Source organism: Schistocerca serialis, chromosome 5 (assembly GCF_023864345.2).
Source record: "Schistocerca serialis cubense isolate TAMUIC-IGC-003099 chromosome 5, iqSchSeri2.2, whole genome shotgun sequence".
Taxonomy (NCBI): Eukaryota; Metazoa; Arthropoda; class Insecta; order Orthoptera; family Acrididae; genus Schistocerca; species Schistocerca serialis.
In genome coordinates this window covers 494766366-495817835 of record NC_064642.1, presented here as the reverse complement: position 1 = coordinate 495817835, position 1051470 = coordinate 494766366, and the positions used below count along the sequence as shown (strand labels likewise).

General features: G+C 42.7%; 3 protein-coding genes and 3 non-coding genes across 8 annotated transcripts; 2 read left to right on the top strand and 4 right to left on the bottom strand.

The window, feature by feature from the left end:
• Window positions 1–194228: 194228 nt before the first annotated feature.
• LOC126482282 (patj homolog) lies at window positions 194229–714299 on the bottom strand. Of its 3 annotated transcripts, none has more exons than XM_050106268.1 (17): window positions 714217–714299; window positions 704283–704522; window positions 690948–691175; window positions 680699–680824; window positions 679531–679646; window positions 322730–322967; window positions 280531–280665; window positions 268961–269119; window positions 259488–259661; window positions 257505–257724; window positions 253427–253518; window positions 252821–253030; window positions 250258–250473; window positions 236816–236989; window positions 214474–214635; window positions 202982–203224; window positions 194229–197200 (listed from the first exon to the last, which is right to left on the bottom strand). In XM_050106268.1, exons 2-17 carry the CDS (start codon window positions 704448–704450, stop codon window positions 196769–196771), a joined length of 3093 nt encoding a protein of 1030 aa, XP_049962225.1. In that variant the 5' UTR covers window positions 704451–704522; window positions 714217–714299; the 3' UTR covers window positions 194229–196768. The 3 variants fall into 3 exon arrangements, with proteins under 3 accessions (XP_049962225.1, XP_049962224.1, XP_049962226.1); XM_050106267.1 differs by lacking the exon at window positions 714217–714299 and adding an exon at window positions 713940–714186; XM_050106269.1 differs by lacking the exons at window positions 680699–680824; window positions 714217–714299 and adding an exon at window positions 713940–714185.
• Window positions 534170–534244, top strand: Trnat-ugu (transfer RNA threonine (anticodon UGU)). Its single transcript has one exon. It is a non-coding gene; the product is annotated as a tRNA-Thr (tRNA).
• Window positions 714300–714336: 37 nt separating the features above from the next.
• Window positions 714337–724633, top strand: LOC126482283 (TM2 domain-containing protein CG10795). The gene is made up of 3 exons (XM_050106271.1): window positions 714337–714807; window positions 714904–714985; window positions 723832–724633. Exons 1-3 carry the CDS (start codon window positions 714624–714626, stop codon window positions 724106–724108), a joined length of 543 nt encoding a protein of 180 aa, XP_049962228.1. The 5' UTR covers window positions 714337–714623; the 3' UTR covers window positions 724109–724633.
• Window positions 724634–760006: 35373 nt separating this feature from the next.
• On the bottom strand, window positions 760007–881349 carry LOC126482029 (uncharacterized). Its single transcript, XM_050106000.1, has 6 exons — window positions 881212–881349; window positions 822931–823298; window positions 801897–802207; window positions 789676–789907; window positions 768999–769238; window positions 760007–760318 (listed from the first exon to the last, which is right to left on the bottom strand). The coding sequence occupies exons 1-6, from the start codon at window positions 881231–881233 to the stop codon at window positions 760007–760009; spliced, it is 1485 nt and encodes a 494-aa protein (XP_049961957.1). The 5' UTR covers window positions 881234–881349.
• Window positions 881350–1020051: 138702 nt separating this feature from the next.
• Trnas-cga (transfer RNA serine (anticodon CGA)) lies at window positions 1020052–1020127 on the bottom strand. The gene has a single exon. It is a non-coding gene; the product is annotated as a tRNA-Ser (tRNA).
• Window positions 1020128–1021255: 1128 nt separating this feature from the next.
• On the bottom strand, window positions 1021256–1021330 carry Trnas-cga (transfer RNA serine (anticodon CGA)). Its single transcript has one exon. It is a non-coding gene; the product is annotated as a tRNA-Ser (tRNA).
• Window positions 1021331–1051470: the final 30140 nt, after the last annotated feature.

The following is a 1051470-nucleotide window of genomic DNA, read 5'->3' as shown; positions in this document are numbered from 1 at the left end:
CATACACAAACAGCAGTTGACCGGCGTTGCCTGGTGAAACGTTGTTGTGATGCCTCGTGTAAGCAGGAGAAATGCGTACCATCACGTTTCCGACTTTGAAAAAGGTCGGATTGTAGCCTATCGCGATTGCGGTTTATCGTATCGCGACATTGCTGCTCGCGTTGGTCGAGATCCAATGACTGTTAGCAGAATATGGAATCTCTGGGTTCAGGAGGTAATACGGAACGCCGTGCTGGATCCCAACGGCCTCATATCACTAGCAGTCGAGATGACAGACATCTTATTCGCATGGCTGTAACGGATCGTGCAGCCACCTCTCGATCCCTGAGTCAACAGATGGGGACGTTTGCAAGATAACAACCATCTGCACGAACAGTTCGACGACGTTTGCAGCAGTATGGACTATCAGCTCGGAGACCATCGCTGCCGTTACCCTTGACGCTGCATCACTGACAGGAGCGCCTGCGATGGTGTACTCGACGACGAACCTGGGTGCACGAGTGGCAAAACGTCATTTTTTCGGATGAGTCCAGGTTCTGTTTACAGCATCATGAAGGTCTCATCCGTGTTTGGCGTTATCGTGGTGAACGTACATTGGAAGCGTGTATTCGTCATCGCCATACTGGCGTATCACCCGGCGTGATGGTACGGGGTGCCATTGGTCACACGCCTCGGTCACCTCTTGTTCGCATTGACGGCACTTACAACAGTAGACGTTACATTTCAGATGTGTTACGACCCGTGGCTCTACCCTTCATTCGATCCCTGCGAAACCCTACATTTCAGCAGGATAATGCACGACCGCATGTTGCAGGTACTGTACGGGCCTTTCTGGATACAGAAAATGTTCGACTACTGCCCTGGCCAGAACATTCTCCAGATCTCTCACCAACTGAATACGTCTGGTCAATGGTGGCCGAGCAACTGGCTCGTCACAATATGCCAGTCACTACTCTTGATGAACTGTGGTATCGTGTTGAAGCTGCATGGGCAGTTGTACCTGTACATGCCATCCAAGCTCTCTTTGACTCAATGCCCATGCGTATCAAGGCCGTTATTACGGCCAGAGGTGGTTGTTCTGGGTACTGATTTCTCAGGATCTATGCACCCAAAGTGCGTGAAAATGTAATCGCATGTCAGTTCTAGTATAATATATTTGTCCAATTAATACCCGTTTATCATCTGCATTTCTTCTTGGTGTAGCAATTTTAATGGCCAGTAGTGTAAAACATTGTCTTCGTTCAAGTGAATCACTGGCAACCATAACGGCCCGAAGTACAGACACAAAGTTTTCAGAAAAATAGATGTTTGTGGAAATTGAAATTGTAGGCAAACCACATGTCTCATAGGTCAGACTTATTTTTTAACCACATCTCAAACATCCTATTTTCCGTATAAAAATAATGAACCCACTTTATGTTACGAAATTTTAATTAAAACTTTGGATTGTTATTATTAATGTTAATTCGCAAAATTTTCTTATATATGTAGTGTGTGTGTGTGTGTGTGTGTGTGTGTGTTAGCGGTAAAAGTGTTTCTTTGGCTACTGTGTGGTTTGTAATTAATGTAAAACTACAATCGGAATATAAAGAACAGACACTAAAGACGCCACACACACAACTATGACCTATCCCAACACTTCAAGGTCTTCGTTATCATCATTTTCAGTAAGGACACTATCCGGCTTGGGATTCAGATAATACTATGCCAGGCAAGAAATCTAGAAGTTTTGCTAACTCTGTGTGTTCAAGTTTTTTCTACTAGTTTTGTTCAGTCTTTGTATTTCCTTCCACATACAGTTTTGGGCACTTGATTTTGCAGGGCATCTAAACAGAGTGGGGAAATAAACTGTACTTTCCCTCAATGTGACTTGAAAAAATTTTTTTAAAGTAACATATTCTTCAGTGGAGTAGTCAACAGTTCATGGCAAGTTTTGAAAATTCCATGTAAAATTTCTGTAACGCGCATTGTTATCACATATATCAACTTTCGGATGTTAGTGAGGTCGGCAACACTCTTAAAGCTTCTCAGGCCTTCAGCGTACATTTTACAGATTGGAATGCTGAAATCGTGGGACGTGAGGTTGTCATGGAGCCTTCCTTGAAGAGTTTCCAGCTTTTATGAAGAAACGGGAGTCAGTATAGCCATGGAGCGTTCCTACAGCAGTCCAAATTTGTGCTTTTGGTCTATATGGAAGTGAATATCGGAGAAATCGCTGAGACAGCTTTTCGCAAAAGTTCATACATACAGTGTAGGGGTTCAGCACTGATAAAGCCTAACATCGAAAGGTGTCAGACGCTTGCACACACACTACAGTCTCAATACCGATGGCAGTGTTCTTTAGGCACTTATGGTTCTCAGCGCATCAATTAGTTAGTACCCCCGCCAAGGTTTAGCGTCTAACTAAATTTTGCCTGAAAAAAGTAACAAAATTGTATTCCGTTTGTAAAATGGCGTATGATAATTAATATTCAATCAAGGATCAAACAAATAAATTACAAGTTTTTGTAGATTCTCTATTACACTAAAAAATAATCAGTCACTGACATGCTTGGTGCTATTTATTTCTAACAATCTTTTTTTATATCCAGATTGGTGCAGGCCAAGGTACATTCTAAGTTGTGCTCAGATTCTGCCTTTCATTTCATAGATACCATCTTCGAAGATCTACTTTCACACATGCAAATTGTGTGCTAATGGATATGTATTTTTGTTGTAATAACGATCACTTCCCATCAACATTACACTAAAAATGTCACTTCTATTTTAGAACATTCTACTTCACTGTATTATCTCTGTGGAGTCCAAGAAATTTTAAATTGGATCTAATTTCACGACTGAAAATTATTACTTTATTTACTGAAAATGGTAACGGAACCCATATATTTACTCGTCGGTTTTAGAAATCAGGAATATACTGGGTAACTGTACTGTTACGGAATATCTTCGTGCTCGGAAACGACTCCAAACATACCAGATTACGTCAAACTTGCTACAGAATCGGAGATTTTTCGTTGACTTACAAGGTCAACAAAGTAAATGGCGAGTACAGAAAACTGGATTGCCCAAGGAAGCGTGCCGGTTTAATTACTGTTCAATAGTCACGCTAACGACCCACCGCTCCACAACACAAGACGACAATTTTGCACTAGCTTGTCAAAACCTCAACTTTTTACTTTCCACCTCGAGTATATAGAGGCTTCCAGAAAATTACAAGGCTCCTGGAATGAAACCCTCTTGGAACATTCTCTCATCCTAAAGTACTTCGGGGTAACGCCAGATCGCTCCCTCACTTTTACAAAACATTACTCTAAAAGTCAGTCCCAGAAACAACATCCTCAGGAAGCTCAGATGTACGAACTGGGGTGCCAAACCACAAGTTTTTAGAACAAAAGCTTTGTTTCTGTGCTACTCTGCTGGAGAATATACATCCCCTGCACGGTATACGTCAACCCACGTCAAGCCTGCAGACCTTGCCTTGAACGAAGCTTGCAAGCTTATCACCGGATGCCTAAAACACATCCCTACTAATAAAATACTGTCCTGCTAGTATTACACCTGTAAGTATTCGTGAAGACGTCGCTGCTGATGAAGAACGACTGGAGGTTGAGAACTTTGCCCATTGTTTGCCCCAGGCTGAAATTAAGGAAGTTTCCTCCAGACATCAATGTGTTTCGAAGCACCTCCAGCTAATGCAAGACTTTCATTGTGGAAATCTAGGCACCAAAATTGCTTGGACTCGCGTGAAGATCTTACAGCTGGTTACAATGGCGAACGGGGTGTCTGGAGGTCCCTTAAACGAATAAGAACTGTTGTTGACAGGGCAAAGTCATTGCTTAAGTCATGGGGCTTCACATCAGAGGACAGAAAGTACGACAGTCTGACATATGTGACGAAGCCCTCTGTGTCCATTTTCACGCTTAGAAAAAGATGTATTGCTTGCCGATGGCAATATTGTAGGCGCTGTTCCGTTTTGGATAAATGTTAAAGCAATGTAAATTTGTTTAATTCCTTTGTCTTGTGAATTATGACTGTTGTATAATCATGTATTTTCTTAATTTATATATTTAGCATTTTTAGTAAGAGACTTATACTGCTGATGACTACGACTGAATGGACGGCGAAAGAGATAAACAGAAGAATAAAACTGGAGAGTACTTTTGGTAAACCCAATAGAATTATTACGAGGAAGCTCCCGAGGTGCCACACGCAGAAAGTATACAATAGTTGCGTACCACCAAATATTGATTCGCGGCAGTAACACACATTTTATATGTGGAAAGCGTTCGCAAACTGCTGAAGGTTACTCAGGGAAATCAGACGCGTGTTGGAAATAATCAGTGGACACGGAGGGAGGGAGCGAGGGGGAAGGGGATAGAGAGAGAGAGAGAGAGAGAGAGAGAGAGAGAGAGAGAGAGAGAGAGAGAGAGAAGAGAGAGAATACATAACAGGGAAAGGGCTGGGAAGGAAGGCGTCACTATGATCATAATAGAAATTAAATGCAGATGGGCAGCACATGTAGACAGACAACCGGATTATTGATGCAACTAGAAAACCTCATTACTGGGTTCCAACAGATGAGAAAAGACCGAGGCGACAACCTGAGTTGGTGAGACGACATTAGCAAAATTGCAGGAGCAGCATGGATGCATATCGGTAAAATCTTAAAGCATGGAAAAATTTAAACGTTACCTCTGTCGCGCAGTCAATGTAAAATGACTCATAATGAAGAGAATGGTGATTAACAAATATTACAACCTAATAAATTAATAAAAAGAGATATTCTTTAAACATAAGTGACTCTCTTGGCTGAACCATAAACCTATCGATTTTGTTTTAACCTGCAGGGGGATAATATCCCCAGGTTGGGAAATCATTTCCCTAACTCATCACGCCACCGCCAACATACACGTACGTATCCCACCAGATGTGGAGCAGCAGATTTCTGAGGCAGACAAACTGGATAACTATAGCTCTCCAGTACAATAGAAAAAGAGATCCAGTTGCCTAGTACTGGGCAATCCGCGAACCGAGAAATTCTCGATTTCAGCGTGTTTCCGCTGTTTTCGAGAGCTGACGTTGAGTGTTCCGATACCACATCCTAGAACAAGTCCTTGAAGCACTTCGTTTACAAAATGGGTGCGAGAGCTGCAACTGCCTCCTCTCTATAAAAATATAATTGGTTAACTGAACATAATAATTATAAACTGGTTCAAATGGCTCTGAGCACTATGGGACTTACCATCTGAGGTCATCAGCCCCTACACTTAGAACTACTTAAACCTATCTAACCTAAGGACATCACACACATCCATGTACGAGGCAGGATTCGAACCTGCGACCGTTGCAGCAGCGCGGTTCCAGACTGAAGCGCTTACAACCGCTCGGCCACAGTGGCCGGCAATTATAAACTGCCCGAACAACCAGTCACCTCAGTAAACTGTCCCCCGTTTGTACTTTCTTCATACTAAGAGGATAGCGACAGAACATTGATTTCAGTCAAAAGTAATGTTGCAAGTAAGTGTGGAAAAGCTCCTACAGACCTCTTGGTCGGGAAAAAGGACGCCAATTCTGGACGTTAGCGTAGAGACACCAAGACTTTCGGACCCGCCTCGAGCTCACTGACGCATTCCTGTGCGGTGGCGCTTGACTCAGAGATACGCTAGTTCTAATCCTGGTGTGACAGTATCTCGTAGACCTCGCACCAATGTCTCATAAATTGAGGGCATGTAACACTGCTGACGGTGATCCGTCCGTCGGATGGGAATGCTTAGCTCGGCGACTCCCTTGGTGCTATTCGAGAAGAGTATGGAATGAAGATAAATGCAGGAAAGACAAAAGCGATGAGAAGAAGTACGATGGAAATGCCAGTTAACACAGTAACAACAAAAGTTTTGCATTACCCCGGTTCCCAGAACTCCTGAAGATAGACGTTGACTGTGGATACTATGTCACAGACACAGTCCCTTTGACTGTGTAGAGACGTCACTAAACCCGCCCAAAGATGTAAACAACCATGCATGAGCAGTACCTATTAGACGGAGGGGTTCCGACAGCCGATCAGTTCGTCATTCCACCGGGAAGGAGGTACACGGCTTGTGTTGTCTGTAGTACAACCATGCCTAGACGTTCAAAACCGCGGTTCTATCGCGTCCGCATTGTTACTTTGTGCCAGGGAGAGCTCTCAACAAGGGAAGTGTCCAGGCGACTAGGACATAGATGTTGTTCGGACATGGAGGAGATACAGAGTGACAGGAACTGTCGACGACATCCTTCGCTCAGGCCGCCCAAGGGCTAATACTGCAGTGGATGACCGCTACCTAATGATTATGGCTCGGGTGTACTCTTGACAACAACGCCACCATGTTGAATAATACTTTTCGTACAGCCACAGGAAGTCGTGTTAAGAATCAAGCCGTGGGCAATAGGCTGCATGATGAGCAACATCACTCCCGACGTCGATGGCGAGGTCCATCTTTGCAACCACGGCACCGTGCAGTGCGTACAGATCGGCCCAACAACATGCCAAATGGACCGCTCAGGATTTGCATCACGTTCTCTTTACCGATGAGTCTCGCATATGCCTTCAACCATACAATCGTCCGAAACGTGTCTGGAGGCAACCCGGGCAGGTTGAACGCCTTACACACACTGTCCAGCGAGTGCGGCAAGGTGGAAGTTCCCTGATGTTTCGGGGTGGCATTATGAGGAGCCGAAATACGCCACTGGTGATCATGGAAGACGCCGTAACGACTTTACGATACGTGAATCTCATCCTCCGACCGATAGTGCAACCACATCGGCAGCATATTGGCGAGGCATTCGTCTTCATGGTCGACAATTCGCGCCCCCATAGTGGACATCTTGTGAATGACTTCCTTCAGGATAACGACATCGCTCGACTAGAGCGGCCACAATGTTCTCCAGACATGAACCCTATTGAACACGCCTGGGATGGATTGAAAAGGGCTGTTTATGGACGACGTGACCCACTAACCACTCTGAGGGATCTACGCCGAATCGCCGTTGAGCAGTGTGACAATCTGGATCTACAGTGCCTTGATGAACTTGTGGATAGTATGCCACGACGAATACAGGCATGCAAGAGGACGTGCTACTGGGTATTAGAGAGAGCACATTCCGGGAAGAGATGGGCAACATATTACTACCGCCCACATATATCTCGCGTAATGATCACAACGAAAAGATCCGAGAAATTAGAGCAAATACGGAGACTTACAAGCAGTCGTTCTTTCCACGCACAATTCGTGAATGGAACAGGGAAGGGGGGATCAGATAGTGGTACAATAAGTACCCTCCGCCACACACCGTAAGGTGGCTCGCGGAGTATAGATGTAGATGTAGATGTACCGGCGTGTACAGCAGTCTGGACCACTACCTCTGAAGGCCTCGCTGTATGGTGGTACAACATGCAATGTGAGGTTTTCATCCGCAGTAAAAAGGGCGGAAATGATTTTTATTTTAATCTCTATTCCAATTTTCTGTACAGGTTCCGGAACTCTCGGAACCGAGGTGATGCAAAACTTTTTTTGATGTGTGTATATTCTTAGACGGAAAGAAGGTAGAACAACTAAAATCTTTTGGTACATGGGAAGTTAAAATGCGTGGAAGGGAAGCTGTACATAAGAAATAAGGAGGAAGATATCTATTAGAAAGAGAGCATTTTAAAAAGTGAAGCAATCATTAACAGCTACAAGAATTCTAGTGGAGACGAGGAAAAGATTTCCTAAACGTAATGTATGGAAGCAGCGCGTGGTCTGCAGGGCCTGTGATCGCTGGATATCTATCTATCTATCTATCTATCTATGGGTTGTAGTGTTATACAGCACACAATCATAGACAGTTAAACAGAAAGAAGAAAGATATTTTGAAAGTATTGAAATATGGCTACGGAGTAACTTACTTAAGATAAAGTGGACTGAAAGACCTAAGAATGAGGAAGGAAATAAGCGAAGAAAAAAGACTGTTAGAAGTGACGATAAAGAGGAAAAAATCTTGGCAGGAACATAAACTGCGTAAGAATTGTTTGCAACAAGAAATTACAGAGGGAAAAGTGAGAGGAATGGGAGGATGAGCTAGGAAGATAGAAGACATTAGTAATGGACGAACATACAAAGAAATGAAGGAAGATGCTCAGAACAGGAAAAGATGGAGAGCCTACCGTTGAAAACAGTCGCAAGAAAGATATACTGAAGAAGAAGAAGGCCTTGTGCTCACACCGGGTTTCACAGTCTTTTTTCTTTCATCATCATACAACATGAACATAACACTACATTGTATATGCATCCATCATCATGGGCCACACTCCATAAATACACCATCAACACAATTCTCACATATCCGCCAGGAAAGGAGACAATGTGCGCTGAGGATGAACATCCTTTAAGACAGGCTGCTGAAACCACCTCGTAAGATTTCCCAGCCAACAAAGCCATATGACATTTTCATTTCTACCCGTTTTTCCAACAGCTATAAACGTTTCAGACCCACTGGCTATAATGGTGTACATTAATATTTACTGTCTCTTAGCTGCAAAAGAAACATTTTCCCACAATGAAAACGTCATGTACACATTTGTGACTTCCGTCTCTACTTCATGCAGAAGGGACGCCACCTGTCCAGTATCACTACAAAAATATCAAGTGAGTGTAGCAGTGTGTTGCTGCTTGTGACCGTCAGAATATACGGAAGTTGTTGGTTAATTATATTCCATTGTATAACTGAAGGATATTATTGTTCTTTTGAATGTTAATTATTGAATGATCAGGTGATTTATTACAATAGAGAATATTTCAAAATCAATCGTTTTTGTCCCTAAGATGAAGGTGAGTGTACAACGTATATTTTGAAAATGATGCATATATTTCTATAAATCTTGCTTCTAAAACCGTTAAAAAATCACTTGAGAGCATTACAACATCAATAAAATTTTTCCTGCGTCCAGAAAAAATTCGGTTGTGAAGGAGGCAACAAACGCAAAAATTGTGTTTTTACGGAATAGTTTCCTTAAAACTTCTCGAGAGAGACTGCAAAGTAAGGAAAACACGCTAATCCAAAAACATTCTCTTTAATTTTTATGCACAAATAAAGTGTTATCCGAAAAACTAACTTTAGAGTTGGATGTAGCATTACTTCAGTAAAGAAATATTTGCCTTTAGTAGCGTAGCGGTGACACGAAAGCTCACTCTATGGTCGCAGGCACGCTAGATATATTCACATCCGAGAACTGAGAACTTTGCGAGTATATTCGGCTGGTGGCTGTAGCGTGCAATGCCCAAGGAACCTAAGTGCTACTCGTTACAGTTATGAATCGCAGATCACTCTTTCTTGCTCTCTAAAACAAAATTCTCATTCCGCGAAGTTCTCGATTCTATCCATAACTACTGCGATCTAAAAAAAAAATGAAAGGTTTTACACGCGTCACACATTTTGTTGAAGCAGTTCCTGCGGACAGTAGAGGCCCTCCTCTTCTTGGTGAGGACAATAACTCGCTGGAACCAACTATGTGAACCTAGTGGCCAAAATAAATGTATAATGTTATACGCATAACTTCTTGCGTTTCACTACATCTAACTCTGCATATGGGAAAAGTAAATAATGACGAGGTCATAATATGATAGCATTCAAACCTACCTCTTTTTGTCTTAGTGATTCGTCTGGAGCCAAACACGAATTTTGGACAAGGGACATTACGACGACACAGCTACAAAATTTAATTTGAAAAGGTAGCCTGCCTACCCAGCATGCCACTATAATCACAAATAACACACACGGCTCAGATAAATGGCTGTCCGCATTTCATCCCTGTCACAGTCTCGCGACACCATACCGGGTTAAGTTACAAAGTTAAGGAAATCAGAATTTCAGTTGGCCGTTTCCGACATCGTCCAGGAGTGTAACCAGCAACCTGCACGGCGTCCTTCTGCAGAGGCTCTCCACCGAATGACAATCTTCAGTAAATGTACATTCTGTTCTATAAAGGGCTTTAGTAAACAGTAATTCAATCACCTCACATTCCGTTCCGTTTCTGGCGTTGATAACTGTAACAGCTGTCATGAGTACATCACTTTCGCTTTGCACTTGTTTTACTCTCCCTGTCTCCGACGAAAATAAAAAATTCTCTTCTGTTTCTGCTATACTTTTTCATTACCAGTCTTCGCGCCTTCTTTTTTTTTTTCTACGCAGATCTCTACTATGACACTGTCGCTACCCTGTGGTTCAAGACGGACACGACAGTGTGCTTGGGGGGTACATAAAACTACGCGGTAATATCTGGTTATTGCCTTAGCAAATGAACTGCACGGTGAACGAATTGGAACGTACCACATTAACCAGAGCTAATGTCTTTAGATACCCCATGCATCACAAGACACGCATTCTTGAAGAGTGCTACAGATTAACCGCACTACGTATGACAAGCAGGCAATCTAATTACTATTTAAAAGACATCCAATTACAGCACTCCCATCAAATGCAATGGAAGGCTGTGCGACCTCCGTGACAGTTGTGTCGTAAGATGGTAGGAGACGCAATGCTATAGTCTATATTAAGGCGCTGTAGAACCAATAGCACATAACACAATCCTTTGTTATTATTCATTATGCGTTTCAAGGGCGCTGGCCTTTACCTTCATACATTTTTTATGAACGAAAGTCCGTTGAATTTCTGTATTTCGGATTTTTATTTTCGGTACGTATTCCGGAGCGAAAGCTTTATTTTCAGGGATTCAAAGATTCACTTGAGACTTGTCATCGTGATCTGATGCATCAGTAAGCGGAAAAACGTAAGCCTGTTACTAAAAATACAACAGCGCTATAAAATATCCGCATAATTGAAGAACTTGCTTCACTTGCACTGAAAATTAAAACCCGATAACCTGAAATAAAGACAGTCAAGAAACTTTTATTTACAAATAATCCATCTCTCACCATCTGTGTGTGTCACGCGAAACCATTATGGATTCCTTAAAACCTCATCTCCATGTTGTTATTTTACAGCCGGCCGTTGTGGCCGAGAGGTTCTAGGCACTTCAGTCTGGAACAGCGTGACCGCTATGGTCGCAGGTTCGAATCCTGCCTCGGGCATGGATGTGTGTGATGTCCTTAGGTTAGTTAGGTTTAAGTAGTTCTAAGTTCTAGGGGTCTGATGACCTTAGCAGTTAAGTCCCATAGTGCTCAGAGCCATTTGAACCATTTTGAAAAGTGCGTCAGTGAACTGGAGACTAGTGGCTGTCATTTAATATGAACAGTCGCGGGTTTCAAAGACCAAATACACATTGGGTGTCATTTATCTTTCTAAAAACAGTAAGAAAACGAAAAGTCAAGTGCGTCCACTGTCTTAGTATCAGACATTTCAAAGAACGCAGTTTGGAGTGTAGCCTTGTAATAACCAGTACCGGCAAGAAGAGAAAAGAAGATTTTCAAATGTGGTGCTACAGAAGACAGCTAGATGGACAGATGCGAGTAATTAATGACTTCCTACGGAATTGAATTAGAAATAAAAAAGCATCATGGCTCAACTTCGCTAAAAGAAGAGGTAAGTTGATAGTACACATCCAGAGGCGTCAAAGAATAGGAATTTGGTGATGGTGCGAAGCGTGGAGCGTAAAAGTTTTAAAGGGAGACCAAGACCCAAATAAAGTAAGAAGGTGCAAACAGATAAAGGTTGCAGTTGCAATGCAGATACGGATAGACATGCACAGGATAGACTAGCGTGGAGAGCTGCGTCAGACGAGTCTTTGGACAATTAACAACGAACAAAAATCCTTTCTGGAAGTGCCTCCATCATGATTGAGACAATACTCGACCAACAGCCGTCTTGAACAGGGCTACTCAAACACCTTCAGAAACGTAATCGCCGCGTGTGCAATCTTCGTTGTATGATCAAATGAGTGCTTCTTTTAGTCATTTAGCTTGGACGTGAATTGTATGGGAACACGTAGGCCAACGTAACATGCAAGTTCCACGGGTTGCCGAAGCAACGGCCTGCAGCCGATGCGCCTTCCGGAGTCAATTACCAACAGCCTTAGACAACGATACCAGGTTGTTTTCATGGGCCATTCCGATAGCCTACAGGCGACACCCCGATCACCGCTAGTGGGGGGGCGGGGGGGGGGGGGGTGTCCATCGGTAGCTGCGAGGTCAGCGCGGCGGATTGCCTAGCGATGGGCCCTGGTTCTATTCCCGGCCGAGTCGGAGATTTTCTCCTCTTGGGGGCTTGATGTTTTGTTATCTTTACGTTCGAATCGTGATAACAGACTTTCAGCTGTTGAGCTGGCAGAATGGGCACCTTCCGAAAGCCAATAAAAGGCGCGGCGTACATTGCACTACTTGATTCCGTTGTTCCCGTGCCAGCAAGTATGATGTCCCATATCCGTCTGCCCGCGCAGCACTTTGGCTGCCGCACGGCATCGGCAAGCCACGTCCAACCGGCACCTGAACCACCACTACTTCCATCAGTCAGCAAACAGCCCCTCCCCCACCGCCCCCCCCCCCCCCTCACACACACTGTTACTTGGCCTCAGTGGACCCAGGCGCAATGACTTTGTATCCGACGGTATAGAGAGCTTAGCGCATGGGATTCAGGAAGAACCGTTCCCTTGTTGCCCTTCTGCACTTTCAGTATGTTCCGATTTCACTCAACAGTGTTATAGGTCCGTACTGGACGCATAACTTGTCATAAATTCAGGAGACAATTAATATAATTTCTAGAAAATATTAACGTTCTGTCATCAGAAAACTAGCAACATCAGCCAATTTCAAGTAAAGCAAGACTTTTATGTTCGTTACAATACAGTTGTTCTTGTTTGTCTTGTATCTGATAACGTTGTTTTGCTTGTGTGGCCCACGTAAGGCCACAACATAAACAGATGGGCGACACGCTCTGTTTACTTCCTCGGTCACTGATACCCTCAGCATCACTCTTCACATAACAAACACGTATCATTCCGTACCGCAATACCAGATTGGATACGTCCAGCATCTTGTCTGTACCTTTGCGTAGCATTAAATCTTTCTCCATTACCTTCTCCATTTCAGCCATACGACTGTGGAACAAGTTACTGTGTAACCTGTGCCTTATTCGAAAGCAATCTGCACTCAAGAGGAGATCAAAGCCTTATCTGTTATCATCGACGTAGTTAATGTCTAGGCATATTCCACCTGTTTTCTTTCTGTCCAACAGGGAACAATGATCTCTGTCACAATGTAATCTAATTGTACTTTTTTTTATCTTCTTCTGTTTCAGTTCTCTTCGTTCTCTCACATCTACTAATTCTACCGTATTATTTCTCGCTTTCTCTGACCTTTCAATTCCTTGACCCTTTTTGATTCCTTTTATACTGTAGCGACACTTTCTTTTAGACCTGGTTATTCATATTAAAAAAAAAATTGTTCAAATGGCTCTGAGCACTATGGGACTTAACTTCTGAGGTCATCAGTCCCCTAGAACTTAGAACTACTTAAACCTAACTAACCTAAGGACATCACACACATCCATGCCCGAGGCAGGATTCGAACCTGCGACCGTAGCGGTCGCGCGGTTCCAGACTGTAGCTCCTAGAACCGCTCGGCCACCCCGGCCGGCATTCATATTCGACAAGAATAAAATGTGGAAGTTACTTAAATCGATGTTACTTAAAACGATAAGACTGACATTTCTTAAATTCCGTATCTTCATAACTATATACATTGACATTATTATTATTATTAATGTATATTGCTCATGTGCTGTAGAAACTGTAATGCTGATTTACTAAGGGTATGTGGTTAGACGTAAGAAAGGGCCTGAAGAGTCCGCAGCTCGTGGTCGTGCGGTAGCGTTCTCGCTTCCCGCGCCCGGGTTCGATTCCCGGCGGGGTCAGGGATTTTCTCTGCCTCGTGATGACTGGGTGTTGTGTGATGTCCTTAGGTTAGTTAGGTTTAAGTAGTTCTAAGTTCTAGGGGACTGATGACCATAGATGTTAAGTCCCATAATACTCAGAGCCATTGGAACCATTGGGCCTGAAGACCTTAATCTTACCAGGTGGATTAAGTACATAAATACAATGGACTGTGGCCATATTCAGATACAAGCAAGGGCAGACACTGCCAAGTGAGTCCCTCCACTCCGGCAGTCAGCCAAACTCCATTCCCCAGGACTTCGTCGTGTACAGCTGTCCCGGTCCGCGACGCTGTCTCTTGCGTTAGAGCTACTCGCAACGGGCGGACGCATATGGGTTGTGCGCCATTCGTCAGTCATCTAGTAACGAGATAAGGGCCGGCGCTAACGCCGTTACTGGGATTAGCCCCGTTCGCGGCGGGTCGATACCCAGCCGTCGGCTTGGCTTCTGGCGGACCAGGTACCCAGCTAAGTACTGCGTGTTGCGCGCCGACACGTGCTTCGATTGCTGCGCTAGCTCAGGCCTCAGTGTTCCCTGAATACTCTCTAGCTACCTCTGGCTTAATTTAATCCCATTCATTTCCCTCGTGTCGGCTACGGGAAAACAAGGAGATACGCCCAAATACACTGATGATCCGAAATATTATGACCACTGCTCCACCACTGTTACTGTGAATTTTTGTTTATCCTAATGTCATGGCATATTTTGTCCTGAGTGCACGCAACATATTTTTTGTTTTTCTCGTCATGAATGTCTTAGAACATTACAAATAATATACTATAATGGGAATTAAATAAAGTTAGTTTAAATAAGAGTAAGGTACTGGATGGGATGTCAATTAAAATTGTCCTTTTCTGTCTATTTGTATGTAAATGCGTTAGCCGCGGAGAGCGGAGAGAAGCTTTTGCGAGTCGATAGAAGCTTACTCTCCGAATAATATCGCGAAACAAACGAAGGCAAAATGATTATGGACAGACAGCGCCAACAGGGAGCAGCGCTTGACACAGGGTAAATTATAATTTGTAAGGGGAAATTTCGAACTGTTCACAAAACAACCAACTGCTCACGGAAGACATACCGAAAGGGCTGTTTATGAAAAAACTGAATGTATGGTAATCGTAATTAGTTCTTTAGTCTGGCTTTGTCATCGTCTTCCAATGGACATTTAGAAATATGTATATGGACAAGAAAATATGAACCATTAATGCTGAAACATTAAGAAATTCTTTGTCGGTATGACTGAAGTGTAATCAGAAACAGGAACTTTATGGATCATAGTTGAAAACAATGTAGTCTTCTGTTTTTAGAATTATTAATGAATGTGTGAAGACGAATAATACTGAAATTATATGACTGGTCTTTCTTAAGAAAAAGACTGAAAATCAGTGGCTATTAGGTATCAAGGCAGGTGATGTCCAATGCAGTCCCGTAAGTATTAATTACCAACATTACAAAGAATCTGACATACATTTCCTTCAGGTCAATCTGACGCAGAACTGTTTTGGCTGTGAGAAATTTTTAACGAGTTCGATCATATTACACCTTCGTGGTTGGTGGATTCGCAGTCTTTTCCTGTAATATTCAGCTTACGTATTACAGTGTTGACAAATGAGTCACAACCAACAGTCATTTTATGAAATGTCTCTTAGGAGAACTTTATTGGCATCTTGATCACTAGTGCACCCGCTAATATGTACAACATACGCGCTGTTGATTTTGTTTATCTGTGTATTGACGATAATCGCCAAACTTTGTTACTATTTTCCTTGGCGGTTATGGTCGGGATTACGAGATAACAGCAAGGACTGCTACGAACTTATTACGTTTCAGTTGAGACGCGATGTTGGAGCATCATCTCCCCTGTAATCCAACGTCCCAGAGTAAACCAAAATCATTGGTACTGTGCGCAATAAGCATTCTTCATCACATAAGAACTATAGTTCTCCGACAGTGTCATTATTTGACGAGATAGTGCTAAAATTATGTTTCTTCACCACAATATGCATTTCGTTCGTCTAGCAGAAACCTCATCAGTGGTTGCGGTTTCTTCGTTTATCGCTTACGTCTAAGTGATTTTGTTTATACGGAAAACATTGAATGTTCATGGCGACGAAGTTCAAATGGTTCAAATGGCTCTGAGCACTATAGGACTTAACTTCTGAAGTCATCAGTCCCCTAGAACTTAGAACTACTTAAACCTAACTCACCTAAGGACATCACACACATCCATGCCCGAGGCAGGATTCGAACCTGCAACCCTAGCGGTCGCGCGGTTCAAGACTGAAGCGCCTAGAACCGCTCGGCCAATCCGGCCGGCAAAATGTAACAACATTTCCATATAAAATGCAGTCGTCAATTTGACTAAAGTGTATTTCCCAGAGTTTTCCATTCGTCGGCAGTCGGTCATTGACAATGATGTAGCATCTAGATTTCATGGCCGACGTGAGGTAAACATTTCGTACATTTCTCCAAATAATGATCCATTTCGATAGAGGCTATTTTATTTCTATTCGGTTACAGCATGCTGTTCATGTCAGGATGCAACAAATACCTCTGTTGGTAAGTAATTTCGGTTTGTCCGTTTTGCTGTTTATATAACTGGACTCATAGTAATATTGCCTGAACTGCTGATATTAAATGTTAATTTCAGGTAGATTTATCGGTAGCGTAATACTATGTTTGAGTACTACCTTTTGGATCAGACTTGCAGTTTGCGTTATCAATTTCTTCTCTACGGGATTAATTAACAGTGCTCGACGCTTATGTCTCACACTCGCACCACTAAGACCTCCTTCTGCAAATGGTTTAGTGAGTGTGTCGAATTGTGTTTTAAACACAGGCTCGCTGGACATTGTTTCACAGTGGGTCTGGGATAGGCAATATCTGCGAAATGTACCATAATTTACTTGCTGTTGATATGTCTATCGTCTTCACATTTTGAAGTACGTCCATGTTACTGTCATAGTGAATTTTCAAAACGGTATTTCTCTCCAGCTGTAGGTTATCATCTAAGCTGGAATTGCATTGAGGTAAAGGCCAAGCCAGTTATGCGATGTGCCAGTTTTGCACCACTGCATGCTGCCAGTAATACTGATTCCATTTTCATTGTATTGTGTTTGGCACCTGTCGTTGTTACGAAGTCTCTGAGAATATGTGCCAACTTCGTGAGATTTTCAGGCGATGAAGCAGTTGTACAGATCTCAACTGCGTACGTTATGCGAGTAATTTTGATGTTACGGAGCGTTAGATCTTGTATCTGTGATGTTACGTTACACAATAATAGTACGACGACGATAGCGTGTATCGCTATTGACAGCGGGCACCCTGTCACAGATTGACCAATAGAAGGACATCACACACATCCATGCCCGAGGCAGGATTCGAACCTGCGACTGTAGCGGTCTCGCGGTTCCAGACTGCAGCGCCTAGAACCGCACGCCCACTACGGGCCGGTTAAAGTGTTCATTGAATAATATCTGGTAGCTAGCGTCCCTGATAAGTTTGCTTACGAAGTTGTACGACGGACTATTAATGCGACAATGAATGCAAAATACCTGCGCGAGAGATAAATATTCTGTTGAATTTAAGCATCTCCGTGCGAACTCGATAACAAAGATATACAGACTGTATTCCGCTACGGCAAAGAGATAATTATTCCATGTTGGACATTGGAAGGGAGATGCTCTATGTCGGATTGAGAGGAGATTGTTGAAAGTCGCCATTACGGCAGTAATCTATGTTTTACCGTATTGAAGAAAATAAATACTTATAAAAGCACAAAAGGAGTATCGGGTGTGTAGAGTTCATAACCCTTAATCATTTCAAAAGAAATATTCAGTGATTGTAAAAACGAAAGTCGTTCGGAAGTGTTGTGTGGTTTGATGGTGCGAACCTGCAGTTTTAAACGGTTTTGAGATTCGTCGGGAATGACACAGCATAGCACTTGGTTGTACCGATCGATTTCATCTACATCTACATCTACATTTATACTCCGCAAGCCACCCAACGGTGTGTGGCGGAGGGCACTTTACGTGCCACTGTCATTAGCTCCATTTCCTGTTCCAGTCGCGTATGGTTCGCGGGAAGAACGACTGTCTGAAAGCCTCCGTGCGCGCTCTAATCTCTCTAATTTTACTTTCGTGATCTCCTCGGGAGGTATAAGTAGGGGAAAGCAATATATTCGATACCTCATCCAGAAACGCACCCTCTCGAAACCTGGCGAGCAAGCTACACCGCGATGCAGAGCGCCTCTCTTGCAGAGTCTGCCACTTGAGTTTGTTAAACATCTCCGTAACGCTATCGCGCTTACCAAATAACCCTGTGACGAAACGCGCCGCTCTTCTTTGGATCTTCTCTGTCTCCTCCGTCAACCCGATCTAGTACGGATCCCACATTGATGAGCAATACTCAAGTATAGGTCGAACGAGTGTTTTGTAAGCCACCTACTTTGTTGATGGACTACATTTTCTAAGGACTCTCCCAATGAATCTCAACCTGGTACCCGCCTTACCAACAATTAATTTTATATGATCATTCCACTTCAAATCGTTCCGCACGCATACTCCCAGATTTTTACAGAAGTAACTGCTACCAGTGTTTGTTCCGCTATCATATAATCATACAATAAAGGATCCTTCTTTCTATGTATTCGCAAGTTCCTATCCGCTGCAGATCTTCCTGCATTTCGCTACAATTTTCTAATGCTGCAACTTCTCTGTATACTACAGCATCATCCGCGAAAAGCCGCATGGAACTTCCGACGCTATCTACTAGGTCATTTATATATATTGTGAAAAGCAATGGTCCCATAACACACCCCTGTGGCACGCCAAAGGTTACTTTAACGTCTGTAGACGTCTCTCCATTGATAACAACATGCTGTGTTCTGTTTGCTAAAAACTCTTCAATCCAGCCACACAGCTGGTCTGATATTCCGTAGGCTCTTACTTTGTTTATCAGGCGACAGTGCGGAACTGTATCGAACGCCTTCCGGAAGTCCAGAAAAATAGCATCTACCTGGGAGCCTGTATCTAATATTTTCTGGGTCTCATGAACAAATAAAGCGAGTTGGGTCTCACACGATCGCTGTTTCCGGAATCCATGTTGATTCCTACATAGTAGATTCTGGGTTTCCAAAAACGACATGATATTCGAGCAAAAAACGTTCTAAAATTCTACAACAGATCGACGTCAGAGATATAGGTCTATAGTTTTGCGCATCTGCTCGACGACCCTTCTTGAAGACTGGGACTACCTGTGCTCTTTTCCAATCATTTGGAACCTTCCGTTCCTCTAGAGACTTGCGGTACACGGCTGTAGAGCGAAAAATTATCTTTAGCGATTTCAGGTGGAGATGTCCCAGCAAGGAGATTCAACGAGATCTGCTGCTGCGAAAGGCATATGGTATTACCGTATACGGAAAACAGTACGCAATATAGACTTCAAAACCACCGCAAACAGCTGGCCGATGTGGCCGTGCGGTTCTAGGCGCTTCAGTCTGGAACCGCGTGACCGCTACGGTCGCAGTTTCGAATCCTGCCTCGGGCATGGATGTGTGTGATGTCCTTAGGTTAGTTAGGTTTAAGTAGTTCTGAGTTCTAGGGGACTGATGACCACAGATGTTAAGTCCCATAGCGCTCAGAGCCATTTGAACCATTTTGAACCACCGCAAACATAATTAAAAAGACTCAAATAAAAGGAGCAAACAGTAAAAAGAAATCGCTAAACCAAACCATAAGTAAAATCACATCAATAAAACGCTCATTAAATAATAATAGAGAGAATAAAAATAAGAACTTTAAACTAGCCGAAGGTAAATGAACATGCAGGCAGTTATTCTCCGGTGGTTATTCCGTCTACAGAATAAGGTTCAGGTAATTACTCTCCGACGAAAACGTGGAGCGCGGATTGTAACGTGAGTGGAGAGGAACAGATAATGGGTCACGCTGAATAGTCCGAATGTATAGCGTAGCGTATGTGCGACCGTGTTGTGGCATCGTTCCGAGAGTATTTTGACAGCTTTATTGCGATCGATTTGTGGCTCTGCCCACCGCGCCGACAGCTGTTCATCGCCGTCATTCATTGCGTTAGTGCTTTATTCGGCCGTTTCTTTCGCTGGAGCGACACTTGATCGAACCGTGGCGAGTTGGGAGCCCAGCAAATACAATTCATAGTACAAGAGTATCTCAATTAAAGTTGGAATGAGGACACGCTGTAACAATGGCTGAGCAAATTAAAAACGGCGTGCATGTCAAAACAAAAATGTCCTCTGGTTACCTTATCTCTTTGTCTGATCTTTAATTTAGAGATATATGTTGCATCTCGTTGAAGCCATTCCAGAAAGTCTGAAAGCCCTGATTAAATGAAGGAATAGAACACCGGGATTCGTTAGAAATTTTTGAATGTTTGTACAAGTGAGCTATGGAGAATCTGCCCACCCTTGAATATAATCTGACAAACAAAGCGACTTCTCTGACTAAGCAAATATTTATCCCGACTGTTTTTGTCTCTGAACTGTTTCCATACGCTGGGACAGGGTCCCTCAAAATGGATCAACTCAGAGGTAGTCGACCAACAGATTAATATAGACGTGTTTGTCAGTCCTCAAATGAGAAAAACTGTTTTAAAATATAACCACGTAATCACATTCAAATTAGCTGCGGTGTGAAAAAAAGTTACAATCTGACGGCTTTAATTTTTTAATTTTTTGACTAATTACTCCAGTATCGCGGGCTTTTGCAATTTGTTCTTCAGTTTCTCTCACTGAGTCCCAACAAGTGTTTTGCGGTACTCTAAGCTTTGCTGAACTCCTGTTTTGGAACCGTTGCTGCGCACGACCATCTTATTTGCGTGTAAATTACAAGCAGCACAGTTTACACGTATGCTCTCATACTTCATCAGTGGTCAATTTAGCATACATAGAAATCTCAAGGATTCACTATTTACGAACAAACGGAACAAACTCCACGCTGATTTGATTTTGTTCACGAGAGACCAAGGACACTGTCATCTGCGTTACATACATTTTTGTGTGTGGGTGAAATCTTATGGGACTTAACTGCTAAGGTCATCAGTCCCTAAGCTTACACACTACTTAACCTAAATTATCCTAAGGACAAACACACACACCCATGCCCGAGGAAGGACTCGAACCTCAGCTGGGACCTACATTTTTCAACAAAAGAGCATACAAAGGAGTGCCTGTAATTTAGAGTCACAGCCATTTATTCTTTATTACAGGTCAGCAATTAAATTTCGCAAACGTCAATACTAGCAATGGTCTACGAGTTAGGTTGTGAAATTATGAGCGACACAAACTCGTTTAAAATTAAATATCGAAAAGTCCTACATCGATCCAGCGCTAGCTGTAATACATTACTTGTTCTCATCGAGACTGTGTTTCGTTTCTCGAAAGCGGCTTGAAAACACAATTGTTCATCGAGTACAGCTTTACGTACTTAGATAATATAACAACGAAACGTTTTCGCTTTTTTGTCACGCTGACATCGCGCGATTGTGAAACTACATATTAAGCATAAAAACGCGAAATTTGAGTGTCTAAATTACAATAAGATTATACGCGAGTTTACAATTAACACTCTCTCAACTAAAATAAATCATTAAAAAACTTAGGAATCATACAGTTGTTTTACTTACAATGTAATTTGTTACGAAGTTCATTATCCATACGGACCCACAACTCCTATCTACATCCTCGTGTAAAGATTTTCAGAAACAAATACGACAAGTTGACTTCGATTAATTTTTTATAGGTGAGTGGTTGCAATTATTTATGAAAATCTTTATTCATCGCCGTCGCAGTGTTCCAAATCCATAATGGATAAAAGTTTTATTCTTGTATAACTTTCTCTGAGCTATCAAATCTCTTCTTACCTAAGAAATTACCCTCATTTTCAGCAGGGATCACTGGCTCTAAAACTGCCGCGTAATGAACAGCCTGTCACATCAGACGTGGTCGGACGTCAGTGTAACTTCGTAATGTACACACCATCGGTAAGTATGTGATTAGATGTGCAATACCGCGTATATAAGGCGCGTTAACAGCGTCAGATGTTGAGTGATCACTGTAAAGGATACGGAAATGCTGTGCACTCGTGTAAGACAATGTTATCAGCACCTGGCAGACGCTGAAAGCGCCGTCACGGATGGCCGTTCAAATGGCTCTGAGCACTACGGGACTTAACTTCTGAGGTCATCAGTCTCCTACACTTAGAACTACTTAAACCTAACTAACCTAAGGACATCACACACATCCATGCCCAAGACAGGATTCGAACCTGTGACCGCAGCGGTCGCGCGGTTCACGGATGGTCGAATCGTACAATATCCATATTTGTGGTGCAATGGGATGTACCAGTATAGTCCTATGCTGGACTGCATAGGAACGTGAGTGCAGGCATACTCGCCGTCGTCAAGGTTTCGGTAGACCAGTTTTGGGAAGCGCAAGGAACGTTCGTCTTACTGTTCACCATAGGGGTTTTGCGAGACTAATATTCCTAATTCTTTTCTTGGAAACTACAACTGGTACGGAATACATAACAACACAGCTAAATAGAGCAAGATTTCAGCTACATACTGGCATATTTTGCAAAAGTTTTTGCCTAAATGAACAAGAGTCTTTGTGCCACGCTTGTAAAAACCTGAACTAGCTGAGGCAAGCCACTGTCTTATATATTTGACGAAAACATATGAGAGTGAGAAATGTTGGCCACGTAATCCATCTAACATGGAACCAAACAGATGGAAGTCTGACGGTCTTAAATGAGGATTATACGATTGATGTGGTAGAACAGTCCAGCTAATTTTAGCAACAGGTTCCATGGTCACAGAGCTGTTGTGGGGCCTTACATTATCGTGTTTTACACAGAAGTTCGTCTTTTTCTCTGAGAGTTTTCTGGAAATTCAGACTTACAGCGTAGTCAGCGTCGTCTTGCAGTGTTATGATTTGACAGTTGCTTTAGCCTCCAAGACGTCCAAAAGAACCAAACCCTGCCTATGTTAGAATACTCTACACATTACTTTGTTTGCAGAGTGCTGCGTCTGGAACTTTCTAAATGTTGGGGAATTCGCATGTCACCGCTCTATCGACTGTCTTTTGGATTTTGGCTCGTAGTGGTGCTATCACGTCTAATCTCCTGTAATGATGCTGTTCAGAAAATGTTCATCTTACGCCATGTATATGTCACGACAAACTTCCACGCAACGTTAAGTCTCTCTCTTTCTTTCATTTTCTTTTAGGGGCCCGTCTCGCACACGTTTTATGATAACCAAGGCTGTGTAATAACCTTGTCTAGGGCATTACAGACGACATTCAACTGTGCACATAATTCATTGATCGTAATTTCCCCATCACCACGAATGAACTGATTGAGACTCTGTTCATCATGAAGGATGGCAGCTCAGCAGCATCGACTGAGACGTGGCTACTCGTGGACACCTTTGCACTACTGAAACGGAGTCGCCACCACCTCACATTAATCATGTCTATTTTATCGTCTCCATGCACCTTTAGCAAGCGTAGAAGGATTTGAACCGACCCAATTTCTCCAAGCAGATGACTATTTTAGTGACACATCTCCCTGTTATACGCTCCTCGATGTCACATGCAATATAGGAACGCTCGCCTACTGCCGCTATCTGTTTCAGTGAAACGAAACCAACGGGACATTGGAAGGAAGGCTCAAAAATGTCTACTGCACCTGCATAATCTGGCCCTTACATTCGAAGTCAACACAAAAAACGGAAGCATTAGTTTCGGAATGACCCACATACCATAGCCTGATGTCCAGGCTTCCCATCAATGGCTATCTAAGCCACATGAAGCTCCTCTCTAGCCTTGTGGTTCTAAACTGGGCGCCGCGAAAATATTCCAGTATTAGTCATGTCCTGCAATAGTAATGGATACATAATGGACGAATAAAACTTCCTTGTCTTACCTAAGGTTCACCCTCCGCCAGAAGCAATAGACGGTAAACCTTTCACAATGCCAGCCACTCGTGCTGGCGAAAAGTCAGGGAAACCCTTAAACGAACGTAGGCGATCCGGCGCTAAGGTACGTCTCACGCAATTCTTATCGGTGTAACAACGAATACGTGTATAATGGAAGCGCCAGTCGCATTCTTGCGTTTAGCTTCCCTGCAGTGTGGTATATCGGCTGAGGGAACTGACGAAGAATGTGCAGGATGTGATCTCCAAAGTGAGGCAAAGACTCAACGGATTATTTCGTAAGTTCAAATTACGGCAAGAAATGTACACACTTCCTTAAAAGTTAACAACACTGGAGCTTTCGCTGCAGAGACGCAACATCCATAACTTGAAATTCACTGAGAAGTTTGCAGCTACTACAAAAAAATGACGACTACGGAAAGGGTAAATTAATGAAGGCGATATCGATATTTGTTTTCACGTCGCACTAACTATTAATCTTGATGAAGTTGATTTGTATTGCAGTATTAAACCTTTTTTTAAGTCATCAATCACAGCTTATCAACTTGTTCGAAACAATATTTTCAATAATATAAAATCAACAAACTAGAACAAAGTCCATTTGGAGTCAAACCTCCACCTGCACTCTCGACTGAAAAAGGAGAGGAAAATCTTAATTGAGATTCTTTCTGCAGTACATTAAAGGAAAAATTTAGCAACATGGAAGCAGCGTTTTGGATATCAGTAAAAGACGAAATTCGATTACAGTGAAGCCCAACGAACTTTAATTCGATTTAGAACAACCTATCTGTGTCAAGCTGGCTTTTCTGTGAGCGAAAAGTAACGTGAAACATGGAACGGTGATAGCAGTATTCCCATTTTGATTCCCAGATTTGACAAAAATGTGTAGTCAACAAAGAGTACATTAACTATATCAACGAAAAAATCTGTTTAATATTTTGTTCAAGAACTGAAATTACGTCTTTTATTTCTTTATTACATCTTCAGTCTAAACTAATCGCATCAGTTGCGTTAAATACTTCAATGTTGTGAGATAGGACCCACGGAAATATTCTGAGATGTTAATGGCATTGGCAACCAGAAAAGAGATCTACTGGCAGTTCACTCCGACGCAAACGGATGATACAGCTGAAATCCGCTTTATTACGTAAGTGACCCGACGGGAGCAAGGAAGGCGAGGGTGGAAGTCCGTGTTGTGGGTCTATTCAGCAGAGGGCAATATCAGTCTCCGCTCGCAACAGAATCACCGGGTCACGAGCGGCTCAATCCGAAACGTGAGCTGAGTTGAGCTTTGTCTGCACGCTCCTCACGGCCCGCGCTCCGCCGTCGCCTCCAGATTATTAACTGCGCGAAACACTCTCAGCGACCGGTTTGCCGTTGCTCACAGACAATGGAAGCTGGATACAGAGAAGTAGGTTAGACGCTAAGGCGTCCAGGTTAATGCCGTGTCGCTTAATTTTCGGAGGGCGTTCGGTACAGTTCTGCACTATCGCCTAACGATCAGCGCATGGAATATTAGACCAGCTGTGTGACTGGATTGAAGAGTTTTTGACGTACAGAACACAGCATGTCCCTCTCAACGGACGGAAATCTTCAGACGTAAAAGTAATTTCGGGCATGCCCCGAGGGCGTGTTACAGGACCCATTACTCTTCGCCATACATGGTGATCAGAAACAGTCTGAAACCTTTGTCGGGGTGCTGCAGGGTAAGATGCGCCGAGAAATAATTGTTAAGAAAAAAAAATTGTACGATGCCGTGTCAGAGTTAATTAGCACTGAATGTAGCCAGTCGGGCCATCATGCGCGCAAATTCAAGCGGCCCGCCTGAGACGGTGTCGCCAAATGTTTTCTTCGGTTCGTTTCCTGAAACCGAACAAAGAGCTATAAAAAAAAATTGGACGTAGGACGGTATTAAGGATCGAATCCGAGACAGAGGCTGAACAGTCTCGGGCGGTATCAATTACGCTACGAGAACAAGTAATTGTATCTGGCGGGCCGCTTGAATTGGAGTTTAGCCCTGCAGGGAAATGAAGCGTTGACAATAAACAGTACGGACGAGAAGAGGATAGATCTGAAAAGTGGCTCTACAGAAAGCGCTGAAGACCGGCTGGGTAGATTGAATAACAGATGACGTGCGGAATTTAACTGACGAGAGAAGAACTACAGGGCATAACTTGACATAAAGGCGGAACAGGTTGACAGGATACATCTTGAGGTACATGGAATCAGTAACTTGGTAACGGATGGAGCTGCGAGGATGTAGACATTAGAAGGACGCCACGGCTTGAATACATAGCCGATTCAAATAGCTGCAGCTTACTGCAGTTATGAAGAGAGTAAAGGAGCTCGCAAAAGGTCGACTACATCGCAGAGAGCTGCATCAAACCGCATTTTCCGACTAGAGGCATGTACTAGCATCGGATCCAGTTTCCCGTTTACTTTAATGGTTTTTGGAAGATATGTCTTGGCTAAATGGCTAAGTGCGTTATTCCTAGATTTCTTAGAAAAATAGTCGAATGTCCTTAAGTAGTCCTCTTCATTGTGGATTTCCTTAAAGATAAGTTTGAAAATAGGACTCAATTTGTGCTACAGCACCTATTAAAATTTTAAAACTTTCAATACTAGAGGCCGTTTCAGAGTAATTAAAAGCAGCTGCTGTTAATAAGAAAAATGTTTATGTCACGTACAACAGAGGGAGTAGTATAATTTTTGTTTCTGTCCTGTTCCTCGTATTTCTCTTTTAAATGTTTTCAGTTTACATAAAATACGCTTCGTCGATACGATAAAGAAACTCTGAAACGGATACACTGCAAATGGAGCGACAACGGAGCAGATTATAGCGTAAAAAAGTGTGACGTACGATTCAAATGATACCAGAAAATAATAACAATAGTAACAGTAATAATAACAATAACAATAATAATAATATAACAAGAGAGGATATTATACAAATAAGCATTTTAATTGAAAACACGATGAACTGCGCCAACTGAGCTGGATGTCTGATATGCCGTGAAAGCTGATATGTATATTTTCTCAGATCTTGTTGCTGCAACAAGCAGTATTTCTATGTACCTTACGCAAAGAGTGGATAATTTTACAGTTCACTGAGAATTGTCTGAGCTAGTTTAGCCATCACAGGCAAGAATACCAGTAATACTGCACTAGTTTCGTTTCAAACCACACCACCAGCTTGTGGCGATTCGGCGTCATCCGGGAACCGTAACATGCTCACCTATGATTGTACTGGAGGTGGGTTGACGTTATTAAGCAATTTTCTTCGACCTCCAGACAATGAAAACTGTATTCCTTTCGGTTGTCGGAGAGACTATTTCTGAACAGCTATTTTACAAATTTTTTAAATAAAAGAAATCACAACTGTCTGGACAATAATTTTGCAAACCTAGAGGAAACCTTGACGAAATGCGGTATTCCGCAGATCCAGAATCAATGGAAATATTCGTATTTCTTTAGTGGACCATAGCAAGCACTTTGAGATCTGTAAGTTTTCTTCCACGTTTATAAAAATTCGTCTATGAAATCAAGCTGCCTTGGAATACTCGTTTTATGACTTCAGCCAAATTTCAGAAATTTTTTATTATACTGTTCGAGTACACTTCTGTAAGTAGAAGCAGTTAAAAAAAAGTGAGGGAGTGAAACACGATATATAGAATTATATGGACACTGATTATGATAAAGACTTGGTTTAAGAGCCGCGTTGGTGTTGTAAATGCTTGCAAGTATATTCCTTGAGACGTTCGCACGGTGTAAAAGCGCTGGTAAGCAAAAATATGAAAGCCTGGATAGTAACAGCAGCACAAAGTAAGAAGATAAGTCACAGTGTCATCAAGGATTGCAGCTGTGTGTAATTAATATTGATACTAATACGCTCTAACATGAAACAAAGTGGAAATAAGGAGTTGTTGTAGAGACTGATGTTGAGAGACGTAGTTAGAGAATTGTTGCAGGGGACTTGCGACACAAACTGCTTATGACCGAAAGTGGTGCGTGCCGTTTCCAGTCAGTGAATAGTACTTCGAGCTCAGTAAACAGTAACATGTTAAGGCTTGGTGAAAGCCTTTGTGATGTTTCCGGCCAGAATTTCATATAAAACCACGTGGCAGCAATTTAATTACTTAGTATGAACTATAACTGTTTCACTGTATTAGTTTTCGGACAGTCATCTGCCTATCTTTATTCGATAAATCTTAGTTTAAGGCCACGTTTGTTAATGAATTACTTCATTATTTACGAAAACCTTTACTTAGAACACTCACTGCTCTTACAGAAATTTAAAATTTTGCTGTTCTGAAACGGAGAAACGCAATTTCATTTGACTACAAAAGCAATGAGTCACAAATTAATCAATTCATGTAGATACCTGGTTGTAGCCATTTCCAGGGGTGGGAAATAGAATGATCACTTAGGCTCAGTCGCAGGTAAAGCAGGTGGCGCTTTTCTGTTCACTGGTAGTCTACAAATGTTATTACACGCAAAACACTCTTGCCACCATACTAGAATATTGCTCAGGTCGGTGTGACATTTACCAAATAGGACCAGCAGGGGATATTGAACGTTTACAAATAAAGGCAGCGCGTTTGATAAAAGATTTGTTTCAATGAAGGGAAAAACATCTCGGAGATGGTGAAAAATCCTCAATTTGCAGAAAAAAAGACATACAGCAGGTGAAGAATGACTTTATTGATCACACAGTATTCATAACGCGTTTCGGAATTATTTCCATCTTCAGAAATCCTCATGCAAAGGTAACTCAAAGACAAGAGCGTCATCAGTTGTGCACGTAACGTGAAATGGCAGACTACCCACGTAATACAGGTAGTCAGATATCTCGTGTTACATGCACAACTGGTAACGCTATTGTCTATGAGATACTTTTGCACCTTGATTTCTGAACATGGAAATAATTTCGAATTTTGTGATCAATAAAGTCATTCTTCATCTGCTGCAGCACTTTTTATGGGATCTATTCAGCTGAACTACAGATCTACGCTTATTAACTAGAATAGTCGCCAGCCTACTAGGTGACTTTACGTCACACCTACATTATCATTTGACTTTCGCGCACGAAGACATTTCAGCACTCATTCTTCCCGCGCTCCATACGGGATTTGAAGAGGGAGAAACCCTAAGACGTAATACAGAGGTAAGTACCCACTGCCACAGCAAGGAACACACTGATTTAGAATGCAAGCATCCTGAGTCGTCAGCAGTACCGCTGAGGTGACACGATAATCTCGCGATTACTGGAAACCGTTGCCAGTCGAGAGCGTGAAACACGACGACATGGCGTTTGAAGCGAAATTACCTTAAAGATAGCACGCTGGCTCAGTGACGCGAAGGCTAAATAAAGCTCAGCTTTAGCAGCGACAAGCGGGAAGACGAAAGGCGGCGCAGCGACCCCTGCGCGTTGCAGGGAGTAAAGCCCTGAATAAGTCATCCAATTCCATCAGTGAGAAATAAAGGGGCCGCGCCGAAGCATCAGACAAAGGGACGCCGCTGGCTGGGGCACTTTTTTCATTTTTTTTCTACCGCTGGCGCGGTGGTCGCGGCGAGGGAACTGTCGGCTCTTTAATTATGGATGCAAGCACATCGATCCGAAACGCGCCGGACGCTGGAAAGCCTCTTAAAGACGAGGAAGCTCGTTAAACACCAATGGCGATCTTTCATAAAGTAAAGGAACCGAAGGCTGCTGCGTCCGCAGTGCACAGTCGCTTGCACCTCCCTCGGGTGGCGCCGCTCGTGCGTTAATAACCCATCCAACGGGCCGTGTAGCACGCTCCCCTTGCTAATCACGTATTCCTGAGGCATGTGCGTAGGAACACGCGAGCTATGCTGGCGCCAGTAAAACTGCAGACACAGGGGTCTGTTTACTGTCCATCACGATGAATCTTTTATTTTCTACGAGTAATCGGACGTCCCGTGGGAGACGTCTGTCCACGTGCGGATCAAAAGAGGCGGAAATCGTCATGATCGTTCAAAAAAAATTTCCGAAGGCCATGGAAAATCAAGGATAGAATGTAGCAAAATTAAGAAAAGAAAGTTGCTATTCACCACACTGCAGAGGTTGTAACACTTACAACGCTTCTCGGTGTTAATAAACCAAAGTAGATCACAATTTAGCTCCCATGCCCTCGAAATATAAATTCAGAAAATGTCCCAAGCCCCTCCACAAGCAGTAATTTCCGAAATAGAAATAAGAGACAAATAGAGGGAAATCTATAGTAGAAAAATAAGAGAAAAAGAAAAGAATTTTAATCATAAATTTTGGAAGCATGGGAGGGGGAAAAACGATAGAAATGGTTAAACTATTAGTTATTCTTATGTATGAGAAAATCAGTACTATAGTCACAGAACGTAGGTCTTGAACACCAAAGATAGCGTTTACTAAAGTATAAATAGACCTACAATGCAATTATGATACTCCAGTCTCTATCCTCTAGTCTGTTCGAAGTCAATTAGGACGTACTGCTTTAGGAAGCAACAATAGGAGGTTTATTAAACCAGGGAGCAAGAATAAATCGCGACGAGATTGTTTTTTGGGAAGCATTAATTTCAGATCAGAAATAGAACTTTTGCCATATTAGAGGAACGGGGAGGTGATCAATAACCTCTCTGACTTTAACGTCACTTCGTGTGAAGATTTAAATATTTTACGGAATTAACGATTTTTGGACAGATTCGGACTTTGTATTGTGATAGTGGAAAAGCTTTACTTCACGCGACTAGTAATCATAGTTCGTGACAATTTATGGATATTAAACGGGAACAATCTTTTTATCGAAAGTGACAGAACATTGTTTAGTATCTCTGGTATTGACGGGATTCCAGATTAGATATTTATTCAAAGAACCCTTTTGAATGCGATCGTGTGAATGAACTGATTTATTAATAATTATTGTTAAATAAAATAATGTGTTAATTTGAAACTGACTATTCGTCTTGCACTTTACTTCGATTTAGGTTAATAAATAATTAGGATACGTGATTTTCACCAAGAATAAACTGCAGACTAGTAACTGAAACAAGAGAACGTGAATCTATTGAAGACACTAGTATTAATTTACTTATGATTTTTTCCTTCAGAACTGGGAAGACAATACGTGTAGTGACTCACTGGGGTTAATTTAAGAACTAGCCGGGATAAAACAAAACCCCTCAATACCAGTCAATGTATAGGTAAATTAACATTCCTACTTTCATGCAAGTTACGGAAGTCGTGATAGAAAAAAGGGTCGCTACAAGGTGCAGAGTAGCAGACAGGCACAAGAAAAAGACTGTCAGAAAGTGAGCTTTCGGCCAACAAGGCATTCGTTGGAAATAGGCAACAAGCGGGCGCGCGCGTGTGTGTGTGTGTGTGTGTGTGGTTCAAATGGCTCTGAGCACTATGGGACTTAACTGCTGTGGTCATCAGTCCCCTAGAACTTAGAACTACTTAAACCTAACTAACCTAAGGACATCACACACATGCATGCCCGAGGCTGGATTCGAACCTGCGACCATAGCGGTCGCGCGGTTCCAGACTGTAACGCCTAGAACCGCTCGGCCACTCCGGCTGGCACGTGTGTGTGTGTGTGTGTGTGTGTGTGTGTGTGTGTGTTATTTCCGACGAAGGCATTGTTGGCCGAAAGCTCACTTTCTGACACTCATTTTGTTGTCTATCTGCGACTCAGAATCTCCGCTATATGGTGAGAGCAACTATCCTTTTCATGATATTGTTACTAAAAGCTTTTTTTTTTACATGTATCAATTTTCATATTTCACAGCTAACTTTCAGAGTAGAATGAAAGCATAGTCTCAAATCTGGCAAGTTAACTTTAACACAGGATACTTTTCAGTTGCTTGCGATGTGCCATATTCACACGAGGGCTTGGGTTGTTTGGGGGAAGAGACCAGACAGCGAGGTCATCGGTCTCATTGGATTAAGGAAGGACGGGGAAGGATGTCGGCCGTGCCCTTTCAAAGGAACCATCCCGGCATTGGCCTAGAGCGATTTAGGGAAATCACGGAAAACCTAAATCAGGATGGCCGGACGCGGGATTGAACCGTCGTCCTCCCGAATGCGAGTCCAGTGTGCTAGCCACTGCGCCATCTCGCTCGGTTATTCACACGAATCGGCCTGAATTTGGCCGGAAACATTTCAGCCAATCGACAGAAAATTTTATACATTTCGTGAGTCAATTGGCACAACTGGATAACCACAGTAAGTTAAGTAAAAGAAGACAGAAAGGGAAAGCTCCCCCAAAAAAGACAGACATCCCAAAAGTAGGCGCAAACGACAGAGAGAAACATTTCCTTCACTTACGTATTTGTGTAAGCACAGTTTGCAGACCAGTGTTTACAACCGTAGTGCTTCGCAGCTTCTGTGACATAATGGTCACCTTATTTACAGGAAATAGTACAGAGTTATCGTTAAAATTCAGATAATAATGTTAAGTAACTTATGATTTTCGTATGTTTTCCGCCATCGTAAATACTTCACTTTTTACTGTACTGGGACAAAGATGCACGAGCACCCTGCATGAATAGTGGATAAGATCCTTGACTCTGTGTTTCATGTAATCGGCTGTGGGCTTGGTCGCTAGCTAGTAGTGCAGCGCTGAGGAATTCTTCTGAGAGGCATAGTAGCGAGCAGTTGAGTTTTAGACAAGGAGAGCTGATATTTGTCAATCAGGGAGAAATTATCTGTACTACTTTATTATGCAAGTGAAAAATTTTTGTAAAGTTATTTTCTTGAGTGTGTGGACGAAGAAGATTTTTGTAGAAATATTTCAAGGTATCCAATGCAAGCGCAACAATGAAATAATCGTTTGTCAGAACCATGGAAATCTTTGTCCCTTAATTAATGATCAGTCTCTCTGTTTTCATTATGTCACAAATGACGCAACTGGTTTAAGTGTGGTTAATTTTTCTAATTAGTGTATTTTGTAACTGTTAGAGCCTTCTTAGGTTGTACAGTCTTTTTTGACCATAATCGGAGTTTAATTTTTCAAGAACGACTTTCTTTGAAGTGTAACTCTCCGCCATCATTCTTACGAAAGTTGTAAATGTTTTGTAGTGTATGCACTGCACCTTACGGCACATGCAGCTACAGACTGCTAGCCGCTGCATTTGCTGATTTCAACCCCTTGCTGAGCAGGAGGTAAGTTACTTTCTTGAGAGCAAACAGTACGTCATCAGAATTTTCAGGTGTTGTACTAAGTAAGATTTATTCACAGGATACAGTATAGGTTGTCTTAAACAGTTATTTTCTTCCGAGCTGGGCAGCATTTTATTTTGTGAATAATTTCAAGTCAGATATAGCACTTTATAACTTTCATAGCGCACTTCAGAACTGAGTTTCCGTTAAATGGTTTTCACTGAGTACACAGTTTCTTTTGGGATTTAATTAGGTTCATTTTCATTACTTCAAATTTAGCATTTCATTAAGATTAAAGTTTTATTTCACGAAACCGTTCACAAGCGCAATAGAGGGCCAACCAACATTCATTATTGCTCAACATTTGAATACGGTATCTTAAGAAAAGCTTTTTTTAGGGAAAGCTTTTTTTCAAAATAATCAGTATTTCATACATACATAAATTACGTAGAAAGCTTACAAACTGAATATCGTAGCTTTCATATAACTTAAACGCTTTAAGCGGCGCACGCCAGGAAAGTTGTCATGATACACGAATGTTATCTGTTCCACATTTAATTGGCGTTTGGAGTGACAACTCGTGGCGATGATGCGAATTGTGGGCTACTGCGTTACACAGTCCACCTGACCGCAGTGTCAGTATGGTGGGGTCAGCCCAGCCGCAACTCAATAATAAAAAAACTCTAGCTTAATATCTGATACACTGTGCATCGGGGGTCGTTTAGGAAATCGGCGGTAGCTCGGGCCAGCCTGCCGCTGAAACCAGGCCGCTTTAAACTTATTTCCTGTCCGCACAAACCTCCATCGCGAATGAAAACTGTTTCAAAATACCTGCAGTAGTTCCTGTGATTAGCCTTCAGACAGAAAACTCGATGTGAGATTTGAATTTGCAATCTGTATGAATGATTCCAAGGAGTTCCGATATTAGCCTCTACGTGGCAATACATCGTTTTCACAACAGTGGGGGACTTCAATTCATCATAGTTCAGCCATTTTGGAAGACATATTTACAATTTATATACACGAACCCTCCTTGTGAATCGGTCTATCTATTAGTGAAAAGTATCAAAATTCCTATAGTTGTTCCTGAACCCTAATACACTGTGGCAGGGAGTCCTAATTTATATCAGTGTACAGACAGATAGATACATATTGTGTAAATTATGACGTTCCCAAAGTTGTGAGAGTTTGTTGCCATTATTGTTGTTAAGTTAACCGTGTGCGCATGTACTCGTGAAATATTTGGACATGTGGCTTTTCAAAGGCTATAAATTTCCTTATTAACTTCTTCTTGGCTTTCATGCTAAAGCAATGTATTATTGACCAATGTAAACCAATTATTATTATCATTACATTAAATATTTTATATACTTTATGGAATTAAATATTTTATTATCATTATTATATTAAACCATTTTCAATAGGTTCGACTGTTATTGTATTAATCTCACAATCTTACACAGCCGGCGACTGTCGCCGAGCGGTTCTAGGCGCTTCAGTCCGGAACCGCGCTGCTGCTACGGCTGCATGCTCGAATCCTGCCTCGGGCATGGATGTGTGTGGTGTCCTTGGGTTAGTTAAGTTTAAGTAGTTCTAAGTCTAGGGGACTGATGACCTCAGATGTTAAGTCCCGTAGTGCTCAGAGCCAATCTTACACATCTGTGGCACGTGAAAGTGGGAGTGACGGCAATTTATATTTGGTGTGGGGAGGCGGGGTAATGGCAGACAGAAAGTAACTAACTGTGATTCCGCCATCTCCAAGTTCAGAACTCAGAACCCTCACTGTGTCACATTAACAACGCTTTATGCAATGTTCGTGGTGTCTCGAGCAATGTTCCCGATTCGGCTCTCAGGCACTGCACAGCACCAGGGAGGTCACCTCGGCAGCCGCGGGGTCAGTGTGTCTCAATGCTAACTGAAGATGCCTGGGTTCGATTCCGAGCCGGACTGGCGATTTTCTCTACTCGGGGATTAGGTGGTGGTGTCCTCATCCTCTTTTTAACATCACAGACGTGAAAGTCACCCGAATGGCCTCCCATAAAACGACTTGCAGCTGGCGGCGAGTCGCCTCACGAAAGAGAGAGAGAGAGAGATAGATAGAGAGAGAGAGAGTACCAGAGTACTCCGTAAGTTTGTAGGCAGGGCCAGGCCACGCACACGACACGGCTGCGAGCTCACTGCCGGATGGACGAATCTACATGCCAGATGAGCCACCTTGTACACTTGGTGCTAAGTATGGGCAGAAAATCTTAAACGAACACTCGCATCCACTTACGCAATGAGGTGTGGAGGACACTAAATAGTCACTGTAAAATGTTCAAATGTGTGTGAAGTCTTATGGGACTTAACTGCTAAGGTCATCAGTACCTAAGCTTACACACTACGGAACCTAAATTATCCTAAGGACAAACACACACACACATGCCCGAGGGAGGACTCGAACCTCCGCCGGGATCAGCCGCTTAGAAATAGTCACTGTAGCCCTAAAAACAAGAGTGAAGTCTTAATAGCGAAGCTGTCAACAAACAGAAGGCTGGTTTGAACACAGTGCTTCACTAGTCATGGTCATATTGGAGATGGTATGCCGTTGCCTTCATCCAGCCTCGGAATTGACTTACCCAGCCACCTATAGGGAAACATACAGCTTAATGTCGATTCCGAACCACGGTACAACTAGGCATTTTCCATCTTAACATTGTCAGAGATGAACGAAATGGTTATGGACACTCAAAAATCCTGGAACTGATCGGTTTGTAGTCTAGCACTTTCTCACTTCATTTCCGAACCCCACGTGAAATCCTACCAGATTAGGATCGCGTAACGGCTTTTTTCATTTCTTTCTATTTCTTAAAAAAATCATTTTCTACTCGGTGCCACATGGGTAGTCAAATATCAAAATACTAGCTGATAGAGTCATCGACAGATTTAAAAGTAACATCAGCAGCGTTCCAGAGAAACGTGTTTGGGACCTTCGCTGATAAAGTTGTCTGTTAGTGATTTGCCATAAATATTAATAGTAACATCAGACTTTTCGCAAATGACGTAGTTACGTATAACTGAGTACTGTCTCAACAAGAGCTTCACAGATATTCAATCGAATCTTGATAAGATTTCGGAAATGTAAAATTGCGCATTCACAAAACGAAAAAAATGTAGTATCCAACGACTACAACATCAATGAGTCACAAATGAAATCGGTCAATTCATACAAATACCTGGATCTGACACTTTGTAGAAATATGGAACGCAACGATCACACAGGCTCATTCGCAGCTAAAGCAAGTGGGAGACATCTGTTCATGGTTACAAAAATGGGGAAATACAATCGGCGTACTAAGGAGATTCACTCGGTCCTAGAATATTGCTCAGGTGTGTGGGATCCGTACCAATTAAGACTAACGGATATTGTCATGGAGACGCTGAATAAACTGAGATGGCGGACGCTTGAAGACAGATGCAAACTATACCGAGAAAGCCTACCTACAAAGTTTCAAGAACCAGCCTTAAACGATGACTGTAGGAATACACTGCAACCTACTACGTATCGTTCCCGTAGAGACCGTAAGGACAAGATTAGACTGGTTACAACGCGCTCAGAGATGTTTAACACTCACTGTTTCCGCTCTCCCTACTAGAATAGAATGGGAAGAAGCCGTTATAACTGGTGTACTGGGAAGACCCTCTGCCACGCATTTCACAGCGGTCTGCAGAGTATGGATGTAGATGTATTTCATCCACCGTTTCGCGAGATACATTTGTCTCACTGGAAATTTCTAATCTATATCGTTTCCTCATTGTTTAGTACTATATCTGCGTATGTGTACAAGAAGATTGATATCTCAGGACATAACGGAACGGAAAAATAATATCTTTCGTTTTGAATCCTTGTACAGGAATCTAAAGGCATTTGCTCACTTCTAAAAATTTTCAGAACGGTCTACAGAATTCTGTTCGACTAAATTTTGAGAAAAATGTCACAGGCGTGTGGCCGAGGGAGCAAGAAAACTGTGGAATTCACACTAACTTCCTTCCATATAGAGCTCACCACGTCACTCTTAGCTGAACAGAATCGACAGATGTAAAGGTAATTTCAGGAGTACGCCCAAGAAGTGATAGGACCATTAGTGTTTACAATACGCATTAATGATGTAGTGAACAACGTCGGAATTTCCATGAGGCTGTTCGCAGATAATGTGGGTGTCTACAAGAAGACAGCGAAGTCAGAAGACTGTAGTGAACAGTGGGAATGCTTGCAGAGAATTGATGATTGGTGCAAGGAATTCCAATTGACACTGTGTAACGTACTGCGTGTAAAATACAGTACTACAGTTCTACAGTAAAATACCTTGGAGTATCTGTATGGGCCGACCTTAAATGGAATGACCACGCCGGCCGGGGTGGCCGAGCGGTTCTAGGCGCTACAGTCTGGAACCGCGCGGCCGCTAAGGTGGCAGGTTCGAATCTTGCCTCGGGCATGGATGTGTGTGATGTCCTTAGGTTGGTTAGGTTTAAGTAGTTCTAAGTTCTAGGGGACTGATGACCTCAGATGTTAAGTCCCATAGTGCTCAGAGCCAATTGAACAGCCAAAACGCAGACATCTATAACCATGGTCTCAATCAAGTCGTACATCGTCAGCAAATACGTGTCGCATTAAAAAGTGAATATGTAGACAAAGACTAATACCATTACCAGATTTCATGATCATGATAATTAAAATCTCATGACAACACCTCGGATAGGAAACATATACCACAATGTATTCAGTGTGATATAATACGTGTTAGCGTCACTCGGTAGTACGTTGCCTATAACAGGTTTGGTGAACATTTGTGGTCTGCAATGACTTGGAGAAAGGACAGCACCGCAACACGCCATACTGTGGACAGGTTTGGCGCCTTCTGATATTACTCTTAAAATTATTTTGTTAGGGAATTAGGTTATAAATTAACATAAAACGCCTTGCCTCCCATTATGTCCCAGAGACGAGAGTGAGAGGGGAATTACTTATCATTCCCATTGTACAGGTCTTCTTTTGGGCCAGGTTAGTTTTAGTGTAACGCCTTTCAAACTGTAATTTTTGGTGGCCAGTAATATGACGGTAACCGTTAGAAAGGATCTATGGTAATGAAGAAGGGCGCAAAGACTGGTGGGTTACCTTTTTTGGAACGTAGTTGACAACCTAACAGACTTGCAGAGTCCTCCAGAAATCGCTTGTGAGACGGACATGGCTTTTTATAGGAACGGCGTTCTAGGTTTGCAATAGAAAATAATGCACACACTGCAGTTTATTTTCTTGCTGGAACCGATTTTTTAAACAGGACTCAACAGGCTCACTTAGGCTCTCTTTTGTCGGTGTGCTGAAGCAGTCAGCACCTAGTGTTTGCATCGCCAGTGCCCATCACAGAAGAGCTTGTGGTAGGCATGTTCACGAAAGTCTGGCTCTGACGCCTCACACACTTGTAGGAGCTGTGAGACTTTTCTAAGTCGATTACGATGTTGCTATTCGCGAGACGTAAATCATCTACATGATTCAGGTTAGCGGAAGACGCCAAACCCTACACGCCGAAGAATACGCCATAATGCTCACTGCATGAAATGTATTGGCAATTGCGAATATGGACAACCATCATCTGAATAATGGAATGACGACAGTCAAAATTTTTGCCGTACCTGGACTCGAACCCAGCTTTCCCGCTTATCGCAAGCGGTCGCCTTTATCATTAGGCTATCCATCCGCGACTCACGGCCACATCCGAATTTCCATGGGGGAGACATTTTAATTGAAAGGCACTTACCGGGTCTAAATACGATATTTCAGTGCATGTTTTGTTCAGAAGTACAATGTAATATTCCTTAGGACACGAATGCATGCATGTCCAAAGGAACAGGCACTGCGGCCACTACAGCCGTTATGAAACGCATGAAATTATTCGAACTTGCGTATGTGGACAACCATCAGCTGTACAATGGAATGACGACAGTGACAGTTTGTATCGGACCGGTTCTGGAACCCACATTTACAGCTTATCGCGAGCATTAGACACTTGACTGACGACATGTGGAAGTTTGGATGTGGCCATGTGTCGTGCTCGGGTAGACTACTGGTAAAGGCTCGCGATAAGCGGGAAATCAGCGTTCGAGTCCCGCTCCGGCACAAGTTTTGATTGTAGTCGTTCCATTATGCAGCCAATAGTTGTCCATTACTCGCAACTGCGAATACATGCTTGCATGTTGTAAGGTGCCTTTTACGTGAGGAAGACATTTTTACCAGTTAATAAATTATTGTCTCTTATTGATGTATTCACGATAGTTAGGAAGTGCTGTAGTCCGTAGCCGGCCATGAGTCGGAGAGTATTTCCCACGCTGGCTGGCTAGGCGACGAAGCGACCATATGTCGCTCGTAGTGGGGTGGGGCGCGACGCTGGACCGTAGCAACAAGCGTCAGCCTGGGAAATATACATGACGGGAAGTACCGCCGTCTTGGCGCCAAAGTCACCGATTTTGTTTATTTATATTTAATAATTAAATTCATTTATGACAACATGAATACTAAGAGGAGCCTCTGGATGTTTAAAATTATTTGTCATAATTTTGCCTCGTTAAAATTCACACCTGTTCATTAACAAATGCATATCTTAGTAAGTACGAACTTGATCGGAAATCCACGAACTGTGACGAAACTACTAAGAGATACGGACTGCGCGCGAAAGTCGGCAGTCGGCGTTAAGAGCTCTTCCTGTCTTGTTCGGTGGTAGCCATGCTCTCGGTTACTAGCAGTTTGTGATACGAGTGTTTCATTATTGATCTAATAGGAATAAAAAAGATATTACGGCATTCTGAATGTTAATTTCGAGTAAATAAATACCCCAAAGTTGACCGACAGCAATTTCAGATAATTAGCTTCCACCGACAGAGACATCCAATGCGCCAATGAAGAATCTGCACGGGACGACATTTACGAGAGCTGCACCGCGCACAGGTAGGAGGAAATCCGACGACACGACCCACCAAGGCGGATCAAGGAAGGTCCGACTTACACTCGCAAATTCCGGGTGGAAATGATGACCAGTCATACTGTACGTCACATATACCACCTCTACGGACTCGCGGCTAAGCTGAGTAATAACAGTGTCAGTTTAGAAGCGAGGGGATCTTACAACGTCCGAAGGAATATTGCATCGTACTTCTCAACAATATAAGTGCTGCAATATCCAATCACGTTCACTGTTGCTCTTCATTGTTAGTATTTCTCTCTATCAATCGCCTGAACATTATTGTAGTTTCCTTGATATAACGTAACTTTTAATTGACGCCTGATCACATGTGAAACCTGATATTGCACATCAGTGCACTCTATCCACACGTTTTCAGAGCTTTATATGTGTTTTTTCTGTTCGTAAATCTTAAATGCAGGATACATTTCGATTTGTGCTCCACCCATCGTTATGATTGTGATACGGCGTTTCTAACTTACCTAGTTCCCGACGAAAAACTGATAATTCGATGTTCGAACAGGCTGCCAAATTCACACATGTAAGCAGGACTGAGACAGGTGCTTCAAGGCGACACGGTGCGGCATCATCGTATTGCGGTTCCACTTCGGTCAGGTAGTTATCATTTGCGTTCTTGTGTACAGGCCGCCACTTGCTCCGGATGTTAGGTTTCGCCGCCTTTCTTACCGACAGTGACTTTTAGGGGGTTTAATTATTCCGTGCCCCGGCGACTGGGCGGATGTTAACATGACGCGCCGCAACAGTGCGGCTTAGGGCGATGTGAAAATAGAAGCAGGCGCGGGGTAACGAGGTGGGAGTGGCGGCAAGCGGGCGCTGGCGACGCGGGCGCGGGCGGCAGATGCGCCGCGCTAATGCCGCGCGCACAGTGACAGGGGGCAGCCGGGCGGAAAGCGCGCTCAGCCGGCGGCGCGCGCCTAAAAATTGCGGAGGCCGGTCAGTGCGGAATTCTCATCTCGGACAGCGTCCGGCGAACAATAACTCGGCGCCGTGATTAATGGCCTTCCCGGAAAACCTATTCAGCCCAAGTTAAATATACATTTCGCGATTCCCTCTCACACCGCCGGCGTAATTGCATCCAGAGCCCTAGTCCTCTAACCCTCGCCAGTCCGTACGCGAAAAATATTTAGCTGTTTCTCTTTCAGTGTTCGTCGACGAAAACGGCACTAATTTGACTCAAATAAATGACGTCTCTTTGAAGAGTAGCGGACTTAAAACGCGAGAGAAAATTAAGTTCTTATTTGCTTTTTATAGCTATACGACAGAGTCCTATAGAACCTGGAGCGCCGGAATTCCCTTTCTTTCGTAAGCAGTACCTCATTTTCAATTTTATAGAGTAAAAAGCGAACCCGCTAATGCTTCGCAATTGCCAAATATGGTTCAAATGGCTCTGAGCACTATGGGACTTAACAGCTGTGGTCATCAGTCCCCTAGAACTCAGAACTACTTAAACCTAACGAACCTAAGGACATCACACACATCCATGCCCGAGGCAGGATTCGAACCTGCGACCGTAGCAGTCGCACGGTTCCGGACTGCGCGCCTAGAACCGCGAGACCACCGCGGCCGGCTGCCAAATATGTATGCGAATTGAATACACATCCTAAACTCCTTCCCACCACTCTCTCTGTACACCTTCTCTTCTCTTCCCCCCTCCTCCCATCCCCTCCCCCGCATTCCCATCTCCTCTTCCTGCCCCCTCTCTGACCTACTCACCTCCTCTTCGCCCTCTCTCTGACCTTGAGCCTGTTTATTGTTATTGCTAACGAAACTTCGATTGGCAACTGAAGCTGCATTTGAGACTACAGATTTAATGCACAAAAATTTGAAGTAAATTGCTCAAGAACTTTTCAAGATCTTTCCTATCAACTAAAAACTTTTCCTCATTACGCATTATGGATATATTTGTATATTATAAACATGTAGCCTATGTCCGTCGATATGTTTAATAATCAGAGCATCGTATAAGACCCGAAGTAAACCTGTCACGCACTTTTTGCGAGTTTTAGTAACAACGTTAAACAACAACTTGGCTTTATACACATCACCCCGGTTCCCATAACTCCTGAAGATAGATGTTGCCTGTGCATATCGCATCACAGACGCAGTCCCTTTGTTCAGAGATGGCCCGCCACTTTGGCCGAGCGGTTCTAGGCGCTTCAGTCCGGAACCGCGCTGCTGCTACGATCGCAGGTTCGAATCCTGCCTCGGCCATGACTGTGTGTCATGTCTTTAGGTTAGTGAGGTTTAAGTAGTTCTAAGTCTAGGGGACTGATGACCTCAGATGTTATGTCCCATAGTGCTTAGAGCCATTTGAACCATTTGTTCAGAGATGTCACTAAACCCGCCCAAAGATGTAAACAACCATGCATGAGCAGCGCCTATTAGACGGAGGGGGTCCGACAGCCCATCAGTTCAAAGTCATCCCACAAGCAAGGAGGTACACGTCTCGTGTTGTCTGTAGTTCAACTATGCTTAGACGGTCAATACTGGTGGTTCGATCGCGTCCGCGTTGTTACTTTGTGCCAGGAAGGGCTCTCAACAAGGGAAGTGTCCAGGCGTTGAGGGGTGAACCAAAGCGATGTTGTTCTGACATGGAGGCGATACAGAGCCCAAGTGCTACTGCTGCAGTGGATGACCGATACCTACGGATTATGGCTCGGAGGAACCCTGACAGCAACGCCACCATGTTGAATAATGCTTTTCGTACAGCCAAAGGACGTCGTGTTACGACTCAAACTGAGCGCAACAGGCTGTAGGCTGCATGATGCGCAACTTCACTCCCGACGTCCATGGCGAGGTACATCTTTGCAATCACGACACCTTGCAGCGCGGTATAGGTGGGCCCAACAACATGCCGAATGGACTGCTCAGGATTGGCATCACGTTCTCTTCACCGATGAGTGTCGCATATGGCTTCAACCAGACAATCGTCGGAGACGTGATTAGGGGCAACCCGGTCAGGCTGAACGCCTTAGACACACTGTCCAGCGAATGCAGCAAGGTGGAGGTACCCTGCAGTTTCGCAGTGGCATTATGAGGGCCGAAGTACGCCGCCGGTGGTCATGTAAGGCGCTGTAACGGCTGTACGATACGTGAATGAAATCTTCCGACCGATACTGCAACCATATCGGCAGCATATTGTCGAGGCATTCGTCTTCCTGGACGACAATTCATGCCCCATTGTGCACATCTTGTGAATGGCTTCCTTCAGGATAACGACATCGCTCGACTAGAGTGGCCAGTATGTTTCCCAGACATGAACCCTTTCTCACATGCCTGGGATAGATTGAAAAGGGCTGCATATGGACGACGTGACCCACCAACCACTCTGAGAAATCTACGCCGAATAGCCGTTGAGGAGTGGGACAATCTGGACCAACAGTGCGTTGATGAACTTGTGGATAATATGCCACAACGAATACAGGCATGCAAGAGGACGGGCTACTGGGTATTAGAGATACTGGTGTGTACAGCAATCTGGACCACCACCTCTGAAGGTCTCGCTGTATGGTGGTACAACATGCAATGTGTATTTTTCATGAGCAATAAAAAGGGCGGAAATGGTGTTTATGTGGACCTCTATTACAATTTTCTGTACAGTTCCGGAACTCTCGGAACTGAGGCGATGTAAAACGTTTTTTGATGTGTGTCGTAGCACAGAAACACTCTGATTTTCATAAGAAATAAGTTTAATTTATGATGACAACGTACAATGGCAACAAAGCATTTAAACAGCAACTTAAGTATCACGTAATAATATTGCATAACTTCATAGTTTTAACGAGTTCCACTGAAGAATGGACTGTCAACTGTCTTCTGTACGAAGAGGTAATTCTAGGCGGACGAGTCATCAGTCACTCTGTGACATACTGACTTGGGACCAACCAGACTCCTTTACACTTGCCTAGCTTTTTCTGAAACACTCAAGGCAAATTTTACGTCGGATAATTGACCAAAGATGACTCCGTTTGAAATGTGTATCACCGCTCTAACTCGAATACAAGTTCTTGCACAACTAATCATATAGGGGTCAGCACATTGTTCACAGTTGTCATTGCATGATCTCAAGGAAACGCAGAACCACCTGGACGTAACTTACCTTTGGTATAATAAGTACCACCTCTATTTAAATGGGGATACTCATAACATGGTTCCTTTGTGACCAGTGAAAGTCAGCTGATTTTGGGCTGCTACGGAATATTTACGCTCATTTCATGTACAAGTTTATATGCCAACTAGCTCTGCAGATGATGAAGAAATTGATGAAATGTATGATGAGATAAAAGAAATTATTTAGGTAGTGAAGGGAGACGAAAATTTAATAGTCATGGGTGACTGGAATTCGAAAGGGAGAGAAGGAAACATAGTGGGTGAATATGGATTGGGGGAGAGAAATAAAAGAGGAAACTATCTGGTAGAATTTTGCACAGAGCATAATTTAATCATAGCTAACACTTGGTTCAAGAATCATAAAAGAAGGTTGTATACATGGAAGAATCCTGGAGATACTAGAAGGTATCAGATAGATTATATAATGGTAAGACAGAGATTTGGGAACCAGGTATTAAATTGTCAGACATTTCCAGGGCCAGATGTGGAATCTGACCACAATATATTGGTTATGAACTGTAGATTAAAACTGAAGAAACTGCAAAAAGGTGGGAATATAAGGAGATGGGACCTGGATAAACTGAAAGAACCAGAGGTTGTACAGAGTTTCAGGGAGAGCATAAGGGAACAATTAACAGGAATGGGTGAAAGAAATACAGTAGAAGAAGAATGGGTAGCTCTGAGGGATGAAGTAGTGAAGGCAGCAGAGGATCAAGTAGGTAAAAAGGCGAGGGCTAGTAGAAATCCTTGGGTAACAGAAGAAATATTGAATTTAATTCATGAAAGGAGAAAATATAAAAACGCAGTATATGAAGCAGGCAAAAAGGAATACAAACGTCTCAAAAATGAGACCGACAGGAAGTGAAAAATGGCTAAGCAGGGATGGCTAGAGGACAAATGTAAGGATGTAGAGGCTTATCACACTGGGGGTAAGATACATACTGCCTACAGGAAAATTAAAGAGACCTTTGGAAAAAAGAGAGCCATTTGTATGAATATCAAGAGCTCAAATGGAAAACCAGTTCTGAGCAAAGAAGGGAAAGCAAAAAGGTGGAAGGAGTATATAGAGGGTTTATACAAGGGCGATGTACTTGAGGACAATATTATGGAAATGGAAGAGGATGTAGATGAAGATGAAATGGGAGACACGATACTGTCTGAAGAGTTTGACAGAGCACTGAAAGACCCGAGTCGAAACAAGGCCCCGGGAGTAGACAACATTCCATTGGAACTACTGACAGCCTTGGGAGAGCCAGTCCTGGCAAAACTCTACCATCTGGTGAGCAAGATGTATGAGACAGGTGAAATACCCTTAGACTTTAAGAAGAATATAATAATTTCAATCCCAAAGAAAGCAGGTGCTGACAGATGTGAAAATTACCGTACTATCAGTTTAATAAGTCACAGCTGCAAAATACTAACGCGAATTCTTTACAGACGAATGGAGAAACTGGTAGAAGCCGACCTCGGCGAGGATCAGTTTGGATTCCGCAGAAATGTTGGAACACGTAGGGCAATACTGACCCTACGACTTATCTTAGAAAATATATTAAGGAAAGGCAAAGCTACATTTCTAGCATTTGGAGACTTAGAGAAAGCTTTTGACAATGTTGACTGGAATACTCTCTTTCAAATTCTAAAGGTGGCAGGGGTAAAATACAGGGAGCGAAAGGCTATTTACAATTTGTACAGAAACCAGATTGCAGTTATAAGGGTTGAGGGGCACAAAAGGGAAGCAGTGGTTGGGAAGGGAGTGAGACAGGGTTGTAGCCTATCCCGGATGTTATTCAATCTGTATATTGAGCAAGCAGTAAAGGAAACAAATGAAAAATTCGGAGTAGGCATTAAAGTCCATGGAAAAGAAATAAAACGTTGAGGTTCGCCGATGACATTGTAATTCTGTCAGAGACAGCAAAGGACTTGGAAGAGCAGTTGAACGGAATGGACAGTGTCTTGAAAGGAGGACATAAGATGAACATCAACAAAAGCAAAACGAGGATGATGGAATGTAGTCGAATTAAGTCGGGTGATGCTGAGGGAATTAGATTAGGAAATGAGACACTTAAAGTAGTAAAGGAGTTTTGCTATTTGGGGAGCAAAATAACTGATGATGGTCGAAGTAGAGAGGATATAAAATGTAGACTGGCAATGGCAAGGAAAGCGTTTCTGAAGCAGAGAAATTTGTTAACATCGAGTATAGATTTAAGTGTCAGGAAGTCGTTTCTGAAAGAATTTGTATGGAGTGTAGCCATGTATGGAAGTGAAACATGGACGATAAATAGTTTAGACAAGAAGAGAATAGAAGCTTTCGAAATGTGGTGCTACAGACGAAAGCTGAAGATTAGATGGGTAGATCACATAACTAATGAGGAGGTATTGAATAGAACAGGAGAGAAGAGAAATTTGTGGCACAACTTGACAAGAAAGAGAGACCGGTTGGTAGGAAATCTGAGGCATCACGGGATCACAAATTTAGCGTTGGAGGGCAGCGTGGAGGGTAAAAATCGTAGAGGGAGACCAAGAGATGAATACACTAAGCAGATTCAGAAGGATGTAGGTTGCAGTGAGTACTGGGAGATTAAGAAGCTTGCACAGTATAGAGTAGCATGGATAGCTGCATCAAACCAGTCTCAGGACTGAAGACAACAACAACAACAACAACAAGATTTAGCAGCAGCCATTATGTTGAGGGTCGATCGCAAGCAATCTCTCCCAGCACCCTCTGCTGAAGGGACATTTTAAACTGTGTTCGGATTGCAATGTTAGTGGAAGACTTGTGGAACGTGTCACATCGTCTTTTAGACGTACTACTCAGAAGCGATATGAAAAACGATGATCACGTGAGCTAAACGGTAGTGAAGGCAAATGTAAAACTTAGCTCGATAGATGAGATCTGGGAAAGCGCAGAGCATCTACAAAGGAAACACCAAGCAAAGTGGAACTGCGACCAGAGAGCGCTTGAAACCCTTATCGAGTAGGCATGAAAGCAGACATCAAACGAATTCGCCGGCCGTTGTGACCGAGCGGTTCTGGCGCTACAGTCTGGAACCGCGCGACCGCTACGGTCGCAGGTTCGAATCCTGCCTCGGGCATGGATGTGTGTGCTGTCCTTAGTTTAGTTAGGTTTAAGTTGTTCTAAGTTCTAGGGGACTGATGACCTCGGATGTTAAGTTCCATAATGCTCAGAGCCATTAAATCCATCAAACGAATTCACAGACATGTTGCTAACAAGGGAACCTCCCCATCGCATCCCCCCCAGATTCAGTTATAATTTGGCACAGTGGATAGGCCTTGAAAAACTGGACATAGATCAATCGAGAAAACAGGAAGACGTTGTGTGGAACTATGAAAAAAATAAGCAAAATATACAAACTGAGTAGTCCATGCGCAACATAGGCAACATCAAGGATAGTGTGAGCTCAATAGCGCAGTGGTCCTGTGGTTAGCGTGAGCAAGTGCGGAGCGAGAGGTCCTTGGTTCAAATTTTCCCTCGAGTGAAAAATTTATTGTCTCTATTTTCGCAAAGTTATGATCTGTCCGTTCGTTCATTGACGTCTCTGTTCACTGTAATAAGTTTAGTGTCTGTGTTTTGCAACCGCACCGCAAAACCGTGCGATTAGTAGACGAAAGGACGTGCCTCTCCAATGGGAACCGAAAACATTTGGTCGCACGGTCGTAGGTCAACCGATTCGTCCACAGGAAAGCACGTCTGATATATTCTATACGACACTGGTGACGGCATGTGCGTCACATGACAGCAATATGTTGTCGACCCACCTAACGTGTACACTTGGCGAATGGGTAAAAAGATTCTTCTACCTTGCCCGATTTAGGTTTTCTTGTGGATGTGATAATCACTCCCAAAAAAGTGATGAAAGCATAAGAGTTTGTCACATAAACTGCAACAAATGAAGGCAATAGTTTCACAGTTGCAGTTTTCCCAGTGCTCTGTCAAAACATATGTTTTTAACGTTTTCAAATTTTTCCGTGTGTAGACCGTCATATCCTGCATATGTCCAAGCAAATCTGAACATGTCCTGGAATTTTGGTGAGCGAAGTTGATTACGTGTGAGTGCCTGAACTTTGATAATTGTCTGAAAATAAAGAAATTTAACTTTTCGCTCGAGGGGAGACTTGACCCAAGGACCTCTCGTTCCGCAGCTGCTTACGCTAACCACGGGACCACGGCGCTCCTGAGCTCACACTATCTTTGATGTTGCCTATGTTGGGCATGAACTACTCAGTTTGTATATTTTGCTTATTTTTTTCATACTTCTACACCACTTCTTCCTGTTTTCTCGATTGATCTGTGTTCAGTTTTTCAAGGCCTATCCACTGTGCCAACTTATAACTAAATCTGAGGGGGGGTGCGATGGGGAGGTTCCCTTGTAAGATACTCGTAGGTCGGGTCGACCACACAAGAGTCTAACAATGTTTGCAAAAGGCGACGTTGTTCGCACAAAAAGCTATTGGGTCAATTTTGAGAACCGGCATTCACAGAAAACTGTTACAATACTGTTGCCTCCGCCGTGTATGTCGCATAGGGATCATGGGGACAAGTTAAGAGGGGTTAGGCTCCATATCGACGCGCGTCTTGAGTCATTTGTCCCTCGTTCCATACGGGAAAGGAATAGGGCAGAAAATCAATAATATTGGTACAGATACATTCTCCCACGTACTTTACAGTAATGGGCGAAGTATACACGTATAACATTAAGTGACTAACCCAAGACACAATAGCAGTTACAGGTTGACTATTGAAGAGCTTTCAGGCGGAACAAAACTGTGACTCAATATCCCATGCAGCTACTGACCGAATATAAAATTTAAAATGCTGACATAATTTACTCGTTAAGACATCTCGTCTTAATAGTTTAAAACAGTAACATAAGTATGAGAGTTAGGAACTGCGTTTATAGCTTGAAGCAGCGTAACTCAATGCGTGCAAATTACCCATATGATATTCATACAGTATTTGAGAATCAGAGCATTTAACGACTCCCAACAAACTTTACACATAATATCAAACGTTTACGAAACTTTTTCTCACATCAAGCTTCACATCGAATACTTAACATATTAACTCACTTGTAATCAGATTTCTGGAGCTGTTTTAGACATGGGGGTTCGATTCTTAAAACGTTCGCTAAGAGGAGTTTACTGGTGTATATCGAGATGAGTTTTCCAGAGGAACTTCACCGTGGAATAAGGGCCTTATGCGAATATAAGTGCAACTGACCAGCACTCTTCTTTATTTTGTTTAAGTATAGTTTCTGTGCTGCGTAATATTTACTACTCTGTCCACCGGAGCCAACAACAAGCTGCTGGACTCAGAAGGCAAAGTCCGATTAGTGATGGGGCAGGTGCGTGTGATAATGTGCAAAACGGAGAAAGGGAAGGAGTGGGTGGGAACGCCTGCTACTCCGTCTGGAAACGGAGGTGCAATATCGCAAGACTCAACAACTCACACAGAGAACCCGTTTTCTACAACATACTTCTTGATACTATGAAGCAACGCTTGTTGGAGTGGACAATGATTCTGCTGTTTACACGCGGACCGAAGTATACTACTCACAAGTTCCTTTACAAATCCAAGGTATTCGATCCAGGTAGTATCTAATTTTATAACTTAAAAAAGGACTCTTTGTATTTTATTAGAAAACGGGAGGACGAAGAGAGTTACAATCCTAGCTCAGTTAATCAGGAAAATCTAAAAAGCAAGGGGCAGATGGCCCCGAAAGTGACGCGCCACCGCCCTCAAAACCCCTTGTTCCTCGATTGTGACTTGGTGATCGCTACAGAAAGAATTCAAATTCAAAGACAGGAAGATAGGGTTGGACGCAAAGAACGGTAGTAATTTCAGTTTGCAATTAGTTACTGCAACTTGTAAATGAAGGAAATCAAAGAGTGACATCGTTTCCATGGACGTGTGGCGCAAGTACACTCCTGGAAATTGAAATAAGAACACCGTGAATTCATTGTCCCAGGAAGGGAAACTTTATTGACACATTCCTGGGGTCAGATACATCACATGATCACACTGACAGAACCACAGGCACATAGACACAGGCAACAGAGCATGCACAATGTCGGCACTAGTACAGTGTATATCCACCTTTCGCAGCAATGCAGGCTGCTATTCTCCCATGGAGACGATCGTAGAGATGCTGGATGTAGTCCTGTAGAACGGCTTGCCATGCCATTTCCACCTGGCGCCTCAGTTGGACCAGCGTTCGTGCTGGACGTGCAGACCGCGTGAGACGACGCTTCATCCAGTCCCAAACATGCTCAATGGGGGACAGATCCGGAGATCTTGCTGGCCAGGGTAGTTGACTTACACCTTCTAGAGCACGTTGGGTGGCACGGGATACATGCGGACGTGCATTGTCCTGTTGGAACAGCAAGTTCCCTTGCCGGTCTAGGAATGGTAGAACGATGGGTTCGATGACGGTTTGGATGTACCGTGCACTATTCAGTGTCCCCTCGACGATCACCAGTGGTGTACGGCCAGTGTAGGAGATCGCTCCCCACACCATGATGCCGGGTGTTGGCCCTGTGTGCCTCGGTCGTATGCAGTCCTGATTGTGGCGCTCACCTGCACGGCGCCAAACACGCATACGACCATCTTTGGCACCAAGGCAGAAGCGACTCTCATCGCTGAAGACGACACGTCTCCATTCGTCCCTCCATTCACGCCTGTCGCGACACCACTGGAGGCGGGCTGCACGATGTTGGGGCGTGAGCGGAAGACGGCCTAACGGTGTGCGGGACCGTAGCCCAGCTTCATGGAGACGGTTGCGAATGGTCCTCGCCGATACCCCAGGAGCAACAGTGTCCCTAATTTGCTGGGAAGTGGCGGTGCGGTCCCCTACGGCACTGCGTAGGATCCTACGGTCTTGGCGTGCACCCGTGCGTCGCTGTGGTCCGGTCCCAGGTCGACGGGCACGTGCACCTTCCGCCGACCACTGGCGACAACATCGATGTACTGTGGATACCTCACGCCCCACGTGTTGAGCAATTCGGCGGTACGTCCACCCGGCCTCCCGCATGCCCACTATACGCCCTCGCTCAAAGTCCGTCAACTGCACATACGGTTCACGTCCACGCTGTCGCGGCATGCTACCAGTGTTAAAGACTGCGATGGAGCTCCGTATGCCACGGCAAACTGGCTGACACTGACGGTGGCGGTGCACAAATGCTGCGCAGCTGGCGCCATTCGACGGCCAACACCGCGGTTCCTGGTGTGTCCGCTGTGCCGTGCGTGTGATCATTGCTTGTACAGCCCTCTCACAGCGTCCGGAGCAAGTATGGTGGGTCTGACACACCGGTGTCAATGTGTTCTTTTTTCCATTTCCAGGAGTGTATAACAGGAGGTTAATTCATCCTAGAAAATGATAACACTCGATCATATATAACTTGCCTCGTGGACGAAAATATCGAGCTAGTGGAGTGTTCGGCCTGATCTCGCAAGCTCAATCCCGTAAGTACGTTTAGATGTATGTTATTGTTCGCAGTATTTCTCCCAAACTCTTGTTGCCCTGGAAAAGGAAAAGCAGACTGTTCTTCCATTGGAACCATATTCGTGTGACCAATTTGTCAGCCAATGACGGTCGCGTCTGGCCGACTAACCCCAAGACAAGTAAATGCGTATACTGCAAACAACTAACAGATTGAGCCCACAGAATGATATTGTCTGACGTAGTCGGTCCAATAAGGCTTCTGTTCTTGATTTGTTCCATGTCTAATTACCTATTATGTATCTTGAGAAGCTCATAAGAGAAGCAATAATACCACAAAGACGTGCAAAGAAAACTTGATCTTAAGTTCCATAAGAGATGAGTGTGATAGGCAAATGATGACGATAACCTCAACTTCGCAAATAACATAAAAATTTATTTTCGAATGCTAGACTCAGTTTAATAAGTGACTAGTTCACTCAAATTGACTTATTCCGTATTTCCAGCTTTGACCATGTGGTATGATTATTTTCGGTTATGACAATTCCGTAATCGTGTATAGAACAGCTGTAAGGATGTATTGAAGTATTTATGTTTCCCATGTTGCCTTGTTCATTCTGTATTTTGATAAAGTTTCTTTCGATTCAATATGAATTCTTCAGCTATGATCTGCATCTCCATGATCTCTCTGAATTTAAGTGTTTGATGAAGGGTACTCAGAACCACTGCCTGACTATTTCTCTAACATTCCACACACGAACAGCACTTGGAAAAATGAAGCTCTGATTTCTCTTACAAGGCAACATTATCAACTCGTCCCCGTATTTTACGGAGAAGAAAGCACACTTGCAAGATATCTACCCCAGCAACGAAGCACGCGAGAAAATTTGAGCCGTTTTCTCATCGTACGCAGTCATGCCCTTCTGAAAGTACAACTTTTAAACACGCGAGCGCATCGCTTGCTTGTCACTCGCTCCACCCCAATATTCCCGCTTCATGCCCGGGCGCTAAGTACTGAAGTACTGTACAGCAGAGTGGGCAAGACGTCTCTGTTTATAATGTCGGTGAACCCGCAAGCGATAGTGCGGAACCTCCGGGAGCGCTACGGAATATCGGCCAAATTGCAACGTTCAAACGTCAAAGAGCGATTGTTCCTGAAAGTCATAAAGTGTAAGCATCATTATACGGCCCGCCCGGCTAGCCTCGCGGTCTTACGCACTGCTTCCCAAGCGAGAAGGCGTGCCGGTCCCCGGCACGAATACGCCCGGCGGATTAGTGTGGAGATCCGGTGTGCCAGCCAGCCTGTGGATGGTCTTTAAGGCGGTTTTCCATCTGCCTCGGCGAATGCGGGCTTGTTCCCCTTATTCCGCCTCAGTTCCACTACGTCGGCGATTGCTGCGCAAACATTGTCTCCACATACGCGTACACCACAATTACTCTACCAGCGTTACACTCGGTCTGGTATGAGACGTTCCCGGGGGGGGGGGGGGGGGGGGGGTCCACTGAGGGGGCCCAACCGCACAATAACCCTGGGTTCAGTGTGGGGTGGTTGGACTGCTGGGCCTGTTGTGGGGTTGTGAACCACTGAGGGCTACGGCGGGACGAAGCCTCTCCGGCGTTTCTAGGTCGATACAAAATCATTATGTGACTACTCGAGTAACTTTTACACGAGGCAAACGAAAGCTTATCGATCTTGTTTTGTGTTATTATTTATACTTTTCTATTTCATTTGCAGAAACATAGACAACTTCATGAAGGAATACATGTTAGATACAGAAGAAAATAATGGACTGACGTCCGCTGCTTATTTACATAAGTCACATTCGTTGAACATCGTCACTGGTACAACGCGACAGGGATGTGAACACGAGGAAGTAAGTGATGAGGAACCCTGTCTGTAACAAAGGAGTGTATGAAACGAGCTAAGAGATTTTGGAAAAATGGAAACAAGGGGGATCTTTCAGGGTTGTCAGAAGGAACTTTCTATTATTGAAACAAAAAATTGATCTGTACATCTGCAATAGATACCTTGGAAATCACGGTACCCATTAACAATAGCTTTCCCAGGTCAACACAATCTGTGTATATAAATTTAATAATGCATTCAGGAAAAAGATGACGATTCACGCTGTTAATATACAGCAGTGGAGCGTTCAAGCTGCAATGGAAGTCCGACTAAATACGTTTAATTCATCTGTGGGTGGGTATGCGCTTTCAAGAAGTAACTTGGTACTGCGTCGCGAAAATTAACCCATGTTACTACAAGTATGAATTTGGGTTATAGGACAGCCATACTTACTGCATATGAAGAATTTGCGGCTGACGCCAAAGCTGTTATCGAAACGATGGGTAGAACAGAATGTGTACAATATTGAACAGAGCGGTTTTGATTTAGAAATCACGTCCGGTCGATCTCCTGCCAAAAAAGGGACGAAAGACGTCAACACAGTCGTGCAATCTATTAGTAACACGACGCACAGCCAAACAATAATGCCAAAGGTGCCTGTAGATGGACACTTGCTGTCACGTCTGTTGAGAAAGTCCACCGGGACGTTTGGTCCGCGAGTCAAAGTTTCATGCGGACAGTACTATACCAGTCGCCTAATCTTCTGGAAAAGTCAACTAGGAACATTTACGGCTGTGGTGACAGAAGTTGTTCTCTATAATCGTTGAAGATGACAGCAGAACACTTGGATTCATTTTCCGGTCATAAAACCTTGTCAATGTATGAAGAGAAAGAAGAAGAAGACACCGCAGTTTCTATATTGACGATCCGGGTGGAACAAGATACTTCCGGCCGCTGTGGCCGAGCGGTTCTAGGCGCTTCAGTCCGGAACCGCGCTGCTGCTATGGTAGCAGGTTCGAATCCTGCCTCGGACATGGATGTATGTGATGTCCTTAGGTTAGTTAGGTTTAAGTAGTTCTAAGTCTACGGGACTAATGACCTCAGATGTTAAGTCCCTTAGTGCTCAGAGCTAATTGAAACAGTTTTTGAACAAGATACTGTCAATCGCTTGATGTATTTGGATTTCCCACACTGAAGTGTTTTATCCGCAGGTTTACCAAGTCGACACCACTTCTGGGCGTCGGTGTGAATTTCGGCCAGCGTAATAATGTCCTTCAAACGCAGTCTCTTTTTACAGGCAGTTATGTCTACCAGTATTTCGGCCAGTCTTCCAGCAAGCTTGGTATCGCAGCGGCTACACCTGTGACCGGTCAGATGACTTTGAACATCCAGTGAAATACTGTTTTGACGTTGGCAACGTGCTTTGTTCATTTTGTCAAAGGGCGCGGTTTGTAACATGCGGATGGTGCCAGAGATCTCTTTGTTTTAAACAGTTTTATTTTGCGATTCACAAATGCAGTGTAAACGAATAAAACAAATGAATGTTTAATTAAAGTAGTCGCGTAGCGCTTTTAATTGTTAACATCTCTGTTGTGCCTTATTTTCTCTGGACTGTCAAGATGACACTGTTAAAAATACAGTTGCAGAAGTTACGCTATTCTCCAATAGAAGCGCGTCGGTTGTCACTCTACTGTATAATACTGCGCGCACAGGCATTAAGCGAGTGCATTGGGATGGACCGAGCCACCAAACAACCGAAGCGCGTGTTTAAAAGCTGTATTTTCAGAAGGTCGTAACTACGTACTTAAAAAAAATTGGCCCAAATTTTCACGCTGAATCGAATGCTGGGGTTGATATCTTGCACTTGTACTTTTTTTATTCTTAAAATACGAGGTCGACTTGATGATGTTCCCTTGTTAGACTACTTGATCACGATGGTCACTTCCCCTTACGAAGGTGAGAGCCAACAAAATATATTCGCATTCTTAGGGGAAAGGTGCTGACTGAAATTTCGTGTAAAGATCTTGCCGCAACGAAAACGCGTTTGTTTTAGTAATTGCCACCCCAACCCGCATATCATATTCGTAACACACTATATAGTGAAAATACCAAACGTTACAGCCTTCTTTGTACTCACTGTCTTTCATCAACCCTACTGCAGTGTAGCAGTACTCCACAAGAGGACCGAAAAGCGTAGTGTAGGCAGTCTCCTTAGCAGATGTTGCACCTTCTAAGTCATTTGTAAATAAATGCAGTTTTTGGCTCGCCTTCCTCATAACATTTTCTATGTGACTGTACCAATTTGAACTGTTTGTAGTTCTAAACCCTAGCTAACCAGTTGAATTAACATAATTAATTGTGATCTGCGGATGAGTTTACTAGATAATAAATGACGGCATCATGTGCAAAACAATCTAAGTTTGTCTCCTAACTCGTTTATATATATAAAGTACAACACAGAAACCTGTAACTCTTCCTTGGGGAACCACTGATATAACATCGGTTTCACTGGATTACTTCCGTCAGCTAACTGCGACCTTTTTGATGGGAAATGACGAATCCAATCGCACAGTTGCGACAATATTCCATAGACTCGCAATTTGATTAGATACCGCTTGTGAGAAACGGTGTCAAAAACCTGGAAATCTACAAATATGGAATCAAATTTAGGTCCCCTGTCGACGATAATTAATTATGTTGACCCATGGACTGCTGTGTAAAGAGAACGCTAAAATTCTTATATTGGTTAGTTTCTCAGCCATTGTGTTTTTCCCTGTGTTCAGTTCTTACTATCAGATTCTCGACCACACGCCAGATGTTTGATATGATTTTTCTTAAGGCAATGATGAACCAAGTATATCAAACTCTTATAGATCCCAGAGAAAATACAAGACAGCCATACGAGACAAGAATTGTTTGCTGTCAGAGTGATACATCCAGTTATATAATATCCTCCACATAGTTCTTCACAGAAAAAATTTTGACAAGTATGTAAAAGCGGAAGAATGTAACTACAATGCAGCAGGCTCATACACCGTTCAATATTTCTCACGTGGAAGATGCGTTACAGAAAAAGAAACAGTTACGGACATAAAAAAAGAGAAGACGTAGTCATATTACCCGGAGTAACAAGAGATAGTTGGATCGTAGGGCACGCGGGGACAGGGATTTTTCACCTGCCTCGAGATGACTGGGTGTTTGTGTTGTCCTCATCATTTCATCATCATTCATGGAAGTGTCTGAAAGTATTTGTATGGAGCGTAGCCATGTATGGAAGTGAAACATGGACGATACCTAGTTTGGACAAGAAGAGAATAGAAGCTTTTGAAATGTGGTGCTACAGAAGAATGCTGAAGATTAGATGGGTAGATCATATAACTAATGAGGAGGTGTTGAATAGGATTGGAGAGAAGAGAAGTTTGTGCCACAACTTAACTAGAAGAAGGGATCGGTTGGTAGGACATGTTCTGAGGCATCAAGGGATCACCAATTTAGTATTGGAGGGCAGCGTGGAGGGTAAAAATCGTAGAGGGAGACCAAGAGATGAATACACTCAGCAGATTCAGAAGGATGTAGGTTGCAGTACGTTCTGGGAGATGAAGAGGCTTGCACAGGATAGAGTAGCATGGAGAGCTGCGTCAAACCAGTCTCAGGACTGAAGACCACAACAACAACATCATGGAAGTGGCGAAATTGGGCTGAGCAAAGATTGGGAATTTGTACGGGCGCTGATAACCGCGAAGTTGAGCGCTCCTCAAACCAAACATCATAATCATCATCGTAGGGCACGTTTAAATGGTTTTACATCAGAGCTGCTGCTGGCGTCTTAAATGTCTTCGGGGCTGAGCTGGCGATAATACGGCGAGCACTACTCCTACCTGGGTGACGCGGTGTGACACTGCAGACTGTTAAAGTACGTCTGAGCACACGGAATAGGCTCTGTGATACGTGGACGGCTCCAAGACTTTTTAAATAACAGTACCCAGTATGCTGCCCTGGACGGCACGTGTTCATCGCAGACGAAAGTCTCGTCAGGAGTGCCCCTCGGAAGTGTAATAGGACCGTTTTTGTTCTCTACATAGAAAACTCATACGACGGATAGGACGAGCAGCAATCCGTGACTGCTGAAGACGTTGAAGCGTAGTTTACCTATGAAAGAAATCACATACGTGACACTAGTTGGCTCCATTCCTGAGTACTGCTCCAATGGTTGACATTCCCAACAGGTCCAATTAAAGGAAGACACTGAGGCAATTCAGAGGCATGCTGTCAGATTTGTTACTGACAGATTCGATCAACTCACTAGTATGACAGATTGACTCTGTGACTCAGATGGCAATCTCTGGATGGAAAGTGACGTTCTTTTCGCGAAACAGTATTGATAAATTTTAAGAGGATCAGCTTTTGAAACCAATTGCAGAACGAGTAAGACCCACCACCACACATTTCGCGTAAGAATCGCGAAGATAAGATAAAACAAATCAGAGCGTGTACGGAAGCATACAGATATTTGTTTTACCCTCGCTATGTGTTCGAGTGGAATAGGAAAGGGAATGACTAGCAATGGTATGCACAGTAGGGTAACTTTGGAGTATGTATGGAGATGAGGTTTTGAACTTGTAGGAAAACAACGGTACTCTCGCGAACAGCTTTTAGAGCCAGTTTGTGGCAATCAAAGAAGAGAAATAGGGCTCACCTGTCCTCAGGACAGATCCACGAGCATTTTTTAGTCTGATGACGAGTGCCCTGTCTTATTACTGAGAAATCTAGTTACCGTATTATACGAAAGCATCACTTTTCATTCATACTTCTAATATCTACAGCCGAGCAGTTAGCCAGGTAACTGTTTCCTCGGTCTCTTCCTTGACTAATACCACCGTAGAATTTGTCAATGCTCTAACATTTTACTTCACTGATTTGACATTATCATGAACATCTATCGATTACTGAAGAGGCAGAATTGTGACGAAGGAGTGCAGTCTTCTGCAAAGCCTCCCCCCCCCCCACATTCTTGCAAAAGGTTCCACAGAAAAAATTCAAAGTCAATTTTTCTTGACCATTTTTTTTCAATGGAAAAATTTAAAGACAATCAACCTAGGCTTTTGTGCTAATTCAAAAAAAAAAAAAAAAAAAAAAAAAAAAAAAAAAAAAAAAAAAAAACGTTATATGCCTGTAATGATACGACAGTCGCAATTTGTAAGTGCAACAACCACCCAGGGAGAGAGACAAAAAGTATTCCCTTAAACAGTGCATCAAACAAGATGACAACAAATGTTAAGGTATAAAAGCCTTCTCTGAGCTTTTCCAGTACAGTAGAATACTTGTAATGAATCGCAAGGACAGTTACGTTTTACAATTAATGCTTGCTGTGAAAATGTCGGAATTTTCAAGCAGTATTAAGAAGTAAGGGAGCAATGAAACCGAGTTTACATATATGCGTGCGTACTTTCTCAGACAAGTCAAGACTTGTTGACATCTGCACAAGCACATTCATGAAGTTACAGTTCAATAGGGACTATATTTCGGTAAATAATACAGATAATTTTAGGTTTCTTTAAATCAGATTATGACAAACAAACAATCAGCTCTTGGTTTTATAGTAAAGTTTTAAGATCCATAGATGACATACATTGTCAGGTTATGGCGTGTAGACTGTCATCTTCTGAAGTTACAATACTATTTGAGATCCAGTAGCTCACAGCCACCGGTGCATACGGTGCATATACTATCGCCATGCATTTAGGATAATGCTAATCACCATAATCAGGGTGATGGGAGTCACAATGTCAAATGATCACCATTGCCTAAATAGTATCCACACTGCAATTATAATGTTACTGTTACTATTTTGTGAAACAATTTGTGATGATGGGATAATCTGTTACAATTCTGTTTAACAAGGCAATGGTTGCAGTATTTTGTTGCAATTTTGTTGTAACTTGATGAGATATGGCGGAATTTGTTACAATGTTGCTGTAACACAGTTATATATGAAACATTTCCTTACAATTGTTATAACGTAGTGATTATGGGGCATTTTGTTACAATATGGCTGTAATATAGCAATTTATGGAGCATTGTGTTGCAGTTTCACTGAAATAAACTGATGTATAGGGCAACTTGTTACAATTTTGCTGTATGGTGGTGCATGCGGAGCAAAGTGTCATTTAGTCTCCACTGTGTAATAGCATAAAATGACAGACACGTTGTACCGCAAGATGAAGTTAATGCCATAGCATGAAATTGCTATAATGTTTGTCTGACTTTGGAAAGTAGTTGAAAGCTTAGCGACCCTAATTTATTATTTAAACAAATGTGCATTACTACTGTTTAGTATGCTATTTCATCGAAGTATGATGTACTTTCCACTGTGTGAAACCAAGAGACGACAAACACTTTGTACGAAAGATGAAGTTAATACCTTAGCAAATGGGACACTATAATTTTTGGCTGAAAGTGATATTGGCTGTAACCAAATCAAGATGCCTTTTCGATAAAAAATACAATTTAGAAGTGTTGCAATGATCCAACTATTCTCGTTGACAAGTGTACTTTAACCTATAAGTTAGACCAGTAGTAGTGTCAATGTATGTTTTTCACTGTTACAGAACAAATCTTTATGTATGTTGATAAATAATACACACAATTTTGATTCCTTTAGAGTTTGGTACAGGGATCAACTAAGGCAGTCGACTAAGATGTAAGCTACGTGAGTAGTGCCAATAAGCGACTTGTGTGTATTTTAATAAGTAATACAGACAATTTAGATTTGAAAATATTTAATTTGATGGTCCATTATGCCTTGTAAAGTGTGGTACAGATACAGAACTTAAGTTGTTGACAAACGTAGCTTAAGCTGTAAGTTTTATCAGTAGGTCTGTTATGCGAGCCATATGTATTATTTTTAAGTCGACAGTCATGTTTTAGGCGTCAAGAGGAGGTCACACATTAATTTCACTCTTCCAGTAGTTGACACATTATTCTAACTGAACACAGGGTTTTACAGAACAATTTAGACAAAAAAATGGTTCAAATGGCTCTGAGCACTATGGGACTTAACTTCTGAGGTCATCAGTCCCCTAGAATTTAGAACTACTTAAACCTAACTAACCTAAGGACATCACACACATCCATGCTCGAGGCAGGATTCGAACCCGCGACCGTAGCGGTCGCGCGGTTCCAGACTGTAGCGTCTAGAACCGCTCGGCCACCCCGATCGGCAACAATTTAGACAGAGCCATCACATTGACATAACCAGTTTGTTTGTGCTTGTGTACTTCTGATACGTAATACACCTTTTTGTACTATTAAAGACATAGTCTTATTTAGGCCAAGGCAGTACTATTAACTGCTTGCTAAACATGTTATATTAGCCACTTGTATTTTGTACTGTTACATATAAACAATACACGTAACTCAGACATGGAAATAGCACTGTGGCAATTTGATGGTCCACAGTCATGGTTTAAGCATCATATTAATTGCTCTCTTCCAGTAGCTGACAATTGTAGAACAGCAATTCATACTACCTATTCGTTGGCTCTTGCCATTTTAGCATAGATGTTTTGTACAGTTCTGTGCTTGGTAAGTTTTGTTTCGGTACATAGCCTCATTTGGGACTAAAATGAATTGTTAAGTGGCTGCTTAGCACATTATTTTTTGCCAGATGTGTTTTATAACAATTTAGGCATGATAATAGCATCGTGCCAATCACTTTGAGAACCCACAGTCATGCTCTAAGCGTTGTATAATAACTGCACCATTTCAGTAGTTAAAAGTTATAGAACAGTAATTCAGACTGCCTTTTTGTTTATTTGTTTGGCTGTTGATCTGGGGGAAGGGACCAAACAGTGAGGTCATCAGTCATATCTGATTAGGGGAGGACAGGGAAGGAAGTCGGCCGTGCCCTTTGGAAGGAACCATCCACGCATTTTCCTTAAGCGATTTAGGGAAATCAGCGAAAATCTAAACCAGGATGGCCGGATATGAGTTTGAACTGTCGTCCTACCGAATAAGAGTCCAGTGTGCTAACCACTGCGCCACCTCGCTCGGTGCCTTTATGTTTACGTGTTTGTCTGCTTAGCACAGTATTTCAGCCAATATGTGTTTTGCACAGTTACAAGCTTGGTTAGTTCGTTTTTGGGCATAGCCTCATTTAGTCCTAAAACGGAATGTCAAATATTACTGCATTGCCCGCTTCATATGTTTTGTAAAGTTATAGTACAATTTATACATGGAAACAGCATTAGGGTTCTTAATTCGAGGGTTCAGTTTTTTAGACGTCAATTTTGAGGGAAAGTTATTTTGTGATACGGAGCTATTTAATTGTGCCTTGCACCAAGAGTGCAGCCTTTTTCTTATGAACATAGCAGCCATTTACACAAAATTCACCGTTGAAGAGAAGTGAGCTAGTGCCACCACCTTGGATTTCTGAATTTCTCACCACCGTTACCTTGGATTTTTCAGTTTCCAACAGTGCCATCTAGGTTTGTATGACCGCAGTGCCGGAACTGCAGTACCACTTGAACTTATTGCCAGAAGCCTTGCAGCCACTGTAATTCAGAGGAAAGTAAGAGTAAACCACCTCCAATAATGGTACTGTGGTGCTCACACCAACTTTCTGATTGAGGGCAGCTTTATTTTTCAGTTACTAGGACCCTTACGAAGCTTGATAGCGCAGTCGTTAGTACACTGGAATCGCAGTTGGGAGGACATCAGTTCAAATTCCCATTCGGTCATCGAGATTTAGGCTTTCCGTTATTTCCGTACATCTATTAAAGAAAAAAGTCTGGAAGATTCCTTTCACGAGGACACAGCCTGAAATAATCTGAGCTTGTGCACCGTCTCTCTTGACCTCGATGTCAACAGGACGTTAAACCCTCATCTTCCTTCCTTCCTTCCTTGCTTCCTTCCTTCCTTGAACCCTTATTAGTTGGTTTCGTTATTACCAAAGTAAAATAAAGCATTAACTTCAGGTGCTTCCGCCATTTGCAGTAGCGTTGGCATTCTACGAGATATCAAGAAAAGCTACATCCAAAGGTTGCTTCAGCACAATCCAGACTAAAATCTCCTTGCCACATACCAGCTGAAACTTTCGGCTGATAGGGTGTTTCACTCAGTACAGATTACAACAGTACAGCGTATAACAACATGGTACAAAAAAAAAACAAAAAAAACCCTTACGCTTTTCTCATAGCCCCTTTCACTTCCTAGAGCCGAACGATGTGTGTGTTTCATTGTAGCGTACAAACATAATTTACTTTGTAGATCTAATGTAAAATTTTAAAACAAGCGGTTTTTTATAGTGTCTCTTTTTGTCGGTGATGTCTTATATGTGACTATGAGCTAAAAAAAAATTATATCACAGAAAAATATTTACAATTACAAAATGGTGGTTCTACAAACTCGGGATGCATATATTACAATAAAAACTAAATGCTGATGTCTTAAGTTTCTTGTTGACACTCTCCCGTCAAGCCACAGCGCGGCGAACTTTCGGATTAGTTTGTCCCTCGAAGGACGATGAGAAATGCGCGTAGTGTCCGCCAAGCAAATTAATTACCAACTGCGTGCGAACACAAAATTTCATAACGTCCAGGGAAAGGGGTTATGAAAGGACGCGTTCTGTTATGAAACTTGGAGCTACCTGTGGCGTCCATCCAGCGGTTAATTAAATTTACTTTACGGCAAAGCTTCGCGGCATCTGTACCTAAGAGCCGAGTACAACGTGCGATAGCCGTATCATCATTTTTTATATTTTTTAGTTATTTAAGCAGCTAGCCTGTTCAGCGCTACGTTCCCATAAAGAGAATAACGACGAGAGTGCTGTACATTAATCTAAATCCTTAATGCTCGGCAAAAGATCCAGTCTGCCGTTGACTGGAATTACCGACGCAGTTACAAAACATTTTGAGAAAAACTGACCAAACAGACTTCATATAGGAGAAAACAATTCAGCTTTAGGCTATGTGATGCGGACCGCCGTAATGTGTCCCACAAAACAGGACGGATTACATCATACAGCTGTCATACCAAAAAAGTTGTACAAGGCGTTCCCGCAACTGTACAGCAGAAGGTTCCTAAATTACAATCCTTCCACTGTAATACCAAAAATATACGGTGCTTCAATAGAAATACTGAATATTTTGGTAGGTGATAGTATACACTAATTCGAATAAAACATTTGTGCCTGTGTTTTCTTTGTAGACTTTCCTTTTCAACTATGTATACAAGTACGAAACACAGCCGAAATCTAAGTTAATTGGGTTGAAGCTGGAATTAAAATAAAAAGGAACAATCCTTTTAAAGTACTTGCTGTGTGGAATGTTTTACTCGAATTAGTCTATATTATCAACACCTGAAATATTTACTACTACTCCGGAAACACATTGTGTACCCATAAGTGTTATTTTGGAAGTAAAAACGCAATTAAGATGTTTTATGACAGTTGAAGGCAGTGTGATTTTTTTTTTTTTTTGTGTGTGCAACATGCCACGATTCTCCTAATTTCTGCTGTGGCACTGTAGTGTCTACCCATAGTGTCTATCCGTTTCTGTCTTAGTGATCATCACTCTCAGCCTACAGGAAAGATTCTGACGTGTTGCCGATTCTGTAGTTTCTTTTAGGAATAAATTCACCCATTTCATCAGAGCTAACAACAACATAGACAATAGACAGTACTCGGAATACATTTTATGTTTTATTTCTTATTTACTGAAAACATGTTTTTATAGGTCTAAAGTATGTCATAATAAACATAATTATGATGGTGCCCTACATAACCGCTTATTCAATTTCTCAAGTATAACAACGTTATACTAAAGTCACCGATTTTCTACCCTACATCCCTAACAACTAGTACGAAACATAGCAGAAATCGAAATTTATTAAGTTCAAATTCTAATGAAAATAAAAGAAAACTACGTTACTGAGGTAAGAAAATGAAAAGAAAATCCTTCTTCAACTAACGTTAACTTCTATGAACACCTGTTGTTGCCTTCCGTATGCATGTCTACAGTATTGCCGTGTGGGAATATTGTGTGCAGATCTACAGGTACAAGTGCAACTCCTACAGCTATCATCCTACACAAAGATAGATATATTATTACAAGACCAATGGCTTTCAGTTAGTATGAGTCTCGCCAAATCTCGAGCCACTGTGCGTTACATGCTTAATCGTATACACTTATACCATACAATTGTTACATATTTGCTATCGGACTCTACTGCGACACATCAGCCTTGGTATCTTCGTAACACCACAGTGTAAATTTTGTAACTAACATTTCTGGGTTCGTCAACTCGAATCCTTGAATCTTCCATCGACACCGTGACGTCACAGATAAAAGCTTCAGACCAACGATCAAAACAGGAAGATTACGTTATCAATCCATTTCATAACTCCACTACATGTTTGCGTGTCATGACTGGTATGAGCTGAAATTCTCTAACGTGCAGTCACATTCTACATCGGACAGCTTAACATATCATTAGTATCATAACGTTTTCCATTACTTACCACGGACTTCAATCAGAAGATAACAAGCGTTATTATCAGAATAGAAAGTTTTTTAGCTAGTGTTGCTGTAATTCATCAACCACTTGGTCTCCACTGCTTGTAAATTTCGAGACTTCTCCATGCTTTGCAGTCTTAATCTGTTAGTATCTACGGCTACAAAGTCTTTCGAGACAGAGTCTTTGGATAGGAAGTTCTCGTTTTCTTATCTTCTGCAGTCTAAGGGGCTATCTGGCTGTATTTCCCACCCTTCTCCATATAGTTTTCTTTATAGTCTTAACTACTGTATTTTCCCGTATAGTTTTATCTGTGTTCCTGTTCTTTGTAGGAATTCCCATCAGCCCGCATCTCGTGGTCGTGCGGTAGCGTTCTTGCTTCCCACGCCCGGGTTCCCGGGTTCGATTCCCGGCGGGGTCAGGGATTTTCTCTGCCTCGTGATGGCTGGGTGTTGTGTGCTGTCCTTAGGTTAGTTAGGTTTAGGTAGTTCTAAGTTCTAGGGGACTTATGACCACAGCAGTTGAGTCCCATAGTGCTCAGAGCCATTTGAGCCAATTCCCATCATTCGTCTCGCGTCAGTTTTTGGATGGTTTTCGAATTAAAACCCATGCTTCACTGGTATTACACGCTGAATGTACACTTTTTGTTTGAGAGGCAATGAAAGCTTAGTTTTGAAAATCTTATTTCGTTTACCAAAAGCGTACCAGGCCCGTTTTAATCTTCCGTTTATTTAAAAAAAATTCTAGATAGTAGTGTTGCTGGGATCAGAAGGAATGAAAGAGGGTTAGGGTTCACCGTTCTGTCGACGTTAAGTCATTAAGAGACACAGCACAACTTTGGATTTGAGAGGAATGAGGATAGAAATCTGCCGCGCTCTTTCCAAATTAACGAGCCCAGATTTTATGAAACAATATCACATGACGTTTGCTGGAGACTGGTGATCTTAATATGTAAATAAATTGAAGAATTCAGTCTAAATCACATTACGATTTTCTGAAACAGACCGCCAGTTCAGACTTTCAAGCCAGCATCAAACGACGACTACTCTGAAAGTAAGTTCCTATACGGAGCGAAATGGAAACCACAGTGAAAATTCTATGAATCATTGCACAAATGTTTTGGGAGGCGTCTCCAGTATGCTTCTTCATGACGATTCTCGGCGGCACTCTTTAGGGGAAATGAAGACGTTCCTACAGCGTTTTCGATGGGATTGATCACCCACAATACAGCGTATAATTGAGTACTCTTGAGTTTTATTTTTGCTCACACGAACCGTGGGCTACGAATGCAACAGTTTGGCAAATCCAACGGGCTGCAGACCAGCGTAGAGAATCGGCCGAAACCACAACCGGATGGCTGACTTTTATGACGAGGGTATTAGAAAGTTGGTACAACGCTACGACAGATGTCTAAGTCGGAGGGCCGGCTACGTAGAGAAGTAGCTGAAAAGTGTAGCTAACTACTGCAAATAAAAAAAAAATTTGATTTTCACAGTGGTTTCCATTCCGCGACCGATTGGACCTTACTTTCTGAATAGCCTTCGCGTATTGAAAACATCAACAACGCACATGTAGTGTTGTACTAGATTACGACTACGTGTCTTGTGCATGGATGATATTTTAAAGATAAAATCCTGGCTGCAGTGCCGAAAGTGGTGATCTGTTTACACAAATCAAAATATGAACAGGACTGTGAATTCTTTAATTCGTCGGGCCATTAGCCATAAGCGGTTCAGGGAAACCACAGAAAGCATAAATCTGCATTGCTTACCACATATAGGTAAACTGATGTCTTATATAGACAAATTACCGTATGTTAATGTGTGCCACGCAGGACATGGATGCATTTGAATTTCTTTTCATGAAGTCGCTTAACTCAGTAAGTACTGGGCAGGTGCCAGCAGCTGATCAGTAGCAGGTTGTTGGGTCAGAGATAAAATGCAAGGGGCAGTGCAGAGAAGTAACTGTCATTAGCCACAGGTCACAGATAATTTCTTACAAAACTACAAAACGGAGAAAAAAGGAATTTTCAACACCTTAGCAAGTCATTAGAATGTTCATGTCACACTTCAAGGAGGGAAGTCCTACGACATCCGAGGGGTACAAAAGGGCATACTACGAATTAAAAGGGAAAGAGTGGTCTCAGTAAGCTGCGCAGATAGCTGAGTGAGTTAGCACGCAGCTTCCAGGATTCAAGAAGGCATGCCGGCCCCGGATCGAACCCGCCCGGTGGATTAACAACGAGAGCCGGTGTGGCGGCCAGTGTGAATGCTGTTTTAGGCGGTTTACCACGCCCCAGTAGGCGAATACTGGGTTAGCACCCATGGCTGGCAACAGTTCCACGATTCGCAAATATTTCGAAAACGTTCTCACGCTTTCAGATGGATACCACTAGACGCAAACAAAACAAAGGGGGTACATAATTTCCGTTGGGGGGAGGGGGGAGGGCGATAGGAAAGGCATCCGTCTACTGTCTACCACTAACACTGCCAACATTAGATTAACACGCCGATCACGTGAAGGTTCGGGACAAGGCCAGGAAAAAAGAAAAAAAGAATGGTGTCAGTATTGAATAAAATTACTTTGATTATTAATCGTACGTAGTATGACCTCAGACAGTCGAGCTCAATTTCAGACGAAGAAAACAGTAGTCTATGGACTTAGGTGCATTATGGAGCGTGCACAGACATCGGTCTACCCACCACACAGCCGCGACAGTCACGGGTCACTGACGGGCATCAGTAGAGGTCACGAGACATTAAGGTACGCTGGCTGGGTACTGGACGAGCTTCTATAGTAGGTGCTGGAGGGTTTTATGCTCCAAATAGTGACTCCTGTATTATTTCGTATGGTAACCAAAACAAAGTGCAATTCAGCGTATTTGTTTCTGATGATTAGAACAGATGGTAAAAGCTGAGTGCCTCTCCAGCTCTTTGTGATTTTCGTTTCAGTAAATATTGTGTGCCGCATACAGGTGCATAATTAATATCTGCCAAACAAGCGCTCTTGTCTTTACCGTCGCACTTTGTAAAAATACTGCTGTCGTAATCAGAAGTAATTACTCCCTGTCATCTTCTTCTGATATCCTACAGCGTGATATAAACCCCCTCCTTCCAAGCCATTAATGTCAACAGTGAGGCCTATCAACGTCTGTCCTCTACACGGAGGACCAAGGCAGGTAAAAAAAATACCTTCTCCATACTCAGGTGAGTACAACCATAACATCTTTGCGACACAACGAGCCTGACGGGGATTCGAAACGCCGTCCTCCAGAACGCAAGTCCAGTGTTCCACTTCGCCCGGAATTCGAGACCGCTGAGAGCATCTATACAAAAAAGATATCTACTTTACAGTGGCGCCTCTCTGAAAAACTCTGCGCGCTAAAAACTGCTTCCAGTGAGTCCGACGCAAATTGCGCCACACACTGTGCAGAGGCTAGCAGCGTTGCGCCGCCGCCCACGCCGGTAGCTGGACGTGGGTGTGTAATTAGCGGGCAATTAGCCATCAGCAGCGGCACTCCCGGCTTGCTCGTCCACCGCTGGCTTCAAAGCGCCCTGTCGCCGCTTCCCGTATCTGTTACGTCTGTCTGACACAGCTACTGTCGCGTGCGCTGTCCCGCGACGCAGTAGCAGTTCCGCGGAGTGGACTTGAGTAGAATAACACGAATGCAGTGGTGTCCCAGTGCCGGCTGAACGACATAAGGTATACGAAAGAGGCATCAATTTATACGATTCAATACTTAGGACACTGGAAGAGGGATAACACGTAGTATCGTGATGCAAGACGGTCATATCGGAACAGTAACGTATATATACAGACTGAAGCGATGAATGAAAATTTGAACCAAGGTTGGGATCCGAACTCGGGTCTTCGGCTCACTAGGCAGATGCAGTAATCACTACGTCACCCTGGCACATTAGCTTTGCATAACTGCATGGACTATCCTAGCACGTATCCATCCTCAGTTCAATCCAAATTCCATTCGTCCCTCAGGCATTGTAGAGGCTTTCTAGCTGTGTTGGAATATTACCTCAGTATCGAATGAAACAGTGGTATCCTGCCTGAAACACAGCCATAAGTGCTTTAATCACTTCAATTAGGGGGAACACGAAGTGGGTCGAAGAGTGAGTGGGAAATTGGATTCAGGAGGTAGGCATGCGAGGGTAGCCCGTGCAGTCATTGTGCCAAGACGGCATAGTGGTTAGTGCATCTGTCTAGTGAGCAGGAAACCCAGGTTCGAAACCCGCCCTTGGCACAAATTTTTATTCATCACTTCAGTCTGCATATATACAGCACAGATGTTTGAGACTTTTAGAGGTCTCTGGAATCATATAGTTACATTTGGTACAATAACAGAGTCAATATGAGATCGTTGTTTCTCGTAACGACATCCTTGTATAAAAAAATTAAACCTAATTATCAGCAGGCTGGGATGGCCGAGCGGTTCTAGGCGCTACAGTCTGGAAGCGCGCGACCGCTACGGTCGCAGGTTCGAATCCTGCCTCGGGCATGGATGTGTGTGATGTCCTTAAGTTAGTTAGTTTTAAGTAGTTCTAAGTTCTAGGGGACTGATGACCTCCGATGTTAAGTCCCATAATGCTCAGAGCCATTTGAACCAACCTAATTATCACGTCAAAGTTGTGTAAAATCTCGAACTTCGGACGAAATTTTCCATAGTCTTAGTCAGGAAGAGTTGGCTGTTGTTGCGGAGGTCGTATGTAGTCCATAAACGGCTTTTCTTTGGTCGGCATACGTCAGGGGCGGGTAGGAATCCTGCACATTTGCGGTGCACTTGCACGCGTGCAGTTAACAGGTGTTCCGCGTGCACACAGGGGCAAGCTGGCCACCCGCTTATCTCCCATCCCCACCATACCTCCTGTCCGCTCCTTCCTCTGTAATGCGTTTTGTTTCCTAGCTTGCTTTATTGAGTGTATGAATAAGGTTAGTAGGAGTGCTTGAAAGAAATCATGCTTTGAAAGAGTACCTATTACCTACGATACGTTTTATTTAATTATCACAGGTGGAGTTTACAAAACGTTTAATATCTGGAACAAAATTTCTACATACAGACAAACACAAACAGTTACTTAAATTTTCATCACTGATGTTTGCTCTTAACCGAGACTTATTAATTCAGCAAATGGTTTTCCAGCTCTCGCTATATTAAACGCAGTCTTATAACTTGCACATACCGTTGGGCTATTATTGTTGTCGTCCTGAAAACTTGAAAACAGTGCTCCATAAAATGTTAAATCAGTTAGATGAGAGACATGACGAGAGAAAGTCGCAGATCTCTCGTGACAACAGCAACTACGACAAATTCAAATGGCTCTGAGCACTATGGGACTCAACTGCTGTGGTCATCAGTCCCCTAGAACTTAGAACTACTTAAACCTAACTAACCTAAGGACATCACACACATCCATGCCCGAGGCAGGATTCGGACCTGCGACCATAGAGGTCGCGCGGTTCCAGACTGTAGTGCCTAGAACCGCTCGGCCACTCCGGCCGGCCAACTACGACAGATTCATCTGGTATCGTCAGATCGCTCTTCTTAAGCTCAGTCAATTCCCCATCCGCACAGAATCCGACAATAAATTGTACTCGTCCTTGTGAAATTTATTATTGTAGTGTTGGCAGAAGAGCCAACACTGTGTTTCCAGAGGAGGCCGAAATGCACGCGTTTAATTACACGCTGACTGGCGTGAGGTCTGGAACAGGACAATATCTTGAGAATTGCAAATAAAGTAAGTAGTTGATATAATACTTAACTTTAATCCACAATTGTAGAACATCTCTCTTGATGATACATGCTTCATATAATAAATATCAATTGAATACGGCGCCTTGCTAGTTCGTAGCAAATGTAGCTGAAGGCTATGCTAACTATCGTCTCGGCAAATGAGAGCCTATTTGTCAGTGAACCTTTCCTTGCAAAGTCGGCTGTACAACTGGGGCGAGTGCCAGTACGTCTCTCTAGACCTGCCGTGTGGTGGCGCTCGGTCTGCTATCACTGACAGTGGCGACACGCGGGTCCGACGTATACCAACGGACCGCGGCCGATTTAAAGGCTACCACCTAGCAAGTGTGGTGTCTGGCGGTGACACCATAATTATAATGGCCTTCAATACTAAACTTCCGTTGACCAGCGAGAATACTGCCACATATTAAACATTTCGAATTTTCACGTTTTTGCACAAAGAAAAAATGATTCTCCCATTACTTTTTAAAAGATAGCAAATCTCCACTTCTCCGTTCCTTGAAATACAACGTTCACTACATAGTGCTCGCTTCGCATCAACGTCCGCAGCTTAGCCTGGCACTACACTGCGGCAACCTGCCGGCTGTCGCCACGGCCCCGGTCGACGCCTGCACGCGAGCAGCACACGTGCAGCGCTGTGTGCTCATGAGCCGTGTGCAACGTTTGCCCGCCCCTGGCATACGTTATCATAATGTCATGCCACCGAGGCTCTGGAGCAGTTAGTCGATAATCAGATGAATAGCATGCATCCGACCTTCCGGTTCATCCCCGAGACAGAGAGAGAAGGAAAGGTGCCAATTTTGTGTGTTTAGGTTGAACGAAAATCAGATGGGAGGGTGGGCTGCTCTCTATATCGCAAGCCGATGCACACTGATTTATATGTCAGCGCACAGAGTTTTCACCACCCCTTAAACACGAGACCTATTTTAAATTCATTATTGAGTCAGACGGAACAGTTTGTGGCAAGGAACATATGGATTCCGAGATTAATCATTTAAAGTACGTGTTTCGAAAGAATGGCTATGGGGTTCAGGGAATAAATATTATTTCTCGATATCTTGAGCCCGGTTACAGACAGTCTTGGTCTAAGGGAACTTAGAATTTATGATTCCTCGCAGGTTGGGAAGCAGCTACATTGGTCAGTCTATCCTGTCGTCACTAGCCACTGTTCATAACACCCAAGAGCATGAAAAACCGAGAACTTGTGAAATCAGTAGTTGCTGAAAACGGTCTCACAAATAAACACGAAACAAAAATCTTGGTCACGCGTGTTCATACTGGGATTCTGTTATTAAAGAAGCAGTAGAAGTAAGAACGTGCGAGAACAGTTTCTATGGGGACAGCAGCTATAATCTTAGTAGTGTGTGGATGTGAAGTAAACACAAATAGATGTGCAGGCTTGGACACTGTGGCTACAGATTTCACCACAGCAACAGCCACAACAGTCAGTTGTTCGTGAAGAACACGACTGAGTATTTATAGAAATCACGAGATTTTACCAAAATTTTACGCGACAAGTAAACATAGAATGTTTTATCGCACAACGGACTCGCTCTCCTCAGCAAAGTTACAATAATGTGCTTCACTTTTACGCAGTGATATCTCCGAGGGAAGATCATAAAGCTTTAATGGTCACCTCTAAATAATACAGTAACATGATAAATTTTTTGTTTGTTTCCACGTGTATCTCCACAGTCCACGTACATACTGAAACTGCCGCACTACAGTTCCCTAGTAGGCCTCTAGAGTAACCAAAACAAAACGGAGCAGCTCACTAATAACGTCGAGTACCATGCGGTAATTCGTTTTTCGCGTTTAAATGGGAATAACGCTTGCACAATCCACATCGAATTGATGGAAATGTGCAGCAGCAATTCATCATCAAATGGTACAGTGCTCAGGTGGCATAGACACTTCCAGTGTCGCCAAACATGGCGTAATGACGAAAAACAAAGTGGCAGACTATCCCTCTATGAAGAACGAAGTGACAGACTATCTCCCTGTGAAGAACGGGGAATCGCAAGAAAAGTTGAGACCCTGGTGCTCGGAGATCGTTGTATCAAAATCAAGGTAATAGTCGGAAAATTGAATATCAGTCATGGATAAGTTTTCAACACCTTGTAAGGCACTACGAAAGGTCGTGTCCCACTGAGCCTGCGACAGATCGCTCACATTCAAGAAGCCCATGGAACCGAGGCAGTAGTTGAGATGTTCCAGTTGTGATAGGCAGATCCACATGACTTCTTTAGCCGCGTAATCACCATAGACGAGAGCTAGGTGTATCAATATGACCCTGAGACAAATATGTGAAGTAATCACTGGAAACATGTGGAGTCACCACCGCCAAAGAAAGGTGAAGAATCAACCATCATCGGTCGAGGTGATGATGGGCCTGCCGTGGTGTCGAGTTACGCTCTCAAGGAGCGAACTGTCACAGATACGTGCTACTGAAGTCTCCCGACGAGGGTACGGGAGAATGTCAAGAAGATCCGTCGTAGGTAGATGCCAACACGAAGGGTTTTTGTCACAGAACAACGCACCAGCTCCTTCTGTATGTCCAGTTCCCACTTGAATATGATAGTCGCTCCATGTAGGACTGCATGGGAACGTGGGGGAAGGCATACTCGTCGTCAAGGATCCAATACAAAGGAGGAACGGAGTACTGTGTAGGAAGCATATCGTAGGCCTTTCACACCTGCAGTGTCATCCAAGAACTACAGGACTCCCTGAAACACACTGTTCATTCCGCACTATTGGTCGGATCCCAGTAACAGCCCGAATACGGAACTACCGTCCCATGTGTACCCTGCCGTTAACACCCTAACACAAACTTCTGCGTTTGGCGTGGTATCAGAATCTGTAAGAATCGCTGTTGAATGACGTCACACTGAGTTCAGCAAAGAATCGCTGTTCTACCCTACCCCTGATTACGATCGTCAGCGGGTCTGGCGGCTACCTGGGGTGAGGTCCCAGTCTTCCAATGTTCTGGAGAGGCACATCTGCGTCACTCCGGGATTCATTATGAGAGGAGCCATCATGTATAGTTCAGGCCGCAACTGGTAGTGACTGAGGGAACTCAAAGGCACAACGGCACATCGGAGACATCCTGCGTCCTCATGTGTTACCTCTCATGCGACAGTCTCACGGTGCCATGTTTCAACAGGACAATGATTGTCTACAAGTGTCATCTATCTGTATGGACTGTTTGCGTGATATTGAGATACTTTGTAGCCAGTGAGATCCCAAGATCTGCCCCGACAGAATACGTTTGGGGCTGGATCGGATGTCCACTCCATTCCTGTTTCAGTACACATGATATCAAGGACCACTTACAACAATTGTTGGCCAGTTTGGCTCAGAATAGAATACCTTCCCAAATGAATTAGTGCACGCACTCAGGTCCGAGGGGATGCAACGTCATGTTGATAAGTGGCCTCAAACTACTGGTTTCTTTGTAAATTTGACATGATTTTGTAACCGCTGAAGTAACACCACGTACTCTCTCAACTCTCAGTTTCACTTCGTTTCTTCTTTCCCTCCTGGGTCCTTAACTGTTTTGCCGGGCGGTGTTTTTGGTGTTCTTTCTACTTTTACTGTGTGTATCCTGCAGGAAATTGCAATAAATGTCTTGTTGGCAGAAATACCAAGTACCCTGTCTCATTTTCAGTGCGTCTTTCTTTGACACTGAGTGGCAGCGTAAATGATGGTAAGCAATGCACCACTTCAGATACCAAATATTTCGCTTTAGATTGAGAAGTGGTCTCGCACATTTAAATTAGTTTATACTACATAATAAGTATCTGTTAGATTCATTCGTGATTAGATGGGTAGATCACATAACTAATGAGGAAGTATTGAATAGGATTGGGGAGAAGAGAACTTTGTGGCACAACTTGACCAGAAGAAGGGATCGGTTGGTAGGACATGTTCTGAGGCATCAAGGGATCACCAATTTAGTATTGGAGGGCAGCGTGGAGGGTAAAAATCGTAGAGGGAGACCAAGAGATGAATACACTACGCAGATTCAGAAGGATGTAGGTTGCAGTAGGTACTGGGAGATGAAAAAGCTTGCACAGGATAGAGTAGCATGGAGAGCTGCATCAAACCAGTCTCAGGACTGAAGATCACAACAACATCAACAGAGGTATGTCTGAGAAAACTAAGTCAAATTTATTCAGAAGTCATCTGCATGTTTACAACATATCATTCTATGAATGACAGGTACTTAAAGATTTGGATAACATTTCTGCTGAATTGAAAGGCGTTGTTTTGCAGAACAGAGCATGTATTTGTCAAGCATAAATGGCCACGCGGGATTAGCCGAGCGGTCTTAGGCGCTACAGTCATGGACTGTGCGGCTGGTCCCGGAGGAGCTTCGAGTCCTCCCTCGGGCATCGGTGCGTGTGGTTTGTCCTTAGGATAATTTAGGTTAAGTAGTGTGCAAGCTCAGGGACTGATGACCTTAGCAGTTAAGTCCCATAAGATTTCACACACATTTGAACATTTTTTGAAGCATAAATGAAATAAAGCAGAACCAACATTCTGATCAACCTGTCAGTCTCCGGATCCCACTAGATTTTTGAAATAATCTGCAGGGCTGTGGGTGTTTAGCTGTATTAGATTCGAAACAGTTCAATTTTCTGTTCCAGGAATCTGCAACATCTTATTTATAGACTCAGGTGGCCACAGAGCTGAAAATAATTTTCTTTTGCGTCCACTGATAGCCGCCATTTTGTAGTTAGACAAGAAACAAAATACGAGGACGTTTAACCAACACGCTATGACAGCAGCGTTCGACATCCGATTTAGGTAGCGAGCAATGGTCTATAATTCGGCACACTAGGGACTCAGAAGTCAACTCACGGATATTGCTTCCTGTAAGTCAGCTGACTCCACCAGAATTTCGCGCCCTCAATGTACAGCGAATGAAAGTGTAATGTTATGCCACTTTCGCCCTTCAGTCGTCGTAAAAACGCTAAAATGACAAACATAGATAAGCGTAGAAGGAGACTTTCACTCTGCAGCGGAGTGTGTGCTGATATGAAAGTTCCTGGCAGATTAAAACTGTGTGCCGGACCGAGACCCGAACTCGGGACCTTTGCCTTTCGCGGGCAAGTGCTCTACCAACTGAGCTACCCAAGCACGACTCACCATCCGTCCTCACAGCTTTGATTCCGCCAGTACCTCGTCTCCTATCTTCCAAACTTTACAGAAGCTCTCCTGCGAACCTTGCAGAACTAACACTCCTGAAAGAAAGGATATTGCGGAGACTTGGCTTAGCCACAACCTGGGGGATGTTTCCAGAATGAGATTTTCATTCTGCAGCGGAGTGTGTGCTGATATGAAACTACCTGGCAGATTAAAACTGTGTGCCGGACCGAGACTCGAACTCGGGACCTTTGCCTTTCGCTTGGGTAGCTCAGTTGGTAGAGCACTTGCCCGCGAAAGGCAAAGGTCCCGAGTTAGAGTCTCGGTCCGGCACACAGTTTTAATCTGCCAGGAAGTTTCATAGATAAGTGTGGCCAAGCTGAAAACCAACTAAAATCGATCAACAGCTGGGTGGGCAATGTGCTAAATGGGACACATGATGGATTTTATACGGACTGTGCTACACAGTTTCTTCTCCATCTGGCAGAACTGTGTCGTAGATCGCCGGAGGGACTGGATTAAGGCGAAGGTCATTCCCTTTTCCGATATGAGTTGTGTAACAATAATGCATGACAACAGGCGTATATCGCTGAAGTCAATCTGTGACGGAATGATGGTACACAATTTACACTCGCGTGTTATAATATTTTGGAGATCAAAGATCATAACTGTCAGAATAATCATGGATTCCGGAAGCAGCCATTGCGTGACAAACAGCTTGTTTCGTTCGCACACGAGACCCAGAAGGTAATGCACAATGACACCTTTAATGATACCGTGCTGCTTGATTTCTGGGAGGCATTCGAAACAATTAGACACCGTCTGCTATTGGACAAAGCAAGAGCTTACGTGTTAAGAGGCAAGCTTTATGAATGCATTGGTAGTTTCCCAGAAAATGAGACACAGTGTGCCGCTTTTAATAGGAACAACGGTCGGACGTGAAAGTAGATTCAGGCGTATCCTCAGGGATTGATGTTCACGATATATACGGTATAAATGGTTGCTGGTCAGTGTAGGATCCTTACCAAAATGTTCAAACGTGTGTGAATTGCTGATGTCATCGGTCCCTGGACTTCCACACTACTTCAACTATCTTAAACTAACTTATGCTAAGAACAACGCACATACCCATGCCCGAGGGAGGACACGAACCTCCGGCGGGAGAGATCGCGCTGTAGTCGACATTGCGGCCTAGTCCGCGCGGCAGTATCCTTTTCAAATAGGACTAACAGAGGAAATAAAAAAAAAATATTCGAAGAGGAATAGCACGTTTCATAACAGAGTCGCTTAGTAATTGTGATATCGTCGCGGAAAATGCTCTGGCAACTCCAGAGGCAGACAGTATAGGAGAGACAGTAAGATCAGAAATATTGTACTACATACAGAGTATTACCGGCAGTCGTTCTTTCCGTGAACCGTTCGCAAATGATTACTATACGCACACTTTAAGGGTACTCCCGGCGAAGTGGCTGATGACGGAAGTCGAAATATGTTGACCAGTAGTGAATGATCTAACGGTCACCACCAACTTCAGCTAGCAGATAAACGTTGGCGGCGACAAGAAACCAAACATTACCGATCGATGTCACTCGATTTGTATTGACTCAGCTACTCCCATCAACCACTTCACCGTGTCGTCTTCTAGTGCACGTAAAGCATTAACGCCCTACTGGCGGGAGAATCAATTGGTAAATATGTCAGTCTTTGCCGTGCAGTGCAAGGTGGCTAGCGGAGTACAAATATAAATATAGAATTATCTGCAAGAGACCAAATGGCAGTGAGCTTGAACTGTAGTGACAACGCTCTCCATTCTGTCTAGGAAGTTTTCATGAAGTTAAGAGACAAATTATTTATCGGGCAATTCAGGTACCGAGAACGCGGTACAAAAGTTTACAAAAGGAACAAATAATATTAATAGTAATTATTATTATTATTATTATTATTATTAAGATTATGACGAACTAGCAGGCTATTAGTTCCAACTCGTGGAACAATAACCACGTGTAAGCGGGCAGCAGCAGAACTCTGCCTGGAGGGCTTTTGGGCGCGGGGTGGGGCCCGCAGGTTGCGATGGGAGCAGTGGCGTTATTACTGGTGGGCGCGAAGCGGCGATAACTGCCGCGTGCGGCCGCTACGTGCTCAAGCCGCTCTGCCGGGAATGAAAACGGCCGTTCACCGCCGAGCTCTCTAACGAGTTATAAAGGCACGGGGGCTCTCTAAAACACTTGCCTGCAACCGCAGCGGTCGAGGAAAAGTTGCTCAACACAAAAAACTCTTTCTGCGGGTGTGAAAGAAATAGAGTGCCAAATGCGTCAGAGTGTCAAATGAACACACGCACGTTCAAATGACAAAATGTGTTAAACATTAATAAATGTCCCTAAGTATGGAAAACGTGTCGTAAAGATGAGCGATAATATTATATCAAACTAGAAGCCACTGGATGGAGCACAATATCCCTTTATTTTATTTTCATTACTCTGCTCATGTTAATGTTTTTTTAGTGTAACCCATCAAAATGGATATAGCTGCGTTAAGAGTCAAAGCACTCAACAAATCATGCTAAGGTAAAGTGCGCACAAAGTAACTTCGCCTTACTTGTGCAGACGGTGTGGTAGTATAGGTGACAACAGTAGTGGTGGGGGCCCCGTTGTGAACGGACACCTTAAGATACAAGAGGTGCAGTTCGATAACTGAAGTCTATGCATAACGGCATGTCTCACATAACTTGTAAATTACAGCTAGCGAGTCTGCAAACGATCCCTTTAACAGGTTACGTTAGTGTGAACAATAGGCAAATATAGACGTTCAAAGTCAACACTTTATCACTTTCTCCCAGAACTTTGAAGACTCACTGTGAGACTACTACGAACACGGCTTGGCATTAATATTCAACGACCATAGTGAGAACCACAGTGTTCCAAAGTTATTTATACATTTTATTATTCAGTATTCGTAACTGCCGTCTGCTTCACGTCTGCTGTGCAGCGAGCTACGTTAATTTAAGTATTAACTGTATTTTTCTTACTTATCACTTCTTCTTCCGTGTGTTTTTGCTTTTAGGAAGCTTTAATTGTCGAGTGCTAGTAATAATGTTCCATAGATTTCGTGTTTGTTTTGAATACAGTCAGAGAGAGTCCCTTTGTCAACCATAGTGCCAGTAGTGCTAGTGTTTGTTTTCAATGCAGTCCAGAGACAGGTAGTGCTATTTTCATTGTTTTCTACAAGAAGTGTCTAGCAACCACAGTTTAGTCAACAACCAGCCGCCTTTAGTGAATTAGCAGTCTAGTTAAAAGTCGATTAACTCTCTACAGTAAATTGATTTCTTAGGATGGATAGGATGTGTGACTGCTGTGTACAGACGCAGGAGGAGCTGTTCGCAAACAGCTGAAGGTGTTCATGGCCGCGGTCAGCCGTCTTCAGGCTGCTGCCTCGGAGTGTAGCGGCAGTGGGGAGTCTGGCGCGTCGCATGGTACACCCCAGGTGTTACATGCTTCACCCACTGTCCCTGCTGTCGAGACATCTTCGCGGGTACCGGGCGCGGTTGGGCCACCCTCTCCCCAAGGGGAGTGGCGGGTTCAGCGGCGTTCGCGGTGCACGAGGCGGAGGGTCAATGTGGAGGCTGGCCGTGTGGCATCGCCCGCTCTGCCTGTGAGTGGACATGTGGCCGCTCCTTCAGCAAGGTCCGAGCAGGCACACGGGGGGAGGGGTTTATTAGTTATTGGGAGCTCCAACGTTAGGCGGGTGATGGAGCCCCTTAGGGAAATAGCGGAAAGGTCGGGGAAGAAGGCCAGTGTTCACTCTGTCTGCTTGCCGGCGGGTCTCATCCGAGATGTGGAGGAGGCCCTGCCGGCGGCGACAGAGAGCACTGGGTGCACCCGACTGCAAATTGTTGCTCATGGCGGCACCAATGACTCCTACCGTCTGGGTTCAGAGGTTATCCTCAGTTCGTACAGGCGGTTGGCGGAATTGGTGAAGGCGAAAAGCCTCGCTCGCGGGTGGAATCTGAGCTAACTATTTGTAGTATCGTTCCCAGAACCGATCGCAGTCCTCTGGTTTGGAGCCGAGTAGAAGGCTTAAACCAGAGGCTCAGACGATTCTGTGGAGATCTGGGGTGCAAATTTCTCGACCTCCGCTATCGGGTGGAGAAATGTAGGGTCCCCCTGAATAGGTCAGGCGTGCACTACACGCCGGAAGCGGTTACAAGGGTAGCGAGGTACGTGTGGAGTGCACATGTGGGTTTTTTAGGTTAGAGAATTCCCTCCCTAGGCCCGACAAGACGCCTCCTGAGACGCGGCAAGGTAGGAGTAGGCAAAATGCAACAGGGAATAACAATATTAATATGCTAATAGTAAACTGCAGGAGCTTCTACAGAAAAGTCCCAGAACTGCTCTCATTAATAAACGGTCACAATGCCCATATAGTACTAGGGATAGAAAGTTGGCTGAAACCAGACGTAAACAATAATGAAATCCTAAACTCAGATTGGAATGTATACCGCAGAGACAGGCTGGACAGTGAAGGGGGAGGCGTGTTTATAGCGATAAGAAGTGCAATAGTATCGAAGGAAATTGACGGAGATCCGAAACGTGAAATAATTTGGGTGAAGGTCACGGTTAAAGCAGGCTCAGACATGGTAATTGGATGTCTCTATAGGCCCCCAGGCTCAGCAGCTGCTGTGACTGAGCACCTGAAGGATAATTTGGAAAATATTTCGAGTAGATTTCCCCGCCATGTTATAGTTCTGGGTGGAGATTTTAATTTGCCGGATGTAGACTGGGAGACTCAAACGTTCATAACGGGTGGCAGGGACAACGAATCCAGTGAAATTTTTTTAAGTGCTTTATCTGAAAGCTACCTTGAGCAGTTAAACAGAGAACCGACTCGTGGCGATAACATATTAGACCTTCTGGTGACAAACAGACCCGAACTATTTGAAACAGTTAACGCAGAACAGGGAATCAGCGATCATAAAGCGGTTACTGCATCGATGATTTCAGCCGTAAATAGAAATATTAAAAAAGGTAGGAAGATTTTTCTGTTTAGCAAAAGTGACAAAAAGCAGATTACAGAGTACCTGACGGCTCAACACAAAAGTTTTGTCTCAAGTACAGATAGTGTTGAGGATCAGTGGACAAAGTACAAAACCATCGTACAATATGCGTTAGATGAGTATGTGCCAAGCAAGATCGTAAGAGATGGAAAAGAGCCACCGTGGTACAACACCCGAGTTAGAAAACTGCTGCGGAAGCAAAGGGAGCTTCACAGCAAACATAAACATAGCCAAAGCCTTGCAGACAAACAAAAATTACGCGAAGCGAAATGTAGTGTGAGGAGGGCTATGCGAGAGGCGTTCAATGAATTCGATAGTAAAGTTCTGTGTACTGACTTGGCAGAAAATCCTAAGAAATTTTGGTCTTATGTCAAAGCGGTAGGTGGATCAAAACAAAATGTCCAGACACTCTGTGACCAAAATGGTACTGAAATAGAGGATGACAAACTAAAGGCCGAAATACTAAATGTCTTTTTCCAAAGCTGTTTCACAGAGGAAGACTGCACTGTAGTTCCTTCTCTAGATTGTCGTACAGATGACAAAATGGTAGATATCGAAATAGAAGACAGAGGGATAGAGAAACAATTAAAATCGTTCAAAAGAGGAAAGGCCGCTGGACCTGATGGGATACCAGTTCGATTTTACACAGAGTACGCGAAGGAACTTGCCCCCCTTCTTGCAGCGGTGTACCGTAGGTCTCTAGAAGAGCGTAGCGTTCCAAAGGATTGGAAAAGGGCACAGGTCATCCCCGTTTTCAAGAAGGGACGTCGAACAGATGTGCAGAACTATAGAGCTATATCTCTAACGTCGATCAGTTGTAGAATTTTGGAACACGTATTATGTTCGAGGATAATGACTTTTTTGGAGACTAGAAATCTACTCTGTAGGAATCAGCATGGGTTTCGAAAAAGACGGTCGTGTGAAACCCAGCTCGCGCTATTCGTCCACGAGACTTAGAGGGCCATAGACACGGGTTCCCAGGTAGATGCCGTGTTTCTTGACTTCCGCAAGGCGTTCGATACAGTTCCCCACAGTCGTTTAATGAACAAAGTAAGAGCATATGGACTATCAGACCAATTGTGTGAATAAGAGTTCCTACATAACAGAACGCAGCATGTCATTCTCAATGGAGAGAAGTCTTCCGAAGTAAGCGTGATTTCAGGTGTGCCGCAGGGGAGTGTCATAGGACCGTTGCTATTCACAATATACATAAATGACCTTGTGGATGACATTGGAAGTTCACTGAGGCTTTTTGCAGATGATGCTGTGGTGTATCGAGAGGTTGTATCAATGGAAAATTGTACTGAAATGCATGAGGATCTGCAGCGAATTGACGCATGGTGCAGGGAATGGCAATTGAATCTCAATGTAGACAAGTGTAATGTGCTGCGAATACATAGAAAGATAGATCCATTATCATTTAGCTACAAAATAGCAGGTCAGCAACTGGAAGCAGTTAATTCCATAAATTATCTGGGAGTACGCATTAGGAGTGATTTAAAATGGAATGAGCATATAAAGTTGATCGTTGGTAAAGCAGATGCCAGACTGAGATTCATTGGAAGAATCCTAAGGAAATGCAATCCGAAAACAAAGGAAGTAGGTTACAGTACGCTTGTTCGACCACTGCTTGAATACTGCTCAGCAGTGTGGGATCCGTACCTGATAGGGTTGATAGAAGAGATAGAGAAGATCCAACGGAGAGCAGCGCGCTTCGTTACAGGATGATTTAGTAATCACGAATGCGTTACGGAGATGATAAACTCCAGTGGAAGACTCTGCAGGAGAGACGCTCAGTAGCTCGGTACGGGCTTTTGTTAAAGTTTCGAGAACATACCTTCACCGAAGAGTCAAGCAGTATATTGCTCCCTCCTACGTATATCTCGCGAAGAGACTATGGGGATAAAATCAGAGAGATTAGAGTCCACACAGAAGCATACCGACAATCCTCCTTTCCACGAACAATACGACACTGGAATAGAAGGGAGAACCGATAGAGGTACTCAAGGTACTCTCCGCTACACGCCGTCAGGTGGCTTGCGGAGTATGGATGTAGATGTAGATTGTGAATAAAAGTGTTGATGTTTTATTCATTTATTAAAACTTTGAAGTGTTTACAGTTTGCCCAGCTACCTCGTACTAACCACAGATACAACGCTACCAACTGGATCGAGAGCAGGGTAGGACCAACTCCGATCCATGTGTGTGACAATCAATATTACATTCAACAGACTGCAAATGGAGCTTTCGCAAACAGTTCCCAGAAGCTTTATAAAATCAGTAAGAACTGTACTGCAGCTAACGACTGTTACTTTGAAGGCGAATAGAAATATTTTGTTTGTATGTTCTTGGAGCAGGGTTCAAAACCTTGCACAGCCAGTCATATTGAAGTTTTTCGTGGTTTCCGTAAATCGCATTAAAAGAATAGAGCGATGGTTCTTATAAAATGGAAACGTTCGATTTTATTTCTCTTTCCTACCCCAATCTGAACTTTTGCGCCATCTCTTACTCTAATCTCTGCTCCGTAAGTGGTTTATGATCTTTGTTATGATTATAGTTCACAGATATTAACTCAGTATTTAGCGACAATACACGTGTAATGGAAGGCTTAGAAACCCAGTCCCAAAATATTATATTCAGCAGTCCGAGCAAACAGTGAATGTACCTACAGAGATATAATTGCACTGTCGAAGTTTTCCAGATGCAGTGTGCTGGCGACGTCTTTGTTACTTATCTTTTGCGGATTGTAGCAAGGCTACTACTAACGAATCCATTTTTTTTATCAACTGCCCTGAGTGGTTCATATGTTCCAACAGCAAACGGCAAAAAGCCAGACTGCTATCCCTACTGCCAAGTAACCAATTCACCTGGACGGCGTAACACGTCCACGCCAAAATGCAGTTTCATAAAACCTCGGTAATTACGCGATCACGGGAGTTTTTACAATTCGCGTATCTGCAGTTAAGCGAGTTCTTTGTCTGACAAATTTGCTCTCTATGATTAACTATTTTTTGTCATCGAAATAAACGTGAAATGCAAGTTACCGCGTCGCGCGTTATTTAACCACTCTCTACCGACGGTAAGAGTCGATTATCACACTAATAACTATGGAATTTTCAATATCGACTTTCGCCACGGAATTGGCCACTTTCCGCAACTAGGAGTTTAAATTATACGCGATTCCGCTTTCCAATTTCAGTTTACATCTCCCAATTAATTCAGTAATTCCTGCTCGCATTTAACGCAACGCATCCCATGCCCGCGCCGTTCTCCAGCTTACAGCGCCCTGTTCTACTCGAAAATAGATGGTTCATCTGTGTCAACATAAAGCAAACTTCACAATAGGCACTCACTCGTCAACATTAATGAAGAATAAATACACAATTCCATGAATAGGTAAAGTTACGTACGGGAAGTGAAGAGGAAAAATTATGGAAAGATGAGCAAAAATGTAAACTTAAAACTCCAAGGGTAGTCAGAAATCAATGAAATGTGAATACAAATGGATATAGATCCTTGCTGCTTACATTATTTGATTTCACAGCTGAAAATAAGACATGTGAGAGTAAAAATATTGATGCTAGTCCTTGTTATCCACATACCGTGTCTGAGAAACGTTAATTATTCGCGTCTAGATTTTCTCTCTTTGTGTCTCTATGATAAGATAACCACTAACATTAAAGTGATATATGGGTAAGGAGGCAGGACATTGATGTAGTCAGCGCAGAGTGAGATACAGAACACCTGGAGGTGTCAAATGGTTCAAATGACTGAGCACTATGGGACTTAACATCTGAGGTCATCAGTCCCCTAGAACTTAGAACTACTGAAACCTAACTAACGTAAGGACATCACACACATCCATGCCCGACGCATGATTCGAACCTGCGACCGTAGCGGTCGCGCGGTTCCAGACTGAAGCGCCTAGAACCGCTCGGACACCCTGGCCGGCCCTGGACGTGTCGCCAGTGTGCTGCCTGTCTCTGTCACATCCGCTGCCTGCCCCAGTAACTGGCAACGCTGAAATAAGCGTCAAATTCTGCTCCTAACCCTCTCTCTAAAAATATAAACGCTCGGAAAACGACTCCTGTCGGTTTCTAAGAAAATACTTGTCTTGTTTCGTTTTCACCATCCATAATGGACACCCACATCGACGAAACTTCCTTATTGCACTTAAACCTACATGAATGTCAAAGCAAAACGTGAACAGCGCATGGCGTGGTACATTCATGGTTAATGCTGCACCTCGTCCCTATTACTCGCCGTTTTACCTGTGCATCACTCCACCTTATATCGGTGATGATTTTGCGACGGACTCAGTCATGATGGAGTATTCAGTCCGAAATTCGCCCCGTTAGCCAACTTTAGTGTGTGTCTATAATATTATCACTGCCTCATTTAACTGCAGATATTGTGCGGAAACTCTTTCAGCTTCATACATACAAAAAAGTAACTTTCACGATTCAAATTTTACACGACGGTATTACTCTTGGTCTTGCGGTAGCGTTCTCGCTTCCCGCGCACGGGGTCCCGGGTTCGATTCCCGGCAGAGTCAGGGATTTTCCCTGCCTCGAGATGACTGGGAGTTGTTGTGTCGTCTTCATCATCATCATTCATCCCCAATTACGGTCGTAGGAAGGCAAAGGCAAACCACCTCCACTAGGACCTTGCCTAGTATAGCGTTGCGGGTCTGCCGTATCGTCCCCTACGCTCCTCGGAGTATGGGACCTCATCATCATCATTATTACAAAAATATTTCTCATTTCCAGCAGATAACTCTATCATCGGCAGGCCGTCCTACGTACGAAAAGTGCTGAAAGCATCGTACCAAGAATTTCCATTCACCTGAGGACGACTAAGATCCGCAGGAAACTGATAGCAAACAAGAACGGATAACAAAGTGACCGGTTGCTGTCTGAATACCATTAAACCACCCAAATAACGGTTTGCAACGGATCACAGACATTAATGGGGGACAGCCATGTTCCCATTTCAAAGTAAAGCTGTGTAATACGACTACTCAACAATGAACGATAACCTAGGCTACGTTCCTTATGTAAGGCGTCATCAACCTAGGATAGCTGTCTTCAGTATAGCACACCTGCGGGAATACGTTTCTTGTTCGCTATGAGGACCACTCTCCGCTATACTGACTGCATCTTGTTCTGTCGAGCTCCGAGCGTGTTATGACTTTTCCGTTCTACGACGGGCGTTCAGTAAGTAATGCAAAACTTTTTTTCTCAAAGCAGGTCGATTTTGTTCAGGGTTCCAGTACACCATATTATTCCTCACTCTTTTGGCACGAAACCTCTCCGTTCAAATACCACGGCCTTAAGCCCCTTACTTGGAGTCTGTATGCCAGCTTGGTACCACTATACTGGTCGACGCCGGAGCCAACGTCTTGCTACATCAATAACCTCCCCACCATCCACGTACTTCTTCCCGTGGAATACATCCGCCACTGGGCCAAACAGATGGAACACGGGAGGTGCGAGATCCGGCCTGTAGGGTGGATGAGGAAGACCAAACCATCCGATGAAGTTTTGTGAGCTCCTCTTGGGTGCGCAGACTTCTATGAGGCCCTGCAGTGTCATGGAGAAAGAGAAGTTAGTTTTTGAATTTTCGTGACGATGAACACTCAAGTGGTTTCTTCCTGACGGTAGCACAATACACTTTGGAGTTGATCGTTCCACCATGAGGAAGCACATCACACAGAGTAACCCCTTCTGAGTCCCAGAAGACCGTCGCCATAACTTTAGCGACTGACGTTGCGGCTTTCAACTTTTTCTTCGGAGGAGAAATGGTAAGGCGCCATTCCATGGATTGCCGTTTTGTTTCCTGTTCGAAGTAATGGACCCATGTTTCTCACCAGTGAGGCGGCCAGGAATCCATCGGGCACACAGCTTTGACTACTCCAAGTGGTGGGCGAGTATGCTAGCACTACCAACAGAGAGGTACAACCGTACAGCGCGGTGTTTGATTACGATCCGTCCATCACCTCAGGCCAGTGTGTCCTCAAGTTCCAACGTTGCTGGGGTCACAGCTGTGTGCGGCCGGCCACTCGACCTCGTTCCGATGACAGATGCCTCGCTCAACATCTCACCGCGCTTTTGTTCTCTGCCAGGTCTTCACAGACATTCCGCAAACGCCTGTGAATACCTCCGATGTTCTGGCTTTTAGAAAAAAAAAACCGTCAGTGACAGCTCTCTGCTTGGAACGCACTTCAGTTACCAGACGCCGCGCGGGATTAGTCGAGCGGTCTTGGGCGCTGCAGTCATGGACTGTGTGGCTGGTCCCGGCGGAAGTTCGAGTCCTCCCTCGGGCATGGGTGTGTGTGTTTGTCCTTAGGATGATTTAGGTGAAGTAGTGTGTAAGCTTAGGGACTGATGACCTTAGCAGTTAAGTCCCATAAGATTTCACACACATTTGAACATCTTTTTGTTACCAGACGCCATTTTGAAGGCGATGTACAGCGCCGCCACCTAAAGCCGTCGGCACACGGACCGTGCTGTCGAATGTCAACGTTGAGCGTGCTAAGTTCAACGTGCTGCTGAACGCTCAGAAACGATGTGACTTGTGCATACGGTCCGTGGGCTCCAACGTAGTACACGCGATCGCAACGCACTCCGGCGGCAGTTGCGGGATGTTTCTGGTTCGTAAATCACACTGTTTACTAAACGGGCGCACGTAAAATTCCCACGTCAGCTCTATTAAAACGCACATTTCCTCCATTGTCCACGAAAAGGAAAGTACCATGTCCAATCTATAAGAATACAAGCCTATAAAAGCTCCATTACAAACAGTGTGATACTTCTCCACGTAAGATAAACATTATTTCATCATCCCCACATTTTAGTAAAACCCCAAGGTCAGTCTTACTTGATCACTGTTCCTGCCCAGTAGCAGAATCTTTGAAACACGTGAACTACGAAGCGTAAAAGAAAAAGGAGCAAAATAGCTTTACACAAGTAGCGCAAGGTGTCCTGTAGATCAAGCCAATCGAACACTCAAAGAAAGGTGAACTTATATTTATATAACATCAAAAATTATAGTATATACTTATATTAAACTAATAATAAAGTAACAGAACCTAATAAAAACGCAAATGTTAGGAAAAAAGAATTATGTACTGGCGAGTCGCGAACCACCGCCCAAACATTAAAATTCCACTAGATCAGTAACGCTACTCACCACGCTACACCAACATCATAAAGTTGGTTGCCATTCCTAGGATCTTTGTTTTAATCATAGCTAGTTACTAATTGAAATTTAATTATAACAAATTGTACCAAGAACAATGCGTTTTGGGTGCCTTCTAAGTGTGTCGCTGCCTTCAAATGGCATACTTTCATAATACGCAAGTTACAATAATTCATTTGCCACGAATATGCTGTTTCTCATTATTTTATTGCAACTGATCACACAGTTAACAACGGGTTTTCCAGTGATTCTCAATTTGCTGGTGCTCAGAAACGGCATATAGGCTTGAAATGAATGCCAATATGGCGCCTCACAATTTTGTGCTGAAGGGAGATGGCGTGCAAGTGACGTAGGTGGCGTTGTGCCATCTCATTGGTGAACACTCAGACGCACGCTCAGAATATCTGACATGCTAGATATTGCTCTGCACATTCGGAAAGACTCCCTAACGAGCTACTCCACCCTATGACGTCAGAAAATCGGCACGCTCAGCGCTCAACGTTCGGATGCACGATCTGTGTGCCGACGGCTTAACAGAACTTCATGAAACTATAGGGACTGAAGCGGGAATATTCCACGATGTCCCACTACAGATTCCATATCTTTTTATCCGAAATATCGGAAGAAAAAATGAGGTGCAGTACTTTTTGAATGCCCCTCGCATTTTCTTCACAAAGGAAACGTTCGACTGCTTTTTGTTATTCATACGAGTAGTCGTTGTTGGACTCAGACTACGTTAACGACGCAGAACGACAGAGCTTTTTGATTAGAGAACGCACTTAGTGAAAACATATTCTGGTTTAATTTCAGTTTACTCAATGGCTAACTGTTTAATGCAATGTTATTGCAACTGGCTTAACGGATGCTGTGTTTGTTTATCCCCTCCGATCACTTTGTTTGAACAGTGCGAAGTAGAGGAACCGCTGCTCGTTTGTGTGTTGGGAGATGCGCTGTGATAAACTTCGTCTCTACTGACGTCAATGCGAAATTTGCTTGTTTTTACCAACACTCGTCTTTCTTGTGGTTACAAGGCCTGGAACGTTGTTGAAATCTTTGATCTGCCCGCACTGGCTTGTTATCCTACCACAGCTAGTTTTGTCTAGCAGTAGCGTAGCGGTCGCCATTCACACTTATTCTAACTACGTAGAGTACTTCCGTCCATCTATCTCACATATTAACGGCAAATTTTCTAGATACATAAATTTAAAGATAATCACAGACACATAAATGTAAAGCAATTCAACCACATCTATTGGGAATTCACGTAATATTTTCAGCCCCATTTCTCGTTATACGCCCAACATAATAACTCCTATTCTGTAACATGGTAAGCCGGAGCGGCCGAGCAGTTCTAGGCGCTATAGTCTGGAACCGCGCGACCGCTGCGGTTGCAGGTTCGAATCCTGCTTCGGGCATGGATGTGTGTGATGTCCTTAAGTTACTTAGGTTTAAGTAGTTCTAAGTTCTAGGGGACTGATGACCTCAGAAGTTAAGTCCCATAGTGCTCAGAGCCGTTTGTAAAATGTTAGATGACCTGTTTGCCTCAGAGTAGGCTAAAACCCGTTATTTACCTTTCCTACACTGCTAAATCCTGTTTAAACATACGAGGTGTATTAATCCAGTCATAATCTGAATTACTGAACACAATCCTAAGAAGTATCCAAAATTTCGTGGAAATGGAATATTTCTAGGTGTCGATAAGTCCATTAAGGAGTTATCTTCCTCTTCTTTATTATTAAAGTTTTCTTCAGACTTGCTTTTAAGTGACCACCCAATAGTTTTAATCGTATATTCAGACATGTACGACAGTTTATCTTGAGAATGATAAGCCACCAAACGCGTAGATCGACAGGGGTGTAAATCCGCATTCGTTTGATTAGGAGGGGTCATGTGTGATATAGAGGATAGTAACTTCGATTCCGCAAAAAACCTTTAGTCACAGCTAAAATGTCTCCATGATGGGAGTTAGTACTACTCTGCTATATGGGAAACCTGCTGGAAATTTCCCACTTCCTGACTTCTTTTCTTTTCTTTCCTTCTTCATTTTTAAACGGGTCGTCGAGTCATCCGACTTGTTTGATGCGCTCCGCCACAACTTCCTCGCCTGTACTAACCTTTCCATGTCAAAGCAGCACTTGAACCTACGGTTCACAATTATTTGTTTGCTGTATTCCTACAATTTTTGCCCTCTAGGACTCCTTCAATACAGGGACTTGATCTTCCATCATACCTCGTCTTCTAGTTAGTATTTTCCTCATATTATTTTCCTCGCTGATTCTGTGTGGAACCTCGTAATTTCTTATAATTCCGCTAAATTTTCATCATTCATCTATAACAATACAACGCAAATAGGAGTCGCTTATTTTTCGGTTTTCCCATATATTGAAACTCAATGACCGTTTAATGCATTATTGTGGACTTTTTGACATGAAAAGCCCAATATAGTGCTTTAAACTACTGTATTATTGCAGCTTCAATCGTAGCACGATGCTTCCCACCTACAGAGTACATTTTGTTTGCCAGAGGTAAGATTTTTGTTTTGTTTTGTATTAATTCCTTGTTCTTCAGCGTATTGGTTTGGCGTACAATCCGGTTATGTCTCTGTTTCCAAGAAACTCCTGGTAACGGTGTTACCCACAAGAAGGAAGGACCATTAGAGACTGATGTTCTGTCAGATTATATGTTATCAGAAACGGAATCCTATTTAAGCTAAAAAGGATGAAGCAGGTAGGCGGGCGTGATCTTCCTGAAGCTATCAGGTCGGAACAAGCCTGAAGGTATTTATGATAGTATTATATAATTAACTGAAATGACGATCGTACACAGTATTCCAGGCACTGTAAGAAGGAAAACATTCAAGACATGTTGCATCTACGAGGGTTGTTTTTTAAGTAAGGGCCGTTCGCGCGTATAGTCCTGTAGTTCGCGCGGACGCCGCAACAAGCCACCGCGCCACTTGCCGGCATCCTTCCCGTTCACACTGATGCAAGTTGCAGCTCTGTAGCTGACGTGTACGCATCGCTGTGCTACTTTATAATGTTTACGATTATTGAATCGCCCGCCGCGTGTGAGATACGGTCAGTGATACGTTTTTTGACCGCGAGAAGCCTATCAGCTGCAGAAATTCATCGTCAGTTAACAGAAGTTTATGGCTTGAATGCAATGAGTGAAGGTACAGTGCGTCAATGGGTTAGAGAGTTTAAAAATGGCCGTCAAAACGTCCATGACGAAGAACGCTCAGGCCGGCCCTCTGTGATCACTGATGATTTGGTGGCTGCAGTCGAAACAAAGATTCGTGAGGACAGAAGATTCACAATTTCCACTCTTTCTTTGGAATTTCCACAAGTTTCAAGATCGGTTTTGTACAAAATTGTGTCTGAAAACCGAAACTTTAAGAAACTGTGTTCTCGGTGGGTACCCAGACTCCTCACAGAGGACCACAAAGGGAAGAGATTTGCCACTTCATTGGACTTTTCGATTCGTTACGAGGAAGAAGGGGATGACATGTTGAGTCAAATTGTCACTGGAGATGAAACATGGGTATCCCATATCACTCCCGAAAGCAAGCGACAATCGATGGAATGGCGACACACAACCTCACCCGTCAAGGTCAAAGCCAAACAGACGCTGTCAAAGCGCAAGATTATGGCAACTGTGTTCTGGGACCGGCGCGGTGTTTTGCTAGTGGACTTTATGCCACGAGGACGACAATTAACTCAGATGCCTACTGTACAACTCTAAAGAAGCTCCGCAGAGCGATTCAAAACAAAAGGCGCGGCATGCTGACAAAAGGAGTTTTGCTCCTGCACGATAACGCTAGGCCTCACACCTCTCAAAAGACTCGGGATTTGATTGATTCTTTTGGCTGGGAAGTTTTGGACCATGCACCATACAGCCCCGACCTTGCTCCTAGCGATTTTCACCTTTTCCGGTACCTGAAACACCATCTTGGCGGGCAGCGCTTCAATGACGACGATGAAGTGAAAGCGGCCGTGAACTCTTGGCTGTCGGAGCAGGCGGCCGAATTCTTTGAAGAGGGAATTAAAAACTTAGTTGTACGGTATGACAAGTGCTTAAATAAACAAGGCAACTATGTAGAAAAATAGGTAAAAGTGTGTAGAATCAGAACATAAAAGTTTTTTTACAAAAGTATTTGTATCTTTTTTAAAAAATAAAAACGGCCCTTACTTAAAAAACAACCCTCGTACGTCCACACTACACAAGATGCCTGATATGGCTCATCATGGAAATTCTGTTCCCATAATTTTACGAGTCTACGTCTTCTTCGTATCATCCGCTACTGCAACATTTTGAGCATTTCCTTGACTTTCTTGTCAAGACCATACAGGGTGTTTGGTGCAGCTACGACCGTGCGAAAAACATCGGATAGTATATTATGTGACGTGTTTGCGAAAAGACCATTAGAAGCAGAGAAAAAACAACTAACACTGACGTGGGTACACAATAAGTTGTCTGCACTTAAATCCCTAACACCTTGTATACGATTGTCACCAACTCTTCTTTTATTCTCTCTCTCTCTCTCTCTGAGGGGGGGTTGGGTTGTTTGGGGAAGACTAGACAGCGAGCTCATCGGTCTCATCAAATTAGAGAAGGACGGGAAAGGAAGTCGGCTGTGCCCTTTCAAAGGAACCATCCCGGCATTTGCCTGGAGCGATTTAGGGAAATCACGGAAAACCTAAATCAGGATGGCCGGACGCGGGATTGAACCGTCGTCCTCACGAATTCTCTCTCTCTCTCTCTCTCTCGCTTTCATTACTGGCTAAGTAAAGATTCCAAACTGATGACCAAATCTTTAAGGGCCCCAGAGCGAACAACAATATTCAAGAAAAGGCTCCGAGGACAGTATTGTTTGCGTTTTCCTCCGTTAATGATTTGCACTTTTTTAGGATTCTTCCTTTGACACTGAGTTCCTGGTTGGGTTTCCCCACGGTTAGTGCGAGGCCGTGTCAACTTCAATAGTCCTAGAACGAAGGCTCCACATTGTTAACGGTTACGATTTAATTCCAGTCATTGTGCTATGAAACACGACTAATTCGGTTCTTTTCATCTATTTACGTCCATGATATTAGGTTTCTGTTCGTTGAGAGTTCGTAACAGTTTTCAAATACAGCGACCTTTCATTATACAAATTCCGTTACCGATAGGCCTCAGAGAATTATTATTTTTTTTTTTTTTTTAATTTGTGGGGTCTATGGTACCAAACTGCTGAGGACATCGGTCCCTAGGCTTACACAGTAATGAATGTAACTTAAACTAACTTATGCTAAGGACAGCACATACGCCCATGCCCGAGGGAGGACTCGAACTTCCGACGGGGGAAGCCGTGAGAACCATGACAAGACGCCCTAGATCGCGCGGCTACCCCGCGCGGCAGCCTCAGAGACCTACCGATGCTCTCGACTAGGTGGTTTACAGACGAACCTGGATAAGCCAGAGTTAAAGGGACCACTACTTTTTTCTCGTTTACTGAGACTCCTGACGTCCAGATTTGTCACTTACTGAGGTTCAAAACAATCTTCTAAACCAATAACGAGGAATATCGATTAAACATTCCGGTTGTTGGCAACGGGAGACAATTACAATGGTCCTAACTACTTTTTTTAGCATCGCACCCTTTATCGAGCTTGTGGCTTATTTACTTCATTTCCACATGAAGGAAGCAAATAATGTATTTATCTTTTTCTCGTTCCCCTGTTGCAATGGCGAGTGTTCCAGAAAATTTCTTCCAAACATCTGTTTATTTCGTGCTGTGGATCTCTTGGAACTTACAAGACCTGTGATATCTATACTCTTCTATTAGTGTAACATGACATTCTCTTCTGTCCACTTCATTGCTCACACAACTTACGTTTAACGTTAAATTTAACTCACGCCGTTCACGTCGAGGCAAGCGCTGAAGCGGAGAGTCTCAGGAATTTCTTTGATGATCTGGTTCAAGACTGACAACCTGCGGAAAACGAGAGAGCAACTGATAAAGCGAACCGAACACGACCGAATCCCGCACGCTCACGCTCGCCTAACGTTTACACCCGAGAGAATGAGAGCTCACTGAAGCTTCTCCGCTTTTGTTCTCAGTTCTAAACCAGGCTTTACAGGGAGTAGGCATCTTAACCGGTAACGGCCACGCAAAATGTTGCCTCCAAGCGGCCTAACATGGAATTATTGTGAAACTTTGTTGAGATCCAGTCTCCGTGAGATAAGAGCCTCGCATTCTGCACATTCACAAGAGGCAGATGAGTGTTGGCAGTGACTTTTCAACGTAATTTTCCAGTGACTTTGGTCCTCTTAATATAGTGGCGTTGTAGCTTATGCGCAGAGGGCCGAAAGATACGCTGGGCGTGAGGACAAAGGACGGCTGTTAGAGGCACAGTGAATACAGAGACGTGGCGGCGACAGAGATGCCGGCAAATGTGGAGGGGATGGGAGTGCGTGGGGTGGGAGCAGACATAGTCGAGGCGCCCCCAGGATGCCGGCTGCTGTCCGCCGTGCCCTCACGTGCCTCTACCGACCACCGACCAATCATCTCATTTGCTACGCTTGGCAGTGTGTTCTGCTGAATAACGACCAGGCGGCAAGAGGCACACCGCACCCAAGACACCCATCAACAATGGGCGCAATCGTCCAGCTGGCTGCCTTCTACAGTTACTCGCCTGACTTCCGCAAGGAACTACAGTGAACCGCCGTCCAGCAGGCAGCGTACGACAATAATAAGCCAAGACATTTGCTCAGTAGAATGCTGGTCCACGTTTGGAATGCAATACAGCAGTGCATGGCATGGATTCGGCTAGTCCATGTTAGGTATCCGGAAATATATAGCACAAGATGTCTTATCGTGACCGTAGAAAATTTTAATTTTTATTCTATCTTTTGTGACCATAATAAGAGTCCAGGCTCCATAGGCAAACAGCCAGCCGATATTAAGAAATTTTTTTTTCACCAGCTGCTTATTTTTTTATGACCCACCGTCTAATTTCTTATGGTGGGTCGTATGTTGCCACTTAGCCGCTGTGACTGGGTTCGGGGTCCGGTGTGACTGAAAGTAACACCACCCCGGCTCCCGTCCCCACTAACACCTTTGCCCGTGTCCCGCCACGTCGAGGCGGGCTCTATTTGTTTACATCCATTTGATATCTTTTTTGGTGCAGCATTAGAAAAACTTATAACTAATACAAAATCAAGTGAGGTATTAATAAACAAAACGGAATTAAATATTTAGAAAGAAGGAAGGAAGAGAATTGAATAGAGAAGAGATAGGTATAATATTGCCCGTCACCTGGTTGTGGGCGGCGGCCCGGGTCTTGGAATGACCCTCAAGACGCTGGCCATCGCTCACCATGCCTTCAACATCTATCATCCTAAAAACTAACATAACTATAAGAGATTAGTGTACGTTAAAGCTAGAAACTAAGACCTCCATGTCCAGCCCGCTAAACTATTTACGATATACAATAGAGAGGTAACTGATATTGTGCTTGGCTCAAAGTTGCTAATGAAAGGGTTCTTGTGGTAATAATAATAAAGGTAATGACGCTATCGGTTTGTGTTGAGCCTACAAGGCTCCTTGTAGAGTACATCAGGTGCAAGCACCTCCCGGCCTCGACGACAACACGACCTGAATGGTGGTTTTCCCCGATCTACCATAGGTATCCGTCGGGTTGGGCTCAAAAGAGAGGAACCACAATTAAGATCCTTCCATCCAGGCCGTGTACCGCCTCCTACCAGGAGGCGTAGGTCTCTTGAAGAGGTACCTAGCTTTAAGCTCTTATTAGAAATGGAGGTACTGTTATCTATTTACATATAAGGTGCAATCTGTTTTTAGGATTGTGTGTGACTTGTGCACCTCTTGTCGGTTGTTCCAGACTGTTCTTTGAAGTGGACTTGGTTGACACTATGGATCATCCGCGCTGGACGCAATATCTGTGTTGGTGCCCTGGGCTGTATCTGTTTCTTCTTCATCACTCGTGGTGCTAACCATATCTGTGTCCCCCTGGGCATCATGATGTCTGTTTGGACCGACTTGCCTTCGGTAGGGTCTGTTGCGCAAGTATTCTAGTTGTTGGATCTTCGAGATTTCATCAGTTAGTTTGTTGAGTTCAGTCCACCTTTTCGGGTCGTGTATTATGGCATGTAGTTCGTTCTGTGTGTTCAGGCGATTTATGTGTACTATGTGTCTTATGTTCGTGCGTTGTGCGCAGAAGAAGACAGTATGTTCAGGGGAACCTTCTTCCCCGCATGTGCATCTATTAGTCTGCTGCAGACTCACGCGGTACAGGTGCGTGGGATAAGGGCCATGTCCTGTGATGAAATGTACCATACCACGGCTGGGATCGATATGTTTTAGTTTTAGTTTTTCCCGGATGTCAGGGAAGAAGTTGTATACACGGCGGCCCTTATCGCTGTTGGCCCACTCCCTCTGCCAGGTATCCACTCGCCATGCTCTGAGTTGGCGTGTTGTCTCAATCGGTACAATTAAGAAATAGTCCACCAGGACGTAGGGACAAGATAAGCGGCGGAGGCTGCCAAGTATGGCTTGTTGATCAAATAACTTAGTGTTTGACTTCGTGCCAGAGGAAGCAGCATGAATCAAACTTGCGCAATGGAAGACGCAAACACCAGGGCGATAATACAGCAAGAGAGAGTGTCAGTCACGTCAGACTCGTGTGGAACCAAATTAAGTTGTGTGCAGCTAGAAATGAAAGTGTCGTGTGGAACCGAAGGCATTCTTGGGCAAGCCGACCAATTAGAAACGACAGTGTCGTGTGGAAACATAGGCATTCTTGTGCAATCAGATCACTTAGAAATGAAAGGGTCGTGTGAAACAAATTAACTCGTGTGCACCCAAGTACATGAGAAACGAAATAAAAGGCCAGGCAGCGGAACAGATAGAAGCAGAGATTCAGATGCAGATTCAGAGCCAGTACCGGCAGTTTGGAGATTCCGCAGCGAGACGCCAGTCGGGCCGAGTAGGCCCATAGCAGCCGATACAGCTGATAAAGACTTCAACTACGAGAAGACTGTGATAGACTCTGGTGGACACTCAGGAACTGCAGGTGAAGTCCTCCCACAAGGAGGAAAGTAAGATAAGTTTGGAAAGTGCAAGTCACTCAGAGCCCAACTTAGAAGCGATCCACATGTAGTGAGGACGAAAGGAGGCCAAGATGTAGTGGGAGGCGTCAGAGTTTTTAGTAGAATGTAAAGGTGTCTTATAAATAATTTTTTTAATGTTTAACCCATCTGACGTTACTTAGATGTTTAAAGAATAAAACAACTGACTCACAAGGAGTGAACCTGGAAATTTTCTGATATATATTTTTTGTATTTACTGGCAAATATGAAATAAGTCGGACAGCAATGTAAAGAATTTTACTTACGTTTTATTTTATGAAATTCCCATGTAAATTTGAAGTGTTTTACTTCCCTTAAGTATTATATACGTAGTTCATATAGAGGGCGCCATACAGCAAACCGATGTGTTCTCCAAACAGCCTACCTTATGTATGCAGTAGTATTCAAAGAACTGTGACTGACGCCCGAAACAACAGGGACATACATGCATTGAGAATAAAAAATAGCGGTATGTAATATGCAAATCATATAAATTATGCCATTAGTTGCAATTTTTTATTATAGTATCTGACCATGTACTCCTTGTATTTTTAGCATTGAGAATGGCTAGCTACTAGCCGAAATCTGGATTTGCATAATAAAATCTAAAAAGGACGACTGGTTGCTGCACTCCATTATTTATAATTTAAAAGTTGACTCCGTTTACACAGGAGGGATGGTTACGAGGTAGTCACTTGCAGCACAGTCAGCTGTCCCCTTTAGTAATATTAACTTTTCACCCAGGACCCTTTGTTTTGTATGATCTGTCATTTTCGAGATATTTAGTTGTTTCAAGTTAAACACTCTATATATCAGTGAGATAGGCCTCAGAAGATTGCTACACAGAGCGCACTAATCAAAGCCCGAAAATACTGTGCTACAGCACAAAATTTCGCCTATCGCAGAATGTGAGGTCTCGCGAGCACTCTGCTGCTGACGGCATTCAGTAGTACGGGCAGTGACAAAACTCAAACGATTGAATTAACGATCAGCCGACAGTGACGAATGAAATCATTTCTATTGACCAGTGGTGTCTGTACTGAATAGCAGCTAGTACTGTTGGCTTGGGCTTTCATTGCGTGCACTAGATACGCTACAGCAATTCCAGTCCTACCTGCGATTGTACCACCCAAAATATGTTGAACAAATATCACATTGCCTTGCGCCATGTTCTTACCTGCAAATGTTTGTTTCGGGAGTTATCACTGTGTTTTTACTAAGTCTCAGGAACCCGCAGAATCATTACGGCAAACAATTCAAATACGTAACAAATGACACAAGCTAAAATCGTGCGTCGCACGGGGTCTTGAATACGAGGATCAGCTTTCCGTGATAGAGTTCTTCCAACAGATATCTCTACTACACTCCTGGAAATTGAAATAAGAACACCGTGAATTCATTGTCCCAGGAAGGGGAAACTTTATTGACACATTCCTGGGGTCAGATACATCACATGATCACATGACAGAACCACAGGCACATAGACACAGGCAACAGAGCATGCACAATGTCGGCACTAGTACAGTGTATATCCACCTTTCGCAGCAATGCAGGCTGCTATTCTCCCATGGAGACGATCGTAGAGATGCTGGATGTAGTCCTGTAGAACGGCTTGCCATGCCATTTCCACCTGGCGCCTCAGTTGGACCAGCGTTCGTGCTGGACGTGCAGACCGCGTGAGACGACGCTTCATCCAGTCCCAAACATGCTCAATGGGGGACAGATCCGGAGATCTTGCTGGCCAGGGTAGTTGACTTACACCTTCTAGAGCACGTTGGGTGGCACGGGATACATGCGGACGTGCATTGTCCTGTTGGAACAGCAAGTTCCCTTGCCGGTCTAGGAATGGTAGAACGATGGGTTCGATGATGGTTTGGATGTACCGTGCACTATTCAGTGTCCCCTCGACGATCACCAGTGGTGTACGGCCAGTGTAGGAGATCGCTCCCCACACCATGATGCCGGGTGTTGGCCCTGTGTGCCTCGGTCGTATGCAGTCCTGATTGTGGCGCTCACCTCCACGGCGCCAAACACGCATACGACCATCATTGGCACCAAGGCAGAAGCGACTCTCATCGCTGAAGACGACACGTCTCCATTCGTCCCTCCATTCACGCCTGTCGCGACACCACTGGAGGCGGGCTGCACGATGTTGGGGCGTGAGCGGAAGACGGCCTAACGGTGTGCGGGACCGTAGCCCAGCTTCATGGAGACGGTTGCGAATGGTCCTCGCCGATACCCCAGGAGCAACAGTGTCACTACTTTGCTGGGAAGTGGCGGTGCGGTCCCCTAAGGCACTGCGTAGGATCCTACGGTCTTGGCGTGCATCCGTGCGTCGCTGCGGTCCGGTCCCAGGTCGACGGGCACGTGCACCTTCCGCCGACCACTGGCGACAACATCGATGTACTGTGGAGACCTCACGTCCCACGTGTTGAGCAATTCGGCGGTACGTCCACCCGGCCTCCCGCATGCCCACTATACGCCCTCGCTCAAAGTCCGTCAACTGCACATACGGTTCACGTCCACGCTGTCGCGGCATGCTACCAGTGTTAAAGACTGCGATGGAGCTCCGTATGCCACGGCAAACTGGCTGACACTGACGGCGGCGGTGCACAAATGCTGCGCAGCTAGCGCCATTCGACGGCCAACACCGCGGTTCCTGGTGTGTCCGCTGTGCCGTGCGTGTGATCATTGCTTGTACAGCCCTCTCGCAGTGTCCGGAGCTAGTATGGTGGGTCTGACACACCGGTGTCAATGCGTTCTTTTTTCCATTTCCAGGAGTGTATTTTCTACAGATCGGCCTACAAGAAACTGATTTGAGCAATAATACGGCACGAAATCAAGAATTTAAGCCTTACACAATTACGTACTTAAGTTGCTGCCGTTTAACAATGATGAAATTGAAGCGCAATTCACGTTACACTCTCTATGTTCCATTACCATAATAGATTACAACAGTGTGTAGGCAGCGAATGAAACTGACTCGTTACATTATTCAGTTTCACTTGATGTTAAGTGTAGCATTAGCTATTTTATCATCATCTATTCACCTTCGTCACCAGAGTGCCACGGCAGCACAGATCAGCTTCCTTTTTTTTCTGGTACACAGAGCGTCAAAAAAATCACGGTATGTCGAGCATAAGTGCATCCTAGGAATCACGAAGATTCACCTACGACTAGTGTCCGCTCCCCCCCCCCCCCCTCCCCCCGGTAGCTTAGTGGTCAGCGCAACAGAATATCAATCCTAAGGGCCCGGGTTCGATTCCCGGGTGGGTCAGAGATTTTCTCCGCTCATTGGATTGGATTGGATTGTTTGGGGGAAGAGACCAAACAGCGAGGTCATCGGTCTCATCGGATTAGGGAAGGAAGTCGGCCGTGCCCTTTCAAAGGAACCATCCCAGCATTTGCCTGGAGCGATTTAGGGAAATCACGGAAAACCTAAATCAGGATGGCCGGACGCGGGATTGAACCGTCGTCCTCCCGAATGCGAGTCTAGTGTGCTACCACTGCGCCACCTCGCTCGGTCTTTCTCCGCTCAGAGACTGGGTGTTGTGTTGTTCTAATCATCATCATTTCATCTCCATCGACGCGCAAGTTGCCGAAGTGGCGTCAAATCGAAAGAATTGCACCCGGCTGACGGTCTACCCGACGGGAGGCCCTAGTCACATGACAACAACCTACGGCTAGTGCGATTTGAGTTAAAAATTTAGCGAATTAATACAAAATGTGTTAAAATAACACCAGATAACGAATTAGAGCGATTTCCCGTTTTTAGACTTAACAGTTTCGTGTGTATATATAAACAATGACCTAACAGTGACCCACTTTACAGCCGACAACTTCACAGATCTCTTCCCAGTCCATGAATCCTTGCATGCCATTCTATCCTCAGCCGTAGTCGGATACATTTCTCGACTTCGTGCGAAATAAGCATATTCTACATAACCAACTGTCGACGTTTCCAGGATGGGGAATTATCCACACCACAAGAAGAGGCTCTGCCGATGTGATTTGAGGAGAATGATAGTTGTTTCAGCCTATTTCTCGATCCTCTTTTCTCTATAAACTCGTAGAAAATATTTCAGAAGACGTCTTCAGACATCAATCAAAATTGATAAGCTGACTCCTCGAAATCATAAAGATATATGTGAGCTGACTCTCGGCTTCTGGTGTCATTTATTTCTCGTCTGCTGAGGGCTTGCAAAACCCATCTGTTAGCGAAACGCAACTGTTCTGCGGACCGAGCGAGTGCCAAATACACTGACGGAGAAAAAATCACAAACCTAGAAAGGAGTTGTGCTACATAAATGGAAGTTGGTAGACGTGTTTCTCCGCCTCAAAGATGATGTATATTCAGATTTCGCGCCAGTCGCTTAAGACTGGTGCTAGGAGCGACACTATGAGGATGGAAATCAGGTTTGCTTTAAAAACATTCTGTAATGGTCCAGAGCGTTAATTACCTTTGACAATTGACATGATCTGAAGTTAGTCAAGAATGCCTTTAAGGCAGCAAAGACGCTATTGTCAACGTCTCACTGAGTTTGAACGAGGTCGTGTAACAGGGCTACGAAAAGCTGGATGTTTCTTTTGCGCTGTTGCATAAAGAAGGCAGGAATGTAGCCACTGTACATGATTGCTGGCAGCGGTGATCACGAGTATATACGGCCGCAAGAAGACCGGGCTCCTAACGGCCACGTGGCACTATCGTACTGCATCTGCAGCAGCGACCTGTGGAGCAGTTAACACCATTGTGAGACAACAAACCGTTACATAACGATTACATCAAGGACTGCCCCGAGCCAGAGGCCTGCAGGATGCATGCCACTGACCCCAAACCACCGTCGTTTGCGTCTTCAGTGGCGTCAAGAGAGAGTTCATTAGAGGGCAGAGTGACGGACTGTTGTGTTTTCTGATGAAAGCTGAACCTGTCACGGTGCCAGTAATGGCCATCTGTTGATTAGAAGGGGGTCAGTTGAGGGCCTCCATCAACTGTCTGCTGCTAGACACAATGGACCTACATCTGGAGTGTGCCATTTCGTATGACAGCCGGAGAACTCTCGCGATTATCCCAACCACGCTGACTGCAGAGCTGTACGTCAGTCTGCTGATCCGGCCTGTTGTGCTGCCACTCATGAACAGTGTTCCAGGCGGTGTTTTCCAACAGGATGACGCTCGCCCACATAGCGCTGTTGTAACTCAACTGCTCTACAGGGTGTCGACATATTGCCTTTCCCTGCTCGATCACAAGATATGTCTCCAGTCGAGCATATAGGGGACATCATCGGACGAAAACTCCAGAATTATCTACAAACAGCGTTAACTGTCCCTGTACTAACCGACCAAGTGCAACAGGCATGGAACTTCGCCCCACAAACTGACATGCAGCACCTGTACAACACAATGCAAGCACGTTTGCATACTTGCATTCAACATTCTGGTGCTTACTCCAGTTATTAAAGCACCAATATTTCAAATTTGGGAACGGAGTGAGACAGGGTTATAGACTATCCCCGATGTTATTCAATCTGTATATTGAGCAAGCAGTAAAGGAAACAAAAGAAAAGTTCACATTAGGTATTAAAATCGATGGAGAAGAAATAAAAACTTGGAAGTTCGCCGATGACATTGTAATTCTGTCAGAGACAACAAAGGACTTGGAAGAGCAGTTGAACGGAATAGACAGTGTCTTGAAAGGAGGGTATAAGATGAACATCAACAAAAGCAAAACGAGGATAATGGAATGTAGTCGAATTAAGTCGGGTGATGCTGAGCGAATTAGATTAGGAAATGAGACACTTAAAGAAGTAAAGGAGTTTTGCTATTTGGGGAGTAAAATAACTGATGACAGTCGAAGTAGAGAGGATATAAAATGTAGACTGACAATGGCAAGGAAAGCGTTTCTGAAGAAGAGAAATTTGTTAACATCGAGTATAGATTTAAATGTCAGGAAGTCGTTTCTGAAAGTATTTGTATGGAGTGTAGCCATGTATGGAAGTGAAACGTGGACGATAAATAGTTTAGACAAGAAGAGAATAGAAACTTTCGAAATGTGGTACTACAGAAGAATGCTGAAGATTAGATGGGTAGATCATATAACTAATGAGGAGGTACTGAATGGGATTGGGGAGAAGAGGAGTTTGTGGCACAACTTGACTAAAAGAAGGGATCGGTTGGTAGGACACATTCTGAGGCATCAAGGGATCACCAATATACACTCCTGGAAATGGAAAAAAGAACACATTGACACCGGTGTGTCAGACCCATCATACTTGCTCCGGACACTGCGAGAGGGCTGTACAAGCAATGATCACACGCACGGCACAGCGGACACACCAGGAACCGCGGTGTTGGCCGTCGAATGGCGCTAGCTGCGCAGCATTTGTGCACCGCCGCCGTCAGTGTTAGCCAGTTTGCCGTGGCATACGGAGCTCCATCGCAGTCTTTAACACTGGTAGCATGCCGCGACAGCGTGGACGTGAACCGTATGTGCAGTTGACGGACTTTGAGCGAGGGCGTATAGTGGGCATGCGGGAGGCCGGGTGGACGTACCACCGAATTGCTCAACACGTGGGGCGTGAGGTCTCCACAGTACATCGATGTTGTCGCCAGTGGTCGGCGGAAGGTGCACGTGCCCGTCGACCTGGGACCGGACCGCAGCGACGCAAAGATGCACGCCAAGACCGTAGGATCCTACGCAGTGCCGTAGGGGACCGCACCGCCACTTCCCAGCAAATTAGGGACACTGTAGCTCCTGGGGTATCGGCGAGGACCATTCGCAACCGTCTCCATGAAGCTGGGCTACGGTCCCGCACACCGTTAGGCCGTCTTCCGCTCACGCCCCAACATCGTGCAGCCCGCCTCCAGTGGTGTCGCGATAGGCGTGAATGGAGGGACGAATGGAGACGTGTCGTCTTCAGCGATGAGAGTCGCTTCTGCCTTGGTGCCAATGATGGTCGTATGCGTGTTTGGCGCCGTGCAGGTGAGCGCCACAATCAGGACTGCATACGACTGAGGCACACAGGGCCAACACCCGGCATCATGGTGTGGGGATCGATCTCCTACACTGGCCGTACACCACTGGTGATCGTCGAGGGGACACTGAATAGTGCACGGTACATCCAAACCGTCATCGAACCCATCGTTCTACCATTCCTAGACCGGCAAGGGAACTTGCTGTTCCAACAGGACAATGCACGTCCGCATGTATCCCGTGCCACCCAACGTGCTCTAGAAGGTGTAAGTCAACTACCCTGGCCAGCAAGACCTCCGGATCTGTCCCCCATTGAGCATGTTTGGGACTGGATGAAGCGTCGTCTCACGCGGTCTGCACGTCCAGCACGAACGCTGGTCCAACTGAGGCGCCAGGCGGAAATGGCATGGCAAGCCGTCCCACAGGACTACATCCAGCATCTCTACGATCGTCTCCATGGGAGAATAGCAGCCTGCATTGCTGCGAAAGGTGGATATACACTGTACTAGTGCCGACATTGTGCATGCTCTGTTGCCTGTGTCTATGTGCCTGTGGTTCTGTCAGTGTGATCATGTGATGTATCTGACCCCAGGAATGTGTCAATAAAGTTTCCCCTTCCTGGGACAATGAATTCACGGTGTTCTTATTTCAATTTCCAGGAGTGTAGTATTGGAGGGAAGTGCGGAGGGTAAAAATCACAGAGGTAGGCCAAGAGATAATACACTGAGCAAATACAGAAGGATGTAGGTTGCAGTAAGTACTGGGAGATGAAGAAGCTTGCACAGGATAGATTAGCATGGAGAGCTGCATCAAACCAGTCTCAGGACTGAAGACCACAACAACAGCAACGAGTTTTTCGTCAGTGTATCATTAATCTTCTTCTCCATGTCTTATTCACAGGTAAAAATAAGCTGTCGTCAATCGAAAGATTGGTTTGAACACCGTAGCGCTTTACTAGGTGTCGTAGTGTTGCAGGTGGTGCGCCCTTGCCTTCCTCCGTCCTATGAGCTGACTAACACAGTCAGTTATGGGGGGGAATCTACAGTTTAACGTGGATTCCGAATCACAGTGCAACTCTGCATTCTTCACGGCAAGGAAATTGCCAGTGGTGATGGAAGTGACAAGTGACAGATAGAAATCCTAGGACTGATTGTCAAACGAATCCGTGACCTTTGGAGCCGGAGTATGGCCCTTTACCACTTTCCGGCTACCGACAGTTCATAGGTAAATAAAGTAAAGTTTGAGGCGCAAGCCTGTGAACGGACTATCGGGCTCACTGCGGTTAGAGTGCAGACTTTCCATTCGCCGCGGCCTAGGAAGTGGTGTGGCGGGCCCCTCGACCCGGCCGCCTTTTAACTCCGGGGAAGATTGACGGTACCCGTTTTGACAGCAGACTGAGTGCACCGGGGGCCCTCTTGGACGGACTGGAACGAGGAAAAATCCGCGAATGTAAGTCCTCCAGGGCCCGAGTTTAGTACTCTGATCACTACACCACCACAGTCACGAGGCTTCATATGTACTGTGCTTAAATGATACACTAGCTACGTGTGCAAAGTAATCTGCCTAGTCTAGTGTTTTGTCTGAGGTAATGAAAACTCTGAAGCAAAACGGAAAGCTCTGCCTTCAACGACGTCGACAGTGTTCTGCAAGGACCGTCCACGGCGCAGTGTTCCACGGTTCTATGGTTTTATCAACATTTATTATAAGGCTAAATCTGTCATATTCATTCTTTCACGGTTTATTGTCTCTTGCAGCTCTTCTGTCGTACCCGCCAGAGTTACACAATCACCCTGCCAGAGTTACACAATCACCTGCGTCTTCCACGCCTAGACGGTATTGACCACTAGATGTCTCTTATGAGACGGACCCTCCAATATAAAAGGAGGCGGACAATATTGTGCTGTGTGTATAGAAACATTAACAGGAGAATGGGTCGATCAGTAGAGCTCGGTGCCTTCGAACGTGAACGACTCACTGGATTTCACCTGAGTAAAAGAATCTGTCAGGGACATTTCAACCCTTCTAGAGCTGCCCAGGTGGACTGCTGATGCTGTGATCGTGAAGTGGAAACGCGAAGGAACAACCGCCGCTAAACCAAGACCAGCATACTTTGTGTACGGACGGACAGGGACCGTCCAGCATTGCAGAGGTTGTTTATAAAAAAAATGGCATGAAATCGGTGTAAACAGTCTCTCGTAAGTTCCAAGGTGCTTCCAGCAGTTCAGTTATCACAATGAACATGCGCTGTGAGTTAAAAAGGAATGGGGTGCAGAGGTCGAGTAGCTCTTCATAAGCAAGCATTTCTGTAGTCAGTGCTAAGTGGCACCTGAAGAGGTGTAAAAAGCGACGCCATTGGACAGTAGATGGCTGGAAACCAGTGATCAATCGCGCTAAGCTCTGGGACATTTAGATGAATGAGTATGGCTCTGGTGAATACCTGGAGAACGATACCTGCCATCATATGTAGGACCACCAGTGTAGTACAGAGGAGGTGGTGTTATGGTATGGAAGTGTATTTCGTGGTTAGGGTGTGATCCCCTTCTGGGCTTAAGAAAACGCCAAATGGATACGTATGTCAACACATTTTAAAGCATTGTGTTCTGCGTACAGTAAAAGAGTTTGGAGAATTGGCTGATTGTATAACCACGAAAATGCACCCTGTCATAAGGCAGCACCTGTGGGGAAATGTTTGTGGACAATGACATTCCTGAAATGGACTGGTCTGCCCAGAGTGCCGATCTGATCCATGGAACACCTTTGGGATGAGTTAGGACGTTAACGTCGCACCAGACCTCAACGTTTAACATCACTGCCTTCTCTTGATTCGTCTCCTAAGAAAGGATGGGCATTCCTCTACAGACATTCAGACGCTTCACTGAAAATGTCCCCGGCGTTGTTCAAGTCGTCATAAACGCGAAGATTGGACACACCCTGTATTAATGTCCACTAACATGTGTCCGGATAGTTTTAATCAGGCAGTTTATATCGAACAAGAATGCGTCATAGTTTAACTTCTAGTAGCTTTTGATAGATCATCATCAGACTTCGCATCGGCCTACCACGAAATTAAGCAAAATCGCTACAAATAACAAATGACGGTAGGAGTTTTAAGGTTTAACGCTCGTTGGGTGCAAGATCGTTAAAGATGAAGTGTGACTTCATGGTTGGGACAGGAATTGGCCCTTGTCTTATCGATGGAAATATACCAGTATTTTACAGAAATCCAGAATATTCAAATACCAGATTTCGCCCCTCGGATGCGAATCCAGGCATTCCATAGAACTGATGTTCGGCAGGTGGCTGTAGGCAGATTCTCGCAAGCAACATTGCTTTAAGCTTCATCCTTCATTATTAACATTCAGGGGCCACGAGTTGGAAGACAGGTATACATGTCGAACAAATCAAGAACTCCTCAACTTATGCGCACAAACACCATGGACATGCATTATAAAAGGCCAGATATTTTTACAGGGACAGTGTTGTCACAGCAACAAGTGGACAAAAATTCCAATTTTTCGCTTTCAATCAAGGTTTTTGGATAGTTTTATTTAGTTGTAAGGTAAATGACGGAACTGTAAATTGCCCCCCAAATATTACCAGTTGCGAACTAGTTGAATTCTACTCAATTAACCACCGAATATTCAATCATCATGATACAGCGCTTTATATTTTAGCTTCGTATTCGTTGGGGCACGAACAATATGATCGAGTGTACGGTATCACAGGTGCTGTATTTCAAATAAAAGACGCCTACGAGCCTGGAGATCAGACGAATGGCAGTCTGATTGTGAAACGGCAGCTACAGAGCGTCCCTCGATCATTAGAAACAAGCTCAGTATGTGCGACATTGAGCCTATCCGACGTATGGTGGATATACTGACAGGTTACGCCCCCACATCTCAAACATTAAATAAACTGCGATGCAGTAACACATATATCTGTGAATGTGGGGAAGAAGGCTTTCAGTTGACCCCCTACCTGGCAGAGAGGGAATGAAAGCATATTGTGATCTGCAAGAAAACTGTATGTAAAATTTTAGTTGCACATCGCAGATAAAAAATCAGTTCCTCAACTTTCAGTCTTTAAGGCCAAGTGGATGTTCTGAAACTCAAACAGAAGTCATGTGATCCGAAGATCGAAGTAGAAGAATAACAAGACTTGTGGCGGTAATGTAGAAAATTGTAATACAAGAAGTCCAGATGTAGGTATAAGTGTAGTTAACTGGCAAATGTAGAGCTCTGATGAGGCAGCTATTCACAGCTATAGCCATATAAGATGAAAGTTTTCCACATTGGACTTCAATTACACTCATTTTGCTTAGTATTGTTTCATTTGGTTATATTTGCAACAATAATTGCTATTAGCATACCAATCGGGAACCCAGTGCCACACCTGGCTGAAACCATTACAATGGACCACTGGACCACAAGCAGTTCACTTCGCCGTCTAGGGCAAGAAATTAGAAGTGGAAAAAAAAAGTCCAAGTGCGCCCTGTTAGGAATCTACTCAAAGATAACAGTACACAAAGTGCACTCTAGTACATAGGTACAACAGAATGTACAATGGTTTTTCTCTTTTCCTTATGATATCCAATTATTATTGCATACATTAACGTTATTTTCACAAACAGCATTCACGTTTGTGTTATTCGATTTTCTCAGTAAGAGCTCGAATGGTGACGGGAAGTGGAAATGAATAGGTAGCCGCTGTGGGCCTAGTGGTTGACGCGACTTGTATTCCGGTGCAGTCTGGAGCACCAGGGAGAGCCGCCGCACGACGGTGTCCGCGGGTGGGATATTTCCCGAGGGTCGCATGAATCCCCGTTAGGCCCCACTCGGGGACGAAACGTCTGCAGGCACCTCGCCGAAAGGACCAAAGAGACGGCCCGTTCCGTCTCCCATCTGCGGCTTATTTACGCCATGTTACATGCAGAGGAAAAATGTTCAGCGCGAGCACAAATAGGAAAGGTCAAAAAGCACACCAGTAGGAAAGGGAAATCAACTCGACATTCACCAATGGTGATGCACAACTATGCTGCTATTGTCCTCCACTTACTATATATATATATATATATATATATATATATATATATATATATATATATATATATATATATATGACTGTCGTCACAATACATTTCTCTGATCACCGATTAGATGTTTTGGGTTTAACAGCTGATTTTTAAAAAAATGGTTCAAATGGCTCTGAGCACTATGGGACTTAACATCTGTGGTCATCAGTCCCCCTAGAACTTAGAACTACTTAAACCTAACTAACCTAAGGACATCACACACATCCATGCCCGAGGCAGGATTCGAACCTGCGACCGTAGCAGTCGTGCGGTTCCGGACTGAGCGCCTAGCACCGCTAGACCACCGCGGCCGGCGCTGATTTTTAATCTGAATACGTACACCAAATGTCATTTAACGATATTATGGCGAATTCGTTAAACGCCATTTGGTGTACGTATTCAGATTAAAAATGAGGTGTTCATTTAACGATATTATGCCGAATTCTGGAGATGATGAAGCTAGCACAGGATAGAGTAGCATTGAGAGCTGCATCAAACCAGTCTCTGGACAGAAGACAACTACTACAAATGTTAAACAACTCACTTTTCTCGTTAACTTCTTTAAGCACTTCTTCAGTCGATTAGGTTTTCTACATCTAGGACGTTTTTGCCATTTACTTTACGTCAAGATGTGTGTTACTTTTGTGGTGTCACCGCCAGACACCACACTTGCTAGGTGGTAGCTTTAAATCGGCCGCGGTCCATTAGTACATGTCGGACCCGCGTGTCGCCACTGTCAGTGATCGCAGACCGAGCGCCACCACACGGCAGGTCTCGAGAGACGTACTAGCACTCGCCCCAGTTGTACGGACGACTTAGCTAGCGATGCAACACTGACGAAGCCTCGTTTATTTGCAGAGAAGATAGTTAGAATAGCCTTCAGCTAAGTCAATGGCTACGACCTAGCAAGGCGCCATAGCAATTGATAGTTATCGTATGAAGCATGTCTCATCAAGAACGATGTATACAAATGATGGATTAAAGTTAAGTATTGCAGCAGCTACGTACTTTTCTTTATAGCATTCATTACGTATCCTGTTTCAGACCTCAAGCCAGCCTGCTTGAGTTTAAGTGCGTGCCTTTCGGTTACCCGTCACTGTGGACTGGCTGTCTTGTCAGACCACAACAACTTTCACTTCTTATTTTCTGTTTCTTACGCGGGGAGACTAAGACACGCCACATAAATATGTTAGCACTTTTAATTATTTTTAAACCGAGGCAGTTGTGTTAATAAGTAAATTATTTTGAAAGCTTTGCGTGTTCAATGAGACTGTTCTGTTTATATCCTTTCTACAGCAATCATCACTAATCATCACATTATTATGAGATCACTATGGTAACTAAGCATCCTTCACGTCACGACAAATGAAACTCTGTTACAATCTCGTGTTCATTAAAAGAAAAGGTACAGGTGTATCCGGAGGAGACTCTAACCTGACGCGAAGAAACACACACGAACACAGCACTGTACTCTCAGTTCATCGCTGAACTGTTTATACGTATTTCCATATCTAGTCTCGTAGCTTGTAACATTTTTCAAAGGAAGCCGCCGCGTGGCGCGATGAGGTATAATCAAAGCATAACGAGAATTTTTGTTTATTTTGGAAATTATTCGGCTACGTCAAAATTGTGCTTTTGAAAATAATCCGCTTTAGATATTATACACTTACGCCAGCGCTTTTCCCAATCCCTGAAATACTTCTGGAACTCCATTTTCGGAATGGCTTGTAACTCTCTCAGAGATGTGTTTTTAATGTCATCCAAGGCTCTTTAAGTTTTTGTTTATTTTTCGTAACAGAAAAAAGGCACGGGAGCCAATGAATAACAAATATGGGGGCTGGAAAGTCGTTACAGTATCGTATTTGCCCAAAAATTCACGAACAAGCAGCTACGTGTTTCGCCAGTAATCCAGCGTTTTTAGGGATTATGGCAAGAATTCACGTTGCACTACGCTGTTAAAATCGAAGAACAAATGAGCATAATCTTCTCATTTGATGGCACCGAGTTTTTTTCGGTTTCTGGCGGCCCGGAGTAGTTACACTGGGACGAAGCCTTAGTTCCGAGATCATACCCGTTAACGCATTCTTCACCCCGTGTTCTGAAACGTATCAGTAATTATTTATCTTTGTTTCTTCATCTAGTGACTCCTGAGCAAATTGTATTTGTCGGTTTTTGGTTTAAACTGAAATAGTTTGGAACAAATTTTGCGCTCACACGTTTCATACGCAAAACACCCGAGAAATTCATGTTATCAGTGATCTGGTATGCTAACGTTATAAGAGAGATCTCTGTGATTCGGCGATCGTTCATTATCATTTCTTTCACGATCAGGACGCTCGTCACCAGCATTTACACGACCTCCTCCGAAACATCTACGACCTTCGTAAAACTTTGTTTTGCACATAGTAGCCTCATCAAAAGCAATATCTATAGTTTCTGTAACATTGTTACTATTTATTCCGTTCTTATAACAAAACGTAAAGCAAATTCTCAGATCCGTTTTTAATACAAAATAACTGATCTCATATACTAGTAAAACACATGTAAACTTTTCTACAGCTGACAGTCTCAAATTCAGATAGGGCGAACAATGTTCAGATACTTTTCAGACATGTTTACTAGCACAACAACGAAAAAACCGCGCGAATTGGACTAACCCAACAAGCGAAATTACAAAATTTCCGGTACTTTTTGATCATAACTCATTCTACCGTAGCTCCACCATCGTCATGTAATCAAACACGGCACGAGTCATAAGAACGCAAGACGGTTATAACTAACCGTGAATGCTTGTGCACGTTACAGTTGCAACATCTGTCCATTTAACATTCAGTGCTTCACACGTCCAGGTAGGTTGGTTGTGGTTGAAGGTTTTACGCAACTACCACATATTATGTTTACTTGTAGATTTATTTGAATATAATATGCAACCAGTCACTTTTTTGATTTTATGACACGATTTATTTTCCGTACCATGAACTAGTTTTCAAGCCACGGTAGGTTCATAATCAGATAGAGGTGTTACAGGAACGTAATCTGGCTCGTATGCAGCTAGTCGCTGTGGTAGTTGTGCTTGCGGAAATAACGAAAATTTAGCTACGAGTAATAAAATGCTTTTATGTTTTGGGTTACTTACCTTGCATTGCCTTGTCGTATCAATGCAAATCAGTTTTAAAAATGTACGTTTTGCAAGTTATTCACAAACATACTCATTATTTAGCTGCACTTGAATTCACATTCATTCACATTACGTAAACAATGAATGTAAGTACAAAGATTGTGAATACGATACATATCACACTCCTCACATCGCGCCTTTAACTTCAGATGCGTTGTATTACAGGATAAATATTTACGAGCATAGATGGTGGATATAAGCGAACTTTGAATACTGCGTGCATTCGCATTATACATGTAATAAGGATAAAAAGCTACACAAAAGGTAAAAAAGAGAGAAATGTTTACCACAAACAGCTACTGAGTTACTACCATATGTGACAATGCTTTTATTAGCGGGGCCTACTGCAATATAAATCATAAAGAGAAAACGTTTATGAGTCAACAAAACGAGTGCCTTAGTCGTCAGAACACGCAGATTAATCGCACTGAAAATATTTTGAGAGGTCACAATAATGTAAGAGATGAATATATATTATCTATTTTTAGTGTTCTGGTGTCAGGATGTATGGGGAACCTGCAAAATGTACATTATTAGCAAGGATTTGCCACGGATAACACGAGACATGGCAAATTTAAAAGATCACAAAATCTCCAAGTTTTGCGATCCTTTACTGACGCTCGAAACTTGGCGTGGAATTCAACGAGAGATACTTTTAATAGCTTCCACAATGAAACTTTGTCTCGAAATTCGACAGAAAATCCAAACAGATTCTGGTCGTATGTAAAGTACACCAGCGACAAGACACAATCAATACCTTCACTGCACGATACCAATCGTAAAATAACCGATCACAGCGCCACCAAAGTCGAGTTATTAAACGTAGTTTTCCGAAATTCCTTCACCAAGGAATACGAAGTACATGTTCCAAAATCCGAATCGAGAACACTGCCAACACTAGTAGCTTAGAAGCAGAAATCCTTGTGTGGCGAAGCAGCTTAAAGCACTTAATAAAGGCGAGTCTTCCCGTCCAGATAGCATAGCAATAAGGTTCCTTTCAGAGTATGATGATACAACAGCCCCATGCTTAGCAGTCATACATAACCGCTCGCTTCACGAAACATCCGTACCAAAAGACGGCACAGGCCACACCAATACCCAAGAAAGGAAATAGGAGTATCCGCTGAATTACAAACATATATCACTAACGTCGATGTGCAACAGGATTCTGGAACATGTACTATGTTCGAACATTATGAATTATCTCGAAGGAAACGATTTATTGACAAACAAAGAACTAGGATTCAGAAAATATCGTTCTTGTGAAACCCAACTAGCTCTGAATTCGCACGACGTTATGAGTGCTATCGACAGGAGACCTCAAATTGATTCCATATTTTTAGATTTGTAGATCTTAGGCGTCATTGTTCACGCAAAGTCGATAACTGAGTGGCGCCGGCACAGTAGCTCAGCGTGTTTAGTCAGAGGGCTATCTGAGTGAAAACAATAACGATGAACTTGAACGGGTGTCATGGGACGTCCGCCCTTACTAAACGCAACGAACCATAACGAACAAAATGGAAAAAAAAGTGGTTAGGGCGGCAGAATGCCATGGAAGGGGCCTGGGATCTATTCCCCGCTGGATCGGAGATTTTCTCCATGCGGGTTTTCATTATCGTAGCATACCCGTCGACGTGCAAGTCGAAGAAATGGCGCCAACTATAAAGACTTGAGCCAGGCGACCGGTCTACCCGACGCGAGGTGATAGCCTTGGAAATGTGTGGTAAGGTCTTATTGGGGCCAAACTACAAAGGTCATCTCTCCCTAAGCCTAATGGGCGACTTGCGCGCCGGTGATGAGAATTAAATGACGAGGACAACACAACACCCAGTCCATGAGCGGAGAAAATCTCCAACCTGGCCGGGAATCGAACCCGGGTCCGCTGCATGGGATGCAAGCACGTTACCACTCTGCGTTTTTTTAATCTCATTTAGTACGTAATATTTCGTTGCATTTGTTCGGGGCGGACGTCCCATGACACGTGTTCAGGTTCATCGTTGATCCGTTCACTCAGTTTTTTTTTATTACAGAGGGCAGCTAACACACTGACCGAACACGCTGTGCTACCGTGCCGGCACTCTGCTAAGCAGGCGCACACAGTAGATAGTAATCGATGGAAAATCATCGAGTAAAACAGGTGTGATAGCCGGCGTTCCCAAAGAAGTATTATAGCCCCTCTACTGTTCCTATTCTACATAAACAAAGTATTATAGCCCCTCTGCTGTTCCTATTCTAAATAAACAAGTTAGGAAATAATCTGAGCAGCCCTCTTAGATTGTTTGCAGATGACGCTGTCATTTACCGTCCAGTAACTTCACAGAATATCAAAACCAATTGCAAAATGACCTAGTCGCGATGTCTGAATCGTGCGAAAAGTGACAATTGTTTCTCAATAAAGAAAAATGTGAGGTCATCCATATGAGTACATAAAGAAATCCGTTAAGTTTCGATTACACGATAAATCACACAAATTCGACTAAATTTCTAGGAATTACAATTTCAAGTAACTTAAGTTGGAACAGTCACACAGGTAATGATGTGGGGAAGGCTGCGTTTAATTGGTAGAACATTACAAGATGCAAAAGGGTCTAACATAGAGACTGCCTGCACTACGCTTCTTCGTCCTCCGCTAGAGTACTGCTGTGCGGCATGGTTTCCTTACCAAATCGGACTGACGGAAGGCATCGAAAAAGTTCAAAGAAGGGCAGCACGTTTTGTATTGTCGCGAAATAGGGGAGAGAGTGTCACGGATATGATAAGCTATTTGGGATGGCAGTTACTAAAACAAAGATGTTTTTCGTTGCGGCGAGATCTTTTCACGAAATTTTATCATCAACTTTCTCCTCTGACTTTGAAATTATTTTACTGTCGCCAACTACTTACGGAGAAATGATCATCATAATAAAATGTAAGAAATAAGAGCTCTTTCAGAAAGACTTACGTGTTTATTTTTCCAACGCGTTGTTAGAGAGTGGAACTGTAGGGAAATACTCTGAAGGCGATTCGACGAACCCTCTGCCAGGCACTTAAGTGTGAATTGCACAGTAGTCATTTAGGTGTGTATGTACATGTACAATGTAAATAACCCGAACTTTAAAAACATTTTTGTTTCAAAAACATCTCATCATGGGTAGCAAGTTTTCGTTATTTCCGCCAGCACGACGACCACAGCGTCTCGCGGCACGTGGTCCAGACATTGTTCCTGAACACCTTCAACTGATGATGAGCCTGCGATGGCTTGAAAACTAGTTCGTGTTACAGAAAAATAAATCGTGTCAAAAATTCAAAAAAGCGACTGGTTGCGTATTATGCCCAAATAAATCCAATTTAAATCACAAGTGTAGTTCGCCATCCAAAATGGATAAAATGAATCTGTTTCCTCATTGACTCCTTAGTGCACATATACCTTACTACCTTGCATCAGAGATTAACTACCTGTCATCACAACATAATCGAAGCATAAGGTCCCACTTGCTTAACACCACAGCTGTGACCATCACTAAGGCAAGAACATACGCAAACTCCTCCTCTGTCGCTGCAGCTCGCCGCTGGCACAAGCTACCCTCCATTCTGGGCACAGTTAAATGCCTTGTTGCTTTTAAGAAGCTGAAACACTTTCTTCTGTCGCCCAAAAATTAACGTATATGGCCAGTTTTCACTATGTCAGCACGACTGCTCAGATGGGTGGTAACGTGCTTGCCTCCCGTGCAAGCGCGCCCGGGTTCGATTCCCGGCCGGGATGGAGAGTTTCTTCGCTCGTGGACTGGGTGTTGTGTTGTCCTAATCACCATTTCATCCTCAACACCGGCACGCAAGTCACCCCATGTTGCGTTAACTGCAATACACACATCATAAAAAGTTTTGCATCACCCCGGTTCCCTGAACTCCTGAAGATAGACGTTCATTGTGGATATTGTATCACAGATACAGTCCCTTTGACTGTTCAAAGATGTTACTAAACCCGCCCAAAGATGTAAACAACCACGCATGAGCAGCGCCTATTAGACGCAGGGGGTCCGACAGCCGATCAGTTCCAGTTCTGAAATTGAAATTTGTGGTAAGGTCTCATAGGACCAAACTGCCGAGGTCATCGGCCCATTACTTAATCTAACCGACGTTATGGATATGGTTAACACACACACCCCCATGCCCGAGGGAGAATTCGAAACCTCCGACGGGGGGAGCCGCACGGACCGTGAGAAGTCGCCCTAGACCGAGCGGCTACCCCGCGCGCCTCAGTTCCAGTCATTTCACCAGGAAGGAGGTACACGGCTCGTGTTGTCCGTAGTTCAATCACGCCGAGACGGTCAATACCGCGGTTCGATCGCGTCCACATTTACTTTGGGCCAGAAAGGGCTCTCAGCAAGGGAAGTGTCCAGGCGTCTCGGAGTGAACCAAAGCGATATTGTTCGGACATGGAGGGGAGGCAGTGAGACAGGAACTGTCGATGACATGCTTCGCTCAGGCCGCCCAAGGGCTACTACTGCATTGGATGATCGCTACCTACGGATTATGGCTCGGAGGAACCCCGACAGCAACGCCACCATGTTGAATAATGCTTTTCGTGCAGCCACAGGACGTCGTGTTACGCAATAGGCTGCATGATGCGCAACTTCACTCCCGACGTCCACGGCGAGGTCCATCTTTGCAACCACTGCACCATGCAGCGCGGTACAGATGGGGCCAACAACATGCCGAATGCACCAATCAGGATTGGCATCACGTTCTCTTCACCAATGAGTGTGGCATATGCCTTCAACCAGACAATCGTCGGAGACGTCTTTGCAGGCAACCCCGACAGGATGAACGCCTTAGACACACTGTCCAGCGAGTGCAGCAAGGTGGAGGTTCCCTGCAGTTTCGGAGTGCCATTATGAGGGCCGACGCACGCCGCCGGTGGTCATGGAAGGCGTTGTAACGGCTGTACGATACGTGAATGGCATCCTCCGACCGATAGTGCAACCGTGTCGGCAGCATATTGGCGAGCCATTCGTCTTCATGGACGACAATTCGCGCCCCTATCGTGCACATTTTGTGAATGACTTCCTTCAGGATAAGGACGTCGCTGGACTAGAGCGGCCAGCATGTTCTCCAGACATGAGCCCTATCGAACATGCCTGGGATAGATTGAAAAAGGCTGTTTATGGACGACGTGACCCACCAACCACTCTGAGGGGTCTACGCCGAATCGCCGTTGAGGAGTGGAACAATCTGGACAAACAGTGCGTTGATGAACTTGTGGATTGTATGCCACGACGAATACAGGCATGCATCAGTGCAGAAGGACGTGCTACTGGGTATTACAGGTACCGGTGTGTACATCAATCTGGACCACCACCTCTGAAGGTCTCGATGGTGTACAACATGCAATGTGTGGTTTTCATGAGCAATAAAAAGGGTGGAAATGACGTTTATGTTGATCTCTATTCCAATTTTCTGTATAGGTTACGGAACTCTCGGAACGGAGGTGATAAAAAACTTTTTTTGAAATGTGTAAGACTTGCACTTGGTGGCCGAAAGTCCCCGGGTGGGGCCTCTGGACAACGATGCCATACACTCATTACCAATTTTTTCCCCCTATGTCAAATATTAAATCATACGGGCTCACCTTCTCCCATTTATGCTTCTTCCTCGTTTCATTTCTCATTGAATAACGTCACTTTCTTTTCCTCTATTTTCATCTACTATGCTTCATCATGTTACTCTTTCTCTTCCTCGCCCACCCCTACTACTGCTACAAGCTCTCATAGTTTAAATCTAAGTTCCTTATCGCTGTACTCATGAACGAATGCAAAATGTATGCATTTTTTCTCTTCCTGCACTACAGTAATAGCAAATTGTTTTACATGTAATATATTTGATGTAACTTTTAACATGCTTATCGTAGTGAATAATCTTCCTAGGTTAAATGGATGTATAGGTAAGTGAACTGTCTATCGGTTGCGGTCAACTTTTGCTGCTCACGGACGTAGCCTTCGAATATACTCTCATCAGCCAGAACATATAACCACCGATCTACTACTGAAATAGACCCGTACAAGCAGTAGCAGCGTCACCTGGCGGGGAATGACCGCTAGTCAGACAGAGGTTCAGTGCATGTCGCATCAGTGAGCGTGCTGTCCGTTGTGTAGATTGGGAAAGGCGCGCGATCTATCTGAGATTGACCGAGGTCGTATTGTAACGGCCCGGAGGCTCGGCCCGAGCATATCGGAAACTGCACGAGTTGTCGGGTTTCTGAAGAGCGCTGTGGTGAGTGTCTTCACACGTGGTGAAACCAAGGTGAAACCACATCCTGGCGTCGTGGAGTAGGGCGGGCACCCCTCATTACAGATGCCGGATGAAGTAGGCTGGACAGGCTGGTAATACAGGACAGGCGACGAATTGTGGCGGAACTAAAATTAAACTTTAATGCAACTGTATCTGAACACACAGTGCACCGAACACTTCTGACGATGGGCCTCCACAGTCGACTGCCCATATATGTACCAATGTTAACAACACGTCATCGGGAACTACGACTGAAATGGGCACGTGACTATCGGCGCTGGACGTTGGCGTAGTGACAGAGCTTGTGAATCCCTACCTTCTTCATCATGCCGATGAGAGGGCGCGAATCCTTCGTCTTTCAGTGGAGCAGCTCCTTGACACCTTTCCTGCGGGACGGAGGATGCTCTGGGGAAGATTCACGTGGACATCCGTGGGTCCAGAGGAGCTCGTGCAAGGCACCATGACGGCCAAGAAGTATCGTACACTGGTTGCAGACCACGTACACCCCTTCATAACCATCCCGTTTCCCGACGGCAGAAGCACTTTTTAACAAGATAAAGCGCCATGTCGCAAGATCAGGAGTGTGATGTAATGGTGTGAGGGGAGTTCCAATTAATGTGCTCGTTCCCCAACTCGCCAGATTTGAACCCGATCGAACATATCTGGGATGTGTGTGAGCGTGGCTTCAGAGCTCGTCGCCCCCTACCCGGAATTTCCGGGAATTAGGTGACTTGTGTGTGCAGATGTGGTGCCAACTCCCTCTAGCGACCTACCACGGCCTCACTGCTTCCATCCATTCCACGACGCGTCGCCCCTTTTATCCGTGCCAGAGATGACCATACCGGCTGTTAGGTAAGTGGTCATAATGCTCTGGCTGATCGGTGTACTCTATTCAGAATTATTGGGGAACTGGGGAATGACAGCTGCGAAAGAAGTAATGGTGTGAGGCTCAAGCAGGAAGCACGACATACATTCGGCTAATCTGACTTGACCTGTGGCTGCAGCAACCACTCATAACTGCCAAGTCTTCATCCCCTACGTTACAACGCTAGTACATACTTGCGCTATGCTTCAGGTTTTGCAGTTTGTTCACGTGTGATTTTATATATTCATTGCTTAATATTGTATTAGTTACTATTTTATTTATTGTTACTGTGGTTTGTTGTGTGATACTGAACAATATTAGAAGCAAGTTTATCAGATGTTACGAGTGGACATGTTCGACGTCAATCTCTTGGTCAGGGAGATTGCTGTATAAGGTCAGTCGAGAGAAAGGCTCAGCATGTTACGTGCCTGTGTCGAGGAAAAAAAAGTAGTGGTGGCTTACCTCCGGTAACAAAATGATCAACATAACTACTGTAGCTTTGAATATAAACGAAAACGCCGTTGCCAAGATACGCAAGGAAATGTTCGAGAAAGAAGCGAGTGCTGCAAAATCAAAATCATCAGAGCTGGAAACTTTATGGAAATACGTCGCGTCATAACTGGATTATCAGAATAGTTTCATTTATCGAGGACGCAATACGTTACCATATTACCGATCATATCGCACAAACTAACATTCGACAGACAGTAAACTTATCACCGTAAGGCCAGGCGCAAATTGAGACGCGTATAGCGAGTGTGGCGCGACGCAGCGCAGCGCGCGTTTTTGTGACACCACAGGTTCAAATGGGACCGCGCAAATTGCGACGCGACACGACTGGGACGCGACACGCGCCTGCGCCAGGTCGCGCGACGTTATGGTTAAGGCTAGGCGCAAATTGAGACGCGTATAGCGCGTGTGGCGAGACGCAGTGCAGCGCGCGTTTTTGTAACATCACAGGTTCAAATGGGAGCGCGCAAATTGCGACGCGACGCGACTGGGACGCGACACGCGCCTGCGCCAGGTCGCGCGGCGTTGTGGTTCAGGCACAGTTTCTCGCGCCGCGCGTCGCGCTTGCCTCGCTAGCATCGTGGGAAATTTGAGGCGGGGAGCGGAAAAGTAGCCCGGCCATATGCTCACATCGGAACGGCGTATATCAGCAGTGGTAGTATTGCCAATACGATAAATTTTGCCTTACTGTGTACTCAATTTTATTGCCTTTGGGTAGTGTTTCGTTTCTAGCCATTTAAACGCTCCAGCTTTCTTCGTTAGCACGTTATACTTTTCTGTTATTTATATCTGCATAGTTTCGTTTTGTTTTTCTTCTGTCAATAAAAATGTATACTTCAGTAACTGATGAGCCATTGGCCGCTGGAATTGCACCATATGCCTCCGTGATGTTTTCAGATCGCAAGAAGGGACAGAGGGTAGTGAATAAGGAAGCAAGGAATATTATAAAATCATGTGATTAAGAATCAAGGCAGGAAAGCAAGGTTATATTCTCGCTGCGTAGTAAGCTAGCGTATCTGTACGATCTGTTATAAAAATTTAGAAAGGGATAATCTCCACAGGTGTGATCCCTTTGTTCTTGTGGTAAAAAGCGTCCAAGATCTGAAGTGAAGTGTAGAAGTTTCACTGTGATTACTCTTATATGTATGTGATAATGTAATACGACACACTGTACTACATGCATGTGAACAACATATTTCCACTGCAAGCTAGAAACACTCGAAAAGCAGTCACAAATAACAATGTTTTAATTGGTTCGCCGTGATGAGAAAAAACATCTCAATTGTTGCATGGACATTATCAGCATTAATAAACTAAGTATATAACAACAGGCTACACAAATGAAGAAAATGGTCGGTATTATTACGAAAGTAGGAATATCCTAAAAGAGTGTTATGATTAGATATATTTAATTTGTTGAAATGTGCTGCTGACAAAGGCAGATCTACTTTCATGACAATGTTTTTCGAACTCCATCTCACAAGGCACACATGGCTAACTTGTGCATTCCTGTCGCGCGCATTATCCTTGCTGCTGACGATACACTGACCATTGTGTTGTGCGACAGATTAATTGTTTATTTTTCTCAATAACAACTATTTTATTCGCGATCACGCATTGTCAGTTTGGCAAGCCCTAGGTGAGTAAACAGTATCTGGCATGTGCCTATCATTCTGCCTGAAGGAACGCTCGTCATTATTTTAATACTGCTCAGATCAGGAGAAAGAATAAAATCCTTTGGTAAGTTTCCAATCCAGTCGCTTAGTGTTACAAATACGATGGGTTACGGGGACCCACCCAAATTCCAACCAAAATTGGCAATCAATTTTTGTGTTAGTGGTTAACCTTTTCTTACTCGAAGAAGCATCACCATTTATGAGTAACGGCCACATTTCTCTTCGTGACAGGTTTAATTGTACTTACTTTGTCACAGTGTAATGTGCCAAACTCTTCTCACAGCAGCTATTGCGACAGAATTCTGAAACGGAGTGCATCATTAAAGAAGTAATTGGCAATCACAGAGCTCAATAGCTTACGAGAATCGTCATAGTGTCGGTTTGCAGTAACATAAGAGAAAAAATTTCATGCTTATTTTCATACTACGAAACTCTTGCTTCGTTAGCTGTCGATAATTCTTAAAAAAGTACAATCAATGGAGTGAAAAAAATAAAACGTGAAGTACTGTTATATCGCCATAAATAAGAAAGTTCCGTGTGTTTAGGAATTGGCAAAATACTCTCCTCATTGTGTGCTATCATTCGCCAAACTTTCATTTCGATGTCTCGACCGGTTTAGGAGATATGAAAGATGTTGCGAGTGTTTCATTCCCGTGGGCGTGAGATCGGAAGTAAGCGCGCTACATGGGATCCATTTTCTCGAGATCGGAGGCAGACAGAGACCTCCTCCCAAGTCTAAACAAAAATTCAACATGTTAGCTAAATTTCATACGCAGCAACATATGGTGTAATACGCACCAAACGCAAAATCATAGCGACTAGTAATTTTCGTTGCAAAGTTTTTGAGTTTTGCGTAGTGTATTACTAGAATGTGTACACCACAATAAGAATTGTCATTAGCGAGATGATGGGCACTTCACCACGAAGCTGACATATAACGCTACAAGTAAGGCAAAAATAAAATATTTTCAGTGAATAGTTTCTGTAAAATCGTTTGAGGAAGGTAACAGGTTGCGCGCGCTTCGGTTCTGTCAGCGCAGATCGTCGCCAGTCGGCGCGTGCGCAGTATGGTGTACGCGTCGCAATATGCGCTGCACCTGCGCGACTGGTGCGGCACGTGCGGCGTGTCGCCTTGCAGTGTGGTGTCACGTCACACGTTCTATACGCGTCTCAATTTGCGCCTAGCCTAAAGGATGCATGCCGTTTTCAATGTACTCACACATCGTTATTTACAGTTCTGCATAACGTGGGCCATAAACTACTGATGGGGAGAGGAGATACAGCTGCATGGCTGATCGTAAAACGTAATAACATGTTAATTACAAACCTAACGATCTGTTTCTCGAACAGAAATCCAATGGGTGAGCGTTAAACTCTTGGCGCGCAAGCGAGTTCCGCGTTATGCGCCACATTCTACTAAAATACCTCGCATTAGAGATCTCTCAGAGGGTTCCGGTTTCGAGCAAATAAAATTATGATTTATTCCTAAGATTTTGTTCGCACTATACATCCAATTTTAACAACAAAAAGGTTACCGTTCACACAAAGTTCGTTAATATTATCAGGAAATGAATTTTCGTTAACTTTCTGTAAATCACCCTAAAAAACACCTGTTACAAATAAAACGAAAACACAAAGCAGCACTTTCAGAACCACTGTGCTAGTTATGCCTAACACGGAACAGTTGAATGAAATGTAAGCTTGCGCGTGTGTTTCGTGCTAGATGTGGTAACTTCACTCCGCGTCTCCACATGCGACCAACGAAAACCCAGTCCTAAAGTAATTTTAAACAGAGCCTCTGGCGATTTCTACGCTATACCGTTCGATATCTGTATTCTCTGGTCTAACATTATCCATATAACAGAATTCATTTACTTTATTTAGATGTGCGTTTCCACTGCTGATGTCTGCTCTGACTTACCTACTCAACATACGTATGACTATTGCTTTACTTTTTCTCGTGTTTATGCATTCTAAGTGGGGTCATTTCTATGTAAATATATGTTACATATGATTTCTCATTCGTTACGAGCTCCTTTCCGAAATCGTACATAATGCCGGTACATTATCTATCGCTTTTTTTCTACAAACGATCTTGATTTATCTAATGTGAGATCAATCTTCGCTTTCAGTACTTCTTTGTGTATGTTTGGCGGAATTTATGAAGCTTGCAACAGCGCTTTGGCGTTTGAATAGTCGTTGGAATTTATAAAACACAAAGGTGTAGGTAACATTTGTTGAGACAGATAGTTGCATTTCCTCACAAGACAGTCGAAATACTTTTCTACAAATCCATCGTGAACAGAAGGTACAGCTAGATAGTATTCGTGAACACAGAACAAAGCGCAAAAAAATTACCAATTGTAAATAACGCCCTTGCAGAGCTTGCTATTTATTATTTACAGTAAGGGAGGAAGAACTGTTCCTGTAAAGCAGCGCGCACTGAACTACTTTATGAGACGGATAGAGGGCCAGATCCGCATCCACTCCGCATGGCTGATGCATCGGCCAGTCTGAATGTGATTATTAGGCGGTTTCCAACGCTCGAGCCGGCCGCTGGTGGCCGAGCGGTTCTAGGCGCTTCAGTCTGGAACCGCGCCACCGCTACGGTCACAGGTTCGAATCCTGCCTCGGGCATGGATGTGTGTGGTGTCTTAGGTTAGTTAGGTTTAAGTAGTTCTAAGTTCTAGGGGACTGATGACCTGAGATGTTAAGTCCCATAGTGCTCAGAGCCATTTGAACCATTTTCCAACGCTCGTTTACGCGAATGGTGGGGTGATTCCCCATCAGAAAATATGATACACAAACAGTTAAATACGATCATACACAGAACAAAGTTAACAAAGTCACAGACAAGACCGGTAGCTCAGGGAACTGATGACCGCTGTGACAGGACGAGCTTCGGGCTGCAAAGCTAAATAAAAACAAATTTGTGAAATGCTGAGTACAGCGGAGCCCGTTAACTAAAAGATGAGGTAAGGGAAGGAAGGTATACGTATTAGGGTTTTAACTTCGCGTCGAAGAGGTCATTAGCGACAGACCACGAGGTCGGAGAGGGAAAGGAAATCAGCTGCGTCCTTTCAGAAGAATCATCTCAGCTTTCCCTTACAAAAAATCTAAATCTAGATGACTGGATGGTGATTTGAACAATAGACCTTCAGAATACGAGTCCACTGTGCACATCGATCTTACCATTAACAGTGTTGCGCACGAATTTCAGTTTAAACCAAACTTAAGTGATACGTTAACTGACTAGTGGGCTGACATTTGGATCATTTTACGATGGGAAAATGTAAAGCTAACTATCCAGTATAGGGAGTATGGCTGTATCACACGTCCATATCTGTAATCTAAGAATCACGGTGAAATGTGTGACAGAGGGTACTATTTATTGTGCCGTACATTAACGCTTTTCCCGTTCCATTCATGGATGGAAAAAGGGATGACTGCTCCGCTCGTACGCCTGCGCATTTTCTATGGGACAGATTTGTAGGTGCCTGAAGAACACTCGAAAATTTCTGCTATGAAAGACTATTTCTGAAATTTTGTAAGTAGGTTCTTGTGAAGTGTATAGTTCCCTTCATCGAGTGTCTGGCATTTAGAATAATTTTCAACATTTCTGTTACGTTCTTTCGCCAATGAAACAAGCCTGTGGCTATCCACACCGCCCTTCTTTGTATATGGTCGAGTCCCCTCTTAGACTTGATATGGGCTTCAGTACTGAGCGATATCTAAGTATGGGCCGTACTAGCGTTCTGTTTGAAACGTCTTTGGTATACGAACTGCAATTTCCGAGTATCCTATCAATGAACTTTAGCCTTCCCTCCATTTTGACGTAAAAAGGGCTATATGGTCGTTCCAGTTCCTATTTCTGCACACTGTTATTCCCAAATATTTATATGACATGACTGATTCTAGATGTCACTCACCAATGTGGTAGTAACAGGGTAGGACGCTTTTAAGACACGTATAGTGCAAGATTCTGCATTTCTCTGCATTAAGAGAAAGTTGCCAGTATTCGGCTCAGGCCGATATTGTGTGGAGATTTAACAGGAGTCTGACTGTCCCCGTAACCGAGTGGTGATCGCGTCTAACTGCCCTGCATAGTATCCGACATCAGTTCACCGTACTGCGAAGGATTTTTCCTTGCTGGGAGGACTAGGAGGGAATCCATTCAACCTGGTGATGCTAACTGAGGAACTACTTGACTGATAAGTAGCGGCTCCAAACATCTGGAAAGCCAACAGCGACCTAAATACTGCAGCCGAAATAAGGCATATCGCTCAGGATGACACGGTGACGGTCAGCATCGCGCAGTATTCTGGGCCTCACGGTGCTTTTGAAAAGGGTATTAGTACAATTTTTATCAGATTTAATTTCCTCATATATAACTGCGTCATCTGCGAAAAGCTTGACATATTAGCTACTGCCACCTGCAAACTTGTTAAAGTATGAAATGAAGACCAGCAGTCACATTACACTGGCCTGAAGCCAACCAGACAGACTTCGCTAGAATGTGCATCAGTTAAGTCATCAATGTAGAACATAAATATGCACACTAAGACATTCGTTGGGTGTCTATGTGACTCTCCATCAAGCTGTGTCCTGTCACGAAATTTTCTATCAGTCGCATGCCTGATCAGCAATACCACAGCAACGTATTTTCTTCAGAAGATGTCGATGTGGTACTGAACCAAAAAGTCCAGAAACACCGAATCAATCTGGTTTCGTCTCTTCATAAGACTAAGGAAACTGTGTGAGCTGAGAGCTTGTTGGTTTCGACATGATGGATGTTTTTGGACCCCATGCTATTTTCCGTGGAGAAGGATACTTAGTTTCAGATAGATTATTATGTGAGAACGCAGAATAAATTGATGGCCAGAACATTGTGACCACAGCCCATCACGAGATCGAGTACCGCCTGGTGGCGTTGCGGGCATGTGCGCACACGAATGGGGGAAATCAGTCTTATCGATTTTGTCGAAGGGCAGACTGTTATGGCCTGGAAACTGGGAACGAGCAACTCGTAATCAGCGGCCTGGTGTACATGCGTCAGTGTGACAAAAAAAAATTAAACGTATCATATTCGTTGCTTAATATACGAAGTGGGTATTGTGACGAGTCGCATCATGTTATTTTTCAAATTTTTCCGGGCGAAACAAAAAATAATCTAGTAAATAACCTGGCGTGACTCATTACGGAACACCTATATTATCAAGTTTCAACGTTGGTAATATTATTAGATCTATAAACGCAACCCACTTCGCGAGAAGTTTCAGAATGTATACGAAAATTGTAGTTTAACATCGAGCGTGATTCCTAAATGCGTAAGTTGACTATAAGGAAAATGCTGAGCTGCATCGTGAAACCTATGAGTTTAAAGACGAACGTTTTTAAAGGCGCTTCACGGTGTTATTGATAACGGACGAAACAACAACTTTACTTTTACCAGTCACTGATAATTTAATTCCACGACGATTTTCGGAAATTTAAAACTCTGTCATCAGATGGGCTTAATGTGGACTAATACGACTTGGACGTGATTTTGGAGTAACATGTGTTACTGTCTAGTGGAGAAAGAAGCCGGCCGGAGTGGCCGAGCGGTTCTAGGCGCTTCAGTCTGGAACCGCGCCACCGCTACGGTAGCAGGTTCGAATCCTGCCTCGGGCATGGATGTGTTTGATGTCCTTAGGTTAGTTAGGTTTAAGTAGTTCTAAGTTCTAGGGGACTGATGACCTCAGTAGTTAAGTCCCATAGTGCTCAGAGCCATTTGAACCATTTGGAGAAAGAACTCAACGTTGTATTTTCTATACTAAATATATGATCGACATAAACCCAGATGATGATTGAGGTGTAGACTTCCGAAAAGCATTGTGGAAATAAATGAACAGTGGTTGGTAACAGTAAACTCAATATTTCATTCAAATGTAAAAGTGTTTGTGTCTTGCACATAAAAGCGGAAAAAGGAGCGGCAAGTTACGAACTAACACCTGACAATTAATAAAAAAGTAATGTTCAACTCAGGACACGTGGTTGCTAAACGAATTATTATTTTGGCCAGGGGACACGCAGCGTTCAAAATGCAATGATAAGAATGTGGTATTTACGAAGGCATAAGTGTATTACGCCAATTGAAGATGGTTGAAAATTTGAAACTGATACTAGTATAAATAATGCTATATATACACACATGACAAAAGTCATGGGATAGGGATATGCACATACATAGACGGAGGTAATATCGCGTACACAAGTTATAAAAGCGCAATGCATTGGCGGAGCTCTCATTTGTGCTCAGGTGATTCACGTGAAACGGTTTCCGACGTGATTACGGCCGCGCGACCAAAGTTAACAGACTTCGAACGCGCAGTGGCAGTTTGAGCTAGGAGCTAGACAAGTGGGTCACTCCATTCGGAAATCGTTGGTGAATTCAATATTCCGAGATCCACAGAGTCAAGACTGTGCCAAGAAGACCACATTTCAGGCATTAACTCTCATCATGGACAACGCTGTGGCCGATGGTCTTCACTCATCGACCGAGAGAGCAGCGGCGTTTGAGTAGAGTTGTCAGTGCTAACAGATAAACAACAACGCGTGAAATAACCACAAAATGTCGGACCTACGACGAAAGTATCTGTTAGAACAGTGCGGCAAAATTTGGCATTAATGGGCTTTGGCAGCACACGACCGACGCGAGTGCCTTTAATTACAGCACGACATCGCCTGCAACACGTCTCCTGGGCTCGTAGCCATATCGGTTGGATCATAGACGACTGGAAAACCGTGACCTCGTCGGATGAGCCCCGATTTCAGTTGGCAGGCGCTGATGGTAGGATTCGAGTGTAGCACAGACCTCACGAAGCCATGAACCCGAGTTGTCAACAGGGCACTGTGCAAGCTGATGGTGGCTCCATAATGCTCTGGGCTGTGGTTACATGGAATGGACTGTGTCCTTTGATCCAGCGGAATAGATCGTTATTGGGCTACTTGGAGGTCATTTGCAGCTTTTCATGTTCCCAAACAACGATGTAATTTTTATGGATTACTATGCGCCAAGTCACCGGTTTAGAGAATATTCTGGACCATTCGAGCGAATGATTTGGTCACCCTGATCGCCCGACATGAATTCCGTCGAACACTTATGGGACATAATCAAGAGATCAATTCGTACACAAAATCCTGTATCGGCAACACTTTCGCATTTATGGACAGTTATAAAGGCAACATGGTTCAATATTTCTAAATGGAGCTTCCAACGACTTGTTGAGTCCATGCCAAGTCGAGTTGCTGCACTACGCCGGGAGAAAGGATGTCCGACATGATATTAGAGGTATCCCATGACTATTTTCACCTCAGTGTAAAGTGGCTAGTTGCTTTGTCTCTTCAAGTAATCAAACTGAGAACCACGGATCTCAACCACCGATATATTAATGAGTCCAATTCGCTTCTGGCGACGTCTCGTGGCAGATAACAAGCTATATCATTGCACTAATGTAATCAGCATCTTAAGGGGACACGCTCGTGAAAATGACCAAAAATTTGAAAAAAAGTCTTGTTCTATAGAAAAGAGCATTTCACTCTGATTTCAGAAATGTATAGTTTATGGGCATTATGATTTTCCGTTCGTTCTAAAACTGAGATTGAACGTTATGTTGCACAGGGGACAAGCCCATCTGTCAGTTTGAAGTGCGTCAGAATACGTGATGTATTGTTCTGTTCTTTCGTTTTTTCCGTCGTTAGTTACGGGTCGTTAACACAGGTGTATTCTAGAAGGCACTGACTCCCAGAACCAAAGCACACGCATGTCTAGAAAGCTATGGTTCGAATGTATACAAAGATCTGAGAATATATGATTTCGGAATTTCATACGCGTGTGGTTTTGTAGCTATTGTGTGTTGTTTTATTTCTGTGTGTGTTTTTCCTGTGCTACAAATGCCGAAAGTAAATGAATTTAGCCCCAAACGAAAGTTTCGCGGCAACCGGTTCCAAACACAACCGAATAATACACATCAGTTGCTTCAAAAGTCGTCCGCAGAAACCGAGTCTACAGGCAGTGCTTCTAGACGTAAACTTTCGCTTTCTGAATGTAATAAGAACAAGCCTAGCAGTAATGTGAGCAGCAATAACGACGGAAATGTTATTGTGAACCTAAATATGCTGTCAAGACTTTTGAAGATTGCTGTGAAATGTAAGTACTGCAATTGTGAAGTTAGTATTGACGTTTCTGAGGACATTTCAGCATTCCTTCAAGTCGGTTAGTGACTGCCTGTAACTCGTGTAAGATGCACAATGATACTATGACATCGACAGTAACTGATAGTCGACATTACAGTGTGAATGCAATGCGATGTATTGGAAGGGGAAGGAAAGCTGCCCAGACTTTTTGTGCAGTGATGGATTTTCCTCCACCTCCACTGAGGTTTGACAGATACAATAAATTAATACATAATGCTTTATGTGGCGTAAGTGAACATTCAATGAAAAGAGCAGCAGAAGAAGCAGTAGCCTTGTCTGAGAATACAGACACTGTAGCAGCATTTGATGGATCTTGGCAAAGAGAGGTCATACTTTTCTGAATGGGGCTGTAACCGCCACATTTATTGAAACAGGTAAGATACTAGATTATGAATCTCTAACAAAGCGCCCGACGTTGTGGCCGAGCGGTTCTAGGCGCTTCCGTCTGGAACCGCGCGACCGCCACGATCGCAGGTTCGAATCCTGCCCCGGGCATGGATGTGTGTGTTGTCCTTAGGTTAGTTAGGTTTAAGTAGTTCTAAGTTCTAGGGGACTGAAGACCTCAGAAGTTAAGTCCCATAGTGCTCAGAGCCATTTGAACATACAGACGGGACGGAATACGGCTTCAGCTCTAACTACTATTGATAAGCGGCAGGTAACCGAAGCAGAGACAGCTGCAGAAGTTGCTACCAATGAGTCAGGGATAAAGAAAAGAATGAAGAGAAAGAGTATGGAGGATAAGGAAACAGGAGGACAACTGGAGCATGCAGCTGGAATGTTCTAAATGAGCATGGTGGTAAGTTATAAATCTGTAAATCTTCTTTTGCGATTTACCGAAAACTTGAATTAGCCGAGTGCACCCTCCCGGCAGTATCACAGTGCTCTACACGAAGAGCGCCAGCAACGTCTCCAAGCAAGAGTGAAAATTGCGTAGGACGCGCTCGTGTCGTGTTCGATTATTGCTCGCAGGCACACGATCCCGGCGAAAGTGTCTTATATTCTGAATTTCAGATGACGACTGCATAAAAACTACAAAATACATATCAGTAGATAGAGCATAGCTCTACGTTTTTAACTAACATTATTGCTGCTCAATATGGGCACCGTTCGTGACGCGGCAAACGTCAATACACGCGTGCAACTCAATTGTCACGAGTTGTTCGGGAAGGCGCGACAGCAGCTAGCTTTGCAAATGTATTCTAGGTTTGCCTACCTGCAGGCGTGAACTAATTCGATGCGACAATACAGAGGAGCAGATGACTAAGAGTGAAATTTGAAGACAGCCCAACCTACAGGCGTATGCTGAAATTCCTTCCCTTCCTCCGCCCTTTGAAGTGACTCACCCAGCTAGTTTAACGTGGACTTTGAACTACGGAGCAACTCGGCAGTTTTCACATCAACGAACGTCGACAGAGACAAAAGAAGTGACAAGTGACAAATAAAAATCTTAGACTGACTGGGGATGAAGCCTAGGACCCCTCGATCCGTAGTTTGTTACTTAATCACTTTTTTTTTCTCATACAACCGAGCCACTGACCCACATATTCCAAAACTAAAGCTTCATTTTTATGTGGTGACTGGGTATTGAAGCAAGGTGATGCTGATGCAGCACAAATTTTTTATACTTTCCACTAATATCCTGTTAGTTGTGTCGTCCTCAGACAGATAGCACCAGGGCCCGTGCCTCGGTCAAATGCTCGGCTGCCGTTCCTCATAATGAGCAGCATCTTGATCTGCTCGCCAGTCGCGATCGGCGGACCGACAAAGGAATCGTGTGCACAGGAGCCCTCGGTTGTCCTGCCTTAGACAAAATGTTATATAACCTTGGTTATTGCAAAGTGTGTGCGAATGGAGTCCCACGGATGAATACATAAGACCAAAATAAATCACCGTATAGAAATGTATTGGGACCTGCTGGACCACTACGTGGATAAAGATTAAAATCTTTCTGAACAATACCAACGCCGTAGATGAGATGTCGTGACTCCACTATAAGCCAGAATCCAAAAGGCAGTCCTTGAAGCGGCAATACAGGCGAATGTTCCAAGAAAGAAGTGATTTGCAGTATCCTGGTATAGTGAGGATGGGTTTATTTCGCTCTCTTCCAACGTAAAGCAATTGTCAATTCGGATCGCTGCCCACAATGGTGGCAACTCAAATTTCCAGAATGAGGCCAGAGAAGAAGACAAACGTCCGATTGCGACACCATAATGCAAGGCGCTTCAATAGATTTGCGACCTGGATCTCATTGCTAAATCTGGCTAGACTGTCTACATCTACATAGCCACACCGCAAGCCTCCATACGGTACGTAGTGGAGCGCACCCAGTACGGCAGTTAATCATTCCCTTTCGTGTTGCACTCGCAAACGTAGCGAGGGGAAATCGATTATCCATATGCTTCCGTATGAGCCCTGATTTCTCTTAGCTTGTCTTCGTGGTCGTTACGCGAGATGTATGTTGGCGTACTGCAGTCGGGCACAAATGATGGTTATTGTTCCGAAAGAACTTCACATTCCGTCCAGGGATTCTCATTTGATTTCACGGAGCTCTGCCGTAACAACCGAAGCTATCGGTAACAAATCTAGCAGCACGCCTCTGAATTGCTTCGATGTGTTCTTTTACTCCGACCTGGTTGAGATACCAAACACTCGAGCACTACTCAGCAATAGCTCACACAGTGTTCTGTAGGCGGTCTCTTCTATGATGAATTACACTTTCCTAGAATTCTCCTAATAAACTAAAGCCGACCACTCGCCTTCCCTAAAACCGACCTTACATGATGGTTCCATTCCGCGTCGTTTTGCAAAGTTGCGCGTAGATATTTAACCGGTGTAACTCTGTCAAGGAGCACAGCAAAATGGTTCAAATGGCTCTGAGCACTATGGGACTTAACTACTGTGGTCATCAGTCCCATAGAACTTAGAACGACTGAAACCTAACTAACCTAAGGACATCACACACATCCATGCCCGAGGCAGGATTCGAACCTGCGACCGTAGCAGTCGCGCGGTTCCGGACTGCGCGCCTAGAACCGCTAGACCACCGCGGCCGGCGGAGCACAGCACTAGAAATGTATTCGAACATTGCGGGATTGTTTCTCTTATTTATCTGAATTAACTCACATTTTCACACGTTTAGAGGAAGCTATCATTCGTCGCAGTAAACAGAAATTCTTTACAAGTCGCCTGTAATCTCCTTTAGCCACTCAAGTATGACAGTTCCCCGTACACTAAAGCGTCATCAGTAAACAGTCGGAGATTACTGCTCGCCCTATTCGTCAGATCGCTTATGTATCTAGACAACAGGAGGAGTCCTATTACACTTTGCATGGCAATCCTGACCATAATTTTGTCATCTGAGAACACAGTCCATATGCTAGGAGCTTCGTTAAGTCCGCAGTGTCGCACTGTGTCAAAAGCTTTTCGGAAACCTAGGAATGTGGAATCTGTCTGTCGAGCCCTTCATCCATAGTTCGCAGGATACAGTGCAACAAAAGTGCAGTCTGTTTTGCACGAGCGTTGCTTTCTCTAAATCCGTGTTGACTTGTGGATAGAAGCTTTTCTCTCCCAATCCATTGTACAGTCCTGATTTAGCACCTTCAGAGCTACTTCAGTTGGGCCTATGAAAGATGGATTATGTGTCCAACATTTTCCAGACTTACTTGTCACATGATGTCGACGAAACTGTAAGACAGCGACTTGTCGAGCGCGATCATCAGCCCTTGTTCACCGTTGGTAAAAGTACACGAGGAATAGTGGTTATTACACGGGAAAACAGCAGCATGTAGCTGAAATCTTACTCAATTTAAGTGCGTCATTTTGCTTTTTGTATCTGTTGTAGTTTCCACGAAAATAAATAGAAGGCAAAATACGAGGCATTTGTTTTGGAACGACCCAGGTATCTCTTCTTGACGTATGTCCATTACTCCCTGAAATCCACTGTAGGTCGTAAAAAGTTAATCATTATTTCTGGGTACTGGCAATTTAAATTCACTTGCCTTTGTGATCTGAGCCTGAGCTGTTTGTCTGACTTATTTGATAACACGAAAAACTGGCTGCTAGAAAGCGAGTGCCCTGAACCCGTGTAAAGCGACAGAAACGGGGCCGCCCGAGGGCGCAGCTGCTAGGTACACAGTGGAACATTTATACTCGAGGAAGCTGGCCAACACCCGTCGGCTTACAGAAGTGCTAAAAATACGCGAAAGAAAATTGTAAACACAGAGGAAAAGGATGGAGAACAAGGTCCGAGATTTTTCGATAATTGCGCGGCGGGTGTTAAAGCACCGCTGGAACAAGCCTTCGCGGTCTCTCGCTCACAGTCGCACGGGACTAATTAAACACCCGCCGGGACGGGCGCTGAAGGGAGCTACCGGGGGGGGGGGGGGGGAGGAGAGGAGAGTGGAGGGGAGGTAACGCACGCCCTAGGATGCGCCCGGGTCTGCTGCAGCGTTTTCACCTCGCGGAGTTAAAAACGTTCTGATCACGCAACTCGGGCAAGCGCTCTGCCGCAAAATCCGCTCTGCCGCAAAATCCGACCAATGAGCGTTTTGAGCGTATCTGAGCGCTGTAATGGACTATTCACCGAGAGTTAGTAAATTGAAGGCTTATTCTTTTCATCACATTTCCAGATTGGAAGTAGCTAAATACGAATAACAGTAAATGGAAATTTCACTAAATAAGTCTAAATTCCTGTTTCTCCTGCTTAATCACTGAACCAACTGCCGAATTCGTAAAAACCATAGACTAAAATAGTTCACTACACGACTTTAAATTTACAAAAGTCGTTATCAATAGAATGCCTACTCTCCTCTCTTGGCGAGATCACCAGTGCACACTTGTGCAGTGTACTAGGGTTGAAGATAGCCAGTTCGAATCTTGACGATGGAAGAAATTTTCATTTGCCCGGGAAGGATGGAACATGAATTACCACTCTATTCAAGACCGCCAGATTGTACAACACCGCTCTGGGACAAAACACAAATCTCTTCGCAGTACCTCACGGAGTAATGGTGTGCGACACTATTGATGATGATCCGCACGTCGGATAAAAACATTGAACTCATATCTCACGAAGGAAGAGTGCCAATGTTCACGAAAAAAAAGTTTCCGATTAAGTGGCTCGACTACCTCACAGGACCTCCGAGCCAACGACTGTTACAATATGCCTAGACAATGCCATTCTGTGATATTACTAACTGTTAGGGATGGTGGAGGACGATAAATGTACTAGTCTGAGGCAAGGGACCCTGGTAAGAAAACGATCGAGTCGAAAGCAATAAGCGAAAATCGCTCTGATATCTCTGACAGCAGAGTACATGTACCGATGTTATTGTTGCTATGATTGTAGGATAGACAAACCCGATGAGCACTTCTTGCACTTAGATGCAGAGACTGGGGTAATAACTAATCCAATACAGATGGCGTACCAGGTACTGACATGAGCAATCCTGACGTACAGTGTCTGTACTGTGGTAGACAGCAGTCTGTGATTACAAGTTGAAGCACTAACATCGAACAGTCCTAACCAAAAATAGTTGCATCCGGAGATGGAACTTGCAGACACGATTTTCGTGTATGGACAAGCAAAGGGAAGCAGCAGAGAAGAGAGAGGTTAGTACAGGAGCAAATGTCCACGTACAAGAAACCTGGCTCACGCCATTTTTTCAAGACTGTTCCAACAATCAAGTGGAACAGGGCAATTGGTACCACAGTACCACGACTGAAGAGGACGACGAACTACAAACACTCCCGACTTGAGAAGATGCAGTGTTTATTCGATCAGTTCCACGTGAAATGAATGTTTCGCAGAGTAGGGGAGACTGGGGAACATTTATGCGGATTTGTTTTCGGAATTTTTAAAATCTTTTTTGGTTACATTTTTTGTTTCAAATTTTGTAGGCCAGGTGTGAGCAAGAATTCGGCCGCGAGCTGTGCCACAACGCCCATCCTCGCTGCGTACAACCCCCACTGCCACACAACGCTGCCTGCACGCTTCCCCAACTGCCACATCACACTGTCTGAACAGTAGGAGGGGGAAGGAGGCGACTCACACTGACTACTGTTTCGTTTCATATTCAACAACACAGACCGCAAACAAAACAAATTTTCAGTATTATTTATTTTGGGGGAGCAGAGGACATGATTTTTATCTGATACAAACTGTTGGCACACGGACAGACGCTGGCAATTTCACAGAGTTTCGCACTCAAGTTACCACGTAATCGTGACTTATTTAGTTTCATAATCGAAAAAAGGTCTTTCTCACAAATATGTTGATCGAAATGTTGTAGCACTTTTGCAGCCTCATTATGCAGATGTGAAAACTCTACCTGAGAAAAATAATGGAGATGTCGTGGACAGTTTTAACGTAAAAGGATTTGTCTTCGCCGGCCGCGGTGGTCTAGTGGTTCTGGCGCTGCAGTCCGGAACCGCGGGACTGCTACGGTCGCAGGTTCGAATCCTGCCTCGGGCATGGGTGTGTGTGATGTCCTTAGGTTAGTTAGGTTTAAGTAGTTCTAAGTTCTAGGGGACTTATGACCTAAGATGTTGAGTCCCATAGTGCTCAGAGCCATTTGATTTGTCTTCGGAACAGGAATTACGTTGCAGAGCAATTAGACACGTCTACACATACACAGGGGCGGTTTCAACTGAAACAGCAAATAGTCACAAAAATAGCTTGAAAAATAGATGTAAGACTGGCAGAGAATTCATCAAACCTCTTTTTTATTTTTATTTTTTTTTACACCATTAATTTTAAGGAACTGGACTGTGTGTGTCAGAATGTGTCCCTTCTACAACGTGATATTCTTTTTAAATTAATCCCCATCAAATCACAAATAAGTTGTTTCTCACCTCGCAATGTCTTTCTGTGGGCAGTGGGCAGTCAAGTCCACTTAAAATGCAAGGTCTGCAATTCATTTCGGCCGTTCTAAGTTTCGTTCTTGCACTCCTTTTCCCTTCGTAAATTCAACAACAGTGAGTTTTAAATCGAAAAACCGTTCCACGCAAGCCTCTTGACTTAGCCAACATACTTCGCAGTATTAAGAAAAGGCTTCGTACTCTCCGTCCAATTCCACAGAAAATTGTTGCCACTGAGAGCAGAATAATGCGTATGGCTTCAGAAATTTTACTACTTGTACCACCAGTTTACTGATGTGTTGCATGCCTGCAAATTTAGCACAAAGTGCTTCTTGACGTACAACATAATGAAACCCATCTGACGATCGTTCTAATTTTTTGCTCTTCTATCATCAAATAAATCTTTAAATTCCTTCTGCACAGAATTGTAATGCCGTTTCACAGCAAACGTGCACTACCCGTCGCTTATGTGGCTGCATAGTGTCCAGTGAAAATCCTCATCGCTCTCTTCTGTCATTCCCATTCATTTTTAAAGCTTGTGACGTTAGATTGCTGGACCGCCTCTTTTGTGTAGACAGGCACTGGACTTGTGAATGTCCTTCATAACAAGAACAAATATCGAAGGGCAAACAGCGCTGATACCACGACACTGCCGAACTGAAGAGAGTTGTGCCGACCGAAAAATGGCGCACCGCAATACCAAAAATAATGTCACGCTGCGCCGGGTACTTGCGAGAAGGATCCACCAAAGCCGAGGCGAGCTGGACCTTGGCCCGCACACCCGTGTGCGGCCCTGGTTTAGTTTTATAACGTGGTTATGAAAGTGTAATTCCGTATATATATACATCTAACTCAACATTATACATTACTGGCCATTAAAATTGTTACACCACGAAGATGACGTGCTACAGACGCGAAATTTAACCGACAGGAAGAAGATGCTGTGATATGCAAATGATTAGCTTTTCAGAGCATTCACACAAGGTTGGCGCCTGTGGCGACACCTGCAACGTGCTGACATGAGGAAAGTTTCCAACCGATTTCTCATACACAAACAGCAGTTGACAGGCGTTGCCTGGTGAAACGTTGTTGTGATGCCTCGTGTAAGGAGGAGAAATGCGTATCATCATGTTTCCGACTTTGATAAAGGTCGGATTGTAGCCTATCGCGATTGCGGTTTATCGTATCGCGACATTGCTGCTCGCGTTGGTCGAGATCCAATGACTGTTAGCAGAATATGGAATCGGTGGATTCAGGAAGGTAATACGGAACGCCGTGCTGGATCCCAACGGCCTCGTATCACTAGCAGTTGAGATGACAGGTATCTTATCCGCATGGCTGTAACGGATCGTGCAGCCACGTCTCGATCCCTGAGTCAACAGATGGGGACGTTTGCAAGACAACAACCATCTGCACGAACAGTTCGGCGACGTTTACAGCAGCACAGACTATCAGCTTGGAGACCATGGCTGCGGTTACCCTTGACGCATCTGCGATGGTGTACTCAACGACGAACCTGGGTGCACGAATGGCAAAACGTCATTTTTTCGGATGAATCAAGCTTCTGTTTACAGCATCATGATGGTCGCATCCGTGTTTGGCGACATCGCGGGGAACGAACAATGGAAGTGTGTATTCGTCATCGGCATACTGTCGTATCACCCGGCGTGATGGTATGGGGTGCCATTGGTTACACGTCTCGGTCACCTCTTGTTTGCATTGACCGCACTTTGAACAGTGGACGTTACATTTCAGATGTGTTACGACCCGTGGCTCTACCCATGATTCGATCCGTACGAAAGCCTACATTTCAGCAGGATAATGCACGACCGCATGTTGCAGGTCGTGTACGGGCCTTTCTGGCTACAGAAAATATTCGACCGCTGCCCTGGCCAGCACATTCTCCAGATCTCTCACCAATTGAAAACGTCTGGTAAATGGTGGTCGAGCAACTGGCTCGTCACAATACGCCAGTCACTACTCTTGATGAATTGTGGTATCGTGTTGGAGCTGCATCGGCAGCTGTACCTGTACACGCCATCCAAGCTCTGTTTGACTCAATGCCCAGGCGTATCAAGGCCGTTATTACGGCCAGAGTTGGTTGTTCTGGGTACTGATTTCTCAGGATCTATGCACCCAAATTGCGTGAAAATGTAATCACATGTCAGTTCTAGTATAATATATTTATCCAATGAATACCTGTTTATCATCTGCATTTCTTCTTGGTGTAGCAATTTTAATGGCCAGTAGTGTATTTAAGAGGGCAAAATAATTTTATACAGGCTGATGTTGAGTGCCTAAATGTGTCACGGGTGCGGGACAGATTTACGCACCTATGGGGACACGTTTACGAAGATCAGTGAACACAATAATGAATAAACAAAACACAAACTTTCAAAATACATTTTACTGCCAGTAAACAAAATTACAGGCTTACTTACACCAATTAAGACGATAAAATACAAAAATTTTACTGGCACTGAATAATTTTGCTGGCGAACTGCCATCTGTTAGTATCATATGGAGTACATAGAAGTTTGATTGTTAATATAAGGCCTATTCATCATAATTGTCCGAGTTGCAATTCACGCACACAAAAAATATGTTCCCTGTGGCAAGGCATTTGACCTATACTTGACTTTTTTCACTAGTTGTATCGTTTTAAGCAGTAAATACAAAGACAGTTTTCATCAATCTCCCTCAGGCTGCTGCAGGTCATAAGAGAAAGGAACAAGAACTGAATGGGATATTCGCTGAGACGGGAGTAGTTGCTTTGGAAGGTCTAGTTTGTAAGAGAATATTGAGAGGAAGGAGGGGAAACAAGACGACAGACGATACAAAGGGAATCGAAAATTACACGGACCTGAAGAGGATGGCAGAAGATTGCGGATCATGGAGAGCTGTCATGTGGAAACCTGCCTTTCGGCAGAACACTTTTGGTGACATCAGAAGTAGTCCTATCCACATTTTACTTGTTCTTGCCTTTAGCGATTTGTTGCCCTAATCAATCCTTGCTAGATCAGCTGTTTCTGCTTGAGATTCATAAGGTTCAAATAGGTTTTTTAGCAATTTCTATCTTTTATTCCCCTGTGCCTTCATTTTTGTTGGATTTAGTTTCCTACTGCTGTTGTCTTTAAAGTTCCCTTGTCTGGGCTTTCAGTTAGGAAGGCAACGCGAAATAGTGCGTAAATTTGCCCAACAGAATTGCGTAAAAGTGCCCCCTCGCCATGTTTGAATTACTTTAGAAACTGCAGTAGTAACATTCAGGCTTTAAAATTATACAATTATATTTTGTAAAGCAGCGTAATATGCTTTAAACGAACATATATTTCTCTATTCTCAATTCTAAAAGGTATACTCCCTAGGAGCTTCGATATTCGAATAACAAAATTTACTCACCTTGCACAAAAACACAAACTACCTGAGTAGCTGTTTCCATCCACATAACAACACAATACCTTACCTCAATACAAATGTTTTCTTACAATGACTTGAAAATGTCTAGATCACATTGAACAACTGTACAATATTACAAGGAGTTAAAAAGAAGTATTACATATTTAAAGAGGTGGTGGTGTGGACCAAACAAGAAAAACAAAGTCCAGCAAAATGGACTCTTAAACGCATACCTTAACAGACATAAGAACTCCAGCAGAAGAGGCATGTTTCACAGTAGAACCCATGTTTACTGGATACTTTTCTCTTTATTTGATCCATATACTACCTCTCAAAGTATGGAATGAAATACTTTTTTTAACACCTTACGACCGAGAAAGAACCTTACTCAGTAATCGGTTCATGTTATATATGGGCGCCTGAAGTGAGGTTCGGTCCGTTCCTTATGCGCCTTTATCTTTTGGCTGTTCGTAAACTTTGTAGCATACGTACGCCTTGTCCGCTGCCTTAACAAGGAGGGAAGTACACCAGCTGGAACGGCTAGAATCGAATAAAAATTACTGTAGAAGTCGGAGATATGTCTGTTCTACCACCCATTGAAGAATCTATCGTACACGTATTTTATAACCCACTTCTTCCGTGGGTTATAAACACGCTACGAGTCTCGGTCTGGCATTTCCTTTTGCTACCATTGGTTTTATGGGGTCATTCCGCTTTAAATCGCCCCGGATGGGCTACTTTTACGCTACTTACCATTTCGAGTAGTTTATCGCCAATAGTGTAGTCGAACAGTTGTGTATCTCTTAGACTATATATGCGCAATACGCTACATTTATTAACTTCTGGGTCAACTGCCAGTGCCTGTGGGTCTTTCTGCTGCTCCCTAAAGTTTTTCTGGCGTTGTTACCTTGTTATAGACTAGTGCATCATTTGCGAACGGCCTCATGGGGCTTCTGCTTTTAACCACTAGATCATTTATATAAGTTATAAATAGTAATTGTCGCTGTCACGCTTCCTTGGAGTACTCTTGAAGTCGCCTTATATCTGGAGATTTTGTTCTGTTAAGAACGACATATCGAGTTCTATCTGCAAGAAAGCCCGGAACCGAGTTAAAAATCTGCTCTGATATTCGGAAAGCTCGTTTCTTGTTGAGTAAACGACAGTACGGAAGTATATCAAATGACTTCCAAAAGTCAAGGAAGAAGACATCAACCTGGGCGCCGTGGTCTACGACACTCTGGACTTCACTACGAACAGAGAGACCTGAGATTCGCAAGAGGTCTGTTTGAAGAATCCATGTCGAGTTTCACAGAGGGGATTTTCGTTCCCGGGAAATTAGTAGTACGTGAGCACGTCATGTCAGTTTTGAGCGAGACTTTTTGTGACGGTTGTATATGTGTCTGCTAGTTAACGTGGCTGTGTCATGAGTAATTCAGTTTTAAAATGAAAGCTGCCGTGAAGTCAGTTCGGATTACAGGTAATGACCAGCGTTTCTACATCAAAACAGAATCGTGAGAAGAAACCAACGGAAATTTACACCGCTTTGAGAGGTGTGTGTGGGGATGGTGTGATTGATCGCAGTACAGTGTCACGGTGGTCTGCTCGTTCCCTTGAAGGTCGGATAAGCACTGAGGACAACCCAAGAAGTTCAAAATGGCTCTGAGCACTATGGGACTTAACATCTGAGGTCATCAGTCCCCTAGAACTTAGAACTACTTAAATCTAACTAACCTAAGGACATCACACACATCCATGCCCAAGGCAGGATTCGAACCTGCGACCGTAGCGGTCGCGCGGTTCCGGACTGAAGAGCCTAGAACCGCTCGGTCACCCCGGCCGGCAAAAACCCAAGAAGTGTAAGGCCATCAAATGCAACAAACTACACCTCTTAGGTTATCAACAAACACTTTCAAAGATAATCGGCGAAAAACATCTGAGAAAACTGCACATGGGACCAGAATGTGTTTTACTTCGGTTTGCAGAATCATAAGTGGAATGTGAAAAGATGAGAAAAATTGCTGCCATATAACTTCCGCATGATCTGAGCGAAAATAAGAAAGCAGGTCGCAAAAGAATCGCAGAAGAATTGTTTCAACGTTATCAAACATAAGGAGAACAGTTTCTGAAAAGGATCGTTGCACTTGTTGAAGCCTGGACACGGAATTTTGAACTGGAACTGAAGTCTCAGCCGCCACTGTGGGGAAGTTCCATCTCTCCACGCCCGAAAAGTTCCGCCGCTAACAATCAAAGGGAAAACTGATGATGATCTCTGCGTACGACGTGAATGGAGTCAAAGCTGCAAACAGAGTGCCGCAGGCGCGTACTAAAAACTGTTTCTGCAAAATGTTTTGCGCCCAAAAATTTGTCAAAAGCCTGAATTGCTTGCAGCTGGTGTCCTCACTTTGCGTGACAATGCAGGACCGCATATTGTCCTACCAGTTAGACAAATGTTCGACAAATATGGATGGGAAATACTTCCCCGCCCACCATACCGTTCTGATATGAGGCCACCAGACTTCGATTTTTTTCCCAAAATGAAAGAACAACTCCGTGGAAAACGTTTTGTTACAACTGATGATGCATCCATTGAGGTGACTCGAGTAATCAGACAGATCAATAATGAAGGTGTCCAATCCGGGATACAGACGTTGCCATAACGGTGGGAAGGTGTCATAAACAAGCATGGAGATTACCTGTATATTGATGGTCTATCAAGGTATTTTGTAAAATAAACTATTTTCTTCATTTCCATCTTACTGTGTGCAGAACTTTTGAAATGACCCTCGTATACTTCCGGGAATGCGTTCCTGTTCAGAATGTTGCGACTCAGTTCCCTCCACAAATTCTAGAAATCTGTAACCGGAATCTCCATTCACCTTGCATTCCTAAAGGGTACTATACTGAAAAATACACACTTTTCAAAACGTCATCTTGGTTGGTATCACGGGTACCTAGTGAAGCGCCCTCGTATGAGACCGCCGCTGCAGGCAACAGAGAGCCGAGAGCAGCTTCCAGAGTATAGGGCGGCGCGTGGCTGGAACTGGAAGCGCTGGAGAGGCCGCGCCCTAAGCCGGCTGAGCCCCGCCAATTGAGAGTAGAGGGTGGCCGGCCGCCCCCACTGCCTTCTGCCCCCACACGGCCCCCACACCTATCGTGCACCGTTCTAGTCTGTTACCTCGCGTCTCACAAAGAAGTCACGATAAAGCAAACGTCGCCTACCAAGATATAGCCACAACCACTAATGGAACAAAACATTCTACCCTAGTGAGACGTCACACCTTCAACAGATGGCAATAAAACTATGGATTGATTCGACTAAAGAACATGAAGCCATTGATACTAAAGCTCAATTCTGAAACTGCTGTAATTAATGAGTGGCTACATTTACATATCAGTTTCACGTGTCATGCGAGAACGGCCGAGAAATGACGAATAAATTGCGGTGATACAAAACTAGTGAAGTATTTTCCCCCGATTTTTACAATATTCAGTACCATGTACTGTTAAGAAGTCACCTTCAAGATGATGAATTATGTTAAAATCAAGACGTTGTAGGAACTTGAACGCTTTTATGTGCACAGATAGCACTGTGAGGTGAATCTGGAGTCAGAATACGCCACTGACTGGTAACGTTCCAGAGTGGTCCGTCTACATTGCTGCAAAAGACACAGTTAGGTTGCCCATAGAAAGTAGTGGTACTTTTGTATGTCTAAATTATTCCTTGGCAGCCTAAGCGAACAGTGGCGCACATTAAAACTGTGTGCCAGACCGAGACTCGAACTCGGGACCTTTGCCATTCGCGTGCAAGTACTGTACCGGTTGAGCTACCGCAGCACAACTCATGATCCGTCCACACAGCTCTACTCCTGTCATTACCTCGTTTCCTACCGTCCAAACGTCCCCAAGGCTGTGGCTTAACCACATCTCCGCAAAATCCTGTTTTCCAGGGGTGTTCATCGTGTAAGTTTCGCAGAACTTCTGCATAGTTTGGAAGGTAGGAGTGAAGTACTGCCGGAAGTTGAGCTGTGAGGACGGATCATGAGTCGTGCTTGGGTAACTCAGCAGGTAGAGCACTTGCCTGCGAAAGGCAAAGTTCCGGAATTCGAGTCTCGGTCTGGCACAGAGATTTGATCTGCCACGACTTTTCATATCAGCGTGCACTCCGCTGCAGAGTGAGAATTTCATTCCAGTGGCTCTCAATTTTTGGAAACACGCGTTTCTGCAATATGTACAGTATCTGATCAAAAGTATCCGAACACCCCCTTTGCGATGCGGAACTGACCGCTAGATGTCACGAGAGGTGGACCGTCCAGTGTAAAAGGTGGCAGGGAGTATCTTGTTGTCAGCAGAGAAGCAGTAACAGTAGAATCGATTGGTCACGATATCTCAGTGGCTTCGACCGTGGGCTAGTCACTGGCTGTCACCTCAGCAACAAATCGATCAGAGACATTTCAACCCTTATAAAGCTGACGAAATCGACTGTTGGCGATGTGATTGTGAAGTGAAAACGCGAAGGAAGAACCACAGATGAACCGAGACCAGGCAGCCCTCATGTACGCACTGTCTGGGACTGTCGAGCATTGCAGATGGTGGTCGTTAAAACCTCGTGAGTTCCAAAGTGCTACCAGCAGTTCAAGTGGCACAATCTGTGTACAGGTAGTTAAAAGCAGCGGGGTACAAAGGTCGAGTAACTTCTCAAAACCACATATTTCAGTAGTCAACGCAGACGTTTGAGGTGCTGTAAAGAGCGCGCCACAGGGCAGTGAATGGCTGGAAACGAACTGTTTGGAGTGATGAATGACGCTATACCATGTAGCAAACCCCTGAAATGGTATGAGTTTGGCAAATGCCTGGAGAAAGTTACTTGCCCTCATGTTCAGTGTTTAAGTATGGAGGAGGTGGTGGTATTAAAGGATGGAAGCGTATCGTGGTTAGAGCGTAGTACCCTTACTGTGCTTAAGAAAAGTCAAATACAGAAGGAAATTAATACATTTTACAGCACTGTGGACAACGAACAGCAGAGGAACAGCTCGGACACGATTACTGTATAAGCATGACCATGTACGCTGTCATAAAGCAGCATCAATGAGGCAATAGTACACTACTGACCATTAAAATTGCTACACTACGAAGATGACGGGCTACAGACGCGAAATTTTACCGACAGGAAGAATATGCTGTGATATGCAAATGATCAACTTTTCAGAGCATTCACACAAGGTTGGCGCCGGTGGCGTCACCTACAACGTGCTGACATGAGGAAAGTTTCCAACGGATTTCTCACACACAAACAGCAGTTGACCGGCGTCGCCTGGTGAAACGTTTTTGTGATGTCTCGTGCAAGGAGGAGAAATGCGTACCATCATGTTTCCGACTTTGATAAAGGTCGGATTGTAGCCTATCGCGATTGCGGTTTATCGTATCGCGACATCGCTGCTCGCGTTGGTCGAGATCCAATGACTGTTAGAAGAATATGGAATCGGTGGGTTCAGTAGGGTAATACGGAACGTCGTGCTGGATCCCAACGGCCTCGTATCACTAGCAGTCGAGATGACAGGCATCTTATCAGCATGGTTGTAACGGATCGTACAGCCACGTCTCGATCCCTGAGTCAACAGATGTGGACGTTTGCAAGACAACAACTATCTGCACGAACAGTTCGACGACGTTTGCAGCAGCATCGACTATCAGCTCGGAGACCATGGCTGCGGTTACCCTTGACGCTGCGTCACAGACAGGAGGGCCTGCGATGGTGTACTCAACGATGAACCTGGGTGCACGAATGGCAAAACGTCATTTTTTCGGATGAATCCAGGTTCTGTTTACAGCATGATGATGGTCGCATTCGTGTTTGGCGACATCGCGGTGAACGCACATTGGAAGCGTATATTCGTCATCGCCATACTGGCGTATCATCCGGCGTGATGGTATGGGGTGCCATTGGTTATATGTCTCAGTCACCTCTTGTTCGCAATGACGGCACTTTGAACAGTGGGCGTTACATTTCAGATGTGTTAACACCCGTGGCTCTACCCTTCATCCGATCCCTGCGAAACCCTACATTTCAGCAGGATAATGCACGACCGCATGTTGCAGGTCGTGTACGGGCCTTTCTGGCTACAGAAAATGTTCGACTGCTGCCATAGCCAGCACATTCTCTAGATCTCTCACCAATTGAAAACGTCTGGTCAATGGTGGCCGAGCAACTGGCTCATCACAATACGCCAGTCACTACTCTTGATGAACTGTGGTGTCGTGTTGCAGCTGCATGGGCAGTTAGCTGTACCTGTACACGCCATCCAAGCTCTGTCTGACTCAATGCCCAGGCGTGTCAAGGCCGTTATTAGGCCAGAGGTGGTTGTTCTGGGTACTGATTTCTCAGGATCTATGCACCCAAATTGCGTGAAAATGTAATCACATGTCAGTTCTAGTATAATATATTTGTCCAATAAATTCCCGTTTATCATCTGCATTTCTTCTTGGTGTAGCAATTTTAATGGCCATTAGTGTATTTCGGCATGGGGGTGGGTAGGGTGAGGGGAGACAGTAACAAACTGTGATTCCCTCCCCCCTTTCCTTTGTCACCAGAACCGAGTCATGGGTCCGCGTTTAATAGAACTTGTGCGAACGTTTGAAAACGGCTCCACAGCCCACGCTGTGCAGCAATAAAACAAAATAAAGAAACGTTTTAATCCATCCAGTAGTAGCCAGTATGGCGAAGAGTTATCAGACACACCCTACGGTCCTCCGTGTCATTAATGCCAAACAAACATCTACTTCATTAGGGACGAATCAAGTTTCGTTACAGTCGCTAGTAAGTACTGGACGTCTATCGTTAGGAGTCGAGAATGGCCAGGAGTATCTGTGACCTCGAGCCACAAACACGACAGCACCGCACTGCCCGAGAGGAGAAGGACGCCCGCGGCAGCCCAGGGAACAGCGTAACGATACTGATTGGCTTGCTTCAGCCGCAGACAGCAGGCGGCTTTGAGCGGCCAGGCGACGCGGGACGAGGGGAGACTCGAGTGGCCCGCGGCTGCTGGCTGCTGTGATTGGCGCGAGGTCTAATGAACTCTGCACAAAGGGGCGGCGACGGCACTGCGAGCCTCTCCCGGGATTATCAAACGCAGCTCTTTTCGAGCATTTAGGAGCAAACGCTGGTTGGTCAATAGCGGGAAAGAATGGCCATCGATTTACGGAGAAATGTAGGTTTCTGGGATCCGAATAAAGACAGTTGGTAGTAAGCTGCTGTGGTTAGCTCCCAAGTATATGGCTGCCTGTACGCTGAAGAGCGAGTAGAGCAGGTGGTGGGGGAAGCAGCTTCTCCAGGAAGGAAACCACGACCGCCGATACATTTGGAAAAATTGTTGAACGGAGGGCAAAACTCCCAGCGACATCCATTGTATGTTGACCATGTTTAAAATAACCAGCACACTGATCTGATGTAATTAAATTTTCCTGGAGACATACAAATCTCAGCTCGTTCGATCAGGATATAAGCTAAAGTAATGCATTAAAATTTGTGCCACAGCCGAATCTGAATGCCGGGTCTCTTGGTTACTAGGCAGATGTGCTAACCACTACATCACCGTCGCACTCTGGCTACCACAACTGTGCGGACTACAGTAGTTTAGTGCTCTCCATAACAAAAACTTCACGCCTTGAGCCCATTTTCCCCTTCTTCAGACATCAGTACTGCCGAGGCTCTTCAATATTGGTATAGCACCCCGGCTTTGTACATACTGGAGAAATCCTGCTCACACCTCAGGCGTACGTGATCTATTGATCTGATGGAATTACATTTTCCTGGAGATATATGTGTCTCAAGGGGAAAAGCAATAGACCTGGTTTCACGTTCTGGCTGTGGCACAAATTTTAATCCATTACTTTAGCTTCTATACATTTTTTCACGTTTCGTAAAATTGTTCAGTATCAGAATGAAATTTCTGGATATCCCTAGCTTATGCTACCTCTATTTTCTGCAAGATGGATGTCACTTTGAGTGGTGTAAGTTTTTCCTCTTGACAATACCTTCTAAACTAGCAGCTATTTCTAAAATACTGCTATCTGCCTTCTCAAGTTTAAGTATTTGTCTCTGAAATACACTCATCTGACAGTGCAAAAACCATAAATATGGCACAGGCTGTGGATTCTGAAATGGAGTTGTCAGAAATATGGGTGCTTTCTTTTCTGAGAGGAAGAAAGGCCTAAGAGCATCGTATACTCGCACTTTCAGAGAAAGATAAGCACCTTGTTTTTGTATGTCACATCGGTGCCTATGTGTCAACAAACTCATAAAATTCTTTTAGACACTCCATTCGAACTGTATATATGGCAAAGTAATTGAGAAGTTTAGTTACAAATGTTTCCACGTCAACACACTATCAAGTTAGTGGCTGCCTTTGGAGCGTTACATAATATGTATGCAGGGCATTCAGCTCCTACAAGATTTTCGTTTACTTCACTTTCCAATTTCACGAAAACTTTGTTTGTAGCAGTTCACTGTACTCCTCCAAAATTGGTGTTCGCAGTGACGCCGCAAAAGTCTATGCACTTTCTTTTTATCAGTTTTGTTTACCTTCAAGGTGGTGATGCAAAAAGTACTTATTAAAGAGCCAATTTCCATTGGCAGAGGAATTAGTTTAAGTAATATTATTGGAAGCCATTTTTCGGTGTAAAATACTGAACAATTAATGGAAATAATTGTGATTACCTACGCCCGCAGCTACACCAAAATAACGGGCCTTTGAAGGTTCATCTCATATTTCGTTGAGAGTGTCGGGTGATGACACTGATTTCATAGTTGCTGTTGATTTTGCTGATTTCAAAGACATATGATATTTAACAGTATGATAGCTCATTGCTAATTCCGCTGCTGTTATTAATTTGCCCTGTTTGAATGAATTTGAAACAAAATAACTGTCCATTTTTAAGTGATTGCAAAGAACACGTTTGATTTATGCTTTACGCTACCTGAATGATGCTTAATATCTGCTCTTTCCCCAAGTGCGATGGAAAAAATAACACAAATCACACATTCTACTGTTTTGGTGCATACGTTCACTGGATTCTTTCTTAAGTTTAATAAACATAAGAGATACACAAAACTAAGACTTTAGTCATCAGTAACATATTCTCTTTCACTATTTACAACTGTCTGCCAACGCTGGGGCAACTTTTCGATTCCACGACTGTAGAAATCACGTGGTTTTGGGACGAAGCATCGTCGAGCCATGTTCGGAGCGTATTTTCAACCAGAAAGGAAGTTCCCTGAAGGTTGTTCTATAGAGAGAGGAAAAGGTGAAAATCTGAGAGCGCAAGATCGGGTGAATAATGGGGTGTGTGTGTGTGTGTGTGTGTGTGTGTGTGTGTGTGTGTGTGTGTCTGAGGTTTACGGGCGCTAAACAGCGTGGTCATCAGCGCCCAAACGCATAAAAACAGGAACACATGCAGTGAAGGGACTAAGAAGAACAGCGAACAAGGAGAACGGCTAAAAGACACCGACCTGACGCAGTTCCAAATCCTCACAGACGGAGGCAAAACAAGAGGAGAAGGAACGCACTAAAAAAGGAAAGGAAACACAAGGAAAAGAACACAAACCGAAGGGAAACAAGGAGGTAATCGTGACTGGCCGGGTGAATAAGATGGGTGCAGAATGATTTCCCAACACAACTCCCGTACAATGGTTTCTGCCATAGAATGCGGGCGGGGTATAATCGTGGGATAGTATCACTTCTGGTCGTTCGTCCTTGGACTGCGTTTGCAAGACGTCTCAGTCGATAATAAAGGTCTGCAGTGATGGTTACACCTCGGTGAAGCAATTTGTAGTGGACCGCATCGTCGCTGATCCATCAGATGCATAACATTATCTTTTGTGGATGCGCACAGGTCTTTGTAAGGTGAGTTGCTGCTTTGTTTGGGTTCAGCCATTTATTTTTTTCCTGACGTTAGCATAAAAATACCATTTCTTGTCAGTAGTAACGATATAGGATAGGAACAGTTGGCGCAGAGATGCACAGATGACCACCAGCTGCTTTTTGTGATTCTGGCTTAGAGCATGCGATACCCATACATCTGATTTTTGAACCTTCCGCAAAGCCTGTGAATAACGCACGATGGTGGAATGATGACAGTCCATCACATTTACCAGTTTTCGAGTACAATGATGTGGATAATTAGGGCGTTTGAACGATCTTCATCACACACTGAAGGTCTTCCTGAAAGTGGAGAGCCACTAATGTCAAAATGATCCTCCTTAAAACGAGAAAACGATTCTCTTGCCTTACTCTGTGCAATGGCGTTACCCCCACACCTGACGCAAATGTTTCTGGCTGTCTCCACTACTGTAACTTCTCTACTGACCTCAAACAGAAGAATATATCGGAAATATTCCGATTTCTCCACTTGGCACTCCACTTTCTAGCGTCCACTGATCCTGTCACGATCTCCAAACTACAAAATGACAATATGTAAACTCAATAACAACAGTGAACTACAAATAAAAAATGTCAATCCATAAATAAACCCATAGCAACCGGAATACCAACACGCAAAACAAAAACGCTGCGAACTTATGCACCAACCTAACACTTCATAGCCACTTCTCCCTTGTTTTACGCAGAATCGTTCTTCTGAATATGTTTCTAGGAATGAACACTTCCTCTTTGGCATTCTACATTGGCTTGAGACAATCGAAAACTTTAAAAACAAATTATCCGCGGAACGAATAACCAAGTTGCTGCAACACTTTAACTGAACTAAGGTATGGGACAATAATGGAAACACAACAACGCCACCGAGAAATAATACTGCTTAAGGGGCTCAGTCAGCTGCGACAATAAAAATTTTCATTGTTTAGCACAGCTGAAGTAAAATACAGATCCACGCAATAATTTGGGGAAAAACAGATAATATGAGACAATTTCTCTGTAACAAACAACTGTTCGGAAGTATTTTTCGGGATTCATCATCTGAAACCGGGACATCTGGCAACCCTTGTACTCCCACGTTATCCTAGGAGCTCACGCTACCTGGTTTGAAAAGGTCTTGTGCAGCGTGAGAACGGAACACGTCACCTGCAGCTTCTCTGGTCTTCTACGACAACACCGCACGTGTCATCGGACTATATGGGGTCGTGGCGTTATCGCTTTGCGGAGCGCGCGCAGGCCAGCTGTGCGTGGTTCGTCACAGAGGGATATTGACAGGCCGGGACGACAGAAATTTGGAGCCCCCGCTGTGACAGTCGGCGGGATGCGGCGTCTCGTAATCCTGTTTGAGCACCGCTCGACAGTTTTATTGGGTTATCTCCGACGCGGTGCCAGGCTCGGGGGGCTGAGGTAACGGACGGCTGCGTGCCCGGAAATTAAATGCAGCGCAGCCGCCGCGCACGCCGGCTGTGGCTGCTCGGGATCGCCTATGATCCGCGGAGCCTATGCATGCCACCGGCCCGCTTTAATAGCCTCCCCGAAAGTGGGAAAGGGCGCTCCTTGGGGCCTTAGTTCTCCTGTGCCAGTATCTCCTAGTCTCCTGCCTTCAAGTCAGAGATCAGTCCTTCGTGATGGCATCTGACCACAACTCATTTTTTATTTAGCCTATCAACCCTCAGCCAAACATCATCGTCTCAAAGTTACTACAGTCCACAACGTATTTTTCCTGTTTCGAATGTTATCTTCGGTAAATAACAGCGCCCAGGCTGATACCGTCAACTGAGGTGTAGTTGATCGATTTTGGACTTTTATAAACTTCAGAGCATAGGTACTGAGCTGTAGTAATAATTTTTGGTCTTTATTACCTTCCACTCTAACAAATAGTAATAAAAAAAAAACTGCGTCAGTCAATTTCACTTCACTTGGAAGTGCAGTCGACCGTTTATCTGTTATGTAATAAATGTGGATTGCTTGGAGCTCTCGGCTGACTTCAATCATTCTGAAACTTTATCAGTAATTGAGGAATGTATCTGGCATAATAATTAAACTTTAATAGTAATTTCAGAGCTGCAAAGCACGTTTGAGGACAAAAAAAAGTGATCACAAATTTGTTTTACGAAGTCCAAAGAAACACACATTCTTCTTCTTTAGCACTAAAAACTGGCTGACGACTTTGTGTTTTACCATGACGACCAAGAAGCCTTTTTATCAGTGTTTCTTCTGGAATCTTACATACTCAGTTAGCGTTGTTAATGCTCGTTTTTCATTTCACATTTCTGAGAGACACAATGCTACAACGTCCAGACTGTATTTGTTCATTCACCCGATTAATATTTACATCGTCAACTCTTACATCTCAAGTGAATGATGCAACGAACAGAACAACGTGATATGTGACCAGTTCAAAAGTTGAACGTACAGGCCGGCCGCGGTGGTCTCGCGGTTCTAGGCGCTCAGTCCGGAACCGCGCGACTGCTACGGTCGCAGGTTCCAATCCTGCCTCGGGCATGGATGTGTGTGATGTCCTTAGGTAAGTTAGGTTTAAGTAGTTCTAAGTTCTAGGGGACTGATGACCACAGCTGTTAAGTCCCATAGTGCTCAGAGCCATTTGAACCATTTTGAACGTACAGACACTTGCAATCATGACTACCTCACTCCACCACTAGACTGTTATAGACAGTTGCTGCTGCATCCACTGTGTCACATTGTTACCTTTTTCATTAGGTCGTTCACGAATTTTTGTTAGTAAAAGAGAACCGTTCAATACAATATGGTCAGCTTCAACCAATTCCACCAAGAATATAAAAAGTTTTATTTATGTGTGCCTATCAATAGCGAAGAGTAATAAATTAACTCACGTGGTTGATCTAGAAGGGTACATGCACGACATAGAGAAGACCTGGATACTTAGTTGTTTTATGCTATCACACGAATAAAAGATTTAGGTCTTTAGAAAAATCAGTCCTGAAAACTTTTAGTACTCAAGGCAGATACTCGCAATATGAACAGTCCGCCGTTTCCACGAATTAATAACTTTCGAATAATAACTACAATAAACGAAGTAAAAGAATTTACTCATCAATGTGCAGTAACTTAAGTTAAATGTTTTTTGAACTTTTTGGTCAACTTCACCCTACCGGTCAAATTCACCCCATTTGATGGTACCGTTTGGCTTGAGTTCTGGAAGGCGTTCAATACAGTTCGGCTCCTCCACATCAGGTGAGAACGGAAATCGAGGTTACGGATTTAGCGGGCCAGCTTTGCGGTTGCATTGACGAATTTCTAGCTAATAGCACTCAACTTGTTTTTCTCAACGGGTCAGCATCATCAGAGGCCGGCAGTATCTCAAGGCAGTGTTAAAAGGACGCCACTGTTCACGATACAAATAAAAGTTCTGGTAGGTAATTCAGGGTTTCGATGACGTTATCTTTAGGAATGCTGCCTCGCCAGAAAGTTGTAGCTAAATTTATGACAACTCGCAGAGGATCACCGTGTTATGCAAGCACTGGCAACTGATCCACAACATAAATAAATATCTTTCATACTGAATATATACAGGCGGAAACATTTGTTATTGTTACAATAGGCTACTGTTAGTCGATAACTGGAAACGGCAAGAACTGTAAAACATAAATAAAACTGGTCATGGGAAAAGCGATTGTCAGGCTGAGATTCATTGGAAGCATCCAGACGAAATGTCATCCAACTCGAAAAAAAGCAGCTTACAAAACACTCGTTCGACAAATTCATTCTTGAGTACTGCTCGTTAGACTGGGATGTTTAACATGTTGCATTAATATGCAAGATTGTGGAGATTCGCAGAAGAGCGGCGTGTTTCGTAACGAGATTGTTAAGATAGCGTTAGAGCTTTACAGTTATACTTATCAAACTCCAATGGCAGACATTACAAGAAAAGTGTAGTAGTAAAATTTCACTCAGCATGTGCGACTGTATATTATATATTGCCTCCAAACAAGCTGGGTCTACTACACTTTAAACAGTAATTTACTACAAGAACACGATTTCACATCAGGAGTAACGGAACGAGAGCGGTTCTCTACAGAAACACGGGTGTCTCAATAGGAAAGTACTAAGAAACAAATCCCATAAAGCGGTGTTCCATCGACAACTGATAACACTGATTTCCGTTTCCTGGCACTTGACGGAACAAAAAATGGTTCAAATGGCTCTGAGCTCTATGGGACTTAGCTTCTGAGGTCATCAGTCCCCTAGAACTTAGAACTACTGAAACCTAAGGACATCACACACATCAATGCCCGAGGCAGGATTCGAACCTGCGACCGTAGCGGTCGCGCGGTTCCAGACTGTAGCGCCACAGCTGAGTAAGGTCGCTACTGCCGCATGCCCTTCAAAATGACTTTCATGGCAAATATTTATGTACTATTTGTCTGTGAAAGTATGAAAACGATAGAATTAATTTTTAGAGAACATTATCATCTCCAACAGTCCGTTATTTTAAATTAGTATGGTAACCTACTTTATTTACCACTGCCAGCTGCTTTCACGTCTGTGCTCATTCTCAAGAGCACAACTAATACGGATACGTTATATCACTATAAAACACAACGGTCCTCTAAATTTATTGAGGCTTTGGTGCTGGCCCAGAAAAAGTCAGCTAAGTTCACTGTGTTCGCCGCGCGGGATTAGCCGAGCGGTCCAAGGCGCTGCAGTCATGGACTGTGTGGCTGATCCCGGCGGAGGTTCGAGTCCTCCCTCGAGCATGGGTGTGCGTGTTTGTCCTTTCGATAATTTAGGTTAAGTAGTGTGTAAGCTTAGGGACTGATGACCTTAGTAGTTAAGTACCATAAGATTTCACACACCTTTTTTTTTTTTTTTTTTTTTTTTTTTTTTTTTTTTTTTTTTTTTACTGTGTTCGGCTCATTGCTGGTGCGCATAAAGTGTACCGTGGCTATGAGTGACATTTTTGTATTATATAAGCCTACAAAAGAAATCTTTGGAATGACTACGACATTTCGTCATGGAAATAGTTAGGTGACGACGACATCATTCCCGAATGTTTCATTTAGTACGAGAAAGCCTGTGTTTCGAGTTCGTTTGGATTACACTCTCCTAGAAACGCAGTCTGGAAAAGTACTTAAGTGAGAAAAGCACAGAAGCAATAGGAAGAGGCAGATTTAATTTCAGAGGAACGCTCTGTGATGCAGCTCTGAACGGGAGGACAACGCAATTTAACCGTTGATGGAAGAGGCGTATTTTCTGTGAGAGCGCCGGGGTGAAGGCAAGAAACAAAAGACTACCAGGAGCGGCAACTGAATTCTGTCGTCCGTGGTTCCACCAGTCGTTCCTTAGCATAAACTTTCCTTCAATGCGCTGCGACCTTTATGTGGAATTCACCAAAAACACTTGCCAAAAAGGGTTAAAAGTTCCATCGATGCTCAGATGAGCAGCGGCGAGGCGTTCTAACGCGAGCGTACCCAAAAAATTCCAAAATAATTCGTCCAACCTGAATTTAATCTGCTCTGATCATGTACCCTCGAATTTCAAATATTTTACGTTCGATCTTCGTATATTGACCCGCCAGTATCATTTATTACTACTCTAGCTTTGCAGCCAATAGCAGCTCGGTATTCCGCGCTTCTTACGAGCATGCACAGTAAGCCCGTTTCTTTCGCGTGGAGGGCTGGGGTTTCTACAGCGTGGATACGGTTTTTAAAAGCTGACGTTTGATTTGTTTCTACTTCTCGCCAGCAGGCGGACACTCGCCTAAGTGATACAAAGAACAAGAAGACATTCATAATTCATAGAAAATAAATGTGAATGCATCATTGAATGTTGTTACAAGATGATAAGACCAAACTGCTGAGGTCATCGGTTCCTAGACTTACACACTACTTAACCTAACTTACACTATCTTACGCTAAGAACAACACACACACCCATGCCCGAAAACAGCCTGTGTATTTTCATTGTTTCTCAGATTAAAATTTAGTAGCTTTACTTATTTCAAATGTTGGTAGTTCCGTGGCGTGTCTGTTGGTTTTCATGTCAACAGAAGAACTTTTGGTGAAACCTGGAACGTGAATTCTGTAGTTGAAAAGTAATAAATAGTGGCAGTGATTAACTGATTGGTGAACTATATTTCGATTCGCCCTGTCACGTGTGAGGGTGGATTTTTTGGCAGAAGAAGAACCATGCACGAAAGATCATTTAGCATCTGATGGAGAATTTAAAGGTACTTCCTCTGACGCACAGAGTGAATATAGCTTATAGAACGGATGCTGTTAAAGAACAAATCCTAAGTGTAGTTAAAAAGACGACGAAACAACAGATGTCTCGTCTAGAAGTCAAATGAGTGTAAATTTTCGTTTTCCGAATAACGAATCAGGAGAAATACTAGAGATTCGTAGGGTTTAATGGCGTGTCCAAAGACCGGAGTTCACAAGACATTGCCATTGTTTTGTAGCAAGTGCTAAGGAGTTGGAGTATAGATAAAAACAGATTAGTATTGCAAAATACGACGGCCGTTGTGCAATGGCAGAGAAAAATTATGGTGTCCATTCTACCGTGAAGGAAGCATATCCTCATCCTCTCTTCACCCACTGTTGCACACATCAGTTGAACCTGGTCCTCCTCTATGCTTGTAAAAAAATTATGAAAATGAAAATTTTTGTGGCAGATCTGTCAGGATTTTACGCATTTTTAGCCGTTCCAGTAAACGAAGTGAACTTCTGAGGAAAGGGGATTTAAACTATCAGGTTCTTTTAAAACAAGATGGAATTTTCATTCATGCACTGGACAAACCATTATTCTTCTTCACTACACATACCTGAGAGAAGCAGTTAATGATGTGATAAACAATGAAGGGTGGTATGATAATTCCTTACGTCAAGCAATTGGGCTACATAGTATACTGGATAATCACACTTCTCTTTTTCTACTGCAGCTATACAATTTGATTTTCCAGCAAACACGTATCTTGTTTGACATCTTGCAAAGCAAACTGTGGATATAAGAAGTTGTAAGCTCTAAATTGAAAACTGCATTAAGGCTGCTGAAAGAATAAAAGGGGGAAATTGCTCTGAAATGCGTAGTGGAAGCTAAGAGCCTTATAAATTCAGCAGGGGTAAAATTGCCAGCAACCATTAGGAACTTGGTTCAGACAAAGCACAGTTTAAACAGAGTTTGAAAGGCTTTTTGATACGCAACTCCTCTTGCTCTACAGATGATATCTTAACAGGGATTGTTAGACAAGCTTGAATAAAAATGTATGTTGGATTACAGTTCCGATAGCAGCACTTGGTCACAACAGTCAAGATTAGGTATTTTGTGTATGCTAAATTTATTAAAAGTGCATAACAATGTTTCATTCTGACAGTGTGTTACGTCTGTAAATACTAGCAGTTCCAATTTATTGTAATTCGTCTATTTTGACGATCTCCTCACAAATGATCAGGGTAGTAAGTATTATATTCAAATATTTTAGGTTTTACATGTTATGCTTTCTGACATATTCCGCGCCCACGAGAATCATCTCATTTTTGGGTCTATGGAACGAAATAGAATCTAATCTAATCTAAACTAAAATTAATTTTATCGAATCAAAAGCAAGTATTCAGATATTGAGAAGGCTAACACTCGAAATAATTGACACAGTAGTAGTGAAGAAGGAAACTACATTCCAGTACTTTCACGAAACAGATTTTACACCACATGTAAATGAGAATATGTTCTCAGGTTACAGCAGGCCGAACAATATCCGAATACGTGAAGTTGAAAAACTACTTAAAATATATCCGTTCTTTGACAGTGAAAAACTGAAACGGGAGCTTACATACAGGAGTAAGGACAAACGTCTACACCCACAGGACTTCCTTAAATCCATAAACATTTGATTACAAAACGTGTTCTCTGAATGTATGTAATTACTGTCGTTAAATCTAGCAAATCCAGCAACCACCATGTCTTAAGAAAGAAGCACTAGTAGATTAAAACGCGCTAAAACCTACCTTCGCAACACAATGACAAATGACAGACTGTCAGACTTCGCGATTTTGGCTATGGAGAAGGAAACTGTGAAATCTTCACCCAAAAGGCAGAAGTTCATATCTCGTGTCATCGATACGCCCCGAAAAAGGTCAGGAGGATAGAACTTATTTATAAAAAGACGTAACGGTGAGTTACTGTGTGTTATATTTTAATTAATGTGTAGCTGTTTATGCATTAATTTATAACAATTTCTGTAGTAGTTTCAGCCCTAATAGAAATATTTAATTAATTTACTTTCACAGTGTTTCTATTTTACAAGCCTTAGTTTTAATTTTTTTCTTTCCTCGAAATTCGTAATTCTCAGCCTACCCTATAAGAAATGCCACGCTTCGTCACTGGTGATTACATACCGTTTTACAATGAAAACAGACGAAGCGGCGAACCTTACATTAGTACAGCGCCCCTTACTTTTAATAGCCTTGGCCGCCCCTGTTTCGTTTGGAAACATATAGGATAACCTCAACGGTCACAGACGTGTCTTTCATTTGCAACACACAACTCCATATGGTTTACACCGATTGCTCGGAGCGGTTCGCATTTCACATCGCGAAGCTCAATATGTGCCTTGTTGGCAGATCAACGCAATAAAGGACGAGGGGAGCTTTGGGGTCGACAACGACTCAAGCTCGGAACGGACAAGTGTGGGGAAGGAAATCGATCGAATCCTTGCAAAATGGATCAACTCGGCTTGCCCCGTAAACTGTTTTTTAAAAAAATTACAGGAAACCTAAATCAAAACGATGGGACGTGAATTTTTGTTACGAAAAGAGGCCCAGGAAAGTTAAAGGCAACGGAGTCATTTTTTCGTTTTTCCCGGTACTGCATGATTAGAAAATCTGAGGCGTAGTTTACGACATTTTAAGAACCTAACACGATTAGCGATTTTACGTTCGGTGTTTATTTGTGTTATCAACGTTTCTAGCGGGATGTCAACAAATGGTTCGCCAACTGGAGGGAATGTACAATAAGGAAATTCAGCTACGTGCTCGGTCATGTTCCTGTTATGCTGCCGAGACTTCTACAGTCCACACATTTATATAGATGAGCAGCCTAAGTTCTCAAACTCCCCAACTCAGTTATATAAGAGATACTAATTTTAGGTTGTTCATAGTTGACTGCTCCTTACGAAAGCCCAGTGGCGGAGCGTTGCTCCTTAAAAATGCCCAGTTGCGAAGCGTGGCATTTTTTGTGGGGTAGGCTGAGAATTACGAATTTCGAAAAAAGAAAACCGATCTTACATCAAATGCTTGTAAAATAGAAACACTGCGAAAGTAACTTAATTACGTATTTCCACTAGGAATGAAACTACTACATAAAATGTTATGAAGAAATGCGTAAAAATATTAAACTGCTACACAGTAATAAAAATTTAACACATAGTAACTCATCATTACATGTTTTTATAAATTAATTCTATCCCCCTGTCCTTTTTCTGGGCGTAAACCTCGACAACACGAGATATGAACTCCTGCTGTTTGATTAAATATTTCACAGTTCGCTTCTCTGTAGCCAAAATCGCCAAGTTTAACAGGCTATCTTTTGTCATTGTGTAGCGAAGATAGGTTTTAATGCGTTTTAATGCTGCAGATACAACGACAGTAATTCCATACATTCAGAGAGCACGTTTTTTAATGCATGTTTGTGAGGGATCTAAGGAGATCCTAGGGTTGTATAATCCGTTCATCAAAAGAATAAACCGAATGTAAACATTGCACTATGTATTCTTCCGCGTTTGCTGGAATTTTATTGGATTTCCAAAACGTGGGACTGCAGCCACGCTGTCTCCAGTACTGTCAAGTATGATAATAAGGGTAAGTTTTGTGCTGTGCGTTACGCGCACATCGACTTGGCGATAATACGGGACAACAGTTTTACTCGCGCATTACAGCACTGGCAGATCAGCTGGTACAGCTAGCATGTAGTGACGTGGCCAGCTGCAGTTCACACGTGAAAAGAGACGAGCAGAAGAATGTTATTTAATTTTTAAGCAGAATTAAATAATACACTTTAAATCTCCCACAATACGCTCCTGAGACGACTTGAAAATCGCAACACGTTATCGTTTTTATCTTACGTACTATTGTAATTAAAAACAAGAATGATGAAAATGCTTGACATAACCACAGAGTAATTTTTCTGCATAAGCTGTGTGTAGCGTAAGAGAATATTGAAGGATTTCACCGTGTAGTTAAATACTGAAGCCACTGAACGCATTACTTAACAAGTCAGTCGTCTGATAATCTCTTAGCTCCTTCCTTATCCGAATCCGAGAAATACATTTCAGTTCTGGAAATGTTCCCGCTACGTTGATAACGAGCCTGTCAACAACAGAATCCATGAGGTCAATTATCTCTTATTTTATGACGAGCCGTTCTATATCCCGCCAGCGTTCGGCATGACGTGTTTTTGCTGCGTGCGTTAGTTCCAGTACGTATGGCATCTTGACAGTCTTGTTACTTCTTGGGCCAAATCCCGCAGTTTGGCTCCAAATCAGTTCTGTTGGGTTCATATTGTAATGGTACAACAGCAAATGTAAAAATGTAGCATTTGTATGACGTGCTCGATGCTGTCGTGTTTCTACGACACTTATCTATCTCCGCGGTATAAAACGATGGACATAGTCCAAATAAAGAGGATTTGGTTTCTCATTTATGCCTTAAAGAATTAAATTATGTTTTCTTAATGCAAACAATTTTTATGAACAGTCTTTCATAAAACATCCATAATTAAGAATTTGTATTTGAAATGGAAACAGGAATTTCGCGTCCAAAATGTAATTAGAAACAAGAAGACGTGCATTATTGAGAAAAAATTGTGATGAGTTTTATAATTACGATATGTAGGTATCTGAAATTGAACGAGAAATAAAAAGTGACACCAGGAAGATTTGAACCCACACACGAAAAAAAAGCTGTAGGTTTACTTTCCATTACGCTACTGACTACACTGTTGTTGTTGTTGTTGTGGCCTTCAGTCCTGAGACTGGTTTGATGCAGCTCTCCATGCTAATCTATCCTGTGCAAGCTCCTTCATCTCCCAGTACCTACTGCAACCTACATCATTCTGAATATGCTTAGTGTATTCATCTCTTGGTCTCCCTCTACGGGTTTTACCCTCCACGCTGCCCTCCAATGCTAAATTTGTGATCTCTTGATGCCTCAGGACATGTCCTACCAACCGGTCCCTTCTTCTCGTCAAGTTAGGTCACAAGCTCCTCTTCTCCCCAATTCTGTTCAATACCTCCTCATTAGTTATGTGATCTACCCATCTAATCTTCAGCATTCTTCTGTAGCACCACATTTCGAAAGCTTCTGTTCTCTTCTTGTCCAAACTATTTATTGTCCATGTTTCACTTCCATACATGGCTACAGTCCATACAAATACTTTCAGAAACGACTTCCTGACACTTAAATCTATACTCGATGTTAACAAATTTCTCTTCCTCAGAAACACTTTCCTTGCCATTGCCAGTCTACATTTTATATCCTCTCTACTTCGACCATCATCAGTTATTTTGCTCCCCAAATAGCAAAACTCCTTTACTACTTTAAGTGACTCATTTCCTAATCTAATTCCCTCAGCATCATCCGACTTAATTCGACTACATTCCATTATCCTCGTTTTGCTTTTGTTGATGTTCATCTTATATCCTCCCTTCAAGAAACTGTCCATTCCGTTCAACTGCTCTTCCAAGTCCTTTGCCGTCTCTGACAGAATTTCAATGTCATCGGCGAACCTCAAAGTTTTTATTTATTCTCCCTGGATTTTAATACCTACTCCAAATTTTTCTTTTGTTTCCTTTACTGCTTGCTCAATATACAGATTGAATAACTTCGGGGAGAGGCTACAAACCTGTCTCACTCCCTTCCCAACCACTGCTCACCTTTCATGCCCCTCGACTCTTATAACTGCCATCTGGTTTCTGAACAAATTGTAAATAGCCTTTCGCTCCCCGTATTTTACCCCTGCCACCTTTGGAATTTGAAAGAGAGTATTCCAGTCAACATTGTCAAAAGCTTTCTCTACAAATGCTAGAAACGTAGGTTTGCCTTTCCTTAATCTTTCTTCTAAGATAAGTCGTAAGGTCAGTATTGCCTCACGTGTTCCAACATTTCTACGGAATCCAAACTGATCTTCCCCGAGGTCGGCTTCTACCAGTTTTTCCATTCGTCTGTAAATAATTCGCGTTAGTATTTTGCAGCTGTGGCTTATTAAACTGACAGTTCGGTAATTTTCACATCTGTCAACACCTGCTTTCTTTGGGATAGGAATTATTATATTCTTCTTGAAGTCTGAGGGTATTACGCCTGTCTCGTGCATTTTGCTCACCAGATGGTAGAGTTTTGTCAGGACTGGCTCTTTCAAGGCCGTCAGTAGTTCTAATGGAATGTTGTCTACTCCCGGGGCCTTGTTTCGACTCAGGTCTTTCAGTGCTCTGTCAAACTCTTCACGCAGTATCGTATCTCCCATTTCATCTTCATCTACATCCTCTTCCATTTCCATAATATTGTCCTCAAGTACATCGCCCTTGTATAGACCCTCTATATACTCCTTCCACCTTCCTGCTTTCCCCTCTTTGCTTAGAACTGGGTTTCCATCTGAGCTCTTGATATTCATTCAAGTGGCTCTCTTTTCTCCAAAGGTCTCTTTAATTTTCCTGTAGGCAGTATCTATCTTACCCCTAGTGAGATAAGCCTCTACATCCTTACATTTGTTCTCTAGCCATGCCTGCTTAGCCATTTTGCACTTCCTGTCGATCTCATTTTTGAGACGTTTGTATTCCTTTTTGCCTGCTTCATTTACTGCATTTTTATATTTTCTCCTTTCATCAATTAAATTCAATATTTGTTCTGTTTCCCAAGGATTTCCACTAGCCCTCGTCTTTTTACCTACTTGATCCTCTGCTGCCTTCACTACTTCATCCCTCAGAGCTACCCATTCGTCTTCTACTGTATTTCTTTCCCCCATTCCTGTCAATTGTTCCCTTATGCTCTCCCTGAAACTCTGTACAACCTCTGGTTTACTGACTACACTACACATTAAATAATATAATTCCGAGAACTGCACTGTATACAAGGCTCGGAAAACTTCATAGCCGAATATCTCCGGAAACTTATGAAATACATTAAGAACAGCTTATTTCTGGGCACTTTTTAACCGTGTTCCACGCGCGTCTCTCACTACGGAACAGCCTCAGCCATTTTCATACTGCGCATTAACAGCGCGACAATGAGATTACAACCATTCAAAGGCCGTGACTGTACACGATTTTTGAAATAAAAACTACGTAGCTAAAGCGTGGTTAAGAAAAACGTTGATGGCTGTTAATACATTTGAATATCTTAAAGTTAGATTTAACGTAACTTAGAATTAAGATACCTCTTATATAAGTAGGACCTACTTCCAAGAGCGTAACACCACCAGTGTACCTGTGCTACGGCTTCTGAGCAATCATCGCGTTCGTGTTTGTTTACATCAGCTTTATTCTTATGATGAACGGATTATAGACGTTTATCCTCACTGCTGTAAATAAACACAAGTTCTCCTTTCAGTTTTTCACTGTGAAAGAAAGGATATACTGAAGTAGTTGTTCAACTTCATGTATCTTGAAATTCTTTGGCCTACTAATACATGAGAACATTTTCTAATTTATAAGTTCTGTGAAATCTGTTTCACGAAAGTCTTGGAAACTAGTTTCTATGTTTGCTACTGCTGCGTCAATTATTTTGAATGTTGGCATTCTCAATTTCTGAATACTTGCTTCTGTTACGCTAAAAGTAATTTCAGATACACGTGCTGCATTTTTAAAGATCTTTTTCAGTAGCCTTAATACAGTTTTCAATTTAGAGCTTACAGCGTCTTATGTCCACAGTTTTACTTTGCAAGATGTCAAACAAGATACCTGTATGCTGGGGAATCGAATTGTACAGCTGCAGTAGGAAAAAAAAAAAATAGTTTGATTATCCAGTATACTATGTGCCCAATTGCTTGATGTAAGGAATTATCATCCCACCCTTCCTTGTTTATCACATCATTAACTGCTTCTCTCAGGTATGTGTAGTGAAGAAGAATAATGGTTTGTCCAGTGCAGTGGACGGGGGTGGGAGAGGATGGGAGAGACAAGCGGGTGAAGGGGATCAAGTTTACGGGAGGTGTAGAAGTTCCGTATCCATTCGAGGAAAAGTAGGTGGTGTGGGAATGGAATAAGGTCATACAGGATCCGCGTGGGGGAGGGGAGACGGATGCGATAGGTGAGGCGGAGAGTATGGCGTTCTAGGATTTGAAGAGATTTGTAAAAGGTAGGAGGGGCGGAGATCCAGGAAGGGTGGGCGTGGCAGAGGATAGGTCGGATAAGGGAATTGTAGGTATGGAGGATGGTGGGGGGGTCCAGACCCCATGTGCGACCAGAAAGGAGCTTGAGGAGACGGAGTCGGGAGCGTGCCTTGGCTTGGATTGTCCGAAGATGGGGGTCCTTACAACCACTGGTTGCACCAAGTGGTGAACCGGTTAAGATGGGATTGGAGAAGGTGTTGGTAGCGTTGCAGGGTGGGGGCGAGGGCAAGGAAGGCGGTGTTATCGGCGTGCCGCGGCGGCATGTCCGCCGTATACAGAAGGTAGAGAAGAGGGGAGAGGACAGAACCTTGGGCACACCGGCGGAAGGGTAGAAGGTGTAGGAATCCGTGTTATGGATGGTGACAGAGGAAGGACGTTGGGAAAGAAAGGACCCCACCAGACGGACGTAGTTGATAGGAAGGGCGAAGACTTGGAGCTTGAAGAGGAGACCGGAATGCCTCACACAGTCGTAGGAGCGTTCAAGGTCGCCAACATTTGAAATAAGTAAAACTACTAAATTTTAATCTGAGAATCAATGAAAACATATAGGCTGTTTCCTATTATCTTGTAACAACATCCAATGATGCATTCACATTTATTTTCTATGAATTATGAAAGTCTTCTTGTTCTCTGTACTTTAAGTAAACGTTTAAATTAAGAGTTAATGGTTTCTCATTCCGCCCAGCTTGCTGCTAGCGTGCTGGAGTATGCGAAGCAGTGCTATCTGTTAGGGAACTGCGGAAAGACTTGTCATTACACTTAGGCATGTATCTGCCTGCTGGCGAGAAGTAGAAACAAATCAAACGACTGCTACGGTCGCAGGTTCGAATCCTGCCTCGGGCATGGGTGTGTGTGATGTCCTTAGGTTAGTTAGGTTTAAGTAGTTCTAAGTTCTAGGGGACTGATGACCACAGCTGTTAAGTCCCATAGTGCTCAGAGCCATTTGAACCATTTTTGAACCTAATTCTCTTCTTTAGCTCTTGCCCGCATCTCGTGGTCGTGCGGTAGCGTTCTCGCTTCCCACGCCCGGGTTCCCGGGTTCGATTCCCGGCGGGGTCAGGGATTTTCTCTGCCTCGTGATGGCTGGGTGTTGTGTGCTGTCCTTAGGTTAGTTAGGTTTAAGTAGTTCTAAGTTCTAGGGGACTTATGACCACAGCAGTTGAGTCCCATAGTGCTCAGAGCCATTTGAACCATCCTTTAGCTCTTCTGTAGCGATTGCCATTTTCTTCGTCTCCTTCCAAAACCTTGCAATGTTCTCCTAGTTTTAAGAGATATTAGTTGTTTAGGAGAGTGTTTAAGTTCTATGTCCATCCTTCATCGTTTTATGTTCACTGGACACTATGCTGCCATTGATATCCACCAATATGTAACTGGATCCTTTCGGTTTTGTTTTTCTTCCAACAGTTGTTTTTGCTGTTTTCAGTACCGGTATCACATACCTTCTTGGTGCTATTTGCCCTTCATTTCATCCAGTTCTTCTACATTCTCCAATTGGTTTCCCATTTGTTGTTCACACTAAAGCCTTATTTCATTGTGTTTAAATTTTCCACTTTTGTACCAGATATATTTTCGTAACTGCTACACCCATATCTAATCCACCCTCTGAAACCCACTGTCATGTGCATGGCACAGAGTATTTCCCATACTCTGAGTTACATATACAATGAATTTGGATGCCTAATGGTAAGGCACCGTTTCACTAAACTGGAAATCAAGGTTCAAGCCATGGTCGTAGTAATAATTTCCTGCTGCTACCTCTGATGTTGATGTATACCAACACAGTTATTGCTAGTGTAAAGGATGTTTAAAAAATACTTTTATGAACTTTGCGAAGAGATTCTTTACACCAAAATGAAAAAAGTTCATATAAACATATGTCCAAAAATCCTTCATTTTTGAGTTAGTAATGTAAGTTTACAATTCAGGTGATTGGAGTTCATCAACACATAGACTTATAATAAATGCTTGAAATGCTCTCCTCTTGCTTCTGAATGTGCATACACTCGTTGACTCATGGACTATGGCGCCCTTTGAAATACTCCCTGATGGTTTTGAATGGTTACGCAGGCTTCCAAGACATGTTGATAAAGAGTTTCTGCTTCCAAGTTGTCTGCTGCATAGGCAAATTGTTTAAGGTGCCCCAAGATATGATAATCCATAGGACTGAGGTCGGAGGAACATGCACATCGCGGAACTGGTCCTCCCCCACCTTTCCATCCGTCACAGTAGATACCAGCTAGTGCATCTCAAACACTGAGACTGAAATGTGCTGGAGCTCTATCATGCATAAGTCAAATGTTTCTTCTTATTTGCAGGGTCACATCTTGTAGCTGATCTTGGCGGATGTTCTGAATCAAGTCCCTGTAACTGGACTTGTAAGACATGATGGGAGAAAGTATGGCCCTACCAGACAGTCACCTAAAATTCCCCCCCCTCCCCCCCCCCCACATTAATCTTCAACTGATGCTGATGTCTAGCCTGTACCACAGCATGACAGCTGTGATTGGCCCATATGTGTTGGTTGTGGAAATTTGTTTGTCCATCTTTTCCAAATGTTGTCTCATATGTAAACAAAACTGCAGAGACAAATAATGGATTGACAGCTGGTGCAACAAACCATTGGCAAAAATTATTCCATGGTTGGTGATCGCCAAGTGTAAGGTCCTGCACATGCGGAAGATGATACAAAAAATGGTTGAAATGGCTCTGAGCACTATGGGACTTAACATCTATGGTCATCAGTCCCCTAGAACTACTTAAACCTAACTAACCTAAGGACATCACACAACACCCAGTCATCACGAGGCAAAGAAAGTCTCTGACCCCGCCGGGAATCGAACCCGGGAACCCGGGCGCGGGAAGCGAGAACGCTACCGCGCCACCAAAATTGATACAGATACACGAGTTGCTTGTGAAGTATCCTCCATGCTGAACTTGGAGATGTGCAACAGGGCCACTTGTCTTGTGCCGACACCAGGCTTTTCTTTGACAACCTATAGAATGCGCTCTTTCTGATTGGACATCCAAGCAATATGTGGCATTACTTGGTCAATACTCTGTGGTGCTGCACATCATCTCGGTAACACAATAATACACAGCACCAAATGTTGGATGGTTCAGCTGTCTTCAGCCTGGTAATGCTGTCTGATACAGCCGTGCAGCCTCACGTCAGTTACCATTTGCGTGGTCATACTTAACAATCACGTTTGACTACTCTCAAAATGAATATCCTGTCACGTTTGAACAGAGCGCTTTCAGCTAACACACTATCTGTAGTACATGTACATTATGGACACACTGAAGACAGATGAATGACGAATGTAACCAAGCCTCTCTGCCAATATAATGCCATTTAGATACAACCATAGAGTAAATATCTCTGGAGTGAGCATTGCGTTCTGCGCATGTTGTCAACATTAAACCAGGATTGTCACGTGATCTCGGGACTTCGCTGTGCGTGTGTGCTTTCTGCAGCGTTTGAAGTTTATAATACCAAGAGTTTTTGTTGTGTTTCACCGTTTGTTGATAGTGTAATAGCGATGGTGAATTACTGTTGTTGCTACGGATGCAAAGAAAAATATGTGAAAGGAGGGATAGTAACTTTTCATGGGTACATTCCATATAGCTCTAATTATAGTTTTCATTTTAGTAAGAGACACTGTATACGTTTAAAAATTTCGAGACGCATTATAATTAAGACTTGATTCTGTAGACCTATTTTTCTGCGATTTAATGACTATATAATAGATATTACGGCTCGTACAAAAGCTTATAAACAGTCGCTTCCTCTCGTAAATTTGCTAATGGAACAGGAAAGGGAAAGGTTAGTTGTTTCAGTAAATACTATCCTCCATGCATTTATCAGTGACTTGTCAATTATGTATATAGATTACTCAGTCTACTATTTATTTAATGAACTGGGAGCAAGTACTTAAAATGCGTTAAATAAATACCTCAAAGTGCCACCAGTAAGAAAAATTGTGCTTTAGGTCGCAAAAACGAGAAAATAAATACGCAGAAATACAAGAAAAAAAGGACGAATTAGTAGGGATATAATCGCTAATGTGTGGTAAGTTCGTACGGTAGTACTAACGTACTGTCAAGTTGTTTTGCAGGACTATCACTGCAAAAATGTACTTCAGGCTCTGTAATACTATAAAGTGCGGTATCATACCAAAAACTACAAAAAATCGAGTGCATCTGAACTATGACACCTATCGCAAAGAAGCTGAATGTAATATCACTTGCCCTTAAAAGTTACGTAGCTGGTTTATTCCCGGTATCAAATGGATACTGTTAAAATGTCTGCGCAACATATATAAATAATCCACGACACGTACGAAAAGAATCCGTCTGTACTAGGTATGTAGTGACATTCTAAATATACAGGGCGCTATACGAACAAACACACGACGGCCTCGAGATCACGTGACCAGGCCGGCAATGTATGTTGAGAACACAAAATCTGTTCTGCGCATGTGAGTGCTCACTCCAGAGATTTTTACTCTATGGATACAACTAGCTACCCCGGCGAACTCTGTTCCGCCTTAAAGCCAATAAATAATCAGATTTTGGATGTTAAGTTCAATTTTTTATTAGCACATACAAATAAAAAATTAAGTATTTTAATGATTCTTTATTCTTTATGTTTTTTGGTGCATAGCTTCCACTCTTCAATTAAGTACCTTGTGATACACGACATTTTTTGTTTTATTATCAGGCGCAAGAACAAACAACGCAGATAGTCTTCCGACCCCTGAACATGACATATATAATTGACCATGTGAAAAACATGGACATCCCAGATTTAAACCACAAACTTTCAAGGATTGGCCTTGTGATTTGTTAATGGTCATGGCGAATGCAAGACGGATCCGAAGCTGAAGTCTTTTAAACTCAAACGGCATATCGGTTGGGATCATCGGGATCCTCGGAACGAGAACTTCCTCTCCTTCGAATTTTCCCTAGAGTATCGTCGCATAAATAACACTGTTCATCGATTTACTTACCACCAAATGCGTACCGTTGCACAGTTTTGGTTGGTTTATGTTTCGAAGCATGATTACTATGGGGCCAACTTTTAGGCGTAAATTGTGCAGTGGTAAGCCAGGCACATCCAAGGAGTTCAAAAATTCAATTGGTTAGTTGGTGGCTTAATCTTCACTTGTTACACAGTCAATAGATTTGAATGAATGCATTTTACAAATGATCTCATTCTGAATTATGTAGTTTAGGTCATCTACATCTATTATTCGTAGCCGCTAAAATTGCTCGCCCACTCAACCATTCATTACTTTTGTAGTTATTAATGATGTTTGGGAATACTTTGTTGATAAGTTCGTCTTTCGATGAGACAAATTTACAGAAATTATGACGAAATGATTAAGGCAGCACAATCCGTGCGTTTCTCCGGAAAACTTCAATGCGCCACAATACTCGCAAACAACGTCCATCGGCCCAATGCAAACTCAAGGATGCAAGCAGTAATCAGTGCTGCAGTCGTATCTAAACGCTGCTCGATTCAAATCATCACGTGATAAATCTCTTCTTGTGCATCGAAAATTATTTACATGTTGAGATTTTCACTCTGCAGCGGAGTGTGCGCTGATATGAAACTTCCTGGCAGATTAAAACTGTGTGCCGGACCGAGACTCGAACTCGGGACCTTTGCCTTTCGCGGGCAAGTGCTCTGCCAACTGAGCTACCCAAGCACGACTCACACCTAGTCCCCACAGCTTTACTTCTGCCAGTACCTCGTCTCCTACCTTCCAAACTTTACAGAAGCTCTACTGCAGAGCACTTGCCCGCGAAAGGCAAAGGTCCCGAGTTCGAGTCTCGGTCCGGCACACAGTTTTAATCTGCCAGGAAGTTTCATATCAGCGCACACTCCGCTGCAGAGTGAAAATCTCATTCTGGAAACATCCCCCAGGCCGTGGCTAAGCCATGTTTCTGCAATATCCTTTCTTTCAGGAGTGCGAGTTCTGCTAGGTTCGCAGGAGAGCTTCTTTAAAGTTTGGAAGGTAGGAGACGAGGTACTGGCAGAAGTAAAGCTATGGGGACGGGGAGTGAGTCGTGCTCGGGTAGCTCAGTTGGCAGAGCACTTGCCCGCGAAAGGCAAAGGTTCCGAGTTCGAGTCTCGGTCCGGCACACAGTTTTAATCTGCCAGGAAGTTTCATTATCCACATGTTGATCTCTGTTGTTCGCTCGACGATTTCGCATTGCCAACCGAGCCGTTTCACGGGCTGCCTCACTTTGCTCTTGTGATTGAGAAGCACGAAGTCGAGCCATACTACTCGGGCAATTTGTTGTTGTTCTTCAGTCCTTTCATTCGCAATGTTTTGTATCCTTTTTGCATTACGGCTTTGTCGAGAAATATTGGATCGTCTTGATCGCGATATTGTTAATGATGATTCAAAGAAAATACAAATTATTTCTCTAAATTTTTAATTAATGATATATACTGATACTTAACCAGAGACGTTTAGCTGTCATTTGCGTTTTGTTATTCCATGTCAGATGCGTTTTTGTTAGACCACGTTTTATAGTGACGTTTAGCTGACATTTGCGTTTTGTTATTCCATGCCAGATGCGTTTTTGTTATACCACGTTTTATAGCGGTCGAACGGGATAAAAAGTATCCTATCTCCGTCTCCTGGTTGTAAGCTACCTCTCCACCAATTTTCAGCCAAATAGGTCCAGCCGTTCTACAGTTATAAATAGTGTAACTAACACGACTTTCTTTTATATATATATAGATAAGTCAAATGGGTGCTTGGATAGGAAAAGTTGTTGGTTTGTACCCGGAAAGATATTGAATATCCACTTTTATTCAACAACCCAAAAACGAATCATTTTCAGACATATCTCTAAATGAACTCTTTTTCTTGTTTTGGTATAAGGAATCTTCCCCCAAAGCTTGTAAAAGTATTTTTTAAACACTCTGTGTGTATTTATATCTTCCTAAGGGTTTTCATGTACAATTTCTCTGGTACTCTGGCAGATATTTGCAACTTTAACAAATATTAGTCATCACATCTTTTACATGACACTCAGTGTTGATGGAAAGTATCAGTTTGTTTCCCTTCAAAAACATAATAATTTTAAAGCAGAATGTTACATGCCCAAATTAGTCTAGTGTGGTATTAGTTTTAATCTATAAATATTAATAGGCACAGTAAAACAGTACTCTAGCAACAACGGCACTGTCCTGGTCCTCGGCCACACTGATTGCTTCCGCCCTGCAGCACACCACTCAGTCACTGCTGAAGTACAGTTTTACTGTCTCTGTTAATAAAAATTGATTAAAACAAATATCACACTAGACTAACATGGGACAGCTGTATCAAATGTGGACATAAAATTCTGCTTTAAAAATTATTTTGTTTATAATGGGAAACAAACCAATGCTTTCTATCAACAATGAGTGTCACATGAAAGATGTGATGAACAGTATTTGTTTGGGCTGACTCCAGTTGCACATCACAAAGACTAAATTCCAGACATCTTACAAAAAAACAGATAAAATGTGCCTGAAGACTCTTAGGAGGGACATCTACACACATACAATATTTTTTGCAATTTTGCCTTGGTTTACAGAAACATTTGGAATAAAAATGAATCTCTGCGATGCCTCAAGATGCTGCTATGTGATACAGATACATCATTATCATTAAATTGTGAAAATCAGTCCAACAGCCAAGTAACCTGCAGTTGCCATTGAAAGAATGTCAAACAAGTTGCATGTGTAAGGGGAAAAACACTTCATTAGGTCAAAATTTAAGAAAATCCTAAGGGGATGTTGTTTATCATTCCAGCTGAAAGCTTAGAAACTAGTATGAAGCATTTTTTAGTCAGTTTTACTTCACTGGAATCATTAACAAGTCCCAGAACGCCCATAGAGTAGTTGGGATTTCACAATGTAAATGTGAAATGGGTACAAATGGGCTGCTGAAACAGGCAGTGGACTCCAACACTAGACATTACGAAAGACAAATTGCGCATTACGAGTAAGACTACTTCTAGAATTCTGTAAACCATTAAAAATATATTACATTCACCAGTACCAACGTATATATAAAGGCCTGGTGCTGCCTGTCAGAAGATTCAAGTGGCATCCTGGAGACATTTTTGCAGGTGGCTCAGAAGTCCGATGCGAGAGCTGACTTCGCGTCCGCAAGCAAGACAAATATGAGTCACTCCAGCAGGAGGGTTAGTCATAAGCTCATGTCTGTGCGATTGTTTTGCAGCTAAGTTGTTAAGCTATACTTGGTCATGCATCTTGCTTCCATCTGCAGTCAGTTTCATCTACTTGCTGCGATAATCAGCAAGTTGCTCCCACTTGTCACTGTCAATACTAAATGTGCACATATCACGCTTGACACAATCCCTAAAGTGTAGTGAAGGTCTTCGACAAGGTCTCTTTGCTCCTGCTATCACACTGAGTAATATGCACTGGGGCAGACAGGAGTGCTCCATACGATGCAGATGTCCTAACAACCGCAGGCAACGTTGCTTGAATGTGGCAGTGATACTCTGTTGTTTTCCAGTTTGCAGAACCATTACGTTGTCACATGATCCTTCCATGATATTCCCAAGATGCTCCGTAAGCACCGCAGGTGAAAGGCATTGAGCTTTCATTCCTGTTTGGCATACAATGTCCAAGTCTCAGCTCTATACAGGAGAGTACTCAGCACTCATGATTGATACACAAGAATTTTTGGCAATAATGTAAGATGTTTGTTGTCCCAGGCTCATGTGCGGAAATTTCCGAAAGTACTTGCAGCCTCTCCTGTTTGTGCATTTATCTCATCATCCAGGGAGAGATATTCTGTCATTATTGAACCAAGATAGCAGAATTTATCGACTACCTTCAACAAGGAGCCGTCCAGTTTGATGAGAGGCAGATCTGTGTATCCTTGGGCCATGAAAACCATCTTCTTTATGTTTATAGACATGGAGAAGAGCTTGCATGCAGTACAGAATTTATCCACAAGCTCTTGCAGATCATCTTAGTATGCACTACAAATGCAGCATCCTCAGCAAATAAAAGGCTATTTACAAGCAAATCTTCTCGGAAGCGCTTGAATCTGAGTAGAGAAATGTTGTAGAGTTTCCCATCAGCTCAGGTATACAGATGAATGCCCAGGTTAGTTTCACCAAAAGCAAATTTGAGGAATGCTGGAAAAAAAAATGTTGAACAGATTGGGAGCCAATATGTAGCCTTGACGAACCCCTCTTTTCACAGCAGACGGGTCAGATGTGATTCCGTCGAAGACCACAGCATCTTCCATACATTCATGAAAAGCCATGATGATCTTTAAGAGCTTTGGAGGACACCCTATCTTCAAAAGTATTGCATACAGTCCTTCTCTGCTGATTGTGTCAAAAGCCTTGTTTAGGTCGATAAGGGCAATGAACAGAGGCGGTTTTCTGCTTGCGGCACTTTTCCTGAATTTGCTGGAGTGTAAGATCATATCAGCTATAGATCATTGGGGACAAAACCCAGATTGTTCCTCAGGATATATGTGCTTGGCAAGCTTCTGAAGACTGCCCAACACCATAAGGGCAAATGTTTTACCAGGTATACTCAGAAGTGAGAGTCCATGGTGACAGTTGCAATCACCTTTACCTTTGTATAAAGTAACAATATTGGCATCATGCATGTCTTGCTGTGCAGTACCCTCAGCCCAACATTTCAGTAAGACGTTAAAAAGCGGCGGAAAGACTGGCTTAATTAAGTTTTACAATTTTTGTGGAGATGTTGTCTTTGCCAGGGCACTTCCCACAATTAAGCTGTGCAATTGCTCTTTGAAGCTCCTCCACAGTAGGTGTGACATCCAAGTCATGGTAAGGTGTCATCTGAGGAATTCCATCCATTGCCTTTGGACTAATATTGATGGGATGTGAGTAGAGGCTGGAGTAATGTTCTACCCAACGATGCATTTGACGATTTCGATCTGTGATGACTTTTCCATCTGTACCAATGTATTGCCATAGCAAAATAATGAGAGCTTGTAAATTTCTCTATCCTTCCTGAAGAAGGAAGACACAGTTCAGGAAACAAGGAGGGTTAATGCTATCTGTCAAAAGTTGGCATACTGAGAACCGTGGTTGTAGTATAATCATAAGGTTTTCAATTTTTTGTGTAATCTTAGCCATTGAGTAGAAAACCATATCTGAAATTATTGCGAATAATTTTACATCTCTTTTCAACTTTTGAATTAATTTTGCCATTCTAGCAAAGAGATATTTTATTGTGCCCACACATTCTCTACAGTGGAACTTATCTTTACTACTTTAACATTGTCAAAACTACCGTTTCTGTTACTCATGTGAAGTTGTGCCATGTTTTGTAAATGCTGAGCATTGCACTGCTATAAAAAATAGAATGGTTTGTGTTTAAGCAATTTCCAGGAAATTAAACATAACTAAAACAATGCACGAGCAAAAAAATTTATTAACATTAAAATGCACAACACAAAAAAGGACAAATTCACCACACACAAATATACACCACGTAAGTTTTTGCCACTTTTCATGTTTTATTATATTTAAAATAACGCCATGAATATTTCTGTGAAAGTCAACAAGAAAATAAAATCTCTTGTAAGTTTACTGAATTGTGAATGAAAAATTTTGTTTATTTTAGTGCGCTAGACCAGCAAGCGCACAAAATGCGACCCTAGAAGGAAACCAAGGAACTACATGACTGCAGTCTGAAACCACACTGTTTCAGATGGCGGAGACTGCAGTTGTGCGTGTGACTTACTATAATTGTGAGAGTCTTTTTGTTGTGCCTATCTGAGATTCAGCGTCTCCGCTATATGGTGAGTAGCAACTTTCCTTTTCACAATATTGTTACATTCCATCCTGGATGTTCCATTGTTTGAGAATGGTAAGGGTTTGATTTAAACACTTATTTAGGCCATACTGGTGGCTAGTTTCTGCTTAATTTATAAACCTTATAAGGAGTATTACTTCCTGTTTCTATCAGAAGTACTAGGAATCACAGCTTATTAAAGTAAATTGCCTATTTGTCTTTTTGTAATTTTAATAAATTCTTCGATTGAATTTCCCATTTTATTGACCATAACATTAACTTTGCATGTTACATAATAATGCAGAGTTGTTCATTAGAAGCAAATTGCATAGTGAGCTAAAAAACTTAAGCAGAAAGAGGAACTCCTCTAAAACCTTTGCCACGAATATTAGTGGAATGTCAAATGTCTAGGGCCTCCCATCGGGCAGTCCTGTCACCTGGTGCAACTTTGGCAACTTACGTGTCAATGAGATGTTATGATGATGAAGACAATACATCATCAAATCCCAGAACAGAGAAAACCTCCGACCCACGCGAGACTTGACCCAGGCCCCTCATATGGCATTCTGCTGTGCTGATCATTCAGCTATGGAGGCAGACATGAATATCAGTGTGATGTATTGTGTGTTTAGGAGAATCATAGAGTTAACCATGAAAGATGACCAAGGGTTACCGGAACGAACTTGTAATCGAAAAATCTCAACAGTATGACAACACAATATTTCTCAAACCTGGCTTGTCACAGGACTCACAGAGGTGAAACATGTTAAGATACTATCAGCTGAGTTGACTGTCTGTGCAGTGTCATCAATATATAAACCACCTGGCACATATTTCTCTTTTCATCAATCAAGTAATGTGCACAACCAAAGCATTCAATTAGTCATAAGGGACTTCAGTAGTCATAATAGTGCTTGAGGTTATCATGGGGCTGATGAGAATGGTTAAGCAGTGATGAAATGGGCTAACTCTACTAATTTGTGATTAATACATGACAGCAAATCACCTCCACCATTTGACAAAAAAAAGACGCAGTGTCAAGAAGGAGTTGTGTGACATAAACGAAACTTGATAGGTGTGTTTCTACATCTGAAAAATGATCGAAACAATGGAAAATCCAAGACAGAATAATGACAATATTATGAAAAGGATATGCTGAGTGGTGGATAGGCAAATAGTGTCAAACAAAGCTTTTGACTGAATGGGCCTTCACCAGAACTAGACCACACACACACACGACCACAGTCTCTGGCTGCTAAGGCCAAACTGCGAGCAGCAGTGCATGATGGGAGAAACAGACTGGGTGGTGGAGGCAAGAAGGAGGCTGCAGCAGGGAGTGGAAAGGATATCAGGACAGGAGTGGGGGTGGTAAAATGCTGCTTGTGGGAGCATACGGGGATGAGGTGGGGAGAAGGTAGGGCAGCTAGATGCAGTCAGGAGGGGGTGGGGCTGGGGGAGGGGGCACAGCAGAAGAGGAGAGAAGCAAAAAGACTGTGGGTGCGTTGGTGGAATAGAGTGCTGTATATTGCTGTAATGGGAACAGGGAAAGGGATAGTTGGATAAAGGAGATAATGACTAATGAAGGCTGGGGCCAGGAAGTTTACAGGAATGTAGGATATACTGTAAAGAGAGTGTCCACCTGCACAGTTCAGAAAAGCTGCTGGTGGTGGGAAGAATCCAGATGGCACAGGCTGTGAAGCAGTCACTGAAATGAAGAACATCGTCTTGTGCAGTATGCTCAGCTACTGGGTGGTCCAGCTGTTTCTTGACCACAGTTTGCATTGGCCATTCATGTGGACAGAAGGCTTGTTGGTAGTCATGCTGACGTAGAATGCAGCACAATGGTTGCAGTTTAGCTTGCAGATCACATAACTGGTTTCACAGATAGCCTTGAACTTGATGGGATAGGTGATGCTTATGACTGGAATAGAGTAGGTGGAGGTGGGAGGATGTACGGAACAAGTCTCGCATCTAGGTCTATTACAGGGATAAGAGCCATGAGGCAATGGTTTGGGAACAGTGGTTGTGTAATGATGGACAAGGATGTCATGTAGGTTTGGTGGACAGTGAAATACCACTGTGGGAGTGGTGGGAAGGATAGTAGGTAGGACATTCCACATTTTAGGGCATGATGAGAGGTACCTGTCAGAGAATGTGATTCAGTTGCTCCAGTTCTGTGCGGTACTGAGTCATGAGGGGAATGCTTCTCTGTGGCTGGATGCAATGCTCAAGTGTTTGGGATATGTACCAGGTCGGACTGAAGGAAGACATGAAAGAAATTCAGAGGTGGGTGGCTATACTTGTTATCGGTAGGTTCGAACAACACTTAAGTGTTACAAAAATTCTTTGCGAACTCAAATGGGAATCACTGGAGGGAAGATGAGTTTCTTTTCAAGAAACACTACTGAGAAAATTTAGAGAACTGGCATTTGAAGCTGACTGCTGAACGATTCCACTGCTGCCAACATACATCACTCGTAAGGACTACAAAGATAAGATACAAGAAATTACGGCTCTTATGGAGGCATATAGACAGTCATTTTTCCCTCGTTCTATTTGCGAGTTGAACCAGAGGGGATATGACAAGTAGTGGTACAGGGTACTCTCCGCCACACACCGTACAGTGGCTTGTAGAGTAGCTATGTAAATGTAGATGTAGAGTAGATGTTCTGGAATGTTGTCATTTTTGAGGTGGAGGTCAACATTGAGGGAGGTGGCTCGTTGGGTTGATAAGGACCAGGTGATATGAAAGGGGGAGAAGGTGTTGAGGTTCTGGTGGAATGTGGATACAATGACCTCATTCTATCCAAATCAAAAAGATGTCATCAGTGAACACGAACAAGGTGAGGGGTTTGGGATTCTGAGTGGTTAAAAATGTTTCCTCTAGATGGCCCATGAATAGGTTGGCACAGGATGGTGCCATGCAGGGGCATTTTAATGACAGCTTCACAGCCTGTGCATCTGGATTCTTCCCACAAACAACTTTTTTTAACTGTGCAAGCATGAACTCTCCATACAATATATCCTATGTTCCTGTAACCCTCCTGGTCTCAACCTCTTTTAGTCATTGCCTTTGCCCAATTATCCCCTTTCCTGTCCCCATTCCAGTCCTCTATTCCACCACTGCACCCACAGTCTTTTTATTCATCTCCTTTTTCACTGCCCCCCCCTTCCCCACCAACTACCTAACCTCCTTACTATACCTCACTGCCATACCCTCTACCCACTTCACCCCTGTATGCTCCCACAAGCAGTACTTTACCACTGCCCATCCCTACCCTGCCATCCGTACCCCTCTCTGCCCCAGCATCCTCATTACCCCCATCACTCAGTTCGCTTCTTCCATCATATGCTGCTCCTCACAGTCTGGCCTTAGCAGCCAGAGACTATGGTCATGTGTGTGTGAGTTGTGTTTGTATGAGTGTGTATGTGTATGTTGCCTAATTCTGATGAATGCCTGTTTGGTCAAAAGCTTTGTTTGACAGTCTTTTTGTTGAGCCTACCTGTGACTCAGCATCTCCTTATATATAACGCAACTATGAGGGTGCAAATCAAGTTTGCTTTAAATATATGCTGTAACAATCATGGGTGTTAGTTACCTTTGAGGTTGGATGTGGTGAGCTGATATTAGTCAAGAAAGTGACTAACCGTTATCAACATCCCACTGAATTTGAGTGAGGTTGTGTAATAGGGCTATGAGAAGCTGGATGTTCCTTCTGCAATACTGCATAAAGACTTGGCAGTACATAATGGCTGGCCACCATGGTCGTGGGAATGTATAGTCGCAAGAAGACCGGGCTTAAGACAGCCACATGGCACTACTGAGTGGAAAGACCACTGTGTTCGGCATATGGCTCTAAGGCATCATACAGCATCTGCAGCAGCAATTTGAACAGCAGTTGGCACCACAGTGATACAACAAACTGTTAAAAATCAGTTGCTTGAAGAACAGCTCTGAGCCAGATGCCCTACAGCGTGCATTCTGTTGACCTCGAACTACCGCCATCTCTGACTTCAGTGATGTCAAGCAGGAACTCCTTGGAGGGCAGGGCGGAGATCTGTTGTGTTTTGTGATGATGGCTCGTTCTGCCTAGGTGCCAGTGATGACCATGTGTTTGCTAGGAGGAGTCTAGTTGAGAGCCTGGACCCAAACTGTCTACATGTTAGACACACTGGACTTACAACTGTAGTTATAGTCAGAGTGTGATTTCTTATGTCAGCGAGAGCACTCTTGTGGTGTTCCTTGCACCCTGAATGCCAATTTGTACATCAGTCTAGTGATTTGACCTGTTGTGCTGTCATTCATTAAAAGTATTCAATTGGTGTTTTCCGACAGGACAACACTCACCCACATACCAATGTTGTAACCCAACACGCTCTACAGCATAGGTGGGTAATGAGAGAGCCATGCTCCCAGAGCCCCCTGCATGAATGCTGGCAGAGTCAAGAGCAGCTGACGTCTATCTAATAGTTAGTGCTGTAAAGGCTAGATGACAATATGCACAGTAAGCGTAGCCACAGTAATGTACCTGGCTCGGTATATTATGTTATGGTACAGTGCATTGTGTAATTGAAATGACTTGTTAAAGCAATGCAGTAAAGTGGCATTCTGTTTTACAGTTCAACTCTAGTTGGGAGTGTGTTTACTTGTTCACCTAAAGCAGAGGAGGTGCATCATGTTTGGTGCATGGTAAAATATTAGGCATAAAAAAGTACAGAACACATCACTCAACCAGTATGGAAGTGGAGAGGGCGAAATATGACTTAATCTTCTTAATAATCTATGCGAGGAAGGAACTAAGGTACAAATATGTATTATAATGTCGTGCCTACATACAATAAAATATAATTAAGGTGCATAATAAATCAAATTTTCCTTTGAAATGACAAATCCATTAATTTCTTACACAGGAAGGTGATGCCTCTTCCAATGCAGCTGTTTGTTCTTGTTACAGAAAAGTTTTGCTGATTGCCCATTCTTCCCAACCATTTTGTGATAGCGAATTTGTGAAGCAGGGTTTGGAAGTCATAGTAGATGAACTGTGTCGACAATTATCATGTTCTTTCACAAGTTTGAGTCTGTTGTGGTGCACTATAACTCATCGTATTGAATGTTTGTCAGGTGATGCTGTGGAACAATTAATGGATGTCTTTTTGAACATCTTGGACAGTATTACTGCTTTCAAAAAAATATTGGAGCTTGGAAGCATCGGGTGTTGAATGGTGAGTTAGCCTGTTTTCCCAAATTGCCAACGTGGAAATCTAGTTTAATTCAAGATCAACTGCAGACATTTTCAGGTAATTTTTCAAATCTCATGAAGGAATTTTCTATCCAATTTAGAGATCAGGACAATTTATCGATGGAGCTGAAAATGTTTGCTGTGCCCTTTTCGATTACTATAACAACTGATGACAGTCCATGTGAGTGCCAGTCGCTCACAGTTCGATGTGATAGTGAATTGAAGGCTAAATATGAACCACAAACAAGCCTATCACATTTTTGTGAACATTTTTTGCAAATAGATTTCCCAGATATGCACAAAATGGCTGCCAAACTGCTATCAATATTTGGCTCAACATATCTATGTGAAAAACTGTTCTCACTGATGAATATAAAAAAGTCTCCATGAAGAGCCACTCTGACTGATGCACATCTCACTGCAGTTCTGTGAATTGCAAGTGCGAGATCGATCGGACCAAATGTAACTCGTCTTCTTCCGTGAAAAGAGATGCACACTTCCACATCATTTGATGAACGACATTTCAGATATATAAGAACACACAAGCCTATGTTTTGTTTATTGTGAATTATATTTATTTATTTCCGAGCTTAACATATAGTTAGTTTGTCGTTCATTCATTATGCTGTATTCTAAATAAGCTTTTATGTTGGCCTGCTCTATTTTCATGACTACAGGCAGTAGTCAAAGGAGTATTTAGTTGTCAGATGTCAAAGTAATTGCTTTGTTTCCTATGCATAATATAATGAAAGGAATATAACTACACATATTTATTTAGCACCATGAACTAATGCAATGAATAGATCGAGATGTTAGACACTACAACAGTGTCACAAGTTTATATTTGGTTTGATACGCATCCCTTCTGAAGTTGTTATAGCAAGCTGTGCAAGCAGATAGAAGGTTAAATTCCGCCAGAGTGCAAACTCTGCTCTTTTTCCTGCCTGAGCTGGAATACTGTCCACCAAGCCAATTTGTGCCAAACTCTGCTCTACAGAGTGTTGACATGATGCCTAAGCCTGCTTGATCATCAGGCCTGTGTCTAATCGAGCACATGTAGCACATCATTGTTGACTACTCCAGGAGACCCACACCGCCGACTAAGCAATTTCCTAGCGGAGGTGGTTTGCCATTGCCTTCCTCTGACCATAATGGGGATTTAATCACTTATATATGACAAATGGCAATATACTTGAGGACAATATTATGGAAATGGAAGAGGATGTAGATGAAGATGAAATAGGAGATATGATACTACGTGAAGAGTTTGACAGAGCACTGAAAGACCTGAGTCAAAACAAGGCCCCGGGAGTAGACAACATTCCATTAGAACTACTGACGGCCTTGGGAGAACCAGTCCTGACAAAACTCTACCATCTGGTGAGCAAGTAGTATGAGACAGGCGAAATACCCTCAGACTTCAAGAAGAATATAATAATTCCAATCCCAAAGAAAGCAGGTGTTGACAGATGTGAAAATTACCGAACTATCAGTTTAATAAGTCACGGTTGCAAAATACTAATGCGAATTCTTTATAGACAAATGGAAAAACTAGTAGAAGCCGACCTTGGAGAAGATCAGTTTGGATTCCGTAGAAATACTGGAACACGTGAGGCAATAATGACCCTACGGCTTATCTTAGAAGCTAGATTAAGGAAAGGCAAACCTACGTTTCTAGCATTTGTAGACTTAGAGAAAGCTCTTGACAATGTTGACTGGAATACACTCTTTCAAATTCTGAAGGTGGAAGGGGTAAAATATAGGGAGCGAAAGGCTATTTACAAATTATATAGAAACCAAATGGCAGTTATAAGAGTTGAGGGGCATGAAAGGGAAGCAGTGGTTGGGAAGGGAGTGAGACAGTGTTGTAGCCTCTCCCCGATGTTATTCAATCTGTATATTGAGCAAGCAGTGAAGGAAACAAAAGAAAAATTCGGAGTAGGTATTAAAATCCAGGGAGAAGAAATAAAAACTTTGAGGTTCACCGATGACATTGTAATTCTGTCAGACAGCAAAGGACTTGGAAGAGCAGTTGAATAGAATGGATAGTGTCTTGAAGAGAGGATATAAAATGAACATCAACAAAAGCAAAACGAGGATAATGGAATGTAGTCAAATTAAGTTGGGTGATGCTGAGGGAGTTAGATTAGGATATGAGACACTTAAAGTAGTAAAGGAGTTTTGCTATTTGGGGAGCAAAATAACTGATGATGGTCGAAGTAGAGAGGATATAAAATGTAGACTGGCAATGGGAAGGAAAGCGTTTCTGAAGAAGAGAAATTTGTTAACATCGAGTATTGATTTAAATGTCAGGAAGTCATTTCTGAAAGTATTTGTATGGAGTGTAGCCATGTATGGAAGTGAAACATGGACGATAAATAGTTTAGACAAGAAGAGAATAGAAGCTTTCGAAATGTGGCGCTACAGAAGAATGCTGAAGATTAGATGGGTAGATCACATAACTAATGAGGAGGTGTTGAATAGGATTGGGAGAAGAGAAGTTTGTGGCACAACTTGACAAGAAGAAGGAACCGGTTGGTAGGACATGTTCTGAGGCATCAAGGGATCACCAATTTAGTATTGGAGGGCAGCGTGGAGGGTAAAAATCATAGAGGGAGACCAAGAGATGAATACACCAAGCAGATTCAGAAGGATGTAGGTTGCAGTAGGTACTGGGAGATGAAGAAGCTTGCACAGGATAGATTAGCATGGAGAGCTGCATCAAACCAGTCTCAGGACTGAAGACCACAACAACAACAATATGACAAATGTATTCCTGAAATGTTACATTAATTATTTTTTGGTGTTGTGATTTTTTTCCATCAGTATATATGAAATACACTGGTGAAAATCCATTCATTTAACAAACTTCTGTTGCTGGCTTGAAACTCACCAACACACTGGCAGAAATTAAGAAAGCATGCTGAACAGAAATGTTAGAAATTCTGGACATGACAAAAAGTAGTCAGATGGTGTGCAGACTACTTGGTGAATGAGTAACGATTCTACTCAGGAGATAGCTCATGCTAATGTATCTCCAAATCAGATTGCTCATCAACTTCTATTAAATTGCGAAACTGCCAAATATTTGACCCCTGTGGTTGACATTCTATTAACACCTGAAAAGATAGGTTTCAGACCTCAAAGGAATTGCCCAGTACAAGTAGCCAACTTAGCCCAATAGATAGAGAACAGATTTGAAAGAGGTGACATCAGTGAGTTATTTTTATTGACCTATATTCAGTCCATAATATTGTTCACCGTCGTATAATGCTCCAGAAGACCTACAGCATGGCACATGATTATGGCTTCATGGAAATAATTGGCACTTTATTGCATAACTGAAGGTCCTTTGTAATTTCAAGGCAGTCAAAGTCTTGGAGAAACCAAAAGAACGATTTGTTTGTTTTGTTTTAGGGCACAAAAACAACTGGGGTCATATGTGCCCAAATCACAACTATAGAACACAAAGACAGAGAGGAGTTACAAAATGACTATGCATAAGTCCCAATTGACAGAAGAAAAGAGAGCCAAAAACAGGGACATAGAGAAAGGGCTAGAAATGTACGTCCAAAATTAAAAACTAAACAGCCTTTGCCATATTGCTCTGATGGATAAAAAGCCTGCATTTCATTTGCTAAAACGGCCAATAAGTCAGATGGCAAACCCAAGCAGGAACATAAATGATCCAAAAATGTGGCATTCCGTCACGAAGTGGCAGACAGTTAAAATTTGGGTGCAATATGTACAAAGTGGTGGGGAAGTGCCACTTAACAAATGACGATGGCTAAAAAGGCAGTGCCCAATACACAATTTAGTTAAAATGACCTCCTCCTGGCAGGACGGCCGAGAGGAGATCAAGCCATTGGGCGAGGCTTAATAATCCGGAGCTTATTGCTAACAAGAGAGGATCAGTGGTGATGCCAAAGGGATGCCACTTCCTGACAGATGGCAACACGGAAATCATTAGAGGGAGTATACGAACCAGTGGGCTGTGGTACAAGGACTGCAACCTTGGCAACACAAGCAAAGAAGTCTGAGGAAGCTGAACAAGTTCTTATTATGGCCTGAGAATTTCACTGAGTATTATAGTAAGAAATGCCTGAAATCTAATCATCAAAAAATGCAGCTTTGTGTTTTTAACCTTCAGAACAGACAGGCAAACAGAACCAGAATGAAATTTTCTCTCTGAAGCAGAGCTGTGAGCTTATATTAAACTTCCTGGCAGATTACAACTGCGTGCTGGATCAAAACTCTAATTCAGACATTTGTCTTTTGTGGCCAAGCGTTCTACCAACTGAGCTACCCAAGCATGACTCATGGACAGTCCTCACAGCGTTACAGGAGTTTTAGTCTTGCAAGTTTTGGGGAAGCGTTTCTGTGAAGTTTGAAAAGTAGGAGGTGAGGTAAAGTGGTGAGAACAGGTCGTGAGTCATGCTTCAGTAGGTCAGTCAGTATGGCATTGCCCAAATAAGGCAAAGGTCCCAAATTTGAGTCTTGGGTCTAGTGTACAGTTTTATACCATACGGAAGTTGCAGACAAATAGAAAACTAAAAGTTAATTTGGAGGTTGCCAGGTTGGAACAGTTAGTGTTTAACGTCCCGTCGACAACGAGGTCATTAGCTCGGGTTAGGGAAGGATTGGGAAGGAAAGCGGCCGTGCCCTTTCAAAGGAACCATCCCGGCATTTGCCTGAAACGATTTAGGGAAATCACGGAAAACCTAAATCAGGATGGCTGGAGACGGGATTGAACCGTCCTCCTCCCGAATGCGAGTCCAGTGTGCTAACCACTGCGCCACCTCGCTCGGTAGGTTGGAACACTGCTTTATGCCTGACTACCTTGGCATTACCTTAGATAGGCCTTTACATTATCGCAAATACTGTCTCAACACCAAGTTAAAAGTGTCAGCCCAAAAGAACATCATTTGGAAACTCACTGGCAGTAACTGAGGACCCAACACAAGTCACCAGAACCTGTGTCATAGCACATTATTTCTCTGCAAGGGAGTATGTGTACCCAGTATGGTACAGCAAGTGTATGTCACACTGAATGAAACTGCATGGCTGACTACTGTATGTTTGAAACAGACACCTACAGACAAGGTTTATTGCTTGGTAGGTATTGCACCACCTGATATATGTCATAAAAGTAGTTAGAGACATTAAAAGGAAAAAGGTTGAACTAAATCATTTACATGCTCCCCATAGCCAACTACAACCGAGATCTAAATTGAAATCCAGAAGTAGTAGTCACCCTGACTTCAATATCAGCACTGACTATGTCTCCATATGCTCTCAGAGAATGACTGTGGGCAGCTGTGTGTGACCAACCTCAAATGTGGATGAAACCTGTTGAGTGCCTACTGCCTGGAGGTACTAAAGAATGGTCCACCTGGAGATCATTGAGCAGATTATAACAGGTTTCGCAAATCAAGGGACAACCGGGTCAAATGAGGAGACCCCAAAGTACTGGGACAATGTGACTGTTGGGAAGAACAGACAATGGATCACCTGTGCCACTGTAGATACTACCCTGAGTCACCAATGGTGAAGACCTGATGAGGCCTGAAAGCAGTGAAGCTGCTGTTGCCCAATTTTGCACAAAAATAACTTAGTTTCCTCTTCTTTTTTTCAGTTATATGAGCTATGTAATTGTAAATTATGTAAATTGTCTTAGCAGTAGCCCATAATATTGCACACTTATGTTATGTAGAGTTTCATATGGTTTCTGACTTAAGTAAAAAAAAAATTGGAACATAAATTTCATTGTGGCTGCAAACATAAGACGTCAAACAGAAGATAAACATCATCTCAACTGAAGTTAAACTAAGAATGATGTTGCTTGGTTGTGTGTGTCTGAAACTGGTAATTCAGAGTTAATGTTAACAAATAAAGTATTGTTGCATTATGACTGCAGTACGTTCCTCACTTGACCAGTGTTAACCTTTGTGAAAGAAGCTAATCCTGATTGTTTAAAGTATACACAAAACATTTAAAAATCATTAACTATTTTTAAAAGACAGTTGAAGCATATTAGTAGCATAATCATATAATATACTACATATAGGTATTATTTCTTTTACACTCAGAGTCTCCAAAGATTCAGCAGATGGCCACTGTGGAATCCATATTACTAAGCGACTATCCCAGAACACAGTACAAGTTGCAGGTTGTCTATCCAACAGCTTCCAGGAGCAAAAAATTTCATTTTCAATATTTCACATAGTTACTGACAGAATTGAAACACTTAAAAAACTGTCATAATCTGCTCGTGAAGAGGTATAATCTTATGTTGAAAGTTTAACACAATAAGACAAGTATTACTGTTAGTGTGTGTCTTCAGGCAGCATAACGAAAGGCACACAAATATCCGGACTTTGTTCATCAATTATTTGAGAATGAGAACACTTCGTGATTTCCAACAAACTTTACATGTTATTTCAAACGTTTACGGAACTTTTTCTCACTAACCCCTCCCCTCTCCCGTTTAACACACAAAATGAGGAAGGGAAAAATGTGAATCAGTTACTTCATTTTCACTGTTCATGTAGTAAAAGTGCAGACATTATGTTTTAATTTATTACTTTTTTACTAACAAGTCTATTCGCAACACAGGTTGCAAACTGTATCCACATATGCAACTGAATGTACCAGCAAAATTAAGTCACTATATGACACACAGTTCAGAAATGTGATGTCACAAACACTGAGATGTGCAAAAATTTTGCTTTTCCTTAGAATGGAACACATTTTACCCAGATTATGTTCATCCAGTGTTTCATAATGAGCTTATTGACTTCTCAAAAACTTAAACATAATTTGAAACCTTTTTGAAACTTTTTTCTCATTTAGATGCTCAGTGTCAAATATTTAAAACACTAACTCAGCTGTATAGTAATCAGATGTCTGAAGCTGTTTTATACATGAGAGCCCAGTTTTTTTAAATAATCGGGGGTTTATTGAGAGAAAATCAATTTGAGAAACTATTTAATTTCCAAAATATGTTTGTTGAATGTTAATCACTGTTATATAAATAGAAACACTTCAAATTTTGCTGCAAATTAAAGTACTAGGGTATGATTTGATCAATATCTTCCAAAAACGTTAAGCAAAATGTAATAAATCGCAATGATAATCAATGCTTAATTTCTCTTACTGTTGTATGAAATGGAGAGACTGTAAAGTAGAAATCAATAACGTTATTTAAGAAAATATATGAGAGTGCAACAGACAACATATGTATACTAACATTTTTATCTGTCACAACAGTAAGGCATAATTTGCAATGGAAATTTTAACCAATCTAATAACAAACAAATTTTTCAACATTTGCTCCTTGCATTTTATTGAGATAAACAGAGTTTGTGCACAGAAAACAAGTAAACTGTGAATGTTTTAAGTGTTCTAATATGTAAAGTAGCTATACAATGAAGTTATTCATGTGTCAGACACTTTCAGAGACAATAGTTTTTGCACAATAGTTAACATGAAGACTGAAATGTAGAAAAGTGCACAATGGTGGTAAAGTAGAGGAAAAAAATTGAACTGTGTTGGAAGAGATGCACAAGAGCTAAAGATTCTGGATGAAGAAACTATATGAAGTTTTTTCATTGCATATCATTGTTTTCATTCTGTTCACTGCACATATCTCTTGCTTTTACTCACTGTCCAAAATTAAAGAGCGAAAAATTCAAACGGGCAATGTTTTTTTCATATAACAGTTATGCACTCAATAAATAAGCACCATTTTGTGTGTTTCAAGTAATGTATAACGATACTACGGCAAGTAATCAGTTTTTGAAAATATAATGTAACTGGATAGATAAAAAATCTACTCACCAAGCAACTTTTGTATGTTTTCTCCTGTCGTCACTTGGTGAGAAGATTTGTTCTCTCTCCAATACTATGGAAAGGATAGACAGCTACTCATCCTGGGGGCACAGCACCCAGAGACAGCTGCCATGTTTCTATGAGTTGCACTTGTGTGAATATGTGTACATTCTACTACAGAAGAACAACTTTGTCTGAAAGCTTATGAGTATATATTTTTGCAGCCTTTTTCATTGTGGCTGTCTGTGACTCAATGCCTCCACTACTTGGTAATTAGCAACCTATCCTTTCTACAATTTTGTTGTTATTTCATCCTGGACTTTCCATTGTTTAAAATAATGTATAGTTTCTTTCTGCAACAGAGAACTGACTGTCACTGACATCAAAATGAGGTAATGAAAAATGAAGAAAGGAAACTATTTTATAACTATCCAAATTTTCATTGATTTTTTTGGTAAACATATACTTATTTTGTGTTCTGCAGTTCAATACTTCATATGCTTTGTCATCTTTGCATAATCAGGAATAAGCAGTTCTTAGTATATGAAGTTTTAATATAAATTGTGTTAATTATTATTTACTGCTGTTATGAATTTTGTTTGCCACTAGTAAAAAATGTCCTATCTAAGTTGAACTTTACTTCAGTTGCTAAAATATTCTCAATTAGGATTACAGTTTTGAAAATACATACCTTTTCCTTTATATTTTGATGAAGTGTGGTCTGGTATAGAGATGGTGCATTGTCTTCTTTTGCTCCAGTACACAACAAATTTGTAATGAGGAATTTTTTTCTTTTAAAAACCAATTTTTAGAACAATGATGATGTTGGAACATGTACAATATCAACCCATACTTTTTGTGCTGTTTTGTTGTTTTGTGTGTGCCCTTTTTTTCTATATGCATTATCTGAGACATAAATGAAATCACCCATATTTGCAACGGTCTTAAAATTGGTGAGACATGGAATGTGGGCTATCCATTGTAAGAAACTGCATGAGTTTTATGCTATCAGTAGCTTCTTGTTTATCATGTTTTATTTTAGGCTATCATTATTTTTAAATCAGATTGCAGGACTGATTGCAACAGGAGTCCACTTTTAATAAGGCAGTGGCAAACAAACACTAAATTTCCTAATAATGTCAAAAGTTTGCTGCTCTTACATACTTTCTTGTGTCATTTCTCAAATAGTCATAAGCTCCCACAACTGTAAAAGTATTTCAGCTGTGCATGTGGGCAAAACTGGAAATCTAAGCTTCAGCAAAATGAAATGAATTTGCTGACTGGATATACTGTTGTACAAGAAAAAGTAACAAGTGTTTATTAGGTGGATGACTATCATGATGAAGTTAATTTAGAAAGTGCACTGATCGAGGCATTCTATTTAAAGAGTAGTTACTATTCATATGACCTCTATACACCTCTCTCTGTTTTACTTCTTGTCATTAGCTCTTAAAGAAACTACTAGTTTTAAATTCTAGAAACTGTGCCACATATTGTGAAATGTTGATTGCTTTACTCCAAACCACTGGTTCGCATAAAATATTCACCAGAAAGAATTAAAAAGAACAATTCTAATGAACTGTGAATGGAAAAAATTATCGAGAAATGAGTGTGTAAGGAATTTCCCCATTTGAATAACCAAAAATTTTCTTTCTGTAAAGAGACTGATCTGTCTTGTTATAAGGTACAGCAATGTGAAAATTAAAAAAAGAAAATACAAATACCACCAGTACATCAAATTAACAAGGGTTTCTTAAACAAAAACATAAATTTGGCACTGTTCAAAGTATATCTAGATGGTGACAGTTTGTTCTAGATAGAAGCCTGAATAGATTAGTGGGGAACACAATGACAGCACAGGAATGGAGTGGTAGGGGGGGAGGGGGAGGGGGAGGGGGAGGGAGAGAGAGAGAGAGAGAGAGAGAGAGAGAGAAATTACATGTGGAAATGGCCCACATTTAACTGAAAACACAGAAAGCAAAGCATTAACTTACCATTTAACATGACTATACAAACAATATGAAAGTATCAAGGACAGTGAACCTACAGACTTATAAATAAGATTATTTGATCCCAAGCCAGAGGCAAGGCTGGTAGAAAAGGAAGGTGTACCAAACTAGAATTTATGACATATTGATAGAAGAGATGTTTCAAAGATTAGGGAGAAACTGAATGCACAATGTACATGAAGGACATGAAAGGACCTACCCAGATGTAAATTTCACAATTTTAGTAAAGAGCTGGAAAAAAATGGTCATAAATGTAACCAGCGCGACTTGAACTTGCATAAAGAAATGACCTAGATGCTGTTGGAAATGAATATTAATAATAAAATCAAGGCAACAAATTAATAAAAGGATGACACAAAGGGAAAGGAAAAACAGAAATAAAACACAAGAGAGGACACTGAAAGAGGAAAGGAATCACAGGAAATGTATGTGACAGGCTTCCCCTTTCCTTGTAATGTGGATCATTCTAGATGTGTACCAGTTTGAATGAGTTCTATTTTATGATCATATTCACTTTCCTTTTATGTAAGCTTTTTTAAGACAATTTTACATAGTTATCCAACACCAATGCTTCATTCAGATACCACTTCTCTTTCAGCACAACCACAGACTTCGAAAAGATAAAGTACCTAACATTTTGTGTCATGGCTATGGTCCATTTTATGCCTTGTCCATTAAGAAGGTTTATGCTGCCCAAATGATCCCTCAAATTTCACAATGGGCTTTCACCATTCAGCCAACCTCAATGACACATTTGTCAAATGCATGAGTTTCCATATTCCCTATATTCCTAACCAGTCATACTCTTGCAGACCCCCATAGCACATTATTCTGCTACTGATTCTTAAGCATGAGACACAATCCTGTGAACTTGCTCCATCATTCATGTCATTTGAGCTCCACTCCTCAACACCTTCGAAATTCCTTGATTTGCGTCTTTATTTTTCCGAACTTATCTTGATTACTGTTAAGATTAATTGTACATTTATGTGAACATAGGGTTACCTTAAGCCTTATTTTTTGTTTCTTGGCACTTTCTTAGTATTTATATGGCAACCATGCTTTTAAGTAGCATTACATGAACTCCTCTCTCTAACCAGACTAATGAATAATTTTGTCATTAACATTCAATTTATGAAAATTTTCTGCACCTCTTCTATGTTTCATGTTGCTGCTGTGTTTTGAAGACATAAGTTTCAGTTAGGGAATATCTATATTTTATGCTCCACACAAAGTAGTTAGGCTATAATAATTGACCTACACATGCATTAAAAACAACTCAAAAAAATTAAGAACGTTAAACAAGTTAATGAGCTTTGTCACGAGGATATAAAATCAGTGTGTGTTATATGCATTTTTGCAGCTCTGTTGATCATACAACATTTATAATCCCTACAGTAAGATTAAATTAGTCTTGCCTCAACACTGTTCATAAGGGGAGGAATATTGACTATTCTGTTCCAAATTTGGGTTCTGTACGTCATCTTTGTTGAAAAGATGCTTCCTCCAGTTCTCAGCTTTCTTCATCAGCTATGAAACTATTTGGTTGATTTGGAAAAATGGGCAGAGACCCAAAGAAGCACTATAATTTTCTTTTCTTTTGTCCTTGGACTACCGTACATTTGAGGAAGTGAAACCAACTATCAAACAATGACACAAAAGCAGCTGTCAGAAGTGTGTACTGTAAGATGTTTCAGTAACTGTTAATGATACTTTCACTGAAAAGTGGTACTAATGTGTAATAATGTTGCACACATCTAGGCACAAAGAAAATTCAGGTTTGCTTGCAACTTAATTTCCCCCAACGTGTGATAATGTGCATTTATAACAAGCGCAAAAATGAGAATAATGTTCACGATTTCAAACTGCTAGTCTAAGAACTGAGAATGAGTAGAGAAATATAAAAAAAGGTAACAATAGTGGTTAATGTAATGCAGGCTGAGATAGAGATAGCATTAAGCAAAGGCAAAGAACTGACTATAAGCATAAATAAGCATCACTGTCCAGTAGCAAGAAGTCTCATGCTTAATAAAATTATCAGCTTAACACACACTTTTAACACAGATATTACACACTGGCATGCAGATTGTACATTGCAGAGACTGGTGCTTCCATTAAGCTTAATCTACAGCACAGTGCAAAAATTCAAGAACAGATTGTTTTAAAATACCACTTTTCACTGAAGTACCATAAACTAAAATTTCTGAACTGTTCTCTGGTTTGCGATCTTTAATACATTTCTGCTCAATGTTGTACACAAGCAGTAGTTAGTGGGTTTTGCAAAAAGTCATATATTAATATCAGGTAATTTCTTACTGAACGATAAGAACTCTATTTGTGGTATTGTTTAAGTACCTGTCTGATGAATGAATTGCGTGTTATTGCAATAGTGTGTTAGTCAGTCTGTGGGCCGTATTTTAATGCCAATATCTGAACTCAAAAACTTTGGACTTTTTGGATATAATACCTGTCACATATTTAATGTATATTTTAGTTTACTGAGTGTGTAATAAGCCATATGTTTTCTATGGTAATATGTACTGAGTGATCATAATGACAAGTTTAAGGGATTATTCATCACCTTGTGGGACTGACATCAGAGCACTATGAACAACACAACGACCTATATTTACTACAACAGTTTGCCCACTGTTTCTTGAACCACAATACAATCAGAATCTATGAACATTGTCTTTTCCTCCCTCATTGAAGTATGGTGTTTGTGTAAATATTATACAGATTCTCCCACACACTAAATACGAAAGTCACACAAAAAAGAATTAGTGTAAAAATGTCAGTGCAAGATTAATAGCCGAAACTTTGCTAAAACAAATTAATTCTGTGCATACCAATTAACTTCAAACTGTACTTATCAAGTATTATGACTGGAAGTATTCATACAACAATGTGGAACAACACTACACAGGAGAGCAGAAACAGAGCAGTTCAGATTCTATTGTGCATTGTTATACAAAAACATTTGGATATCTCAAACGGCTATGATACAAGTTTAATTCTTCCAATGCATAAGGAGCAAATGTTGAAAAACAACACATCACATCAAGGATAACACACGAAAATACTATACAATAATTTAACAAAAATAGTGCATTATTAACACCCACCATGTACAATACAACAGACCTGTCAAATTTTGAAATTAAAAAAAAAAATGTTTTAATAAGAAAAGAACACTTGAGTTCCAAAGAACTTATCATCACAAACAGATTTAAAACTACATTTCAAAAATCTGGCAGGTCTGTTTCACTGAATTTAAATCACTTTTGAAAGCTTACTTAAAATGTCAAGTTCAATTTATAAGGGAGTAAGTTTAAGATTGGCTTTATTTAAAAAAGGTATTAGATTGTGGCAGGAAAATTCAAGCAAAGAGAGGAGAATGCAAAGATAAACAGCAGGCAAACAACAGAACTACGAAGAGTAAATAAGCAACACCAGAGTTAAATACAAAATGAGATAAAAAGCTGAACAGTTACAGCAATGCAGCAGTCAGTATCTAAGTTCTTGCATTACACTAAGTTGGGGCAATTAAGCAGCAAACAGATATGCAGTGAAGTAAATGCCTAGTGTATACAACCATTCTGTTTCCCTGTGTAAATGTGCCTGTGCATGTCTTCCGTGATCAAACCAGCTAGTTTGAAGTCAATGAAAACTTTAAGGAAGTGTAGGTTTTCCAGTTCAGTGTTTCACACGCAGGAAGTAATAAACATGGATTTATATTGTATTTACTGGATATTAAATGAAAGGAAATTCATTTCAAAAAACTTCAAACTATGGTAATGGAAATTTTTATTTAGCCTCATTTTTTACAAATTGTACTTACAAGTAAACAGAATCTTTCCCATCAAAATTTTTCTTATTTGATCATAAGCACACTGTCACAGAAAAATCAGCTGAGAGTATGCTTGTGTTACAAGTATTCTATGCCTGCTCAAAAACCAGCACTAAATGAATGATAATTATACCAAAATGATGACAATCCTTTGAGACCAAAGTATAAGAATTAAAAAACTCTATAAGTCAGAAAGATCTACAAATAATACAAAACATTAGTTTTTTTTAAGTTGCAGGAGTGAGCAATGCAAGCTTAACTTAATCTTTAATGCCTACATAAAATGTAACTACTGCTGCATGCTTCCATGTGTTTCACCTCAAATACAACTACCAAGAATAAAACAGTGCCAAAAAAGAGCCTGAGGGAAGTCTTGACTAGGGATGCCACTTCACAATAATATTCAGATTAACTTGAAAATATATAGAGATACTTCTTGTACAGTGATATTACTGTTGTCATGAAAACACTTGTTATTTCATGTGTAACTGTTCTAATGAAAGGAAGGTCTGATTTCCATTCTTCCCTCTTGAACAGTACACAGGTTGCCAGTATCAAAACTGTTTGTACATTCCATGCACAGCACACTAGGAAAAATTAAATAGCACGAACATGGCATGCACAAGTAGTTTTGGAGAATGAGACAATAAAGAGACTATTTAACACTGCAGAAGGAGTAAACAGAACATAGGTTTAATAGAAAACAAACATTAGTTCAGAGTTTTAGTTAAAAAGTTGATTAGTTAATAAACCTTACAACATTTTATTGTTAATAAATGCTGAATTTGATGTGTGATTGTTTTATATCATAGGATTTAATGAACACACAATTCAAAAATCCAAATAATAATTTTAGAGCCTAGATTGCTGTTATGTAAATCTTGTACTATAAATGTCACATGAGCATGACTGAAACATGAATTCAGTTTTTTTAATATCCATTTAAGCCATGAAGCTGATACCAAATTAGATAATAGTTTCATATATTTAAGATGCTATTAAGTATATGGCTGATCAGTCATGCCTCTGCATTTTCTTGTTTTGTAGATCTTGTTCCATAACCATAATCATTTACAATAAAAAATTATTATGCCATACAGAGATATATTCCAATTTAGTTTCAGAATGGGAACACATCAAAAGAACATTAATAATCAATGTTAGCCACACTACTTTTAACAGAGATCCTGTAATTTTGGGTGACTAATGAGACCAAAACCAATACTGAAAATTCTGTCCACAGACTTATTAAATGTTGTTCATCTTCCAGGCAGTTGCTACTGGTACAACAGTGCTCAATATAATATAATGCTTAAAACTTGTTTTATTTTCATTTTCTATTACTTTAAGAAATGATAAAATTCACTTAAGTCTCTGTGTATTCAAAGGTAAGAAGACCATTCAAAAATTTAAGACACAATCTTTATAAATGACTTTATCAAATTAATTTTTTTGGCATCCCTAATCTTAAATGATAACTGGAGGCTCACAACAATGACAGCACTGTCAGCAGAGCTGCTTCCTGCACCATGTCACATGATCCAGTGAAAAGAAAGCTTACAGAATAGTTTTACAACATACAGACATTATATTGGTCCATTCTTAATAAATATTGATAAGACATAAAATAAAATTAATTTTTTTTACACACAACACTGTGAGTGAAAAACTGAGTCAATAAAATAACATTTGCTCCATGTAATAAATAAAATATTTCTCATATTAACTAGTTTATTATTATTTCCAATACAGGAAAGGGAGAAAACATGATCATTTGAGATCCCTTTGATTGCCTCGAGCATAAAAAGTGCACCCAAGAGTGAAGATACCAGGAGTAGCATTGTGAAGTGAGTTAATTAGCCAGAAATGTCTTGTTTCTGGTTTTCCTGATAGCAAGATAATCAGTGCCACAATTCATGCAGTTAAAATCTTTGAATAAACATTTCACTAAGATTTCAGAAGCTATCAATCAAGTTTTACTGTAAGCAAAAGCCAGAATCAGCTGAATGAAGCTTAACAGTTGCATGTGGATGTGGAGTTTTGTATTAAAATTTTGAATTTCACTGGTACACATTGAAACTGGTTTTATATAATAAGTTTTCAGATCCACTATTTCACCATCCATCATTCACACAGCTGTAGCTGGTTTTTGCTAACTACAGCATTATGCACATAAATAACTTTGAAAAAAATTCATGCAGTTACAAATTATTGAGAAATTGTCATCCAAAATTCATATCTACAGAAGCAAGCGAAGTTATGTTTTTCCAACTAAAATTTGCTTTGCCAGTATTAATAAATCTTTACTACAGCACCAACAGCTCACAATGTATAGTGAAATAAACAGAAGCAAAGAAAAAAAAAATGTGTAAAGACTGTTCAAATTTTAAAATGGCAAGAAAAGACAGCTTACGAAGCAAATTGGAACAATTATATTAAACTGAAGCAGAAGCTCACAGCTGTCAGAAGCTCTCAGATTTGACAAGGGCCCCCGTCCCTCCTTCTGGTGACACATCCCCTCCCACAGGAGCAAGAAAATCGCGCTTTCTATATCTGTCAGAATAATATTCCACATGGTGGGTGGTGGTGCTGGTGGTGGCAGCAGCAGCCGATGCTGCATTAGCCCCACTTCTGCTCCGATCACGGTCCTCGCTTACCTGGCTGTGCGAAGCACTGTCAGGGATCGGCAGCGGTTTTGCAACACCGATGCGCACCACGCCTTTTGGTGCTCCCTTCAGTGCCTGCACTGCACGATCCAACGATGCGTTCTCCAGACCAGTATCATTCACAAAAAGCAGACGGTCACCTGGGATCAGCCTCCCATCCAGTTGTGCAACGCCACCAGGCACCAGGCTCCGAATCACAATCACTGTCTCGTTGGGGTTCATTGGATCCTGCAACCATGCCAGACTAGTCAACGCCGTCGTGCTTTGCATGTCTGGGAACTCTACTAGCTCCCAATAGCAATGTAATGACTTATATGCAAACAGTAACTGTCAAAGTGAAAGGGGAGCACACTTACCAAGGGCATCCATATTTCTCTCAATTACTGAAATAGGGAAAACTATTCATCTTTTTTTAAACTTTTTTCCTAAATTCTGGATCCAATTATAAATGCTCCCTTAAACCTCCCAAGACATTAAAAAACTACTGTATAGGCTAGTGCCTAATACAAGACTATACAGTCACAATGCCAGTCTGTTAGAAGATGTAATGTACAAGAATCAATTCAGTGAAACATAGTGTTAATGTAGTGCATGATACTTAAGACAATACTGATGGAATAGGAAACATGTAACATAATAAAGAACACCACTTGCATCAACATTTGAACAGGGATGCAATTAGGCCACAAGCTCAATACACGATAGTTACATTGATAACAGGAAAGCATGTCCAAAACACAAGAATTCAGAAGGATCAGTTTTCTCTGAAAAAACTGGTAAATGTGGCTAGAGAAAGGAGGTGTGCTGAAGGAAGGAAAACTCTTCAGTGTAAAGACAAAAGAGAGAGTGTAGAAATCTATAAAGTATCGGCTAAGTAACAGGTAAGGTAAAATAATGCTTTTTGCATATAATTATTTTTGAGTGTCCTGGTGCGTCTTTCAGTAAATAATAAGGACTTTAAATCCATTTATTTAAGTCATGCATCCCTGAAAGATTACACTAGCTTAATTTACTCTATAATTTTCTACACTCTGAGTATACAAGAGAAATATTGCTTTGTGCTTTATTTTGAAAGCTCTGTATATTCTTCCAAGAGTATGCTATACAAATTTCATAGCAGGAATGAGACAGAACATGCAAAATGGTAAATTAATACTGGACAGTCAGTAATGAGTACATTAATTAAAGCTTTCCATAGTGCAAAAACATGAGCGACAAGTATTTGTTTGTAAATCAGGAATGATAGTTTACTGAAAATGAAATTTCAATGATGAAAATGCACATTTTCAATAAATGAATGTGATTAATGTTTATGTCACAAAGTCACTGTCTCTCTAGCACAAATTTCACAAAAAAAAAAACCAAGAGTATTGATAATATTCACACAAATACATAAAACATTGATTATAACTGATATTTATACACCTTTATTGGAAAAGGCGGCAAGAGGATTGTTTTACTTTCAGTCCAAAAATTAGTTTCAATTTCAAACTCATTACATCTACTAAAGAAACTTGTATTACAGTACCTGTGCAAATAGTATCTACTTTAAAATAGGATAACAAGTAAAACTGAAAATAAGGGCTGTGCATGGTCTGGTCTTCACTAAACAGTACCTCAGTTTTCTACAGTGTTGTTATACACACAATTCATACAAAATGGGTCACATTTTGTGGCAGACCACTTATTCTGGTGTCTTGTGATTAGGAAGGTTCACATATTTTGATTCAACTATCTTTCTTTAACATCACCAAACCCATTCAATGTAATTCTATCATCTGTAGTATCTATGTTAACTTTTGATACATTTTTTTCCATCCTGAGTTTTAACTTATAGCTGTACTGAGTTAGAATATTCTGGTAAAAGCCAAAGCCTAAATTAACATATCAGTTTCCTCATACAAAATGCAATATGCTTACTTCAAGAGAAAAAAATTTTCTCTTAACAGTCAAGATGATGAACTAGCTTTTTTGTTCTTGCATTTAAATACACTTTTCCTTGCACACAATTACTTTAGTTCCTTGCTGCTGATCTGTATCAGATGCTGCTAAGAAACTAAATCTCTTTAATCTGATATCAAGACTCTGAAGTTCACATCACTGCTGTTACAGAAATGAGCACATACAACAAGAACACACAATGTCTATTAGTCATACTGACAATAAAAAGCAAACATAATGTGGAAATATCTGCATTCAACATGACATCCCTAAGCTTACTTGTGTTTGGAACATAGCAAAACCTACATTTTACATAGTTACTCATTACGTTCAGTAGTAATCTACATTTAACTAATATTACAACATTTCATTTCCACACTTATTTTTCTTATTTGAAATTTTCCTGCACTGAATTATTTTCATTCCCTATTTAATCCAAATCTTCATACAAGGCAAGTGAAGGTGTTATCGCAATTTGTTATACATCCCTTTCAGTTCTAGTTCTGCTGTCTTATTATAAGATAAAAAATCTGTAATGTATTGCAAAACAGCTTTACACAAAAACAAGTTTTCAGGTGGTAGTTCCTTAAAAGTAATTAAATATCTGGATTAGCTGTACATTTTCAAGAAAGAGAAATGTCTGCTGGATGACATGACAAAGCTGTGACAAGTTGAGTCATATAAGATCAAACCACATGCAACAAGACTGTATAACAAAAGCCTGAAAGAGAGATTAATAAAGACAAAAGATGATGCCCATAACATTCCTCTTATTGATTGCCATGTTCATTAAGAAATTTATTCATTAAAGCAATGTCTTTTTTTACATTCGCACTAACAGGAGACCACTATGTCCATGAACTGAGGGTAGTATTTCACAGCCTACACAATCTCCACACAATTTTGGCACAATTAATGTTCTCACTTCACATATCAGTTGCTACTCTCAACGAAAGACACACTTTATCTGACTCTGATCAGCCATTCGTTTCAATTTACTAGGCTATAACGGAAGACACTTATAGGGCTTACAAGAATACAGGATCCTTTAGTGAACTTCACTGATATCATCATTGGTCTTTGTGTCTGTTGAGTAATGTCAAAATCTTAGAAGACACTTTTTGATAAAGTTCCTACTTGTCATTTTTAGATGATATGAAGAACTTTACTGGAAGAGGATGAGTAGGAAACTTGTTGAAATATTTTTTCAAGAAAACACTGTTAGTCAGCTGATAAACTGAGGGCATTTGACAAGTTGTGGGGTTGGTTTGTTTTCTGATATACAACACACCTGATTAAAATATGAAATGACTACGCACAAAACATGCTACCTATCTCAGGAAATTGTCTAATATAAAGCTGTAGGTATAGTTTGGGTACTTGTGTCAGTCAGTTATTTGTGGACCCCTTTCCATGTACAAACACACACACACACACACACACACACACACACACACACACACACACATTCATTTTACAACAAAGAATTGAGAGATCTATCCAAATTGAGTACATGTTAATCTCTCCTACTGGCTCTTGATCACACTGTTTTGGATTTCTTCTAGTCCAAACACTCTTTTCCTCTCCTTTGTTCACTCCCTCTTCCTAATCACATTTTGAGAGTAGCTACTGTTTATTACTTCCTTTTCCTCTACTCTGCCTTCTTTTTGGCTCTCTTTCTGGTTTTTATGGTCTCTTTTGATCCTTCTTCTTCTGTGTTTCTCTTTGCTCACATCTCTTTGCTTCCTAACATCTCTCTGTGAATAAATATTTGCTGCCTTTTAATTGGATAGCTTTTTTCTTTACTACAGTGTATTAGCACAACCATTCACAAATTAACTATATTTCTTGATGAGTATCTCATCACTTCTGCATTAGGACTCTAACTTTCATTACATTGTCTGAGTTAATAGTCCAGAGTCTGAATTAACACATACATCTGTCATATCTAAAAATATTACTCTTTCTTTTTTAAATAGTTTTCATGTAGCTGATCTACGTTTGTGGAAGCTTAAAGTGGAATAGTTATGAACAAGTGATTTCCTCATACCAAATGATTACAATTTCTTTGTAGCTATTTTTATTTCTGTTAAACCCTTGCACTGTTAAACACTAGCATGAAACTTTTTTGTCATTTATTCATTTTACTGAAGTTCATCACAGACAGTTCCTGAATTTTTTGCTACATAAAAAGAGGCAAGTTGATCTGATGGAAGCAAGGCATAGTGCTACAATTAATTAAATTTCCTTCATAACTGTATCTTTATTACAAAAAAATTAGTATATGCAAATTGCCTAATATACACTTATAAATCTTACCACAACATTGTCATGTCAGTTAAAACATAAAACACTTCTCTCAGATTACAATATTACTATTCACATACTGTTATTTATTTTTTATACATATTAGCAAAAATGAGATTGATAAATAGTATTTTGTCCATGAGAAATGAAACAAATGCTTTTGATTTTGAGTCTGCTACTTACACTACAAGGAAATTACTTTTGAGACTCACTCCAATGGCTGCCTACATATTCTTCACTTTTCTGGCCTCTCATGCTGTTTTTTCTTTCCTTACAGCACTGAGATAAAATCTATAATATTCTTTGTTCATCTTCCTTTTACAAAAAACATCAGTTACAGACACACCATGAAGACTACTAATTCAACAACATTATTAAATATATAACTTACAGCTTTTTCCAAACTAAATGAGAAAAATAAATATGAGATCATAATTTTCAATCCTCGTAGATCATAATCTTATAATATAGCATAAAAGAAGGTGTATTTTTCATATTGTTTACTTTTAATACTTCATATTGATATTCATAATGATGATGATGATGATGATGATGATGATAATGAAAATGATGATTATAACTGACAGTGATTACAAACAGTAATTCAAGGGCTGCTAATCAACTACCAAACAAAAAGAAGAATTTGGTATAGTGCAATGTTTTAAAGTATTTATATTTCCCAAGAAGAACGTACTACATGCAAATAGTTTACTGAGAAGTTTTCCTAGAAGTGTGGGTCACTTAAGCTTTCAAAGTGTGTAGATGGCACTACATGATGAATACTATATACAGAGACCACATGTAAGACTTAATAATAAAGGCCATAAATCTAAACATCTAGCATTATTAACGCATATCTATCTGTGCAAGATAAAATGTTACAAAACAAAGAATTACACACCTAGGGACAAAATGGGAAGCTCAATTATCATCCACCATATAACACAACAGACGTACACCAAATCACAAAGTGTAAGCTTATTTGAGGAAAAATACAGTTTTACAAGTTTGAATTTGAGTGCTTGACAGTTAACACCTACCTGTGAACTCACAATATCAAGAAATACTTTACATAAAAGAAATATGTATTTTGATTCTCTACAAGAATCTTCGTATTCAGTCTAAGTACCCCTTTCCATAACTGACTGCATTACATCATAAAATGAGTCTAATAAGTACAGTCAAAAACTAAATATCACAACTGCGTGCCAAAAACATCAGTATAAAACCACAACTTAAATAATAGTCACACATTTAGTTCAAAGTTATACAGCAATGTCAGTTAAAACAACAAATAATAGGCATGCATCCCCTCTACCTCCCTCCCCTCTCTCTCTCTCTCTCTCTCTCTCTCTCTCTCACACACACACACACACACACACACACACACACACACACATATAGAATCCTGTGAATCTTTCTCAGCTGCTGATTACTTCTTTTGTAATGTTGAAAGTGGCTAAATACTATGTGGATTTTCTAACACATTTTAAATTTCCCCCATGCTAATGGCAGTATGATAGACTGGAAACAATACAAACCAAATTCATATAGAGTTATATTAAAAAATGAAATTTGTACATTCTTCATAGCAAAACTGCATGTTACAAGTACAGAGCTTTATTCATGAAGTAGAAATGATTCCTTTCTGGTACTCAAAAACTCTAATTGCATGGGAAATTAATGTTATATATAAATGTGATAGGAAAATGGCTGCTTTGTCAAGGGTGAAGACTGTATTGCTTCATCCCCACCGCTCACCTGGTAGTCAAGGATGGAGAATCCCAGACCACGATCGCCTTTCACTAGTTCTATAATCTGTGGCTCTGAACTCCACATTGCAAGGCCTGTTAATGGCTCCAGGGACCGTGATTTCATTTTGGAGAAACTTGCATCAGTAGCAGTCGCTGTAGTAGTTGTTGATGCTAGAGAACCATCTGATTTAGCCTTCACAAGCCTATCGGTAGCTGGAATAAGGTTCTGGAGGCTGCCTCCCAGAATGTTCTGTGAAATACAACAGAGAACAATTATGATACATTTTCTATAGTTGCAAATAATCTGTACTTCTAGCCTGAGTAGATCAAATATAACCACATGGAATGCAATATATATTAAAAAATTCTACTTGCAAAGTGACAGGCAGGCACAAACAATTATAAATATGCTTTCCTTTGTCTAGCAAAAGATTAGTTAGTCAGTTAGTTACTTTCATGTCTTGGGGATAATTGGATGATAAATTGTAATGATATGTAATGAGTCATTTTACATTCACATTGTCATTAATTTGAAAATATGGCTACAAGTCATTTTTTTTTAGTTTTGTTTAATCAACAGATGTGAGTTAGTAATTCATATCAACTCTCTTTTACACATTACAATAACGGAAATTCTCCTACAGAACAGAAGGAGCTGCCAAACCTTCTTCAGTTTGTTTTCAAATTTTACGATGCTATCTGTCAGATATTTTATATCACTGGGTAAGTGATCAAAAATTTTAGTTGCAGCATTGTGCTAAAGACAACCTTAATGTGGAGTAATGAATATCATTTCTTCTTCTGATAATGTGACTATGTACATCACTGTTCTTTTTGAACTGCAGTGGATTATTTACAACAAATTTCACAAGGAAATAAATATAATGTGAAGGAATAGTCAAAATGCTTGACTCCTTAAACAGATGTTTACCAGATGATCGTGGATGAGCACCACATATTATTCTTGCAGCCGGTTTTTGGGCAATGAAGTGTTTCTTTCTTACCCCACAACATTAATCTGTATGTCATAACTGAAAGAAAATATGCAAAATATTGCATTCTACTGATTGGTCTCTCCCCAAGACTTTCAATTATTCTAAGTGCAAATGTGGCTGAACTAAGTTGTTTTAGGAGTTACAAAATGTGCTTTTCCAGTTTAAATTCTCATCAACATGTACACTTAAAATTTTTGAAGTTCACATCCTATTTCTTATTTCCTCACTGTGTACTACACTTATCACTGGCTTAGTACCTCTAGATGTGCAGAACTGAATGTACTGTGTCTTTTTAAAATTGAGAACGAGACCATTCACAGAAAACCAGTCAATTACACTGTTAAGAAGATTTGTACCATCTGACTACTGGTGTTATCACCAAAAAGAACTAATTCTACTTCTACTTCTTGTATATTAGATGGGAGATCATTTACATATATGAGGAACAATGGTAGACCTAAGATTGAGCCTTTGGTAACCCCATAAGTGATTTCTCCCCAGTCAGAAGAATCTCCCTCAATAACATTGGTTAAATTATTAAGTACAACTTACTGCGTTCTTTAGGTTAGATACGACATTATACATTTGTTGGCTATACCATCAACTTCATAAAACTTTAGTTTATCTAGGAGGATATTGCAATACAGACAGTCAATTGCATTTGATAGGTTACAGAAAATACCAAGTGGTTCTATTTTGTTGTTTAATGCTTGCACAATTTGGTGAGTGAATGTGTAAATGGCGGCTCGGCAGAGCAACTCCCCTGAAATCCAAACTGTGGTTTACTTTGGATAATATTGTTGCTCAGGTGGGATACTAACCAGAATACTTCACCTGCTCAAAAATTTACGAAAATGATGTCTGCAGAGAAACAGGTTGGTCGTTATTGGCATCATCTTTCTTATAGTGGGGTTTAATAATGGCATATTTCAATCTCTCTGCAAAAATGCTTTGAGTAAGTGATGCATTACACATTTCAGGTAAGACAGGGCTTAGTATATGGGAAAAAATCCTTAGTACTCTGTTGGAAATACCATCAAATCCATTTGCGCTTCTATTTTTGAGAGAATATATACTTTTCTTAATTTCAGAAAAGAGGTGTGGGTAGGGAAATCATCTAGATAACTTGCCTAACTGTTTCCTAATTACTCTAGTAATTCCTAATTGATGTAATTTGTCAACCTACTTCTCTCTTTTGTGTTTGATCTCGTCAATAATCTGATTATCTTAGTTTATTTTCTCTACAGTTCATCACTCTCTCTCACCAGATCAAGAAAGTTCTTGTTTTAAAATCTACCTGCTGTGGCTTTCACTCCTGAATGTGTGTGCCTGTCTTATGCTCGTTTATTCATTGCTGTTGTGGTACACAAAAAAACTCTCTCTCTCTCTCTCTCTCTCTCTCTCTCTCTCTCTCTCTCTCTCTCTCTCAAGGAAACATCACTGACTTGACCACATATTTTATGGAGAAAAACGCTCGTTAGCAAGATATGATCCCCAGCAATTGACTGTGTGCAAAAATTTGAGCCATAATTCTAATAGCACATATTTATGGTCTTGTGAATGTACTGGCGAGGGCGAGCAGGTTGGGGGCTTTTGAGTGATGACCAATGTATGTGAATGTTTAAAAGGTGTACATTTTGGAGATTATGGCCAAACTTTTCATGTGCGGTTGACTGTTGGAGCTGACATTTTGCAAAAAATGCTTTTTTTCTCCTTAAAATATGAGGTCCCGTTCATGATGTTTCCTTGGAAGAGGCAGTACTGGTCGTTGTGAACAAGACATTGCTGAGATCATGTGATTGTAGCGGTTGGCAAACTACTATTTTTTCTTCTAATAATTTCCGGGTATGCAGCCGGATCCTGTCGACATTCTGCCACGATATTTCGGCCCAGAGACGTCCGGCCATCATCAGGTGAGTACACAACTGCTGAAGAGCCCAGGTGCAGTCGCGGTATTTATGCCGAATCTCGCGCATGCGAAATGTACTGGCATTATACAATCACAGCGGAATCGACAGTGTCATTCGATACTCAATGACTTGATGAACCTTTATTTTCACCACTGAGGGCAGCACGTACAACTCGGCTATGCTGCGCATGTCAACACCTGACGCATGCGCTGTAGGATGCCAGTACATTTCGCATGCGCGAGATTCGGCATAAATACCGCGACTGCACCTGGGCTCTTCAGTAGTTGTGTACTCACCTGATGATGGCCGGACGTCTCTGGGCCGAAATATCGTGGCAGAATGTCGACGGGATCCGGCTGCATAGCCGGAAATTATTAGAAGAAGAAATACGCCGGGAAAATTTCAGAAGTCACAAACTACTATTTCTTTATTGTTTGTGTTCAAATCACAAATATCTTACAATGCCTATTTCAACACTTTTTTTTAAATTTTGGCTAATGTTAATGTACTATGTCTGGTAGTAGACTTTCGCCTAAGAAATAGATTTACAAAGATGCGTAGACATTAAATTCTAATTAGATTGCTGCACTAATTGTGTTGATGAAGAATGAAAACAAGTACTGACAAGATCTGTCACCTACAAGTTCACGTTCAGTTGCTATGTATCGCAGAGTTGCACAAACATGTTTATTCCAAACAACGAATGGTGAATGACAGCACCCATTTCACCTCACATTTGAAAAATTTGCATAAAAGGAATTATGACTAGTTCTTACGATTCTGACACCATGTTCAAAATTGATTGTCAAATGATTGTAGTGAAAATATTCAGTGATTAAAGAATGGTCACCCACAATGGAATCTATAACATTCACAGAAGTCACTTGTGGCATTCCATAACCCAGAATCCACTTGGTGCTGTGAATGATGATGTTATGTACAATAGAATGAAACCAGTTTTCACAGTGAAGTTTTTTGTAAGATATACCGCAAGTATTATTGTGATATATTTCATAACTGTAAGAGTAATCCAGTACTTTAAGTAAGGTAGAGTTCCTTCTCATTATTCAAACCACTTGTGGATTCATCCTTCCAATATACTATCTGTTAATAGGCGAATTTGTGATGATGGTCACTATTTCTTAACGCATAGATCTGTTGAGCTCAACCTTGAATATGATTGTTTATAAGGTTGAATTGAGAGAGAGATAGACAGAAGATGTTTTAACAAACATCACACAATATTTTTATCTTCTGCAAAATGTTTTAGAACAACTCATGCACAAAAATTGAATTTATTATAACTTGTCACTTGAATGAAAATGTATTATAAACAGTAGCTTGACTATAGATATTACCAAACAGGTTTACCTTGACAACAGTTTGTCATAGAGTAAATGTTGGTAATATATTTTAGGTCACAATGACTAAAGTAAGGTTAAGCTTTAATGTCCCATTGATGATTAGGTCATTAAAAATGAACAAAATCTCTGATACGAAAAGGACAGGAGGAAGAAATCTGCTGCATATTGTTTCAAGAAAACCATTCAAGCAATCACCTTAACTGATTCAGAGACATTGTGGAAAATCTAAACCTAGATGGCGAAACAAGGACTTTAACTCCACTATGGCAAAAGAACAAGTGTAATAATCATGAAAAGATGAGGGTTTGGAATTGGCACTTTCACTATGTAAACCAAAAAAACTAGATACAATCACAAGAAGCTCAAGGAGATACCAAGAGAAATAAAAGTTCAAATAAACAAAAAATTAGAAAAATAACTTTCTTTCATCAGTGAGCACACATACATAATATTATAATTGAGTAGTTATTCTCTCATATGCAATTCCCAGTTAAATCATAACCCCTGAAACTTGGAAAGTATGGCCTTTTATCAGTTAGTGATAATACCCCTTATTGTGTACTGTAAGCTGATTGAGAATTGTGCCAATATTTTGCTTTCTCAGGCATTACTTTCTTTTGCGGTGAAGCAGCTCAGACAGGCCATTCCAGATATATTAAGAATGAATAAATATATCAAGGTGTAGTTTTTGTGAAACTACAGCAGACAATAAGGCGAGTTCCTGATGTTCACAAGCAATTTTCGTTGTTTATAGTCGCTGTTTATAGTCGCCAAATTACGAAATTGACTTTTTACCCCCTAATGGAATTATATACTTTTTTCTGTAGCATTTGAAAGAAGCTACTAAGAGAACTTCAATGACATAACTCATAATTAGTAAACTGCAGGATCGTCTATAGAAAGGTCCCAGAACTGCTCTCATCAATAAACGGTCACAATGCCCACATAGTACTAGGGACAGAAAGTTGGCTGAAACCAGATGTAAACAGAAATGAAATTCTAAACTTAGATTGGGATGTTTACTGCAGAGACAGGCTGGACAGTGAAGGGGGAGGCGTGTTTATAGCGATAAAAAGTGCAATTGTATCGAAGGAAATTGATGGAGATCCGAAATGTGAAATACTTTGGGTGAAGATCACGGTTAAAGCAGGCTCAAACATGGTAATTGGATGTCTCTATAGGTCCCCTGGCTTGGCAGCTGTTGTGGCAGAGCACCTGAAGGAAAATTTGGAAAATATTTCGAGTAGATTTCCTGACCATATTATAGTTCTGGGTGGAGATTTTAATTTGCCAGATATAGACTGGGAGACTCAAACGTTTACAACAGGTGGCAGGGACAAAGCATCCAGTGAAATTTTTTAAGTGCATTATCTGAAAACTACCTTGAGCAGTTAAACAGAGAACCGACTCAAGGCGATAACATATTAGACCCTCTGGTGACAAACGGACCCAAACCATTTGAAACAGTTAATGCAAAACAGGGAATCAGCGATCATAAAGCGATTACTGCACCGATGATTTCAACCATAAATAGAAATATTAAAACAGGTAGGAAGATTTTTCTGTTTAGCGAAAGTGACAAAAAGCAGATTTCAGAGTACTTGACGGCTCAACACAAAAGTTTTGCCTCAAGCACTGTAGTTCCTTCTCTAGATTGTCGCACAGATGACAAAACGGTAGATGTTGAAATAGATGACAGAGAGACAGAAAAACAATTAAAATCACTCAAAAGAGGAAAGGCCGCTGGACTTGATGGGATACCAGTTCGATTTTACACAGAGTACGTGAAGGAACTTGGCCCCCCTTCTTGCAGCGGTGTAGTGTAGCATTCCAAAGAATTGGAAAAGGGCACAGGTCATCCCCATTTTCATGAAGAGACGTCAAACAGATGTGTAGAACTACATCTCTAATGTCGATCAGTTGTAGAATTTTGGAACACGTATTATGTTTGAGAATAATGACTTTTCTGGAGACTAGAAATCTACTCTGTAGGAATCAGCATGGGTTTCGAAACAGATGAGTGTGTGAAGCCCAGCTCGCACTATTCGTACACGAGACTCAAGAGGGCCAGAGACACAGGTTCCCAGGTAGATGCTGTGTTTCTCGACTTCCACAAGGCATTTGATACAGTTCCCCACAGTCGTTTAATGAACAAAGTAAGAGCATATGGACTATCAGACCAACTGTGTGATTGGATTGAAGAGTTCCTAGATGACAGAACGCAGCATGTCATTCTCAATGGAGAGAAGTCTTCCGAAGTAAGAGTGATTTCAGGAGTGCCGCAGGGGAGTGTTGTAGGACTGTTGCTATTCACAATACACACTACTGGCCATTAAAATTGCTACACCAAGAAGAAATGCAAATGATAAACGGGTATTGATTGGACAAATATATTATACTAGAACTGACATTGATTACATTTTCACGCATTTTGAGTGCATAGATCCTGAGAAATCAGTACCCACAACAACCACCTCTGGCCGTAATAACAGCCTTGATATGCCTGGGCATTGAGTCAAACAGAGCTTGGATGCGTGTACAGGTACAGTTGCCATGCAGCGTCAACACAATACCACAAGTTCATCAAGAGTAGTGACTGGTGTATTGTGACGAGCGAGTTGCTCAGCCACCATTGACTAGACGTTTTCAACTGATAAGAGATCTGGAGAATGTGCTGGCCAGGGAAGCAGTCGAACATTTTCTGTATCCAGAAAGGCCTGTACATGACCTGCAACATGTGGTCGTTTATTATCCTGCTGAAATGTAGGGTTTCGCAGGGATCGAATGAAGGGTAGAGCCACGGGTCGTAACACACCTGGAATGTAACGCCCACTGTTCAAATTGCCGTCAATGCGAACAAGAGGTGACCGAGACGTGTAACCAATGGCACCCCATACCGTCACGCCTGGTGATATGACAGTATGGCGATGACGAATACATGCTTCCAATGTACGTTCACCGCGATGTTGCCAAACACAGATGTGACCATCATGATGCTGTAAAGAGAACCTGGATCCATCCGAAAAAATGATGTTTTGCCATTTGTGCACCCAGGTTTGTCATTGAGTACACCATCGCAGGTGCTCCTGTCTGTGATGCAGCGTCAAGGGAAACTGCAGCCACGGTCTCCGAGATGATAGTCCATGCTGCTGCAAACGTCGTCAAACTGTTTGTGCAGATGGTTGTTGTCTTGCAAACGTCCCCATCTGTTGACTCAGGGATCGAGACGTGGCTGCACGATCCATTACAGCTATGCAGATAAGATGCCTGTCATCTCCACTGCTAGTGATACGAGGCCGTTGGGATCCAGCACAACGTTCCGTATTACCCCCCTGAACCCACCGATTCCATATTCTGCTAACAGTCATTGGATCTCGACCAACGCGAGCAGCAATGTCGCGATACAATAAACCGCAATCACGATAGGCTACAATCCGACCTTTATCAAAGTCGGAAACCTGATGGTATGCATTTCTCCTCCTTACATGAGGCATCACAACCACCTTTCAACAGGCAACGCCGGTCAACTGCTTTTGTGTATGAGAAATCGGTTGGAAACTTTCCTCATGTCAGCTAGTTGTAGTTGTCGCCACCGGTGCCAACCTTGTGTGAATGCTCTGAAAAGCTAATCATTTGCATATCACAGCATCTTCTTCCTGTCAGTTAAATTTCATGTCTGTAGCATGTCATCTTCATGGTGTAGCAATTTTAATGGCCAGTAGTGTACATAAATGACCTTGTGGATAACATCGGAAGTTCACTGAGGCTTTTTGCGAATGATGCTGTAGTATATCGAGAGGTTGTAACATTGGAAAATTGTACTGAAATGCAGGAGGATCTGCAACGAATTGACACATGTTGCAGGGAATGGCAATTGAATCTCAATGTAGACAAGTGTAATGTGCTGCGAATACATAGAAAGAGAGATCCTTTATCATTTAGCTACAATATAGCAGGTCAGCAACTGGAAGCAGTTAATTCCATAAATTATCTGGGAGTAGACATTAGGAGTGATTTAAATTGGAATGACCATATAAAATTAATCACCAGTAAAGCAGATGCCAGACTGAGATTCATTGGAAGAATCCTAAGGAAATGCAATCTGAAAACAAAGGACGTAGGTTACAGTACACTTGTTCGCCCACTGCTTGAATACTGCTCACTGGTGTGGGATCCGTACCAGATAGGGTTGATAGAAGAGAGAGAGAAGATCCAACAGAGAGCAACATGCTTTGTTACAGGATCATTTAGTAATTGCGAAAGCGTTACGGAGATGATAGATAAACACCAGTGGAAGACTCTGCAAGAGAGACGCTCAGTAGCTCGGTACGGGCTTTTGTTGAAGTTTTGAGAACACTGAGGAGTCAAGCAGTACATTGCTCTCTCCTATGTATATCTCGCGAAGACACCATGAGGATAATCCAGAGAGATTAGAGCCCACAAAGAGGCATAACGACAATCTTTCTTTCCATAAACAATACGGAACTGGAATAGAAGGGAGAACCGATGAAAGTACTGAAAGTACCCTCCGCCACACACCGTCAGGTGGCTTGCAGAGTATCGATGTAGATGTAGATGTAGATAAAAAGGCTGATCATATAGTATCAGAACAACAATGCTGCAAGCCACTGTCTCCACTATTATAAATTGTTTATGGTGAATGTTGCCAAACTACTACAGCAATGTTGTAGCTGTAAGCTGAAGAATATCCAGATCATGCCAAGCACTCATAATCTGTCTTTTAAAACATAATAAAAAAGTTCCATAAACTTGAAGTGTGAAAGACAAAATACATCAAGGAAAAAGAAGAGCAACTGCTGAAAGAAATTCCATTGCAAAAACCCTCTTCACATTTCGCTGCATCTGCAGCTTCATGGCAATGTCTTCCAAACCAAATGTTATTTACAAAAAGTGTCAAGTGATGTGGCTGTCTATGCACAATTTTGTTTGAGGAAGAAGCATCATTTACAAACATGGACAAGTCAATCTTTGCAGCAAGTACTAATCGCCAGTTGAAACTGCACACTCACTCAAACAACGCTCTTGGTTCCTCAAGGTTTTGTATGTGTTTTTAAGACCCACATCATTGGTCTCTGGTTTATTGATGGGAAACCAAATACACTCAAGTATCATGAGTTCTTGAGATATGCTGCTACTGTATTTATTGAAGGGCGTAAGGCAGTCAGTGTGGTACCAACATGATTGATGTACCTCCCATTCAGCACATGTATTGGCAGACCCTCTTAAGATGACATTTGGAGAGCACTAGTATGGTAATTCAAGAAACATAAAGTGTCTGCACATTCACCGAACTTAACACTTCTATACTGTTATCTTGTGCAAAAATTTTAATAAAGGGGTCTCTTAGGAAACATCGATTCCTGAAGGCCAGGCCTGAAATGCCTGATAACAACAGACCTGTGCTGCTATTGACTCCAGATGAAATTCAACATGCAGTTTTGTTTCTCCAGAATCACTTTATAGTATGTAGCAATGTTCAGGGTCAACAGTTTGAGCACTTGGTGTGAATCATGTGAGTGCTTACATTGGATATCATAGGACAGACATTTAGGGAACCTCTTATACTTATGGAAGGGCAGGGATATTATTTGATCAAGTCCCATACATGTTAAGTCACTGAAGTTCTCTTAGAAATTTCTTTCAAATGCCACAGAAAAAATAGCATAGTCACATTAGAAAAATACAAAGTCACTGTTGTAATTTGACATCAGGAAATTCACCATATTGTCCATTACGACATGGCAAGGACTGGTTACTAAAACTTTGAGGTAAATTTTTGTGCGCCAATTGGCTTCTATCTTTAACTATCCATTAGTTCAGAATTTGCAGTATTTCTGTGATGTTCTTCCATGAGTTAATGAAAGCAGTTGCTTTTCTTTCTGTTCATTCTTACATACATTCAATACCCCCTGTAAGTCCTAATTAGTATGGGTCACAAATATTTAAGTACTATATCAGGATGGGGCACATTAGTGTCATCTAAGCAGTCCCTTTTGTAGAGTGACTGTCTTTTCCCAGAATCCTACAACTGGGTTAGTGGCTATTCCATCAAATACCCTAGAAATGGTTACACCTGATGGCTCTCAATCTTCCACCATAATCGAGTCCACCAACATGAGGTGGCAAATATGATTTAGCCAAGGAGGTGGAAACATGAGTTCTATTATGCCAAGACTGCTTGGTAGCTACAACAGGAAAACACAATTAATTAGCAGGAGTACAAAATAAGAAAGAATTTATTTCTTAACTTTGCTGTAGTCCATGATCAGTTGGTTGACAATTATAGAAGACTTGACTAAACAAAGCATCTGTAGAATGACATAATTTACAAGCCACAAATCTTGCAGTGACGACTAATCTCTCATAATCTTGAATGTCGAATCCGGTGAATTTGAAGACTAACTTGGAATGGAGCTACAAAGACTTGATGACAGCAGTGACTGAGCTGCAGACGATGACTAACATTGGCGCTGGCTGACCACTGTGAGCGGCTACGATCTGTAGACTGACACAACTGCACTACTCTCCTGCTGCAGATGAAGTGGCCTCGCGGCGAGCGTAAGTATTGCGACTGGCAGTGTACTCTTTGGCTAACACAGCCGTTCTTCTGTTCCGTTTATCGAGAGAATCACATCCGGCGGATCGATCTCTCAAGTGGCGGTGCGGTCACATGACTGACGAGATCACAACATCTAGATATTTGTATGCATTTTGATTCACTGCTGTTGCAGTCATGGTATATTATTTTTCTGCATTTTGTGAAGAGCACAATTTTGCATTTGTAAACATTTGAAGCAAATTGCCAGTCTTCAAACTGATTTGATATGACTGCATGTTTATGCTGCTTTTTTCTGACAGTACTTCATTACGGTTAATTGCACTGTCTCCAAGAAGAGTGTTTGCGTTGTCATTAATATAGAACCTGAACACCAAGGGTCTCGACACACTTCCCAGGGGTGCGACTGAAGTTACTTTTATATCTGTGGTGATAGTTCATAATATTTGGTGATCGGTAGAGAGAGAGAATGAGAATGTGCATGTATGAAGAAACTGATTACATATTTTTTGAATAATTTTGAATAATACAGAACAGTTGTACTCTCAAAAGTAGCTGATGTGCATTTTTCCACAATTTAAGTTTTTTGAAACTCAATGCCTTTAATCATATTCATTCTTACTAGAATACTTCTATTTCTGTACAGTACATACCCTGGCTGCAAATGCCGCTCTGTCCTGAGAAGTATCTATCAGACGGTAAGGTGTTGTTTCGCCTGGTCTTCGAGCACAAACCATACGCACGTTCATGGGAAGATCTTTCAATATGGTAACAACTTCAATATGATTCATCCCAAGCAGACGGTGACCATTAACCTTCAGAAATCAAAACATAATAAATTTTGTAGTAATACTATATAGCTTAAATATCAATGTAAACTTTAAATTTATTACTCTTTATTTATGGATCATTACAGAAGCAAAGCTGCTGAAAAGCTATTCCAGTATTGGAGTGTAAAAATAAAATAAAATAATTAAAAAAAAAACCTGTATCACATGTGTAAAATATACATAAAAACGGAGGTGGTGCCACAATGAGTAAGTAGTGATAACAATATAACTGAAAATATGATAGTGAATTTAACAAAGGTCATGCACCAGTAGAATTCCCACGTAAAATCAAATAAAAAGTGGACTTGGGAAGGTCTAAATGGAATTAAATATTAAGTTAACTCTATTTTAAAAGAAACTGAAATTACACAAGACAAAATTGATATAAACAGTTTTAAACATATAACACGTCAGCCTCAGTTGCAAACAGAAACCAGTCTTTACTTAGGTTTCAGCCAAAATAATTTGGCCTTCTGCAGAAGCTATTGACACTAAACTATTGCATGCCAAAGTTTGGTCATGTCAAGCATAAAAATATAGCACCATAGTACCCAGTCATAAATCTACATTACTTAGCTGAAGAAAAACAGCAGGTCCCACTGATGTGTTATATGTTTAATTACCACAGTTGCTGACAGGGCTGCATGATGTTAAAAAATCATAAACAGTTTTGGTATAAATACTTTATTTGAAACAACATTAACAGAACATTCGTGAAAACACAAACAATGCTGAACCAATCGAGGAACACAGCTAATAATTAACTTAATGACACTAAAAATAAATTGCATTCAGAGATATACATTGAGCTAGCATGCCCTCCACCCTCTTTGTCATGGTATCATCTGCTGTGTGTCTGAAGTCCACTGTGTCATGTCTTGTATCCACTGTGCCTTGTCTTGTTTTTCAGTTACCAGCATCAGAGATGCAAAGATTCAGTTAAGGTCACTGATGGGGTGCCACTATCACTGACCGTAAGTGACTTGTCGATTTTGCTAATAACTGTATGCGGTTCATCATATGGTGGCTGCAGAGGCTTGTGCAGAGCATCACATCTCACAAAGATTTGTTTACATGTCCAAAGGTCAGTGAAAATAAAACGGGGCAGAGAGTGATGCTCTCTCGGCAGACTGACTAAAGTTGGAAAATGTTTAGACATAATTGTTGAACAAAGCCTGATACCTCACCAAGGTCATTAGGCATATTGCTGAACAATTCACTGTGTAACCTGATTAGTTGACTATAGACCAGTTCTGTTGCAGTACTTTTAATATTTTCCTTGATGGTACTGCAGAGACCCAGCAGGACAACAGGTAGTGTTTCTGTCCAACATAGCAATTCATAGCACCTTAGATACATTTGTAACTGGTGGTGTAAACATGCAACAAAGCCATTTGTTACTGGCTGACACACTGCAGTTAGAATATGCTTCATGCTTAACAAAACAAAGTAATTTGAATAGACGTGTCTCCTACCTACCTTGGTCAGTGGCAATACTGATAGGCACTCTAAAATGGGTGACCTGGCAGCAAAGAAAGGTGATGGCAACAGTTTCCATTGTGGTGTCAACCATAGGAAGAACTTGAGCTCAGTAGTTGAAGCATTAAATGGCCATTAGACAGTACGTGTGTTCTTCAGATAGAGCTAAAAGTCCAACATTGTAGATGTGGACATGTTCAAATCATTGCCGGAGGAGGAGGGGTCAAGCATACCAAGAGTTGCAGTAAAAAGATGAGTGATCTTATGGTGACAGGCCACAATTGATGCACACAAGTTCTACAGTCTTTGTCAATTTCTAACTACACAAAAGCTCAATTAACCAGCCTAATCACATTCCATACTCTCAGGTCAGACAAATCATGTAGCGACGGGATTGCTTTCTGCTGCTCATTGTTGATTTGCTGACTCGAGTCTAGTGCTTTATAGTCGAGTTCACCTGTAATAGTGTCTTTGTGGGAAAGAGTGTCTGCCAGCACATTCAGTTATTCACTGACATGGATGATATGAGTCATGAACAGTGCTATATAATCTAAGTGTCACGGTTGATGCTGCGACATCTTTGCTGACTTTTGACATTAATCGTGGCTTCTGGTCACACGAGGTCTGTTCAAAAAATTCCAGAACTTTGGTCACTAAATGTTTTTATGCTTACCTTTTACTTATTGTCCATAGTCTTTGAAATACTCTCCTCCACAATTGATACACTGCTCCCAATGCCGTTTCCACTTCCCAAAGCAGTATTGCAAAAAGTGCTGTCTGTGAATTGTTTTTTTATATTTTTTATTTTTTTTATCTTGTCTATCATTGCAAATCCTCGTCCTTTCAATGGGGCTTTCAACTATGGAAATAAAAAATAAAAAAGTCCACAGGAGGGAGCTCCAGAGAGTATGGAGGATGAGGCAGCACAATGATTTCATTTTTTGTGTAATTGTCATGTGCCAACAGGGATGAATGTGAGGATGCATTATTGTAATGCAAGAGTCATGAATTGTCTCACCATATTCTAGGCCACTCTCTCATTTTTTTTTTGCAGGTGTCGCAACATATCCCAATAGTACCATTGATAAACAGTTTGTGTCTGCACCATGAATTATGATGAACTAATACTTCAAAGTCGAAGAAAATTATCAGCATGGCTTTCACATTTGACCTTACCTGATGAGCTCTTTTTGGTCTTGGAGAACCTTTCCCAACCCACTGTGAAAACTGAATCTTGGTCTCAACATCTTAACCATAGACCCATGTCTCATCACCAGTTATGATTCTCTTAAGGAACATTTTGTTCTCATTTGCACAATCCAAAAGCTCTTCACAGATTGCAAGGCGAAGGTCATTCTGGTCTTGACTCATGAGCTGTGGGACAAACTTGGTGGCAACATGATGCATTCCAAGATGGTGTGTCAGGATTTCATGACATGATCCAGCTGAAATGTTACGTTCTTCTGTAATGTCTCCGACAGTTCGATTGGCACACAGAATTTCATACACATTCCTGACACGAGCGTCGTCGATAGACATCAAAGGACATCCTGAATGAGGATCATCTTTAATATTCATCCAGTCATTTTTAAACTGTGTGAACCATTTATAACACTGAGTATGGTTTAAGCACTCATCATCGTATGCTTCCTGCATCCTTTAGTGTATCTCCATAGAGGTTTTCTTGAGTTTCACACAAAATTTAATGCAGATGCCTTGCCCCTCAAACAATTTGCAAACTTTGCGACACAATGTTCTACTCAATACAGCACTGAACAATAACAGACACACAACAATGAAACATCTGGCCGTTACACATTAAACACAGGCATACGCAGGGATGCCAACAGCATTTCGCTCCACACCCACTGCGCTGAATTACAATGTTCAAGAATTTTTTGGACAGACCTCATATGTTGTGAGAAAGGCAGTTTTTAAATGAAAAATGCCAAGGGTCACCACTGTTGGTTTCTCTGTTGCCGAAGTGCTGCAACTTGTGCAGTTGAATCGACCATCAAAGTGAGAGGTGCTTACAGTACAGGGTGCACTATAAGTGTGGCCTCTGCGATAGCAGCATTCCCATTGTTAAAACCAGTTTCTGTTTTGATGTACACTAAAATTCTTCCATGTCTTAAGTGAAACTATTAAGAAGTTTGTAATGAACCTTGCGTCCTTGGGACTATTGTATGTTAACCAAAATGTTCAGTTCTGTGTAAATTTTGGACAGACTTTGGTTAATTTTCTAATTTACATTACATATTTCTCATCTGAAGATATCTCTGAACATATCTTCCATGTCTTAAGTAAGGTGGGACTGACAAATGACATCGAAAAAGTACAAAGAAGGGCAGCTCGTTTTGTTTTATCGCGAAATAGGGGAGATAGTGTCACAGACATGATATGTGAATTGGAGTGGCAATCATTAAAACAAAGGCGTTTTTCATTGCAACGGGATCTTCTCATGAAATTTCAATCACCTGTTTTCTCCTCCGATTGCGTAAACATTCTGCTGGCACCCACCTACACAGGGAGAAATGATCTTCACGATAAAATAAGAGAAATCAGGGCTCGCGCAGAAAAATTTAAGTGCTCATTTTTCCTGTATGCCGTTTGAGAGTGGAACGGTATAGAGACAGCTTGAAGGTGGTTCATTGAACCCTCTGCCAGGCACTTTATTGTGAATAGCAGAGTAATCATGTAGATGTAGCTGTAGAAATTATTAAGAAGTTCGTAACGAACCTTGCCTCCTTGGGACTACTGTATACTAACCAAAATGTTCAGTTCTGTGTACATTTTGGCCAGACTTAGGTTAATTTTCTAATTTACATTATATATTTCTCATCTGAAGATATCTCTGAACATATATGATTGCTAAAAATCTGTATTTCTGTTAACATATTTTTATTATTCATACTGATCCATTTCACAGTATCTTAGTAATCACAATTGTCAACTTAAATGATCTACAAACAAATTTACAGTAAACATAATATTATTATGCTCCAGTTTTCATGCAAACAAAATTTGTCTTCATTAATATTTTTTCTAATTTTATTATTGGTAATAAATTTGATTTTATAAAATAACAGGGAGCAACTATTTTTTATATTTGCAACCATTTTTTATTAACCACTGGGCTTATAAATCTTCATGTATATAATTGTTTTCATACAACTACATATTAATTAACTCTGAAAAACAATTTCAATTAAGACATTCATATTAATTCTAATTCTGACTACATACTGTTCTAGAGGGTAATGGAATCTGGGCCCATACCATATAATGCAATTTTGGTGCCAAATGCATCAGGGTAGTGTCAGACAGGGTCAGAGTTGGAGCAGATAAGAATGGGTTTAGTAGCTGTTGAGTTTGGTAGATGATGCTCTCTGTTTGCTCTCTGCTCTTTGTCTAATTAAAGGAAGTTGTACAATGTATATTTGAGAAGTGTTGTCGTATACATTTGTCAAGAACAGCTAAATAAAAGAAGAAAAAGTTAAAAAACAACATAATGTTCCAGAGATTTCTCCTTTACGCAAATGTGGACAAAATCTTTTAACAGGTTATATAGTAACAAAGCAGCCAGCCTGGATACTGAGACTGATTTTGCCAGGTTAATTCTATTTATAAGCAAATAAAATGCTTCTGCTCTTACTAAATAATATAAATGTTGTTTATACTATGAAACAGTACATACAATTAATAATTTTGCTTTGTTATATATGGGCATTAAGTGAGGGATGACATTATAAATTATTCAGTGGAACAGCCAGAATTGTGTGGTAGTACATGATGCAGTACTGAAAACCTGAGAACTGTCAGTAACTCATACAACTGTGAGAGGCCATTGGAAGTTATTAATGGCTTCCACTCTGTCCTGAAGCAGTGTTTTGAACACACACTTCACTGGGTTCATGGCTGAGCCAGTCCATATGTTCTGATTCAAACCTGGACATCACCAGATCATCATCAATATAGAAATAGCAGAAGTTGTGATCATGTGTGATTTCATCCATAAAGTTCTGGAAGCTCTGTGCAGCATAGTATACTGCAAAAGGCATCCTCGTGAATCAAACAAGCCGAAGGAGTACAGGTAGCTGTCTTAGGTATATTGTCTGGAGCTGTGTATCTGGTACAAAGCACGTACCAAGCCCATTGTTAAGAAGATGTTTTTAACATGGATGCTGAGAGCATAATCTTCAACCTGAGGGACTGGGTATAGGTTAGGAATTATTCTTGCATTAAGTTGGCAGCAATCACCTTAGGGGCTGAATCAATTGGTCTTCTCTGGGACGATGTGGAGGAGTGAGGTCCACCTGCTGTTAGATTGATATTGTACAGTGCCTAATTAACATTATAGGGACACCTATTCATGGACATTAATTTGGTGTGTGTCCACCCTTCACCTTTAGGACAGCTTGAATTCTGCTGGGGACACTTTCAATGGTGTATCTGAATGTCTTCCTCAAGAGCTGAAACCAGGAAAGGTAGTGATGTTGGATGCTACAGTCTGGTGTGAATTCGACAATTTAACTCATCTTGAAGGTCTTTCATTGGGTTCAGTTTTGGACTCTAGGCAGATCAGTCCATTTTACGAATGTTGTAGTCAACAAACCATTGTCTCACAGATGCTGCTTTATGACAAGACACATTGTCACTCTGATACAAATAATCATCTTGGAACTGTTTGTCTTCTGTACACAGTATTCGTATACTTCTGCAATTAACTTTTCTTAAGTGCAATAAGAGGACCACACCCTAACCATGAAAAACACACCCATACCAATAACATCGCTGCCTTCAATGATGGCACTGCACATGATGGCAGGTAACATTCTCCAGGTATCCACCAAACCCAAACTCTTCCATCGGCTTGCCAAAGGGTATAGTGAGATTCATTACTCCAAATCATGCTTCCAGTCACCCACTGTCCAGTGGCACTGCACCTTATACCACCTCAAGTGTCACTTACCAAGAACTACAGGAATATGTGGCTTATGAGGAGCTGCTCGAACACTGTATCCCATTCTTTTTAACTACCTTTCCAGAGTCATGGTGCTAGCTGGTCTGCTGGTAGCACTCTGGAACTCATGAGTGATTCCTTTTGCTGATTTTTACAACCACCCTTCACATTTTTTGTTTATCTATTATTGTTCCTTCACATTTTCACTTGACAATCACATAACTAAAAGCTGACATGGGCAGATTTAGAAGGGTTAAAGTGTCCCTCATGGATTTGTTACTCAGGTGATGTCAAATGACTAGTCCATATTCAAAGTCACCAAGCTCTTCTTAGCGAGCTGTTCTGCTGTTAGTGTTTCATTACTGACAATAAAATGCTCCCACCTCCTTTAATACTAATGAGTCTGCCTCTTGTGACATCTAGCGGCCAATTCTGCATTACCTAGGAGTGTCCCGATACTTTTGATTGGATAGTGCAGACTCTGTCTATTAAATGAACGCTGGAACCCCTTTTACACTTTCAGTGGTAACATTAACCTTTTCCAATTCAATAACGGATTTCTTCAATGTAATAATTTTTTGTTTCAATTTCATTCAGATGGCATATGCCATTGGTGAGCAGCCGGCCGCGTTGGTCACGCGGTTCTAGGCGCTCAGTCCCAAACCGTGCGACTGCTACGGTCGCAGGTTCGAATCCTGCATCAGGCATGGACGTGTGTGATGTCTTTAGGTTAGTTAGGTTTAAGTAGTTCTAAGTTCTAGGGGACTGATGACCTAAGATGTTAAGTCCCATAGTGCTCAGAACCATAGTGCTCAGAACCATTTTTGGTGAGCATAAAAGAAAATTCCTGTTTCACTACCTCCTATTTTTTGAGTGCTTATTGATGAGGTTGGGCAGTAATCGGAAGCCCTGGCATTGTTAGAATATCGTGCATTATTAAGTGATATAGAAGGAATAGTACATGATGCCACTAAGTGACTTTTAGGAACTGTGGAAGGAGTGCTGGATACTGAGAATCATCAATGATCATGAATATGGCAGCATTGTCTACAAGACTAGTTAGTCAAGTTAATGGTTTAATCAAGACGATGGTGGTGGGAAAGGTCCAGTATTTGCCTGTATAACGATGAATCACCAGACAACTTGTGGCAAAGGTAGAAATTCGGTGAGAGCATGACATGGCTACATGTCGTAATTGTGAAATCACTGACAGCAATTAGTGCTGCGACGAGGCAGCTGACACTGTGGGCACACCAATACATTGGCACCTGTGTTCTGGGCAAATTTCCCAGCTCAGATGTGGGACAGTATTGTCAAGCTTCTGAGCCAAATCATCTTTGGTATCAGCATACCTTTCCAGATGAATGTGTATCCCAGTGCCCTCTTGGTTATTGTCAGTGTTGTGCCAGCCAACTGGAATGCCCTGTTTGAAATGCAGTGAACTGTACGGTAAGTAATTAGAATCAATAACGTGGGTTGAGATATGTGTATTCATTTAAGGTGGTGTGCAGAATGTGAGCTGTATGACTGAAATGTTTGCATCTCAATAATCAAAAAGTCAGTGTCAAGTCACCTGACGTCATCGTATCACATACAGTATGTAATATGATGTGCCTGAAGCACAGGTGTCACCAAAATGTTGTGTTTTAGAAGAAATAATTTATTTTTCTATAAAAAAGCAAGTTATTGTAGATTCTTACAACATGGTGTAAAATAGACATTAAAATAGAAAGAAACAGACTGATTAGGTTGGAAGCCAGAAACATAGATTATGAAACTTTATTAAGTATAGGATGAAAAATAAGTTTATACAGACATTGACTAAAGGTGTAGTCATTTAACAAATTTAATTGTGACAGAGCAAAAGTTTCTGCAGATAAAAAAGAAAAAATAAAGAGGAATGAAAGAAATGGCAAGTGAGTATGAAACTGTCTAGTGAAAGGAAGCAGCTCTTACAGGAAAAATAAATCTTTCACAGAAGTAATGAAGGGAACATAGTACAATACAGTGATTAAATGTAGCTACTCATAAACAGCTTCATGAACATATAGGAAGATACGATGAAAATTTGGTAAACAAAAAAACAAAAAACAGATAAAAACCATGGGAATATGAAGAAATCAAAACAGAACTTATGCTGAATAGACATCACATTTTATTAAATAGGATACCAAATGGCAAAAGAACCAATAGCGGACATAAAATCGCGCAAGCATTCCAAGATTTCTTTAAATGCTTTTACAGTTCACAAGATGAACTGAAAACACACATTGTTGATACTGGTAATGAAAATATTGACATTCCAGATGTGATTCTGGACAGTGTTTCATTAAAAATGGTTAAAGCTAAGAGAGGGGGGCAAATTGATACAAAAGGAACTTGTAAGTTGGTTTGGAGTACACCTGCAGGGTAAAGCAAATTATCAAAATTGGAACAAGGAAAGTCACATTTCAGACATAAAAGACTACAGTTTTAGCAGATATTTACAGAAGTTATCATCAACCAAATAGAAAAATATTGCACTTTAAGGAGTAAGTTTCTTCTTGATAGGTTCTCGGGACTTACGCCGGATAATATTGTAGAAGCCGCACAATATTTCAGCGAGACAACTGCCCGCCATCTTCAGGTGCTACTGTCGCGTCGCTGAGAAACGCGCCAATTTATATGCTGGCTTTCTAGAACAGCGCAGGCGCCAGCGGGGCAAAACGTCATCGAAGACCAATCGTAGACAGCGTCGAATACCAGAGTCCTCTGCTGGAGAAACGGGTCGCGGTCTGCGGAAGCGCGCCGCGGCGTGGGAAATGCGGCCGGGAGCGACGGACCCCGTTCGCGCGCGCGAGGTGTTGGCGCCCGATTTAAGCATCTGCGCTAAGGCTTCCCATCTGCGTTGACTCGGTGCGGTTGCTAATCTGTGGCTGGCGGTTCCTTAGTGCCGTCAAGCCTGGTTCCCAGGCTTTGCTCAGGTGAAACCCCGTGTCTCTATTTATTAGCTCACTGCTTATACGTATTTCGACCGCCTCTTTGATGATGGAGTCCCAGTATGTGGAAGCATGCGAGAGGATCTTGGTTTCTTCGTAATTCATGCCGTGTCCCGTGTCAAGGCAATGTTCAGCAACCGCAGATTTCTCTGGCTGACCCAACCTCGTGTGACGTTTATGTTCGTCGCATCTGTCTTTGACCGTACGACACGTCTGGCCAATATAAGATTTCCCACACTGGCACGGGATTTTGTATATTCCTGGTCTCCTCAGGCCGAGGTTGTCTTTAACAGAGCCCAGCATCGATTTCACTTTTGCTGGAGGCGGGAAAACACATTTAATACGGTGTTTCTTGAAAATTCTGCCCACCTTAAAAGACACGCCACCGACATACGGTAGAAAAACCAACCCTGTGGTGTTATCTGCTTCTTCAGGTTGTTCTTGAGGTTTGGAGCGTGCGGGTCGAAAGGCGTTCCGGATCTGCTTGTCGGAGTACCCGTTCTGGGCAAATACAGAGCGGAGATGGTTGAGCTCTGCCGATAAGCTGTCCCGATCTGAGATGGCTCTAGCCCTATGCACTAGCATCCGTAATACACCACTGCGCTGTGAGGGGTGATGACAGCTCGTAGCTTGTAAATACAAGTCTGTGTGCGTAGGCTTCCGGAACACACTGTGACCCAAGGAGCCGTCACCTTTTCTACGCACCAAAACATCCAGAAACGGGAGCTCACCATCTTTTTCTACCTCCATGGTAAAACAGATACTTGGATGGATGGAGTTCAAATGTTCCAGGAAAGAAGGAAGCGTTGCTGTCCCATGCGGCCATACCACAAACGTATCATCTACATATCTCCAAAAACATTTGGGTTTCAGAACCGCCGTCTGAAGTGCTTTGTCCTCGAAATCTTCCATAAAAAGATTTGCTACTATGGGAGACAAAGGGCTACCCATAGCAACACCGTCAGTCTGCTCGAAATACTGGTTGTTAAATAAAAAATAAGTCGAGGTAAGCACATGTTTGAAAACATCTGGCTTCTCTTCTGAGTCCCATGGTGGGGAAATGTGAACGCCATATTCGAAACTCAGAAGATTTTATACGGCGAATGAAGAACTTGCGTCTTGAATCTACAGACTTACTAGTGAGTTTCGATGTGGTTTCCTTGTTCACACGGGTGCCTCTGATGGACTCATTACAACTTATAGGAGCCAAGCTGGAAGGGGACGTCTTACACCTTTTCAAACATGTGCTTACCTCGACTTATTTTTTATTTAACAACCAGCATGAATTACGAAGAAACCAAGATCCTCTCGCATGCTTCCACATACTGGGACTCCATCATCAAAGAGGCGGTCGAAATACGTATAAGCAGTGAGCTAATAAATAGAGATACGGGGTTTCACCTGAGCAAAGCCTGGGAACCAGCCTTGTCGGCACTAAGGAACCGCCAGCCACAGATTAGCAACCGCACCGAGTCAACGCAGATGGGAAGCCTTAGCGCAGATGCTTAAATCGGGCGCCAACACCTCGCGCGCGTGAACGGGGTCCGTCGCTCCCGGCCGCATTTCCCGCGCCGCGGTGCGCTTCCGCAGACCGCGACCCGTTTCTCCAGCAGAGGACTCTGGTATTCGACGCTGTCTACGATTGGTCTTCGATGACGTTTTGCCCCGCTGGCGCCTGCGCTGTTCTAGAAAGCCAGCATATAAATTGGCGCATTTCTCAGCGACGCGACAGTAGCACCTGAAGATGGCGGGCAGTTGTCTAGCTGAAATATTGTGCGGCTTCTACAATATTATCCGGCGTAAGTCCCGAGAACCTATCAAGCAGATGCAGCGCCGGGAAAGCCTCAAACAGCACAGTAAGTTTCTTCTTTTCTTTGCATCAACTGTTTGATTTTGCCTAAAGGAACAAACTGACATTAAAAGTAGGTTAAAACAATGGAGTTAAATGGAGATTTTGTTAAGTCATGAATGAAAGTTTAAAATGAAGTAATGAGTATGAATTATCACTTTGAATGAAATTCACAGATTTTAAAAAAGTTCTTCATCTAATGTCAACACAATCTGTACTAACAGTCTTGAGAGGCAAAGCACTGATTCAACTGTGTCAGTGACTGAATGATACATATATCACTCAGCAGTTTCTATTTGTCTTCATGAGGATAGTGAAAAATTCAGAATTCACAAGGGACAAGCTAGGAAACACTGTATCAAGAATACCATTCTCAACAGCCCAAGAAATATTTTTCAGATACCTACACTGAGAAAATGAAGGAGGATTATATATTATTGTCATATATATAAGCAACTTCATTTTGCAGATTAGGTTATACAGTTTGTCTCCAGCACAGATAAATTTCAACAACAGATTGAAGAACTTAACAGAGCAAGCTTGAAAACAGGTTTGAAAACCAATTAACTACTGCATAATGACTACATTGCAAAGAAAACGAAAACAGTGCAAACTAATAATGTCCTCAAAGAAGTTTTTAATGAGGTTTTTTTATTAACGGCAGTCAAAAACAATAATTACACGGTCAGCAAAAGGAATAAACAAAAGAGTAAATATGGTCTATAATGCTTTTTGGTTTACTAACAGAGCTTTCATAACTGAGCTTTCATTGTGTCCGAATTGAACACAGCAAGCAGTTTTCTAACAAGCATCATACAATCATTAATTGGACTATCTTTTCTTTTTTTGTCTGTAGGTATGCAGTTTCTTGTTTCTACTTTTACATGTGAGAAGCCTACAGCAGTTTCACAAACCATATCCTACAATTCTGAAAATATATAAAAAAAAATCTCTGATTCAATAGTTCATCCCTCGTCATCAGTTGCAAATCTTAGGCTACTACTCACATGAGCTGTCACATATCACCACTGTTATTTTGATTTCTTCCACTAGTTTACTCCCACAGCACAGAAGACAATATTACAAGTCAATGTGATACTCCAAATTATCTAGACATAAGTGTAGGACAAAGTACCATTCTTCAAGCAGTCTACATTCCACAAATAAATAATACAAGCTTATTGAAAAGCAAGGGAAAGTGCATGTAGTTTTTTCCAGACTTGGACACTAAGGTTCGGTGTTTAACAGAAACTCAAGATACCATGCTAATTGCATTGCATATGCTAAATGTGGAAAGCAGAAACTGAAGTGCCCAGCAGTGTATCACACAACAGGAAAACAGCTTATGCTCTACTACAGCCAGTTCATTCAGAAATTGACAGTGGTGAGAATAAACATTTACACTGATACCAGTGTGTCTTAATTACTTTTCTACAAAAGAAATGAGTACACCTCCAGAGTAAGTACTGCATGCTGTTTTGTCCTTTAAGTGACAGCTTCAGCAGAGTGGCAATCTGGTGTAGTTCACTGTACGCATCTAATGTAACGAAAGTAACATGAGAAGTATTTCTTGGGTATGCTGTTCTGAAAGTTTAATAAACTGTATGAAAAGCATTCTGCTGTAACAATAATCCATCAGAGCTGCTTTCTTTACATTTTTTATATTTTATTCGCCGCTACCGATTTCAAGCGATGGCTGAATCTCAAAGGGTGCCACGATACGATCTCTCTCTCTCTCTCTCTCTCTCTCTTTCTCTCTCACACACACACACACACACACACACACACACACACGGTAAATAAAATGTAAAAAATATAGAATAAAGCAATTCTGGTGGATTATTGTGACAACAGTATGAATTTCATATGACATGAGAAGCCTTCACAAAACATTTTGAGATCATCTGTTGAGTTACTGTGGAAGTATAAAATCAGCAATATGTAGATATTATTTCAATCACAAGAGAATAGCTAACTCACACAGCAAATCTCACTCTTCTATATTCTGAACTGACAGATAAATGTCAATGAACTTGATAGAAAAATGGAGTTTGCAAGACGAGGTCTTTCTAATATAATTTATCCACATTTTTTCTGTACAAATGTTGTGAATGTAACTTTTCACAATGAAACCATGAAACAGTAGCTAGATTAAAACTAGAATGAAATAAATATTTATGAAATCCATATTCAAATGTGTATTCTTCATATAGTAATAGGTTTAAGATACAGAAGTTTGTTTCAATGAGCAATGGTCGCAGCATGGTACCAGTGAGTTTAATTTATCATCTGCATATGAAAAATTCAGACAAAATCATTATTGATTTACTTTGGGAGTAGGAATTACATAGATAACAAATATGCATGAGATTACCATTCAACAAGAACTCTGAAAGGAAGCTATCAGTAATTTTGTAAATACCTTTTCTAATTCCTAGGGGCCTGAAAATCAGCAGCTACTTTTGGAAAAATTCACATCTATTACTTTCAAAATTCACATCTAATTTTGGCAAAATTCTGTTTAGTTGTAAAAGATTAGGCACACAAATTTAAATGGTTGTCATGGTAGGTGCTTGAAGATGAAGCCTTAATGCTTTGAAACTAAAAGTGTTAGAGCGCTTTTTCACTGGGATGTTTGCTTTTGCAAAAACTTCACCAGCCTTCCACCTCCCCCTCCCCCCCCCAAATGGTTTTTTGTTGCTTGACTCTATAAAAGCTTTCCAAAAAAAGAAAAAAAATGTTTATATTGAGAAGGAGCAGCAGTGCTGAGAAGCAGAATGTTAGACATAGCAAGAGGATACTCCCCATCTGTTATGTCATTGGCCCTCAATAATTGTAGATTCTTATTCTTCCCCCCCCCCCCCCCCTCCCCCCATGAGTTTATTGTAACTCCAACACATGTGATAGGTATTTACTTGCTTGTGTAGGTGGATAGACACTTTGACAACCGACAATTTTGTGAAATTACTTCAAAATTACTACTGAATGTGAATATCTTGGCTTCAGCTTTGTTAGGTATAGATGTAGTACCTATTGATAAAGTATAGCATATGAAAATTTGTGCCATACCTGGGCTTGAACCCAGATTTCCCACTTACACGAATGTTCACTTTAACCATTAGGCTATCCGTGCATACCTCCCAGACCAACCCAGTGTCACACTCTACAACCCTACAACATAGTCTCCTACAGTCCTCACTAAATGCTCGCAGAGCTACTCTGCATTCCCGCACCAGTGTGAATGAGACTATGAGGTTGAAGTAATTGCCTTTTGCCCATCTCAGAATGTAATATTTACTTGCAGGTCTGGATGGACAGACATTGTTGATGACATACATTCTCATGAAATAATGTTGAAATAAAGTTGTGGAATGTAAATAACTTGGCTTCAGCCAGCACCAATTTTCATGTCACCAGTAGGTAGTACTATACTAACACAGATGAAGCCAAGTTAATGGCATTCAGCAAATTTATTTCTATGTGATAGGTATGTGAAAATCTACTATCAATTACCAGGCAAAATTCCATTTAAATTCATTTTTCAGTTTATTCTTCTCACCGCATACTCCATTCATACCATTATTATGCTAATTAAAAGTTATAGTTAAATTAAGATAATACTTAAGTTCAGTAAGTGGAAAAAATAACTTATGAGCTCACATGCAGAATCAAATGTAATGACCTACACCATCCAAAGGCTAAGCATTCCAATTTGACCATCCACCGCTTATTTTTGTTACCTTACCTTTTCTGTACAATATGATGTACAGTACAAATTAACTAACTTGCAAAGTAATAATTTCAAATAATTTGCTACAATTTCCAACATGGCACTTATACTTGTAAACAAGATGAATTATACCACAAAACATAATACCATCCACATCTTTTTCTAAATTTCTAACTGGTAATAACATCACGAAAAGGACAGTTGCTACTTATCATATAGCAGAGATGCTGAGTCACAGATAGGCACATAAAAAGACTGCCAGAAAGTAAGCTCTCGGCCAACAAGGCCTTTCACACAAAGATCACAGTCTCTGGCAGCTGAAGACAGACTACGAGCAACAGCCCATGGTGGGAGAGGCAACTGGGTGATGGGGACAAGGAAGAGGCTGGGGCAGGGAAAGCGAAGGGATAACAGGGGAGGAGTGGGAGATGGTGAACTGCTGCTTGTGGGAGCAAGCAGGGATGAAGTGGAGAGAGGGTAGGTCAGCTATGTGCAGTCGGGAGGTTAGATGGAGAGCTGGGGACAGGGGGGTTGTGGAAAATGAGAGAAGTAAAAAGGCTGGGTGTGTTGGTGGAACAGAGGGCCATATAGAGCCAGATGGGAACAGGAAAGGGGCTACATGGGTAAGGACTATGACTACTGAAGGTTGAGGCCAGGAGGGTTACAGGAATGTAGGATACATTGCAGAGAGAGTTTACAGTTTTCCACCTGTGCAATTCAGAAAATCTGGTGTTAAGGGGAAGGATCCAGATGGCACAGACTGTGAAGCAGTCATTGAAATGAAGAACATTATGTTGGGCAGCGTGCTCAGCAACAATGTGTGGTCCAGCTGTTTCTTGGTCACTTAACTTGTAGATCACATGACTGGTTTAATAGGTAGCCCTGCCTTTGATGGGATAGGTGATGTTTGTGACCGGACTGGAACAGGTGGTGGTGGGAGGATGTATGGGACAGGCCTTGCATTTAGGTCTATTGCAGGGATATGAGCCAGCACCAGCAACCCTCTACTCCACTAACACACCCAGCCTTTTTACTTCTCGCCTTCTCCACTACCCCGCCTCCTCTCCCCATCCCTCTGTCTAACCTCCCGACTGCACATAGGTGCTCTATCCTCTCTCCACCTCATCCCTGCTCACTCCCACAAGCAGCACTTTACTGTCCTCCAAACCTACCCAGCTATCTCTCCCCCTCCACACCCCAGCCTCCTCCTTACCGTCCACCACCCTGTTGCCTCTCCCATTATGAGCTGCTGCTCGCAGTCTGGCTTCAGCTGCCAGAAATTGTGGTCGTGTGTGTTAGTTGCATCTGTGTGAGTATGAGTGTGTGTGTGTGTGTGTGTGTGTGTGTGTTTTTTGTCTATTTCTGACAAAAGCATTGTTGGCTGAAAGCTTACTTTCTGACTATCTTTGTACTGTGCCTATCTGCGCCTCAGCATCTCCGCTATTTGCTGAGGAGCAATTGTCCTTTTCATAATACTGTTACAATCCATCCTGCATTTTCCATTGTTTTCTACCAGTAACATTTTTATAAGACAAATTTTAATAAAAGCTCATACATCATTCAGAACAGGCAAATTCACCCTAGCCAATTTTCAAAGTCTTACAAAGTTTACAAAATAACAGTTTTTTCTCATGCCAGTCTTTATAAGACCATTTGAACGCTAGAAACTGCAGTCTGCAGCCAGAAATTATAGAAGTAACAACTAGATAGGTGGGTGCAATAGGTCTGGTGGAGTTAACAGTTCATAAAATGCACCGCGCCCAATTCAGAGTTCTTGTGCTGTCAATTGTCTTTTAATAACTCACTGATATCCTGTTCTACTCTATTTCTTATTGTGAATCTGCATTTGAGGCAGATGATGGTGTTAGGCCACAACGATGACCTATTGGAACAGTGCTAATCAACTGCCACAGCAGGCAATGATAATGAGAACATATGGTAGCTCTGGAAACATGTTTAATTTTAGTGTCTCTGTTCAACCTGAAAAAGGATGTATTATTCTGCAGATCAGTGCAGGCACCCACAGTGTTTAACTCTGTGATTATAATGTGAACTGTCCTTTTGCAACAATAAACAATCAATTATTATCTTGGTAGGGTTAGTTCTACTGCACTAGGGCCGAATAACAAGAACTATGAATATGTGCAGAATGTAGCTATTCATTTACCTGCATTAGCAAAACCTTGTGAGACTGGTCTTGGTCATAAATAGTAACTTTTAATTGTAGCAAAACTTGTATTAAAAGTGAGTGATATTCAGCTCTATATCCTGTGTGGGATACATCGTTGGAATTACCCTTTCATTACCCTTCACCAACAGTTTTCCACCAGCTTCGATGATTGAGAAAAGAGATTCCAGCTACCGAGGGCAATGTAACAAAGCAGGCAACGTGAATTAGTTGTAAGTGATTCTCTGATTTAAAGTGTTTCTCAACATGATTTTTCTTTTGCCACCAATTCAATAATTGTAAAACAGGCTGAATATTGATTTTGACCTTTGGTGGCCAAAGGTCAATGCTACAGAACAACCAACAAGTTGCACATTGGAAGACTTTCAGTATGGTCAAAATATATTGACAGATTTTATTTTCCATTCGTTATAGTGCAAAAAGCAGACACTATAAAGGAACAATGATTGCAGGAGACCACTCACTGAAAAGCTTAAGTATGGAAGGAAAACTTGCGCACATACCTATGCCCCTACATGGTGCTGACTAGACTGACAGTGCCACTGCTATTTTGTGGCAGGTGGACTGGTTGTGGTAGGGTTAGTGTCAGGTGGGATGGGTAGGAAACAGGGAGAGGGCCTGGGGGTGGGCGGCTAGCGAATAGTAATGGGGGAGGGAGGGATGGTAGATATATGGGCTGGCAAGATTGTAGTAGCCAGTGAGAAGCAGCATTATGCTGAAGGTGATGTAGGGACGTGAATTGGGAGGGGTTGACAGGACAGAGGAAAGGGAAACTGTTGGATGGAGATTGCAGTAACAGTGGGTTGCCTAAGATTGAGGCCAGGATGATTATGGTAGCAGAGGATGCATTGTAAGGATAACATGCATCTGTATAGTTCAGAGAAGCTGGTAGTGGAGGGAAGGGTCCAGATGGCTTGGGTTGTGAAGAAGCCATTGACACTGAGTGTCATATGAAGGACTTCACAGAAAGGCAATATCCCCAAACCTCGCCCACAAACAAATATCCCGTGTCATATCCTAACACACCTTTAACCTTCTCACTCCCCACCCCCAAGAATGAGCTACAAAGATGGACAACCCCCCCCCCCCCTTGCCAACTAATATCACCCTGGACAAGAACAACTGAATTATAACCTTCACCAGAGCTTTGATTCTCTTTCATCCAGCCCTGAAATGAGGAACATCCTACCCATGATCCTTCTCATCCCTCCTGAGGTGGTGTTCTGTCGTCCACCCAACCTACACAATGTCCTAGCCCATTCCTATATCACTCCCATTCCAAATCCCTTGCCGTAAGGATATGATACCCAATCCATCCACCCAGCACCTTCTGCTCCAGTCCTGCCACAGGCTTATCTTACACCATCAGAGTCCAGGCCACCTGTGAAAGCAGCCATGTCATAAACCAACTCTGCTGCAAACACTGCACAGCCTTTTATGTTGTATGACTACTACCACCCAGTATGACTACTACGACCCAGATGCCCACCAGGATGAATGTCCACCACCAATCTGTTGTCAAGAACAAAGTTGACCACCCGGTGGCACAACATGCAGCTGTGCACAACATGCTCAATTTGAACGGTTGCTTCATAATCAGTCTCTCTGAAATACACAGATGGGAATGATCCTTACAACATATTCTCTGCTCTCATAATTGTGCTGGACTCAATTTCAGGTAACACACTGTCCCAAATTCATGTCCTCATACTGTCTCCAGATTGTGCTGCTTCCCACAGACTGCTACAATTGTGCCGGCCCGTACATGTGGTACTCCCCCTCCCCCCCCCCCCTTCTCTCCAGCATTCCTACCTGGCAAACATGCTTACCTCTGACCCGCTAGCCACTCACCTCCCCCCCCCCCCTTCCCCGGCACTTTTCCCTGTTTCCCCATCCCTCTCCCTCCACCCACCACACTTGACACTAACCCCATCACAACTAGTCCACCTGCCACAAAACAACGCTGGCACTGTCAGTCTATCTGGCACCATATAGGGGCATAGGTGTGAATCATGCGTATTTGTGGTTGATGTGTGTGTGTGTGTGTGTGTGTGTGTGTGTGTGTGTGTGTGTGTGTGTGTGAGAGATTGTTGTATTCTAACTTGTCGAAGGATAATTCTTAAAACTACCAAGTTTCCCTACTTTTTGTGTGTGCCTAACAACAACTCAAGACTTCTGCTTTTCAGTGAGCGGACTCCTTTAATCCTAAAGTATGTACATCATACAAGAACTTTCCTACAACATATGGTAACAATGAGCAATATACAACACTAAGCATTTGGTAAGGGCTACCACACTATTTCTTGCTTTACTGGTATCTTATGTAACTGTTGTTCAAAACACTGCCCCCCCTCCCTCCCCCCCCCCCCCCAATGTAAATCTGCAGCATTTAAGTATCCACAATATATGAAATTTTGAGCTATCAGACAAACATACATGCTACGTCCCATGGCTGAGTCCTATGAAGCATTACACATTGTAGAGACCATGCAGCCTCCCACACCTGGCATGGTACCAGGGAAATGAGCTCACCAATATATCACTGTCTTCATGCACTTTTTATGTTGGAAAGATGTTCTTATGCACATTATCTTCCCAAATTGAGTTTCACCAGATGATGTGCAGTACCAGTAACAAAAAAAATGTTTATATTTTTAATATTTACAAGCAGAAAATAAAGCCATTTCAAATTCTCTCTGATAAAACAGTTCATCTGGTTAAATTCACTATGTAATAGTATTTATCACATAATTTAGCATTTTTCCATTTTGGTGCAGAATTGATATCTGTAATCACATTTATCACAAATGCAAAATTTTCTGGTTCCTGCAATCACAATGTAAATAAGAAAATATTTCTTAATAATAATTTCATTGTACAAAATTAATTTTCATAATCTTAAATTACTATAGTGTTCATACCCAAAGAAACTGGAAACTGAAGTGGTTGCTATTTGTTAAGTTATATAATCTTTTTATTGTATTTTCTTTCTATGTAAAATATATCTAACTTTTCACTTTGTGTTCGAAGTTTTGGAAGGAGAGGCTATACAGTTGTTTACTGGGTAGCATGGTGGACAGTAGAGTGGTGGCTGAGCAAATAGAGTGGAAATATGTGTTTTGAATGTTGTATGTTCAACAAATCATGAATATCTGTAAGAATTACTAAAACTGTATATTACACACATCAAAAAAAGTTTTTTATCACCTCGGTTCTGAGAGTTCCGGAACCTGTACAGAATATTGGAATAGACATCATCATAAACATCATTTCCACCCCTTTTATTGTTCATGAAAACCACACAATGCATGTTGTACCACCATACAGCAAGACCTCCAGCGGCGGTGGTCCACATTACTGTACACACCAGTACCTCTAATACCCAGTAGCACGTCGTCTTGCACTGATGCAGACCTGTATTCATCATGGCACACTATCCACAAGTTCATCAAGGCACTGTTGGTCCTGACTGTTCCACTCCTCAATGGCAATTTGGCGTAGATCCCTCAGAGTGGTTGGCAAGTCATGTCGTTCATAAACAGCCCTTTTCAATCTATCCCAGGCATGTTCTTTAGGCTACATGTCTGGAGAACATGCTGGCCGCTCCAGTCGAGCGATGTTGTTATCCTGAAGGAAGTCATTCACAAGATGTGCATGATGAGGGCACAAATTGTCGTCCATGAAGACGAATCCTTCGCCAATATGCTGCTGATACGGTTGCACTATAGGTTGGAGGATGGCATTCACCTATTGTACAGCCATTATGGTGCCTTCCATGACCACCAGTGGTGTACATCAGCCCCACATAATGCCACCCCAAAACATGAGGGAACCTCCACCTTACTGCACTCGCTGGACAGAGTGTCTAAGGCTTCAGCCTGACCGGGTTGCCTCCAAACACATCTCCTATGACTGTCTGGCTGAAAGCATATGCAACACTCATCGTGAAGAGAACATGATGCCAATCGTGGGCAGTCCATTTGGCATGTTGTTGGGCCCATCTGTACCGTGCTGCATGGTGTCATGGTTGCAAAGATGGACCTCACCATGGACGTCGGGAGTGAAAGCTGTGCATCATGCAGCCTACTGTGCACTGTTTGAGTCATAACACAACATCCTGTTGCTGCACAAAAAGCATTATTCAACATGGTGCTATTGCTGTCAGGGTTCCTCCGAGCCATAATCCGTAGGTAGCGGTCATCCATTGCTGTAGTAGCTCTTGGGTGGCCTGAGCGAGAAATGTCATCTGCAGTTCCCGTCTCTCTGTATCTCCTCCATGTCTGAACAACATCACTTTGGTTCACTCCGAGATGCCTGGACACTTCCCTTGTTGTGAGCCAGAGCCCTTCCTGGCACAAAGTAACAATGTGGACGTGATCAAACTGTGGTATTGACCATCTACGTATGGCTGAACTACAGACAACATGAGCCATATATCTCCTTCCTGGCGGAATGACTGGGACTGATTGGCTGTCACACCCCCTCCATCTAAAATGTGCTGTTCACATGTGGTTGTTTACATCTTTGGGTGGGTTTCGTGACATCTCTGAACAGTCAAAGGGGCTGTGTCTGTGATACAATATCCACAGTCAATGTCTGTCGTCAGGAGTTCTGTGAACTGGGGTGATGCAAAACTTTTTTTTGATGCGTGTATATTTGATTCAAAAATCACATTTTCCATGTGATGTGTGCAAAATAGTAAAATTCATTACATTTTGCAAATAACAGAATGACTGTGATCAACAACTGCTGACAGTTTTCAATCAATAAAGTTAAGTTCAACTAACATTTCACTTAATGGAATTTTATAATTTTAAATACATTACAAAACACTTGTCATTTTTGAGTAAACTGCAATTACAGCTCAATTCTGTAAAATGTGAGCCTCATTATTTAATGAGTGAAGGAAAATTATAGCATGCAACAACAAATTTACTTAATACAGCTGTTAAATAACCAAACTGAAAATGTTTCTAACCTCCAAAAGCTCGTCTCCTGAACGAAGTCGACCATTTGCTCCAACAGGGCCTTCAGGCAGGATGGAACGTATATAGTGGTGTGGCCTGACCTCCTGTCCATCTTCAACATCCACTGTACCTTCCAAGCTGATCCCAAGGCCACCACCTTCATTAAACTTGCAGAGCTGTGCGACCTGAAATCAAGCAAACAAAATATATTCAATTCTGTCTACGAAACTGATTAAAGGCAGTTCTGGTGAACACATCAATGGAAGTAATTTTTTTATCCCTTGTCCACTCAACTTGAGAAAGAATCCTTGAAACACATAACTATAAAGATTCAGATGATGAATTAAAATTTCAGGGAATGGTTGACATAAAAGCATGCATGAAGCCCTCAACTACTTGGAGTGCAGGACAAAAAAGGAAATCATTTCAATGTTTTGAATGTAGTAACCAGGATTGGGGGAGAGGGGGGAACCAGAGAGAGAAATTGGGAGTACAGAATATATATTACAAGAAAAGAAAATAAGTAAAATCAGTATAAAAATGAGGTGCACATAAGCAAAAAATATGCTTGAGGTGAGTTGAAGGGAATGCTGGATATAAAGCAAAAGATTTCAAACAGCTTCTGTAAACAGAAACTACATAAATGTCAACAGAGTCTGTTCCATTACAGCTTCTTTCTTTTAAAGAGTTTATTGGCACTCACATCCAAATAAGACACAAGCCAACCAAAGGCTGCTTACAGCAATATCAATATTGCGTGCATTTAAAAAGTAGTTACATTCCCATACGCAGCAAAAACAGTGAAGTGAGTTGTGAATTATAAGTTGCATAGACAGATTGCTACAAGTTGTCATGATTTTTATGAGATTCTCTTGGTGCAAGTGACAAGTCCTTCATTACTGATGTGAATGTGGAATCTTCAGCACTGTGAGCAATTCAAGCTGATGAAACATCAGGAAAAATTCAAACAATTGTATCAGCTAGAACACTTGAGAGGGATGTCATTGGCTGCATATAAAAAAAAATTTCAATAAATGCTCTACAGTTTCATATTCATAATTGCAGAACATACTCATTTCAGATTATGATCATTTTATAATTGACACATCAAAACAGTTTCTATTACCCAATACATGTGATAGCAAGCACATGTGTTGCATATGTAGCTAAACATGCTTCATTGTTTAACCTTGTATGTTTGCATCAGCAGTGGATTGCTATGGTAGACTTCTGAATGTCCTTCGTTTTAATTAATTTTCCCGATATGGGCTTTTTGTATGTAAATTAGCAATAATCAAGCAAATATCTGTTACTACATGCATCAGGTACCTTTGCAAAGAAAGGGCAGTACACATCATAGGAGAGAGGTACTCCATCTAGGAAATTAGAGAGAAAGTTATTCTGGTTCTAAATACGCACAAGCATTACTCAGGGAGAGTCTAAACCTGGTATCACAGACATAACACCAAGCGTATGGTAGAGTTAAGTGGTGGGTTTAACTTGCCCAGTAACAACTGGATAAACTATGCATACATTATTCATAGTGAAGATAAATAGTCTTGCAAAGTAATACGGATAACTTTGTCCAGCAACTGCCTCAAACAACTAGTCTGACAGCCCACACATGAAAGAAAAGTTGTAGGCTTCCTAGCTACAAACAGACCCTATCTTTCTGAGTGTCACCAATGAGACGGGGATTAGTGAAAATGATGCTATTATGTGACCAATGGTAACCACAGGCAAAAAGTTATCAAGAGAGGTACGAGAGTACTTGTATTTCGTCAAATGAATACAGAATCACAACCAACTTATTGAAATGACAAATTGAGATCATTTAGTTCTGAACTGCAGGTCTGAGCTGCCAGAGCTGGCAGTCAAGTGTGCATGAGGTATGTGTGCTTATGTGTATGAATTTGTCTTTTGCTTATGATGGTTGTGGCAGAATAATTTTGACTAAAGTTAAAACACACTAAAAACCATGGTCCAGATGAGAAACTATTAGAAAGAAACACTTAAATAGCAAAATTCTAGAACATTAGGAAGTGTTTCCTATTTAAGAGTGAAATATAAAATTTAATAGTAACTTGCACATCTGCATGAAACACCATGCATGAAGCCTACAATAATTTTCACAGTCAGAACCTGGTGAAAGATTTATCAGAAAATCCTACGAAGTTTTAGTCCTATATTAAGTCAATGAACAGACTCAAATCTTTCATTAAATCTCTCATTAATACATCTGATATAGAAACTGGAGACAGCAGACAGAAGGCATCAATTTTAAATTCTACATTTAACAATATAAAACAATGGAAACTCAAGGTAGGAATATCAACAATGTAGGAAAAGATAGATTGCTACTTACCATAAGAAAGATACATTAAGTTGCAGACAGGCACTATTAAAAGACAAATACATAAAGCTTAAGGCTATCAGCAAAAAAACACCACACCCCATTCATACACACAAGCAAGTACATCTCATGCACGCAACTACCAATTCCCAGGTCTGAGCTGCCAGAGTTGGCAGTCAAGTGTGCATGAGGTCTGTGTGCTTATGTGTATGAATGGTATGTGTTTCTCTTTTGCTGATGATGGCTGTGGCTGTAAGCTTTATGTAAGTGCCTGTCTGCAACTTAATGTATCTTCTTTACAGTGAGCAGCAATCTTTTTCCTACACTGTTGGAATTTATATATTCATGCAAGGGGGTACTACCTTATCTGTTTGACACACACACACACACACACACACACACAGAGAGAGAGAGAGAGAGAGAGAGAGAGAGAGAGAGAGAGAGAGACAAGTGATACCAGGTGCCAACAAGATTCCAGTTAGATTTTGTCTTAAATACTCTAAATACGCTATGGAATTTGCTACTTTCCTAAGTCACAGTTACCACGAATTGCTTTATATTCTCATGTGACTGAAACACAGCATATGTCACTGCTGTTTACAAAAAGGGTAATAAATGGCATGCACAGCATTGTAGACCTATACATCTGACGTCTACCTGTTGCAGGATACTAAAGCATATTCTCAGCTCAAAACTTATGATGTTCCTGTGAGAAAAATAGCGTCTCTCAGAGAATCAACATGAATTCAGAAAAAAAGCACACATATGTGAAACACAGCTTTCTTTGCTCAGACATGACATCTTACAAACAATAAATGTAGATGAGTGAGCAGATAGTGTCTGCTTCCTATACTTCAATTAATGTATCTGACACTAACAAATTAGTGGTTGCTAACTAAGATACAACCATACAGAGTATTTTTGTAAATATGTGATTGACTTGAGGAATATTTGACTTACAGAACCCAATAAGCTACACAGGACTGCAAATGTTTCTCAGAAATAAAAGTAACATCAAGAGAGCCCCAAAGAAGTGTAATAGAACTTCTAATGTTTTCAATATACATAAAGGATTTATCAGATAGGATCAGCAGCACTATAAAACTGTTCATTGATGATGCAATTTTATACAGGACAATACTGTCATTCAACAACTGTATGGTACAGGCTACATCCCTATGTTAAAAATATGGTTTGGCTCATCATTATTCTGAACGATTATAATATGCAAACAGTATTTTCAGGCAATTTTCTCACTCAATATTTGTTAGTTTTATGTAACTTATGCTTAAAAATTACTAAATTTTAGGATTTGGTCATCTGATCAGAAACACTCTATTATCTGCTGAAGCTCTGGTGACATCACAAGCTAGGAGTACTATGAAGATATATGCATGTTACATGAGTATTACCCCAAGTTAGTTCCTAGTGTTTTTCCACACTTTTTCTGGAAACAGTTTAGTTATTTAGTAATGGAAAATGCATTTGCAACTTTTAAGTAACAATGGCAAGGAATTTTGTGAAGGCTGATAGCAGAAACTGTGATGCATTTATGGCTATCTTCTATTTTCTTTGAAAACAACCCACATTTTCATATTCCAAAAATAAGAAACACAAAAACTTCATTGCATGACAACTGGGACAGAACTACTATGACACAGTGCTAAGGGAATCTGGAGCTAGGCTATTTGCTCATGCTGAAAAGGTTTTCCCAGGCAGTATAACAGAATTCTCATTGTTAATTGCTGTGGTCATTGCCAGAACTACTACCTTTTTCCAGTTACCTCGTTTCTCAATCTTCAAATTTTCAGGCAGAGTAATAACACTCATGGAGAACTGCAGAACATCACTGCCTTTGCCCCAGGTCATTAATTTAAGGCACTGGAAATTATGTCTGTAAATTATGCAGTTGATGCAGCAGAACCTTGAAATATCTGTTGTTCTAATGCATGCTTAACTGCTACTGAAACACTATGATTTAAAAGTGCTTCAGCAGGATCAACTTTCATTTTATCTTAATATCCTGATCTTATTATATTTCCTCGTGGGTTCCAAGCAAAATTCAGTGTTTCTCTTTGTCAAAACCATACGGCTTTGCAACAGGCTCATTGGAGACAGATGGTGGTGTCAAATTATTGTGTTAAATGATGTGTTTGCAAAAAATATTACAGTCAGAAGTTGTTAAATAGTTTTTCAGATTCTGAAGAATAAGGGTGGCACCAGGCCATGAAATACAGTTCCTTAAGACCATCTGTGAGCTTCATCTCAAACTGATCAGATTTTTAACAATGGAGCTAATAAATGAGAAGAGATACTAAAATGTTACATGATATAGAATCTGAAGCTCTTACATAACTGTGTTATGTATAAAGTAAACTTAAGAAGACAGTAGTATTATGTGAAGAGAACAGGAAGGATTGGAGGTGGGGAGAGGGATGGGGGGTTTGCTTCAAATGAGGATCAATCTTGCGAACATTGCATTAGTAGTACAGCACGCTAATCTATTACACTAAAAGTGTCAACGTGCCCATATGGAGTGTTCACTTACATCTAAAGGATCCTCACAGAAATACACACATGTAGTGACCACTATCTCATTTGGTTGTCTACAAGCAAGTTACAAACACGTTTTCTGCATCTTCTCATGGTTTGGAACATTCAGAAACAATTTTTCAGAGTTTTTGTAGATGAACTTGTACATTTTGGTACTATACACCATTTGTAATCCATTTTTCAAAATGTAAATTCCAAAACAAGATATCGGTGTGAATGAGCTGTACAACAATAGGAGCAGCGTGCTAGCCAGTGATATCACATGCATCATATGACTCAAACGGAGCGTTTTAGTGGGCTTCCAAATTATTTGAATTTTTTTTTCAAATACTGAAATCCATTGGGAAAAAGGCATGTTACGAGTATAAAATGACATAATTAATAATATAAGAGGATTTCCAAAAAACAGTCATACACTCTATTTCAGGATGACTTGGAAAACTTTTCCACTTGGTATAATCTCTGTAGCTGTGGATAAATGCAGGATAATGTTTTTTTTTTCTTTTTCTTTTTTTGTACAAAAAAAGAGGTATAGTAATTCTGATTAAGCTTGAACACATTATATCATATAAGTAGATAGGGATAACATCAACAAGTGATATGAAATATGACAGTTGCGCATTAAGGAAGGCAACAGGAATACCAAGATTTGTTGGAAGAGGTCTCATAATGTTTGGTGCATCTGTAAAAGAAATCCTGTACCAGATGCTAGTGTGACCAATTCTGAAATATTGTTCCAGTGTTTGGAGCCCTTATCAACCACACCTCACAACAGACATCATACAAATTCAAAGGAATTAAGATCACAAAACTTCAGTATTATCAGTATGAAAGTTTAGCAGAAATGCTTGTGAAGAACAAAAACATACATCTCATTAGATCCTGAGCAGTAAATTTAGAGAATCTATATTCATGGAAGACTTTGCGAGAATTATGCTGACACCAATGTATATCTCGCATAGGGCTCAAAGAAAAAGATAAGAAAGATTATATCACATACAGAGGCATATAGTAGTTTATCTCTTGCTCGTTGCATGAACGGAATACAAAAGAAGACTGATAATATTGGTATGATGTATCCAGCATTCACTGTACTGTGGCTTGTGGAGTATTTATGAAGATGGAGATATAGATGTCCTCCTCATGCTATCCAGTTGTGTTTCCCTCAACCAGAGCTCATCTGTTATTTTCCTGCTTATGCCATAGAAAGTTCAAGATTCAATAGCTCTTTCCTCTATTTAGGTAAAAGAAGGGTTTGCTGTTAGTGAATTTTAGTGCTTGTCATTCTTTGTTTAGTTTAATAACTTTTGGTTAAATAGGGGTATTTTTCTCTCTTCATTTGATTGTTCTTTTATTTTTGAGACACTTTTCCTTAGAGATGTTATCATTAATTAATATGGTACAGTGTGAGGTATAACATATCACTTTTGGTAATGCAATGTGTTACCCAACAGCTACCTGACTGACAAATGATCATTGTCTCAGGGAAGTATCTGTTACCAGGAAATTTATTTAGAATTGTAGCCTGCTGGGAAGCTGTTCCACTTGATTAGATTAGATTAAATTAATACTAGTTCCATGGATCATGAATACGATATTTCGTAATGATGTACACATGTATTGGCCCTGAAAGACACTGGGCCTCTACAAGGCAGGGAAATGGCAGTTTTCTTATGTGTTTCGATACTTGCTGACTGAGCAAATATTCTGTGTCATTATGTCCCAGCTCAGATAGGTGGGGCTCACCATAGAGAAAATGGCTGAGCTATGGCAATGGTGCTACTGACTGTGCAGAACTGTCTTTCATGAATATTACACAGGATTAATGTCAGATTGATACATGATCCGAAATTGTACATGAAGCGATACCAGGGTGGCTACTTTAAAAAAAAAAAAAAAAAAAAAAGGAGAACCCTGAGAATTCTGGGCATGGGGAGGAAGATGATGTCAAAAGAAGCTTCTGAGAAATTAATGCTGAGTAGGCAAAGGAGGGCAGGGTGAGGGGGGGGGGGGGGCAGCTGAAATATCTCACAATAACTACTTTTCTTTCCTTTCGGCTGTAGTTTAACCATAGTTTCTGAACATCGATAATTTATATGGACTAATATTCAAATAATTAACACACTTTGAAATATTTAGTCTTTTAAAATTCATGATTTATAAAGCTCAATAAAATTAAATTCCAATGTTAGGTTAAAAACACAGAATTCCCTGAGATTTTACAAAACTCCTGAAATTCCCTTATATATCCTTGATTTTTCAGGTAAAATGTAATTCCCTAAGAATTACAGGTTCTCCACGTTTTCCGGAATAATTACCAGTCTGGGTTCCTTACTGATGACATTTGTAACTGCAGAGACAGTACAATTGTACTGAACATAAGTGTGTTCTCTCATTTTTGGCAGAAAGATTTGAGAATTGTTTAAAGCTTCCGTATTCCAGCACAGGAGCAGTTGCAAAGGCAAAGAGGTCTATGACAAGAGTACTACACAGTTTGTCTGAACAGTATTTCCTGATGCAACAGTTCAGAGTTTAAGAGCAACAGCACTTACTATCTGAATATGCAAATAATTTCAGAAATTGAAAAATTATCTCATGTGGCTATGACAATGGGCTTGGTTTCAGGAGTGGACAGGAGGAAGCAGTTAAAATTACAGACTGGACATCCATCCAGATGTAGGTTTTCCATGATTTCCCTAACTGCTTAAGGCTAATGTCAGAATCATTTCTTTTGAAAAGATACTGTTGATTTTCTTCTCTAATCTGAGCTTGTGTCCCATCTTTAATGACCACATCTTTGACAAGACATTAAATCTCCATTTTAATTTTTACAGTTTTTAACAATTATTTTAATAATAATAAAAGTTTAAAAGAAAGGAGACTAAGCACTGATTACAGAATACATTTGCTTCAACATATGAATTCACTGGAACCAACAACAAGGTAAAATCTATCAAGAACTCTGTGAAATTCTATTTTTGGAAGCTGTGTGTCCCACGCTACTGTTGGCAGCAACTTATGTGTTTGTTGCCCTACTGTTCACGCACTGCTGCACCTTTGCAATGGCCAAATTCAATGATAGTGATGTTTTCAATGCCCTGATAGAAGTACTCTATGATGGACCACCACAGATAACATAATCATGATTCCGGTTTAGAGAGAGAAGTACAGGGGTGGACAAAAATATGGAAGCACCAAAAACACAACACATTAATATTCCTAATACAGTAGGAAAACCAGTGGCATTCAAAACACAGCTTCCATTCTTCTTGGAATGGATAACTACAGGTCCCATATGGTTTTCAAGGGAATCTTATACCATACTCCCTGCAAAACACTGGCAAGTTCAGGTAACAATGATGGAGATGGATAGTGATCACACACACTTTTCTCTGAAGCAGACCACAAATGCTCAATTTTGATCTGATTACTTCCCTTCATGTTGTTTAGGGACTGACAGGGTTTGTGAGAGCAAAATTCACTTCAACATGATTTTGCAGCTGTCATCCTCTTATTTTTTGTCACAATCCTTTTCAACGACCATCTGTCACAATCACTCAACACATGCTTTCATCCATGTTGTGGCTTATTGGATTTTTTCTGCTTTCCCTTTATACAGTATAAATCTTTAATATGGTACCTCTTGAAACACCAAACCCTTCAGATACCTTGTTTTCGGAAGCACTCACCATACGAGCACCAACAATTTGCTTATGTTCAAATTCACTTAGCTCTGAGATAAAGCACTCTGGACAGCACAGAACACTGTTCTGACCCCAACTAACACTTACAATATATTGATGACATTGCACAGGTGCCATTCGTGGTCAAATACATCAGTGCAACCTGCGAGCTTGACTAGCATCTGCATTTATGCTCAACCATGCATTTCTTGAGGTGTTTCCATATTTCTGTCTAATCCTTGTAGGTGATGCTTGTATTGAACCAGGTTCCTATCTTGCTGTATGCTCAAGTGAGTAATAACAAAAACAAATAAAGGAGTGTAGTGCTTTGTCAGAATGTGTCACCTGAAAGAAAATGTATGAAACAGTTCTAATAGTAAAATACATCAAACACTGACTGTATTTGAAATGGTGATGCAGATTATTTAGAATCCTCAACTTCACTGCTGTTACAGCCTGAGGGACCCAAGATAAGAGATGAGACACTTGGATGGTGTTTAGCAGACTCTGCCCCTCCTGTACAGCCTTTTGGTGTTTCTCATTGTTTAATATAATGGAAACTAATCCTTAAGCTGGATCAACATTAGTCAAATAAAGACAACAAAAGGAGATTAAACATGTTGGAAATGAACAGCAAATAATCAAGGAGTAAAGGAGACCACTCACTGAATGGCAGAAATGTTGTCAGGCACACAAAAAGAAGGAGAACTTGCTAACTTTCAGACTAACCCTTTAACAAGCTAGAGAGCACCACATACAGGTGCACACACACACTTGTGCAGCTACAATGTGCTACATGAACACACAATGCCAGGACTGTAATTTAGCCAGTGGACTGTGTTGAGTGGTTGTGTTGGGTGGGATGAGAAGAGGGAGAAATATGCAGGAAGCAGGAGGAGGGGTTGGAGGGAGGCAGTTGGTGGTTCGGGGGGAGGCACACAGTGTGGGGGTAGGAATGCAGAAGCAGCAGGTGTACAGGACAGGAATACAACACATGGGTACTGGAGCCAGTGGGTTTGTTTGGCATATAGGACAATGACATGAAGGTGTGAGTTGGGAGGGATGACAAGACAGAGGAAGGGAAGACTGTCAGGTACAGATTGTGGGTGTAGTGGGTTAGTGGAGATTGGCACCTGGAAGATTACTGGAGTGAAGGGTGTGCTGCAAGAAAAACTCTCATTTGTGTAGATCAGGAAGCTGGTGTTTGGGAGACGACTCCAGATGTCAAGGTTGTGGAGCAGTCACAGAACTCGAGCATGTTGTGCTGAGCCGTGTGTTCCACTACTGGGTAGTCAACTCTGTTCTTCACCACAGTTTTGCACTGGCTATTCATTCTGGTGGCCTTCGCATCATTGTCACTATGCACCGCACAATCTCTAGTTCCAGTGCCTGTGTGTCACATTCCCGTCCTGCCCACTGGCTGCCTCACTCCAACACTCCAAGCTCCCAATTCCTCCATCCACCCCCCCCCCCCCCCCCAATCCAATACCTCACCCCAGTCTACCTGCAAAACTGCAATTTCGGTATTGTGTCTTTAGCTGGAAACAAAGTAGCTGCACAGGTAGGTGTGTGTGTGTGTGTGTGTGTGTGTGTGTGTGTGTGTGTGTGTGTGTAGACTCAAATATTGAAGTAAATGATACATCGATTAACTAAACATCTTGATACATAATATTTAATATACTACTTGATGCATTGTAACTTTTATTATGTTGTAATTACATTTCTGTTAATTCATTTCACAGATATTATTCTTTATCTAATACTATTTGAAGCAACTAAATGTCCTGCAAATAACAAGTTAGTAATGCTGTTTCATTTACAATAATACAATACTTTGAAATTTCATATCCACTTTCCTGTTTTATCAAGACGATGTCTTAATCAAGAATGATGATGGTACATACCAGTAATACAGGTTTGTAATGTTAACAGACAGGAAGTTCTAGAAAAAACATTAAGTGATGTTGAGTCTAATTACTAAAACTGCAAGCATTTCTGTAGATAATGATCTTTAACATAATTCATAAAATACTTAGATGCAGGAAATAATGTGACTAAAGCACTGAAGCCTCCGTAAATGATAGTAATTAAAGTAATTAAGAGTCTTACCAACAATTTGCATATTTGTATAGCAACTATTAAGGTGATTCATTTTATGAAATTTTGCATAGAAAGGCAAATCTTGTAAAAATTTGGTTTATGTCAAGCATAAGCAGCGAGTTGTCGATAGGCACAAATGAAAGAAAACTTGCTAGCTTTCACAGTTACCATTTGACAAGCTAGAGTAAAAGACACACACACACACACACACACACACACACAGCCCCTACATGGTGTCTGCTGTTGGTTGTTGTGACAGTAGTGCTGGATGGGGTGGGTAGAGGAAGACGGAGGCAAGGTGAGGTACTGAGGTATTGGGGTGATTGGCTAGAGGCTTACAGGGAGACAGCTGATTTTCTGGCTAGGAATGCGGGAGGGAAGGGTGGCTAGTATATGGGCTACGCATGTAATGCATGACTGTAGGAGTTGCTGGGGAGTGTCGCACTCTGAAGGCGATATAAATAGGCCAGGATGATTAGCCCATCTCCCTCCTCACCCCAACAACACCCCACACATCCAACTTCTACATGCTCCACAAAATCTGCAAACCCAATAAACCTGGACGCCCCATTGTAGCTGGCTACTGCGTTCTTACTGGAAGAATTTCCGCTTTTGTTGACCACTTCCCACCAATTGTCCAGAACCTAGATTCCCATACCAAAATTCTAACCACTTCCTTCATTGACTTTCCACCAACCCCATACCTCTACCTGCTGGATCCATACTTATCACTGTTTATGACACCTCCCTATACACTAACACACCTCATGTCCATGGCCTTGCTGCTGTCGAACACTAACTCTTCTATGTCCTCCAGACTCCAACCTCATTTCTCATACGCCCTACCAACCATATCCTGACCCACAACTACCTTTCCTTTGAAGAGAAGCTTTACAAAGAAACATGCGGCACAGCCATGAACAACCGTAAGGCATCTTCCTATGCCAGCATATTTATGGGCCATCTAGACGGAACCTTCAGCCTCCCAAAATTCCAAATCCTAGTATGGTTAAGATTCATTGAAGGATAAGTCTGAAAGCTAGGAAGTTTTCTTTCTTTTGCATGTGCCTATCAGCAACTCAATGTTTCAGCTTTTCGATAAGTGGTCTCCCTTAATCCATAAGTATTTACATTCAACAAGAACTTTCCTACAACATTTGGTTTATGTCAAAAACTTTCCTCCTTCCTGTAAAGAACAGTGTTACACCTAAATATTTGGCAACATGTAATATGTCATTGTACGGTCAATGAGGAACCTGTTCCAATAACCTTGTAATCTTGCAGTGTTATGTCTTTATGTAAACAATGGCAGCTGCACCTCCACAGAAAGCCAGTCATTGAATCATTTAGCTAATGATTGTTGAAGTGATAGTATGGAAGCAGCTGTATGAAATTTCAAAGTGTTCATTTGTACCATCAAGATTTAAAAATGGATTAATATGAAAAAAGAAATCAAAGTATGTTAAAATTTCATGAATTCACCAATAGCACCTGAAGAAAATAAATGGGAAGTTATACACAAAAGTTCTGAGACTATTAATTTATGCCAATGAACCAAGGACCTCTATTCCACAACAAAATTAAGTAATTACAGTTCTACCATTATCTGATGAAATGATAAATCGTAGCGATACGTTCTAGGCTATATTCCATATTAAATCACCTGCAAAGTGAATACATTCTTGCAAAAGTCAAATAACAAGTTTTGTGCTCAAAAAACTTAATAGTAATGTTGCAAGATGAAAAAAATCAGTGGTCAGGTGTCAAATATGGTGTTACATCACTTCGGTAGAATGACGTGTAACATCCTATTAGCTACCTAGCTGAAGAATGAGGGTTGCCACCTTTAAATGATATATTGAATTAGTAATTTAGAAATGAAACACTGGAAAATTCAGGATGGAATAATGACAATATTATGAAAAGCTACTCATCATACAGCGGAGATGCTGATACACAGGTCTGGCCTCGGCAGCCAGAGACTGTGGTCATGTGTGTGTGTGTGTGTGTGTGTGTGTGTGTGTGTGTGTGTTGTCTCAATTACACAGAATGGTCTCGTTTTAGGCAGCAGCAACAGAAGCACAAGCTAAAAACTTCATGTGGAAACAGAGCTTAGAATGTGCTGCTGATCAAGGCAGCTAGATCGAGAAAACTATACATATGAACTGTCTGGCATGGTCTGAACAACGAAGGATTAAATAAAAATATTATAATTACTGCCATTTACGCATGACCAATGAATATGGACAATAGTATACAGAAAGACAACTACTCACCACCTGGAGGAAATACGGTTCAAAGGGTAAGAACACAAGCAATAAGTATAATATTAGAACTTATTATTAGAACTTCTATATGCTTTTGTATGGTGGTTATTTGAATATTTGATATCTTAAGCTCATAGCATATCTATACAATAAATTTACATTCTTAATGTTGCCACTGTTAGTACTCAAAATTATTAGAAGAATAGCAGATACACACTCTACAAAAGAGTGTATGGCAGACATATATGTGGTGAATATATTCAAAATAAGCACAAGGAATCAGAGTTGTCCTCCCACCACCCCCTCCCTCCTTATAATGGCATGAAGAGGGCAGAAAGAAAAATGAAAAACTGGTAGATTGTTAATTATCACTAAATAAACCTTTAAATCCCAAACATATAGTAATTCCTATCCTATTGAGTACATGTTACAGCACAATTACAGTTATACTTTTGATGATTTCACTCATGACATAAAAACATAAATTTTATACTTACTACAATTTCAACATCAGGACCCATTATCTTGGACCACTTGGCCTGAATAGCTGCCTCCACAGTTGGTTTCAATTCACCTATATAATTACTGTCAATTAGGAGCTCAACATCTTCTATATCAACAGCAGTATTTAATGCCTCTATTGGCTCCAGCACACAGGAATCTACTGTTGTATGAGACTCAGCTTCAACTTCAATTTCTGGTTCTTCTCCATCCTTTGGAAATAATAATATTTTAAGATATAACTAATACTTACGAATACAAAACAATAATAAATCAACTCCATGCCATTTAAATTCTTTGATTTCTTCATATACCTTAGTATCATAAATACAGGAAAAGTGAAATTTATTCCTAACAAAAATATCTTCTTCCTTTTCTGAATTTGTTCACTGTGAATTCCTTTAATTTTTTTGTTCGTTTCTAATTGTCACAGGTATTTAGTGGGTGTTTTATGAATTGACAATATCTCCAATCTTCTTTATTATGTTCATGTATCAATCTGATACTGGAAATGCATAATGATTGTGTGTTTGGTTATGTTTATTTGGACAGATGGGTTAAGAAATAGTTATTACTTACATTAAATATGCAATAATTATATAGAAAATTAAAATCATGAAAGCCCAATTTAGTGCAGAAATGTTTTGACATTGTTGATACATTGGCAGAATAAAACCAACAAATAAATATACATATTATTTCTTTGAAATACCAGTTGGTCTTATTCAGTCAGTCTCAGAATCTTCCTCAGTCAGTCTCAGAATCTTCCAGAAATCATAAATGTTTAATGATAATTGCAAAAAGCAGGAATCAAATTACCGTATTTACTCGAATCTAAGCTGCATTCGAATCTAAGCTGCACCTGAAAAATGAGACTCTAAATCAAGGAAAAAAATTTTTCCAGAATCTAAACCGCACCAGAAATCTGAGACTCGAAATTCAAGGTGAGAGAAAAGTTTTAGGCCGCACCTCCAAATCGAAACAAAGTTGGTCCATTATAATATGAGACATAATTCAGGTCGAATGAATGACGATACAGCTACAATAGTTTGGTTCGAGTCGTAAGCTTAGCAGTTAAGCTTTACCAGGTAGCCATTGCTATGCGTCAGGCACTCCGTCTGTATTTAAACGCGTACCCTTCCTTTTTCACGTGCTTCGTCTGGTTTGAATTGATTGCTTATTTTTCTTTGATCTGATAAGTGCCGTTCTCTTTGTTATAGGTGTTTACATCACTTTAAGCTGAAAATGCATTACTGTATTGTGCCATGCATTGTTTATCGCTTTCTGATAATGAGTGTTTACGGCCTGTCGCCGCTCGCCATATGGCTTGCTTTTGTGCACGGTACCACCGCTTACAATTAAAAAAAAAGAGGAATCGTCTCATTAGCGAAACAATGGCAAGAGACTGCTATTTGTTGTTACTTACACAGCCGCTTTCTTTGATAATGATCAACAAGAATCAAATAATAGACTGTGTATGATAGAAGACGTTCTGAACGAGAGTTTAGCGAAAATTTTTCTCTGTTTGAAAATCTTTTGCAGATGCCTCTTTTAGCACATTACATTGTGCACCGAAATTAGAGTCATCTTAGATTTAAAAATCTAGTCAATTGCTGTGCTTCATTTCTGACTGTATCACTATTAGGCATAAGAATAATACGAATATAAACATGACATGATATGTGTATTCTTCCGCGTTTGCTGTTGTCTCACTCTAGTTTCGTAGTTTATTAGGCAGACAGGATTTAAATAAGATAGCTGCAAACATGAAAGAATACATGACAAAATGTTTATATTCGTATTATTCTTAAGGTGAAGAGAATATTGCATGTGATTCACAATTCATAAAAGTTCCTATTAGCAACCATCTCTTCTCACAGGTAGGAAAAAATTCAGGACATAGAGAGTTTCCCATATTGACAAACACCTAAACAGTCTTGCCAGTCGGATTTTCGTAGTACATTGAAATGCTGCTACATTCGAAGATGATCTATACGAAATTTGTATTTCCTTCGTTGGATAATGAATGAAAATGCAGTGGTTGAAACTCGGGGTGGAGAAAAAAGCTCGTCTCACACTTTTTTTTTATTCATTTACTGAGGCAGAGGTTTAGGTGCCAGTATTTATCTTTGTGCCTGCAAAGCATGCCTGTGTAGCGCTACATATATTCGACAGCAGAAGTTAGTTGTGGCAGCACCTACCAACATTTTTCATAACTTCCACTTACTTTGCACTCAATTCTAAGCCGCAGGCGGTTTTTTGGATTACAAAAACTGAAAAAAAAGTGCGTCTTAGATTCGAGTAAATACGGTAGTGATCTGCACAATGTCAGCCAGCAACTGCAACCAGTACACCTTGGTAATGACAAACAACATGTGGCAATATGTATGTGTGTACATAATTAACCCATTTTTCTTTATTAATTACTTTGGCAATTTCAAGAGTCAGAAACACTCACTTTAAGTCACATAACAATGAGACAATAAGTTATGCTGGCAGTACATTATGATCATTAATCTGCAAGTTTGTAAGGTGCATACAATTCTGAAAATAACTTACCGTGCTTACTGGGTACTGTGGCAGTGATGTGGCAGAAGGAGAGGATGGCGTTGGTGGTTTCAGTTCGCTATTTGCAATTGCTTGTTGCAACTGCTCAAATTTAGGACCCCTCAGGTACCTTTCAAGACAGAGTCTTACTGTCTGCCCTGTGTTACGAAGCATTTCAACTGCTTGGTGATTGTTGTAGCCCTGGAGTGATTTCCCATCAACCTGGAAGATTTTATGTTTGATGAATACAAGAGCTTTCAAAGAATTCCTCACTGTTATCAAAGCGAACTCTTTCCCTAATCAATACTGAACACATGTAATTACAAATGCTCAGCTTGACAAGAAGAAATACCACAAAAATCCTCTTATTTCAGTTTACAGAAAATATAGAAAGCCAGTTAGTTAATTACGCTCTGTCCTCCTTTTTCTTTTTTCGCCATCTTTAGTTTTCAAAATGCTGCATGACAAATAAGACTCATATTCTCACTTCTATGGTGAGACAGTAACATAGCATTGTTAATTAAAACATATATTTCAGATCAAATGTGTTAGGGTAATTTGAGCAGCTGATGAATTCAACTTGCTCTGAAATATAGCCATGTGTAACAACTAACATACCTCAACAATTCTGTCATTTACTTGAATCTTCTTGCAGAGATCTGCTGCACTGCCTTCACTAATACTCTTCACAAATATTCCAGATAGTTCCTCTGAAATAGGAGTGAAAGTATAAAATGACATCAATACAAGGAAAATGCAAAACATTCTCACCAAAAATGAGCAGCTTATATAAATCTATGATGACTGTGATAGTAAAAATTCAGCTAAATAACAGGCTGTGTTTGGACACTTAACAAGGAAAACATTATTAGATATTATGGATACCTTTCAGCAATATGAGAAAAAGTCTTTTCAGATCTGTTTATCGTTGCACTGTATAAACAAGCCAGAACTGTGCACAACAGACAAACTGAATGAGGATGCACTGTTTTAAACAGATTTGTATGGGAGGCTACTTGGATTTGGAGGCTTCAATCTCCATCCTGTCATCCTTCATTACCATTACTTTAGGCCAGATGTCTCCAAACATTGTAGCCTAAGGGCCACACGGGCTCTTCCACCAAGTTCCAAGGATAATTTATTTAAAAACACCAGTTTATCAGCAAACACAGTGGCTCAAAGATTAAATGATATTGCTGAAAATATACTAACTTATTTGTCTGAGAAAACTCGACACTTAAGAGTAGTTCTCTTTCACTCTGGATAAGTCAACAGGTGCTTCAAATACTGCACAAAGGAAAATCCAAGATGGAATAATGAATTATGTATGTATTATGAATGTATTATGAAAAGGCCAGACTGCTACTCACCACATTGAGGAGATGCTGAGTCACAGATAGGCACAACAAAAAGACAATCAAACAAGTAAGCTCTTGGCCAAAACGGCCTTCATCAGAATTAGCCCCCCCCCCCCCCCCCACACACACACACACGAGTGCACAGTCTCTGGCTGCCGAGGTCAGACTAGAGCTTACTGACATTCGCAGCATTCACTGCACGAAGTTTTCAGAGCAGAAAATGCCATTCAGAACATGAATATTCAGAAGTTGCTTCTGATAATTTCAAATATTTGTTTGTCCATGAGCTTCAAAATTTGTTGAAAAACAGACCTAACATTATTGTTAATTCAATTTGTAGTGTGTACAGCTACTGCCTTATGGACATCTTTAATAGATTTGTGTTGGTTAACAATGACAAATCAGAATTGAAACTCACAAACAGGTACAGCAAGGAAAAGGATTACCATGTGCTGGCAAAAACAAGATCATATAACATCCTTGTAGAGAATTTGCAACAACATTGCGGAAGCCTGAGCAGTGGTATGGATGACAATAATCATGGCATGAGGCACACTGTGATCAGTACAGCTGACTGAATACAGCAGTGTCAGAGCTTCTACTTTACAGAGCAGTAGTTTATAAGAGACTGCATGACTTAATGTTCCTTTACAGTGGCTGAAGAGACCAACCAGGTAAGAAAGTGGATTTTGAAATGGTTGTTAAAGACTGAAGAAATGAAACTAAAAAGACTCCTCATGTGAAACACTGTTCATTAAACGAGTCAGTTTCTTACACTTTCTTCAAGTCATTGTGTGAATCACTCGTTATGGGAGGTACTTGATAAGTCAGGTTCAACTGCAATTAAAAAAAATATGTCGGGCTGGATACCACGCATGTCTGACCTGTTACCTTGGGCTGTATTGATTGTGTTCACTGGCTGCAGTTCGGAGAGCCCTGCTTTAGGCAAATGCTGGGGTGGTTCCAATATAAGGCAACGGTTGACGATCTCAACATTATCAAATTACACCTGTAAGAGAGAGAGAGAGAGAGAGAGAGAGAGAGTGTGTGTGTGTGTGTGTGTGTGTGTGTGTGTGTGTGTGTGTGTGTAAAATACTACAGCACATTCAATATACTTGTAAAAGTGATCTACTGTTGAAACTTCTACTACCACTACTGCTGCTGCTGCTACCACCACCACCACCACCACCACCACCACCACTGTTATAATTTATAAAACAGTGGATGCCATAAGAAATGCCAGCCATAACTCCCACACTTGAAGATGTCAGTCTCTCTGTCTGATAAATGCAAATAGTGAAGTTGGCATATTGTTAATTTCTCTTCACTTGCTGTTCAAGATAACACTGCTCACTGGTCAAGTGGTGGTCATTACAAGTAACACTTTGTTTGAGTTTTAATGAGAAGATCATCCATGGCTTTGCAAGCCACTGTGAGAAAATTAGTGGCAACTTTTTTTTCTGTTGCTTTTCTTAACAGTTCACTAGTTTCATGGTAGTGTATGTAGACCTTATACACTAATACACAAGTACATTCTCTTATTTACATCTATTCTATCCCTTTGTCATCTGCTGTGAGGCTGCAGTGTTGCTGTATATTGCAATAAATAGTGTAGGTAAATATTCTTTTAACTGTCCCAGTGCCAGTCCAAAGCCCACAACAAAAATAAAGCTGAGAAAAGACAAGCTTGTTGGCAGTACTCAGAAACCAGCAGGTGTGAGAGGCATGACAAAGAAGCACTTGATGCATGGCTGCCAAGTCTTACATTTAGCAGGCAAAGGCTTACATGTTAGGCCAATACTTCACTAGCTTCCCCAACCTCATCAACATGTTTGACAAAATCCACAAACCTATCATCCAGAACACCCTACTGCAACTTGTTAATGATCTCACACTGAAAAAATATCAATCTTTGTTGAGTGCCAACTTCAATCCTTTATCTATGATTTATCATTCTTTATGCCACATCCTTATGCAACAAAACTGTCCATGCTTTACTGTCATGGAACACTATTACCCCTATGTCCTAAGAACCTCAAACTTACCAGACCCTTCTTCATAAATGTTAACAAACTATATGCCTGTGTACAATATAGAGAGATGTGCCATAAATTGTAAACCCCCTGGCTTAGTTCAGGTTCACTGACCACATATTAATGATAAAGTTCAAGACCAAGAGATCTAATACTTATCTTCCTGGGCACTCACCATCTTTCCTTAATATCAAATTCCTCACCTCTGATAGTTCCTGACACATGACTGCTCATATGAAACTGCCAACTACCAACAATACTTTTACATCAATAGCTGCTGACCCCATAAATAGTCTCATCATGATGCACCTGCAGTTATAACCAGTTCTCTTGCCATTTCCCTTAAAATGAACATCCTGTTAGCCTTTCACAGTCAGACACTACTGCATTACTTTCCACATTGGGTCTAAATATTACATATCTCCCCCCCCCCCCCTTAACCCCACCAAAACCTCACACTTAGCCACACAAAACAGCTGAAAAGGAGTAAATGCTCACCTGACATTTAATGTCCTGTCAAAAGTGAGGTCATTTAAAGATGGAACAAAAGCTCAGATGGGGTCAAGGACGGGGGAGGAAATCAGCTGTGCCCTTTCAAAGCAACCATCCTGGCATTTGATAGGAGCAATTTAAAGAAATCACAGAAAACCTTAGTCTGGATGGCCAGACATGGACTTGAACCATCATCCTCCTGAATGCAAGTCCAATTTGCTAACCACTGTGCCACCTTGCTTAGTAACTACCTTTCTGGATGAGGACCACTAACTCATACTCTCATAATCTGCCGCAGCTTTGACCAAAATACTTGCAGCCTCTGAAAAAATAGAATTCTATTACCTGTTAACCTATGACATATTCTTGTGCATTCCCACTTCAACCCTTTGCCCTATACCATGCCTTCATGAAGACTACTACGTCTACCCATCACCTACTTCTAGACTGTTGCCATCCTATGTCTTTAAGGAGTCACACATATACTGTATAAACTTTGCTGCAAACGGTGCATGGAATTTTACATTGACATTATCACAAACATAATGTCTACCAGCATGAATGTCCATAGGCAAATTGTGAGTAATGGAATCCTTGCCCAACAGGACCTCATACTTCATCACAATGTGGTCAAATTCAACAGCTCACTGTTCTTTCAAAACATATGATATCTAATTCCTTTCCAGTGCAATGGATAAAGACAGTGTATCACACTTACATACATCAACATGTAATGCCTGTCATTCTGGTACCTAGTGAGAAGGAAATCTCATAAAACAACATATACTCTTAGGTACTCTAGATGCAACTTACCTTTCTCACATACATATCCTGCTATTGTTATGCCAAGCCCATGGTAATCTTTTTTCAATTCAACATTGAATTTTTCCATCTCTGGCAGAGGAGTCTCAAGAGGCATCATATCCATAGTTAGGACAGGAAGAGATGTAGGACCCACCATCCTGGGAGGTATTGGAGCAGATCCAATTGGAACTGGATTTCGCACAACGTCTACAACAAGATTTGGCTCTGGCTGTAAGAAAAAGTGGAAGCAGACAATAAGTAAAATAAGATTACTGATTAGACAGTAAAAAAAAGGGTGGAAGAAAAAGAAAAGAAAGCTTTATACATTGCCCTTGTATAATGAAGTGCAGTGCAATGAAATAGACTTAGATTAGTACCTTTAACAGTTAAGGAAGATTATCAACAGAATATTCTCATTCTCTCATCTTATGTAGAGCACCACAAGCTGTAATTTTTTATGCCTTCCATCACTGCCTGTGCTGAACACATCCTCTGTTTCTTTAACAATGTGACAGTGTCCGACATTTACTCATTTCATTCACTTATGTACTCAAAAATTATGTATCAGTCACTGTAATTTGAAACCATGCAAGTATTAAAAGTCTTTTTCTAGTACCATTCTGCCATTAATAACCACTGAGCCACAGTGAGAGACAACTGTGTTAGCACAAGTTTCATGTCAGTAGTTGTGCATGAATGGTCAACATACTACACTATTGTGATAACAATAACATTTTGAGCGAGAAGAAATGGGAACAAGTTAACAATGAACGTGGTTAACACACAGCGAGCTGTTGCACTGTGTACTCTGCTATGAAGCACTCATTTAAAGAAGGAAAATTTAACAAATTTAAAGAATTAACTCAGTGCTTAGTTTCACAAGGTTACTCTTGAGACATGTCTACAATACTTTACTAAAATGTGTGTTCAAACTGATATAAACATTATAAAAATTAATTAAATAACAGAAAGTACTTCATCAATAAAATTAACAATACATCAAACTGAAGACAAACTTCTACTTATTGGTAACAGATCATCAGTAATTGCAGCATGTTTGAAGCACACACAAATTTAAAAAAATATAACTGAATTCAAAATTTATTTCATGTATTTGACAAACTTGATCCTTTTGTTCCTGATTTAGCAATTAAAGACTGATGTTCACGTTAGTTTCAACTACTGATAATATTCAGTTACAGTTTTCATTTCCAACTGACATTTTAAAAGATATAGTTAGAGAAATTAACTTGTTTGGGCCTGTTGTGTGATTTGCAATCAATATGCCATTATTTTAAATTTTTCCCTTGGTGACTGGTAATAAAATATCACCCTATGCAACCAAAATAAACTTCACTGTGTAAACTAACTCTTTCACAAATTTCAAGACAATGTTTAATGAGTTCATTTCAGTAAGTAGTCAAGTAAATTTCATGCTTTCGTCATTACAATGAAAAATTAACAAATTTTGTTTTCAAAATAACCACAAAAGCTCTGTTAAAATGCTCCTCAATTTCCTTCTCTGTAAAATTTTCATCACTATTCAGTAATCACAGAGGCACACTCATGAGTTTTATTTTCTATAGCATCGAGTGGTTTTGTACATCCAAACACGTGTCACTTACTGAAAAAATGCTGAAAAATAAAATTCTGCCCACATGTTGTAAAAAAATATTTTACTAAAACAACTTGGATATGGTGCTTCAAATCTGGAAGGAAAAAAAACCACACATACAATAGTGGATTATAAAATACAAATTTGAATTCCACAGGAATTAACAGTGTAAAACAAATGTTCCCGTGCAGTTCAATACAATTACTTATTTCTAAGTTGCCTTTTCTTCACAGAGTGTAACCTACACAAAGCTTGTTTCAAACCTGTTATAACTCCAACTCTCTAAGACACTGCACGCTCTAAGACAGATCAAAATTCCCACACAAGCAAAACTAATGGCAAACAAAACAAGCATCTCAATCAACCATGCAACTCACATGAAGTTCTAATTCGGAGCCTTGCTGGTACATGAAAGGATTATCATACGAGTCCAAAATGGGAGTCTGAGTATTGAATGTTTCTGGATATCCATTCTGCACAAGATGACGATCAAGCTCCTCTGGATCACCAAGGATCTTGGTTGGAACAATTGGTGCATGACTTCCCAAAGCCTGTGAAATAGTAATTTATGTTCTAAATTAAAGATCATGTACCTGCACAGTGCACTACAATTGTTTATTTCTTCACAGTGTCACCGACTAACTGATAAGAACACAAATAGCAAAAATATATTTATTTCATACATTAGTGTTACATACATTTTCCAAGCAAATATTCAAATGCCAGCTTTAAATAATGGCATAATAGTACTCCTATTGTAAAAGTTCTTTGTGTTTCATCACATCATTACAATGTGAGAAGAATCCTCTGTTTAACTGTCCTGTTGAATTATAAATCCTTTGACAAATTTGTCTTAATTTCTTGAAAATAATTTCTTCCCATAATCACAGTCCAGTTGCCCATAGCTTATTCCAGTTGCAAAAGAAGCAAAAAGAATGATCAGGTTTTAAAACATGATGATGACAATGACTTTACAGATGGAGCATAAGTTCAGATTGAACAATGATGGGAAATGATATCATCCATGTCCTTCTCAAAGGAACCATCCAGGCAGTCTCCTCAAATGATTTAGGAAAGCCTAAATCTGAATAACTAGACAAGAATTTGAACTGTGCTCCCTCTGCATGGGTGTCCCATGTTCTCACAACTGCACCAACTTGGTCAGTAATTCTCACAGAAGTTTTAGAAACTGTCACAATTAGTATAGTACTGAACAGTGAAAACACCTTCTGTGAACGCCAACCCATAGTTGAAATTAGTAAAGTTATTTTCCATTACCTTTGATAGAATAAAACTGTCCATACACTTCATTAACATGTATCTTCAAAAAAGTAATTTCTCTAAATTGTGAGTGCAGTTTTCCAAAAATTTGGTTGCTACACATTTTCTTCAGCAGGGAACTTGACATTAATGTATCATTCAACAGAAAAGTGATCTCCTACTCATTTGCTGTGCTACTGACAAAAGTTATAATATAAGGGGCATTCAAAAAGAAACAAGCCGGAGGCATAATTACAGAAACCAGTACCTGTATGTTAGAAGTATTGAATCTGGCTGTTGAGACACTTGTCCCACTGTGACACAAGACGGTGAATGGCTGCCTCATAAAATTCCCAGGGCTGCGGTGTTAAACAGTTCCGCATGTACAGCTGGACGTCATCATCCGAGGTGAATCGTTTGCCCCTCAGAGCCTTTTTAAGGAGACCAAAAATGGTGTAATCACAGGGAGAGAGGACCAGACTGTATGGAGGGTGGCTGAGAACCTCCCATTTGAATTTCTGCAGGAGTGCCACGACTATGTTGGCCGTATAAGGCTTTGCATTGTTGTGGAGCAGAATGACCCCACAGGTGAGATTGCCTGGTCGTTTTGATTTGATCGCTTGGTGAAGAGTGTCAATGTTTGTGAGTAACGCTGGGCATTCACTATTGTCCCATGCTGCAGGAAGTGAATCGGAAGGCGGCCATTTTGGTCAAAGAAGAATGTCATCATAGGGGCAAACAATTCACCTTGGATGACGACATCCAGCTGTACGTGCGGAACTGGTTAACATCGCAGTCCCGGGAATTTTATGAGACAGCCATACAATGCCTCATGTTACAGTGGGAAAAGCGCCTCACAGCCAGGGTCAATACTTGTAACATACAGGAACTGGTTTCTGTAATTATCCCTCCGGCTTGTTTCTTTTTGAATGTCCCTTATATATTGGACAAGGTATTCATTCTGTCAGTTCTACTCATACCTATTCAAAGTTGGCGATTAGATCCTTGTGTCACACATCATGTCACTATGTCTGTTAATATTTCACTATGTCACTAATGCTCTATTCACAGACTTACTGTGAAATATATTTACAACATAGCCCTGCACCTAACATAATGTGTCCTGTTCTCTGAATACTAGTGTATTATGTTCAGCAATAGAGACAAAAAGCCCTACACTCTGAAACAGATTTAAACAGCCATTAGAAAATGTGTTTATCATAAAATCCTGCTTATAATATGCTCTACAAATGTGCAAATATTACACATTAATATTATTGGTCAATAATTCTTATAAACAATACTGACATGTCTACTTTCTTAACATGCCCCCCCCCCCTCGTCTTTTTCCCAAGAATACGACAGTTGTCTGCATGGGTTTAATATGACACAGCAATAATAATACTGTGTCATTAAATCTCTAGTATTATTTTAAAATTAACCTTAAAAAAAAAAAAACACTCAACTTTCTTCTTTCTCTCTCTCTCTCTTTTTATCAATCCATTGTGTTCTTTATGTGGTGTATGCATTACACTTAGCAGCATTTCTTTCTAAATCACTGGTCCCCATTAACTGTGCAAGTGGAATTCTTTTGGTGGAGGGTCTAATAAATTTTATAAAGTCTTTGTGAGTGTGCATGCTTCTAAATTTTCAGTGTCTGTTAAACCATCATTCAGTGAAAACATGATTCCTGAATATAGCCCTGCAACAGATGTGGCTAGTTGTAATGCGATAAAAATTGACTACATATGTCAATCTTAATCGGGCAGGTAGGTTAGAAAATTTAAAAAGGGAAATGGATATGTTACAGTTAGATGTAGTGGGAATTACGGAAGTTTGGTGGCAGGAGGAACAAGACTTCTGGTCAGGTGAATACAGGGTTATAAACACAAAATCAAATAGGGGTAATGCAGGAGTAGGTTTAATAATGAACAGGAAAATAGGAACGAGGGTAAGCTACTACAAACAGCATAGTGAATGCATTATTGTGGCCAAGACAGATACGAAGCCCACCCCTACCACAGTAGTACAAGTTTATATGCCAACTAGCTCCACATATGACGAAGAAATTGGTGAAATGTATGATGAGATAAAAGAAAGTATTCAGATAGTGAAGGGAGACGAAAATTTAATAGTCATGGGTGACTGGAATTCAAAAGTAGGAAAAGGGAGAGAAGAAAATGTAGTAGGTGAATATGGGTTGGGGGGAAGAAATGAAAGAGGAAGCTGCCTGGTAGAATTTTGCACAGACCATAACTTAATCATAGCTAACACTTGGTTCAAGAATCATAAAAGAAGGTTGTATACATGGAAGAAGCCTGGAGATACTGACAGGTTTCAGATAGATTATATAATGGTAAGACAGAGATATAGGAAACAGGTTTTAAATTGTAAGACATTTCCAGGGGCAGATGTGGACTCTGACCACGATCTATTGGTTATTAACTGTAGATTAAAACTGAAGAAACTGCAAAAAGGTGGGAACCTGAAGAGATGGGACCTGGATAAACTGACAGAACCAGAGGTTGTATGGTGCTTCAGGGAGAGCATTAGGGAACGATTGACAAGAAGGGGGGAAAGAAATACAGTAGAAGAAGAATGGGTAGCTTTGAGAGACGAAATAGTGAAGGTAGCAAAGGATCAAGTAGGTAAAAAGATGAGGGCTAGTAGAAATCCTTGGGTAACAGAAGAAATATTGACTTTAATTGATGAAAGGAGAAAATATAAAAATGCAGTAAATGAAGCAGGCAAAAAGGAATACAAACGTCTCAAAAATTAGATTGACAGGAAGTGCAAAATGGCTAAGCCGGGATGGCTAGAGGACAAATGTAAGGATGTAGAGGCACAAATCACTAGGGCTAAGATAGATACTGCCTACAGGAAAATTAAAGAGACCTTTGGAGAAGAGAGAACCACTTGTATGAATATCAAAGAGCTCAGATGGAAACCCAGTTCTAAGCAAAGAAGGGAAAGCAGAAAGGTGGAAGGAGTATATAGAGGGTCTATACAAGGGCGATGTTCTTGAGGATAATATTATAGAAATGGAAGAGGATGTAGATGAAGATGAAATAGGAGATATGATACTGCGTGAAGAGTTTGATAGAACACTGAAAGAGCTAAGTCAAAACAAGACCCCGGGTGTAGACAACATTCCATTAGAACTACTGACAGCCTTGGGAGAGCCAGGCCTAACAAAATTGTACCATCTGGTGAGTAAGATGTATGAGACAGGCGAAATACCCTCAGACTTCAAGAAGAATATAATAATTCCAATCCCAAAGAAAGCAGGTGTTGACAGATGTGAAAATTACCGAACTATCAGTTTAATAAGCCATGAAGACGACCTCGGGGAAGATCAGTTTGGATTCCGTAGGAATGTTGGAACATGTGAGGCAATACTGACCCTACGACTTATCTTAGAAAATAGATTAAGGAAAGGCAAACCTATGTTTCTAGCATTTGTAGACTTAGAGAAACCTTTTGAAATTGTTGACTGGAATAGTCTCTTTCAAATTCTGAAGGTGGCAGGGGTAAAATACAGGGAGTGAAAGGCTACTTACAATTTATACAGAAGCCAGATGGCAGTTATAAGGGTTGAGGGGCACAAAAGGGAAGCAGTGGTTGGGAAGGGAGTGAGACAGGGTTGTAGCCTATCCCCAATGTTATTCAATGTGTATATTTGGTAAGCAGTAAAGCAAGCAAAAGAAAAATTCAGAGTTGGAATTAAAATCCATGGAGAAGAAATAAAACCTTTGAGGTTCGCCGATGACATAGTAATTCTGTCAGAGACAGCAACGGACTTGGAAGAGCAGTTGAACGGAATGGACAGTATCTTGAAAGGCGGATATAATATGAACATCAACAAGAGCAAAACGAGGATAATGGAATGTAGTCGAATTAAGTCGGGTGATGCTGAGGGAATTAGATTAGGAAATGAGACACTTAAAGTAGTAAAGGAGTTTTGCTATTTGGGGAGCAAAATAACTGATGATGGTAGAAGTAGAGAGGATATAAAATGTAGACTGGCAATGGCAAGGAAAGCGTTTCTGAAGAAGAGAAATTTGTTAACATCGAGTGTAGATTTAAGTGTCAGGAAGTCGTTTCTGAAAGTATTTGTATGGAGTGTAGCCATGTATGGAAGTGAAACATGGAGATAAATAGTTTAGACAAGAAGAGAATAGAAGCTTTCAAAATGTGGTGTTACAGAAGAATGCTGAAGATTAGATGGGTAGATAACTAATGAGGAGGTATTGAAAATAATTGGAGAGAAGAGAAATTTGTGGTACAACTTCACTAGAAGAAGGGATCGGTTAGTAGGGCATGTTCTGAGGCATCAAGGGATCACCAATTTAGTATTGGAGGGCAGCGTGGAGGGTAGAAATCGTAGGGGGAGACCAAGAGATGAATACACTAAACAGATTCAGAAGGACGGACATTCAAACTGAAACCTGTATCTCTTGGAAGTTATGGACTGTCAAGACAGCAAAAGAAGTGATACATGAGAAATTATTGTAGCATTATAAAGAAGTAGCTGAAATGATTAGTATGTTTACAAAGTAGCTCCGTGGAGGGTTTGGGGCTGAATCTTGGATTGCATGGTAATGTAGGGCACACATATTCATTGCCAAAGTTCTAGTTGAGCACATCTGAACACCACAAGAGAGGATCAATGTATCATGTACCATGCTCACCATGAACCGTTCACATCACTGTCTGCCATCATAGAACAAATAATGGACTCTCTGCAACATTCTGTATCATCCTGCAACATCTGTAAGAGACCAGCAACAGGCAGACTTGGGAATTACCATCATGCATTGGCTTCCACTGAAAACAGAACACAAATGGTTGCCTTTAGAGTGGTGCCATGAGTGGGAAGCATGGACAGCTGATGAATAGTGTCACACTGGATTCAAAGATGAATCTCAATTCTACACTATCCTGGATGACCACCGTCACAGAATGCGGCAATGCCCTGGGGAGAGGTCCCAACTTCCATTGTTTTGGAAAGGCACAGCAGTGTAACACCAGGGGTCATCATGTGAGGAGCCATCGCGTGAGACTTCAGGTCACGGCTGGTAGTGATTGAGGGAACTCTGATGGCACACTGGTACATTAAACACGTCTTGTATTCTCACGCAACAGTATCGTGGTGCCATTTTTCAACAGGGCACTGCTCATCCACAGATGGTACTTGTCCCTATGAAATGTCTGCATGATGTTGAGGCATTCCTGTTGTTAGCAAGATCCTCGGATCTGTCCTTGATAGAACATGTGTGGGACCACATTGGACATCAACTCTGTCTTAATGCCAGTTGCCACAGCTGTGAGCGAGCTTGTCTCAGACGAAGACGCACTTCACGAATGAATCAGTGCATGCATTGAGACTAGAGGGAGTGAAATTTAATACTGATTAGTGGGTTCACATTGCCAAATTATTTGTAACTTTCACTTGATTTTGTAATCAGTGCAATATCATATCACATACCCTTTCAACTCATGAAGTTTCATTTAGTTTCCTCCTCCTCCTCCTCCTCCTCAGAGTGCTTCACTTTTTTTGTCATGTAGTGTATTATTAACAAATACATGAATGGCAAACATCTTCCCCTTGAATGAAAGAAGGTAATTACATCCTCTGTGTTTAAGAATGAGAGGAGAAAGGATTGTAGAAATTATAGAGGTGTAAGTGTGACATGTTCAATGGCTATGCTTTATGGAAGAATGTTAAGAAACAAGATAAAAAAACATTTTAAAGAATCAGCACACTAAAATAGGCTCAATGTCAACTGGTTATGTGTAGATGGTATTTTCATACTTACACAAAGGAAAACTAGATTTAGAGAGTAGAATGAAAACCAGTCCAAGTTGCAAATTTTCACTTTTTATTCATTCGATGACTAATTTTGGGCCAAGGCCCACTTTCAAATCATCACAACAAAGTCAAAAATGGCATTTCCAAAGACATCAAAAATGCAGAATGAACATTTATTGTACATTTATGACATCATCAGAAATGCCATTTTCGACTATCTTGATGATTTGAAAATGGGTCTCGGTCCAAAACTAGTCATCAAATGGATAAAAAGCATTCTTCTGATTAATAGAAGTTGCTGACCCAAGCTATTCCAGCATCCTGGAAGTTTGTTGGATCTAGAGAGGTTGAACTGTGAATTTAACATTAACAGACTGAGAAAATGTATGTAACACACTGCTATTATTTAAGATGTAGCTGAAAATGTGGAAACAGCTGTGCGTTAATACTATACATTAATGTAGTTAGGGCCTTACTGTGTGGAGGCACCAGCTCTGTGAAAGTGAGTAACATGTAATGAATGGAATTACAAATTAGCAATGACCTACAGCAGGGTTGTCCCTTAGCTCCTCTGTTGTTTGAAATATATCAGGAAGAAGTATTAATGACAAGTGAAGTAAAGGTATTCTGATGGGAGTGTCAGCAGGTGGTGGCAAACAATACTCTCTCCTATTCACTAATGACCAGATGATAATTGCAAAAGATAGTGACAATTCTTGCAACCAAGGTGAGGGAGCTCTTTGAAGAACACGACAAGTGGGGTTTAAAAATGGATACAGTACATGATAGTGGGTTGTGATGAACAGCACAATTTGAATACAGCGAATTTTAGAATTAAATGTTGTTTTTGTTCTAAATATCTCTCCCTATCAATGGAAGGAGCATTGAAGAGATTTAAAACATGCACATAAATGAAGGTTATAGTTATGCAAGCTTTTGGAGCCAATGGCTCCTTCTTCCAACAGAAGGGCTGAGAGGGAAGGAAGAGGGCTGAAGGAAAAGGACTGGAGGTGTTTAGGAAAAGGGGTAGATTTCGGAAAAGTTACCCAGAACCGTGGGTCAGGAAAGAGTTACTGGACGGGATGAGAAGGAAATTTAAGTGTTTAGGAAGTCTTTATGAAGATGTATTTCTCTGGAGTAACCCACAAGTTACAGGCAACTCAGGCATGAGGAGAACAGAAGCTTTTGAAATGTGATGCTATAGAAGAATGCTGATGATTACATGCATAGATCACATAACAAATTAAGAGGTTCTTGAGAAGGAAAATCTTTCCTTTTCATCCCATCCTGTAAGTCTCTCCTGACTCACGGTTCTGGGTGACTTTTCCAAAATGTACACCTTTTCCTAAACCTCTCCAATTCTTTTCCTTCAGCCCTCTTCCATCCCATTCAACCCTTCTGCTGGAGGAAGCAGCCACTGGCTCCAAAACTTGCACAAGTACAAATCTCCTTTTTTGTGCACGTTCCGCTACCATTTGGTGAGTAGATTTTTTATCCATCCAATTAAATTATATTGTTAAAAATTGAGTATTTTCATTGTTATAAAAAGATTATACATAATTCTATAGTGGACAATAGTAGTGCCATTTATTTTGGCACTCCATCTGAGTCAGCAACCCAAGAAATGAGGAGAGAGAAAAAGATCTACTACTTTTCAGGGAAATGTATTACAGGAGACAATGAAGAGTTCAGAAAAATTATATAAGTGGAAGGGAACAAAGTGGAATCTTTTGAGAGGAAGAGGTTACTATGGTATGATCATATAGAACCAACTGAAGATGATAGAAGTGGAAGTAAGATGTGGAGGGGAGTGCCAGAAGGAAAGAGTAAATAAATTCAATCCCATAGAAGAAGTTTGACAGAAGTCAAGGAAGCTGCAGACTCTATAAATCTCGGGGAGGGGGGGTACATTGATAAGAATGTAAACAATGGAGGTTGAAAAGTGAGAAACAACATTAGCTGTAAACAATTCACAAATAAGTATATATAATTAGGAGCTTATTGCTTGGTTTGCCTGCTACTAATGAGCCATGGACTACAGTTATTTCTTCAATGAACCACTCTGAACCAAAAATACACATATTGTCGGGTAAGATATCTTGTGTTTCAAAATTTCAGATTTGGAACTAGTACGACAATAACTATATTGAGTTCGAACGAATGCGAGTATTATTAATATTATTTTTGTACAGACATCTATTTTGGTACGCCGTCTGGGATCTATGGCTGAACATTATTTAATCTTATATCCATGGATTTCTGTTTACAGTAAAGATCTAAACTGCAGTGAATTTTTCTGTTTGTTTGCTGAATTGATCTAATAAGCCTAGGTTACCCCCCTTCCTCCCTCTTACAAAAAAAGATGATTTTCACAAACTAAACTCAAATCTTGCCCTGCCACATAGACAGGCATATCAATTCAGTAAAAATTTGAAAAGAGGTGGAACATGTAATGGATACTGGTAAGTAGCAAGTACACCCAGAGCCATTTGCTATCAAACCTTAAAACTATTTTGCCATTTAGAGTGAAACGAATGAGTAGACTTCCCACCTCCATCCTGCAGTTCAGATTTTGGATATACTCTTGACTGACTGACTATTTAGTATGACTGAATGTAATTAATGAATATTAAATTTATACAGCTTTTGTTAGTATACATTGCAAATATACGTATTTGAAATTGTAAGGAACAATGTTTGGTTGTAAGCTATCTTGGCAATAACAACTGCTTGATACAGAAGATAGCTGAAAGCAGGGGAAGAGGCACAAGCACATACTTGATAATCAGGAGAGGTGGGTTCAACAGGGCGGGCAACCACAAGGCGAACATGACTGCCTGACTGTCTGAGAACTGCAGCCACTTGCTCAGAGCCCATTCCACGGAGGTTGACATCACCAATTTGCAGAATATGGTCTCCACTCTGCAACCGATTATCCTGTAAAAGACAAAACAACATTTAATACTCAAACAAAATCAAGTGTAAAATTATACCTACCAATTACAAAAATCTATTATTAGTTGTAATGTTTCCTATATTTATTTATCTATTTTACCTCAGAGTTTAGCATTAAGCTCCTCGTATAAGAATCCAAGGACATGAAAGTTAAGCCATAAGTGAGAAGGATGTGAGATACAGTTGTAACCTATGTTATTCAATCTGTACACTGAGCAAGCTGTGAAGAAAACCAAGGAGAAATTTGGAATGTGAATTTAAGTTCATGGAGAAGAAATGAAATATATATATATATATATATATCAATATAATGGAAGGAAACATTCCACGTGGGAAAAATTATATATATATATATATATATATATATATATATATATATATATATATATATATATATATATATATATATATATATATATATATATATATATATAGACACACACACACAATTTTCTGGTAATTCTGTCAGAGATGACAAAGAGCTTGGAAGAGCTGATGGCTGGATTGGGTAGTGACTTGAAAATAAATTATGAGATAATAACCACAAAAGTAAAACATGAGTAATGGAATGTAATCTAATTAAATTAGACAATGTTGAGGGAATTACATAAGGAAATGAGACACTAAAAGTGGTACATGAGTTTTGATGTTTAAGCAACAAAGTAATTGATGATGGAATAAGTAGGGAAGACGTAAAGTGCATACTGGCAACAGCAAGAAAAACATTTTTGAAACAGAGTAATCTGTTAATATAAATTTAAGTGTAAGGAAGTCTTTATGAAGCTGTATTTCTCTGGAGTGACCCACAAGTGATAAGCAACTCACGCACGAGGAGAACAGAAGCTTTTGAAATGTGATGCTATAGAAGAATGTTGATGATTAGATGGGTAGATCAATAACTAATTAAGAGTTTCTCAATCAAATTGGGGAGAAATGACATTTATGGCACAGTTTGACTAAAAGATTGATAGGACACATCCGGAGGCATGAATGAATTTTCAGTTTAATAATGACTGAAATATACGTCTTGTTTCTTCACTTAATATTGACTTTTGAAATTTTATAAGTTGTCTATCATGAGATAAATCACTTCCATTTTAAAGCAAATATTAATTAAGGTTTTTCAGTATTTTTGTGATTCTCTGCTGTAAGTCAAACAAACCTGTGCCTATGACTACATGTGCCAACCGTCTTTGCACATGTTCAAAATCCTCTGTTACTCCTGCTCAGCATTGGTCCCACACATGCAACATTCTAAAATGGGATGCTAAACTGATTCATAAGCAATCTCCTTTATTTATCCAGCATCTTGCCAATGAACCAAAGTACGTCATGTGCTTTACTCAAAACTGAGCCTATGTGATCCTTCCATTTCATATCCTTACAAGTGTTACCCCTCCCAGTCCACTCATCCATGTCGTCATTGCACCACTTCCCAACCTACAGCCAAAACGAAATCACCTGTTGCCACATTCCTACACTGTACACTTGCTGCCTCTCCCTCCCAGCTGTCAACTATGCTTCCTCAACCTCCCCTACCACTACTGCCTCCTCTCGCTCCTCACTCTATACACCTTCATCCTAGATGATCCACAGTGCTAGCACAATGTAGTCTGTGTTACTGTACAAGAGTGATTTTTTTGTGTGTGTGTGTGTGTGTGTGTGTGTGTGTGTGTGTGTGTGTGTGTGTTTGAGTGTGTGCATGAGAGAGAGAGAGAGAGAGAGAGAGAGAGAGAGAGAGAGAGAGGAATGTACTACATAACAGCTCAGATCCCCCAACACTTCCAGTGGATGCCTGAAATTAATTCTACTTCTATAATGAATCTTCATTCAAGACAACATGCTGCATCCTCCCAACAATGAAAAGACTGCAAAACATTTCAGCTTTTCGCCAAAAAGAAGAAATAGAAAACATACACACATTCACACAAGCACAACTCACACACTCATGACCACTGTCTCCAATCGACTGCAACTGCATCTGACATGAGGAGCTATCTGGAGTGGGCACTGGGGATATTGGCTACTAGTGAAAGCAGCCATACGATTTACAAACTAAGCTGTTAAGCTGTGACCCTTGCGCTGCTTTCCATATGGGTACGGCAACTAAAAAACTGTCTGGCCACATGAATGGTCACAATTAAACTGTGGCCGAGAAACAGCTGGACTACCCAGTTGAACATGCTGCCCAACACCATGTGCTTCACTTCAATGACTGCTTCACAGCCTGTGCCGTCAGGAGCTTTCCTATCAATACCAATTTTTCTGAATTGCACAGGTAGGAACTTTCCCTAAAATGTATCTCTCATTCCTGTCATCTCCCTCACCTTAATCTTTGCTAGCTCCTGTCCTTCACCTACTTATCCCCTCCCCTGCTCCCACTCCAGCACTAGACACACCTTCTGTTCTGTTAACACACCCACAGTCCTTTTCCCTTCTCTTTTTTCCCTCTCCCTTCCTGTTCCCACTACATCCCACAAGCTCTCACAGGCCCTGAATCCCTGCCCTGCTATCCCTCCCCTTCCCCACACCATGGCTCCTCCTCCTCAGCCCCCATCAACCATCCCAGACTCCTGCCCATGTCAGACGCAGTTGCACTCTGTAGTTGGGTCACTGCTGCTGGAGACAGTATATATATGTGTGTGTGTGTGTGTGTGTGTGTGAGAGAGAGAGAGAGAGAGAGAGAGAGAGAGAGAGAGAGAGAGAGAGAGAGAGAGAGAGAGAGAGAGAGAGAATTGTGCTTTTGTGAATGTTTGTGTGTGTTCTACTTCAGAAGGTGCCTTTTGGCCAAAGGTTTAAGTGCTTAGCAATCTTTTCATTGTGCCTGTTTGTGACTAGTGCCTCCTTTAAGTGGTGAATAACAACTTACCCCTTTCATAATATTTTTGTCAGTCACAGAGTCTGTTTGATACCTCGTATACAAATACTTTGTTTAATAAATGTTGGTAATAGGTTTCTGGAGTAAGATATTTACAGACTGCATACTGATTAGCATGGATGAGACTATTCATTTGAGAAGATTTTTATTTCTAGGCTTTTGCTTTGCTACACTCTATTTGGTTCTTGTATCATCAATGAGTGTCTGAACACTAACTTTGATGCCACTGACAGCCTTTACACATAACAATAATTTCTTTGGATATTGTGAGAAATCTTTTGATTAGATTCTGTTACTGTAGTCATTGAAGGCTTAACACATTGCCCTTTTGATTGCCACACAGTTTCTTTCAGCATCTCTCTATCTCTAAGTTTTGTATTATACCTACTATGCAATGATAGTTTTAGAAGTTTCTTTATGGCGAATATAAACCACAGAAGGTCCCTCCTATCATGAACTGTTTTATTGGGTACCTATTTATCAAGAACATGATCAATTATTCTTCCAAATTTGAGCCACCGTTTGTCTACAAGAGCGTGACAAGAGGCAAAAGTTTTGAGTTCCTCTTTGAGATATGACAAGATTGACTCTTTATCTAGCTTACTGAACATGTGAATCTTCCTACTTGTTTTAACTATCCTTTGTACTTTAATAGTTATTGCTGCTAAAACTGCATCTTGGTCACTTACAGCAACTTCAAAGAGGTCAGCACAGTTAAGCCTAATGCATTAGAGCCAATAAATTTCTAGCATGAGTGTGTTTTCGAACTATCTGTTCTACACAGATTTCAGAGAGGGTATTTAGTAATGTTTCACACAATGTCTTGTCATGTCCACCACTTATAAAACTGTAATTATTCCAACTGATGGCTGAATATTTTAAAGTCTCCTCCAATGATGACAGTATAAAAGTTCAAATGTGTGTGAAGTCCTAAGGGACCAAACTGCTGAGGTCATTGGTCCCTAGACTTACACATTACTCAAACTAAGTTATGCTAAGAACAACATACACACCCAAGCCCGAGGGAGAACTCTAACTTCCGGCAGAAGGGGCCGCACAATCCGTGACATGGCGCCTCAAACCGCGTGGCCACTCCATGCAGCGATGACAGTATAACTTCCAAACATACATACTAGCAAACTGAGGTTCTCCATAAAGTTTTCAATTACATCTGCAGCTTTATTCTGTGGTCAATAGAAAAATCCATATACAAGTTAATACTCACTGTTGATACTGATTCTTGCTTCAATGATCTCATATGTAGCTTCAGTTTCTACCTCAGTGGATTTTAATTTGTTGTTTACTGTGACAAACACACCAGTTCCACTTCCCATTGTCTATCGTTCTGAGATACACTTTGATGTATCCTAAAAATTTCACTGCTGTCCATTTTGTATTTTTATCAGCTTCAGAACTTAGTATTATATGAGCTCCACTGCTTTTTAGGAGCAATTCAAGCTATGGCACTTTTTCAGTGAATGTTTTGGCATTTGGTCACTAGGATTTCAGTCATTTCATCTGTGGGGTCATTTCTTTGGCTCTTATACTAATATCTTGGTGTTTCCTACAGCTAACATTATCTAAATGGACAGAGAGTCACCCAAGCCCAACACCATTGTGTGCATTCCACGTACATCCACCCACCAGGGTAGCAGCCTCTTAAGTGTGGTGCACTCCTGGCCCATTTTGGAGGGCTCTACAGTTCTCAACATTGTGGCCACAGTCCAGAAAGTCACAGCCTAGCTCGTCACAGAACCTTCAAAGTCTATGGTGCAGGTCTTCCACTGGACTCAAAAGAAGTGGCCGCAATTAAATCTGTGGATAATGCTGCAGTCTGCAAGCATTATTGATTAGTCTTGAAATGACAAACAACAGGCATTGTACATTCCAATGTGCATCACAATCTGCAGTTGGTTCAACCTTGTTTGGTAAATGCGGAATAGCCTCTTCAACATGTTGAATGTGGCCTCCAGCCCTACACACAGAGCACACAAGTTGATGCTTTCAATCCATTGTTACTATTTCCCTAAGAGATAACAATTCCCCATACATTTGAACTGCCGGAGATTAGCAGACCCTTTCCCTTTTGCTCTCCCTTCCTACCAACATGCGACACAATAGGCTTTACACTGTGTAAACTTGTAAATAATTTACATGAAGCACTAGTAATTGAGATTGGGGGTGGGGGGGAAGGGAGGGGGGAGGGAGGGGAGGGTAGAGTGTGAGTTTGATGGTGCTCCTATGAGACACAGTATGATGTGAGCAAGGCAGTAACTGCTAGCAGATAGATGGAGGGCAGCAAGTGTAATTTCTATTAACAGCACAGGAATCCAAAGTTACTGGTGTAGAAGTCAACTCAAAGTCCATATGTGAACCACACGTATGAGGAGTCACAAGATCATGTAACATGGGCTCATAAAGATTCACAGTCCTTGTCATGAATATTGTCCTCTACGTATTAAGCAGGTCCTCCTCCACAGCTCAATGGTCAATGTATCAGGCTGCTATGCAGAGGACCTCGTTTTGATTCCCATACCACCAGGGGCTTTTTCTTGGTTGGACCACTGGAACAGGGGGCAGTCATCCTCTTGATGGCAACTGAGGAGCTGCTTAAGTGAGAAGTAATGGTTCCCAGGTCCAGAAAACCAACAAACAGCTGGAAGAGTGGCATGCTGACTGTACAGCCTTCCATACTGTATCTAATGATGCCAATGACAGACGATAACATGCCAGTCAGTCGGTCTCGGCTAGCCCACCATGGCCAGGACACTGAGCTTCTCTTTTGCTTTGTACATTACATAGCAAAGATTTTATACAAGCCTGACTCCATCCAATCAAACAATCTTATACTGTATTAATCTTCGTGTAATTGGCGTTGCTTTTCTCGCACGGTTCACAAAAAATTAATCTCCTTTCATTTCTCCATAACAATGATACGAACTGCACATAGATCTGTTATATTTTGGTTCTAAACTACATTTTCCACATTGTTTTCAAGAAAAGCATGTTAGAGAAATCTAATAGATTTTGGCCACACGATGTGTGTCCATGTGGCACAGTGGTTAATGCAACTGCCTTGTAAGCAGAAGATCCTAGGTTCGAGTCCCAATCCAGCACACATCTTCACTCATTACTGCTGATTCCACATAAATTCCCAATGCAGCTGATATAATTGCTTCCTTCCTCTTCCTTTCCTTCCTGCCATCCTCCACCTTCAATTTACATAATACGCCCAGCTGATATTTGAACTTGGATGCAATTCGTTCACAGTAAATAAAATAGGTATTCTAGCACACTACCCTGCTTTTTGAGAAAGCCATCCCTAATGTTCATTATGCATAATCAACTCCAAATCAGTGGGATCAACAGATTGAAAATTGAGCATTTTTCACCATATACGTCGTCTGCAAGTGCATGCGTTCCGATGAATCGAGAAAAGAAACTTTTATGACTACCACTTTTGTACCAATAAGGCCAATGAAAGTAGCGATGGCTGAGCACCCATGGCACCTGGCTATAAAACAGAGGACATGTGTTCTAATCCTGCATGCATCGAGGCCCCCCCCCCCCTTCCCCCTCGGCCACATGTGTATTTTCCTGCGTGTTAAAATTAGTGGGAATACAAAGACTAATAAGGTAAATAAATAAGGCAGGTAAAGAAATTTCTCAAACACCTGGGATTAGTGAAGAATTAAAATTTTAATCAATGTTGTTTGCAAACAATTCTAATAAATATTGTTGCAAATTTGTCACGGATGATCAGAACGAGTTGTTCTCCATCATCAGTCTGTTTCGGTCCTACAGCGTACTGGTAGTGAATTTTTATTGTATATCTGCATAGTCCTTCCCATGAACCATGGACCTTCCCATTGGTGGGGAGGCTTGCGTGCCTCAGCAATACAGATAGCCGTACTGTGGGTGCAACCACAACAGATGGGTATCTGTTGAGAGACCAGACAAATGCGTGGTTCCTGAAGAGGGGCAGTAGCCTTTTCAGTAGTTGCAGGGTCAACAGTCTGGATGATTGACTGATCTGGTCTTGTAACATTAACCAAAACGGCCTTACTGTGCTGGAACAGTGAACGGCTGAAAGCAAGGGGTAACTACAACCATAATTTTTCCCGAGGGCATAAATCTTTACTGTATGGTTAAATGATGATGGTGTCCTCTTGGGTCAAATATTCTGGAGGTAAAATAGTTCCCAATTCGGATCTCCAGGTGGGGACTACTAAGAAGGACGTCATTATCAGCAGAAACAAAACAGGCATTCTACAGATCGGGACATGTAATGTCAGATCCCTTAATCGGGTAGGTAGGATAGAAAATTTAAAAAGAGAAATGGATAGGTTAAAGAAGGCTGTATATGTGGAAGAGGCCTGGAGACACTGGAAGGGTTCAGACAGATTATATAATGGTAAGACAGAGATTTAAGAACCAGGTTTTCAATTTTAAGATATTTCCAGAGGCAGATGTGGACTCTGACCACACTCTGTTGGTTAGGAACAGTGGACTAAAACTAAAGAATCTGCAAAAAGGTGGGAATTTAAGGAGATGGGACCTGGATAAACTGAAAAAACCAGAGTTTGTAGAGAGTTTCAGAGACAGCATTAGGTAACAATTGACAAGAACAGGGAAAAGAAACACAGTACAAGAAGAATGGGTAGCTTTGAGAAATGAAATAGTGAAGGCACCAGAGGATGAAGTGGGTAAAAAGACAGGGCTAGTAGAAATCCGTGGGTAACAGAATAGATACTGAATTCAATTGATGAAAGAAGAAAGTATAAAAATGCAGTAAACGAAGCAAGCACAAAATAATACAATTGCTTCAAAAATGAGATCGACAGAAACTGCAAAATGGCTAAGCAGTGATGCCTACAGGACAAATGTAAGGATGTAGAGGCAAATATCACTAGGGGTACGGTAGATACTGCCTACAGGAAAATTAAAGAGACATTTGGAGGAAAAAGAACCACTTGTATGAATATCAAAAGCTAGGATGGAAAACCAGTTCTAAGCAAACAAGGGGAAGCACAATGGTGGAAGGATTATATAGAGGGTCTATACAAGGGCAATGTATTTGAGGGCAATATTATGGAAATGGAAGAGGACATAGGTCTTAGATAGAGATGAAATCAGAGATATGATACTGCAAGAAGAATTTGATAGAGCACTGAAAGACCTAAGTCAAAACAAGGCCCTGGGATAGACAACAATACATTAGAACTACTGATAGCCCTGATAAAACTCTACCAGTTGGTGAGAAAGATGTGTGTGACAGTCATAATACCCTCAGACTTCAAGACGAATATAATTTTTCCAATCCCATAGAAAGCAAGTGTTGATAGGTGTCAAAATTACCAAACCCAAACTATCAGCTTAATACGTCACAGCTGCAAAATACTGGCACGAACTCTTTACAGACGAATGGAAAAACTGGTAGAAGCCGACCTCGAGGAAAATCAGTTTGGATTCTGTAGAAATGATGGAACACAAGAGGTAATACTCACATTACAACTTAGCTTGGAAGATGGATTAGGAAAGGCAAACCCACATTTCTTGGATTTGTAGTCTTGAGAAATCTTTTGAGAATATTGATTGGAATACTCCCTTTCAAATTCTAAAGGTGGCAGGGGTCAAATATAGGGAGCGAAGAGCTATTTACAATTGTACAGAAACGAGATGGCAGTTATAAGAGTTGAGGGGCATGAAAAGGAAGCAGTGGTTGGGAAGGGAGTGAGACAGGGTTGTAGCCTATCCCTGATGTTATACAATCTGTACACTGAGCAAGCAGCAAAAGAAATAAAAGAAAAATTCAGTGTAGGAATTAGAATCCACAGAGAAGAAATAAAAACTTTGAGGTTCGCCAAAGACATTGTAATTCTGTCAGGGTCAGAAAAGGACCTGGAAGAGTAGTTGAATGGAATGGACAGTGTCTTGAAAGGTGGTTACAATTTGGATGATGATGAGGTCCCATACTCCAAGGAGCGTAGGGAATGATGCAGGAGATCCACACTGCCGACTAGGCAAGGTCGTAGTGGAGATGGTTTGCCATTGCCTTCCTCCAACTGTAATGGGGATGAATGATGATGATGATGATGATGATGAAGACAACACAACATCACCCAGTCATCTCGAGGCAGGTAAAATCCCGGACCCCGTGGGAAATCGAACCCAGGACTCCATGTGCAGGAAATGAGAATGCTACCGCAAGACCACGAGCTGCAGACAAGATGGAACATCAACAAAAGCAAAACAAGGATAATGGAATGTAGCCAAATTAAATTACTTCGAATTAGATTAAGAAATGATACACTTAAAGTAGTAGACGAGTTTTGCTATTTGGGGAGCAAAATAACTGAAGATGGTTGAAGTAGAGAGGATATAAAATGTAGACTGGCAAGAAAAGTGTTTCTGAAGAAGAGAAATTTGTTAACATCGAGTATAGATTTAAGTGCCAGGAAGAATTTACTGAAAGTATTTGTATGGAGTGTAATCATGCATGGAAATGAAACACAGACAATAAATAGTTTAGATAAGAAGAGAACAGAAGCTTTCGATATGTGGGGCGACAGAAGAATGCTGAACATTAGATGGGTAGATCACATAACTAATGGGGAGGTACTGAACAGAATTGGGGAAAAGAGGAATTTGTGGCACAACTTGACTTGAAGAAGGGATCGGTCGGTAGGACATTTTTTGAGGCATTTAGGGATCACCAATTTAGTATTGGAGGGCAGTGTGGAGGGTAACAATTGTAGGGGGAGACTAAGAGATGAATCCACTAAGCAGATTCAGAAGGGTGTAGTTTGCAGATAGTTACTTGTAGATGAAGGAGCTTGCGCAGGATAGAGTAGCATGGAGAGCTTCATCAAACTAGTCTCTGGACTAAAGACCACAACAACAACATCCACACAGTAAAATATTGTTTGTGAAATAATATAGTGAGCTTCTGTAAGTAACATGTGGATATTGTAGTATGTAATTTGTTGTAAACAGCATTTATGTTTATTCAGTAATATCAGGTTGCTTACTGTAAGTCTTCAGTTCCACTATTTTAACAATGGATGATGCATAGCCTGTGATTACTACTGAAATAAATAACTGTGAGCCTGTCACACAAGAAGTCAATGCTGTGTTTCAGTCTGTGCAAGAAATGTAAGATGATGTATTATCAACACATTACTCAAAGTAGGCAGTCTGTTTCTCTGTAGTCCAAATTAACAGGATCAACTTTCACTGAGCAATTTGTGAAGCTGAAGAACAAAAGGACTTTTGTTGACGTTGAAGAACTGTATCAAAAAGACAGAGCAAAAGGTGAAATGAAAGGTGTTGAGGCTAGTGAATCCAGGATGATTTGTAACATGTCTCAGTCAAGCTATGCTTCATCAGTTCTGAATGAAAATTATGAGACAGTAACCAGACAATCAAGCTATGGCGCGGTGCCTCTTAATTTGACAGCATATTGAGAATGAGACAACAAGAATATGCAAGATGTAGATTGCATGTGCAGCATTTCAGTACTGACCAACATGGAGCTTAAGTTTGCTGCATCTTTATCTTCAGCAAGGAATTTCAAACTGAAGTGTAAAAGTAGTCAATGGCATATTATGAAATGTGTCTCACACAAGGATGTAGAAAGCATTGAAGATAAACAGAAACTGGCAGCATTTTGAGTGTGCAGACAGCATCACTTATTACTAGTTTTAATCATGATTACATGACAAATACCTACCAAAAAGGGTGAAAGTATCGAACATTTGACATATGTTTTCACAAAAGAGAGAAGAGTGAACCCTTGTTGCAGTTGGTAGCATATTTATACTAGGTGCCTGGAAAATTGTTGGTGAATGTTTTCCTGTGATTACAAGGAACTACTAATAAATATGGTCCTCAGGTTATACCAAAGTTCAACCATTTAATTGACTTATTTAACACCAAGTAACTGACAAAATCCATTTACAAAATATGTCCTGAGAACATTTTAAAACCATATGTTGCTGATAGCAAGTTTAGTTTCATAGTGGATTCCCGAGGCAGAAAAACTGATACTGTCCTGCATGATGATATGCTTATAGATGACAAGGGTCAACTGACTTGTTGGGTTAAGTAATACTGCCAAACTGTATACCTGTGTGTCAGGCATGTGATGTTTATTTTTTTGCCAAGTTAAAAACATTATTTTGAGGCTTCATAATTGCAGTTCAAATCAAAATTAATTTCTGAAAAAGAACTATTTTTTAATGTAAACGAATTCACCTTATTAACCATCATATACCCATCAATTTTAACACAGAGAAAATTATATATAAAAAAGGAAGAGTCAAACACACATCCTCTGCTTCTAGCAGCACTTTTTCCAAAGTGTATTAACCTGATTGGTAATTAAGCAACAGTAATAAAAAATGGTCTCCAGCTCCATATCTGAAGTAATACATTTTAAGTTTAAGTAGTACGTTTTAAGCTTAACATATATTTTATAATATCAGATGGTCAAAGTGCAATGAATGTTACATACTCTGTCTGCAACTCCACCTGGCAGAATTGTTTTTACAACAACGCCAGTGCTACGTCCTCCAATGATCCCAAATCCAAGACCTGAGCCATCATTGATCAGGTCAATAATTTCGACCTGAGCCCACTCTGTGTTCAGCTGTAACAGACAAATAAGATGAGAAAATGGGTCAGTTTCTTAGATATATGGTATATTTCATTTTTACAATACACTACAGCTTAACATCAAATATCAGTGTTGCACTCAGTTCCACAAACTGAATAGCCTTACCTAACAATATACACTGTGCAATCTAATTTAACTCACATGATAGGTCGTATCTTAAGAGCTGGTCTTACTACTTAACCTGAAATACAGAAAAATTGAAGCTACCACATCCAACTGCAAGTACAAATTGAAAGTCTTTGAATAAGCTCATTAAACAAGGAGCATACTATTGTTACATTATTACAAACATTTTACTAAGGCCATCAGAACACATTAAGAAAGAAGGAAAGAAAGATCTAGCTGAGAAATAAAAACATAATGTAGTTTCTGTAACGACAAAGTTGTGTCAGGGGAGAAGAAATTATTTCTAGACAAAGTCTCCACCACTCAGACACACAGAAATAATAAATGTGTATTGAAGTTAAGATTACAAAATCTAATTAAGGCTAACACTCAGCTTTCTGTAACCAAAAATCCTCCTAGATGCTTGGAGATTAGACCATTTTCGCAACAAGGGAAAATGTGGATGATTCATACACTGTACTTAACAAATACAAGCAGATATTAATACTGAAAGAAATAGAGGGACTGTATGAATTCCACTTGTAGCATGGGTCTTATTATGTGCCAGCAGTGTAGCAATTTGTGAGTCAATAATTTCCTTTAATATCTGACAAGGTCTTCATCTGATTTACTGTTACTTCTACAAAATATGTCAACATTTTCAAAGTAATTTTCCTGGTTTAATACAAACCCATGGCCATAAACTGAAAGAGCTTCAAGATTTATTTTATTTTTTTAAATCACTGCTTCTTTGTGATACAGTACAGACTAAATTACTGTGAGAGCAACTCAGAATGTGTGACTTACACACACATCATAGGAGGCCACTTAGTGTGAGCAGAGATCCAGGGCATAATGGCTCTCACTGCAAACTCTGCATGTTTGACACACAGTGTATATGTCGTGAGAAAATGTATACATCAGAATGGTCCTCTTGGCTCAAGTATTTGAAGCTGTTGGATCAACATAACACCTGTAGTAACTAGAGATCTTGTGGCATGCTGAAGGTTATCTTTCTCCCGTCAGACTGAGTATCATTTGCTACTAGAGGTTATTTTCTATGCCTGTTAACCTGTCATTCATTCTTCCTCACACAATGGTACTGCTTGATTTGGCAAGTATGTGGTCTTGCCTACTGCAAATAAACACAGTGTGCTGTTCAAGGATGAGTCGTAGTTTAGACTGGAGATTTGTTCTAACTGCCTGTTCATCTGGGGTGTCCCTAGGATACATTACAACTCTGCTAACATTATTTAATGGGATGAATATGGTTGTGGCACCAATATTTTTACTCAGGTCAGCATCATGTTAGGAGCATGTAGGTCACTAACTGCATTTTCTAGGAGCACTAAGATGGCTAAGGTTTTTGCGGATGCTGGCCTGTAACGTGGCGTTGATGATCCTTGATTCCATATGATGCGTAATAATGCCTGTCCACAAAGGGCTCTTGCTCACATACCTGGAAGACGAAAATATCACACATACAGAGTGAAAAACTCACCCACTTTCCAAAATCTGATCGAACAGGTGTACAACATGAAAAGCTGCAGTCCTAATAGCATTATCACAGATCATTTATGAGCTCTGGAAGAGGCTTGTCCAGTGATTGGAGGCATTACTGTAACACATACTAGACAATCTTATCAACAATATTTAAAGATGGTATGTACATTTGACAGCACAAAAAGCAGGTCACCCCTGAATTTCAATGTGTAGGCCGCACCTGACAGTATGCAAGCAGCATAGCATAGTTGTGTCGCAGGTCATCTACACCCTCTGAAGTATATTCATTTGATTATACACAACTGCTACAACAAGAGACCACTTGAGAGCACTGCTCATTATGGCAGTCTGTCTGGATATAAACTAATACCATGACACAACAAATATTAGAAAAAACGTTATTAGAATGAGACACTCCCTAATACTTGAAAATTAAATTTCATTACAATAACTGACATTGCAGAAGTCTTATCACACTCATTAAATGGCAAGACAAGTTGTTGCTCGTGATCCAAATTTGAAGCCAATGTTAACCGAACAAAGCTTGCATGTCTGATCGAGAAACGACTAGGCATAAAGAGACATAAAATATCAAAGTGTTCACCAGTATCAGTTTACAATGCCAAATGTCTGAACATGGTAATAATTGATGATACACTTAGTACTGCACTGGGAACCCCGTAAAGCTTATATTGCAACTGAAAAGTAACCATGAAAGGTAAGTAATAAAGTGCAATGCACAAGTGTGTAATGCCAGGAAGTAAAGACATGGTGATGGATGGAGAGTAGAACCCAATACCCACCGTAGGAATTGTTAACTAAGCACACTCAAATGTCAGATATTAAATACATTCTTCAATAGTCTGATATTGGAACCTGAAATTATGATAAAATGATTTTTGCCTGGAAGGGATTTGAACCCAACACCTTTCCCTATTGTCTTAGAGCTATGAATAGATATCAAATATTTATCATTTGTTCACCAGTAATGAGATGTGCACATGTTCAGCTAGAGGTAACACAACGCTGCCAAGGACTCCATCCCGCACATATAATCGTTGCTCATCCCACAACTATCAAATTCTCTTTCACCAGTAGTTAGGATCTCGCCGTTTCTAGAGACCTGGAGGAGTTTGGCATCATGAGGAAACAACAAAATGATGGGACAGAATCATCCCAAAGGGTTCAAATCCAGAGTAAAATTTGTATCCGAGCTCAAATCCCAGTATAGTGCCAATATTTTCAAAATATAAAGGTCACTTAAAATAAGAAATGAAGGTCCTGCGATCTTACATGATGACAGGTTTGTGAACTAAAATAACACTACTAGTATAAGAAAAATTACTAGAAAGTGAGTTTCTGCAAGCAGCAACTACCGTCTCTCACAGCTAAAATTAATCCAACTCTGTTCCAGTCAGTAATGAATGGACATGTTTAATGTTGATCTGGAACCACAGCAGAGTGCTGTGTTCTTTACTTGGTGTTACTGGAGGCGAAGAGAGTATATTTGCGGCTATATGTGTGTTAAGAAATTATTCAGATAGTGTCGGGAGATGAAATTGTAATAATCATGAGGGATGTGAATTCGATACTAGGAAAAAAAAAGAAAAGGAAAAGTAGTAGGTGAACATGGAATGGGGGTAAGGAATGAAAGAGGAAGCTGCCTGGCAGAATTTTGCACAGACCATAACTTAATCATAGCTAACACTTGGTTTAAGAATCATGAAAGAAGGTTGTACACGTGGAAAAGGCCTGAAGACAGTGGAAGGTTTCAGATAGATTATATAATGGTAAGACAGAGATTTAGGAACCAGGTTTTCAATTCTAAGACTTTCCAGGGGCAGATGTGGACTCTGACCACAATCTATTGGTTATGAACTGTAGATCAAAGCTGAAGACACTGCAAAAAGGTGGGAATTTAAGGAGATGGGACCTGCATAAACTAACTTAACCAGAGGTTGTACAGAGTTTCAGGGAGAGCATAATGGAACAATTGACAGGAATGGGGGGAATAAATACAGTAGAAGAAGAATGGGTAGCTTTGAGAGTTGAAATAGTGAAGGCACCAGAGGATGAAGTGAGTAAAAAGAGGGGGCTAGTAGAAATCATCGGGTAACAGAAGAGATATTGAATTTGACTGATGAAAGGAGAAAATATAAAAATGCAATAAATGCAGCAGGCACAAAATAATACAAACGTCTCAAAAATGAGATCAACAGGAACTGCAAAATGGGTAAGCAGGGATGGCTAGAGGACAAATATAAGGACGTAGATGGATATATCACTAGGGGTAAGATAGATATTGCCTACAGGAAAATTAAAGAAACCATTGGAGAAAAGAGAACCACTTGTATGAATATCATGAGCTCAGATGGAAATTCAGTTCTAACCAAAGAAGGGAACCCAGAAAGATGGAAGGAGTATATAGAGGGTCTATACAAGAGTGATGTACTTGAGGGCAATATTATTGGAATGGAAGAGGATGTAAGAGAAGATGAAATGGGAGATATGATACTGCGTGAAGAATTTGACAGAACACTGAAAGATCTAAGTCGAAACAAGGCCCAGGGAGTAGTAGACAACATTCCATTAGAACTGCTGACAGCCTAACGAGAGCCAGCCCTGACAAAACTCTACTATCAAGTGGGCAAGATGTATGACACAGTCATAATACCCTCAGACTTCAAGAAGAATAGAATTATTCCAATCCCAAAGAATGCAGGGATTGACAGGTGTGGAAATTAGTGAACTATCAGCTTAATAAGTCATGGGTGCAAAATACTGACACGAATTCTTAACAGACGAGTGGAAAAACTGGTAGAAGCCAACCTTGAGGAAAATTGGTTTGGATTCTGTAGAAATGTTGGAACACATGAGGCAATACTGACCCTACAACTTATCTTAGAAGATGGATTAAGGAAGGCAAACCTAAGTTTCTAGCATTTGTAGACTTAGAGAAAACCTTTGATGATGGTGACTGGAACACTGTCATTCAAATTCTGAAAGTGGCAGGGGTCAAACAGAGAGAGCGAAACGTTATTCACAATTTGTACAGAAACCAGATGGCAGTTATAAGAGTCGAGGGGCATGAAAGGGAAGCAGTGTTTGGGAAGGGAGTGAGACAGGTTTGTAGCCTATCCCCGATGTTATTCAATCTATATATTGAGTAAGCAGTAAAGGAAACAAAAGAAAAATTTGCAGTTGGAATTAAAATCCACAGAGAAGAAATAGAAACTTCGATGTTTGCCGATGACATTGTAATTCTGTTAGAGACAGCAAAGGACCTGGAAGAGTAGTTGAACGGAATGGATAATGTCTTGAAAGGTGGCTACAAGATGGAACATCAATAAAAGCAAAACAAGGATAATGGAATTTAGTCAAATTAAATTAATTCTCAATTAAATTACGAAATGAGACACTGAAGGTAGTAGATGAGTTTTGCTATTTGGGGAGCAAAATAACTGATGAAGGTCGAAGTAGAGAGGATATAAAATGTAGACTGGCAATGGCAAGAAAAGCGTTTCTGAAGAAGAGAAATTTGTTAACATCGATTATAGATTTAAATGTCAGGAAGTCTTTTCTAAAAGTATTTGTATGGAGTGTAGCAATTTCTTTTTTAACCTTGCTGTTCTGTTTGGATCTATATGACCCGAAATGGTAATAAAGATCGTTTCTTATTACTTAAATGTCAAAATAACTTTATGAAATTTGGTGACTTTGTCTGAAAATGCAAGGTCAACATGTGGTTAAAAAAGTTTTAAAATATTTTGGGTCATCTGGTCATATACCTCAAAAGTTATGTACGTAATGTTCAGATCAGTGTGACCCGACCTTAATATGATTACTCTGAAGTCAAGTACTTTCTGGTTGTCTCACACTTTATAGTAGTAACAACATTCATTGTTCATACTTATTCCCAACATTCAACGAGTCAACAAGCAATATTCAACAAGTCAACAAAGGCGCTTCATTTACAACAATGGACTTGTCATTGCAACTTGTCAACTGCTCGAATTATCCGTTGTTTTTGCTCAGTTTGTGTTCTCTATCGTTTGTGATCAGTCTGAATTGTGACAACATGGAAATTTTCATTGACTGATTCTGAGTGTAAAGAATTAGTAAATAGCTCAACAGACGATCATCTGAAAGCAAGTGTTCTAACGACACTGACGACAGTCCACAGCCTGTTCAAAGTAGTGTACAGACTTCTATTTCTACAAAGGGGAATACTGTATTGTATTGTATGTTAACCGGAGACCTAGAAACGACGGAGAGGCTCCGTCTCCGCCGCAGCTGCAGTGGTCCACAACCCCACGACGACTACCGCAGTCCATTTCACCCCTCGTCCGCCCCACACCGAACCCAGGTTTATTGTGCGGTTCGGCCCCCGATGGGCCCCCCAGGGAACGTCTCATACCAGACGAGTGTAACCCCTATGTTTGCGTGGTAGAGTAACGTTGCTGTACGCGTACGCGGAGAACTTGTTTGCGCAGCAATCTCTGACATAGTGTAACTGAGGCGGAATAAGGGGAACCAGCCCGCATTCGCCGAGGCAGATGGAAAACCGCCTAAAAACCATCCACAGAATGGACGGTTCACCAGACCTCGACACAAATCCGTCGGGCGGATTCGTGCCGCCTGGAAAAAGGGGAATATAGAATGTTAGTTGCAACCACCAGCACAACACGGCCGCCTTCCTGCTTCGACCATCATCAGGAGTACCCCGGGAGTTACCGCATATGCAAGCAGCAGAATAGGTGATGTAAAAAGTTCATTTGAAGTATTATTTTCTACAGCACTTCAGAATGAAATAAAAGAGACGCCAAGTATTGAGGGGCAACGAGTTTTGATAAGCAATGGCCAAACGTTGATGATTCTCTTCTTCAGACACACTTGGGCCCCTATTCCTGGCGAGGATATATCGCTCACAAGGGGAATCTACAAAAAGTTTGTGGGATAAGAATAATAGCCGGAATATATTTCGAGCAACCATGTCCCTAGAAACATAGCGCATCTTGCGATTTGATAATTAATCCACAAGAGATGAAAGACGACGTGCGGATAAACTCGCCACAATTCGCAATAACTGGGAGAAGTGGTTAGACGTCCTTGCTAAACCGTATAACCCAGGGGAAAATGTGAACGTCGACGATCCACTGGTAGCATTTAGAGACAGCTGTCCATTCTAGCAGCACATCCCAAGCAAACCGCCAAAATATGGGATCGAGATATCGACTCTGTGTGAAAACAAATCTTCGTATGTTCTGAAAGTCCAAATTAATACAGGAAAGCAGAGTGGAGCAGCACCAGGAAAACATCGGGGAATGATAGTTGTTGCTGATCTTACCTCTGATTTGCGAGTTCAGAATGTAACACGTGACAACTTTTTACGTCATACAATTTAGGACAGCTGCTCTTGAAAAGGAAACTGGCAACGTGAGCCAGAGCTTCCAGAAGATATGACTCACACGGAGGTTCATAGTTCCGCATTTTACTTCACAAATGACACCACGGAGATCAATTATACTAGGTGTGTTCAAGAAGAAACCGAACTTTTGCTGTATCAGCTTTACTGGTTATTGTACAACATTTTAAGCACTGTCCTCTTCAAAATAGTCCCCTCTACTGGCAATACACCGTTCCCATCGTTTCTTCCAGTTTTGGAACGCCTCCTGGAACACATTTTGTGGGATGGCGCGCATGTTTCTCGTCGCATTGTCCTGCATCTCCTATATAGTTTGAAAACGACGTCCTTTCAATGTGTTGTTCAGTTGGGGAAACAGGAAAAAGTCTGTGGGGTTAGGTCCAGAGAATACTGTACATGGGGCACAACGGGAATGTGTTGTTTTGCGAGATATATGTAAAAAATAGATAGATAGATACATGGATCCCCCCCATGAACCATGGACCTTGCCGTTGGTGGGGAGGCTTGCGTGCCTCAGCGATACAGATAGCCGTACCGTAGGTGCAACCACAACGGAGGGGTATCTGTTGAGAGGCCAGACAAACGTGTGGTTCCTGAAGAGGGGCAGCAGCCTTTTCAGTAGTTGCAAGGGCAACAGTCTGGATGATTGACTGATCTGGCCTTGTAACAATAACCAAAACGGCCTTGCTGTGCTGGTACTGCGAACGGCTGAAAGCAAGGGGAAACTACAGCCGTAATTTTTCCCGAGGGCATGCAGCTTTACTGTATGATTACATGATGATGGCGTCCTCTTGGGTAAAATATTCCGGAGGTAAAATAGTCCCCCATTCGGATCTCCGGGCGGGGACTACCCAAGAGGATGTCATTATCAGGAGAAAGAAAACTGGCGTTCTACGGATCGGAGCGTGGAATGTCAGATCCCTTAATCGGGCAGGTAGGTTAGAAAATTTAAAAAGGGAAATGGATAGGTTAAAGTTAGATATAGTGGGAATTAGTGAAGTTCGGTGGCAGGAGGAACAAGACTTCTGGTCAGGTGACTACAGGATTATAAACACAAAATCAAATAGGGGTAATGCAGGAGTAGGTTTAATAATGAATAGGAAAATAGGAATGCGGGTAAGCTACTACAAACAGCATAGTGAACGCATTATTGTGGCCAAGATAGATACGAAGCCCACGCCTACTACAGTAGTACAAGTTTATATGCCAACTAGCTCTGCAGATGACGAAGAAATTGAAGAAATGTATGATGAAATAAAAGAAATTATTCAGATTGTGAAGGGAGACGAAAATTTAATAGTCATGGGTGACTGGAATTCGAGTGTAGGAAAAGGGAGAGAAGGAAACATAGTAGGTGAATATGGATTGGGGGACAGAAATGAAAGAGGAAGCCGCCTGGTCGAATTTTGCACAGAGCACAACATAATCATAACTAACACTTGGTTTAAGAATCATGAAAGAAGGTTGTATACATGGAAGAACCCTGGAGATACTAAAAGGTATCAGATAGATTATATAATGGTAAGACAGAGATTTAGGAACCAGGTTTTAAATTGTAAGACATTTCCAGGGGCAGATGTGGACTCTGACCACAATCTATTGGTTATGACCTGTAGATTAAAACTGAAGAAACTGCAAAAAGGTGGGAATTTAAGGAGATGGGACCTGGATAAACTAAAAGAACCAGAGGTTGTACAGAGATTCAGGGAGAGCATAAGGGAGCAATTGACAGGAATGGGGGAAATAAATACAGTAGAAGAAGAATGGGTAGCTTTGAGTGATGAAGTAGTGAAGGCAGCAGAGGATCAAGTAGGTAAAAAGACGAGGGCTAGTAGAAATCCTTGGGTAATAGAAGAAATATTGAATTTAATTGATGAAAGGAGAAAATATAAAAATGCAGTAAGTGAAACAGGCAAAAAGGAATACAAACGTCTCAAAAATGAGATCGACAGGAAGTGCAAAATGGCCAAGCAGGGATGGCTAGAGGACAAATGTAAGGATGTAGAGGCCTATCTCACTAGGGGTAAGATAGATACCGCCTATAGGAAAATTAAAGAGACCTTTGGAGATAAGAGAACGACTTGTATGAATATCAAGAGCTCAGATGGAAACCCAGTTCTAAGCAAAGAAGGGAAAGCAGAAAGGTGGAAGGAGTATATAGAGGGTCTATACAAGGGCGATGTACTTGAGGACAATATTATGGAAATGGAAGAGGATGTAGATGAAGATGAAATGGGTGATACGATACTGCGTGAAGAGTTTGACAGAGCACTGAAAGACCTGAGTCGAAAGAAGGCCCCCGGAGTAGACAATATTCCATTGGAACTACGGACGGCCGTGGGAGAGCCAGTCCTGACAAAACTCTACCATCTGGTGAGCAAGATGTATGAAACAGGCGAAATACCCTCAGACTTCAAGAAGAATATAATAATTCCAATCCCAAAGAAAGCAGGTGTTGACAGATGTGAAAATTACCGAACTATCAGCTTAATAAGTCACAGCTGCAAAATACTAACACGAATTCTTTACAGACGAATGGAAAAACTAGTAGAAGCCAACCTCGGGGAAGATCAGTTTGGATTCCGTAGAAACACTGGAACACGTGAGGCAATACTGACCTTACGACTTATCTTAGAAGAAAGATTAAGGAAAGGCAAACCTACGTTTCTAGCATTTGTAGACTTAGAGAAAGCTTTTGACAATGTTGACTGGAATACTCTCTTTCAAATTCTAAAGGTGGCAGGGGTAAATTACAGGGAGCGAAAGGCTATTTACAATTTGTACAGAAACCAGATGGCAGTTATATGAGTCGAGGGACATGAAAGGGAAGCAGTGGTTGGGAAGGGAGTAAGACAGGGTTGTAGCCTCTCCCCGATGTTGTTCAATCTGTATATTGAGCAAGCAGTAAAGGAAACAAAAGAAAAATTCGGAGTAGGTATTAAAATTCATGGAGAAGAAATAAAAACTTTGAGGTTCGCCGATGACATTGTAATTCTGTCAGAGACAGCAAAGGACTTGGAAGAGCAGTTGAATGGAATGGACAGTGTCTTGAAAGGAGCATATAAGATGAACATCAACAAAAGCAAAACAAGGATAATGGAATGTAGTCTAATTAAGCCGGGTGATGCTGAGGGAATTAGATTAGGAAATGAGACACTTAAAGTAGTAAAGGAGTTTTGCTATTTGGGGAGCAAAATAACTGATGATGGTCGAAGTAGAGAGGATATAAAATGTAGGCTGGCAATGGCAAGGAAAGCGTTTCTGAAGAAGAGAAATTTGTTAACATCCAGTATTGATTTAAGTGTCAGGAAGTCATTTCTGAAAGTATTCGTATGGAATGTAGCCATGTATGGAAGTGAAACATGGACGATAAATAGTTTGGACAAGAAGAGAATAGAAGCTTTCGAAATGTGGTGCTACAGAAGAATGCTGAAGATTAGATGGGTAGATCACATAACTAATGAGGAAGTATTGAATAGGATTGGGGAGAAGAGAAGTTTGTGGCACAACTTGACCAGAAGAAGGGATCGGTTGGTAGGACATGTTCTGAGGCATCAAGGGATCACCAATTTAGTATTGGAGGGCAGCGTGGAGGGTAAAAATCGTAGAGGGAGACCAAGAGATGAATACACTAAGCAGATTCAGAAGGATGTAGGTTGCAGTAGGTACTGGGAGATGAAAAAGCTTGCACAGGATAGAGTAGCATGGAGAGCTGCATCAAACCAGTCTCAGGACTGAAGACCACAACAACAACAACAGATACATGGATTTTCCGTTCACTGTAAGAATAAACCTGATGTAAACAAACACAAACGTGATGATTGGTCAGAAGCCGTAGCAAACATACACTTGTGTTGTTATGCTCTTGCAAGTACGTCCTACTTATGTATTACATATAATATTACTAAGTTACGTTAGATGAAAGTTTAAGATATCCAAATGAATTAACAACCATCAACGTTTTTCTTAATCACCCCTTAGTTACGTAGCTTTTATTTCAAAATTCGTGTATTGTCACAGCCTCTGAACAGTTGTGTTCTGATTGTCGCGCTTTAAATACGCAGTATGAAAATGGCCTTTTGGAATTTAAGGAGATGGGACCTGGATAAACTGAAAGAACTAGAGGTTGTACACAGTTTCAGGGAGAGCATAAAGGGAAAAATTGACAGGAATGGGAGAAAGAAATACAGTAGAAGAAGAATGGGTAGCTTTGAGGGATGAAGCGGTGAAGGCAGCAGAGGAGCACGTAGGTAAAAAGACGAGGGCTAGTAGAAATCCTTTGGTAACAGAAGAAATATTGAATTTAATTGATGAAAGGAGAAAATATAAAAATGCAGTAAATGAAGCAGGCAAAGAGGAATACAAACGTCTCAAAAATTAGCTCGACAGGAAGTGCAAAATGGGTAAGCAGGGATGGCTAGAGGACAAATGTAAGGACGTAGATGGATATATCACTAGGGGTAAGATAGATACTGCCTACAGGAAAATTAAAGAAACCTTTGGAGAAAAGAGAACGACTTGTATGAATATCATGAGCTCAGATGGAAATTCAGTTCTAACCAAAGAAGGGAACCCAGAAAGATGGAAGGAGTATATAGAGGGTCTATACAAGAGTGATGTACTTGAGGGCAATATTATTGAAATGGAAGAGGATGTAAGAGAAGATGAAATGGGTGATGTGATACTGCGTGAAGAGTTTGACATAGCACTGAAAGACCTGAGTCGCAACAAAGCTCCGGGAGTAGACAACATTCCATTAGAACTACTGACAGTCTTGGGAGAGCCAGTCCTGACAAAACTCTACCATCTGGTAAGCAAGATGTATGAAACAGGCGAAATACCCTCAGACTTCAAGAAGAATATAATAATTCCAATCCCAAAGAAAGCAGGTGTTGACAGATGTGAAAATTACCGAACTATCGGTTTAATAAGTCACAGCTGCAAAATACTAACACGAATTCTTCACAGACTAATGGAAAAACTAGTAGAAGCCGACCTTGGAGAAGATCAGTTTGGATTCCGTAGAAATATTGGAACACGTGAGGCAATACTGACCCTACGACTTATCTTAGGAGCTAGATTAAGGAAAGACAAACCTACGTTCCTAGCATTAGTAGACCTAGAGAAAGCTTTTGACAATGTTGACTGGAATTCTCTCTTTCAAATTCTGAAGGTGGCAGGGGTAAAATACAGGGAGCAAAAGGCTATTTACAACTTGTACAGAAACCAGATGGCAGTTATAAGAGTTGAGGGACATGAAAGGGAAGCAGTGATTGGGAAGGGAGTGAGACAGGGTTGTAGCCTCTCCCCGATGTTGTTCAATCTGTATATTGAGCAAGCAGTAAAGGAAACAAAAGAAAAAATTCGGAGTAGGTATTAAAATCCATGGAGAAGATATAAAAACTTTAAGGTTCGCCGATGAAGTTGTAATTCTGTCTCAGACAGCAAAGGACGTGGAAGAGCAGTTGAACGGAATGGATAGTGTCTTGAAAGGAGGATATAAGATGAACATCAACAAAAGCATTACAAGGATAATGGAATGTAGTCGAATTAAGTCGGGTGATGCTGAGGGAATTAGATTAGGAAATGAGACACTTAAAGTAGTAAAGGAGTTCTGCTATTTGGGGAGCAAAATAACTGATGATGGTCGAAGTAGAGAGGATATAAAATGTAGGCTGGCAATGACAAGGAAAGCATTTCTGAAGAAGAGAAATTTGTTAACATCGAGTATAGTTTTAAGTGTCAAGAAGTCATTTCTGAAAGTATTTGTATAGAGTGTAGCCATGTATGGAAGTGAAACATGGACGATAAATAGTTTGGACAAAAAGAAAATAGAAGCTTTCGAAATGTGGTGCTACAGAAGAATGCTGAAGATTATATGGGTAGATCACATAACCAATGAGGAAGTATTGAATAGGGTTGGGGAGAAGTTTGTGGTACAACTTGACTAGAAGAAGGGATCGGTTGGTAGGACATGTTCTGAGGCATCAAGGGATCACCAGTTTAGTATTGGAGGGCAGCGTGGAGGGTAAAAATCGTACAGGGAGACCAACAGATGAATACACTAAACAGATACAGAAGGATGTAGGTTGCAGTAGGTACTGGGAGATGAAGAAGCTTGCACAGGATAGAGTAGCATGGAGAGTTGCATCATACCAGTCTCAGGGCTGAAGACCACAACAACAACATGAAAATGGCTAAGGGTGCTTCCTATTCCATATTGAAACACGCGTATGGGACATAGTTAAAAAGTGCCGAGATACAGGTTGTTCTTAATGTTTGTCATAAATTTACAGAGCTAATCGGCTTTGATGTAGGCGCTTCAGTCCAGAACCGCGCGACTGCTACGGTCGCAGGTTTGAATCCTGCCTCGGGCATGGATGTGTGTGATATCCTCAGGTTAAAGTAGTTCTAAGTTCTAGGGGACTGATGACCTCAGATGTTAGGTCCCATAGTGCTCAAAGGCATTTGAACCATTTAATCGGCTTTGAAGTTCTCAGAGGGACTATATTATATACAGTTGAGAGACAAATGCACATTCGTGAACAGCAGAATCCATAGCGTATTAGTTTCATAACTGACTGCAGTACATGGTTCGCTGGTTCAAGTCTCGCCTGACTCACTTTCTTTTCTCGTTCAATTTGAATTACCTACATCTCTTAATTGTAAAATTCATCATCTTTTTTTATGAATAATACACGTCTTCTTGTATTTAATTACATATTGCACGCGAAATTCCTGTTGTCATGTCAGAAATAAATTCTCATTTATCGATATTTTATGAAAGACTGTTAATAAAATTAAGACTGCTGCTTAAATTACGAAAACATAACAATTTAATTTTTCAAGGCAAAAATGAAAAACTAAATACTCTTTATTTGGACTATGTCCATAGCTTTATACCACAGATGTAGATATGTGTCGCACAAAACTGATACACAATCAATCACTTTCACATCATTGAGCACAACATACAAATGCTGCATTTTTAATTTGCTAATTTACCATTACAATATGAACTGAACACAACTGATATGAAGCCAAGTTAAGGGATTTGGTTCGAGAAATAAGAAGACTGTTGAGCTGCCAGACGTACTGAATCTAACTTACGCAGGTTTTCCACATGTCACTGCCGGACGTTGATGGGATATAGAATGATACGCCATAAATTAGAATATTATGTCAGGTGAGTCACCTAAGAAGCGCGTTGTAGTGCTGGAGTTTTGCCGAATATTATTTCATTTTCTTTAAAAATTAAATGGCATTCGAAGCTATATGATTTTTTTGCCCGTCTCTTTTTGCGTCTGAACTCCAACTGCTCACATACTTTACAGCCTAGTTCGACCGCCGGTTGGCCAGTGATGTCCAACTTCAATGCGCCGGTAAAGCTGCTGCCCTGCACATTATCGCTCAATCTACGTGCGTGTAACACAGCAAAAACGTATCCTTATGATCGTACTTGACTGTATTGGTCATAAGCTGGCTTCCGCTCCATGTGAAACGAAATCCAAACGCGGAAGAATACATGGCGTAATGTTTACATCAGGTTTATTCTTATGATGAATAGAGTGTAGTTTCAGACAAGGAGTGACGTGTGAGCCGGCGAATTGTCATGATGCAACATCCAACTCTGGTTTTCCCACAATTCAGTCCTTTTCTTGCGCACAACATCGCACATGCGCACTAGGATTCCCTGGTAGACTTCCTTGTTTACCATCTAATCACGTGGCACATACTGATGATGGATAATGCCTTTGTAGTCAAAAAACACAAACCAACATCACCTTGATCTTAGACCTACTCAGTCTTTTCTTGGACGAGGTGACCTTTGCCCATCTACTGCGACGTCTTTATCTTCGTTTCAGAAACATGGCCGTACACCCACGTCTCATCGCCTGTTATGATGTTCTTAAGAAAGTTTTCATTGTCATTAGCAGAGGCAAGCAATTCCTCGCACATTTCTGTTTCTTTTGGCCAGTCAACAAACGCGGTACGAATTTTGTACTGACACGACGCATCTCAAGTTTTCCACTCAAAATTTGATGGCGTGATCCTACGCTGATGTCCACCTCCTCAGCAACTTCCCAAACAGTTAAATGGCGATTTCTGCGAATCACGGCACGAACGCTATCCACATGGCCATCATCTGGTAATGTGGAAGGACGTCCAGACTCGGTATCGCCAAAGACCGACATTCTGCCCTGCTGAAAAAATTTAAACCGCTCGTAGCACTGTGTGTGACTCATACAGTCCTGCACGCTTGTGCAAGCATTTGAAAGGTCTGTGAAGTTTTGCGAAGTTTGTAGCAGAATTTCACACACATACCCACACACATGCTGTTCTTCAAGCTCCTTCACTGCAATAGTGTGACGAGCAGGCTGTACTCACGTGCTTGTACTGTATTGTGTGGAACTGGGGACCTAGAAACGACGGAGAGGCTTCGTTCCCGCCGTAACCCTCGGTGATTCACAACCCCACAACAGGCTACAGCAGTCCACTCACCCACACCGCACCGAATCCAGTGTTATTGTGCCCCCCGCCCCCCTCCCCCCGGAACGTCTCACGCCACAAGACGAGTGTAACCTCAATGTTTGCGTGGTACAGTAATTATGGTGTACGCTTAGGTGGAGAAAGTGTTGGCGCAGCAGTCACCGACATAGTGTAACTGTCGCGGAATAGGGGGAACCAGCCCGCATTCGCCGAGGCAGATGGAAGACCGCCTTAAAAACCATCCACAGACTGGCCGGCACACCGGACCTAGACACTAATCCGCCGGGCGGATTCGTGCCGGCCTTCCCGCCCGGAAAGCAGTGCGTTAGACCGAACGGCTAACCGGGCGGACGTGCATGCGCTTACTTCAGCGGCTGTGGTTCGCTTGCTATAACTGTCCGAGCGACACAACGCAAATGGCAGTTTGTTGTCTAAACTTGCCGCTAGGTGCGCTCAGTAAGCGCTAACAGGAACATATACATGCAAAAGAAAAACCAAGAGATGCCTCATTGTAGTTTTCTACAATATTCTTGATGTTGCTGCTTCTTGTTGACTTCGAGTGACTTTAACTGGAATGCAAGAAAATTGACTAGAAGCAGACTATCTTTGGAGGAACTTGTGAAGTCACTAGTTTCAGAGCAAATTGCATGAAGGAAGCATATTCCAAGAATAGAAGATTCTTGGAGAATGGTCAGGAGCATCCAAGACCCTGCAGGAGAAGCAGGTGTGGCTAAATCAGTAACAACAAGAAACTCTACTTAACGTGCACGCTGTAAGATCTGTCCTTCAAGCAACGACAATAAAACGAACATTTTGTGTGGAAAAGTGTAACAAACATGTATGCAAAACATACGTCACGTACTTGTGTCCAAATTGCAGTGAGTAAGAAGGAAAGAAAGTGATGTGAGCAGACGAGCTGATGATTGTTGAGATTGGCTTTTTGGTGGAACTGCCTGTTGTTCCTATTTTCTAATATACCCTGCATGAATATTAAAATAATAAATTTTCTTTAATGTAGCACTTTATTATGTCGGGTCATACTGATCCGAGCAGTACTTTGTATAGTAAAGGTGAACAGAACAGCAGGATTAAGCCGTGTTCCGCCTGTCTGCTAAGAGCATCAGACTGACAGAAGGTCAGAGACAATTTCTAACCGGCCAGTAATAGAAAAATCTTGTAGAAACGTGTTTGTGACGGGGCTCGTGGGTGTGGTCATGATAAGACCAGATTTGGCGCCATCACTCAGTAGTGGCCACTTGATACAGACTGCCATCCGCCTAAGCTGTGTCGCGACGCATCGGGAATAAGAGTCTATGGTCTCCAGCGGACTTCACTGTGTGAAGAACAATTAACCTTCGTGCAACACTTGCCTTCAGTAGTCATGTTTAGGTTACAAGAAAGGAAGGACAATTCCAGTACAACATCTCGTCCAATACGAGATAAGACGCCAAGAAGAATTTCGAACTGGGAAGGATGGAGAAGGGTGTCAGTCGTCTTTGCCGTTTCAAAGGATTGATCCTGGCATTTGTCATAAAAGATTTAAGGAGGTCGCCGTAAACCTAAATCAGCCCGGCCTGATGGTGATTTGAAGAACCATATGGAAACTTCACAAGGAGAAAATAGTGGTCAAGCCATAACAAACATTATCTCAAACAATGGCTGTATACGTCCACAAATGTATTGTTATTGATACACATCTGGTGGCACAGAGAAGGTGTTTTGTGTTACGAACTGCTTTCACAGGGATGTGTCCTTGGCAGTTGACATTCGTTGCCAACAAGTGAGATGCCTTGTAGTCGCAGAGGAACAAATGCGACCTGGATACAGCACAGGAACTTGGGTACCAAACAAGCCTACCGCATGTCTTCTAATCTGGCACCCGCGTGTGTTTACCTTTCTCTACCCTTATCAATCAACCACCAAAGACGGTACTTTTCGTCTGTTCTGTTTTGTTTTGTTTGTTTTGGCTATTGCGCTTTAAAAGTGGCTTAACTTAGAATAAGTCGCTACATACGCGGGCTTCAACGGACGGTTTTCGATAACGAGGTGGAATATATTGTTGACAATTTCTCTGGTATTTGTGGTCTCGTCTGTCCTATAACTTATCAGGAAACGCTACATGCACTACGCTAATACAGCTGGTGTCTCATCATAATATCATACAACGAATGGCTATCTTAATTAAATATGAAGTCTCTTGTCATACACAAGTACAGTAAACTCCCGTTTATGCGAAATCCATCAGCTTGTTCCATTGAACTCTGCCAAAAGCCTTTTCTAAATCTATAAAAACAGCAAAGATTTCTCTACCTTTTTCCATATATCTTTCCCCTTAACAGGCCAATAGCGTCTCTTGTTCCTTTTCCTCTTCTAAATCCGAACTGCTCCTCTGCAGTTCCTCTATCCAGCTTGCCATATAGCCTTCTATTCAACACTCTCAGCAAGACTTTAGCTGCATGAGAAATTAGACTGATGGTCCGATGCTCTTCACATTTTTTAGTGTTTTTCTTTTTCTCTATTGGTATCATAACTGTTGCAACGAAGTCCTCAGACCATTCCCTTTTGTCATATATCTCGTTACAGGGGTAGATTATTTCTTTTCTTGCCTTGTTTCCCAGACTCTTCAACAGTTCTGCTGGCAAATCATCTATTCCACACGCCTTCCTTTTTTATTCATCTCCTTCAGCGCCTTTTCTCTGGCTGTAGATGCAACCGTTGTTGACTTCGGTGCTGGAGCCGATGCGAGTGTTTATCAAGGCATGATGTTGCACGAAGGCAAGCATCCGGTCGGCAAAGTGTAACTGGGTTTCCAGCGGTTTGTCCTCATGCATCAGCATGGCCATCTGTACTTTTTCAGACAGCTTGAGAAGCCATACTGCTTCTAAGATGGTGAATCCCTTTCCATCTTCCGGCACATACTGCTCCTCTTCAACCTTAATTTCGCTTTGCATTTCATCCCACTTATACAGACATTCAATATATTATAGCCATCTGTTCAAAACGTCCTGAGGTTCTTCTGCTAGAGTACCATCTTCTCTTTCTATTTCCATGTTCTTCCTCTTTCTTTTATGTTCAAAAACTATACATTTTGAAGAGGAAAGGAGTAGACTGGAAAGAGAGACTACTGATACATAATCTATATTTACACCAGAAAGTAATGATAAGGATTGGAAATGAAATGTCAGAAGGAAGCAGCATTGGACGAGGTGTTATACGAGGTTGTTGCCTTTCCCCACTGTTGTTTAACGCATACCTTCAAGAGATCATTGCGAAACGCTTAGATGAGAAAAGAGGAATATGTATTGGCGGAAAGAGAATAGAATGTATAACATTTGCTGATGACATACTACTAGTGGCAGAAAGTGAGCGGACAGTGAATAACATGAATGAAGCTTGTGTGGAATATGGGATGCAAACAAAAACAGCACAAACAAAGAGTATGGTCATCAATACAAGATGCAGACTGTCCAATATTAAAATAAGACAATCTACCATTAGCCACGTAAGTGCATTTAAATATCTTGGAAGTACAATAATTAAAGAATTGCGATGTCACCAGGAGGTGGAAACTCAACAAAAATCGGAGACTCTTATGTGGCAAATTAGATAAAGGTCTAAGGAAAAGGTTTGGCAAATGTTTTGTCTGGAATGTGGCACTATATGGGGCAGAAACATGGACGCTGAGACGAGAAGACGAAAACAGGTTAGAAGCATTTGAGACGTGGATGTGGAGGAGAATGGAGATAATAAGCTGGATGGAAAGAGTAAGTAATGAAAGAGTATTGGAATGGGTTGGCAGGAGAAGATGTCTGCTGAAGGTAGTAAGAGAAAGGAAAGAGAACTGGGACATTCATTGAGAAGGGAGTGCTTGCTAGCAGATGCTTTGGAAGGATTGGATTGTGGAAGAAGACTGAGAGGAAGAAGGAGATATGGTTCAAATGGCTCTGAGCACTATGCGACTTAACTTCTGAGGTCATCAGTCGCCTAGAACTTAGAACTAATTAAACCTAACTAACCTAAGGACATCACACACATCCATGCCCGAGGCAGGATTCGAACCTGCGACCGTAGCGGTCGCTAGGCTCCAGACTGTAGCGCCTAGAACCGCACGGCCACTCCGGCCGGCCGAAGAAGGAGATACAAGATGATAGACGACATAAAGGGAAGACGAAATTATGCAGACCTGAAGAGGATGGCAGAAGACCGGACAGCCTGGAGAACTATCATGTGAAAACCTGTCTTTTGGCAGAACACTGATGATGATGATCCGAAATCCGCTTTATCCGAACAATTTTTTCCGATTTTCGCGACTCACATTGGCGCTGTCTGACGCATCACGCAGCTACGCTTTTGGCTTGCTAGAATGACACTTGACGAGTTTCAACTTGTCTGGGCCTGGAGCCATGCATTCGCTGGTGTTTTTCGGCAGTCTACTGCTAATCAGTGCACTGGCGCGTGTCGATAGCCCGAGTGTCGTCAATTCGTGCGTGTGTTTGTTGAAGTTTTAGAGTGTTTCTTGTTAATATTGCGTAGTTTCATGCCACTGCCATCTATTGGAACTCCTTGGAAGTACTGTACGTACAGGGTCTTTAAGCTGCACTATACAACTGTATTTATTACGGAATTTGATAATGTAACTTATTCTTGTTACCTCTGAGATGAATTTCATTATTTGTGAAACTACTTTGAACTAGCAATTGGTTGCACCTGTTTTCTGCTTGTTGACGTAAGTGTGATAGTACTGTGACTGTTTCAATATAATTTTCAAATAAATAGCAGGTCATTTTTCCAAGAAAATGGAAATTAAACAAAGAGTACTATATGTTTGGAAAAACTGGTGGAACACTGCAGAAACACAATGTTTTCAGATGTTACATAGTCAAATATTGGAACAAATCTTAGTTTAAACTGAAAGATGCCTGAACGTACCCTTAGTCGTCTAGCTGTTTGATTACTTCAAACGGTTATAATAATAGCTGATATACTTTGTACTTCTGGAGCAATCTTCTTCACACGAGTTGGCAAGAATGATGAACACACAGGGCGACAATTATTGAACTATATGAAAAAAAAAACGTAAATTAGCTACAAACTACGGTGTGCACATACTTTATTCGACATGTAAACGCCACTAAAGATATTCGGATTTAAGTTATATGTTCGATATGCGTGCCATCATTGACGATGATGTGCGCAGGCGAGTAGCGAAATTCTTCATGACCCACTGAAGTGTCGGAACATCGATGCTGTCGATGACCTCCTGAATGGCTGTTTTCAGCTCAGTAGTGGTTTTGAGGTTATTGCTGTACACCTTGTCTTTAATACAGCCCAACAGAAAGGAGTCGCATGCGTTCATATCCGGATAATATGGCGGCCAGTCGAGGCTCATATCAGTGGCCTCTGGATACCCCAGAGCCGGAATGCGGTCCCCCAAGTGCTGCTCTAGGGCATCAAAAACTCTCCTGTTTCGAGGGGGTTGAGTGAGCTCCATCTAGCATGAACCACATCTTGTCGAAATCAGGGTAACTTTGGATAATGGGGATGAAATCATCTTCCAAAACCTTCACACAACGTTCGGTGGTCACCACGGCATCAAGGAATATCGCACCGATTATTCTGTGATTGACATTGCACAGCACACAGTCACTCGTTCAGGGTGAACAGACTTCTCGATAGCGAAATTCGGATTCTGAATCCCCCAAATGCGCCAATTTTGCTTACTGACGAACCCATCCAAGTGAAAGTGGGCTTTGTTTCTAAATCAAACCATGCTTCACATACTAATTACCATCATGCCCCACGGCCAACCGTGCAGTTTGATCGTCCTAACGCAAACTATTCAGAAGTTGCGACAATTTTATTTCAGGTAGTTCAATAATTGTCACCCTGTACGAATGACGAAATGTTAATGTTGTTCAACTGACTTTTCTCGCTAAATATCCACCACCATTTGTGAGGTTTTCTACTTCAGTTTACTTGGTTGTCAGGGCTGGTTCCCCGCAACGTTTCCTCCACCCAAGTGACGTACCACCTGGTGCCCTATCTCATTGTCCCCCCCCCCCTCTTCCCTGCCTCCCTCAAATGTTAGTTGCCTTTCTAAGGGTTCTTGATAAGACCTAATCTAAGTCGAGTGATCGTGCATATGAGTCTTTTTCCTTTGAAAATAAGTATTAAACAAACATTCACTGTAACACAAATTTCTGTATCTTATTCCAGCATTAAATATTAAAAGAAGGAAGAATTCATTTCCAGTTAAGGTAATTCCTTAGATCTAGTGAAAGCAGAATAAACTAAACTTGCTGAGTCGTTCTACCTTCAATGTAAATGAACTTTCTATTAAACTGATCGCAAACAATGAAAATATAAAATGTCTGTTAATTTCGTGAAAGGTAACAAATGAGGACGTAGGAAGTCTGTTCCCTCCATCACTACCAGCCGTGATCTGAAGTCATACACGATTGCTGCCCACACCTCGACGCTAGGAGTAACACTGCTGTGCCTCTCCGAAACAATGGAATAATGTGCATCTCCGAGGTTGCCGCCATATTCGCCGATGGTAGTCATCCGGAGTACTGGAGAACCGCCATTAATCGCTCCACACAATGCGACGCCATTAATTAGCAATCCACGCTTCCCTGCGATGGCGACACTAAAATCACAGTCATTTGTCCAGAATGAGGTTTTCACTCCGCAGCGGAGTGTGCGCTGATATGAAACTTCCTGGCAGGTTAAAACTGTGTGCCGGACCGAGTCTCGAACTCGGGACCTTTTTTACAGTCATTTGTGTTGTGGTGTTAACAGTAGCCTACGCGTGGAACGGTAATTCCCTAGTCTAGTTGCTGTTAGTCATGGTGCACGACGACGAAAAATGTTGCAGGGAGATCATTACGTGTTCTCAGATGGCAGGACAGATGTGAGGGGATTACGATGTACTTGGTGCACAATGCGATGAGCTCCCCTGAAGAGGTCAAATATGATCGATCCGAACATTAACGGCTTGAACGCCTACCCTCACGTTCTCATGCAATCCAACATCGGGCCACTGTCATTCCCGAATACCCCTCTGCACGATTTGCCCAGTTGGTCATATGGAGACACACAGTGAGGCCCTTATCAAACTATGTCATGTGCTAATAACGCTGTCTCATAGGAGTACGCTGAATGTCCGTGTCGTACACAGCGATCACTCAACATCTGGTGCTGTTCACGCCCATTACATACCCTACCAGGCCTGATAACAACGCTAAACACTAACAACATTAAAGCATTCTGGTATCCGTTCTACCACAGAGAATTGCAGCTCAGTTCATTTACTTATTCGCCGATGGTGGATGTGTGTACGAAGTTACATTGACATCTATCTATTTCTTCTCGGTGCTTCACCTTTTTTTCCCATGTGGCTTATACCAGGAAAATCTTCAATAGGAATCTCCAAGAGGCCCTAGATTGTTCAGCCAATCTCGTTTAAAAAAAAAAAAAAAACGTCGCCGAGGTAGCAGAACTGTCTGTGAATGCAGGCAAACGGACAGAGCACCACCAAAATGGAGAAAAAAATTAAACAGAGCATGATGCACTCGGGTGTGCCCTATTGCAAGCAGCATTAGGCCTGCAAGTTTCGGAGTGTCTGCCTTCTCACAGCCTAGCACATGGAAACGAGTAAAAGAAACTGTTATATTGATTTATATAGGCTTATTGAAGCGACGATTGAAAATTTGTACCAAGGCCGGTGTCTCCAGCTAATTAGGCAGAAGTGCTAACCACTACGCCAACCTGGCTCAGACTACCGTAGCATGTCCTTCCTCAATCGAAATTCTTTGAATCATTGTCGGCTGCGTCAGTAAAAAATGTCGGTGGGTACTCAAAGCAGATTTCCGAATCAACTTCTCAGTCGTTTTATTTTTGGTCAGTCGATGCGTGCCTTTTATTTCGATGTTCGGTACAATTTCGTACTAGTTTCAGTAGTTTCGTGTGTTCGTTAGTTACTGGTGCACTGTTTCCATTACGGAAAGACCTGTAATAAGAATAAGAAAGCCTTAGACGTCAACAGCTCTTCTACATTCGAGCGGAGTGGAGATGAAATACTAATATTCGAAATAGAACGAAAATGTGTTTTTCCTCTAACCGGAAAAATATATAATCAGCACAGTCCAATATAACTGCTACTATAAAGATGAATAAATAAGCTTCGTATTTACGTGGACAGGCAAGGTTGCCAAGCCCACAATGAAATGTTTGGTGAACAGCATAGGGTTTGCAACTGAATCTATGGTACATAACAAGCTGAAAAGGCATTTGGTACGAAACCACGACACCATCGCTCAAAAACCGAGATATTTTCAACGTTTGTATCAGCTATCTTTTGTCACGATGGAAAAACGAATAAAGGTCTCAAAAAAAACCCCGCATCAGGGAAGAGCTATTTTACTGGCATCAAAAGAAATTGTTGCTGGGACCGAAAGCAGTTGAACAGATTTCAAAAGTACCCCTGTAAAATGAAAGGGTTCATCGGAGTACTATGGATATGTCAGCTGATATTCAAAGTAATATTACAGAAAACTTTACAAACATGCAGTTTTCTCTACAGACTTTTCCGAAAAACCTCAATTATATTACGTGAGATTTGTTTGCGCTTCAGAAATTATTGAGCAATACCTGTTTTGTCGAGGACTGGAAATAACAAACACTGGAGCTGACTATTTGCTGCTATTGAGAGTTTCTTTCAAGCTAACGGACCCCAGTGGACCGACTGCACTGCTGTATGTACTGACGGCGCTGTTGCAATGACAGGAAATATAAAGGGGTTTCTAATTATTATGCGGAACGAAAAACCCATCAGTAATAACTTCTCGTTGCTTTCTACATTCTACATAGAAAGACTTTCATGGAGAAGACAACGGGCGGAAATAGTGTGGATGATATTATTCAAACGGTTGTTTCAATGATCAACTACGTAAAAATTCGTCCTGTAAAATTGCGAGTGTTTCAGAAACTCTGTAAAGAAAATGGTGCAAATCATAAAGTATTATTATTCCACTGCAAAATTAGTTGGCTTTCCAAAGGAAAAATATACTTACCGGAGTTTTAGAACTTAAAGACGAACTACTTGCATTTTTTCGAAACTAATGATAATAGAACGTTTGATTACTGAGACCGTCTTAAAAACCAAATTTGGTGTGCTGACAAGGAATTCCTTGAGTTCGGGGTCGCACGTTCAATATTCAGTAAGGCTCGTTGGAAAGCGTTGTCTTAACAATTATGACAGGAAATAATGACTCACCATGTGCATAGGACAGAAAATGAGTGTCCGGGAGGCGCAGAGATCAAACTTCTATAGGATATATGTATTACACTTCACAAAATATTCAGAACAAACCATTAACTTGCACCGTAAACACTAAATGAAAAATGGCGCTCCACAGTGATCACAAAGTTTCGCACCATCAAGATCGAAGGCTATCTGCTTGGAGTTACAAACCCTGCAGGACGTTCAGTTAGGTTTCCAGTCTTACAGAATGCATGCAGAATCATATTGGTGTAACGAAGTGATGAGAACTGATGAGACGTCATGGCATGCAATCAAATCCCAAACAGTCTGTCGTGGAGCTATCCTTTAAAGTGTAGCTGCAGATAGTGTGAGAATACATTTTATAGGCACTGAGAAAACATCAAGAGGCTTAATTGTTCCGGTGGTTCCAGGTAGTATGAATTGCAATGCCACACACTTTTCAGGAGAGAGAGCTTCCTCTAAAGGAGTGTGATTTTTATACGCAGAAGAGGAGAAAAGCAAAAGCAAGTTTTTTTTATCAGTTATTGCCCAAAAGCAGTGTTCATACCACAGATGCAGTTCTCTTACGCTCATTTTCCCACTCTTGTTTGGTGTGGCGTAAATACTCCCTACTGCCCTTGCAAGATCACGCACACGACAAAGAATCGTAGGGTGGGCAGAGCATTTCAAAACTTCACACAATACGATAAATAGCTTTCCAGCCAATTCACCACCTAGATTAACAGTCGGCATAATTGTTTACGAATGCGTTAAAGCTTTGATGTTAGTTGATCTTGATACAACACTGTTGGTACCTGTAATTTTCAGAGTTCCTTTCATATGCATTTCCTCTTCAAAGCACTACTGGTCGGAGTTGAAAACGAATTCCTTACTGAACGATGGGATAAGTTTGTTTATCTCACCTGCAAATTTTCGCACGGATTTCGTAGTTTGCTGTGCATTGTGAAGTTGACGCTTTGTTTGAAATATTGTTATCTTACTTCTTCCAATTCTGTGGCAATGTTTGAAGTTATGCAACGATCACTGCTCCCCTTGAAATCACTGTAATCTATTCCGCGTGCATTCGATGTGCACAATGTAGTAGGTCAATATTATGCACATCCTGTAAATTGTATCGAGCATCCTCGAAACGCGCAAACAATAGCTTTTGTAAAAAGTGCTCCCTGTCCCCCTCGAATATGCGTAGTTTTTCTTATTTACTGCATGAACATATTCCTGCGAACTTATCTTAAATCTGTTCATAACTTTTATGTTTTTAGCTGTGCTGCGGGTGATCTTCCAAGTACGTATTTACGTTAGTACCCGTTCCTTGGCAACGATTGTCAAAAACGGTTAAAATGGCTCTGAGCACTATGGGACTTAACATCTGTGGTCATCAGTCCCCTAGAACTTAGAACTACTTAAACCTAACTAACCTAAGGACATCACACACATCCATGCCCGAGGCAGGATTCGAACCTGCGACCGTAGCGGTCACGCGGTTTCAGACTGAAGCGCCTAGAACCGCACGGCCACACCGGCCGGCCAACGACTGTCCTTTTATTATGTTTCACCGGAGACTACTTCTTGGATCGACAGCCGCTTCAATATCATTTTCACTTATCGAGCACGTATCGTGATCATTGTACTTCTCGTGTACATTGTCCGCATAGTTGAGCGTATACCACACACATTCCACTGATTAATCTTGCACAAACGTAAATATTTCATTGCTACTTCTCTCGCTCTCTGCGAAATTTCTTCGGTTCCTTTCTGACAAAATGTCAACTTCGGCAACTGCTGTTGTACACAGAAAGCAATGTTTTTCTGTTTATCGTTGCCATTGTTCTGCTTTATATCAACACCAAAAGCACTGCAGCACTATTATGAGTTACTCGTTGACTAACCAGTTCACCTACGCTCCGTAGACTCTTGCCATGCTCACCATCGGATACCTCGAGTCCCGCAACCTCCAGCCATCAGCAGCGAATATTGTGGTTTGATTGGTAGACAATATGTGGGCCGTCGAATGCCGTAAACATCATTGGCCTTTTGCGACCACGCACTCTAGGGGTTCCTTGAGAGTCGGCTGAGATTATCCTTCCTGGTGCGTTCGACTGGTAGCGGACATTGATGCAAAAAATCTGCACACCCCTTCTTCAATTTCTATGTTACTTTCTGCGATATGAGGTCGACATTCACAGCTGCTATCTTCTTCTTTCTGGGCCCGAAAGTTCTGGTTGCCATAAAATGCTGAATCTCTTCTCTTATGACATGGCGTATGAGCGAGGCGAAATCAAGGTGGTCGTCCACATTACCACAGCGATCACATTAGGGAAGCGGTCATTCCTGTTTCGTCTGACTTCTTTCTGTTGCATTTCTTCGATGTGCTGACACCATTTGATGAAGTCCTCTGTAGTTGTGACACCCTTTACAAGTCTTCTGCGACATCAAGTGTAGGATTTTGTAAGCTAATATTCGGATTCACAATATGGCATTGGGCTAAAACATTCTGTATTTACGACTTTTTACCTTTCCCCACGGCACTGAGCCATATTCTACAATGGTTCTTCCGCTAAGTGAACTTGGCCGGCCGGAGTGGCCGAGCGGTTCTAGGCGCTACAGTCTGGAACCGCGCGACCGCTGCGGTCGCAGGTTCGAATCCTGCCTCGGCCATGGATGTGTGTGATGTCCTTGGGTTAATTAGGTTTAAGTAGTTCTAAGTTCTAGGGGACTGATGACCTTTCTTCAGTTCGGCCTCAAATTTATCCCAACTATTGGGCTTTTCTTCGTTGTTCTCGAACCACTGCTGAGCTGTGGAATCCAAGCGAAACCACATGTTTGCAAACACATCATGTCATCCGATTTATTGTTATTTGGCGACTTAGTCGAATCCTTTCAGCCTTTGCGTCTGGTCCTGACAAGCGTCCGCGAAAAACAATGATGGATGCCTGACTTGTAGTTGACTTGTTGCTATTTCAGTATAAACTTGTCTGCTGCATATGCGGACTGTGGGAACGGTATACTGTTTCTATTCCGGGACCCGCCCATGTACGTGACTACTCCACTTTGCCTAAATGGTGCCACAGTGATGTAAATGTTTTGAAGTAGCTGTTGTCTTCACCAAACAATGTTACGTCGTAACCATATGACGGATCGCCAAATGTAACCCTCAAATATAGGCTACGTATATGGTTTCTGCAACGACCACTGCTGAGCACGTACGCTTGCTACGAATGCAGGGAGTGTATTTGCATTAACGTTTGTGGAAAATATGTTGTAGAAGGATTTTTACTGTAACTCCTGAGGAGCTGGCACGGATCAAAGTACCCAACCAAGATAGCGTGAGCGGCGACAACTGGCCTACAACACGTCAGCATTCGTGGAGCGCTAGGCGCCAGTGTGTCGATATTAAGTTGCAGAGATAAGAAGTTAATACAGTTGTAATTTCTTGTTGAACTGGATATTGAAAAGATCGATGCAAAGGATCAAGAGTATAGCTGAATTAAAATCGAATTTGCATTAACTGAAAATACTGAAAGGTAGCCAGGAACTCAAGAGGCGCATTATTTGAATGAACTACGAAGAACATAGTTTCTTGAGTTACAGTATTCGTGACTTTGTGACTTGTAGACAGGTGTTTGTTGAATTGGTGTTATTCTGATGCGACTCATCACTGGAGTTTAACTTTGAACAGTTTATGTAAGTGAAATTAATTACGTGATTCTGCGGCCAAATACTTGTTCCATGGAAGTAGTATCTTTGCGCGTCCAGGTTCGGGGAGGTGGGACATGAACTGACTGCTAACACAGATTATACACACATCAAAAAAAGTTTTGCATCACCCTGGTTCCCAGAACTCCTGAAGACAGACGTTCACTGTGGATATTGTATCACAGATACAGTCCCTTTGACTGTTCAGAGATGTCACTAAACCCTCCCAAAGATGTAAACAACCATACGTGAGCAGTGCATATTATACGGAGGGGGTCCGACAGCCGATCAGTTCCAGTCATTCCATCAGGAAGGAGTACACGGCCCGTGTTGTCTGTAGTTCAACCATGCCTAGACGGTCAATACAGCGGTTCGATCGTGTCCGCATTGTTACTTTGTGCCAGGAAGGGCTCTCAACAACGGAAGTGTCCAGGTGTCTCGGAGTGAACCAAAGCGATGTTGTCTGGACATGGGGGAGATATAGAGAGACAGGAACTGTCGATGACATGCCATGCTCAAGCCGCCCAAGGGCTACTACTGCAGTGGATGACCGCTACCTACGGATTATGGCTCAGAGTATCCCTGACAGCAGCGCCATCATGTTGAATAATGCTTTTCGTGCAGCCACAGGACGTCGTGTTACGACTCAAACTGTCCGCAACATGCTGCATGATACGCAACTTCACTTCCGACGACCATGGCGAGATCCATCTCTGCAACCACGACACCATGGAGCGCAGTAAAAATGGGCCCAACAGCATGCCGAATGGACCGCTCAGGATGGGCATCACATTCTCTTCACAGATGAGTGTTGCATATGCTTTCAACCAGACAATCGTCGGAGATGTGTTTGGAGGCAACCCGGTCAGGCTGAACGCCTTAGACACTCTGTCCAGCGAGTGCAGTAAGGTGGAGGTTCCCTCATGTTTAGGGTGGCATTATGTGGGGCCGACGTACGCCGATGGTGGTCATGGAACGCACTATAATGGCTGTACGTTATGTGAATGCCATCCTCTACCCGATAGTGCAACCATATCAGCAGCATATTGGCGAAGCATTCGTCGTCAAGGATTACAATTCGTGCCCTCATCGTGCACATCTTGTGAATAACTTCCTTCAGGATAACAACATCACTCGACTGGAGTGGCCAGCATGTTCTCCAGACATGTAGCCTAAAGAACATGCCTAGGATAGATTGAAAAGGGCTGTTTATGGACGACGTGACCCACCAACCACTCTGATGGATCTATGCCAAAAAAATGGTTCAAATGGCTCTGAGCACTATGGGACTTGACTACTGTGGTCATCAGTCCCCTAGAACTTAGAACTACTTAAACCTAACTAACCTAAGGACATCCCACACATCCATGCCCGAGGCAGGATTCGAACCTGCGACCGTAGCAGTCGAGCGGTTCCGTACTGCGCTCCTAGAACCGCTAGATCACCGCGGTCGGCGATCTATGCCGAATCGCTGTTGAGGAGTGGGACAATCTGGACCAACAGGTCTGATTAAAATGTAGATAGTATGCCACGATGAATACAGGCGTGCATCAATGCAAGAAGACATGCTAGTGGGTATTAGAGGTACCGGTGTACAGTAATCTGGACCACCACCTCTGAAGGTCTAGCTGTATGGTGGTACAATATGCAATGTGTGAATTGCAAACACGGCCAATGAAAGGAGCTGCTAATCACATTGATGGACGTGCAATGTGTGATTTCATGAGCAATAAAAGGGGCGAAAATGATGGTTACATTGATCTCTATTCCAATTTTCTGTACAGGTTCCGAAACCCTCGGAACGGAGGTGATGCTAAACTTTTTGTATCGACAATATTCAGCTCCCGGTAGGTAGACTGCCAAAACTACAATCAAGTCCAAATCCGAAAGCAGGGTCGTTCATGAAATACAACATTTAGCACTGAAAGCACGTTTGTTACGAACACCGAAGTACAGCCAGGACAGAACTGAATTCTTGGGCAGTGTGACCACCTATTTTTGCAAACAATAAAATATTCCAGAATATACAAAAATCTGGAATTTCGAGAACCTTCCACAACTCATCTCTATTATTGAAACGCTATCCCGGAACCCAGTACCAATTGCAGTACGGGGGCAAGAAAAATTCGATTTTCAATATTTCCCCTAGTTATTAATCGAATTTAAAAATTTAAAATGCTGCTATAATGCAATCTTTAAGAGGTGTAATCTCATGTTAAAAGTCTAACACAATAACACACGTATTATAATGTCAAATTATTTTCCTTTTCTTGAGGCAGCGTACCCGACGACGCGCAGTACACGGATTTTATTCATCCAGTATTTGAGAATGAGAGCATTTAGTGTCTTCCAAGAAACTTTACACACATAATTTCACACATTTACGAAACTTGTTTTCATTGACGCCCTCCACAAAATAGTGAAATTAAAAACATTATCGCTTACTACATTTTATCTGTCCATGCAGTCAGATTTGAACATCAGAGATGACGTTATGATTTATTACTTCTTTACTAATAATTCGATTCGCCACATACTTAATGTACCTGCACCATTACATCACTGTTACACACACAGTTCGGGAGGTATGACGTCATAAACATTGAAACGGGTGAAAAACTAGCTTTTGTTTAAAATGGAGTACAGATTACGCAGACTTTATTCATCCTGTGTTTCATAATTAGATCGCTTAGCGACTTCCAACAAACTTTAAACACAACTTCAATCGTTTTCCAAACTTTATTTTGTTTACATGATTGATCGGAAATATTTAACACATTAATCCGTTTGTAAAGTGATCAGACGTTGGAGCTGTTTTATAAATGAGAGTTCGATTCTGTAAAGACTCGGGAGTTTACGGGTGAATTGACAAATAACTGTGGGTGGTCGGGTTTGAGTAGGCGACACGCAGCACGGCACAGCCAGCGGCGTTAACCGTTACGCTACACTGCACGCACCACAGCTTGCGGCTATATGAACTCCGACAGTGTGGACGCTTGTCACAGGCACATCCAGGGCCGAAAACATGGCGAGTACCAGGGGCGATTCTAGAAGTCGGTCGAGGGAAAGGGGGGGGGGGGGTAATAATGGGGAGAGGGGGTTTGGGGGAATGCAACACCACTTAACAAAAGAAGAGTTGGGGTCCTCCACCGAGAAATTGGTAAAAAATTTGGTTTTGGTTAAAGCAGTTTTCGGTAACTGTTTTGGAGTTCAGGGTAAAAAATTGTATTAATAAACAATAAGATGCCAATTTTAAGTTAAATGATATTTATTGGTTTAGATAGTAAAGTATTTGCCGCTCTTATTCTTTTGTTAAAATGTGTTTGAAATACATTGCAACCTATATTGCTACATAATTATTAAAAAAATGATTGAATCTGTTGGAGTAATATATTCGCTGATTTCTGAAGTCATTTTATCCAGTGTAATATGATACTCCATTGGGGAGGGGGGGGGGGCTACAGCCCCCATAGCCGCCCCCCCCCCCCCTGCCACTCACCTGGCGAGTACCGTGTGATTAAAATATATGGAAAAGTTCAGTTGGCTACATTTCCTGAAATTACGTTGTGTTTTAATTCCGTACATTAGATTTGAGTATACAGCGTGTTCGGAAATTACCGTTATAAACTTCTAGGATTTGCAGAGGGAACTGAATACATAGTATTTTGAATAGGGACCTATTCCGGAAACGTCATCCAACGACGCAAACGAGTGTTAAAGTTATTGGCGCCGGGCCTGTAAATGTATGTATATAAAGGGTGATTCCGTGATGACGTTACAAACTTTCAACGGTGATGGAGACGGATAAATGTAAGAGCTCCCGCTTGCAAACGAAAGATTCGAAAGTTATAAGCGAAAATCATTCTGATACCTCCATCGTTGCTAAGATTGTAGAGTAGGCAACTCCCAGAGGTGGTAACATGGACCAAAATAAGAAAAAAATGGCGGGGAAACAAGGGCTCTAAAATGCATACCTTAAGAGCTACGAGCACTTGCTCATCTTCGCTGGGGTGCAGATCTCTTCTATTGAACAAGTGCTCATAGCTCTTAAGGTATGCATTTTAGAGCACTTGTTTACAACACTTTTTTTGTCTTTGTCCATACTACCACCTGTGAAAGTTGCATACCCTACAATCTTAAGCAACAACAGTAGCGGTACACGTATTCCACTGTCAGAGGTATCAGAATGATTTTCGCTTATGACTTTCGACTCGTTCGTTTATGAACCAGGGACCCTAACTTCATATTGATACATTTATCCATCTTCATCATCCTCGAAAGTTTGTATCATCATCACGGAATCGGCCTGTATATGCATTTACAGGCGCCGGCGCCTATGACTTGCTCTGTAGCGTCGTTGGCTGACGTTTCCGGACATTAGTTCCTCTTCAAAATATTATGAACCCACTCCCCTCTACACGTTCTAGAAGTTTGAAACGGGAATTTCCGAACATACTGTACACGCATGGAAGTTTACATGTGATCCGGCTGCACGGATAAGGCCTACAGTCTAGACCAGGTGTTCCCAACAAAATTTTCTCGAGGACCCCCTCATCGAGTATGATTGGTACCTTGTCGTATCACCACTTTTGAACCAACGGTCCATTTTTAACAACGCGAACTGTAGCTTCCGCGAAAAATAACGCTTTACAAACACTACTGTTTTAGTACAGAATATTGAATATGTAAACAACACGGTCTGTGAAAGCACTGGCAATAATTTAACAATGGCCGACTGTCGTCTGAAATGCGAGTTTCTGTGTAAAGTGGCTGTCCGCTGCAAAGAGGCAGCGCGCGCAGTCTAACGGCATACAGCGAAACTATCTGCCTCTAACTAATTCTAGTTTTGCGCTAGTGTGCTGGAGTCAGTTGGCTCTAGGAAGACGCTAGACGCAGAAGTTAGCGTTCGCTAAAGCTCTTCCCATGCAGGAAGCGGAGAAAACAAAAAATCTGTTATCATACGAAATATATTTAATACATTTTTTATTTCTAATAGCATCTTGCGGACCCCTCTGGCATAGCTCGCGGACCCCTGGGGGTCCGCGGACCACCTGTTGGGAACCACTGGTCTAGACGGTAGCTGAATTCTTCCAACAGTCGACGAAGAATGTGACAGACTGCCTATTGGCTTATGTCTCGGGTTCTTCGGCCGACGTTCGTCTGATGATTTTTCTGACGCCGCGCCAGCATGAGTGGCTGACAATATCAAAGCTTAACCCTCCATTCCTGGTGGTGAGCTGGAACCGAGCGCGCGGCTGCAGACTATATGTACCTGGTGCGCGAACGTCAGAGGGCTTCTCCGCGGTCATTTCCGGCGCGTTTCTCCTCTTGCTACCTGTGACGGTCGTTCGCTGCGGCACGGGAAGCCAGGATCCGTTTATCTGGAGGCTTTGTTCTTTCTTGTTGAAGCTATTCCCGTGTTTTTGTACGAGGGTCGCTCCAAAAGAAATGCACACTATTTTTTTAAATCCATCTTTTATTCTACATGTTTGAAAGTTTTACAGTGTGTGGATACATCCTTTAGGAACAATATTTTCATTTCTCCAAATAATTTCCACCCTTCTCAACTGCCTTACGCCATCTTGGAACCAGCGCCTGTATACCGTAGCCATAACTTTTCCAGCAGAAGGTGTGGTTTTGAATTTTCTTTTCTTGGGTGAATTTGCATGATGCCACTCCATTGATTGCCTCTTCGTCTCTGGTGAAAAATGATGGAGCCATGTTTCATCACCTGGCACAATTCTTCCAAGAAATTCATCTCCACCATTGTCGTATTGTTTCAAAAGTTCGCTGCATACCGTTTTTCTTGTTTCCTTGTGTGCCAATGTCAACATCCTGGGAACCCACCTGGCACAAACTTCTTTTAAGGCCAACACTTTCAGTATTCAGCAAACACTTCCTTCCCCTATCCCAACGTAGCGTGACAATTCGTTCACTGTGATGCGTCTGTCAACAGTCACCAATTCGTTAACTCTCTGCACATTGTCTGGAGTGTCTGCAGTACGAGGCCTGCCGCTGCGAGGACAATCCTCAATATTGCCGTGCCCGCTTTCATCACGTAACCTGCTTGCCCACCGACTAACTGTACTGCGATCGACAGCAGCATCTCCATACACCTTTTTCAACCTCTTGTGAATGTTTCCCACAGTCTCGTTTTCACAGCACAGGAACTCTATGACAGCGCGTTGCTTCTGACGAATGGCAAGTGTAGCAGCCATCCTGAAGACATGCTGTGACGCAGCCACTCACGGGAACAGGTTGAACTAAGTTTGGAAACAAGCGGGAAGGATGTATCTACACACTGTACAACTTTCACACATGCAGAATGAAAACTGTATTTTTACAAAAATAGTGTGCATTTCTTTTGGAGTGACCCACGTATTTCTATAGCTTCTCTGAACAAGCAGGTGTAATAGTTCTTCTCTACAGCCAGAACTTCGTTCAAGTGGTTCAAATGCCTCCAAACAATATGGGACTTTACATCTGAGGTCATCAGTCCATAGACTTAGAACTACTTAAACCTAACTAACCTAAGGATATCACACACATCCACGCCCGAGGCAGGATTCGAACCTGCGACCGTAGCAGTCGCGCGGTTCCAGGCTGAAGCGCCTGAACTGTTCGGTCATAGCGGCCGGCCAAAACTTCCGTGTGGTCGAATTTTACTACGTGGTCGGTTTCATATAGTGCGTGCACTGCCACGGCCTGTTTCTCCACCTGCCCCAACCTTCACTGTAACTTATATTCTTTGATCCTGGTGTTGATTGATCGTCCAATCATTCCGACATGAACTTTTCCGCATGTGCATGGTATGCGGTATATTGCCGACCTTGCAAGAGGGTCCCTTTTCTCCTTTGCTCATACGTTACTCCAATAACCATACTGTCGTCAAAAGAGTAGCGTCTACAAACTATACCGCGCAAAACAGTTAAGTTTTCGGCTGTCCCGCTCATGTTCCCGTGTTACATGGGGATTTTGCATCTCTCATATGCGAACGTTGTGCCTGTTGATTTTTTCCATTTAGTGGAAACTAAAAATTACACGACGCAGGAACAATTCACCTTCTTCCATGTTTCGGAGCATAAGGTCGCCAATTTTACCTTATCGTTTGTGCTGGGCTCATTGTCGATGGTATGGTTCGTACATTAACAGGCGCCCAAATGCACGCCAGACAGTTGTTTTAGGTAGTCCAAGTTCCTGCTCGCTGTACAGGTTGATTTCAATGGGCTGCCTTCAAAGCTCACTCGACTGCGCTCCACGTGCTCCTCCGTTACACGCGGTGGGCCTGGGCTTTTTCTTTACACAGAGAGCCAGTTTCGTCAAATTTTTTGTTCCAGCTATCAATGCTCTTCCCCGTGGGAAGTTCGAAGTTAAAATTACGCTGAAGTGCACGCTTCACCGCAGTCGCACACTCGCTTTTACTGAACTCACGAACGCAGGTCTTATGCTGCATAGTAACCAACCATCTCGCCTAAAACTGACGCGGTATACGCTACAGCTGGTGCGCTCTAGCGGTGGCATTCAAAACTTTACAACACCCTCTTTCAAATATACTTGATAGAATTTAAATACAATGTATAGTGCAGGAAATATAACCAGCCGAAATTGTGTCCATCCTTTTGAATCATCCTGTACAGCTGGGTGTTTGGTTCAAGCGTAGTACGGTGCTCCAAGCAGTTTCGCAGTATCTTCAAAAATTCTCAGATGTGTTTTTTTCATTCCTTTTGGTTCTCGAGATCAGACTTCTCCGTTCTTGTGTTGCTACTATAAACTAATTAAAAAAAATTAGCCAGGTGTGCATTGGGCTCCCGCCCTGAAGGTTCCGCACGTCCTTAATTATGTATACACACGGTTCATACATCCTGGGAATCGAGAATCTCGACGGTTTTTGCCTTTTATCGACACTGAATTCCAGGACTCTCGAGAACGATTTAATTTTAATTACGAAGTCTGAAAACAAATGACAAAGCAAAAATTTTTGTGCGTGACATAATTACAAATTAACAGTTTCCGGATTTTGTTGTTTACTTTTAACGCCAAATTTCATGGTTCTATGTCAACGGGAAGTAACCTATAGGTTTTGATGAGAGTTTTCGGGTATCAAAACATGTGATTTAAATGATGCTCTATTTTGGTTGCAATAACTTAGAAGCTTACTTTACTACAAGGTCAAGGGACTATGCTGTATAGCTTGATACGTCTACCCGTCACAAAGAAAAAGGGTTTTTAACAGTTGGACAGACAGACAGACAGACACAGAGACGGACGGACAACAAAGTGGTCCTGTGAGGGTTCCGTTTCTACTGATCGAGGTACGGAACCCTAAATAGAGGCCACAATATTTGTACTATAATCACCGTTCGGTTTTGAAGTCCTAACACTAGCCTTATTTGCAGATTAAATTGCGAGAATTCAGGTCCACCTATTACGGAACCACCTACTCATATTTATGCCCAAATATTATTCACCACATTTGTGTCGTCATCAGTGGGTACTTTTATTCAGGTCTTATTCCTTGCAATGTTTTTTGTATTATTCTGCAGCTTGCCATGATTATTTTTGTGGTGCCTGTCCTTACCTGTGCGCTCATCTGTTGTAGGAAAATACACTGAACTGGTGAATTTTCGGATGAATCACTTTTGCCAGTTACAACTTCAAACTTCATAAAAGAAAGTCACAGATCGGCAAGAAGAACATCGTGTTTTGCGAAGCAGAATATTGTAATATGCAAGTTTAAACAGGAATTCTGCTTGTTTCCTACAATGGATGAGCATGCAGATGAGGATAGTTACAATAAAAATAGCTAGTACAAGTTGTATAATAATACAAAAAAGATTTCACATAAGTTAAAATTGTAAAGAACAATATCAGAATCACAATTGTGCTGAAACTTGTTTGTGTATAAAATATGAATAGTTGTTTGCATAATGTTCGGACATGGATTCCTCTAATTTAAACATATAACGTGTTAATATCTCACTATACTCCTGCCCCCCCCCCCCCTCCCCCCCGCGGCCATCCAACACTCGACCCTGACGGAACACAGTCTCTTCAATATCGTGGTTGTGATGTAGCTAACTAGCTAACTGCTTTTTTTTTATATTGATTAGGCTCTGACTTGAGCTCATATATATTTACTGTCGATTTATTTTCATTTGCTGCCGATGCAAGGAGAAAAAAAATATTAGTTGTCCTTATTCTTGTAATAATCGCACCGAATGGACGCTAAAAAGATGCGCGCTCGCATTTTGTATAATATTTTGCTCAATATGCAAGCCGTTGATCACAGACATTTTCTGAACCGTCTAAGACATCGTAACTCTGTTTTCACCCAGTGTTAAATTACATGAACGTTGACGCGAAGCTTCTGAGCAGAAAATTGACCACGTTGTAGAGGACTGTCCCAAAGAGACCTTTCAGTGGGGGCTGGCAGGATAACATTACTGCTTCTCCAACAACACTGGAATGTACAGACTCTCTTGACATCACTCTGGAAGGTCAATTGAGGCCAGGGCTCTTGCATACTCCTTATGTACTTTTATTGGGTAAATGTTGCTGGGAATCCTATATGTATATCCATGTGATAAATAAATAAGTAATAATACGAACGTGCAGGTCAACGCCTTTTCGTCCTATCCTAAGACCAGGAAAGAGTTGTGTGATCGCTTTACTAGCCATAAGAAAGTAGTGAACTGGGCACCCCAGCGTGCTGGTACAGCATTCATCTACATTCATCTTCTGCTGTCCCGCTAGTTAATCTGCGTGTGAAATGACACAAGATGTGGATGGAAGCTGTTTGTGTGCGTGCGCGCAAAATGCGAAAAACGCGAGGCTGACTTATCTCAGAGGCAATCGTAATTTCTTTGTAGCTAACGTGCGGACTATGAGCAGCTGCTGCAGGAATACCTATTTCGTTCACTCCGATCGTTGCAGGCCGCCTTCTCACCTTCTGCGTAGTATTCCAGTGCTCTTCCACGAACAATTTTTGACACATTCACGGAATTGTTGTTCTTGTTGGACACCGTCAGTCGAAACACATTTGTGCGTGTATCTCAACTCACTTTCGTGTTCCTTCTGGATTCTCCGTAAGTTAGCAGCACATCTAGTTTCTCTTCCTCTTTGAAAGACTCCCCCCCCCCCCCTTTCAAACTAACCAGCACTCGACACACGAGAATGACACAGACAAATGACAGCTACGTTTCCTCCACGCCCCTTTTACACGGTCCAGTCACATTAATGTGACCACCATCTATGTTCGACGTCAACGTGCAATAAGCATTCACAAGCGACAGGTGGCAGCACCAACAGTGGAGGGTATATGACGTACGAGGGCAGTTCAATAAGTAATGCAACACATTTTTTTTCTCGGCCAATTTTGGTTGAAAAAGCCGGAAATTTCTTGTGGAATATTTTCAAACATTCCCGCTTCGTCTCGTATAGTTTCATTGACTTCCGACAGGTGGCAGCGCTGTACGGAGCTGTTAAAATGGCGTCTGTAACGGATGTGCGTTGCAAACAACGGGCAGTGATCGAGTTTCTTTTGGCGGAAAACCAGGGCATCTCAGATATTCATAGGCGCTTGCAGGATGTCTACGGTGATCTGGCAGTGGACAAAAGCACGGTGAGTCGTTGGGCAAAGCGTGTGTCATCATCGCCAGAAGGTCAAGCAAGACTGTCTGATCTCCCGCGTGCGGGCCGGCCGTGCACAGCTGTGAGTCCTGCAATGGCTGAGTGTGCGAACACACTCGTTCGAGATGATCGACGGATCACCATCAAACAACTCAGTGCTCAACTTGACATCTCTGTTGGTAGTGCTGTCACAATTGTTCACCAGTTGGGATATTCAAAGGTTTATTCCCGCTGGGTCCCTCGTTGTCTAACCGAACACCATAAAGAGCAAAGGAGAACCATCTGTGCGGAATTGCTTGCTCGTCATGTGGCTGAGCGTGACAATTTCTTGTCAAAGATTGTTACAGGCGATGAAACATGGGTTCATCACTTTGAACCTGAAACAAAACGGCAATCAATGGAGTGGCGCCACACCCACTCCCCTACCAAGAAAAAGTTTAAAGCCATACCCTCAGCCGGTAAAGTCATGGTTACAGTCTTCTGGGACGCTGAAGGGGTTATTCTGTTCGATGTCCTTCCCCATGGTCAAACGATCAACTCTGAAGTGTATTGTGCTACTCTTCAGAAATTGAAGAAACGACTTCAGCGTGTTCGTAGGCACAAAAATCTGAACGAACTTCTCCTTCTTCATGACAACGCAAGACCTCACACAAGTCTTCGCACCCGAGAGGAGCTCACAAAGCTTCAGTGGACTGTTCTTCCTCATGCACCCTACAGCCCCGATCTCGCACCGTCGGATTTCCATATGTTTGGCCCAATGAAGGACGCAATCCGTGGGAGGCACTACGCGGATGAAGAAGAAGTTATTGATGCAGTACGACGTTGGCTCCGACATCGACCAGCGGAATGGTACCGTGCAGGCATACAGGCCTTCATTTCAAGGTGGCGTAAGGCCGTAGCAATGAATGGAGATTACGTTGTAAAATAGTGTTGTGTAGCTAAAAGATTGGGGAATAACCTGGTGTATTTCAATGCTGAATAAAACAACCCCTGTTTCAGAAAAAAAAAGTGTTGCATTACTTATTGAACTGCCCTCGTATGTCGGAGGGACGTGGAAAACAGTGCAGTCGTAGTCGTAAAATGGAAACGGAGCAACTTATCTGACGCACAAAGGGGCATGATGATTGGCTTTTCAGCCGAGGGTGGAAGCAGTTACGAAACGACTAAGTCTGTAAACAGTTCGCATGCAACTGTGGTTAAAGTATAGCGTTGGTGGCAAAATGGCGCTATCTAAAACTGACGCCGAGGCAACAGGGGCGCACCGCGGGTCATAGATGACAGGGATGAATGATGACTACGGTGATGTGTACGGGTGAACAGACGTGCAATTGTTGAGCAACCGACCGTATCGATGAACCAAAGCGCTACCAACAGTGTATTCTCAACGACCGTTCAGCGAACTTTCCTGTGAACGGGCCTCCGTCGCGAGCGTCTGCTTCATGCACCCAAGCTGATTGCTGTTTATCAGCGACAACGGCTGGAATTTGCACGCCAATACCGCAACTGGACGTCCACTGATTGGCGACACATGGGCTTTTCAGATGAATCACGTTTTATGCTCCATTGGATAGAAAGCAAACATTCTGAAGCAATCGTCAGAAGGGTCCAGACCAGAGGAGGAAGCGTTACGTCCGGGGAATGTTTTCGTTACATTCGCTGGGTGATCCCGTCGTTCTGGAGAGTACATTGGTTCAACACAAGTACGCGTCTATTCTTGAGGACCATGTCCACCGTTACAAATAGTTTGTTTTCCCTTTGGCAGATAGCTGTGTACGTTTTTGATTCAAAGAGCACAGGAAGAGTTTACAGTACTCCTCTGGCCACCGAACTCCTCGGATTTAAACCCAACTGGGAATCTGTAGGACTACCTCTCTCGGACTGTTCGCGTGACGGATCCTCAATCGAGAAACCTAGCGCAGCAGGCCACAGGACTAGAGTCGGCACGGCTTCACATCCCTGGCGGTGCCTTACACAACCTCACTGGCACTCTTTCTACACGTCTCCCCGCGGTCCGTGCTGCAGGAGGTGGTTCAAATGGTTCTGAGCACTATGCGACTTAACTTCTGAGGTCATCAGTCGCCTAGAACTTAGACCTAATTAAACCTAACTAACCTAAGGACATCACACACACCCATGCCCGAGGCAGAATTCGAACCTGCGATCATAGCGGTCGCCCGGTTCCAGACTGTAGCGCCTAGAACCGCACGGCCAATCCGGTCGGCCCAGGAGGTGGTTATTCAGGCTTTTCTACAGGTGGTCACATTACTATGACTGGGCGGTGTACACCGTTATCGCGACTTTGCAACACACTGCTACCTCCTTATCAGACATTCTTTACTTAGATATGAAACGACGTATTTCCGCATAAGACAGGAATGGGTTTCATGTTCAAAACAAATGAATCCTAATATCGTAATTAATCTGAAACCAGTAATCGGATTTTGAAGAGAAAAACGCCGTTGAATTACTCTCTTTTAGAGCTACGATGCTAACAGCAAAAATTACTACGTTTTCAGTTGAAAAAGCGAAGCTGATAACGTTGTCTTCTTAATTAAAACAGCTATGAAGTCATTTGGTGACGATTTTCTCACAGTTCATAGTGCGACAACAGAATTACGATGTCTTAAACAGTGCCAGATATATTTGAGACGAACAGCTTCGCTGAATCATCCAGTGATGGTGGAGTGATAAAAAATTGGTTTTGCCAACATCACTTCAAATTCTCGTAAAAGTGGAATTTATGTCACAAGTTTATTGAGATAGCAGAAACGAAGTGTGGTGAGCATACTGCAGATCTAGAAAGTTTGGAGATTTGATATTAGGAAGGAAAGTTTTTTTGACCATATTATTAACGTCACAGCACGTCCACACACACTGGCACGGCCGTAACCCGCTGCTGCACTTACCACCATGTCAGAGCCCGCCTTGGATGTGTCGCTGATGGCGGACGGGGAGCGGTCTACGGGTGACGGGGAGGGGGACGGCGGCGCTACGTCCTCGTCGGCAGCGTTGCGGGCTACCACCAGTTCCACCAGCCCGCGCGCCTTCTGCAGGATGCTGATGGCCTGCTGGTGCGAGATGTTTGAGTCCAGCGGCTGACCATCGATTGCCAGGATCTGGTCGCCTTCATGAATGCGGCCATCTCTGCAACAACAATTCGAAGGAAACTCTATTAGTTGTTTCACGATCTACTCCCTGGTCGGAGGGCATTTAGAACACGCGAGTAGCTGCTAACTTTTAGAAATAAAAAGAAAACCTGAAGGGTTTCTTCAGCCCCTATCATAAAACTGAAATGTATACACATATTCCACAAGGCACAATTTTCACATACAAAGCTGCTTTTTTAACTATATGAAACGTAACACAGCTAAGAATCACAATTGTTACTCAGTATTAAAACAACGATTATTAACCAAAGTCCGACTATATGGAGGGATCAAACAAAATGTGTGGCTGGACTGGGGACACAGTATGTTATCTTAGGTGGAGAAGTAGAAGTAACTTCAGGCGAGCCTCACTGAAGCGTATTGGGACCCTTGTTGTTCATAATCTATGTTAATTACTTGATAGAAGAATATCAATAGCAACATCAGAAATTTTTCAGATTTCGCAGCTGTTGATGTTGAATTTGTATAGGAAAAAGGCTACACAAATATTTTGTCAGATGTTGATAATGTTTCAAAATGGTGAAACGACTGGCAACTTGTTTGAAATCCCCAGAAATGTAAAATTCTGCACTTAACAAAGCATCAGTGAATCAGAACTGGAATTAGTTTACTCGTACAAATACACACACATACACACACACACACACGCGCGCGCGCGCGCGCGCACACACACGCTTCGATTCATACAGGAAACTGCGAGACACAGTCACTCTTCACAGAAAACAGCTTACAAATCATTTCTGCGCCCCATCCTAGAATATGAGACCTATGCGAAATAGGACTAACAAGAGATACTCCAAACATTCAAAAAACTGCAGTACGAATGGACACAGGATATTTGACTCACGGGTGAGCGTCAGGGAAACGTTGAGAAAACTGATTTGGCAGGCGCTTGAAGGCTTTCGCCACTTATCCTGCGAAATAATAATTACGGAGCTTCAGAAAGCCATACTAAGGGAAGGATATTCTTCATCCGCCAACATATCGTTCCCGCAGCAATCGTAAAGACAAGATTACACGAATTACAACACGTATAGAGACATTTAAGCATTCATTCTTCCCGCTCTCTGTACTCGGATGGAAATGGAAGGAACCCTGATATGTGATACAGTCCTGAAAGCACCCTCTGTCATGGACATCACAGTGGTTTGCACAACATGAGAATGTAAATGTTATATAAAATTCCTGTAATGTCACTGGCTTTCAAACTGTTAAACACATAGACCCGTCCGGAGAGCCGAGTGCGTTAACGCGATGTTTCCGGTATTCGGGAAGCCAAGCCAGCCAGCCTGGATGTGGCTTTTAGCGGTTTCTTACACAAACTAACTGGATACCGGGCTAGAACCCACGTCCCGCCTCACTTAAACGCTACACAAACAGAAAACAGACTCACACTTGAACATGAGATTTACTCTAGTCGCAGGCAGATGGGGTACGCAGGTTCCGTGAGAGTGGTGGCGTCAGGCAGCGCATACAGCTACTATGTCACTAAAATGCATGCAACAATGCCAACCCGTAAGAAAAAGGGAACAGGCGAGGAGGAGGAGGAAGACGAAACGTCTTTCCTTGCAATCTTACATAAAAATGACAATTGTCTACAAGAGGTGCAGCTAATCAAGTAAGTAAACCAAATGCTGAATAAATGGTTCAAATGGCTCTGAGCTCTATGGGACTCAACATCTCTGGTCATAAGTCCCCTAGAACTTAGAACTACTTAAACCTAACTAACCTAAGGACGTCACACACACCCATGCCCGAGGCAGGATTCGAACCTGCGACCGTAGCAGTCCCGTGGTTCCGGACTGCAGCGCCAGACCCGCACGGCCACCGCGGCCGGCAAATGAGTCATGTCTTCCTTTCTTTTACACTTAATACAAAATTTCGAACGTAGGAACTGCGAGATTTGGCTGTTTGCATTATTTGAGATAGAAACTGTGATGTATGATCTAACGATGCAACATTATAGCAGTCTTACTTGGTCTTTGAAACTGAGAATTTTTTATTTACCGTTAAAGACAATGTTTCCTTCCATTGAAATGCCGTTTAAACTACATATTGTCAGTTGGGGTTAATACAACAGCTTTATTTTCGACCTAAACAGAAAATTTATGTTGGCACTTAGGATGTCCAACGTTGTCGTAAGTCATGAAAGACTTACACGGAAGTAGTGTAGAAAAAACTTTCTAAAGACGCCTTTTTGTTAGCAACGCAGGAGGTTTAAACTGCGCAAGCGATGAGTTCTGGATATATTAGAGCGGAATTTGCACTAGGGACAGCAGGGAGATTGCAGAAGAGGTCGTAAGCGCCCCCCCCCCCTCCCCCCTTCACACACGCCTGTATCGGTCACGTTCCAAGGCCCTTAGTTCCAGCACGCCGTTAACGACCATCCGGGTTGTTTACAGCCCAGCGTTTACCGTCGAGTTCCTCGCTCCTTTGTTTTCCATCTCCCCATGCACGAACCTCATCTACGCGAAGTAAACAGTATTCTACTCTTGCAACCAGGAGTAATTATGGAAATTAAGAAATTTAAATCTGTCTAGGGATTTACCACCAGTACCGTATCTCTAAGGGGTTCGAATTGCGATCTTTTTCAAAATTAATCATCTGCGACCCATTCCGTTTCACGCAGTTGTTTAATAACGCAGACTCTCGTTTCACATTTTGTTCGAATTGGCTTATGCGAAAATGTTATCCGTATCACTCGACTTCGTGAAATATTACTTCATATTTGAAAGATGACATTCAGTCCTTACTGAATACTTAATCCGGCCGGCCGAAGTGGCCGTGCGGTTAAAGGCGCTGCAGTCTGGAACCGCAAGACCGCTACGGTCGCAGGTTCGAATCCTGCCTCGGGCATGGATGTTTGTGATGTCCTTAGGTTAGTTAGGTTTAACTAGTTCTAAGTTCTAGGGGACTAATGACCACAGCAGTTGAGTCCCATAGTGCTCAGAGCCATTTGATCCATTTTTTTACTTAATCCGAATTTAAGAAAACATATACCTCTCTTAAACGAAGATGCAGCAAACACTTGTCGTCAGGGCAATAATATGGATTGAATCTAAAATGTTTTCTTTTCTTCAACATATTAATACTTTTACGGCTATGCTGGATTATTAAATTATATGTTTTACAGAGCGCATCGACGCAAGCACGCACGCGCGAGCGCCACACGCACACACACACACACACACACACACACACACACACACACACACACACACACACGACTACTCTTAACATCCACCAAAGTTCCTATGCCTTCATACAGAGTGGCAATTACTGAAATATATGACATAAAATCGCCATAACTTCTGAATGTTTTGCGTTACGATGTTCAAACTGCATCGTTGGCTGTGGGGCATGATGGGAATTAGTATGCGCATGCTTGGCTTAGTTTTCTGACGAAGCCCACTTTCACTTGGATGGTTTCGTCAATAAGCAAAATCGGAGCGTTTGGGGGACTGAGAATCCGCCTTTCGCGATCTAGTAATCTCTTCACCCTCAACGGGTGACCGTGTGCTGTGCAATGTCCAGTCACGGAATAATCGGTGCGATATTCCTTGATGGCACGGTGTCTACCGAGCGGTACGTGAAGGTTTTGGAAGATGATTTCATCCCCATTATCCAAAGTGACCCTGATTTCGAAAAGATGTGGTTCATGCAAGACGGAGATTGACACCATCGAAGCAGGAGAGTGATGTCCTGGAGGAGCACTTTAGGGACCGCATTCTGGCTCTGGAGTATCCAGAGGCCACTGACATGGGCCTCGATTGGCCGCCAAATTCTCCGGATCTGAACACATGTGACTCCTTTTTGTGGGGCTATATTAAAGACAAGTTGTAACACCAGAACCACTGCTGAGCTGAAACAGCCATTCAGGAAGCCATCAACAGCGTCGATTTCCGACACCTCAGCGGGTCACGCAGAATTTCACCATTCGTCTGCGCCACATCATAGCCAATGGCGGCAGGGATATCGAACATATCATAACCTAAATCCGAATATCTGTAGTTACGTTTAAATGTTGAATAATGTGTGTGCACGTCGTAGTTTGTAACAAATTTACGATTTTTTTCATATAGTTCAATAACTGTCACCCTGTAAATTTTACGACGGTAATGGACCCCTCTATGATTCAAGTTATTGTTTCAGCAACAGTATCTTCACCTTGGTGTCCTCTGCATCACCAGCATCATATGTTCACTATTATGGTTGGTGAACTATGGCTTTCATAGTTGAATTTAAATCAGCTACGAGCGTTGATACGTCTCGAAACATGTTAGCCACCACTCGGAAAGAAACTATAGTTTCACGGTATCGTGTGCACTTCAAATCTGTGAGTTACAAAATCGCTAGTTCAGATGTGAAATAAAATTGTAACACAGTGGCAATTCGTTGCCTTTATTTTGTATTAACGCTAGGGTACTTCAGGCTAAGGACACTTGGAGAAACTAAATTCCGCAATAAGACAGCTTTCTCTCCCAGTCACTACTGCATGAAATCTCTACTGGCTATCTTATTTGCTTCCAAATAATTGTTATTCGTTACGGCTGCCTGCATCAAGCCGATTTAAGAGTACTAAATCAGTGAACTGGTCTAATTTCTTGGCTCGCTACATGTCACAATCCCTTGACATCTGTCTGCTATCGAGTACAGGGTGACATTCCTCTAAAGCACCATCAGAAGAACGCACCATTTCAGTATTTAGGCTAACTGAAATTTTCGGAAGCTGTTGAACTACAGGAACATTTTTCGTTAAGATATTTTTTCACGTCGATGATATACATGATTTCCTTAAAATTTCGGATTTTTGAAAGGATTCTGAGCAATTAGGCAACGTGTCGCAGTTGTGCGATTTGACTAAGTGAACCGTCACGGCCTGTGAGGTTGCGAATATGCCGCAGGAAGCTGGGCAGTCTGGGAGGGCACCTCCTGAATTATGCATTAAGCCGGGGCCGCCCGTCTTCCCCAAGGCAGTAGCCAGCAGCTCGCTGGATACACCGACATCGACGCCGTCATCTGGGCTCCCATATATGCTTTTTAAGCAGACATACAGGCCCAAAAGCGGTAAGCAGCTTTCTTCCAAGTTTAGGGAACGATTAACCCAAAGTGTGTAAATAATTCAAGCTGTTTGTATGAACTCTGAGCACTATGGGACTTAACTTCTGAGGTCATCTGTCCCCTAGAACTTAGAACTACTTAAACCTAACTAACCTCACATACATTCATGCCCGAGGCAGGATTCGAACCTGCGACCGTAGCGGTCGCGCGGTTCCAGACTGTAGCGCCTAAAACCGCGCGGCCACCTTGGCCGGCCCACGTTCTATATACTTCAGTAGCTAACAGAGAGAGAGCGCGCAGAAGCGAGAGAGAGAGAGAGAGAGAGAGAGAGAGAGAGAGAGAGAGAGCGCAGGGGAGGGGGGAGAAGAATGGGCCCTCTTCCAGGTCACCACAATGTTCGCAAATGTCATCTGGGTAGCGCAGAACAGCGATTCATTAGTTCCGACCAATGGTGCAGGGCCACACAGTGTTGCAGGGAGTCCATACCTGTGCTTGCCTGGTAGAAGAGAAGCTTGCTGCACAGTACGATGATCCCCTCTTGTCGCGACCAGACATGGCTGACCGGAATCTTCACGACGAGTATGCCTGTCTTCACGTTCCCATGCAGTCCAATATCGGGCCACTATCACATACGAATGTATTAGTGCAGTATCTTTATTTGACAGTATCAGTACAGTTCGATGCAATGTTCCAAGGAATAGACATATGGAGATTTTGGTTGGTCCTGTAAGTGTGCTCGGATAGCTGACGCGGATGTGACTGCTCGCGAAAAACGTGGAACCTGGTTTCGAGTTTCCCTTCAGTATAAATTTTCACATGTTTCCAGTAAATTGTATAGGTGCTGTTGTACCGCATTCGCAATTTACATTTCATACATCCCGAATGCCTCACTATCTAGATAGCACACGATTCGGTCACCCGGCCAAATGGAGACACACAAAGAGGCCCCTTTCGAATACTGTCAGATGCTGTTGCCGCGGTCTCACACGAGTAAGCGTAACCTCTGTGGCCTTCACAGCGATCACGGCATTGCCTCACTGAAAATACCACTTCTTGTCAGATCACCGAAGGTACGCAACGTCGAGTGTGGCCAGTATTTGGATGGGTAACCGCCTGGAACGCCACGTCATGTTGGTTGCTTTCCATTTGGCTTTACGGCGAAGGGGAGGAGGGATGGTGGCGTAAGGCTCCCGATCACCAGAATTTGCGCAAATTTCCTCGATTGAGTTCCAAATCATTTCACAACTGTTCATGAAACGAGGGCATGTGACACTGTTGATGAAGATCCGTCGGATGGGGACGTTAAACTCGGCGGCCCCTTTTGTGTTATTCAAGAGCAGCATGCTATGTGCCGGCACCGGGTTCCGCTCTCCCCCTTCTCTCGTCATCATCCAACACAAACATGACACCACGCTACACACAATGCGTAGTCTCCTACGCTTATCAGAAACTCTTAAACACACAACTCCCACAAATGGTTCAAATGGCTCTGAGCACTATGGGACTTAACATCTATGGTCATCAGTCCCCTAGAACTTGAACTACTTAAACCTAACTAACCTAAGGACATCACACACATCCATGCCCGAGGCAGGATTCGAACCTGCGACCGTAGCAGTCGCGCGGTTCCGGACTGAGCGCCTTAACCGCGAGACCACCGCGGCCGGCACAACTCCCACACTTCGTGAGGATAAAGTGTCACTGTGCGATAGGGATGGCGGTTATCGCTTAAACTACCGATTTTCGGTTATAACTGCTTTTTTCAACGCCAGTTTAACCTGATTGTTAAAATCGCTCAAAATAACCGGTTTTTGGTATTTTATTCTTATTATTTCTGGCATTAAACGCAGAAATCGATCCAAGACTGAAAATTTTGACTCCCTCACTTCCAAAATACATAGTATTCTCCTTGGAGTCCAGTTTTTTGAAACTTTGTTCAAAAATCGTTTTGTAATCTAGGATCACACCACTAGTCGAGTGCTACGAATTTTCAGTGCTAAAGGGTCAAAACTGATGTTGAAGACTTCTATTTTTCATGTTAATTTGTCGTGTTAAAAAGGCTACAAGCAGATAAAAGCATATTATGTAGACGCAGGCATCGGATCAGGTATTTTCTATTTTTATCGTAAAATACGAATGAACTGTTAAGTTTTCTCCTCATATGCTGTCCAAGTTTGTTGTGGGTCCTCCTGTTTTTAACATTTTAAAGCAAATGGAGTATTTTACTTCACTAATACCGCAATTCGCAAAATACTTTCAGGCCAGACGTTCTGCAAAACAATAATGTCCGAAGGCGACAGTGAGAAACTACTATAAAGACCAGATGGGGCAAGTCTTCTACACCGCATGTACGTGTACTACGAATAGGTCATGCCACATTGTCACAGGTACACTATTGTCACAGCAGTACTTTACCAATTCCTATGCCATGTGTTTGTTGCTCCTTTCTGTCGGCATTGTTATTAAAACAGCACTGATCGCTTTTCTCATTTTCGATTATAACGCAATATTTCAAAGCAATGTATATTTTGCGAATAAACATTACTCGTTTTTTCTAAAAAAGTATACTTAAAAACCAGAAATTTTAGCACTGCTGTTATGGCTAACTGATATTTCGTTTTTTATCGGCTTGTCAGTAAAGAATAAAAAAAACAACTATTATAAGTTAGGCCAGTCAAATATCAAAAAACACCGGTTATTCAGAACCAAAACACCGGTATCAGTATTAACCGGTCGGGTTTTCCCATCCCTACTGAGCGCGACGAGGAAAAAGAATCTTTGCAATTAGGCTGAACCTGCCGAACGCGATCTCCCTGCCAACAATGGTACATGACTTTGATTTACTCAACATCTGAAAATAAAATCAGAAATGTGTGTTTGTCACCATGTTCACATAAGAGTGAGATTTGTCAGTTTGTAGCAAGAAGGGTAATTTCAGATAAAGTACGTACCACCATCCTTCACAGCCGAAGTCGCTATGCACGATAGTGTAGCGGCGCGCCATTCGGTGACAAAAAATTCTCATTATGATTCAGTCTGACGAGATTAATCCTACACCTCTTCGTAGTGTTTCATGGAGCGACAAATGCAACGCATCACTACCACCACCACCACCACCACCACCACCACCACCACCACCACGCTCTAAATCACGCTCACCATCCGCTGCCAGGTCGGGATGTTTATGTCAGCAGCCCCTTTGATAACATTCGACTTAAGGAAACCAAGTGCCAGGACCTATTTTCATCGCCTATGCTTCTCTTTTTTTCTTCAACAACACAAACGCGGCAATAAATATTCCACATGCTTTGATCACAGTCGAATACACGAAATTTTTACATTTACGACATTAACTGTTCCCAAAGAAAAATTGGCTAACAAGATGCAGTAAACAATGTCTGTAATATAGGCAGTTGAACCAGCGAATTCCTCACCTAAGAGGGCGTTGTACTGTATTTGCTTTAGGAAGACATCATTGAAAAACATTTTCTCGTCATAACTACTCATCTCCCAGATAATCCCGTTCGCCGGTGCACAATTTTTTTTACGCGCTTTTGCTTTTCCAGAAAGATCAAAGCTCTTGAGCCGCGTTATGTTATGCTTCTTAGGAGGAGCAAATAAAATAATTCTAATTTACAAATTAAATAGTTTGAAAGCGATCAATAACAAACAACACGATCAGGTTGGTACTTTCATTTAGGAGACAGATTAGTATCTTGAGTAATAGATCTATCTATCGCTTGTGCCTTTTTCCCGCGGTTACGCAGGGTCGGCATGGTTAATCGGATGTGGCAAGGTTAGTTTTGAGGGGACGGCCGGAAGCTCTTCCTGCCGCCACCCCCCGGGACGGAATTTGAGTACCTCAACTGTCTGCGAAGAGTGTAATCCATGGCAAAGTGTGAACGTGTTCAGATGTCTGCGAGCCGTGTAACTGAGGCGGGACGTGGGGACCAGCCCGGTATTCACCTATCTTGAGTAATAGATCAACAACAAAAAAAAAACTTTTATCGCTTTCTTGTGTAAGTTTGCATTTCGAGGAAATGAAGACTCATTTTCCTCAATTATATATTCCTAAACTAGAGACGACAAAAACAAAATGCATGCAATTGTTTTTATGATTCAGTTTTAGCCGTCATGCTACACTAACGACAACTAGGAGTGTATTTTCCCTCGTAGTAACTGAGAAAAAACGATCTATTCAGCAAACTAATATTTCTCTAACTATTGCGCCAGCTGCATCACTTAAATGCCGAACACAAGAAGGAGTGAGTCGCTTTAACATTAGTGCACTTGAATCTTGTACTGTGGGGCACTGTGACTACGCAATAAAATTTGGTTCACTTTGCTTCGCTGTGTATAACATTATTACTCTTTCGTCTTGAGGTTAAAGCTCACTTTTTGTCCTTGTTTGCTTTCAAAAACTCGACAGAAATTTAACTGAAAGAAAGGGAAGATAGCATCTGCATGAGGAAACGGCATGCTGCTAAAAAGTTATTGCAAATAGACGAAGCAGTCATTTCGCGCAGAACTGATGATAAAGTTGACGCCGATACCGTGGATATGCAAAATCTACGAGCAGCAGTTAATTCCTATGTGATTTTACACCTGGATCTGAATAACTAAATGACCGACATACGAGTAGTGATGTACGCTCACTGTTACCCGCACGTCCAATATGGCCGTGGCAGCAACAGCTGTGCAATTTCAAACTAAATTCTTTCCCACGTTTCAATTAACCTGCAGTTCTGGGTACATCAGGCAGCATCATAATATCCATATCACTTTTTCACACTGGCTACTAACGGGAGACATGCGTCGCAAATACAGAATAATAAACAACTTATACTGCCTTTGTAGACCTAGAAAAGGAATGTAATATTGTTATGTGGCAAGAGATAGAGCACTGAAGAATGCAGGTCTAAAATATGAATATATGCGAGTGACTCAGCTTCTATAAAAATGACGTGCCTGCGATTAGAAATTTTCATCAGTAGCAAGAATTAGCAAAGGCGTGAGACAAGGATGTGCTCTCTCTCTCTCTCTCTCTCTCTCTCTCTCTCTCTTTCTCTCTCTCTCTCTCCCCCATTCAGTGCTTACATCCAGGAAAGCTATAGGTCCTCAGCACAATGCAAAGCATTTTCTGTAATAGTGTGCAATGAGTATAAAAAAGCGGAAGACTGTAGCGATGGTACGCAGTGCTAACACAGGCTCAAAATAAGAATTGGAAGAAAGGAGCTAAATGTGATAAAGAAATTTACTTATCTGGGAGATAGTATCAAGTGGGAAGGTAGAAGCTGAAAAGAAATTGGGACGGTATAAGCCAGAAAGAAATTGTGAACAGCATACAGCAGGCCAAAATTGAATTTAATCTGAGAAAGAACTTACCAACCGCCATGCACATCAGTCTGGAAATTAAGAAATGGATCATTTGTTTGGAGTGTGGCCCTGTACGGGTATGAAACTTGGACAATAGGAAAACAAGAGAGAAGACGGCTAGAAGAACTAGAGATCTGGGGCTAAAAAAGGATGAAGATCAGGTGGAGAGACAGAGTTACCATTGAATTGGTACTGGGAAGAGTATAGGATACCCCGATCCCTGTGGAGACAGACAAGAAGAGACAGGACAAATTTTACGAGACAAGAACATCACTAGAGCAATATCAGAAGGAGCTACTGAGGGAAAGAATCGCCGGGGACGAGCAAAGATGTCATACATGCGGCAGATTATGTATGATGTGGGCTGCACTACATACGTGGCAGCTAAGAGGAAGGCGGACAGAACAGGGGAATGGCGTACTGCTGCAAACCAGCCTCAGCGTAGATCACTAGAGAGAGAGAGAGAGAGAGAGAGAGAGAGAGAGAGAGAGAGAGATGACAAGCGTCGCTGCCTACTGACACACTGACTACGTGTTCTGTTGTAACCACTACGGATGTTTCTGTGGCAGGTAAATGTGGAAGACTGGCCTCTTGGTTCGAGACAGCGAAGCTGCTTCACGAAACCTAGGGCGCGTGTTTGAGTCTTGCTTCGTATTTACAAGGGAAACTCCCCATCGCACCCCTCTCAGATTTAGTGGTAAGATGTCCCAGTGAATAGCCCTTCAAAAACTGAACACAGATCAAGCTTGAAAACATGGAGAAGGTGTACTGAAATAGCAAAAGAAGCAAAATCGGAACAGTGAACGGCCCAAACTCAAGATGTGCAACTTTGGGGCAGCGTCGGCGTCGCGGTTGAATATGGGGTAGCTGTATAGCGTCGGCGTCGCGGTTGAATGATCAAGGTATTGGACTGAGAAACGGGAGATCCGTGTTCAAATCTCTCTCGTTCCCCTTTTTTTTCACAAAATTACGAACTGTCCCTCCGGTCAATGGCGCGTCTGTTCGCTGTATTCAAATTCGTGTCTGAGTGGTGATTTAATGTCCGTCTGCAACAGCGAGGTGTACAGAAGGAACCTCCACACGTATATGTACCTCTAATTTGTTCCACCCGATTGCCACAAGTTATGACTCGCGTTCCGTTCAGAAGTTTTGACTCTTGAATTCCTATGTTGTAACATAGTTCACATCCATTTGTTTGTTGTGTTCATTTCTGTGAGAGGTCTATGCAGCATCTCCCTGCTCTTACTAATCATCACATTTACTTGTGACGGTGATATATTCTTACCACATGACTCATATTCCATAACCAATGTATAGTATGACTACAGAAGAAGAACCTACACGTCAATGACCGAACGGAAAGTTGTAATTTTGTGAAAAAAAAAGAAGAGGAGGGAGATTTGAACAGGGATTTCCAGTTTCGAAGTCTTGACATTTGCTCGATGTCGCATATGTGAGCTGGGACCATTCCTGTTTCGATTTTGTTTCTTTTTCCATAGTTCAGTACACCTTCTTCCTGTTTTCATGCTTGATCTATGTTCAGCTTTTGTCAGGCTAACCGCGGAGCCATTCTACCACAAAGTCTGAGGGGGGTGCAATGGGGAGTTTTCCATGTTACGTGTGCCCTTACTAAATATGTGCTCTGTTCGTACCATACTCGAACATATGTGTAATAATTTAAACCAAATTATAAAGAAACTTTTACAATTAAGATTAATATGGAACGAGTGCTTGCCGAGGCCACATGATTTTGTTTAAGAAAAGGGAAGTTGCAGGCCACGTAACAATGCTGTGTTCTTGTCTGCGTGGCGATCTTTCAGAGCAGACTTTAACAAGTATTATTTCGCTTTATCCGTCCACGGCGAACAGCAAATTGAGACAATTCGCAAGATGCCTTTCGATCTATTGTTGTGCCATATTCAATTTTCACTGACGCTTACTCTTCGTTTCAGATACGATAAAAAAATTTTTTTCCCCCTTTGTTCCTTTTTATTCTTGTTTTTCGTTTGGTTTCTATGTATACTTTACTTATAATCCGTCTAACTATGCGTTACTTGTAACCTAATACAAATTACACATGTATGTAAGTGGTCTGGATTCCCTGCCGTATTGTTGTCGACAGTGGGATTCTGAAAGCTGGGGGGAAAAAAAGAGATTAGTGAAGGTGCTACGAAATTGCCCTGTCTGGAAGTTGTTCATGACGATATACCAAAAGAACTGAAAGAGCTGAAACTAAAATGCGTGTTGGTTAGAATTTCAGAGAATGTTTGAAATCCTACACGCCGCTGCTCAGAAGTTCGCTGATATAACGATAATTCCATATGCTTCTACAACGGGAGCTGGCTTTAAACGACTGGTCCACTGCCATCAACCTACTACTCAACTTCAAAACATGTGCCGAAATAAATACTTCCTAACAAATAAAAGTAGAATTGGGATAGCCCCAAATGCGACCTCGAGAAGTCCCCCGTCCACGCGTAAACTACTTCGAATGAATCCTGAGGTGCTACCTCCATCTACACTGCGATAGACTTCTTGTCTTATCATATATCACTTCGTCGTTCACTTTACTGAACATGGTGGAGGATCAGACTCTACAATCTTCTTCGTTCCTTCCTAATAAATTTGGAAAAATGGCTCCACATACATCTACATGCTTACTCTGCATTTCATATTTGAATGTTTGACAGTGTGCACAGAAACATTTCCGCACTATTTTTCCATCGTTCTACCACTCTGTAATAGCCCGAGGAGAAAATGAACACATGAATCTTTTGCTGCACTCACTGATTTTTTTTTATATTACCACAATGGTCATTTCTTATTACGTAGACTGGAAATACACTCCTGGAAATTGAAATAAGAACACCGTGAATTCATTGTCCCAGGAAGGGGAAACTTTATTGACACATTCCTGGGGTCAGATACATCACATGATCACACTGACAGAACCACAGGCACATAGACACAGGCAACAGAGCATGCACAATGTCGGCACTAGTACAGTGTATATCCACCTTTCGCAGCAATGCAGGCTGCTATTCTCCCATGGAGACGATCGTAGAGATGCTGGATGTAGTCCTGTGGAATGGCTTGCCATGCCATTTCCACCTGGCGCCTCAGTTGGACCAGCGTTCGTGCTGGACGTGCAGACCGCGCGAGACGACGCTTCATCCAGTCCCGAACATGCTCAATGGGGGACAGATCCGGAGATCTTGCTGGCCAGGGTAGTTGACTTACACCTCCTAGAGCACGTTGGGTGGCACGGGATACATGCGGACGTGCATTGTCCTGTTGGAACAGCAAGTTCCCTTGCCGGTCTAGGAATGGTAGAACGATGGGTTCGATGACGGTTTGGATGTACCGTGCACTATTCAGTGTCCCCTCGACGATCACCAGTGGTGTACGGCCAGTGTAGGAGATCGCTCCCCACACCATGATGCCGGGTGTTGGCCCTGTGTGCCTCGGTCGTATGCAGTCCTGATTGTGGCGCTCACCTGCACGGCGCCAAACACGCATACGACCATCATTGGCACCAAGGCAGAAGCGACTCTCATCGCTGAAGACGAGACGTCTCCATTCGTCCCTCCATTGACGCCTGTCGCGACACCACTGGAGGCGGGCTGCACGATGTTGATGCGTGAGCGGAAGACGGCCTAACGGTGTGCGGGACCGTAGCCCAGCTTCATGGAGACGGTTGCGAATGGTCCTCGCCGATACCCCAGGAGCAACAGTGTCCCTAATTTGCTGGGAAGTGGCGGTGCGGTCCCCTACGGCACTGCGTAGGATCCTACGGTCTTGGCGTGCATCCGTGCGTCGCTGCGGTCCGGTCGCAGGTCGACGGGCACGTGCACCTTCCGCCGACCACTGGCGACAACATCGATGTACTGTGGAGACCTCACGCCCCACGTGTTGAGCAATTCGGCGGTACGTCCACCCGGCCTCCCGCATGCCCACTATACGCCCTCGCTCAAAGTCCGTCAACTGCACATACGGTTCACGTCCACGCTGTCGCGGCATGCTACCAGTGTTAAAGACTGCGATGGAGCTCCGTATGCCACGGCAAACTGGCTGACACTGACGGCGGCGGTGCAAAAATGCTGCGCAGCTAGCGCCATTCGACGGCCAACACCGCGGTTCCTGGTGTGTCCGCTGTGCCGTGCGTGTGATCATTGCTTGTACAGCCCTCTCGCAGTGTCCGGAGCAAGTATGGTGGGTCTGACACACCGGTGTCAATGTGTTCTTTTTTCCATTTCCAGGAGTGTAGTTTGGCATTCACAGGGCAAAATTGGCGATTGAAATTTCGTGGAAAGATCTCGTTGCAAGGAGAAGCGCCGATAGCAGCATTCTGTCTACCGACCTATCTGAACACGTATCACAGATCAAAACAAAATGTTTTAATCACGGTAAGAGCACGCCGGCGGTTTTATTTGCCGCTATCGTGGGCAATGCACGACCTTAACAGTTGGCATGACACGTTATAATACCATAAGGACTGGTTATGTACTATTGCTTTAAAACCAATACATCCAATGCAGAACTGATGCTCAAACGCTTTTTAATAAGTAGATAAGTCATCAAACAATATAAAAAATATGAAATGACTAGATAAATACCATAGGATTAATGATGTTGATGAAACCAGAGGACTGTAGCTTAAATCACATGCATACTGAATCATATTCATACGTATGAATGGTGCCTTTAAATAAATTCCGGACTCAGATATAAAAATTAAAGAACAATTAATGTATGTAGTACGAGGAAAGATCACGAAAATCAACAGCGAACACTCAGCGTTCGAAAATACAGTTTCCCACTATCAACTGCGACGTAAAGTTTGAAACTTCCTGGCAGATTAAAACTGTGTGGCGGACCGAGACTCGAACTCGGGACCTTTGCCTTTCGCGGGCAAGTGTCCTGCCAACTGAACTGTATTCGTTGGCTGTCCACATTGTTGAGAAAAACCCGAGTAAAGTGAAAACTTTGTATGCAACACTGTATTATCGTTGTAAACCTGCCTTCCCAAGCCGATCATCTTTATCCATTAGCCACGGTCACAAACTAGCTTAAGGCTACTTTCTTTATTCCCACGAACAGTTTCGTAAATTTAGTTAGGGAGGTTACAATGCACTAATTATATATTCAGTAGGTGCGAAATTCAATTTTCCGTCCGGCCATCATGAGTTCGACGTGGATAGGCCGTCAAACGGTAACTTTCCACCACTTGGGAGTATTACGCTGAACTGCTAGAGAAGCTGAAAGTCACTATTCAAGCTTCATGTCAACTTCTCTCTTCCACAACTTTAGCGCCCGCTCAAACGCATCTCAGATCGTTGCTGTTGCGCAACTGCTTGTTATTCTTCCACCACCGAAGTATTTCGCTGCATTTTCGTCCGAGCCGTCTTTTATGTTCTCAGACATGAATGAATGCCTATGTGGACGATGATTCATATCAAATGCAGGTGAAATAGATGCTTATTTTGCAGGGCCGGAAATAATTTATTGAGGTTACTTAAAAGTTCCAAAGTTGTTAGACTACTCGTAAATGTAATGATCTACAAAAGCGGCTATGTTGACAAATGTTTTACGGGCCAAGAACTTTTAGAACAGAAGCGTATATTTCTTTAAGTATCCGAGGTTTATGTACTAATAACCCGCAGTGCGGCCATTATCAAAAACTAGGGTGAAACATCTGAAACAGTGGTTTCTGTACGTTAGCAGCTGAGCCCTGTTGCAGCAGCATTCATGTTTACGTACCGCAACTGGAAAGAAATCTTGTATGAGGACTGGTCACTGCGCCTGGAGAATGCTTACGAACTGAACAGAAACGCAAGTCAAGTGCCGTGTCTGACGAGTGGGATCACTCGGCGCGTGGAGTAGGCAGCAACAGCTGACATCAGTGCCCTAAAGTGCCGGGCAGCAGCGGGTGCCTTTCTGTCAGACCCATTCAGTACAACACGACTTCCTGCCGAAAATAAAGCTGCACGTGGGGGAACGAAGTTGGCAGCGGAGGCTTGTTTCTAAACACCGGAAGGCGGGTCCCGTGTTATTTGCAAGTTGAGGACTGGTCGGGCACGAGACCAGCAGCTGCGCATTCTAGTATGTTGCAGCGAGTTATGCCACAACAGCACACCTATTGGCGAGTAATAATACTTGAAGCGCGATACTGAAGCGCTACGATCCATTCCAGTTTATTAATGCTCTGAATGTGGAAAATAATCCAATACGGTAAGTCTAACTACTAACTGGTGACACTCTGAAATAACGCAATGTACACTCCTGGAAATGGAAAAAAGAGCACATTGACACCGGTGTGTCAGACCCACCATACTTGCTCCGGACACTGCGAGAGGGCTGTACAAGCAAAGATCACACGCACGGCACAGCGGACACACCAGGAACCGCGGTGTTGGCCGTCGAATGGCGCTAGCTGCGCAGCATTTGTGCACCGCCGCCGTCAGTGTCAGCCAGTTTGCCGTGGCATACGGAGCTCCATCACAGTCTTTAACACTGGTAGCATGCCGCGACAGCGTGGACGTGAACCGTATGTGCAGTTGACGGACTTTGAGCGAGGGCGTATAGTGGGCATGCGGGAGGCCGGGTAGACGTACCGCCGAATTGCTCAACACGTGGGGCGTGAGGTCTCCACAGTACATCGATGTTGTCGCCAGTGGTCGGCGGAAGGTGCACGTGCCCGTCGACCTGGGACCGGACCGCAGCGACGCACGGATGCACGCCAAGATCGTAGGATCCTACGCAGTGCCGTAGGGGACCGCACCGCCACTTCCCAGCAAATTAGGGACACTGTTGCTCCTGGGGTATCGGCGAGGACCATTCGCAACCGTCGCCATGAAGCTGGGCTACGGTCCCGCACACCGTTAGGCCGTCTTCCGCTCACGCCCCAACATCGTGCAGCCCGTCTCCAGTGGTGTCGCGACAGGCGTGAATGGAGGGACGAATGGAGACGTGTCGTCTTCAGCGATGAGAGTCGCTTCTGCCTTGGTGCCAATGATGGTCGTATGCGTGTTTGGCGCCGTGCAGGTGAGCGCCACAATCAGGACTGCATACGACCGAGGCACACAGGGCCAACACCCGGCATCATGGTGTGGGGAGCGATCTCCTACACTGACCGTACACCACTGGTGATCGTCGAGGGGACACTGAATAGTGCACGGTACATCCAAACCGTCATCGAACCCATCGATCTACCATTCCTAGACCGGCAAGGGAACTTGCTGTTCCAACAGGACAATGCACGTCCGCATGTATCCCGTGCCACCCAACGTGCTCTAGAAGGTGTAAGTCAACTACCCTGGCCAGCAAGATCTCCGGATCTGTCCCCGATTGAGCATGTTTGGGACTGGATGAAGCGTCGTCTCACGCGGTCTGCACGTCCAGCACGAACGCTGGTCCAACTGAGGCGCCAGGTGGAAATGGCATGGCAAGCCATTCCACAGGACTACATCCAGCATCTCTACGATCGTCTCCATGGGAGAATAGCAGCCTGCATTGCTGCGAAAGGTGGATATACACTGTACTAGTGCCGACATTGTGCATGCTCTGTTGCCTGTGTCTATGTGCCTGTGGTTCTGTCAGTGTGATCATGTGATGTATCTGACCCCAGGAATGTGTCAATAAAGTTTCCCCTTCCTGGGACAATGAATTCACGGTGTTCTTATTTCAATTTCCAGGAGTGTATATTTAATGAAATCCCGAAAGTAGCCTTCACAACAGATTTTCCACGTTCTTAAAGAAATTTGGTTTTAAACAATGTGTTTTTATATAGCATTTGTGGCAAGTGTCGTATTGAAATCTGCGAGACACTTTTCTCGTGGGGCATGTGCCTTTCCAGTTTACCTATCCGTGCAAGCTTTAACTTTCCGCCTGTTCTTCCCCATAAACACAAACTCCTCCCCCAAATATTGATGTAAGAGTCGTGTACCGGGAAACGTTACGGTAGATTTTTACGGGAATGTAGAGGAACTAGTCTGTTCAGAATAAGATGACAGCTACGATGCAAGAAGAACGGGGGAAGCTCACGTGGCAGGCTCGGGACCCTTTCGGCCAATCCCGCGAGACCAAAAATTGCCAAGCCTTCACCACCACCACCACCACCACCACAACAACAACAACGAAACTCCCCGCTTGAACTGTTCTCCAGTTTCAGGCACCTCGTTGTTATCCGTGGTCGTTGACCCGTTTGTATGTTTTTGTTTTTGTGGTTTGCAATAGCTATTATTTTATTTCTTATTACTGTTACTTGTTGGGCGGTAGTGAACAACGCCAGACTGATGGTCGTCAAAAGTTAAGAGTGGAAAACTTCGACGTAGTTCTCTTCCCTAGGATATTGTCGTACGAAGTCAGTCGAAATAAATGGTTTGCGCCTTAAGGACCGACTTTGGGACTGAAAAACTCAATGGAGGTGTGAAGATTCAATTCATTTGTTCTTCCCCTTCTGGATACTTCACTATTTTTATACCGCAGTGTATTTTGAACGATGAGTTTATATGTATTTCATTGTGTGCAATTTTTTACTATAACATTCCTTCCACTCTCCTCTGTTTGTGGGGGGGAGATGAGTTATTCTGTTGAAAGGGACAGTAGTTACAGCAGATATAGAAATTTAAGAATTTTCACCATAAAATTAAGCATTGGAACGGGATTCATTAACAATACAGGTATACTGTGTAATATTGCCAATTATGAGGAATAGTTATAAAGTTTAATCACTTCGATAAGTAAGTTAGCAATTATTTTTTACTTGTTACCCGGTACATGGCTACATCGTGAAACACACCGATAGAGGAGGCAAATCAAAATAGCGTATCCCGTTCGTAAAGTGATGTATAGTTCGGTAACTCGTTTTTGGCAGCAGATCAAATATTGAGCCAGGCCGTGCGAGACAGATAAAGAAGTTATCTGGACTGGTGTGTGACGGCTCCCCCATTTCTGCTGCTGCCGAAAACCAATTATGTCATGATACTCCTTTTTATTAATGGCTCATCTGAAGGCGTGTTGCGGTACAGTGGGGTGGGGATTTCAGTGTATAGTCAGATGGCGGGCATTGAACCATCAAACAACCAAAACAACTGGTTATGTACATTATATTTTTGTGGTGATAGTTAGAACTTCATGAATACTTCTCGCAGTATTTGAATACGAGCTCCAATACACTGAAAGTCGTGGGATATCTCCTAATGCCGTGTCGGTCTTCTAGCTGCCCGGCGTAGTGCAGCAACCTGACGTAGCATGGACTCAGTGACACGCTGCAAGCCCCGTGCATAAATACTGAGCCATGCTCCCTCTATAGCTGTCCATTATTGTGAAAGTGTTGCCGGTGCGGGATACAGTGCACGAACTGACTTCTCGATTATGTTCCACAAACGTTCGACAGAATTCGTGTCGGGCAGTCTGGCAGGCTAAATCATTTGCTCTAATTGTCCAGAATGTTCTTCAAACCAATCGCAAACAATTGTGGCCGGGTGATATGACATTGTTGTTTGGAAACAGGAAGTACACGAGCGCCTGCAAACTGTCTCCAAGTAGCGGAACATAACTATTTCTAGTCAATGATCAGTTCAGTTGGATCAGAGGACCCAGTCCATTCCATGTAAACACAGCCCACTACATTATGGAGCCATGAGCTTGCACAGTTTCTTGTTGATAACTTGGGTCTATGGATTCGTGGTGTCTGCGCCACACTCGAACCCTTCTACCACCTCTTACCATCTGAAATCGAGACTCATCTGACCACGCCAGCCGTCTAGGATCCAACCGATATGGTCACGAGCCCACGAGACGCGCTGCAGGCAATTCCGTGCTGTTAGCAAAGGCACTTGCGTCGGTCGTCTCCTTCCAAGGCCCATTAACATCAAATTTCGCTGCACTGTCCTAACGGATGCGTTGGTCGTACGTCCCACATTGATTTATGTTGTTATATCACGCAATGCTTTTTGTCTGTTAGCACTGACAACGCAAACGTCGCCGCTTTTGGTCGCCACGTGAAGGACGTCGGCCACTGCATTGTCCATGATGAGAGGGAATGCATGAAATGTGGTACACTCTTGACACTGTGGATTCGGAATATTGAATTCCCTAACAAGTTCCGAAATGGAACGACCCATGCTTCTAGCTCCAACCACCAGTCCGCGTTCAAAGTCTGTTAATTCCCGCCGTGCGGCCACAATCACGTCGGAAACCTCTCCACACGAATCACCTGAGTACAAATGACAGCTCTGCCAATGCAATGCCCTTTTATACCTTGTAAACGCAATACTCTCGTCATCTGTGTATGTGCACATCGCTGTCCCACGGCTTTTGTTGCCTCAGAGTATACAGCCTCATCCATTTTTTTCCTTTCTTATAGTGCGTGAATTACTCTTTCGAGATGTTGAGCTGTGCCGTTGCGCCGCCCAGATAACAGACCGCTCTCCGCTGTGGACTGGCTCGCCCCCGAGCAGTCCGCCGCTCCCTGACCCGCTTTCCTTTCCGAGCGCAGCGACAGTAATCTAGAAAATGGAGGCGGAGCCAGCGGGGACGTTGTCCGGCGCGGCTCCGCGCTGTACACACTACACAGCACGCCGCCGGCCCCACCGGCTGGATCATAAATCAATACGAGCTGAGCCGCCTCCGTCCCAGAGGATCCGGTCACGAATAATGCATACGTCAGGTTCCGGACGGCCACAATGTCGATACTGGCTCCTCTTCCACCTGATACTGGTCGCCACTGTACACTCGATGAGGATGATTAATGATCCAGTACTGCATGTGTAACCTGCTGACAATATACTTGTTTGGAAACAGATTTTCATGTTCCCATTTACTGCAGCGAAGAGGAAAAGAGGGGAATGTGATGTAAGTGGTTCTAATGGCAGACGTCTCTCCAACGACTACGCATGCAATCGATGAGACTGAAGGCAGTCGGGTATCGATTAAAACAATAAGGATGTGGGTAATAATTGTCTGAAATATTCGCACTTTCATTGTGCATTAAACTAGAAGAAAAACAGATTTTTGCAGTGGAAGATCAAAATTTCTCATACTTCGTGCAGATTTTGCAGCAGTGTTTTGTGGGTTGGGATTAGCGACGAATTATCTGCCTCGGCAAGCAAACTGTTACGTCGCGCTTATGTGGTGGCGCTAGATTCTGACGTCACTGTTTTGGATCTTGGTCGCGCACAAAAATTTTATTGGTATTATTTTGCCAGCAAAAAGAAGGCGACGGAAACCTCGCCAGCTCTCGAGCCAATGTTTTGTATTACATTCAGAATACTTCCATAGAGTCCAACTAAGTGAGGGTATCAAAGGAATCGTTAATCTCTGTTACCATTTTCGAGATATTGGAGACGTGTATTCTATTTGCCAGGGCCAGGTTTTGCTCTCTGACTTGGAATATCAATATCGTCATCATCATCATCATCATCATCACCAACACCACCATCAGCAACAAAAACATGACTCTAGAAATACTGATCAAAGGAAAGAATGAAAAATAGGGTTTAATGAACCGTCGACTACGACATCATGGCAGACGAGCTACAAGCTAAAATGAAGTAAAGTGGGCGGAAGGAAAACGACCGTGTTCTACTCGAAGAAACCATCTTGGCATTTGTCTTGAACGATTTAGGGTAACTATATGAAACCTACCTGTAAATGGTCGGATAAAGACTTCAAGTGCAAGTCCAGTGTCTTAACACGGCACCATTTCGTTCGGTTGTCACAATTAACAACACTAATTACAACTATGTATTTGATCCATAGACGCGCAAAACGCCGGAACGAAATCCAGTTCAAACGCTTGGGCTAGATTATCAGCCACATAGAATGTAACTAGTGACAAAATCCCCATTGTCTCGGCGACAATAACTTATGACATTCTTCACTGAATGTGCACACTTGACAGCTGAAACGCATGTCCTGCTTTGAAGTTACTTACGACAGTGACGAGGTATGGAACAATCGCATGCCATGGAATGTCGTGTGTGCAATCTTCTCACTAGCCCTCTACACTTTTCTGACGATTTAGCTCAACAGACGGGTTAGGTCCACTCTTCATCGCAACATTATTCCAGTTGTCTTAAGGGAGTGTGTCCAATGCGTTTCGAGACGGGAAGACCTGCTATTCTGAGAGTATTAGACATACTTTCTATATTAGTAGACTAATAACAACAACAATGTTAGTCCTGTCTCCGCTTTGCTTCACTTACGAATGCTGTAAATTTAAAGTATCTGGATCTGAATCGGAGTCCCACTGTCTGACGCAAGAAGGAATCCAGCCGTTGAATCCAGTAACACGCCGGTAATTGTGAAGGGAAAACAGCGCGGCTAGGCGTCCCCATCGCATTATATCCAAGATTTGTATCTCCCCCGTCACACACACCACTTAATTTTCAATTATCTCAAATTAAAAGGTGCTTGAAGCAACGTCGTTTCGAGAGGCGGTCGGCGGATTCGAAGGGTACTTTAAAAGCCAAGCCTTTTCCTAATCAGCAAAACAGATATGCATATTCCAATTAACGTCTACCATTCTTTGTTCTATCTTCCTCCAGTCCTCCAAAATCCAACTGTATCTTTTGTTCCTCTTCCTTTCCTGAGTTCAAATTGATCCTCCCTACGATTTTCTCATTTTTTGCCAAATCTTCTAAGCACATTTATACTGCTTACAAAAGGCAAAACCCGTGGATTGGAGCGAGTTCGGCATACAAAATTATAATCAAGGCGCGAAGACATCTTTCGCAGCTTGCTTCCCTGAGGAGTGGAATCCAGAAAATTTGCCAAAACGCTCTCTCTTCCGATGTATTGATGACGTCAGCCGAAGAGACGGAGGACTGACGGTGAGTGCTGTCAGTGGCTCGAGAGACCAGCTGACCGTGGCAGCAGACGGCTGGGACCAATTTGTCGTCGCGCCGCCGGAACAATGGTATACTCATTAGCGTCCGCCGGTTGCCGCGGGCGGTAATCGGAAGAGGGGCGGCGGGTACCACGGCGTGGGCAGGGGGTAGAGGGTTCACAGTAGAGGGCAGATGGTCTGTTCGCTGTCAAGTGCAGGTGGCGCGGTGTTACTACTGAACCAAGAGCAACGAAAGCTACAACCTTTATCAAGAAACGTATGTAGTCGCTATATGCTTACGTTTTGACATCTAGTAGTGTATTTGTCGGCTGCTGACCGCGGCTTTGTAGATGAGCGGCCTATTTCCAGGCTTTGATATGCTCTTTACATACTGTTTTGCATCTTCTTGCCGTTCTTCTCTTGCATTACGTCGGAATGTCTGTGACGAAAGATTTCCTCGTGTGGTCTCAGGTTTTCTCGGCCTGTGCTTTCCGAAGTACAAGCCCGCTGAACAATCCGAAAGCCAGTCATTGATTTATTCATGTACACTCCTGGAAATGGAAAAAAGAACACATTGACACCGGTGTGTCAGACCCACCATACTTGCTCCGGACACTGCGAGAGGGCTGTACAAGCAATGATCACACGCACGGCACAGCGGACACACCAGGAACCGCGGTGTTGGCCGTCGAATGGCGCTAGCTGCGCAGCATTTGTGCACCGCCGCCGTCAGTGTCAGCCAGTTTGCCGTGGCATACGGAGCTCCATCTCATTCTTTAACACTGGTAGCACACCGCGACAGCGTGGACGTGAACCGTATGTGCAGTTGACGGACTTTGAGCGAGGGCGTATAGTGGGCATGCGGGAGGCCGGGTGGACGTACCGCCGAATTGCTCAACACGTGGGGCGTGAGGTCTCCACAGTACATCGATGTTGTCGCCAGTGGTCGGCGGAAGGTGCACGTGCCCGTCGACCTGGGACCGGACCGCAGCGACGCACGGATGCACGCCAAGACCGTAGGATCCTACGCAGTGCCATAGGGGACCGCACCGCCACTTCCCAGCAAATTAGGGACACTGTTGCTCCTGGGGTATCGGCGAGGACCATTCGCAACCGTCTCCATGAAGCTGGGCTACGGTCCCGCACACCGTTAGGCCATCTTCCGCTCACGCTCCAACATCGTGCAGCCCGCCTCCAGTGGTGTCGCGACAGGCGTGAATGGAGGGACGAATGGAGACGTGTCGTCTTCAGCGATGAGAGTCGCTTCTGCCTTGGTGCCAATGATGGTCGTATGCGTGTTTGGCGTCGTGCAGGTGAGCGCCACAATCAGGACTGCATACGACCGAGGCACACAGGGCCAACACCCGGCATCATGGTGTGGGGAGCGATCTCCTACACTGGCCGTACACCACTGGTGATCGTCGAGGGGACACTGAATAGTGCACGGTACATCCAAACCGTCATCGAACCCATCGTTCTACCATTCCTAGACCGGCAAGAGAACTTGCTGTTCCAACAGAACAATGCACGTCCGCATGTATCCCGTGCCACGCAACGTGCTCTAGAATGTGTAAGTCAACTACCCTGGCCAGCAAGATCTCCGGATCTGTCCCCCATTGAGCATGTTTGGGACTGGATGAAGCGTCGTCTCACGCGGTCTGCACGTCCAGCACGAACGCTGGTTTAACTGAGGCGCCAGGTGGAAATAGCATGGCAAGCCGTTCCACAGGACTACATCCAGCATCTCTACGATCGTCTCCATGGGAGAATAGCAGCCTGCATTGCTGCGAAAGGTGGATATACACTGTACTAGTGCCGAAATTGTGCATGCTCTGTTGCCTGTGTCTATGTGCCTGTGGTTCTGTCAGTGTGATCATGTGATGTATCTGACCCCAGGAATGCGTCAATAAAGTTTCCCCTTCCTGGGACAATGAATTCACGGTGTTCTTATTTCAATTTCCAGGAGTGTATTTAAGCTCGGGTATTCTGCGAACTGGATTTACAGCACGATTTCTTGAATAGCAACTTACGTTGATAGCTTTAGCAATAAAATGTCCCCTATTTACATATATCTCCCGTCCAAAAGGTTCCGAGGCTGGTTTTGCTTCTGGCGTATACGCAAGGTCAGCGCATTAACAACGCTGGCAGCTTGAGTTACCAACTGTAAACAACAGATGTAAGCAAGGTCAGCGCATTAACAACGCTGGCAGCTTGAGCTACTAACTGTAAACAACAGATGTGCATTCGACCAATCAGTTGTCAGTGGGGAGTGCTAAGCAGTGGACTTGCGGCCGTTGTGTGTCGACATTGTTGTCACAAACTGCATGAGCAACGTCTCTAAGTCACATGTTCAAGACATTCTTCAAAATGTTTTAAAGAACAGAAAAGTGTATGCAAAGTTTGTGCCTCACACTGTAACACATCTGGCTTTTGGAGTTTAGTATTCGATCCCAAGCTTTACTTTATAGTTGAGAAAGAAAGCTTTAGTTGATGTATGACGTAACAAGTGGAATGCGGTCCAGACAATAGATGGTATAACGGGTACTACGCCATCTTAGTAGAGGTGTAATCTGATTGGCTACCAGAATAGGAGATATAGGGGTCCTGGGGCTGGCGCACCAAATCTCAAATTTTCATTTATTACCATCTTTATAAATATAATTGCGATTTAATTGACAATAATAGTAAGGTAACTCAGATTTCATTTTATAACCATTTTCATAGCTTTAGAATTACAATATGAAGGCGAACCGCTTCGTACGCCATCGGCTCCTGTCAAAAATACGCACCAAGCGAAGCGCTACGGGCTGACCAATTGTCGATAAGGCGTGACCATAGATATAGTTCAGTGTAGGGGCAGCACGTTAAAGGTCTACGTTGTGAGTGTTATAAAATGATTTTAAGTATTAGAGACGCTGAAAGAAATGCAGGAAGGATCACAGTAGGCTGTATAATTCAATTTGTATCTGAAAATCCGACAGTGTAGTTTTCTCTGCTGTGTGTTATGTTAACAAAAAGTCCCGTTGGTATCCTAGTTCATTTAGAATCTTCATCGGCCAACCTAGTGAGAATTAGCCAACTCGCTGGAGAGTTTCTGCCTCAGTTCAAGAACAACGGATCTGCGTCCTGAGGGCTACTTCTGTCCCGGACGATAGCATGCCAAGTGAGTGGGCAATTTCTGAATCCCGGTGTTCTGTTCTGATGCCGCAGTACAAATAGGCTCCTTACATGTCCTGCATTGCCAGTAGCAATGCGGACTGTTACGTGCTATCTGTGGTAACACTGAGGAGAGAATCCACACAGCGCAAGATTACAGGACGCTAGCTGACATCACATTTAGTTGTACGTTTCGAAAACAACCGCGCCGGCGCCTGCGGCGACGTGACTGAAATGCAAAAGTGGACAACCCTTTTCTGGAAAAACCATCACGCGTGACGAGGCTTGGTGTTATCAATGCGAACGTACCACAAAACGAAAAAGTGCCGCAATTACTCGTATAATGAAGAGTAAACGCTCTGATGACGTAACCGACACACACACACACACACACACACACATACACACACACACACACACACACACACACACACACAAGCGCGCGCGAGCGCGCTTGGTTATAAAGCGGCAATATGATTTCACAAGGTTAAGATTTAAAATACCCAAAAGTAAGTACCCGCGGCAATTATACCAACTATAACGGAAAAACCCTATGGAAAAGAACAAATAAGTTCGACAATGGCAAAAAAAGACGGAGCGACTTGTACATGTTAATTTACTAACAAATCAGATCCATGGATCCGAAAGACTTCAGAAAGCATTTTTTCCCGAGTCCCACATCATGCGACAAATTGTTGATGTTGAAACGACAAGATAATAGAGAAGCACAATAGGTTAATGATAAAGGCAGTCGCAGCTGACAACAGATTAAGAGTAACAATGAGTCTTTTGGGGACAGATAGGTCATTCAGGTTCTTTAAGTTCACTGTGTAATATCAGCAAACAAAATTGTTACTTAAATCCGTTATATTTGCCCTGCAATGATGTACTCTCGTAATTAACGTCAAACTTTTTTTGCGGTTTGTGATAATCTAGTGAAACTGACATGTCTTTCGCCACCTCTTACTAGTTACTGGATGTATATGACATTCTTTTACAAGTAGACGCGGCATTTCAGTCTGCTGTGTAGTTAAATAAGCTAATATGTTTTCAAATTAATCAAGAAAGTTATCAAATAGTGAATCCTCCAGGGACCCATCAAGTTGTAAATGCAATGCTCTTTATAGGCCTATAAATCTGTTTTGTATTTATCTTATAAATTCTTCATAGACGGCCTGTTTTAAGATTTTTGCCCATACATTTCTTTGAAGATTGGTTCCACAGGATTTTTTTTATAGCACGCGATAAATGTAACAATTATTCCTTTGTCTATTTTAGAAAGTAAAGCAGGTAAAGGTGAACATGTAGCAAAAGGAATAAAGCTGAAATTTTAAATTTAGCATTTGAGAAATCTTCATTGATTTATTCATGTATTTAAGCTCGGGTATTCTACGACCTGGATTTTTAGCACGATTTCTTGAATAGCAACTTACGTTGACAGCTTTAGCAATAAAATGTCCCCTATTTACATATATCTGCCGTCCAAAAAGTTCCGAGACTGGTTTTGTTTCTGGCGTACAAGCAAGGTCACCGCATTAACTACGGTGGTAGTTATACCATCTACTGTCTAGACCTCATTCCACTTGTTACGTCATACATCAACTAAAGCTTTCTTTCTCAACTATAAAGTGAAGCTTGGGATTGAATACTACACTCCAAAAGCCAGATATGTTACAGTATGAGGGACAAACTATGCATACACTTTTATGTTCTTTAAAACATTTTGGAGAGTGTCTTGTACATGTGATTTAGAGACGTTGCTCATTGCAATTTGTGACAAAACAATGTCGACACGCAGTCACGTCGATTAAATATTTGGGCGTAACATTGCAGAGCGATATGAAGTGGGACAAGCATGTAATGGCAGTTGTGGGGAAGGCGGATAGTCGTCTTCGGTTCATTGGTAGAATTTTGGGAAGATGTGGTTCATCTTTAAAGGAGACCGCTTATAAAACACTAATACGACCTATTCTTGAGTACAACTGCTGGGATCCCTATCAGGTCGGAATGAGGGAGGACATAGAAGCAATTCAGAGGCGGGCTGCTAGATTTGTTACTGGTAGGTTTGATCATCACGCGAGAGTTACGGAAATGCTTCAGGAACTCGGGTGGGAATCTCTAGAGGAAAGGAGACGTTCTTTTCGTGAATCGCTACTGAGGAATTTTAGAGAACCAGCATTTGAGGCTGACTGCAGTACAATTTTACTGCCGCCAACTTACATTTCGTGGAAAGACCACAAAGATAAGATAAGAGAGATTAGGGCTACTACAGAGGCATATGGGCAGTCATTTTTCCCTCGTTCTGTTTGGGAGTGGAACAGGGAGAGATGATGCTAGTTGTGGTACGAGGTACCCTCCGCCACGCACCGTATGGTGGATTGCGGAGTATGTATGTAGATATAGATGTAGAAAGACGAACTGAAAACAAACAGTGTGCACATGACGTCGTGTAGCCCGCATCTCGTGGTCGTGCGGTAGCGTTCTCGCTTCCCACGCCCGGGTTCCCGGGTTCGATTCCCGGCGGGGTCAGGGATTTTCTCTGCCTCGTGATGGCTGGGTGTTGTGTGCTGTCCTTAGGTTAGTTAGGTTTAAGTAGTTCTAAGTTCTAGGGGACTGATGACCATAGATGTTAAGTCCCATAGTGCTCAGAGCCATTTGAACCATTTTGACGTCGTGTAGTTGGTTTATCAAACTCATCTCAGCAATGAATGGCGAATATTGTAGAACCGTCAATACCCCAGCTCTCACGCTCAATACGCATTGACAGTACTGAGTATATTTTTCTCTCGGAGTGGCGTGGGGGAGGGGCGGAGGACATAAACACCACTCGTCAAAATTAATGGTATGGCAATGCGTCAATACACGCCCGCAGACGGTCGATATGTTTACGGTTTGACAATATAATTAAACATGTGTGGGCCCCTTAGACAAATGTTCTATCAGTTCGCCTGATATCTGCATGGAAAGAGCTAAGCCCTAGAGTGGGTCGGGTCCCGGATAAACCAATGCACAAATATAGCCTACTGGGAATTAAAAAATTAAAAAAGTGAGCAGTGTTGTGCGCTGCAAAGGGCGACGTTAGAATACAAAAACTTGTCTGAATCTTCTCACTGCAGCAAGTCCGTCGGACACCGGCGATAAAGCGACCAGGATGGTACTGGAATTTTTGGATACGATATTGCTCGGTTTTTTCGAACTCCCAATACCGCAAGTTTTCAAGATGCGCTCATTGTGGAACACGAGGCAGAAAAACTATCATAAGAGACCTGTTTCGAATCTAGATGTTTCAGAGTCTCGTGCGTACGATAATATACTCCTGGAAATTGAAATAAGAACACCGTGAATTCATTGTCCAAGGAAGGGGAAACTTTATTGACACATTCCTGGGGTCAGATACATCACATGATCACACTGACAGAACCACAGGCACATAGACACAGGCAACAGAGCATGCACAATGTCGGCACTAGTACAGTGTATATCCACCTTTCGCAGCAATGCAGGCTGCTATTCTCCCATGGAGACGATCGTAGAGATGCTGGATGTAGTCCTGTGGAACGGCTTGCCATGCCATTTCCACCTGGCGCCTCAGTTGGACCAGCGTTCGTGCTGGACGTGCAGACCGCGTGAGACGACGCTTCATCCAGTCCCAAACATGCTCAATGGGGGACAGATCCGGAGATCTTGCTGGCCAGGGTAGTTGGCTTACACCTTCTAGAGCACTTTGGGTGGCACGGGATACATGCGGACGTGCATTGTCCTGTTGGAACAGCAAGTTCCCTTGCCGGTCTAGGAATGGTAGAACGATGGGTTCGATGACGGTTTGGATGTACCGTGCACTATTCAGTGTCCCCTCGACGATCACCAGTGGTGTACGGCCAGTGTAGGAGATCGCTCCCCACACCATGATGCCGGGTGTTGGCCCTGTGTGCCTCGATCGTATGCAGTCCTGATTGTGGCGCTCACCTGCACGGCGCCAAACACGCATACGACCATCATTGGCACCAAGGCAGAAGCGACTCTCATCGCTGAAGACGACACGTCTCCATTCGCCCCTCGATTCACGACTGTCGCGACACCACTGGAGGCGGGCTGCACGATGTTGGGGCGTGAGCGGAAGATGGCCTAACGGTGTGCAGGATCGTAGCCCAGCTTCATGGAGACGGTTGCGAATGGTCCTCGCCGATACCCCAGGAGCAACAGTGTCCCTAATTTGCTGGGAAGTGGCGGTGCGGTCCCCTACGGCACTGCGTAGGATCCTACGGTCTTGGCGTGCATCCGTGCGTCGCTGCGGTCCGGTCCCAGGTCGACGGGCACGTGCACCTTCCGCCGACCACTGGCGACAACATCGATGTACTGTGGAGACCTCACGCCCCACGTGTTGAGCAATTCGGCGGTACGTCCACCCGGCGTCCCGCATGCCCACTATACGCCCTCGCTCAAAGTCCGTCAACTGCACATACGGTTCACGTCCACGCTGTCGCGGCATGCTACCAGTGTTAAAGACTGCGATGGAGCTCCGTATGCCACGGCAAACTGGCTGACACTGACGGCGGCGGTGCACAAATGCTGCGCAGCTAGCGTCATTCGACGGCCAACACCGCGGTTCCTGGTGTGTCCGCTGTGCCGTGCGTGTGATCATTGCTTGTACAGCCCTCTCGCAGTGTCCGGAGCAAGTATGGTGGGTCTGACACACCGGTGTCAATGTGTTCTTTTTTCCATTTCCAGGAGTGTATGTAGTACTTTGTCATCGCCCCGGATTTGATTTGGGGTTGTCGTTTCAACTACATTAAGGGCGACGCGGAGGTCGGACATACCTTAGATGGAATTGTCGCTTCAGCGAGACGAACGAAGGCATCTACTGGATTTCTGAGTATACGTTCAGACCCTGCTAGCTCGGATGCTCCGTTTCCGGCAACAGTTAGCTGATACGCTTTGGTTAAAAGGAGGTATTCAATGGTTCGAGTATGGTCTAGGTTGGTCTGTTCCCAGTTGTTTCCCGGTTACCCAGGAAAACTTTACCGGACATTGTGATGATAAAAAATAGTACCAGAGGTTCTGTCAGGAGGCAGCATTCTGCAAAGGATTATAGTTATTGTCGTTAATGTGGCAGAAGGTAAGCAAACGTGGCCACAGTTTGCTCTTGTTTTTGATTGGTATAGTCGTGGCTAGAGTGACTTTTGGACTTACTGTTAAGTGCGTAGAGAGAACGAGAAGTTGAAGTGTACATCTTTTCACAGGTTTCTGACATAATTCTACCTGGAGATTTTGTAGTATTTACCTTAATGGTACGAGACTGACTGACAGCAGGCAGTTGTCTGTTATGAAACATAAGCACTTTAAGTAATGATAAAGTGCTAGTCGTCCATAATATGGTTTATTTCTCATGTCATGTCGTGACGGGCCAGCTAAAGGAGGCTACTTCGCCTACTGGCACCATTTTTGTGCTACTTTTTGTTGAAAAAATGGAATGTATAAAATCTGGCCCTCTAGGATTGCGTGATTACTCCTCGCTTTCTTTGTGACATTCTAAGAATGGTCACTAGTGGCAAGTCTTGGTAATGAATTTATGGGAACAATTTAATTATTCACCTTACTACACATGGTGATAGAATCTACAATTTTGTAACATGTGACGTGGCGAATAAATTAATCAATGGCAGAAGCTGAATATTCTTTTTATCACTGATTACTCGCCGGCTGCCATGGTCGCCCAACATTCCACCTTATGAGGACCATTAAGTTTATGATAAATGTTCTGTACTACTTAGTACACAACTGTAAGGAGAAGTGGGCTACAGAGTGGTGCAGCAGCTGTTGTCGTAAGGAAGCTGGACAGGGGCAGAAACGATTAGCGAACATGTAAATACAGTAAACAAAAATTTTACTAAACTTGAAACATTCTCCAGGCATTGCGAAAATCTTTACAAAAGTACAAACAGCAATAAAGTTCAGCTATTTCAAGAAGCAAATTAAAGTGTCGTGCAGTGTGAGGGTCCCGCTACTTAGGCACGAGTGAACTGTTGAAGGCTGGCTGAGACTGAAGACGGTCGAAGACTGTGACTAAGACTGAGCTGTATAGCTGCCACCGGCCATTTTTAACTTGCGGAGGCAGAATATCCTCCGGGTCCCTGCGCGACCGCTATCGGAGTCTGTAGGAAACGTGCGTTTCAGTTACCAACTGTGAGTTGCTGGTGAAAATGGCATCAATCTACGATTTTACATTCCTCATTTGAGAACTCCTGCCGTCTGAATTATTCGTTTCCGGCCACTGATTCCTTATCTCAAAATACTAAGCTCACCATCGTCTACCGTGCGTATAAATGTGACTCTTAAATGTTTTGGATAGCGCTTGCTTTGAGCATGTCTTTGAAGCTGCGTGCAGTTTACGTCAGAGCTCGGGACATTTCAGCCTTGGCTAGAGCTTTTGATTGTACCATTATTTTGAGACGCGACAGGTAATAAACTGAATTATAGTCTCGATCGCGAGAACAATTTACAGCAATGGTTCTCTTTGTTTTATTTACTTTGTCATGCATTATCCATTTGATAAATCTATAAATAAATGAAATAATCCTTCTTGCACTGGGATCACAGCCATGTGATATATTTTTGAAGATCAACATGATAAATTACAATTATTTAATAATAATAATATTATTAAATCCTATTTCCTCCTGTGTTTCGTGAAATTAAATTTTAAGACGAATAATGACTTGTGTCTATAAGGCGCGTGCAAGCAAGAAGGTGAGGGCATTAAGCGTTTTGCGCAGGCACAGCCAGTGTGCTCCATGTTTCTGTCCCAGGCCACAGGGACCAGCCGTTGCCTGCCGTATTAACTGGCAACGCGGGGTGAAGCGCCACATTGGGTCTTGTTTCTGCTTCTGGTTCTCCCTATAAAAATATATTTGCTCAGAAAATTATAGTTGTCGATTGTTAACGTAATAGTTGTCGTCTTTACTTTTAAGCCATCCATAATGAACACAACAATTGGCTAAACATCCTCACCATACCTAAACTAACACCAATATCAATGCTGAAGCACAAGTCACAGACAAACGTGGGAGAATGAAGATCTTAGCTGGAGCGACGCATGGAACATTGTTCTTGCCACTGTGCCCTCTTGCATATACACCATAATGGTTCGTACTTCCTGAAGTATCGCACACGTCACGTTATTGTTCGGGCAGCGCTCGATAGTAGGGTTCTGCACCATATCGGGAAATCCTGGGCAAGTTACACCGCAAGTGTCGTTTGGACAACACTATTTTGGGACGTCCTGTACCCCAAACGGTATCAAGCACATTCTGCGAAGATGATTAATACCGCTTGTATTGCGTTCCGGTGTCCTGCAGGGTGTGCGAGATTTTGACAGCGTACGTAGCCATCAGCTTCAGGTGCCAACTCTTGCAGCATAGCGCCTTTTTACACTCTCATCGCTCCCCGCCCCTTACTCCGCTACCCGGCCACGAGCCGCGTCGGTTGGAGTGTCTAGAGCAATGGTTCCCAACAAGTGGTCCGCAGACCCCCAGGGGTCCGCGAGCTACGCCATAGGGGTCCGCAAGATGCTATTAGAATAAAAAATATCTTCAATATATTTCGTATGATAACAGATATTTTGTTTTGGCTGCTTCCTGAATGAGCAGAGCTTTAGCGAACGCTAACTTCTGCGTCTAGCGTCTTCCTAGAGCCAACTGACACTAGCACATTCTAACGCAAAACTAGAATTAGACAGAGGCAAATAGTTAATAACAATGATGCCTAAATTGAAAAAGTTGTGAGCTCAATATTTTTTCAATAATGAATATGTCAATGTTTTTTCTGAGTACCAAAAATAGAAAACGTATAAAAAGACACTTAATTTGGCGTTGTTAGGTACTTGATACTGTGATACGACAAGGTACCAATCATGCTCGATGAGGGGGTCCTCGAGAAAATTTTGTTGGGAACCCCTCGTCTAGAGGACGCGATCGACGAATGGTCGCTCAGTGCTTCTGTCGTCGCTGTTGGGCACCGAATCGCTCTCGGCCGACGCTGTGTCTTCATGAGTGCTGAGATGATCGTTTCAAGTTTGCAGCGGTTCAGTTTTCGATAATTAGCAGAAACTAAAACAGTCTTTGCTTACAAATTTAGTCAGTTAATTCAATTACCAGTTCCGATTAGTGACTTCAGTTAGTTAAGCACTGAGTCTCACGCTCTACTGAAAGTGAAGGCACGGTCTATCGATCAGGCTCTAGCCACTCATATCTCAACAACTTTCTTTATAAAGCAGCCCGGAAACGACTACGTGTTTCTTAACAATTCAGCTTATTTATATTTCATTGAACCGCAGATTTTTGCTATAGTTGAGTTTGGCGTGTGTGCTGCGCTCCTGGCACCTTCCTCCGACTGCCCATGCAGTTTATCCGATGTAAACCACACTTTACCGCATTTGCAAAGAATGCGACAGACACACGGTTCACGGAGCACCAAGACATGTTTTACCGTATGTACCAGAGCACACAGTGTACGGAGCTCGTGGCCTAGTGATTAGCGTCTTGTGGTCTCGGTTCGATTCCCGGCCGAGTTGGAGATTTTCTTCGTTCGGGGACTGGGTGTTTTCCTAATCAATTCATCTCGTCTTCATCGACGAGCAAGCCGCCGGCGTGGTGTCAATAAACAGAATTGCACCGGGCGGATCAACAAAACCCAAACGCGGCGTCTGGGAATAATGCCTACGATTATATCATTTCGTAGTGCAAGCGTAATTACTTCTAACGACTCTGGGCCTTCGACTGTCGCGAGCTTTCTGTAAGATGAAGTTGTCATAGTCACAGCAATTGGGCGGCGGCCGCGCTCGAGCCTGCCCCTGCACCGCGGCGGCCGCAATCGTGTGCCGGCTGGCGGCATCGATCTCGGCGCCGCGGCCCGCAACTGCCGCCGCGTGCGTGCTGTTTCACGAGCCGGAAAATCCGCTCAGCGCTGCGGCCACACGCTGCCCTAACAGCAGTGCCGCGCCGCGCCGCGCCAATAAAGTCCGCTTCCGATCGCGGGCCGCGGGCCGGCCGCGGTCTGCGCGCGCCGACCGCACAGGCCGCCAGTGCTACCGCAATCACTCCCTAAGTGATGGCCTGACAACGGCTCACCAAAGCGTGAAACCGATCATCATCCCACTGACTGATCTCCACAACGCAGTCACGTACGCCATTAACCGCACTAGATCATACGCCAACACCACGAAAAATCCTGTACACCCTACCCCCCCCCCCCCCCCCAAATGTTGTTGCTTGATGCAACGACACAGAACGCTTATTTATTTACGTATCATTGTTGTGTTGCGCAATGATTCTCAAAGTGCGCACAACACAGGACAGGTCATTTCAATGTCGCTGGTGAATCTCCCGGACTGTATGCCCGTGGTACATGAAACTTTGTCCTTTGAGCTTCGGGTACCTCTGAAGATGTTCAACGCAGCTCTGCACGAATCGTCAGGAGAAAAAAAAAATTTTTAAAATCGACAACTGGTCGCGAAAGCCTCCGTTGTATAATCCATATCGTGTCTTAAACTGTTTCGTCATTGATGGAACAGAGGGAGACAAGATCGCGACATTCACGATGATGTTATAAAGTTTGACTATCACGTCGAAACAATCAAGTTAGGTAATTATCTGGTACACACCGAAATTCTCGCGCTAAAGCACTGTAGTACGCCACTAGAAGCAAGAGCACAAAATTGGCGCATCCCACTGACGAAATGAGTATTGACTCCGGCAATTCGTTTTGGCTCCTCTACTAGCCCGCTACGGTACTGTGGCGCGAAAATTTCAGGATGCACTAGCACTCTAGACCATTACCTGAATACAAACAAAAAATTAATTACGTAGCTTTTTTAGAGGAAATAATTACAACTTTATGGTTACACCTAATAGACATTTGCCCTTTTCGAATGTGAATCCATCAACAAGACAAAAAATTCATTGTCGCGTGTCTTACGAGATTTTTAATGCTAACCATTCAGCAGATTAGTTTTCGTTGACAATGAAATAGCGCGACCATTTATAGGCAGGAAGGACACAAAGACAACTAGTGAAATTTCGTAATAGATTACAAACATGTGCCGAACCGGTGCCCGATCCTGGAACCGCACCTTTCGCGGGAAATGCTAGCAAATAGTAGAAGAAAAGATGTGGGGCTGTGTATACGTACATAAGGAAAAGCACAAACAAGCTACGACAAAAGCTAAAAAGCAATGATAATGAACACTAGCACGACCTCTGTAGGCGTCGGAAAAGATGTATTTTACTACGCCGGAAGGCGAATGACAAATGATAAAAACTTCGTTCATTTTTTTGTCAATTATTACATAGACTCTGTCTTTAGTTCTCGTAGGGAGAAGATGTATTTTTTGTGAGAAGTGTGTACTGTACATTGTGTTGCCTGAATAATAATGTTTATGGAGGTAGGAAGTGTGAGAGTTCTTTTTAGTGCGAAACCACGAAAGTTTTCTTTCCTTCCGCACATTATGCTAACGTCATGGCACTGTAGCTACCTGCATCTGAAGAGGAAGTCCGATAAAAATCAGTATATTTCGTAAATCTCAACGGAGTAAAGAAAGCAAAATAGACGTAAGTTCACCCTACTGCTGACTTACAATTTACAAGATTTGTAAATAAAGACCTGAAAGACAATTAATTCACTTCAAAATTTATAAAAATCGACTTTGATGGTATTGTGGTTTATTCGATTAACAATAATTACAATATTTATTATAATTTTTATATATCTATTTGCACAGTTCGATCAGGAGTCGGGCTTGGATGGATTCAATAATAGCAGCACCGCCAACTAAAGCCAAGATGCCGAGTTGGAGATCCGCCCCGGCACATAGTTTTAATCTGCCAGCAAGTTACAACTCAACTCTCCTGTGCACACTCACGGATCTCTTCTGGAAGAAAATTAGTGTTTGTTGTACTGCCGACGACAAAGACAATAGTGACGTAGAGCACGCTCCGACTGGGGAAGCATGGGGAAGGAAATACTCGTAGGAGCCATTCTGCCACTTGTAAGAGATCTAGTGAAACTACAGTAAACAATATCTGCAAAAAAGAAACGACATTAGGTTCATGGGTAAAAGTGACTGATGTACATTATTCGTTTCTTTTTCCTTCTCTTAGACACAAACACAGAATGCTCTCCTGTGCTATCAGGAACGCGTCGTCTCTTTTGGGCGTACGACCAGTAGTCTATACATGTGATGGAGCACCACCAGTTGCCAGCAGTGTAAACCAATAAAGTATACAGTGATTCTTTAATTTTTTCTTTCTTTTTTTTTTTACAAAGTCCTTATTTGGTTTTCTAAATGTGTTTTATCGCTATTGTGGTGCTCTCCCTAGTCGTATAGGGCAGTTGACTATATGCAGCACATAAAAAATGTAAATTATTTGAAGAGTACGAAAAAGCCTAGTAGACTGTAATTTAATGGAAGTCTTAAAATCGGGATTCAGTGTTCTATCAAACGGGTTATCTTAAGCTGGTGCGTCGGTTGGATGATTGCCTCAACGCTCATGGCTATTTTGCCTGATCGGCATACCAATTCTGGACAGCACGGTCTCGGAACGGAAACTTTTTGATGGCCTGTTATATTAATGGGTGTGTCTATATGAAACAGAAGCGTAACTCGCCCTCTCCCCCCCCCCCCCCCCCAATTCGCACAACTGACATCGTCGACGACTCCTTAGGCGAATTAGCAACAAGTGTGCTATGACTAGATAATTTCGAAACCATCATCAAAATTGGCATCCATGTTATCGGGGCAAGGACAAACGATTATATTCGAAAGCACGTAGCGCATAGTAAGTGAGTTATAAAACGATTTTCATTTACGTAGTAAGTGAGTGCGATTTCACTCTTGGCTATTCCGTCCAAATGGTGGAGGAGGATGGTAAGTAACACAGATGAAAAAGACTTAAATCAAGAGAACCGGCCATCAGAACACTGACTGCTATATTTTATCGTTAAGTCTTACAATTCAGCCACGCGGGATTAGCCGAGCGGTCTAGGGCGCTGCAGTCATGCACTGTGCGGCTGGTCCCGGCGGAGGTTCGAGTCCTCCCTCGGGCATGGGTGTGTGTGTTTGTTCTTAGGATAGGTTAAGCAGTGTGTAAGCTTAGGGACTGATGACCTTAGCAGTTAAGTCCCATAAGATTTCATACATTTTCTTACAATTCAGTCGGGTCCTGCACTACTGTCGCCCTGAATAAGTGTATGTATGTACATACTTAATGTAGAAGCAAAAGTAGGTAGACTTGAAAACTCTTAAGTTTTCAGGTTTGTCCGTCGCCCGTCTGAAGAGTTCACGTTTCCAAAACAGTTTAACGGAAATGAATGAAGTAGCTGGTGCGACGTCTCGTCTCGCTGTTTGAGCGTGCCGACAGTTAAAATTTTGGAACACGGATTTTACATACTGATAGCTAGGAGCGACAAGGAAACTACAGCATGTTTGGGCATCACACATAGGACCACGACCGTGTGAGATCCGGCGCCCTTTGCCAAGAGTGTATCGGGCGCCGCCGCCGCCGCCGCCGCAGCTTACGTCAGGTGGCGCCAAACGCTGAGACGGTGGGGCCGGCGTGCTCACGGCCCATCCGTCACAAGCGCGCGCCCCGCCACTAGCAGGCTGCCAGCTAATTAACAGAGCGCTGCTCTTCGCACTAGCCAGGGCGCCGCCCCGGGACCGCGGCTACGCCAGCAAAATGAGCACACCAATACGCAGACAGGCCCAATTATCGGCCGTGTTTGCGTGGAATCGGACGCCCTCTGAAGACCTCCGCCACGAAACACTGCGCAAACAGCTGCGTTTGACCCCAGCGTTCTCTCCAAGAGGGATTACCACATTGGCTCATCGTCATGAACAACTCAACACCGTCTTGGCAGTTCCGCAACACTCATTATGTGATACGCAACACAACGAAACGGAATATCGAGCAGCCATTAGAGAAACAACAAGACAAGCAATATCAACAAATTTTCTCCAGAATTGTGTGAATAACAATGGCATTCCGAATGGAGGTGCTAACCAAGCACCGGAAATCTTCAAACAATAGAAAATTAAAGAAGTGTTACGTGAAAACCAATAACACGAAAATGGACTAAGTAGTTTAGGGTCATTACAGACGGAGCACATGCCGGGATTAAGGGAAAGACGGTGACGAAAATAATCGCTCATCTACTTTCTTGATTTGGGGACACCACTGAAAACGCAATTCGGGACGAACTTACATCGTACTCAATCTCGGGCATCTCAAGGGAGATGCCAAACTGAGATTCCTTGGGAGAATGTTAAGACCATGCAATTCATCCACGAAAGAAGTGTCTTACAAGGTGTTTGTTCGACGGATTTTTGACCACTGTTCATATGTGTGGGACCTTTACCAGGTTTGAAAAATAGAAGAAATAGGGAAGATCCAACAATGAGCGGCCCGTTTAGTCACGGGATCGTCTAGTCGGTGTGTGAGCATTATGGAACCCTCAACAAACTCAAGTGGCAGATGCTACATGAGAGGCGTTGTGTATCACAGAGAAGTTTACATCTGAAATTATGAGAGAATACCTCCCGGGAAGTATTGAGCAACTTCCCCCACATAAGCCCCACGAAACAACAAAGTCGGAGAAATTAAGAGTTAATACGGAGGTTCGTCGACAATCATTCGTCCCACGCGCCATTTGTGAGTGAAACAAGAAAGGTGGGGTGACAGACAGTGAAATCATAAGAACCGTCTGCGACACACTACAAGATAGCTTGTACAATATAGATGGCAGCACGGTGAACACTCAAGACAATAATCATACTTCGGAACTTTTCTAAACAATGTAGAAGTGTCACAACAACCTGGCAAGGTTTTGTAACGAGTGTCAAATGCAAGCAATGTATTTACTTTGAGACCATGTCAGTACACAAGACATACTTACGTCTTGTTTGTGGGATTTAAAAGCTAGACTAAGAATTCGCAGAGAGTGTGTATGTAACGCAAGAGAGAATTAAATATACAGTACCTATTAGTGGGTCACACAACACTGTGCATACAAGATTAGGTACCTGCCGACTGTCTAACATTTAAAATGCAATGTTGTGTGATGTCCTTAGGTTAGTTAGGTTTAAGTAGTTCTAAGTTCTAGAGGGGACTGATGACCATAGATGTTAAGACCCATAGTTCTCAGAGCCATTTTTTAAAATGCAATGCAGCCTTAGGCAGGTGATGCAAGATCCCAATATGTACCCAATATAGTACTGGAATGGGTCATTAGGCAAACAGATGACACAGAGATAATGAATCAGCACGAAGACGAGTCCAAAAATATGACAGAAAAAATGCAGTAGGAGCAAACGATGCCAGAGAAGCGTGTTTCTTCAACTCTATTGTGTACAAATATAGCTAAGAACATGCTGATTTAGGTGGACATAACGTTGATTGGGAGGAAAAAATTATGGCAGACTTACCTTAGTTGGAAACTCTCTGGTAAGTTATAACAGAACAGCGAATTCGGTCACTTTTATAGGAGGATACATAATAGTGCAATCGGGCAGTAATGTATCTTTCTACCTATTGTTATTTGCTGAGTATGTTATATTTATTTACGTTCGTGGTTAAATGCCAGTCGCTGCATTAATCATGCATCTCCTGGCTTTCGCTACTGTCTTCTGGCGTTGCAACCGTCATATAGGCAACAGCATCGTTTGTGAACAGCCTCATGCAGTTCCGAATTTATCCACAAAATCGTTTAGATATATTGGAAACAGTAACGGTCCTATCACTCCCTTCGCGGCCTCCCGAAATGACCTTTATGTCTGTTTTGCGAACGTGTGATCCCTAAATAATGATAATGATGATGATGATGATGATGATGATGATGATGTCAGTGACTACCGGTAGGCGATTACAGGTGGCCTAGGGAACAGTTATCTAGTGGACAACGTCTGAAGCTCCATGAGGTTGTTAGCGGATGGTGCTGTTGTGTGTATACAAGTGGCAAACTTCAAGAAACTGTAGCAAAATGCTTGACGACCTACAGAAGATAGACGCTTGGTGCAGGCTCCTCAACATAACTAGCATATTGTCCATAAATAGGCGCAAAGCTTGCTTTTATTTATTTATTTTGACCACACAACTGCTACACAATCGCTGGGAACAGCCACATCCTTTAAATATCTGGGAGCATGCGTAGTTATACAGATGAAGTAAAGAGACGATATAAAACCAGGAATGGCAGATGCCAGGCAGAGTAAATTTAAGAATGCTTAGTAAGTGTTAATTCACCGACTAAGGAGGAAAAGTTGGGGAGACGGGGGAGGAACGGCCAGCCTAACATTTGGAGCAAATTTTTGATAACTCGACGATGAAAAAACTTTTAAAAAACTTAGGAATTGTTTATTCAAACATTTTTGTAGTATAATTTGCATATAAAGATAGTATAAATTAATATCTTTCGTCTGTTACATCAATAAACTAAGAGTCCATTTACTCAAGCCATTTCTTTTTCCTTTTTTTTAAAAAAAGAAAAATTCTTCGATGACACATCTTACAGATAATCTGGGCTTTATCTTCCTCATTGTGTATGCCAACACACGAGTTGCTAGCCTACTGCGAGCACTTCTGACGTGCATACCAAACCCCATTTGAAGTGGAATATAATTCCTTGCAATATACACAGGTTGCGTCCTCGTCGTTTTCGAGTGTTTCAATTTCTATAGAGTCAATTTCTTTTTTTCTGTCTTCTTTGATTGAAGACCTTTTCCTTTCACTTCTTCTTCTTTTTCTTCTTCTCGAGCTAGCGTGCCTACCTTTGCTCTATTCTCTTTGCCTTCCACGGATCTTTTGATCTCTTCTTGTACAGCATTCGGGTAGGGAGATGATATGAGAATAGCGTTTTTACCTCTCTTTTTTGAACTCGTTTCTGCACTTGTGAAACTGAGGGTATTGGTGTTACATATTCCAGGCTAAAAGTAGAGAAGGTTGACCCAACGGAGTTATTTATGGATGGATGTTTTTCCTGGGCCAGTTTTGTCCCTCCAATTTCCGCAAATAATGACGTACCATCCGTCACATGAAGAATAAGAGGCAACCGACGCGGAACGGAGAATATCTACTTAGAAAATATTCAGTGACCACCACAAACATTTTTTTTCCATCTGCATTGTGTACAAACATAGCTAAGAACATGCTGAGTTAGATGGGCTAAACGTTGATTTTGAAGAAAAAGCTATGACGGACGTACCTTAGTTGGAAACCGTCCGGTAAGTTATAACGGAACAGCGAATTCGCTCACTCTCATAAACAAACTGCGTAACTGGAGCGCGAAACTGCAGCAACGTTACTAAACCATAACAGACATTGGTTTGGTACAAACTAGTGAGTCTCAGCGCACTCTAGCACCTCTAGCCGAAATTAAACCACAGAGTCCGTTCTGCTCCTTTAGTCCATTCCACCCTGGTCCATACTATAAAATCTCTTGAAATACTGCTCCTGGGATCCTCAAGAGGTGGGCCTGGTAGAGGGGAAAGAGAAAATCTGAACAAAAGCGCTGGCTAGTTTAATCAGCGTGAAAGCGCCACGGAGGTAACTGATCAAACTCCAATGGCGCGCGCTACATGGGACGCGTCGTGCGCCACGATGTATTACTGAAATTTCGAGAGCATATTTTCGTAGGATAGTCAACCAATATATGAGTTTCTCCTACGGATATCTCTCGTAAACATCATATAGATAAAATCAGAGAGAGTCGAGATCAAACGGGGGCGTACTAACAGCCGCTCTTCTGGTGAACCATTCGAGCCTGGATCAGGTAAGGAGGGAAAAGACAGATGCTCAGTGTAGATGTATCTCAGTGTTGTTGTCTTTATAATGTGACTTCGTAAACATTTGGGAGCGGCGATCTCTGTGGAAGACAAAAATAATCTCACAGATAAAGACCCTGTGACGGATAGAGGTCCGCGAAGTGACACAGGCTCTTAGAGGAAGGTGCTTGGCTGTATGTAAGTCGCCTGGCGACAGGTAACCAGCGGACAGCGCGAGTCACGCCTCCCGGCGGATCAATTGCACGGACGCAGCGAGGCCGGTGCGGCGCGGCATGCCCGTTTAAAGTCGAGCGCCGCCGAAAGTAGGTCTCTTACGCACGCGGGCTCCGTCTCTGGTGGGTCTTAAAGCTGCACACCGACCACGCCGCCTTCTACATACACGCTGTTTCCAGTGGCTGATTCGTCTCCGTCCCTCCAACTGCGCGCTCGCTCAGCCCTCCCTCGCTCTCGCCCTGGGCCCTGCGCGAAATTACGGCGCATTCAGCGCCTCCAGCGGCCAGAAATCTCATAATCCCCACTATCCCCACTGTGCAAAATAATAAATGATTCCGTAAATGTGCTGTACTAAATGATGCACAAGCTCACCGTGTATGGCGTATCCTTGTGGTAAACACATACATACCTTGAATGACGTGTTTGATATAGCTTCTTGAAAATTAAATGTTCCTACGTCTCGAGACGTTCCAGGAGCATAATATGGACTTAACACAAAGTACAATGGCGAATTAATTTTCAATACGGCGATTCCGGACGCAAGGGACGCATGTAGTTTCCAGAGTACGCCAAGAAAATGTGATAAGGGCAGGTGCAGTTTAAAATTAACGGTTTTATGGATAGCGTTTAAAGATCCGTGTGGCTATTCGCACATGATGCCGTTGTCTATACGAATTTTACATCGCAAGAAGCCTGTAGAGCGTTTACCCGTGAGGTCGCTTAGTAAGCGTGAAAGTGTCACCAAAGCCCTCGTGTACCTCCAGTGCAAAATGCTACGAAAGAGCCGTGGCTCATCAAGTTGTTGTTTGCTGTTACAAATCAACCTTGCTAGAAGAGTCAATCAACAAATTGCTTCCTCGTACTTGTATCTCTCAGAAAGAACATGAAAGTAAAATCAGAGAGATTAGAGCTCACACGTTGGTCTATCAACAATCGTTCTTCTCGCGAGATACATGTAATACACCAAGCAAGAACGAAATAAGCAAACATATGCGATACATGTGTGGAACTGAAATGAAATAATTTGATTTGTTCTGGTTTGATGCGCTGGAACAATAGAAAGCGTTAATAATTCGGTGGAGCTAAAAGCGTAATACTGTTATACACAGATAAAATAAATTAATTCCTTGTGGCTCACAGCGTGATGCAAGCCTTGTAATTTGGTACCACTTCGGGGATTTGCGTGTCGATTTCGCAGCATTATTTTCAATAATTAACTTCTTCAGAGTATAATTGCTCATTATACGTTTATTTCTGCGCGAAATAAACGTATCAGCTATTGCAGGAGATAATGCCTGGTGTAAAAGGCGTTACATACATGACATTCAGTGAAAGTGGTGACGTCCCCTCCTCCCCCCCCCCCCCTGAAAAAGTAAAGCCCAACAATGTGTTCATACTTGACGATGTTGCTGTGGGGAAACCAACACCAAATTCGAAAATATTTGTTTCAATCGTCTTCTGAGTGATGATGTATTTTATCTGAGCCAAACATATTGCAGATTACCGAAACAGTCCGGTAGGGATAATGCAAACCTCATTATAGCATTCAACATTCAAACAGGACAATCTGAATTTAAAACACATTTACCAGGCACATGTAGGAAATGACACGCCGGGGGGAGGGGGCGTGGGCACACGTCGAGATTACTGTTTTTTCTCTGGCTTGTTCTGTGAATTATAATACTGTTCCTTCCTTTACAGCACATTTTCCATGAGTTTTGGTGTGCAGTACGTTTTTAAATTCGGTTCCTTTTCGCTTGCCGTAGACACTGTAGATCCCCGTATGTCTAAGGCACCTCTGTTGGCGTTTATTCGATTTCCATTTGCTATCAAATTTAAATGATACAATTAACCTCCACTGTCACCACACAGTGGAACATAGTCATTCAGCTGCTCTCACTGCATTGCTTTGAATTACCTTGATTCATATTTTACGAGAAACAAAGGAAAAGAGACCGTGCATACTACACTATGAAAAGTATTAAATTACGTAAAATAGCAGTCACATTGGGTAATACACTTCAATCCTTAGTGCGATTCCTGTACGCTGTTTCAGCGTAAGTCATTGCATTGTCACTGAAATATTTCCGAGTTTCCTGTAATGGCCTATAAAGTGTGACAGCAGTGCTTCGATTCTTCATCAGCAGTACCTCTAGTATAAACACTTCACTTTTCAGCGTAGTTTACACGTTTATGAAACAACCCAGGACTCTGGGCCAGACAGAGCTCGAACCTACTCTTTTACGTTTCGCAGGCAGTGTTCTTAATTGCGAACATAGCCCCCGCATGCCTCATGCCTCAACTCACAATTTCAATGTGCCACTCTCAGAAAGGGGAGGGAGGGAGAGAAAGGAGGATGGGGTTACATATGTACGTTCCAGCAGAATGAGGTGTTGCGTCTTGATGTTGGTATTGAACTGCCTTCGAAAGTTAAAAGTTTGGATTCAAATACCGATCATACTTGTTTGCTAAGAAGCGTCAGTGTCGTGGTTGGTTTGTACCTTTTACACTGCTAAGTCCGTCGCGACAACTCGTTTGATCTTCACGTGTGATACTCATTGCGGCTAGCTGAGAGGGAATTAGCATTCACAATCAGTCGCCCCTGACACATTAAAGCTGGATGAAAACTGAATGTCTCTCAGCAGCTTTCGACGATGTGATCCACTCTGTGGGAGTCTCCCGGATCGGTACACCGGTTCTGCGTCCTTCCACTGCTACTCGCCTCCACACACCCACTGACTTCCCAAAAAATTGTCGCTATGCCTTTCTGTACCTTAAATTGTTGCTGGTTCCTTCATGAAGCAAAAATATCTAATCAGCACTTGCTTTTTTAAATTGAAAGATTTCCAGAATAAGAGAGTGCAGAAGTTGTAGTTGGTTTACTGTCTTTATGATGGATGGAGAGGCAACAAATCGACATATGCAGTGACAACGACACGTTGTGAATATACAGGTACGTGAGGCATGTTGATTTGTTTCGTCACCCAGATAAATTGAACGATTTTTTTTTGTCTAAACGATGTGAAATGAGACAGTTAAGGAAATGCATACATGATCAGTTCCAGTGGATGACTAGATTCTGGTCATTTACAAGTTCCTATACAGGGTGTTTGAAAAAGAACTCCCGAGTTTTAATGTGTCCTAAATCTCTACAAAGTGACATACACTATTCTAGTTGTGGCGTTTCATTCACCAACTCTCCAAGTTTGGCTCCCCTGCAGTTGGAAGGTCTGCTTGGATTTGAGATGGCACCAGTGCTGCTTTTTTTCCTCTGTTACCTCAGTTCAGTTCAGGCGTGTGTCCAGTGATGAGGCTACATGTCATGTCAGTGGAACAGTTAATCGTCATAACTGCATAATTGGGGGGGGGGGGGGGGGCACAGCACCCACATGAAGAGTTATTCAGCATCAACGTGACTCTCCCAGAGTCTGGTGCAATTTGATGGAAGGTGGTGTGAGTGGACCTTTTATTTTTTTAGAAGAAACAATAAACGGGGACATTCACTGTGACATGTTGACAGAGTACGTTTTTCCCCAAACGGACGACATTGAGGTGGAAAAGGGGCTTGTGTTTTTCCAGCAAGATGGCGCCCTATCTCATTACAGTAAACATGTGGCTCTTGACACTCACTTTCCAGGAAGGTGGATACGCAGGGCTGGCCCAATACCTTAGCCATCACGAAGCTCAGACTTAACCCCACTGGACTTTTTCTTTTCGGGCCACATAAAAAAACGTTGTGTACAGTGAAAAGGTCAGAGACATCAATCAATTACGGGAAAGAATCGTCGCAGCGGTTGGGACAGTTACACCTGAAATGTTGGTGAATACGTGGCGAGAAGTGGAATATCGTCTCGACGTGCGCAGTGTAACACATGGATCCCACGTTGACGTCTACTAACATTAAACAAACCTCGAAGGAATTCTCTTTCATTATATGTACGCATTGATGTACTCGTAATTTTTCATTAATTTCCTCATTAAATTTATACCTAAAACCAGGAAGTTCTTTTTCAAACACCCTGTATAACACACTCGCCTAAATGCAAGATCACGGAACATGTTTTCCAGTCCTACTCATGCAACTATATATAAAACTAGTTTTCTTACAGGCTACTGGTATCTAAATAAAAATTCGTGTATGGAATAGGTGGTGTCCAGAAGAAATGATTTTAGGTTAGATTTAAAACTTCCTTTACTATCAGTCAGCTATTGTATGCTAATGGGCAAATGATAAAAAAATTTTGTTGATGCGTATTCAACTCCATTCTGAGCCACTGCCAACTTTAGTAATGAGTAACGGAGATTTTTTTTTAGTGTAGTAGGTAAGGACATCACTTTTCTCAAATTGTGATGGATTATTTATGTCGAATTCCATTAACGAATTTATAGATTGTGAAGGTGAAGTTGAAATGCCTAACTCTTTTATGAGATACCTAGAAGATGACTGCAGATGAACATCACGTATTATCCTTATTGCTGGTTTTTTAGTCAGTACTTTCATTCTGTTTGGTGAATTACCCCATAAAAATATTGTATAAGACAGCATTGAATGGCAATATGAAAATTGTTAGGAGGCTGATTCATTTGTTTGCAGGATTAGTAATTATACAGAGAGCAGAACGTTGCTGTGCTTAATTGTTTTATCAACTCAGTAATATGACTGCTCCAGTCAAGTTTTCATCAAGATGTACAACCTGCAACTGAATGGAATGATAAACATGCATCGCAAATTGAACCAATGGCGACAGTACGGTTATTCACAAGCCGGTGGGCAAATGCTCGAATCAGTTTCAAATGGTTTTTGCTATCGTCATAGGATCGAGATGTACACCGTCTGCTTTACGCCCTGCAGCAAAACTCGCTGCAGAATGTTGATATTATACTTGATCCTACAGACTAAAATTATATAAGTTCACAAAGTTTTGAGATTAAAGAAAAATATAAGTTGGATAATTAATGAAACAGTATGACAAATGGCTGTGTCCTTTAGGATAAATGATGCTAGGCGACACCAAAGGTTTAGGTCTTAATGCACTCTTTGATGTATTCATCTAATCAAACAAGCAACGGATCGAAGTGGTGGTCCTGCAATATATGTATGTAAAGCATGAAACAAGATAACACCAATAGAACTAATGTCGACCTTCATCAGGAAGCTCCCAAGAAATACCAAAACATGGATAACTCCGAATATCTCCGAAACACAATGTTGGGAGAATTTCAGTTGGATCAAGTAGTTGGTTTGCAAAAAAGTACTAAGGAAATTATGAATGTGAAAGTAATAAAGAACGACGACGATATGCAGCCGAAATTTCATCGCGGCGGCTCCGAACGTTACTGATTTATGACATCTTGTGGCTTTCTGAATTTAACTGATCGGAGTCTATTAAAAATGATCCGCCCCCGCCAAACCATGGTTCTTTATCTAGGCAACACAGCGGTGGAGGATGCAAAGAAAACTTGATATCATCAATTTAGTTGATCGAATTGTCAATTAACTAAGCAATAGGCTTGTGATTACTATAATTGGATTCGTAATTAAGTATATTGCATTAATCCGTGATTGGAAACGTGATTATCACTGGATTAACCTCACCTTCTATGTAAGGGACTGGACTGCACTGCTACTGAGGCAACTTCACGCAACTTATACATCTCAGAAAAGTATATGAATTAAAATTTATCCCCTGATACTCAAAATTTCTCTTCTTCGAACATTGTCTGAATCATTCAACAGAACTTTTTGCATTCTGTTTGTTACCCATGGTTCTAAACAGTTGTTTATAAAGCCATCAGTTCCTTGAAACTTAAGTTTTTGTACGAGAGTAACGTAATTTTCACAATCAAACGCCTTGGACAGATTACAAGAATACCAATTGCCAATATTTCATTAATTAAAACTCGTTGAATGATAATCTACCGTTATCCGTGAACGGTGGTTGCACAGAACAAATTTGACACATTAGTTACCATCAGGATAAAGAAAAGCATTGGGGCTGCTGTTCGAGTCTTGTTTCACGAAATTGGAGACGCGAGGCGTAGCCCCAGCTGCCTTGAGCGGCTACTTCATCTCGCGGTTGCAGAGGCAGGCCGAAGTTTTGCTGTTTCGTTTTACGACCCTCCGAGCTCGTTCCGAAAAAAGCAGCCGACGTGGGCGAGGCTCCTTCGTCATACTCCTCGCACTCGAACCAGTTTTGCTGTACGCGTGTCCGTTCTTCATCCGACAGTCTATTTGGACGTTTAGAAATGCAGTGTCACTTGTTTCAAGCGTTGCAGCTTATTTGAGGCACTTGGATGTTGCTTTGCAGCGATCTTCTAGTGGCCCTATGACCAGCTAAAGAAGTCCTTACAGTAAGAAATGGGTCCCGCAGTTGACAGCAAGTAGCTCTTGTAAGTAATGACGTAAGAAAATACTTTTGCCGTTACGCACAGAAATTTTGTTATCTCGTTACATATAAAGGAACGTAAGTGTAACAGCCTCCTTTAACGAAAAAATGGTTCAAATGGCTCTAAGCACTATGGGACTTAGCATCTGAGGTCATCAGTCCTGTAGACTTATAACTACTTAAATCTAACTAACCAAAGACAATCACACACATCCATGCCCGAGGCAAGATTCGAACCTGCGACCGTAGCAGCAGCGCGGTTCCGCACTGAAGCGCCTAGAACCGCTCGGCCACAGCGGCCGGCTCCTCCTTCAACGCTGCCTACTCATAGCTGAGGTGTAATTAACCTTGGGCTCTCGCTTAATCACTGTGATTATTATCAAGCCACTAACAGAAATTAAGGACAGGTCGGAAGATCGCAAAGCAACGTCTACATTGACCGGCTGTCACTATTTCATCACACACAATAAATACTGAAATATAGGAGCAATGAAAACGATTAGTTGGTTGGTTGGTCGGCTGATTTGGAGGAGGGGAAGGATTAGGGAAAGATGGGAAAGGAAGTCGGCCGTGCCCTTTCAAAGGAACCATCCCGGCATTTGCCTGAAGCGATTTGGGGAAATCACGGAAAACCTAAATCAGGATAGCCGGACGCGGGTTTGAACCGCTGTCCTCCTGAATGAGAGTCCAATGTGTTAACCACTGCGCTACCTCGCTTCCACTACGTCAACTCGCTCGGTATGAAGGCGAGAGAGAGAGAGAGAGAGAGAGAGAGAGAGAGAGAGAGAGAGAGAGAGAGAGAGAGAGATTAGACCGAATGATTCTACGGCGGCAGTAAAACTCTTAGTGTAAACTGAATGAATGGCAGCGTGGATAACTTCCACCGTACTTTCGAGGTCTCATTGGATGCTATTTACATCCTCGCCTCCCAAAGAAAACAGTCGACACACGAAAGTGGCACTACCTATCCTGGTCAGCCTGTGTCTTTTGTAACAGCTCTAGAAAGAACACTCGAACGTTTAGCCTCGAGTGCTTCAAATTCCTTAATGCAAGGATTTGTGAAGTTTTGTTATTCCTTGAGGGTGTGGCATCGTGGCATCACAAAGAGCTCCTTCCTATCAGCAGTGGAAGACACTTGTTTAATTACACTGTGCCCCCATACACCTGATCACCCATCCAGCCACCCGGATTTAGGCTTTTCCGTCCTTCCATAAAGCACTAAGTGCGGATGTAGGAATAGTTCCTTCAAAGAAGCCACGGGTTGTATCCTGCCTTCATCTCTGCCCAGTCTGAGTTTCGTTTCTTATAATCTCTGCGTCGACGCCGTTCTAACTTCAAACATCTCAGACATCGCCTCGTTCTCCTATAATTAGTACGTGTGACAACAGATGCAACAAACAAGTCCAATATCATAATTTCGTAACATATTGCAGTAACTGCTTCTTATAGATAAAACAGAACTCGCATGCGTTCGTAACTCATTCTCGGTTACTGCCATCGGCAGACTTCAGGGTTCTTGGAGTCACTCATGTTCTAAAAGCTTAAACGGCGAACAGGAACTCAGTCCTTGAATTAAGCAAATGTCTCCCGCATTTCTATCGGTCAATTTACTCTTCTCTGGCAATTTTTTTTTGTTATAATGGATCATACGTTAACAGGCAGGTTTCGGCAATTTATGGATACCAATTAAAAAAAAAAAAAAGCCAACTTAAATAGCAAGTGTGACGCAGAATGATGACCACAATGAATAGAGGAAGTTTCCGTTCACTACAGAAGTAAAAAAGAAGTTAACAAGGATCCAACAAATAATCAAATACGAGACAAGAAGATGACAACAGTACGCTTAGCAACAGTCCTGTTCGGTATGACATCAACCTACAATCGATCACTTTGAATTAACGCTAATGTACGAATAACTTTGCTGCAACATGTCTGGGGATTAGTACCCCGGGTGAAATCTGCGATAGCTTTGAAGTAAACTATACTTGACAAACTTGCAAACTGCACATTTAGCACGCTGTTTGTTTTACACTACAGTGATGATGATTGGTTTGTGGGGCGCTCAACTGTGCGGTCATCAGCGCCCGTACAATGTCCCAATCTTTACACAGTTCAATCTAGCCATCATCATGAATGATGACGAAATGATGAGGACAACACAAATACCCAGTCCCCGGGCAGAGAAAATCTCCAACCCGGCCGGGAATCGACCGAGGACCCCGTGATCCAAAGGCAGCAACGCTAGCCACTAGACCACAAGTTGCGGACTATACACGATAGTGAATGCCCACAACTTTCTGGAGATTCCAGAGGTAAATGTAATACTTGAAGATTTGGGAGCTGATAAGAATCGTACCACAACCAAATACAGTTATTACGATGCTGAAGTGAATCCCAATGACATCTCACAATTATGTGTTGTATAAAGCAGACAGAAAATGAACATGTTATATAAAGACCCCACACCCATAATTTCGAAAGTCTGCAGCGTATGTGAAGCATGCTCGTATTGTCTAATTAGTAGGTTCTATAGTTAAACTGAGTGACGCAAGTGTGAATTCCACAGTGCAGAACGTTTCATCAGAATTTATGAAATGAAACACATGAGAACAAACTACACATGACAAATGGCTTGGGAAACTTCATTTTCTGAAACTAGTATTTAATTCGCTGTGGGTGATCTGGAAACACTGTGAACTCGACGGGGTTCAAAGAAATACAGTTTCTCTTACCGATGCGACTGATTTCGGTCATTTCAATACAGAGCGCATTTCAGTTCAGTTAACGGAATTCCTGCCTCCACAACACAACAAAAAATGTGAGAACGCAAAGTGTGATCAAAAATACATATATTGTCAAAAAAAAAATGGTTCAAATGGCTCTGAGCACTATGGGACTTAACTTCTGAGGTCATCAGTCCCCTAGAACTTAGAACTACTTAAACCTAACTAACCTAAGGACATCACACACATCCATGCCCGAGGCAGGATTAGAACCTGCGACCGCAGCGGTCGCGCGGTTCCAGACTGTAGCGCCTAGAACCGCTCGGCCATCTCGGCCGGCCATATATTGTCAAGATTCAGAATGCCCACAGAGCTCCAGGCGACTATTGTGTTCTCGCATCACACCCGTTGATACTTTTAGCGTCTGTATTGGCTGTTCGACGTTTAATAATTTCTGTTATATTTCTGAGTGACTATGATGATGGCAGACACGGAACAGTATTGCACGAGGACCGCCTTTCCGCTTTCTAAGATGGCGTGCTCGAGTAGCAGGTTCGATTGAAGATCGCTCGATGCTGGTCCGCGCGCAATATAGAGGACGAGAATAAGTCGCTTGCGTTCCTCGGGAACCGCCTTGGCTGTGGTTATCCACCGCCTAAAAAATTCATCTGGTTCTGAAGCGTGAGTGGAGGGTCGGCGACCTGGCAGAAAGGCAGTTCCCCGACTGCCGCGACCTCGGTGGCCTGACAGTCGTCCAACTGTCTATGCTAGTCGCAGAGAAAATGTGCGCGGAGACTTTTTCCCACTTTTTTTTTCTCGGTGACGTCAAAATTTGTAATAATTTAGAAAGTCGAATTTTACTGGAGTTGACGGGCTTACGAGCTTCAAATTTTACTGGCAGAGATATGAAGCGTGAATGCTCCTGTCCTTCTGCTAATCTCACCGTATGTCTTTTGTACTAAGAACTGCAGATCTAGCCAAGTGAAACACGTTTAAACGGCAAAGTTTCTCATACTATTCGTGGCTTCGTTTCTAAAATTATGAAATTAACCACATTATTCGTATTAAAAGCTACAAAAACCATTCTCAAACCATAAATAAGTCCTCTTTGTAATACTATAAAACGTGCGACAGATCAGTAGTCTGTTGCCGACTGTTAATGATACCTAGAAGAACTATGTTTCTAACTGATCGTCTTCATCATCGCCGCTTCTACACATCTGCATGCATTACGGTCTTTTTCGACATGCATCCATGTAGCTCCTGCATGTTTGCTTAAGATAATCGACTTGCGTATTTTCGTACGTCTTTGAATCCAGAAAATAATTTCCTTGCTGCATCCTCCACTTATTGACCAGGCAACTCGTCCTGTCTACTTCCAATTCATTTTCATTACACTTATAATTACTTCTTCCACTCTGACGTGTTCTATAGTCATTTCATCTCTCCACTGCCGCGTTAAAAATTCCATCCTCACTACTATGAATCAAAAATATACACTGATGTAAACTTTCCGTTTCAGAGACATTGCAAGTTTCATTTGGAAACTATTTAGCTTGCTTAAAGCTCCAGGACAATTTTACTCATCTGTTAATTTCCTTTGGGGCCCATCATTTCTTTCAACTTCCCCAAATACAAAAATTCATCAGCAGGTCCTAAGACGTCATTATTAATTTGTACCATTTTCTTTGCAATTTTTCGACTGTATCTCATTTAATGTTACTGTAATTTATTTTCAGGCCTATTTTCAAGCTTGGTCGATTAAAGTTTGATATTCGTTGTGTGGTGTCACCGCCAGACACCACACTTGCTAGGTGGTAGCCTTTAAATCGGCCGCGGTCCGTTAGTATACGTGGGACCCGCGTGTCGCCACTATCCGTGATTGCAGAGCGAGCGCCGCCACACGGCAGGTCTAGAGAGATGTCCTAGCACTCGCCCCAGTTGTACAGCTGACTTTGCTAGCGATGGTTCACTGACAACTTACGCTCTCATTTGCCGAGACGACAGTTAGCATAGCCTTCAACTACGTCATTTGCTACGACCTAGCAAGGCGCCATTATCATTTGCTATTTATCTTGTGATGCATGTACCGTCAGACCGATGTTCACCAATTATGGATTAAAGTTAAGTATTCCAGAAGCTACGTACCTTTTTTGCTAGTCTCTATTCCTTTAACTGTTCCAGACCTCACGCCAGCCTGCGTGAGCTTAAACGCGTGCCTTTCGGCTTCCTCTCATAGTGGCTTGGCTGTCTTGCCAAGTCACAACACGTTGTTGAATCCACTATCGGTGAACTACACAATGACACCATCGAAATGAAGATGAACATAGACGTTTTCTGGATATAATGAGGCGTAGTACTGTAAAATAACTGGATAAAACCGAACACGATAACAGTGGCCTTATTCTGAGTCTACCGACCCAGTAAATCTAAAAGTAGCCACTGTAAAGCAGCTTAAACGTCAGTTCTACCCACCGATGATTATTTTACAACGTGACGCGACATCGTACACGGGAAACTTAAATGTTAATTGACTTTGTGAACTTCACCAGTTTCTTTGTTCAGAAACGTAATGAAATTTTTAATTTCCTAAGCTAGTTACAATAACATGTACTTCATTACTAATTCATTCATGGGCTTTGTCGCCTAGTAACTCATGAACTCTCTTGTTTCCTATACCTTTAAAAAGTATGTCCTTTACAATTCTACCGTGACTATTAAGCCATTTCACACGATTCTGAACGTTCCAGCTTCGCAGAGAGAAAAATACGCTTTAGTTATAGTTGTAGGAAACCATAAATCAGTTTTATGCAGAACATTTGTTCTGTTATGCTGAGTGAAAAGGTAAATCAGTCGATTTAAAACATTCCCCTTTCTTCTGCATTTTCTGTATCTTACGTATGCATCTATAACTCAAAAATACTGAAAAAGACAGTATCCAAATACATTCAAGAACTTGTAAGTTAATTGAAAAGGGATTCAGCTTCAAAACAATAATTTGAAGCCCACATCCATCGTGTTCGACATACACTGTGGATCTACTCACTTGATAACCTGTTAGATGCATTGATTTTGGCAAATGGTAACTGAAAATTTTTTACAGAAATATTGAGGCAATAATGTTCGTTTCTTTCTTCTTACCTTCATTCATTCTTCTGTTCCTTCCTCCCTTCCACACGCCGCCTTAAGTTCTTTCTTTAACAGCACTTAAGCCTTCTTGAACACAGGAATACATAAGTAATATACTAGTTATAGTTTACAACGAAACTTGCGGCAAAAATAACTGGCATATAGCCAAATACTGTGACGACAATATTGTGGCAGCGAGTATTTTCATCTCTGTCGGCGATTTAAACATCAAAACAGGATTCTGATCGAGGTTCAAAAATGGTTCAAATGGCTCTGAGCACTATGGGACTTAACATCTGAGGTCATCAGTCCCCTAGAACTTAGAACTACTTAAACCTAACTAGCCTAAGGACAACACACACATCCATGCCCGAGGCAGGATTCGAACCTGCGACCGTAGCAGTCGCTCTGATCGAGGTCTTACGTCAGCCCTCGCATATAAAGTTTCACATTTTTCACAATTACTTTTACCATAAGCTTACAAAATAAGGAAAAGAGCGGTGTCGGTGTACCCTTCATTTCAAAAGCCTTCGAGCGTCGATTGATGATGACCGTTTCGGTCAGTCGTCAACTGCCATCACACCAGAAAATTTTCAGAAATTGTAGGATCTGACCGCCCAGATGAACGAAGTCGCTACCAAAAATGTCTCTTCAATGAACGTTCAGTGAAGGTTGCTGCGTATGGGCCTCTGCAGCAGGCGCCTGGTTCGTGCATCCATGCTGGCTGCTATTCATCGGTGACGAAGGCTGCACGTCAGTACAGCAGTTGGACGCCCAATGAGAGGTGACAGGTGGTCTTTTCAGATGAATTATGTTTTATGCTCCATCGGGCAGATGATCATTGACGTGTGTGGCCCTGCAACACTCGCCGGAAGCGTCCAGGCTGGAGGAGGGAGCGTTATGGTTTGAGGCAAGTTTTCGTGGCAATCCCTGGATGATCTCGTCATTCCGGAAGGCGCAGTGGATCTACACAAGTATGCCTCTATCCTTGGACACAATGTCCACCTCTTCACGCAGTTTCTTTCCTCGGTACGATGGTATCTACCACCAGGGCACTGTAACGTGTCAAACAGCTCGCAGTGAACGTGCGTCTTTCGTAGAGCATTAGGTTGAGTTTACCGTACTTCCTTGGCCACGAAACTCCCCACATTTAAGCCTGATCGAGAATCTGTGGGACGAACTCGATCGGGCTGTACGCGCCATGGATCCTGACGAGAGAAACCCAGTATAGGTGGCCATGCCACTGGAGACGGCATGGTTCCACATCCCTGTTGGGACCTCCAGAACCCCACTTTACACTCTTCCTGCACATCTCGCAGCGGGTCGCGCTGCGAAAGGTGGTCATTCAGGCTTTTGAAAAGGAGCCAGATTACTATGTTTGGACAATGTAAACAATCTAACAAAGAAAAACTTCTAGGGTGCATTCCGGAAATGTCAGATATGTTGGGTTCTGCGAATTTGCTGCAAAGGGCATTACTTTGAAAGTGATAGTGCAGGATACGATCTAGGTAAGATGTAATAACTTTCACTCTTCCGTCTTAAGCTTACTGTAGTTAAGCAGTATCTTACACCAAACGTGCCGCTTTCTTCTGTGATAGGATGAAATGTATCCTTCTAAACTTCATGGAAAGGTCACTTGAAGATGCCTGACAAAGCGTCCATAATGTGTTCATTTGAGAGGCCATCTTCCGCAGCAGCTGTTATAATTTGCTGCTGTCATAACTTTAATTAACATACACTGACAAAAAGAAAAGAATCGCAACGACAGGAACGAGTTGTGCGACATAAACGAAAGTTGGTAGGTGTGTTTCTACATCTGAAAGATGATATCTATTCGAATTTCGCACCAGTCGCGTACGAGTGGCGATAGTAGCGCCACGATAAGGATGCAGATCATATTTTCTTTAAATACCGTTGTGACGGCCGTGAGCGTTAGTTACCTTTGACGTTAGACGTGGTGAGCTGACGTTAGTCAAGAATGCCTTCAAGGTTACAAAGACGCCGTTATCAGCACCTAAATGAGTCAGAACGAGGTCGTGTAATAGGGTTACGGGGAGCTGGATAGTCCTTCTGCGATACTGTAGAAAGACTTCGCAGAAATGTAACCACCGGATTCGTACATGATTGCTGGCAGCGGTGGTCACAGGAATGTAGTCGCTAGAAGACCGGTCTGCGGACGGCCACGTGGCACTATCGAGAGGGAACACCATCGTGTTCGGCGTGTGGCTCTAGCGCATCACTGCAACAGCAGCAGCAATTTGCGCAGCATTTGGGATCACAGTGACACTACGAACTGTTACAAACCGGTTACTACAAGGACAACTCCAAGCCAGATCCATGTAGAGTGCATTCCACTGAACCCAAAGCACCGCCATTTGCGACTTCAGCGGTGTCCAGCGAAGGCTCATTGGAAGACAGGGTGACGATCTATTGTGTTTCCTGATCGAAGCTGGTTCTGCCTCGGTGCCAGTGATGGCCGTGTGGTGGTTAGGAGAAAGCCAGTTGAGGCCTGCAACCAACCCGTATGCGTGTTAGACACACTGGACATATACCTGCTGCGATTTCGCATGATGGTAGGAGCACTCTCGTGGTTATCCCATGCACCCTGACTGGAAATTTGTCGTCAACCTGGTGATTCGACCTATTGTGCTGCCATTCATGAACAGCATTCCAGGGGCGGTTTTGAATAGGATAACGCTAGGACGCCTACCGCTGTTGTAACCCGTTATGCCCTACAGAGTGTCGACTAATTGCTTTGGCCTGCTCGATCACCAGAGCTGTCTCTATTCTAGCACATATGGGACATTATCGCACGACAACTCCTGTGTCATCCATGGACAGCTCTATCAGTTCCTGTACTGATCGACCAATTATAACGGGCATTGGATTCCATCCCAAAAACTGACATCCGACACTGCACAACACAATTCATGCACGTTTACATGCTTGTATTCGACATGTACCAGCACGTCACATTTGCAATGTCTCATCTCGTGCTTACACTAACCTGTTATGTGTCAATGTTGACCACTTGAATATGTATTCCCGAAATGGCGTTGTTGTTGTTGTAGTGGTCTTCAGTCCTGAGATTGGTTTGATGCAGCTCTCCATGCTACTCTATCCTGTGCAAGCTTCTCCATCTCCCAGTACCTACTGCAACCTACATCCTTCTAAATCTGCTTAGTGTATTCATCTCTTGGTCTCCCTCTACGATTTTTACCCTCCACGCTGCCCTCCAATACTAAATTGGTGATCCCTTGAAGCCTCAGAACATGTCCTAACAATCGATCCCTTCTTCTTGCCAAGTTGTGCCACAAACTCCTCTTCTCCCCAATCCTATTCAATATCTCCTCATTAGTTATGTGATCTACCCACCTAACTTCAGCATTCTTCTGTAGCACCACATTTCGAAAGCTTCTATTCTCTTTTTGTCCAAACTATTTATCATCCATGTTTCACTTCCATACATGGCTACACTCCATACAAATACTTTCAGAAACGACTTCCTGACACTTAAATCTATACTCGATGTTAACAAATTTCTCTTCTTCAGAAATGCTTTCCTTGTCATTACCAGCCTACATTTTATATCCTCTCTACTTCGACCATCATCAGTTATTTTGCTCCCCAAATAGCAGAATTCTTTTACTACTTTAAGTGTCTCATTTCCTAATCTCTCAGCATCACCCGACTTAATTCGACTACATTCCATTATCCTTGTTTTGCTTTTGTTGATATCCTCCTTTCAAGACACTATCCATTCCGTTCAACTGCTCTTCTAAGTCCTTTACTGTCTCTGACAGAATTACATCATCATCGGCGGACCTCAAAGTTTTTATTTCTTCTCCATGAATTTTAATACCTACTCCGAATTTTTCTTTTGTTTCCTTCACTGCTTGCTCAATATAGAGACTGAATAACATCGGGCAGAGGCTACAACCCTGTCTCACTCCCTTCCTAACCACTGGTTACCCTTGATGTCCCTCGACTCTTATAACTGCCATCTGGATTGCAATTTTTTTTTTTCATCACTTTATTTCAACAACTCTTGGATACCCCCTTCTAAGTCTTTAGAGTTACTGTCTTTCTCATTTCTTTGTTAGTGTATCTACGTCTTTCTCTTGTATACCTTCTCGGCTATTTTGCTTGACCAACGCCACAGTGTTTGCTTGAGGAAGAACACCCTTGCAGATTCGGACTGAAAATACGAAATCTTCGCTTGCTGCATCCAATGGCGGCGGCTTTCCAGTGAGGTTTCACAGGAAAGCGGCCGGCTGGGCTCGTCGTTACTCGTGGCAATACCGCCGGAGAACAAACGGCGCGCAGCAGCAGCGGCCTAGCCGCGTGTCAACAGTGGCTGGCTGGCCGGCGGGGCGCTCGCCAAACGAGATTAGGCGCGCGCGTCGCGGCTGCAGCCGTAATCCCGGCGATTATGGCAGGTGGGCGACGCGGGCCGGCGTGGAGTGCTGCGGGCTGGTGGGTCCGCGCGGCGCCTAATTGCCACCGCTGCCTTCCTTTGTGCCAGTCCTCAGGAAACACCGCGTCTTCTGCTGCTAGCGAATTCCATTACCACCGCTGCACTGCACCTCTACTTGTTTTCACTTCGTCCGTCTTCTACTGAACAAACCGCTTCTCGTGGCGTCTTCATTGTATACAAATAACCAGTAACTTAGTGTAAGACTACTACGCCTTACACTCATTGCCCGGTGTGGTGTGGCAATTCGACTTGGCATCGACTCAAGAAGTCGTTGGAAGTGCCCTGCAGAAATACTGACCTATGCTGCCTCTATGGCCGTCCATAATTGCGTAACTGTTCCCGGAGGAGAATTTTGTCCTGTTGCCGGACCAGAACTTCGTGGACGAACTGATCTCTCGATTGCCGGCCGGAATGGCCAAGCGGTTCTAGGCGCTACAGTCTGGAACCGCGAGACTGATACGGTCGCAGGTTCGAATCCTGCCTCGGGCATGGATGTGTGTGATGTCCGTAGGTTAGTTAGGTTTAAGTAGTTCTAAGTTCTAGGAGACTGATGACCTCAGAAGTTAAGTCCCATAGCGCTCAGAGCCATTTTTTGATCTCCCGGTTATGTCCCATAAATGTTCGATGAGATACATGACGGGCGATCAAATCATTCGCTCAAACTGTCCAGAATTGTCTTCAAAATGCGAACAGCTGGTGCCCGTTGACATGGTACACTGTCATCCACAAAAATTATGTCGTCGTTCGGCAACACAACGTTCAAGAATGGCCGCAAGTAGTCTCCAAGCAGCAGAACCTCCAGAGGACCCAGTCCATTCCACGTAAACACAGCCCATACCATTACGGAGCCACCACAACTTGCACAGTGCCTTGTTGACAACTTGGACCATGGCTTCGTGTGGTCTGCGCCACACTCGAATCCTACCATCAGCTCTTACAAACTGAAATAGGGACTCATCTGGCCAGGCTACGGTTTTGCAGTCATCAAGAGTCGAACCGATATGATCACGACCCCTGAACAGGCAATGCCAGTGATGTCGTTCCGTTAGTAAAGGCACTCGCGTCGACTGTCTGCTGCCATAGCCCATAACCCCACATTTTGCCGCACTATCCTAATGGATATGTTCCTCGTACGTCCCACATTGATTTCTGCGGTCATTTCACGCAGTGTTCCTTGTCCGTTAGCACTGACAACTCTATGTAAATGAGGCTGCTCTCGGTCGTTAAGTGAAGGCCTTCGGCCATTATGTTGTCCGTGGTGAGAGGTAATTCCCGAAATTTGGTACTCTCGGCACACTCTTGACACTGTGGATCGCGAAATACTGAATTTTTTGAAGAATTCCGATATGGAAGGTCCCATGCGTCTATCTCCAGCTGCTATTCCACGTTCAAAGTCTGTTAATCCACGTTATGTGGCCATAATCACGTCGGCAACTTTTCCAAATGTACCACCTGAGTACAAACGAAAACTCCGCCAATGCACTGCCGTATTATACCTCGCGTAAGCGATATTACAGCCACCTGTGTATGTGCACATCGCTGTCCCGCGGCTTTTGTCATCTCAGTATAAGTTTGACACGGCGCGGGTCAAGGGATCAGTTCTTGAAAGTGGAGGCCACAGTTTGTCACTGTACCTCACCCTCCCCCCCCGTCACCCTCACGTTCAACGTGTCACAGATGCCTAGGATGATGAGAATTTCTTTAGTTATAATAAAATACATAAAATGTTTTAATATAATAATAATTTGGTTACGTCACTGCTTAGCACATTGCTTTACAACAACTCCCAGAAATACAGCAAACCCTCAAATTCGGACTCCACTAATTCAGAAATGGAACACTAACTTACTGTACCGGACATTATTAGCTTCAACCTCATATACTGTAAAACAATGAACGCATCCATCCCTTCCTATTCGCCTCACCTGTCACCTTAAAGAGTAATGCCTGTATCGTTGTTCATCACAAGCATGCAACAAAGTCAAAGCCTTCTCGGTTCGCTTGCTAAAACCCAAACCAACACGGCAACTTGTGTTAAATTCAATCTCTGTGATCGCCTAAAAGTGTATCAAAGTGTGGTACAGAGGAATACAGCAACCAAGATGACTGTCAGGAGTAAATAAAAATCGTTAGAAGAAAAAATGGGAATGTTTGACAAATTTAAAGCCGGTGCTTCTCACCAGTGAATTACGATAGAGTTTGGCATTGCTAAGACGACTTTTCGCGACATTAAGAATAACTGCAATAAAACTTCATAATCTATGCTAAAATTAGACGAACTTGTAGGAAAAGGAAAAATCTACAACTGTACCAAAAGTGACCACTGCGGCGTCTGTAGACATTATATAATCTATGTAGTATTAACATTAATATTGCAGAATGTATTTTCACTTGGAGCGGAGTGTGTTCTGAGTTGAAACTTCGTGGTAGATTGAAACTGTGTACCAGACCAAGATACGAACACATGGTCTTTGCCTTTCGCGGGCAAGTGGTCTACCAATTGAGTCAGAGTCTTGCTCCGGCACACAGTTTTAATCTGCCGGGATGTTTCAATATTATTATTAATGAAACTTACAAGATATCATAAATATTTAAGAGACGAGCAATGAAATAACAGGTATGACCGTTAGAGCAGGTTCCCTTTCTCACTCCGTTGCTCGTGACAAATCAGTTAGGAAAGAAACATTTTGCCTTGAAGCACTCTCGCTTCGTCGTTAGGTACATGGTACACCAACGCAATAAAAAAGACGCACTTCCCTTTAACACAGAGCAGCAAATATTGAGTAATGTGGTCTGAAGGTACAGTAATACAAATAATGAATAATGGAATAAGATTTAATAAATATTTATCCATGACATCAAAATTCATCAGTCGCGCCATCACTGACCGCAGATACTGGCATGTAGGGGGACCTACTACTGAAAATGTGATGTACGTGGAATAATTATCAGAGCTGTCGTACCCGCGTCCTAACTCTAATGCTGCTGATACCCAATACACAAAAGAAGACGGAACTAATCCGTGTTCTCTTACCTGAATCGCATCCAACAATGCGATTCTAAGTCTTAGGCAGCTACTGTGGCTACAGAGATTAATTAATCCTAGAAGAAATAAAAATATTGGCGTTAAAAAAGTTTGGAACATTACACCATCATTAATGACGTCTACACCTGGTACGAACAGTAACACTATCGGAGTTTACGTAAAAGGAAACTAAATGAAATTATGTACAATATTCCACATAATATTACAGTTCATCTAGTTTTTATTTAACCACTACGTAAATCGTTAGTTATATTCTCAATTGCAGCTTCAGACAACTACTTTAGGCAACATTTCTATAATTCGGTCTGAAACACGTCCTAGTTATACCGAATTACTAAGTTTTCACTGTATATAATTTTAAAAGCATTCACCCGAAAATCTGCGAAGTACATGCGTCATGAAACTCATTTATGGACTACAATAACAACCAACTGTCACAACTTTCACATGTCATAATGTACACAAAATAAAATCGAAATGTGTACTCTTCCTTATCAATATTTCTCTAACACTACCATTGTGGACACAGGTCTGCAAACTAAAGTTACGCGAGCTTGTAAATGATGGGAATGCTCTTTCTTTCGGCTGCGTCCGCCTGCGTCAGGGAGGAAAGTCTGTGAACTGCTTTCCTCTCCTATTGGGCGGTTGTCCCTTTTCTGTACAGATTTAATCAACGTTCTGTGATTTGCCGATGCTACCTGTCAACTCGCGAATTGTGTCGCATCTGTTGTTGACGCTCAGGTAGTGTCTGTTTGTGAATGTGCTCCTTTTCCTGGTTGGAGTGTTGCCTGAAATTCCAGACTGCAAGCAAATCCGCATGGACAAGGCTTCAGGCAAGAAACTGAGAAGTATCCTGTGTTAACGGAAAACCTAGCATTTTTTGTTAATGGAATTTCTAGCATTTTCTGCCATTTTCGCGACTCTTAAACGTCATGCTCCTTTACTCATTGAAACTCTGCTGAAAAATTGTGAAATTGATACACTCGTATGTTAAAATATAAATGCTTGGTTTTTTGGGGACTAGCACCTAAATTTGGGGCTCGGAAGGAACTGAATTTCCTTGTCAGTATTTCCAGACATTCTCACGCACATTTTGGACGTAAAATGCAAGTTTTCAGCATTGTCGTACAATTGTTGACAATACTCAGGTGGACTAGCAATTGCTGCCAAGGAGTTACATGCCTATCAAACGCGTTACGTTGTACCGCGGACACTATAAATATGCGTGGGGCCGCATCAAGAGAAGTTGATTTAAACTGAATATGATTTTGTTTCAATATTATCGACAATCGTGCGTTGAAACAGCGGGTAAACAGACCTCAGTGAATATATATATCATGTGTACCTCTCCTCACCGGACTTCACAGAGCACAAGAGAATACCATCGGCACGCTACTCCATCATGCGAATATTCTTTGATGTTCAGGTCAGGGCTTTGAGCAGAAAAAGTGCAGCAAAGCCACAAATTTTCTTTGAACCAATGTGCAACATCCATTGAATTTTCCAAAGGATAATTATTCGTGTTAGAATAGTCCCCATTCCGAACTGCTGCATTAGTGTGTGAAGCATACTGCAGTCTAAAACGTTTTCATAAACACCAGCCTCTAAAACGATTTCATAAATCTTCTTGTGATCCACCAAACCAGCTGTTTCCAACAGAAATCACAAATAAACATCTCACCATCTCTAGAAAATATGAGTAACCGCAACGCACTGACGTAAATGCTGTTCGTCACACACGTCCATCTGAACGTCATGACCCATTATTTCATAAGCCCTCTCATTGTACTGCAATGACTGCATGGTTTGGATCAATTTCGAGGATGTCATGCATTCGTTCATGTAATCAGTCACTTCCGAGCGGCATCAGAACTGCCATTAAAACCGAGTAACTTCACCACTCGACGGATCCTTACATCACTGGTCTCTCTACGTGAGCCATGACGGACATCCTCTTCGATAATGATTCATACAATTCGCTGTATATTTTCTTGACCCTTGCCAATTAATTTCTCACGTCAACCACAACGAGGATTTGGTTTAGTGCTTACTAACGTTTCCTTACAACAAAGAGACTTCCAACAAATAAATGATCTTGACACATTAGTCCCTATACAAGCCCTCTGACGAATACTTAGTGAGTTGTAGAGCTTTAAAAGCATGGCCATGTGAAACTCAATATTAAAGCAGTAAATTAGATTACGGCAAACCACCTGGGTTGCTAAGATTCTTTGCCACTCCCTAAAAACAAATATAAATCTACTTACGGTCTGTGGAACTATTTTCAAGTGCCTTCGCCAGAATTTCCAAGTAAAATACTAACAATATGATTTGCGTTTTCATTGCACGTTATGAACGGTTTGCACTAATGCTTCCACCCATGATTTCCGAACACTACTAACAGAGGTTCTCAGACGGGGTGTGTGGAAACAGCAATATTGGGGTAACGGAGTCAATGTAGGACCGTGGCTTGCTTTGCCACAAGGGATACATATGAAGTGAGTCATGTGTTCAGAAATATAATGACAGTCGATGGGGATAAAATCCATGAAGATATCGTGACGTGAAATTATATCTGTGCAATCCACTTAGATAGGCTGAACCTGCAACGTAATGAAAATGTAGTGGCAATTTAAGAGGGGTTTTGAAAGTCTTGGAGTCTTATTTTACGCTCGTGCTCAACATTTCTCTTCTCGTACAAATCTTTACTAACAAAAGTATATATCTTAAATATTATGCAATTAATTTTTGGCCCGTAAATTGATGAGGTTATGTAGCACAAAATGGCAGCCAAAATAACCCTGCGCGGACTGTGCAACTAAACGATTCCCACGACTGAAGGTGAAATTTACATCTGTAATCAAGATTCAACATGTGTACATTATCAGTATTAAACTCTCTATGGCGTGAACCACGAAAAACCAAAATTTCTGTAGTGAATTTCAAAATGATAGCCTCCAGAAAACGTAGGTACAGAATCAACGGGTTTTGTTGCCTTTAAATGTAAATAAATAAACAAAACATCATGAAAAATTTTTTGAGGTTCACGCCAAAACTACAAGTCTCTATTTTATTAAACCCAAAACGGATTTCAATTTTACAGAGCAGCGTTTTTTAATCACGTGAATCAGTTTTCAAAACGCTATCTCGAGAAATAGACATGTAAAGTTTTTAGTTCGATTTTTGTGTATATAACTTAAAAACTTTGGAAACAGGTTGGAGACATTGGGTCAAGCTGCTGGAAAACCATTCTGGAGTGTAATTAGCAGTCTTCGAAAGGGAGGTAAGAAGGAAATGACAAGTATTTTGGACAGGTCAGGAAAACTGCTGGTGAATCCTGTGGATGCCTTGGGCAGATGGAGGGAATATTTTGAAGAGTTGCTGAATGTAGGTGAAAATACTATCAGTAATGTTTCAGATTTCGATGTACAATGGGACAGGAATGATGATGGAAATAGGATCACATTTGAGGAAGTGGAGAAAATGGTCAATAGATTGCAGTGCAATAAAGTGGCTGGGGTGGATGAAATTAAGTCGGAACTCATCAAATACAGTGGAATGTAAGGTCTTAAATGGCTACACATGATAATTGAAATGGCCTGGGAGTCGGGACAGGTCTCATCAGACTGGACGAAAGCAGTAATCACACCAATCTTCAAACATGGAAACAGAAAAGATTGTAACAACTACAGAGGGATCTCTTTAATCAGCGTTGTGGGTAAAATCTTCTCAGGTATTGTTGAAAGGAAGGTGCGAGTATTAGTTGAGGACCAATTGGATGAAAATCAGTGTGGGTTTAGGCCTCTTAGAGGTTGTCAGGACCAGATCTTTAGCTTACGGCAAATAATGGAGAAGTGTTATGAGTGGAACAGGGAATTGTATCTATGCTTTATAGATCTAGAAAAGGCATATGACCGGGTTCCTAGGAGGAAGTTATTGTCTGTTCTACTAGATTATGGAATAAAAGGCAAACTTTTGCAAGCAATTAAAGGTCTTTACATGGATAGTCAGGCAGCAGTCAGAGTTGACGGTAAATTGAGTTCATGGTTCAGAGTAGTGTCAGGGGTATGACAAGGCTGCAACCTGCCTCCACTGTTGTTCATATTATTTATGGATCATATGTTGAAAACAATAGACTGGCTGGGTGAGATTAAGATAGGTGAACACAAAATAAGCAGTCTTGCATGTGCGGATGACTTAGTTGTGATGGTAGATTCTATTGAAAGTTTGCAAAGTAATATTTCAGAGCTAGATCAGAAATGTAAGGACTATGGTATGAAGATTAGCATCTCCAAAACAAAAGTAATGTCAGTGGGAAAGAGACATAAACGGACTGAGTGCCAAATAGAAGGAACAAAGTTAGAACAGGTGAACGGTTTCAAGTACTTAGGATGCATATTCTCACAGGATGGCAACACAGTGAAAGAACTGGAAGCGAGGTGTAGCAAAGCTAATGCAGTGAGCGCTCAGCTACGATCTACTCTCTTCTGCAAGAAGGAAGTTAGTACCAAGACTAAGTTATCTGTGCACCGTTCAATCTTTCGACCAACTTTGTTGTATGGGAGCGCAAGCTGGGTGGATTCAGGTTGAGGTTACAGATATGAAAGTAGCTAGGATGATTGCAGGTACTAGTAGATGGGAACAATGGCAGGAGGGTGTCCACAATGAGGAAATCAAAGAAAAACTGGGAATGAACTCTATAGATGTAGCAGTTAGGGCGAACAGTCTTAGATGGTGGGGTCATGTTACACGCATGGGAGAAGCAAGGTTACCCAAGAGACTCATGGGTTCAGCAGTAGAGGGTAGGAGGAATCGGGGCAGACCAAGGAGAAGGTACCTGGATTCGGTTAAGAATGATTTTGAAATAATAGGTTTAACATCAGAAGAGGCATCAATGTTAGCACTGAATAGGGGATCATGGAGGAATTTTATAAGGGGGGCTATGCTCCAGACTGAACGCTGATGATGATGATGAACTTAAAAATTTCTGGGTCATGCGAAATACTTCATTTTCTAAAGTGCGACTGTCTCTAGCCACAATTCTAGCATCGACGCTGCTCTAGAACGAGGATCCGTCCGAACACTTGAGGCTTTTATCGTCTCCTTTCGTGGAGAATTAGCAAGCTGTGGTGTCGATAACGACTCTCTTCATGTTATGCAGGTCACCGTTAAATCCGTTGCTGCAAACGACGCACATCCGATTGTTAGCAATTTGGACGATTTTTACACTCGAAAACCGTATTTTGAAGCATAAGTCCACTTTAATGAATTCATTGCTTCATTATTTTTCTGCGTATAGGCTCCAAAGCGTCTCTCTATCGAATTGTCGTCTGTCAAGATGTGTGTACAGATGAGCATTAGCTCCAATAACTTCACTCCTTCGTGATGGCTTATTATCAAACGCATCCATTGTCCCTTTCATCTGAGCTTGATCCATTTACACCAACTTTTAGAACAGCAATCGTGCTATGGATAGTTATTCGTTGAACTCCTGTGATGAAGTGTCGCCATACCGCTTAGTTAATCTTACTTTTGTCGTAACAGTTGCAATTTTTTTACGGTATGATTAATTTATATCACACTAGATCGTCTTCAGATTTACGTAGTTGCGTAAGCAACCCATAGTGTCAGTATCGGAACTACACATCGGAATACTCAGGCATGCATCTGCGCTGAGTCGCACACCACAGTATTCTGACATATATTTACGATACAGACAATAAGGGTTGTTCACGCAGCTATATAGATCTGAAGACGGTAGAAAGAGAGTAACTAGTCATACTACAAAAAAATCTGCAACCGAAGAGGAAAAATAAACGATATACAGGATGGTCTAAAAAAACTTTGTAAGGATGTTTCTAGGTAGATTGTGCTTAGAAACGATCATTACGAAAAAAAATCGATGCGTTGCGCCGTTTCTGAATTCATTGGCACTGAATTTGGCCATCAGGCCGTTGCGCGCACAAATTCAAGCCGTCCGCCACATACAGATAGTGACAGCTGTTCTCATAGTACACGAGACTGCTCAGCCTTTCGCTCGGGTTCTATCGTTACGGCTGTCCCATGTCTAATTTTTGTATTGTTCTCTTGTTCCAGTTACGAAACCAAACGAAAAACACGTTTTGTGACACCATCTCTGACAGGCCGCTTGAATTTGCGCGCGCAACGACCTGATTACTATGTTCAATTCTAATTAATTCGGAAACACCACAACGTATCGAATTTTTTCTTAACTATTACTTCTCAGCAGAACGTACCCTGCAACACCCTTACAATCTGATCAGACACTGTCTTTCCACCCAGTAAAAATTTTATTTAACATGTTATTGTCTTCATTATTACTAGTATTCTCATTATTTCCATTAGTGACGTTGCAATACTTACTGTATGAAGAACGACTTTAATCATTTGAGTTCAGCAATAACGGATACAGTATTAAATGAAAGGCAAAAGCATAAAGAAAGTATAGGCTAGTCAGATTTAACAAACATCACACTGCTCTACCGTCTGTTAGGAAAAATAAATTTCTGAATTTAAAAAAAAGAAAGAGACAACCGATTTCTCATACACAAACAGCAGTTGAACGGCGTTGCCTGGTGAAACGTTGTTGTGATGCCTAGGGTAAGGAGGAGAAATGCGTACCATCACGTTTCCGACTTTGATAAAAGTCGGATTGTAGCCTATCGCGATTGCGGTTTATCGTATCGCGACATTGCTTTTCGTGTTAGTCGAGATCCAATGACTGTTAGCAGAATATAGAATCGGTGGGTTCAGGAGGGTAATACGGAATGCCGTGCTGGATCCTAACGGCCTCGTATCACTAGCAGTCGAGATGACAGGCATCTTATCCACATGGCTGTAACGGATCGTGCAGCCACGTCTCGATCCCTGAAACAACAGATGGGGACGTTTGCAAGACAACAACCATCTGCACGAACAGTTCGACGACGCTTGCAGCAGCATGGACTATCAGCTCGGAGACCATGGCTGCGGTTATCCTTGACACTGCATCATAGACAGGAGCGCCTGCGGTGGTGCACTCAACGACGAACCTGGGTGCACGAATGGCAAAACATCATTTTTTCGGATGAATCCAGGTTCTGTTTACAGCATCATGATGGTCGCATCCGTGTTTGGCGATATCGCGGTGAACGCACATTGGAAGCGTGTATTGGTCATCGCCATACTGGCGTATCACCCGGCGTATGGGATGCCACTGGTTACACGTCTCGGTCACCTCTTGTTCGCACTGACGGCACTTTGAACAGTGGACGTTACATTTCAGATGTGTTACGACCCGTGGCTCTACCCTTCATTCGATCCCTGCGAAACCCTACATTTCAACAGGATAATGCACGAGCGCATGTTGCAGGTCCTCTATGGGCCTTTCTGGATACAGAAAATGTTCGATTGCTGCCCTGGCCAGCACGTTCTCCAGATATCTCACCAACTGAAAACGTCTGGTCAATGGTGGCCGAGCACAACTGGCTCGTCACAATGCGCCAGTCACTACTCTTGATGAACTGTGGTATCGTGTTGAAGATGCATGGGCAGCTGTACCTGTACACGCCATCCAAGCTCTGTTTGTCTCAATGCCCAGGCGTATCAAGGCCGTTATTACGGCTAGAGGTGGTTGTTCTGCGTAGTGATTTCTCAGGATCTATGCACCCAAATTGCGTGAAAATGTAATCACATGTCAGTTCTAGTATAATATATTTGTCCAATGATAACCCGTTTACCATCTGCATTTCTTCTTGGTGTAGCAATTTTAATGGCCAGTAGTGTACATGAGACGGAGCTCGTAATCAGATGGAATGTAGACCGAATTCCTGCGGTGAAACCACACGATTATGGTGTCTGAAACTTCAATATCTGGTTTACCAATATCCCCACCATTCATAAACAGGCAAGAATTTTTGTTGCTCAACTTGTTTCGGTACAAGGTTAACGTCATAAAAGAAGAAAAATAAAAAGAAATTAAAATACACCATTAGTTAGGAGTGGTCTGAATAGCATGTCGAGGAAGTTGTTTGGGGATATCACTTTGCTAAGCAATCTTCGTTAGCAGTTTCTCCATTGTTGGTGCCAGCTGGTTCGAGATGGTGTAGGAAAAACAGTGTTCCGCAGTTAACAGGTTTTACCTGATGTCACATAGAACACGAAACAATTACACAGGATTTCCCTTTTTTTTTAGGGGAGGGGGGTTGTTTACGCTGAAAATAAAAGACAAGGCATTTGGGCGAAACGGAGTAGCTTGGCGCGGCGCAGCGGAACAGGTCGGCAGTCGACCGGCAGCGACAGCTATCGACCGCCGCTCGCTCGACAAGCGCGTCCGTCGCAACCACCCACTGGCCTCGTTAGTCGCAATGCTGCAGCACACCCGCCACACGGGCCCAACAGTACGTCCGTCCAGGAACCTCCAGCAATCTCCGCGATCACGTCCAGAACAAGAAGGCACCATCGTCTCCACTGCGAGTAAACTTTGGTTTGAGACTGAATGCGGAACAGATCGAAAGCTGTGCCTATCTCATTTTTTCTCTAACCCTCTCTATTTGCTTCCCTACCCATTGCTTTTAACACCAAACACGGTGGATACAAATCTTTCGCACACCGATTTGACAGAAATGACAACTAAGAATAGCGACAATGAACAACAGGGTTTGAAGTCTTCACATCTGCTAACGACACTTCAGCAGTTTCCGCTCCACAGTATTGTCACAAACCACTTGGTGAAGTGATGAGTACAACGCATTGTCAGCGCCTTAAACGGTGAAAGAGGAATAGGAGCTCCACAACCGACAGCAGCATATTTTTTTTTTGGGGGGGGGGGGTGTTTTCAACCTTTTGGTGGGTTTATGCGGTCCCGTCACGAATTCCTCTCTTGGGCCAACTTCTTCACCACGCAGCAGCACTAGCGTCCTATGTCCTCAATTATCGTTTTGATACAATCCAATCTTTGTCTTCCCCACAGTTTTTATCCTCTAAGGCTTCCTCTGGTGGAGGAGGAGGAGATTAGTGTTTAACGTCCCGTCGACAACGAGGTCATTAGAGACGGAGCGCAAGCTCGGGTGAGGGAAGGATGGGGAAGGAAATCGGCCGTGCCCTTTCAAAGGAACCATCCCGGCATTTGCCTGAAGTGATTTTGGGAAATCACGGAAAACCTAAATCAGGATGGCCGGAGACGGGATTGAAGCGTCGTCCTCCCGAATGCGAGTCCAGTGTGCTAACCACTGCGCCACCTCGCTCGGTCTTCCTCTGGTACCATGGAAGTTATTCCCTTCTGTCTTACCAATTCTCCTTCTCAAGTTTTCCCCACATGTTCCTTTATTCATTTCTGGTACTGTTAGCCAACCTAATTTTTAACTTCCTTCTACAGTACCGCATCATCTCTTTTCCAGTTTTACCACGATCTATGATTATTTCCCATACAATATTACGCTCCAAACGCACATTCTTAGAAATTTCTTCAAATGAAGACCGGTGTTTGATATAGAAGACATCTTTTGCCCAGGAGTGCTTTTTATGTCCTCCTTGCTTCGTCCGTCATGTGTTGTTTTGCTTCCGAGATAACGGAACTCATTCAATTCATCTACTACTTCATCATCAGTTTCCTTGCTAGCACACAGTGGGCGGATCCAGTGTTTACGCGCTATCCGTTACAGACGGACCTCGTGACAACTCATGTTTTCTACACTCTATCTGTCGATGCTACCTGCTGTGATGTACTGTAACTATTCCATTTACTTAAGTGTTTACACCAACAGTCAATGTATCAAACTTGACTGGCTTTACGTATTTTTGTTGGCTTAGAGTTCTGACTGTTTCTCGTGCTTACACAGAAATGGCCTTATTCAGAAAGCGGAAGGAAATGAACGAAACTGAAATATTTGACCATGATTATTCAGGTTTTCCTAGTGAGATTGAAGATCCGAATGGTTGTATGAATGAATATTATTATGGTTCGGACGACGATTCCAGTGACGGTGACGTGATTAGACTACCAAAGAAGCGTGAAGTGGCAGTGTTATCAAGTGATTCCGACAATAACGATGAAGGTAGCTGTCTTCTTATTACTGATTTGTTTTGTCGTAATAATTTTATCGCTTACGCATATGTAATGACTATGTGATGACAATAGGAAATTTGGGCTAGACAACTCTTGGAACGAGGATTTCTTGCTTCACGCGAGCGGTAGCCTTCACCTTCACCTTCATTGCCATTTACGTTTTCATCTATCATTTCCAACTACTGCAACAAAGATTTCTCCTATGAGCTATGTAGGAAAAGCAGCAGAATTTCAGTTCACTTACCAGAGCTTGCTGAAAAATAGTGTCTCCGAATTCTGTACGTGAAAACTCATAACGGTTTTTAAATAAAACAAACTTTATTAACATTCTACACTCCTGGAAATGGAAAAAAGAACACATTGACACCGGTGTGTCAGACCCACCATACTTGCTCCGGACACTGCGAGAGGGCTGTACAAGCAATGATCACACGCACGGCACAGCGGACACACCAGGAACCGCGGTGTTGGCCGTCGAATGGCGCTAGCTGCGCAGCATTTGTGCACCGCCGCCGTCAGTGTCAGCCAGTTTGCCGTGGCATACGGAGCTCCATCGCAGTCTTTAACACTGGTAGCATGCCGCGACAGCGTGGACGTGAACCATATGTGCAGTTGACGGACTTTGAGCGAGGGCGTATAGTGGGCATGCGGGAGGCGGGGTGGACGTACCGCCGAATTGCTCAACACGTGGAGCGTGAGGTCTCCACAGTACATCGATGTTGTCGCCAGTGGTCGGCGGAAGGTGCACGTGCCCGTCGACCTGGGACCGGACCGCAGCGACGCACGGATGCACGCCAAGACCGTAGGATCCTACGCAGTGCCGTAGGGGACCGCACCGCCACTTCCCAGCAAATTAGGGACACTGTTGCTTCTGGGGTATCGGCGAGGACCATTCGCAACCGTCTCCATGAAGCTGGGCTACGGTCCCGCACACCGTTAGGCCGTCTTCCGCTCACGCCCCAACATCGTGCAGCCCGCCTCCAGTGGTGTCGCGACAGGCGTGAATGGAGGGACGAATGGAGACGTGTCGTCTTCAGCGATGAGAGTCGCTTCTGCCTTGGTGCCAATGATGGTCGTATGCGTGTTTGGCGCCGTGCAGGTGAGCGCCACAATCAGGACTGCATACGACCGAGGCACACAGGGCCAACACCCGGCATCATGGCGTGGGGAGCGATCTCCTACACTGGCCGTACACCACTGGTGATCGTCGAGGGGACACTGAATAGTGCACGGTACATCCAAACCGTCATCGAACCCATCGTTCTACCATTCCTAGACCGGCAAGGGAACTTGCTGTTCCAACAGGACAATGCACGTCCGCATGTATCCCGTGCCACCCAACGTGCTCTAGAAGGTGTAAGTCAACTACCCTGGCCAGCAAGATCTCCGGATCTGTCCCCCATTGAGCATGTTCGGGACTGGATGAAGCGTCGTCTCACGCGGTCTGCACGTCCAGCACGAACGCTGGTCCAACTGAGGCGCCAGGTGGAAATGGCATGGCAAGCCGTTCCACAGGACTACATCCAGCATCTCTACGATCGTCTCCATGGGAGAATAGCAGCCTGCATTGCTGCGAAAGGTGGATATACACTGTACTAGTGCCGACATTGTGCATGCTCTGTTGCCTGTGTCTATGTGCCTGTGGTTCTGTCAGTGTGATCAAGTGATGTATCTGACCCCAGGAATGTGTCAATAAAGTTTCCCCTTCCTGGGACAATGAATTCACGGTGTTCTTATTTCAATTTCCAGGAGTGTACATCGTTATTCTTCACATCTATATATTTATTTCTCAACATAGTTTCTCTAGCGGCGGACACAGTTTTCCCAACAGGAGACCAGTTTGCTGACACTGTGAAATGTTTGACTGTTGAAGGGGGCACAGCCTCATTTCTGCTTGCGAGGCCTCATCACTATCAAAGTGAAGTCATCGAAGGTGTTCTTTCGGTTTTGGAAACAGATGAAAATCGGATGGAGCCAAGTCGGAACTGTATGGAGGATGATCGATGACAGTGAACCCAAGGCGTCGGATTGTTGCAGATGCGCGGCGCTCGTGTGTGGTCTGGCTTTGTCATGCTGAAGGAGGAAGCGCTTTATGTGTGAACAAACTTTCGAATTCGAAACTCGATTACAGCACGCTGTATTTCAAGCATCAACGTAGTTACGTTACACATCGCCATGTTACACGCTACAATTCTGAGCCCTCTAGTGGCAGACGACTTCAAGTACACTGAAGCCCCAAAGAAACAGATATTGGCACGCGTATTCAAATACAGAGATATGTAAACAGTCAGAACACGGCGCTGCGGTCGGCAACGCCTACATAAGACAACAAATGTCTGGCAAAGTTGTTAGGTCGGTTTCTACTGCTACAATGGTAGGTTATCAAGATTTAAGTAAGTTTGAATGTGGTATTACAGTTGGCGTACGAACGATGGGACACAGCACCTCCGAGGTGGCGATGACGTGGGGATTTTCCCTTACGACCATTTCACTGTGAATATCAGGAATCCGGTAAAACATCAAATCTCCTACATCGCTGCGACCGGAGAAACATCCTGCAAGAGCTGGACCAACGACGACTGAAGGGAATCGTCCAACTGGACGGAAGTGCAACCCTACCGCAAATTTCTGCAGATTTCAGTTCTTGGCCACCAACAAGTGTCAGCGTGCAAACCATTCAACAAAACATCATCGACATGGGCTTTCGGAGCCGAAGGCCCACTCGTTAACCTCGATGACTACACGACACAAAGCTTTACGCCTTGCCCGGGCTGTCATCACTGACATTGGATTGTTGAAGACTGGAAACACGTTGCCTGGTTGGACGAGTATCGTTTCAAATTGTATCGAGCGGATGGACGTGCACGGGTATGGAGACAACCTCATGAATCCATGGACCCTACATGTCAGCAGGGGACTGTTCAAGCTGGTGGAGGCTCTGTAATGATGTGATGGGTGTGCAGTTGGGGTGATATGGGACGCCTGATGCGTCTAGATATGACCCTGACACGTGAAACGTACGTAAGCATCCTGTCTGATCACCTGCATCCATTCATGTCCATTGTGCATTCCGACGGACTTCGGCAATTCCAGCAGAACAATGCGACACCCCACACGCCCAGAATTGCTATAGAGTGGCTCCAGGAACACTCTTCTGAGTTTAAACTCCCCGTACGTGAACATTATTGAGCGTATCTGGGACACCTTGCAACATGCTGTTCAGAAGATATCTCCATCCCTCGTACTTTTACGGATTTATGGACAGCCCTGCATGATTCAGGGTGTCAATTCCCTTCAGCACTACTTCAGACATCAGTCGAGTCCACGCCACGTCGTGTTGCGGCACTTCTGCGTGTCTCCGGGGGCTCTATACGATATTAGGCAGGTGTCTCAGTTTCTTTGGCTCTTCAGTGTATGTGGACATGAAGAATAAGCTTTAGTAACGTTTGTTTAATTTAAAAAGCTTTAAGAATTTTCACATAAAAATCCAAAGGAATTACTTGTCAGCACGCCCTTGTAATTCAGTTCATGTGTGTCCCCTCTGGCAGGATAAGCGACGGTCTCGCACAAAATCCTGTCTCCCAGTGATGCTAATCGCATACAGCTTTGAGTTGGTTCTGGAGTAGTGCTCAGGTAGCCTGCTCGTGAAGGAACTACTAGTAACGTAGAATTTCTGGATCTAAGTCTCAGCATTGCATAGATCTAAGTCTCGGCATTGCATAAATTTTCAAATGTCAAGACGTATTCACTACATTTACAGGTTCAGCATATCGGATCAGTTTGCCTTGATATTTCACGTCGCTGCATCTTCACAGATTTCATTCTCATCCATCAATCATTTCAGTGCATTTAAATTATAATGGTTGTAATAAAATTAAAGAATGTAGAAAGAATCCTCATCCAGCGGTAAAGGCTTTGAAAAAACTGCTATTATGCCGCTATATTCAGTTTCGGGCAAGGTTACAGCCTTAACTGGCTTCATTTATATTTGTAAAGGCTTTTCCGCAAGTTTCCGAGTAATGCTAGCAACTATTAAAGCGATTAAATTGCACGTCCACTAAAATCTCCTGTCGTGATCAGATCTTCATCGCTTATCAGCCGATAACAGCGTCGCTTTGCGGCAACGTTTCTGCAAGGTTCTTATTAGTTGTCTTCGCCTGAACTTGTCCATGCGATCTAGAGCACAATAGGCAACGGCACCAGCGTTACCGTCTACCTTGACTGTCGGTAGATTTTCGAAAAAATAGGAAATTTGTGGTAAGTTCCTATGGGACCAAACTGCTGAGGTCATTGATCCCTAGGCTTACACACTATTTAATCTAACTTACATTAACTTACGCTAAGGACAACACACCCACCCATGCCGGAGGGAGGACTCGAAACTCCGACGGGGGAAGCCGTGCGAACCGTGGTAACGCGTCCGAGACCGCGCGGCTACCCCGCGCAAGATTTTCGATACAGTTTCGCAACATCGCTTATTGATCAAAATACGAGCTTAACGACTATCGGACAAGACTTTTGACTGGATTCAGAGCTTCCTAGCAGACATTACTCAACACGTTCTTCTTAAAGGGATGAATACGACAAATACAATTTCGGGAGTAACCCAATGGAGTGTCTGTTTACAGCACATTATGTACCATGATCATGTGCATAACATCGGAAGTATCGTGAGGCTGTTCGCGGACGATACTTTTGCATACAGGAATGCTGGAGCGAGAAAAAAAGGAAAGAAAAACATCGCAGCAAACTGCAGGAAGACCTACACAGTGGCGACCATTGGTGCACAAAGTGAATGTTTATGAATACATGTAACATATTTCATATAAACAGGCAAAAAGTTCCAATGCTCAGCGATTAAACTGCTAAATGAAAACTGAGATCCGCAAGAACACCACCCTGAGTGACGTAAAGTGGCATGGGCCCATTAAACTAGTTGTAGGGAAAGCAGTTGCAAAGTGAGATTCATGTGGAGAATCTTACAAAAAACGTAATTCACCCACAAAAGAAACAAATGTTCGACCTGCGTATTGTTCATGTGTCTGGGATGATTTCAAATATTAGAAGGGATACAAAAGATCCACTGAAGAGCGGCACGTAATATCTTACTTTCGTAATGTAAAGGGGGTTGGGTTGTTTGAGGAAGGAGACCAGACAGCTAGGTCGTCGGTCTCAACGGATTAGGGAAGGACGGGGAAGGAAGTCGGCCGTGCCCTTTGAAAGGAACCATCCCGGCATTTGCCTGGAGCGATTTAGGGAAATCACGGAAAACCTAAATCAGGATGGCCGGAAGCGGGATTGAAACGTCATCCTCCCGAATGCGAGTCCAGTGTCTAACCACTGCGCCACCTCGCTCGGTAAGAACGACACGTTTTGTCACGGTATCGTTTCGTCGATAGGAGAGACTTACGGGATGTTCAAAAACCAACAGTGGGAAATGCTACATGAGAAGGGTTGTTCATCACGGAGGATTACAGATAACATTCCAAGAGTTTAGGTTTCACGAAGTGTCCGGCAACACATTAGTTCCTCCCACATACGTCTACCGAGCGAGGTGGCGCAGTGGTTAGCACACTGGACTCGGATTCTGGACGACAACGGTTGAAACCCACATCCGGGCATACTGATTTAGTTTTTCTGTGATTTCCCTAAATCGCTTCAAGCAAACGCCGAGATGGTTCCTTTGAAAGGGCACGGACGACTTCCTTCCCCGTCCTCCCCTGACCCGATGGGATCGATGATTTCACTGTTTGATCCCCACCCCCAAATCAACCAAGCAACGATCTTCCCCATCCTTCCGTAATCCGAGCATGTCGTTTGCCTCTAATGACCGCGCTGTCGACGGGACGTTAGACACTAATCTTCCTTTCCTCTTTCCTTCCTCCCGCATGCTCGAAAACTGACCAAGACGATATCATCAGAGAATCAGACATCTTACAGAGGCTCACCGCCAGTCCGTCTGAACTCGCAGAATTTCGAATGGAAGAAGGAAAAAGGGAAGAGATTTGGGGGGGGGGGGATGATGATGATGATGGCGCCAGAAGTGCTCTACACCAAATAATGTAAGGTGGCTTGCGGAGTATAGGTGTAGATGTGGAAAAGTTGCTTCAAGAAGACACTGTTATATGGTTGAAAACTCAAAGAGATTTCAGGATTCCTGGTCGCCAAGTAAGTCTGTACTATCGTAAAATCTGCAATCTTCTGTTTTTTTGTAACTAGGTCACATCCTGGCCAATTTCTCGGCAACTATATACTGCTCTCCAACAGTGCCTTTTACAGGACGATATACTTTCGGATTAATTAATGTGCTGTATTTCTGAGAACACAAGATAAAATTCCGGCAACTCTCTCAGAGTCATTTTGGTCTAAAGAAAAATTGCTACGGAACCAAAGGTTCGTCCAAATTTAATATTATCCACTATGTGACCAATAGAATAGCAATATGCTTGAGCCAGTAGCTGCACGTACACAGCAATACCTCGGATAAGTCAGTTCACAACGATTCCGGACACCTGGAGAAGCGTGAACTGACATGCTTGGCGCCTGCAGTTGACCAGGAGGACGCGGCCCGCTGCGCGGTGTGGTGTCAGATGGGACAGCTACTGACAAAGTAGACTATTTTAATGTAAGACGAGAGCCCGCAGTTCACTGTAATTTTATTCTATTGTATTGTATTTTATTTTATGAACGCCGCAAATGTATTGGTAAACTTTTTAGTGTGTTATCCTCATGAGGTAAGTTCGACGTCCTGTTGACGAGAGCATTGTCTCTCGAAACGCGTTCTGAGCTGTGTATAGGACATAAAACGATTGAATGCTACTGATTATTACTGTGTGTCCAAGCTAATATCACATGTACGGATCAGAATATCATAACTAAACGTGCGTGTGTACGCCTACGTGCGTCCGAGCGGCACAGGTTCGGTTTAGCGAAGTCAACAATTGCGCTGTGTATACCATGGAACTCTGTTTACCACAGAGGATCCGTAGACCTCAGCAGTATAGGTCACTCTAACCTAACCTAACCACGTACCCTTCTTGTGAAACCTGTACTCAATATGTAACGTAACAACTCTAATACGGACTATCATGCGTCGGGACGCGCGCATATGCTGTCGCGAAGGGTCACTAAAAAAGAAACAAAAATCTGTATGTGTCATTGAAGATTCCGGACCCTTTCTTAATGACTGACTCAACAGTGAACTCGTTACTGGGTCACCAATTTTATTTCGAGTGTCCCCAAACCTTAAATGAAAATTTACCTCGGATTAAAAATTCAGACAGGAAAGACATCGTTATTCCGCACAGGAACAGCATTCTAGAATCCGATTTTAAGATATGCTCATTTTGAGATGACTGAAATATATGCACAAGGTGACGGCAATAAAAGTAATCGTCCTCTAATTCCCAGGAGGATATCCTTGGCCACTGTCCCTCCCAGCAGTAAGTAATAGCCCTATTTTTTGGGGTTGGAAGCGTACCAGTGTGCGAATGTTCTACACTCACAAAACTCAGAGCGCTGGTACTCCGGCCCAGTTTGCCAGCTTGCTTTTGGGCAAAAGGTAGCAGCAACACGTCTCCGACGCGAACGTAGTATATTCTTAGCACTTGCCATCTAAACTCAGATTACTGCTAGTCAGTGCACTATTTTGATCAGAAGATGGTAATCTCTCTCGCATACAGACGTCACCGTCATCCATCGGCGAGTGCGACTAAGTCATGCTGTTATAGTGAGATGTCACTTTCCGTCATGTGGTAAGCAGTCATCACAACCACAACCACTCACTTTGTCACCTCGATCGCTACCTCATATATTCAAAATTCTCTCTCTCTCTCTCTCTCTCTCTCTCTCTAGAATGTTGGGATTCTCTCGTGAGCTCGACTCACTCCAGCACTTAAAAGGCCCAGATATTAAGATCTTTAACTAACGATGTAAATCGATTCCTGCATTCATAAGTTGCTACCTCTATGAGCAAGTAACTGTTAACTCGGCAGTGAAGGAGGCTATCGGAGAGGTTTATGAATCCTTGTAGAATATATATCAGTGTTCAACTTCAATTTGTTCTATTAGTTTTGAAAGCCCCTGTTCATTTTCCTCAGTTTCCTAATTTAACAGGTATCAATTGCAAGGAGGAATGATCTTGATGGCCTTTCATGGTCGAGATTGAATTAGGTCTCAAATTACTGGCAGCTTGCAAATTTCCGATCAAAGCAGCAGACCCAGATACCATGGCCCGAAAATTCCGTGGCGAGCAGTTTACGACCGGCAGCCCAGCGTTTAGGATACGGCAGGGAGGGGGTTTACAAAGTGGCAAGCAGTACTATATCCTTTTTCAGATGTGATTTTAACTTCTGGGACAGAAAGAAATTAGAGCCTACTCAACACGTCAGCAACCGTGATAAGACACTCATTATACCGGAAAAAGGAATGTTAGCGATTGCTGCGTCATGGTATGACTGTCTTTACTCAAGGTGACCGAAGCACCAGAGTTACATATGAGTACATCAGTCATAAGAAATCATATTCTGTTCCAAAACGTTTTCATCACAGTCTTGTAGGTCATTTCACTCCCACTTTTGTGGCAATTCACCAACATGTTCTTTGTAGACTGTCAGTTGAAGAAGGTGTCCAAGTAGCGGTTAGACGGAATTCCTGACATGGGCAATTTTTTCCCCACTATGGATACTGCTCTTACATTTATACTGGGTGTATTCACGAAACACTAAGCTTTATTACCAACTACAACCCACTTAAAAGAGTGTGGGTAACTGCCTACTGAATGAAGCAAATCACGGCTCCCAAAGGGTACTGAAAACCAAGGCGCGACGTAGAGGTAATCGACAAACTGTGTGTCCTTGTTCATTAGTATGTACACTTAAGAATGCAATACTCATGAGATGAAATAATAAATATTAGTACGATGACCCCCCACCAGTCTCCCCCCGCCTGGAGCAATCCATTAGCAAACAGGAAAGAACCACTATACAACTTCCCCAAAAATGTGAAGTAGGAGAAATTCTTTACAATATCAACGACATTATTAACCACATGAATCGCACGTAAAACGCGTATAAAAATTAATGAAGGTATTCTACGCCAGCTGCTATCCAATTAGCAGTTAATACACACTTAAGAACAACAGTGAGAAGTTTGAATAAGGCTTCTCTTCTGTCTTGAATATCGTCAAAGTGGCTATTAGTCGGGGTGAAGCTGCAACGCCAACTTCGCTTTCGCGTTTAAATGGCGCGTCACTGAACGGGACTGAGGTCCATGTTTCGCGAGACTCCACGCCACTATCTCATCAGAATAATACTTCTCATCTTCCGTCTTCAGCAAAGCCGGCGCTGTATTTCAGCGACATGTGCAGTCAACATTCTGCCAGTACTCATAAAAAGAAGAGTGTTAGAGTGATCGAGAATTAAGTTAGCGGCGTTAAGGAAAAAAAAAAAAATAAGCGAAAAGCGCAACTCGCGTTCTGACATAGTTCTGCGATACAGCGGACTTTATTGTACATCATCATGCATAACTGCCTGTTTCTCTTTTACTTGCTCCAAACTTACACTGAAAACGAAACACGTACGCTGTGTTGGCTATAGACACTGCCGGCCGTTGTGGCCGAGCGGTTCTACGCGCTTCAGTCCGGAACCGCGTGACCGCTACGGTCGCAGGTTCGAATCCTGCCTCGGGCATGGATGTGTGTGATGTCCTTAGGTTAGTTAGGTTTAAGTAGTTCTAAGTTCTAGGGGATTTTTGCTATAGACACTACTCCACACACATTCAAGTAGTTTCCGTATCAAAAAGAAATAAAAAGCCAGTGATGAATAAAATCTGTGAAAATTAATTTCAGCTTGATCAGATGTAGAGAGGTGGCGTAACGCGCTAACGCACGAAAATACGCAATACACATTGTGAACTGTCGACGGGAGGTGATGTGTGCTATTACGCGGATTGTTACGTTGCTGTCTCAAGATTGCCATTAATATTATTATTTCTTTCTTGTCTCAGACGTTATGTCTGGTTAAAAATGGAAGGTGACGCGGACCTTGATCAAGCGTGACTTCCTTTTAACTGTACGGTATATGTTACATTGCATTTAGGAACTTTCGGGTAATTGAACAAGTGTCAATAATTACAGATTTCTGTAGTTGTACATATAAGTTTGGATGTAGCTGTATTGCATTGATGTACTGGTGGATATTGTGTGGTATGACTCCTGTAGTTTATAGTATAATTGGTATAATGTCAACTTTATCCTGATGCCACATGTCCTTGACTTCCTCAGCCAGTTGGATGTATTTTTCAATTTTTTCTCCTGTTTTCTTTTGTATATTTGTTGTATTGGGTATGGATATTTCGATTAGTTGTGTTAATTTCTTCTTTTCACTGGTGAGTATGATGTCAGGTTTGTTATGTGGTGTTGTTTTATCTGTTATAATGGTTCTGTTCCAGTATAATTTGTATTCATCGTTCTCAAGTACATTTTGTTGTGCATACTTGTATGTGGGAACATGTTGTTTTATAAGTTTATGTTGTAAGGCAAGCTATTGATGTATTATTTTTTACTACATTGTCATGTCTTCTGGGGTATTCTGTATTTGCTAGTATTGTACATCCGCTTGTGATGTGATCTACTGTTTCTATTTGTTGTTTGCAAAGTCTGCATTTATCTGTAGTGGTATTGGGATCTTTAATAATATGCTTGCTGTAGTATCTGGTGTTTATTGTTTGATCCTGTATTGCAATCATGAATCCTTCCGTCTCACTGTATATGTTGCCTTTTCTTAGCCATGTGTTGGATGCGTCTTGATCGATGTGTGGCTGTGTTAGATGATACGGGTGCTTGCCATGTAGTGTTTTCTTTTTCCAATTTACTTTTTTCGTATCTGTTGATGTTATGTGATCTAAAGGGTTGTAGAAGTGGATATGAAATTGCAGTGGTGTAGCCGATGTATTTATATGAGTGATTGCTTTGTGTATTTTGCAGTGATTACTTTGTGTATTTTGCTAGTTTCTGCTCGTTCTATAAAGAATTTTCTTAAATTGTCTACCTGTCCATAATGTAGGTTTTTTATGTCGATAAATCCCCTTCCTCCTTCCTTTCTGCTTAATGTGAATCTTTCAGTTGCTGAATGTATGTGATGTATTCTATATTTGTGGCATTGTGATCGTGTAAGTGTATTGAGTGCTTCTAGGTCTGTGTTACTCCATTTCACTACTCCAAATGAGTCGGTCAATATTGGTATAGCATAAGTATTTATAGCTTTTGTCTTGTTTCTTGCTGTCAATTCTGTTTTCAGTATTTTTGTTAGTCTTTGTCTATATTTTTCTTTTAGTTCTTCTTTAATATTTGTATTATCTATTCCTATTTTTTGTCTGTATCCTAGATATTTGTACTCATCTGTTTTTTCCATCGCTTCTATGCAGTCGCTGTGGTTATCCAGTATGTAATCTTCTTGTTTAGTGTGTTTTCCCTTGACTATGCTATTTTTCTTACATTTGTCTGTTCCAAAAGCCATATTTATATCATTGCTGAATACTTCTGTTATCTTTAGTAATTGGTTGAGTTGCTGATTTGTTGCTGCCAGTAGTTTTAGATCATCCATGTATAGCAGATGTGTGATTTTGTGTGGGTATGTTCCAGTAATATTGTATCCATAATTTGTATTATTTAGCATGTTGGATAGTGGGTTCAGAGCAAGGCAGAACCAGAAAGGACTTAATGAGTCTCCTTGGTATATTCCACGCTTAATCTGTATTGGCTGTGATGTGATATTATTTGAATTTGTTTGGATATTAAGTGTGGTTTTCCAATTTTTCATTACTACGTTTAGGAACTGTATCAATTTAGGATCTACTTTGTATGTTTCCAATATTGGTAGTAACCATGAGTGGGGTACACTATCAAAAGCTTTTTGGTAATCAATGTATGCGTAGTGTAGCGACCTTTGTTTAGTTTTAGCTTGATATGTCACCTCTGCATCTATTATCAGTTGCTCTTTACATCCTCGTGCTCCTTTGCAACAGTCGTTTTGTTCTTCATTTATAATTTTGTTCTATGTTGTATGTGTCATTAATTTTTGTGTAATGACTGAAGTTAATATTTTGTATATTGTTGGTAGGCATGTTATGGGGCGATATTTAGCTGGGTTTGCTGTGTCTGCTTGATCTATAGGTTTCAGATAAGTTATTCCATGTGTAAGTGTATCAGGGAATGCGTATGGGTCTGCAATGTAACTGTTAAATAATTTAGTAAGATGTGAATGTGTTGAGGTGAATTTCTTTAGCCAGAAATTTGCTGTTTTATCTTTTCCAGGGGCTTTCCAATTGTGAGTAGAATTAATTGCTTGGGTGACTTTATGTTGCAAAATTATCACTTCAGGCATTTGTGGTATCATCTTGTACGTATCTGTTTCTGCTTGTATCCACCGTGCATGCCTGTTATGTTGTACCGGGTTTGACCATATGTTGCTCCAGAAGTGTTCCATGTCTGTTATGTTTGGTGGATTGTCTATTTTAATGTGTGTGTTATCTATTGTCTGGTAACATTTCTTTTGGTTTGTGTTGAATGTTTGGTTTTGTTTGCTTCTATTTTCACTTTTTTTGTATCTTCTGAGTCGTTTGACTAATGCTTGTAATTTCTGCTTCTTTTCATCTAATTGCTCTATCACTTCTTGTTGTGAGATTTTACCTAACCTTTTTCGTTTTTTTCTGACATTTCATTTCTTATAAATTGTGTTAGCTGTCCGATGTCTTTTCTCAGTTTTTCTATTCTGATCTGTAGCCTGTGTTGCCATGCTGGCTTTGTGGGTTTCTTCTGTGTGTTGGTTGGTTCTGATCTCTGCCTAGTGTGTATATTTAGTGTAGTGAGTGCTCCTATATAAACCAGTAGTTGTAACTCTTCCATAGTTGTGTTTTCATTTATTTTGTTGTGTATGACTGTGTTGATAGTTTTTATTGTTGTTTCGACTTGTGGGTTATTTGGCGGTCTATGCAAGAATGGTCTAATGTCTGTATTTGTGCCTTTGTATTCTATATATGTCAGCTGAAATTTTTCTTCTATATCTAACATGTGTGTCACTTCGTGTTCTATTTGTGCTTGTTCTGGTGGCTGTCTTAAGATTTCGTTTTCCTCTGACTGTTTAATTGATGCGTGTTGTTCTTTGTTTGTTTGCTCTGGGATGTTTGAGTCCATTACTGTATTTTCTTCTTCTTCTGATTGCACATTATTTTGTTCCAGTATTTGTTGTACTTGTTGTTTGATGTTTTCTAATTCTGACTGGGGTATCCTGTTATTTTTGATTACTACACGGATCTGATCAGCTAGTCGTTGTTCTGTTAAAAATTTTAATTCTGGGTATCTGGTAATAAATGTTGTGTATACTTGTGATCTGTATCCAGTTGTGTTGGTTCCTAGGTTTGTTGGCCATTATTATTATTATTATTATTATTATTATTATTATTATTATTATTATTATTAATAACATTATATGAAAACAATGTTCAGCATCTTGCACTGACCTGGACGCGCTACTAGCTATCCACGTTCTAGTGTATGCTTCGAATTCGGTGTCTACAATGGAACAATTACTTAACTGAAAGAGCCCTTTTATTTGGTTCCTAAGACGAACTATTTATAGTTGAGTTATCATACGAAACTTAGTGATTGATCGTGGCAATCCGTCGTGAAACTCCCTCCTCTCGTTGGGAAATTTTGAGTTCTCACGCCGAACGACAACAGAACAAAGACAATGTATACTTTTACTATATTCCAAACACTAAGCAAATTAATGTGTGTATACGAAACAAATAAGAATAAATATTAAACTTTAGATTCAGTATACCGGCGACATATCTTCCAAACAACTGAATGTCCAACTCATAGTGTGTTGATAATGTTCCAATTCAAGATTATGGATGACTGTGAAACCATTTTACTTCATACTCAAGCTTAGTAAACCTATCTTTCAAACTTGTAGGCTTGTAAGAGGGGCAGGCAGCATCTTGGCATACACAACCCCACACCGCGAAAAGAAAAGAAATATGATTAGGGTAAACGATCAATCGACGATAAAACCATCAGCGACCGAGTACAAACTCGTATTGGGAAAGGAAATCGGCTGTGTCGTTTCCGAAAGAATAATCCCGACATTTGCCCACAGCGATTTAGAGAAACCACAGAAAATACAGTGTGTCCCAGGAGGAATGGTCAATATTCAGGGATATGACAGAAACGATCGTTCGAAGCAAAAAAGTCTAATACACATGGGCTCTAAGATGCATATCTGAAGAGATAAAGCACTTGTTCAGCAGAATAGATGTGTTTCATATTGGTGAAGATGAAGAGCTGATGGATCCTTAATTTTAGAGCCCGTGTTTACTAGACTTTTATCATTCGAATGATCGTTCCTGTCACATCACTAAATACTGTCTATTCCTCCTGGGACACCCCGTATGAACCGGGTTGACCAGACGGGAGTTTAATGCGCTGTTCTCCTGAATGCGTGTCCACTCTCTTAACTACCATATCGCTCGGTATGGCGGCATAAAACTGTCTCCCAGGAATATGAGACTGCTTCCCTTTGTTATATCCATGAGTGAAACCAAGTCTGAATTGCACTAGTAACAACAAAAGGGGGAATTGTTAAGGCGTTGTTAATAACAGAATTGATACACTATAAAGAAGCAACAGTAATGTATTTAGGCGCGGCGAGAGGAGCCACAGACCCGGAAGCGGGCTGGCTAGCCGGTGCCAGACCGACCGGCAGCCGTGTTGACAGCATGCTAAAAGCTATAAGCCATATTGGCACAAGGAGGGCTCTGTGTACACTTCTGGTAGCGGGGCCTTGTGAAGGAGTGGAATTGAAGATAATACACAACCAGCACTAATAATTAGAGAGAGAGCGTGGGACGAGAGGGAGAAAGAGAGATGCCTTCTGGTGGAGACAGCACTACGTCATGAGAAGCCAATACGGGGCTTCGGACGCAGTGTATGACCATATTAAGAGAAGCATCTCAACCCTTCCACCCAACCGGTGAAGAACCACTGAAAAATAGAGCACAATAACAGCCAATAAGTTGGCAAGTAGCCCTCGACATTATGTCACGGTAATAGGCGGCGGGGTCGAAGGGAAAATGATATAAAAATTGGCAGCAAGGCGCTCCGATAAAAAAAAGTAGACAGAGTTAGAGAGACAGGGAGTTAGTCGGAAGAGGCAGTCAGGAGATAGTCTGCAGGTGTCGATAGGCAGCAGATGTGGGACTCTTGATTTTAGTTTGGATCGCATTCTAAGAGTAGACGTTCAACGACAGTGTCATTGCGCCATCTCTGTATCAGACTTGGTAGCTCATAGGCTCAAAATGGTTCAAATGGCTCTGAGCACTATGGGACTTAACATCTATGGTCATCAGTCCCCTAGAACTTAGAACTACTTAAACCTAACTAACCTAAGGACAGCACACAACACCCAGCCATCACGAGGCAGAGAAAATCCCTGACCCCGCCGGGAATCGAACCCGGGAACCCGGGCGCGGGAAGCGAGAACGCTACCGCACGACCACGAGATGCGGTCAGCTCATAGGACACATCTCTCCCAGAGCTGGAGAGTTGCTTAATTACCTCTCAGCCTTTTGTTACCTTCACATCATTTATTGTCACTTCTTACTCAGGTCAAAGTCTCCCTCTCACTAAGGCCAACAGCCGGCCGGTGTGGCCGTGCGGTTCTAGGCACTTCAGTCTGGAACCGCGTGACCGCTACGGTCACAGGTTCGAATTCTGCTTCGAGCATGTATGTGTGTGATGTCCTTAGGTTAGTTAGGTTTAAGTAGTTCTAAGTTGTAGGGGACTGATGACCATAAATGTTAAGTCCCATAGTGCTCAGAGCCATTTGAACCATTTTTTGAACTAAGGCCAACCAGCTAATATGTGGTAACGAACCGTGTCGCTCAATCTCAGGCAAAATTCACGTTTGGGACTCGACACCTTTCAGCGTGACTAGAGCATCCACTGAGAGCACAAAATGACCACTTGAACAGTCACAAGTTCTCTACGATACTTCATGACTGGAAGTACAAGTAAATATTTCAAATTCCTCGTTTTTACCAGAGTTCCCTAAACAGGAACCCGATCTGTGATGGGGAAGAGAGTAAGAGTAGACTCGGTGGACACGATTACTCTCTCCCAATGATCAATAGTCCATGTTCTCGCTGCACCACTGCGACCCATTTCTTTGGAGTCATATGGTTTACGAAGAGTTTGGCAACAGAATTTCGGCCATAAAAGTTTGTTTATGCAGTTGCCATCGCACTGTTTTCGTTGCCACTGCGTTTTCTAAACATATAATAAGCTAAGAAATTATTTATTATGTATTAGTGGTTTTCTCATTAATTTACGAGCGTCTCTAATGTCGCCCCCCGTCTGTCTTTGTTCTACGCGTTTACGAGACGATGTCTTTCCACAGAACTTTATACTGTCACTGATGCAACCACTGACCCATACAAAGGCTACTTTACGTCATTTGAACTTTATTTAGTGCCATTACGTACGAAGTTTGCTAAACACGTAACTGCAAGCTTGAGAAGCATTCATGAAAAAGCCCTTTGTGCAAGCATGTTTGATTATCTGTTGGATAATTTTGCGCACGCATTTGGACTGTTCAGGTTGCCTGATTGACTTTCAATAAAGCATACCAACGCACACATGGTTTAGCGTTTGTATCGACAAGGCTCGTGCATGAACAACTTGAATTGTTAGTCAATCTTCTTAGGGGCACCGTGTCGACCGATATGAAGACAATAGCAAATTACCAGTGGTGTTTCAAAAATAATTTAATTGAAGACTCATCACCTTTAAGTCAAAGATGGTTGGTTGCATATGTTATATTTTTATTAAAATGTAAAACAACCGACGCAATCACAAACAAACATGTCGTTACTAAAAAAATATTCTCTATCCAGAACAACTACCGGAGAAAAAAAAGTGAAATAGTCATTATTAGAGGGCGGCAAAAGTGAAATGTACAGCTCATCACATCCATATAGCATCTGCAGTAATACGTATTTGACCCTCCTATCATTCTCTAAAGGAAGACAGACTAACAAAAGTACTGCAGTCTTTCGTTAACTGAATACTCCATAAAGACCTGAAATACGCATCTGCACACAACCGAAATACGTGACTGTTGATTTACAGACCTCATTTTTTCCCGCCCTACTAAATTAATTTATACTTTCTTTTTTCCTGTTGACACTGCTGCAGTTGGTTTCAGATGGGGAATTTATCTTCTTTAATAACGACATGTTTGGCTGCGTCAATTTCTTTGCATTTTATTAAAAATATAACGTATGCAACTATCCCTCCTTTACTTACGATGATGAGGCTTCAATTAAATTCTCCTGAAACAACGCTGGTTTTCATGTAATCGAATAAACTTTTTCAGTAGTTTGCTCCTGTTTTCATATCGATAGACACAGTGGTCACAAACATGAACTTTGTCAATACAGACGGCCGGTGTGGCCGAGCGGTTCTAGGCGCTTCAGTCTGGAACCGCGCGACCGCTACGGTCGCAGGTTCGAATCCTGCCTCGCGCATGGATGTGTGTGATGCCTTAGGTTAGTCAGGTTTAAGTAGTTCTAAGATCTAGGGGACTGATGACCTCAGCTGTTGAGTTCCATAGTGCTCAGAGCCATTTTGTCAATACAAACACTCAAATATGTGCACATTTCAATGCTGAATCGACTGAAAATCGATCACGCAGCTTGAAGTGTCCGAAATGCTAGCGCAAAATTATTACGATACGGGTGAAACAAAAAGACGTCGCTACGCCCCGGGTAAAAACAAATCACATAAATGAGGTGTTGGTACCTATGTGTCCATATTACTTTGAGTACTGTACGAAAATACCTCACGGTACCCCGGGCAGTGTGTGACGTGGGCCTGCTCGCCTCATTTGGTGACAGCGCCGCAGGTGAACTGTGGACTGCACGGGCACAGGGCGTGAGCGCGCGCGCCTGGGGCAAGTAGGCCACGCATCGCTGAATATTACAGGCGCAGCGCTGGTAGGGTCGGCAACCCACCGTGCGCCACTGTGGCATCCATCTCCTGCCCTGTGCGTGCGCGAGAGCGTGAAGCCGTCGCCACACGGATCGTGTATTCCATGTTGAGAGATGCACGTGCAAAATTTCAAACGTCGTAGTGTGAAAAAAAAACACGCTGAGAAGTGTTTCCGAACGAGCAGAGCAATATCTAGTATGTGAGATATTCTGAACGTGCGTTTGAACGTAGGCCAATGAGATGGAAGAACACCACCTACGTCACATGACGCCGTCTCTCTTCAGTACAGAGCAGCGAGACGCCATACTGGCTTTCAGTCACCCGTATGTATATGAAAACCACTCGTTAATTGTATGATTCGTTATAATAAAATAACGGGAAAAGTCATATTCGTCGTTAAGGAATTATTATAACTTGTGTATCATGAAATTACGCTGATTAAAAGCAACGGTACTTTGAGGAGCTATCAAAAACACATTGTTCTTGGTACAATTCGTTTTAATTAAATGGCAGTTAATAGCATACTCACTTACTTACTCCTTGGCGCTACAGCCCATATAGTACCTTGGCCTCTCTGATGATCACAGCCCAATCCTGACGATTTTCTGCTCGTTTCTCCCATCTCCTGACTCCAGTCTTTCTCAAATCATTTTCCAAATCCTCCAGCCGTCGTTTCCGGGGTCTCCCTTTGCTCCTTTTGCCACCTGGATTTCCTGTGTAAACCTTTTTGACAGCTCGATTCTCCGACATTAGCTCTACATGGCCCAGCTATCTCAATCTGTTGCACTTAATTTCAGTCAGCAAGTCAGGATTTCTATACAGTTCCTCCAATTTCTTGTTCCTCCTTATCATCCATTGCCCCGCCTCATACACGGCTCCAAAAATCTTTCTTAATATTTTCCTCTCCAATCTTGCCAAGAGCTCTTCTTCTGCTATAGCCTTTGTCCATGTTTCTGAGCCATACATTACCACCGGTCTTATGACTGTTCGATAGACCGTCACCTTCGATTTTCTGCCTAGGCTACGTGACTGAAGGATCTTGATCAGGGCCCAGTAATTCAATTTCCTGCAGCAATCCTAGGTTTTAATATGTTAATATTTTAATATGTTTCATATGTTAATAACATATCTGTGATAAAACTTTCAGGAGGTGGTAAGAGGGAAAGTATGCTCTTAAGCATTCACGGTCTGTGTAGCGTAATGAGTAGACGCAAAATTGCAAGTTAACAGGTGATGTGCTGCTGGTTCTCGTCACACTGGATCCAAACATTTTTTTACTAGCCTTTGCGTTTTCTAGTAGCGTCTGATACTTTTTTATTACTTTAACAGATGTATATTCTGTAATATTAGATGTTATGTAAATGTAAGTGCACTCTTTCAGAATATTGAGTTTCATACAGCGGACAGCTTGCACTACTTGCAATAAAATATTTTGCACTTGCTTATTTCAAGTCTTTGGTTTCACATATTGTAAGTATTCTGTAACTAAATAGGAACAGTGACCAAGTAAGATTGACCTTGGGGTTTTACGAAAAAATGAGAATGATGAAATAATTTTTATCTTATGCGGAGAACTACTGTAAATTTTGCATCGCACTATTTGCAAAGCAACTTTTATAAGCCGATATTCTTATTGATTGAACATGGTACTTTCCTTTTTGCCTAATAAAATGGCCATGGATACCGAAGTTTTTATTTACGTGTACTACAAACAAAGCAACATGACTAGCATATGGACAAGGGAAGAAATGTGCGTTTTAAGAGAGCTAACGTAGGAATTTTACGCGAGTCCATTTCGTAAACATTGTAATTTACCAGTCGGATATAGTAGTGTACCGGTAACGTAATAGTAATCTACATGTCTTCTGACAAAACATCTAGTTGTTTTCAGATGTTAAAACATTAAACGAGTGGTTACCGTCCATATACATGACTGACTAAATGCCATTTTACATCGCTTATTGCACAGAGATAAAACGAGAAGCGTCACGTACACGCTTTAGCTTTGTAGACTGAAGTTTTGCATCACACACCAATTCCATGACCAACACGGGCAGATAAAAATTCACGTCCTTCAGAACACTAAAAAGGTATGCAATCAGTAGATATAGGTATATTGCCCATATCGAAACAAGTCACTGCCTTTATTGTGTATACACATAAACACACTAACAACAGACTTTCATATATTTTGCAAAAACAGACATAATGTCTGATGGGATAACCGCAATCAGTGGTTTTACAATGTCACTTACAATCCGTCTTGATTGCATAAAATGTTTATTCACATGGCCGGTTTCGGTTCTTCTAGAGCCATCTTCAGACCTGTAACGATAAGTGAAGGTTGCGGTGAGGTGAAGGTTGCGGTGTGTGGACGGGTTACTCCTGTAACTGAAATTGCAATTACGTTCTGGTACATTTGATGGTGATTGGATAGGATGAAAAAGGTTTGCATTCGTGAAATAGTAAATTAGTATCATTATCGTTACAGATCTGAAGATGGTTCTAGAGGAACCGAAACTGGTCATGTGAATAAACATTTTATGCAATCAAGACGGATTATAAGTAACATTTCATATATTTGTCTGGCACTTTTGCCCAAGAATAAAATTAAAAAATAGTTCATATTCCCAGTTTTGAGGAAATTTCTCTTGGTTGTAAGGTACACAATAAAGGCTTTCACGACCGGATGGTACTGTTGTTGATAATTCTTCTGGGTTATATGGCCGTGGTCCATGGAATTCTTCTATTCCTAACGTTTCGTCCAATACTACGTTGGACATCCTCAGTCCTGCCGACTCAGCAGGACCAGCCATACCTCTGAAGACTTAGTATTGGACGAAACGTTAGGAATAGAAGAATTCCATGTGTAGGGAAGCAGCCTACTCACGCTGTAGTAAATTCACATCACTTTCCATTGTGTGCCAGCCAGTCTGCTGTAACTAGCTCTGACGTCATAAATGTTGGGCAATACCTTAAAAATCAAGCAAATGAACTAAAACTTTTCTAGCATGTCAGGAATAATACTAAATTAATGTGTGTTAAATATCAGTTCGATAACTTCAGCCGTTTTCGAGATTTGGACGTTTTTCTGAAAAAATCATTGGCGCAACAGAAAAGAGCTAGAGACTTCAAAATTTATATTTAGATTCATCTTTCATAATGATTTAATAAAAACAGTACTTTGGATTTCACAAATTAAGATTTTAGTGGAAATTCATGATTTTCTGGTTTTCATCTCAAAACTGAAGGAAGCAAGATAGATTAAGTAGGCTAATAAATAAGGCTAGGATGTTTAGATTTAAATAGGTTGGAGGTCCGCTATGACTATGAAGATGTGTAAAGTTTCTTTTTAATACCTATAAAATTATAGCGATAGCGGATCTCAAAAGGGCCAGTTCAGAGCTCATCTACTGCGTGCAGTGTAATTTAATTAATTCTCTCGCCCAAAATATTTAACTTAGCCACGTCAAAATTTTATTATCAATACTTACCTGCGTGCTGAATGCACGTTTAAATTAAGAGCTTCCTCGGCCATCAGCAAAAGAAGCTATAAATTATTATGTAACTTGAAGTGGTGCGTTACTAGCCCAGCGGCTAGTCGAGAGAGCCGATTTGATCAGGCGTTCCCTTAGCCGTCCGCACCGCGGCTTTATATATAAGAACGCTGCGCGAGGAAGGAAGGCCCCAGTTCTCTCCAGACGCTGAATGACACGCCATCTGTGTCGGGAGTCGCGTCGCGTCGGTATCACTCCTACATACAGCCTCGGGTGCCGTATTAAGTTACTAGAGATACGCGGAACCATGAAAACATTTCATGTGAAGTGTTAATTCTGGGATGATTTTCATTATCTAGCTTCAGTTTGCGTATTGTCGTATTTTCACGTGCCGTCGCGGGACAGACATTCTACCAAATATTTAGCGTGGCGTTTGATGAAGTATTTTCATCAAATTATGGCGAGCATTCTTTTTAACATTTAATTCGGACATTTATAGTTGCATCAGCGCATTAGACTCTGAACTGCTCTGTTAGTTAGGTTGTAGGGATACTTGTGTTTTTTATCAGTGAATTTCAGAATATACTCAAGTATTTTGGAAAACCGTTTTTGATTAGAAATCCCGGACAATCTCCTAATTCCTCAGAGCTATAAGCTGCAGCTATAATGGTATCTCAAATGAAGTGGGCACTAGGATCTTTAATTACTGGCTCCACGTTTTGTTAAATCACTTTCTGGGTGCTAAAAAGTAAATAGAGAGCCAGTGTTGAGAACGGCGAAAGACAGCATTAACAACATTCTAAAAGCCAGAAACTGATTCAACTTGCAAGTGTTTAAACAGCAATTAAATCAGCAATTTAATTATTTTTACAAACTCACCCGCCGCCCCACACATGGACCACGGCTATATAACCCGGAAGAATTATCAACAACGGTTGTAAGGTAAATGTTGGAACTGGATATCTCCTCACAAATATATCTCCTGAAAAAAAAAGTGAAGCACCCAGAAGAGACAGTCGGATGTCACTGTAACTGCCTGCCCGTGCACATCATCGGCGGGTGATCAGAGTTTTACTTGTCTGTGACCGGTAGAAGGACCACAGAGTGCTTTATCAGGCCTGATAGGGTATACAAGGGGCGTGAACAGCTGGCCTTACAAAAGCGGATTTCTGCGCCGGGTCAGAGCCGGGGGCCAGTTCCGCGAATATTTTTCACGGATCCGGCCTAGCGATCTCAGGCCTGTCATCATACACTGGTGTGCAGTCCCCAACCGTCGGATCTAGTCTGTCAGATCTGCCCAGAAGCAGGGTCCCTTCGTGTGCGGCGTAAATCGGCGGATCTTCGTGATTTGTCCTCAGACTCAGACTGCGCTGCATGCTCGAGAGGCCAGAAGCCATGGGCGATAGATTTCAGCTGTGCGTGCGTATCTCGCAGCAAGTGCATAGTACAGTATGACGTTTTTACACGTTTTACTGTAGTACACTTTTGTATTTTGAAACATGTTTATGTAGTCGACAGGAAATTAGTATGGACTATAGTAGGAAGGAAATTGTAGCAGTCACCTGCAATTTACACGCTATGTATTCGTACATTTCTGGGTACAAAAATCGCACAAAATGGGTAAAAAAATAGGTCTGATTCAGAATCGTGGACATTCCGCTGAATCGTGAAGCTTCGATATTCTAGGTAGAAGCCATTCTTGATCCTTTGTAAAGTACAGTGATTCGTAATACCTGTAAAATAACGGACGTAACATAGTTATCAGTAATACAACAATTTACATAGTACACGCAACTTTTTATTGGGGCTCATCACAGTCTTGGTTTATACAATTCATCCTTCCCCCTTTTCTTTCACGAGGCCTACGCCTTGCTGAACTCTTTTCTGAAAGTACTGAAGCATTTCAGTTCCAGCTTTCCAGCTGAAAGAAAAGAGTGCTTTGTCACTAAACGTGATTCGTTTGATTGAAATAAAACATCATCTGAGGTCTGTACCGACAAATTTACAATCTGGCTTGTTTTCCAGACCTAAACAAATTAGTTACAAAACGTGTTGATTTTACTTACGGTATTTTATGTCCAATTTTCGCTCACGGCAGGAAACGTCATCTCCACATTTTTGAGATATTCCCAATTTAGCACGGTTGTTTGTCGCCTAATCTCACACTGCTTCGCAGAATTACTCATTTCTTGATGTGAAATTCGACGTGCAAGCAGATGGCGATTCCTTATGTTGACGAAAATCAGAGATGAGACACCGTACGTAAAATCAACTTCTTTTGTAAGGAACCGTTTGCAGATCTAGAGAACAAGCAGAACTGTAAATGTGTTTTATTACAGACCACTGATGATGCTTTATTTCAAACGAATTGCTTTTCGTAACGAAATACGCACTTTCTTGTGATTGGAAAGAGGGATTAAAAATACCTTCAGTAATTATAAAGCAATCACCGACAAAATGGTAACACAAATGGTTTGTTTCCTGAAACTTTACTTGAAATTTTGTGTCTTAGATTTTATTACACTTTGATCTATGGTTGGGAGACCGTTTAGAAATTTTTCAACCATCTCTTTGTACGCCCGATTTTTTACAGTCTTGTTCGTGTAAGCTAATATTCCATGTCTCACTTTCCATAACCAAGGTATTTCGCGGTACAGTTGTATAAGTTTTTCGATGTGGTTATCGGTCCACTTCTTCACTGTACTTGTAGCAACTATAACTTGCTGTCATCTGAGGACTTACGGACTTCCTTAAGGTGGCCCGTCTCAGAAACCCGCAAATGTGTGTCCAGCTAGGGACACGGGATTGCCAGTTCCGAAACGGCGGGAATCAGACCGCAAGCTGTAACTCCACTAACACACAGCCGGATTCTGCGGGTTTTGTAGAATTCGTTGGAAATAGCTGTAGTCCGTCACTTAAATCAGATCGCGTGTACCCAGCCAGTAATGTAAAAAATGAATGATGACTGCTAAGGACAAGGAGATGCCGCGCGTTCGTGCGAGACAGCTTTATCAAGACCTTACAGTTTGAATGAGGTTTCACTGAGTGTGCCCATTTGGCCAGCTGGTCGAATAGAATCGTATCAAGACTTGTGGGGCATTTGGACGTGACAGTGGCGCGATGTTGGACTGCATGGGAACGTGAGGACACGCATACTCGCAGTCAAGGTTCCGGACGACCATGTCTGACTACCACAAGGGAGAATTGCCACACTGTGCACCAGGAACATCGTAACTCCTTCACACTTGCCGCTGTCATCAGAGAAAAAAAAAAACAGATCCCGGAACATTGTGTCATCACACACTATAGGTGGAAGACCAGCAGCAGCCGGACTAGGGAATAACCGGCCCGTGCGTACGTTGCTTTCAATACAGTAACATGTATGGCTGCGTTTGGAGTGGTGACGTGACCGGGAAGTATGGATTGCTGATGAAGGGCGTCACATCGTCTGCAGCGATTAATCGCGGTTCTGCACTACCCCGGACAACCGTTGTTGCTGAATACGATGTCGACCTGGGGAGAGGTCTCATTACTACAATGTTCTGAAGTAGCAGTGTTACCCCTGGAGTCATGGTATGGACAGCCATCGAGTATGACTTCAGGTCGCGCCTGGTAGTGATTGAGGGAACTCTGACGGCATAATTGTTCATCACGTGTTACCTCTCATGCGACAGGATCGTGGTGCTATCTTTCAATAGGACAATGTACGACATTGTAACGTACGTGTCTCTAAGAACTAACTGTCTGCGCAATATTACGATCTCCCGTGGCCAGCAAGATCCCCAAATCTCTCCCCACTAGAACACGTGTGGGACCAGTTCGGACGTCAACTTCATCCTAGTGCCAGTATGCAGTATACTAGGCAGTTACAACAAATGTGTATTAATTGTTTTGTAGGGCGGGCAACCACAGCCAAACTTCGACATTTTTTCAAAGAAAATTCCGCACTGGCTATATGAATGATTTTTATTAAATCTGTATACAAATTGCCTGAGGATGCACCGATAAGTGGTGCGAAACCGGTCCCAGATTTAATAAAAATCATTCATACAGCCCGTGCGGAATTTTCTTTGAAAAAATGTTTAGTAGCTTGCGTCAGGAGAGGATACAATTGCTTTATGATATCATTCCCATCCGAATAGGAGGAGCATGTATCCAGGTGAGAAGGGGTACAAACGTCATGAGAATAAGTGGACTCATACCGCCGGATTCTTCGTAAAACTGACTCGATTGTGTAATCACTGAAATAACATCACACACCCTCTCAAGCCGCGAAGTTTGATATCGTTTCCCCCTCCGCTTCCGCGTGCATTACTTTTTTGTCAGACAGTGTGTTTCTTACACCTTACTACCAGTTTATCTGGTATTTGGTCGAAAAGCTCCTTACTATGGGTTACTCTAACTAGAGAATGAAAAGAAAAAAGGAAAAAAATTTAAAACGTACTAAAGATGATCCTTAACGAATAGGAGTTAACCGAGCACGGCATTAAATGAATTTCCAATCATTCAGCTGCACACAGGCGCAACCTCAAAATCATTACTATAATCACCTTCCAATGTTTCTACTTATCTTCTTTAAATTAATATCCAACCTGTAGGTGTACTTTTTGTAAGTCTCTTTCTTCTATGTGTCGGTTTCACGCGTCAACTTCTTCCTTTCTTTCTGGAAGAACTCAATTTACTGGGAACTTATACAGGCCTTACTGCGGCTCCTTCCATGTAACCGACAGCGGAAAGGTAGGGCCATTCACTCGAGTCAGCGAAGCAACGACATGAAATGAAGAGTGCAAGCAATCAGACCCACTAGGCTATGAGGCAACAGTCTCCCCTCTGCGAAAGCGCTCAAGTGAACCAGTTAAGCCCGGCAGTCGATTACTGATAGAACCTGCAAAGCGATAAAACTTTTACCTGCAAACTTCGAGAGCATGATCGATTATTCAGCTCACGTGCTGCGCTGCGGGAGCAGTGTTGCGAAGTAGGGGCCTTTTCGACCGGAGGAAAGGCGGTTCATCACTTCCAAAGGCCACGATCCTCCTCCCGACGAGCAGAACTATTAGCGCAGTATACCGCTCTCTACGTGCTAAATGTAGCGTCCTTTCACTTCTAGGAACATGCTCTGCAGTCAGTATTCGGTCACGCTAATAGCAAAGTTTAAGACAGACAACGACGACGTAAAGGCTACAGTTGCAACATAAATTTACGAATAGTTACAGGCAGAAAATAGTTTTTAAAGGTAGCATCTCTTGCTGTCATTCCATAATAATTTTGCGCAATTTTCCAATTCGAATGTATAGAATCATTTGGTTTCTGGAAACTGCTGCAACATACCAATCTTTACGTGGAGTATGGGACAAGAAACGTCATGTTGTACTTCTCGCTCGAAGCTAATGCGAAAGCAGTCTAGGTCGTCGTCGTCCCCTAATCATTGTACGTCACCTATAAGCACAATTTTCTCTGCCTGAATTTGGTAATATTCCGAGGAGAATAACAACCACAGATTGACGAAGTTTCTTTACGTAATTAATAGACCATAATAACAAACGTAAACAAAATAATGTGCATGATTTCTGATTACTATTCGTCATATGTCCCAGCAACAACGAGCAAACTGTTGAAAGTTTTGATGAGATTATTTACCTTTCAATTGTGATGTTGCTGGTCTGTGAAAAAGATAGTAGTAGTGACATTAAAAAGAAGGTGGTGCTGCTGCTACCACCACTAAGGCGTATTTCGTAATAAAAATTCTATATTTCTTTATAGTTTTGTTTAACAGCTTTTTTTTCGAATTAAGTGCTGCAATAGACGAGGCACATAACTGTGTAAAGAAACCTCGTGACAGGAGATGGCAAGCAGACCGGATGAAGATAATGGAACAGAATCCGGAAGATTCCTCAAGAATTACTGCCTCAGTAACCAAGAACTTTAAATATTATCAACAAAAGCCGCGAAAGGCTATTTTCTTGTATCATAATATTCGCCTGAACACGTGCAGGGAAAGTAAAGGAGGTGCAGATAATGGACTACAGCTCGTGCAATTTACTGTAACAATGTAATACCCTGCCACATGAAGAACAGCTAGTGTTTATCCAGAATCTAAAGATAGGGTACCGTTCTCCATCTGGAAACGACAGCTTCCAGGCCTCTCGTGATGTCCTTTTTTTCCTAGGTACAGATCTTTAATCTTAACACCTATCTTTCAGTTATATATCTTCTAATTTCCAACAAAAGTAATAAATTATGGCAAGGGTACCTTACCTACTCGTTAGTCATCTTCACACCCTGCACTGGACCATTTACTGCCTCTCACAGTCTAAGTCTTTTCCTTTGTCTGCCAGGTTTTCACTTCTCGTTTACATCCTACAACTGTACTGGCCAGCTTTCTGGACTCTTCTCTACAGTTTTTCATTCCGTAATCTTACGTGTTTTCATACGCTACCTACCCGGAGTTCTTTAATAATATCCTCATTCCTGACTTCCTTTGTCCTTTTTATCCTTTAGCACCTCTTAACAAACACATTTATCCACTCTGAATATGTTTTCCTTGCTTCTTATTTAAAACTCATGTCTCACTTACACATAGCAATGAAGGAAGAGCTATGATCGTCTAGAGTTTTATTTTTATTATTAGTTGTAATACAATTTAAACAGCGCATCACTTTTTCATGGATATTGTACATCTTGTAATATTACAGTCTCAAAAGAAAAAAAAACATAATTTATATACATAGGCATTTGCATACTTAGGATTACGTGTTTTACATTTTAGGTGAATGTTGATTGTTCTACATAGAATGCTAAACTTTTTATCTTTAAACATCTTGAGCATAAATTAAGTATGCCATCAATTAAACGGTAGGTTTTAATATCACAGTGCGTTGCTAGACATGGTCCTGTTGGCAATAGTATGTCATTGTATTCCTCCGACCTTCCAAGTGATTTACCCAGCCAGGTAAGTGGGAGCTACAGTTTAACGTGGATTCGGAAGCACTGCGCAACTTGAAATTTCTACATTAACAAATTATTGCTGGAGGTGAAAGGGAAAATAAGCAACAGAAAAAAACCTGGCACCAAATGAAGTCTCAACCCAAGACATTTCATTTTTTAATCCGGTACATACTAAAATGAACTGCTACTTCGTAAAGAAAAAAATTTAATTAACTTGACCTTTGACTTTGACACAGATAAGTGCTGCATTTAAACTCTCTTTTGAGTTTTTTGCCTAGATGCAAACATTTTAAAATTTTTTTACCTGTCTATTAGAAAAATCTGTGAAAAAATTTTGACTACAGATGAATATGTTTTTTCGTGGCTGCTGTAAGGAGAGAACGGGATAGGGCGGTTGGAGGGTCCGTTTCTTCGGTTCTCAGCGAACGCCAGGCAAAGTCGGAGAAAACTGGTACAACTCGCAATGAGGACTCAGTCTCTCGTGGCAGCTAAACTACTTACAGTCGCCATAAGATTTTCTGCCCACACTTTCAGAATGAGAAGGTTGAACAACAGTGGCAGTACGATATCTTCTGACTAACAAACTGCTCGCTTAGGGAACGTCCTTAACACACAAGCTCACGGCGAAATATTGCGCGTCCTTCGGACCTTGATAGTAGCAGATTCGCCCAGTATTGTTACGTTAATTTGCGTAGAAATCACTAGGCACTGTATTGCTAAACACACAAACAGTTTTATGAACGTCCGGGGATCCAACACCAAATAAACTTTCACAAACTATCTTTACTAATTTTTCACAAATTAAATTTTTTATTCTTGATGATTGCGATTACAAGTGGTATCCCCTTTGCACTTCAAAATTACTTCTATATGCAAACTTATCTGACCTCAAAAAAACACCTTGTCAGATCGGCATTCCTTATATCCAACAATTGCAAAAAAAACAGGCTAGATTTGTTTTTCAGCAAAGAGCGTTGTCGTCTCAATTACGGTAGCGCATTATCGCTGGTACTCGCAGCCAGAATATTACAATAATATTACATGACGTACGGACATTACAATACCCATTTAACTGTAATCACAGTCATATTGCAAGTCTACTAAATGGTTCTTCTTGTCTATATCTCATTATAAAAACAAATTTATTCGTAATAACGACTATTGTATGAGCTTTCCAATTAGATATTTTCATATAATTTGTCATGGACCTCACTGAGTTGGTTTAGCTGTCGCGCCTCAACGATACAGAGAGCCGTACTGTGGTGCAAGCACAACGGAGGGACATCTGTAACGAGGCCAGACAAACATATGGTTCCTGAAGAGGAGCTGCTGCCTTTCGATTAGTAGCAGGAGTAACAAACTGGGTGATTGACTGGTCTGGCTTTGCAACATTAGGCATGCAGCTCTACAAAGTGGCTTAATAATGGCATCACCGTCTTGGACAAAATATTTCGGAAGTTCCTAGCGGGAACTGCTCAGAAGGGGATAGTAATCAGGAAAAACAAAACTGGCTTTCTACGGGACGGAGCGTGGAATGTTACGTTCCTATAATTTGGTAGATAGGTTGTCGTTGTTGTGGTCTTCAATCCTGAGACTGGTTTGATGCAGCTCTCCAGGCTACTCTATCCTGTGCAAGCTTCTTCATTCCCAGTACTTACTGCAACCTACATCCTTCTGAATCTGCTTAGTGTATTCATCTCTTGGTCTCCCTCCACGATTTTTACCCTTCACGCTGCCCTCCAATACTAAACTGGTGATACCTTGATGCCTCATAACATGTCCTACCAACCGGTTCCTTCTTCTTGTCAAGTTGTGCCACAAACTCTTCTTCTCGCCTATTCTATTCAATACCTCCTGATTAGTTATGTGATCTACCCATCTAATCTTCAGCATTCTTCTGTAGCACCACATTTCGAAAGCTTCTATTCTCTTCTTGTCTAAACTATTTATCATCCACGTTTCACTTCAATACATGGCTACACTCCATACAAATACTTTCAGAAATGACTTCCTGACATTTAAATCTATACTCCATGTTAAGAAATTTTTCTTCTTCAGAAACGCTTTCCTTGCCATTGCCAGTCTACATTTTATATCCTCTCTACTTCGACCATCATCAGATATTTTGCTCCCCAAATAGCAAAACTCCTTTACTACTTTAAGTGTCTCATTTCCCAATCTAATTCCCTCAGCATCACCCGACTTAATTTGACTACATTCCATTATCCTCGTTTTGCTTTTGTTGATGTTCGTCTTATATCCTTTCAAGACACTGTCCATTCCATTCAACTGCTCTTCCAAGTCCTTTGCTGTCTCTGACAGAATTACAATGTCATCGGCGAACCTCAAAGTTTTTATTTCTTCTCCATGGATTTTAATACCTACTCCGAATTTTTCTTTTGTTTCCTTCACTGCTTGCTCAATATTGATATTAAATAACATCGGGAGGCTACAACCCTGTCTCACTCCCTTCCCAACCACTGCTTCCCTTTCATGTCCCTCGACTCTTATAACTGCCATCTGGTTTCTGTACAAACTGTAAATAGCTTTTCGCTTCCTGTATTTTACAGGTAGATAGGTTAGAGAATTCAAAAAGAGAGACGCATAGGTTGAAGTTAGATATAGTGGGAATTACTTAAGTGCGATGGCAGGACGAACAGGACTTCCGTTCGGGTAAGTACACGGTTCAGAATACAAAATCAAACACGAGTAATGCTGGAATAGGTCTAATAATGAATACCGAGGCAGAAATGCGAGAACATTTTGATAAGAACACTGAAAGACAAAATGCGAAAAAGTTCCCTGAAGTAAACGATATTTCCTCAGTATAATTGTGATTCTTCACAGCGTTAACTCAAACAAAACTATTCGAAAACGAGAGTAATAATTCAAATTCGAAACAAAGTAGGTGATGACACGTGTGAATTTTATCGAACTATCAGTTTAATAGGTCTTGGTTGGTCTTGGTTGCAAAATACTGACACGAATTATTTACAGAACATTGGAAAAAATGGTAGAAGCTGATTTCCGGGAAGATTACTTTGGCTTCCGGAGATATGTAGGAACACATGAAGCAATACTGTCATTACGACGTATCTTAGAAGAAGCGCTGAAGAAACAAAAATCCTACGTTCATAGCATTTGTAGATTTAGAGAATGCTTTTGACAGTGTTGACTGGGCTATACGTTTTGAAAGTCTGAAGATAGCAGGGATAAAACAGAGGTAGCGAAAGGTTATCTACAGCTTGTATAGAAACCTGACTGAAGTTCTGAAGGACATGAAATGAAGCAGCGGCTGAGAAGATAGTGAGACAGAGTCGTAGCCCACGCCTAATGTTACTCAATATGCACTCTCAGCAAGCTGTGAAGGAAACCAAGCGCAAACGTTGGTAATTAAAGTTCAGGAGGAAAAATGAAAACTTTTGAGGCTTGCCCCAGTGACAATGTAATTCTGTCAAGGTCGGCAAATGACCTGAACAGGATGGGTAATGTCTTTATACGAGTTTATAAGATGAATATCAACAAAAATAAAACAAGGGTAGTGGAATGTAGTGAGTGAGTTTGGCTATTTGGACAGCAGAAAACTGGTGATGGAAGAAGTAGAGAGGATATAAAACGCATAGCAATAAGAGAAGGAGAACGATTTCTGAAAAACAGAAATTTGTGAACAAAAAATATAAATTTAAGTGCTACAAGTCTTTTCTGAACGTATTTGTCTGAAGTGTAGCCTTGTACGGAAGCGAAAAGCAAACAATAAACAGTTCAAACACAAACAGAAATAAAAGTTTTTGAAATGCGGTGCTCCAGAAGTGTACTCAAGGTGCGATGGGATGATTTGGCACATCCAGAGGCATCGAGAAATAGTCTCAGCATGGTGCTGGGTAGAAGTGTATAGAGGGGAGGGAGCGGCGGGTTCAAAAATTGTAGAGGGGGACTGTTTCTCGAATACAGTACTATGGTTCAAATGGATGAAGGTTATGGGGTTCACAGGATAGTCTAGAACAACAACAACAACACATGCAACAAGTAAGATGTTATATTCACGTATTGCACTTGGCAGTGCGGTGAGGTCATTAGGTTAAAGAAATGATTCCGTTTTGTTACCAATTAATTTGCATTTGCATACAGTATCGACAGAACCCGCCTTCGTAGCCGATGTCGCTAATGCACGCTAGAGCGAGTGGTGCTCGACTCGGAGCTAAGCCACTTCGAATCCTGTTGGTTTTCACTGCCAGTATTTCGTCGGCAAAGGTATGAGATGTGATGGCGTAAAGTTCCTGGTCACCGGTCTATGTGGCAATATCGTGGATTAAATTCCAGTCCTCTCAGCAGTGTCTCATGAAGTGATGGCACGTGACACTATTGACGGTGATCCGTCCATCAGATGGGGACGTTAAGCTCGGCGACCCCCCTGATGCTGTTCGAGAGGAGTTGGCTATGTGCTGGCGCCGAGTTTCTCCCTCTTCTTTCCTTTCGTCTATAAGAACATAAACCCAACACCACGCTGTCCAAAACACTCATCACAGTGATGCACACGATACAGATACACACTTGACACTTTATAAGCGGTCTAAGAGAGGCAGGAGCAAACTACCTTCACTAGGACGTTGTCATGATGGGAGGTGCAGGGTTTCTGCTTCTGCTAAACTACACCCATCTTCTGAGTATAGGACTTTGCACTGTGTAGTATCGTCAATCTAAATGTCATATATTATATGAGTTAAACAGCACCCTGGAATCACATCTTTAGTTACTGCTATTGGATCTGTCAACTTTCTGAAACTAAAGAACGCAACTGTCATTTTTTCACAAAACAATTTTAACTGATGATGTAATTTGTTAAGAATGTACTATGTAATACTATAGCTTTTCACTAATTACACTGTCAAAGCTCTCTAAGAGTCTATGAAAGCCACGAGCCTTTCTTGGTTAATTTCCGTATGGTTTTGAATAAGCTGACGTAAAACAGTATTTCATCAGCGGTGGAACGGACTCCTCTAACACATGTTTCGTGCGGTAAAAATATATGTTCTGCTGTTGTCGTCACTGTACTGTTGAAACGCAAACCAGCCAGTACAAAAATAAAGCCAAGAAATTCGTTTACTCGGATAAAACAGAATGTTCAGACTGACTGTGATGGTGCGGTGAACAAAAAACAGTTACATAATATGACGAGGAGGTAAAGCCCGGTTCACACACGCAACTAACGTGGCGCCACGACTTGTAGCTTTCCGTAGTGGCACCGAGGGCTACCGCGCACACAGTACGCCACAAATTCTACGTAATTGCACAGCCTTCAAGATGGCGTCGATTGAAATCATATGGACGGGTATTAATGTTGTAGTACAGGTTATAGCACTAGAGCTGTGACCAGCGTTAAATACAAGGAAGCCGAAAACTCAAATGTTGGATCCGAAAATAGATTTCACACAGGGATAAATCGGGGGTCACAATCAAATTTATAAAAGAAATAACACTCGGAGGCGAAAATACCGTCTGCTATGGCAAACTGACAGCTGGGATATAAATATGATCTGCAGACATGCGACTCCTCCAAGATTTTGAAATTTTATTGTATTCGTGTTTCGCATAACTAATTAGTAGTCTAAGAGATGCCACATCACACTCGGCAGCTATTTGCCGCATATAATCCACAATTTATACAGCGCTTGGTCTCACAAATCACGAAATATAATTTTTATTTTGGATAGAACCGTAGTCATCGTAACTTTTGGAAGATGCTCCCACCCTTTGGCTAATAATTTTTATTTTTATTTGATCCAGATTTCGGCCTTAGGCCATTTTCAAGAACAGAAACTGAAATAAACAATAGAAGTATAAATAACAAAAACAAGAAACAGGGCAAACATGAAAAATAGTGTGTAAATATCATGATTCCTTACATTATTTATATATCAAAAGACATAGGACTGTTCCTTTGTGAGAATGCATACCTGGTCAGATAAGCCAGATCTGTCATTAGTAAACGTGAGAAAATCTCTAAAACGCCAAAATATATTGGGGACTTTCATTTATAAAAATGGCGACAGCATCATAAAAAACACAAAGTTAATACGACTCGCTTTTGTGGTTACATATTATGTTCACTTATTTTTGTTTTAAGACTGGTTTGCAAATATTACAAGCACACACACATGGAGAATGAAACAAAGGTTATAGTTCTTGTTGTTCAGAAGCTGCGCAAGTGTACCTACCCTGATCACTGTTTTCACTTTTTTCAGTAATAAAGTGAAAACAATTGAAAACGAATGGAGTATAGCAGCTATTACTCCACGAAAACTGAGACAGAATGCTCGTGTTTCGCAACACAGATAACAGGGAGTAGCAGTGGAAGGCAGGGTGCGCAAAAAAGTACGACCAATTTGAACTTATTATGGCATGACAGAAGTTGAGCCACTAAAAACTAGGAGTCCACACTTGAAAATCCACGACTGGCTATCATGGATGATTTTCCCACAGTCTTTTCAAAACATTGGAGTCGACTGCTTGGCATGTTCACTGAACGATGCTGATCCTATACTCTCCCCCAGTACTTATACCACCCTCTCTCTATCTAGATATCGACGTCTATCAGAAGGCCCAGAGCTGTTGTAGGAATGGCCCTTTCCTGAGCGAGTGTGGGGCCAGACGGCCAGACAGCCGGACACAGGCAGCTGGAGTGCCGTCCACGCCCCCGCGCGGTCATTAGTCGCAGTCGCGGCGGGTTCACAGGGCGCCGTCCCGCCGCCGAACCGTGGATGTCTACAACAGGCAATCAGGGCCGGCGGCTCGTCAGCATGCGCGGCCAGCGACACGGCGCGCGTACTCGGCCCGTAACGCCATCGACCCGACCGCGCATCGCTCAGCCAAACGGCCCAGAGTGCGGTGCAGGCGGCGAGGGCCACTGATGTTACTGCTCCACGACAAGCCACACCTTGCTCTAAATCGCTTTCAAATCTGCATAACACGTCTGACGTCTCTTCTATGTAATACCTCTTCTACTTCTGGAATCTACATCTACTCTCACCTGTGGAGGGCATATCTACATCTACATGATTACTCCACAATCTGCACTTAAGTCTTTGCGGAGGGTGCACTGATTCACTTTCAGAAAATTCTCAACTGCCCCACCCTCTAACAGCACGTGGGAAAATGAACACCTGTATCATTCTGTGTGAGCTACGATTTCTCTTATTTTATTACGGTGGCCATCTCTCCCCACGTACGTGGGAGTCTACCAAATACAGGGTGAGTCGAAGTCCGTTAACACTTGAAAACGAACTAATTCACAGAATAATGTAGGCAGAGAGGTAAAACTTGACATACATGCCTGAAATGATGCGAGGTTTTACTGAAACGAAAAACGAGTGGAAAAACCAGAAAACAGGTGGCACTGGACAGCAATGCATCATGAGAGTCGTGTATAAATTGAGCTGTAGTGAGAGAGGGAATTAGATGCGCCAGCAATCGTGGTACGTTCACTTTACCACAAAAGACACTTTTAGTGAAGCTTTACTATAACAGTGGAGAGTCCGCTACTGCAGTTTTACGATCATATCGCCATAAGATCAGTATTCGAATGGGTAAAGGTTCTACAACAAGTGTCGACGTTTGGGCGACTAGACACAAATACAACTGCTGTCGGGACAGTTCAGAAAGAAATGGAAACTTCAGTAGGTTCATCTTCGCATGGTGAAGTCAGCGTTCGTGAAGGTCGCACGTCGCACCGGTAATTCACTCATCATTGTTTGGAGAGCACTAAGGCGCACCCTTCAACGCTATCCGTACAAAACCGAGCATCATCATGAACAGTTAGCTACCGATTTTGTGATGCGGAGAGCATATGCATTGTGGGCACATCAAACAATGAGTGAACATGACGGCTGGTTATCTAACGCGTAATGGACCGTCGAAGCCCACTCGGAGGGTCTGTCAACAGCCAAAAAATGGCTCTGAGCACTATGGGACTTAACTACTGAGGCCATCAGTCCCCTATAACTTAGAACTACTTAAATCTAACGAACCTAAGGACATCACACACATCCATGCTCGAGGCAGGATTCGAACCTGCGACCGTAGCGGTCACGCGGTTCCAAACTGACGCGCTTAGAACAGCACGGCCACACCGGCCGGCTGTCAACAGCCACGGCTGCAGAATCTGGACTACCGAAAATACTAGACCCTCGTCAAAATCCCAATAGATGACGAGAAAGCCATGATGTGGTGTGGATTGGTAACATCAATCGTGATCGGACTCTCTTTCTTCGAGGAAATGCGGAGTGCTGCTTTTCAGACTTCAGCGTGACGGATGCTAGGTACGCCGATATCTTAAGAGAATCGCATCACTCCTAGCTTGGCTGACAAACACATGCAGTACGACTGTCATGCAGAATGGCCCTCCGTCCCATATTGCCACATGTGTGAAAGATTTCTGGCGCACATCGTTTGTTGAGGAATGCGTGGTGAGCCGCCACTTCCATCACGCTTGGCCCCCAGTTCCTCAGATCTCACTCTTGTGATTAGTGGTTTTGGGGGGTTACCTGAAGTCTACGACGATCATACGATCTCATTAGGGATGCTAAAAGATAACAGCCGATGGTAATTTTTCGCCACACCTACTGGTATGCTGTGCAGTGCTGTTCACAACATTGTCGCTCAAGTAAAGGCATTGTTGATGGCTGAGGTAAAAATCAACTGTTATGATAATTATTGCTTTTCAGTCATATGAAGCGCCATCTTTTAGTCATTTGGTACACTTTTTTGTGTCATTTCAAGCATGTGCATCAATTATAGCCTCTCTATCGACATCATTCCGTGAAGTTTTGAATTTTCAAATGATAACTTATTTTTTGGGTCACCTATATTTTCCCATTCGGAGGAAAAAGGTGGTGATGAAAATTTCGTAAAAAGATCTTCCCGCAACGAGAAACGTTTTGTTTTCATGATTGCTACCAGACTCGCATATAACATCCGTGACACTCTGCCCACTATTTAGCGATAATACAAAACGAGCTGCCCTTCTTCGAACTTCTATTGAAAATTTCGTAAAAAGATCTTCCCGCAACGAGAAACGTTTTGTTTTCATGATTGCTACCAGACTCGCATATAACATCCGTGACACTCTGCCCACTATTTAGCGATAATACAAAACGAGCTGCCCTTCTTCGAACTTCTATTGAAAATTTCGTAAAAAGATCTTCCCGCAACGAGAAACGTTTTGTTTTCATGATTGCTACCAGACTCGCATATAACATCCGTGACACACTGCCCACTATTTAGCGATAATACAAAACGAGCTGCCCTTCTTCGAACTTCTATTTTCTACGTCAGTCCTATCTGCTAAGGATCCCATGCAGCACAGCAATACTCTTCTTTTACACACATAATCCGCAAGCCATCATAAGGTGTACATACGTGTGTAACAAATATATTTATTTTCAGACTTTACTAACTTTAATATCCCGGCGGGGTCAGGGATTTTCTCTGCCTCGTGATGACTGGATGTTGTATGCTGTCCTTAGGTTAGTTAGGTTTAAGTAGTTCTAAGTTCTAGCGGACTGATGACCATGGATGTTAAGTCCCATAGTGCTCAGAGTCATTTGAACCATTTGAACTAACTTTAATATCAACGAGCATTGAAAGTCCTGGTTTGAGTCGCAGTTTACCATACACTTTTTCTATAAATTGTCTGTAACATGATTCTGTTGTTGATGGATTCTCATTCAAGTGATACCCCTGAAGTTACGAACTGATTTGTATTAAGACAAACACAGGTGCCTCCCATGGGCGAAAGTTTCCAGCACCGTTTCAAGAAGAGGCTTTTATTACTGTCGTATGTGAACTACCGGTAGTCTGGCTGCTCCTGATGCGTAGGAAGCATATCAATCTTTTTAGAGTAGATGTGTAACTCGTTCTGTTATGGTAGGCAAACACACAGTCCTTGTAGAGCCTCAGAGAAAACCGAAACTTTAACATAATGACGCTACCTTTAAGGTTCTTTATTCCATACAGTATTCCCATACGGTAACTTCTCAATGACTTTCAATAAAATAATTCTCAAATGTATCATATACAAGCTGGTGATTAAAATTTCGTAAAAAGATCTTCCCGCAACGAAAAACGTTTTGTTTTCATGATTGCTACCAGACTCGCATATAACATCCGTGACACTCTGCCCACTATTTAGCGATAAAACAAAACGAGCTGCCCTTCTTAGAACTTCAATTTCCTATGTCAGCCCTATCTGCTAAGGATCCCATGCAGCACAGCAATACTCTACTTTTACATATACAGTAAGCAATTTGATAACAGCAACGTGTTTTTTTTTCCTATCTGAAAATGTGAAAATGCAGCGACGATAGAAAAATAGAAGATATTTTGATTACATCCAATGACATCACTCGACTATGGTACCTGTGCCTCATGCTTGGAGATCATAAAAAATCAATGGGGATATGTAAAAGGAAAATATTAATGGTGTAACCGCAGAGAAAGAGGATAGAACGCGAGAGGTGGAGAGAACGCGAGAGGGGGAGAGAACGTGAGAGGGGGGCGGGGGTAGAGCGCGAGGGAACGACAGAGTAGGAGGGAATGTAAGGGGGGAAAAGAGTGAGGAGGAGAGAGGGGGAGGGGAGGGGAGAGGAGGGAGGAATACAGGCACAAGGAGAGGGAGAGCAGGTGGTGTCCCCAGGAAAGGGTGTGTATAGTAGGGAGAGAGGGACAGTGTCTTATCCAGGGAGGGAGGGACGTGTCTGTCCGGCAGGGACGGGAGTTGTTGCAAAAGAATGGGGAGCGTCGATGATGTAGTGTTGGAGAAGTGGTGTTGTAGAAGGGTTTTTGAGAGAGGAGTCACAGGGCAGAGAAAGGGGCACTGAAGGGCAGAGAGAGAGAGCATGTTGGAGGGAGACAGTGAGGGTGTCGCACAGCAGATACGACGTGAGGAGAACAAGGTACGGTGAGGGATCGGAAAGTAGTGTGACAGGGCAGAGGGACATGTATGAAGGAAGGAAGGGTTGGGGTGTGGGGTGAATGGCTGAGCAAATTGAAGGAATAGGAAGGAACACAATAATGGAGAGAAGGGTGGGGCAGAGTGTCAGGAGGAAGGCGGCAAAAAGAGGGGAGGAAGGGGGGCAAAGAGAGGAATGGAAGGGGGCGCAAAGAGGAGTGGAAGGGGGCAGAGAGAGGAGTGGAAGGGGGCAAAGAGAGGAGTGGAATGGGGCAAAGAGAGGAGTGGAAGGGGGCAAAGAGAGGGGAGGAAGGGGGGCAAAGAGAGGGGAGGAAGGAGACAGAGCACAGAGGGGGGATGAAGGTAGATGAGGGTGTAGGAGGAAGAGAGGTTTGCAAGTGTGACAGATGGGAAGAATTGGGGGGGGGGTGAAAAACAAGAAGAGAGCAAGAAAGGGAGGACAGGTAGTTTTAGCGGTATACCGGGGAAGTCGGCCTCTTGATGTGCGAATTTCTGGGGACGCACGTGTAATCGACTTAATGAGCGCGCCTAGCGGGCAACGGCGTCCAGCAGTAACAAACTGGAGAGACCGCACAGCCAAACAGTTAATTAGAGAGGGCGCGGCTGTAATTGTCGCCGCGGCTTATCGGCTGCTGCGGCCGCGCCCAGTCGTAACCGCCCGTCGCGCAACGCTCACATTTCACGGTACCGCTCCCATCCCTGTCGACCCTGTGCAGTTGGTCAACGCAGGAAGTAGCCTTCACAGCTCAAGCAGAACATTGCAAGACCTACTGCGTGGGTGACACAATGTTCCGCACCCACACATACTAGGGTACAATGGTACGAATGGTAAAAAGAGCAATCATTTTTTTCTCTTCTCAAGTATCTGTCGAGGGCAACAGAATAAAACACGAATGTTTCAAGTTTTTCTGTCTGTCAGAGAAGAGTCGTCGTCAATATTTGCCTAATTATCTGACAGGGAAGCTATCACTTCATCGTTTAATGAAGCTGCTTCCTTCAAAGACATATTTGAAAATAAAGGAAAACAGAGAAAAACACGAAACCGATTCAAATCCCAAATGAGGCATCTTGGTTAATGTGTCAACTGGAGCGTTGTGTTGATCATGAGCTGGTGCACTATGCGTAAAAAAAAGAGCTCACCGGACGCATAGTGTGTGCAATAAGCCTGAAAAAATGTGACGATATTTCAAATGATTATATCTCAAATGTCGTCAGGTTTCTGCTTCCTGGGCAATGTACTCTGCCGGTGTGCAGGGACAGGGCAGTCGAAAACGTGAAGCATGATCTCCACAAACGTCCTAGATGATGGTCCTGGTCATCAGCTACACACGCTATAGACGTCACGCGACAGTGAGACAAGAAAAAGGAGCAACTGATCAACTGTTGAGAGATTTACAACAAAATGATAATTCTAAAGATCTATGGACAACGTATGCAAATTCAGTCTCAACCGCGATAAATCTCAGCCACATGGCAAAGAATATGCTGCTTATGGAGGCTCTCCGAGAGCCAATCAGCATTCAGTTACTTTTTAAGAGTCCTGTTCACAAGACAGTTGTCAGTGCCAACTTTAAAAGTGATTAGAATTTACTTAGCGGTTTATTCCCCATCAAATTATTACATTTATGGCGAGTAATTGTAGTTTCTCATGAACATAACCAATAAAAAATAGATAAAAAAAGCGTGAGATGTAAAGCATGTATTTATCAGGTCAAGACACATGACAATGGTTCGATCAAAGATCTTGTCAAGATTCACGAGCATCCTGTGACAGCTAGCTCCATGGGCATTCCTTTGCTGCCGTTACACTAAGCGGCAACACAGCAATTGCAAAAATCCTAAAGTTTCTGAGTGGCCCATCTCGTTAAGTACGACTGTATTTGATAATGTTCCTCTATGATTTGTGTGTCATTAGGAGAAAACATATTTGAACATGAAAATGATTAATTTTCCATTTATTTCCGTTACAAACATACCAATCGATTGCCAGTAGTGGTATTAAGAGAACGTAAATTTACTGTTAAAGCTTCGCAAAATATATTTTTGAAGTCAGATATACATCAAATACCGTACGGATCAAAGTAAAATAATTAGCAGTCAATTGCGTTACCAAAAGGAGAATCTGAAGTAATAACTCAGGTATGAAAATGGTATAACTATATAACACAATAGTTGCACTATGTCGCTTATTATTTTTCCAAAACTGCTCCTGAGCTTAGATTGTACAAACTATTGCTGCAAAAATAATGAGTTACCCCACAGTGCAGTTGCGGTGCGCAATGGTTTTTATAGTTTTCACAACATAGTGCCGCTGTGAAATTCAGCATAAACAAACCCCGATATATGAGCCCCATACCTGTCAATAAAAAAAAGAAACAACTGAGTCTCAATCTTGGTCTCTCTTCGGTCAGTGCAATAATACATCACAACGGGGACGAGTTAAGTTCCGTTTTGTGCCAAATATCTACCAGTATATAGCCTGAGATTTAAAAAAAACTGCGATGTTCGTCTTTCCATCTGAAAGGGATTTCGTCTCCTTCGACGAACATTCACAAGTATAGGGCAACGTTTCGATTTTTGCTTGACCTCAATGGTTAGACGATAGAGTCAGGTTTCGCCCATGGTCACGATTTTGCGCAAAACGTTCAACGAATTGCATCTAATATTAAAAGGTTCTGCGTTGAAATATTCTACTGCGTCTGTTCTTGGTCTAATGACAGCAGTCGCGCTACTTGTCATACAGAGGGGATTTTGCGTCCAGTTGTTCGCGAAAAAATGTAGCGAACATGTTTAGTCAAGGCTTCTGTAATATCGCTGTCTCACATATATTCGTTTTCGTCTTTCCATGACAATGTCACGAAATTTCAGTGGTTTTCTATGAGGGATCAACTGGCTGCTTATTCTAACTTGACTTCATCTTTCTTCTGTCGAACTTTTCCAATGACATTTAGAAACACGAATGCCCCACACGCTACAGTTCCAAACTAAAAATCGCATTTCACACCAGTTGAAAGTTTAAAGAAAATTTGAAGGTATTACATAGAAATTTAACATGTTTTTCGAACTATTCTCGTACGTATCATTTTCTTTTTTCACGTACGTATCATTTTCTTTTTTCACACTTCTCTTTTTTTTTGGTTTCTTTCCGTTACGTTATGGAAGAAAGAAAAGGAAACAAAATAAAGACATGAAATGTACGAGAACAGACTGATAAGTCTGATAAATTTCTATGTAATAACTAATGAATAAAAATCGGTCGGGAGCCTCGAAAAACCCAATCAAGGGGTATAACGGGAATGAGATGCAGACATTCAGAAAACGCCTTTCGGATTGCAGTTTCCAACCTAACCAGATGATCGTTAGTGAATCGTCTCTTCCGGAAATCACACTCAGAGGGTGACAAAACGCCCCGTTATTGGATGACTCAGCATACACATTGTGTTTTTTCTCAGTTAAAGGATTTGGATGATGACGCTATCTCTTCTTTGCGAACACACGTAAAAGCCACATAGGGCAGTAGATTCTGAGCAGATGGAGTCTAGAAGTGGCCTTAAGATGTTGGATCATGTCATTAGTTCCCAGTCAGCGAAAAGTTCATTATGTAACACAAGGTTACGGAGGGGGGGGGGGGGGGGTATGTTTTTAGAAAGATTGCCGACATGATCGCAAAGTGGGTCGAGAGTGGTTCAGCAAGAATCGACGCATCAGTATAAATATCACCTCGAAGGAGGTGTCTCGGAACAATTATTTATCGTTGGCGACAAAGCAGACTACAGAGTGTAGTCCACATCTGGAATGAAGAGGCATACTTTCCAAAGGAGGCGCAGTACTCCCAGCATATCTTCTTACTGCGTTTCATTAGGTGGCGAGTCTTTATACAGATCCTCTTATAAGTGATGAGGGCAGTCTGGGAAGGATATCGCTTGAAACGCTGCAGGTCCCCTTCATGCTCTCGAATAACCGTTGCAATTTCTTGGGGCCTAGAGGACAGAGGGGACCAAACAGCGAAGTCATCGGTCCCATTGGTTTAGAAAAGGATGGGGAAGGAATCGGCCGTGCCCTTTCAAAGGAACCATCCCGGCGTTTGCCTGAAGCGATTTAGGGAAATCACAGAAAACCTAATCAGGATGGCCGGACGCGGGTTTGAAACATCATCCCCCCGAATGCGAGTCGAAAGTGCTAACCACTGCGCCGCCTCGACCGGTGAGAAAATTCAGTACATGGAAAGGAAGCCTGCAGATAATCATAACTCCGCACGGAAAAGCGCCCCAAGTTATGCACTTTAAATACCTAAGAGAGTTTATCCAGTCATCAGGGTTGAACATAGTGGCTAACAAGAAAGAATCTCAAAATTACAAAAAATGCACATAAGTTCACGTGGAGACACTACAATAACAAACCTCTCTGTCAATGCAAAACTCAGGCAGCAGTTCTGTGGTAAGCACTGTACGCTGCACAGACAACGTTGATTCATGGTCAAACAAAAATAAGAGGGACTGAAAAGTAGAAATGAAAATTCTCATAAAAATATTCGGACCAGTTTTTCGTGGAGAATTTCGATAAAGAGGCCGTTGAGAGACATCTGCAAACAGAAAAATACAGCAAAGGAAGCCTTTAGAAAAAAAGGAGGCATTTTATAGACATATCCATAGCGTGAACAAGAACACGCTCACAAGACAAATCTTCGAGATAGGAAACATAAGCAAAAACAAAACAGAATTCACCATTGAAACAAAGAACGATATTAAAGACGAGGGAATCACGTAAGATAACATAAGCAATCAATAGCAGTTCAGAAAAATCACAAAAAACACATACTTAAATGAAAACACACACGTAAATGAGAACAGGAAATAAATGGTCGGAAGAACGCAAAAGAGAATACACCGAGCGTGTGAGAGAATTTGGAAAGAGCGAAGGAACAAGAAAAAATCCTGACCATTCAAGTTCCAAAACCTAAAAGGGAATATTCTAAAATAATAATAAAAAATTCACACTCAACTAGCTTCATCCTAAAAGCTCTTCGTCAATTGTCTTGCATACTAAGTAAGAGTATTTCAGACGACAATATACGCTGTCTCACAGTTCAATTTCTAACGGTTACATCAGCTCATCGAACTATTCGACGAACGACTTGCCAACATATACGTTGAGCAACAAGCAGCAGCCCATGACGTACTGGCAAAAGCGAAAATTCAAGTCAGCATCAACGATCTGAGGATAGATTGTAGATTTATTCTATGTTGCCCTTTCAGGAATCGTCTGACACTTTTCGTACGGCGTTTCCAAATATACTTTCAATCCTGTTTCTGCCAGATACGGATGCAGTCAGCTCAAGTAAAAACGGCTCATATAGTTTTCACTCAGTGACCAATATCAACAATCAACGTATTGCCACAATTATAATTTCATTGCCTCAGTCAATGAGCAACATTAAATTACTCAGGTGCGATATCCATCGCAAAAATGTTAATTGACGGTTGGTTGGTTGGTTGGTTGTTTGAGGTTAAAGGGACCAAACAGCAAGGTCATCAGTCCCTTGTTTCAAATAGACTCCATTCTGCTAACGGGACATCTCAGTATAGTCAGAAAAATAAAACAGAAAAAGGGGAAACGTAAAAGGGCAGTCACGTTGTCATTAGTAAAAACAAATGAAGGAAGTTGGCAAGAGAACGGACCCAACACTATGCTGAAGCAGCATAGGCAAGACCACCTGTGTCTTAAAAGGTACAACTGCTACAATGCAGAAAGTACGGATGGGAATAGAAAAACTAACCAAGCCTTAAAAAGAAGGGGTAAAAACAGAGTAAAAGGGAAAGAAAAGAGGATTCCGGTCAGGGAGGTGAATCGGGAATCTCTGAACACTGCCTACAGTGGGAGACACCCAAACACTCACCGCCCCGCCCCAACACCAGAGGGAGATTAAAACTTTAAAACTGAGAATAAAAACCACTCTCCCGGAGGAAACCTAGAACCAGAGAGACCATCCGGGAATCGTCAGCCAACATCAAAGGTAAAGTGTGGGGGAGTCTGTACTTAGCACGCAGAGCCAAAAGAAGGGGGCATTCAACCAAAATGTGGGCCACTGACTGGAAGGCTCCACAACCACATAGCGGGGGTGGCTCATCACGCAAAAGGAAACCATGGGTCAGCCTGGTATGGCCAATGCGGAGACGACACAGTGTGGTCGAGTCCTTGCGGGAGAGGCTAAAGGAAGAACGCCATGGGCCTGGATTCACCTTAATGGCACGAAGTTTATTAGACAGTGGAGTAGCCTCCCAAGAATTGGCCCATGACTGTGCAAAGTGGGATTTGATGTGAAGCCGTAAATCCGCTGCAGGAGGGGTTACAGAAAACGGGGGGTAAGTAACTGCTCCCCCAGCCAAACGATCAGCGAGCTCATTACCCGGGATACCCACATGGCCCGGGACCCATAGGAAATCAATGGAACAAGCAGCACGGTGAAGATCAGCGAGATGGTCATGGATGGCAGAGACCAAGGGATGGCGCGAAAAACACCGGTCAATAGCAACAAGGCCACTCAACGAGTCCGTACATAACAAAACGCGGTTGTGTTGGGATTGTTTAATAAAGGTAAGGGCCCGGGAAATTGCCATCAATTCCGCAGTAAACACCCCACATGAGGGTGGCAGTAGATGATTTTCCGTTCCAACAAAGGACGTGAAGGCATACCCAACATGATCAGCAGATTTAGAGCCATCAGTGTAAAAAACAACAGCATCCCGAAACTCCCATAAAATTTGGCGGAAAAAGGAACGGAACACCACCGGGGGGATGGAATCTTTCGGACCGCGGCGGAGATCCATCCGAATTCGAGGCCGAGGAACTAACCAAGGAGGGGTGGAGGGGAGGGAGCGAGGAAGACAGGACAAAGAAGGAAGCCGAAAATCACGGGTAAGAGACGCAAGGCGCAGCCCAACCGGTAAACCCGCCCGAGGGCGGGAGTCAGGCGGGCGACGTCCATGGTCTGGGAATAGGATAGAATAGGAAGGATGAGCGGGAGAAGAACGGATAGTAAGGGCATAAGACACCAGAAGCTGGGACCGCCGAACAGAAAGGGGGGGGATCCCAGCTTCAACCAAGAGACTATCAACAGGGCTCGTAGGGAATGCACCGGTGGCCAAACGGATACCACGATGGTGGACTGGATCCAGCACGTGCAGCGTGGAAGGAGCAGCTGAACCATAAACTTGACAACCATAGTCCAAACGTGACAGAACTAGAGCACGATAAAGACGGAGGAGGAGGGAACGGTCCGCACCCCAAGAGGAGTGGGCAAGGAAGCGAAGGACATTGAGTTTTCGGAAACATCCTACCTTCAGGAGTCTGATATGGGGCAGCCAAGTGAGCTTGTTGTCGAAAAGAAGACCTAGGAAACGAAACTGTGGAACCACAGGCAATCTTTGTGCAGCGAGATAGAGCTCTGGATCAGGGTGGACCGTAGTACGGCGACAGAAGTGGACCACCCGCGATTTTAAAGGAGAGAATTGAAACCCGTGTGAGAGGGTCCATGCAGAGGCACGCCGTATAGCCACCTGGAGCTGCCGTTCTGCAGATGGCATCGAGGAGGAACTAACCCAAATGCAGAAATCATCCACATACAGGGCAGGGGCGACCAAGGGACCGACAGAGGCCAAAAGTCCATCGATAGCAATGAGGAAAAGAAGGACACTCAAGACAGAACCCTGTGGGATGCCCGTCTCCTGGGTCCGTGGAGAACTAAAAGCAGTACCAACTCGAACTCTGAATGACCGATGGATCAGGAACTGGCGGATAAAAATCGGGAGTGGGCCCCGAAGACCCCACTGATGAAGGGTTAGTAAGATGTGATGGCGCCAGGCCGTGTCATAGGCCTTGCGAAGGTCAAAAAACACTGCAACCAAATGGCGGCGCTGGGAAAAAGCCTGCCGAACTGCGGATTCCAAGCGAAGCAAATGATCGATTGGAGATCGTCCCTCTCGAAAGCCACACTGGTAAGGGGACAATAGATCCCGAGATTCGAGGACCCAAGTGAGCCGACGGGCTACCAGCCGTTCAAGTAACTTACAACCAACATTGGTCAAACTAATTGGCCGATAGCTGTCAACAGATAGGGGGTTCTGACCAGGCTTAAGGACAGGAACCACAATGCTATCCCTCCACTGAGAAGGGAAGTCACCCTGGAGCCAGATACGGTTAAACACCCGAAGAAGATGGTGCCGTTGTGGAGCACTGAGATGTTGAAGCAGCTGGTTATGAATGGAATCTGGGCCAGGGGCCGTATCATGAGAAGAAGATAGAGCAGAAAGAAATTCCCATTCAGTGAAAGGTTCGTTGTAAGATTCTGACTCACAAGTGGTGAAACATAAGGTGACAGCTTCAGCCTGCTGTTTTTGATGAAGGAAAGCAGCTGGATAGGAGGCCGACGCTGATGCCACTGCAAAATGGGTCGCAAGATGTTCTGCGAGAACTAATGGGTCCGTACAAATGCCATCTGGGAGGTGAAGGCCTGGGAGGGTGGACTGCCGATGGCAACCTTGGAGAGAGCGAAGTGTAGCCCATACCCGTGACAGAGGGACAGTGGAACCAAGGGAAGAAACGAATCGTTCCCAACATATCCGTTTGCTCTGTTTAATTAAATAACGGGCTTTAGCGCGAAGGCGCTTAAAGGTAGAAAGGCTGGCTACAGATGGGTGCCTCTTAAAGTGTTGCAAAGCTCGACGGCGATCACGGATGGCAATGGCAATGGCCGTACTCCACCACGGGACTTGCCGACGACGAAATTGTCCAGATGAGCGCGGGACAGCAAGGTTAGCAGCGCGAACAATCGCGGCAGACACGTCACGTAGGACGTCATCAATACAACCCAACAAAGAGGGAGAAAACTCGACCTGTGCAGTATATAGAGGCCAATCGGCGCGGTGGAAAGACCAACGAGGTAACCTGTCCATCGGGGAGCGGGAAGGGAGCGTGATAATCAACGGGAAATGGTCACTATCACAAAGGTCGTCGTGTGGCGACCAGTGTAATGAAGGGAGGAGAGAGGGAGAAGAAAGAGAAAGATCAATGGCAGAAAAGGTACCATGACCAGCACTGAAATGAGTAGGGGAGCCATCATTAAGAAGGCATAGGTCGTGGTCTGCAATAAATTGGTCTATAAGAAGACCTCGTCTAGATGGAAAGGCACTGCCCCACAAAGGATGATGAGCATTAAAATCCCCAAGGAGGAGGAAGGGAGGAGGAAGTTGCTGAAGAAGGGTGGTTAAGGCAGCAGGTGTAAGTGTCCTGTCAGGAGGGAGATAAAGATTGCAAACTGTGACTGCAGGGTCTAAGTGGACCCTAACAGCAACCGCTTCCAATGTAGTGTGGAGAGGAATCCACGTGCTAGCAATGTCTGTACGGACCAACGTACAAACGCCACCAGAAGCCCGCAAGGGTCCGACCCGATTTCGACAGAAAACACGGAACCCACGGAGGGTCGGTGAGTGAGCATCAGTAAAATGAGATTCCTGGAGAACCACACAAGCTGCTGAGTAGGACGAAAGAAGGGATTTCAATTCCGGAAGGTGACGATAGTAGCCATTACAATTCCACTGGAGAACCACAGAACGATGGTTTAAATGAGGGCTGAACACGCTAAATCCAGTCATACCGCCGGGTCCCCACCCGTCACCGACAAGGAGGGGGCGACATCCATAAACGACAGGTCAGAATCCGGTTGTGAAGCCGGGGAAGGGACCTCTGGTGACACCAGAGGCTCTTTGTCCCGGGACTTATGTTTCTTCTTCTTTTCAGGCTGAGATCGAGGAGGGCTGTGTGGCATAATGGAGCCAGCTGCAGCAAGATCAGGAACAGAAAGAGACCGGGCGACCGGGGGGCCGATAGACCGCGGCTCTCGCGGTCGCCGCGCTGCAGCAGACCTTTGACCTGGAAGGTGCCGGGAAGGGGCATCCCGGGAGAGGCGCCCTTGACCGGCAGACGCCGAAGGAGTGGGACACTTCTCCGGCTGGGGAGGGGGAGCAGCGCCCAGAGGAGAAGGTGTGGGAGCCGCAGGGGAGGGGGGAAGGAGAGGGGTCCGGGATGGGGGTAAGGAAGGGGGAGGAAGGGATGAAGATGTAACCAAGGCGTAACTAGATGTCATGGACACAGGGTGCAATCGTGCGTATTTCTTACGGGCCTCTGTGTAGCTTAAACGATCAAGAGACTTATACTCCTGTATCTTTTTTTTCTTTCTTATAGACGGGGCAATCTGCTGAACGAGGAGAATGACTACCACGACAATTTACACAGACAGGAGGGGGAACACAGGGACTCCCCTCATGGAGTGGACGTCCACAGTCACCACAGAGAGGGTCCTGGGTACAGCGAGAAGACATGTGGCCAAAACGCAAGCACTTAAAACACCGCATAGGAGGTGGGATGTACGGCTTCACATCACAGCGATAGACCATAATCTTAACTTTCTCAGGAAGGGTATCCCCTTCAAAGGCCAGGATAAAGGCACCAGTATCAATACGATTATCTTTAGGACCCTTCTGAACACGCCGAACAAAGTGAACACCCCGCCGTCCGAGATTGTCCCGAAGTTCCTCATCAGTTTGAAGGATGAGGTCTCTGTGAAAAATCACACCTTGTACCATATTTAGAGACTGGTGAGGGGTAATGGACACGGGAATTGTGCCAAGATGGGTACAGGCACGAAGGGCCGCAGATTGGGCAGCCGAAGCAGTTTTTATCAGTAACGAACCCGACCGCATCTTGCTCAGGGAGTCCACTTCGCCGAACTTGTCTTCAATGTGTTCCACAAAGAATAAAGGTTTGACACTGGTGAAAGTATCTCCATCAGTCCTGGTGCAAACTAGATAACGGGGGAAAGGTTTTGCCCCTAGACGACGCGCCTGACCCTCCTCCCAGGGGGTAGCCACGGAAGGGAAGGCCGAAGGGGCAAGAGAAGCAGCACTTGAGGAATCAGTACCACGCAGAGAGACGGCCGCAGAAGAGCGGCCAGAGTTTTGGACCCGTATGCGTTTCATCTGCATAGCGTCCGCCCTGATACCACCCACTCCGATCAGGGGCTCTCCTCACGGGCGCCACCCAGCCACAGCAAGGGCCGTCTGGCACGGCGGCCATTGCCGGGAGTTCCGATGCTCCAGGATGACGAGCAACCACTCCAAGGCATGCATGAGGAGGTCACAGCTCAGGTATCAGAAGTGTGATCCCTGTGTGTTCAGGGGGCTCAACCAAAAGGGTACATAGCGACCCCACCACACGGGCTGGCTACCGTGCTGGCTATGCACCCTAGCATCAGACAACGACGTAAAAGAAAAGGTGGAATGTACTATGAGGGCACACGTCGGAGACACTAGGTAAGGTGCTCTTCCCCAAATGGCTCACACTACGGAAGAGAAATTTTGGAATGGAGGTCAAACCCCAGAGGGGGACCAAGGAACGCCAAAAGGAGGAGATGATTACGCAAAAAAAAAGCCGGAGTGTAGAACCAACAGAACCAGGAGGATAGCGGGGCCAACATAAGCAAGGACACCAATAGAGAGAGAGGAGAGGGCGAGGGGAAAGGGGTAAGGAGGGGAAAGGAGGGGAAGGGAAAGGAAAGGAAATGCAGCCCGGGAGAGAAAGAAGGCTGCAATGGCTCGGGGCCCCGTGCTCGCCACGCACGTATCCACGAAAGAGTTGTGGACCCCCTGGGGGGTTAATTGACGGTGATAGCCAAACAGGAAGAGTAATCAGTGTTCCAGGCAAGGACTGGGTACGGCTGCAGTGCTGCGTCGTTACGCGTTGTCCACGTATTCCCAAAACACTATTGAATGCACTGATTATACCTCTTGTCTGTCACCGTCAATATACGTACTTGAAATCAATATGGCACCAGACAGGTTGTTCCATTGAGCTAATGAACTTACAATTAAAAATACCACTCTTCTTACAAGAAAGGAAAAAATATTTTCAGTGCACGATGAATCTTGTGTGAAACACTTGCGAGCAATCTTTGTTTGGGCTGACTTCACCTGCAAATGCTTTTTGCACATGAAGAGAAATTTAGAATAGATCTGTTCCATAATAAGTAACGCGGGAGGTCGCGTTGCGCGTGTAATAGAGCGAGAAATGAACTCATGAGAAGGAAACCAGTGACTAAGAGGATAAGATATATGGCTAGTGTACAACGAAAGTCTCAAAAGACACAGCGTGTCGTTATTCTTTCGCACGGAGCAACAAAACAGGATCCGGAAGACATCAATATCCGCGGTAGCAGTTGTGAAAAAATGGGAGACAGGATGGTTGTATGCAGAAGTTATTTGAGAGCAGCCACAGCGCTAGAGTCTGAGTTGGGTGGAGGGGAATTGGTTTGCACTCAGGATGAGTGCCTCCCACATCCACGTTCCCGCACTTCCGAGGTGTAGGAAAGATGAGTGCTGCCAACGCCACATTAGGTGGCGAATCGGTTGCCCACGAGTCATCGTGTGGTCTGAGAACTACGAGGAGTACGATGTAGCACAGCAGATGCCACTGTACAATGTACAGTAAAAAATATCTTTCCAAATACCCGCGATAATCCATCCAAGGATTCGTAGAAGGCACAGAAAGAAGTAGATAACACACGAACAAGGTACGGGCAACTGCTCTTCACAGCCAGATCAAGAGAGGTCTGACTTGGGATAAGGGCAACACTGCTCGTGTTATGCTTGACTCATTCGTATGCTCATCGCTAATGAAAAACCAAATAATAAAATACCACTTGTTACAGTCCGTGTTAAGTTCCTCTTCGGAGAAAGAACCCAGGAAAATGTGGCACAAAGACGGACAATGTAAATATCCAATACCTCACTATGAGGTTGCATCCAAAATTGAAATTTAACGCACAAATGATTACGAGGACACTAAAAAATCGCTGTGTGACCTGCCATATACCCTCCTCGAATTAGTGTGACAAATGACTGCTAGCTGAGTGGCATGGTTAAAGACGTCTTTCCGTGAGTTTATAGTTTATGAACCACGGACCTCGCGTGGTGGGGAGGCTTGCGTGCCACAACGGAGCGGTATCTGTTGAGAAGCCAGAAGACAAACGTGTGGTTCCTGAAAAGAAGCAGCAACCTTTTCAGTAGTTGCAAGGGCAACAGTCTGGATGATTGACTGATCTGGCCTTGTAACACTAACCAAAACGGCCTTGCTGTGCTGGTACTGCGAACGGCTGAAAGCAAGGGGAAACTACGGCCGTAATTTTTCCCGAGGGCATGCAGCTTTACTATATGGTTAAATGATGATGGCGTCCTCTTGGGTAAAATATTCCGGAGGTAAAATGGTCCCCCAATCCGATCTCCGGGCGGGGACTACTCAAGAGGATGTCGTTATCAGGAGAAAGAAAGCTGGTGTTCTACGGATCGGAGCGTGGAATGTCAGATCCCTTAATCGGGCAGGTAGGTTAGAAAATTTAAAAAGGGAAATGGATAGGTTAAAGTTAGATATAGTGGGAATTAGTGAAGTTCGGTGGAAGGAGGAACAAGACTTCTGGTCAGGTGACAACAGGGTTATAAACACAAAATCAAATAGGGGTAATGCAGGTGTAGGTTTAATAATGAATAGGAAAAAAGGAATGCGGGTAAGGTACTACAAACAGCATAGTGAACGCATTATTGTGGCCACAATAGATACGAAGCCCACGCCTACTACGAGGTGCATTCAAGTTCTAAGGCCTCCGATTTTTTTTCTCCGGACTGGAAAGAGATAGAAACATGCGCATTGTTTTAAAATGAGGCCGCGTTCATTGTCAATACATCTATCAGATGCCAGCACCGTACAGCTGATGGAATTTTACCGCCAGCGGCGAGAATGAGAACTGTTTCAAATACTTAAAATGGCGACGTTTTCCTTACTTGAACAACGTGCAATCATTCGTTTTCTGAATTTGCGTGGTGTGAAACCAATTGAAATACATCGACAGTTGAAGGAGACATGTGGTGATGGAGTTATGGATGTGTCGAAAGTGCGCTCGTGGGTGCGACAGTTTAATGAAGGCAGAACGTCGTGTGACAGCAAACCAAAACAACCTTGGGCTCGCACAAGCCGGTCTGACGACATGATCGAGAAAGTGGAGAGAATTGTTTTGGGGGATCGCCGAACGACTGTTGAACAGATCGCCTCCAGAGTTGGCATTTCTGTGGGTTCTGTGCACACAATCCTGCATGACGACCTGAAAATGCGAAAAGTGTCATCCAGGTGGGTGCCACGAATGCTGACGGACGACCACATGGCTGCCCCTGTGGCATGTTGCCAAGCAATGTTGACACGCAACGACAGCATGAATGGGACTTTCTTTTCGTCGGTTGTGACAATGGATGAGACGTGGATGCCATTTTTCAATCCAGAATCAAAGGGCCAGTCAGCTCAATGGAAGCACACAGATTCACCGCCACCAAAAAAATTTCGGGTAACCGCCAGTGCTGAAAAAATGATGGTGTCCATGTTCTGGGACAGCGAGGGCGTAATCCTTACCCATTGCGTTCCAAAGGGCACTACGATAACAGGTGCATCCTACGAAAACGTTTTGAAGAACAAATTCCTTCCTGCACTGCAACAAAAACGTCCGGGAAGGGCTGCGCGTGTGCTGTTTCAAAAAGACAACGCACCCGCACATCGAGCTAACGTTACGCTAGTTTCCTCGTGATAACTTTGAAGTGATTCCTCATGCTCCCTACTCACCTGACCTGCCTCCTAGTGACTTTTGGCTTTTTCCAACAATGAAAGACACTCTCCGTGGCTGCACATTCACCAGCCGTGCTGCTATTGCCTCAGCGATTTTCCAGTGGTCAAAACAGACTCCTAAAGAAGCCTTCGCCGCTGCCATGGAATCATGGCGTCAGCGTTGTGAAAAATGTGTACGTCTGCAGGGCGATTACGTCGAGAAGTAACGCCAGTTTCATCGATTTCGGGTGAGTAGTTAATTAGAAAAAAAATCGGAGGCCTTAGAACTTGAATGCACCTCGTACAGTAGTACAAGTTTATATGCCAACTAGCTCTGCAGATGACGAAGAAATTGAAGAAATGTATGATAAAATAAAAGAAATTATTCAGATTGTGAAGGGAGACGAAAATTTAATGGTCATGGGTGACTGGAATTCGGCAGTAGGAAAAGGGAGAGAAGGAAACATAGTAGGTGAATATGGATTGGGGGTAAGAAATGAAAGAGGAAGCCGCCTGATAGAATTTTGCACAGAGCACAACTTAATCATAGCTAACACTTGGTTCAAGAATCATGAAAGAAGGTTGTATACATGGAAGAAGCCTGGAGATACTGACAGGTTTCAGATAGATTATATACTGGTAAGACAGAGATTTAGGAACCAGGTTTTAAATTGTAAGGCATTTCCAGGGGCAGATGTGGATTCTGACCACAATCTATTGGTTATGATCTGTAGATTAAAATTTTAGAAACTGCAAAAAGGTGGGAATTTAAGGAGATGGGACCTGGATAAACTGACTAAACCAGAGGTTGTACGGAGTTTCAGGGAGAGCATAAGGGAACAATTGACAGGAATGGGGGAAAGAAATGCAGTAGAAGAAGAATGAATAGCTCTGAGGGATGAAGTAGTGAAGGCAGCAGAGGATCAAGTAGGTAAAAAGACGAGGGCTAGTAGAAATCCTTGGGTGACAGAAGAAATACTGAATTTAATTGATGAAAGGTGAAAATATAAAAATGCAGTAAATGAAGCACTCAAGAAGGAATACAAACGTCTCAAAAATGAGATCGACAGGAAGTGCAAAATGGCTAAGCAGGCATGGCTAGAGGACAAATGTAAGGATTTAGAGGCTTATCTCACTAGAGGTAAGATAGATACAGCCTACAGGCAAATTCAAGAGACCTTTGGAGAAAAGAGAACCACTTGTATGAATATCAAAAGCTCAGATGGAAACCCAGTTCTAAGCAAAGGAGGGAAAGCAGAAAGGTGGATGGAGTATATAGAAGGTCTATACAAGGGCGATGCACTTGAGGACAATATTATGGAAATGGAAGAGGATGTAGATGAAGATGAAATGGGAGATATAATACTGCGTGAAGAGTTTGACAGAGCACTGAAAGACCTGAGTAGAAACAAGGCCCCGGGAGTAGACAACATTCCATTAGAACTTCTGACAGCCTTGGGAGAGCCAGTCCTGACGAAACTTTACCATCTGGTGAGCAAGATGTATGAGGCAGGCGAAATACCCTCAGACTTCAAGAAGAATATAATAATTCTAATCCCAAAGAAGGCAGGTGTGGACAAATGTGAAAATTACCGAACTATCAGTTTAATAAGTCACGGCTGCAAAATACTATCGTGGAATCTTTACAGACGAATGGAAAAACTAGTAGAAGCCGACCTCGGGGAAGGTCAGTTCGGATTTCGTAGAAATATTGGAGCACGTGAGGCAATACTGACCCTACGACTTATCTTAGAAGCTAGATTAAGAAAAGGCAAACCTACGTTTCTAGCATTTGTAGACTCGGAGAAAGCTTTTAACAGTGTTGACTGGAATACTCTCTTTCAAATTCTGAAGGTGGCAGGTGTAAAATACAGGGAGCGAGAGGCTATTTCCAATTTGTACAGAAACCAGATGGCAGTTATAAGAGTCGAGGGACATGAAAGGGAAGCAGTGGTTGGGAAGGGAGTGAGACAGGGTTGTAGTCTCTCCCCGATGTTATTCCATCTGTATATTTGGCAAGCAGTGAAGGAAACAAAAGAAAAATTTGGAATAGGTATTAAAATCCATGGAGAAGAAATAAAAGTTTTGAGGTTCGCCGATGACATTGTAATTCTGTCAGAGACAGCAAACGACTTGGAAGGGCAGTTGAATGGAATGGATAGTGTCTTCAAAGGAGGGTATAAGATGAACATCAACAAAAGCAAAACGAGGATAATGGAATGTAGTCAAATTAAGTCGGGTGATGCTGAGGGAATTAGATTAGGAAATGAGACACTTAAAGTAGTAAAGGAATTTTGCTATTTGGGGAGCAAAATAACTTCAAATGGTTCAAATGGCTCTGAGCACTATGGGACTCAACATCTTAGGTCATAAGTCCCCTAGAACTTAGAACTACTTAAACCTAACTAACCTAAGGACATCACACACACCCATGCCCGAGGCAGGATTCGAACCTGCGATCGTAGCAGTCCCGCGGTTCCGGACTGCAGCGCCAGAACCGCTAGACCACCGCGGCCGGCAGCAAAATAACTGATGATGGTCGAAGTAGAGAGGATATAAAATGTATACTGGCAATGGCAAGGAAAGCGTTTCTGAGGAAGAGAAATTTTGTTAACATCGAGTATAGATTTAAGTGTCAGGAAGTCATTTCTGAAAGTATTTGTATGGAGTGTAGCCATGTATGGAAGTGAAACATGGACGAAAAATAGTTTGGACAAGAAGAGAATAGATGCTTTTGAAATGTGGTGCTACAGAAGAATGCTGAAGATTAGATGGGTAAATCACATAACTAATGAGGAAGTATTGAATAGGATTGGGGAGAAGAGAAGTTTGTGGCACAACTTGACTAGAAGAAGGGATCGGTTGGTAGGACATATTTTGAGGCACCAAGGGATCACCAATTTAGTATTGGAGGGCAGTGTGGAGGGTAAAAATCGTAGAGGGAGACCAAGAGATGTATGCACTAAACAGATTCAGAAGGATGTAGGTTGCAGTAAGTACTGGGAGATGAAGAAGCTTGCACAGGATGGAGTAGCATGGAGAGCTGCATCAAACCAGTCTCAGGACTGAAGACCACAACAACAACAATAACAACATAGTTCTGCGATGGCTGATCTGAAAGAGCAGCGCCTATATACACCGTTTTGTTTTACACTTGGGAAAACTGCAGATGAAGGGCACCAAATACTGAAGCAAGCTTTTAGAGGCAACGCTTTAGGTAATACCCAGACTTAAGACTGGTACAAGTATTTCAAAAACGGGCAAACATCGACTGATGACTGCTCCCGTCGGCTGTCAAGTGGGTACACACAAGAAAATGATCAGGACCTGAGAGATCTGATCTGCAAAATCGTAGACGACCAAACAATACCTATACAAAGCCTTGTTGCAATAACAAATTAAATTTTGTCATGCAATGAGGTAGTATGCTAAGAAATATGTATATCCTTGGATTCAATATGTTAGAGCAGATGGAATTATTACGTTGTTCTTTTGTATAGAACAAAAGAGGCTCTCCTACAGCCCTTCTTGTTACACTACTTTTTCTGTCACTATACAGAGTGAATCACGTAAAACTTGCTGGCAAATATTGCGGAAATGGAACGTGATATTGATGTGCGGTTTTCACAAAATGGACTGGTAGTCACGGGCTCGTATTATTAGCCAATCAACAGATTGTTATAATAGTGTGTTTTTGTGCAAACATACACTTTTTTGAATGGAACAATGCCTATTGACAGTAACAAACTAAAAATATGGTAAAGTAGAATGTCAATGGTGTTTGTTGCAGGATTCTAGAGCGAGTCGTTTAAGAGATAACATCTTCTTTTGGAAAGTTCCCGTACTGAAACTTGTACAATACCTGTGGTAGCACACACTAAAGGACAACGCAAGTGCATACGCTAGCTCTGTGAATTCTGACCAGTAACGGGACAACTGACAATCACAGGTTGTGTTCAAAATGACAACCGGCAGCAGCAATATACTCTTCCAGTCTGGTATGAAATAACTGCTGCACACGCGCTAGCATTTCAGCGGAGACGTCCGAGGGGGCTGTAGTGATACGTGGTGGTATATCATCAGGTGTAGTTGGTATGCCTTTGCAGACAGCGTCTTTCAGCTTCCACAATAGAATGAAATCTACAGGCATCAATTCCGGGGAACGGGCTGGTCAAAGTACACGTCTTCTGCGTCCAAACCAACGATTCGGAAACAATTCGCGAAGAGATGCTGTAGTATACATACCGGGTGATCAAAAAGTCAGTATACATTTGGAAACTGAATAAATCACGGAATAATGTAGATAGAGGGGTACAAATTGACACACATTCTTGGAATGACATGGGGTTTTAGTAGAACCAAAAAAATACAAACGTTCAAAAAATGTCCGACAGATGGCCCTTCATCTGATCAGAATAGCAATAATTAGCATAAGAAAGTAAGACAAAACAAAGATGATGTTCTTTACAGGAAATGCTCAATATGTCCACCATCATTCCTCAACAATAGTTGTAGTCGAGGAATAATGTTGTGAACAGCACTGTAAAGCATGTCCGGAGTTATGGTGAGGCATTGGCGTCGGATGTTGTCTTTCAGCATCCTTAGAGAGTCGGTCGATCACGATACACTTGCGACTTCAGGTAACCCCAAAGCCAATAATCGCACGGACTGAGGTCTGGCGACGTGGGAGGCCAAGCATGACGAAAGTGGCGGCTGAGCACACGATCATCACCAAACGACGCGCGCAAGAGATCTTTCACGTGTCTGGCAATACTTTTTTTTGTTCTAATAAAACCCCATGTCATTCCAAGCAAGTGTGTCAATTTTTACCTCTCTATCTACATTATTCCGTGGTTTATTAAGTTTTCAAATTTATACTGACTTTTTGATCGCCCGGTATTTCGCGCACTATTGACTGGACATCCGCCATGTTGGTACCACAAGTTTCTCCTGATCTCCAGAGGAACATCTTCTAGCATCCAAAGAATATTGTCTGTTAGGAGGCTCCGATACTTGTCCACGTTCAGTGCTCCGTCTGTGAAAGAAGGCCCTATGAGCTATGGTTCACTATCCCACACAACGCCTTTACATCATTCCATATACGCTGACGTTTCACCTCAGGAAGCCAGCGGGGATTGGCGACAGGCCAATAGCGCTTGTTTCGGCAGTTTACCTGGCCATGATTCGTAAATGTGGCTTCTGGATTATTCTACCTTAATGCTCATGTAAAGAGGTTAACACGATTCCCACAATCGTTTCCACGCAGCTCTTGGTGGTGAGAGATGTGATACGGTTGAAACCTATATGGATGGAGAATGCGTAGCGCACTTGCCTGACTCATGCCATGTTCTCGTGGGATTGCGCGGGAGCTAAGGTGTGGATAAACTGCAACAGCAGCAAGAACATTAATTTCCTTCACTTCTGTCGTCACTTTTTTCCTTCTGTTACAATATCTAGATTTTACACTATCACTTTTATGTACCTGGTTGGAGAGGTTGATAAACAATTGAAGAGATGGTTGGCGTCTTTTGCAATAGTAAATCCCATCGTCCTCTCAAGGCATACTGGCTGAACTGTCACACAGTAACTAGCTAGCAAGTCGCAATGCACTCAAGCAACACACAAGAACACTGTAAACAAACATAACAACATTGTACCTTTCAACTAGTCAGGTTGAATGTCAAAAACAAGTGTCGGTGTGGAAACTTTTCTGTATACTATATCTTGTAAAGGACTCGCACTAGAATCCTGCTACGAACACCACTGACATTTTAATATAGCCTACTTTTAGTTTGTTAATGTCAATAGGCATTTTTCCATTTTACAAACTGTATGTTTGCCCAAAAACACACTTTCTGAGTATAATTACAATCTGTTTACTGGCCAACAACACGAGCCCACGAATACCAATCCACACTGTGAAAAACATCAGCCGGCCGGTGTGGCCGTGCGGTTAAAGGCGCTTCAGTCTGGAACCGCGTGACCGCTCCGGTCGCAGGTTCGAATCCTGCCTCGGGCATGGATGTGTGTGATGTCCTTAGGTTAGTTAGGTTTAAGTAGTTCTAAGTTCTAGGGGACTGATGACCACAGGTGTTAAGTCCCATAGTGCTCAGAGCCATCTGAACTATTTCAAAAACATCAAAATCACTTTCCATTTCCGCAATATCTGCGGTGCAAGTTTAACGAGATTCACCCTGTAAATGTTAATATTATATTCAACTGAGTCATTATGTTACTGAACGTATGTCTCAACTTCACTAATTATCTGATGTATTTATTTTATGTTTCGGTAACTTATTCCGCTGGGAAATGAAAGTTTGAAGTGCGTCTATTATGTGCCATCCGCGTGTTGTCACATGCATCTCTCGATCCTTTCTATTACAACCTGTAGTCTAAATTATTTTACTCGTATATACCAAGTCCTGTTAGTCTCGCAGTACACTGCGGCATACCCTGTCGCATTGTACTGCATATGAACACGGTCCGCCATCAACCAACTTATCGCTCTCCTACAGCGACATCTGCGCCTTGTTTCAACATATCAGTAAATTTAACAGGTAACAAGGAGCAGATTCAGGTTTAGTGTGAAGGTTTGTTTGAATCCAATTGTAACTGCAAACTATACATGATCGTTTTTACTCCATTTGTTTGTGATGCAGCCCACCCCCGAAGAATCAGCATTCCGGTGTCAAATCGCGTGGGTTTCTGCAGGGAGCTTAAGCACCTGCTTCACGAGGATCCAAATTACTTCCAGGGGTTGTCGCTGGTGACGAAAGTTGGATTAATGGCTATGACCATGAAATTAAGCAGCAATGGCAGCAGTGGAAGAGACGTTTTTCACCTCAGCTGGAAAATGCTCGACAAGTAAGTTTAATCCCTTGTTGACCCGTTCTTTTTTTAAAATATATACTGACGCGATTGTTCAAAACGAGTCCGTGCCTCCTAGTCAAAAGGTCAAAAAAAGTTCTGTATCGCCACGTCGCGTTTGTGGGAGGACGAGAGGAAGATATGTCCACAGTAGTGGCGTACAGGAGACTGGCTACTTCACCATGCCAGTGCACGACCGCATATCACGTATATTATTCACGAATTTTTTACTAAAGAGAAGATGACAGTTGTACCCCACACACCATACTCACCAGACGTAGCTCCGCGTGACTTCTCACCATACCACAGGATGAAAATAAGTTAAAAAGGTGAATATTTGATATGCTGTAGGTGATTCAAGTGCAGTGGCAGAGGTTACTCAACTCCCTAACAAAAATATACTTTCAGAATACGTTTTAAAAAGTCAGAAACGTTAGGTCTGCGTAATCGCCCCCTGAGACAACTTTGTAGGTGACGGTGCACGGAAACACCTAGGAAATACTTATTAATTTTATTAATATACTGTGATACCCATCTCGTACTTGCAAAATTTACGCCTTCTGCTGTCCGCCTCGGTACACACTTTACGTGGACGAGCTGTAACAAGTCACAAAACTCAGCGCTTTGTTGTGCTTTTTGTTGTCACGCACTAATCCCTACGGCGTAGGCTGAAATTCCTTGATGACGTGGTTTGCAGAAGATGGTATTTAGTTTGTTCTCCACGGATCCTAATACACTTTGTTCCACAGAGGGTCGTATGCTTTAATTACTCTATTAACTTACTCCTTCGCAGTCCTAAAAAAAATTACCCTAACACATTAATCCAACAGAAAACTATAATTCCATCTATAAAAATACCACAATGAAAACTGATCCTGTCATAGCACAAAATAGGCGGATATGCCATGGGCAGAGTTAGGCATGTAATACAAGGGAACTAGCTTTTCGATTTATCTGGCAGCTTCTAAGACGTTTAAATAAAAAATCTTGACATATTCGTGTTTTTGTATTTGTTGGTATTAGTACCCACATCATGTAATATAATGGGTCGTGTCAAGTAAACTAACATAATATACCATGTCACCCATCATAGAATTTGTCATTTCGTGCAATATGACAAACGTATCATTATAGTTAAGGATGCCTACATCCCCATTCTGAGATAATTCCTATTATAGGTGTACCCAACTCTCGTATATTTCATGTTGTAGATGTATCCCAGTCTCTAGAAGCACATAAATTTGTGTCTCTTTGTTCTTATTACACAATTCACTACACGTGTAACAGGAAGTGGGCGTGGGAGAGAAATGATCCCCTCGGGGGGAAAATATCACCCCACAGAAATAAAAATCAGGAACACATCCACATTTAGAAATTTTTATCTCCCAGAAACGCTTTTTTACCTATTACATGCGTGCTCTACAGCCACATGATACTATATATATTGTTAACTACGGCAGGCGAATCTTCTGGATTTTTGACACAGTATCAGGGACGTTAGCCCGTAAATTGCAAGGTGCAGGTGTGCCAACACATTGGAGCTATGAGAGCTCTCTGGGCAGGAGAAGTAGGGTTAACTCGTAAAAAGTGCGAATTGTAAGATGTTTTAATTTATATGTCTTTGAAGCTGCCAGATATTACTTCCTGTTACATCCCTAACTCTGTCCAGGACATATTCGCCTTTCTTGTGCTATGATGGCAGCATTTTTGATTCTGGTTCGCAGCTTTTACTGTACCACAACTAAGACATTAGAACGCCGCGGTGTTGGCAACCGAAATAGATTTTCATTGACTCGGGCGACAACTGACACGTTATAGATTTTTATTGTCTTTCGAACCATGTTGCTTATATTGTGGAAACGGATAAAGCTGTCACAAAACAAGAACACAATCATTAATTAGATGTATTTGTCTACCCTCTTACAAAATTTGAACTGATTCCCTCAAGCTAAACACTGCAGTGGTGCGAGTAAAAAACCTCAAAAAATGTTTTTTGCACGTAAAATCCGAATGAAGCTAGATCTTTGGAAGAAAGTTTTTAAATATATCGTAAGATCGCATTTTTATTTATTCGAATCACTTTAAACCGCCTCCGCGCATTCAGTTTACGTAAGAATTATTTTTACGTACTACATTTATCTCGACTTTAAACCATCGCACGCCAAGAACGAATAAAATTTGTTTTTACTTTATCTATTTATCTACCTTTGTGTAAAGTTTGAACTGGTCAGTACTAGTTTATACTATAGAAGAAGAGCGCTCAAAAATCTTTCCAGGAAAATGTTTTTTTGCATGTAATATCCAAAAGAAGCAAGATTTTTTGAAACGGTTAAAAATTATCTTAGACCAAGGTCCGACTCACCGGTGGACCAAATTTGAACGATCAGTTTCGCTCCAGTCCGGAGCTGTTTAAGAATGACTTGTTTTTGCACGTTAAATCCAAACGGTGTACATACAAATGGTGCCATTACCCAAGCATTAATTTCAGCCCAATTATCATCTTTCGCAGAAGGAATTAATCGATTCGCACAATTTGCCTGGGCGCCAGCTCGTTCAAACCTCGCTTAATGTACTGTGTCATGGCTACAGTAAGACAGATGTTCGAATGCCTACACAAATGGGTGCTGGTCCGGGCTAAACCAAAAACGTTTTACCTCGTGTTCTCAGCTCATAGAGGAACCAAGCACCAAGACCTCCAAACCTCGATTCTGCGCGCGGCCTACTCAAACTTACTTGTTACAGCAAGTCAGCTGTTTAGTAGTAAACACTTTGAGGGGGTAATTAAAATACGACTATAGATGAATATTGTGTAAGGGGAATATCTAACAACGACAGACTAAATAATAAATACTTGGGACAAATATGACCTCCGTTGTAATGTTGTTCTTGCTTGATTTTTACCCGAACACATCCACGAGTAGATAAAGCTTATTTTGAAGTGTCTTGCCGAAGAGAGTATATAGATCTAACATGCATCGGTGAACTACAATCAATCATGACGGTAATATATATAATGCATAACATAACATCTGTACGACACTTGATAATGAACTTTTAGCGTGAAAAACGTTGAGAGTGAATTTATTATAAAAATTAGGAGAAATCAATATTCGTATGTGAGTGTGTCTTTATTATAGGCTTCTCCAACCATTCCTCAATTCCATATTGGTAATTTTCGTTTATATTCAATAACAGCTTTTTTATGACGTATGGGGGACCGTTTATATTATCAGACCTTCTATCTTACTGCTGTCCATGGTTTCGCAGAAAATTGTCGCTATAGACCTGGTATCTCCGAGGCTCTTTCTCAATGAACTTGTGAAATCCAAAGCAAGAGGCGGAGCGTTGTGCTTCTCGCTATATTTACGACGAGTTTGATTATTCTAGCGAGTTATCTGTGTTTCCTGTTAAACTTCAGCAGCTCGGAATGTTTCATTGACACCTAACGCTAAGCGAGAGATCTGTAGTACTTTAGCGATAAGACTACTTCAGTCAAGTAACAATACATCTACTCTCCCAACAACAACGTAACGTAATTCTAGGATTAGTACTATAACACGGCAGTCAGTTGCATTTTCAGCTGTTATTCGTTAGTTCTTATTTACAACAGTGTGCTTCAGTCTTAACTTTTACCTATTACGAAATAAACTGAACCTAAGGCGAAGGGGCCAGAAGGCAGGTGGCGACAAAATATTCCCTTCCTCCTCACTGGTAACCATTTAATACTGCTAGGTCAGTCGTCAGGAGGGATCTTAACCTCAACAAAATTTATGTAAGTGCTACTAATGTCAAAACATCGTCGTTATTCCGTTCCTTACTCAGACATTTGTTACTCTCTTCCAAACGTCTGCCTACTGGTACACGGAACACGTCCAACATCATTCCTCACTGCTGTATTATCGTCTGAGGCCCTCTCGCTTACTGCAGTACAAACGTAACTTCTTTCTTACGCTTAACATAGAAGTACACCACACGAGCTGCCGCCGCAGAGTGCTAAAGCAAATGTTACATCAAGAGATGAGGGCCGATCGATCGCTAAAAACGGAGGCGTGATTCTGAGACGGGCCATTGCCTTCCTCAGACCAACTTTCTACAGCTGTATTGGAGCCGTATTACACACACACACACACACACACACACACATACACACACACACAGAGAGAGAGAGAGAGAGAGAGAGAGAGGGGGGGGGGGGAGGGAGGGAGGGAGAAACAGTGGGAGGGGAATATGCGAGGGTGACGAGAAGGAAGAGGCTGAAGAAGTACCTAGCTCGTGAACACAAAAGGAGAAATTGGAACAGAGATAAGAACAAACACGCATTCACATCACACCTCATATCTCTTATTTAACTTTGAGGTTCGCCGATGACATTGTAACCCTGTCAGAGACAGCAAAGGACTTGGAAGAGCAGTTGAATGGAATGGACAGTGTCTTGAAAGGATATAAGACGAACATCAACAAAAGCAAAACGAGGATAATCGAATGTAGTCGAATTAAGTCGGGTGATGCTGCGGGAATTAGATTAGGAAATCAGACACTTAAAGTAGTAAAGGAGTTTTGCTATTTGGGGAGCAAAATAACTGATGATGGTAGAAGTAGAGAGGATATAAAATGTAGACTGGCAATGGCAAGGAAAGCGTTCTGAAGAAGAGAAATTTGTTAACATCGAGTATAGATTTAAGTGTCAGGAAGTCGTTTCTGAAAGTATTTGTATGGAGTGTAGCCATGTATGGAAGTGAAACATGGACGATAAATAGTTTGGACAGGAAGAGAATAGAAGCTTTCGAAATGTGGTGCTACAAAAGAATGCTAAAGATTAGATGGGTAGATCACTCAACTAATGAGGACGTACTGAATAGAATTGGGAAGAAGAGGAGTTTGCGGTACAACTTGACCAGAAGAAGGGATCGGTTGGTAGGACTTGTTCTGAGGCATCAAGGGATCACCAATTTAGTATTGGAGGGCAGCATGGAGGGTAAAAATCGTAGAGGGAGACCAAGAGATGAATATACTAAGCAGATTCAGAAGGATGTAGGCTGCAGTAGGTACTGGGAGATGAAGAAGCTTGCACAGGATAGAGTAGCATGGAGAGCTGCATCAAACCAGTCTCAGGACTGAAGACCACCACAACAACAACAACAACAACAACTACTACTACTACTACTTTGAACAGAAATTAAATAAATAAAGCAGCTAAATTCATGTACATGTCACGAAACAGAAAGATAAAGTCGTTTCAAAAACCTGAAATGCTTATTTGTGAGCTCTTGTATTCGAATGGTGAAAAATATAATTTCCGCAAACGCGTACACATTTATGTATAATGGCGTAAGAAAGTTAGTCGGCTAGCTCTCGAGCTTCACTGCGTTATAGGTATGTACCATATTGGATTCTTCCCGTAAACATCTTTTCTACAACTACATCTACATAGACACCGCAAGGCACCGTACGGTGCGTGGCGGAGGGTACCCTGTACCACTACTAGTCATTTCCTTTCCTGTTCCACTCGCAAATAGAGCGAGGGAAAAACGACTATCTATATGTCTCCTATGAGCCCTAGTTTCTCGTATCTCATCTTCGTGGTCCTTAAGCGCAATGCACATTGGCGGCAATAGAATCGTTTGGCAGTCAGCTGCAAACACCGGTTCTCTAAATTTTCTCAATACTGTTTCTCGAACAGAACGTCGCGTTCCCTCCAGGGATTCCCATCTGAGTTTCCGAATCATCTCCGTAACACTTAACGTGTTGTTCGAACCTACCGATAACAGCCCTGCCCTGAATTGCTTCGATGTCTTCCTTCAATCCGACCTGGTACGTATCCCAGACACTCGAGTATTGCTCAACAACAGGTCATAGTAGCGTCCTATACACGGTCTCTCTTACATGTGAACCACTCTGCCTTAAAATTCTCCCAATAAACCGAAGTCGAACACACGCCTTTCCTACCACAGTTCTCATTTGCTCGCTCCACTCCATATCGCTTTGCAATCTTATTCTCCGATATTTAAAGGACCTGACTGTCAAGCAGGACACTAGTAATACTATATCCGAACATTACAAGTTTGTTCTTCCTACTCATCCGAATTATCTTATATTTTTCAACTCTAGACCCAGCCGTCACACATCACTCCAACTAGAAATTCTGTCAAAGTCGTCTTGTATCTCCCTACAGTTACTCATCAACTTCGACGCCTTATCGTACACCACATGATCTTCAGAAAACAATCGCAGATTGCTGCCTACCCTGACCGACAAATCATTCATGTACTGCAGATAGAGAACAATAGCGGTCCTATCACACTTCCCTGGGGCACTCCTGACGAAACCCTCGTCTCTGATGAGCACTCGCCGTCGAGGGCAACATATTGGGTTCTATTACCTAAGAAGTCTTTGAGCCACTAACATATCTGTGAACTTATTCCATACGCTCGTATCTTCATTAGCAGACTGCAATGGGGCAACGTGCCAAATTCTTTCCGGAAATCTAAGAATGTGGAATCTGTCTGTTGCCTTTCACCCATGGTTCGCAGTATATCATGTGAGAAAAGAGAAAGCTGAGTTTCGCGCGAGCAATGCTTTGTAAAACCACGGTGATTCGTGGACATAAGCTTCACAGTATATAATATGTTCGAACTGAGAATATGTTCAAGGATTCTGCACCAAACAGAAGTTAGGGATATTGGTCTGTCACCTCGCAGGTCCGTTGTTCTACCCTTCTTATATAGTGGAATCACCTGCGATTTTTCCCAGTCGCTTGGGACTTTGTGCTGAGGGAGAGATTCAGGATAAATGCAAGTTATGTAAGGGGCAAATGCCGTACAGTACTCTTCGTAAAACCGAACTGGGGTTTCATCCGGACCTGGTGACTTATGAGCTTTCAAATCTTTCGGCTGTTTCCCTACGCGAGGAATGCTTATTACTATGTGGTCCATGCGGAAGACTATCCGACGGTCAAATGACGGTATGTTTGCACGATTCTCCTGTGTGAACGATTTCTTGTACGTGAAACTTAAAACTTCGGTTTTCGTTTAGCTCTCTTCAGCTGCCACACCAGACTGGTCAACAAGGGACTGAATGGAGGTCTTAGACGCGCTTAGCGATTTTACACAGGACCAGAATTTTCTCGGGTTTTCTGCCAGATATTTTGCTAAGGTGTGACGGTGACAGTAGTTGTACACTTCGCGCATAGATGTTTTCACAGACACACAGTTCTCTATTAATCTTCGCTTGTTGTCTTTTGTGCGTTCTGTTTTGAACTAACTACTTATTTGTTCTATCTAGCAGCAATACTCATCTAGTCTTCTTCACTGATTTATTAACTTTCGTAATCATAGGTGTTATAATGAATCATGATCGTCAATCCCTGTTTCTATAATGACTTTGTCGATAACGTCCGGGCTATTTCTAGCTAAAAGGTCTAAGATATTTCCATTGCGTGTGGGCTGCCGAGCTAGATGCTCAAGATAGTTTTCAGAAAACGTGTTCAAAAGTATTTCGCATTACTGTCTGTGAGTACCCTCCCTCCTACTCCCGCAATGAACCGATAGACATCCCAGTCTATACTCGGAAGATTAAAGTAGTCTCCAACTAGTACTGTATGATCTGGATATTCATGCGCTAGTGACCGTAGACTTTCCTTGTACTACTCTAGAATTGTCACAACGGAATCGGGTGGCCGGTAAAATCATCCAACAATTAACTTAGCTTCACACAGACCTGTAATATGTGATTAGACAACTTCACTGTCTCACTCAACTTCGACCTTAACAGAGACAATATTTTTGCGGCCAAGTGGCCACGCGGTTTGAGGCGCCATGTCATGGACTGCGCGGACCCTCCTGCCGGGGGTTCGAGTCCTCCCTCGGGCATGGGTGTGTGTGTTGTTCTTAGCATAAGTTAGTTCAAGTAGTGTATAAGTCTAGAGGACGATGACCTCGGCAGTTTGGTCCCTTAGGAATTCACACACATTTGAACATCTTGCAATGAACACTCCCCTTCCTACGGCCTCTAATTTGTCCTTCCCACGTCCGTCCCATGACTCGCTAGATACCTCAGAGCTTTCCACCTAGGGTTTAAGCCACCCCTCAGTCCCAAGGATAATATAAGCGCAAGAACTTCATCAGAGCACTTCAAACTACCGTCTAGCCTAAAAAATCCTCATGTGCACTCCATAAGTACTCTGCTACTCGAGTAGCTACTTCCTTTGTGTAGTGCACCCCTGATCTATTAAGGAGACTCCTACAAATCCCCACACGATACTGCAGATCTAGAAATCTGCAGCGAAGAGAGTTACAGAGTCGACGAAGCCTTCTCTATATATAAACTGAAATCGCGTCTTCGTGCCCATGCCTATATAAGAGATCTGGGTTTGACTAATAGACACAATGATTCACGAGGAAGCTTTATAAATATTTAGCACCAAGGATGAATTAAAGTTACGTTGAAAATACGATGGCATGGCCACCCAGCGAACATTCGCCATTACACGACAGAGCAGCAGTGCGTCGAAGCGAGATCTAATCAGCAGTGGTGGTCTAGCGGTAGACCGAGAGGATGGAAACCGATACATTGTGGGATCGAACTCCCGCTGGGTAACTTTTTTTATTCTGCCTAAAAAGCATTCACCCCTCAATGAAGTGGGATACGCATTTCGAAATCTGAAATTTCAGACTTTGAGCAAGCAGTAAAGGAAACAAAAGAAAAACTTGGAGTAGGAATTGAAATCCGTGGAGAAGAAATAAAAACTGTGAAGTTCGCCGATGACATTGTAATTCTGTCAGAGACAGCAAAGGACCTGGAAGAGCAGTTGAACGGAATGGACATTGTCGTGAAAGGGGGATATAAGATAAACATCAACAGAAGAAAAACGAGGATAATGGAATGTAGTCGAATTAAATCGGGTGGTGCTGAGGGCATTAGATTAGGAAATGAGACGCTTAACGTAGTACCTGAGTTTTGCTATTTGGAGAGTAAAATAACGGATTATGGTCGAACTAGTGAGGATATAAAATGTAGACTGGCAATGGCAAGGAAAGCGTTTCTGAAAAAGAGAAATTTGTTAACATCGAGTATAGATTTAAGTGTCAGGAAGTAGTTTCTGAAAGTATTTGTATGGAGTGTAGCCATGTATGGAAGTGAAACATGGACGATAAATAGTTTAGACAAGAAGAGAATAGAAGCTTTCGAAATGTGGTGCTACAGAAGAATGCTGAAGATTAGATTGATAGATCACATAACTAATGAGGAGGTACTGATTAGAATTGGGGAGAAAAGGAGTTTGTGGCACAACTTGACTAGAAGAAGAGATCGGTTGATAGGACATGTTCTGAGGCATCAAGGGATCACCAATTTAGTACTGGAGGGCAGCGTGGAGGGTAAAAACCGTAGAGGGATACCAAGAGATGAATAGACTAGGCAGATTCAGAAGAATGTAGGTTGCAGTAAGTACTGGGAGAAGTTGAAAAGGATCTTCTCGTGAAATTTCAATTACCAACTTTCTTCTTCGATTGTGAAAATATTTTGTTGTAACCCATCTACATAGGGAGCAATGAAGATTGTAATAAAATAACAGAAATCAGAGCTCGCAAAGAAAGGTTCAAGTGCTCGTTTTTCCCGCGCGTCGTTCGAGAGTGGAATGGTAGAGAAATAGCTTGAAAGTGGTTCAACGAACCCTATGCCAGGCACTTAATAGTGGACTGCAGATTAATCATGTAGCTGTAGATTTTGATGTAGAAAACGTGTGAGCGCTACTTTAAAGTCCGCCATCCGCAAGTTCATCTAACTTTACTATGAAGGTTTTGGTTCCTCAGAATCATCAATTCGCACACCGCTTCTTGAAGTCCTGGTACAGATTGTGACATTGCTCGTGAGTTCGTACTAATGATCCAACAAATTCTCCAAAAATTTTTGGTTGCGGTTATTAGATGGGCAGCACCATTTTATGAGCAATGACTTGACTGACATTTATGACGATTCCTAGTTTTCCTGTTAATAACCAACCAATTTCTCTTACTCTTCTTGTTTTAACCAATTTGATAGTTACGAAAAGGTGGATTTGGCGGTCGAAATGCAAGGCTCCTTTGTGGCAAGCGTTGGCTGACGGCTAGCATGCAAAGTGATCGCATCTTGAGTGCTCAATGAGGCAAAAAGAGAAGCAAGTTTATTTAATAGAGCCTCGGATGTGGAAGGATCTGAGCTCATTATGTATGGCATACGCTGGTTAGCTCTGTGCTACGAAAATCCGACGCAGAAAAGAAAACTTTCAGAGCCTGTTATACTGCAAGAGCTATGGATACTTTCGCGCCTTTTTGAGTAGTCACAGGAAAGCCCACAGCCACCGCCTTCGTCTCAAACAATCAGCTGACTACTGTAAAAGTGCATGGACCAGTTACGTGTTTTATTATCCAATTACAAGTTTGTGCTCTTTAACTTTGTGTCGAGCACCCATATTTTATTCTTAGTCATTTACCTAGTTACGAAGTTCTACGCTATTTCCAAGTATCCTAATCTACTGAAGTGAGAAAGTAACTGCTTTTTTTAATTACATTTAATAAACTTCGTGGAGTAATAAATTTCATTACTATCCAGCGAGCTTTGTTTCTGAACTACTACACCTGTTTCTTGTAAAAGGATAGTCGATGTTTCGTTCAAGTAAAAATGCCAAATAAAGATCTAAAGTGCTTTGCTTAAAGGTGATTCTCGCTGAAATTTTAGTACAGTAGTAAAATTATCTGCATAAAACTGTGATTATTCAGAGTAGTTACTGGCTAATAAACTTGAAGGACCAGCATAAGGAATAATTACTGTACAGGTTTGTAAGTAATAGTGTTTACATTTTCAAGTGTGTGTAGCTAAAAAGTGTTTCTCATATTTTGTCTTAACTAAAATGTTCAGTCTTGATCTGAGTCAACTTACAGAATAATTTCTGGATCCCTTGCTAGTTGTTGAGCCAGTTTTGCAATCTATAATACAATAACGTACTAATGAAGTGCAGCCACAAATTCTTTAACACTTTTGTGCTATAATAAGTAACTGGCTAAAACTGTTCAGACTGTGACAGATCTAGGGACCACAAATTTCATTTGAACTAATAGTATAAAGAATGAAAGCTCCTTGAGAAAACAAGTAGTAACCAGAAGAGAGAATGTGACTATCTGAAAACCATTTCAATGTTAGTATTTCCCATTAATTAAAATGGCAAAAGAACCTCATTTCCAAATTAATAGTACTACATCATCAGCATCCTTTGCATGCAATGAACACCAACTTTCCTACAGATATTAAGTTTTACTGAGAGACATTTGTTGCTAAAACTTTTACTATTATTTCTGTGCTGTTCATGTTAAATCACTGGCAGAATACTAGATAAAGTGTGCTTCTGTGTCGTATCCTACTTGCATGCAGTGTTTCAGTAGCAAGTAAAATCCATACCCATAGTTAACTTCCCTCATCAGTAGCGAAAGAACTTGGTACAACTTTACCTAATTAGGTTGGCGACCGTTTTCTTTTACTTTAGTGCAGTTAACTTTATTACTATTAGAACACTGGTTCGATTCACTTTTGTTTTGCTACTGCTTCATTTCAACCGAGATCATCCGAAAGACGAGAAACAATACATCTTTCCATTATAAACAGTCACGGACAAAATGAAAATCCTTTCACAGGAGTTACATTACCGGTGTACTGCTAATTTAGAAGTAGCTCGTAGTGTTATAACTGCACTAAGCAAAAACAGAGAAATGTGAAGATGGTTGCTTTAATGCTTCAGGCATTTCACATTGTGCTGGTGTAAGCTGTCGCCAGCACACCGGTCGATGAAGAGGTTGCAAGAAGATCGATAATATGCGCTGAACCATGTGCGTCTAGAGGCGAGAGGCTAAAGACAGGTTCGCAAGCAACGCGCGGCCAACCCCTCTCGATCGCCAATATTTAGATCGACGCTGTGGACCGCAGGACCCAGTCACTCATAGTTCCAGTCAGAACCAATAGCTCAGATGTCGTAGTTACAGTTCTAGGCAGTCACCCAGGCAGTGAGAGTCTCGGTCACACTCAGCTACATTACCAGCTCAGTCACAATTCTAGGTGGCGTCTGTCAGTTCACGGAACCGGCTGCAAGAGTGCAGTGTTTATAGTGGGACTAGCCCTTCACCAGCAGTGAGGCTAACGTGGACTTTTACAGAAGAGCTTGTATCACAACACATGGACTAGTTTAAAGACAAGTAGGTTCTTGTTAATAAATAATCCTGTTAATATATGTGTGCATTGGTATTGTAGACAGAGGATACTGGCCACCAAACAACATCCTCTCCTAGCTTCCCATGGTACAAGACTCTACAGTGTGTAATGACACATTCCTATGCAGAGACATACGATATCTTAAAAGCTGCGCCAAAGATAAATTGAGAGGCATGTATATTATAATCTTTGTAAAGTTCACATTGGATTCTCTTTTGTTTGATACTCCAAGGAGCTAAGGGACACTTTCGATTGTTGCCTTGTGGAGGATGGACGTGATTTTGGACTGTGCGGAAAGGCAGCCATGTGGTTGGTAATTATGGTTTGTGCGATGAGCACAGCAAGTCTTATTGTGTTGTGAATAAAAAATAGTGAAAAGTATCGAAGTGTTACGAAAATTATTTATAGCGACGTAGCATAGTATTCCTTGGTTTCCACCGTCTTCGTGAAGTGAACCGATGCCGACTCATGATGGTACACACGGTCAACAAAGAGAAGAACATCGATGGCGACTAATGAATTAATATTGTGGCAGAAGGACTAATTCTACGTCTAAGGTGAGAACTCTGATTAAATCAACAATGACGTGGAATTTAAAACGTAAAATGTTTTTTATTTATTTCGCCACACTGGCGACCGCTGACAGGGACAGTGCTGGTGGAACAAAGAGTAAGTACTTCATTGTTGTGCTACAAATGTACTTGTACTAATTACTGTTTCTCTGTTACATGACGCACATGGAAAATGACGAATAAAGTGAAACAGTATTAACTGTATAAACGGATGGCACAATAACCAGAAGGAACAAGGACAAGGATTTACAAAACTAACGTAATCGTGAGTGATGCAGTTCAGTCGGAATTAAGGTAGGAAAGCGCAAACGCATGCAGTGGCTGCACCTTGGCTTAGCTCCACTTAAAGCAGAACCTTTTCCTGTCCATATTAAAATCCTGGTAGTGTTTGTGGCAACACACAATTACACTTTCATAATTACTTTTTTATGTTCAACAATCGCAGAATTAGAAGACGTAGTGCGCCATCTTGTAAATTTCCGACGCGCAACAAATAACAATCGCGAGATATTTTTATTAATTCAACTGCGAGAGAATTTAAAGATTTAGATTAACAGTAAAGTACAGATAAAAATAATATCTTCACAATGGAATCGGAGAACTTTAATTTGACAAATGTTCATGGACACGTCACCGATTCTGACAATAGTGACGTAAATGATGACGCAATTAGTATTTCAGCACAACATAATGTAGAAGTAAATACAATTCAATTGCACTCCACAGGGATTAACAATAACGAACCACTTGCAAATGAAACCTTGTGCACAGTCGATGAAGCATCGATTACCAGATCAGATGAAAATATTTCGCGTGAAGTCAGTGAACCTAGCCCGGTTTCGATTCAATCAGACCGTGGCAGAGAAACAATGGCAACAAATAATGGCATAAATACAAACACACAAGCTTCGTCAGTTACGCTTGAGGCATTATATAGTCTGATGTCAAATGTGAGCGAGAAACTGGCGAATCTAGAAATAATGACAAACACAAAATTGTCAAACATGGAAATTGGGTTCCAACAGCAGTTTTCAAGTGTAAACACGCAATTTGAAAACATACACAGACATTTCGATCAACGCTTAAAAAAACTCACCAATGAAATCGATCAAAAGATCGAAGACAAAGTCATCAAAACCGTCAATAGTGTATACAATGTATTGGCAAATGACTTAGAAAAGAAATTGTCAGATCTTACAACCAAACAGGAACAGGAACTGTCAGAAATAGTAGAAACACACAATCAAACACAAACCGTACAAAAAGAAATACATGAAAACGTACAGGCTATTCAATTAAATTTAACAAGAGTACAGTCCGCATGTGAAGAAATACCTGACCAAGTTAATAAAGTTAACGAAGAAGTCGGTTTTCTGAAACAGGAGACTCGACGTATCAACGCAGACATTATCAAAATAAATGAAACTTTAGAAAACGGTAATGTAAATGAATCAATAACTGACCGGGAAACAAAACTTTTTGAAAAATTAGGTAATGAAATCAAAGTAGCCGAGGACAGAATACGTAAGGAAATTGCTGGTAGACTAAACGTTTCAAATGACTTGCCTACGTCAAGCAACAAGCAGCGCGACACTTATTCGCCCGTGCCAGATTACGATGTCAATAACGCAGAACATCACGCGCCCTGTCCGGCGTATGTGCACGCACCGGCACAGGCAAACAATGGCTATTCGCCAAACGCGGTGCTGCAACAGGCAGTAGGCGTGTCGCCTTGCATCTCGACGATTCTAGTCGATGAGAGCCTGTTGAAACATAGACAGTTTCCAGTTTTCTCCACAGAATCCAGAAAAACTCATCCAGTCGTATTTGTAAGAGCATTTAAAAATGTCTTACCAAGAAACTGGACTGAGGCACAGAAGATTAGATATGTAGTAGGCTTCACACAAGGCGACGCACTTTTGTGGGCCACAGACATGGCTGAACAGTGCGTCACCTACGAACAATTTGAACGGGCTTTCTTGGAGAAATATTGGTCTGCTGGGGTCCAAGAAAGACTGCGCCGTGAAGTATTCAACCCACAACCGTTCAACCTCAAAAACGGCGGGTTGAGAAAGTATTTCGAAAAGTACTTGAATAAGACGCGCTATTGGAACAATCCAATACCGCACGTAGACGTTCTCAAAATTCTGAAAAACAGACTACCCGCGAATTTACGCGAAAAATTGGTAACCATACCGGAAAACGACCTTGACTACTTTCTTTCCGTGCTTGACTCTATTGATCTAATATACGAAGAGCCGAGCACAAGTAATCGGAATGAATATTCCGGAACCAATCAAAACAACGGTAACGGATATCATTTTAATGGCAGTGGACAAAACCCACACAGTTGGCATCCGTATGCGACAAGGCCAAATAATGGAACCTGGAATTACGGAAATCGGAGGACTTCGGCGCCACAGGGACGTGAAGACCGAAGGTACAGTACAGATTACGGTCCACGGCGGTATGGAAATGATAGAAATCACGTGAATGATTGGTCAGGCCCGCGTGATGAAAGGCGGCACACAAATGAAAATTACAATAGTTACAGTAATAGGAATGACAGACCAAGGAGGAATAGCGACGGCCGGTCGCAAGAAAATGTTGCACGCAGCGGTCCGGAAACTAATTGGCGACAGAATAACCACTCAGTACACTTTGTAGAGGTAACGGACAGTACTGAAGCAACGCCTTTGTCTCCCCCGGTAAACAACAATCGGTCGTAATGAGCCCCCACCGGCCGACCGATTTGACAACAGGGGGCACAAACAAGCACACATTACATCTTAGACAATTATTTTTAAGATATGATCAGGATGCGACCATAGAAGATGATCTATGTGAAGAAGAGACGAAAGCACCGGACAAGGTAAGTGACCTCGAGCAGGCTGTAATAACAACAAAAAGATAGGAAACGTTACAGAATTTAACATTGGACAGGAAGTACTATTACGTACCCACCCAAAATCCTCTAAAATTAAGGCATTAAACAAAAAGTGGCAGTTGTTGTATGATGGCCCTTTCATTATAATAGACAAACCTCACCCAGGATGTTATCTGTTAGGTAACACACGAACGGGCAAGGTGAAAGGGTTATACCCTCACAATGACATCAAGGAATTTTTTCATTAAAGGTTATATGTTATTTTAGCAAAATTGAAATTGTACAATCTTGGGTCACATAGTAAAATTGCTGTCATTAACCCAAGAAACTTGCGAACAACTGGGGGCATATGCCAGCTTAAAAACGCATATTTAACCAAACCTAATGAAACATGTGTTACTGTGAGTCTTAACACTATAAAATAAACCATACGGTACTTTTGTAGTCTACGTCAGTTATTTAAGAGAGGGGAACAAAGACAAATTAACGCGAAGGTCAGAGTTTGTTCGCTTGAGACGAGCAACAAACCACACGTCGAAGTTGCAATCCAACGCTCAGCTCATGAGCACGCGATAGCTGCATGTCAAGACGAGGTCATTGGCCGCGCTGTAGGCAGCGAGCCGGGGAGAAATCTTCCCCCCTTCCATGTCCGATCAGCTGAGCGTATACAAAGCGCGAAGGCGCATGCGCGGTCGAGGCCAGGTGTCACGTGACTATTATACGATGGTGGCTATCACGATAATGTTCACCAACAATGCAGAGTTTTCCCCTACAGTCCAGTCGTGGTACGTAAGCGCGCATGCGCGGAAAGTTTAAAAGTTTTGAGACCACTCTTACTATGAGACACAGAGACGAAAGTCATTCAAAAACAAGAAAGGAAAGGGTACACAAGTCTTGTAAATAGCAACTTAGAAAATTTAATTATAAGCTGGTATTACGTAATAAAAGTGAACATACAAGTACATACTGGTCATACCGGTATTGTAATATTATATTATACTGAGTAAAATCTTAGCTTGTACGGAAGGAGAAATAAAATAGAAAAATAAATAAATAAATAAATAATGCAGATATATAACCGGAAGAAAGGCTATGTACACGAGAACAGCACACAATTACATATAGGGAAAAAGCAGCAAAGAGGAAATCAAAGAGATAACGCATACATTTACATTACACAGTAGCTAGCGATTTTCAGAATGAACAACAAGGTAAACGCGGAAATTTTGTGACTAAGGAAAAGAGTGACACAAGCTTTAAAATAGGGTAATAATAAACAGACCTATGCAGCGTGAGTAATGAACTGAATCGCTCTCAAAACAAATACCTAGGGTTTATAGAGGGAGAAACACATTAACGTTAGGAAACACCTGAAGCACTCAGCAAACAGCTTTGTAGAATATATAAGCTATACACGAGGGTACATGTACGAAAGCTAAAGTGTAAAGGAGGAAAATAGGGAATGTTGCACATTAATGGACTGTAAGGCAGTTATGTATGTAAGAAGAAATATTTAGTTGTAAGTATTATTAGTATAAGGGACGATGCTCAGCACACCCTGAATTATTTTGGAATATTGAAGGAATGGTGCAGGGTACCGAAAAAGGGCCCCACCAGCAAAGTGTATATTATAGTGGTAGATATTTTTTTGTGTATAAACGTATGTATGAATGTGTGAAAGGCGAAAGAAGCCCTGTACATGTACTGAACTTAAACAACGTAGAAGTGTATAAGGAAAATTAAACTCTAAGAGAACCTCGTATAAACAGGTATACCTAACGTCAAGAAACAACTTAATTAAAACCGTAAGACTCTACGAGTTTACGAGAAAATGCGAAAAACCTGATACAAAGTGTAACATTAGCGATGCTTCACTCATGTATGCAAAAGGAAGGTATGAATTACTTTACCCACTTGAAACATGAAAGGATAAATCATGTTAAAATTATATCTTTCATACATATAACGATTTACAGTCACAAGGAATGAAAATGATATCGCCGCTATACGAGAAACAGGTAAGTAGTGTGATCGACGACCTGTAAGCAAAGGAATCGCCTATAAAATGAATTATGAACAAAACGTCATAAAGAATTTCATGCTGCACTGAAGCTATGAAAGTCTGATTGTTCGTGTACATAGATTTTTATGACAACCGATGCATTAAAGTGTCTGTATTTTTTCTCCCATGATAACACAAGACGCCTATAAGCGCACTTTAATTGAAAATGATAAACACACAAACCAGGGCGTGCCGCTATTATGAAACTCTGTACATAGTAATAGTAGTTACACCCTGAACTTCAAAATTTTATGTTTATATGTCCATGTTAAGGTAGGAAGTTTTATTAGGGTTAACGATTTATAAGCACACCAGAACGTGCTTAAGCACAAAACACTGTACATATTAGGGTTATGCTGCATACAAATGATTATTTCGTGCATTTTCAGATTTTATACGCAAAAAACCGTAGCATACACGTAGTCGTTGCCACTACCCTAAGTAGAAGGTAGAAAATTCACTTCCCAAGCTTCAGTGGAGCGGCTACAGCTGTATTCTCTGCATGCTGATGCATGTCGTTGCGTGTGAAGAATACGTAATGGAGGTAAACCTTAACTTATACTCGAGTTCAAGAAGGAAAACAAAGGACTTGTTCCTTCTAACAGATTAATGGGAAAAGGCGAGTGTGTGTGTCAGTAAAATCCAAGACGAAGAAGCCACTATGAGTGGTCAAAAATTTTTTCAATTTTAGTCGATAGTTTTTTCCTGCAGTTAATGTAAACAATGTATTGTATGTATTATATGTTATTCCATTGTATGTGATGTATTTTGTATTTCATGCCAAGTCCCGTGACTTACAAATTATGTGCATCGACCAGAAGTATTGAGGGGAATGAATCTCAGTACAATAGGTAAAAGGGGTTAATGCAAAGAAAAAAAAAGTGTAGTGAAAAGGAAGTTTCGATCGCAATACTCGCGGTTAAAGTGGTGTGTGTGTAGAAATTAAAATTGTGCAAAGTAGTGCTACGTTGCAAATGTCAGCGACCCTAAACAAGTGACAGCGAAAATTGAAGCTTGTATCGTCAAACGACCCATGGCGTCACAGTAGGAAAGGACAATGCCAAACAAGTTTGACACGGTACGCTTCTTACCAGGAGCTACATCGACGGGATCGTCCTCCGCCTCGCACATAGTGTGGTGTGTTCTTCGGGGCACATATTCCAATGTACCTCGTCGTATCCAGTCTAAGTACTGGAAGGAACTACAAAAAGCACACGCATACTGAGGTTCGGAAGTCTTGACGGTACCCGCACGTCGGTGTATATTCAGTGCACTGGCGCGCGCATTCAACCAACGTCGCCAGCTAACGGACGACCAAACAATCAGGCGCGCGTATCACCCGCCCATATTCAACACGGGCTAGCGAACAAAGCTCGTCGCCCCAGAATAAATACAGAAAGCAATACAAGGACTTAATTTTCACCTCGGATGAGGAAGGAAACATTTGTATGTAACGTTGTATTCAATGTATATTTTATTGTACAAACTTTACTACATGATGCCATTTTCTCAGTATTAACCAGAACTTTGTATATTAGGATTAAGGTTTGTAAATATTAGCATAAGTATACCAAAAAACTGACACACACTCAGAAATACCAAAGAATTCACAGTGCCATGAAAATGAGACAATAAAAATGAAGTTTGTAAATAAAAGACCCCCAAACCTATCAATTGCAAGGTCGACTACTGTATCCTGTCAATCAAATAAAATTTTCTAGTGACAGTATACAGTAGGGGGGCAGTTGTAATGACACATTCCTATGCAGAGACATACGATATCTTAAAAGCTGCGCCAAAGATAAATTGAGAGGCATGTATATTATAATCTTTGTAAAGTTCACATTGGATTCTCTTTTGTTTGATACTCCAAGGAGCTAATGCTTCAGGCATTTCACATTGTGCTGGTGTAAGCTGTCGCCAGCACACCGGTCGATGAAGAGGTTGCAAGAAGATCGATAATATGCGCTGAACCATGTGCGTCTAGAGGCGAGAGGCTAAAGACAGGTTCGCAAGCAACGCGCGGCCAACCCCTCTCGATCGCCAATATTTAGATCGACGCTGTGGACCGCAGGACCCAGTCACTCATAGTTCCAGTCAGAACCAATAGCTCAGATGTCGTAGTTACAGTTCTAGGCAGTCACCCAGGCAGTGAGAGTCTCGGTCACACTCAGCTACATTACCAGCTCAGTCACAATTCTAGGTGGCGTCTGTCAGTTCACGGAACCGGCTGAAAGAGTGCAGTGTTTATAGTGGGACTAGCCCTTCACCAGCAGTGAGGCTAACGTGGACTTTTACAGAAGAGCTTGTATCACAACACATGGACTAGTTTAAAGACAAGTAGGTTCTTGTTAATAAATAATCCTGTTAATATATGTGTGCATTGGTATTGTAGACAGAGGATACTGGCCACCAAACAACATCCTCTCCTAGCTTCCCATGGTACAAGACTCTACAGTGCCAACAACGACACAAAACAAAGTCTCCCCCAACTTGAGTACAACGCGCAGATTCATACAACCATGTGAAACTGTTCGAAAAGTCCTTCTTTGAGATGTTTTTCAGCTCGCAATTTACATTGGTTTCAATGTCGGTTATGTCTATGCACTGACCCTTCATGTGAATTTCTACACTTTGTCGTTTTCTGGTGGGATCGTACTGTTAACACTATGTCGCGCCAACCGAGGCGATTTTATTTTCAGGAAAAAAGTGCATTTCAATCGAATCGTGGTAGGTGTCCACGTGTCGTTGGTTTTGTTCTGGAATCAATGTGTGTGGGACAAACTCTGTGCACATTTTTCTGTTCTCAAAACATTCTGGAGATCTTGAACAGTTTATTTAGAGATGTTCTTCCACTGCGATTTGCGACAACAACGTCGAGTCACTATGTTTACTCGTCCATTATTTAAGACTGCATGCTCATATCCGACTGGCTGTATGCACACCTCTTGTTTACAGTTGTTAGTTCAAGCTGCCACCGTAGTTACTGCGCTGACGTCGCTTATACACAAAGAATGAAGTCAGTCTCGAAACTTTTTGGACGGACGATTTATTTGGACAGCACATGTACCACGGATTTAGCGATGATTACAGACAGGATAAGTTGTGTTTATAAAGAAATGCTGGTATTCCACTAAAATGACCAAGGAAAAAAGATTCGGTCAAATCTTCTCTCAGCAGTTCAAAATGCAATGAGTTATCTTAGGAGTCTCTTGTTCAGTTGATACGGAGAGAAAAGTTGTCAGTATATTCAGATTTGATTAACTCTACAGTGGAAGACATGGGGAGAAGGAGGGGGAAGGGGAGAGGGAGAGAGAGGGGGAGAGGGGCATCTACTGAACTGCGTCAGAGAAACAGAGAAAGAAGTGAGGCACGGAAAGGGATATGGTGTCAGAAAGTGAAGAAAGTTGTAGAGGTAGGTACTGAGAAATATGAAAGAGGCAAGATGGAAGACAGGGAGATAGAAATGGGGAACAAGTGACGATAAATAAAGGCAGAGAACAATAGGAGGGAGAACTGTTGGAACGGCAAGAGGAACTTAGCAGAGGGGGCGGGAAAGAGGAGGAATGTGGAGGGCAGTTAAAAAACGAAACCAAATACTATAGTGGGCGTTGAATTATGCTTCTCAGCCATGTTTCAAAACGGGTACGGCTAAGAGAAGATGGTTATCAGAAGCTCATTAGTGCATCCTCCAACCTATAACGATCCAGCTCATCTTCTGCAGTAATTGGCGATTAACGAGAAGCTTGCATTTTATATCATTATACTAAGCTGGAAGGCCGCTCTATCGTAGGTACTGCAGAGCTCGCTTGCTGGAACATTTTCAGTATGGCGAAACATGATTACATATTGCACTCCGCTGCTGTGGAAAGCAAGCGTTATTGATAGGTTGGTAAATGTAACAGAAGTACACACTGGTGAAAACTGTTAACGCTCAGTTATCGAAGTGGGTAACATTTGCAAACGGGTGCGCAATTTCGCTATATACTGAGAAAACAGTCTCAAATAGAAATATGCAGATGAATGGATACAAGCGCCACCGATGTTGTCTCAAATAGAAACATGCAAATAAACGGATAGAAGTGCCACCAATGTTGAAATAGCGGAAAATACCGCAAAATGGAAGTTTACATTTTTTAATAACCGTTAAAGGAATGGCATGTGTTAAAATACACTACGTGCTAGGATTTTTTAAGACGTTAGACTGTCTGACTAGAGCTCCCTGTGACTTTCACGAAGTCTAATCAACGGTTAATATATCTCTGAACTGAAAACTTTCTATTTCTAGGCACAATTTGCAAACCTGACATGCATGACTACAATAAAAACAGAACATTTGCACTGATTCTTAATTTAAAAACGAACTTTTTCATTTAGTTATATCCAATTCACTAATTACGAGTCACAGATTTACGTCTTATCAGTGTTGTCCTAAGTTACGTTTCATGCAATAATACCTGAAGACTAAACATTTTCAGAAACATAGGGTATTTAATGTAGCGAGAAAATTTGTTAATCGATATCATGATTTTGCTTGTCTTTTGCAGGAGAACTGATATGGCTCCAAGTCAACAAACTGTACCGTACAGTGGGCCTGTCTCGCAATGTTGTGAGCTATTAGCACAAATTAATTTTATTTTGGAATATTAAATACAACGAAGACTCTACGCGTCCAACCTAACTCGTGTGATGTCACAAAAAACGTTATCAACGCGAAGATTGGCATAAGCGCAAGAATACTTTTCTAGGCGCGTTCCTATCGTAAGACCTTGCCTTTCTCCGACCCGTCTTACTGAGCCAATATGCAAAGGGCGTTCAATAAGTAACGCACCCCATTTTTTTTTTTTTTTTTTTTTTTTTTGAGAGCTGGTTGGTTTTATTCGGGTTTCCAGTACACCATTTATTCCCCCATCTTCTGGCTACAGAACCAAATAAATTTACACGTGTTGGGATGAATTGTATTTTGTGCAGATAACCAAGTACATCTTAAACTGTCCAGCGACGAAAATACTTCGAGTTGATCAACCAGATTTTGGCAAACGCATTTTGACAATGCTCGCTGTATCCCTGGATGACAGTGATAATTATACAAATACAAGTATGCGTCATGAATATATGAATATTACGACGACAATCGACAGACACCGTGATGGCCTCCTGCTGCAATGGCGTTGTTAGGTTCGGACACAGATGAGGACCCAGATTATTGGCCAAACTGTAGTTATGCTGAAACTGACACATCTTATGACGAAGACGAATCAGACGAGGACTTTGCCGAGTCTGCAACGCTGAGCAGAAAAAACACTTCATTTTGTAGTTCTTTTTTATACCCATGCACCTCGCACTTTTTGTCATTTGCTATACTCATTATAGAGATAAGGGTATCATTCTGGAAGACAGTAGAAAAAACACTTTATTCCAGAAGCATACAACTATGTACATTTTGCAGTTCTTTTTTTATACCCATGCACCTAGCACTTTTTGTCATTTGCTATACTCATTGTAGAGATAAGGATATCATTCTGGAAGACAGTAGAAAAAACACTTTATTCCAGAAGCATACAACTATGTACATTTTGCAGTTCTTTTTTTATACCCATGCACCTAGCACTTTTTGTCATTTGCTATACTCATTGTAGAGATAAGGATATCATTCTGGAAGACAGTAGAAAAAACGCTTTATTCCAGAAGCATACAACTATGTACATTTTGCAGTTCTTTTTTTATACCCATGCACCTAGTCACTTTTGTCACGTGTTATACTTATTGCAGGAATAACGATATTACATTCAAAGAAAAAAGACCCTCGTGTCACCATACACGAGAAATTTCCACATGTCATGCAAAGAGATAGTGGAGGAAATTTGAAGTGTCCTTTTCAACGGAACTACCTCAGCATTTGTCTTCATCGACTTAGGGAAACCACGGGCATCCTAACTCTGGATGACCGGACGAAAATTTAACCTGCCTCCACCCAAATACGGCTCAAGCCTGCTAACCGACACGCCATAACACTGTCTCTGCTAGCAGTTGATTTGCAGCCAACATGGAATCTGAACTACGGCGCGAAACGAGACTTTTCACTTACGGAAAATACTGCTAAAGGCGAACGTTGCGTTAAGAATCTAAGACCTCTTACGACCGAGCGGCGTTCGAGCCTCGGACCACTGCGCTTGTAATCTGACACTTAGTCAAGCAGCCACTAAGATCTTTAAGCACTTGAGAGAGCGTGCAAGTTCCAGGCTTTGCGATGAGCCGGGCAGCTTTGATCGGCAAGACAAGGACTTGACACCGTTGTATCGGAAAACTCTTATAGCAGTAGGCCGAAGTTTCTCTGAAGCTGTCGACCTGCTGGGTCAGAGAGGTAGGAGGATGAACAGGGAAGTTACTCGTACCATAAAACGCTGTAGCAGGTTGCGAAAGTGTTGCGGCAATCTACCAACAAAGTACTAATCAACACTATTTGCTCCCAGAACATATCGATGCGGATCTTTTCTCTTTTAGTGTATCCCGTGCTGTTATTAACAAGTAATTGTACGACACTCGTGCGACTGTTATTTATGACTAAGGACTGTAATTGTCCTTCGTTTAGTCAAGCTCGTTGTTTAGCACGTCCAACGTTTTAGTATGCGCTGTTTTGAACTTGTAACGACCAAATTTTTCTACTGACAGTAAATATGTACAACGGTACTAGCAAACTACAATTTGACAATTAATGTTAAAGCTACGCAGAAGTTCTGATGGGGCTGAATACATTTACTTACATATATAATTGGTTTTATCGAAAGAGAATGCAATAGTTCAGAAAAACCACTGCACCTATCGCTCAGTTCTGGTTACGGTTCCGATTAATTTATCTAAATTTAGTACAAGATGCGGACAAGCTAAACGTCATAAGGTACTACTATCTGTAATACTACTTCTTATGGAATGAATAGCAATCGTCGTATCTTTTCGCTCTTATTGCAGTTATTTCGGCCACCAGACGTGTTGACCTGATTTAGTTCTCCATATGTATAATCATCAGTTCTATTTATCATCTGCATCCTACATCATCAACGACCATGCTTTCACGCTGTCATTCTTTCTTTCCATCAGCCCTTCAACTACACAGTTTTCAGCAACAATTTGCGTCTTATATACGCCGAACCGTTCTCCTTCTTCAATTTATCATGTTCGTTATTGAGCACTTACATTTATGCCTTCTCTGTTTAACATTTAGCCATCCATCATGTGCACCTGTTGCCACTTTCGTGTTACTATAGCCACAAGACAGGACACACGCCATTTCATGAAGCACACTTCACTTTCGGCAACAACTACTGCGCCTTCAATGAAGTGTACATACATCATGCTGATTTTCTGTCCGCGACAAACTCCTTCCACATCGAGAAAGTCCTTCGTTTCCCCTACTGCCCCTTCAGCGTACAATTATGTATCAGTGGTGACAATGAGAGCAACCCTACCATACACCTTTCCAGATTCTGGCCCCCTGCAACACCCCAGTCTGTTCTGCAAAAAAGGAAAGGATTGTCTATCAACGCTTGCAGTTGGCACTACACTGCGTAAAAGTGGAAAACATCCAGTTTGACATTATCAGAAGCCTTTGCCGAATCTGCGGATGCATGGTGGGTGAGGCGCAGAGCCTTGCATCGCGCCTATGTAAGCCGGACAGTAGCGAGCATTTTCACATGAGCCACGGTTATAACATAACAGGCGATCCGATCCAGTAACTTGTTGCAAGAGGTTAACGGCTGTGACCATCTGACGGAATCTTACGTAGTTAAAACGGTATATTTTCGAAATAAAAGTGTACTGTGACTATTACGACTTCCGCTAATTAATGCTAATTTAGATTGCTTAGTTTTTGGTGTGTTTAAAGGTATGAATGCTAAGTAATAAGATACACGAATGTTATGTCCTTTAACTGATTAGGCGTTAGTACGAGAACTGTGATTGTACGGAGAGAGTGAAATGTGAACATCCTCGGCGAGGGGAGGGGGGGAGGGGAGAATTTGTAAACGGCAGCTACCCAGTTTTATGGTACTGGAAAAACAAGAAATATTTTACGATAATTTTGATATTTAAAGAGGGAGTCATTTTGATAACAGTGGATTTTATAAACCGTTCATATATGCTATTAGGTTGTGATTGGTCGAATGTGAAACACGCGGGATTGCGCGACTTAATACCAATACCGGATTGGCTATGATGTGTATCAACCAGATGATAGTCCACACGTACTAAGAGAATTGCTTTTTAAAGTCTAAGGACAGTTCGAAGCTCAGCCATAATCATGTACGGAAGGGCGTATTTGGAGCTATGAACCGATGTAATAATTTTGCGGAATGATGAATAAAACTCGACCGTGAAGTGCCACAAAGTGAAGGCGGATGTGCGTGAAATGTGAACGCGCGTAATTCCGATTCTTAAGGGTAAACTGTGACTTTTGAATTAACTGAAATGCGCGTGTCGTATTGCGCAAGTAGAGACCGAGAACTGAACGTTCAAAGCGATCGGTTCAAATAATATTAGAGCGAGCATTCTTTCAATGGGTATTAGTTTGGGCATTTACGAGTGACTGTGATCGCGTGTGAGTGATGAAACTGCAACTTCAGATTTAGCAGAGGCTTAGCAGTGTTTTTGTTTCACACAAGTGACTGATATATCTAAGTTTTCACTCACAAACCAGCTGTCATTTGATCGCTCAGCTAACCTGATACCAAGAAAAACTTGTTGCACCCACTGGACTCTGTAATGCTACTGGTTCTACTACAGCGTATTTAATAGAGAAACACTGATTCATTTTATCACGGCAGTCGTATGGACCGGACTGCAGAAGAAGAAATTCATCACGGTGGGTGGACATTTCTGCGGGAGGAACATAACAACAGCGCCGTTGCATGGGTTCCTGTGTTCATCAGAAATATGCCCTCTATTACTCACGTCACCTTTTAGAACGTGATGGCACGAAACAATGGCTGGAACGAGTCTCAAAGACAACATCGATTATTCTGCTTTAACGTAGCCTAGTAAAAAGGGTACTAGGAAAGTTTTGCCGAGGCCCACGAGAAAGACAGGCCGCGGATCGTACGTCACGAAGGTAGGCCTGAACCCGATCGCTCGCTCAGCTCAGCAGACAAAATGCGTTTCTGAACCCTGTTAACGCGCAGCTGGACGTGTACGTACTAACGAGAATTGCATCTTCTATTGGGATCTGCTATTATGAAGTCTTACTGTTTAATAGTAGCACAACAACGTTTAATTTAAGGTTAATACTCGATATAAATGGTATAACAGCTTGTTTATAGCATTTAGTCTGTTCTGCTTAACAGTCCTCATTTCATACAAGAACTGATGCCTTTTGAAACTGCTAATCACTTTGCCATGATTTCAGTTTTACTGTACTCTAGAATAGCCGTAATAAACTATGAGTAGGCCTGTGGACTTCCGGTCATTACAGGACTAATAACAAAAAGACTTCATAATAGCAGATTTCAGTAGAAGATGCAATTATCGTTTGTACGTATACTTCTAGTTATGAGTTTAACGGGTGAAGAAACGTTGTTTGACTGCTGAGTTGAACGAGCGAGCGAGTGCAGGCCTACCTTCGTGACGTAACCGCCGCGGCCTGTCTTTCTCGTAAGCCTTGAGTTTTGCAATACGATGCAACAATGTCGCAGGAGGCTGATTGTTGCTGTGTTCTGAGAATACTTCATATTTGCATTGTAGCCGGTGTGCCAGTCGTTCGTTCACTAGCGGGGTTAGTTTCAAGTGCTTGCTAAGGCATTGTGGTCACGAAGTGAGTTTCGAGCAGTATAATTTCGCGCGTGGTTTAAACAGACCAGTGCTTTGAAGAAATGACTCTTGCCCTCATCTGGGTGCCGCGCAGACTGACCGAAGAGCATATGAACGACGTGTGACTTGATGTCGGGAGACGTTAAAGAAGTTTTCTAAGGGACAATATCGGTATGTGACGAGACTTGGCTGTACTGTTATGACGTGCCGATTAAGACTCAAAACAAGGTTTGGGTCATTGAAGATGACGACACACCCTTAGCTATCAGAAAATCCCCATCATTAAAGAGGAAAATGGTAGCTTTTTTTTAATCGGGTGGAATTGTGGAGCGTGTTGTTTTGGACACAAAGAAGACAGTCACAGCTAAGAGGTACACCGAGCAGTTCTTGCTCAAGGTCATCCAGTCTTTAAAGAACTTGCGACCAAAGTCGCAAGAATGGACATATGGTTCCTCCATCAAGACAACGCTCCAGCTCACCGTGCCGAAGCATTAAGCGAACATTGGCGCGATACAGGACTGAAACTTCTTGAGCACCCTCCTTACAGTCAAGACCTTGCTCCTTGTAACTTTGCACTGTTTCCGCATGTGAAAAAGAAGCCGAAAGGAGAGCTGTTTTCAAGTGATGAGGACCTCCTGAGGGCTTGGTGCAGGGAGTGTGCCTTACTCCCTATGGAAACTTGGGAGGACTGGTTTAGGGATTGGTTTCGAAGGATGGAGAGGTGTATTCAATATGACGGAAATTACTTCGAAAAAATTAAATAAAGTCCTATTTCAAAACCATCGCAGTACCCTTTCTATAGAAAACAATGTGTATTAGCACATTATCCCACAAATTCTCGCCGCGCGGGGTAGCCGAGCGGTCTAGGGCGTCTTGCCACGGTCCGTGCGGCTTCCCCCGTCGGAGGTTCGAATCCTCCCTCGGGCATGTGTGTGTGTGTGTGTGTGTGTGTGTGTGTGTGTGTGTGTGTGTGTGTGTGTCGTCCTTAGCTTACGTTAGTTTAAACTATATTAAGTAGTGTGTAAGCTTAGGGACTGATAACCTCAGCAGATTGGGCCCATAAGATCTTACCACAAATTTACAATTTACTAAACACTGGTTACAAAACACGCTTCCTCTGCACCGCTCCTTTCCCTAGCAACACTTGGTTCACACATACCCTGAATTTCAACTTAAAACCAACAAAGTTAAAATATGTGCATTACACTTATTGTTTGAACATCGCTTGTATGCTGAACTCTATACTTTTGAACTGACAGAAGTTGGAAGACTTCAGACTGCCAATGCAATTCGTCTGACCACTGTCACTAATAATAATATAAAGGGTCCCTAAAGTAGTGCTGTAGTAACTACATAGTTTACCTGCTGCCAAAAAAACAAAGAAGTCGTTTTTTGTCGATTGTGAGAATTATTTACCACTCGGCATTTCCATGAGACATTTAAGAATATGTAACATAGATATCTCAATTTTGTCACAGAAGCATGGTTTTCTTTTTGAGTCATCGGTCTTCTAACTAGTTTGAAGCGGACCGCCCAGAAATCCTCTCCTTTACCAACCTTTTCATCTCAGAGTAGCACTTTCAACCTACATCCTCAATTATCTGCTTGATGTATCCCAATCTCTGTCTTCCTCCATTGTTGTTACCCTCGACAGCTCCCTCTAGTACCACGGAAGTTATTCCATGATGTCATAACAGATGTCCTATCATCCTGTTCCTTCTTCCTGTCAACGTTTTCCATATACCACTATTCTTCTCCTCGCCGATTCGGCGGAGAACCTCATCATTCGGTACATTATCAGTCTACCTAAATTTCCACATTCTTCTGTAGCCCCACATCTGAGATGCCTCTGTTCTGTTTTGTTCCGGTTTCCCCACAGTCCATGTCTCACTACCGTAAAATGTGCTCCGGATGCACATTTTCAGAAATTTCTTCCTCAAATTAAGACTTTTGTTTGATACTAGTAGACTTCTCTTGAGCAGAAATGGCCCGTTTACCAATCCTAGTCTACTTTTTATGTCCTCCATGTTCCGTTCGTCATGGGTTATTTTGCTGCCAAGGTAGCAGGATTCCTTATCTTTGTCAACGTCATGATCACCAATTATGATGTTATGTTTCTCGCTTTTCGCATTTCTGCTACTTTCATTAGTTGCATCTTCGTCCGGTTTACTCTCAATCCAATGTCCGTATCATTAGATTTTTCATTCCACTCAACATATCCTGTAAATCTGCTTCACTTTCACTGAGGACAGCAATGTCATCAGCTAATTTTATCATCAATATCCTTTCACTCTGAATGCATCGTAGAAAGTAGGAAGTATGTGTGTAGTGGGTTGACTATGTAAGGAACCTGCTGTAACACCATCATACAGAGTCACGCTTTAGTGCTAATACTTGAACAAAAAGATGATTATTGGTAATTTATTTTATCAGTGTTACAGTCTTATTAAATAGTGATAACAGAAACGATCTTCCAAAAATAATTTAGTTTCGTCATCGAAAGACAGTCGAAGCATTTGTTTTTACCCCTCGGAACATTCCAGTTTACCCCTCAGCTGGTAACTTCACGCAGGTTGGGAACCACTGTTCTACACCAATAAATATAGTAACTAGGGATTGATATTTCAACTACTAGCCGGTTCCTGTGGCTGCCAGTAGGAGATTACGTGGCGCAACTAGGTCGCTCGTTCATAAATCACTATGCGTCGAGTCGAGGTGGCGGTCACACAGCAACAAAAGGCGTTTAGCAATCTCCGTTTCAATAGGTGCAGTTCAATTACAACCACACGGCGTGCTGCTCGTCCAGACTACGGCGGCGGTCTCCTACAGCGAAAGAGGCGTACGGATTCCGCACTACACCATTGGCCTCCAACGTAACCTCACGATTTTTCTGTGGTGGTTTGTGGAAGACTTCGTCTACGTGCCTCTCCTGCTTTGGATGAATTGCGACACCACATAGCAACAACTAGCGAACACAGTAACCACAGACATGCTCGAAAAGGTATGGGACGAATTTAACTGTCGAGCATCCGGTGGAAACCACACTTAACATTTGTGAAAAGTAAATTACAGCTTTGTTCCTAAACGTAAATGTAAAAAGCATCCCGAAGTTGTGCGTGCGTGTATGAAAGAGATAGGCCCTTTTAAAACCGGAGGGTTCTTTTGAAACAAAAAATCCTGTAGTTGCATGCTAAATTAAAATTTATTCCAAGTTTCTACCTTTATTCATGTAGAAGACACAGTCTTTGTGAAATTCTCTGCATTTATGTCATGGCTACTCTCTGCGAGTTTCTCAATATGCATTTACTTGGTTCGCTTCCTATAATCGTTTTCTGATTGAACTTCTCTTACAGATACACGATTAAGGGCACCATTACTGTTAAAATAAATGGTTCGATAACGCATTTTCGTGTAGTCGGCAGTTCAGGCGTGGCTTGTGCACTCTTGGGACAACCGCAGTAAGAGAGACGAAATGTCTGAACACGGAACCGCGAAGTAGGTCGAGCTGCAGACCAACGCCGAACACGAAGGTGGAGGGAGGACTGGGGAAACAGCCAGCTGGTAGTGGAGACCAAGTAGCTTATCGATTGGCAGACAACGACCATGACGCCAGCACGCGAATAGGCTGCTTCGCCGAGGAAGTTTGAAGAGAATGTGAGGCCGCAATAGAGGAAATACTCCAGAAAAAGCTATAATTTTCATTCAGTCAAAGCATGGGTAAGTTCTTCATCAATAGAGGAATAAATAAATTCGTTGCTATTTCCCACTTCATTTCGAAACATAAAAGGACCCTTAAGTTTTATAATTCGTCTTAGTGGCCCCACAAAAATAACAGTATGTCAGTTTCCACAATTATTTCATACAAAACTATGCAAACTGCTCCTCACACCAACCATTATGCTGCTTTATATAAGAAGGAAAGCGAAAAACTCAATCTTTGTAACAAATTAATCAGTCGATATCCACAAGGAACGCTATACATCTTCAACGACCCGTATGGAACATCTAACTTGTATTGTCACAATATGTTATTTCAAGAAGGAATGAAGATGTAAGAGAGTTTAAAGTCTTTTCGTGAGCGGGTTACCGGAGACCGAGCGCAAGCTTAGGGTTGGAAAACCAAGGTCGGCGGTCGGGAGAGGAGGAAACCTACTGCAATGATCGGGAATGAAGCTATGCCTTGTTATTATAACATTTTTGTATGCTTCCACGTCTCCCGTAAGTGCAGCTAAAGTAAAGAGTCATTTTCTTGTCTAGCACCTTTAGGTCAACACTTCTGGGTCGCTCAATTGAAGGATTAAACACTTGTCGGAAATGGGCACTGATGAGATTCCAGGGATTCGTCAACTTGTCCCAATATGAGTTGGACAGCCAGAATAACTGCGTTTTGTTTGATTTCTAATCACCATTTACCTTCGTATCTGTATTGCACTGATAATATCTGCACAACAGTACAAATGTCGAAGATTACAAACTGTAGGAAAAGCAGATGCCAGACTCAGATTCACTGGAAGCTGGAAGTATAAGGAAATACAATTAATCCACGAAAGAAATGGCTTACAAAACACACGTTCGACCGATTCTGAGCATTGTTCATCAGTCTGGAACCATTACCAATTAGTATTAATAGCAGATATAGAGAAGATCCAGCGAAGAGCAGCGCATTCCGCCACAATACAGTTCAGTAAGCGCGAGAACGCTACGTCATTTCTCAAAAACATCCAGTGACAGTCGCTACAAGAGAAGTGTTGTGCATCATGGAGAAGATTACTATTGAAATTCCGAGAGCGTACGTTCAAAGACGAGTTGGGCAATCTATTATTTCCTCCCAAATATGTTTCACGAAATGACCATGACAAAACAAAAAAAGGAGAAATTAGAGCTCATACACAAATTTATCGGCAGTTGTTCTTCCCACGAATCGTTCGCAAATGGAGGGGAGATAATCGTGATGCCAGAATTTGTCTACCCTCCACCACACATCGTACAGTAACTTACGGAATATGTGCTGTGTGTCTTCTTTGGAACTAAACATGCTCTACTGACTCACTCGCTGTATTTAATGTTGACAACAGTAATCCCCATTTTATTCTTCTCTCTCAAGTTTGCATAAAGTACTGATTGGTTCTACTGGGGTTGGTTTTTCAGACAGTACGGAAAGGTTAATATATGAGTAGTTGGGTGATAGGCATCTCGTGTCTGGGTTCACTGAATGCAAAGGGCAGCAGGACAGCGCTATGTTGATCTATTGACACAATAATGGCCACCACACCACAGTAGCTTTGTGGCGGTATGTAAAGAGGCGCCGACGAGAAACCAGAAACTTTCGTGTTAGCATGGAATGGTGATTGCACGTAACAGGCTCTCTCAATATTGTGATGTTTCCCTCCACAAAAACGAAGGAAATCGGGTTAACAAACCAATTAAATTTTAATTACATTATCACTCTATAACGAGCAACCTGACACTACACGTTCCTGATACCAAAATACTAAGAAAATATCCCTGAACGATCTCCGATATTCTGTTGGTGGAGTTCGATTCACACTGTAGAAACTCCATTGTATCTATGAGGAGTGAAAATCCGTGAAAGCAAACGACGGCTGTCACAATTACGCTGTGAACCTGATAAATTTCTGTTAACTAGCAACTTCATAATGCAAGCTGCTCAATGATGAAAATCACCAGACGTAGTCTGGCACACTGCAGATTACTTGGTTTGCTGTTTCGATCTGCAATGACCATCATCGTGTTTATCATTACTGAATGTTGATGATGATGATGATGATGTTTCGGTTTGTAGGGCGCTCAACGGCGCGGTTATCAGCGCCCGTACAATGTCCCAACCTTTGCTCAGCCCAATTTCGCCACTTTCCTGGATGATGATGAAATGATGAGGACAACACAAACACCCAGTCATCTCGAGGCAGGTGAAAATTCCTGACCCCGCCGGGAATCGAACCCGGGACCCCGTGCTCGGGAAGCGAGAACGCAACCGCGAGACCACGAGCGGCGGACTACTGAATGTTTATCTCGTGACACTTTAAATACATGAAAAATTAAAAATGGAACAAAATCAGTCACTTACAAACAATTCCTCCTCTTACTTTTTACAAAATGTTCTCAGCATTCTTAGGAGTACGCAAAAATTAAGATATTCGTTCAAGTGTCACAGCCTCTGATACGTATACGAATGGCAGAATGAGAGGCCTGCAAACAAACTTAGTGCGCCGTTTTAGCTAATAATAAATTCATTTAACACATACTACACGAAGAAATAAGAAAAGCGTCACAAACACCGCGTAATGTTGCATTCTAACGACATAGCCGGATGCCGTACGTCAGGGTAAGTGTCTCAAACAAATACACTCCTGGAAATGGAAAAAAGAACACATTGACACCGGTGTGTCAGACCCACCATACTTGCTCCAGACACTGCGAGAGGGCTGTACAAGCAATGATCACACGCACGGCACAGCGGACACACCAGGAACCGCGGTGTTGGCCGTCGAATTGCGCTAGCTGCGCAACATTTGTGCACCGCCGCCGTCAGTGTCAGCCAGTTTGCCGTGGCATACGGAGCTCCATCGCAGTCTTTAACACTGGTAGCATGCCGCGACTGCGTGGACGTGAACCGTATGTGCAGTTGACAGACTTTGAGCGAGGGCGTATAGTGGGCATGCGGGAGGCCGGGTGGACGTACCGCCGAATTGCTCAACACGTGGGGCGTGAGGTCTCCACAGTGCATCGATGTTGTCGCCAGTGGTCGGCGGAAGGTGCACGTGACCGTCGACCTGGGACCGGACCGCAGCGACGCACGGATGCACGCCAAGACCGTAGGATCCTACGCAGTGCCGTAGGGGACCACACCGCCACTTGCCAGCAAATTAGGGACACTGTTGCTCCTGGGGTATCGGCGAGGACCATTCGCAACCGTCTCCATGAAGCTGGGCTATGGTCCCGCACACCGTTAGGCCGTCTTCCGCTCACGCCCCAACATCGTGCAGCCCGCCTCCAGTGGTGTCGCGACAGGCGTGAATGGAGGGACGAATGGAGACGTGTCGTCTTCAGCGATGAGAGTCGCTTCTGCCTTGGTGCCAATGATGGTCGTATGCGTGTTTGGCGCCGTGCAGGTGAGCGCCACAATCAGGACTGCATACGACCGAGGCACACAGGGCTAACACCCGGCATCATGGTGTGGAGAGCGATCTCCTACACTGGCCGTACACCACTGGAGATCGTCGAGGGGACAGTGAATAGTGCACGGAACATCCAAACCGTCATCGAACCCATCGTTCTACCATTCCTAGACCGGCAAGGGAACTGGCTGTTCCAACAGGACAATGCACGTCCGCATATATCCCGTGCCACCCAACGTGCTCTAGAAGGTGTAAGTCAACTACCCTGGCCAGCAATATCTCCGGATCTGTCCCCCATTGAGCATGTTTGGGACTGGATGAAGCGTCGTCTCACGCGGTCTGCACGTCCAGCACGAACGCTGGTCCAACTGAGGCGCCAGGTGGAAATGGCATGGCAAGCCGTTCCACAGGACTACATCCAGCATCTCTACGATCGTCTCCATGGGAGAATAGCAGCCTGCATTGCTGCGAAAGGTGGATATACACTGTACTAGTGCCGACATTGTGCATGCTCTGTTGTCTGTGTCCATGTGCCTGTGGTTCTGTCAGTGTGATCATGTGATGTATCTGACCCCAGGAATGTGTCAATAAAGTTTCCCCTTCCTAGGACAATGAATTCACGGTGTTCTTATTTCAATTTCCAGGAGTGTATGTCCTCATTCATGCACTCGGTGTGCTTAAGGTATGGTTGAGGATTTATAAATGCGGCTTTTTCTAAATCACATCCAGCCATTCTGTCTCTCACTGGGGCACGTCTCAATAGTAATACAACAGGACGCAGGAAAGAGGGACGTGTTGCCTCGTAGTGAGAAGTTACATCTTTTGGGCGAATTTGTTGGTGTCTTATTCATTTGTATTTCCTAGTGCTCTTGTACCAATCTACACGGCGTCTTTGTTTGTGCTTAAAACAAATCCATCATGAATATTATGATCCACAAATTCTTCGTAAATATAGTTTTATTTCCGTTGAGAAAAGTTTATAGCTCGTGATGTATTACTCATGGTACTTACCAATATCTGGAGAAACATATATACAGTCGTCACGTACAGGTCTTTAAGTAAACTTTCGATACAAGTGTTCGCGTGGTTGGAACTGTCACTTTTGATGTATTTTTCTTTCTTTTTCTTCCAATGGAAGTAATCCATCCATGGCGTCTTAGAAATTGGTTGGTATTTATGGAAGTTAAGTCATTGGCAACTTTTAATCCCTTAGTGAAGACGCCCATATTTCCCAATTCGAGCTACTTCTTAACTGGACCAATTAAATGAAGCTGGTGGGGTTATCGTCGAGTTCTTTCTTGAGGAACCTTTGTATTGCATATGGTACACGTTTCTCTCACTTTACGCCATTAGGACATATAACTAGGACCACGACATAATAAACATCGTAACGTACGTCCATACTGTCTCCCTTTAGTCCAATGAGCGCCGCTCACATTTATGCAGCCACAGAATTGGAGATTATTATAAAATCGCCTGTTTTTTTCAGTTTTGTGATTTGTTGTTGTTGTTGTTTCGTGGTCTTCAGTCGAAAGACTGGTTTGCTGCATCTCTGCACGTTACTCTATCCTGTGTAAATCCATCCATCTCCGAAAAACTATTGCAAAATGGTTCAAATGGCTCTGAGCACTATGGGACTGAACAACATCTGTGGTCATCAGTCCCCTAGAACTTAGAACTACTTAAACCTAACTGACCCAAGGACATCACACACATCCATGCCCGAGGCAAGATTCGAACCTGCGACCGTAGCGGTCGCGCGGTTCCAGACTGAAGCGCCGAGAACCGCTCGGTCACAACGGCCGGTAACTATTGAAACCTACATTCATTTGAACTTCTTTACTGTCTTCCTCTACAATTATTACCCCCCACACTGCCTTCTTGATTTACTTCAAGCACACTATTTCGTATTTGTGAGCTCTCTTCTCATTCTGTGGCTGGACAAGGTCGACATTGTTAAAAATTAGAGCATTTAGCCTGAGATGAAAAGAATCTGACAGTTCGCCTTGAGCAACGTTTTCAAAAACTTCCACATAAGGATTCAGGAACGTGAGTCACTTATTGACTTAGCTCTGTATACACATAAACTAATACACGTTTACATTTACATGGTTTTGTTTTCGTCTGCCACACATGGCTTCAGAATGAAACTGCCCTCTCTGCCCGATAACCAGATCGCCTGGTATTTAGCTGAAAAACTTCCAGTCTCTAAATCGGGTCATTACTTGAACAACCCGCTCTACCTAGATACAGATGAGTCAAAACTGAACTACTACCTGCTTGATAGTCTGTTGGTATGGCAGTTTTTCATCATATTATACCTACGTAAATGTCCACATACTGTATATATTACAGTACTTGGACGTTTCCATATAACCAAGTTACCACACGAAAGTCCGGCATTGTGTTCTGGTACGTGCAACAGAAGAGATGAAGACATTCATCTGGAGGTTTTGCATTAAGTAAGAGATTGGAAGGTTACTTGGTGTGAAGCAATAAGTAATTCATTTACAGCTACCAGCTTCGAAGCATCTAATCAAGAAATGGACAGCACAATGAAGAAGCTGTAGCAGTCACTCTAGGGGGAGCAGACAGCTCATGCTCCGTCCATCAACGCTTGGTGGCCCCCAGAGGGTGATGCACACTACTCGCCGCCCCTACTTCTACCCGGCCAAGCGCGCTCTCCCTCCCTCCCCCCCCCCCCCCACCCCGTCCGCCGACCGACCGCATTAACATGGAGATTGCGAGCGGCCTGGATCCGGACCGGCCGGGTATCGGCAATGCCTTGACGGCCCAAGAGGCGCCCGCCGGCCGTTATCTCGCGCTACGGGCGCACACCCGCCGCGTTCCATACACGGAGTCGCGCTCTCCGTAATTAATTCACTTCGTACGATAACCACGTACGGCTACAGTTTATCAACAGCAATGCCGCCGTAAATCTCGCGATAAACGTTAACATGCTGCACTGCTTTCATTCGGGGGCACGAGAAAGCGCCTGGCGCCGCTGTATCACTTGTGACGACATACGGCATAGGTGTGCAATCGCGGGCTCTTCGGTGTGATTTTCTATTTATTTGCAGATCGAATACAATTTCAGAAATGACTGTTGATGTTGAAATATAGAACTTAATTTCCTAACCTGCATGTTACTGCTTTACATTCATTAAAATGGCAATCTACGCAGTGCCCAGCAACGTCGAGACTACGCCTTAATTTATTGTCTTTTGACAGTTACCACTTACAAGAGTTGTGTGTATCAGCAGCATTTAGAGCTTTTTTCGTTCCAGAAGTTGTTGAACCGTGAAAATATTTTCTACTGACGAATGCATTGTTCAGTAATCTTTGGCGCACGTTCGAAGCCCTCGAGTGTAAATGTACCGTAACTGCAGAAGCATGGAAACGAAAATCAGAATTTGTGCTGAAAATCTCCTATTTTCTTAGGGTGATCTGTACGTTAAATTTTTGCATCAAAGACTAAAAACCTGTGCTCTAGCGTCCTGATTTATCGTGAAAAAGAATACAAGTTCACCGATGCATCGGAAACCATTAAGCTATCCCCACCTTTAAGAAAAATCAAAAGGGAAATTTTCACTATCACTCAGAATCTCCCTACTTCTCTTCTGACAATTACAGACGACTGACCACACTCTTTCATATCTCGTTATGTACTGGCCATTTTTCTTAAACTTACGAAGAGCATTTACGATGACTTACCTTAACTTTGGTTTCGTTAGTGTTCAAATGTACGCCTATTTGTGGTTTGTGGAAACTCAAAAATATTGTCCGGACTTGTACACAGTGTAGATGAAGCAGATCTTAAAAAAAAAAAAAAAACAACTGAAATACCACCACCACTCACGGATTAGGTCTTAGGCCTGTTCCGAATGTCTGAATGCTGCCTACAAGGCAGTACGAGGATCAAGCTACGATCGTGGGACATGTCATCAGCATCTCGCCATTTCCTCCAGCCATTATAGCCAGTAAATGAATCCTCATGGTGACGCTGCTTCCGTATTCAAGCAGCTCCTGATTTGGTCTTAAGTGGCAGAGTATTATTTGGTCTTAAGAGGCAGAGTAAATTCCGTTATCTCAGAAATATCCGAGGGCCACTCGGAATCGAACTGGGTACTTCCGTACCGTAGGCAGTACCACTAACAATTCGGCAACGGAAGTGGTTAAAAATCTAAAATACAGCTAAAAAACCATATATACCCAGTACGTATTTTGATTCCCATACAGTGTCAAATGGCGCCAAGATTTTGAGCATGTCTCATCAATCACCTTTCTAATGTTTCCTTCACTGTCCTGTCTCTAAAAAATGACAATTTTTCACGTGTGAATAATTCTTTTTAAACCTAAAAATCATCCCAGCGAATATGTACTAAACGCAGAAATCGTAGGTAGGCAATCAGGATCATCTAAACGAAGCGATGTTTCTGAGACTATATTCAAAGGGCAATCTGGTTTGGGCAGAATAGGCACTGTATGCCTTGCGTAACAAAACAATAAAAAATGAATGAAATTTACGGTTCAACGTTCCATCGACTACGAGGTCATTCGAGAAGAATAAAAAGCACGGACTGGACGTGGACGAGGAAGGAGACTGAGGGTGTCTTTCCTTTTTTTCCTTGTTCTTCAAAGGTGTGTGTGTGTGTGTGTGTGTGTGTGTGTGTGTGTTTGAGAGAGAGAGAGAGAGAGAGAGAGAGAGAGAGAATTCCTAAGGGGCCAAACTGCTGAGGTCATCGGCCCCTAAACTTACACACTACTTAAACTAACTTATGCTACGAACAACACACAAACCCATGCCCGGGGGAGGACTCGAACCTCCAGCGGGAGGGGCCGCGCAATCCGTGACATGACGCCTCAAACAGCGCGACCACACCGCGAGGCTTCAAAGTTATCATACTAGTATTTGCATTAAGCCATTTAGGGAAACCAACGAAAACTTAATCCTGGATGCTGGACAGGGATTTGGACGCATTTTCTCCAGAATGCGAAAATTTAGTGTATCAAGTACGGACCATTTCGCTTACCAGGAGCCCAAGGCATATGGATATGTACAGTTCCAAGCATTTCAATCTCATTACCGTGCAGAATACCTAGGCCACTCAAAAATTACAATAATTGTTTTTATGCAATGTATTTGAACAGAAATATCTGAAGGAGAATGCCAAGATATATTCATACAGAATTCAGTATCACAACTCGGCCACGAGAGACTTCCTTATGCTTGGTGATTTAATACAGAAGACTACAGAGACAGCTTCCACATTATGAGGAATGAGCATCAGACAATGTGGAAATTTATAGAAACACACAAAAAGAAAACAAATTGTTTTAAGGCGCATCTTATAACACGGTTGATTTCAAACGATAAGAAGATCATACATTACGGGCGTGTCAGATAATATTTAGCCTTAACCGTTTCTTTCTGTGGAAATACAATAATATATATCTGAACTTCTATGGAAGCATGCTGTAGTTTCTTACTGGGAAAGACAATGTAAGCGTAAAATATATTATGTTTGTAAACGCCGAAGAGGTCAGTGAATTTCAGAGACCTCATTTTGACTAAATCATGACATCGGCAGAGTAGTTGGTTGGATGTGTGCGGATTCAGCGAGCAGCTACGAGGTCATCAGCCCCTCACATCGAAACTAGTCTTTGTAGAACGACGTTGGTAACAAGAAGTGGTGTACGAGTTTTACTATGTCGTATGGAAAATGATAGGGCTGAGACGCAAAGAACACTGACAACGGTAAGAATTAAAGGCACTTTTAGAAAATGTATGGCGTTTCACAACTGATCCGGCGTGTACGTCAGTAGGCTAGGAGGCCACACAGGGCTCATCTGCGGCTAAAGGCTGAACTCCCCCCAAGATGATTACCAATCCACACGTGGTGTGCGTAAAACACTCTAATAAATAACATCCTTCCAATCGGATGAAGGAGAAAATAAGGAAGAGACGCCGGGAACACACAGAATGGTAACAATCAAAACCCATTTCAGTAGATGTAGAAAGAAGCAAAAAATCTGGCCGCTTTTCGGCTGCACAGTAGGAATTATTTAAAATTTATCGTGCAGGACCAGTATTGAGCTCCATACTCGTCTCCAGCGCCACGACAGCCATTGTCGGCATTTTAGTCGTCGTGAAGTTGCTGAATTTCGTACCAACTGCGGAATAAAACAATTAAACTTCAATGAGGCACATAAAATTGCGTGAACGGCAGTTAAGTACCTCACTTTTAAATATCGCTTCCAATCGTCTCTTGGTCTGTCATTTCTATTGCACAAAATGAGATTCTCAAAAGAAAAGCTTTCAAGACACAAACATAAAATTGACCGTTAGTATTGTTCATTAATTTAGCTTTCGTGCTGACGGGTTACAAATGTCTCGATCATACAGTGCAGCATCTTACGCTACACATAGCGACAACGTAGCATACAAATAATAACGTTAGAGAAATGTCAATACAGTAACGCTGATACTAATGTAATATGCAGAATATTAAACAAAAATGAGGGACAGTTGAAAACATGCTCTCCACATTTCTCATTTCTTTCTCCTACGTGAGTGAACAGGTACACAAATAACAGACGAGGAAAAAAAATACTTGACAATATATGAAAGGTTGAATGGATGCTAATCAGATGGCGGTATTTGTTAGCCGTTCCCAAGCGACAAGCGGGACGACTGGCTAGGGAGTAGCGAGCAGCCGGAGGTTGGTTGCCGGTGCTGAGGGAAGAGACCAAATTCCATTTCCTGCGGCGCTGGCGGGAGACAACGCAGTCCGGAGACAGCTGACGAGCGCGCCCGCCGCCAAAAGCCCGGTCCACGTTGCAGGGAGGCCTCGCTGCGATTACTGACAGACCGCGACGACGTGGCCAGCGCTTGGTACATGGATACGGCTTTATTCGCAACCAGTCGAGCTCCTCACATGTGAGTATTCAAGATAATACGTAGATTAGCTTCTCTTACGGTGATCATACGGTACAAACTGAAACACGCAAACTTGTCATGGGCTTCTCCGTGCACCTCACAAGGATATAACTCGCATATGAAACACTTTGACAGGAATCGGACATACAAAAAAACAACGCAAGCCACTTTTCAGTCGCCCAAGCACCAGAGTCTTAACCCTGGTGACATAAACTTCCCTCTAGCAACGGAAGGTGAACGGGACAGCCTACATCCCTAGGCGAAACGAGTCCGCCAGCAAATTCTAGCGTCTGTCTAAAAGGTCGTTAGCAGCGCGGAGCAACTCGTATATTTCACGTCATGCAGTTTTAGTTCCAGTCGCACTTGCCGCTACAGCTCCATTCATGGCAGCTCACCTGTCCGAAGAGCATCCGCCGCTTTTCGATAGTACGTACGCCGGATAGACGACTGTATTTTGCACATACTGGATTTAGCCTCAGAGCAAGTATATCACAGTCCAGACATGCTGTACTACGATCTCTTAAAGATGAGTACCTGTGTGTCACTGAATAAATGTGTGCTTTTAGACATAGAATGAGTCACTTCAGTAGTTGTGCTTTTAGGTATGCATGCCTAACGTTAGGTTAGAGGTAGCGCTCCTGTTTACACTGACTTCAGCGGCACCTCGGTATTTGTTGTAAACATCCTACGTTGGCGATGTAGTGTAAGCGCAATACCGGATGTAAGGGAAACGGTCTTGTGCTGGCCGAGAAAATCCGTTTATTATCTATACCATTATCATAATGATAACTCGTGTCATAGACCAGCTATTAGAAAAGGGACACCTGTATATTACACTACAGTTAATTACCATTTTACACTGTATTAGGTATTTAATCTGAAATGTCGTAACTTTCGTCTAGTGTAACGAAATCCTTAGTCTATTCTGCACGTACAGTAGAGTCATGCTATTCCGAGCTAACTGGGACCGAACATTGTTCGGTTTACCAGGAATTCGGAATAGGCGGATTTCATGAATAAAATCAACGTATTGACTTGTTAAGGCGTAAATTAAGTGCAGGGACATCTGCTAGTGACCCCCGACGATTCACAGGGCAGGCGCTCTACCTATCCCTCTCCCTCCCGCGTTCCAAACATATTATTACAAACTTATTGTTACGCTTTGTTCCATGAGTGTAGAGACACTTTACCAAGACACTGTGGCATTTTTATTTATGTTCTTATTCCTTGACGTCAACTGTTAAGCATTAAATACGGCAAGTAAACGAAGTCGTCCTTCGTGTACTTTAAAACAAAAACTTGAAGTGTAAAAAAGACTGGACATAGGAGACGGTGCTATTAAATTATCACTCGAATATGGTGTCGAAAAAGCAACGATTAGCGACTGGAAAAAAATCGCTTTAAAATTGAGCAATTTTGTTCTGCTTCAAGTGAAGTAACTCTTGAAGGGCGGCAAAAAACGACAGTGTCTTCAAATGAAAAACTTGACGAGGCCTTATTCTTGCGGCTCACTCAACAAAGATAGAAATGAATGTCCATTTTTGGAAAAGGCGCTTCAACTGAACAAGCTTATGGATGGTGACCCATCATTTTCAGCTACCTGTGGTTTTTGGGATCGTTGAAAAAAAGACACAGAATTAGACAGCTCACGATTGCTGGGGAGAAGCTGTGTGTTGACAACGAGCCAGCTGTCAATTACTTAAACGAATTTGAAGACCTTGTTTGTTCTCAAAACTGTTCACTGCAGCAAGTTTGCAATGCGGGTGAAACCGGACTGAACTTTAAGGGTCTGCCTACCAAAAGGCTTGCTTCACAAGAAGAGAAATCTGTCCCAGGGTTTAAAATGGACAAGCTAAATTTAACTGTTTCAGCTTGCAGCAAAGCCTCGGCAAACAAACAATCTTCCGGTGATGGTAACAGGCAAATCGGCGGAACCACGAGCGTTCAAAAACATTAGCAACTCACTTCCTGTTTATTAGGTGTACAAGAAATAGAACAATGCTTGGATGGAGTTGCTCAAGTGATGGTTCGAGCACCAGTTTGTTCCTAAAGTGACTGCGTTCTACACAAAAAATGGAGCTCCCAATCGTGCTCTGCTGTTTACAGGCAATACTCCGTCCCATCCAGAAGAAACGAAACTTGTTTCTGGAAACGCCAAAGCAGTTTTTCTACTACTGAAGTAATTTCAGTTCGTCAGCCTATGGACCAAGGTGTGTTGCAAACCATTATAGTATAGCTTCGCACCTTACTTGAAGAGGAAGAAAATGAAATCACAATCCTGCAAAAACTTAAGGAAAATAGAATACAGGATGTGATGTACTGGTTGGTTGAAGCATGGGATAACATAAATAAAGGCGCATTACCAAACTCATGGAAAAATCTCTGGCCTACATCGGAATTTGTTGAAACAATTTTTACATCAATGAAAAACTGTGACCTCCTTCCACTCGTCAAGAAATTCCCTGGCTGTGAAGACACAGAAGATAGCTGTGTTGAGGAGCGGACTTCTGTTGACAATGGGCAATAGGAGTTCGGAGACGAAGACATTGTAGCAACGGTGGAAGACTCATCAGCTCAGACCGACTTGGAGGAAAGCGACGAGGAGGAGAACGTTCAAACTGTACTCCTATCACACACAGAGGCGGCAAATGCTCTTGACATTGCCTTACGCTACGTCGAAAAACACGCTTCATCAAGACCAAATGATGTTATGTTCAGTGCTCTTAGTCAGAAAAAAAACGACCGTCCTTATTTCTTACGCGGTGTAAGTTGGTTATTTTTTTGTTTTTAACAGCGATTAAAAATGATTCTACAGAAGTGTATAAATGGAGCCGGCATGTACTCTAAGTAACCAGCTTTCATTCCAATATGGTTTCAGGCGTTTCCATCGAGCTTAGGCTCCATGTATGTCTCTATTTAACTTCTTTTTCCACGACTGACTGAAATTTCTCCTACTTTTAAGTTAAAAAATTGGTATTTTTTCTGAACTCTGTTCGGAATAGGCGGATTTTCGGAATGGTAGGATTCAGAATAGCGGGATTCTATTGTATTTGGTTTAGCTGGTGTATTGCTAACTGGAAGCCATCGTTATTTTCTTGATTGTTGTATTACTTTACCATCTGTGAATAGTAATGCACTTTGATTAATGTGTTTATCTAATTTAATCCTGGATAATTATCTTACTTCAAATTTTAAGGACATTTTCAACGCAAACTTTAAAACAAATTAGTAAAAGGGAATATCCCTGACTCCCTCCTTGACTGATTTCTATCAGATTTGTTCTTTTCTCTCCTGTATTTCTTAGCATTCTTGTTTTCAAGGTATAACTTTTGATTGTCCTTATGAGGTGTGGTGGATAGGCACTGTCAATCATTATTGGTCATATTTCATTTGGATCAACTCGATCGGAAGTTTTTTCCCAAAAGCAATATGCGTTTATAAGTAAAATTCTTTTTCTTTTTCTATGAGTCGTTTAACCGTAAAAATATTGTTACACGAACCTAAGTGCCTAAGCTACAACTTATATTTTAAAATTATTCCACAATATCATTTCAGTAATTTAAACACCAGCCTGCATTTAAAAAGTAATACGTGTGTCCACTATAAACTGAAAAAACACTGTTGAACCACTTTCTACTGACAAAGAAATCACGGTGTCCTTACTCTCGTTTTCACTAATCTTGAAGAGTAAGCTCCAGGTTTTTAGTACAGTTCGAGTTAAACGCATGCAGAAACCAGCTGCTCGCCGTTGCGAGCGCTGAGTTGTACAGATTGTCCAGGAACTGATGATAAACTGCTGAAGCTCGCTTCAGAAAAGTGGATTGCGACGTTTTACGAACTTGGAAAGTTCAGAACTCAGGACAGAACCACACGCCATCATCAGGATATGCCACCCAGTAAAAAGCCATGACAAGCCGGTTTGGAACAGCCTGATCTATCTTGAGGTTAGGGGAAACAGGAAACCTAACATCGCGACATTTGGCGGCAGGAAAGAAACACGCTAGCGCTTCTGACTGGATTAAACATTACGCAATATTTGAAAACTTAAGAGAAATGTGTTGTGACTTCGTATACAAACTTACTTTAATGGCACACTGTCTGAAATTCAAATGAGTGAAACGAACGTACAACAGCATCATATAAACACTACTAAGTGAGACAGATAGTCACTAACTTTAATTTGAACTAATTCTGATTGTCCGACTGTTTAATTCAGTGGCCCACGTCACTTGGTGAAAGCGAATATTAGTGAATGATTTTTGGGTGAGGTGTATCAACAATGTAGAGCTATTAAAGATCTCTGTCAACAGCACTGTCGCGCAAGATCCTAACAGGTAAAAAGAAACTACTGTGGCAGTTTGTAATACGTAAACTGCATTTCACTAAAGTAAATTTACCACGAATATACACTGCAAACATTCGAAAATATGCAAAGTTTTGCCAGTGATCCTTGCTTCCACTGCTACACAAGCATTCGCACATAATCGTAAGCTGTATTATTTTTTTGAATTCAAAACAAGGAACAGGGAACTGTTAACTCCCTCTCCCCCCTCCCCCCATCCTTTACCCCGAACGAGAAGCTGTCCAGCGCCACACAATGGCCCTCAGAACGCAGGAACCTTAGTATGAGCTACGTGCACAAACCGCTCCAAGAGAACGCTATCACTTTACACAAAATACTGTTGCCCTATTTATCTTGTGGTTGCACCTCACTTTTTGTCCATGTTGCTTTCGAATACATAATTATAGAAACACGGTTCTGCCCTGTTCAAACACAAATTGTTCTTATTTAAAACGCAAAATTGTTTTGACGAAGCTTCACCGTCGGCAACAGGTTCACCTATTTTCTTCGTATTACGTATTGATGTTTATGTGACTGTCATTTGCAGTACAGCTGATATTTTGCTCCATTTAGTCTTTTTTTGCTGTTTCCACTTTTTCAAACTCCTATGTGTACTATTCTTAAGAGCTCTTTCTTCAGTTCAACTCATATCACGATTCCTAACAATGGAGTAATATTCACTGCCGCGGATTACACAAAGCAGTGAAACTGCCTGTAGGATTAAAACCACGTACGGATCAGTAGGTATTGCGTTGGCAGCCACAGGCAATTCCCTTTTGGCAAAAAGTATAGTGATACACTGAAAAATTCCAATTCTTCCGTCTTACACCCCCCCCCCCCCCCCTTTTTCCGCCAATATATCATTTTGTGTGTTCGTTCACACTGCTTCGTAATGCCACACACAGATATTTTACTGTTTAAAAACGTATAAAATTTAAGTACATACACAATTATTGTATACTGTGGAATGTTTCTCTTTTTTCTGTATGCATGATACTCAAAATTCGTTCACCGGTTCTATAGTGAGCTGCAGTTTCAATATTCCAAGTGGAAATACCAGAACAGGAAACTAAGTTTTTCCGTATTTGATTATTTGCTTCGCAACTAAAGACATTGCAAATGCCACGGAATCGTATCGTCCGGCAAGTAGAAAATAGTATCTTTTTTTATGATGATGGCAGTATCTAACTCATTAGCGGTAGTCTGTGCCACTTTGATAAGTGAATCTTGGAACAAAAAGATATTTAAAAATTTTATTTATATAAAAGGATGACTATAGAGCAATAGTTTAAGCAACCCTGAACAGACGTTGTGATGGGGCAGGTTGTTGTCTAAGATAAATAAATTACAACCAAAAATGCTTGAATTGTGTGGACTGAACTAGAAGTAACACAGGACGTTCAGTTCCAAAAGCAAAGTTCAGGTTGATCAAATGGAGAAGCATGGTTACTTCAACGTGCAGTCAGGTGTGTAGACGTGTCAAACAGCATTCTGTCACTCACAATCAGCTAATGCACTTCGTTTTCAAAACGAAAATGCTATTCTAGTGGTTACCCAATACTATTTTCTGTGAATCAAAAGATATTGTGTCACTTGGTCATGTAACCAACCATATTAACAAGAATCATGCATGTTGGGATGAGACGAGGTGAAGAGAACGAAAAACTCGCAAACTGCGGCTGTAAGTTCAGAGTTCACCAGCTACTTCGAATGTACGATTACATGCATCAGTGGCCAATCCACAAGAAGTTCCTGTGTAAAGAATCAGTTGCATCCGCAACCACGGAAACTGTACTAAGTCCCGGCTATACACACCCACCAAATGAAACACTTTTCCCGCAAGAATTTATTGCTCGTATCACGTCGACGCACAGGAAACACAATTGTGGAAGTCTTTGTAAAACACGAACATTATTTCCGCGAAGATATACTACCAACTAGTCGGGTGGACATCGTTATGCAGAGAGGAAAAAATGTGTGAATTACTAAGAAAGCGTTATTCTCTTCTATAAATAAAAGCCGTAAAGTAAGCTACACAGACTATAACTCATCTCGTGCACTGCGGAACAGGCACAAGTTTCGCAGTAAAATTCTCAAAATAACACAGCAGTCCGACACTAGATCTTCATATATTTTTCAGCTTAAGACTTCTGGCAACATTTATAGGCCACCAAGAGAGAATGGCCTGTTTGACTAAACCTCATATTACAAAATGAAATAATTTTTCTTTGATAAGCTGAACTCTGAAACGTCCTGCGCCGCAGTTAAAAGATTGTAATAACAGGTTCATGAGATGCGACAGCGGCACAGACAAACCAAATATAACGACAATGGTTGCAAGAACAACAGATTTGCGCAGAAGCTCCCTACATCAATACTAATTACAATAGTTGCGACAACTTTAACATAGATCCTGAGTAGTCAAACAATTTAATTCACAGCTTTCGTTCACGATTTCCTGAAACTCAGTATAATTACTTCCAGCCTTTAACATCTCCAGACCTGTGTAATATTATGTAGACCATCAACAAGTGGACAATTGCACCATAAATATACACGTGCAGTATTGACATAATACAAAAAGTACCAGTTCAAAATTAAAAGTTATATAAAAAAATCAATTCATTAGAAGCCATATTATGACCACCACCACTCGCAAGGATTAAAAAAACTAATTTAAAAACTTAAATACGACAGTTTGAATACTAGATCCGTTTCCAAAAACGCTTATTATTACTAAGTACATAAATAAGTGGAATCATACGATGAAAAGGTATTTTGAGACGATCGCTATCGCTACCATGAATTGCTTTGAAAGCACTGTACGGTCATGGATGATTAACATGTATGACGGAACCTGTTTAGGCTCCGCTGTGACCTTTATTCGCAGAGTGAAGAGCGCCCTATGAGAATTGGATAAGATCATGTGCTGCATATTGTACATTGTTTTGAAATTGCAAGCACTGAGACAGCTCTACATCGACTACTGACTCACTAATAGAGCACTAACTCAGACAGAGAAAGACATGAAAAGGAAAGGAATTAGAAAAACCACAGAGAAGTTACATCAGGATGGCCCTAAAGAAATTTGAACCACCGTCCTTCCAAATAATATTTCAAATGTACTTGGTCAAAATCAGATTATATTAGTAGGTACAAATATGGTAAGTACTATGTAAATACTATTACACCTACGAATCTTTTCATGGAAAAGTTTGCCCTAGAAAACAGACAATAATATTACTAAAGACGAAGTGGGTCTTATAAACGAACTGCATTTACCTTACATATTTCCTCACGTTTAGTTTTTACATCATTACAAAAAAGTACTTCCTAGTACTGTACAAATCAGGCTATAAGCATACTATCAGCTTTCCAAGAGCCTTTTTCACTCCACTGTTCTGAACCAAAGAAGACATACATGCTTCCTAGTGCATAAGTTTTATTTCAAACAACAACGTGTTGCAAATGCGGACAAGACGTGTTAAACAGTACAAATAGAAAGTTCGAGCACTGTGTATACGTGGTGTCGAAAGAAAAGGTGTGAACAAAATTAAATTGATTTTTTAATTACCCTATTGGTCACAAGACACGCCTTGTTAGAAAAAACGTCTGATTTCAAACTATTTATGTTCCAGAAAGACTGGTACTTTTTTCATTCCTGAAGATACAGATTTTTCAAAATAATTGAACTTGTATGGGCGAATTTTTATCCCGTAATCGGTGACAATGCGTTAATAATCTCGCCTTCCTTCGGTTCTTACTACCGTTTTAGGAAGGTATCTCCTCATTTAATATGAATAACAGTTAAAAATAATTGCTCGTATCATTCTAAACTAGCGCAGCGTCTGCCCTAGTCTTCTATATCACCACTAGCATCCTTTTTCAAAAATACTGTTAGAATTTTTAAAAGAAAGCTTGTCTTTTCGACAGTTTCCATTACAAAGACTAGTTATGAGCTGAATATTGTGAAGATATTAGATAAAGTTGAGCTACCTGCGTATTATTCTGCGTATTATTAAAGTAGTCTCTCCTACATCAAACGCTCACATTGCCAAGAATGATGTTATCGTCTGGAACAACACTTCCTTCCGCATTTGCATGAACAAAGGAGAACTTTCTGCATTTCTCAGTCATTCTGTAGAATCGCACAAAATGTTAAAACTAGTATGATTAACAGTTCTCTACTTCTCACACTTAACGCTATCTCCGCTTACACAACACGACTACGTTCTAAATCGCTCATTCACCAGTGCACGTACGCTCGATATGTTTCCTCATAGCGTTTTCTCGTCGTATTGCTTGTAATGCCGAAGCCCGAGTTCGCCGAATTTGTAAATCAGCCAGAGGAGTCTTCTCTTCAGTTCTTAATACAACGTAGCCCTTCTGAGCAAAAGTGTTTTCTCAGTTACAAAAGCCAACAGAATTGAGATGCAGGAAAATTCGGGGAATCTGGTGCGTTATTGTTTCCTTTTACTTCACTTTCTTGCCATCTTTTGTCGTCGAGGAAAGGGCTACTCTAACCATTTCGTAGATTTCTACATCTTCCGGAAATAGAGGATTTTCCGTCTCCAAGGCTTTCCTCTAGTAGCCCTGTTCTTTGATGGACACTTGGTATACGTACACAGTACTGAGGAGCAGTTATTGCTGAATGGTGCTATGGACCCTTCATGTACACTGGTGAACCAAAACATTACGACCACTGCTCACCGCTAGATTGAATCCCGCCAGATGACGTCGAGTGAACATGGCGCCGTAAGAAAATTACAAAACCTGGGCAAAGACAAGTGAAGATCATTCTATGACAATATAGGCTGTGAATGGGAAAACCTACTCACATAATAGTCTTTGACAAAGGGGAGATTGTTATGGCCCGGCGCCTGGGAAAGTAGATCTCGAAAACGGCGCAGTCTATTGCCGCGAGCACCTAAGGAAAAAGGTTGAAGGACAGTGGAAGCACGAAGACAAGATGTTGGACGTCCGCAGCTCATTACGTAACTGGAGGTTTGAGATTTGCCCAGTCTGTGAAGTAGAACATGCGGCGACTGAGATATATCTGACGACAGAGCGTAACGTTAGTGCAGGAACAAGTGTTTCGGAGCACACATTCAGAGCGCAGGGTTCCGCAGCAGATGAACCCAAAGTGTTCCCATGTTGACCCCACTAATCGTTAATTACGATTGCAATGGGCACTGGATCATGGAACTGAACACAGAATCAACGTAAACGTGTCTCTTGGTCGCACGAATCACCTTTCTTGTTGCACGAGGTCAATGGATGTGTGCTGATGCGTCGTCAGCTGGGCGAACGGCTGCCCGAAACACGCACCGCGCCACGGAAACTGGCTGGTGGGAGTGGTATTATGGTATGGGAAGCATTCACCAGGAATTCCATGGGATCTGTGGTGCACCAAGACAGCTGTAGACTACATGAACATTACTTCGGACCACTTGCATCCCATCAAGCTTGATTTCTTCCTCGACGGCGATGGCATCTTCCAGCAGGATAGCTGTCAGTGTGAAAAGACCATAATCGTGCTACAGTGGTTTGAGGAGCATGATATTGAACTCGTGTTGCACTGACATCTAGTGCCGCATACCTCGAGACACCTACCAGGGACTTGTCAGATCAATGCCACACAGAATCACTGCAGTATTTCTCTCAAAAGGTGGACCAATGCGCTATTAAGGATGTGATCATAAATTTTGGCTCGTCATTATAGATTTGATTCCGCATGCCAAACTGTCGTTCGTTCCTATAGAAGCTTTCTCATAGGTACTGTTCCTTCAAAGCTTTCAAATTTGTTTTTGTATTCTTTCGACGGCTAGTGAAATACGAACGGAAAGAGTAACGTTGCTTACAGCATATACCATGATGGTATTAATATTCGCTACTTGTAAATCTGTTATGAAAAAAGATTCCTTCCTGCAGAGTGTTCCATTTTCACAGGAAGTAATCGGAAAACCTATTCATTTTAAATCGTCACATATAAATAAATAACTGACACTGACAAAACAATCCGCAAAGCTGCCCGTTCGGTATATCCTGTAAATTAATAATAATCGACTGGATGAATAATTTCGTTAGCAAGAATGATAAATGCTGAGCAGATAATTTCAGAATGTCCTTGTTATTTACAGTTCAATTCATTCACATGTATTAGCTTGTGCGTAGGACGGGTGGGGGTTGGGGCGGGGGGGGGGGGGGGTTGGGTGGAGAGCAGAGCGGAGATACGCATGCACGGATGCGCAGTACTCCATCCTGTATCGGTGAACGCAATATGGGCGACACGGATTGTAATTAATAAAGAAAATACATTTTTGACATGACTCGAAAATGATACGTGTTACTGAAGATAATACTGATGGCCGTTTCCAACTAAGGGGAAAAAATACTAGACAAAAAGCTACAAATGGCAACGTTAGTTCAGGATGTGTTTGATTACACAAAGTTCTGACCGTCCGACAACTTGATCAACGAAACAGTGACACTTCACGCAGAATTCTAATATAGTATCTGCTCAATGCATTTACCAACCTAAGGTGCTTGTTCCCCTGACCTCACGTTTAAAGCTGTCGCTCGACTCATGTTCATCTGAGCATGCTCGTTAATAATAAAGTATCAGTCCGTTACAACATTCGAACTGTGTAAGGATACTAATACTAATTAGGAAAAGTTGTGAAACGAAGTAGCAGCAACTCGTTATAGATTTCACCTAAACCATATGTATGCAGAGCCAATCAATAAGACAACTGCCTAGAATGTCAATACCAATATGTCTGCGTTATAAAAATGGACAGAGAATAAAGGATTAAAGCTGAACCTATAAGAACCAAAGCAGACCCGGCTGGTTACCCTAGGCTCCTTATCCCGAAATTTCGGGGAACCTTGCCATCTTCAATCCTAAATAGCACAATTTCTCTCCCTCGTCAAAGGATCTAAGAGTACATAATAGATGAGAACCTGAACTGGGTTGAGTACACAGCTACAATTTGCAAGAAGGCATCAGCATCTCCTCATACTCTAAAAAATATAAAAATTGTTCCCTTATGATCTGAAAAATAAATTTTTACAAACGCTTATACTGTATTTCCAATTGTTAATTGCGGCGTTAATATCATGCAAGGTCTTTCTCAGGTAAAGTCACGGGGCTTGGAGTTGTTGACGAATGCCTGCGTACGATGTATCTGCGACTTTCGACTTTGATCGTCTTTCCCCATCTTATGCACAGCTATCCTGGCTACGTTTGTACAAGCACAGAGATTTACAAACACTTTGCCTCCTTTACCGTCCTACCAAAGTACATAAACTCTCATATCGCACCCCAGCCTTAATGCACTTGCAGAAACGGAACAGCAGAGATACTCATCGTATCAGAGAACTGAGCAATATCTCCAGAGTCAAGAGACAGCCAATGACATTACTAGCACAAAAAATAATAAGTAGCCTTCTTTCCCAAGAGACCTTCCTATTTTCACATGCTCTTGCTGATGCAGTCCACATTAGTTTCTCCCCTAGAAGTCGATACGTCATAAAATCTTACTTTCGTACACCCAGAAAAATTACACTTTGTATCTTCTACTGGTATTGCTATTAGTTCTTAGTCATTACTGTTATTCCAAATGGAGTTAGATACATTAAATCTTGTTGCAAATCATTTTTGTTTCTATTGCTATCATGTTGTTATTATTTATCACGTTAAAATTATTGTAATTCTCTATGTAACGGTCATGCAAGAATTTTAGGTCTGGAAGGCCCAAATTTGAGCAGCTGAAATAAAATAAACGTCCTCTTTTTTCTTTTAATTACGAGTATAGTTGTTTGGTGTTAAAAGTTACTTTCGATTTCTATCCTCCACAACAGTTTACATGTCTAAAATAACGATCGATAACCTGCCTCAGTGAGCCATGTCGCTGAACACCCACTACTGCATTCACGCTCGACCACAAAGGTAGTCATATCAAAGTGCAACATTAGAAGAAACATAATAGACGCTACCGACGATACATTTTCTTCAGGCAAAAAAGGATTTACTACCGACTACGCCGCCTCTGGACTCAGTAGTCTTAGAAATGTTAAGTGCATTTCTGTTTCTAGCTTGAGCTGTATATATTTTCTGCTTTTCAGACAAAAGTAACAAATAAGGTGGTGTAATGAGAGATGGTCAGGAATATGTTCCGTGCTTCCGATACAACTCAGTGGAGTCACTGTTTGACGTTAGGTTGATGCCGTGTTCCTTGATTTCAAAGGCATTTGACACCGTCCCGCGTTGCAGTTTAATGAAAAAAATACGAGCTTACGGAGTATCGGAGCAGACCTGCGATTGGATCCAAGACTTTCTTGCAGATAGAACTCAACACGTCGTTCTTAACGGAACAAAATCGACAGATGTAAAGGTAATATCTGAAGTACCACAGGGAAGTGTGATAGGACACTTGCTGTTTACAATATATATACATGATCTAGTAGAAAGCGTCGGAAGCTCTTTAAGGCTATTCGCACATGATGCAGTTGTTTATACCAAAGTAGCAACGCAGAAGATAGTAAGAATTTGCAGAAAATTGATGAATGGTGCGGACTCTGGCAGTTGACCCTGAACGCAAATAAAAGTAACATATTACGCATACATACGAAAAGAAATCCACTACTGTACGGCTACACTATTGATGACAAACAGCTGGAGACAGCGTCTGCCGTAAAATATCTAGGCATAACTATCCAGAGCGATCTTAAGTGGAATGACCATATAAAACAGATAGTGGTAAAAACAGACATTATACTCATTCATCGGAAGAATCTTAAGGAAATGTAACTCGTCCACGAAAGAAGTCGCTTATAAGGCGGTTGTTCGCCCGATTCTTGAGCATTGTTCATCTATCTGGGATCCCTACCACGGAGGACTGATAGAGGAGGTAGAGAAGATCCAACGAAGGACGGCTCGTTTCATCATGGGATCGTTTAGCTAGCGAGAGAGCGTTACGGAGATGCTAAGCAAACTCCACTGGCAGACGTTACAAGAGAGGCGTTGTGCATCACGGAGAGATTTACTATTGAAATTTCTGGACAGCACTTTTCAGGAGGAGTCGGATAACACATTACTTTCCCCCCACATCTCGCGTACTGAACACGAAGAGAAAAGTCGAGAAATTAGAGCCAATACAGAAGCTTAGCAACAATCGTTCTTCCCACGCACTATTCGCGAGTGGAACAGGGCTGGGGGGCTGAGATAGTAGTACCCAAAGTGCCCTCCGCCACAGACCATTAAGTGGCTTGCGGAGTATGATGTAGATATAGAAGTAGATGTAGATATATTACAATGCACACGGTGGAGCAACACGGTACTGAGTGTTATCTGGCAGCAGATTTTAATTGCAAAGATGTACACTTTCGAAAACATTGCCTTTATTTTGGTTATTGTTTTCATTTCAAAGCTTTTTTTGTTTTGTTTCGTATCGCTTATTACTTCATTCCCTGCTATCTTTGCATCTCAACGCACACACGTTCGCAGATATGCAGGTGTGCGAACTTTATTTCAGCAGTCAATATCAATTATACAGAAACTTTAATACATTGACGTCTGTTATCTGCCAGCATGTTCCCTCCAGCTCCTCGTTATCTAAGATGAATGAATTATGTACCATGAAGTGCCGCAATACAAATACAACTTTCTTTTACCACGTTGCGACTCCCATAGTGCACGCTGTTACTCCAACTAAACTACGTGTCGATAATTAAACAACGCGTGCAGTGTACCATCTGTCGGCAGAGTTCTTCATTTTTTGGTTTCAGCCAACAAACTTCATCATAATGACACACACCGCTGGAGCGGCGACACGTTTTTCCCCGCTGGGCGAGAACACTCACAAACAAGCCCGACCGATAAATTGAGTTCCGGGGACACAACGTGCAATTGACGTCAGTAGCCCGACCAGGGCGCACGACAAACACAGACGGCGAGCGCGAACAGCCACACGAGGCTGCCTGAAGCGTAAATCAACGTAGCGGGCTGTTTTTCGCGTGGAAAAGGGAACAGTCCGCATTCGGCAAAGTTCCGTCCAATTTGGAGCCTAGGACTCTCGCTTCCGCAGGTGGTCGTTTGGTGACGGCTGATACTCTGTCTGGAGTCATTCTCCAGAGGGGCTAGCGAGTACCTGCAATAAGCGAGGCTTCATTACTCACACAGCTATTTCTAAACCAATATAAAATGGATTGACACATTCAAACAGTTTGTTCTTACAATTGCATTGATTATCCAAATCAGTCCACGATTTTAATTTAGTTACACTCCTGGAAATTGAAATAAGAACACCGTGAATTCATTGTCCCAGGAAGGGTAAACTTTATTGACACATTCCTGGGGTCAGATACATCACATGATCACACTGACAGAACCACAGGCACATAGACACAGGCAACAGAGCATGCACAATGTCGGCACTAGTACAGTGTATATCCACCTTTCGCAGCAATGCAGGCTGCTATTCTCCCATGGAGACGATCGTAGAGATGCTGGATGTAGTCCTGTGGAACGGCTTGCCATGCCATTTCCACCTGGCGCCTCAGTTGGACCAGCGTTCGTGCTGGACGTGCAGACCGCGTGAGACGACGCTTCATCCAGTCCCAAACATGCTCAATGGGGGACAAATCCGGAGATCTTGCTGGCCAGGGTAGTTGCCTTACACCTTCTAGAGCACGTTGGGTGGCACGGGATACATGCGGACGTGCATTGTCCTGTTGGAACAGCAAGTTCCCTTGCCGGTCTAGGAATGGTAGAACGATGGGTTCGATGACGGTTTGGATGTACCGTGCACTATTCAGTGTCCCCTCGACGATCACCAGTGGTGTACGGCCAGTGTAGGAGATCGCTCCCCACACCATGATGCCGGGTGTTGGCCCTGTGTGCCTCGGTCGTATGCAGTCCTGATTGTGGCGCTCACCTGCACGGCGCCAAACACGCATACGACCATCATTGGCACCAAGGCAGAAGCGACTCTCATCGCTGAAGACGACACGTCTCCATTCGTCCCTCCATTCACGCCTGTCGCGACACCACTGGAGGCGGGCTGCACGATGTTGGGGCGTGAGCGGAAGACGGCCTAACGGTGTGCGGGACCGTAGCCCAGCTTCATGGAGACTGTTGCGAATGGTCCTCGCCGATACCCCAGGAGCAACAGTGTCCCTAATTTGCTGGGAAGTGGCGGTGCGGTCCCCTACGGCACTGCGTAGGATCCTACGGTCTTGGCTTGCATCCGTGCGTCGCTGCGGTCCGGTCCCAGGTCGACGGGCACGTGCACCTTCCGCCGACCACTGGCGACAACATCGATGTACTGTGGAGACCTCACGCCCCACGTGTTGAGCAATTCGGCGGTACGTCCACCCGGCCTCCCGCATGCCCACTATACGCCCTCGCTCAAAGTCCGTCAACTGCACATACGGTTCACGTCCACGCTGTCGCGGCATGCTACCAGTGAAGACTGCGATGCAGCTCCGTATGCCACGGCAAACTGGCTGACACTGACGGCGGCGGTGCACAAATGCTGCGCAGCTAGCGCCATTCGACGGCCAACACCGCGGTTCCTGGTGTGTCCGCTGTGCCGTGCGTGTGATCATTGCTTGTACAGCCCTCTCGCAGTGTCCGGAGCAAGTATGGTGGGTCTGACACACCGGTGTCAATGTGTTCTTTTTTCCATTTCCAGGAGTGTATATCGGCACTTGTCTCTGACTTTGAATACGTAACAAATTTAAAACGATTCCTTCTACTGTACTTTCGCCAAGGAACGCCTGAAGAACGTTCCGGTCTTAAACTAAAAGGACCTAACTTATTACTACATGCAAGTCTTACTTTTTCCAGTGCCCCTTGATCCTCAAATATTTTTCCTGTTTTAGTACACGTATACGAGGGTTGGAACTTTAATAGTGGCAACTATTTATTTACAGCTCGTACAAAATAGATACGTGATTCAAAGTTTGACTGACCTTCACAGTAGTCACCAGCACTGTGTATAATCCGTTGCCAGCGATGTGAAAGTCGTAGGATACTCTTAGCAGTGCCAGTTGTGTTGACAGTTCGAGCTGCACGGTCATTGCCCGACTAATTTGTAGCAGTTCTGAAGCGAATGCCGTGAAGTGTTTCCTTTGGTTTAGAAATCGAGTTAAACTTACGAGGGCTTAAGTCAAGGGACTGCAGTAGGTGGTATTGTACTTAGCAGCCCCACCACTCAAACAAATCAGTAACAGCTTGCACTCAATGTACGAGCTAGAGCACTGTCCCTGCAAAATGATGGTCAGGTCCTGCAGAAAGTGTCATCACTTCTGTCTATGATGTTCATTTTTGGAACACAACCTACGACCAGCTTAGAGACAGACGAGATGACAGATTTCTGCAGGACCTGACCATCATTTTGAAGGACAAAGCTACCTTACTTAAATTGTCGAGTTGTGTCTTTGCGTCTTCTTCTGCCTCACTTACTATTGCTATGTCGTCTGCAAAGGCTAGGCAGTCTACTTGAGCCCTGTTGTCCTTTTTGTCCCCCAGGTGGGTTTTTGGTATTCCCATTTCCTCGTTTATTGCTCTCCACTGCTTGATCACTTCGTCCAGTGCTATACTGAACAACAATGGTGACAATTCATCTCCCTGTTTGGTAACACCAGTCTTGACCTCAAATTCTTCCGACAGTGCTCCTCTGAATCGCACACTTGCTTTTGTGTCTATCAGAATTTCTTTTATGAGAAGACACAGTTGATTTTTCCCTTTACAGTAGGCTCATAAAAGAAATTCTGATAGACCCAAAAGCAAGTGTGAGATTCAGAGGAGCACTGTCGGAAGAATTTGAGGTCAAGACTGGTGTTACCAAACAGGGAGATGAATTGTCACCATTGTTGTTCAGTATAGCACTGGACGAAGTGATCAAGCAGTGGAGAGCAATAAACGAGGAAATGGGAATACCAAAGACCCACCTGGGGGACAAAAAGGACAACAGGGCTCAAGTAGACTGCCTAGCCTTTGACCGCGGGCGCACAGGCAGAAGCTAAGATCGGGTCATATCTGTATTGATAGCTTAGCCAGAAGCACGTGGAGGGCCAACTTTCACACTATGCTCCACAGACAGGGTTGTCTCTGGACTTCCACAGGCCGCTAATGTGGCCACGTCACCCGTCCGCTGGACAATACAATGGCGGCTCGTTTCTCAAGGCCACTTTTCCTGTCTCGTGCAAAAAGAAAGCTTACCCCAAAATTAATAAATACTGAACCATATGTGTCTCTGTATCGGACTGTGATAGTAAATTTACTGAAATTACTCACATACTTAAATGAGACGCCGAAAAGTGGATTTCGCGCAATTAAAAACAGCTTTTCTTACTGAATAAATAGAGAAAATTAAAAGTAGCGGCAGTATAGTAAAACTTCGATGTATAGAAAATTATGTAATGTATAACTTAAACTTTTTGTTAGTATTTACACTTATACATTCGAAAACGGAGGAAAAGCAAAGAAGTTATTGTTTATAAATAAACTATTGCAGATAAAAGAAAAATGATAACAGCGTAACAATTCTAGGAAAATTCCCGTGTGATATGATGCATCATATGTGTATAAAAGGTTAAAATTAAGAAATTCAGCAATTTTCATATTCAGTTGTTTAACTGACATCATTGACGCTTGAGCCGAGGTTTCCTAGGTGAACCGCGTCATTTTGGATTGTAGTCTTATGTTCGGACGCCATTGGAGGCGATCAGGCTGTGTTAGTCTGTGTTTCGAGAAAGTTTTATCTGATGAACAGTGAAATAACCGTTAGTTCGCGTGTGTAAATTATTCTGAGAGCCTACTTTCGGACACTGAAATACATCCGGCATCAGATGAATTTGTTGTTTTTTGGACTGCATGTGATACAAGCCGCACTTAGAAGGTTTCAGTGTGTAGCCATCACGCAATCAATCGTGCTTCATTCAACTACCTCCAATATCTTAAGAAACTTGGTCTGGCTCCGAAATTAATTAACTGTGAACTGTGACTTTTGATTTTTCTGTATTCTTATTGGAAATAAACTCGAATTTGTGAAACTATAAAAAATACTTGTGTACGTGATTTTTGCATAGCAAATCCTGCCTGCATTTATATTAAATACTTTTGTGGAACATTGGGTACATTGCGACGAATGTGAGTTGGTGCCCCCAAACTTCTAAGTCCAACCTCATTTACGGGAGAACATTAAAGTGTTTGCACTGTGTAATGTGTGGATGAATCTTTTAGCAGGAGGGGGCTCGGAACTGATATAAAACTGGTTACCAGATTATAAATTCGATTTTCGGCGAGTTGATGAAAGAGGTTCTATTTTATTTCGTCATCCACACTACATGCTCATTCCTATACAAACCTTACGGACGCAGTGTGTACGCAACAATCATGCGTAAGGTATTGACGACAGATGGGGATTTACTGACGCGAGGAGAAAATACCGCTGAAATGTAGCTTTAATGTCCGTCATGTTTTCATATGGCTGAAATTGATCAGCAATACAACTAAGTTTACAGCACATCTTTTTTAGAAGGCGGCAAATTTCTGACAACGCTACAGATGCTACCCACGCCTGAAAAACAGATGCGAGAAGGACTCGCACCATTCTGGGGTTTCGTAAATACTTGATTATGTATGATGATAGTTCATCTACAGGTTTCGATGTGTGAGTTTGCGACTATCAAAATATATATCATAAATGGCGGTATCTTTTTGACTGCACTAACCTAGAAACTTAAATTTTTTACACCGCTAAGGAACAAAAGACCTTAGTATTTGACTTAATTTTAACTTGTTACCTCGATCGGTTCCGAAGAGGAAGGGGCTTAACAGACTAACAGCCAAATGGAAACAAAGTGATCCTATAATGGTTCCGTTTATGCCAACTGAGGCACGGAACCCTAAAAGTAGACGTTCCGGTCATTAGCTCCTTATTCGAAAATACTCTAAGTATTTAAGTTCCTCCACAGTGTGCGTAATTTTGATTCTAATTGTTTTGGACACACCTATCTATCATATTAGCAACCTCTCCTTAAGAATTCCTTTTGGTAGCTTCAACTATTACTCCCTGTGAAAGGTTTTTATTCGCGAAATCTAATGCTTTTTTCTACTTGGGCAAACTGCCTCATAAATATTACAAGTTAACCCTTGACAAGCGCGCCTTAAAATAACTAGTCACGGCCTAGTCCCACGCTACAGAAAAGTCGTAGGTCTTCCTTTAATACAACTTCTCTTTTGTTTAAATTCTACGATACACTGGTGGCGTTCACATGATTCAGTAATACTGGCACCGTTTGCAACGTGGTCAACGCCTGACGTAACAGCAGCCTAATGAATGTACACACTGCGCACTAAGCACACAAAGACCTCGCTGTTATCGACGCTGTCTGTTATTCCTATGGTCTGAGATTTCAACACGTTCAGCTAATGAATTCAAACTAACAAAGTAAGAGTGTGTACCTATGCCGGCAATTCAATTACAATCCAAACTGGAGAACCTCTCATTAGTAGTTAATGAACACAACGCCATCACCTCGTCATTGTTGGTGATCCATCTACAAGGACGCCACTATCAAACGGTCTATAGCAGATTACTTGCCACGGTTTGCTTCAGGAACGTAACCTAGCAACTCCTCAAAATCACACCAACAGCGTAATTTACCGAGAGGAACAGCGCAGTCGTTAAGGCACTGAAAGAAGCAGAACTGAAAACCCCGCACGGGTTTCCTGACTTCCCACAACCACTTAAAATAAATGCTAGGATGATTCCTTCAGCAGACGCGAAGAACCCCCGCTCCATTTCACCTTTGCTCTATTCTCTTTCAAGCTGGGATCCGTCTCGAATCATCTCGTTGACGGCGCCACATTAAACTATTGCCTACTTTTCTATAAACAATTAAATATTAACAGTGGCTTCAGAAAACTCATGTAAATTTGTACTACTTCTTTCTCTTTCTTCTTCCTCTTCTTGTGGTCTTCAATCCAAAGACTGATTTGATGCAGCTCTCCATGCTTGTCTATCCCGTGCAAGTACCCTCACCGAATAACAACAACAACCCACATCCGTTTGGATCTGCGCAGTGGATTCACCTCTTAGGTTCGTTCTACAATATTTCAATTTTTATCCCTCACTCTTACTACCATTACCAAACTGACGACTTCTTGATGCATCAGGATGCAACCTGTCAACCGATCCCTTCATTTAGTCAACTTGCACCACAAATTTCTATCCCCCCCCCCCCCCCCGATTCGATTCAGTATCTCCTGATTAGTTACTCCCTACCGATTTGGTATTCCGCATTCTTCTGTACCACCAAATTTCAAAAGCATCTATTCTCTTCTTGTCTGAACTCTTTATCGTCCACCTCTTACGTCAGTACAAGGCTACACGCCATACAATTATCATCAGAAAGACTTCCTAACACTTAAATTTATATTCGATGTTAACAAAAATTCCTCTTTTTTTCAGAAATGCTTTCCTTGCTGTAGCTAGACTGCATTTTATATCGTCTCTATTTCAGCCATCAGTGCTCATTTCACTTCACAAATAGCAAAGGTCGTCTGCTACTTTTAATTTCTCATTTCCTAATGTAATACCCAGTTCATCGCCTGATGTAATTCGACTACATTCCATTACCATCATTTTACTTTTGTTGATTATCATCTTACAGCGTCTTTTCAAGACGCTGTCAATTTCATTCAGATGTTGCTCCAAGTACTTTAACGTCTCTGACAGAATTACAATGGTATCGACAAACTTCAAGGTTTTCGTTTCTATTTTCTGAATATTAAACCCTTTTCCCGAGATCTACTTGATTTCCTTTACAGCTTGCTCAACGCATAGACTGAATAACATCGCGGATAGGCCACAACCCTGTCTCCCCCCCCCCCCCCCCTTGTCAAATGCTACATTTATTTCACGTTCTACGACTCTTAACTGCAGTCTGGTTTGTGTACAGTTTGTAAATAACCTTTCGATCCCTGTATTTTATCTCTACCACCTTCAGAATGGGTTGGAGCTTATGGGAACTGAAATGACATCCACCCACTTCAACAGAAAGCGAGCAAGTCCATGGCCGCCTCACTTGTAGGTACAAAGCAACGAGTTGATTTCTGCACGACTGTTTGCCAGAAACTGCTGACACACTTAAAATTCACACTGTCCACAAATCACCAGGTATCAAACAATAGCAAAGAACGGCAGTCCATGTCACAGAGAATTTCACAAGACATTACAGACATGTTTGTTCGAGACCGATAACACAGCCAGAGAGCCAAAATATTGTGACTAAGTTTTGGGATGTAAAGACAGGAAACTAGTCAAGCAACAGAATTCGAATTTTTTCCTCTTTTTCTTCCTCTATGCTACGGAGAAGGTGCTGAACGCCGAAGGGAAAGAGCAACAGCATTATCAAGCAAACCTGAATACAGATAAGGTTTGTATCGTATGCCTATACGTTTTGTAGGTGGCACTCCCACACGCAAATTACGAAATTGTATATAAAAAAGTCTGAGAAGATAACGAATTAATCAACAAAAATCGAAGTGGGGCAATATGATTAAGTGAAAGTCATGATAAGCTTCAAGGTTCTCTACTGTCAGTTATCCTCCGTATAGGGCCGACACAGGTAAATAACAACTCCCAAATAAATTAACCTGGCATACAACAACAAAAGCAATTCCTGTTCGCGAACCGACAGAATCATAAAATACGTCCTAAAGTTTCAATACAAAGTCAATATAAAAACAAAAAATCAAAATTACTTTGTAAGTACTCACAAATTTAGGTATTCGTTCTAGCTGATGTAGCAAAGTATTTCTTCTTTCCCGTTAAGGAAATGTTGATATATCAAAAGCGTAGGACACTTACAAAATGGAATGTCGTATAAGTAAAATTGATGCAACAGTTTCACATCACTGAGCTTGTTTTTTTACATGTATCTTTACGACTAGACTTTAATACCAACTGTTTGCCAATTTCAGTAATGTGCGCTTAACGATCTATCAATAAATTCTGCTAGTTACGTAACACTTTTACAATATTTCTTCTTTGTACATTGCTCTACATCAACATCATGATTCTTTTTTATTTTTAAAAGAAGGTAAGGTTATACGTTTCTGAATATTTACTTCCTATTTCTGCTGCTGAACAGTTCGTTACTACTCCAACTCAGTTTATCAATAAACCCCTCAAACGATCAAATTACATGTATCATCTAAAATCGCAACATTTTTTTGCAATCTCCTCTCGTTCACCAGGTGACAGACGACGAAGGTATGCATGAGACAGGTTGTGTGGAAACTGGAAAGGAAGAGGGACTTAGACTCAGTTCCTCCAGTGCTAGGTAGCATATCGGGCAACAAACTTCTTCCAGTGAACTCAATTAGCTGCCAGGTTTTCAAGCTCCTCCCAGTTCACCTCCATGGGTTGAAAACCCAGTATGAGAGAAGTACTGGCAAACTGGAGATCAAAGCATAGTCGTAGATGCTGCCCGAATAGCTTAATCCCTAACTGCATTATCCCACAAATGCGGGTCCCTGTCCATCATGTATGTTCAGCTGCAACAACACAGGTTAAGACTTTCAACTGACATTACTTGTAGATAACAAAAGTTTCAAAGTGAGACTGCTCCTGCTGTATTTGCAACGAGAAATGCAAAATGATTTAACTTTTCTTGAGTTATGTTTCTGAACTTCGAACTCCTTTCCCAATATTTTAATGTTTTCAAGTGTTCTTTCGTTTTCGCAACCTGAGTCTCTCTTCCGTATTTTTTAAAGAATTAATTAACAATTTTGCTGCTTAGCTCTCAAATGAGCACATGTTATTACTTGTGCCTTCATGATTGTTAAAAAAATGCATGATCAAAACCTTGCTGGCAATTTGAGTTGTTGTTGTTGTTGTGGTCTTCAGTCCTGAGACTGGTTTGATGCAGCTCTCCATGCTACTCTATCCTGTGCAAGCTTTTTCATCTCCCAGTACCTACTGCAACCTACATCCTTCTGAATCTGCTTAGTGTATTCATCTCTTGGTCTCCCTCTACGATTTTTACCCTCCACGCTGCCCTCCAATACTAAATTGGTGATCCCTTGATGCCTCAGAACATGTCCTACCAACCGATCCCTTCTTCTGGTCAAGTTGTGCCACAAACTTCTCTTCTCCCCAATCCTATTCAATACTTCCTCATTAGTTATGTGATCTACCCATCTAATGTTCAGCATTCTTCTGTAGCACCACATTTCGAAAGCTTCTATTCTCTTCTTGTCCAAACTATTTATCGTCCATGTTTCACTTCCATACATGGCTACACTCCATACGAATACTTTCAGAAATACTTCCTGACACTTAAATCTATACTCGATGTTAACAAATTTCTCTTCTTCAGAAACGCTTTCCTTGCCATTGCCAGCCTACATTTTATATCCTCTCTACTTCGACCATCATCAGTTATTTTGCTCCCCAAATAGCAAAACTCCTTTACTACTTTAAGTGCCTCATTTCCTAATCTAATTCCCTCAGCATCACCCGACTTAATTAGACTACATTCCATTATCCTTGTTTTGCTTTTGTTGATGGTCATCTTATATCCTCCTTTCAAGACACTGTCCATTCCATTCAACTGCTCTTCCAAGTCCTTTGCTGTCTCCGACAGAATTACAATGTCATCGGCGAACCTCAAAGTTTTTATTTCTTCTCCATGAATTTTAATACCTACTCCGAATTTTTCTTTTGTTTCCTTTACTGCTTGCTCAATATACAGATTGAACAACACCTGGGAGAGGCTACAACCCTGTCTTACTCCCTTCCCAACCACTGCTTCCCTTTCATGTCCCTCGACTCTTATAACTGCCATCTGGTTTCTGTACAAATTGTAAATAGCCTTTCGCTCCCTGTATTTTACCCCTGCCACCTTTAGAATTTGAAAGAGAGTATTCCAGTCAAATTGTCAAAAGCTTTCTCTAAGTCTACAAATGCTAGAAACGTAGGTTTGCCTTTCCTTAATCTTTCTTCTAAGATAAGTCGTAAGGTCAGTATTGCCTCACGTGTTCCAGTGTTTCTACGGAATCCAAACTGATCTTCCCCAAGGTTGGCTTCTACTAGTTTTTCCATTCGTCTGTAAAGAATTCGTGTTAGTATTTTGCAGCTGTGACTTATTAAGCTGATAGTTCGGTAATTTTCACATCTGTCAACACCTGCTTTCTTTGGGATTGGAATTATTATATTCTTCTTGAAGTCTGAGGGTATTTCGCCTGTTTCATACATCTTGCTCACCAGATGGTAGAGTTTTGTCAGGACTGGCTCTCCCACGGCCGTCAGTAGTTCCAATGGAATATTGTCTACTCCGGGGGCCTTGTTTCGACTCAGGTCTTTCAGTGCTCTGTCAAATTCTTCACGCAGTATCATATCTCCCATTTCATCTTCATCTACATCCTCTTCCATTTCCATAATATTGTCCTCAAGTACATCGCCCTTGTATAGACCCTCTATATACTCCTTCCACCTTTCTGCTTTCCCTTCTTTGCTTAGAACTGGGTTTCCATCTGAGCTCTTGATATTCATACAAGTGGTTCTCTTATCTCCAAAGGTCTCTTTAATTTTCCTGTAGGCGGTATCTATCTTACCCCTAGTGAGATAGGCCTCTACATCCTTACATTTGTCCTCTAGCCATCCCTGCTTAGCCATTTTGCACTTCCTGTCGATCTCATTTTTGAGACGTTTGTATTCCTTTTTGCCTGTTTCACTTACTGCATTTTTATATTTTCTCCTTTCATCAATTAAATTCAATATTTCTTCTGTTACCCAAGGATTTCTACTAGCCCTCGTCTTTTTACCTACTTGATCCTCTGCTGCCTTCACTACTTCATCCCTCAAAGCTACCCATTCTTCTTCTACTGTATTTATTTCCCCCATTCCTGTCAATTGCTCCCTTATGCTCTCCCTGAATCTCTGTTCAACCTCTGGTTCTTTTAGTTTATCCAGGTCCCATCTCCTTAAATTCCCACCTTTTTGCAGTTTCTTCAGTTTTAATCTACAGGTCATAACCAATAGATTGTGGTCAGAGTCCACATCTGCCCCTGGAAATGTCTTACAATTTAAAACCTGGTTCCTAAATCTCTGTCTTACCATTATATAATCTATCTGATACCTTCTAGTATCTCCAGGATTCTTCCACGTATACAACCTTCTTTCATGATTCTTAAACCAAGTGTTAGTTATGATTATGTTGTGCTCTGTGCAAAATTCGACCAGGCGGCTTCCTCTTTCATTTCTGTCCCCCAATCCATATTCACCTACTATGTTTCCTTCTCTCCCTTTTCCTACACTCGAATTCCAGTCACCCATGACTATTAAATTTTCGTCTCCCTTCACAATCTGAATAATTTCTTTTATTTCATCATACATTTCTTCAATTTCTTCGTCATCTGCAGAGCTAGTTGGCATATAAACTTGTACTACTGTAGTAGGCGTGGGCTTCGTATCTATCTTGGCCACAATAATGCGTTCACTATGGTGTTTGTAGTAGCTTACCCGCATTCCTATTTTCCTATTCATTATTAAACCTACTCCTGCATTACCCCTATTTGATTTTGTGTTTATAACCCTGTAGTCACGTGACCAGAAGTCTTGTTCCTCCTGCCACCGAACTTCACTAATTCCCACTATATCTAACTTCAACCTATCCATTTCCCTTTTTAAATTTTCTAACCTACCTGCCCGATTAAGGGATCTGACATTCCACGCTCCGATCCGTAGAACGCCAGTTTTCTTTCTCCTGATAACGACATCCTCTTGAGTAGTCCCCGCCCGGAGATCCGAATGGGGGACTATTTTACCTCCGGAATATTTTACCCAAGAGGACGCCATCATCATGTAATCATACAGTAAAGCTGCATGCCCTCGGGAAAAATTACGGCTGTAGTTTCCCCTTGCTTTCAGCCGTTCGCAGTACCAGCACAGCAAGGCCGTTTTGGTTATTGTTACAAGGCCAGATCAGTCAATCATCCAGACTGTTGCCCTTGCAACTACTGAAAAGGCTGCTGCCCCTCTTCAGGAACCACACGTTTGTCTGGCCTCTCAACAGATACCCCTCCGTTGTGGTTGCACCTACTGTACGGCTATCTGTATCGCTGAGGCACGCAAGCCTCCCCACCAACGGCAAGGTCCATGGTTCATGGGGGGGCATTGCTCTCTACCGAGCGAGATGGCGCAGTGGCTAGCACACTGGGCTCGCATTGGGGAGGACTACGGTTCACTCCCGCGTCCGGCCATTCTGATTTAGGTTTTCCGTGATTTCCCTACATCGCTTCAGGCAAATGGCGGGATGGTTCCTTTGAAAGGGCACGGCCGACTTCCTTCCCCATCCTTCCATAATCCGATGAGACCGATGACCTCGCTGTTTGGTCATTTTCACCATATCAAATCGAATCAAATCAACCCAACCAAACCAAACCTAACCCAATCCAACCCAACCCTACGGTCTCCAACGGATCGGCTGACATTTTTGAAATATTTTGCTACTTGTTGGCTTCTAATCATTAGGTTATTGTTCCAGGTATCGCACAGAATAATTTCGAGCAGTAAAATTTATTCTTTTGTGATATTTGTTTAAATAAAATTAACTATTTTTATCGTGAACGCAGTTGTCATGAGCTCACTGCAACTAACCTGTATTACACAAACATCGTTCCTGTTCTGATGACGCATTCATACCAAAATACACTCCTGGAAATGGAAAAGAGAACACATTGACACCGGTGTGTCAGACCCACCATACTTGCTCCGGACACTGCGAGAGGGCTGTACGAGCAATGATCACACGCACGGCACAGCGGACACACCAGGAACCGCGGTGTTGGCCGTCGAATGGCGCTAGCTGCGCAGCATTTGTGCACCGCCGCCGTCAGTGTCAGCCAGTTTGCCGTGGCATACGGAGCTCCATCGCAGTCTTTAACACTGGTAGCATGCTGCGACAGCGTGGACGTGAACCGTATGTGCAGTTGACGGACTTTGAGCGAGGGCGTATAGTGGGCATGCGGGAGGCCGGGTGGACGTACCGCCGAATTGCTCAACACGTGGGGCGTGAGGTCTCCACAGTACATCGATGTTGTCGTCAGTGGTCGGCGGAAGGTGCACGTGCCCGTCGACCTGTGACCGGACCGCAGCGACGCACGGATGCACGCCAAGACCGTAGGATCCTACGCAGTGCCGTAGGGGACCGCACGGCCACTTCCCAGCAAATTAGGGACACTGTTGCTCCTGGGGTATCGGCGAGGACCATTCGCAACCGTCTCCATGAAGCTGGGCTACGGTCCCGCACACCGTTAGGCCGTCTTCCGCTCACGCCCCAACATCGTGTAGCCCGCCTCCAGTGGTGTCGCGACAGGCGTGAATGGAGGGACGAATGGAGACGTGTCGTCTTCAGCGATGAGAGTCGCTTCTGCCTTGGTGCCAATGATGGTCGTATGCGTGTTTGGCGCCGTGCAGGTGAGCGCCACAATCAGGACTGCATACGACCGGGGCACACAGGGCCAACACCCGGCATCATGGTATGGGGAGCGATCTCCTACACTGGCCGTACACCACTGGTGATCGTCGAGGGGACACTGAATAGTGCACGGTACATCCAAACCGTCATCGAACCCATCGTTCTACCATTCATAGACCGGCAAGGGAACTTGCTGTTCCAACAGGACAATGCACGTCCGCATGTATCCCGTGCCACCCAACGTGCTCTACAAGGTGTAAGTCAACTACCCTGGCCAGCAAGATCTCCGGATCTGTCCCCCATTGAGCATGTTTGGGACTGGATGAAGCGTCGTCTCACGCGGTCTGCACGTCCAGCACGAACGCTGGTCCAACTGAGGCGCCAGGTGGAAATGGCATGGCAAGCCGTTCCACAGGACTACATCCAGCATCTCTACGATCGTCTCCATGGGAGAATAGCAGCCTGCATTGCTGCGAAAGGTGGATATACACTGTACTAGTGCCGACATTGTGCATGCTCTGTTGCCTGTGTCTATGTGCCTGTGGTTCTGTCAGTGTGATCATGTGATGTATCTGACCCCAGGAAATTGTCAATAAAGTTTCCCCTTCCTGGGACAATGAATTCACGGTGTTCTTATTTCAATTTCCAGGAGTGTAATAATGGTTAATTAAAGAAACGGAAAGTGTATTATCAGCACATGAAACGCGGCAATTAGGACGTTTAAACGTAATTCTGCAGCCGAATAAAAGGGTCGATGGGATATTTATGCTTCGCAACACAAAACGCGCCGACCCCATCACTCTTAATGGCCTCCAGCGGACGGATATCGTCTAGTTTCAAATACACTCGATGAAGAAACTCGCGAGAAACATACTCCTAATTGCACCACTCACCAGGCAACAGCCATACCGACAGTAAAGTCGTGAGGGCAAGAGAGTAGCTGCTGATGAGCCAGAGAATTGAGAAAACGTCATTACCCAGCCACAAAAATACGCGTACAAATATTTACCCGCGGCTTCTATAACGGTTCCTCTTAAATGAGCTTCGGGCCTCTAACAACAGCTACCCTTTGTTTGGCGCTGGCTTCACCCGAAGCTAACTCATCCGTCGCGCTTACGAAAGACGTCTCTTTCGTTTCAGACGTCTCTTCTCTACTCCTCATAAGTTGGCTTAACACCAAATCTACTCCCATACAGAAAAAAAGAGAACAGAAAATCGTTGTGACAAGTAATTCCATTTGGCGAACAAAAGTTACCACAGTATTAAATGCACTTTGTTCTAAACTGCCATCAAATCGATTACAGCTTTTACTGTCCATATTAAATAAAAGTCTAGCGTGAATAAACTGATAAAAGATGAAATAACATGGTTACAGGTTGTTAATAATACAATCCAAAGTGTTAGTAAATTGATACTAGCCTTCACCGTTCAGGAGTAATCCGCTTGAATTACAGACCCATATCACTAACGTCTATTTGCAGTAGGATTGTGGAACATATACTGTGCTAATATTACGAATCACTTCGAAGAAAAAGATTATTCACGAATAACCAAAGGGATTTAGAAAATATCTTTCTTATGAAGCACAACTAGCTCTTTATTCTCACGAAGTACAAATGGTTCAAATGGCTCTGAGAACTATGGGACTTAACTTCTGAGGTCATCAGTCCCCTAGAACTTAGAACTACTTAAACCTAACTAACCTAAGGACAACACACACATCCATGCCCGAGGCAGGATTCGAACCAGCGGTCGCGCGTTCCAGACTGTAACGCCTAGAACTGCTCGGCCACCTTGGCCGGCTCTCACGAAGTGATGGGGCTATCCACCGTGGACGTGCTATCGACAGGACACCATCAGACATGTGGTAGAGATATTCTCGTGGAAAACGTAGGAGTTGCTTACATGAGACTAAATGGGGGCACGGATAAGGTCTGCCATTATTTCTCACCAGCAAACGATTCAGGATTCTTCTTTCTAGAGCTCTAAATCCACTTGCTCATCTGCACGGTTTGCAAGCGACCTGCATCTTCAGGAAGACAGTAAATGCATTTCCTCGTGAATTCTGATGTAAGTATTTGAGGAACACTCCACGGACCTAAGGATGCTTATGTGCCCTTTCTCCATGTCACCCGACAAATCCTATTAAGCACACTGGGAACGTCATCGGGCGACCCGTGTGTAACTTATACTCAACACCGACCAAACTCCGTGAACTGCGGGCAGGGATAAAGTGTTTATGTTACGGGAAGGCTCCCATAGCTTTAGATTCCTCATGGAGTGCAGTAGGACACACCGCCACTGACACCATGTACTTTTCAACATTCTCGCTCTGTCGAATGAAACGATCATTTTCGAAAGGAAAGGCAATAGGTAAATCCTTATTAAATTGATTTCTTCAACGTGACCTAGCAGAGTTGTGTGAAGTGGTATTGTGCGCAATGGCCCATATATAACTCCGTCAGTCTCAAAAGTTTCGATACTGGACAAATCAAAAACAGAGAAATGTTGAGATGGTGGGTTTAACGTTTCAAGTGTACCACGCTACATAGTCGCCCCCGTCCCACTCGGTAAAAACACACAGAACGTTCATATAACAAGGTCAAACTGCCAGAAAATCCTTTGGTGTTCAGCTCACGCAGCACATTGGCTTGTATTTCAGTCATGTCGTCAAACCGTCGACCCTTCACGTGGATTTATGCACTTTGTCGATTTGTGATAGATTCGTATTGATAGCACCACGTCTCGTCACCCGCGAAGATTTTTTCCAGAATAGAGCTGTCCGAGTTCTGCAGTTTACAATTAGTCAAGTCGCGTCGGATGTCCATGCGTCGTCGTTTCTACTCGCGATGCACGTTGTGCAGGACCAGCTTCGCACACACTCTTCTGTTCTCGAAAACGTTCTGGAACATTACTGGACCCATGATTTGTAAGTACTGCCCCACTGCGATTCGCGACACAACAACGTCGACTGGTAGGAATCACATCTGCCGTTTAACATTGTTGGTTCAGGCAGCTAACGTACTTGCTGCGCTCACGTCGCGTACGCGCCAGGAACTTTGTGGGCGGACAGTGTATGTCGTATATCATGCATCAGTCTTCCTCCGTCTATTTTCACACTATAACACATCATCTTCAATGACAATGAAGAGGATTTATATGAGATGACAGATCCATACAAAGAGTATGAATTCTCTGAATGCGGCAAATACATGTGGATAGTTTTCTCGCAGATTGCTCATGTTATTTACTTCAGGTACAGTTTCATTGCTTGTCAACGATAAAAACTGTACTGGCGATCACATGTGAGCGCGCGGCTTGTGTGAGTGTGTGTGTGTGTGTGTGTGTAGACTAACAAATATACTTGGAAGACCAAATTAAAATTTTAAATCCACAGTAATGTGCAAGAGAGGCCGGCTGGAGTGGCCGTGCGGTTCTAGGTGCTACAGTCTGGAACCGCGAGACCGCTACGATCGCAGGTTCGAATCCTGCCTCGGGCATGGGTGTGTGTGATGTCCTTAGGTTAGTTAGGTGTAAGTAGTTCTAAGTTCTAGGGGGCTGATGGCCTCAGAAGTTGAGTCCCATAGTGCTCAGAGCCACTTGAATCTTTTTTTTTGTGCAAGAGAATTAAACGTTGATTAACGCAAATGAGTTGCGCCAGCCAAGACCTGTTCCGTATTATCGGCCCCTGGTAACCTCAAACAACGCGATAGAGTTAAGAGAAAAATATCTACTTGTCTAAGTCCGTCGTGTATTTTATGGAGATAACGTCAATTCCAGCTAATTTGTGGAATTAATTAGTTTTTGGTTCTCGTGGGACTGTGGTATGTGCAGTAGGCTCTGTGAAACTTTTTGAAAACAGCAGATCGTGTGTGTTACATGATATACTAGCCCTGCTTGAACAAAGACCATTTATAAAAGATATTTTTCATAACAGTTAAACATACCATGCACGAAACATACGGGTTCTGAAGTATTACAGTAAGAACCTTAAAAACGCCTACGCAACTCTACGCAACAGCTACGGTAGCGTGCGAGGAAAAAAAAAAAAAAAAATACTGGACTGAGAATTTATCGACAAACAGGTGAGAATAAAAATAATTAACTATATTAATTAAAGTGTTTATAGGCCACAATTCTTTTATAACTTCTTGTTATGGAATGTTTTAGCACAATGGCTGTTTGTATGTGAAACTGTCCGCAGCATTGTTTCATGTCAGTTCGTCGCAGAACTGAGAAAGTAATTAACATAATTCTGCAGTCCATTAAAAGTTGGTCACAGAACGGATTACGGACTAATTGCTGTTAAATAATTTAAATAATGAGAGTGGCAAGGCTGCGGTCTAATTACGCGCAGACAAATCTTGGGAATGTACGAATGCGAAATTAAGCGCCACGTTCGTACGGTCGTAGTCAACACCTGGGCAATGCCCCCCCCCCCCCCCCCACCATCCCGCATTCCTACACACACACACACACACACACACACAAACGCAACGCGCGCAACGCACACGCACACACAAAGAGTAGCTGATGGCTTGCGTTTTAATGGACGACTATGGTCTGCTCTGTATCGTGCGCGAACTTTACTATGGACGTGTTCCCTTAATATAATGATCACTTAATTAGGCTTCCATGAAACTTTCCTGTGGGTAAGAACGAATCAAATATCATGTAAATTTCACCCCAAAATCTCACTCAGAATGAACCACATCACGTTGAAAGTTACCATGATTCCATTTTCAGCACAATCACAAGCACCGAGGGGATCAGCAGCTCTTGCTTTCGCAAATGTAGGCTACGGGAATACGGAGGCAAAGCGATGAAGAGAGACTTAATGAGTATGTGTGCGCGTGCTCACCTAACACTTTAATAAAATATTCAAGTGCGGCAAGTGGTTAACTGTCCACGAGCTTTCGGTACACATCTCCTCTTGAGAGCCATTGTCAAGTGGCTGATTGTCGTGTGGATGCCGCTGTCGTGCTTATATAGCCGCACTGTCACCAGTGACGTCTCTGGTGCTCAGTCCAGCAGCATATATGGTAAAGTTTTGGTGGTGCTACCGACGCATCCGCTTCAACTCCCAAATCACAGGATCCCAGGCCATACTCAGCTGCAATCCACCGTCTTTAATGAGGGTGGTGTTCGATATTTTGGTTTCTATAGCTTCGTTTATTATGCTATACCAGATGCCGTTGGTCCGTTTAGTAACAGAAGTCTCGTCGGATGCAATTCGGTGTCCGCTTTCCACTCCCTGTTCCGCTACAGCTGATTTTTCGGGACAGCGTATGTGGAAACACTTTTAATGTTCTAATACGGCGCTGTTCAATAGCGCGGACAGTCTGACCGACATGAAACTACCCACACCCACACGGTATTTTGTATATTCAAGGTGTTCTGATGCTTACTTAGTCTTTCACATGCTTCATTAGTTGCCGGCTCTTTGCTGGAGGGTCTAAAGACTGTCGATTTTATGTCACTTCAGGAGCCGGCTAATCTTCCTGTTATTGAGCCACAAATTAGTAAAATCGCAATCTATTTCATGTCTTCTTCGGAGGCTTTCTGCTTTCGTGACTTAGATGCAACTGCTTTCGAAATTTGTCTCTTGTTGTAACAGTTTCCCTTGAAAAAAACCTTACGTAAGTGGCCAAGTTTCCTTGGCAAGTTTTCGACGTCTGCGACGGTTTCAGCTAAATGCACTAAGGTCTTCAGAACAGACCGTTTCTGTGCTGGTTGGTGCTACCTGGTGGCGTGCAGATGCCTATCCGTGTGGGTGGGCTTATGGTGGTTGTGCTGTGACGGAGACAGCCGTTGAGTTTACGACGGACAAGGACGTCCAGAAACGACAAGGAACCATCCTTCTCTACTTCCATCTATATGTAGTCGTGGACGCTGTTGATGTGTTCCAGTATCTTTTCCAGCTTTTCATGTCCATGAGGACATGAGGACGCCAAATCATCGTTGGCGTAGCGATAAAAAAAATCAGGCTTTGCACAAGCTGTGTCCAAGGCTATGCCCTCGAGACGCTCCATAAAGAGGTTCGCTGCAACTGGAGATAAAGGCTCCCCATCGCGAAGCCGTCTGTCTGGCTGAAATATTCTTCAGCACGTAAGAAATATGATGTCGTCAGGGCATGTTTAAATAAGCCCACGGTGGTGTCGTCAGAGAGACGAGACAAGAAGTCTATAGAGTCCACACGTGGACAAGGAAACCACATCAAAACTAAAGATATCTCCTTGACCAAGGTGTAGCCCTTTAATTCGATCGGCAAAGTCGGCCGTATTCTTTATGTGGTGCGCACAGTGCCCAACGTGCGACGAGAGGAGGCTGGCCAAATGCTTTGCAAGCCTATAGGTCGGCGATACGATGGTGCTCACTATAGGCCTTAAAGGTGTATCCTCCTCATACTTCCGGCAGACCATAGATCGTGGGTGGTCTGGTGGAGGAGGTTCTTAATAACACTCTATCTCAGCGATGACCGCCTGAGAAGCTCTGAAACCTTCCTCAATATTCAAGATGTTTGGTACGAAAGCAGTTTTTGGTATCTTCCTCCAGCACTCAACGGATTTTCGCGTCTTATTCGGTTCGTTCCATTAGGACGGCAGCACTGCCTTGCTTGTCAGCTGGCAGGACGACGGTGAGAGGATCGTTGCGGAGAGCACGGAGGCCATCGCGTGCAGCTGTACTCATGTTTGGTGCTGGCGGCTTGGATTTTAAAAGAATGTGGCTCGTTTCAGTGGGAAACTTGCGAACTGCTTGTTCAACACCATTTAATATGTTCACGAAAGAGATACTCTGTAGTAAAGGAGGAAAAAAATGTTGCAGCTGTTAAGATGATTACGGTACGTTCCGCAGTTCTTCGTTCTGCTCCGTGTTGTTGTAGTGAAAGGCGACTTTCTGCTTCTTCGTGGCTATCTTCCTTGGTGATGACAGTTGTGCTACCGTTGCTGCATCGATCTAGTCCTAATCAAAAGCCGAAAGTGGCAGTGTTAGTAGCAGGTGAACTGCCAAAACTCACACCGTTTATGTGCAGCTGTTTTATGGTGAAGTGAATCTTAGCACAAGGAAATATTCTTCTCGTTACTGCAGTGTCGGCGTGATGGTTAATAATGGCAAATCGTGGGATCGCCTTCTCATCACCGCAAAGAACAGAACAGAAACCATCTCCATATAAGTATATAGTTCTGGCAACACTGGCAATGACCTTCTCCTTCTGTGCGGATGCACACATATTCCCCGAACTCTTACGGGACTTGGCAAGAATGTCTTACACGAGTAATGAGTGTGTTGGGGTGGGACACTACGAATGTAGCGCGTGGACATACAAGCTGAGAATGTGGGTCTCGCGGGAGGTGTGCGCGAGATAGTCCCTGCAGCTGCGCTATCCTCTGTGCCCTCGGTGGCTCAGATGGACAGAGCGTCTGCCATGTAAGCAGGAGATCCCGGGTTCGAGTCCCGGTCGGGGCACACATTTTCACCTGTCCCCGGTAACATATATCAACGCCCGTTAGCAGCTGAAGGTATTAATACAATCTCCATCTATAGTTAAGGCTAACCAGCCATGACCTCCTCCTCCTGTGCGGATGCACACGCATTGCCCGAACTCTTACGGGACTCAGTCAGATTGTCTGCCGCGAGTAATGGGTGTAGTGGACAGGGGCACTACGAATGTAGTGTGTGGACATTAAGTTGGGAATGTGAGTCTCACGGGGAGCGTGCAAGGGATAAATCCCTGCAGTCGCACTATCCTCGGCGGCTCAGATGGATAGAATGTCTGCCACGTAAGCAGGAGATCCCGGGTTCGAGTCCCGGTCGGGGCACACATTTTCAACTGTTCCCGTTGATGTTTATCAACGTCTGTCGACAGCTTAGGGTCTTGGTTTAATTATCATTTCTTTCTAGAGCGCTGCATCGTCACCGATAGTATCTGTTCTTTCGGACATGTCCGAAACAACAGATACCATCTCCATATATTAGACACGCGTCGTCAGCTAGAGCCACTGGCCGTCTTTTGCATAATTATCACGTCATTCAATTAAAACATTCAAACATAAAAGTGGATCGCTTGCAAGAATACCACGTACATGTGAGCTCTCTTCTCAGGACTCTTCTATGTTTCCGCAGCTGAGGAATCGAAGTGTCCGTCTGTTACGGGGAAATCTCGTGTTCGAGAACTCCAATTGGATCTCCCGTGTTGTCAAAGATTTTTTCCATTCGTTTCTGAGGAGGACTAAAACAAGGTGCAGTCACCCTTGCAAGTACACATGAACTACTACAATGAAGAGCGGCGTTATGGGTGAAATGATATTCTGACAACGTACCTTTCGAATACTGTCCTCCGACAACTTAGGCAGGTGATTAATTAGTTGTCAGTCTGCAGGATGAACCTCATAGTAGCTTGAAGTCAGGGTAACTTATTTTCTGAGATTATTTTAATGAAGATTCGCCATAACCGGACAGTTTATTTGATGAATCCTACTTCGATCTCACACTCATTGGGCACTCATTTTTCCGCCGCCACATGACCTCTGCTGAGACACAAGGATTTCGTATAATCACAACGACTGGCACAATACGTTAAACAGCTAGAAGAAACAGTCCAACGTAGACGCAGTTTCGAGCTCATACATACCATCAACGGTTACGTAAATCACTTGAATTGCAGTGATCTGTGACGGGTACAAGCATGCATTAGTACTGTCCGCAGATCACCAAGTAATCACCCAGATACGGGTATATAATGGGCGTGCGATACATCAGATCGTCAGTGAGCACTGTTACGTGCTAGTGTAAGACACGGGATGACACAGGTTAAAATCCCCGTCCAGGCATCAAGATTTGTATTTTCCTAGATTTTCCTAAATCACTTAAGTGAATGCCGAGATGATTCCTTTGAATTTCCTTCCAGTTTCCCACTGCGACATGTCTTATGGCTGGTCTGATGCTGCCTGTCCCTAATCCCTGATACCGGGCCGGCCGGTGTGGCCGAGCTGTTCTAGGCGCTACAGTCTGGAACACCGCAACGGTCGCAGATTCGAATCCTGCCACGGGCATGGAGGTGTGTGATGTCCTTAGGTTAGTTAGGTTTAAGTATTTCTAAGTTCTAGGGGACTGATGACCTCAGAAGTTAAGTCCCATAGTGCTCAGAGCCATTTTTGAACTTGATACCGGGACAAGTATTTATCATGGAATTTTACTGTATGGAAACTTCTTATACACATACAGGAAATTTCTGAAGTACTCCACGCACCGATCATCTGCCTCTATGCCCACGTAACTGCGCGCGATATCTGAACTTCCTTTACAAGGGCGCGCTGAGGTATAACGCCGTGTCGACAGCGTCTGTCATCTACAAGTACCCTCCAGAGGTGCCACGCGGTGAGCACGTCAAGTGGCTAGGCCAGTGCAGGCTGGATTCGGGGTTAGCGAAGTTATGAATTGGATGCTCAGTTAGGTAAACAAGCTCCCTGCAGAGCTACTACGGCCTTAAACACGACGACAATGTCTGGAATATGGTGCGTCATGTAACTAATCTGTTTCATCAGACTGTTGGATAATCCATGCTAGTATCTTGAAACCACGTAGAAACGCAGCCTGTCTCTCTGTAGGGCAGGAAATGTTGCTCTGCAATGAGAGACTAATGACTGACTCTGTCAAGTTCAAATATGAGTCGTCAGCACAAAATCTGCCAACACGCCGGATACCGACATAAGAAGTACGCATATGTCAACCAAATAAGTCAGGATCTTGGTGATAAATGTTACTCTCTGTTAACCGTCCCATCCCAACTACACAAGTTTCGGAAAGGTGAGATGGTTTGGGAAAAAGGCAGAACGGATCACTGATTATCACGTTGACAAACGGTAGCCAATGGAGTGTAACACTTTGTAAATATTAGTATTTTAGTGAGAGACCAGGTTTCTTAGCGATTCTTCGACCATGTACGAAGGAAGGTTAAATAATCACTCAAATGAAGAGGAAATATAGAGCCGCCAATCCTCAATGTGGGACTGGAAAAGAGCCCCGACTGTGGTCTGTGAAACACTTCCATGGCCTTATCAAATACTTAACGACATGTTGCATCACCTTTGGCTGACGTTAACCACATTCTTTCCGATTATTTAATAAAAAATGTTCTAACAGACAGCATCTCGTCATTTCAATAATAACTGACGGATCAGAATAGGGAAAAACTTTTAGAGACCAAACAATTACCGCGCTGTTGTTATTAGCTGTACACAAAAGACTCTTGAACGGATGGTAAATTACAGCTTTATTTGGTTTCCTCTACAGTTCATAGAATGTAAGAAAATATTTTCTGTGTAGAATCAACTATTTTTTCTTTTTCCCAGAAAATATCTACTGCGTAACTTCAGCGTACATCATCTTTCGGTATGTTTAACAATGGCCCCTCTGTGGAGCTGTGTCAATGTTAATGCAGTCCTGTAGTAGTTCTTTGGTGAAAGTTGCTTTTACTGTCTTGTACCCCAGACCATATTTTTAAAAAATAAAAAGAAGCTTTAGTGATTATATTGTTGAAACAGGTGATCCAAACCTTCAAAGTACGATTGACACAAAAAGTGAAGAATTAATAATTTGCAAATCTGCCAGAATCCGGTTTCCGCATTACCGTCAAAACCGTAAACCGACAATTTTTGACGTAGATCTTATACCATGGCAAAAATGCGGGACATCAATCCATGCGCCAAATTAAGATCTGTACCTTTGTCAAAACCAGCGAAAGAAATGCTATGGCTAGCTGTTAAATACAGGCTCATTAAGAATTACTGGGCGATTGCATAATATGACTATACTTTAAGCATCACTGAACATAGTTGCATGAAGTAAAAAGTATCTCAAAGGGGTAAGTTTGAAATTTCAATGGGGGCATTTCTTTGCAAACTGTTTTTTGCGACAAATGTGTACCACGTTGTGGCGGCGTTACCAGGCAACGGTAGCTGATGTATCTTCTGTGCTTAAATGGAGGCAAAGGGAGAGGTATTTAGGCATGTGGGTATTTAGGCAGCCTTCGACGTCAGTATGAACATGCTGCGAGTAGCAACGTGGCCACGGATGCATCTGATATCAAAGAAAAATACCTTATGTTATGCCTACTGGAGGGATTCAGTTAATAAAGGGCGTGTTAATTTCGTATGATGTCCGCAACGTGGAGAGCCATTCAATAAAAGCAGACACCAACAATGAGGAAAACTGATTACAGTATAGCCCGTCCTAAATGAAAATTGCACTCAAATTGCAGTCCAGCCAGCCCTTAAAATGACGGTGCATTCCGAGAATTGTAAGGCTATTATCAATAAGTATGAGTGTCTGCCAGAATCGATATCATATAAAATGAGGTAACATTTTGTTTACCTGGGAAGCGCCAAATAGTTTCCGACCAAGAGGATGTGATATACTGTGCGCTGTTGTTTAGACTGAACGGGGTAGCCGAGAAGGTAACATGTTTCGGGTTGTTTCTGAACTACGTGTCCGGCTTGTATTTGTTCAGGGAGAGAAATATGACAGGGCGCTTATACCTGGCCGTTGGGGGCAATGGTCAGCCATTAGCAGAACAATTTTTCTGCTAATGGCAATAAGCGTTAAGTTACCACGGGCGTTGAGTAATTATTTGTGAGCTTAAATGGGTTACGTATTAACAGGACAGACCTGAAAATTTTAATATAGGGTGATAAGGCGCCCCATATTTTACGGGATTGTCCCTCAGTTTAGCTTATGATCTCTCCAATAATGTAGCATAAAGCAACAAATCTACTAGATATGGTAGGCCTATTAACAAAAGTTTCTAAAAATGTCTTCCATTTCAACTACTAATTTATGTCCCATATTTTGATTTTGGAAATTAATCTGCTCATCCTGTTTTAATGTCTACAGTGGGTTACACAGAATAGCAACTGTTTTTGCTTTTATGTTTTTCGTTTGTCACTTACAGTTTGTCACTGTTTTCTTCAACGTTAACTTGTAGACACTACGACATAAAGAAGAGTTTTATCTGTCTACACTCATCACTTAGCCCTCCTGGATGGCCAAATTCTTTCATCGCCCCACGATCTTCACTTAACACGACTTCCAGCTGTCAGTGTTGTACAAGCAAAAGTTGTTCATAAACGACGCGCACACTTGCACACGACAAAATGGTTGGCCTACCGAGAAAGCCGGCCGCGGTGAGCGACCGGTTCTAGATGCTGCAGTCCGGAACCGAGCGACTGCTACGGTCGCAGGTTCGAATCCTGCCTCAGGCATGGATGTGTGTGATGTCCTTAGGTTAGTTAGGTTTAAGTAGTTCTAAATTCTAGGGGACTGATGACCTCATGTGTTAAGTCCCATAGTGCTCAGAGGCATTTGAACCATTTTGAACCTACTGAGAAATATTGCTCCACCTGTACAGGGCCCATATTACCTGAGGAAACGTGTCGGACGTCCTCTGATAGTAAAGTGGATTAAAGAATGTTAAAAGCAGCGCGTTGGAACGGAAGCAGAAAATCATTATGTCGGACGAAATTCGATACTGAAATGGAATAGGTTATTGTTACTACTCGTCGTGAAAAAAAGGAAGATAAGTATTTATCCAATAACCAAACAGCTACATACACACTCTGCAGGCCACTGTACAGAGTAAGGAGAAGGGTACATCGTACCAATATTATTGATTGTCTTTTCGGTTCGATCTGTGTATTGAGCGAGGGAAGATTACTATGTGCGTGGCTCTCAACGTTCTGTTGTCTCTCTTATTTTCATGACTCCTGCACGAGACGTACTTTAGTGGCAGTTTGACGGTTGTACAGTCGACTACGAATACAGGTTCTCTCAATACATTCAAAAGGGTTTCACAAGAACTACATCGTCTTCCTCCCAAGTATTTCCGTTTAAGTTCTCTGAGCATGTCTGTTTACGCTTCGTGTGAGCTATCCGAAGCCCTGTATTCGCCATACCTAATACTGACTTTATGTAATCGTTCCGTTTCGTAACTCTTCTTACGATTAATACCCAATAATTTACAGGCTCAGACGTGCTCAAGATGCTCACCACTTCTCTTCTGGTCAAACAATGTATGAATCTTAATCTTTGTTATAAGCACTACCTTTCATTTAAAGAGCGATGTCGTTCATTTACGCCGAGCGGAAGTTTTGTGCAATGTGTCTGCTGTTCCGTACGATCTTCCAAAGACGATACTTTCCTGTACACACCAGTATCGTCAGTGAACATTTCACAGTGCTGCTGATCCCGTCTTATAAATCATTCTCGTATATTGAAAACATTAGAGATCCCTACTGGTGCTTCCTCGATACACAACAGTTGTTACTTTCGTTTCTGTGTAACACTTCTTGTCCGAATAACGTACTGGGCCCTGTAAGCCAAATATTCCTCGAGGCAGCGGCATACTTGCAAAGGCACTGTGGGTTAGTTCAAGAATAGGTCTGAGCACTGTGGGACTTCTGAGGTCATCAGTCCCCTAGAACTTAGAACAACTTAAACCTAACTAACCTAAGGATATCACACAGATCCATGCCCGAGGCAGGATTCGAGCCTGCGACCATAGTGGTCTCGCGGTTCCAGACTGTAGCGCCTAGAACCGCTCGGCCACCAAGGCCTGCTATCTGGGTTAGTAATGTCTATGAAACACGCCAACAAATGTCTAGAAGTGTTCGTGTAGATACCTGCCAATGGGAGGGACTGATAGTGCATCAGCCGTCACGCTAGGAAGCTCGCTCAGCGTGTGGTTTCCTTGTGTGGTATTTCATAAAGAACTACACAACTTCCCACTCCCAGGTCCGTAGCAAAAAAACTTAAGTAGCACATAAAAAAATACATAAGATCTGGCAACGAGGGACAACAAGGCGCTATCCCCTGGGTTTCTAGTTAACCTAGGGATTCCATAGAGGCGACTGAGTTAGATATACCAACTTGAGGCTCGCCTCTCTCGAGTTGGAGATCAGACAGCAATGTTCACTACTGGACAGAACAGAACCTAGACAAATGCTGTGGTAACCTGTAAGAATGGTAGGAGTGCAGCCCGTGCGGAGGCCGTGCCTGCAGGGATGAACGAGAGCGTCGCGGCAGCGGCAGCGCGTCGTCTGCGGCACGCCGGGCGTGCGCAATCGATACGGGCCGCGAGGTCGCGCGCCCCGTGGCGGCACGACACGCCACGCGGTACCACGCGACGCCCGCACCTGTGGCCGGCGCGGGCAGCCTGCACCGCGTCGTCCGCGTCTCACCAAACGCACAACTCGTACCCCTAGGTTTCCACCCTGTGCAAAACTGAACAAAATTTCATCGCTGCGCGCAAAAATGGCATTCCTACGGCGAACAGTGGTCTGACATGTGCAGCTCCCCAGAAGTGGGACTGATTTTTTGAAGCCGTCTATACGGTGCTGTAGGTTAGGGTACTAGGTTGCACATATTGCAGCCATTCATCCAAGTCGGACCTCGTTTGCGATTAATCGATTTGCGATCAATCGACGAAAAACGTTATCACTTAATGCTAGGAATCCAAAAGATAATAGTGCTGTCAAGTGTAGCCTAGTGATTAAGATGCGTTTGTGACGTGGTGAACTTTGTGTGTTCAAATCCTATCAGGTGCATGGGAGACTTTTATTTTTAAATTTTTATTGGAATGACTTTGGGCATCAATTAATTCATTTCAATGTAATTTTTTTAAAAATTTCTAATACCTTGTTACGTCATCTTAATCATCGTACTAAGCTTATACTTTCTCTCAGTTTTTCTTCCTATAATTTTTTTTTTTTATTTGGAATCTTCGTGCATTTTCAAATGGCTCTGAGCACCTTGGGACTTAACTTCTGAGGTCATCAGCCCCCTAGAACTTAGAACTACTTAAACCTAACTAACCTAAGGACATCACACACATCCATGCCCGAGGCAGGATTCGAACCTGCGACCGCAGCGGTCGCCCGGTTCAGGACTGAAGCGCCTAGAACCGTTCGGCCACTCCGGCCGGTTGTGCATGTGATTTTAATTATTTTTATTTTTCTGTTATAATATTTTAACATTTGAAAATCCTCGATCTATCGGTTAAAAAATAAAATACGAAATAATTTATTTAGATTGGCTGTGCAATGCTGTAAAATACGTATTTTCGTTACAAGATGCACATTTTTTGAGTGGTAACCGTCATATAAACATAAATTTTTGTCACACTATAGATTAAATAACGCAGGTGAATATTAAAACGAAAGAAGTGATTATGCATAAAGCGATATTAAAGCAAAATGAGGGATAGAAATAATGAATGCAGTAATATGATGAAAACACAAAATGATAGATCAGAAGAAGTTAATACATAAAAATATATAAAATCACAAGGGCAAATATTCCAAATGAAATAAGGAGGAGGAGGTAGAAAAATGTCAGCAAATAAAAAAGTTAATACGATGATTAGAATGGCGTGGTAAGGGATTAGAAATAAAAATTATATTTAAACCAATTTACTGAATAAGAATAATGATCAAAGTCATTTCGATAAAGGTTTAAAAATAAAAATGACAAAGCACCTGACAGGAGTCGAACTCACAACCTGCAGCACACCAGGCATTATCTTAACCACTACACTACACAACCGCACAGAATAACACTATTACTTCTTCGGTTCCAAGCAACGGTAGTCAGCCTGGGCCGGCCAGTGTGGCCAAGGGTTTCTAGGCGCTTCGGTTTGGAACAGCGCGACCGCTACGGTCGCAGGTTCCAATCTTGCCTCGGGCATGGATGTGTGTGATGTCATTATGTTAGTTGGGTTTAAGGGGACTGATGACCTCAGATGTTGAGTCCCATAGTCCTCAGAGCCATTTGAACCATTTTTCTTTAGTCAGCCTGGTCCCTACCGCCCACTAATGGCCGTTCCCATGTTGGGCGTACGCGGTAGATGTTATAAAACATTTCCATTAAGTTTCTATAACATTTTGAAATATATTATCTGATAAGTAATTATTATTCAAAGAATGAGGGCTCGTTTTGTACTATCGCGGAATAGGGGAGAGAGTGCCACGGATATGGTAAACGAACTGGAGTGGCAGTTGTTAAAACAAAGGCCTTCTTCGCTGCGGCGGGAACTTCTCATGAAATTTCGATCACCAACTTTCTCTTCAGAGTTTGAAAATATTTTGTTGGTGCCCACCTACATAGGGGAAAATGATCACCATAATAAAATAAGAGAAATCAGAGCTCGCACGAAAATATTTAAGTGTTCGTTTTTCGCACGTGCTGTTCCGAGAGTGGAACGGTACTAGATAGCCATGCTAGGCACTTAATTGTAAAGTGCAGAGTAATCACGTAGATATAGGTGTAGATTATGTGCTTTGACGTTTTGTAACTCTGTTTTATAAATTTTATTAAGTTACTTCCCTACTTTATAAATCACCATTACTGTGAAACTGGTGGGCGGTTAGAAAATTTTGCTACTATCAAAGGTACAAATGTGAGCGGCAAGTAAAAAGATTGACTACTCCTGCTCTAGAGCATGGAGCGAAACTTTTACGTCGATTACTTACAAACAACCGAGGTGGGTGAATAATGGCTGCAGAGACTGATACTTGGGACCCTTACTTACACCATCGATGGTTTCAAAAAGTCTATCCCACGCTTGCTCCCCCCCCCCCTCCTCCCCCGCCCCCTGTAAGTATACGAGACACTCAAGTGGTTACTGGATATGTCTAGCGTTACTGAACTTCTCAAATAAACGTCGCAAAATAGCATGCCCAGAGGACGTGCAACTGCAGGTCTGATCGTCGCCATGAAGGTCATCGGAGCATCATACCGACAGAGAGCACAGACATTTGGCTGTAGTGCCAAAACTGCAGAACGAGTGATGACACGATGGACTCAGGACAATACAGTGGCAAAAAGTTGTGGGGCACGGATCCTTCCAGACAAAGTACGCCACGAGAAAATCGTAACACTATTCAACTGGCTCCGACGAGTAGATGGATGATAGGCGCAGTGTGATCACGAACCTTCGGGAACAGATTATTGGAAGCTGGTTTGAGTTCTCGACTTGTCATGCGTCGTTTACCTCTGATAGGATACCAGAAACAACAGTCTTGCTTGAGTCAAACGGGACATTTAGTAACGTTCTGTGGTGTTCATCGATGAGTCTCGCTTCTGTTTGTGGCTGTCAAATGAACTTCAACGTACCATAGGTGACCAGTTGAAGAGGTCACAAGAAACAAATATTCTCGAGAGCACACATGCCCAACTCCTGGAATCATAGTATGCTATTAGGGGCTATTAGATGTAACAACTGGACTGATTTGGTAGTAGTTAATGACTCAATGACCGTCAGTATGCGCCAGGAATAGTAAAACCCTACTGTCATACCTGTCATGACCAGGATACCAAAATAGCGTATTCCAGCAAAATAATGTAATACTCCACCATAGTTCACCCTCCCCCCAAGCACCTAGAGCAATGTACGTAGGCTACATTCATACCAGTCTCCAACTGCTCCTCCAGTAGTGCTGAAATGTCGACGGGACTGTCAGCAACCCTTGGCCTTTGGTCTTCAGACCGGTATCAGTCATTTTTCAAGATTTCCCTGTCATCAACTTCCACACAGAATTCCCTCACAGAACACACCCCTCAGGAATAATGGTTAGTATCTACAACCCTGTCTGTCATCTTAGGATACGCTTGCCTACAGTCCATCCAGTCCATTGTCTTCTAATACACCACTGTGTCTCTGTAAACTTTAAAGAGCGTATTCCAGTTACATAGCCAAACACATTGTGCAATGTCAATAGACAGCATCAAGTTGCCTTTGTCCTGTCTTTAGGTTTTCCGTAGTCACAACGGTATCTCGTGTGGCCGGCTTTCTTTGGAATTCAAATCGGTAGCCTCCAATTTTTCCATATAATTTGTTTCCCATGTAGTGGTAGAAAGGAAGGAAAGTCATATAGTAGCATCCTGTCGAGGAACAAGTCATTCGAGACGTAGCACAAACTCGGATGGAAATGATGGGAAGGAAATCGGCCGTGTCCTTTTAAACTCGAATCACCATGTATTTGTCTCCACTAAGGGCATCCACGGAAAACATAAATCTGAATGATCTGACGGCGATGTGAACCCTGCTCTTTCCGAATGCGAATCCACAATCTTTACCACAGCGCTACATCGCCTGTACGTGACTGTAGACGACAAAAGTGTCTCCGTAGTATGTGATATATGGCTCAGGATCTTGTAATCTTCGCTTAGGGAAAGCGTATCATGTGTATCAATTCAAAGTTGTGGTGTATTCCTCTCTTCGTGTACGCTTCCTTTATTTTATAATGAATTACTCCAGGCAAGCTGCAAATACTTTATCAAGTAGGGCTTCTTCCTTACTACAAGCTCCTCAGGTAAACATCTAGTTGGAACAGATGCCCATATTTCATCAGTGAGTCAACTGTCGATTGTCTATTCATTGCTAGGCTGTAATAATTCACGTAACTTCTATTTGTTACAAGTTTTTCGTGAAATACTTCGGACAGTTAGATTGACAGTTTATTCTCGTTGATCCTTTAATAAACTGACAATGTAACTGCCAAAGGAAAAGTCTAGGAATGTATAAACAGTCGATAATAATCATCAGCTATTACTCAATTAACTTCAGGAACCCTCATGGCAAATTTGTTTGTGTGACCTACGTGAACATTTAATCCGTTTGATCGTACGTCGAACTATTCTCTCAGCACTGGTGGGGGACTCTCATTTTCACCTGCAGTGCTTATATTTTACAGGATCTCTTCGTCTAAGAAGGCGTCAGTGTTGAAAACCATACGGATCTTGTCGTTGTCCATGGTCGCCTGACAGCCACGCAGTAAATCGAATAGATCCTGCTGGACCATATGGTGAATCCTGCATACGATGGTGACACTGAAATCCTTCTAATGGCAGGGGCCATATGGCGGGCTTTAGCAGGGATGTCTTGCGAAGTCTAGACATTAGCGTAATGGAATGAACGGCGGTGAGTCCCTGCCTAAACCCCCTCGTGCATATGTGGGACGTGCTTGACAAACGTGTTCGTGGTCGTCCTGTTCTACAACAGACTCACCTAGAACTATCACTGAAGAATGGGAATGGATACCACAGGGTCACCTCCGCAGACTTATACGGAGCATCTCACAGAATTGTCAGGCAGTGATAAACACTCACGAAGGCCATATACACTACTGGCCATTAAAATTGCTACACAACGGAGATGACGTGCTACAGACGCGAAATTTAACCGACAGGAAGAAGATGCTGTGATACGCAAATTATTAGCTTTTCAGAGCATTCACACAAGGTTGGCGCCGGTGGCGACACCTACAACGTGCTGACATGAGGAAAGTTTCCAACCGATTTCTCATAAACAAACAGCAGTTGACCGGCGTTGCCTGGTAAAACGTTGTTGTGATGCCTCGTGTAAGGAGGAGAAATGCGTACCATCACGTTTCCGACTTTGATGAAGGTCGGATTGTAGCCTATCGCGATTGCGGTTTATTGTATCGCGACATTGCTGCTCGCGTTGGTCGTGATCCCATGACTGTTAGCAGAATATGGAATCGGTGGGTTCAGGAGGGTAATACGGAACGCCGTGCTGGATCCCAACGGCCTCGTTTCACTAGCAGTCGAGATGACAGGAATCTTATCCGCATGGCTGTAACGGATCGTGCAGCCACGTCTCGATCCCTGAGTCAACAGATGGGGACGTTTGCAAGACAACAACCATCTGCACGAACAGTTCGACGACGTTTGCAGCAGCATGGACTATCAGCTCGAAGACCATGGCTGCGGTTACCCTTGACGCTGCATCACACACAGGAGCGCCTGCGATTGTGTATTCGATGACGAACCTGGGTGCACGAATGGCAAAACGTCATTTTTTCGGACGAATACAGGTTCTGTTTACAGCATCATGATGGCCGCATCCGTGTTTGGCGACATCGCGGTGAACTCACATTGGAAGCGTGTATTCGTCATCGCCATACTGGCGTATCACCCGGCGTGATGGTATGGGGTGCCATTGGTTACACGTCTCGGTCACCTCTTGTTCGCATTGTCGGCACTTTGAACAGTGGACGTTACATTTCAGATGTGTTACGACCCTTGGCTCCACCCTTCATTCGATCCCTGCGAAACCCTACATTTCAGCAGGATAATGCACGACCGCATGTTATAGGTCCTGTAAGGGCCTTTCTGGATACAGAAAATGTTCGACTGCTGCGCTGGCCAGCACACTCTCCAGATCTCTCACCAAGTGAAAACGTCTGGTCAATGTTGGACAAGCAACTGGCTCGTCACAATACGCCAGTCACTACTCTTGATGAACTGTGGTATCGTGTTGAAGCTGCATGGGCAACAGTACCTGTACACGCTATCCAAGCTCTGTTTGACTCAATGCCCAGGCGTATCAAGGCCGATAATATGGCCAGAGGTGGTTGTTCTGGGTACTGCTTTCTCAGGATCTATGCACCCAAATTGCGTGAAAATGTAATCACATGTCAGTTATAGTATAATATATTTGTCCAATGAATATCCGTTTATCATCTGCATTTCTTCTTGGTGTAGCAATTTTAATGGCCAGTAGTGTATGTTACTGAAGCTCTCGAAGTCGAATGAAAAGCACCCACGACGACGAAATGAATTACTGTTTCCACTTTGTTTTCGACACTTGTCGGACTTTTCAGTTCTTTCTATGTAAACGATAGAGAACATATGACGTTTTGTTGTGTACTTTTAATTTGTGAAAGATAAATAGGTAATTTGATAACATACCCCGTGTTCAATTATTTGTCAGTGGAGTATGGCAGACGCCCAAAGTCATGTTCCCCTAATTTTTCTGGGCACTGTATTTCACTTGTAGCTTTATTCTGTCCTTCAAACTCTTGTAGTGTTGCTGTTCCTATCTGATAACACGTTTATATATGCAGTGTGTTTAAAATATGATTTCTCTGTATCTTAGAAAATAGCAAGTAAAACAAATATTTACTGATATAAGTAAACATAAGAACCGTTATCCTTTCTGTGGCATTACGAACATATTTTGTTTAGTTATTTACCAGTGAGTTACTGCAACGATTCTTATTTTTTTGACAGAATATTACTATTTTGTATTAAGCAGCTGATTATTTAAACGAACTGCGTACAAATCAATTTAAACCAAAGTTTTATCAATTTTAGTTGGAAACGTTCAACGTTTACGGGTGGATGCAACCTGCTGTACACAACTGGATGTATTCAGATGGAAGTTCTGATGGCGAATATCCATTTAAATGAAGTGATCAAAGAGTACACATTTTCCTGAATGCACAACTGGATGCGCCTTCTTATCCTTCACAATCTTGCAGTGTTGCTGTTCCTATCTGATAACCCGTTTATATATACCGAAGACGCCAGCGGTTCTACTACACTTCCTAGGAGCACACACGATCACTATTTTACTTCCGTTTCTGCGGAAGATTCGAAGTCCAGTACAACGTGGTGATTTCTAATAATCAAATATTGTTTGCGCCAATCACGTACTTGCCTAGATATTCCGTATGATAGTTGTCGAACGCTTTACTGAAATCTAGAAAGACGCAATCTACTTGTTCACCAGCGTCTATTGTTTCCAAGATGATGTGTATGAATAAAGCAAGCTGTTTCACGAAACTGATTTTTCTGATTCTTTGAGAGGAACTTCTTTTCCTCCAGGAACATAACAATTTTTGATCTCAAAATGTGTTCTAGGATCCTACAACAGTTGGACATTAGCAATTTTGATCTATCATTGTGTGCATCCGATATATTACCGTTTTTGTAAACGGGAGTGACTTGCGCTCAACACAATAGATTACCATACCTAATATGGTGTAGGAAACCCGTTAGCATCCAAAACAGCTTCTAGTCGTCTCAGAATCGATAAATACAGGTCCTGTATGGTTTTCGCGGGAATTTTATACCATTCTTACTGCAAAATAGTGACAAGTTCAGATAAGATGATGGAGGTCGAGAGCGATCACGCACCCTTCTCTTAAAAGTGGACCACGAAGGCTCAATAACATCGAGATCTAGCGACTATGGTGATTAGGGGAGATGAGAAAATTCATCACCATGCTGACAAAAATACTTCTGGACGATGCGAGCTATGTGAATAGCAGCATCACCTTAGGGAACAAATATTGTATCATGGGACGGACCTGCTCAGCAAAAACGGTCGCATAATCCTTGGCAGTAAAGTGCCCTTCGTAGTAACCATGGGACCCAAGGAATACCGCGATATGGCTAACGTACGCCATGTTTCACTCTTAGGACGTAAACTCGGCCAGAAGCTATAAACAGTCTGCAACAAGATTCACCCGACCAAATGACTTTCTTCCATTCCTTCATGGTCCAGGTTTTATGGCTTCAGTGCCGCGTTTTCCTGTTTTGGGAATTTGCGTCACTAATGAGTGATTTTAGAATTCCAGTTCGCCCTGTAATTCCCAGTTTATGGAGCTCCCATTCTGCTGTGTTGGTGCTGAAAGGGTTTAGGAGTGTTACATTCAGTTCTGCACTGATTTTTGCAGCTGTCTTCCTCTTATTCTGCGTCACAATCATGTTCAACAACCGTCTGTCACGATCATTCAACACACACTTTAGTGTTTGTTGTGCCTTAGTGGATATGTTTTTACGCTTTCCCTGTATTCGGTACAAATCTTCGATACCATGCCTCTTGAAACACGAAATATTTCGACTACTTTGGTTATGGAAGCACCCACCTTATAAGAATCAACAACTTTCCAACGTTCCAATTTACTTCGCTGGGACATAATGCTCTCACAACTACACAGAACGCTGTTTTGACTGCGACTGACACTTGCTATGTATTGAGGACATTGTACGTCCAGTTTGTGGTCAACTACGGTAGCGCAACCTGTATTGATGCTCTAGTATACATTACCCTCGGTGTTTCTACATACTTGTCCAACCCTTGTATTTTTCAGTACCGAGTATGTTAATATCTACATCGCTCATTTTTTAAATGGCTCTGAGCACTATGCGACTTAACTTCTGAGGTCATCAGTCGCCTAGAACTTAGAACTAATTAAACCTAACTAACCTAAGGACATCACACACATCCATGCCCGAGGCGGGATTCGAACCTGCGACCGTAGCGGTCACGCGGTTCCAGACTGAAGCGCCTTTAACCGCATGGCCACACCGGCCGGCCGCTCATTTTTTAGTCTATGCGGCAGTCAAACCTTGGTACGGTAGTAATGTCTTTGTAAATGCGAAATTTAAAATTACTGCTTTCTGTCTGCTGTCTTCAGTCTCGACACTAACGGATCCACGAGAGAGTGGATAGAAGGTTTGGATCTGTTCAGTGGCTTCACGTAAGACCGACAGTTCCTACGATTTTCTTACAAATTTTTAACCGCTATCTGATTATGAAATTATTGTAGGCTTCATGCATGGCCTCTCTTGTAGAAGCAAGAGTTGCTATTAACATTTCCCTACCAGCATCTCTAGGACCTCTCTGGTAGCGAGAGTGTAGTAGTTCCTGTTTTCGCAACAATCTACGAATGGTACCATTATTCACTTATTGCCATTGAGGGAGTGATCCCTATGATAAGGGCATGGTGGAATCCCTTCTTTATTCGCGCTTGTTCTCATTTGTAATGACTTCCTTTATCTACATGCTGGAAAATGTTTTGAGCACAATGAAGAAACTATGGCATCCAAAGATCTATGTTTTCCATTCACGGTACCCTGGAGCCCAAGTGAAGTTAATGAATGACAATTTATTTATATATACGCTACCTAATCAACAGATTAGATCGACGTAATGCAGAACTGACCAGTAGATGTCACGTGAGACGGGCCCGCCCGTATAGGAGGAGGCCGGGAGTGTATATGAGTAGAGAAGCAGGAACAGCAAATAGGTCGGTCGCGAGACACCAGTGACGTCGGACGCGGACTACTCACTGTATGTCCCTTGAGTAACAAACCCATCACAGGAACATTTCAACGCTTCTAAAGGTGATAAAGTTCATTATTAGCGATTGTATTGCGAAGTGAAAACGCGAAGGAACAACAAGAGCTAAACCAAGACCATGTAATGACGGACAGGAGCCGTCGAGCACTATGGGGAAGCTGTAAAAGACGCTTGAAATTAGCGGAAGGAGTCACCCGTGAGGTCCAAAGTGCTACCAGCGGTCAGTCAGCACGAAGACTGTGCGTAAGGAGTTAAAAAGGATGGGGTACGACGGTCAAGTGGATGGACTGGACAGTGGATGACTGGAATCGAGTGATTTGGAGCGATGAATCATGCTTTACTCTGTGGCAATCCGATGGATGGGCTCGGGTCTGGCGAACGCCAGGAGAACGTTACTTGCCACCATGTGAGGAGTCAGCAATGAAATATGGAGAAGGTGGCAGTTTTTCGTAGTTATGGTATGGACCACTTATCACGCTGAAGAAAACGTCGAATGTGGAAGGATATGAACACACGATTTTTACAGCGCTGTGTACTGCTTATGGTAGAGGAATAGCATGGAAACTGTGACTGATCGCATCAGCACGACACTGCACCCTGTCAAAGCAGCGTCTGTGAGGCAATGGTTTGAGGAGAAAATATTTTCGAAACGGACTGCCCTGGCCAGAGTTCCGACCTGAAACCACAGAAACACCTCTGAACTGAGTAAGAACCTCGATTACGTTTCAGATCCCTGTGTCCAACATCACTATCTTCTCTGGTTTCGTCCAACATCACGATCTTCTCTGGTTTCGACTCTGGGGGAAGAATGGGCTGCCATTCAGGAAGAATGGGCTGTCACTCGTCCACAAGCATTCATACACCTCATTCATAGTGTCTCCAGCGGAATTCAAGCCGCCATAAAGGTGAAGTCTGGACACATGCTATATCAATGATCGTTACTAAGCGTCCGATACTTTTCATCAGACAGTGTACACAGATAATACTGTTTCTTTTATCGTGTCAATTTTTATTTTGGCTTGAGCGGTATCGGGCTAAATGTTCACCTTCAGCGGTGCTGCAGAGGATACAAAATACTACATCCTATCCGACATGATGACAATTTTTGGTTAGGCTGCCCAGTACCAAATGTTAAGGCGAGCACATTATACGTACTCAGTAACCAAACCCAACATTGTGAACGCGTCCCATGGGATTAGTGTGATGTATTATGTACATATTTGCAAGACAACTGAAGGTGGGGATGTAGCCCGATACCGGTCCGGCCAAGACAAAAATAAAACAAGCTGCCTTGTCTATACATATACATCAACATTCACTAACGGATGTTTTTAAAATATAAAAGACAAGTACTTCAGTAATAGAAGTTTTTCGACGGAAAAACGATAGACAAAGAGCTCTGATCGGTATAATCTCGCGCTTCCAATAAAAAAAAAAAAAAAAAAAAAGTTGGTGCATCAGCCCCTTTGTCCCATTTCATTAGCGTATCTAACGAAGGCAAAAGGACTGCCTAACATCTAAATACGTACCCTAACATTCTTATGGTCTTTTTTCGAGAAGTGTACGATGGAGGCAGCAGAATTTTCGCCCTGTCTACTTCTTATATCTGTTTTAAAAGATTATCGAACATGCTTTCACGAGAACAACGTCGATTTTCACCCAAAAATTTCAATTGCGCTAACATAAGGCGTACAACCAAAGCGTTTCTCAATTCATTCGCCGTCAGTCAGCCATATTTGAAAGCGGGTATCAAGCATCACGGCAGTGCTCTACAGTAAGTCTTGTATGCTGTTTCCTTTTGAGATAAACTGCACTTACTCAAAATATTCTGAACAAATCTAAGCCTTCCATTCTCTTTCCCGTCTACCAATTACATGTGCTCTTTCTACGAGAGCGTGCTGGAAAGTAACTTCTCCCAATCTTTTATGAGGAAACTCTTAAAGTTCTTGAAATAAAACAAACATTAACATTCTACATCTTTATTCTTCATATTAGCAGCTCTTTGCCTCTAAAGGGCTACGAATTGTAGCGTGTAACCTGGCGTCATGTAACGTAACTATGTCAGTACGTCAGAAACAGAGTGCTGCCATCGAACTTCGAATTCGAAGAGTTTGTGCCACACATGGAGCACCCTCTCTTTCAGCATGACAATGCCAGACCACACACGAACGCCGCGACATCAGCAACAATCCGAAGCCTCGGGTTCACCGTCATCCATCATCCTCCTTGTACTCCAGGCTTGATCCCATTCGATTTTCAACTGTTTCGAAAACTGAAAGAACACCTTCAAGGACTTAACATTGATAGTGATGCTGCGGTGGAAGTAGAGACAAGGTTGTGGCTCCGTCAACAAAGTCGAACATTCTACAGTGACGGTATCATGAACTGGTTTCTTATTATATGAATGTGTGGTGTCTGTTATTTCGGACGTGTGTCTAAATAGCTAGCAAGGAGGACACGGACAAGGACTGCGGATAGGTGGCGCTCGGTGAGAATGTGAGTCGGCTGGGGTGCGTGCCGAGACAGTCCGCGCAGTTGCGATAAGTACTATGCCCGGGAGGCATGTGGTTAACGCAACTGCCTAGCAAGCAGGAGATCCCGGGTCCGAATCACGGTCCGTCACACATTTTCACTCGTCGTCGCTGATTCCGCAGAAAGTCGCACTGCACATCAATTGCCCTTTCTCTTCCTTTTCCTTTCTCCCTCCTCCACCTTCAACTTACATAAAACTAATTTCTCGTTCAGAGCGACGTATTCTTCGCCAGGGTGGCTACGTTGAGAAATAAATTTGTAGAAATTAAGAATCAATATGAAGAATGCAAATAATGTTTGTTTTATTTAACAAGCTTTAAGAATTTTCACATAAAAATTAGGAGGCATTACTTTTCAGAACGGCCTCGTATTTCATATCCCTCGTTGTACCAACCCAACGCATTTAAACAATATGTTGAGACTCTAGAAGTTTACCCCTACTCTTGTATCCTATAGACTTAAATCTGGTGCCTCTGGCCATTAGCTTACATTTATTTGCGTGAAAAGATTTTTCACATTCTTTATCAATTTTTTTCCTATGAATCCAGTCTCTGAAATCCGTAGTACAGCTTCCCTTATTTTGTGAACCTTTCGCTGTATGCTCTCTCAAATTTTGTTCCAGTAAAGGAACTAATACTCCGTGTTCTGCTCAGCTGAATACCGCTTATAACTCTTTTTATCTCGGGGCTGTGTCTATTCATCAGCTCTTTCCTTCTTCCATTGTCTTATGAAAGGCTTTTACAGCATGAAGTCGCCGCAGACGAAGTTAATAAATCTTATTTCTAAAGTTGGCCCCTAATCACCGAATTACAAATTGTGGATGTAATTTAACAGTCAAATTGAATGGAGATTTTAAAATACTGAAGGCCTGAAACACAAGAGACAACAGCAGCAGATCTCTCAGCAAAAATCCGCTTTGCGCACTAGAACGAGTATTTGGAGATACGGCGACTGTATGAGGAATAAAGACGGTGGCATTGTAAGCTGCATCGTGCTTATATATATAAAGCATACCCGATAATGCATTAGTCGCACCCAGGAGACATCACACTGATAGCGTGTAATATCTCTTCTAGTCTACAGCTGCAGTCACACAGAGGCGACTCGTCGAGATGAGGTAGGGTGACGTGATCCTCAAACCAATAACTTGGGTGTTCAGTCCTGTGAACTCGGCTGTTTTGATCTTGGAAAACAGGAGTTTGTTTCTTTTGTTTTGTTTTGTTTTAGGGGGCAAAAACAACTGGGGTTATACGCGCCCACGTCAAAACTATAAAACATGAAGACAGAGAGGAATTAGAAACGACTAAACGTCAATCCCAATGGACATAAAAGAAGACAGCCAAAAACAGAGACGTGGAGAACGGGCTACGAAAGACACCACACAGAAACGGAGGTCCAAAACTAAAAATTACACGTCCTTCGCCATATTACTTTGACGGATAAAAAGTAAAACGCGGTCGACAGCCCGCGCGTCATTTGTTAAAACGGCCGATAACTCAGACGGCAAACCCAAGCGGGAACGTAAACGGTTAAAAAACGGACATTCCGTCAGGAAGTGGCGGACAGTTAAAACTTGGGCGCAATGTGTACCAACTGGTGGAGGAGCGCCACTTATTAAATGACGATGGCTAAAAAGGCAGTGCCTAATACTCAACCTAGTTGAAATGACCTCCTCCCAGAGAGAGGGCCGAAATGAGGTCGTCCAAGCCACTGGGCGAGGCTTAATCATCCTCCTGAGCTTATTCCCATGAAGAATGGACCAATGGCGATGCCTAAGGGAGACCATCTCCTGACAGACGGCAACACAGAGATCATTGGAGGGGGTATAGGAAATAGCGGGCCGGAGGACTGCAGCCTTGGCAGTAGCGTCATCAGCCTCGTTTCCTGGCAGACCGACGTGACCAGGAACCGACATAAACTTCACAGTGGCTCCACCAAGAGTGAGCAAGTGACAGTTTTCCCGGACCCGTTGGACTAAGGGATGGGCAGAGTGCAGTACACATATACTCTGAAGGGCGCTGAGTCTAAACAGAGAACACAATTCAAAAGTCTGTGTCGCCGGATGTACTCCGTGGCCTGATACAGGACGAAGAACTCTGCTGTAAATACTGAGCAATGTGCCGGAAGCCGATATCGAAAGACTTGGGCGCCATGTCGAAGGCACACCCGACACCACGGTCAGTCCGAGAGCCATCTGTGTACACAAAGATACTATCGCGAAGTTCCATGCGAAGGTCGTGAAACTGAAGGCGATAGAGCGAGGCTGGAGTAGTGTCCTTAGGAAGCAAATGAAAGTCAAGGTTAACACAGGCCACTTCTCGAAGCCAAGGTCGTGAAGGGTTCACACCCACCGTGAAAGTGGCAGGCAGTGTGAAGTTAAGCTGCCGGAGCAAGTGCCGAAAGCGAACTTCAGGAGGTAACAGAGAAGAGGGACGCGCCCCACACTGGCGATCAAAGGAATCATCGATAAAGCACGCATAGAACGGGTGGCCACGCATGGCAGACAAACGGCATGCATACCTGCTGAGAAGAAAGTCACAGCGGTAGGTCAGTGGTAGTTCAGCGGCTTCAGCATACAGATTCTCAATCGGGCTAGTGTAAAATGCGCCGGTGGCCAAACGGATGCCACGATAGTGGATAGTGTTGAGATGGTGTAAGAGGGATGGACGTGCAGACGCATAAACAAAGCACACACAGTCAAGTTTCGAACGGGCAAGAGATCGGTACAACAAACGCAGGAGCGTGGTTCGATCGACACCGAAGGAGTACAATTGAAAACACGTAGGACACTGAGGGACCGCATACAGCGGGCTGCCGGATAAGACACATGGGAGGACCAAGAGAGTTTCCTATCGAGCATGAGCCCCAGGAATTTCGTCGTCTCAACCAACGGAAGAGCAACATGCCCAAGATTTAAAGCTGGTGGGAGAAACCATTTGCGCCGGCAGAAATTCATACAGACCGTTTTGTCAGTGGAAAAACGAAAGCCATCGTCGATGCTCCACGAGTAAAGACGATCAAGACATCGCTGAAGACGCCGCTCAGTGAGACAGGTCCGTGGAGAACTGCAATAGATGGCAATCGTCAACAAAAAGTGAGCCGGAGATTCCCGGCGGGAGACAGGCCATTATAGGGTTAACGGCGATAGCAAAGAAGACGACGCTAAGGACGGAACCCTGAGGCACACCATTTTCCTGGATGAAGGTGTCCGACAAGGCAGAACTGACAACCACCTTGAAAACTCAGTCTTTCAAAAATTCCTGAAGGAAACAGGGCAGGCGACCACGGAAGCCCCAGGTGTAAAGAGTACGGACGATAACAGCTCTCCAGCAGGTGTCGAAGGCCTTCTCCAAATCGAAAAACAAGCCCACAGTGTGGGATTTCCGCAGAAAACCATTAACGACACGGGTCATGAATCATACGTTCCATCACCTTGTAAACGCAGCTGGTGAGGAAGACGGTAGTGTCCACAGCATACTCAATATGATGAGTAAAATAAAGGGCAAAGGCTGGTCACCGAGAATGCTGAAATAAAAGCCCTGGTTGATGTTCACGATAACGTGAAAGGGTGGGGCCAAGTCATGGCGTGAAGAACACCCCCAAAATTTCACAATCACGTCCGACGTGAGCTACACCCTCCATACGCTGCATGTTAAACGCCTCGTTGGGCCGTCGGTGCAATTGACGCCTGGTATCATTTGAAAAAAAAAAAAAAAAAACCCTGGCAAAATCGCGAATCGCCGGACAACGCTACACATCTACAAAGTACAGGCAGCTACTGTTAAGTTTATTTGTTCTTTGGTCCAATGAATGACGTCCATCTTCATGTGCCGCCGTGGGCAATAACCAATTGTCCATAGCATGAAGAGGATGTGCAGGGTGGCAATTATTGAACTATATGCAATACTCTCGTCGTAACTTCTGAACGATATGCGTTAGGATGTTAAATTGCAGGGTTGGCCGCGGGACATGATGGGAGTTAGTATGCGCATTTAGCGATGAAGCCCACTTTCATTTGGATGGGTTCGTCAGCAAGCAAAATTGGCACATTTAGGGGACTGAGAATCCGCATTTCACGATCGAGAAGTCTCTTTACTCTCAACGAGTGACTGTGTGGTGTGCAACTTCTAGTCACGGAATAATCGGTGCGATATTCCGTGATGGCACGGTGACTACTGAACGGTACGTGAAGGTTTTGGAAGATAATTTTATGCCCATTATCCAAAGTGACCCTGATTTCGACAAGATGTGGTTCATGCAAGATCAAAAATGTGTGTGAAATCTTATGGGACTTAACTGCTAAGGTCATCAGTCCCTAAGCTTACACACTACTTAACCTAAATTATCCTAAGGACAAACACACACACCCATGCCCGAGGGAGGACTCGAACAGTCCATGAGACCGCTCGGCTAGTCCCGCGCGCCCAGGCAAGATCGAGATCGACCTCTTCAAAGGAGGAGAGTGTTTGATGTCCTGGAAGAGCACTTTGGGGATCGCATTATGGCTCTGGGGTACCCAGAGGCCACTGGCATCGGACTCGATTGGCCGCCATATTCTCCGGATCTGATCAAATGCGACTCCTTTTTGTGGGGCCATATTAAAGACAAGCTGAAAACAGCTATTCAGGAGGTCATCGACAGCATCGACTTTACGACACTTCAGCGGGTCATACAGAATTTCGAAATTCGTCCGCGCCAATGATGGTAGGCATATCGAAAACGTCATAACCTAAATCTGAATATCTGTAGTGACCTTTACAGTTTGAATGAAGTGTGTGCACGCCGCAGTTTGTAGCCAATTTAGGTTTTCTCATATAGTTCAATGATTGTCACCCTGTATCTGCATTCACTGACACTGACAGAATCTAGTAGATATGTTGGACAGTCCGCGTTGACACATCTGCAAATTGTGCAAATTTCTTCACAAAGTGGTCGTGCGCACGCCCAAACAAACAAGTTAGCTCCTCTCCAGCAATTTGTCTAATAGCCATGTCTACTCGGTCTTACTGCATTGATTCCATAGAACAGACTAGCATGTAGACACCGCTTCACTCTCAAGACTTACATCAGTGGAGAAGAGCTACACGACAAACTGGTATCATCTACAGCCTGGTACCATCTGCAGCGCTCGAAGTATAATCCTAAAGTGCTCGCCGCTTCGGAAAACTTGAAACAAACGAGGTACATTTAAAATTTTCATTTCTTATTCACTTAACAGTTGACTAAGAGAATTACGAACATTTTTTCTATATATACGACACTTAAAATTTGTCATGTCGTCAAGTCTTATATTCCCCCCCCCCCCCCAAATTTATACCACTAAAAGACACATTACATTCGTTCTTCTGGAGAAATAACATTTATTTCGTCCAGTTTTGTTTTGAGGCATCAAACTAGCCTTACAATGTCTAAGAATAGACTAAAAACAAAGCTTCTGTACAACAGCATGCACTATCTCTGGTGTTAGTGCCATCTGTTGCTTGTAATTAACGTTATGGAAGTCATCGTATAGCTAGAAATTAAGTATGATTTCACTTTATAACCAATTTTGCGCATTCGTAGTATTAATTACTATTTTCTCCCTAAAAAACTTAAAATAATTTTATTTTTTACCTGTTATCATGTGGTGATATCATTTTTTAGTAGCTATTACGTGCTGCATTTATCCTTACACAGTTTTTAAAAAAATTATTAAGTCTTATCCATATAACAACGCCCCTGATGTACGAGGTGTGGCTAGAAAAAAACCGGACTAGTACTGGTGAAACAATAAAACGAATGCAATAAGGCTGAAAGTCGCGTGGCCTGTCACGTGACTCTCGCTCCGCCTACTGCTCGAGTTTCATCTGCCTCCTGCACTCAGTCTGCCCGTGGCGTCTGTTTTAAGTAGTTGACGTTTTGTCTGTGCGTCGGAAAATGTTGAGTGTACAGAAAGAACAGCGTGTTAACATCAAATTTTGTTTCAAACTAGGAAAATCTGCAAGTGAAACGTTTGTAATGTTACAACAAGTGTACGGCGATGATTGTTTATCGCGAACACAAGTGTTTGAGTGGTTTAAACGATTTAAAGATGGCCGCGAAGACACCAGTGATGACACTCGCACTGGCAGACCATTGTCAGCAAAAACTGATGCAAACATTGAAAAAATCGGTAAACTTGTTCGACAAGATCGCCGTTTAACAATCAGAGCAGTGTCTGAGTTAACAGGAGTTGACAAGGAAAGTGTTAGGCAGATTCTTCATGAAAGTTTCAACATGAACAAAGTGTGTTCAAAAATGGTTCCAAAGTGTCTCACAATTGAACAGAAGGAACGCCGAAGAATGATTTGTTTTGACATCCTGGAAAACATTGAAAGTGATCCCACCTTCTTACAAAATGTTATTACTTGCGATGAATCGTGGTTTTTTACTTACGATCCCGAAACTAAACGCCAATCGATGCATTGGAAAACTCCTGGTTCTCCACGACAAAAAAAAGTACGAATGTCAAAATCGAAATTCAAGGCAATGATGATTGTTTTTTTTGACATCAAAGGGATTGTGCACATTGATTGGGTACCAGAGGGACAAACAGTGAATCAGCATTACTACATTAGCGTCCTGGCTACCCTACGTGGGCGAGTACGGAGAAAACGGAACGATTTGTGGAGAAAAAAGTCATGGATCCTTCACCAAGACAATGCCCCAGCTCACAGTGCGTTGTCAGTGAAGACGTTTTTGGCAAAACACAACATTCCCATCTTAGATCATCCACCCTACTCACCTGATTTGGCCCCCTGTGACTTTTTTTCTTTTCCCTAAAGTCAAGTCAGCTTTGAAAGGAACTGGATTTGAGACTGTTGAAGCAGTAAAAGAAAAAGCGACGGAAGTAATGTATGGACTTACCGAAAATGATCTGCAGCATTGCTATGAACAGTGGAAAATTCGTATGGAGCGGTGTAGAGACCGAGGAGGAGAGTACATTGAAGAAGATAACATGAATTGTAAATAATTGTAAATAAATGTTTTTTCCAGCATCAGTCCGGTTTTTTTCTAGCCGCACCTCGTATAGTACGATACCAAGTATAGATGAATAAAAATGAAACAAATAAATAAATACTAGCCGAACAAACTATGCCGACTTCATTCTCACCCTGTACCACCATTCCCTCAAGCCGCTCTTATTCGTCCTTCATGTAAAACTCTCATTAATAATCAAACAGCACTTATTGCAACTCCTGATCAATCTCTCACTGGCTAGAAGATCACGCTTTCCATTACAAAACGAATTTAACCACACCGCAAATTTAATCTTAAGGAGCGCCAACTGAAACAGGTAACAATGTGACACATTTTTCCGATCCTCGATAATCAAGTATCGTAAAATTTACACTACAATAATATACACGTGCATGGTAAATTATACAGGATGAGTCACTAACTATTGCTACCTAGAATAACTCCGAAAGTATGATAGTAGCTGAAAAGTTTGTGGGACAACGGAGGCCATAATATGACGTTGGTTTTTTATTGCTAGGTGGGGTCGCGTCGGAGATATGAAGGTCAACTTCGCCTTTTTAAATGGGATGCTATAGTGTGGTACTGATTTTCTGATAGCGGCTATCGAGACGAATCCAATGATGTGTAACAGTAAGATCTTTGGAGGTCAACGAAGGTCACAAAGGTGGCATGAGCGTCCATTTACGGGGGGTGTTCGAAGTGATGGCCATTCATATCAGTGCAATGCTGCAGTCTTCTTCTTATCATGGATCACTTAGGCACTTATCGAAGCACATATTCTGACAAATCTCTCTTGAATATCGTGCAAATAGTAAATATTCGCCGAATACGGCGTATCCATCTAACGTGCCATTGACATGTAAACAGAATTCGACGGTTTCGCAATACAACACTAATAGGGACGGTAAGACTACCATCGTCGAATCAAGCGAATGTGAATGATGTATTCCTTCGAAGAACAAGTCGAGGCGCTTCTCGTTTACGGAAACTGGTAACGAAATTCAGTGAGAGCTACAGATTTACACGCTGAAAGATATCCTCAACGTACTCACACTACACGTCGTACATTTAAATATGTGAATGGTAAATTGAGAACAACTGGATCTTTAACGCATCGGAAACATATACGGCAAAGGAAAGTTGCTAACGAGGAAACGGAAATTTGTACTCTTGCCACTGTGGTTCGAGATCCTTGTGTTAGTTCGCATCAAACCGCAAGGGAATCTGGCATAAGCCAGAGTAGTGTTGTTCGTGTTCTGCATCGCCATAAACATCACCCTTACCATATCAGTCTCCACTAAGAATTAACTGGTACCGATTGCATGCGTCGCACTGAATTCTGCCGATCGGCTCAACTTCAGTTTCAGAGGGATGACACATTTATTAATTTGTTTTTATTTACTGACGAGGCTACATTCACAAACCCTGGAAATGTTAATTTGCATAACATGCATTATTGGGCACCTGAAAAACCTGTCGGCTGCGACAAGTTGAACACCAAAAACCGTGGTCGGTGAAAGTATGGTGTGGGATTCTGGAGGACAGAATTATAGGCTCCTATTTCATCGCAGAAAATCTTAATGGTAGGAAGTACACCACATTCCTGCAAGAAACATTAGGTCTGTTGTTGGAAGAAATACCTTTAGGAACAAGGAACAGAATGTGGTCGCAACACAATGGATGTCCAGCACATTTTTCGTTGATGGCTAGAACTGAGTTGCAGAGACAACTCCCAAATCGATGAATTGGACGCGGAGGAGCTATGTCGTGGCCGGCTCGTTCGCCAGACTTGAAGCCTCTAGATTTTTTGTTGTCGGGCTTAGTAAAAGACATTGTTTGTAAAGACGTTCCAAATACACCTCAAGATATGCGAGAGAGAATTGTCAGAGCAAGTGCTTCGTTCCAAATACACCTCAAGATATGCGAGAGAGAATTGTCAGAGCAAGTGCTTCGATAAGTGCCGATGTGATAAGGAATACCACTCAATCCATTATAAGAAGATTGCAGCACTGCATTGATACCAATGGTCATCACTTCGAACACCGTCTGTAAATGGACGTTCATGCCACCTTTTTGACCTTCGTTGATCTTCAAGGACCTTACTGTTACACACCATTGGATTCGTCTCGATAGCCGCTATCAAAAAATAAGCAGCAAACTATAGCATACCATTTAAAAGAACAAAGTTGACCTTCATATCTCTGAAGCGACCCCACCTAGCAACAAAAAACCAACGTCATATTATGGCCCATATTGTCCCATGCAACTTTTGTCCCACAAACATTTGAGCCCCTATCATACTTTCGGAGTTATTCTTGGTGGCAATAGTTAGTGACTCATGATGTGTAAGACCATTTCGGAAATCTGTATCATCCAACAGGATGACCACGATACGAAAAAAAACTAACAATTAGGGCACGACGAATGTTTCGCTAGGTGCTTAGGCGAAGTACTCATAAGCATATATGAAGACTGATCTCTTCGAATGCACAGCACATATCGAGGCTGTAACCAGCAGCAAAGGTCTTTCTGTGACCTCCCTGATGGGCGCTGGGGGCCCGCCCTTTTCAATGTCAATGGACGGAAAGGTCGAGTCACGTCTGTAGCTATGACCTTTTGGCATGCCACATCTCTGGAATGCAAGGGAAACAGAGCCTCTCATATCCTTTCACATCGAAATGAAAGCTCGGTTTGGTCGGGTAGGCCAGCTGAACGAATCACAAAGCATAATAAGTGAAATGCGGAAACCCCGTAAAAAGACGCGAGAAGCGTACCCTGACAATGAAGCATGTCCTCATATCAAACAAATAAAGTGCCGTCTCTGACACATACCGGCCACTCAACGAACACTGTGCGACACACACATACCGTTTAAAGCTTTCGACTTTGGTAGTACTGTCAAAGCCTCGGCTTTCTGGGATCTGGTTCTAAATGAAAAACTGAGTTAAACACGAAAATATGAGGGGTGAAAGGGGGCAGTCGAAGTGAGAGAAGGGACACGTTTCAAGAACATTTTAGAACATAAATACTCCACCGTCTTTGAACTGCAGTTACTTTTTTACACGCGTCTTCCACGGCAAAGCAGCGATACCGTTGAAGTTCTTTTATATATTCATCTCAGTTGCTCATTTAGCTACCAGTGCTGAAAGTATCTTGCTAACGCTGCCCAAATATGGTCATTATTCTCTTTAGTCCAAAGTTATGAAAACGATGGACTGGAACACTGTATGCGGTGGCACCGAATGTTTCAACAGACATTTACACAGGTTTCTTTTATTTATTTGCAACATACTCCATTACAATATATGTAATACTACATGTATGCAGTGTGTGTGTGTGTGTGTGTGTGTGTGTGTGTGTGTGTGTGTGTGTGTGAGATATACTTGTGTTGTATGACGATCATGATGATGATGATGACTACGACGATGATGAGAGAAGGGAGAGGGTGAAACACGGTGCCTGCGCCAAGCAAATAATACAAAGGGGTCCGTCAAGCTTAACGTCCCCATCCGACGGACAGATCACCATCAACAGTGTCACAGTCCCTCACTGCGGAGACTTTTGATATTTAAACAAAGACATTGGCACAAAGTCTGGTGATCAGGAATTATATGCCACTACCTCTCCTCCCCTTGCCGGCCAAATACTGACAGTAAAAATTTTCTTCACCACCGGGATTCGAATCGGCTTACCCTTGAGTCGAGCGCCACGGTACGCGCGTGCGTTAGTGACATCGGCCACGTAGACGGGTATTTTACATAGGTGATGCTGAAATATAGCTTATGCATTAAAAAGAAAAGGGAAAATTTCGAAATCCAATTTCGAAAAAAACTGGTTGTTCTGAAAATGTGAAGCAAGCAAGTGCAGACACTTTATGATACTCGTATGGCTATCCTAGTACTTAACATTTTACAGCTGCTTATGAGTTTAGCAAGCAAAATAAGATGCCAGAATGAGATTCACACTCCGCTACAGAGTGAAAATCTCATTCTGGAAACATCCCTAGGCTGTGGCTAAGCCAGTCTCCACAACATCCTTTCTTCCGGGAGTGCTAGTTCTGCAAGGTTCGCAGGAGAGCTTCTGTGAAGTTTGGAAGGTAGGAGACGAGGTACTGGCGGAAGTAAAGCTGTGAGGACGGGGCGTCAGTCGTGCTTGGATAGCTCAGATGGTAGAGCACTTGCTCGCGAAAGGCAAAGGTCCCGAGTTCGAGTCTCGGCCCGGCACACAGTTTTAATCTGCCAGGAAGTTTAAAATAAGATGCGTTAAGATTATGTCTACACAATGCAGGATCAACTGAAGTGTGAAACTTCATTCCCAGAAAACTGCCGATAAACTCAACAGTACACGTTGTCATACAGCGCCTAAGGTTGTGTGCGACGAAATGTTCCCTTTCCAGGTGTAAGAACATTTGCTAATAGTATGACGGCAGCGACGTTTTGCGCTGAGTACGCTACTAAGAACCACCAGCCCCAAACGCCTTGCAATTAAATGTTTACGGCTGTCTAAATTACCATTATATCTTGTTCCCGTGCAACCAGTATGGCTGTATTCTCGGAGCCAAATTTATAATGACAATGCTTTGGTACTTACTCCAACGGCCAGCTATCGAGTATCCTACATAGCAAACCAATAACAAAATGGTAAAGTGGCGACGACGACCGAGGGATAGGGGGGAGGGAAGAAGGGAGAGATGGGTAAGAGGAGAAGAGAGAAAGCACGTTGCCAAAAAACAGCCGTAACAAGAAACTTTTACCTATGTACCTCGAAGATACATGAGAAAAAGGGGATGCAAGTGGCAGGTTTCGTATAACGTGAGCTACCCTTTTTCATTTTCAAAAATTTACTTTGCTGCCTCAAACAAATTTTTCATCAAGCTTTATGCCCTCAATGTTTCATTCTCAGAATGGAAGTCCTAGATAAAAAAAAAAAGGAACGAGTAACTTGGTTTCGTACGCTATCAAACAGAACGACAGTAGCAATCAATTTTGTCAATGAAGGAAATAAATCCCAAAAATGAGTCTGCTATCATCATTCATATTTCCGTTTATATCGCACTTTCAATTTACAGCTACTCAAATGTTTCAGCATACATCAATCATTATATACTAAGACAAACCAAGGAATGTTTATTGGGCACCGTTTTCACATTGTATCTCATTATGGTTACACACTGAAACGAGTTATGTGAATGTCATTAAATTAGTTAAATGTTTGACTAAAGAATAAAAGTAAATGCTGAGAAGCAACAGTAACATCAGTTTAAAACCCGACGTTTCGTCCCCATCTGTGGAGGACATTTTTCAAGGGGGATCGTAGCTCTGTTGAACATCGGATTCACACCCTGGTTCGCTACTGACTACAGCAAAATTCCGCTTCCGCGTGAAACTTTACATTTTACAATCAGTAACTTCTGTACAACAAAGTCACTTGTAAAAACATTACCAATTCATACAGAAACAAATATGCAGGTTTCATGGTAGGCGATCGTCGTTTAGTAAAGCCATTTTATACAAGTGGCCAAAAATTTTAATCGTATGAAGCGTGACCATTCTGAACACGAAAATTCTTTTCTTAAAAGACAAGTTACTCCTCCCAACCGCACAAAAGCGCTAAGTCTTTACAGGAATGGCACAGAGGAGAGAGACAGCAAACTGCACACGATGAAACCAACTGACTGGTCGAAACGTTACTCTGACGTGACGAAATCATTCTGACCTTCCCCTATTACGAAGAGTTTCATACACTATCGAGAGAGACTTCGCAACCTATGGGGTCTGTGGGCTACTAATCAGGATGCATCACATTTTAACAGTATGCATTTTACGCTTTGAATAGAGCGTGCTGTTCGCTTAAATGGCAAGAGATCCGCTATTTTACACAACAGTGAGAACTATGAGTGCTGTAATGCGCCTCTTCAATGAAAATTATTCAAAGAACTGTATTCGAAGCCGACGTTAATCATTGTTTTGAAGGGCATGATACAGCTCACGGATCCTATTCTCATAAGAAGAATCATTAACTGATGGAAGGAAACTGCCTTCCAAAGATTACTGAATGAAATAACGTTTCTGAACTTTGAAATAATTATATTCAGCGATATCTCTCACTCTTAATTAGTAACCCAAAATAAATAAGCAGTTCTACAAAAGCACACCAACTCCATTTTCAACACTCTCTCGCCAAAACTGTGCACGTCTGTGTACAACGGAGAACAACAATGATATGACATACACTGAGGTGAAAAAAGTCACGGGATACCTCATACTGTCGTGTAGGGCCCCATTTTGCCCGGCGTTGTGCAGTAACTCGACGTGGCATGGACTCAACAAGTCGTTGCAAGTCCCCTGCAGAAATACAGTGCCATGATGGCTCCGTAGCCGTCCATAACAGCGAAAGTGTTGCCAGTGCATGACATTGTGCACGAACTGACATCTCGATTATTGCTCATAAATGTTCGATGGAATGCATGTCGGGCTAGCTGGGTGGGCGTCATTCCCCGAATTGTCCACGATGTTTTTCAAACCAATGCGAACAATTGTGGCCAGATGAGATGGAGCATTGTCGTCCATAGAAATGAAGTCCATGAATGGGTGCAAATGGTCTCCAAGTAGCCGAACATAACCGTTTCCAGTCAATAAACGTTTCAGTTGGACCAGAGGACCCAGTCCATTCCATGTAAACACAGGAAACACCATTATGGAGCTGCTAGTAGCTTCCATCGTGCCTTGTTGACAACACGAGTCCATGGCTTCGTGGGGTCTGCGCCACGTTCGAACCCTACCATCAGTTCTTATCAATCGAAATCTGGACTCAGCTGACAAGACCACGGTTTTCCAGTCGTCTAGGGTCCAGCCGATTTGGTCACGAGTCCAGGAGAGGACCTGCAGGTAGTGTCGTGCTGTTACGAAAGGCACTCGCGTCGTCTGCTGCCATAGCCCAGTAACGCCAAATTTATTCGCACTATAATAACGAATATGTTCCTCGTACGTCCACATTGATTTCCAGGATTATTCACGCAGTTTGTCTGTTAGGCCTGACAGCTCTACGCAAACGCCGCTGCTCTCGATTGTTAAGTAAAGTCCGTCGACCACTGCGTTGTCCGTGGTGAGACATAATGTCTGAAATTTAATATTCTCGGCACATACCTGACTCTGTGGACCTCAGAATACTGAATTCCCTAGCGATTTCCGAAAGTGAATGTCCAACGCTTCTAGCTCTACCATTCCGCATTCAAAGTCTGTTAATTCCCGTCGTGCGGCCATAATCACGTCGGAAACCCTTTCACATGAAGCACCTGAGTGCAAATGACAGCTCCGCCAGTGCACTGCCCTTTTATACCTTGTGTACTCGATACTACCGCCATCTGCCTGTAAGTGCATATCGCTATCCCAAGACCTTAGTCACCTCAGTGTATAGACCAAAGAGTTTACAGTCAATAACAATCGCTGGCAAATCTTTTAAAATAATTAATAAAATGAATTTATAAAATCTTAAGTAAAATTCTTTAACATTGATTCAAATGTGTAGAATATGAACATTTAAATATGAAGTAACTACTTTTGATGAACACGCACTGTATTTATATGAAGTAATTTTTATGTAAACAAGGATATCGATAGCCTACGGTATCGTAGGATTCTTACTGCATAATTGGCTTATTTGCAGTAAATTACAAATGTTAAAACAATGTCTTGTTTGGAAGTCTCCGTAAATTTTGGTTACTATTTCACTTGCTCTACACAATGGCATATTTTGAATCTACGTTCGTCTCTTAATTCTGTAGCACGAATACTTCCATGTCAAGTGCTCCACGAATTCATTTTCAATAACTAGCTTCATCATCCTCATTATCAACAACTTCGGAGCAAGCCACATGTAGATCTTCCAGGGACCCGGCGAAGCGGCAGTCCTGTGCGGTATGTGGCATCGTGAAAGCCATCTCACCGCATACACAGCTTGACGGTTACCAGAAGGGTTCTTCCCATCCCACACCTGACATGTTGGAATTTTCACCACTTGGCGCGAGGAGAAAAAAAACTTGAATGTCTGAGATTCAACTCGTAATAACCCCTGTTGAGGTGAAGATAACACCACCGACTTCCAGACACCCGCCGGACCGAAAGCGCTGGTTAAGCCTGATAGCGATCCTTCGGGTGCGTTGACGAGTTTGCTTTGTAGTTACAGAATTTTGCCCGATTATATCGTTCGTTGGGAGAGATCCGATTTTCCGCATTTTTGCCCAGAATCGAAAAAAACCTCGCCGTCTTTCTCTATTCAGTAGAGTTGCTTGGCGTCACCAGGAGCCACTGAACAGGCGTAGTCAGAAACGTACCGAACACTGTGTGCATGACTTACAGAAGCTGAAGTTCCATTGTGCAGATGTGGGAACTGTTTGGGTTATACGGCTGAACAATAGTCCGCTGATGAAAGAATCAACGCCTGTCTGTAGTTCTGAAAGTGTCTGCGTCGTCTCCCACGAAAATCAAAGTTCCTTAATGTCTGCAGGTTCAACCTCGATATAACCAACACCTATCTGCTGAGCGGTGCTAATAGAGCAATGGTAAAGAAACGCATCTGTGCTGCTCTCCTGGTCCTCAGGGCTGCGATAACAACATTTCTTCAACAACTTTTCTTAGGACTCAAGTACAGTGATGTCTCAAATAACTGTGCAGCAACATAACGTACAAAGCATAATGAGAGCAAAGAGAGACTGCTTACTGAAAATCCCGTAACTCAACTAGATTGATGTCCTCGTCTTGCAACAAAGTAGGTTCTGTAGACATGCACGAAAACAAACTGTCAGCTTAGATTCGACAGGGTGGCCTGCAAAACATTTCATGCACCTTCAGACAGGCAACACAACTTGCACTATGTGCACCCAGGGGAGATGATGTGAGTCGGGTTGCTTATCTTAAAGCGCATGAAATGTTTTCCGGGCCAGCTTTATTTTAGCCAGCCTGAAGGTTACTGACAACTATCAAATGCTGATGTATGTCTACGCATATACCTCGTACATCACTGTACAGAAAATGGTGGAAGGTAAATCACCAATACTATGGATTTTCTTTCCTATTCCATTCGTGCTTTGAGCGAGAAAAGATGAATGACTGTAAGCCGCTGTACGCGCCATTCTCTCTCTCTAATCTTATTTTCATGATACATAAGCGACATATACGATGGTGGTAGGTAACGGTCACAGTCTTTTTCGAACAAAGGTTCTCAAATTCATCCTACCGGGTATCGCGAGAAGACGTCGTCTTTCTTCGAAGGCTTCTCATTTAAGCTCCCCGAACATCTGCACTCGTTTTTGACGGGCCCAAACCGATCTGTTACTATCCTAGCAGTGTATCTCTGAAGTCGTCCGATGCGAGTGCAAGCTTACTTGATAAGGAGTCAACACTGAAACTGTACTGCGTAACTCGTCGCAGTAGCTTCTTGTATGTGATTTCCTTAAAAGAGGCATGGTGTTTTCCCAGAACCCTTCAAACAAATCTGAGTTTTTCCATTCGCCTTCCTTAAAACTGATTTTACGTCATCCCCCCTTTCCTTATCGCTTCACATTATTGCCCCTATATGACTTTTAGGAAGTGACGTGCTAAATATTTTCACCACTAATTTTGTAATCACATACAGCCGGGTATCTTCTCTTTGTTGTAGGCTTTATACTACAATTATCCATATCAGATAATTCATGGCGTAATTTAGCGGATGTTTGTTTAATATTCCGTAATCTAACACGGTTCCTCGGTCTCTTGTTACAGTTACAATTTATTTCCATTACAGAAGTTTTTGTCTATGTACTTCTGTCGCAAGTTGAACGCCACCAACTATCTTACCCGAAACATCTCAGCATTCAGTCCTTCTATTAGGTAGTAGCATTTGGTAGACAGAAGAACATAACCTTGCAGCAGTGTATGGCAACACAGACTGCAGCTTAAAAAAGTGCTACTCGTCATGGCTGTAATAAATGTAGCCATTAATTTTGACAAACGGCTATAGTATATTCGCAGAGATGCATACACCTTACTCTTACAAATGAGTGGTAATCTTTATGAATGGCGCTCTGCTGTACTCCTAGAGGGCGACACGCCGTATGGACGCTCTGCTTGCAATATGTGCCGGCGCGTCCGCACGCGACCAAACCGTACGGTGCGCTGTAAACTCGGCGCAATATCGCGCGGAGTTTAAGCCGCTCGGCTTTTCGCCGTTTGTGGAGATAGCGCACTTTCCAACAGTGGCGGCCGCGCGGCCAGACCTCATTCTGCCGGCCTACAGAGCCACCAACTCGAAACAAAGCGGAGCCGAGCTCAGCCGCTCCGCGCCAGCAGGCGGCGGACTACTCACTCTGGATTGAGAGCAACAAAGGACGGTCGGCGCAACTGCGCCAGAAGGGACGCTGCGCCAGCGTGTCTGGCTCGGGGTACCACCGTCAGCTGAACCGCGGCCTTCCTGCATCTTATCAGAGTGTGCGTAGCTGCTAGCAAATTTCTGCGAGATTAAGAGACTACGTAGCTACTACATCCCACCATCCAATGATTACGTCATTGAACGTGGATCTCATCAGGACGAGTGACGACGGTTAAGAAATGTGCCCAACTGAACCAATAACACGTCCGATTAAAATCTTACGTCACATGAAAGTTTTGATGACATAGAGTACACTCTAACCAATGATTGAACTCTTCTGAAACGTTATTTTAAAAAATGGCGCACGTTGCCCAGTTGCCTGCCTTCACGACATATCGGCTACCACAGATCAGTTGTCATTCGCATATCAGCCACTATGACACAACCACCTACCAAAACACCTTGAAGTTACCATGGATGGCACTCTTTCATTCGAAAGACACGTAAACAATACTGCTGCGAAACCCAGAACCAGAAACAACATTATATATATGAAATGACTTAAATGCTTAAACGCACTGAAACGAAATGAATGAATCGATGAGGAAGTAACCAATGAAGACGCAATAACATGAAACAGTACCAAAACAAAGCGATCAAATGTGGTGAACACGCAATGTAATTAATACGTAGTGATACATGGGAATTTGTGCCAGACCGGGACTCTGGCCAGGTTTCCTGCTAATCGCCAGCAATTACCTCAGCTATAACGCTATTTGAGCATGCATTCAGGCCTGGCTCAAACTTTCATCGTCACTGATGTTTCCATCGATGTTTCCGAACGCTATTATCAGAGATTATCCCACACGGTATGAGAGAAAAGCACCACTGAGGGAACAGAGTCAGCTCAGCAAAGAACGGTAGTATGCCCTACAATAAGGGATTCATACGAAATAAATTAAATCGATTGAAATAAATGAATTGTCGGTGACACTGACTGGTGTCAGCGCAGCCTCTTCGGATACGGTGAAATGTCAAAGCCCGTGTGGCAGGGTAAGTAAGAGTCCTTCACCGACTCGCCTCCCCCGCTCACTCCCGCCCCCTCCTAACGAAACTTTTATACCGCAGGGGCAACTCTGGCAGCAGCGTTAGCAAATCCAAAAAAGGTCCAGTCGTTAGAGACGATGGAAGCTTGAGTCAGGCCTGCAGGCGTAATCAGAGAGCCTACTGGTTAGAGCGACTGCTCGCGATAAACGGGAAATCCGTGTTTAATTCTCGGTCTAGCACAGATTTTCAGTTCAAAAAATGGTTCAAATTGCTCTGAGCACTATGGGACTTAACAGCTGAGGTCATCAGTCCCCTAGAACTTAGAACTACTTAAACCTAACTAACATAAGGACATCACACACATCCATGCCCGAGGCAGGAGTCGAACCTGCGACCGCAGCAGTACTGAAGCGCCTAGAACCGCTCGGCCACCAAGGCCGGCATTTTCAGTTGATGATGAAAGTATTAATTTGTTCTCGGTGACAAGTCCCATACGGTTTTTTCCCAGCACAATTACCGCTCGTAACTTAAAAAAAAAAGTAATGGGCATCGTGCTCCTCAAGATTTCACTCATCTCTGTTCTCTTGACTGCGTCTCACCATAAAACAGTGAAATACCGTAGCAAATTTTGCTACATCCACTAGCGATACAGACGTCTCAGATTATAGTACAATCGATTTAATTTGTGCTGCAAGCACGTTGCGCCAGTACAACAACACAAATTATCCCTTCTTCTTGTAACAGCTCTCTTTTAAACTATCAAACGTGTGTCAATACTACAGCGTGAGTAAAAACGGATTTTACAACTTCGGAATGATATAGAAATTGAGATAACTTACAGAATCAGTACACGTGTCATTTTGTAGCAAACAAGGTCAAGTTTGTTTCAGGTAGTGCACCAGTACCCCATTCCACCACCAGGAACGCCAGCGTAGTGCATACATTAAAATGGTCGGTGGATTGGCAGTCAAGAGCCAATCGCATGGCCACCTCGCTCCGCAGATTTGACACCACTCAGTAAAGTTTGGTAGCCAAAAGAAGCATCGTGTGAGACTGGGCTCAGTGCAAAATGAACAGGGAAAATACGTTTCATTCATCGGCTACTAGCGACGTTTCATATTGACAGCCTCCAGAAACAGGGGGGTTTCAGTAAATACCGTCTGTATGTCCTTCCCCTATCAAACAATTTAGACGACCTGAAAAATCGACGCTGCCGCTACAAACAAAAGTTACGCCCGATTTTCTCCAACGAGTGTGGGAAGCAATTTAGTACAGATGGCATGTCTGCCGCATCACAAATGGTAGTTACATGGAACCAAAACGACACTTGACACTTTTATGTGAAACTTGAGGTTGTTTGCTACAAAATGACATATCTGCGATTCTGTTTTACCTCAGTAACCTTCTTTACCATTCCAAAGATGCAAGTCCTTTTTGACTCACCCTGTATATGCCAGACTCCATTACCTTTCAGTTTCAGCTTACGAGATCATCGATTGACCAGTGCCTTTCTTACCTCCAGCTAAGAGCAATCATTGTTTTTTAATCTGCCATGACGGTTCACACGAGTGCCTGCGCAACTGCCTGATACAACAGCGTAACCTAAAAGTTGTTGGTTTCACGGCGTAGTGAGCATTGAATAATTTACTGAAGACAGCAAACAAGAGAAGAAAGCAAACATTTCTGAGTAAACTTTGAGCCCTGCCTCAGTTTAGTGGTTTCCGGTCCACAGCAAAGTCAAAAGTGCGCTTAATGATGTACATTCTGTTACTATTAAATTTTAAATTAGTATATGTAACGTGTTACTGCATTACTGAAAGATTTGTGTAGGTAAAAACTACAAAATTCTTCAACGGATAATCAATTCAATAAAATACTAATGACTCTCCCCGATTTGGGTGGTACTTTGCGATAACAACGCTGAAGGCTGTCAGCTCCCTGACTGCAGTTCTGATACGACGTCTGCCACCACAGTGCCACCTGTGTGAGGCACAGTAGAAAGTCTACAGACTATGTACAGGAGCGAACAGAGCGAAAACAGTTTCATGTCGACACAAAAGTTTTGAAGAAAAGAAACAGACACCACACACTTCATCAAGCTTCTTGGTGGATTAAATAGGTGTGCTGGGCCAGGACTCGAACCCAGAACGCTGCCTTTCGAAGGTGATATTTTTATCGCCTGAGCTATCTATGTACGATTGATGACCCGCCGTTATACTTCACTTCTGGCAGTACAGCTCTCCTACTCTCCAAACTTGACCGAATAAGGCAACGTTCTCCGTCCGAGTCCACGTGCGTCACGTGTTTTTAATCTGCCAGGAAGTTTCAAAAACAGCACCATCTCCGCTGCTCGGTCGAAGACTCATCATAGAAACATATCTGATGGTTGAACCTTACATTACAGTTTATATGCAGACATTTGCCGCTATTGGTCTTCATCTCTCTCTCTCTCTCTCTCTCTCTCTCTCTCTCTCTCTCTCTCTCTCTGTGTGTGTGTGTGTGTGTGTGTGTGTGTGTGTGTGTGTGTGTGTGTGTGTGTGTGTTTTGAAAAAATGCTCTATTGGCCAATCTATTGGGTTATGACATATTCAAGCTAATAATATCCGTATACTAGTGCACGACCGGTGTTTCTGTTGTAGACCACAGTTCTCAGGCGTAAGGCACTATACGAGTCCATATCTCCATAAAAATACCGTGTAGACAACGGTACTCAGTTTATTAATATGTCTATAAAAAAGGACGCATCAGACGCTTACTGTCCGGTGACAATTTTTAGTCGTCGCCGTTCGTAAATGTTTTTGTCAACAACCTGCATTCCTCTCGGTATTCAACTTCTTGCTTGGAAGTGGTGTGTGAAGCATTTACGGGGCCGAGCAAAGCGCTCAATCTAGCATGTGCCTACAAAGCTAAAGCGCTTACTGTTCCATATGGACTGCTACTTTAAAAGTCAAGCTGTTGAGAGCAAGAAGTAGTTAGTGCAAAAGGCTGTGGAACTTTCAAAAGAGGACTGATGAATGACACCCGTAAAAAAGAAAGACAAATGCCTGAAGCAATCAAGAGTGCCGTCGCTGAAGTGGCAAAGTCATTAGTGCCTTTGATAGTCGAATGCATGCGGAACAGACAAGCACGGGAACGAGGCAAGATTAAATTTATTTCATGACGAAGTTTCGCCTATGATTTTTATTTCCATCGCCAAAAAAGTTGGGAGATTACCGTTAAAGTTGAAGAGTACCGAATAAACAGTATAGTCCAACGCAAAGCCTTCTATATTTTGGTCTGTTTTTCCAAAGACAAGAAATAGTGTATTTACTAAATATGAACGTTCTATCCCATCGTGATTAAATGGAAAGACGCTCATTTACACAAGTTAAAAACGAGAAAATTAAGCAGAACAGTAACACATGACACACATGTTAACAAGTAAAAGCAATAATTTAGTGTTCACTCTACGCAATACATTACTACACTGCACGAATATTGCAAATCAGAATGAGGTGACATGAATACTTAACAAGTTTTGTTCAGCAATAAAGTACTAAGTAGTGGATGTGGGAAGGGATACTTCGATTGGATACTATCGTCATCATCATGGTGTGCTATCCGCTCCGTTATTTTCAAACAGGTGACTAGGTGAGCCTACTGTTTCTTCATCGTTAGTTCCACATCTCTCCTAGAAAAATGCTTTTTTTCGCAGGAAACTAGGCAATTTTATCTCCCAATCGTAAGAGGATTCTTATCCGCCGCTTTTTTGCTCTTTATCTTTTCTTTATTGAATATTTAAAAATCTGATCCGATTTTTTCGTTTCTTATTCCGCGTCTGAAGATCAGGGTTAAAAATACTAATAAATATCATTTATGCGGTTTCAATAGCCTTAAAGTCCTTGTTCACAGTAAATACAGAGTTATGGCGTATAACACCGGTCAACAACATTTTTATTACAAAGAAAGTGAACTGCTCTGAGCTAAGTAGTCGGCGTTGAAGTCTAAAATGAAATAAGTTTTTGGCGATCAGGTTCAGTTTTCTATCATTCTAAATTCTTGAAAACGCTGCATATTCGCTATACTTCTGTGGCTTAATTTAAATATCCTGAAAATTTAATTATTGAAAAATAAACGCAATATGAAGAAGGAAATCTGCATATGGGAAATCGAAGGTGGTCGGGCAGCACTACAAGTGAGTCCTGCATGACAACGCAGAAATCGCGTTGTGTTTGTTGCCACTTGCATCTCGGCGCTGTATGTCTCGACACTTGTTGGGTTATTAGCGGTTTTCAGTTAGTGAGAGCTTGTGTTTTTTTTTTTTAATTCAGAAGAAGAAATGCCTCGTGCCCGTGTAAATAGCGCAAATACTCTTTGTTATATCTACGGATATTAACTCTGGAATCGCAAAGTCTTGTAAAGGAGGACTGGAGGCGAATGCCGACCAGGACAACAATGAGTACCACTCCCCCCCCCCCCGGACGCTTTCTTCATATGCTCCACTCCTGAAATGCTGGATACAAGGACAACGTCACATGCTCTCTGCTGTTCCCATGATCTGCAGTCAACCAACGGTCCATACAACGGATTGTTATTTCTGCCTGATGAAAACAGATAGAGTCATCTCGAAAACAAAGAAAATTGTGCAATATCCTAATTTACCATCTGCTATAAAGCCTGTGCGTCACAGGGAGGATTTGGCGATGGCAGTGCCTCCTGAGAGATGTGACAGTGAATGAAGAACACGGTGATGGACATGCGGAAGACAGCTGAGGATGTACGCAGGTCGACCCAAGGTTTGAAGGCCACCGTAAATCAGATGAGCCACCTTTCCCTCTCAAAGGCATGTCTATGACCTTGTTCGTGATTTACACTGATCGAAGCCACAAGCTGACTTTGAGCTTCGCGATTAAAAGGATGAAATCTTCATCTCTGCGATATGAAAGTGACTGCTTATTGTGATCGCCATACAATCTGTTCTGAGTAATTACTCACACACTATATTTCTCAAATGCAACAACGTTAGCAAGGCAAATGGAGGACCGCAATCTTGTCCGACTGCTGCTGGTCGTTGACGAAGCGACGAACTTGAGGCAAGTATCGGAGGAAATCGGGAAGGAAATATTTTTAGTTATTAGGTTGATGTATAAGTTCTTAGCGTTTTTTTATGTTGGTATTCCAATTGCTAAGGAGTTTTTTTCACCGATTGTCATTATTTTATTTGTAGTTCACTGTTGCTATTTGAGTTTACATATTGTCATTTTGCCATTTGGAAATAGTGAGTGGAGCTGTGGACGCTAGAAAATGGAGTGCCAAGTGGAGAAATCGGAACATTTCCGATATATTCTTCTGTTTGATTCAGCAGAGGGGTGACAGCAGCGGACGCAGCTAGAACCAATCGCGCAGCGTATGGGGACAATGCTATTGGACAGCACACGGCAAGAAAATGGTTTTCTCGTTTTATGGAGGATCTTTTCGACATTAGTGACTCTCCACATTCAGAAAGACCTTCACGGTTTGGTTGGTTGGTTGGTTTGTGGAATTGAAGGGACCAGACAGCTAGGGCCATCGGTCCCTTTTTCCAAAACTTCAAACACCCGCACAAAATAAAAACGAATAATGGAAATGACAAGAGACGACATAGGACTAGAAAGACTCAGACAGAGACCAGACAAAGGGAATTAAAATCACACAGAGTGTGACAGTGGTTGGCCGACCATAGAGACAAAAAAGGAAAAGCCAACCACCTAGAAACACACTAAAAAAAACCAGTCTCAAATCGTAGGCCAAAGGCCAGACTCAACACAAAAAAGACAAACACTTAGATTAAGGGATAAAAAACCCCTGCCCGAATAAAACGCAAAACTAAGCCTGCCATGGCAGTGTTATCTGTTAAAAGGGAAGGAAGTGCATCAGCAGCGAAAACGTCTACCTGAGCACAGTTGAAAGGGGACATCCCAACAAGATGTGAACCACCGTCAAAGTCGACCCGCAGCGACATAGAGGCGGGTCCTCACGCGCAGGAAATAGCTGTGCGTCAAGCGGGTGTGGACAATGCGGAGCCGACAAACAACAACTGATTCCCTGCGAGTGGCTCGCATGGATGACCCCCACACATCTGTCGTCTCCTTGAAAGCAAGGAGTTTGTTTGGTGTGGTAAGGTTGCGCCATTAAGTGTCCCAAAGCGCGAAAACTTTGCGGCGTAAGACTGCTCGCAAATCAGACTCCGGGAGGCCAATGTCCAGAGATGGTTTACTGGTGGCCTGTTTGGCCAGGCTGTCAACATGTTCATTGCCCGGTATCCTAAAATGGCCTGGAGTCCAAATGAAGGTTACTGCGCGTCCACTGCTGTAGAGGGCATAAAGAGACTCCTGAATTAACAATACCAAAGGATGCCTAGGGAAGCACTGGTCGAGGTCTTTTAGGCTGCTTAAGGAGTCACTACAAATGACGTAGGACTCACCAGAGCAGCAGCGGATATGTGCAAGAGCGCGATAGATGGCAGCCATCTCTGCAGTGAATACACTGCATCCAACCAGTAAGGAGCGTTGTTCTGTATCGTCAACGTGAGCGTAAGCAAAGCCAACAAGACCGTCGACCAGTGAGCGATCAGTGTAGTTGATGTCTGAGCCCCTAAACTCACCAAAAACAGAGAGAAAAGTCCGGCGGAGGATCTCAGGTGGGACTGAGCCTTTGGGGCCAAGCAATAGGCCGAGCCGAAGCTGCGGCCGAGGTATTGACCATGGAGGGGTATGAAAACGAGTCTGCAGGAGAGGTGGGAGGGAGGAAGCGTCAATATCATGCAGAAGTGACCGGACACGGACAGCGAAGGGATTTCCAATTCCGGGCCGCCGTTGCCGGAGACGGACCGCCGTGTTGGGGAAAAGAAGACGGTAATTTGGGTGGCGAGGTGAACTACGCACGTGTGCAGTACAGTTTGCGAGCAATAGTTGCCGCCGGAGCCGCAATGGAGGAACGCCCACTTCTACAAGGAAGCTGTTCACGGGACTAGGCTCCCGTAGCGAGGCGAACTCCACAGTGGTGGACAGGGTCCAATAGACACAGTACAGAAGGGGCGGCTGAACCAAATGGTTCAAATGGCTCTGAGCACTATGGGACTTAACATCTGAGGTCATCAGCCCCCTAGAACTTAGAACTACTTAAACCTAACTAACCTAAGGACATCACACACATCCATGTCCGACGCAGGATTCGAAACTGCGACTGCAGCGGTCGCGCTGTTGCAGACTGAAGCGTCTAGAACGGCTCGCCCACAACGGCCGGCGCGGCTGAACCATACACCACACTTCCGTAATCAACGGGACTGTACAACGGCTTGGTACAGCCGCTCCTTCAGTGTTTGATGGAGACCGTTTAGACGCATTAATTCACAATGATCCATGTCAGTGTACTTGAGAACTGGTAAATGTGATGAATTGTGATCATTCCATCACCGTGCGACATTTGTGTGCAATGGAGAAGGTTCAACAATCGGTTGTGTGTGTACCACATGCTCTGAGCCAAAATCACAAAAATCAGCTGTTGGCCATATGTGCATCTACATCTACATCCATACTCCGCAAGCCACCTGACGGTGTGTGGCGGAGGGCACCCTGAGTACCTCTATCGGTTCTCCCTTCTATTCCAGTCTCGTATTGTTCGTGGAAAGAAGGATTGTCGGTATGCTTCTGTGTAGGCTCTAATCTCTTATTTTATCCTCATGGTCTCTTCGCGAGGTATACGTAGGAGGGAGCAATATACTGCTTGACTCTTCGGTGAAGGTATGTTCTCGAAACTTTAACAAAAGCCCGTACCGAGCTACTGAGCGTCTCCCCTGCAGAGTCTTTCACTGGAGTTTATCTATCATCTCCGTAACGCTTTCGCGATTACTAAATGATCCTGTAACGAAGCGCGCTGCTCTCCCTTGGATCTTCTCTATCTCCTCTATCAACCCTATCTGGTACGGATCCCACACTGTTGAGCAGTATTCAAGCAGTGGGCGAACAAGCGTACTGTAACCTACTTCCTTTGTTTTCGGATTGCATTTCCTTAGGATTCTTCCAATGAATCTCAGTCTGGCATCTGCTTTACCGACGATCAACTTTATATGATCATTCCATTTTAAATCACTCCTAATGCGTACCCCAATATAATTTATGGAATTAACTGCTTCCAGTTGCTGACCTGCTATTTTGTAGCTAAATGATAAGGGAACTATCTTTCTATGTATTTGCAGCATATTACACTTGTTTACATTGAGATTCAATTGCCATTCTCTGCACCAGGCGTCAATTCGCTGCAGATCCTCCTGCATTTCAGTACAATTTTCCATTGTTACAACCTCTCGATATGCCACAGCATCATCCGCAAAAAGCCTCAGTGAACTTCCAGTGTTACCCACAAGGTCATTTATGTATATTGCGAATAGCAACGGTCCTACGACACTCCCCTGCGGCACACCTGAAATCACTCTTACTTCTGAAGACTTCTCTCCATTGAGAATGACATGCTGCGTTCTGTTATCTAGGAACTCTTCAATCCAATCACACAATTGGTTTGATAGTCCATATGCTCTTACTTTATTCATTAAAGGACTGTGGGGAACTGTATCGAACACCTTGCGGAAGTCAAGAAACACGGCATCTACCTGGGAACCCGTGTCTATGGCTCTCTGAGTCTCGTGGACGAATAGCGCGAGCTGGGTTTCACACGACCGTCTTTTTCGAAACCCATGCTGATTCCTACAGAGCAGATTTCTAGTCTTCAGAAAAGTCATTGTACTCGAACATAATACGTGTTCCGAAATTCTAGAACTGATCGACGTTAGAGATATAGGTCTATAGTTCTGCACATTTTTTCGAAGTCCCTTCTTGAAAACGGGGATGACCTGTGCCCTTTTCCAATCCTTCGGAACGCTACGCTCTTCTAGAGACCTACGGTACACCGCTGCAAGAAGAGGGGCAAGTTCCTTCGCGTACTCTGTGTAAAATCGAACTGGTATCCCATCAGTCTTCCTCTGTGAAACAGCTTTGGAAAAAGACATTTAGTATTTCGGCCTTTAGTCTGTCATCCTCTGCTTGTTCGTCATAACTTGGCTCGTGAACAACATCGACCACTCCTACCCTGTATCCTTAATGGTGACCAGACATGATGTCTTTATGCTAACAAAAGGAAAAGTAAGGTATAGTTGAGCCCAAACAAAGCAGCTACCCTCAAACAAAGACCTGCGCACATCCATAAAAGATATGTTATGCATCTGGTGGAGGAGCAACGGTGTGTTGTACAGCGAAATTTTTCCCCAAGGTATAACCATCACTGAAGTCATTTATTGTCAACAACTGAGACGTCTTGGAGACGCAACCGAAGAACACCACCAAGGAAGAATGTGTGCATGAAGTGATGCTACTCCACGATAACGGCTGCCCGCAATCTGCTAGACTGCCAAAAAACGCTCTACATGAGTTAGGTTGGGAAGTTACTCTGCACTCACCTCATACACCTGACATTGCGCCGTCAGATTTTCACGTTTCCGCTCTCTATCGAACAGCCTACAAGGAACTTCCTTTCCGGAAGAAACGCGCTCCGAACATGGTTCGACAAGTTTTTCAACTCAAAACCACGTCATTTCTAAAGTCAAGAAACAGGTAAGTTACCACAGCGTCGGCAGACTATTCTAAAGAGTGAAGTAGAATACATTATTGATGAGTAAGGTTCTCGTTACGTGTGTCTGTTGTGTTTATTAAACTTATGTAAAAACGCTACGAACATATCTACCAACCCAACCTATTTATCACGTAGATATTTTTACGTATGTTTCTTTAGTCTTTTATTACTCATTTCGTTGATTCTTTTATGTACTGATGATTTTTTCCCTCTCTTTAGATATTGAAGTTTTGTTGTAAGAGCGTGTCATTTAACCAGATACATACAGGGGTCGTACAAAAATAGAGAAACAGGTCGAGAAATACATAGTTTTACATTAATGCAGATGCTAGCCAAGCCTACAGGTTGTGCTGATGTATTTGACGACCAACGGCACCTGTGTAATGTCCTCAATACGTTAAGACTACCAGTCGCAGTCAGAACAGTATGTGAGTGCATTATGTTGGAGCCAAGTGAAATTCAACGTACGCAAATTGTTGGTCCTCTTATTGTGGGTGCTTTCGCAATCAGGGCAGCAGCCAATCAATGCAGAACTGAATGTTGCACTCGCGAACCCTGTCAGCACCAAAAAAAGCGCCATAAGCAGAGAATTCCAGGGAGAGCTGGAATTCCAAAACCATTCACTGATGATGCAAATGCCCGTAACGGGAAAACGTGGTGCTGGTCATAAGCCGGCCGCGGTGACCGAGCGGTTCTAGGCGCTTCAGTCCGGAACCGCGCGACTGCTACGGTCGCAGGTTCCAATCCTGCCTCGGGCATGGATGTGTGTGATGTCCTTATGTTAGTTAGGTTTAAGTAGTTCTACGTTCTAGGGGACTGATGACCTCAGATGTTAGGTCCCATAGTACTAAGAGCCATTTGAACCAATTTTTTTGAAGTCATAAAACCTGGACTATGAGGCAATGGAAGAAAGTTACACGGTCGGATGAGTCTTGTTTCAGTTGGTTTGCAACTTAGCGTATCAAGAGTCACCAATGGCGGCTGTTCGGTGACGATGTGGACAGTCATATCGTAGTATTCCATGGGGCCTATGGTCACTTCCAAGGTCTCATTACTACCAAGGATTATATGACTATTTTGGCTGATCACGTTCATCCCACTGTATAACGTTTGTTTAACAACGGTGATGCGAAGACGATAGGAACCCTATTCACACAGATCGCATCGTCCAGGACTGGTTTTGTGGGCATGAGGATCAGTTCTCGAATCTCCCCTGGTCCAAAAATCATCAGCTCCCAATATTACTGAGCCTTTGTGGTCTACTTTGGAGAGAAGAGTGCGTATCGCTGTACGCCTCCCTCCATCATTGCTTGAACTACCCACTATTTTGTAGCATGAATGGTATAATATTCCTCTTAAAACCATAGATGACTATATTTATTGATTCCTAGGCAACTAGAGGCTGTTTTGAATGCCAAGGGTTCTCCTACATCGTATCATATATGATGTGTGTGGTTTTGGTATTTCCATATTTTTGTCGACCCCTGTATTATATAAAATGCACAGTCAAATTAAAACCGAACACCCGCCACAGCGCGACCATGAAATAGTTCCATTCAAAAGTAATCACCACACGCGTTTAGACATTTATCCCACTGGAAGACGAGACGATCATTATCTCTTTCATAGAACGCGAGCGACCGCTGACAGATATACAATCGCACCGATTCTTGTACTTCCTCGTCCGACTGAAATCGACGTTCAAGCATGTTTCCTTCAGGTCGCCAAAGATGTAAAAATCACACGGTGAAAGATCGGAACTATATGGAGGAAGTTGCAGTGTTTTCGAACCAGTTGCTCAAGCTTAGCCTTTGTACGATTGACAGTGTGGCGCGGGGGTTATCGTGCAGCAGGGTTATTCCATCTGATAACATTCCTGGGCGTTTGGTGGGTCAAAGTTTCTGCTAAGTGTCTTCATAGGACTGTATTGATTGCGTTTTCGAACTCTATGAGCAGAGTGCCCTTGCAATTGAAGGAGGAGGTCATCATGACCTTACCCGAACTTGTATGAACAATTTTGGATTTCTTTGCGGTGAAGATGTGAGATGTTTACAATGTTGGCTTTACCGTTTGTCCTCTGCCGGAATCATACCGTTGCACGATAATCCCCGGCCCACACTGCCAATCGGACAAATGCTATACTTCTTCAACGATTTGATTGGGATACACTGCAACATCCGCCATACAGCCCGGAACTTTCACCGCGTGATTTTCACATCTTTGGTGATCTGAAGAAAGAGATGAGTGGACGTCGGTTACAGTCAGACAAGGAACTGCAAGAGTTGGTGGGGTTGTGGATTCGTCAGCGGCTGAGCGCATTCTACGAAACAAGAATTGATCGTCTTGTCTCTTAGTGCGGTAAATGGCTTAACACGTGTAGTGATTACTTTTGAATGAAACTGCACCTGAATTCAAAGGCGAATTGTATTTCAGAAATTATGAAACTTGCTCTTGTCATTGAGGGACAGAGATTACAAAGTTTCTTAAAACAAAAAAGTCCTCTTTCCTCGCATTCTCTTCTGCGTATTTCTGTTCTTTTGACTATGTTATGAAAACAAGTTTCTTGTACACATTTTATTAAATGGGTAAAATCGCAGTTAAAGATTTACACAGAGCAGTTAGTGACAATTTGTGAACAGTGACCAGGAGAGGCACGGAAATGGAGTCACCCCAGCGCATCACTACGAGACTGCCACACCATAGAAAAAAGTGAGTGACCGTTACAAAATATTTTCGTGCAAACATCAGTCCAGCATCCAAAGTGACATCATCCCGTACTAAGTTTACTCTTCTTCCACAGGAAGAAAAGACTATGTAACATCAGTATGGCTTATTTTAAAATTTTTTTTGTAATGCCATTTAGTCTGAAGATGAGGTTTACCTCGAAAGATGTCGCTAAATAAATACTGTAATACAATAGTTGACAAAGTTTGTGACATATAGCGGTAATTTAAAAAAAAAATCTTTACATATTTCAAAACTTTATGTTTCGACGTTGATATAACCACGCTACACACGCACGAAAACGAAGGGAAAAATAGAATTAGTTCAGCTTTCCTTTTCAAAGAGTAAACTTTGGATTTCGCCATACTTGATTAAGGGAAACAAACCACAGGAAACACTACACTCTTAGCGAAAATATATATGTCGTAACATGCAACACAGTTGCAGAGAGGGGGGGGGGGGGGGTCGGTCGTTCAGAAATTACTAAAAATGAAATGGAAGTTATCTGTCTCCCACGAACGTCTCACAGCAAAAAAAATTGTCATTTTTATGAAGATGTGCAACTCCAAATGAGATGTGAAAGGGCATGAAAACGCGTACTTTAAAGAGACTGCGAGTGCTAGGGCGAAGCGCGTCCTCAGATCTTCAAAACGCTGACACAGCAGGAGAATGGTTTTCGTAAGACCGGAAGGTTGAAGCAACATTACACTAGAGTAATAAACAACACTACCACTTAGTTCAGCAACTTCTGTACACGGGAACGCGAGGGTGCAACTCGTCACATACGGCGAGTTTGGACCTTGCCGATGAAACGACCCTTTCTCTAGCTGTGCCCATGGATTTCACCCACCCCTGCAACCCTAGCGCCTCTTTCACCCATTCACGTGTTTCTCGCCAACGGAGGGGTCTCAGTTCGCGCTCTGCAATACGGGGATCGTCCCCTTTCTGCTCAACACTTTACCCTGTCTGAAGTATCTCATTCATAAAATTGAAGAGAAAGCTGTCTTACATCTCCGCAAGACGACGACCAGGAGTATATACCAGAGAGCACTAAAATAAGTACACATTGCTTTTCATGCAACCAGTAAAAAGAGGAAATAGAAAGTTTTAAGGAACAGTTTTCGAATACTTATGCGGTTTGTTAGTTATAAATACGGAAGTTTTAATTTTATGACTTTTAGATGTTATCACTTACATTGCTCTGACGCAAAATGAAATTACGACCGTAACCTATGTGCTCAGTTTAAATAAAACACTGTTTTAAGATTACATAGTTGGGTCCCCATTTACGAAAATTATTTGAATGACATCATGGTCGCCTTTGACTCAACAAACTCTTCATCCACGAAATCTACTAGTGCAATTTCAGCTGTGTGGAGAACTGCGACAGTTATTCTTCAGCACATTTCAAAATTAAAAAAGAAACGTATATGACATTTACACATGTCATCACCACTTGCATTGCTTGAGTATTTAATGTTGTTGTCATCTTTTGCATTAATAACATTAAGTGACTACAAACGTTCATTGTTGAATAACCATTAATACAGTGAAAATATGTAGTCGTTTAATTCTGTTTATGCAAAAAATTATAACGAAGTTAAATATTCAGGCTGCTGACGTGCTGACGACGTACTAATTACAGATTTTTTTTTTCACAGTTTCGCAGCATTATACTTGAAAATGGACACACGGCCGAAACTGTAGTAATGGGTCGTATGAATAAGTAGTTTCTATAAAGACAGCCATGAAGTCTTTCAAATAACTAACCATTTTTCAGGAATGTTCATAATATTTGCCGTACGAAGTCACAATACGCATCATCTTTCTGCATTGTACTAGATGAAATGTGATTCGATTAAGTAAGTTTAACTGAAATAATCAAATGAACTCCAGTTTCTGCCATTTCATTCGAAAATTTGTTTATCATGGTCTTCCGACGTAAATATTTACTTGCCTTAACGAACGATAAGAATCTATTCTGTTCCAGCAATTTAGCACCAGACTTGAGCTAAACAGACTGACATTGGATTCTATTTGTCCTATGAGGTTAGAGGCAAAGTGCATTAAAGCAATCATGCTACAGCTTAAGGCTTGCATTCCACCATTGTTCAACACTCCGTTATCTTGTTTTAATAAGTTGACTTAAAACATGCTTAAAACTTCTAATAAAATGTTCACCGTATTTTGAGAGAATAGAATGTTTAGAGACACACTTGACACACTTCCTACAGTTATATTTTACGTCATACAGCACACAGAGTTTATGAAGACGGAATGCTTTGTTCCCCCGTTGTTTCGGAACTTCAAGAGTGCAATCTCAGATACATTGACAGCCTACCAATTTAAATGACGCCATGTTAGTCTTAGAAAAAGTGCTAAACGAATTTCTAATGTAAAATGCAACTACACTGAATATTCAAACTGAACTTTATTAAGTTACAATAGAAAACTTATCTTATTATGCTTATGTGCTGTACACAGTGTTTGATATTGTTTGTGTAATACCTTTGATGTGTAATCCTAACCATTCAGAATCTTAAAAATACTGTAAATAATTTATTTTCCGTTTTTTAAATTAATTCTACAGCACTAGCGAAGACAAATTTTACTATGCGCAAACTCTCTCACAGCATGAATAACCTAACGTCTTCACTACCGTAACATATTTGAAAATATCGTTTATGCTGCTCATGTGCAGCTGGGCCTCGCTTTATAAATGTTTATTGTGTGTGCTGTTATTAAACAGAGAATGGTGTGGTGTTAAGCGTTTTCCAATGAACTGAACAGCTCTTACATAGCGCACGTCCACCAATGTGTTGATTTTAAAATTCATCACAAAAACACAGGGCGATTTCGTTACACAGAACCACATAGTACGCAAGTTTTCACAAAATTTCACATTTCAATAACTTTAAAACCTTTTCACAAATGTTTTGAAAGAGATCAAAAGAACTAAATCTCTAGTAAATTTTCCGAAACAGTGAAGAAAAAACTATCTATCCTAGTTCAGCAAACCAATATTGAATACAAAAAGAGGTCCCAGCACGAAAAACAAAGAAACCTGTAACAAACATTTGAAGATGGGTTTGTAAGAAACCCGTCATGGTTTGATTCAAAAACACCTTTTTAAACATACTTGTGGCAAGTTGCTATTTTAACCTTAAAAATTGTGAGTAGGGACAGGAAAAGTTCGTTTTATTTTACGGCCGAACTCGATGTTATTTTTTGCCCAATGCGATTTATTTTGTCACATTTCGTGTGTTTTCTTGCCAAACTAGGCGTAATTTTTTTGTCATATTCGATTTTTTATGCTAAATTCGGTGTCTTTGCTACATTCGGTTGCTTTTCGATTCAGGTACTGTTTTACGTCAAATTCGGTGTTTTTTGTTAAATTCGACGCTTCTTTCCGAATTCAGTCTTATTTTTTACCAAATTAAGCATTTTCGGCCAAATGCGGAATAGTTTTTTTGTTTCAAATTTGGTGATTCCTTGTCAAATTCAACATTTTTTGCCGAATTGAGTGCTGTTTTTGGAATTCAGTCTTTTTTTCAAATTCGTTTCTGCTTTTGCAAAATTTGGTAGTTTTTGCCAAATTCGGTGTTGTTTTTTGCAAAATTCGGTGTCGTTTTCCTGACTCGGTGTTCTTTTGGTCATATTTGGTGCTAATCTTTGCCGTATTAGGCCAATTTTGCTACATTGGTGTTGTTTTCGTCATTACATCGAAGATCGTTACGCAGCAACTGAACTGTCATTTTAAAATTATACACGAACATCAGCCTTGAGAAGATTACAAGTCAAAACGCAGTTTTAACATTCAATAACTATCAGTTACGAATATTAGTAAACTGACATCCTTAGATTTATAAAATTTTTATACAGCAACATTACATATTGTAGTAAAATCTCGCAAAATCGCTGATTTCGCTAAAAGCCGCTAATTTCGCGTTATCGTTTTCGCGAAATTTTCGTATCCCTATATACGAATATAAAAATGCTTCTTGGAATAGAGCAAACGGCACGAAATTTTCGTCGAGTTCTTCTAAAAAGTCAAGTGATAGCTCCCACAGTACACGAGCTACTTTTCTGATCATAGGTCTGCATGTAGGGAGGTTATATCTAGAAGCTTTTACTACACAGTGATGAACACTGGGACGTGAAATCGTCACGCCTTGAAGGTCGTACATTTCATTTAGAATTAGCGAGTAATTTCAGTCAAAATTAAATACATAAATGTAATACCTAATAGGGCAGTCGATAAGGAAATGTAGTAGTTCAAAGCCGTTGTAATCAATACTGGTGTTTGCATATTAGAACAAATACTGTGTCACAGTTTAGGACATAAGCATTGCGGATGGTCTGCTACCAGGCGATCGATCCTTTTTTTACAGTAAGGAGCAGTAGCTCTCGGCAGGCAGGAGTTGTGGGCCGCCTGTCATCTATTTTTGACGGGCAGCGCGCCGGTAAGGAGGGTGCCACAGCCTTGTACAGTTTGCCGGGTCAATGAGCCGCACCGCAGCGCCGGCCGCCGATGCTACAACCACTGGGAAGCTTAGAGAACGTGAGACACGGCCCTCCACACAGGCAAGATACGTTACTGTATTGTAGCAAGAAATAAATTTTGTGTCAGGCAACTTGTGTCGCAGCGCGAAGACTTGAAACCATGTTACTGCTAGTCAGGTCAGAAGTTTCAAGGAAATAGGGTAAACCAGAAATGGTTTTTCTCCAGATTCCGTCCACTACTGGCGCTTTCCTCATCAGTTCGAAGACCATGACACCAGCGGCAAATCTAGAAATGCTTAACTGATAACTTGTTTCGGTAGAAAGTAGCATTTTCAAAACGACGAAAAACACATTATAATAAAAAAATTTGGCAGTATAGGTTAAAATGTAAAACTAACCAAATTAACATTTGAAATTTAGACCTGTAACAGATCTCTGTTGACACATAATATGGAATGCATATGGCAGCAGTATAGAAAGTTTTGATGTGAATCTTTTGGAGGAAGACACTGTTAATTTTGATATGACGTTTCACGTGTTAATCTAGCCTACCAACATGTTTTTATTACAATGTATTAACTGTACCCAGCATGCGTTGCAATGTCACGAAATGTGAAAAAGTATTTCGTTTTATAATCAGTTTATTGAAGTGCTTTTGGACACACAATATTTTTCGTTTTTTCGACTGGGCGTATACGAATAAGTCAGACGGTTTCCCAACGCGTTAGCAAGCCATGTACAGTTGTCCATGTGAGAAGTATGGATTTTATACAAATTTAGTCCACATACTTGTAGTGATTGTCCCTGCGCCTTGTAGATGGCCATTGCAAATGCCAGAAACTGATTGAGTTTGAACTCTAACGGCATATTTATTGGAATCATTGGAATGCGTGGTAACAGTACATCTTGTCCTTCAAAATTTTCTTTTAATATTTTAACTTCGACGATACTGTTAATCGTCTTTTTCACTGACAGTGTGGCACCGTTACAAAGCCGTGGCGGACTGATATTTCTGAGGAGAACGAGAGGCATGCCAATTTTTATTATCAACATATGCGGCAGCATGCCCGGCGAATTAAGTGAATTACAGAACTCAGTCGGACAATTTGCAACTTCGTCTTGATGCATTACATTGTCGATGGACTTACAAGTCGTCGTCCCGCCCGTTATTTTTTCTTTTTTTTTAATGCCGTAACTGATGGCATTGACATCGCTGTTTCTAGCTGCCAATATAGCACGTTTACTGAGCCACAGATAACTTTCGTAGTTCTGTGCGATATCTGCGAAACGTCTGTGAATCAATTCGTCTCTGGTGATTGTGATTTTACATAAGTTTGATGGCAATGTGGTACATGGTATGAATTAATCCACTGCCATTTCTCCATTTCCAATTTCGCGAACACTGAGCGGATGGATGTTTCATTTTGTACTTGTACACGTAAATCGCATTTTAAAATTAATTTCTGTACTTGTCGCCATAAGACCGACGATCTGTGACTTGCATTAAGTTCATCAGCGGTTGTGGATCGCGGTATAACGGGTAGAGTTTGCCGAAAATTACCAGACAATAAAATGTGCCACCAAAGTCTTGTTTATTGCCTATTAAATCTTAAGCGTACAACGAAGAGCTTCTAATGCTTTTCTGTGGGCCACTATATATTCGCCCTATATAATGAGTTGATATGACTGCAATAGTTTCTCCAATCCAGAATTTTTGCTAATATTGTATGTTGGTGTATCTCGACTGACTGATCTGAAACTTTGATAGAACGTTGCAATGCAATAGCCCGGGGTTTTACATACTTTTTTACATACGTTTACGAAATGTGTAGCGAAAAGCTTTATTAGCAAAGAAGAACTAAAACAAAATGTCATGCCTGACGCAGCATCTCAATGTTTATGACGTCATATTTCCAGGACTATGTGTCGCACAATGATATAAATCTGTCGGCGCATTTGGTGATATACAGGGTTATTACAAATGATTGAAGCGATTTCACAGCTCTACAATAACTTTATTATTTGAGATATTTTCACAATGCTTTGCACACACATACAAAAACTCAAAAAGTTTTTTAGGCATTCACAAATGTTCGATATGTGCCCCTTTAGTGATTCGGCAGACATCAAGCCGATAATCAAGTTCCTCCCACACTCGGTGCAGCATGTCCCCATCAATGAGTTCGAAAGCATCGTTGATGCGAGCTCGCAGTTCTGGCACGTTTCTTGGTAGAGGAGGTTTAAACACTGAATCTTTCACATAACCCCACAGAAAGAAATTGCATGGGGTTAAGTCGGAAGAGCGTGGAGGCCATGACATGAATTGCTGATCATGATCTCCACCACGACCGATCCATCGGTTTTCCAATCTCCTGTTTAAGAAATGCCGAACATCGTGATGGAAGTGCGGTGGAGCACCATCCTGTTGAAAGATGAAGTCGGCGCTGTCGGTCTCCAGTTGTGGCATGAGCCAATTTTCCAGCATGTCCAGATACACGTGTCCTGTAACGTTTTTTTCGCAGAAAAAAAGGGGCCGTAAACTTTAAACCGTGGGATTGCACAAAACACGTTAACTTTTGGTGAATTGCGAATTTGCTGCACGAATGCGTGAGGATTCTCTACCGCCCAGATTCGCAAATTGTGTCTGTTCACTTCACCATTAAGAAAAAATGTTGCTTCATCACTGAAAACAAGTTTCGCACTGAACGCATCCTCTTCCATGAGCTGTTGCAACCGCGCCGAAAATTCAAAGCGTTTGACTTTGTCATCGGGTGTCAGGGCTTGTAGCAATTGTAAACGGTAAGGCTTCTGCTTTAGCCTTTTCCGTAAGATTTTCCAAACCGTCGGCTGTGGTACGTTTAGCTCCCTGCTTGCTTTATTCGTCGACTTCCGCGGGCTACGCGTGAAACTTGCCCGCACGCGTTCAACCGTTTCTTCGCTCACTGCAGGCCGACCCGTTGATTTCCCCTTACAGAGACATCCAGAAGCTTTAAACTGCGCATACCATCGCCGAATGGAGTTAGCAGTTGGTGGATCTTTGTTGAACTTCGTCCTGAAGTGTCGTTGCACTGTTATGACTGACTGATGTGAGTGCATTTCAAGCACGACATACGCTTTCTCGGCTCCTGTCACCATTTTGTCTCACTGCGCTCTCGAGCGCTCTGGCGGCAGAAACCTGAAGTGCGGCTTCAGCCGAACAAAACTTTATGAGTTTTTCTACGTGTCGTGACCATATGTCAATGAATGGAGCTACAGTGAATTTATGAAATCGCTTCAATCATTTGTTGTAGCCCTGTATGTGGCTACTGTACGCAAAATATGTTGCAAACAGAGTTAGTAGCAATGGAGCAATACATTAAAATGTTATGCATCATGCGGCAGTTTCACGGCATGTTCAGGGAACATATAATAAACGATAGCCTTTTTCCCTTTCATCATTTTGTGTCGGGTGTCAGCTAGAAAAATTTTCGTAAAGGTTTGAAATTATAGATTACGTAAAGTTTGTTGGCAGTCACTAAGTGTTCTCATTCTCAAATAGGGGATGCATAAATCTGAGTACTTCGCGCGGAGGTATCTCATTGTAATAACGTTATATCTCCAGAACTGTATATCGTAGTCTTTTGGGAGGAGGGGGGAGGGGGGGGGGTGCTAGGAACCTTCGCGGGTGTACGAAAAAATACTTACCAGAGTTTCATCGCAATCGGATGCTCGGTTTAGGAACGCGTAGAGGACAAAAACATAAAGAAACATTAAGTTTTATTCATACAGCTTTTTACGTCGGCTTGAAAATTGTGCTTCCTACATAATCTTCATAAACCATTGTTCATTAAAAGCAGCTTATGGAAGTAACATGAATTTCTCCAAAGAAATTATAAATAAACCCAACATAACGAGTCACTAAACTTTCACTCTTCAATTTAATTTTTCAGTAACGATCCCGTTTCCCGGAATTTCGTATCATCAGGAGGAAGTTTTTAATTCAGTAACGCTGCTGCCAGGGAGACAACGATGTCGAAACCTCTGGAGTCCTGTGCATTTGGCTTGGGTATTTTACTCGCGAGAGTTCTGCATTTGAGCTTCAAGCTCTCACAGTTTACAACACGAATGAGTAAAGCTCTAACGCTAGAGCTCTCGCGGAAAATACCCAACGCAGATGCACAGGACTGCAGAAATTTCTACATCATGGTTTTCGTGAAAGTGATGTTGTACAGATAAAACACCTAAATGTCGCCTGATGATAAAACAAAGCATCCGAAATATGCCATAACTGAAAATCAGTCCCTTAGACAGTCTGCAAAACATATTATACGAACGAAATTACCAAGTTAGCGGCGTTTCCGAGTGTTAACTCGTTTCCAAGAGTGGTTAAATTGTAGTCCTCCCTGCCCAACAGGCAGTTGCTGTTTCTGGCAACCAAATCTTTGATTTGTCACCAGCGTACTCAGCGAAATAAACCCTCGTGACCCCTTAAAACTGTTTGCCAGGTGACTACGACCCATCCAAGTACCAAGCTTTTAGAGCAAGCGCTCTTACTTCTGTTCTTAAATACCATAATCAAACTTTCCGTTGACGTCTAAGTCAAACATCTAGGTTAAATGTACACTGGCCATGTAAAGTATCACCAGTTTTTCCGCATCATTATGTAACAACAAATTCGAAAGTTTGGTGTTTAATACGTATTTGATCTCAGGATTTTACCTTGTAGTTAACGTGACTTCCTGCTCCAAATGAAACTTTCCGCTACATTAAAACTGTGAACTGGAGGACAACGCCTTAAAAATGAACCTTTCCCTTTCGCACGATTACCGACTTTGTTATCCAGGCACGCCTCACAGCTTCCATCTGCCAGTATGTATTCTATACCATCCAAATTCCTCAATAGTTGCCCGCATCTCGTGGTCGTGCGGTAGCGTTCTCGTTTCCCACGCCCGGGTTCCCGGGTTCGATTCCCGGCGGGGTCAGGGATTTTCTCTGCCTCGTGATGGCTGGGTGTTGTGTGCTGTCCTTAGGTTAGTTAGGTTTAAATAGTTGTAAGTTCTAGGGGACTGATGACCATAGATGTTAAGTCCCATAGTGCTCAGAGCCATTTGAACCATTTTGAACCTCAATAGTTCTCCCGCATACCTTGACGGACTAGCACTCCTGGAAGAACTGATAGTATTGAAAAGGGATGTGCTTCAAACATGGGGTTGTTTCCAGACTGATTCCTTCAATCTAAAGCGGAACGTACGCCGGTGTGGAACTTTCTAAAGGATTAGAACTCTTCGCTACACAGAAAAACCTTGGCCTTGTGGGCAATGCTTTTACCATGAGTGCTACCCAGGCACGACTCACAAACCGCTATGACACCTTCAGTTCTACCAGTGCCTCTCTTCTCTCTCTCTCTCTCTCTCTCTCTCTCTCTCTCTCTCTCTCTCTCTCTCTCTCTTCCCCCTGCCCCCTTCACCCAGCCTTCGAAACCGATCAGAATGTCCCCAGGGTACCTTACTGACAATCCTTTGAGAAGAAAGCTCTGTAAGTCGCACTATAATGGCTGTGTAAGTTCAACTGGCTCTAAGCAATATGGGACTTAACATCTGAGGTCATCAGTCCCCTAGATTTAGAACTACGTAAACCTAACTAATCTAAGGATATCACACACAACCATGCCCGAGGCAGGATTCGAACCTACGACCGTAGCAGCCGCGTGGTTCCGGACTGAAGCGCCTAGAACCGATGGGCCAGAACGGACGGAATCTGTGTAAGTAGTATTTAATGTTCGAGACAGACAAATGCATATCCGCTTCGATCAGGCGTTAACTAGTAGAGAAGAATGATGTTCAGATCAAACACTGCGCGGCGTTGGTTACCTTAGAGAGAGAGAGAGAGAGAGAGAGAGAGAGAGAGAGAGAGAGAGAGAGAGAGAGAGAGGAGGGGATGAATTTGCACACATTTTTGCGCTGAAGAAAGACGACTGCATCCTCGTGCCATCTGTAGAATTACATCTTCGAAGATATACCTACGCTGGCCCAGTATTACCCGTGATTTATAAAGTAAACAGGCGAGAGGTAGTGTAATACTTTCGATTACTCGCTGCAGAAATTTGGACTTTTCAGATTTATTTTCACGTAACAGGAACACTCTAAACGATGTTAACTTAATACGTCGCACGCTCTAGAGGCGTTGCAAAAATCAGGGTGCCAATTTCGACATGCAGTTACTTTTGTCATCCATTGCAGAGCTTATCGACGGAAAATGGTTGTTAATTGTATTCTGAACATTAATGCGGAGCTTTAGTGCGGAAGTTCTGACTATGTCGTAAAAGGGACTGCTACATGAAATAGGTGCGAGCACAGGCTACAGCGGTCGTTGTCGTCTTCGTGAAAAATAACCTTTTAATTATGCTGCATAGCTCTCAAAAAAGATTTTTTGTAAAAAATCACAAGCTACTAAAAATATTTTTTATCTTTATTTTTAGTATTTCGCAATTAGCCCCAACTGTGCGGTCGTCATCTAATACAACTTAAAAATTTTCGAAGCGAATCCAGCATATCTACAATTTTAAAATGTAATTCAGTATTATTTAACACACTAAGCATAAATGTGGTTCGGGTGCATGGCACGACATCATCAAATTTGTGTTTTAGGATCACGGACGTTTCTGTCTTCAATAAAATAAATTTCCGGGTATGTCTCGCAGCCAATTTTTTATTTATTTATTTGCCTGCTGGCCATATAGCCCAGGTCCTATTGCTGTACAGACCACTGTTTCGACCACTGTGGCAAGTGGCCTTCGTCAAGATGGTGTATTTACTAACGAGTCACTGCCACGTTCAGTTCTTATACGGGTACTTGATGCTGCTTACAGTGCCAGTTCTCGAGGACGTCGCTGATCTAGATTTTTCATTTGATAACAAGAGGAGGGAGGCGGGACATAGCATCCTGTATCAATGGTGGATTTTAGTTGTTAAACTGATTCTGAGGGCAGGATAAAATTCAGTACGTTATATGTGAACCTAGCACTGGTCCAGCAGTAAAAACACGACCTTGCAGATCGCTTCCGAGAGTACGGTTTATTTTATCACGTGGCATGAAAGCAGATGCCCAGAAACTTTTTAGTGAGCGTGAAATAGGTTCGTCGCGGCGCGAAGCAGTTCGGTCGCGTTGCTAGAAAGCTACTAGCGTGGTGCTGTGGCGACGGAGAGACGTGCCGGGTGACAGCTTTGTGGCGACGGTCGAAGTGGGTAACACTTGTTGGCCGTGGTCAGGTAGGCAGGCAGGGGGGCACGTGGAGAACTCACCGTCAGCGGAAGGGTGTGTCGCGGGGCGGTGCGCACGGGCCGGGGGTCGATACGGCGCAGAGGGCATGCCTGCGGATGCGCGGCGCGCGTCAGTCGGGCGCGGGCTGCGGCACGGCCGGCCGGCGGGCCGCCGTTCGACTCTCGCCGCCGCCCGTTCTGGTCGCGCCCGTGTCGGCGCCGCTGCCTGCCTCGCCCCGGTGGCCGATCTACCAGCCCGCTCGCCGGCGCGCTACTGCTGCAGCTGCAACGCCCCAGCCGCCCTCGCACTCACACTGGAGGCGCCCGGCGTCGCCTCCGCTTCGTGCGAGGCGCGCAGGGGTGGTGGGGCGGCGGCGCGCACGCGCACCGTGTCCCAGGCGTCCGCGCCATTCGGCCTCTGCGTAGTGGCGAAGGGTGTGCCGTGACGTCACGCAGCTCCGTTTACACCGGCACAATGGCCTGACCCGCAAACGTCACTTCTACGGCAGTACTAAATTCGCGCACGTCTGTGAAATTACTGTACCGACACAGACTACAATAATGATTTCACTTCACTCTCTCTTCGTAGAGGGAAGTTAGAGCTCCGCTCCCCTCCTACGACAATCGTAAATAAAGTGACAGAAAAAAAATCGCAACATCGAAACATAATTAATGCAGAGTAATGAAAATTCGGGCAAGGTAAAATTTGTAAGTGATTTTCATTGTAAGATCACAGGTTAATGAAAGAGTGGGGTAAGCCTTTGTAAACGTGAAATGCTGGTACATTAATAACGGTGTAACCGCCAGAAAGTTGAATGCGAGCATGCAAATGTGCATGCATTACGCTGTACGGGTGCCGGATGTCAGTTGGTGGGATGGAGTTTCATGCGTGTTGCACTTGTTGGTTAATACATGGACGGTTAATGCTGTTTGTGGATGATGCTTGAAATGTCATACGACGATGACTCATATGTGCTCTATTGGGAAACACATCTAGTGATTGGGCAGGCCGAGGCAACAAGTCGACATTTTGAAGAGCATATTGGGTTAAAACAGCGGTATGTGGGCGAACATTATCCTGTTGAATAACACCCCCTGGAATGCTGTTCGTGAATGGTAGCACAAACCCTTGAACCACTAAACTGACGTACAGATCTTCATCTACATCCAAACTCCGCAAGCCACCTGACGGTGTGTGGCGGAGGGTACCTTGAGTACCTCTATCGGTTCTCCCTTCTATTCCAGTCTCTTATTGTTCTTGGAAAGAAGGATTGTCGGCATGCCCCTGTGTGGGCTATAATCTCTCTGATTTTATCCTCATGGTCTCTTCGCGAGGTATACGTAGGAGGGAGCAATATACTGCTTGACTCCTCGGTGAAGGTATGTTCTCGAAACTTCAACAAAAGTCCGTACCGAGCTACTGAGCGTCTCTCCTGCAGAGTCTTCCACTGGAGTTTATCTATCATCTCCGTAACGCTTTCGCAATTCGCAATAAGGGTGCGTCGGTTAATCACGAGAGTGCTACACGGCTGTCGTACGAAATCGCCCGCCAGACCACAGCTCCAGTGTAAATCCAACGTGTTTGGCACGCAGACATTGGTTGTAGGTCTTCGACTCGCCACCTCTTAACCAACACACGGCTATCATTGGCACCGAGGCAGAATCATCTTTTATCAGAGTACACAAAAGACCTCCGCCCCGCCCTCCAATTAGCTCTCGCTTCACACCACTGACGTGGCGGTGGTCCGGGGTCAGTGGAATGCATGCTACAGGGAGGGCGCCTGGCTCGGAGCTGTCCTTGAAGTAACCGATTTGTAACAATTCGTTGTGTCACTGTGGTGGCAAATGCTGCTCAAACTGCTGCTGCCAATCGTTCCAGCATGAAAACGGGAAGAAAGTGTATTGGACTGCAAAAAACAGTGAACGGTTCAAGAACAAGAAATGCAATATAGAGGAGCAATGAAGGGAAATGGCGTCGTGGTTAAGAGGTTACCGTACAGGACTGCCAAGCGGGAGTGATCACATTCACATTCATACGAACACCTACATCGGCGCCGGCCGGGGTGGCCAAGCGGTTAAAGGCGCTACAGTCTGGAATCGCGTGACCGCTACGGTCGCAGGTTCGAATCCTGCCTTGGGCATGGATGTATGTGATGTCCTTAGGTTAGTTAGGTTTAAGTAGTTCTAAGTTCTAGGGGACTGATGACCTTAGAAGTTAAGTCCCATAGTGCTCAGAGCCATTTGAACCATTTTGAACCTACATCGGCCAAGGAGGCATATCTCACTCACTCATCACGCATACAAATTAGGCGCGTCGGTAAGGGATTGCTATCAATGACAAACGTATTGTCATTAACGCCGTTTACGACACTTCAGACGTATTTTTCGGCTGAGGATTCGGTTGACTTGCCGCCTTGTGATCAAACTTTTGCGGTTCCTATTCGAAAGCCACTTGCTTTCGGCTGCTAATAGAGTAGATGTGCAGAATCGACTGTCATTATAGGCTCCTATCTTACACCTCGCTGTTGTAAACGGACGACACAAATTTGAACAAAGTCAACAGCGGAAAAAAAGGCAAGAGGGACGTTTCAACACGGCTCGCCCGCTTTGGCAGTCCAACATCGTGACCACTTACCCATGACGCCGTACTGATTCAGGCTGCTCTATATTGCACTTCTTGTCCTTGGACCGTTCACTGTTTCTATTTTGCTTTTTTCTATAGTTCAGTACACCTTCTTCCTGTTTTTCTGCTTGATCGGTCTGTGTTCAGTTTTTGAAGGGCTATCCACTGGGCATCTTATCATTAAATCTGAGGGGAGTGCGATGGGGAGTTTCCCTGGTCAGTAGCGCACCGTTTTCTTGCGACCGTGTCTTCCCTTGGCCACGGCTGCGTAGTACGTACAGCGGCTACATTCCTGCCCAGTCCTCCTGCAGTATCGTAAAGGAACATCCAGATTCTTCTACACGACCTCGTTAAAATTTAGTGGGGTGTTGATAATGGCGTCTTTGTCGCCTTAAAGGGATTCTGTCCCCATGTCCAATCTCACAGGTAACTAACGCTCACGACCATTAACCGCACGTATTTGAAGCAAATCTGATTTGAATCCTCATAGTGAGGCTATTAGCGCCAATCTTAAGCGACTGGCGCGAAATTTTAATAGATATTGTCTTTCAGATGTAGAAACACACCTACCAAATTTCTTTTATGCAGCACAACTCCTTCCTGATGTAACGATTTTTTCCGTCAGTGTATTTGTGAAATCATCCAGTAGTAATACGTGGAAACAAACCATCCTCTTGAAACGACATAACGGAGCGAGATAGTGCATTGAAAGATCCGGGACTGGTATTCGGGAGGATGTCGGTTCAAATGTCCATCGAGCTATCGAGATTTAAGGGTTACGTAAATCGCTTAAGTCAAATGCCGGGATACTTCCCTTCAAAGCACACGACCGAAATCCTTCCACATCCTTTTCCGATTGGACGTTGTGCTTCATCGCTAACGAGTTGACAGTCGACGGTACAGCAAACCCCAATCTCCCTTCCTTTTTTCGTTGATATAACTTGCGTTTTCTTTTGTCTTTTAGAAGCAATTTATATTACCACCATAAGCTATTTTTAGTGAATTATGCGTTATTCACGAACACTTTCTGTACGAAGTATTTTTTCCAACTCAACATAAAAATACATTACGATAAAAACGTGTTAGTTCAGTAGTTTAACGTCATATCCAAGTAATATGTAATCATCCTACTAATGTTTTTATTATAATGTATTTTTACGTCGACTTTGTTCACTTTCCTTCCCTAATCCGATGAGACCGATGACCACGCTGTCTGGTCTCCTTCCCCAAACAACCAACCAACCAACCAACCAACCAACCCAACCCAACCCCAATTCAGTCAAAAAGCACTTCCCTTTTTCGGCGATTACAAAATAGAGTCAAATTTACAAAAAACTTGGCTGTATGAGCACATATAGTATGACGTTGTACCCTCTCTAGCCTTGATGAATGCATTGATTCGACTGGAAAGGGTGTCTAAAAGGTTTTGTAGCCCCTCCTAAGACAACCTGGCCCACAGTAGTTGTAACTCGATCTTGATATACTGGATACTGGCACTGGGGACACATGTGGGGATCTTGTTGGTCACGAGAATATCTCAAAATCACTGACACAGCTCACAGAGACACGTGTAATGTGTGAACGAGCGTTGTCCTATTGCAAAATGGCACAACCATACTGCTGCATGAGAGGCAGGAAATGAGGACACAGGCTGCGCATGAGGTACATTATAATGTCACTGTTCCCTGAATCAGTACCAGCCGCGACCTAAATTCATATCCAATTTGCCTCTCCGAGAATGAGACCTCGCCCCAGATCGCCACCATACGCGCCGATGGTGGTTATACGGCGTAGTGCAGAACCGCGATTCACAGCTCAGTACAAGGCGATGCCATTAATTAGCAGCCCAAGCTTCCTTGTCACCACACCACTCTGAACGCAGTCGATTGTATTGCTGTGTTAACCGCAGCCTATGCATGGGACGGTAATTTCCTAGTCTGGCTGCAGTTAGTCTCCGACCAATGGTGCGGGATGAAGCACAATGTAGTTGGTAGTCCATTACATGCGCTCCGATAGCAAGGCAAACGTGAAGGGGTTACCACGTTCTTGGTGCACAATACGGCGATCTTCCTTTGTGGTGGTCAGATGTGGTCGACCGGAAGCTACGCGACGAGTATGTCTGCTCCATGTTCCCATGCAGTCCAACATCGGGCCACAGTCACATCAGAATGTACTGCGAATCTGGCTATTACACGATTCGACCAGCTGGCCACATGGGGACAGATGTCAGGTGCTGATAACACTGTCTCACAGGAGTACTCCGCATCTCCGTGACCTTCATTGTCATCATTCAACATCTGCCGCTAGTCACACTCATATTCCCCAAGAGACCGACTAACAACAGTAAGCACGAACAACGTTAATGCACTCTGGTGGCATTTGTCTTCCAAAAAGTTTTATATGGCTCGCCACTATTTTCTCTACTCTATCAATCTGCTCATCTCAAAGTAGCACTTGCGTCCAACGTCCCGATTAATTTTATGATGCATATTCCAATTCATGTCTTTGCCTACAGTTTTTGTACATTAGGGCTCAACCTAGTACCATGGAAGCTGTTCCTTCATGCTTCTGCACTTGTTCTATCATCCTGTAACTTCTTGTTATTATTTTCCACATATTCATTTCCTTGACGATTCTGCGGAGATACTCCTCATTCCTTGTCTTATCAGTCTACCTAATTTTCAGCACCACATTTGAAATGTTTCGTTTCTTTTCACTTATGGTTTTCTCTGTGATCGTGATTCACTTTCGTATAATCCTATGTTCCAGATTCACATTCTCAGATATTTTGTTCGCAATATCAAGGATTATCTTTGACACTATCAGAGTTCTCTTGACGACGAATGCTTTCTCTGAGTGCGCTAGTCTGCTTCTTGTAACCACCTTGCTTCGTCCATCATGTGTTATTTTACTTCGTCTACTACATGTCCTCAGTGTTCTTGCTACGTTTGTTGCTAATCTGTTTGCTGATGGTCCCAAACAACAGCTTCTTTCGTGGTTCGCCTTAACGTTTATTCTGTACTCGGTCGATTGTTCATTCCATTCAACAGGTCCTGTTAGTTTGCCCCCACATTCAAAGACGACGGCTATGTCATCCGCGAATCTTATCAATGATATCATTTTACCTTCAATTTTAATCTTGTTTTCTTTAGCATGTGTACGGCTGTTACTTTTTCGCTCACAACAGGCGAAACAGTTAGCCGGAGTGCCTTCAACAGAATTTTCTCGCGCAGGAGGAACATAAGCCACTTGCATGACCACACTGCAAGTCAGAGCTCCACACAATGGCATATTCGGGTATGTCGTGCAGTTTCCTTGTGAATTCGGACCCTAAACTTCTGTACCACGCACCAGATAAAATAACGGCATCTTCAATACCCAACCTAGATTTGATATAGTAGTTCTCCTAATGTAGTTCGCAGTCCCCTCACATGAAAGCGCTGAAAAGGTCTACCCTATGAAAAGCCTCGCCGCATTACATTTCGTTAATTAGTCCCGTTTTTTTTGTTGTTTTTTTTGTAGAAGAACAATTTCTGGTAATTTATTGTATGTTTCTCTCACTTTTGACACACAGCAATAACACGAAGTACCTGGTAGTGACCGAGCTATATAGAGTGTGGAAGACTCTTAGTTGCGTGACCTCCCTTGATACTATTTATGGAAACTTAATCGAAGGACGCAGATGAATTGGTGACGCTTGATTCAGGCGGCGTAGGTTGTTATTGTGAAGTCCTACCAATTCCGCTCCACCACGAGAAGAATATGACGTGCATCTAACTCCTTTTCATCATTCGGCTGTCGGGTTGTACCCCTCCCAAACTCCGTAATGTTGTGTGATGAAGCAGCACACATTTCGGAATGGTCACGTTGTAGAGTGCTGTTACTACAGTTATGAGTTGGAGCATCAACGCCAGTGTAGACAGATCAGCAATGTTGCACATCAACTAAGCCTGCCAATGACGTCTTCGAGCTACCAGAGTTCCAAGTGGAACCTCAACCACTGTGTAATGCACTGCACGTGGTGACAGGTATGTCAACAAAAAAAAGACAGAATCATATGGATCTATCGCCGAACATTTCGATTTCTAGCCTGACAATGAATCCGTTATGTACTAGGTCTCATTGCGTTTCAGAGGCAAATGTAAAACAAGAAAAGGATGGTTCAAATGGCTCTGAGCACTATGGGACCTAACTTCTGAGGTCATCAGTCCCCTAGAACTTAGAACTACTTAAACCTAACTAACCTAAGGACATCACACACATCCATGCCCGAGGCAGGATTCGAACCTGCGACCGTAGCGGTCGCGCGGTTCCAGACTATAGCGTTTAGAACCGCTCGGCCACCCCGGCCGGCACAAGAAAAGGAGAACTGTGCAGATGAAAAACCTATCCCGAAACTATCATAAGACAATGTGATACGTTGCTATTATGGTTCAGTAACAAATAAAAAACTGTTAACAACCCCTATGTAGTACTGGCTGGAGCAATCCATTTACATAAGCCGCAACGTCAGCTTGGGACCGATAAATATTTCGCGTCTGAGAAATACCGAGTTCTGAGAGAACCACTACCTATAATCGAAATGTCTCTGCAATTTGCCATTGCTATGCCGTAATATCAGGAACACTCATATCAGAGCGCTCGTATCGTGCGCAGTTTGCATGGCGTAATCGAATGCGGCACTCAACTTGAGTGGATTAGGTAAATCGCGACAGCGTTTACAGAGAGACCAGACGCGCACCGATAGCTCTTTCTCAACATAGGGCACATAGTAATACTGATACTATACGTATCTAACGTATGTAACGGATACTTGTTCTTGAACTTTCCGACGACTGCTTATCCACAAGTCAAAGGAGGAATGAGACACGAAATCATCATCAAATTGACTAACTGAAAGGTCAATATCCACTACGTTTTAGACAAGATGACAATTTCTCTACGATTTGAATTCGATTCTCATAATCGACATACTGGGGTGCGCAACAATATGCAGCGTCTCGGAACAATATACAGGGTGTGACGAACGTATTTACCTGATATTTCAGTTCATCCCGTCTTAAGTTCGAAGTGGTTTTCTCCCAACAAAGCCCACACACCTGTATATTACCTGATGTTCATCGACCTGCTTTTTTTAGCGGAGGTAGACGTGAAAAAATGTGGATCACTTCAACACTCCTCCACTCGTCTTCTAAAATGTATCTCATATTTTCCAAAGAAAGTGGCTAACTTAAGCCATACTTTTCTGTCTCATTTTCTGCTATTATACTCTTTCACACACCATTTTGCATATATATTGTTAATCTAATGCCAACATGAGTTTCGCGTTGGGTTGGTTCGTTGTTTTTGGTAAGGGGACCAAACAATGAGGTCATAGGTCCCATCGGATTAGGGAAGGATGGGAAAAGAAGTCGGCCGTGCCCTTTCAAAGGGGCCATCCCGGCATGTGCATGAAGCGATTTACAGAAATTACGGAAAACCTACATCAAGATGGGCGGACGGGGAATTGGACCGTCGTCCTCCCGAATGCGAGTCCAGTGTGCTAACCACTGCGACACTTCGCTCACTTTCGCGTTGGGAAGACATCAAATGCTACAGTAAGCGAGGCGAGTCTTTGAGATATTTACACGTTTCCGTTGTTGCTACCTTACATATCTTGAGAATGTAAACGAATTCCTAGGGAGCTGTTTTCAAATGCAAGGATGATACATCTGAATTCAAATAATATGATATTCCTATTTCAGGCGTATCTTTGACAGTTCCGGACGTTTCGTTTAATATTAAGACTGATGTACTGTCGTGACATCTGCAGAGTTGCTGCAAAGACAAGTGAAAATTTCTTCTCCTTAAATTGTTTTATGGTGCACCGTAAGCAGTGCCATCTCGAACGATGCTGGAAAAGTTTATCTTCAACATTTTGGCAGGTATGTTAAATACGAAATCCTAAAGACATATTTGTTTTCATATTAAAGATTTCTGGCATTAGCAGAAGAACCAATTTAATGAGAGAATTTAGAGAACCGCCATTTGAAGCTGACTGCCGTACGATTCTACTGCCGCCAACATACATTGCGCGTAAGGACCACGAAGGTAAGATACGAGAAATTGGGGCTCATACGGAGGCGTATAGACAATCGTTTTTCCCTCGGTCTATTTCAGAGTGGAACAGGAAAGGAAATGAAAAGTAGTGGCACAGGGTACCTTCCGCCACGCATCGTACGGTGGCCTGCGTAGATGTATATGTAGATATCTGAAATGTACGTATAAATTTTACTGCATTACCGGAAGTCACAGTGAACGATTTTATCCTTATTTGTACGTAATTTCACGAAAAAGACTGAGTGTATTAAAAACTTTTGTTTAACTGCCTCTTTCACAACGGATTCAATTGTTATACCTTGAATGACCTTAGTAGTTTGATAATTAGACCTGATATATGACGTCACATCTGTGCCAAATCTCCATAAACGATTCGGTACTTTAAAAAATCCTAACAAGCTTTTGGGCTTTTTTCCTGTTTTGTGGATGGAATATTTCCGTACAGTATCGTACCGAGTGCCCTCGATATACTTCCCTGTGTCATGTACGTCGCACGACAAACTAACTATTCGCACGTGACTATCGGGTGAATCAACATAATAACGACTCTTCCAGTAAGATGAGATAGGTGATGAAAGTCTTAGAGCAGTAGATCCGTTCTAGGAGCAGACCAGTCGGGGGTAGCCGTGCCCTCAATCCCACGTAGCACACATCGACCTACTTCAGGAACTGCTCTGTCTGCAGCACTTCGAGAACGGGCAGCTATTTCTCCATCGTCTTCCCTGCAGTCAGGGACGTTACGGTAGCAAACGGCGGATCAACTCACATTAGTGCGATCTGCAGGAAAAAGAGTCACAGAAAAAGCCAGAGTCGCAGAACTTTGCACCAGTGTGTTCGCCTCTCTTATATACGGTGATAACAGCGATTAAATTTAGAGGTATGATCGTTTATTGGACAGAATGTCTCGTATTATCACCACCATTCAAAGCGGATTCGTTTTTAGAAGAGGGCGCTGACCATGCATCTAGTTTTAATTCATAGCAGCCGGCCGCGGTGGTCTAGCGCTTCTAGGCGCTCAGTCCGGAACCGCGCGACTGCTACGGTCGCAGGTTCGAATCCTGCCTCGGGCATGGATGTGTGTGATGTCCTTAGGTTAGTTAGGTTTAAGTAGTTCTAAGTTCTAGGGGACTGATGACCACAGATGTTAAGTCCCACAGTGCTCAGAGCCAATTCATAGCACATTCATTACGAGCTAAGTGCAATGCAATGAAACGACATCAAAAACGTAGACTCTGCATACTAATGCTTCGAAAGCAGCGCACTGTCAGAGACGTGCTCGTCCGTTAAAGTATCTCTGGTAAGCCTTGTGAGAGGAAAAAATCGGAAATTTTCACATGTTGCGTTCTATCGGTCTTCAAAGCCACACTTCAAATGTGCAGCCGTAAAATGAGGTTCGTTATTCGGAAACGAAACTTGGATTTCCTCACTTAAGAACAGTAAACCTTCTCCAATTTGTGCACCACGACTTGAGTTCAAGCTTTGTTTTCAATCGAACTCAATGTAACTCATTTTGAAAAGGTGTCAAGGACTACAAAAAATAAGAATACCAAGCTCTAGAAGCAGTCAATGGTCCGAACACGTCAACCATCATGTCCTGATCTGGATGTAGTGGCTATTGTTTGAGTTAGTCCTTGTATTGCCACATCAGTTGCCCTTACTGTTTGGCACAGCGTTGTTAGCAACTTATAACTTCTGAGAAAGAAACGCTTTACTAAAATTTTGGCAAACTGTGAAAAACGTGGAAATGAAATAACGATGACTGAGTAAAACTAATTCTGTGGAGCGTGTGTGACGACTTGACCGTTCCAATCAACTTAACAAAGTCCTAGTACAGAGCTTAGAGGCTGACTGCCAGCTCTGTTTAGAGATAAAAGAAAAACGAGATCAGTAGTGGATTATTTAGTAAATCCACTTTGAAAATTTAGACAAACCTAAGTGAAACATATACTAGAATGAGCTTTTGTTCCAAGTTAAAAACGTTCATTAGACCAAGACTTTGAAACCTATGTAGACGAACTGCTGGCAAAGTGAAGCTTCAAGTTCATCCATGATGGGCGATCAGTCACAGCTCAATTGGTAGCGCAGTGCATGTGAAAGGCGGAGAATTGGGTCAGAGTCTCCATTCTGCACAGTTCTATGCGCCTCAGTTCACTGCAGTGTCACACAAATAAACAGTGTTACAAGTGTAATCTAACTACAAGTCAAATCGTGTCCGAACCAGACAGGAGATTAATATATAAGTGCCGTCGACACGAAGATCATCACCGATAAAACAGAAGTTTTTTTATGTGAACTACACAAAATCTAAAACTGGATGGCCACATGGGGAACTTTAGCTCCACATCCAGAATTCGAATTCCGTGTGCTAAACACTGGCCTCCTCCCCCTCCTACTCAGTAGGATGGAACAAGGTGGCTTCTGAAAATCACCTCAACGGATGAATAACACCTTACCCAACTCCTCCACTCCAACCGCATATGCTACCTCAGTCCGAATCATAAACTGTGACTCTATAAACCGTGGCTTACGCTTGATACAGCAGGAAGTGTTTTATTTCAGCTTCATCCAGTTATTGTACCCTCGTTCCTTTATCTCAGCTAACGAGCAGAGCGGCGCAATAGTAAGACACTAGATTCGTCTTCGGGAGAATGGATTTTACATTTCCGGCTGATCCTAAACGTTCTGATTTTTCTTGGCTTTCATAAATTACTTGAGACAACTGCTGGATTGGTACCTTTAGAAAGGGCACAGGGCAAATTTTCTTTTTCATTCTTTCTTAATCTGAGCTAATGCTTTGCCCGTAATGACCTCGTCCTCAACATGGCGTCACATGCTACAGCTGCACCACAGCTTCGCCGGTGTAAGAAACAGTTCGCTTCAATTTAGCAAACCGAAGTCACCAGCTCAACAACTAGCTGCCATGGCACAAGAGCAAGTATTCAGTATGTTGACAAACTAGAAGCCGCCAGCCAGCGTTTCTGGAAGTAGAAGTTGACACACAGTACAGTACTGACAGGGCTTCTGGATGAGCTGCCCAGACAGGAAAACCAGTGAAAACGCTGTCACAGTTTGTCAACAGTTTCACCCAACCATTCTAGCCTATTGTGACTTACGGGCCAGGAGTGTTGCCTTTTGAAAAACACCAACCAGCCTGGTTCACATACTTATCACCTAATTTAGACTATAGTTCTCAGTACTATTCAGATGGGCACAGCATGTCGAGTTATGCAGTGGATACCAGACACCAGTCAGGAGAGCAAGACCACTTGCAGATGGCAGACTAAGAGGGAACAGCCAGCCATCACCATCCGACTTTGCTGTCATTAGCTACAGGTCTCCACCTGAGCTAAGTCTGCTTGCAGTCTACTTGGCAACCTCACACCATCGGGATACTCACTGGGTGACTCACATCTGCTGACAATCTCCCTGGTGAGCCAGGGCCACCTAGTGTGACCCATTCTTGAGTATTGTTCGAGCGTTTGGGATCCCAACCAAGTTGGATTAAAGGAAGACATCAAAGCAATACAGAAGGCGTACAGCTAGATTTGTTACCGGTAGGTTCCATAAACAGGCGAGTATTGTGGAGATGCTTCGTGAAATGAAATGAGGATCTCTGGATAGAAGAAGATGTTCTTTTCGGAATCATTATAGGAAAATAGGATTTGAGGCTGACTGCAGGGTTATTCTACTGCTGCCCATGTACTTTTCTACAAGGACCACAACAATAAGAGAAACTGAGGCTCATACGACGGCAAAAAGACAGTGGTTTTTCCTCACTCTAATTGCGAGTGGAATAGTAAAGGAAATGACTAGTAGTGGTACAAGGTATGCTCTGCCATGCACCATAAGGTGACTTGCAGAGTATGTATGTAGATACAGAAGCAGATGTAGATGCAGCTGTCCAGCCGACACCACCACTCATGCGGGCACACTGTCGCTGTCCACCAACCCGTGCGGATACACTTTGTTGCTGACCGCCATCCAGGACGAACATACACCATCGTTACCAGCCATGCTGCAAACTGCGGTTAGACTCCCTTGTCCCGGTGTACTTTCCGCCACTGCTACGGAAGGAGCTGCCTTCTGCAGCCCGCCACCGTCAGCCAACACTGAATCTGAACTCTAGAGCTGCGCTGACTACAGCGCTCGCCGCCAGCCGCCGTCGCACAGTACGCCTCAGCGATCGTGGCCGACTACGTCACGGACGCTACAGGCCGCCTCTCCAGCTTCAACTCCATCGCTGTCACTATTATGAACAAAAGATTTTCTTAGCTAGGAATATTTCTCTGACGGCCCACCGTTCGACAGTTGTCGCCGTAGATATCCCTGGCAGGGGAACTCACAATATTCTGACATATTTTATTCAACTAGTTCCGGCGATGCTGAAATGGTAGAAGTATCAATACTCCACTCGGAAGACTCTCTCTTCCGACGCGGCGCCACTCGCAGGCTCAAGCCACTTGCTAAAGCCAGAAAACATTACGTCAACAATCCGGACGCTACCGACGCCCGAGCGAGTTTTGTCCTCGCTGTATGATACCCAGTATTCGACTTCTACATTTACTAATGATCTTCGTCTTGAGACCCTCCTACTGTAAAACCAGCCCAAATTGACGGGCCATGTGGTTCCAAAGCAGGATCATCATGTGCCAGAAATCTTTTACAGAGAGCAACAAATAGGTCGAGGAAGCCTTTGCATTAAAAAGATTTTCTTTAAGAATAAGTTGAGCCACTGCAAGCAAGTTATACGAAACTTGAACAGCTAACCTTCAAGCAGTGTATGTGGTACCACACGGTATATAAGTGAGTGAATGCAAAAGCGGTGGCAAAACTACATATGACGAATGGCAAGCAGGTTCTATTAAAAAACCCTAAGCTACGGTACATGATCACTAGCAATGTCATCTACATCCTCGAATGAACAATGTGCTACTGCGTCTTCAGGACAAATACTGCACCTTCTCTTCATGCAGTAAGGGCTATGGCTGATATTGTGCTGATGTCGTCGTTGCCGAAAGTTTCATAGTGTTAGCCTACAGTGTATGGTACTGCGATTTCTATACTACTTGGACAGAGAGCTCTGGTCTTGGAACATAGATAGATTCCTATCATCTTCCAAATTGTTGCTAGGCAACGAATTCCCCATCGGTTGTACATCTTGAACAGAGAGTCGTTCTCAGATGTACTAGTAACTTCGGGGTGCCCGAGGGAAGTGTGTTGGGACCCTTGCTGTTATTGTTGTATATTAGTGACCTTACAGACAATATTAATATTGACCTCAGGCTTTTGCAGATGATGCAGTTCTCAATGATGAAATACTATCTGAAAGAAACTGCATAAATTTTCAATCAGATTTTGGCACGATTTTAAAGTGATGCAAAGATTGGCCATATGCTCTAAATGTTCAGAAAAGTAAACTTGTGCACTTCACAAAACAACAAAATATAGTATCCTATGACTATAATTTCAATGAGTCACTATTGGAATCGGCCAACGCACACAAGTATCTGGAATTAACACTTTGTTGGGATATGAAGTGGAATGATCAAGGTCTTGTGTAAAGCAGGTGGGTAAACTTCGGCTTGTTGGTAGAATATTGGGGAAATGCAATCAGTTTACAAAGGAGATTGCTTACAAATCACACGTGCAATCGGTTCTAGAATTTAACTCAAGTGTGTGGGACCCGTACCAAATATGACTGACGGGGGATATCGAACGTATACAGAGAAGAGCAGACCGAATGGTCACAGGTTTGTTTGATACGCAGGAAAGTGTCACAAGGACATTGAAGAAACTGAACTGGCTGACTCCTGAAGAAAGACGTAAACTATCCCGAGAAAGTCTACTAACAAGGTTTCAAGGACCTGCTTTAAATGACGACTCCAGGAATATACAACCCCCTACGTACCGCTCGCAAAGATATCGTGAGGATAAGATAAGAATAAACACTGCATGCACAGATGCGTTCAATAATACTTCCCGCGCTCCATACGTAAGTGGAACCAGAAAAAAACCCTAATAACTGGTACAATGGTGTGCACTCTTTGCCATGCACTTAATGGTGGTTTGCAGAGTATAGATGCAGATGTAGATGTAGCAGTGATATGTCTGAACAATCGGTATCAACTTTGTGAAAAGGCTTCCCAGTTCTCTGAGACAGTTCAATTTACGAATTACACGTGCCGTACTTGAAAGGTTTGGGTAATAAAGTACCTAATTTGTCGATTTTTACTGCATCTTATGACGTTGTACTGCCTGAATAAATAAGACAGAAGCAAAAACAAAGTAGAATTAAATTTCTGATCAGCCAGTCAGTGTCAGGATCACACTCGGATTTTGAAATGCTACAGTAGAACTCTAACTGTTACTTACAGTAGTTCTGATACAGCTCATTATGCTCTTCAGAAATCAGACACTGTATGTAACAGATCTATGAGGGTGAAGAACCGAAAACTGTTTTCTTCTGCGCTCTACTGACACTTGATACAATATCAAGCAAGGCAAGAAACGAAAGTATGATAAGGTTTGGCCGGCACGCTCAGCCAACCGCAGTTCGACATAAAGTTTGCGTGCATACCACTGCTGTGGTCGAAGTTCAATATGGCGCGAGTAATCTTGAGAAGCTTCCACAATTGACTAAGTTTGGGAACCGCTGCACTGGAACGTGCTTTATACAGTGTCATCAAAGGCACTGCCTGAAACACTGAACGTTAGGGCACAACCTCTAAGAGTTTCGACGCATCAGAGAACCTTTGTGTTTAGGTGCATGTATCAAAGGAGCCGCCGCGATTCCAGAGGCCAGTCACGTCTGAGGTCGCGAAGAAAGGAGCGTCGAGATCCAAGTGATGCTTCAGGTCCTGAAATATTGAGGTACTGGCTTCGGCGCCGCTAGCCTTGATATATAACTCAGAAAATGACCTCAGGGGTACAAAGGCAGTTTGACGGAGCATCTCAAATATTGAGGAGCGGACGGGTAGAATGGATGAGTATGCGGCTGGCACTGGGTGCCCAAGGGAGAACGTACGCGAGCACGAACCGGTCGAGAACTCTGGCCCTGGACATGCCGTCTGCTCAGCCGGAGAGACGAGATGCACGCAAAGCTTCTAACAGGGGTACCAAACAGTGAAATAATTGCCGTAAGAATCTGAAACATATTCAGGCATTGTAACTTTTATACACTCCTGGAAATTGAAATAAGAACACCGTGAATTCATTGTCCCAGGAAGGGGAAACTTTATTGACACATTCCTGGGGTCAGATACATCACATGATCACACTGACAGAACCACAGGCACATAGACACAGGCAACAGAGCATGCACAATGTCGGCACTAGTACAGTGTATATCCACCTTTCGCAGCAATGCAGGCTGCTATTCTCCCATGGAGACGATCGTAGAGACGCTGGATGTAGTCCTGTGGAACGGCTTGCCATGCCATTTCCACCTGGCGCCTCAGTTGGACCAGCGTTCGTGCGGGACGTGCAGACCGCGTGAGACGACGCTTCATCCAGTCCCAAACATGCTCAATGGGGGACAGATCCGGAGATCTTGCTGGCCAGGGTAGTTGACTTACACCTTCTAGAGCACGTTGGGTGGCACGGGATACATGCGGACGTGCATTGTCCTGTTGGAACAGCAAGTTCCCTTGCCGGTCTAGGAATGGTAGAACGATGGGTTCGATGACGGTTTGGATGTACCGTGCACTATTCAGTGTCCCCTCGACGATCACCAGTGGTGTACGGCCAGTGTAGGAGATCGCTCCCCACACCATGATACCGGGTGTTGGCCCTGTGTGCCTCGGTCGTATGCAGTCCTGATTGTGGCGCTCACCTGCACGGCGCCAAACACGCATACGACCATCATTGGCACCAAGGCAGAAGCGACTCTCATCGCTGAAGACGACACGTCTCCATTCGTCCCTCCATTCACGCCTGTCGCGACACCACTGGAGGCGGGCTGCACGATGTTGGGGCGTGAGCGGAAGACGGCCTAACGGTGTGCGGGACCGTAGCCCAGCTTCATGGAGACGGTTGCGAATGGTCCTCGCCGATACCCCAGGAGCAACAGTGTCCCTAATTTGCTGGGAAGTGGCGGTGCGGTCCCCTACGGCACTGCGTAGGATCCTACGGTCTTGGCGTGCATCCGTGCGTCGCTGCGGTCCGGTCCCAGGTCGACGGGCACGTGCACCTTCCGCCGACCACAGGCGACAACATCGATGTACTGTGGAGACCTCACGCCCCACGTGTTGAGCAATTCGGCGGTACGTCCACCCGGCCTCCCGCATGCCCACTATACGCCCTCGCTCAAAGTCCGTCAACTGCACATACGGTTCACGTCCACGCTGTCGCGGCATGCTACCAGTGTTAAAGACTGCGATGGAGCTCTGTATGACACAGCAAACTGGCTGACACTGACGGCGGCGGTGCACAAATGCTGCGCAGCTAGCGCCATTCGACGGCCAACACCGCGGTTCCTGGTGTGTCCGCTGTGCCGTGCGTGTGACCACTGCTTGTACAGCCCTCTCGCAGTGTCCGGAGCAAGTATGGTGGGTCTGACACACCGGTGTCAATGAGTTCTTTTTTCCATTTCCAGGAGTGTAGTTTAACAAAATCTGTGATTTCAGATGTGCCAATGATTTAAATTTTAAATCATCTTTTCGCTAAAGATACGAGCTGTTTCCTTTCTTGCAAGGAGCATATCGGACTATTGTTAAAATGTACAACTCGACTGCCTAAGTTTCATCAAAAACCGAGAGAGAGAGAGAGAGAGAGAGAGAGAGAGAGAGAGAATAGTTGTTTAGAAAAGATTTCGAAATATAGATTCTGAGAAGCGGAAAACTGCTTTCATTTAATTACGCAGCTTATATTGAAGCTGAAATTGTTTGCGTAAATTTTAAAGTTATGTTTAGAAAGTTCCTGTTCTTGTTGTTAAATGTCGACCATTGCGGTAAGAATTCTTTCAATTTTACGACCACAAGGCAATTATGGTATGTTCCTCCGCCGACATAAAAACAATTGATTCGCTTATTGTTAAAAGGGCATAGCTCCTAAAAAATTGAAAGTGTAGATTTTTGTCGATTTCGGTTTCTTGAGACAGATCCATCGATTTGAATTACAATGAGAGACAGCCATTGCCTTGCTGCTTGTAGATAGCCGATTTAATTCTGTAATTGCTTCTCGTAGGGGAAAATTCCAGTTGTCACACTCTAGAAATAAACTTGTGGGAGAGCTGGAATCATGCTGAACCAATGGCTTAACTACTTCAGTCATAATATTAAGATGGGCAGCTTTGAGTTTCAAATAATGATAGGAAAAACAATAAAAATAAAGGAAGGTGAGCTTGGTTACTACACTTTTTAATTTTTATAAACACGACGTGAAAACAGATGGTTGTATTGTTGTCATGAGGACCAAGGAACAGTGAATACTTTGTCCTTATAAAAGAACACTTGTTCAATAATGCATGCCGAGTCCAAAATAGCAATAATATTGTTACAACAATGTAATTGTTCTTATCAGACAGTGGCAGATTTGACAAAATCTACCACTATTTCGGGCACTCTTATCTATCATCTCATCGCTGCAAACGTGAGGTGAAAAGGAAGTTAATGAATGCGCGATTGAGTACTTACTCCCACCGAATCCAGCCGCCTTGGACGCTTTAACGTTTACGGAAAAAGAGAGAGAGAGAGAGAGAGAGAGAGAGAGAGAGAGAGAAGTAGTTTAATACATGATGCACCGTTTTATACAAAAAGGTCGTCATTTCGGCTGAATCCATGGGAAGACGCACTTCAAAACCGGACAAAATATCCTTTGCTTGTCGGTAGTTTCTGCACTACGAATACACTTCAGCAAATAGAAGGCAAGTAGTTGCTAAGTCCTATATCGAGAGATTCTAAGTCCATACCTTTACATTGGTGAAGCTACAACATATTTTCCAGACAACACTGGGTTGCGTGAATCACAAGTATATATGATGAGAACGTTCCCAGAAACAAGAAGAAGAAAAGGTGATACTGACAAACTACTGACGTATGTTGCAGATACGTAGATAGTACAGTAGAGCGTCGATTATCCGAACGTCGGTCAACCGAACGACCGATTAACCGAACTGTGTACTCGCTCGCACCTGTTACTCTCCCACCCTACCGTCCATCATCATCCTCACTCCCAAACCCAGTTTCCTACAGTAGTCGCCGCACTGTGCCACCGCTGGCGGAACATTGCTTCTAATGGGGCCTTCACAAGGCTCTGCTGACAGGCCAAGCCGCCAGTCGCTGTGTTTCAACAATCAGCACACTTCTGTCGGCTTGGCACTGGCAGTAGAAGTAGCGGCAGTATCAAAGCTGTTAACAGCAACAGCTGCGCCAGCTTAGAGTTCATGCGTGCCGCTCCGCGCAGTTTGAAGGATTGCGCACCTCCAAGAGCTTCTCACGGTGCAAACAGTAACCTTCTGTTCCCTGTTACGACCACTTGTGTGCTGCTGCGTGAAGAAGTGAACTTGACGATACAAAATGCTTAAACGTAAACGTGTTGTCCTTTCTATGAGGGACAAGTACGAGACTATTACTATATATTCCTACTGAAGTTGCCTTTGTATGTTACTTTGTAACACTAAAAGAGATGCCTGTTTTTATGAATAAATTTACTGCACAGTACTTCTTTTTGGCAAATAAACATGTACAGTTCGATTATCCGAACAAACCAGTTTTCCGAACACCCATGTCCCCCAATTACTTCGGATAATCGACGTTCTACTGTATAAAGTTTTCATAATCAGTTGAAGACGTAGTTTGACTAAGTTTGCCTGTGTCAGTCGGTAGCAACGGACACACAGGCTAAGATCAATGAGGGTACTTGCTACCCACTGCATACTTTGCCGTGCTTTTTGGCACCATGTTGTATGAATAATGATGGTTAACAGCAAGGTGTGTGGTTTGAAAATGGGTGTCAGGCCGAAACCGGTAACGACCACAGTTGAATTGTATATCAATGCAACTGAGACGGACGAAATTAAAAAAAAAAAAAAGAATTATCCGGTTCAAGTAAGTGTCTTAAAATATATTTGTTTCTTCATTTATTGCTATAAGAGAATAACTCCAAGTGATACGTATTACCATAGCAGCTACAAATATTTTTGAAATTAGGTAACATTAGCCTTACACATTCCAGCAAATGAAATGTTTCAAACTGCAGAAAGAAATTCGCTATAAAATTGTTAAACAAGGTTGTGGAATGCTTTTTCTTCCTCCTGAATAATTTACCAATTGTAAGTTGTCCCCTTTCAGAAATAAGCGATTCACTTGTGCGAACTAACATGATTTAGTTCTCTCTCTCTCTCTCTCTCTCTCTCTCTCTCTCTCTCTCTCTGTCTATATAACTGCCTACTTACTTAATTATCACATAACAGGTCCGGAATGGCATGATAGCCGTTACGCAAATGCAGCAGGCAATTCTGAACTCCTATCAACTTACACACACACACACACACACACACACACACACACGCACACACACTGGGTTTGTTTTGTGTTTATTCACACATAGCTCTAGAACCACTCCAACAATTTCAATATTAGACTCAGTGCACGTATGACTTGCTAGTTGGATGGAATAAGCGCTATCATGTAGATGACGCTCCTCTTAGTAATAAGTAAAACTAATCGGAAAGTTACAATATCAATGTCAAACTCATAGTTTCCTGGTTATCTAGAGTTGTTGGTGACCGTCCCTTGAACAGAACAATGAGAACTCTTTCGAAGTTTTAGAATGAACTAAACGTGCAAGGTATCACTTTACCTAACTTTTATAGTCTCCGAAATTGGGAGCAGTAAGTAGCTCAGTAACATCGAGTAATCAGCATGTATTATATACAGAAACTTCAGTCTCGGAAAAAGACAGCGAACACAGCATGCATTAAAGTATAAAGAACAGCACATTTCAAACACTGACTGCAGGACTGGGCAACAGTTTGTTACGTTGCCTGTAAATTCCTTGCGCCTGCAGAACGGTGCTTTTAATCAGGGAATGCAACATGAAATAAAAAAAAAAGGGCTCATCGTGTCCACGGTATGGAAATGACAGCAGGAATTATGCATGGTAATCAGACTGCAGAAGAGCAAGGTCATGCTCCAATTTGGAGTGCGACGAGACTGGAAGACAGCGCCGCACGGTACAGAACCCCTACACAGTCGCTGCTGGAAACATGAGTTGTTCTGCTCTACTCTCTATAAAATATTGCTGAACGGCTCTCCCGATTGTGCACATAAAATAATTTATATAAAATTTTGTTGCTTAGGAAAGCGATATTTACGAGTCCTTTCCCTGTTTGCACCGAGCATCGAATAAAGCACCATATAATCAGTGTTTGTTTGGGCTAATCACACCAACGAATAACACCATCCGACGATTCAGAGAAAGGAAACTTTCTCTGCTGTTCAATCAGGTCTTCACGTTTCATCTTTCCGACGAGTACACTGTATGTAACGCCTAATTACATACGATGCTAAAGGCTGACGCGTCATCCCCTGCAAGACTGGATCAAAAGCAACGAGCGAAGAAAATTAAGCGCAAAACTAGAGGGCACGTTCCTCGTCCTTCAGTAGCGGTTGATGCATTTATAATTCTACCGGGCACCAGGGCACATGGGAAAATGGGGAAACGAGCAGCCACAGCAACCAACCGAGGTGGCCTGCAGCCACACAGCTGTGGGAGGAGTAGGGAAGTGCAATAAGCTGCAGATGGCGAATCACCTCGTACATGACGCTGTTACACGACGAAGTCCCCCCTGACCCGCCGCCGAATGTGAGGCAGACCTTCGGCTTCGTACTTAGGCAGGAGGATCACTCTCCAATCTGTGGCGCCCGAGCCGTATAAATCACTGCTAGCCACATTTCAACTGATAATGGGACTGACGGACTGCTCTGCACTCTTCGAACTTCTTCTTACGATTTGAAACTTAGTGCTCGTAATCGGTTTGCTAAAGCAGTACGACGCAATAATTAAAAAAACTCGAAAATTCTCCTTCGAAAATCTGACGATTTCCGAGAGCTGCTGAGTATAAAATATCTGTAATTTATTAACGTATATGTCCGAGCTGACTGTAAAACGCAGAAGTCTTAAAACACAACATTTTTAAAATTTATCTCCAACTTCCACATTTATTAATAAATATATATGTTAATTGACAATACTAAAGCAAAAATTTTTAATAAAAATAATTTTTTTCATATATTAGTGGCATGAAAATACAAGTATTCACAATAAGTTAAAACTGGGTGTAAAAATAAGAAACATCAAACAGATATTTTTTTTTATTTCTAGAGGTTAAACACGGTCATTGACGAATATAATACTTTTCATTTAGCAATAAGGCATTTCTCATTCTGTATCAAACCCGTCATTAAAAATGAAAAGGTTTTATTTTTATTGAAAATTTATGATTTAATATTTGTTACGTAACACTTCCATTTGTTATTAAACATGAAATTAAAATAAAAGTAAAAAAGCGCTGTTATAGCAACATTCGAACCAGCGACTTGACTATTATAACACTTCCGCACTAGGCACTCAGCTACCGACAACTATGTTAATAATTTGTAAATATTGAATTCCTGAAGGTTCTCGGAAATCTACAAAAGCGACTTTTTCGAATTTTTTATTTCTTGAAGTGTGTTGTACTGTTTACTCTCAAACCAAATCTTGTATGTAGAAAGGAAACTGAAGAGGGCTAGTCTGTAAGTTCTCCTTGTAAGTGCCGTTCATATACCGACGGGAGGATTGCAGGAAAATTAAGTAGGGATCTGCCCTTTCTATCTTAAATGAGGACGAGAGGAGTGTGGTAGAAGTTTTCAAATTCTGTATGGAAATTCTTGTTGTAATTTTTATTGCTCTACCACTTTTACACAGACTCTTGTCATAAGAGATTTCAGTATGTGTGCTAAAGACCTGGCACTGCCATGCGCCACGCCATCGAACAGGCCTGGCGCATAACTACGGACGAGATTTTTCACGGGAATGACGTCAACGGACCCATCACGTGGAAAATGCGGTCTTCCACTGAAGAGGACTCACGACGCCACCCGATAGCGGGCGTCAGCTTAACCTCGCCGCTACAGTCTTCCACACGAGGCTGACCTATTTTTAAATTACTAAGCAAATTGCTCGCTGGCGCCCAGGGTATAAACTATTCAGCTGCAAAAAAATATTCATATTACTGTGCGCTGCCTCTCTAGCGACAAATATTAATTAAGCCAGGATATCTACGTTGTTTCATTTTATCAGTGGATTTTAATAAAGTTCCTTGTGCAACAAGTTTAATATGTGATCACAGTTGTATTAGTATTAGTCGTACTAGAGCTATTACACAGTAGTGATTAGTTTTCTGACCTTTTTCCTCTGTATATGATTCGTAAATTATTTCGAAGGACCTATTCCTTTTACGTCCTGTTCACTTGTTTTCAGTTTTAAGCGAAGCTGCTGAGGTTATACAACAACAACAACAACGACGACGACGACGACGACGACGACGACGACAGTTTACGTGTCCAATGGCGTATTTATGTAATTAAGTCCTCTGTGTGTTATATTCCATGAATTTTCTAGCGTTACGCATAAAGGTTACACTTTTAATGTGTCTGGATTTAATTTAGTTTAAGCTGAACTGTTAACTAACTACCAGTACTATAATTAGTTAATTTGGTTACAACTTACTTCAAGTCAACACTCCAATATATAAGCTTTGTTTCAAGTATAAAACTTTAACACATTAAACGAAAAATTACACTTTCACTGTCAAATCAGGTCCGTAGTTCGTCTTATAGAAACGGTAATCTATATTCGGACGTGCATGAAGACTCGTTAAAGTCTGTTCTCGAATATCGCCTCTGTGTTTCTTCGTTCTGCTGTCGAACATTATTACATCCATATTTCGGTCATGTCCTCCACTACGACCTCGTGAACGAAAAACGTCTAACAAACTTGCTGCCAACAATGCGGCATCTACAAATATTACAGTTTTGTATTAAACTCTTTAGACACAAGGAAAGTAAACGAAATACGGTTTTGAGCGCAAGGAACAATTTGTCTCACACTTCAGTTACATGTTCTCCAATTTTATTTTAACAGGATCGAATTCGATGTACCTCACCCTCACTAGCACAGCCGAAGATGAGGCTGGAAGAAAACTATCAAGTTAAAATAAAACTGAAAATCATGTAATTGATCGTTAATCTCAAAATTATCATACGACTGCGTTTCCGAGGTTTCGTCAACGAAGGAAAGTAATGCAGCTTCTCTTACAATGTACAAAGGCAGCTGTAGGTCATACGCTTGATATAAATACTCGGTTGGATAATGTATTATGAATGCAAACGCCGCTAAGAAAAAGCTGTTTCATTATCTGTTTCCTTATGTGATGGCGACAGAGGGCGGGGTGGGGGAGGGGGGGGACAGGTGATATTAGCACTCTTAGATGAAATGGCCGAAACAATTGCTGTTAAAACGAATGAAACAAATTCATTATATAAAACACGGTTAAAATCCCGCTCATTGATTTTCACTTGCATGAACCCATGCTAACGCAGTGTGTCCTTCAGTACATAAAACTGTGAACTTGGAACGCATTCTCAAGTCTGCTAAATCATGGCTAGCATAATGGAACAGAAAAAAAAGTGTGGGCGTCTAATCATTAGATGAGCACAACTAGCTTCAGAACACGCTAAAAATCTCATAGCTCATAATTTAGGAGGCGGGTACAACATTTCACTAAATCTTATATCTTGCCCCGCATACGTCCCTCCCTCTATTACAGAAGAAGGTACATTAGCTGGTAAATTGGTCTGTGTCTTCTTGTCTGAATATACAATCGGATAAAATTAGACATACCAAATTCACAAGCCATTAGCACAGCGAATTGGAGGACGTTCTCGCCTGACCAGGAAGCCTTACGTGATCGGACTGTGCAACATTCCTGTCCATGTTAGCAGGGCGTCACCCAGCATGAGAGGCCTTATGGACGGACACCACAGCCGACGTGTTGACTTTACCAATGGTAGCTTTTACCAGTTACATCATCTTCCCATGAACGCGTGACTCTACACATTAACAGCGAGTTGATACCATTTAGAAGAAAGCACACAGAACTGCAGGATTTGACACGAAAGTTTCTTGCCAGCCACTGCTCCTAATTAATTTTTCTAAAAGCCCACGTACCTTGGTTCCCAATCGAAACTTACGTTCTGGAACGCTGAAATGATCTATAGGCGACTTTTCGAGTCAATTCAAATAGTTTATAAGACACAAATAGCTTATAAGAAATCAGTACGTATGATACACTCTATCATTACGTCCAGCTAAAATCACAAGTGAACACCTGAACTGTTCACATAAATATCCACCAAATAAAGTCTCAATTGAAAGATATAAGTTCTCCACCACCTCGAATGAAATGTGCACAATAATAATAAAAAAGATACGAAACAGAATAAAACACTCTACCAACGGCTGCAAAGAGCATCATTGTCGCACGCTCGTATGGTCCACCTTCCTCGGTAAGTAATGAGACGAGCAAAAAAAGTGTTAATCGCACTTAATTCAAATGTGAATGTTGCCTATCTCCTACGTAATACAGGGTTTGGACAAAATAATATGAATAGTAGTGTAATATCAGTATTCAAAGGAAACCTGATGCGCACTCCCGCCCTAGTGTCGCTGTGTGGCACCAAGCGGGTGAGAATGCAGACGCATTTGTCTACCTCCTGTGTTATACTTATGTAAACGGATGTATTGCGATATTTAGATCTCTTTGTGGCTCTTCTCTCCCAGAGTTTAAAATAGGATTACTGCTGATGCTTGTCTTGCTGGAGTCCCAATAAGGAAATCAGCCACCCTTATTCAACTCAGAAGAAGTACCGTATCGACTGGAAGGAAGGAGGGAGGGAAGGAAGGAAGGAGGGAAGATTAGACATTAATGTCCCGTCGACAACGAGGTCATTAAAGACGGAGCAAAATGTCGGGTTGGTTAAGAATGGTGAGGGAAATCGGCTCTTCCAAAGAAACCACCCCACATCTGATTTAAGCGATTTAGGAAAATCATGGAAAACCTAAATCTGGACTATTGGATGCAGATTTGAACCGTCGTCTTCCCGAATCCGATTCCCGTGTACTAGCCACTGTATCATCTCGCTCTGTCCTGGAATGGCAACGTGTATCATACGGGAAAAAAATCATCTGCCAAGTACAACAGTTTCACACAGTCGAAGATGAGCTGACAAACGGCCATTAAAGCGGATGTGGTCAGGAGGCACAAGACGACCGTTTCCCAGATAACATTAATTTCCCCGATAACGTAAGTTGAACACCCATCTACAACAAGCGTACTGCGATCGAAAAGTCGTACGCATGAAAATAAATCTGTCTGTAAATAGGAGTTGTATTGCATTCGTTCGATCAGCTACTGGAAGTTAGAAATAGAGGTATTACCGACAACAAACGATGACGAACATGTAACTAGTATGCTACAGGTTACGTGACGTATGTAGGGCAGTACTGTGCAATTCATTGTCTAGTAAATGTGTAGTTTTCCCAAGAGCAACGAGTTTTCATTGTTGAACAGTATCTTGCCCGTTGTTCGTACGCATGTGTTGAAGACATATTTATAGGGAAATATGCAGATGCCGATGTACCGAACAATTCAGCAATAACAAGATTAATCAAATGATTCAAATGGCTCTGCGCACTATGCGACTTAACTTCTGAGGTCATCAGTCGCCTAGAACTTAGAACTAATTAAACCTAACTAACCTAAGGACATCACACACATCCATGCCCGAGGCAGGATTCGAACCTGCGACCGTAGCGGTCGCTCGGCTCCAGACTGCAGCGCCCAGAACCGCACGGCCATTCCGGCCGGCCAAGATTAATCGCCGGGGCTGCGGATCAATTACAGATACGAAGAGAACCGAGTGACCGAGCATTTTGACGAACGCTCAACTGTTCAGAAAGTGGTGCATAAATTCAGATGTCGTGCATATCAAGTTCGTTGTGCGGAGGAACTGAAGACGCCGGATAATTAAAAGTGCCTAGTGTACCGTGCATGGTTTCGGTCGTAAGCTGACATCCACAAGTTGCAGAAATGGACCGTAATTTTCTCAATGATGAAGCGTGACTTTGCCTAAATGGATACGTAAATAGTCAAAACGCAAAAATTTATTTAACCGAAAGTCAACGTGTCTTTCTAGAAAACATCTTGGAATGTCAGAAAATTGTAGTGTGCGGTGTCACGTCGTCGAAGAGTGGACTCAATTTTCTTTGAAACTACAGTGAATTGCGTTGTGTACCAAGACATCATAGACGCCGCTTCTTGGGACAGACTTGTTGATTGCAGCAGACGGTGCCACTTGTCACAAACATATGGGAACAGTTCACTTCTTAAGCGACTTTTATGGTCACCGAATCACTTCTACAAGGTTTATGGCCCCAAAGTTCTCCCGATCGAACGTCTCCAGAATTCTTCCCGTCGGGCTAACTTAGAGGAAGGGTCTTCAAAACATTGGCAGAACTACACATTTACATAACAAAGGAGATTAAAAACATCGTGTCAACGAGTAAGAGCAGTGCCCTCAAACATGGTAAAACGAATTCTTGTATGCGTTAAGAATACAGCAACCATTTTGAGCATATGTTACGAACACACAAACACACTGATTATACCATAAAATACTAGGAGGCGACGAAATTATGTAACGGTTATACAAATTAGACACAGCAACAACGACGGAGTATCAACTTGTCAGATTAATCAGTATTCACATTACTCCCGATCAATGAGCATGATTACGCCTCGAGAACGCATTTAGATGCAAACCATGTTGAATGTCTCCGTCATATTGTGAAGTTTGGCAGAGGCTCAGTGATCTGGTGGGGGTGCACAGTCGCACCATGATCTTACTTGGCCAACTCGATATTCTGCACGGATGGGATACAGGGCGAAATTACCTCACAGAGGATCCTTCGATTTTCTACAAATATATAGGAGTTGAAGGTTAATGCATGGGCAAAACTTGAATAATAGCCTTTGATGGTTTACAAACGGTGGTAAGCACACTGATTACTATTTGATAAGAAATATATAATTTAAACAACAGTAAAGCCTATGCTACTAGTGAAAATCAACTAGAGACTTAACTATTAAAAGGTTTTTTTTATGGATGCGCCGTACTTAAGAACTGGTGCCCAGGGATTGACCTTGAAATCCTGCAACTAAAAAAACCGAACCGGGTCATTCCATTAGGTCCGCCTGTCAGCATCCTGGAAGATCATCTTCACCTGATGGTGCAAACTGTGTTCGCTGGTAACAGCTTTTACATCAAGTCGATACCGCTCCCATTCACGCTTCCCAAATTGTCCAAGACAGATTTATTGAATGCGATGATTAAGTACAACACACCGTTTGGTCCCATTAACTTTTTAACCCTGTATACAGAACCAACCAAAACACTCGTAAACTTTGTCACTGGCCTTTAGATGTGCCACGTACATTAGATTTCCAAGAAAGGAATTCGGTTATCGGAAAAAATTCATAAGACGCCCGGATTAAATGTAGCAAATACAAAAAAGGAAAATAACGTTATAGGGTTTAGCGTCCCATCGAGAACGATGTTATTAAAGACGGACCACACGGGCGGATTCTAGCAGGAAATCGGCCGCGTCCATGTCGAAGGAAACGTCCCAACATTGGCCTTACGTGATTATGGAATCCATGGAAAACCTGAAAGTGCATGGCCCGATGCGGATTTGGACTGCCGTCCTCGCGACTGCGAGTACAGTGCTTTATCCCCACGCCACCTCCCTCAAAATATATATATATGGAACTACGTCAATATGACATATATTTACCTATCATTAGCGAGCAAAAATGGGACATGGTAGGGGGAGCGGGGGGAGAGGGGGGCATTACCTCCACCTTGAAACAAGGGACGAGGCAGCTAACGTTGACGTGCACGCAGACGGGATATCCAACGTCACGAGACACAGCGCCTTCGGCACACAAGACGAGTTGGTTAATGTGATTTTGCGCTCTCGGCGTCTGCCTGCTTAGCTGGGTGGTTATATGCTCGCCTCCCATGGCAGCGGTCCCGGGCGTTGTGTTGTTGTCGTCATCATCATTTCATCCTCATCACCGGTGCGCAAGTCGCCCAATGTGGCGTCGACTGAAATAAGACTTGCACTTGGCGGCCGACCTTCCCCGGATGGTGCCTCCAGGCCAACGATGCCATACGCTCATTTCATTTCGCGCTCTGGGCACCCTCCAGCGATCGCTGTCGGCTTTATTTAGCTCGCAAGTAATACAGTTTGTTCACGAAAATGGACACACGTAAAATTCCTACGTTAGCTCTACTAAAACGCACACAGTCTCCTTTCCGGTCAAATTGTTCTGTCTAGGGTACACGAAAATTAAAAAAAAATTCAATACCTCTGAACATGTAATGAGACAAGAAGGAAAAATACATGTCCGGGTCAGTTCCTATGGGACCAAACTGCTAAGGTCATCGGTCCCTTGGCTTACACACTACTTAATCTAACTTAAACTAACTTGCACAAAGGACATCACACACACCCATGCCCGAGGGAGGACTCGAACCTCCGACGGAGGTAGCAGTGCGAACCGTGGCAAGGCGGCAAAGACCGCAGGGTAATCCCGCGCGGCGGTCAGCAAATACATCAGCTTATAAAAGTTCATCATTTCAAACAAACTCATTGCTGACGGAGAACGCCCTTATATTTATGTAACACGAGGTGTTACAGAAATTATTTTTATTAATTTCTAAAAAACGTCTCACGATCTTTTGGGAAATGCTAAGGTGAAGAAAAAGAACATATGACAGGACTAGAATCCTATATCAACTTGACATCTGCATCGTAACATGGTGTCAAGCAGTGGTGTAGCTTCCTTACCAGCGACTTTGGATTTTATCCTACAATCTTCTGCTGGCTTTAATCGCTGAAATGTATTAATTTACATTTACAAGTAATTATGACAAATCCTAACAAAAATGACAACGTTATCCCGAATTGTCAATGTTGTGTTCTCTTAAAACGGCATACTCTTACAACACGCGTGATATAACGCGATAATAATTAAACAGAAAAATTCTTTAACCACCCATATGACGCTTCACATCATTTTACCACAACAGATCGTACCAATAACGATTCGTTGTCGAGACATTCAATATGCTGGTGCTTAGAAACAGCATATATCCATGGGGTGTAAGGTAAAATAAAATCCATCGAATACGCGCTCCCTGAACACGACAAGCACGATATGGCGTCTTGCTTTCTGCGGGCCTCAAGCTTTCTGCTTGTGACGTATGGAGCGTTCTAGCCTCCTATCAGTTCTAATTTTACGTAACAAGTCGCCAAAATATTGCAAAACTTATTTTGTGTTTGACGTGAAATAGCAGGAAGTGGCGTCACAAAACTCGTAGAGCGCAACGTCAACGTTAGCTAACTTGTACCGTGTTCCGACAGGTTTATTGTGTGTGGCGGAGGGAGGCTAATTTGTGTACCACTGTAACTTTACCTCCTTTCTTGTTCCAGTCGCGTATAGTTTGCGGGAAGAACGACTGCCAGTTAATGTCCGAGTGAGATCGAATCTCTCTAACTTTACCTTCAGGTCTTTTCGCGAGACAAGTAGGAGGAAGCAATATATTGACTGACTGTTCCAGTAACGTACGTTCTCGAAATTTTAATAGTAAACAGCACATTAACAGTAAAACACACAGTTATGCAGAACGTCTAAAATTGAAGATGACTCGCCATTTCTATGACCCTTTCGATGCTTACTACATGTACCTGTACAAGAACGCACTGCTACTCCTTGGCTTTTCTCGCTGTTTCCTCTATCAATCCTATCTGGTACGGATCCCAGACTGACGAGTGACATTCAAGTATCGGTCGAACAAGAGTTTTGTACTGCTAAGTTACTTCCTTTGTCGATGGACTACACTTGCTGAGGATATTCCAACGAATTTCAGTCTGGCATCTGCCTTCCTGTGATTAGTTTCATGAGATCCGTTCCGTACGTATACTCCTTGATACTTAATGGATGTCGTTGCTTCCACCGATTGTTCAGCAATAGAGTAATTATACAATAATGTGTATTTCTACCTATACACACTAAGGGCCAACTTGACAACCACTGCGCCAAACGTTGATTCTCTGCAGGTCTTCCTGGATTTTGCTTCATTTATCTACCGTTGCGGTTGCGACTCCTCTGTATACATAAGCATCAACCCGAAAAGCCTAATGGGATTTCCAACGTTATACACTGGGTGATTATATAGGGGGACTTACCTAAAACTTGCACCACTCGTTACTCATTATGGCGACAACAGAAGCGAGTGATTCTTGTGCGACCAAACGCGCTTCTATTGCGCCTGATCCCTCTCCCCAGGACGAGATGGGACAGGTAGAAGGTGAATCAGTTACACAGAGACATGGTACAATCTCACTGCTCTTAGAGCAGAACGTGAAAAATGGGAAAATAAGCCAAGCGGCCTTAACAATCATTAAAAACGAACTTACTGCATGGGCCATCGCCCACGCAAAATTAGAAGGCAGAGTGGAAGAACTAGAAAAAGAAAATAGCATATTGAGAAACCAACCAACCAAGACTTGGGCGGCGGTGGCTGCGCAGGCGCCAACCAAGCCGCACACAACAAAAGAAAGCATAGACAAAGCAACCAAAAGAACAGACACTGCGGTCTTTCTCAGGACACTGCCTGGGCAAGACACCAGTGTTAAGAAAATACAAGAGCTGTTCACTAAAATTATAGACCCGGCCAAAGACAAAATCAAAATAAAACGAATTAAACCCAGCAGAAACTCAGTAATAGTAGAAGTAGCCTCAGAAGAGGACAAAGATAAAATATTGAATAATCAAAAATTAAACTCACTAGTCAAGTGCGAACCACCTAAGAAAAGGAATCCCCTTGTAATTCTCTATGACGTACCAACTATTATGACAGATGACGAACTGACGAATACTATAAAAGAGCAGAATTTCGATGACATAAATGAGGAGGAATTCCGAAAGAGTTTTAAATTGAGATTTAAGACGGGGCCTCGGGGGCGTGATGTGGTGCATCACGTAGCTGAGGTCACGGCACCGATGTGGAAAAAAATCACAGCAATGGGCAGATTATACATAGGATTTCACTCCATCAATGTCAGAGATTACATCGTGGTACCTCGCTGCCACAACTGTGGTGACCTGGATCACATCCTAAGGCTGTGTACCAGGGAGTCGGCTTGCACGAAGTGTGGCACAAGTGGACACAACCGCAAAGACTGCAAAGCAGCAGCGGTTTGTGTCCCTTGCAAAAACCGAGGGAAGAAGTCATGCGGAGCCTCGGGACGCAGTTGCCCAACATACAGAATGTTGGAACAACGACTTATCTCGAAAATCGATTATGGCTGATCACAGCCCACCAAATAGGATGCCAAAACATAAATCCCCAAGTAAGAGGAGGCGGGACGCTATGAGGGCAACCAGGTTCAAGAACTTCCTAGTGGCGCTTTCAAGTGCCACTAAGATAGAAATAATAGACAAGGCCATACAAACGGAGCCTTATATGATAGATAAAAATATACAAACAGATCTTCCAGAAATGAACATAGATCCCGCCCCTCGACGATGGAAACAAAGCCGACAATCCATCCAAAGCGGCAAGAGCATCCTAGGACAGAAATATCTCAGATAAAACCTAGAGAAAAACCCATCCAAGATAGTGCTGTCACAAGCACAAGCTCGAAGCCCACAATGCAAAACACTCCGATGGTCAGATTGCCACCCGTGGACCCGGTAAGGGTATATCCCAACATCGAGTACACGATGCAACTGGCCAGACTGGAAGAGCCGATTATCCTGGCCACTGCCTTACGGCATGTGGTCCGTGTAGGACACGAAGAGGGAAGAAAGGTAACCTTCTCGGTAATGGAGGCTGTAGATAGAATACAGCTCAAGTCAGTGAATCTCCCCACTGATTTCGGAGCCCTGCGGGACTTACTGAAAAAAGTTTTTGAGCGACGCGGTGAAAAGTTTGACCTTCAGGACATTTACGTACAGGCCGTACTGGCAAATGGACGAATTGCTTTCGACTGGAGTAAGACCTGGCCAGACGACCATATGCACACATATTTTCCATGACGACAGAGATAACAATTGGACAACTGAACACGCACAACAGTCGACTTGTTATGCAGGAGCTCCGTAAAGAGGTGGAGGAGAGGAGACTAGACGTGCTCTGCCTACAGGAGCCGTACTCCCAAGCTGGGAAAATAGCTTTTGCTGCTACAACTTGGCAGATTGTCAGCGGAGATGAGGATCCTAGAGCAGCAATAGTAATAACAAATAAACTCCTGAGGATAACTACGCTCTCGCAATTCGCAACTCGTCACTGCAACGTCGTGGAGCTCCAGTCACCAATGGGAGTAATTATACTCATAAACATGTATTTTCAATACGGAGATGAAATAGAACAGCATCTGGAACATCTGGCAAGAGTCACCACGGCGTTGCGGGGACGAAAAATAATAATAACAGCTGACATCAATGCAAAATCCCCCCTATGGTACAGCGGCACCAGAGACGCGAATGGAGTCAAAGTAGAGGACTTTCTAATGGCTTCACAGCTCGTGGTGGCCAACAAGCCGGGCAATCCTCCTACCTACACAGCAGGAGGAGGACAAGGCACGAATATAGACGTTACCCTTACATCACACAACGCAGCCAATTTAATAAAGAATTGGACAGTTATAAGCAATGCCACCACGAGCGACCACAACTTAATAACCTTCACCTTAAGTGAAAGAGAGTGCCGCTGGGCCATGGGTTGGGAGGTGCAGTATAATTATAACAAAGCAAACTGGGAACTTTTAGCAAGGGAGTGCGACATTCCTGCATTGTCAGAAGGTGACGTACACGAAGACCTAGACATAGACAAAAGAGCCGAGGAACTGGTGGGCGCAGTACATAGAGCGGTGAGGGCTGCCGTACCAACCAGGAGGAAGGCCGTGGCGGCCTCGCCAGCACCATGGTCGCCCGAATTAGAGGAGTTACGTCAATCTGTTAGAAGGCTAAGAAGAAACTACCAGCGCAGTGTCGTCTGGCTGGAAAGACAAAGATGGCAGTTACGATACAGGGAGGCAAAGCAATGTTTTCAGAAGGAATTACGCGAGGTGAGACTGCGTAGCTGGGAAAGCTATGTGCTGAACCAGTTGGCCTTGGATCCGTGGGGTCTCCCTTATAAATTGGTACGGGAAAAAATCCGCTCTCCCCTGGAGTTATCAACTGTCAGGCGAGGGGATGGGATGACGGAGTCTTGGGAGGAAACTGCTGAGGTCCTTCTCCAGTCCCTGTTGCCTGAAGACAATGCGGATGGGGAAACTGAACACCAGAAGCAACTGCGTGATGCATATTTAATGGATTACAACAACAACACGGCAGTTTACCCATTCTCGGAATAGGAGGTGGCTGTGCAAATAAAATCCCTAAAAAGAGGGAAAGCTCCAGGACCAGACGGCATTGTGGCTGAGGTGGTGCAATTTCTGGCACCCCAGTTAGTCGCGCCGCTAACTCACCTTTTCAATGAATGCCTCCGACAAAGAAGGTTTCCCAAGAAGTGGAAAACCGCAAACGTAATTATAATTAAAAAAGGACCGGAGAAAGATCCAACCGAAGTCAAATCTTACAGGCCAATTTGTCTATTAGACCTATTTGGGAAGCTTTTGGAGAAACTGCTGGCTGACAGATTGACGGCTCACCGGATACTGTGGGGGATGAGCAGCAGGCAGTTCGGCTTCAGGCCGGGGCGGTCGGCATCTGATGCCATCGCTCTGGCGGCCGAGGTCTGCGGCTCGACCCCGCATAAGTATGTCGTCGGCATCATGGTGGATATCAGTGGCGCCTTTGACGACCTGTGGTGGCCTTCGCTCTTCTCCTGTTTACGGGAGAAAGAGTGCCAAGGGCCGCTATATGGGTGTCTGAGGAGCTATTGTAAGGATAGGGAGGTTTGGCTATCATCCCCTAGCGGGAGAATTGGAAAAATAATCACTAAGGGGTGTCCCCAAGGCTCTGTATTGGGGCCCCTGTTTTGAGACATGCACATGGAACCCTTATTAGACGAACTGCAACAAAGTGAAGAAGTGCTAGAGGTGATAGCCTACGCAGATGACCTCCTCCTGTTGGTCGGTGGTCGTAGCCGAGAGGACATAGAGCCAAAAATCGAAAGGGCCATTGACAGACTGCACCAATGGTGCCTTAAAACGAAAATGAAAGTTTCCCCTACTAAGTCTACTTATCTACTACTAAAAGGTCAGCTTATTAGAAATCCCACTGTGAGAATCGATGGCTCACCAGTTCTTCGGCGACGTGAGGCGCGATATCTGGGGGTCATAATTGACGAGAGATGGAACTTTGGAAAGCACATAGAAACCGTAACACAGAAAGCCTTACAGTTATTAAATAATCTCATTTCCATTGGACATAAACGATTTCATCTCCCCCCCCCTCATCTCATCAAACTTTATCATAATAGCATCCTGACATCAGTAGTGGGTTACGGCTCGGGAGTCTGGGCGCACAGGCTCACGCGGGTCGTGCCCGCCATGATAGTGAGAAGAGTCCAGAGAAATATGATATTAAGATCAGTAGGGGCCTACAGGACATCACCAGGGGGAGCTCTGTTAGTTATAATGGGGCTCTGCCCGCTAGATATTAAAATAAGAGAACAAGCTGCATGGTATTGGGCGAAAAAAGGAGATGGGGAAAAAATAACAGATATCATGGGTGTGAGAGTAGAGGATAAGAGGGAGATAAGAAACAGAGGGGAGGAACTGTGGCAGAGGAATTGGGAGGAAGATGAAACGGGGAGAAGAACATTCCAGTTCCTACCTAATGTTAAAGAACGCGGGACCATGAATTATTTCGAACCCACACGCGGACTCATCCACTTTCTCACTGGTCATGGACCCTATCCGACATACTTATGTCGGTTTGGGAAAAGGGCAACCCCCGAGTGTGACTGTGGCGCGGCGGAAGGAACTCCCGAACATGTGGTTTTCGAGTGCCCTCTCTTCAACGACGTGGCGACAACATATAGAGACAGACTTCCACACAATGAGACATACGACCTTCTAAGACAAGAAGACACTTTTCATACTCTGAATGCTCTGGCAGAAGAGGTATCACGTAAAGTTTTAATAGAGTACCTAAGGGATCAAGAGTAAATACCAAATTTTCAACCAACCAACCGATTAAGACCTGATCCCAATCCCATACCGCCTGTGCGTGGAATGGCCGACTTCCATTAGTTGGAAACCGCCACGTACGGGATTAGGGGGATGGGATCAATCACACCGATTATGACAAAGCACCAACTATGACGTAGGTTAAGTTAGTAGAGTAGGACGTAGATTAGAATACTAACATAGAAAACTGCAGCGATTACTAACCTTGGCCGGCCCAGTGCCAGGGGCATGCTCCTCGGGGTTAGCTCGGGGAGCCTGGCCACTCCAAGTAGGTTTGTACTTACTGGCACACCTGTGACGCTGCAGTTAGTAGTCATTCTTAGTTTAGAAGTAGGTAAAATTAACTGCCCATTGCTACCGTTGGAAATTAACACTAGCTCAGGAACTTAACAAGTAGTAGTTCACTAATACAAATTGTAGGTAAATTAAAGTGTCCATTGTTACTGTAGGAATTCAACACTAGCTTAGGAACTTAAATGTAGCTCACTAACACAAATTGTAGTATTAGCTGCAAAAATATTTTTCAGACTTATGTAACAATCATGGCCCACTAATCATGTCAGGAGGTGGGCTAAATATGTATAATTAATATTGTTGTTAATAAAGATTTAAAAAAAAAAAAAGAATTGGAAGTGCTACTGATGTGTGGTTTTCACAGAATGGATTGGTAGTCGGGGGCTCGTACTGTTAGCCGACAAACAGATTGCAGTAAGGGCTCGAAAGTGGTTTTTTTTGTGCAAACATACACTTTTTTAAATGTAACAATGCCTACTGAGATTAACAAATTTAAAGTAGCGTAAATTAAAATGCCAGTGGTGTTCGTTGCAGGATTCTAGAGCGAGTCGTTTACGAGATACAGTACTTAAACAAGTTTCCACACCAACACTTGTTTGTGCCGCTCAACCTGCGTAGTTGCAAGGTATAATGTTACGTTTGCTTACAGTATACTTGGGTGTTCCTTGAGTGCAGTGCGACTTACTAGTCAATCTGTGTGTGACAGTCAAAGCAATAGGTCGTGGCTGGATGATGGGATTTACCAATGGAAAAAACCGACATGCTCATGGTGTATGGAGAGTGTAGGAAGAACGGAGTTCGTTCTTGAACGGTATATGCGGCAAGATATCTCAATAGACGTCAAACCATCTCGGCAATTATATATCATCCCCTTCAATCACGTACATAAAAGTGGCAGTGTAACACCTAGACAACGCAACAGAAGGAAACAAGCGACGACAGAAGAGGGGAGAAATTAATGTTCTTGCTGCTATTGCAATTGATCTGCACGTTATCTCATGCGCAATCGCACGAGGGAGTGGCACGAGTCAGGTAAGTGTCTACACATTCTCCACTGACATAGGTTCCATCCCTATCAAATCTCTCTCTCCATCAAAAACAGTATGAAAATGATTTTGAGAGTAGTGCTAACTTCTTTACATTGGCATTCAGACGGGATACTCCACATGTATCATTTATCTTGTTTGATGAAGGCACATTTACCAATAATGACCACGTAAACCGCCTGAAGATGCACTATTGGTCTATTGCCAATCCCCGTTGGCTTCGTCAGGTAGAACGTCAGTGCCCATGGAGTGTCACCGTGTGGTGTGGGATAGTGAACCATAAGCTCATAGGCCCGTTTTTAACTTACGGCACACTGAACGCGCACAAGCATCGAAGCCTCCCAACAGACCATCTTCTACGGATGCTAGAAGACGTTCCTCTGCAGACTAGAAGTAACATACGGTACCAACATGATAGCTGTCCAGCCCGCAGTGGACGAAGTATACTACAGCCTGTCTTCACGATTAGTTTCCGAATCGTTGGATTGGACGCAGAGGATTTGCACCTTGGCCGGTCCATTCCCCGGATTTCACACCTGTAGACTTTTTTTCTCTGGGAAAAGCTGAAAGACGTTCTCTACAAGGAAACACCAACTACACCCAATCATGTACAACGATGTATTACTGCAACCTGCTCGGACATCTGTGCTGAAATGCTAGCATGTGTTCAGCATTCGTTGCACACCAGACTGGAAGCAGGTATTCACGCTACCGGTGGTCAGTTTGAACACTACCAGTGACGGTCAACTGTCTCATCGTATTGCTAGCCAAACAGCAGACTCTAATACAAACATATAGTAAAAAGTAATGGATCTGTAATACTCTTTTGTGACAAGCCCGAAGTTACTTTTACTTCTGAAGACTTCTCGCCATTAAGAATGACATGCTGTGTTATGTTTGCTAGGAACTCTTCAATCTAGACAGACATTTATTTGGTCTAATATTACGTACGCTCGTATTCTGATCATTAGCCGATAGTGTGGAAGTGCCACAGAGGAATATAATTCGGAATGAGGAACTCCGAAACCAGGCTGAAGTTGTGAGACTACACGACAAAATAACCTCGCAGCGGCTGACATGGTATAGGCATATGCGACACACGGATGGCAACAGGCTGCCAAGACTAATGTATGATCTGAGACTCAGAGACAAAAGAGCACTAGAACTACCATGACTGAGGTACAAGGATATGGTGAGAAATGACATCGAGCAGAGAGGACATACAAGCGATAGCATAAGAAGAGGGAAAGAAGTTTAGTAATTGACGGGCAAGCCCCGTTCGCTGACCCATCGAGTAATATGAGTCAACTCTATCGAAGGACTTGCTGAGATCAAGGAATGAGAAATCAACCTATGCGCCATTATCTGTGGCGCTCTGGATCTCACGGACCAAATCAGCAAACCAAGTTTCACACGACCCTTGTTTGCGAAATCCAGGTCGATTCCTAGAAGAGGAACAAGTTCTTCCGCGTACTCCACGTAGAATCGTCTGCGAGAAGAATGCGACCAGGCCATCACCAATACGGCTCACGGGGCGGAAGCATCAGCCACTCCTCTGAAGTTGGTATGCAGAGAAACTTCACCCAGGAAGATGGCAGCAGTTCCTCCATTTGTTGGCAAATCTTTCGGGCTGTATGGTCGGGGTCCATAAAACTCTTTCGACCCAAACGTTTCGTTCACAGCTGCGCTTGACACCATCAGAGTTGCTCGTGATTCCACTGAGACTCGCCGACTTAGCTCTGGACGAAACGTTAGGAATGAAAAAGTTTCATGGATCACGACCGCTGAGATCAGAAGAATTACCAGCAGCTAAGACATCCGATCCTGAAATTGTTCGTTATAGTTTCTCTAGTAGTTACAGATGGCGGAAATCAACACGATCGGTATAGGGTAGCTAATGTGATCATAGTTACAGTTGTCGTCGGGGCGGCTTTAACGGCTGCCGTGAAAAGTGATCACATTATCTTTCTTTAGTATACGCAGTTCCCTGCTAAAAATGTCTCGGTTTCTCCCACAATAATTTTATTCGTCGGTAAAATAGTCCCACAATTCCCATTTCTGCAAGGGGACTATTCGGGGGCACATGTCAGAGCTGGAGCGACAAGCAACAACCTTTATGTTGGTGTCGAAAGAATGTAACGAGGAAAGGACATGGAGTATGAGGAAAGCATCAGAAGGGAAAGTGGTAAAGTAGCTGAAGCAATAATAATAATAATAATAATAATAATAATAATAATAAAGCTGTCGATGCGTAAAGAGGGCCGCAGCAATTGCTACCCGCTACGTCACAGCTGTGTTAACAGAGGTGCAGGTGACGTCGGGGAGGCAGGCGCTGTGTTATTCCATTAACGGAGCAACAATAAACACTGTGGCTGGTGCCAGTACCGTACAGCAAATGCAGTCGGAGCGGAGCGCGAACGGCGGAAGGCAATTAGCAGAGAGCTGCCAGCGCCGAGACGGGACTGGAAAAGCGGCAGGCCAGGCTACAGCCGAATACCCCGTAGCGCTGCCACGAGGGCGAATGGAAAGGCGCGCCACAACATCCATCACAGAGGGGCTCCTCAGACCGGGCCCTCTCCGGGCAGGCGCCGTTAATACTGCACAAGGTTTCCAGCTGCCTCTGACAGACTAACTCCGCCATTCTGTTGCTCCAGGGCTAAACTCCACTGGCGTTCCTCATCAGCACGAACCACCGTCAGTCGTGGAACGGGGAAGGGGGAAAAAGGGTTTTTTTCCCGTTTGAAACACACAAAGAGAGTCAAGCCAACTGCCCAAACGGAGATGTTAAGGTACTGCAGAGGAGTCTGTAATTAATCTCCGCCTTTTGCGAACAGCGCTTCTTAACGTTCGGAGAAATCTACAATTCCTGAGATGCATCACGACGTATTCTTCAAATTAGTCTTCAGCATCCTGTAGGCTGCTAGGTCATTAAGCCTACTACGCTACAATAGTTTAGAAAAGATGAAAGCAGGACTCGACCGTGACCTGAGGAAATAACCCTCTCTGCGTCTGAGACGACTAACTATTACCGCAAGAGAAAGATTAGAACGAAACAGAGTTGTACCACTGCGCGCCGTTTCTTACACGGGGACGTTAAAGATAGCTTAGTAATTTTCTAAAGCAGTTTGACGTCATTCTATAAAAAATAAATAAAAATCGTCTTTGAAGGTTAGAAGATTTCCAAGCGCTGTGGCGTACAAAACATTACGAGTGTACTGATGTATTCGCCGGGAGCTGGGTGTGTAGTATAATGTTACTGGTTCGAATATACCTAGTAGAAATTTTTTTGCTTGTATTTAAATTCCAAACGAAAAGATTGATGAAATTGGATTGTAATTTTATAATAAAAATAACATGTCTTAATAACTACTATTCGCATGAAAACGCGAGCATTAAAAGTAAGTTAAAATTCATTACGAAAATACGAAACGTTAACTATAAAATAAAATAGTTGTTATAGCTAGAAACTGAACACTGTTATTGATGAGTATGACTTTTTCATTTAACAAAACGGCACTTTACATGTCTATATCAGATTTTAATTTACTTTCATACAATGACTAATTAAAAATATAATCAGATTTTAATTTACTTTCATACAATGACTAATTAAAAATATAAAGATGTTTTCACTAAAAATTATGATTCAATATTCGTTAATTAACATTTCCGTTTTTTTTAATAAACATGGAATTTACAAGCAAAAAAAAAAGTTTGCTAATAGCGAGATTCGAACCATCGACTTTACCATTACAAGGCATTTACGCTACGCACTCAGCTACGGTCGAATAAGTTAACAAGCCATAAATGTTTTATACTTAAAAGTGCTCTTCCAATCCTCAAAGACGACTTTTTTTGGTGTTGTACCGCTCTAGGATACTGATGTCCAGACACTGACCTTTACTGGTAAGAATGAAGAAAATCCATGAGGCTCATTCAGTAACACCCCCCCCCCCTCTTAGAATTCTTAGGATCATCCATTAAGTCGGTAAACAGGAGTTCCCTGCCATGATACTTTGTGGCTGCCAATTTTTAACAGTTATGACAATACTTTGTAAAATTTCAAACTAAAAACGTAAACACGTGCAATATATAACTGATGTACGCATAGGTCACCTAAATCACTAACAATTTCACTGTGCTGCAAATAATAGGAACTGTTGTGTGATTTTTCTCAACGACAGCTACACTGCACTCTCCTTACTATTGTCTACTGCACCTGCCATACGTTTCTCTTTTTAAATCTTAGAAGTATTTTCGTAGCTATTAAAAATTCACAACCAGAAATTTTCAGGATTATTTGTATGGAGTTAGGAATGTGAATGGCGCTACGAGAAATTATTTTACACTTTCCACTCCATTAGAAAAAAATTATTTAAATAGATATTTTTTGCTTATTAGTCTTGTGTGTGTGAAATTTTATTCAATCGTTTTCAAACATTTATTATGATTAAAATACTAATCAGTCTTGATCGCAAGGATTTATTAAAAACTAAAACTCACACGACAAAACGGTAATCGATTGCGATTTTATCAATAATCATCTTCACCCCATACCTCATTAGGTGGTGACAGAGACGACGGAAGACACCACTGTTACCAACCCTTTCTCTAAGGACATTGTGAGGCTGCATCCCCATCGAACGTGATCGCACCCGTTTGGAGCGCAGCGTGATGTCAATTTTTGCTCTCTGTACTTGCTGGAACCACTAGGGACCGTTCAAAACCGTTCCACGAAATTTGAATGTGATCCAAGGCAGCTAAGGGTGTTTACGCTTTTTCAGAGCTATTTTGTGTCGTCCTGTGGCATGATCACTGGATGTGACACTGACACATGCGTGAATTAAACCCCAACGAGTCCCTCTCAGTTCGGCAAAGCCCTCAATGGCGTGCCCGCCCACCTTTATTGAGAATTTTAAAAATGCACCTTTACAGACAGAACCCATGACGAGGGTTTGGAGGCAGGCTACGCTGCTGCTTTTTCGCCGCTAAAATGCTGCTCTTGCGCCTAATAGTAGGCCATCCGGAATCGGTGTGTGTCAAAGAGGTTGCCGGTTTGCAAGCGCCTATGAGTTCATCATGGGTTCTGTCTGTAAAGGTACAATTTTAAAATGCTCAATAAAGGTGAGCAGGTGCCACCGAGGGTTTCGTCGAACAAGGGTCTTAGAGTGACCCTTTACCATTTTACTCACGCATGTGAGTGCATCCCCTCGTGATCACGCTGCAGGACACAAAATAACTCCGAAAAAGCATAAGCACCCTTAGCTGCCCTGGATTACTTTCAAATTTCGTCGAATCGTTTTGAACGGTCGCTAGTCGTTCCAACCTGTACGCGAGAGCATAAACAGCAGGTGCGGTGCATACCAAACGGATACGATGACGTTCGATGGGAATGCTGCCCCAAAATGTGCATAGACAAACTGTCGTTTTCGACCGCGAAATGTGTGGGAATGAAAGCCACAGTAAAAGTGATGGTTACATTGACGCCCTTTAAGCCACCCCCTGCGGCCTTTCGTACCAATTCTGAGCGGTGGTGTAACTGGTATGTTTTCCTCTGTCACTCGTAAGAAAAAAGCAAGATTTCAACGCTGGCCGTGTCGCGGTTCTGACCACCATCAAAGTGGCTTCAAAAGCAGGGGTGAAACGTGGGTAAGAGGGCGAGCGACAACCTTACGGTCGTATGACGCGTTGCGGTGTCATTGGGCAGAATTGTGGTGAAATTTGGAGCCAATGTGGCATTATTAACACACGTTACACGTCACATCAACTTCTGAAATGTGGCCCTTTTTTCGCAAGTGTCGACATCTTGTCGTTTGGATCGTCATCGAGACCGAGTGTGACGTCGCAGGGCGCCACGCTTTTGCCTCGTTATAAAGGAAGGTTTTACGCACCTTTGAGCCAAATTCCAAACTTAAGCAGCGCAGTGGGTAGGAATTATGTAATTCTGAAAAAGTGATCCCTTAATTCTGTTGTGCAGTGTAGTACGGACACAACAACAATAACATCCCGATTGAAGTTTGACCACGGTATGTTCATCGACTGGTAGTCGGAACCTCGACACATGGCCTAAAAAATACCATATACGTACGTGCTCACATTCACTGTCACATGTGATCACCACAGGCACACATTTGTGGCACTACAGCTCTACACGTAATAACCGAGAACTACTTATCAGTAGTGCAAAATAAAGTTTTTATTCTAATTGAACACCTCGAGTGGAAGCGATTCTTTCACGGCCGTGGAGAAGCAGTTCTGTAGATTAACAACACACTGTGTATCGCATCGGCGCCCGTGTTACGTGGCACAATAGACAAGTGGAATAGCGCCCTCTCCGGCTCCGAAAAGAGCCTGTATATAGGCTCTCTACGGCTCGGGGGGACAGTGGCGCGCAGGGGTTCGCTAACGAAGCCAGCGACCAATAAGCGCGCCGCCTCCGCCTCTTTCTCCGCCGTATCAGATTAAACGTGCGCGCGATCGGGCCGTGGGTCGCCACCACAGGCTTTTTCATTACGGAGACAGGCGCAGCACTAATTCGGCGCCACGCGGTCCCAATGGAAGACACGGGTCCACGGCCGAAGTAATAAAAACAGCCTGGTTCTGCGAACTCGCCCTGATGAAACGTGTCATTAGAAGGGCCCCAGAGATGGCGGCGTTATCAGTATATATGAGATGTGGCCAAAAAGTTGCTACAGTTTTTATTTACGGTACCAGGGAATGTGTGTCCTTACAGACCAAACTTACGCTGGCCTCACAAAAAATGTAATTCAAACGTGGCCTTCTTTACTTACAGGATGCCACAAATATTTTAGGGATAAATTTACAAAAATCGTGGACGATTCTAAGCTGAGTACTCAGAGATAGGGAAAAATCAGCATTTAGTTTCTTGTTGATGTAAACAACATTACGGCAATAAATTATGAGACGTAGTCATAAGGTGGAAAACGTAGGTAACATTCCTTCGAAATTTATTAGCCCCGAGACACACCATCACACTTTCAGAAAAATATCATTCACACGGTCACAAAGATAGCAAGGACAGATAAATGTGAAAACGATCACTCCAACAGCTTAATAGGTCATGCATCCAACTTGCTGACAAGAATACTATACAGAAGAACAGAAAAGAAGATTAATGATCTGTTAAATGACGATCAGTTTGACCTTCGGATAGGTAAAGGCACTAGAGAGGCAATTCTGAGATTGCAGGTGATAACAGAACCAAGACTTAAGAAACACCGAAAGATCTTCTGAGATTTGTCGAGCTAGGAAAACGCGCGACTTTGTAAAATGGGCCAAAATGTTCGAAATTCTCAGGAAATAGACGTCAGCTGTAAAGAAAGACGATTAATTGGTCCATGGCAGTGCATGGTAACAACACGACCACAAAAAACCGCACGAGAAAAGGCGATTTTTCGGGGGGTCGTATCTAGGGGTCCATCGATCACAGACACAAGTCGTCAAGTGCTTTGCATAGCCCTTGGTCTAAACCTACCGGAAGAACGAGATACTGTAGCTACCCTACAATACAGAGTCAAAATTTAAACATTACGCACTTCCTCCAGGCCTGACAAATTGAGAAAATCAGTTGGTTCTTTTCCATTAGACGTGGTCTAGAATGGATCTCAGGTAGCTTATAAAAGAACTGTTTGTTCATGGGCGGTTTCTCATTATATATATATATATATATATATATATATATATATATATATATATATATCATTCTGGATACCGGTGGTACCAGCTGTCGGGATGGCCATTTCTATAAATTCTATTCATGGCAAATCACCGAAATTTCAACTATATCTTCTTACGATGACATTCTCGAGAAACTTCGAAACTTTTCTCGATATAACAATCCGTTACCAAGATCCAGAAGTTCAAAGTTACGAGACTTAGGCATGTAAAATATGCACGTAATAACCGGTGTATGGCGTATTTTTAACTGGCGCAGTAAACGCTTGGAAAGGTTCTAGGGTCATCACAAGTGTTCCGAAGTCACGCATGACGCGCTGTCTCTGTACAACGGGCAGTTCACGCCTGTACAAATATACCGGAAGTGGTACTGCAGAGACAAAAATGGGCTAAAAAGGGTCTTAACATGCCTGAAATGAGCTTAAAATGTCTGCCAAAAATTATGTAAAACTGTAAAAACTGCAAATTCGGTAAAATATTTCTAATAATATTTTTACTCTTTTTAGATACAAACCATAAGCTAGGCGTTTTCGATGAAATGCGATTAATGAACAAACTATCTAGAAAAATGTAAGGAAAACGATTTTGTATTATATTATTTTCGCATATTTCTTTGTCGTTCATATGCCTCGAAGTGAAATAAGAAAAACTAGTAGATCTTATGGACAGGTGTAAGCTCAAAATAAAGAGGTTGAGTGAGACAAAGTGGAAAAGCTGTGGGAAGAAACCACTGAGAAATTGCTATACTTGACTGGTAATAATAGTGAATCCAAAAATGGAGTTGGCCTCATCCTCCATACAAATATACACGTACAAACGGACGTCAAATACGTGAGTGGCAGGATCATCAAGGTGAGACTAAGGGCTGGTAATATACAGCACACTGTTTTTGCAAGTATATGCACCACATGCAGGATGTACCACGAAGGAGAAAGAGCATTTCCTTAATGAACTTGAACAAAAAACAGAGGAGAACACCATCATTATTGGCGATTTGGATGCTCAAGTTGGTAAAGAAAGACTAGGATGTGAAAACATCATCGGTCCTCACAAGGGTTCCGAAGTCACACATGACAGAAGCCAGGAAGGAGAGAAGGTAATTGATTTCTGTGTACGAAACTCAGCCACACACAACACGTGTTATCAGAATACGGAAAGTCATAAAATAATGAGATACAGCTGGGATGGTAAGCTCAACATTATGACAGAGCTCATCATCACTGATAGAAAAGCTGGTCAGTATGTTACAGATGTTACAAGTCATACCCAGTGAGTGCCTAAATAGCGACCACCAGCTACTAATAGTTGATCTAAAAGGTGTCCAAGTGCCAAAAGTTAAACAAAAGAAAATGCCAAAGATTAAGACTTGGCTGTTGGAGGACATGGAAAAGAAAAGAAACTATGTATGGCGAATAACAGCCAAATTACCCAAAACTGAGAAGGGGCGAGTAGAAGAAGAATAGTCTTTTTTCAATGAAACTCAGTAAAGGAAATGCCTATGTAAATATCCTTGCACTAGAAAGAGATGATGGTCCTTAATAAGAACAGAGGAAGGGATCAGGGATAAAATGAAAAAGTACTTCAACATGCTGCTAAATGGAGATGGGGCAACACAATCATCAACGACTGTAGAGAATTTAATGAACTCCAAACCAACGGACGCCCAATAACATGGCATGAGACAGAAACAGCATTACAGAGCATGCGGAATGGAAAGTCGAAAGGCTTTGATGATCTCAACTCAGACATGATAAAGTTAGCCGGAATATTAGGCTTAAATTGGCTATATAGAGCGTTATCGGTGATTTTGAATGAAAACAAAATCCCAGAAGATTGGAGTACAACAGTTATCATCCCTCTGTTCAAAAGGGGCAGTCGACGAAAATGTGGAAATTACAGAGGCATCATGCTGCTGTCACACACCCTGAAGCTGTTAGGAAAAATCATAGAAATGAGACTCAGAAAGATAGTAGAATCTTTGCTTGAGGAAGAACAACATGGATTCAGGAAAGACCGAGATACTACGGACTTCATTTCTGCAGTAAGAATGCTGACAGAAAAGTGTGGACACTGCAAAAGTGTACGACAGTGCTCCTAGAAACAAGAAATGGGACTGTTTGGAAGACCAAATGTGCCAAAGTACCTAACTGATAAAGTCAAGATGCTGTACCAAAATGTTACAGCTGTGACCAGACAGGCAATGGACGATCAGAATGGTTTGAAAACAGAGAGAGGTGTCCAGCAAGGAAGTGTCCTATCACCACTCCCGTTTGTAATGATAATGGACAAGATCATAAAAATCTATCAAGAAAATAGACAGTGAACCAAATGCCCCGGTTTTCGCTGCTGATCTGATAGTATGGAGAGACAGAAGCTGAAGCACATAAGAAATGAATGACTGGAACAGCACATTCAAAACTTTAGGACTAAAAATAAGTAAAACAAAGACAGTAGAAATGACCATCAACACTCAAGGAACAACCTTAAATATATTTCTAGGAGTCATAGTAGAATCTGTTTCCCATTCCAAGTACCTAGGAAGCATGATCTCGAAGGACACCACCATTATGCAGCAAGAACTAAAGAGGACACAGAAAGCATCAATTTTTGCAGTCAAATCAGAAATCTTTCCTGGGACGATAAAATGACACGAAAAGCAGAAGCGACTATGTACCACATCTATTTCGTTTTCAGCTCATTCCAGATGTTTTCGATGGGATTGAAGTCCGGAGACAGCGGTGGGGTAAGGAGGCGATGAGGCGTGTTGTATAGGATCGAAGTTTGACAATTTCCGCCGTATGCTTAGCATCACTGTCTTGTTGGAAATAAGACACATACAAGATTCAAAACTTCGCAGCACTTTTCGTCAGATTTTGTTTGAGTACATCGAGATAAACAAATTTGTTCGTGGTGCCTTCAATAAAGACAAGCTCGCCACCATCTCTGGAATACATGCATCCCCACACCATAACACTGCCGCCTCCACGTTTGATGGTTGCTTGCATGTTTGTTGGGCTCCCAGTCTGTGTTTGCTTGACGCCACAATAGACAGCTGCGATGCACGTGGCTCAAAGTAAATTGCATTCATCACTCCACAGAATCTTGTCCTATGAGATCACACCCTTGCCGACAAATTCTTTTGCATTACACTTACCAACGAACGGTTTGCGCCTTGGCACTCTGGCATTGTACCCAGCACTGTTCAGGCATCTGCACACTGTTCTAACACAAATTTCGGTACCAACGCCTACTGCCAGTTCTGCCGCTATAGCAGGGTCCGTTGTCCGCGCATCGTTTTTCACCATTCGAACTATCTTCCGCTTCTCTCTGTTCTTGAGTTTCTGAGCACGCCCCTGTCTTGGACGATTGACGGGAGTTTTTTTCCTTCTTTCCATTTCTGGACGATACTAAATATAGTTTTTCGGCTCCTGTTGACGATCTTGCCTCTTTCTGCTTATGATTTTCCCTCACTATGCAGTCGCACAATAGGCCTTTGCTCATCCACTGTCGCGGCCCTACCTTTACAGGACATGGCGCTACATTGTTCTTTTTTGACGAGACCTGTCCTTTCCTGTGTAAGAGACACCTGCATTGCATACACTGACTGCTTGATGCCGCCGAGTTGTGCCTTCAGACTGCGGTTACCTTGTCAAGCGGGGCGGTGTCTGATTACTTTTGTCTTGCGTGAAACACACGTCTGAGATGGTAACACAGAACTAATCGTTCCAGGTAGAGGGTACGGTGATATTCGCATAGTACACGTCTTTCGAAATATTCCCTGCATTATGGCACATACACTTTCCGTCTATGCATGTCACAATTGACCGTGAGATACGCATGTGCCTGAATACTTTCGTCAGCCTCTGTACATCTGTATCTACAAATGTATCCGCAAGCCAACTTACGGTGTGGGGCGGAGAGTAATTTGCGTACCAGTGTCACTCCCCTCTTTCCTGCTCCAGTCGCGTATTTTTCGTGGGAAGAACGACTGCTGTTAAGCCTTCGTGTGGGCTCGAATCTCTCTCATTTTATCTTCATGATCTTTTCACGCGATACACCTGTGAGGAGGCAATACACTGGTTGACTCTTCTAGGAATGTAGGCCTACGCTCTCGGAAATTTAACAGTAGACAATAATGTGATGCAGAACGCCTCTCTTGCAGGGACTGCCACCGCAGTTGGCTGAGCGTCACTGTGATGCTTTCGCGCTTGCTAAATGAACCTGTACTGAAACGTGCTGCTCTTCTTTGGTTCTTCTCTCCTTCCTCTATCAGTCCTGTCTGGTACGGAACCCGCAATGAAAAGCAATCGGTCGAACGAGTGTTTTGTAAGCTACTTCCTTTGTTGATGGACTTCATTTCCTGATCATTCTTGCAATGAATCTCAATCTCGTGATTAATTTAACGTGGTCGTTCCATTTCAAATTGCTCCACACACATAACCTACGTATTTTAGCGAAGTAACTCCTACAGTGATCGTTCCGCAAATTTTGCAATCTGTATATAGAAAGGGCATCTCCCGACTGAGTGACTCTTTCACTCACTCGCTCACTCACTCACTCAGTGATTCATAATCGTCAAGCCCAAAGCACTAAGGATAGAAACTTGAAATTTGCAATAGGTGTTGATCTTATACTATGTGTGTCATTTACGAATCGATTTTTGCAAATTCCATCTCTAAGGGGGTGAAATAGGGGATGAAAGATTCTTTGAAAAATGTCGCTATTAAGGCAATTTTCAGCCTAGACCTAAAAAAATTGATATTTGCTTTCTTGGTCAGAAATAAAGAAATACGTGTTTCACCATTTTTCGAAATTTACCCCCAAGGGGGTGAAACAGTGGATGAAAGTTGTTTTTGCATATAAATCAAGATTAAAGAACTACTAACGTATTTTTAAAGGTACAGCTATGAAACTGAGATTTGACTTCTCAGGTTCGAATAAAAAAAAAGTATTTCAGTGCTTTTGGAAATTTAACCCCTAACAGAGTGAAATAAAGGATAAAATGTTTTATAAAAACATTTAATTAGGAAACAATTTTTGAAGCAAAATGAATTAAAATATGAATCTGCCTTCCCGGTTAGAAATAAAAAAAAAATGTGTTTCACTGATTTTGGAAATTCAACCACTAACGGAGTGAAACAGGGGATGAAAGTTTTTATGGAAATACACTCCTGGAAATTGAAATAAGAACACCGTGAATTCATTGTCCCAGGAAGGGGAAACTTTATTGACACACTCCTGGGGTCAGATACATCACATGATCACACTGACAGAACCACAGGCACATAGACACAGGCAACAGAGCATGCACAATGTCGGCACTAGTACAGTGTATATCCACCTTTCGCAGCAATGCAGGCTGCTATTCTCCCATGGAGACGATCGTAGAGATGCTGGATGTAGTCCTGTGGAACGGCTTGCCATGACATTTTCACCTGGCGCCTCAGTTGGACCAGCGTTCGTGCTGGACGTGCAGACCACGTGAGACGACGCTTCATCCAGTCCCAAACATGCTCAATGGGGGACAGATCCGGAGATCTTGCTGGCCAGGGTAGTTGACTTACACCTTCTAGAGCACGTTGGGTGGCACGGGATACATGCGGACGTGCATTGTCCTGTTGGAACAGCAAGTTCCCTTGCCGCTCTAGGAATGGTAGAACGATGGGTTCGATGACGGTTTGGATGTACCGTGCACTATTCAGTGTCCCCTCGACGATCACCAGTGGTGTACGGCCAGTGTAGGAGATCGCTCCCCACACCATGATGCCAGGTGTTGGCCCTGTGTGCCTCGGTCGTATGCAGTCCTGATTGTGGCGCTCACCTGCACGGCACCAAACACGCATACGACCATCATTGGCACCAAGGCAGAAGCGACTCTCATCGCTGAAGACGACACGTCTCCATTCGTCCCTCCATTCACGCCTGTCGCGACACCACTGGAGGCGGGCTGCACGATGTTGGGGCGTGAGCGGAAGACGGCCTAACGGTGTGCGGGACCGTAGCCCAGCTTCATGGAGACGGTTGCGAATGGTCCTCGCCGATACCCCAGGAGCAACAGTGTCCCTAATTTGCTGGGAAGTGGCGGTGCGGTCCCCTACGGCACTGCGTAGGATCCTACGGTCTTGGCGTGCATCCGTGCGTCGCTGCGGTCCGGTCCCAGGTCGACGGGCACGTGCACCTTCCGCCGACCACTGGCGACAACATCGATGTACTGTGATGACCTCACGCCCCACGTGTTGAGCAATTCGGCGGTACGTCCACCCGGCCTCCCGCATGCCCACTATACGCCCTCGCTCAAAGTCCGTCAACTGCACATACGGTTCACGTCCACGCTGTCGCGGCATGCTACCAGTGTTAAAGACTGCGATGGAGCTCCGTATGCCACGGCAAACTGGCTGACACTGACGGCGGCGGTGCACAAATGCTGCGCAGCTAGCGCCATTCGACGGCCAACACCGCGGTTCCTGGTGTGTCCGCTGTGCCGTGCGTGTGATCATTGCTTGTACAGCCCTCTCGCAGTGTCCGGAGCAAGTATGGTGGGTCTGACACACCGGTGTCAATGTGTTCTTTTTTCCATTTCCAGGAGTGTATTTAATTATGCAAGCGTTTTTAGAGCTAAATCGCCCGCCGGAGTGGCCGTGCGGTTCTAGGCGCTACAGTCTTGAACCGAGCGACCGCTACGGTCGCAGGTTCGAATCCTGCCTCGGGCATGGATGTATGTGATGTCCTTAGGTTAGTTAGGTTTAATTAGTTCTATGTTCTAGGCGACTGATGACCTCAGAAGTTAAGTCGCATAGTGCTCAGAGCCAAGAGCCAAATCCATGAAAACTGGTATTCCACTTCTAGGTTATATATTAAGAAATATGTGCTAGGGGATGAAAGTTTGCACCACAAGAACGCAAAATTTACAGAAACGTTGAACTACAGCCACTAGAATCGCCTTTTGTCAGAAGTTCGTGCTTCTATGGCCTTAATTAATGTAAAATGTTTACAAGATGTTGCAATTTGTGAACATAAGACTTTGATTAAATCTATGCTGACCATACAGAAAACGAGAACAAAGAAGCGGGCTCTAAGCTAGTCACACAATAAAGCGTCTTTCGTGGGACACTGTAACCGACAGAATAATGTTTAATGGCCGCGGGAAGCATGATTTAACTAGAAATGCAGAGGACTATATGCAGCAATGTCGACTTCCGAGTTAAACTTGAGATGGTACGGCCGCCATCTGCCGGGGCCAGTGCGACCAGGGCCAGGGCATGAGCCTGGGAAGCTCCGGCTGAGCACGGGCGCCACTCCACGGCTCATCTGAATGCATTAGCAAATGATGCGTAAAATGCATGGAGATTGTTCGATGCATATTCAAAGGCTTCGGCGGCGGGCGTCGAGGATACCCGCGTTTACATAATTTATTCGCTGTTACTCTGCAGGAATTAAGGTGAGTGGCGGGCTTCGACAACACAGCAGCCTTGTGACGTCACCTAGGGCACGACATCGCTACTCGTCTCTTGGGAGAGGTGAGGCGCTTCCCAACGACCGACATGTGGACATGAATTACTGTCTCTGTATCAACCAGGGGAAAAAATGTTCGTTTCGGATAACAAAAAATGCGAATTTATTCCTGACTGAAAAATGGGATGCCAGATGCCTTATTCTTCTTCCTCAGCACTTTTAACAACTTCCCAAACATTTTGGCAAGCGAACATATTCGTGCTCTTTTCAACATGCATCTCACTTCAAACTCCCACAAGCTAGCCGTAACTCACATCCACTTGTCCATTGCTGCAAGTCGTAATACCCTTCCATTCCCAGTTGCCCTTTCTCACTCACTCATTCAGCTCAACTTATTGTCATTATCTCTTCGTCTCTCTCCGTCACTGTCTCCTCAGTCACAGCCAAAGTTTCCTTCGTTCTGTCCTACTACAACAGTCTTCTCTCACTATCAACGTCTCCCTCTTGATCTCTCTTACTGGATTATCGCATTCCTTTCTATATTCCTCCCTTCCTTCCTGCTGCTGTTCTCTCTTCTCACGATCACTGTCTCTCTCTTCCTTGTTGTCACCATCATATACTCTTATCTTTCAATATCACTGGCTTTCACCCACTTCTATTTTCTCCTTCCCTTTATTCCTGACATTGTCTCCTTCACTCTTCTTCTAGCACTCTTCTGTCACTGTCAACTATGTTCCACTGCCGCTGTGTCCCTCTCTTTCTCTCAAACTGCCACTGTCTCTTTCGGTCTTTCTGTAAAAGAATCACTGTGTAGTGTCTGCCAGTATTTACTACTTTTCCGTCTCTTTGCTACTGCCCTTGTCTTTACGTATCTCGGCATAAGCGGGAATATGTTAGCATGCTAGCGCTGAGGGAGGTAGAATGAGGCAGCAGGTCCCTGTCAGTCTTTTCAGTAAACAGGAGCGTATTCACGTTTTTTGTGCTCCGATAGTAGCATGTTTCCGCTGGTTCCCTTCTTTTCCCTGCTGCAGCAGAGCATGCAATTCATATGAAAACATACGTAATTATCAGTAAAATTTACATAGTTCACATATATGAAACTGAAAACACGCAAAAGACAAGATTTCACGTGTATAAATTTTGCGTGTGGTTCAGTACTACAACACGAGGTTCCCAAATGGTAACGGCGACGCTTTACAGCATATTTCCCCGTACTACATCACTTTATAAACTAAGTTTTCGCGGCCTCACATCGAATTTTACGTGTACAAACTGGGTAACCTTCGTGTTTCGGAAACGGTTGAAGATATCAAGTAAATTTTCAAGGTCGGTCGAGATAGGGATCTTAGGAATACATCGTAAAAATTTCAGCCATTTGCTGTGCCCAGCCGTCTTGGAATCCTCGGCTGGGTTATGGTCCGCTGGTGACGGCGAAAATATATTATCCGAAGAACCGTCCATGAACTAATGGTGTCTCCATAAATCCCATCAAGCCTACCGTAGACTATATCACATGCAACAAAGAACCAACAGATTTGCTCCATTTGCTGAAGCAGGAGGAAGTGTGTAATAGTCACACTTTGACACTTTACTGTAAGATAGTGACACTTCTGGTGGGTATACAAATTGTCCCTAACCAAAGGGCTATCCTAAACAGCTGATCCTACCTTTTTATCACATACAGACCTGGAGGTATGACGAAAAAATCACGTTTTTATGCGCGGCGTTTTGGAACATACGTACACGTGCTGTCACAAGCATACCGATTTAAGGCGGGAGACTGAAAAGTCGAAGTGATGTGACTTTATTTGTAATAATAGATACAGGAAACTGCAAATACAACATACACGGCATGAAATAAATAGCAATCAATACAAAGAACCGTTTCATGTGGGCAGCGGTGTTGTACACACAATAAATACGTTGATAAGTTGCTGGACAAGGCTTCAATGGATTTGTCTACGAAAGAAGTCATAAACTATACCACAAGAAAAAAGCATGGAAGATAAGGGTTTAACGTCCCGTTGACAGCTAGATCATTAAGAGACAGAACGCAAGCTCGGAATGTTTCAAGGATGGAGAAGGAAATCGGCCGCGCCTTTGAAAGGAAATATTTCGGCATTTGCCGAGAGCGATTTAGGGAAATCACGGAAAACCTGACTCTGGTTGATCATAGGCAGATTTCAACCCTCGTCCTCCCGAATGTGTGCGCAGTGTGTTAATCATTGTGCCACCTCACTCGGTGAAGCTACCTCAGACGGCATAAGAATTCGACAGAACCAAAGAGTAAACTGATCATTCGCATTCTTAGTGAACACAGACTCATTACAGTATTACGCAGTGTGTTGGAAGTTTCGTTAGTACGATGTACCGCTAATTGAACACTTAAGATACATATACGCTTGTCGCCTTTTACGAATTGGGACAGGTCCGTTATTCTGCACCTAATAATCTAAGAACCTAGTAGCAGTACTCAAAAAACTGTTAAATTACTGGAAAAAGGAGTAAATTCAGTGAAAATGCGTGTAGTTCAAAATATTGTACTGTAACGAGTGGCTATAGATGAAAGCACTGATTAATTGCGCGAATGGAGAGATGGGTCTCTTCTGAATACTGAACTTTTCAAGAAGGTTTCTGGAGAAATGAAAGTTAAGCTTCTTGGGACCTGATGAGGGCCAGGGCTCTCTCCGAACACCGCATGTCTGGTGTTGCCTAAACAGAGACGCTCGGGGATCTTTAACCGGTATCTCTGGAAAAAGATGACCTCATTTTAGAGAAACTCTGTTCGAAATATATGTAGAGAATCGGTATTCCTGGAAGACTGCACGGTAAGACCGCTGCCGCCATTGTATATTTCACGTAGAGGTCGTGAGAACGAAAGGAGAGATGTTGGAACGGGTACCCAAGCATACGAAGGGGTACCCTTCCAAAAAAAACGGAATAACCTAACCGTGGACGGAGCTTGTATAGTACGCTTTTCTGCCGCTAGGAGTGCATAAAAAAATGGCTCTGAGCGCTATGAGACTTAACTCCTGAGGTCATCAGTTCCCTAGAACTTATACTACTTAAACCTAACTAACCTAAGGACATCACACGCATTCATGCCCGAGGCAGAATTCGAACCTGCGACGTAGCGGTCGCGCGGTTCTAGACTGTAGCGCCTAGAACCGCTTGTCACTCCGGCCGGCTAGGGAGTGTATAGCGCAACTCATTGCCAGTTCAGTGCTGTCTGCGTTATCGACCAGGCTTTTTTTCTACTCGGTAAAAATGCTCCTGAAACTGCTTTAAAGTTGAAAATAGCTTAACAAGATGATGTTATGGGAAAAACTCAAGTGTACGAGTGGTTTGCTGGATTTAAAAATGGTGACATGTCGATTGATGACAAACCTCGTTCTCGACATCCGTCAACTGCCCGAATCGATGAAAAGCGTGGAGAGCTTGTGCTCACAGGTCGACGGACAATTGATCAACTGTCAGATTAATGGGTTATCGTGGAGCTCGGGTCAGCGAATTTTAACGGAAGATTTGAGAATGAAAAGGGTAGCTGCCAAGTTTGTTTCTCGGGTTATGACTGACAATCAAATGGAACGCCGAGGTGAAACATGTCGTGCTTTGAAACAACAGTTTGAAATTGATCCAGATTTTCTGTCAAATGTCATTACTGGTGTGAGTTATAGTGCTACGGTTACGAGCCAGAAACAATGCACACGCCAATGAAAGACGTCGTCATCACCCCGTCCAAAAAAAATGTTGTTAAGTCAAATCAAACATCAAAACAAAAACAATGCTGACTTGCTTTTTTGATGGCAATGGCGTAGTTCATTCAGAGTTTGTTACCCTAGGCCAGACCTTCAATCAAACCTTTCATTTGGAAATTTTAAGAAGATTGCGCAACTGTGTTCGTCAGAAAAGACCCTATTTGTGGTAGACAGGCGACTGGTTTTTCCAGCACGACAACGCGCCTGCACACATCTCTGCTAGACAAATTTTGGCTAAAAATGGCATGGTTCGGCTGCCCCACGCACCTTAGTCCCCTGACCTGACCCCGTGCAACTTATTTCCAAGCATGAAAAGGGGCATGAAAAGGCACCGAATTGACAACATTGAAGAAGTCAAGAAAAAAAAACGTGGGAGGAGATGTCAGCCATTTCTAAAGATGAATATAAAAATATTTGGAACAGTGGAAGTTCCGTTAGGACAAATGCATTAGTTGTAATAGAGAATTTCTGATGGGGATAAGGCTGCTTCGTAAATATTTTGAAAATATACAGCTTTCAAAAAATATTTTTTTTGGGAACCCCCTCACAAAGTCATTTTTCCCTCACTCAGTAGGTGAATAGAGTAGGTCAGAAAATCGCCAATATTACAACAAAATGTTTGCCGATACACCCATGTACATGGCTTGCAATGTGTATGTACTAAGGTCGTATGTCCTTCATGGTGAGCCGTTAGTTTTCTGTGGTGTACTTGCATTACCTACTATATTTCAATTTCCTATTCCCCTCATTACGCCTGTGCAACACAGGAAACAAGAAATCCTCCAAGAACCTCTTTGAAGTAGGCTAGTACACGGTGGCCAAATAAAATTGTCTCGACAACTGATTTCGGCATTTCCTGACAACATAATCCAAATAAACAATGGTGAGATTTCTGCATCTACATCAACAATGGCCATTTCCAGCATTTTCTGTAAATAACAGTACTTCATTTATTCACTAATTTCGAGTCAGAATTAATAACATTTTCCGCACCAGATTTATTTTTTGTCGCTTCTGCTCAACCTTTGCGCATCCGGGAAACTCGAATAATAAAAAATAGAAACTGAGAAACCCGAGAAAGCCAAGAAGCTGTAAATGAAAGATACATTGATATCTGTACTATTTTTATTCTAACTTTTATATTAGATTAGAAAATGTTTTCACCCATCGCTTGATTTGTGCTTGAAAAATTAAATTCAAACACACAAGTAAATGCAGTGTAACGGCCAAGGCGAGAGAAGCGCGCAAATTATACGAAACTGTGCCGAGTACTATTTCTAATGGAACAGAAGGCCACGCACGCTCGCGCTCAACGGCCTCTTATTCTGCAAATTCACGCGCCTCGAAGAAAAGCTGCGCAATTTCAGCTACCGGCAACGGCAGCCACTTAAAGGGAATGGTATTTGGACAGACTCCTTAATGGAAAAATTCGTTATCTTCTAGACTGTTTCTTTCTGCGTCGAGATCGTTGTGTTGAATAACAAGTTGTGCAATGTAATGGAAGCTTAATAGCACTTGGTAAATAATTTTTTCATACCTATTGACCATTCCATGTGGCAGTTTCTGTTTTCGCAGTGGTTTTTATCTACCTTGTAATATTCTTAATCGTTTATTTCAAATTCATGTCTATTACCGTTCTCGCGCACATTGAGCGAAATGGAGCTCTTCACAAAATCTGACACAGCAAAATGTTGGTGAACGTCTAGTTAGAGTAGCCTTTATTCAGACTCGGATGCTTTTAGTGTATCAAACGGCTGTGTACCATCCCTTTACTCACGAGGTGTGGTCTCTCAGACGGCGCGAAAATTTTCGAACTCGCTCCCCAAGACCAGTTCTACCGAAATGCTTCTATACTCTCATTACCTGGTCAGACTGAATCCAATATAAACTGCAATTGCTGTCAGTGAGTTTCACAGAGGAAGCTTCTTCCGTTACTATTTGATAAAAAAATTTCTGATTTTCAGTCATTTGATGTAAGGTAAGTCATTTATATTACTTTTGTTACCTCACTTACAGGTAGAATAATAGTTTTTCTTCCCAATACCAACGTTAAAACAACGTCTTGTGCACAAATGTAGTTCATTGTTGTTTCTTTCAGTCTGATACTTTCAGCTGTGAACCACTAATGCCAATGTGGTGTCCGATCGAGAAAACCTCCATAACAGTTAGTTACTGCCACGTATCACGCTTACTAGTACAGATCAGACGGACTGCTAAACACTTTTATATACAAAAGTATAAGCCATCATTCTGTCCATCTGTGGCAATTCTCAATTAATGAATATACATTATTTAAAATCGTCTATTTTTGTTGTATTTGGTCATCACCTCTCGGTCTTTTGCCTAACATCAAATTTCATTTGGCCTAGACAAAAACCTGACTAAAAACTGTTTCAGCCACTGTTACAGATGCTGGGATATCTAGAAAATGCGTCCGAAAATCAGAACAACAAACAGGGAATACTCTGTTGCAATGGCATTGGCCACTTTACCCCTTTAGGCACAAATCACACAGAAATGGCGTGCCGCAGTCATCCGGTTGGGATGTGACAATGTTCCAAGTCATTTCCATGTAAACAAATGAAGCAATTCGCATAGAGATGGCATGGCGGAAACACATCGCTTCGTGGTTCATGCCACGTTCATTTAGTCGCCATCAGTGGTGCAATGAAGCGATGCGAGGTGGAGATGTTCAAGTGGCGCACTCATTAATCTTAAGTGTCAAAATGCAAGATGATTTACAAACATCCATCACTGTAGTTAGTTTCTCAGTTTTTGCATAAAATACGAGGGCAGTTCAATAAGTAATGCAACTCATTTTTTTTCTCGGACAATTTTGGTTGAAAAAACCGTAAATCTCTTATGGAATATTTTCAAACATTCCCGCTTCGTCTCGTATAGTTTCACTGACTTCCGACAGGTGGCAGCGCTGTACGGAGCTGTTAAAATGGCGTCTGTAACGGATGTGCGTTGCAAACAACGGGCAGTGATCGAGTTTCTTTTGGCGGAAAACCAGGGCATCTCAGATATTCATAGGCGCTTGCAGGATGTCTACGGTGATCTGGCAGTGGACAAAAGCACGGTGAGTCGTTGGGCAAAGCGTGTGTCATCATCGCCGCAAGGTCAAGCAAGACTGTCTGACCTCCCGCGTGCGGGCCGGCCGTGCACAGCTGTGACTCCTGCAATGGCGGACCGTGCGAACACACTCGTTCGAGATGATCGACGGATCACCATCAAACAACTCAGTGCTCAACTTGACATCTCTGTTGGTAGTGCTGTCACAATTGTTCACCGGTTGGGATATTCAAAGGTTTGTTCCCGCTGGGTCCCTCGTTATCTAACCGAACACCATAAAGAGCAAAGGAGAACCATCTGTGCGGAATTGCTTGCTCGTCATGTGGCTGAGGGTGACAATTTCTTGTCAAAGATTGTTACAGGCGATGAAACATGGGTTCATCACTTCGAACGTGAAACAAAACGGCAATCAATGGAGTGGCCCCACACCCACTCCCCTACCAAGAAAAAGTTTAAAGTCATACCCTCAGCCGGTAAAGTCATGGTTACAGCCTTCTGGGACGCTGAAGGGGTTATTCTGTTCGATGTCCTTCCCCATGGTCAAACGATCAACTCTGAAGTGTATTGTGCTACTCTTCAGAAATTGAAGAAACGACTTCAGCGTGTTCGTAGGCACAAAAATCTGAACGAACTTCTCCTTCTTCATGACAACGCAAGACCTCACACAAGTCTTCGCACCCGAGAGGAGCTCACAAAACTTCAGTGGATTGTTCTTCCTCATGCACCCTACAGCCCCGATCTCGCACCGTCGGATTTCCATATGTTTGGCCCAATGAAGGACGCAATCCGTGGGAGGCACTACGCGGATGATGATGAAGTTATTGATGCAGTACGACATTGGCTCCGACATCGACCAGTGGAATGGTACCGTGCAGGCATACAGGCCCTCATTTCAAGGTGGCGTAAGGCCGTAGCATTGAATGGAGATTACGTTGAAAAATAGTGTTGTGTAGCTAAAAGATTGGGGAATAACCTGGTGTATTTCAATGCTGAATAAAACAACCCCTGTTTCAGAAAAAAAATGTGTTGCATTACTTATTGAACTGTCCTCGTATAACTGTTTTTCTATGCATAGAGTCGAACAAATGGCATGTGTTCTAGCAAGTAATGAATATGAAATGGCATTCTGCTACTGCTGTAACTAAACTATACGGTATTGTGGACACTGTTTTTGGATCCATGTGTGTTTTCCACTATGCAATCTTTATCATTCGATTATCAGTAAACTATTTGATGAAAATTTTTGATTCTTTCATGTCTTATAGTCTGATATCACACGTTGATAATGAACTGTCTCTCTCTTAGATATTGCTTATGCTTATACTGATATTTCTACATTAAGTAAGTACTGCACATATTTTGAAAAGTTTGCAGTGCAAAATGTAGTTTCTGGCTAGTTTACATTTAGTGCATTTTAGAACCATAATTGCTGTGTAAAAAGTGGGAGTTACCATATATAAATTGTTTTTAACACTAGAAGGAAAGCCACCTCTCTTCCCATTTCTGGGTAAATAAGTGATGTACCGGTACTTCACATTTGGCCGCCCTGATCTACGAAGTGCCACACTCAACACTATGAGCGCATGCTGTGCACAGTTGTGGCTCATGTTTTTCTTTGGTATGTGATTTATGAAGTCAGTTACTATCTCATTTTAAGTTAACACTGCATTTATTTAAGAATTAGAGATAAGACACTCACACGTCCAGTGGCAGAGTTTGCCAATACTGTACACACAAATTTTTCTTGTCCATACTAACAATTTCATTTCACAACACTTTCAATGACTGTTTTTCTACACATAGAGTCGAACAAATGGCATGTGTTCCAGCAAGTAATGAATATGAAATGGCATTCTGCTACTGCTGTAACAAAACTATACGGTGTTGTGGACATTCCATGCTTACCTATTTGCTTAACTATTCCGGCTTTCTTGGTTGGTTGTTTTGGGGAAGGAGACCAGACAGCGAGGTCATCGGTCTCATCAGATTAGGGAAGGACGGGGAAGGAAATCGGCCGTGCCCTTTGAAAGGAACCGTCCCGGCATTTGCCTGGAGCAATTTTGGCAAATCACAGAAAACCTAAATCAGGATGGCCGGACGCGGGATTGAACCGTCGTCCTCCCGAATGCGAGTCCAGTGTCTAACCACAGTGCCACCTCGCTCGGTTCCGGCTTTCTTGATGCAGGCTCTGTACACGAGGTAAAATGCTGTTTTGCACATTTTTGTAACAGTTATAACAAGATCAGTTATGTTTTCTTTGAAAAAAAATAGCACTTTTTCATTTTACTGGATGAACAATATTGAATCTATGCAGGTGTAACGTTTTGTTGCTGGAACTCTGGTTTTTCAGTTTAACTTATGACAGAGTTAGAAAGCTTGTTTTGAGGCAGTAAAACACAGATCAAAACACATGATGTTTATTACAATACAAATCTGCACAAGCAGCAGCAGAAAATATGGAAAAAATTAACACTATTCCTGTTGCAATTACACTAAATTGTGTAGTGCCAGAATTACATTTTCTGTTGTCGGCCAAAGGGTTTTGCCATACAGACCTACAAATCCACTATTCACTTGGTACTTGCTCACAGAATTTCTTTCTTTCAACTGGGATGTACTGTCACATGTCAAGTAAGACTTCCTTCTCAAGACTTTTTACTGGCAGAATTTTTATCACACATGATAGAGGAAACTTTAATGTTATCTATCATCAGATTTCTTTTCACAGTACCTATCAGCTTGTTTACAAGGTTTCGACAAATCCACACTTTCTCTTTCCCGTAGTGTAGATGAAATGTGTACTCAGTTACTTTGAAGGAGCCTCTATGCAACCATTGGTCAAGTATACTAATATCCCTGAAGTCCTCAGGCTCCACCTTGTAGACAAGGGATCTGTTGTCCTTGACATTGACAATGACTGGAATCTAGTCACCTGGGTGAAAGGATCTTTTGGTCCTTTCTCTAAGGGCAAAATGTCTATCACATGGTATAAAACTATTCCCAGTAATGAGGAATTGCTGGGCTCCAGCAGTGAAACATTTAAGGATAATCAGAATTTGGAGAAGAGTCCTAATATTTTGAACATCTGTACAAAATCCACAATGTTTAGGCTTACATTCAAAAGAAAATCAGATGAAAAATACAAATTATAATGAAATATGCTGTATTTCTTCCCTTTTTTCAACTGTTATGGATGTACATAATATCTTCTTTGCTAGTGAACATTTACAAGTTGCAACAAACCCAGTGCACCACTATCTTTGTCTGATGTGGTATACAGTTGCTGAAAAATAACAGCTATGAATAAAATAATATTCTGATCCATTTGTAGCATGACCATCTAGCCTTCTGATAGGACCTTATCAGTGTGCACCGTTCATGTCCTGTCCGTGCAACATTCCTGCCTCACCGTCGCAAGGTGTCCACACCACATCATTTCTGTGTAAATTGGGCCTTAGATAGGGAAAAATGGTAACTGTTTAAACATTCAGAAAAATTTTACCATGCATTCATGCACATGTGACAGTCATTTCAACAGGCGGGTACAGCGTGATTTGTAGTAAACATTACATGGTTCGTTTCCTTGGTGCTTCTGGCTAGATGTGCCATCTTAATGAGGCACTAATGTTACCATTCACGAATGCACTTTGCACATCATACACCTTATATTTCAGAAGATGACCGTTGATAACTGTGCTGTGCACAAATATGCATGACACAATTTTTTAACAAATTGACAATGCTGTGTCCACAATGATTACTATAGACGCACTTGAAAATGGACAGTGTCTGAAAGTAGTAGTGCAAACAATGCAATTTAAAACACAGACTGGTGGAATCATGTCACTTTTCAAATTTATTGAGGGTGTGTGGTCTACCCACAGCAAAATATGTGTATAGTTCCTTTAATTTATCACTTAAAAATGTATGGTGTGGTACCCTGCCACGTATGTATTCAAAATGTGTAAGCACCAAGCTTCTATCAACAACAATGGTTTGTTGAAAATTCAGCTTCCAGTAGAGTGGACCCGTTACCCAACTTCCACTACAGCTGCTAAAATTCATCATGAGTTATACCTAGTTTACACGTCTGCAATAATGAGTGAAGAAAAGGTTAGGTGATGGTGTCAGAACTTCAATAAACGTGACTGTACAAATATGCATGATGAAGAGCGAAATTTCGCAATTGGACAAAAGCTGGAATGATCGATGATTGGTGCACTAGCGATAAATGTATAAGTGGTGATCAAAAAATTTTAGTCTGAGGGCGTCGCAGCAGTGTATACACAACATAGCACGACTGCAATGCGGATATATAAGCACCGACACGACGGCAAGGGATTAGTGCGGTATTCGGGTCTTTCCGACGTGCGTGCGGGATATATGAAAACGTGAACTATGGCGATGTTATTAGCAAATGTGTGCAAACAGGAACAATTTACTGTTATTCTTTTCTTCGCTGCCGAAGAATAGACACCGGCTGAAATCCGTCTCAGAATGAAAAAATAAGAATTACGGCATGTAATTAAGGCGGAATGTCCGGGAAAACTGTGACAAGGGGCATTGCTGCTTCATAATTAACGCACGTCCCCAATAGCTAAGTCGCAATGCAGAAATAATAACGCCAACTCAAATGGGAAATACTCGAGCACCCGCGCTACGATTCTAATCTCTCCTCATGCGATTATCACGCCTTCGGTCCCTTAAAAATTGCGTTGGAGGGTCGACGATTCCTGTCAGACGGGAATGTGCAGCAGGCAATTACAGACTTTTTCATGCAGTAGGACACGGTGTTTTATGCTTTCACCAAACGCGTATCTTCAAACTGGTGAGTTGGTGGGATGATTGCCTCAATGCTCTCAGCGATTCTGCCTGATTGGCATACCAATTCTGGACTGAATGGCCATCGACCGGAAACAGAACGCCCCTTACATTAACATTGCACGCATCATTATTTACACGATTGTCACAGAAAAGCTGCGAAATCGTAAACTGTATGCAAAGTCGATAACTAAAATGCTCACCAACCAAAATAAAAGCAAAGAATGCCAAATAGAGGAGCGCTTTTGGACCGCTATCGCCTACATGATCATTTTAGTGTATTTCAACAGCTCCGTCATCAGCGCCCTCACTGGGTGTCCAGATAATTTACATGGGCCATAAAAATTAATACTGCCAACAATATATATCGTTAATGTTTGAGGCAATACATTTCCGGGTCGCGCTATTGTCACAAAATGACAAACCCGTGCTGGTGGAGTCAGTACGGCTCTGCTGCTTTTGCATCACACAAGGAATAAACCTAGAAAGACTAAAGAGGAATCAGTCTTACAAGGGGAGGCCGCCAATTGTGAAATTCAGATTCGCTTCATACTGCGCATAATAAAAGCTCATTGCCAGAGGTGTAATGTGCCAAAGCACCAAGATGCACTTCTCAGCCGTTGTCGAGAAAATCGACAGTTAAAAGAAACCGTTGCCATGAAATACTCTACGATTAATAATTTTCTACAGCGTCGTGGCGCAGCGGTAAGCGCTCGGGTTCGTAATCCAAAGGTCGCCTGATCGAATCTCGCGCCATACAACATTTTTTTATTATTAGTTTATTGTAATTCAAATATATATATATATATATATATATATATATTAATTGTCTTCATAATGTTAACCCCGTATAGTTAACGGAAGACGTAGAAACTATATTCCGAAACGAATACGTATAGAGGACGTTCGAATTAGAATAGAAACCCCACGAACACAAATTTTCTGTGGCAGGTATGAAATATAAACTCCGTTACACGCTCGTTACACTTGAAGGACAGATGTTGAATGGGCCCAAACGAGCCGCCGCATAACAGCGTTAGTTGCCTGCTAACTTCGAAAGAAGGTAGATGCTGTCCCTAGCGCAACTTATAACGTCGTCGAAAATCAGTATATATATATAAACAAACTATTAATGAATTGCTTATGCATGTTGGTGAAGGCGGATCGCTCTCCAATTGTACCGCCTCCATTTTTCCGTTTGTTTAACAGGGTGTACCAAAGCTCTCACATCCGCATTGATTTTCGACGATATTATAAGTTGCGCTAGGGACCGCATCTACCTTCTTTCGAAGTTAGCAGGCAAGTACGCTGTTATGCGGCGGCTCGTTTCGGCCCATTCAACATCTGTCCTTCAAGTGTAACGAGCGAGTCACGGAGTTTATATTTCATACGTGCCACAGAAAATGTGTGTTCTTGGGGTTTCTATTCTAATTCGAACGTTTGACTTAACGCTATACGTATTCGATTCGGAATATCGTTTCTACGTCTTCCGTTAACTATACGTTGGTTGGGTTGGGTTGTTTGGGGAAGGAGACCAGACAGCGAGGCCATCGGTCTCATCGGATTAGGAAAGGACGGTGAAGGAAGTCGGCCGTGCCCTTTCAGAGGAACCATCCCGGCATTTGCCTGGAGTGATTTAGGGAAATCACGGAAAACCTAAATCAGGATGGCCGGACACGGGATTGAACCGTCGTCCTCCCGAATGCGAACTATACGTGGTTAACATTATGAAGACAATTAATAACATTTGTGAAATACAACTTTGTTTGCGGAAAACATAATGATGTTCGAAGTCGCCAGTTTTTTCACGACAAACGACTTTCAACAACTTATTATATGCATAATTGTTGCAACTGATTGCCGGGAATTTTATATATATATACACACATTTGAATTACAAGAAACAAATACTAAAAAAAAAAAAAGTTGCATGGTGCGAGATTTGATCTGGCGACCTCCGTATTACGAAACCGAGCGCTTACCGCTGCGCCACGACGCTGTAGAAAATTACTAATCGTAGAGAGTATTTCACAGCAACGGTTCATTTTAACTGTCGATTTTCTCGACAACGGCTGAGAAGTGCATCTTGGTGCTTTGCCACATTACACCTCTGGCCATGAGCTTTTATTATGCGCAGTATGAATTGAATCTGAATTTCACAATTGGCGGCCTCCCCTTGTTAGTGGATCCGTTCTTTATTAAGTACAAGGAATACTTCAAAAAATTTAACTAGTGAACTGATGCTGGGTATATACGTGTTACATAATTTTACCTTAATGTCGAAACACGTTTGCGAATATCTCGTACAAGCAACTGGTCCGAGATCTGCTAAAAGCGATGCGAATACGAAAGTTTGTATACCAATTACAACCCGACTGGCAATCGTTCTTTTTAGCTACGGGGATTCGTACATAAGTTTAAAGTATGTCTAAAAAGTTCACTATTCTGTACTCATCAATAAACCTCATGACACTAGCAGTATGTTATGCTTTGGTAGGTCTGAAAGATTTCATTAAGGGAAGTTTGAATAAGATAAGAATTTTTTCTTTTTTTTTTCATCAGGCAAACTACTGTTTGCACTTTCAACTCCTGCTTCACGGAAGTTTCGAGATGTGTGGACAAACAGCCACCCGCGCTTCCACTATTCCTAGGCAACTGTTTTGTCTCGCATTCGTTCCCAACTCATCGGCTACAGCCTGCCACCAGTTTTCAGAGTGTGATCTCTGTATAAATTACTTTCGATATCACATAGTTCTGATCGAAGATGATTCGCATTCATCAAATTCACAGTTCCCTCGTTGGTACACTTTCCAATTGCTGTACACAATAAACTCATAACTAAAACATGCCGTGTACGCGCACAATCTTTCGATCAAATGCAAAACGAATGTGGCGCTGTCGGTGAGAGAAGTACGAAACAAAAGTTGCGAGCGAGATGGAAGCATTTACAGACAAGGACAGAGATAGATAATGGTCTGCAATACCAAATATTCTCAACCACTGGTGGGCAGCATTGGAAACCCCTCGACAATACGTCGGCAACTACATGCAACATCAGCAATCTTGCCCAGCCATACCGCAAAATTGCCGTCTACTGTAGCCACATTATAGCAATACTGACAGCAACGCTATTGTGGCAAACTGAAGCCGTAGAATATGCCCAATCTAAACTAACGTTTAACATATTCTGAGTGGAGGGGGTAAAGAGGCATGGGGGGGGGGGGGGGGGGGGGAGAGAGAGACACGGAAGGAGGACGGTGTCCATCCCCACAGGCGAACTTACCTGTAACGCATTAAAATTCGACCCGCCTGCTTAGCTGGTTGGTAACCTGGTCGCCTCCCATGCAAATGGGGCCGGGTTCGATTCCCGGTCGGGTTGGAGATTTTCTCCGCTCGGGGACTGGGCGTTGTGTTGTCCTCATCATCATTTCATCCTCATCACCGCCGCGCCAAGTCGTACAATGTGGTGTCGAATTAAATAAGACTTGCACTTGGCGACCGAACTTCCATTTCCGTTAATTTTTAAAACAATGACACTTAAAATCGATTAATAAAAATAGTAAAGTGCGTGGTCGAGCTACCAACTCAGAGCTCATTGACGACCTCTACTCATCACATTAGGGACTGAATTTTAATAAGTATTACACTGTCGGCGTCATCAACGAGGATGGTGGAGATGTATCCAGCCAAACTGAGGGCTGCCCTGATGTAAGTATATAAAACACAATCCCACGCTAAGTCCATTGCGCAACATGAGTGACGCACTGTCAGAAGAGAGTACATCTTCCAAGTATCCTGCAGACACAGTTCTGTTGCGGTGCACATAACAAGTGCATCACAGCGGGGGAATGAAATGGTGCGGCAACTGGAAAATACGCCATAGAGTACGATTCTTGTGGGCAAAAGTCTAAATTGGACATAGATTCACCGCGAAATGCTGATGGTATATGGGCCAAATGCAATCGCGTCCAGTCGTAGTGATATAGTGCTAACAATTTGACCAAGGCCGCACAAACGTGGGAAGATGATGATGTTGCACCACGAAATTTCCATCTTTTCGGCAAGTTGAAAGAATATCTGGTAGAAAAGTTCACAAAGCGGTTCTCGAATGGCTCCGTGACTATGGATTATTTCTGTCGTCGAGAAACTGAACGATTCGTAGAACGTTCCGACCGATGTTTACAGAGACTTGGTGACTTTGTTGAAAAACACTGTCACGTACAGTGACACTTTGAAGTGCAGTACAGCATTCAATGAAAGGTATCTGGCCGGCTATAATAATGTCTAAGACTGTCTTAAAATGTATAACTTACTTTTCAAAGTCCCCTCGTAGTTAAACAACACTGCACCGGAAGTGGTATGCTAGAAGCTTCAAATACTGATGGATGCTCCCGCCAGAGCAGGAAACTGTGTCAAGGGACAGTGTCCTCTTAGTCTCCTGGTGGTGATGATGATGATGATGATATTATGATGATGATTGGTTTATCGGGCGCTCAACGACGCGGTTATCAGAGCCCTCATAAATACCCGATCATTTCGCAGTCCAGTCCCGCCATTTTCCCGAATAATGATGAAATGATAAGGACATACAAACACCTAGTCCCCGGGCGGAGAAAATCCCCGACCCGGCCGCGAATCGATCCCGGGACCCCGTGATCCAGAGGCAGCAACGCTAACAATTAGACCACGAGCTGCGCACTATTCGTCTCCTGGTGAACATAACTTTCTCCATCGCTCTGCCTGCATGACCGGTTTAACTGACCGCAGTTTGTTGTTCACGCCTTCCCAACATTAGTTTTTCCACAGACGCATGCCTTCTGTCCGACGGTACGATGTTAGCGAGCTGTGGGACGGCACGCTGAATTACAACACGATCTCTATAATCTTCTTTGGTTGCCTTGTCGTCTGCGTCGTTTCCCCGTATCCCGTGGTGACCTGGTACCCGGCAAGATTGTCTTGGTTGTGGACCTGCTGTAGGGTATTTGTTAACTGTTAAGGAACACGAACTCCAGAGACCCTATCAAGAAAAACTGCTGAACAACCAAATGCATTCCCCTACTTAGACGATAATTTGTTTTCCCCACATTATTAGGGAAAACGAAACGTGATTATCCCACAGCAGCAAAGGAAAACTGTTTGAAGATGACGAAACCGGCATTGTCAAGTGATTCCATTTCCAGGCGGAAAATTTTTAAGCAGAGGAGTTGAAAAAGCTATTTGCAAAAACACCAAAAATGTTTAGAAGTAAAAGGCAGTTACGCAGAAAACTAAGGTATGTTTGTTCACAACACCCTGAACGAGCTCTCCTTAATAGTTCTGGATTGGCTGAAATCAGTAGAAGTCGGTCGACTTCGGACCACGAGTATTTTTTGTACAGCCGCTGTCAGCACCGGCGATTTAACAATATTGCATTTATACTCAACCTCTATATTATTGCACTTGGCCACTGTCGGAACCAAGCAGTGACGCCACAGTAAACAAGTGCAGTGGTGACTAAGGAAAACGCATCGCACCGTCAATGCTTCCAGGTCAGCTGTGCATACATGAGGGTCATTCGGAAGGCCAAGAACTTTTTTCTACAGAAATTTTTATTTGATGTTATTAAACGTAACTATTTTACAATTTGATACCCAAGCTAGTTGCCGCCATGTTGTTGAATCACTGGTTAATGGCTTCTGTTCATCATTACCTCCGTTGCGTTGTCCACTCAAAAAAATCTTCAATTCGGGGAATAAGAGGAATCACTTGGGGGGCTATATTCGGACTGTATAGCGGATGCTGAAACATTTACCACTGAAACCAATGAAGCAAGTCATGTGTGTGAACGTGCACTAGATTGAAGGAGGATATTCTACTGGTTACCTCTCCGTGTCATTTGTTTTTAATAGTCGTTGAAGCGTCTGACAGAACGCTGCTGTATTTATGGCCTCACCTCTAGGACTGTAGTCGATGACCAAAACACCCTTACGCTCCCACAACACCGTACCCGTAATCTTCCTGGTGCCCAAAATTTGTTTTGCTTTTCTCGGTTTCGTTGGAGCTTGCGTCTGATGCCATTCCACTGATTGGCGCTTTGTTTCTGGTGTGAAATGTGATATCCAAGTCCCATCACCAGTGCCAATGTGATTCAAAAATTCATCAGCATCCTTTTCACAGCGACAGAAAAATGTCAATGCAGCTGCCATTCGTTTGGTATTGCTACCATTCCTTTGGTTTTGTGTTCCTCTGACAAAATTCGAGGAACCCACCTGGCATACAGTTTTTTATGGGCCAGATCTGCAATAACAATTTCGTACAACACAATTCTTATAATGTCTGGAATGAATGAGTAGAGTCCACTTATTGAGAAATGACTGTTTTCTTGGGGTTTTGTTTCAATCCTTGCTTTGAGTCCGGCCCCAGTTATCTTCGACGTGAAAATTCTTCCATCCGCCATTAAACATGATGCACCACTTAACTGACCCTTCGAGCATCATGTTATCGAGCCCTCAGTATCTGTCAATAAATTGCAATGGATTAGACTTTTTGCGCGTTTAAAAGGCGGATAACACTGTGCACCTCACGCTTGGCGGAATCGTCAATTTTGTTACTGATTTTAAAGTCGCACAGCTAAGCAATAAGCAGCCGAATTAGATGGCAGCTGCCGCCAAAATGAAGCAGATAAGTACCAAGATCAGTACTTAGTCGGCGGCGTTGGTAAGACGGTCACGTGTTCAAACAAAACGTTCTTTACTTTCCGAATGACCCTCGAACTATCAACTTCGATCACACACTAACTCACGATGAGTTGACCGAAGCGACTTCATTCGCAACGTGCAATAACACTGTGTGGTTTTTTAATACCTGTATGTAGGGAAAAATGTTCTACCGTAGATGTTACGAAATAATGGAAATGACAGGGTTATCGCACACAGACTTATGGACGTCATCGCAATCCCGCATCCTGTGACTTCTCGATAGAAATATTAATCCTTTAACAGAGGTGACACTAGAACATTCTGTGATGGTTACCAATTAAGTGTCGACATGGAGAGGCTCAATAATAATAATAATAATAAACTCCCTCTGGGCTTCAGAAGGCTTCCTTCGCTCCCTGCATCACTCCGAAAACTCGGTCAAGACGTCGTGAACAAACTATAGGTCTATAGGAAACTAAAACAGTCAGTAAAGCTCTTTAGCCACAAATGCCTTGTTGATCACGCTGTCTTTCGTTGCCTCTGCCTGTGTAACATTTTTCTTCCCAGAGCGGCGACGGACATGCGGTAACAGTCAAGCAGTACAGCGGCAAGTGTACTCGGCGCTTTTCGCCGCCAGCATGCTGCTTAGTGCTACATCCTCGGCAGTTGGGATGGAAAGAGTGAGAAGGCGAAGAAAAGAGGAGGACGGAAGGGGCAGGAGGGGAAGGGCAAAGGGACGGGGACAGAGAAGCTGGCGGAGTGGCAGGGAGCTGCCCGCCCGCGAGCAGCGGCTAGACTCTACACTAGAGGGACGTCGCGGGTTATCTCCCGTGCTGCGGCGAGCGCGCCACGTTAATTAGAGAGCTACCTTAAGTGCGCCGCGCACGCTAACAAGCAGCGCTGAGCGATGGAGGCGCCCCCGATTCGAAGATCGGGCTCGTGGCTGAGCAGATTGCGCTGCCGAAAGAATGGAAAAACACGACGCAACCTCACAGTACATCTACATCTACACAGATATTCCGCAAGCCACCGTACGGTGCGTGGCGGATGGTACTCTGTACCACTGCTAGTCATTTCCTTTCCTGTTCCACTCGCAAATAGCGCGAGGGAAACGACTGTCTATATGTCCCCGTATGAGCCCTAATTTGTCGTATCTTATGTTCGAGATCCTTACGTGCAATGTATGTTGACATATTAGACCTTCTGGTGACAAACAGACCTGAACTATTTGAAACAGTTAACGCAGAACAGGGAATCAGCGATCATAAAGCGGTTGCTGCATCGATGATTTCAGCCGTAATGAGAAATATTAAAAAAGGTAGGAAGAGTTTTCTGTTTAGCAAAAGTGACAAAAAGCAGATTTCACAGTATCTGACGGCTCAACACAAAAGTTTTGTCTCAAGTACAGATAGTGTTGAGGATCAGTGGACAAAGTTCAAAACCATCGTACAATATGCGTTAGATGAGTATGTGCCAAGCAAGATCGTAAGAGATGGAAAAGAGCCACCGTGGTACAACAACCGAGTTAGGAAACTGCTGCGGAAGCAAAGGAAACTTCAAAGCAAACATAAACATAGCCAAAGCCTTGCAGACAAACAAAAATTATGCGAAGCGAAATGTAGTGTGAGGAGGGCTATGCGAGAGGCGTTCAGTGAATTCGAAAGTAAAGTTCGATGTACTGACTGGGCAGAAAATCCTAAGAAATTTTGGTCTTATGTCAAAGCGGTAGGTGGATCAAAACAGAATGTCCATACACTCTGTGACCAAAATGGTACTGAAACAGAGGATGACAGACTAAAGGCCGAAATACTAAATGTCTTTTTCCAAACCTGTTTCACAGAGGAAGACTGCACTGTAGTTCCTTCTCTAGATTGTCGCACAGATGACAAAAAGGTAGATATCGAAATAGACGACAGAAGGATAGAGAAACAATTAAAATCGCTCAAAAGAGGAAAGGCCGCTGTACCTCATAGGATACCAGTTCGATTTTACACAGAGTACGCGAAGGAACTTGCCCCCCCCCCCCCCCCTTCTTGCAGCGGTGTACCGTAGGTCTCTAGAAGAGCGTAGCGTTCCAAAGGATTGGAAAAGGGCACAGGCCATCCCCGTTTTCGAGAAGGGACGTCGAAAAAATGTGCAGAACTATAGACCTATATCTCTAACGTCGATCAGTTGTAGAATTTTGGAACACTTATTATGTTCGAGTACAATGACTTTTCTGGAGACTAGAAATCTACTCTGCAGGAATCAGCGTGGGTTTCGAAAAAGACGATCGTGTGAAACGCAGATCGCGCTATTCGTCCACGAGACTCAGAGGGCCATAGACTCGGGTTCCCAGGTAGATGCCGTGTTTCTTGACTTCCGCAAGGTGTTCGATACAGTTCCCCACAGTCATTTAATGAACAAAGTAAGAGCATATGGACTATCAGACCAATAGTGTGATTGGATTGAAGAGTTCCTAGATAACAGAACGCAACATGTCATTCCCAATGGAGAAAAGTCTTCAGAAGTAAGAGTGATTTCAGGTGTCCGCAGGGGAGTCTCGTAGGACCGTTGCTATTCACAATATACATAAATGACCTTGTGGATGACATCGGAAGTTCACTGAGGCTTTTTGCGGATGATGCTGTGGCATATCGAGAGGTTGTAACAATGGAAAATTGTACTGAAATGCAGGAGGATCTGCAGCGAATTGACGCATGGTGCAGGGAATGGCAATTGAATCTCAATGTAGACAAGTGTAATGTGCTGCGAATACATAGAAAGAAAGATCCCTTATCATTTAGCTACAATATAGCAGGTCAGCAACTGAAAGCAGTTAATTCCATAAATTATCTGGGAGTACGCATTAGGAGTGATTTAAAATGGAATGATCATATAAAGTTGATCGTCGGTAAAGCAGATGCCAGACTGAGATTCATTGGAAGAATCCTAAGGAAATGCAATCCGAAAACAAAGGAAGTAGGTTACAGTACGCTTGTTTGCCCACTGCTTGAATATTGCTCAGCAGTGTGGGATCCGTACCAGATAGAGTTGATAGAAGAGATAGAGAAGATCCAAGGGAGAGCAGCGCGCTTCGTTACAGGAACATTTAGTAATCGCGAAAGCGTTACGGAGGTGATAGATAAACTCCAGTGAAAGACTCTGCAGGAGAGACGCTCAGTAGCTCGGTACGAACTTTTGTTTGAAGTTTCGAGAACATACCTTCACCGAGGAGTCAAGCAGTATAGTGCTCCCTCCTACGTATATCTCGCGAAGAGACCATGAGGATAAAATCAGAGAGATTAGAGCCCACACAGAGGCATACCGACAATCCTTCTTTCCACGAACAATACGAGACTGGAATAGAAGCGAGAACCGATAGAGGTGCTCAAAGTACCCTCCGCCACACACCGTCAGGTGGCTTGCGGAGTATGGATGTAGATGTAGATGTAGACGGCAATAGAATCGTTCCGCAGTCAGCAATTTTCTGAATAGTGTTTCTCGAAAAGAACGTAGCCTTCCTTCCAGGGTTTCCCGTTTGAGTCCCTGAATTGTCTCCATAACATCTACCAGTAACAGATCTAGCAGCCCACCTCTGAATTGCTTCGATGTCTTCCTTCAATCCGAGCTCGTATGGATCCCAAACACGCGAGCAGTACTCAAGAATAAGTGGCACCAGCGTCCTATATGCGGCCCCCTTTACAGGTGAACCACTCTTTCCTACAATTCTCCAAATAAACTGAAGTCAACCATTTGCATTCCCTACCACAGTTCTCACATGCACGTTCCATCTCATATCGCTTTGCGACATTACGTCCAGATACGAGGGTAAGTCAATTATTATCCGCAAAGTAGTTATAAAATTTTATTGTACTCAAATAGGAAACGTACAAGAACATCATTTTTCGACATAGTCTCCTTGCGTTTCAACGCACTTGGTCCATCATTGTACAAGCTTCCTGATGCCCTCATAAAAGAAGGTTCTCGGTTGGGCTGCGAGCCAGGAATGCACCGCTTCTTTCACTGCTTCGTCCGAGGCAAATCGACGGCCCCTTAATGCTGTTTGAGTGTACCAAACAAGTGATAGTCAGAAGGGGCAAGATCGCGACTATATGGAGGATGATCCAATACTTCAAATTTGAGTTTCTGGAGCGTTTCAGCAGTGTGGGCAGCAGTATGCGGATGGGCATTGTTGCGCAACAACACACCACCTTTTGACAGCAATCCTCGGCGTTTGCTTCGAATTGCAGGCTTTAGCATGGCAGTAAGCATCTCACTGTAACGTACGCTGTTTATTGTTGTGCCCCTTTCCCCTAATGTTCCAGTACTGGACCTTGTGTGTTCCAAAAAACTGTAAGCATCAGTTTTCCTGTGGATCGTTGGGTCTTAAACTTTTTCTTGCACGGCGAATTTGGATCATTCCATTCCATACTCTGCCGTTTACTCTCTGGCTCGTAATGATGGATCCATGTTTAGTCATGATCCTGTCTAAGAAGTTGTCCTCTTCGTTTCCATAGCAAACCAAATGTTTTTTGCAGATACTGTGCGGGTTGTTTTGGAACTCATCTTCCACAAACTTTATGAAACCCAAGTCTGTTGTGGACGATTTCGTAGGCAGAACCTTGACTAATTTGCGGACAATGTGCCACTTCTTCAATATTTAACTGTCTCTCTGAGCGAACACTCAATGGTTTCTTCATTTGTGGTGGTAAACAGTCGTCTGGCTCCTTCATCATGAGTAACACTTGTGCGACCACTCAGAATTTTTCAATCCATTCATAGACACTCCTCTGTGGCAAAATACTGTTCCCGTACTGAAGCGAATGTCTTTGATGAATTTTGGCTCCTGATATACCTTCCGACCGAAAATACGGATCATTGAACGTTGCTCTTCTTTGCTGCAAATAGACTAACTGTGTCAAGCAGGACACTTGGTTCAAACCTCCCACTCATCTGAATTAACTTAATTATTTTCATATTTAGGGCTAGCTGCCATTCATCACACCAACTGCAAATTTTATCTAAGTCGTCTTGTATTTTCCTACTGTCACTCAACTTGGATGCCTTACTGTACACCACAGCATCATCAGTGAACAACCACAGATTGCTGCCCATCCTGTCCACCAAATCATTTATGTATAAGAGAACAACAGTGCTCCGATCACGCTTTCCTGAGGCACTCCTGACAATACCCTTGTCTCTGGTGAACACTCACCATCAAGTACAGCGTAGTGGGTTCTATTACTTGAGATGTCTTTGAGCCACTCACATATCTGTGAACTTATTCCATATGCTCATACCTTCATTAACAGCCTGCAGTCAGGTGTTGTGTCAAATGCTTTCACAAATATGGAATCTGCCTGTTGCCCTTCATCCATAGCTCACAGTATATCATGTGAGAAAAGGCCAAGCTGAGTTTCGCATGAGGGTTGCCTTCTAAAACCACGCTGGTTCGTGAACATAAGCTTATCAGCCACAAGAAGGTTTATTATATTCGAACTGAGAATAAGTGCAAGGATTCTGCAGCACACAGAAGTTAGGGGTATTGGTCTGTAATTTTGTGGGTCTTTTCTTTTACTCTTCTTATATACAAGAGTCACCTGCCACTTTTTCCATTTGCTTGGGACTTGGGTGGTGAGTGAGATATTTGTGATAAACAAGCTAAATAAGGGGACAATGCCGTTGAGTACTCTTTGTAAAATCGAACTGGGTTTCCATCCAGACTTGGTGATTTATTTGCTGTCAAATCTTTCAACTGTTTCTCTACACCAGGTATGCTTGTTACTATGTCGGCCAACAGGAGTTTTTCTGATGGTCAAATGGTGGTATGTTTGTACAATTTTACTGTGCGAACAATTTCTTGAACATGAAATTTAAAACTTCAGCTTTCATTTTGCTATCTTCAATTGCCACACCAGACTGGCCAACAAGAAACTGAATCGAAGCCATTGACCCGCTTAACGATTTTACACGAGACCAGAATCTCTACTAACCTTCGCTTGTCGTCATTTGTGTGTTCCCTTTTGAACCTAGAGTGCAACAGCCTCTGCTTCCTCGGCATCCTCTGAATTTCATTATGAAATCATGGCGGGTCTCTTCCATCCTTTACCCCATTACTAGAGACATAACTCTCCAGACCATGATTTACAATCTGCTTCGAAAATGTGTTCAAAGTTATTTTGCATGGCTGTCTGTGTGTACACCCCACAATAAATCCATACACATCACAGTTTATACGTGGTAGGTTAAGGTCGCCTCCTACTAGTATTGCATGATCTGAGTATTTACACACTATTGACCGTAGACTTCCTTTGAATGACTCTAGAACTGTCACAGCAGAATCTGGTGGCTGGTAAAAACATCTAACAATTAACTTGGTTTCACCTACACCTGTTATACCGACCTGATAACTACTCTGTCACACTTAACTTCAACCTCATTAGAAGCAATATTTTTGTCAACTGTAATGAACACTCTCCCTCCTGTGGCCTCTAATCTGTCTTTCCAAGATACGTTCCACAACTTGCAAAGTATTTTAGAGCTTTCCACTTCAGGCTTCAGCCAGCTCTCAGTCCCAAGAATAATTTGAGCACGAGAACTTTCCTGGGAGCAAGTAAATCCAGGAACTTTATGAAAGTCAAAGTGTTGTTATCCTGTACACAGATTCCTTTGCTGCGTATCGACTGGTGATACTACTGTACTTGTATGGCAACTGACAAGGAAGCAGCAACCTGACTCTTTCATGGTTTTTCCCAATTTGCCCAACTCCTCCAGTCCAGTTGGTAGCATACACGTCTCTAACCATCTGCTGACATTAGCATAAGCACTCAATTCCCAGACAGAAACTGATCAAAGGGGAGATCCTGGCGAGGTCCGACTCTCACTTGAACATATCATCATAGTGGAAGGTTTTGTTAGAGGATTACGACCCTCAATTACATGGTGACCTAAGGTATTGTATATCATATGACCTCAAAATTCTTCATAGGGCACCTTTCTTTTCAGGAAGAAGAAACAAAGTTGCTCATCAATAATTTTTTACTTCATTATTAATTCTAACCCATATAGCCTTGATCCATCTGGAACTGACTAAGTGAGGTGGTGTAGTGATGGAGGTCAGATTTAGGTTTCCCATTATTTCCCTAAACTGCTTAAGCCAAATTCTGGGATAGTATCTCTGAAATGGCACAACAGCCCATTTCCTCTCCCATCCTTCCTAAATTAAACTTCTACTCTGTCACTGATTTCATCATCAACAGGACACTAAACCCTATTTCCCTTCCTTTTCTCGCCTGAAAGGCATTAAACAGGCAATATGTTGGACTGTGTCTTCCATAGACAACTAAGTGAATGATAGACGATCCAGTGCTCCTGCAGTATGGACAAAACATTTCCCATTTACAGTATTGCAGTTCTTCCATTGTACACAAAGATCCTATTTATGGCCATTCAAAGACAACAAAGCTCACTAAACATCTCAGCCACATATGGTAACACATGTCATTTTAAAATAAAGAGGAATATTCCTAAACAAATTTTCTCAGTTGGTTTGCTCAAAATGAGTCATCCAGATGCATGGCACTTTGGTGGCAGAAAAATAAGCTTCATCATTAGTTTCCAATACTCTTAGTGCATAAAAGAAATGCTTGCAGTGCCATTATCTTAAACCTTTCCTATCCTTTTTTGTGCTCACTTCATTCTCTCCAATTCTTATTTATTTTAAGACAGTAAGGATGTAAAGCACTACGGGTTATTACACTAACGTTTAAAAACAAAAAACAAAAATAAATAAATAAATAAAATACAATGTGAAGTCACTTGAAAACATTATTTTTTACACTAGTTTTTGAAACAACAGTGGCGTTTGTTTATGATTGTTTATCATTTTTTCTATATATTACTTCTTAAAACAGTCTCCTGAGGGAAGTCCAGGCTTCCTCCTGCACGTTTCACAGTAGAAAATTGTTTCTCTTTTTCCTCCTTGCTCCTTGTGTTTGCTGCAAACCATGCAGTCCTTTGTTGATTCTTTTTCTTTCATTGTACATTATAAAACAGTTCTTCCCACTCAGCCTCTCCTCTGTGTTGTCAGACAATGATGGTCTTTCCTCTGAATTTGTATTTCTCACCTGGCCAACTAGCTGTCTGATAAGATTTCTTCTGTAGAAAAGGTATGTCTGCAGTTATTTTTCATGTACACTTTTGTCTATTGAGTAAAGAATGTAACTGTTCACTACAGCAACTTCAATCAGCCAGAAGAATAATTTTTTACACCACTTGTATGACTGCCTTGTAAAACCACAGCAATCACAGCACTGATCAGACCTGTGCCCTCTTGCCATATGCTATGTGTATTCCAAAATAACAGTGGGTTTCAGGAATTGCACAGGTTCCTTCTTCCTATAACCATTGATCAACTGGGTCTGAGGATCAAAGAATGTACTCAACATAGTCACAAACCTCTTGTCATGGAATGAAAGACATAATATTCAACTCACTTTGATAGGCACATTACTTATATTCAGCAAGTTTTTCCTTCTTCAAAATGCACGGAAAATGCTTCCCAGAAGGTATAATTGTATCTATTATATGAAATTTCAATTTGTGCAATTCCCAAATAAGTTGAGAGCTGGTGTAGCACCAGTCAGTATAAAAACTGATAGCCTGAACCACCTACAAAAGGTAGCAGCTGCTGCACCAAATGAACCAAAATGGTAAATCAGGATAAATTAGACCTTCTGTAGTTGTGATTCCATAGTATGGAATGTGTGAAAAAAACATAACCATTTTCTTACTGACAGAAAACTCATAAACCTCACTTTGTACGCTTCTTTGGATTGTACTACTTGAACTGAATACTTCCTTTGAATCCTACTGTGCTCTCATCAATAGCCACATTTCTTTTTGTTACATACAGTTGTTTCCATTTACTGTCAATGTATGCATTCTTCACCTTGCTCCCTCTTATAAACTGACACCCCTGAGCTGTGACAGGTCGAACTTCATGCAGCATCCAATACATTTGAGAAAAAAATGGAGGCAACATAAAAAATTCTCAAAAAATGGAGTTTGTTCTAGCCAGTGTTCTGTAAAAATAATCAACTAATTTTGGCTTCAAATTCAAAGCCATATTCTATATTACACAAAAAAAACCTTCAATTCTTCTAACAAAACATCCCTCCACGAGTGCCACACTGAGTGACTTTCTGTATCTTTTATTTAGCATACATATTTGTAGCGCTCATAATTTCACTAACAAGATTGTCAGTGAAGAAGAGTTATAAATATTCAAATTTTGATTTTTGTTCCAACACCATGAGGTCTGGTGAAACACTGTTGCATGACAGAAAAAGGAAACTCCATAAGACCACAGCTGATATAATAATAAACTTTCCAGATACTCATATTTGGTAACCTTTTCACTAGTAAGATTGCCAGTGAAGAAGAGATGGAAATATTCAAATTTCGATTTTCATTTAACACCATGAGGTCTGGTGGAACATTGTTGCATCACCGGAAAACGAAACTTCATGAGATCACAGTTGCCATCAGAATAAACTTTCATGATAATCATATTTGCTATAGTTTGGGTTTCTTTATCACAGTCTATTCCATCAGTAAACTCTAGTTCACTAGAACTTCTATCACTGCACATGACCGAAGTATCTTCCCAGTCACTTTCATCACTGAATTCTCCTTCATTCTCAATGCCTTTGAGAAGTCACCTGGCAATATCATCATCACTTATACGTTTCCTACTGGCCATTATCATACAATAAATGTGCGAATGCAATATGCTTTGAGTTGTCAGATCTTCGTCCTAAGTGCTGCCCTGTGCCTAATGAATTCTAACAATTGGGCACAAGGAAAGCACAACAATGGAAACATGTCTGACATCGGAACCATAGCAGAAAATGGTAATGTTGGGTGTATGCTGATAATGTTGGACGTATCCTGACAGCTGATCAGAAAGATTAACCTATAGCCTTGACTAAAGTTTTTCATTATTTTCTATCTTATTTTTCAGTCTCATAATTCGACTCAGTATATTCCAAATAGTAACAATCCTGTTTTGTTAATGTTTTGACATATTACTTAGAAATGTTACTCTATTAGCATGTAGGGAAAATAGAAATGGGTAACAAATTGAACAATGGATACCAGTTTTTAAGTACCACACGTCAGTGTCTGCCTGTCCCAACACATACCCAGAAGGCTATACAGATTTCAATAATCAAATAATACACTTCAACAATAAATGCATTAGCCAATTGTAATCTGCATCCTTGGAAAATGTAATGAAAAATAATATGAACCCAGTGCTGCCTGCAATGCCAAAACACTACGGATTCACTACTAATACTGGTTGTTTCCACACATTTCTCCATGTCACCTTGTCATGCATGGCAGCATTCCTAGAGATACTAGTAGTGTCTTATGCCAAACTATTTTTTTTCTGGACGATTTCTCCTGGCATTTGAGAGTTACATTTACATTTCACCACCTTCCCCTTCATTATCTCCACCCCATTACCTAGGAGATAGTACGTAATGTGTGAGTGCTATTTTACTGAAAGTTCTCCAGTTACTTATATGTCACCACTTCCTACTACCTCTGCTATCAATGAAGTCCTCAGGACTGTCCGCAATCTGATGATGATGATGATGTCCCACACTCTGCGAAGCGTAGGGGATGATGCGTGAGACCCGCACCGCCTACTAGGCAACATCCTTGCTGAGGTGGTTTGCCATTGCCTTCCTCCGACTGTAATGGGGATGAATGACGATGATGAAGATGACACAACAACACCCAGTCATCCCGAGGCAGGGAAGACCCTGCCGGGAATCAAACCCAGGACCCCGCGTGCTGAAAGTGAGAATGCTACCACAAGACCACGAGCTATCTACACATACAATATCTTTATCTGCTGTTTTGATCATTCCTTTGACTGGTTTAATATCATCCTATAGTTCTACTAATCTCTTCATCTTGAGTGTCTAATCTTTGTCTGTCCTCGGTGCTTTTCCATCAACTGCTTCTGTTGTAGCTTTGTCTTTCACAGCAAATTCAATAGCTAGAGATCGTAGCTGCCACATGCTGTGCTGACAACTTCGAGACACATAGAAAGACTGTCAAATACATGGAACTGCTGTCATTGCATAGCTAATATAGCTCATTGCCCACAAAAGCACAATCACTTTGGGCCATATTTTGCTTTGCTGACAACTATTCACTGACATCATGTTCCAATACACCTGGCTGTGATCCTGGAATCTAAATCTGGTTATTTCTTATGACTTGTTTTACTTAGCAGCAGACTGCGCTCTGATGCAACCACAGAGTTCCTTGGTGGTTCTTTTGGGTGGCTATAAACAGGGTGGTCATAAACAATCTAAACAGCATGTTAGGGTGTTGTAGGGTAGGTTGTGCTGATAAGTAGATGTTATGAAAAAACATTTGATATGTTATTCCATTTCCCAGTTAATTAGCACTGAAGTTAGCCAATCACGCAGTTGCAGACACTCCGCCAGATAGATACATTTAGTGTCAGTTGTTCTCACAGCACAGATGATAGCACATGAGATTGCTAAGTCTTTGAGTTGAATTTGATCCTTACTACTGTCCCAAGTCCAATTTTTGTATCACTCCCTTGTTTGTTTTTAGGAAACCAAATGAAGAACACATTTGGTGACACTATCTCTGGCACACCATTTGAATTTGTGTGTGCAATGGCCAGATTGGCTAACTTCCATGCTAATTAACATGGAAGTAACACAAGATGCTGAATTTTTTTCTTAATGATCTTCTCAGCCAAATTATCCTGCAACACCCTTACAAGCTTTCCAGACTGTTGCTGAGCACTCTGTATATCCCATTTACAAAGTCAGGGGCTGGCTGGTTTATGAGTTATCAGTACATCTCCTTCAAGTGCCAAGCTGTCTGCTCTTAGTTGGCTTAGTTCATTTCCCACTTACCTTTTATTTGCTTTTCTCTGCTAAAATCTCCTTTTGTCTACTTCTTCTTTCTAGTGCCTCTTTACTTCATATTTTAGCTATACACATATATAAAATAATCTTTGTGTCACACCAAATTTAAAATGCTTACCATTTCATCAATTAAAGTATTAAAAATTCTTGTTACAGAAGTATGCACTGTGCAGTGCGGCTTACTGTTTCCAGGAATATTTATTTACCTTTTATCCTGTAAATTAGGAACAAAAGATCTTATCTTATTTTCACGCCTGAAACACTTTTGAGAGAAAAGTTATATTTTCTTGCTTGATGACAGGCAATAATTGACAGATTGGAAGCATGTTTCTCTCTCTTTCTGTTTGTATCTGTTTGGTCTACATGTAAACTGCATACATAAGCACAAGTTATGTCTCACTGCGACTACATCAGTACTTCAGGGCTTTCATCCTCTAACTCGTTTTGAAAATGGCAACAACCAATGTATTTTCTCAATTACATAATACACCCTCTTGATAGGGTGACTTACAAGTTCTTTTAAATCTACATTGTAAAATCTAACAGGTCCTAGTAACCCATCGGGACACTGATCTATTTTCCATTTATTAACTTCTGTTGCTTTTTAATCCAGCAGTCACATGACACTGATTTGGGGAAATATAATGTTTAGTACATGGAGAAAAGTAATTAACACATTACATACTTCTTTTTTTATCTTACAAACAATCAGCTAATATGATTCCTAACAACCAAGTTCTGCAATTATGTCTAAAATAAAAAGGAGTACACTTACCACTATGCCCATCATTTTTTATACTATGCAATTATAACTAGGAGGAATTGTGTTGAAACTACTTCTGAGCAGAATATTTCAATACTCACATCACCATTGTCAGTTTCTGTGTCAGGGGGTCAAAGATTACTAGTCATCCCACAATGAACCAAAGGAAAAAATGAGCTTTTTGTATACTTACCGGCCTGCAATGCCTGTTGGTTGTATTTCCTGCACAAAGATTCCAAGTTCACCTTTCTCCTCACTTCGGAGACCAACAACACTGAATCCAAGACTGCTCCCTTCTGGTTTATACAGCTGCAAGGTGACAAAAATTCATAATTTGATATTATTGCACGAATTCTACACAATTAAGGTAAAGTACAATGTGAGCATATAAACTGAATTCTCTACGCAACAAATCAGCACGGGTAGATAAAAAAAACTCATTTCTTTTCAATAAAATAAGACATAATGTTCCCCACTGTACACTCACAGTTAATATTTTTTCTTGCCTCTCTCTAGGCACAAATAGAACAGAAAAAATATCCCCAATTCACACATTTTGGACACTCATTCTTATGAAAATGTTACGTGTAATAATAAAGGCAAAATGCTGGAACATAAAAAGCACAATACGTAATGCTAACAGATTATTGAGACAAGGGAAACAAATAATATTAATTCTGAAGTGTCATACATAACATGAACTAAAGTACAGAAATGAGGGTTTTATCCCTTTTGTGACAACTAAATAAAAGTGAAGGAAAATGTGCCATATTGCTGATATTTTATCAAATCCAGCAGTTTTCAAATATCTAAAGTGAAGGATCATGCACTATATATTTTTGTTTTCTTTTCCCTTTAAAAATACAAGCAAATCAAAAATAAAACTGCCACATCAAAAGGATAGAATTATGAAGATATACAACCACTTTAATATTTTACAAAATGACAGGATAAGGGTGAAACTGGTTCTCTTGTAGGAAGGTGAGAATAAGTGCCATTTTTTTCTTTTCCTCAAAAGGTGGGAAGAAGAAAAGCACAAAACTAAAATGTACATAACAGTAAATATGATCAAACCTTCACCAAATACCCTAAAACAACATGTATCACAAAAAACTACAGGAAAACATCTGCATAAAACAATTAGTGGAATGCAGGTAACACAACACACACGTAGTGACAGGTCAGGAATATTTACAAAATACTGTGGGGGAGTGAACAGTTTATGCAGTGAAAGAAATAAGATGTTGAATACCATCCACGCTACTGAAATAACCATCACACATTTTACAGGAAAAAGTGGATAACCCATAGCCAATTTACATTTTCACCAAAAGCCAACCAAACCATTGGTCTTTGCCTACCTGCACTGTCAGTACCTCCCTGCCTTGAGAGGATTCCTGTATGGCTTTCTGGAACTCTATTGCATATGTTGGAGTGGTTATAGGGGGCAGGGCGACGTCCTCAGGGGCCAAGGATGGACTAGCAATCTGATAAAATGCAACCATATCAATTTGCCACAAACTGCACTTTCCAGCTATGTCATAAAACTTTATGTAGTCACAGTAATATATTCTAATTATGTATCTGTAGTACAAGCTTAGACCCTGCTGAAAATAAATGTTCAAAAGTATTGTACAACTAGGACACAATCTGCGTTTCCCCAAATTGTCAAAACAGAGCATAAATGTGTGTTGCACATGACTGGAATGCACCTGCTGATACAACCATACCTACTGTCTCCAAAAACATAACAATGTCACAATTATCAAAACAATTTATTAATGTTGGTGAACTTGCTATGAGGAAAAACAAAATTACTAAGTATTAAAATTTTCAATTATTGTTAGGTTGTATGAATCTCCTTTTATGTCCAGTATTATTTCACATACAAATATTTAAAGCAAAACTGAACTTGATGAAAATGTACTTTAACAACATTTTGTTTTGACACCAAACAAATTTCAGTTTCTAAAAGTGTATTGAGATTAAATATACTCAACATATAAGGGTGCTCATCATCAAACGAATAAAAGTGTTCCATTAATCTCCAATGGCCCTGAAACTCAATACACACTGACCAGTACAGAAGACCACCTTGGGAACTACAAAATAGTTCTCAATAACATTGTTTTGGATACATGAACAGTATATTTCATATGTGAATGTGTGTGCGGTAAAGTGTACTACAAGGACTGTAATAGACTTCTATGACTGTGCTTTGTATATTCTGTGGCATTACCTTAACGACGTACTGTAATGCGGTGTTCCATGTAATTATGGATATTGAAGTACAGTTTAGCTTATTCTTGCATTTTCCATATTCAGAATTACTTATTTCGCTGTGTACGTCCCAACAGAAATGATTATTTAACTACTTTTTTTCCTTTCTCTCTCTGTGACATCACTTTCTCAATTCTCTGCAGTTCTAATGTGTCACTCCTATTTCCTGATTAAGTAGATGCATTATCTGAAACATCACACATTAATCGCATATGCTACCAGCTTCCTAATTTGCATTTGTCTTGCAGCTGCACCTTTGTATCAGTGTTTTGGATGCCTTACCGTTCCTTTGACACTCATACATTTCCCTTCTTTTACTCTTTCTTCTTGCATTCACAGAAGCGTGAAGACGTTACAACCATTGCATTTGCCATATACCATTTCTGTGGAGGTTTCATTTATTGTTATTTGAGGGGCATAAAACCTACATCTATACCAGTTCCTTATTCAGGTCTTTCATAAATGAATTACGTTTTCATATGATGGTTCCAATTAAAAAAAGGTGTCTGAATCTGCCTTCAGCATGGCTACATTTATGTCAGTTCATCTCAAATTACACAACAGCAGATACTTATTCCAGTAACAGTTTTTTCGTCTATTTATACACTACATATCACATTTATCTACAGTGGAGGTTAAATGTTAATCTTTGTACAAGGTGCTGTTTATCTTCAAATCTCTCCATATTTCATATGAGTTTACTAACAATGCCACTTCCGAAACCACAACCGTATGCTTGGAACAGCTTCAGCTTCATAGAGCTAGACTTTTTCTGACAAGTCATTTATATGTATCAAACAGTAGACTGAGACAATGGTTATGTTAAGAACAATATACTCAATATATCATTCTCAATATATATATACTCAATATATATATACTCAATATATCATTCTCAATATATATATACTCAATATATATATACTCAATATATCATTCCCACGTGGAATGTTTCCCTCTATTATATTCTGAACAATATACTCACTTCCATTTGCTAGATTGTCTATAACCTGACAGCAAATCTTGTCAGGTATATGGGAGGCATTCAATAAGTAATGCAAAACATTTTTTTCTGGGCCAACTCTGGTAAAAAAAATGCAGAACTTGTTGTGAGACAGTGTGAAATATTCTCACTTATGCCTCTACAGTTTCATCAAGTTCCAACAGATGTCGACACTACACACAGCCTTCAAAATGGCATCCATAACGAAGGTGCTTTCCAAGCAGAGAGATGTAATTGAATTTCTTTTGGCACAAAACCAGAGCATTGCTTGCACAATGTCTACAGAGGCCTGACAGAAAACAAAAGCACAGTGAGCCACTATGCAAGGCATCTGTCATCACCACAACAAGGTTGTGCAAACCTGTCCAATCTCCCATGCGCCAGTCAGCTGCACGCAGCTGTAACTCCTACAAAAAACATCTGGACACTCTCATTCAAGGTGATCAACAGATCACAACCAAACATGATGCTGCTCACCTGGATGTCTCCAGTGATAGTGTTGACACACTTGCCCACCAGTTGGGATACTCAAAGGTATATGCCCACTGGATTCCTAACAGAAAACCATAAAGAGCAACAAAGGACCATCAGTGCAAAATTACTTGCATATTACAAGGCTCACTGTGACAGACAATGGGGAGGCTATTGATGCACCAAGATGTTGGCTCCGACATCAACCAGTAGAGTGCTTGCTAGAATGCAGGCATATGGGCCTTCCCAGTATGGTGGTATAAGACTGTCACACTGAAAGGAGATTATGTTAAAAAATAGGGTTTTGTAGCCAAAAGAGTGGGGAGTAATAAGGTGTATTGGAATCCTGAATAAAACTGATCCACTTTCAGAAAAAGAAATTGTTATGTTACTTATTGAATGCCACTAGGTGAAGAAGTGGAATTCAATCAAAGACTTTCAAGAAGCCCAGAAATCTGACTTCAACATGAACGCCATTATCTAATGCCTTCTGCATCTTGTGAATTAACAAAGAAAATTGGGTTTCATATGGGCAGTGCTTGCAGAAACCATGTTAACTCCTACAGGTGGGATGTTTGGTTTCCAACAAAAGTCACAACAGCACAACATATGCTCTATAATTCTACAACATACTGACATTAACAATGTATGTTTGCTGATTTGTGCACTTGTACTGTGCTTCTTCTTATAAACTGTAATGATTGCCCTTTCTGCAGTCATATAATACACTTAGTTTGTGACATTTGCCTGCTTTATTTCTTCGTTGATAGTCCTCGGTGTCGACGTACTGCATTTTCATACTGGCTGAAAAATGGGGGGTGGGAGTTCAACACTGACTACTGTAAATGAAGTAGTCGACAGTTGCTTTTCCAGTTCTTTGCTTTCACTGTTCACAGCCCCCCCCCCCGGCCAATATTACACAGTTAACAGGACCAGTTCACTATTGGTTAACTATTGATAAGCCTCATTAATAGTTTGCGGGCAAACATTAGCATACTGCGACAATAGTTAATCGTTGAATATCTACGAGCAGTAAAAACATAACCACACAGTACTTACAGAATAATACGGTACGTGTGGCACTATTGAACAGACACTGTCATTATTTTAACACACTTATTTCATGGGTAAGTTGATGCATTGTTGTTGATCTAACCAATAAATGTTCCTTGTCTGAAAATTGGTCATGGACTGACTGTCTCGGGACCAAAACTTGGGCCTATATATATCCTCACAACAATAGGCACTGAAACTATACACTGTCTCATGTTTAGCTTACTGAAATTAAAATTAAAAGATAACTCATTCAATTACTTGAATATATAGAAAAATTTGTTCTTTTTAACAGTTTCTCATAGCACAAAGGTTACACCGAATTATTTGTTTAAATGATGACATTAACAGATATAGTTATACAAGCAATACTTTTGACAAAATTGGTAATTATTTTGGAATTAATTAAGGGCTGGCTTTGCTAACATAATTTCGAATGGAGCCAAACAAATACTTAAAGAATGCTAGTGGTTCATCTTCTAAATGTTTATAATTAGTACAGAATTTATATTTGTTTATAAGTCAACAATAGAATCTACGTCACAGAACAATCACTGATTTCACCCTATAACAAAGATAATAACTACAAATAGTCAAAATGAATTATAAAATTGATAACACACACAAAAATAAGCACAAAATTAGTTCTGGTGCTATATTCTTTAAGACTGAGGGCCATACTTTCTCTTCTATGAAAATGCAGGTTATACTCATATATGTTAATGGTAAATTAGTCAAAAACTGAAAAAAATGAATTTAGGGAGGCAGATGGCAAAACAAGATAGGAAGTAAAAAGATCCCAGCTTGTTTCATCACAAGTTGTTCCAGCAACCTACAATAAACTGTTGCTAACAGTGAGATCAGTCCTTCTGTATATTCAATACAGAAGCTAATAGGTCCAGTAGTCTTTCCTCTATTGAGCAACTTGTTCAAATTTTTGATTCCACACTTACTTACTTCCAAAACTGTCATTCTGGTATCTATTCGACAGTTGGAAGTTGGAACTGTGTTGCTGTCTTTGGTGAGGCAACTTCAGAGGAAGTATATAACTGTGTAGGCTTCCACGGCCAGAGTCAGTTGACATAAAAGTTTTCGGTGTATGATACCGCATCATAATGGAAAAAATAAAATAAAAAAAATTTAAAAAAATAAATTAAAAAAAAAACTACTGCTGCTGGAGAAAAAAAAATCCATGCGTGAATAGGCAAACACCTTCACCGCGTTGGGGTGCAGCCTGTCTTCTATAGTGGTCATAGGATCCAGGACGTGCTAGGCTCCACTAAGAACAAGATGGATGCATTACACACTGCAGGCGTTTATGAGGTGGAATTCAAATGTGGAGAGGCATGCATCGGCGAGACTGGTAGGCCAATATCAACGCGCATTGGGGAACACGAGTGCTATATTCGTCTAGGGCAACACAACAAATCTACAGTGGCAGAACATCAGCAAGACTGTGAAAAAGAAATAAAATTCAGCGGAGCCTGTGTGTTAGCCAAGCAGCCAATTATGTTGTTGTTGTTGTTGTTGTTGTTGTGGTCTTCAGTCCTGAGACTGGTTTGATGCAGCTCTCCATGCTACTCTATCCTGTGCAAGCTTCTTCATCTCCCAGCACTTACTTCAACCTACATCCTTCTGAATCTGCTTAGTGCCTTCATCTCTTGGTCTCCCTCTACGATTTTTACCCTCCACACTGCCCTCCAATGCTAAATTTGTGATCCCTTGATGCCTCAGAACATGTAACATGTCCTACCAACTGGTCCCTTCTTCTTGTCAAGTTGTGCCACAAACTCCTCTTCTCCCCAATTCTATTCAATACCTCCTCATTAGTTATGTAATCTACCCATCTAATCTTCACCATTCTTCTGTAGCACCACATTTCAAAAGCTTCTATTCTTTTCTTGTCCAAACTATTTATCGTCCATGTTTCACTTCCATACATGGCTACACTCCATACAAATACTTTCAGAAACGACTTCCTGACACTTAAATCTATAATCGATGTTAACAAATTTCTCTTCTTCAGAAACACTTTCCTTGGCATTGCCAGTCTACATTTTATATCCTGGCTACTTCGACCATCATCAGTTATTTGGCTCGCCAAATAGCAAAATTCCTTTACTACTTTAAGTGTGTCATTTCCTAATCTAATTCCCTCAGCAACACCCGACTCAATTCGACTACATTACATTATCCGCATTTTGCTTTTGTTGATGTTCATCTTATATCCTTTCAAGACATTGTCCATTCCATTCAACTGCTCTTCCAAGTCCTTTGCTGTCTCTGATAGAATTACAATGTTATCAGCGAACCTCAAAGTTTTTATTTCTTCTCCGCGGATTTTAATACCTACTCTGAACTTTTTCAATTATGACAAAACACAAAATCAGAGAGGCCATCGAAATACTTAAACATCCCAATAACATGAACAGGGAGGATGGACTCAGGCTTGCCCTATCTTGGCTGCCAGCAATCAGAGCCCAACAGACCGCACTGTCAACACGAGGCACGAGCACTACCGGCAAGTAACTGCTGCCATGCAGCCGACGTCCAGCAGTTGGTAAACAGCAGCCAACTTTTCATTCAACAGTGACCACCAATTATGGTACACAACACAAGAGCAAATAGACAACAGAGGTCACGTTCTCCCTCCCCCGCAATAACCTATTAAAATAAAGTTCCCTCTCCTTCTTCCTTAAGTGACCAATGAAACTACTTACCTTTTTAAAATTCTGACATAATGGCATGCGCAGTGAACAGTAACAACAAAATATAAAGGACACTGCATAGCTAGAATGCACCATTAGACCCAGAAGAAGGCCACTGCAACTGTGGCCGAAACGTTAGTTTTTCTCCAGCGGCAGTAGTGGTTTTTATATATATATATATATATATATATATATATATATATATATATATATATTTTTAAATTGCATTATGACGTGGTACCATACCCAGAAAACTTTTATGTTTAGAGGAAGTATTTCAGTCATCATTTTATCATCTATTGGTCTCATCATGATCGATGAGCAACTGGACAGATAAGTTTTCTAAATTGATTGATTTGGTGTAAGACTAAAACTTTTTAGGGTTTTTTGATAATATGGCAAGTAAGAGTTTCATTCTGAATTCACTGAATATTTCTCACAGAACATTCTGTATGTTTGCTTTGACTTTGTTATGAATTTGTTTCTCAGCAGGGATTCAGTTTGATTTGAATCTTCCATTATTTTGTAGTGAATTTCTAACAGTGTTACTGAACCATGGTGACTCCTCCTCATTCCTATCTTCCACATCACATACTTTTTTAGAACATGGCCTAAAAATACATTTTAATTTGAGTTGGACAGCTTCTACATTCTCCTCACTGGCAATGATGACGTATAAATCAGTAAGCAACTTCCAGAACAATTACACTGGGCAACAGTTGCTGTGCAAGGTCAAGAAACAATTATAGGATGCACTAACTGTTGAAGCTCAAGGCTTTGTAATAACATATTTCTTACAAAAAAAGAGTGATAATTTTGAAATAGGAGTTAGAATGTGAGTGGCCAGGAAGTCTGACACTGAGGCAAAGAACCTGTCCCAGAATCCAAACAACCACAGAAAACCAAGCAAACTAAAAAAAGGGAAATCTTTTTCACAAAGATCAAATTTCATTTCCCAAGAACATTTCTAATGCCTTTCTTGTTTTCCAGAAGATTGATCCTGTTATCCACTGCACTGCATATTGTAATATTTCACTGAACTTTTGAAACTCATAACAATGCATACATTATTTTAATTGTTCAGCTTCACCCAGTGTACAGTGTACTTCATGATGAAATAGTTCACAGACGAACAGCTGGATGACAGTATCCAACAGGCATATTTTGGCAAGTGACCGTGATGGCATCATCGGGTGTGCTGATGAACTGAGTGCTTGGAGGCCAGCACAGCACTTTCATCTCTTCACCCCCCCCCCCCCCTCCCTCCAATCTGCTGTTCCATCCACAGCCCACACCCAGCATCTCCATCCCCACTCCTCCCGCCGACACACTGCTCTGTACTAGGTTTGTGTCCAAGTATGTGTGCCAACAAAACCTGCCCCCAAAGTCAGTTCATTCTTCGAAGTAGATATCCCACAATGAACTGACTTCAGAGGTACGCACAGGAACAGCAGAGGTGCTGTCAGCAAGCGTACCTGAGTGCGAACCTATGACAGAGCTATGTGTTGGCGGAGTAGTGGGAAAGAGTTGCTGGATGCAAATGGAGATAAAATGGCAGGTCAGAGGGAGGGACAGGGGGAAGATAAAAGCACCATGCTGGTTCAAAGCAGTCAGTTCATCAGCACACCTGATGATGGCAATGAGATCACTTGCCAAAATATTGGCCCACTGGACACTGACATCCAGCTGTTCACCCATGAAATATCTTGTCAATGCACACATTATTTAAAAAGAGCATAAAACAAGGATAGTATGCACAGTGTGAGAGATAAGGGGATGTAAATGAGACAGAGGAAGGACTTCTAATGTGTTCATTATCAGCTACATCAAGCTAGGTTCCCAGTGTGTCTATATCAATCATAAAGTTACCAATGCATGTAAATCATGCCTGTGGAAATGCCTCCACCATCAACAAAAATGTTGCTTGTATTTCACTTAATATTCCACCTGCAAGACTGTTCCCGTATAAGACAAAAGGTGCAGTGGAGAACAGTGAAACCATTTTTTACAGTTTTTCTTCCAGTGGCCATACAGTAGAACAAAAAAGCCTATGATGGATCTGTAAATATTAACTGTGAAGTAACAAACATCTGGCTTTGAGTCACAACACATAATTGCATATGGTCTGACAACTTAAAATTGTGAAATCATTAGGACCTGTGTTTTCTCTGGCACTTATTACCACAGTAATAAAATTAGAATAACTGAGACATACATGGAAGCCTACAAACAACTGTTTCTTGAGGAATATCTGTCAACAGATATTGAAAAATATAAATGGGACTGGTTGGTAACAGATACCCATGCCACATACTGTTAAACAGGTTTTAGAATGTACAGGAGAAGAAAATGTAAACACGTAGGGTACTGAAGCCCATGAAAATGAAAGCAGCTGTGTAATGTTTTTACAGTCCTTAGTGACGGCACTTGAGTAATGGTGCTGTTCAAATGCACATTCGTTTTTTATTTAACAAATGCTACAAATTTAATTCCTTTACAGCAAATCATTAATAGCAACTTCCAAAAATTTCAGCATCATTAAAGTCAAATAAAAAATCATGTAAGAGCTGAATGAAATGTTGTGTGACTAACTCTATGCCATAATTTAGAAAACAACCAATCTATGATTCATTGGTTTTCTGGCTCAGACATTTTTTGGCTACAAATGCAGAAAGATAAATAGGTTCTTGAAAACATGGCCAGTGAGTTTAGGAACAACGATGATTAACAAAACATCTCTCCAGTTGATCAGCACATTACAACAATTTGATAAAGTAAATTTCAATTACACCCAGTGGTACAGTCAAAACAGCAAACACACCAAAAGGAATTGTGACAAAATAGTTTCCATTGAACAAACATTTGGTAAAGCAATTTCAGCCAGTGTCCATATTTAGTGGCAGCAAAGATCAGTGCAGGTACCACCAGTCATTTGGAGCTCCTCTTTTCAAACATTTAATAACTGGAATGTAATGGTGTTCTTCAAATCAAAACCTTCTATTAGGTCTACAGTACTTTCAATAAAAATATTACCCTTAAAATTATATGAATAACCAATACAAGCAACAACTAATATGGACACAAATAATAAATAGGATCCAACATCAAAATTGGAAGCCACAGTTTATTCCCAACTGAACTATAATAAATAGGTTTTTCTCCATTACCATATTTCTTAGAGTGTGGGTTAATATCACAAAATAATCAGTTTTCTGAAGGAGAGAAAGCAAATACAAAAGGCAGAAGCAGTGAAAGAATGCTACAAAAAGAATTAAAGGTACATAGCACAATCAAAACAATGCACCAGGACCTTCATTTCTGTGATATTGTTCTCACTGTTATTTATAATTTCTGTTTTAATATTATTTTTCTTAGTCACAGTTTTCTGTTTGTTGTGCAGTGGTTGATTTTAGTTGAAAAATTAACCATTTCAATTTTTAATATGTTTAATTTGAAATTTTTGTGATTTTTTAAAATGGAATATTGATGAAAATCATATATAAAAATGACTATTCTACTGCATCTTTCTGTCTGTTCATTTGACAAACGTGCATTCCCAGAATAACTATGTTCATTTCACGCGTTCCCTGTTCAAGACCCCTCATCAAAAGCATACAAGCAGACCAATAACTTTTCAAATCATTGATCTAGATAAATCCACGTTTAACAGCCCCCCATGTGAAGAATCCCGATTTTCAGCTTTGTAATTTTATGTGATTGGTGTGAATCTTTCAAAGCAAGGAATGGTACAAAGAGTTAGAGCCATATGAATATGAGATAAATGGGCAACACTGCCTTTTTTGTACAGTTACTGATTAGTAATCAAATTATGGCAGTCATTATACACTCCACAAAGACATCCCTCCACCTGTTCCCTTTCTCTCTCTGTCCACTTTTAGGTTCATCTCCTAAGTGCAATTTTTTTTTTTTTTTTTTTTTTTTTTTTTTTTTTTTTTTTTTTTTTTTTTGCCAATGTTCTTACATAATAATTTACTGCAGAAGTTCACCTCCTTTTTTTTTTAAAAAAAAAAAAAAAAAAGAAGAAAGAGAGGCAGTTATATAAAATCAACAAAATGCAATCTCATTTACATTTACCTGAGGAGATGATGATTCACCAGATGAACTGTGAGGAAGTTTTGCAACTGGAACTCTTTGATCATCAAACTCTTGACTGTTAGCATAATCTGGATCAAATGAAACATCATACAAGCTGACAGGAGGTGGAACATTTAATAAAAGCTTGCCACATGGTGTAATGTCAAAGTCTACAGGGAGTATTGAAGGGTGTTGTATTAATTGCTGATTTAATTCTCCCAGTGAGTCCTGAAACATAACAAGTATTGCCTGAATATATAAATGAACATAACACATATATGTAATCTAAAAATAACTATATTAAAAACAATGATTAACCCTGCATAGAAAAATCATAAACTTACCTGCAAACAAAATCTCAAAAACTCAAGCTGAGAGAGAGAGCCATTAACATTTCAAATGTTCAGGTGTAAACAGTCTTCTACAAATTATTATGAATGCAGGATCAATTCAGTCTTCATAGTAACCACAACATAGGTATTTCAGTAAAAGAGAAGGCAAACATTGCTATCTAAATACCTGACAGTTGCAACCAATTTCAGTGAGTGATTGGTTATGGTGTAGCCAAACAATATTAGATCTTTTCACATAATGAACTTCTTTGCATAAAGCACTGACTGTTTACATGGTTTTCTCCACCTGATTATAACTTTCAAACAATATGAGCTCCCTGAATATAACTGCATCATTTGGAAATGATAGCCAAGACCATTCAGTTGTTCACACATTCATTGTTTAAAAAGTAAGATAAATAGGTTCTTAAAAATGCAGCTAGACTGTTTATAAAACAAAAATATTTCTCAGTTTGATCAATACATGATGCCAATTCGATGAAGTAGATTTCAGTTGCATTCAACAAAAAGGTCAAAATCAAAAACACACCAAAAGGAGTTACAGTCAAACAATTTACATCTAACAAAGATTTGGGTAAAGCAAATTCAATCGATATCAATGGTTAGTGACAACAAACATTAGTACAAATACAGCCAGTCACTGGAGTAAGAGAGTAATGCTAATTTTAAAGTAAGTAGAAGCTGGCTTATGTGTTTTAAATCTAGGCATGGAACTATGGAATCTGTCACATACGGTGGAAAAAACTGTTAGCTGATAAATGTAATCTATTAAATTAACAGGAAACAGAGTATTTTGAGAAAAAATTGTTTTCCCTCCTTTTTTTAGATAGTATAAAATGTATATGATAAAACTAGAATTTTAAAAGAATGTGTTATGTCTGAAACAAAGGAGGCCTCTTTGCATTATACCACTATAGTACAGCATCAGCTATTTGAATACTGATAAATGGAAACATTAATTACCTAAAAACATCCCAGTTGCCAAGTTTAAAGTTGTGTGCACATCAAATAAAAGTTCTGCTGGTGCTCGGCTGACCACCTTGGCAGTTTTCCCCTCCTTGCAAACCATCATTGTCATTTCTAGATGAGGTATTGGTGAAGTAAAGCTGTGAGGACAGGTTGTGAATCGTATTTAGTCAGGTTAGCTAGTAGAATACTTGACTGTGAAAGGCAAAGGCCCCACATTTGAGTTCTGGTCTGGAACATCATTTTTTTGTTCTGTACTGATGTCTGAACCTCTGTTGATGACAGATATTGCTCTTGTTGTGCCAGTCACAATCTTGACTAAACACACACACATTGTTCTTAGTGTTTCTGATAACGAGGTGAAAACTGTGCTAGAAGATCAAGCTTGACTCAGGGATATGGAGTTGGAAGCACAACAACATTTGTGATTAAAAAGAACAGCGATTCCATTGCAAAATTTTCAAGTGCCCTTGACAAAAAGCCTGCACAGAACAACAATGGAAGTGGCAGAAAAACAGGATTTAGACACTGCAGTTTACACATGGTTGAAGCAAGAATGCAGCAAGAACAAGTAATAAATGGACATTTAATTTATGAAAAATCTGTTGAAATGAATAAGAAACAAGGCAGTAACCCCAATTTTAAAGTCGATAACACTTGGCTTAAATATTTCAAATCAAGCATGGAATTAAGAAATAAAGACATAAATATTAGAAGAAACTGTGATCTGATATTGAAGTTCCACTGCATATTTCAAAGCATATATTTACAAATTGATTGATAAGGAGCACTAAAAAATAAATCTATAATGCTTGTGAAACTGGTTTATACTGGCAAAAAATGCTAACAATAGGCCTAGTTTCTAATACTATACTCCGATGCCTCATTTAAAGGCAAGCAAATCATACATCACTGCAATGGCATACAGAAATGTGTGTGAAACACAGGTTATCTTTGCAAATATTATGGAAGTCTACAAAACTATGGTACTTTAAGAAACAAAGACTGCCAGTCACCTACAACAAGCAAAAGCATTTATGGATCGAAACAAATATTATTAAATAATAGAATTACACTGTATTCATCCCTAAAATCATAAAGTTTCGGGTAGCAACTGGAAATTCGGAAATGTTTTGCTGTTGATTGATAATGTTCCAAGTCATCCTTCAAACATTTTATTTGAAGTAGAAAATGGATAGTTTAAAGTTTTTTATGCCTCCAAACATTACTTAAGTTCTCCAAATATGGACTAGGGCATAATTGAAAGCTCCAAATTTTATTACAGAAATGCATTTCTGCATATTATATTGACTGGGGAAAACAGTTCAGCAACTGTACCAGGAAAATGACTTGAAGGTTGTTATGTATAAGGCAGCTGAAGCTGGAGCTCCACTAGCAAAAGCTTGGAATACAATCTTTCCTTCTGATGACTCTATCAAACCACCTAATAATCAGTTTGTATCCATACTGTCCGGGCAAACTACAGACTCTTCAGGATTTGAAGAATACCACCAGGAAAATATTCAAAACTGGCTTCAATGTGATGTTGATGACCCTGACTACAAGTACTAACAGACAATGAAATAATTGCCAATGTTATCAATAACCAAGACCCTTGCAATGATGAGGAAGCACCTAGCAGTAAAAACTGTACTGAGAAAGGACCATCCATTGAGGAAGCTGTTCTCAGCCTTGAGACAGACGTTAAGAGACTAGAACTAAAAGAAGAATGTAATGACAAATTGAAGCATTTAAAATGCTTGGGAAATTTAGCAACAACAAAATGAGCCTCAGCTCTGATGCAAAACCAATAATTGGGCTTCTTTTCCTTCGCTATGTAGTCAGTTCTCAGTTCTCTGTGCTGTTTGTGAGATGTGCTATATAGACTACAGACTTTGCATCAAATGTCTATGGGTAACAGATCATGTCACTGTGAACAACTTTTGTTAGAGACAAAACATTTGCTGATGCTTCCCGGAGATGCTAGGTATCCTTTCATATTTTTTTATGCCCCTGAGAGGCTGCAGGACACATGTACTCTGTGTCACACGTGCACACTGTGTGTTGCCTATAATCCAATCATATGCTCCATGTAAAAGAGTATAACTCTAGCAAAACTGGAGTTCCTGATTCACTTCTAAAATATCTTTGTCCCCTTAGAGCAGGCCTAGCCAAAAAGCACTCTGCGAGCATGAGCGCTCTAGCCATGCTCCTGTCTAGCGCTCTAAGAGCAGTGGTGAGTGGCGCCAAGAAGAGAGAAGATAAGGAAGGCTGCAGCGAGGCACCAGTAGAGTTAGATCGTCATCTTGTCATGCACCAAGCAGTTTGTCAACAATGCTGCTTGTATTCAATTATATTTATGTTGTGCATTACAAATACTATAGGTACTATACCACAACTGTGCAAGAAATGAAATACACACTTGTTTAAACAAAGAAAATCTGGAGAAGCTGCATCATTCAATGTGGAATGGAAACTAATTTTCTTTTCATATTGTTTGAAGGCCATGCAAAGTGCTTATTATGCCATCACACTATTATGAGATGAAAAACACTCATTGAAACTCAGCCACAAAGATGATATAATGCACTTCTGGCTAAAAACAGTGAATGCTGGCTGAACTGAAGGTGGCCATTAGGGAAAAAACTGAGTTGAGAGTAAGTAGAGTAGTGATAAATTCTTTTATGGTCAACATCGCAAATTATTCGAAACCATTACATCTATTAATGGAAGGGGAGAATCATTTGGTAACAGATATGTCAGACAAAACTGATGTTATCAAAAGAAAGTAAACCCTATGAAAAGGGCTTCAACTTCAGGACATGCAACATTTCCTAGAACTCAGATGGAGCAGATAAGATTGATAACATTTCAGTTGCTGAAACATTTCATCACAAGAACTCAAAGAATTGCAAGACTTTGCATGACTGAACACTGATTTTGATTTATTTTTTACAATATTCTCGTTTTTGGTTACTGATGTAGCTCATTACTTCAAACTTGAGCGGATAGATGTTCAGTGGAGCAACTGGCCCAATGACCTATTTCTCCCATCCAGAAATTTACAACACTTTTATAAACTGTCTTCTCCCCCCCCCCCCATCCAAACACACACACACACACACACACACACTCACACACACACTATTCTTAAAGCCACTGAAGTTAATTCAATGTTTTGTTTCAAACAAGTGTGTGAATGTGATTCTTCAATTTCTCCAGGCGTATTTTATGACGAAATAAATCTCAGGTGAACAGCCTGGTATGAGTGTGCATAGGACACAATATTTTGGCAATCGACCACGTTGCCATCATCAGGTGCGCTGATGTACTGACCGACGGTGGGCTGGTGCCATGTATATATAGGACAAACCCCCTCCCGCTCCTTCCTCAGGTGCTTCCTATGAGCCTGTGCGGTCCACACCCCACGGCCCGTTCTCCTGCCGTCTGGGCGCTGCATCCTAGGTCTTCTCGTTCAGGAGGGTCTGCCGGCACTGATCTCGTCATTCTTCCCTCCTTCCCCGAAGTCGTTACACTCTGGGAAATATCCTTTTTCTTCTTAATCCGGGTGATCGCGGGTTCCCACGCCTTGCTAAGGATGTAACTGCTGTCACGATTTAGTTGTGGCTCCCTTACTCTGATCTCTATGGCTCTATGACAGAAGCCAAAGAGATCAGAGTAAGGAAGCCACAACTAAATCGTGACAGCGGTTACATCGTTAGCAAGCCGTCGGAACCCGCGATCACCTGGATTAAGAAGAAAAAGGATACCTCCCAGAGTGTACCGACTTCAGGGGAGGAGGGAAGAATAACGAGAGTAGTGCCGGCAGACCCTATTGAATGAGAAGACCTAGGATGCAGCGCCCAGACGGTGGGAGAACGGACGCTGCACCTGAACCGTGCACGGGGTGAGGACCACACTGGCTCATAGGAAGCGCCTGAGGAAGGAGCGGGAGGGGGATTGTCCTATATATACATGGCACTGGCCCACCGCCAATCAGTACATCAACCCACCTGATGATGGCTATGTGGTCGATTGCTGAAATATTGTGTCCTATGCACACTCATACCAGGCTCTTCACCCGAGATTTATTTCATCATAAAATACGCCTGGAGAAATTTAAGATTCACATCACGTACCTCTACGGGGAGGAGGTGTATCGCAGCATGAAAAGGATCGACAAGCTGCGTCATTGGAGAAGTCGTCTACTGAGTTCTTTTGTTTTTCTTATGAAGTGCCGAGAAGAATGTGTGGTACCGAATTTTGCTAAGGTCAACCATCACATCGACTCAGCAGTGGCCAGAAGAATCAAGAAACGTGCCAGCCTAGCCTTGGTAAGAGAGAGAGTTCACTTCACGCGGTGGTGCTTGGACACTACCAACAAAGAACTCCTACAGTTATATCTACAACTGGCCAACCGTTTCAACCCCTGGATGTGGGATTGGGTTGATGGTGTCACATGGGCCACAGCGGACTCAACTCAGAGGAAGTCAGCCGAACAACAGGCATCCAAGTTTGAACGTATATCGGAGAAACAACCTTCTGATGGCAGCGGAAAGACCATCATCAATCTCACTAACAAGGAACTGGATGACGACGATATTTCGGTTCTTAAGAAAGGACTGAATTTCTCTCCGACTCCTAAAGATGCACCCATTGCTGACATCATTAGCACAGTGGAACAAACAGCTGCTCAACTTCCATCTGAAGCTGTTGAAGAAGTTTGTTGCGAAACCTGCAGAGCTCTAATCAAAAGAAAGCTGATGAAACTGAACATCTCCTACAGGGAGAGGGCTGCCATACGGGAGCTAAGAGAAGATCCAGACATAGTAATATTACTTGCAGACAAGGGCAACACAACAGTAATCCTATCCTGACAGGATTACGCTGAGAAGATGCGGGGTCTACTTGGTGACAGCGCATACCGCAAGATTGACACTGATCCTACCAAGAGGTTCGAGAGGAAGACTCTGGCACTTCTCAAGGATTCCGACTTCCCTGACGAGATTACCAAGAAGCTATGCCCAAGGGATGCTGTTCCTCCTAGACTTTACGGACTGACGAAGGTGCACAAGGAATAGATTCCGTTACGTCTCATTGTCAGCAATATTGGTGCCCCAACATACCTTCTCGCCAATCACCTCAAACAACTGCTTAGCCCTTACGTTGGGAGATGTACACACCATATCCGTAACTCCATGGATTTCCTGCGATGCATCAACAATCTTGCGCTTGAGGAATCTGACATACTGGTGAGCTTCGACATGGTACCTCTATTCACTAAAGTTCCATTACAAGAATCCTTGGAACTCATCAGCCAGAAATTTGACGAAGAGACCACCAACCTTTTCAGACGTGTTCTGACATCAACTTACTTCTCATTTGACGGTGAATACTACAAGACTACAAGCAGACAAAAGGAGTAGCCATGGGGAGTTCACTCTCACCCGTTGTCGCAAATACGTACACAGAACATTTCAATGAGGAAGCTCTTGAATCAGCACATCTAAAACCCACCTGTTTCTTTAGATATGTGGATGATACCTTCAACGAGGATAATGGAATGTAGTCAAATTAAGTCAGGTGATGCTGAGGGAATTAGATTAGGAAATGACACACTTAAAGTAGTAAAGGAGTTTTGATATTTGGGGAGCAAAATAACTGATGGTGGTCGATGTAGAGAAGATATAAAATGTAGACTGGCAATGGCAAGGAAAACATTTCTAAAGAAGAGAAATTTGTTAACATGGAGTATAGATTTAAGTGTCAGGAAGTCATTTCTGAAAGTATTTTTATGGAGTGTAGCCATGTATGGAAGTGAAACATGGACGATAAATAGTTTGGACAAGAAGAGAATAGAAGCTTTCGAAATGTGGTGCTACAGAAGAATGCTGAAGATTACATGGGTAGATCACATAACGAAGGATGAAGTATTGAATAGAATTGGGGAGAAGAGGAGTTTGTGGCACAACTTGACAAAAAGAAGGGACCGGTTAGTAGGACATGTTCTGAGGCATCAAGGGATCACAAATTTAGCATTGTGGGGCAGCGTGGAGGGTAAAAATCATAGAGGGAGACCAATACATGAATACACTAAGCAGATTCAGAAGGATGTAGGTTGCACTAAGTACTGGGAGATGAAGAAGCTTGCACAGGATAGGGTAGCATGGAGAGCTGCATCAAACCAGTCTCAGGACTGAAGACCACAACAACAACAACAACCACCTTCATTATCTGACCACATGGAAGAGATAAACTGGCAGACTTCCTCACACATCCCAACTCCAGACACGAGAATATTAAGCTCACCATGGAGATCGAAACGGATGGGATGCTCCCTTTCCTAGATGTTTTGATTAGAAGACAAGCTGACAGCACTTTGGGCCACAGCGTGTGTAGGAAGAAGACACACACCAATTTGTACCTACATGCGGGTAGCTGCCACCACCCGGCACAATAGAATGGCGTGCTCTAAACTATTGTACACAGAGCTCACATCATCTCCGACAGGGAAAATCTCCAACAAGAATTGGACCATCTGAAGACCGTGTTTCGTAGGAATGGTTACAAGGAAGGGCAAATTCGGAAGGCTCTTCATCCCAAGAAGCCATAGAGATCAGAGAAAGAGAGCCACAACTGAATCATGACAGCGGTTACATCCTTAGTGAGGTGTGGGAACCCGCGATCACTTGGATTAAGAAGAAAAAGGATATTTCCCAGAGTGTAACGACTTCGGGGGAGGAGGGAAGAATAACAAGAGTAGTGCCGGCAGACCCTCCTGCACGAGAGCCTAGGATGCAGCGCCCAGACGGCGGGAGAATGGACACTACACCTGGACCGCGCGCGGGGCGCGGACCACACCGGCTCATAGGAAGCGCCTGAGGGAGGAGCGGGAGGGGGATTGTCCTATATATACATGGCACCGGCCCACCACCGGTCAGTACATCAGCGCACCTGATGATGGCAACGTGGTCGATTGCCGAAATATTGTGTCCTATGCACACTCATACCAGGTTGTTTATTTTGTCAAGTGTGTGAACATTTGTTTTATCTGTTTTGAAATTCATAAAGTGCCACCAACTTTTGAGTTTAACAGATTTTAATCTGTGTAACTCGGTGTGTTTGACTGCATTATGAAACAAAGTTCTAGACACATTACATATTCTAAAATCGAAATATGTATAAATTTATCAATATCACAACTTAACGTTACATGCCCGTATGTAAAATTTGTTGTAGTTCTGCTCCAGGTACTAGCACTACCTAATCAATCCATGCACAGTACCAACATCTTATAAACAACCATGCGCGAAAATACAATTCTTCAGACAGTCATATCTGGGATTTTACTGATTACAGAGATAAGAGATCAAGTGTTATGGACAGCCCTTGGCCCAGGGACCATTCATATACCTATTGGAAGAAAGAGCATATTGTAGCTAACCTACAGTACAGGGCCAAATTTAAACATAATACGCTTCCTCCAGCCCAGGCAATTTAAGCAAATCAGTTGATTCTTTTGCATTAGATGCACTCTAGGATGGGCTTTAGGTAGCTCATAAAATCACTATCATGAGCGGTTTACCAGAAAAACCATGATTTTTGGGTACCAAAAGTACAAATTGTGGGGATGGCCACTTCTGTAATTTCTATTCATGTCAAAATGCCAAAATTTTTAACATATGTTCTTAAGATGATATTCTCAAGGAAATCACAACTTTTTTTGATATCTTAATCCATTACCAAGATCCACAGGTTCAGAGTTATCGCACTTATGAAGAAAACAATAAAACCCAGTTTTTAGCCGTTTTATCACTATGGCCAAAATTACCTAAAAGTTAATTGTAGCAAATGGCTCACATTTTAACTGTGCATTAGACATTCACTTACAAATGGCATTTTCATTTTTCGAAAATCTGGTTTTTTGATGAGTAGCTGTTAGAACCAAGCACTCAACAGACACTTCTGTGAGTGCTTGATAAAACCAACAACCATGCTTTCTCCATGGCTGTCTCTACACAGCATTTGGACACACTGCTTCTAGTAGACTGACACGCACATCGAGTTCTCTCTCTTCCAGGGTTCAGCTCTCTGTTTTTTTTTTTTTTTGTTTTTTGTTTTTCCTTGTCTAGCACCCATCATCGCACAGAATAGTGACATCTGTGCCAACAGGACAGATTAGCAGTGTTGTCACACCTTTGCAAATACAAAAGTGGCAACAGCAGACATTCTTATGTGTGTGATGCTTTTATTTTTCTCTCGTGGTGTTAATTTATGCTCACCATGGAGCCAGCATTTACACAATCCTGGCAGGAACAGCTGCACCTCCAGAAGCAACAACAGCTGCAGCAGGAGCAGATGCAGGAACTATTCAGAGTGTAAAATTGATCTGCTCTCATATTGTGCTGGTGACGGGTCAGGCATTTACAGACAAGTCTTATCCCTATGATTCCTGATGCCATTTGCCAGTTTCGACGAGTCTGTGGAAGGTGGGATAATTACCTGTGCCAGTTCTTGCTGCACCTCCAAGTAAGCAGTAGCATCAATCCAGCTGCCAATGAAGCCTTGCTATTGTCCAGCAGTGCATGGTTGTATGAAATCATGTAAAATTTGGAGCCCCCTACCAAGCCTGAGCAATTTAACTTTGAGGAACTCTGTCAGTTGCTCATGCAGTATTTTGGACATCAAGCACATGTGGAGGCAGCACAGATGCAGTTTAACCAGCACCTCAGTCACCTGGAGCAGTCGTATGTGGACTGAATTGTTGACCTGTGATATCACTAACACACGATGTCAGTTTGAGTGCACACTCCCTAACTGGGATGTGGTAATCTGATTAGCTCCCAGACATGAGGTACAAATTCGGGCATTGGTTTGTCCGACTCTTCTTTAGCCGAAGTTGCTTATATTGCAGAAGCACAAGAATTTACAGCACCAACATGGGACATAATTTTGACAACTGGCAGGTGGTGAAGTTACATATGCACAGTGAACAGTCCCGGTGCCATTTTGCGTTGTCTTTGACTGAGTCACCATGAGGCAACACTGCTGACGATTTGAGTGTGGTGATATCACATTGCAGCCCGCCTCCGTCCATGACTAGCTTGGCAGGTACAAGTCAGTCAAAAATTTGGGGTCCCCATTCACTTCATTTTATGGGCTCTCAGTGTCGCTCTTCATCTGAATTTGTTTCTTTTCAATGGGAAAGATAGTGGTTCTGCTCTTATTGTCATTCTGTACACATTGGACAGGATTGCCCATACATACGTAGGTGCCATGTGTGGGGTATGCTGAAAAGTAGGTCACTTGGCATAAGTTTGTGACAATTGGCAAGCTGCAGGATGGTTTTTGGAGGCCCCAGGGTTTTCCCTGGACTCAGAGGCTGCCTCCAACGCCCCACGAGCTTTGCCCCAGCAAATTCTGCTAACATTGATCTTGGATAGGCAACCAACAGATTTCAGGCTGACTCAGGGGCAATGGTCAGCATTAATTAACTTACACATGTACAGGCTCTCAGGCTGCCCTGTGTTCCAATGGCCACTGTGTCAAGTAGCATCTTACTTGTAACAGCACATTCCACTGCAGAGGAAGTTCTCCGTCTCAGTATGTTATAAGAATGTGGCATGGCAACTTACATTGTTAGAGGTAAATTCACCATTTGGCAGAAAATATTTTTTTCAGCTAGACTCATTTTCTGTTTTTGAATTCCTGATCATTGATGAAGTCCACTTAATGTCCCATTTGGTCCCTTTTCAAGATTTGGACTCCTTACTATGGTCATACAACTAGCTGTTTGAAAATACCTTTAGTTGGGTGAAAAATTTTAAAGCCCATGTCTCTCTTCTGCAGTCAACAATACGTTAACTTTTTGTGAAAACCTCATTCCCTTTCCATGTGCAACAAGGTTAAGGGTGAGTTGCAGCACTGGCAGAAATTCTTGTGTCATCTCTCCTATTTTTTTCTGGCCGACATGTCACCCTTCTGGTGGTGATTCAGAAGCTGAATCCCAAATGCATATTTGCAGTAATTTTAAACAATGTTGATTCATATCCTATTCCACATCCACATGAGTTGTTGGTGAAGTTGTCGGGGAACCAGCATTTCTCCCACATCAACTTGTGTGACGTATACCTGCAAGTGTCACTGACTGTTGCTTCTCAGCATTTTTCAGTACTCAACACCCCCTTTAGCCGTTATCAGTTAAGCACTTGCCTTTTGGAATTTCATCTACCCTTGGAATTTATCAAAGATATTTGGAGTATTCTTTTAAGGACATCCCCTGTTATATAAACTACCTCAATGACATCTGGGTCACAGGCTCCACATGTGAGGAGATTTATACAATTTGCAGGCAGCTTTCCAGTCATCTGGATAATGGCCTTCATTGCAAATTGGAAAAATATAGGTTTTTGCCCCAAAGATGCATTCTATAGGACACTTGATTAACAAAGATAGTGGCTTACTTACACACGAGCATGTCAAAACCATCATCAACTGGTTGACACCCAAGAACTTGAAGCAGCTTCAGTCCTTTTAGGGCAAGATTTCTTGTTATGTCCGTTCACGGCACAGGCTGTGCACACCTACCATCCTCTTAACCAGCTTTGCCAAAAGGATGTCAAATCTATGTGGTCTGCAGACTGTCAACAGGCTTCTCAGTCTCTCAAGCAGCATCTGTTCTCTGCCCTCTGTTTGGTTTATTTTACACTGGGTACTACTGGAGTATCCCAGTCTGGCACTGGTGTATCCTGCTGCATCAGAACCCAGATGACACCGAACAGGCCTTCGCTTACGCATTAAAGACACGATCAGCAGTGCAAACTAACTATTCACAGGTGCGAAGGGAGGCACTTGCTGTCTTTTTGGTATTAATAAGGTTGTGTTTTTTTTTCTTTAAAAAAAAATCCAGTTCTACGCATCACGAACCACAGGCCATTGATTTCATTATTCAGCCTACATTCTAAGCTAATGGATAGGACTTTCCACCACATTATCCATTAGGATGAAAGGGCTTTCTCAGAGAATGTATACTGGCAACACAATATCCTGCTGCAGAGCATGTTTTGCAACATGATAGCTGTAACCTCAGTGTCTGTTTCACCTCATATTCCATCTGGATTCTCCCTCCTAACACCAGTTCCTGAGAACTCCACATGTGGGAATGCGCATTACAACATGTGCTTGGTTCTTGTCATCCACCTGGCCTAAATTTACATTAATTCCTGTGGTCACATCATTTATTTTCAGTAATTATTCCTTTTCTTCATTCCTTTCTATTTTACTGTATCTTTTATTTTTCCCTCCTGTTTATCCCCCCTCTCCCCCTCCCCGTCTATATGTACAAGCACTTAGCTTTCCAGCTTTCCACTCTTATTGACCTTGCATGATGTGTTTTCAGTAATCTGTATCTTGCTTATTACCCTACCTTTCACCTTTAAGTTACATTTTCAAATCCCATCCTATGCAGACAATAACAATCAGTCTTCCCTTTTCATCTTATCTGGTAAGTCTCCCCTGACCCAGGGACCTGGGTGACTTTTCTGTTAATCTCCCCATTTCCTAAAAATTGCCAGTCATTTCCCTTCATCCCTTTTCCTTTCCCTTCAATCCTTCTGCAAAAAGAAAGAATCACTATCTCAGAAAGCTTGCATATTTCCAAATTTTTTATGCACTTGTTGAGCAGATTTTTTATCTGTGCAATTATATTATAATAAGGAATTTGTTACAAATGTTTATTTTTAATTATTCCTGTACAGTTCATGATATGGATGGTTAATGTTAATAAACTATCTTTGAGTTATTGTCTTTGTCACCCATCATTCTCATCCCATACCATTCCAACCTCCTTCCCCTCTCCGTATTTTCCACTTTTTATCAGCACATTTTTGGAATTTTGCCCCCTGTAAGTAAGTATTCACCATCTCCTCCTAATTTTATACTATTCTCAACTGGGTTTTCTTTAGGTATAATCAACTTAATATGTCTGAGATTAAAGAAAACTTTTCATGTCACTAACCTGGATTGTAACAATGCTCCGAAGAATAGGATTCTCAAGCACTGAAATGAGAAGGTCCAAATCATCCTTTGTCTGTGCTTGAAGCTTGGCATCATCACTCACATCAATTGTGTGCTGGATGTGTTCTAGCAACTGCAGAGCTGTGGAAATATCAGCTTGCAGTGGCATGGTCTCGTGCTTCTAGGGGCTGAGTGAGTATATTTTACATTAATCTGCTAGATCCCAAATGAAAAAGCTGATCTGAAAGAAAAAACACAGATAAGATTGTTAGTTGTTACATATCATGCTCCAGATAATAAGTAAAGCGACAGTGCTCTCTCTCTCTCTCTCTCTCTCTCTCTCTCTCTCCCCCCCCCCCCTCCCATCTTGCAGCACTCCCCTCCTCCCCAACAACACACACACACACATTAGTTTTATTGAAAGCTTCTGTGAACCTTCTGAAGTTGAAGGTTTTCAGTGGAAGCTTGTTAATGAGAAGATATATATATAATTTATAATGAAATTTGTAGAAATGTAACACAAAGAAAAATAAATCAGTTAAACATAAAAAAGTACGGCTCAATGTATCAAAATTTTCAGGGCAGGTGGTACACTGTATGTACCACCATTCCTCCTTGCTAAAATGCAAGGCAGTAAAAAAACATACTACTTAATTTTGAAGCCCTGACTCTTCCAGCTTGAAGGTATGTCTGCTGAACCATTCATTGTTCCCACTATGACTAAGAGGCATGAGAAGTAGTATTGTTCCAAATATTCCATTTGTGGCTACAGTGTCAGTGGTTTGTGGGCAAGGAACTGGCACCAGGTAGGGTACCAAATGTGTTCCATTCGTATCAGATCAGGTGAATTTGGTGGCCAAGAAATCAACATGAATTCACTGTCACGCTTTTCAAAATCACTGTAGCATATTGTGGCCTGTAATACGTCATCACCATCGCGGAAGGCATGAAGTATGAAGGGGTACAGGTGATCTGTTCACATAGTCCACAGCTGCAACAGTGCCATTGACTACAATCATGGGTCCCATGTAATATCAGATGAATGGCCCCCATAGTATAATACTGCCCCCAACGGCCTGAGTCTGTGGCACAGAGCATATTCCTGGCATTGTCCACTTGTGTGACAGTGCCTTCAGATGCGACCACTGACCAGGTATAACAAGAAATGTGATTCATCTGACACAGCCCAATCTCTATGATCCAATTCCCACTGCAATTATAACTGACAGTGTTATTGGTTCAACATGAGAACACATAGGGGTCATTGCTGTGGAGCACCAGGTTCTACAAGTGCATTGAATAATGTGCTTGAAAAACTTCTGCCTGCACCAGTATCATACTTTGATGTCAGATCTGCCACAGATCACCACCTATCCTGTTTACAGAGTGAGCAAGTCCCCAATCTCCACTGTCTATGATGGAGCATAGATGTACATCACTTTTTGCCTACTTCAATAACTTTCCTCTGATGCTCAAAACAGTAGCAAACAAACAGCTTCATCAATTCTGAGATGCTCACCCCAGACACTGGACCCTAACAATCTGCCTTTTGTCAAAGTCGCTTATGTCAATGGACTGCCCCATAATCACTAGAATGATTCCATTTGTTCCTGCTCTAATCATTCTCTTCGCCTATTGAATTACATGCCCGCAGCATCACTGGGTAACATTCAGTCTCGCAGTGGGCAGTGGCCATAATGTTTCCTCACTGTTGTTGGTTGGTTGTTTTGGGGGAGAGACCAAACAGCGAGGTCATCGGTCCCAGCTCACTGATGTATATGCCAATCTGAGTACTGCAAGATTTTTGTATTTGAGTTCAGTATATGTTTTTAGTCTGGAGTTGATACATACTAGGCACGCCAATAATTTTGTCACTCTCTTCGTGTCCTCCTTTTCAATGTAACTTGAGTTGATTTTACATGTGGTTACTTGTATTATGTCAAATCTTTATCTCAAAATGACTTTGCAAATCTCGTATCCCTCAAACTGATATCCATGGCTATTTCAAACAGTCTTACCTTCCTCCTCTTTCCGTGTCACTCACGGAGAAAAATTTATCAGTAGTAAATGACTCAGATCTATTGCTTAACTGTTAAAGGTTACTGCCCTGGCTTCTATGTTTTATTGCAGGTCTTTAAATAATGTGTATTATTCCCCAGTACCCTTATATGATAAGAAACCTGCTTGTACAAATTTTGTTCTTGAATCTTAAATAGTTGCAGAAATATCACATTTTATGTCTCAACAACTGTTTCAGTGTAATGCAATTGTGATCTATCCACTTAGTATACACGACTTTCTCACCAAGTTCAAGTCTGTTATACCCACTTGTTTTACTATTTATTTATATTATTTTTATGTCCTTTGATTACTTAAGCTGGAGTACTGATATAATATTTTAACATTCACCTTCTATACATCTGTAAACAATAAACTGTTATGTTGCATCATAATTATAGGCCATTTTCCCTCTCTCTCTTCTCGGAGGCAGGAGAAAGAAAGAATGAAAGAAAAAGAGACACAGAGAGTGAGATGAGAGTGTGAGAGAGAGAAATGAAGTAACTGAAACAGTATAGTTGGTTGTAACAATATTAGAGAAGGAAAGTAGCCACTCACCATATAGTTACAGATAGGGAAAAAAAAAAAAAATTCTCACAATTATAGCTTTTGGCCATTAAAGTCCTTGTCAACAAAACACACACACACACACACACAACTGCAGTCTCAAGCAACTGAAACCACACTGTATAGTTGATTGGTTTGAATATACTTCACTGGCCATTTGCTAAAACTGAGTCCAAGTCCCTAGCTAGGTTTGCAAGCCTCATTTTATCAGAAAATATAAATAAAAGGTATGTCAAAATGTTGCCCATTAATAAGCGTAAGCCACAAGAAACTGGAAATTGCTGTGAATGGATACGTCAGGAAAGCTACTGGGGGTTATGTACTACAAGTAGCTCAATTAATACCATCTCCTGTGGGTATTCTCCTCTACAAGAAGTACAGGATCTATTACAACCCATTCACTTCACCTTCAATGGCATTTACAGAGGAGGCAGGAACCAATAAGTGCCAATGGTGTTACAGCTATCACCCTAACCTTCAAGTATGAGCAGCTCTCATTAAAACTGAAACTTAGCTTGTGAGACACACTACACAGGGTGTGAAGCCCGATACTCTGTGGGTCAGGAGAATCCAAGTGCATATGAATAGGGATCTGTTAGTCATCATCAGCAGTTCAAACATATGCAAATAATAGTAGCCTATGACAGTAATGGTAATGACAGTAACAGTTGGGAATTATCAAGTGGGAGGTCTCATTCAACATTTTGAAGAGGCATTTCTGGCAGGCCTAAGGTAAAAGGGTGCAGACTGTGCCACACAAGAGAACATATAATTCTTCTTGTCTTGGTTCCAAGACCAAGTTTCAGTGACTGCCCCAGAAGGTTGAGATGACCAGCCTTGCACATGGAATATTGACTAAGTTCACAATCTGCAGAGTTGCACCCCAGAACTGATTGTGGCTCATTGGTTCAGAGTCAAGCGGAAGGCAAGAACCAAAGACTCTGAAGGCTTTGTGATAAGCTAGGCTGCGACTTCCTACAGTTGTGTCAAAAGACTGAGAACTGCAGGGCCACCCTAAATGTGTCACCAGTGCACAGTACATAAAAGGCTGCTACTCACATAGCTGATACATGTGGGGGCTTAAATGGGGGATTTTTAAATTAGGTGACTCTCCATCCAGCCCCGATAATGGTACTTGTAGGACATCCCACAGAAGTAGGAAAAAGTAAAAAGAAATGCCATCACCCACTTGCCCCCACATACAAGACTATTACATTCCCAGTGATCAAATGCAGCAACAATGTCCCAGAGTGTAATGCACTAATAAAAAGCAGCTGAGTTCACATATACTAAGTTCAGAATGTAGGCTAAAAACCAAAATTAGTAGCAATGATATTTTGGGGTAGATCTAAGAGTTTATCAAAAGGTAAGCTAATTGGAAATGGGAGCAATGTATATGTCATCACTACAGACCTGAAAACATGTCATCTATTTTTTTGTGAAATTAGCACCATTCTTGGTAAATGATTGCATGTAAAAATTGACAATCAACTAGAATAAATAACTTGTGGAGTGGAATGTTTGCGTTTGCAAAAACTTCAACAGTTTTCTTCTTTGGGGTATATTTAAGCTTTCAACAGGTTCTGTGGTGTGTTGCCTCAGTAGTGTGACAGGATTTGTGATCTCCATCAGAAAGTTCACACTTGGTTGTAATTGCTGGGAAGTAATCTGGTCAAACCCAAGGAGATATCTGTAGTACCCCACGGAAGTGAGGTAGGCCCTCAGCAATTCTTAATATATATAAACAATTTAGAAGACAATCTCAACAGCCCTTTTAGATTGTTTGCAGATGACACTGCCGTTAACCATCTAGAAAAATCATAAGAAGATCAAAACAAACTGCAAAATGATTTAGACAAGATACCTATATGGCGTGACAAGTGGCAATTCAGCCTAAACAATAAAAAGTGTTAGGTTCTCCACATGAGTACTAAAAAATATTATGTTAAATTTTTGTTACATGATAAATCATACACATTTAGAGGTTGTCAATTCAACTAAATGCCTATGGATTATAATTACAAACAACCTGCACTGGAACCATTACACATAAAATGTTGTGGTGAACGTGAACCAAAATCTGCATTTTATTGGCAGACCACTTAGAAGATGCAACAAATCTAGACTACCTACACTAGGCTTGCTCATCCTCTTCAGGAGTTTTGTTCCGTGGTATGTGATCCTTACCATATAGGACTGATGGAAAACATCAAAGTTCAAAGAATGGTAGCTCATTTTGTATTATCTTGAAACAGGGGACAAAGTGTCACAGATATGACAACCGAGCTGGGGTGACAATCATTAAAACAAAGTCTTTTTCATTGCAGTGACATCTTTTCATGAAATTTCAAGCACCAATTTTTACTTCTGAATGTGAAAATATTGTGTTGACCCCCCTCTAACATAGGGATAAATGACCACTGTATTAAAGAGAAATCAGAGCTTGCATTTAGGTGTTCATTACCCCATGAGCCATTTAAGAGCAGAATTGTTGATAATATTCTGAAAGGTGTTCTGTGAATCCTCTGCTAAACGCTAAAGTATAAAGTGCAAAGCGGTCACATGGATGTATACGTAGATAGGATGATTATTTCTGTAGAGATGCAGCTACATTTTGTTGCCAGTGAATGGCGAGCTTTTCCGAAGCTATGCATTTCTTTGCTCTTAAGGCCTAGGTCTCACAATGAGTTGCAGTACGCGGTGTGTGTCTGTCTTATAAAGACCATTAAACAACCCACCATTGATGTGGCATTGCAGCATAACTTAGAAGCATATTATTCAGTCATTGGCTTCCTCTTTCTAAACCGGGCTTCACCATATGTTGTAACCAGAAACTAGTTACTTTTTATATATTTATATGCAGAAAATAAATCTATTTCAAACTATGTGTGATAAAATAGTTCATCATTATACAATTTGCCTCAGTGGCAGGACACACTGGTCATGTGTGCGAGAGTTGTGTTCTATGAATGTATGTTTTCTACATTAGGAGAAGGCCTGTCTGTGACTCAACATATCCTCTATGCGGTGAGTAGCAGTCTCTCCTCCTCATAATACTGTCTTCATTCTTTCTTGGATCTTCCACTGTTTTATATACCATAGGGCACTCTAGTAGGTATATAAAAATGTGTGTATTCAAATGCAATAATTTCAAAGCAGTCAGTGACAAACTTTCAGAGAATTATGATTTTGTACAAAATAACATTTACATTTTTATTCATACATGTTTCTGTGACGATCAAAAATACAAATTGGAACATGGTACCACTGGGATCAATGTTTACTATACAGCATGCATGAAGTTAGGTGCTCTTGTGCATTTCACTCCTGAATGAATACTGTGGTGCTCCTTCAAACGATACAGTACATATCTCTGACTCAGAATTCCTTGAGCACAAATACAGGAACAGTATGTCATCCAAATTTATTCATAATTCCACAACCATCAGCATTACATCCAGTGGGTTTAGTATTCCTCTCCACCCACATACATTCCCATTGGCATACTGGTCTTAATTCACTCAAGCCATGCTTTCAGCTGGACTGTACATTGGGAAGAAAACCTAATTTGAATATTTTGATAGTATGTTAAAACACACTTTTTGCACACAAATCTTACACTGTATTTGTGTACGTCCTGAGCATGGTAAATTATTGTCTCCTATGAATATATAAGTCATTGAGATATTATAGTTTTCTATAAATTCTGTTATTAACATGAATCACAAAATGGAATGGTTCTCTGTAAAGGCAAGCAAGTATTTGCAACTTCAATAGCTGCAGCTTTATGGAAACATGGTAGTAAAAAAAATACAGCAGTGTTATTAAGTACTATGAGACAGTCAACTTCTGTATTGTAGTTGGAGTCTTACTGGAATTTATATCTACATACACACTCTGCAAACTACTTTGAAGTGTATGGCAGAGGGTATGGCCCTTTGTATCAGTTATTAGGGCTTTTTCCCATTCTATTCATGTATGGAGCACAGGAAGAATATTGCTCAAGTGCCTCTGTGCTGACTGTAATTAGTTTAAACCAATAACTTAAAATTGGCTCTAGAAACTTTCTAAGTAGGTTTCCATGGGATACCTTGTGCCTATCTTCAAGTGCCTGCCAGTTCAGTTCTTCCAGAAACTTCATCACTCTCTCCCGATGATCGAACACACCTGTGACCATTCGTGCTGCCTTTCTTTGTATCCATTCAATACTCCCCGTTGGACTATTTGGTACGAGTCCCACAGACTTGAGCAATATTCCAAGATAGGCCACACCTGTTTTGTATGCAGTCTTCACTGTAGACCGACTGCATTTCCCTAGTATTATACCAATGAACTGTGATCTGCCACCTGCTTTATCTACAAATGAGACTATGTGATCACTCCATTTCACATCCCTACAAACTGTTACACCTAGATATTTGTATAAATTGACCAACTTCAACTGTGACTTATTAAGATTATTAATAATATTATTATTTTATTCATTTATTTTTTTCGAAAGGCGCAACTTTACATTTCATAAAATTTACAGCAAGCTGTTAATCTCTGCAGCACTGTGAAATCTTATCATGATCTGACTAAATATTCTGCAACTGTTTTCAGGTGGTAATTTATCACAGGTAACTGCATTAACTGTAAAAAATTTCACATTATTAATATTTTCCGCAACTCATTGACAAAAAACAGGAACAGCAAGGATCCCACAACACTTTCTGAAGGCACACCAAAAGTTGCTTCTACATCTGTTGGACATTCTATGGAAGATAACTTGTTGCATCATCCCTACCAAAAAATCCTCGATCCACAGACAAATTTCATTTGACACACCCATACGATCATACTTTCGACAGTAAGTGTAGATTTGGTACCAAGTCAAATGCTTCATGGAAATCGAGAAATACTGCAATCACATGACTGCCTTGATCCATGACTTTCAGTACATCATGTGAGTGAGGTGTGAGTTAGGTTTCACATGACTAGTTTTCAGAATCCGTGCTTGTTGGCATGGAGGAAGTCATTCTATTCGAGACAGCTTATTATGTTTGAGCTCATATGATGATCTAAGATTTTACATCAAATGGATATCAAGGATATTGCACAGCAGTTTTGTGAATCACTTCTGCTACCTCTCTTATAGACAAGTGTGACCTACACTTTCTTCCGACTGGCACAGTTTTTTCTTCAAGCAATCTACAGTTGATTATAGTTAAAACAGGAGGTAACTCACTCACAAAGTCACTATATAATATGATGGGGATTCCATCAGAGCCTGTAGCTTTGTTCAGTTTTAATGATTTCAGCTGTTTCTCGACATCACTGACACTAATACCTATTGCACTCATCTTTTCAGAGGTACAAGGATTAAAATGGTGCAATTCTGTTGTGTTTTGTGTGTAAAAGAATATTTGAAAACTGAAATAAACCTTTAAGCTTTAATTCTGCTACCCTCAGTTTCAGTTCCTGTCCCATTCGCTAGGAACTGGACACTAACTTCAGTGCCAATAACAGCCCTTACAATGACAAGAATACCTTTGGGTTCTGTGAATTGCTCTCTTGACACAAACTTTTTTTTTCATTTGCATCTGTCTGTCTACAGCCCTCACCTTTGTTCTTCACCTGTTATGCAGTAGTCTCTGTTTTTTTTTTATAGTGACTCTTTTACTGAGTACACATCTGTCCATGAATGGTGAACTATTGTTTAAAAATTGAGCCACAGTTCCTTTAAATGCTCCTATCCTGAGCTAAAAGTTCCACATTCCTCACTGAGACACAATTCCATTGCTTCTTTATCTAGTTTAATGAACACACAAGTCTTTCTACTCATTGTAGATGACATTTGTACTTTGATAATTGTTGCTACAATTGCCTGATCGTCACTAATACCAGTATCGAAGAGGACATCCTCAAAGGTGACATGACTGTCTGTTGCCATTTGACCTAAAACATTTGCCATTAGATCTAAAACATTTCCCTCATGAGCGGGGTTTCAAACCATCTGTTCTTGGTAGTTTTCAGTGAAGGTATGTAGTAATGTTTTGCAGGGTGTCTTGTCACAAGTAATTATTCACAGTGTGTCTTGTCATATTCATCACTAACAATACTATAATTATCCCAGTTATTGTTGGATGTTTAAAGTCTCCTCCATTGATTACAGTGAGAGTGAGAACTTACATACAACAAAACAATTGATGCAACCTTCTTTATTTCAAAGTACAAAATGATGATGTATGATTAAATATACAATGGGCTTCTCCATCCCAAATGCTCATTGAAATCCACAATTGCTGCCTTCCAAAATAATATCAGTCCGTCACGAGAACCAAGATTTAAAAGGGAGGGAGAGAGGTCTAATACTAACTTTACCCAAGTTAAGCGCAAGTGAACACTTGTTAACAACAATTATGTCAAAAAATCCAGTTATGAACTTCCAGCATGCTGGAATAGCCATAGGTCAGCAACTTCTGTTAATTAGTACATCGAAAAACCAGTCCAAATGTGCAAATTTCAAAAAGTGAAATTTGCAACTTAAGACTGGTTTTTCGCTGTACTAAAATCAATCGCTATTAATTTTCGTTTCAAACAGCTCATGTTACAAAGCACTGTTTCCGACTTTTATTGAACTAAGAATAAGAAAATGACTTGGAATCATAAGCCTAAATGTGTTCACAGCATCGGCTTACTATGCTGTCCCTATCTGTATCTAAATAAAAATCTAATACTGACGTAAGTGGCATAGGCCAAGTTTAATTCTTCCTGCAGATACGCGCCTTGAAGTACTTCTCTAAGGGAAACCTACGAAAACACACGCCAACACAGCGACATAGTGTACTGCTTTCATAGAGGTGAACTTCGGGATGTTGCTGACGGTTCTCAATTTGCGAGGCGGATAAAATAAAAAGGATCTTCTACGTATGTTCCATGGTTTTGTCCAGGGTTTCTTCCAACATACTGCAGAGGTTTACAGCCCCAAAACATGTCATGCAGCATGCAACTGACTATATGGCTTATACCCGAAAACACGAAAAATGTTTACCAATCAAGGTAATCGGCACTGGAGAACTCATTGCAGATGGTCTGAATTTGTTTACGTATTTGGTTTCTGTAGCTTGATACAGTTCAATCACAATAACATTATATCTCAAAACACCACTCCACTTTCAATTGATGCACAATACTTTGACAGCCAAAGATACCCTAACAAACACCTTCTACGACGACTTCATTCATTCGGTTCTTGTGCAATGTGAATACATACGAAGGATTTGCAGCTTAATTTACTGCTCGATGAATAAATTAAAATAACTCAGCACCTGTAATCACGTGTCAGGATGCGTACAACATTCCGCTAATTGCTAAACCTAAAAGCGTAGCGTATTAAACAGGGAGCTCAGAGATCTCAGGACCAAGTTCGGAATACCAACATAAGAAAGAAAAAAGTTGCCAAGAAACGTCACAGTTCACCCCATTTTCGGGATAGAACATGAAGTCTGTCTTTTATAAGTGAATACTAACTAATGTTAAATGAATCTGTTCCCTTTTTGATGCCGTATCTGTTCGATTCTGAGCGTGGTTTTTTAAAATGGAACGTCGACCCATAAGAACAGCTGATCGTAAACTATTGTCAACAAGATTTGTTTATGATATCCGCTTAGTAGTGGCAGATGCAGTTGTCTGCAGAATGTTTACATGAGTTTCAGAAAACTGCAACGTGCGGGAAATGATTAGAGTCTTATTGATTATTCTAGCTGTGTCCATTACTTGTCGTAGTCATGAGATTACTGATGTGGATTGTACTAAGCTTCGGATGGGCCAGTATTTGTGTCCTGATCCAAGCTACGATTATATCGACATAAAAACTCAGCAACCTCGTGGTTGTATGCGTGAAACAAACAGAGCAAAAGGTATGTATTGCTTTAAATTTATTAAAAAAATCCATTAAGATCTTTTTTGTTTCAGATGCTGTATGTATACGCTCTAATCAAAATTTTTCATCGCAGTAATGTGCAGAGCAGCGCCAGGTATCGTCTGCCGAGACACAAAGAATTCAACTTTTTTCAAAGAAATTCCGTGCAAGTGGACGTAAGTATATTGCAGCATGTTGTTATGGATGACAACTGAAAGTAATATAGTTTTTATAATTATACTTCCCTCAAGACATTTGGGTCACACCTTTAACCTTTCCAATTCCATCATTATAATAATATAGTTTGTTGAAATCACTTTAATGTGAGGTTTCTGTGCTCCCCTTATTCATGTTTCCCCATGACATTTAGATGTATCATCATTAGCAATTTGTGCTGCCATTCGTGTGTAGGTTTAGATACTATGTGATATAACTAAGCTACACATCAGTAAATCCCTTATTTGTAATTGTGGAAAGGCCTCTCCGTAAATAATTCAGATTGTTTAATGTTCTATGTGGTTCCATAAATTTCTCTGTTAAAGGACAAAAATATTTTATCCGACATTGTTACAGAGGACTGGGATCAATAACTTATCTTAAATGGAATCTTTCTTTGGTGAGCCTAGTGAGGTGGGGAGTTGTTGGCACACTGGACTTGCATTCATATCTACAATTTAAAATTCCGTTCCCCAACACCAGAGTACGTGAGGCTAAACATCTATCCATATTATAAAAATGTTTGTATGTATCTTCCATATCTCCTCCTAAACCACTGGATTGATTCAAACAGTGAACTGATGGGGGGGGGGGGGGGGGGGGGGAGATAGTACGAACTACCTATCTCTCAAAGGGATGAGGGTGGGGGTGAGAAAGGAGCGTAGCTCATTGTATTCAAGTAGCCACACTATATTCATCCAGTACTTGAGAAAGAGAATATTTAGTGACTTGCAATCAACTTTACACACAACTTAAAACCTTAGACTTTTTCTCACTGGCACCTCCACATAAATATGAAAGGAAAGTAGTTTATTGAATACTTCATTTTCACTGTTCATACAGTAAAACTGTTGTACCAGCATGACCTTTTAAGATATTATTTCTTTACTACTAGCTGTATTCACAACACATTTTACAATATATGGTATATTTTTTCAGACTTACTCTCCAGGACAGATTGTCTGCTGACAATCTAGCTTACTTACAGGATGTCAATTATGAATTTTCGCAATTTGTTCTCTTTATTTTACACCACATCTTTTGTTTGATTTATGTTCTGTCCCCACAGCTGTGTTTGATTTCAGTCTCTTCAGAATTCTTCTACAGAATCTGCAGGCCATGCAAGGAAAAGCCCAATACCTACCATTGTAGCCAGTCCACCTAAAGGGTTGGGAGGTAACTCTACAGTGGTAACCCCCTGACCCTGCAGGGATCTCACTTTTTGATGCCTGAGCTATCGTGTAACCACACCTACTAAGGAGATGATGCTTGCCCATTTGGGGGCTCCAGGACTCTGGGCAATGGCTGTTGTGCCAGGTGGCCTTAGCTCTGGTTGGATTGTGCCTGTGGAGAGAGCTTTCACACAGAGTAGGCAATATCTTTGTGGCTATTTGACATCGTGAAATGACAAAAGTTGACAGACTGCAATTCAGTAAAGATCATTATGACCCTACAAATTTTCTCTCCTTGGCCACACACTGCAAGGAAAACAAGATCAATTGACTTGCAGACACAAACTCACCCCAGTTTCTGGGTTGTACTGGAACAGATGGAGGCTTCTTTGCTGTACTAAGCCGATGTTCTTTATAGAGAATATTGGTGGACTCTATTCCCTTACTATATTATGAAGTGCCTGTCTCCATCTTCATTAGGATGGCAAATTCTACCCAATCCTATTTGCTAATCTTTTGTAAACAACCTATAATGACTTATAAGACTCCAAACATGGTACAGGGAGTAGTTTTTCACTGGGACCCAATGCTGCAAACAGATGAAGATGTACATAAACTTTCAGGGAGGTGAGCGATCCACTTCATATGCTATGTGTGTCAAGCTGTGTCAGACATAAAGGCTGACACCAGTGCATTCATCCTTACTTTTGAGAGGAATTCATTTCCAGAGAAGATCAAATCCATGGCTTACCTCAGAGACGTGAAGCCACATTTTCCACTCCTTATGTACTTTAAATGCCACCATAGTGGGCATATATTTCCCTGGTGTACATATGACCCAATTTCTGTAGACTGTGGCCAACCATTTCATGAAAATCTACCATGTGCACTTCCACCTTTCTGTGTCAATTGCGAGAATGAACACCCTCCCCAATCCTCCAAGTGTGCTACCCTAATTAAGAAGTGCAAAATCCAGTAACGGAGGATCACAGATTAGCTCTCTTATTTTGAAGCTCAGAAAAGAATATGATTGTTTGTATCCTGTCTCAGTAATATCAATCTTGCAGTATGTGGTGTATTTAGTCCCTTGATGCTGACCTGTGGTAGTCACACAAATAAACTTAACCATGTGGGTGATTAGCCCCCCCCCCCCCTTTTTGTGGTTTCTTTGGCACCATCTCCGGGAATCATTCCCCACACCCACCCAGAGAAACAGCAGCCATCTCTGGCATCTACCAGTCACAGGGCTCCCTTTCCCCAGTAATCCACAGGTCAGCAATCTGACATCAGCCAGTGGCTGAAGCAGTTAGACTGGTGATCCAAGGGATGTCCACTCTTCTTCTGTTCTTACACCCCCGTTGAATAAGCCCAAAAATGAAAAATCTCGAGAGAAGGCTACTCTGGCGACCTTGGAGGTGCCAGATTCTGGTACGCTGTGGGCTCCAAACTGATGTTTGGGACATTGTTCCATCCCCCTTTGCAACAGACAATGATCCTGAAGTGTGACTTGTCCTCCTGGCACATTCAAACCCAACCAGGACACCAAGATGTGGTGATCCAATTTATCTGCAACTCTTCAAGGTTACCATGCATTCTATTTTACAGGCTCCGACAAGGCATCTGCAGAGATTTGTACATTGGTTCACATAGATCTTGTCTGTAAGTGGGCCTCCCTGTGTACATTTTGAAAGTGATAGGAGTGCAGGCGCAAACGACTGCTATGATCACTATTTGTAATGTTTGTTTACCTTCAGGCAGGGTACTTACTTACCTTGAGATGACCACTTCAACTCAATAACTCTGCCCCCCTTCTCTCCTACTTGGGAATTTACATGTGCCCCACCCATTGTGGGGAAGTACCACTTCATCTGGTTCTGTTCTTCAGACTGATCAGTTTATTTCTGACTGTGATCTTTGTGACCTTATGATCTCTTTCCCCAGTCTCATTGCTTCACTACAATGATCACGTCACTTCCTTGTCACTGCCTGATAGACTACTTACCGTGTAGGGTTCTCCAAAGAGCCAACTGTCGGCTGTCTGGCTGTAGCCCGCTCTCTGTCATATTGCATTGACGAGATTTTGGGAGACTTCCCTGGCTCAGTCACCTGCATTGCTGGAACTACTATGCTGTTTTCTATGGGCTCCCTATGCCACTATCTGATGCAATGGTGGACCAAATAGCTTACAACTGCTAGTCAGAATTGTTGAAGGGCCCTGCAACATCTCAAGTGAGTTCCTTCACCTACTACCCTCATCACTTTTAAGCAGCTCTGTGCTAAAGCTCACTATCTACTTAATGCTGGGAGCTCTACATCTCCTCCTTGAGAACATATACCTCTTCATCCCAGGTCTGGGCCATGCTCCATAGTCTGCTGGGCCATCAAACATCAATAACTGTTCTGAATCTCCTCCTTTGGGGTGGTATATCAACTAGTGCACCAGTTCTTGCAGCTCACTTTGTGACTACATCAGCATCCTCCTCTTACTCAGACATGTTTCTCATGTACAGGGTGATTATTTTTTTTTTTTTCCCCCCCACCGTGTATTAATTCTAGGGATTGATCGATGAGAGGATACACAACAAAAAATGCTTAGTTTCCGTGCTAGAGACCATTTATTCAATCATACATTGTTACAGAGACTGCAGTCTAATATGCACTGTACCATGCAGCCACAGTCACAGTATGTGCTGAAAATGGGCTCCATGAGCCTCAACACATGCGCGTATGCGCTGTAGCATGTTCTGTCTCACATGTTCACTTTGGTTTGGCTGCATCCGAACAGTGTCAAAGGCACCATGAATATGCTGCTCCAGTGTCTTCACATCTGGAATGGGCTCTGCATACACAATACTTTTGAAATGGCCCCATAACCAGAAGTCTCACGGGTTGAGATCCGATGAACAAGCAGGCCATGCAACTGGACTCCCTTATCCAATCCTTTGACCAAGGAAGTCATAATTGAGATGTGTCCGGACGTTAATGGCGAAGTGGGCTGGAGCACCATCATGTAGCAGCCACATAACCCTTTGAATCATCAATGGCACTTCTTCCAACACTCGAGGCAAAATCGCCTGCAAGAAACACCAATAGTTCTGGCCTGTTAGGTGATGTGGATGGAAGACTGGTACCAAAATACAGTCACCTATTGTCCTGGCCCGCACTTTCCAGCTGCACTGATGCTGATTATTTGCTGTCACCGTACCACAGGGGTTCTGCATACTGTCCCACAGGTGACTGTTATGAAAGTTGAAGATACCACTCCGCATAGAGCTGGCCTCATCTGCGAATAGGATGGATGACACAAATCCTGGAATTGTGGTTTCCTGGTAAAGAAAACAGTGACAAAACTGCTCCCGATGTGGAAAGTCTGTCACTAGTAATTCTTGTACATTCTGTAAGTGATAAGGGTAGTAACAATCATCATGAAGAATATTCCACACGGTCGTCTGGCTTATTCTATAGTGGTGGGCCATCTGTATGGTACTGACACGGCAGTCACCTTCCACAGTGTTAATCATACTTTCCTCCAGATGAGGTGTCCGAACATTTTGGATATGTCCTTTATGATACCCTGCTTTCTGAAATAACCTTGTCTCAGACAAACAGCAAAACTCTGTTCCAAACATTGAATTCTATGATTTCCGTCAGTGGGGATAGGTCTCCTGGTACAACCTTGCTGCCCACCACCCATTGCCATTTGCCTTTCCATAAGTAAACATTGTGTACAGTGCTGTATCACATCCATTACAAGGAGAGTCAGCTAGAGAAGTAAATCGGGCACAATGTTATCAGTTACTGTTGCAGGTGGGTGTGCTAGGGCATGACGTATGAGGAACAGTACCCCCCGATAGTAGGAAACCATGCATACTGTAACTGTGTCTGCATGGTACAGTGCATATTAGACTGCAGTCTCTGTAACAAAGTAGGATTGAATAAATGGTTGCTAGCAGGGAAACCTTGCATTTCCAGTTCATTAGACCTTTTTTGTTCCATATCGTCTCATTGATCAATCACTAGAGATTGTAACCGGTGGTAAAAATCACCCTGTATAAAAGACAAGTTGAAGATATCCCTCGTCCTTTACCCTGCATCATGCTGAACTGTATACGGAACCTTTCACTGACTGGGAATTGCTTAAGGCTCTTTACTCATCACTTGACACATCCCCAGGCTCTGATTCAATTCATAATCAGATGATCCAACATCAGACTCCATGAACTCAAGATCTTCGACACTAGTCTGCTAGAAGATGTTTTCCATTTGCAATGGTGAGATAGTAACATCATCCCAGTCCTTAAGCTAGCAAAAAGCCCAACATGCATCAACAGCTACCAACTGTTTATTTTTACCAATGTGCTCTGCAACCTGCTTGAAGAAATGTTAGCCTGATGATTATGCTGGGTTTTCAAATCATGTTATCTTTTCTCGCCTTATCAGTGTCAATTCCAGGAAGAACAGTCTACAACTGGCCATCTGATTAGATTGGTAACAGCAATCTGCCAGGTATTTTTCTTGCAATCTTTTTGACCTACATGAGGCTTACTATACCACTTGCACCATCACGTTTTACTTACCATCCCTGATTGTAGCCGTCGAAGACACATACTTATTATTTTTTAACCCTCCGATGGGTTCATGTTAACATTGGTATGTCACACTGCTTTCCATACATCCAAGAGAAAGGCATCCCACAAGGCTCTGAGCTTACTCTTTCTCATAGCCATCATTGGGATAGTGACCTATGTCAGACCACTGGTCACTCCCACACCTTATGCCGGCAGATTTTGCATTTGATATAGCTCCCAATTTGTAACCGTACCAGAATGCCAGATCCAAGGCATGATCTGAAGGGTCTCTGCCTGGACCCTTTCACAAGGCTTCCAATTTTCTCCTGCAAAAACACGAGTCTTGCATTTCTATCATCGTACCATGGTCAGTCATGACTCAGAGCTCTACTTAGGTACTCATTGTTGGACATTGTTACACAGTCTTGGTTTTTGGAACACCTCTTTGATTAAAAACTGACATTGCTACCCCATGTTCATCAACTAAAGATGAACTGCATGCAAAAGCTTAATGCTTTCTGATTCCTTGCCCTCACCTCTTTGACTGTTGGTTGCCTACTATCCTCTGCATGTATTGGGCACACTGGTTTCGGCCCAGTTGGACTATTGTTGCCATGTTTACGATTCAGTGATACCCTCAGTTTTTAAATTGTTTGACCCAGTCAATCATCGTGGAGTATGACTGGTGACTGATACCCTCTGGACTAGTCATATAGACAGTCTCCTTGCCAAACTGGGGATCTTTCCTCTTCAGTTCTGATGGTATCAATTCTTGCTCAATTATGCAGTCACCATCTGACAAGTCTCGAGGAATATTTAATTGGGTTGTCTCCTGCATGCGGACTCTAAGGGACCCTACATCCTACCTCCTTTGCCAGCTGCCTTAGTCACTATGTTACTATGTTTTAATTTCTTTTAGATGTGGTTGGCCTCATTTTTCTACCACATCCTACTTTCCGTTTTAGGGGTAGTGCTCTGATGAATAGTGGATGCTTTTCACCCCTTTAACACTTTGATTATGATGAATGGGAGAGGGAGGCACCTGTGAAAGGAATGGTTCCCATTGCATGTGGAGCCATGGGGGGACACTTCCCTGTCCCCAAACACCTACTACTGACCTGATTATTTCTCTCACTATATTGATCAAATGAGACTCCCTAGAATTACACAATGGATTTTTATCTGATGAATTATTGTGGTCCAATGAAGAGTGGGAAATGGACAAATAGGGTATCAAATTGACCAACGTAAGGTGTACTTTTGCATAAAAAGTTTTAATTACTTGAAAGTAATTATGTTAATTAAGAAAAACTTAATTGGTGATTTGATGGAAAAAATTTTATCTGAATTTTCATATCTAATCAAAGAATGGGAAATGGGCCAATGGGGTATCGAATTGATGAGCATGAGGTTGAGTATTGTAAAGAAATATTTAATTGCTTGGAAGTAGTCTGGATAATTAAGAAAAATATAATTAGTGAAATAATTCATGAATGGCTGCTACTTGCTATGAAAATAAATTGTCAAAAAATATCAAATCAGTGCATAAATTGAAACTTCTCGGCTTTCTCTTAATTTGTATACTCTTAGTAACAATATAATCCTGATTGATATTTAAATGTATTGTATTTCTTGCTTCCTGAACAAAGCTTTGAAAACAAAGGAAAGATGGTCAAATATTATGTGAAGTGATTTATCTAAAAGTCAGAGTAAAATAGATTAGCAAAACATTTGTCATGCCTTTGAGCGATGATCAATATCATGTGCAGCAGCCTTATGTCATGAGTGAAATTCCACCAGACCGATATCCCCTAATACTCGTTAACATTCCAACATTGTATGTTAAACATTTGAACTTTAAACTCTCACTTGGCACCTCATTTGCTGTATATGATTTAGAGAGTTATTCACAGGAGTGTCAAATGTTTCGTACTTCTAGATAAATCCTTTCTATAGAACATTTAACTTTTTTTATGGACCAGCTAATGTTAATTGTGTTCTTAGCTTGTCACTTTCATTATTATGAATCTCCTAGCTAAAAAGGATTCTGTGTACTGTAATTGTCTTTGTGTTTCAATCAGGATGACTGGGGGTAAAATGTGAGTGGGGTTTCTGTCACCACCAGTGAGACCTGAGAGATGTCTCTTTATATTATTTCTCAGTTCTGGTTTCACATTAATTTCAGAGCCTCAGTTTTACCACTCATACATACTTTTGTAATTCAGTCAATTTCTAGCTGACATCACTAACTCCAGATGAACAACCTCTTGATCAAGGGACTGGTGATTTCACTGTTTCGTCCCTTAACCCCAAAGCAAATAACCACTTAAACTGGCAGGTATGGCAGGATAGTGTAAGCAGATTCATGGATTTGAGTTGACAATAAGAGCAACAACTGATGCACACTCAGAACAGTCACAGAACAGAAAACACTGAATTTTCTTGAAATTATCAGGCAAAAATTGTTTAGTGAAGAAGCAAAATACAAATTGGTTACAAGACTAGTAATTTATTCATATCTACACGAAAAGCAACCTTGAAAAAACAAATGACAGAAAATGACTGCATGTATATTAATAATAGATTCCTTTACCACCATTATTTTTGCACCACTCTCGACTTATACATGTGTTATGTATTTCTTTCCATGCTTCTTAAGTTTTCACATATATCAGTGTATTTTCTGTCTTCAGAAAAAAGAACCATAAATTCTTAAACTTATTGCTCTCATTCAAATTTCCATTCTGTTTTTGAAACTTTTGCCATTGGTAGTTGCACTCATTGGAGATAATGTGTAAGTATATGTGATACAAAGTACTTCACATGTTAGACCTAGTACTCATCTTACTGAATCTAAACTTAAACTTCATTGTCTTTTAAAGTATAGTATTACCATTTTAGAAAATCAACAAATCTGTTAGGAATTATCCTTTTATCAAAGATAATTATAATCTCAGTCTCTTTTTCCTGTATTCAAAACATTATTTTTTAGTTTTTGTACTAAAAAATTTAGTGTTTGTCTCTTTATCTAGCCTCCATGTAAAGTCATTGTTTCTTTTCTTTTAGGAATGGTTACTCATTTGAAACAGCCCTGCTTCTTTCCATTTTCTTGGGCATGTTTGGAGCAGATCGCTTTTATTTGGGATACCCAGCCATTGGTCTCCTGAAGTTCTGCACATTAGGTTTCATGTTTCTTGGGCAGTTAGTAGATATAATACTTATTGCAACACAGACTGTGGGGCCAGCTGATGGGTCATATTATGTTATCCCACATTATGGTGCAGGTATAGAAGTAATTCGAAGCAATAACTGGACATACAAACTGCCACAGGATGACTGGTGAAACAGTATTCTGTTTGTTGGTCATCTATTAAAGATTAATATATGTGAAAAAATTGTGTGGTGGAAAAATTCACGAACGTTGTCTTCCATTGTTACACCACTGTGACTCTAGTGACATTTTAGACAGCTGCATCTGATACCAAGTGTGTTATCTTGAGTAACTGCAGATTTTCAGTGCTACATATTTATCCTGAATGTTACACTGAGTAGCATTCAAAGAGTGAACTGAAATATAGTATTCACTGAAATAACAGAAGTGAGAAATATTTTTTTTATCTCAGTGTGTCTGTTTAATTTACATTAGCCCAAACTTTTGCATTTTATTGTTAACCAATTTTGTTAACATAGGTTGTAAAGTGTAAAGTGATACACTCGTGCAGAAGGGAACAGAAGTGTGCCATGTCAAAGTGACATCTTAACAACTTCCAGTACGTTTTAAATGTTATGAACATATACTGTTTCCTGTCTGTGATTTTTAAAGTATTGTGATATATACTGAATAAAATGTTTGTATTTCTACAACTGACACACTTAGTAGTATTTCGTAATGTAATTATGTTAAATACTAGAATTATCATCTGGAGTATTTTTCTTTTACCTCAGTTACATAAAAATGACACTTAGAGTGATACTTTATGAATAAATACTGTGCTGAAAAGCATATCGTGAGTTACTGAATATGATGTTGAATATGAGCTGTATTGTATGCCTTCTGAAAAGTGGAGGAGCAGTAGGCAGAAAAATAGTGTAGGAGCAGTTTGTTTCTTGAACAGTATTAGTGATAACAGTGAAAGCATTTTATTGGCGTCTCAACCATGCATTGCACAGTAACTTGTATTTATTGTTTTCCCCCCTCACATAATTACTTTTAATTGGACTGAAATTTCTTCTTTATAACTCTTAGTCACTGAATATTAATGTGACATTTGCTGTCTCTGTTTATGGAAACCAATTCCATGTGTGGTATTTAGACATAATGTAAAGCAGGAACCTTTATCTCTGTATGCTTACTGCAGTGAGTGTTCAAATCAAAGATGAAAATACGGTTTCTGATTGAAAAACAAGCTTCAGAGTAGGTATTGAGGGTACTATACAATCACTCAGAGGACAATCAATGTATATTCATTCTTGGTGTGTGTTGATTGTTATTGGTTTGGGGGGATGGGGGGACAGTTAGAGAAGTGAGCAAATCCATTTAAAAATGTGTCGGGTCTGGAGGGAGCCATGCAATACTAAAAATATATAAACAGTTTATTTCCAGGCACATGCTGTACCATGACCCTTACATTTGAAGAGACATCAGATACTGTGCATTGTGCATTTTCAGCAGATTATCTCTCAAATCTAAGGTCAAGGGATATATATAGAGCAGAGTAGCATTTATAATCTTGTAGCTCCAGTAGGAGCAGAGACACAGCTACAACATGTTTTTTTTAATTCCCTGCTGTATAGGCTACCCTGTGCAACAAGTGTGTTGTATTGGGATACTATTGGCCTGCCTTATCGACTTGCTTTGCAACACAGAGTACACATTCAGAGCAACAAATGGTTTTCCAATCCCCAACATGCAGGCTGGCCTGCACTGCAAGCGTGTTGCATTGGAATAATTTTGGCCTGCCATATCAACCTGATTTGCAGAGCAGTATGTCGGGGGCAAAAAAGTGTGTTTCAAGCCCCCAACATGTAGGCTGCCCTGCTCAACACCTGTATTGTGCAGGTTGCATTGGCATACCTTGCAAGGAGTAAATGTGTGGATGGGCCCTCCTGAGCAGAGAGAGGGCAGTGGGGGTGGAGGATGAGGTGAATAGAGAAAAGGGGGGGGGGGAGGAAGTGGACAGAGCAGAGTGGGTTGCTGTGTACTGTCACACTATGGTTGTCATGAAATCCAGTACATGCAAGTTTGCCATAAACAGGCAAATAAACAGTGATATTGGCAGACCAAATCAGTACTGATAATAGAAATTAAATTCATCATATATCTGAAAACAACAACACACAGAACATCCAGAGACCAATCCGTTAGAAGTTCATAGTAACTTGGTAGTTGTGTGCTTGTGCATAAGACTGTCTGCAATGGTGCAACTGAATTTGTCAGGCACAGCTGAGCTGTGGTTTAACTCACTATGCCCATTTAGGGCGCACCATTGCAGCAGCTCCAAATGAGGAATGAGGCATCATATATACAGCAACTAAGTTGCCTTGGGCGCAGTTCGTATCTAGATCCCTATTTTAGAGAGGAAAAGAGATGTACCATCTAGACCAGAAAAGAAGCCTTTCCTCTCTTGAGCTGGTCCACCATCAACATCCTTATAAATAATTTTCTGTGTGATTTTGCTGTAAATCTCTGCCAAACTGTGTATAAATTACCTGATCTGTTTGATGCACTTCGTCATGGTGTAGTTTTTGTAGCAGACCTCCCATTGTTAGTCTGCATGCCTCAGTCATTTCACTATCATCTAGCCACTGCATTGACGGGACCATGGGGGTCTCCACTTGCTCCGGCAAGTGTTTATATGACTGTATGCAATTTTTTAATTTGTTAACCAGATTCTGCTCTCACATACCGTTTCTTGTATTAAATACTGTAGATTTATACTTCACTTTACATTTTTCTGTGCCATTGGAAACTCTCCCTCTGTTTTTGTCTTCTACCCCCATCATAGCCATTTTTTTCCTGATTTTTCATTCTATTTTTAATACAGTTACACATGAAACGTGTAATGTGTACATAAATATTTCAAAGTGTTATTTAGGTGAAGTTCCATTTAAATTTATTATTGAGTTGGTTACATTAAACATGCTGACTTTGGTGATACAGTTAGTTCTACTGGAAGACTGACTGTTTAAAAGCTATGACTAATTGAAAGTTCTACTGCAGTATGTATCATTCACAGTCTTTTTGTTGTGTCTGTCTGTGCTCAGCATCTCTCTTATATGGTGACTAGCAATCTCTGCTTTTCAGAATATTGTTGTTATTCCATCTCAGATTTTCCACTGTTTTGATGCACTAATCTTCAATGTTTTTCGTAAACCAGGAAACAGTTAAGCCTTGTAGCCTAACCTTGCTGATTCTCAAAACATTATGTGGATTCCAAGATCAGTAAATATCTGTATGTCAGTCTTTAAATAGACTGTCTTACTCCAAAATCATCAGATTGAGGAGAGCAAAGAAAGATTTTTTACACAGTGAAGTCGTGAATTTTTCTTAGGCTACTGTATTGAGTGTGCAAAAAGAGACAATAATATAAAGCATTTCAGTAGTTTTAGTAAGATGTAGACATGAACTGGATGGAGTGCCAGGCTTACGATCCAGGTGTATAGAGGAAGTGTGTAGCATAGTTATGGTTTGGTTTGTGGGCTCTGCTGACAGACCTGTGTAGGTGGAAAATCTTAATAATCAGGCAGGGAAGACTGTGATCAAAATTTTTTTGAGGTCAAAATAAATTGTGTTGTTCCATGGAAACCAAAATATTTCATTTGATGCAAAGGTTTTTTCAGGACATGAGAAGGTGGCTAAATTTGAGACTCTAAACACTATTTTATCTTCTTGTCCAACTGATAAATCTATGTTGTTTTCTTAATAGCAACAATAGTGCTACAGGGATCCTCTCAGTACAGTAGAAATATAACTACATTTATGATAAAAAAAATTGAAGCATTCAGAAGGGGAGGAGGGAACAAAATGAAACTTTGCATATTGAGAGGATGTATGATATTATTTCACTGATTGCAAAATCAAATCAAATTTACAAAGAACATGGCCCTTTATAAGCCCACTTATCACTGTGAGATTGCACTCCCTCTGACCCAGATGCATGCTTTGATTCATTGGAAGGGGTATCGATAGCCATCGTATCCCCTCCTGAGGCAAACTAGTCTACAGCTGTTGTAACTGGACCTTGATATCCTGGATACTGGAAATGAGATGGAATTTACATCAGAGCTGGTCCTACACATGTTCTGTCAGGGACAGTTCTGAGGAACTTGATGGCCACATGAGTACTTAAACATCATGCAGACAGTTCATAGACACATCTACCTTGTGTGGTCTAGTACTGTCCTGTTGAAAAATGGCACAACAGCTCTCACAAGGAAGGTAGCTCATGAGGACACAGGATGTCCATGATATACCGATGTGCAGTGTTCCTCCAGATGGTACCAGTTGTGATCGGTAGTCCACACACCATGTCACCAGGAGTAAAATGGTTGTGCCTCTCCAAACATTGGAAGAATCGGACCTTTCCCCAGGTCAGCTCTGTTCTCGCTGATGATGGTCATCCAGGATAGTGCAGAACTGCGATTTATCAATGAACACATTGCAATGCCATAAATGAGCACTCTGTGCTTCCCAGTAATGGCGCCACTGCAGACATTGTCATTTGGATTGTGGTGTTAGTGGCAGCTTACACATGGGATGGTAATTCCTTGGTCTTGCTACTGCTTGTCTCCGACCGGTGGTGCAAGGTGACACAGAATGTTGCAGGCAATCCATTACATGTTCCTGAATGACAAGTGCAGATGTGAAGGGACTACAATGTGCTTGGTGCACAGGGACTGTCCTTGCTTGTGGGGGTCAGATGATGTTGACTGCAACCTTGACTGTTAGTATGTCTGCCCTCACATTCTTATACAGCCCACATATCTGGATAGTGAACAATTTGACTATTCAACTCGATGGAGACTCACATAAGATCCCTTTCAAACTCTGTCAGCTATTGATAACACTGTCTCACATGAGCTTGCAATATCTCTGTGACCTTCGCAGTAATCACTCAATATCTGTCACTTTTCACACTCCATATATGCCCTATTACACTTGGCGACAACACTAAACAGTAACATCAATACACTGTTGTAACCATTCCATCCATCACGGAGAAATGCAATTCTAATCATTTACATACCTGCTGATTGTACGTATGTGACTGAAGTTACATTGACATCTGATCATGTCTTCTGGATGATTTACGTTTTTGTCAAGCAGTGTTGTTTGACATGGGGTGCTCAACTGCGTGGTCATCAGTGCCCATACAATGCTCCAATATTTATACAGTCCAATTTTAGCCACGTTCACAAATGATGATGATGAAATGATGGGGACAACACAAACACCCAGTCCCCAGGCGGAGAAAATCACAACCTGGCCAGGGAATTGAACCTGGGACCTCATGATCCAGAGGTGGCAATGCTAACCACTTAGACCATGAGCTGTGGACGTCAGGCAGTGTATTTCAACTGCAAGTGAGGCTGGCAACCATCACTAGTAACCATTTCACAAGTACAGGAGTGTGGGTCAAGTAATCCAAGCCCTCCAATTAATATTTCTTTCTCCTATGTTGGTGTAACTATGTTGCACAACTAACTCTTGCATTCTGCATCTTTCATAGGGCATACATAATGTGGTCACAGACACTTTCTTTGTGATCATGAAAGTTCATAGAATAGAATAATCCCTTTCCATTTAAACTACTCTATATATGTGTCTATTCTGATAATGAATTGATTTTGAGTGGGAGGATCTTTTATGCCTTGGCCTGTTCGTAAATACTTATGCATCCAATACATTATTTTATATTTCATTGTTTTTGCTGGCAGATCAACAAGTGTGCTCTTAAACTCCCTGGCAAATTAAAACTAAATGTTTGACTGATCCTTGAACTTGTAATTTTGCCTTTCATGAGCAGTGTTTTCACTGCTGATTTATCATGGCATGAATCATGACCTGTCCACACAGTTTTTATGTTAATCTGTCCTATTTTTCAAGATCCATAGAAGCTCTCTTGCATATCTTGCTGGATCATCTCACATGGAAGAAAGAATATTGCAGAGTATTTGCTTAGGCACAGCGTACAGGTTGTTTCCAGTATTAATCTTTGATGCTGCAATTGAATCCGCATTGTTTTGAACTTCCTGACTCATTGAAACCATGCACTGAATTGGGACATGAACGTGGAGCCTTGTCTTTCATGAGCAATACTATCATTAACTGAGCTGCTCAGGTGAGACTCACAATCGGCCCTCACTTATTCAATTCAAGTAGTACCTCTGCCCACTTTCCAAGCTTGACAAAAGCTAGCTTCCTACATACCTTGCTGGACCAGCAAGTTTAGAAAGTAGTATAGAAGTACTTGATTAATTGAATTTGAGAGAGTAGGTTGTGGGTTGTGCCCAGATAGCTCAGTCAGTAAAATCATTGTCCATGAAAGGTAAGGTTCCGAGTTCAACTCCTGGTACAGAGTTCATTTTCAACCTACCAGGTAGTTCAGAGCAGTGCACATGTCACTGCAGAGTGAAAGGTTTATTCAAGACTCCTCTTTCTTTCACATAATGTCTTTTGTGTTCAGGAACACATCTTTTTTAATGCATGCTTACTATTTTTTATTTTATCTCATACTTCAAAGGTTCAGGAACTTGATGCAAGTGACTGTTAATTCAAAGAAGTATAATTTTTCTGATCATAACAACTCCCCCTCTCCCCTGGAACAATTTCAGTGTAAACTGTGTGGATTAATAGTCTTAGGAAAATTAAAAACAGAAATTTTGTCTTGACTAGTTATTGTACTGGAAATACCCCTTTAAGCAACTGTTCACTGGAATCCTTGAGGAAATGTATATTTTAGCAGGTAAATTTGTGTTAATGATTGATCCTGAAAAGTGAAAGTTGGGCATTACTTCCTTCATGAATTTACAGCCGTGAAGTCCGAATCAACATTGAGAAACAACATTTTTGAAGAAGAAATCACATGGAATTTACAAGTTGGCTGGCAGCCATCCATGATGTTGAAAGTAAATCTTGGGCACAATAAAACAGAGATGGTATTTTATAGTGCTACTGGCAAATAATTTCAGAACTTAAAGATACTCAGAGATCGACAAACTTATTCTTGGGGTATGAAAAGCATCTACACATGTGCTTCCACTGAACCTTCAATGATATATTTCCTGTAGAAAAATGAAATAAGTAATTTGAATGCAGTGGTATGATAAAAAGCAAGTAGTTATACGAGCTTATCAGATTTTTGTGTTATATTTCATGACAATGCATTTTCTGTGTTCTTACATTTGAAGTACTTTGAAAGCTTGTTGAGGTTTTTTTTCTTATTTTGACTGGATTTACAGTATTATTCAGAAGCATAGCTTTATTGGAGAGCTTCATCAATGGGCCTTCTGTGGATTTCTCCTCACCTTTATATGGTCCTTCCTGTCACATTACTGCTTTGTATATTAGATTATGAAAGTTTTGCAGGACAGGTTTGAATTAGAGAACAATTTCCTTAAGGAAGTGTTATAAACATCACTGTTGCCATAAGTAGCATAATGTCTGCTATTAGAAGTCCAATTGAGGGCTCTTACATAAGGCAGATTTTCATTTGTTTGCTCCTTGGTAAACTCTGTATCAGTGGCTATCAAGTGCACTGTGGAGCAGACTGTTTGTGTTATACAGTATCTAGTTTTCTCTGGAGAAAACCATATGTGTCAATTTCCATCATTCAAGAACATTTACAATCCACTTACATTTAAATAAAGAGACTTCACTCTGTGATTGAAAGATTTGACGAGGCTTTTGGTCTTGTATGTAATGAAGACCTATGCTTCTTACCAAATATGAAGGATCGGAAGGCAAGATCCTTCAAAGAAATTAACATTTTAAAGTCCTTCAGTAACAAATGTTTAGACACACTGTGTGCATATGCGTAATTTATATAAAACATTTGTGTGGTTCTGGATGGGTCATGGTCACCAGCTGTAAAGAGCAGCAAGAGCTGTGTGCCTATAGGTCATGGCTGTTATCCACCATGGGTAGAGGTGGAGGGTAAGTTTCAGGTGCCTACAGCAGAAGTCCTATAACTGTGCACGTAGCCTCTAGTGACACTGGTGAACCACACAAATTGTCCAGTGAGAACTACACATGATGCAACAGGCACACAGGTTCTTGTTCAGAGTGTAGTCACTCCGATTCCGTTTGGTTGTTCACCCTGTTATGGAAATGGCTTTCATAAATCATCTACATGGACGTTTATTTGGAACCTGGAGTAGAATACATCAGAGCCTCCCTTTTTTATACGTGTAATATTTTATGTCAGGACTTTAATTGTGTGCTATTTTATGCTGGTGAGTCTAAACAAGGGGATGACTTTTGCTACTCTGTGCGTTGTCCTAACTATATCCCTAAGGTCTTTTCATCTAACAAATTTCCTGTTTTTGACATGAAGCTTCATGCTGATTAAGGCCACTGGAACAGAAGACATGCATACAAGTTATAAAATCCATATGCTGAGAGTCCCTGAGTGTGTTTCAAGCCATCCTCGACATGTAATCAACAGAGAAATTAGCCCAAAATCTTCAGGATGCTTAATTCACCTGCAAAGGCTGGGAAAAGTTTTGTCCATCTGATGAAACGCCCTCACTGTTGAGGCATAGGCTTATGAGGTAAGTTCATAGTAGGAATTGGCAATTATGTGGATGAGGTGTCACAATTTGGCTTTTAATGATTCAGTTGATAACTGGTATTTTTCAGTCATACACCTCTACGATATATTCATACTGTAGTGCTGATACTATATTTTTGGCATTAATATGGAACATGGTAGCTCAGCCATAGCAGCTGCAGAAGTTATAAGCAGCTGGTGGGCTCCAAGGAATTGGCATGCAAGTTGCAGCAACAAGCTGTTTATGCATTGTGATGTGAGCCAGGTTGGGCAGTTTCTGCACTGTTGAGCCACAGATTTGTTATTCTGTACATGTCTGGAAGCAGTGCACTGGCACAATAAATCAGTTTCGAACCAGTGTAAATGCCCATCAATTCTAGCAGAGGAATTTCCAGTCTGGTGGCACTACTGTGAGAGGACTAGCCCAGACGCTGAAGCGATATGGGTCAGCAGCCATCTTCCGCCAATGCCAGACCATCTTCTAACACTAAGTCCTCCTCTGTGGACTTGGCCCCTATGTGCTGGTGAGCTGCCTCCAGACTCACTCCAGCAGCAGCCAGACTGCTGCAGTGGTGGGCAGCAGATTGTGATATGTGTGGTACAGCCACTCATCCTCATACACTGTTTGGGGTGTATTGGTGCCACACAGCACTGCTTGCAGAGGTGAGTTCCAGCCCTGGAGGCTGTCGTGCCATGCAAGAATTCCAGCATATTTACAAACTATTGGTGGGTACCACAAGCAGCCAAGTCACACATAACTGGCCCTGCTCATTAGCATTCCTGAATACCGATGTCATGGCCAGCCTCATGGCCAACTGTAAGCTATAGCAGTACACCACAGGTCATCCATGCTATGCACTAAAGGTGGCATTTCTTTAGCAGTGCACCATGAGTCATCCACACTACACGCTAAAGCGGGCAGCACAGCGTTACAAGTGAAGTAGGATGGATCTCAATGAAGTGTTTGAATTTCTGATATTGTTTTCATGAGCCATCAATGGCCTGCACTTTCTCCACGATCCACCACCGCAATCCACAGCACAGTAGTAGCCATCCAGCTCTGGCCACTACAGTAACTTATGACTGAAAAACACATTTGTGTAGTTTTGTACAGTATTAGGCAAATGTCATGTGTTTTTCATTCTTAATACATGAAATATTCTTCCAAGATCCAATGGAACAGTAAATTAATACTATTTATACTTTAATGGAAACTGTCTTAAAAATACATTTTTAGGTTAGTAACTAAATTGTCTAAGAGGTTAGCAGTGGCCCCGCATTTCTTGCAGTGCAGTACTTAAAGCAATGAATGGGCTTGCAATATCCACTGACAGATCATGACACTATTACCTTGATGTTGTCAAGTTTTCAAGAACCTTTCAAAGTTCTGTTTGGGTTACTGTACCTGAAGTGTTGGAAATGAACACTTAGTATGTTCCTCAGTCTGTATCTAAAGTAAAAACCTAAAGTATTCTATTTCATAACACTCTACATATTTTCTCTCTGCTCCTGAATAGAAAAATAGCAGTTTCAGAATATATTTTTGTATTTATTATTTTTTTGTACAAAAATATTTGTTACACTTGTTTTCACATATGAGGGTAATCCTAAAAGTAAGATCTCCTATTTTTTTTCTTTTTTATAAATACATAGACCTGTTTATTTCTACAAGGGTTTACATAAGTTTACAGCTTGACATTTAGCTATTTTTCGACATAATCACCATTTCTGTCGATGCATTTTTGTAGACACTGTGGCAGTTTTTGTATGCCCATGTCATACCAGCTCACCGACATGCTGTTCAGAAAGTTATGAACCTCTTCTTTCACCTTGTCGTCAGAGCTGAATCGCTGGGACCACAATTAACACTGACAGGTAAATTATCGCTGACAGGTACTGTGAGACTCTGACTTGGCACCCAGTGACTATTACCTGTTCCCTAGGTTAAAAGAATATTTGGCTGGAAAGCGATTCAGCTCCAACGACGAGGTGAAAGAAGAGGTTCATAACTTTCTGAACAGCATGGCGGCGAGCTGGTATGACATGGGCATACAAAAACTGCCACAGTGTCTATAAAAATGCATCGACAGAAATGGTTTTTATGTCGAAAAATAGCTAAATGTTCAAGCTGTAAACTGACCTAAACCATTGTAGAAATAAACAGGTCTATGTACTTATAAAAAAATAGGAAACCTTACTTTTGGGATTACTCTCGTAGTATCTCTCTTTCTTTTACAAGGTCTCCAGAGTAAGTAGTGTTAGTGTTTGTGCTCCAGTCACAGCTACACATGTCATTCCTGTTGCGGGTGTTAGTGGAAATTACTATGTGCAAGACTGGAAGACCATTGCCTTCATAATAATGCCATCAGCAAATAGTAGTACTTCCATTCTGTTGTTCAGGTCTCATCTGCATGATGAAACACTGTGACATCTGTATGGCTGGTGTCCTTAGGAATTACAGACACTTGGAAGATTGTTCCTATGCAGACTCTGTCTAGAGACAGATATGCCTGCCAGGTCAGCATTCCATTTGCTCCGGTATTCTGAGGACTTATTTACATTGAAATCAACTACATTGAAAATGTATCCTTAATGACTGGAAGAACAGAATCTTCAAATATGACCCATGTTCAGTTTGTAAAATGACTTTCATTCTGCGTTTTTCTGCAGAGACTCTAGGAAAATGACTGAAGCCCAGAAACTTCATAGAAATATGATAATTTGTATGGCAGACACATTTGTGTGTGTGTGTGTGTGTGTGTGTGTGTGTGTGTGTGTGTGTGTGTTTGGGGGGGAAGGGGGGGGCATTATTGTCTTTGGATAAGTTGTACTGCTTTAAGGTACATGCAGGGTGATTTTCCTAAATGGGGATGAACTGTAGGAAATAATCCCTAAGAGGATAGGGAATAAAAAAGGTTTTGAAAAATAAATCAAATGTTTTGCAATAACAGTGGCAGCATTTGTAAGGGAGACATTATTTCTTGCACCACATGCATTCTGTTTCCTGATACTTGAAGGGTTCTCTGTCAAAACATTTTTGAAACTGAAAAATGAATGAAACTTTTTTTACACCGGGGCCATAGATAGCAGAAATGTCAAAGCAACACAACAGCAGACTGCATGAGCTACATAGCTCATACAGTACTTGAAGGCAAAATAAGCTCTTTTGATGTGTGAGCGGTTATCTTCCAGCTCAATGTCAAAGTCACTTGAAGTCACTGGATTTACAAGTCAGATTTTCCATCCTAACTGACAGCTATTAGTTGACCAGTGTAAAGATATTTATCATTAGTTTAAATGGTAATCAGAGTGAATGAGAACTTCTAGTGGTTACTGACCTTTGTGAAGCTGACCTCGATGGATCCACTGAATCTCAACAATATCACCCAATGCACCATTGATGAGAACAGCAGTAACTAAAATGTTTGCGCTCAACATAACTCGAGCATTGGATGCAATATTAATTTCATCAACAAGTCCACCACAGTCATTAACATTTGGTGTATGATTTGCTTTCAGTGTTGGCTTTCCTGCATCCTCTGCCATTTCAGAGTAAGTGTTGACGGCACAAACTTTTGCAACCTCTTCTGCAGGCTTGTGCTGATACCAGCGTGTGCACAGTGCATTAGTTGGATGGATCTGAAGACAGCTACAAGGTATACACTCTCTGTTCTCAATTAAACAACATCCATGTCCTCAGAAGTGAAGTTGTCTTTGCAAAGTCAGTTAAGCAATTCAATGAAGAGATTATCTTGCTGTCACATACTCTGCTGGAGTACCATGAAACTGGGAAAATTGCCATAGATTAAAAGTATACTCTTAAGACTTATTCTATAGTTGAGTCAGCTTAATCATGTAGGGGAAGCATTACTCATCTGCAGAGTTGTGGCACCACTGAAGCATTACCATAGAGACATTTATGAAATGGTATCTTTTGTTCTCAGAATGCCCTGAATTTATTCTTGGTTAAAATGAAGCCATTTTGGCAGTTACATATCATACCCGTGCAAAGCATTATATGTAAAATAGCTAAATCTGAAAGAGATGAACTTTTTGACGACACATTTGCTTTCATAGCATCTTCTGTTCTTGAAATGTCCTAAATTTAGTACTCAGTTCAAATGAAACATTTTTAACAGTTAAGTATCACACCAAAGCAACTTTTCAACTTTTCATGTGCAAAATACCTAGGCCCTGAAGAGATGAACTTTCGGACACTTAATTACATAGGTAGCAGCAGCATTTTCTCAGCTAAGTTTTTCCTGACTGCTTTGATTACTTTAAAGCAAATAAACCACTTTTTACAAAATGAAGCATAGAGCTTTGATATGCCATTTGTCCATTTACCATTCTTTGTCTGGTTAAGAAAATTCAGATAAAAACCCACTCTGTAATATTTACAGGAAGTCGTGTTTTTGTTACACTCAAACATTTGACCAAATAGGTCATGTGGACATATGGCTGGAAATCCATTCAAGGGAGGTACATCACTTGAAGGTGGAGATGAAAGTTGTTTGACAGAATAGGTGTCAGTGATTGAAAGTGCACATGAGAACACACTAGGCAAATGTTAATGCTCTGTCTGTGCTAGTTTCATTTCCACACTCAAGAGGGCAGCAATGTCGTCCATGACAGCTGTCACTATCTTTATCACTTACAACATTTGCAGACCTTATTACGTATGGACTTGCTTCCACATATGTTATATTAGAATTATGTTTATCATTTAGATTAGAACTTACGTTATCCATCTTTCCACACAATATTTATTTTGTTTTTTAACCGAACAAGTTTCAGCTATTTATATTGGGCACAGTCAGTGACTTTCACTTTTTCATTCTTTTCATGTGGACATTGGTTCTCCTGTATGAACTATATGTATAGTGTACAGGTTTCCAGTAGACAGTATGTCATACTTATGCAGTTCACTGTACATAAGTGTGACACACTGTCAAGTTGAAACCTATACAGTTTGCGGTCACCTACAGTGTGCAGCAAAAAGGGTTATGTATAATGCAGTGCGTAAATGTGTCATACTATCAATTGGAAACCTGCATGATGAGCATGTTGTGGCTACAGAAAAGAATAGAAAAGTGAAAACCCCCGTTGATACCTAGTATGAACATGAAACATATTTGATTAAAAACAAAATAAACATTCAGTTGCAAAAAATCGATAGCATGTATTCCTATATACGTGATGCTGGTGGAGCACAATGTGGCTAAGCTATGGAGTTCAACATTTGGCGAGTGGTAAATCATCCCAAAAGAGGTTAAGAATTTAATAAAATTACATTTTGTACGATGCACAGTGCTACGATAGTGATGCAAGTATCGAAGACGTGAGACAAAGTAAGATGAGTAAGTATTATACCTGACAGTGGAAGTGGTCAATCAATGGCAGTGTGGACACTTTTCCGGACAAATTAACGAAAGGTTCTAGATAAAGTCTCATGTACAAAAGTCAACATAGTATTGTGTGGAGACATAAACGTAAACACAAATATAAATGAAACAATCAGTACCCTGTAAATACCCTTTAGAGTTTTGGCTCTGCTGTTGATTAGGGTTACCGCATTTTTTTTACACAAAAAAGGGGAAACTTTCTATATTTTAGAATGAAAAAAGAGAACTCTTTCCATATTTTTGATCCAAAATTGAAAAGGGACACTTTATTCAATAGCCATACAATGACCACAAATTATACATTTGTTGTTGTTGTGGTCTTCAGTCCTGAGACTGGTTTGATGCAGCTCTCCATGCTACTCTATCCTGTGCAAGCTTCTTCATCTCCCAGTACCTACTGCAACCTACATCCTTCTGAATCTGCTTAGTGTATTCATCTCTTGGTCTCCCCCTACAATTTTTACCCTCCACGCTGCCCTCCAATACTAAATTTGTGATCCCTTGATGCCTCAGAACATGCCCTACCAACCGATTCCTTCTTCTGGTCAAGTTGTGCCACAACTCCTCTTCTCCCCAATCCTATTCAGTACCTCCTCATTAGTTATGTGATCTACCCATCTAATCTTTAGCATTCTTCTGTAGCACCACATTTCGAAAGCTTCTATTCTCTTCTTGTCCAAACTATTTACCGTCCATGTTTCACTTCCATACATGGCTACACTCCATACAAATACTTTCAGAAATGACTTCCTGACACTTAAATCTATACTCGATATTAACAAATTTCTCTTCTTCAGAAACGCTTTCCTTGCCATCGGCAGTCTACATTTTATATCTTCTCTACTTCGACCATCATTAGTTATTTTGCTCCCCAAATAGCAAAACTCCTTTACTACTTTAAGTGTCTCATTTCCTAATCTATTACCCTCAGCATCACCCAACATAATTCGACTACATTCCATTATCCTCGTTTTGCTTTTGTTGATGTTCATCTTATATCTTCCCTTCAAGACACCATCCATTCCGTTCAACTGCTCTTCCAAGTCCTTTGCTGTCTCTGACAGAATTACAATGTCATCGGCGAACCTCAAAGCTTCATTTCTTCTCCATGGATTTTAATACCTACTCCGAATTTTTCTTTTGTTTCCTTTACTGCTTGCTCAATATACAGATTGAATAACATTGGGGAGAGGCTACAACCCTGTCTTACTCCCTTCCCAACCACTGCTTCCCTTTCATGTCCCTCGACTCTTATAACTGCCATCTGGTTTCTGTACAAATTGTAAATAGCCTTTCGCTTCCTGTATTTTACCCCTGCCACCTTTAGAATTTGAAAGAGAGTATTCCAGTCAACATTGTCAAAAGCTTTCTCTAAGTCTACAAATGCTAGAAATGTAGGTTTGCCTTTCCTTAATCTTTCTTCTAAGATAAGTCGTAAGGTCAGTATTGCCTCACGTGTTCCAGTATTTCTACGGAATCCAAACTGATCTTCCCCGAGGTCGGCTTCTACTAGTTTTTCCATTCGTCTGTAAAGAATTCGTGTTAGTATTTTGCAGCTGTGTCTTATTAAACTGATTGTTCGGTAATTCTCACATCTGTCAACACCTGCTTTCTTTGGGATTGGAATTATATTCTTCTTGAAGTCTGAGGGTATTTCGCCTGTTTCATACATCTTGCTCACCAGATGGTAGAGTTTTGTCAAGACTGGCTCTCCCAAGGCCGTCAGTAGTTCCAATGGAATGTTGTCTACTCCGGGGGCCTTGTTTTGACTCAGGTCTTTCAGTGCTCTGTCAAACTCTTCACGCAGTATCGTATCTCCCATTTCATCTTCATCTTCATCTACATCCTCTTCCATTTCCATAATATTGTCCTCAAGTACATCGCCCTTGTATAGACCCTCTATATACTCCTTCCACCTTTCTGCTTTCCCTTCTTTGCTTAGAACTGGGTTTCCATCTGAGCTCTTGATGTTCATACAAGTGGTTCTCTTATCTCCAAAGGTCTCTTTAATTTTCCTGTAGGCAGTATCTATCTTACCCCTAGTGAGATAAGCCTCTACATCCTTACATTTGTCCTCTAGCCATCCCTGCTTAGCCATTTTGCACTTCCTGTCGATCTCATTTTTGAGACGTTTGTATTCCTTTCTGCCTGCTTCATTTACTGCATTTTTATATTTTCTCCTTTCATCAATTAAATTCAATATTTCTTCTGTTGCCCAAGGATTTCTACGAGCCCTCGTCTTTTTACCTACTTGATCCTCTGCTGCCTTCACTACTTCATCCCTCAAAGCTACCCATTCTTCTTCTACTGTATTTCTTTCCCCCATTTCTGTCAATTGTTCCCTTATGCTCTCCCTGAAACTCTGTACAACCTCTGGTTCTTTCAGTTTATCCAGGTCCCATCTCCTTAAATTCCCACCTTTTTGCAGTTTCTTCAGTTTTAATCTGCAGGTCATAACCAATAGATTGTGGTCAGAGTCCACATCTGCCCCTGGAAATGTCTTACAATTTAAAACCTGGTTCCTAAATCTCTGTCTTACCATTATATAATCTATCTGATACCTTTTAGTATCTCCAGGGTTCTTCCATGTAAACAACCTTCTATCATGATTCTTAAACCAAGTGTTAGCTATGATTAAGTTGTGCTCTGTGCAAAATTCTACCAGGCGGCTTTCTCTTTCATTTCTTAGCCCCAATCCATATTCACCTACTGCGTTTCCTTCTCTCCCTTTTCCTACACTCGAATTCCAGTCACCCATGACTATTAAATTTTCGTCTCCCTTCACTATCTGAATAATTTCTTTTATTTCATCATACATTTCTTCAATTTCTTCGTCATCTGCAGAGCTAGTTGGCATATAAACTTGTACTATTGTAGTAGGTGTGGGCTTCGTATCTATCTTGGCCATAATAATGCGTTTACTATGCTGTTTGTAGTAGCTTACCCGCGTTGCTATTTTCCTATTCATTATTAAACCTACTCCTGCATTACCCCTATTTGACTTTGTGTTTATAACCCTGTAGTCACCTGACCAGAAGTCTTGTTCCTCCTGCCACCGAACTTCACTAATTCCCACTATATCTGACTTTAACCTATCCATTTCCCTTTTCAAATTTTCTAACCTACCTGCCCGATTAAGGGACCTGACATTCCACGCTCCGATCCGTAGAACGCCAGTTTTCTTTCTCCTGATAACGACATCCTCTTGAGTAGTCCCCGCCCGGAGATCCAAATGGGGGACTATTTTACCTCCAGAATATTTTACCCAAGAGGACACCATCATCATTTAATCATACAGTAAAGCTGCATGCCCTCGGGAAAAATTACGGCCGTAGTTTCCCCTTGCTTTCAGCCGTTCGGATTACCAGCACAGCAAGGCCGTTTTGGTTATTGTTACAAGGCCAGATCAGTCAATCATGCAGACTGTTGCCCTTGCAACTACTGAAAAGGCTGCTGCCTCTCTTCAGGAACCACACATTTGTCTGGCCTCTCAACAGATACCCCTCCGTTGTGGTACGGCTATCTGTATCGCTGAGGCACGCAAGCCTCCCCACCAACGGCAAGGTCCATGGTTCATGGTTCATTATACATTAACAATGGAAAAGTGATTAAAATGAGCACAATTTACCACCACAAATAGTTTTCCACCTAATAATTTGTAGAAATCCTTTCTTTATGAGCATTTGATGAATGTAGTGACTTGAAAAGAAATGAAAAATTTTTTAGTCCTTATAAAAACAAAGCCTGATATAGCTTTTTTCAAACAGATCCAGAATACTACAGTAGCAATATTTAAAAGGAAAATCGCTGACTGTTCACCTGTTGTTGACTCGTGATCTCTTTTGGCCTTAGGGAGTGGAGGGAGAAGCAATAAACTACTGCTGTGCGAGGAGAGGTACAAGGGAATGCTTCTATTGAGCTCAGTGGCACCAATCATCTCCTGTGGTTGAAATGATATATGGAAGTAACAAGGTTTCCCAAAAGCCTGTTAGACAGACATTCTTGTTCAGATGTGGTGCATATTTTGAAATTAAATTAAGCTTGTTGTAACACTGTTTGATCACTATGGTTGACTAAGATGAATCAAAATTCCCTGACATTTTAACAAATTTTAAAATTTTCTTGATGCAAATTTCAGAGCACAAAAAGAAAACATGTCCACAAAAATCTGGATGTATGGAAGCCCTACTGTTGGTCAATATGGCAACAAGGGTTACTACAATGACTGCATCAGTAAGCGACCACAAACATGGACAAGGAAAAATGTGATCCCGCTGTAAAACAGATTGGACTCTTTGACATTTTCTGCCAAATGGTAACATTAAAATGGGTATGGAAAAAATCTCTTAGCTGCAGTCCTGCAAAAGACATCAGAAATCAAAGAACAAGATTTTTGAGAGAAGTAGTAAACTGACATTGGGATAAGTTAATGTGAATGTGAAATTCTATAATTTCTTACCATTGTTTAAACTGTACTTTGAAAAGACATTTCCAAAAGTACCCAAATCAGTGAGAATGTCTGAGAAAAACAAATGTATAACGGCAGGTATTGGAAAGTCCTCACAAACTCTTAAGTAACTCAGTCACGTGAGAAAGAGATCTAATGAGCCAGAATTTTTACATTTCTATCATATGTACATAAAGATTTACATGAAAATGTTGAGTGATAGTAAAATGTAATTTAATGACAAAAATAATACACATTGCAGTGAATTAAGCAAAGCAGTCTGGGGTGTCGTTATAAAGGAAACAGATTGACAAACAATGGTGTAATAACCTATTGATAAGGCAGTGGGATAAAATAACAAATCATCCACAGCACCTAACAAACTTTTTGAATGAGGATTTTTTCAAGTATTGCAGAGAAATTACAACTAAAATGTCAACAAATAAATTTTGTATATATATACATGGAGTAAGAAGTTAATAAAACTATACAAAACCTAAAAATTAAATTTCAGCAGCCATAGATAAAGTATCAATGTGTGTGCTGCAACAGTGTGTACAGAGTATCCAAGCTCTCTTAAAAGACTCAGCAAGTGGGTCATTCACATCAGGGAAATTTGCAGAGTATTTAAAACAGGCCTCACTACTGTACCTCTGCTAAACAAAGGTAATGCAAAAAAGAAAAGAAAAAGAGAGAGAGAGAGAGAGAGAGAGTGTGTGAGTCCATTTCCTTACTGACATCATTCTAAAAAAAAAAAAAAAAAAAAAAAAAAAAACCAATTAATTATAAAAAAAAACATAAATACAGCCTCATAAATGATTCCTAGTTTGGTTTTCAAGCTGGTAGAATTAAAAAAGTGCAACTTGATGCGTTTGACAAAGCTGTGTGTGTCACAGCCATATTTTCAGCTCTTTTTAAGATTTTTGATGCTGTTGACCATACGATTCTACTAAATAAATTAGAGGGAAGGCTAATGACTTGTGTCAGTCATACACACCTAGGAGATAGGGCACAAATAATAGAGAGAACACATAACTCAAATAAGTATAACTTTAAGTAAAACACTTATCAGAATGTAAATACATTAATATAAGAATTTCTGAGGGTAGCATGTTAGACCCCATACTGTTGCTAATATGCATCAGTGACTTTACCAGTAGTGTTAGTCATACAGAAAAAATTCCCTTTCCTGATAACAGCAATAGTACAGTCACTGAGGAAATGAGAACTCCTTGCAGAGGAAGCAAATAACATCCTCAAGGAAGTTAACAATTGGTCAATATGTAATAAAGTGACACTGACATAAAGATAACAGACGCCATGAATTTCAACCTGAAGACAGAAAATGGCACTGTTATTTTAAATGTAGATGGTATCTCTATGTATAATGTAACAAACACAAAATTTCTAGAAGTAGATATTGATTCTCACTTGCAGTGGTGTGAAAAGACTAAGATACTTGCAAATAGAATGTCATCAGCATGTTACGCTCCTTGAGCCTTGTCGTCAATGTGTAACAGCCAGTGTCTTTGATAACAACAAAAACAATTAATTACTGACAAAATAAATCACTTATTGACAAAACTTTTCTATATCCAATTAAATAATTAAGCCAGTGTCTTTTAGATGTGCTACTATTCATATGTACACTTAGCTCTTTTCTGAGGAACAAATCCACAAAATACGAACACAGTTTTCAACCAGTAGAAATGGGCTATAAGAATAAGAACTATAAATGGTAGTCAGGCTCATTATAAAGATCTGTTCAACATGTGGGAAGTTGCGGCACAAAATGGAAACCAAACATTGTCACTATGGTTCTGATGTCAGCTGATAGTGTGTGTTGTTACATTATGAAACAGTGTGTGTGTATTGTGTGCAGTGACTTGGAGTGAGAAATGAATTAACAGTGTGCCACTAGTCTTGTACGTTATTTAATCATTTTTTTTTTTTTGCAAAACGTAATTGTACACTAGGGATAAACTGTTAGAGGCAGCACTGTTTTAAGTAGTGTGTCCCTGTATTCGAAATGGCAGAGGCTCCAATCTTCATCCAGCCATTCTGATTTAGGTTATCTGTGATTTCAATAAAGTACTTGTGTGTACTAGACACTCCCAATGGCTCCTAATTGGCAGTGTCCTTTCTTCAGTACATTCTTAGAATTGTGTTCCGAAAGGAATCAGACTTGTTCAAATGCTCCAAGATATGTTGAAGACTGGTAAACCTCTCTTTAAGTATGCTGCTGGGATGCACTGTATTCTTATGAAGAGATTACATCTTGGTCGTAGACTCAGCAGCAGATTATGTATCGTGGATACCAACATGAGAATTTGTGTGTTGAATACTTCTTCTCTGCATGGCAGATATAATTTTTCACCTGACCTGCTTATTCACTTAGACTTATGTCTAATCTTTTCAGTCAATGTTTTGTTCAAAATTCCAATACAGCTGTAATTTGGACTTGGGTGGAAGTTATCAGGAATGCTGTTCATCAGGGACACATTCAATGTTTAAGTAACTCATTGGTATAATATGCAGATTACTGCCTCCCTTCCAACTGATAAAAGATGGCGCCTCTTTTCATGGATTTTGACTGACCTGTTTCTCGTGCTTAGCCCTCCCTATGCAAATTCACCCAACTAATTCTTGTTTCCTCCATGAAGAAGAAACCTATTATCCCAAATGCTAGGAGTGCTATAATCTATTTTTAAGCATATCTAATGACAGTATGAGGATTTGGACCTCCGAGAACAAGCATTGGCCAGCTTTTCTGCCTCCTCATGAATTTAACAATTTTATTAATTGAATTTTTCCTTTCATTGCATGGGACAAGCCAACGCAGTTATAAAAAATGTGGTTGCAACTGTCCATAGATAATTCCTCTTGTTTGCCACTTACATTTTTCATATCTCCTACTGGAGATGGTAGACACATACACATATATAAAAAAAGGATAATTTAAATTCACACTACAGCAAGTTTTAATTTTTGCAGTAAATTTTGAGAGTTTCACACACATAAGGAAAGGGTTGCAAATTTAAGTAAATTAATTTTTGTAGTTTTGCTAAACAGACCTAAATGTGAAGGTTACATTGCATATGCTGTGGCAGGACTGCATGAAACAATGCAATACTTGGATTGCTCATAGACACCTAAGCAGACAATATGCTGCTGGCCCTGTGCCATTGGTGCACATTTTTATATTACTTTGTCATTATGTTGGTGTATCTAAGAACAGCACTAACTGTATTGAATAAGTATACGTAATACACAGAGATTGCTTTCTGTAATAGGTGCAAAATACAGGGCACTGAATACAAAGCAAATTCTGAAAAGTTGCACAACAAGTAAAGTTGTGACTATACTCTGACTAAAATTTGTTAATTTTTTATTTGTCACATGAAGCTACACTGTTACATCAGTTGTGGGCTGCACACCAGTTAAGGTTCAGAAAGCACTGAATAGGTTGCCAACATGGACAGAAAGTACTTGGGCCCACTGCTGCTGGCAACAGTTAAATGAGCTGCAAGTAAGTGCCCAGTAATGTATTATGCAGGCATACCACAATAATTATGACCTGAAAATGATTTGGTGTTTTGTTATGATGCAATAGCAAATGATGGAGATTTCATGTGTGCCATTGAGAGTACAGACTGAAGGAACAAAGTTCCAAGACATGAATATGTAGGCTAAACTAACAAGCAATTTTAATCAGTTTCATTACCAGTATGTATTCAGATGAATTAATGAGTGTAGTTCTTTTTTAACTTCTTTCTTCGTTATGTCTCCTAGGGACCACATTGCAGTTTCCATTCATGTTTAATTGTTCCCTCTTTTATCCCATTATTACTTCACTGTTTCAGTACACCTTTTTTAATTTATAAAAATTAATCTTTCTATTACTTGTTATTCTATTACTCTGTTTTTACCAAGTCTTTCGTGACCTCTTGAATCCAGCCGATTGTGTCGCCTTTTTCCCATAAAGACATTTGAAGGTACTTTTGGTTACTTTATAGTGATCCATTTTGTAAATATGTTCAAAGAATAGCAGTCTTCTCTACATGATTGTTTCTTATATTGTAGTGAATTCAGAATTATTTTATCTGTTGCATAAAATGACATGCAGATTACTAATTATATTGCCCCACTTTGTGTGCTAAAATCGTCGTGAATCCTTCAAAGCTTTGTGACATGGCATACGAAGCAAATTGCTATTGAGATCGCTCCACGTTGGGAGCCAATAATTAAGTGCAATCAAACAGCAAAGGTTATGAGATTAACCCTTTCCACTCCAACATCGAATGGCACAGGACACTGTCAATTTAGTTTTCCGCGCCGATGTCGCATTCGATATGATTTTTCGTGGCGTTGACATGCTCAAATGCTCAATTCTCGATGCTGCCAGTACTGGGCATCAATGGTGCGTAGTGCTGCCTTCTAGGGGAACCTATGTTAACTCGGTGTCAAACTGTTGCAGTTGTAGTGATAAGGAATGTTGGCATTATTACGTTCAAGTTCGCGCGCTTGCAATGGCTAATTTCTCATTCTCATTTCTTTCTGAGGAAGAGATTTTACATCTTTTAGAGGAATATCTGACAACGATAGTGAGAGTGACTTTCATGATGAGAGTGGTTCATTTTTAAACAATTCCTCATCTACATCTATGCTCTTCAAACCATCGTGAGTTGTATGCCAGAGGGTACATTTTCTAGTGAAGATGGCGATGAAAACCGTGAAAATGTGCATTTTTCTAGTGATTTAACAAAAGATTTGTGGCAAATGTGGAGTGAAAATGACTGTGACTGTACAGATTTTCCTTTTGACGATTCAAAGTGTGGTTTTATCACTGAAACTGGTAATGACGAAAAGACATCGAGTAAAACGGAAGTAAGATCCGGGGTTCTTCAAGGAAGTGTTATAGGCCCTCTACTGTTCCTCATCTATATTAACGATGTAGGAGACAATCTGAGTAGCCCTCGTAGATTGTTTGCAGATGATGCTGTCATTTTCCGTCTTGTAAAGTCATCAGATGACCGAAACGAATTGCAAAACGATTTAGATAAGATATCCGTGTGGTGCGAAAAGTGGCAATTGACCCTGAATAAAGAAAAGTGTGAAGTTATTCACTTGAATACTAAAAGAAATCCGCTAAATTTCGATTACGTGATAAGTCACACAAATCTGAAGGCTGTAAATTCAACTAAATACTTAGGGATTACAATTACAAATAACCTAAATTGGAACGATCACATAGATAATATTGTGGGTAGAGCAAACCAAAGACTGCGATTCATTGGCAGAACACTTATAACGTGCAACAGATCTGCTAAAGAGGCTGAATACAACACGCTTGTCCGCCCTATTCTGGAGTATTTCTGTGCGGTGTGTGATCCGCATTAGGTGGGACTGACGGATGACATCGAAAAAGCACAAAGAAGGGCAGCTCGTTTTGTATTATCACGAAGTAGGGGAGATAGTGCCACAAACATGATATGTGAACTGGAGTGGCAATCATTAAAACAAGGAGATTTTCGTTGCGACGGAATCTTCTCATGAAATTTCAATCAACAATTTTCTCCTCCGATTACGAAAACATTCTGTTGGCACCCACCTACATAGGGAGAAATGATCATCACGAAAAAATAAGAGAAATCAGGGCTCGCACAGAAAAAATTTAAGTGCTCATTTTTCCCGCGCGCCGTTCGAGAATGGAACGGTAGAAAGAGAGCTTGAAGGTGATTCATTGAACCCTCTGCCAGGCACTTTATTGTGAACAGCAGAGTAATCACGTAGATGTAGATGTAGACGAATGTCCCATCATCGCCTTTTGGTTTCTTTCACTTCATTTTTACAGACAACCTATTTCAACAAATAGCAGACCAATCGAACAGGCACGCTATAGCAAAAATACGTAAAGTGACACCACTTCCACAACGTTCTGCGTGGTGAGATTGGAGAAATGTTACCAAGGAAGAAATGAAACGCTTCCATGGTGTGCTAATGAATATGGCAGTACAAAAGTGTTAGAACTTGGAGGACTTTTTTTTTTCTTCTTCAAGAGTGTGGTTACAATCATCTGACTTCTTTTAAGACTGTTTTACTCGCAGACGATTTGTTCAAATTTTCTGGGCACTTCATGTTGCTAATCCAGAGAGAACTACACACGTCAACACTCAGGTTGTCACGTCTGTGTTAAGGGAGGAATGTGTTGGATTACTTGTCTCGCTGGTTACTCGAAATTTGTCGACCATATAGGTATTTCACTGCTGATGACTCTACAGCATCATTCAAGGGACGTGTCTTCTTCAAAATGTACAATCCTCAAAAACCTACAAAAGGGGGACTCAAGAGTTTACGTGATTTCGGATTCATGAAATTTACTGTTTGATACCCTAATACCCTATTTAGGCGCTTTAACGACAGAGTCATTGATTCGTCCAGACTTGAATTTTTCTGAGAGAATAGTTCTTCAATTGCTGGTTAATATCAGAAATGCCACAGGGTATCATTTGTACACTGTTTTTATACAGATGTTGCATTAGCTGATGAACGATTGAAACAGAATGTGCATCTCACCGGAATGACCCAGGTCAATCGTAAAAACCTTCCAGCTGCAATGAAGAAAGGAGTTCTGCATCTGAAGAAGCTTGAAATAAAATGCCTCCGCAATAACAAAACGATGGTCCTAGCATGGCAAGATAAACGAAATGATCTCATGCTTTCTACAGAAGTAAATAATTTAGTGTCACTTATAGAAAGAAGAAACACAAAGGAAAGGGAAAAAATAAATAAATCAAATGTGATTATTGATTATACTTCGGAGAGGGGCGGAGTTGATTTATCTGACCATTTTATTTCCAATTATGGTTTTCTATTGAAAAGTCCGAAGTGGTGGCGAAAACTGTATGTCTGGTCGTGGGAGGTAGAACTTGTGTTAAGCAGTTATTTGCTATACAAGAATCACTGCGAGAAAAACAACATTTTCAAAGTATTCCAGTAAAGTCTTGTAAGAGACTTAAATTGGCGAAGAAAGAAGTCCAGGACTGAAACGAGCACGTCGTTCAACTTCTGATGATAAGGAAGTTTGAATGGAAAGTTGCACTTTTATCAACAAGCTTCCTAGGAACAAGCATAAGGATTGTGCAGTCTGTTCAGTCAGAATTCTCTGCGGCGCACTCACCGCTCAGACGGCGGCGATTTTAAATAAGAGTGCGCGGAGCCGTCTTGTGTCTGTCTAACGGAGTGCAAAGGGTTAAGGGATTGATAAGCAGATGTAACAGATTAATTAGAAGGTTAAATCATGAATTTTTGCTTTTATTATAGTACCTTTTCTACATAAAATTACAGATCTCAGAGCCGATTTGACTAGGTATGGGCAGGACTTAGTTATTAAGGAGAAGGAGGGGGACAGTGAATCATCTCACCAATCTTCGTAGGAGAAGGAGGGGACAATGAATCATCTCACCAATCTTCGTAGTCATTGGTCGTGTGTTGATGTCGGCTGCATATGCTGGTTCTGGATGGCATGTCACCTAGAATTGTGCGGTGGCCATCTACGTGTGCCGGCGGCTTTACGGTGCGGCCCAGGTATGGTCTCTGCGTCGTCGCCATGTGTTGCCATAGTTGAAGTGGCCATATCACGGTCTTGGGAGGCAGATGTTGAGCAAAGAATTCCAATCCTCAGTCAAGTTCCTCATTTCCAATCACTGGACCGTAAGGATTCATCCATTTAACATGGAACAGGAAAAGAATCACGAGGTGATGATGAACATTATGACTGGTTCAAATGGCTCTGAGCACTATGGGACTTAACTTCTAAGGTCATCAGACCACTAGAACTTAGAACTACTCAAACCTAACTAACCTAAGGACATCACACACACCCATGCCCGAGGCAGGATTCGAACTTGCGACCGTAGCGGTCGCGTGACTCCGGACAGTAGAGCCTGGAACCGCTCGGCCACATCGGCCGGCCATTATGACTGGAGTAAGGCTAAGTTTCAAAGTCAGAAGACTAACTGTGTGACAGATGGGAGAGTCTCCATGCCCTCCTGCTTCTGTGCTGTCTAAACAATTGTCACTTCACTTCTCCTCACCCCCCTAAGCTCACCAACTCCTTGAATTTTTCCTCTCTCGGTGTTGTCATTGGTGGACTAAATTTGCAATGCTGCCTAAGACTGATCGCCATTTCATGACCACACTTTCCAAAGCAGGACGGAACTTTTCTATCTTGCGTGGGCTGGTGTGTGACTCGAGAATTGGCATCTTTCTCACGTTTTCATTGTTAAGGCTGCCTCCTTACTGCGCAGAAAACCGTTTTTAGAGGCCTGACTTCATCCGCAGATCTTTAGTTTCACACGCCTCCTTGTGGGAATTCTTGGGATTTTGTCTTTATGCTCCATACCAGTTCCTCCCAGAGATCCATCAATTATCGACATGTGTCTCACTTTTTAAGGTGGGCAAAAATGGCTGTTGCAACCCATAATTTTCGCACACCTCCAGGTGTGCATTCCTGTCACTTTTTTGTCCATAGTCTTAGTGCCTCCAGGGGTCCACAGTTATCTATATGTTTCGCATTATCCACCAGACTCTTTGCAACGCGTCATATTTAATTAAGCAAAGTGAGGACATTCGCCAGCCTACCCCTGTGTGGCTGCAGAAAGCCCCCCCTCCCTCCCCGTCCACATCTCTCCTCTGACCACTGAATGGGGTCCGACTTCCCCTCGTCCTGTGCTGCAGGCGCTGGAAGTTGGTGAAAGTGGCCACCAGTGCAGGTTTCCAAAATTCTGAAGTTTTTCCTTTTATGTCTCATTTCTAATATTTTTAATTTTCAAGTTTACAATTCACATCCAAACATTTGCTGGCATAAAGGCATTCTGGTTTTACTATTGTGTTGTAGTGCATTATTTTCTGGTCTTTAGGTTAACTCGGTCTTGCTGTAGGTGTCCCTAATAATTCTGTTCCTTTTTTTCATATTGTGTATTGTTTACTCTAAAGCAGATATGTCTAAACAGCTTTCTTGAACCGTTTCTCCTATGTAATTAAAATTCTGTACCTTTTCTACTGGAACAACATGTGTTCTTGAAAATTTTGGAGCACGTGTTATATTCATAATAAATTTCGTTTCCTCTACAGAGATTGTTAAGCTTGCCATGTTGTGTTACTGCATTTATCAGGATTTCAGAAAATCCTGAATCCTATAGAACACCTTTGGGGTGTTTTAGAACGCCGACTTCGTGCCAGGCAACACCGACCGACATTCCCCAAGGAACCTTCCAGCATCTGATTGAACGTATGCCTGCGAGAGTAGAAGCTGTCATCGAGGCTAAGGGTGGAACAACACCATACTGAATTCCAGCATTACCGATGGAGGGCACCACGAACTTGTAAGTAATTTTCAGCCAGGTGTCCGGATACGTTTGATCACATAGTGTATTTTCACATAATGAGTGGTAGTATTTTATGCTGTTGAAGTTTTTCACCCTGGCTCAGTAGCACTTAGTAGGTAACTACCAGGCTATGGATTCAATCCTTGATTAGTCTGAGAATGTTTATCTGTCACATATCACTTCCTTCACGTCTGGCAAAATTTGCTAATGTGAAAAATGCTGAGATGCACTGTGGCTCAGAGTCCAAGTTAAACCATAGTCATTCCCCCTCTCCTTTCCCATAACTGGGTAGGAAAGGCAGCTCAAAGACTGGAGGAAGGCAAGGACATACCACTGCACTAGCCGGCCGCTGTGGCCGAGCGGTTCTAGGCGCTTGTCCGGAACCGCGCGACCGCTACGGTAGCAGGTTCGAATCCTGCCTGGGGCGTGGATGTGTGTGATGCCCTTAGGTTGGTTAGGATTAAGTAGTTCTAAGTTTTAGGGGACTGATGACGTCAGATGTTAAGTCCCATAGTGCTCAGAGCCATTTGAACCAACTGCAATAAGAGCTTGCCTACCTTATGTAAGTAATTAGGAGGAAAGGAGACTGCCCCATCTGTGAACTGGGACTAAATTGTAAATTGGCAAACCTAATTTACGAAACATTTGCTGACACGATCTCAACAGTAAAATTTATGAATGAGGTACCATCATGTATCAAAATAAAAACATTTACCCGACAAGGCTTATCTCCACTTCCCTTCAATTGAATCCTGGATAAATTGTGAACACTTGGAATGAAAAACTAAGGTAAAGGTAAAAATATATCAGGAAAGATCTACTACAATGTAAATAATTTAAAAGTAAAGGAGACCACTCAAGTGATGAGCATCAGAGGCAGGGCAACCTGTGACAGCAGACATGTCATATACCAACTCCGCTGCAACCGCAATGTAGCTTTTTCTGTTGTTATGACAACCAACCAGTTGTCCACCAGAGTGAACGGTCACAAGTGTGTGTGTGTGTGTGTTGTTATGACAACCAACCAGTTGTCCACCAGAGTGAACGGTCACAAGTGTGTGTGTGTGTGTGTGTGTGTGTGTGTGTGTGTGTGTGTGTGTGTGAGAGAGAGAGAGAGAGAGAGAGAGAGAGAGAGAGAGACAGAGAGAGAGAGAGAGAGTACTCAACAAAGGATTTATTCTGAAAGCTGGCATGTTTTATTTCTCTTGTTTTTGTGTCTGTCGATGTCCTAACACTTCTGCTGTTTAGTGAGTGGTCTCCTTTACTCCTAAGCTTTTTATGTTCTACCAGAACTTTACTGCAAATTTTTTTACCCTTATCTTAGTTTTTAATTTCAAATTTTCAAAATTTTCCCTGTATTCAACTGCAATTGTCTGACCCTGTTTTTACATTGAAAGGTCAGGACAATTTATCCATAAATTTTGAGATTTGTTGAGTTCCGTAAGTCACTTTGCCACTCCTAATGCCACCTAGCGACATCTTGCAAACTGGACAGCTCAGCTTTTCCAGTATAACCTGTTCCCTGTTGGGAAATGTTGTAACTTTTGGCATGTGTAATGGATATTCCGGATTGTTCGTGCATGCAGGTACTGTAAGCAGCTGGAGAGAGTGGATGTGCTAGGCAGCATGGAGACCTGCAGTTAGCAGACATAAGTTCTTGACCAGCCAAGGGCCACAGCTTGTGGGCACCTTGTGCACTTTGTAAAGTATTATTTATGAAGTATTACGGAAGAAGCACATTTATAAACAAACTGTATTCTCTCACACTATACGTTCACAAGATACATGTACCACTATAGGTGGAAGAAGGAAGAAGGTTATTATCAAGGCCTACATTGATTTATTCATTATTTTGGCAACCATGGCCATCCACCTTCAGTTAGTTAGTGATTTAGCATCCAGCTCATTTCTGCCTGCACTCAGGAGATTCCTCGCTAGAAGAGGAAAATTGTCTCACATGCATAGTGATATTGGTACTAGATATTTAAGTGCACACAATGAACTTAACATTTTTTTCTGTGATGCTATAGTTGTTATGAATTTGTTGTGAATTTTTCGACCTCAGAGGATGTTAACTGGAATTTTAGTCCACCTCCTGCCCCTCACTTTGGAGGACTGTGGGAAGCAGTATTCAAATGTATGAAGTCACATCTCAGACATGTCATTGGCAATACAGTGCTGACATTTGAAGAACTGATTACAGTGTAAACTGAGGGAAACATGCCTGAACTCAAGGTTGTTGTGTGCTCTCTCTGAAGATTTAGATTCTCCAGATTAGATGGTGTGATGATTGAGGTCATAAGAAATGTACACTACTTTTCAGATCTCCAGTGCTACGCTTTCGGTAGAAATTATGTCTATGATTTGGAATCAAGTCTTTCCATTCAACCACATACCTGCCTTGGATCCTATGGAGAAGTTCATTAATGATTGCAGCCACTAGTGAATCATATTTCTGCCACACTCATATCTCGAAACGAGCCACCTTTCTCGAACCTATCTGCTACGGTAAAATTCCATCATGGTTTTAGGTAGTCCCTATGCATCTTGCAGCTACCCCTCAGACTCTGCGCTAGCGTCTCTGCAGCTTTGCACATGTGGTTGTTCCAGTGTTAAGCCGGAACTGAGTAGAAGTCGGAGAAAGCTATATCTACCACCTTCTGCAACCCGTGCAGATACAGGTGCAACTGAGTTACTGAGACAGAACTGTGTTTTGACCATTCGATAGAAATGAAGCCTGCTCCTGCAACACGAGGTAGTATAAAATACAGTACAGGAACTGGGGGGAAAGACGTCGATTTTGCTACTGCATTGTGGTGCTTCTCCAAACTACAAGCAGGTACTATAGATCCACATCCCTCATTGCCCATTCACGTCTATCACACCAACATTCTACCAACGTTATTCTGTACCATCCACCAGAGAAAAATTGCGAACTATAAAAGCTCCACTAACTTCATCCGAAAGAGAACTCGATAAGATTTTTACCGCATCTCTCTCCTCCCATATGTCGAATTCAAATACCGCATGCGTGCTGGCTTCAAGCACATGTGACGATCCTATTAAATATACAGGTATTGATCTATAGCATAGACCATTTTGAAGTTTCGTCATCTATACTGTAGGATAATGGTTCAAATGGCTCTGAGCACTATGAGACTTAACATCTGAGGTCATCAGTCCCTAGAACTAAGAACTACTTAAACCTAACTAACCTAAGGACATCACACACATCCATGTCCGAGGCAGGATTCGAACGTGCGACCGTAGCGGTCGCGCGGTTCCAGACTGAAGCATCTAGAACCACTCGGCCACAGCAGTTGGCATACTGTACGAGGATGACTGTATCCCACAGACTATACTGTAAGCCACAAGAGACGCTCCCTGTGACCCTGTGTCGTTGTTTGAAACATTGCTTTTTCTGCTTTAACACGCTTAGTACACTGCCATACATTTTGTTTTTCCGCCATGACTTCGAGGTCTGCGTCAGGTTACAAACTTACAGGGTGTTTCAAAAATGACCGGTATATTTGAAACGGCAATAAAAACTAAACGAGCAGCGATAGAAATACACCGTTTGTTGCAATATGCTTGGGGCAACAGTACATTTTCAGGCGGACAAACTTTCGAAATTACAGTAGTTGCAATTTTCAACAACATATGGCGCTGCAAGTGATGTGAAAGATATAGAAGGCAACGCAGTCTGTGGGTGCGCCATTCTGTACGTCGTCTTTCTGCTGTAAGCGTGTGCTGTTCACAACGTGCAAGTGTGCTGTAGACAACATGGTTTATTCCTTAGAACAGAGGATTTTTCTGGTGTTGGAATTCCACTGCCTAGAACACAGTGTTGTTGCAACAAGACGAAGTTTTCAATGGAGGTTTAATGTAACCAAAGGACCGAAAAGCGATACAATAAAGGATCTGTTTGAAAAATTTCAACGGACTGGGAACGTGATGGATGAACGTGCTGGAAAGGTAGGGCGACCGCGTACGGCAACCACAGAGGGCAACGCGCAGCTAGTGCAGCAGGTGATCCAATAGCGGCCTCGGGTTTCCGTTCACCGTGTTGCAGCTGCGGTCCAAATGACGCCAACATCCACGTATCGTCTCATGCGCCAGGGTTTACACCTCTATCCATACAAAATTCAAACGCGGCAACCCCTCAGCGCCGCTACCATTGCTGCACGAGAGACATTCGGTAACGATATAGTGCACAGGATTGATGACGGCGATATGCATGTGGGCAGCATTTGGTTTACTGACGAAGCTTATTTTTACCTGGACGGCTTCGTCAATAAACAGAACTGGCGCATATGGGGAACCGAAAAGCCCCATGTTGCAGTCCCATCGTCCCTGCATCCTCAAAAAGTACTGGTCTGGGCCGCCATTTCTTCCAAAGGAATCATTGGCCCATTTTTCAGATCCGAAACGATTACTGCATCTCGCTATCTGGACATTCTTCGTGAATTTGTGGCGGTACAAACTGCCTTAGACGACACTGCAAACACCTCGTGGTTTATGCAAGATGGTGCCCGGCCACATCGCACGGCCGACGTCTTTAATTTCCTGAATGAATATTTCGATGGTCGTGTGATTGCTTTGGGCTATCCGAAACATACAGGAGGCGGCGTGGATTGGCCTCCCTATTCGCCAGACATGAACCCCTGTGACTTCTTTCTGTGGGGACACGTGAAAGACCAGGTGTACCGCCAGAATCCAGAAACAATTGAACAGCTGAAGCAGTACATCTCATCTGCATGTGAAGCCATTCCGCCAGACACGTTGTCAAAGGTTTCGGGTAATTTCATTCAGAGACTACGCCATATTATTGCTACGCATGGTGGATATGTGGAAAATATCATACTATAGAGTTTCCCAGACCGCAGCGCCATCTGTTGTTGACAATTGTAACTACTGTAATTTCGAAAGTTTGTCTGCCTGAAAATGTACTGTTGTCCCAAGCATATTGCAACAAACGGTGTATTTCTATCGCTGCTCGTTTAGTTTGTATTGCCGTTTCAAATATACCGGCCATTTTTGAAACACCCTGTACATTACCATGTTCTGATCCATTGCCTCTCACAGAAAACCAGACGTCGCACGGTGTAAATCATGTTGTTACTGCACCTACCATAACATGCCACACACATTTGATGCTTTTAAATAAAAGACAGTTACAACATGAGGAAACTGGAAGAGCTTGGCGGTATTGTGGAGAGTTTCCAAATGGCTGTCCGAAGTGATTGACAACCTCTACATTTAAACTCATCTGTCACAGTGATGGAACAACTGATGGCTCCGTGCTCCATTTCGACTGATTCCTCATATTGCAGTCATGTACACAATCACTGTCCACCAAAACTCTTCCTCCAACTTAAACAAGCAATGTCAGTCAATCATTGTGTGGTAACCAATAGTGCACCAGTAGACAGATGGGATGGGAAAGACACCCCTGATGAACTGAAATAATCTGCTCTCAGTCCTGGGCATTTCCTCATTCGATAGCCACTTTGTGCCCTTCCTGAACCCAATATCCTTGAGGTCCCCACGCACAAGCTCCACAGGTAGAATCTTTAACAACAGCTGCATCAGTCCATTTGGAAGAGATGGTTCTCCGAGTATCTACATCAGCTACACTAATGCAGCCAGTGGACTTCAGAAACAACACGGTAAGCCCAGTTCAGCCATCATGTGCTGGTCAATGGAGATAACTTGTCTCCAATGGTGTGGGGGCTTGGTGTCATCAAGCAGCTGTTTCCTGGTCCTGATAAGACTGTGTGTGTAGTGGTTGTGAAAACAGGCAATGGGCTGATTAAAAGGCCTATGGTAAAATTGTCCCCCATCAATGAAGATAACTTACCTCCAGTGGTGTGGTGGGTGGCATCGAGCAGCTATTTCCTGGTCCTGATAAGCTTGTGCATGTAGTGACTGTGAAAACTGGTAATGAGCAGATTAAAGGGGCTATGGGAAAATTGTTCTCCTTGCCGAAGTAGTGAAGCAGTGATATGTTCCCTCTCATTTCTATGGTGTATGCAATGAAAGCCCATCACCGTATTGCTATATACAGCAACAAATCATAGTACACAATCACAGCTTAAGAAGTTGTAAATATTTTCTTGTGGACTGACTGACTGTTGCCAGTAGTAATTTCTTAACAGTCGTATTGTATGCAGTAATAGTTTTCTTAGTTTTTGTACCTTAAGTGTCAGTTAGTATCGTTCATGTCTCTTATGCAGTGTGACAGTGACATTTATCGTTTTTTATGTCTTACATCTTAGTACCTTTGTCAATGGTCGTACAACAGTGGTAACACCAGTTTCCATCAGATCACCAAAGCTAAGCGCTGTCAGGCTTGGATGAGTGACCGTCCAGGTCTGCCGAATGCTGTTGGCAAGTGGGGTGCACTCAACCCTTGTGAGGCCAATTGAGGAGTTACTTGATTCAGGAGTAGTGTCTCCAGTCACAAAAACTGACAATGACTGAGAGCAGTGTGCTGGCCACATGCCCTTCCATATCCGCATCCAGTGACTGCAATCATCTGAGGATGACACGGCGGTCGGTCGGTACTATTGGACTTTCCGAGGCCCATTCAAATGGAATTTAGTTTATAATAGCCTCCCTGTTTCATATGCAGTGTAACTAATGTTTTATTGTTTTTTGTGTACCACCACAACAACAACAACAACAACAACAACAAATGTTAGTGTATTTCATTTTTATATGCCATGATATTGTGTCTAGTGACACTCATTTTTATTGTCTTCAGTGATGTGGAATTTATAATTTCATTTGTTGCTTGTTAAATATGTTTCTTCTTGTGAAATGAGAAGACTTATTTTAGAGCCGGACTATGTTGAGCTCTGTAACTCACTTTGCCACTCCTAATGCTATCTTGAAACTGTATGGGTCAGCTTGTCCTGTATAACCTGCTCCCTGTTGGAAAATGCTGTAACACTGGATGTCCATAACGGGACCTTCTGGATCCTTTGTACACATACCTTTTGCTGAGTGGCCATAGAGAGCAGATGTGTCAGTTAACATGGAGATTCGGCAATTAGCAGACATACACCTCGACCAGCTCTTTGGTACCTTGTAAAGTTGTTGTTGTTGTTGTTGTTGTTGTGGTCTTCAGTTCTGAGACTGGTTTGAGCAGCTCTCCATGCTACTGTATCCTGCGCAAGCTTCTTCATCTCCCAGTACCTACTGCAGCCTACATCCCTCTGAATCTGCTTAGTGTATTCATCTCTTGGTCTCCCTCTACGATTTTTACCCTCCACGCTGCCCTCCAATACTAAATTGGTGATCTCTTGATGCCTCAGAACATGTCCTACCAACCGATCCCTTCTTCTAGTCAAGTTGTGCCACAAACTCCTCTTCTCCCCAATCCTATTCATTACCTCCTCATTAGTTATGTGATCTACCCATCTAATCTTCAGCATTCTTCTGTAGCACCACATTTCGAAAGCTTCTATTCTCTTCTTGTCCAAACTAGTTATCGTCCACGTTTCACTTCCATACATGGCTACACTCCATACATATACTTTCAGAAACGACTTCCTGACACTTAAATCTATACTCGATGTTAACAAAATTTCTCTTCTTCAGAAACGCTTTCCTTGCCATTGCCAGTCTACATTTTATATCCTCTCTACTTCGACCATCATCAGTTATTTTGTTCCCCAAATAGCAAAACTCCTTTACTACTTTAAGTGTCTCATATCCTAATCTAATTCCCTCAGCGTCACCTGACTTAATGCGACTACATCCCATTATCCTCGTTTTGCTTTTGTTGATGTTCATCTTATATCCTCCTTTCAAGACACTGTCCATTCCGTTCAACTGCTCTTCCAAGTCCTTTGCTGTCTCTGACAGAATTACATCGGCGAACCTCAAAGTTTTTATTTCTTCTCCATGGATTAGTTCCTTGTAGCAATGTTAATAAATTATATGGAATATCTTAATGATTTCTGTTTTTTTTAATTTTTAAAACTTGTCAGTACGTTTTTACATTGCATACTAAAATATTATACAATTAAATAATGAACACTAAATGACGCATTCTAGGCTTTCAATTCGAAAATTGCTCCAAGATGCAATTTTTATGGGTTAATTATCAAAATGTTCCGCACCACAGGTGCCTGTGCATCCTAAAAACGACCACGCACTGGACTGAGTTAGCGGGCTGGTGTGAACCACGTGCTAGGCCGGGAGCGGCGCAGGCCAGAGGCGTCACGTGGCTGTCACCTCCGGCTCGTGCAGCAGGTCGCGCACCTCGAGCTGCAGGCAGGAGGCGGCTGCGGGGGCGGCCAGGGGCAGGCGCAGCGGGGGCGGGTCGGCCTGCGCGGCGGCCACGGCGAGCGGCAGCGCGCGGCCCGTGAAGACGGGCGCCGTCAGCTCTGCGCCGCTGACGGTGCGCGACAGCCTGCGGCCGCGCGGACGCTGCCCGCACGACAGGGAAGCGCGCACCTCGTAGCGCGCGCAGTCCGGCTCGCCGCCGGCCACCCACAGCCACACTTCCAGAGCGTCCGCCGCCTCCTCCACCTGCAACCACGCCACCAGCTTCCTGTCACCGCGGCCGCCCGCTACACTCGCCTCAAAACTGCAAATCCTAGAGCACAAGGGGACACTGAGACTAAACCGTCATCAATTTTACTACTCCAAATTTTTTCAAAGAAAGTGATACTTTATAGGCCACGCACTAGTTCACGGATTCCCAAAATGGTCGATATCGACCCCTTGGGATCGATATCGGTTTCCTATGGGTCGACATAAACGGAAACTGATTTTGGGGGTCGACGAGATCTAAAAATCGACCCCTATTAAATTAACACAAGTTCAAAAAAAAAAAAAAAAAAAAAAGGTTCAAATGGCTCTGAGCACTATGGGACTTAACTTCTGAGGTCATCAGTCCCCTAGAACTTAGAACTACTTAAACCTAACTAACCTAAGGACATCACACACATCCATGCCCGATGCAGGATTCGAACCTGCGACCGTAGCGGTCGCGTGGTTCCAGACTATAGCGCATAGAACCGCTCGGCCACCCCGGCCGGCAACACAAGTTCTTATTTAAAACTTTCAAGATAGGTAGGTACTGTATTGTTTATATTGTGTTACGTGTACTAAGAATAATTAACGTTTTGTAGGAAATAGCATTGTTGTTGTAATGTAAATTCTCAAGTTCGTACAAAATGAAAAACTCGGCAAGTCTGTGTGGACAAGTTTGTGCAAGATAATGAGTTCGAGCGTACGTCTTTTTTTTTTTTTAATCTCGTTTTGTTCGTTTCAATTGTTCGTGGCGGACGTCAACTGACGCCCGTTGAAGTTCGTTATTGATCAGTTTTTTTATTACAGAGGACAGCTAACCCTCTGACCGAACACGCTCAGCTACCGTGCCGGCAAAATTTCATATTGTTCGCTTTTGTTCGTTGAATCTGCTCGGGGCGGACGTCGTAAGATATCCGTTTAAGTTCGTTGTTGATCGATGAACTCAGTTTTTTTTATTTTATTTTATTTTTTTTTATTACGGAGGGCAGCTAACCCCCTGACCGAACACGCTGAGCTACCATGTCGGCGCTAAACTTTTCACTCGAGGGAAGACTTGAACCAAGGACCTCTCATTCCGCAGCTGCTCACACTAACCACGGGACCACGGCGCTCCTTTCAGGCGCGTTTTGACTTGCTCTCTCTTTGACGCTTACGCGATTTAACACCAACGAATTCATGATCAAGTCCAAACATGTTCCTGATATTTTACTATTTAACGAGCTTCCACTTAGGTTGAAAGTTCATTTGCGTTTTGAAACTTGAACGATAATAACTCATATAAGTACTCATTTATTTCAAGAGATTACAAAGTTACTACATAGCTAAATTAAGTGAATTAAAGTGACTGAAAAAGTGGTAAACACAACATACAACATATTTTAAATAGGTAGGTATAAACGTATTTGTAAAAATACTCTGTAGCAGCTGTTTTAAGTTAGCGGACCATTATGAGTAAGGGGGTTGATCTTAAAAGTAGGTAATTTGGCCATGGGTGTCTGAGGTAACAAATGACTGTAGCGCCTAGAACCGCACGGCCACTAAAGCCGGCTCTGAGGTAACAGTTCATTTTGGAAAAGGGGTCAGTTGTCCAAAATAGTTTGGGGATCCCTGCACTAGTTAATTACAACTACGTATTACACTGAAGAGCCGAGGAAACCGGTACACCTGCCTAATATTGTCTACGGCCCCCGCGAGCACGCAGAAGTGCCGCGACACGACGTGGCACGCACTCGACTAATATCTGAAGTACTGCTAGAGAGAATCGACATCATGAATCCTGCAGGGCTGTCCATAAATCCGTAAGAGTACGAGGGGGTGCAGATCTCTTCTGAAAAGCACGTTGCAAGGCGTCCCAGATATGCTCAATAATGTTCATGTCTGGGGAGTTTAGTGGCCAGCGGAACTGTTTAAACTCACAACGGAACCTCCCCATCGCACCCCCTCAGATTTAGTTATAAGTTGGCACAGTGGATAGGCCTTGAAAAACTGAACACAGATCAATCGAGAAAACAAGAAGAAGTTGTGTGGAACTATGAAAAAAATAAGCAAAATATACAAACTGAGTAGTTCATGCGCAAGATAGGAACATAAAGGATAATGTGAGCTCAGGAGCACCGTGGTCCCGTGCTTAGCGTGAGCAGCTGTCGAACGAGAGGTCCTTGGTTCAAGTCTTCCCTAGAGTGAAAAGTTTAATTTTTTATTTTCAGACAATTATTATATGTCCGACCGTCCGTCCGATGCGAGATAACTGCGCCGTAGTATGGGGACGCTACACCTAAACGGAAAAATTTGAAAACGTTAAAAACATATGTTTTGACAGAGCATAGGGAAAACTGTGCGCCTGTGAAACTGTTGCATTCATTTGTTGCAGTTTATGTGACAAACTCTTATGTTTTCATCACTTTTTTGGGAGAGATTATCACATCCACAATAAATCTAAATCGGGCAAGGTAGAAGAATCTCTTTACCCATTCGCCAAGTGTACAAGTTAGGTGGGTCGACAACATATTCCTGTCATGTGACGCACATGCCGTCACCAATGCGTGAGCAGGTGCGGAACGTGAGGTCCTTGGTTCCTTGAGTGAAAAGATTATTTTTTTTTTATTTTCGCAAAGTTATGATCTGTTCGTTTGTTCATTGACGACTCTGTTCACTGTAATAAGTTTAGTGTCTGTGTTTTGCGGCCGCACCGCAAAACCGTGCGATTAGTAGACGAAAGGACGTGCCTCTCCAATGGGAACCGAAAACATTTGATCGCAAGGTCATAGGTCAACCGATTCCTCCACAGGAAAACACGTCTGATATATTCTATACGACACTGGTGACGGCATGTGCGTCACATGACAGGAATATGTTGTCGATCCACCTAACTTGTACACTTGGCTAATGGGTAAAAAGATTCTTCTACCTTGCGCGATTTATGTTTTCTTGTGGATGTGATGATCACCCCCAAAAAGGTGATGAAAACGTAAGAGTTTGTCACATAAACTGCAACAAATGAATGCAACAGTTTCACAGTCGCATCGGACGGACTGTCTGAAAATAAAAAGTTAAACTTTACACCCGAGGGAATACTTGAAACAAGGACTTCTCGTTCCGCAGCTGCTCACGCTAACCACGGGACCACGGCGCTCCTGAGCTAACACTATCCTTGATGTTGCCTATCTTGCGCATGGACTACTCAGTTTGTATATTTTGCTTATTTTCTTCATAGTTCCACACAACTTCCTGTTTTTTCGATTTATCTGTGTTCAGTTTTTCAAGGCCTATCCACTTGCCAACTTATAACTAAATCTGAGGGGGGTTCGATGGGGAGGTTCCCTTGTCAGAAGAGTATTTCTGCAGCCGCTCTGTGGCAATTCTGGATGTGTGGGGTGTCGCATTGTCCTGCTGGAATTGCTCAAGTCAGTCGGAATGCACAATGGACATGAATGGATGCAGGTGATCAGACAGGATACTTACGTATGTGTCACCTATCACAGTCGCATCTACACGGATCAGAGGTCCCATACCAATGCAACCGCACACTCCCCACACCATTACAGAGCCTCCACAAGCCTGAACAGTCCGCTGCTGACAGTGGACAGCTAGCCGAGACTAAAGTAGTCACACCAACCTCCTCATGATTTTTCACTTTCCACAGCTTACAACCAAAGGAAATCAAAATAGAGGCGGAACCTTCATTCTCGTATCTCCGTCTACGTATCTCTCTATTATGCTTTTAACCTTCCGTGTTCGACGTTTAATATTAATGTTATGATCATGTTAAAGATACTTTTTCTTTGTTTCTTGCATTTGCGCTTCTATCCACTGTAGTAAAAAAAGTCCAAATGCGTGTGAAATCTTATGGGACTTAACTGCTAAGGTCATCAGTCCATAAGCTTACACACTACTTAACCTAAATTATCCTAAGGACAAACACACACACCCATGCCCGAGGGAGGACTCGAACCTCCACCGGGATCAGCCGCACAGTCCATGACCGTAGCGCCTCAAACCGCTCGGCTAATGGCGCGCGGCTCACTGTAGTAAAGGCATACTAAGTACGTAAATGTCTCTATAGAGTGTACTGATACTGTAAGTTTCGCTCTATTAGTAGGGAGAGTTTCCCTAACAATTGGGTGAAATGTCTATATTTTCAGTTGTGAACAAATACTTTAGTTGCTAAATTATGAAGTGTGTCTTTCAAGACAATTTTGTAGCAACTACCTGAGGTTCATTTTGATGGTTTTCGCAACGCGTGAATTCGATAGAGCTGCTATAATCAGGTGCAGCAAGAACTATTATATGGGTCAATGTGCACACAAGACTGCACGGATAACCGAAAAACATGGCTAATCCAAAATTCACATGCTTTCACTGGAAAATACTATTTACTGTATTTTCAAAATGTGCTACATGTCACTCTTGAAAGCCTGCATCATCACTCACAAGTTACTCGCCGGCAGTTGACTATTTATGCACAAAATTACACTGAAGACACACTCTTTCGTATCATTTACTTTTAGTCCACTTTCGGAACATAAATGTCCAGTTCTTTTTGTTACTGCTCTTCATTCACATTTTTCCTTACAATGCTCTTTATTTTTCTGGAGAGTGAAAACAAATTTTATCCTGCCTACACTAATAATAGGGCAACGCATTTCAGTGCCTTGGTGTGCATGATAAAGCATGCATCATATGCATTATTCGAAACGAAAATGTTCGCTCTAATTACAACAGAAGACTTTAGGATATTTTTTTATTTTTTCAAAAATCGTCGAACTTTGCACGAATAGTGCAAAGATCCCCAGTGTGGCAACAAGAAGCCATGACTGTCCTGACTAATGTTCTTATTTTCAAATCAAAACTGCGAACATTTCATTTTCCCTTGGTATGAGACCCTGACAGCGTGGAGTCTGCAGCATTTGCTGTGTGCGTAACATTCAGGTCACAAGACTTGAGGGACATGTGGCATCATTTTGACGACACATACTGTATCGAATACTGCAGGAACTGCTATCGACTTCACGTTAGCGTTCGAAGTGGGCTGCTTGGGAGAAGCCGTATTGGGTTCCATAGTTGATAGCATTCGTGTCATAACTCGTTTGTTACGAAAGTATGCTGTTTCAAGGCAACGGCACATTGAAGAGTTATAAAAACATATCGTTCTTTGTATTAATTGTTATAATTAAACGCCACATAAAGACGTACCAGCAGTTAAAGCCTTCATGAGATCTAAGTTACAGCACAAAATGTGAAGTTCCACAAGTTCATCGTGCTGTAATGTATATGAGCGTCGAAGCTATGAAGGACTTCCTTATTAATTTAGTAGAAGTATGTTCTATAATATTCGGTGCTGTGTACATATGAGTGCTCTCTCTCTCTCTCTCTCTCTCTCTCTCTCTCTCTCTCTCTCTCTCAGAAGTGAGTTGTCATTGTCAATAATTTTCAAATAAAGCATGAAACACGCAAATGCGAGTAAACATTCAAAACCTGTTGATAATCTGGTAAAACAAATTACCACGAAGAATAAAAAGCATAGAAAATACTGCCACATTTGCAAAGAATTAAAAGGTAACTTGGTCTCAACCATCTAGAAAACATAAAAGAAAATTTACGAGCTAATTCTGAGGTATCGATAGCTATGATGCCACGGCGTAAGTGCAAGTTCTTAGGTTGGCACTATGTCACCGACACCGACGACAGTGCCCTCCAGCCGGCGCTGTGCAGCTCTACGAGCGCCGCTCCAGATTCTGCCCATTTGATTCCGAGTAGACGACCAAGCAACATTATTTCTATTTCACAGTGGGCTAGCCACTGCAGATTTTGCCTGTGTGCCTTTTGTGAGCTTGAGACATCCGGCTTCGCACATACGTGCTCCTCAGTGCAAAGTCATATATTCATCTTCTTGCTAAAGTAAAGGTCATTTAAATTCACACTGCAGTACCGAGAGTTCTACCTCACTTGCTCCTCCTAGCTTCCTATATTCGGCCTAACCTTCAGTTTACAGGAGCAGACCCACGCGCCGCCATCCAGGCGGGATACAAAAAGTTCTTTAGGACACTTCTTTTCCAAACAAGAACGTCTTCAGCTAAAGTACATCTTTTACCACTAATACTACTTTTTTGTCATTTCATTAGAACAAATTGTTCCTACACCGCCGCATTTTTAGAGATCCTCAATGTGCTGGTGATTTGAAACGGCGTTTATTCACATAAAAGTTAAATGAGCTGTTGTTGTAAGTCGTCTGCCTCAAGTCTTTCAGTTAGCCGTGCTATACAGGCTGTCTCAAACCTTTTGGATCAAATTGAAACAGTGTTAGTGGGTCCTAGACCGATTATATTGAGATAGGGAACCAGTGATCGGACATGCATATTTATTGTGTATGGTCCTACACAGCGCACACCGCATGCCGACAACGTACCTCATAGTATCTGTTCAATGTAACGACCGCCAGTCTCAATTCATGCAGGACAACGGCGCTTGAAGTTCTGCCGCACTCTCTCAAAGATCCCTGGTGTCTGTTGTTCCAACTTGGACCCTAGCAAGCAGGTCTTCATCTGTTTCTACATAGTTACATATACAAGTTTTGACGTAACCACAGATGAGAAAGTCCAGAGGTGTGAGATCCGATGATCGCGCTGGCCATGGGACTGAACCTCCACTTCCAATCCAACGATGAGGTTACTTGTTCAGGTGCTTGCAGACATTAACATCAAAGTGCGCTGGTGCACCGTCGTGCTGAAACCACATACTTTCGCAGCAACAAGGGGTACAGTCTCCAAGAACTGTGGCAGCACATCTCGCAGGAAAACGAGGTAACATGGATCAGTCGAGTTGGGAAGCAGGAAGTAAGGTCATATTAGAGGATCTTTTTAAGCGGTTTTCCACATCCCACTAGGTAAATACCGGGCTGGCCCCCACATCCCGCCCATACATTGACAAAGAACCATTGCTGCTGGTTACCGATGTGGGTGGCGTGGCTGCTGCAGCTGTTGAAACCATCATCATGGGTGAATGAGGCCTCATGCATGAACAGTTCAGATTGTGCTAAGTTCGGCAATACAGCGCTTCCGTGGACTATTCATTGAGACGAGTGAATTTGTTGCTTGTGCCTTTTCCCGCAATGACGCAGGATCGGCATGGTTAATCGGATTTGGCAAGGTTAATGGAAGGGGTGGCCGGATACCCTTCCTGCCGCCACCCCATACACCCGGGACGGGATTGGTGTACCCCAACTGTCTGTGTCTAGTAAAATCCATGGAATAGTGCGAATGTGTTCAGATGTCTGTGAGCCATGTAACTGAGGCGGGATGTGGGGCCAGCCCGGTATTTACCTAGTGGGATGTGGAAAACCGCCTAAAAACCACATCTAAGCTGGCCGGCACACTGTCCTCCATCATTAAGCCGCCGGGCGGATTCAATCCGAGGCCGGCGCGCCTACCCGAGTCCAGGAAGTGGCGCATTAGCGCGATCGGCTAACCTGGCGGGTATTGACAGGAGTGAATTCAGGGCTTAAAATCCGTTGGTCCCAGTGCTTGCACACGTTCTTTACGATAAGGCTGTTATACCTGTTTCACCAGACTCTGCACACTGTACCCTTCGAAGTGTGCGTTTCACAGGTAAGTTGACAGGTGTTTATTGGTGGGTGGTTGGCCACACGATCCAACACCATCGCCTCAAAGTCTGTGTTTGGACATGTCTTAGGCAAGAAGCTAGGCTGGCTCTCTGAGGCACGAATGACACCATCTCACGTAAGCTGGTATCCGTGGAGATAATCTTCTTCCAGTTAGGATGAGGCCTGTTTGTGCTGCCTTACCGGTGCTACACCCTGCTGCATCGTAGATTAAATGCATGTCTGTGAAATCTCGTGGCGAGTAACGTTCCGTCTTTGACTATGCGTAGTGCGCTGTACACAGTAACACACCTCACCATGGACACATCACAAGCTGTCTGATGCAGTGGACAGCTGACACCAGGGACAGTGTTGTGCATGCGGTATGGGTTAATGCGCCAGTGCAGTGTATCCAATCGTCACAAGACACATGTGCTATGAGCTAAGTTGTGTACAGTATATCTGTTTCAGGGTCAGATGTGTACGCTGTTTGTTGTCCACTGTCTGTTCCAGTGTACAACAGACAAATGGTTCAAATGACTCTGAGCACTACGGGACTAAACATCTGTGGTCATCAGTCCCATAGAACTTAGAACTACTTAAACCTAACTAACCTAAGGACATCACACACATCCACACCCGAGGCAGGATTCGAACCTGCGACCGTAGCAGTCGCGCAGTTCCGGACTGGGCGCCTAGAACCGCTCTGCCACCGCGGCAGGCTACAACAGACACCCATGCTCTCTGATAGGCTTGCGGCATTGCAATATGGGCACTGAGACTTGCGGGTGTCGCTTTGAACAATTCCTATGAACTACGTTGTTGTTATATGGTGTTCGCTGAGTATGTCCATATCACAGTAAATACGCATTTTCCGATCATTGATTCCCCATTCCTATATAATCGGCTGTGGACCCACTACCGCCTGTATGAGTTTGACTCAAAAGGTTTGAGACACCCTGTATAAACAGAACTCTTCTCCTCATAGGCAGAGCGTACTACTGTGGGTATTGCACTGACTATGGCTGGCCAACCTTGAGACACAGTGAGGAAAGTGGAGGCTGTGACGGAACTGACCTTGAGGTAGAAAGTGTGCCCCGCGTGCGTGAGCGTAGCGATCTCGTCGGGCCAGGGCGGCAGGCGCACCGCGGCGGCAGCGTCGGGCATGGCGGCCAACACGTGGCCGTGGTCGCGCCTCACGTGTGTGCCCAGGGCGTCCGCCTCCAGCTGCGCGGGGCAGCTGCGCTCGCACGGGCACCGGAACAGCGGCGGCGGCGGTCGGCGCCGCGACTCGTCTTCCTCGCTCGCCACAGAATCCTGAGGGACACAGCTTTTAGTTCTCTGCAAGTACGTACCTCAGTTACCTACATAGAGGCCGCTATGCTCGGATTGGAAAAAGAGCATTTCAGGACCAATTATCCCCTAGACACAGCCTGTTACAAGCAGTTGCAGTACCCACATCGAGCCACAGTATCCAGAGTGGTCAGTCGACACACTTACATTACATTATAAAGTTTCAGGCTGTGTACATCGCTGTGAGAAGATGCTACTGACACTAGTCTGCAACACTAAATGGCGCAAGGATTGTCTCAGACTTACGTTTCCAAGACCACTCCTAGCTGTCTCAGCTAAAACCTATGCGCCACCAGGGTGGTCCGAGGTAAAGGCAATAGTGTGTGAGACGACCAGAGACTGTCTACCTGGTAATGGTTTCAGCACAACACTGGACAAAGTGTTTGCATCATACACTATCTGATTACAGTATCCGGCCACACCTATAATGCGGAATTCACCGCCAGATGTAGGAGAGGCGGACCCACCAATATACAGGCTGTTTATAAATGCATTTTGGAGTTTTAACGCTTTATAAAATTTATTACATTAAACTTACAGCTATAAACGATATGTCAAATGAAAGAGCAACTCTAACAGTTTTACCAAGAACCTTATAAATGTTAAATGTGAGCACCATTTGTCACACGGCACACATCAAGTCTATAGCCAAGTTCTTCCCAAATGTTGACAAGTGTGTCTTCAGCGATTGTAGCAACAGTTGCTTCAATCTGGGTTCTTAATTCAGGAAGGTCCACTGGTAGCAAAGGCACGTACACACGATCCTTGATGAATCCCCAAAGGAAAAAATCGCATGGCGTTAGGTCGGGTGAACATGGAGGCCCTGTAAAGCAATTCCTGTCAATGGGCTCCTTGCAGTCTATCCAACAGTTGAGTACAGTAAAGTTCAACCCATCATGTACTTCGCTATGTCAGTGAGGTGGCGCACCATCTTGCTGGAAAATGAAGTTCTTTGTCTCATCTTCTTCCAACTGAGGGGACAGCCATTGCTCAAGTGTATCAAGGTAAGAAGTGCCAGTTACAGTAGGTTCACCAAAAAAGGAAGGCCCATAAACTTTCCTCCAGGATACTGGCACAAAAAACAGTCACTTTAGGGGAATCTCGTTGCATTTGTACCACCTCGTGAGGATTTTCTGAGCACCAGATGAGCACATTGTGAGTGTTAACATGTCCACTAAGGTGAAAGGTCGATTCATCACTGAAGAAAACATGATCCAGAAAATCTTCATCGTCATGAAACAACAATTCGTTTGTGAAGTTGGCACATAATCCATGGTCTGCCGGCTTTAGAGCCTGTAATAACTGTAAAAGGTAAGAACATAGTTGTACGCGTTTTCTTAAAATTTTCCAAACAGTTGACACGGGAACTTGTAATTCACGACTAGCCTTCCTGACTGATTTCTTTGGGCTACGAGTGAACGACTCTCTCACTCGCTCAACAGTCTCTTCACTAACTCCCGCCCTGTGCTCTTCCCTTTGCAAAGGCAGCCGGTATCTTCAAATTGATGATATAATCTATGAATGTTATTATCACTTGGAGAATCACAACCGAACTTCAGCCGGAACACAAGTTGCAAAAAAATGGTTCAAATGGCTCTGAGCACTATGGGACTTAACATCTGTGGTCATCAGTCCCCTAGAACTTAGAACTTAGAACTACTTAAACCTAACTAACCTAAGGACATCACACACATCCATGCCCGAGGCAGGATTCGAACCTGCGACCGTAGCAGTCGCGCAGTTCCGGACTGAGCGCCTAGAACCGCTAGACCACCGCGGCCGGCACACAAGTTGCACAGTAACTACAGATTCAGACTTTGCAAACTGCAAAATACAAAACGCTTTCTGTTCACTAGCCGCTATCTTCGCTAATACCGCTGACTAGCGGATTGCGGCGGAAACATTGCGCCCTGTGCATGCGCACTGGTGCCAAACTCAACTGTTTGAGTTGCTCTTTCATTTGACATATCATTTATAATTGTAAGTTTATGTAATAAATATTATAAAGCATTAAAACCCCGATATTCATTTATAAATACTCTGTTTTAGGTTACTGCATAAATTCGTAGCGTTTTTCTGCAAGTTTAATAACAAACACTACAGATACACATAACAGAGTCTTTAGTCATCTATAATATGTTCTCCTTCACTATTTACAACAATCCGCCAAATCTTTTCGATAACGCAATTGTAGAAACCACGTGATTTTGAAGCGAAGAACTCGTCGTCATGGTCGGAGTGCCTTGTCATCCAGAAATAAAACTCCTTTATGACTGTTCGACAGAGAGCGGAAAATGTGAATATCTGCGGGCGTAAGCTCAGGTGAATGAAGGTGGGTGTGGAATGACTTCCCAACCCAACCCCTCTATAGTTCTTATTGTCAGTCTAGCAGAACACGTGCGGGCGTTATCGTGGATAGTAGCACTTCACGCAGTCTTCCTGGTCAGTGTCCTTGGATTGCGTTTGCAAGATGTCTCAGTTGTTGACAGTAAATATCAATTGTGTTAGTTACACCTCAGGGAAGAACCTAATGGAAGACCTTTGGGATGAGTTAGAACGTCGATTTCGCTCCATAACTTAGTGTTCAACATCGCTACCTTCTCTGGTTTCTGCTCTTGAGGAAGAGTGGGCTGCCATTCCTCCACAGACATTCAGACACCTCATTGATAGCGTCCCCAGCAGGGTCCAATGTGACAAAGGCTAAGAATAGACACATCCCTTATTAAAGTCCACTAATAGGTGTCCAGATACTTTTGATCAGACAGTGTACTTGATAGACCATGTATATATTAATACCCTTCATTTGGCACATCATACACATAGCTTCGGATTGCGAAACCATTACAAAATGTTTATAAATTTTAGTTTAGTGTAGGCGATGATAGTCATGAGTAACGATTTGTAAATAATGAACTGTAGCCCTTCGTGTGAGCTTCTACATCTACACCCATAGTGTGCATCCTGATATGCATGGCAGAGAATAGTTCGCATTGTACTACATTTTAGGGTTTTTTCCAGTTCTTTTCGCGTACAGAGCGCAGGAAGAATGACTGTTTGACTACCTCTGTGCACGTCTTAATTAGACTAACCTTGTCCTGATAGTCTCTGCGAGAATGACACGAGGGGGCTGTAGTATATTCCTAGATTATCCCCTGAATACCGGTAAGTTTCGTATAAGTTGTTGACTGGGAAATCCCATGGAATGAGCTCGGACGCCTGTCGGAGAGTGGGTTCTTCCTCCGCTGATACTGGTCCGTTTCCTTGTGGATATGAGAAAGATATGTTATATATCAAATAAGGATAATGCAGGAGTAGGTTTAATAATGAATAAAAAAATAGGAGTGCGGGTTAGCTACAACAAACAGCATAGTGAACGCATTATTGTGGCCAAGATAGACACAAAGCCCATGCCTACTACAGTAGTACAAGCTTATATGCCAACTAGCTCTGCAGATGATGAAGAAATTGATGAAATGTATGACGAGATAAAAGAAATTATTCAGGTAGTGAAGGGAGACGAAAATTTAATAGTCATGGGCGACTGGAATTCGTCAGTAGGAAAAGGGAGAGAAGGAAACATAGTAGGTGAATATGGATTGGGGGGAAGAAATGAAAGAGAAAGCCGCCTTGTAGAATTTTGCACAGAGCATAACTTAATCATAGCTAACACTTGGTTCAAAAATCATGAAAGAAGGTTGTATACCTGGAGATACTAAAAGGTATCAGATAGATTGTATAATGGTAAGACAGAGATTTAGGAACCAGGTTTTAAATTGTAAGACATTTCCAGGGGCAGATGTGGATTCTGACCACAATCTATTGGTTATGAACTGCAGATTGAAACTGAAGAAACTGCAAAAAGGCGGGAATTTAAGGAGATGGGACTTGGATAAACTGAAAGAACCAGAGGTTGTAGAGAGTTTCAGGGAGAGCATAAGGGAACAATTGACAGGAATGGGGGAAAGAAATACAGTAGAAGAAGAATGGGTAGCTCTGAGGGATGAAGTAGTGAAGGCAGCAGAGGATCAAGTAGGTAAAAAGATGAGGGCTAATAGAAATCCTTGCGTAACAGAAGAAATATTGAATTTAATTGATGAAAGGAGAAAATATAAAAATGCAGTAAATGAAGCAGGCAAAAAGGAATACAAACGTCTCAAAAATGAGATTGACAGGAAGTGCAAAATGGCTAAGCACTGATGGCTAGAGTACAAATGTAAGGATGTAGAGGCTTATCTCACTAGGGGTAAGATAGATACTGCCTACAGGAAAATTAAAGAGGCCTTTGGAGAGAAGAGAACGACTTGTATGAATATCAAGAGCTCAGATGGAAACCCAGTTCTAAGCAAAGAAGGGAAAGCAGAAAGGTGGAAGGAGTATATAGAGGGTTTATACAAGGGCGATGTACTTGAGGACAATATTATGGAAATGGAAGCGGATGTAGATGAAGATGAAATGGGAGATAAGATACTGCGTGAAGAGTTTGACAGTGCACTGAAAGACCTGAGTCGAAACAAGGCCCCGGGAGTAGACAACATTCCATTAGAACTACTGATGGCCTTGGGAGAGCCAGTCATGACAAAACTCTACCATCTGGTGAGCAAGATGTATGACACAGGCGAAATACCCACAGACTTCAAGAAGAATATAATAATTCCAATCCCAAAGAAAGCAGGTGTTGACAGATGTGAAAATTACAGAACTATCAGTTTAATAAGTCACAGCTGCAAAATACTAACGCGAATTCTTTACAGACGAATGGAAAAACTGGTAGAAGCGGACCTCGGGGAGGATCAGTTTGGATTCCGTAGAAATGTTGGAACACGTGAGGCTATACTAACCTTACGACTTATCTTAGAAGAAAGATTAAGAAAAGGCAAATCTACGTTTCTAGCGTTTGTAGACTTAGAGAAAGCTTTTGACAACGTTAACTGGAATACTCTCTTTCAAATTCTGAAAGTGTCAGGGGTAAAATACAGGGAGCGAAAGGCTATTTACAATTTGTACAGAAACCAGATGGCAGTTATAAGAGTCGAGGGGCATGAAAGGGAAGCAGTGGTTGGGAAAGGAGTGAGACAGGGTTGTAGCCTCTCCCCGATGTTATTCAATCTGTATATTGAGCAAGCAGTAAAGGAAACAAAAGAAAAATTCGGAGTAGGTATTAAAATTCATGGAGAAGAAGTAAAAACTTTGAGGTTCACCGATGACATTGTAATTCTGTCAGAGACAGCAAAGGACTTGGAAGAGCAGTTGAACGGAATGGACAGTGTCTTGAAAGGAGGATATAAGATGAACATCAACAAAAGCAAAACGAGGATAATGGAATGTAGTCAAATTAAATCGGGTGATGCTGAGGGGATTAGATTAGGAAATGAGACACTTAAAGTAGTAAAGGAGTTTTGCTATTTAGGGAGTAAAATAACTGATGATGGTCGAAGTAGAGAGGATATAAAATGTAGACTGGCAATGGCAAGGAAATCGTTTCTGAAGAAGAGAAATTTGTTAACATCGAGTATAGATTTAGGTGTCAGGAAGTCCTTTCTGAAAGTATTTGTATGGAGTGTAGCCATGTATGGAAGTGAAACATGGACGATAACCAGTTTGGACAAGAAGAGAATAGAAGCTTTCGATATGTGGTGCCACAGAAGAATGCTGAAGATAAGGTGGGCAGATCACGTAACTAATGAGGAGGTATTGAATAGGATTGGGGAGAAGAGAAGTTTATGGCACAACTTGACTAGAAGAAGGGATCGGTTGGTAGGACATGTTTTGAGGCATCAAGGGATCACAAATTTAGCATTGGAGGGCAGCGTGGAGGGTAAAAATCGTAGAGGGAGACCAAGAGATGAATACACTAAGCAGATTCAGAAGGATGTAGGTTGCAGTAAGTACTGGGAGATGAAGAAGCTTGCACAGGATAGAGTAGCATGGAGAGCTGCATCAAACCAGTCTCAGGACTGAAGACCACAACAACAACAACATGTTATATTGTATGTGTAGAGAGCAGGTGAGTTAGTGTAATGGATGCGCGTATAGTGTAGTGTTAGGCTGGTGTTAAATGATGACGATGATGATGACGATGAAAGAATGGAGGAGGTGAAATCCGGTGCCGACAAATAGCTTACTCCTCTCCAGTAGCAAAAAGGGTGCCACTGTTCTTACAGTCTCCATTCAATGGACGGATCACCATCAACAGTGTCACATGCACACGCTATATGACACACTGCTGGGAGATCTGGAATGTAATCCAGGACTTTGGCGCAAAACTGAGGATCAAGAGCTATACGCCATAACCTCTTCTCTCCTTCCCGGCCGAATACTGGCAGTGAAAATTTCATCAACCATCAGGATTCGAACAGGCTTAGCTCCGAGTCGAGCGCCAGCACACAGGGGTCTGTTAGCGACCTTGGCTGCGCAGACAGGTAGTAAATATTGGTTCTTGATTCTGCAGGATAGTTTAAGTGTCTACCACTTCAGGTTTTTCGGCATTTCCATTATGTTCTCCCCAAAGAGTCAAACAAACCCGTGACCATTCGTGCTGCCCTTCTTTGTAAACGTTAAATATCCCTTATTCGTTCTCTTTGATATGGACCTCTCACGAACGAACAGTATTCTTAGATTGGACGCGCGGTTGCTTTCTAAACAGTCTCATTTGACGTCTGACTGCGTTTTCCCGGTATGCTACCAATCAGCCGAAGTTTGGCACTTGCCGCAGTCCCTAATTAGACAATCTTAAACCGCGTGGCAACATGCTTACTAAAGTGAACGAGAAAATTCACGTTTGGTGATATGTGCCACAAGGCACACATCAGTACGGTACTCCACGAACAGGTAGCAAGTTGATATGACGACGAGTGCTTTCTCTGCAGCGCAGCGTTTATATGCCGTATCTGTCGACACGCAAAAAAGAAAACGGTCAATTTATGACAAAATGAATAAGCAGATGGGAAGAGAGAGGAAGCTTGAAAATTCTATGTCAAATATGTGTGAATTCCTAAGGGACCAAATTGCTGTGTTCATCGGTCCCTTTCCTTACCCACTACTTAAACTAACTTATGCTAAGAACAACACACGCCTATGCACGAGGGAGGACTCGAACCTCCGACGGGAGCGGCCGCGTAGTCCGCGACATGGCGTCTCAAACCGCGCGGCCACTCCGCGCGGCAAAATTCTTTGAAAATTACTTCCTTCAGGGTGACTAAAGTCATGAGATAGCGATATGCACATACAGTATATAGTTGGCGGTAGTATCGCGTACACAAAGTATAAAAGGGCAGTGCATTGGCGGAGCTGTCATTTGTACTCAAGTGATACATGTGAAGAGGCTTCCGACGTGATTGTGGCTGGACGAGGGGAAATACGAGACTTTGAACGAGGAATGTTAGTGGGAGCTTGACGCATGGGACATTCCATTTAGGGAATTGTTAGTGAATTCAAAATTCCGAGATCCACAGTGTCAAGGGTGTGCCGAGAATACCACATTTAAGGCAGTACCTCTCACCACGGGCAACGCAGTGGCCGACGGCTTTCACTTAACGACCGAGAGCAGCGGCATTTGCATAAGTATCCGGTGCTTACAGACAACCAACAGTGCGTGAAATAATCGCAGAGACCAATGTGGTACGTACGATTAACGTATCCGTTAGGACAGTGCGGCAAAATATGGCTACTGGGCTGTGGCAGCAGACGACCTACGCGAGTGCCTTTGCTAACAGCACGCCATCACCTGTAGCTCCTCTCCTGGGCTCGGACTGAATCAGCTGGACCGTAGGCGACTGGAAAACGTGGCCTGATCAGATGAGCCCCGATTTCAGCTGGTTAAGAGCTGATGGTAGAATTCGAGTTTGGTACATACCCCACAAAGCCATGTACCCTATTTGTCAGCAAGGCACTGTGCAAGTTCGTGGTGGCTACACAAAGGTTTGGGTTGTGTTTACATTGAATGGAGTGGGTCCTCTGGTCCAACTGAACCGATTATTGACTATAAATAATTGTCTTTGTTTACTTGGAGACCATTTGCAGCCAAACAACGAATGAATTTTATGGATGACAAAGCACCGTGCCCCAGGCCACTATTGTTCGCGACTGGTTTGAAGAATATTCTGAACAGTTCGAGTGAAGGATTTGGCTACCCATCCAACATTTATGGGGCATACTCGAGAGGTCAGTTCTTGCACAAAACCCTGTTCCGGCAACGCTTTCGCAATTATGGATGGCTATAGACGCAGAACGGCTCAGTATTTCGGCAGTGGACTTCAAACGAGTTGTTAAGTTCATGCTACGTCGAGTTGCTGTACTATGCTGAGCAAAAGGGGGTCGGACGCGATATTATGAGGTATCCCATGACTTTGTCACCTCAGTGTAATTAAGGGTAAGCGAGGATTATCGATTTCTATTGGACATTGTGCAAGAGAAATTAAAGAAATGAAGCTGGTCACTATGACGAGGAATCCAACTACTTCTGAGAAAAATGTTATTGGGTACTCTAAGATTTCATGTCACTTGTGAATCCAAGTACGTCAAAAAATTTGTTCTTTTGCTATGCAAACATCCTCACTGCAAGTACCAGTTCTCTTGGCGGTATCACTGACAGATCTTTCACTGCCTTTATTTTCTTTTTAATTTTATCCAATTTTGCTTCTTTTAACATACAGCATATTTTGTTTAATGCTGTGTAACTGTTGTGATAGTGGTTTTTACTTAACTGTCAGAAAGACATCATGCTATTCAATTGAGACACTTACGTGCTCTTCGCATCAAGTTGCTATGCTCTATCTTTTTTCTTCACAAAACCACGGGAGGTATGACGTGCACAGCAGTAGCCTTCATTGACGATTAAAAACGCGCGTATGAGTGAACGCTTTGGCTTGTGTCAGCAGCATTTGTGTAAAACTGTACGCGCTTTCTCACATGGAGTGCAGGGTAGTTGCAATTAATTGCCGTACTGGGTACCCAACTATAGGAATGATTTTCGTACTGTACGTTGCTTGTTTTGCGTTGTTAGTAATGTTAGTGTCAAGACTTGCCGTTAGGTGCCAGTACTGGTACAGTGACGTAGGGTTGAAACACAAGCATCAGTATGTATTACAGCTGCAGACTGTCAATAAGGGTCTAGACAAGGTGGGTAGGGCTTTACTCGTAAAACTGTTTCATCAACACATCAGCAATAGTGTTGCTGCTCTTCACTTGTATCGACGTATTGCTCGTGAGGTCACTTGCTATTCGGTAACACATTTGGAGAAACCTAATCATTGGCCGATCGTTCCATAGTACGTGGCCACCAAGATATGAGATTTGAACCCGTCTGATTTCTGGCACTGGGGTTAAATGAAGGACAAAGTTTATCAAGGGCACACTAACACAAATTGTAAGTTGAAGATGAGCATAGTGAGAGAGGCAGCCGAAGTCCTACCTAAGATGTTTTGAGCAGCAGTAGAACAATCTCTAGTGGAGTTCCAAGCTGTCCTGGATGCAGATGATCGTCACACTGAGCAACTTTTGTAGACTGGAACGTAGACACGGTATGCAGTTAACAAATGTTACCGTCTCGTGAGGAAATTAAATGTGTTTCTTACAGTGGTTTATTCTTTATTTCTCTTCTGCATGTCGTTACAAATGCTTCCACAAAGTTTCATTGTCCTAACATCATTCCTTTTTCATCGGCGCCCTCTCAAGTAGCGAAAGTTTGATTATAACCACCCTGTAGCCTTCCCTTCGGTTCCATGCAACATCTAGCAGCAGTGTTGGGGGTGACGTGTTTAAAATCATCCCTCGCAACTCCGTAGACTCTTGTTGTGCACTGAAAGGAAAGGGTAAAAAGTCCTTTATTACGAGGGTGAGTCAAATGAAAACCTTAAATATTTTTTATATATTATTTATTGTGCAGAAGTGGTACGAAGCTGTATCACTTTTCAACATAATCTCCCCCACGCCCAATGCAAGTCCTCCACCGCTTAAAAGTGCATAAATTCCTTTAGAAAAGAATTCTTTTGGTAGCCCGCGCAACCACTCATGCACTGCGTGGCGTACCTCTTCATCAGAACGGAACTTCTTTCCTCCCATTGCGTCTTTGAGTGGTCCAAACAAATGGAAATCACTTTGGGCAAGGTCTGGTGAGTATGGTGGATGAGGAAGACACTCAAAATGTAGGTCTGTGATTGTTGCAACTGTTGTACGGGCAGTGTGGGGCCTTGCATTGTCATGTTGCAAAAGGACACCTGCTGACAGCAATCCACGTCGCTTTGATTTGATTGCAGGCCACAGATGATTTTTTACGAGATCTGTGTATGATGCACTGGTGACAGTGGTCCCTCTAGGCATGTAATGCTCCAAAATGACGCCTTTTTCTTCCCAAAAGAGAGCCAGCATAACCTTCCCTGCTGATGGTTCTGTTCGAAACTTCATTGGTTTTGATGATGAGGAATGGCGCCATTCCTTGCTCGCTCTCTTCGTTTCCGGTTGGTGGATGTGAACCCAGGTTTCGTCCCCAGTAACAATTCTTGCAAGGAAGCCATCACCTTCTCGTTCAAAGCGCCGAAGAAGTTCTTCACAAGCATCAAAACGTCGTTCTCTAATTTCAGGAGTCAACTGCAGTGGCACCCATCTTGCAGACACTTTGTGAAACTGCATACATCATGCAAAATGTGGTGTGCTGACCCATGACTAATCTGTAAACATGCTGCAATGTCATTCAGTGTCACTCGGCGGTTTTCCTTCACTATGGCTTCAACTGCTGCAATGTTCTGTGGAGTCACAACTCGTTGTGCCTGACGTGGACGAGGAGCATCTTCCACTGAAGTCACACCATTTGCGAACTTCCTACTCCATTCGTAGACTTGCTACAGTGACAAACATGCATCACCGTACTGTACCTTCATTCGCCGAAGAATTTCAATAGTTTTCACACCTTCACTATCCAAAAACCGAATAACAGAACGCTGTTCTTCCCTGGTGCAAGTCGCAAGTGGGGCGGTCATCTTTATACTGATACTGCGACGGTATGTGTATATCTGCACTATGCTGCCACCACAGGCCATTCTGCACGCTGTTTGTAGCACGCTTACCAACTCACAGGATAACGGCGCGAAATTTCGATTTGTTTTTACAAATTTAAGGTTTTCATTTGACTCACCCTCGAATAAGGGAGGCTATGTGATCACACCACTTCACACACCAGAAACGGTATTTGTGCGAGTTGATTGATTCCATTTGTGACTGATTGTTATTGCAGTCATAGGATATTACCTTTTCTACGTTCTGCGAAGTGCGCAATTTTACTTTTCCAAGCATTTAAAATAAGTTGGCCATCTTTGCGCCGCTTTGAAATCTTATTAAAATCTGACTAGGTATTGGTGCAACTCTTTCACGTAGTACTTCATTATACGGTGTGCTTTAAAATTCCGCTTACAAACTTCTAGGACTTGCAGAAGGGACTGAGTACATAAAATTCTGAGTTGGAACCCATGAACGGAAACGTAACGTTTCCGCGTTACAGCCGTTTGAAAACATGTTTCCTAGCTACGTTTGCAACAGGGCAGTCATGGTGAGGGTGCTTACGTCGGTTTGGCTGATGTATTTGACGTCTGTCCTATCTCTCTGACCTGATTCGAGCCTATTCGCGTGTCTGTGAGCGTTAGAGCAAAATGGCTGAGTATACGTTTGCAGAATACATCGACATTATTCTTCTGTACGACGAAGTTCACGGTAATGGAAAAGCTGCTCGTCTCCTTTGTCAAGATCGTTGTCCACAGTGCCCGACTCCATTGCATATCCTCTGCGCCATAATTACGCAACAGCTTCGAGAAAGGGTACCTTCATCATTAGCAGGATTGACTGCGGTGCTCCAAGGAGACGCCGCTCATCCAAATTGGAAGAGGCTGTGCTGCATCACGTTGAAGAGAATCCGTCAATGAGTACACGAGCAATTTCTTGGGCTATTGTTGAGTGAAATGGAAAAACAAGAGATGTACTGGATCACACCCCATAAATTATTTGTAAAACTGGTGACAGCCGCGGTGACCGAGCGGTTCTCGGCGCTTCAGTCCGGAACCGCGCGACTGCTACGGTCGCAGGTTCGAATCCTGCCTCGGGCATGGATGTGTGTGATGTCCTTAGGTTAGTTAGGTTTAAGAAGTTCTAAGTTCTAGGGGATTGACGACCTCAGATGTTAAGTCCCGTAGTGCTCAGAGCCATTTGAACCAGCCATTTCGTAAAACTGGTCGCGTTACAAACTTCTTTTCAAATAGTGTTGCACGGAGATGGTATGTTTCCGGACATGGGTTCAAATGGCTCCAATCACACACATCCATGTCCGAGGCAGGTTTCGAACCTGCGACCGTAGAAGCCACGTGGTTCCCGATTGAAGCGCGTAGAGCCGCTCGGTCACAGCGGCCGTTCCGGACATGGGTCCCAGTTCAAAATATTGTCTACTCATTTCCTTCTACAAGAAGTAGAAGTTTGTAAGGAGAATTTTAGAGCACCCTGTAGATAATTCTACCATCTGAAGAAGTCTCAGATAACTGTTAACACCAAGTATTTCTGAAAGGACTTACCAATTTTGAAAATTTGTGTAGTATATTTATTCATATGACTTACTGACGTGGTTTTGGCGTCATTTTTACCAAAGTTCGTAAAGCTTTTACCTTATAGCTAAATAGTTTGAATGATTCCTTTAGGTATGTGCCAAACTTCCCATCTGAATCCGACTTTTTGCCAAACTCTCTGCAGCACCCGGCGGAGGTTCGAGTCCTCCCTCGGGCATGGGTGTGTGTGTTTGTCCTTAGGATAATTTAGGTTAAGTAGTGTGTAAGCTTAGGGACTGATGACCTTAGCAGTTAAGTCCCATAAGATTTCTCACACATTTGAACATTTTTTCTCTGCAGCATATCAGACGTAACTTGTTCAACTGCGCTGTTGATTGTTGCTCTAAATTTTACTAGGTAAGTCGGTAAGCCTGGTACAAACACGGCATTCTTGATGAAGTGTCGGGTGCGGTGAATATGGCGGACATGCAATCGGCGCATTGGCTAGTCAACACCGCCGGAGAAAACAGTACAACCGTTTAGAATGGCTCTGAGCACTATGGGACTCAACTGCTGAGGTCATTAGTCCCCTAGAACTTAGAACTAGTTAAACCTAACTAACCTAAGGACATCGCAAACATCCACGCCCGAGGCAGGATTCGAACCTGCGACCTTAGCGGTCTTGCGGTTCCAGACTGCAGCGCCTTTAACCGCACGGCCACTTCGGCCGGCACAACCGTTTAGAGGTTTCCAATTCACTCAAGATTTGTTGTTGTAGCAGCGCACATGGAGCACATGAAATCATTACATTTACAGATAAACAGCACAAGCGGTTTTGATGTAACAGGTATCGACCCATGCTGAAACACCCATATTAGTACATGGTGTGTCCCCCACGGGTGGCAATGCAGGCGCTGAGACTGGAATCCAGTCGATCGTACAGACCGCGAATACTGTCCTGGGATACGTTATGCCATGCCAGCTTAACCACTTCATGTAGTTCTGTAAAGAGTTGTTAGTTGAGTCCCTTCTCGTCCCATCGTCTACCACCCATGTTCGATTCGAGTCAGGTCTGGACATCGTGCTGGCCAGGGAAGTTGTTGCACGTCTTGCAGAACAGTATGAGTTTCACAGGCAGTGAGCGAGCATTACCCTATGGATCAGCACACCACCTTTCTGATGCGTGCCGGCCGCGGTGGTCTCGCTGTTCAAGGCGCTCAGTCAGGAACTGCGCGACTGCTGCGGTCGCAGGTTCGAATCCTGCCTCGGGCATGGATGTGTGTGATGTCCTTAGGTTAGTTAGGTTTAATTAGTTCTAAGTTCTAGGGGACTGATGACCACCGATGTTAAGTCCCATAGTGCTCAGAGCCATTTTTTTTCTGATGCGTGCTAAGAACAGTCGGCACATACCGAGCGCTGGTTACCGTCCCCTCCAGAAACACCAAAGGTGAGTGAGAGTTGTAGAGTATGGCAACCCAGACTATAAGGCCTCGGACAGGGCCAGCGTGTCCTGGACCAATGCGTTCTACGCGACAGGTCTCACTTGTTCTACGTCGTACGAGGACATGACCATCACTTGCGTGCAGGCAGGATCTGCTTTTATCGCTGAAGATCACGGCGCGTATGAATCCATCTTCCAAGTGATTCTCTGAGGTCACCAGTCGAGCCGCGCTCTACGATGTTGTGGCGTGGACAAAAGACGGACTAGAGGTGTGCGTGTCTGTAGTACCATTACTAAGAATGGGTTCGCAACAGTTCACGTTGACATATCTGGGTTCATAAGCTCTTTTATCTGTGCTGTGGTAGCTGTACAATCTGTCACTGCAACCCTTACAATACGACGATCCTGGCGGGTGTCTGTATTGCGTGATCAGCCAGAACCTCGTCTACGGGCGTGAGAATGTTCGCGTGACTACTGATACCAGCATCGTTGCACAACTGGCGCAGCACGTCCAACTTGTGTGTCAGTTCTTTAAAGGGACCATCCCGCCACTCGGAAGGCCACAGTTTGATCCCTTTCAAACCCGTTCAGTTGGCTGTAGGAAGCACGAGTGCGTTCCCGTGGCATGGTTGCCTGCTTGCGTCACACTGAGCCTCCGGCTGTGAGCATTCCCTAGTAAAGGGTAGACACAGATGGCGCTCTGGTAGCTATGCCACTACGGACTACGTTGAAACCGTTATCAGTACATCTGCATCGGATCAAAATCGGCGTCCTCTTTACAGGTGTATTACATTTTGTTCCGGCAGTGTATTTACATGGGAAGCGATTATTGAGGAAATCCCAGGCATCGCCTCCTCAGACATGCGTGGTCAACCCCAAGGATCTTCTTGTGACCTACCGAGAACAGTCTCAAGAAGTGCACATACGTTCTTGGTCAACCTCGTAAATCAAAGGGATTAAAAGGTTTAAAAAAATTTTGTTATTATTTTCTCTTGGAACAAGAATGGGCTGTAAACTTTGCTCTTGGTCAGTGCACAAATATGTTAACTTCTGGGGTATCACGAACATGTTTCAAGATTTGTCGTGGAGTTTCATTGCTCCAAATCCTAAACTTACCTTTATTAATTTTACCACCTAAGTCAAAAGTCGACTCATCGCTAAAGATAATCTTTTCAGTGAAAAATCTGTCTTTATCCACCCCCAGATTTCAAGAAGAATATAATAATTCCAATCACAAAGAAAGCAGGTGTTCACAGATGTGAAAATTACCGATCTATCAGCTTAATAAGCCACGACTGCAAAATACTAACACGAATTCTTTACAAACGAATGGAAAAATTGGTGAAGCCAACCTCGGGGAAGATCAGTTTGGATTCCGTAGAAATATTGGAACATGTGAGGCAATACTGACCCCACGACTTATTTTAGAAGACAGATTAAGGAAAGGCAAACCTACGTTTCAAACATTTGTAGACTTAGAGAAATATTTTGACAATGTTGACTGGAATTCTTTCAAATTCTGAAGGTGGCAGGGGTAAAATACAGGGAGCGAAACGCTATTTACAATTAGTACAGAAACCAAACGGCAGTTATAAGAGTCGAGGGACATGAAAGGCAAGCAGTGATTGGGAAGGGAGTGAGACAGGGTTGTAGCCTCTCCCCGATGTCATTCAATCTGTATATTGAGCAAGCAGTACAGGAAACAAAAGAAAAATTCGGAGTAGGTATTAAAATCTATGGAGAAGAAATTAAAACTATGAGGTTTGCCGATGACACTGCAATTCTGTCAGAGACAGCAAAGGACTTGGAAGAGCAGTTGAACGGATGGACACTGTCTTGAAAGGAGGATGTAAGATGAACATCAACAAAAGCAAAACGAGGATAATGGAATGTAGTCGAATTAAGTCGGTTGATTCTGAGGGAATTAGATTAGGAAATGAGACACTTAAAGTAGTAAAGGAGTTTTGCTATTTGGGGAGCAAAATAACTGATGATGGTCGAAGTGGCCAGGATATAAAATGTAGACTGGCAATGGCAAGGAAAGCGTTTCTGAACAAGAGAAATTTGTTAACATCGAGTATAGATTTAAGTGTCAGGAAGTCGTTCCTGAAAGTATTTGTATGGAGTGTAGCCATGTATATAAGTGAAACATGGACGATAGTTTGGACAAGAAGAGAATAGCAGCTTTCGAAATGTGGTGCTACAGAAGAATGCTACTGATTAGATGGGTAGATCACATAACTAATGAGTAGGTACTGAATAGAATTGGGGAGAAGAGAAGTTCGTGGCACAGCTTGACCAGATGAAGGGATCGGTTGGTAGGACATGTTCTGAGGCATCAAGGGATCACCAATTTAGTATTGGAGGACAGCATGGAGGGTAAAAGTCGTAGAGGGAGACCAAGAAATGAATACACTAAGCAGATTCAGAAAGATGTAGGTTGCAGTAGGTACTGGGAGATGAAGAAGCTTGCACAGGATAGAGTAGCATGGAGAGATGCATCAAACCAGTCTCAGGACTGAAGACCACAACAACAACGACAACATCCACCTTATATAACGTTTCCCTACAAAAGCCCTTTCGAGTGATTCTAGTAGTATCTTTTCTTGCTCAATTGTTGGTTTGTACTGTTCGTGATGCAAATGTCTTCTTAACATACGTCAGTCACACCTCGCGAGAAGAATTCCGGTCGATTTTTTAGGACTGTTAACAAAACTTTGTCTCACTTGCTCTGCAGCCTTCTGAGACACGCGTCGTCAACCCCGAGGATCTTTTTGTGACCTACCGAGACCCAGTCTCAACAAATCACTTACGACACTCATAAATGGGAGGCGTACTTGGAGGATCAACGGCCGCTGTGGCCGAGCGGTTCTAGGCACTTCAGTCCGGAATCACGCTGCTGCTACAGTCGCAGGTTCGAATCCCGCCTCGGGCATGGATGTGTGAGCTGTCCTTAGGTTAGTTAGGTTTAAGTAGTTTTAAGTCTAGGGGGCTGATGACCTCAGATGTTAAGTCCTATAGTGCTCAGAGCCATTTGAACTTGGAGGATCTTCTCTGTAATCCGTGCGAAAATTGCGTTGCGCAGTTGCCGCAGACTTCAAAGCCTTCGAACCAAAATACACAGCGAGCGCGCCTGGGACCAATGAAGGCAGCCATTTTTACTACAACTGTCACTAGAGCTTTCAGTGATGTGATTTGTACCAGCGAATACACTAGTCGAAATCTGATCTATTTTCCTACAAAATGAAACCAGGCCTAGGGCTGTACATCCTATGAATACGTAGTTATACATTTTCAAAGTTTTAAATTCCTTTTGGAGACATCCTGTCTGCCAAGTTACTTTTCAAGATTCATTGGTGTATTTGTTATTTTTCATCCTTTGTTGTATACAGGATATACAACGATATATGACAGTTTACATATCATAATACAATGAAAATAACATTTACAATCAAACTAATTTGTATCTAAGGGTTCAAAGAATAATGAAATACAAATAACGCTTATAATAAAAGAATAACATTTTCATGCTTCAAGAAACTCATTTAATGATTAAAAGCAGTGTTCAACCAAGCAGGCTTTTACCTGAATTTAGTCTGTTTATTGCCTTATAAAAATTTCATGGGGCCAAGTAAGGCAATGTATAGTTTGATGCTAGGGTGCAGGATTCCATTATGAAATAGTGTTGTAATTGCTTTTTGTAAATTTTTTCTTTGTTTTGTCTTGTGTTGTAATAATTTACTTTGTAATGCTGATAAATTTGCAAGTATTTTACATTAATTTTCCTTTTCACGTGCATCACATTTTCAAAAATGGATGTGTAAAAGTAAGAGCCAAGCAGGCTGTTACCTGAATTTAGTCTGTTTATTGCCTTATAAAAATTTCATGGGGCCAAGTAAGGCAATGTATAGTTTGATGCTAGGGTGCAGGATTCCATTATGAAATAGTGTTGTAATTGCTTTTTGTAAATTTTTTCTTTGTTTTGTCTTGTGTTGTAATAATTTACTTTGTAATGCTGATAAATTTGCAAGTATTTTACATTAATTTTCCTTTTCACGTTCATCACATTTTCAAAAATGGATGTGTAAAAGTAAGAGGCAAGAGACTTTTTTTAAAGAATGACCTGCAGAATTTTCCTTGGTTTACATTTCCTTTTACTCTTATCATTCTCTTCTATAGTCTGAAAGATTTTTTGCTGACAGCACTGTTTCCTCAGTACAATAAATCATAAATAACTATTAAGTGGACATGTTCGAAACACACGCATCTGAGTGTGTCACTTCTTGTGCAGTTTCTTAATGATCTCACCATGTAACAGACTTAACTTAATTTTATAATTTATATAAAAGACAGCTACCAGCCACATGTATGGTTTAAAAAGGTTTATTATCTTCAGACCATGACCGGTTTCGGATTTTTCTTTACAAATCCATCTTCAGATGGCAGTTACAAGCATTCTTTGTAAAGAAAAATCCGAAACCGGTCATGGTCCGAAGATAATAAACCTTTTTAAACCATACATGTGGCTGGTAGCTGTCTTTTATATAAATTATAAACCTTAAGTACAACAGCCACGTTTCTCAACATGTCGACTTTCGACAAAATAGCGTTGAACTTAATTTTTTACTTAGCTATTTGAAGTTTCTGTTGTTTCTGAAGATCCAAGAATCGTATATAATTTGTCTTTATGGTTCCAGAATAAGATTTTCACTCTGCAGCGGAGTGTGCACTGATATGAAACTTTCTGGCAGATTAAAACTGCGTGCCGGATCGAGACTCGAACTCGGACCATTGCCTCTCGCGGGCAAGTGCTCTACCTTCTCAGCTACCCAAGCACGACTCACACCCCCTCCTCACAGCTTTACTTCCGCCACTACCTCGTCTCCTAGATTCCAAACTTCACAGAAGCTCTCCTGCGAACCTTGCAGAACTGGCACTCCTGGAAGAAAGGATATTGCGAAGACATGGCTTAGCCACAGCCTGGGGGATGTTTCCAGAATGAGATTTTCACTCGCTGCAGCAGTGTGTGCGCTGATATGAAACTTCCTGGCAGATTAAAACTGCGTAAGTCTCGGTCCGGCACATAGTTTTAATCTGGTTTTTTTTTCCCTTTATTGTTATTTCATGCCTCAGCTAAGGTGGACCGCCGGCCGGTGTGGCCAAGCGGTTCTAGGCGCGTCAGTCTGGAACCGCGAGACCGCTACGGTCGCAGGTTCGAATCCTGCCTCGGGCATGGATGTGTGTGATGTTTTTAGGTTAGTTAGGTTTAAGTAGTTATAAGTTCTAGGGGACTGATGACCTCAGATGTTAAGTCCCATAGTGCTCAGAGCCATTTGAACCATTTGAGGTGGACCAGCAGTGGCCTACATACGCTGCTCTTCGCCAAAAGACACAACATATATACACAGAAGACATAGAAAATATAAAAACATGCTAAACACATGATGAACACTGCACAAGAAATCAGAAGTCATTCAGCGGAAGGCACTGTACATGAGGGGTGGCACCAGTTGAACAGATGAAGACATCCAGGTGGAGACGCGAATGTAGTAGGAAACACTGATGAAAACACTGTACACAAACGGAGAGACACTGATATGCATGGAAACACTGGGACGATCATCAGCGAAGCACTCACACTGACGAAGGGGGGGGGGGTGCCTCCAGGTCAAAGGGAGAGGTAGAAGGGCGGGAAGGAGGGGGTGGAACCAGTGGGAGAAAGAAGGGAGAGTGGGGGGGGGAAGAGAGAGAGGAGAGGGTTTGGAAGCCTGGGGAGAGGGGTGGAAGTGGGAGATATGGGAGAGAGTATGGGGGAAAAAGGAAGGTGAGAAGGGAGAGAGGGAGCCCTGGGGGAAAGGGGGGGTGACAGGAGGGGAGAGTCAGAGCTGGTAGGAGGGGTAGATGGATGGGACAAGGACATCATCAGGGAGGGGGAGTTGGCGGAAGACACCTTGGGAAAGGGTATGGAGGGTGTGAAGAATGAGAACAGGTGGTATGCAAGAATACAGGCACGGCAGTGGGCTGGGATGGGCGAGGATGGAAGAGATGAGTGGGTGTGGGGGACTTTAATCTCCCAGGAGGTTTCTTTATGGTTGTTTGACTACACAGTTTGATGTGAGAAGACAATGGAGTTCTGTTCTGGGTTGTGTTTGCGTCCACAGCAGCAACTGAATGTGACGCTATCTGCGGCTTCTCGAATGTGTTTCACCAGCGATTCTTCGGCGCTGCTAGTACAATCTCTTTTTTGTACTATCTTTAAATATTAAGTCATTGACATTGAGCAGGAACGAGATAGGACATAGAAGAGATCTTATGGGACACAATTTTTTACGTGGCGATCGCGCAGACTCGGTTCTATGGACAAGAGCTAATGTACGCATGCTGAGATAGACAACCCTGGCCTGGGAACAGATGAATGAAAATGTTGTAGGAAGCGGGTTACCTGTGAGGTGGCCGGCGTGAGCGAGGACGGGGCGGTGGGGAGCTCGCTGCTGGACAGCGACTTGAGGCGGTCAGCGTGCGACAGCGGGCAGGGCTGCGCCGGCGACGGCGACGACGAGGGCGTCAGGCACTCCACAGAGCTCCACTTGCCCAGCAGGCGCGCCAGCAGCCGGTTCGTGGGCGGCGCCTCCCGCTCCCTCTGCGGCTTCTTCTTCTTCTTCCGCGGCTCCCGGCTGTACACACGCCCAACAACCATCTCAGCGTCTGCACTTAAGAGAAACCTCTCGAGTGAGACGTCGCGGAAGGCCAATGACGTTTGCGGCATTAGACGCCCTCCCCCTCCCGCCTCACACATTTTGTCTGCCACGCACACATAGTTTTGACTGTTAATCGCAACAGGGGGCGGCCATGCAGGTATCCAACGATAAGCACAGCACGAGGCTACGGAGCGTTGTTGAACTGCTTAGTCGACGAGTAACTCACAACAGTGAGTGCTACAGTGCTACTGCTGTTGATACAAAACAGAGCAACGGCAACGATAAACGAAGCAAACATTGCATCATATCTACAACAAAAGTTGCCGAAGTTGACATTTCGTCAGAAAGGAAACCGAGAAATTTCGTAGAGTGAGAAAGAAGTTGCAGACAAAATATTGGCTTTTCTGCAAGATGAGTCAGTGGAATGCGTGGTGTTGTATGCGCTCGACTGTGCGGACAATGTCATGAGAAGTATAATGATGACGATACCTGCTTAACGACTGAAAGTGATACTGAAAAAGGTGTCATGTAGTACATCATCCCTGTCGGACAGGGTGCCACGAATCCCGCCTCCAGCGAAACGTAGTAAAGGACGACGGTTGTCCAAGGCCGGCCGCGGTGGTCTCGCGGTTCTAGGCGCTCAGTCCGGAGTTGCGCGACTGCTACGGTCGCAGGTTCGAATCCTGCCTCGGGCAAGGATGTGTGTGGTGTCCTTAGGTTAGTTAGGTTTAAGTAGTTCTAAGTTCTAGGGGACTGATGACCACTGATGTTAAGTCCCCTAGTGCTCAGAGCCATTTGAACCATTTTTGGTTGTCCAAGAAGCGGGTACTAAAAATGATTACGTACTTGGAAGATCTTCCACAACATAGTAAAAAAATAATTAGAGCAGATTTCGAATAAGACTGTAACAATACGATCGCGTTGTGCATAAGAAAAACTACGGATATTTAAGGGAGGACAAGGCGCACTTGTTGCAAAAACTGCTGCTTGCGCGTTTACAGGATGTGCGTGATCGTGATCTACTACGTTATGCACATCGAATTCCAGTGATTTCAAGGAAAGCAGTGGATGGTTGCATAACACTGCTACAAAATTGGAAGACGTAAGATAACGAAATTTCAAACAAAGCGTCAACTTGACGATGCACAGCAAGCTGCGGAATCGGCCAGAAAATTTGTGGATGACATAAACAAACTTATCCTGTAGCTCAGTGAGGAGTCTGCTTTCAACTCTGACCAATCGTGATTTGAAGAGAAAATGTATATGAAAGGAACCCTGGGAATTAGAGGTACCTAGAGAGTTGTATCAAGACCAACTAGCAAAAGTGACTTAACGCATTCGTATGCAATTATGCCAACTCTTAATCTACATAGTACATTAGCTAGACAGTTCTTTATTGAAATGATAATTAAATCACTACATAAACGGGGACAGTTGAAAATGTTTATCCTGACCAGGACTCGAACCCGGGATCTCCTGCTCACATGGCAGACGCTCTATCCATCTGAGCCAGAGATCGCACACAGGATAGTGCGACTGCAGGGATTTATCCCTTGCACGCTCCCCATGAGACCTACATCCCCAACTTAATGTCCACACACTACATTCGTAGTGCCCCTGCCCACTACACTCATTACTCGCGGCAGACAATCTTACCAAGTCCCGTATGAGTTCGGGCAATGCGTATGCATCCACACAGAAGAAGGAGGTTAATGGTCTGTTAGCCTTAACTATATTGAGATGGTATCTGTTCTTTCGGGCCGCGCGGGATTAGCCGAGCGGCGCAAGGCGCTGCAGTCATGGACTGTGCGGCTGGTCCCGGCGAAGGTTCGAGTCCTCCCTCGGGCATGGGTGTGTGTGTTTGTCCTTAGGATAATTTAGGTTATGTAGTGTGTTAGCTTAGGGACTGATGATCTTAGCAGTTTGAATCCCATAAGATTTCACACACATTTGACTGTTTTTTTTTGTTCTTTCGGGCATGTCCGAAAGAACATTTTCAACTGTCCCCGTTGATGTATATCAACGCCTGTCGACAGCTTAAAGTATTGATTTAATTATCATTTCATTCTAGAGAGCTGCTTGGTTATCGATGGTATCTCCATATAGTTCTTTATTGTGCTGCGAGAAGTTGGAGGTGCTTTGCCCCCCACAATTCTGTCTCGTGTGCGTAATCTTGCAAGGGCAGTAGGGATTAATTAAGACACAGGAAAGAAGAGTGGAAAAATGGGCGGAAGAGAATTGCAACTATGGTATGAGCACTGCTTTTGGCCAATAGCTGCTCAGAATCATTTGCTTTTTCTTGATTCCTCGTCTGCGTGTGAACATCTAACTGTCTTAGAGCCAACTATTCCTCCTGAAAAGTCTGTGAATTGCAATTCATATTACCCGGAACCACTGAACAAATTCAGCCTCTGGTTCTTTCTTTTTTCCGTGCCTGCAAAACACATTATCGCTCTATCTGCAGCTGCACCTTAATGGATAGCCAGTTTAGCGATCAGCTCCATACAGACTGTTTCGCATTCGGTTGTATGCCATCACATTACATCAGTTCTCATCACCCCGTTACGCCAATATTATTCCATATTCAGTCTTTAGAAGTGGATACATAGCTGAATGTCCTGCACGGAGTTCGCCTTCGATCTTGATGGTGCGAACCTATGTGAGCACTGTGGTGCGCCATTTTTCATGCGTTCAAATTAATGGTCTTTCTGAATATTTCTTCAATGTTGACGATGTCCATTTCGTGAAGTGTAATACATACATCCCATAGCAGGTTGATCTCTGTACCTCCCAGACACTCATTTTCTGTTGCCCTCGTGATGCACATGGTGGGTCATTAGCAGCTAATATTTTTCCTGTCATAATTGTTAAAACAACAACTTCAAATGAGCCTTACTAAAAACTGTACTTGCGACATCGCTCACAAGTGGTTCCTTGTGAGTGACATATTAACCTCTAACCTACCACACTTCAGGCGAATAGCTTTCTTTTTGTCATATCGCGCAGAGTAACGTGGCATCCGCACAGAGTCGTATTCTCGTTGTGAGCAGTGGGCGACTCCATTGCATGGTTCCGAAAGAGTGGCGACATCAGGTGAATGTTGCCAGCTGACTTGCACACTTATCTCTTTACTATACAGTGCTGTCTTTGCGCACCATACATGCAGGGAGAGTTCTTCATTATCAGGCACATTTGATTATATGGAATGCCATTAAATATTTTAGGAAGAGGCGAACAACAATGAAGAAATTCTCATTAAAAACTGTGCTTGAGTGGGTTGCAGGAACCGCTAGCTATTATAAGCCCTCAATGAAGACGGTAAAAAGGGAGGGAGGTAAACAGAGCTGCAAGTACTCCCCGAGGCTTCAGTACGTCGGAAATACGCAGAAGAAAAAGAAGAAGATTTTATTTTTAGGGGTTATGGGAGATACACACTTAATTTCCACATGACATGTTCTTTATTTTACATCGTCACTACTGTAGTATGTGATATTGTCCTTTACATAATACATTTACCCCTCTTTTGTTTATCGCAGCCTACGATTCGACTTCTTTTCATTTGATTGATCCTTCTTATACTATTATTTCCTTTTTAGTACTCTACTGAGAAATTATTGACATTGAACGTTTTATTTTTTTTATTTTTTTAATGAAGCCCGTCACGAATTCCTCTCCTGTGCCAACTCTTTCATCTCAGAATAGCAATTGCTATCTACTTCCTCAATTATTTGCTGGATGTATTCCGATCTCTGTCTTACTCTACAGTTTTCACCTCTTCAACTTCCTCTAGTACCATGGCAGTTATTCCCTGATATCTTGACACATGTCCTATCACCCTGTCCCTTCTCCTTGTCAGTGTTTTCCAAATATTCCTTCCCTCGCCGATTCTGCGGAGAACCTCCTCATTCATTACCTTATCAGTCCACCTAATTTTCAACATTATTCTGTACCACCACATCTCAAATGCTTCGATTCTCTTCTTTTCCGTTTTACACACAGTCTATATTTCACTATCATACAATGCTGTGTCCCAAACGTACATTCTCAGAAGTTTTTCCCTCAAATTTAGGCCTATGTTCGATACTAGCAGACTTGTCTTGGCCAGAAATACCCTCTGCTAGTGCTAGTCTGCTTTTCGTGTCGTCATTGCTCCGACCATCGTGGGCTATTTTGCTGCGTAGGTAACAGAATTTCTTATCTTCATCTGCTTCGTGGTACCCAATTCTGATGTTCTCATTTCTGCTACTGCTCGTTACTTTCGTCTTTCTACGATTTACTCTCAGTACACGTTCTGTACTCATTAGATTGTTCATTCCATTCAACAGATCCTACGACGGTCGCTCCAAAAGAAATGCACACTATTTTTTTTTAAATCCATCTTTTATTCCACATGTTTGAAAGTTTTACAGTGTGTAGATACATCCTTTAGGAACAATATTTTCATTTCTCCACATAATTTCCATCCCTCTCAACTGCCTTACGCCATCTTGGAACCAGCGCCTGTATACCCGCACGGTAAAATTCTGGACCAACCTGTTGGAGCCACTGTTTGGCAGCATACATAGGGCAGTCTTCATCTTCAAACCTTGTTCCACGTAGCGTGACAATTCGTTCACTGTGATGCGTCTGTCAGCAGTCACTAATTCGTTAACTCTTTGCACATTGTCTGGAGTGTGTGCAGTAAGAGGCCTGCCGCTGTGAGGACAATCCTCAATATTGCCGTGCCCGCTTTCTTTACGTAACCTGCTTGCCCACCGACTAACTGTACTGCGATCGACAGCAGCATCTCCACACACCTTTTTCAACCTTTTGTGGATGTTTCCCACTGTCTCGTTTTCACATCACAGGAATTCTATGACAGCACGTTGCTTCTGACGAACGTCAAGTGTAGCAGCCATCTTGAAGACATGCTGTGACAGCTCCACTCACGGGAACAGGTTGAACCAAGTTTGAAAACAAGCGGGAAGGATGTATCTACACACTGTAAAACTTTCACACATGCAGAATGAAAACTGTATTTTTACAAAAATAGTATGCATTTCTTTTGGAGTGACCCTCGTATAATTCTCCTTTACTTTCACTGGGGATAGCAATGTCATCAGCGAATCTTATCGTTGATAGCCTTTAACCAGGAATTTTAATCCCACTCTTTAACCTTTCTTTTATTTCCGCCATTGCTTCTTCGGCATATAGATTGAACAGAAGGGGCGAAAGACTACATTCCTGTCTTACACCCTCGTCTATATTTGTCAGATTATTAGCTGCACTGACGCAACCTGTTCATACAAGTGTTTGCAACACCCATTAGCTGTTGCTTGCGAGTTACGCAATGTTTACGTTCGTGAATAGGTTTCAGCTGTCGAACTGCACTTCACTTGCCCAGTCTGGCTTGCCAAATGACAGCGTGGATGTCGCAACGTAATACAAACAGTTTACAGCGCCAGATTTGCACGTCTTGGCCAAAATTGGAACCTATTTGTTCATCGTAAATCGGTTCCCCACAAAGGTAATAGCATATCCACCAAGCGTCGCTGCCATACGACAATTGCAGCCCACACTCGAGCGCCATGAGTAGCTGCACTTTAATTATAAACACCCGGTGCGAGGTCGCCGGTCACAATGGAGCCCGAACCAATACCATTGCCCCATCACCTACCACACCATCTGCGCAACTATGGGACAAGTAATTTTTTGCACAGTCTACTAGAATGCCCCTTTTCCCCTCATAATCATTCACTCACCCTTCGCCATTTCTTAGTCGCTGTCACTGGACAAGGGAGCCCAGTGGGTAGATCATTGGTTACTTAGTAAATTATTTCGTCAATTATGTGTCCCAGATTTATGGACGTCACAAACACCAAATCAGATATCTGTGTTCATACATTTCGTCAGGGGCTGTCCATGACTGGAACGGGCAAGTTGAGAATATTGTTACTATTAATACGCCATATTCAGTCACAGTATTTCATTTTCTTGCTTTACTCGAACTCGTGTCGGAGGTACAGCTCCATTCTCGAGAAATATGTTGACGTTTCTGTGGTAGTGCATCTGGTGGAATTTATCACTCTTCACTACAATGAGTGACAAAGTTGTTAGTTTTATGCGAATAATCATACTTTTACATACATCATATTTTTATTATTAATACGCCATATTCAGTCACAGTATTTAATTTTCTGGCTTTACTCGAACTCGTGTCGGAGCTACAGCTTCATTCTCGAGAAATACACTCCTGGAAATGGAAAAAAGAACACATTGACACCGGTGTGTCAGACCCACCATACTTGCTCCGGACACTGCGAGAGGGCTGTACAAGCAATGATCACACGCACGGCACAGCGGACACACCAGGAACCGCGGTGTTGGCCGTCGAATGGCGCTAGCTGCGCAGCATTTGTGCACCGCCGCCGCCAGTATCAGCCAGTTTGCCGTGGCATACGGAGCTCCATCGCAGTCTTTAACACTGGTAGCATGCCGCGACAGCGTGGACGTGAATCGTATGTGCAGTTGACGGACTTTGAGCGAGGGCGTATAGTGGGCATGCAGGAGGCCAAATTGCTCAACACGTGGGGCGTGAGGTCTCCACAGTACATCGATGTTGTCGCCAGTGGTCGGCGGAAGGTGCACGTGCCCGTCGACCTGGGACCGGACCGCAGCGACGCACGGATGCACGCCAAGACCGTAGGATCCTACGCAGTGCCGTAGGGGACCGCACCGCCACTTCCCAGCAAATTAGGGACACTGTTGCTCCTGGGGTATCGGCGAGGACCATTCGCAACCATCTCCATGAAGCTGGGCTACGGTCCCGCACACCGTTAGGCCGTCTTCCGCTCACGCCCCAACATCGTGCAGCCCGCCTCCAGTGGTGTCGCGACAGGCGTGAATGGAGGGACGAATGGAGACGTGTCGTCTTCAGCGATGAGAGTCGCTTCTGCCTTGGTGCCAATGATGGTAGTATGCGTGTTTGGCGCCGTGCAGGTGAGCGCCACAATCAGGACCGCATACGACCGAGGCACACAGGGCCAACACCCGGCATCATGGTGTGGGGAGCGATCTCCTACACTGGCCGTACACCACTGTTGATCGTCGAGGGGACACTGAATAGTGCACGGTACATCCAAACCGTCATCGAACCCATCGTTCTACCATTCCTAGACCGGCAAGGGAACTTGCTGATCCAACAGGACAATGCACGTCCGCATGTATCCCGTGCCACCCAACGTGCTCTAGAAGGTGTAAGTCAACTACCCTGGCCAGCAAGATCTCCGGATCTGTCCCCCATTGAGCATGTTTGGGACTGGATGAAGCGTCGTCTCACGCGGTCTGCACGTCCAGCACGAACGCTGGTCCAACTGAGGCGCCAGGTGGAAATGGCATGGCAAGCCGTTCCACAGGACTACATCCAGCATCTCTACGATCGTCTCCATGGGAGAATAGCAGCCTGCATTGCTGCGAAAGGTGGATATACACTGTACTAGTGCCGACATTGTGCATGCTCTGTTGCCTGTGTCTATGTGCCTGTGGTTCTGTCAGTGTGATCATGTGATGTATCTGACCCCAGGAATGTGTCAATAAAGTTTCCCCTTCCTGGGACAATGAATTCACGGTGTTCTTATTTCAATTTCCAGGAGTGTATGTTGACGCTTCTGTAGTAGTGCATCTGGTGGAATTTATCAATCGTCAGTGAAATGAATGACAAAGTTGCTAGTTTTAAGCGAATAATCATACTGGACGAGATAAATGAAGTAAAAATAAATAAATAAATTATTATTAATGATTAACTTCATTTGGACACAAAATGCTCACTTTCTGCTTCATGAAAATTTACCCATCTGCACTAATCATGTATATGGCTTTACTATATCGTTCAAATGACACATTTTAATTTGGGATTATAGGATGTATTAAAGAAGCAAAGTTGATATCACTATCGTTTACATAACAGGCGAAATAAAACGAAATTATTCAGGGTGCTGTCTGTTAAAGCATACCAAATCATGTAGGGTATATGCTATATGCTTTAATGTAAAAACAATCTTTAAGTGTCTAAATTTGGAATAATTTTCGCATAATGTGAAATGTAAACGTGTGCAATCGCTCGTTCTATCGAACCTTCAACTATCCTGCTGCGATCCAACACAGCGCAAATAGTGAAAACTTGAGTCTAGACAGTCAGAGCTGAACAAGAATGCTTGTTTGTGTTACATCTGCAACATTCGTCTATTTGGCCGTATCACTTCTCTGTACTCCCATTTAGGATGGTTGTAGCCATAGAACTTACATAACTGCGATATGCTACGTCTGCTTCACCGGCTCCACAGTCTCGTATCAGAGATCAAGTAACTGTACGATCTGGAAAAAAAAAAAATAAAAAAATAAATAAATTAAAAAAAAATGTGGCGCACCAAGAACACACGATCAAATGTCAGAATAACTCCGTACACGTGCGCACCATCGGCGGGTATTATGTTTATGTAAGTGATTAGTGTTGCTCTGTGATAGGTAGAGCAGTCATCAGACTGTATTAGTGTTGTTCGTATTTAGTTTTGTTTCCAGGACTGGTAGGGTGTGTAGGAGACGCGAACAGCGTCAGATGTTGATTGATCACTGTGGAAGACATGGAGATGCTCCGTAGTCGTCTGAGGCAGCGTTATCAGCACCTGGTTGAGTCTGAAAAGTGCCTTATTGTGGGTCTGCATTTGTCCGGCTGGACGAATCGTGCAATATTCAGATTTATAGGGATTCTATATGACAGTGGCCTGACCACAAGGGAGGACGGCCGTGTTGTATACCAAGCAGAACGTAACGCCTTCGCATCCGTACCTGCCAACCGAGAATAAGTAATGGACTCTGTGCGACATTCTGTATCTCTCGTTGGAGACTGGCAGCAGCCGGCCAGGAGAATAAGCATCCTGTGCGTAGCCTGCCACGAACGCCGCATCACAAACGACTGCATCTGGATTGATACTGTGGCAGATAGGAAATGCCGTGTGGCTACGGCCTCCCGTCGGGTAGACTGTTCGCCTGGTGCAAGTCTTTCGATTTGACGCCACTTCGGCGACTTGCGTGTCGATGGTGATGAAATGATGATGATAAGGACAACACAACACCCAGTCCCTGAGCGGAGAAAATCTCCGATACAGCCGGGAATCGAACCCGGGCCGTTAGGTATGACATTCCGTCGCGCTGACCACTCAGCTATCAGGGGCGGACGTACAGTGGCAGGGAAGCATCGACTGCTGACGAATGTGTCGCATTGTGTTCAGCGGTGAATCACAGTTCTACACTACACCAGATGACCATCATCGGTGAGAATATTGGCTACATGAAGAGAGGTCCCATTCTTCCAGTATTTTGGAGAGGCAGAACAGTGTTGTTCATGGAGTCATGATGTGCGGAGTCATCAAGTGTGACTTCAGGTCGCAGCCGACAGTGATTGAGGAACACTGACGTCATGAAAATTCTGCATCCTCGCACGGAACCTCTCATGCGACAGTAGTGTGGTACACTTTTTCAACGGGACAATGCTCGTCCCAGGTGGCACGTGTCTCTATGAACTGTATTCGTGATGTTGAGGTGCTCCTGTGGCCAGCTAGATCCCCAGATCTGTCCCTGATGAAAGATGTGTGGGACCAGCTTGTAGACATATCTGTCGCACTGCCGGTATCCACGACATCAAGTATCAGTTACAAGAGTTGAGGGCCAGCTTACTTTACGACACCACTTCTAAAGGAATCAGTGCAAGCATCCAGGCCAGAGGTGTGCGACGTCATACTGATAAGTGGGCTCACACTGACAAGTTTTTTTAAAATATGACTCCATTTTTTAATAAGTGAAGTAACATCACATAACCTCTCAACACATGTAGTTTCACTTAGTTTCCCATCCCCTTCTGAGTGCTTCACTCTTTTTGTCAGACAGTGTCTTATTTCTCTATCAATTACTAAATTAGATGTAAATACATAATTCTGGAACGTATAATTAAACGAACTGTGAAACGTCCCCTTAGAAAAATTAATGAATTACTGTGCTGACAAACCTCTTACATTATCTGATTTTCAAACAGCTGAGCAGAACTGAACGTACTCAGACATTTCTCTCTTTACTTATTCTGATCAACACTAAACTGACACACAATATTTTTAGCGCAACGCAATCTGACTTTCAATAATCTCTACAAAAGAATGGCCATTACTAACAATAACCTATACCTTTCATGAATCACTTACCTCACAAAAACCTTCGTTACTCGAACTACTGCAATACAGCGAGCGCCAATACTGCCAGCTAAATAAAAGATTCTAACTACTGAAGGCACTAACTAGTGATAGGCATAGTTAGCAAATGAAAGATTTTGATAGAGAACAAACAATGTATTTACGTTAATAGTGTTCAAAAGTCATTATACAAATTTACTCTCTCTGATGGACACACGTCCAGATCATCCGCTCTCAAAACTCCGCCATCTCACTCCCCACATCCACCACTGCTGGCGGCTCACCTCCAACTGCGCAACGCTATGCGCTGTTCACACCCAACTGCCCAACACTACAATAGCGAATATTCCAACAATGCAAACCAGCCACAGACTGCACACAGCACAGTCAGTGATTTTCATACAGAGCGCTTTGTGGCGTTACCAACATAAAAAGCTGAACAACCTACTTACAACTGATGTATTGCCCAAAATCAGCTGCAGCGATCAAAATGGAGTAGGTAAAAAGGTTGCATCGACAAAGTAATGTATTACGTCAACTGAAATTATTGAAAGATTTAAGTGTGTTACGCTGACCGAAGATGGGTGAAAACTGAAAAAGAATCTTGCCATAAATAAAGTTATATAAGAAGGGGCTGGTCGGTCTATTTCTTCACTTGATTCCTGCGGTGTACCCGTTCTGCCAGTGAACTCACGAACCGTGTCGGATTTATTGTTGACGGCAGGTACGCTCAGACTGTGCCTTCACCGGCTGGTATGCATCCTGCAGGATATCAGGCCGCAAGCCCATCCATATGGGTTAGCCCTCACACAAGCAACTTCAACACAGTTCGTAGTTCCTAAAATTCTTTGCCTTCCTCGAGATTCAGTTTGATGCTGCTTTATTCTCGGAAAGTTACCTTAACGTTTGGAAGTTAAATACGAAGCGTATGTTGGAGTCCACAGGCCCCCTTCACTCCCGCTTCCTCGTATACATGCTTAGGAGAGGTCCAGAAATAGGAGATGTACGGAGACAGAATGTTGAGGAGAATGGGGTCCACCAAGAGCATAGTGAAATAGAAGAATGAGACGAGGATGAGACAGGATGTTGAGGAGAATGAGGTCTACCGAGAGCGTAGTGAAAAAGAAGAATGAGACGAAGATGAGACAGAATGTATAGGAGAATGGGGTCCACCAAGAGCATAGTGATACAGAAGAATGAGACAGAATGTTGAGGAGAATGGGGTCCACCAAGAGCATAGTGAAATAGAAGAATGAGACGAGGATGAGACAGAATGTTGAGGAGAATGAGGTCCACCAAGAGCATAGTGAAATAGAAGAATGAGACGAGGATGAGACAGGATGTTGAGGAGAACGAGGTCGACCGAGAGCGTAGTGAAAAAGAAGAATGAGACGAGGATGAGACAGAATGTTGGGGAGAATGGGGTCCACCAAGAGCATAGTGAAATAGAAGAATGAGACAAGGATGAGACAGGATGTTGAGAAGAACGAGGTCTACCGAGAGTGTAGTGAAAAAGAAGAATGAGACGAGGATGAAACAGGATGTTGAGGAGAACGAGGTCGACCGAGAGCGTAGTGAAAAAGAAGAATGAGACGAGGATGAGACAGAATGTTGAGGAGAACGAGGTCGACCGAGAGCGTAGTGAAAAGGAAGAATGAGACGAGGATGAGACAGAATGTTGAGGAGTATGGGGTCCACCAAGAGCATAGTGAAAAAGAAGAATGAGACGAGGATGGCGATACCCGTACCTGCGGCCGAATATGGTGTCGGCGAGGGCGCCGGGCGCGGGGTCGGGCCCCACCTGGAAGGCGTCTGCGAGCGTGCGGAAGACGTGGTCGGCGAAGAGGCTGCGGCCGCGCGCCATGTGCACGCGGCAGACGGGGCAGCGGTCGGCGGCGGCGGGCCGGCAGCGCGGGCACAGCAGGTGTCCGTGCACGCACTGCGACGCGGGCGGCGACACCGTCTCCAGGCACACCGGGCACTCCAGCCCCGCCACGATGCCCGACACCGCGCCGCTCAGCCGCTGCAGCGTCAGCGGCATCGGCCCGCAGCACACCGACTGCAACCGCCCTCCTCACCTCAGCCCACAGCCAATTTCAAATGTACACACAATAACAAAACGTATGAAACTTCCTGGCAGATTAAAACTGTGTGCCGGACCGAGACTCGAACTCGGGACCTTTGCCTTTCGCGGGCAAGTGCTCTACCAACTGAGCTACCCAAGCAAGACTCACGCCCCCTCATCACAGCTTTACTTCTGCCAGTATCTTGTCTCCTACCTTCCAAACTTTACAGAAGCTCTCCTGCGAACCCTGCAGAACTAGCACTCCTAAAAGGAAGGAATTTTAATCTGCCAGGAAGTTTCATATCAGCGCACACTCCGCTGCAGATTGAAAATCTCATTCTGGAACCAAAACGTATCCTTGGAATTTCATTGGCTCCGAGGCATACTCGTATATTCATTTGCAATGTGTCCAGGACACCAGTTCAAAAAATCAAATATTTGTTAACTCCCGTGTAATGTCAGTACGTTAAAGAACGTGTTCTCGCTCAAATGCAGGGTCGAATCCGTTGTGGCATACCACTGGTGAGATCGTCAAACCAAATGTGATCCATATCGTCCCTTCTGAATGGTGATGATGGGCAAATGATTGCTCTGAGCACATCTGAGGTTATCAGTCCCCTAGAACTTAGAACTACTTAAACCTAACTAGCCTAAGGACACCACAAACATCCATGCCTGAGGCAGGATTCGAACCTGCGACTGTAGCGGTCGCGCGGTTGCAGACTGAACCGCCTAGAACCGCTCGGCCACCACGGTCGGCTCTGAATGGTGATTCTGCTTAGATCGAGCAGAGTACGTGGTCGTTGTCGACGTCCGAAACCAGCTCGTCCCAATCGATCCCACACATGTACGACTGGGTTCACGCGTCACGAACACCCTCATACGCCACCACCACGGCAGCAGCCCGGCGCCGCACGCGAATATGTGGCGGCGGCGGGGGTTCTTGCTTCACTCGATGGCAGCACCACCGCCGGACGAGTGTTCCCGGCGGCACGTTGCCACCGAAGCCTCGCTCTCTTGTGCCTTAGTCTTTCTAGGTGGAGGTTCAACTCACAGACTGTTAGGGGTTGTTGTAGGTTGCATGTCATGAGACTCGCTCTGGACTTGTGGTCTCCAATTAATGTTTTTTTATTTTTGTTTTACACTAGTTCCGTAGGACCAAATTGAGGAGCACATCTCCAAGCTCATGGTACGTGTCAGTACACGAAATTACAACATAAAAGCAATAACAGATAAAATAAAATGTTTATGAACCCAAAGAAAAGACAAACCGTAAGTTTATGTAAACGCAATCAACAATATAACACAGGAATCAGCTTAATTTTTCAAGGAACTCCTCGACAGAATAGAAGGAGTGACCCATGAGGAAACTCTTCAGTTTAGATTTGAATACTTGTGGTAGCTTACTGAAAGTTGACGCAGCAGTACACTGCTGCACAAGAATTAAGGAAGTGCGATCCAAATGCAGATTGGATTTGAGCCTAGTACCAACTGAGTGAAAGGTGCTAATTCATGGGAATAAGCTGATATTCTTAACAGGAAAAGACTGTACCTATAGAGCAGCGAGACTGCTCTCAACCACCACAAGAGGAGAACGGTCGTCCTATGTTATGCCACCCCAGAACATCACTCCGCAATCACTTTGTTGCACATGCGGAACATAATCTTCGAGTCGTTCGAGATACCGAGATGTCTCCCAACACGTTGTATGCGATTATCAGGGTACAAGAATGTAAACAACACAAGACCCCAATCCTGGGGCAACCTATGTGTATGATTGCTCGCCCATCCGCAACGGAGTCCGTGGCCTTGTGGGGTACGACGTGGTGCTTGCCATGGTCGACGGAAATGGAAATTCGCGTCATGCAATCGTCTGCTAATAGTCTGATTCGATGTATGACATCGCGTAGCCTCTTCGAACACCGAATTCAGTCCTGGAGCACTCAACTCACGGTTTCTTTGACTGAAAACTTGTAGCTATCGAGAATCCTGTGCATCCGTCGAACGTGGATGACCTATGTGGTGTAAGTTCTCAACACTGTATGTTAATTGAAACCGTTTCCACGTTTGCATCACATCAATTTGGCTCTGGTGCACACGTCGGGTAACTACCCTAGTCGACAAGCCTTCTGCGCCTAACGTGATCATTGGTCGCGATTGTCCTCCGTGGCATGACGAATGTTCGCTCTACAGTTCCACAGACGTCTTTAATGCCCCCGTTCTGATGCTTTACTTTCAACTGAAACGCTGCAATCAATTCGAAAGCGGCACTCTATCCTAGGCAGCACTCATGGTAATTGTGTGTGTGTTTACAAACAACGTCAGGGGTGGTCTTTCGATGGTTATAGGAACACTCACCACAGCAACACACATGCATGACTTATCAGGGTCATAAAAACTTTTATTGAGATGTGTAAATAACAAATACAACGTAACTGTGTGAGATTATGGTAATGGAAGAGGTTTCCCTCAGCTTAAAAGAGTATTGACGGACAATGTGCCAGCCTTCTGTCAGAAACCTTGGCCTGTGGGAAGATTGACCACAGTGAACATCTGCGTTGGCTCTGAGCGTTCTTTGACATCCCAGCAAGAGTAGTTGTACCCAGATATTAGCTCGATGTCGGTTGTGAGAGCCCACCCACCTAAAAAGCTTTGCGTGGTAAGTAAAGACGAAAAGTTACTACTATATCTACTACATCTATATTTTGTATATCTACTAAATCTATACCTTGTAAGACACTTTACGGTGTGTGGAGAAGGGTGTTTTGTGCACCACTCTCGCTTCACCGATTTCCTGTTCCAGTCGTGCATGCTTTGTGGGAAAGACGATTGCTGGTAAGCCTCCCTTCGACCTCGAATCTCTCTAATTTTACCTTCATGGTCTTTCCCCGAATATACGCAGGAGAAAGCTACACATTGGTTGGCTCTCGGACAGTACAGCACACCCTGATGCAGAACGCCTTTCTTGCAGCGTCTGCCACTGGAATTTGCTAGCATCCCCGTAACGCTTTTGCGCTTACTAAATGAACCTGTAACGAAACGCACTGCTCTTATTTGCGTCTTCTCTGCTTCTGCTATCAGTCCTGTCTGGCAACATTCAAGTATTGGTCAAAGTAGGCTTTTGTAAGTTACCTACTTTGTAGATGGACGACATTTCCGGAGAATTCTTCCAATGAATCTCAGTCTGGCGATTAATGTTGCATGGTCATTCCACTGTAAATCGCTCCACACGTATACTCTTTGATATCTAACGGATGTGACTGCTGGTGTATGAATGGGAACAGGAAGGTCCAGCTGCGGAAGGCTGAGCGCTACCTGTGGTACCGATATGGGCTGAAAGTGCTTAGCGAGAGGAGTTCAGGCATCCTCGTGCAGCCAACGGGAGGAAGAGAATCCACGCAGGCGTGTGCATTGGGAACTTATCAAAAAATTAAGCTTAAGATTCCAAGTTACCAACAGCGATATGGAAATTCCATTTAATAACATACAAAGACATAGTTGCGCATGCAAAATTAAGAACCTCGTTTACTTTATCCCACACTCATTACATAAGACGTATGTAGTTTTATGTCAAGGGAATACAGACGAAATAAATGATCAGTGATACCATAAATTGCACTTTAGTAATGAGTTACATCCACAATTTCTTGTGGTTTAATTTATCAGTTATGAAAAGATTAGCTCAGTGATGCTGCAAACCATTAATTTAACATTGATAACTGGATGTTTGTATGTAGGGTAAGATCAAATTAACTTGCGTTTCAGCACGTTTCATATAAAACGTCATTTACATAAACGGGCCAATAGACTCGAAAATTGCAGATTTTACATTGTGTTAAGGTACGTCGTTAGTGATAGTGCGGCAGGGAGGAAGGCAATAAGAGCGACAGTCAATGGTTAGTTGTGGTAGTGGGCGAACACATGAGATGGGAGCATTGTATGAGAATTGTTCTCTAGGGTTGAAAGGAGACGTCATACAGGAAGCGGTTTGAATGAAGACTTCGTAGAGGTAGACAGTACCGACAAATTGGTCTTCTTAGTTTCTGGGATGTATACAGCCACATAATTGAAAATGACTATTTTTGAAAGAGAAGTCAGTGTGGGGCTTAGATGTCTCCCTGAACTCTTTAAAGTTTTCGTCAGGTATCGTGGCGAAACGTAGGAAGTGGATCTTATTCATTTAGTGAATATGAAGCATTGTGTGCATTAGAAGGCAGCTTACGTTGCAGTGTCAACTGTTTGCACCCGTAAAAGGACTTGAGTTACGCTAAAATATAGACGCTTCGATTTGAAACTATAAACTACGATGTTGTATAGTTTAATCAATCATACTGACTCCAACTACTTACATTTATTTTATGCTGTAACTAAAAAACTCGGCAAATAAACTTCATGAACTTAAAACAAGGGGTCCGTTTTTCATCTGTTCGCGATCGGGCTCTAGATAGTTATTTTCGAGTCAAAGACATTATTTCAAATCTGATCGTGAGCTCAAGTTCCATATCCACGGTGTTAAGTAACAATTTAATTTATAATTTATTTGTTCAACCAATCAATAGACAAATAAAAAATTCATTTTTTACAATTTTTTCCAGAGATGTGCAGTCACTTAAACGTGACGGTTTTTGCTGGAGGGTGTTTTGGACAATGGTTGCGTAGCATACCCTACAAAGCTTGGACCAGTACTTCCTCGTTTATGGTACTGCCAGCCTCTGCGAACAAATGCAGTAGTCATTATTGAACGGTTTGTGTACTCTAGTTTGCTTTCTGTTGAGTGTTGGTCATTCTCTTCTGATTTTGAAAGGAAAGCAGACGCTAACCTAGGTCTGTTACAGGGTTTGAGTACAGCTCCGAAGACTCAAGGAAGTATCGGCGACCACTGTCATTGCGCGTTGTGCGGCCTGCAAAGTGGAGGCAGGTTTGTTCCCCAGAGCTCTCTTCTCCCCTGAGCACTCTTAGTTCTTGTTTGCTTACGTTTGCGGCCTAAGGACAATCGCACTATATATGTGTTTTGTTTATTTGCGTATTTGACTTCCGTTATACACTATTGAATCGTGTCTATATTAACGGAATTAACGGAAAAATCACAGCACCAAATATTTCGGGAATACATTTGTCTAGGTAACATACTTAAGTGATTAACATTGCAAGATCGCAGGTTAATGCATACTCGAGGTAAGGAACTGCAAATGCGAAAAGCGGGTACATTAGTGACCGCTCTAACTGCCACACTGCTGAATGCAATCATGCAAACGTGCTTGCATTGCGTTGTATAGCTGCTGGATGTCGGTTTGTGGGACGCAGTTCCATGCCTGTTACACTTGGTCGGTTAATACATGGACGGTTAATGCTGATTGTGGATGGCGCTCGAATCGTCATTCGATGATGACCCATATGTGCTCGACTGGAGACAGATCTGCTGATAGAGTGGGCCAAGGTTACATGTCGTCATTCTGTAGAGCATGTTGGGTCACAACAGCAGTGTGCGGGCGAGCGTTATCCTGTTGGAAAACACCTTCTGGGATGCTGCTCGTGAATGGCAGCATAACAGGGCGAATCACCATATTGACGTACATATTTGGAATCAGGGTGCCTGGGATAACCACGAGAGTGCTCTTGTTGTCATAGGATATCGCAACCCAGACCATAACTCCTGTTGTATGTTCAGTGTGTCCAGCACGCAGATTGGCTGGTTGCAACCCCTCAAGTGGCCTCCTCGTAACCAACACACAGCCATCACTGGCACCGGAGCAAAACGAGCAGAACCAGCTTTCATCACAAAACACAACAGACCTCCACCCTGCCCTCCAATGAGCTCTCGCTTGACATCACTGACGGCGCAAATGACGGTGGTTTGAGGCCAATGGAACGCTTGCTACAGGGCATCTGGCTCGGAACTGTCCTTGAAATATCCGATTTGTAACAGTTCGTTGTGTCTCTGTGATGTCAACTGCTACTCATATTGCTGCTGCAGATGCAGTACGATGCGCCAGAGCCATTAGCCGAACACGGTGATCTTCCACCTCGGTAGTGCCAAGTGAGTCCGGAGCCCTGTCTTCTTGCGACCGTACATTCTCGTGACCACCGCTGCCAGCAATCATATACAGTGGCTGCCAGTCATGTCTTTCAGCAGTATCGCAGAAGAAACATCCAGCTTCTCGTAGCCTATCACACTACCCCGTTCAAACTCAACGACGAGTTGATAATGGCGTCTTGGTCACCTTAAAGGCATTCTTGACTAACATCAACTCACCACGTCCAATCTCAAAGGTAACTGATGCTCACGATGGTTACAGCGTATATTTAAAGCAAACCTGATACGCATTCTCATAGTGGTGCTGCTAGCGTCTGTAGTGAGATATGAATAGATATCATCTTTCAGAAATACGAACACGCCTACCAACTTTCGTTTATGTCGCACAACTCCATCTTGATGTTGCAATTTTTTCCGCCTTTGTATGTAACGGCAGATACATTTCAAGCAACAAGTAACAAACAGTATTTCAGGTATATTTAGTTCTTGATGTCCATTGTCGAATAGCGTCAACAGTTAAATACTGAAAACGTCTGAACATAAAAATGTTACAATTTTATACCCTTTTTTGTACCAGCTGCATCTGAAAGACAATCTACACTGGCTGAGATATTTTACCGTTGTTGATAGATGCTGTAACCATGGCGCCGGCGTCTCGACAATTTGGGCTTCGAAATACTTATAACCTGGTTTATGTCTCCAAACGTCGTACAATATCATTAGAAGGTAGGGAGATTGATTATATGTAGTCACAATGGGTGTACTGAGGTGATCTGTAATTTAGTCTAATGCTGCTTATGATATAGATGCCTATTTGGGTCTGTTGATGGACCATATCAAGGCCTGCTACGAACTTGTGGCTGGATTTTCGCATAGTATTGTTCTTCAATCTTTCAGCTCTGCCGAGGCCACTACTTACCAGACAGCGAGCGACCTTGTACGAATTATGTTAGATATTTCGCGAAATGTGCCTCTATGGCTAACGGTGATCCATCATGTATAGACTGCTTAGTCAAGTTAGAATTATATACTAATACCTTCAGCTGCTGACGGGCGTTGATATATATCAACGGAGACAGGTCAAAATGTGTGGCCCGTTCGGGACTCGAACCCAGGATCTTCTGCTTACATGGCAGACGCTCTATCCTGCTGAGCCACCGAGGGCACAGAGGATAGTGCGACTGCAGGGACCATGTCACGCACGCCTCCCGCGAGACCCACATTCTCACCCTATATGTCCACACACTACATTCGTTGTGTCCCTACCCAACACACTCATTACTCGTGGAAGACATTCTTACCAAGTCCCGTAAGAGTTCGGGTAATATGTGTGCATCCGCACAGAAGAACAAGGTCATGGCCGATTTTGCCAGAACTATATACTTATGTGGATATGACGTCTGTTCTTTCAGACACGTCCGAAAGAGAAAGAACAGACACCATATCCATATAAGCTTAGTCAAGTCGCCTGCTTTTTTATTTTCTTTAATTGCGCAACGGGCTTTAATCTACATGCATGTTACTTTGTTTCGAGCAATTATCACAGTAGCACAACATTTCTGAAGTGACAACTTTTCCGCTTTCTGCTGCAGTTACGGCTTATTTTCCGCTATTGACCGATGTCAGCTATTAGGCCATTTTACAGCGGTGGTTGACTTGCGTAAGGACAGACCAAGAAGACGTCCACCCACCGGGATATGACGAGCAAACATAAAAATCGCGACAAGAACTCCTGCATACAATTAGAATAAAAACATGCGAAATTCAAAATTTTTCCGGCGTGTACAGTGTCATATTAAATTTCGGACGAACTGCCAGATATCAGTGACTTGCTGCACAATACAGGTTGAGCCTAAACCTCTCCATTATTGCAAAAATTTATTTCTAATAAACTGTGCTAGACACAGCTACGCGGTTTGTTGCAAATGGTAGCTTAACTCGTCAAGTTTTTTATTCATACACTTTCACATGTAACACAGTTGTTGGATCGTTCTTTTTCGCTGAGCCTGGACATGTCGGAACCTTACGTTACTCCTGAGATACAGGAATTTCAAAAATATCTAATGTTTCAATAAGGTGGCTCATTGCCACACTGAGGTTTATTTCTTCTCCAGCTCTTGGATGGAACCATTCCGGACAGATGGATCGGTCAAGATGGTTCAACATCATGGCCGGAACATTTACGCCCCTTGACTTTTTTGTAGGGGTTCCTTAAGAGTAAAGTGTTCGCTTCGAAGTCCGTATCAATGCTTTTCGAAATGCTAGTACTAGATAATAATGATTTTCATTTATACTTTATGGATGAGTGTGGTGATAAAGTGTATTTATTTGTACTTCTCGTTACGACCATCTTGTGCCATTTGAATTGCAACCCAAATATGTTACTCACATTCTGCTCGGTTTTTGCTCTCATCCGTAATGTTGAGTGAGGTAAATGATTCCATATTTATTGTTGTTTCATATGAAACACAATCTGGTTTCGTCACATGGTATTCTGTGGCATCACGTCTATTTGTTACTGCTTACGAATCCGTATGTTAACTGTTCGACTTAAATCCACTGTATGTTCATTATATTGCTCATATTCGACGTTATTTTTATTACTATCTGTTTTTCTTCATCTCGCATTTAATGGAGGTCTCCCGAAACTTAACTTTGTAGTACCTATTAACAACGTATGAAAACATTGGCGTAACTACTGTCGCATTTTTAACGTTTGTAAGAAAGAATGCTGTAACTACCAAGAGTACCAAACATAGGGCCTACTCATCTATATCTACATCCATACTGTGCAAGACACTATAAAATGCGTGGCTCTCAGAGGCAAGAAGCAACACCATTCAAAGCAGAATTACATACTCTCTCCGTGGCAAGATATAATAAAGCTGAATACCAATACTATCAAAACCTGCTAACATGGAATTCTCCATTAAATGCGAGAAATTACGGATAACGGATGCAAACAAAAATAACGAAGAATGCGAACAATATACATACAATGCCTTTGAATCGAGCAGTTCACGCTCAGATTCGTATTCAATAACTCATGCACGTTAAGTCCGCAGAACACCATGTAACGAAACCAGCTTCTGTTTTATATGAAACAAAAACAAATTTGGAATCATTGACCCCGCCCAACATTACGGATGCGACAAGAACGCAATCAGAATAATAAGTAAGTGAGATGGTGGATTGATGAAACTTGCAGCGCTCCAAGTGGCGTGGGAGCGAACCAAGGGAGTGTCCCTATGTGGGTTTCATCCCCTGCGTATACTGGGGAAGGTACGTTGAGCTCCCTTATTTAAGACCACGCTGGCACATGTGTGTACTCAGTTGTCACTGCGCATTTGTTGTTTGAGCACATCTGTAATAACGGCAGGTAATTTGACTGTTAGCTGAAAGAAAAAGATACACGCAATTTACTGCATCGAAAACAATTCTGCACAACAGTTCGTGACTATTTTGCTGATTTCGGGAAAACGTAACGACAAAATGTAGTATTTAAGAAGCGGGCAGAAGTTCGCTTCTGATTGCACTATCTGGCTGTTGCAGGACAAGCAGCTGGAAGTGGGTGGAACCGCTGAGTCAGGCGCTGTAGCGCAGCTCAAAGTGCACACGTCCGGCCGTTGCGGCCCGTCAGTGCTGACTAATGAAAAACTGCGTACAAAGACACTTTGAAAGTAACAGCAGAAATAAGAACACTTCCGTGTCTGAATTGTTTTCTGCACTGTTCCACGAAATTTTCGGGATAACTGCAGGATGTCAATAACTTGCCGCCACGATATTTCAGCGTAGAATCTTCTAGCCATCTGCAGGAGTGTACTGGCGAATGTATAACCCCCCCCCCCCCCCCCCCAGATATAGTGGTAAGTTGGCCCACTGGGTAGCCCGCCCAAAAGTGAACACAGATAAAGCATGAAAACAGGAAGAAGGTCATCACAGAATTTGAGTCACGTGGTAAGAATATACTACCGTCGCAAGTAAATGTGATGGATAGTCCCAGCAGGCGAGATGCCCCATAGATTTCTCACAGAAATGAAAACAACTTATAAACGGGTGTGAATTATATTACAACGAAGGAATTCAGGAGTCAGAACTTCCAAAACGGAACGCAAGAGGCATAACGTGTGGTATCTGTGTAGAACAAACATGAGGTATATACGCCAATGACAGGACGGAAAGTCCGAAATTTTGTGAAAAATAAAAGTAAGTTTGTACCAAGTGCAATTTGAACCCGGATCTCCCCCTTCGCAGTCCACGAAAGGAACGTGATTCACACGCCTCAACATTGTATAGATTAATTTTGGACCGTTCACTGTTTCTGTTTTTCTTCTTTTTTCCACAGTTCAGTACGCCTTCTTCCTGTTTTCAGGCATGATCTGTGTTCAGTTTTTGACAGGCAACTTATGACTACGTCTGAGAGGAGAGCAATGGGGAGCTTCCTCTGTGAGTTGCCTGTGTTACCTGAACGCACGCACTTCTTCTGCAAGCCTGTTCGTGCTCAGTGGGCTCTCCGTGGTGGAAGGTCGCCTCATGATCGACCATCTTCACACGGTAAAATCACATAACGACGCCAGCTGCGCGGAGCATCAAGTTTTTCCATCACAGGATCCATCCAGCATTAACTGGAAACCATTTCTAGATGTCTTAGTCTGGGGATGGGACACTTGGGCATTCGGTATTTCAAAATGTTCAAATGTGTGTGAATTCCTAAGGGACCAAACTGCTGAGGTCATCGGTCCCTAGACTTACACACTACTTAACCTAACTTAACGCTAAGGACAACACTGACACCCATGCCCGAGGGAGAACTCAAACCTCCGTCGGGAGGAGCCACACGATTAGTGACATGGCGCCTCTAACCACGCGACCACTCCACGCGGCTTCGGTATTTCGAAAGCTCACTCACATAGATCTATATTTACAAGCAACTAGTTGCCACTATCCGGATAAAACAGTAGGCGTTCCGAAGACGTTGATTCACAGACCCACACCTTCTTGGGTGCCGATATTCTGCAAGCAATACCTCCAAACTGTGTCTCTAGAAAATGGATATTTGCCTCAACAGATACAGAGAGCGCTATGGACTTACGAATGGCAGCATAAGCCATAGAATGAGGCCTTCAAGACGACAGCTTGCATGCCATATACTGGAAATGTTTCTGCGTAAAAATAGGGTTAAAATTATCTTTCGTCCTCCATCAAAATTCTCTGTGCTTCTGTGACCGGTCAAAGACGACTCAGAGCAGCGCAGGGCAGCTGGTTATAGGATTCTGTGCAAGTATGGCAAATGTTATGTAGGGCTAAAGATTAGCATTGCTTAGGGGCGCATCGTGAAACACCAGTCGCATATTCGCCTTTTCCACGTCAGCAAATTCACTTTCACTGAACACCGTTCTTCTACCGATCACTCTATGAAATACAATGAAACATACATTATGCCTCATATTTCGGATTTTTTACTCCATTATCAACGAATCAGTGGAAATGCGCCTGTCTGAAATAGATACTGTCTTCCTACTTTTCAGAGAGGAGTGACAACAGTTTCTCTAAATGCGTGTAAATGTAAGATACGCCTATAACATAGAGAAAGAAGCTCATAGTTTCTCATTACGAGATTAGTGGTTAACATTTTGAGCCTGTCACATCGTATAAGTATTTCGCGGCGATACTGAGAAGTGATACTGGATACCAGGGAAGACAAATGGAAAACTTAGATTTATCGGAAATGGTTTGGGAAGTTACGTATAAGATGCTGGTGCGACCAACTATGGCGAATTGTTCCAGTTCTTGAAGTCCTTGTTAAGTGGACACGACAACAGCCATCGAACAAATATACAGAGCTGTGGTAAGACCCTCCCAGGTCGGTACAGCCCACACGAAAATGCAACACCAATGCACTGGCAACTTAGTAAACGCGAACCCTTGGATGAAAGGTGACGTAGTTTTCGCAAAACACTGTTGGGTAAATTTAGAGAACATATTTTCTAAGAAGACTGTGCGAGCATTATGATACCAGCAACGTATATCTCGCGTGGGGATTATGAGAATAAGACAAATGAGGTTAGAGCACTTATAGAGGCACGTAGACAGTCGTCTGTTTCCGTCTGTTATCAGTTCTTAATAAACCACATTTTCAAATTTGACTAAAAGGTTTAATATAATTTTTCCCAGCCCCACACATATTCCTAACCCCATGCCAATAGTCATGAAAATTTGTGATTGTGAATTTTTAATAGCTATGAAAATACTGGTAAGATTTAAACAGTGAGGCGGATGCGATAAATAAAAGTAAAGAGGTGAACAGTTCATACATAAATTATTCACTGAAGCGCCAAAGAAAAACTGGTATAGGCATGCGTATTCAAATGCAGAGTTATGTAAACAGGCCGGCCACGGTGGCCGTGCGGTTCTAGGCGCTTCAGTCCGGAACTGCGAGACTGCTACGGTCGCAGGTTCGAATCCTGCCTCGGGCATGGATGTTTGTGATGTCCTTAGGTTAGTTAGGTTTAAGTAGTTCTAAGTTCTATGGGACTGATGTACCTAAGATGTTAAGTCCCATAGTGCTCAGAGCCATATGTAAACAGGCAGAATAGGGCGCTGCGGTCGGCAACGCCTATGTAAGACAACAAGTGTCTGGGGCAGTTGTTAGATCGGTTACTGCTGTTACAATGGCAGGTTATCGAGTTTGAAGAGAGTTTTAACGTAATGTTATAGTCGGCGCAGGAGCATTGGCACACGGCATCTCCGAGGTAGCGATGAAGTGTGGATATTCCCATACGACTGTTTCTTTTCGCAAACCACTCGCGAGTAGAACGGGAAAATGGCAATAGTACACAAAGTACACTCCATCACACGCCGTGCAAAAAAAGCGAGTTAATATTGTGTCGTCAGGCAGTTCCGAGAAATGTTGGAAGTTTCAATTCTCTGACGCATCGGGAAGTTAATTTAAAATGAATTGCAAAACTGATTTCAATGATACATATCCGTAATTCAGCGGATTACTTTTATTTCTCTTCTTGTCTAATGGTGTGACCTGTGCAACGTACGAGTTCTTAGGTACGGAAATTTCGTCACGTCCTTATTTTTCCATTAGTAGGATTTCGCCTATTCTTTCATGAGATTGAGTTTATAAAATTCTTCCAAATCGATCGAACTCACTGTTCTCAGACTGAATTCCAAGTGAAAAGGAATTAAAGACATTAGCTGCCAGTAGGCTTGATTTATATCAATGGGGCCAGCTGAAAATTTGTCCTGGGCCAGGATTCGATTCCCGGGTTCGATTCCCGGCGGGGTCAGGGATTTTCTCTGCTTCGTGATGACTGGGTGTTGTGTGACGTCCTTCGGTTAGTTAGGTTTAAGTAGTTCTAAGTTCTAGGGGACTGATGACCATAGATGTCAAGTCCCATGGTGCTCAGAGCCATTTTTTGAACCAGGATTCGAACCGGATCTCCCGGTTACTAGGCAGATGTGCTGACCACAAAGCCAACTGGACGCAGTGGTGACTACAACAGCACAGACTACCCTAGCACGCCTCCCGTCAGACACAACTTCTCAGCTGATACCACACACACTACTGATGTAGTGCCCCAGCTCATTAGCCTCATTACTCGCGACATCTCGCCGATTCCTGTAAGAGTTTGAGCTTGGTGTGCATCTGCACTGAAGAGAGTGTTGGCCGTCTCTGTTTATACATACATACACTGGAGAGCCAAAGATATTGGTACACCTGCCTAATACCGTGTAGGACCCCTGTGGCACGCAGAAGTGCCGCAACACGACGTGGCATGGACTCGATTAATGTCTAAAGTAGCGCTGGGGGGATTTGACACCACGAATCCTGCAGCGCTGTCCATAAATCCGTAAGAGTACGAACGGGTGATCTCTTTTTAACAGCACGTTGCAAGGCACATCAGATATGCTCAGTAACCTTCATGTCTGGGGAGTTTGGTGGCTAGCGGAAGCGTTCAAACTCAGAAGAGTGTTCCTGGAGCCACTCTGTAGCGATTCTTGACGTACGTGGTGTCACATTGTCCTCCTGGAATTTCCCAAGTCCGTCGGTATATACAATGGACATGAATGGATGCAGGTGATCAGACAGGATGCTTACGTACGTGTCACCTGTCAGCGTCTTCTCTAGACGTATCAGGGGTGCCATGTCACACCAATTGCACACGCCCCACACCATTACAGAGCCTCTAGCAGCTCGAACAGTCCCCTTCTGACATGCAAGGTCCATGGATTCGTGAGGCTGCCTTTATACACGTACCCGTCCGTCCGCTCGATACAACTTGAAGCAACACTCGTCCGACCAAAGAACATGTTTCCACCTATCAACAGTCCAATGTGTTGTCGGACCCGGGAAGGCGTAAAGCTTTGTGTCGTGCAGTCATCAAGGGTACACGAGTAGCCCATTGGCTTAGAAAGTCGATATCGATGATGTTTCCTTGAATGGTTCGCATTTTGACACTTACTGATGGCCCAGCATTGAAATATGCAGCAACATGCGGAAGGGCTGCATTTCTGTCACGCTGAACGATTCTCTTCAGTCGTCGTTGGTCCCGTTCTGACAGGATCTTATTCCGGCCGCAGCGATTCCTGATATTCAATGTACACTCATGAAATGGTCGTACGGGAATATCCTCACTTCGTCGCTACCTCGGAGATGCTTTGTCCCATTGCTCGTGCGCCGACTATAACACCACGTTTAAACTCCCTTAAGTCCTGATAACCTGCCATTGTAGCAGCATTAACCGATCTAAGAACTGCGCCTGGTATTTGTTGTCCTATATAGGCGTTCCCGACCGCAGTGCCGTATTCTGACTGTTTGCATAGCTTTGTATTTGAATACGCGTGCCTCTCTCTTTTACATGTCCGGAAGAAGAGACGCCATATACAGGGTGGTCCATTGATAGTGACCGGACTAAATATCTCACGAAATAAGCAAAGAACGAAACTCGTCTAGCTTGAAGGGGGAAACTAGATGCGCTATGGTTGGCCCGCTAGATGGCGCTGCCATAGGTCAAACGGATATCAACTGCGTTTTTTTTTTTAAATAGGAACCCCCATTTTTTAATACATGTTCGTGTAGTACGTAAAGAAATATGAATGTTTTAGTTGGACAACTTTTTTCGCTTTGCGATAGATGGCGCTGCAATAGTCACAAACGAATAAGTACTTGGTATCAAGGAACATACCACCAGAGCGGACGGTATTTGCTTCGTGATACATTACCCATGTTAAAATGGACCTTTTACCAAGTGCGGAAAAAGTCGATATCGTGCTGATTTATGGCTACTGTGATCAAAATGCCCAACGGGCGTGTGCTATGTATGCTGCTCGGTATCCTGGGCGACATCATCCAAGTGTCCGGACTGTTTGCCGGATAGTTACGTCATTTAAAAAAACGGGAAGTATTCAGCCACATGAGAAACGTCAACCACGACCTGCAACAAATGATGATGCCCAATTAGGTGTTTTAGCTGCTGTCGCGGCTGATCCGCACATCAGTAGCAGCCAAATTGCCCGAGAATCGGGAATCTCAGCCGCGCGGATTAGCCGAGCGGTCTGAGGCGTTGCAGTCATGGACTGTACGGCTGGTCCCGGCGGAGGTTCGAGTCCTCTCTCGGGCATGAGTGTATGTGTTTGTCCTTAGGATAATTTAGGTTAAGTAGAGTGTAAGCTTAGGGACTGATGACCTTAGCAGTTAAGTCCCATAAGATTTCACACACATTTGAAAATTTTTTCGGGAATTTCAGAAACGTGAGTGCTGGGAATGCTACATCAACATCGATTGCACCCGTACCATATTTCTATGCACCAGGAATTGCATGGCGACGACTTTGAACGTCGTGTACAGTTCTGCCACTGGGCACAGATTTTTTGCACGCGTTCTATTTAGCGACGAAGCGTCATTCACCAACAGCGGTAACATAAACCGGCATAATATGCACTATTCGGCAACGGAAAATCCACGATGGCTGCGACAAGTGGAACATCAGCGACCTTAGCGAGTTAATGTACGGTACGGCATTGTGGGAGGAAGGATAATTGGCCCACATTTTGTCGATGGCAATCTAAATGGTGCAATGTATGCTGATTTCCTACGTAATGTTCTACCGATGTTACTACAAGGTGTTTCACTGCATGACAGAATGGCGATGTACTTCCAACATGATCGATGTCCGGCACATAGCTCGCGTGCGGTTGAAGCGATATTGAATAGCATATTTCATGACAGGTGGATTGGTCGTCGAAGCACCAAACCATGGCCCGCACGTTCGCCGGATCTGACGTCCTCGGATTTCTTTCTGTGGGGAAAGTTGAAGGATATTTACTATCGTGATCCACCGACAACGCCTGACAACATGCGTCAGAGCTTTGTCAATGCATGTGCGAACTTTACGGAAGGCAAACTACTCGCTGTCGAGAGGAATGTCGTTACACGTATTGCCAAATGCATTGAGGTTGTCGGACATCATTTTGAGCATTTATTACGTTAATGTGGTATTTACAAGTAATCACGCTGTAACAGCATGCGTTCTCACAAATGATAAGCTCAGAAAGGGACACGTATCACATTGGAACAACCGAAATAAAATGTTGAAACGTACCTACGTTCTGTATTTTAATTTAAGAAATCTACCTGTTACCAATTGTTCGTCTAAAATTGTGAGCCATATGTTTGTGACTATTACAGCGCTATGTATCACAAAGCGAAAAAAGTGGTCCAACTAAAACATTCATATTTCTTTACGTACTAGACGAATATGTAATAAAAATGGGGGTTCCTATTTAAAAAAACGCAGTTGATATCTGTTTGACCTATGGCAGCGCCATCTAGCAGGCCAACCATAGCGCCATCTGGTTTCCCCCTTCAAGCTAGACAAGTTCCGTTCTTTGTAGTTTTTTCGTTTGACCCTTATTTCGTGAGATATTTGGCCCGGTTACGATCAATGGACCACCCTGTATACAGGGTGGCCTGGAGGAGTGGATATGACTGAATGTGAATGTATGCACATAACCACATCCCTTGATGTCCATACCTCATGTACATCTGCTACGTCATCCACTTTGGAGTACATTTACACAACCTTCACGCCTGACGGAGTTGTTACCAGAAGTCAGTCTGGTCTCGGCCGTGGCTGGCCACCCAGTCACCTGATCTGTCAGTGTGCGATTAAATTTATGTGGGGAGCCCTCAAGTCTAAGCTTATCGCAACAACCTTCATTGTCTTCAAGGACTGCAACAGCATTTCGGACAAGGCTGCAGCAATTCCAGCAGTGCGGCTTCGATCCGCCTTCAGCAACTTGCTGCCCAGGGACGAAAAGAATCGAGAGATGAATGGTGGTCACTTTCAACATCAGCTATAATATGGTTAGTACTGTATTTACTTTCCTCTGTTTTGTTTGTTTGTATCCTAGAACAGATCAGTGAAAGACCTAAGTCGAAACAAGGCCCCGGGAGTAGACAACATTCGATTAGAATTACTGATAGCCTTGGGAGAGCCAGCCCTGACAATACTCTACCATCTGGTGAGCAAGATGTATGAGACAGGCGAAATACCCTCAGACTTCAAGATGAAAATAGTAATTCCAATCCCAAAAGAATGCAGGTATTGACAGATGTGAAAATGACCGAACTATCAGTTTAATAAGCCACGGCTGCAAAATACTAATACGAATTGTTTACAGACGAATGGAAAAACTGGTAGAAGCCGACCTCGGGGAAGATCGGTTTGGATGCCATAGAAATGTTGGAACAGGGGAGGCAATACTGACCCTACGACTTGTCTTAGAAAACAGATTAAGGAAAGGCAAACCTATGTTTCTAGCATTTGTAGACTTAGAGAAAGATTTGATAATGTTGACTGGAATACTCTCTTTCAAATTCTAAAGGTGGCGAGGATAAAATACAGGGAGCGAAAGGCTATTTACAATTTGTACAGAAACCAGATGGCAGTTATAAGAGTCGAGGGACATGAAAGGGAAGCAGTGGTTGGGAACGGAGTCAGACAGGGTTGTAGCTTATCCCCGACGTTATTCAATCTGTATATTGAGCAAGCAGTAAAGGGAACAAAAGAAAAATTGGGAGTAGGAATTAAAATCGATGGAGAAGAAATAAAAACTTTGAGGTTCGCCGATGACATTGTAATTCTGTCAGAGACAGCAAAGGACCTGGAAGAGCAGTTGAATGGAATGGACAGTGTCTTGAAAGGAGGATATAAGATGAACACCAACAAAAGCAAAACGAGGATAATGGAATGTAGTCGAGTTAACTTGAATGATGCTGAGGGAATTAGATTAGGAAATGAGGCACTTAAAGTAGTAAAGGAGTTTTGCTATTTGGGGAGCAAAATAACTGATGATGGTCGAAGTAGAGAGGATATAAAATGTAGACTGGCAATGGCGAGGAAAGCCTTTCTGAAGAACAGAAATTTGTTAACATCGAGTATAGGTTTTAGTGTCAGGAAGTCATTTCGGAAAGTATTTGTATAGAGTGTAGCTATGTATCGATGCGAAACATGGAGAATAAATAGTTTGGACAAGAAGAGAATAGAAACTTTCGAAATGTGGTGCTACAGAAGAATGCTGAAGATTACAGACGACTGTACCGCTAAAGCGGAGTTATTGAACGCAGTTTTCCGAAATTCCTTCGCCAGGGAAGACGAATGGAATATTCCAGAATTTGAAACACGAACAGCTGCTAGCATGAGTTTCTTAGAAGTAGATACCTTAGGGTTTGCGAAACAACTCAAATCGCTTGATACGGGCAAGTCTTCAGGTCCAGATTGTATACCGATTAGGTTCCTTTCAGATTACGCTGATACAATAGCTCCCTACTTAGCAATCTTATACAACCGCTCGCTCACCGATAGATCTGTACCTACTGATTGGAAAATTGCGCAGGTCGCACCAGTGTTTAAGAAGTGTAGAAGGAGTAATCCATCGAACTACAGACCTATATCATTGACGTCGGTTTGCAGTAGGGTTTTGGAGCATATACTGTATTCAAACATTATGAATCACCTCGAAGGGAAGGATCTATTGATACGTAATCAGCATGGTTTCAGAAAACATCGTTCTTGTGCAACGCAGCTAGCTCTTTATTCGCACGAAGTAATGGCTGCTATCGACAGGGGATCTCAAGTTGATTCCGTATTTCTAGATTTCCGGAAAGCTTCTGACACCGTTCCTCACAAGCGACTTCTAATCAAGCTGCGGGCCTATGGGGTATCGTCTCAGTTGTGCGACTTGATTCGTGATTTCCTGCCAGGAAGGTCGCATTTCGTAGTAATAGACGGCAAATCATCGAGTAAAACTGAAGTGATATCAGTTGTTCGCCAGGGAAGCGTCCTGAGACCTCTGCTGTTCCTGATCTATATAAATGACCTGGGTGACAATCTGAGCAGTTCTCTTAGGTTGTTCGCAGATGATGCTGTAATTTACCGTCTAGCAAGGTCATCCGAAGACCAGTATCAGTTGCAAAGCGATTTAGGAAAGATTGCTGTATGGTGTGGCAAGTGGCAGTTGACGCTAAATAACGAAAAGTGTGAGGTGATCCACATGAGTTCCAAAAGAAATCCGTTGGAATTCGATTACTCGATAAATAGTACTATTCTCAAGGCTGTCAATTCAACTAAGTACCTGGGTGTTAAAATTACGAACAACTTCAGTTGGAAAGACCACATAGATAATATTGTGGGAAAGGCGAGCCAAAGGTTGCGTTTCATTGGCAGGACACTTAGAAGATGCAACAAGTCCACTAAAGAGGCAGGTTACACTACACTCGTTCGTCCTCTGTTAGAATATTGCTGCGCGGTGTGGGATCCTTACCAGGTGGGGTTGACGGAGGACATCGAAAAGGTGCAAAAAAGGGCAGCTCGTTTTGTATTATCACGTAACAGGGGAGAGAGTGTGGCAGATATGATACGCGAGTTGGGACGGAAGTCATTAAAGCAAAGACGTTTTTCGCCGCGGCGAGATCTATTTACGAAATTTCAAACTTTCTCTTCCGAATGCGCAAATATTTTGTTGAGCCCAACCTACATAGGTAGGAATGATCATCAAAATAAAATAAGAGAAATCAGAGCTCGAAAAGAAAGGATTAGGTGTTCGTTTTTCCCGCTCGCTGTTCGGGAGTGGAATGGTAGGGAGATAGTATGATTGTGGTTGGGTGAACCCTCTGCCAAGCACTTAATTTTGAATTGCAGAGTAATCATGTAGATGTAGATGGGTAGATGACATAACTAATGAGGAGGTATTGAATAGAATTGGGGAGAAGAAGAGTTTGAGGCACAGCTTGACTAGAAGAAGGACGTGTTCTGAGGCAGCAAGGGATCAGCAATTTAGTATTGGAGGGCAGCGTGGAGAGTAAAAATTGTAGAGGGAGACAAAGAGATGAATACACTAAGCAGATTCAGAAGGATGTAGGCTGCAGTAGGTACTGGGAGATTCAGAAGCTTTCACAGGATAGAGTAGCATGGAGAGCTGCATCAAACCAGTATCTGGACTGAAGACCATAACAACAACAACCCTAGAGCTCTGTTCTATGGGTCACTTTTATTTGCCCCCCACTTCCCCCTTTTATAAACTGCAGATGTTAACCCACGACCATGCAGCTGCTGAGGTGGACTCGCTAGCTGTCAGATGACGACTCCTTTACATCTGGCAGTACACTCACCTCGTCGCTGCAGCCGGCGGCGTGCTTGGCATCGGGCCTCCAGACGGAGAGCGGCACGCGGCCGGTGGCGGCGGCCCGGCGCACGGCGTCTGCAACGGCAGCGACTCGCACGCCCAGCAGGTGGCGGCCGGCGGCGGCGAGCAGGCAGTCCCCGGCGCGCAGGCCGGCCGCCTCGGCGGGGGAGCCCGCGTCCACGGCGGACACCCAGGGGAAGACGTCCCACTGCGTGCGCGTCACGTGCAGGCCCGCCGCGCCGCCGCCCCCCGCCCGCATCTCCACCTGCAGCTCCAGCACACGGCCGCTGGTACCCGACTCCTCTTCCTGCCGCTCCACCACTGCCGCCGGCGCCTCATCGGGTGGAGTCTCTCCTGTCATCACAAAAAATATCACACGTCTCAACACAAAGGCCTTTCCGGAAACAGCGATTGTGTGAGATCCAACTAGCTTTATTTGTTCGTGAGACCCAGATAATATTAGATACAGTCTCCCAGGTAGATGCCATTTTCCATGACTTCTGGAAGGCGTTCGATACAGTTCCGCACTGTCGCCTGATATACAAAGTAAGAACCTACGGAATATCAGACCAGCTGTGTGGCTGGATTGAAGAGTTTTTAGCAAACAGAACACAGCATGAAACTTCCTGGCAGATTAAAACTGTGTGCCCGACAGAGACTCGAACAGTTTTAATCTGCCAGGAAGTTTCATATCAGCACACGCTCCGCTGCAGAGTGAAAATCTCATTCAGAACACAGCATGTTGTTCTCAATGAAGAGACGTCTACAGACGTTAAAGTAACCTCTGGCGTGCCACAGGGGAGTGTTATGGGACCATTGTTTTTCACAATATATATAAATGACCTATTAGATAGTGTCGGAAGTTCCATGCGGCTTTTCGCGGATGATGCTGTAGCATACAGAGAAGTTGCAGCATTAGAAAATTCCAGCGAAATGCAGGAAGATCTGCAGCGGATAGGCACTTGGTGCAGGGAGTGGCAACTGACCCTTAACATAGACAAATGTAATGTATTGCGAATACATAGAAGGAAGGATCCTTTATTGTATGATTATATGATAGCGGAACAAACACTGGTAGCAGTTACGTCTGCAAAATATCTGGGAGTAAGCGTACGGAACGATTTGAAGTGGAATGATCATATAAAATTAATTGTTGGTAAGGCGGGTGCCAGGTTGAGATTCATTGGGAGAGTCCTTGGAAAATGTAGTCCATCAACAAAGGAGGTGGCTTACAAAACACTCGTTCGACCTATACTTGAGTATTGCTCATCAGTGTGGGATCCGTACCAGGTCGGGTTGACAGAGGAGATAGAGAAGATCCAAAAAAGACCGTCGCGTTTCGTCACAGGGTTATTTGGTAAGCGTGGTAGCGTTACGGAGATCTTTAGCAAACTCAAGTGGCGGACTCTGCAAGAGAGGCACTCTGCATCGCGGTGTAGCTTGCTGTCCAGGTTTCGAAAGAGTGCGTTTCTGGATGATGTATCGAATATATTGCTTCCTCCTACTTATACCTCCCGAGGACATCACGAATGTAAAATTAGAGAGATTCGAGCGCGCACGGAGGCTTTCCGGCAGTCGTTCTTCCCGCGAACCTTACGCGACTGGAACAGGAAAGGGAGGTAATGACAGTGGCACGTAAAGTGCCCTCCGCCACACACAGTTGGGTGGCTTGCGGTGTATAAATGTAGATGTAGATGTTGCTACGATCCTTAGGCCCAACACTGGTTTGATGCAGCTCTCCACGCTAGTCAATCTTATTCAAGCCTCGTTATCTCTGCCCAACAGCTGGAATCAATGTCCATTTGAACTTCCTTACTGCATTTATTTGGAAGTGAGCGTATGGCATCGTTGGTCGGGAGGCCCCATCCGGAGAAGATCGGCAGCCAAATGCAGGTCTTGTTTCAGTCGACGCCACATTGGGTGACTTGCGCGCCGGTGATAAGGATGAAATGATGATGAGGACAACACAACACCCAGTACCCGATTGGAGAAAATCTCCACCCCGCCGGGAATCGAACCCGGGCGCCCTTGCATGGGATGTGACTGCATTTATGAAGTTTATAATTTAAACTGTAATTAGCCACAAGTATGGTAAAAAAAACTTTTTAAATCAAAACATTACCAGCCCATCTTCAGATCACTCTTACATGTTTCATCTCTTTCTTGCTGGGCCCTTGTTTGCACTGATTACTGATTGTGTGCACTAACACATTATTTATTTACTAGCTATACGTCCATGCTTCGTGACGGAACTTAAAGAAGGGCTTAGGTTCTGTACCTCGATTGGTAGACACGGGACCGTTATAGGATCACTTCATCCTAGCCAAGAACTCAACAATAAATGAAACTTATCGAAAGAAGCAAAGCAATTTCGTTAAGTTTTTAATTTTCTTTTAAGTTGTGTTCTGCGTTACGGTAGGTCTGGTCATGGGGGAAGCCTCGTCAGAGGTCCACCTCATAAGCGTCTAGGGAAGTGATTCCAGTGGTGGTTTCCCGTTGTCTTCCACTGATGATGATGAAATGATAATGAGGACAACACAACACCGAGTCCCTGAACGGAGAAAATCTCCGACCCAGCCGGGAATCGCACCCGGGCCCCTCGGCGTGACAGACCCACGCGCTGACCACTCAGCTGTCGGGGCGGACAAGTTCTTAACACACAAAGCGAAGCCGGCCAGGGTGGCAGAGCGGTTCTAGGCCCTACAGTCTGGAACCGCGCGACAACTACGGTCGCAGGTTCGAATCCTGCCTTGGGCATGGATGTGTGTGATGTCCTTAGGTTAGTTAGGTTTAAGTAGTTCTAAGTTCTAGGGGACTGATGACCTCAGAAGTTAAGTCCCATAGTGCTCAGAGCCAGCCACAAAGCGAAATCAGAAAAATCCGTATATCCTAGCCAAATAAATTCAGTTTAGGTTTGTGTTTGTAACAAAAAGATTGATCCGTATGTGGCGGTACCTGACGGTTTTCTGCTTCTGAACTGCCCTTCTAAACAGCATCCCATACGAGCAGACCAGTTACGTGTTTATCTGTGACTACCCGTACTTTAAGTACATGGGCTACTCACAGCTCTGTTTAAAAAGAATAGCTCGATGCAGTCATAGTGTCGAGCCACGCACGTCTGCTTTCGCGCCCAGCAGCTAACTCCTTACAAGTAATAATCTGTAGCCGTGTTCCTGCAGTCAAATAGTCTATGCATTGTCTAGAATTGCGAATTATAAAATACACAGAAATAAAAAATAGAAGATAAATGAAAAACTTAATAAAATGTGTTCTGCCCTAACACGTGTAATTGATGTAGATGACAGAGAATTATGTTGAGCCGGGCGGGGTGGCCGAGCGGTTCTAGGCGCTACAGTCTGGAACCGCGAGACCGCTACGGTCGCAGGTTCGAATCCTGCCTCGGGCATGGATGTGTGTGATGTCCTTAGGTTACTTAGGTTTAAGTAGTTCTAAGTTCTAGGGGACTGATGACCTTAGAAGTTAAGTCCCATAGTGCTCAGAGCCATTTGAACCATTTTTGAATTATGTTGAATAATGTTTAACCAAGAAAGGACATCTGAAATAAATGGTGTAAGGCCCTACGATATTCGATTAGAATGCAGACCGTAAATAGCATTATCAAATACATTAAATTACGTTGAGAGAGTGATGAGAATTGTAGCAAAATTCCCAAACTAAATTGTATAAAAGATAGACGAAAACTATGACCGTTTTGTAAACACAATACACGAAATATTCATCAGTTCAAAACAATTCAGAGTTCAACATGATGAGTTACAAATCATCATGCGGGAAACAAAGAACAGTAACTCATACTCTGTCTATTCTCAGTTCCGTAATACAAGCGGAAAAAGTTAGTGTCCTATACTGGAGCACATTTGGACCTCTCAAAATATAAAGTCCCTTCAAAAGTGTCGTAGCAGCCGTTCACTGTCCAGAGTCTAAGGCCCGCTCCATGCACATGATGGCACAGACAGGGCTGCCTCCTTCCACAACTTACGTAAAAGTACCCTCAAAAGTGAACTCCCGTGACAGCCGTTCACCGCACAGAATCTGTCACCCACTCGATCAGGTATCACCCTATACCATAGGCAGGTCTGCCTTCTTGCAGAACGAACATCCAAGCGTCCAGAATCGCTCCCATGAGCTCTTCACTCGAAAAAGTCTGTCTCCACTTGACTCCCATAGTGTTTTCCTACTGTCTGCTTTTCTAGTGGTTGAAGGGCGTCCCCACCAAAAATACACCATTCTTACATTCTACAGACATCATTTCAATCAACTTGACCACTTACCAGACTAAACTACTATACTGCAACAATATTTAAAAAGGAAATGTATTTAACATTTGGCCACATCGGACCACTCACAATAAATATAAATAAATGTTTGTCCACAAATAAATAAACTAGTATTATTGTGCAAGTGCACTCATGATAAATGAAAGCAGATTGTTGTTAAATATCGTTTAAACACTTAACTTATGCCTGCCTGTCAGAACACCTTTTGGCACTCTTTTACAAAGATGGTGTCAGCTAACACATGCGACTGACTGAAATTGCATATTATCCGTTACAATTAACATTTAAATAAAGTTACTGGCAACATAGTAAACTGTTCATTAAATAAATAGACAAGTATGACAAAATGTGAAGTATTCACGCTGCGTAAATTTGCTGTGTAATTGTGAAGGATATGATGTTCTGAGAAACATCTGCATAATAAAAAGATATACAAAACGTAATAAGCCAACAAATAAATTAGATACAGGTACATAGCTTTTAGAAATGATGATAGCTAGAGTGCAATGCTACCGTCTAAGATACCGTATGCTGAAATCGCATAAAGTGCTTAAAAGTTGTTAGTTCAGAGGTTCATTGTCTAAATATTTATTTGGTGTGAAATATTAACTTCCGTAATTTTAATGGCTCAAATGGCTCTGAGCACTATGGGACTTAACTTCGGAGGTCATCAGTCCCCTAGAACTTAGAACCACTTAAACCTAAGTAGCCTAAGGACATCACACACATCCATGCCCGAGGCAGGATTCGAACCTGCGACCGTAGCGGTCGCGCGGTTCCAGACTGTATTACCTAGAGACGCTCGGCCACTCTGGCCGGTTCCGTAATTTTAAAGATATTGAAATATTGTTGTGCCACTGGACGCACTTCATTTTTTCGAGATCGAAGATGTTTTCAGATTTACGTTAATACTTGACTGCGAATTGTTATAAATTCATCCTGCGCTATATGAAGCCATCTTTCATTGTTGACACTCCTCCACTTCTTGGAGAATTGTGTGGCCCCTTTCCAGATCTGCTATTTACCGTTTCTGGCCCCGTGCTCCTTGTCTCTCCAACTGAATTCACCTGGAGCAGCCGCGTAACATACTCGTCCCTCTGACTCGCACCCAGCCAAACAAGCAAATTCTGCTCTCCTCTATACCAGCCCTAAATGGACGAATTACTCGCCCACATACTCTTAACGTTACACGAAGATAAGACTGCGCACTTAACTCTGTCACTGACGTAAACTTCCGGAAATGCTTCTGTCACTGAAATACGCACAAACTAATGGCACCATGTACTGGTTGTTTAGTATACTATGCCATCACTAAATAAACATCCTAACTACTAAGTCGAGAAAACTCCCAAAACTTTAAATTACAATGTCTTTTTCTCTCTGCTATATTTTTGATGAAACTGAGCCTATATGTTACCCAACCTACGTTCATTTACTTACGAAAACCCTACGAAAATTCGTCTAATGGTTTTAGAGATTAGCGTGTTCAAACAGACAGATAGGCAGACAAAAAGGTTGTATAAGGGGTGATTAAAAAGTTTCCGTTTGAGGGCGTACATACAACTTACCGCGTTTCCGATGCAGATATATGAACACTGACATGTAGGAAAGGGAGCCGGCCGCGGTGGCCGAGCGGTTCTAGGCGCTTCAGTCAGGAACCGCGCGACTGCTACCGTCACAGGTTCGAATCCTGCATCGGGCATGGATGTGTGTGATGTCCTTAGGTTATTTAAGTTTAAGTAGTTCTAAGTTCTAGGGGACTGATGACCTCAGATGTTAAGTCCCATAGTGTTCAGAGCCATTTGAACCATTTGATTTGTAGGAAAGGGATTAGTGCGGCATTCGTGTCTTTCCGACGTGCATGCGGTAAATGCGGAAATCTGAACTATGACGACGTTATTACCAAATGCGTCCAAACAGTACCAACATTCTTTTATTCTTTTGTTGACTTTTGTTGGTTGCCATAGGACAAACTCCGGCAGACATCCTTCAGATGTGAGGAATCTGTATCGGGCAGCATGTCTGTCGAAAACATGCTTGTGGAATTGTGTGCGACAGACGGTGGTACTGCTTCATGATAACGCACGACTCCATATCACAAATTTCATAACTTAAGTGGGAGACACTCGAGCACCCGCCCTATAGTTCTGATTTCTCTCCGTACGATTGTCTGCCCCGATAGCTGAATGGTCAGCGTGACGGACTGCCGTCCTAAGAGGCCCAGGTTCGATTTCCGGCTGGGTTGTTGGGCTGTGTTTGGGGAAGGAGACTAGACACTGAGGTCATCGGTCTCATAGGATTAGGGAAGGACGGCGAAAGAAGTCGGCCGTGCCCTTTGAAAGGAACCGTCCCGGCATTTGCCTGGAGCGATTTAGGGACATCACGGAAAACCGAAATCAGGATGGCCGGACACGGGATTGAACCGTCGTCCTCCCGGCTGGGTCGCGATTGTCTCCGCTCAGGGACTGGGAGTTGTGTTGTCTTCATCATCATTTCATCCCCATCCGGCGCGCAGGTCGCCCAATGTGGCGTCGAATGTAATAAGACCTGCACCAAGGCGGCCGGACCTGCCCCGTAAGGGGCCTCCCGACCAATGACGCCAAATGCTCATTTCCATTTCCATACGATTATAACGCCTTTGCGAGCGGCTAAGGCGCTGCAGTCACGGACTGTGCGGCTGATCCCGGCGGAGGCTCGAGTCCTCATTCGGGCATGGGTGTGTGTGTTTGTCCTTAGCATAATTTAGGTTAAGTAGTGTGTAAGCTTAGGCACTGATGACCTTAGCAGTTAAGTCCCATAAGATTTCACACACATTTGAACATATAACGCCTTTGGTCCCTTAAAAAAGATCTTGAAGGCTCAACGATTCCTGTGGGATGAGGATATGCAGCAGGCAGGTACGGACTTCTTCTCGCAGTAGAATACGGTGTTTTACCAAACGGGTATCTTCAAAAATGGTTCAAATGGCTCTGAGCACTACGCGACTTAACTTCTGAGGAGGTCATCAGTCCCCTAGAACTTAGAACTACTTAAACCTAACCTTAGTACATCACACACATCCATGCCCGAGGCAGGATTCGAACCTGCGACCGTTGCGGTCGCGCAGTTCCAGACTGTAGCGCCTAGAACCGCTCGGCCACACCGACCGGTCGGGTATCTTCAACCTGGTGCGTCGATGGGCTGTTGCCTTAGTGCCCACAGTGAATTTGCCTGATTGACATGCGGCTTCTGGACTGTACAGCCTTGTAAAGAAAACTTTTTGATCGCCCCTTATAGATAAAACTTTAAATCACGACATCTTCTTTTCTGTGATCCGATTTCGACGAAATAAAGCCTATACGCTGACACAAGCACAGCTCAAGTTACCAGTGAAAACAACATGAAAATTCATCAAGTGTTTTTGGAGATTACCATGTCCAGACAGACAACCACGACAGTTTTACGGTTTCATTATCAGTATATAGTTTTATTTATCATATGGTTTTAAGTACAGTGTTAAATAAAATAGAAACAGTAGCACATGTACTTTGCAAAGGACATTCGAAATTTTAATGTAATCAATTGGACGTTCGTTGCCGTCAGGAAATCGTTGAAGGTACCAGATACGCTCTGTTGGAACTTTCTGTAACTATGCGAACAGTTTGCCTGGCTGCTCCACAGTCGCATTTTGCAGATGGAGCGTTACCCCATCTACAAGAGAGTCTGCGCTTCTGATTGATTGGTGCGTATTCTGTTAATTGTTGTCCATATTCTGGGCGACTGGTCGAAGGCAGATGTTTGTTTCTTATGCAGGGCAAATTCGAGCAATGTGGAGCGCAAGCCTGTGTCCAGTCTCGCTACCATGAGTCGGTGAAGTTCAAATGAGACGTGTGCAGTTCCATGGCTTTTTTCATGAATGGTTTTCTTGATCGTAGACAGTTTCTTTCTAGTGTAACCGCGTCTTGATCGATAGCGAGTTGCGAGTTGGCTTGTATGGATTTAAACTCACGGAGAAGAGATGCTTTTCGTTGAAGGCCAGGGGACGGAATGTGACTTAATACAGGCATCCATTCGATTTGGGGGGGGGGGGGGTTGATTTTAGTATACCACTGATAATTCTCATTGTGCTGTTCAGCTGTGCATTTGTCTGTGTGCGCTAATGAGCAGTACAGGAGCACCAAACACTGAGGTGACAAAAGTCATGGGATACCTCTTAATATCGTGTTGGACCTCCTTTTAACCGACGTGGCGTGGACTCAATAAGTCGTTGGAAGTCCCCTGCAGAAATATTGAGCCATACTGCCTCTATTGCCGTCCATAACTGCGAAAGTGTTACCGGTGCAGGATTTTGTGCACGAACTGACCTCTCGATTATATCCCACAAATGTTCGATTTGATTCATGTCCGGCGGTCTGGGTGGCCAGATCAATCACTCGAATTGTACAGACTGTTCTTCAAACCAATCGCGAATAACAGTGGCTCAGTCACATGACGCATTGTCATCCATAAAAATTCCTTCGTTGTTTGGGAAGATGAAGTCCACGAATGGCTTCGAATTGCTCCAAGTAGCCGAACATAACCATTTCCAGTCAATAATCGGTTCAGTTGGACCAGAGGATTCAGTCCGTGCCATGTAAATACAGATCACACCATTACGGAACCCCTACCAATTTGCATAGTGCCATTTTGACAACTTGGGTCCATGGCTTCTTGAGGTATGCGGCATATTCGAACCCTACCATTAGCTCTTACCAACGGAAACCGGGACTCATCTGATCAGGCCACCGTTTTCCAGTCAGCTAGGGTCTAATTGCTATCATCACGAGCCCAGGAGAGGCGGTGCAGGCGAAGTTGTGCTGTTAGCAAAGGCACTTGCATCGTTCGTTTGCTGCCATAGCCTATTAACGGCAAATTTCACCGCACTGTACTAAGGGCTACGTTCGTCATATGGCCTTCATTGAATTCTGCGGTTATTTGACTCCCGGCCATTGTCAGCTTTCGTGGCGGGAGCCGCTACTTCTCAATCAAGTGGCTCGTTAATTGGCCTGACAAGGGCTGAGTGCACCCCGCAGTAATTAACACTGCAAAAATCGAAGCGTAGTTGGTGATAGAGCTTGCCACTTGCCACATTTTTGTATACTGTTTTGGAATACTTGACTGCACAATGGACAATAGATGTTCGAAACTTGCATACTCAGAAAGTTTTTTAATACGATGGTAGTGCTCTGATTTTTCTTCATTCAGTAGGTTTCTTAATGAATTAAATATGTTCGTTTTGTATGCATTTCTCCACCCAACACGTTTCCTTTCTTCTTAACTTTTTATTTTTCGTCACGACTTTTCTTCAATGATAATAATGGAACAACGGTGGCGGCTGCTGTGGCACTGTCAACTTCCAATTGTTTATCTCAAGACACGACTCTGATGGGAACACTTCTGAAGGTACTCGTATCAACTTCCCCAAACGACTTTCAGAAACAGACTTGCCCAAGTTTTTATTCTAATGTAAATATCTCTGCAAGTGCTTGCCGAAGTCACTTATTAGTGGGGACGCGCCTTTAGTCAAGTTTTCTAATCAGCGGACATTGTTCTTCTCTCAATCTTTCCTTATATTTATTTCATAAACAATCTATAACTTAATGACGTTGAGGCTACCGTTTTATAGTGCCGATCGAGAGATGCGGAAATCAGATTTTCATCCACCGCAATCTAATTTCATGTACATATTAACAGCATTACATCGACTGCAGTACCCTCACCAGAAGCAGATCATCCTTGACCGCTGTATCAGGATAAGGCGTCGTACGGAGAGGGAAGCTCGGCGTCACCCCGAAGGGGAAAGCGTGCTCTTTTCCCGCAACAGACACACAAAATCCAGACGCTGGTGGGAACACTGACCTTCGCTGTGCCGCAGTGTGGTCCATAGCGCATACTGTTATCTTAATCGGCTAAACACTTTAGGCTCACAAGTATAACTGACGACTAGTGACTCGGGTAGCTCGGAGTTTCCACAGCCGGACGACCTGTCTGACGTAGCGCTAGTAAATTAAACACACAATCCTTCCTCATGAACCAATCTGTCTATTAGTGAAAACTGCATCAAAATCCCTACAGTAGTTTCTGAGACTAGCCATCACATACAGACAGAAAAACAAGAGTGGGAGCTCTAATTTATACTATGTATAGATACAGACATTGCTACCAAAGACGTTAGATGTTTCCCATTTCAACATCGTGAAAAAACTACATTCTGCTTCAACGCCGACTAAAGCTACACAAAATAAATTTTTGTGCATAGTACTGGCGAACGGGTATCGTGCGCAGCACCTGTCTCCAGTGGAATATTTCATAGTGATGAAATACATCACATTATAGAAACAAGGACTCGCATAATCATTCACAAATGCATCATCAACATACCCCATTACTATTCGTTCTCGGTCATTAATGTGCACATGCCACGACGTGCTTCAATCGGTATTGAATCAAAATGCCCTTATTTGCAATTTATGCAGTCACAAAACATCTTAGGGGGAAAAAAGAAACAAGAACGAATGGAAATCATGGATTACACAACGAACATCCGTGAAAGGGTGTGGTGTTTCCATCAGGAACAACACGCTTCTTTCCCAAAAATTTTCATTAAAAGATATGTTATGAGTAAAGTCGCCTTCAGTGCAAGCTAGCGAATTATTTAAAAGTTGCGCACAGGACGATCTTTAGTGTAACGGTAGGCAACGTGTTAGGTGTAACAGCTAGACCGCGTGGGAATGTACGTTGAAAGAAGAAAACTTCGATAGTAACATATGTAGTAGACTCAGGCTCCGAACCGCTAACGACACGAATATAATCGTATTTAAAAACGTTAACAATTTAGAAACGCAAAAGTCAAGGAAAGTATGAGTTATTAAAAAAAGAAGCCACATAAAAATAGTAATTAGTCCATGTTCTCAATGGTCTACTGCAAGTCCTTCTACTTGACGCCACTTCGGCGTCTTGTGTGTTCCTAAAATACTTCAGTTATCCAACTGGGGAAAAGGGACATACAGTTGAAAGTGGAATCCGAAACACGGATCGTTACTGCGGAATCATTGAGTATTTCAGAGCTGAATGATAGGTTAAAGACAAACTGAAAAAAAATCAGTGGTCCGACCAGGGGTTTGATCCTGGAATCCGTCGTTTTCCAGGTAAGAACTATACCACTTTTTCCTTTTTCATGCCGGCCGTGGTGGCCGAACGGTTCTAGGCGCTACAGTCTGGAACTGCGCGACCGCTACGGTTGCAGGTTCGAATCCTGCCTCGGGCATGGATGTGTGTGATGTCCTTAGGTTAGTTAGGTTTAAGTAGTTCTAAGTTCTAGAGGACTGATGACCTCAGAAGTTAAGTCTAATAGTGCTTAGAGCCATTTGAACCATTTTTGAACCATTTTCCTTTTGTTCGTTATTGTTCTCGTCATTTGGTCTGAGCGAACGTCACGGGACATCCTTTCAAATTCATCGTTGAATACAGCACTCAGGTTTTTTGTTTTCTTTTTTTATCAGCCCTCTGACCGAACACGATGAGCTACCGCTAGACCACAAGGCTCACCTGTGTATTAATGATACGAGTGGGAATCCTATTACAAAACCGATCATCCACGACAGTTTACGAAGATGCACAAGGGTCAGTTCAAAGTTACAAGGTAGTAGAGTAGTGGCCTACCGAGCTGTCATCGGACAAAGGATGCAGTGTAGTCCCACTGGGGTGTCCACAAGTAATTAGTTACACTGTTTCAACTTTAAACTGTTCGGCCTGTAATATACGTACGATCAAAGTCAAGCGAGGCAATATGTATATTATTTTGATGCCAATTCCGTGTATATATATATATATATATATATATATATATATATATATATATATATATATATATATATATATAGTGACTGTTCATCACTTCTGAACTACGTTCAGCGTAAGAAGTAAGGCTGAATAAAAATGAGATACATGTAAAAAACGTATTTTGTACTAAACATGGCAGAACATCTGCTTATCCAACCGAACTCAGTCTTGTACATAGTCAGAAAGTCGCTAGATCTCACGGAATCACGAGGCGAATATAGCACGGTACGTGACAAACAGAGCAATGCTGCACCTGCAGAGGAAAGTGCCGACAGGTGCGTGAAATAACAATACACTGTTCTATTGTTCCAGATGTCGGTGGGTGGAGCAAAAGTATATCAGTGCCGTCAATGGACAGTGTGTTCAGGAATGACAGAAGCACTGTGTAATCTTGCTAAGTACTGGGCAATTAATATGTGGCATCCAATAAACAGCGGTAGAATAGTACTGGTAGTGTTGCAAGGCGTCTGAGAATTTGTCTGTGGAGCTCATGTCCACTCGCTACACTCTGCTTTATCTCGATGCAGTGACGCTACTTCCACGGCGGTGCTTCTGCTTATTGCAACCAAATCACTCGTGTTTTACGTTGCTATTCTTCTTCCTGACGTCCAACAAGCCGTTTATGTCACACAAATGAGGAACTAATTGCCCTGTTACTGCAAGACTGTTGCGAGTTTGTTTCATATTCATGTCAGGCAAATACTGGAGTTGTTGACTGCGATCACAGTAAAGCCTTTTTGTGTCATATGCAGAACACTGTAAACTTGCCTGAAAACATAATTTACATCACCTGCATACGTGACAATAGTGTGGTAGGGTCCGATCTCCTTCCTTTCTTTGCCTTTTCGAACAAGATAGATATTTTCCATTATCACTAAACTTAAATCGTATGGTTCTGCCTTTGGCCAAACACAATTTCTCGTTTTTGTTTTATATATACATATTTTGGTGGTGTTTCACCAACTTTAGTGTGTTTCCTTTATTTTTCTCTCAAACAATAAGTAGATGTTACGTGAGAATACATATAGTTTCGTAATTGTGGTCATTATGTCAATTTTTAACAAAAATATTTGCCATAGCATCATATACCATATATTTTGTAGCGGAGCTGATATGTTTAATATAATTTATCATATCCAAGCGATAAGGAGCTCTCTAAAGTAGTGTGTTCTATTGTAAAAGAAAGAAATGGGCCTAATACGAAAACACTGTTTTTGTCATTTTAAGCCTAAAATGTTTCCGGATAAAGCACAGTACATGTAGATGAAACCTACATCTGCTACTAAGATACTCGTATATTATAACTTTGTTATAACTTTATGAATATAATGACCACAATTCCTAAAGTATATGCATTCTTATGCAACATTTACATATTGCTTAACAGAAAAATAAAGGCAACCCACTGTCGACAATAAAACGGCAACGAAATATGTATGGGTGAGGTAAAAACAAGAAACTGAATTTTGCTTAAGACAACATCATTAAAAAAGTATTTATTCTCAAAGAAAACACAGGCGTACAAAGAGAACTTTCAAAAGAGTTATCATCTCAAGACGAATATCGCTGAATTTCATGTTTTCATGTCTATGTCTTGATCCGTAAAATTGCAGGAATTCAGATGTGGCCAAACCACCTCATCTGATAATATTTGGGCCGTGAAACGTTCTGTCACCTACGATGCGAGCCCTACAGATTGACAGTAAAGCGCTCCCGCCCACCTTACACAGGGTGATTTTGTCAGATGTGGATAAACTGCCGGCCAGAGTGGCCGTGCGGTTCTAGGCGCTGCAGTTTGGAGCCGAGCGACCGCTACGGTCGCAGGTTCGAATCTTGCCTCGGGCATGGATGTGTGTGATGTCCTTAGGTTAGTTAGGTTTAAGTAGTTCTAAGTTCTAGGCGACTGATGACCTCAGAAGTTTAGACGCATAGTGTTCAGAGCCATTTGAACCATTTGGATAAACTGCAGAAAACGATATGTGAGAGGACAAGGAGCAAAAGGGCCGGAATTGCACTCAAAGGAGGAAGATGGAGAAAAAAAATCTTTGAGAGAGCATGTTTTAATGGCTGATAGCCCACATGAGAAAAGTCCATGTAAGTGGGAATATTCCGTCTGTACTATAGATCGACGCTCAAGAGGACTGTGAGCTGGAGCACCATGGCGCAGTAGCCACATGACCCTTCGTACCACCAAGTGCACCAGGGGAGGCAGGGCCACCCACAGGAAGTGCAGATATATCTCACCCCTGAGGTCATGCGGGAGCCTAACTGTTCCCACGAGGTGGTCGCCAGTATGATGGTGGGCTACCTCCCTACTGCTGACACAGGTGGAACTGTCAAAGGTCTTTCATCTCCCCTTTCAAGTGAGTGTTCTTCCCCCGAAACGAATATTACTTTGTTCGCTCCACATACTCTCAAGAATCGTTTCCTGCAATTTCTCCCAATTTAGCAAAATCGTCCTGTGTACTGGTATGGTATAGGACGTAGAGAACCTGCCCTCCAAAATAAACACATCAAAAAAAGTTTTGCATCACCCCGGTTCCCAGGACTCCTGAAGACAGACGTTGACTGTGGATATTGTATCACAGATACAGTCCCTTTGACTGTTCAGAGATGTCAACAAACTCGCCCAAAGATGTAAACAACCATGCATGAGCAGCGCCTATTAGACGGAGGGGGTCCGACGGCCGATCAGTTCCAGTCATTCCACCAGGAAGGAGGTACACGGCTCGTGTTGTCGGTAGATCAACCACGCCTAGACGGTCAATACCGCGGTTCGATCGCGTCCGCATTGTTACTTTTTGCCAGGAAGGGTCTTCAACAAGGGAAGTGTCCAGGCGACTCGGAGTGAAAAAAATGTTCAAATGTGTGTGAAATCTTATGGAACTTAACTGCTAAGGTCATCAGTCCCAAAGCTTACACACTACTTAACCTAAATTATCCTAAGGACAGACACACACACCCATGCCCGAGGGAGGACTCGAACCTCCGCCGGGACCAGCCGCACAGTCCATGACTGCAGCGCCTTAGACCGCTTGTCTAATCCCGCACGGCGACTCGGAGTGAACGAAAGCGATGTTGTTCGGACATGGAGGAGATACAGAGAGACAGGAAGTGTCGATGACATGCGTCGCTCAGGCCGCCCAAGGGCAACTACTGTAGTGGCTGACCACTACCTATGGATTATGGCTCGAAGGAACCCTGACAGCAAAGCCACCATGTTGAATAATGCTTTTCCTGCAGCCATAAGGACGTCGTGTTACGACTCAAACTGTGCGCCATAGGCTGCGTGATGCGCTACTTCACTCCTGATGTACATGGCGAGGTCCATCTTTGCAACGTAGTACAGATGGGCCCAACAATATGCTGAATGGACCGCTCAGGATTGGAATCACGTTCTCTTCACCGATGAGTGTCGGATATGCCTTCAACCAGGCAATCGTCGAAGACGTGTTTGTAGGCAACCCGGTCAGGCTGTACGCCTTAGACACACTGTCCAGCGAGTGCAGCAAGTGGAGGTTCCCTGATGTTTTGGGGTGGCATTATGTGGGGCCGACGTACGCCGCTGGTGGTCATGTAAGGCGCCGTAACGGCTGTACGAAACGTGAATGCCATCCTCCGACCGACAGTGCAACCATATCGGCAGCATATTGGCGAGGCATTCGTCTTCACACATGACAATTCGGGCCCCCATCGTGCACATCTTGTGAATGGCTTCCTTCAGAATAATCACATCGCTCGACTAGAGTGGCCAGCATGTTCTCCAGACATGAATACCATAGAAAATGCCTGGGATAGACTGAAACAGCTGTATTTAGACGACGTGACCCACCAACCACTCTGAGGGACCTAGGTCGAATCGCCTTTGAGGAGTGGGACAATCTGGACCAACAGTGCCTTGATGAACTTGTGGATAGTATGCAACGATGAATACAGGCTTGCATCAATGCAAGAGGACGTGCTACTGGGTATTAGAGGTACCGGTGTGTACAGCAACCTGGATCGCCGCCTGTGAAGGTCTCGCTGTATGGTTGTACAACACGCAATGTGTGGTTTTCCTGAGCAATAAAAAGGGCGGAAATGATGTTTATGTTGATCTCTATTCCAATTATCTGTACAGGTTTCGGAACTATCGGAACCGAGGTGCTGCAAAACTTCTTTTGATGTGTGTATGTCGTGTCCTCTCTAAGAATGAAGTCAAGGTTATTTTTCTGCCAGCATCCAAGACAGCCACGCTCATTAGTTCTGTGAAGGATCACTTGATTCTACGGAAGGCGTCAGTGTGGTTTGTGAAATATCGAGAGTACTTTATGTACAATAACGTTGCCAGGAACATGGATGCTATACGAGGGTTGTTCCGGAAGTTTTTAGCAGCTCTTAAAACGGAAATCTGTGGTCAATTGGATTGTTTCAGTTTGAAAGAGCGTTGTTTCTCGACCCTAGAGCGCACACGCCGGTTCCCCCACGACCGGGGATTTCTATCCATGCTGCGAACGGTGAGTGAAGGTGCAGGCAGCTTTTAGTCAGACAGATTGCAAGATGGACCTGTCGCACCGCGTATTACTTCTACAAAAAGGAAGTTAACCGAAGAAGAATGTTACTCTTCTATGGTACGTGTTTTTGATGAGTCTGCTCCTTCTAGGGCCACCGTTGTAAATTGGTTCATGAATTTTGAAGGTGTCACGAGTCTGTTGACAATGAACTCCGTCCCGGTCTCCCAGAAAAGGCTTTGATCCAAGAAAACATTGAAGCTGTGAAGAAAATTGATCGAAGATTATCAAAATCTCACATTTTGTGGCGTTGAAGGGATCTTAAATATCGGATCGACTGTGGCACAAAGAATCCTTCGTGACCATTTACGCCTATCCGAAAGATAAGCCCGTAGGGTGTCACATTTGCTGACACAGGCCCAAAAGCACATAAGAATGGATTGGTGTCGCTTCATGGTTGAAAAATTCGACAAAGGGCGCCCCAAAGGCACAATATTGTCACATATGACGAAACATGGGTGCACCATCACGACCCTGAAACTGAGAGACAATCTTCAGCATGATGCTTTCCAGGTGAGGAACCACCCACGAATGGTCGGAGAAGTAGGACTCCTGCAAAGAATACGCTGGCCACTTTCCTTAGCAAAATGGATCATGTCACTTCTTTGACCTTGGATACAAAAATGAATGCTGACTGATATACGGCTGAATGTGTGACGAAAGTCATCGTCACGTGTAGGTCACAGCATTCAAAGTCGAAGAGTGGTCACCTTCTTCTGCGTCACGACAATGTCTCAGGACACGCTGCTGCCAGAACAATGGGCGTCTTGGAGTAGAAAGGAGTGCGAGTGTTACCGCATCCACCCTGTTCATCTGACCTTGCTCCGTGCCACTTCTTCCTGTTCCCAAAGACAAAGGAAAAAATTCGCGGACAGCGTCTTTAATCCGATGGAGAGGCTGTCGCAGCATATAACAGTGCTCCAAGTGACTTCCCAAAAGAAGCTTGGATTGAGACATTTTTGAAGCGGTTTCAAAGAATAGAAAAATATGTAAGTGCTCATGAAGAATACTTTGAAAAGTTGTAACAGTTACATTGTAAATAAATTCTTTTCTGAATTTCTGCTAAAAACTTTTGGCATTACTCTCGTACCCGCCTGCTAGCCCGCCCGGTTGGCCGTGCGGTCTAAAGCACGGCTTTCGGGGCGGGAAGGAGCGCCTGGTCCCCGGCACGAATCCGCCCGGCGGATTTGTGTCGAGGTCCGGTGGACCGGCCAGTCGGTGGATGGTTTTTAGGCGGTTTTCCACCTGCATCGGCGAATGCGGGCTGGTTCCCCTTATTGCGCCTCAGTTACACTATGTCGGCGATTGCTGCGCAAACAAGTTCTGCACGTACGCGTACACCACCATTACTCTACCACGCAACATAAGGGTTACACTCGTCTGGTGTGAGACATTCCCTGTGGGCTCCACCGGGGGCCGAACCGCACAATAACCCTGGGTTCGGTGTGGGGCGGCGGAGGGGTGAAATGGACTGCGGTAGTCGTCGTGGGGTTGTGGACCACTGCGGCTGCGGTGGGGACGGAGCCTCTCCGTCGTTTCTAGGCCCCCGGTTACAATACAATACCTGCCTGCTACAGCTTGAAAAATCTGCCACGACCAAGCACTGCGCACAGCCAGGTCACTCTATAAATTACGAAAACGTTTAGATTTTGACATACGTATCATCCTTCTGGGATCGGTTTTTCAGGGGAACCATTAAAATATGTGTGAATAGTAATGTAGTTAAACGTAATGATGGTTTTAACCTTGAAAAAATTTGGAATCTGGCACTGGCAGTAGTTAGTGTTTATTTGTAATTGTAATGTTACCCTGCGGACCAGAATTTGTGACACGTAATCCTTCACAGGGGGGCATCACGGTAGCATACACTTATGTCGCCCATGTGGTATATAATTTCTTCCACCGAGATTTTCCGTGTATGTTTGCGCAGTTGGCTCATCCTAACGGGAAATAGCTGAGCGGTTCACAGCCGAAATATTAGCAGATGGCAGAGTTTGATTACGGGCAATTTTATAGACCCTCTATAAAGTTATTTGCCTCATATGAGACAACTTTTACATTAATAATACACCATCAACAGTGTCCGGTCACTCATGTTGTGCGGAATTGATCGCTAGTTGTCACGACAGGCGGGCCCGCCAGTGAGTAAGGAGGCGGGGTGTATTGTGTTTGCGGTAGAGAAGCAGTAACATCAGGACCAATCAGCTGGAAGAGCTCAATGACTTCTAAGATGGACTGGTCTCTGGATGTCACCTAAGTGTCCAATGCACCAGCGAGTCTTCTAAAGCTCCCACGTCGACTGTTTGTGATGTGACTATGAAGTGGAAACGCGGGACAGTCACTGCTAAACCAAGACCAGACAGATCTCAAGTACTGACCCAAAGGGACTGTCGAGCATTGCGGAGGGTGCTTGTAAAAAATCGCGTGAAATCAGCGGAAAGAATCACTCGTGAGTTCCAAAGCGCTGCCAGTAGTCCGACTAGCGTAAGGAGTTAAAAATAATGGTGCACAAAGGTCGAGCATATTCTCATAAGCCACACATTTTTATAGACGGTGCTAAGTGATCCTTGAGGTGGTGTAAAGAGCGAAGCCACTGGACAGTCGTTCAGATGGTTCAAATGGCTCTGAGCACTACGGCACTTAACATCTGAGGTCATCAGTCCCCTAGAACTTAGAACTACTTAAACCTAACTAACCTAAGGACATCACACACATCCATGCCCGAGGCAGGATTCGAACCTGCGACCGTAGCAGCAGCGTGGTTCCGGACTGAAGCGCCTAGAACCACTCGGCCACAGCGGCCGGCTTTGGCGGATGCCTGGAGAACGTTACCTGTCAGCAAGCGTAATGTCAACAGTGAAATATGGAGTAGGCAAGCGCCGGCCCCGTGTGGGTGAGCGGTTCGAGGCGCTTTTTCCGGAACCGTGCTGCTGCTGCGGTCGCAGGTTCGAGTCCTGCCTCGGGCATGGATGTCTGCGGTGTCCTTAGGTTAGTTAGGTTTAAGTAGTTTTAAGTCGAGGGGTCTGATGAACTCAGATGTTAAGTCCCATAGTGCTCAGAGCCATTTGAACCGTTTTTGGGGGAGGCAGTGTTACGGTATGGGGGTGTTTTTCGTGGTTAGAGCGTGGTCCTCTTATTGTGCTTAAGAAGACGCTAAATGTGGAAGGACACGAACACATATTGCAACACTGTGTAGTAGAGGAGCAGTTCGCAGTATGCAAAACACGCAGTCATAAAGTTGCGTCTGAGAGGCAGTTGTTTGTGGACAGTAACATTCCTGAAGTAGAATGGTCTGCCCATACGCCCCACCTGAACCCTGAAACCACTTAGGGGTGAGCTAGAACGTCGTCTTCGCTCTAGATCCCAGCGTCCAAGATTACCAGCTACTCTGGTTTCGGATCTAAAGGAAGAATGGGCTACCAATCCTCCGCAGACATTCAGGCACCTCACTGAAATTGTCCCCAGCAGAGCTAAATCCGACATAAAGGCGAACGGTGGAAACACCTCATATTAGTGTCCACAAACCTACATATACATCTACATCTACATTTATACTCCGCAAGCCACCCAACGGTGTGTGGCGGAGGGCACTTTATGTGCCACTGTCATTACCTCCCTTTCCTGTTCGCGGCAAGAATGACTGCCGGAAAGCCTCCGTGTGCGCTCGAATCTCTCTAATTTTACATTCGTGATGTCCTCGGGAGGTATAAGTAGAGGGAAGCAATATATTCGATACCTCATCCAGAAACGCACCCTCTCGAAACCTGAACAGCAAGCTACACCGCGATGCAGAGCACCTCTCTTGCAGATTCTGCCACTTGAGTTCGCTAAACATCTCCGTAACGCTATCACGCTTACCAAATAACCCTGTGACGAAACACGACGCTCTTCTTTGGATCTTCTGTATCTCCTCCGTCAACCCGACCTGGTACTGATCCCACACGATGAGCAATACTCAAGTATAGGCCGAACGAGTGTTTTGTAAGCCACCTCCTTTGTTGATGGACTACATTTTCCAAGGACTCTCCCAATGAATCTCAACCTGGCACCCGCCTTACCAACAATTAATTTTATATGATCATTCCACTTCAAATCGTTCCGTACGCTTACTCCCAGATATTTTGCAGACGTAACTGCTACCAGTGTTTGTTCCGCTATCATATAATCATACAATAAAGGATCCTTCCTTCTATGTATTCGCAATACATTACATTTGTCTATGTCTGCCACTCCCTGCACCAAGTGCCTATCCGCTGCAGATCTTAGTGCACTTCGCTGCAATTTTCTAATGCTGCAACTTATCTGTATACTACAGCATCATCCGCGAAAAGCCGCATGGAACTTCCGACACTATCTACTAGGTCATTTATATATATTGTGAAAAACAATGGTCCCATAACAGTCCGCTGTGGCACGCCAGAGGTTACTTTAACGTCTGTAGACGTCTCTCCATTGAGAACAACATGCTGTGTCTGGATACTTCTGATCAGATAGCGTTCTTTAATCAAGGTTTCCTTGATTTATTCTGTTAATTTTTGCTTTCACTCGGTGAACTAATTCGCTAGTCAGTCTCTGTCTTATTTAAATTTTCCTTTCGAAGACCAGAATGGAACCTGCAGCAGCAGCCGTATCAAGCTCGTGCACTGGAACTTGCTGCTGCTGCCGCAACCGCTGTGGCCTGAATCCCCAATCTGAACAGATAACGACCAGTAAATGAACGGCGCACCAGTTGCGAAGGCGCAGTTTCTGGGCGTACGTCCAGTTCAACTGGTTTTTGACACTCCCTGGGAAAAGGCTGACACTGGTTGGTCACAACATTACGGCCATCGAAACAACGCCGTGTCACTTCCTCTCCTGCGGTGTAAACAGCTGCACATTGTAATGCATGCCACTTGTTCCCTTAGTTGTTATTTACTCTTCATCGATCGCACAAGATGAAAAGGACTGGAAGCGGTTCCTGATAATACTAATCTTCAGTTATGAAATTTATAACTATTTAAAACACATTCTACAAATTTAAGACACTAAACTCTCGCCAATTCGGACTCCATTACCTCGGAATTCGCGACAATTCGGAATGGTTTCTTATCGCAAAGTGAAACGCCGTTGAACTATGCCGGACATTATTCGCGACTGACTCTTCTATTGAAAAATGTTGGTTGCACCCAATCCGTTCCCATTTGCTTCACGGTGGCCGATGTAGACGCAACCAACTTGATGAATGTATGTTGCTCTTTAATGCCCAAGAAAATGGCGACGCAATATCGACGAAAGGACACTAATGAAACTGAAAGCCTTTAATGTGAAGATTACAATTTTCATGTGGCGAGCAGATGGAAACAATTTAAAATGGCTCTGAGCACTATGGGACTTAACATCTATGGTCATCAGTCCCCTAGAACTTAGAACTACTTAAACCTAACTAACCTAAGGACAGCACACAACACCCAGCCATCACGAGGCAGAGAAAATCCCTGACCCCGCCGGGAATCGAACCCGGGAAACAATTTAAAAGTACGACTCCTCAAACACATGGAATAACCTTTGTGCAACATGAAGAAGAAGCTTCAGATTTCCAGATAGTATTGCTAACTACAAGGATGGAGGATATTCGACACTAGCTGGATCAACACACCCATTTTTGCGGCTTAGCCCTGACTAGGAACGAAATAATTCACCAGGCACAAGGCATTTCAAGCGAAGAAGAGGAAATCAGTAATATCAGTGAATTTACAGCTAATGTTTAAACATTCAAACGACAGGGATAATCTGGACGTACTTCTCAACTTTATTCACATTTACTTGGGCTATCAAAAGTACTTCTTTACGCGAAAAGACATGCGGCGACAATTGAAAAAAGAAAAGTGTGGAATACAAAAAATAAGTTCTTTTTCAAGCTATTGCCTTCAGAAATTGGGGATGAATATATTACCTTGATCTACGTGAGGTAGCAGTGCCTCGTTGGCTGCTGTGGACCATATCATTGTACGTGTATATCCAAATAAATGATTAAGTTCGTCCCATTTTATAGTTAATGTCTCATAAATTTTCAGTAGAGGACAGACTCATGTTTTTCACTCATAGTAATCTAAAATGGAGTAATGTATACAACAAGCTTGTTTAATGTAACCTCTGGATATGTATTCTTACTTTAATTTGTATAATTATTCATTGTTATGATGCCATTACTCTGGAGGTGATACGACTATGCCAGCCTCAGATTTGGCTTAATCAGTAGTTATAGGGGGACCTTCGTACAGTTTAACGTGGACTATGAACGACGGCGCAACTGAGCATTTTTTCACACAGAAACCATTACCAGCGGTACAAAAAGTGACAGCTGTCGGAAAAATTTTAGTATCGAGCTACCTGTTTTTTTATTCCCTATAGATTAGTTTTTAATTTTTTACGCGGCTACGGATTTTTTGTTTTTTACTTCCAAAATTTACCTTCATCGGCGTGAGCTTCATCTTACCTATGAGAAAAATTTCTCTTCCCGACGTACTGAATGTACAGAAAGATACTTTTCTTCGTAATGAAAATTAAATTAGACAAACTTTTTATATCGCTCCTTTGTCTAGTGTCAATATAATATTCCTCTTCTTTCAATATTAACAGGACACTGTTAAAAATCTTCATTTTGTTTTAATATATAAACATTTCTTCTCTGCATTTAAAATGTAAAAATAAAAAAAAATGTTGTTAACCTTTAAATTTCGTCTTTACTTTTTTAAACGTATTTAAAACTAACAAAAGTTTGTTACTGTTAGCTTAAAAATAAGAAATCTTCACATTAACTAAAATGCAAACAAGAAAAGGATAACCAGCGACCAACGCTTTTCATACTGGTATGCTGCTCATGCACCTGTCTTCCCTTTTTTTTTAGGCAGAGTTTCATGTTGAGACACAGCGTTTGCTCTCTAACTAATCGTTCTTACACGTGTTTATACTCTGTCAAACTTATTTTATGACGCTCGAATTCCCTTTTTCCTGTTTCATTTTATGCATTTTTAGTTTTTCTTCTTTTGCCGATCAAATTAAATATCTCAAGCGTCATCTTAGGATTTCTTAGGATTTTTTTGCCTAATTAATCTGCTGCTGCCTTCACTATTTCATCTCTCAAAGTAGCACATCCTTCTTCTAATGTATTTCATTTCCCTGTTTCAGTCAATTGTTGCCGAATACTCCCTTTGAAATTATCACGAATCCGTTGATCTCTCATTTATCTTGGTCCCATCTCCTTAATTTTTTCCTTTTCTAGAATTTCTTCAGTTTTAACCTCCAGTTCTTAACCAATAAATTATGGTAACAGTGTCCATTTGTCACTGTTTCCGAATTTTTTGTCTTACCCTTATATATTCTATCAGAATCCTTCCTGGGTTTCCAGGTTTCTTCCACATTTACAACCTCGATGGCAACGACCAAATTGTATCCTGTGCAGAATTCTGCAGGTGTGTTTCCCTTTCATTCCTGTCCCCCCAGTCCATGTTCTTCTACTTTTTTCTTTCCTGTCTTTTCCTACTATCCAACTGCAGTTCCCATCACAATTCAATTGTTATACATTACATTAAACTACGGCTTAATGTACAAAATCGTCATATGAAGTAATAGTGTGCTTTGTAACGGGAGTGGATGCTGTTAAGAATTTCCCATTAGCTGATGTTGCTATCAGGTTTTCTTCTTTATAGCTTCCACAATGAGAATCGACACGAAAATGCCTCAGGGGGTGGCTGGTGGACACGCTTTAGTGTGAGAAACTGTGCACGTGGACACTAAAGTTGGATGAAGTGTTTTTATATGAAGTTAATCCATCATTAGCAATTACATATACAGCACTAATGCCTGCCTACTTGTAACTCTAGCAAGCGTGGAATTTCTGTCCCTCTTTCTCCCGAACTAACGTTTCCTACAATGGTGTTAGCGGGAAGTGAATACATGCTCCGCAAAAACTAAACTGCGAGACAGAATTAAAGGATCACTTTTTGGAAACTCCATAACTGCTGCCCATTGCGACGCGTAAGTTTGAAATTTCGCTCAAAGGTACCTTCCTCGGTAATGGTGCAAAAGCGTGGCGTCCTACGACGGCACCCTCGGGCTCGGCATAGCTTCAGTCAGCGAGGCGTCGGCACACGCTAAATAAAGGCCACAGCTCGGAAGTTCAAGTGAGCTGTAATGTGGATTATTGGTTTCATATCGGCACCAAATTTCACCGCAATTCTGCACAAAGTCACACAATGAGAATGTTGTCACAGCCCCTCTTTCCCCGATTATCACTTCTTCTTACGTCTTTGCGATGGTGACACACAACGTTGAAATCACGCGGTTTTCATGTGGGTGGCCGAGGAATACGTTTCGGACACACCGCCGCTGAGAATCGACGCCTCAGAGGGTGGCATAAAGGGCGTCAATGAAACCAGCTCTTTCCCCGTGGCGGCAATTCCCACACATTTCGCAGTTGAAAGCGACAGTTCGCAGTGCGATGAGCGATAGGAAGGTGTTCTTGATATTCTTTGGCACTTCTGCATCCTCGGACATTTCAACCCATATTTAAGGACATTATGGTGCTTCATCCCCACTGAACGCGATCACACCGTTTGGGCCGGCCGCTGTGGCCGAGCGGTTCTAGGCGCTCCAGTCCGGAACCGCGCTGCTGCTACGGTCGCAGGTACGAATCCTGCCTCGGGCATGGATATGTATGATGTCCTTAGGTTAGTTAGGTTTAAGTAGTTCTAAGTCTAGGGGACTGATGACTTCAGATGTTAAGTCCCATAGTGCTTAGAGCCATTTGAACACCATTTTGGAGTACAGCTCGACCGCAATTTTTGAACCACTTGGGAACATTTAAAACCATCCGGCGAAATTTGTACGTGATCCGAAACAGTAAAGGGTGCTGCTGCTATTTCAAGCCTCCTGTTTTCTGCCTTCCCGTAACGTGATCACGCGCGAGTGTAACATTAACGTGTGCGCGAATAAAACGCTGTAGGGTCTCCTTAAGACCGCCCCTCAGTTCGGCAACCCCTCCCTACCTGCCACCCACGCACCTTTATTGATCACGTTAGAAATGTCCACGTACCTTTACCGATCACGTAAGAAATGTACTTGTCAGAAATTTCAACACCAAATCATCCGGGCGACTGACCTATCGCCTGAAGGTAGGCAAACCGCACCTAAAAGTGTCGAAGGGGTTTTTCAGGCGCTCGAGCAGCCAGTGTTGAAATTGCTGAGAGACACATTCCTAACGTGCCGCACGAAGGTGCGTGGGTGACATCGAAGTTGTTGCCGAATTGGGGTGTCTTAGGGGGAGTTTTTTTTTTTGCCCTTTTATTCATGCACATGTTAATGGAGGGTGGAAAACTGGATGATTGAAAACGCGTGAGTATACCTTACGTCTTCGGCTCACATCATCGAATGGTTTTGAACAGTTGCTAGTGATCCCAACCTGTACATCAGAGCAAAAACGTCGTCGCACTACTCTCCCAAGGGGTGAGATCACGTTCAATGACGTCGCTGCTCAACGACTTCCGTAGAGAAGGGTTGAAACGCTCAGTGTCAAAGGTTGCGAAGAACGCCTTCCTATTGCTCATCGCACTGCGAACTATCGCTTTCGACTGCGAAATATTCGGGAATTGGAGCCACAGGGAAAGAAATGGTTTCATTGACGCCCTTTATGCCACCAAAAATAGTTCAAATGGATCTGAGCACTATGGGACTTAACATCTGTGGTCATCAGTCCCCTAGAACTTAGAACTACTTAAACCTAACTAACCTAAGGACATCACACAACACCCAGTCATCACGAAGCAGAGAAAATCCCTGACCCCGCCGGGAATCGAACCCGGGAACCCGGGCGCGGGAAGCGAGAACGTTACCGCACGACCACGTTTATGCCACCCTCTGAGGCCTTTTCGAGTGGATTCCGAGCGGCGGTGTGTCTGAAATGCTTTCGTGGGTCACCCATAAGAAAACCGCGTGATTTCAACGCTGCGTGTCGCCGTTCTGATGTTCATCGCTGAGACGTCAAAAGAAGGGGTGAAATGAGGGTAAGAGGGGCTCTGACGACCGTCTCATAGTGTGACACGTCCACGGTGATGTCGGGTAGAATTGTGATGAAACTGGGTGTCAATGTGACATCATTAATCCACCGTACAGTTCCCATGAACTTTTAATCTGTGGCATCTGTCTCGCGTGTGTCGACACCTTGCTAATTGCAGTGTCGCCGAGCCAGAGGGTGACGTCGCTGGGCGCCACCCTCCTGCACCATTACAGCAGAGGGCGACAGGTACCGTTAAGCGAAATTTCAAACTTAGGCGTTGTAATGGAAGGCAATTACGGAGTTTCGAAAAAGTGATCCTTTAATTTAGTTGCGCGAAGGCGTTTTTTCGAGATTTTTCTTATTATTTACAATTTTATTTTGGTTTCTGCATTATTACTTATGACCTGAAATCGAAGTAATCACTGAATAAAATAGACTTTATCAACTTTACCAACCACCATAATAAGCAAGGAGCTCCATCAAAGTAGCAAAATACTCAAAGTGTTCCGTCAGAGGAAAAGTTTGAGAATCCCTGTCCTAATCTAGTGAACTGCTATGTACAATAATTAAGTGGAGCAGGGCACGGTTTAAGAAAAGGTACTATATCTACCCCCATGAATCATGGACCTTGCCGTTGGTGGGGAGGCTTGCGTGCCTCAGCGATACAGATGGCCGTACCGTAGGTGCAACCACAACGGAGGGGTATCTGTTGAGAGGCCAGACAAACGTGTGGTTCCTGAAGAGGGGTAGCAGCCTTTTCAGTAGTTGCAGGGGCAACAGTCTGGATGATTGACTGATCTGGCCTTGTAATACCAACCAAAACGGCCTTGCTGTGCTGGTACTGCGAACGGCTGAAAGCAAGGGGTAACTACAGCCGTAATTTTTCCCGAGGGCATGCAGCTTTACTGTATGGTTAAATGATGATGGCGTCCTCTTGGGTAAAATATTCCGGAGGTAAAATAGTCCCCCATTTGGATCTCCAGGCTAGGACTACTCAAGAGGACGTCGTTATCAGGAGAAAGAAAACTGGCGTTCCACGGTTCGCAGCGTGGAATGTCAGATCCCTTAATCGGGCAGGTAGGTTAGAAAATTTGAAAAGGGAAATGAATAGGTTAAAGTTAGATGTAGTGGGAATTAGTGAAGTTCGGTGGCAGGAGGAACAAGACTTCTGGTCAAGTGAATACAGGTTTATAAATACAAAATCAAATAGGGGTAATGCACGAGTAGGTTTAATAATGAATAAAAAAAAAATAGGAATGCGGATAAGCATTATTGTGGCCAAGATAGACAAGAAGGCCATGCCTACTACAGTAGTACAAGTTTATATGCCAACTAGTTCTGCACATGATGAAGAAATTGATGAAATGTGTGATGAGATAAAAGAAATTATTCAGGTAGTGAAGGGAGACGAAAATTTAATAGTCATGGGTGACTGGAATTCGAGAGTAGGAAAAGGGAGAGAAGGAAACATAGTGGGGGAATATGGATTGGGGGAGAGAAATAAAAGAGGAAGCCGTCTGTTAGAATTTTGCACAGTGCATAACTTAATCATAGCTAACACTTGGTTCAAGAATCATAAAAGAAGGTTGTATACATGGAAGAATCCTGGAGATACTAAAAGGTATCAGATAGATTATATAATGGTAAGACAGAGATTTAGGAACCAGGTTTTAAATTGTAAGACATTTCCAGGGGCAGATGTGGACTCTGACCACAATCTATTGGTTATGAACTGTACATTAAAACTGAAGAATCTGCAAAAAGTTGGGAATTTAAGGAGAAAGGACCTGGATAAACTGACTAAAGAAGAGGTTGTACAGAATTTCAGGGAGAGCATAAGGGAACAACTGACAGGAATGGGGGAAAGAAATACAGTAGAAGAAGAATGGGTAGCTCTGAAGGATGAAGTAGTGAAGGCAGCAGAGGATCAAGTAGGTAAAAAGGCGAGGGCTAGTAGAAATCCTTGGGTAACAGAAGAAATATTGAATTTAATTGATGAAAGGAGAAAATATAAAAAGGCAGTAAATGAAGCAGGCAAAAAGGAATACAAACGTCTCAAAAATTATATCGACAGGGAGTGCAAAATGGCTAAGCTGGGATGGCTAGACGACAAATGTAAGGATGTAGAGGCTTATCTCACTAGGGGTAAGATAGATACTGCCTAAAGGAAAATTAAAGAGACCTTTGGAGAAAAGAGAGCCACTTGTATGAATATCAAGAGCTCACATGGAAACCCAGTTCGAAGCAAAGAAGGGAAAGCAGAAAGGTGGAAGGAGTATATAGAGGGTCTATACAAGGGCGATGTACTTGAGGACAATATTATGGAAATGGAAAAGGATGTAGATGAAGATGAAAATGAAATGGGAGGTACGATACTGCGTGAGGCGTTTGACAGAGGACTGAAAGACCTGAGTCGAAACAAGGCCCCGGGAGTAAACAACATTGCACTGGAACTACTGACGGCATTGGGAGAGCCAGTCCTGACAAAACTCTACCATCTGGCGAGCAAGATGTATGAGACAGACGAAATACCTGCAGACTTCAAGAAGAATATAATAATTCCAATCCCAAAGAAAGCAAGTGTTGACAGATGTGAAAATTACCGAACTATTAGTTTAATAAGTCACAGCTGCAAAATACTAACGCGAATTCTTTATAGACGAATGGAAAAACTGGTAGAAGCCGGCCTCGGCGAAGATCAGTTTGGATTCCGCAGAAATGTTGGAACAGGTGAGGCAATACTGACCCTACGACTCATCTTAGAAAATAGATTAAGGAAAGGCAAACCTACGTTTCTAGCATTTGTAGACTTAGAGAAAGCTTTTGACAATGTTGACTGGAATACTCTCTTTCAAATTCTAAAGGTGGCAGGGGTAAAATACAGGGAACGAAAGACTATTTACAATTTGTACAGAAACCAGATGGCAGTTATAAGAGTCGAGGGGCATGAAAGGGAAGCAGTGGTTGGGAGGGAAGTGAGACAGGGTTGTAGCCTGTCCCAGATGTTATTCAATCTGTATATTGAGCAAGCAGTAAAGGAAACAAAAGAAAAATTCGGATTAGATGTTAAAGTCCATGGAGAAGAAATAAAAACGTTGAGGTTCGCCGATGACATTGTAATTCTGTCAGAGACAGCAAAGAACTTGGAAGGGCAGTTGAACGGAATGGACAGTGTCTTGAAAGGAGGACATAAGATGAACATCAACAAAAGCAAAACGAGGATAATGGAATGTAGTCGAATTAAGTCGGGTGATGCTGAGGGAATTAGATTAGGAAATGAGACACTTAAAGTAGTGAAGGAGTTTTGCTATTTGGGGAGCAAAATAACTGATGATGGTCGAAGTAGAGAGGATTTAAAATGTACACTGGCAGTGGCAAGGAAAACCTTTCTGAAGAAGAAAAATTTGTTAACATCGAGTATAGATTTAGGTGTCAGGAAGTCGTTTCTGAATGTATTTGTATGGAGTGTAGCCATGTATGGAAGTGAAACATGGATGATAAATAGTTTGGACAAGAAGAGAATAGAAGCTTTCGAAATGTGGTGCTACAGAAGAATGCTGAAGATTAGTTGGGTAGGTCACGTAACTAATGAGGAAGTATTGAATAGAATTGGGGAGACGAGGAGTTTGTGGCACAACTTGACAAGAAGAAGGGACCGGTTGGTAGAACATGTTCTGAGGCATCAAGGGATCACAAATTTAGCATTGGAGGGCAGCGTGGAGGGTAAAAATCGTAGAGGGAGACCAAGAGATGAATACACTAAGCATATTCAGAAGGATGTAGGTTGCAGTAAGTACTGGGAGATGAAGAAGATTGCACAGGATGGAGTAGCATGGAGAGCTGCATCAAACCAGTCTCAGGACTGAAGACAACAACAACAACAACAACAACTATATCTGAATGCCATAAGTCTGATGATGAGGAGCGCACCCCTCTCGAAACGCTTCGCCATTGAAAGTTACCGTAACATAATGAGTGTGTTAGCGATACGCACTGGGAACAGAACTGAATCTGTGAGTTGGAAAAGGGCTCACGTCCCAGGAAGTAATTTTTTCAGGAAAGGCAAAAAACTGCTTTACTACTCAACGGGTTTAAGCATGGTGTCGTGGAGTTGCTATGTTGCAATTGGTCCCAGGGTGAAACATATACACCATTATCGTATGTAGTTAGTAACCCAGTCTGTATGTACTGGAGACAGCCCTTTTTCGAACGTGATGGTCTTGATGAGGCAACAGGAGTTTTGTTTCCAGTGGAAGGATTGTGTTATGCAAGTTTATATTATTCATATTTATTATAGCAATAAAAGACAGCGTTATAAGTATACAGGTTTCTTCATAATGTATCCAAAGTATAACCATAGTCGAAATAAGCAAAGCAGACAGTGGCTGATAAGCTTCATCTTTATCTTGTCCATCCTTCGCTGGCAAATACTGTCATAAAATCGTTTCTACTCGTCGGGTATGTGTTGTAGAATTTTCTTTACACTGTCTAATTTCTTCTTTTCCATTGGAGCAAAACCACCATACGCTTATTTCTCTGGACATGGCTCCTTCAGTAGTTCAATACCCACCTAACGAACACTTCCTCTGATGGTATATCATCCCTTGTTATATCAAATGATGCATGTATAATCGCCCTGAATCTCGTTTACCTTCTTTCCCATATACAGATGGAAGGTGTCGTACACCCTCAGCTCGTCAGTCTCTAACGATGTCTCGCAAGGATCGCCCTATGACGCGGATAATGTCGTCTCTTGTGTTGCAGAGCGTGCCACGAGGAGTCTATTGTTTTCATTTTTTTTCATTTTGGCGAGTGGGTCGTAACCGCACGGACTAATATCGAGTGAATACGGTGGATGTTCCAGTATCTCCCACCGGTACATACGCAGGAGCTCCTTCACGCTGTTTGCCATGTAGTATCGTACATTGTCATGAAGCATAGTGGGATGCAGTTCATCGGCCATTCACATACAGCAAGGAGGCGAGGAGTTCAATTGCCATGTTGTCCCTAGGGAGACACATCTCAGCGGAGCCGCTCTTGAATGACATCGCTGCCATCCCGAAACACTTTCACTCATTTAGCCACCGTACGATGCGCAAATGTTGTATCATTATACGCCTCACGCAGTCCCTGAAAAAATTGTTGTGCACACCGACTCTGGCATACTTCAATATCGATCCATGCTCATTGTTCGCGTGTCCTAAACATTCCACCAGAGCACTTGAACAGGCCTCCCGCTCCTTCAGACAGTGCACACTGCAGCTGACACAAACACAGCTAAACTTCTCTGACGTAACTCCGCTCAATTTCACGACACTAGTATGTACACGATAACTCGAGGTGCAGGAAATTCAAACATAAAGACACAGTCCGTAAAAGGTGCAACAGTTTCTTAATGTTTGGCGATGAGCTAACAGTGACGTCCACGAAACGAAGCACACTAACAAGTAGCACCAAAACGTGATAACAGAGCCAGTTAACATCAGGGAAGCCCACTCGCGGAATCGCGAAAACAAGCATAGATAGTAAGCAGCGCGCTGAATATAATGTGGCGCTGCGTACGTCAGCGAATCGAAGCGACTGTCTGAAATAGAATTTTAAAAAGGTAAATGGAAGTATTTGGTTTTCCAGTACTCTCCGTCTCTCTCTCTCTCTCTCTCTCTCTCTCTCTTTCTCACACACACACAACTAGACACGAAGGACAGATAAAAATGAACAATGGCAGCAGCAGAGCGCTGCAGCATAAGTGATACGTCGGTGCCCTATTCACCGGCTTTAGGAAAGCATTTGATATACTTGTAGTTCCGCATTTTCGTTTAGTGAAGAAAATGCGAGCTTCCCGAGTATCGGACCATATTTGTGACTGGATTCATAACTTCATAACTTCATTGCAGACAGAACTCAACACATCGCTCTTAACGGAACAAAACCGACAGACGCAAAGAGGATTTCAGGAGTAACTAAATAAAGTATGATAAGACCGTTACTATTTACAATACACAGGGTGCGGGGTGATGCAAGAATTTGTTAATGATACTGCGTTAAACTGTGACTGTGACGATCGCGCAGTACTCCCGCACAGTTCTCAAACCGTAATACACCGGCACATAACAGTTTTATCCGTTCTACTTCAATCGGTAGACTGGAGTTCTCGTTAACAAATTACTTTTTCAGACTGAAAGATATGACGTCTCTTGCGATGCTATCACAAGAGAGGTCCGTCTAGACACTTCAGACAAAAGACTGCTTAAAATATACATTGAAGCTCGATGTTCACGTCTACAGCATTGTCCATTAAGGTTCGAGGGATCTTATGTCTGGCGTATTCCTTAAAACTGCGGTCGGCCATGAGATCTTACTGCACTTGCTCTGACGTCACAACATCGGCCGCTGCGCCCCAACGCAGCCCGTAGCCCAACGAATACCTCAAACAAAAGGTTCACCGCCGGCCGCGGTGGTCTAGCGGTTCTGGCGCTGCAGTCCGGAACCGCGGGACTGCTACGGTCGCAGGTTCGAATCCTGCCTCGGGCATGGGTGTGTGTGATGTCCTTAGGTTAGTTAGGCTTAAGTAGTTCTAAGTTCTAGGGGACTTCTGACCTAAGATGTTGAGTCCCATAGTGCTCAGAGCCATTTGAATCATTTGAAGGTCACAAAACCAGACACATACCTACAGTACGTAAGTGAAACATGAGTTCGCAGAATAACATCGTGTAACATGAATCAATACCAGATATGATGCTATAAATCTACACATTTATCCAATCATATACGTCCTCAAAGGACAAGTCTCAAAATTTTTACACCTTTTTTATCGGTTTATCACAATAATTGGCGTAAACGTATACAGCTGTAAGAACGCAATACTAGAAGCAAAGAAGTCTAGTAAACATGTCCTCTAAAATGCATACGTGAAGAGCTACGGGAACTTTTTGACCTTTGACACTATGAAACAAAGCTCTTCTATTGCTAGCTCTTTCTTGTCCCTAATTTGGGAGGAGATCAATGGGCCGGAACAAGCAAAATTTGTCCAGTAAAAAATGGGCTCTAAAACGTATACCTTAAGAACTGCGCGCGCTTGTTCAATAGAGGTGTTCCACAGTAGCAAAGACGTATTAGTGCTGATAGCTCTTAACATATGCTTTTGAAGAGTCTATGTTTACTGGACATTTTTTCTTATTTTGGTCCATACTACCACCTCTTAAAATATGGAAAGCAAAATGCCTGCAGTATAAGAGATTTATCTCACAGTATTGAAGATGAAGAAGTGCTCATACCTCTTAACGTATGCATTTAGAACCCATGTTTACTGGACATCTTTTTCTTGTTTTTGTAGATACTAGCATCTCTTAAAATATGGGAAGCAAAGAGCCTGCAGTACAGGAGAATGAACTGTCCATAGATTAAAAGGTTCTCGGCGCTTCAGACTGGAACCGCGCGACCGCTACGGTCGCAGGTTCGAATCCTGCCTCGGGTATGGATGTGTGTGATGTCCTTAGGTTAGGCCGGCCGAAGTGGCCGTGCGGTTAAAGGCGCTGCAGTCTGGAACCGCAAGACCGCTACGGTCGCAGGTTCGAATCCTGCCTCGGGCATGGATGTTTGTGATGGTCTTAGGTTAGTTAGGTTTAACTAGTTCTAAGTTCTAGGGGACTAATGACCTCAGCAGTTGAGTCCCATAGTGCTCAGAGCCATTTGAACCATTTTTTTGTCCTTAGGTTAGTTGGGTTTAAGTAGTTCTAAGTTCTAGAGGACTGATGACCTCCGATGTTAAGTCCCATAGTGCTCAGAGCCATTAGAACTATGTTTTATTAAAAGGTAAGCATTTTAGAGAACACGTTTACTTTTTTGCTTCTCGTATCGCGTACTTTTAACTGTATGCGTTCATGCTATTAATTATGATACACTCCGTATATAAATAATCTAGGAGATAACAATGGAAGCTCCATGAAGATGTTCGCAGATGATGCGGTCGACTATAAGAAGGTAGCAACGCCAAAGACACAGCGAATTGCAGGGAGACCTACTGAGGATCGATGATTCGTGCAGGGACTGGCAGTTGTCCCTCAGCGGAAATAGATGTAACGTATTAAGCATAAATAGGCGACGAAATTCACTACCGTTCGATTAGAATAGAAACATTAAGAGCCGAAAAATACCTAGGAGTACAATTCGGAGCGATCTAAAGTGGAATGAACATTTAAAACTAACTGTTTGAAAAGCAGATGCCAGGCAGAGACTCACTGGAAGAATCTTAAGAAAATATACACTGAAGCGCAAAAGAAACTGGTATAGGCGTGTGCATTCAAATAGAGAGGCATGTAAACAGGCAGAATACGCCGCTGCGCCGGCCAGAGTGGCCGAGCGGTTCTAGGCGCTACAGTCTGGAACCGCGCGATCGCTACGGTCGCAGGTTCGAATCCTGCCTCGGGCATGGATGTTTGTGATGTCCATAGGTTAGTTAGGTGTAAGCAGTTCTAAGTTCTAGAGGACTGATGACCTCAGAAGTTAAGTCCCATAGTGCTCAGAGCCATTTGAACCAATACGCCACTGCGGTCGGCAACGCCTATATGAGACAAGTGTCTGGCGCAGTTGGTAGATCGGTTACTACTGCTACAAGGGCAGGTTATCAAGATTTAATTGAGTTTGAACGTCATGTCATAGTCGACAGACCAGCGATGGGACACAGCATCTCCGAGGTACCGATGAAGTGGGGATTTTCTCGTATGACCATTTTACGAGCGTACCGTGAATATAAAGAATGCTGTAAAACATCAAATCTCCGACATTGCTGCGACCGGGAAAAGATCCTGCAAGAACTGGAGCGACGACGACTGAAGAAAATCGTTCAACGTGACAGAAGTGCAACCTTTCCGCAAACAGCTGCAGATTTCAATGCTGGGCCATCAACAAGTGTCAGCGTGCAAACCATTCAAGGAAACATCATCGATATGGGCTTTCGGAGCCGAAGTGTACCCTTGATGACTACACGACACAAAGCTTTACGCCTCGCCTGGGCCCGTCAACACCGACATTGGACTACTGACGACTGGAAGCATGTTTCCTGGTCGGACGAGGCTCGTTTCAAATTGTATCGAGCGGATAGAGACAATCTCATGAATCCACGGACGCTGCATGTCAAAAGGGGACTGTTCAAGCTGGTTGAGGCTCCGTGATGGTGTGTTGCGTGTGCAGTTGGAGTGATATACATCTAGATACGACTCTGACAGGTGACATGCATGTAAGCATCCTGTCTGATTACCTGTATCCATTCATGTCCATTGTGCACTCCGACGGACTTGGGAAATTCTAGCAGGACAATGTGACACCCCACACGTCCAGAATTGCTACAGAGTGGCTCCAGGAACACTCTTCTGGGTTTAAACACTCCTGCTGGCCACCAGACTTCCCACACATGAACCTTATTGAGCACATCTGGGATACCTTGCAACGTGCTGTTTAGAAGGGATCGCCACCCCTTCGTACTCTTATGCTTTTGTGGACAGCCCTGCAGGATTCATGGTGTCAGTTCCCTCCAGCACTACTTCAGACATTAGTCGTGTCCATGCTCCGTCGTGTTGCGGCACTTCTGCGTGCTCGCGGAGGTCCTACACGATATTAAGCTGGTGTACCAGTTTCTTCGGGTCTTCAGTGTAATTCACCTGCGCAAGAAATGGCTTACAGAACCGTTTGCTATCCCCACCAACCCCTTAGGTCGGACGAGGAGATGTTCGCGGTCGAGAGTCGGAACGATTCGCGACTGCACCGTCGCCTACGTTGGGCAGTTGCTCTAGAGTCATCGCTTTCCTGGGGCGACCAAGGAAATCAGGCGCGTGCTACCGTGTTAGCATTTGCTCCGATTCTCGTTTGCCCGTTTTAGGCTCGTTTGCATTTGTAATGTTTACTCACCGTGCTTTCGGACTCGCTGCTCGGACGCCATCGTTCGCTGTGTGAGATATAACAGACCAGTTCTTGAATATTGCTCATTAATCTGGGTACCTTCCCAGGTTGGATTGAAAAAAAATAGACAATATACAGCGAAGGGTGGCGCTTTCGTCACGGGATTGTTTATTCGGCGCGAGTCCATTACGGAGAATATGCTGAACACAACAAAAGCACCAGATGCTACAACAGAGGCGTTGTGATCAGAGAGTGGTTTGCTACTGAAGTTCGGTGAGAGCACGTTCTAGAAATTTTCAGCCAACAAATTAATTATTCCCACGCACGCCTCGCGAAATGATCACAAGGAGAAAATCGGTAGGTGAAGTTTAGAGCTCAAATATCAATATGCCAAAACATTTAGATAAAGCTCTCAAAAATTCTCGAGAAAATCGGCTTTCAAGTTTTTCGATCGTCTTCAACAAACTAAAGTAAGATAGAGTTTTCTACAAGCAGTTTGGCTCTGTGTGTGTGTGTGTGTGTGTGTGTGTGTGTGTGTGTGTGTGTGTGTGTGTGTGTGTGTGTGTATGTGTGTGAGGGGGGAGGGGCTGTGCACATCTCCTGTTCAAGTAATATTTTCAAACAAAAGTGCGAATTCCAACGAGCACTTCCGTGAAGCGTAGAACACATACGAGATGGAAATCATCGATAGCGCTCGAGAATGGAAATCGCTGAACTGAATCTCCTTTCGGTTTTTTTTTCGTTCAGTTCACATACCTACATCATTTAAATATACATTTCATCAAATACATGCCAATTGTAATTTTTATGAAAAATGCATGTCTTCTTATTTATAATTACATATCGCACACAAAAATCCAGTTTTAATTGCAAACACAAATTTTTTACTATCGATCTTTTATAAATGTTGTTAATCAAGACTGCTTATGTTAAAAACATTAGAAATGAAGTTTTTCCGTCTCTGTGTACTTTATGCTTCACGGAAATGCTCGTAGAATATGGACCTTTGTTTAAAACATCTATTCCGCTGGCAATCGAATCCAACCGTAGCCCTCTTCCCGTTGCAGTCTCTGAAAGAAACGACCTTACATTAGCATATTAAACATGCTGGAAAAGCTTCGAAGTCGATTTCTCGATAACTTTTGAGAGTTGTATCGAACAGATTTGGCTGACTTATATTTGAGCTCTGAACTTCACATGCCATCCATATATATATATATATATATATATATATATATATATATATATATATACACACACATACACTCCTGGAAATTGAAATAAGAACACCGTGAATTCATTGTCCCAGGAAGGGGAAACTTTATTGACTCATTCCTGGGGTCAGATGCATCACATGATCACACTGACAGAACCACAGGCACATAGACACAGGCAACAGAGCATGCACAATGTCGGCACTAGTACAGTGTATATCCACCTTTCGCAGCAATGCAGGCTGCTATTCTCCCATGGAGACGATCGTAGAGATGCTGGATGTAGTCCTGTGGAACGGCTTGCCATGCCATTTCCACCTGGCGCCTCAGTTGGACCAGCGTTCGTGCCGGACGTGCAGACCGCGTGAGACGACGCTTCATCCAGTCCCAAACATGCTCAATGGGGGACAGATCCGAAGATCTTGCTGGCCAGGGTAGTTGACTTACACCTTCTAGAGCACGTTGGGTGGCACGGGATACATGCGGACGTGCATTGTCCTGTTGGAACAGCAAGTTCCCTTGCCGGTCTAGGAATGGTAGAACGATGGGTTCGATGACGGTTTGGATGTACCGTGCACTATTCAGTGTCCCCTCGACGATCACCAGTGGTGTACGGCCAGTGTAGGAGATCGCTCCCCACACCATGATGCCGGGTGTTGGCCCTGTGTGCCTCGGTCGTATGCAGTCCTGATTGTGGCGCTCACCTGCACGGCGCCAAACACGCATACGACCATCATTGGCACCAAGGCAGAAGCGACTCTCATCGCTGAAGACGACATGTCTCCATTCGTCCCTCCATTCACGCCTGTCGCGACACCACTGGAGGCGGGCTGCACGATGTTGGGGCGTGAGCGGAAGACGGCCTAACGGTGTGCGGGACCGTAGCCCAGCTTCATGGAGACGGTTGCGAATGGTCCTCGCCGATACCCCAGGAGCAACAGTGTCCCTAATTTGCTGGGAAGTGGCGGTGCGGTCCCCTACGGCACTGCGTAGGATCCTACGGTCTTGGCGTGCATCCGTGCGTCGCTGCGGTCCGGTCCCAGGTCGACGGGCACGTGCACCTTCCGCCGACCACTGGCGACAACATCGATGTACTGTGGAGACCTCACGCCCCACGTATTGAGCAATTCGGCGGTACGTCCACCCGGCCTCCCGCAGGCCCACTATACGCACTCGCTCAAAGTCCGTCAACTGCACATACGGTTCACGTCCACGCTGTCGCGGCATGCTACCAGTGTTAAAGACTGCGATGGAGCTCCGTATGCCACGGCAAACTGGCTGACACTGACGGCGGCGGTGCACAAATGCTGCGCAGCTAGCGCCATTCGACGGCCAACACCGCGGTTCCTGGTGTGTCCGCTGTGCCGTGCGTGTGATCATTGCTTGTACAGCCCTCTCGCAGTGTCCGGAGCAAGTATGGTGGGTCTGACACACCGGTGTCAATGTGTTCTTTTTTCCATTTCCAGGAGTGTATATATATATATGCCGTGTGGTCTCCATGTAAGACGCTGGTGCCTACCATCTTTGCAGACGACTTCTTCAATACTGGTAATGTCTCATACTTTGTGGGTGTGACATTAAAAGATCAACTTACAGAAACAATGAGTAGTAGGTATTTTAAAATTTAATTACGCTCTAGTCCGATATTAGTTAGATTTGTAGCTAAGCACATGGATGCCACGATCAGTTTTACCTCTTACTGCTAATTTAATGTTATAGGTTGTAGTTAGGGGATTCCCCTGGATCTAGAGATGTTACGTGCGGTCTACGTGAAGGAAACATTTTCTTCAACATACTTCATTCTCAGCAGTTCTCCGGTTCACTTCCCCATTTGCATAGAATTCAGAACATCGAATGAAAATTATAGTAATATTCGTCCGAACAGGCCACGAAGGCCCAACGGAACCGACCGGCCGCCGTGTCAACCTCAGACCGCAGGCGTCACTGGATGGGGATATGGAGGGACATGTGGTCAGCACACCGCTCTCCCGTTCACAAGACCGGGAGACCGGAGTCGCTACTTCTCAATCAAGTAGCTCCTCAGTTTGCCTCACAAGGGCTGAGTGCACCCCGCTGGCCAACAGCGCTCGGTAGACTAGACGATCACCCATCTAAGTGCTAGTCCAGCCCGACAGCTCTTAACTTCGAATATCTGACGGGAACCGGTGTTACCCCTGCGGCAAGGCCGTTGGCAAATTACAGTAATAGTGATACGTTATTTCTTACTTTTCTACGAATACTAAAGTAACGATAAATCTGACGTCCTCTGTCTCATTGTGTCAGCGGAAAGGAATCCGCATTCTATATTACCGCGTGTAACAATGGCTTCGCGTTAATGAGACGAAAAAGATAAAAGAAGAGTTCCATTCTTTTTCAATCACTATCGATCATCTAGAGATTGAATGAACTGCTTTTACATGTTAACATGGTTTCTCCTCTTATTTCATTGCTGCACGTGGCATAACGCAAATGCTGGAATTGAATAGTAGTTTTTTTTCTAGATCTAGAAGATGTACAGAATTTAAATGTGCATTGGTGGCATCTGAGGTGTGTCTGACAACCATAAGCCGGCAGTTCGATAGTAATTTATCAGAATCTAGAAGTATAAAATTCTCACACTTCACAGAAATTTCTTCTACTTTTTTCACGTAGGGTTATCACCTGCGACTAGCTGCTCAGTCATTTTTACTCCGTTTTCTTAATGGTTCGCCGTTTTAAGTGTTACGAGATTTCTCTTCAGAAAATAGATAGTTCATAATGAAAACCTTTACCCTTATAAAAGCTTTAAAACGGTTTCTGCTGTAAAAGACTGTGAACTTGATTTTACAGTCTACATGCAGTTACTTACTTTTGAACTTTTCCTGAGCTCACTGGAGCTGAACCGTACGTAACTAATACTCTGCTAGACGTAAGAGATATCCTCATGTGAGAGAAAGAAGCCATTTTGCAAGACTGGTATGTAAAAAAAAAATATTATACTACCGTGAATATGAGTATTCTAACTTCAAACATGGTATCTCCAACAGAATAGAATGTAGAAATGAATTCAGGCGTGACCCGCTGAAGTGCAGTCAGTCTGTTGCTGTTCATATTGTATATTAATGACCTCGCAGATAATATTAATAGTAACCTCAGACTTTTTGCAAATGGTACAGTTATCTATAATGAATTACTGACTGAAAAACGCTGCACAAATATCCAGTGAAACGATGATAAGATTTTAAAGTGGCGGAAACGATTGACAACCTACTTTAAATATTATGAAATGTAATATAGCGTTTTCAAAGAAACGCAAAAATGTAGTATCCTATGACTACAATATCAGTGAGCCACAACTGGAATCAGTCAACTCACACAAATATCAAATGTGAATTGCAATGATTATATAAGTTAAAGTCATAGATGAAGCAGGTGGCAGAGTTCGGTTTATTGGTATAATACTGGAAAAATGCGATCAGTCTACAAAGGAGACTGGTTACAAATAATTCATGCGACCCATTCTGGAATACTGCTGCAATGTGTGAGGCCCGTACCAAGTAGGACTAACAGGAGATTGTGACGTACGCAGAGAAGAGCAGCAAGTAAGTTCCAAGCTTTCTTTGACCAACGGGAGAGAATAGTGAACTCATTGAAAAACCTGACCTGGCAGACGCTTGCAGATAGACTCGGAAGCCTACGTACGAAGTTTCAAGAACCAGTACCAAGTGAGAACTATCTATGCAGGGTGTTCAAAAAAAGTGTCGAATATCTTGAGAGGTGGTAGTACTCATCGAAACAAGAAAAATAAGTCCAATAAACATGGGTCCGGAAATGGATACTCCTTGAGACAAACATTTACTTACTGGAAATGTAACTTGACGTACATTCATGGCAGTGCATCCCTCTGCCCTCTGGCGTAAGGAATGACGCACACTTTGAAGTATACCCGGTTGTTGTCGTACCTGCTGCCACTCAGATCACTTCCTTCAAGTGTCCCCATAAGTCTAAGGGATTGCGGTCTGGGGAACAGGCCTAGGTGTTGCCCCCCCCCCCCCTCCCTCCCCCGACCAATCCAGCGGTCCTGAAATATCTGCGTCAGATGTTCGCGCACTGAAGCGTGCTGGTGCCTCATCATGCATGAACCACATTTGTGTTCGCTGCTGCAGTGGTACAGCCTCCAGCAGGCTAGGCAATACATCAGTAAGAAAATCCAGATAATGTGCCCCAGTTAACCTTTGTGGTGGCACGTATGGCCCTATTAATCTATCGCCAAGTACATCTGCCCAACCGTTGATTGAGAATCAGTATTGATGCCCTCTTTCCTGATCTGCGAGGGGATTTACATCTGCCTACACATGCTGGTTATGGAAATACACAAAACCATCTCTTGTGAACCCTGATTCATCGGTAAATAAAACCTTGGATCTGCGGCACTCTTCTGCAACAGCCATGAACGGAACCGCCGTCTGCCATGATCATGATGATCCTGTAGCCTTAGGGCCTGAACGCGCTGTATATGATTAGATGATGTGGGTACAGCAACTGTTCGTATAAGTACTCCACCCCCCCCCCCCTCCGCCAGATAAGAGAGTGAGACATGCCTTCTGCTGCTGCTGCTAATCGTCGCACACTGGTGCCAGGGGGTCTTCCGCGGAACTCAGGAACTCAGCACACGCTCCTCCATGTCAGGCGTACGAATTGTGCGGGACGTTCCACTGTCAGTCTTCCGAGGTGCAAGGGTACCTGTGTCCCTCATACGCTGGAAACGCTGCCGAACAGCTTATCAGAGGGCACTCTGCGCTGTGGATATTTTTCAGCATAGAGGGCACGGGATCGCAGGCTACATCCATCCATTTGCTAAACCATAGCAGAATATCATATCCGCCATTTCATTTATCGAATAGCAGCCGCCATGGTGATCGAGCGGTTCTAGGCGCTTCAGTCCAGAACTGCGCGACTGCTATGGTCGCAGGGTCGAATCCTGCCTCGGGCATGGATGTGTGTGATGTCCTTCGGTTAGTTAGGTTTATGTAGTTCTAAATCTAGGGGACTGATGACCTCAGATGTTAAGTCCCCTAGTGCTCAGAGCCATTCCATTGCTAACAGGTGGCGAGAGAGAGAAAATGTAAATGTATTACATCAGTTGTACGGATAAACAGCGCAATAACAGTAAACACAGAAGTGAGTCCGTGTTTGGAAGAAGGTAACACATCATGATACTTAGCCAGGGTTGACAGTACTGAACAATATGACACGCAAACACGACGAAAACTAACGTAGCCTACAACACAACTCGAACCACACTACTGACTGCAGACAACCTAACAGTAGGTATCGCACTGTAAGACATCATAATACGAGTACACCACCGTCACATTTGACGGAGTGCCAATGCAACGACTGTGCTAATATCCGCACCTAGCGTCGCGGATTCCTTCCTATAAACACGTGTCTATCTCGGAAAGAAAGCATTTCTGGACCCATCTTCATTGGACTTATTTTTCTTGTTTCTGAGAGTACCACCACCTCGCAAAGTGCTCGACACGTCTTTTTTCGAACATTCTGTATATCGCTCCCTTAGGGAATGTGAAGGCGAAATAACGTATTGCGCACGCAGAGGCATCTCAGCAGCGCGCCACGCTCCACAGGTAATTGGAACGAGTAAATGGGCGTATATGTGGTTACTATAGCGGATCACAGAGCATAAATGTAGCCCTAGACAGAAGTAGATGTCGTAGGTGGCTTTGCAGTCGCACAGCCCGCCGGGAAAGGCGAGGTTTGTGGTGGGCTAAATGACAGTTGCATTTTACATTTTCCTTGAGTAATGATGAGAAGCGATTGTTCAGTTAGCGCTTTCTGCTTGGAAGAAGGAAGATCCGGCTTCTCTGAGGTAAACCTTGACCCCGATGACATTTCCTCAATGCCTTACGGTCACGCCTCTGTAATGTCAGTTGGTTTCCCGGATGCTGTAATTATGTTAAATCTTCCTTGTCGATAACAAAGTACATTTTAATTTGCATTACCTCAGACTCCAGATATACGCTTCCCTGAAACTGTTCAAAGCGCAATGGATGATGAAGAAAAACGTAAATTCGCTATTAATGTCCCGTCATTATTTTGTTCTGTGAAGCAGGAGTGGTTCTTTCGAATGGACCACGGATGTCATCGGCCAGTGTTCGTATCACATCTGAGCTAGTGCGCTGTTCGTAGTTCCCTCGCAGCCTGCAGAAGATTTTACGTGAACAGAAAAAAAAGAAACAGGACGGTTAGGAAAAAAACCACATCTAATACCAGCACTTATGCACTTAGTTATACTGTATTACCAAACAGTATTCAACTGTACGTCTTCCTGTCACCTGCCCTCACAAATCACCGAAACCGATCCACAGTCGTATTAAGTGGCCCCTGCATCTCATTTCCTATCCGTGACACTTTGAAAGTATGTGACTCCTGGTACCTCCTATTCTCGTATCTTCGTCACGCCACTAATATTGCATCTATTGCGACAGAACACTTTATTTATATATCTAAAAAAAAGTAATTGTTTCTCGAAGTACGACCAGTAGCGATCATGCTTGTTCTGAATTACTGGATGATTATAATTAAAGCTAAACTTTCAAAATGTAGTAGAAATAACACCACTGGTCAGAATGTCGTCAAATTGCTACGGAATATTATTGGAGAAGGGGGAAAACGTAAGGCAGAAGAAAAAAAAAATAGTGTGAAATTGATCAATAGATGGCACTGTATGTGTCAGAATACGTAAATGAAAACACCTGTCATGCGCACGACCCACTGAAGCTGGTATAAACGCGCCGAGTACACACACGGCTTTTCCTCCTTTCGCGTCTGCGACGTTCGCCGTTGCTGTCTCAATGCAGGATCGCGCTCTGCTTCTAAAGCTGTATTACAAGAATGATGACTGTGCTCACGTCGCTCTGCTGAAGTTCCGGACACTAAAAGGTTTGAAAAAAAGGCGTTGGCCCGATGACTGCCGTGGGTCTGGAGAATATGTTCCGGAAATTTGAAAATACGGGTTCTTTTGGTGTGCGACCTGGTAGAGGGAGGAAATTGATTCGGCGACAGTGGAAGCAGCGGCGACAGCAATGCAGGGAGAAGACGAGTGGTGATGTACAAACGTGTAGTGCACGGAGAATTGCCCGAGCATTGGACCGACCCGTCAGCACGGTGCGTAAAATCCTACGAAACATCCTTCTTTGTTATGCATTAAAAATTACCCATATACACGAGTTGCTCTCTGTTGACCTGCCAGCAAGAGAGACCTTTGCTTTAGAATTTATTGCTCGCGTGGAAGTGGACAATGACTGATCGTAGAAGATTTTCTGGACAGACGATGCCCACTTCCATCTGACAGTATACGTAAATACACAGATTCGTCGAATGTGGATAACGGAAAACCCACACGCAAATCAACCAGAAATACTTCATCCTGAAAAGGGCACTGTGTGGTGCGGGTTTACGGCATCATTTATCATAGGGCCATATTTTTCGAAGAGACAGCTGCTTCAGGTCCTGTTACCTATACCATGACTGGCAAGCGCTATGAGTGTCTTTTGCGTAACCACGTCATTCCAGCTCTCCAACAGCGTGGATGTGTGGATGGAATCATTCTTACGCAAGACGGCGAACCTCCGCACATTGCAAATCCAGCTGATCAGCTGCTGAAATGCCATTTCGAAAATGCTGGAATTATCAGCCGCTATTTGGTTCAAATGGCTCTAAGCACTATGGGACTTAACATCTGTGGTCATCAGTCCCCTAGAACTTAGAACTACTTAAACCTAACTAACCTAAGGACATCACACACATCCATGCCCGAGGCAGGATTTGAACCTGCGACCGTAGCGGTCACGCGGTTCCAGACTGTAGCGCCTAGAACCGCACGGCCACACCGGCCGGCAGCCGCTATTTCCCTAAAACCTGCTCGTCCCGATCACTCGGTTTTAATCAGTGTGACTTCTGGCTGCAAGGCTATCTGAAAGATGTTGTGTTCAGTGTGCCGATTGCAAACTTAGCTGCATTGAAGGCATACATTGTGAACGTGACGCCGGAAGCATTTCGATCAGTTGTGGAACACGCTGTTTCACGAGTTCAACTTGCTGCAGAAAATTGTGGACAGCATATAGAACATATTTTGAGCCAGTCAGTGGAAATGAATAATCCTATTTGATTTTGATTGATGCTTTTTATGCGGTTTTTGGCCCCAGGACAATTAAAAACCTATTTTTCCCATCCGATGTGACATGATCTTGCCGTGGTGGATGGGCTTACGTAGCTATCAGTATCACACCTGTACACCCATGAACAGTGAATAGTACAGTTTATTGAACGTCAAACGCACACCTTAGGCATTGTTGTATGATTCATTTGTTATTTGTAGGGCCGGCCGGTGTGGCCGTGCGGTTAAAGGCGCGTCAGTCTGGAACCGCGTGACCGCTCCGGTCGCAGGTTCGAATCCTGCCTCGGGCATGGATGTGTGTGATGTCCTTAGGTTAGTTAGGTTTAATTAGTTCTAAGTTCTAGGCGACTGATGACCACAGCAGTTAAGTCGCATAGTGCTCAGAGCCAACCGTTATTTGTAGGCGACCACTATTGAATTATATTGCTTACAACGCCATCTATTGCGAAATTTTGTAACTATTTTTTTTCTTCTGCCTTGCGTTTTCCCCCTTCCGATAATATTCCGTTGCAATTAGTCGTCATTGTGACCAGCGGCTTGAAAGTTTTACTTCAATTGTAATCACCTTGTATTTTCCGGCCAACAGAAGCACTCTAATGAGGGTTAGCATTATAGCCTACGAGGGACAGCCACATGGTTTTGTCTTCTTCGAAAAATGAAGTTATGTAATAAAATGGAGAGCCTGGTGCTCGAAGACCGGCGTATCGTGATCAAGCCGGTAGTGAAAGAAATGAAAATCAGTCATGCATCAGTTTTTAAAGTACAGCACGACATTTCAGAGCTACAAACCGCAAATTATTGTTTCAGACTTGAAAATGAAAAGTCCCACTCCATCAGACATATTGACAATAATCTTGCAAAATATACTGTGGATGTGGCTCAAGTCAGTGAAGGCCACTCTACCGTTGCTAGCAATCGTGAATGAAAGAGATTTATGCAGTCGTCAAGAACGACATTTCAGAGCTACAAACCGCAGATTATTGTTTCAGACTTGAAAATGATAAGTCCCACTCCATCAGACATATTGACAATAAACTTGTAAAATATACTCAAGTCAGTGAAGCCCAGTCTACCGTTGCAAGCAATCGTGAATGAAAGAGATTTATGCAGTCGTCAAGGACGACATTTCAGAGCTACAAACCGCAGATTATTGTTTCAGACTTGAAAATGATAAGTCCCACTCCATCAGACATATTGACAATAATCTTGTAAAATATACTGTGGATGTGGCTCAAGTCAGTGAAGCCCAGTCTACCGTTGCTAGCAATCGTGAATGAAAGAGATTTATGCAGTCGTCAAGGACGACATTTCAGAGCTACAAACCGTAGATTATTGTTTCAGACTTGAAAATGATAAGTTCCACTCCATCAGAAATATTGACAATAATCTTGCAAAATATACTGTGGATGTGGCTCAAGTCAGTGAAGCCCACTCTACCGTTGCTAGCAATCGTGAATGAAAGAGATTTATGCAGTCGTCAAGGACGACATTTCAGAGCTACAAACCGCAGATTATTGTTTCAGACTTGAAAATGATAAGTCCCACTCCATCAGACATATTGACAATAATGTTGCAAAATATACTGTGGATCTGGCTCAAGTCAATGAAGCCCACTCTACCGTTGCTAGCAATCGTGAATGAAACAGATTTATGCAGTCGTCAAGGACGACATTTCAGAGCTACAAACCGCAGATTATTGTTTCAGACTTGAAAATGATAAGTTCCACTCCATCAGAAATATTGACAATAATCTTGCAAAATATACTGTGGATGTGGCTCAAGTCAGTGAAGCCCACTCTACCGTTGCTAGCAATCGTGAATGAAAGAGATTTATGCAGTCGTCAAGGACGACATTTCAGAGCTACAAACCGCAGATTATTGTTTCAGACTTGAAAATGATAAGTCCCACTCCATCAGACATATTGACAATAATCTTGCAAAATATACTGTGGATGTGGCTCAAGTCAGTGAAGCCCAGTCTACCGTTGCTAGCAATCGTGAATGAAAGAGATTTATGGAGTCGTCAAGGACGACATTTCAGAGCTACAAACCGCAGATTATTGTTTCAGACTTGAAAATGATAAGTCCCACTCTATCAGACATATTGACAATAATCTTGCAAAATATACTGTGGATGTGGCTCAAGTCAGTGAAGCCCACTCTACCGTTGCTAGCAATCGTGAATGAAAGAGATTTATGCAGTCGTCAAGGAAGACAATTAATGTGAAAAGAAGTGTAGTAACCTTCCTGCGGTTCATTAATTCACCTCCAAGTGACTACAACAATGTGTACACACCTTTACATTAGACTGTTAACGATATTCAGCGGCAAGGTGCCGAATTTACCACTCCGGTCCTTTGGAATTGGAAATTTGTGGTAAGTTCCTGTGGGATCAAACTGCTGAGATCATCGATCCCTAGGCTTACACACTATTTAATTTAACTTAAACTAACTTACGCTAAGGACAACACACACACCAATGTCCGATGGAGGACTCGAACCTCCGACGGGGGGTGCCACACGAACCGTGGCAAGAAGCCTCATACCGCACGGCTACCCCACGCGGCACTCCAATCTTTCCCAGCAAAATTACACAGGTCACTGACAACTTCACACTAACAAACTAAACGCTTTTGCGTCATTTTCAACAGGAACGTACTTTACATACAGTCTCACTAAAAAACCTGCGCAGAAATACTCAGTTAATAAACTGCGACCCATTCCGGCGATGGGATGGGCGGAAGGGGGGGGGGGGGGGGGGGAAGTGCCACATAGGCTGAGTAAGACTCAGTTTCCCGTCTAGCAGTGCAGATCATTGTCTGAGTGTTTGTACACTCTGCACGTATACATTTTTGTATTAGCATTATTAGTAATTAACTTCAGTATTCCACATAATGTTAAGGAGTTTTGCGAAAAGTAAACAGCTCCTGGGCGTTTCTGCGCATTTCGTGGCCACTGATTAACGACAGCGTGCTGAAAAGTAATGCCTCCGATTTTTTTATATGAAAACTCTTGAAGCTTTTTAAAGAAGACAGACATTATTAACATTCTACATCTTTATTCTTCATGTCTACATATTTATTTTTGAGCATAGCCACCGTCACTGTAGAACGCTTGACTTTGTTGACGAAGGCACAACCTCACCTCTGCTTGTACCGCTTCATCTCTATCGAAATTAGGTCCCAGAAGGTGTTCTTTAAGTTATAGAAATAGATGAAAGTCGGATGGGGCCAAGTCCGGACTGCGTGGAGGATGGTCAATAACAGAGAACTCAAGGCGTAAGATAGTTGGAGATGTCGCAGCGCTCGTGTGTGGTCTGATGCTGGCATGCTGAAGGAGAGCGTGCTCCATTTGTGGACGAACTCTTCGAAATCGAAACTCGATTACAGCACGCTACTTCTTTCGCACCGACGTAGTTACGCTACTCACTTCCATGTTACACGCTACAATTCGGAACCATCTAGCGGCAGACGGCTGCAATATGTAGACACGAAGAATAAAGGTGTAGAATGCTAACAGCGTTTGATTTATTTGAAAAGCTTTACGAGTTCTCACAGAAAATATTCGGAGGCATTACTTTTCAGCACTACTTCTTACCAGGAGAGCTGCTGATAGGGCAGTATAACCACGCAACTACAAGTAGTTCCTTCCTGTGAAGAAGTGGGGGAGGGCGAGTGGGGAATCACCTGCTCACTCTTCAATTTGTGGACAAGGAGGGAAGTGGTTGACCATATTGCGGAGACTTGCCTTCCCTCACGCTTCTGCTCTCCACTTACCCTCCTTTCACCCTGTCAACTCTCAGTAAGCAGAATGAAATTTTCACTCTGCAGCGGAGTGTGCGCTGATATGAAACTTCCTGGCAGATTAAAACTGTTTGCCGGACCGAAACTCGAACTCGGGACCTTTGCCTTTCGCGGGCAAGTGCTCTACCATCTTTTTTTTTTATCGTTGTGTTTGGTCGTTACGGACCTCACATGACATCAGTTCAAGTTCGTTTGTTGATCCTTCCACTCAGTTTTTTTTATTATAGAGGCCAATCAGCTCTCTGATCGAACACGCTGAGCTACCGTGCCAGCGCCATCTCAGCTACACAAGCACGACTCACGCCCCGTCCTCACAGCTTCACTTATGCCAGTGCCTCGTCTCCTACCTTTCAAACTTTACAGAAGCTCTCCTGCAAATCTTGCAGAACTAGCACTCCTGAAAGAAAGGATACTGCGGATACATGGCTTAGCTACAGCCTGGGGGATGTTTCCAGAATGAGAGCACTTGCCCGCGAAAGGCAAAGGTCCCGAGTTCAAGTCTCGGTCCGGCAAACAGTTTTAATCTGCCAGGAAATTTATCTCAGTAAGTAATTTATCCCCTAATGTGACTCTACAACACTTAGATGTAGTACATAGATTTAATATTTGATTTTAACCCACTTAATTTAACAATACAAATTAACTTCATACGATTAAAACACTATTTTTGCGTGTGGCCTGCCACAGTGGTAACACCAGTTCCCGTTATATCACCGAAGTTAAATGCCATGCGCTTAGATGAGTGACCGTCTGGGTCTACCGAGCGCTTTTGGCAACTGGGGTGCAGTAAGCCCTTGTGAGGCCATTGAGGAGCTACTTGATCGACAATTAGCGGCTCTGGTCAGGAAAACTGACAACGGCCGGGAGAGCGGTGCGCTGACCATGTGCCGCTCCATATCTGCATCCAGTGACCTATCAGCTGAGGATGACAGGCGGTCGGTCGGTACCGGTGGGCCTTCAGAGGCATGTTCGGACGGAGTATGGACAAAACATTTTTAGTAATCTACAATATTTGAACCCCCCGCTTCGCGCAAACTGTCAGTCCTTGGATCTTTCATGTAGGAGATTTAATGTAGTTTAACTTTGTACTGGGGCACGTTTTCGCTTGAGACCTCAGTATGTGAGTCATTTACGAAAACAAAAAGGACTGACTTTCAAACGCCCCCCCTCCCCACGCCCACCTCTCCCCCCCTACCCAGCCATCAACCATCAGGATTTTTAGTATGTTCTTCATGGTACTCCTTCCTACCATTGCACAAAATTTGCGACTACACGAGTTATTTCCCTGTTTTTCCTTCCTTGACTCTACTAACAACCTCAGAAAGCTAAATACATCTTCCATCAAGTCTTCTGTACTTATCATGAACAGTGCTTGTCACCCATTAAGAACAACGTATTGAGTTTTGTTTGAATCTAGATTTTTCCAGCGTATAATATGGATGAAAAGCTCTCGGCTTACTGTCTAGATTGTAGTGCTAAGAAACTACGACATTTCAATAAGTGCCATACTCACCACCTACAACTAAAATCTACACCTACACTCCGCAAACCACCTTATAGTTCCTGGGGGAGCGTACTGTGATGGCACAGTCACTTCCTCACTTAGATTTGATTAGATTAGAATCGGTTTTCGTTCCATAGACCCAAAAAATGAGATGATTTCCGTGGATGTGGATCATGTCAGAAAGTATAACATAAAAACATAAAACATCTGAATATAATACTTACTACCCTGATCATTTGTCAAGAGATTGTCAAAATAGATGAATACAATACAGCAAACTGGAACAGCTTGACGGCCAGAGTGGCCGAGCGGTTCTAGACGCTTCAGCCCAGAACTGCACTGCTGCTGTGATCGCAGGTTCGAATCCTGCCCCGGGCATGGATGTGTGTGATGTCCTTAGGTTGGTTAGGTTTAAGTAGTTCTAAGTTCTAGGGGACTGATGACCTCAGATGTTAAGTCCCATAGTCCTCAGAGCCATTTTTTTTTGGAACAGCTAATATTTACAGAATTAATAAACTATCAGAATGAAATACTGTCATGCACTATTATTAAATTTATCATACACAGAACACCTAATCTTGACTGTTGTGATCAAGTGCTGTCAAAACTGAAATCTAACAAACATTTTTCTTAAGCTGGCCTAACAGTCTCTGTTAAGATATTCATCCTGTTTCAGCCACGAACATTGTGCGGTGAGACTGTTGGTAGTCATGCATGTATGCTCGATTCCCTGTAATTTAAGCTTTATAGTGTTTTCGGGAGATATGCTATAGTGGACGAAATGAATTACCTGACAAAAAAAGTGAAACACACAGAATGGCAGGAGAACAAAATTAAACATCGTTGTTTTAGAGAGTACACTGTCTAGTCAGATCCATAAAGAACTTGGCAGCATAAGCCAAATTATCAGTATGTCATAAAACTGTGTATCCTCTCCTGAGGCAAAATGGGCCGCATCTGTCCAACTGGCCGTTGGAAGTAGTGGGACAGAGTATGTTGTGGCCCATTTTGTTAGTGCGGGTTGTCCACTTCAGGGGAAGGTATGCACTCAGGGGCATACCTGCCCCTGATGTAGGCAACCTGCACTAACAAAATGGGCCACAACATACTTTGTCCCACTACTCTTGGATACTGTGACTGGGACGGAGTTGACAGCCGAGCTGGTCCCACAAATGTTCTACTGGGGACACGTCTGGGGATCTTCCTGGCCCCAGGAATACCTCAACATCCTGCAGACAATTCATAGAGAGGTGCTATGCGTGGACGAGCATTGTCCTCTTGAAAAACGACATCTCGATGCTGTCGCATGAGAGGTAACACATGAGGACCCAGGATGTCTGTAACGTACTCTAGTGCTGGCAGAGTTCCCTCAACCACTACCAGCTGTGACTTGAAGTCATTCCCAGTGACTCGCACACCATGACACCAGAACACTCTGCAGAACATTGGAGGAATGGAACCTCTCCTGGATCGCTGCCATACTTTACGACAACAGTCATTCGTGGTAGTGCGAAACATCGAATCATCACTGAACACAATGTGACTCCATTCATCAGCAGTCCATGCTTCCCATCACAGCATCACTACAGACATAGCTGTTTGTATTGTGGTATCAACGACAGCCTATGCATGGCACAGCAATTCCCTAGTCCGACTGTTGCTAGTGTCCACACACAGTGTTGCAGACAGTCCATTAATTATAGCTGGATGATAGGCGCTGATGTGAAGCGTTATTAAGTCCTTGGTGCGCAGTATGGCGATCCATTATTTCGTAAGCAGCATAGCATCACAGAGATGATCTATCAATTCCAGTGGCAGATGCTGCAAGGGAGACGTTTTGCATCATGATGTGGTTTATTGTTAAAGTTCCGAGAGCATACATTCCTATTAGATTCAACAAATATATTACATCCTCCTTCAGATATCCCGCGAAAAGACAACGAAGGTAAAATTAGAGATATTCGAGCAGACACGAAGGCTTACTGGCAATCGTTGTTCCCGTGAACTACTCGCACCTGGAACAGGAAAGGAGAATGGGAGAATGGGGGGGGGAAATAACAGTGATGGACCAAGTACCCTCCGCCAATCATCGCAAGGTGGGTTGCGGAGTATAGATGCAGATGTAGATGTAGACGTAGATGGTACTCAGACATTGTCGATTGTAACACTGACGACGAGTATGGTTGCCTTCACGTTCCTATGCAGTCCAGCATTGGGTCGCTGTCACATACGAATGTCCCGCAAATTTGGATATTGCATGATTCGACAAGCTGACCAAATAGAGACCGACAATGAGGCCTCTTTCGAACTATGACAGGTGTTAATAACGCTGTTTGACACAAGCAATCGGCGTCTACGTGTTCTTTACAGTCATCACTCGACATGTGACTCCATCACGCCTCTTTTGTACCCTACACTGGTAACAACACTAAACACGAAAAACGCTAATGCACTCTGGTGACTGTTCTATTTATCACCGAGAACTGCAACTCTAATCAGTACGCGCTTTTGGTGTGTACGTGTACAAAGTTACATAGATATCTGAGTATGTTTTCTGGGTGCATCACTTTTTTTGTCAGGTAGGGTATATTAGTGGACGCTGCCGGAATTTCAACAGTAAACCTCACCACGATGCACAACGGCTCTCTTGTAATGTACCTCATTAGAATTGCGTGAGTATATCTGTCACATTTTCGTGTTTAATAAACGAACCTGTGACAAAACGCGCTGCTCTTCTTAGGCTCTTTTTCTGTTATGGGTCCCGGACTGACGAATAGTATTCAAGTATCGATGGAACAATGGTTTTGTAAACTAACTCCTTTGTGGGTGGATTAAACTTGCTCAGGATTCTCCAGACATATCTCAGTTTTCAGCACGTGAGTCATTTTTGTTAATTCTCAGTCCAGATTTCGCGTAGATGTAAAGTGAAACACATGTTTTTTTGTCAATAAAATGACTAATTTTTTGTGTATATCGATAGCAGCCTACCACTTCATAACGATCAAAGGTCGAAACTGCAGTCGTGGAAACTGTACTGAATAATACAGTCGATGGTGAATACGATGACATTTAAAAAATGACAATATAATCTTGTCTTGAATCCGTGTAGGCAATCATAAATGTGTGGTGTCCTCTGTTCCAACGTATCCTCGGTGTTCTCGAGAACTGATATAGTGTATTCGAATATCACATTCGCGTACAAGACCTCCCGTTGTACGTTGCGCATCGGGTCTTGTCTACAGCACTCGAGAACAAACAGAGAACAGTTGTTGTTCCTTTTTGGAATACGAACAAATTGTTTAACTATTTTTACACATCTTCCTTTATTTGCTATAGATTTCGACGCATCTGTGGTAAACTGGGCAATCACGTGGATTAACGGGTAACAGTCATAATAGGCATCGATATAGTGCGCAGACAAATAGATGTCCGCGATGACGACTTGCTTTCATCCCGCTTTTGGTTCTGACAGCGCCAGCACATCAACCACACTGCAGTCTATGAATTCCTCGTCACGATCTGATTGTGACCTATATCGAGATGTGCTGTGGCGGTAACGCGGTCATCCATATTAGTACCCGGTTTATCGTAGAAGGGTCTTCGGATAGTGGATTGTAGTACCGAAATCGATAGTAAATCAACCAAGATCTTCAAGTACAGCTGAAGATTCCCTCATATTCCTAAAAAGGTATGGTAGCAGCTGGCATCTACCGATTTGTCTGGAGATACACAAAGACGAGTTATTGGTTGCTTTCGTCAAATTTCTCAATCCTTCTATGTGTAGTGTTTTCCGACTGTTTCGTGCTGACTCTTACTACAGGAATTCGAGTCTCGGTTTTCACGTGTTCACTATGTTAAGTTTCCATCCCCATTTTCGTCGTTTATTTAAACAAAATTATCGGGCGCAAGTTTAATTCCGTTATTTAGTCGGGAGCTAGATTTTACATACAGTAACCAGCGGAAGGTTAAGAGCTGAGATCATATGCCAAGTATCCTACTCATGTCCCTGTTTAGTGTAAATACAGTTGCATCATTATTCATTTTAATTTATACTGAAACGTTCCTTTTCATCTGTCTTCAAAGCTTCCAGGGTGTCGCGCGAAATTATACTCGCCGCCGTGGCCAGAATCCACGTACAGCTGGCGATGTACGACTCGAGAAACAACAAATGTAAAATCAGTATAAATTATGGTTCCTGGCTTTTTTTTAACACGCGAGACACAGTTAAAATTACAATTCAGAAGTCCTACAACTACCTAATGATTTTCAGGAAATATTCCGATATCCGACCTCTGGACTAGAAGATGTTCGTCGCTAACATTTCAATGCACGACCTCCAACTGGAATAATAGCAATTACCATTGATAATTACTATCAGAACAAAGGAGGAACACAGTTCAAAGCCAACATGGAGAATATTTCACAAGAACACCACAGTCAAATTTTCACGGCATCAAATGAAATTTATTGGCGTAAATTAACCCTAACCAAGTCCGTCACTTTTATTTAATACCATCTCTAGTTAGCTAATGTCTCCAGCTCCGTTCTGAAGCCTCTTTTGACCGAACACGCCGCGCGGGATTTGCCGAGCGGTCTAGGGCGCTGCAGTCGTGGACTGTGCGGCTGATCCCGGCGGAGGTTCGAGTCCTCCCTCGGGCATGGGTGTGTGTGTTTGTCCTTAGGATAATTTAGGTTAAGTAGTGTGTAAGCTTAGGGACTGATGACCTTAGTAGTTAAGTCCCATAAGATTTCACACACATTTGAGCATTTTTTTGACCGAACAAGTCGGCACTGACTACGCCACAAAACTCGCTCAGAAAAACAGGAAAGTACCTAAGAACAAGTAGATATCCGTGCACGAGTGCGCAATTTCGAATGCTTTGCGGCTTTCCGTACGGGAATAGTAATCTGGTTGATCACGGAGGATCACCAACTTCAGAACTCCGAAATGATAACCACTTTAGAACACGAACTCCGCCCACGACTTGCCGCTTCAACATTACAAGGGCTGCCGCCAGACTCAACCATTCCGAGAGCCGCAAACGCACCACGAAATTACACAAAAAGAAAACCGACGCACCGCGAAGGAATTATCCGAATGGGACGGAAATCGGTAGATTGGATGTACATGTACACACAAACAAACGACTACAATTTCTGGAAAACTGGATGATTTATTCAAGAGGAACACCTTCACAAATTGACCAAGTCAATAACGCGTTGATCCACCTCTGGCTCCTATGCAAGCAGTAATTCAGCTTGATACTGATTGATAGAGTTCTTGAATGTCCTCTTGAGGGATATCGAGCCATATTATATCCAGCTGAGGCGTTAGATAACCAAAATCCCGAGATGGTTGAAGGGCCCTACCCGTAATGCTCCAAGCGTTCTCAATTGGGGAAGTATCCCGAGACCTTGTTGGCCAAGGCAGGATGTGGCCTGCACAAACACAAGCACTAGAAAGTCTCGTAGTGTGCGGGCGGGATTTATCTTGCTAAAATGTAAGTCCAGACTTAACTGCGACGAATGGCAACAAAATGGGGGTAGAATATCGTCAACGTACCGCTGTCTTGTAAGGGTGCCGCGGATTACAAACAAAGAGGTGCTGCTACGAAAAGAACCCCAGACCATCACTCCTATTCGTCGTGTCTTATGGCGGTCGACAGTCAGGCTGGTATCTCGCCGCCGTCCGAGACGTCTCTAGACATGTCTTCGTTGGTCAGTGGGGCTCAGTTCGAAGCGGGGCCCATCTCTGAAGACAATTCTACTCCAGTCAATGACGTCCCAGGCCGAAGACGTGTATGCAGACGTTCTGAAGTTAGTATTTAGCACTGCTCGGTTCTGTCTCGCGTTTCATGTTCCAGCATTGTTAGTTTTACGTTAACAAAAAAATGGTTCAAATGGCTCTGAGCACTATGAGACTTAACTTCTGAGGTCATCAGTCCCCTAGAACTTAGAACTACTTAAACCTAACTAACCTAACGACATCACACACGTCCATGCCCGAGGCAGGATTCGAACCTGCGGCCGTAGCGGTCGCGCGGTTCCAGACTGTAGCGCCTAGAACCGCTCGGCCACTTACGTTAACAGTGGTACACATCAGTATAGGTACGTCTGCTGATGAAGAGGTTGGGGATGTGCACGTCGTCTATGGTCTCTCTGAATGCAGTGGGAGAGGGACACAACAATGCTATGTCGAGCTGTCCCCGCAGCGACGGCAACCACAGCTCACTGCTTTTGCACCGGTACACAGATGCCTACGAGCAACCTGACTCTAACGTGTTATGATAAAAATGTAAATGTCGTGTGACTATGGTCTCCCGTCGGGTAGACCGTTCGCCGGGTGCAAGTCTTTCGATTTGACGCCACTTCGGCGACTTACGCGTCGATGGGGATGAAATGATTATGATTAGGACAACACAACACCCAGTCCCTAAGCGGAGAAAATCTCCGACCCAGCCGGGAATCGAACCCGGCCCCTTAGGATTGACATTCCGTCGCGGTAACCACTTTTTTTCTTTTTTTTTCATTTTGTTCGTTATTGATCGTTGTGTTTGCTCGTTGCGGACATCGCAAGACATCCTGTTCAAGTTCTGTGGTTGATCCTTCCACTCAGTTTTTTATTACAGAGGCCAACCGGTTCTCTGACCGAACACGCTGAGCTACCGTGCCGGCTATCCACTCAGCTACCGGGGGCGGATACGTGCTATGATGATTACATGTTATAGGCTTTCCCAATGTTGTGCACTTCTTTTTCCAAACAAACAAAGACAAATCGTGCAAAAAAAACGGATAAAAAATAATTACATTATTTCTCTCTGAAGTTCCATCGGAGACCGCGCGCGTCTCTTATGTCTAAACACTCAGATGTACAGCCTTGAAATTTTGTAGGCGGTGTTCGGCCTTCGCCTCGTATATTCAGTGTGTCTTACCGTTGACTGTGATGGTGATCATAACGCCCGTGTCGATGCTCCAGAGCGCTGTCTGTGTTGTGGAAAGTGCGTGCGGCGTCCTCTGCCGTCGTCACATGGGGCACACCGTTGCGTACGAAGCTGACGCTCACTTCGGAGCCACTGCCGCCGAGGGGCCAGCGACAGCCAGAGGCGTCGGTGTTCTGGGCGGTGGGGGGAGGGAGGGGCCCCCGCCGGCCTTCGGCACAACTGGGCCGCAGCCGCTGCCGCTGGAGCCTGCAAGCTGGAAGCACGCAAGGACCATCGAGCACTTAATCTGCACGCCAGAAATGTTTTACAAACACCTACTGTCCTCATTATTTATTCAGTTTCCTGTCATAGCTGCATACATATTCCTAATGCTAGTTTGCCGAAAACTTATATACTGAGAACCGTGCTGTAATACTTTTAGGTTTCAAAAGCTCCGACATTGTCGCGAATAAAACAGTGACCCGTATATGTATACAATAAGTTTCCTTTAATTTACGTCTATGGTCACAAACAGATTACCGGTTTCAGATCTGTTTTATAAAAACGAAGTCCTAATGTACTGCAACCATAGCGGCATCGTCGAATGTTAAATGGAAAATCAGCACCAGCATCGTCAAATATATATATAAATATCATCATATGCGCGAGTCATATTGTCAGTAGTACTGCTGACAGTAGTGCTACTGACAATATGACTCGTGCATATGATGTTATTTATATATATTTGACGATGCTGGTGCAGGTTTTGCATTTAACATTTGAGGATGCCACTATGGTAGCAGTACATTCGGACTTCGTTTTTATAAAACAGATCTGAAACCGGTAATCTGTTAACAAAAAGTTTGTGACCATAGACGTAAATTAAAGGAAACTTACTTTCAGGTTTATAACTCAAACAGCAACTACGCGCGAGTGCATTTGTCAAAGATTTATTCGGATCAAACCATCACCGGTTTCGGATTTCTTACACATCTCTCTTTAGATGGCTGTTAAACGTTTTGTTGTTTTCTTGCTGAGGCCACGTTTTGTACCTGTTATTGTTTTGCTGCACTAGGGTAGAAAGTTTTTTATTCACTATTTGGCAAAGTTCGAGATAGATTTATGAACCCTATCAAAACATTCACGAAGCGGTTTCAGAGTCATTAAAACGTGAAATATGGGAAAACGTACGTGCTGCATGCTTCTGTGTGATGAATTCGCCCTCTGTTTTTGTTGTGAATTTTCAAATTCACACACTTCCGGACTTGTATTATCCGAGTGATGTTCAATTCACTGAAAAATACCCTACACCACACCATTCTGTGTTTAATGGCAGCGCCGGCCGCTGTGGCCGAGCGGTTCTAGGCGCTTCAGCCCGGAACTGCGCTGCTGCTACGGTCGCAGGTTCGAATCCTGCCTCGGGCATGGATGTGTGTTATTTTCTTAGGTTAGTTAGGTTTAAGTGGTTCTAAGTCTAGGGGACTGATGACCTCAGACGTTAAGTTCCATAGTGCTTAGAGCCATTTGAACCATTTTTTTAATGGCAGCACACACGATATACACTTACGAAACCAGCTTCATCTGAGCAATATAAACAATCTTTTCAAAGATGTTGCAGCTGGAAAGATGTTAGGTTACCGATGCTGTGGGACTGTATGGCCTTAGTAAAATATGTCTTTGCGAGTGCAATGCAGTTAATTCAAAAAGCGAAACAGGAAGTAAAATTATTTACAGTAGTTCCTATTATGCTGAACGGCTAGTATTACACACACAATGTTACATATAGACAATATCAAACACTGTGTACATCAAAGAAGCACAATAAGATACGTTTTCTATTATAGTGAAGAAGCTAAGTTTGAACACTGAATCTACAGTTGTTTTTTACATTACAAATAGTAATGTTTTAATACACCAGACTGAGAACATCATTTCGATATGAACTTCATAGTAAACGTGGAAGTAGTTTGTACTGTATTCATATAACATGGGTATTTTTTTTATTATCGAATCTGAAAGCACTATGCCTATCTTGAATTATGGGAATAATGTAGATTTAAACAATGAGGCCTCTCGGAAATTATTTAGGAACGAGGTGTTGGATGACTGTGTTTGTTCACTCAGAAAGAGATCAGTAAAAGTATTCTTATGTATACATATTAATTCTAGTCTCCTCTAGAAGATTCATTGTGCCACCCTTATGTGTAAGATGTGAGTATGAATGCAGTACAAACTACTTACCCTTTACTGTTAGAATTGTATCTACAGTCTGATATGCTGAAACAATACTATTAATAACGCAAATTGCAATCCATAAATTCAGTGTTCAAACGTAGATTTATCACTATAATAAAAGACATATCTTACAGTGCTTATTTGCTATTAACAGTGTTCGATATTGCGTATATATAACCTTTGTATGTGTAATCCTAACCACTCAGCGTCTTAGAAACTATGGTAAATAATTATACTTCTTTTTCCGTTATTAAATTAATTCCATTGCACTAGCAAAACATATTTTGTTGAGCCCATACATTTTCGCAGCATCGGTAACCTCACATTGTAAGTTGTCAGGCAAATCCAACACCTTCCATGAAAACCAGGACATGATAAGCAAATCCAGTAGTATGTCACATAGCTCCGAATAAATCGTGACATTAAATTAACCAAACTAATACGAGTAACGAGTGAGCAAATGGAGTACCACAGACTAACACACGAATGCCTAAATGCATGTCATACTTTCCCACCGTGAGACAGACGCAGTTCCGAGGGGAGAAACGAGAACAGAAGCCGAGAACAGAACCGTGTTAAGCTGGAAGGCCCTACGATAAGGGACGGACACCCACGTCACCAGCTAACCGCTAGGACCACCCCCTAGCCCATGTTAAAAGCTAGAGCCCTCCAGAAGAACAGTATAGATCTTACGATAACACTAAAAGAGCCACCCCAGCCGCAAGTTTTAGCGTGAGACTTTTTCGCGTCTCTGTTACGTCAGGACCACCCCCCAGCCCATGTTAAAAGATAGAGCCCTCCAGAAGAACAGTATAGATCTTACGATAACACTAAAAGGACCACACCAGCTGCAAGTTTTAGCGTGAGACTGTTTCGCGTCTCTGTTACGTTGCAAACTTTAAAAACATTGCCCCACCACGAAAAGTATAACGTTTCTCATTGGATAGACAGAATTTTTGTCGGCGGAGCTTAAGGTTAACATTGAGACCCTGATTGGTCAGATGAAAACACAGACAGATAGTTTTTTTAAACCAACTTCAGTAAATTGTAGTAAGTAGAAGTTAGGAGGGAGTTGCTTCCGAGACGGCGAGGTGAGCGGAGCTGTGCTGCCCGCCACCCCTGACGAACACCGACAAGGTAATGAACGCACGCGATGCCACATAACAGCGCATAAAGCTTCACTCAGAACTGCAGAAGTCTCATCTGTTACACCCCCTTTTTACGTAATACTAGTGTCGATCGTCAATTAAAGCTCATGGTGTTCACATTTGCCACTTGAAGTAAAAATCTGAAATGCGATGACTTTTCTGTTATATAATTATTGAGAAGGCACATCAGCCACTGTAATTAACGACAAGTTAGATAAGTAATTAAAGATAATTGAGGGTCACTGTAGACTATCTTGATAGTTTTTTCTTTTGTGAAACTTAATTTAAATCTAGATTATAGATGTGATATGGCATAGGTCATCCTTCGATCCATTGTAGAACTTGGAAACCCATTCAGGGAATATTCGTTCACATTTTTGTTGAACGCAGTTGGTTTTTACCATCCTGTATTAAAATGTTTCCTTTTATCAATAGTGCAATTTATAAACAATGTTTTGTGAGTAGAATAAAATTTCCAATGGTAAACTTAAGTGCTTTTTCGACGTTATTTTACCAGCTAACTAAAAATAGGAAAGCCTTGAATCCCTTCCACTAAATTTAGTTAGTATTAAGATTCTTTTACAGGGAGTGCAGTGGAGCTGAAGCTGAAATCATTAAGTATTTGGTTATATCATCGCTAGTCTCATTGAACTCTTCTGAACTCTACATGTCATGTGTGGTCTGACGTCTCCTTACCAGCAACAGGCCCCAGGTTCAAACTAGTCAATTCCCTAAAAAAACACGCTCAGAGCGTCGTTGCGCGAAAGTGGTAGGGAGACACGATATAGAACAACAGACTACACGCAGAATGTTAGAAAATGACGACCCTGCCAGGATGGTAAAATACCATGATTGAAGGTCGACCACATGCCTAACTAGGTCAGAAAATATCCTGTTAAAAATTTTTCGTAATAAAATTTTTTTTTTTTTGAAAGGCATACATAGTCGAAAACAGTAGCTGCAGCGATAGATAGTAAGAAAGTATTCAATAAAAAGTGAGACATTCTAGCAGAGACAATAGTATAATTAAGTTATGAATTTTAAAAATTGTTAGAATTAAGTTTTCTCCTCAATGCAAGCGCACAGGTGGCGGATACATCGTTGACAAGTTTGTTCTGACCCAACAAGTAAGTGAATGGAATGTCAGTCTTGGGTATAATAAGTGTCAAGTCGTGTGAACAAAAAGTTTATGAAACGCGTGAGATTGTATGAGCGCATGTTGACTCGAAGTAGGGCGCGTGAATTGCTTTTAAAACAGAAAATAATGGATTCGGAAAGATTAGCAATGGCAAATCGAGACCTTGACCGAATTGAGGTAGAGACCCAGCATGAAAATGGACAGAGAATAGAGGACAGTGCAACAGACGATGCAGTATCGCGAGAAATAGGACATATAACGCATCATAACGAGGATAATGTACGTCAAGGCATAGAAAACGTAAGTCGGCATACGACAGAGGAGCAGGAAAGTAGAGAGACAGTCGATGAGGATTCTAACTTGCGTCTTGAATACGTAGAACCCATAGTATAAGTAATCAGAGCTCCCCCACCACAGAGTACAAGGAATGCCAGCAGAAACGTGTCACAGCACAGTTCAATGCAGTCGGTTGCGAACCAACACTTGGGCGAAAACACAGAGCGTAGGACGTTGGAAGAAAACGCAGTAGGACCCACCAATCTGGCAGAATTATTACAACAAATTACAGAAACCATGACAAGGCAAAATAAAGACATAGCGAACCAAATTCAAATTCAGAATGCAGAAACCACGAGACAAATGCGTGCGATTAAAGAACAAAACAAAAAAAAATTCAGTTACACCTAAGTCATATTGAAGACGAGGCAAAAGAATCTCGAGAAGTGATAGGAAACTTAATAACAGGTCACAATCAATTGAGAACAGACATTGACAAGGTACAAGCGGACGTACAAACATTGCGTAATGACATTCAGGACGAGATCAAAACATTACGTAACATTACGTACATTTTAAACAGGTTGGCTACAGGAGAAAAAAATAAGGTGAGCCTCCAGAATTTTTGAGCTGCCTAGATATGCTGTAGACAGTGGCAGTCGGAAAGACGGAAAGAAAGACAAAAGGTGAAAGTGTGAGTACTAAAGGAGGCAGTGGCAGTGGGATAGACTGTAAAGCAATGGGAGAATAGGGAGACTGGGGAAGAGGATTTTGAAGGTTATGTGTTAAAAGAGCGCGAATGCGTTCGCTTGCAAAAATGTTTGGAGAGGAAGGCAGAATGAGAATTGAGGCAACTGATTCCGCAGTTTTCTGTCAATCTTTTAAAGAGGGATATATTCGACTTTTTTGTGCTCTGATAGGAGCATTTTTTAGTTCGTAAATCATACACACTAACCTTACTCGTCATGCAGTCTATCTGTTAGCGGAAACTGTGTCAAAATCACTACAGCAGTTCCTGAGGTTCACGTGTATATAGAGAAGGAAACCGTGCTGAGGGACTTTGATTTATATATGTAGAGAAGAGGGAGAAGATGAGGAAAAAGGAGAACGAGGAGATAATAGATAGATAGGCAGAAGATAAGAGAAGACTCAATACAGCAAGTTTCGACAAAAATATTTGCAGTACGATGCTGCCATGATCAAGGTGACACAAATTTCCATTGAGGTAAGTGAATGCTCACCTGATAGTAGGGAAGGAAGTGACAGAAAAAATGTCGTGTGAGTAGGGCCTCTCGTCGGGGAGACCGTTCGCTCGGTGCAAGTCTTTCGATTTGACGCCACTTCGGCGACTTGCACGTCGATGGGAATGAAATGATGATGATTAGGACAACACAACGCCCGGTCCCTGAGAGGAGAAAATCTGCAACCCAGCCTGGAATCGAACCCGGGCCTGTAGGATTGACATTCTGACGCGCTGACCACACAGCTACCGGGGGCGGACAGCGACAGTTAGGGAATCAGAGAAAGTCACATTCATATTTATTATTCCTTCAGTAGGAATTCGCCAGTTCTTTCATCAGACTGAATTTATAAAATTCTACCATATCGATGGAAATCGTAGTTCTTAGACTGCACTCTGTGTTAACCCAGAAAATGAACCTCCTGTGCATGGCAGTGAGACGCGTTGACCCCCTAGCTATAGAGATGCTCTCACCAGTTGTCAGACGCCGACTACTTTAAAACGGACTATAGACTATTTGATCAAAAATATCTGGACACCCCTATATAATGGGTGATTGGCCACTAGATGTCTCGAGAGCAAGACCTGCCATCATAAAAGGAGAAAAGGATTATTGTTTTGTAAGCAGAGAAGGAGTAAAAGCAGAATCGGTCGGTCAGGAGAGCTAGACTAGTCATTGGATGTCAACTTAATGACAGATCCATGAGGGACATTTCAACCCTTCTCATGTACTGACTGCGAGGGATGTAATACACAACCCCTTGGGATACTGTATCCTATTCCAGCCTCATCTCCACTCTCCCGAAGAGGGCATACATATAACATTAGTAATTTACACTAATTTAAACAGTTACTATGACATTGTTTACATTGTGTCTCACCAGTATAGAGAATGAAGGAAACATGTTGGATTAAAACCTAATATACCACCATAATTTACACACAATACAAACTTCAGGCACAAGGTAGGAATAATTTTGCTATTGTAATTATGGAATAATTAACGATTAAAGTTCCGATATTTACAACTCATAGAAGGTCAGCTATTTTTTATGTTTTTGAAACCAGAAATTATGTAAATCCCTAATAAAAATCTGACATGATGACTTTTGAGTAAGAAATAAGCATACTCATGTTTTAATTGGTGTTAGTTAATAGAACTGTAATTACGACCATATAGAAATGTAAAATTTAGTCATACAAAATTTAATTAATTCAATCTAGGACTTTCATTCAATAAAACTAATCGCTCTGTTCACCTGAAAATGATAGGATGATATTCCTTTAAGACAGTAAAATAATATATGCAAATTAACGAAATAAATTGTTGCAATGATAAAATATGTAATTTATAGTCTTAATAGAAACAGATTCTTTCCTTTGTTTGAATGAAATTATTCACTTTTATTCCTTGTAAATTTGTATGTAATTTGGAAAGATATATGTAAAAACTTTAATTGTATAAATCCAAAATTCAATATGTAACAATGAAAGTAATTGTTTAAAACCATATAAATAGAGGCGATTTTTACGCCGCCATAGGTCAGTCTTACTTCAGTCTTAGACCGAATATTGTATCAACAATATGTAGTCAGACTTTGTAAGTTTTACGTTCGCCACCGAACATCTAGAGTGCGAAATAAAATCTATTGTAAACATGAAACACTGGAACTTATTCCAGCTATTACATAAATTCCATGTGACGATGCAGTAACATCAAAATGAACCTATGGCAGCATCAAGAAGTAGCACTCCGGATTACACAAGATACGTATATTTTTGGTCGAGAATATGTGTATCAAGACGTATTATTCTGAATATTGTTTTTTGTGATAAACAACGATACACATCCCAAATTTCACCACAAAAAATTTTTCGCCACGTTTCATTACAGGGACCGTTGAGCATTGTGGAAGGTGGCTGTAAAAAATCGCTTGAAATCATTCACAACAAATCACTCGTGAATCCAAGCGCTATCAGCAGTCCAGTTAGAACATGGACTACGCATAGGTAGTTAAAAACAATGGAGTACAATGGTGGAGCAGCTCCTCATAAGGTGCACATTTCTATAGTCATTGCTACGGGTGATTATAGGTGGTGTAAAGTAGGACGCCACTCTACAGTGGGCGACTGGAAACGAGTGATCTAGAGTGATGAATTACAATAGACAATCCGATGGAAGGGTTTGTGCTTGGCGAATGCCGGAACAACGATACCTGCTATCATGTGTAGTGCCAACAGTAAAGTACGGATGAGGTGCTGCTATCGTATGGAGCTGATTTTCATGGTTAAGTTGTGGACCCCTTATTGAGCTTAAAGAAAACGATAAATATGAAGGCATGTGAAATACGAAGAAATTTTACAGTACTGTGCATTGTGTGCAGTAGAGGCACAGCTGGGAGACGATATCTATGTCAGTATGATGATCTACCCCATCATACAGCAGCATCTGTTAGCCTAAGGTTCATAGTAACATTCCTGACATGGACTGGCCTACCTGGACCCGCGATCTGAAACCAATGGAATAGCTTTGGGACGAGTTAGAACGTCGATTTCGCTCCAGACCCCAGCATCTATCACCACTTCCTCTGCTTTTGATCCTTGAAAAAGAATGGCTGCTATCCGTCTACAGACATTGAGACAGCTGATTGAAAGTATCCCCAGCGAATTTGCGCCGTTATAAAGGTGAAGGGTGGACACACACCATATTGATGTCCACTAATAAGTGTCTGGATACTTTTGATCAGATAGAATAAGTGTAGACGAGGAAGTCTGACTTCTTCGGTGCAGCCGGCGGCAAGCTTGGCGTCAGGTCTCTGGAGACGGACAAAGGCATGCAGCTGGGGAGGCGACTCAGCGCACGGCGTCTGGTTTGATACATCTCTCCACATTAGTCTGTCTCGTTTGAGCCTCTTCATCTCTGCGCAAAAACTGCCGTCCATGCCCATTTGAACCTGCATACTATGTTCGTGCGGTTTATAATTCACACAGCAGTCCATTAGTCAGCCACACGCATGCTGTAAAAATGTTTCTTTAAAACAGACCGTTACTGGTTTGGGATTTATTTCAAATCCATCTTCAGATAGCTGTTACAGACCTCCTTGTTTCTCTGCTGGGGCCTCGTTTTGTACCCAGTACGGGTTACGTGCACTAAGATAAACGAAAGGATTTTCGTTCACGATTCGGTAGTATTACAAGGGATTTCTCCCTTTTGCCCTTCACAAACATTCGTGAAATTATTTTAAAGTTAATAAAGAATGAAATATGGCGAAAACATCTGTGGTGTTTACAGGGTGTTCGGGAATTTCCGTTACAAACTTCTGGGCCTTGTAGAGGGGAGTGATAACGTAATACGTTGAATAGAAACCCATGTCCGAGAACGCCATCAAACAATGCTACAAAGTCAAGGCGCCAACGCCTGTAATAGTATGTATACAGGGTGTTACAAAAAGGTACGGCCAGACTTTCAGGAAACATTCCTCACACACAAATAAAGAAAAGATGTTACGTGGACATGTGTCCGGAAACGCTTAATTTCCATGTTAGAGCTCATTTTAGTTTCGTCAGTATGTACTGTACTTCCTCGATTCACCGCCAGTTGGCCCAATTGAAGGAAGCTAATGTTGACTTCGGTGCTTGTGCTGATATGCGACTCATTGCTCTACAGTACTAGCATCAAGCACATCAGTACGTAGCATCAACAGGTTAGTGTTCATCACGAACGTGGTTTTGCAGTCAGTGCAATGTTTACAAATGCGGAGTTGGCAGATGCCCATTTGATGTATGGATTAGCCCGGGGCAATAGCCGTGGTGCGGTACGTTTGTATCGAGGCAGATTTCCAGATCGAAGGTGTCCCGACAGGAAGACTTTCGAAGCAATTCATCGGCGTCTTAGGGAGCACGGAACATTCCAGCCTATGACTCGCGACTGGGGAAGATCTAGAACGACGAGGACACCTGCAATGGACGAGGCAATTCTTCGTGCAGTTGACGATAACCCTAATGTCAGCGTCAGAGAAGTTGCTACTGTACAAGGTAACGTTGACCACGTCACTGTATGGAGAGTGCTACGGGAGAACTAGTTGTTTCCGTTCCATGTACAGCGTGTGCAGGCACTATCAGCAGCTGATTGGCCTCCACGGGTAGACTTCTGCGAATGGTTCATCCAACAATGTGTCAATCCTCATTTCAGTGCAAATGTTCTCTTTACGGATGAGGCTTCATTCCAACGTGATCAAATTGTAAATTTTCACAATCAACATGTGTGGGCTGACGAGAATCCGCACGCCATTGTGCAATCACGTCATCAACACAGATTTTCTGTGAACGTTTGGGCAGGCATTGTTGGTGATGTCTTGATTGGGCCCCATGTTCTTCCACCTACGCTCAATGGAGCACGTTATCATGATTTCATACGGAATACTCTACCTGTGCTGCTAGAACATGTACCTTTACAAGTACGACACAACATGTGGTTCATGCACGATGGAGCTCCTGCACATTTCAGTCGAAGTGTTCGTACGCTTCTCAACAACAGATTCGGTGACCGATGGATTGGCAGAGGCGGACCAATTCCATGGCCTCCACGCTCTCCTGACCTCAACCCTCTTGACTTTCATTTATGGGGGCATTTGAAAGCTCGTCTACGCAACCCCGGTACCAAATGTAGAGACTCTTCGTGCTCGTATTGTGGACGGCTGTGATACAATACGCCATTCTCCAGGGCTGCATCAGCGCATCAGAGATTCTATGCGACGGACGGTGGATGCATGTATCCTCGCTAACGGAGAACATTTTGAACATTTCCTGTAGCAAAGTGTTTGAAGTCACGCTGGTACGTTCTGTTGCTGTGTGTTTCCATTCCGTGATTAATGTGATTTGAAGAGAAGTACTAAAATGAGCTCTAACATGGAAAGTAAGCGTTTCCGGACACTTGTCCACGTAACATATTTTCTTTCTTTGTGTGTGAGGAATGTTTCCTAAAAGTTTGGCCGTACCTTTTTGTAACAACCTGTATACAGGGTGACACATGTCCACATAACATATTTTCTTTCTTTGTGTGTGAGGAATGTTTCCTGAAAGTTTGGCCGTACCTTTTTGTAACAACCTGTATACAGGGTGATTCTGTGAAGATGTTACAAACTTTCAAATATAGTGGACAACGATAAATGTATCAGTTTGAGATGAGGGTCCCTGTACCGGAAACGAACGAGTCGGATACCTCTGACAGTGAAATACATGTGCTGCTACTGTTGTTGCTAAGAATTTACAGTAGACAACTTTCAAGGGCGATAGTATGGGTCAAAACAAGAAAAAATGTCCAGTATACTTGGTCACTAAAATGCATACCTTAAGAGCTATGAGCACTTGTTCAATAGAGGAGATGTGCTTGCCACTTCTGTAGATGAAAAAGTGCTGGTAGCTCCACAGCTATACATTTTAGAGCCCATGTTTACTAGATATTTTTCTTGTTTTGATCCACACTACCACCTCTGAAAATTGCATAGTCCACATTCTTAGCAACAGCAGTCCCAGTAAATGTATTCACTCCCAGTGGTATCTGAATGATTTTCGCTTGTAACTTTCGATTCGTTCGTTTCATACATTTATCCAATTTTACCATTCTTGAAACTCTGTAATATCATCACGGAATCACCGTGTATGTAGGTACAGGGCGCCGGCGCCTTTAACTTCGTCGCTCTGTAGCGTCATTGGATGGCGTTACCGGACATAGGTTCCTATTCAAAGCATTACGTACCCACCCGCTTCACAAGCTCTACAAATTTGTAACGGGAATTTCCGAACATCCTGTGTATCTGTGTGACAAATTCGTCGGGTATTTGTCATTTTAAAGTTAACACATGTTTTTACTTCACTTTCCGACTTTTAAATTAATTTCGTCGCTCTAGCAAAAACTATGTTTCTCTGTGGCTGTACATTCTACATGGTGTATTGTAATTAATGACGTAAAAACATTTAGTTAAAACATCACAATACTATAAGCAAAAATGTCTCGGTGAACATAGGGTCTAAAATGGATACCATAAGAGTCACGAAGACTTCTTCGTCTTTAGTAAGGTGAAACAAATCTCTGATGTTGCAGATGCGGTAGTATGGATCAAAGAAAGAAAAAAAAGTTTGGCAAACATGGACTCTGAAGTGCATACCTTTAGCGCTATGAGCATTGTTCGTCTTCGTAAAGTGAAATACAGCTCTTCTGCTGCAGAAGTGTTCATACGTAGCTCGTAAGATATAAGATAGCAAAGAAGGGAAAGCAGAAAGGTGGAAGGAGTATATAGAGGGTCTATACAAGGGCGATGTACTTGAGGACAATATTATGGAAATGGAAGAGGATGTAGATGAAGATGAAATGGGAGATATGATACTGCGTGAAGAGTTTGACAGAGCACTGAAAGATCTGAGTCGAAACAAGGCCCCCGGAGTAGACAACATTCCATTGGAACTACTGACGGCCTTGGGAGAGCCAGTCCTGACAAAACTCTACCATCTGGTGAGCAAGATGTATGAAACAGGCGAAATACCCTCAGACTTCAAGAAGAATATAATAATTCCAATCCCAAAGAAAGCAGGTGTTGACAGATGTGAAAATTACCGAACTATCAGTTTAATAAGTCACAGCTGCAAAATACTAACACGAATTCTTTACAGACGAATGGAAAAACTAGTAGAAGCCAACTTCGGGGAATATCAGTTTGAATTCCGTAGAAACACTGGAACACGTGAGGCAATACCGCCCTTACGACTTATCTTAGAAGAAAGATTAAGGAAAGGCAAACCTACAAACCTACGTTTCTAGCATTTGTAGACTTAGAGAAAGCTTTTGACAATGTTGACTGGAATACTCTCTTTGAAATTCTAAAGGTGGCAGGGGTAAAATACAGGGAGCGAAAGGCTATTTACAATTTGTACAGAAACCAGATGGCAGTTATAAGAGTCGAGGGACATGAAAGGGAAGCAGTGGTTGGGAAGGGAGTAAGACAGGGTTGTAGCCTCTCCCCGATGTTGTTCAATCTGTATATTGAGCAAGCAGTAAAGGAAACAAAAGAAAAATTCGGAGTAGGTATTAAAATTCATGGAGAAGAAATAAAAACTTTGAGGTTCGCCGATGACATTATAATTCTGCCAGAGACAGCAAAGGACTTGGAATAGCAGTTGAACGGAATGGACAGTGTCTTGAAAGGAGGATATAAGATGAACATCAACAAAAGCAAAACAAGGATAATGGAATGTGGTCTAAAAGTAGGGTGATGCTGAGGGAATTAGATTAGGAAATGAGGCACTTAAAGTAGTAAAGGAGTTTTGCTATTTGGGGAGCAAAATAACTGATGATGGTCGAAGTAGAGAGGATAGAAAATGTAGACTGGCAATGGCAAGGAAAGCGTTTCTGAAGAAGAGAAATTTGTTAACATCCAGTATTGATTTAAGTGTCAGGAAGTCATTTCTGAAAGTATTCGTATGGAGTGTAGCCATGTATGGAAGTGAAACATGGACGATAAATAGTTTGGACAAGAAGAGAATAGAAGCTTTCGAAATGTGGTGCTACAGAAGAATGCTGAAGATTAGATGGGTAGATCACATAACTAATGAGGAAGTATTGAATAGGATTGGGGAGAAAAGAAGTTTGTGGCACAACTTGACCAGAAGAAGGGATCGGTTGGTAGGACATGTTCTGAGGCATCAAGGGATCACCAATTTAGTATTGGAGGGCAGCGTGGAGGGTAAAAATCGTAGAGGGAGGCCAAGAGATGAATACACTAAGCAGATTCAGAAGGATGTAGGTTGCAGTAGGTACTGGGAGATGAAAAAGCTTGCACAGGATAGAGTAGAATGGAGAGCCGCATCAAACCAGTCTCAGGACTGAAGACCACAACAACAACAACAAGATATACACTTTAGGGCCAATGTTTACCGGAATTCTTTTTTCTTGTTTTGGTCCTTACTACACTACTGGCCATTAAAATTGCTACACCACGAAGATGACGTGCTACAGACGCGAAATTTAACCGACAGGAAGAAGATGCTGTGATATGCAAATGATTAGCTTTTCAGGGCATTCACACAAGGTTGGCGCCGGTGGCGACACCTACAACGTGCTGATATGAGGAAAGTTTCCAACTGATTTCTCATACACAAACAGCAGTTGACCGGCGTTGCCTGGTGAAACGTTGTTGTGATGCCTCGTGTAAGGAGGAGAAATGCGTACCATCACGTTTCCGACTTTGATAAAGGTCGGATTGTAGCTTATCGCGATTGCGGTTTATCGTATCGCGGCGTTGCTGTTCGCGTTGGTCGAGATCCAATGACTGTTAGCAGAATATGAAATCGGCGGGTTCAGGAGGTCAATACGGAACGCCGTACTGGATCCCATCGGCCTCGTATCACTAGCAGTCGAGATGACAGGCATCTTATCCACACGGCTGTAACGGATCGTGCAGCCACGTCTCGATCCCTGAGTCAACAGATGGGGACGTTTGCAAGACAACAACCATCTGCACGAACAGTTCGACGACGTTTGCAGCAGCATGGACTATCAGCTCGGAGACCATGGCTGCGATTACCCTTGAAGCTGCATCACAGACAGGAGCGCCTGCGATGGTGTACTTAACGACGAACCTGGGTGCACTAATTGCAAAACGTCATTTGTTCGAATGAATCCAGGTTCTGTTTACAGCATCATGATGGTCGCATCCGTGTTTGGCGACATCGCGGTGAACTCACATTGGAAGCGTGTATTCGTCATCGCCATACTGGCGTATCACCCGTCGTGATGGTATGGGGTGCCATTGGTTACACGTCTCGGGCACCTCTTGTTCGCATTGACGGCACTTTGAACAGTGGACGTTACATTTCAGATGTGTTACGACACGTGGCTCTACCCTTCATTCGATCCCTGCGAAACCCTACATTTCAGCAGGATAATGCACGACCGCATGTTGCAGGTTCTGTACGGGCCTTGCTGGATACAGAAAATGTTCGACTGCTGGCCTGGCCAGCACATTCTTCAGACCTCTCACCAACTGAAACGTCTGGTCAATGGTGGCTGAGAAACTGGCTCGTCACAATACGCCGGTCACTACACTTGATGAACTGTGGTATCGTGTTGGAGCTGCATGGGCATCTGTACCTGTACACGCCATCCAAGCTCTGTTTGACTCAATGCCCAGGCGTATCAAGGCCGTTATTACGGCCATAGGTGGTTGTTCTGGATACTGATTTCCCAGGATCTATGCACCCAAATTGCGTGAAAATGTATTTACATGTCAGTTCTACTATAATATATTTGTCCAATGAATACCCGTTTATCATCTGCATTTCTTCTTGGTGTAGCAATTTTAATGGCCAGTAGTGTAATCTCTCCCAAAACACGGAAAGCAGAGAGCTTGGAGCGGAAGAGATTTGTTTCACAGTAACCAAGACGAAGAAATTTTCTTAGCTCTTAGTATTCGCGAAGAGTACCTTGGCATCTCGTTAGCTGTAGTTGCGAGAGCGGAGAAAACGGATATGGTTTGTTGTGGCATGGTGGGGTGCGGGGAGTAACAAGTTCGCCGACATGTACTGTAAGTGAGCAGTGCAGGTAACATAAACATGTATTTCGAACTTTCCCGAGCTCCTGATAACACGCTGTCTTTTCCTAAATGTAATGGAATGTAACCCCCGCGATGGGCCAGCAACCACATCACAGCTCATTTCAGAAAAAAATCACAAAGAAAGTAACGCAACAAAACACAGACAGCGACAGTATGACAATACGATCAACACCATCAGCTAATAGTACGCTGCACAGTTGCCAGCGAACATCTGCTGATCTTTAACGCACGAAGTCTCCCGACTGCTAGCGATCAGATCTGGGGAGTCTACGTACTAATTTGCGGATTCCAGATACTAAGGTTTGCATTTTAGAGCCCATGCTTCTGGTATTGTGTTCTTTCGACTGTATGTGTTTGCGCCATTAATTATGATAGACCCTGCATACAGCATCAGTAACTTAATAATTTTACTACTCTAACATCTTTTAAATTGTTGATTTTGTTACTCATGTAGAGCTGGACCACATTTTGTAAGTGGTGAATGTGTGTGCTACCGTGAAACATAGAAACGACACAATTTCAGAGACTTTTCTGGTCTCATGCAGGTATGATTTTATGCATATAGCCCGAAGCGGCGGGTTACATTATAATCGATTATGAGGAAGTCCGAACCAATTACGTCTCCTTATCACCATCGAATATGACGCATCTCAACAATTGAACTCCCCTACCACCAACTTTTCAAAGATGTTCCTGTACCTGCACCGACTAGCGCTTTCCCTCCAGACCAATGTACAATGTGAATCATCCTATGCTGCTGGTCACAATATGTGCAACATCAGAAAGGATAGCAAAAGTAGTAGGCAGAATACGCGATTTAAATTCTATGTGATTTTGGGGCAAACCGAGTGCGAAAGTAGTGTACAGAGCTGACACGTCTGCCAGCAACAACGGCTCTAACCCATCTGGGCATTGAGTCGAACTGGGCCTGGATGACTTAGCTTCCACTGCAGGGCGAACAAAACTTTACAGTGCACGAGAGATCTGAAGAGGGGCTGACCAGGCCAACAATCTAATACTCCCTGTATCGAAGTAGGTCAGGATGGCCCAGGTAACATATGGTCAAGCATTAACTTGTTGAAAGATGTCACGCAGATCTCAAAGACAGGGTTGAGTCACTGGCCTTAACTTTTCAGAAATGTAACGTCTGATTCCCAAATTACGAGCTATATAAACCCGAGGTGATCGTGTTGTGTACCCATTGACACCCCATACCATCACTCCAGATAGGATGGGGGAACACATATGACGACGACGAAAGCAATCCGTCAATGTTCCCCTTTAAGGAGCCTCTACATACATTCACCATTATGCAGTACGCAGAAAATCGGACTCACACGAAAAGACGACATGGCGTCATCCTGCGTCCAGTGTAGACACTGATCACACCATTGTTAGCGCGCCTCTCTCTCTGCTTCCACGTCAAGGGAAGCCACATCAATCGTCTCCGTGCTGATAGTCCGTGGTGCTCCAGACGTCATCACACTATCTGTGTGGGTATGTATCTTGCTGCAAACAGGCCTATTTCCTGCTCTACGATCCTGCACAGCTGTGTGAATGTCTGTACTTTTGGCCGCTCTTGGCGTTGAGCCACTGAGTTGGCATTGTGTTGGCTCTCCTGAATTAATAGACTCCACATTCACATGACAGTCGTGGATCGCACCCAACGTGGGCACCAATATCGTGGAAAGATAAACCTCGCTGTAGCAGTAGTGTGAGGTATAAGAAGGAGGCTGAAGGCATGCTAGGGTAGTTCTTGGGGTTGTTCTAACCATTGTTTTCAGATGGCGCACTGGTCAGTGCATTTGCTCAGTAAGAAGGAAACTTGGATTCGCAACTCCGTCTGGCACAAATTTTCAAATTGCCCCACTGGTATAAATCAATGCCCACTGGCAGCTAATGTCTTTAAATTCCTTCATGCCTTGATAAACCACAGTCTCAATAGGCAGCGTACATTTGCTCATAAACGTATGTTCTTCTTATAAGAAGCGTAAGGCGAATTTCTCACAAACAATCAACATTTAAATGCGATTTATTAATGAGAAACCTGCTGCATAATGTTTCCTTTCACACTGAGGTGACAAAAGTAATGTGATACCTCATAATATCGTATCAGACTTCCTTTTGTCCGGCATAGTGCTGCAACTCGAAGTGGCACACACTAAGTCGTTGGACGTCCTCTGCAGAAACACCGAACCATCCTTGCTGCCTCTATAGCGGTCCATAATTAGAAAGTGTTGTCAGCGTGGAATTTTGTGCACTAGCTGACCTCTTGATTATGTCCCATAAATGTTTGATGGGATTTATGTTGGGCGATCTGGGTAGCAAATCAATTGCTCAAATTATCGAGAATGTTCTTCAAACCAATCGTGAACAACTGAGGCCAGGTGACATGGCGCATTGTTATCCTTAAAAATTCCATCATTGTTCGGTTGTTTGGGAACATGAAGTCAACAAACAGGTGCAAATGATCTCCAGACAGCCAAAATAACCATTTTCGGTCAATGATCGCTCCGGGGGGCCAAAGGGCCCAGGCCATTCCATGTAAGCAGCCCATGTGATGCTGGAGCCATCACCAGCTTGCACAGTGCATTGTTAACAACTTGGGTCCATGCCTTTGTGGGTCTGCACACTCGAAGCCTACCATCAGCAGTTAAAAACTGAAATTGGAACTCATCTGAGCATGCCACAACTTCCAATTGTCTATGGTCTAACCGATGTGGTCATGAGCCCAGGAGAGAAACTGCAGGCATAGTTGTGCTATTAACAAAGGCTCTCACAAGTATTGGGGCAAGGCCCGTTTGGGCCCACTCTGCATTGTTGCCAGATTATCCAAGATGGCAATGATGATGCCAATCAAGAAGGTGTCGTGTAACCTTGGCAACAGCGCATGACATCACCCAAGACAGCGGTCATGACGTCATCCAAGATGGCGGATTTTGGCAGGAAGATAGGTCAATTGGGCTACCTCCACTAACCTAACCCCCCTCCCCTTCCCTCCCCTGAAAATGATGGGAAGTTCAAATTCCATCAGAATAATGCATCACACCACAATTGTCTCTATTAACCTAAGCAAATGGCGAAAAGATAGGTCACTTGGGCTACCTCCACTAACTTGAGTCACCCGACCACCACCTCTTCCTAGAAATTGTCACAAAGTTTCAATTTTGGTGGTAAATGAGTCACTTGGGCTATCTCTACTAATCCAAGAAAATGTTAGGGGAGATAGGGCACTTGGACTGCCTCCACTAACCTAAGTCACCCAACTGCCAAATCTTCCTAGGGACTGGTGGGGAGACGGCTTGACCTGGGCTTGACATAAGTCTTAATTTATGTATGCACTATTTGATTTAAGCAATTAGAGGCACCACCACCATCCAGTGTGGTCGCCAAGGGGTCCAGACTGAAACTGACCTAGTGCACAATAACACTGCCAGAAGGCACTCTCATCTGTGACATAGTCCAAGATGGCCACCATGATGTCAGCTGATGATGCAAGTACCACTATCCGAGATGGCGAGAAACAGCGTGTTCACCACGAGGGCCAAGTGGCCTAGTACACAGTAACACCACCAGAGAGGGCTGTCATCAATTCTATGATATAACCCAAGATGGTGGGCGAAAATGGCGGGAAAAGGACTCTGCCTGTACTGGTCATAAGACTTTATTTTGCAGGCAGTGTCTCCACCACGAGCTCTTGAGTCCAACTGACCTAGTACACACTACTGCTACCAGAGAGCACCCTCATCCATGACATAATCCAATATAACGGTCTAGATGGGAAAATGACTCAGCCTGCGCTGGGCTGCTGGAGAGAGTAAGGAAGGAGTGTACTTTATTTATTTTGGAACAATTTATTTAGGGACAGATTTTAAGAGATAGTATATTTATCACACTGATACAAAACACTCAACAAGATGTGCTTAGGATCACAATACACAATCTACGGACCTGCAAACTACTTGTAAATAAAGCAACAGACACGCTTGCTAATTGTAAACTGTCGCAATAATGCATTCCACAGCCTACACACATGCGAACTACAACTACGAATTAATTTCAGCACACAAAACGCAGACCTGCAAACTGGTCCTAAATAGTGCAGCACACTGATGTGTAGACACGCTCAGTACTAGTAAACTGTCCAAATAATGCATAGCACAGCCTATAGATCTGCTACCAAAATAATGCAACAGTCACGCAGTCAATGTACACAGACACTGCCTGCCACCCCCTGCGCATTGGACCACACACGAGGCTACTGGAAACCCCTGTGAAGTGATGCGGCCGTTAGCTGTCAAACCACGCACAGGTCCCGCAAGCATGAGGCACCGTTGCAGATGCAGCTGGACAGGAGCAAAGACCTATTTGCAGAGCGCACCGACCTCGCCGTGAGCCACCGCCGGACGCTAGCCAGTGTGAGCCACCGCTCTCCCACCACTGCTACCTGCTGCGAGCAGGTGAAAGTTGCTTCTATTTTCGGGTGTACAATTAGAGTTCTCCAAGTGTTGTACTGACATCACAGAACTCCAACGTGCGCTCACGCCTGTCCCATATGCGAGACACCTCTGGGCAGCACGTGTGTTTTACCATTGCTGATGTGATACCTGGGGATACTGACCTCACTGAATAGCACAGGGTGCATTGTTCCTAGCACAACATACGAGACATGTCTAAAATTACTTAACTGCCCAGAGTGACTGACGCAATGCCACGAAGTTGGAAATTGTATAGTGTCCCACAAATAGTTAACGCTCGCTCTCTTGATGTCTCAGTTTGTATGCATGGAAATTCTTGCCCCGACAGAACCTTTTTACGAAAATAGCGCAGAATAACCTCAAATGCATTCTTCCTCTTGGTCCTAATGTAGCTCCCCATCCGTCATATGTTACCCTTCCTGCTTTCAACATATACACACGTTCTCACTGGTATGTAGAGACTCCTAAATCCCAGCACGAAGGATGTCGTGTGAATGAATCGAGCATTATGATTGACTCTTATCGAATTTATCCTGCTAATTATTGAACCTGCTGGTGTGGAAGCACTGTCCGCCTATTCTTTCTTTCTACAGACAAGACTTTGAGTGGGAGAAAAACTATTTTACACAGATCGTCATATTGCACCGACAATTAAACCGTGCAAAGCGTCCCTGTATAACCTCAAATACGGAAAGATTCTTACTCTATTACACTGCTCTCCCACTGAGGATTAGAGCTTGAATATAAGAGTGTGAAAGTGACTTCCAACCCAGCAATATATCACCACATACCGTGTCGATGTAGTAAATATACAATTCCTATCCTGCCCTTACCAATTCATCCATTTTACATCATTCGTACATATACCACAAAAACAGACAGCATGGTACATATTCCTCGCAGCACTAGGTATTTCCCTGCGAGGTCGGCGGTCATACACCCCTGATAGGTGGCCAGAGCACTCTCAGCGGATCAAAGTCACTCTCAGAACTGTTCTACAAATTCAGGATCGCTCCCCCTCGGCACAAACGCATTACTGTTTACAGTCCGGACCTGCTTACTTGCTCACTTTTCTACACACATCTCCAGACTCGGGGAATTTAAGAACACATGTATTTTCTCATGGTTTGCCATAATATTATACCATTTTCGCGGTACTTCTCGATATCAAGCACACGGCTGCATCCTACCGATCGCTCGCGGAACCTAATTGCCAAGATGTAGACTGGAAACTACTTCTCTACAAACCCATAACTTAAGCGAGGTGGAGCGCGCTCTAGACCACTGAGTAACTAGAAACTTGTCCCATCTGCGAAGACTTATACATGAGAACTCGAAACAAATAGATGAAAGTCATATTTCCACTTAAGAATACCGATGTCCGTGATGTAACAGATTCCAAATTATCCCTATAATTCACAAAGTCAACTGATGTGTTGCTCATGTCTAGAGAACTGGCAAGTGTGTTTTCCACCTGCTAGGGGCACACACCACAATCGATGTTCCCTCACTTAATAAAGGCGCGAAATGTACAGAAACAGTTAACTGAACAATCTACATGCGAGGGAAATATGCCCAGCACAAACACACCTCCATTTTCAATCTTCTCAAATTTCCACGCTATCACAAAAGCTGCCATACACATTAAGTATTAGTTCGCTATTCTGCCGTCTAGAGGACGACACAGTTAACTCAGCTACATTCCTGCATTCCAACAGACCTTTGCATTCGGACAGCTCAAGCCATTAGCTGGAAACGTGAATCATTCATACCACTGGCCACACATAAACAGAATCATCATAGAAAAACGGTCACATTATGTTTCATCATTGTACATACAATTAAATCTTACGATGCGGTTTCAGTTGAATGACATTTCACATTGAGCAAAGTATCGGAAATACATGCTGCGGACGGCTGTGGCTCTGGAAATAGAAATATCTCTACCATTCTTATGACTTGACATACTCTTCCCTCTGCTATCACAGTATCCCACGTCAAATCCATACCTTCCTATTTGCACATGTCGGAACACAAACACATACTTTATAAGCCTGATGCTCAAGGTGTACCTATCACACATCCCCTACTACTACTAAGTATAATACTTCATCAGTAACTGATTGCCTACAATACAAAGTAATACTGAGAGAATATCAGAGATGGATGGACATGTCTCATAAGTTTTTCTTGTGAGTGATACCACTGTGTCTTAGAAAGAGAGCCGTAATTGTCTCATATGTTAAAAAACCCGATCGCAACAACTACTGAATGTTACTGTCACAAGCGGTCTTGGTTCTACAGGTGCACACAAGTATCCATGTTAAAAGCTATACTTGATTTATAAATCGAGGTACGACATTATCTCTGAACGAGGTCGCTTTTTGTCCAGACAAATACCAAGACGGTGATCGCTGGAGAGTATATTATCATACCAGCAGTCCAGTTACACGTAGCCCACGATGCAACTTCATGATAAATTCGTTGAATTTTGAAAGTGATTCGACTAAGGAACGTGGTATGAAACCGCTATCTGCAACTCCCTCACACCACTAGATATTTCTATAGTATTTGTAATGTATTCTGTCACGATAGCATGTCAGAGATTCTGCAATATATCCACTGAGTCGTAGCTGATGACTGATTGAGGAGGATCACAAACAGTAGTAGATGGTGTGCTGATTGAGGTCGTAAGAAATGTACAGTAGCTTTTCAGATCTCTAGTGTTATGTTATCCACTATAAATGATGTCTTTGATTTGGAATCAGGTCTTTCCATTCAAGCACATATCTGCGTTGGATCCTATTGACAAGTCATTTAATCATTACAACCATTACTCAATCATATTTCTAGCACTCTCATATCTCGAAACGAGTCACCTTTCTCGAACCTGACTGCTACAGTAAAATTCCAACAAAGTTATCAATTTTAAAGAATTTTTCCAGAGTCTAGGATCAGGACCTTGAAGGTATTAGTAAGAGAGAACATAATTACATGCCTCCTAAGGCTACAATGTTCTGCACTTAAAACGGACTATAATGTTAGATCGCTTGTGTTTCTGACCTATCAGTCGTATTGAATGTAGTGCTGTTAATATTCCAATGTAAGAAATATATTTCAAGGGCATGCCATCCATCCTTCTTCCCGCTTTCTCTATGATAAACTATGTTATCGAACAGTAAAACGAAAAAACTACTTCTGTAAAACATTTGCTCTGCTTGATACGAGCACAATATAGCTTTTACGGAGACATATAGCGTCCACTGTTCACATCCGATCACGGTTCAGAAATTATACGATGCCTGCATCAGCCCTAAATAAAATGAATGTTAGTATCGGTGGATACCTCTTACAAGGAAACAGATAAACGCAAAACGGCAGTGCCCGACATGTGAAAATTACAAGTCATTCAGCCACTAACTCTGTAAACACCACATCTGTCAGGCAAATGTGTACACGGCGTTTGCAGTACCTCACAAGCACCTATCGCTAACTTAGTTATGAAGCTGAAGTCTCCATTTTATACCTAAGATGCCACAGGGGGATGGAGTACATCACATAAATCAAAGTTCGTTTAGAGGAAAGTGTCACGTTTCATCACACATGAGATGGAAGTTCTCTGATGACCGACAGGTTTACCGTTAACGATCGCAAGTAGACAGCACATTAAATCACATACAGAAGACGTGGCTGTATACGAGTCGAACGCAGGTTATGCCACGTGGCTGATGCATCGTGGCAGAACAGTGGAAAAATTTACTGGAAGCAACTTCTCCCTCTCTAGAATGCATCATCAGTCTACCATTAAATCGTACCTCGTTACAGCGCCCTCTCAGTCGCTCACGTGGTCCACTCTCTGTCCATGCGATCATGACAACCTCTCGTTCTATGTTCTAAAACTGGTTGTAAATGTAGCACAGCAGCCAACACCTCCCCCAAATGCGTAGTATAGCACTGTACTCGATTGTATCCAGTTATCTCCACATCTGGAGGATAGAAATGACATAAAAAAATCGATAGAATTGCGAAAAATGATGGGTGATAGATGTAAACTGACTGAATATACACCGAATTGCGGGGAAATCGACTAAGTACTTGCGTATCTTCTGGTTCGCACAGAACAATTTGTAGATGGAGACAAGTACGTAGCCGCAATGGGAATACGAGAAAGCGACGACATAGAAGCGAAGGGAAGCAGTCAATGCTTTCTCCGTCGAGGTAGCATTATACTGTATATCTATCGAGGTGTCAGTGATACACGCGAGTTGACTACAGTATTTGACACTTTGCTGGAAGACAGAGAACCATCCACCTCTAAACTTACTTGCATCTGCGTTAAAGGATGACAGAGACTGTACAGGGTGATCGATTGAGATGGAGCTGTAACAAGATACGATTTATGGTAGATTGATGATGCATTCTAGAGAGGGTAAATTTTTCCACTGTTCTGTCACGATGCAGCAGCCACGTTGCATAACCTGCGTTCGACTCGTATACAGCCACGTCTTCTGTATGTGATTTAATGTACTGTCTACTTGCGATCGTTAACGGTAAACCTTTAGGTCATCAGATAACTTCCATCTCATGTGTGATGAAACGTGGCACTTTCCTCTAAACGAACTTTGATTTATGTGATGTACTCCATCCCCCTGTCGCATCTTGGGTGTAAAATAGAGGCTTCAGCTTCATAACTAAATTAGCAATAGATGCTTGTGAGGTATTGCAAACCCCGTGTATACATTTGCCTGACAGATGTGGTGTTTACAGAGTTAGTGGCTGAATGACTTCTAATTTTCACCTGTCGGACGCTGCTGCTTTGCGTTTATCTGTTTCCTTGTAAGAGGTATCCCCAGTTACTAACGTTCATTTATATAGGGCTGATGCAGGCATCGTATAATTTCGGAACCGTGATCGGATGTGAACAGTGGACGCTATATGTCACCGTAAAAGCTATATTGTGCTCGTATCAAGCAGAGCAAATGTTTTACAGAAGTAGTTTTTTCGTTTCACTGTTCGATAACATAGGTTACTGTAGCGAAACCGGGAAGAAGGATGTATGTTATGCGCTTGAAATCTATTTCTTACATTGGAATATTAACAGCACTACATTCCATACGACTGATAGGTCGGAAACGCAAGCTATCTAACACTATAGCCCGTTTTAAGTGCAGAACGTTGTAGCCTTAGGACTGCATGTGATTATGTTCTATCTTACTAATGGCCGGCCTGAGTGGCCGAGCGGTTCTAGGCGCTACAGTCTGGAACCGCGCGACCGCTACGGTCGCAGGTTCGAATCCTGCCTCGGGCATGGATGTCTGTGGTGTCCTTAGGTTAGTTAGGTTTAAGTAGTTCCAAGTTCTACGGGACTACTGACCTCAGAAGTTAAGTCCCACAGTGCTCAGAGCTATTTGAACCTTTTTATCTTACTAATACGTTCCAGGTCCTGATCATAGACTCTGGAATAATATTTGAAATTGATAACCTGGTTGAGTTACGTAAAAATGCTTCGAACTCTGTCCGTCTGGAGCTCCATCACGCATAAAAACCATCCATTTCTTGTTCTTCTTAACCATCTGGTATTACATCGATAAGGAGTGATAACCTCCTCGACATGGGCGCATCTCGAGAAATCTTGAGCACGTGGATGGGTGAGGACTTGGCACGCTCCATTCATTCACGAGACGTGTAATGTAGCGGTCTTCTTCTGGTCGGTTGCAGATTAAATCGGTAACGGTGTTGCAGGGCGGGTTGGTCAATGACAGTGTGAGGAGGGTCTTTCACTCTCTAATTTTACCCTAAGACAGCGAGAATGCTCTGTGACACCCATACGCAGAGAGATAGATCGTAAATTAAGCACCATGAATGATGTGTTATAAATATGTACGGCGCTGTCTGATATACTTTGATGGTGTATGTGTTCGAGAATTAACAATGAATGGACGTACTGCACAGTCATCTATCCTCGTTTGCAATGATACTCGCAAAGTGGAGAAGGGGTGGTTTAGCTATGATACTGAATTTGAGAATCATGCTGTCACACCATTGGTGGATGTTGAAATTACTGTAAAAATGTTGGCACTATCAGCTGTGATCAGCTGTGATGGTGTCTTTTCCATCCCATCTGTGCACTGGCACGCTGTTGGTTACCATATAATGATTGACTGATATCGGATGTTTGAGTTGGAGAAAGAGTTCTGGTGGATGGACAGCACCTTCTGGGGTGAATAGCACCGAAACAGTGATCGCGTAGATGACTGCAAAATGATGAATCAATCTAAACATAACGTAGAGTTATCAGCTATTCCGTGACTATGACAGATGAGTTTAAATGTAGAGCTCATTAATCACTTTCGGACTGTAGTTTGGAAACCACCCACAACGCTGCCAAAACTCCCCCAGTTTGCTAATTGTTGTAACTCTCTTTTATTTAAAATCATCCAGTGTTTGTGCGTGTGTGGCGTATTATGACAGCCTCAGTAATAACATTATTTACATAGTGCGACATCTACTTTTCTGCGAGAGACTGTGGATCAGAACGTCTTATGTCAGCTTAGAACCTGACACAGACCTCGATGTCATGGCAGAAAAACAAAATGTATGGCGATGTACAAAGCGCGCTACACAGAAACAAATAATGCTTCAAACAACGAGACAGGGCCACAGGGAGCGTCTCTTGCGATTTACAGTATAGTCTGCAGGATACAATCATCCTCCTACAGGACAGGTAATGAAACCTTAAACTGGCCTCTGCAGTAGATAGAAAGCTATATATTTAATAGGATCGTCGCACACTGACAGCAGCAGCAGTCTGATGGTTAAATTTAGTGACGGAGGGTCTCTTCCTTTAGGAATGCTAGGAGGAATGCCATTCTGGGAAGCATTGCGACATCTATCTGCACTGGACCCCTGCCACAGCTAAGAGTCATCGCGCCAGCATCGGTGCCTAGGTGAGTTCCATATCGGAAGAAGTTAGTGGAGCTTTTATAGCTCATAATTTTTCTCTGTTGGATGGTGCAAAATAACGATGATAGCATGTTGGGCTGATAGATGTGAACGGATGCGGATCTGCTTCAGACTGTAGTATCTGTATCTGATTTGGAGACGCACAACAATGCGTGCATTTCCACCAAATGGTCAAATACGAACCTGTTGCAATAACTCCGGTCTTGCTGTTTCTACATGGGTTGCAGAAGATGGTGGATATGGCTTTCTCCGACTTCTGCTCAGTTCCAACTTAAATGGGAACGATCACATGCGCTCAACTGTAGAAATGGGATCAGTTGCAAGATGCATAGGGGCTGACTAAAACCTTGTTGGAATTTTACTGTAGCAGACAGGTTCGAGAAAAGTTATTCGTTTCGAGATATGAGAGTGCTAGAAATATGATTGAGTAATGGTTGTAATCATTAAAGGACTTCTCAATAGGATTAAACGCAGATATGTGCTTGAATGGAAAGACCTGATTCCAAAACATTGACATCATTTCTAGTGGAGAGCATAACAATAGAGATCTCAAAAGCTAGTGTACATTTCTTACGACCTCAATCAGCACACCATCTACTACTGTTTGTGGTCCTTCTCAATCAGTTATCGCCTATAAATCAGTGGATATATCACAGAACCTCTGACATGGTATAGAGACAGAATACGTTACAAATACTATAGAGATATCCAGCGGTGTGAGGGAGTTGCAGATAGCGGTTTCATACCACTTTCTTTAGTCGACTCACTTTCAAATTTCAACAAATTTATTATGAGGATGCATCGTGGGCTACATGTAACTGGACTGCTGGTATGATAATATACACTCCAGCGATCACCGTCTAGGTATTTGTCTGGACAAAAGACGACCTCATTCAGAGGTAATGTCGTACCTCGATTTATAAATCAAGTATAGCTTTTAACATGGATACTTGTGTGCACCTGTAGAATCAAGACCGCTTGTGACAGTAACATTCAGTAGTTGCTGCGATCGGGTTTTTTAACATATGAGACAATTACGGCTCTCTTTCTAAGTGACAGTGGTATCACTCACAAGAAAAACTTATGAGACATGTCCAGCCATTGCTGACTTCCTCTCAGTATTATTTGTATTGTAGGCAATCAGTTATTGATGAAGTATTATACTTAGTAGTAGTAGGGGGTGTGGGATAGGTACACCTTGAGCATCAGGCTTATAAAGTATGTGTTTGTGTTCCGACATGTGCAAATAGGAAGGTATGGATTTGACGTGGGATACTGTGATAGCAGAGGGAAGAGTATGTCAAGTCATAAGAATGGTAGAGATATTTCTATTTCCAGAGCCACAGCCGTCCGCAGCATGTATTTCCGATACTTTGCTCAATGTGAAATGTCATTCAACTGAAACCGCATCGTAAGATTTAATTGTATGTACAATGATGAAACATAATGTGACCGTTTTTCTATGATGATTCTGTTTATGTGTGGCCAGTGGTATGAATGATTCACGTTTCCAGCTAATGGCTTGAGCTGTCCGAATGCAAAGGTCTGTTGGAATGCAGGAATGTAGCTGAGTTAACTGTGTCGTCCTCTAGACGGCAGAATAGCGAACTAATACTTAATGTGTATGGCAGCTTTTGTGATAGCGTGGAAATTTGAGAAGATTGAAAATGGAGGTGTGTTTGTGCTGGGCATATTTCCCTCGCATGTAGATTGTTCAGTTAACTGTTTCTGTACATTTCGCGCCTTTATTAAGTGAGGGAACATCGATTGTGGTGTGTGCCCCTAGCAGGTGGAAAACACACTTGCCAGTTCTCTAGACATGAGCAACACATCAGTTGACTTTGTGAATTATAGGGATAATTTGGAATCTGTTACATCACGGACATCGGTATTCTTAAGTGGAAATATGACTTTCATCTATTTGTTTCGAGTTCTCATGTATAAGTCTTCGCAGATGGGACAAGTTTCTAGTTACTCAGTGGTCTAGAGCGCGCTCCACCTCGCTTAAGTTATGGGTTTGTAGAGAAGTAGTTTCCAGTCTACATCTTGGCAATTAGGTTCCGCGAGCGATCGGTAGGATGCAGCCGTGTGCTTGATATCGAGAAGTACCGCGAAAATGGTATAATATTATGGCAAACCATGAGAAAATACATGTGTTCTTAAATTCCCCGAGACTGGAGATGCGTGTAGAAAAGTGAACGAGCAAGCTGGTCCGGACAAGAAACAATAACGCGTTTGAGACGAGGGGGAGTGAGTCCGAATTTGTAGAACAGTTCTGAGAATGACTTTGATCCACTGAGGGCACTCTGGTCACCCATCGGGGATGGATGACTGCCGACCTCGCAGGAAAATATCTAGTGCTGCGTGGGGTAAGTATGATGCTGTCTGTCTTTGTGGTATATGTACGAATGATATAAAAGGGATGATTTTGTATTGGCAGGATAGGAATTGTATGTTTACTACATCGACATGGAATGCGGTGATATATTGCTGGGTTGGAGATCGGTTTGCACACTCTAATATTCAAGCTCCAGTCCTCAGTGGGAGAGCAGTGTAATTGAGTAAGAGTCTTTCCGTATTTGAGGATATATAGGCGCACTTTGCATGGTTTAATAGTCGGTGCAATTTGGCGATCTGTGTAAAATAAATTTTTTCCCACTGAATGTCTTGTATGCAGAAAGAAAGAAAAGGTGGACAGTGCTTCCACACCAGCAGCATCAATAATTCACAGGGTTAATTCGATAAGAGCCAATCATAATGCTCAGTTCATTCACATGAGATCCTTCGTGCTGGGATATAGGAGTCTCTACATAGCGGTGAGAACGTTTGCGTATGCTGAAAGCAGGAAGGGTAACACATGATGGACGGGGTGCTACATTAGGACAGTGAGGAAGAATGCATGCCGCCTAGGATTAGCCGAGCGGTCTAAGGCGCTGCAGTCATGGACTGTGTGGCTGGTCCCTCCCTCGGGCATGGGTGTGTGTGTGTTTGTCCTTAGGATAATTTAGGTTAAGTAGTGTGTAAGCTTAGGTACTGATGACCTTAGCAGTTAAGTCCCATAAGATTTCACACACACTTGAACATTTTGAAGAATGCATTTGTCGTTATTCTGCGCTATTTTCGTAAAGCATGCTGTGCTAGGAACAATGCACCCTGTGCTATTCAGTGAGGTCAGTATCCTCAGGTATCACATGAGCAATGGTAAAACACACGTGCTGCCCAGAGGTGTCTCGCATATGGGACAGGCGTGAGCGCGCGTTGGAGTTCTGTGACGTCAGTACAACACTTGGAGAACTCTAATTGTATACCCGAAAATAGAAGCAACTTTCACCTGCTCGCAGCAGGTAGCAGTGGTGTGAGAGCGGTGGCTCACACTGGCTAGCGTCCGGCGGTGGCTCACGGCGAGGTCGGTGCGCTCTGCAAATAGGTCTTTGCTCCTGTCCAGCTGCATCTGCAACGGTGCCTCATGCTTGCGGGACCTGTGCATGGTTTGACAGCTGACGGCCGCATCACTTCACAGGGGTTTCCAGTAGCATCGTGTGCGGTCCAATGCACAGGGGGTGGCAGGCAGTGTCTGTGTACATAGACTGCGTGACTGTTGCATTATTTTGGTAGCAGATCTGTAGGCTGTGCTATGCATTATTTGGACAGTTTACTAGTACTGAGCGTGTCTACACATCAGTGTGCTGCATTATTTAGGAGCACTTTGCAGGTTTGTGTTTTGCGTACTGTAATTATACGGTTGTAGTAGTTTGCATGTGTGTAGGCTGTGGAATGCAATATTTCGACAGTTTACAATTAGCAAGCGTGTCTGTCGCATTATTTACGAGTAATTTGCAGGTCTATGGATTGTCTATTGTGGGCCCAAGCATATCAGGTGCATGTATTGTGTCAGTGTGATAAATATACTATCTCTCAAAATCCATCCCTAAATAAATTGTTCCGAAATAAATAAAGTACACTCCTTCCTTACTCTCTCCAGCAGCACAGCGCAGGCTGATTCATTTTCCCCTCCAGACAGTCATATTGGATTATGTCATGGATTAGAGTGCCCTCTGGTGGAAATAGTTTGTACTAGGTCAGTTGGACTCAAGATCTCGTGGTGGAGACACTGCCTGCAAAATAAAGACTTATGACCAGCACAGGCAAAGTTCTTTTCCCGCCATTTTCCACCACCATCTTGGGTTACATAATGGAATGGACGACAGCATTCTCTGGTGGTGTTATTGTGTACTAGGCCACTTAAATCTCATGGCGAACATGCTGTTTCCTGCCATCTTGGATAATGGTAATTGCGTCATCAGCTGACGTTATGGCAGCCATCTTGGATTACAGCACAGATGAGCATTACCTCTGCCGGTGGTACTGTGTACTAGGTCAGTTAGTGTTCGGACCCCATGGCGACCACACTGTTTCCTGCCATGTCCCCCCACCATCTTGGATTATGTCACAGGAGGGATGATAACACTCTCTGGTGGTGGTACTGTGTGCTAGGTCAGCTGGAGTCCAGACTCCTTGGCGACCACACTGGATGGTGGTGGTGCCTCTAATTGTTTAAATAAAATAGTGCATGCAAAATAATAAAGACTTATGTCAAGCATGGGTCAAGTCCCCTACCTACCAATCTCTAGGAAGAGGTGGTGGTCGGATGACTTAGGTTAGTGGGGGTAGTCCAAGTGCCCTTTCTTTCCTGCCTTTTTCTTAGGGTAGTAGAAATAGCCCTAGTGACATTTCCTTACCGCCAAAATTCAAAAATCGTGACAATCCCTAGGAAGAGGTGGTGGTCGGGTGACTTAGGTTAGTGGAGGTAGCCAAGTGACCTATCTTCCCACCATTTTGTTAGGTTATTAGAGATAACCATGGTGTGATGCATTATTCTGATGTAATTTCAACTTCCAGCCATTTTCGGGGGGAGGGGAGGGAACGAGGGGTTAGGTTAGTGGAGGTAGTGCAATTGACCTATCTTCCCACCAAAACCTCCAACTTGGATGATATCATGCATTGTTGCCAAGTCTACACGACGCCATCTTGGATGACGTAATCGCCGCCATCTTGGATACAGCTGGCAACAATGCAGAGTGGGTCTGGACTGTCCTTGCCCCAATATTCTCGCGTTGTTGCCATAGCCCATTAATGACAAATTTCACCACGCTGTCGTTACGGATACGTTTCTCAAGCACTGCACATTGATTTTTGCTATTATTTCACGCAGTGTTGCAAACAGATACGTTTGTCAAGCGTTGCACATTGATTTTTGCTATTATTTCACGCAGTGTTGCTTGTCTATTAGCACTGACAACTCTAGGCAAATGCCGCTGCTCTAGATCTTTAAATGAAAGCCGTTGGCCATTGCGTTGTCTGTGGTGAGAGACAATACCTGAAATCTGGTATTCTTGGCACGTTCGCAACCCTGTGGATCTCAGAATATTGAATTCCCTAACGATTCCCGAAATGGAATGTTCCATTCATGTAGCTTCAACTACCACTCCGCGTTCAAAGTCTGTCAGTTCCAACCGTGCGGCCACAATCACGTCGGAAACCTTTTCACATGAATCACCTGAGTACAAATGACAGCCTAGCCAATGCACTGTCCTTTTATACCTTGTGTACGTGACAGTATCGCCATCGGTATTTGTCCGTATCGCTATTCCGTGACTTCTGTCACCCTGACGTATTCAAAATGTAGATGGCGATTGATCTACCCACTTTGTGAGGTTCCACTGAAACGCTCATCATTTGCACTTCGTGCCAATTTGAAGTTAGTGATATACCGCCTTCGTGGTGTTGCGTATTCGGTAAACACGCGGCTGGAGGTCTGTCGAACTTCTGTATTCACCCTCTTTGAATAACTACGAAGTATCTAACATTCTGCGTGGTGTCTGTTTGTTCTAAGTCGTGTCTCCCTACCACTTTCGCGCAACGACGCTCTGAGGGTGTTTTTGAGGGAATTGACTAGTTTGAACCTGGGACCTGTTGCTGGTAAGGAGACGCCAGACCACACATGACATGTAGAGTTCAGAAGAGTTCAGTGAGACTAGCGATGATATAATCAAATACTTAATGATTTCAGCGTCAGCTCCACTGCACTCCCTGTAAAAGAATCTTAATACTAACTAAATTTAGTGGAAGGGGTTCAAGGCTTTCCTATTTTTAGTTAGCTGGTAAAATAACGCCGAGATAGTAGTTAAGTTTACCATTGGAATTTTTATTCTACTCAGAAAACATTGTTTATAAATTGCACTTTTGACAAAAGGAAATATTTTAATACAGGATGATAAAAACCAACTGCGTTCGACAAAAATGTGAACGAATATTCCCTGAATGGGTTTCCAAGTTCTATAATGGATTGAAGAATGACCTATGCCATATCACATCTATAATATAGGTTTAAGTTAAGTTTCATAAAAGAGAAAACTATCAAAATGGTCTACAGTGACCCTCAATTACCTTTAATTACTTATTTAACTTGTTGTAAATTACAGTGGCTGATGTGGCTTCTCAATAATTATATAACAGAAAAATCATCGCATTTCAGATTTTAACTTCTCGTAGCAAATGTGAATACCACGAAGTTTAATTGACGATCGACACTAGTATTACGTAAAAAGAGGGTGTAACAGATGAGACTTCTGCAGTTCTGAGTGAAGCCTTATGCCCTCTTATGTGGCATCCCGTGCGTTCAGTACCTAGTCGTTGGTTAGGCAGCGTCAGGGGGCGACGGGCAGCGCAGCTCCACACACCTCGCTGTCTCAGAAGCAACTCTTTCTAACTTCTCCTTACTACAATTTACCGAAGTTGGTTTAAGAAAAGCTATCTGGCTGTGTTTTCAGCTGACCAATCATGGTCTCAATGTTAACCTTAAGCTCCGCCTACAAAAATTCTGTCTATCCAATGAGAAACGTTATACTTTTCGTGGTGGGGCAATGTTTTTTAATGTTTGCTGCGTAACAGAGACGCGTATAGTCTCACGCTAAAACTTGCAGCTGGTGTGGCCCTTTTAGTGCAATCGTAAGATCTATACTGTTCTTCTGGAGGGCTCTATCTTTTAACATGGGCTGGGGGTGGTCTTGGCGGTCGGCTGGCCACGTGGGTGTCCGTCCCTTATCGTAGGGCGTCCTAGCCTACACGACTCTGCTCTTGGCTTCTGTTCTCGTTTCTCCCCTCCGAACTGCGTCTGTTTCACCGTGGGAAGGTAGGACATGCATTTAGGCGTTCTTGTGTTAGGCTGTGGTATTCCATTTGCTCACTCGTTGATCGTATTACTTTGGTTAATTTAATGTCAGGATTTATTCGGAACTATGTGACATACTGCCGGATTTGCTATAATGTCAGGGTTTTCATGGAAGGTGTTGGATTTGCCTGAGACCTTACAAGTAAGATGCAATGGGTACTTACCATACAGAAGGTTTCACCACAAGTTAGGATCTCTTCCTGTTCCGTTTCTGGGTGAAGTGTAGGGACTGACTGATTACATGCCTCTCTGTGAGCGGTTATACGTCTAAGTTTTTCGCATCTGCACGGGGTCGATGCAAAGGAATGAATGGTCGTAGTCTCCAAGTTTTCATGTTATATTCAGCGTCTTTACTTGAGTGCACTCCAGTTTTTCTATTGTGCCTTTGCCCCGCATCGGATTAGAGTCGGCAGGGTTATTAACAGATTTGTCACCGTTAGTTTAAGAGGTGGCCGAATGCCCTTCCTATCGCCACACCGTTTACCGTTTCATCCCCCCCCCCCTCCCCCATGACGTATTATATGTACCCCAACTATCTGAGTGTAATGTTATTCATGTGAAAGGGAGCCAAAGTGTTCTAAATGTTTGCGAAATCATGTACCTGTGGTAGGCCTGAGGTACCAGCTCGGTAGACATCTAGTGAGATGTGGGAAGCCGCCTAAAAACCTCTTTCGTCGTTACCTCTCCGGGCGGATTTGATCTGGGGTATGTGTATCTCCCTGTTCCAGAAGCAGCGCTTTAGCACCCAATGCTATCAATACGGGTTTGGCCAACAGTTAAGGCTGTTTAGTATTTATGTTACTCTCTTCCACCAGTTTAACAAGCTTGTGATCCTCCTCATATACCGTCTCACTGTCATGTCTTTCAGCTTTTACAACTGCAACCCGTTTCTAAACAAGTTACAGACAATCTTGTCAAAAGCTATTTGTAAATTAAGCAACTCAGCCATTTGAATTTGCTTATCATCGACCTATCTTCTGTGATAAGTTGTAAATTCAATATTTCGTCGTGTGTTCCTACACTTCTCTGTTAGCTCATAATGATCTTCCCTCAGGCCGAGTTCAGGCGGTATTTCTGTTCTTCTGAAGACAAGTTGTGTTAGCATTTTGCAACCACGAATTATTTGTGCAATGAGTTGGTAACACACACACATATCAGAACTTGCCTTCTTTTGCGTTGGGATTGAACTGAGACGCCGGCCGGGGTGGCCGAGCGGTTCTAGGCGCTTAAGTCTGAAACCGGGCGACCACTACGGTCGCAGGTTCGAATCCTGCCTCGGGCATGGTTGTGTGTGATGTCCTTAGGTTAGTTAGGTTTAAGTAGTTCTAAGTTCTAGGGGACTGATGACCTCACATGTTGAGTCCCATAGTGCTCAGAGCCATTTGAACCATTTTTTGAACTGAGACGCTATGCGTCTAACACACTGATATCTTTATCTTTGAACTACATGACTTTCAGACTCTCGGGTTAATCCCTCTATCCAAAAAAATATAAATAAAAAAACAACTACGGCTCGGGGAAAAGTGCCGGTTTTGTACTAATTGGTCATTTTATCTCATTCCATGTCCCTTTACTCTCTAGTTTTTGGATCTAATGTATTTTCCAGTAGAACATTAATGTCTCGGAACAGTCGCTTTCGCGATAACGATGTGAAAACTCATTATTTTAGAATCTCCAGCAACAAACAGAGCAGGATAAGCATGACCTATCTGGGAAAAACCAGTGCATTGCAGTTAATCCGCAAGAAACGTGAGTGATGACGTCTTGGTAACTTTCGAGCTCGTCGGTAGGAATGGTTATTTGCAGAAGGTTTTGAGTGCTACTTAGCTACATGCTCTCATGGTTCACACGTACGAAGATCCGGCTGCAAACGTATACGCATTTCTTAGATATTTCCTACTTATATAACCTCCCACGAAACTGTTCTCCAGTCGTCAAAAGAATCTGTGACGGGACATCTATGCTACGCACCAGTTCCTCTAACAAGAGAAATCCACTGAAAGACCGTGTAACCTCACGAACACTGTAATCGATCCTACTTACAGATGTGATTTATCATGGCGTATCATGGAGCTGACGGTAAAAACGTGTGGTAATACCTTTGTCATAACTTCGGGAGGAGCCCGGATCTGATTCAATTCATGCGTTTCATACTGTGCATGAAGGATTTTAATTTACTTCAGTACACAAATATTTTGCGCAGAAATCAGAGGAAAAGAGTGCATTAATGATGATCATCATGTTTCACAGGCTACAAATTTAATATCTTCTACTATTTGACAAGATGTTGTAGGACTGAGATGAGAGAGCGGGAGAAAACTGGTTGGCGGTGGTGGAGTTGGTTGGGGGGGGGGGGGGGTGGAGGGGGGGTTGGGGGGGGGGGCGGTTTTAGAGCGATGGGTCGTGCTGCAGCACATCGTTGTGCAACTGCCAACTGCCGGCGGTTCGTCATCTATAGCGTAGACCACGATGAGAATGTATCACACTCTCAGTGAGTGAACAATCAGCACAGTATATGGCGCCTAGCTTGTGATCCACTGTTTTTCACGCTGACTACCCGATGCGGACGTTGCGCGTAGCAGTGCTCTAGAAAACTGATGAAAGTAATCCTGCTTGGTTCTATTTAAAGACAAGGTAAACAGGGCATAGCAGTGTTTGGCAGTATTTTCTACTGACATCCCAAAAAAACTAGGTCACTTTTACGTGCTAATTCTGGTGGGACTCTACGTATTTGCTTTGTTGCAATTACCTTTCTGGTCCTAGCAGCCAACTACATACTGACATCCTTATGCTCATAGCCCCCTCCTTAATGCAAAGCAGTGTACCTAATGGTCACTGCCTTCTTAGTGAAAATTTAAAAAATGGTATTTTGCAGTTGAAATCATCCAAAATACTCCCACACCTACAGAATAATATGATCTAATTTCTGTTAGCTTTCGTCTCTCGCACACATAGAAAATCGTTACTGAGATTGAGCACGTGTGCATCAAAAACTTATACCGTTAACAAAAATCATACTTCACTTTCATTCAATGTCCCTGTATTTTGATCATGTAGTTATAGTATCCAAAGAAAGAAAGAGTTGACAGATGTGAAAATTACCGAACTGTCAATTTAATAAGCCACGGCTACAAAATACTAATGCGAATTCTTTACAGACGAATGGAAAAACTGGTAGAAGCCGACCTCTGGGAAGATCAGTTTGGATTGCGTGGAAATGTTGGAACACGTGAGGCAATACTGACCCTACGACTTACCTTAGAAAATAGATTAAGGAAAGGCAAACCTACGTTTCTAGCATTTGTAGACTTAGAGAAAGCTGTTGAAAATGTTGACTGGAATACTCTCTTTCAAATTCTGAAGGTGGCAAGAACAAAATACAGGGAGCCGAAGGCTATTTACAATTTGTACAGAAACCAGATGGCAGTTATAAGAGTCGACGGGCATGAAAGGGAAGCAGTGGTTGGGAGGGGAGTGAGACAGGGTTGTAGCCTCTCCCCGATGTTATTCAATCTGTATATTGAGCAAGCAATAAAGGAAACAAAAGAAAAATTCGGAGTAGGAATTAAAATCCATGGAGAAGGAATAAACACTTTGAGGTCCGCCGATGACGTAATTCTGTCACAGACAGCAAAGGACCTGGAAGAACAGCTGAACGGAATGGACAGGTCTTGAAAGGAGGATATAAGATGAACACCAGCAAAAGCAAAACGAGGATAATGGAATGTAGTCGAATTAAATCGGGTGTTGCTGAGGGAATTAGATTAGGAAATGAGACACTTAAAGTAGTAAATGAGTTTTGCTATTTAGGGAGCAAAATAACTGATGATGGTCGAAGTAGAGAGGATATAAAATGTAGACTGGCAATGGCAAGGAAAGCGTCTCTGAAGAAGAGAAATTTGTTAACATCGAATATAGATTTAAGTGTCAGGAAGTCGTTTCTGAAAGTACTTGTATGGAGTGAAGCCATGTATGGAAGTGAAACGTGGACGATAACTAGTTTGGACAAGAAGAGAATAGAAGCTTTCGAAATGTGGTGCTACGGAAGGATGCTGAAGATTACAAGGGTAGATCACATAACTAATGAGGAGGTATTGAACAGAACTGGAGAGAAAAGAAATTTGTGGCACAACTTGACCAGAAGAAGGGATCGATTGATAGGACATATTCTGAGGCATCAAGGGATCACCAATTTAGTATTGGAGGGCAGCGTGGAGGGTAAAAATCGTAGAGGGAGACCAAGAGATGAATGCACTAAACAGATTCAGAAGGATGTAGGTTGCAATAGGTACTGGGAGATGAAGAAGCTTGCACAGGATAGAGTAGCATGGAGAGGTGCTTTAAACCAGTCTCTCGACTGAAGACCACAACAACAGTCATAGAGAATATCACATCCCATTGAGCGTCACTATAAATGACGAAAAATAAATAAGTGATTTATTAAGAAAAGAGCGTTCTGTTATCGTAAAATTACTTTGTGCAACACTGCGACTATTTCGTACAAATGTTACGGCAGTTAACGGTGCTAGACACCGTTTCACTTGTCATAGATTGTCTCTGGTTTTCCTTAGCGTCTGGAGCAACTGACCATCGTCGCTTAATAACGTCGTTTCTTTATTGATCATTACACCCCCCTCCCCGCCACAGCACCCACTTGGACGACTGGTTGGCAGGCACGTTCCGTATTTGCTGCACAATTTTTGATGTCCCGCCGTGACAGGCTCTGTCCCCTACTTCAACCTTGTTCGATTATTATCACGAATTCTTTCGCGCCACAACCGGTAAGTACCCTTTATCTACTCACACAACGCCTGAAGTTACAACTATAGTTCAATTCTTTTATCTTGGCGGCTCGCGCATGCCCGCCCAGACGCGGGAGATTGCTGCGTTGCCAGTTGCACACGACGCACGCGCCAAGAGAAGCAGCACCATAGTATAGCACAGTTCGCAAGCTCACGCTTAGGGGGCAGCGCGCAGTTCATGAAGTAAAGCCACCACGGCCGCATTAACCCTTTCGCTGCTACAGAGACGTGCTCCCCGCATTCCGCGCTGTGCGCGATTTTGTCACTGCACTGCTCGCCTGTGCAGACACACTTTTGTTGCAGTCGCGAAAGATGGAATATTTCTCAATATTACGTACGACACCTATGTGGTACTTAAATTAAATGAGATATTGTTACACAGTAAATTTTATATGAAATTTAGGTATCTTGTCCACATTTCATTCTCAACATTGTGGCAACTAAAATCGACCATACGGAAAGTATACTCTATGGACATTTACCTCTGCAACCTCTTCAAAATTTCGTGCAATGGTTTACTATATTTAATGCTACACAATAGCTGGGTTGAACATCGAAACAAAATTAAGTCATTTATGGGGGGAAGGTATCAGTCAAGAAGATGTGTAAAAATCTAATTTTTGGGCCAAATAGTTTATGTGAAATCGAATGATAAGTGTGTCAAAGCAGTGAGAACACCATGTGTCTGCACAGGCGAGCAGTGCAGTGATGACAAAATCGCGCACAGCGCGGAATGCGGGGAGCACGTGTCTGCAGCAGCGAAAGGGTTAATGAAGAGACAAAGCACTAGAAATTTCAAAAAATTGCATTCAAACGAATAAAATTCGTGAAGTAAGACACTTCGATATTGTTTTTAAATTAAGAAAATAATAAGCACTGCACAAGGTTTGAACTCCACACCTTTCGCTTACTGACTCAACGCCTTAACCGTTTTGCTACCGCAACTCGTCCCAAATTATAACAACACAAGGTATCTAACAAGTCACGCAAAATACTGACAAACACTGGTGGTATGATTATGAATTACTCACACTTCGTCGAAGTACAATAGGAAATAAACAATTACCGCTGTTCTTTATTGCGAAAAAGCGGTTCGTGAGATTGATACAAACACCTTTCCTTGCTATCGCCTGAATTAGAAGACTTATTGCTTGTTTGGCTTAATTAATTAATAGAATATGAAGCAATTGGTATAAAGAATGCTTTTTCCAAACTTTCTATCAAAGAAAATCTGCTATCATGACATTGCTTTTGTTCTATTATTTTATTTATGACTGAACGTTTCTAAAACTGAAGACACTCGTCCATGCTCTGCTCTGCAGTCGAGATCTGGCAACGTCGTTCTCTGTTCATTGGCTGACTGTGTTTTGTGACGTCAGATGCGCAGAACAAACCTAAACTCGGCCGCCAACATATATGACGCGCACTTTAGATCGGCTGTCAGTCTATGATAGTGAGGGGCGGAGCCGATATTCACCGATTCCCAGACTCCCACGCGGCACTGCGTCGTGCGACTTTGGCTGTTTGTTTTAAAGTCTTCTATTGTTTATTATCCATCTCACACTCTTTCTGCAGTGTTCAACATTTTCGTTAATTTTCTAACTCGTTTAATTCTATGTCAAAGGGTGGTAACAATACTGGAAGGATTTTTTAACTCCATTCTTGATTGCCATTTTGTTTAAAATTTCATTCATTGTCTTATTAGAACTGCAGAATGCTGAACATGTTACGCTTGTGAATTAAATCTAAACTATAGAAAAAATGAGTGATTTAAGTGACAGTGACACAGATAATTCGTCTAGAAGTGGTAGGAGACCTTCTAAGGAAGTCAAAAGTCTTACTCAGTATAATCCGAACTGGGAAAATATTTATTCCTGGTTAAGACAAGTGAAAGAAAACTCGTACGAGGTGTACTGTTGCCTGTGCAACAAAGATTTCTCCTGTTCTCATGGAGGTTTTGTTGATGTAAAAGAACATGCATCTACTAAAAAAATTGTTCAAATGGCTCTGAGCACTATGGGACGTAACTTCTGAGGTCATCAGTCCCCTAGAACTTAGAACTACTTAAACCTAACTAACCTAAGGACATCATACACACCCATGCCTGAGGCAGGATTCGAACGTGCGGCCGTAGCGGTCGCGCGGTTCCAGACTGTAGCGCCTAGAACCGCTCGGCCACCCCGGCCGGCTGCATCTACTAAATCTCACATGACCGTTGTCGGCGATAGAGCATCAAGTACCTTATCCAAATATTTCTCGAAATCTGAAACATCTGCCTGGGAGACGGACAGAATTAGTCCTGGAGAGCTCACATCTGTTTATCACACGGTAAAGCATTCTCTTAGATACAGAAGTATGGATTGTTCACAAAAATTATTACCTTATATCTGCAGTCATTCAAAAATCGCTCAAAGTTTTTGTTGCGGAAGAACAAAAGAAGAAGCTATTGTATGCGAAGTATTGGCCAAAGAATCTGTTAAAAACATTTTAAAGGCCTCCAAGAAAAAAATTATACTTTTGTATAGCGACAGATGCAAGTATAGTAAAATAACAGAAAAATGTTTCCAATTTGCTTTCGATTCTGTGATTATGATACTGGGGCTGTAAACCGCCTACTGGAATTTGTACAATGTAACGATGAATGTGCATGTTAAGTTTCGAAGTTATTAATAGACACACTGGAGAAGAATAGATTGTCTGTAAATAAAGTTTCGGCATTCGCCGCTGACAACACTAATATAAACTTCGGCAGAGAGGATTGCATTTACGCACTTATTTTAGCTGAAAATGATAAAATTATCAAAGCTGGTTGCCCCGTCCATATTCTCCACAATGCTTGTTGCAAAATATATTACTGATGAACTGGAAATTAGGTTGTTTTGAAAGTTAGACTTATGCAATGAAAAATGTAAGTACAGAAACGCACATAACCTCTACTCACGAAACAGCTCTTCACAAATACACAATAATTTTCTTGATGGCTAGTTTGCAGATGATATGCTGTAAAAAAAAAAAAAAAAAAAATAAATAAATAAATAAATAAATAAAAACTAAAAAAACGACAAAGAAGGGCACCAAAACCGATGTATAATAACACAGTTCATTTAGCGACGTAATTTAAAGGTGAGCGTCTACACAAAACAAAGCAAAATGCACATATTGTAATTCCTAGGCGTACAACAGATAAATTATTATTAATTTGATATTGTAATTCACGGAAATAAAATTTGACTCACAGAAGATGACACATAGGTGTCGAAACATGTCTGGGTATATATAATAAAAAAATAATTAATTTGTTTGTATAAGGCTGATTTTCAAAATAATACAATTTTTAAATCGTAAACACGGAATAACATCAAGAGGAGCTTGAAATCTTAGTAAAATGATAAACTGGAAGCCTATGTACTGATAAACTGGTAGATGAGGTAGAAAGTTTGGTACTGAAAATATGCAGTCCCTTTAGTAAATCAGCGAAACAAAGAGCGGACTTGCAACTCCAATTTGAAGCAAATGAGATGCAGTGAGAAGAAATAATGAAAAGTTTTGCCACAAGAGTTTTGTATCGTATTCCTGTTGTCGGAAGAGCTTTAAAAATATGGTCTGTACTAGAATTTCTTTTTTAGGAATTTCTCAATGAATGTCCACGTCTATTAGAAGAGATACAGTGAAAAAGGAAAGAGAAAATCTTTGACTTATTTGTCGCTTCTGCATAACGTAATGTTTTCGGTAGAAACAGTACTGTAGAAGATTGAATCAGACTCTCTGTTGATGAGATGCATGCTGAAATACAAGCGAAACGATTGAGCAAAGAATAAAAGACAGTTTTTTCGGAAATATGACGAGAGAAATGATGGGTGAATTGGCACTAACGCAAAAGAATCTATTCTTAACGATTTTCTACAGTTCTCCACCGATTTTGTGAGCTATTTGTTATCACATTTAGCCGGCCGGAGTGGCCGAGCGGTTCTAGGCGCTACAGTCTGGAACCGCACGACCGCTACGGTCGCAGGTTCGAATCCTGCCTCGGGCATTGATGTGTGTGATGTCCTTAGATTAGTTAGGTTTAAGTAGTTCTAAGTTCTAAGGGACTGATGACCACAGCAGTCCCACAGTGCTCAGAGCCATTTGAACCATTTGTCATCACATTTTCTCAGAAAACAACATCCTTTCCAAGATGCTGTTTTTAAACTTAAAATCATCGGTAAATAAGGACACTTTTGAAAAAGCTGTGAAACTTTTAAAGATCGTTCAGATAAACGTGGACTCTTTATGCGAAGAATTTCAAATAATGCACAGAAGTGTGGACTTGACACAGTCTTCTGGTGACAAAAATAAGGGTGCATTGAGAAATGGAAGAAAATCATGGAAGAATTTTCCAAGAATTAAATCACTAACATTTTTCAAGTCTTATCGTTCATCTTTAGTATGCCTAGTACCATCTGCTTCAGCTGGCGAAGTGGCGCAATGGTTAGCACACTGGACTCACATTCGGGAGGACGACGGTTCAAACCTGCGTCCGGACATCCTGATTTAGATTTTCCGTGATTTCCCTAAATCGCTTCTGCAAATGCCTGCGTGGTTCCTTTGAAAGGGCATGGACGATTTGCTTCCTCGTCCTTCCCTAATCCGATGGGTTTTTTTCACAGATGCCATTAAATGGACTTACATGCGAAATAAATCTACCCTAATTTAACAAAAAGTGGATTAATGACAGTTTTCAACTATGATTATAATTGGATTGATTTTTTTTAATATTTAAAATCAAACAAAAGCATGCTTACATATTCTTCACTAAAATACCCAAGATTTCTTTCCTAGGACATCCGCAACTGAGAGGCATGATAATTAATTTAGGGAGAATCGCTTCAGTTGTACTAATATTCATTTAAACCACGACCGGTTTCGAGATTTTAACATCCCATCTTCAGGTATACGAAGTTACAGCATTTGGTGATACAAAACAAGCGGTCGGGCCAGTCAGTGCAAGAGTTCCAGTCGTTGCATTCTGGTGGAAACGGTCCGCTGCTGGGAAGCCGCACGGTAGGAATGCCAACCACTACTGTGCGCAGGGCCACGCCAGAAGCCTGGAAACACGGTACGGCGCAGGCGTCTGTCACAAAACATAAACACAAATGCCACTCCTAACAACACACTAACACCCGCACAAGCGGCCGCTAACTCTACAACAGCACCTCAGGCTGCCACACTCAACACCAACACATCACCTGGGGGAATACTGGAAACACTATTCCCTCGACACACGACCGTTCAAATCCTTACCAAGGTGGTGACAGCCGTCACTACACTCATCACCCAGCTCATGAGCGCCGAACCTGGGCAATACTGGGCTTTCATACACACTGCCATCACAACACTCTTTCACACTCTTGCATGAATAACATACCACACCCGGCCCATAACGCAAACCCACTATCACAGATCCTGTTCTGGAATGCAGACTCGATCCACAACAAAAGGGCAGAATTTGCCGCGTTCATGGAGGGCAAGGGAATCCTTGTCGCGCTACTGAGCGAGACTAAGCTTAAACCGCACAAACAATTAAACTTTCCTGGCTACTGCGTCTATCGTACCGACCGACAGGGCGACGCCGTGGCAGGTGGAATTGCGATCGTAATACACAAAGACACTGAGCACACAAAAATAGAGCTCCCTGAACTGGAAAAAATCGAGGCTACGGCCGTCAGAGTCAAGTTCAACGGAGCCTACGCCACACTGATATCGGTATACAACAGTCCTGTAGGCATTTCAACACGCGATATCAGCACACTACAAATCTCACCGCGAGTAATAGTCGCTGGAGATCTGAACGCAAAACAGGAATTCACGCATACGAAATCCCAACGGCAAAAAACTGTATGAACATTCACTAGGCAGAAACTACACTACACTAGCGCCGACGCACATTCCCTATTAGAGGGGACACAGACCAGACGTGTTAGACATGGCCCTCATCAAGGGCATTACATCGACACTCAACGTTGCGTTGAAAACGATTTGTCCTCAAACCACCAACCTGTAATACTATACATTGAGGAAACACTGCAGCACATGGAACAACGCAGGATGTTGGACTACGGGCGTGCGAATTGGACATTGTTCAAGGAAACACTCGATAGCCACATCCCACCCACACACGAAATTAACGAAACAGTACAAATTGATGAGGCAGTAGAAACCCTCACTAACGCCGTCCAGGACGCAATGGCGAGCACCATACCTGATCGCATCTCACAACAACACAGTGCGGCCCTGCCCCAGGAAATCCTGGGCCTAATCTCAATGAGGAATCGCCTCAGGAGACAATGACAGCGCACCAGCCGTCAGTTCTTCAAACGGCACATTAACAGGCTACAGGGCATCATACACGATAGAATACAAACACATACAACACAGCAGTGGAACCAAAAGCTCGAAGGGCTGGACACCGCGCGACCTGACGTGTAGCAACTAGCCCGACACTTCACCAGGGAGAAAATATATACCCCAACGCTTCAAGGGCCTGACGGACCCGCATACTCAGCGGAAGAGAAAGTAGAACTAATGGCCCGCACACTCGCAGCATCATTCTCACCGAACCTGGTACCATCAGATCCAGTGTTCACACTTGCTACTGACCAGGAGGTTACACTCATTCTAGCCCAACCATCGCGCGACGACATTCGACATACTAGCACAGACGAAGTCTCCTGGGCTATAATGCATTCCGCTGCTAGGAAAGCCCCTGGTCATGATGGCATTCAAAACCGTGTCCTCCGGGAGTTCACGGATAAAGCTACGAGTACCTAACACACATAAGGAATGCCATACTAAAACACCAACGCTTCCCCACCTTTTGGAAGACGGTCAAGGTCCTGATGTTCAGGAAGCCGGGGAAAGACCACAGCCTCCCACAAAATTACCGACCCATCAGCCTTCTGAGCTCGCTCAGTAAGATTGTTGAGAAGGTGATTCTCAAACGCAACACTAGGCACTGCATAACAAATGACATCCTGAGACCGGAGCAATTCGGCTTCAGGAATCACCACTCAACAACACAACAACTCTTACGGGTCGTTGAACATGGCTTCAACACAAACAAAGCAACAGGGGCGGTGTTCCTGGACATCCAAAAGGCTTTCGACCGTCTATGGCACAACGGCCTCATTCACAAACTCAGCGACGCGGGATTCCCCGACGGGCTGGTGCGTCTAATACACTCATACCTCACAGACAGGAGTTTCAACACTGACGTGCAGGGAAAACAATCAACAAGACACGGTATACACGCGGGAGTACCCTAGGGAAGCATCCTAGGGCCCCTAGTGTTTAACCTCTACATAAACGATCTCCCAACCACACACATCATAACGATGGCAATCTACGCGGATGACACAGCCATCCTCGCGCAAGATTGGAAACCATCAAACATTACGTCACGCTTACAGACTGCACTCAGAGTGGCTGAGCCTTGGTTGGAGAAATGGCGTGTTAGAGTAAACGTCGACAAGTGCGAAGCCGTTCTGTTCACTAGAAGACCGAAGCAACTGCGCAAACACCGATATTGCAGACCAATAACTCTACATGCACGGCCATTACGTTTCCGTGAGAAAGTCAAATACCTCGGTGTCTGGCTGGACCGGAAATTATTCTGGGGGGACCACATACAACACATGACCAATCGAGCTAGTGCGAGGCTCAAACAGCTCTACCCTATGCTCAACAGGCGTAGCACACTGAACAGAAGGGTGTCGAGGTCCATGTACATGACACTTATTCGACCCCTGATGACGTACGCATCTCCTGTCTGGGGATACGCTGCGCCTACACGCCTGCGCCGTCTGCAGCTCATACAAAACAAAGTACTCAAAATCATAAGCAATGCTCCACGATACACACGCATCGCGGACCTTCACCGGTAATACCGACTTGAGACTCTCACGGAGGTAATCCACAAACTCACCACAAGACTATACAGAAACTCCAGACATTCGCAGAACCCGTTTATTCTGAATCTAGGGAACTACGACCACAACCATAGATGGAAACATAAAAGACCAAAAGACATACTTATAAGGACCTAACATCTATGGCCAAGCACACGCAAACACAACGGTACAGATGAGAGCCCCTGTTAATCAGACGACATTACTGGATATCTAGCTGGTATACACTGCCGAATAACTGGCACCACGCAGGGAAGCCGTACCGTACACTGCATGCAGACAAGCTCCACACATCCCCCACACAGTGAGATGATCTATGGCCGATCTCCCACTACTATATAACGATCTTGATTGTTCCAGGAATGTAACGGTTGCAGCAACTGGGATACATCGCCATCGCTTGCCACGGTAATGATGCATGATACCCATACTAACAAATCCAACCTTGCATGAACTATCGCATCTAATAATCCACAACTGCTGTTACTACCCATCCCACTGTCGCAGAGGTTTTTTTCCCACGGCACGAGCCTTGGCACTTTTTTCCCTCTGCTCTTCAAATCGCTACCCTCACTCGCGTTTGGTCCACTATCACCTGATGGACCGTGTTAATGCGTAGTCTTACCCAGACGCACGGATAACATCACAGCCCAGCATCATGTGATCCACTTACTAGGTAACTAACATGTTGACGGAGGTGACAGTAGAACTTGGTGCGGGCATGGAGGCGCCTCATCTCTTTTTTTTTTTTTTTAAAAAAAAAAAAAAAGAAGGAAAAAAGCGTCAGCGGTGTAGTAGCTAGTACACCCTTTTAGCAAAGTGGAACGTCGACGATCTTCTGTGGCCCATTTTGTTGCCCTTCATGGTAATGCATCCTAAGCCTACATTTCAACAAAATGATGTCCGCCCACATATGGCGAGAATATCTACTGCTTGCCTACGCGCTTGTCACATCCTACCTTATCCAGCAAGGTCGCCGGATCTCTCCGTAATGGAGAACGTTTGGAGCATTATAGGCACGGCCCTCCAACCAGATTGGGATTTTGACGATGTAGGTAGACGATAGGCGGGGACATTCATTGCGGTGTTCCAGAAAATGAAATTCTAGTGTAGGTCATATTTTTAATACTCTTTCGACAGCAGGACCAAGAGATAAAAGTCTTGGGAAACATGTTTTATTATTTCTTCTCATTGCACTTCATTCGCTTCAAATTGGAGTTTCAAGTCCGCTCTTTGTTTCGCAGATCTACTAAAGTGGCAGCATGTTTTCAGTATCAAACTTTCTACGCCCATTATCAGTTTATCAGTACGTGAACTTCCAGTTTATTATTTTACTAAGGTTTGAAACTACTCTTGATGTTTTTTCATGTTTAGGATTTAAAATATGGGTTGTTTTGAAAATCAGCCATATGCAAAAACAATTAATTAATTTTTTTATTGTATTTATCCAGACATGTTTCGACACCTATGTGTCGTATTCTGAAGGTCCAATTTTATTTCCGTCAAGTACCATATCAAATTTATTATAATTTACCTATTGTAGGCCTAAGAATTACAATACATGCATTTTGCGTTGTTTTGTTTAGACGCTCACCTTAAAATTACGTCGCTAAATGAACTGTATTATTATACATCGGTTTTTGTGCTCTTCTTCCTGATCTTTTTGACAGCATGTTATCTGCAAACTAGCCATGAAGAAAATTATCGTGTGTCTGTGAAGCACTGTTTCGTGGATAGGGGTTATGTGCCTTTCTCTACTTACATTTCTCGTTTGCATAATGATGATTTTCTAAACAAGGCAATTTCCAGTTTATCAGTAATGTATTTTGCAACAGGCATTGTAAATACTGAGGTGTTGGCAAATGTGCCAACACCTTGTAGATAGAGGAGGCCGAAATGCACGATATCTAACGCAGACGGGCGTGAATTCTGGAACAGGATAAGTAGTGAATTCTAATAAGAAAAGTACGTTGCTTTGGGAATACTTAACTTTTATATAGTCCTTTGGTTTACAACGTTCTTGATGAGACATTTAATACGATAAATATCAAACTATGTAAGGCTAATGGCGCCTTGCTAGGTCGTAGCCATGGACTTAGCTGAAGGCTATTCTAACTGTCTCTCGGCAAATGAGAGAAAGGCTTCGTCAGTGTAGTCGCTAGCAAAGTCGTCGTACAACTGGGGCGAGTGCTAGTCCGTATCTCGAGACCTGCCTTGTGGTGGCGCTCGGTCTGCGATCACACAGTGGCGACACACGGGTCCGACATGTACTAAATGGACCGCGGCCGATTTAAGCTACCACCTAGCAAGTGTGGTGTCTGGCGGTGACACCACATTCCTCCCCCGCAAATCGGCGAACGGTCGTGTGATAAGGCTTCCGGCCGCCGTGGGGAGGACCCCATGTTGACATATGCGATGAGGTGGGGAGCCTAACAACAGGCGAGACTGTGCCACCCGCACCCGGCCATTCGGTCCGAGGGGAGCTAGGAAACGCCTGAAAACCTAGTCCAGGGTGCACGTCAACATGCGGTGTATGCGCCCGTAAAGAGTCAGGAGGGGCCGAAGGGTCGACCTCCATTGCGTCGGGGTACCCGACGCGCGAAGACGCCATGTGGTCCGGAGCGGGCAAGAGTTCCATGGCGGAGGACAGCTGGTCACTGGAAGCGATCGGCGGCGCGTGACCCAGGGAGGCGCTTGGCGGCTGCAGCGAAGCGTCGAATGCGGGCGGCGCCGGCGGGAGAACAGGCGGCGGCGGCGGCGGCTGCGGCGGCGCGTCGCCATGGGGCAAAATGGAAGGCATCGTCGGTAACACCTGGGGATGAGGCGAGCCAGTAGATGGGTCCCCAGGGCGCTGACCGGACGGCACCGTCGCTGAAAGCAGACGGGGAGCGGCAGAACCCGTGCGACGACAGAGGCGCAGCTGATTGAGATGCCGACGCACCTCACCAGAGGCCCCCAAAACCAAATACATCGCGCGGCCGAGGCAGCGAAGAATGCGCCCTGCGAGCCAACGCCGTGAACCTCGATTGTTGCGATAGAATACAACGTCGCCTGGAGCAAAAGCAGGAGTCTGCCGCTGCACAGGAACCTGATGCGACGGATGCAGCAAAGACATCAAGGTTCGATGAGGACGACCATGGAGCAACTCAACCGGCGAGTGACCATCTCGGGGCTGAGAGCGATACGATGACAAAAAGAGCAACAAGGCGTCCTCCCGAGAATGCGACTCTTTCAACTTCAACATCTGTGACTTGAAAGTCCGGACCAATCGTTCAGCGGCACCGTTTGACTGAGGCGAAAACGGCGCGGATGTCAGATGTTGAATACCATTGGCCTGGCAGAATGACTGAAATTCTGCGGACATGAATTGTGGGCCATTGTCGGAAACAATAGTCTGCGGAAGACCTTCAATGCAAAAGGTAGCAGACAACGCTTGGATGGTGGCAGAGGACGTCGTGGAAGACATCCGAACAACAAAAGGAAAATTACTGAAGGCATCTACCAGAACCAACCATCGAGCATTCCAGAATGGACCAGCAAAATCGATGTGCAAGCGTTGCCAAGGGGAAGTGGCGTTTGGCCATGCAAAGACTTTCCGCGGCGGTGCGGATTGATGTTCGGCACACGCCATGCAAGAAGAACACATATTCGTTATCGCAGCATCGATTCCGAACCAAGTACAGTGCTGACGAGCAAGTTGTTTCGTTCGCACTATACCCCAATGTCCTTGGTGAAGAAGCCGTAAAACAGAGGACTGCAACGAACGTGGGACCACGACTCGGGACTGATCATTATCAGAACGCAACAACAAAACACCACGTCGTACAAAAAGTCTCTCCTTGTGAGCGAAAAATCGGCGAACCAACGGATCCTCGATCCGAGACTTTGACAAAGGCCATTGCGTAGCAACAAAACGCAAAACGGTAGCAAGGACAGGGTCAGCAGCTGTGGCTGTAGCTACACGACGAAAATCAATCGGAAACGATTCGACCACATCATCGGTTTCCGAATCAATGAACATGCAAGCAAGTTCGGAAGAATCGAATGCTTTATCCTCAGCAATAGGCAAACGGGACAACGCATCGGCGTTTCCGTGCTTAGCAGTGGACCGATACAAGATATCGTAGTGGTACTGCGAGAGGAAAATAGACCAGCGAATGAATTTCTGCGCTGTACGCAGAGGTACAGGCTTGTTCGGATGAAAAAGCGATGTCAAAAGTTTGCGGTCTGTGATGATGGTAAAGTGACGACCATACAAGAAATCATGGAACTTAGTAACACCAAATACGAGAACCAAAGCTTCTTTCTCTATCTGGGAATAATTTCGTTGCGCAGACGAGAGCAATTTGGACGCAAAGGCAATAGGGCGATCATGCGAGCCAACTTTGTGCGCAAGCACAGCACCGATCCCGAAATCCGATGCATCTACCATCAACAAAAGGGGTTTCTGGGGATCGAATGGCGTAAGGCAAGTATTAGAAAGCAACGCCGATTTCAACTGGCGAAAGGCGCGTTCGCATTCCGTCGTCCAGACGAACGGAACACCTGTACGGCGTAAGCGATGAAGCGGAGCTGAAAGAGAAGAGGCATTGTGCACATTCACTCACACCTTGTGATGCTAAATCGTTTAATGTTCCTGCGACCTCATCACACAATGCGTTGAGAACATTGCGCGCTCGGAAAAATTTCGGTTGCGCGTTTACTTTCAATTCCAAGTGTGCTTCATAGTTCGTAGCGCAACCAAGGCCTGGTGCAAAAATGTCTGCAAATTCTTCACACAGACGAGAAACACTGTCTGAAGGCACAGTCTGGTTCACTGATAGGACCTGATTTACTATAGACATGTTAAACAATTGAAATAAATCTAAACCAAACAAGTTCACTGCAGTAGAAGAACGAAGAACGTAGAATGACACAAGTTTTGTTTGTCCCTTGTATGTTGCAAGAAGAGTGCACTGTCCTAACACAGGGATCTGCTGTCCTGAATAACTTTTTAACTGAACATTTGCGGCACGCAACGGAGGTTTGCCCAGTTGTATGTACGTGTCATGATTGAGCAATGAAACTACAGCTCCGGTATCGAGCTGGAATGGTATGACCTTGGCATTAAAGTCCAAATATACAAAAAGTTTATTGTCCTGCTGACGACAAGAGCGACTGTCTCGTGCAATTTGAACTGATACAGGTACAGCATCACTTGCTAATTGACGCGATTTCCGGCGACGTCGACGCACACTTTTTGTGGGACGAACACAGTCACTGCTAGAGAAAGTGGCACTGGACGAAGTGGAATTAACTACATGAATGGGGGAAGGTCCACGAGCCTGAGTGTCCTTGGTTCGATTCCGGCGCGAAGCAAAGGAATGGTTGTGATTGTCTGATCTGAGCTTTTTCTGGCAAACACTTTGAACATGTCCTTTCTTAAGACAGAAAAAGCAAATAGCTTGGCGTGATGGGCAATTTTCACGCGAATGTCTAGTAGCACACCGCGGGCATGATTTCACTGCATTTGTATGCTGGCGTGGCACACCTGGTTTATAGCGTGGCGGCAGCTGCACGGACGTGTGCGGGCAGTTTACCGGGCCGCGCAGCGCGCCCGGCGGGCCGGTTAATGTTACACACTGCTGGCGAAGTCGCAAATGATTCCTGAGCAAAGTCAAGTGTGTCTTGTCTATCTAATATGTCTATCACTTGCTGCAGGGAGGGGTTAACTAGTTTCAAAATCTGTTCCTGTATGCGAACATCAGAAACGTTCTGTGCAATTGCATCACGCACCGTAGTATCTGAATAAGGAAGGCCACAGTCACATTCAAACGCACAATCCCTAGTAAGGCCTTGCAAAGTTGCAACCCACTCCCGATTAGTTTGACCGGCCGTACGTTTTGTACGAAAGAAAGTATACCTTTTTGCAACTACATTGACTGTTTCTTTGAAATAGGCGTCCAATGCCGACAAAATTTCTTCGTAGGACAGAGTTGCTATTTCGCGTCGGGGAAACAATTTCACTATCACACGGTACGTTTGCACGCCGACACAAGACAATAAGTGAGGCTGCCGCTCGTTTCCTTGAATTCTGTAGGCGGCGAGATGAAATCCAAACTGGCATGACCATTCCGTCCAGGATTCTACGTCTGGGTCGTAGGGCCTAAAAGGCGGTGCAACTGCGAGTTCTGGCTGCGGTAGCGGTGAAGCGGCGGCTGCCGCATCGGTGTGCAGTGCACGTTGACCCTGGACGAGCTGTCCAAGGGCATCCAATAACGCCTGCGTCTGCTGATTCTGCAAGCGATAAAATTCGGACAGTACATCTGGCGAAGCCATGACACAAGTAAATGTAAGCAATTAGAAAGAACACGTTTCCCTCATCGCCAATGATGTGTTGGTAAGTGTGCCAACACCTTGTAGATAGAGGAGGCCGAAATGCACGCTATCTAACGCAGACGGGCGTGAATTCTGGAACAGGATAAGTAGTGAATTCTAATAAGAAAAGTACGTTGCTTTGGGAATACTTAACTTTTATATAGTCCTTTGCTTTACAACGTTCTTGATGAGACATTTAATACGATAAATATCAAACTATGTAAGTCTAATGGCGCCTTGCTAGGTCGTAGCCATGGACTTAGCTGAAGGCTATTCTAACTGTCTCTCGGCAAATGAGAGAAAGGCTTCGTCAGTGTAGTCGCTAGCAAAGTCGTCGTACAACTGGGGCGAGTGCTAGTCCGTATCTCGAGACCTGCCTTGTGGTGGCGCTCGGTCTGCGATCACACAGTGGCGACACACGGGCCCGACATGTACTAAATGGACCGCGGCCGATTTAAGCTACCACCTAGCAAGTGTGGTGTCTGGCGGTGACACCACAAATACTATGGACGGGGCAACCAGCTTTGATAATTTTATCATTTTCAGCTAAAAGAAGTGTATAAATGGAATGCTTTCTGCCGTAGTTTACATTAGTGTTGTCAGCGGCAAATGCCGAAACTTTATTTAAAGACAATCCATTCTTCTCCAACGTGTCTGTTAATAGCTTCGAAACTTAATACGCACATTCCTCGTTACATTGTACAAATTCCAGTAAACGGTTTACAACCCCAGTATCATAATCAGAGAATCGACAGCAAATTGGAAACATTTTTCTGTTCTTTTATTATACTTGCATCTGTCACTATACAAAAGTATAAATTTTTTCTTGTATGTCTTTAAAATATTTTTGACTGATTCTTTGGCCAATACTTCACATACAGTAACTTCTGAATTTGTTCTTCCGCAACAAAAACTTTGAGCGACTTTTGAATGATTGCTGATATAAGGTAATAATTCTTGTGAACAATCCATACTACTGTCACTAAGAGAATGCTTTGCCGTGTGATAAACAGATCCGAATTCTCCAGCAACAATTCTGTCCGTTAGTTTTTCCATGATTTCCCTAAATCACTCCAGGCAAATGCCGGGATGGTTCCTCTGAAAGGGCACGGCCGACTTCCTTCCCCATCCTTCCCTATTCCGATGAGACCGATGACCACGCTGTCTGGTCTCCTTCCCCAAACCAACCAACCAATTCTGTCCGTCTCCAACGCAGATGTATCGGACTTCGAGAAATATTTTGATTAGGTACTTGCTGCTCTATTGCTAACAACAGTCATGTGGGATTTAGTACATGCACGTTGTTTTACGTCAGCAACGCCTCCATAAACACAAGAGAAATCTTTATGGCGCAGGCGACAGTACGCCTTATACGAGTTTCTTTCACTTGTCTTAACCAGGAATAACTATTTTCTCAATTCGGATTATACTTAGTAAGCCTTTTGGCTTTCTTAAGATGGCATTCCACCACTTCTAGATGAATTATCTGTGTCACTATCACTTAACCAACTCATTTTGACGATCTAAAGCATCAGTTGGACAGAATTTGGCACGATATCCCTCAGGAGGACATCCAAAAACTCTGTCAAACAACGGCAACCTGATTAACTTCTTGCCTGACAGACAGAGGGGGACGTATGCGTTATTAAAATGTTCAAATGTGGGTGAATTCCTAAAGTACGAAACTGATGAGGTTATCGGTCCCTAGGCTTACACACTACTTAAACTAACGTAAACTAACTTATGCTAAGAACATCACACACCCATGCCCGAGGGAGGACTCGAACCTCCGGCGTGAGTGGCCGCGCAGTCAGTGACATGGCGCGTTATTACCTCGGTCAATTTGTGAAGCTCAAAAAAATGGTTCAAATGGCTTTGAGCACTATGGGACTTAACTTCTGAGGTCATCAGTCCCCTAGAACTTAGAACTACTTAAACCTAACTAACCTAAGGACGTCACACACATCCATGCCCGAAGCAGAATTCGAACCTGCGACCGTAGCGGTCGCGCGGTTCCAGACTGTAGCGCCTAGAATCGCTCGGGCACTCCGGCCGGCTTGTGAAGCTCTTTCTCTTGAATAAATCACCCAGCTTCTCTGAAACTGTAATCATTTTTTTTTGCAGTAATTGTACATCACATTAATGATTTCATTCGCATTCGGGTAATTCGTTGTTGGAGATCTTTGTTTTTCTTTTTTTTTCTTAGATTGTATTAGGTAGCGCATGCTGTCGCGTGCGTACCAGTTAGCATATTCTGTGGCATGTTACCTACATCATACGTTGAATTTTGTTTTCTGTCTGCAGAGAGCCAGTGCTGAAGCTTGACTAAGCTCGTTACGACGCCTCTCACCTGCAGAAGGGCAAACACTTCTGTCAACGACCTTGTGCTCGCACCTTCATGGATCACACATCTCGAGCGTCTTGCATCACGCATTGCGGTACGTCCACTACAGTATCTTCTGTCTCTGTCTCTCTCTCTCTCTATCTATCTATCTTTCTCTCCGTGTTGAAAGCCTTGACGGTTCCACCCACTCCCACACTGTCATCCTATCGCCTTGCCTCAGAATTCTTGCACTGCTTCGCTGCTTTCTCTTCGTTTTACGTCATAGCTTCCGTTTACTTGCTCATCCACGTCGTGAGAGTCTTTTTAAAGTGAAGTGTTTTTCTTTTTATATGTCGTGCCTCAGGGAGAGAAAGGTTATTTACAACTCTTACAGAAACCAGGCCGCTGTTTTAAGAATCGAAGGGCATGGAGTAGAGAACGGAGTGAGGAAGCAGCCCAACCCCCGATGTTACTCAGTCTCTACGCTGAGCGGGTTGTGAGAGAAAACGGCGAGAAGTTTGTGAAAGGAAATTATGTTCAGGGGTGAAGAATTCAAAACTTTAAGATTTGTCAGTGACTCTGTATACCTGGAAAAGACAGCAAATAACTTCAAAAATCGTTTGAGCGCAACCGAATCTTGAAAATAAGTTATAAGATTAACGCTACTGTAAGCAAAACATGAGTAACGTACTCTAGGAAAGTTTCAGGTGAACTGAGGGGACTAGATTACGTTTATTGATTTATTTATCACATGGAATACATTAAGAATTTTTGAATAAAAAATAGTAACGCATATACGATGCTTACTAAACTACTACGTACAACACTTCAACACACTTCTCCAGCGTGCTATAAATGACAATAGTTACAGGTGAATATCAAGATCTTTTATACAGTTTGTCACTCCACTCCTCACTTTCGGGATATCTTCGAAAGGGCCCTTGTATGAAATTGCAGGGAGTGCTAGTACAACATGAACAACCGTCTGTCATTCAGTGCCACGGTCACAAAATGGTGCGGAGATTTCCCCTAATTGTGGAGAGTGTCTGCGCAGATTCCACGGCCCGTTCGGATGCGCTTCAGAGAAGTCCAAATTGCCCAAGACTGGTCAAAAGCAGAGGATTTGGATGTAGAGCAATTTCAGGCAATTTGAAGGTCATTTTTGATGCCAGCAGTGCTTCCATTCAACGATGGCATTTAATTCATCTTCTGCAAGAATCCTGAGTGTGATAAGAGTGGACTGTCTTGAACGCAATATTTTTCACTCCTTAGAGAACACATAATTCAGTACTGGGAGGCCGTGGTTACCAATCACCTTAATAATCTTCTGATATTCACATAGTGAGTGCATTCTCCCGTCTGATATCAGGAGGTGGAATGTGACTCAAAATAGGTAAGCAGTATGTGGCGGCGGGTAGTATTGGTGCCCTAACGTTGCTCATGAATTCGATAACATATGGACTGTTAAGCCAGACGGAGGCACAATGCTCTGCTGTTGAGTATACCAAACCGAGCGCCAAGACTCGAAGAGCTATTTCTGCCCTGTCCCTAGAATTACTAACCACGGCCGAAGAAAAAAAATATATAAAATACAGACAATAGCAACAGAATCTTTTTCGAAGATAAGGAATTTGTTGACATCTACTATAAGTTTGAGAATTTTGAACTCTCTTCTGAAAAATTTTATGTAGAATGTAGCCTTATGTGAAGGTGAAACGTGATCGATAAATAGTGCATACAAAAGTAGAGCAGAAGCTTTTGATAAGTGGTGGTCTAGAAGAATGTTGAAAATTAGATAGTTAGATCAGGTACTGGTGTCTAATGAAGAGGTACTGAATCGACTGGGCGAGCAAAGAAATTTAGAGCATAATGTAACTAAAAGGCACGTCTGCAGCTCCAGGAGATCCTGTCCTCAATTCTGGATAGGCACAAATTTTCATTCTTCACGATATAATCACTACACTGCAAGTTCAGCCTTTCTGGACGAATTTCACTGGTATCATTTCATGTCACTTTATTTGACTGTTGTGTGTTTCAGTTCAGTTAATTTAATTCAAATGGCATGCATCCTTGTAGCAGGTTAAGCTGTACCCAGCACCACATCCTTCTCCCCACTGTCGCCGTTCCTTCATATAACGTGGAAGAACGTTTAGTTTTGGGGAACTGAATTTTAGCCATCAGCTGAGCAAATTATTCTTTACTCTTTACCGATTTAGATCGTAGCGACCATCATCGCAGGAAGAAAAACCAGTAATCGGATGGATAATGTATTCATCTTTCCTTTGGATGAAGTATTGAAAGTCCTCAAGTTACTGGACGTCTATTTACAAGGGAAACCCACCATCGCCCCCCCCCCCCCCCCACCCACCCCTCATATTTAGTGGTAAGTTGGCCCATTGGATAGCTAATCAAAAACTCAACACAGATCAAGCATGAAAACGGGAAGAATGTATTCTGAACTGTGAAAACAAGAAGCAAAATAGAAACAGTGAGCGGTCCAAATTTAATAACTGCTATATCGAGCGACATCAATACCCCTCGTGTCGTGACTGTGCGGTCATGATAGACTGTGAACTTCCCTTTTTCACAGAATTACGAACTGTCCGCCCGGTCATTGACGTGTCTGTTTGCTGAATTCAAATTTGTGTAGGTGTCGTGGTGTAATGTCCGTTTGCAACAGCGACGTGTAACGAAGGGACCTCCAGATGTACGTACCTCCTGTTTGCTATACACAGATACCACATGTTAAGCCTCTTGCTTTCCGTTTTGGAATTTTTGACTCTTGAATTCCTTCTTCGTAACATAGTTCACACCTGTTTGTTTGTCATTTTCATTCCTGTGAGAGGTCTATGCGGCGTCTCGCACGCTCTCACTATTCATCAAACGGTTGAAATGGCTCTGAGCGCTATGGGACTTATCATCTGAGGTCATCAGTCTCCTAGACTTAGAACTACTTAAACCTAACTAACCTAAGGACATCACGCACATCCATGCCCGAGGCAGTACTCGAACCTGCGACCGTAGCAGCAGCGCGGTTCCAGACTGAAGCGCCTAGAACCGCTCGGCCTCAGCGGCCGGCCACTATTCATCACGTTTACTTGCGACGGTAATACATTCGTACCACATGACGCATATTCTGTGATGAATAGTAAGAGCAGGCGAGATGCCGCATAGACCTCACTCGATACTGAACTTATTAAATTTGGACAGCTCACTGTTTCTATTTTTCTTCTTTTTTCCACAGTTCAGTACACCCTCTTCCTGTTTTCGTCGTTGATCTGTGTTCAGTTTTTGACGAGCTATCCAATGGGGCATTTTACCAATGAATCTGAGGGGGGGGGGGCAATGGTTAGTTTCTCTTGTTAGCAATACGCGATACACAATGACTCTAAACAACATAAACTAGGCAATAGAAAATGTGACTTACTGTGATGCCAATTTTATGCTCTTTATAGTCATGGTGTATTACGCATAATTAAGTAAACATCTTGTAACTTTGAAAACCTTCAGTTCATCAAAAGGACAGATGAATTGCTTATCCATCTGATGCACTACGATTTCTTTATGTGACGATGGTCGCTACAACCGAAACCGGTTCTTCAAGCTCACGACAGCTGTAGAAATTCATCTCTCATTGTAGTTGTCAGATGTTATAGGGGGAAATATCTGTGACACTGTAGATTTGAGGCAGACCTGAGGACGTTATTAGACAGCTGGGGGGTTAAAGCAACTGCTTGTCATCATGGCATTAAGACAACTTCTTGTCTTCAGGGCAGTGCTGAGATGATCCTGCGCCCTTGGTAGATCTTTGTCCCACTCCCCCCCCCCCCCCCCCCCCCCCCCACACACACACACACACACAGCACCTCTTATAACTTATTCCGATTTCTCCTATGTAGATTTTGCAAGTTTGAAAGTGAAGAATTATTGAAAAATAATACCTAATGAACTATATTGATAAAAATGATGGACGTTGAAGAAGTGAACTAAAATATATGCGATGGACAGGACTTGAACGCAGGGCTCCTTCTTACTAGGCAGGTATGCTAGGTATTACAGTGTAGCTGACACAGCTGCCTGAAGTACCTTAGTCCAATGCCCTCCCTATCACAAACTTCAGTTCACATCTTCAGCTTATTTTCCCCTTCTTAGGCCGTCACTTTTGCCGAGGCTCTCCGGTATTGGAATAGCACCACAGCATTGCACATAATGGGGAAATCAGGCCTGTAACCCAGGCGTAGGTGCTCTATAGAGCTGATACACTTAAATTTTCCTTGAGACATCTAAGTCTCATCTTTATCTAAAATAACGGTGAAAGCCGATGAAATGAATTAAAATTTGTATCACAACTGGGACTTGAACCCAGGTCTTTTCGCGTGATAGGGAAGTATGCTAGGCATTATACAACCACAGCACTAAAATGCAGGTGGCTGCACTGACTGCCCTAGTCCAATGCCCTCCCTAATCTTTATCATAGGTAAAGATGTGACTCAAATGTCTGGAGGAAAATTATATTTATCAGAGCTATACAGAGCTACACATCACCTACACCTGAGTTCAGGTAGGATTTCCCCATTATGTCCAATACTGGGTTGCTATCCAATACTAGAGGGCCTCAGCAATAGTGATGATCTAAGAAGGGGAAAATAAGCTGAAGATGTGAATTGAAGTTTGTATTAGGAAGGGCACTGGAGTAGGCTGCCGGCACGGTAGCTCAGCATGTTCTGTCAGAGGGCTAGCTGCTCTCTGTAATAAAAATAAATAAATAAATAAATAGCCTGAGTGAATGGCTCAACGATGAAGTGCCATGGGACGTCCGCCCCGAACAAATGCAACAAACAAAATTAGATAAAAAAAGGTTAGTCCGTGCAGCTGTGTTAGCAGTTGTGCTCGGGTGCTGTAATGGCTGGCATACCTGCATGTAAGCAAAAAGAACTGAGTTCAAGTTCCGGGCATGGCACAAATTTTGATTCATTTCTTTAGCTTCCATCGCTATCGTAGATAATGCCTCAAGCAAAGTTTAATTATATGAGACCTATATTGATGAAAGATACCGTATACAACAAATTAAATGTATAATCGTGGTAAATAAATTAAAAATTGTGTAAACTTTTTCAAAATAGTTGTAAGTTAAACAAAATCTACATCTTATTGTTTATGGCAGTTATTGTACACTGATTTTATTATGATGAGCATAAATTAGTAATTAGAATTTAACAAGGGTTAAAATTAAGGATTGAAAAAGTATCCATTTCATAGAACTGAGTTTTATTATAAGTTTTCTTTGAATTCGTTGCTCTGAGTGAAGTAAACTTATTAATTATGTTGCTGAAGGCTAGTTTACAAGCTGTCTGCAAATTGCAGACTTCCACAAATTATTTTGTTATTAGTTTTCGTTATCCAATATGGCACAGCAGGCCGAGGAAACAGTGTCAACATGGTGAATCCGAAGCAAAGGGCCAACATAGCGAGTTTATCGCTCTGGAACATTTTTCTTAAGGCCTCAGGCACAGGGACAAAACTAAAGAGACAAATAATGCGTACTTTTCTGCTTGGACAACCCCCGTGAAGGACGAAGCTACGCCATCTCTCGAGGAAGTGTCATCTGTTTTACTTATATTGCTTGGGATGCAAAAGATCTCCCACTCTAGTAGAAGATTTTAGACATATTGTGAATAATGATTTACTCATCTCATAATGTACAGATGCTAATCACTGGGTTAGAGCACAGCAGATACGTCAAAAAATAGATAACATAACTTCATTGATATAAAACAACGGTTAACGAGAGACAGCAGTATTTTCACATCAATTTAAATTTCCTGTGAAAAGACAGCTGCTGTATTTACACAACAACACTAGTATGAACTTCATCCTGCTCAAATAATCAGTTCATCCTTCATTAACTCTTCGACTGGGTAGCAGCATCTCTGAAGTAGAGTGTCCTGTAGCATTTCTTTCAGTGAATCCAGCTTCAGACTCAGATTGTTCTTGAGCTTTGCTTTGTTGTAAATTTTCATTCCCACATACTGGGGTGTCTGAGCCTATCAGCTTACACAATGAGCAGGGAGCATAAAATAATCTTTATTCCTTGTTTTACATGAGTCGTCAAAACAGTTTTCCTTAAATAATTCTTAATTGCAATGTCAAAATTTGATAATACCATAGGTGCGAAGAGAAAACGTTAATAATTGTATATTTTGAAGTAATGGGCTACTTGGATCTATAGTAGACATGTTTCTAATGGTTCTTTTCTGCAGTTTCAGTATGCGCAATATGTTCCTTCTGCTTCCCCAAAACACAATGTCGCATCTTATAACTGATAGGACGTAGCGATTTGCCTTGTCTCCATGTCAGTAGCACTAACTAATATTTGTTTGCAAATGCAAAGCTACATAATTTGGGTGATATCCTAGGAATTTGACAGAAGAATCCATTTCTTCTAGATCTTGATTTTTGTGAATTTTTTTCCTTGAACTGAATCATATGAGATCTTGGGATGTTCATAGTCAATCCGTTGAGCTGAAACCATTACATGCTGGCATTTTGGGGCGCCACTTCCGGCCGCATCTGTACCGATGTCATTATTAATTGATAACCTACACAAATGAGTATCTCAATAGTCCCCAATAGAATAACTAATTACGAGCGCGGTAAGTCTTGAGTCTTAAAAGTCGGTACCATTCGGAAGACTTCAGGACCATTGTTCCCTGTTTCAGATTGTTGCCACCCATAGGGATACCAAAGGTGTGACACTGTAGTTGCCTGGCGAGATGGGGGGTTGTCTGTAAGAGCGGATGATTGATGGATTAATTATTACAACAGTCTTAAATTATGGTGTGATTCTTGAGTTTCTCCCGGCGTATTTGATAATCAAAATATCCACGGGTGTCCAACGGGCACAATATTTCGGCGATCATACATGTCGCCATCATCAGGTGAACTGACGGACTGAGCTCCTGTGAACGTGCCGGCACGGAGATCCGTACGCTATGGCTGCTCAGAGGGAACTGGGTTCGGTCGCGGCGGCGGCGGCCGATTTAAATACCCCCCGACCGCGGCGCGCTCCCTCCGCCGTCCGCGTCCCGCGCCACGGTCGCGTGGTGGAACAGATTGCGACGGCGTCTGAGATGACGTCGGTGTGATGGCTCTGTCCGCCGTGGTCGTCACAACTATACGTTTGCTCGATTTACTCTTGATTAACCCGATCGCTGGTTCCCAAGCCTTGCTAAGATTATAGCCACAGTCCCGGTTTATGAGGTCGTCATTGGTGCGAATTTCGATGGCCTCTCTAACAACGCTGTCCCAGTATCTCGACGTCTGTACCAGAATCCTCGTGCGGTCATACTCCATGGCGTGGTTTTCCGACAAACAATGTTCAGCGACCACCGACTTGCTCGGATACACCAGTCGAGTGTGCCTCTGGTGTCCACGGCATCGATCCTCGACAGTACGCATCGTCTGACCAATATACGACTTGCGACATTGACACCGAATCTGGTACACGCCGGCCTTCCTCAAACCGAGGTCCTCTTTGGCGCTCCCCACCAGTGCACGAGTTTTATTTGGAGGACAAAACACAGTTCCGACCCGGTGTTTCTTCAGAATGCGGGCGATTTTCCCCGAGAGTGCGCCTGTGTATGGAATAAATGCAGTGCCTACCTCCTCTCTCGTGACTTCATCCATCTCAACAGGTTGTGCTGCAGTGGTTGGGCGGAGAGCACGTTAAATCTCTGAGTACCCATTTTTTCGAAATACAGTTCTCAGATGTTCCAATTCCTGGGGTAGACTCTCTGCGTCAGAGATAGTGCGCGCCCTATGTACTAGAGTTTTAAGTACCCCATTCCTCTGTGAAGGGTGGTGGCAGCTGTCTGCGTGCAAATACAGATCATTGTGCGTAGTCTTCCGATACACCCCATGACCTAGGGTGCCGTCAGCCCTTCTCTTGACCAAGACGTCAAGGAAAGGTAATTTACCCTCCGTTTCAGTCTCCATAGTGAATTTGACGTTGGGGTGTATGGAGTTTAGATGTGTAAGGAAGTCAAGGAGTTTATCCATACCATGTGGCCAGATGACGAACGTGTCGTCCACGTAACGGAAAAAGCAAGTAGGTTTCCATACGGATGACGACAGGGCTTCCTCCTCGAAGTTCTCCATGTACAAATTCGCTACCACCGGTGAGAGTGGGCTACCCATGGCGACTCCCTCCGTTTGTTCGTAGTATTCTCCATTAAAAAGAAAATACGTGGAAGTCAAGACATGCCTAAAAAGTTCAGTGGTCTTCTCGTCAAACTTCTGACTAATCAATTCTAGTGACTCTCGCAGGGGTACCCTCGTAAACAAGGAAACGACGTCAAAACTCACCATGATATCTGACTCATCCAACCTGAAGCTATCAAGGCGTTTAACAAAATCCACGGAATTACGGATGTGATGAGGGCATTTACCCACATAAGGACTTAATATTCCCGTCAGGTATTTGGCCAACAAACATGTAGGTGCCTTGATGTTGCTGACAATGTGGCGTAATGGTACCCCCTCTTTGTGAACCTTCGGGAGTCCATATAGTCTAGGCGGTACCGGACCTTGGGGTAACAATTTCTTAGCGTCATCCTCCGCTAAATCTGCGTCCTTGAGAAGCGCCCTCGTCTTGTTCTCCACCTTCTTTGTAGGGTCAACGCTGATCTTCCGGTAGGAATCGTCATTTAGCAGGCTCTGCATCTTATCAGTGTAGTCCTTGTGGGAGACAACAACTGTCGCATTGCCTTTGTCAGCCGGTAAGACAACAATTTCAGAGCGCTCCCTCAGATCACGAATGGTCGCCCTGTGAACGTGGCGGAGGGTATTTAAATCGGCCGCCGCCGCCGCGACCGAACCCAGTTCCCTCTGAGCAGCCATAGCGTACGGATCTCCGTGCCGGCACGTTCACAGGAGCTCAGTCCGTCAGTTCACCTGATGATGGCGACATGTATGATCGCCGAAATATTGTGCCTGTTGGACACTATAGACCGGCAGCACACCCGTGGATATTTTGATAGTCTTAAATTAATTGCATGTTTCTTGCTACAGGAATGTATTGCGCTTGAAGATGACCGTTTATATAATACGCGTTCTCAAATCCATGTTACTTCCGTTTGAAATTTATACCAAACCACAGTAGCTGAAATTTCCTATCTAGCTAACGTTTGTACCAGTATCTGACGGTGCACAACGCATTTGCTGATCTTCCCTATGGTATCTGTGGGGCACACACGCTCGTGAGTTGTCAGTGTTGGAAGGCAAACAATAAATTATCTCCTCCTCACGCATATCCTTCTCACGTCCTCTAACAGCACAGTGACCGTGCTACTTACCACTCTGCCTCCGAGGTAAGTGGATAACTTTACTTAGCTCACGGCCAAATTCACTAACGTCAGTTAAATTAAGCCAATATTAAATTATTACTTTCTTTGCAAGTATTTTTGTTTGTTACTGAGCCTGAAAGCTACACTCTTAAGTGGGTCTTGACGTTTTTGAATTTGGCTGTTAGTTGCTAGAAGCACATTACTTTAAAATAGGCTGGGAAATGTGGACTGTATGAAGATTCTGACTAGCAATTTGATGACCACTGGACTAGATTATTCATTGTACTGTCGATGCAGACAGGGACGTTTTCTGGTTCGTAATCGTCATTAATACAAACGTATCACCTACAAATAAAAGCGTTGGGGCGTTTGCATTCATAGTTAAGTCAGTAACGTAGAATGAAAACAAAATAGGTCCTAGAACAGAGCCTTGCGGAACAACATGCGTTACTGTTTCCGACAGTATTAAACATTCAGAAATGCTGAATAGGAAACACTGAGAATTTAGCAAAGAGCTAGGAACGCTATATAAGCCTCCACCCAGAAAGACGTAGGGCGTAACGACCATGAGGGTAAGCGAAAGGAGACACTTGAGTCATGTCTCTGCTATCCGCCGCCCCAGACCTTCCACCTACAACTGGGGCGAACACAGCAAAAAGCTGATACCTGTTGCAGCTACAAACTTCATTAGTAGCGGGTGAGAAACAGCTTTTGCACACGTTCTGCGTAATGATCATGGTTGCCGTGATTGCTTAATGGCCAAGTGGACGGGACCTAAAGCCCAGAACAGTGTCTGTAAGTCGGCGCACTCCACCCAGTGTTGCAGTTTCTAGGTTTTCTGTTTTTTGATGACATTAACTAAATCCGCGTGTCAGCAACTCAATAAAAGGAATTTTCTATGTCGGGAAACATTTTACCAGTACTTGACAGCGCGAACACACTCTGATAAGCTCCGCTATGGTATCTATACCCACAGCAGCGTCTACATCTATATTCACCTTCCAGTGTGAGGCAGAGTTTATTTCTGGTGTCACTATGTCTGCTCCTTTCCGCTGTTAAGTCGCGAAAGCTTCATGGAAAGAATGATTGTTAATGAACCTCTGTACTAGCTCTAAGCATAATTTTCTCGTCGTGATCATTTCGCAAGACGTACGTGGGAGGAAGTAACGTATTGTCTTTCAGTTCCCGGAACGTATTCTTTCGAAATTTCAATAGTAACCTTTCCGTGACGCACTACGCCTCTCTTGTAGCGTTTGCTTCTGGAGTTTGTTGAGCGTCTCAGTAGCGCTCTCGTGCCGTCTAAACATTTCCGTGACGAAACGCGCCGGTTTTCTTTGGATCTTGTCCATCGCTTATATTAAACCAACTTGGTATTTGTAAGACACTTCTTTCATCGATTAATTAGACTTCCTTAAGATTCTTCTTATGAATCTCATCCTGGAATCCGCTTTTGTTACTATTTATTTTGCCGGCCTCTGTGACCGAGTGGTTCTAGGCACTTCAGTTAGGAACCACGCGGCTGCTACGTTCGCAGGTTCGAATCCTGCCTCGGGCATGGATGTGTGTGATGTCCTTAGGTTAGTTAGGTTTACTTAGTTCTAAGTCTAGGGAAGTGATGATCTCAGATGTTAAGTCTCATAGTGCTCAGAGCCATTTGAACCATTTTATTATTTGTTTAATGCGGTCTTTCTACTTTTGGGTCACTCCGGATGGTAACTTCTAGATATTTTACGGTAGATATTTTTTCCAGTGATTTGTCGACATCAGTAATCGATTTCTCTACCTATTTATGCACAATACTTTACATTTAGGGTATCATACTTAAAGAGGCACAGGACATTATAACTGTACATTTAAGGAATATTTATTTAATTGTATCAAATAAATGAATATTCATGTGATACATGAAGTGTTATATCATTTCTCTTCTCTTTAAAGTACCCCCTTCTGATAGCTTCATTAACAGACGCGGTCGCCATTACCGTCTTCCGCCAATGCCAGGTAAATCCAGAAGATAAAACTGAGAGCAGTGTCATATGCAGTCAAATATCCGCCTACATTTACATCTCTACTCTTCAAACACACGGTCCAGTGCATGACCGATGATACGTCCTACTGTACCAGTTACTAGGACTTTTCCCCGTTCCATTCACGTATGGAGCGCGGGAAGACCGTACATCTACACATAACTACATCCATGCCCCGCAAGTGACTGTACGGTGCGTCGCAGAGGGTACCCTGTACCACAATTAGTCATTTTCTTTCCTGTTGCAGATGGAGCGAGCGAAAAACGACTGTCTGTATGCCTCAGTATGAGCACAGTTTCTAGTATCTGAACTTTTCGGTAGAAAATTTAGCAGCCCGTCTCTGAACTGCTTCGACGTCTTCCTTTAACCCGAACTGGCGTGGATATCAAACACTCGACAGTACTCAAGAACAGGTCACACTAGCACCGTATATGCAGTATCCTTTACAGATGACCCACGCTTTCCTAAAATTCTTCCAAGAAACCGAATACGACCATTCACTTTCCCTGCCACAGTCCTCACACGCTCGTTCCACTTCATATCACTCTGCAACACGCTCGGCCATTGAAATGACGTGCCAAGCAGACACTGCTAAAGCTTTATGCGAACATTAACGCATTAACTTAAGTTTTTCTACATTTAGTGACAGTTGCCATTCATCACACCAACTAGGGATTTTGTCTAAGTTATCTTTTATCGCCGGCCGCTGTGGCCGAGCGGTTCTAGTGGCTTCAGTCCGGAACCGCGCTGCTGCTACGGTCGCAGGTTCGAATCCTGCCTCGGGCATGGATGTGTGTGATGTCCTTAGTTTAGTTAGGTTTAAGTAGTTCTAAGTTCTATGGGACTGATGACCTCAGATGTTGAGTCTCTTAGTGCTTAAAGCCATTTGAATCATTTTATCTTTTATCGTCCTACAGTCACTCAACGACGACACTTTCCTATACACTATAGCATCATCGGTAAACAGCCGCAGCTGCTAGTTATCTTGTCCGCCAGGTCATTTCTGTATACAGAAAATAACAGCAGTCCGATCACATTTTTGTCCCTGGGGCACTTTTGGCGGTACCCTTGTTTCTGATGATCACTGACTGATTGGCTAAATGCCACTGTGCTTGCTGTAATTAGTCTACTCTTATCTTCCCGATCCCTGTGCATTCCTATATTCACCACTTAAAGTTGGTTGCAGAAACTTTGGAAGCAGGTTTTCACGTAATAGTTTGCGTCTATCGTCACGCGACTGCCAGTTCATTTCTTCAGCATCTCTGTGATACTGTGACATGGGTCGGGCGAAGCTTATAATCAAAATGGTGAAACTGTTATCATTTAGACAACCAACGTGCCATTTATCCCAGCTACGGACTGACACTTCAGCAGTCCGAGTAGTCGGCAAGCGGCCGAGCGCGTGCAAGCGCTCCATCGGTTGCAAGTTTGCTCCAATGGCGGCCAGTGGGTCGCGAAGCCCATATTGCCGAGCGGTCAGTCAGCCGACTGGCCTCGGTCCACTTCCCCCTGTGCATGTGCAGGGGCCGCCACCAAGGTTGAAAGAAACTCTTGCCAAGTGTGATGCTTGACGCACAGCCTGTTTGCACTTCCGCGTTGCAGATTTTCCTCTCACAGCCTGAGTAATTTGAGAAACGAGAATGAGTACTGATGAAAAAAAAAACTCTCGAGTTTCTAACCTGGTTGCAGTGTTGAGATACTGCGACGTTTCGACCGATGTCTGTATGAGAAGATGACGAGTATGACAGTAGTCGAAACATCGCGGTATTTCAACACTGCCACTCTGCTGCATACCAGAGACCTTTTCGTCAGTATATATTATTGTATTGTATTGTATTGTATGTTAACCAGGGACCTAGAAACGACGGAGAGGCTCCGTCCCCACCGCAACCGCAGTGATCCACAACCCCACGACGACTACCGCAGTCCACTTCACCCCTCCGCCGCCCTACACCGAACCCAGGGTTATTGTGCGGTTCGGCCCTCGGTGAACTCCCCAGGGAACGTCTCACACCAGACGAGTGTAACCCATATGTTTGCGTGGTAGAGTAATGGTGGTGTACGCGTACGTGGAGAACTTGCGCAGCAATCGCCGAAATAGTGTAACTGAGGCGGAATAAGGGGAACCACCCCGCATTCGCCGAGGCAGATGGAAAACTGCCTAAAAAACAACCACAGACTGCCGGGGACCAGACGCTCCTTCCCGCCCGGAAAGCCGTGCGTTAGACCGCACGGCCAACCGGGCGTGCTTCAGTATATATTAAGTAAGCCGAGGAAAGACATCAGAGAGGCTGTTTAGACTTTGCTCTTAGTAATGATAGCAAGATTTTAGACGAAATAAAGAGACGTTCGTAGGATTTGTCAGCCTAGTAAAAGTATTCGGTAATCTAAAATAGTGCAAGATATTCGGAATCCTGAGGAAAAAAAGGTGTAAGTTGTAACGAAAGACGGGTAATATAATATATATATATACAAGAACCAAGGGAGATAAATAAGAATGGAACAGCAAGAATGAAGTGCTCGAATTAGAAAATGTATAAGACAGGGGTGTAGTCTATCTCTTCTATTGCTCAATCGATACGTCAAAGAGGCAATGGTAGAAATAAAAATTAAAAAAAAACTGTTCTGGAGCAAATTTAAATGCAGGTTGAAAGGACATCCGTGATAAGATTCACTGATGAGACAGCTATCTTCAGTGAAAGTGGGGAATAATTATAGGATCTGTTGAATGGATTGAGAGTAAACTGAGTAAACATGAAAAAGAAAATAGTGAGAAGTGGGAGAAATTCGATTTAAAAATTTTGTACGTAACTGGTGCAGCAAGCGTGGAATGAAATCTTCTTGAATAAATAACGAACAACCAGCTAGTTGCAAATTGGAAGGATTGTCTAAGCCCTTTGACCATGGTTTCAAGGTTTATAAAAACGTCTTCTTCAGAGGGAAATAGTGACAACTGGTTTACATGTTGTGGTGAAGATACGTCAAATACAGCTGAAAGATCTCAATAAAATGTAAAATTTCACCTTCATAATAACTAAAACATGCACAAATAGAGGTTGTCATTTAGTAGTATTTTACCACTGTACAGCAAGTGCACTAGTGTACACCAGACATCAAAACTGGAGACCACGAAGTAGACGAAGGGAAGCAGTTTTGCTACCTTAGAAGTAAAATGTCACGTAACGGACGAAGCAAGGAGGAAACAAGAAGCAGACTAGCGTAGGCAAAGAGGGCATTCCTGGTTAAAAGAAGACTACTATTATCAAACAGCGGCCTTAATTTGAGGAACAAATTTCTGAAAACGTAAGTTCAGGGCACAGCATTGTGTGGTAGTGAGTCATGGACAGAAGGAAAACTGGAAAAGAAGAGAATCGAAGCGAATAGTTATTCAGAGATGAAGAGCCTTAGGCAGGAAATCCTAGCGTCGGTAACTGCATAAAAGCAGTCTTCGGACTGGAGAGCTCATCAAAAGCAGAACTACGCCAGAGTAAGTTACTAGTAACTGACACTAGTAGGCTGTCTGGGCTGCATAGTTACCCGCCAAAGACAGGGTACCCTCACTCGTAGTTTTCGATTGTTGTTACCATGACACACACTCGCGGCAGGTAATTCGTTAAGCACGCGCGGCAGTTAGCGACTGGATAACAGCTCCTAATAATACAAATATGCACCACGATCAAGAGTAACTGTTTTGCTAAGAGCAACTTACTTCACTGCTTCTTACCTCCTTTTTATTGTTATTTCGTTCTATAACAAGGAACTTCTTGTTAGCTAATGGGTTGGTCTTCAGTCACAAAAGAAAATCTGGAAAATAAATACTATCATGTGGTTCCAAATGATGTTGCTGTTTCGTAATCGCGGCTACTCGTCCACATGGAGGCGAGGCATTCATTAGACATAATATTGCCAGCAGACACTAAGTGGTAGCAGCAATACGTAGCAAACGCTAAACAAGTAGTCACTCTGTCACGAGACGTATCTGATACCTCTCAACAGTAAATGGACTTATTCCCGTCCTCCATACAGCGTGCCACCACATTCGAACATTCTCGCTGATGACAGTCAAAGTTCAAGCGCTGCTCAGTTCTCGAAGAAGGATATATTTTTAATATGGAATTTTATTCACAGAGCGAACTGTAAGACCGTAATTACAACACCAGTTTGAGCGTTTTTGCACTGGAATCGGTGTTCTGTAGGGATAGTTTCGAAACACAATGTGTACGTAACCTACTCCCCCAACTGTGCCCTATTGTCACTGTTGTTGCCATTTCTTCCTCCTCGTTAAAGTGGCAGCATCTTTTCTCTCTGCTGGTTTCTGGTGGCCAGCTGATACGCCTTGACCATGGTCGTTTTGTGTTATATGAAGTGTATTTCCATTTGCAAATACGAACAACCATCGGCTATACATGGTAATGATGAGAATGAAAATTTGTTACGGAACGGGACACGAAACTGGATTTGGGCTTTAGCGAGCGGTCGTCTTAACCGCTTTTTTTTTAACTTTTTGTTTGTTTCTTTAACCTTCTTATCATTATTTTTATTTGCAATTAAATTTTACAACAATGGTTTTCCATCATCACAAATATACAATATTTCAGTTAGGAATGCTATTCACAAAACGAATTTATATCTATGAAAATAATAATCATAGTTCTTAATTATACAGCACTTACTCCAGAATTATCTTTTATCCACTGAGTAAATAAAATCAGAGAGTACCGATAACTATGGAAAAAAATTGTTTTGGTCTTTTTTAGTTATATAGTGTAAAAAGAATAACAGAATGCTCCTTTATTTAACACAGGAAGCTGGAAAAATGACTGAAAAATGCTCTTGGGGTTTGCAAACGAATTGGCGGCCGCTCCTGTTGAAGACGCCGGTTGCGGACATGCCTTCGGAAAGCGAACGCCGAACCTTTGAAGGTCGTGAGAACATAACTTCGCCTGTCAACCCCGCTAACCGGGTAGGTTCCAACTGCAGGGTGCGATGGAGCAAAAACTCCCAAGGTACTTAGCAAAAGTAGATTGGTATCTAACGTGTCGTCTCATTATGTGGTGTTGTTTTAGAAAAAAAGTCCAAAAATCGATCACGTTCTTCGGTCCATTTGTGAAAAGATAAAGGACAGCTATACCATATATCCAGGTGATAGCGTGCATCTTTGATGGTGGAAAATACGTCTCGTCCGGACAGAGGAGCATACTGGGGACGTTCACGTGCGTTGGCATACAGAGATAAAGGGCCTGCATCTGATGGAGAAGGAATCATACTTCAGCCGCCGCGCCGCAGAAGAGACGGTATTTGTCCGTGTTGTCCACGTTACACCTCAGGTAGAGGGGGCTGTCCGCCAGAGCTATGGCATGGAGTTTGTATCGCGTCGGGTATTACAGGTAACAACGATGTACCAGGTGGCGCTCGTCCCCGTTGTGAAGAGTGACTGATGAACTGCGCGCCACACCGTCGGCCACTTAACCTCTGGGTGGCATCCTTCGACAGCATTCCTGGAGCGAGTTCGCATTAAGAGGTCATAAATATTTCGCATAGTGTGAGCCCTAGTGCGAGGACAGTCTTCGTGGACATAACTGTATTCCAGAAGGAAAAGTCTGATATGTGATAGCGACGGTGCAGTGTGGGCCAGGGCGATCGGCGGTTGACAAGAACTAGGTGCGAGGTAGCCGAACAAAAGTCCAGTGACACTGTTGAGGCTGTGATTCCATAACTTCGAGATTTTACATACATAAGGGGCTGTAGCGTGCGAGTGGACACGACCAGGGCGAGACCCCCTCTTCGCTTCGGTAGTGTGTGGGTGCCGTATTTGTCGCTGAATATGTGACCAATAATCACAAAATAACTGAAGGCCGCTTGGTTCCGACGCTCCATCACTGCAGAAATAGGTAAAATTTGTGCGATGTGTGTCATGTGGGATGCCTTATAAATGTTAATAACCTGCACCTTTTTCAACATGTCCATTGTTCGCAATAACAGACATCGAGTGCCCGCGCTGACGTTCTGAAGAAGACGCCAAAAAATGATCGCCGTGGTGTGGCGGATATCTCGAGAAAAACCATTCCTAGACAGCATAGTCTCCATCGTCCTGGACGGAGCCACTCTTTCATCAGGTAATCCCCTTCCAATCGTCATCGCGTAGGATTTGGCGCGTTCATATGGCTGCCGACACCGCTCCCGCATTGTTCAGTCCACCGTATTGCCTGTAGAATCTCCTCGTTGTTACAAACTATGAAGACGAGGTCATAGGCCACACGCGCGGCATTTGAACGTGTATCCTCGTAGGGTGATCCCTGATAAACAACTTTGTAGGCCACAGAGAAGCAGTTCTAGTGCAACAGCGTACACGATCGTTGAAAGAGGACAATCCTGTCGGACTGACTGTGCGGTCGATATTGCCGTCGACGTTTGTCCATTGACCACCACCCTCGACGAAGCGTCACGAAGTAGGCGCATGATTAAGTTGAAGAAGGTACGTAGGGGAGTCATCCGTTCCATCACCTTCACGGGGAATGTGTAGTTCAAGCGATCGAATGCCTGATCGAAACAGACAAATCGTGCCTCCCTGCAGTCGACAGACTGTTGCAATGGCATGGCATCTCTACATTCACATAGCGTTGCTTGTGTATTAATATCTCTATCCGATGACGTCTGTGCAGGAGACAGGATCTGGTGCAGGACTCAGTTCCGACGCATCATGAGGACTTGAAAAATCTTAAAATCTGCGTTCGGTAAAGTGATTAGCGATAGCTTTCAGGTTGCGTGTCTCCAGAGAGATTGGGAATCGAAAGAATTAGACCCCTCCAGAAATTCCGGCGGTGGCAGCGTCGTTGGGTACAGTAGCTCCTGGTACATTTCCTTCCGTCGCGCCTACATTAACTCCTTGAAGATCATATAAAATTCTAACGGAAGGCCGTCTGCTCCTGGCGATCGGTTGAGAGCCCCCTTGGCTAGCGCATCAATGATGTCTTCAGTGGAAATGTTTGCTAAAAGAGTGTCCACTTCCTAGGCATCAAGGTTACAACGGACCGTCCGTAGTATGTCTGTAAGTGCCTCAACATTAGGGTCTTCTTTACGATAGAAGAGATGATAGTGAGTTTTTGAGGATGTTGTGATGTCTGCCTTTGATACCAACCTTCGGCATCAAGTGTATCTAAAGAACAGATCAGCGCTTGTCGACGGTGGCTGACATCTGCGACGACATGATGCATCAGAGTGTTTCATCACTGATGCCGTCTTGGCATCGCGCTCGGAAAACTACGCCTTCCAAGCAGCGCCGAGTAAGAGTCAAAACCTTAGCCTTGACGTACTGAACTTCGACATGACGTTCCAGGAATGGCGGGTGTTGCATAATGTCCCGAAGGATCATGTAGTAAAATTCTGTCGTCTCGGTGCCACTGCATTAATTCCTTGCCACACTGGACCACCACAGAAGTATGGACGAGTATTGTGTTGGTTGATTGATTTGAGGGAGAAGACCAAACAGCGAGGTCATCGGTCCCATCGGATTAGGGAAGGATGGGGAAGGTAGTCGGCCACGCCCTTTCAAAGGAGCCATCTCAGCATTTGCCTGAAGCGATTTAGGGAAATCACGGATGCCCTAAATCAGGATGGCCAGACGCGGGTTAGAACCGTCCTCCCGAATGCGAGTCCAGTGTGCTAACCACTGCGCCACCTCGCTCGGTGAGTATTGCGTGACGCGTCTTTCGCAAGATTCCGGTGTGGTCGTGACCATTGGTCGACATTCCGGTTACTATAAGTTGGCAACGTTAAGTTTCCACTGACCCCAACTGCGCCATGGTGTTTGCAGTTGAAGGCTGGCATGCACACATGAACCTCTTTCTGCGTGCAAGACGTCCGAAGTGAGAGAGCAAGTCACATAGACGCGATCTTCTAGACTGGCTGAGTGGCTCATGACGTTTGTATACCCCAGATGATCGCCATGTACCACTTCCCAGATGTGTACGAGACTGAGTAAACCTAATAAGTAACTGGGTTCGCGACAGGTGGTAAAATTTGGATATTAGTCCTTCCTTGTGAGAACACAGTTGAAATCTCTGCCGATAATTATGTGCTCATATCTACACAGAAAAAGCGGCGTGATTGTTTCAGAATAAAACTGTGGGCGCTCTCGTCGTTGGCCTGTGCCGGATGGCAGATAGATATTCACTAGTCTGATTACGTGTGCTGTTAGTACTTGCCCTTGTGCTGGTTGTAAGTAAATGGTGCCCTCTACTGCAATGCCTCCGCGCACGATGATCGTTGCTCCACTATCTCCTTTGGCGGCCAGGGTAATGTATGCAGTAGTATAACCATAGAAATTGGGCCAAGTCTCCATCCATAGCTCTCGGAACAGGCAATGTCAATGTCCACTGCTCGTAATGTGTCATGTAACAATTGAAGTTTAAAATAGGAACCAATCATATTTAAACTGATGGTGGCAGTTCTGTATGGCTGCATCGGCAGCACATTACTGTGTGCGCTCGTAACTGTAGCAACGAATATAGTAGGATCTTAAGCCTGTCAGTCTCTTGATGATGCACAATTCACTGGGGCGGCCAATGGCATTTTTTAGACTGGTGGGGGTTCAGGAACAACATTGTCCTCCCTCGAACCGGGGCGTCAGATCCGACCAGCGCTGATGCAGGAAGAGCCTTTGTCATTAGGGTGTCAGTGCTGGCGGCGTGGAAAACTTCGCTGTTGGGGTCTTCAAGATGCTGCTGTGTTCTGCAGTCGCTCTGTAAATTGTCCTTCCCATTTGGGGGTGGATACTGGCAGCTGGGCATGTGACCTTACCCTAGGAATCATCTGGTGGTCGTGTGATATTTTCATCGTGGAAGCACAGCTCCGACTCTGCGGTCGATGTCATCCTCCTCTTCTTGTGTCGTTTTGGTGACCTTTGTTTGTGGGGATGTGGTTCAGAGTTGGATGATGGGATGGAGTCATATAGTAATAGCTCCTGCTAAAACTGGAAGTGAAAGAAGAAGAAGAAGAGCTGTAATAGCTACAGACCGTTCAGGAACGGAGACAGCAGTGAACACAACCACGGCATCGAGGGCCATATCACCTTCATATCTGTAAAGGTCTTCATCTGGCATCAGGGTCTCCAGGGGAGGGGTCGGTGGTCAGTCACTGTTGTAGATGATCGGCCTCGTCTCGTCTGGTCTCTGCAAGCTGTGAAAGATCGTGTGGAAGTTACTGCGCAGGCGTCTGGAGGGTGTCGGGTCTGAGTGCCACTGCATAGGTGTGTGGAAGGGATATCACAGTCGGAAGAGGAAAGCTTCGTCTGTCCGCAGCCGTATCATTGTGAGTTGGAGGCATTCATTTCGCGCTTGTCCTACTTTACCACATCCAGAACAGGTCTGCCCATCATGTATGACTATGGCCCAGAAATTGCCAATGAAGAAGTAGGAGGCGACTTGCTCCTTTAGGTCAATGTAGACTGGGTATGTTGTGAAGTGTGCCCATTTCACTGCTACATGCCCGAGTACTGTTCCACAAGGGAAAACCGCAGTACCGCCATTGCGTCTTCTGCCGGAATTTCGCAGATATGGATCGTCCATAATCCCAGGCCAGTGCATTCAACAATAACTGGGCCGATGTGGCGGTCTGAATTCCGAAATTTGAGCTCATCTTTCGTCCGTTCTAAGATCTTGTCGCCAGCTGTGTCGTTTGTCAGTTTGATGTAAACCACGCTATAACGGTGGTTAGGTGTATTTCGATCATGTCTTCGTGGGGAATCTACTCTATGTCACAAAGCAATTGTTCGATGGGGAGTGCTTCAAAATGGTTCAAATGGCTCTGAGCACTATGGGACTTAACATCTGTGGTCATCAGTCCCCTAGAACTTAGAACTACTTAAACCTAACTAACCTAAGGACATCACACACATCCATGCCCGAGGCAGGATTCGAACATACGACCGTAGCAGCAGCGCGGTTCCGGACTGAAGCCACTAGAACCGCTCGTCCACAGCGGCCGGCGATAAAAGATAACTTAGACAAAATCCCTAGTTGGTGTGATGAATTTTGTACTCCGACGGACTTGGGCAATTGCCGCGCGGGATTAGCCGAGCGCCGACCGGAATGGCCGAGCGGTTCTAGGCGCTACAGTCTGGAGCCGCGTGACCGCTACGGTCGCAGGTTCGAATCCTGCCTCGGGCATGGATGTGTGTTATGTCCTTAGGTTAGTTAGGTTTAAGTAGTTCTAAGTTCTAGGGGACTGATGACCTCAGAAGTTAAGTCCCATAGTGCTCAGAGCCATTTGAACCATTGAACGCTGTGAAGTAAACAACCGACGTACGCCGCGGCGAGGAAGTATACAGCTCCGTCCGCACTACTTCGCCACTAACGGCGAACTGTTCGCTTTGGCCATCAGTGCACAACTCACTGGCTGACCCAAACTTCCGTATCTCGTCGCTCCTGCTTCACAACTTGTATTCGTACACACATTATGTAACTCTGCGTCACAACTTGTATTCGTACACACATTATGTAACTCTGCGTCACAACTTGTATTCGTACACACATTATGTAACTCCCATACAGGCGAGCACATTTTAACTGAAAGTAACTGCCTGTAACTGACGGATAAATACAATATTTCAGTGCCTGTTTTGTGAAAAATAACGATGCAGTGTTCCTTCTGGACATGCATTTCATAATGGCTGTAGTCGCCGCAGGGACATTGCATTGTTCTTCTTAACAACACAGGCACTGCAGTATCGTATCTGCGCGGCTGGTCCCGGCGGAGGTTCGAGTCCTCCCTCGGGTGTGGGTGTGTGTGTTTGTCCTTAGGATTATTTAGGTTAAGTAGTGTGTAAGCTTAGGGACTGATGACCTTAGCAGTTAAGTCCCATAAGATTTCACACATATTTGAACAAGTATCGTATCGTTTTGTGTGTTGACAGAACATGGTATGTGAGACTATAATTTTATTCTTTAATATTTTCGGGCGTTGTTCCACAAAATAAAAAATGAAAGAAACATATGCATACCATAAACAGGAATTACTTCGCAAACACTAACCTGTAAATCTTAATCTAATAACGATATACTTTCTTATCTTGAATATACACAAACTGAATATCGTGTCATCTTAAATTAAGCCCCAAACCATAAACTTATCAAAGAAATGAACAAAGCAGATAGGACGTAAAAATCTGAATTAATTTTAAAATTCCCATTTACAAACTTCCCTTTGAGGTAGTCTTTTCGAAGGTACTTGTCTGGAAGCAGAAGAATAGCTAGGCAAAAGACAAGATCAAACTAAATACTCAAGATACTGAACTAAACTGATGAAAGGCGAAAAATATGTAACTACAGCAAATGAAGCAGACAGAAGCGAGTATAGAAACCTGCAGAATGTGACTGACAGAAAGTGCAAAATGCTGAAGCAACAATGGTTAGACAAGAAACGCGAAGTCGTAGCAGCATTTATGACTGTGGGGAAAGATAGCTGCAACGTATGGGAAAATTTAAAAGAAACCTTTGGTGAAAAGAAAGCAGCAGTAAGACATGGAGGCAATACCAAGCAAAGAAGAGAGGACTCAGAGGTGAAAAGAATACTGTATATGATGGTGGTGGTGGTGGTTAGTGTTTAACGTCCCGTCGACAACGAGGTCATTAGAGACGGAGCGCAAGCTCGTGTTAGGGAAGGATGGGGAAGGAAATCGGCCGTGTCCTTTCAAAGGAACCATCCCGGCATTTGCCTGAAACGATTTAGGGAAATCACGGAAAACCTAAATCAGGATGGCCGGAGACGGGATTGAACCGTCGTCCTCCCGAATGCGAGTACTGTATATGGCAGGGCTACACAAAGAGACAGAACTTTAAGACAGCGCTGTGTGATTTTGTTTCACGTTTACTTCTGCACTCCAAAGAGTAAAGTTGGCTGTTTCGGATCTGGCCCATGAAAGAGTCGAGGTTCTTTTCAAATGTTCCAGTAGGCTGGGAGTGAGGTAGAGCGAATCCCAACTGGGAATGTTTGGGAAGCGATTTCCGGTTCAGGCATTTGCCTCATAACCAAGAGAGACCTCCCAGAACCGGGGGTTGCAGCTATATTAATTTAAATCTGGGTCAATGTTATAATTTGTTCCAGACAAAAATTGACATTTAATGTGTGTGTGTGTGTGTGTGTGTGCGGGCGCGCGAGCGTTAAAGAAAGAAAAGAGGAAGTAGTAGAAGATGAGAATGGAGATTTGACGCTGTAAGAATTTGACAGAAGACTAAAGAACCTAAGTCGGAACAAGGCATCTGGTGTAGATGACAGGTCTAAGAATTCTTGAGATCTTCGGGACAACCAGCCATAGCAACACTATCGTCTATTAAACAAGACATATGCGACAGACGAAATATCCTCAGTCTTCAACAATAATACAATAATCCCGACTCCAAAGAAGGTTGGCAATAGCAGCTGTGAATTTTGAACTGCAATTTGGATGAGAGTGAGTGAGGGCAGTCTGTATGGTGAGCGAGCATTAAGGGAAACCAAGGCGAAATCTGCAAAGAAAATTGTTGAGGACCAGGGAGAAGAAATACAAACTTTATTGGTCCCCCCCCCCCCCCCAGTCTGCCTATAATAAGCAATTTATACGATTTTTTAAACTAATGAAGAATCAACGTAAACCTTTTTGCGCACTATTTATGGATTCTTGGACAGCATTTTTTTTTTTTTTTTTTTAGTTCAGTGATCACTCAGCCCCCCGTCCGAAAAATGAAAACTGCCCTGCCGAAATTAGGTGTTCTCTGACGGAAGTCCTGCAGTCTGCGAAAATTATCAGAAATCAGAAAAAGAAGATTTTCTTAATCTACAGGATATTGCGCACGGAGCAGTAGCACAGTTTTACGAAATTTGAGAAAATAATAAAATGGCGCACGTTTGAAACAAAGATGTAGTTTTTTCGTGCGTTTTTGGCCACTTATCTGCAGTAAGTAATGAATAAATTGAAACAAAAAAATTAGCCTATTACTCCTTGCGTACATACCTGCAGGAGAAATCCAGGTAAATTTCTGGAATATATGCCGACTTGAAATGCACTGTATTGCAAGCTGATGGAATGGAATGTGGACACACTAATAAAGTTCAGTTGCTAGGAAGCATTCTGAGGCCTCAAAGAATAATCAGCTTAATGATTGAAGGAAGTGGTAAAAATTGTAGAGGGAGACAAAGGCTTGATTACACTGGACTAACTGACATGTATGTAGGTGGCAGTAGTTATCCAGAGATGAAGGGGCTTTCACAGAGTGTACTAGCGTGGTGAGCTGACTGAAAAGTCTTTGTGCTGAAGACCACAATAACTCCCCTTTTTGATATTGTTTGATTAAACTATCGTCAATAATCATGATTTTCTTATCAATTTCATTTATAGCTCCTTCTAATGTTCATCATTACACTTGTCTACATAGATCTTACACGTTATGCCAACAACGTTAAGACTGTTTGGCATGTGTGGAATAATTTCATATTGCAATGCTGTTTTTATCAGAAATAGTAATTGGTTATGTTATCTGTAATTTCTGAAGCCTTCATAAAATGCAGATAATGTGCCGACGATAATTCCTGTGTAAATTTTTTGTTTGGTCAATGTTTTTATTTATTTATGGATTCTTACTTTTTACTTAATTATTCGACTTCGACTTTTACAGTCATACAGCCTCCTCCAGTGTATGACAAATATTCTTGTTTACTCACACACGGTATCACAGTATCATAATCATCATTCGGCTCACAAAATCGAATCTCTGTGTCGCACTTGAACAACATTGGTTAAGAAACTTTACTTCCGCGCACACTCCACTGCAGAGAGAAACGTTCGTTGTGGAAACATTCCCCAGACTGTGGCTAAACCATATCTCGGCAGTACCTATTCTTCCAGAAGCGCTAATCCTCCAAGATTTGCAAGAGAGTTTCTGGGAAATTTGGAAGGTAGGAGATGAAGTACAGGCGGAAGTAAAGCTGTGAAGGTGTGTCGTCAGTCGCTCTTGGACAGCTGAGCTGGTACAGCTCTTGCCCGCGAATGGCAATGGTCTCGAGTTTGAGTCTCGGTCCAGCACGCAGTTACAATATCAAATCAGAACACAATCCGCTGCAAAGTGAAAATTTCATTCTAGAAATGACAACACATACAGAGTACACAAACATGGAATGTGATATACAAACAAAAAGGCCGTGAAGGCTCAACGATATCGACCGGACGCCGTGTCATCTGCAGCCCTTAGGCGTCACCCCAAGTCCGTATGGAGAGGCATATGATCAGAACACCGCTCTCCCGGTCGTTGTCAGTTTTCGTAACGAGTGCCATTAGCTGACAGTCAAGTAGCTCCTTAATTGACCTCCCAAGGGCTGAGTGCACCCCGCTTGCCTATAGCAACCGGACGACGACCCAACAAAGTGCTAGCCACGCCCGACAGCGCTTAACTTCGATGATCTGACGGGAACCGGTGTTACTACTGCGACTAGACTTTTAGCATTCAATATGGTATGCATAAAGAATAATTGAGTAAGCTAAACTTTCCATTAAGCCTCGTCTGTCTGTTGTGGGAAAGCTAAGCACTGTGAGAGTTATACTTCCACTGCTACAAGAAAACCTGACAAGAATTTGAGATCTGGATGATGGTTACTGCCGGAATCATCTACACTCTGAATGATGCGCTATGCGTATCGTGTTTCTCAACTGCAGGTGTAGAGCATCTATTACGCCAATGGTTTAACCAATGATTAACATCAAAGTTTTTTGTTTGCAGGAAGAATTTTCGGAAACTGCCTGGGGAACAAGTACCGATGCGTACTTGTCAATGTAAGTAGCCACGCGCGAATTTCCTGATTTGTATTGACAATACGCCGTGGATATGCACAAGAAAAAGTATGCCGTTATCAGTTCGATGACAACTGCCAAGTAACTCTGTCAAACAAACTAACAGAGAACACAGTTTTATGACGATAAGCATTCGCAAAGGTGGAGGGATGGGAGCGGCCGGTGGGGGGGGGGGGGGGGGGGACACAACACAGGGAACTTGCCCTCTCCTTGAATATGAGAGCACAGACCCTACTTATCTACTTAACGCATTTCTAGCAACGGATACCTGCGATTCTACTAATTCGCAGCTGTAGCATTACCGAGCGCTACAGGAATTACTGCAATTTTTATAGGTTCTACATTTTGGAGAGTAATAATTTGACATTTTCCCCTGATTAGTTTTGTTGCTATGCAACAGCATTTTCTCAGTAGTTATGGCGTTTCTTTCCTGTATGAGATTTATCATTATCGTCGTAAATTTAACACTATTGGTACACGGGCAGAAAATAATTGTGGATAACACATTAAATACTATTGATTTAATCATAAGAACATGTAATTTGAGATCGTTCAATCAATATAGTATCATTCATATTCATATTAATAGTATAAAAATATATACTTAGCTCATACTAATGAAATACGCTAGCCATTTCGGCATCAAAGTAATATACCAAATAATGTTGATTCGATAGTCGTCAGTCGTATCAAATGTAGTTCAAACTCGTCGAATACGTAATATAAAAAATTGCAGTTTAAGAATCTTGCCAACCCTTGAATAAATTACCGTGGACGCACATGGTTATGACCCACTTTCTCCTGTCTCTCTTCTGAACCTTTCTGTGCATTTTGTTTGCTACAAACGTGCTTCTTTTAGACGAAGCACGAAGTAGCTCCATGCAGTGAAACAGCATGTAACGAAGCAGCTCCACGAAAACTGTATAATCCGACACTTTACATATGAATTAGTTAGTTTTTTGTTCTTTCGCCTTGTCATTTGTGAGCAATAGAAAAGTAGAACTAGTTCCATGTATGCTGATTTGCATGAAAAAATGGTACATAAATTTTTGACTTCGTTCAACATCATATGAACCTGTACGTCGTTTCATTTTCAGTATAGATCAAAAGGTCAACTGATGTATAATCATCAACGATTTGAAATCTACTGCCGAGCATTGGCTTGCTCTATACGTTTCCAAGCATTATGCTCTTCAGCTGCACGAATTTACGAAGGGACTCCAGAAACTAAGTTACACATGTCGTCCCATACTAAGATCATTGCGCAACAGAAGTGGTACTTCCTCAGAAGAGAGTATATGTTCCGTAGATCCTACAGACACAATTGTGTTGCGGTACAGATGACAGGTACATTACAGTGTGTGAGTGAAATGCCACGGCAATTGGAAACGTACTCCGAAGTTGAAACACGCGGGACATTCCTCTGAGCGAAACGTCTAATCTGTAGACATGTCCACCGTGAAAATCTGGCGGTATATGGACCAAACGCAGCGTCGCGCCAACAATTTGACCTAGGGCGCACGGACGTGGAGACGCTGATCGAAAAAGAAGGAAGGTCTTGCACCATGTGATTCTAAACTTTACGGCAAGCTGAAAGATCGTCTGGGAGAGGAAAAAGATATTGTAACAATGAGGACGTTCACACAGCGGTTCTCGGATGGCCCCGTGACCAAGGAAAGGATTTCTGTCGTCGAGGAACTGAACGATTGGTAGAACGTTCCGAACGTTGTTCCCAGACAATTGGTGTATTTGTTGGAAAACAGTGTCCTGTATCTGAGTCACCTTCAAATGTATTATAGCATTCAATAAAAGTTACTATGTCTGCCATAATAATGTGTAACTTAATGTTTGAAGTCGCTTCGAGTATTGTTTCTGTTTGTTTGTCAATGCCATTCTGCAGAGTGATCCATGACGAATGCTCAGTATTCATGGATATGACAGGAGCGATCATCCGAAGCGAAAAAGGCTACTAAACATGAGCTCTAAAATGCATCTCTTAAGAGCTATGAGCTCTACTTCATTTTAGACACAGTGAAGACAAATCTCTTCTACTGCAAGCTCATTGCTTACGAAATTTTGGTAGGAAGTAGTTGGACCAAAACATCAAAAACAGTGTCTAGTAAACATGGGATCTATGCAATGTATACCTTAAGAGCTATGAGTACTTGTTTGGCAGCAGAGAAGTCTTTCACAGTAGGGAAGATGACAAAGAGCTCATAGATTTTAAGGTATGCATTGCATAGAGCCCATGTTTGCCAGACATATTTTTTTGTTTGGGTCTATACTGTCACCTCTCAAGATACAGAAAGCAATGTGACTGCAGTAGAAGAAATTTGTTTTACTGCACCGAAGGGGGAGTCGTGCTCATAGCTCTTAAGGCATGTATTTTGGTGCCCTGTTTACGAGAGTTTTTGCTTCGAATGATCGTCGCTGTCATGCCCCTAAATACTGACCATTCCTCCCATTCCTGTACAAACCTATTAGGTTGTCGGTGCGGTATTTTCTCATTTCTTGTAGAGAACTTCTTGATGTATGTACATCCCATTCATTAACTGGCTGAATGCCCCACCCATTTCTGTTTCACTTCCGTTACAGTGATAGTGACATCTTCCTCTCCAGTTTAACTCTGTATCCATTTAAATATTTTCCTATCTCTCCTACCAATTTATAACATATATCTCTCCATTGCACACTGTAAAATGGTTCTAGCAATAACAGACAGTTTCTCACTTGCATAAGTCATTTTTTCAGACCCATCGGAATCTTAGTTTCGAGTCACTGTTAACAGTCACAATTTACGTACGAACAGACACACACACACACACACACACACACACACACACACACACACACACACACACACACAAATTGCCCCCCTCCCCATACTAATTTACCAAGAGTTAGTTAGACGGACTGAAATTGTGTAACACACTGGGATTCTAACCTCGGAAGTTTGCCTGTCATTCTAGAAACAGGCCCCTAAGACATGTCTTCACAACATCCTTTCTTCCAGAAGTGCGAATCAAGCAATGTATGAAGTAAAACTTTTATGAAGTTTGGAAGATAGGAAATGAGGAACTGGCGGAAGGATGTAAGGCTGTGAGGGCGGGTCGTGAGTCGAGCTTGGGTAGCTCAGTCGGTTGATTACTTACCTGTGAAAGGCAAAGGTCCCAGGGTTGAATCCCTCACCGGCACGAAGTTTCAATCAGACCGGATGTTTTAAATCAGCGCACATTTTGCTGCAGGGTGAAAATTCATTCCGTAAATTAGTTAGAAACGAACAGATCCACCCACACATCAACACGTTTTGCTCTGCGTTGTCTTAAGAGTATATCTATTCGCATATAGATGTGAGCTTAAGAATTCACAGGTTTGTCACAGTCAAAACTCTGCTTTTCTTCTCTCACTCCTCTCACCTCTCTCTCTTAACCGTCGTCCTAGACACACACACGCACACATACACACTCATACCACTGTAATATAATAATAAAGTTTGTCGCTGTAAAATTGGTATTTCTGTTCATCCTTGCAACATAGCCCCCCACTTGCTTTGAGACTTGCTTCAAAAGAGTGTTTCCTTCTTGTTTTCGCAACTGTTGGCAGAATAATCGTTTTGCAGTTTCTTTGCACATAGCGCATCCTCGACATCTTTGTTCAGTCCAGGCTGTATAAAGCGAATGTGTTGTATGTGATGTAACACCCCAGACCAAGAAGCCTCTTGCCCCTGCAGGTATTTTCACTGCAGTTAGTGGAAGAATTTTTATTTTTACATTAATATTTCTCTCATCTTTTAATATTTATCGGAATAGTGCTTTCTTTTTGTCTTCTACTGAGTAGTATCACAGATTACCCGAAAGTTGTGAACCCAACATACACATACCGTCTTAATTCCAATAAATCCACCTGACGATGGAGATTTACACCTCTGAAACGCATAGTGGAAATAAAACAAACTGTGACTGATAATAGCAGTCGTCTTGTTTCAGTCACTATCGAATACAGAGAGGACGCGCCCAAGCAATTGTGCTGTCGAAGCTGTGCATTAGGAGAGACTACCAGTGGCACTTTGTGAGCGTATGACGTGTGTGTGTGTGTGTGTGTGTGTGTGTGAGAGAGAGAGAGAGAGAGAGAGAGAGAGAGGTAGAGAGGGAGGGACGGAGAGGGGGGGGGGAGGAAGTTGCTCGCCTTCACCCAGTTTGGGCCGCGGGCCCGGTGTCTGTCGACCTCATCCCAGTCGCATTCCGTGCTCGAATTACTGCCCGCGCCACATTTTCGCCTGACGAGACACTCCGCTGCCTCCCCATCCGTCATGCCAAAATAATCTCAATTCAGTTCTCTGTCTTTCAGGGGTTCCTTCTTTAAACGTTTGCAATTTTCTCGATCGAAACAACAAGAATAAAATAATATCCGAGAGATAAGTAAGAGGTATAAAAAGCGCTTAACCTGCGCTACCGTGTTTCGCTCCCGGACTGGCTGTTCCATAATAACTTACTTGTTCTTTCGTTTTGCTAAAGCGTTTTTCCGTGTTGAACTTGGAATGCTTTTCCGACAAGCCCACGACAGATTTCCCCTCAATTCTTCTCAAACACGATAAAATGCACGAAATGGAAAGTGTTACACCTTGTGGTGGCATTCGTATTATATTTATCAATTATGTGGAGATCTTTATCACACAATAGGTATTAAATGATTAAACTTTCATTCCATTCGAAATTGCGGACATTAATTTTTTGTGTCCTCCATGAGATGTGTAATGATGATTGCTCGGTATCCACACGATAAAAAAAAAAAAAGGCTCAAATGGCTCTGAGCACTATGGAACTTAACTGCTGTGGTCATCAGTCCCCTAGAACTTAGGACTACTTAAACCTAACTAACCTACGGACATCACACACATCCATGCCCGAGGCAGGATTCGAACCTGCGACCGTAGCGGTCACGCGGCTCCAGACTGTAGCGCCTAGAACCGCACGGCCACTTCGGCCGGCTTCCACACGATCGCTCGTTATCATAGAGGGGTCTGATGCTGGTGTAATGTAGCATCGCCATTTAAATCTACATAACTACTATGCATTGCGTATCCAAGTACTCGGCAGAGGGTTCACGTAACCACTTTCAGACGATTTCTCGGGCGTTACACTCTCGAATAGCGCATGGGAAAAATGAACACCTAAACTTTCTGTGCTTGCACTTATTTCTATTATTTTATTTCGGTGGTCATCTCGACCTATGTAGGCGGGAGTCAACAAAATATTTTCGCATTCAGAAGAGGAAGGTGGTGAATTTTGTGAAAAGATCTCACTGCACCTAAAAACGTCTTTATTTCAATAACTTCCTCTCCAGCCCGTTTATTATATCCGTGGCACTCTCTCCTCTATTTCGCGATAGAAGAAAACGAGCTGCGCTTCTTTCAAATGGTTCAGATGGCTTTAAGCACTGTGGTGGGACTTAACATCTGAGGTCATCAATCCACTAGACTGAAAACTACTTAAATCTAACTAACCTAAGGACATCACACACATCCATGCTCGAGGCAGGATTCGTACTGCGACCGTAGCAGGCGCGCGGTTCCGGACTGAAGCGCCTAAAACCGCTCGGCCACAGCGGCCGGCTGCTCTTCTTTGAACGTCTTCGATTTTCTCAGTCAGTCCTATCTGCTAAAGATCCCTTACCACGTAGCAATAGGCTAGCAGAGGATGGACAAGGTTAGCGTATGCAAAGCGTATTTTTATCTGTTTTTAAATAGATATATTACGCTTTTATATTTGGTAGATCTGGATGATATGATATTCAGACTCGCAACAAAGCCCTTGTGATCACTAATCCCTGTACCCCTCATAACGCTCTGTATTTGCTCAGGATTGTTTGTTGCCAAGAGGTCTAGAAAGTTGTCAGAACCATGCGAAATGCCCTATGTGAGCACGTCAGACCTGCGTCAGCTGCACCTGCTGATAGCCAGATCGATGTCTGAAATCCAGATGCCTAATGAAGTTAAGCAACAGAATTAAATTTAATGCAATCTGGTAATACAATGGCCTAGTATTAAAATCCAAGCACCGATGTTTTCGTATTTTTTTAATTCTCGTTAATTTCATTACAGAGATCTCATAATTATGAAATTAAATATAAGGCCCAGTTAAATTCCAAGTGTATAACAAGTTATTGTGTGTGCACAGATTAATAGAAAAACATCACACCATTTAACTACCCATTTCGACAAAATTTAACGTTTACATGAAATCGATTGCAAGAGAGAGAATGCTAGGCGTTTAGGAAAGCTAACTGAGTAGAGTGTGTACAGCAGTGATAAACTTCTTCCTAACAGATCCATTAAACATAATGGAGCCTCATGAATACAGTGATTGCATGGGCAAGTGAAAGTAGATGAACTACACATGCACATTGCTGAGAACTCAGTCATTGTCAGCCTGTGTGAATTATTTGAGTTCTGGTAAAATACTAACTTTATTGCTGTCTAATACGACGAAGCTGATGTACGATCTTAGTAGTAGGGTAATGGCGGGACTGGTGCACTTTTGATACCAAATAGATGTGCAAATTCATTAAATTGTGACAGCTTGTTGATTTATGACCTTAACCTATTGTTCTGCTGAATGGTTTTTCATTAAGCCTCACCTCTCCCCTCCCATTAACCTACTGTTACGCTAATTGATTTATGATCCCCTGGGGATATCCTGTCCTTTTTAGAAATCCCCCACCCTATCCCTCTCCTGCTCCTCCTTCCCCACCCCTGTGGGAAGTCCGCAAACATCTCCCTATTCTAGTACAAGCACACTTTTGATATGAAATTAATTAACTAATTAAATCGATTAATTAATTAACCTCTTCCCCTCTGGGAAATCCCCCAGCCCTGTTCTCCCATCCACTCCCCCACTTCCCCATTCCGCTCCTACATCTGGAAACTGGTGCAGAAAGATTCAGTCTGTGCTGGACAGGAAGGATCTCATGAAATGAAATTCAGATCAATGTTAATATTATAATGATGCATATTCTTTATTTAATCGGTTTGCTGGAGATGCTTCCCAACTTGGGTAGAACTCATATCTACTGCAACCTCCCACGATGTGATAGTTGTAATTATTCAGGATTGGAATGAAGTGCAGTATATTAGTCACTGTTTGGGCTCGCCTCCGTGTGTATCTGTCATCTGGGCATCGTGTGCTTGCATGTGCACATGAGGAGTTCAGGTTCATAATGATGCTCTAGCATACAGTAGAGGACTACATCCATAGCTTCCTACATAAGGAATGGAAGGAGGCGATAATGGATGAATGTGGGGTGAATACTTTTCAGCAAATAATGGTCATGCAGTGGGATGGGCTGAAGATGCATTTTGCAGCTCATAGAGACTACTGCCTTTGTTGGTGCTGTTCATGTTTCTCGAAATGGCCTATCAATCCACAGCACAGGAGACAACTTTGTGCTATTCCACTACCCAGATGGAATACCCAGAGGTATTCGTCATGGTGAAGTGGCCTCAACTGAACTAGTTAACAAAACTGCCACAGAGGGCACTTGAAACGCGTTTTTTTCTCCCACACCTCTTTCCTCAGGGATCAATAGGAACACAGTGTTCATCCCCCTTCCCCATCTGAAAATTGTTGGGAGCCAGTAGGAATGCAGTCACGTGATCATGACATCAGCAGAATGTAAGACAGACATACAGTGAGTCAGTGGAAGAACCACGAAGCATCAACTGCAGCCAAGATCTTCATCTGCCTCCATGTGACAGAAGAAGCATAAAAGTAACTACTAATTACATGTCTGCAGTTCTCTGTCATTTCAACTGCATGCCATTGTCCATGAATTCTTATTGTTTCTTCGTCTTTGCTCAGTGGCCTCCACCATATCCGGACTGGCAGTGATCTCCAGTATGTCTGGACCAGTAGTAGCCAGCATCAACTCGTTAGGACCTGCAGTGACCTCTGTTGTGTCAAGGTCAGCAGCAGCATCATGGGATCCTGTAGCACACCTGGCCGCATGTTGGACAACGAGCTGCTATTATTTATCCTGGTCATTGATTTGTGTAAAGAAGACACCCAGCCAGTCACCAACTCTCAGAAGAACTGTACTTGGGCCCTACACATTACAGTGCAGGTCAGTACTGGTCTCCGACATATGCACCATCTCGGTACATTCCAATGTTACTGCAAGGACAGAGTGTTGATGTGATGGATGAAAAGCTGCCGATACCTACCAGTGATCTACTGCTTTTCACTCCAGCTTATAATTTAACAGCTAGCAGTTCAAAGTACTTAAATATTAGTATAGAAGGATCAGCAGACAGTGACTAGTGTGTTCTGTTAGAGACTGAAAATGCATCAAGAAGTGTCAAAGTGCAGTTTATACAGTTGGAATGGGATGAACTGTTTAATGCAGAACCCTACAACAACCAACAGATGAACTCCAAGTAGTCTCCATCTATGGACATTTACAGTGCTGGCCTGACGCTATCTATAACGTCATTGTACGACAGTGTGACACTCATAGTGAGATCTGGTGGTCAATGCATTTATCTGCAAACATGCTCGAGCTGCATGTGGTGCTATCCCTTTTTGTCGAAAGACTTCAACATGGGCTGCTGTGTGTTCAAACTGTGCATAAAGACATTATGAAGTATCTCTATACATGTATTGTGTGCATGCAGATGATTTAGAACACTGCACAATTACGGCGTCAAAAGATGAAGCTAATGGAACATCCATTAATTTGAGAGAAATACACATTGAATACTCTGCATACAAGAAACATTTATTTGCAAAATACTGTCCTCTTATGAAGATTGAACCAGTGAATTCTTACTGATACAAACCACTGTTAATGTGTAAATTAATATCACTACTAACACACCCAGGTGGAGTCTACCTTGAGCATGCACATGTGAATTCAAGTACCAGCTACTACAAAATATACTGCAGGGAGTAGATGGTGTAAAAACATGACATTTAGTCTAAGCAGTTAAATCACTCCACCAGAAAAAGTAAACCCAAACATAGTGTTCATATTTGATGTTGTTGCTGTAAAAACCAGTATCAAATTCAATGATATTTCTGTTTGGTCGTCATATGAGTGTTGACATATTTTATTTGAGTCAGAGGTATTACAGAATACTGAAACAGGTGGTGAGGGATAATGGAAATCTCATTATAGCTTTCAAACTAGGCAATTTGAGTATACACCACACAAATACCAAGCGCATGTAACAACTGGTATGTCACTCAATGAATTTGTAAAGGAAACTGAATGATGACAGGTACACAACGTACTTCCAGGTGTTTCTGTATATATGGCTATGAAAGAAATGGTGTTAGTACACATCACTCCATGGACAAGTTCGTATGTGTGATAGGCACTCAGCCTAAGAGCATAAGTGTGCATAGACAGATGGTTGGTTGATTGGTTTGGGGAAGGAGACCAGACAGCGAGGTCATCGGTCTCATCGGATTAGGGAAGGACGGGGAAGGAAATCGGCCGTGCCCTTTGAAAGGAACCATCCCGGCATTTGCCTGGAGCGATTTAGGGAAATCACGGAAAACCTAAATCAGGATGGCCGGACGCGGGATTGAACCGTCGTCCTCCCGAATGCGAGTCCAGTGTCTAACCACTCCGCCACCTCGCTCGGTCGTGCATAGATAGAGAATGCGTCTCTACATAGATGGAAAATTTCAGTCTCTCAAACGTAAAGTTAATGAGACATTGGGAGAAACCTTTAAATCAGTTACTGAATCTCTCGATGAAATCTCAGTGAAATTACACAATGACGACGATAATGCTATTGCCAGTTTCATTAACTTTCACAGCGATAGCAGGATAGACAAAGCATCTGGTGTCACTGGTGAAACACTGTACATGTTGGGCATGTAGCCCATAAGTTTAAATGTAAAAACAATACAGATAGACGATATGGAATTTCAAAAAAAACTCCACGTCTACCTCATTTTCCTAAAACCCTCACAAACAGTAAAAGATCTGGAGATGAATGGCAAAATAATACAACTGACGAGTGTGCACAGGGAAGCAGGAAACCAATGCAATGAGAAATACAGAGACATTATAAAACCATTATTATTAGATGATCGGTAGAGCAGTGGTGATGGTATTGACATTCCGCATATAAGAGTCAACAGTCAGTTCCCTCAGTATATGTACTATGAAGACCCTAATGAGATAGTAGATCGATTGCGACTGCTCATGCGATCAGCTGCTGTAGGCAATACCGTTCATTTGAGTGAGGTTGTCTCAATAATATTTCAGAGCTTAAAGAGAAAGGTTTAATCGAATGAGTATGGAGATGGTAGTTCGAGAACTGCACAGACCAGTACACAAAACATATCCTCGTCGGTATATTAGATTTCGATGACTTATGGCAGGCTGATCTTCTAGATATGTGGGAATATTTCCATGAGAATAATGGATTCAAAAATATTTGAATGGTTATTGATGCATACTCCAAATTTGCCCGCGCTTTCCCTGTTAAAACAAAAGTGGCGAGATGTGTTGCAGAGGTGTTTGAGCATTTGTTGCAGACAACCTCAAAACCGATCATGGTGGACAGTTTTACAATAGGTATTCTAAGATCATGATGCCGCGGTAGGGATTACATCACTATTCAACATTCACCCACCTGAAGGCGAGTATCGTGGAATGTCTAAGCAAACCTATTAAAGATCAAATGTGGGTGCATTTTAATCTTTGCAGCTCATATCTTCCCAAAAATAACTGCACAGTATAATCCAACCAAATGTAGCAGAGTAGTAATGAGACCAATCGATGTTCCGGATAATGGACTCATGAGTACAGTGTACTATCGCATTAAAATGTTGGATCCATGTAAACAAAAATTTAATGTCTGTCATATGGTACATATCTCAAAACAGAAGGCAGCACTTGAGAAGTCATTCACAGTTTCCAAAGTGCATAGAATAAATCCCAGAACCTACATATTAAAGGATAGCAGTGGCACTAAAATTTCATGTGTAAACAGAGGAAATGCAGACGGGCTCAGATCCGCAACTGTCGAAGGAATAGAGCACTACTCAAATGACTTGGCTTTTCCTGCAGCACGTTACAACTGGATTAACACTGACGATTTGCTATATAATGGGGTGCACAGAGTACAACCAGCACAGTAGCATAGAGTGGATAATAGGAGACACATTATAGGACGTGGTGGTATTCTCGACAAACTTCCAGTCGAATTTCACATTCCAGGTATAATTACTGTGGACCTGGCGCAAAGCTTCAAAAACGTTTGGCTCGTGGTGATAGGGGGCTTAATGTGCTTGTCAAGACATGTTTGGAACACGACAATGCACACGCAAACTATGAAGATCTCCCAGGACATAATGCTGCGGATCGAATTTTGTCTGATAAAGCCAAGACAATACGTGCGAGATAGGATATTGGTATATGGCAGCACATTGCAGCATTTGTAGTTGATAAACCCTCGCATAGTAAAATTAAATTGGACTTGGACATGAATTCCAAGCAAGTTATGAAGGCCACGCGTCATGCACTGAAGAAGAAGAAAACTATGAAGAAGAGGAAGAGGCCAGGGCAGGGGTGTTTAAAAAACTGTATACCGACACCGATGTATGCACCTAAAAATGCCCTGAAGCATAAAATACTGGTTAAAGCACCAAGGGATCTGCCAATACCCAAGACATCAGGCAGACTTGTCCCCTTGCTCATTCCAACCCTCACAGGCCTCTTAACGATGGGTTCACTGGACGGTGCTGCTGCGGACATTACCAGAACAGTGAAGAACGTAAAGAGCATCCAGAAACAGCTAGAGGAAGCAAGAAGGCATAAGCGCATCATGGAAGCATCAGCCATCGGAAAAGAGCTATACCTAAAACCATACAAGAAAGGACTATGTAACATCATAAACAAAAGAAAAGAGCCCGTTACCTACCCTTCTGGGTAGACCGCTCACAAATAAAGATCTGCTCAAGCTTGTTAGGAAAAAATTCAGCATTCCAAGATTCTGTAGTGTGTTGGCTACATTACCGAAGACTGTGTGCAAATCCAGAGAACGTGTGATTGTGAATTTAGATGTTGCTGGGAACCAGGAACCTATTGGATGGCGTATATTAAGAAAAATACAAATAACGTCTACTATCTCGACTCATTTGGAGACTTGCTACTGCCAGAAGAGTTATAACGATACTTTACCGACAGAAGACGTGTATTCTACAATTTTAATCGCTACACTGAAGCGTCAAAGAAACTGGTATAGGCATGCGTATTCAAATACAGAGATATGTAAACAGGCAGAATACGGCGCTGCGGTCGGCAGCACCTATATAAGACAAGTGTCTGGCGCAGTTGTTAGTTCGGTTACTGCTGCTACAATGGCAGGCTATCAAGATTTAAGTGAGTTTGAACATGGTGTTACAGTCGGGACACAGCATCTCCGAGGTAGCAATGAAGTGGGAATTTTCCCGTACGACCATTTCACGAGTGTACTGTGAATATCAGGAATCCGGTAAAACATCAAATCTCTGACCTCACTGCAGCCGAAAAAAGATCCTGTGAGAACGGGACCCGTGGCGACTGAAGAAAATCGTTCAACGTGACAGAACTGCATCCCTTCCGCAAATTGCTGCAGATTTCAATGCTGGGCCATCAACAAGTGTTAGCGTGGAAACCATTCAACAAAAGATCATCGATGTGGGCTTTCGGAGCCGAAGGCCCACTCGTGTACTCTTGTTGACTGCACGACACAAAGCTTTACGCCTCGCCTTGGCCCGTCAACACCGCCATTGAACTGTTGATGACTGGAACAATGTTGCCCGGTCGGACGGGTCTCGTTTCAAATTGTATCGAGCGGATGGATGTGTACAGATATGGAGACACCCTCATGAATCTATGGATCCTGCTTGTCAGCAGGGGACTGTTCAAGCTGGTTGAGACTCTATAATGGAGTGGGGCGTGTGCAGTTGGAGTGATATGGGACCCCTTATATGTGTAGATACGACTCTGACAGCTGACACGTACGTAAGAATCCGTTCTGATCGCCTGCATCCATTCATGCCCATTTTGTACTCCGACGGACTTGGGCAATTGCCGCGCGGGATTAGCCGAGCGCCGGCCGGAGTGGCCGAGCGGTTCTAGGCGCTACAGTCTGGAACCGCGCGACCGCTACGGTCGCAGGTTCGAATCCTGCCTCGGGCATGGATGTGTGTGATGTCCTTAGGTTAGTTAGGTTTAAGTAGTTCTAAATTATAGGGGACTGATGACCACAGCAGTTAAGTCCCATAGTGCTCAGAGCCATTTGAACCATTAGCCGAGCAGTCTAAGGCGCTGCAGTCATGGACTGTGCGGCTGGTCCCGGCAGAGGTTCCAGTCCTCCCTCGGGCATGGGTGTGTGTATTTGTTCTTAGGATAATTTAGGTTAAGTAGTGTGTAAGCGTAGGGACTGATGACCTTAGCAGTTAAGTCCCATAGGATTTCACACATATTTGAACACATTTTTGAACCTGGGCAATTCCAGCAGGACAATACGACACCCCACACATCCAGAATTGCTACAGAGTGGCTCCAGGAACACTCCTCTGAGTTTAAACACTTCCGCTGGCCACCAAAGTCCCCAGACATGAACATTATTGATCTGGAATGCCTTGCGAAGTGCCGTTCAGAAGAGATCTCCACCCCCTCGTACTCTTACGGATTTATGGACAGCCCTGCTTCAAGGTGTCAGTTCCTTCCAGCACTACTTCAGACATTAGTCGACTCCATGCCATGTCGTGTTGCGTCACTTATGCGTGTTCGCGGGGCCCTACACTATATTAGAAAGGTGTACCAGTTTCTTTGGCTCTTCAGTGTATATTATGAGGTGCTTTAAGCATCCACCCGTCTGTTGAAGTTCACATGCCAAGTCATATACTCTGACTTTAAAAGAACGATCGTCAGTATTGAGCGCGATTTCAAATTGTTCTGAGCACTATGGGACTTAACATTTGAGGTCATCAGTCCCCAAGACTTAGAACTATTTAAACCTTACTAACGTAAGGACATCACACACGTTCATGCCCGAGACAGGATTCGAACCTGCGACCGTAGCAGCAGCATGGACGCTCGAATTACTTGCCACTGATTGATTTAAGCAATGGGGAGTGAAGCTATGTGTTGATTAGACTGGAAGCATACAACAGCATTCCAAATATCACATAGGCTAACAATAAAATGCATCTGGAAATTAGTGGTGAAAAAAATTGTGGAAACGGAAGCTGGTGCATGAGATCTGGAAAAGGGATTGCACTATGTGCAAACACCAATACACTTAAATCTGAAATAAAGGCTACGAGTGCAACGATTGACTTTAACCAGAAAGCTGCAAGAGGATGGATACTGGGTTTCACAAAAGGACAGGTTTTGAAAAAAGCTCCTAATAAATTCATCAGGTTTCACCAATCAGTTGATATACTTCCTCTTAGTACAGTCTGTGCCAAATTAACCTAGCAATAACCACTCTTCTCTCAACAACAGACTAACAATTTATGAGTTTTTCCCATTAGTGGGAACAGGGTATAAAATCATTGAGACCCCTACCAACGCTATTAACATCCCAGTAATGGTTCAGGCATTGGACTATCTGGAGCTGCGTATTGTGAATCAGGATAATCAACTTGTCGACTTTCGTAGTGGTGAAATCATTGTACATTTACATCTAAAGCGGTACGAGCAGTGACTTCGAAATTGCAGAGACCTGGAAGTGCCGGCGGCTTGTCATCCAACACCAAGACGCTTTAACCTTCTCATGCAGGAGTTTCATATATCTTGATGGATCATTTACAAAAAGAGATGGTACTGCTACAGTGGCATCGAATCTTACTCATTATGCTTTAGCGTTCCTGCAGCAATGCTTCATGGTTCATAGACGAGTCAGTGGATAGAACAGTGGAAGAATACAAGAGATTTACTGCATGTATACATTTAAAACTGCATATGGAATACTTTGAGGACATGTGACGAACTGTGCCGAAGTGGCCGTGCGGTTAAAGGCGCTGCAGTCTGGAACCGCAAGACCGCTACGGTCGCAGGTTCGACTCCTGCCTCGGGCATGGATGTTTGTGATGTCCTTAGGTTAGTTAGGTTTAACTAGTTCTAAGTTCTAGGGGACTAATGACCTCAGCAGTTGAGTCCCATAGTGCTCAGGGCCATTTGAACCATTTGTGATGAACTATTCTGAATGCTAAACAGGAACTTATTCTGGTATGGAGTGCAACAGATAACTACACATACATTCAAGAAGCTCAAGAGGAGAATGAGATCCTCATCAATAAAATAAAATGAAAACTGCCACACATCACTGTAAACGATGAGCAGCGATTGAAACTTTTAAAATTTCTGAATGTCGGTGTATTTCTACCATTATATTGCTGTTCATGGGAGGTTTTCGAGTACCCGGTGCTACCGACTTCAAACAGATAAACGTGGTCTATTAAAACCTCTGCTTAATTGATGAGGCCCAGGATCATCGTACTTGTGTTTCAGACCACGAGAAGAGCAAATGATTCCACAAATTCGGCAGTTGCATGTTAACTAATGCCAGAGTCTGCCTGAACTCTGAATCCTACCTGAATGATAAGTTACACCTGCAGTGGAATGAAAACGTATACAGTTTAGCATGTGACACATATGCAAGGTTCTGTTCTTCATTCTGTGAAGAAGAAGGATGTCCTCAGCCCACGAAAATTCAAGGAGCTGGCGCCAATCATCGAAATAGACTTTTCAAAACAGAACGAGATAATCAAATTTGGGCGTATAGATGTACGGATTGAATTTGATTCTTCAGCAAATTTCCCAGAAGACACTGCAGCATATCTAGTTCTACATGACCGTGTGATTAACTATTGCCACCTCACCGGTGTTGTGCAACAAGCTACGCCATAAATGAGCATTTCAAAGTGGCATATCAAGATGCGAACATCATTGCAGACAGTCAGAGTTTCTACGATGTTGAACGTAGACAGTTCATTTTTTAAAGATTTTGCATTCATAGCTGAAGATACTGGAAAAATAAGAGACATTCTCAGCAGACATTGCATCACCGAGATCTTTCAAGGACGTGAAGTGTGCTAAAAGATGGAAGAATGTGAAGCGGTTAACACGTTTCTACCAAGGAATTGACTAGAATGGGGATTAGCCGAGCGCTGCAGTCATGGACTGTGTGGCTGATCCTGGCGGAGGTTCGAGTCCTCCCACGGGCATGGGTGTGTGTGTTTGTCCTTAGGATAATTTAGGTTAAGTAATGTGTAAGCTTGGGGACTGATGACCTTAGCAGTTAAATCCCATAAGATTTCACACACATTTGAACATTTGACTAGAGTGATCCTGGCATATCCTACAAAGATACGGTGACGTCGCTTCGATTATTCGACCACACGTATACCATCATCTATGTCAAAGGCGAAGAGAAGATCACATGGATGCATCGAATATTGAAGTTTGCTGCTATTCAAACACCTGGCATTCTATGCGTGTCCTGCTCTTCGTCGACTCAAGATGAAGAAAATGTGTGAAAAATAGTACTGGTTTGCTTATGAAAATGTAAAATTATTTTTAAGTTGGATAAAAAAAATATATTTTTACCTTACAATCTCTCTTCACCCTGTTCCCACTTTGATAGTATACAGTTTTATCCAGATACTATGTCTATGGCTTTCTTCAAGTTCTACTGATATAGTTTTAGATGTGTTTGCAATATGTCTTTGGAAGTGGGCACAGTCACGTGCCTCCTGCTGCACGATAGGCATAATATCATGCAACCATTCTGTATATTTTGTAATCTCCCATGTTAAACTTCACTTTCACTTTAAAAACTAATGTCGTTTGCGTCTTGCACATCCTTTGTACATACAATTGGGATAGTTTTTCTGCCGGGCGGTGTGGCCGAGTGGTTCTAGGCGCTTCAGTCTGGAACCGCGCTACCTCTACGGTCGCAGGTTCGAATCCTGCCTCGGGCATGGATGTGTGTGATGTCCTTAGGTTAGTTTAAGTAGTTCTAAGTTCTAGGGGACTGAATGGCCTCAGATGTTAAGACACATAGTGCTCAGAGCTATTTGAACCATTTGATAGTTTTTCTGTAAATAACAACAACAAAGACGTACGGTAACGATTTTTTTCATTTATCTAATTCAGAAAGACGCAATTTGAATCTTGAGATACAATTTGATTTTTGAGGTACAATTTGGTTGTGGTATTCAGTACAAAGATAATTTTTTGCACACAATAACAAAAAAATTCACAGGTTGAAATATTTACGATTTTCAGATATATAAATCTATGCTAAAAACTAATGCGGAGATACTATTATCTTTATACTACAACAGTCCCAGTAGTAGCAGTTACATGGTTGTTGCCGGCCGGAGTGGCCGAGGGGCTCTAGACACTTCAGTCTGGAACCGCACGACCGCTACGGTAGCAGATTCGAATCCTGCCTCGGGCATGGATGTGTGTGATGTCCTTAGGTTATTTAGGTTTAAGTGGTTCTAAGTTCTAGGGGACTGATGACCTCAGATGTTAAGCCCATAGTGCTTAGAGCCATTTTGAACATGGTTGTTGTACAACAACAGTTCTTACGGACTTTGAACTAAGTATGTAATTACATCTACACTTAAAAACTAATCAGACTTTGACAGCTAGCAGCAGATGAAACTTTAAAAAAAAGCTGTTCTATTTACACGCTGTTTAAGGTAAGCAATATACACTCCTGGAAATGGAAAAAAGAACACATTGACACCGGTGTGTCAGACCCACCATACTTGCTCCGGACACTGCGAGAGGGCTGTACAAGCAATGATCACACGCACGGCACAGCGGACACACCAGGAACCGCGGTGTTGGCCGTCGAATGGCGCTAGCTGCGCAGCATTTGTGCACCGCCGCCGTCAGTGTCAGCCAGTTTGCCGTGGCATACGGAGCTCCATCGCAGTCTTTAACACTGGTAGCATGCCGCGACAGCGTGGACGTGAACCGTATGCGCAGTTGACGGACTTTGAGCGAGGGCGTATAGTGGGCATGCGGGAGGCCGGGTGGACGTACCGCCGAATTGCTCAACACGTGGGGCGTGAGGTCTCCACAGTACATCGATGTTGTCGCCAGTGGTCGGCGGAAGGTGCACGTGCCCGTCGACCTGGGACCGGACCGCAGCGACGCACGGATGCACGCCAAGACCGTAGGATCCTACGCAGTGCCGTAGGGGACCGCACCGCCACTTCCCAGCAAATTAGGGACACTGTTGCTCCTGGGGTATCGGCGAGGACCATTCGCAACCGTCTCCATGAAGCTGGGCTACGGTCCCGCACACCGTTAGGCCGTCTTCCGCTCACGCCCCAACATCGTGCAGCCCGCCTCCAGTGGTGTCGCGACAGGCGTGAATGGAGGGACGAATGGAGACGTGTCGTCTTCAGCGATGAGAGTCGCTTCTGCCTTGGTGCCAATGATGGTCGTATGCGTGTTTGGCGCCGTGCAGGTGAGCGCCACAATCAGGACTGCATACGACCGAGGCACACAGGGCCAACACCCGGCATCATGGTGTGGGGAGCGATCTCCTACACTGGCCGTACACCACTGCTGATCGTCGAGGGGACACTGAATAGTGCACGGTACATCCAAACCGTCATCGAACCCATCGTTCTACCATTCCTAGACCGGCAAGGGAACTTGCTGTTCCAACAGGACAATGCACGTCCGCATGTATCCCGTGCCACCCAACGTGCTCTAGAAGGTGTAAGTCAACTACCCTGGCCAGCAAGATCTCCGGATCTGTCCCCCATTGAGCATGTTTGGGACTGGATGAAGCGTCGTCTCACGCGGTCTGCACGTCCAGCACGAACGCTGGTCCAACTGAGGCGCCAGGTGGAAATGGCATGGCAAGCCGTTCCACAGGACTACATCCAGCATCTATACGATCGTCTCCATGGGAGAATAGCAGCCTGCATTGCTGCGAAAGGTGGATATACACTGTACTAGTGCCGACATTGTGCATGCTCTGTTGCCTGTGTCTACGTGCCTGTGGTTCTGTCAGTGTGATCATGTGATGTATCTGACCCCAGGAATGTGTCAATAAAGTTTCCCCTTCCTGGGACAATGAATTCACGGTGTTCTTATTTCAATTTCCAGGAGTGTATATTTCTGATGTACACTTTTTCGTTGATGCACATGCTGCAGAGGCATTTTTTAGACATACAGTTTTGTTGATACACATTGTGGACAGATAATTTACAACTCTCGTTAATGAACATAGTGTGTAGATTTCTTTTTGCAAGAAATTTATAGTTACAAATGTACACAGTAAACATTCCTCATACACATAGTGTGCATAAATAAATAAATATTTTCACCCTCCCCCCCTCCAAACACAGAGTTACTTACACTACGATTAAAGGGTCATGCTATTCCGCAGCATTTACACCCAGTCTCATTCTCTCCCTCTCATTCAGAATCCCCCCACTCCCCCTCTCTAAAGAAGTGAATAGTGTGAGTATAGGAGAGTTTATGTCCTGTCGTCACAAATGACACTTTTATCGTCATGAGAAGACAGACCAACTTTAGATTGCAGCACAGTTTACACCTTGTGTCCTTTCGACCGAATATTAGTCTACTACACCATGTGCTGCGACTATGGCGGAGCACCATGAACACCACTGTACCGACATTGCAAATAGTCTTCGATGGAGAGGGCTCTCGATAGTGCATGACACACACCCTTAGCCCATTTCTGGGTGACACTTTTCAGTGTACAATATGCATATATTTACCTATAAACTCAACAATCGCCGACACATTCGTCTCGTCGTCCATTAGGCCAATAACCTTCTTGTTCTGTGGAACAATAGCATAAGGATTATTGGCTGTGTATGATGACATGTCAAATGCGTCACCATGGATCCTCATTACCTCATATGGATCGCAGTTCTTCACCCAGCTGATGAAGCTGTCTGTATCCGTATAAACTAATTTAGGATCGGCAAAATGAGTTTTCGGATACTCATAATGAAAGCGATACATGTAGAGTTTGGATAGGTCTAGTGTATAGATAGGTTTCATGAACTCTACTGCAACCTTCTCCATCCCTACATCGACAAAGTTCTCATTGAATATTGTGATCTGCTTAAATTTAGCCGGACGATGCATTTTCTTACGCCCTAACGCCCATTCCATTCGGTTCTAACCAAGATTTCACGATGTTCCCCCAAATTCTCCATTATTTTACCGAAATTGAATTATTCATTAATTTAAAAAATCTCTCTCAAAGCCGCACATCACAGAACCCCTCAGTCTCGTATTCAAATCAATATACTCCCTCAACCAAGAGGACTGCTTGAAGGAAATAGCCCAGGTGATTCTAATGAGCTCCATCCCCAAACTGAGACACTGCTGGAGATTACGATTGTGAATAATATATCTCCGCATATTCCCCAGCATTGACATGAGTTTCGGGGTGGAACTAGTTGCTCGGGACAGCAGCAAATGGCGTGCCCATCATGCAAACTAATAGGGTATGTGAGCTCCGCCTCCACCACATGCCTCACATCAGAATCAGCCACCATACCCCCGCCCATGATTTTTCCACCTAATCCCGTGCATTAGATGGGCAGTGATTGTTGCATGGTGTGGAGGTATAAGTTATTGACATCCAAGTAAATGATGTAACTCGAATCAAGGGATATGTTGAACCTCTCACCCACACGTTGGTTATTTTCTTTGGCACAAAGTCCCCCATGGATCCCTCGCTCAGCATCGGTCAATAGTTCGATGCTGTGATTCGTTTTCGTGAGTATAGCGTCCCAGGACAACCCAGGTGTTGTGAAATAAAAGGCGGGATCCAGAGAATATGCGGTAATGCATAGACTCCGGAATTTTTCGAAAACGTCCGAGAGCAGGTGCACGTCTGTGTCCATGTAAAGTTGTGCGTACTCTCCATAGATGGAGACGTTGAATTCACAGAATGCTCATACTCTGCATCTGTTATGCATAGCCTGTAAGGGTGCTGGGGAATGCAGTTATGTCCAGTATCCTGGTTTCGTTGAGGTCTGCCGTTCTATCCAGAGACTCATATGGGAAAATCCCCTTCCTAGTCACGAGTTGGAACTTTTCCTCATCGGGAAATGCAGATCAGGTGAGTACATCCTTCTGAAGCAGAGTTCCAAATTTCTGGAGCGGTTCCTGCACAAAACGTAGCGAGCCAAGGAAACGGAGCGTAATTCTTGGCGTCATTCGTTTGGAGAGGGAAATATATTTTTCAACAGTGTCATGCAGGAGACTGACTTGATTTTTCTCCCACCCAAAATCAGGCAAGTGCTCAACAAGAAAGTGAGGTAATACCTGCTTAAATTATGAAAGAAAAGGACTATGTGTCACGGTAACTGATACTTCAAATTGCAGGTATTGTGAGCTGCGGTACAGAACTTCCCAGTAAGATAACAGTGGTTCCTGTGATGAGTTTCTGCTTTTCTATCTAAGGACAGGCCACACAAATGGCAGTCAACCACGTTATTGCACAAATCTTTATTGTCGTTCGACATGATGATGGTAACATTATCGCTGCAAACCTTATCAGCTCCCATGAAAGTTTTTCAGGCTCAGTGAGCCTCCAAACCGCAAGATTATCCACAACATAAGATTTGTATCGGTTAAGACTAGAATGATTGGAAGGTGCAATTTGGCACGCTACCGCATATGATATGTGTTTTTCATTGAAGGTAGTATGCGAGAGTGAAGGGTCACCTCCACAGCTGGTCACAGGAGCGAAGAGACACTCAAATTCGGCTGACACCACAAATGGGCATCGCTCCTGATGGTCAGCATTTTTCAACCTTATAAATTTGTTTTCCTGAGTAGGCATAATAACACATACTGGTTCTAGGACGTGCAATCTACTAGATGCTTTGCTAAATACTCGCTTGTCAAAAAGGCATTGAGGCGCCTTAATCAAATATGCTTTCTGTGTTCATGTTTGCTCAATTGATAGAATAGGAGTCGGAATACGAGGTGCATTCAAGTTCTAAGGCCTCCGATTTTTTTTTCTAATTAACTACTCACCCGAAATCGATGAAACTGGCGTTACTTCTCGACGTAATCGCCCTGCAGACGTACACATTTCTCACAACGCTGACGCCATGATTCCATTGCAGCGGCGAAGGCTTCTTTAGGAGTCTGTTTTGACCACTGGAAAATAGCTGAGGCAATAGCAGCACGGCTGGTGAATGTGCGGCCACGGAGAGTGTCTTTCATTGTTGGAAAAAGCCAAAAGTCACTAGGAGCCAGGTCAGGTGAGTAGGGAGCATAAGGAATCACTTCAAAGTTGTTATCACGAAGAAACTGTTGCGTAACGTTAGCTCGATGTGCGGGTGCGTTGTCTTGGTGAAACAGCACACGCGCAGCCCTTCCCGGACATTTTTGTTGCAGTGCAGGAAGGAATTTGTTCTTCAAAATATTTTCGTAGGATGCACCTGGTACCGTAGTGCCCTTTGGAACGCACTGGGTAAGGATTACGCCCTCGCTGTCCCAGAACATGGACACCATCATTTCTTCAGCACTGGCAGTTACCCGAAATTTTTTTGGTGGCGGTGAATCTGTGTGCTTCCATTGAGCTTTGTTTCTGGATTGAAAAATGGCATCCACGTCTCATCCATTGTCACAATCGACGAAAAGAAAGTCCCATTCATGCTGTCGTTGCGCGTCAACATTGCTTGGCAACATGCCACACGGGCAGCCATGTGGTCGTCCGTCAGCATTCGTGGCACCCACCTGGATGACTCTTTTCGCATTTTCAGGTCGTCATGCAGGATTGAGCGCACACAACCCACAGAAATGCCAACTCTGGAGGCGATCTGTCCAACAGTCATTCGGCGATCCCCCAAAACTTTCTCGATCATGTCGTCAGACCGGCTTGTGCGAGCCCGAGGTTGTTTCGGTTTGTTGTCACACGATGTTCTGCCTTCATTAAACCATCACACCCACGAACGCACTTTCGACACATCCATAACTCCATCACCACATGTCTCCTTCAACTGTCGATGAATTTCAATTGGTTTCACACCACAAAAATTCAGAAAACGAATGATTGCACGCTGTTCAAGTAAGGAAAACGTCGCCATTTTAAGTATTTAAAACAGTTCTCATTCTCGCCGCTGGCGGTAAAATTCCATCTGCTGTACGGTGCTGCCATCTCTGGGACGTATTGACAATGAACGCGGCCTCATTTTAAAACAATGCACTTGTTTCTATTTCTTTCCAGTCCGGAGAAAAAAAATAGGAAGCCTTAGAACTTGAATGCACCTCGTATATTGTTGTTGCTGTGGTCTTCAGTCCTGAGACTGGTTTGATGCAGCTCTCCATGCTACTCTATCCTGTGCAAGCTCCTTTATCTCCCAATACCTACTGCAACCTACATCCTTCTGAATCTGCTTAGTGTATCCCATCTCTTGGTCTCCCTCTACGATTTTTACCCTCCACGCTGCCCTCCAATGCTAAATTTGTGATACCTTGATGCCTCAGGACTTGTCCTAGCAACCGATCCCTTCTTCTAGTCAAGTTGTGCCACAAACTTCTCTTCTCCCCAATCCTATTCAATACCTCCTCATTAGTTACGTGATCTACCCACCTAATCTTCAACATTCTTCTGTAGCACCACATTTCGAAAGCTTCTATTCTCTTCTTGTCCAAACTATTTATCGTCCATGTTTCACTTCCATACATGGCTACACTCCATACAAATACTTTCAGAAACGACTTCCTGACACTTAAATCTATATTCGATGTTAACAAATTTTTCTTCCTCAGAAACGCTTTCCTCGCCATTGCCAGTCTACATTTTATATCATCTCTACTTCGACCATCATCAGTTATTTTGCTCCCCAACTAGCAAAACTCCTTTACTACTGTAAGTGTCTCATTTCCTAATCCAATTCCCTCAGCGTCACCCGACTTAATTCGACTACATTCCATTATCTTCGTTTTGCTTTTGTTGATGTTCATCTTATATCCTCCTTTCAAGACACTGTCCATTCCGTTCAACTGCTCTTCCAAGTCCTTTGCCGTCTCTGACAGAATTACAATGTCATCGGCGAACCTCAAAGTTTTTATTTCTTCTCCCTGTATTTAAATACCTACTCTAAATTTTTCTTTTGTTTCCTTTACTGCTTGCTCAATATACAGATTGAATAACATCGGCCGCGGTGGTCTAGCGGTTCTAGGCGCTCAGTCCGGAACCGCGCGACTGCTACGGTCGCAGGTTCGAATCCTGCCTCGGGCATGGATGTGTGTGATGTCCTTAGGTTACTTAGGTTTAAGTAGTTCTAAGTTCTAGGGGACTGATGACCACAGATGTTAAGTCCCATAGTGCTCAGAGCCATTTGAACCATTTGAATAACATCGGGGAGAGGCTACAACCCTGTGTCACTCCCTTCCCAACCATTGCTTCCCTTTCATGCCCCTCGACTCTTATAACTGCCATCTGGTTTCTGTACAAATTGTAAATAGCCTTTCGCTCCCTGTATTTTACCCCTGCCACCTTCAGAATTTGAAAGAGAGTATTCCAGTCAATATTGTCAAAAGCTATCTCTAAGTCTACAAATGCTAGAAACGTAGGTTTGTCTTTCCTTAATCTTTCTTCTAAGATAAGTCGTAAGGTCAGTATTGCCTCACGTGTTCCAACATTTCTACGGAATCCAAACTGATCTTCCCCGAGGTCGGCTTCTACAAGTTTTTCCATTCGTCTGTAAAGAATTCGCGTTAGTATTTTGCCGCTGTGACTTATTAAACTGATAGTTCGGTAATTTTCACATCTGTCAACACCTGCTTTCTTTGGGATTGGAATTATTATATTCTTCTTGAAGTCTGAGGGTATTTCGCCTGTCTCATACATCTTGCTCACCAGATGGTAGAGTTTTGTCAGGACTGGCTCTCCCAAGGCTGTCGGTGGTCCTAATGGAATGTTGTCTACTCCCGGGGCCTTGTTTCGACTCAGGTCTTTCAGTGCTTTGGAATATATCTTCGATCCAAAAATAATGATAATTGTCTTTTCTTATATTTTTTTTCATCTGAGAATAGCAGCATGTTTGCATGTATGTTAAGCTCACTGGCAAATTTGGAGAAATGATCTAACGTCTATATGATTTTTCTGTTCATCTGACATGTATTTTTCCAGGCCATAAATATGAACCGATATTTGGCTATTCTGTGCCTCAAATTTAGGCATGTCCCCATCCCTGCCACCCTCTCATGGATCTTCACAAGGAACTCGATGCTATCAAAGTTATAATCCTTTAGAACGTCAATACCTATGACATATCGAGAGGTGTGCTATGGAACGTGTAAAATATTTCTGTCGCAAACCAGGACTGACTATGAAAAACAAGACTGGTCGGTTTTACTTTTTACATTAATACACTCATTCTTATCAGCTATATCTCTAGGGAGCTTGATATAGCAGGACTCTCCATTTACTGGATCATTGACATGTGTATGGATATCACACTGTAGTATTCGTCTGAGAGCTTTAGCTGATACCCTAACTTCTATCTCGGAAAACCGGTGCAGTATAGTACAGAACTCAAGGTGGACTCATAAAACCACTCCCCCCAGTGATGGTGGAGACTTGCCTCTTCAGTGCCGGAGGTATATCTGGATGGGTGCAACAATTCAATGCACAGCACAGTGCTGCATTTAATGGCGGGATAGCACGGAGGAGCTCCGTTTCCAGAACAGGAAGGCACGCTCTTAGAAACCCTGCAGAGTCATACCCTCCTACTGGATTCTCGATCCTAGTGAACGAGATTTGCACGTCAAAGGCATCTGCAGTTACTGAATATTCTAATCGCGATATGGCGTTCCTACTCTGGAGTCCTTCGCTAAAAGGTTGTTACTACTACTATTACTATAACTAGTTGACGACGACGATGCTGCTTCTGGCTGCTTGGAGGAGCAGGGAGATCCACGTATCTTGTGGACTGGGCTCCTGTATAAGCAGCTGGGTTGTGGCTGCAGTGGCGGAGACGGTTGCTGTTTTCCCAATCCTCAGCCAGTTGCCGGAGGGAGACTGGCTGGTTCATAGACGCCAGACCGGAGCTGGAGAGAGGTTAGCAGGGATGGGGACAGAGGCGGGGGTGGCAGCGGCTGTAGCTGCGACTGCAGCTGCAGCTGCTTGCGTGGTAGTGGTTTCCCGTGCAGTGATGAGGTCCGTCTTACATGGTGTTCCTGTGGGAATTGCCATTGTTTCACAGGCGCAGGTACTGGAAGAATAATAACGAAAAATAACCACAACATTCCAGACATTGCACACTGATTATAGATTGAGTGCATCTGTAAATTACCTATTTCGCTCTGGTCCATGACATATTTCTCAGGTCATCCGGCATCTCCTCATGGCGACACAGCTCCCTCTCCATTTTCTCCACCCTTTCAGGCATCTCACCATGGATCAGTTGATTGAGGTCTGCAAAATCATCTACAACAGCAAATATTTATTTAATAAAATAACCGTACACACATATACAGGCACACCTACCCCCCCCCCCCCCCCGCCCCACACACACACACTCAAACACACAGAGCTACGATTTTTTTTAAATATAACTTACACAGTACCTGTGATGTGGATGGTATCACAACCTCTGTCCCTCATTGCTCCTGATACTCGAGGTCATCTACAACTACAAAGAATATCCATCAGACACGTTGGCCCTGAAATAACACCAAAGAATTACACTTCTGGCCATTAAAATTGCTACACCACGAAGATGACGTTCTACAGACACGAAATTTAACCGACAGGAAGAAGATGCTGTGTCCATCAGACACGTTGGCCCTGAAATAACACCAAAGAATTACACTTCTGGCCATTAAAATTGCTACACCACGAAGATGACGTTCTACAGACACGAAATTTAACCGACAGGAAGAAGATGCTGTGATATGCAAATGATTAGCTTTTCAGAGCATTCACACAAGGTTGGCGCCGGTGGCGACACCAACAACGTGCTGACATGAGGAAAGTTTCCAACCGATGTCTCATACAAAAACAGCAGTTGACCGGCGTTCCCTGGTGAAACGTTGATGTGATGCCTCTTGTAAGGAGGAGAAATGCGTACCATCACTTTTCCGACTTTGATAAAGGTCGGATTGTAGCCCATCGCGATTGCGGTTTATCGTATCGCGACATTGCTGCTCGCGTTGGTCGAGATCCACTGACTGTTAGCAGAATATGGAATCGGTGGGTTCAGGAGGGTAATGCGGAACGCCGTGCCTCGTATCACTAGCAGTCGAGATGGCAGGCATCTTATCCGCATGGCTGTAACGGATCGTGCAGCCACGTCTCGATCCCTGAGTCAACAGATGGAAACGTTTGCAAGACAACGACCATCTGCACGAACAGTTCGACGACGTTTGCAGCAGCGCGGACTATCAGCTCGGAGATCATGTCCTTGATGCTGTATCAGAAACAGGAGCGCCTGCGATGGTGTACTCAACGACGATCCTGGGTGCACGAATGGCAAAACGTCATTTTTTCGGATGAATCTAGGTTCTGTTTACAGCATCATGATGGTCGCATCCGTGTTTGGCGACATCGCGGTGAACGCACATTGGAAGCATGTATCCGTCATCGCCATACTGGCGTAACACCCGGCGTGATGGTATGGGGTGCCATTGGTTACACGTCTCGGTCGCCTCTTGTTCGCATTGACTGCACTTTGAACAGTGGACGTTATATTTCAGATGCGTTACGACCCGTGGCTCTACCCTTCATTTGATCCCTGCGAAACCCTACATTTCAGCAGGATAATGCACGAGCGCATGTTGAAGGTCCTGTGCGGACCTTTCTGGATACAGTAAATGTTCGACTGCTGCCCTGGCCAGCACATTCTCCAGACCTCTCACCAACTGAAAACATCTGGTCAATGGTGGCTCAGAAACTGGCTCGTCACAATACCCAGCCACTACTCTTGATGAACTGTGCTATCGTGTTAAAGCTGCATGGGCAGCTGTACCTGTACACACCATCCAAGCTCTGTTTGACTCAATGCCCAGGCGTATCAAGGCTGTTATTACGGCTAGAGGAGATTGTTCTGGGTACTGATTTCTCAGGATCTATGCACCCAAACCGAGTGAAAATGTAATCACATGTCAGTTCTAGTATATTTGTCCAATGAATACCCGTTTATCATCTGCATTTCTTCTTGGTGTAGCAATTTTAATGGCCAGTAGTGTGTGTCTATATGAAATGAGACGAAAGACCAACTTCATTTCAGACAGGTCAATGTTTAAGTTCGGTTGACGAGATGACAATTTATATGGACACTGGCAATTTGGAGGGGTGTCTTCATGAAACAAAAGATGACGTTTAGTTTGTGGGAAGGTAACTATTTGTCGATCATCGGTGTTTGCTGCATGTGTAGATGTAAGAAGCTCATTGGTTGTCGAAGTACTTTGCTGTGGCGAGATGGCTTATGTCGACATAGTGTCAGGACAAAAATTTTTCTGCTTAATATATTCGTCCTCCATCTTCATCATGTCGTGATATGGAGAGAGAGTATGAGTTCCCTTGTATCAGTTCTGCATTTTGTGTCAGATTTCAGACATGTTTGGCATGTCAAGGAATGTTTCTCAAGTGAGTTGACACCAACGAGAAACGTCAGGTCGCTCGTTGGGAAAAGAAGAATGTTGGTTTGTGGAGAAGCTGCACCAGGTGTGATGTTGCTTTCCGTCACTGTTGGTCATATGAAAAGTGCTCATTAACACTTCTTATGCACGAGTGATTGCAAGAAGTTTCTCAGGAAGAGAAAAAAAATGGGATGTTGAGATCTATTCGCAGCACAGTACTACTTATGGGTCGGTCTGTTCAATGTGACTGTCTTAAGATGGGTATAGTTAACTGTGCACTGCAGAACTCATCGTTATGAATGCATTTGCAAATAAATGTCCATTCTCTGTTGTTACAGAGCAAGTGTGCATGTCAGCAGTAGTACAATGCGACAGGTTTTGGGGTGTTAACGGCGTCAATGACATACCGATAACAACATCAATGAGTCATGGGATTTCGTCACCCCCTCCCTTCCGCTCCCCTCTGACAAAAGCCAGTTGCCCTACGTGCAAAATGGTGTGAAATTCATATTTTGGCAAGAAATTCAAAATTTTACTGGGAAATTCAAAAAATAACCCTACTGCATTAATGTGTTTTGTTGGGGAAGTAATGCTGGTGTCGTATGTATAAATTGGTGGGAAATACAGGATGATGCATTGTCATCCTGGCTGACTTGGAACACTGACCCTGGCTCTATGACGTCATAATCTGAGAGTTGGAAAACGATCATGATTATAAATACGTCAGAATCCATGATGGCTGGCTAGGAATGCAAGATGATCAAACATCGCGAGGCACAGCTCTATGATGACACAATTCAACTCAGACCTGCTGGGCTATATACAACAGAGTGGAATTCTGGGATACTGGCACAGAGCTGGAATATTGGCCCTGGCCCTATGCTAAGACCTTGTGAACTATTCTTATAACAGCGTAGAATTCTGGCACACTGGCCGAGACGTGAATCACTGCCTTGGTCCTAGTATAAGCTACAATGCATTCAGAAGTGAATGATCACTGCTTCTCCTAACTCTAAGTTTGGATGCGTCTTTATTTAAACAAACACCAGTGAGAGAAAGGAAACGACTCTGCCCCCCACCGCCCCCATGCCGCTGCCGTTGACGCCACCCCCACCACCACCCTGCAGTAACTGTCAGGTCGGTGTTGGTTTGCCACTGCCCCATAGTCAGTGTGCATCACGCTGGCCATGGGAGCACAGCTGGATGAGGCCACTCGAGCCTGTAGCTTGTAGCTAACTGAGTGCTTCATGTGGCCATTGCTGCCCCTGCCGTGGCATTGCCATCATGCAGCTGGTCCTACCACACGAAAGCTGCACACACAATGCGATGGCTGCCTGACTGTGGACAGGCTGAAAGTCAGCTGCAGACGCGGCGTGTGATGTTATACTAACAGCCCCCTCCTCACCAACCCCCTGCCAGCTACGCACAATGGTGACCTGCAGCTGCCGCGTGAAGCCACCCTGCGCACTAGCTGTCACGTGACATCAGACCACTTGCAGCAACGGCTGACCATTTCCATTAATGTAGCCTTCAATACTATTCTGCACTGGTCAGGGCATGTGAGCAACTGACACTTATTCGTGTGATTGGAAATTCTGACATGTCGTAATCTGTCTGCTCTGCATTCATCCTATTTGTAGCTAGGTGTCAAGGCAGAGGTGGATGTTTGTCTAAACCTGCAAGCTGTTCCCGCTTATTATCACGCTGCAGTCCGCTATTTAGGCAGTAACCAGTTTGCTCTCTCTCTCTACTTTTCTCTTCCATATTATTCACTCAATAGAAATTCCAGCGCCATATGTAGCAGTCGTACACGAAAGTTTCACTTCTCAGGAATACGAACATGACTGAAACATTCTGGCGACATGAGAGCAAGACAATTCATCCTAAACATTCAGATGTGCTGATTAAAGAATTCATAGATTCAAGGCTGGTAGAACTCAACCATCGAGTAAAAAAGCTCAAAGATGATAATCATACATTAATAGCACTTATGTTAGACACCATTCACCTAAAGGTGATTTAAGTCATGCGATTAGTGTAACACAACCAATTTAATCATTGATTCTTCACTGAGTGTGGTAACATGTCCATTCCACACAGGCACACAATCTTCTACCCTAGCAAAGATTCTAACATTAGGTTTCTGCCCCTCACATACACCTAAAACACAATTTTTTCATGGAGTTACCAACATTTCGTTGCCAAATAAACATATGTACCGTGGATAAGTAATGATTTCAGTTTTCCATGCGCAACCAGCTTCATAACATCACCATCATGAAATGTCACGCTCTACCTAAGGAGTCAACATCCCGTAAGCATCATCAGTGTTCTTGCACACAAACATAGGTGTAGTGTATTCTGAATCTATGGTTTAACTCGATTTATTTTCCCATTTCCGTATGATATTGTGGAGTATCCTCTAACGAAAACGTACATATCCATTTTCAATAACTCTTTCACCCTATATTCAAGTGGATGTAAACGAGTTAGCATTGAACTACTCTCTGATCGTAAATTCATCCCAGCAGAGATTTTTGAAATTCCGCGTTATTGTGTTGCAAAAGTAATATTAGCTCCTAGACTGTGGTAGACAGTGGTAGAGTGTTTGACAACTCAGTAGCCATGTTCACTCCAAATACTCAGACAACATCTAGAGTGATACTAGGTGATCACAAGATCAGTACTGGTGACTTTCTGTGCACAATAAAAATTTTTAAAGCAACCAAATCGACTCACATGAAGGAACAGACCATCAAGAATATAATGTACAACAGTCGTGCCATACAGCAGACAGAGCTATCACTCTCAAGTTTAGAGCTTGTATGAAACATTGTGGACTAGTTCACAGGAAGATTCAAGGCAAATTCTGAATCCCATGGAAGAAGACAAATATTTCGATGTACGTTACATATCAATACGCGAATATCTGTACAGGTTTACAACACTTGATATAGTAGTCACAGAACTGCGATCTTACTCGAGTGTGTATATACGAGGTGTGGCTAGAAAAAAACCGGACTAGTACTGGTGAAACAATAAAACGAATGCAATAAGGCTGAAAGTCGCGTGGCCTGTCACGTGACTCTCGCTCCGCCTACTGCTCGAGTTTCATCTGCCTCCTGCACTCAGTCTGCCCGTGGCGTCTGTTTTAAGTAGTTGACGTTTTGTCTGTGCGTCGGAAAATGTTGACTGTACAGAAAGAACAGCGTGTTAACATCAAATTTTATTTCAAACTAGGAAAATCTGCAAGTGAAACGTTTGTAATGTTACAACAAGTGTACGGCGATGATTGTTTATCGCGAACACAAGTGTTTGAGTGGTTTAAACGATTTAAAGATGGCCGCGAAGACACCAGTGATGACACTCGCACTGGCAGACCATTGTCAGCAAAAACTGATGCAAACATTGAAAAAATCGGTAAACTTGTTCGATAAGATCGCCGTTTAACAATCAGAGCAATGTCTGAGTTAACAGGAGTTGACAAGGAAAGTGTTAGGCAGATTCTTCATGAAAGTTTCAACATGAACAAAGTCTGTTCAAAAATGGTTTCCAAGTGTCTCACAATTGAACAGAAGGAACGCCGAAGAATGATTTGTTCTGACATCCTGGAAAACATTGAAAGTGATCCCACATTCTTACAAAATCTTATTACTTGCGATGAATCGTGGTTTTTTACTTACGATACCGAAACTAAACGCCAATCGATGCATTGGAAAACTCCTGGTTCTCCACGACAAAAAAAAGCACGAATGTCAAAATCGAAATTCAAGGAAATGATGATTGTTTTTTTTGACATCAAAGGGATTGTGCACATTGATTGGGTACCAGAGGGACAAACAGTGAATCAGCATTACTACATTAGCGTCCTGGCTACCCTACGTGAGCGAGTACGGAGAAAACGGAACGATTTGTGGAGAAAAAAGTCATGGATCCTTCACCAAGACAATGCCCCAGCTCACAGTGCGTTGTCAGTGAAGACGTTTTTGCCAAAACACAACATTCCCATCTTAGATCATCCACCCTACTCACCTGATTTGGCCCCCTGTGACTTTTTTCTTTTCTCTAAAGTCAAGTCAGCTTTGAAAGGAACTAGATTTGAGACTGTTGAAGCAGTAAAAGAAAAAGCGACGGAAGTAATGTATGGACCTACCGAAAATGATCTGCGGCATTGCTATGAACAGTGGAAAATTCGTATGGAGCGGTGTAGAGACCGAGGTGGAGAGTACATTGAAGGAGATCACATGAAATTGTAAATAATTGTAAATACATGTTTTTTCCAGCATCAGTCCGGTTTTTTTCTAGCCGCACCTCGTATACCCAGCTATGTTCTTGTTTTACCCTATAAATTCCCCTTATATGCTAGTGTAGTTATTCAGTATTCAACATGAGCAGCTCTCCTCAAGGACTTCATTGCACGTGATTGATCGGAGAATTTTTCAAAAAACCAGAAAAACGAAAATGGGACTCTCCTGCTCAGGAACATTAGATCAGTTGTTGCTGGCCCAACGCGTTGGGAAAACAAATGTCTTAATGTCCGTGCTAGCGCATCCAGATGGTATTCGTTTCGAGACTGTATATACAAGTATATTTTCGAAAATACTGTTTCAGATTTAAGTGTCAGGAAGTCGTTTCTGAAAGTATTTGTATGGAGTGTAGCCATGTATGGAAGTGAAACATGGACGATAACTAGTTTGGACAAGAAGAGAATAGAAGCTTTCGAAATGTGGTGCTACAGAAGAATGCTGAAGATAAGGTGGGTAGATCACGTAACTAATGAGGAGGTATTAAATAGGATTGGGGAGAAGAGAAGTTTGTGGCACAACTTGACTAGAAGAAGGGATCGGTTGGTAGGGCATGTTTTGAGGCATCAAGGGATCACAAATTTAGCATTGGAGGGCAGCACGGAGGGTAAAAATCGTAGAGGGAGACCAAGAGATGAATACACTAAGCAGATTCAGAAGGATGTAGGTTGCAGTAGGTACTGGGAGATGAAGAAGCTTGCACAGGATAGAGTAGCATGGAGAGCTGCATCAAACCAGTCTCAGGACTGAAGACCACAACAACAACAACCAGCTACTTGGGAGCCTGCTAGACTTGAAGCACCCAACAGAAGTCTCAAGGAGTTAAATACTTACTTTCAAACCACTCTGAGGTTAATCAAAGAATTAACAGCAAGAGTTGATGTAAAAGAAAAGAAGACAACTGAATTAACTTCACAGCTTGATGTAATTAAAAAGAAGGCAAATGGGAGTGTATATTAACTTGTACAGCATTCCAATGTCTGCTTAGTATATAACAACATGTCAACAAAACATTAAGTCGTTGAGGCAAATAAGGCTATCCGGAAGAATCTACGACTTTTGGAGCTAGGAAATTTGGAAAGGGACCAGTCACTCAGAGACACTTTTAGGCCTCTCACAGAATCTCTCAAACGGTTCTTGAAGGTTACAGGAGGGAGAAGAAGAAGATGCTATTGATAATTCAATCAAACATTACAGAAACAGTCGTACAGATAGAACTTATGGTGTATGCGAATAAGAACCATATATGCTGGGTACCAAACCCATGAGTTTAACCAAGAATACAGATCGAAAACAGGGAATTTGAAAGCACATCAGGTTCACTGAATCTAATATTCTTAAAAACTTGAAAATTAGAAAGCTATTCACTAAAATATATTTAAAATTATGGTCAGATACTACGTACTATGGTGGTATACAAGAAAGCCAATGAAGTAGGGGTGAAATGTACCAACACCTAGAAATGCAAAAACATAATTAAATATGCACTAGCAGACGTGTCTGGCAGTGGCATAATCGACATACAGAATAATAAAATTAACAACAGATCACACCAGTACATCTATTACGACGATCCCAACGAAATAATTGAACGATTACACTTGCTCATTGCGTCGTCTACAGCTGGGAATACAGCACATTCGAATGAAATTATTTTCATAATTTCCGGGCATAGAGAAAGACTTATCATCGAATAATAAACATGGAGACAGTTGTTCAATAATACCATAAACAAGCACTCAGGATGTTCTCACATAGGTAGGCTATAATTCGAGATTTTGATTTATGATGGGCAGGTATCGTTGATATGAAACAATATTTACAAGAGAATAATGGTTTCAAATATATTTTAATGGTTGTTAATATGTACTCGAAATTACCTTGGACCCTATCTGTGAAAACAAAGATGGGAAAGGCTGTTACACAAGTATTTGAACAATTATTACAGATAGGGACGAGCTACACTCCACACAGTCTACGAACGGATCATGTTTCTACAGTAGATATTTCAAGACAGTTTATTTATTTAATCGTATGGCTAGGGCCCCTCGTCGGCCAGGCCGTACGCCGGGTGCCGGTCTTTCAATTTGACGCCACTTCGGCGACCTGCAGTCCATGAGGACGATAGGATGATGATGAGGACAGCACAACACCCAGTCTCTGGGCAGAGAAAATTCCCCGACCCAGCCGGGAATCGAACCCGGGCCCAGAGGATTGACAATCAGTCACGCTGACCATTTTTCTTTCTTTTTTTTCATTTTGTTCGTTGTTGATCGTTGTGTTTGGTGGTTGCGGACGTCACATGACATCCGTTAAAGTTCGTTTGTTTATCCTTCCACTCAGTTTTTTTACTACAGAGGCCGAGCAGCTCTCTGACCGAACACACTGAGCTACCATGCCGGCTGACCATTTAGCTACTGGGGGCGGACTTCAAGACAGTAGTGGAGTGGTATGAAATACATCACTACTCAACGTTCTGGAAGAGGAAGAGGATTAGTGTTTAACATCCTGCCGACAACGAGGTCATTAGAGATGGAGCACAAGCTCAGATTAGAGAAGGACAGGGAAGGAAAGCAGCTACCGGCCAGGTTAGCCGAGAGTTCTAATGCGCTGCTTCCTGGACTCGGGTAGGCGCGCTGGCCCTGGATCGAAATCGCCCAGCGGCTTAACGACGGAGGCCGGTGTGCCGGCCAGCCTGGATGTGGTTTTTAGGCGGTTTTCCACATCCCTCTAGGTGAATACTAGGCTGGTCCCCACGTCCCGCCTCAGTTACACGGCTCGTAGACATCTGAACACATTCGCACTATTCCATGGATTACGCTAGCCACAGACAGTTGGGGTACACTAATTCCGTCCTGGGGGGTATGGGGTGGCTGCAGGAAGGGCATCCAGCCTTCCCTTAAGTTAACCTTGCTATATCCGATTAACCATGCCAATCCTGCGTCATTGTGGGAAAAAGGCACACGCAAAAGAAAGAAAGAAAAAAAGAGAGGGAAAGCAGCTGTACCTTTTGGAAGGAACAATCCTGGAATTTACCTTAAGCGATTTAGGGAAATCACGGAAAACCTAAATCAGGATGGCTAGATGTCGGTTTGAACTGTTGTCCTCCCGAATGCGAGTGTAGTGTGCTAACCATTGTGCTACCCGATTCGGTCACTGCTCAACATTTTCTCGGATGAAAGCATGGATTATGGAGTGTTTGAACGGAACAATAAAAGAACAAATGCAGATGTGATTTAGTCTTTGCAGTCCTTTCAAATGGACTGGTATCATCCCACAAATCATTAGCGTGTACTACCGATCTGTCCACAGGGCAATAAAAAGCCAGCCAATTGATGTACATGATAATGAGCTTCTAAATACCGTTTACAGTTGCATTAAAATGTTAGATCCAGCTAACAGAAATTTAATGAAGGTGATTTTGTACGGATTTCAAAAAACGAGACAGGGTTTGAGAAATCATACCTCCCAAACTAGTCAACGTAGATATTTACAGTTTCCAAGACGCAAAGTATAAATCCAAGAACTTACATCTTAAAAGACAGCAGTGGTAGTAAAATAGCTGATATTTTTTACATAGAAGAATTACTGAGGAGTAGTGAACCAGACATCTTCCTCGTCGAATGTGTCATAAGGCAGAAGGGAAAACGTCTCTTATCAAGTGATTAAGATTCCCTTCATCGCGTAACAGTTGGGTGGATGGCACCGATTGCTATATAACAAAGCGTGCAAACCTCAAAAAACACAACAGTATAACATGCATGACAGAAAACACATCAGTAGAGGTAGTGGTCTCTTCGATAACCTGCCACTTGAGCTTCATATCCCTACATTTAGTCTGTGGACGTAGAACCAAGCTTGATAAACAACTCGCACGAGGTGACAAGGGGATCAGTCTTTTAGATGAGGCGTGCAGACTTTACAATATAGCGTACGATGCAAATAAGGATCTTCTAGGACGTCATGCTGCCGATAGAATACAAGCCAACCGAGCCAAAGAAATTTGTTCAAGAAGGAATATCGGTATCGGTCAGAATATTGCCTCCCTACATAACTACATTCAAAAGACTTACGCAAAAAAAACTACGAATAATTTTCTAACCACTAGTCTAGACAGTAAAATACACACGTATAGTTCACTTCTTTTCAGAAGCACATGAAAAAAAAACAAAAGACTAAATCAATTTACTGTTTATCAGACAACTGATGCTGCTGCTGGCGGCACTGCTGCGCGTTCTCTCGGCTCGGCGGCTGCCGCTACACAGCTAAACCATTTCACGATGCCATCTCAAACGACTTACGTTGTAATCAATGTCCAAGGCTGTCAAGATGAACTTGGACGTTCTGCATACAAAGATGTTGCATTTTTCACATTTACGAAAGAGGACGAGTTGTCACAACATTTTCAAAAATTATAGATTTTAGTTGACCTTTCAAAGACATCAACTGTCTCAGAACGCGTTGAAGTGCATCATGATTGAGCTGATATTATGATAGCATCAATTGTAAGGATGTTGGGATGATTTTTGAAGATCTAGTGGCATTAGTTCGAAATTTCGACCATACAGACTCAATTGTTTACGTCAAAGATTGTGAGAAACCTTCATGGATTTGCGATATTTTCAAGAACGCCTCTGTTACAGATTGACAAAGATATGGCTGTCCCCCACTGCATCGCCATAGACTGAAGAAGAAGACTTGTTATATTATGTGCAATGGGTAATGTACAAGTACTATTTAATTGGATTATAAATAAATTATTTTAAAACTAGCACTCGCATCTTCTTATTTGATAAACACCATCCCCTCTCCAGTGATGGCATGCATTCACTCCTGGTAAAAGCTACAAGCATACTAACCTAATTTTACACCCACCACCTCTTCCACAGAGCAGTTGAATGGAATTGACAGTGTCTTGAAAGGAGGATATAAGATGAACATCAACAGAAGCAAAACGATGATAATGGAATGTAGTCAAATAAAGTCGGGTGATGCTGAGGGAATTAGATTACGAAATGAGACACTTAAATTAGTAAAGGAGTTTTGCTATTTGGGGAGCAAAATAACTGATGACGGTCGAAGTAGAGAGGATATAAAATGTAGACTGGCAATGGCAAGAAAAGCATTTCTGAAGAAGAGAAATTTGTTAACATCGGGTATAGATTTAAGTGTCAGGAAGTCGTTTTTGAAAGTTCAAATGGTTCAAATGGCTCTGAGCACTATGGGACTCAACTGCTGAGGTCATTAGTCCCCTAGAACTTAGAACTAGTTAAACCTAACTAACCTAAGGACATCACACACATCCATGCCCGAGGCAGGATTCGAACCTGCGACAGTAGCGGTCTCGCGGTTCCAGACTGCAGCGAGAAAGTATTTGTATGGAGTGTAGCCATGTATGGAAGTGAAACATGGACGATAAATAGTTTGGACAAGAAGAAAATAGAAGCTTTCGAAATGTGGTGCTACAGAAGAATGCTGAAGATTAGATGGGTAGATCACATAACTAATGAGGAGGTATTGAATAGAATTGGGGAGAAGAGGAGTTTATGGCACAACTTGACAAGAAGAAAGGGCCGGTTGGTAGGACATGTTCTGAGGCATCAAGGGATCACAAATTTAGCATTGCAGGGCAGTGTGGAGGGTTGAAAGCATAGAGGGAAACCAAGAGATGAATACACTATGCAGATTCGGAAGGACGTAGGTTGCAGTAAGTACTGGGAGATGAAGAAGCTTGCACAGAATAGAGTAGCATGGAGAGCTGCATCAAACCAGTCTCAGGACTGAAGACCACAACAACAACAACCTCTTCCACACATCCCTTCACCTCTCCACCGATCGAGACTATAAAAGGTGGCTCAGCTATATACTGCCTCCTGTCCACTTCTAGCATTGAATGTGTGCCTCTGTCTGTAGCCGGCCGGTGTGGCCGTGCGGTTCTAGGCGCTTCAGTCTGGAACCGCCTGACCGCTACGGTTGCAGGTTCGAAACCTGCCTCGGGCATGGATGTGTGTGGTGTTCTTAGGTTAGTTAGGTTTAATTAGTTCTAAGTTCTAGGCGGCTGATGATCTCAGAAGTTAAGTCGCATAGTGCTCAGAGTCATTTGAACCATTTGAACTCTGTCTGTAATACGAGGGTCACTCCAAAAGAAAAGCACATCATTTTTTTTTAATTCATCTTTTATTCTACATGTTTCAAAGTTTAACAGTGTGTAGACATATCCTTTAGGAACAATATTTTCATTTCTCCACATAACTCCCATCCCCCTGAACTGGCTTACGCCATCTTGGAACCAGCGCCTATGTACCCACACGGTAAAATTCTGGACCAACCTGTTGGAGCTACTGTTTGGCAGCTTGCACAAGGAAGTCACCATCTTCAAACCTTGTTCCACGAAGAGAGTCTTTCAGTTTTCCAAAGAGATGATAGTCACATGGAGCCAGGTCAGGACTGTAAGGCGGGTGTTTCAGTGTTGTCCATCTGAGTTTTCTGATCGCTTCCATGGTTTTTGACTGGCATGTGGCCGTGCATTGTCGTGCAACAGCAAAACATCCTGCGTTTGCCGATGTGGTCGAACACGACTCAGTCAAGCTTGAAGTTTCTTCAGTGTCGTCACATATGCATCAGAATTTATGGTTGTTCCACTTGACAGGATGTAAACAAGCAAGAGATCTTCAGAATCTGGGTAAATTTGCATGATGCCACTCCATTGATTGCCTCTTCGTCTCTGGTGAAAAATGATGGAACCATGTTTCATCACCTGTCACAATTCTTCCAAGAAATTCATCTCCACCATTCTCGTACTGCCCCAAAAGTTCGCTGCATACCGTTTTCTTGTTTCTTTGAGAGCCACTGTCAACATACTGGGAACCCACCTGGCACTAACCTTTTTTAACGCCAACACTTTCAGTATTCTGCAAACACTTCCTTCCCCTATCCCAACGTAGCGTGACAATTCGTTCACTGTGATGCGTCTGTCAGCAGTCACCAGTTCGTTAACTCTATGCACACTGTCTGGAGTGTGTGCAGTACGAGGCCTGCCACTGCGAGGACAATCTTCAATATTGCCGTGCCCGCTTGCATCACGTAACCTGCTTGCCCACTGACTAACTGTACTGCAATCGACAGCAGCATCTCCACACATCTTTTTTTCAACCTCTTGTGGATGTTTTCCACTGTCTCGTTTTCGCAGCACAGGAATTCTATGACAGCACGTTGCTTCTGACGAACGTCAAGTGCAGCAGCCATCTTGAAGACATGCTGTGACGGCGCCACTCACGGGAAGAGGTTGAACTAAGTTTGAAAACAAGCGGGAAGGATGTATCTACACACTGTAAAACTTTCACACATGTAGAATGAAAATTATATTTTTACAAAAATAGTGTACGAGGGCCGTTCAGAAAGTAACCTCCGGTTGATTTAAAAAAATACACCAAGTTAAATAAAAATATTTTAATATATACATCTTACAACTACATCTTTGCACTATTTTTCTACATAGTCTCCATAGCGATTGAGGCACTTATCGTATCTCTTCACAAGCTTTGAAATTCCTTCTGCATAAAAATCAACCGCTTGTGCCTGGAGCCAGCCTGTGACCGCATCTTTGAGCTCTTCGTCGTCATCAAACCGCTGTGACCCGAGCCATTTCTTCAAATGCATGAAGAGGTGATAATCACTTGGCGCCAGGTCTGGGCTGTAAGGTGGATGTTTGATAACGTCCCACTTGAAGGACTCAAGAAGGGCCGTTGTTCTGCGAGCAGAGTGAGGACGGGCGTTATCGTGCAAAACAACGATACCGGAAGTCAGCATACCACGGCGTTTGTTCTGTATAGCCCATCGTAACTTTTTTATTGTTTCACAGTACACGTCTTGATTAATGGTCATACCACGTTCCATGAATTCAACCAACAACGCCCCTTTGGCATCCCAAAACACCGTTGCCATCAGTTTTCTGGCAGAAAAATCTTTCGAGGCTTTTCTTGGTTTGGTAGGCGAATTTGAATGTGCCCACATCTTTGATTGTTCTTTTGTCTCAGGGTTCACGTACTTAATCCAGGTTTCGTCACCGATCACGATTCTGTTTAACAATGGTTCTACTTCGTCCTCATTCTTTGAGTTTTGTGGTGGTCGGTAAGAATTTTGGGCACCCATCGTGCACAGAACTTACGGTAACCCAATCTTGCTGTCACTATCTCGTACAAGAGAGTCTTAGAAATCTGTGGAAAACCAGTAGACAACTCCGACATTGAGAAACGTCGGTTTTCACGAACTTTTGCATCAACTGTCTGAACGAGTTCGTCAGTCACCAATGATGGTCTACCACTCCTCTCTTCATCATGAACGTTTTCTCGTCCACTTTTAAATAAACGTACCCATTCACGGACAACTCCTTCACTCATAACTCTTGGTCCGTACATGGCACAAAGCTCACGATGAATATTAGCTGCAGAATATCCTTTGCCTGTAAAAAACCTTATGACAGCACGCACTTCACATTTGGCGGGGTTTTCTATTGCAGCACACATTTCAAACTGCCACAAAAACTAAACTAGCGAAGGTACGACGTTCACTCGACCATGGCTTGATGCCGACTGACCTGTTGAGTGCGTGAACGCACAGATGGCGTCGCTACTCCCCCCACAACCCGCACTGTGACCAATCGGAGGTTACTTTCTGAACCGCCCTCGTATATTTCTTTTGGAGTGGCCCTCGTAGCAGAATTCTCAGTGGTCATAAAGAGGTCATCCACCAGCAGCAGCAAGTGCTCTCATTTCGAGGAGATTTTCGACAAGGACATTGTCCCAGTGAACTACTTCAGTGATGAAGCGTTTACTGCTTTGGTGTGTTGTGTTGGGGAGGATGAAAATCTTGAACATAATTATCATCTATATATATGCACATGTTTGTGTCTGTATTTTCAACACTTACAGTTTGCTAGGTTGTTGTTTTAGGGCTGATGAATGACTCTGATTTATGTTCCAAGCCCTAGCTCATTTCTGGCACCTGAGGATTAGCATGCTAACATCATTCGTTATAGGGTGGTGCTGGAAAAAACCTTGAACTTTTGCGTAAGTGTCTCTTTTATTATTGCGCGTGTATGTGGGCATAAATTTTCTGATACTTATAGACTATTGTATTGTTGTTTCACACAAATGCATAGTGCATTTGAGGAGTACCCTCCTACCCCCCTCCCGGTCCCCAACCCAGCTGGTATCATTGCTACCTGTAATACTCCCCATAAGACAATCTCTATCTCTAGTGCCTAGAAATAATGTTGACGAGCTCTTGAGGGAACTGGAGGAGAGGCTTGATGAGGAGCATGCAGCCATGAATCAGTTGGGTGAGTGTATAAATTTTTTCAGATACTTGTAGAACTTGGATTGGCTGTGTAAATTTATTTCTGCTACTTGTAGACTGTTACTCTGGCCGGTTTCAGAAGTAATCAATGTCTTGGAGCTGCCGTCCCTGTCACTACGCCATCAATCATCAATGCCTTTGTCTTCAGCGCCAGCAGCCGGCGCATCATGAGGGACACCCCCCCCCCCCCCTCCCACCCTCCGGCATCAGCGCCTGGGCCTCGACCAGCAGCGGCAGCCAGTAGCTCGAGGCGGCCGGGCTGTCACGAGCAGTCCCTCTGCCCATTCTGATAGTGAGAATGAAGATGTTCAGGTATGACACGTAAAATTACCGTTTCCAGTGATTGGAGGTGCACTCGGAGACAGGATCTTGCTTACTTGCGTCAGTAAAATGGTTGTGTATCGAGATCCGATTTTTTTCATGAATGGGTATCTGCCTGTTCTGGAAAGGGAACTTTCCACGATCTGAGGGGTCCACAGTATCCTGCCATTAATGCTTCGCTACCATTTGCTTCCAGTTCACTCTCCCATCTACGGAGGATGTGTCAGAGGATGTCGTCATCCATCAGCGAAGTAATAGCAACATGATAACACAGGGCACCCCAGACGCTAAATAGTTTGATAATTGTACCTTGAAACCTATGGAAGCGCAGCTCTCACATTTCCAACAAAGAGGTTTGGGTAAAGTTCACTAGGGAGCTCTGTATTTGGACAGACAAGTACAACCAGTAAGGCTTTCTGTGGTCACTTCTGGCTTGCGAGAGAACTTACGAGAAACATGTACATCTTCCACGAGAATACCATGTGACTAGTAGTGGATGTTATAAACACAATGGTATTAAATTCTTCCTAAGGACATTGGTAAATTTAAAGGCAGAATCCCCATATATCTAATGACATATTTGCCCTGAGGGAATGCAGATCAGTTTATGGCGTTGTTACGTACATGGTCGTTGGACTGTTTACTTTTCTAAAGTCGCTGGTCAGCGAGTGAAACGGCAGATTTATTGTTAATCTCTATGGCTGACAGACAACATTAATGCTGGGTTAGATGCAGGTCCTGCCTTCTATCCTCCCAAATGTCGAAAAATAAGTGTGCACGTTATTTATGCCCTAAGTGCCTGAACTCGTTTCAAACGAGTGAGAGCTTAACAAAGCATCAGGTAGATTGCTCTCCCAAGAACCAATAATATGTTGTAATGTCTATCCAGGAGAATAAAATCTTAAAGTTTAAGAATTTTCTCCACGAGGAGAGAGAACCCCTCGCCGTATACGCCGACTTGGAATATCTTCTCGCTCCTGTAGAGTAGATATTTGGATTTATCATGGCTTCTTCAATCTAGTTTGTGAATATCACAAAACAGACAGATAATAATAGATAATGATAATAGTATGTGATCAGTTTATACAAACTTTGGGCGCTTGACAATGGCTTTTTGCGTAAGGTCCGTTCATTGTAAGTTTGACCTTAGTGATTTTTCTGAAAATATTTCTTTATCAGACTTCGTAAATTCATTAATTCCAAAGCTTTGGTTCGTGCTGGACCATTTGTAGTATTTGTAACACGGAACCTTTCCCCACGCCAAGACGTCATTTAACTGGAATAATAGCTTGCAACATAAATGAAACACAAGATTAAATAATATCAGTGTATTCACAAAATATTGTACTAAATTAAATTACATAGAGACTTACATTAATTCTGTTGCTGTATGCAACTATGAGTACGCCTAGTGAGACTGCATCTCAATAAAATACAATAACGGCGGTGTGCCAAATAATTATCTGCAGCGATGGCAGATTTGGATGGCTTCAAGGACAAAAAAGGTGCCGTCTTCTCGGCAAGACAACTGAATTGCCTAATTATTCTGATGTTCCAGCGGTTGCACGCCACAATCGGTACAACCGCTTATACTAATTAATATCTTAAGTCATTCTTTATTTATATTCTGAACTTATATTTATGTTTTTTGCAATATATCCACGCCCATCCGGCAAATGTGCCTTTAAAGTATGTAAGGAGATTAGAGTTCGGAAATTTTGGTATATTCACATCACGCCCTATAAAATGATCGTTCGCGGTGGCAGACGTATGTGACGAAACACCGACGTCTTACAAGAGTAACGATCCGTTCCCTTCTTTTCTATGACACTTAAACACTAACAATAGTAACCAGTGCTAGACTACAGCGCATTTCAGCTCGAAAAACAGCCATCGGACCACAGCACACTACGTATTTAATATCGACGAGAAGTCAGGAAAGCCAACTTTGTTGTTGTTGTGGTCTTCAGTCCAGAGACTGGTTTGATGCAGCTCTCGATGCTACTCTATCCTGTGCAAGTTTCTTCATCTCCCAGTACTTACTGCAACCTACATCCTTCGGAATCTGTGCAGTGTATTCATCTCTTCATCTCCCTCTACAATTTTTACCCTCCGCGCTGCTCTCCAATACTAAACTGGTGATCCCTTGATGCCTCAGAATATGTCCTACCAATCGATCCCTTCTTCTCGTCAAGTTGTGCCACAGGTTTCTCTTCTCCCCAATTACTATTCAGTACATCCTCATTAGTTATGTGATCTATCCCTCTAATCTTCAGCATCCTTCTGTAGCACCACATTTCTAAAGCTTGTATTCTTTTTTTGTCTAAACTATTTATCGTCCACGTTTCACTTCCATACATGGCTACACTCCATACAAATACTTTCAGAAAAGACTTCCTGACACTTAAATCTATACTCGATGTTAACAAATTTCTCTTCTTCAGAAACGCTTTCCTTGCCATCGCCAGTATACATTTTATATCTTCTCTACTTCGACCATCATTAGTTATTTTGCTCCCCAAATAGCAAAACTCATGTACTACTTTAAGCATCTCATTTCCTAATCTAATACCCTCAGCATCACCCGATTTAATTCGACTACATTCCATTATCCTCGTTTTGCTTTTGTTGATGTTCATCTTATATCCTCCTTTCAAGACACTGTCCATTCCGTTCAGCTTCTCTTTCAGGTCCTTTGCTGTCTCTGACAGAATTACAATGTCATTGGCGAACCTCAAAGTTTTTATTTCTTTTCCATGGATTTTAATACCTACCCCGAATTTTTCTTTTGTTTCCTTCACTGCTTGCTCAGTATACAGACTGAATAACATCGGGCTCCCTGTATTTTACCGATGCCACCTTCAGAATTTGAAGGAGAGTATTCCAATCGACATTGTCAAAAGCTTTCTCTAAGTCTACAAGTGCTAAAAACATAGGTTCGACTTTCCTTAATCTATTTTCTAAGATAAGTCGTAGGGTCAGTATTGCCTCACTTGTTCCAACATTTCTTCGGTATCCAAACTGATCTTCCCCGAGGTCGGCTTCTACCAGTTTTTCCATTCGTCTGTAAAGAATTCGTGTTAGTATTTTCCAGCCGTGGCTTATTAAACTGATAGTTCGGTAATTTTCACATCTGTCAACACCTGCTTTCTTTGGGATTGGAATTACTATTTTCATCTTGAAGTCTGAGGGTATTTCTCCTGTCTCATATATCTTGCTCACCAGATGGTAGAGTTTTGTCAGGGCTGGCTCTCCCAATGCTATCAGTAGTTCTAATGAAATGTTGTCTACTCCTGGGGCCTTGTTTCGACTTAGATCTTTCAGTGGTCTGTCAAACTCTTCACACAGTATCATATCTCCTATTTCATCTTCATCTACATTCTCTTCCATTTCCATAATATTGTCCTCAAGAACATCGCCCTTGTGTAGACCCTCTATATACTCCTTCCACCTTTCTGCTTTCCCTTCTTTGCTTAGAACTGTGTTTTCGTCTGATATTCATACAAGTGGTTCTCTTTTCTCCAAAGGTATCTTTAATTTTCCTGTAGGCGGTATCTATCTTACCCCTAGTGATATGTGCCTCTACATCCTTACATTTGTCCTCTAGCCATCCCTGCTTAGCCGTTTTGCACTTCCTGTCGATCTCATTTTTTAAACGTTTGTATTCCTTTTTGCCTGCTTTATTTACTGCATTTTTGTATTTTCTCCTTTCATCAGTTAAATTCAGTATCTCTTCTGTTACCCAAGGATTTCTATGAGGCCTCGTCTTTTTACCTACTTGATCCTCTGCTACCTTCACTATTTCATCTCTCAAAGCTACCCACTTTTCTTCTACTGTATATCGTTCCCCCATTCTTGTCAGTCGTTCCCTAATGCTCTCCCTGAAACTCTCTAGAACCTCTGGTTCTGTCACTTTATCCAGGTCCCATCGCCTTAAATTCCCACCTTTTTACAGTTTCTTTAGTTTTAATCTACAGTTCATAACCAATAGATTGTAGACAGAGTCCACGTCTGCCACTGGAAATGTCTTACAATTTTAAACCTGGTTCCTAAATCTCTGTCTTACCATTATATAATCTATCTGAAACCTGTCAGTATCTCCAGGCTTCTTCCATGTATACAACCTTCTTTTATGATTCTTGAACCAAGTGTTAGCTATGATTTAAGTTATGATCTGTGCAAAATTCTACCAGGCGGCTTCCTCTTTCATTCCTTATCCCCATTCCATATTCACCTACTACGTTTCCTTCTCTTCCTTTTCCTACTACCGAATTCCAGTCACCCATGACTATTAAATTTTCGTCTTCTTTCACTATCTGAATAATTTCTTTTATCTCATCATACATTTCATCAATCTTTTTGTCATCTGCGGAGCTAGTTGGCATATAAACTTGTACTACTGTGGTTGGTGTGGGCTTCGTATCTATCTTGGCCACAATAATGCGTTCACTATGCTCTTTGTAGTAGCTTACCTGCATTCCTATTTTTTTTTATTCTTTATTAAACCTACTCCTGCATTACCCCTATTTGATTTTGTATTTGTAATCCTGTATACACCTGACCAGAAGTCTTGTTCCTCCTGCCACCGAACTTCACTAATTCCCACTATATTTAATTTTAAGCAATCCATTTCCCTTTTTAAATTTTCTAACCTACCTGCCCGATTAAGGGATCTGACATTCCACGCTCCGACCCGTAGAACGCCAGTTTTCTTTCTCTTGATGACGACGTCCTCCTGAGTAGTCCCCGCCCGGAGATCCGAATGGGTGACTATTTTACCTCTGGAATATTTTACCCAAGAGGACGCCATCATCATTTAACCATACAGTAAAGCTGCATGCCCTGCCAGATCAGTCATTCATCCAGACTGTTGCCCCTGCAACTACTGAAAAGGCTGCTGCCCCTCTTCAGGAACCACACGTTTGTCTGGCCTCTCAACAGATACCCCTCCGTTGTGGTTGCACCTACGGTACGGCTATCTGTATCGTTGAGGCACACATGCCTCCCCACCAACGGCAAGGTCCATGGTTCATGGGGGGAAGGCCAACTTTGTATTCCAACAAATAGTTGGCAACGTGACCTAAGATTAGTTGTAGTTTTAAGATATGTCCACCATAGGTTGAGTCTCTCCATAGCGATCCCAATTGCAAAGTACAAGTTGCACGAATTTTCTGCAATCCAACGCTTAAAGTAACTTGACAGAGACAAATTTTCGTTTTCCCACTGCTCCATATGCATGTGGAACAGCAGGAGTCAAACCCTCCAGCTCTCTCTCTCTCTCTCTCTCTCTCTCTCTCTCTCTCTCTCTCACACACACACACACACACACACACACACACACACACACACACAAAGTGTCTGTCGATAAAACCAAGACATACGCAATCATCCTCCTGATGATGAACCGTTTCTTTCATATACACGACATTTCAACATGAAGAATAGTCATCAGACCACAGAGTTCACTGTATTTAACACAGACCAGAAATCAGGAATGCTAACTTTGAGTTCCACCAAATACCTAGCAACATAATCGAAGAGCATCTAAGATATGGCCACCATAAATTGAGTCTCTCCATAGCGATCCATATTGCAGAGTGTAAGTCGCTCAGATTCACCGCAGGCGTAGGTGGAATAGCAAAAGGGGTTGACTAGTAGCGAGAATGCAAACCTTGGAATACTGGCACTGGGACTAGCTCCATAACGTCAACGTCCAGTTCAGACCTGTTGGTGTATTTATAACAGTGTAGAATTCTGGCATACTGGTCCAGATTTAAGATACTGGAACAGGTTCTGTGACATCAGAATCCACGTTCTGGAATACTGGGACTGTACAGGAAAATGTACTAAAATAGTTCATATGACAACATAATCGAAGAGCAATTAAGTTATCTCCACCATAGACAGTCTCTTCATAGCAATTCATATTTGCAGAGTACAAGTCCCACAGGTTCACTACAACTGAACGCTTAAAGCTACCCATCAGTGGCATGAACACATACAAACTGGATCCTGCTTACTACTAAACTGCGCCTGGGCTTTCGTTTGCGGCGGACTTTGTCATTGTGTCCAGAGACACACCAAGGCAAAAAACTTGTGAATCTGTGAAAAGTTCAGTTCACCTGGAGATTTAACTTACATCTCATATTTGGATTCAAACAAGACGTGCAACAACCTTTGAATGTTTAGATTAAAGTTCAGTCTTGATCACGTTATGTCTGTTTTAATGAGTAACCGGTTTCTGTTTTTTCTATAAAACCATCATCAGACCCATTGGCTCCCTTGGGTTGGTAGGTGGAGCTTTCCTTGCTGCTGTGCAGTCAACTGATCAGTTGACTGCACAGCAGAAAGGAGAGCTCCACCTACCAACCCAAGGGAGCCAATGGGTCTGATGATGGTTTTACAGAAAAAACTGAAACCGGTTACTCATTAAAACAGACATAACGTGATCAAGACTGAACTTTAATCTAAATATAACAATTAATTGATCACTGAATTCCAAAAATGTTTACCAAAACCTTTGAATGGTTTCAGTGGCTGTCTGATATGGAATGCACCAGACTGGTTAAAAATATCGAACATGTGAGGACAGGTTCTGAAACGGGATACATTTTAGAGATAGATTTAACGTACCCTTTAAGTCTGCATGGGGAGTACACTCATTTACCACTGTGTCCAGAGCACCGAGTTCCACAAAACAGTTCCCACCTCAAGCTGATGACAACGCTGGTGGGAAAAACAAGGTACATATTACATTATCGTAATCTCCATCAATATCTCAAGTTGGCGTTGCAACTGGATAGAGACATCCCCGCTATTTCCTGCAAGCAGCATCCCTGGTTGAAGGAATACATGATTTAAACACCAAATGCAGTTTTCGACAAAAATGTACAAAATGTCAGAGAACATCGTGAAATTCACTTAGTTATCCGTTGGAAGAGGCGTTTTGGCGCATCAGATTATATCACCAGGGCAAATTTTAAACGGGCCACAATCTTCAACAAAGATTTTGTTGTCCTGGAGATGGCTAAGGTTTCAATAGGGTTCACAGAACATGTTTATGTCGGTATCTGTATATTGGACCCACCCAAACTCCAAATGTTCCAGTTCCATTACAGTTTTGTGAAAACCCATTTCACAAATCCAAAGTTACTTTATATGGATACTGAGTGCTTCATTTATTGGGTGAAGAGATGTGATCTGTATGATGTAATAAGGTCCCACCCTAAAACATCTGAAATGTCTTGTTGGGCAACCAATAATCCTTATGGCACAACACCTGCCAACAATAATACTATCGGTCTCATGAAAGATGAGGTGAATGTACTGTCCATTGTAGAGTTTGTAGGTCTCCACTCAAAAATGTATTCATACTGTACAGATGCAGGTAAAACCATTAGATGGGCTAGGGGTGTGCAGTGTGCAGCATCAGTGACACTCATGGTTGAAGACTCTTAGAAGTGCCTGCACAGCAGCATTGGTGGTGCTCTTTCCCTCACTCTGTATATGGTATGGCAAATCAGTATCCAATCACGAAGACATGAGGTGCACATTGGCTCACAACTAGGAATTGGTCTTTCTAGGTATGACAAGAAGCCAGTCAGTCGTGCTGACTGGATCGAAACCCTATCATACGCACACTATTCACTTGGGCGACAGTGTGTGTGTGTGTCTGTGTGTGTTATATATATGGTGCGAAAATGCATGTGTGTGATGTGGAATAGGATGTGAGTGCATGAGTACTTTGTTACTCTTTTTTCTGCACACCGTGTGTGTGTGAATTATTCCGTTTCCTGCACACAATCAGTACGAGATATATTGTTTTCTGCATACCATATGTGGATGTGCACATCATGTGCGTAATGTAAACTGTTTTCTACATGCCATGTATGTATTATCTGTACAGTAGATTAATTTTCACTGTTGCTTGGCATACTAAAGGAGATCACATTTAGTTTAGTGTTTTGTCTCTTAGAGGACAGCTGTAAATAAATATTCTGTACCAAAGTCGGTTAAGAATGTGCAAGTCTCTCAACAGTGCGATGAGTATTGCAATTGCGTCAAATGTGGTTAAAACATGTAAGTTTGTGTGCATGAGTATTCCAAGCTACTGGAAGAATAAAATGTTCATTTAACAGTTTGTAAATTCTGAAAACTGTTGAAAACGTAACCTGTGAGGCGTATTTTTCTATGTATATATTCCTGTAAATAGTTAAGTTGATTTTGTAAGTATTGTACATAGTTTTTATACCTTGTCTTCCGCGTATTATATAAAAATGTAAAGTATACTGTTTATCTATGCAAAAAATTATGTAAACTATTCCAATATTTTCTGTAAGAAAGTATAGTATCTCAATTATTTATCTTCATCGTATTTTTTTGTTTTCTATGTTCAGAATAAACATATTACTATGTAAAACAAATGAAATATTTTGATACATGGGACACATTTTTCATAAGATAAAAAACATTAACTGCCATCTATTTTGATGAGCAAATAAATGTGTTTGTTAAACTCTAGTTTTTCATTTTCTTTCATTCTACTCGGTCATATATGTGTGTAACTGTTTGTAATATGCAATTACATCAACACTGCATGTGTCTTTTCTTTAAGAAGGGACGCATTTACCCTACAATTTAAGCAGAAATAACTGCATAAAGTGTTTAAATTTTGTTACAGTGGGCAGACATATCTGCACTGCACCCATCTTTTCTGTAAGGAGGGATGCATTACAACTGTTGAAATATGAACACCTAAACATAAACGACAGAGAGACAGACAGAGTAGTGGACTTTGTGATAGCTTTACAGAGAGAGTCACAGGTGAAATGTCACCTGCCATGCCCAGTGGTGGAGGACCAGATCGGCTGTGGTCCCAATGCCAATATGTTGCACACTGATTGTGGGGAAAGCTGACTGTGGGGCTATGATGGCCTGGCACAGACCATCAGTTACTGGAAGGTGGTGGCGGGGGAGGCGTTGATGAAAGTGGCACAGGGGCAGCAGGGGCAAGGAGCCCTTCGCCTTTCCTCACTGGTATTTTTTAAATAAACACGCATCCAAATTTAGGAGAGGCAGTGACCATACACCTCTGAGCGAATGTTCACATCCACGAGGATCTCCTCAGCATGGATCTATGGGACGAAAAAATAATCTAATCTAATCGAATAGTAACTTGTAGTAGGACTGAGCCAGTATCTCAGGTCTGCACCATTATAGAAATGTCTCAAAGCCTGTTAGCAAAATTGTGATGTCATAGAGCCAGGGCTCATATTTCAGCTCTGGGCTATTATGCCAGAATTCCACACTGTTATAGTTATCCCGAAAGGTCTGAGTTGGATTGTGACATGTTGGGGTTGTGCCAGTATGACTGAGTCGCCATGTTCGATCACTATTTTGTAGTCCAGGGCAGCCACCTTGGATTCTGATGTCTTAGTTAGGCTGGTGCTCGTTTTCCAAGTCACAGATTGCAACACCTTAGAGTCAGGGCCAGTATTCCAAGTCAGCCAGCATGACAATGCGTCATCTTGGATTTTCCGCCAGTTTATACTTAGGTCAATAGCTCTACTCCCACATGAAACACACTAGAGCATCTGGGCTATTTATTTAATTTCCTGCAAAATTTTGAATTTCCCACCAAAATGTGAATTTCCCACTGTCTTATGCATTGGGAAATTGGCCTTTGTCAGAGGGGGCAAGGGGGAGGGGGTGGCGAAAGCCTATGACTCATTGGGGGTGCCAGAAATTGACACCAAAAAGTCGCTGTACTATACCACTTATAGCTTCCCTGCCTTTTCTGTTCTTAGCATTGTGTATACATACAATGACATTACAGGCAAAGTATCTGCCTTTTGTTTTGGTAGCAATCAATGTGGCTGTGGTGGGGGTGCAGCCCCATCCCCCCTGTGAGGTGGATCTGCTAGCTGCTTCCAAGGCCATTCCTGCAGCCTGCTTGTCGCCAAGACAGCTCATGCCCTCTAATGGAGTGCAGGTGGAAGTGAAAGGCCACTCGTCAGTGTTCTCTCCCTCAGTCTCCTCCATTCTATCCGGTCAGGTTGTCCACAGCTGAGCTCCAGGAAAGGCTGTACTGCTGTTAGGTGCCCTTTATGTGTCCACAGCTGTTGTTTGCAATTCTTGTGTACAGTCCTTAAAGATCACACATTACTAACTTATCCTAATCTTATATTAAGTACATGATTTCCATAACAAGAAATGCATTTAGTATACATCTAGTGCACCATTCACTCTTAATTAAGCTGTACCTTGAAATTTACTGTTTGTTAATCATATATTTAATTGCAAAAACTCTGTATGATGTTTGAAAACTATCAATACCAAAGATTACTTTGCAATGGTTTATATAAATCCTGACTTCATAATTCTGTTTTACTATTTGTTAACTATATATTTAATTGCAAAAGCTCTATGTGATGTTTGAAAACTATCAGTTCCAAAGATTACTTTGCAATGGTTTATATAAATCCTGACTTCTTAATTCTGTTATCACATGTGCTATTACTGACAAAAAAAATTCTACTTGTATCATTACAGCATTATGTACTGACATCAAACGTCACTTTCATACACCCCCTAGTTAGGTTGCTTTATTGGTGGTTTGTTGCTGCATGCATAACCTGTTTCTCCATCCATGAAATCAGTTATTTCCTGTACATGCTCCTAATTACGGAAAATCTCACTCACATTTGTTATGACATCACCTACTAACATTAACAACAAAAATGAAGTAGACAAACAACAATTGTCATCGTCCTATGTTCCTTAGTAATCAATTGCCCATCCTCTTCCTTTCATCTTTTTTCTTTTTCTTCATTCCTGTCTGTTGTCTCTCCTTGTCTAGAATATATCATCTTCCCCAGTGGTTCAAATAACACAGAACATATAGCACACACCATTCTAGGAACATAAGTAAGACACACAAATGTCACAACATTAAAAAATAGTGATATGGGACAAAAATCAATAAAATTATACATTTTTGTTTGATAAGCTTTCTCAATTTTCTCAATCTTTTCTTACACAGCCTCATATATGGTAATGTTGCTAATCACATATTCTTTCTTACATTTTCTATTTCTCAAAATTCTCCATTTCATTTTTATTTTTCCTGTGTAACACAACAAGAAAAATACAATCATTATATTGAGATACCCTTCTCGTCAAGTTATTGTTGCCTCGTTGTTATGTGGTTCATTTATTCACAGTCGATCATCCAGATTCCAGTTTAGAAATTTGCAAAACCCTTAAGCTGTAATTGTCTTTTCTAAGTGAGTCCAAAACTTGCTTTAATTGACAATATTCGTGTACTTTACATACTTCAAAAAAAAAAAAAATAGACAAAATGTCCCCAACAACCTCATACTCATTCCCATAGGTACACTTGACATAGGACTAATTCTCTCTGAAATTACAACACTTGACTCTCCTCACCCCTCAGTTGTGACACAACATTTTGCATGGCCATTAGTCTCCTAACTCACACTTCATTTCTCAGCCTAGACCCTCATATAGTGTAGAAAAAATACTTAATACTACACAATAGTATTGGGACACCCTGCTTTCTGGCGCAAAGTATAGTTCTCCAAGAAGGCGGTGATGACATCATCCAAGATGGCGTCGATGACGTCAATCAAGATGGCGGATTTTGGTGGGAAGTTGGAATTTTGGTGGGAAAGTGCCACGCCACCCTGCCCCCGAAAAATGGCGCAAAGTTCAAATTACAGCAGGATAATGCATCACACGAAGAAAAATGGCGGGAAAAAGGGACATGTCTTTATTACGTAACCAATTTAAAGCATGTGTGCTCGCCACTGGGTCTGGACTCCAACTGACTTAGTTCATATCGTCGCCACCAGAAAGAGCCACCGTGACGTCAGATCATGACGCAAGTACTGTTATTCAAGATGGCTGCACACAGTGTATCCACCAGGTGGCTTCGTATACAGAGGATGCTGTCTTGACATCAGCTGATGACACGAGTACCGTTATCCAACATGGAAACAATTTTTTTTCTCCACTCAGGTGACTGGAATTGGTGGTGCATATTCAGTCTTTGCTGAGTTGTCATTGTCAAACCATCGTCATGTGTTCGATCATCAAGATGAATGCATAGGATAGAACAGCTTAAAAAGCTGCATTACCTGTAGACATTCGAGGGAGGACTGTAGCCCCAGTTAACTACATCACGTATGGAAGAGTATGATAATGGAGGAGTGTAGGAGGAATAAGTACAAGAATTCTGTTCAGCAGATTTCGGCAATGCAGAGGTATGGAGCCAGGATGCATATTGTAACCAGCACATACTCATGCGCATGCGCAAACTGTCGAGATATTCATCATGAAGCATTCCCTCTCCCAAAACGGAAGAGATGTCCAGTTACTGTCAATTCACTTCAGTCTAAGCATATTTGTATACAGAATGAGATTTTCACTCTGCAGCGGAGTGTGCGCTGATATGAAACTTCCTGGCAGATTAAAACTGTGTGCCCGACCGAGACTCGAACTCGGGACCTTTGCCTTTCGCAGGCAACTGCTCTACCATCTGAGCTACCGAAGCACGACTCACGACCGGTACTCACAGCTTTACTTCTGCCAGTACCTCGTCTCCTACCTTCCAAACTTTACAGAAGCTCTCCTGTGAACCTTGCAGAACTAGCACTCCTGAAAGAAAGGATATTGCGGAGACATGGCTTAGCCACAGCCACGGGGATGTTTCCATAATGAGATCTTCACTCTGCAGCGGAGTGTGCGCTGATATGAAACTTCCTGGCAGATTAAAACTGTGTGCCCGACCGAGACTCGAACTCGGGATCTTCGCCTTTCGCGGGCAAGTGCTCTACCAACTGAGCTACAGAAGCACGACTCACGACCGGTACTCACAGCTTTACTTCTGCCAGTACCTCGTCTCCTACCTTCCAAACTTTACAGAAGCTCTCCTGCGAACCTTGCAGAACTAGCACTCCTGAAAGAAAGGATATTGCGGAGACATGGCTTAGCCACAGCCTGGGGGATGTTTCCAGAATGAGATTTTCACTCTGCAGCGGAGGTGCGCTGATATGAAACTTCCTGGCAGATTAAAACTGTGTGCCCGACAGAGACTCGAACTCGGGACCTTTGCCTTTCGCGGGCAAGTGCTCTACCAACTGAGCTGCCGAAGCACGACTCACGACCGGTACTCACAGCTTTACTTCTGCCAGTACCTCGTCTCCTACCTTCCAAACTTTACAGAAGCTCTCCTGCGAACCTTGCAGAACTAGCACTCCTGAAAGAAAGGATATTGCGGAGACATGGCTTAGCCACAGCCTGGGGATTGTTTTCAGATGGAGATTTTCACTCTGCAGCGGAGTGTGCGCTGATATGAAACTTCCTGGCAGATTAAAACTGTGTGCCCGACCGAGACTCGAACTCGGGACCTTTGCCTTTCGCGGGCAAGTGCTCTACCATCTGAGCTACCGAAGTACGGCTCATGACCGGTACTTACAACTTTACTTCTGCCAGTACCTCGTCTCCTACCTTCCAAACTTTACAGAAGCTCTCCTGCGAACCTTGCAGATCTAGTACTCCTGAACGAAAGGATATTGCGGAGACATGGCTTAGCCACAGCCTGGGGGATGTTTCCAGAATGAGATTTTCACTCTGCAGCGGAGTGTGCGCTGATATGAAACTTCCTGGCAGATTAAAACTGTGTGCCCAACCGAGACTCGAACTCGGGACCTTTGCATTTTGCGGGCAAGTGCTCTACCAACTGAGCTACCGACGCACGACTCACTACCGGTACTCACAGCTTTACTTCTGCCAGTACCTCGTCTCCTACCTTCCAAACTTTACAGAAGCTCTCCTGCGAACCTTGCAGAACTAGCACTCCTGAAAGAAAGGATATTGCGGAGACATGGCTTAGCCACAGCCTGGGGGATGTTTCCAGAATGAAATTTTCACTCTGCAGCGGAGTGTGCGCTGATATGAAACTTCCTGGCAGATTAAAACTGTGTGCCCGACCGTGACTCGAACTCGGGATCTTTGCCTTTCGCGGGCAAGTGCTCTACCAACTGAGCTGCCGAAGCACGACTCACGACCGGTACTCACAGCTTTACTTCTGCCAGTACCTCGTCTCCTACCTTCCAAACTTTACAGAAGCTCTCCTGCGAACCTTGCAGAACTAGCACTCCTGAAAGAAAGGATATTGCGGAGACATGGCTTAGCCACAGCCTGGGGGATGTTTCCAGAATGAGATATTCACTCTGCAGCGGAGTGTGCGCTTCTATGAAACTTCCTGGCAGATTAAAACTGTGTGCCGACCGAGACTCGAACTCGGGACCTTTGCCTTTCGAGGGCAAGCGCTCTACCAACTGAGCTACCGAAGCACGACTCACAACCGGTACTCACAGCTTTACGTCTGCCATTACCTCGTCTCCTACCTTCCAAACTTTACAGAAGCTCTCCTGCGAACCTTGCAGAACTAGCACTCCTGAAAGAAAGGATATTGCGGAGACATGGCTTAGCCACAGCCTGGGGGATGTTTCCAGAATGAGATTTTCACTCTGCAGCGGAGTGTGCGCTGATATGAAACTTCCTGGCAGATTAAAACTGTGTGCCCGACAGAGACTCGAACTCGGGACCTTTGCCTTTCGCGGGCAAGTCCTCTACCATCTGAGCTACCGAAGTACGACTCACGACCGGTACTCACAGCTTTACTTCTGCCAGTACCTCGTCTCCTACCTTCCAAACTTTACAGAAGCTCTCCTGCGAACCTTGCAGAACTAGCACTCCTGAAAGAAAGGATATTGCGGAGACATGGCTTAGCCACAGCCTGGGGGATGTTTCCAGAATGAGATTTTCATTCTGCAGCGGAGTGTGCGCTGATATGAAACTTCCTGGCAGATTAAAACTGTGTGCCCGACCGAGACTCGAACTCGGGACCTTTGCCTTTCGCGGGCAAGTGCTCTACCAACTGAGCTACCGAAGTACGACTCACGACCGGTACTCACAACTTTACTTCTGCCAGTACCTCGTCTCCTACCTTCCAAACTTTACAGAAGCTCTCCTGCGAACCTTGCAGAACTAGCACCCCTGAAAGAAAGGATATTGCGGAGACATGGCTTAGCCACAGCCTGGGGATTGTTTTCAGATGGAGGTTTTCACTCTGCAGCGGAGTGTGCGCTGATATGAAACTTCCTGGCAGATTAAAACTGTGTGCCCGACCGAGACTCGAACTCGGGACCTTTGCCTTTCGCGGGCAAGTGCTCTACCATCTGAGCTACCGAAGTACGACTCACGACCGGTACTTACAACTTTACTTCTGCCAGTACCTCGTCTCCTACCTTCCAAACTTTACAGAAGCTCTCCTGCGAACCTTGCAGAACTAGCACTCCTGAAAGAAAGGATATTGCAGAGACATGGCTTAGCCACAGCCTGGGGGATGTTTCCAGAATGAGATTTTCACTCTGCAGCGGAGTGTGCGCTGATATGAAACTTCCTGGCAGATTAAAACTGTTTGCCCGACCGAGACTCGAACTCGGGACCTTTGCCTTTCGAGGGCAAGTGCTCTACCAACTGAGCTACCGAAGCACGACTCACAACCGGTACTCACAGCTTTACTTCTGGCAGAACCTCGTCTCCTACCTTCCAAACTTTACAGAAGCTCTCCTGCGAACCTTGCAGAACTAGCACTCCTGAAAGAAAGGATATTGCGGAGACATGGCTTAGCCACAGTCTGGGGGATGTATCCAGAATGCGATTTTCACTCTGCAGCGGAGTGTGCGCTGATATGAAACTTCCTGGCAGATTAAAACTGTGTGCCGACCGAGACTCGAACTCGGGACCTTTGCCTTTCGCGGGCAAGTGCTCTACCAACTGACCTACCGAAGCACGACTCACCACCGGTACTCACAGCTTTACTTCTGCCAGTACCTCGTCTCGCAGGAGAGCATCTGTAAAATTTGGAAGGTAGGAGACGAGGTACTGGCAGAAGTAAAGCTGTGGGTACCGGTCGTGAGTCGTGCTTCGGTAGCTCAGTTGGTAGAGCACTTGCCCGCAATAGCCAAAGGTCCCGAGTTCGAGTCTCGGTCGGGCACACAATTTTAATCTGTCAGGAAGTTTCATATCAGCGCACACTCCGCTGCAGAGTGAAAATCTCATTCTGGAAACATCTCCCAGGCTGTGGCTAAGCCATGTCTCCGCAATATCCTTTCTTTCAGGAGTGCTAGTTCTGCAAGGTTCGCAGGAGAGCTTCTGTAAAGTTTGGAAGGTAGGAGACGAGGTACTGGCAGAAGTAAAGCTGTGAGTAGCGGTCGTGAGTCGTGCTTCGGTAGCTCAGTTGGCAGTCGTGCTTCGGTGGGCGAGCTGTGCGGACGGGCCTTGTTTACGTGCTCGCTGCGGCCGGCCGCGCGCTGACAAGTAAGTGGCCGCTCTTGTGGCTTACCCGCCAATTGTATATTTGAAAATGAATCGAACATGAATATGACGCAACCGCTTCGCAAAGATACTTTGAAGTTCACGTTCGATGAACGCTTTGCACGACCTAAAGCATTCGAAGTAGAACAGTTCTTGCGCGATGTAGTAAAGCTCAGTTCCACTGATATAATTGGGATCCACTTATCGATTGTGAGTAGCACAGTTTATGTAAAGATGGTGAATGCTAAATGCTGTGATAGGATTATTGAAGGATGTGGAGGATCTTTTAAATTTAATCACTGTGATGGAAACGTCGGTGATGTCAAAGTAGATCATGCAGGTTTCGGGATAAGAACAGTCCGTATTTTTGAACTTCCCTTTGAAATAACTACGGAACAAATTAATTGCGTCCTCAAAGCATATGGGAAGGTCATTAGTAATGTTGCGGAAAAGTGGACCACCTTTCAAACGTTTCCAGTTTTAAATGGTGTCAGGCAAATAAAAATAGATCTTCAGCAGCATATTCCCTCGTATGTTTACGTATGCGGTTATAGAGCTATTGTGATGTATGATGGACAGCCGCGTACTTGCTCCGGCTGTGGACAGACTGGACACGTACGTTCAGAATGTATACAGAGGAGAGTGACGCAGGTACCGGCGGGGGAAGTAGTCCCTCCCATGACGATGACGACCTTACCAGTGACATATGCTACGGCCACCCGTGGCCACTCTGCTACGACACCGAGTTTCGCTTTGGAGAGCAGTGGCGACAGAAAAGACGACGACCAAAACTTGTCAGTGACCACTAGCTCTACTGAAGTAACGACTGTCGTTTCGTCGCCTGAAGCGGCGCCCATTACAGAAGCAGGATGTCTTTCCAAAAATGACGGAACTACTGAGCAAGATGTACAGAGAGACGAGAACGAGGATGCTGCACAAGATCCCAGCACGGCTTCCGGATCTCTTCCCAAAAAGCATAAAAAACGGAGGATAGCTCCACCTGACGCTCCTCAAAAGGTACAATCAGTGCGTGAAAAGGCACAACAAATTGGTCGCAAAATCAGTGGTATGACATCCGTCAATTTTGACGTAGACCCACAGACCCCGCATACAGCGGGAAAAGACGAGTTTCGAAAAGTGAAAACGCAGACGCAACACGATGGTGAAACGAAACGGTCCACAAGTAAAGAAACAAAGAACAGAACTCCATCTCAACGTGGGCCAGAGATAGAGTTGTCTCAACGCAGTGATACGAAAAATTGGGCAGATGACATTGAAGAATTTCCCGCAGATGAGGAAATGAAGGAAGTGTCACACCTACCAGGAGGAAAGATTCCAGTGCAGAAAGACAAGCAAATGAGGGACGAGACATCGTCTCGGCCATAACATGGAAAACCTTAGGCTTTGTCGACAGTGGGTCATAACGACTTGTATACTTACTTAATTAATCATGAATTCGTTACAAGCTTATAGAATCGGGACTTTGAATCTAAACAAGATCCGTAGCGAATTAAACCTTAAGAACTTGCAAGACATGCTCTACGCCGCTGAAATTGATGTTATTATGTTACAAGAAGTAACAGATATTAGACTGGATGCCATCACAGGTTACAATGCAGTCGTAAATCCAGGGAGCGACAGTGACCTCGGAACTGCGATACTCGCCAAAGAAGGAATTATCATCAGAGATGTGGAGAAACTGGTAAACGCCAGAGGTCTAGCTGTCACCATTCACAATACGCGTTTTATAAATATTTATGCACCATCTGGCACCGGGAACAGGAGGCGAAGAGCTGAATTTTATAAAGATGATATAGTTCCCCTTTTCGGTGGCCGCTACGAGCATATCATTTTTGGAGGTGATTATAATTGTGTGCTGTCTCCAAAAGACCAGACGCCGCATTTTAATAACTGTGCAGAACTCGGAGCCGTAATTACAGAACTCCGCTTAATTGACACCTGGGAGCTCAAGAACGGTGCATTGCCGGGTTTCACTCATATTACGAATCATTCCGCTAGTCGCATCGACAGGATCTATGTAACAGTCGACCTGGAAACACACGTTCTCCAGACAGAGTTATGGCCCACTATCTTTTCGGATCACGCTGCATACATATGTACCATGAACTTAAAACGGCAAGAAACGTACAGGGGACGAGGCTTGTGGAAGTTGAACGTGGAACATCTAAAAGACCCTGAATACCACGAAATATTCAATAACGTATGGAACGCGTGCGAGAACAAATTCGCTTCATATACCTCGGCACTGGCATGGTGGATGAAATGTGTAAAACCCGCGATAAGAAAATCGCTGATGAATTACTCCCGCGAGAAAAGTGTTTGGCAAAAACGGACGATAGAATATTACTTCCAAGTCCTTCGTGACCTATATCAATCTGATGAGTCCGTAATCGCCAACTACGTGGAAATAAAACGGATTCGGGCTAAACTTCTCGGACTGAAGCGGAAACAGCTGGAAGGTCATCAAGTAAGAGCAGGACTTCACGATGCTGTAAAAGGAGAGCAAACATCTATATATCATGTGATTAATGAGAGGAAGGGGCAACGCAGGAAAATAATAACCGAACTAAGATCTTCTGACGGTAGGTTACTGACGCAGCAAAGTGACATCAAGAACGAAATTCACAAGTATTTCGCAGAGTTATTAGGCAAAACGACAATGGATATCCCGGTGGACAATGACATCATGACGGGATTCACACGCGGGCTCGACCCGGTAGAAGCAAACAACTTGTTAACTGAAATCACAGAAGAAGAAGTCGCAGACGCTATAACACGAAGCCCGAAAAATAAGTCTCCTGGGCCTGACGGAATCCCGGCCGAGTTCTATCAAATGTTCAGAAGACAGTTGATTCCCAAATTAGCGTGTATTTGTAACGACTTAATGAATCCCGCCAATGGCATCCCACGCGACTTCCTAGAAGGAACCATTGTTCTAATCCCGAAACATCCTGCAGGAAAATCTGTAACAAATTTTAGGCCTATCACTCTCCTAAATTCGGACTATAAAATATTTGCCCGCATCATAAACGAAAGATTAAAATCAGTATTGAACACAGTCACTGGATCATATCAATCGAGCGTAGGAAAAGACAGATCAATTTACCAAACACTGTGCGACTACAGAGATATTATTTCCATTGCCGCAGCCTGTAAAATAAAATGCGCCATCGTATCATTGGACTTTGAGAAAGCATTCGATAGAGTCGATCATGCTTATCTTTTTCACACCATGCGTGCCATGAACTTCCCGCAAGGTTTTATCAACATTATTACAAATCTTCTGCAGAAGTCAACATCGATAGTTATGGTAAACGGTCAGTCCAGTAAGCCCATTGTAATGAAAAGTTCGGTGCGACAAGGGTGCCCGATGTCTATGTCACTCTTTGCAATAGCAATCGAGCCATTGCTTTTTCGCCTCAGCCACAACCTACAAGGATTCACTACACGCGGCCGTAGGATTGTCTGCAGAGCATATGCCGATGACGTTGCATTTATTGTCAAAGACAACGACGAGATAGAGAAAGCACTCGACATAATAAACAAATATGAACAAGTATCTGGTGCGAAAATGAATAGGAATAAGTCTGGCATAATGAATATTGGAAGCGGATTAGGAGTTCCCATTCATGGGCCAATAAAGGAAATTGTCACCATGACATGTCTTGGAGTGGAATACACAAGAAATATTCGGCAGACCGTCGCAGTTAATTACAGACGAATCCTCAACACCATCCGTGCCTGTATACGTCAGCACAATCTCCGTACTCTTGATGAGATACAAAGAGTGGCTCTCGTCAACATCTATTTGTCCTCTAAATTAAATTACGTGGCTCAAGCCCTGCCAATGCCGAGGGAAGTGGCGAACAGGATTTTGGCTGCTTTTGGCCATTTCGTCAGCCGCGGCCACATCTTCAAAGTCAAGTACCAGACATTGACTCTACCGACTGGGAATGGTGGATTGAATCTCACAGACGTGTACAATAAAGCACAAGCATTGTACGTCTGTAAAACATATAAACTGTGGAAGCAGTCAGTCGACAGTGTCACCGCATTCTTGTTAAATGAAATAGCGCCGGTCAGCCAGGACGCCCCAATAGACGTTCACCACATCCCAAATGAACTTTACCACCTAAAACATTTCTTCGTAGAGTATAGCTACATTGGACTGGGAACACCCGAGAAAGATGTCATCAAAGTCAAGAAAATATACCAAAACTTAATGAACTTTCAGACCAAGAACATCATAGAACAAAAATACGTCGGTCACTCTTGGCATGATATCTGGAGGAACATACATCACCCATATTTACCAACAAAAGTGCGGTCATTGTGGTACTACTTTGTGAATAGGAAATTTCCAACGAACTCCAGACTACATTCCATTCACCTGGCTGATTCCCCTTTGTGTACCATTTGCAACCTGATTGATACAGATGAACATCAATTTGTCTGTGGAAATGCGAATAATATATGGTTGTCAATCAGAAAAAAATTAGCAACTATGCAGAGAAAACCGCCGTATTTGATAACGCCAGCGTGCCTTTTATACCCGGAAGAGGAGTTATACCCCACCTGGAAGAAAAATGCCGTCAACTGGTTGAAGGGACACGCAGTATTTTACCTTCTGTCCAGTAAAGAAAGGAGCGAAGAAGATTTTTGGACGTACATTTCCGACCAGCATCACAAGCTACTACGCATGAATAATTATTATGATACATACGCCAACATCCTCAGAAGAACAGTCATGTGAACTCCATTTTCGATGATGCGATTCAGAACATGAAGAAACGAGAGACAATTTGATCTTTTAAAAACAAATACGATCAAGTGACGAACATCACTATCTGGTTTAGACTTAGATTTTTTTTTTTTTTTTTTTTTAAAATGCCAAGGAACCTTTGTTTTATTACTTTTAAATGTCAGTTGAAAAATATGTACTACTGTAGAATGTTATGACTAAAAGAAAAAAAGACTAAAAAAAATAAAAAAAAAAAGCGGTAGCGTTCGCCCGGGTTCTCGGGTTCGATTCCCGGCGGGGAGTGCCTTGGTTTATTTTATTTATTTTATTTTTTTTTAACTTATTTGTTTTAATGTTTAAATATGAGGGAACTTGGGCAATATAGAGCTTCAGTGATTATTCTAAATACATTGCATGATTTAATTTATTTTTTTTTAAGTTATTGGTTATAACGTTTAATAAGGAAAAGGAAATTTTGTTTAATTTAGAATCTCAGTAACTACCTTTAAATATTTTGAATAATCTTAAGTTTTTTTTTAAAAGGTTATTGCTTCTGATGTTTTAGAAAAGAAAAGGAAGTTAAATTTGCATGTTAGTACAGTTTGAATCATTATGTGTTTTAATGTTCAAGAAAACGAAATTACAAGTTTTCTGTATACCTGTATATCCCTGTGTAAACTAAGAAAACCAATAAATGTTCTGTAAAAAAAAAAAAAAAAAAAAAAAAAAAAGTTGGTAGAGCACTTGCCCGCGAAAGGCAAAAGTCCCGAGTTCGAGTCTCGGTCGGGCACACAGTTTTAATCTGCCAGGAAGTTTCATATCAGCGCACACTCCGCTGCAGAGTGAAAATCTCATTCTGGAAACATCCCCCAGGCTGTGGCTAAGCCATGTCTCCGCAATATCCTTTTTTTCAGGGGTGCTAGTTCTGCAAGGTTCGCAGGAGAGCTTGTGTAAAGTTTGGAAGGTAGGAGACGAGGTACTGGCAGAAGTAAAGCTGTGAGTACCGGTCGTGAGTCGTGCTTCGGTATCTCAGTTGGTAGAGCACTTGCGCGCGAAAGGTAATGATCCCGAGTTCGAGTCTCTGTCGGGCACACAGTTTTAATCTGCCAGGATGTTTCATATCAGCGCACACTCCGCTGCAAAGTGAAAATCTCATTCTGGAAACATCCCCCAGGCTGTGGCTAAGCCATTTCTCCGCAATATCCTTTCTTTCAGGAGTGCTAGTTCTGCAAGGTTCGCAGGAGGGCTTCTGTGAAGTTTGGAAGGTAGGAGACGAGGTACTGGTGTAGTGGGACGAAATTAAACGTCACCCATCCACCAAGTCAGCCCAGTTTGCAGGTGACTATAAGTTTAATTTAGTTTTGTTTATGTGTTTTCTTATTATTTGTAATAAGATGTGAATTATCTAAAAGTTTTGTATTTTTTTTATGTGTTTCATGTACGGAGAGATCGGCGCAACGAACGGGGACAGCATCTTCGTTGCCGCGACCAGAGAGGAAATTGCTGGCCGCTATACGTCGCGGGTCGACAGCCAAGGAGCAACAGAAGATCCTGGAACCGAGTTGTTGCGTCGTGTTTCTAAAAAATTAAAAATGAATTTTTATACTCTTTTTGTACAACAATGACGTCATAATGATCTTAACCTTATTGAAAAGTTAGTCACTGTCTGTCAACGCTCAAGTTCACATCTGTATGTGTAGGAAGCTAATAAAATAGTGTATGCTACTAAAGTTGAAACACGTGTCTTGAAGATTTATTTATGAAGAGTTATGTGAACGGATTAATAATATATTTGACAAGATTATTGATTCAGACAGCGTTGGCCGAAACTTTGAATCTAAAAAGTTTATTTAATGTGTGATTCTGATATCGATTAGATCAAGATAACGTGTGTCGATATAATTTTCTGAGGAGAAACAAACGAACTTTAAATTCGAAAAAGTTACGAAAACCAATTGGCCCAAGTGATGTAATTCTCTGCACACGACTCAACTGATGTTTTACAGTTTCGTTCAAGAACCATTCTATGACAATTTAAAAAGAATATGAATCATTTTTTAAGTGGGTTGTAACTGACGTAGGTGACGAAGTCTGCACATGGTCATATGTCAAACGAAAAACTTAATACGTCGTTACACCACACCGTGGCGACCTTAGAAACAGGACTTGTGTGCAACTAAGGCACACAGGTACGAAACAAAACATCAAGAGTCCTTCGGAAGTCAACGCGAGTTTTCGTGGAGCCTTCACCAGCCAGCGGCGACTTCGTGGGTGTGGGCATCTGACGGAGCCGCAGCCAAGCAGTACGGTCACGCAGTTGTTCCACGAGAAGGCGCATCTGTTGGGCAGCAGCTGAACGCTGCAAACCCCGACAACCTTTTTTTTCCCTAAACTAATAGGCCCAGTACGTCAGCTGCGGGGCGTTCCTCCGGCTGGTATTAGAGGTGTTGCTGAGGGCTTCGCCTGTCTACGGCGGTGCCGGGCGTGGTTGCAGCCAGCGACGTTTCCGGTGTTCGACTCAGCGTCCTGCCGGTTGCGGAAACGGGGTCGCAGCATCTCAGCGGCTGCATCGACGGCTGTTACATCTGCAGCCCATAGCAGCACACTGATCATCGAGAACTACAAATTACAATATTAGTGTCCGGTGAGTTTGTTTCAAGTTGGAAGTGGAGTGTTGTACATAGGAAGTGTGCTTTTATAGGATTGTTGATTACAAGTCTGCGTGTGTAAATAGTTAATATCTTACAATAATGTCGGGAAGTGAAATGTCAGACGAAGAGCAATCTATGTCCGATAGGAGCATGAGATCCCTTTTTAGGGCGATAGCTAAATTAAAACAATCTAACGGGGATTTCCTAGCTGAATTAAAACAGTCTAACGAAGAAGCTACTGCTAGATTAAAAGAGGAATTAAAACAGTCTAACGAAGAATCTATGGCTAGATTAAAACAGTCTAACGAAGAATCTATGGCTAGATTAAAACAGTCTAATGAGGAATCTACTGCTAGATTGAAACAGGAACTAAAACAGGAATTAAGACAATCTAACGAGGAATCTACTGCTAGATTGAAACAGGAACTAAAACAGGAATTAAAACAGTCTAACGAGGAATCTACTGCTAGATTGAAACAGGAACTAAAACAGGAATTAAAACAGTCTAACGAGGAATCTACTGCTAGACTTAAAGGGGAGCTAACAAAATCAACAGACAGGTTGCAGGAATATCTTAATGAAACCAGTCGAGAATTAAGTGATAAAATAGAGTCTTCTAAAGTTGAAATGCAGGAAAAATTAGTAGGACTTAGTAACAAGATTGCTGATAATTGTAAAAGGTTAGAAGAACATATCCAGGAATCGCGCGAGGAAAAAGCTCGCATGCGAAACGATATTACTGACTTAACCGACAGACTAGATAGTGTCAATATCTTAGTTGTAAATGAAATACAGAAAAATAACAATATGTTACGAGATGAATTTTCTATGCAAACGGAAACTGTTCGTAGAGAATTATTGGAATCTATTAAAGAGGTCTCTACCAAACCTGTAGAGATTTCTTCAATAGATAATGTAGAATTAGAGACATTAACTCATCAAGTAGAAAAGGACCATACCGAAATCGAAAACATGAAATCTTTAATTACTGAAATATGCAGTAATCTTGAGACTGCCAAAGATAATAATATTGACGAAGGTACCGAGCGTTCACATCGTGAACACAGTGAACAATCGATATTAGCTAATCGCGTATCCAATACAGAAATGCGGATACAGGAAATTACGAAACGGTTATCGGAATTAGATAATAACGAGAACATTTCAGGTAGCAGAGGTAATAACATAATCAGAGACAACAGTCGCATCGAATTTGCTAGCACGGATGGCAACAATATGAATAAGGCAGTCACGGCAAGCCAATCCGATGCAACTCCGTCTCTGCCAGCTAAACAAAATCCGACTATTTCTCTCGCAGAATGTCTGGATGACATAACAACAAATTCAAATGTAGCAAGTCGATTTCCTGTATTCAAACCAGGAGGCGAACTGCACCCTATAATCTTTATAAAAGCTTTTGAAACATCATTATCTCCTAAATGGAGTAATGAAAAACGCATTCAATTTGTAATAGGACATTTAGAAGCAGAAGCTGCGGAATGGGCAGTACTGCATAGAAATGAATTCAGGGATTGGGATGATTTTGTTAAGCAGTTTAAACAAAATTATTGGTCAAGACGAAAACAACAACACTTAACTTTAGAGTTGTTAGCCCCTCCTCCATATTCTAAACGGTGGAGAGGTTATAGGAATTATTTTGAATGGAATTTAAACCGTGCTAAATTAATTGAAAGTCATCTAATACGAGTCCTAAGTAGTAGGTTACCGTATTACATAAAGGAAAGAAAAATGTTATTCTACGAATTATACAAAACCTTAATAATGGGGACGAAGCAGTTAACACCCGGGGTGTGTGGTTATATTTTAACGACTTGTTGTATTGGAAAGCACAGAGGGAACACCAGAGATGGAAAATCTGCATTCCGAAAACTGTTGTGGACGAGTTAATTACTTATATTCATGAAGGTTACGGGCATTTTGGAATTCATAAATGTATTAAACATCTAATGAAGTATTATTATTTCAAAAATATGTCCCGTATTGTGAGAAGTATTATTAGGGCTTGTGAAGCCTGTCAAAAGGTTAAAGTTAATAACAAATCCAAGCGTTATAAACTATATGCTGTAATTCCTCGAGGTTTGTGGGATCTACTATCATTGGATTTTTTCGGCCCTCTGCCTCGGAGTTCAGGAGGATTAACATATGCGTTTGTTGTAATGGAATGTTGGTCCAAACATGTGAAACTGTATACTTTGAAACGAGCGAATACAGCAAGCGTTATACGCTGCCTCACCCGAAATTACTTTGTTAACTGGGGCATTCCTAAACGACTTATGTCTGACAACGGTAGTGCCTTTATTAGTCAAAGATTTCAAGATATGATAAGACAATATGGAATCAAACATATCTTAATTTCGAAATATCACCCTCAAAGTAATTTAGTAGAAAGAGTCATGAAAGAATTAGGACGATTATGTAGAACTTATTGTGCACATAAACATACTCGGTGGGCCAAACTAATGCCTGAATTCGAAAAGATATTAAATGAATTGCCTCACCTAACGACGGGATTATCACCTATAGAAATTTTAGGCAAACGAATTATAGGTGAGCCTTTACTAGCTGCTTTACCTTGGCCACCAGTAAATGAGATACAACAAGATATTCCAGACGAAAAAGTTTGCGAACAGATTGTAAAAAATGCCGAACGGAGAATTAAAAGTTATAATCAACAGGCTGTAGAACCCTCATTTCAGGTAGGAGATCTTGTGTTAGTACGATCTCATCCTAAAAGTTCTAAGATCGATAAGGAATGTAGAAAATTCTTCTTTATCTTTGAAGGTCCATATGTTGTACATAAGATTGTACATCCCAAAGCATTACTTCTTATGGAACCTTCATCAGGTGTAATTAAAGGATTATATAGTGTTGATCAAATGAAACTCTTCATTCCTAAATAAGTTAATATTTAGTATATGTTACACACGGAAGAGCGTTCATAGTTTATTCATGTGAAGTTTTCGTGATAGTTACGTATTATTTTAAAGAATAGAACAGAAAGCTTAAACAAGTGTTCTACAATAATCTACTGGTACTTCAAAAGGAGAAAGATAACCCGAAGGGGGATTTATATGGAAGAAATTTTGCTCTTAGGTCAAAAGGAATTTTGCATATTTTAAATTTACTCGGATAGTAGGAACCAAAGGGGATGGTTAATAGTTTTAGGGACCATGGGCGTCCAGAGCTATATGGCTCACGAGAACATAGCAGAGTGCCTTTAATAGAGGTTTGCAATAGTGTTAATATAGAACACACCAAACGGGGCTCTCTCGCTTGTTTCTCCTAAATAAATGGCCATTACCCAGCAAGGTGTCCGAAGGTAAAGAAAGCCGTGCCGAGATTCTAAAGAAAGTTTTGCTTGATTTCTTCTTGACCTCAGGCATAAATAAGGCATTAGTGAAAAGAATGACGTAAAGTAAATAGTACTATTAGTTATTGTGAGAAACGTATTAGTAATATACATTCTTGGAAAGAATAACTCTAGTAAATAAATGAAACTATAACTAATCTATCACAATTTGAATGCTCTGTCCTAATGTACAACGTTAAAGAACGTACTAAATTAGTATTGATTAGCAACTATTAATTGAAGAGGAGCAATCTCCCTATATTCGGTTACGAATTACCATAATAGCACAATTAAGAGTAAATAACAAATAGTCACAACAATATCGTATTAAACGGATTAAGTCTATCTAATAGCAAGGACTCTAGGTTACGTAAAATGTGAGGAAAATGTATTAACAGTTAAATATTGTATATTGAACAGTCTTAATTTCGGTTAAAACCTGACAAACTGAGCTTGTGGGTGGGGTATGTAGTGGGACGAAATTAAACGTCACCCATCCACCAAGTCAGCCCAGTTTGCAGGTGACTATAAGTTTAATTTAGTTTTGTTTATGTGTTTTCTTATTATTTGTAATAAGATGTGAATTATCTAAAAGTTTTGTATTTTTTTTATGTGTTTCATGTACGGAGAGATCGGCGCAACGAACGGGGACAGCATCTTCGTTGCCGCGACCAGAGAGGAAATTGCTGGCCGCTATACGTCGCGGGTCGACAGCCAAGGAGCAACAGAAGATCCTGGAACCGAGTTGTTGCGTCGTGTTTCTAAAAAATTAAAAATGAATTTTTATACTCTTTTTGTACAACAATGACGTCATAATGATCTTAACCTTATTGAAAAGTTAGTCACTGTCTGTCAACGCTCAAGTTCACATCTGTATGTGTAGGAAGCTAATAAAATAGTGTATGCTACTAAAGTTGAAACACGTGTCTTGAAGATTTATTTATGAAGAGTTATGTGAACGGATTAATAATATATTTGACAAGATTATTGATTCAGACAGCGTTGGCCGAAACTTTGAATCTAAAAAGTTTATTTAATGTGTGATTCTGATATCGATTAGATCAAGATAACGTGTGTCGATATAATTTTCTGAGGAGAAACAAACGAACTTTAAATTCGAAAAAGTTACGAAAACCAATTGGCCCAAGTGATGTAATTCTCTGCACACGACTCAACTGATGTTTTACAGTTTCGTTCAAGAACCATTCTATGACAATTTAAAAAGAATATGAATCATTTTTTAAGTGGGTTGTAACTGACGTAGGTGACGAAGTCTGCACATGGTCATATGTCAAACGAAAAACTAATACGTCGTTACACCACACTGGCAGAAGTAAAGCTGTGAGTACCGGTCGTGAGTCGTGCTTCGGTAGCTCAGTTGGTAGAGCACTTGCCCGCGAAAGGCAAAGGTCCCGAGTTCGAGCCTCGGTCGGGCACACAGTTTTAATCTGCCAGGAAGTTTCACATAGTTGTATACTCCGTTTATACCATTGAAGATCAGCTGCTCCCCCCCCCCCCCAACATCGTGGCCATGCCAAATGTGTTCTATTGATGAGTTATTGGTGTTTGAGTGGGATGAGTTTAGCAGCTATGTTGCTTGTAAGCATACAGTCAAGGGCTGCCCCCATAGCCTCCTACATGTGGAATGGGAGCATGCAATAATGCATGAACATATGAAGAGGAAGAATACCGTTCTGCAAATAAATGCGTTGTAGCGAGATGCTTTAAAGCTGCACTACCCATCTCATGGAAATATCTGCTATTGTTGGAACTGTCTGCTTTTTCTAAAAGCACCATATAAGCTTCCAGCCCACAAGAGATGACTGCCTTTGATCCAGCAGACCAAAGAAGTGATCTAGTTCACGAGCTCATCGCAAGAGGGCGCTTCGATAGGTCATGTGATCACATGATTCAGCCAATATGAACACGCATCATGATGACATAGGTGGATGGTATATAAGGAGGACTAAGCAGCTGCTCGATCTCTGTTCACGTCAGTCAGTCAAGATGAAGTAACATTCACCACAGCAGCAGAATAGGAGGAGAAAGCAGGAGAAAAGTAAGTATCTATTTCGCAAAATTACTATTATTATTATCATTATTTCTGTAGCAGCAGTATATTATGCTCATGAATATTCTGCTTTGTCCGCTAGCATCACCCGTGGCATCAGCACCAGCAGGTTCCAAGCTGTCGGGGCCCACACACGTGGTAACCTCAGACTCTTCCGTGCAAGATCCTGTAGTACAGCTTCTCAGCATGCTGGAGCAGGATAGCGAGATGCTAATGTCAGTGCCAGAGACTGTGTCTGAGGCTGATTCACAGTACTGGACGTCTTCATACACGCCACCCATTGATCATCGCACAAGAGACGTACAACCATCAGTGCAAGAACAGCAGGCTAACTGCACTGGTGTGAATGTTGTGGATGAGAAGATACCGACCTCTAGTGCACCACAACCTTTACTGTTTGCCTCATGCTATGTGTTAAGAGTTAGTGGTTCAAAACGTCTTCATGTAGGACTTGAAGTTTCAGAAGACGGTAGCCTCTCAACTGTGTTAGTGCTCGAAAATGTGCCCAATAATATTAAAGTTAGGTTTTCTGACAACGAGTGGGATGAACTCTGTAGTGTAAAAACATACATCAAGAAGCATATGACTACCGAATACGCTCCATCCCACTCCTACCAGGACCTGTACTGTGGAAGTCTAACTGTGAGTATCCTATCAATGTATGACAATGCTACACTTAGAATTAAAAGTACTGAGGGTCATAGTATTTTCATGCAGCACTTGATTATTGATAACTTATTCGATCTAGACGTGTCAGTAACTAGTACAATAGAGAGACTAAATAGATGGCGCCATATGTTCAAGCTGTATACAGTGACATCATTAACTGGCTTCACACATGTAGCATTCACATAGGAGATATATATCATTTCTTTAGTACCTTTATAACTACAGTGCCAAAGTCTTGTGCTATTCCTCGAATAGGTGTTGAAAATGTTGAACTCAAATTTACTGATGGAATACTAGACTATTGCAATGCGCCTATAACATTACGAGATATACACGCTTAATTTGAGGAATGCAAGGAGCAGCTATTTTCGAAATACTGTAGTTCTGCTGCACCATTTAAAAAAGAATGAACTTATTGTTTTGCATGCTGATCATAATTGTATATCATGAATAAATAAATATATTTATAATCTTAAATTTCTGTTTGTCTATGTTATTTCTCTAGACAAAAATGTCATATACGTTACTGCATGTTAGTACATGTTTATGTAAGTTAAGTATGTGACACTCTTCCCTTGAAATATACCACTTGGACCACTTGGAGTTCATTCTATTGTGTAGCCGTTGTAGCTCAGCTGGTAAGGTGATGCACTATAGTGGCTACACACACATATTATTTATCATATAAAAGCCTATTGCACGCCAGTACTTAGCACAGTAGGTATCATGGCAGGCTGGGTGAAGCACCCTCGCCGCAAGGACTTTGTTGTAGGTAACTGGTCCTATGATGATGACCAAGACCAGAAGACCAATAAGAAGAAGAAGAATGGAGCACTCCTTCCTCACAGCATACGAGCGATAATTGTAGATCCTTCCACATCAGTGCAGTTGGAAGCACATGAATTCATCATACTTGCATTTAAAACTCAAAAGCGTGGGAATGTATCAAAGGATTCAACTGAATTTGACCACCGCAAGTTAACTAACGCAAGAGTCTACCTGAATTCCGAATACTACCCATACGAGAATCTACATCTACAGTCGAACAGCAATCTATACAGTCTGGCATTTGACATGTATGTGAGAATTCCGAGCATCTTACTACGAAGATGTTGTAAATGAAGGATGCCTACTCAGTCCACAGAGTGTCAAGAAGCTAGCACCAATAATCGTGATTTACTGTTCAAAACAGAATGAGATAGTTAAAACAGGGCCTGTGGATGTACAGATTGAATTTGAATCTTCAACAAACTTCCCAGATCACACTGCAGCATATGCTCTAGTTCTGCATGATTGTTAACTACTGCCCACTCAATGGTGTAGTGCAATGAGTTGTATAAATTAATAGGCTCTCTGCTACCTCTAAGGCAGATCACGATGCTACCCCAAGGTGTGAGGATCGTAGCTGACATTCAAGGATTTTACTATGATGAACACAGGTGATTCATACTTAAAGACTGTGCATTAACAGCGTTCACACAAAGTGATGGAATAATAGGAACATTTGCATCAAGAGTTGCATCGACGAAATCATTCAAGGAAGTGAAGTGCATTAAAACATGTAGAAGTGCAATGTGATTAACACACTTCTATCATGGAATTCACTGGGATGACCCTGGAATGTCTTATAAAGATTTGGTGTGGGTGCTAGGAGTATTTGATCAAAAAATGGTTCAAATGGCTCTGAGAACTATGGGACTTAACTGCTGAGGTCATCAGTCCCCTAGAACTTAGAACTACTTAAACCTAACTAACCTTAGGACATCACACACATGCATGCCTGAGGCAGGATTCGAACCTGCGACCGTAGTGGTCGCGCGGTTCCTGACTGTAGCGCCTAGAACCGCACGGCCACTCTGGCCAGCAGTATTTGACCACAAGGAGACAATCGTCTACGTTAAAGCTCATGAGAAGATTACCTGGCTCAGTGGAATGCTTAAATTTCTTTCTATCTATATACCTGGAATTGTATGGATGTCCATCTATCAATTGACTGAAGAACATTTACCAAAAAAATGCCTTTGTATCTGCACATGGGAATGTAAAATTACTTTCCAGTTGGATTACAAATAAATAATCATTTATAAAATTTGCTGTTTTTCTTTCTTTCTATGGCACCCAACGTCCATAGAATGTAAGATTATTGGGGGATATTGTATATGAAGCGAATACCACTAGAACTGTCTGAGATGCGCTGAGTAACGTTACCTGAGTCAATAATAGACCAGCTTTCACCTCACCTGCATGGCGATGCGTCAGGTGCCAGCCGCGCGGCTGCCGGCTCCTGGGCTGAAAGAAAGTGCTGAGGCGTGCTGCGTGTTCGTGACCACCGGACAAAGTCCAGCATGTGTCATTCAAAAATTATTTGTTTTTAAAGCAGTAAACCTTATAGGTCTGTGCAGTGCAATGTGGCTATATCCACGTCTTGTAGACACACAAAAATAGATTTATAATATTTTTTTAATAAAAAGAATTATCGTGATTGAGGGGTGAAGTAAAAACCAAATTCGACATTTTTACAATAAAAGAAGTGAATGTATTATTCAATTCAGAGTTTTTAACACTGTTTGCAAAGTATCAGTTTACAGCAACATTATTCAGTTTTCACATTATATATGAGTTTACATATAAATGATTGGTTTTTGACGAAAAATATCAACCTTCTGCTGTTTGCAGATACATGTTTAACATATTACATTATTGAGAAATATAAGCATTCTCCTCACATAAATTATATATATATATATATATACATATATATGTAATTTTACAACTAATGCAGAGGTACTACAACCTAATTACACTATCTTGCAAGGTAAAATTATCTCTAGTGAAGCTCCACCCAAAAAAACACACTTTTGACTAAAGTCGAACGTAGTTACTTCAAGTGGGTGGCTCTAAAACATTTTCCACTACCACTAGTAAATGAAAATATATTTCTCTGAAGTAAGTGGCTATAAACATTTTCCACTATAAGAACGAAGTGAACATAGATACATATATATATATTTCATTGAAGTGGGTGGCGCTAAACACTTTTCCACTACAACAAGCAAGTGAACATATATAAAAAAATTTAATTGGTGGAACTCACATACTTAAAACTAGTTCTGACTGGATGGCTAGCGATATGTGAAACTCACAAACTAAAATCTAATCTCTGTAACAACTCACACGGAACACATATGAAGTGCAAAAAGTTTATTTTTTCTTCATATAGAAGATACAAGTAAAGTGTGAAAATTTATCTTTTGTTCATATATTACATACTAATACTGGTCAAAAAATATTTACATAAATACACTTTTTTTGAGTTTCTAAATTTTTTTCATTTTTATCATTTTCTTTCAAAAAAATAATTAATATACATATTTACACACACATAAACGTAACACAGGTTCTCACAGTCATTCGCACACCCAGTCATACACCCCCATTTACCACATTCACATGCTCATTCCCTCTCTATCAAGCAACCAGAGTCCCCCTACCCCTACTTTCGTTTCAAGTAAATAGTGTGAGTATGGGAGTGTTTCCACCCCATCCTCACAAATGACTGTTTTATCATCATGAGGAGACAATCCGACTTTAGACTGTAGCACAGTGTGCACCTCATGACCTCATGATCGAATGCTAGTTTGTTGAACCATGTGTGGATGAGCACCTAGAACACTGCGAGCATAGAGGCATTGCAAATAGTCCTCGACTGTAAGAACACGAGATGCCATGCATCTAACACCCTTTGCCCGCCTTTGAGTGCCCCAGTCCATTGTATGATATGCACACATTTTGGATGTCAATCCCACAAACTCTACAATTGATAAACCATTCCACTTGTCTTTCATGAGACCGATAACCTTCTTGTTCTGAGGAACAATAGCATAAGGATTATCGGCTCCATAAGAAGACGTGTCGAATTCTTTACCATTGTACATAATTACTTCATATGGATCGCAGTTCTTGATCCAGTAGATAAAGCTGTCTGTATCCATATAAGGTAACTTTGGTTCTACAAAATGAGGTTTCGCAAACTCATAGTGTAGAATTTGGAGATATCCAGTATGCACATCCCCAAACAGATAGGCTTCATAAACTCTACTGCAGTCTTCGACATCTCCAGAGCAACAAAGTTTTCATTCAAGATTGTGGCCTGCTTAAAATTAGGCGTGGCTGTACATTTTCTCACGCCATAACGCCCTTCCCATGCAGTTCTAATCACAATATCGTGTTCATTTAACACATTCTGCATAGTTTTCCTGAAAATGGAATTATTCATTAATTTATAAAAGTCTTTTTCAGAATCATTACTCGCGACTGCCCTCTTTTCGGTATTTAGCTCAATGTACTCCTTCAACCATGGGGATTATTTGAAGGAGACTGCCCAAGTCACTCTGATAAGCTTCATCCCTAATCTGAGACACTGCAGGAGGTCATGATTATGAATGATATACCTCTGCTTATCCTTAACAGTAGCCAACAGTTTAGGGATGGCGCTTCCTCGCAGAATTTGTTGCTCTGGACATAATGGCAAGTCGCTTGTCTCTCCATGTAAATTATTAGGGTATTCGATGTCTGCCTCAAGCACTTACCCTACATCAGAATCAGCTGCAAGGTCCATTATTTGTCCACCTAATCCCTTCAATTCGTCTTCGGACAGCCACCTAAACCTGCCAACTGGCAGCGGTTGCATCATGGCATGCCCATATAATTTGTAACATCTAAGTACAGATTGCAACTAAAATCAAGGGATGCATTGAACTCGACACCCATCTGCTGGTTATTTGCCTTGGCGTGCCTGTGAACACATTGACAAAGTCCCCTACAGATCCCTCGCTCAAAAAATAGAAGCATTGCAGGATCAGTCAAAAGTTCAATGCTGAGACCCATTTTTTTGAGCATAGCGTCCCAGGACAACTCAGGTGCCGTGTAATAAAAGGCGGGGTCCAGAGAGTATGTGGTCACACATACACTCCAGAACTTTTCGAAAACATCTGCAAGAAAACGCACGTCCGTGTCCATATATAACCTTGCTTATTTTCCCAAATTCGGGATGTTGAATTCCCGCCATACATTCACGTCATGCTCATAATCTGCAGTGGTTATGGCATCGCTTGTAATATTACTGGTAAAAGCAGATATGTTGGAAAGCCTGGTTTCATTGAGTTTTGCCATACTATCAACATATTCGTATGAGAAAATTCCTTTCCTAGTCGCAAGTTGGAACTTTTCTTCATCGGGAAATGCAGATCGAGTGATATGCATATCATTCTGAAGTAAAGTCTCAACCAGTTTCTGGAGTGAAGTTTGCATAAAGCGTAAACAGTCAAGGAAGCGGAGCGTAATTTTTGGCATCATTCGCTTTGAAAAATAAATGTACTTCTCAACACTTTTAGGGAGGACACTGACCTGATCATTCTTCATACCGGACTTAGCCAAGTGCTCAACGAGAAAAAGAGCGTCATACCGGCTCCAATTATGAAAAAAGACGGGTATGTGTCTAGGTAACTGATGCTTCAAGATACATGCGTTGTGAGCTGCACTGTGGAACTTACCCGTAAGATGACGGTGGTCTCTATGAGGAGTTTCCACTTTTCTATCTAAGGCCAGCCCACAAATATGACAATTAACTGCCTTTTCATACATTTCATCATCTTCCTTTGATTTGGTCATGGCAATGTTGGTGCTGTAGAGCCAGTCAACTTCCCATAAAAGTTTTTCAAGCTTAGTGAGAAGCCATACCACTGGATTGTTCCCTACATAAGACTGATAGCGGTTAAGTTATAGAGTCATATGCACATACAACTTGGAATGCTGCCACATACGGTACGTGTTTTTCTGTGAAATTTCTGTGTGAGGCTAGGGAGTTCCCTTCACAACGAGTAATAGGAGCAAGGAAACATTCAAAATCGGCGTACACAACAGAAGGGCAACGCTCCTGGTGGTGAGCATTTTGAAATTTAATGAAGTTATTTTCCACAGTGGGCATATCCACACGTACCGCATCCTTGGAAGCACAATCTAATAGATGAATCGCTAATAACTCTTCAGAAGAAAAATAATTCAAACATCTTAAACAAATATGCTTTTTATAGTGATCTTTTGATAGTTGGGAGGAAAGGAGTCGGGACACGTCTTTGATCCAGACATAGTGGTAATTATCGCCTTCAGAGAAGAGCAGCATGTTTACATGCAACTCTCGTTCGCCTGAAAACTTTGAGAAATGGAAGGGACCTACTACTTTTTGCTTGTCCTGCTCATCTGACTTGCTTTTTTTCTCCAGACCATAAACATGAACCGATATTCTGGTATTATGAGCCTCAAACTTATGTATGTCCTGGATCTTTACAGGGAACTCTATGCCATCAAAGTTATACTGTCTCTTAATATCTTTGACTTTGTAACTGCCTGGACGCTAGGGATCTTTCTTGTAATTTCTTTGACAGGCCAGAACTGACCATGCAAAACAAGAATTATCATACTGATTTTAAACATTAGTGCAAGCATGCTTATTAGCAGTATCCATAGGGAGTTTAATATAACTGGACCCTCCATTTGTTGGACCATAGACATGTAAATGGATGTCTAGGTGTGGTATACAGCTGAGCGCTTTAGCGGACTCACCTACTTCCATCTCGGAAAATCAGGCCATAATAGCGCTCAAAGTCAATTCTCAGTACCACCCAGCAACTGATGCACTCCGAGAAATAAAGCCATTATCACCCCGTATATAGTCTCCACCTCACCTTGATGTTTAGGTGGGTGACTCAGCTCGCAGCATAATACTGCGCTGCATTTAATGGCGTTAAATCTCGGATCTTGTAGGACATTTTCAGGAGCTCTGTCTCCAAGACAGGGAGGCACGTCTCTAAAAACCCGACAGGGGCGCGATACCGGATTCTCAATTATAGTGCATGAGATTCGCCCCTCAAAAACCCTAGCAACTGCTGAGTATTCTAAGGGGGTCATAATGCCGTTATTCTGATCGAATTCATTATCGATATGATGGGGGAGGGAACTACCTCTAGCCACAGGAAAATTTCTATTACTATTACTACAGCTAGGGGTCCACCCAGTAGATGAAGGGGCCAGCGATGGTGAGTCGTCATCATTTGCAGGGATGGGTATACGTGTAGGAATGCACACCATGGATGGACAACGGCGGCTAGCTGGTTCGGTAAGAGGAGGAGGTGACAGCTGACTTGAAGAGCCGTGCTGCGGCGACGGACCGCGGGATGCGTTGCCGATGCCGCTACCTGCCTGTGGCGTGGGGGACCGTTGTTGTTGTTGCTGTTCTTCTTCTTCTTCTTCTTCTTCTCGGTCACCGCCAACTGGTTGAGTTGCCAACAGATGCTAGAGGGGCTGCGGCGGTGCTGGGGTAGGAGCTTGCACGCCTTCCACCACTTCTCGCGCAGCCCTGATCAGGGTTACACAAGGTGCCGTGTGTCTTTGCGGCTTTGCGCCCTGGATTCCCGCCCCCGCAACCACCGCTCTAGGTACATGGACTGCACTGTGTGATATACCTGTAACATAAATAAGAAATAAATTAGTTTAATGATTTAGATTTAAAAGAGCGATAAATAATAATAAGAGTAAATAATGGTAATTATTTGAAGTATTGTTAATGTTGAAAACTATTCACCTTCTCCGCTCTGGCTCCATGCTTTGAGCAACTCATTGCCACATTCAACTAGACCCCCAAACCAGTCAGGCAGGTTGAGCTTCTCTTCCTTCTCCTCTAAAAACTGGGTGCCCCTGCAGCGGACGTCATTTGACCACTGTTGCCTTGTACGCTTTGGTCAGTACATCCCTCCCTGTGTGCGGAATTAGGAACATCTACAAAGAAAAGACAAGAAAATGAAGACTGAATGTATACAAACGGAAAACGTATATATATTAGATGAAATTATTTTTATCTAAGAACTACGTTTTTATTAGAATTGTACTTACTTTCGAGCTGTGCTTGTGTCCTCTCCATCTCGAGCTGCTAGTCTCGAGCAGCCAACATTTGAGGGATGAAATCTAAAAAGATGGAAAAGACTGAGTATAATATTGAGTATGGAAACGAAAATGTGCGATGGGTTAAATGATAGAGAAATCAGCAGACCAGAACATATAGATAAAAAGAAACACATGAAGTCTTTATAGAGAGTGACGGAAAACGGATATAACATGTGACACACAGACACATAGACAAACAACACATGGAAGCTCAATCAGTATAGAGAGCACTCCAAAACAAATCTAACAGGTAACAAACAACAGAGACACGGAACACACACACAATCCATTAAAAGACCTGGCAATCTCTATAGATAGCGGTCCAAAACGGATATATGAACACGTAACATTGAACACATAGACACACTAACATAGAATCCGTTAAAAAACGCAACAATCTTAATAGAGAACGGTCAAAAACGTGGCGTTGAACGTATAGACACACACACAGTCCATTAAAATACCCAGCAATCTTTACAGAGAGCGATCAAAAACGGATGTAGCACTCATACACAGAGCTAAAGAGTGCAGATATTGGAACACTAAAAATGCACTTACCAGGTAATGGAACTTCCTCTAAGCAGGATCGTTTGGTGCTTCCACTGGAACTGTCGGTGCTGCTGGCGGATCCTGATCGCTTCATATCGAAAGATTGGTAACGACGATAAACGCACTGGACCAAGTATGTGAGCAGAGTGAGGGCGAGTTGAGTTGTGGTCTGGTTTATACAGGTTCTATGATGTAGAGTCAAGCGACTAGTGCAGTAGCGAATAGGAGAGCAGCATTCTAGGGGTGGTGGGTGGTACATAATGAAGGATCACAGCGCCCCTAGTGGAAAAATGTGAAACTTTTCAGTTGTTCATTGAATATCGAAGTGGTACATTAAAATTGAAATGGAATTAAGTACTTGACTAATTCATACGTTAGATGCGGAATGTGTGTGTTAGAATATTTACGAAATACTATGTCCAGAATGCGTATGGAGGGAGTGCTCGGCAGCTCATGGGTCTGTGACGTCAGGAGATGACTCAAGATTGTCAGCTTTATCTCTCACGCCGTGTCACGGTGGCATCCTCTGACGGCACAGATATGAACTAAGCCAGTTGCAGTCCACACTCAGTGGCGAACACATCTGCTTGAAATTGGTTAAATAATAAAGAGAAGTCCGTTTTTCTTGCCATTATCGTAGGTGTACTGTATTATCATGTTGGAATTTGAACTTCGCGCGATTTTTATTGGGAAGGGGGTTAGGTTAGTGGAAGTAGGCCAAGTGTCCAATCTTACGCCACGTAGTGGATACACTGGGTGCAGCCAACTTGAATAACGTCACGGTCGCCATCTTGGATGTTGTCATGGTGGTGCTCTCTGGTGGCGACGATATGCGCTAAGCCTTTTGGAGTCCACACCCAGTGGTGGACACATGTGCTTGAAATTGGTTACATAATAAAGACATGTCCCTTTTTCCCACCATTTCCATAGGTGTGATGCATTATCATGTTGGAATTTGAAACTTGGCGCCATTTTTTGGGGGTAGGGGTGGGGGGTGTGGTATAATTCCACCAAAATTCAAACTTCCAGGCAAAATCCGCCATCTTGATTGATGTCATCACCGCCATCTTGGATGACATCATCACCACCATCTTGTACAATGGTACATTACGCCAGAATGCAGGGTATCCCAATACTCACAATAACTCTTTCCACATGCTAAGGACAACAAAGACTAATAAAAGAGTTCCAGATATCCTTCACTGTACTGTACATGAGAATTTTTTCAATTGCCAGAAGATTCTACTCACATAACATCATTCTCTTCTATTCTTCACTCATATGTGTGGATCTTCACTCCCTCAATGAGACCACTCATATTATCTTTATTCATTAGATACACATTTCATAATATCCTTTCTGCATAGCCTCTGTTTCTATTACCCCGGTAATTATTAATCATCTCCTCACAAATATACACTGATAGCAACTTTAATAAGTCTCAAATTCACATTTTCATTAGGTAATAGTCTTATTTTCAAGAGAGAAACGCTACTGCAACATGCTGTTTAATACTGACAATAATTCAAAATCTTCTGATATTACTGAATTTATGATTTACTATAAACATGAAACAACTTTAACACAATCTACTGTTGGTGCCCTTATGTATTTGAAATTAGACAGAAATACCTCTTTTCAAGTCAAAATATCGCACATTAAAATTAGCTAATGTTTCTGGTGAAAAGTTAAATTTGCGTTGTCCCATTGTTATTTTACTATTGTTTATTCGAGGAAGGGTTTTATGTTAGTGCTGTTTATTCATCTCATGGGATTCATTGTACTCCACAGATCCTTCTACAGTTACTCTGGTCTCCTCTCCCACTCCAGTTTGTTCATCATACAAATTTCCCCATACATTGTCTTCATCCCTATTATCATATTCTCAATCTTTATCTTCTTTAACTTTGTCTGTTTGTTCTTCGTTGTCAAGCACAGTGATATCCTGTTTCTCTTCTAATATTGTTTCTAGGTAGTTCTCCTGTCCTCTCAAATTCATTTGGTCGGCTGTGATGTGATTCATGCATTCCACTGCCACTATTCCCATGTCTGCTATCAGTCATTGTGATAATGCATTGCCTGAGTCCCCATTGTTCGTAGAACTATGTAGTCTTCTCTCAAAAATTTCCGCCTGCACCCAATTTCTTCCTGTATCATTTCAGTTTTGCCAAAAGTTGTTTCTGTTGTTGTACCTGCTATGTTTCAAGCTTCCTTGATTTGACTAATATTGCTGAAACTGTATCGTTCCATGAGATCCAAGTCTGTTGTTTCTTCTTTCGTTAACATTTTATTGTGGGCCATCAAACTGACTCTGCTGCTCACCTCTTCTCTCTCACATGTTACTCTCTCCTATGGCAAAATCTAATTCCTGTAATAGGCTTTTAAACACTTTGATGTCCTCACTACAACATTCTACCAGTAATAAAAAAATGACCTCCAATGGGTTGCATGGCAAGTCAAGAAATTGATTTTTCTTGAGTACCAACTCAAAGAATTTTACAGGACCTCAGAACCCCCTTGCTTATGAGTTTCTGCTTGTGATAATTTTTTGTTTTATTCGTCCTTCCGTTGCGTTAGATCGATAATTCGAGAGAAATGCAGCCTTAAACTCTTCATATGATGCACATTTTAGAGGATTTAATCTCATTGTTGCGGCAGTTTCAACTTTGAGATAACTGCAAAGAAATTCTAGGTTGTGTCCCAGTAACTGCGATGATGGTAGTAATAGCTGAAATTGTTTAGTCCAAATCTTGGGATGAAAGGTACTGCCATTCTCTGTATGCCAGGAATAGTCAAACTTAGAGGAAGTGTTTATAAACAAATTCTTGTTCCTCTTGTGCTCTCGTTATTGCTTCCGCTGTTAGGTTGCTACTTCGATATCTGCTTCATGAATTGATCACAGGATTTGGGCTCGGGCTCTCTTGTGAATTACTACTATTTGCCTCCTGAATGTGATTTCATCGAAGAGGGGTACAACTGTGTCATCATTTGCCTCCTCCTGGCAGCCAAATGGCTGCAGTACTTTCACCTTGAATCCACTGTAGTGTTGTACTAAGGTTTCATTCCTCTTCTTTGCCTTTCCTTAAATGTGAGCAGTTCCTGTACTTCTCTGTATTCTATAATTGATACAGGATATGTTCCGTCCAAGCACTCACATATTTCCCTAACCTTTTCCTCTACAACTGTGTGATTGTGAATTGCTAGCTACTTTGTAGTTTTTTTTTATAGTTGTGTTTCTGTGACTTCTGGCAGGTTCCTGATCCTATCTTTGATTAACGTGTTTTTGTACCTTTTCTATCCCCCTTTCCTGTTTTTCTTGCCTGTTCTGTATCTTACTAACATCTGTCTGTAAGCTAGGGATTTGTTCTAGCTGTCCCATAATTTCGTCTACCCGGTTTGTTAATTTCGTTAGATCTTCACGAGTTTCTTTCATAGACTCTCTAACCTCTTTCCTGGCATTTTTGCTCCCTGCTCCAAACTTTCTAGACATTTCTTCTTTTCTGACCTTTCCTGTCCCACTTCCTTATCCATCTTTTTGAGCAGTACAAGAATTCTGAGGTTAAGGTCTCCCACTTCTGGTGATCTGCTTAGCGATCGAGTGGCTGAACTCAGATGAGTATCTCTTTGTCTGGTGGTGTTCCTACTGCTACTCTTCTCCTGTCAATCTTCTCTATTTCACGAAATCTGATTGTTACAGTCCCATCAATGTGTTGTGATGCCACGTCCTCTTCCTCATTAACGCTGTCGTTTTATTGGGTGTTACTGTGCAGTATGCTAATTCTGTCCCCCCTACATTGTTAATAAAGACTAACTGCTCAATAGGAAACATCAGCTGTTCTCTGTCTATATCAGCTTATTCTCTTCCCTGTTCTCCATCCATAATTTCTGATTAATTCTTTTTCTCTAATTTTCTTTCTAATCTGATTTGGTTTCTAGTTTTGATTCGCAACCAAACAAAACAAATTGAATACAAAAGGTTTTTATTTTGGACCATATTTCTGTTAACACACTCACTATAACTTTCCCCAATATGACACATAAAAAAGAGCTTCGCCAAAATTATCGATGCTGTTATCAACACAGGTAACTCAATCTGGAGTGGAGCATAATCCAGAAAACCTTCATAAGTTGGAGGAGAAAGCATATACGAAGTGCTGGTATCAGCAAACTACTCTAAGTTTGTCCTTGCGAAGAAATGGGATAGTAATCTACATAAAAAATCAAAGTTTCCTGGCTATGTCACCGATATTTTATTAATAAATCCTAACCTGGTAAAATTTGTTGACTGTGTCACAGAATAACCTACTAATAAATCCCGTCTTGGCTAGTGTCAGCCAATTTATGTTAAAAGCCACATGTGAACATGCCAGATCTGCGTAAAATCGACCTATTGAGAGACAGATCTCTGCTTGAAATCCAAATTCCTGTTAAAATTATGCTGTGGAACTCAGTTTAATCCAATCTGGTAATAAAGAGGCAACAGCACTGAAATCCAAGTACTGACATTTCCATAAATTTTTATACTGATTAATCTCATGAGAGGGATCTACTAATCATGAAATTAAATACATGAGCTGCGTAAATCCTAATTTTAGTGCATGTCATTGTTTCTGCATGGGATAATAGAAAACATCACATTTAATTACCCATTTCACGACCATTTAAATGACGAATGAAATCGATTGCAAGAGAAAGAACGCTAAAGTTTGGGGAATCTGTCTGACGAGGGTATGTATAACAGTGATTCATGATACATAATGGAGCTGTGTGAATATAGTGATTGCACAATGAAAGGAAAGAAGGAGAGCTGCACATGTGCTTTGTCTGTGAACTCAGTCATGGTGAGTCTGCATTAATTTAATAGAGTCTATCAAAACCTTAACTTTATTGAGACCTGATATACTGAAGCTGCTGTACTATCTTACCAAATATTTTTACCAAATATGATGACTGCAGACGTCTAGGTGAAAGCCACCAGAATTCAGACTGTTACCGGTCTAGCTGTAGATTGCCTCTCCCCATCTGTAGGTCAAAATCCGTACCATATATGAAGTGAACACTGCACTGCTTGAGTCTCGAGTCAAGTTAATACCACAGTCTCAACGTCTGTTCTGTTCGAATTTCATGCTAAACAATTTTGTACCCCAACTGCGAGGTTTTTCCTAGCTTCTGCCAATGGTGTTTTTCTTAGTCCACAATTTTATTCCCACGATGGATCGCCTAAAACACAGCTTCCAATCCAGTGTCTGTCAGCCTGCTCTGTTCTGAGAATTCTGCACTTTCGGCCTCTGTCATTAAACGTGCTTTTTGGTTGGCCACAATCAGGTCGTTTTGCAAGGAAGAATGCTGCAAAACGGCATTTCGTTTTTCAAGACTTCTCAGGACGTCTATTTCTGTCTGTGGGTGGCAAAATTCCTTCCATCCCACTGCCGTGGCGGCAGACAGTCGCCTCTCCACCTAGTGATGAAAACCACACACGAAGTCCGTCGAAATGATTTACTTGCTTTCAGACCTGGAGAAAAATTCATCTGTAGAAATGGCTCCCACTACTCTCGCCTTTCGCAAATTCGCTGAACATACAACAAAGCTCAAAAGACGAAGCGCATTTTCGCAGGCCAAAATTTTTGCGAGGAAGGTGGACTGAGGATTGAGGCAGCTCGTCCCCCAACTTTATATCCGAGCCTTTTATAGGGGAACTTATTCGACGGTTTTATTCTCCAACAGGAGTATTTTTGTACTTTTAATGTATGCCTGTGTTTTCCTGGCACACTGTAAAAGATTTGGCCAAAGGATTTTAATTAAAGATCTTTGCCAAATATCTTTTACAGTGTAATATGGGCCTTTGAAGGGGTATCACACATTCAATAATATTGTCAAACTGTCAGTATATTATCCGTCTAAGAGCGCGTATTGACATATTTTCAATCGCGAAATACTGATGAGCAGTACTGATGGACTTCAAAATATTTTCAGTATTGTCAATACACAACAGTTGTTGACAGAGCTTCAGGAACCAACCATACGGCGTTACTATGCACTGTTTATTTTTTCAATTCGACATTGTGTGTATCATACCACGGATTTAATTTTTAAGAAATCTTTCAACACAAAAGAATTTTAATAGACCTATGCAAGGGTGATTATTATGTATGCCAGTTTAGGATGGTTAATGGAGCAGTTTCCACGATATTGCTTACTTCATTAATTTGAAAATATAGTATAGATTGTTGTGTAATAAAGCAGTTTTGAAAAACGCTTCCATTTCGAAAATACGTCATCTGTCTGCAGTGTTTAGTAAGAGGTCTGTGAAATGCATGTCAGTTTCGCCAAATTATCACAAAGCGTGACCAACAGATATAATTGCTCACAGCTTTCCATAGAATTTTACTGACTGTGTTTGTCGATATTAAAGAACTGAACTTCAAGCATTAGAATGACCCATCTGTCTCCAGGCATATCGAAGTTACTCCTCTTCTCGAATGCGATTGATCTCTCATTAATGTATTTTGCTTCTCTGTTTTATCTAGCACCAAAACTAATAACTTGTCTACTTTTTTCAACCAATCTCAGACCCGCTACCTCTTTTCCTTTGTTTTCTGTTGTTTACAAGTTACAGCGAGTGTAATTGCAGGATACGTCTTCTTTTGGGTGTTCGACATCTTAAGCTAGTAAAATCGGATTGTCAGCTGACAATTTTTGTCAGTGTTATTGATAATATGTGGTTGCTTCACTATGTTGAAAGTTTGACAAACTAGCATTATCAATAAATATTGAACATGTGAGGGCCCCTTAAGGCACGTGTCCATTGGCAAGCAAACTTCCACAAATCATTGGAGAAGCTACTTTTGCAAGTTATTTGACGTGGAGAGATCTGCAGCAAGTCGAATTCCAAAAATTTTTTGTGAGCTTGCAGACATAGCTTCCGCAATCCGAAAGTTAGTGGATACAGTTTAGTCCAACTTGCCGCAACTACTCGTACTTGCCGAACTTGCCAGGTGCTATACCGTTTTCTTGGACGTGCAGAATTTTTGTATGTTTATTCAGGTATGTACTTGTTGAGGCGTTCATGTTAGAACAAAACTTGTGCAAGTTTACTTCTGCAAGCAGTTTGGGAAAGTTAATTTCAGGACCTTGCTGCAAGTACGTGGGGAAGTATTTCCACTTGAGCAAACGTCGTGACACAGTTAAGTTGTAGTTTAGAATGTTGTGCACACAAGTCAATGTTTCTGTCGCCACTGTTGCATTA

What these genes read in the sequence shown, in the direction of transcription:
- LOC126482282 (XM_050106268.1), bottom strand. Translation starts at nt 704,450, where the DNA reads ATGCCACTGCAAGCTGATATTTCCACAGCTCTGCAGTTGCTAGAACAC. An exon ending in GGGAGGTACTGACAGTGCAG is followed by an intron (nt 679,647 to 680,698) that starts GTAGGCAAAGAC and finishes GTCACCTTGCAG; the next exon opens with CTGTATAAACCAGAAGGGAG. An exon ending in GTCCTGATGTTGAAATTGTA is followed by an intron (nt 236,990 to 250,257) that starts GTAAGTATAAAA and finishes GCTTGATTTCAG; the next exon opens with GTCGCACAGCTCTGCAAGTT.
- LOC126482283 (XM_050106271.1), top strand. Translation starts at nt 714,624, where the DNA reads ATGATTAGAGTCTTATTGATTATTCTAGCTGTGTCCATTACTTGTCGT. An exon ending in TGAAACAAACAGAGCAAAAG is followed by an intron (nt 714,808 to 714,903) that starts GTATGTATTGCT and finishes TTTTCATCGCAG; the next exon opens with TAATGTGCAGAGCAGCGCCA. An exon ending in GAAATTCCGTGCAAGTGGAC is followed by an intron (nt 714,986 to 723,831) that starts GTAAGTATATTG and finishes CTTTTCTTTTAG; the next exon opens with GAATGGTTACTCATTTGAAA.
- LOC126482029 (XM_050106000.1), bottom strand. Translation starts at nt 881,233, where the DNA reads ATGATCACCATCACAGTCAACG. An exon ending in GATCACCATCACAGTCAACG is followed by an intron (nt 823,299 to 881,211) that starts GTAAGACACACT and finishes TTGTGATGACAG; the next exon opens with GAGAGACTCCACCCGATGAG. An exon ending in TCACGCCGGCCACCTCACAG is followed by an intron (nt 769,239 to 789,675) that starts GTAACCCGCTTC and finishes TGTGTCCCTCAG; the next exon opens with GATTCTGTGGCGAGCGAGGA.